Genomic DNA, 1,014,181 nt, shown 5'->3' with positions numbered 1-1,014,181 from the left:
TTCAAAATAGATACTGATGAGTGCAACACAACCACACCAACAGTATTCAGAAAGATTAGTGATTGCCCAATTTTAAAAATGTAACAACTATTTTTAATTGGCATACACAATATGAACCTATGATCACATACTGGCATGTTGGAATAAGGGCAGGCAAGTTTGAAATAGTAGAGCAAGAAATCCTATTCATGCTAAAATTTAAGTAGTCCTCAAAGACAGATAATCAAATGGGTATATACCTGGTATACTGAACAAAATATATTCTTAAATAATCTGAGCTGTTTCACACAATGGACTGCATTAAGAATATAATACATCACATTAATATAGCTCTACTGTGCCAGCAAAGTACATGCACCACATTAGCATTGAGTAATACATTAAAAGATGACTTAGACAGGATGGTAAAATTAGATGTTGTATGAATTCAGACATCAATGTACTGGGTTAACAGTATGGTCACAGTAAACCCCAAACTAGTTAAGAACTTGTATAGGTCCAAAAAATTTTGTTAAGGCCATCAAACAAAAGAGTGTCTCATGAGATCAGTTGAAGTAGTGCTGTCTGGATTTCAATAGGCAAGATTACTTTTAGTTTTGGATGTAAGTCAAGGTTTCTGACAGATCCAAGCTGATAGCGAAAGTGCAAAACTCAGCATATTGGTCTTCTCTTTTAGTAAACATATCTAAGTGACTTTCCTTTCAGAATGCCTTAAGGAACTGAGGTGTACCAAAGCATCATGTCACAGAACTATAAAGGGATGGTGTGGACGTAATTGTTGATCTGCTAGTGCAGGGTGAAAAATTATCAACAAGGCTCTGTTATGGGCCTATATCATGTCACTATGGATACTGATCCCTGCCCTGTAACAGGGCTATAACCGTTTATAACCCTGACCACAATTTATATTACAGAAGCACTCGGAGGCTCCAATTAAGATCCAGATCCTGTTGTATTAGGCCCTGTACAGACACATAGTAAGAGACAAACATTTTACAATATAAACAGAACTGCACAGAAAGGAAGCTATTATCCCCATTTTGGGGAATTGAGACACTGAGATTAGTTATTTGATGTGGCGATTATTTCTTAAAGTACATGAGTAGTCTCATTTGAATTCAGCGATTACTCAAATGCTAAAGTGCTTTCCTGAATTAAGTTTTGTGTGATCTGCCCAAGGTCACCCAGGCTGTGTCAGAACTAGGAATTGCACTCTGATCTCTTCTGTGCCAATTGAGTATATTAGCCACAAGATCATCCTTCTTTTCTGGGACCAGAAGTTTCTTAACAGTACCTCAATGCATAGAACCTAAAGGTCCTTCATTTTAGTTCAAAATTTACCTACATTCCACACAAACTTGATGTCTCTCCAGCTTTCATTGCTGAAAATTGTTTACATCAAAAATAAAAAATCATGAGGTCATAACAAGAGCTAGCTACACTAAAGAAAGGAATCCCACAGCATTTTAAGTTTCTTACATGTGTAATTTTTGTGTCCTTCCTTAGTCTTCACCCATTGTGCCCCACACTGAGGCCTTGGCAGATTGAGAGAGATGCTTCTGTCTTGCACATTTGTCTGCCCACCTTCTTTATCCCCTTTAACAGCATCTTTTTGTAATTCTCCCTTTCTCCTCTCTTCTGTCTCACCCATGGTCCCTCTTTCTGTTCCCATCCACTTGACACCATTTCTCTGACTCTCACTTTGTCTGTCTCTACTTTTGTTAGTCTCTGCTCCATTTCCTGTGATATATTAACCCCCCCCCCCCCCCCGGCCATGTTTCCTGCCCTCTTCTCTCTATTTGAAATATCAGGATGGTAAAGGAAGTGTCTGTGTGCTAACATTTGAAAGCAAACAAACAGCTAAGAGTTCTAGTGCTTATGACCAAAGTAATATACATTATTGAAAACTAGAAAGAAATGTCGCATATATATACATATACACACACTTATGTGATACCTTGCCCCTTTGACCATCTCATCCGTGGTCCGCCGTCTTATCCATCAATCCTGGAACTACTTCTACCTCTCAGCAGCTTTGGAATTGCTGTTTTTTAAAAAAATTTTAAAACTACCTGTCGTAAAAATATTTCTTTCCCCATCCCCAAATCGAAGCCCTCTCCAAATTTACTCTGGCCTAAGGCACAGGATGGGAAATATGGAGTCATGGTGCAATAATTTTAAGGTCTGATCACTCAAGCTGTCAGGGAAATGGCACTTATGCTGCTGGGAATCTGGGATCATCCTTTCCAGTAGAATACAGTTCCCTTTGTAGCCTGGGAGGCCATGAGAAATTGGACCTTATTATCATAACCTTCCGACTTACAGAAAAGCTAATTTAGAGCCTTTCCACATGTTCCTACTCTTAAATAACTCCCTTTTTCTTCTTCTTCCATCCATACAGTTGGACTCTTGGTACTTAGACCAACCTGATTTTTACCAAGAGAAGACTTAGAAATATTAGAATTTTTAAATGTGTTTTTAAAAGTTCTGTAAAGCCTGTGGCAAACACACAAGGAGTGGTATGACATGGAGGTGTTATTAGCACTTGTTTGGGATGAGTTGCATAACTCATTTGAGTCTTTGCCTCGCATGAGTAATGTAGTCATCTCAAATATATGCTAATGAAACCTTTATACTATTGTCTCAGTAAAAGAACACAGGGAGGATACATGACACCATGGTATGGTATGAAGGCTTTATTGACGTGAATTTGGGATGGCCATATTACTCATGCATAATGTGAGTAATCAGACAGAGAGAGAGAGAGAGAGAGACAATATATTGCCAGTCCTCTTGCTAACATATATCGATAGGTAACACTATATATGTGCCGATGACAATAGAAATCACTATGCTCCAAGTATTGTTTCTCTAGAAATACCTAAATTTGGTTACAGTTTTCTTTAAATATTAACACTTTACCTTAGAGTTTTAACAAACAGAAATGCTGTTTCTATGAAAAAGAAGTGTAGGCTAGTGGTTAGGGCATGGAATTGGAGGCAGACCCTCATGAGTAGGAAATATTCCAAGGAAAAATACGAGCTTTGTAAAATTGGAATTAAGGCCTTGATCTTACAAATACTTAAGCACATGTATAATTTTGCTCCTGAAAAATACCATGGACTAAATGCAGGATTGGGAACCTAAAATTAGAAATATGTATTGCAACAAGTCTGTCACCTGGAATATCATGGTTGTTGCTATGCTGACCATAGCCACTCAAAACTTTTCGGTAGTATCTGGAAGAAACGCAAATCTTTTCTAAAAGCACAGCCCCCTGTCACTTGAGCTAAGAGAATCTCCATTAGCTGTTAGAAGTATGGGGCCTATGACACAGTTGAACAGTTCTGATTCCATTTTGCAAGGGGTAATGGTACACATATATGCTAGGCAATTTGATACTGCTTGACTACAGTAGTGTCACAGTGGCATAAATCTGCTGTAATGGAGTGGAGGATCAGGCCCTATATCAACATTGTCAGATGAAAAATCCTTGTTCTAAAAACACAAGTGCCTGAAAAATAGGAAATCACTGTGAATCATTAAAACCAGACAAATATTGGAAATCGCCCATCATCACATTCTTTGTAAGGTGCCAATCACCCTCTGACTACTGAATCTGAATTTATGGGGTGCAGTTGCCATGAATGTAATACATTCAGGTGAGTCCTGATTCCCAGCAGAACTGCTCTCTTGCCCTAGTTTTGAAACAAGTTATCTCTAAACCTACAACCAGGCACTATCCCCACATTCCATAGATGGATATAGCTCTGTCTGTCAGCACAAAGGAAAGACTTAATCTGTTAATGGAACCTCCCATCTGCAATCAGACCTGCTGAATGGTAGTTTTAGGCCTCTGCAGTCCTTAAGCAACAGCACTACCCAGTGATCCAAAAAGGAGGATATCCAGGGTCCAGTCAGTACAAACATATTGAAGTCAGTGTAAGGCCCACAAACCATTAGTCAGTGGAATTCAGTTTTTATTGATCTTTGCTTTCTTGATCATTGAGTATAACAGATGGATCAAATCTTTCTTTCCATACTTGGCTCTGATCAGAGTTGGGATATTCAGTCCTTACTCTTATTGACCAGTGAGGTGGACTTTCACTTAGAAAGATCAGATTAGAAATATTTCACTGATTTTCTTAGATCTTTTCAGAGGCAGGAAAGAATGACTCATCATTTTGAGTGACACTTGCGTGCAGATAAATAGCGCTGAAACTTGTAGGAGTGTTAATTAGAGCCAAGTATAACCTGTCCTGAACTTGCTTTATTTTCATACTTGTGTCTGAGTTGGAAAGTCCATGGAATCATAGGGCCTAATCCTGAAATCTTTATGGGAATTTTGCCTGTGAAAAACTGAGTAAAAACAGAATAGGGTTCTCTGGATATGGGCCACAGTGATTGCCCAAAATGATCCTCTTTTTAGCGTTAGCCATTGTAGTAGCTTTAGGTATACCATATATTGGGCATGATTATCCTCTTACTTATACTGGCTTGACATTGGTTGAACTCCTGATTCTGATCTCACACTGATTTTATATCTGTGTAACTCCACTGAATTCAGTGTAGTTACTCCTGAATCCCACTGGTGTGAGATCAGAACCAGGTCCATTGAAACAACTGAACATCTACCTGAAGGCAGGAGTTAAGGGGCAATGTAGTAAAAAGACATATGGAAAAGTGTGCTTGCTACTAGAGAACTGTCACGGTATTGGGCTTGATTCTGTAACTCTACTGACAGTAAGGGATTTACACCAATGTAAATAAGAGGAGAATCTGGCCCACTGATCTAGCTTGATTGGGATCCTATGTTAGAGAAGCAGGTGTTTCACCACTTGCTTAAATTTTATAGATAGTATAAGGATCAAATTACTCCATGGATTTGAGAGAAGAAGAGATACCTTACACTTGGCATAGAGGCTTAAACATAATAGGTTTACAGGAGCAATAAATCAGCTTGATTAACCAAGTTGTATTCAAAGAGAATATGTTACACAAATGCTGCACATCAATATTGTCTGACATGTATGGATGTAGATAGCGCAGGCCATGTTTGGGGTCACATACACTATATTTTTGTTCATTTTTTAATTTCCCAGGGACACAATTTCTCATGAAGACTTGTGGGAGTTTGGTTCCTTCTTCATTCCCTCACTGACACACCATGGGGTGGCTTCTGATCTTATACTGGGTTAATACTGTTCTGTTATTTGTATTCCAATAGCACGTAAAGGCTCTTGCCCTGCCCCTGCCCCACCCCTTCTCTGAGGCCCTGCTCACTGCATCACCCTTCCCTCTGTTGCTCGCTCTCCCCGACCCTCACTCGCTTGCTCATTTTCACTGGGCTGGGGCAGGGGGTTGGGGTGCGGGCTCTGGCTGGGGTTGCAGGCTCTGGGGTGGGTCCAGGGATGAGGGGTTTGGGGTGCAGGAGAGGGTTGTGGTATGGGGACGGGAGTGAGGGCTCCAGCTGGGGATGTGGGTTCTGGACTGGGGCTGGCGATGAGGGGTTTGGGATACAGGAGGGGCTCTGGGCTGGGACCAAGGAGTTCAGAGTGTGGAAGGGAGGTCCGAGCTGGGGCAGGGGGTTGGGGTGTGGGAGGAAGTTTTGGGTGCGGGCTCCAGGAGAGAGTTTGGGTGCAGGAGGGGGGCTCAGGGCTGGGGCAAGGGTTTGGGGTGCAGGATCTGAGCTCCGAGAGGGAGTTCAGGGCTGAGGCAGGGGGTTGGGAGGCAGTGGGGGTGTGAGCTCCAGGCGGTGCTTACCTCAGGTGTCTCCCCGGAAGTGGCAACATGTCCCTTGGTTCCTGGAGGAGGGGAATCTCATTGTTCCCAAGGGCTGAATTCATTTGGAGTTTCACTCCCAGCTCATGTGGCTAGGCCTAGGAGGAGATTGCATGAGACCTAATGTCCTAGATAGGGAGTGTATGATGTGTGTACCCCCATACAGGCCCTGAAAAGGCTAATGTGAGCCTGAGAAGCAAGTTATGTTATCTGGCTGCACCTGGAGGGAGAGCCAGGCTTAACTGTTCATGAAACCCAGCTGGGCAGGAACAGGCTGCTTCGTATACACAGAGGATGTTTGTAGCAGAGGGGGGCTGCAAGCTCTGCTACTGGCATGTGGTGCAATGATAACACCAGTATGTGTGCTGCAAATAGCTGCTGCAGAAGCACCGATACATCTGAGGAAGAAACTATTGGAGCTAACCTTTCGGCCAAAGGTAAAAGGGAATAATGAAAATAGAAGTGCACAACAGATTTATGAGGACATGGGGAGCTTAGTAGACAAAATGATGTGGATTGCCACAGACTTCCTCATGCTATTGGGTCAAAATAGGTAAAGGGGATATGTAAAAAAGAAAAATTGGGAGAAATAAAAATGTTTAGTCATGGGAAGTCAAATTACAGCTGGACAGTTATTCCCCCATTTGTGGATTTGGAATTGTATGAAAAAATGAGAGAATATGACCAATGAAATTTCTGAATTTACTTATGGAAAATGGGGCCAGCTTTGCCAAATCTATACAGACGGATCAAGAGATGACAGCATGGATTGAGTGGGAACAGCCTTCTGTGTTCCTAGTCATGGAATCCAGAAATCTAAAAGGCTATAGAATTATGTAACCATTCTGACAGATGAACTAATAGGGATGATGTTGGCACTAGCCAAGTAAAAGATGGGCAACCAGCTGCAGCTGTAATTTTATCTTATTCCTTGTCAGGCATTATGACAATCAGAACAGGATTACAGAATGCAGGCATGACGTAATAAGTGAAATAATATTCCTAACTATGGAAATAATGCAAGCTGGTGCCTGTGTAACAATAGCATGGATTCTGGCACATATCGGAATACCTGGAAATGAGATGGTTGACAAAGCAGTAAAACAAGTTCTAAAAAATGAGGAGGCAGATATTAAGATACCCTTAAACAGACAAGAATTTAAAATTGTGGTCAAGAAGGAGCTTGTGAAGGAAGAACTACGGACTAATGAAACAAAAGGACAAAAGTTTCATGATGTATACTCAAAAATCAAAGATAATACTACACTCTACAGTTATGATAGAAAAAGCGTTGTAGTCATGCTATAAATAGGTTAAACTTATTAAAAAGAAATAAAGATGGACTGTGTAACGTGTGCAAAACCAAAGAAACTGTTGATCACATACTATGGCATTGTGGGCAAAATTCTATGGAAAGAAAGTTTCTTTATAAAAAAGTAAGTTTGCTTGGAATCAAAGGATTTCTCCCTAAAGGGACTTGTGAGAATGTCATGAAAATGCAACAGTGCAAAAGAAGCCTTGCTGTATTTCTTAAGGATACTAGCCTGAGTGAAAGGAGTTATAAAGTGGCTAAAAATGAATGAAGAAAGTGATGGTCACAGCTTTGTATGTTGAGGCTGCTGCACCAATCAACAAAGAGAGACTAAGACAAAGGGGGCGGCAGGAGAGAGTCTGCACTAGAATGTGGAGATACCTGGAAGACACAGGATTGGAGCCAGCTCCTATGACTGACTCAACCCAAAGGTAGGAACCTGTAGCCTCTAAGGCAGGGTTGGACAACCTGAGCCTGAGAAGGAGCCAGAAGTTACCAATGTACATTGCCAAAGAGCCACAGTAATGATTTTGTGTGTGTGTGTGTGTATTTGTGTGTGTATACACACACACATATTATATAAATTTGATAATATATATTTATTATGCATTTATAATGTATAGTTAATAGGGCTGTCGATTGATCACAGTTAACTCACGTGATTAACTCAAATTAATCGCTGGGATTAAAAAAATTGCAATTAATCGCACTGTTAAACAAGAGAATACTCATTGAAATTTGATAAATATTTGGATTTTTTTCTACATTTTCAAATACATTGATTTCTATTACAACACAGAATACAAAGTGTACAGTGCTCACTTTATATTTATTACAAATATTTGCACTGTAAAAAATGATAAAAGAAATAGTATTTTTCAATTCGCCTCATACAAATACTGTAGTACAATCTCTTTATTGTGAAAGTGCATCCGATGAAGTGAGCTGTAGCTCACGAAAGCTCATGCTCAAATTGGTTAGTCTCTAAGGTGCCACAAGTCCTCCTTTTCTTTTTGCGAATACAGACTAACACGGCTGTTACTCTGAAACCTTACAAATGTAGAGTTTTGTATGTAACTGCACTCAAAAACAAAACAATGGAAAACTTTAGAGACTACAAGTCCACTTGGTCCTACTTGTTCAGCCAATTGCTAAGACAAACAAGTTTGTTTACATTTACGGGAGATAATGCTGCCTGCTGCTTATTTATAATGTGAGAAAGTGAGAACAGGTGTTCGCATGGCACTTTTGTAGACAGCTTTGCAAGGTATTTACATGCCAGATATGTGAAACATTTGTATGCCCCTTCGGCCACCATTCCAGAGGACATGCAGTTAATGCTTGTTAAAAAAATAATTAATTAAATTTGTGACTGAACTCCTTGGGGGAGAATTGTATGTCCCCTGCTCTGTTTTACCCTCATTCTGCCATATATTTCATGTTATAGCAGTCTCGAATGATGACCCAGCACGTTTGTTTTAAGAACACTTTCACAGCAGATTTGACAAAACACAAAGAAGGTACCAATCTGAGATTTCTAAAAATAGATACAGTACTCAACCCAAGGTTTAAGAATCTGAAGTGTGGTCCAAAATCTGAGAGGGACGAGGTGTGGAGCATGCTTTCAGAAGTCTTAAAAGAGCAACATTCCAATGCCAAAACTACAGAACCCGAACCACCAAAAAAGGAAATCAACCTTCTGCTGGTGGCATCTGACTCAGACGATGAAAATGAACATGTCAGTCCGCTCTGCTTTGGATCATTATTGAGCAGAACCCATCATGAGCATGGACGTGTGTCCTCTGGAATGGTGATTGAAGCATGAAGGGACATATGAGCGCATCTGGCACACAAATATCTTGCGACGCCGGCTACAACAGTGCCATGCGAACGCCTGTTCTCCCTTTCAGGTGACATGGTAAACAAGAAGCAGGCAGCATTATCTCCTGCAAATTGTAACCAAACTTGTTTTGTCTGAGCGATTGGCTGAAGTAGGACTGACAGGACTTGTAGGTTCTAAAGTTTTACATTGTTTTATTTTTGAATGCAGTTATTTTTGGTACATAAACTTACAAATGTAGAATTAACTTTCATGATAAAGACATTGCACTACAGTACTTGTATTGGTGAATTGAAAAATACTATTTTTACAGTGCAAATATTTAAAATAAAAATAATAAGTGAACATCGTACACTTTTTTATTCTGTGTTGTAATTTAAGTCAATATATTTGAAAATGTAGAAAACATCCAAAATATTTAAATAAATGTATTCTGTTATTGTTTAACAGTGCGATTAATCACAATTAATTTTTTTAATTGCTTGACGGCTCTAATAGTTAATGACAATAATGACAACTTGTCTTAACTTTTTATTTAGTGGGACTTCTGGCAATCTTAGCTTTCAACAATTCCCATGAAGTTTGGTTTGTGTTCAGTTCTGCTCACACGCAGCAGTTCTCTTAAGTGGCTGTCTGTCAAAATCTATCACTGATTGGATTCCCCGTGTTTGAGTGTCAAGAGAACAGATTTACAAAGATAGGTTGAGGTAAACATCGAGATTTATTTTAGGGCTGCACCTCCGATGTTGGGGTATTTGGTCCAGTTTTCCGGAAAGTAAGGGTCCCTCTGTCTTCTGAACAGATTTCAATCTGTCATCTTCCAAAGGTTCTATTTCCACCTGGGATGTTGCTTCGTCAGTGACTAAAGGGGGCTTCAGGCAATTGGCTTTAGCACTAAAAGGATCAATTAGAAACAGCAGCAAGGAGTGGCACTGTGCAGACCCTAGAGGCTGGTTATACAGTCCCTGGGCTGGAACCCAGTGTACGGGGGGACCTGGGTTCCTGTATCCGCTCCTGGCAAGGTGGCATGAGTCTGGATAAAGGGACAAGGACATTGGAAAGCCCTGAGGCAAGGGTGTGAGGACCAGGGGTGCAGAGTTAGGCCCAAAGACAGTCTTGTGGGGACACTGGATTCTTTTATGTTGGACTTTTGGTTACTCTGGAAGGGGAGGGCTAAATCTGCCCAGAGGGCTGAATTATGGGAAGAGAGACCACTGTAGTGACAGAGCAGTCATAGTCAGAGGGTGCTATACAGGGAGAGAGACAGTATGCCATGCCTGGCCACAAGGAGGCGCTGTTGCAGTGAGTGAACCCCTTCACATGAGATCTCAGAGCGGTTGTTTCATACGCAAATCCTGTCGCACTGGCTGTTGATGTTCTACCTATTGATTTCAGAGGAATCACTCCTGATTCTCACTAGTGTAAGTGAGATCAGATTCAGACCCTTTCTTAACAACTGCACCTACTGTGTTAATGATCATAGTTTGTATTATAAGCGGTCTACTCTAGAAAATTATGGAGGCACTGTATAGAGGGGAGGGCAAGGGGGACCAGCAACATAGTGAATGAAAGTACAGCTTTCAAATTGCAAGCTACATTCTGGTAATCCCCGCTATTTTTGCTAATAGGATTTTGAGCATAGGAGACTTGGAAATTATAATGCCAGAAGAGATTGTTGTGATCATCTAGTCTGACCTCCTGTATAATACAGGCCACAGAACTTCCTTGAATTAATTCCTGTTTGAACAGGAGCATATTTTTTAGGAAAACATCCAATCTTGATTTAAAAATTGCCGGGGATGGAGAATCCACCATGACTCTTAGTACATTGTTCCCATGGTTGATTCCCCTCACTATTAAAATTTTCACTTTATTTCTAGCCTAAACCTGTCCAGTTTCAAATTACAGCCCCTGGATCTTGTTATACCTTTTGTCAGATAGATTGAAGAGCCCTCTTATCAAATTTCTTTCCAGATGTAGGCACTTACAGATTGTGATCAAGTCACCCCTTAACCTTGTCTTTGTTAAGCTAAATAGATTGAGCTCCTTCAGTCTCTCACTATAAGTCATGTCTTCCAATCCATTAATCATTCTCATGGCTTTTGTTTGAACCCTCTCCAATTTTTCAGCATCACTCTTGAATTGTGAACATGAAGTATTCCAGTTATATTTGCACCAGTGCTAAATACAGAAGTAATGTACCCTCTCTACTCCTACTCAATATGCCATGTTAATACATCCAAGAATTGCATTAGCCCTTTTGGCCACAGTGTCACATGGGGGGGCTCATGCTCTGCTGATTATCCACCAGGACCCCCGAATCTTTTTCAGAGTAATAGCTTCTCAGGATAGAGTCCTCCATCCTATAAGTGTGGCCTGTAATCTTTGTACTTATGACTTTACACTTGGCTATACTGAAATGCGTATTGTTTGCTTGTGCCCAGCTTACCAAGCAGTCCAGATCACTCTGTGTCAGTGATCTGTCCTCTTCATTATTCACCGCTCCCCCAGTCTGTTTCATCAGCAAACGTTTTTTCAGTGATGATTCTGTGTTCTCTTCCAGGTAATTGATAAAATGTTAAATAGCATAGGGCCAAGAATTGATCCCTGCTGGACTCCACTAGAAACACACACCCTCGATGATGATTCCCCGTTGGCAATTAAACATGGAAGAACAGCTGAATTATTCATTGTGAATAACTTTATCTGCAAAGTGAGTGGAGATCCATCAGTGATGGAACTGTCTTAATGTGTATAGAAAGAAATAAATATGTAAATACAGCAGACTAAACTTCATAGTACTTTCTCAAACAGAAGTTCTTATTTACTAGCACAAAGCCAAATTCTGCCCTCAGATAAATGTGCCTAACTCTCACTGATCTAAAAGGGAGCTGAGCACAAGCATCTGAAGGCAGAATTTAGCCAACACATTGTTTTGCATTGGCAGGTATTGGCCGTGTATGAGGCTAGTGTTCACGATTCTGTTCAGAGGCACCTTTCTAGTTGGGATAATTTCCTTCAGCACAATCACACAATGAACACCTGGGGTTTTGGGATGGAGAAGTAAGGAAATACATATTGGCAAACACCAGAGGGCCCCTAGGGCTGGAATAAGGCACTTTGGGTCCCTAAACATACTACTTGGGATGGAGAGTTTTTTGTTGCCAAGCATATGCATCTCTCATGATACTCAAGCATTTGGCAGCCCCATCACACCTGCCTGCAGGTTAGCCTGAATGTCCTGCATCTGGCTGAGCTGTAGTTGGGAGCTGTACTTCCCGTGCCAACCATTACATGCTTCTGTGGAGCCTGGCCTTAGGAAGCCCCAGTGTATGTCTGCCTCCCTTCTGGCTGCTCCATCTGCTGGATCAAGAGGTGGGGAGGAAGCGGTGGCAGGAGCAGAAGACCCAGCTGGTGGGGACAGTAGGTGAGGGGGCTCAGTACTAGATTCAGGCTCCTCTAGCCAGCCCTCAGATGCCTGCCTCCCAGCCAAACCCTTAGAACTCCCGCTACCCGTCAGAGACCCTAATCCAGATTCCCAACCCCTAGCGCCCATCCCCAAACTCACCAACAGCACCCCAACCCTAGGCAGCACCCAGCCACCTCACATACCCACCAGACCGACTCCACCTATCGTATCACAGCAGGATACCCACCCCCTACCTGCCTGAGCCTCAGCTGCCAGGTTTGTGCAGCTCTGTGTCCTATCCCCACAAGTACTTGTTGAAGGGTGTATAGATCCTAAGTTGCAGTCTGTGATTACTTGCATATGATTTAATAAGCTATTTTATATTGCTGCAAATAATTGGCATACATTGTCACACATGGATTTGCACACAACTTGGCAGCTAGTGGGTGTACAACAGCAAAGTGTTTACAGCGGCAGCTGGATTGCATATCCTTGTGTGGGTGGGCCAGGCCCACTGCATTCTCCTCCTGGTACAGAGTCCTCTGCTGGGATGATGATGGCAGCTTGCACCACAGCAGTAAGCCTGGGAGCTAATACCCCACTGTGATGCCTGGGGCAGTTCAGATCTCTTAGAGATACTGTTTCAGACTGTCTGCAGACTTGGGCAGCCATTGCTGCACTGGGAATGCTCGTCACATTTTCAATATTTTCTTTGCTACCACGTGGACTAGAAATTTACTTTTAAAGCAACAGTTTGAATGAAATCTCAGACTCTGACAATCACATGACTTCAGGAACAGGGGCTGTAGTCCTGGGTTTATAGTGCCTATGTCTTAATCTGGCCCATCTCCCCTTCCCCAAACTTTTAAATTCTCTTCTAATTAAACTGTTTTCTTCAAAAATTTAAATAAATTAAAGACCCTCCTTTCAAAGAATGCTTAAAAAAAGGAGGCCTGTGGGAATTAGTCTCTGAACCATGAAGCTTAGAATCACCTTATTCCATACCAGCAATGAAAATGGCTTTCCAAGACACAGTTTGAGAAACTCTTGCTTGTATGCAAAATTTTTAACACTTTTTCTGTTGAGCATTGGAGGACCACAGTCCGCATGCTACTTCAACGGTAACTGATATCTCCTTTACTAATCCTACCCTTGCAGAGTTAAGGAATTTATGATCTTATATGATTTTTTCCATCTCTAATGTTTATGTCTTGCTCTAAAATGAAATATAAACTGATGGGAGCTGGGAAAATCTTGCAAGTGCAGAGTATCCTGTTGATAACTCTGACACCTAGTGGTCATTTGCAGAACCATAAGGTAGTACAGCCTTAAAGAACGTTATTTAAAATACTGAGTTTTAATTATTTTAAATTATATTTTTAAGAGTAGGACTCCCTGTATGAGGAATGATTCTATTAAGTGTAAATAAACTTTGTTACTAGGAACGTTGTTAATATTTTACAGGGGTGAACTAAATTAACACTTAACAAATATTCAAAAAATCCTGCGTGTCTGCTTGTACTTACTTGTATGTCACAAGCCAACTCAAAGAAATAATTGGAAAAATACTGAAAATTACCTTGCCACTAAGACATGTGGCAGGTCCTTTCATTCCTAATGGTTAGAGATTAGCTCAGAAGCCTGTAAGACTAGGAGGCTTGGGTTCTGTTCCTGGCACTGCCACTCACTCTGTGACTTTGGGCAAGTCCCTTCACCATCTCCTGCCTCAATTTCTGTATGTTGGGGGGATGACAATTACCTCACAGGGATGTTGAGAATTAGTTAATGTTTGTCAAGTAACTCTGAGAAATTCAGATGGGATGTTCTACAAAAGTGCACAGTGTGATTATTAGTAGCCCAGGAAGCATTCACATCCAACCATGCAAACATCAAGAATGACTGCCTTATATACTGTGTTAATATATATCATACTTACTTTATAACTTATGATAGTATAAAGTATATACCGTGTCCGATTACTATGTGGCTTTAGAGCACTGGACAGAAGTTTGTCAGTAGCATCATATGCATGTTGGTAGTACCCAGTGAATACAGAAATCTAAGCTTATTATTCATATATAACCACATAGGTATGTGTACAATGCTTTACTATAGGTGAACTGTGTTAAACAAAGAGAAGAATCCTTGCCAGATATGCTTTAAATGTAATAGCAGAGAACCAAATGGCATATGGGTATTATAGCAGGAATCTTCATGACGGATGCTGGTTTTCTGGAGTTTCTTAAAAAGAGAAAGATAGGGAGGTGAACATTAATTGGAAGGCTGTGCTCAGTGTAAGGGGTTATTCAGAAAAAGCATGCAGATGGAAAACAGCAAATGAGATGAAGAAAGTAGTGGAGCATAGACACACACCGCAGACATGAGTCTGATGTCATTGAAGTCTATACTAAAAATCCCAGTGGTGCAGGATCAGCCCCAGGGAGAGGGAGTAGAAGGCAGCCCATGTCTTCTTTTGGACTAGTGAATTCAGTTTCATAAGAGCAACAAGGTATTCCCAACAGGACACTTTGAGGTTATATATTGAATTTCTCAGCAGAGTTAAACTCACTTGGGTTTTGAATTTCTGCCAATAACCAAGGAGCATAACAATCCTCAAGAAACACACTCCCTGGGTCTCGATGTTCAATGGGTGGGTTTTTTTTAAGAACATGTTACTAATGTTCAGGAGGAAGGTAAACTGTGCTAGTGAATGTGTGCATTTTGGCATGTGGGCATGGAGCAAGACAGGGCCGTGCAGGATCCATTATTCAGTTGACCACCACTGCTCACTCCTTTATATAATATGGTTGACCCATCCATCCCGTTTATTTAAAAACTAATGTTGAAATCCTGGTCCCATTGAAGTCCATGGCAAAAATCCCATTGGCTTTAATGGGGTTAGGATTTCACCCCAGTATCTTCTTTTACCTAAACAAATGGTGTGCGGGGAGGTCAGGAGAGGAAACATATTGAATAAAATAACCCCAGACAATTCCAAAAACAAACTTTGCTTAAAAAAGGGGCTGGGGGAGGTTGCTGAATGACAAGAGTAACATATTTAATCACTTACAAAATCCATTCCCTTATTAGCAAGGAAATTAATAGTTAAAGACATTATAACTCTTACACTGCCAACATAATAAATACATTACTGTATTCTCCTCAAATTCCTTAATGTAATGCCACAACCTTAACTGTGATCCAGAGTAAACTGTATTTCATGAGTAACTTCAAAATATAAACAATCCTTTTGAAACACACAATCCTTTTGAAAAGGTAACATGAACATTGCAAATTTAGACGTTAATGATCCATATTGATCAGCCTCAAATATACACTCACATATATGTATGTTACCATAAACTAATAATGTTTTGCATTTTTTTGGTTGAATCATATATACAGCATTATTCTCAATTTCAAGTATTTCCCCCCAAAGTTCTACTGTTAGTTGATAAATAACGGATGGTTTAACATTTTAACATCACTTAAAAAATTAGCTGCTACAATTAAGATATTTAGATATTAAAATCAAGGTAATAAAATAACTTCCCATGGGTTAGACTTAAAGCTGTGGTGGTGGAATATGCATTTCTTTACACTTGATAAGAATGCGTTTGCTTATTGTGTAGGCAGCATAGGGATTTTGCTGTTATTAACTGTTCATTTTGTTGCTTTTAAATGCTTGGATTTTGTAAATGTTGTAAGAAGGAAGTAGATTATCACTTAGCACACTTAACTCCTTTGTTAGACAGTTTTTGTTGTTGTTTTTTGAGGTGGGGTGTGTGTATTCTTATCTGTAGTCCAAAAAAAAAAAACAAAACACCAGACACTTTGGTACAACATTGTTGTACAAAGGTGTATATATAGTACATAGTACTGTATTGTTATTCATAGGTACATGGTACAATCTTATTCTATACTGATGGGCCCAGAATTATTTGGTGTAGAAATATTACTTTCTGCTTAGCAGTCCTGTGTTACCTATTTTGTATGTAAATGAAAGACTGAATGTTCTAGTACAATATAGTTCTGGCTTATGGTCATAATTGTTTCTCTTTTTTTTTTAATGTTTAAAATAGCTCTATTAAATCTAGACTCACACTTGTTTGTGGTGTGTGGTTTTTTTTTTTTTTTAAAAACATGAGTTTAACAAAGTTTCTTTGGTCCAACACAGGCTGGACAACTCATGTCAGAAACTGATTTGTCTGCCAATGTGTTTACAACTCATTCGTTAGCCAGCATGAAGAAGGCCTTAGGTGACAGGCAGATCCCAGTCCCAGCTTGGGAGGATTGCTACAATAAATTTCATGGTGTTTGTTTTACTTGTGCTGCTCCACTTCCTGCTCTCTATTCTAGGAGTGTGTTCCCAGCGCTCCAGTACAAAAGCTAAATTTTTGAAGAAAAGTTCTTTTAAAAGACTCTCAGAATGTGTGAACATTTGTATGAGTGTGTGTTTATTGCCTTTGTTGGTACATGTATACCGGTGAGGATAGGTGTATGTGTTCTAGAGGGAGTGTGTCTGACTGATTTAATATGGGTGAGAATGTGCTGGGGGAGGGGAAGGAGTGTGTGTGAGTTCAAGGGATGTGTGTGTCAATATCTACCTGGGGAAGAGTGCATAGGAGAGTGAAGGTTTTAGAGTAGCAGCCGTGTTACTCTGTATCCGCAAAAAGAAAAGGAGTACTTGTGGCACCTTAGAGACTAACCAATTTATTTGAGCATGAGCTTTCGTGAGCTACAGCTCAGATCAATTTGTTAGTCTCTAAGGTGCCACAAGTACTCCTTTTCTTCTTAGGAGAGTGAAGGAAATCTACATTTTGGAGGAAGATGAGTGTGAGGTGTGGGCACCTGTATGTATACTGTACTGTCTCCTGCAAAGTATCTTGGGCGGTAGTACCTGGTGTGCAATTACTGAAAATGAATCTGCTTGTCATACTTACTTAGTAATTGCCATACTGGAGAGACCAATGATCCGTGCAACCTTTCTGACAGCGGTCAATGCCAGATGCTTCAGATAAAGATCTCACATAGTGCATGTATTTCTGCGATACCGTATTACTGGTGATTAGCTTGTGCCCTAAGATCTGGTGATTACTAGTCCTTTTCATTTCCTCCTGGACCCCTCTCCCTTCAAAGACATAAACTGAGCCACCTGTGCTCATGTTAATTTCAATAGCGGATTAAAGAGTCTCTTCACTTCCAAAATTACTGTTATCCCACCCACTAGAACATCACCCTTCTGAGCGTCAGGGGCTGCTCCTGCAATTACTGGACACTCAAGGCACTCATTGGCTGTGAAGTCATTCAGGGGGAAAATAAAGGTGAAAAAGGGGAGCAAATACAAGAAGCAAGGAGAGACTGCCAGCAGCCGCCTCCAGAGCATAGCAACAGGGTGAGCTACATTCCCCTGCAGAGAGACCAGAACAAATGGCTCCACCCTTTTAATCTTCTTCTCACACAACCCTTGGCATGGCTGTATGTGAAACTGTTTAGAAAAGATCTTCCTACAAGAAGAGGCAACAGGAGGCAGACTGCTGATGCACACAACTGTTAGAGGAGATAGAAAGGAAAATCCAAACCAGCCTCCAGAGCCAAGGCTGCTGTTGCATCAAGTAAACTAACAAATATAACAGAAACAAAAACCAAGTTGATTTATTACCTATATGCAGCATTGGGAGAGAACAGGCCAGATTCTGCATGATATCTTGAGTGTTGAGGGATAAAACTATGCACCTGGAGATACAAAATACCTTTCCTGGAGAGGATGGGGGAGAACCGCTATTGTTGCTGTATCTTCTTTAATGCTGTGCCAGTAATTTAAATATAAATCATACCAACTCCATAGGACGCTGGGCTTCCAAGCCTGCACCTTGAAAATGGTTCTTGAAACCTTTAGTATTTAACAAGCACCAGAAACCATGGCCAGTCTAAAGCTGCCTGTAATAGAGACCACACTGTCCCTTTTGATCAGCCTGATAAGGTCATGGATCTGGCTCTTTTTTTTTGAATGTGGCAAAACCCCTCCCAGATCCCAGAAATAATGAACATTGAACTCCTCATGTTCATCAGTCAGGCACCATCAAACCACCCCAGAACAGCCAGTGATGTGTTGTGAAGTTGAGCCCTACCAGTCCTCTTTCAGACTTGAATTTGGATACTTGAAGGATTTTGCCCCAACAAAACCATCTATTGACAAGTTCACTACAATATTTTAATAGCACCAATATGACCATTTTCATTCTAGCTCCTTCTACAAGGAGATACAAACGTGTCCTGAAAGAGTCTTGCTCACTGGGATATGAATATCAGCACATGCAAAGCTGTAGCTGCTAACAAACCAGTTTGAATCAGAATTACACCCAGTGCAGGGATTTCTGAACTGAGGTATGTTAGTCAACAAGAAGAGTGGTTAATTTGCAATCGGAGAGCACAGGAGGTTACAGCTAGAAAACACGAGTACATTTCCTGGACTGACTTGTGGGAAAGCCTGTAAATCAAGAATTGGATTTTTTTAGCCATCTATGAGTCAAGAAAAGGTCTTGCTAAATTGATCTACATAGTTCCAGGATGCCAATCACCATGGCGTGTAGGCACCAGATACAAGATTTTAAATGCATCAGTGTCGTCTGTTCAATGGAGATTTTATTCTTTTGGTAATCTGTAGACAAAGATACCAAAGGGAGAAAGAAAACTAACTGATTAGTTTATTGCTTCTTGTTTTAAACAAAGGCCCATGCAAAGAAATGCCATGTCTTGCCTCTTTCAAAGAATAAAGACATGGAGTCATCCTGCTCTCTAGCAATAGGAAATTTTGTAGATGGATACCTTTCATCAAAAATACTTTGCTTGCAATCTCTTGGGGCCTTTAGGTTCTACCATCATACAAATAAGAAGGTATTTGGACCTTGCTTGGTTTTGAAGATGGGGGGGCCAGGACCTTAAGCTGGATCCAGTATTGAATGAAGAGCCAGTGTAGCATGCAGAGCTTGAGCGTTATGCTACCTCAGAAGAATGCAGGCCTGAGGTGATCCTGCTGAGATTTGAAACTGTAGTTCCAGAGAGATTTCTAGATTTTTGCAAACCAGAGGCTCAGGCCGCTATGCAGCGTCCCTTGGCAATGGACACTTACATTATTTTTCTTCGGTTCTTATTCTATCATGATACAGCTTTTTATATTTTTATCTGCCTCTCCAGGGCTCTGCCTCTTCCATAGACCTGCTGTGGAGTAAAATTCTGGTTTAAATGTGTCTTTTTGTATAGGCTGCCCAATCTGTCTTATTGAGGTGTTTTATACACTTTCACATCTGCAGTGCTTATACATGCTTTTAGTTGACAGCTCAGATGGCAAAAGAAGGGACAGCAGGGGGCACCAAATCTGCATAATTCTACTAAGATGAGATCTGAAAAGAATTTAGGGCCCCATTCATAAAATTACAGCTCTTGTGTACGTAGTATAAGTTTCCACATTCAGTTTGGCTCCTGGAATTTCTTCCAAAAGCTGCTTTTTCTATAAAAATAAACTTTATTTCCCAGCAGGTACCATGGCTGGAGTGAGTGGCTATTCTCCACAAAACTTCTTGCATTTCGGTCTTTCTCCTTCTTGTAGAGGAAGAGGTAGGTTCCAGAAACCAAACTGGGGAAGATGGTCTTTCCCAGATACAATCCAGCAGGCACTTGTGCAGGTGGTATTGGGTTAATTAATGGTCTGATCCTGCAGCCCTTAAGTGTGCAGATACCAGGGTGGCAAATGAGGAATAAGTAGATGCAGACTGAAAGATACAGGCAAGACTCTAATTAAATCAAACTCAGACTTCACTGAGCACTTTGCCATCATAAGGTATGTATGAACTGTCATGGGCTAGCATATTGTGACGCTTTTACTTAGGCTCTGTTCTTTTGTACAGACTGAAGATTGTGGGTGTTATCTATTTTTGAACAAAAATACCTGCAAAAAGCCCCCAAGTTTTTGTTTTGAATAGCTTCCCCTCCTGCCCCCCCTCAAAAAGTTTCACCTGCTTGTATCTGTGTGAGATTTAGAGACATAAATATGGGTCTTAATCTGGAACCCTTCTTCACATGAGTAGCCTGTACTCATATAACATCTCTGGGAACACTGGTGTGAAGAAGAGCTATTTGTGTAAGGAAGTGCTGCAGGACTGGGTCCTAACTTTGGTAGCGCATGAGCACAAATTAAGGGCTTGTCTACGTGGTGGGATAATGCGCATCATGGGGGCATGATTTCTAAAGTACACTATCGTGTTGAGCATTAATTGGCCCATGCAGACCCTGCTGGTGTATGCTAAAGTTTCCCTTGTGTACAATGCAGCCCTTTTAAATAGTTTGAAATGGTTATTTCCTTCCCACACCACCATTTCAGCTTGCCAGCTAGAGGTTCACTTAGTTGCCCTCCTTACAGCTGTTTAACACTTGAGTGCCTTAGGCCTTGTCTATTCTGGAGAGAGACAGAGTAGCCAAATGGCCTAAATTACAGCTATCAGTGGCCAGCCGCTGATGTAGCTGCACTGGTGCAATCCCCAAGCGTAGACAGGCAAAGCAGCAATTTGCTCTGGTGCAGCCACCCTTCTTTTATGCAGGGGTGAGCACCACTGATGCAAAATGCAGCTTATAAGCAATTTTGTCTGTTTATATGAGGGATATTGTAATACTCGCTTATAGGAACCAAAGGATTTATTATGACACTGCAAGTAACAACTCCAGCATACACAGGCTGGACTAAAGCTTCCTACAACCACCTCCCTCTGTCAAATACAACATAATATCAAAACAAGACAATAATTTAGCATTATGATAAAGATACAGCACCACCTTTGGCGGAGCTGCTGTTTACACTAATCATTACAACCCCTTCCACCCTCCCTGCACTTGAGTAAGAATTTAAAAGTAGTAACAAAAGTTCTGTTATTGTTGTGACTCCTAGGAATCCATGTAGACTAGCAATTCTCAGAGGTTTTGGTGTTAGTTTAACAGGGTGACTGCCATCTGAGTGCCCCCTTTTACCCAGAAGTCAATCTGCATTGCAGCACCCTGCCTCAATTTTCCTTCTTGGACTCCACATTGCAATCCAAAGGTAATTAAAATACTCCCCTTCTGGAGTCATGACACACATTGGTCCCAGTTCAATGTCTCTCTTTCCCCATGGGTAGGGCATCCCCACCCCTTCTTCCTGGACCTGGGTTGCACTTTCTTTACTCGCTGTAGACCCAAACTCCCCTGGTGGCAGGGTCTTCTCTGCATGAGCCTTTTTCATGCTGCAGTTTCCTGAGCTTCCCCATCCTGTTTCCTGCTCTCCTCTGGCTCCTGAGAGTATGTCTACACAGCAAAGAAAAACATGCAGCTGGCCCGTGCCAGCCAATTGGGTCTCGGGCTGTGGGGCTGTTTCATTGCTGTGTAGACTTCTGGGTTTGCGCTAGAGCCCAGGTTCTGGGACCCTGTGGGTTGTCCATAGAGCTAAAACTCTCATCCAGGCCCTCCTCATCTCCCATCCCGACCATCTTTCAATCTACTTTTCGGTGGTCTCCCTCTCAACTTCTTCAGCCATCCAAAACACTGCCTCATGCAATGGCATCTTCCCTGCCCGTTGTTCTTATGGTGAAACCCTCCACTAGCTTCTCCTTTTCCACATATTCAAGTTTTGTCCTTCACAGATCTTCCCTTCTCTATCAGTCTACTCTGTGTCTTATCAAGTCCTTTGGTTTTATGTCACATTACTTCATACCTTCCCATTTCCTCCTTCTCCCACTTCAAATAAAACAAAAATACAGAAACATATACTTAACCAACGATCAATTTGGTTAGAGTCGGAGTTTGAAGTAATATGCTTGGATTCTATCACTTTCCAACCTCTTCCTGCCTCCCCCCCACTTAGGGGGACAGGTCTGACTGTGTAACTGCTATAATATTTGTTTCACTACATATCTAGCTGTTAAATCATATGATACATTCCTACTTCTGAACAATTTCCTGGTAAATGCATTTAGATGTATTCTTGAATTAGATTCTCCAGCTAGTTAGTAAACCTCCTGGGGGCAAGAACTACATCTTCTTTAGTACTCTGAACAGAGCTAAGAACGCTGTAGGTGTTTCCATGCTATTATTATTTGTTAGAGTTAGGTGAATAGAAAGTAGTGGATCTTAAGTCTTTCAAGACACTGTATATACTCACCCCCACTACATCCTCCATTTCTGAGTCAGTTCAGTGCAGAGTGGTTGCTAAATTGCATTCTTAATTTGCAGTCTACTAAAGTACTGACACACACAACCTAGGTGACTGTCACTTTGATAACAAACTGGGAGTATTTGTAAATCAAGTATGCGTGACAGAAAAAAAAACCTTCAGAAATGAAACCCTGTGGCAGAGGCTGCTCCATGGTACCCCCTGTAGGGCAGAGTGTGGTACTGCAGGCCTCCCCTGCCTTAATCTAGACATTTGGCTGCTTGCTTGGCACAGGGTGGCCTGTGACCTAAATTCAGCAACATTTTCTAAACAGTTAAGTAACAAAATAACAAAACTCAGAATTTGGCTGTCTGCATCTTTAAATAAAGAAACAAAATTCAAGGCAAGCACTTAGTTGCGGTACTTGAAAGCCAGGCCCTAGGGTTTGGGCTGGCACAAGGACTTCCTCCTTAATCCCAGCCATAGGTAGGGTTGCCAACTTTCTACTCGCATAAAACCGAACCCCCTTGCCCCACCCCTTTTCCGAGGACCCACCCCCACTCACTCCATCCCCCCTCCCTCTGTCACTTGCTCTCCCATCACTCACTCACTCACTCTCTCATTTTCACCAGGCTGGCTCAGGGAACTGGGGTGCAGGAGCGGATGAGGGCTCTGGCTGAGAGTGCGGACTCTGGGGTGGGGCCAGGGATGAGGGGTTTGGAGTGTAGGAGGGTGCTCCAGACTGGGACTGAGGGGTTCGGAGAACAGGAGGGGGCTCCAGGCTGGGGCAGGGGGGTATAAAGGCTCTGGCTGGGGCTGCAGACTCTGTGGTGGGGCTGGGGATGAGGGGTTTGGGGTGTAGGAGGGTGCTTCGGGCTGGGCCTGCAGGGTTTGGAGGGTGAGAGGGAAATCAGGGCTGGGGCAGGCGGTTGGAGGGGGTGAGGGCTCCTGCTGGGGTGGGGCTGGGGATGGGTTTGGGGTGCAAGAGGGTGCTCTGGGCTGGGATCGAGGGGTTTAGAGGGTGGGAGAGGGATCAGGTCTGGGGTAGGGAGTTGGGGCCTGGGCGGGGGTCAAGGGTGCAGGCTCCAGGCAGCGCTTACCTCAAGCAGCTCCCAGAAGCCGTGGCATGTCTCCCTTCCGGCTCTTACTCAGAGGGGCGGCCAGGCGGTTCTGCGTGCTGCCCTGTCCACAGATACCGCCCCTGCAGATCCCATTGGCCATGGTTCCCAGCCAATAGGAGCTGCAGGGGTGGGGGCACTTGGGGCGGGGGCAGAATGCAGAGTGTCCTGGCTGCCCCTATGTGTAGGAGCTGGAGAGGGGACATGCCGGCTGCTTCCCGGGAGCTGCATGGCACAGAGGTTAGTAGGGAGCCTGCCAGCCCCACAGTGCAGTGCTGCCAACCGGACAGTCAACGGCCCGGTCAGTGGTGCTGACCGGAGCCTCCAGGATTCCTTTTTGACTGGGTATTCCGGACAAAAACCGGACACTTGGTCATGCTAGCCATAGGCGCTGGAACTAGGGGTGCTGAGGATGCTGCCTCACCCCCTGGCTTGAAGTGGTTTCCATCATATACAGGGTTTAAAGTTTGGTTCAATGGCTTTCAGTACCCCCACTACACAAATTGTTCCAGTGGCACTGATCCAGCTCTGCTACTGAGCAGTAGTAGGCAAGCCTTCTTAACTGGCTGGCTCTTGTTTGGGGCCACTTCTGTTTAATATTATGACTGTTTTAGTCCTAGTAGGATGTTACTCAGCCTTTTTAAATGGTAACTTAAAACTAGCAATACATAATTTTGCTTCATAACTGACCTATCTTTGTGTTTCAATTTGTCTTGTCTTTTTTTTTTTTTTAATGTCTTGCTGGCTCCTGATTGGTCAGTGTTTGCTCCTGGCCCTTCTAGGCATCTGGAGGACTGTCTTGAAGGTAGCCCAGTCTGACTGTGTTTTCCTTGAGAAGGGGATGTCAGGCTGCCCATACCTCCCAGGGCAGAGTATGCCTGATAAAAGCCCTCACCAGGGCCGGCTCCAGGCACCAGCGAAGGAAGCAGGTGCCTGGGGCAGCCAATAGAAAGGGGCGGCACTCTGTGAGTTATTGGGGCAGCACGTCTGGGTCTTTGGCAGCAATTCAGCTACGGGGCCTTCATTCCCTCTCTTCCTTGGCAATTTGGCGGCAGTTCAGTCAGGTTTTTCTTTTTCTTCTTCGCCACTTGGGGCGGCAAAAAAGCTGGAGCCGGCCCTGGCCCTCACAGATCCTTGTAGGCCATGCTTGAGAGGGAAACACATTTTCCTGTCATGTACATAACTAGTGATTGAGTGGTACCTTAACACAGAGGTGTGTGACCACAGAAATGCTGATTTAGTAAAACCTACTACAAAGCTGAACCAAAGATTTCATAGGAATGCTCAATAAAAAGGAGCAACAGTGGTGATTAGGTGTTTTTGCAAGGACGCTTTAGGTCCAGGCCCCATTTTATCTGATCTCCCAGAGTTCAGGGGAGAAGGTTGCTGAGAAATTGTTCTTGTTGGGGGCCACTTCTACTTAATATTATGCACAGAATTCTCATCTTCAGAATGATTTGTAAATTGCACTTGATTGTGCTGCATCTGAAGCAATTTTCATGAAGCTGTTCAGTCATTGACTAGATATGGAGTAAATTAGGGCCTTTTGTATTTGACTTTTTAATGAGATGATGATTAACAATAATGTAGTTTGAGTAATTCATAACCCCAAACAATCCCAAAAAGGGAAAAGTAGGGATGAGCCTGAACCATAGTGCAGAGCCGGATCCAAAGACCAGGGGTGTCTAGATGCAGGATTTTGGCTCAGACTCACTGCTAGAAAAGGTTTCTATTTAAAAGGCTTTCCCTCAAAATCCTGAAGGGTAGCAGCTTTATCCATTCACCACCCATTCCTTGTGCCGAAGGTTTCCCATACCTATAATTTAGCCTAAATGAGAGGAGTTAACCAACGGAGCTGCTATTCCCATTAGGTAAGGAACAAGCGCAGTGAATTTTGTAGGGCACACACCAGCAGAGCACAGCTTAATAGTCCCAAAACAGAAAAGCCTAGAGAGTCATAAACTCCAAGTTCTCATCTGCTCTCTCCCCACCTCCTACACATTTCTGGAATGGATGGGGTTATGGCTAGGAAAGGGGAGTTTAACCCTTTCCTTACGAAGTCTTGCGTGAGGTTCATCAACCCTACCACATGGATGTACTGTCAAAATTAGCAATCTGAGCAAGGTGGCTTAAACAATTTCCAAGTTTTCATCAGAGGACTCTTCATCTGAAACTGTTTCCCAGTAGGAGTTAGGGAGGCCAATAACCTACTTAGTGTTAAGGTAGAGCTTGAGAAATATGAATGGGATTGTTGGTTGGGGTTGCTTGTAGTAGTAGGGGGCAGGCAGCTCTGAGGGTCCCTTACAGGATAAAAGGTTTAGAAACCCTGACCTAAGAGGGAAGGTTAAAAAAAACTGGGCATGTTTAGTCTTGAGAAAAGAACACTGAGGGGGGACCCACCTGATAAGTCTTCAAATATGTTAGGGGCTGTTACAAAGAGGACAGTGATCAATTGTTCTCCATGGCCACTGAAGGGAGGACAAGAAGTGATGGGTTTAATGTGCAGCAAGGGAGATTTAGATTAGAGATTGGGAAAAACTTTTAACTATAAGGGTAGTTAAGCTCTGGAATAGGCTTCTAATGCAGGTTGTGGAATCCCCATCAAGCCACCTCTCAGGGATAGTCTAGGTATAATTGGTCCTGCCTTGCCATTGCACTAGATGGTCTCGGTGTCCCTTTCAGCCCTACATTTCTATAGTTTGTTATTCTATGATATAGTTCCACTGGAGCCAAGAGGACTATTCAAATGAGTAAATTCACATCTGAATGGACTGGGACCATATTTCTCAATCAGAGATATTTACATGGGTGGACAATGCAGACTTGTATAGAAGAGGAGACTCACCACAGGCAGATGGCTCATGGCTGGGTGTGGCATAGCAGGCTTTTCTCCTCTAGTGCCCCCTGGCAATGATTGCTTTTGTCCCTCAGTTGTCTACCTCTTTCCATGACTCAGTCCTCCAGCCAGGTCACATTTTGTTTTCACTCCTTCCTAGGTAATGGGATGGACTTTTGTTGTGTTGGATGATATGCTTACATCAGGTTTTCCACCCCGATCATGGGCCCCATATTCCTTACATCCTCTCATCCCAGGGCTTTCAGAAGTCCTTATCCCTCTTATCTCAGGGAGCAGGGTGAGGTTTTTCACACCACCATCCCCACTGGCAGTTAGGGGAAACCAGCCCCTTCCTTTCCTCTGGGTTTCAGGCCTAGGACACAGGCCCAGAATTTAAAAAGGTAGCGAGGTGTTGCTGCCCTCAGCATTTGTCAGTGGGATTTAGGTTCTCAAGTGCCTACATCCTGTTAGAAAATGAAGTAGGCTCTTAAATCAGTTAGGTGTTGCAAAACTCCAAGCAGCAATGCTTAAATACCTTTACAAATCTGGGCTCCCTGTAATGAGCAGACAAGGGGTGTCTATATTCAGATCTGCCTCCTGCTACCTCCATACACTTCTTCCCACCTCCGCCTGTCAGCAGGTCTTTCCCACAGCCTCTTTCTGGCCTCCCTATGTAGCCTTCACTCTTACTATCAGGGTTTTAGCCCACAAAAGCTTATGCCCAAATAAATTTTAGTTTCTAAGGTGCCACAAGGACTCCTTGTTGTTTTTACTATCAGGAGAATGAATGCAGAGTTTCTCATTACAGCCCCCACTTCTGCTCCAAACTTCTTCCGTTTATAACACCACCCAGCACTTCCCCATTTGGATTTCATCATTAATTAGGCCTGGTCTACCCTCCAGGGGCAAGCAGGTGGGCTCTGACTTTCTCTGACTGCCATTAATCTTCGGTCATCTGTCTGGGATAGACACCCTGTGCCAGGGCTTGTGATAATGAAGTTGAAATTTGCTTTCTTCAAATATCCTGAAATATTTGCTTGATATTTGCAGTATGCGTGAATGTTCCTGTCCGTAAACTGGTATGCTAGACTGTCAAGGTTCCTCCCCCACTCTGAACTCTAGAGTACAGATGTGGGGACCTGCATGAAAACCTCCTAAGCTTACTTTTACCAGCTTAGGTTAGAACTTCCCCAAGGTACAAATTAATTTTACCCTTTGCCCTTGGAATTTCCACTGCCACCACCAAACTTTAACTGGGTTTACTGGGAAATATAGTTTGGACACATTCTTTCCCCCCAAAATCCTCCCAAACCTTGCACCCCACTTCCTGGGGAAGGTTTGGTAAAAATCCTCACCAATTTGCATAGGTGACCACAGACCCAAACCCTTGGATCTTAGGGCAATGAAAAAGCATTCAGTTTTCTTACAAGAAGACTTTTAATAGAAGTAAAGGAATCACCTCTATAAAATCCAGATGGTAGATACCTTACATGGTAATTAGATTCAAAACATAGAGAATCCCTCTAGGCAAAACCTTAAGTTACAAAAAAGACACACAGACAGGGATAGTCATTCTATTCAGCACAGTTCTTTTCTCAGCCATTTAAAGAAATCATAATCTAACACATACCTAGCTAGATTACTTACTAAAAGTTCTAAGACTCCATTCCTGTTCTATCCCTGGCAAAAGCAGCATACAAACAGACACAGACCCTTTGTTTCTCTCCCTCCTCCCAGCTTTTGAAAGTGTCTTGTCTCCTCATTGGTCATTTTGGTCAGGTGCCAGCAAGGTTACCTTTAGCTTCTTAACCCTTTACAGGTGAGAGGATTTTTCCTCTGGGCAGGAGGGATTTTAAAGGGGTTTACCCTTCCCTTTATATTTATGACATAGACTATCTGCAGTAAATAGATAGGAAAAGGGAGCAAAGGTATGGTGTCTCACTCTGCTGGTGCCTGGGCCACAGCTAGAGGTTGATGAGCCCTGCTGCAGCCTTGGCTAGCACAGCTGAATCTTTTTGCTCAGACAGTAGAGGTTTGTGCATTTAAATTGAGAAGTCCAAGGTTCAACCCCCACACTGCCAATAACTCAAGAGCATGGCATTACAAGTTGCCACTGAAATTAACTCTGGGGAAAAAAAAATCTGGCTAGTCATTGAGATACTATTGCAGCACGTAAAGCTTACAAGGACAGAATCACCCTATGAAAGTATATGTAGCTCTGAGCTGATATTGTTTTGAGGATTGATTTAAAATGCAATTGAGAGCAGTCTCCTCTAATATATGGTATGGGAGATAAGTAAAAACCCACTCCAATCACATGCTCCTTCATACTATTTCATAGCTACTTTGTAACCCAATAATTCATAGGACCAGGCCCATAATATATATATATATAGGGATGGATTCTGATCTTACTCACACCTGTCTAAATCAAATAATTCCATTGATGTCATCAGCATTATATCAATGCAAAACTGGTATAAATTAGATAACAATCTGGCTCAATGTTTCCTTTTAAAAGAACTAAATAATATTGTATTGCAAAATAGTGTTTCTTTGTGCAGTTCTCAGTGGAAAAAATATATTTGACGTTCTTGTGAGTCATGGTATTTTGTTATTGACTGTTCAGCTATCTCAATTTGACACATGTCATTATTCTCATCCCATGATATGATTAGTTAAGATCACATTTAGCTCTTCCATTTCTCCAGTAATCTCTTCACATTATATTTCATTGATCTCCCAGTAAACAATTGCTTCAGAGATCTAAGTGACAAGTAGCATGTCTCCAGGAAACGAAGTAAGATGGGTACATTGGGAGAGAAGAGGATGAAACAGCGAGAACAGGGTGAAACAGCTGACACTTATTATTGCTGAGCTTCTTGTGTCTCACAAATGAAAGTGGGAACCAGTCTAAAAAAGCAGATAAATCTTGCCTTTGCCGTTACTGATGAATACCAGGGATAATAAGGATAAAATAGGAATGACAAAAGAATGAGAGATGAAAACAATACGGAACAAGGAAAGAAAGCAACAGAACATGTATGAAATACTTTGTATTTCCTTAATAAAAAGCATTACGAAGGGCACATTTTTTTGTTTTGATACATCACAGTCACTGTTTCTATTAGCCTTTCTTTGTGTTTGTGACAATTAGCATCCAGACTCCTGAGAGGGAGAACCAAGGGGCTGAACCCCAAAGAATAAGCAATTGAATCAACTGACTTTATACAATATTTTGTAGTATAAAAGTGTGTCAAGTAAGGTCTTTTATGAAACTAATGACACACTGGTGATTAATACCATTGTGCAATGTATGTATTAACACTATATAAGGAGTTATGGATACCTACTAATAGTATGCTTTAAAGTTTGTGATCAAACAAAGGGAGAAACAAGTTTTCTCCTTCTGAGCCTGACCGGGAGGGACCACTGCACTCCTTTTGGTGGTAGGAGCCATGCTGGCTTCGTCCCCTGTGCTGGAAGCAGAGGGGTGGGACAAGAAGTATAAGAGGCGGGCTCTTCAGCTCAGTGAAGTGGGAGCCAGATGTCTCTAGCCTGCTGCAGGATTCTGGGCTTGCTGCCAAGCAGTATAGTGCCCTGCCCATGGAGAAGACCGAGTGTGGAGAGAGCTGCTGGCACTGCTCTCTGACGTTTACCTGGAAGAGACTGAGGACTCGCAGACTATGAAGCCATGCCAATGGAGGATGGTAGGAGGTAGTCCAGAGGAACAAGACATTAGTCCGGTTGTGCTGCCGGGAAGTGAGTCAGGGTTTTTTGTGGGATTCTTGCTGAACTGGTGGTGAGACCACCCACCACTGTTAGGGCCCTGATCTAAAAGCTGGTGAAGTAGGGTGGGTCCAGGTCCCCCGCTGACAACCCCAACCTTGGGGTAGTGGCCAACTCACCCTAGGCTGGAAGAGCTGAGCCTTGTTTGTGGCTTGCCCCAGACACGAGGCAGTGGGCCTTGACTGTGTGTGTTGTCTGCCAGAGCCAGGAGACTAGGCTAAAGACTTCTAGTTACTCAGCCCCACACAGGGCCTATAGACTACTAATTAATGATCGTTTGGCTGCCTGACACAGAGAGGCAGAGTGGCCTCCCTCTGAGCCTGACCAGGAGGGACCACTACACTCCCAGTCAGGGAAGAGGGTTTTGACCTGCTGCCTACAGTTCAGCCAGTGGCTGAACCTCTTGCAGTATTGTAAGAGGGAGGTATGATCCCAGGTGCTCCTCAATGCCAGCTGGCAGAGGTCACCCAAAACTGTAACTCACACCCAGGCCTGACACACTCATTGCCCAACACGCTGTTGTCATACTATATGCCTCAAAGGTGTCATGTAATGTATCCAATGTAAACTGGTAGCACACTGGTCATGAATATTGTGACCAATATGGTGTATTTACAGATAGTATGTAAAGAGTTATGTATGTGTGTTGGAAATATGTTCATTTTGGGGGACTGATTTGATAAATGAGTTTGGCTTAGACAAAGGAATGGGGATTCGTCTGTCTGGGTCAAGCTTTGTAAGCCAGGGGACAATGAAAGTACTTTTACATATAAGCAAAAAGAAAAGGAGTACTTGTGGCACCTTAGAGACTAACAAATTTATCTGAGCATAAGCTTTCGTGAGCTACAGCTCACTTCATCTGATGCAGTGCGCTGTAGCTCATGAAAGCTTATGCTCAAATAAATTTGTTAGTCTCTAAGGTGCCACAAGTCCTCCTTTTCTTTTTGCAGATACAGACTAACACGGCTGCTACTCTGAAACCTTGACATATAAGGTAAACAAAGCCATCAAGTTAAACAAGCAGAGGAGAAGACCATTTAACAATCACTCCTGGGAACAGAATCTGCCTCCCAGAAAGCCTGCCTTCTCTTGCAACAGAGACAATGGACTCTGAGTAATATAAGGAGAGTAAAGAGACCCTTTATTGATCCACCACTTAGGGGATATAGGGAAAAGCATCCTGTGAGGCTGTGAAAGCTGAATCCCCTAATCCCGTGGTTCTCAACAAGGGGTACGTGTACCTCTGCGGGCATGCAGAGGTCTTCCAGGGGTACATCAACTCAGCTATATATTTGCCTAGTTTTACAGTAGGCTACATAAAAAGCACTAGCGAAGTCAGTGCAAACAAAAATTTCATACAGACAATAACTTATTTATATTGCTCTATATACTATACACTGAAATGTAAATACAATATTTATATTCCAACTGATTTATTTTATAATTTATAATTATAACGTCTGAGGAACAGTGGGGAGGGGGAATAGGTTACTACAAGGGGAAATAGGTTACTTTTTATAATGACTCAACCATTCCCAGTCTCTATTTAAGCCTATTTCCCCTTGTTTATTCCTCCCCCCTCCCGCCCCGCTGTTCCTCAGACCTTCTTGTTAAACCCTGGATTTGTGCTGGAAATGGCCCACCTTGATTATCATACACACTGTAAGGAGAGTGATCACTTTAGATAAGCTATTACCAGCAGGAGAGTAGGGTGGGGGGAGAGAGAACCTTTTGTAGTGATAAACACCCATTTTTTCATGGTTTGTATGTATAAAAACATCTTCTGTGTTTTCCACAGTATGCATCCGATGAAGTGAGCTGTAGCTCACGAAAGCTTATGCTCAAATAAATTGGTTAGTCTCTAAGGTGCCACAAGTACTCCTTTTCTTTTTTCTTAATTTCTGTGAGTGTCCAGTGAGAGAGACTGGACACTACAGAGAAATGTCTTTGGGAAATGGGGTTCACTGTTACCTGCAAAGCAAGGTTTAGACTGACAGTCTCGAAGAGTTTGCTGGCAAGGCAGACAGGCTGGAGTGTCAGGGAGCAGACACACAACTTAGCAGTAGCAAAGCTGCTTAGGCAGAGTGGTAATGCAGTGGCTCACAGTTCTGGGTGTCCTGAGCATGTCGTCACAGTGTTATATTTTGTTTTTTCTGAGTAGCTGAATATTTATAAAGATCCAGATCCAAACTTCTCCAATGTTTCCATGGTGATGGTTTAGATTTGGTATTGTGGTTCAGGCTCATATTTATCTTTTGTGGGGAGAGTCTTTTGAGGCAACAGACAGAAAAAGAAGAAGCACAAAGAAAGAAAAGAATTTCTTTATTTATATTACAGCAGTGCCTAGAAAATCCAGCAGGGAATGTGACCCCATTGTACTAGGTGCTGCATAAGTACAGAGTAAAATCACAGAAATCATTACAGACCCCAGGGCTGCACCCAGCTCAGAAATATTTTCTATAGTATTATAAAGAGAGTGGCTAGTGTGTCCAAGAACTACATTTAAAATATGAGTTATGTATGGGCATGGCCATTCTCATAAGACTGTATTTTTAAATAAGCAGTAATAGTCCAAAATGCTGCATCTTACATGATAACAATATTGCAGATATTGCCACTTCCTATTATGGTTTTTAAAAGGGATTTTGGCTGCATTGATTCAGGGCCAAAACTATAGGTGTGGGATTGATTTCTAATCTACAGAGCCAACACCCTAAAATTCAAAGGTGTTCCAATTTGAGATTTTGTCGCTTACTGGTACAAGGAGAATAGTCCATTTCATTAGTCTGTTTGTGTTAATTTGGACAATCTTGAATTAAATGCAGAGTCGCAAGCTTATACAGATCCTGTTTTTGGCAGATGACCATTCCATCTTAAAACAAAGCTTAGCAACACTGTGGGCATCAAACTGCAAAACACATTTTCTGAATAAACATTTTCATAATTTAAAATATTTATATATACATGTTAGTTTGCTCATTCATGCATGCTAAACACTTCTAACAAATCATTAATTCTTTTAGAATACCCAGGCCAGCCTGGTAGTCACTTCTATTGCTTTATACTATAGCACCAATGATCAGGTTTGATTTACTGCACCAATTTGCTGTTCGTTGGCCAGCCAGGAACTAGGAGTGCAGCTGTGATAACACTCTCCATCTAGCAAAAGAGAGGAAGTGCTATTCATTCAAATAGCCTCTTCTCCATCTGATTAGGAGAACTGCTGAAGGCCATCATAATCTGCTTTGTTCAGTCACCTGGCTGGAATGGTGGTGTCATGAGTCATGGTTTAGGACCCAGGCTTTCAAGGGGGAAGTGGTCCTCGGAGCTCTTAGAGTTGGAAGATAACTTAGAGGGGGAAAAAAAGACAACACAACACCATTAAAATCTGCTGAATTTCTTCTATGCTGAACTTGGCTCAGAGCCTTCATTTCAAAGCTTAGACAAATGAGTATCTTAAGCAAGTTACCTTCTTAGTGTGGCCGGCACAGCAGGATCTTTAATGACTGTCCGGGGAAAGATTTCTTTTGTGTTACTTATATAGACAGTCCCCACAGAAGGTTAATTGTTTTATTCTTAGCTTCTTTATGGAATTCAACCACTCATAAGATAAATGCTTATGTTGCTATGCAAAGATTTGCACTCAAAAATTCCATTTAATGTTAACAGGACTTAATAGAGATTAGTGAGAGTTATGTATGTAAAATTCCCATGCACTGATCATAGGCATAGATCTTAGTTCCAACTATAGTTAACAGTGCCCAACATTTCCCCTTATAAGACCCTGTTTTCAGTTCCTTATAATTTTGCCAAACTTTAACTGTTTGGACTGAAATTTTCCATGCTGAGTTTCTGCCTTTGGTTGAATGTTTTGGAAAGTTTCAGGAAAGGATCTTTCCACTATTTCCTAAAACAACATTAAGAAATATGTGGTGTTTTGCCCAAATAAAAAAAATTCCTGCAGCTGTTTTGTTGAGGTGCTCTAGTGCCTCCGAGCTTTGGAGCAGGTCTTTAAGGCAGAGGGGCTGCCTTGTGCCTTTGCTGTTCCCGTGAAAAACTACTCCAAATTGCCCAAGTTGTAAGTCTTTGGAAACTCTTAATTCACACATGCTCGACAGAGATTTGTTAGAGTTTGACATCTAAATTCTCTGAAGATTCCTGTATTGCTACATGGGCAGGCTGCTGCATTCTACAATATGTGGCTCTTTTCCCAAGATTAGAGTTCTTTTGCTCCAAAGTACAGTGCATTGCAGTAATCGAGCTTAGAGCTCATGAAATTGTAAATGGCTGTGGTTAGTCCAAATGACTGAGGATGGGCCGAGTATCCTTGCCAACAGTCAGTGGAATAGGGCATTTTTGCAGCTGGAAGCAGAGATCAAATTATATCATTGACATTGGCTTCGTGAACTGCCACTTTTTTCAGGGCTGGCCCCTTGTGCTTCAGAATCTAAGCTTTCATTTAAAATAAAAAGTCTCTCGGCTTTTTGGTTGCAAAGATAACCTTCCATAAGTAAATTGAACACAAACTGATGCAGAGATTTCTGCTTGAGTCCGCACACAGTCTAAAACAATAACTCTGAGGTATGAAATGCTTCCATTCGTTTGTATGAGTTTTAACACTAATGCCCAATGATGGTGGCAATTTAAATATCAACTGTAACTATTTCAGTGTTATCAATACTCATAAGAAAGAGGGGACAATCCTATTATGAAGATCTGCTCAATCTAATGTGTGTGGCATTTCACTTTGGAATCACGAGTGGTCTGAGTTTGGTTTGTGGACAGAATTTTGGAGTGTACCACCACTTACATTTTTCCAAACTGAATCCAGTAGCATTCTGCGCTTGTCTACACTTGAAACACTACAGCACTTCAGTGTAGACGCTACGTATGCTGACAGAAGAACCCATTCTCTCTTCGGCATAGGTAATCCACCTCCCCAAGAGCAGTAGCTTGACAGAATTCTTCCATCGACCTAGCACTGGGCATTAGGTTAGCTTCCGTATGTCTCTCAGGGGTGTGGATTTTTCACACCCCTGAGAGACATAGCTAAACTGCTATAACTTGTCAGCATATTAAAGCCAAGTATATATATTACTGGTCTGGACTTTATTCTGCTTACACTTGATAAATGTGATCAAGTCATGATCACTTGTACCTAAGCTACCATTTAATTTTTTTAGAACCACACTGGGAGCCATTGGAGGGACCAGAGTACAGGCTTGATGGGTTCACAGTGGCCTAAACCATGCAGGAGGTGGAAAGCCACATTTTGTACCATCTGAAGCCTTTACATTGTTTTCACATTCAACTTCAGATATAGTGAATTATAGCAGTGCAGTTTGGAGGTAACAAATGAATGGGACCTGGCAACAGGGAGCCAATCTGTGAGAAAGGTGTGGAGTGTCCTAGGGAGATGGCGCTAAGGAAGACATTTTTAATAATTGATTCTCCTGTTCGACTTATCGCTGAACTTGGATGAACTGGCCTCCAAATCTTAACACTTTGATGAATGGGGGCTGTATGCCTTCAGTGAAAGGTGGGAAACTGTGTTTGTTTTTCCCCTGGCTGACCAGAATAATTTTGGCCTGTCCTGTCAGAACCCCTTGTGGTTAGCCAATGACTCAGGGCTGGTTCTAGGGGCAGTTGAGCAGGGCAGTCACCCTGGCCACTGACTTCTAGCGGGGACCATACTGCTACACCATTCAGCCTCTCCTGCCCCTTTTTGCCACATGGCCAACTAATGTGCAATATATATTTGAGATGACTATCAGGAAAAATCATGTGCCAGCAATGCCCCTCTGCCATGTACGCCAAACCGGGCAGTCTCTGTGTAAAAGAATAAACGGACACAAATCAGACGTCAAGAATTATAACACTCAGAAACCAGTCGGAGAACACTTCAGTCTCTCTGGTCACTCGATTGCAGATCTAAAAGTGGCAATTCTTCAACAAAAAAACTTCAAAAACAGACTCCAACGAGAGACTGCTGAATTGGAATTAATTTGCAAACTGGACACCATTAACTTAGGCTTGAATAGAGACTGGGAGTGGATGGGTCATTACACAAAGTGAAATTATGCCCCCATGTTTATTTCCCCCACACTGTTCCTCACACGTTCTTGTCAACTGCTGGAAATGGCCCACCTTGATTATCACTACAAAAGGTTTTTTTTGTTTTTGTTTTTTTTCTTCTCTCCTGCTGGTAATAGCTCACCTTACCTGATCACTCTCATTACAGTGTGTATTGTAACACCCATTGTTTCATGTTCTCTGTGTATATAAAATCTCCCCACTATATTATCCACTACATGCATCCGATGAAGTGAGCTGTACCTCACAAAAGTTTATGCTCAAATAAATTTGTTAGTCTCTAAGGTGCCACAAGTACTCCTTTTCTTTTTGCGGATACAGACTAACACAGCTGCTACTCTGAAACCAGGAAAAACTTTGTTATCACAGGAGGTATTTGACTGTGGAGCAGCCTCCAAAGAGAAGTAGTGGAAACCCTATTTCTTTGGTCATGTGCCCTGAGTGCGTGGCTGGCACACAAATGATGATGGTGGCAATAATAATAAATTTGACAATATACTATACCATATACTGTGGGGAACAATCCTGCAGTAACAGGGAGAAAGCTTGAATGAGATCTAATGTCTTGTATGGTTCTTTATCACAGTAATGTATGTATTTGCAGAATTGCTTCAGAACAAAATGTTTTCCCTAGGCTTGCTATGAGGCATCAGCTGTTCTTTAATCAGTGCTAAAGTGGATGATAAATATTCAGGTGTTGGAGGAACCGTGACACAATACAAAGACCTATTGTTCTGCAATCTATTTACAGCCTCTTTTCAAAATGTGCTGTTATTAATAAACCCTTTAATTTCTAAAGACAGTGCTACATTTCAGGGGGAAATGGCCTTTAGATACAAAAGGATAAAAAGGTCAAAGGATTGCAATGTAAAATTTTACTGCAGCCCAGCATAACTGTAAAGCCCATTATCATTTGCAGCAACTTGCCCTACTTAATGAAATCATCAAATCACAAGTACTTTACTGAGACTCTATATTATAAAACATTGCTTCTAGCTAGCCATACTAGGCCTGTTTTTTAATTACTGGCGTTGGCACTGGATTCAAGTCAGTTCTGTTTCCATGAGTCAAAAGTGTACATTAGTTAAAAATAAAACCTCTTCATTTTGAAGAAGAAAGGAAATTATATATCTGTAAACACTTGATGAAGAAGAAGAGTCTATATTTGGCTTGGCTTTAATGTAGTTATGCCCTCTGTGCATCAGGGATGAATTTGGCTTCTGCTAAGTGACCCTGGGCAAATTTAGTAAACAGCTCTATCACTCAGTTTCCTTTTCTAGAAATGGATGGATGCAGTGTTAGGAGCAGTAGTTCTTTCATATCTTGTAAAGTGCTTTGGATTTATATAGCATCTTCCAGCCATGGATTTCAAAGTACTGTTAAAACAACCCCTTCTCAGAGGATCCAGAGGATCTTCTCCAGAAACGGTTTTGAAAATACCTGCCATTTTGTATAAATGGATGCATTCCAAAGTGGGGGGAAAAGGGAGAATGCTCTTGAAGCACCTTTGACAGATAAGAAATAACCATGGCAGGGATGGCTTAGTAGTACCCAAAGAGGGGATAAATGCCATCAAAGGCAAATACCTCTCCTTCTTCTTGAACATGGTCTTAAATTTACATAAGGTTCAGAGAAGCAAGGATTGGACCAGATGGATACATTAGAACCTCAGAGTTAGGAACACCAGAGTTACGAACCGACCAGTCAACCACACACCTCATTTGGAACCAGAAGTATGCAATCAGGTAGTGGGGGGGGGGGGAGTACAGTACTGTGTTAAAGGTAAAGTATTGAAAAAATAAAGGGAAAGAAGCATTTTTTTCTTTTACATAGTAAAGTTTCAAAGCTGTATTAAGTCACTGTTCAGTTCTAAACTTTTGAAAGAACAACCATAATGTTTTGTTCAGAGTTACGAACATTTTAGATTTACCAACAGCTCCAGTCCTGAGGTGTTCGTAACTGTGAGGTTCTCCTGTATTTCCCTGACCCCCAAAGTTGGCTAGGCAGTTAGTAGATAAGAAGTACCCAGCCAGATGGTGGCAATTACGAATTTTGCTTCTTACATTAATAATTTGTTAAATATCCTTTTCAGCTATAGAATGTAGCTAGAGATGGAACTCCTTCCCAATAGCTGTATGCCCAGCTACCACCCTCTCCACATTTATATAGCTCCCCAAAACAACTTCTGTTATCTTGCCTTCAAGAAGTATGTTATTTCTCTTCCCCTCTCTCTGTCAAAAACCTATTTTCCAAAAGTGAGTACTTCTGTGATCTCCTTAATGTCACCTCACTCCATCACCCTTCTCGTTTATTACCCTTACTCATTATATGGGGCTAGGTCCCAGACCCCTGCTTTGTTCCATCCCTATAAAGAAGCCCACTTTGAGTTAGCCTACTGGCTAATTCAGGCTCACATCCTGGTTCAGATTTTGAAACGCTGGAAAGTGTTTGAAGTGTAGCATTAATGGCATGGGGGAGAAGGGGAACCCATCTCCACAAGCGGTACACCTGAACAAAACTTAGACCCAGACCCTGCAAACACTTATGCAGGTGCTCATAAGCGTGTGCATTTATGCAGGATGGGGACCTTTACTGTGATCAACATAAGAACAGCCACACTGGGTCAGACCAAAGGTCCATCTAGCCTAGTATTCTGTCTTCCAACACTGGCCAATGCCAGGTGCCCCAGAGGGAATGAACAGAACCGGTAATCATCAAGTGATCCATCCCCTGTTGCCCATCCCCAGCTTCTGGCAAACAGAGGCTAAGGACACCATCCCTGCCCATCCTGGCTAGTAGCAATTGATGGACCTATCCTCCATGAACTTTTCTAGTTCTTTTTCGAATGCTGTTATAGTCTTGGCCTTCACAACATTCTCTGGCAAGGAGTTCTACAGGTTGACTGTGAATTGTGTGAAAAAAATACTTCCTTTTGTTTGTTTTAAACCTGCTGCCTATTAATAGGAATGTTCTTATTCTATTTGCATCATAAACTATTCACATCAGCCGTACAGGATGCAGCGGTGACAGAAAATATTGCTTTGTTAGGCAGATGAATCCCCAGCCTTCCATCATCTAAAATGCCCCATGCTCTAATTATCATCATTGGATTCCTTATTCTTCCTTATTTCAGGATCGTCTTTGCAAAGCTCCCTCTTATCCGGGAGGGAGGGGCCCTCAGGGGAATCATTTAAAAGCATTATTTAAAATACCTCCCGCTGAGGGTGGTGGATTTTGCTGTGTATGTTTTAGTGAGACATTTAAAACCTCACTTATGGTCTGGTTTTATTAACATTCCTCCTGCAGATCGCCACAGCCTGAGCTAGCCTGGAAGTGAAGAGACACACAGGGGTCGTGGAGAGAGAAGGGGGAGAGAAGGGGGAGAGAGGAGAAGCAACGAATCGTGGAAAAATCAGCAGCCTGCAGGACGCACGTGGTTTCCTGGGGATTTATGAAAACTCCAGAGATCTGCACGCGGTGGAGGGGGGGATGCTGGTGGCCGTGCTGAGGGCCCAGGTCCCCGCTGCTGTGGGGTGCGAGGAGCAGGGCTGCGGGGGCAAGGAGGAGAGAAGGGGAGGAGATCCTAGGACTCTCGCATCTCCTTCTCCTCACCCAGCAGCAGGTGGAGAATTTCCTTCAAAGCTGCTGCTGCGGACTGAGCGGGGGGACTCAGAGCGGGGGTCCCCCTGCGCCCCCAGTCTGGGATTGTAACAGGAGAGGCCAGTGGGGGCGCGATTGAGCGTCGGGGGAGCGGAGCCGGAGCGGGACCGAGGGGAACAGAGAAAAGCTGCGGAGCGGGAGGAGAGGGCAGCGGCGGGGGCACCGCTCGCAGTCCGGATCCGGGAGGAGCAGAGAGACCCACCCTAGAGCGCCCACCCGGATCGGCGGCTTCTTCTGTGCGCTGGGGCCCCCTCAGCTCCGGGTTCGCCCTCTGCCTTGGGCCCCCCCCCGGCTGCTTTGGGGGGTCCCGTCCCGTCCCCTTAGTTCCGTGGGGTCGCTGAGCGCCGCCTCGCGTTGGGAAGGCCCCGGGACATTGGAGGGGCGGGGAGGGGGAAATCTCCGCTCCCTGCCTGTCCTAGCTCCCCGTCTCCTTTCCCGAGGTCCGATCCCCGCTCTCCCAAGCCGGGCTCCGCCTGGGTGTAGCAGGGCGGAGAGTCTCCCCTCTCTGTTGTTTCCTTGCGGGGGTGAGAACCTTTCCCATCTCTGTTTTGGGGGTAGCGGGGTCTCCTGGACTTGGGGGCGCCCCGAGCGGGGGTCTCCCCCCGGAGGCAGGGAAGAGGCACCCCCTCCTTGAATTTCTGGGGTTGTCTCTCCTCTGCGGCGCCGGGGTCCTCTCTGCCTGATTGGGGGTGGCGGCGGGGGGTTCTCCCCTCACCATGGCCTTCACCTTCGCTGCCTTTTGCTACATGCTGTCCCTGGTGCTGTGCGCCGCCCTCATCTTCTTCGCCATCTGGCATGTGAGTATCCGACACGCCCTCCCCTCCCTCCAACAGCGCCCAGCCCCCCAAAGCCCGGGACAGGAGCAGCCCCCCCCCCGCCCCCCAGCGCCGCCATCTCCCCCTGGCTGCCGGGCAGGGAGGTCAGACGCCGCCAAGATCCCGGCCCGGCTCAGCTCTTGGGAGCGCAGGAGACAGCTCAGATCCCCAGCCCCGGTCGCCCCCCGGGGCTGCGACGGGTCAAGGAGCGATAAGTAGGAGACGCTGGAAATGCCAGCCTCGGTGGTGGGTGCGTTTAGAAACGATTCCCGACAAAGGGAAGGAAACAACCGATGAGCGCGGGGAGGGGGAGAGTGGAAGCGGGTGACCAAGGCAGAGGGATAAGTGGGACCCTTGGGCTGAAGAAAACGGGACTTTACAGCACCCCCCCCCCCCCCCAGTTTTCCTTCGTGCCTCCGGGACGTGGCTTTGTTGGCCTGGGCGCTGGGGGAGGTTCCGAGGCCCCGGGCTCAGCGCACGTGGCGTGACGGAGCCGTCAGAAGCGGTCGGAGTTAGGGAGGCAGGAGAGAAGGAGCAGGGTGGGGGAGAGCGGCGGGTACTTTGCAGAGTAGGAAAGTTAAATCGAGGGCTTGTCCGCGCTCACAGCGCTCCAGCCGCGGCAGTGCTGAGAGTGAAGGTCTGCCCAGTGTACAGGGAGAAGTGGGACCCTTTGGCTGAAGATAAGGGTAATTTACAGCGCGCTGTCCGGGATCCTATGCAGCCAGGAGATGAGCGGAGGCAGAGCCAGCCCTTTGTTGGCTGAGCAGTAAAGCCGAAGGACTGACCCCTTGTTAAAGACCCCCTGGGACTTTTTGCTGGAGGAGGTGTGTGAACCTTTGTTTCCTATCCAAATTCCAACTCGGCTGAAGAGGCAACCTCAGGGTAAAGGTGCCCCTAGAGTTGGGTTTGTATAAAACAAGCTTTTAGGAAGCCAAAGACCAGTGAAAAGAGCCTCAGGATTTTTTAAAAATGACAGTAGGAGATCTTTGAAAGGCATGTTCCCTGAATACTGGGCCTGATCCTGTAAAGTGCTGAGCACTCTCCAAGCCCATTGGCTTTTATGGAAATCAAGGGCGCTCAATGGCTCCGTGTCTGGCTTGGGCCCATTGATCATGCTAATCCATGAGAACTGGGAAGTAAAGTGCTAGTCATTTTCATTGTCCAGGAAAGGAGGAATGGGGGGAACATAAAGAAAAGTAAATTAGATTGTTTCCATTTTTTTCCATTTTAATAATCTGATGTGTCACTAGCTACATAGATGAGGAAATTTGTGTTAAAATGTGATTTTATTTAACATGAGATTGCCCCCTTTCTCCACCTTCTTTTAATTCTCCTGCAATTATGGATATGGGGTTCTTCATGTCCTGACCTAACTGTGGAGCTGTGTGGTGTTAAACAGGTAGGGGTGGAGGAGGGGGAGATGGAAGGGAGGGTGCGTTTCAGTAATGGGTTATAGTTAACCCTATATATAATTTGTCAATCAATTTAAAATTATTACATGTTTTGGAATCCTTTGGGATGAAGATGTGCTATATTAATAACAATTAATAATTTCCTTAATGGCATAAAAGAACTACACTGGGACCAGATAGGATAAAGCAAAATAACCTGGAAAAGGGAGAAAGCACCATACAGAGTTTATGGAACAGATGTCTGATGGAGCAGGATAGAGGGATTTAGGATTTATTATTAATGAAACATGGGAAGGATAGAGCTGCTAATTTAGGTCTGTTTAAGCATTTCAGGAATATTAAGTGAAAAGATAAACATGTCTATATAGTCCAAACAATTTTTGAAACCTAATCATTCTAACCTAATACAGGTGCAGTAACGAGGGGTCTATGTGTTAATGCAACTGTAAAAGTTTTGTGACAGGCACTACCTCTATAAAAACATAGAGCACCTGCAGCTACTGGGCCAAATTGTTCTGATGAACTGGTGTAAATCAGTAGAACTACTCAGTTTTCTCCAGTGTAATAGAACTGAAATTAGCCTAGTCTCTTCTTGTAGAATGATAACAAATAATATTACTTAAATAAGCGGTTTATGAAAGTAATAGAACAACAGAAGATTAAACCCCCACCAATTTTTAAATGTGCCTTCCGTATATATATAAAAAACCTGACAGAGCTTTAATTATTCCCATAATAAGAACAGTAATACTCCAATTTCTTATGAGATTTCACTGGAAGATAAGGGTATATGATGCAATATATTTAGTCTTTTATTCTAAATATGTCAGTGCAGAAACCTTCCCATCTTTTCCCCAGAATCTGACTTTGGTTCTTATATATTTATAATGGAGAGTTGATGTATTCCAAATGGATTCTCAAATTCACAACAAAGGATCTTTTTAACCATTAAGATGGCTTGATTGTAAGTCTCTTTAGGCAGTTTGGCTACTATGACTAAACTGAAGATTGACCCAACACCCAAATACTCACTGATGTTTAAAAGGGGTTGGGAGATTCAAAAACTGAACCTGAATCTTAATTTTGGAATTATTTTAAAGAACCAGAACAAAATCCCATATTCAGACTTTGTGGTGGCGTTCAGAGCCAGATCTAAAATTTGAGTCTTCGGGAAGTTTTTAGAATGAATCCATAGTGGTTCAGAATAAAATTAAAGTTCTCATTTTCATCCTGTACCTCATGCTAAACACGTCAAACTGTACTAATGGTTTGTATAATTATTATTAGTGTTACTGTAGTGCCTAGGAACTGTAAAATCAAAATAAAAGCAAAGACTAACAAAGGCTATTGTGTTTATTTTTTTTTTTTTTTTTACTTCCATAGTGCTTTTTATCTGAGATGCTAAAAGTTGTTTAGAAACATTGATACTTGCAGCATCCTAGTGAGGGAGAGCTAATAAAGGTATATAGTATTTAAAGTAAATTATTTGAAGTGTGTGTAAATAAAATCTAGATACAATGTAGACTTCAGAAACTCTGTTAATTATCTGAAGGGTCAATACTATCTTTCCTACCTAAGGGCTGAGTGCACTGTCCCTGCAATACTCCCAATGTCTGCTTGCATGGAAAGAACTCTCTAGTTAGATGACCCATTGATTCAAACAAATCCTGTGCATGGTTTACACTAGTGATACTGTTGTTATCACTATTGAAATTTCACAGATGCTAAATTAGTGATGAAAAAGTACTGAAAATTCACATTGTCGATGCACTTCATAATACTAAGACTTAAATCCAGGTCTCCATGGCATGGCAATCATCACACCTCTCAGATTATTTTTATTTGGAATAACATAGTACTAAAGTCATTCTGTATTATGGACACTCTGTCCTGCTCTTGTGTAAAAGTACTAGAGAAGGTGGAAGAGAAGATGACTTCTCTATAAGTTTCTTTTAATCATTTTATAGAATTTAATAGAAAATTATATTCCTGCTATATGATGATTAAAAATAGTCTATGGAAAGGTTAGCATTTTCTGTGAAATTCTGTTGATGTTTAAAGTAAGTTTTACAGACCCCTAGTGGCTTAGAGTCCTTTTCAAATTCTATATGTCTTTTTCATAAGGTTAACGTACCCAGGTCCTAAAGTATTTCCCAGCGCTTGTTCAAGATCTCTTATAGGGCCAGATTGTGAAACACTTGCTTATGTTTTGTTGTACCTTACTCCTTGAATAGTTACTTTGAATTCAGTGGGACTTCATGTGGAGTAAGTTACTACTCAGTGTAAGGAAGGGTAGGGCAATTTGGCCCATAGATAATAAATGTCCGATGTAACAAATATTACAAAAATAATTCTAAATGTTAAAATATGACAAGCTGGGATGTCTACATGGACTCTGTATGGGTATGTCCAGTTAGCTTAATTGTGTTAACATGATTGAAAAATCCTATTAAGATGCAGGCTATCATGTATGAAGCCTTGTTAGTTGGTTGTGTTGTTGTCTGGTGGGAGCGTGGCTTCAAATATGTTAGCCTGCATTTTAATGGGGCTTTTTAGTCATGTTAACCTAATTTGATTGAGATAACTCAACTGAAAAACTCACCTTTGCCCATCAAGATATACTCTATGTGATTGTAAAACATTGCAAAAATGTAACAAACTAGAATATATCCCTCTATTTTGAATTACTAGCTGAAATATCCTCCGTATGTATATATTTGGCCAAATTCTGCTCTCAGCTGCACTCTTGCAACTTAGCTGACTTCAGTAGAGTTGCATAGTGTAACTGATAGCTGAATTTGGTCCATTTGCTGTATAGTTCTGTAGATTTTTCTGATTTAGTTATTAACCCAGTAGAACAAGATCATCCTCTTCACTAAAGATCAAAGCTAACTCTATCTCCTCCTAAATCTCAGCTCTCATTGCTGCTCCTTTTAAGCAACTTTCCAACTATCCAAATCAGGATTACTCTTTGTCCTTACACTCCTACCCTCAGCTAGGATTCCGCTGGCAGGTTAACATTTATCTAAGCTATGTTAATTCTTTTTGAGTTCCCAACAGGACATAAGGTGCCACACTCATCCCTGGTATAACTCCATTGATTTCAGTGAAGTTACACTTGGATTGAATGTGACCCAAGATGTCTAAATTGATGTTTATTCCCAGCTACTTGAAATGCGACTCCCTCATACAAAGTCCTACAACTTTGACACTCACTTCAGATTACTGTATTTGAACATCCATAAGTGGGGCCATCCTCTTTCAAATGTTTTAAGATGAAAGATGCTTCTGCTTTCAGGTTTGTCACATTAAAGGCTATGTTATCAATGCAGAGCGTGGCTTTTTTCAAAATGTCTTTTTTTAATAGTACAACTTAGTAACAATTCGTAAATACAAAGTACTGTACTATTAACAGTAATTAATTGTATACAGTTTTGAGATCACACCACCATGTTTCTTTGGCATTAATGGAGTGTGTCCTGTGAATGCATAACAGTATTTAGCACTCAGTACTATGTAAGACTATATTAAGAATACAATTTTAATGGACAAAACTCATTTCACAATATGGAATATATATGTAGAGAGCTAGTAGGGTTATTCAATGCTTGCATAAAGAATAACATAACATCACCTAAGCATACGGGGTATTTTGCTACAATCTTAGGTCCAAACAACCTTAGGTCCAATCAGAGGACTCCATTGGCCTAGTTCTCTGGGATAGCAAAAGTAACAATCTTTCAAATCAATGGGAGTTACTTGTATCCTGGGGCAGGAGAATAAGACCCCCAAAGCATGACAATCCACATTCCTTTCCCTTATATTTAATGTCATATTTTTTTAAGAGAGAGGAGGGAGAGGGGAAAAACATTAATCCTTAAAAATTACATTCATATAGTTCTGAGCCTGACTTAAAACCACAAATATACATTTGCAGTTATATTTGTGACAGTGGTGCTGGAACAACTTTTATAGTGGGGGTGCTGAGAGCCAGTGAACCAAACTGTAAACCCTGTATATGATGGAACCCCCTTCAAGCCATTGGGTGTGGCAGCACCCCTAATTCTAGCACTGATTATTTATGATGCATTTCCCCCTCCCCATGTTGTGCCTAGACATTATGGGGGCAGTTATTAATCCTACGTACCTTTGCACAGTGATATGGATTAAAGCTGGCATTTCAGTTTTAATTGAAGATAAGGAGTGATAACAGCAAGGAGGTATGATTCAGGAATCCTCTGTTCTGTGCCTAGCTCTGCTGCTGACTCACTATGTGATTACTGGGCAAGCCATTTATATCTTTCTATGCCTCAGTTTCCTATCTGTTAAATGTGGATAATAGAACTAAATTCTCAGGGATGCTGCGTGTGGTCTTGGTCAATTTATATCTTCAAAATGCTTTGAGATCTTCTGGTGGAAGGTGCTGTGTGTATATATATATAATTTTGTTGTTAATCATTCTGTATTTTCTTGCTGGTATAGATTTAGTTTTATTGGAATTCAATTTTTAGTAGTTTATGCTTGGATTTTCAAAGGCATCTGAGAGAGTTAGGTACTCAACTCCTTGAATTCAATGGCTGTTAGACAGCTAACTCCCTTAAGCTCTGGCTTTCTTTAATTTTTGTCAACCTGCATAAGCTTAACTTTGGAGGTGGATGAAAAGAGCAGAAGGGGATGTCTTAAAGTTCTGTGCGATAGGGAAGTCAATAGTTCATTGCAGGTAATCAGTGTACTTTAGTAACCAGCCATATATGAGCAGGTCAGTATTTTTCACATATTATGCCTCACCTATTTCTTTAGCCATGGCATGGAGGGTAGATGTCTTACCTGGAAACTGTTACAGTGATCTGTGAACTAGCTTAACCCTGGGCCTCTCCTATGTAGAAGTTGCCAGTCATCTTCGTTCAAATTATTTGCAATGCATTAGAGTATGTGTTGGAATGAAAGTTATTTCCTTAAGGGCTTGAGGTTAGCCTGGAATTTGCCTCCAATTATATATGGTTAATACCATCCCTTAATGATTGATTAATTTATCTGAGTACACTTTACGATTCTTTGGAGTTAAGGCAAGGGTGGGGCAAGGTTGAGGCACATGGACAGAATAGTTACACTGCCACTGCCTGTTTTGTACCTGTTTGTTGAGGATTTTTCTTCCCTTCCCTTCCCTTTCAGTGGCTGAGCCCATTGATCCCTGAAGGTTTCCTAACCTCTCCCATTTAAGGAATGAGACAGATTGAAAACGGAATGCCACCTTCTCTCAAGGCTCTGAAGAAGCAGAGCACCTCCAGGCTGGGCTGACCATAATACATTTTAATAGTCAGCTAATAACCACGTTTGCAAAAGTTTGTCATATCAATGCTGACTTTAGCAGCCCTAACAGCATCAATATAATAGACAAATAAATTTTGTATCTTGAAAAAAGAAATAGATTTCAATTTGTTTACTTTGTCTCATTTAAATAAATAAATCAGCTAAAGGATTTATGATTTGTCGCAAAATTAAAAATAGTAAAATGATTTAATGGGGCCAGAAAAAAAAAGCCAGTGTGTATGTTTGAACTGTGCACATCGAGATTATTCTGGGGAGAGATTCTAAATTGTGAGTGGGTAACCATCTTGAGCTTACAAGTAGCTCCAGATGCTTCCCAAGTCACAGCCACTTCATCATCAATGAGCCATGAATTATTCTGTGGAGACTTATGTGCATTTTTATTGGAGTCACATAGAACTGTTATAATTTGAACACTGGCCAACACTGTATCTGAATTTATGTTGGATTTAGAAGGAAAATCTGCTTATTGCTGGGATTTTTCCTCTTAGTTGGTTTAATATTTTTTTTAAAAGCACAAGCAATATGCTTATTATTACAGTGTTTCCTAATAAGCAGGGCAACACCAGTGCCACGTTTTATTGGGCCATTAACACGCCTCTCAGATGGGTTGGGAGGAGTGAAGTTATAGGCACCTGTTGTACAGATTTGCATCTTCAACCACACAAGGTGTATGTTAATTCACCCCTAGAATGTCTTAATTTAATTATAAAATGGATCCCGTGTTTTACAGTTGATTTTTCTTCTAAATACAAAAGATCTTTTTATCAAATATCTTTCCAGGAAATGGGGACGTCTGCATTGCCATTGTTGTGCCTGTTCAATGGATAAAGAATACTTACCCCCGAAGGAGCGTGAGAGTCAGTGGAGAATCTTGATCCTAGCCCTCTAGATATTGGGGCATCCACAAGGATTGTCAACTCCTTGACCTCTCTTCCTTCCCCAGCTTCTTTGACAGCACAGCTCACTTATGAGCAATATTGCCACTGACAACCAGCAGGGTCACCATCTTTTCCAGACTGTCCTTCAGCCAGGTCATTCTCACTGAAGTCTCTATCTTGGCCAGTTTCTAGGAAAGCAAGGAAGCTGTGCTGTTCAGGTTTGCGGGAAAGGGGATATAAGTTGTACATCATCAGGGTTAGAGCTGGTCTGGAATTTTTTTTGACTAAAAGGTGAGAGGGAAAGAAAGGCAGCCACTCGTGATTCACCTGATTTGGAGCAGGGACCTGAAACTGAGTCTCTCACATCCCAGGTGATTTCCCTAACCACCAGCTTATTCTGGGTGGCTCTTTCTCAAGCTCTCTTGTAGGAGCTATTCTACTTTGTATTAATAATTAAATATTCAGTGGCCCAAAGAGATTGATTCTAGAGCCCGGTGGTTATCGCCTACACCTGGGGCGTGGGAGAGTCAGCTTCAAGTCCCTGTTTTGAATCAGGCAGGGCAAGGACTTGAGCTTGGGTCTGCCACATTCCAGAGGAATTCCACCAGGCTATAGAGTCTCTCTCTGTCTCGCTTCTTGAGAAAAATTTCATCCCAGTGAGGAATGGGCAAATGTTTGAAATCTTAAAAATTACTGACAACATGGTATTCCCAAATATCTTTCGGTCTTTTCTGGTGGCCTACATATTGCACAGGAAGGGTGACAGAATCCAACCTTAGGGACTTTTGTATGAGAAAATCTTTGGGGTGAATGAGGAGCTGTCAACACCAACCTTTGACACAACACAGGAAGGAATGGAGCCATCAGACAATAACCTCCTCCAGCCCTGCCAGGTGATACTTCAGCAATTACATGCCACACATAGTCACAGTGATACTAAAAATGTATGAGCTTTCTCTCTGGCTTCCTTGTGTCCTGTCTCATGTATTTATATTACCACAAAGGCAGTTCCTAATTCAGCACTTTTACAATATTGTTACCCAGACAGGCTAGTTCCATTCTAATATTGTATGATGTACAGTGCCCTTTAATAGAACCTTTATCAATTATATCCCTAAAGTAAAGTTCTGCTTCATATAGTGCAGTTAAAATGATTTTATACTATTAGAAGTGAAGAACATTATAAACTCTCCTCTGCATTATGCTTTGCTGTTTCACATTTGGATTTTCTATACTAGGGTGACCAGACAGCAAGGGTGAAAAATCGGGATGGGGGGTGGGGGGGTAACAGGCACCTATATAAGACAAAGCCAAATCGGGACATCTGGTCACCCTATTCTATACACATACTGAAACAATGGGCAACAAGGAGGCTCCTTTGTTCTGGTAGAGCAGCATACAGCCCAGGAGATCAGCATCTCCTTCTTTTGCTTTAATCCCTGGTAATTTTGTATTAACTTCTTTTGATGTGGCAATTGGGCATTCTTTAAGGGTTAATTACTTGAAGCAGCAAATACAGAATACAGTAATCATCCCACTGAAAAGAGTTGCGTGACACCCCTGCTAAAAACATAATTGTTGAGAATTTAATGATTTTTACTGAATAGGAAAATGGTGGACAGCTAGGAGGCAGTGTTATCTAGTGGTTAGACTGGGAGCCGGGATTCCTGGATTCTGTTCCAAAGTCCTCCACTGATTCTACTCTGTCACCTGGGTGAGTCACCTAATCTCTATGTGCCTCAATTTTCTCTTTTTGAATAATGAATATCATATTTACCTGCCTCACACAGGGATGTGATGCTTTCTGAATAATTTGCAGCATTGCCAATCCCAAGCATTCAAATATAATGACTCAGGCCACCAAAATCATAACTGGATTTTAAAAAAAAATGATTTAAAAAAAATAAAGTTAGAGTTATTTGCCTTCTGATTTTTGAGGTTTTAGATTGCTCTCTGGTCACATTTTCAAGTTTTATTATGCAACTAGAAGGGCTAGAAACTTACTTTATAAAAAGAAAAAAGAAAGCAAACTGAGACTCTCACCTAATCACTTGAATCCAGGAACTGGAGCTTTAAGAAAAAATACCAAATATTGCGACAACTCCGGAAGAAATGGAGACAATTGGCAACACTGTTTGTACAGTCCTTTATAATTCTTTGATGATAGATACTATGTAAATGTCAAGTGTTGTTATATGGGCCAACTGTTTAGATGCAGTAAAGTTCAATTTCCTAAAAATTTAAATGCCAACCATCTTCATGCTGTGAGTCACTCTTTAAGTGTTTGAACGTTTAAAGTCAATGTTCTGTCTTGTTATTATGTTTTCAAGTTAAGAGTGCTGGCTAAGTAGTGTAGGTTCATAGCTAACATCTCCATGCATGATTTTTTCCTCCCCTTAGTAAAATTTTAAAGAGAACTCGTTGCTCACATATTGACAGCCCAGAAGACTAAAGCTCTTTTATACATTCACAGGATGGGTAGAGATAGACAGAAATGGTGAAAATTCTACCAAGATCATTTGGCTACATGCGCTTCAACCGTCACCTACCATTACTATTACTAACTCAGCGATTACAACATATCCTCAGAGATGCCATTTCTGTTTGGATACAAGTTCAAGACTAACCTCATTCCTGAACTAGACCATATCCCTTTAATTACACGAATGTGTTTCATGAGAACATAAGCGACTGGAGGGATAGAACAGGAAGATGTTTTAAGACCAGCATACTTGCCACTTCTGTGGTTATCTTAACCTCACCTTCCTGCTTTACCACCTAATCTCTTTCTTCTTATTTATGTCTATGCTCATCTTTGACTGCCCTCCTCCCATAACCCAGGTGCAACCACTGCTCGAGCAAACATGTGTTTTCCTTCCCTTGGTGATGTCCACACCCAACTTTGCATGCCCTGTGGATGGAGAGGAAAAAATGGAAAGATCTTGAAACCTTTCCCTGAAAGGCCCCAGTCAAGGCTGAATCCCCACTCTGTCACGCCAAGAAAGAAAAGAAAAGAAAGAAAATACATCTGGAATTTAGGCATTTGCTAGATTTTAAAAGAGTAATTCCAAAAATTAAGCACCCAAACTAGCTTTCTTGGGGGTTCAGCTTAAAGGTTACAAGCAAACAAAAGCATCAGAGGTTAACACAGAAGAGATCCACAAGCCAAAATAAGAAATCAACCTGATAGTGTCTAACTAAACATTCCCTATTCAAATTATTTTAGGTATGGAAAATATTTTATCATACCTGGTTCAAACCTTAAACAGCATTTCTGTTTGCAGCATTGCTGCTCCATCTCTGCAGCCCAGAGAACAACAAACAAAGGGAAAGTTTCTTTTCCCATTTTAAAAAATTCTAGCCTTCCCATTGGCTCTTTTGGTCAGATGCCCACTTTTTTTCTTTACCTGGGGGACTTTTAATTCTTTTACAGGTAAAGCAAGTAAAGAACAGCTACCAAGAGGAATTTTATAGCTAACTGGCTGGCTGGGTATCCATCAAAGGGAGTTATCCCCCAGTTTATTGATCACCCTCCCCCCATCATAGACGGTGCTGGCCAGACTGGTTCAGGTCCGGTCCACACCGGCTGAGATTTCTTCCTGGAGCTTTAGGAAAACAGAGTTAATAAGATACATGCACCTCTAATTTTACTGATAATTACATGATGAACTAAACAGTTCTTTTTACATTTCAAGGACTACAATGACTTATGCATCCGATGAAGTGAGCTGTAGCTCACGAAAGCTTATGCTCAAATAAATTGGTTAGTCTCTAAGGTGCCACAAGTACTCCTTTTCTTTTTGCGAATACAGACTAACACTGCTGTTACTCTGAAAAATGACTTAGAATGCAGGGACATTTTTACTTGGCTGATTCTGGGAAACCTTCCCGGGAGAGTGCATCAGCCACTTTATTAGAGGCTCCTGAAATGTGTTGTATTTCAAAATCAAAGTCTTGAAGAGCTAAACTTCGCCGAAGAAGTTTTTTATTAGTCTCTTTTGTGAAGCCACTTCAGTGCAGCATGGTCAGCTTGTAGGTGGAACCACCATCCTCAGATGTATGGGCGTAGCTTCTCCAGCGCATACACAATGGCATAGCATTCTTTTTCTGAGACTGACCAGTGGCTTTCCCTCTCAGAAAGGTTTTTGCTGAGGAAAATGACAGGATAGAATTGTTGATCTGGTCCTTCCTGCATTAAAACTGGTCCTACACCACACTCGGACGCATCTGTGGTACAACGAATGGTTGGTTGAAGTCCGGATCCCTCAGTACAGGGTCGGACATAAGGGCCGCCTTAAGCTGGTTAAAGGCTTTCTGACACTTTTCAGTCCACTGAACTGCATTTGGCATTTTTTTCCTGGTCAGGTCTATCAGTGTGGTGGCAATTTGGCTGTAGTGTGGTACAAATCGTCAGTAATACCCAGCCAAGCCCAAGAAGGTTTGGACCTGCTTCTTTGACTTAGGGACAGGCCAATTTTGGATAGCATTTACCTTAGCCTGTAGGGGGTTGATAGTACCTTGACCCACCTGGTGTCCAAGGTAAGTTACCCTGTTTAGGCCTATTTGACACTTTTGGCCGTAACGGTTAACCCTGCCTCCCTTATGCGCTGGAAGACAGCTTGGAGGTGTTCCAGGTATTCTGCCCATGAATCTGAGAATATAGCCACATCGTTGAGGTAGGGACTGCAAATTCCCCAAATCCAGCCAGAAGGTTATCTACCAGTCTCTGGAAAGTGGCGGGTGCATTTCGCAGTCCGAAAGGGAGCACGTTAAATTCATACAGCCCTATGTGGGTGATGAAGGCTGACCTTTCCTTGATTGGGTCATCTAGCAGCACTTGCCAGTATCCATTAATTAAGTCTAAGGTGGAGATGAACTGGGCACGTCCCAGTTTCTCCAATAGCTCATCTGTGCATGGCATTGGATAGTTTTATGGGCGAGTTACAGCATTTAGCTTACAGTAGTCCACACAAAAGCAGATTTCCCCATCTGGTTTGGGAACCAGAACCACTAGAGAGGCCCATGCACTCTCAGAGGGGCGGATTACACCCATCTGTAACATGTCCTTGATCTCCCTTTCTATTGCAGTTTTGTCTTGAGGAGCCATCCAGTAGGGTTGGGCTCTAATTGGGCGAGCATCACCTGTGTCAATGGAGTGGTGCACCTGGTCTGTCTGTCCTGGGGTGGCTGAAAACATTGGCACAAAGCTGGTGCACAGCTCCTGGATTTGCTGTCGCTGCTTACGCCCAAGAGCCATAGAAAGGCTCGCTTCTTCCACGCCATCATTGCTTGTTCCTTCATAGTAGACTCCTTCAGGTCACTCAGCATTATCTCTCTCCTGGGCTGTAAACTGGAGAACCTTGATTTCTCAGGAATAAAAGAGCTTTAGAGAATTAACATGGTATACTTTAGGTTTTCGGGTAGGGTCTGGGAATGCTGTGAAATAATTAACAGCTCCCAGGCTCTCTTGGACCATAAATGACCCTTCCCACGAAGCTTCCATCTTATTGGCCTGGAGCACTTTCAGGACCATGACTTGGTCACCTACTTTGAAGGAACGCTCTCTGGCATGTTTATCATACGAGACCTTTTGCTCTTGCTGAGCATCCTGTAGGTTTTCTCAAGCAAGAGCTAGAGAGTCTTTGAGGGTGTTTTCCAGGTTGGTTACAAAGTCCAAAATGTTAGTTCCTGGAGAAGATGTAAACCCCCCCGCCCCATTGCTGTTTCACCCACTGTAATGGCCCCTTAACTTTGTGGCCATAAATGAGTTCAAAGGAGGAAAATCCCAAACTGGGATGTGGTACAGCCCTATAGGCAAAGAGCAACTGCTGCAACACTAGGTCCCAATTATTGGAGTGCTCATTCACAAATTTACGTATCATGGCCCCCAAAGTCTCATTAAACTTTTCCACTAGGCCATTTGTTTAATGGTGGTAAGGGGTGGCAACCAAGTGGTTTACCCCATGAGCTTCCCAAAGACTTTTCATGATCCCTGCCAGGAAGTTAGTTCCGGATCTGTAAGGATATCAGAGGGCCAACCTACCTTTGGCAAAAATGTCTGTCAATGCCTGGCTCATGGTTTTAGCCCTGGTGTTGCTTAGAGCTACTGCTTCTGGCCATCGGGTGGCAAAATCCATGAAAGTCAGTATGTACAGCTTTCCTCTGGGTGTCTTCTTAGGGAAAGGACCCAGAATATCCAATATCCATGCTGAAATGGAACCTCAATGATGGGGAGTGGCTGGAGAGGGACCACAACCTGATCTTGGGGCTTTCCCACTCTCTGGCATGCCACACAAGACTGGACATAGGTAGAAACATCCTTGCCCATACCCTCCCAGTGGAATGACTTGCCTAAACAGTCCTTGGTCCTGTTCACCCCAGCATGGCCACGAGGGTGATCATGGGCTAAGCTTAAGAGCTTTTCCCTATACTTAGTTGGAATTACCAACTGTCTCTGAGGGTGCCAGTCCTCCTTGTGCGCACCAGAAAGAATCTTCTTGACCTGTTAGAAGAGTTGAGAGGTGGTGGGTCGCTCCATGCTGCCGTCCAAGCTCCCTTGAGTCTCTCATCCACTTCCTGCTCTGCCTGGAACTGCTCCCTTGATGCTGGAGGAGGAAGAAGCACAGATGCTTCAGCACTTCTTTTTGGGGCCCCACAACAGGCTCCTTTCCTCCACCGTGGAAGGACTACAAAGCACCAGAAGGTTGAGTAGGGCGTGGGGAAGAGAGCACCTGGGCAGGAAGGAATCTGGGGATAGAGAGCACGTGGAGGGGAGAAGAAGGAGGTGAGGAGTGTGACAGGGTGACATCTTTCTTCTGCTCTGTCTATACAGACTTGGAGACCTTCATTTGTCAAGCACCCCAGTGCAGTTGTATTTTCATTTGCTCTTCCCACCACCTTACTGAGCCATACCCCATAATTATTTACAACTTTGAGTTTCTCCTCAGTTCTCTGCCAAGGAGAGGAAAGGGAAAAGATCTCTCTACTCAGCAATCCTTCTCAGTTCTGGCTCTGCTAGCCTGCCCCTCTCTCTCTGCCCTGCAGTTCCCTCCTGTGCTTCTTATGCTTACTATGTTAATGGACCAATTTGATTATTACTCCTCCCCCAGCCCATTCTAATCCACTTATTAGGCCCCATCATGTCCACCCTGCAGGGGAATTAATTGGTGTTTAAGTGACCAGGGTGTCAGTCCCAGCACTCAGTCACAAGGAGAAGAGAGAACATATATGGGCATGAGTGAGTGACAAGGAAAGAAGGAGGGGATAATAAGCATAAAAATTCTTGGTGCTGGGGTTAGGAATGGAAGAGGAAAAAGGTGGAGAAGAGGAGGCTGCATGAGTCTGTAAGGTGAAGCTGAATATATGTGTATGTGGACTTTCTTGGGGGAGCCTGTGTAATGAGTCCTGTGTGGTTAGGGTGCAGGAGCCTACATGTATGTGTGAATGGATGTGTGGGGGAGGCAGCCCCCAAAGGTGTGAGTGGAGTCTGGGGGACCTTCAGATGTTTGTGTATTTTGCTGGAATTTGGGGGAAGGTAGTAGTGCATATGTGAGAAAATGGGAATGGGAGCACAAGACAGAGAAAAAGAGTGGGGAAAGAGCAGGGCCAGCCTCAGGGAAAATGGTACCCTGGGTGAACTTGTATTTTCGTGCCACTGGCCTCCGTTGCCTTCCCATCCATCCCCCCATCAACCCTGGTTCCCCTGCCTCTCCCCCATTCCTCTCCCCCAATTGGCCTGAGCTCCCTTCCGCGGCGTCACACCGCAGGCCCACCCTGCTCCTTGCCTCTTGACCACAGCTCCCTCCGACCACAATGCCTTGGGTGGTTGCCCACATCGCCCACCTGAAAGGACAGCCCTGGGAGAGAGATGAAACCATTGGTGAATGGAGGAAGAGAACTCAGCACAAGAAAACAAGAGGGGAAGGGATGTGTGGGAGGAGAAGGAACAATGTTCACAGTATAGAAATAATATTGAAGAGATAATAGACTGGAAAGACAGAGAAGATAATAAGGGAACTAACAAAGTGAAGGAAGAGAAAAGATGAATGTAAGGGAGACAAAGTCACGTTTAAAGTGTTCACTTAATAGAAAATATAAATGCTAAGACAATATAATCAGTAACAAAACATTGGAAGTTTTAAAAAAAGAAAATGGATGGGATTAAATGGGCTGTGAGGGCGAGACTGGAAACTTGCTAAGGGTCAGCACTGACTAGCTGTCCTGCCTCTTTCCCATGATTTTTGTCTTTCTTACGCTGAACAAAATTCCTTCTCCTGGTCTCTCTTCTCCCTCCCGTCTTCACCTGCAAATATTTTCTCTGGTTGCACCTAGGCCAGTAACTTATTCCATCTGTTTATTACCCTTTGCTTGAAGTGATTCTGCAGAAGCTTCCCATTTACTCTTAGCTTTGGGTTATTATGTCCCTTAGCTTTTGAACCCTTATATAGAAAATACTCCATTTCCTTCTAAGAATGTCTACACTGTCTTTTCTTCAGGAAGAAAAGACAGTGTAGATTTTATGCATTTGTTTTCTCCCTTGATGTTCCATGGGGAATAATTGATATATACTCTGTGTGTGATTTAAAAAAAAAGAAACAAAGGAAAGTGGTGGTATTACATGGGAGTATATTGCACAAATAAGCTGCAAATGATCTTAATGGGGAGAGAAAACAAGGGCAGAAGAACATTTCCTTTTATGACTGTAGATGGGCCAGTTACATGGTCCCCAGTCTGGGAATCACGTGGCTGATGGTGTGAACTCTTGTAATACGCCCACTTTTTGGAAAATTTATTTCTTGTTAGAGATGGATCTTGTTGGCTGAGAAAACCAGAACACTGGCAAAGCCTGATCTCCACTGACATCAGGCCCACAGAGTGCCCATTTGGACTTTGCTGCAGGCAGAGAAAGCCCTTCACTGCTGCTTACACATATCACAGCCATCAGCTTGCGAGAGGATTGCACACCTCATTGCTTATGTAGGCTGAGCTGTTAGCCCAGCAGGGCCCTTGCCCCACTATGGCCAGCCTTCCTAGCGAGGCCCTTTGCCCCCAGCTCTGGTCAGCCCTGATAACACATAGCTCAGCCTATATAAGCAACACAGTATGCAGTCCTCTAGTAATAAACCTGTGATGCACAGATATGTAGGTAATACATTTCAGTTGTTTATTTCCTGGCTGCAGCTTCCTGATCTGGGCCTGGGGTATAAAACAAGGAGTAACAGGGGGATATGCAGCTCCCCTTTTTATACTAAAGCTAAGGGGAGCCCTCCCTTTTCTGCCTGTCTTGTTGTCTTGGATTAACAGCAGTTCCCTGCAGCTCCCTGTACTCCTTAGCTGGGGTGGGGACAGCTCCCCCTCCTGGCTCAAGCTAATGGACCCACTGTATGGATGACTGTCAGAATGGTTAATACTGCTGCCACATCACAGGGGTCAGTGTTCTTTGATGCCAGTGGCTTCTATTAGCTGCTTGTGCTGCAAAGTTAAAATCCAGATTTTCCCAGAATTTGGGGTTATTGGGATCTGCGTTTCTGGTATGGGCCATTATAGAAATTAGGGCCAGTTGCAAAGTTTGGATGTGGATTTGAACTTCCCATAATTCAAGTGTTTTTGGGTATGGGTATTTGGTTCAGACCCATCTTTATTATGGGCTTTCCAGGCAGGAGGAGAGAAGAGAAACTGGTTGGAGGACGCATTGTTGAATAACACAAGAATGAGTTCCCTGCTCACCTAGCATGAGACAGTCCCTGGGAATTCATCCCACGGTATTTTGTGGCATTCAAACATCAGAGTAAACTAGTTCATAAACAATAAGTCATGGCTTTCCTGATGTGTGATGTCAATGTGTTGTCACCTGCCCAGTCAATAAAGTATTGCCTTGGGTTTTCTGGGTGTAGTTAATAGCTGCCTGTGAACCCTTTAAAAAAAGTTAAGTTACACCAGGGAGGTGTTTCAACCATTGTGTAATGCGACTTTCTACAACAAACTGTTGGCTTCCCTGTACTGCATGTAGTAATAGAAGGCTTCTAAATAATAATAATTAATTAATAATAGAAGAACTGTGACAACAATATGATGAAGTCCCTCCAATAAAGAAAAACCTGACAGTCTGGGCTTCAGAAATTCCTCCTCAACCTGAAATTTGTTTGAAATGTATTCTGACTGCAGATATAGTAAGTAAAATCATCAGCCTGTTTAGGAACAGGCTCCGTACAACTATATTTGCAATGTCTCTTCCACATAGCTTGCTTGTTTTCATCTCCATAATGAACACCAGTTTATCAGTGCACAGCTGATTTCCCCAGCTGAATTCACTTGGTGTTGCGTGAAAGTCCATGAGTGAGTTTAAAACTAAGGTGGAGGTATAGAGAATTTCTGAATTTCTCTGGATGGATTTGGTAAATAGCTGGATCCTCTTTCTCCCACTCTCTCGAAGAGAAGGTTGAAATCCTTCAATTTTGACAGCCATCTGGGTAAACAAGGAACATATTTCAGTGGCTGGGGCCAAGGAGGTGAAATGTCAGTCCCATATCTGCCAGAGGAACCTCCTCTTTCAATTACCATTGGATAAGATAGTTTTTAAAAGGCCTTTTCACAGCAGTTGCAAAAATCTGTCAATTGTTGCTTGTCAAGTCAGCCATCTGGGAACATCATGTTCTCAACCATCTTATGATGCTGGAAAACTCCCAGTGGCTTGGACACAACCAATAACGACAAGTGAATATGGATTCCTTTCACTTCCAAATTTTTTTTTGCTTTTCCCAGGCATTGCCTGCAGTGTTACAATAATAATATTTAATAACTTACATGGAGACAGGGTCCTTCAAGATAAAAATTGCTATTTTGAAGGATACTATTGCATTCCTTAAAATAAACATCCTTATACACTTCCAAGACTTGGGTTTTCATGACAGAATTCTTCATTCTCAGAATAACAGATGGATTCTTTTAACTGACTGCCACATAATTATCCTTAGGAGTTTGCACTACACTTGTCCACTTGCTTGGAAATCTGACTTTGCGGTAGCTGAGGCTGCTTGCCATGCTTGTATGTCCATACAGTCATGTCTACATGGGAAAATTTTCCACCATACCAATACCACTGTAGTCATACCAGTATAACTTTCTGTGTAGACACTCTTATTCCAGAATACAGGAATGTGTATAATTATGCCATCAAATTTTCTTGAGTAGACAAGCTGTTAAAATCATATTTGCAGGGTCAAGACTGAGCCTGTATTGTGAGTATGTGTCTTTAATTTGACATACTGTAATGCCATGTAAAAGACATAGTAGGTTAGCTTAAATCACTGAGAAAGTAAAATGAGATTTGCATGCCTTTTGAGTTAGCTAAAATACTAGTTAGTGCCTAAGAGGCTAAAAATCATGTTTGGTAGTTGGACTAAACCTGATACTCTTCTTTCCTTAGCACAACCAAACAACAAACCTAGAATTTAATATCAAGGAAAAGATTAAGACCAAGTGGCTGGGTGTGAATTGGTGCAATTCAGATTGGAGCCAACAGAAATTGTGCCTGCTTACACCAGGGCTGAATTTGGCTTTCAGTTCAGAAATATGTTTTTTTAAGTCATGGCAGATGCATTAGGAAGTTCAAATCAGATGGAGCAAGAAAGTGCCGTACAGTTATTGATGTGAAATCTGACAAAAACAGTTTTAAACCACCCAAGGGTGAGAAATTGCTATTTTCAATCTTAGCCCCAAAGGCATTGCCTAAAGCAGACAACTAACAACATGTGTTAGCTACGGGGGTTGCATTTATTACATTTCACATTAGTCCATTACTATTAGCCTCTTCTGTAATGTAGTATTCTGCAGGCAGTAATCTGTTTAGGCATAGACATTCTTATTCTTCTAACATTCCTGATTTTCTATGTACTCCCAGGCTCATTCTCTTGTTCCCCCTACTCCCCACAGTAATCTATAGGTTACAGCTTTCTCTCCCCCTCCCATTATTATTCTATGGGTCACTTCTACTCAACACTGAATGCATTAACCAAGTTAGACGTGCACCCCACAAACACATAAAATGTACACAGCTTCAGCTTTTAAGTGGTCCAGTCTAGAGTTGGGCCAAAATTGGAACTGTCAATCTCTACTCCTTTGACTTTCTAGATGTGTAGGTTCAGATTCAAATCCCTGGATCTGAAGCTTCTGTAAAATATTGGCCTTTAGTCAAAGCTGGAAGGAAACCTCTGTTGTGTTTGGTTGGGACAAAGACAGAATCTCGAAGTGTTCTGACAAAACTTCAACTCAAGATCACAGAAATTCCACAGGATCAGTGGATCTTGTGAGAAAAGTTTGTGAGATTTCAGTGCCAGCACTACCCACATCTAACTCTTTGTGTATATCTACACTACGAAATTAGGTCGAATTTTTAGAAGTCGGTTTTGTAGAAAGCGGTTTTATACAGTTGATTGTGTGTGTCCCCACACAAGTGCTCTAAGTGCATGTAGTCAGCGGAGTGTGTCCACAGTACCGAGGCAACCGTCGACTTCCGGAGCGTTGCACTGTGGGTGGCTATCCCACAGTTCCCGCAGTCACCGCAGCCCATCTGAATTCTGGGTAGAAATCCCAGTGCCTGATGGGGCTAAAACATTGTCGCGGGTGGTTCTGGGTACATATCGTCAGGCCCGCGTTCCCTCCCTCCCTCCGTGAAAGCAAGGGCAGACAATCGTTTTGCGCCTTTTTTCTTGAGTTACCGGTGCAGATGCCATACCACGGCAAGCATGGAGCCCGCTCAGCAACCGTCACCGTATGTCTCCTGGGTGCTGGCAGACGTGGTACTGCATTGCTACACAGCAGCAGTTAATTGCCTTTTGGCAGCAGACAGTGCAGTATGACTGGTAACCGTCATCGACGTAGTCCTGGGTGCTCTTTAAATCGGGCACCTGGGCAAACATGGGAGTGACTCAGCCAGGTCATTTCCCTTTTAAGTTTTGTCTCGTGGCGATTCAGTCCTACTGGCAGTGCACTGTCTTTTAACCTCCAGCCAGCAGAAGATGATGGCTAGTCGTCATACTGCACCGTCTTCTGCCGAGCACCCAGGAGATGACGATGGCTAGCGGTCGTACTGCACAGTCTGCTGCCAGCAAGATGTATAAAGATAGATGAAGTGGCTCAAAACAAGAAATAGACCATATTTGTTTTGTATTCATTTTCTCCTCCCTCCCTCCTTCCCTCTGTGAAATCAACGGCCTGCCAAACCCAGTTTTGAGTTCTATCCTTGAGGTTTTGAGTTCTATCCTTGAAGGGGCCATTCAGTTTCTCGCAAAGCCACCCCCTTTGTTGATTTTAATTCCCTGTAAGCCAACCCTGTAAGCCATGTTGTCAGTCGCCCCTCCCTCCATCAGGGCAACAGCAGAAAATCGTTCCGCGCCTTTTTTCTGTGCAGACGCCATACCACAGCAAGCATGGAGCCTGCTCAGATCACTTTGGCAATTAGGAGCACATTAAACACCACGCGCATTATCCAGCAGTATATGCAGCACCGGAACCTGGCAAAGCAAAACCCAGGCGAGTAGGCGACGTCAGTGCGGTAACGTGAGTGATGAGGACATGGACACAGACTTCTCTCAAAGCAGGGGCCCTGGCAATGTGGGCATCATGGTGCTAATGGGCCAGGTTCATGCGGTGGAACGCCGATTCTGGGCTCGGGAAACAAGCACAGACTGGTGGGACCGCATAGTGTTGCAGGTCTGGGACGATTCCCAGTGGCTGCGAAACTTTCGCATGTGTAAGGGCACTTTCATGGAACTTTGTGACTTGCTTTCCCCTGCCCTGAGGCACAAGGATACCAAGATGAGAGCAGCCCTCACAGTTGAGAAGCGAGTGGCAATAGCCCTGTGGAAGCTTGCAACACCAGACAGCTACCGGTCAGTCAGGAATCAATTTGAAGTGGGCAAATCTACTGTGGGGGCTGCTGTGATGCAAGTAGCCAACGCAATCAAAGATCTGCTGACATCACGGGTAGTGACCCTGGGAAATGTGCAGGTCATAGTGGATGGCTTTGCTCTAATGGGATTCCCTAACTGTGGTGGGGCCATAGACGGAACCCATATCCCTATCTTGGCATCGGAGCACCAAGCCGGCGAGTACATAAACCGCAAGGGGTACTTTTCAGTAGTGCTGCAAGCACTGGTGGATCACAAGGGACGTTTCACCAACATCAACGTGGGATGGCCGGGAAAGGTTCATGACGTTCGCATCTTCAGGAACTCTGGTCTGTTTCAAAAGCTGCAAGAAGGAACTTTATTCCCAGACCAGAAAATAACCGTTGGGGATGTTGAAATGCCTATAGTTATCCTTGGGGACCCAGCCTACCCCTTAATGCCATGGCTCATGAAGCCATACACAGGCAGCCTGGACAGTAGTTAGGAGCTGTTCAACTACAGGCTGAGCAAGTGCAGAATGGTGGTAAAATGTGTATTTGGATGTTTAAAAGCGCGCTGGTGCAGTTTACTGACTCGGTTAGACCTCAGCGAAACCAATATTCCCACTGTTATTACTGCTTGCTGTGCGCTCCATAATATCTGTGAGAGTAAGGGGGAGACGTTTATGGCGGGGTGGGAGGTTGAGGCAAATCGCCTGGCTGCTGGTTTCGCACAGCCAGACACCAGCGTGGTTAGAAGAGGACAGGAGGGTGCGGTGCGCATCAGAGAAGCTTTGAAAACCAGTTTCATGACTGGACAGGCTACGGTGTGAAAGTTCTGTTTGTTTCTCCATGATGAAACCCACCGCCCCTTGGTTCACTCTACTTCCCTGTAAGCTAACGACCCTCCCCTCCTCCCTTCGATCACTGCTTGCAGAGGCAATAAAGTCATTGTTGCTTCACATTCATGCATTCTTTATTCATTCATCACACAAATAGGGGGATAACTACCAAGGTAGCCCAGGAGGGGTGGTGGAGGAGAGAAGCACCAGGAGGGGTGGTGGAGGAGGGAAGGACAAGGCCACACAGCACTTTAAAAGTTTAAAACTTTAAAACTTATTGAATGCCAGCCTTCTGTTGCTTGGGCAATCCTCTGGGGTGAAGTGGCCGGAGGCCCCCCACCGTGTTCTTGGGCATCTGGGTGAGGAGGCTATGGAACTTGGGGAGGAGGGCGGTTGGTTACACAGGGGCTGTAGCGGCGGTCTGTGCTCCTGCTGCCTTTTCTGCAGCTCAACCATACGCTGGAGCATATTGGTTTGATCCTCCAGCAGCCTCAGCATTGAATCCTGCCTCCTCTCATCATGCTGCCTCCACATTTGAGCTTCAGCCCTCTCTTCAGCCCACCACTTACTCTCTTCAGCCTGCCACTTACTCTCTTCAGCCTGCCACCTCTCCTCCCAGTCATATTGTGCTTTCCTCCACTCTGACATTGTCTGCCTCCACGCAGTCGTTTGTGCTCTGTCAGTGTGGGAGGACACCATGAGCTCAGAGAACATTTCATCACAAGTGCGTTTTTTTCGCCTTCTGATCTTCACTAGCCTCTGGTAAGGAGAAGATCCTGTGATCATTGAAACACGTGCAGCTGGTGGAGAAAAAAAAAAGAGGCAGTGGTATTTAAAAAGACACATTTTCTATAACAATGGCTACACTCTTTCACGGTAAACCTTGCTGTTAACATTACATACACAGCACATGTGCTTTTGTTCCAAGGTCGCATTTTGCCTCCCCCCCACCACGTGGCTAGCCCCTCCCCCCACCTCCCCCCCCCCCCCGGCTAACAGCGGGGAACATTTCTGTTCAGCCACAGGCAAACAGCCCAGCAGGAACGGGCACCTCTGCATGTCCCCTTAAGAAAAGCACCCTATTTCAACCAGGTGACCATGAATGATATCACTCTCCTGAGGATAACACAGAGAGATAAAGAACGGATGTTGTTTGAACGCCAGCAAACATACACTGCAATGCTTTGTTCTACAATGATTCCTGAGTACGTGCTACTGGCCTGGTGTGGTAAAGTGTCCTACCATGGTGGGTGGAATAAGGCTGCCCTCCCCAGAAACCTTTTGCAAAGGCTTTGGGAGTACATCCAGGAGAGCCGCAAATGCCAGGGCAAATTAATCATTAAACATGCTTGCTTTTAAACCATGTATAGTATTTTAAAAGGTACACTCACCAGAGGTCCCTTCTCCGCCTGGCGGGTCTGGGAGGCAGCCTTGGGTGGGTCCGGGGGGTACTGGCTCCAGGTCCAGGGTGAGAAACAGTTCCTGGCTGTCAGGAAAACCGGTTTCTCCACTTGCTTGCTGTGAGCTATCTACAACTTCATCATCATCATCTTCCTCGTCCCCAAAACCTGCCTCTGTGTTGCCTCCATCTCCATTGAAGGAGTCAAACAACATGGCTGGGGTAGTTGTGGGTGAACCCCCTAAAATGACATGCAGCTCATCATAGAATCGGCATGTTTGGGGCTCTGACCCGGAGCGGCCGTTTGCCTCTCTGGTTTTCTGGTAGGCTTGCCTCAGCTCTTTAAGTTTCACGCGGCATTGCTTCGGGTCCCTGTTATGGCCTCTGTCCTTCATGCCCTGGGAGATTTTGACAAATGTTTTGGCATTTCGAAAACTGGAACAGAGTTCTGATAGCACGGATTCCTCTCCCCATACAGCGATCAGATCCCGTACCTCCCGTTCGGTCCATGCTGGAGCTCTTCTGCAATTCTGGGACTCCATCATGGTCACCTCTGCTGATGACTTCTGCATGGTCACCTCTGCTGATGAGCTCTGGCCAGCGTGGCAAGCTGCAGGTGACCATGCAAACAGGAAATTGAAATTCAAAAGTTCGCTGGCCTTTTCCTGTCTATCTGGTCAGTGCGTCTGAGTTGAGAGTGCTGTCCAGAGCGGTCATAATAGAGCACTCTGGGATAGCTCCCGGAGGCCAATACCATCTAATTGCATCCACAGTACCCCAAATTCGACCCGGCAAGGCTGATTTAAGCGCTCATCCACTTGTCAGAGGTGGATTAAAGAAATCGATTTTAAGAGCCCTTTAAGTCGGAAAAAAGGGCTTCATCGTGTGGACGGGTGCAGGTTTACATCGATTTAACGCTGCTAAATTTGACCTAAACTCCTAGTGTAGACCAGGGCTTTGTTTTCACTGCCAAAAAAGGTGTGTTTTTACTGTGGGATAACTAACCCATGTTAGCTATCCCACTGTAAAATCCCAGTGAAAGCAGGCATTTGTAGTTTTTACTGGGAGGAAGGTAGGTGAGGTCAGCACTCCACTCCACCCTCCACCCATGCTTGACCTTACCTAGTTTACCTTGTGGTAAAACTATAGTGCCGTGTTTCCACTAGGATTTTAATGTGCATTAGCTATTCCACAGAAATGCAACTTTTTTGGCAGTGAAGATAAACCCTGAATCTGAACCCTGAACTACAGTTTATGCTTGATTCTGAGCTGGACCTGAACACCACCTCCTTGGCCCAAGTACAGTTCTGATTAGAGCTAGCTGGCTTTGTTTGAGTTTCAAAAACAAAGGCATTTTGAAATTTTAGTGATTTTTTTCCCCTCCAGCTTTTTGACAATCTCTAGAACTCACCATCAAACTTTATCAAATAAAAATGTTAAACTGAAATATTTGTATTGCTAATTATATTACATTAGTGCCTAGTTTTGAATCATGACCCCCTTGTGCTAGGCACTGTACAAAATGTAATAGAGAGGGCCCCTGCCCCAAACAACGTACAATCTTAAGTATAAGATGAGAGACAACAGGTGGATACAACAAACATAACTGGTCAACATGACAGGCAGCTGTCACTGCATACCTGCTGCCTAACTGGGAAATAAAAATGAAATCTGCTCTAGTTTCGATTAGCATCTTGAACTCTGTGCACACTGGCTTTTCCTTTTAACCCTCCCATGCCAAGAAAAATAAAAATCAGAGCCCCCTTCAATCATTTGCCAGTGGCATCTCAGCCTTACACCCAGTCACTTCCAAAGCTATTCAGTGACTCACTAATCTGGACTTGGTTATTTGAACGTCGTGGATCACCCCTCTTGCCATGCAAAAGAAGATTTATTATTACTATTATCATTAACCCAACCACGAATTAATTATTTAAAATATACTGCTCAGGAAAGTATTTAAGTAGCGGAGCAAAAGGAATGTCTTTGATCTCCTTTTGCCTTCCCACATTTCAGTTGGCTGTAGTGGGTTATTCATCAAAGCAAGCATTTCAGACTTGCTTGCTTGGGGACCCTAGGAGTTACACAAGAGGATATTGCTGAAATCCAAGATTTTTCTTGTTTTTCTTTTTTTAAAAACTTTAAATGTTTTACTAAAAGGATTTTGGAAAGGAATAAAGATAAAGAAATATTTAAGCATGAGGCTCTGTGGCATGTGAGGCAGGCTCCTGAAGATTTTGAATGATCACTCCAGGAAACAGCTGTCTGTCATTTCCTAATGGAGGAGAGAAAAGCTCTTCATAATAACAGGAAGTCAAGAGGGTTTATTTCCAGTGAAATTATACTTGACACTGCAAAGATTACCCCAAATTATTTTGCTTTATGTCCTGTACTTGCTTCAGTGATCATGCACGTCCAATTTCCAAAGAGGTCTAAGACTCACTTAAATATTATTGAGATGCAAATATGCCCTGCTACAGTAACTTCAAGCATTAGGCAAGTTGTAGCTGAGATAGTAAGGAGAAAAGAAAGGAACTAAACCACTTGAGATTATACTGAGAAATTGGTCAATATACCCATCTGGCAAAAGGGGAAATGCTGTTACAGAAATAAAGGTACCTTCTGGGTTTTAAAGATTAGCAGTTAAAAAGAACCAAAATAGGGAATATTGTCGAAGAAACCTGAAAGATAAAGAGTTGATTCTTTGATGGTCTGATAATATAATGCAACTGGAGTTGGATACTTATATCACCAGAACAAAATACACAGCAAAATCAAGTAATTTTTGGCAAGCTTTAAAGTGAATGGTCTAACTTTATCCCTGCAACTTCATCCAATAGAGTTACACTAGGCATGAATTTTGCCAGTCTTCATACATGTTTTGTAATGAATCCATGTGCTATAGAGAGACACAGTTAATACATGAATCACACACACCCCTGGGTTGCTGAGAGTAGAATGCTAGGTCTCTACTACTTTACCAAAGGAAGTGATAGCCTTGGGGTGCTAGTAATCAGCCCCCTATCTGACACACAAACAAATCCGATACATGATTATACCCATGCCTGCACAAATACCACATAGGGCCTGGATTTGGTCTCTTAGCTTTTGTACTACCATTCCTTTGAATCTGAACTTTGTTCTTAAAACTAGATTTCAGTTTTTGTTTAACTAGAGAAAATAAATTGTAGGAACCAAACCCCATGCAGTTGTTTCTGTATAATTTTCCATGAATGCAAAGCTTTATGCCATCTCTATATGGTAAATTGAATTTGGGAAGTGAATAGTCACTCCAAAAAATACTTATGACGACACAACAGCCATTCAGAAAATTAAGCCTCACACCTGCCATTTGTAAATTCCAGCAGCATGACTTTGATGTGAGAGAAGAGATTAAAGCTATGTCAAATCTCCCAGCTCAAACAGCCTCTAATCAAACTGGAGCCTTCGGGATTCAGGGAAGTTGGTATCTTACGAGCAGCTTTCTTTATCTCTCTGGCTCCAGCATGGTTCACGCAACTGATTTCCCTGCCTTCTGAAGAGTTTGAAGATGAAATTCCTGCTTTGTTTCCTTGCCAGGGACTCTTGTTATTTTTCAGGACTTAGCAGCAAATGTAGAATTAAGCAAACTCCTTTTGGAGCCAGTCACTGAGTAAGTCATCATCAGCACTATGTGTCCCTCCCACCCCCATATGAAGAGAGCCGAGTCTACTGGATTTCCAAGAGAATCCAAAGTATGTAGGCCGAACTTTTCTATCCTGGGAAGCAGTGACTCTGAGAGGCTTAGGGGTCATCCTGGATGATCTGCTGAACTTGAGCGACCAATGCAACTATGTGGTCAAAAGGACTAATGTGATCCTTGGATGCATTAACAGGGAAATCTTGAATAGGAGAAGGGAGGTTATATTATCTCTGTATTTGGCACAGCTGCGACCACTACTGGAATATCACATCCGGTTCTAGTGTCCACAACTCAAGAAGGATGTTAATAAATTGGAGAGGCTTCAGAGAAGAGCCACAAGAATGATTAGAGGATTAGAAAAGCTGACTTATTAGTGGGACACTCAAGGAGTTCATTCTATTTCATTTTAACAAAGAGAAGGGTAAGGGGTGATTTGATCACAGGCTATAATTACCTCCATGGGGAACAAATATTTGATAATGGCCTCTGCTATCTAGCAGACAAAGGTATGAGAAGATTCACTGGAAGTTGATGCTAGACATGTTAAGACTGGAAATAACGTGTAATTTTTTAACTATAAGAGTAATTAACCATTGGAATAATTTACCAAGGGTCATGGTGGATTCTCCGTCACTGACAATTTGTAAATCGAGTTTGGATGTTTTTCTAAAAGATATGCTCTAGTTTAAAAATCAATTATTTTGGGAAGTCCTATGGCCTGTGTTTTGCTGGAGATCAGATGAGATGATCACCGTGGTCCTTTCTGGTCTTAGAATCTATGAAATATTTATCTGATTTTCCCCTCTTTTTACTTAAGTAACATTGATTACCGTGGTACCACAGCAGTAGTATCCTTGGTCCTATCATGAGGGCCTTCTCCTCTGTCCCCAAATCCTGGCAGGGTAGGATTAATAATGCTGTGACAGTGTGTTGGATTAGTGCAGCAGAATTTGATAGGCAAGTGGGGGAGTTTAAGGTTTGGTTGGTTTTGGTTTTTTAAATGAGGCTGGTTGCTTTTGTTTTTTATTGGTAGGTGTGATGCTGGCAGACATGGTGCCATCTCACGCCCTGGCCCCAAGCCTCACTAACCACTGACAAATGCATATCTGGAAACCAGTCTGGTTCACCTGTGTGTTAGTATTGTTAAAATAGATATTAGAGTTATAAAAATGTGTATAATGTTTAGACATTTTGGAATGCTTGTAGGATACTGCATGTGTTAATCCTGCTGATAGTATCTGTATCCCATGTCATAAGATAATGTTTAAATGTTTGCTTTGTAACTATAAAAACGTTTTCTAAGACTGTAAATCACCCACAGTCAGGGGAGAAGCTTTATCAAGTGCGAAATGCTAATTTACCTCAAGGTGTTTTCTCCTCCCCAGCAAAAGGTCTACAGACATCAGACAAGCCACTATGGACAAAAGACTTTGTTGATTGCTTTCTGCACACTCCTGAAGAGGATATGTGCACATGCTCTTGTCCCATCACTAGGGCCCTACCAAATTCTTGGTCCATTTTGGTCAATTTCATGGTCATAGCATTTTAAAAATAGTAAATTTCATGATTTCAGCTATTTAAATCTGAAATTTCATGGTGTTATAACCAAAGCTCCAAAAAGGAGTTGTGAGGGGGTCACGAGGTTATTGTAGAGGGGCTTGCGGTACGGCTACCCTTACTTCTGCGCTGCTACTGGCAGAGTTGCTGCCTTCAGAGCTGGGCAGCTGGAGAGCGGCGGCTGCTGGCCAGGAGCCCAGCTCTGAAGGCAGAGCTGCCACCAGCAGCAGCACAGAAGTAAGGATGGCCTGGTATGGTATTACCACCCCTACTTCTGCACTGCTGCCTGCAGAGCTGAGCCCTCAGTCAGCAGCTGCCACTTTCTGGCCACCCAGCTCCAAAGGCAGCAATGCAGAAGTAAGGGTGGCATAGCATGGTTTTGCCACCCTTACTTCTACACTGCTGCTGGCAGGTCACTGCCTTCAGAGCTGAGCGCTCAGCCAACAGCCACCACTCTCTGACCACCCAGCTCTGAAGGTAGCGCAGGAGTAAGGGTGGCAATACTGTGACCCCCTGTAACTCCATTTTGGGTCAAGACCCACAATTTGAGAAACGCTGGTTTCCCCCTGTGAAATCTGTATAGTATAGGGTAAAAGCACGCAAAAGACCAGATTTCATTGGGGGAGACCAGATTTCACAGTCCTTGATACGTTTTTCATGGCTGTGAATTTCATAGGGCCCTACCCCTCACATCTTGAATGTTGGGGGAAGGGAATAAAAATTCCTGTTAAGGAGAAATTGTTATCCCTATGCTGCTTGAACTCTGAGGGGCAAAGATTTCTAAGCATGAGTGATGAGTCTCCAGCTGTTTAGCTTGGGTTAGCCCTGAAGGACATATAGAGCTTGCAACTATCATCTTTCAGAAATTAAGACTGTTTCTCATTTGGGTGTTTATGTTTACCTTCTCCAAACTTGTCAATAACTCTCATTTCTTTTTCCTGGTTAATAAATCTTTAGTTAGTTAGCTAGTTAGTTAGAGGATTGACTACAAGTTTTATCTTTAGAGCCCTGCGTGGATACAAAATTTGCACCCAACCACTTTGGGGTTCATGCTCTGTTTCTTGGCAGTCTGCCCTGAGGTTGGCACCCATGGTCATGAGTGCGGCTGACTCTAGGGCTGCCCGAGGAGCCGAGGGATGGGGGAAGAAAGAGGGAGGCAGCCTTGGGGACTACTGGAGTAGCAGCGGTCCTGGGGGCTGCCCCAGAGGCGGCCTGAGCAGTGGCTCTGGGGGCAGCCGGAGGTAGCCAGCCCCCACCGCCAGAGCAGGGGCCAGCTGTCGGCCCCCAGGACCTCCCAGAACAGCAGCGTCCCAGACTCCCCAGAGCAGCAGCACTCTAGGAGCAGCTAAGATTTAGTCAGGGGTATTTATAGTAAAAGTCATGGACAGGTCAGGGGCCATGAATTTCTGTTTATTGTCCATGACCTGTCTGTAACTTTTACTAAAAATACCTGTGACTAAGTCTTAGCCTTAGTCACAAGCCATTTCAGGCAGTGTGACAGTAGGTTTCAGAAGAGAAGTCCCATGGAACCTACCCAGAAACCCGAGAGTTAATTCATTTATAAAATAAAGTTTGAAGTGGAGATGTAGTGCAAGCACTGCGTGGGCCTATTATTAATCCTGACTCTTGTGCAGAGATTTTAATGCACTGGCTTGTGCGTGTCTGAATGTCGATGTCTTGTGCCTGGCTCACAGAGAGAATGAAGAACCTACTGCTAGTGCTAGCTAAGGGAGTGTTGCCAAAGGCGGCAACTTGGTGTTCGGGGGCACTGCTGTTGGATGCTGTTGTCATTTTGTATGAGTCATAAAACTAAAGGCCAGACCACTTGAGGTCATTAAAAAGTCTCTTGGGATGTATGGGTGTTGATCCTGTGTTTTGGTCAAATTGAAACTCTGGTAATTTTACATTCTGCCAACCTAAATCCTTCACTCCCTGCAGTTTTAATTGGATAGGCTATTCTTCACTTCCTGCTGTAAACTGTTTACACAGTGTTTCTATTTACTGCTAAACAGCTGCTGTGTTCTACCCCAAAGATTGTGACTATCACTGATCCATACTGTAAAGCACTTTGGGATCCCTACTGAGGTGCAACTGCATGCAGAATTTGGCACACATTGTGCAGATTTAAAACCATCAGTTTACTACAGTGTGTACTACTCTAATGCCCAGGAAGATAGAAAATCTGGGTAAAAATAGCCCCAAAATGTTGTTCTGTTATCCTGGAATGCACCATAACCCAGGGGCTTGAGCACCAGGCTAGAAGTCAGGTGCACCTGTGTTCTAATCCTGGCTCTGGCATAGATTTCTTGTGTACTGTGGGCAAGTCACTGAATTTCCCTGCCTCAGTCTCCCCACCTGTAAAGTGGTTATCTCACAGAGCTGCTGTGAGGATTAACTAATATCTGTAAAGCACTTTAATTTATAAAGTGCAGTAGCATAGGTAGGTAAAATCAACATCCTCTAATACCAGACTTCCAGTGCATTGGAAAGCTTGATTCTAAGTTTTTTGTACTTAGGATTGTAACCTTTGTAAATGGTTTTCTGCTATTCCAGTGGGTCACAGAATTAGATTTGTGAGGCTGAAAATGGAATTGCTCTGTAGCCTGTAACAAAACAATCCTTAAACCTTATCAGCTCCAGATCCAAAGCTAGATCCCAATAATAAGTGATAGGAATGGGAGTGACTACAACCATGAATGCCCACCTAGTGTACAGATAAGATAATGGAACAATTTCCTCTTTATGGAGTGACAACTGCCAAATTTAACTTGTCTGATGATTTTCAGAGATGGGCAAACGTTTAGATCTAGACTTAGAACGAAACTTTGTTGTTTGGGCCTCAGTCTGTATATTTTGTGACCCTCTCCAATATTACTCTTTGTTTTTAGGATATTGTTTTTCTTTCTTTTTTTTAAATGTCTCCTAAACAGCAGCAGCTGACTTTGGCCCATGCCCTGGAGAAACCTGATGATTTGAGAATTGATTCTGAGGAGATAGTCTCCTCTGCAGATCTGTCCAGCTCTGGGTATCTGGAGCAGAGAGTCAGCTGATACCCTCCCACCTTTCTTAGCTCATGTGGGCCTGGCTTCACTTCAGGAAATGAATTTTGTGGTTATGTAATTTTTATGATCTTGTTTTCTCTAAACTGCACTTTTAAATTTCTAAGGAATTTCTAAGCGGCTTGTGGGATAGCTGCTATTTTGTGAGGTGATGGGGAAGGGGAGGGGGGCTGTGTTTTGGGGTAGAAGGATCTGAGTTCTATCACCTAGAAGCTCTGAGTGGCTGCAGCGTGCAGCATAGTGACAACAATGATGTTCTAGAAGGCCACGGATTTGTTACAATGTAGTTAAGCCCCTTTGTTTTCAGTTTAAACCAATTTTTACAGAAAAAAATCCCAGGTTTTACAAAAAGTATTTGTTTTTTTATTTTCACCCTACTTTTGTATCATTCAAATATTTAAGGTTTCAGAGTAACAGCTGTGTTAGTCTGTATTTGCAAAAAGAAAAGGAGTACTTGTGGCACCTTAGAGACTAACCAATTTATTTGAGCATGAGCTTTCCGATGAAGTGAGCTGTAGCTCACGAAAGCTCATGCTCAAATAAATTGGTTAGTCTCTAAGGTGCCACAAGTACTCCTTTTCTTTTTTCAAATATTTAAAAATAACTTGTTTTATTAGGAAAATACAGTACATTGCAGGAGATATATGTATTACGAAAATACATTGGTCTGTGTGTATATGCAAAGCTGCCTGATGAAGTAAGGCTATGGAATAGTCTAGAAGATACACACAATAAACAAACAGGCATGCACACAAGCTCTGAAGTGCGTGTGCATCTGAATGTACAGGTGAATCTCATGCCCACTAAATACACATTTCAAGCTGTTAGCCGATAATGGTTGAAAGATCTGACACACTAAAATGGGAAGAAAACAAAAATCTGTATCAGAATACATTTCAGAACACAAGGAAATATTCAAAAGTTAAAAAAAAAAAAACCAAGAAACAGGAGAAAAGGATGCACTGCATATGGTGTGGCCCAATTATTAAATGTAAATATTTATAGGCTAATAGTTCTAAGTCCACAACAGTAAACTGTTTATTCAAATGAAAAGTTTTATTTGGGGACTATAGATACATTGTTTTCTTAAACTCAGAGGTGGCATTGTGTTTTGAGTTCTGTTTAGTTCTGCAGCAAACCACACTGAATTTCATTAATCAAAGTATTAGTCTACTGAATAGTTTCCCCCCGTCCTTCTGTCAACCAAAATAAACCCTGATATTTACCCAGAAAATTATTAATAGTTTTTCCCAACAATTTTCACCTGTTTTTGTTGTTGTAATAAACACGAATACATTTCCAGGAAAAATTAAATAAAATAAAAACCAAAAATGAAGGGCCCTAAATATAGTTTGAAACAAGAGCTGAAAACTAGTTCTTCCTATACTTATCAGCCATCCCCTGAATTCAGGGTCACTAGACACCAGACGTTTAGCAACATTGCTTAAGATATTAGCAATGTTATCAGGCAGTTGAAGAAGAAACAGTAAACCCTAAACTCAGGCACTGGCGGGCAAAACATTTTTTCAGTTTACATCTCAGCTACACTCCACCTCTTGCCTTCACCTGCAATTAGTTATCAAATGTCAATGGGCCAAACTATGCTCAGATGTACACATGAAGCTCTCATTAGAGATTTATCAGAAGTTGCTAGCATGCAGGGGAGGACAGAGTTTACCTCAAACTTTTTTGCTGTTCCCATTTCAGGCCAGTATCAATATTATGCCATTTTAAAGGATCAATAAATGGCCAAGGCCAGAGCAGAGGAAGCATTCCAAGGCATTAGTAGTTGGATGGGTGGAGAAAAAAAACAGGAGACTGTCCCTTTAAGGGCCTGTAATGTAGCTGGGTAGGGGAGGAGGGGAATGGGCTTCCTTATCTCTCAGCCAATTGGGAGGCGCTTTCTGAAGGAGGACAGTATATATGCTGTCTTCTCTTCTCAGCACAGGGAAGATGCTGACAGAAGGAAATCAGAGGTAGAAGGTAGAGCTCCTGCTAGGGAGGGCTAGGAGTGGGCAACTTTGTGAAGAGCTTATTGGGATAGAAGAAGATCTCCCTGTGTGGTAGAACTAAGAGCCAGAGCTGAGTATGAGCTTCTGGGGTGTGGTGATGGACTTTATTTTGAGGACCTTAAGGACTGTTCTATTATTTAACTAGCCCCAGATGGCAGGTGAGGTGTCGGGGTGGGAAGGGTGTTAGCCACGAGAAAGACTGTGGAGATCTTAAGGGCCCTAAAGATGGAAACAAGAGGCAGGCTGCTGCAGAGCCTCTGCTGGCCACGAGGCGGCAACCAGGAGACAACTGCCTTGGTACAAGGTCCCACAATGAAGTTTGACTGGAGCTGGGGTAAAGCCATACATGCAGCTAAAACTCTCATCCAGGCTCTCATCATCTCACATCTCAATTACTGCAACATCCTTTTCTCTGGCCTTGCCAAATGCAATCTTGTCCCACTCATACCCATGCACAGTGCTGCTGCAAATATTATTTTCCTAGCCCTTCACTTTGACACTTTCACTATTGAGATGTTGACTCCTGCCTCTGATTGGCCAATGATACCAGACTCCATCACCCACTTGCAAAGTTTTCAAATGAGTACCTTTATGTTTTCTCTCATCCTGCCCCTCACGCTTGGGAGAAACTCCCCATAAACATCCATGAAGTTATCTCATTGTCCTCCTTCAAATTGCTCCTTAAAACTCTTCTTTACAATGGTGCCTACAAAAAACTGGACATCAGTTAGCCTGCTGGTGTGCTGAGACCACTGCTGTTCTGTGTTTGTTGTTCTCAGACTAGTTCAGCATGGACAGATATTCACCACATTATTCAGCACTAATTTGGCACCTTTGCTGGCAGTCTGAGCAGGCAAGACACAGTGTGAATGGGCTATGAATGGACGATAAATGTAGTCCCTCCAGCTCAGGCCTGTAGTACGTTTTCATCTCAGTATTTTATTTTTAGATGTTTCTAAGATGTGTATAAATTATAATCTTCAAGCCCAAGAGTTATCAATGCAGCACCTTTTACCAGCAATGAATTCACTTTAAAGAATATTCTCAGCAGATTTCCTACCCAGAAATTACTCGTGGTCAGTTTAATAACAAAAAAACCAAACACCTGCGCTCAAGCCAAACACGCCCGTAAGGGCTCAGTGGTCAAAAATTAGAATGACCTCCCTAAAACACAGAGATCTGGATTCCTTCCTGCCACTGCCAGGTGAAATGTTCAGTTAGATCTCTGTGTAAAGAAATAAATGGAGAATGAAAATCAGCCTCAATCTCATGCAAATACTTCTGTATTCAAAGCTGTCATTGTCTGGAGAAACATGCATGTGGGTGGGGGGGAATTCAGGCACATCTATAAATACCTTCCTAATGGTTGCTGTTCTGAAACAGGTGATGCCAGCACAGAATCTGTAAACTATGCAGCATAAGAATGTCTAAATTGGGGCAAATTCTGTGCTCATTTACACTTGGAGTTAATGGCCTTGCATGGGGAGAAAGTCACCACAGAGTGTGGCCAGTATGTTTATAAATCAAGGGAACTTTTATTCTGTTGTTTTATTAGATGCATAGTGTAGTGTGAGGTCATAAACACAGAGACATGCTTTAAGCAGCAGCTAGAGAACCTCCTAACCAGGAAGTTCCTACCTTTATTAAGCTCCTTGCTACAACACATTCTGGTCCTCTCTAGTAACTGTGGAGGACCAGTAACTTTATAACCACTCCATAGGTAGCTCCAATACTTACCTTTTTCTTCCATCCACAGAACAAGTACAGCATAGGCAGTGGCAGGACAAGCTTCCTGCCATGCTGTGCCCAACAAATATTCCTCAACTCAGACCTCGAAGATCTCTTCTAGGAGTCAGAGGATAGTTCAGTCTCCATAGCCCATCCAATCTCATCTTAGTGCAAGGATATTAAATATTGCCAACTGTGATGGTGTTGGGGTTTCGGGTTTTTGTTGTTGTTTTTTTGTGTGATGTGGATACCAGTCCACCAGTAACTAGAACAATCGCTTATGACCTGAGATGAGGTGGGGGAGATAATTCTGTGGATATCACTGGCTCTGTGTATTATGCTTTTAGAGAGACAAGGTGGATGAGGTAATATCTTTTACTGGACCAAATTCTGTTGGTGAAAGAGACAAACTTTTGTGCTTACAAAGAGCTCTTCTTTAGGTCTGGGGAAGGTACTCAGTGTCACAGCTAAACACAAGGTGGAACAAATCGTTTAGCATAAGGAGTTAACATAATAAAAGACCATTTTAGGTGAAATGGGCAAGTAACACTTTTGCAGTCACAGGACAAAGGAGGCTTAATGGGTTATAGATTGTTGTAATGATCCATAAATCCAGTTTCTTTATTAAGTCCATGATTTTTAGTGTCTAATAAAGTTATGAGTTTAAATTCCCAGGCTTGTGTTTTGAAGGTGTTGTGCAGGTTTCCTTTGAGGACAAGGACTGAGGGTCAAATATGGAGTGATCATTTTGTGAAAAGGGTTTGCCCACGGCTGATATAGTGTTTTTGTCTTTTATCATTTTTCTGTGTGAGTTCATTTGAGAGCATAGTGATTGCCTCATTGTTGTTGTGATGCCACATAGTTGTTTATTGGGGCATTTGATGCATTGCATGAGGTGCATCATATGTTGTAATAGGTGTGTGTAGGACCCATGGATCTTGAAAGGTGTGTTGTGGGGGGTATTGATCATCATAGCAATGGAGATATGTCTGAGGTTTTGCCTCTATTATGGCAGGATCTGGTGCCACATGCCTGTCACAACAGGTAGTGTACCTCATTCAGTGCACTAAATGCCCCAATAACAACTACATGGGTGACATGAGAATCACTACAGTCTCGAATGAACTGACACAAAAAATGATGTAATCTACTCTGGCATCCTTACCTGTCATATGTAACTTAAACTGTATGCTCCTCTGGGCAAGGACTGTCCTTCATTTCTTTGTGCAGCACCTACACATCAGTAAGACTATAACAAACATTTAATAATAATGCTGTGATATGAAGAGTTATCAACTGAATACATTGCAACCTGTAGTTTGCTATTGAAAATGCCACAATTCTTTAATTTTAAATGCTCTATAACTTGGTAGAAACAGTGTTGTTAGAGCAGGGGACTTGGAGTCTTTGATTTTTATTCTCATTTCTGCCACTAGAGTGCTATATGGGCTCTGATCTGGCAAGTCTCAACCTTTCTGCACTTCTGTTTCCATATCTGCAAAATAGAGACAATCATAACTGCTTAACAGGATTGTTTTGAGGCTTACTTGTTCGTAAAGCTAGGCAGTTTACATGCTGTGACCACATGTTTATTTCAGTTGCAGAACAGCTGTCTCATTGGATACGTCTACCCTACAAAAAACTAACAGCAGTGAGTCTCAGAGCCTGGTCAACTAGCTCAGGCTTGTGGGAATCACACTACAGGCTAAGAATAGCAGTGTAGATGTTCCTCCTTGGACTGGAGCTTGGGCTCTGAGACCCTCTCCCCTCACTAGGTTGCAGAGCCCAGGCTTCAGTCCAAGCAGCCATGTCCACATTTCTGCTTTTAGCCCTGTACCGCAAGCCCCGGGTTCTGAAATTCACCTCCACAGGTTTGGGGTTTTATTCAGTGTAGACGTACCCACTACCTTTCTGCATTCACCATCTGTTGGTTGTGTCTACCTGTTGTCGACTCTGGGGAGACCACACTGGGAATTGTAGGCCCAATTTTTGCCTCATTTAAACCAATTTTACACCAATGTGTCTGTAGTCACTTAAATGGAGTTACTGGAGATTTCCACTACTGTAAGTAGAACAGACTCAGACCCGGTGTGTTCAGGGTACTTAAACACCAGAAAGATACAGACCAAGTAGGTGGAGTTCATAGGAGAACACCAAAAATAATGAAGGGACTTAGGTGACTGATTTATTAGGAAAGATTAAAAGAGCTAAATTGATCCAGATTGGCTAAGCAGTGACTAAGGATATGGTGGAGAGGGATGTCAGAATGACTGAAGAGTGTAAACAGCAAAAGCCAGATCACCCTCCCCAGAGGGAAAAACCTGAGGGGTTGTCATCAGCGAGGAGTTTTCCTTAGAAAGTTCTGTCAAAGGGACAGAATTTGTTCTCCACCTCCCCAGTCCTCTTGCAGAACAAGCAGGGAGTTCAGCCTACATAATCCTCGGACCACCTCTCAGATCGTCATTCGTCTTGGAAGAGCCACTACAGGCAACGGGCCATCCACACCAAGACGCTGCGCCTCCAGACTTTGAGGCTCTGTGGTGGTGGCGGGGAGACAATGCAAGTCCCTCGCTTGGTTCTGACCCTTTCTGACTGGGTGAGAAGTGAGCCAATCTCTCAGCAAAGTGTGGGCTACACTAGAACTAGGGGTTTTTTTTAGCATATTTTCCCTGAAAAAATTAGGAGACAAAAAGTATTTCTTTCTTTCAAAAATTTTCATGGAATTTTCTGATTTTTTTCAGTGAAGCAAAATGTTTTGTTTCAGTTTTCATCTCTCCCCCCCCCCCCATGACAGCTTTCAATTTTTGGCTTTCAGGGGGAATTTTTATATTTGGTTCCTGCCTTTCTCCTTCCAGTGGAAAAGAAAAGATAGGGGAGAGGAGAAAAAGGTGGGAGAGGAACAAAACTGTAAAATAAAAATAAAAAAAATCTATTTTTGAAAACTAAAACAGTTTTTTTTATTCAAAATGAAAAAAAGCTATATAAAAAACTGGAAAATTGTGAACAAAAACAAATTTTTCATTAAAATTTTCCTATTACTTGAAAATCTGTAAGGAAACAAAACAAAGAAAAAGGCTGAAAAAATGTTGACCTGGTCTCGTCTACACTGTATGAAAATTTGAGAATCCTTGCTCTATGGATCAAACTTTTTCTGGTTGGGGGTGAGATGTGGGGGTGTATGATCTAACTGGCACAAATCAGGTCTTTTTCATTTCTAACTTGTCTGATTTTGTGCTTAACCCCCTTAATGTTCAAATAGCGAAATAATCCTCCACTTCCAATTAAATCAAGTTGCCTTCTGACTTTTCCTTATTTTAACACAACACCCTTTTCCAAAACTCTCAATGTTAGGATTATGGTTTATTGCATTTATCTGTAGAGAAATGAATTCATTTTTAGAGTTTTGATCTCTGAAAAATACTATAGAAGCACATATTTATTGGAGGAGTGATTCAACCTGGCAGCGGGTCAATATGTATGTCCTGTTATAGCATGACCTATCAATATTACTTTGTACAGTGATCTTGTGGCTGAAGATAGCTTTGTGAAATGTATATATAGTTCTGTAAAATGATATAAAACATAATTAATTCGTTATATTTGGGATGAATTTCAACCCAAGTTAGTAAGAATAGATCTTAGTAACTACTATAAAGAAAAAGACCTGGATTCACTGAAATTACTGCTGTCATTACAATGTTTGAAAAAATTATTTTGCAGATAATCGCCTTTGATGAGCTAAGGACAGACTTCAAGAGCCCAATAGACCAGTGCAATCCAGTTCATGCAGTGAGTACAGCTTGAGATTTGCCAAACATTAGATATTGAATGGAAGAAGATGTGCTGAACTGTCAATGGAAAATATGCAAATAGATTTAGGAGTCCCTTATGAATGTAGTTGTAGTCTGTAAGAGCAGCTGCTATTTACTCTTGATTTAGCAACCCATCAATCTGATGGTCTCAGGGTGGATTTTTACTCAGGTAGTTCCCTTTCTTGCTGGAGATGGCTTGAGAGCACTTAGAGATTCAGAAAGAGGAGAAGTTGAAATGTGATTGTAGGGGTTTTGTGCATCTCTTAATTTTGAGGCACACTTTCCCCCTTTAAAATCCCTTTTCTCCTCTGCACCCAAGCAGTGGACTGACCGTTTTCTCCATGTTTGCAGTATGGTTGTAGCTGTATCGGTCCCAGGATATTAGTCAGATACTGTGGGTGAGGTAATATCTTTTATTGGACCAATTGCTGTTGGTGAGAGCTTGAAAGTTTGTTGACTCTCTCCGGAACACAAGTTGGTCCAATAAAAGATATTAACTCACTCACCTCATCTGCTTCAAGAGTGACCCATTGTCTGTACTGACTACTCAAGGGCTTTGATGAGGGACGCAATCATCACCTTTCTGCCTAGAGGCAGAGGTCAAAATTCTCCCCTACACTAAGGGGGGATAACCCACTCAAGAAAATTCCACCTGCTTACAGTAAAGGGTAATTTGACACAGAGGCTGTAAGCTCTGCTATACTCCAGCAATCTGTCAATTATGCAGGACTGTGGCAGATCGAGCCCTCGCTGCCACTGTGCCTCCTGCTGGTCAGTCTGGGAATTAGCTCTTTTCTAGCCCTGGAGCGCCTCCTGCTGGCTGATGTCTCTCCTGCCTCAGGTCCCTGTGTCCTTCCTGGACCCGGTGCCCTTTTCCCTTGGGGTTCTGCCCACCACAGTACCCCCATGCTCTGGGTCTCCCCTCCCAGGGGAGCCCCCAACCCTCTAAGCCCACCTTGCCTCAGTGGCTACTGCCAGTCATCATCTAGCCCTCTTTCTCTGGGGCAGACTACAGTCTGTAATGGCCACTCATCATTGGCAAGGGGGTTGGACCTGCTGCCTTTCCCTGCAGCCCCAGAACCTCCCTAGGCCTTCCTGTCAGGGCTCAGCCTGGGAGGTCGCCAGGCCTGAGCTCCCCAGCTCAGCCTGCCCCTTCCCCAGCACTGCTCTGTCCAAGGTACCCTTCACTCCTTCAGGCAGCTAGGTCCATCTCTCTCCAAAGCTAGAGAGAGACCACCTGCCTTCCGTCCCTGCAACCCTTTTATGGGGCCCAGCCTGGCCCTGATTGGCTGCCTCTCAGCCTTTTCTGATTGGCTCTCAACCCCAGCCCTCTCCAAGGGCTGGCTTTTAACACTTGCTGAGCCAGAGCGGGGTGACTACCCCACTTACAAGGAGCCTGGGCCAAATTTAACTAAATGTAGACTGGAAGAAAGGGGTGCATCTCCTTTGAAAGTCTGTGGGCCAAATTCTATGGGGACAGAAACCGTTGTATCGATTACATATTGGGTAAGTGGCAAAGATTTGGCATCCGCTGTGTGACTGCAAAACAAGTATAACTTAAAAAATAAGGGCATGTATCAGGAGGTCCAGTCAATGGGTAAGAGACAGCTTTCCCTCTTCCCTTATTTTAACATATTCTTGACCTATTCCCAACATTCCTGGTGTCAAATTCAGTCCTGGTTTAAGCAGGTGCAAATTCTGCTCTCAGGTGAGCCAGTGTTAATCAGAGTGATTCCATTGGCTTCAGTGAAGTTACCCCACATTAATATCAGCAGAACAGAAGGCAGAACTTGGCCCATTGACCTCATTAGGAGTTGCATTTGTTTCTACTATGGGCTGATTTTGGTTCCCACGTAATATCAGATTGGTGTGTTATATACATCTAGCACTGCCACCAAAGGCCAAACAGATTCAAATTACAATACTTGGCCACTTAAATCCGTTTCATGACTAGTTTATTCCCAAAACATAACTTATGCCATCTTTTATACCACCCTCGAATATGGCATTGTAAGGATAGTCTTGAACCTGAGTCTCCCAAGAAGCTTTGTACTACAGAATCATCGAGCCAGTCTAAAGTTAATATGTATGTTTATGTGATTAATTGTATCTGTTAATCTACTAAAATAAATCCACCCCTAAAATAGTAACTGAAAATGGAAACTGTAGAGAACAATCTCCACTGAAATATATTACAGCATTTTCTATGAAAGTAATATTTAGGCCTATTTATCAATGTTTCTTAATTCTCCTCATGCATTTTTGTCCTCATCTTGTTATACAGGCACACTTTCTGTGCCTATCTCTGCATCACGTCCCAGTAATTTGTTTTGTTCCTAAACTTGTATAGTGCCCTAGAGAGAGAAACTGCTTTTGTTTTAGAATGCTAATGTAATTGGTTTCCAGGATAAGCAAGTCAATGTCTGTGTGTCCCTGTTCAATTCACGTTAGTGATTTAATTAGTTAATTAATTCATTAATCCCAGAATGTTCAGTAGTTTTCATTTACTCTGAACAAACATTGCACAGAAAATGTCCAATAAAATCCTGCAAGTTATTCTGTATCAGTAGCACCATTTTGACTCTCACCTAGCAAACTTTCTGTAATAGCTCAAACTGTATTCTCATGATACTTTCTCCTGTTCAGTGTGGATGTTAATGGGTGTTATTCTAGCACACTAGGAGAGATTTTTATGAGAGGAGGCATTTGCTCTGGTGTCATTCACCAAATGTTTTTCCTTCTTCCCCTATTGTGTATCAGTTGGTGCCCACATTTCCATCTATTTAATTGTGTGGACTCCAGATCATACTATTTTAATGTCTTGTACTAATCAGTTTATTCTCACAGCACCCCTGCTAGGTAAGGGAGTATTATTATCCCCATTTTACAGAGAGGGAGCTGAGTCACAGAGATATCAGTCTGGAAGACTATGGCAGAGCTGAGGCTCAAACTCAGGTCACCTGATTCCCACTGTAGAGTCTAAAGAACTTCCTCTTCAGGAAGACCAGGCATGTTTATCCCCAGACCTGCAATGGGAGCTATGTTGGCAGAACCTTACATCCACATGGACCTCCCATTGAAGCCAGTGGTGTTTTGCACAACCTTACATCCCACGTGGACCCCATTGCAGGATAGCACCATGGTCTGAGGAGCTTCTTGACATAAAAGGTGCCATGCAAAGGCAAAATATTACTGTTGTACCTTCCACTGTCTCCCCAGACTGAAACCTTTTTTATAGGAGAAATATAATCCTCACAAAATGGAATCAGCTTAAAACAGTTTGAAAAACACAGACAGCTTAGAGAGAATTGGCTTTACACATTGGTTCATCTCATTATTTGTTTCAGAAAGGTGACTGTAAATAGTAGCTTTTGCAATGTCTAGAGACAAACCTAAACAACTCTCAGGAGAATGTACAGTACACGCCAAGCCACTTCTCTAATTTATTGTAAGAAGAGGTGTAAAACTTCACTTACTTTTGAATTGCTCACTCCTCTTGGGCACAGTGCAACAGAGTCAGTTCTGTGCTAACCGCAGTAAATGCAGAATAATTCCGTTGAGTGTCATGGCTTTACTCTGGATGTACCCTGATGTAAACAAGAGCAAAATCTTGCCTGGTGGCTCGAGTGATATGTGTAAGCAGAGCAGAACATTGTTTTACTAGTGAATTTCTCACCTATGATCCATTTAACAGAAAGCCTGTTAAAGTTTTTGTTTTGACTTTCCTTGCATCAGCTGAGCCTGCATTGTCCTTAACACTGGAATCCTCAAGTACAGTATCTTTCAGTTCATGTAAAAGTCTTCTATTTTAAAAGGCTATTTTTAGCATATTACAAATACACTGTAGTAGCCTGATCAACTATAAAAGTTGCACATTGATAGAGCCTCTTGGCAATTATAGAAGTACTTATATAAACAAATGTTCTTTGTGTGGAATCACTTCTGAAGTTAGTGGGAATCTGAAAGTTTGTGCCTCAGTCTCTCTGGACCAATTCAGCCTTAGTGTAAGAAGACACAAATACTGACTTCAAAGTTGTTGCCCTGCTAACTTGACGGCTCAGTTTTGTCTCTGGTTTGTTTTCTCACATGTTATGGGGAATAATAATTACCTTCCTCACAAGGGTGTTTAGACAACCGAGTGAATCTATTTTAAAGTTATATGTGAGAGATAAATATTACTAGGCCAAATTCATCCCTGGTGTAACTCCATTGATATCTGGATGTAAGCCATGGGTGATTTTGGCCCATTATGTTTGTGATATATTTTCTTCAATTAATTACACAATATAACCTCCCACCACTTTTTTTCCACCTTTCTTTGGCAGCGAGAGAGACTAAGAAACATTGAGCGCATCTGCTTTCTCCTGCGAAAGGTGAGCATAAACCAACACAAGATCTATGACATTGATGAGAATTGAGACCATCAGATGGCTGTTCTGGGTATGTCCATTTGCCCATCCACTGATCCTCCACCATCACTCATGAAATCTGAGATTCCAGTGCGGAAATTGGAATCAGTATTACCTTTGAAAAACAAAGTGGAGGTAATGAAAAGGGGCTGCCATAAGTTAGGATTTCCTGACAAGGACTGAACATTTCAGAACATTCTCAGGTTCAGATTTAATAACCTGCTTTTTGAAGGTGATGATTGGTTTCTGGAGGTGTAACTTGTGACAGTTATGGCCACATGCCCTGTGCTGCCATCAAGATCTGAGGTTTATAATTATTCTTTGCTGGACAGTCATTTACTAATTATTTGATAAATGGAGCATTTTATTTGCATAAGTTCAACCTTTTGAGTTTCTTACAGGCTGAATGAGAATGTTGAGATTATAGAGGCTGACCCTCTGATGGTGCTGAGTAACCTCAGTTTATTTGGGAGTAAAGGGTGCTCTGCTCTTTGCAGGACTCACCCAGTAACGGGTTACAAATTCTACTGTAATTTAAGAATGGAATTTTTAAAAACACTCAAGTGTTGGCCTGACTTTGCTTCCATTAAAATCCCATTGATTTCACTGGATGAAAAGTTAGACCAACACTGAACATGTCTGGTTTCCTTAGGGTGGGATTTTCAATGTAAGCTGTGCTCATCAATGGGAGAATAGCACCAGTGACCACCAGGACCAAAATCACAATGCCCCAGCACGTGCTAAAGAAGCAACACCATTAGCTGGGAGTAAGTACAAGGCTCTTAACCTTGAAGCAGGCCAAACACTAGCTGTAGACATGATCACATGCACTTAGCCAGTATATTATGCAAACTGCTTACATCAAGTCTTTTTAAGCCATTCTGTCTCTGAACAGACCAAGTAAAAAGATCTGACCTTGCAAAAAAGGTTTTAATAAGTGTACCTATGCACTGTATTATAGTATTTAATGCAACATCATGACAATTAGCAAAACATTCCAGCCCTTAGAAGATGTCATTAGAATGTCCAGACTGGAAAGTATTTGTTGCTGCATTGTATCCATCCTGGATGTTTCTGCTACTGTGATCAGCAATGAAATAGCTAACACTATTGACTGCCTGTGGCTATGTTCAGGACAGCTGGAAACTCAGTTTCAAAATGTTGTGATATTGGCAGTGCTAAGTACTGGCTCAGCCTGATCCCGGGGCCTGATTATGTTCTAAACAACTGTATTTGCACTAGGGAGGGACCCTACTTTATAAAACACTTCTGTTGAATAACTTGATTTATACCAGTTTAGACTGATCATGGGAACAATTGTGAGCACACTGCTATCAAGAATCATGTGTAATCACTTGCACTGGGCATCTGACAAGGAGAGAAAATATTAATCCATACTAGCTAAACAACATAAAAAAAAATCAGTACTTTCCCAGGAACTATTTTGCTGACTCAGCAGTCAGCTAGTTTCCAGCTGTGTCCCAGTTTCTCTGACAGAAAGCAACAGGTGGGTGTCAAATGTATTAATATATGTGAGTCCCCAGGGGAGTCCTTGCCCATAGGAAAGTTTAATTTTTATTGAGCCTGAGCCTCATTGCAAAGATGGTGCTTTCTGGCTAATTACTGATACTGCATTCACCAGGGATCAGACTTCTAACTCACTTAAATTGTTTGTTAATGAAGCTTCTCCTCCCAGGTTCTTTGGGGACACATTTTTTTTAATTGGGAGATGTGATACAGGAAGAGGAAGAAGGAATAATTACAGAGATGTGCAGTCTTCAAGTCCAATATTTACTAATAATCGCTTTTGTGTACATAGCAGTTCTGGAGCATTCATGGTTAGTGGCAGAGCTTTGGGGAAGCAATTAAAACACTGAGTGTTTTAAGGACATGGGAATATGTAGTTTGTAATGAACTCTAAAGACCTTCTGATTACTATAACATTGCTCTCTGTGTGCCCACAGCAACTAACCTCTGTGTGCCTGTTTCCCTTTCTATAAAATGGGGAAATAGTAACATACTTGTTTCCTAGGGTGTTGGGGTTGGCTAACATTTTCAAAGCACTTTACAAACATAAAGCCAACAGTCTTACTGTTAATGCCACTAGAACTGATTCTTGATTTTTGGCTATTAACCTCTATTTTAAAGGGATTTATGAGTGGTTTGTAAAAATGTGCCTCATTTCACTGTCCCAGGTTCTACAGGGGGGTCTCTCACAAGTGATCATGCACACAGCACCATACAAGTCACATATAGTGAGCCCCAATGGATGAAGAGACTGGATGGTTTGTCAGAATTATCTTGGAAATCCTTAGTTTTTTTTAATGTAGTGGAGCTCATTTGCAGAGTTTGACAATAGCTTGTGTGTATGTGTTTGATTATACTGGAAGATGTTACATAATTTGACTGAGTTTTCAAGCATGGTGGGGTTGACAAAGGAGGGATCCCACTACAGCACAACCAGAACATTCACAAACATCACTATCTGATGTGAATTAATTTTGGAAAATGTTTACACACCATGAAAACAATATCTCACTCAGGCAGTATGTAAAGCAGGTGGCATGTATGTAATGTTTTGGCTTTTATGTATGTGTATCGCTGCCCTCTGCTGGATAGACCTAGACCTGCTCAAATTTTCTGCGAGACAATAAAGCTTTGATGAAAAAGAGGCTATGAGCTTTGTTCAGACTTGACTGATCCCTTGGATTACAATGTAAATGCTTTAAAGATATTATTTCCTGAAGCCAGTTTTAAAACTGGGTTCCCAGTGGGATACTGAAATTCTCCTTTATCTCAGAGGCCTGTTTTTTGGAGCTCTGTAGTATGGTCTTCCAGTCACATGTGGTTTAGCTGGAAATCACACGTTTTTTGTGTATGTACATGCCCATAGATTTATTACATAAGCTGATTTACTTGAAGTATGTCCTAGTGATGCTGATAGCCGTGCAGGCTGGGTCTACACTAGCTTTTCCCCCTCCTAAAATTTGTTACCAATTTTGCAGCTTTGCTGGTGAGAGCTCTACTCTAGGCAATGTGCCAGTGGTGTTTTAACCATCATTGTTTGCAGTGTTGTTGTAGTCATTTTGGTCACAGGATATTAAAGAGAGTACCTTTCCCAACTCTGGAGAAGAGCTCTGTGTAGCTCAAAAGCTTGTCTCTCTCACCAACAGAAGTGGGTCCAATAAAAGATACTACCTTACATACCATGTCTCTCTTTCAACCATCATGTCATTTAGACCAGCTATGAGCAGAGAAAGGCCTGGTACTTAAAATACTAGTGGCCCACTTGCTGTTGGTACCATGGGTGGTGCTGAACTGGTGTTAGCAACACTGGGAAATTGTAGGGGAAAATGGCTAGTGTAGACACAGCCACAGTGCTAGCAAGAGGTAGAAGAGCTGGGTATTTCCCCTCAGCAATCTGGATGCAGAGCAGTGCTGTGAAGAATGTGTCGGACTTGGAGCAAGCTGTTCTTTTTCTATGTTACCAGGGCATGTCAAGAGCTTAATCCTGCATCATCCCTGGGAAGGTAGAGGAAGGATGAATTGAACTGGCAGGAGACACTGCAGCTTGCTATGCAAAGTAACTGCTGTGAGATTTTTAAAAAACAGTTTATAAAACTTAGCACATACCATCAGTAGTCACAAGACTTTTTCCATAGGTGAGTAGTACTAATGTTCCCATTTTACAGCTGGGGGAACAGAGGTACAGTGGGAAAATGAATTGCCCAAATTCACACATCAAATCTGTGGAACAGCTGGAAATATGGCTCAGTCCTTCTGATTCCCTTCTGGTACCTGGTCCACTGGACTCTCCTCATGCAGATCATCTAATAGGAATTTTTCTCTTATTTATATGGTTAAATACCATGATATTTTTTAATATTTTACTGTTCATTATGATGACTGTATTATTACATTATTGGTGCACTGCACAACATTCTCTAGAGAAACTTATTTAATTGACAGATGCCTGATGGAAACTTTTTTTTCTGGTTTTAAGGGCAGTTAGGATTTTCCTATCATTAACACAGTTGGCAACATGATGGAGCGTGAACATTGTAATACTACGACACTGCCCTAGAGGACAAATTTTAAAAATGGCAACTTAATAGCAGGTAGCAATTCAGATGTGACTATGGACTGCATGGGAACAATGACTGAGTTAACCTCTCATTCCCCAACAGGGAAGTCCTTCCAGGTTAAAGCAGAACATTGTCTGGAAGGGAAATCTCCCATAATATCCTCTCTCAGCAGATAAGTTCCAGACCCCAGTTTGTTCACACCCATCCTTTCATGAGCAATAAAAATGACTCTACTCGAAAAATGACTGCGGGTTTGTTTTTAAACCTAGTTAACTTCAAGCAAGATAGGGATATGAGAAGCAGAAGTGGAACTGGAGTCTGTGTGGAAGGGAACTAAGATTTATAAGGGACAGATCTTTCGCCTTTCCTGCAGCTGTAAAGAAAGCATTTGTGCTAAGTCAAACATAATATCTCTGGAGCTGCAGGATTAGAGACATGCAGAGTCAGATCTTTATCCTTTTATTTACTGTTTGTAAATTCAGAAAGAGCAACAGGGAACACTGCAAATTTCCAGGGTCAAAGCAACTGTAACCACAAAAAGAAAAGGAGGACTTGTGGCACCTTAGAGACTAACCAATTTATTTGAGCATAAGCTTTCGTGAGCTAAGCTTATGCTCAAATAAATTGGTTAGTCTCTAAGGTGCCACAAGTACTCCTTTTCTTTTTGCGAATACAGACTAACACGGCTGTTACTCTGAAACCTGTAACCACAAAGTGACTTTGAGAGGGACATTTGCCCTCAGAGATGTTCCAGATAATTGAAAAAAAAAAAAAAGAAAAATAGGGTTTTGGGGAGGGGATTTACAATTGAAAGATAAACATTGTATCTTTCTTTTTATTTTTGGTGTATTTGTATAAGACAATCCTGGAGACTAAAGTCCCCTTTTGTAATTTACTATCGCTTTTCCACAGAAAAGATAGAGCACGGAAAGCAGTAGTGCTAGGTTCACCACACTGCCCTACCAATGTCCCTGAGCCATAACCTGGATGGAACACTTCTAGGGGTGAGAGGCCCATAATGATAATACATTGCACTTCTTCCAGTGCACTCCATTGGAAGATCTCAAGACACTTTGCAAACATTCATTTCTCACAACAGCCTTGTGAGGTAGGTAATTATCATTAGCCCCATTTTACAGTTGGTAAAACTGAGGCACAGAAATGTTAAATAACTGGTACAAGGAGGTCACCTAGCAACTCACTGGCAGAGCAGAGATTAGAATCCAGAGGTCTTGACTCCCAGAGGTGAAATATTAGTGCACTAACTCTCTGCCTTGCCTTGTCTGAAGAATAGTTCATGGGGTTAAATGACAGCCAGAAGAGAAAGCTACACTAGCTTTTTTACTCCTAAAATTTCCCAAAATTGCTACCATAGTTCAGCTCCACCAATAGCAGATGTGGTGGCAATGCTAGTGTAAACAAGCTGCTGGTGTTTTAACCATCTTGTGAACTCATCCTGCTCAGTACCAGTCTAGGCAATATAATGATTAATATGCCAGTGCTTGCTGATGCTTTGTCTGTGATAGAGTTCCCACCATTGCTATCATCAATGTAGCTGCCTCAGTGGTGGAAGATGTACTGTAGGCAGGGCTTGGGTGGTCAGATATGATTTTACCACCCTATAGGGTTTCAACTCTGTCTATACTAAATCCACCAAAGTAGCTACAACTTGTGGAACTGCACCAATTGGGAATTATGGATCTGAAAAATCCCAGTGTAGACACAGCCTAAAATCTAGTGTAAACAAGCCCAACAAATCAGGCTGTGTGTATGGTACATTGGCACAGCTGCAGCTACATCACTATAGTGTAGATGCTTCCTACGTTGATGTTTTTTCCATTGATGTAGTTAATCCACCTCTCCAAGAGGCAGTATCTACCTCTACAGAAGAATTCTTCCATCAACCTAGGTGTGTCTCACCGTGGGTTTAGTCGACGTAACCACGGTACTCAGGGCATGAAATTTTTCACAACCCTGAGCAACATAGCTAGATAGACCTAATTTTTAAGTACAGAACAGGCCTCAGTTGCAAAGCTGGGAATAGAAACTATACCCCTACCTTTAGTAGCACTATAAATCATTTTCAGCACTGATTAAAAATGAACCAGTTCCTAATTTAGACAGGGATTAATAAGCATAGCCATACTGTAAAGATAGGTCTGCTTTAGAGAGAGAATCTTGCATCGTCTTCCCTGCCAGGTTTGTAACACAGCCGGTGCTGTCTCCTGCTCTAATGAATAGTAAAAATTTCCCTCTTGCAGCTTAGGTGCCTTTGTCATCAGAGAGGGAGACTGAATTGTTGGCCAGTGAAAATCAGGTAAATTAAGTCTGTGGCAGTAGCAGAACTTGCTGTGATATTTCATAGAACAATGTAGGATGCATTTTGAGTTTTGATAAATTGTTCCTAGGACAAAGACCATAATGAGAACAGAAAATGGCATTACATGAATCCCTTCCATTGACGGAGATTGTAACAAAGCTGGAGTATATGCACTTTGTCCACTCCTGTTAGAGTCCAAAGACTGCATCCTTGTTAGTGGCTTCTTGATGCCTTCTATATTTCCTGGCATACCTAATGCGTTTCTCTTTCATACCTCATGAATACCATGACACCGCTGAGTCTGACTCACCAGCTGGGCAGCAGGAAATCCTGCAGGAGGCTCCCCCTGCTGTGTGATTGGTAGCTAAAACTCACATCAAGGGGCAATGTAAATTAGTTATGAAGAATAACCTGTGCTAGTACAAACTGTGCTGGAGCTATCTGGGCAATCATTCAGTTCACATTTTAATAGCTTACGTGTCCTTATAAGACAATACAGATAGAAGCTTCCGCCCTAGCAGACACTGCTGCACATAAAGTGATTTGAATCAGTGTTATAATTTTAAAGTTTTTAAATATTTATCAAAAAGAAAAGGAGTACTTGTGGCACCTTAGAGACTAACCAATTTATTTGAGCATAAGCTTTCATGAGCTACAGCTCACTTCATCGGATGAGCTGTAGCTCACGAAAGCTTATGCTCAAATAAATTGGTTAGTCTCTAAGGTGCCACAAGTACTCCTTTTCTTTTTGCGAATACAGACTAACACGGCTGTTACTCTGAAACCTTAAATATTTATCATCTCATATATTATTTTCTTGGGTATTTAAACCATTTGCTTCTAACTTTGAAGCACAATTGTAAAATGGTTCTAGCTAGAGATGGCCTTGAATCACAAAACATGATCTGAATAGCTGCGGATGTAGGGAAATTTGAGTTCAGATCTAAAGTCCATGCCCAACCACTTTCTCTAATGATGGAGCATACTGACACTCCAGCTGTGAACACCCCAAAACTTCAGGGAAGTTTGAATCCCTCTCTGAACTTGACAGCCTGGACTCATCTGTATTTATTGTGCTGAGTTGAAATAAATGTTGACATTAAAACTCCAAACCACGATGAATGTGCCTGGTTTCAGTTTTTGTTACAAACTTGAAGCTCAGATCTGTTCAGGGATCTTTCCTTCTAGGGTTTTAGTTGAGGCCATAGTTTGAGGGAGGTGTCAGACATAAAATACAGCTGCAGACCCAAACTTTCCCAAAGTTCAGGTTGTGTTTGGATCTGATTTCAGGCTCATCTCTACTTTTAACAAGGGTCGGGCCCTAATAAGGACTGACCAGCTAAACCATTTTCCCTGAAGTGGGTTTATACTATTTTGAACCTTTTCAGGAATCCTGATTCCTTTACAGGTTTGGATTGGTCTTAAATATCTACTCTGTGACTGGGACCACAAAGACTTTCTTAAACTATTTGATTACCTGGAAAAATCTTAATGCAATTGATTAACAAGTGTTTTGTGTGTGTGGTCTTATTCACCGAGGTGCTCACTTGAGCACTTTGTTACTATCTCTTATTTGATTCAAGGAATAACCAGAAACTTTTACCTATCTAGCAGCCTACAAAAATGTTGGGTAAATATACTGTCGGGAACAATTCTGCTTTGGTCAGGGTGTGGATGAATAGCATATGTAAGAACGTTTTCTTTCTAACTTCTGTGTTGCCATTATTATTATTTACATTTCCCTTTCATTTTTGCTCCCATTATTTATGTAAGTATGGTAGTCCTTGGCAGGCTGAGATACTGAAATGGATCGTTGGCAGAAGTGTTTAACATGTTTAACATGAAAGCCTAATTCTTATTATTTGTATTACAGGAGTGCCTCAAGATCCTAACAAAGAACAAGGCCCCTTTGAGCTAGGTGCTATACAAACACATAGTAAGAAATTGTATGCTTTTCAGGGCAGGAACTACCTAAATAAACAAGACAGATAAAAGGTGGGAGACGAAACAGAGGTAGGAAGGCTGACAAAGGGACTTAGACACCTAGAAAATCACTGGAACAGCACTGTGACCCACAAAGCCCAAGTTAAGTGCTAGGCTCCCTATGCAATGCCTGGGGAGAGAGAGGCACTTTAGAATGCGATCCACAAAACCCAGCACACTAGGTAGGGAGCCACTTAAGCTAGCCAATGGGAGATGCTGAGGAGAGTGGTGTGTGCAAAGCCCTGCCTCTCTTATGGAGGTAGGCACCTAAGGCCAGCAACAGGGAGGTGCTGAGTTCTGCTAGTGATCAGTGAACAGGGAAAGATGTGTGTTTTTCTACCTAACGTGCATGCAGGCCCGATCTGGTAGGCTTGCTCAGAGGTTGCCTATCTCCAAACAAAACGAGCCAGGGAAGAGACGCTCCCTTTAGCTTAATAGTTAGGGTACTTGCCCAGGAAGTGGGAGACCTCCTGTTCAAGTCTCTTCTCTGCCCTGAGGGGCAGAAGGGATTTAAACAGGGCTCACCACCTGTCAGGTGAGTGCTCTAGCCACTGGACTATGGGATAATCTGATGTGGGGCCTCTCAGTCTCTCATATTGAAATTGTTCCATTTGAATTAAATAATTGAGCCAGAGAGAGAGAGAGAGAGAGAGAGAGAGAGACTGACACTATAGCCCAATGATTAGAGCACTCATCTGAGAGGTGGGAGATCCCTGTTGAAATTCCTTCTCACTGGGGTGAGGGGAGCTTGAATTGGGGTCTCCCACATCCTTAACCACTGGGCTAAGGGTTATAAGAGAGGGCTTCCTCCTTCCCACCCTGTCTTGTGTGGAGTTAAGCAGCCTCTGAGTACAACTACTGGATCAGGCCTCACACGTAAGTTAGTCAGAGGAACGTTTTGTGGATCGCTCTGCAGTTCAGGCAGGTGATACCCATCCAGACCCCTACGGTGAGGCAGCTGTGCACATGCTCAGAGGCAGAAACATAGGCACCTAGGGAACTTTTACTGCAAAAAATTAAGCACAAAGTGAGTTTAGGTGCCTATAGGGTTAGACGGCAGCTAAGCAGGAGTTTTGTGGATCACAGTGGTGCCTAAAACAGAACTTGGGCACCTAAGTAGAGCCAGGCCAAAGTGACTTGTCGAAGGTTACACAGCAAAGCCAGGAATAGCAATCAACATCTTCTGAGTGCTAGTTTACTCCACTACCCACTAAACTCCACTGCCTCGCCAAGCCAGCATGTGCCTGCAGTGTGTTGAGTGCCTCCCACAAGGATGCTTCAATAGATATTAAGCATTCAGTACCTTTCACAGGATTGGGTGCTGCCTGGTTTAGTCTCAGGTCTGTCTGCATATGTTGTAAAAATGCTGTCTCTGGAGAATGGTGCATCCTGAGCTGCTTGTAATACTAGCTAATTAGATCATGTTCTTCTGGTTCATTGATCACCAGTGTAATTCTATATTGATTTTTAATTGCTTACTTTTGTAAGTTTCTTAATGATAGCCTGGAATCTCTCTGATATGCTTTCTTTTAATTTTCTTAGCTGTTTTTTAAGCTCTCAGTTTAGTGATCTGTCCAAAATAGATCCTGGAAGAATTTGGGGCAAGAACTTTCAGTTTCTGTTCCCCCTGATTATGGTATCAACTTTCTGTTAGCAAGCAGAAAGCTGCATTCCTTTTAGTTTATAAATAATAACTGAAAATGTTTGCTGCTTTCTGGGGAGTTGATGTCTTAGGGATTTGATAATGGCGCATGGGATCTTTCATCTTTAGGACACCCATTCTAATCCAGCCCAGCTCTGTACTGACTTACAATTATTACAGTCTGATTGATGGCTCGTGGGTGTGAAATTACTTGGTGGTTTTCAGTGTTTAGATACTTTGGTGATGTGTGCTGTACAAAACCCCGAGACTATGTTGCTAGAATGGTCTCAGCCCAGGTTTTAGTGGGCAGGAGTCCACAAAACCGCCATCTCCACAATTAGTCCTTTTGCAGACTATCAGCAGAGACTCCAAGGACTGTATATAGGCATAGGGAGTGTAGTGTCCTCTTGCCCCTCATGGTGTTGGTCAGCTCTGCAGTAGATCAGCAGGGCCATGTGGAGAAGCTTGCAGTTCCACTATACTTGCTGTGCACGTTCTGTCAATATTGCACTTCTGTCTCCAGGGCTGACAATGCAGCCTCTTTTTCCTTACATTGTAAAACCAATGTTTCTCTTGGCCTTAAAGATAGTTCTAATGAGGGTGACCAGATGCCCCGATTTTATAGGGACAGTCCCGATATTTGGGGCTTTTTCTTATATAGGCACCTTTTACCCCCTACCCCCGTCCCGATTTTTCACACTTGCTATCTGGTCACCCTAGTTCTAATAACATGTTTAAAACACTTCTAATGGGGTGTAACTTTGTTAGTCTTATACCACTGAAAATAAGATTTCAAGTAGGTTAAAAATACATTAGTACAAAATTTTCAGCTAGCTCATGGAAATCATGCCTTATGCATAATTTATTTTTAGACTGTTTCTGTAGAGAGTCTCTTGTTAGTCAGAGAAGAAATGGAACAATTTACAGTTTATATAAACAGCAGGATTGTCACCAGTTTGCACAACTTGGGGAAAGGTGTTTCCAAGATCTGGAGGGAGCATTATCTCCCTGCAGGGGATGTGGGAGGGAATAGGAAAAGCAAATGAGATATTTTGAAAGTGGTTTGGACTGTGCAGGTTTATGCACCTACATGAACTTCATTTCCATTATCGTGCTCCCTCTGCAATCCACATAGCTGGCCAAGTCTTTCTGAGTGGAAGCAGCAATACTGGTTTACTCCACAGTGTAAAGTCAGGGTTGATGCAGGGTCTGATGGCCAGACCCAGATCCAAAGACAGTCAGAGGTTTTCAGATACAGGCTTTTGCTTTGGGCCAGTTGCAACACTTGGAATTAAGCTTCATCAAAATTCAGGAAGGGTGGGAGAACTTGCTCCAGAACCACTTCTCATACTAATGGGCCAAATCTAGAACTGATATAAGCTGTTGTAACTACATTGAAGTCAATGGAACTGAGCTTGCTTACACAAAGTCTGATTTTGACTCATAGTTATAGTTTGACACTGGCCTATTTATGTCCTCTTTATTCTATTTCAGATTGTAACTATGTCCTTCACTCGTCACAAGGCTTAGCTATATGGTGAGTTGCTGCGCAGCAAGTGAGGGTGTGAATCAGCACTGCACCAGCTTGCCCCACAGTTACGCACTGTGTGGACACAGCTACAGTACAGTGGAAGTCCCAGAATGCAGCTTAGTGTACTATGCTTTCAAGCACCAATACGCTAAGCCTGTACTCCGAGGCTTTACCGCGCTGTAGCAGTGTTCACACGGCGAGTTACTGCACAGCAAGCTAGAAGCCCTGTCAAATTAAAATGAGCTGAAATTTCAATCGCTCTTGTCAACTCTTTCTTGGACTGTGTGCTGCATTTGCTTTGTACTGAACAGGATTGGAATGGAAGAAGAGAAGTGAAAAAGACATAAGGATGAGTTGATAAAAAAAGAAAGGGATGAGTGTAAGGGGAGAGCTCTAAGTGATAAATCAGAGATGAGATGCATCCTCTCCAGCCTCCCATTGGATGTGGGAGGTACGTCTTTACTACCTATCCCCACTGCAGAAAGAAAAAGAGAAAAAAGGAGGCATAGGAGATGAGGAACAAGGAGAATCTTTCTATTTCTCTTAGGTATTTATACAGTCTCATTACCATAGTATCTTTGCAGTTCAGTCTTTAATGTATTTTCCCTCACAACATCCTTGTGAGGTAGGGAGGCACTATTTGTCCCCATTTTGCAGATTGGGACCTGAGGCAAAGATGAACAAAGGAATTGCCATACTGGATCAGTTCTCTGATGAATTTACTTCATATCTTGTCACCAACAGTGGCCAGCACCAGATGTTTTAGATGAGGGTGCTAGAAACACCACAGTCGACAGATGTGGGATAATTTGCCCTCCCTGAAGGTCTCATCCTATTCCCTAGTAAAGTGTTTCAGCTCTGGCTGAGCTCCTCCTTGTGGTCAGTCCCCAGGCTGCTGTATTGGTTACTATGTGCTTTTAAGCCTACTGAATAGCATCCAGACACTGTTTCTTAGTCTAGTGACTCCAGCAGGGAGTAGACCCCTGTCTAGTATCCCTTTTTTCTGGGGATATGGGACTCAATGTTGCAGCTGTCATTAGGGTGACCAGACAGCAAGTGTAAAAAATCAGGACAGGGGGTGGGGGGTAATAGGAGCCTATATAAGAAAAAGCCCCCAAAATCGGGACTGTCCCTATAAAATCGGAGCATCTGGTCACCCTAGCTGTCATAGGCCTCAACACTAGTTCTGAACCCTTCAATTCTCCCCAATAGCTTAAGCACACCCTCTCCAGAGCTCCACCCTTGTGGGTATTCTGGGTTACTGTTATCCATTTGTAACAATTAAAAAAAGGGAACACGCAGACTGTGGAAAGGAACTTCTAAACTTTGTCTACGAGTAAAGATACACTTTACTCATAGACAAAGCACAATAGTTGCAGATCTAGGCAAAAATAAAAAACACCTCCTTCCAGTGTTCTCACCACTCCAAGAGCCCTTTGGGTTTTGATTAATGTCCATTCAAAATTCCAGTACTCTTCTGTACCACACTCATCCTTGTCACTCTTCCTGTTGTCAGCCAGTGAGACTTGTCCAGCTTGAGAAGATCCAGCCCTTAAATGGAATTCTGGCCTCTACTGTCAGGTGACATCTTGAGCAGCTTCAAAACCCCCATCAGGTTTTATAAGTGTAAAACATTTCTATTTAAAATTAATTTTTCTTGAATAAAAACGAGGATACAATCAAATCTAGGGCACTCAAATGTCCCTGAAAACTAGAAATGTCCAAGGTTTCAGGACCTATCCTTGAGACAAATAATTTGAAATTCTGCTCCCCATTGACTTAAATGGGGACAGGATTTCACTCAGTGTGTTTGTCCACATTTTTTCAAACTCTTTGAAGACTCTTCCTTTTGAAGGAATCTCTGGCCAGCTGAGCTGGTCAAACTGACAGCAGGTTGAGTGAGTACATATGCAATCCAAGAGTGTCTCCATTCAAGTCTATCTCATGTTGATCCCTGGTTGTCCCTCCAAACCTTCCAAGGAGCTTTCTCCCTCCCCAGCAAATCCCAAAGGTGGCAGGGAAGGAGTGGGAAAGTGATGGGTGTAGAGAAGAAGTAGGAATCCTTTTCTCTCACTTGCTTGTGCACATCTCCTTGATGCCGAACATCACTGGAGGACCTCATGCCACTCCAGCAACATATGTCTTGACTTGGAAAATCTGGTCTCCCTAGTCCAAACTACCTTAGAGAGAATATTTATCATAGCACAGCTTTACTCTGATCATCAGTTCATGATGGAGGAAACCACACCCCCTCTATTGCAGGTTCACAAACACCAAGCCACAGTAAATATGCCATGGGTGACAATGTACAGAGAGGCCAGGTAGGGGGAATTCCAGAACCTTTGTGAACCAAACTCTAATGCTATTTAGCAGCTTCCTCTGGAGAACAATAGAATCAGGTGCTGTGGGGCTGTAAACTAGGTACATCCATTTCCCAGAAACACCATGTAACAGAAGCCTAGTGGTCCATAGCTGCTACTACAATCTGGAAGGGACCTGGAGGGGAAGCTGCATGGGAACTTCAGGGTCAGAGGAGGATTTCAGCTCTCCCACCCCTGTTCACACCCCCCCCCCCCATGTGAAGCCGATTTACTCAGGGTTGGCACAACATAAGAACATAAGAACAGCCATACTGGATCAGACCAAAGGTCCATCTAGCCCAGTATCCTGTCTTCCGACAGTGGCCAAGGTGCCCCAGAAGGAATGAACAGAACAGGTAATCATCAAGTGATCCATCCCCTGTCGCCCATTCCCAGCTTCTGGCAAACAGAGGCTAGGGACACCATCCCAGTCCATCCCTGGCTAATAGCCATTGATGGACCTAGCCTCCATGAACTTATCTAGTACTTTTTGAACCTGTTATGGTCTTGGCCTTCACAACATCCTCTGGCAAGGAGTTCCACAGGTTGACTGTGCATTGTGTGAAAAAATACTTCCTTTTGTTTGTTTTAAACCTGCTGCCTATTAAACAACTGATGAGGAAGCTCTTGCCCCATCAGAGGACTAGTAATTTACGTATTGCAGGGCATTGATACCATCCCAGAATTTCTTTGTAGGTTCCTGTAAATGGTATCCATGTGCCTGAGTTAACTGCAAGCAATTCATTTTTGTTTTGAAGCATGTTGAATCATGTTTCATAAAGAGAAAGGGAACAAAATATCTGCCTTATTGTAACATTTATTCCCGGTAAGACAGAAAGAAAGCTAAAGCTAAATGACAAGTCTGTTTAAAGCAGAAGTATCAGAGCTTTGAAGGAAGGTGCTTTTGAGCCTGAGTCTAAGGTTTTTAAATAATAGATAAGAAAACATTATCTTTCATGTTTGGGGTATTTTTCCTCCCCATTAGAAAGAAATCATTGACAGACTGATACCAATGAAGAAATAAATAGGCCAGTTTCATAGTTTTGTATTTTGTCATATAGTGTAGGTCAAATCATGTGGATAAGTGGTCTACTATCTGCTGTGAACTCAGGTTAAAATAGTCGAGTGATCACCTAAGCTTTAAATGAATGGATAGAATGTACCCCTACTTATCTGGAAAAGTGACCTACAAACAGGGTAGAGTTCAAAAGTGCAGAAAGAACATATCGCATCCAGAGAAAGTCCAGCCCTTGTTTGGAGGCAATTCATTCATCATTGAAATTGATTTATGTATGCACCTTGCCAGCACAAATCAAACTATTTTCAGTGAAATTTTGCAAGTTGCTGAGTTCTGCATTTTCCAAAGGTCTAGAAAATAATGGTTTTTATTTTTAGGCATTGTTACCTCAGGGTGTCTGAGTGCTTAACAAAATATAATGAAAAACTACATCCTGCTTGTGCCTGCGTAGGTGAATAAGGAAGGGATAGATCACAAAGGGCTAGGCTGTATGGTAATCACAAGCCTTAATAAGGAGCAGCCCATAGTTGACTCAGAGTCACAATTCTGCTTCTGCTTGCTCCAGGGACAGGGCTGGCCCACAACATTTTGGCACCTGAGGCAGGGAGCTCAAATGACGCCTCCATGCCCCCTTGCTTGGGCCAAAACTTTGAAAAGTCTCAATTCTGCCTGCTTCCTATTCTACTCCTCTCATGGTACTGCTCTGCTACCTACCCCAATAAAGGAGCCTTGTTCAAAAATTTTAAGTAACACTTTACTATGCAGACAAGAAAAGTTACATTTGCTGTTCAGGCGTCTGAAAGTTAACACTGGCATTTTTATCTGTTTGAATAATCAAAGTGGTGCTTTCTGTGCCTTCTTGGTTGCAAAGATTTGAACTGCTTCCTGAAGGTCCACAGTCTGGGCCAGCTCATGCTCTGTTGAGATGGTTGCAAGGCCGACCAGCCTCTCCTGTGTCATTGTGGAGCGTAGATGTGTTTTTATTAACTTCAGCTTGGAGAAGCTACATTCTCCACTGGCAACTGTTACAGGAAGTGTTAGAAGTATGCACAGAGCAACAAAAGCATTTGGAAAGAGGGTGGTCATCTTATTTGTGCACATATATTCCAGAACAGCCTTTGGAGTTGATCCTGCTGAAATGTATCTTGAAAGGGCTTTCAGTTCATCACCTAAATCACTCGCATCAATATCGCGCATGTCATCATGTGTCAACACTGTCTCTAGTGCCCTGCATTGCTGGTGTAGGTCTTCTTCAGGTTTGTGAGGAGTTTTGGAATATCATACAATATCCCAAATATACTGCTGTGTTCCTTGAGCTGCATGAAATGTTCTTCAACTGACTGTATTGCACAATCTAGCACCTGGTTAAAGAATTCAACTTCGAATTGTTGTTTGGGGTCTCTTATGGGATTATCCTGTGCCTCATAATCAAAATGTCTTCTTCTTCGGTGACTCCTGTATTCTTGAACTGGTGGAAAAATAGCTTCAGTATGAAGTTCCTCTGCCAACTTCTGTGCAGTCTTCAGAACGTTTTGAAATCCCTCATCTGACCGGTAAGACTGTAGGTATGACTTTGCTTTGGCCAGTTGTTCCATTGCTCCAGATATATCAAGGTCAACACCTTGGAGTCTCTTGCTTACAACATTTATTTCAAACAGTATGTCATGCCACAACACTAAGGGCTTGTCTAGACTTACATTTTATAGCGCTCTAACTTGCTGGCTCAGGGGTGTGAAAAATCACCCCCCTGAGCACAGCAAGTCTGAGCGCTTTAAAGCGCTAGTGTAGACAGGCTCCGAGTGCTGGGACCCCAGCGCTCGGCGCTAAACCCCTCGTCAAGATGGATTATCAGGAGCTCGCGCGCACCACACTCGCACTTCAAAGCGCTGCCGCGGGAGCGTTCCTGCAACAGCGCTTTGAAGTTTCCAGTGTAGCCATGCCCTAAGCCACACAGAAATTTGAAGTTATGTATGTTTCTGGTGATTCCATTTCCCTCTGCCACTGTTCTCCCACGAACAGTTCCTGTCATAGCATTATCTTTCATAATGGCAACTATGGCATCATCTGTCTTCCCAATTTGGTGTTTGATAGGCTTTATCGCCTCCACTCGACTTTCCCATCATGTGGCACTCAGTGGTTTGTGTCAGAGAGGATGTTCCCAGATGTTGCTTCAAAATTTGCCATCGATGAGTTGATGCAGAGAAAAATACATTGATGCTTTGAATTACATTAAAAAATTCAGCAGCCTCACTGGAAGCTGATGCTGCATCACTGACCACCAAGTTCAATGAATGAGAACTGCATGGGTCAAAAAAAGCTTGAGAGTTTATCTCTCGGATCCGTGTTTGCACTCCTCTGTTCTTTCCTCTCATGTTGGCACCATTATCATAGCCCTGACCTCTCATGTCAGCTATCACAATTCCCGTATCTTCCAGCTTTTTAAGAAGCACATTTGTCATACCAGCTCCTGTAGTATCATCAATGTCAATAAATTCTAGAAAATGCTCTCAGAGTCACCATTGCACGGACATTTTCACTAAGTTCTGTTGTTACAAAACGCACCATTAAAGTCATTTGTTCTGTATGGCTGATGTCAGGTGTGCAGTCCAGAATAACAGAGTAATATCTTGCTTACTTCAGATCTGCCACAATCTTCTCTTTGACTTTTGTTGCCAGTAACTGTATGATCACATTTTGAATTGTTTTTCCAAGGTAGTGATGTGTGTACATTTCTTGGGTGGTGACTCTTCTTAGATGTTCCTGGAGTACAGCATCACACTCAGCTATCAGCTCCACAATTTTAAGGAAGTTTCCATTGTTTGGCACATACAGCTGATTTGAAGTGCCACACAGTGCTAGGTTTTGGGTAGCAAGCATTCTCACAATGGCAATGAGCCTTTTCAGAACATTTTGCCAGTAAAGAGACTCTGATGCAATCTTCTCTTGATGCTGATCATCTATTGTGGCCTTTAATCTTAGTCTCATCTCAAGCTCTTTCCACCTATGGAATGCTCTCTGGTGATTTGCTGCCTTCTCAGGGCATGCCAGATTTTTCCAGTCCTTTGTTCCTGTAGAACCCAACGTGGCTGGAACATTCGACTGGAAGACTTTGCAACAAAAACAGTATGCAGCATTCTGGGTTTTTGAGTACATAAGCCGTGGCCTCTCCACTTTGTCACCATTGGGGATTTCATGCCAGTAATGTGTTGAATGGAAACTTCTATTTTCATTGTCTTTGGGGAACATGAAGTTTTTCACTTGCTGTGGCACATGCAGTACAAGGAAGTCCCTCAGGCTACTGCTCAAGTGGGTCCACAGTCCTGGATCATCTAGACTTAAGGAACTAAACTCAGCAGCAGCTGTTTCTTGCGCCTCCACCACACTCTTCTCTGATATACACTTTTCTTCAGGAATGTGCATGGTTCCATCCATTTGAGATGGAGATATGGATGCTGCAGTAGCTGCCAGGTCACCTGCACTCTGACTAACTGGAAGATCAGGCATCTCCTCACCACTCACATCCTCACCATGAACATTTGTGTCTTTGTATCTCAGGAGAGCTCCTTCCTGCTTGGATAGAAAAGCTTCCTTTGCTTTCTTTCTTTTTCAGAATGCTGTCCCAGAGGGATGTTTTCTTCTTTCACTCATGACTGCTGTTCTGTGCCAGCTATAGTGGCTCTCAACACTCAGTTGAAGGGGACAAATAAGCAGGCTTGTGGCAGGGCCTGAGTGAGGGAAGATATCAGCGTCTTAAGGGCCTAACTGGCTCCTCCTACTTCAGTTGATTGCCTGTTCTCCTCAAGTGGGTTCAGGGAAGCAGCAGGAAACAGGAAGCTCCCTGAGAAGCTGGTGTTAATCAGTCCAAGCTCCTGGGGGTGCCAGAGAGGTACATAAGAGGCTCATCCTCCTCTCTCTTCCTGCAGCTCCTGCTGCTTTCTGTTATTCCTTCTCACCTTTTCTCCTGCCTGCCTGTTATGTCTCTTGTGCCCTCCTTCCTCCAGCACAGCACTCCACGATTTCTGTGCATCTAGAGCAGAGAGAATACATATGCACCAGCAGCAAACACAATTTTCTACACTCTGGGTCCTAATGGCCCCCGCCCCCCCACCGCAGTCTCGCACCTGAGGCGGCCGCCTCAGTTCACCTCATGGTAAGGCCAGCCCTGTCCAGGGAGGAAGCTGTGCCAGCCATATACCTGGTCCTGCTTACTTCCCCCTTCACGCTGGCACAGCTGTGCTGGTGGGATGGAGATGAAGCCAAGGCTCTGCCCATTCTCTGCCCACTTGTGGAGGAGAGAGAGGGGCAATCCCACAGCTGATGCTCTCACCATGCACACAGATCAGTGCAGATTGAGGAGTCATGGGGAGGGGGACGACAACTTGTGTTTCTTCATTCCTCTTCACAGACACATCAGGCAGTTCACAGCTGAGCCTAAAATCACTGTGGAAACAGCAGTGTGCATGTTGCAGGTAATTAAAAAATGTGAGGTGCTTTGATAACACTTTCCATCTTAGACTCAAGATGCATTTTGTAGATACAAATGATTTCAGACTCGCAACAGATTTTGGGGTAGGAGAGAAGTAACTCCATTTTGCAGATGGGAAACTGAGACATAGAGAGGTTTAGTAGTTTGCTCATGATCACACAGGAAGCCAGTTGCTGACACAGGAATAGAATCCAAATCTCCTGGTCCTGGGTCTTAACCATAAGGCTATCCTTCCTGCCTGTGAGCTGTGAGAGATGAAATCCTTTCATGTCTTATATGGATCCAGTGGCCGGTATGTATTGCTAACATGACAATATGTCCACCATGGCAATGAGAATATCCTTTGGGGAAAGGGAACCTGCTTATTAATAATATTTATCACTTCTGTCAGTATTTAAACATTGTACTGTAAAGATCACTCTCTTAAATGACTCAATATTGCTTTTCTCCATCCTCCTTTTTTAAAATGTTTGTTGCAAGGATTAAGGTGCTAAACAAAATACAGTCCTTTAATAGAGAGTCTGAGACCGTTAATTCCACCCCCACCCAGGTCGGAGGCATCTCCAGGTAGAGGGGTGGGGAGGCAGATAACATTATGGAAAGATCACCAACTAAGATCATAGTGTTTGTCCCTCTTTCCTTATCAGAAGGATTGAGGTTAATGGTTATTTATTGACGTTAATAGTTATTTTATTAATAAACACCTATTTTATACCTATGCCTTATAGGTGTAGTAGAGTAAATGTTATACAATGCTAACAAAAACTCATATAGTTAAAGTTGGCAGTCTTTTTCAGTGGAGTCCGGATACCACCCCAGAATCAATGTTCTGATTTTTTTTACAAAACTTAGACACCATTAAAAAAATCTGGGAAGTCTGAAAATAAAGAGTTAAGGGATACAGCTATTTCCACACTGGCGTATAATCCTTCCTCATTTGCTGTCACTCCCATTTGTTTACACTGGGCAGTCCACCTTTGGTTTGGTCTCTTGTTAGCTTCTTTAATAGAAATGCAGTTTGGGACCCTACTTGTGATTTAATATGTTTTTTATCAAGAGCCAAATTCTTTCATCTTTACTCACTGACTAGCATTTTATTCCATGAGTAATCCCATTTTCTTCACTGGGACCACTCACAAGGAGTAGGGTCCTACTCAACTTGAGTTTTTGTCTACGTTGAAAATTGTAAGTGTTTTAAGTTTTACACACACAAAATTTGAAGTGTTTCAACATTTTAACATGGATAAATGACACTCCCTCTCCCTGTTCCTCTCCATACCACCCCCAGCCACCTGCACCCATGCACACCCTACCCCAATGCCCTGCACACTAGTACTTAATTTGTGATGAAACAGGTGCTGGGGCTCAAGCAATTATTTTACTTTCATAACTGACACAGCAAGCTTAGAGGTGTCATGGATCAGCCCTAGCACAAATTAAGCACTGCAATGCACCCATTCCATGTCCTCCATCTCCTGGCCTACCATGTCCCATCAGTGCCTCACCTTGTCATCTGCATCCTTACTCCATGCCTCTGCCATGACTAGAAGGGAGTCCTGGTTTCTGGCCCAAATGTGCAATTCATGTAATGAGCATCCAGACTTAGGGACACTTGCTATCTCTATTGTCATCTGGCACTGTAAAAAGCTTCACTTCTTGGTCCTCTCTTCATGTGTTCAGCGCATATTCTTCAGTTCTAACTCAAGACAATGTTAATCACCCCACTGCGAATGTCTGTAGGTCCTTTGAGCTATTGCTTGTCTGTAAGCGTGTCTGCTTTCTCCAATACTCATCACACAGCAAGCCAGAATGGATTCTTTTAAATATGTCTCCTTGCAGTGATAATAAAGCAACATAGGAACAAAGTTGTGACAAAAATAAGTGTTAGCAACCACGCTGCTTCTAATGGCCTCCTGAGAACAGACTCCTAAGCAGCTCTCAGGAACATAACTATACAGCTGATTCCCTGATGAGCTGTGTACAAGTTACTGACAAACTTTGAATCACTAACCTGGCAGATTTGTTTGATGTGAAGAAAATAAAAGTTTGCATATTATCCAAACAAAAGATTTAGGTTCTCTTCCCATTGAGTTCAATGGAAGTTTAAGTGGAGTCAGGATCAGACTCTTAATCCCTCAAAGTAGAGGCTCTATGCAAATAGGTACAATAAATACCATAGGTAAAGTGGACTGAGTTAACACCTCTTCCTGTTAAATAGGTTGGATAGTGTTACAGCTCCTGCTCACTTTCCCATTGGGCTTCTGCCTCCTCAGGTGGACATTGATTGTACTTGAGACCTGTCGGTGTCTTTCTTGTGAGCACGTTACTCGATGTTCATGAAACTGCCAACCTCAGGCAGACCCCAGGGATGTGGCCTGAGAGGCAGATGCCTGAACATCATTTTACTGATCCCTGAGGCCCTTTCATCAATATGAGCTTGTCTGTGAAATGAATGAGATGGTGGTTTCCAAGTTCCTAATGAATGGATGTGGTACTAATTGTCAGTCTTGCTGCCAATCTTGGAAATGGCCAAAGACTGAATCATCCTGTTGCCCCATAACCAGGTCCTGCCTGGTTATGACTGAGGCACCTTGGTGAGGCAGTACAAGGAAGCGTGCACCTCTGTTCCCGAGGCATGTACTTATACTGCAGATAATTAGAGGACTTCAGTCTCCAGGGCTGCCAGCCCAGCCTTTGTCACTATTGCCGAATTACTTGAAAACAAAGCTGGTGTTGATGTCACCTGCACTCTCTTGGGGATTCTGCTGGAGGAGGGAAGCTATAAATCTTGTCACGGACTCAGTATGGACTTTATAAGCATGCAACCCAGGGGCCTTGGTCAAACCTGTTCTTAGTGCCAACCACGTTTTGCAGCCTCCCAAAGAAAGTGGTGGAAGCTGTGTTGCTTGGGTAGGGTGACCATATTTTCCCAAAGGAAATTTTCCTACTTCACATGGCTGACCTGAGGCCCCCACCACCACCAGCACATGCAGGACCAGGCTGAGGGCTCCACCCGCACTGCCTGCTGGCACAGGGCTGGCCCAAGGCTGCCCTCTCAACCCTACACATGGGGCTGGCCCAAGACCCCCTGCTGCCTGCAGTGTCGGCCTGGCCCAAGCTGCTTACCTGAGCCCTTTCTCCTGCACGGGGCTGGCGTTGCCGCTTGCTCCCGTGAACATTCCTCCATGGCCCCGAGGGGTCGCATCCCACTTTTTTGGCAAAACTGTGCATTTGTCAGTTTGCTTTTGCCAACTGATGATCAGTCGACAAGAGCAAATGGGACAAACGCCCAGTTTTGCCAGAAATGTTGGGATGCCCGGGACAGGGCTTAAAAAAGGGACTGTCCTGGCCAAAACAGGACATATGGTCACCCTACACTTGCGTCATTTAAAGTGGGTTGGAGAGACACCCAGACAGGTGTGGGTGTGACAAGAGGGGAACTTGCACTTGAATAAAATATTTGAGACCGTTGAAAATGCTAAAACGTAATATGTGTATACAATGTGGTGTGTTTATACACAATTCACCAAGCATCTCGGTGCCTGTGACAAAGGGAGCAAACATTTACAGTGTATGCATTCCGGATGTGTGCCCATTCCAGAGCAACGCACGCACTTCCAAAGTGCCACTATTTTTCTGTATAATCCAGTTCATTTTCTTCCACTAGTTTGCACTGAATTCTTCCAGCCTGGTCTATAGCTTGCAATTAGCACAATTTAATAGCTGTCAAATAGGGTGATCACTTGTTATTATTCTCACAAAGGCTTTAATCTGGCAGCTGATATTTCTCAATAAACCCTGCTCGCACTGGGTGAGCTCTATTAAGATGGACTCTAAAGTGAAATTAAATTAACTCTCTGCTCTGAAAACCATGGATTCCGCTCCCCCTCCCTTCTTCCACTGGCATGAATGCAGACAAATTCCACCATTCAGCTTTAGTAAGTGATCATGTGGAAAAAATTGCAAACTTCTCAGCACAGACCTCATCAGGGAGGTGCTTCAGACATCTCCAGACTCCCAAAGGAGATGGATTCGGGGGACCTTTAGCACTGGAATGGGTTACCTAGGGAGGTAGTGGAATCTCCTTCCTTAGAGGTTTTTAAGGTCAGGCTTGACAAAGCCCTGGCTGGGATGATTTAGTTGGGGATTGGTCCTGCTTTGAGCAGGGGGTTGGACTAGATGACCCCCTGAGGTCCCTTCCATCCCTGACATTCTCTGATTCTATGACCTGGATGTTGTCCATCCACTGACTGTTCCTGCAGTGTGGAGGATAAAAAGAGTTGAAGTTACAGTGAGTGGAAGGAAAAAGAGTCTCTAGGCCAAACACAGACTTGGTATAAACTGATGCAGCATCACTGATGGAGTTGCACCCTATTACATCAGGCCCAGATTTGGGTCTTTGACAGATTTTATGCATATGCATCATTTGCAGTTGCTTGTTGCTGCTATGTGGATGGAAAGGGACTGATCTATTCTTAACGTAAACAGACTTGTTTCCACTTGGCTAGTGAACAGTTTTGTGTCACATGAAGGAGACCTAGCTTCCAGTTCAATGTCCTTTCCCCTTTTATTCCTCAGGATGCAGGCTCAGCCTCTAGAGGGAGCAGGAGAGTTTATGTCACTTAACAGCTGGATAAAGAATGGCGTGGATGGGCTTGGAAGGGAATCCCATCTGGCCATTCTCTGAAAGAAGGAATGGTGCCTGGTATGAAGGGCTTTTGAAATTGGAGCTGTAAGACAAGTAATAATGTGGAGAGGGGGAGACTTTCACAGGGATGGAGTGGGTCCTCCTCGAGAAGTGGAAAAATTGTGGGGTTTCCTGTTGCTCTGGGATATTCGGGGGCATTAGCTGTGAGCTAAGGGCTTCTAAGTAGTATCAGATTCTTAGCACTTAAGTGAGTGACTTAGCAATAACTGGTTGAACAGTCTGACTTGGCTGTGACAGGTGCTTTTCCAAATAGGTGCAGGATCCATTAGTAACAAGGAAGGTTTTGTAATATTTATTCCGCCACCACTACACTTTTCCAGTTGTAACTACTATAATCTGTCTTCTGTGTCTGTTCAAACATGGCATTATTCAACAGTGGACCAAGTTAGAATATTCATTTCCCATGAAAATGATGTAATGTGCTATAAGTGTGGTCACATACAAGAAAGATCAATTCCAATGCAATAGAATAATGACAAAAGGGCAAATAGCTATATAAAAAGACAGGGATGTTTTGTAAACAGAACAACAACAGCATATATACAGAAAACAAGAAGCCCAATGGTTTGGGATTGAACTACCTGAGAGACTGCCTCAGCTCTGAGGTAGCTCAACTGCCGCAATTTTGATCCGTGGGGGAGTTCAAGTTGCGAGGAAAATGAGGGTGTTGTCTGTAAGGGAGACTGACTCTGAAAGTCACCTTCCTGTGCCATAGTCCAGCAGAGCCCAGATCTGTAAACTCCTGGAGTTGCTACAAGGTTCTGTTTTCTCTTAGAATTCTGAGGAGGAGAGTACGTGTGTGTGTGTGTGTGTGTGTGTGTGTGTGTATTCATTGTCTGGTGCACTGGGAGATTAGGTATTTATGATGAGATGAGCGATTTTTTTTTCTGTCTATATTAAATTGTACGTTGTAATTGTTGTAAGGGCACCTGGTACAAATGATGGGTTTTGATTAAGGGATTAGCATCTTTTTCATAAAGTAAACAAATTATATTCAATAGACCAAAACACCAACTTACCCTAAACTACTTAAATAACAGTAGGATATAATGCATTTTCCTTACCTCTGCTTCCATGCATTGTACCAACCTGTGTTTCTGCTCATGAACTTTGGTCCTGCAAGCTGTTGATCTTCTTCTCAGATTTCCCTTCAAGGTCTTCCCTCTGGTGAATGTCAGCAGGCAGCATTCCTGGGCTACTACATCACCACTGCTGTTCATCAAGCAGCAGGGCCCAGAGCAGCCCAACAGCAGCAGTGTCTATTACCAGCAGGAGAGTGGGGTGGGAGGAGGTATTGTTTCATGGTCTCTGTGTATATAATGTCTTCTGCAATTTCCACAGTATGCATCCGATGAAGTGAGCTGTAGCTCACGAAAGCTTATGCTCAAATAAATTGGTTAGTCTCTAAGGTGCCACAAGTCCTCCTTTTCTTTTTGCGAATACAGACTAACACAGCTGTTACTCTGAAAAGTGTCTTACCAGTTGCTTTACTTTGACAGTTTTCTCCTCCAGTCCCATATCCTGGTACCTATCTCAAAAGATGCCAAAGCTGTGTCCAGCGGTCATCACTTGAGACTAAATTTTATCTGCAACCCTGTGGGGTTACATACATGTGACTGAGTGCAGAATTTGGCTGTTGGAATGTTCCAGGGCTACTGTCGCTAAATCTATCATCTTGGTACCTTGAATTTTCCTAGAATTGCATATTGTGGTGTCTGGTCTATATAACAGTCACCATGATTTGAGAAAGAAACACTGAAACACCATTCACTCAGGGACTACATTATTCAAGACCAATTAGTAATGGAATTTGGAGGCTTCCTTTCCTAGGTCACCGGTTCAAATTAAGAGCAGATCAGATGTATCCTAAAGTGGGTACCTTCTGACAGCTGCTGTGTGGTCTGTATGAAATGAGTTAGTGCTCTCAGCCTAATTCTTAATGAACAGGTCACCCACATCAGAAAAACTACCACCAGAATGGACTGTCTTGGCAGAGATGGCAAGGACTGAGTGGGCCTGGATTTTGAACCAACCTTTTCCTTTCTAGGAGCCCAATCCAGTGCCCACTGAAGTCAATTGAAAGTTTACATTAAATTCATTGGGCATTGGCTCAGGCCCTAGGATGATTCCTCCAGCTTAGAGCTAAGGCATAGTCATAGGTGCTGGAACTAGGGGTCTGGGAGTCCTGCCGCGCCCCCTTCCCCGCCCCCACCTTGAAGTGGTTTCCATTATATACAGGGTTTACAGTTTGGTTCAATGGCTCTCAGTACCACAAATTGTTCCAGCATCCCTGGGCACTGTTATGGTTCAGGACCAGCTGTACCTTTGACCTCTCTCTCCGTTTCTCTCTGGACACCCTGTGAAGTGACAGGTCCTGCACTTTCACTTCTCTCAGGGCGGAGTTCCCTGACTCGCCGTCTCCAGGCTATAGCATCCTGTGTACCAAAGATGATTAGTCTGCAGGCCTGACTATGTTTGGCTGCCTGCATGGATCCCCTTTGGGAGCTGTGACCAGTAGGGGACCCAGTGACTCAGATCAGCTTCTTCAAAACAAGTTTCAGAGTAACAGCCATGTTAGTCTGTATTCGCAAAAAGAAAAGGAGTACTTGTGGCACCTTAGAGACTAACCAATTTATTTGAGCATAAGCTTTCGTGAGCTACAGCTCACTTCATCGGATGCATACTATGGAAAGTGTAGAAGATCTTTTATACACACAAAGCATGAAAAAATACCTCGAGAAAACCTGGATTTGTGCGGGAAATGGCCCAACTTGATTATCATACACATTGTAAGGAGAGTGATCACTTTAGATAAGCTATTGCCAGCAGGAGAGTGGGGTGGGGGGAGGTATTTTTTCATGCTTTGTGTGTATAAAAGATCTTCTACACTTTCCACAGTATGCATCCGATGAAGTGAGCTGTAGCTCACGAAAGCTTATGCTCAAATAAATTGGTTAGTCTCTAAGGTGCCACAAGTGCTCCTTTTCTTTCTTCAAAACAAAATATTCTTGATATACATCTAAAGGAATGCAGCATTTGGAGAAAAGGGTTAAAACAACACGCAGCCTACATGCCTTTGTCTTACCTAAAGGTTACGTCTAACTTATCCAAGACTCCTCAGCCTCAGGGAATGAAGGTCAGTCTGCTCCCCAGCACTCACCGCCTCCTTCTGTGTCCCTCTCAACTTCAGGATTGAGGTTTTTAACCCCTCCACAATTCTTTGTTTCATTTCCCCCAGTTGGAGTTCCTTCCTCTTCCCTCCCCCACCCCAGAGTTACCAGCCAGCCTATTGACCAGAGCACTGTGGAGGTAAAACTTCAAAGGAATTGACCCCTGTATTTAAGTACTAGTCAGTGGGTTATCTTCAGCCATTGTCTGCCAGGCTGAGGGTGAGCTCCTTCAGTAGTTAACCTTTTGAAACTGGGTAGCAAACAGCATAACGACAATTAAATATGCAGAGGTACACATAATATTCATTGGTTTCAGAGTAGCAGCTGTGTTAGTCTGTATCTGCAAAAAGAACGAGAAGTACTTGTGGCACCTTAGAGACTAACAAATTTCGAAGATAGCTGGGAGTGCTGGTAGCGTAGGGCCTGAGGAGAGAGTCCACATAGCCAGACAATCCTACTGTTAGGGTGCCAATGCCTGAGATGATGGGGCATCCAGGATTTCCAGGTTTATGGATCTTGGGTAGCAAATAGAATACCCCTGGTCGGGGTTCTAGGCATGTGTCTGTACAGATCTGTTCCTGTGCTTTTTCAGGGAGTTTCTTGAGCAGATGGTGTAGTTTCTTTTGCTAACCCTCAGTGGGATCAGAGAGTAATGGCCTGTAGAATGTGGAGTTAGAGACCTGCCTAGCAGCCTCTTGTTCATATTCCAACTTATCCATGATGACGACAGCACCTCCTTTGTCAGCCTTTTTGATTATGATATCAGAGTTGTTCCTCAGGCTGTTGATGGCATTGTGTTCTGCACGGCTGAGGTTATGGGGCAAGTGATGCTGCTTTTCCACAATTTCAGCCCTTGCACGTCAATGGAAGCAATCTATGTAGAAGTCCAGTCTGTTTCGACCTTCAGGAGGAGTCCATGCAGAATCCTTCTTTTTGTAGTGCTGGTAGGAAGGATTCTGTGGGCTAGTAAGTTGTTCAGAGGTGTGTTGGAAATATTCCTTGAGTCGGAGATGTTGAAAGTAGGATTCTAGGTCACCACAGAACTGTATCATGTTCATGGGCCTGGAGGGACAAAAGGAGAGGCCCAAATAATACAGATGTCTCCCACATTCTTCACAGACATATTCTCCGAGAAGTGTTGGGGGGAGCTTGCCCCGCTACTGGCCCTGGCAATCCTGATCCCTGGATAAACAGAGGACTTTGGTCTCCAGTGGCCAAATCCTGCCCTGCCTTATGCCCATGTAGCCTCATAGAAGTCAGTGAGGTCAGTTTCCCTCCAGATTTACCAGTTTTGTACATTTTACTGATAATGGATCACTTAAAAGACTAAAACCCTAAAAAGGCTATTAAGAACAGGTATATGGGAATGGATTGCTAAGTAATCCACTTTCAGTGCTGGGGTGCTTAGCCAGATATATGTCCACGATTTAGCACTTTGTATCTACAATTTGTGACTGTGATGAATCTCCCTTGCTAGAAAGGTTAGTGTTATACTATAAATCAAATTCTGAAGAAGGGGAAAAAAGCAGCAGTGATAAATTACCTGAGTCTGGAATCAAACTGTATAGTTGGGCCATGATTTGTCATCTGCCTAGGACAGGGGTTCTCAGACTGGGGGTCGTGACCCCTCAGGGGGTCGCAAGGTTATTATATGGCGGGTCGCATGCTGTCAGCCTCCACCTCCAAACCCTGCGTTGCCTCCAGCATTTATAATAATGTTAAATATAAAAAAGTGTGTTTTTAATTTATAAGGGGGGGGTCGCACCCGTAGGTTTGCTGTGTGAAAGGGGTTGCCAATACTCAAGTTTAAGAATCACTGGCCGAGGAGATAGAGCTTTGAGGGTACTAGAACTGAAGCTACTGGCACAGGATAAGATGTCTCTAAATGTGTTAAAAGTTCCAAAGATAAATAAAAGTTCTGTGACTGCGAGATGAAAAGATTCCGAAAAAAGGGAAAGGTTGGGCTCCATTACAATACCATGATAGAGCTCCAAAGAGGGGTCACTGTGGCAGCTGAACTAGTACCAACCAAACTCCAGATGCCTTTTGTGGGGCAGCCTGACCTTAGCTGTGGGGGCTCCAAGACACTGCAAGAGATGAAGCCAAGATGCCTACAAAGGTTTCTGCCTGGTGAGAAATGATTGCTGTCGGCAAATGAATCTTTATGGTTGTAAAAAAGAGCACCTGAGAAAATGAGAGAAAAAGACCAACTAAGAAAGGGGAAAAGCAGTAGAGATAGTGACAGGGCTCTATGGTCTTGTCTACAGGAGCCTTTCTTCCTTAAAATTTTATTTCCCTGTTGCTACCTATTCAGTTCCACCAGCGTTGATGGTAGGAGCGTTTCTAATGTCCACCCAGTTTCTCTCTCTGAGAAATGACCCACTTCTTGGGTCCAAAGAGCCCTGACACTTGGAGCCATGTTGTTACTAGGGAGAGACTTTTCAAGGTTCCCTTCTCACAAGAGTTTGGCCTAAACTGCTCTCTAATATCTACATGAGTCTCCCAGTGATTTAATCCTGTTATAGAAAATCGAAATAGTTGAAAACAATCTTCTGGTTTTTTTTCAAGGGCACTTTAAATCCCAAACAAAAGTGAAAAGAAAAGGAGTACTTGTGGCACCTTATAGACTAACCAATTTATTTGAGCATGAGCTTTCGTGAGCTACAGCTCACTTCATCCGATGAAGTGAGCTGTAGCTCACGAAAGCTCATGCTCAAATAAATTGGTTAGTCTCTAAGGTGCCACAAGTACTCCTTTTCTTTTTGCGAATACAGACTAACACGGCTGTTACTCTGAAACCAAACAAAAGTGAAACTTCAGTACTAGATCTCCACTTTTCTTTTCAAATGGTTCAGTTATAATAGTTAGCCTTGGAATAGCTCTTTGTAACCATTCACTCATTTATTCTCAGAACACCCCAGTGAGATAGGCAAATATTATAATCCCCATTTGGCAGACAGGGGAAACTGAAGCAAGAAGAGGATAAGTGACTTATCCAGGGTCTCTCAATAAGTCATTGGAGTGGAGTCAAGATTAGAACTCAGCATTCAATCCTGTGCTCATTTCTTTAGACCATATTGCCTCTCAGTTAAGATGCACTTGGGGGCACATAGACCCATCAGACTTGCAGATATGCTTAGTCTACTGAAAAGCTGTTTTAAACTATACAAATCACAGAGATGCTTTTCTGACAGACCTGTTCTCTTCTGCCTTTTCTTTTCTTCAGCTCGTGCTGCCTGAGTATTCTATCCATAGCCTTTTCTGCATCATGTTCTTGTGTGCTCAGGAATGGCTAACCCTGGGGCTGAATGTTCCTCTGGTTTTTTATCATTTTTGGAGGTAAGGCTGTCTTCTGTGTACTGGACTATTGTCACCCTCATTTGCCCAATCAACATGCATGTATATGGCACCAGATAATGAAAACACGGCAGTAACACGAAGGATGGATTTCTTTCTCCAATCTCCCTTTCTGTACCATTAGTTGCACAGGTGGATGAAACTCAGTTCTGCTGTGGGTTCATACTTTTAAGATGAAAGGGCCTCAAACTTTAACAATCAGTCTGGAGAAAGAGGAAAACATGAGGCATTCAGGTTCCAGTGAAGAGGATGGCATGGATTTTAAAGTTTCTACAAACCTGAATATTAAAAGAAATATTTTAATGACATTTTTGGGGGGGGGGAAGGAAAATAAAATAAAAAAATAAAATCTTAGATTAAGTTAATTAACTATTCCTACACAGTGTTGGAACACAAATACTACAGCAGCCTAGTTGTGCATGAGAACCAGGAAATGACTAGAATATGAAAGTGGAACTAACCATTGCACTAGGCACTATACAGACACAGGGCTGTCCTGGCCCGAAAGAGCCTGCTATCTAGAGGGATTGATTTCGGGTGTGGAGATGAAACTACCCTCTCAACCCTTCCATCAGGGTTGTGGATCATTGATGGGGGGAGTCTGAGGGATGTTTCCACTTTCACTATCTGTACTTGTGGTTAGGGTTGCCAACTGTCTAATTGCACAAACCCAAACACCCTTTCCCCACCCCTTCCCCAAGGCCCCACCCCATGCTCTGCCCCTTCTCGGAGGCCACTTCCCCTGCTCACTCCAGCCCCCCTCTCTCCATCGCTCACTCTCCTCCACCCTCACTCACTTTCACCGGGCTGGGGCAGGGGGTTGGGGTGCAGGCTCTGGGAGGGAGTTTGGGTGTGGGAGGGAGCTCCAGGCTGATGCTGGGGCAGGGGGTTGGGGTGCAGGAGGGGGTGCCAGGTGGCTCTGCATGCTGCCCCTGCCTGTAGGCACCTCCCCTGCAGGTTCCTTTGGCCGCGATTCCCCATTCCTGGCCAATGGGAGCTGCAGAGTCAGTGCTCAGGGTGGGGGCAGCGCGCGGAGACACCCTGGCTGCACCTCCACCTAGGAGCCATGGGGACATGCTGGCCACTTCCGGGAGCAGCGCAGAGCCAGGGAGCCTGCCTTAGCCCTGCTGCACCACCAGACTTTTAGTGGACTAAAATCTCCTGGATTGGCTTCAGTAGCCTCCAGGAGATCAAGCCCGATTCCAGGAGACTCCCAGCCAAAATGGGGGAGTTGGCAACCCTACTTGTGGCCAGATTCTCTGATCTTCTCGAGCCACTTTGTGCTGCTCTGCAGAGTGGCTGGATTCTGGCTGTAGCTGTCTGCAGACAAGTTTTCCATTAGTGTAAAACTGGCAGAGGCAGTGGGAGGGAGGGGGCATTGCAGGAGTGGGACGTGGTGGCATGGAGCTGCTCTATGCCTGATCTTCCACTGGTTAAGGTCACTGAGGGACATTAAGAATTAGTTGCTTAAGGTAAAGCTTCTCTTCAGCAGCTCTAATTTATGCTAGAGCCAGACAATGTAGGATCAGGGAACTGCAGCCAGCACCCTGGTAGCCAAGCCCCCAGTTCACCCTAGCAAAGAATCAGCCCTCCATCTGTCCTTAGGATAACTAAGGGACTTTAATTCCCAGTGCTGTCAGTATAGCACCTTTCAGTAGCACTACATTCCCATAAAAATTTAAAAAGACATACATAATTTTTATCTTGTCAGGGTCTCTTTATATCAGGAGGGCTAAAGAATGTAGCAGAAATCCACTGCTGTGTAGCAGTGCAAAGAGCAGTGTTATAGTGAAGAAGATAATTAGGAGTATCTTGGTGTCAAACTAAAGAGTGGTAGCTCTCTCGTAGTATTTGCTACAAAAGCTCAGTACTAATTACAAGTGGAATGGCACAGTGTATTATTCTGAGTTTAGAGTGACAATCTAATTCTCAAAAAGCTTGATGGAGCTGTGAATGTGCTTTCTCTCTGGTGGGGCTGAACACATGAAAGCTAATAGTATTTCCAACACAATTTTCGCAGAGGGGAACACCTCAAGTGTCACAAGAACAGGTGTCTGGCAAGTGTGAAAATTATATTTAATGTGCAAGGCAAAAATGTTGTTTGTGGATGGCGAGTGTTTATAGTCATGCTTTGGGGGGGAATATAGTCGATCTTTATCTGCAGAGATGTCTGTGTATGTATGCTATTACTCTTATTATTATGCCTCTAGTAAGGATCAGGGTCCATTATGCCAAGTGCTGTACAAAGACACAGGAAGATGTGGGGTGAAATCATAGCCCCAATGAAGTCAATGGAGCCAGAATTTCACCTATGGCCCCTTTTAAAGAATCTGCAGTCTATATAAAGATGAGTGAGTGTGACAAATGCTAGAAGGGAAGGAGGGAGAGAGGACATGGTTATCATTAATGAGAAGTTAAACATCTGGTTCCACAGGTTGGCTATGTGCTGGCTCTGCATCCTTTAAAAGGATGGGTGGGTTTTTAAATAAACATGTAAATATAATCAGTTACTATCCTGTATTTTTAACAGTAATAATAATACTTCATCTAAGTATCTCAAAGCATTTAACTAGAATTGATCAGGAAATTATTTTTCCCCACAAAATAATTTAGACAAAATCAATGTATTTTCTTCAACATTTTTCTTCTTTTTTTTTTGAGCTTTCATTATAAACCCAAACATTTTCAACAAATATGGAAATTTCCCTTGTGCAGAAAAGTCATTTTCCATTCAAAAATTATGCTGGTGGCAAATTTTTCAGCCATATAACAATGCAACTAAGCCATATAATACAGCCCATATGAGTAGGGCCCTACCAAATTCAAGTTCCATGTTGGTCAATTTCACGGTCATAGGATTTTAAAAATAGTAAATTTCATTATATCAGCTATTTAAATCTGAAATTGCACGGTGCTGTAATTGAAGGGGTCCCGACCCAAAAAGGAGTTGTGAGGGGGTCACAAGGTTATTGTGGGGGAGGGGGGTGGGGTACTGCTACCCTTACTTCCGTGCTGTTGCTGGTGACGGTGCTGCCTTCAGAGCTGAGCAGCTGGAGAGCGGCCACTGCTGGCCGGGAGCCCAGCAATGAAGGCAGAGCAGCTGCCAGCAGCAGCAGCATAGAAGTAAGGATGGCCTGGTATGGTTTTGCCACCCTTACTTCTGCGCTGCTGCCTTCAGAGTTGGGCCCTCAATCGTCAGCTGCCACTTTCTGGCCACCCAGCTCTGCAGGCAGCAGTACAGAAGTAAGGGTGGCATAGCAAGGTATTGTCACCGTCACTTCTACACTGCTGCTGGCGGGGCGCTGCCTTCAGAGCGGGGTGCCCGGCTCACAGCTGCCACTTTCCGTCCACCCAGCTCTGAAGGCAGCGCAGGAGTAAGGGTGGCAATACTGCGACCCCCTGCAACTCCATTTTGGGTCAGGAACCCCAATTTGAGAAATGCTGGTTTCCCCTGTGAAAACTGTTTAGTAATTGGGTAAAAACAAGCAAAAGACCAGATTTCACGATCCATGACACATTTTTCATGGCTGTGAATTTGATAGGGTCCTATATATGAGGTATGCAAGTATTATTATATTCTTTTTACAGATGGATAAACTGAAGTGCTTATTGGTTCAGAGAGAATTACCTGTTGTCATGCAGTTAGTCAGTGACGTAGCTGCTATTAGCATTCAGGAATCTTGATTACCTGTTCTGACCACTAGACAACACTGCCACTCATAACATATTAGTATTAGAGAGTAAGTCACAGTCACATAAGGAGGATGGAATGTATTATTCTAAACAGTTAATCGAACATAGGAAGTCCACAAGAATTAATTGCTACAGGGATATATGAGTAATCTATTTAGATTAGTATCAGATTTCAACAATGGCCAATGCCATATGCTTCAGAGGAAGATCTAAAACCTCCACACTGAACCTTACTGTGGATTGCTATATCATGGGAGGAGATGGGATTTATTCCTGACTCTGGCTAGTGATCTGGGACATGAGGACCTGCAACCTGTAAAAATTTGATTGAGAATATTAGTGTCGCTCCAGATGTTTTCTCTTGCTCTTTCAGGTATTTCCATTGCCCAGCGGATAGTTCAGAGCTCGCATATGATCCACCTGCAGTCATGAATGCAGACACCTTGAGTTACTGTCAGAAAGAAGCATGGTGTAAACTAGCTTTCTATCTCCTTTCCTTCTTCTACTATCTTTACTGGTAAGCTTGATCATTCCCATGTGGAAGTGGTACAGAGCTGTTTTTTATGTAAAAATTAAGCTTCCGCTACAGACCAACAAGAACAGACAACCTCATTCCCTTTTTCTGGAGAACCATTTCAGTCCCTGATTCAGGACAAGATCCCTGTTCAGAACAGCACTTAAGCATGCGTTTAAGACCCATTGAGGTCATAGGACTTAAAGTGAAGCATGTACTTACGTGCTTTCCTGAATTGGGCCCCAATGCATCCTCAAGGTTTCCAATACAGTTTCATTCAACCTTCAGTCAAACAGCTATCTCTGCTAGGAAACTAATTTTTTTTTGGTCCTTTGGATAGTCTGTTTAGATGGATGTCACTCTATATTGATATCATAGCAAATAAGTTACATCAGCTGTTAATAAGATATAATATTAGGGTCAAATCCTGCCCTATGCTTTGCGAGTTGATTCTTACCTAACACTTAAAAGAGCACTAGAAAGGGCGCTCCATGGCTGCAGGTGCATGCTTTGGTCTGCAGCAGTAAGGTGCGCTTGGCAGTACCTCTCCTGTGGCCTATCCTGAGCCAGCCTACCTTGCATTATAAAGATAGATAAGGCCTCATCTGAATGTCACTGTAGGTCAAGGAAAGACTCCAGGTCCATGGACAGCTCCACCCCACTCCTCCCCCTTACACTGTCACATTTACTAAGGGCAGAAATGCAAATGGCTGATGCAAGGAATATGCAGGGATCATGTCTAGTTAAGGAGACACCTGCATGATCCTTGCACTTTTGCTGGTAGGAGCCATGTAATTACACTAAAGCAGCTTGACAACACAAATTCATGCTTTTAATTTTAAATGAAGTTATTTTATTTTAGTTTTCCCTCTACTCCTCTCATAGCTGGGATCACGTCCGGTACCCCATCTCCAAGCACCCTTATGTTGCATAATGCTTTGTAAAGTGGGGCTTGTTCAATCAATACACTGCTGTGGGAGGCTGAATGTCCCTTCCTGATTAGCAATAGTGATAATGTAATATCTGCTCACTTGTCAATTACAGCATTATCCTGAGGTCTAAATGCTGCAGGCTGCATGTTAAAATTTGTGGCAGTTAAATTAAAAAGTAATAACTAAGAGCAAAATTGTGTGTGAGAAGGCACAAGGGTCCTGCCCCCTCTTACCCGTCTGCTCCCCTTGGCATGAGTCAGATACTGTCTGAGTGGGAAGGACAGGGATTATGCTTTGTTAGCTCTCCTGGCAGTGCTAACTTCATCCATCCCTTCCTTGGTCTGTTTGGAGAAGGCAGAGCCATAGTACCTTTTCCTTCACCCTTTTGTACTGGCCAGCAGACTAGTATCAGCTAGTTACAGTGTTTTCAGAATTCCCTGCGGGGCTCAGCCCCTTCTGAAGCGCTCATTTCTGTCATCCTAAAACATGGCCAGAAACTTACCATTGCAATCTGGCCCTAAGCAATTTAGTGTAAATTACAGAATCACCTATGCCACCCCTCCCTATATTATCAGAGATGGAGATACAATGAAGCAGGTCTGTGGTAGTATAATATGATTTCATAGTTATACAGAGTTACACTTAAGATATATGTATCCTATCCAACTGATCTCTTTATTTTTGATGTTTCCTCCATTGCATGAAGATTTTTTCTCTTAAGAAATGAAACAATACAATTTCAGTGGAAACCCTGCTTTCCCTTCTGGGAATGGCTGGCAGAAATTTCAAAGATCAAACACAATAGTAGAGTGGTTTTATTTTCTTCACTTTTCAGGCTCAGACATTGTCCATTATTAAGCTCATACACAACTTGTATGGAAAATGGCTAATGAGTTCATAGCATCTTGAGTGATTTCTGATACTAATCTTGAATCCACCGTAATTCAGTTGCTATAGAGAGATGGAAGGAACGTGAGCCAGTATGGCAAAGGAAGGCATAGGCCGTTAGAGTCAAAAATTAGGAATGGAGGGTAAAGGTTATAAAAATCAAAGTGCTCTGCATACTTCAAAGGGACGCTTTCATATTGGCTCTTTCTCTTTTGCATTCAGCATGATCTACACTTTAGTGAGCTCTTAACTCAAAAATCATCATTAAAGACTGGGAACAACAAAGGATGGAGAGCAAGGACAAGTCAGCCTACAGTGATGCTTGGTAAAAAGAATAGCAAGGAGAGGAAAGCTTTGAACCTGAGCAGTAATACAGTATATGAAAGACATATACAGTAAGAATAATGGCCAACTGCGGCTCTGGAGTACCATGGAGACTAGGCTGAGTAAACTATGCTTATCTTCTGCTTCTCCGTGTATCCCAGTCTGTGGCTGTAAAAAAAACCAAGCAAAAAATTATTACATGTGGAGGCAAAGTCAAAGAACTATCGGTATCTGATGGGAGATGCTGCTTAGTGAAATTGGTTCATCACAAACTGCTATTTCACAAGGAGCAAAGCTTCTCAGTGACTATTTTGTACTGAAGAGTGAAGGGCGAGGATCACCATCCATGGGAGTGGTGGCTAAGGATGCTGCTAATACACACGTTAAATACACAGCATTCTGAGCATGAACACTCATTGGAATCAAGGTGGGATTCATGTCAGTTATCCAAGAATGTTCATCTGACTCCAAGGAAAAAGAGTTATTGTATCTGACAATTAAGTGATTTTAATGCTTTTTTCCCCATCCATGACAAAGAAATTAATAACTTGCACTGGTAGTGCAGTGATTTCCAAAAATATACTGTTCCTGTGATTGAATATCCAGTGGTATATATTTTTATATTCCATCTGTGATGCAACAGTTTATGTATGGTACAATTATGTCTAAAATGCATTCAGTTGTGACCTAATTCTGTCAACCATCCAGTAGCATAGTTTTCCTCTTATTGGGGAAAAAAATTGTTAAAAATCACAATATTATGGAATGGTGTAACATGAATATTCTACACACCAGAATGGTGTATACAAGATATTGTACCTGTAAAGGACCAGATTATTTTAGTCTGTAATTTTCTCATGCTGTTTCATGTGTGTTGTCCAGTTTAATCTGAAATTAATGGGCTGTTTAGTGCTTGTTTCCCCACATATTGGACAAGTATTGTGAAGGACGGTCAATCCTTTTTAAAATAATTGAATGCAAAGGTTTTTGATTTTATCTTAGAATACAGGTTGATATGATGGACTGTGTATGCTTATGAATGAATAAATATATATATACACACACACAATCCAGCTATAAATATATATTAAGGTAAAATGTTTGTTTGAAACCTCTGACTAGGGTGCTGGGCTTCTGGAAAGTGTTTTACACACTGGCTATTGTACTGAAAACAAAAGGTAATGTAAACAGTAATTTAACTTCTCATCTCATTGAGAAGTCCAGCCCTATACTTCTTAAATGAAAACTGCAATGTAATACAGAGATATTCAAACTACACAATTCCAAAGAAGAGTAGGTCACTATAAAGATAATTAGTTGCCATAAATATTATTTGGCCAGATCCCATTGGCTTTACTCACACGTAACCCTTATTCTCACAAGTAATCTCCTTGACCTCAGTAGGACTGCAGGATGGGCCATTTGTCTCTACTCAAGGCAAAACTTTCAATCAAGTCAAAGGGTGAATTGTTTGAATATGGGGCCAGATTCTGGCCTTCACTAAATTTGCTTTGAACTACGCCAGAAATGCAAAGCAGATTTAAAGCTGGCCTAAGTAGCTAGCTGAGGATTTCCTTAATGTAAGGGGAAGCCTTGAGTGGCATAGGGCTGGCTACATCAGCCCTACACCACCCTGCTTGTAGCCTTAAGCATAAGAGCTGTGTCTGGTGGAGGGTGTGAGGTCAAAGGGATTTGAGGAAAGATCCCTCACAGCATCGGGCAGGATCAGCCTCCAAAGAAGCAAGAACCACATAGTAGCAAACCAGCCCTGTTTACTAAATGGAGATGCTAAAATAGTGGCAGGCATATCTGAATGCTATATTCTCTTCAAACATATACCAGATCTTTGCAGTTTTCTTGTAAAGGCAAGTTTGATTCCATAGAGTTTATCAAATGGTACAATAAGTAGAACAGATTGTTTGTTTTGTTTTTAAAGTAAAATAGCTTTGTTTTATGATAAAATGTCTCGTTACTGTAAACAATCCAGAAACTTAATCTGAATTCCTTTGTATTGTGACTGAATGGCCTAGCATCGTAACCAGTATAAGGAGCTGAGGGATGTGTGTCACAAAGGGCAAAGAATAAAAACGTTTGCAAGACTGAAATTATCTTTTTCTATGTCTAGATTTGCCAGCCTTACTTTAAGCGGGGCATCATGAGCAGAGCAAGAGACAAGAGGTCTGGGTTCTGTCCCTAACTCTCCAGTTGACCTGCTGTGTGCCCTTGGTCAAGACACTAGCTAGAGTCAAACCTGAGTCAGGGGAGTGTGTGGCAGGGCTCCATTGTCCCAGAACCTGGGCAGAAACTGACTGTGATTCTGAGAGTCACAATCTGGTTCCTGCTTCTCCTTTGCTTCAAGAGGGAAGTACTCTGTGCCAGCCCTTTGCTGGTGCTGCTTATTTCTCTCTCTGTGCTGGCTCAGCTGTGCTGGTTGGTGCATCGTGGGGGGCAGGGCATAAACTCTGCCCACTCTCTGCCCACCTTTACCTCTATTCACCCTCAGTGGCAGCAGGTTTGTATAATTTTTGGTGGTGCCCAGAATGGGTCCAAGTCCTGCCCCCTGCCACACCTGCCTTGTAAGCTGATAAGTATTTTTTTAAATAATGTAAAAATGGACTGGAAACAGTAAGTGTTTAACAGTTTCCCTATATTGCACAATATCACTATCATAAGAAAAAATTATTTAACTAAGAATATCAGCTTTATTAATATTCTTTTGAATACGGAAACAGCCAAGCACTCTAGGATCAATAACCCTCAAAAGCAAATACTTTCTAAAATTAAAACAAAATGTAGCCCCTTCTTTTGCAATGTTCTTCAGGAGCCAGCAAACAGTGTTTTCAATAGAATTTAAAAAAATAACATGGGGAACATTTTTCTGTGGGTCTGAAGGGTTTGTTTTTATAAAGCTAATTTTTTAGATAAAGTAGAGTTGTCACCATACTAAGGGCTTGTCCACACTGGAGTTTCATACTGAGATAAACTGTGCCAGCACAAGTCAGGGTTAACTGGGCATGGATTGTCTACACTAGGGGCTTACACAAATGCAGCTATGCTGGTGTAAAATAACCCCAGTGCAGACAAGGCCTACAAGTCAGACAGTCTAGCACCCACAGCAACTCACACCTAAGAATCACTTATAAAGGACAAAGGAAAGAAATGCCAACTCCAAAGCAAAGAATGGGACCAGGGATGAGGGGTTCACAGTGCAGGAGGGGGCTTAGGGCTGGGGCAGAGGGTTGGCATGCGGGGGGGGGGGTGAGGGCGCTGGCTGGGGGTGCAGGCTCTGGGGTGGGGCTGGGGATGAGGGGTTTGGGGTATGGGAGGGGCTCAGGGCTAGGGCAGAGGGTTGGGTGCGGAGGGAGGTCTGCGTGGTGGGGAGGGGTTGAGGGGTACATGGTGCAGGAAGGGGCTCAGGGCTGGGGCAGAGGGTTGGGGTCAGGGGGTGAGGGCTCTGGCTGGGGGTGCGGGCTCTGGAGTGGGGCTGGGCCAGGGATGAGTTCAAACGTTGGGGTGCAGCAGGCAGGCTGCCTTGGGGCTGGGGCCAGAGAGGAGGACCCCCCCCCAGCCCTCTCCCCACCGGCAGCAGCAGAGCTCCGGCCGGAGCTCCGGCCGGGGAAGGCCCCCCCTCGGGCATGACACACCCCAACTCCAGGATGCTGCCAGGAGGTCTCGGAGTTGCCTGCAGGGGGCGGGGGAGGCTGCCATGCCGCTGCGCCTCCTCCCCTCCTCCCCTCTGCAGGCGCAGCAGTCAGCCTGCCGCCGCCGGCACCGCTCCCTTAGTCAGCAGCGGCCGGCGAGAGAGTGCAGTGCGGAGCCTCAGGGCGTGCAGCTCCCGCTGCCCAGGGCACAGGTGAGGCAGGGTCCAGGGATGCTCGGGAGTGGCACGCTGAGTCAGCAGGCGGAGCAGAAGGAGAGACCCGGCCCCGAACATTGGTGGAGCCGGGCCCCCAGGGCCCTGAATTTGCTGGAGCACGGGCCCATACAACTTGCTGCCCCTGCTCACCCTCTCTGCCCATCAGTGTGGGAAGGTAAATAACAGCTGGGCACCAGCTTCCCTCCCATTGCACAGACTCTGGTGATGCAAGTAGCCCAATCAGGGAAACAAAAAGGTTCCTTATGCCCCCTTATTCCTCTGAATGCGTGTATAGCCCAACACATGACTGAGCCATTAACCTTTCAGTGCCTCTGTGTCCTCACCCATAACATGGGGATAGTGGTACCTACCTTGTGACAGTGCTTAGAGCTCTGGATGAAAGATGCGTTAGAGGCTCAAGGTTTTCATATATAACATGTTCTTTGTTTATGGGAGATGAATATTTCTAAAGGAAGGAGGTAAGAGATGGAAATGAACCAAGTGTGGGGAAAACAAACCTGAAGGAGGTGCCGGTACATGGAATCTATCTAGATAGTTTGGGTTCGTTGAGATCCCCAAAGAGTGGGCTTACTGACATGGCCACACGGTACCCTGGCCTTGTAGCTGCCTTTTCATGCAGTTGTGCTTAGCTGAAAAGGCAGCCCTGGGAAGGAGCTTTCTATTCTCCAGCCTTACGCCATTCTATTTTTAGTCACAATCATTGCAATGACATTGAATAAACTTGTCACTGTTCTGACTGTTTTGGTCTCAAATACAACAAATTAATGTTGATAGCAAAGTGCTTTGACTACACATAATTAACTGCATTTAGGCTATCATTACTTATGTCTGTTTCATCTATTTCCTTGGGCCCCTAACCCCCTTGTACAAAGCCTACGTAGCTGGAGAAGGAATCCGCCAGGCCCCCAAAGTCACGTAGAAACTACACCAACCCCAAGGCTATTGTAAACCCCCACTGCTAATGGGGAGGGGGATGACTGCTAATGAATCAGCATAGTCGCTAACAAAGTCATTGCTCCTGCTCCCTTCTCCCTCCCCTACACCTTAATATGCAGGGATGCGAGTCTGGAATCCAGCATGCAGAGATGTGCATTTCCCTTGTGGAGTCCAGAAATCCTGCTTCCACTCTCCAGCAGCAGAACCACTCTGGTTTCTTCACTTCTAGCAACCCTTGACTTTTGCTCAGAAGGCCTAATCCAAAATCCATTGGAGTCAGCGGACGTTCTTCCATTGACTTCAGTGGACTTTGGAGCTGGACTATAGATTGCTATAGAAGTGTGGGAGTATTCCCACTGCAAAGCCGTTACTGTGTCCCATCTGTGCAGGACTGAACGTTGCATCAATGATCTGAGTCATATTACTGCTCTGGTGAGTTATTCAGTCACTCGTTACTTGTGAAAATGCTGCTATATATTGTAGTCTGTGTTTCACTGGGATTAACTAAGGCTAAACACCAGGAATATTTTACAACATACATGCAATGAAAGTAGTCGGTTTTTTTACAGTTAAACTGCAGGTGTGTGAGTAATTAACTTTTCTCCATCCAAATACTATACATATGTAGCCTGATCCTGTGAGCTGCTGAGCATCCTAAACTACCAATGAATTCTTTAGGCAGATGGGGTGCTCAGCATCTTTTAGTATCAGGCCCACCGTGTGTAGCTGCTTTAGGAAGGCAGAGGAAGAGACAGAGGGGTCACGGGGTACTGTAGCACTGGAGTGTATTTTCCTTTGCATGGAAATATGGTCAACTAGTAAGAGATAAAAACTAATCAACTGGTTTAAAAAAACCCAAATATTTAAAGGCATTTTATTTTTCTGCATTGACCCTAATATCAGCATTTATAGTAATACCGTATACATTCTTCAATCAGCTACTTAAACATAGTGGGGGAAAGATAGGGCCAAATTCTGTTATCCAGCACAAGGCCAGAGTTCATGGAGTTTTCTGCAGGAGAGGGGATACTGGCCCCATGGTAGGGGGAACAACAACCAACTGACTATCCATATGTAGAGTGGTAGCTTTAATCTGGTTAAGTATAAATTTACAAGCATTAATCCACTGATCCTTAAGAGTAACCTCATGACTTTAATACATGGCTCCAACAAAATCCATTATGGTTTCTGGGAACTCTGCTTGAAAAAATGTGTCCAGATTATACCATAGAGAGACAGTGGAGTAATTCATACACCAGTGCAAAATGAATGTAAAATGCTACCAAACTGACATTTTCCACTCCTACCTGAAATAAAGTTTTACCACCACTTTTCACAAGTGTAAAAAATCTACACAAAGTGAAAGGCAGAGGATAATCAGGCTGCCAGTGTTGGTTAAAAACTCTGCAGTGCGGATCAGAGAGGAGCATTTTGACCGTAGTTGTTTACTGTTGTACAATATCATTTCTGTTTCTCTTGCAGTGTTATTGACAACTCTGCAGGGGATGGGGTGGGGGGGAATATGGAGTTAAAAGTAAATATTCACTTAAAAAATGAAGTTCAAATTTATTGAAATGAGTATTTAAAATCCATTTAGTTACTTTAAAACACACGCTGGATATATTTTCACATAAACCTTAACGGATTCTTTGATTGTGAATTACACAATCCAGCAAATGGAAGAATGGATATTTTAACAAAGCTCCATGGAGTGTAGGATTCATAAAGGCTTATGCGCTTGGCAACATTCAGGGCACACCCGGAGTGTTGTGTAGGAGTAGTGCACACACTGCTCCATCCAAGGGCATCAACCTTGGAATCTCGCCAAGATGATATGAACCGTGGGAAGCCTCCCAGGACTGGGCTCAAGGCCCGAGAGCAAGGAATGCGGTAGATAGAAATTGGTAAATAAGAATGTTAAACAAAGCCAGTGTATTCCTTTTATCTGTTGGAGAATGTAATGCGCGGGGGGAGAGAGAGAATAAAGGGGAAGGTGGAAAGCTGACAGGGAGAAGCCCGTTAGCAGAGACCAGCCTGCTTGCTTGCTAAAAGCTGTGTTCTGTCTTGTCATTGAACCGCCACAACTGGCGCCCAAACGTGGGGCCCTCAGCACTCACCTCGCCCGGCAAGGGTTTCAGACGCGTCACTCATCCGCTTCGTGGATCCCGGTGAGTATTTTTCATTGTGGTAAGTATGGGAAGCTCCCTCTCTGCTTTGCAAGTGCAACACCGCAATGAGCTACAGTATTTGCTGCGTAAGGCTCAGCATGACTGCCCCACTCGAGAACTCACTCTCCTGCTACAGGAGGTGAGTGCCCAATGCCCGTGGTACCCTGAAGCCAGAATCCTTAAGCTAGCGGACTGGGAGCGGTTGGGCCAGACATTGCACAAAGAGCCTCGGGCACCCGTGCAGGCTTTACATGCCTGGCACCTCTGCCGCGACGCGATACAGCGTGTTGCCTCGGACAGGCCCTCCTTCGCGAGGCTGGTGATCTCGCCACACCCGTCCGCTCCTGCAGTCATCCCCCCTCCTGACGATGCGACACAGTGTGTCGCCTCAGAACGACCCTCTCCCGCGCCAACAGAGGGGCTGCCGATCCCGCCACCCCCGTCCGCTCCTGCAACCATCCCTCCCCCTGCTTCGCCCCCAGTGCCTCTATTACCACCGCCTCCCTGGCCTTCCCCACTGGAGCTGGTGTGTGATCGCCCTCCGCTCGTGGGGCCCCATGCTCCGGGGCCCCCCGGGGGGTCGTCTGCGTCTGCTCAGGGGCTTTCGCTGGTGCAACAAATGGTTCACGCAGCGAGGACTCGCTCAGATATTACAGTAGAGGAGCTGGCTGATCTGGTCTCAGTTTGTCCGGTGACCTGGCAGGATGATGGCCAGGGCAACCAGGTTGCAAACTGGGTCAGTTTGCCTTACTCGGTGATCAGAGAGGTAAAGAAAGCGATTCGCGAGTTCGGCCTGACTAGCACGTATGTGCGTGGTCTCATTGAAGGGCTAGGTACTGGGTACACCCTGATCCCTGAAGACTGGAAGGCGCTGTTGCGCATGATGCTGACACCTAGTCAGTATGTTATTTGGCTTAGTGAGTATCGGCAGATGACGGAACGCCAAGCCCAGGTATATAGAGAGCAAGGTATCATTTATGAGCACTTGGCAGGGGAGGGCCAGTTTGCTACTGTTCAGCTGCAGTCTCAACTCCCTCAGGCCGTCTTCCCCATTATTTCCACCTGCGCCCAGCATGCTTTCCGGAAGGTCCCAGATTCAGGCAAGCCTACCAAAAGCTTTGCCAGTATCCGTCAGGGTGCATCAGAGTCCTTTATGGATTTTACCAACAGATTGCAGGAGGCTATCCTCCGACAGGTGGATAGCCCTGCAGCGGCTCAGGAGATCCTGCTAAAAATGGCGGTTGAAAATGCAAACGAGGATTGCCGCCGTGCTCTCCAGGTGGCACAAGCCTCTGGAATTTTAGAGCTGTCGGACATGCTGCGGGCGTGCCAAAACATCGGAACCCAAGCACATAAAGCTGGAGTTCTGGCCGCCGCCCTGCGGAAAAGTGGGAAGGAGGGGAAGCGTTGTTACTGCTGTGGTAAGGAGGGTCACTTTCAGCGGGAGTGCCGCTCATCGACGGTGCCTGCCCGCCCCTCAAAGAAGTGCCCCAAGTGTCAGAAGGGCTATCACTGGGCTAATCAGTGTCGTAGCGGGTCGGGAAACCGCACGACGGGTCCCCCCCGAACCCAGGGCCAAACGGGGGTGTTTCCCACTCAGACAACTGTTCCTCTGCCTTACAATCCATAGATTCCATGAGGGCGGCGACTGCCAGAAGTGCAGGGCTTGATTTGATTATGCAGGAGGACGCTGATTTTCAGTTGCCGGGGGAGGTCTGCGCCATACCTACGCAGGTGACGGGACCTCTCCCTGCCGGATTTGTGGGTCTGGTTCTCCCTCGCTCACACGCTGGGAAACAGGGCTTTTTTTGTCATTCCCGGGGTCATTGACGCCGATTACACCGGCATTATTAAGGTTCAGGTATGGACCCATCTTCCGCAGTCGCTCCCGCGTGGACGGTCAATTGCACAATTGATTTTAGTCCCCTATCAGGTGCCAGCCGCAGAGGATCGAGCCCGGGGCGGAGGCGGCTTTGGATCGACACTGGCTCAGTCGCCGTCTCACAACATGTCCTCTCCACTTGTTGCTCTGACACTGTCGGTCCGCCCCTCAAAACCTCAGTTAACACTTCTTTTAAATAATGTTCCTTTTACAGGGTTGGTGGACACTGGAGCTGACGTTACGGTGATTCGTGATCCGGAGTGGCCAGTCGGTTGGCCAACAGTTCCTTCTAAAGAGTTGTGGGGGATCGGGGGTAGCAAACCCGGGCGCCAAAGTTTGTCTTGGGTCACGGTCTCTAAACCAGGAGGCCGTGCCCTTGCTACAATCCACCCTTTTGTACTCCCTTGTCCACCTCAATATTTGGGGCCGTGATTTACTTACAAAGCTGGACACCACCCTTGATATTAATATATAATGGCCCAAAATCCTCCCTCACCCACCTTGCCATCCGCATTACCATTGGTATGGCAATCCTTAGAGCCCGTATGGATTGACCAGTGGCCCCTCCCTCTAGAAAAGCTGAAAGCGCTTCATTCGCTTGTACAACAATATTTGCATGCCCAGCGCTTGGAGAGCTTTACTAGTCCTTGGAACTAGCTGCTGTTATTTTGGTCTTTCAACTTTTTGCTGATTGTCCCTTTAATTTGATCGTGGACACGCATTATGTTTATCAGGTAATTGATCAGTTACCCCTTGCCCTCATTACCCCTCTGGTCGATGCGGACCTCCTTCGCCTGTTTCTGTCCTTACAGTATCTCCTCACCACTCATAATTTCCCTTATTTTGTTGCTCATATTTGCAGTCATACCCCTCTGCCTGGGCTACTCATTGAAGGCAATGCGCGTGCTGATCACGCGTTACTTGGTCAGGTAAATTCCCTTTTTTCTGACCCCACTGAAAGCCATGCCTTTTTTCATCAGTCTGCCTCTGTTTTGGCCCGACAGTTTCATATTCCTGCTGATCATGCACGTTTTATTGTTCGTTCCTGCCCCCACTGTGCTGCTGCTGCCCCTACCTTTTCTTATGCCGTTAACCCTAGAGGTACTGCAGCGAATCAGCTGTGGCAAATGGATGTCACTCACGTGCCACAATTCTGCCCCTATTCGTTTTTACATGTTTTTATTGATACCTATTCGGGATTCCTTTGGGCGACCCCACAGCGTGGGGAAGCCACTCCCAAAGTTATTCACCATTTGCTAGCCTGTTTTGCTCTTATGGGTCACCCGAGCCAGATAAAAATGGATAATGCCCCAGCCTATTGCTCCACAGCACTTTTCACCTTTTGTGCCCAATGGGACGTCCGTCTCAAACACGGGATCCCTTATAATTCCACAGGCCAAGCTATTGTTGAACATGCAAATCGCACGCTAAAAACCTTGCTCGACAAACAATTAAAACAAGGGGAGCTGCGTCTCTGAACCTTAGGAGACATTCAGCAACAACTGCATATCCTTTTGTTTACTTTAAATAATTTAACGCTGAACACAGATCAGCAGACCTCCGCGGATCGGCATTTTCACAAATGGAAAGACCGCGTGTCTATTACCATCAGCTGCCCGATCCGCAATGGCTGGGCCCAGTGCCTTTAATCACTTGGGGTTGGGGATATGCTGCTGTGTTTCTCCCTGCAGGACCGTTGTGGGTTCCAGCCGGTGTGTGCGACCGGCACTGAAACAGCATGGCTGGGCACCAGGGGCTGTCGAACCCCATACCGTAGTTTCAGCTGACCTTGGAGGAGAACGCGGTGTCTCCCAGGTCGACAACGGCGGGACGGAAACAGAAGAGGCATAGCGTCCCAAGCCAGCCCGTGACATGGGGAGCAGTAAAAGCATTGGTCGCCGCAGCTCAACGAAGACTGGCAGCAAACCAACAGCCAGAGACTCCTGAGACTTTGTTTGTGGCAATTCTCACCCAAATTACTGCTAATTCTGTACTGATTGTGTGCCTTTTGTGCCTGCTATTTCCTGTAGGGGTTGATTCGGGAGCGCTTTCTCCGTTACGGGCCCGAATGACATATAACCTATGGGAAAGATTGGCTTCAATAGCAAATGTTACCCACTTTTGTTTATTTGATTTTGTAGCAGCTGAAGAATTGTTAGGTACGTGCCTTATTTCAGTATGTCATTACCCTGAGGAAATTGGGAATGAGATGATGCTCGCTGCTTACTCGAACCTCTCTTCCCAGTACTCTAGCATGGCTAATTGGGGCCTGGCCAATTACACTTTACCTTCTTAAGCTTATTTTTTGCTGCTGCTGTGTACAATGTATTCCCTCTTTGTTAAGGCTTTGTCGAGACCCGCCCTGGCAGGCTCCACGAGTTATGACCTTGTCTGTCCGGGAGTTAATTGGCTTGCAAATGCAAATTGATGGCTACCATGAGATGGCCGAGCACAAATAAACAAAAAAGGAGGGGATGTGGGATTCATAAAGGTTTATGCGCTTGGCAACATTCAGGGCACACCCGGAGTGTTGTGTAGGAGTAGTGCACACACTGCTCCATCCAAGGGCATCAACCTTGGAATCTCGCCAAGATGATATGAACCGTGGGAAGCCTCCCAGGACTGGGCTCAAGGCCCGAGAGCAAGGAATGCGGTAGATAGAAATTGGTAAATAAGAATGTCAAACAAAGCCAGTGTATTCCTTTTATCTGTTGGAGAATGTAATGCGCGGGGGGAGAGAGAGAATAAAGGAGAAGGTGGAAAGCTGACAGGAAGAAGCCCGTTAGCAGAGACCAGCCTGCTTGCTTGCTAAAAGCTGTGTTCTGTCTTGTCATTGAACCGCCACAACGGAGCATTATTATGTGAAGATGTTTTCTAACTGTGATTTTTCCATTTTCTGTTTCTGGTCTCCCAGCCTGCCAGAGCCCACTATAGTGATGCCCTTGCCCCGCATATCTATAACAACAGTGCCCCAGCGATATGAGAAAAGACAAGCATGGTTGTGCCTTCCAAGCTGCCAAGTAACATCTTGTCATGTAACCATATTTACTCCTGAACAAATTACATCCGCTTTGTCACTTTGAATCACTTGCCCTTTCAGAGGGTGGTGACTTCATATTCAAGAACTTGTACTAGCCACATGCAGCAGTGATGTTAAATTATCTTGACTTTATAGTCATCATGTTGAAAAGTACCTTAAGCCAAGGGCAATTTTCACTGACCTATTTGTCCTTGAGTTTCAGCTTTACTGTATTTCTTGGACTGGAAAGGAGATTTATCTCTTAAACTTTATTATCAACCTCAGTACCTTGTGTTTGGAAGTCTCCCTCCCCCTGCCTTTCATAGAGTGAATTTTAGTACACATTAAAGTGACTGATAGCACTAAACACACTTCTCTGAAAATGCTCCTCAATTCTGACCTTCAGCTTCCCTGCAATTTCAGTCCTGAACAGTCTTGGAGGCAGTTAGAGGGGTATAAATGAACGATGAAGTTACATAAAATAACCAATGGAAGAGAGAAGTTAAACTGGGGGCTCTTATTTACCCATTTTCATAATACAAGAACAAGGACCATTCCATGAAATTGAAAGACAACAACTATGAAACGGATAAGGAAATAGGCATATAATTAACCTGTGGAGCTCATTGCCACAAGAAATTGTTGAGGCCAAGAGTTCAGTATGAGTTCACAAAAGCCAATACCTTTATATAGATAATGAGATAATCTAGTTACATGTGAAGGAATAAAAATGAATGCAAGATATAAACCCTCATGTTGTACTGTAACTGATGGAGTTTAGCAGACAATTTACCCTATGAACAGGTTATTCCATTATGAAGTTTTATACACCTTTCTATGGTATCTAGAAACAGCCACAGTCAGAGACAGGCTAGTAAACTAGATGGGCCATCAGTCTGATCCAGTATGGCAGTGCCTATTGAGATGGGGCAAGGCCAGATGGCTATAGAAAAGTAGTGGGAGATAGATATATTTGCTCCAGGCTAAACAAATCCCAATAAGACCAGGTTAAGTGAAATGGAAGCTGCTCCAGGTCAATTAAGACACCTGGGACCAATTAAGAACTTTCCAGAAGGCAGGGAGAATGCTAGGTTGATTGGGACACCTGAAGCCAATCAGGGGCTGGCTGAAACTAGTTAAAAGCCTCCCAGCCAGTCAGGTGGGTGTGCATGTCAGGAGATGTGGAAGGAGGTTGTGCTGTTGGAGAGGCTGAGTAGTACACACCATATCAGGCACAGGGAAGGAGGCCCGGAGGTAAGGGTGAAGTGGAGCTTGAGGAAGTGAAGGCTGCTGTGGGGGAAGTAGCCCAGGGAATTGTACATGTCATGTCTCTAAAAGGTCAGCTACCATAGTTGATACTATTAGGGTCCCTGGGCTGGAGCCCGGAGTAGAGGGTGGGCCTGGGCTCCCCCCCCCTTTGCCCGCTGATTAATCACTGAGAGTGGGAGACAACAGAGACTGTGCAAGGAAGGATCACTTCTCCTCACCTCCCTTGCTGGCTTATGATGAAAATGGCTCAGTAGACTGTGACCCTTGTCCCTAGGAGAGAAGGGTTATGTGGAGGGTCACAGTGAGCCTCTGAGGCTAGCGAAATCCACCAGGAAAAGTGGGACCCATGGTGGCAAGGATAGAGCTTTGTCACGCTATATTCAGAGTCTGTTCTGACATGATTGCAAATCCAAAATAAGTCTGCTGAATGCAAAGTAGCTTTTAAAATTATTTCATTTTCTACACTGAGGGTGACATTTTTTACACTGAGGGTGCCTAAATCCCAATTTCAAGAGACTTGTGTGTTTAGTAGCCTAGGTCTCATGGAAAGTCACTTTTGAAATTTTACCCTGAAATTAGTGTACATATTTATTTAACACCATAAATGTACTTGAATCAACTACTTAAAAATGAAATAAAAATAAGGCAAAATCGTGTTTTCCTGTGCAAAGTTTCTGTAAAGCAAAGAAGCATGGTCATGTGCTTAAGGCAGCAGACTAGCCCTCACGAAATCTGAGTTCAGTTCCTGTCTGTGCACAAGCTTCCTGTCTGACCTTGGTCAAGTCACTTAATACCCCATTTCACAGATGGTGAACTGAGACATTAATACTTTTCTCCTACTTTTCTTTTCCTTGTCAATTTAGATTATAAAGTCTTCTGGGCTGAGATTTTCGCTTACTATGTGTTGGACAAGTGCTTAGCTCGATGGGGCCTAAACTGGGATTGAGTTAGCTGAATGCTATGCAATATTAATAATATTTTTTCCATAAGAGGGAGCAATCTGAATTCAGTGGAGTTAGTCAGGATTTATTCACACCAATGTGACTGAGATCAGACTTTGACCTTTTGGGTTGCTGCTAAATAGAGCCCTAGCAGCAAATTTAAAGGTGACAGAAATGGTGGTGTACTTTACCTATTGAGTGGAAGGAATGTGATGATCTACTGTAGCAGAAAATGCAATTAACACAAAGAATAAGTTAAAATAGAGAGGGGTTATGTTATCCTACATCTTTTTGCGCCCTTTTCTTGCCTCTTTTCTTAACCCTTTGTCCTCCTGGTCATATAACGTACACTTACTTACACAGACCTTCCAACATTAAATGTAGGGCTGGGCTACGCACCAACTTGCACTGAAATACCTGTTGTAGAGATATGTTTATGAAAGACTGTGATGTGGAGATGCTCCCTCAGAAGGGACAGCACTGTGAGTGTGGGAATTTGGAGATGTGCCCTTTGAGGTGTAGGTTGGGAACACAGCATGGCTGTGTGCAGCAGCTCTCTCTCCAGAAGTGCTCTGGTTTGTTTTATTCCTTTCTCATTCGCTGGTTTGTTATTTGATGAACCCAATGATCGTGACATGGTGTCAGAAGTGCTGAATGAGAAGTAAACTGCTGTCATTTTGAAGTTAACTCCTGTGTTTGCAGCTGAAAGCAGAGACAAAGGGAGGCACCAGAGAAGCGTGTGGAGTGGAGCACCAGGCACAGAGGTTTTTCTATGTATTTGGTGAGCAGAGTAGTAGCTTGACTTGCTTAAGGGCATGTGTGCGCCAAAAATGGATGTGTTACAACCTCCATCAGTCTGCCATTGTCAGGCAATGTTGCAGAGACCTGGAAAAAGTTCAGCCAGAGATTTGATTGTATTTAGCAGCCATAGGGGCAGAGGAGAAAAATAATAAAGTGACATCATCCTGGTTTTTTTTGCATGTTGTTGGGGAGGAAGCATCAGATATTTGTAACAAATTGTTTATGTTGAAGGTGTGGATCACAGCATGGCCCCAAACAATGTGTTGCCTTTGGGAAACTCCGTCATAGATGTGGGAAAAATAATCCCAAATGCAGAAAAGTCAAATGCATTTAGTTAAAGACAATCTGGTTGAGGAGTTTTTCATAGTTGTACTGGGATCTACCAAGCCTGAGGAGAGGGATTGTCTATGACAATGAACGGAACAATTATTCCTCTGAAACTGGGCATAGGAGCTCAGGTTAATATTCTGTCTGAAAAAGATTATGAGCGACTGAAAATAAGACCAAATATAAATGACAAAAATATAAGTACAAATATAAAAGACAAAATAAGTACAATATAAGACAAAAATAAAAGTAATTGGTTATTGTGGAACAAATATACCAGTGAGAGGGAGGTGTACTGCTAGCATCAACCATAAAAATGCCTTGTACGGGCTCACGTTCATTGTAGTGCCAAAGGAAATGACACCAATTTTAGGCCTTGCTGCATGTGAGAAACTCAATCTGGTAAAACAGGTACTCTCACTGTAAGGTCATACTAAACCTGGCTATGAGGCACTCTTTTGGGAATATAAAGACTTGTTTCAAGGGTTGGATTGTTTGCAGGGTGAACATACAATCTGAATAAACAAACAGGTCTCTCCAGTTATCCATCCATGTAGAAAGGTGTTATTTGTACTCCGTGATAAACTCAAGGCTGAGCTTGCAAGGATGGAAGCAATGCAAGTAATACAAAAAATTGAGGAGCCAACAGAATGGATGAGCTCCCTAATCATCGTGGAGAAAAGTAAAGGCCAGCTATGCATATGCTTAGGTTTCAGAGACCTCATCAAGGCTGTAAAAAGAGAACATTTCAAACTACCAACCAGAGAAGAGATTATGGCTCAATTTGCAAATGTTCAATATTTCAGTAAATTGGATGCATCCTCAGGATTTTGGCAGCTAAAATTAACTGAAGAAAGCTCAAAGCTATGCATATTTAATACCCCATTTGGAAGATACAGTTTTTTATGCTTACCCTTGGCATACCTTTAGCACCAGAAGTGTACCACAAAACCATACATGTGATCTATAAACATATTAATGGTGTTGACACCTCAATGGATGATATCATCATCTGGGACTCAACGAAAGAGGAGTATGATCATAGATTTCAGGAAGTCCTGAATGCAACTAGAGCTGCATACCTCAAACTAAATAGGGAGAAATGTGTTTTAGGGTTTACAGAACTGACTTTTTTGTTGGGGACATTATTTCCAATGAAGGTGTAAAAAGTGATAAGAGGAAGATTTGAGCCATTGAAATGCCACATCTCCAGTCAAAGAAAGATGTCCAACGGTTCCTGGGAATGATTAATTATCTTGGAAAATTCATATCTAATCTATCTACCAAAGCAGCAGCTTTGAGAAACTCCTAGAGTATAAAAATGAATGATATTGGGGTGCAGAACAGGAGGAATCATGGGAAGGTTTAAAACAGCAACTGATACAAGAGCCAGCGTTGAAGTTCTGGGCACCAGGAAGGCCTATTAAAATTTCAGCAGATGCTTCACAGTCTGGGTTAGGTGCAGTGATTTTACAGAAGCATGAGGATTGTCGGCAACCAGTGCCGTATGCATCCAAATCACTGACTGAGGCAGAAACCAGATACACACAGATCAAGAAGGAGTTTTTAAGAATATTGTTTGTCTGTGAGAGAGTCCATCAGTATATTTATGGACAGACAGTGGAAGTTGAAACGGACTACAAGCCCCTGATAGCATTATTTAGCAAACTACTAAAGCTTATGCCCAAATAAATCTGTTAGTCTTTAAGGTGCTACCGGACTCCTTGTTGTTTTTGTGGATACAGACTAACACAGCTACCCCCTGATACTGAATGACTGTACCTTAAGGATTCATATAATTATGATAAATATGCAAAAGTATGGTTTGGGTGTGACCTACATGATCACTGCAGATGCACTTTCCAGAGCAGTGACTCCTATGAAATCAGAGACAGAGATACAAGCCTATACAGATCTGATTGTAAAGTCAATTCGCATAGCTAACAGGAAACTGCAACAAATAAGAGGAAACAGAGAAGGAAGAATCATGGGACTCCTTAAAGAAGTGACAATTAAAGGGTGGCCTGAAGAAATAAGCAGTTGCTATCCAAGTATAAGAGACTATTGGAACTGCGGACATGAACTTACTGTGATAGGGTGATTTTCAAGGGCAGTAAGGTTGTAATCATGAGCGGCATGTGAACTGCCGGCTGGGGGAGGCTAGCCACCAGCCCTGCCCCTTCCAACTGAGACTCCCTTCTGTGCCCCTCCCCCCCAATGCAGCCACCAACCCCTGCCCCAGGCTAGTGCCCCCAGCCCTGGAGCGCCCCCAACCCCCCTCCCTGCCCCATCCCTGGAGCGATGGGAGGGCAGGTGGCACAGGCTGAGCTGGGGCTACCCCACGGAGATTGCAGCCATGCTGAGCAGGAATCAGGAAGGGGGAGTCTGGGGGCTGAGCATGGGCAGGGCCACGCCTGGCTGTTTGGGGAGGCACAGCCTCCCCAGCCTATGATGCCTATTACCCATGGTTGTAATTCCAATGAGCCTCTGAAAAGAAATGCTACAGAAGATTTCTGAGGGTCATTTAGCAATTGAGAAATGCAAACTGTCATAAATATAAAGGGAAGGGTAACCACCTTTCTATCCACAGTGCTATAAAATCCCTTGGCCAGAGGCAAAACCCTTTCACCTGTAAAGGGTTAACAAGCTAAGATAACTTTGCTGGCACCTGACCAAAATGACCAATGAGGAGACAAGATACTTTCAAAGATGGGGAGGGGGGGGACAAAGGGTCGGTCGGTCTGTCTGTCTGTGTGATGCTTTTGCCGGGAACAGATCAGGAATGCAGCTCAGAACTCCTGTAAAAAGTTAGTAAGTAATCTAGCTAGAAATGCGTTAGATTTCCTTTGTTTAATGGCTGGTAAAATAGCTGTGCTGAATGGAATGTATAATTCCTGTTTTTTTGTCTTTTTGTAACTTAAGGTTTTGCCGAGAGGGATTCTCTATGTTTTGAATCTGATTACCCTGTAAGGTATTTACCATCCTGATTTTACAGAGGTGATTCTTTTACCTTTTCTTTAATTAAAATTCTTCTTTTAAGAACCTGATTGTTTTTCATTGTTCTTAAGATCCAAGGGGTTGGGTCTGTGTTCACCTGTACAAGTTGGTGAGGATTTTTATCAAGCCTTCCCCAGGAAAGGTGGTGTAGGGATTGGGGGGATATTCTGGGGGGAAGATGTCTCCAAGTGGGCTCTTTCCCTGTTCTTTGTTTAACACGCTTGGTGGTGGCAGCATAGGGTTCAAGGACAAGGCAAAGTTTGTACCTTGAGAAAGTTCTTAACCTAAGTTGGTAAGAATAAGCTTAGGGGTCTTTCATGCAGGTCCCCACATCTGTACCCTAGAGTTCAGAGTGGGGAAGGAACCTTGACACAAACTATGAGCACGAGAGGTGCTGCATTGGCTGCAGATCAATCACAACATTGCTAATATGGTAGGAAACTGCTTTTCCTGCTTGAAATACAAACCATGCCAACAGGCAGAGCCACTGAGACCTCATCCAGTTCCACAAAGGCTTATGAGAAGGTCAGCATTGACTTATTTACATGGCAATCAAAGGATTATTTAATAGTCACAGATTATTATTCTCTACATCCAGCAATTTTCGCACTTCACAGTACTAATAAGTCAGTGACAGCCAGCATGAAGAGAATCTTCTCCAGACGTGGAATTCCACATAAAGTCTTTAGTGATAATGGGCACAATTTTCCAATGAGGATTTTAGGCAATTTGCCCTAGATTGGGATTTTCACCACAAAACATTAAATCTAAATTACCCCATGTCAAATGGATTTGTGGAAAGGTCGATACAGATGGTAAAGAACCCTGTGAAAAAGACGTTTGACAGTGGGAGTGATTTGTACAAAGCGTTACTGGTTTACCGAAGTGCACCCCTGGAGTATGACTTTTCTCCAGCTCAGTCCTTAATGGGAAGAAGGATCAGATCTAATTTATCAATTACTGGTAGCTTGCTGAAATCTCATAACCATGCAACCATACAGAAGATGAAAGAAAATCAGAAACGGAAGCAGAAATATTATTTTGACAAAAGGGCCCGTGATTTCCCATCTCTTCACCCAGTTGATAGAGCGTGCCTGAGGAATCACACCTCCAATACTTGGAGTCAAAGAAGTACCATTAAAGAACAGCTGCATCCAAGGTCTTGACGTAGTCCAGACAGACCAGGGGGACACATTTTGACATAGTCAAAGGGATCTACAAGTAATCCCAGAAAGTTTCAACACATTGACAGCTGAGGTGGACTCTGGCATTTCCCATCTGACTGATTCTTTATTGTGAACGCACAAAGGAGAAACTGTCAAGGAACAAGAGAATAACTCAGACTCTAATGAATGGCTGATACTGAGAAGATCCTCAAAGACTGATGGAGATTTGCTAACCTGCCTGGACAAGGGGTATTTGAGGAAAGTGAGTGGTAAAGACTCACTCGAGAGTGATGTGCTGGTAGTCTCTCCTCTCTAGGTACTTGACACAATGGGTTTATGGAAATGTACTACATGGATTGAGAATTTAGTATATGTGTTATTAGATACTTGTTAACTGTTGATAAGAGTTCATTTGTTTTTCTTTAAGAGGGAAGATGTAGAGCAGTGGTTCTCAAACTTGTTCCGCCGCTCCCATTGGCCTGGAGCAGTGAACCGTGGCCAGTGGGAGCCGCAATCGGATGAACCTGTGGACGCGGCAGGTAAACAAACCGGCCCGGCAGGGGCTTTCCCTGCACAAGTGGCGGAACAAGTTTGGGAACCACTGATGTAGAGATGTTTATGAAAGATTGTGATTTGGAGATGCTCCCTTATAAGGGACAGTGTTGTGAGTGTGGCAATTTGGAGATGTGCCCTGGAGGCAGGAGTTTGGAACACTGCATGGCTGTGTGCAGCAGCTCACTACAGAAGCTCTCCAGTTTGTTTTATTAAAGTTTTATTCCTTTCTCATTCACTGGTTGACCTCAAGATCATTACACCTGCTTCAATTTTAATTCACAGCTTTTGTTGTTTCAGTGCAAGTCTGTGTGTAGACACTCTTATTTTTGGAATAAAAGTGTTCTAGTCTGATTTTTTTTTTAATTGTTAAAAGCTAAAACAAAATAAGTCACTTTTACTCTGAAATAAATGTGACCAGATAGACATGCCATGATATAACAAAAGCTGTGACTTAAGATCTATTTAGTTATTTTAGAGCAAGCCTTCAGATAGCCCAGCTCTGAGGCCTTGTCTATGTATAGAAGTTGCACCAGTTTAACTAAAATTGAAATAAAAGCAGATATAAGCCAATGGTTAAGCAACAGAAGTGTGTCCACACAGGAATTTGCACCAGTTTAAGTAAATCATTTAAAAATCAATTTTTGTTAAAGCAGGTAGAATTTCTGTGTGTGGACTTTGCCTTATGCTACCACTTACATCAGCCTGGGTCCTGGACATTCTCTTCTATTATCTCTGGGTTCAGATTCCAAGGAGGCTGTTTTTGGTGGTGGTGGGTTTTTTCTTTTTGAAATATGCATATTTTCCTTTTCCTTAAGAGATTGTATGTTATGAACTGTGAATGGATTTGAATATATCTCTACCTTCTGTAGCCAACCTTATGTATAAAAGCCATATATAGGTAAGACATAGGTATTATAAGACTGTAATGCAAGGACTGTATAACAATTAGCATATTCAAGGCCTAGCTTGACATGAGCAGCTTGGGAATAAGGAACTAACTGTTAAAAAGACCCTAAGTCACAAAATAAGTATAATAGTAAACAATAGTGTTATGTGCTGGGAAAAGGTGAAGTATGGAACCTAGCCTCTTACAGTTGGTATGGGTACTTCCACTTTTTCATGTTCTCTGTATGTATAAATATCTTCTTACTATATGTTCCATTCTGTGCATCCGATGAAGTGTGCTGTAGCCCATGAAAGCTTATGCGCAAATAAATTTGTTAGTCTCTAAGGTGCCACAAGTACTCCTGTTCTTTTTAAATGACTAAGTGATCTGTCGAAGTTACGGACCCTGATATTATTGAGGTATGGAAGTACATATAATGAAAGGAGGTGGAGATCATCACTGGATATGTATAAGGTATGGAGGACATTAGTGTAACCCATTTATAAAAGGAGCTACCCAGCCTGTATGCCAGTGGTGCCCACATTTTTCTGTTCACACCCCCCCCTTTACCAGTAATGGAAACTGTCCGTGCCCCTCCTCCATCACTGCACAGTTGGCTCAGCAGAGGAGTGTGGGCAGAAGGTGGAGCTGCGGGCAGAACTGTGGATGGGGTTGGAGAGGGAATGCGGGGAATGTTGGCTGGTGTCATAGTAGGGGCCAGAGTGGAGCTGTGGCTGTGGCTGGAGCTGGGTTGGAGGCCAGGAGCGGAGCTGGGAGCCGGGAGCAGAGCCAGGACCAAGCCAGGAGCGGAGCCTCAGGCAAGGCCAGGAGCTGAGCCAGGGCTGGAGTGGGGCTGGGTGGCGCTCCCTTCTCACACCCTGTGGGGGCTGGCCCAAGCCCCATTGTGCCTCCCAGAATGTTCTTCCATGCCTCCCTAGCGGGGCATGCTCCAGTTTGGGGACCACCGCTGTAGGCAGTGGGATATGTTGGGACCTGTTGACCTGATGACCACCCACTAATTGCCGCACCTACTCCAGGTTTCTCTGAAAGGGATGATGTGAGTAATACAAGTACTGGACATTCTGTATGGGCTCTATCACCTTTGCTATATTACGTTTTGTTATTCTGTTTGTTTTGCTAATAAACTTTATAATGTAACTAGTCAGAGAACATGAAGTGGATTGTGTGTTGTGTGCTCCTCGAGGTCCTCATTCTAGTGGCAATGCCACCATTAGAATCAATGTAGCTGATTCAGAGGCAGAACCCTCTCAGACCACTGCCTGGTCGATAAAATTAAATATCCCCTGATTGATCAGGCTACACTTTACTGTTAATTTCTGTGCTTTTAAATACTTTGGGGGTTTTTTAAAGTGCAAAATTCCTTGGTATGAATATCTGTGTGCACATGCACGCACGCACACACACACATACCTAGTAGCCACCTTGAAGTTATAGAAATTTGTTGCCTGTTAATATAATGAATAGATGTCAATGATTCTTCTATCGTCTCTATGCAGCTGCCACTTAAACACAGCAAGCCCCAAGCCATAGAATTATGTATGAAATTACAGTCAGGGAGAAGAGAAACTGGTGGTCATGCACAGCAGTGGCTTTTCTAAGAGGTTCATTTGAAATCTGCTTTTGGGAAGCATCAGTGGAGGGTCGTTATAGAGCTGCTGCTCAGTTATTACCAGCTCCTACCACCTGCTGCTGTTTCAGAGTCTTTTTGCTGGGGAAGCTGAAGGGTCAGCTCTAAAAGGTGCTCATTTTCTGATTGCTTGGCCTTCAAGAGCTAAACCCAGGATAGTGAAATGAAACATTTCATCTGACTATGTTTGATCAATCAGATCTTGCATCCACTGTAATAACCTTAAATCATCCCTGAAAATGCACCCTGGGGGTTTGTGAGGGAGCTTCATGCTCCAGGGTACCTACTTTAATGTGTTTGCCTTACCAGGGAAGCTGAAAGCCCTTTACTGTGGACACTTCCCTTTAATGTAACCTTTTCATATGGTAATAAAGTGTTTCTGAAAATGCAAAATGATTTTTCCAACACCTACTGAGCTTAAACAGCAACAAAATCTCCACTTCAAGCATATTCTTAAGTGGTGCAGGATTTTAATGGGCCTTTTCTCAATCATGGTGGAAAGCCAGTAACAATGATTTTCTAATCTTCAAGGGATTTTTTTCCATTTCAAACTCCCTTTTGGTGCGCATTGACACTTAGCTCAGCCTCAAGAAAACTCAGAATGTCTCCTCAGGGGGTCCTTACTTTTCCTCCTTAGAAGTGAGCTACTCTTGTTATGCTTAGCACAGTGATCTGATGCATCACATAATTAGACTTCCCAATCTTTTAAGTGTAAATTGAACATTATATATATAAAATTTGAGCAGAATTTCCAAAGAAACCTCTTTGAATCCTGGGAAATGCAGCAAGGTATTATCAGACCATACAAGCCCCATTTTATTGTAGGTCCATGTCTCACAACCTAGTCAGGGGACTTCACTTTGTATCCCCTTTTCCTCTGTGGTGTGGGTAGCTATGAACCTTTGATTTCTTTACCATTAGCATAGCTTTCATAGTCAGATTTTATTGTCCATAAAATTATTTATCTCTTTTTAAACTTCAGCCTCAGTACTTGACTTTGATTTTTCTGCAACCATGGGCCCAGATCTTGGGCTATTTTAAGATAGCTGTGTACGACTCCCTTGATTCAAAGCTGCTCTCAACCCAGCATAACTGGCTCCTGGAATATTCCGACTGCATCAAGGAATCCTCAGGAGCGCAGAGCTCCTATGTTACCATACTGGCCAGAAATTCCTTCAACCCTTGTGATCCCCAGCTGGTGGAATAGCCCCTTGGGGCCACTAACAGCAGACACAATTAAGAGCAACTTTCTTGATACCCCAGGTGATGGGCTGCTCTGTCAGTCCTAGATGTATGGTCTGATGTTCTACCCATGAATCTAGTTCAGAAACATAATTGAACGATCTAGTAGCCTTGGAGATGTGCAAAAAAAATTAGTAGAAGATGTTTAATGGGCATCTGCCAACGTAATAGTAAGAAGAGCAAATGACTGTAGATGCTTTATATCCTGTTAAAGGACACTGAGCTTTTTGTCAAACCAGTCCAAACTATGAACAATTCCGTTAAATCTCAGTCAGTGAAGGCTTAACCTGCAGGCTGCATCTGCTAAAGCATATTTGTCTAGGAAGATGATAGCAACAAGGAAAATATGCTTCTGCAGCAATACCAGATGCAACCTGTTGATATGTAATGGTAGGATTAAAACCGTTTTTTCCTGCTTCAGCCTGACAAGTGACTATGGTATGGTTCAGATTCATTTGCTGCATTCAGCAAATTCTCATAATATGGGGCTATGTAATTCCCTTGATTATGATCAGTGGTCTTCCAGGTCCCTCTCCACGGAGTCACCTGACCCACTAGTTAGAGCCCTATTCCTGATTCCCTAGCTGACTGTGGAATTTCCACTTTTTAATTTAACTGAATAACCACCTGTTCTTGTATTATGAAACAGGCAGAACAGATGTTCCTGATTTTTTTGCTACACCATTCATTATTTTATATATTTTTTTCATGTCCTCTCTTATTTGTCTCCTTTCTTAGGTGAACAATCCCATTCTTTACAGTCTCTCTCTGAGTTTTTCATGCTCTGGATCAATCTCATCTTCCTTCTCTGAAGTCCTTATAGTTCTGCCAATCCTTTTTTGAGCTGGGTACTTCACACAACATAACAAATGAGGACACATAATTAATTTATGTAAAGGTGCTTTAATATTCTCCATATCATTCACTATCCTATCTCTTATTGCAACTTAACATCTTATTTTTGTTTTTGGATCACAGCTGCACATTGAGAAGAGATCTTCATTAGCTGTCTGCAATGACCCCCAGATCCCTCTCTGGAATGGAAATTGAAGTAAGCCACTCGTAAATTGAAATTAGAATCATATAAATGTAGGACTGGAAGGGACCTCAACAGGTCATCTAGTCTAGTTCCCCTATACTGAGGTAGGGCTAAGTATTAGACCATCCCTGACAGGTGTTGGTGTAACCTGTTCTTAAAAACCTCCAATGATGGAGATTCCACATTCTCTCTAGGTAATTTGTTCCCAGTGCTTAACTACCCTAATGTCTGTCCTAATTTTCCCTAATGTTTGACCTAAATTACCTGTGCTGCAATTTAAGCCCATTACTTCTTGCCCTGTCCTCAGTGGATAAGGAGAACAATTTATTACCCACCTCTTTATAATAATCTTTTATATATTTAAAGACTGTTATCATGTCTTCCTCCTCATTCTTCTCTTCTCCAGACTAAAAAAACCCAATTTGCTCAGTCTTTCCTTAGAGGTCATATTTTCTAGACCTTTAATCACTTTGGTTTCTCCTCTGGACTTTTTCAGTTTGTCCACATCTTTCCCGAAATGTGGTTCCCAGAACTGGACACAGTACTTCTGTTGATGCCTCCTCAGTGCTGGGTAGAGTGGAAGAATTACTTCTCATGTCTTACTTATAACACTCCTGCTAATGACAGGTTTCAGAATAGCAGCCGTGTTAGTCTGTATTCGCAAAAAGAAAAGGAGGACAAGTGGCACCTTAGAGACTAACCAATTTAGAGACTAACCAATTTATGCTCAAATAAATTGGTTAGTCTCTAAGGTGCCACTTGTCCTCCTTTTCTTTTTACTCCTGCTAATACATCCCACAATGATGTTTGCTTTTTTTGCATCTGTATTACATTGTTGATTCATATTTAATTTGTGAGCACCTATAGCCCCCCCCAGCTCCTTTTCTGCAGTACTCCTCCATAGGCAGTCATTTCCCATTTTGCATTTGTGCAATTGATTATTCCTGCCTAAGTGTAGCACTTTGCATTTGTCCTCATGGAATTTCATCCAATCTTTTTCAGACCTTTTCTCCAGTTTGTCAAGATCATTTTGAATTCTAATCCTGTCCTCCAAAGCACTTGCAACCACTCCTAGCTTGGTACCATCCACAAACTTTATAAGTGTCTCTTCTATAGGTAGGGCTCTACCAAATTTATGGTCCATTTTGGTCAATTTCATGGTCATAGGATTTAAAAAATAGTAAATTTCATGATTTCAACTATTTAAATCTGAAATTTCACGGTGTTGTAATTGTAGGGGTCCTGACCCAAAAAGGAGTTGTGAGGGGTCACAAGATTATTGTGGGGGAGGAGGGGTTGCGGTACTGCTACCCTTACTTCTGCACTGCTGCTGGCAGGGCATCACCTTGAGAGCTGGGCGCCTGGCCAACAACCTCCGCTTTCCAACAACCCAGCTTTGACGGCAGCACAGAAGTAAGGGTGGCAATACTGCAACCCCCTTGCAACTCCCTTTTAGGTCAGGAACCCCCAATTTGAGAAATGTTGGTTTCCCCTGTGTATAGTATAGGGTAAAAGCATACAAAAGGCCAGATTTCACGGTGGGAGACCAGATTTCACGGTCCATGACTCGTTTTTCATGGCCAGGAATTTGGTAGGGCCCTTTCTATAAGAGTGTCCACACGGGGGCTGCACTAGTTTAACTATGTCAATTTAGTAAAACTACTGGTGCAAGTTAGTATGTAGACCAAGCTCTAGGCCTGGTCTGCACACAAAGTTGCACCTGTTCAACTAAAGGAGTGCTTTTTAAACTGTGATAAGGGCTACTCTCCAGGTTTTGATGGCATCACTATGTTGGTCAGGGGTGTGATACGCTCGTAAAACTCTCGTGTAGATGCTTCCCTTCAGGAGTATAGTAGCCTTTGTTATAAATTAATCCAGCTCCAAGGAAGAGCACGACCACATGAGAGGTTAATGTTTAATTTATGCACATTGACTTCACACCTCTAATTGATTTGCCTTAAGTTTCTTGAGTGTCGCTGTGTAGACCTGCTCTTACTTTTGAATATGCTTCCAAGCCTAGGAGTCACTGCTATTCTCCATTGAAATGAGACTATATGGAGGTGTCAGTGACCTGGACTTGGGAAGTCATGCCTTGTGCCTGGAGCAGGAGTCACACCTAGTGGTTGGACCAGGTGTCAGGGGCCAGATGCCAGAGCCTAGGGTCAGAGCTGGAGTCAGAGGCCAGATGTTAGAGCCAGAGATCACAACTGGGTTACCTGGAGTGAGGCAGAGCTAGGGGTTGTGGGCGAATGCTTTGAGCACCCACTGAACTGCTGCTGCTGCTGGGCTTAAGAGTCAATGCACTAACTCTCCCAATGATCAGGCAGTGTAGCTTGGAAGTGAAAGAGTGAGAAAATTTGTTCTTGTGAGATGACAAATCCATTTCTTTAGATCCAGGAAATCTGAATCATTTGAATAAGAAACAGTGTTTAACTGCTTTTCTGAACTGACCCTACAAATCTTCTGAGATTTACCTTCAGTGTCATTACAATCACTTGAGAGATAAGAGTGCCCTAGCCCTGGTCTACACTAGGACTTTAGGTTGAATTTAGCAGCATTAAATCGATGTAAACCTGCACCCGTGCACACGATGAAGCCCTTTATTTCAACTTAAAGGGCTCTTAAAATCGATTTCCTTACTCCACCCCTGACAAGTGGATTAGCGCTTAAATCGGCCTTGCCGGGTCGAATTTGGGGTACTGTGGACACAATTCGACGGTATTGGCCTCCGGGAGCTATCCCAGAGTGCTCCATTTTGACCGCTCTGGACAGCACTCTCAACTCAGATGCACTGGCCAGGTAGACAGGAAAAGAACCACGAACTCTTGAATCTCATTTCCTGTTTGGCCAGCGTGGCAAGCTGCAGGTGACCATGCAGAGCTCATCAGCAGAGGTGACCATGATGGAGTCCCAGGATCGCAAAAGAGCTCCAGCATGGACTGAACGGGAGGTACGGGATCTGATCGCTGTGTGGGGAGAGGAATCCGTGCTATCAGAACTCTGTTCCAGTTTTCGAAATGCCAAAACCTTTGTCAAAATCTCCCAGGGCATGAAGGACAGAGGCCATAACAGGGACCCGAAGCAGTGCCGCGTGAAACTGAAGGAGCTGAGGCAAGCCTACCAGAGAGGCAAACGGCCACTCCGGGTCAGAGCCCCAAACATGCCACTTCTATGATGAGCTGCATGCCATTTTAGGGGGTTCAGCCACCACTACCCCAGCCGTGTTGACTCCTTCAATGGAGATGGAGGCAATACGGAAGCAGGTTTTGGGGACGAGAAAGATGATAGCTCACAGCAAGCAAGCGGAGAAACTGGTTTTCCTGACAGCCAGGAACTGTTTCTCACCCTGGACCTGGAGCCAGTACCCCCCAAACCCACCCAAGGCTGCCTCCTGAACCCAGCAGGCGGAGAAGGGACCTCCGGTGAGTGTACCTTTTAAAATACTATACATGGTTTAAAAGCAAGCATGTGAAAGGATTACTTTGTCCTGGCATTCGCGGCTTTCCTGGATATACTCCCAAAGCCTTTGCAAAAGGTTTCTGGGGAGGGCAGCCTTATTGCGTCCTTCATGGTAGGACACTTTACCACTCCAGGCCAGTAACACGTACTCGGGAATCATTGTACAACAAAGCATTGCAGTGTATGTTTGCTGGCGTTCAAACAACATCCGTTCTTTATCTCTCTGTGTTATCCTCAGGAGAGTGAGATATAATTCATGGTCACCTGGTTGAAATAGAGTGCTTTTCTTCAGGGGATACTCAGAGGAGCCCATTCCTGCTGGGCTGTTTGCCTGTGGCTGAACAGAAATGTTCCCCGCTGTTAGCCACAGGGAGGGGGGAGGGCTGAGGGGGTAGCCACGCGGTGGGGGGAGGCAAAATGCGACCTTGTAACGAAAGCACATGTGCTATGTATGTAATGTTAACAGCAAGGTTTACCCTGAAAGGGTGTAGCCACTGTTTTATAAAATGTGTCTTTTTAAATACCGCTGTCCCTTTTTTTTTCTCCACCAGCTGCATGTGTTTCAATGATCACAGGATCTTCTCCTTCCCAGAGGCTAGTGAAGATTAGAAAGAAAAAAAAAACGCACTCGAGATGAAATGTTCTCCGAGCTCATGCTGTCCTCCCACACTGACAGAGCACAGACGAATGCGTGGAGGCAAATAATGTCAGAGTGCAGGAAAGCACAAAATGACCGGGAGGAGAGGTGGCGGGCTGAAGAGAGTAAGTGGCGGGCTGAAGCTCAAATGTGGTGGCAGCGTGATGAGAGGAAGCAGGATTCAATGCTGAGGCTGCTGGAGGACCAAACCAGTATGCTCCAGTGTATGGTTGAGCTGCAGCAAAGGCAGCTGGAGCACAACTGCCACTACAGCCCCTGTGTAACCAACCGCCCTCCTCCCCAAGTTCCATAGCCTCCACACCCAGACGCCCAAGAACGCAGTGGGGGGGCCACCGGCCAACCAGCCACTCCGCCACAGAGGATTGCCCAAAAAAAAGAAGGCTGGCATTCAATAAATTTTAAAGTTGTCAACTTTTAAAGTGCTGTGTGGCATTTTCCTTCCCTCCTCCACCACCCCTCCTGGGCTACCTTGGTAGTTATCCCCCTATTTGTGTGATGAATGAATAAAGAATGCATGAATGTGAAGCAACAATGACTTTATTGCGTCTGCAAGCGGTGATCGAAGGGAGGAGGGGAGGGTCGTTAGCTTACAGGGAAGTAGAGTGAACCAAGGGGCGGGGGGTTTCATCAAGGAGAAACAAACAGAACTTTCACACCGTAGCCTGGCCAGTCATGAAACTGGTTTTCAAAGCTTCTCTGATGTGTACTGCGCCCTCTTGTGCTCTAACTGCCCTGGTGTCTGGCTGCGCATAACCAGCAGCCAGGCGATTTGCCTCAACCTCCCACCCCGCCATAAACGTCTCCCCCTTACTCTCACAGATATTGTGGAGCACACAGCAGGCAGTAATAACAGTGGGAATATTAGTTTCGCTGAGGTCTAAGCGAGTCAGTAAACTGCGCCAGCGCGCCTTTAAATGTCCAAATGCACATTCTACCACCATTCTGCACTTGCTCAGCCTGTAGTTGAACAGCTCCTGACTACTGTCCAGGCTGCCTGTGTACGGCTTCATGAGCCATGGCATTAAGGGGTAGGCTGGGTCCCCAAGGATAACTATAGGCATTTCAACATCCCCAACAGTTATTTTCTGGTCTGGGAATAAAGTCCCTTCCTGCAGCTTTTGAAACAGACCAGAGTTCCTGAAGATGCAAGTGTCATGTACCTTTCCCGGCCTCCCACGTTGATGTTGGTGAAACGTCCCTTGTGATCCACCAGAGCTTGCAGCACTATTGAAAAGTACCCCTTGCGGTTTATATACTCAGCGGCTTGGTGCTCCGATGCCAAGATAGGGATATGAGTTCCGTCTATGGCCCCACCACAGTTAGGGAATCCCATTGCAGCAAAGCCATCCACTATGACCTGCACATTTCCCAGGGTCACTACCCTTGATATCAGCAGATCTTTGATTGCGTGGGCTACTTGCATCACAGCAGCCCCCACAGTAGATTTGCCCACTCCAAATTGATTCCCAACTGACCGGTAGCTGTCTGGCGTTACAAGCTTCCACAGGGCTATCGCCACTCGCTTCTCAACTGTGAGGGCTGCTCTCATCTTGGTATTCATGTGCTTCAGGGCAGGGGAAAGCAAGTCACAAAGTTCCATGAAAGTGCCCTTACGCATGCGAAAGTTTCGCAGCCACTGGGAATCGTCCCAGACCTGCAACACTATGTGGTCCCGCCAGTCTGTGTTTGTTTCCCGAGCCCAGAATTGGTGTTCCACAGCATGAACCTGCCCCATTAGCACCATGATGCATGCATTGGCAGGGCCCATGCTTTCAGAGAAATCTGTGTCCATGTCCTGATCACTCACGTGACTGCACTGACGTCGCCTCCTCGCCCGGTATCGCTTTGCCAGGTTCTGGTGCTGCATATACTGCTGGATAATGCGTGTGGTGTTTAGTGTGCTCCTAATTGCCAAAGTGAGCTGAGTGGCCTCCATGCTTGCCTTGGTATGGCGTCCGCACAGAAAAAAGGTGCGGAACGATTGTCTGCCGTTGCTCTGATGGAGGGAGGGGCGACTGACGACACGGCTTACAGGGTTGGCTTCAGGGAGCTAAAATCAACAAAGGGGGTGGCTTTACATCAAGGAGTATTTCAGGCAGGACTTCAGGGAGGGTTCCAATAAGAAAGGGTGCACCTAAGTTATTTTTCTTTTGGAACAAGGAGGTTAGCCTGGCCTCTGATTGATGCATGGCTAGATTTACCTCGCTGCACCTTCTCTGTGAGTGACTGCAGTGTGACCTAGAGGAATGAGTCCCCTAGACGGTGGAGGAGGCAAATGAATACAAAACAAATCTGGTCTATTTCTTGTTTTGATCCACTCCATCTATCTTTTACATCTTTGGCTGGCAGCAGACGGTGCAGAAGGACTGCATGCCATCCACATCTCATGGCTGCTCAGCAGAAGATGGTGCAGTAGGACTGCTAGCCATCCTCATCTCTTGCCTGCCCGGCAGAAGATGATGTAATAGGACTGCTAGGAATCCGTATCGCCTGCCCGCTCACCATAAGACAGTTCAATAGGACTGACTGCAGGACTAAAGAGAATGACCTGGTCAAGTCACTCCAAATTTAGTCCCTGCGCCCATATCTGCCCAGGCGCTCCCGGCCGACATGGCCAGGAGCACCTCGGACAGGACGAGGACAGCTACCAGTCGTACTGTACCGTCTGCTGCCAGAAGGCAATGGGTTGCTGCTACTGTGTAGCAATGCCGTACCACGTCTGCCAGCACCCAGGAGACATACGGTGACGGTTACCTGAGCGGGCTCCATGCTTGCCGTGGTATGGTGTCTGCACAGGTAACTCAGGAAAAAAGGCATGAAACGATTGTCTGCCCTTGCTTTCATGGAGGGAGGCAGGGAACGGGGGCCTGACAATATGTACCCAGAACCACCCGCGACAATGTTTTAGCCCCATCAGAGTGCTCCATTGTGACTGCTCTGGACAGCACTCTCAACTCAGATGCACGATTGTTTGCCGTTGCTCTGATGGAGGGAGGGGCGACTGTGGACACGGCTTACAGGGTTGGCTTCAGGGAGCTAAAATCAACAAAGGGGGTGGCTTTACATCAAGGAGTATTTCAGGCAGGACTTCAGGGAGGGTTCCAATAAGAAATGGTGCACCTAAGTTATTGTTCTTATTGGAACAAGGAGGTTAGCCTGGCCTCTGATTGATACATGGCTAGATTTACCTCGCTGCACCTTCTCTGTGAGTGACTGCAGTGTGACCTAGAGGAATGAGTCCCCTAGACAGGGGAGGGGAGGAAGCAAATGAGTACAAAACAAATCTGGTCTATTTCTTGTTTTGATTCACTCCATCTATCTTTTACATCTTTGGCTGGCAGCAGACGGTGCAGAAGGACTGCATGCCATCCACATCTCATGGCTGCTCGGCAGAAGATGGTACAGTACGACTGCTAGCCATCCTCATCTCTTGCCTGCCCGGCAGAAGATGGTACAATACGATTGCTAGCCATCGTCATCTCTTGCCTGCCCGGTAGAAGATGGTACAGTATGACTGCTAGCAATCCGTATCGCCTGCCTGCTCACCATAAGATGGTTCAATAGGACTGACTGCAGGACTAAAGAGAATGACCTGGTCAAGTCACTCCAAATTTAGTCCCTGCGCTCATGTCTGCCCAGGCACTCCCAGCCGACGTGGCCAGGAGCACCTCGGACACGACGAGGACGGCTACCAGTCGTATTGTACCGTCTGCTGCCAGAAGGCAATGGGTTGCTGCTACTGTGTAGCAATGCTGTACCGCATCTGCCAGCACCCAGGAGACATACGGTGACGGTTACCTGTGCGGGCTCCATGCTTGCCGTGGTATGGCGTCTGCACAGGTGACTCAGGAAAAAAGGCGCGAAACGATTGTCTGCCCTTGCTTTCACAGAGGGAGGGAGGGAAGGGGGGCCTGACGATATGTACCCAGAACCACCCGCGACAATGTTTTAGCCCCATCAGGCATTGGGATCTCAACCCAGAATTCCAATGGGCAGCGGAGACTGCGGGAACTGTGGGATAGCTATCCACAGTGCAATGCTCCGGAAGTCGACTCTAGCCTCGGTACTGTGGAAGCACTCCGCCGAGTTAATGCACTTAATGCACTTAGAGCATTTTCTGTGGGGACACACACACTCGAATATATAAAACCGATTTCTAAAAAACCGACTTCTATAAATTCGACTTTATTCCGTAATGTAGACATACCCCTAGATGCACTCTTGTGTTTTAATCCCCCTTCTGACACTGACTCACTCTATGATCTTGGGCAAATCACCTAACTGCTCTTGCCTCAGTTTTCACATCAGTAAAATGGAGATAATGGTATTTAAATGACTCACAGGAGTGTTGTGCAAGGGGATTTGAAGATATCCAGTGCTACACATTATTACCTACTAAGTGAAACCCTTTTGTATTAAAGGGAGGCAGCATTGTCTAATAGTTAAAGCACATGAGATGTGGGTGTTATTTCTGACTCTCCCATTGACTCACTGTGTGACCTTGGACAAGTCACTTCACCTCTCTGAGTGTTTCAGTTTTCTCAGTTTGTAAAATTGGGATGACAATAACAAGATACCCATTTTTGTAAGGCACTATGAAATTGTCAGATGAAAATTATTATTACAACTCACAAATCCTGGATAGCTTAAAAATAAGGGTTTTTGAAGGGTTAATGTCATAGTATGAAAGTCCTCTTTGCAGCATAAGCCTCTAAAACAGTAGCATGTAATTACTTTGGTTTTAAGGAATTGTAAATTCTCATTTGCATAGAAGGACTCTCTACAAATTCATTTAAACTTATCTGCTGTTTGAAGGAAATCTAATGTGTTTTGTTAGCAATCAGAGCAGTTCATAGACCTAGAGGATCTCACGGACTGTGACATGCTGTGTAGGAGTATTTCAGGTCTGACTGGGTGATAATTATCAGGAATTAGCAGGAGTTGACAGGCAGCTATCGGAATTATTTAGTTTTTATTTAAATTCACAGTGTGAAGAGGAAAAAAAAGCTAAGTTGAGTTAGTCTATAGAATGACAGTGTACCTGTAATTCTCCGATTTAGGCCAACAAAGTTAATACTGTTGAGAATCTATTTGAAGATGAAACCTTGCATAACTAATTTAGTGTTTGACAAGCTATATCACATCTTAAGTACCATAGAGCAATTTGTGTAGGCAAAGTAACACAGTTCTGGCTTACAGGAACAATTTGTAACAGTGGATCAGCAATGTATTCATTTCCATTTGTGGATTCATTAGCAATATTTTATATTCCAGGCAAGTTGGTAACACAGTGATATATTAATTCTATTAAAGATATCCATCCCCAGAGGTAAGAGTAGAAAGCAAAAACACAAACAAGTTCAGATATTAAAAATTAGCATGAAACCACAGTGATAAAACATTTATTGAGAGTGTCACTTTTTTGGTTTTTAAATATGTTTTATTTAAACACTAAAATCTTGACGTACAGGACCTTGCAACGTGAAAAAGGTTATGCAATCCATTTGACTGACGGTGTTTCTGTTTAAACCATATGTTTTGTTTTTCTGCTTCTTCACAGACAAACAGCAAAGAGATACTTTCCATCTGAATTTTTTTTATAGATTAAGAGAACAAGACAAGAAAGAACAGAAGTAAAGTCTTTACAAAACAGTGTATAGTACATTCACTCTGACAGTCTGCTTTGCATGTGAATACAAAATGGCTACCTGTTTCTGTAGCCCATAGAATGCTTAGAGTTAAAAATGCGGTACATAGAAAATAAAGGAAAACCAGTTACATAACTAAGTATATCACACAGTGGTGGCTGGTCATTAGGGACTCGTGGGATAAGCCCCACAAATAGTGTTATAACTGTGTCATTCAACTGTTGTACTGGAAGCTGCAGTATCACATGCTATCAATAGGAAACTCCTTATGGGTTGAGCTGCTCTAGCCCATGGAGGCTACTGTACATCTAGCTGCTGCCAGGTGAAGGGAAAGAGGCTTCTGGCCTTGCATCACATAGATGACAGGCAGCCGATGGAGGAGAGGCAGAATAAGGAATACTGTCTTTGGTAGGGCTAGCCCCACAGGGGCAGAGTATAAGCCTGTCTGCAGCACAGGGAGGAGAAACAGACCAGGAAAGTCAGATGTCTGTAGGGCTGTTTCAGGTCTCATGCAAATACTTCATGCTGCCTCTGCTTTTCCAGAACCAACAACGGGTGGGGATATTTTATGAGAAGAGGGTACTGAGAGTGGTGGAGAGCTTTGGAGGTTGGGCTTGTGTTCTGAGGAGTGTGAGAGAGTTCAGAGCTGATGGGGGTGGTTCTGAGCTGTGGAGAGATGTAGGAAGGGAATGGGGGGAGTTCAGCCTGGGGAGGGGTTCTGAGCTAGTGGAGGGTGTGTTGAATTGAACAGAGGGGGTCTGGGAAGATTCTGAGCTTGGAGGTGAATGAGTAGTGGGGAATGTAGCCAACTGTGTGTGAGTATTTTTGAGGGGGGAGAAGAAGACAGTGTGGTGAGATGGTAGGGTAGATCAGGTGAGGAGACAGGCTGGATTAGGAGAGAACAGTGAAGGGTGACAGAGAAATATGGTTTTCACCTTCTTCACCATTCGTTGTAAGGTGTCATAAATATAAAGAGAAGGGTAAACCCCTTTAAAATCCCTCCTGGCCGGAGGAAAAATCCTCACCTGTAAAGGGTTAAGAAGCTAGGATAACCTCGCTGGCACCTGACCAAAATGACCAATGAGGAGACAAGATGCTTTCAAAAGCTGGGGGGAGGGAAAAACAAAGGGTCTGTCTGTGTGATGCTTTTGCCGGGGACAGAACAGGAATGGAGTCTTAGAATTTAGTAAGTAATCTAGCTAGATATGTGTTCGATTATGATTTCTTTAAATGGCTGAGAAATTAAGCTGTGCTGAATAGAATGGATACTCCTGTCTGTGTGTCTTTTTGTAACTTAAGGTTTTGCCTAGAGGGATTCTCTGTTTTGAATCTAATTACCCTGTAAGGTATTTACCATCCTGATTTTACAGAGGTGATTCTTTTTATTGTTACTACTTTTTTTACTGTTTCTTCTATTAAAATTCTTCTTGTAAGATCTGAATGCTTTTTAAATTGTTCTTAAGATCCAAGGGTTTGGGTCTGTGGTCACCTATGCAAATTGGTGAGGATTTTTATCAAACCTTCCCCAGGAAGTGGGGTGCAAGGGTTGGGAGGATTTGGGGGGGGAAAGACGTTTCCAAACAACGCTTTCCTAATAAAATAAACCCAGATAAATGTTTGGTGGTGGCAATGGAAGTCCAAGGGCAAAGGGTAAAATAGTTTGTACTTTGGGGAAGTTTTAACCTAAGCTGGTAAAAGTAAGCTTAGGAGGTTTTCATGAAGGTCCCCACATCTGTACCCTAGAATTCAGAATGGGGAAGGAACCTTGACATAAGGGCATTCTGGTTTTCCATTCTGAAAGGCAAGAGAGCTTGAACAGGGTAGAGGGCATCCCTTTTCTTCCTGCTTGGTCATTAAACTCCCTTATCCCCTAGCAAAACACTTCCTTGTGCCCTCCCACAACCACAATGTCCCAGTTTTTCATTTGAAAATATGATCAACATGTAGGGAGAAGACAGCTACTTAAAGTCCCAACTTTTATTTTAGGCACCAGTTGCCCTTGGCTTGCTCATGTGTGGCCAGATTGCAGGCTAAATGCAACCTATAGAATTCTATTGTGTGGCCAGGACTACCCTCATCCTTGATACAAAAGTCTAGTCCTCAGGCCTAGGTCTTCAAAATATTTAGACACCTAACTCCCATTGCTTGAGATTTGGGCCTTAGTGACAACAGGTCCCAGCATGCTATGCTCCAGTAGTGAACAAGAGATGATAGACACGGTGGGAATATACAGTAGATTCTGCTTAATAGCAATCCTGATATTAGCAAATTCTGGTTAATGGCAATGTTTCTGGGAACCAATCCCACCCCATTAACATCAGAGTTAATGGCATTCGGATATTGAAAATGGCATGTGGCTAATTAGCAGCTTTCTTTTTTTTTTTTAAGGAAGGCCTCACCTGCAGGCAAGTTTGTGAGGCTGCAGCCATGGAACGAAGTATTGTGGGCAGCGGTGTATTATCGCCTAGGCCGAGTAGGCCTAGGGTGGAAAATTTGCAGGGGTGGCAAATTTACAACAGCAGCCAGAGGCGCCAACTTCCCCCAGCGCCGGTGGGTGCTCATGCCCCCTGGCCCTGCCCCAACTCCACCCCTTCCCCGCCCCATTTCCTGCCCCCATTCCAACCCCTTCCCCAAAGTCCCTGCCCCAACTCCGCCCCCTCCCTGCCCCTATTGGTCCCCTTCCCCAAATCCCCGCCCCGGCCCTGCCTCCTCCCCCCAAGCACGCGGCATTCCCCTGGCAGGGAGCGGGGAGAAGCAGGACCCGGCGGTGCGCTCAGAGGAGGAGGCGAAGTTGGAGCGGAGGTGAGCTGGGGCAGGGAGCTGCCGGTGGGTGCTGTGCACCCACCAATTTTTCTTCGTGGGTGCTCCAGCATCCATGGATGCTGCAATTCTACCAATCATAGCGTGTATTGAAACCACCAATGGTGGCGTGAATTTGTAAAAAAACTAAACAAGTTCATATGGGGACGTAAATTATTTCAGGGCCTAAGGGCGGCAAAATCATTAATCCGCCACTGATTGTGGGACATGTGGGGCACCCCCTACAAGCAGGTTTAGAAGGCTGCAGCCAGGGAAAGGAAGTGCTGGGACGTGTCTTCGCTAGCTGCAGCCCAGCAAACCTACCTGCCTGCATGGACTGCATAGGAGGTAAGGGGCTGCAGGCGGGGCTGCGGGGAGCGGGCAGCACAGTAGCAGAAAGGAGTGGCTGCAGCCCGGATGTCAGAGCGGCACCACACATCTCCCTCCACTCTCCAGGCTGCACCATGCCAGGGGAGAGCACACAGGGAAGGAAGTGCTGGGATGTGCCTAGCCCTGACACCTGGAGAGTGCAGGGAGAGGTACGATGTAGCCTTACGGGGTCCCTAGCATCCCAGTTCCCTGAAGTAAGCCCTGGCATTCAGGCTACAGCCCCTTCTCCTCTGCTGCCCAGTCTGCAGGCAGGTTTGCAAGGCTGCAGCCAGGGAAGGGCATCCCAGCTCTTCCTTCCGTGGATTCTGCTTTGCAAACCTGCCTTCCGCTTATTAGTAAGTGACAGATAATAGCAACTCTTTGCTGGCAGCCAAGGGGTTGTGGAGAAGTGGAATCTATCAAGGGTGATGAAATTGGCAGTACTGGGGGTGTGGTAGCACCCCGTGACTTGAAGCAGTAATAACTAAATACATGGTTTCCGCTTTCAGCACCCCCACTACAAAAATTGTTCCAGCACCCCTGAAATCTTTTGTACTGTGAAGGGCCTTGAAGGAGAAGGCAAATAACTTATGTTTGATACTGTAGGGAAGGGGGAGCTATTGGAGAGATGAAAAGAGAAGGGTGACTTGGTAAAAGTAATGGACTAGGAAAACTATCTTTACAGCAACATTGTGAATAGATATGAGTGGCACAAGATTGCATTTGTGAAGGCCAGAGAGAAGGATGTTATGGTAATCAAGACATGAGATGATAAGAGTTTTAGCTGTGTGGATGGATAAGAAAGCATCTGTAAAATACAGCCTATGCGGAAGTAATTGCCAAGATTTAGACCTAGCCTAGATGTGAGGACTTAGAGGTCTAAGCTGAAGATGACAAACATGTTATGGACCTGAGTGACAAGCAGGATGGTGGTGTTGTCCATAGTGAAAGGAGGTAGTGGCGATGACTTGAGGGGTGTGGATATTGTTTTAGCTAAGTTGAGCTTGAGATGACAGATAGACATCCATGAGGAGATGTCAGAGAGAGAGGCTGAGATTTTAGTTTGGACAGAAGGAGCCAGGACTGGAGAAGAGAGATAGATTTGTGAGTTGTCAGTGTAGAGATGGTAGTTGAATTTGTGTTTGCAGATGACATTTCCCAGAGATATGGTGTAGATTGAGAAAAGAAGGGGACCAAGGATAGAGCCCTTGGGAATCCCCACAGAAAGTTGGAGGGGGGATAAGGAGGAGCCTTGAAGGGACACTCTGTGGAAAAAGTGATTATAGAGGTAGGAGAAGAACCAGGAGAGGGCAGAGTCACCAAAGTCAAGGGAGGACAAGATTTTAAGAGGAGGATGGTTGACAGTGTCAAAGTGGCTGACAAGTCAAGGAGGATGAGGATGGAGAACTGATTTTGAGACTTGGCTAGGAAAAGGTCGAGACTTTGGCAAGAGCAGTTTCAGTGGAGTGCCAGGGAGGGAAACCAGATTAAAGAGGGTTAAGGATGGAATTGGAAGAGAGGAACTTCAGACCGTGATTGTAGCCAAGGTGTTCAATGAGCTTAGAGATGAAAGGAGAGGGGAGATGGGGTAGTAGTTGGGAGAGGCATATGGAGTAAATTTTGGCGGGGGGTTAAAATGGGAAAGACGAAAGCATTCTTGAATTTTGAGGGGAAAGAGCCAGAGGAAAGTGAGTATCAGGGGGTAGTTGTGTTAGTTTGTATCCACAAAAACGAGGAGTCTGGTGGCACCTTAAAGACTAACAGATTTATTTGGGCATAAGTTTTCATGGGTAAAAAAAATGCGTCTGAAGAAGTGGGTTTTTTACTCATGAAAGCTTATGCCCAAATAAATCTGTCAGCCTTTAAGGTCCCACCGGACTCCTTGTTGTTTTAGAGGAGACTGAGAGGTTAAAGAGAAGAGTAAGGGAGGAGATAAGTGAGCATGAGGGACATCAGGAGATGGGATGGGATGGATCAAGTAGAGGTGTTAGAGGAGGAGCATTAATTGATGTATTGGAGGGGTGAAAGGCAGATTGCCCAGCCTTAATTTGTTGTGGGAGGATCTCAGTGTTAATGGATTTATTAGGGGAGGCTGCCCAGCACTCATTTGGTGAAGTGGGGATGATCCAGCTTTAATTTAATTTAACCTCCATCCTTAGAGGTTTTTAAGGCCCGGCTTGACAAAGCCTTGGCTGGGATGATTTAGTTGGTGTTGGCCCTGCTTTGAGCAGGGGATTGGAATAGATGACCTCCTGAGGTCTCTTCCAACCCTAATAGTCTATGATTCTATGATCCTAATTGATTTGGTGTTTGTGTTGTGTGGAGGGCAACATTAATTAGTAGCTCATCGTGGGAGGTCAGATTCTTTAGGTCCAAGCAGAGGGGGTTACCTGTCCCAACGAGAGACCAGGCAAGAGGGGGCATGTCTTGGATGGTGGCACCAGTGTAGTTTGGCCTGGTGAGTGGGCATAGTCACTGGGCTAGTAGGTGTGTGGTAAACTTTTTGGCTAGGTGTGTGTTGAGTTTTGTGATTACTGCTGTTGATTGACTAAAACTTGTGCACACAGCTAGTCAGTGCTAGAATGTTCTATTATTTTGGTTAGTGTGTTCTCCTTTCTCCATCTACTTGTTAGCTTTATCCAACTCTTATCTCTTGCCTCTTGGATGATAAGCCCTTTGGTCAGGGACTGCCATTTATTATATTTGTAAATCACGCTTGGCAACCGACAAACCCTCCATGTTAAGTTGTAACACACATAGAGCTGGACCAGCAACATAGAAGTCACCGGGCTGCACATTGGGGTTGTCGGCGATGACAGTGGCGGGATTCATTGAGCTGGTGCTCGTGGAATTCGGCTCTCTGGTTGGATCATTAGCTTCCCTGACTGCTGTCAGGTACTGGCAGGTGGCACAACGAGGATGCTGATCCATTGTCGATGAATGCTGGCTAGCTTCAGCGGTGGCCTAGAAGAACTGCATCACACCACTGAAGATGCCATTGCTTGGCTAGATAAATAATTATATTTGTATAAGGTTTTCATAATGGGACCCTACTGCAGTGTAAATGACAGGGTACAAGTCCTTGCCATTCATATTCAGGTGGGAGTGCAGTGGGAGTGTATCTCAGTTGCAACTGGAATAGAATTGCACTCTAGGATGAGGGAGGCTAACCATTTTGTCAACATCAACAGCATTACATTATAGAAATTGACTTGTGAAATGTTCATGGCTTGCACTCTGTTTATATAACCTTGAGATATGGAAATAATGATGCAACTCTCTCTTCACTGAAAAGCATTTGACTTTGAAGGAAATAGTGTTAGTGTTTTTCTTTAATTGTAACTGATTTTTTTTAATTAATTTTTTAATTCTCTAATTTCTATAAACCTTGGATCATTGTGGCACCAATGCTTCCATTCACCTTATATTCTTTTTGGCCAACTTGCCCATTATCTGCAATTGGAGGCAAATTCTGTTCAGTTGTCCTTTTTCTTTACTAGCACAATCAAAGAGGATCCTGTTTTTATGTAATTTTTTTCTCCCCGATGTCTCACAGAGAACCCTCTGGGAGTGTTCAAAATCCTTAGAAAAATTTATTAGGCAGAAAGTTAAGTTGTACTACACATTTCATACAGAGCTGAGTGTGATCTATGGTGATGGTAATAGTCATAGACTGCTGTAATGTGGATTAGTGCTTTCTCAGATGCTAATGGCAGATGTTTTGAGGAAAGGTTGTCGATGGTCACAGTTAAGTTCTTCTGACTACTGTAGTAGCTTCAGCTCCAGATTTAATACTGACAGTATGGCATTTCCTTTGATTTTACTCTAATACGATACAAAAATCCATTTTGAAGGCTTAGGAGAGATATAATAATGTTTTGGGAAAGCAATCATTTTAAAAAAATTCTTTCACAGTGAAGTTTGAGAAATGAACTGTCTAAGATGGCAATTTTTAGGAAGTGAAAATTATTTAGTATTGTCTCAGAAACTCAAAAAAATGGAAATGCTAGAAAAATTTGCTAATAACAAAAATGTTGATTTGTGTGTTTGCTAATATTTCCAAAGGAAGGCAAAGTTGTATTATACAGGACAGAAATAATCATGTATTAACTCTGTGATTATACCGTGAAAAATGACTATGCATTAATCCACAGGGTCATGCTGTTATTATTGTAAGCAAAGCTTTCTGTTGATTTCAGTGTGTTTTATTGATTTCAGTGGGGAGGTCTGCTTGAAATCTGATAGCACAGTACAGCCTAAACTCATGATCCCATCACATTTTTTTCTGTAGCTGCTGCAGTATTTGAGTATGGTGCATGGAAAAAGTAATGTGAGGCGAGTATTAAGGAGATATGAAGGTAAATTCACTTGAGTAGGATGGATATAGCAGCTTGGCTACATTCTCCTCACTCATTTTGAATGTACCTAACTAGTCTGAAGATCCCAATAAGCAACTATAAAATTAACATAGGCCAAGCAGATTTAACAAAGGGTCCACTAGGCCCTTAATATGTATTCAAAGCCACTGAAAGAGTGAAATGGCATGTGCCAGAATTGCACTGTGATGGTAAATAGGCCTGACCCTTGTGTTTCTCTTGATATTTGTTTACAGGAAGTTAGTAAAGAAAACTTGGGTGCAAAATGTTTAAGGAAATTTGAGTCAAATCTTTTATCTCAAATAATATATGCACATATGGACACATTGATACAAAAATTATCTCACAGGAAAGATCATGAAATGAGACAGTTCAAACTTCCAGGGAGATAATGGCCTGATAATGGTCCATAAATAACAGAGACAGAGAGAAAGACAGTATGTTACTGTGGATGACAGACTCCTTGCCTGCTTTCTTTTAGGCTTGGGAAATGAAAGAAACAATGAGCTTATAGTTTAATAAAAATTGTATGTAGGTGGATATCAAAATATTCCCCTTCTCACCAGAATTTGGTACGATCGTGCTCTTTGAAAGGAAGCCTCTCTAGCTGGAACGTGCAAGAAGTGGAAAGAGAAAGGTGACTGGTGACTCTTCCTTGGAACAACCAAGGAAGTTTCCAAAACCCAGATGGATGTCTCCTTTGGCGTTGGGAAGAAGCCTCATTCGTCAAAAGAGTGAAACAAGAAAAGGGTCTTTATGCACATTTCTTCGAAATGGGGTGTTTGATGGGACTGCAATGTGATAATTTGCAGCATTCAGCGCCTCTCAAATTCCTTTTGTCTTCTGTGGTGAGATGACCTTTTTCTAATATATTGTGCTTTAACTTAGAAATTAGGGTGGAGCAAAACTGCAGACCATTTTTTATAGATTTATAGATTAAATAGCTGAGAAAAATGTTCATCCCTGTTCACACCTCTTCCCCAATCTTGTTTTTCTGAAAAAGTGCCATTCAGAGTTATAATGCTGTAGGTTCTGTCAGCAAAAACAAACATACTTTGTTGAAAGTAAGCCCATTTTAGCTTGAAAGCATCATGAAAATGGGGCTGATTTTGAATTCCCAGAGTGTGGCGGAGAGAGGCATCATCTGAGCACAAGACTGGGAGCCAGAATATCCTGAACTGTAATCTCTTACACAGTCTTTTTGTGGCTCGAGTAGTCACGTGACGTCCTGGTCTCACTTCCCCTATCTCTGAATGAGTACTGTAGTTATTTGTATCTCAGTAATGCTTAGAGGTCTGAATCAGCCTCACCCCTAACCCCTTATGTTAGGTGCCTTACACCTATATAACAAAAAAGAAAGTCCACCCAAAAGAGCTTACAATCAAATTGTTTGACACTGGAACTCAAATCTGACCTCTGATGTTGGGGTCACTTTGGATCCTGTAGCAGCCATCTTAAAGACCACTCATTCTGAGACACTAGATGTGCAACCAGGTCATCCGAGACAAACTACAAACTGCAAGTATATTTATATAGGGCCAGATTGGCCTTGCACTTTGCATTAGTGGAGGTGGAAGGACACAAAGGGAAGGACACCCTGTGCAAGAGCTAAGGCTAATTGTAGTCCTACACCTGGTGAAGCAGAGGGGCTGCTGCCTCCATGCATGCTGGGTGCGCAAACTGTTTACAAAGTGGTGAGGAAAGAGACTGAGCCAATATTCCACCAGAGACCTGGCTGGGTGTGGAGAGGGGAGAAGACTGCATTGTCTTGAATGTTCCCCCTTGCCACTGAGGAGTGGGGTTGTATATATCTTTGTTTCACTAAAAGCATGCAATACTATATATTTCTTATTTTGTTGTGGATCAGACTGTGCAGTTAAAGTACAGGTACATATATATATGCATAGGCCTTCTTGACTTGAATATTCAACTGACAGATAAATAATGAAAGAGTGTTTGGAGCAAGGCACTGGACCTTGGGTCTCCCACTTGAGTGTTTAGGGCCAGAATCACCTCCAGTGTCTTTTTGGTGTAGAAGCCAGATTAAAGAGGTTGAGTTTCAATCAGTTTTTAACAGCAGTCACACAGTTAATCTCTTGACTCCTGCTTATGAGAATAGTCACAGGGCAGAACTGCAAACACCTTGGCTTCAAATGACAGCACTTAATTGATAACCCTCCCAGCCAAAGCAGATCAGAGAACTGGACCTGGACAGGGGGAATCCACAACTCTTACTCAGACAGAATGCATGTTGCTCTAAAACAAAGTGTATGATCATAAAATCAATGTGTTGTTCCACAGGCGTTGGGTGGTGCTTTTTAACATGTAATAATGAGGTGAACTTGGTGCCTACAAAAGTGAGAGAGCCTGATAGATGGTGGTGCTGTGTGGGGAAGCTTGCATAACAGCCTATACACGCACCATAATAGTCCAGTTCTGAGCCTTTTCTGAGGTGAGGCTGTCATTCATGTTAAATTATGTTTTTCATCTAGACAAGCAGCCATTGAAATGATCAAATTCACATTCACTTGTAACCTACTCTGAAGCCCAACTGAACATATCTTCAGAAATAAAAGGCTCGTGCCTTATTCCGCTGTGCTAAGAGCAATGGGTGTAAATTAAACCCGTAGGGATAAGTTACTGTTTCAGGTCAGTGATGTAATGGTTCTCAAAGTGTTGTTCATGGCCCAGTTAAAGGTGGACCATGGAGCTGCTTTTCTCACAATGATAAAGCCTCAGTAAGACTACAAGCGATAATTAGCTGCCAGCTCTACTCATTCTCACACTATTTAGTTTCCAGGTGCATTTTTTTATGATTAAAATAAATAATGCAGGCTCTCCTCAGCACTGTGTATAGCAGCTTTATGTCTTTCTTTGTCAAGAATTTCCTTAGTGTATATTCAACTGGAATCAAACTTGTGCACTCACACAAACTGGAGGGCTAGCAAATGTACAGGATGACAGAAACAAGCTGAAAAATGACCCAGAGAGATGGGAGGAGGGATTTACAAAGACATAAATATCAGTTAGACACCTAACTGCCATTTGTGCCTTCAGAAATCTCCCTGTAGTGCAGCAGGGGTTGAAAAGACAAAAAGGAAAGGTTTAGCATTAATAAAATATGAATTCTATACCCAAAGACAGTATAGCACAAATAAATAGCACAGATTGAAAATAGGAGGACATAACTAACCAGCCATATCCACCATATCAAGATTATTTTTATATTGTGTCCTCATTTAAATTATTGCTGTTTCACGTAACCAAGCATGATCATTACTGCCATGAAGTAGTGGGATTGGGAGGTTGGGGGGTGAGGAAAAAGTCTACCAAAGAATCTCTGCCTTAAGAAGTGAGTCTCAATATGAAAGTGTTTATTTGAGTGGCACTGATAAAAAAGCAAGCTGTATTCTATCCATGAACAAGGAATTTCAATAACCTGGTCAAACATCACAAAAATAAGAACCAGTCCTTTTTGATCTCTTGCATGACATAGGTTTTAGTTTTTCAAAATTGTACAAGTTATAGACTCAGGCAATCATTGTCATGAAGCAAACGCCAGGCTATCACGATAAATAAGAACCACAAATGCAGTTTTGATTTCACATTGTCATCTCTCCTGTGCTTGGCTGCTTCCAAGTAGCTGTCACTAACTTTTGGAGTTAGTGTCATATGCTGTAATTGCATGTTAGAGCAAAGGAGTGTGTCATATGCTGTAATTCTTTGTTGTTCTGTCAAAATCAAGTTTATAATCTGCTTTGGTGTCTTCAGCTACTGTCAGCTTGCAATGTAGAATTAAATAAATCTTGGTGGTGAAACAAATAACTGGCATATTGTTTCCCTTTTGTGAAATGTGGGACTATTTTTAAAACATATTTTATACTCCACTGCTGATTAAAGGTGGAGGATTGACAGCCCTGGACACTGAAATCTTCTATCTATCCACAGAAAAGATTGTGGCCTCTTAAGCATTCTTGTATGGGTCTTACCATCATACACCACCCCTGAGCTGGTGGTGTATGATGGTAAGACCCACTCCCATTCAGTCTCTGCTGAAACTGCCAATAAGATAACAGGTAGAGAAGAGAGAACAATTTGTAACCAATAATTTGTTCGTTTTTGCTCTCCCCCCAACTCTAGTTGCTAGTAAAATTTAATCACAGAATAAACTCAGCCAGTAGTTCTTGATTTGCAGATGATTCACAAGCAGTTCATTATATGTAAACAGTTTCTGTTTGGAATCTGAATGGCACTGCTTAGCTTTGCTTGTACGTAGAGGTCATGTAACATTCTGTTCTCTGATTGTATGACTGTTGTCATAAACAAGTGTTCAGTACAAATGCTACTATTTTGAACTGCATGTTCCAAACTTGCTTTACATGAATGTTCTCTCAGGGCTTGTCTACACTTGGAAATGTACTGAAATAGCTATTTTGGAATAATTATCTGGAATATCTCCTCATGTGGATGCTCTTATTTTGGAACAAGAGTTTCCATGTGGGGTTTTTACACCAAAATAACTATTCTGGTACAGCTATTATGGTAAATTTCTAAGTGTAGACAAGGCTTTAGAGAACATTCATGGAAGGGGTGAAGGTGTCACAGGAAGCAGATCCATTAGCAACAATTTCCCAGATGAAATGAAAAAGTAAAATTTAGCCAAAATTCTTCCATGTGTAGGGTTTTTTTGAAATCCTGGCTAGAAGGACCTTGTTTTAAGATGAGTGCCTTTTGAAAATAAACTTATCACAGGGCTCTGATGTTCACTGCTTCTTATGTATCTAAATAAATAGTACATGGAAACAACAGCTGCATGCTTTAACAAGTGTCAGCTCTGCATTACCACGTTATGATCGGGCACTATATATATATATTATAATCATCTTTAATTTAATATGTATTATTTATTACTGAGTCCAAGCTGTGATACAGATAAGACAGTTCAAGTTTATATTTATGTTCCTATCAAATTATGTTGGGTTTCCAATGATGATATAACTTGCTCTCTAGGCTATTATAATTTGACAAGTTTCTACCTAAATTCTTGTTTGGTATTATCATTTCCAAGTGCATTTTTAACCCTTTGAAAATATAAAGGTTTATAAATATTCTTCATAGGAAAATAAAAACATAAGAAGACAGTTTAATTACTACTATGAATGATTTTTGATAAAACGATATTTGAAAATACTTCACCACATCTATAACTCCTCAGTTTCCATTTTCTCTATGCAATATCTTGGGGGGGAAAGTGCTGGTTTGACTCCACTAATTTGTTAATTGATAACTAGGCTGATGTAGCAGAGGGACAGATTGGCTTCCCTGCTGCTTTTAGTGCTGCTCAGGAACACCCTGCAGTTTATTTCATGCTGAGTCTCCAGCACAGTGTTATTGTATCTGACCTAATTATTGAATTGGAGTGTCTAAATCTTTACACCCTCCCATTGTTCAAAAACAAAACTGTCTGAGGAAAGAGCCATTAAAATGCCATTAGAAGTATCAGGCAATAGGTGCTGAGATTTGTGAAACTGCTCTGAGACTGAGAGAGGAGGTGATATTATACATTATTTACTTGAGTTTTCTATTTGATTTTATTAAGAAACTTATGTGTCTACCAACCAAAGTAACAGTGATTCTATCTTGAAAAAATAACTTTTTAAGAGGAAAGGGGTTGAGTAAGGAAAAACTCTTCACTTACATACTCTAGAGATGGGTTCTCCGGTTCAAATGTCCTCAAACTTTGTGGTGGTTTTGAAATCTAGACATAAATTTGACAACTTGATCCTATTTTTTATTTATTTATTCTGATTGATATTATTGTGTGTCAGGTATACAAATCCACTCATTCATTTAATTATTTTTCTATATCAGACATGCTCAGTTCCCTGCAGAACAAAGACCATTTTGCAGGTGGGGTTGGGAGGAATCATGCCATGTTTGGCCAGTATGGCTTACTATAGTTTCAACATAATTGTCAAGATTTTCCTCCTTCCTAAATGTATCTTTATTTGTCTGTGGTCCCTCAATGGCATTGTTTGGAAGTTCTGTACATTTGCCACTTGTGGAATGTCTGATACTGATTAAAGGTTTAATGTATGTAAATATTTTGCAACCTCAAGCAGCTAGCAAGTGTCACACTCTGGGGGTATGATCTGCTAATTCTTCTTTGTATGGCAAAAGAGGTGACTAGCAAAGTTCAAATAACCAAGTCCAGATCAGTGAACCAGTGGGTAACATTGGGAGTAGCTTGATGTAAGTCTGAGATACCACTGGTAAACAATCGAAATAGGCACTGATTTACAATGTAGTCCATAGTTTGCAGCTGGTGTTCAGTCACGTTGTACATCTGCCATACAATGTTCTAAAGTGGTTTCATAGAACCATTGTTTCTGGAGTAGGTTGAAGCCTGGAAGTTTTTTTGTGGGGTCAGCAATCAGGTATTTGGGACGCTGGAAAGAATTTTGGAATACTGTTAATGTGCCTCAGAATTGAATAAGGGTGCTTTAAGGGAGTTTCCAGCACACCCTGGGACCTACAGTTTGTAAATCCAGGAAATTTCAATTGAATAAAATAATAAAGGTTCAAATTAAAAAAAACAGCATTTGCATAAGGTCAGAGTGGTGCCTCTGACTCTGTTTCTAAAGTATGCATCTCCTGAGTTGTAAATGAATCCCCAGTGCATCTCTCTCAAAGTGCAAGCCTGCAGATAATAAATTTGTCTTTTTTTTTTTTTTTCAAGTCAGTAGGTCTAGTGAATAAGGCAGGCAGTCAAGAGACCTGAGTTTTATTTAATCTGTACCATTGACCAGCTGTGTGATCTTCAGTGAGTCACTTCATATTTTCATGCCTCTGTTCTTCTCCCACCCCCGCATTCCATTGTTTATTTAGAATGTAAGCTCTTTGGGGAAGTGACTCTTTCTTGAGATATTTTTGTGCAGCGTCTAGCACAAGGGGGCCTATCATAGGCTGGTTGATCCTTTGGTTATGTCTACATTGCAATTAGACACTTAGTGCTAGCTGACTTGGGCTCCCAGGGCTCAGGGTTTGGGGCTGTTTAACTGTAGCATAGACTTCTCGGCTTGGGCTGGACCCTGGGCTCTAAGACCCTGTGAGGTGGGAGGGTCCCAGAGCTCAGGCTGCAGCCCAAGCCCAGAAGTCTACACTACAATTAAACAGCTCCATAGCCTGAGCCCTGAGAGCCAGAATGAGCTGACGTGTGTGGGCCACAGGGTTTTAATTGCAGCTAGACATACCCTTAGAGGCAAGCTGGGCTTAGCCTTACCTATGGCTTAGCAACTATCCCTCAGCCTCACTGATGAGCTGAGACAACATAAGGCTTAATTAGTGTCCCCAGCTGTGGGTAATGAGGCTTAATTAGACAGACTGACCACTAGCTGTGGTGGTGAAACAGGAAGGCTACTATTTAAGTTGGGATGCAAGTAGGTGCCTCTGAAGATAAGGGAATAAAAAAGAACAACAAGGTTAGTGGAGGCTGAGTGCTGCAGGAGTACTATCAGTATAGGACTATGAATTAGACTTTTAGCTACTCTGAAGGGTAGTAAATGGTTGTGTGACTTGGCTGGAGTGCTGAGTCAGAGGTCCTAGTGAGAGAGTCTGGAGAAGAAACTGATTGGGACTGCCTATTGCAGCTGAGAAAGTGGCCCCCTGGATGTGGTGTGAGGCAAAGTCCCTTACAAGGCTGTGTCTGGGCAGGTGGGGATGCCCTAGAGAGGTAAGGATGTGTGTTTACAGGGCTTCTAGATGCTACTATAATGCAAATAATAATAGTGTGCAATTTGTAGTATGTAATACTCAAACAGTCATAACTTTAAGGATTTTTTCCCCTAAACTTAGCAAAAGATGCTAGACCGCAATAAGGTCTGTGGACTATCCAGCCCATGTTTCAAACTTCAGTTCTATCAAAAAGCATGCTTTTAAATTTCATTTTGAAAATGTATGGGTTGGGTTGAGGAGAAATTTGGTTAAAGATTTACCTTGGGGTGGATACCAAGTATGGGAAGTTAGGAAAAGATCCAATTTTTGAAGTTAAGTATGTGAAAACAAGGTTATAATTGAAACACTTTTCAACTTAAAGATGTATCTGGCAACTGTTATAATTAAAAAATAAGTATCAGAAAATGCCCTGAAATGTTTCTACCTCCACCTTTATCATGCTTTGCCTAAGTCACTTCAGCCCACCCTTTATAGAGTTTAGGAAGGTACATGATGTGATTCCTTCCATGTAGTTATTGCCTGTGTGAACTGTACCTATAATTCATGGGCACTAGACTTGGCTTTGGTCTGTAATAGATCACTGAGTGGCTCTTAGACATCTGCAACTGGATATCTTGTGATTTATATGCAGCATTCTGCTCTTCCCCCCCCGGTCTCCCTTCTTAAAAAGAAAGCTGGTACTGTTAAAAGACACCAGATTGATTGGTAACTATGAAAATCACAATTTCAGATGTTTACCTGAACTGAACTAAGCTCCAAACCTTTTTCAAGGCTGATCCTTTGAGAATGGCTACTCCTCCACTAGGGGAGTGCTCTTCACCACTTTCGAAGTGGGGGCCACTTTGGCAAAAAGCCATCAATGTGAGAGCCCCATCAACCCAACACAGACGGTTGAACACGCCAAGTTCTTTGTCGGTGAATACGGTAATATTACCATTATTGGTAATATTGCTTTGGCTCCAGGAGGGGGCTCAGGGCAGGGGCGCAGGAGGGGGTGAGGGGTGCAAGCTCTGGGAGGGAGTTTAGGTGCAGGATGGGACTCCAGGCTGGGGCAGATATTTGAGTGCAGGAGGAGGTATGGGGTGCTAGCTCCAGGAGGAAATATGGGATCCAGGAGGGGGTTTGAGGTGGTGGGGCAGGAGCTTGGGGTGCAGTATGGGGAGGCTGCAGGTTGGGTGGTGGAAGAGCTATTCAGAACCTGCCCATTGAAAGGAACAGCACTTTCTTTGGGCAGCTCCGGCCCCACGCTGCTCCTGGAAGGGGCCAACGCACCCCTGGGGGCACAAGTGGCTCTGTGCACTGCCCCTCTATGCAGGCATCGCCCTCGCAACTCCCACTGGCCACAGTTCCCCATTCCCAGCCAGTGGGAGATGTGGGGGTGGTGCTTGCAGGCAGGAGCAGCGCATGGAGACCTCTGCTACCCCCTTGGCTTCCATGGGGGCATGCTGGCCACTTCTGGGAGTGGCATGGGGCCAGGGCAGGCAGGGAGCCTGCCTTAGCTGCAGCCCCACTGCCGCTGGAGAGTGCAATCAACAGGGAGCCGCATGTAGGGTCCATGGGAACCGCCACTGGCTTGCAGGCCTTGCAGTGAAGACTGCCTAGTGCAGTGTTTGTCAGACAAGGGCCTGGTGATCTCACAACTGTCATATGTGACCTTAGGATTTGAACAAAAGTCTGCAGCAATGACAAACTGGAAAATAATCTATTTCACATAGGCCCTGATTAACTTTTAAAAGCTTTAAATAAAGTATTCTCAGTTGAAATTATCCTGAGAGGTTACTGTGTTTGTGTGTGGGAGAAGTAGGGAATTTTTCCAGTGCCTCTAGGAAGGAACTGGAAATGGGCCTAGAAATTCTTATTTATTTATCAAAAGTAACCCTTTTGTGTTGATAAGATTTTTCAAAATTTACAAACAGTCTCACAATATTATTGTTCCAGATAATGCTCCATATATATTGTAGGTGAGGGATCCTCCATTTTTCTGCTTCTTTGCAAAAGTAATGGCTCAGCTGCTTCTGCAGCATTCCCTCTTCCTTCTCTGGATCCAGTGGAGGGATTTTAGGGAAGTTTTGTTACAGTTCTGGGTCAGATCTGATCTTTGTAAGTCAGACTCACCTCTTGGAGGCCTCTTCAGTATAGCCACTGCTGAATGCTCAAAAATCATAAGTCAGATCCCTGAAATTATGAATCTGACTTAAAAATCATAAAATAAAGAAAACTTAAGTTTTCGTTATCTGACTTGTGGTGTTTGAGCCTTCAGGGTGTGCTTGGATCACATTTTCAACAGTTTCTCTGCAACTAAGAGTTAAAGTTTTTTTTGTTTTTTGTTTTTAAATGAAAGCTGAGATTCTTACATATTAACTTTTTCTCTTGAAGCTGAGGCTCTAAATAATCCATCAGCTATGAAGGAGCTTCCCAGGCACAGTGAGGTCCAAATAACTGTTTATACTTACTATACATAACATGCAAGGCCTAGCTACATATACATACTACTACTCTGGCAGGATTTTGCTGGCTTCTGAAACATAGACAGTGAGGCTGCTAGAAGGCTCTCAAAATATTTAAGGAAACTACCCATTTCCTCAAGCTATAGTTACACTGCCTCTTCCATAATTTATATGATTTCTAATAATAATGTTTTGTGTTTATTTTGTATATTGTTGCAAAAAATCCAAAGCACTTTAAACTTGAATAATAGTAATAAATGTCAGGTTTCAGAGTAGCAGCCGAGTTAGTCTGTATTCGCGAAAAGAAAAGGATTACTTGAGGCACCTTAGAGACTAACAAATTTATTTGAGCATAAGCTTTCGTGAGCTACAGCTCGCTTCATCGGATGTGTCCAATGAAGCGAGCTGTAGCTCACGAAAGCTTATGCTTAAATAAATTTGTTAGTCTCTAAGGTGCCTCAAGTACTTCCATTGAGCACCTACAATCTGCAGTTGAAGTCAATCAGTGAGAATCTGGCCATTTATTTAGGTGGCTAAATGTGATATGTTCTGTGTCAAACACGCAGTTGGTGTCAGAATAAAGCAGAGTTCTCTTGATTCCCCAGTCCTCACTGGTCTAGCCATTAGACCTATCTCTGAAATGACTGATACCATTTGAGAGAGATTAAAAATCTGATGATATCCTTTTAAAAAAAAAATCTGATACTTTATAATGGCTTTCTTTTAACATTTTATCCTCTAGTAATCACTAAATTTTCTGCATAATAGTTGCTTATTATATGGTAAACTATTGATTATTACAGTGAGACTTCTTTTAATATGGGTCAGTGGTAAAATATGATGTGAACTTGTTTTTAATTATTTTTTAATCTGTGCTCTTCCTTCCATCATTTGTCACTCTATCAATTTAAACTCTGTTGCCATGAAGTTTAATCCCTATCTCCCTAGGATAGTAAAACCACTTGAAACAATAGTAAAGTGTGGCAAAGCACGTGGTGAATACTAATGCAGATACAGTACTTAATATTCCAGATTGAATGACTAAACTTCCAGCAGGAGGACTGGAAGAAAACATTTAAATATTGCATGAGCTTGACAGCTTTTATAAACTGCAAATCAAATGAAAGGAAATGTGAGGTTTTTTCTTCACAGAATGTGAGGGGTTGTTTTTTTGAGTAATTAGGAAATGCTCAACAGAAAAAGTTAATTTTAGTTTAGTCTGTTTCTGAGTGCAGCTGTGCATTTTTTCGCAATATGTATAGAAAAAGTGAGCTTCATTCACTTGACTAGAGGCTAGATAGAAACCACTGGAGTCAGCAGTGCCTAGGTACTTGTTGTAAAAAGGGTGTGACGCACAGGAATGCTGGTAAGAGACACATCTTTATTTCCTGGTCCATTGCATGACAGGTCAGTTACAAAAGGCTAGACTGCTGTCACATGGCAGAGGTCAATATCCATTGACTCCAGGGACTACTGTTATACTTCTATGGATCCTATTACTGCAGTATCTGGGCACTTCACAAAGGCTGAGTTTATATTCACAGTACCGCTTTGAGCTAGCTGGAGAACTGAGCTGCAGAGAGATAAGTGACTTCTTCAAGATCATACAAGAAGCTTGTGGCAGAGCTGGGAATTGGACCCAGTTTTCTTAGTCCTAGTCTATTGCCTTAAATACAAGGCTATGCTGCCCTGGAACAGGGCAAGGCTGTCTTACACTGCCTCACTAGGAAGCAGCATGAGAGGCTATTTTACATCTGGAGATGGGCTCAAGCTATGCATTTTGGATGCAGAATTAGAGATTAATTTTAACTTTTCCCAAAATACAGAGGGTTTCAGTTTGGGGCTTCAGAATCAGTATGGATTTAAATATAATTTTGCACTGTTTGCAGCTTAAACTTCTCTTGACTTACGTATGACAAGCAAGTATTAGACTAATACTTTTCTTTGAAAGTTTGTAAAACAATGTACCACATTACTGAAGTACTTTTCCCTCATTTCATTATGACAACTACATCCTAGATAAATGTATCACAGAAAAAGGGTTGTAGACAGTGCTGGTTAAGACAACTTACTAGTCTATTCTTGCTTGACATGTACAGGCACTACTCACTGTTGTCCTATAAGACGCTGGCTTTTGTTTTCAAGTGCAACACTATGCTCTACTTGAACATTGTGAAGCCTCGTGGTGGCACTTCTAGATTGTACATAGATCAAGGGGACAATTCCCAAAGATCTCAATGAGAATGCTGCTAGTAGAAAACATTACTGTATATAGCTGTCAGGCTTTTAAAAAAACAAAGCTCTTCTACTGAACTGAACCAATCTGTTGACTGACTTTCTGTGGGCTTCATGGTAGGAGAGGCTTGAAGGTGGTGGAATTAGGAATAAGTTCAGGGACTGTTTCCTGACTAGGAAGTGGCATGGAAGGAAAAGTGAAATCAGCAGTGGGAGAAGCAAACAGATCAGTGGTCAAGGTTGGTGTCATTGGTGGAGTGGATGAGGCAACAGTCATCTGTTCTTGTCTCAAATGAAGTAGGGAGTGGAATTTAAATGATAAATGGAATTTTTTATTTCTTAAGCTCTGTGTGTGTGTGTTGGTGGCTTGTGTTACCAGAAATACATTTCTAACTAAATATGCTAGGACATAACAAGAAATACAGCCTGCAGAGCATGCAATTATTCAGTGTATGGAAGTGAAATAATCATGTCAGGTACACTTCCGATTGCTGGGCCTGCTCGTGTCAACTTCTAATTAGACCTGTTCTGTGGCACAGAATAAATAATTACAAGCACTACAGTACTTTGTTGCTGTCATGACTGAAGTCAGATCATTATGCATCCACTATTCCATTAAACACGTATATACAACCCAGATTAAAATAACATTATGGCTGAGAAGCTAAACTACAAGAGTAAGGCTGTTTTCCAATTGGTTCTCCTGTACCTTTATCTCAATCCAGTTTTTATTAGGGCAGTGCAGCAGGGTTGGCCCTATCTCATCTGAGAAGTTGAGCAGTATTAGAGTATTTTTAGCTTATTGTCTTTAGAGACAGACTGTTACATTGTAGTAGAACAGGTAGCACTATCCACAAACTTGCCCTGGAAAAAGGGGTAAACCATGAGGTGGCAAAGTTTGCAAAGGATACAAAATTACTCCAATAAGTACAAAATAGACTGCAAGAGTTACAAAAGGATCTCACAAAACTAGGTGACTGGGTGACAAAATGGCAGATGAAATTCAGTGTTGATAAATGCAAAATAATGCATATTGGAAAACATCATCCCAACTATCCACACATAATGATGGGGTCTAAACTAGCTATTACCACTCAAAGATCTTGGAGTCATCATGGATAGTTCTCTGAAAACATCTGCTCAGTGTGCAGTAGCAGTCCAGACCACTTACAGAACGTTAGGTACCACTAGAAATGGGATATAGTGTCATATTTACTGTCTTATCTAAATCCATGGTACGGCCACACCTTGAATACTGCTAGGTTTGCCAGGTATCTGGCTTTCAACTAGAACACCTGGTTGAAAAGGGACCCTGGTGGCTCTGGTTAGCACAGCTGACCCAGCCATTAAAAGTCCAGCTGGCAGAGCAGCAGGGCTAAGGCAGGCTCCCTGCCTGCCCTGGCTTTGTGCAGCTCCCCAGAAGCAGCTGGCATATCTGGCCCCTAGGCGGAGGGGCGATCAGGGAAGCTCCACGTGCTGCTCCCATCGCCAGCTCTGCAGCTCCCAGTGGCATGGCGCAGAGCCACCTGGCCCCTCCGCCTAGGGGCCAGACATGCTGGCTGCTTCCAGGAGCAGTGCGGTGCTAGGGCAGGCAGGGAGCCTACCTTAGCCCTGCTACGCCACCGATCAGGAGCTGCCTGAGGTATGCACTGCCTGGCCAGAGCCCATACCCCTGATCTGAGACAGGGTGTTCCTCCTATACCCAAACCCCCTAACTCCCTCCCAGAGCCCCCTCCTGCACTCCAAACCCCTTGGCCCCAGCCCACGGCCCCAGCTAGAGCCAGCACCCCCTCCCTCACCTGCACCCCCCACTAGCCCTGAGCCCACTCCTGCACCCCAAAGCCTCATCCGCAGCCCCACCCTATAGCCTGCATCCCCCAGCTGGAGCCCACTCCTGCATTTGGAACCCCTCATTTCTGGCCCCACCATGGAGTCCACACCCCCAGCTGGAGCCCTCACCCTCTCCTGCGCTTCAACCCCCTGCTCTAGCCCAGTTAAAGTGAATGAGGGAGAGGGGCTGGAGTAAGTGGGATGAGGCCTCAGAAGGGGCTGGGGCAAGGGTGTTCAGTTTTGTGCAATTAGAAAGTTAACAACACTAAATACTGCATGCAGTTCTGGTTGGCCCCTCAATAAAGATATATTAGAAATGGAAAAGGTACAGAGAAGGGCAACAAAAATTATTATGGATTTGGGACAGCTTCCATCTGAGGAGATACTAAGACTGGAACTGTTCAGCTTGGAAAAGAGATGACGGGGGGGGGGGCGCTCGGGAGGTATGATAGAGATCTAAAAAATCATGAATGGTGTAGAGCAAATGAATGGGGAAGTTTACTTCTTCACATAACACAAGAACCAGGGGTCACCCAATGAAATTCTAGGCAGCAGGTTTAAAGCAAACATAAGGAAGTACTACTTCATGCAATACACAGTCAACCTGTGGTACTTGTTGCCAGGGGCTGTTGTGAAGGCCAAAAGTATAAATGGGTTTAAAAAAAAGAACTAGATAAGTTCATGGAGAAAAGGTCCATCAATGGCTATTAACCAAGTTAGGGATGCAACCCCATGCTCTGGGTGTTCCTAAGCTACTGGCTGCAAGATGCTGGGACTGGATGACAGGGAATGGCTTACCTGATAGTTGCCCTGTTCTGTTCATTTCCTTTGAAGCATCTGGCATTGATTGCTGTCAGAAGACAGGATGCTGGGCTAGATATACCATTGGTCTGACCCAGTATGGCCGTTCTTATCTATTGATGGCCATTGGTGTGTGGACTTTATTGTGTTATATAATGCCCCCCATTACCATAGCTTCCGAGTGCCTAAATGTGTTATGACAATCTTAACTCAGAATGTACTGCTTTTGTGGATCATGTTGCTTTGCTTTAATTTCAATTTTAAGGGCTCAGTGACTTCAATGGAAAACTTACATGTATGAGGATTTCAGAAATTGCCCTCGTTCCATGGAAATACCTACAGAGGGGGCTCTGAGGAAGGAGAGTGCTATGAGGAACCCCCTGTGATGTTACACCCCATAATGCTTTATGGAAATATGCTTATGAATGTACATACATTTGGCGGAGGGGGGGGGGCGGGGATAGCTCAATGGTTTGTGCATTGGCCTGCTAAACCCAGGGTTGTGAGTTCAACCCTTGAGGGGACAATTTAGGGATCTGGGGAAAAATTGGGGATTGGTCCTGCTTTGAGCAGGGGGTTGGACTAGATGACCTCCTGAGGTCCCTTCCAACCCTGATATTCTATGATTCTGTGGTAACTGGAATACGTTTTATGCTGCATATGCCATGTAACATCTCTACAAAGGTTATGATGTACTGAATACATTCATCCTATTTGTATACATGTATCACTTTTTGTATTCAAAGTTATGAATATTTGCTGTGTACTTATTTAATTAGCCTTAGTAAGGCATTTGGTCAGCTTCTTAAGAAAGGAATTTGGAAGTTAAGCGCCCAATCAAGAAACACTTAATGGACAATGGACCTTGGAGACTCCAATCCACATCAGAAGTCTACTTGGGGAGGTTCAAGGTAGCATGTGAACAATGGCTGCCGCCTGTAAAGTTCTGAGTCATGCATGGACATGTGACTTGCCCATGGGACTCCAAAACTCCATCTTGTAGCTGGGTTTCTAGACGGGGGGAGGGAAGGGTGTCCACCCACAAGAGAGGAATTATATAAAGTCCTGGGAGACCCCTCCATTTTGTCTTCAGTTGGCTCAAGAGATACCGGGGAAAAAAACTGGAACAAAGGACAGTAACCACAGGGGTGTGAGTGGTCTCTGGACCCAGACTAGGAGGAGACTAGTCTGTAAAAGAAACTTATTGGAACATCTCTGAGGGTGAGATTTCATCTGTAATCACTTTCTTACTGTATTAGGCTTAGACTTGCGTGTTTTTTATTTTATTTTGCTTGGTAATTCACTTTGTTCTGTCCATTATTACTTGGAACCACTTAAATCCTACTCTTTGTATTTAATAAAATCACTTTTTACTTATTAATTAACCCGGAGTATGTATTCATACCGGGGGGGGGGGAGCAAACAGCTGTGCATATCTCAGTGTTATAGAGGGTGAACAATTTTGAGTTTATCCTGTATAAGCTTTATACAGGGTAAAACGCATTTATTAGGGGTTTGGACCCCATTGGGAGCTGGGCATCTGAGTGTTGGAGAAAGGAACACTTCTTAAGCTGTTTTTCAGTTAAGCCTGGAGCTTTTGTGGGATGTTGTTCAGAGCTGGGTCTGTGTTTGTAGCAGGCTAGCATGCCTGTCTCAAACCAGGCAGGGCACTGAAGTCCCAAGCTGCCAGGGAAAACCAGCTCAGAGGTAGTCTTGGCACATCAGGTGGCAGTCCCAAAGGGTGTTCCTGTGATCACACCCCCAGTGGAATTTTCCCCCAAAATCACTTTGTTATGAGGGACAGTTTTCTCCCTGGGTTAGTTTTCACCACCAAGAAGTGGGTGAGCTTTGGCACTGTTCCAATAACTCATGGGATGAAATTTTGGCCCTAATGAAATCAATGGGAGTTTTGCTGTTGACTTCAATGGAGCTGGGATTTCATCCAAGGTTGCTAAGGGGTTCTTCAAAAGAAATAGACATCATAAATTGAGAATAATCAACTTGTGATCGCCATACAGCTGAACTGAATTTACCTTGCCCTTTTACCAGAAAAATAACTCTGTATCCATCAACATCAGAATTGGAATCTACCTCTAAATGTAGGTCAACCTTTGTAGATGGATTTTTACTAATGTTGGACCCAATCCTGCAGCCTCATACTCATGCAGCTGGCCCCCTTGCAGTCAATGGAAAACAGATCATGTGCCCACATTCCATTTATTTCAAAGAGACTTGCTCTGAGAACACAATAGTTTCCTCATACAAAAGTGGCCTTTAAGCTTGGCACTTGTTGGTGCAATACACAGTAATGGCTCTGAAGAATTGTACACTTGTGCTAGTGTTCATGTGTTGCTTGGCAGTGAGCTACAGTGAAGTGATTTCTGAGGCAAAGCCATTTTCTGGCTCTCAAACGCAATTTGTGCAGCAGAAATTTAAGAAGTGCACGAAATCCTCTAGTCAATGATTTTTTAAGAAAGGCATGGTATGCAGTGTGCTTGACTTTAGAAGTAGTGCTGCTGGTCCATCAGTTTTAACTTGTTTTGCAGTTGGTGGCTGAGATCATAGGGCATAGTAATATCAATTTACTATCTGTCTCCTGCATAAGGGTATATGTCCTCCTGGTAAAGATGATTTAGGCAACAATATAGCTGATCTTTATCATCTATAATTATTGTGCTCAAACAGGTTGTAATTCCAGGTGTCATTCTGCATCTTTCTAGCACCCTGTTTTGTCTCCCCAGAGTTCCTTTTAACAGAAGGTGCAATGGTGAGTGCACTAGCTTTTCATCCTGTAGAGCCAACTTCAAATTCTGGTCTAAGTCATAAGTGGAATTACAAGTCCTATTTTTTTTCTCTCCACATAATCAGGAGCTTTTGTTCAAGATAGTTCTAGCTATGAAATATTGGGAGTGTTTGTTGTGCATCAGGTCTGAAGTGGACATACAGAAGTGGGGATGGAAAGCTTGCAAGGTGCTTTCCTGCACTATGGCAGAAATGAGTTAGCACTCAAGAAGAACAATTAGCACTAAAAATCCCACGGTCCAATAGGAGTTGCTATAATACAATTGTGAGTTTCTTCTCCATACACACTGACATGCACATTCCCCTTCAGATTACTGTTAGCAGAGCTAAATGACACAAATGGGCAAAATGCTCTTTCTCATCTTAACTGAAACTCCCAGTTAACTGAAGTTTGGTTGTGGCTATACTGAGCTAGCAATCTCTTTCCATATAATCCAGTGCTCCTACATCCCCCAATCCCTGAAAGCAACCTCTTCAATCTCCAGTGTTAGAAAGCAAGTTGGCATTCTCTGTTCAGTTTAGCATGTAGCTAGTTCCACCAGACCTAGTCAGCCTGGGTCTGTGCCTAAACAGTCCAGGTAATGACAGATATGACAAATATTGTGATGCTGAGCCTTTCTGGCTTGTAGGGACAAAAGAGGTGTTTGGGGGGAAGGGGGATGGGAGCAAGGCTCTGATCAGAGTGTGAGATGGTGGTCCAGCAAGGGTCAGAATTAATTGCTGGGTAAGGGATGGATAGATGTGGAGGTGAGACTGGGGGGTCAAAATCACCTTTCCCAATAAATTTGGGAGAGTGGACAACTAATTGTCTTTTGAGCAAGGAGAGGTCAAAATAGTGTGGGTGGGTTTTTTTTTTTTTTTGGTTCATTTTGTTTTGTTTTTAAATGGGCTGACTCATGATTTTTGATCTCTTGAGGTTGGCAATACTGAGTCAGTAACCAAGGATTGTTACCATCATTAAATATTTGGTTGCCTCCATGAAATAAATTAGTAGCCTTAGTCCCTTTCTCAATGGATACTACTTAAAATACTCACCTCTTTATATAGAGCTTTTCATCAGTAGGTTTCAAAGTGCTGTAAAAGGAGTAGTTATCCCCATTTTACAGTTGGGGAAAGTGGCTTGCCAAAGGTCAAGCAGCAGGCCAGTAACACAGTCAGGAATAGAATCCAGGTCTCCTGAGTCCCAGTTCAGTGCTCTAGTCGGTAGGCAACACTGACTCATCACAAAAATAGCACCAAAACTGGCATCTGTTAGCTCTCTTATTAATATCCTCAGCAGAGACTAAGGATGGAATGACCAAGGAGATTGAACTTGCTTTAATCTTGATTCAGGGGATTCAGACTGGCAGGCAGTAGGTGGGTGATGGTGGTAGTAAGGTGTGGACATAGGCTCTATATCTGTTCTTTTCTGGGTAAAGTTGACTGATCCTGAAGATGACCAGGAACACCCAAGACTCCCCACCAGATTGGAACTTTGCCCAGGACTCCTGGACCCTGAATGCAGATGCATTGGTAGGTGTCTCCCCTTTCAGACTGTGATACCACTGGGACTGTGGGCCCTTGTGTTGAATGTAACCCTGTTTTACCACTCTCCTCATCTTTCCCCTGTTCTCCATTTATCCCTCTGAATAAATATTTCCATTTCCTATATTCATTGTACTATTCCAGTGTGTGTTCACTCTGGGGGGTATGGAACAAGGTACCCCTAGGATGGAAGAGACCTTCCCCGCTGCTTTCCTGTGCATACCTTTCCTCGGTTGGAGCTGCCTGCAGAGCAGACTCTATTTTGGCCACAAGGTTGCTAAAGTTATATCTGGATAAATGGAGGATTTTAGTCTCCAGTGATGATGATTCATGAGATCTGAATTCACATTAACAACTTTAAAACTAAAATATTACTATTCTTACAACTCATGGGATTAGATTACATGAGAGAGCGGACTGTTTCTATGCAATAAGAAGGATACAGTTCATATGAGCTTGAAGGGTTGATCAAGCACCACTTTCCTCATTGACAGATGGGACTAAAAGTGTCTGAGTGCAAGTGTGTGCATGAGAGAGAGAAAGAGGAAAAGGACTTATTTCAAAATCTTGTCAGAATGCACATTTATGCAAAAGACATCTATAGCATTTCTTTTAGTGGTAAGACCGCTCTCCGTCCAGCTGTTTAAGATGAATATTTTCACTGACAGAGTAAGTGCAGGATTCATACTGTGTCTTCTGTATTCAAAGCCTTACTGTGGGTTTACACTGGGAATGCCAGGTGTCCAGATACTAAGGTGATGGAATATGATAAGCTATGAACAGATTTTATTTATATATTTTTAAGGCAAGAAGGGACACTGATCATCTCAACTAAAATTTTCAAATAGCACTGAAGTCCCATTTTCAAGTCACCTGGTGCTGTATTAGTCAGGATATCAGACTGCTTCAAGCTATGACAGACATGCAGTGCATGTATAATTCAAATAGATTCCAAGGTAAAAAAGGACCATATTGATCATCTAATCTCTCCTCTTGTATAACATAGGCTATACAATTTCCCCGAAATAATTCTGAGAGCAGAGAAACATCAAACATGAGAAAAACATCCAATCTTGATTTAAAAATGGTTAGCGATGGAGAATCCACCAGAAGACTTGGTAAATTGTTCCAATGAGTAATTACTCACTGTTTAAAATATACACCTTATTTCCAGTCTGAATTTTCCAGCTTCGACTTCTTGTCACTGATGTTAGACCTTTCTCTGCTAGGTTGAACAGCCCATTATCAAATATTTGTACCTCAGGTAGGTGGTGGTGATTTTATGTTCTCTTCCAGGTCACTAATAAAAATTATTAAATAGCATCAGGCCAAGAACTGATCCCTGTAGGACCCCACTAGAAACACCTGCTCGATGATGATTCCTCATTTACAGTTACGTTTTTAGACCTGTCAGTCAGCCAGCTTTTAATCCCTTTAATGTCATGTTTTTTAATGAAAATGGTGTGCAGTACTAAGTCAAAAATGCTTTATAGAAGCCCATGTATGTTATATCATCACTATTGCCTTTATCAACCAAACTTGTCATTACGTCAAAAAAAATCAAGTTAAATGGGATTTATTTTCCATAAAACCATACTGATATAAATATTACCTTCCTTTAGTTCTTTTATTAATCAAGCACTGGATCAGCTTCTCCATTATCTTGCCTGGGATTGATGTCAGAATGACAGACCTATAATTATCCTGGTTATCCCCTTTTTAAAATATTGGCACAAGATTAGTTTTGTTCTGGAAGTTCCCCAATATTCCAGGACTTATTGACGATCAACATTAATGTTTCAGCAAGCTCCTCAGACAGCTCTTCTAAAACTCTTGGATGCAAGTTATCTGGACCTACTGTGCAGTGCTATGTAATAATTTTATGAACACTATGTGACTTGGCTAGCAAGGCAAAATAATTGTATATTGGGGTTATGAGACTTGCCTCTAGGAATGCACTGATCTAGCTTAATAGGAGGCTGTGGGACAAATAAACAGGAAGGCCACACTATGGTCCCAGATGGGCAATCTCCCAGTAAAGACAGTGGCATGCATCATGGCTCTAGGCTGAAGTGACACAGCTGTTTTGCCAGGCTAGGAGGATAGAGATCAGAAGCTCTATAAACAATTAAAAAGTGACTTAACTCCTGCAAAGTTGGGGTGAGTGCCCATGTAGATAGTCAGTTGTGTAGTATTCTTTTATTGGGTTTAAGATGGTTTTTCTTAAATGCTTTTTGTTCTAAATACTTTCCTTTAAAGAGGCTATTTGATTGCTGTATTAACCACTGACATTGTTCTTGGAGGAAACAGAATTGGAAGGTCTGGGCATAAATCCAACCTGCTGAGGTAAATCATGGTTAGTACTAGGAGACTGCAATCCAGGGCCCAGCCTGCAAGTGGGAGAATTGTGAGATTCTATACTAAGACATGTGACTGCTTGAGGCCTAAGACTTTAAGGGGTGTATGTTTGGAGACACCAAGCGGGATCAGAGGTACAGCTTACTTAGGAACTATGACACATGCAATAGAATATTACCAAGATATGAATCTGTCATACAGTACCTATTACTTTGTTTAGAAGTATCTTTGGGTTTTTATGCCTATTTCTGCCAGTTTTCTGTGAATGTTTTCATATATTCAACTATTTATTGATCTGTTAATCCTGATTAAGGATGAAATGTAATTTCATCATCGCCTGACTTCGTCCCACTTACTGGAACTGTGTGTTGAACATTCCAGCCTATCTACGTCTTAGAACACACAAAGAAACACCGCTCTTACTAGGGTAAGAGATGTAAAATGCAGAACCAAATGAGGTGGGTGGCTTTGCTGTAATGTACTGGCTGATAGTCTGACTCCATCCTGCTCAACAGTGCATGCGATCATACTGCCTTCTAGTTACTGCTGGTTGCAGAGGCTATTTAAGCCCCAATGTTATACAGCTAGTGGAGGTATTACTTAACCTCCAAGTGGCTGAAGCCTGTTTTTGGAGCAAAATGTTTTCAAAGTGAGTATATATGAAATGCAAAGGGGGCTTCATGACAGCTTATTCTTTAAGAACTGTTGATTTTAGGCAGAGGACTAAAGACTGGCTGAAAGGAGGTGATGTAATTAACCTGTTGCTAATCTCCGAGAAATCCTCAGTAATTAAGTAGTTTCTGATAATATAGAATTAAAATTACTTTATTGAAACTGCATGTTCATCTTCATCAGTTCTCTTTTTACTGGATGTATGTGTGATGGGTAGACACTGAGTTCACCACCTTGACCGTGAGTGTCTGGCCGTGGCAGACTTGTACTTGAGCCCTCTGGGTTTAACCCTGTTACATCATTACAAAAAACACATCAAGGAAAAATAAATTCCCAGAATTAGAATCCAAGAACAACCTTTAGTGTCTGTAATGACTCAGTCTGCTGGCAGAGTGATGGGGTCCATCATATCCCCCTCTGTTTGTCTGCTAGACCCCATCAGGCACACCTGTATATCCTTCTCCCTGGGTCCCATGGGTGTGACTTGACCCTTTTCTTCAATTCTTTCCCTTTTGTGCATGTATGGCATCTTCAGAGCAACATTTTGTAAATGCAGTTATGGGTCCATAGATCATTTCAAGGCCTCTTCTGTGACATTGTGCATATTATCCAATTCACCTGTGAATCCGTATTTGGGGCACTGTATTATGTGTTCAATGGTTTGGCTGTTCTCACCAGAGTCACACAAAGGGGAGTCTTTGGTTTTTCCACTTTGTGCATCAAGTAGCTGCATCTTCCATGGTTTGTTCAGTGTGATCCGAAGTCTGCTTGGCAGATCAAAACCAGGTGGGTGGCTTGTTGGGTTAGTAGTAGAGTGCTTTTTGGAACAGTAAATGAGGTCCAGACACTTTGCCATTTCCTGGCTGGATCCAGAGACATGCAGTCCATAGTGGTTTTCATGATTTCAGGTGGTGTTGGGTTATGTTATCCATAACCTGCTGGATGGGAATTTCTGTGTAGTCTTTGGCACATTTAAATTCTTGTGCTGTGGCTCTAGCTTGATGGATAGCTGGGTGTTTGATGTTTGGTAATACAGCAAGCCAATAGAGGTGTTGATTTGAAAGTTCCTGTGATGAATCTCATGGATTGATTCAGCTGCCTGACTACAAATTGGATACAGCTGCTAGTGCACAGTACTCTGAAACCGAGTACACTAGGGCCAAGGCCAATGCTCATAGCCCTAGGTCAGTTGATTTTTCTCTTCTCTCCTCACCACCCCCACCACCCCCGACAAGCTTGTTCTTACTAAACTTGACAGTTACTGTGTTTTGTGCATTTCTGTTGCCATGGTGGAAAGTAGAGACTACAGATTTTGCTCAGATTTGAGTTTGCTCTTCAGTTAGGGACCACATTTTGAAAGAAACCTTTCCCAAACTCCCTCTTCTAGCTTTGAGCTTGGGAAGGTTGGGAGTTTTTCATCATGAGAAGCAAGCTTCCCCAAAGATCAGGACCTACCAACGTAAAGTGCATGAGACCCTGCCATAACAGATGCAAAACATGCAGACATATTTCCATTGATACGGCAATTAATACCCTCCAAACACACCTTTTTGAAGATCCATGGGTCCTACACTTGCCTATCACAACATGTGGTGTAGCTCATCCAGGGCACTAAATGCCCTATCATAATACTCTTGAATGAACTAGCACAGAAAAATAAGACAAAAACACCATATCATCCATGGGTGAACACGTTTCACAGAACAATCGCTCCATATCTGACCTCTCATCCTCAAAGGAAACCTGGCTCATATTTTGAAAATATTGGACTAGGAGACTAAATTCATAACTTTGCTAGACACTAAAAATCATGGACTTAAACTCTAAATCCAGTATCTTTATTAAAATCTATAACGTGCTAACCCCCTCCCTTTTTTTTTTTTTTTTTTTTTTTTTTTTGGTCCTATGACTGCAGAGGTATTAACTGGCCACTTCACTTTGAGTGGTCCTTTGAAATGTGTTAACTGCTTATGCTAAACTATCTGTTCTACCCTTCTTATTTAGCTGTGACACAGCCTCTGAGTACATTTCCCAGACCTGAAGAAGAGCTCTGTGTAGCTTGAAAGTTTCTCTTTCACCAGCAGAAGTTGGTCCAATAAAAGAGATTACCTCACCTCTCTGGTCTCTCTACTACAAACACAAAGCATTCTTTTTTTAATATTCCTCATCATCCCCTTTAGGTATGAGTCTTCCAGCCCAAATAGATTCAACCACTGGTAGGCATAAATAATCAACACCACATGCCTTGTCAGCTCATCATTCTTATAATGAAAAAGGAAAACAACCGTCGGCATATAGGTTTGGTTTTTTTATGGGTGGTGTAGTTTTTAATTGGCATTTATAGGATGTTTCTAGAAAATGAAATGAATGTCTGTACAGTAGCTTGAATCCTTTCTCAGCATTACAAGTAATTTATAATTAAGTAATGATGACAGATGTGGAGGGCATTTCCTGGCAGATAATGACTAGAGGAGCCAAAGGCTATAGACAAAAACATATAGAATAACTAACAGGAAAGCAGCAATACTTCATTGTTACTAAAAGATTTTTTCTTTTAATTGTCAATCTCTGTATTGGGTCACGTTCCATTACAAGTTCCTTTTTACCAAACACATTCTTCTTTCACCAGTCACATTCCTCCAGCTTCTTTATGGGTTTGTTCTTTCCTGATGATCCAAACACCAACTCCTGCAGTATTCTGAAATGAAAGCTGTACACTTTATTCAGGTCTCTTAGACAAGTTTTCTATTTTACTATTAAATCAACAATGTGGGAAACAGAAGCCACCACTGATCCTGGAGTGTAGTCAAGCCATATTAGCAAAGTGGTTTGAGATCCTTAGATGAAACCTACTATATACGTACAACACATTTATCCTTGGTTGCTTTTGTACTCCAAAAAGATTACTGATTTCTTTCTCTCTTTATCAAATATATGAATTGTATAATACAGTTGTAGAGCTCTACCAAAAGCAACTTTAATGAAGTTAGTGGAATGCTGTGCAAGCTGCACTGGGGGTGGGGGGGAGACTTTCTTGATTGATTGACTGTCCGATGGGGCTGTCCTGAAGACAAAGGGTCTGGTCTGTGCTCACATTGTAACCAATTGGTTACATATATTCTCAAGCCTCCCCAGGAAAGGGGGTGAAGGGGCTTGGGGGGATATTTTGTGCAGATAGGGATTCCAAGTGACCATTCCCTGAATTTTTGTGTAAATCACTTGGTGCTGGCAGCTATACCGTCCAAGGAAAGGAATTTGTGCCTTGGGGAAGTTTTTTTTAACCTAAGCTAGTAGAATATAAGCTTGGGGGGGGATCTGCATGAAAGACCCCCCCCCCCATCTGTACCCCAGAGTTCAGAGGTGGGGGGGAACCCTGACAGCCTACTATAGCACATTCCCTTCCAGAGCCTGGAATGGAACCCAAGTTTTCTGAGTCTCCTCATTCCTGTGCTGTCAGCAAATATCTGTGAAACCCACTGGCAAAGTGTCCCATTCTCTTTTAGTGCTAGACCACATTCTGTAATCTTCTATATAGGTTTTTGTACCATGCTGTGATGTAGTGATGCCTAGCCAACAGCCCACCTCTAGTCACATGGTACGGCATGTCAATATTTAGCAGTTTTTTTTATTTGTTGTGAATACATAGACCTAGGGAGTAAGAGGAAGCAGTCCTGGAAACTTAGCCCTGGTCTACACTAGGACTTTAGGTCGAATTTAGCAGCATTAAATCGATGTAAACCTGCACCCGTCCACACGATGAAGCCCTTTATTTTGACTTAAAGGGCTCTTAAAATCGATTTCCTTACTCCACCCCTGACAAGTGGATTAGCGCTTAAATCGGCCTTGCCGGGTCGAATTTGGGGTACTGTGGACACAATTCGATGGTATTGGCCGCCGGGAGCTATCCCAGAGTGCTCCATTTTGACCGCTCTGGACAGCACTCTCAACTCAGATGCACTGGCCAGGTAGACAGGAAAAGAACCACGAACTTTTGAATCTCGTTTCCTGTTTGGCCAGCGTGGCAAGCTGCAGGTGACCATGCAGAGCTCATCAGCAGAGGTGACCATGATGGAGTCTCAGAATAGCAAAAGAGCTCCAGCATGGACCGAACAGGAGGTACGGGATCTGATCGCTGTATGGGGAGAGGAATCCGTGCTATCAGAACTCCGTTCCAGTTTTCGAAATGCCAAAACCTTTGTCAAAATCTCCCAGGGCATGAAGGACAGAGGCCATAACAGGGACCCGAAGCAGTGCCGCGTGAAACTGAAGGAGCTGAGGCAAGCCTACCAGAAAACCAGAGAGGCGAACGGCCGCTCCGGGTCAGAGCCCCAAACGTGCCGCTTCTATGATGAGCTGCATGCCATTTTAGGGGGTTCAGCCACCACTACCTCAGCCGTGTTGTTTGACTCCTTCAATGGAGATGGAGGCAATATGGAAGCAGGTTTTGGGGACGAAGAAGATAGCTCACAGCAAGCAAGCGGAGAAACCGGTTTTCCCGACAGCCAGGAACTGTTTCTCACCCTGGACCTGGAGCCAGTACCCCCTGAACCCACCCAAGGCTTCCTCCTGGACCCAGCAGGCGGAGAAGGGACCTCCGGTGAGTGTACCTTTTAAAATACTATACATGGTTTAAAAGCAAGCATGTGAAAGGATTACTTTGTCCTGGCATTCGTGGCTCTCCTGGATATACTCCCAAAGCCTTTGCAAAAGGTTTCTGGGGAGGGCAGCCTTATTCCACCCACCATGGTAGGACACTTTACCACTCCAGGCCAGTAACACGTACTCGGGAATCATTGTACAACAAAGCATTGCAGTGTATGTTTGCTGGCGTTCAAACAACATCCGTTCTTTATCTCTCTGTGTTATCCTCAGGAGAGTGAGATATAATTCATGGTCACCTGGTTGAAATAGGGTGCTTTTCTTCAGGGGACACTCAGAGGAGCCCATTCCTGCTGGGCTGTTTGCCTGCGGCTGAACAGAAATGTTCCCCGCTGTTAGCCACAGGGAGGGGGGAGGGTTGAGGGGGTAGCCACGCGGTGGGGGGAGGCAAAATGCGACCTTGTAACGAAAGCACATGTGCTATGTATGTAATGTTAACAGCAAGGTTTACCCTGAAAGGGTGTAGCCAGTGTTTTATAAAATGTGTCTCTCTTTAAATACCACTGTCCCTTTTTTTTTCTCCACCAGCTGCATGTGTTTCAATGATCACAGGATCTTCTCCTTCCCAGAGGCTAGTGAAGATTAGAAAGGAAAAAAAAAAAACGCACTCGAGATGAAATGTTCTCCGAGCTCATGCTGTCCTCCCACACTGACAGAGCACAGACGAATGCGTGGAGGCAAATAATGTCAGAATGCAGGAAAGCACAAAATGACCAGGAGAGTAGGTGGCGGGCTGAAGAGAGTAGGTGGCGGGCTGAAGACAGGGCTGAAGCTCGAATGTGGCGGCAGCGTGATGAGAGGAGGCAGGATTCAATGCTGAGGCTGCTGGAGGACCAAACCAGTATGCTCCAGTGTATGGTTGAGCTGCAGCAAAGGCAGCTGGAGCACAGACTGCCACTACAGCCCCTGTGTAACCAACCGCCCTCCTCCCCAAGTTCCATAGCCTCCACACCCAGATGCCCAAGAACGCGGTGGGGGGGCCTCCGGCCAACCAGCCACTCCACCACAGAGGATTGCCCAAAAAAAAGAAGGCTGTCATTCAATAAATTTTAAAGTTGTCAACTTTTAAAGTGCTGTGTGGCATTTTCCTTCCCTCCTCCACCACCCCTCCTGGGCTACCTTGGTAGTCATCCCCCTATTTGTGTGATGAATGAATAAAGAATGCATGAATGTGAAGCAACAATGACTTTATTGCCTCTGCAAGCGGTGATCAAAGGGAGGAGGGGAGGGTGGTTAGCTTACAGGGAAGTAGAGTGAACGAAGGGGCGGGGGGTTTCATCAAGGAGGAACAAACAGAACTTTCACACCGTAGCCTGGCCAGTCATGAAACTGGTTTTCAAAGCCTCTCTGATGCGTACTGCGCCCTCCTGTGCTCTTCTAACCGCCCTGGTGTCTGGCTGCACGTAACCAGCAGCCAGGCGATTTGCCTCAACCTCCCACCCCGCCATAAACGTCTCCCCTTACTCTCACAGATATTGTGGAGCACACAGCAAGCAGTAATAACAGTGGGAATATTGGTTTCGCTGAGGTCTAAGCGAGTCAGTAAACTGCGCCAGCGCGCCTTTAAACGTCCAAATGCACATTCTACCACCATTCTGCACTTGCTCAGCCTGTAGTTGAACAGCTCCTGACTACTGTCCAGGCTGCCTGTGTACGGCTTCATGAGCCATGGCATTAAGGGGTAGGCTGGGTCCCCAAGGATACATATAGGCATTTCAACATCCCCAACAGTTATTTTCTGGTCTGGGAATAAAGTCCCTTCTTGAAGCTTTTGAAACAGACCAGAGTTCCTGAAGATGCAAGCGTCATGTACCTTTCCCGGCCATCCCACGTTGATGTTGGTGAAATGTCCCTTGTGATCCACCAGAGCTTGCAGCACTATTGAAAAGTACCCCTTGCGGTTTATGTACTCACCGGCTTGGTGCTCTGGTGCCAAGATAGGGATATGGGTTCCGTCTATGGCCCCACCACAGTTAGGGAATCCCATTGCAGCAAAGCCATCCACTATGACCTGCACATTTCCCAGGGTCACTACCCTTGATATCAGCAGATCTTTGATTGCGTGGGCTACTTGCATCACAGCAGCCCCCACAGTAGATTTGCCCACTCCAAATTGATTCCCAACTGACCGGTAGCTGTCTGGCGTTGCAAGCTTCCACAGGGCTATCGCCACTCGCTTCTCAACTGTGAGGGCTGCTCTCATCTTGGTATTCATGCGCTTCAGGGCAGGGGAAAGCAAGTCACAAAGTTCCATGAAAGTGCCCTTACGCATGCGAAAGTTTCGCAGCCACTGGGAATCGTCCCAGACCTGCAACACTATGTGGTCCCGCCAGTCTGTGCTTGTTTCCCGAGCCCAGAATTGGCGTTCCACAGCATGAACCTGCCCCATTAGCACCATGATGCATGCATTGGCAGGGCCCATGCTTTCAGAGAAATCTGTGTCCATGTCCTGATCACTCACGTGACCGCGCTGATGTCGCCTCCTCGCCCGGTATCGCTTTGCCAGGTTCTGGTGCTGCATATACTGCTGGATAATGCGTGTGGTGTTTAGTGTGCTCCTAATTGCCAAAGTGAGCTGAGTGGCCTCCATGCTTGCCTTGGTATGGCGTCCGCACAGAAAAAAGGTGCGGAATGATTGTCTGCCGTTGCTCTGACGGAGGGAGAGGCGACTGACGACACGGCTTACAGGGTTGGCTTCAGGCGGCTAAAATCCACAAAGGGGGTGGCTTTACATCAAGGAGTAGTTCAGGCAGGACTTCAGGGAGGGTTCCAATAAGAAATGGTGCACCTAAGTTATTGTTCTTATTGGAACAAGGAGGTTAGCCTGGCCTCTGATTGATGCATGGCTAGATTTACCTCGCTGCACCTTCTCTGTGAGTGACTGCAGTGTGACCTAGAGGAATGAGTCCCCTAGACAGGGGAGAAGGCAAATGAGTACAAAACAAATCTGGTCTATTTCTTGTTTTGATCCACTCCATCTATCTTTTACATCTTTGGCTGGCAGCAGACGGTGCAGAAGGACTGCATGCCATCCACATCTCATGGCTGCTCGGCAGAAGACGGTGCAATAGGACTGCTAGCAATCCATATTGCCTGCCTGCTCACCATAGGACGGTTCAATAGGACTGACTGCCGGACTAAAGAGAATGACCTGGTCAAGTCACTAAAAATTTAGTCCCTGCGCCCATGTCTGCCCAGGCGCTCCTGATCGACCTCACACAGGCGACCAGGAGTACCTCGGACATGACGAGGACGGCTACCAGTCGTATTGTACCGTCTGCTGCCACAAGGCAATGGGTTGCTGCTACTGTGTAGCAATGCCGTACCGCGTCTGCCAGCACCCAGGAGACATACGGTGACGGTTACCTGAGCGGGCTCTATGCTTGCGGTGGTCTGGCGTCCGCACAGGTAACTTAGGAAAAAAGGCGCGAAATGATTGTCTGCCCTTGCTTTCACGGAGGGAGGGAGGGAGGGAAGGGGGGACTGACGATATGTACCCAGAACCACCCGCGACAATGTTTTAGCCCCATCAGGCATTGGGATCTCAACCCAGAATTCCAATGGGCAGCGGAGACTGCGGGAACTGTGGGATAGCTACCCACAGTGCAATGCTCCGGAAGTCGACTCTAGCCTCGGTACTGTGGAAGCACTCCGCCGAGTTAATGCACTTCTGTGGGGACACACTCACTCGAATATATAAAACCGATTTCTAAAAAACCGACTTCTATAAATTCGACCTTATTCCGTAGTGTAGACATACCCTTAGTGTTTGGGAGGAAGTCAGTCACTGTTTCTTTAAGGGCCTGGGACCAGGAGCCTTGCACAGCAGGCGAGTAAGAGCAGAGCCTTGCTCTAACCATTGGGAATGAGCTGGGAGAAGGGACTAGTATATATGCTGCCTCCTCCCTCATAGGAGGGCAGACATCAGCAGGAAAGCCTGCTGAACTCTTCAAGCTGGGACACTAGTTGGGAAAGGGTGCTCAGATGAAGGCAAAGCTGGCTAACATCTTTCAGCTGTTCTAAACCACTACCCCACTTCCACAGAGGAGGGCTGAGTGGGAACTCTTGTTTGAAGGAGGGAAATACTGATTTTCCCATAAGCAAGAGGCAGAGAGACAACCTTGGCCCCAGAAGGAGGGCTGAGGGTGAAACTCCCATCTGGACTAGGAAGATAGTATCTTAAGATGAGGGACTGCTTGCAATACTGTCCAGCTGCTGCAGAGAGTGGCTGGGAGTGGCTTTGAGGAAGCACTTCTGTAGCTGACTAAAACTGTGGGGAACCATAGATCCAAGGTGGGGATAGCAGTCTGTGCAGATCAAAACCTGCACGGCAAAAGTAGGAACAACTCAGGGAAGTTATTTAAGCTTAGTATCAATGTGGACACAAGAACAAATGGATATCAACTGGCCATCAGGAAGTTTAGACTTGAAATTAGATGAAGGTTTCTAACCAGCAGAGGAGTGAAGTTCTGGAACAGCCTTCCAAGGGAAGCAGTGGGGGCAAACTACATATCTGGCTTCAAGACAAAGCTTGATAAGTTTATGGAGGAGATGGTATGATGGGATAGCCTAATTTTGGCAATTAATTGATCTTCGACTACTAGCGGTAGATATGTCCAATGGCCTATGATGGGATGTTAGATGGGGTGGGATCTGAGTTACTACAGAGAATTCTTTCCTGGGTGTCTGGCTGGTGAGTTTTGCCCACACACTCAGGGTTTAGCTGATTGCCATATTTGGGTTTGGGAAGGAATTTTCCCCCAGGGCAGATTGGCAGAGGCCCTGGGGTTTTTCGCCTTCCTCTGCAGTGTGGGGCATGGGTCACTTGCTGGAGGATTCTCTGCACCTTGCAGTCTTTAAACCACGATTTGAGGACTTCAATAGCTCAGACATAAGTTAAGGGTTTGTTACAGGAGTTGGTGGGTGAGATTCCATGGCCTGCGTTGTGCAGGAGGTCAGACTAGATCATAATGGTGCCTTCTGACCTTGAAGTCTATGATTCTATGAAGTGGTAGAGGGATTGAAGGAACAGTCCTTAGTTGTCTAAAACAGCAGGGTGCTAGAGGAGAGGGTGGGTCTGGGTTCCCCTCCCCTCTCTGACAAAGAGGGGAAGTACAGGCATCAAGAGTAAAAGAGGCCAAGAACCACAATGTCCAGACAGATCAAGGGAGGTGTTAAGAGGCCATCAGACTTTTGGACTCTTCTGTTAGAGAATGGACTAAGAGGTGATGTGGTCAGAAGGCTAGGGCATGGAAACAGAGGACTGTTGTGGAACCAAGACAGATGAAGGGAGCACTAGAGTGAAAGAACCCCTCCAACACCACTTCCTGACATGAAGTCACTTTTGAGGTGAGACGCTCAACTACATATGCTGTATCTGACTGCCTTCCAGTAGTTCATTAAGCAACACGACTACACATGTGTTCTCTGGTTTGTTCTCTCATCCTCTCCCTACAAGGAGAAGTGTCTTGCAGTGGAGTATCTTGTTTTGGTAGGATTTTGTATTGTTTTAAATAAATACACCTGGTGCTGTGTGGGTGTGTGTTAGAAAAGGAAAGTTCAAAGAAATGCGTCTTGCACTTGGAGCAGAAAGTGGTGAGGTTTGTGATGGTTCTTAGCTTTTTGGGGGGGACTTCAGACTGCTCCATGAGCAAGTTCTGTCTCCTGCACAAACTATCTTTACTCTTATTGTTGAGAGTTCTGTTGACCTCAGTCTTTGTTCTGGAGCTTTAGATGGTCTTTTTAGATATCCTGGACCCAGGTCCATGGAGTGCTTTGAAGATAAGAGCCAAGGCCTTGAACTGTCCCTGAACTGTCCATAGAACTGAATTCTATGGGAAGCCAGTGCAGAGAGTGGATGTCAAATCTGATGTGCCCACTGCTATTGTTGCCAGTCACTTAATTAGCTCAAGTGGCAGAGGACTGTGCAGTGGATCTATACAGTTCTAACACTGTTGATCTGTGATGATGCAACATGCTGGAATTTTTTCTTTTCGGTTTGCTTTTATAAAACAAAGTAATGTTTGTAAGCCCTGTGATTAAAAGCTCCAGAGTAGGAAGAGCTTGCTACTTCATCTATTGATGAAAAGGGAAAAGTGTTGCCATAGAAGTCTTCATTACTATAGACTCCCTACCTACGATTCTTTTAGTGACACTTGAGGAATCACCATAACTATACATACAGTTGGATTTGGGGTTGTAGCTGGCTCCCTGAGAGGCTCAAAGAGGGAAAAGAGCTCTTACCTGGTGGCAAAGAGCATATTTCCAGCATTCAGGACTCTGCTTCAGGATCTTTGCGCTCTTGACTGCCTTCCCCTGGGAACTTTGCTTGAATGAGGGCACATGGGATTCCACAGTAAGTGAGGATACAGACTTAGGACTTTGCTGTGTGAATCATCATGGAAGACCTACTAGCAAGAGATGAGGCAAAGGATAGCAGCAGAGTTGAGTGGACTTTGGGGAGGCCCCACTGGCCAGCATTTTAATAAAGCTGAATCATTAAGGTAGGTTAAAATAACAAGGAGTCCTTGTGGCACCTTAAAGACTAACTAACAAATTTATTTGGTCATAAGCTTTCGTGGGTTAGAACCCACTTCATCAGATGAATGGAGTGAAAATACAGGAGCAGGTATAAATACATGAAAGGAGGGGGGTTGCTTTACCAAGTGTGAGGTCAGTCTAACAAGATAAATCAATTAACAGCAGGATACCAAGGGAGGAAAAATCTCTTTTTGAAGTGGTAAGAGTGGCCCATTACAGACAGTTGACAAGGTGTGAGCAACAGTAGAGAGAAATTAGTATTGGCGGGGGGGGGGGGGGAAATAAGTTTAGGTTTTGTAATGTCCCAACCACTCCCAGTCTCTATTCAAGCCTAATCTGATGGTATCCAGTTTGCAAATAATTCCAGTTCTGCAGCTTCATGTTGGAGTCTGAGTTTTTGTTGTTGTTGAATTGCCACTTTTAGGTCTGAGCAACCAGAGATTGAAGTGTTCTTCTACTAGTTTTTGAATGTTATGATTCTTGATGTCAGATCTGTGTCCATTTAGTCTTTTGTGTAGACTGTCCGGTTTGGCCAATGTACATGGCAGAGGGGCATTGATGGCACATATCACATTGGTAGATGTGCAGATGAACAAGCCCTTGATGGTGTGGCTGATGTGGGACTAGGCAAGCAGCTCCCTTGGAACTGGAGACAGACCTGCATAGAGACACTTAGATTATTGCCACTTGCTGATGCAAACCATGAGTGGGGATAGGTGGATAGGTGAGCAGATACGGTCAAGGGATTACTTGTGGGACATTCTCATTGGCAGGTACAAAGGGAGTTAAATGGACTATTGCCAAAGTTACTTGAAGGGGGTGACTTTTTACTCTTCATTTGCATATATTCTGTTGTGTTTTCCCAAATCTATGACCCTGTTTCCTTTCTCCTAATTTCTTTATTTTGTATAAATTCTGAGTGCTTGCAAGTAAGGAAGCTCAGCCTACTGAGGGCACCCATGGAGTACATTTAGTTTACCCAGGTTTCTGGGTGGGGGCTTGAGGCAGCTTAGTATTTATCAAGAGGACCCTAGATATATGGAACCCAGACCTTTTTGTTGGCATTAACCACCTGGCAGAAGGTGACGCATTAAAAGTGTGTTAGTAAGGTTGCAAAAGAAAGTACTCAGAAGATAGGAAATGGCAGAATTCAAGTTGCCTGTGCATCCTTCATTTATCCTCCTTGTGTGTATGCAGTATGATAGTCCTTAAAAACATGATATCCTCCTGCCTCATTCATTGCACTGGGTGAGCCTGCTGTGGGGATGAAGTGGGGTTATGTAGTGTTGTCTGTAGGACCCGTTTCTCGTGTTACATAAGTTGGAAGGTGTGTACTATTTGTAGTACTGGGGTAGGTGGGTCTAGGCCCACCCATAACTAAAGGCTTCATCCCTCAATTAAGGTGGAGGAACCGCTAAGCCCAGGCTACAAATGGGCGGGGGGGAGAGGGGGAGAATAGGAAGGGGAGTGAGGCCAAAGGTTGAAAATCATGGCTCTAGAGGGGGGCACTTAGCAGAGAACCCCTGATAGCATCCACTGCTCCTCAAAGGCATCTAGGGAGTCAGTGGACTCTGCCCAAAGGAGCTCTGCCTGGAGACCTGATTGGATAAGGGATCAGAAATAGGCCCCACTGTCACAGAGCACTCATTTCTCCCCCCTCCCCCAATCCAGCTTCCTCCTTCTGGTGTGATGGGTGGCTGTCTTGGCCAGCACCAGGAGGAGGTTGATGAGGAGGTCCTGTGACTTTGTGGGGCCATGGAAGGAGTGTGCATAGATCAGGAGGTGCAGAGAAAAGTGCAGCCTGAATCTCACTAAGAAGTTCTGGAGGAGTCAGAAGAGGGGCTGTAACCTGAGGCACAATACATAGATGTGTGCTGTGGTCTCTCTCTCACCACAAAAGGGACAGGTGACCGGGGGGGGGGGGGGGTTCATGAACTGCACCGGGTAAAATACCTGTGCTCACGGCCCGATGGAGGAGCCATCAACCAATATCCCTGGCAGGCAGTGGGGCCAGAGTGGAGTGCAGACTGGCCCACTGGGGTTCCTTGCCCTTGTTAGGTGTCAGATGGTCCTACCACTTGGTGCCCTCATGAGGGAATGGAAGTGGATGGTGTGAAGCATGAGTGCATACAGATGTTCTGTGGGTGAGATTCAGAGGTGAACTGGCTGGGTATTGTGCAACTAGCTCAGGTGGCATGTTGGGGATGGCTGGGGAGGCTTGTGGGGCAGAGGCCTGATGACAAGTTCCAGAGGGCCAGGGTGAGGGTTGGGGGGGGGGAGGGGGGAAGCACCCTCTGACAGGATCCGCTCAAAAAAAGCAGGAGGCCAGGCTGCCCTCACCTCCTAGAATTGGAAGGTGGGTATTGAATGAAGCAGGGGACTGCAGGAAGACCGAGGATGGTGAAGGCAGTTCAGTTCAGTACAATACTGCCCTGGAAAACTGGATTCTATCCCTGTCTCTGCCAGAGTTACTATCCAGTGGTCACTAATTGTGTATTCCTTAGTTTCTTGCTGCCCTTGAGACACTGGGGTCTGATTTGCAGTATTGCTGAATGCTCAGAGGCGCAACTGAAATCAATGGGAGCTGTTTTTTGAACATATGAAGTGTTTTATAATGCTAAGTACTCTGAAAAATCATGTCCTAGGTGTCTCAAAACTGGCACCCAAAATTAGTGGATACTTCTGACCTTAATTTCTCTGTGCCTCTCCATCTGTATAAAATGGTCAATACGACCACCTCATCTTAATTTGTGAGTGCTTGACTTTGCAACTTAATGTTCTTCAAACATAATTTCTTCTTTGTGTGTAATAGAGAAATAAATTATAGCAAGCTCAGCTTGGGATGGATATGGTTAGGGTAGATAAGCAGTTCTGAAGGGCCAAAAGACTTCCCAAACAAAAGATAAATTCAATATATTTGTATAAGTACAAAGAGACTAGTGAATTGAATAAGAGAAGGGAAGAGAGGAGAGCTAGTGGGAAGAGACAATGTGCATAAATAAGCTATGGCTGGATCCTACTTCCACCGAAACCAATGGGAGCTTTGCCAGTGACTTGAATGGGAACAGAATTGGGCCCATAAGGAGATGGAGTGTCAATTTTTCTTTTTCTTTGCAAAATAATTGTCTTTAATGATCTTGGAAAATAAATATATGAATGCACTTATTGTGGTAAATACTTTAAACAAAGCAAATATCTATTTCCCAGAAATACAATAACTATATTTTGATTTATTGCTGAATTCAGCAAACACCCACCAAAACTATGCTTTAAAGAAAAATTTCCTGTTACTGTCAATAGTGGAGGGAGGAGGAGGAGAAACCAAAAACATATCTAGTCTTCTCTCTCAAACACACACACTCGAACATTCATGCTGCCACTATCCCCATGTTCATATAGTGGCCAACTGTTGAAAATGTGGGTGTAACTAGGGCTAGTTCGAACAGATTTGGGCTTCTGCTAAACTTCTTAATTGGTACTGGGACTTATTCAATGAAGGAAGCCAGAAGATCAGTGCTACTTGGTTAGTGAGTGACTGGTCACTCTTCCTAGCTCTGTCTATCAGGCACACTCCCAGGTGCAGACCCCCTGTCTGACACCCTTGTTGGGCAGTAGGACTGTCAGTTTGCCTTCAAACCCTAAACCAGTGTCCCAGCTCTTCCAAACCTCCAGTTACTTAGAAATGCTCCCTCAGAGTCCATCTGGCTATGGGAGCTCTGATTTCTTAATTAGCCCCATTCAGGGACAACATGGCAGGAAACAAGCGACCCAGGCTTAGCAAAGGAATTTCTTAAACGTGTACAAAGCACACTGGAGAGGCAGATATTTGGAAAATAACACACAGTCCTGAAGACAGCCCAAGTCTGATCTCACTTCTCTTGTGAGTCCTGGGTTTGGTCAGTGTCCTTAGGCTAGGCAGCCCTTCCGGCTTTCATTTTCCTCAAGCCCTTCTGAAATGAGGTGGTGGACACCTCTCCACAGACAGTATTCCCACTTTAAATATAGTTCCTGACCCCTTTGGTCAGGTTGCCTAGCAATGTGCTTCCACTGGGGGACTCCCTGGCTCCAATTTCCCACCTCCTCATCCGTTTCTGTGTAGAGAGGTTCTTGTATAAGGGCTGGTAGTTGAGAGACCAGCAGAGTTGATGGCCCTAGGTCGGTCTGTGCCAGTTTCTCATACTTAGTTGTTCAATTAGGTGTCAGTCCCCCATTACAAAACATATTCTCGCAATGGAGGTTGCAATATGATATGAGGGTCGAGCCCCAACTTGAAGGGTACAATACAAAAGGGGAGGGGAAATAAAACAAAATGCAGTCCATAATATAACATAGACGTATCCTCAATCTGTCACAATACTGACCTCATAAATAATTCCCCCTGCCCCCCTTTCTTGGCATGATTTCTTTATTAGTGAAATGTTTGCAACCTTGAACAAAGTAAAGGCTGCTTCCTGTCTGCTGCATTGTGGGATGGTTTTAAAGACATTTTGATATCATTGATCTTGACAGGTAGGTATAAATGTATATTTAAGAAAGGATTGCTAGAGTTTAGAGTTCTATTTCTGAGACTGAAATTCAATAAAATAAAGTGGGTCTATAGTAATTCATGGTCCTTTCTATTAAATTTTGGTTAAGAAAAACACTGCACCAGATACTTGACTGATTCAGTATTTTCACTGTGGAAACAAGCCCCCTCACATGTGCTATAGGTAGGACAATAAAAATAGTTAGTTTCACCTTTATTTAATATAAAGGTATGTACTGATGAAACAGCAAACCACATTTTTTTTTAATGAAATCACTAGTGTGCATGTGTCCAGCTTTTCCTCTGTTGGACAGGATGAGAACTTCTGAATGTGTCGTAGGCCTTCTCTACATTGTGGGTTTATTGCATGCTTTGCTGAAGTACACTATCTGGTGCACAGTACATAACTCTCAATGATCGTATCTGCTGTACTGTTAGTGGGTAGTAGAGACTCTCTGTCAGTTCATTTGGTAGGTGCCTATGATTCTGAAACAGGAGGTCTGTTCCCAGTACCAACGTGAAGTTCCAAGACATGGTGATATGCTGCATAGTCCCAACCAATCTATGAAGCTTCTAGGTGGACACAAATTTGCCACAATAATTAGGGACAGGCTCAGACTGTGCCAGTATGGAGCAGCATGGCATACTGGTACCTCTCAAGTTGTCATGGTGTTCTCCAAAATATTACTTTCATTCAACAAAAAAGTAAATATCTAGCTGTTATGATTGGGAAGAAAATATCAGAATTGTGAACTGAATGTAACTGTTGCAGAGATGTCTGCAGAAAGCATGGAACAATGCTGAGTTGTGACCTACATTCATCTAGGTGAGGTGTTCAGTGAAGATAATGTAACTGTTAACATGAACTGCTTCATTTCTCATGTAGGGATGGAGAATCACAACTCTGCACAATTCACTGTAATCTGTGTCATTTTGGTGCCACCAGTGTGTGGCATTTGGGGGATACCACCACTTACTTTTTCCCCAGTTAAGGAGACAAACCCAAGTTGCCTAGCAGAGCCCATTGGCACCTTCAGGTCCTATTGAGAGTGAATCAAGTTCAAGGAACCTAGTGGAACTCGGAGAGAGACTCACATCTTGAACACTTGCACAATCTACTGTGAGCCACAGCTCCTTTTGCTGATTTATTGGGTGGAGTTTATTTTGGGGGGGGGGGGAGGAGCTGGGAAGACTCGCATCACCTTTTTTCTCCCCAAATTCAACCCACTGATTAGGGATAAATCCAAACCAAAATCCTGGATAGAAACACCACCAAATTATGCGGCAGTGTTTTATTTAATATAAGAAATAGAAAATTCAGTAAATGCTCATTCAGAATGTTTTATTTTGATATGTATTCTAGGGTTCCAGTGAAAGTGTAATACTTGGAGAGCTGTTTTTGTTAATCTTTTATCACACAAGTGTTTGAATTATAGATTTTTTTAAAATCCATAATCCCTAAAAATAAGGGAACGGGTGGGTTTTAAGGAGTTAGTGCTGTACAATAATTGTTCCTTCCTTTAAAGAATCAGATTTTAAATATGAACATCTTTATTACCATAACTTGTCTGATACATGGCACCTTTAAGGTTATGTTCTAATTTTTTTTTCTTTTGGCTATCAGACTCTGAGCTGTTTCTTATGTGGAGTATGTGCCATTATTCAGCACAAAACACATTCAAATAAAGTAATGATCAAGACTTATACCTAAGGGGCATAAAAGCTGATCACCATAGGAGTTGGATTTTTTTCCCTTCTATGTACAGCATTGCACAAATGTGTGGAAAATATTAGGATAGAAATGGTATAAAACACACAGGCTAATTATAATTAATCATCCCAGGTTTTTTCTCTCGTGTTGAATTCTGGGTTGTTTAATCTTTAGAAGAGACTTGAGGCTTCTTATAAATGTATGATTTATTAATTTTAATAGTCTACTCTGGGGTTTTTAGAATGCAGTATAGCAATCTGCTGCATCCTAGTAAACTGATTTAAACTAATTCAGTTTAAATCAATCCCATATGTCTTATTTTTTAAACTTATTAAATCACTTGAGACATCTGTTTATCACACTGAGTGGCTGTTCTTTCTCTATTCTGAGGTTGGATCATCTTGTCTGTGTATTTCTAATCAAGCTGTTAACTAGCTTTGTGGCTCTTCAGTTCTTTAATGATGTATTTGGGTTGGGTTTGCCTTGAAGATTTTTCGCATCACATTGGTGTTTTAACTTATAAATGTTTCACTGATCTTTGATATACCTTTGATACCTTTGTTCATTATCTTTTAAGTACATTATCTTTTCAGTTTTTTCAAGTTCTTTTTAAAATTCTACTTTCAAAAGTGGAAATGGACATTTTCTTGATGCTTTGTGATTATGGTGTCCTAGCAACATAAAGCTGACCTTGTCTTCCCCAGGAAGGGGGTCTGGTCTATTTTAAATCTTACCACCTTTCTATAGTGTATAAGGGCAGGTCTTCAGTTTTTTACCATTTTAGCTAAATCATTGTAAGGCCATGTCTACACTACAGAGTTAAGTTGACTTAAATTATGTCAACGATCATAAGCTGCTATAATTATATCACTTGTGCATATTCATGCACTACTTCTTGTCAGCCGCGCATATCCAAAGTTATTGCTATAGCACCAACAGAGAGCAGTGGACTATGGGTAGCTATCTCACACTGCAAATTGCCACCTTCTCCCACTAGGAGTTCTGGGAATGGATCACTGTGCATCATGGGGGTGGGATCACCACCCCATGATGCAATGCAGTTTTCTCCATCCCATAATTCTAAAGGTTTCCAAGTGCGTTTTTGTGCTGTTTTTTGACAGCCCCTATAAACTTTGTGCCTGCCATCTCTGCCTGAAAGCATAGCTCCTGCACCACTTGCTAGTCTTGTGATAAGCGTTATGAACACAACACAACTGAACCTGCAGTATTTCATGAGCTGCAAATCTGAACAGGAATCCATGGTGCTTGCCCTGCTGTGTGCCATGGAAAGAAACCATTCAAGTTTTGATATTGGCATTCATGGAGCAGCTGCACACGGTGGACCGTTGCTATTGGGCTTGGGAAACAAGCACTGAGTGGTGGGATCAGATTGTGATGCAGATATGAGGTGATGAACCATGGCTGCGGAACTTTTGTATGCACAAAGCCACCTTCCTTGAACTATGTGCAGAGTTCATCCCCGTCCTGCAGTGCAAGGACACCAAGATGAGAGCTGCCCTAATGGTGGAAAAGCAAGTGGCGATCGCTGTGTGAAAGGTGGCAACTCCTTCATGTCTGCTACCGGTCAGTCATGAATCAGTTTGGACTTGGGAAGTCCACTGTGGAGGTTGCAGTGATGTAAGTGTACAGGGCCATTAATCACCTCCTGCTATGAAGGACTGTGATTCTGGGCATTGTGCAGGAAATAGTGGATGGCTTTGCAGCAATGGGATTCCCTAACTGTGGTGGGGTGATAGATGGCATGCATATCCCAATTTTTGGCCCCAGGCCATCTTTCAATGGAGTATATCAATAGAAAGGGCTACTTCTCTATATGGTAGTACAGGCGCTGGTGGATCACCAGGGTCATTTCAATGACAATGTGGGGTGGTCAGGAAAGGGACATGACACACACATCTTCAGGAACACTGCCCTATATAGAAAGTTGCATGAAGGGACTTTCTTTCCAGACCAGAAGATTCCAGTGGGGGATGTTTAAATGCCCATAGTGATCCTGGGAGACAGTCTACCGCTTACTCCCGTGGCTCAGTCTGCATAAATTCTTCCATAAGAAATAGCAAGGTAATCCAGACCGTAGCTGGAGACCTCAGTCTTGCAACACAAAACCTCCCCTTGTACTGCTCAAGCAGACGTGAGATTAAAAAAGGATCAGGCCCAAAGCTTCCTTTATAGTTGAAGCTCATCTGATAAACCTCTTGACAGCAGCTAACAGAGCAGGTATTCCTTGGGTGAAGAATTGGCAATATACATTGTGGCTTTGAAGTAAATTCCTCTTTCCTGTGTATCCTCAGGTAATTAGTTGCATTCAGAGTGGTAGCTGTGTTAGTCTGTATAGGCAAAAAGAACTAGGAGTACTTGTGGCACCTTATGCTCAAATAAAATTGTTAGTCTAAGCTTTTGTGGGCTAAAGCCCACTTCATCAGATGCATGCAGTGGAAAATATAGTAGGAAGATATATACAGAGAACATGAATAAATGGGAGTTGCCATACCAACTCTAACAAGACTAATCAATTAAGGTGGGCTATTATCAGCAGGAGGGGAAAACTTTTGTATTGATAATCAGGATGGCCCATTTCAAACAGTTGACAAGAAGGTGTGAATAACAGTAGGGGGAAAACTAGCATGGGGAAATAGTTTAGTTTGTGTAATGACTCATCAACTCCCAGTCTTTTTCAAGCCTAATTTAATGGTGTCCAGTTTTCAAATTAATTCCAGTTCTGCAGTTTCTCATTGGAGTCCGAAGTTTTTTTTGTTGAATAATTGCAACTTTTAGGTCTGTAATTGAGTGTCCCTGGAGGCTGAAGTGTTCTGACTGGTTTTTGAATGTTATAATTCTTGACGTCTGATCTGTGTCCACTTATTCTTTTGCATAGAGACTGTCTGGTTTCGCCAATGTACATGGCAGAGGGGCATTTCTGGCACATGATGGCATATCACGTTGGCAGATGTACAGGTGAACAAGCCTCTGATAGTGTGGCTGATGTGATTAGGCCCTATGATGGTGTCCCCTGAATAGATACATAGACAGTTTGCAACGGGCTTTGTTGCAAGGATAGGTTCCTGGGTTAGTTTTTTTTGTTGTGTGGTTGCTGGTGAGTATTTGTTTCAGGTTTGGGGGGAGGAGGGGCTGTCTGTAAGCGAGGACTGGCCTGTCTCCCAGGATCCATGGGAGTGAGGGATCGTCCTTCAAGATAGGTTGTAGATCCTTGATGCGCTGGAGAGGTTTTAGTTGGGGGCTGAAGGTGACAGCTAGTGGAGTTCTGTTACTTTCTTTCTTGGGCCTGTCCTGTAGTAGGTGACTTCTGGGTACTCTTCCAGCTCTGTCCATCTGTTTCTTCATTTCAGCAGGTGGGTATTGTAAGAATGCTTGATAGAGATCTTGTAGGTGTTTGTCTCTGTCTGAGGGGTTGAAGCAAATGCGGTTGTATCGTAGAACTTGGCTGTAGACAATGGATTGTGTGATGTAGTCTGGATGAAAGCTGGAGGCAGCTAGGTAAGGATAGTGGTCAGTAGGTTTCCGGTATAGGGTGGTGTTTATGTGACCATCACTTATTAGCACTGTAGTGTCGAGGAAGTGGATCTCTTGTGTGGACTGGTCCAGGCTGAGGTTGATGATGGGATGGAAATTGTTGAAATCATGGTGGAATTCCTCAAGGATTATCCATTCATGCAGTTCATACAAAGTTTACTACAAATTTCAAAGAGAAAAAGACAATATTACAGCACATTTCATGTAATTGCTAATATTCCCTTTTGATCTCTGAATCAATAGAATTCAGGAAAAGTTTATCATCTACTAGTTATATCTTGTTAGATGTTAACAACGTAACCAGATTAGGTAAACTGTCAAATACAATCAGTATCTTATTCTCTAACAATATAAGTTTAGACTTTTAAAGCTCTAGTCTAGCTAACATGGCTTTGTTAGCTGTGTATAAGGAATGACCCTAATTACCATTTATATACTTTTTTTCTAAATATGTCTTTAAGGGTTGAATTTGGGTCATTTAGCCTGCTAGTTGCTTAACTCTGCCTAGCTCAGTGTCACACTCCATGTGACTGGTAGTGTCATCCTGCAGTGAGTAGAGCAGCCTCGTGGCCATTCTGAGGATTAACTTTGCCAGGCCAAAGCCTCTTCCAGCAGCTACACTCTACCACTCTCTCAGCCTGCAGCTCCTCTCTCACTTCAGTAAATGCAGCATCCTCTTCTGGACTCAGCCCTCTAGCTAGATCACTGTGTGGTTTTTCCCTTCCAGTGATGTGTATCAAAGTCCCTGCTCCCCAGCATTTTCAGGCAGTCCTCTAATTAACTGCCCCAGGTGTCGGGGAAACAAGGGCCCATCCTCTACTCCAGATTCTGGCTTAGGGATGCTTTAAACAGCATCTAAGGTGTGGTTCCCTCCTGTACCTTGCTGCCTTTCCATGAGCTTCTTCCTTACCTCCTGGCCCTCTCCACTTCCTTCTTGCAAGGCGTGAACATGGGCTAGTTATCCCTCTAGCACCCTCCTAAGGAGTAACTGCAGACTATTCCTACATCTTCCTCTGCTTTCAATTTCCTGTCTTCATATAAGCCCTGCCTGTACCCACACAGATGACTAGCTTCCCCTAATTCTCCCAGGCTGCAAACTAATTGGCTGATTGGGCCCACTTGCCCCAATTCAGTTCTTGCAAGGCCAGTGGGGGGGGAGTATATCCCATTACAGTCCCATTAAGCTGTTTGAGTTTGGCTTCCATGTAGGTTTTGGTAATTTCTACTTTCGTATTCTCGTTACTCACCCTGCCCCCAAACTCCTTATTACTCTTATTAAAAACTGAGGCAAAGTATTTGTTGAGCCATACCTAGATTATCTTTAATCTACACCCCATCCTCAGTGTTTAGCAATCCCACTTCTTTTTTTTATTTATATGGCTAAAGAACCTTTTTTACTACCCATTTTAATGTCCTCTGCTTGGCTTGTGGCAGTTCTCACTTTTCCCCTACCCTTTCTTACCTCCAGGATGACTTTCCTTGATGATCCATCCCTTCTGCCATTCTTTATAAGATTTCTCTTAATTTATTTGAAATGCTTGTTCATCCCGTTTGGTCTGCAACCCTTCTGTGATGAAGTGGGGATTTTTCCTTATGTTGTATGAGAGTCTTTACCGTTGAGCCTGAGTTTTACTGTTTTGCATGAATACTGTATGTGCCTCAGTTTTCCTGTGGTTTTCCCTCAGTGGTGGGAATAGGGGTGTGTGACCTTGGCTGGGACCCTCTGGGGCAGGTGAGGCTGCTCCAGCTGCCTGTACGTATGCTATGGCCGGTGCCCTTCGTAAGCTGAGACCCAGGAGGGGGATGCAACCAGGTGACTCTTTGCCCGGGAAGTGAGCCAAAGACAAGGAGGAGGAGCAACAGGGGCGTTTGAGATCGGGTCGCTGGAAGCTGGCAGTCTGCTTGAGTGGACTGGAAGAGGGGGAGTCTAGGCGTCTGGCCCAGGACTCCCCAAGATGGACTTAGCACAGAAAACAGTGACTTTCAGCCAGCAAGTTCTGTTCTACGCTGTGTTCCTGTCAACTAAGAAACCTTCTGTTTTACTAGCTGGCTCAGAGTCACTGACTGCAGAGTTGGGGTGCAGGGCCCTTTGGCTTCCCCAGGAGCCCCGTCCGGGCAGACTCGCTGTGGGAAGCGCACGGTGAAGAAGGGGATGCTGAATGCTCTGAGGTCAGACTCAGGAAGATTGAAGCTGTGTAAGCTTCTTGCCCGGGTGACAGTATGCTCCGAGAGAGGAGGTATGCTCCCCCAGCGTCCTGACTGGCTTCATATGGAGTAGTTCCAGAGCATTGCCCGGTGACTCTGTGACACCTTTGCTGCTATGATTGGGTTATTGCACGTATAAACTTTTATTCTTTAAGATGACTTTCAGAAACAAAGGGACTGTTACAATTTTTATTATGTTAATAAACATAATTGTCTGTTGGCAATAACCCCTTAAAGTCTCTATTCAGTTTAAGTGCTTTGCTGAGTTGGGATGGAATGGCACTTGTGCTAAAGTTAAGCATGTATTAAGCCCTTTGCTGAATCATGAATTAGATTACTAACTGAGTAGAGTCAACTTGAAAGTAGAGTCCATTTTAAAAGACACTGCAACTTCCCCTTTGTTCTCTTGCCAATTTCTGTTTTTACCATCACATTTTCCAATTAAATGTTTTTCCCCCTCTTGTTGCCATGGGAAGGAAACACATGAATAAGAGGGGAACTGTAGAAACAGTGAAATTGACTATCCACACTATATGTAAACCAAAAAATAGGAAAAACTTATTTACCTTCTTATCTCCTACAATTATAGTTAGAGCCCCATGAAATTCTCTGTATTTTGTAAAAAGAAAAGGAATACTAGTGGCACCTTAGAGACTAACGTGCCACAAGTACTCCTTTTCTTTTTGCAAATACAGACTAACATGGCTGCTACTCTGAAATCTGTATTTGGTATATTTTTTGTTGTTTTTTTGGGAAATTTTGTGGCTTTTTTTTTTTGTTCTGTCCTGGGAGGGGGCGGGGGGAATGGGTTTCGCAGAATGAGATCGCCTCATACTCCCCTCTCAACAGAGGCTCCTGTCCCACAGGGCTGAGCCTGGCTCCCCTCTCCAGGCATTGTGACCTGGTGCACACAGTTGCATTGTAGCTCAGGACTGACCCGCCATCCCTCTGTCGTGATGACAGAGCAGTGGGTGGACCAAATTTGAGTTAACTATGCTGCAACCCCATTCACCAGGTCGCAACACCACTCATTCAAATTTGACCTGGTCACCCCACAGTGTGACTTAAGTTTGGCCCAGCCACCACTAAGCCATGCTGCAACCCTGTGTACCAGGTTGCAAACCCTGGAGCAGGGAGCTAGGCCAAGCCCCATGGGATGGGAGCTACAGTAGTTACCCTACACCAAACTCAAGTAAAGATGGTATTTCAGCAGAGCTCTAAACAAGATGAGCCAACTATTTTCCTTAATAGCAAAGCAATAAGATTCCTTCATCAGAATAAGATACTTGACCTTTGGCCTCTTTATCCTTGGGAGGGCCTGAATTATTGCCTGGTAAATTAAGTGTCTGCCACTTAAATATGTCTATAACCCAAATTCTCCGACTCAACACTTTTTGCCTGTGTGAATGCAATTTCTAAGCGTGTGATTTGGTTATTCCAAGTCACTTTAATTTAAAATGGGACAATACCTCAGTTTTATTCTACTCAAGATTGTTAATATTCACGGAAAAGGACTGTGTGTGGGTGACTCTAAACATTTTCCTACTTCTGTTCCTGCAGTAGCTGAATCACAAAAGTTAAGAGGTTTCTTCTGAGTCCATATCTATTGATTTTATGTGATTCTTGACTTCCCCTTGGGATTTGCAGATTCTTGACTGTGGCAACATGTTTGTAAATCTCAGTTACTGTGTCTTCATACTGACTGCATTAGTAATCTTATTTGCTTAGGAAATATTGCTTCAGAAGGTTAATGGCTGTAATTTCACTCTGTCATTTGGAATCAGTTTCTTACTGATTATACTGTGTAATAAATCATTCTTCTGGTCTTGTTTATTACTGAATTACAGTCTAGTGAGCAAAACTACTTGCCATAACCCACCATGGGAAAATGATCAATATTTACAGAAATATCTTAATGTTTGCTCTCATGCACAATTTAACATCTGCAAAGCCACCTTTTTGTCCTCCTTCAAATCTCTTTGTAAAAGTCTCTCTGCAGTGACACTTACGACACACTAGATAATAGGCTACTTGTGTCCACTGGTTTTCATGCTGACCATTTTTATCTCCTTGTTACCTTGTGCTTTTGCCCCCATCTGTTTGCTTTACTCACCTGTTCTCTCTCATCTTACATTTAGATTTTAAGCTCTTTGGGGCAGGGAGCATCTCTGTGCTTATGCAGCATCATAGGGCCCTGATCCATGACTGGGGCCCCTAGACATTACTGTAAAACAAATAACAATTTAGTAAGAATTGGTAGTGGCCCAAGGTAGACTTAGTGGTTTTTTAATTAAATAGTTATTCCTATTCATTAATCCAGTACACTAGATAAATACAATTTTAAAAATAAAAATATAGTGCGCTGGTAGATAGGGAAAGACTGTTCCTGGATCAGTCCAAGTCTCCTCTGTGATTCATGTAGAAACCCTTTATAAGGCAAGTTTCTCATGTATTTTGATGCAAAATTTTGCACACATATTCATAACCCAAAATGGAATTTGATCAGGACTGTGGGAGTAATATGCCTGCTGATAAACTAGAGAACTGGGCTATAGAAAACAAAATGAAATTCAACAAAGACAAACGTAAGGTGTACACTTAAGGAAGAAAAACCATATGCACAAATACAGAACGGGGAAAACTGGCTTGGCAGCACCACTGCTGAGAAGGATCTGGGAGTTGTGGTGGATCAAAACCTCAACATGAGTCGTCAATGCAATGCTGTTGCAAAAAAAGCAAATGCAATTTTGGGTTGCATAAACAGAAGTTATATAATGCAAGTCATGGGAGGTGATAATTAGAGCCCTGCAAATCCATGGGTATCCACTTTATATCCATGGACCATTTCTGCAGATATGGTAAGAGCAGGCTGGCATCTGTGAGGAACCCCAGCACAGATTCTCCACCTGCCCTGGGCAGAGGGCCTGGGGGGCACAGCCAGGGGCTGTTAGGATATAGATACTCAGGCATGTCTGCAAAGGCCTATACTTTAAGAATTTAGGTATATGTTTATCATTTAGCTAGTTATAGAGGTATGAAAGAAAGAAATACAGTCAGTGATTTTGATTCTAAGGCTTTTTCTCACTGAGACACTCTGAGGCCCTGTTCTTAAGCTAAGGCCTCTGGCTAAGCAGCAGAGGCAGCCATAAGCAGGGAAGTGTATGGGCACATCCTTACATTCCAAACTAGTCACATTGAAATAAGGTGTATTGGGCTGTTAGGAATACAATCCTGTCCTGATAATGCCTATCACCTCCAGAGAAAGGGAAGAGCGTAGAAGATGTAAAAGGAAACTTAGTTTGATAAGTGAGTTCTTGCCAGACAGGATCCTATCTGTAGCTAGGATATGAAATCCTAATATCTTTGTTCTATCACTGTTGTCCCCATTTCCCTATTGTTTGTCTGTATAATCTCTGTCTGGTTCTGTGATTGTTTCTGTCTGCTGTATAATTAATTTTGTTGGGTGTAAACCAATTAAGGTGGTGGGATATAATTGGTTAGATAATCATGTTACACTGTTAGGATTGGTAGTTAAATTTCAGTAAAATGATTGGTTAAGGTATAGCTAAGCAGAACTCAAGTTTTACTATATAGTTTGCAGTCAATCAGGAAGTAGGGGGGGAATGGGGGTGGGGGATTGGGAACAGGGACACAGGCAAGGCTCTGCAGTGTCAGAGCGGGGAAGGGATAGCTCAGTGGTTTGAGCATTAGCCTGCTAAACCCAGGGTTGTGAGTTCAATCCTTCAGGGGGCCATTTGCGATCTGGGGCAAAAATTGGGGATTTGTCCTGCTTTGAGCAGGGGGTTGGACTAGATGACCTCCTGAGGTCCCTTCCAACCCTGATATTCTATGATTGATTCTATGAAGGGGGACACTGAGGAAGGAAACTGGAATCATGCTTGCTGGAAGTTCACCCCAATAAACATTGAATTGTTTGCACCTTCAGACTTTGGGTATTGTTGCTCTCTGTTTATGTGAGAAGGACCAGGCGAGTGAAGGAATAAGCCCATAACAGGGGCTGCTCAGGCCCCATGCCCAGGGCAGGTGGAGGGCCTACCTGGCTTTTATCAGGGCCGGGCTGGAGCTCCAAGCCACCACCCCTCCCCAGCTAGAGCTGGGGAGAGCCGTACTGGCAGCTGTGGGGAACCTGGGTCCCTCCACCTGCCCTGGGCGGGGGGCTGCTCAGGCCCCCCACCCAGGGCAGGTGGAGGGTCTGCCACGGCTCCCCAAAGCTGCCAGTGTGGCTCTCCCCGAGTGGGATTGGCTGGGGGGGAGGGGGCTTGGAGCCTCAATCCAACCCCCGGTGTAGGGCCCTGAAAATCTACGGATATCTGCACATAATTTTTGCAGATCGGATGCGGATACACATTTATGTATCCGTGCAGGGCTCTAGTGATAGTATTGCTCTACTCAGCATTGGTTAGGTCTCAGCTGGAGTACCATGCCCAGTTTTGGTCACTGCTATATAGAAAGGATGTAGAGAAACTGGAAAAAGATCCAAGGGTGAGCGACAACCATGATCAAAGGGGTGGAATGCAAGCCATATGAGGGAAAGGCTTAAGGAACTGGATATGTTTAGTTTGGAAAAGAGGAGATTAAGAGGGGCATGATAGCAGTCTTCAAATACTTGAAAGGCTGCCATAAAAAAGATGGAGAAAAATTTGAAAAACTTGCCAGAGGGCAAAGCAAGAGGCAATGGGTTCAAACTACAGCATAACCATTTTAGATTAAATCTTCGGAAAAACTTCCTACCTGTAAAAACAGAGGACAATGGAACAAACTGCCTAGGGAAGTCATGCAAGTTCTTTCACTTGAGGTTTTCAAAAAGAGGCTGGATCGCCATCAGTCTTGGATGATTTAGACACAACAAATCCTACATCTTGGCAGGGGGTTAGACTAGACGACCCTTGTGGTCCCTTCTACCCTATGGTTCTATGATCCTATGTTGCACAAATGCCATGGGATGCTGAACACCCTCAGTGTTCAGTGCTTCAGGTTTTTGTCTCATCAAAAAGACAGCAGTCCCAAAATCACAGGCCCATTGATACTATGCTGTGACACTTGTTCAGTACTAATTTGTAGGGCAGCAGTGAGTTACCAACCTCACTTCCTGCTCCAAGATGTTCTTGGTGGTACTGATCTGGCTATCTATCCTGTGTCACAGAAGAAGGTGCTATGGCATCAGTCAGAATGCTTTATTGCAATTGTATTGTTAGGACTTTTTGAGTATGTCTACGCTGTGTTTTAAAACCTGCAGCAGTAAGTCACAGAGCCCAGGTCTATGGATGTTGGACTCTGAAGCCCAGCCCTCTTCCCTGGGCTTCAGAGCCCGAGTTCCAGACTGAGGCGCAAAGTGAACACAGCTGTTTTTAGCACTGTAGTGGGAGTCCCACAAGCCTGAGTCTGACCCGGACTCTGAGATTTGTTGCTGCAGGTTTTAAAATGCAGTGTGGACGTAGGGACGTAGCTTCTCAGATTTTAGCCCTTTCAGACTGCACACCCAATATATACATGCACCTTTGTAAGCATTCATTGGCTGGGAACCTGGAAAATGGCAATGTCTAGAAGTTAATAAACAATGTTTTGGAGTTCATTTCTAGTAGATGAGCATGGATGTTGCTTGAAATATTCATGAATTAGGTGAAGCAGACATCAGACATCATGAGTGTTATGATTCCCCAGCCTTATTGAGTGCTTCCATGCTCACTTCAGCTTGTTTAAAGAGGACATATTTTAGAAATGTTCCCTCAGATACTTTTTTTACTTTGGTTGCCTTGTGTGACTTAGACCATGGCAGTTTCAAACTAGCTTTGCACTGTGTGTTGCATTTACCTTAGTATGAAAGCCACACCATTAACATTTCAATGGAAGAAAAACACATCCATAAATAATATATAACTGTAGTAATATTTAACTAGCAATATGTAAACTTATAATGAAATCCAAAACTACATTTAAATTAATTTAGTTTCAAATTCAAACACAAACAAAACCAAATTTTGCAAAATTTATTTTTGGGTCTTGCAAACCTTTACTTAAAACTGCATATTAAAAGTTTTTGTTGCATCCAGATAAGTAGGAATTTTTTAAACTGATTTTTATGTTGGGTTAAGTGTGTGTGTGTGTGTGTGTGTGTGTGTGTGTGTGTGTGTTGAATCCACACTGACTGTCATGTGGTGGATAATTTGTGTCACATACTAACTGACCCTATCTCAGCACAACCAGGAGGGTCTGCCATTACTCTCTGGGAGTATCATCACAAATCTTTCACATTAACTTTACTTAAACCAAATATTAAAACATCCCCAAATACAAATTTAAAGGCATGCAGTTTAGCAGTGGAAAAATAACTATTTCCATGCAATTTAAAAAAATTCTAATGGGGTTCTTCTCTTTCAACTGTTTGATGGTAACTCCCAGCAGCTTTAATTGTAGTCTTGTGCACCAATGGGAAAATAGATGTGTATAAAATGATGGGGTCTAAATTATCAGTGACCACTCAAGAAAGAGATCTTGGTGTCATTGTGGATAGTTCTCTGAAAACATTGACTCAATGTGCAGCGGCAGTCAAAAAAGCAAACAGAATATTGGGAATCATTAAGAAAGGGATAGATAATAAGACAGAAAATATAATATCTATGGTATGCCCACATCTTGAATACTGTGTGCAGACATGGTCGCCCCATCTCAAAAAAGAGATACTGGACTTGGAAAAGGTTTGGAAAAGGGCAACAGAAATGAATGGCTGCTGTCTGAAGAGATATTAATAAGACTGCAACTTTTCACCTTGGAAAAGAGATGACTAAGGGGGGAGATGATAGAGGTCTATAAAATCATGACTGGTATGCAGAAAGTAAACAAGGAAGTGTTATTTACTCCTACTAACTGAAATTAATAGGCAGCAGATTTAAAACAAACAAAGGAAGTATTTTTTTTCACACAACACAGTCAACCTGTGGAGCTCCTTGCCAGAGGATGTTGTGAGGGTCAAGATTATGACAGGGTTCAAAAAAGAACTAGAAATTCATGGAGAATAGATCTATCAATGGCTATTAGCCAGCATGGGCAGGGATGGTGTCCTTAGCCTCTGTTTGCCAGAAGCTGGGAATGGGCGACGGGATGGATCACTTGATGATCACCTGTTCTGTTTATTCCCTTTGGGGCACCTGGAATTGGCCACTGTCGGAAGACAGGATACTGGGCTAGATGGACCTTTGGTCTGACCCAGTATGGCCATTCTTATGCTCTAATTAACTGAGGTTTTGGGTGGCATATCAAGTGAGATCCCACTTCCTTAATGTGACATTTGTTCTCTATTTCATCCAGTCAGACCTGTTTTTAATATGAATGTCTCTGCAAACTTCATATTTTATTTGGATTTAAGCAGTTCAGATTAACAAATCAAAGATTAGTCACTATTTAAATCTTTGGGATACCCTCATGAGGATAAACCAAGTATGGATTAACCAGATCTGAGCAGACTTATTTTCTTTCAGGTTTTCAGCAGTCTGGAAGTTTAGATAAGATACTCTTAAAATATACAGTTTTAGTTCTTTTTCTAATAATGAAAAGTCTACAGTTGATGAGTAACTAGTCAGAGGACATAACTATATACCGAAGTGACCAAGATAACTTTTAAGCAGAGTCTGATTTGAACATATTGGTTAGGAAGTCAGTTTTTGAAATATTAAATAGTGTCTTACAATCTCTAAGTCTGACTCATTTTCTGAAACTGTGAAGAACTTTTAAAATGTCATCCTGTGGCAACTAGGTAGAAAGTAAAAACAAAAAGTTGGTTCAAGATGTAACTATAATTGATCCACTAAGTAAAAATGACTATTATAATTAAATTCAATATCATTGTGGGAGAGATTTTTACCAAAAGTGAGCACTGTCACTAACTTTTTTCTTCTTCTTCTTTTTTTTTTTTAAAAAGAAGAGGTAGTTAGTCAAAAAGCCCCTTGTATCTAAAGAGAGAACATCATGCTCTGTATACAGGCTACTTAAGGCACCAATATATACAGCAGGGTATAGGTGCCTGCAAAATACAATGTAAGCAGGAAGGCAAGAGAAAATAGTATAGTTAAATAGGAAGGTTCTAGAGATTATTTAAACTAAAAGATACCTGTGAAAAATGGGAAACTGTCCAATTTAATTAATTAGATAGGAACACACAAATAACTATAATAACCCTTTAATTTCCATTTCACATATTTCAGAGAACTTGAAGTGCAAAACGCCAAAGCTATATAAACAAATTATTTAAGAATATCAGAAGTAGAAAGTCTATAAGACTACCCTGTAGTTAAGAGTGCAATTAAGGATGGTAAGGACAATGCAAAAAAGCTACATGCTCTCCTTTACACCTCTCCAATACAGAGAGGATGCTGGGGTGGGGTGGGGGGGAAGACATACTTCAGAAGAGCTGATAGTGAAAATAAAGTGCTGTCAGAGCTTAAGATGTCAGAAGAATTGGTGCTGGAACAAACTGATAAATGAAATAACAATAAGGTAGCAGGATCACTAGTTTTCATTCAAGAGTTCCAGAGAAACTTAAGAACAAAGTGTTGAGCTGCTAACAAAAATAGGTGGCCTTTTAAAAGGCCACTATTAAACTAGAGGGTACCAAATGCACCTATCCTTTTCAAAAAGGTGCTAGAAGTGATTCGTGGAATTCTACACCAATGAGCCTCAGCGGAGGAAATTGGTAGAAATTATAATGAAAAAACACATATGTTAACATGATAGGGATGAACCAGCATAGCTTCTGTAAAGGAAAGTCACCTCTCTCTAGTCTAATGGAATATTTCCTTGTCAGTACAATAGTGGATAAAGGAATACAGATTTACATGATTTATTTTGACTTACAAAAATCCTTTCTCACTTCAGTTTTGTCCAAGATTTTCAAAAGTGATTATTGATTTTTCTGGTGCCCAATTTGAGGTGTCTTAAAGAGGTCTGATTTTTAATAAAATCCTGAGCGCTCATCTTAAAGTGCACCCTAAAAATCATGAGACTTTTGAAAATCTTAGTAATTATTTATTATTTGTATTTCGGATGTGCTAAAGTCCTCATTGAGGGGCCCCATAGTGCCAGGTGCTGTATACACTTAGGACAGGGGTGGGCAATCTATGGGCTGGATCCGGCCTGCAAGCTCCCACTGGGGAGAGCAGTCTGGGGCTTGCCCCGCTCCAGCACTCCAGCTAGGGCAGGGATGGGGGCTGCAGCATGGCCCTGTTCCAGCTAGGGAGCAGGGTCGAGGGCTGCTCCATGCAGCTCCCAGAAGCTGCGGCATGGCCCCACTGCAGCTCCTATGTGCTCCAAAGGCCCCTCCAGTGCTTTAGTCGGAGCTGCATGGACAGTGCCTGCACACGGGGCAGCCTAGAGCCCCCTCCTAAACCCCAAACTCCCCAGCACCACCCCAGTGTGTCCCCCTGCCCCCGGAGCCCCCTCCCCCTAACCAGAGGCCTCACCCCCTTCCTGCATCCTGAACTCCTCATTTCTGGATCCACTGTGGAGCCCTCACCCCTTCCTGCACCCCAGCGCAAATGGTGTGAGCATTCATAGCCTAACCTACAATTTCCATTCCCAGATGTGGCCCTCAGGCCAAAAAGTTTGCCCACCCCTGATTTAGGAGAAAACTGCCTGCTACAAGGAGTTTACCGTCTAATCTGGAGCTCTCCGGGAAGAGTGAGAGCTAAGCACTGTTCTGGATTGGAAACTGGTTTATAGACAGAAAACGTGGCACCAGGTCCCCTGCGTGGGGTGGGGCGATGGAAGGTTTAGGAGACCGTGCACCCAGAGCCCAAACGGCCAGGAGAGGGAGGAGGCCAATATGGGGGCCGCCGCGGAGGCCTCCGGCCCAGCGCCTTTTGGGGTTAGCCTAGGCGCAGCCACGCTGACCCCTGGCGGCCGGCGTGAGACTCGGCAGCGGGCATGCAGCGCACGCGCCTGACTGACGAGATCGCCGCGTGGGCCGGGCATTCGTTGGGATAACGGACCCACCTGCCGGCCCCGCAGGAGGGAGCCTGAGGGGAACATGGTGAGCCCGTCGGGCAGGGCAGGGAGGAGCCTCTCCAACTCGGGGGAAAAGATCCTCCCGTGGGGTGTGGTGCCTCCCTGAGGTGGGGAATATGCGGGAGGTAAAACCACCCCGCAGGCGAGTTGGGGAGCGGCCACACCCCTATCCCCGTCCGGCGCCGGGAACGGAGACCCTCTCCACTGGGGGTGGGGACTAAGGGGAGGTGTTTGTGGGAAGAAAGTTTTGAAGTCAGGGTTGGGGGAAGCTGGGCGAGCGCCTCTCTCTCTCTCTCTCTCGCGGCGTGGGGCGCAGCGGGAATAGCAGGCGGGCAGCAGGTCTCGGGACAGGAGAGAGCGGGGAGAGCCTCCGTGCGGGTCGCTGCGTGCGGCTAGGGCTCCCGAAGAGAGTCTGCGCTTCCTGTCCTGGCCGGGTCCCCCCGTCGCGGGGTCGTGGGAGCCCAGCAGGGCGGCCGTTGCAAAAGAGCGCGGGGACGCGGACTGTAGCCGCGCGTGTCGTGAACTTGGCGAGATCGCTGGCGTCAGGTGTCCGTGGCAGGGTAAACGTGGCGTCGCTCTGTGCGGTCCCAGAAACCCACCAGAAAAGCTGTGGAATTTTAGAGTTCTAATTTGTTAGTCTAGGGGAGACTTTCCTCTAGTACAATCAGTGAGTCAACTTGGGTCAACTCTTGACTTGTCCAGTTAACCTGGAAGTCTACAGTAGTGTACTTAGTGGTTGTAAAACGGGGGAGGGTGGGGGAGATGGAGAGTGGGCTCCTTCAAAACAGTGGTGGCCAAACCTTTTTCAAATTTGTGATTATTTATTGTGGCTATAAAGCACCTTTTACAAATTAATGGTCCTTTACAATTCCTCAAACACTGTAGATGCCTTTTTTTCAGAGTAGCAGCCCTGTTAGTCTGTATTCGCAAAAATAAAAGGAGTACTTGTGGCACCTTAGAGACTAACAAATCTATTTTACAAGATGTCTTGTAATTGCTCAAACAGAATTCTAGCCTCCAGTCATCGAGATTACCCTAGCCATTGGCCTGATCTTCATGCAGTTTTGCTCTGTTTTAATTAAAGGAATAATACTTAAAGGAACTTTGTGAAATTGTAAATTTGTGAACATGCCTATATCTATTTAAAGTTGGTTGAAGTTTGTTTAGCTTGCTTCTCTAACTAAATTGATATACGTCTGAGTTTGAAGGGTCAGGGCCTAAGAATGTCAACATAAAATTTACATTGATTTATCTAAAATGGTGCAAGTCCGTGTGTCGAACATGCATTCACAAATGTTTTCTTTCTTCTTTGAGTGGAAACAATTCACAGACTAACCCCTTCAGAATGTTAGGAGGTAGGCTGAGTTTTGCTTTCCTGGAGGAGCATTTTCTCCAGATGAGTACTTGACCCTCATCTGTTCACTTAGTATAGACCTGATGCTTACCTACTGGAACTCTGTCATGCTGCTAAGAAATAAGAATCTGTAGTTTATAATGTGCACCTGCAAGGGTGGATCAGAGCAAATTGAGAACCGCTCCCAACTGGTGAATGATTTTACTCTCATTTTAAGGAGATACTCACATTACCAAATGCTCAGAGGCGATGTGACTTTTTGAAAGAAAATATTTAGCAAAGCACTTCCATACATGCTTCTGAGACTTAAGTATGTTCTGAAGTGCTCTGCTAAATTGAGACCATATATTCTATCTTTATATTATTATAGGTGACTGGTGTTCTGTACATTCCCACAGAAAGAGTTGGAACTGGGAACTGTTTCTGAGATGGTTCTAAACTTAAAGGTTATGCCTAAAATGACCATGCTGTCTGTTTGTAGCTCACTCCTGTTGATTAGCCGGAGGATCCCTTGCACTTCTTATGTGCCTGCCTCCTAGCCTTTCCAATACAGAATGTGTAGAGGTAATTATTTTTTCATGCACAATATAGTTGTTTTGCTATGTTACAGAAAATGCAGTGTATAAAATCCCCAAATTAGGGAAATGCCTCTTATGTGTAAAAGGAAACAAGTGGGTCTGGACGGTTCATAGGACTGGTAATAGAGCCATCTATAAATAACTTAACAATAAATCACAGATTTATTGAAGCTGGAACCCCGGCGCTGCAGGGCTGAAGTTGTAGAAATCACATAAAATCACTGAATCCGTGACCGATTCATAGCCTTACCTATCACCAATGCATAGCATTTTAATCCTTTAAAGAGGCACTGTAAATCACTGACATCTGAGGACTTGCCTACACTTAAAAAGCTGCAGTGGCATAGTTGCGCTACTGTAGCGCTACCATAAAGACACTGCCTACCCTGAGAGGCAGTAGCTATGTCGGTGGGAGAAGCCCTTCCACTGACATAACGCTGTCTATGCCGGCTGTTAGGTCAGTATAAATGTCGCTTAGGGGAGTGGAAAATCCACACCTGAACGACGTAGTTATACTGACATAAGTTTGTAGTGTAGACCAATGCTGAAGATGAAGGAACTACACACAGTCTGAGACATTTTCCCTCTGATTATGTATCTTCCTCTGGTTTACAAAAATGCCGAATTGGCTGAGGGAGAAAAATATGCTTTTCACTGACCTTTTGGTATGTAGGTCTTGACACTGCATGGTGGATAGAATTTGCAACTTGAGGATCCATAAACTGACTGTTTATGCAGTGAGTTAGCCATATTGGGCCAAATTCTAATTTTAGTTTTCTAGGTGTTAATCCAGAGTAATTCTATGATGATTTAAACCTAGCCTGGTGTGAATTGTGTAGCCAGTACTGACTCCTATGCTGCAAAACACTGAGCAACTTATGAAGGTGGTGAATACCCACAACTCCCACTGAAATTAGTGGGAGTTGAGGACACTGGACAGCCTCTCCTTAATTAAATAAAAGAAAAAGGCAAGACTTTGTGATTGACTTCTAATTTTTAAGCCCTGGACTCGGATAATACATACTTTCCTTTTGTATGTAATAGGACAACTCATCATGAGACCACAATAGAGGCATAATCACAGTTTGGTGATTCATATCTGGTAACTGTTTTTCATCGTTAGGACCAAAGATACGTAACCCAGATGGATGAGCAGAGGACATTGCCAAAAACAAAACTGGTGTCTCGCCTCCAGTTGGGACCAGAGAATACAGAAATACCACATATGGTTGAAGGAAGGTATATTATGCGTGAACAAGCTGTCAACATTGAGGAAAACAGAAGTTCACTGGTGAGAAATCAGTGTTTTTCTTTTTAAAATGAGATAAATGCTTATGTTGTTAATATCTTATTAACTGTAATCACATTACATTAAAGGACTGACTTAAGGATATTTACCCTTAATTTTAAGGAGAATTTTAAGTAGAATTAGCTGTTAGCTAACAGCATATAAATCAGGGGTGGGCAAACCTTTTGGCCTGAGGGCTACATCAGGGTTCCGAAACTGTATGGAGGGCTGGGTAGGGAAGGCTGTGCCTCGCCAAACAGCCTGGCCCCAGCCCCCTATCCGCCCCCTCCCACTTCCTGCCCCATGACTGCCCCCCTCAGAACCCGCGACCCATCCAACCCCCCCCCCCGTTCCTTGTCCCCTGACCATCCGCTCTTGGGATCCCCTGCCCTAACCACTTCCCCCGGGACCCCATCCCCTATCCAACCCCCTGACTGCCCCGACCCCTATCCGCCCCCTGACAGGCCCCCTGGGACTCCTATCCACGCCTATCCAACCGCCCTCTGCCCCCTGACTGCCCCCCAGGACCTCTTGCCCCTTATCCGACCCCCCCTTACCGTGCTGCTCAGAGCACCAGGACTGGCAGCACAGTTTTGCACAATATTCTACAATACATTTTAATGCAGGAATCTGAAAAATGATGAGAAATAATGAAAATTCAACTGCATTTGTCAAACAAATTACATTCTATTTTGCATTATTCTGGCCTTCTTTGTTCACTTGCATAGTAATTCATAAATGCCACTCGTTCACAATGGATCACCCAGCCATTAGTGTGAGCCAGTGAGGTTCTACTGTATGATAATATTTGAATCATGGGGCCATATTTTGTCCTCACTTTACTCTCCGTATAACTCTTTGATTTTAATGACTTCACTGGGTTGCCTGTTAGCCAAATTTCTTTACAAAATATTTTGTTCTCAGTTCTAAGTTCAAAGACATTTATTCCTGTCTTTGGAGGATGGAAAAGAGGAGGGAGAGAGAACTTTATGTTCTGTATGAAAATAAGGGAACATAAGTGTTGTTAAAAGTATTTGAATGTTTTGTATAAATCTATTTGATTTAATTCAGTCATTCACTGGAATATTCTTTAAAAAAAGTTTTCATACACTAAAACATCTTTTAATCTTACTTCAGAAAAAGTTTTCAATGGAAGCAGAGTTAGGCCATCAATCAGTACTTTTGAAAATCAGCTCTTAAGTGGTTTCCTCGGTTGACTTCAGAAATATTACTTGACCATCAATTCAATATGTATTAAAATTAATGTATTTCTACTTTCTTTTCTTCCTCAGCCATCTTCAGTAGAGAAGTGTCCTACTGTACTCTGTACAGCAGTTTACAGAACAGGCACGGAAAGGAAACACAAAACAACAGTAAAGGAAGGAAAAATGGGCTTTGAATATGTGTATGTAAAACTTATATTTTTTTCATTCTGTACTTCCTGTTTTTTAATTTAAAATGGTGATGACCCCCAGTAGAACACCAAATCTAAAGCCTTTCTCTCAGATTCTGGAAAGTGTATACTTACTTCCAAATATAAGCTTTCACAGCACAGGCCCAACTCTACTATAAAGGGCCAATAATATGTAATTTACAGTGATGTAAATCGAGAGAAACTCCATTGAAGTCAGCAAAGTTATTCTGGATTTACAGTAGTGTAAAAGATCACAATCTGGCCCAAAGAATATCTGGGGAGGCAGAGAAAGAAGAATGCCTGTGGACATGTCTACGCTGCAAAAAAACCTGTGGCACAAGAATCTCAAATTAGCAGTATAGATGTTCAGGCTCTGGCTGGAGCCCAGGCTTCAAGACTCACCCCTCGTCCAAAAGCTAACACTGCAATTTCTTAGCTCCACGAGCCCAAGTCAGCTGACCCAGGCAAGCCACACCCATGCCGCAGGTCTCTTATTGCAGGTCTCTTAGGCATATCTTGGGAGAATCATAGAATATCAGGGTTGGAAGGGACCTCAGGAGGTCATCCAGTCCAACCCCCTGCTCAAAGCAGGACCGATCCCCAATTAAATCATCCCAGCCCGGGCTTTGTCAAGCCTGACCTTAAAAACCTCCAAGGAAGGAGATTCCACCACCTCCCTAGGTAACGCATTCCAGTGTTTCACCACCCTCCTAGTGAAAAAGTTTTTCCTAATATCCAACCTAAATCTCCCCCACTGCAACCTGAGACCATTACTCCATGTTCTGTTATCTGCTACCACTGAGAACAGTCTAGATCCATCCTCTTTGGAACCCCTTTCAGGTAGTTGAAAGCAGCTATCAAATCCCCCCTCATTCTTCTCTTCTGTAGACTAAACATCCCCAGTTCCCTCAGCCTCTCCTCATAAGTCATGTGTTCCAGTCCCCTAATCATTTTTGTTGCCCTCCGCTGGACTCTTTCCAATTTTTCCACATCCTTCTTGTAGTGTGGGACCCAAAACTGGACACAGTACTCCAGATGAGGCCTCACCAATGTCGAATAGAGGGGAATGATCACATCCCTCAATCTGCTGGCAATGCCCCTATTTATACATCCCAAAATGCCATTGGCCTTCTTGGCAACAAGGGCACACTGTTGACTCATATCCAGTTTCTCGTCCACTGTCACCCCTAGGTCCTTTTCTGCAGAACTGCTGCCGAGCCATTCGGTCCCTAGTCTGTAGCGGTGCATTGGATTCTTCCATCCTAAGTGCAGGACTCGTCCTTGTTGAACCTCATCAGGTTTCTTTTGGCCCAATCCTCCAATTTGTCTAGGTCCCTCTGTATCCTATCCCTACCCTCCAGCGTATCTACCTCTCCTCCCAGTTTAGTGTCATCTGCAAACTTGCTGAGGGTGCAATCCACACCATCCTCCAGATCATTTATGGAGATACTGAACAAAACTGGCCCGAGGACCGACCCTTGGGGTACTCCTCTTGATACCGGCTGCCAAGTAGACATGGAGCCATTGATCACTACCCGTTGAGCCCGACAATCTAGCCAGCTTTCTATCCACCTTATAGTCCGTTCATCCAGCCCATACTTCTTTAACTTGCTGGCAAGAATACTGTGGAGAGTGTCAAAAGCTTTGCTAAAGTCAAGGAACAACACGTCCACTGCTTTTCCTTCATCCACAGAACCAGTTATCTTGTCATAGAAGGCAATTAGATTAGTCAGGCATGACTTGCCCTTGGTGAATCCATGCTGACTGTTCCTGATCACTTTCCTCTCCTCTAAGTGCTTCAGAATTGATTCCTTGAGGACCTGCTCCATGATTTTTCCAGGGACTGTGGTGAGGCTGACTGGCCTATAGTTCCCAGGATCCTCCTTCTTCCCTTTCTTAAAGATGGGCACTACATTAGCCTTTTTCCAGTCGTCCAGGACTTCCCCCGATCGCCATGAGTTTTCAAAGAGAAGGCAGTCCTCCTCACCCAATTCTGAGGACTGTATTTAAAGCCTGGGCTGAGATTTATTTTTGTTACGTTTGTTTTTTGCATATGATGATTTGCTTAGATCTATGGTTAAAATGATTTGCTCCTGATACAAGGAGCTTGCTGTTTACTGCTGTGTCTTATTTCCAATTTCACAGAAAAGGGTAGGAAAACATTTTTCATACCGCTCTTAAAAACAGCTTTACATTTATGCTGGTGTGCAGAAGAATATTTATATCAGTAGTGACAGTTACTTAGTACTAATGTTTCTGGGGCGTTTGGGGATCTACATGTGTATATTTTGAAAACAGTTTCCCAGATTCTGCACTTCATTAGGGCAGGGTTTTTTGTTTTTTTTGCTGTATTGTTGGTGCGAATTGACATAGCCAGGCTTTGTCGGATCATCTGAAGTATAGGTCGATCTGATGACATAGAGTAGGTCCTACACCATCCCTTTTTGTGGGCCAGTGCAGGGGCCCTGGGTTGGGAAAAGGAGCTGTAGTCAGGGCTTCCATGAACCTTGGAAATCTTCAGGTGCTATAACAGGAACTTGAATTCGTTGGCAGCTAGTAATTTTAGAGTAGCTATCAGGATGTTGTGATTTATGCTGGGACACATGCCTATTGTTAGCTTTTGGCTGAAGTGGTTGGCCAGAGTGTGGGACTCTGCAGGTTGCTTCCACTAGGAGGAGAAACTGATGATCAGTTACATCTTTGATGCGACCTTTGTTTACAAAGACTATACCAAGTCGCGTTTCCCAGAACACAGGAAGAATCAAACAGCAGGCAGTTTTTTTGCTCACAGCTTTCAGTCAGACCTAGAGTACACAGAAGCACACTCTAGGCTTTTTCTCAGGGTCACAATCACAGTGCTTGTTCACACTGTGTCTGGAGCTTCCTTGTCTTCTCTGTTTCTCTGGTGTTTCTCCCCCCATCTCCACCAAACAATACCTAGCAAAAACCCTCTGACCACATAGTTCTAAATCCTGAGCCACTTCATGTGTGCCTTTGTTTTGGGTGATGAGGTCTGTTACATTAACTGAGATGCAATATATCGGATATGTTAGCATCTTTGGCCTAGTCACTCCAACATTAAACAGTTTTAAACAAGGTTTGAGGTTTAGTATACAAAGACCTCAGCCTACTTAGCACCATGGCAAACGTGCTGTTAAAAATCCTTTTAACCTTTTATTAAAGGTACAGAAAAGAAGAAAAAACAGTCAAAGCATTTGAAATGTAAAGTATTAAATAAGTCTTTCATTTTAACAACATCCTTTCTTCTCATTCCCTTTAGCAGGAGAGAGTCTTTAAAGGAAAAACCTCCTTGTTTGATAGTCTCTTAAATGGGATTAAAGATGGTAATAACTGTTCTTTTGGGGATAAGAGAAGAAGTTAGTTGAGATGGGCTGAAGGTGGGGTTGTTAAATTCAGTCTTAGAAGGAAAAGCCCTCTTGTTTGACAATCTATTAGATGGTATTAAACAGGTAGTAACTGTTTTCCCAAGTTACCGGGGATTCAGCTGGAGCTGGTATGGGTATCATTGTCCTCTAGCTTCCTCTCTCTGGCCCTGTCTTGTCAAGCATCTCTCAGGATCAGGATGATGAAGGTGACCCAGGTGACGGTGATACTGAAGCTCACTCCAGTAGTCTCCATCTGTTGTTTCTAGTGTTCTTCCTTATTTGCTCCCCAAAGTCTTTCTTTAAGGACCCAAAAAGGAAGTGATGAGGGGAGTAGCCCATTCCCTCATTATTTTGTCTACCACTTAGGTCTAACATCTGACAAACCAATTTTGGCTCATAAACTTCTGACTCCGCATCATCTATTTTTAACAAGTGTGATTTTTAACATAGTCCTTGAATTATATCAGCACGTCCTTTTTGTTTAGACTAATTCAATTTCATACCTCTTCTCATCAGCATTTTGTTGTTATAGGTTTGTGTGACATATTACAAACTTTCACTCAAGTCTTACAATTAAACTCATGATTAGGGTAAATTTGTAGGCCCTATTGTTTCTTACATTTATCCCAAATGAAGGGGTGCTGCTACACTCACCAGTTTGTGTTGTTTCACGTACCCCACAATATCATCTCCTGTTTTTTAACTCTGCCCATCATCCTAATGGGGCCCAAAAGGGTAATACCCTAGGCAACTTACCCCATACAGAAAGACAAGAAATAGTTTATCAAATTACAGTTGATACTGTCTTAGCTACTTACATATTTATATCGTCTTTCTGTCAGGAAGTTTTCATGTCACCAACCCAAAATGTTTTACTTCCATTGAAATCTATCTTTCTTTCTTTCTTTATTTAGTTAGCTTCCTTCAGGCAATTGGGAGAGGGCACATACAATGTGCTTTGAAGTATCTGTTGTTTCTGTGGAGTATGCTGGCTGACACAGACTCTGCCCATTTTGTTCCAATAGGAAATCATTACTGTCACAACTTTCCCAGCCTCAACATCCACAACTAAATTCTCAGTTTTGTGGCTACCACACTGAAATACTGTACTTCTGATACCTCCTTAAATGGTCTTTGTGGGTAACTTTGGGTATAGTCCTGGGAAACAACTGTATCCAATGCATCACTTCATTTATTTAGATGAGTTCTGTAGTTGATCCCTCTTAAGGTTTATTCAGCTTAGGGCTCCTACCCTTCTTTTTCCTTGGATTGTAAAAGTATACCAGATTCTCTTTTTAAAAATTCCTCATATGATCTTACATGTAAAACCTTTTCATCTTATCAGAGGCTATCCTCAAATTTTCTCTAGCAAAGGTGTGTGTTTTTTCAGTTTTGCATTGTGGGGTTTCTGTGTAGTCCAAAAAGTTCATGTTTCTTTGTTCCTCTTCAGGAATGCCATACATGAGATTTGCTCTGGTCCCTAGCTCATGCCCAAATACGAGGAATGCTAGGATAGATTTTGTACTCTCATTGACTATTCTATAAGCCATCAAATCATAGAATATCAGAGTTGGAAGGGACCTTAGGAGGTCATCTAGTCCAACCCCCTGCTTCAAAGCAGGACCAATCCCCAATTTTTGGCCCAGATCCCGAAATGGCCCCCTCAGGAATTGAACTCACAACCCTCGGTTTAGCAGACCAATGCTCAAACCACTGAGCTATCCCTCCCTCCAAACAGGGAAGGCCACAATTCATAGAATATCAGGATTTGAAGGGACCTCAGGAGGTCATCTAGTCTAAACCCTTGCTCAAAGCAGGACCAATCCCCAGTTTTGGCCCAGATCCCTAAATGGCCCCTCAAGGATTGAACTCACAACCCTGGGTTTAGCAGGCCAAATATGCTGGTTTCAGTCCCTTGGGTGCTGTTCTACAAAGGTAGCCAGCTGAACCACAAAAGTCCTATTGAACTGTTCTGTCATCCCATCAGATTGTGGGTGTGCCCCCCCCTCCGCCCAGAAGACTCTCAAGTTTTTTCATTTAAAAAAAGAGGAAAAGAAGAGGAGGAGGAGGAGGAGGAAAAAAGACATTTTTTTCTGCATTCCTCACTGCTAGAGGATTGTAGCCCCCTGCCCAGGGGCATTCCTGACTCCAAGAGGTGCCTCTCCTGCAAGGAGTCGATTCCTGTAATGGTGAGACACTCACTGTGTCTGGTGCCTGGGAGAGTCCCACAGAAGTGCTTCCCCTGCCACAGCTAAAACTGCAGTCTCGCAGGAAGTGGGAGCTGCAGTTAAAACTCCTTCTGGCGAAGGCACTTCAGTCTCCAGGGGACTCTGATGCTGACCCTGGATCGTCCCCTGAGCCTTTAACTTCAAAGGGGGTAGAGTTGTAGAAAAAAAGCTCAGCAGACTCCCCCTGTAAAGGCTTGTAAAAAGGGCTCCGAGTCATTGGCCAGCGAGAGGGGTTCCCCAGTGTGGTCACCTCAGTACTGACGGCACTGGAATAACATGGACTCCGAGTCGTTGGCCAGCCAGGAGAGTTCCCTGATGCAGCCACCTCGGTACTGATGGCACCAACAGCTCTGAAGCATGGTACTCAGAAGGGAGCCTCTGCTATGAGCTCTGCCATACCAGGGGCTCAGGCAGTCAGGCTCTGAGGCAAGGGTACTGCCCCCTAAGGAGAGAGACTGGTATTGTACCATCTATAAAAGAGCGGCACAGAGAAAACGTTTGACAAAACTCCCATCTAGGGATTGCTCTGCATCTTCTCAACCATTCATACTGACAAAGTACCAAGGACACTGCTCCGTGATACCGAGTGAGCGCAGAGTACCGCATGAGCTGTGGTACCCTGGAGACCTGATGGTTGGGGAAGAACCGCAATCCCCATCACTTGGTATTGGGGCCCTGGTAAACGCTCTTGGCACCGGGCTGTGTACCACCAATATCCCAGTCAGTGCCACCCTTACCCTCCCAATTAATGAGCAATTCTAGATCTTACCAAAGTCGTCTGGCAGACACCAGCCTCCATCGCGTCAACCAGCAAGAGAGTTAAAAAACCAACAACTTCATCCCTCCCAAAGAGGCAGACCTCCTGTTTCAACATCTGCAACCCAACTCCATCATAGTGGATGTGATTAATGCACAAAGTAAGCAACATCATGCCAAGGTGATCCCATACGATCAGGCTTGGCAGGACGGCATATTTGTCGGTGACATTACAGTTTAGAATCGTGAATTACCAAACTGTCATGGCCAAATATGATTTTATTAATTATGGGAAACTCAATGTGTTTATGGAATATTTACTGGAGACACAAAAGGAGCAGTTTCAGGCCATTCTTGGAGAGAGTCAGTTAATTGCCAGACTGATGCTAGAGACAGCACTAGATGTAGCCAATACAGTGGCCTGCCCACTCTCCATGACAGTGGTACCGAAGTGGGCTTCTTGGCTACACCTTTCTGGGTTTCCCAAAGAACTGCAGAAGACCTCCAATTTGAAGGGCCCAAACTCTTTGTGGAGAAGACAGATTCTTCTCTCTACATCCTGAAGGATTCCCGGGTCACATTACACTCCCTAGGAATCTGTACTGCGAGACAGAAGAGAAGATATACCTCTCAGCCACAGCACAGGTCACAACTTCCTTAATGCCCACCATCTCAGCGCTGTTAGGAGCTGCAGCGTAACGGGACCAGGGCTCAAAACCAGAAGCAGTTTGCACCCCAATCCATGACCTCTCAAACTGCCTCCTTAAGCACTTTTGACAGGCTGGTCAAGGGCCCGAACAATTATACCTTGCAACATCAGCTACCATCTACATCTGCCTGTCACACCCCTTCAGAAATTGCCTGGCCCTTTTTCACAGCCGTTGGGAGAATATCACCTTTGACAGATAGGTCATGGAGATTATTTCGAAGGGTTACACCATTCAATTCATGTCCCTCTCCCATTCCAACCCTCCTTCCCTGTCCCCCTTCAGGGACCCTTCTCACGAGAACCTACTTCATCAAGAAATACATAATTTGTTATGCCTAGGGGCCACAGAACCAGTCATAGAATCATAGAATATCAGGGTTGGAAGGGACCTCAGGAGGTCATCTAGTCCAACCCCCTGCTCAAAGCAGGACCAATCCCCAATCAAATCATCCCAGCCAAGGCCAAGCCCAGTCTCGATGCAACTCAGGAGCTAGGGGTTTTACTCCCATTATTTCCTGATCCGCAAGGCGAAGGGAGGTTGGAGGCCCATTCTAGTTCTAAGGGCATTAAAGAAATGCGGGAAGGCGCAGATGTTCAAGATGGTCATGCTAGCAGGCATTATTCCAGCTGTAGAGCAAGGAGATTGATTTCCAGCCCTCCACCTACAAGATGTCTACTTCCATATCTCAATACAGCCATCGTACAGGAGATTCTTATAGTACCGACTGCTCCACCTAGGGTATTCTCCAAGGTTCTCTCCATTGTAACAGTGCACTAGCCCCAGTACAGTTAATGGAATTTATCAGCACCAACCTCGATGCAGTACAAGCAAGAACATTCCTCCTGCTTACACAGACTCGCCATCCTGGAATGGATGCCTCACTAACAGGCTTGGGAGTTCACCTACACAACCACAAGGTTCAGGGCAAATGACCTTCTACAGAAGTGACCCTCCATATCACTCTTTTGGAACTAAGGGCTGTCAGGAATGCCTGTGCACACTTTCTGCCTTTCGTTGAGAAAACCCACACGAAGGTCATGATGGACTTAATATGACCTGTATGTTTTACATAAATTGCCAAGGTGGTGCCAGATTTCCCTCCCTCTGCACAGAAGCACTCAAACTTTGGAATTTGTGCATCCATCAAAATGTGCTCATCTCACAGTGTATTTACTAGAGATACAGAATGTGACAGCTGACAGTCTCAGTTGGAATTTTCTTCACGACCACAATTGGGAACTGAACTCAGAGATGCTTTGAGATATATTTGTCCTTTGGGGAACCCTGACCACAGATCTCTTCGCTGCTTACCGGAACAAGAAATGTCCTCATTACTGCCCCAGGGCTGGCCTAGGGAAAAATTCACTGGGAGACGCCCTCCTCCTCCCATGGGATGGGGACCTTTTTGTCTGCTTTTTCTGAGTTTCCTTTTCTATCCAAGGTCCTGTTGAAAATTCAATGAGACAAAGAGTTATGATTGCCCGTCCTGGCTAAGACATGTCTGGTTCCCTTACCTGACAGATGACAATAATCCCTCCGATTCATTTTTGGCCCATTTCTCACCTGCTCTCTCAAAACAATGGGTTCACCCCGACCTGCGGGTCCTCCGCCTCCAGGGTTGGCTCCTTCTTAGTTCCAAGGCTTAGAGGCAGAATGCTCTGACGAGCTGAAAGATGTGTTGCTACACAGCCAAAAGTTGACTACTCGACACACCTACAAAATGGAAACCATTCCAAGTTTGTTGTCATTCTAAACACACAGACCCAACCTCATCTTCCCTTCCTCTGATTTTACACTACATTTTAGACCTCAAGAGGTCAAAAATCTCTCAGCTCCCTTTAGGTACATCTCGTGGTGAAAACAGCTTTTCACCAACACGTAGACAGATACTCAATGTTTGCTCACCCACTGAAGCGTAGATTCCTTAAGGGCATTGGGAATCTCTACCTGCATGTGAGACCACCCACTCCAGCCTGGGATCTTAACCTAGTTCTCAGGACTTTGACTTGACCTCCCTTTTGAGTCCATGGCAACTTGCTCTCTCTTTCATCTATCCCCGAAGACAGCATGTCTAATTGCCATTACCTCAGGTAGACACATAGGAGAAATAGCGGCCCTGATGGCACGCTCACCATTTACAGTCTTTTTTTAAAGACCAAGTAACTCTAAGGCCATATCCTAAGTTTCTCCCTAATCAACAGATCCGTCTCCATGTTTTTTCCCCCCTAAAACCACATTGTGACAACAGGGAGATGATTCTCCATATGCTAGATGTTAGAAGAACACTAGCATTCTACTTGGACAGGAGTAAGGACTTCAGGAAATCCCTACGCTCTTCCAAAGGCTCTGTGATATTGGCTCAAAGACTACTCAAATGGGTCTCTGGTTGCATTAATCACTTTTATTAAGGGTGCAAGCTGCGGCCTCCATCCAGAGTCCATACGAACACCATAAGGTCAGTTTCTACCTCAGTCACATTCCTTAAAGATATTCCTATCTCAGTAATCTGTAGAGCAGTGATTTGAGCCTCTGCCCACACTTTCGCAGAACATTATGCTATCACTGGAGATTCGGCCTCCGATGCCACCTTCAACTCCACAGTACTCTCTGTAGTAACAGACTCCACTCCGAAGTCCCAGCCTCCAGTGGTGGATATTTCTTCGGAGTCACCTACAGCGAAGCACCCATAGGGACGCTACTCGAAGAAGAGGATCTTACTCATCTTGTGCAGTAACGATGGTTCTTTGAGATGTGTCTCCCTGTGGGTGCTCCACAACCCACCCTCCTCCCCTCTACTTTGGAGTTCTCCATAAGGCTCTGCAGTAGAGAAGGAGCTTGGGGAGGAGGGGGTTCTCCCACACAGTGCTAAATAGCCTCAAGGCAGACCACGAGGGCGGGGAGAGCACATGTGCGGGCTCAACAGACACTGCTACCAAAAATCTCTGATTAAAGGTGCAGGGGTGCACATACACTTATATTGGAGCACCTGTAGGGGGACACATCTCAAAGAACCATTTTTATTGTGCAAGGGGAGTAACTTCCTCTTTCTTGCCTTTGCCAGCATTTTATCCAATAAGAATTCTCACCTGGCTTGGCTAAGGTTTTTATATTCCTTACCGCTGGTTTTTCCCATCTCCGATACAATATTTATTCTTAAACTCCAAGCTTTCTCACTGTTACCAGAGCGCTTTTGTTGTGGGCTGGTGAGGGGATATTCTGTTCTGGGGTGGCTGCGTTTGTGTCACATTATTCTGATATCAGGGTCCCCTCTTTGGGCAGCTTTTCATTGCTGTAGAATCCGCTCTTGCAGCCCCACATTGACTGACTGACTGTCTGTCTCAGTGGATGAACCAGGAACATTTTCACTTCTGTGAATTATGGAATGAGAGGCGACTGCCATCTTTTCTTGAATGTACTCATTCCCTTGAGCAACTAATTCCTTGCCCTCCTGCTTAAGGGCAGTGTTTGCAATATGCCCTTCCAACAAGGTGGTTTGTTCAAGGCATCAGCATTACTATGCTTATTCCCAGGCCTGTATGTAACTGTGAAATCACAGCATTGCAGTTTTTCCAGCTACGTGGCAAGTTATCCCTCAAGATTGCTGAATCTAAAGAACCACTGCAGGGAAGTATGGTCTGTCCGGATCATAAACTTCCTCCCATACAAATAGTGATGAGAATGTTCTGTAGATGTAACCATGGCTAGAAGTTCCTTTCAGGAGGTGCAGTAATTTGTCAGGAGATCTAAGGGTATGTCTGTACTACAAATGCTATAGTGGCACAGATGTAGTGATGCTGTTGTAGTGTAGACACTACAGCAATGGAAGAAGAATTCTTTTGTCGACCTAGCAGTGTCTACGTTGGGGATTAGGTTGTCTTAAATGTGTGTCTTGGGAGTGAATTTTTCACACCCCTGAGTGATGCAGCTAGATTGACCTAAGTTATAGGTGTAGACCAGGCCTCATTGTTTTTTTCCAAATTGCATATTCCCTTCATAGAGAATTACCTTTTCCACCTCATGCTAGGAGGAGTTGTGCCTTAGCAGTGAACAATTGCATAAATGTTTTCTCCTAGTCAATTATTCTTTTCTCTTATTTGATTGGATGTTCAAATTATTCATACAGAATAATTTTCTTCTTCAATTCTAGACTCTCAAGAAAACAGAGAGAGAGTCCTGAAATGGCTCAGTGTGAGACGATGATATCCTTAGAGCTAAAGAGTGACACTGGAAAGAAACTTCCCATGATTCCTGTTCACGAAGAAGTCCACCATGTTATTGGCACATCAGCGTCTTCTACCATAGATAGTGAAGGAAAGTATAATAATCATAAACTTAAAATGGCAGAAAAAGAAAGCAAGAGAAAATCAAATCTGTTTTTTGTATTGGTATAGATGTACTTAGGATAATTCTTATGATGATAAGAAAAAATTGCCTTCTGTGCATTCGTGACAAGAAGGGCACAAATCATGAATACTCCTATTTCAATTACAATCTTATTTTAACTCACTGTGCTCTTAAATATAAACTATTTCTGACTGTGCTGTTATTGTTTGGCTAATACATTGATTATAAATCACTTGTTCTCTGTAAAAAATAGTGTAGTATTAATGTTTGTTCATTCTGCCTCTGCACAAGATTTTATAATGGAATTGGATTAAGTTTTGCTTGCTTACTAGGAGTGTGATACATCTTGGAATGATTAACAAATGGTGCTCTTTCTTTGAGTGCTTGTGCATGTGTATTCCACTGTAGGGGTGTGTGCACCCAGTGTACTCAAGCCAGAGAATTCTGTGGAGCATGTGTCCTGTACCTCCTGGCGAGTGTTTGAAGGTTGGAGCAGCTCCAGCCCCTCTTTGGTTCCTTCTCACTGTCTGAGACTATAAGCTAGAGCTCCCCTTGTTCTGTCTTGGTCTCTTTCCTTTGTCTCAAGTTTTTTTTCCTTTGTAAATAGGTAGTAGTATCATTTTTAGCATTTTGAGGAAGTAAATAATAGAGCAGGCAATGAGACCATCCTCTGATTCAGGACTGCCTGATATAGTAAGATCTCAAACTAATATTCCTAAAAGTGCCTTCTTCAAGTGCCTTCTTCATTCAGGCTCTCAAAAACATGAGAAAGTGGGATCTATCTGTCATGAGAAAATGGAAGCTCTCCCCTTCTCTGTGCTCTTCTCACAAAGAACCAACATCTGAAACTCACCCTAAACCAAAAAAAGAGCTCTTTGAGTCTTAAAAAGGATCTTGACCACAGACATTCCTCTAAAAACCTTCCACAGGCTCTAATCCATACCAAGGTTGGAGCGATGTCTTTGGCCTGACACTCCCCAGTACCATCTCAGCTCTGGCACTGGCCACCAGGCCTCAGTTGAGTCCGGCACTGTCTGGCCTCTCACAGACTTATGATCCAGCAACTCTGTGGCTCCTGGATTATTGGCACTGACTACACCTGAGGCTTATGCTGCAGCTGGAGACGTATGCCTATCAGTACCACAGACTGCTGTGATTCAACCACACTGAATATAATAGTGACATTATCTGTACTGAAGTCAGCACCAGCATCGGTACTGGTTTCACTCTCTGTATTGGCACTGACTCTACTCTCAGCACGACTGTTGACTCACTTAGTGACTGGCACCACTGCAGCTTTTGGACTTGGTACTGTTTCAAACACCTGATTGGTGCACCTCTAGTGGTTGATATTGAAGCAGATACAACCATCGGTACTGAAGTTGCACCAGGCACAGTTCTTGGTGCACAGCGCCATAGCATTGACATTTGGTTCTGTGCTGACTTTGAGGCAGCCCCCTATGCTGTTGTCAGCTAAGCCTCATTTGTTTAAGCTGCAAGCAGAGCAGCATGGTACATTATCTACCCATCGTGGCATGGCTCCTCCAGTGACATGGGACTATATTGTATGTCCTTCTCTGAATCAGATTACGGTAGAGTAGTGGTTCCCAAACGTCTTCATGCTGCAACTCCCTTTGGTGTCACCTCTGTTATGCAAAAAGAAAAGGAGTACTTGAGGCACCTTAGAGACTAACCAATTTATTTGAGCATAAGCTTTCGTGAGCTACAGCTGAAGGGATGAAGTGAGCTGTAGCTCACGAAAGCTTATGCTCAAATAAATTGGTTAGTCTCCAAGGTGCCACAAGTACTCCTTTTCTTTTTGCGAATACAGACTAACACGGCTGTTACTCTGAAACCTCTGTTATGGTGACCTCTAAGGGTCTGAGCTGAGGGGTGTCATGCTGGAAAACCAGGTGCTAGTTCTTGCCAAGGTTTTAGGCCTCAGACACTGACAAATTCATTGCTGGCAGCCAGTCTGTTTTATCTGTGTGTTAATGTTGTTAAGATAGGTATTGAACATAAAACAATGTGTTTAGTGTTTATGAAATGCATGTAAGTTGCTGCATACATTAATCTCACTTGTAATATCTTTATCACATGCTGTAAAGCAAAAACTTAAATATTACCTTATAAGTGTAAAAATGTTTGCCTTGAAACTGTCAACCTGTCAGAAGGGATTGTCTCTTGCCCATCAGGTAGGACTACCAAAACTCAATGGGCTATTGTGGGACATCATAATACAAACACTTTGCTAATTGCCCCTGCACAGGTTATGTGCAAAAGGGCTCATCCCATTAGCTTGTATTCTGGAAGAAGGAAATAAAGATAGTGAACAACATTTTTCATCTCTTTTGGTGTTTGGACTCTGACAGGGCTGGAGCTATGAATCAGAATCAGAGATTCCCCAGGGTCAAGCTGGGATAGCCCTAAAAGACATTAAGTGCTCACAGATTACTACAACCCTCACCTTTTGGACCCATAGTTTGTAACTCATTAGTGTATATATGTTTGCCTGCTTTAACCTGTAAATAACTTTTTCATTTCTTTTTCCTAGTTAATAAATCCTTAGCTTGGTATAGGATTGGAAACAAGCATTGTCTCTAGTGTGAGATCAAAGGTACCAATTGACCTGGGGTAGGTTACTGGTCTCTTGGGCCTGGAAGCAACCTGAATCTTTTATGATCTCTGGTATATAGCAATCAACTATCACTAAGACCAACTTGCCTGGGTAGCAAAACAGACTGGAATGCCCAAGAGAATGGTCTGTGACTTCATGGTAAAACTGTCAGTGCTTCAGGAGTTCACATTTGTTACTGTGTTGGTGAAATCTAATTATAGAACATACAACCAGTTTGAGATGTCTGCCCTGCTTTTTGACAGTCTGCCTTGAGATTGGAACTCATGGTCATGAACCACTGCGGACAGCATGGGGGAGGGGGGAGGTGCTTGAAAAATTAGAAGCACGAAAAACTGTTTTTGATCATTCTGCTACTCCAAACATGTCATTTTGATCCTAAATTTATATTAAAAGTTATAAAGACTCAGAATACAGCCAAGCAAGAGCCAACTGTGCATGTCCAGTATTGCAGTAATGTGGACAGGAGAAAGTGTTGCAATGGGGAGTGAAGGGAGCTACTGAGACTTGGGTGTGTGTGTGTGCCCTGTGCACCACTACCCTCTGCTCAGGGGTTCTGTCCCCCTGCCCCCAGCAGTTGGTACATGTGCTCTGAGTCCTGTCCTTCCCCTGCGCTCAGTGTCTTCCCCCAGGTGTTTTCTGCGTACTCCCCAGCAGCTGGCCTGATCTCATGCACCACAGCGGCTGCTTTATCTTCTCCTCTGGTCCTGTTCTTGCATACCAGTCTGTGAGATTGTGGGAGCGACAACATTGGGGCAGAGGGGTGGAAACATGTCTCGCAACCCACAATTTGGGAAATACTGCAATAGAGGACCATTACCTAGCAGATCGAGGCGATCTCAGCACTTGTCTTATTTCTCAGGTAAACACATGAGATCTTGTTCTAGTAGGGCTTATCAACATTGGCCTTGTGGGAGATCTCCTTGAGTTTCTTACTGGCCACCCATGCTATGCACACATTGGCCTTGTTGGGCTCCCTGGGGAAGCCCTTGGTCCTTGAGTACGGTTTTGCTTATCCATTCGAGACATGGATTTCCTTCACTTTGGCTGACTTTGCAGGCTTCTCAGCCATCTCAGATACTGTTCTTCTTCTGTACCTTGCCAGGGCCTATTGAGGAAAAAAGAGTAGGAGTTATAGGCACAGATGGACTCCTGATCCATCTAGGTGCCCTGTGGGTACTAAGCAACGGTTTTGATGGTTTGATTGAGGATGCCAGACCAGTTTTCATGATTCCAGTCTCTCTTCTTTCTTTGTTAATAAACAGTCTATCCCATTTCTTCAGTGCTTGGTCCCAAATTACTTTGGACCAATGGGTCTTATGCACAGTGGAAGTTGGATGCATTCTTTGGTTTGTATCTTCACCCTCCTTCCCATTCTCCTTCCCCATCCCTTTCAGGGACCATTCTCACAAGGAGCTTCTCCTACAGGAGGTTCAATTTCTCATCCAGGTGGGAGTCATAGACGAGATTCCTCAGTGTCAAAGAGGAACGGGATTCTATTTTTTTAATCCCAAAAGCACAAGGAGGTTTCAGGCCAATTTTAGATCTGCATCAACTCAACCAATATCTAAAAAAGAGAGTTTTTTGCAGGATCATGTTGGCTTTGATTATCCCCTCCCTGGAGACTGGTATGCCACCCTCAACTTAAAGGATACCTATTTCCATGTGGTGATTTATCAAGGCCACAGAAAATATTTCAGATTCCTGTCATCTCATTACCTGTTTGCGGTGCTGCCCTTCAACCAATCAATAGTGCTTTGGATTTTTATAGAATGTATGATGATGGTAGCTGCCTTCCTGAGAAGGTTAGGAATCCAAGTTTATCTCTGCCTGGATGACTGACTTGCGTGAAGCCATTCCAGGATTCAGTTATTGTCCAGTGTAACTCTCATCCAATCAACTTTCAACGTACTGGGTCTGTTGATCAATTCAGAAAACGTCTATCCTCTCTCCAGTTAAGAGGATAGAAGTTATAGGGGCAGTGTTGGACTCTACCCCAGCTAGAGCTTTCCTTCCAGAGTCAAGGTTTCAGACTATTCGATCCATTGTTTTAGATCTCAAGACTTACCCAATCACAGCTGCATGGAATTTAGAGGCTTCTGGGACACATGGCCTCTTGAACATATGCAGTCCAGTATGTCACATTGCATCTCAGGATTCTACAAGATTGACTGGCTTCAGTATTTTTTCTGAGCCATTCCCATTGGAAAACATGTATCTTTCACATTTTAGACACTTTAGGCTGGTAGACAAACCGTGTCAATACTTGTGTAGGAGTTCATTTAGTCCCTCCTCAATCATTGCGAATTATAGTAGAGGATGCATCTGCCCCGGTTTGGGGGGGGGTGCTCATCTGTGTTCTCTTCAGTCTCGGGTTATGGTATGCAAAGGTCCTAATTCTTTACATAAATGTCAGGGAGTTGATAGCTATCCAGCTGGAATGCCAGGTTTTCCTACCCCATGTCCAGAGAAAAAGTCTGCTCACTCTCACAGACAACATAGCAGCAGTGTTCTGTCTCGACAAGGAAGGGCACATTCATCCCTGCTCTGCCAAGTGGCAACTTATTTATGGGATTTTTGCATTGCCAAATTGGTCCGTATCAAAGCTGCTTACTTTGCAGGAGTGCAGAATGAACTGGAAGATCAAGTAGACAGGTCATTTGCGAGTCGCCATGAGTGGTCCTTTCATCCCGATGTAGCCAGATCCATTTTCCAGACCTGGGGAACTCCCCCGGTAGGTCTGTTTGTAATGAGATACAACAGGAATGCTAACAGTTTTATTTCTTACAGGGTCACAGTCTGGGTTCCCTAACGGATGCTTTCCTATTGCTCAGGATATGTACACTAGTACGTGTGCAATCACTCAAAGAAGAAAAAATGATTACTAACCATGTGTCCATTCCATGACTTGTCTTCCTAGCCTTCTGCATTGGAGGCTTTCTAGCAGGGAGGAACTGTGGGGGTTGGGAGGCCGCTCAGTGCTTCACACCTACATGCAGTGGTGTGCTGCAGCAGAGGATGCTTGAGCTGCCCCAGTGGATACCTCTGAGGGAAAATCTTCTGATTACTGTGCTTGGGGCATGCATGCACCAAGAATGAAATGGCCATGTGCAACACATCTCGAAGAAAGCAGATATGAAATAGGTTAATGACTGTTTTTTCTATTCCAAAGTAGGTAACAGCTCAGGTTCCTTCACAGATTCATTCCTCCTTCTCTAAGGTTCAAATCTGACCTATGCTTTTCCTCCCATAACACTCATTTCTAGGGTTATACTCCAGCTGAAGTAAGATGATTCTGCTAGCCTCAGCTTGGCTAAGTCAGCACTTGTTCTCAGACGTACACAGACTCTCAGTTCAGTCACCTCTAACGCTTCCTCCAGACAGGGACATATACTGCCTTTTCTCTCCTTTCCAAGTCCTAAAGCTTGACTGTTGAATGGCTGTACTGTACTGCAAAGGACTGGGGTGGTGTGTGGGTGTTTTTTAAAGCTGTCCAGAAGATTCTTTTGAACAGCAGGAAACTATTTAGGAATACTTACCTGTGTAAATGGAAACATTTCTTGTGTTGATCAGAGGTTCATAGCTTTCTCCCCTCATCAGAAAAGATATAGGATTTTTATCTGCTTTGTTGTAGGGAATTGGAACTGTCCATTAACTCTCTAAAAGTACATTTAGCTACTATCTCTGCTCTACATCCTCCTGTCCCATGATGACTAGTGTTCTCTAACCCTATAGTAGATTCTGCTATCCCTTTTGAAAACATAACCATCTCCTCATCAAACAGACAGTTCCTCCTTGGGACCTGAATCTGGTATTATTAGCTCTAATGGGACCTCCATTTGAGGCTCTTCGGCCCACCTTCAGCAAAAAGTTTCTTTCTTGATGGCTATTACTTCTGCAAGGAGAGTCAGTGAACTGCAGGCTCTGCTGGTGAGGCCCCTGTACACTATATATTTTTTAAAGACAAAGTGTTTGTGAGGTTCCATCCAAAATGTATTCCAAAGGTGGTGTCTAGTATCCACATTAACCAGACTGTCTGTTTATCCACCTTTTCCCCCTAAGCCGCATACATGTAAGGATAAGAAAAGGCTTCATACGCAGGATGTCTTTCATGCCCACTCCTTGTATATAGACAGAACAAAATCCTTTTAGATCATCTCCATGTCTATTTATATTCTGTGCAGACAGTATGAAAGGACAGGAGGCTTCAGCTCAAAGATGGTCTCATTGGATAACCTCATGTATAACCACAAATTATGAGATAGCAAACACACTACCTCCTTCAAAAGCGTCAGCTTATTCCACAAGGGTACCAGCAACTTTCCTTACCTTCTTGAGAGATTTGCCTGCAGAAGACATCCATAGAGCAGTGATCTGCTCATTGGTGCATACTTTCTCCAAGCACTGTGCTATTAGCATAGCCTCCAGAGCTGACTCAAACTTTGGGAAAGCAGTCCTATAGTCTTTCTTCAGATAGAATCCCAACCCCACCACCATTCCGTATTGCTTGGGAATCACTGAGGTGGCATAGACTTTTGCAGGCACTCAGAGTTTAAAAAAATGGTTACTTACCTATGTAGTAGCTGTTTTTTAAGATGCATGCACGTGTTTGTTTCACGATCCATTCTCCTTCTCCTCTGCTTCAGAGTCTATTCTATCATGATTCCATTGTGAAGGAGCTAAAGGAGGGTTGGGATGGCTCCACCCTTTATAGACTGGCCTGGGGCACTAAGACATGCAGGGTGCATGTTCCAACTGGACAGGTCTGGCTACACAGAACTCTCCGGGTCAAGGTGCACTAGGTATGCACACAGCTGAGTGGAATAGACATGTGCAACACAACTCAAAGAAAATTTTTTACAATACAGGTAACTTTCCCCCCCTTTATTTGATGAAAACACACCAAGAGAGATGCTTTGAACTGGAAAAAAAAAATAGGAATCATCAGCTACAAAATATATTTATCCAGGTGATAAATTTACCTCCACATATCAAAATTACATGCACATCTAATTCTAATCTATGTAAAATCTTCTCTAAGTCTGTGTATTCAAGTTGAGAAGATATTTTATGGTGATCTTGAATTTAGGTTTCTTCCTGAGAGGAGGAGGATGATAAAAATACAGTTTATAACAGTCTTCCCAAAGGCTGAAAAATACCACCTTCCTCCCTTCAAATATATTTTAAATAAATACAAAATAAAATCATCTCTGGAAAGAATAAAAGCTTCATTAAAATCTATGGAAGAGTTCTGAAAAGAAGTCAATGGCACCTCCTGGTCTTCATGGCTTTCGGTAACTTGTGGTGCTCCCAAGATGTTAAGGTTGATCCTGCATCATTAAAATCAGTGGAAGTTTTGCAGTTAACTTCGGTGGGTGAAAATCAGGCACTTAAGCCCTAAGCCAAAACTCATTTGGAGGCGCGGGGGAGGGGAAGAACATTCTCAGGGACTTCAATTAGCTTTGGACCAGTCCTTAAATGAGGCTGAAAGGAAGGGCTGATGAACCAAGGGACTATAGCAGATATTTTTTTAAGCGAAATTGAGGGTGCTAAGTGATTTGCAGAATTGGGCCCATGGTGATGGCATGCCATGATTCAATGATTGAACAAAGCACTGAAGCACGTGTTTTATTTTAAATGTGCTTAAGTCTGATTGATTAAACATGTTTAAGGTCTTTGCTTATTAGGGATACACTTAAGCATATGTTTAAGTGCTTTGCTGAATTGGGCCCCTAAAGAAGTAGGGACTGGGTTCTTTTTCTCTGTAAAAATGAAAAAGTTAATCTTTAATCTATTAAATTAATCCTTAACTTAATATATTAGTCACAGCTCTCATTGACTGCAAGTAGAATCAAACCCGAAGGAAGGTTAAATGCAAGAGCCAAATATAAAAAGACGAGTAACACTCTTATTTTTTTCAAAAATGTTGAAGGTAAAATACATGTTCAAACTGTACACTTTAATACTGATTGTTCCATTGTAACAGCAAAAGAAGTTTAATGTGGATTTCCAGTGCATTCATTGTGATGAAGAGGAGTACTTATAGTTTTTTAAAAAAACTTTTTTTTTTTACTGTGAATGTTAGATTTTACATATAGTGATATTTTAAAAATACATTTAAATTAGAATGTTATTTGAAAAAATATAAATTGCATAAATGTAAATGAGAATATATATTAACTGTACAATTGTAACTTTTATTCAGAAAACAAGTGAGGCCTCATGATCTACTGTCAGCAGCATAATACTTATATATTTAAACTGTTTGTTACAGACGATGATAAAGAAACTGAAATTCAAACAGTTGTTTCAGAACCAAGTTGCCACACGAAGATCTGTAAACAGAAAGCTGGAACATCACATAACAAACCTATTAGGGAAAAGGTTTACTCTTATGATAGAACAGGTATGTAAATCTTAGTATCGCAGACAAATTATTTTCTCAGTTATGCCATTGAAAAAAATGGAGTTACTCCAGATGCAAACTGACGTAACCCAGAAATATTTGTCGCAATGTCTTTTTGGGGACAGCTATCTACTTTTTGGTTAAAAATTCTGTGGGATAGTTCTAGTTAAGATGGCACTTTAATTCTGAAAGACGTGTCAGTGGTTTATAACTTTTTCTGCAAATTACCTTTAGGGTTGACATTTTTCACACTTTGTCTTAGACCAGAAGTGAATTTGCTTGTAGGGTTAAAAATATGTGATTATTTTTGAGTTCTCAGGTTAAAAATGACTGACTAGGTTCTTAGTTGACTTTTAACATTCTGACAATTCAGGTTTAAAACTTCAGTTATGGCATATACTGGAGTCTCCATTGCAGTGATCTACTCTGGTACCATCTAGATGGATTGAGACGGGATTGGACATCCAGTGTAGGGTACTTGCACCTTTGTCTGAGGTGCCACCATTCAGCCCAGGGGATGAGCCTTCTTCAGACTCTGAGGTCTCAGTTCAGGGCTCCTTTTCAACGCACCACTCACTGAGCCAGCATTTGGATGAAGCCTCTTGGGATGCTACCAGACATTCTAGGATCGGGGTTCTGATTATCCATGGGGAACCTATCCTTATCTGCCCATTTTTAGTGGGCCTTCTGGAATCCTTAAGGACGCTTCGGAGAGCAATTTTACAGGTCTCCAACAACCAAGAAAACCCAACACCCACTAGTACTGCACCATTCTCAGACACCATCTGACCAGCCCCGATACCGCAGAACTGCCATCTGGTAGTTCATGGTCTTCCTTTACTACCTTATACACCTTCAGCACAGGGAAACAGTCAAAATCGGCAGGATCCTTGCCCTATCAGCTAAGTTTTTTCATCTCCTGATGAAGCAGTGATGTCCCTCTTCCCTCCTCCCCTCCATACCGACAACTTTCGTGGCTTTCAAGACCACATGGAATGCCTGGCAGAATCCCTCCAGATTCCTTTAGCGGAAGCGTAGGAGACTTAACAGTCTTTGGGGGACATTTTGAATACTGCCCTCTCAATCAGTGAGGCCCTGGTATCAGCTGCTTGTAAAGTCTGCAAACACCTGGCACTATTCAACCCACCTGTAAGTGAGCAGATAAAGAAGTACTGTGTCCCCTCTAAGGATATCGGGAATTTTTTTCATTGCACCCCACTCCCAATTTTTTGGTTTTGGATGTGGCAAATGAAAGGAATAGACATTAGCATTTCATTCTTTCACCTTATGAGAAGGAGTCCAAATGGTTAGATCTCCTGGGAAGGAAAAGCTTGTTGTCCCTCCCATTCCTATTGGCAAAGTCTGACTACAACATGTACTCTAAGTTCACTTTCTTTATTTAACATCTGCTACTGGATCAGTGGGAACAATTTCAGGCTCTCATTTCAGAGGGTCAGCTGATAGCCAAGACCCTTCCTCCAAGTTGCCCTAGATACCATGGATACAGCTTCTAGATCCCTAGCCATGACTCTGGTCACACAGAGAGCTTCTGGTCTCCCACGACAGGTGCAGAATATGTTGAAGACCTTACCTTTGAAGGAACCCAGACTATTCAGTTCTGACACAGATTCCTCCTTCCACTCTCTATGGGACTTGACAGCTACCTAGCAGTCACTGGGAATTTACGTCCCTGAAACAAAGGTGATTTAGTGGGTCTCATACCTCATTGTAATCTAGGCTGTTCCAATACAATCTCCCACAGGCTTTTCCCAGACCCTCTGACTTTCAAAGAAGGAGATCTAGGCCTCAGTCTTCCACAGCAACATCATCTGCACCTCCCTCTAAGAAACAATGCCTCGGTTGAGCGCCTCAAGCTGCCTACCCTTCCAGAACCTGTACTGAGTGATTCCATACAACCCTCCTTTGGGGACTGACTGTCCAGCTTCCTTCCTGTCTGGGAACAGATTACTTCACAGATGGATTTCCGAGGTCATCAGTGTGGTAGTCCATACATTTTCACACTGTCCCTCTTCAGAGATTTCTCACAAAAGAACCTCTTCAAACAGGAGGTCCAGTCTATCCTACTTTTGAGGGGCGCTCAAGCAGGTTTCCCCTGAGTTTGTTGGAAGAGGCTTTTATTCCAGCTATTTCCTAGTTTCCAAGAGGCATAGATAATGGCAATCAAAGTTGAGCACCTGCATCCTTTCTCAGCATTTCAGGATGGTAATGTTAGCCACTATAATTCAATCCCTAGATCTGAGAGATTGGTTTGTCACCCCTGACCTCTAGGATACCTACTTTCATCTAGTCATCCATCCATCCTACAGATGTTTTCTATGATTCAAAATAGTTTCAGAACACTACTAGTACTGAGACCTTCCCTTTGAGCTCTCTTCGGAGCACAGGGTCTTTACAAAGTTTCTCTCAGCAGTGGTAGCTCATTTATGTTAATGGGGCATATCAGTATTCCCCAAATCAGATGATTGGCCCCTCAAGGGTCAATCAGCTATAGAGGTCTAGCTTGCAACATCCAAGGCTATAGTCTCTAGGCCTATTTCAGTCTCTGGGCCTTCACATCAGTCAAAAAAAGTCTTTATTGACGCCAATCCAGAGAATAGACTTAATTGAGCCTTTCTAGACTCACTAGCCACCAGAGCCTAACTCCCCAAATTGGATTCTCCACTGTTCAGTCTAATCTCAATGATACAGCACCACCCACAAACAACTGTAAGGTCCTGCCTACAACCCTTAGGGCACATGTTGGCCTCCATGTTTGCCATGACTTACATGAGACTGCATCTCAGGTGCCTTCAGACATGGCTAAGATCTATGTATACCTCAAACATACATGGTCTCTCCAAACGTATTACGGTACCTCAAAGTTCTGGACTCTCTGGTAGAAGAGAGGATGGTAGAAGCATCCATTGAAATCTTATGTGGGAACCCCATTCTCTGACCCCATCCTCCATCAAAGATTCTTCAATAGACGCTTCTCTTTTGGGATAGGGAGCCCTCCTCCAAGGGAACACAATCCAGGGCAGTAGTCCACACAAGAGGTTTTGCTCCATATAAACATTCTGGAGCTGAAAGCAGTGAGAGACACTTGCCAACACTTCCTTCACACCATACAGTGCCACTCCATCAGGGTAATGCTGTACAGCAGGCCAGCAATATGTTGTATCCACTGATTAGATGGAGCAAGATCCCAGTCCTTATACACAGAGTTGCTAAGGCTGTGGATCTGTGCATTTTCCATCAGATAGAAATGTCAGCAGTCTTCCAGGTCTCCAGAATACAGATGCAGGCTCTCTGAGCAGACACTTCCTCAGGATCACAGAGCTGCCAGACCTGGGGTTCCCCAGAAGCAGACCTCTTTGCCACCCTGAGGAATGTGAAATGCTGCTTTTTTTCTCCAAGAGAGAATAAGGACACAACTTGTTGGGAGGTGCCCTGATAATATACTGCCTCCCTGCCCTACTCTATGCTTACCTATCTCTACCTCTCATCCTTAACACCTTATTCCTACTATAAGAGGAAAGAGCACCATCATAGCCAAGACAAGTGTATTACTCAAACCTCCGTCACCTCTCTGGCAATGTCTCTCTGACTTCTCAGGAGGAATTTCCTGTCACAGAACTCAAGGACCCTGATCCATCCCACCCTCTCCTCCATGAACCTCACAGCATGGTTCCTAGATGGTTCTCGATCATGGAACTAACCTGTTGGGACAGAGTCTAGTCACTTCTCCTGTCTAATGGAAACTTAGTACCCACAAAACTTACCGTGAGAAGTGGAAATTCTTCCATTCCTGGTGCTCTTTTTCTTCTTGGGCCTTGGAGTTTCCACTTTCGAAGATCCTGGACTACCTGTTGGATTTAAAGAAACCTGATCTCTCAGTGAGCTAGATTAAAGAACCACCTAACCACTGTCACAGCCTTTCACTCACCTAAGGCTTCTCAGTCTTTCCTCACCCTGCTGCACCTAGATTCCTCCAGGGTTTAGCCAACTTTTTCCCCCCTGTAGAAAAGCTGATCCCCCAGTGGGACCTCAATTTGGTTCTTGATGCTTTAAGGAAAACTCCCTTTAAACCAATGGCTATCTGCTCACTCTTCCACCTCTCCCTCAAGATGACATTCCTCATAGCTGTCACCTCAGCGAGATGAATGGGAAAGCTCAGTCCCTTATGGCTGACCCACAATATACCACCTTTTATAAAGACAAAATTGAGACTGCCTCCTCCTCCTGAATTCCTCTCAAAGGTCTCTTTGGAATACACTAGAACCTCGGAGTTACGAACACCATGGGAATGGAGGTTGTTCATAACTCTGAAATGTTCGTAACTCTGAACAAAACGTTATTGTGGTGTGTGTGTGTGTGTGTGTGGTTCTTTCAAAAGTTTACTACTGAACATTGACTTAAACTTCACAGTAAAGTTTCAAAGCTGTATTAATTTAAATGAAACAAGCACAGAAACAATTTCCTTAGCTTGTCAAATCTTTTTTTTAAATTTTCCCTTTATTTTTTTTAGTAGTTTACATGTAACACAGTACTGTACTGTATTTGCCTTTTTTGGGGGGTCTCTACTGCTGCCTGATTGTGTACTTCCGGTTCCAAATGAGTTGTGTGGTTGATCGGTCAGTTAGTAACTCTGGTGTTCATAACTCCGAGGTTCTACTGTACCATATTTATCAGGAGATCATCTCCTGGTGTTCTACCCCAAACTTTATTCCTCTACAGAGGAGACCAGCCTGCATACACTGCATGTTAGAAGTGCCCTTGCTTTCTACCTTGACAGGACTAAAACCTCCGAGGCCTCTCCTAGGCTATTTGTATAATTTGGAGGAATTATGTAAGAGGAAGAAGCGTCAACCTGTTTCTACACAAAGACTTTATAACTGGATTTTGGGGTGCATCTTAAGCTGTTATGAATCTGCTGGGATGCAGCCCCTTCACAGAGTGACAGCACATTCCACTAGAGCTCAGCCTAGATCTGTAGCTCTATTGAGGAGGTTCCTATAACAGAAATTTGTAGGATTGCAACTTAGTCTTCTATGTGTACCTTGCCAAGCATTACACCACCTTACCTTCGTCCAGCGGTGATACTACCTTTAGAGGAAGCAATCCTCTGACCTGTCTTGGACTTTTCTCCCCAGCATCCACCTTCTCGTTGAGTTACTGTTTGGGAGTCTCCAACAGTAGAGTACCCACAGGGTCATGTACTTGGAGGAGGAGAGGTTACTTACCTCACAGTAACTTGAGATGTTTTATCCCTATGGGTGCTACACCTCCTGGACTCCTTCCCCTTGGTTATGGAGGCTCTGTTTTGGAGTCAAGAAAGAACTGAATGGCAGTGGGTCTGCGCCTCCTTATATGCCCTGGTTTGTGCTCTGCACAAGCCTGTGGAGCCTCTTTTCATTCTCTAGTCAAGAGCACATAGGTGTGCGCACAGCCTACGCTAGACCAGTAATGCATTGGACAATATCATAGTTGGGTGGCCCATGAAACCAGGCCTTAATGCTAGTTGGACAGGGTGAATATCTCAAAGAACTCAAGTTATTGTAATGTAAGTAACTTCTCCTTCCTAAGGGCTTTGTAATTAAGGGCAGGTCACTCAGAGGTAGTGTGCACTGAGACTGACATCTCCAGACAGGAGGTGGGAGACGCTTATCTCCCAGATTGATCATTGTGTATTCCTTATCTTACAAAATAAGTCTATTTGCATGTTGAGTCAAATGTTGATGACTAGATCGTGGATGCTGCAGGGGAAAAAATCCAGGGTTAACCTGTTTAAAGTGGGTCAACTTTTGGGGATATAACTGGGGGCATGGAGGTACACTAGGCATGTGTACCTAAATCTTTGAAGACAAGGTGCCAGCAGGCTTGATCTTCTAAAAGGAAAATCCTGGGAAAAGGAGTTGGGGTAAGCTATCCTGTAGGAGATGGGAATGTCTTGTGAGTTACGATTTTGTTTCATATGTAACCATTTGTTTCCAGTATTCTTTCTTACTGTCACTTGAATATCTGTTCTTTGATAAATTTATTCCTTTTTTCACTATAAATATATCTAAGTGTTGCGTGTTAAGCAGAGGGGTGATCCAGAGGTAGATCTCATAAGCTGGTGTGCTATTCCTTTGGGAGCAGAGAATCTGTGGGTTCTGTGAGTGTTCAATTGATCATGGGCTGGGTACTTAATAGGGACATCTGGAAGGCTTAAGGGTTGGTGTGTGCCTATCACCTGCCTGCTAAAGGACAGTGGAGTCCACACGGTCTGAGAGGGGAGTACTTTGGCTGCTTGTGGACAGTTTTGTCAGGGAGCAGACTCCTGGAAGGTTCAGAGAAGGCTGTGTCATGCTAAGTTCAGGTGGATAGCCCTGGGAAGCATCACTGTTGTTTTTTCACTTTATTTCCTTCTTAGAATTCTCTGCCCCTGAGGTCAGCGAAAGTAACAGTGATATTGCAGTTTGCCTCTAAGGTTCTTTCCTCTACCAGCTCCTTTTACATGTGTATTTTGTAGGCACTTTCAACATAAAGATCATTCTCTTTAATGTCAACATCTAGGAGCTCTGAATTAAGTTTTTTCATATTATTGAGAGCACATTTAAAGTTTTTTGTTATGCTACCATTTTTAGATTGTGAGTTTCCATATGAGCAATCCACCTTGAGAAAATAAGGCATTTCTATTAAATGTTTGTTGATATTACTTTGTTCTTCTGTATTTTGTTGAAGTTTTTTTTAGCTTAGTGGCGATTTCTTGCTGGCTTATGTTCAGAATGCTGTTTATCTCTCCAGTATCTTTAGTTTTTGAGGGATTGTGTGTCTTGTAGTTGGCTTTAAACCCCCTTTTCCATTCCCACTATCTTGATAATTGGAGCAGCCCTATATAGTGGTGGTTGTTTCAGGAAAGAGGAGTTTTTTTTATGTTCACCATATACACATTCAATCTGAAAATCAGATTTCAAAAATTCTGTGTGAAATTAAGGGTGAAAAATATGAAGAAGAGGTTTCTGGCCACTGTCTCAAGGACATTATTAACACGGATGTGAAGTAGCTAAGGTAAGTATTACCCTCTTTTTACAGATGCAGAAACCAAGGCACAGAGATCAGGTCACACATGAAAAGAACCTAGATTATCTGACGTCCAGTCCCTTACTTTAATCAGTGGTTTTACAACACTGGATGCAGGGAGGAGCTTTCTGACTATCTGTAACTATCCCATAACAGTGTTCATACACAAGCAGTTCACGTTTAGATGGATAGTACGCTTTTTGGGTGGCTAAAAGGATTTAGTCTTCCTGTGATGTATTTTTGGCCATTCAAAACATGATATAATTGCTCAGAAATACTTTTCCAGTCATGCTTCACTGCTTAGTTAACAGTACAGAACTATTCTTGCATACAAAAAACAAATAAATACAAATTAAAAATACAGGCATTTCATTCATGCCCATGAAATAAATAGGTAAATCTTCACATGATAAAATTAGCTGTCACAACTGCCTCTCCTTTTTTATGCTTAAAAGCATTAAGATGGTTAAAAGCAGCATTTTTCTTCTGCACAGTAAAGTTTACTTAGTTTAAATTTAAAGCATTGAGCTTTGACATCGTTTACAGATGATAAACCTCTGACCATAAACTTCTGACCGTAACTGTGTAATATGCTTATAGTTGTTAGTTTTGGTTGCTAATTTTTTGTGTTTTATCTGTTGATGAAATTTGTCTGTGATCTATCAAAAGAAAAATTAAAATGTTGTTGATATCCTGGCTAGAATAAAATATTTAAGGAAAATATTCCCTAGTCATAATTTATTTAACAAAGTATAGCTCAGTAGAATGGCTCTAGGAAATAGCTATATGCAGTATATCTATCTGCTCTCAGTAAACTGGTGTGAATCTGAAGTAACTATCTGCTTACATCGAGTTACAGGAACTCCTCACTTAACGTTGTAGTTAAAGTCGCATTTTTCAGGAACATAAGTGAAATGATAAGCTAATCCAATTTCCCCATAAGACTTAATGTAAATGAGGGGGTTAGGTTCCAGGGAAACTTTTTTCACCAGACAAAAGACTATATAGTTTTTTTTATATAAAACACACACACACACACACACACACTCTCTCTCTCTCTCTCTCTCTCTCTCTCTCTCTCTCTCTCTCGTTTTAAACAAACAATTTAATACTGGTACACACTGATGATTATGAAGCTCTGTTGAGGTGGAGGAATCAGAGGGTGGGATATTTCCCAGAGAATGCCTTACTGCTAAATGATGACCTAGCAATTGGCTGAGCCCTCAAGGGTTAACTCTCACACTCTACAAGGCAGCAGGAAAGGAGGGAGGGGAGACAGACACATACCCTGTGTGGTTTGAGAGATACAGATATGCATTTCCCCTTTAAGTATGAAGAGTGGGGTCAGAAGTACACTGCCTTGTTAATTAGAACAGCAAGCTGAGATTGGACTGCAGCTGCTGCCTAAGGGAGCAGCTCCCTCTGTCTGGGTGTCCCCCCTGCTCTATGGAAGATGGGATAAGCGGGGTGTAGGAGCACAGGGGAGGGGGACACCCTGACATTAGACCCCCTCCTCTTCCTCTTCCCCCCCCCCCCAGAAAGTAGGAGTCCTGGGGAGCAGCTCCAAGGCAGAGGGCAGGAGCAGCACATGGCAGTGGGGGGAGGGACAGCTGAACTGCTGGCAGTTGATAACCTGCTGAGCAGCTGCTGCACAGGGAACTTAGGGGAGCAGGGAGCTGATAGGGGGGCTGCCGGTCCACCCTGTTCCAACCACCCACCAGCTAGCTGCAACTGGCTGCTCTTCCTGCAAGCAGTGGACAAAGCAGGCGGCTGCCAAACGACCTTAGAAGGGAGCATTGCACAACTTTAAACGAGCATGTTCCCTAGTTGATCAGCAATGTAACAACAAAACACCGTTAACCAGGACGACTTTAAGTGAGGAGTTCCTGTACTTCAGATTCACACCAGTTTACTGAGGGCTGAAGTTAGTCGATTTAAGCAGATAGTTAGTTTGGATTGACACCAGTTTGCTGAAAGCAGATTTTGATGAAACGTCTATAAAGCCACATAGAGAACAAATCTAATTTTTCAAAGTCTAAAATTTATCACAAACCACTTTTTCTGCCCTTTTGCATGAAGACCAGGAGGAGCTTTAGAATTCTTGATGTATCAAAGGAAAAGGCTGAAGAAATAGCTTTTTTTTTTAAAATATAAAGATATACACACACACTGATTTTTTTTTAAAGAGGCAAGGATACATTATAATCTTGTCAGTTTTCATATCAATAACATGCATGCCTGCATTTCTAATGATAAGGAAACATATAGGGGTATGGTCTTTTGCTGCTTTGCCAAAGTTGGGCTGATGCAGATGACGTGATATTCACTCCTTTCTGAGCATTAGGGAAGTATATCTCTTGCTTAAACCGCCTACATGCGCTGAAGTCCTGAACAGGGGTCAGTTTAGAATAAAAATTAGTAATAGCACTCTTCAAAACTCTTCACTATCCAAACTCATCCTGGTTGTGATGCTGAAATGAGATGCTTCTAATAGCATACTATGCAGATTGTCATATTGTGAGCATCCCTCTATTTTCTTGCATGCTTTGCTCAACAGATCTTCAAAGTCAACATTTAAATTATCTGTAGGTGGAAAAAGTTAGCATCTATTGAGATAAAGGGGAGTTACTACAGAGAATTTTTTCCCAGGTATCTGCCTGGCGGGTCTTGCCCACGCTCAGAGTCTGATTGCCAAATTTGGGGTCAGGAAAATTTTTTCCCCCGGGTTAGATAAGCAGGGACCCTGGGATTTTTTTTTGCCTTCCTTTGCAGCATAGGGCATAGGTCACTTGCAGGTTTAAATTAGTGTAAATGGTGAATTCTCTATAACTTGAAATCTTTAAACCATGATTCAGTAACCCAGCCAGAGGTTAGGGGTCTATTTCAGGCATGGGTGAGGTTCTGAGGCCTGTAATGTGCAGAAGGTCAGACTAGATGATCATGATGGTCCCTTCTGACCTTAAAGTCTATGAGCTCATGCTTCTCATTCTTCTGGTGAAGCATTTAAGGGTATAGCTACCCTACAGTGTAAGCGCAGGCTGAGACTCAGGTTTGAGCCCAGCCCCCTCCCACCTATCATCTACACACACATCTGTCTGATTTGGTCCAGTAAGCCCTCAGGACGTGGATCTTAGAACCCAGCGGAGTGTGGGTCCAAGTCTTGTCCAAACTGCTTCATTTTGCTGTGTGGACGCACCATAGGCCTGAGTCCCCAGAAGTGTCATGAGTCTGCCAATGCTATCCCACTATTTCATGGGCCAGTGTTCCTTGGCCTTTCTATCCCAAGACTAGCCAATTGACTCCCAGGAAATGGAAATAGCCTTCCTGGTTCAAGTACCGCGGCTTGGTGTTTAAACCCTTCTATTTTATTCTGACCATTGAACTGCAATCTCTGGTTTGAGGCAAGCAAGACATTTGACTTTGGTAAGAGTACTAGAACTGACCACATGTACCAAGAAATAATGGACAAGCTGGCAGTGTTAGGGATTAAACAGACTGGTGACCAGCGAGGAGTTAAGTGGTGCAGGAACAGCTACCAGAAAGCCAGGGATGAGAATTGCATCTCTGGGAAGGCCCAGTCATCCTACCTCTTTTATGAGGACTTTCACCAGGTGCTGGGTACTGTGCTGAGTACTTAAACCCCAATGGTTCATGATAGCCTGATAAGCTGGGATGGTTCTGACCTCTGAAACTTAGCACTGGAGGGGAGCCAGCTGCCGCTGGATTGTGCTCATCAAGAAGTGATTCTTGTGCTCATGTCATTTCCCAAGGAAGCTTTGCCACAGGAGCAGGTGGAGCATGTCTTGGGTCTGTACTTGGAGGAGCTGTTAGACCCACCCCTGGAGGAATAGCCTGCCAAGGATCAGGCAACAGAAATAGTCCTGGAGCCTGGGAAGTGTTTGGTTCCATATCTGTTATTAATATTCGAATGGGAGGCATTTCTGGTTTATTTCTCAGTCATTTTTATCACAAGCCATGGGTAGCCGCGTGTGTCTGCTGATGGCACAATGAATGCCAGTGCCTTGACCTTATCCCCACTTCCACCCAGTTCAAAATGGAGATTGGGAAGTGCAAACAGTTAACAAGCATTTTACATTGTTTTTAATAGATATTTTCAAAGATATTTAATAGATACTCTTATAAAGATGTGCGGTGGTGTTAAAAGTAAAACTTATATTGCCTTTGCCTTTAGTACATCACACCATACAAATTGGCGACGCAATAGCATAATGAGCCACCTCTAAACAGTAAATTGTACAGAGGGGAGGAGAAAATGTAGTGCATGGGTTATGTATCACTTATTGAAATATGGTAGGGGGTTTGTATGCAGTCCAGAAATGGGTAGGGGGGGCTTGGCTGTGCAGTTGTTTGGAAGTCTGTATTGTCGTGTGTTTGCATATAGTCCATAAGTAGATGTAGTCAGAGCAAGCTGTATCATAAGCTGTAACTGCCCCCACGTAACTGCAGGAATGCAGTATTTTCAGCAGCTTACAGGGAAGCAGCAATCACGTGGACACTAGTGTAGCATCCTATTGATTCTCCCATTAATTTTGACCCAGTCACTGGTGCTGATAGCTGCCAACTTCTCTTGTAGTAAGAACTCCAGATAGGGAGTCATATTTCAGGGAAGGGTATATTTTTCCAGGCCCTCCTCAGTAGGACAGTCAACTTGTAGATGTGTTGCTCAGTTCCCGTAGGCTGGCTTACCACTGGTAGCTTGGAATAGAATACCCCTTTGCCGTTCATTACTTCCAGGATTGTTGTGTTCTCCAGAATGTGGAATACCCGAAAGGATTGACAAACCGTAGGTAGTAAATCGTGTCCCCTCCCATCCAAGGCTAAAATTGTCTGCAATTTTTAAACATATAGCATTTGTAAATTTTGCCTTACCATTCTGTGTGCAGGCTTTTCACTCTGCTTAACTATCAGTTGCTCTGAGAATATATTGGAGCTGAGTTTTACAAAGTATCATTTCTTGGCCTTGAGATTTCAAGGATTCTGATGATGTATTGTCTTGAAGTTTGAGACAGTAATGTACTGTTCAGTGTCTGTTTTCAGGCCCTACCATCTCTACAGCCCATCCTCTGTCAAGCAGGAGTTTGGGATTTGAACTGTCATGACAAGATCAAAGAGGGAAGCCTGTCTGTGATGAACTTATGGTGAACATCCTGGTCAGGACCAACATGCAGGTACAATACCAAAGAGAAGAGGATTCTTGGCAACTGGAAATGCACAGGTAGGCTGCAGAGTGCAAGGAGAGAATTGCAGCACAAGGAGAGATTTACAGCATAGTTTCTGGAGCAGGAATGTGACCACCTAAGGAGGAAGATGGAGCACAGTAGAAGGACCCATTTGAGAGGCTGCTTCCACTGATGGTCTTGAGACGTCCTGAGTGCTCTCCAAAGTGCCATGTCCTGCAGACCAGGAATTCATTGGACAATATAGTTGGGTGGCCCATGAAACCAGGCCTGAATGCTAGTTGGACAGGGCAAATGTACTTTCTGTGGTCCTGCACCCTCTGCAGTCCTCTATTCCCGCGTAACAGCTCCAAGTTGCATGGTAAATGTGGTAGAATGATGGGGAGGAGTAAGGGGACACACAGAAATAAGAGATTTAGTTGTTTGCATTGTTCGATGTTTGTTATGCATTATATTTTATTACTCGTTTGGGCGTTTTAATGGCAACTGGTCTGCCTGTTGGGTCTTTAATACTGTTTTTTTTGTAATACGGTGTGTTAAAAATAAAGGCTTTTATTTTATTAAGAAAGTTTATTACCATCACTGCATCACATCATATACAGTAATATATGTATTTCAAGGAATAAAGACATAAGGCACAACTGGGAAATTGTTTCCATGCTTAATTTCTCAATACATCTTTTCAGATCAGTCCATAATGAAAATCCACAGTTCGTGTCTCACAAACCAAAACACTGTTCCGCCCCACTGTATAAGTAGTCATTTCATCCATAATTAAAAAATTGACACTCACATCCAGCCCATTTGTAATGTACAGCAACTAGTTCATTTACTGTTAACTTTTCTGTACAAATACATTAATAAATGTACTAGTCTCCCTTTTCTGTTGATCCATGCAAATCCATAATGTGAGCGCACAAAGCATTGCTGATTTCTGTTGCATGTGAGCATCCTGCTCCAGCTGTGACAGGTGCAGTTTCTGGCTGAGTATACCGGTTCAGCAGTCCATTAGTATCAGAGGTCCACTCAGTGACAAATGGCTCACCTTTGGATTCACAAACTTTGTGAAGAGCACAGCAAGCCACAATAATGCGGACAGCATTGATGACATTGGAATCCAAATGGTTCTGTAAACCGCACCAGCAGGATTTCAGTCACAGAAACGTAGCGTGGAAGGGATCTCAAAAAGGCATCAAGTCAAGCCTTGTGCTTTGAGGCAGACCAAAGTAAACAGAGACCATCCCTGACAGATGTTAGTCCAACCTGTTCTTCAAAATCTCCAGTGATGGGGATTCTTAACCATATCCCCTGTTAGTCATCTCTTTTCCAAGCTGAAAAGTCCCAGTCTTACTAATCTCTCCTCATGTGGAAGCTGTTTCATACCTCTAATCATTTTTGTTGCCCTTTTCTGTACCTTTTCCAATTCCAATAAATCTTTTTTTGAGATGGGGTGACAGATCTGCATGCAGTATTCAAGATGTGGGCATACCATAGGTTTATATGAGGCAATATGATATTTTCTGTCTTATTAACTATCCCTTTCCTAATGATTCCCAACATTGTTAGCTTTTTTGACTGCTACTGTACATTGAGTGGATGTTTTCAGAGAACTATCCACAGTAACTCCAAGATCTTTCCTGAGTGGTAACAGCTAATTTAGAGCCCAGCATTTTGTATGTATAGTTGGGATTATGTTTTCCAATATGCATTAATTTGCATTTTTCAACATTGAATTTCATCTGCCATTTTGTTGCCCAGTCACTCAGTTTTGTGAGATCCCTTTGTAACTCTTCACAAACAATGTTTGTCCTTCAGTCCTCTGAACCCTCACCCATTCTCCATGAGTTCTCAAATATAATTGTTAATGGTTGCAAGATTTCTTTAGCTAGTTTCTTAAGTACCCTAGCATGAATTTCATCAGGCCCTGATAACCTAAATATACTTAACTTCTCTAAATAGTCTTTAACCAGCTCTTTCCTTATTGTGGCTTGTGTTTTTTTATGTTGTTGTTGTTGTTAATTGTGTTGAGTATCTGGCAACCATTAACCTTGTCAGTGAAAACTCAAGGAAAATAGACATTAAACACTTCAGCCTTCTTGAGATCATCAGTTATTAGCTCTCTTTCCCCATTAAGTAGAGGACCTGTGCTTTCTTGTCTTTTTATCCTAGTACGTTTAAAAAAACCTCTTTTTGTGTCCACTTGCTTATGCTGTTTTGTACTCCTCCTTAGCAATTTGTCGGTTTCCACTTTTTGTAAGATTCCTTTTTGATTTTCAGGTCAATTAAAGGGATCCTGATGGAGCCATACTGGCATCTTTCTATGTTTCCTTGGCATCGGGAGTTGTGCCTTTAATATTGACTCCTTGATAAATTGCCAGCTGTCCTGAATTCCCTTAGGTTTTCTTCTTATAGGACCTCACCTACCAGTTCTCCAAGTTTTTGTTAGTCTGTTTTGAAGTCTGTTATCCTTATTTTGTTTCTCTCCTTCCTTTCCCTAGAATCATGAAATCTATCACCCCATGATCATTTTCACCCAAAATTGTCTCCCACCTTAATATTCACTACCAATTCCTCCCTTTTGGTCAGAATCAAGTCTAAAATCGCTGTCTCCCAGTTCACTTCCTCCACCTTCTGAAACAAAAAGTTGTCCCCACTACATTCCAAATATTTAGTGGAAATGGTCTATTTTGTCATATTACTTGTTCAGCAGATATCTGGGTAAAGTCCCCCATTTCTATCAGGTTTTGGGTTTTGGATATTTATTTGTTCTAGAATGTCTCATCCAGTTCCTCTTTTCTGATTTATTGGTCTATAGTAGACCCTTACCATGAAGTCAGCTGTATTTTTTTTTACACCCCTTTTACTTCTGCCAAATACACATTCAACTACCATTCTACATCTGCTGAGAGTGTAACTAAATCTTCTTTTGTCAGGGCCTCCAAGATCAGGATATGGTTTCGTAAACCCAGGCAAAAGAGGTCTCTGGAGGTCCCTTAGAATAACAGTGGGGAAAGTTACTTCATTTATGATATCATTTGGTGGGAATAGTGTTCCCGCCTGTCCAGGAAAGTAGAATTTCAATCAGTGGAAAATCTTGGTATCATGAACTTTTCCAGTGCAGCCCATATTGGCATCCATAATTCGGCCTCAGTGGTTGACAAGAACCTGTATAACAATGGAGTAGTGCCTTTTGCGGTTTATGTATTCGTGTCCATAGTTTGCCCTCTTCAAGGAGCACAAGAGTCCCATCAATGTCCATGGTCCAATTAGGGAACCCCATTGTCTCAAAGTCAGCAACTACTTAGCGACATTGTTCATGCTCACCACCTTTGGGTAGATCACATACCTGATTGCTTCGGAAACCTCTGCACCACAGCCCCAGCAGTCGACTTGTCAACACCAAATTGGTAATCAAAGGCTATGTCAGGAGTTGCTGGCTTCCAGATAGCTATAGCAACCCACTTCTGGAGCAGCCTGGCTGCTCTTGTGTGTGTCGTGATGCTGGAGGACTGCTCCACAGAGCTCTAGAAATGTTGCTTTCTTCATGGGAAAGTTCTGGAGCTGTGGTCATCCCAGGTGTGCATGACAATGTGATCCTAACAGTCTGTGCTTGTGGCCCTGCTCCAGAAGCACCAGTTTACCTAGGGGGCATTAGCAGCTATACTGTGAGTTGTGAGCAGCCTCAGGCAGTTGGAGTCTGCTGCATCTGTATTGTCATTGTCCTCCTCTTCCTCCAACAGATGCCTTTGGTAGGTCAGAAAATGCTGCCAATATGTGCACCAGTATCTCTTGGATGCTCTGCCTGTTTCCTGACACAGGAGAGAAAATGCAAGTAGGACAAGTTCTTCAAATGGTGACTCCTCTATGTGGCTGGCATTGGTTGCTGGGAGAATGCAGACTCAAAAGTCATCTCAGCTGGATGTGTTTGTGGGCTGTGACAAATTCCTCACAAGTGCCATGGGATGGACAGTCAAGCTTTCTCATATTCCACCACGAACAACGGACTAGAGTGACTACAGCTGAGGTCACTTGGCAGCATAGTATAGGCTGGTTTGGCTCACGTCTGCGTAGTGCAGTGTGGACACGGAAGTGTGAGACCCATGTTCAGAAATTCTATCTTAGGGTCAGTATTCAGTGTGGATGCTCAAGCATGAGCTTACAAATACCAAGCCTGTGGCTAGAGTCCCACAGACCTGGCTTTATGTTACAGTGTGGACATACCCTAAGAAACCTCTTATCTGTTCCCATTCCTCTTCCCCACTATTGGATCCTCACCCTACAGCTGAAGCGTCTACTGCTGGGGGCCTGGCAGGGATAACCTTACTGATTTTGGGGCAGCTCCGGCATTTTCACTATGGGAATTAAGAAAACTTGGTGTAGTCTGAATAGGACAATGTGTACTTCAGCAATCCTCCTCTATGTTCCTACTTCTCTCTTCCCACCATTGTTTTGCTTGCATAGGCATTGAACTCTACCACATGGAGCTAAGAATGGCAACTGTTGTCTTGTAGATGGACATAAGCAAGCCTTAGCTCTGACCCATTTGCCCTCCTAATAATGCCGAGACTGGGGAGGAGCTGAGGCTGGCTTATCCCAGTGAACAGGAAGGCAGACTAGCTCCCCCCTGGGCTTATATCCATTGAGAAGAGAGGAATGAGGAGACAGGTTGGTCTTTCTGAAAGTCACCCTGCGCTGCTCAAGTCTCAACTGCCAATTTCCTTTCACTACTCCTGGTAATCTCAGTTGAGCACCATGGTGACAGTAAGCTTAGTGTTTCCCAACCCTCCCCTACAGCAATTGCCTCATCAGGAGAAGGAGCACAGAAATGCCTTATCCTGATTTCAGGACCTTATTCAGCTCTCATGAAGGAGTAAGAGAGAGACATGGTGATCCCCTGTTGGCCCCAGGGAGCATACTTACTTTTAATAGTCCTAGCACGCCATAAACCACAAAGCTCACTAACCTGCCCTGGTGAGTCTCACATTAATATGGAGTAGTGTGTATGGTATTATTAGGGGACTAACTGAGAGATATCCTTTAACTTTTGTTATATGTTATCCTTTTGTTAGATATTGCAAGATATTGTGAATTTGTGCTCTAATTAGTTCAGTGTTGTGTGTTTCTAATGATAGGTTTATTGTATATAACTAACAGTCCAGAAACGTAGTACATAGATGGATCTATAAGTATCTGTAAGGTGGGAATAACAGTACTTTAATCTGATATATGCTACCATCAGTTATTATTCTCATAATGCAAATTAATTTGTGGGTATTCATCCCCCTGGTGAATTTGTTCCTTGATTTTATTTTACTCAGCTATGTACCTTGTTTGGGTATGTCTTACAAATATAAAAAGATTCCTTTAAAAAAATTGATTTCCCCTTCCTCCCCCCCCACCAGAACCATTCGATGATGATGTCGTAAAGCATATTTTGAGGCTGAGAGGCAAACTTGGCTGGCAAACAGTATTACCACCACATGGATACAAAGCTGAAGAGACGAAGGTGACTAAAATTCAGAAGATTGCACTTAGGGTAATTTTCTTTATTTGTTGAATTTTGCCTTGTAAAAATGAGGATTGAATGTAAATTTAGTTAAAATAGTTCTCCCTTGCCTATTTTTTTCCCTCTGAACATAATTCTGTCCTTAAATCAGAAGAACAGAATGCTCAGCATGAGTAAAGCATTGGTAGGATTGGGGCCTAAACCTTTAAAATCACAAGTAATATAGCCTATGCCTTGTAAGAGGCAGAGTCCTTCTGGGGAGTGGAAGGAGAGAGACACCTTGAATAGTGATGCCTGGCAGTGCTATATTTGTCTCCAATGTCCTGGGAGGGCATAGTAAGAGATGGCCTTTAATAAAGCCAGTGTGGCTCCTGTACTGTGAGATATTTAGCCAGATATTTCTTCACACTCACTGGAGTGCTGACAGCCAAAATATGTCTGTCCCTTTGTAAGTGCAGTAGTGATGGTAAGAGGCCTCCCTGTGTTCTCTCTTCAATCAAGTGCACTCTTACAGAGCCGGACATAGTTTGGGCCTGTGTATGCAGAACAGCAAATTATGCAAGTCCTAATGGGGCAAGTATTCTTTGTTATCAACAACAAAACAAAACAGTCTCTTTTCATTAGACATTTTTCCCTATATAGAACGGTTACTGATGCCAGTGCAGCTGCATTGGTGGTAGTTCAGTGGTCAAAAATGGTTTAAAAAAAAAAAAAAAGTTCGGTGTAGACCAGGAATCTTATGTGCAGGAATAAGGGGCACCTCTTCATCTATCTGGATCTTTGAATGCTAACATTTATATAAGTGGGATCAGCTTCAAAAGGTCAACTACTGTTGCAGGAAGTCAGGAAAATCTGCTTCATAGTACTAGTTATTCACTGATTGATTCTTTCACATTTGTTACCATTGACCCTTAATTTGTTGGTATTTTGCATTTTTCTTTAAAGTTCTCGCCATTACATCTTCACCAGTAGAAGCTAGAATGGCAGTGCTAGTGTACACAGGCTGCTGGTGTCTGTTAGCATTATAACCACCAGCTGTAACGATGGTAGTAAAAAATAGGAATATTGAATAAAAGAAAAAAAAAGCCTTAGTTGCTAGGCTGAGTGGGTGCTCCTTATTCATAGACATATAGTAACAAAATGAAGGCCATTTGGTAAATGAAATTTTGATTTGGAATGTAGGAGGGGATACAGGAAACTTATTGTAGACCTCCTGTGTAAACCACAAGGCTTGACAGGATTTGATTTTAATCAGTAAAGGCTGGTGAACGTCGATTTCAGTGTGTCAGCTGAAATTATCATCCGTCAGTGTGATTGTAGCCTTTCCTCCTCTAGCACCTTATACCTGCATGGATCAGATGTCAGCAGCAACTCAGGAAGCCCTGCTGCCATGGACCTGCTCTCTCACTCGCCTGCCAGGACCCACCCACTCGCTCACTCCTGTGCCATCAAAACTGTAGAGGGTTCCCTCTAGGGCTGAGTGGCTGCTGACATGGGATCCCTGCAGGCACAAGGTTGGGGGTGGGAGGCTGCAGTCCTGGCGGAGCAGATCAGAGACTCCTGTCTAGGACAGCAAAGGGGAGGAGGAGAATGAGTCCCTGACAGGAGCTATTTAGCAGTGGGATGGCCTCCCCTGTACTGGGGGCTCATCCAGGCCACTGACTCCCTACTGAAACTTAAATTAGATTGAATTAAAATTGATAGAAATAGGAAAAAAAAGGTTAAAATAGATTTCCATCAAAATTTAAAAAAAAGATATAAAATTCTGCCAAAACTAATACCTTTGTGGTAGAAGAAGCCTTCCAAATGGTTTGATGATTATTTCTTCCTGTCATAAGTTGTCAGTGTCAATTATTATGTGGTTCAAGATATGAAAGACATTTTTATCTATCTATCTATTTATATTATAGAACACTGGTTTTCAACCTTTTTTCATTTGCAGACCCCTTAAAAAATTTCAAATGGAGATGCGGACCCCTTTGGAAATCTTGGACATAGTCTGCAGACCACAGGTTGAAAACCACTGTCATAGAACATCCCACTTGCAGGATATCTGTTAAATTGCCATGTGTGTATAGCTTTTCTAGAGTACCTGGCATTTGGGATGGCATAAGCTTTATACTTCTATTACCTGTTTCTCTGTAGGAGTGAAAGTAATTGCATTTCTCTTGTATGGCGCATTTGGTTTTTCAGCATTAATTCTTTCAAAAGTGGTGATTATGCATCTGTATTTTGATCAAAACTGATGAAGTGATATTGCCTTACAGCAAATTATTTAAGTACTGAACAACACAATACCTGGTTTCTAGAGGAAAGAAAATCATACGTAAATATTATGGTGTTAACAGCAATTCAAAATGTGTGGAAGGTGTTTTTAGAAATCTGGTTTCAAAGAATGTAGCACTTATAGCATTGGCAAAGTTTGTTGCATCATAGTAATTGGTTGAGAAGTATAAGGGCTTCCTCCAGTTTAACACACTCTGCGCATCTTGATACAGATAGTAGGGAGCCAGATTTTGAAACATTGACTCCAAAACTGCATACACATTAGGTAATTATAGCATGACTAGCTACCTGGTTTACTTGTGCAAATGAAAATTTTGCACAGGAACCTGCTTCTGCATGCAAATGTTCCTGCACATTGTTAGAGGCAGGATCAAAAATATAACGCGCAGTATATTATATGCCTTGAAACTTTTGATTCAAAAGCTTATTTCTTTATGTAATTGTAGTTTTTCTATGTCCCTACAAGAAGCATAATAATTTGATAAAAATGTAGTTCATTCAACTTGTATTTATGCTATATTTTCAAAACTACTAGATAGTAACAGTATTTAGAACTTTAAATAGCACCTTTTTTCTAACATTCACAAAGTGCTTCACAATATTAATTGATTAAACCTAACCGTGCTCGTATAAGGAAGGTATAGAATCATAGAAATGTAGGGCTGGAAGGGACCTCAAGGAGTCATCTAGCCCATTCTCCTGCACTGAAGCAGGAGCGAAGTATACCTAGACTATCCTGACAAGTTTCAGAGTAGCAGCCGTGTTAGTCTCGTATCCTTAAAAAGAAAAGGAGTACTTGTAGCACCTTAGTTAGTCTCTAAGGTGCCACAAGTTTCCTTTTTCTTTTTATCCTGACAAGTGTTTGTCTAATCTGTTCTTAAAACCCACCAACAATGGGGATTCCGCAACCTTCCTTGGTAACCTAATATTTAACATAAATCTGCCTTGCTGCAGATTAAGCTGATTACTTCTTGTCCTACCCTTGGTGGACTGGGGGAACAATTGTTTGCAGTGTTGTTGTAGTTGTTTTGCTCCCAGGATATCAGAGACACCAGGTGGATGAGGCAATTTCTTTGATTGGACCAACTTCTGTTGGTGGAAGGGACAAGCTTTTGACTTTCAGTGAGCTCTTCTTCAGGTCTGGGGAAGGTAACTAGGGGCAGGTCTATACTTAAAACGCTGCATCGGTGCACCACTGTAGCACTTTAATGAAGACACTCTATGCTAAGAGAAGAGAGCTCTCTCGTTGGCATAGTTAATCCACCTCCCTGAGAGGCAGTAGATATGTCTGCGGGAGAAGCTCTCTCCTGACATAGCACTGTCTATACAGTTAGGTCAGTATAACTACGTCGCTCAGAGGTGTAGATTTTTCATATATAGCGAGATAGGTCTGTGGTGTAGACCAGACCTAGAATGTCCAACCTGAGTAGAAGGTGGGATAGATTGTTAAGCATACGGGCTTCACAAACGTTCTGGGAGACACTTAAAATGAAGTGGGCAGTTAATACCTCTGCATTCTGAAGGCAAAGCAGAATAGTAGGCAGCATAGTGTATTGCAGATTGTTGTAATGAGCCATAAACTAGTATCTCTAAGGGCTTGTCTTCATGTAGTGCTTTAGTGAAGACATGTCTACGCCGTTGGGAGAGCCTCTCCCTTCCCCATAGTTAATCCCCACCCCCACCCCGAGAGACAATAGGTATGTCGACGGGAGAAGTTCTCCCATCCGCATAGTGTTGTCTATACAGGGGTTAGGTCAGTATAACTACGGCACACGGTGTGGATTTTTCACACCCCTGAGTGAAGTAGTTCTACTGATATAGGTCTGTAGTGTAGACTTGTCCTTAGTCTGTAGTTTTTTTTAGTGTCTAGCAGAGTTATGAATTTTAGTTCCTGGGCTCATCTTTTGAAGGTGTTGTGCAGGTTTCCTTTGAGGATGAGGACTGAGAGGTCAGATAGGGAGTGATCATTCTGTGAAAAGTGTTTGCCCATGTGTAATAGGGTGCATTTTGTCTTATCATTTTTCTGAGAGTGTTCATTTGAGATAGTGCTTGTCTGGTTTCACTGACATAGTAGTTGGGGCATTTGATGCACTGGATGAGGTACACTCCATGTTGAGATCGGTATGTGTAGGACCCATGGATTTTTGAAGTGTGTGTTGTATGAGGGATTGTGGCATTCTATGCCTGAAAGCAGCACCGTGGAATTCCCATATTCACCACTGTTGTAAAATAATATGTTTTGTACAAAGTATGCCTTATGAGGTATCACTGTAAAAGTCTTGATCTATTGAACATTAATATCCTGTGCTACTATTGTATGGGCAGTTATGAAATTTTGCTGTGTGTGTTACTGAAATATGTAAAGTTGGAAACACCCACAACAAACCTTTCAGGTACAACAGTGGAGAAGCCAGACAGCGTTGATGGACCGTTATGGGAAATCTACACTACCAAGGACTATCACAGGATCTGTGATACTATACAATGAAGACTTCTCAGAGGGAACAATGGGCACTGCTTGACTCCTATCAAAGGATCTTTGCAGCAAGTTGGAAGAAACTTTAAAAGACGGGAAGTGACATCATCAAATTGCCTCTCTCCCTCCACAACTCAACACCTGGAAACCTGTCTGGAGAACAAAGACTGAACTGCAGAGGTGGTCCCTGGCTGAAAAGAGGAAGCCCAGCTTGTGTATGAACGAACTTTGCCATCAGGGTGAGACGCTGCTTGATTCAAATCCTATCTAGTTTACAGAACACAGATTGTGATTTTACTTTTATTTCTGGGATCCTGATCTGGGGGAACTGGCTGGAGCTTCTATTGTTAGTTCATGAGTGGCTAGGAGAAGCATTCATGTAACTCAGCTGGGTGTGTCCCTGTCTGTGCATAGCTGTGTAGGTGCAGTACCTGGAATGGATTGTTTGTCACAGCATCACAATTTGAGAGGGGGCCAAGACAGGTATGCCAGGGGCTCAGTGGTACCCTGGTTCCAGGTTGCACCCCAGGGAACCGGTCACAGGGATATTGATAGTCATAGCTGTGGAGATAAGTCTGCAGGTTTTGCATCTGTTGTTCTGGCAGGGTCTGGTGCCACTTTGAGTTGGTGTATCCTGATCTATGGGGAGCTTGCTTCTGATGATGAGCTTGGTGAGGTTTGGGGAGCAAGGCGGTTCAGCAAAGAATTGTTTTAGAGCATAGTTTCCATCAAGTATGGGTTGTAATTGTTTGATACCCTGTATGGGTTCCAGTGTTTGGTGACAACCAGAGGTATGTGATAAACAGCAGTAGATATCTATAGCCAGGCACTCAGATACCACAAAATGTTTCTCGAGAAGATATTCCAGGATACACACCTTAACACATTTAAAACTGCCTTCGCAAAACAAGGACACTCCACAAGAGAAGGTGATTTTTGTGTCGTGGAACTGGCTATCCAGATATCCCAAGAGAACTTGCTTCAATACAGGGGTTGCAGGAAACCCACTAACCACACAACAGATTAATGTTGGGAATAGGGTTTGATTGCAGGTCTCCTGTGTCCTTAACCCCATATTCCAGCCATAAGACTCTTCACTCATTAAGGAAGAGAATTTTAACCATGAACACAATCAGCAAATGGGAGTTTTGGAGGGAGTTTGGAGAGGGAATGTGAGAGGCTTTCCTCTTTCCAGATTCAGCATTATGTGTGATAACAAGACCGCCAAAGATATATCAGTGGTTGTGACTTGACTTGCCATGTTCTTTCTAGCCTGAAGGCAGAAGAGATTTCACATGCATAGGTGCGAGTTGGTGGCTTTGTTATAGGAAAAGATTCCTGTATTGGAAGGGCAGGTTGAGACACTGCTGAGAGTCAGAGAAGCTGAGGAGTTCCTAAACATCCAGGTTTGGGAAACACTGGTGACCCAGCCACCCCAGGTTCAAGGAAGAATGGAGCTGGCCACCAAAGAATTGGAGAAACAGGAATTCAGAGAGGAGATCTGGTGTCTCATTACCATAAGAGGTTAAGTGGTCACAGCAGCATTCTACATGACTGGACACAGACGAGGATGGGCAGGCTGTGGCCACCATAGAAAAGACGTTTGAGAAGAATTCCATATAGCTGGAAGCTTCCAATAGATACCAAGTTCTCAGCATGAAAACTATGGAGGATACCAAGATCTCAAGGTCCAGCAGGTCCACACCTGTAGTTGGCACTGTGACCCAACCTGTAAGAAAATCAAACTTACCTACAAACTGTTCTCCTAGAGTCCAAGGAAGAAAGACCATCCTTGTTGGAGATTCATAACTCAGAAAAATCAGAAGAACACAATGCAATGGAGAGGCAGAAAACAGGACGGTATGCTGCCTTTCCGAAGCCAAGACTCAAGATATTACTCTAAGACTGAATATTATTTCTGAAGTCAAGAAGCAAGGATCCTTTGATATTGGTTCATCTTGACACTAATGACTCTGCATTGAGGTATATCTTGCAGATAGTAGATGACTTCAGGGAATTCAGAAACATGTTGAAGAATAAGAATGTCTAAGTGACCTTTTCTGAGTTCCTTCCTGTCCCATGAGCAAAGGCAGACAGGAGGAAGAAGATTCTGAAAGTGAATCACTGTCTAGATAAGTGATGTAGGGAGTAAGATTTTGATTTTGTGGAGTATTTGTTCACCTTCTAAGAGGAGAGGGGTCTGTATAGTTTGGATGGAAGGGGAACCAATCTCCTTGGGGACAGGCTGGCTAGAATAGTCAGGAGGGGTCTAAACTAATAGCAAAAGGGGAAGGTAAAAAGAGGGAAGATGTGAGCATTCGGCACAAAATAGAGAGGTTGAGAACAAAATTACTCAAGGAATCAAAAGACATGGAGAGGAAATGGTTTAATTGCCTATACACCAACGCTAACAGCCTGGAAAACAAGCGAGGAATTGGAATTGTTCATTTATGTGCACAAATTAGATCTAGTTGGTATTACTGAGACCTTGTGGAATGATTTGCATGATTAGAATGTTCAAATCAATTGCTACAACCTATTTAAGAAGGCTTGTATGGACAAAAGGGAAGGGGGAGTGACACTGTGAAAAATGAAATTACCTATTTCTTACTCACTGATAACTCAGAAGAAAATCTTGAATGGTTGTTGATCAATATCCTAACAGATAACCAGTATTCCATACTGTGATTTATCTGCTATACCACCAAATCACATTATCGAACAGGCTGATTGACTCCTTATGCATTGATCTACAATGTGTAGGGGGGAAAAAGCTACTTGATCATTGTGGACTTCAATTTCAGTGACATACGCTGGAAGTCTCATAATGCCTATACTAAAACATCCTTAGAATTTCTTCATATTCTAGATGATGATTTCCTAACACAGAAAGTGTTGCAGCCAACCTGGGGGAATTCTATATTAGACATGGCTTTAAGAAATAAAGAGGAACTCATCACAGAAATAAAAATTAATGATCGCTTAAGTATAAGTGATCATGACTTGATCACATTCATACTGTGCAAACAGAATAAAGTCCAGACGAGTAATATAGATACTAGGTGACTTAGCACGACATTTGGTTGACGATATTTGGCCATTCGCATTGACTGTCTACCTCCTGATTAAAAGAGAAAACAAAATAAGCCTAATTTTTCAGGGCCAGCATGCTAGGCAGATCAGACCTGGGGTAAAGATCTGCCAGTTGAATGTTGAAGGCCTCTCATGGTCCAAGTATGACTACCTGGAGAAAAGGTGAATATGACCAACATTGATGTCCTTGCCCTCCAGGAGACCCATCTTGCAAATGAAGAAAAACTGTGTTTCTACAAAATCAGTGGCTGTAAACTCATACTGAGCAATTACCACCCAAAATATGAGTTGGTAATTTACAAAAAGCAGGATATCAACAAATATGCGGTCCAACCTCCTACAGCTCACAAACAACTACAATTTCTTTGAGCATCGGCAAGCTCACTGTCATTATCATATGTAAACCAGCTGGTGTACCATGGCCTCAACCAGCTCTGCTGAATGTACAGGACCCTGCTGTATTTGTGAGTGACTTTAATAGTCACTGCATACAATGGGGCTATGTAGCAAACTACATTGCAGGCGAAGAACTGACATACTGGTTTCAGAAAAAGATATGCTTCTCCTTTTTTATGCGAAACAGCACATCACTTTCCACTGGGCAAGATGGGGCAGATGATACTGCCCTGCCATAATGTTCATTTCTAAAGAGGATCAAGACACTCTAGTACTCAAATCGTGGCTTGTCCTCGTTGGCTTCACAAGTCGCCATCGCAGGTAAGTACTGACCCATAGTGGCATTCAAATCCCAGTTCTCTACTCAAAACTGGCACTGTGCTGAAACTTCAAAAAAGCAGACTGGACCACTTTTACTATGACTTTGGAGAATACAGTTTCCTGCATTCCCCCAGTGCTGAAGACTTTTGTTGATTATTTTACTGCTCTCATAACTGCTGCCACAAAGAACAACATCCCTTGGGGACACAAGTCATTGTATACTCCTTTCTGGACTGCAGAGAGCTAAGAGCTCCTCCCTAAATATGATGAATGTAGAGACCCAGAAACTGGAATATCCCTCTTGGCATAACGCAGCAAGACAGAAATGGTGGCCTGGATGCATAGAAGGTCTAAACTTTGCACACTGAGCAGATGCACCTGGAACCTGCTAAGACACCCAGACATCACACCTGGGGGATGCAGATCCTACACATACCACTAGGCTGCAGGTGAACACCATCACTGCTAATATTTTGTGGACATCAAAACAGCCAGTGGACAAACAGTATGGCAGACAAGTCCAGCATCAGCTCCAGCAGGTGATGTCCACATGTGGTCCACCATCCCAATGGTCTGGACTGTTCACAAGTAAAGAGATTGATGCATTGAAATTTATTAGTCCTGCAGCCCAAGCCAGAGTCAGATGACCTGGACCAGTCATGGCCATGGTGCAGGTTGCAGTGTAGACATACCACAAGACTTATTGAAAATCAACATGAATGGTCCAACCAGCTCTGTTTTTTCCCCAAACAGAAATATTTATTCAACACTTCTGCCTTTTCTGCATTATTATTGATAATTCTATCCTTTCCATGTAGAAATAGATCTATAACATTATTAGTATTCATTTTGTTCCTAATATATTTTAAAAACACCTTCTTATTGTCCTTAGCTAACTATAGATTTTTCCTTGTATCCCTCCCCTTATCAGTTTTCTACAAAATCTAACTTCTGATTTATATCATTACTGTCAACTTCCCCTTTCTTACATTTGTAATATTTTTTATTTATTTTACACTTTTTTCCTCTAAACCAGGTTGGTTTTTAACCAATACAGCTTTCTTCCTTGATTGTGGTTTATGGGACATCTTGTAAGGTGTTCTTAAATGATTCTCACTGTAAGCAGGATCTGAATGATCTCTCCCCTGACATTTGGTGATGAGCTGAGGGAAAAGACTCCAGGAACCGACTTTGTTTGCATAGACACTGCTACTCTGCATAGGCATGCATGATTGAGCTGTTTTGCCTAAATGATCAATTTTGGCTGGTGTTGGATTGCAAGTCACTTTGCTGTTGGGTGCAGGGGTGAAAAAAGGTTGTTGTCATTGTGTGAGTGGGAGCAACAGAACTGTGCTTGGCATGCCCCAGTTGAGAGCAATCACCCTCAACTGAACTGCAGTCACTAAGCAGGGGGCAAGGGTGCCAAAGCCCAGTGGAGGGGAGAGTTGGTGGCGACAGGTACTTGTACCAGATGGTGTGGTATTTGTCTAAAGAATCCTGGACACCATTTTACCCTTCCTGTCTCCATTGTTTAATGACAGAGCTGGTTAGACTCAATTGGGAGTCTTTTGTTTTGATATGGATCACTAAAGCTGAAATCAGTGATAACCAAGTCTAAGTGTTAAGCCTTAGAATTTTCCATCTGGCAGGTTATGGATAACATACCGCAGCAACACCTGAAATCGCAAAAATCACCATGGACCACACGTTATCTCCTCCTGTCTCTGGATCTGGTCAAGGAATGGCAGAGAATCTGGATCTCATCTACCATAGGCGCCGATTCCATGGGTGCTCTGAAGCTGGAGCACCCGTGGAAAAAAATTAGTGGGTGCTCTGCACCCACTGGCATCCAAGCCCCCTGCCCTCCCCCTCGCCTCACCTCACCTCCCCTGAGCGTGCCGCGTTTCCACTCCTCCCTCCCTCTCAGGGCTTGCTGCCGCCAAACAGCTGTAGCAAGCTCTGGGAGGAAGGGGGTAGGAGCGGGAATGTGATGCGCTCAGGGGAGGAGGCGGGACCGGGCCGGGGATTGGGGGAGGAGGCGGAGTTGGGGCAGGAACTTTGGAGGAGGGAGTTTGAATGGGGGCGGGAGGGGGCAGGGCAGGGGTCGAACACCCACTGGCACCAGAAGAAGTTGGTGCCTATGTCATCTACCATTCTAAGCACAACATTATAGACCCAACAAGCCACTTTCCTGGTTTCAACCTATCATGCAAATTTTGAATGCCACTGAATCACACCTGAACAAACCATGGAAGATGTGTCCACTGATGCACAAATGGAAAATCAGACTCCCCTTTGTTCGACTGTGGTGACACCATCGAACACATCATAACTTGGTGCCCGAAATATAGGTTCAGAGGTGAAATGGATGATATCCACAGTGTTACAGAGGAGGCCTTGAAATGGCTTATGGACCTACAACTGAATTTATAGAATGTTGCTCTGCAGATGCCGTGTGTGTGTTGTGAGAGAAAGAGAGAGGTGACTTATAAAAGACTCAAAGCTGAAAACAATTGAGCCAAATCAGCTGGGAGGAAGAATTGAATGTGAATGATTATTGGTATAACCATTCTGCCAGATGGTGTCAGCAGTGACAAGGGCTGGGTTCAATATCTGGGGGTTCCTTTTAACAATAAAACACAGATTCAGCTTGAGTCCTCACCCCAGCAATGTGGGAAAATTACACACCAACCTTGGATGCCTCTAAGAGGCAATACTTCCCCTCTCACAAGCACAGAGTCTGAATACAGAAAAGAAAACTTAATAAAAAGGGGAAAAGAACCCAGCATTAATTGGGGAAATGCACAAGCATGATTTGCAAGCATATGACCAAACACCCACCCCAGAGTATGTTGGGCAGTGTCCTTTGCCTCACTTTGTGATGCAAAAGTCCAGCAAACACATGTTCCCTTAACATGCCACGCCCCTCTCCCTCCACTGCACCCCACTCAGTTGTTATCCTTGGTCAGCAAAGACCCAGAGTTCAAAAGTGCGTTTGTGTGAGTTCACGTCCCACACCGATGCTGATGGTTGGGAAAGAGGCATCAAGCAGTGCCTCAGCTCACTCTGCGTTGCTGCCTGCTGCTGCCATTTCTTTGTCATTCACTCTGCTGCTGGCTGCTGTGTCGTCTGTCTCTGCTGCTGCGCTGTTGGCCACTGCCTGCATCACTGTTGGCTGCACCTCTGGCTGTTGCATCATCAATCACTCCCCAGCTTTGCTGCTGGCTGCTGCATCATCATTCACTCCACCTGTACATCACTCTACTGCAACCTCTACTATGTCTTGAGGTCCCACCACCTAACACACCTCTCAGTGATTTCAGCAGTTAGTAGGGGAGCCTCACTAATTGGGCAGTGTCATGGGGTCTACTAAGCGCACGTGGCGTCTTCCTCCTGGCCATCCTGGGATTAGCTCTGCCAGGTGCTGTGCCCTCCTCAGTAGTCTCTCTATCCATCTTCTCTCGGTCTGCAGCTTCTCTCACTCTCTGGTCAAGTCACTAATTTCCTCCCATTCTGGGGAAATTGCAGTCCTTCCAGACCAGCTGTCCGGCTGACTTCTCGAACGCCCTGTGCTACTACCCAGTGACTGGTAGGGGAGCCCAGGACTTCCCTTCCTTCTACACTGGGTTCCAGCCCAGGGACACTATAATGTGAGGCCAAGGTCTCTGTTGTCCTAGCCTTTCCTGCTGTTTCCCTGGGCTCCTTCCTACATCACTGATTCCCCTCTCTCTTTGGGTTTGCCAGCCCACTTTGACTCCTCTAAGGGAGTGACTGCGGACTCCTTCCCTGCAGCCCCCATTTGCTACTTGCAGCTTGTGGGCTTTATACAGGCCCCGCCTATCCTTGCCCAGTTGAGCCTGCTACTAATTAGTGGCCTGCTTATAGCTTACATTTCTCCCCTGCTTGCTGCTTTATTGGTTTATTAGGCCTGCCTGGCCTAATATATCCTATCAGGGCCCGTGTGGGGAATAAACCCCATCACAGGCAGACTGGTCAGACTCTTTCATTGGAGACCCTGCCTCAGAGTGGAAAATTTCTGGGTGGTCTTTGATGAATTTAAGTTCTTGTGCTGTGGCTATATCTTGATGGATAGCTGGAGGTTTGGTGTTTGCTAATACAGAAAGCCATGGTAGCCATACTGATTTTAAAAGTTCCCATGAGGATTCACATAGTTTGATTTAGCTGCCTATCCACAGGTTGGGTATGGCAGCTTCTCGTTCACACAAGTGCACCGTACTCTGCAACAAGTATGCCAGGGTCAAGGCAAATGTTCGTAGCACTGGGGCAGTTGATCCCTAGCTTGTTCCTACTATGTTTTGAATAATGTTGATGCAAGTCTTCACTTTTAGAAGCTACTTTCTTGAGGTGGGCATGGAAGGTCAGTGTGTGGTCAAGAGTGACACTTGGCTTTGGGTCATAATGCACAGTTTCACCACAAAACTGACAGTCTTTTGTGCAATTCTTTTGTCAAGGTGGAAAGTAGGGACTACTGATTAGCTTGGATTTTGTCTCATCTGCCACTTTTGGAAGTAGTCTGCCATGATCTTAATTTCAGATGCAAGCGTCACTTCAGTTCTTTAGTTATGAGCATGAGTTGTGAGTGCCAGATCATCAGCATACACAATCATTTCAGGCATAGCACTTATATAGACATTGAAGAGTGTTGCAGTGAGTACAGAGCTTTGTGGTAGCCCATTATTCAAAGTGTGTGGCTTTCTGGTTTGACCTCTGAGGTACGGAGTAGGTGCAAGCAAACAATATGTCTTTTACATTTAGCTATATTAAATGTAAACATCTAGGTACAAACAGCGTAGGCCATATTTACAGTATAGGAGACTATCCTGGGAAGCAGTGACTCTGAAAAAGATTTGGGGGTCATGGTGGATAATCTTCTGAACATGAGCTACCATCTTGTGATGGTGTGACCAAAAGAGCTAATGCAAACCTGGGATACATAAACAGAGGAATCTCAAGTATGAGTAGAGAGGTTATTTTATCTTAGCACTGGTGCGACCACTACTAAAATACTGTGCCCAGTTATGGTTTCCACTATTCAAGAAGGATGTTATTAAATTGGAGAGCGTTCAGAGAAGAGAAACCAAAATGATTAAAGGATTAGAAAACATGTCTTATAGTGATAGACTCACGGAGCTCAATCTATTTAACTTAACAAAGTAAGAGGTGACTTGAGTACAATCTATAAGTATCTACAGTGTGAGTAATTACCTATTGGTACAGTGTGAGTAATTACCTATTGGTACAATTTACCAGGGGTTGTGGTGGATTCTTCATCACTGACCATTTTAAAATCAAGATTGGATGTTTTTCTAAAAGGTGTGCTCTAAGGATCATTTTGAGGAAGTTCTGTGGCTTGTGTTATAAAGGAGGTTAGGCTAGATGATCACAGTGGTCACTTCTGGCCTTGGAATCTGTGAACGTTTAAAAACTCTCCTGTCATGGAACAGAAGAATAATTGGATTGATGTTACTTGAAGAGCTGTATGATGTAATAATAGGTAATTTCCCAGCTAATTCTGATGACATTATTCACCATTCTGTTTTTAGTCAGTCTGTTTTAATTTATAATCCACTTATGGTAAAGTACATAATCAATTTGTAATTATGAAAAATAAGTTGTGCAGTAACTTAATGTATTTATTCTTTGCTAACAGAGACCTTTATTACTGAAAGATAGTGGAGAATATGTATATTGTCTCAGAAGAAGCAGGAACAACCCTAAGGTTCCCTATAATCCATATGATCTTCAAGTTGTCTCTGCAAATACAGCTAGACATAATAAAGAATATTGGACTGTTACTGCTTCGTTTGTGTCCAAGGTATCTATATAATAATTTCAGAATTTATATTCACAGTAGTAATTGTAACTCTGGAGTTATGAAACTTTTTTGTAGAATGTATGTACCCCGCCTCCGATTTATGATCTTACAACATCCCAGTGGAAATTACAGTACTTGCATATTTAAATCATACATTATGACACTTGAACTCCTCTTATACCTGGGCCACACATACAGATTGATGAGTTTGCTACTGGCTACAACTTAACAGAGCTGGGTCATTTTTCTCAGGCAAAAGAGGCTTCTGCTTTTAGACCCAGAGTTCTGGGTTTGATACCTGCTGTCAACAAGCCATTGAGAGGCATCGCATTACACTTATATGAAAAAGTAGTATTGGGAAAGTATTTAGGGTGGATTTTTCAAAATTGATCAGCATTGGCCAACATTTGCTCCCTTGAAGTCCATGGTAAAACTCCCATTGATTTCAGTGGAAGCAGAATTAAGCCAACAGTGAGCATTTTTGAAAATCTCACTCACTGTATTTTTATCTGCCTTTTAGTGATTTACAACTGGAAATAAAGAGGGAGAGCCATTGCCGTATGACTAGTCACCTATCCACGGACCACAATTTGGATAAGGCTGTCATAAATATAAAGGGAAGAGTAAGCCCCTTTAAAATCCCTCCTGGCCAGAGGAAAAATCCTCTCACCTGTAAAGGGTTAAGAAGCTAAAGGTAACCTCGCTGGCACCTGACCAAAATGACCAATGAGGAGACAAGATACTTTCAAAAGCTGGGAGGAGGGAGAAAACCCTTTGTTTTTCTCCCTCCTCTGTGTCTGTCTGTGTGATGCTTTTGCTAAGGACAGAACAGGAACGAAGTCTTAGAACTTAGTAAGTAATCTAGCTAGGTATGTGTTAGATTAGGATTTGTTTAAATGGCTGAGAAAATAGCTGTGCTGAATAGAATGACTATTCCTGTCTGTGTGTCTTTTTTGTAACTTAAGGTTTTGCCTAGAGGGATTCTCTATGTTTTGAATCTAATTACCCTGTAAGGTATTTACCATCCTGATTTTACAGAGATGATTCTTTTTTACTTCTATTAAGTCTTCTTGTAAGAAAACTGAATGCTTTTTCATTGTTCTAAGATCCAAGGGTTTGGGTCTGTGGTCACCTATGCAAATTGGTGAGGATTTTTACCAAACCTTCCCCAGGAAGTGGGGTGCAAGGGTTGGGAGGATTTTGGGGGGAAAGATGTGTCCAAACTATGTTTTCTCAGGAGCCTAGATAAAGTTTGGTGGTGGTAGTGGAAGTCCAAGGGTAAAATAGTTTGTACCTTGGGGAAGTTTTAACCTAAGCTGGTAAAAGTAAGCTTAGGAGGTTTTCATGCAGCTCCCCACATGTGTACCCTAGAGTTCAGAGTGGGGAAGGAACCTTGACAAAGGCCTATTAATAATGCCTTTGCAATAATGCAATAATCTGTACAGTCTATTTCTGTGGTACTGAACTTGATGGGAAACCTAAGTTATTTTCCAGTAGCTTGAAAGGTCTCCTTTAGCACAAGTACTAGAAACTTGTAGTTTGGAAAGATAGACTGAATGACCTAATAGGTTATGAGTCACTGTCCCTATGGGTGCTCCAGTTCAGATGTGCGCATGTCCATGCGCTTTCAATCAGAGATTCTTGTCAGCAATGCCTGTTGGTCTGTGCCTGTGCCCTACACATTCTCATACTCTGGTACAAGAATATACAGGGAGGGAAGGATCTGCCACCGCCTCCCTCCTGCCTCCACCCCTGGTACTGACACCTATAGCTCCTCTACTGGAGATAGGAGATGATATTGCCTCAGACATTTCCATCGAGGTTTCCACCACCTTCCCATTCAACCTTCCTCCTTTGAAGTATATCCCAAGAACGAGACCACAAAAACCAGTCGATGACTGACTTGTCAACCTTAGCAAGAACATTTTTGGGGACCCACTCCTTTTCCTTATGCCCCCACAGCATTTTTCTTTTTGGACCCCTTGTGCTCCTTATGGTGGCCAATTCTATAAGGTGCCCTCATGCAAGAAGACCTACCAAGATCAACAGCCACTGGCACCTCAGGATTCTCTTCCCAGGAAGAGACACCTTCATCTAACAAATCCTCTTCCTCACCAGATGAGACGGTTATGCCCCCACCCCCATTCTCCATGGGTAACTTCAAGGCCTTACAAAAGTTTAGGAAAAGAATCATAGAGGCCTTGTGGATCTGCTTGGAGAAAATAAAAGTACAGTGCTCCCTGGTGGATATTTTGCATATCTCCTCTCAAGAGCAAGATTGCCTTGCCTGTCAGTGATGCTTTACTTACTATCACAAGCCTGTATGATTTGGGAGAAACAAGCAACCATTCCGCCCATATGCTGACAAAAAGTACTATGTATTGGCCATGGATTCAGAGTATTTTTCTCCCATTCCACCCCTAACTCTTCGTAGTTGATGCTGTTAATGAAAGGAATAGGTGGTATTGGTCTAGATCAGCCCCCTCCAACAAAGAACTTAAGTGCCTGGACCGTCTCAGTTGCAAAAGCTATTCTTCAACTGCTCTATGATTTGCCTCAAGACCAAAAGGAATAGTTTCAAACTCTCATTACTGAAGGCCAGATGATTGCCAGATGTTCCCTGTAAACTTTTCTTGATGTGGCAGATGTAGCCTTGTGTTTTATGGGAACTCTGTGGCAGCTCTCCGATCTCTTGTCTCATACACTCCTACAACAAAGAGAAAATATGGAAAGCAGTAGACAGCATAATGGTCTTACCCAGTCTAGTGTCAAACCTCCCGAAGACCAGTGGAAATATCTAGAAAGAGGTCCAGACTCCACAAAAAGGGGCTGTCATTTTCGTGAGATCTCAGACACTATTTTGATTTGTTGGTTGAGGGTCATGAATCACCCCTTATACTGGATTTTGCGCTGCATGCACCAAACCACCCTCCATCCACCCTATGGAGTCTTCCTCTCCCATTTCCTACCTTCCTGGGAGCTAATCACTTCCAAGATCCATCAGTCTGAAGTGATTTCAGTGGGCTATTCATCTAATTCAGTCTTATCCCCCGTCTCCCTCCCTCCCCCCCACTTTCCCTATTCAGGGATCTTTCTCACAAGGGTCTCTTGTGACCCAGTCTCTCTAAGGCTGGAGGTATAATTTCTCCAATTTGGGGAGTGATTGAACCTGTTCCCCCTACTTCATTGGGAAAGTGTTTTACTCCAGATATTTCTGATCCCTAAGAAAAAAGGGGATGAAGACCAATCCTGGATCTCAGGACTCTGAACATTATCTGTGATTTATCTGTGATTCAGGATGGTAATCCTAGTAGTGATGATTCATCTGTAGAACCAGGGGACCAGTTCATCACCCTTGACCTCCAGGATGCATATTTTCATATAGCTTATGCACCAGTCTCACAGGTGCTTCCTATGGTTCATTGTTGACAAGGACCATTACCAATACTGTGTTTTCCCCTTTGGTTGTTTGACTGCCCTGAGAGTCTTCACAAATATCTTCTGTGTCATCATGGCCCATCTTCGTCAGATGGGAATAATTGCTTTTCCTTGTGTGGACAACTGGCTCTTCAGGTGTCATTATTTCCTCCAGGTATCATCAGCAACCAACAGGACCCTAATCCTCTTAGGTTTTGTGGACCCTTTCAATACAGAAAAGTCTGCTGTGACACCTGTACAATTCATAGACTTCATCTGAGCCACTCTAGACTGCAACTGCCAGATCATATGGGCCGCAGTTAAGTTTGCCACTATGTCCAGCCTCATTTTAACATTACACCGGAGCTCTCAAACCAGAGCAAGTTGTTTGCCTTCAACTTTTGGGTCACATGACAGCCTGTTTGTTTGTAACACACCATGGAAGACTGCAGTCTTGATTCAGGACTGTTTAACAAATCGACTGTCCAAATATGTAGCTATACATTACAGAGTCCTCTACATCTTCTTCTTCATCATCATCATCTGGTGAAAGGTTTATGTAGGAGTTCCATTTTTGTGTCTGCCCCCCACAAAGATCACCACCACGGTTGTCTCCCTAGTGGGTTGGGGTGCCTATCTCCAGGACTTTATAGTTCAAGGCAAACAGACTCCCCAGGAATTGTCACTCCACATCAACTTTCTTGAACTTAGAGCAGTTCAATATTCTTGTAGTCACTTCCTATCCATCAGGGTCATTTAGTCAGAGTAATGATGAACAGCAGAGAGCCCATGTATTATATAAATTGCCAAGGAGCAAGATCTCAGTCGTTATGTGCAGAGTCAATAAAGCTATGGAATTTGTGCATATCCAACCACATAGCCATCTCAATGGCATGTCTGCTGGGACTCCAAAACACCATAGACTCCCTGAGCAGGCATTTCTGTCAAGACCATGAGTGGGAGTTGACCATTTTGGTCTTTCAGGAGATTTGTCTCATCTGGGATTCCCTAGGGAGAGATCCCTTTATGACACCATCCAACATGGAGTGCTGGTGTTTCTGCTTGAGGGAAGGGCATGGTTGCAACTCATGGAGAGATGCCCTCCTTTCCTCTTTCTGATCCTACAGAGGTGTAGCTCAAGAGTTAACTGCATTTAAAGTTGTGGAGTTACAATGGTATAAAAGTGGTGTAAGTGACATCAGGCTCACTGTATGTAAGCTTTGAGTTGTGCACAATTTATTTCTTTATTAATTATTGGAACTGAATATTCTCAGTTGGGTACCTGAATGTAGCTCTACAAATTCCTACAAACTTTCAGTGTTTTCATTTGCATTTCTCCTAATCTTTTATCCCTCAAAGCAGTCTTAGATTTATTTTTCTTACCTTTTTCTAATGGGGGATGATGGGGAGAGCTAGATTTATTGTTCAAACTGTCAAGTAAAAAATACCAGTTGTCATAGGGTTAACGCAATGCCCTAATCTAATTCAGAGCTCTGTTTGGGCTTGTCTGATATAGCTGTTCAAGTATCACTTCCTTTCCATGATAGAACTGTATCTAATGTGATCCTTTTGTGCATTTTAGATCAAATTAAGATATATGTAGGAATGTTCTTGCAGTAGTGGCATTGATAATTGTCATGCTTTTATTTGATCTAACTGTCCTGTGTGACTAAATTATTTTCTACAAAATTATAGGAAAGCATCTTTGGGGAGATGCATTTTCACCTAAAATCTGCCTTTGATTCTTGCTGTTGTAACATTAATTTCATCTCTTCTCCAAAGGTAAACTTGGTGAAGTAAACCAATCATTCTTGGTCCATATTTCCAGTGTGGGAATGCTGATGAAAATCCCACAGCATACCTCAGTGTTATAGCTATGAAATTTGCAGCAGAAGGTAGCACATGTGGTTAGTTGACCTGGCAGACACTGTGGATCCTTTCAACTCTAACTATCCTATGGTTCCAAAGCTTTATTAGAATAAAAAAAGCAAGAACATTTACAGGTAAAAGAGCTAATAGTCATCAATTCCAAAGCCCAATTTGGTGCATTTTTAGAACACAATCTGCCTTCTGCTGAAGTTAATGGGGGCCAGTCTGATTGAGTAATTTGAGCCCTGTTGTCCCTGTGGGTTGTAAAACAATATATGCTTCAGTCTTAATTCTGAATTCCCTTGCTTTTTGTTGCTACAGCAAACTTTTCTTGATCTTTTTTGGTCAATTTATCAAATTTAGTATACACACAATGTTTTTAGTGTAACCTTGTCTGTACTGTGGAGTCCTCTGAGATATTGCCGTTTCTAAAATTTCTTAACTGGGTTTTTTTTTTAATATTGTAGAGACAAGATGGGTGGCTTAATATATTTTATTGGGCCTGCTTCTGTTGATGAGAGAGAGAAGCTTACACAGAGCTCTTGTTTTTTTATATTGTACACATTTAAATTACTTTAAATCAAAATTTTGTTCACTCTAGGCATAAAAGAGTAAAATCCTGATTCTTTTTTTTAAAAAGAAATAAGTACTAGATGACGATGAACTGGAAAATTATATTCTTAAAATGTTTGTCCATATATATTACACTGTTAGTTTGCATGTGCCCAGTGTACTTGAGTTCACATTCTTTTGACCAGTACTGTCCATTGGGAGCCATGCCCGTGCCCTGAGTATCCTCCTACTTCCACCTGAGGATATGGGTAGAGGAAGCAACCCCAACTGTCCCTCAGTTTCTTTTTGCCACTGGGGCAGTGTGATGGAACTTGCAGTATCCATGCCTTATTGCTCACTCTGAAATGTACCCATTGTTTTGTAAATAGGTACTAATAATTAACTAACCGCTGGTTTAGTCTTTTGCCTTCAAGAAGAAATTTGGTTTGTGTTTACCTGACTGTCTTCCCAATATCTGGATTAGTCTTAATTATTGAAGACAAATCCCTAGGCTTTAAAAATTGCCCTTCATGCGAGGTAGTAATACCTCTTTATGATGGACATACCAAATGATTACTGTATCTGGACAAGGGGCACATATTTGGCATCTGTCAGTCACTTCCTCAGAGAATCCAAAGAGCTAGGGAGTCTCCCCTGAAAATATTTCTGCTGGGGAGGTCAATGCATCCCTCCTCAGATCCCAGGATGCCTGGGGCAGAAACTCCTGAACACTCCTCATTCAAAAGTCTTTCTGCTAGCTCCTCTACTTGTGGAGTTGGTATGGCATCTCCTAAAGAGCCGTCCTCTTTGGTAAAATTTCAAGGGACAGGTGGAGGAAAGAGCACCAAGTCTGCAAAAGGACGAGAGCTAGGTCTCTGTCACCAGACCCTTCGTGGAAGAGCCACAAAGCCTCTTGAGCCTTAGTTGAAAAAGAAAGCACAAGGCCTCAAAAGGGTCCCTTTGGCACCCCTTCAGGCACCATCACTGTGCCCCTAGACAGGCTACCTTGGCACTACAAATATCTCTTGGTATCAGCCTATCGGCCAAGATTCTTGGAAGAGAGATCCTTAGTACCATTTACGCTGGTACCAATGCCACCCTCTTGTCTGTCTTCAGCACTGACGTATTTGGTACCAAAGTCCTATATTATATCAAAAGACCTACTGATCTCTTTGGTATCAGACTACATAGTATTGTCCTGTCATCATTAAATTGGTGGGAAGACCCTTTGAAAATCTGGAAGGGAGTATTCTTCTTTCCAACATTGCCGCCAATACACTGGCACACTAGGCTGGGGTACAGTGTAAATTAAACTAGGTAGGGACTGAAAGATTGAGTGCTTGTGAAACCAGATAACAGGGAAAATAAAGAATCTTGGGGGTTCTGGCTGGAAAAGAGAGTGACCTTATTCCGTTTGCTTTAAGATTGCTTCCAGACTTGCAATGCATAGACATTACGGATGGCCCTTCTTATACAGTATTGGTACAAGATGCCTATAATCAGGACTCACCACGAAGAATTCTGTTTTCCACCAAATCCTTAAGAGGCCATCGCTAGATGCAGTCGACCTTGCCACCTACTACATGTTGTAGTACTCCCTTTTTGAGGAAGCTAATATGAAAGATAGCGAATAGCTGTCCCAAAGGTGCACCTCTCCACTGGCCGTGACCTTAATCTTTCCTAATCAGATATCGGTCCAGGATATGGAACTGAAATGACGCTGATGGATGATCTTCACATTCTCACGGACAAGGAACGGTCATCTACTCTCTTAGGGTATGTCTACACTACAAAATTAGGTCAATATTATAGAAGCTGATTTTTAGAAGTCGTTTTTATACAGTCGATTGCGTATATAAACACTAAGTGCATTAAGTTGGCGGCGTGCATCCTCCCTACCATGGCTAGCATTGACTTATGGAGCTGTGCACTGTGGGTAGCTATCCCACAGTTCCCGAAGTCTCTGCTGCCCATTGGAATTCTGGGTTAAGCTTCCAGTGCCTGATGGGGCAAAAACATTGTCACAGGTGGTTTTGGGTACATGTCGACAGTCGCCCCTCCCTCCGTGAAAGCAGTGGCAGACAATCATTTTGCCCCTCTTTCCCGCGCAGACGCCATACCACGGCAAGCGTGCAGCCCCCTCAGCTCACCAGCATCACCGCTGTTGTGTCCTGGGTGCTAGGATGGCTAACCGTTGTCAAACACTGCTTCTGCTGCAACTCTGCTCTGCTGCTATTGTCTCAATAGCAAATTTCTCCATGTTGTTTGTCATGGGCTCCTGGGTACGTGTGTTCTTCCTCGGGAAATGTGCGCGGTGCTAACTGTCTTCCTCCACCGCTTCCACTGCAGCTCTGCTCTCCTGAATCCACCTCGCAGGTCCTCTCATCGTTCTCTAGAAATATCTATTCTCATGGCATCCGTCGTCAGCCACCGCTTCCGCTGCAACTCTGCTCTCCTTCAGATGCCATACCACGGCAAGCATGGAGCGCACTCAGATCATCATGGCAGTTATGAGCATTGTAAACACCTCGCGCATTACCCTCCAGTATTTGCAGGTTCTGGTTCTGCACAAGCAGGCAAGGAGGCGACGGCAGCACAGTGACGAGAGTGATGAAGACATGGACACAGACTTCTCTCAAAGCACGAGCCCCAGCAGTTTGGACATCCTGGTGGCAATGGGGCAGACTCATGCCGTGGAATGCCGAAACTGGGCCCGGGAAACAAGCATAGACTGGTGGGACCGCATAGTGTTGCAGGTCTGGGATGATTCCCAGTGGCTGTGAAACTTACGCATGCGTAAGGGCACTTTCATGGAACTTTGTGACTTGCTTTCCCCTGCCCTGAAGCGCAAGAATACCAAGATGAGAGCAGCCCTCACAGTTGAGATGTGAGTGGCAATAGCCCTGTGGAAGCTTGCAACGCCAGACAGCTACCAGTCAGTTGGGAATCAATTTGGAGTGGGCAAATCTACTGTGGGGGCTGCTGTGATCCAAGTAGCCAACACGATCACTGAGCTGCTGATATCAAGGGTAGTGACTCTTGGAAATGTGCAGGTCATAGTGGATGGCTTTTCTGCAATGGGATTCCCTAACTGTGGTGGGGCAGTATACGGAACCCATATCCCTATCTTGGGACTGGACCCCCTTGGCAGCCAGTACATAAACCGCAAGGGGTACTTTTCAATGGTGCTGCAAGCACTGGTGGATCACAAGGGACGTTTCACCGACATCAATGTGGGATGGCCGGAAAACGTACATGACGCTCACATCTTCAGGAACTCTGGTCTGTTTGAACAGCTGCAAGAAGGGGCTTACTTCCCAGACCAGAAAATAACTGTTGAGGATGTTGAAATGCCTATTGTTATCCTTGGGGACCCAGCCTACCCCTTAATGCCATGGCCCATGAAGCCATACACAGGCAGCCTGGACAACAGTAAGGAGCTTTCGGTACAAGGTCACATTTTGCCTCTTATATTGAGGGCCTGTCGGTTTCGTGTGAGAGATCACACACGCAGGGCTGGGCAACAGAATTCGGCTTGCAGGCAGCCATGGTAAGCCACAGTCTTTCGGCTTCTTCAACCTTCATACCATGTGGGAATGGTTTCAAACAGCAGCGCCCTCCTTTCCCATACCAAGAACCCATTGGGTTGGCCATTTAAAAGGAGGGGCTGCGGTTTTCAGGTTAACGTGCAACACAAACCCAACTAACCCTTCCCTCCCCACCGAATTCTCTGGGATGACACCAGGACCATACGCTGCCATGCTTTGTTATGCAAGGATTCCAGACTACATGCTCCTGGCCTGGTGTGGTAAAGTGTCCTACCATGGAGGACGGAATAAGGCTGCCCTCCCCAGAAACCTTTTGCAAAGGCTTTGGGAGTACCTCCAGGAGAGCTTCATGGAGATGTCCCTGGAGGATTTCCGCTCCATCCCCAGACACGTTAAGAGACTTTTCTAGAAGCTGTACTGGCCGCAAATGCATCCCAAATCTTCAGGGAAAATTAATCATTAAACACGCTTTTAAACCATGTATTATATTTACAAAGGTACATTCACCAGAGGTGCTTTCTGCAGCTTCGTGGTCCGGGAGCCCGCCTTGGGAGAGTTGGGAGGGTATTGGCTCTAGGGTGATAAACAGTTCCTGGCTGTCGGGGAGAACGGTTTCTTCGCTTGCCTGCTGTGTGCTATCCTCCTCCTCATCCCCCAAATCCTCATCACTGTTGCATGAGACTCCCCCCTTGCAGGTGTCCACGGACAGGTGTGGGGTAGTGGTAGGCCCTCCCCTCCCCCCCCGAATTGTATGCAGCTCATCATGGAAGCGACATGTCTGGGGCTCTGACCTGGAGCAGCCGTTTGCCTCTTTGGTTTTTCGGTAGGCTTGCCTGAGCTCCTTAATTTTCACGTGGCGCTGCTGCAGGTCCCTGTTGTAGCCTCTGTCCATCATGCCTTTGGAGATTTTTGCAAATATTTTGGCACTTAGTCTTTTGGAACGGAGTTCTGTTAGCACAGATTCATCTCCCTATACAGCGATCAGATCCAATACCTCCCATTCAGTCCATGCTGGAGCTCTTCTGCGATCCTGGGACTGCATGGTCAGCTGCGCTGATGAGCTCGCCACGCTGGCCAAACAGGAAATGAAATTCAAAAGTTCCCGGGGCTTTTCCTGTATACCTAGCTAGTGCATCTGAGTTGAAAGTGCTGTCCAGAGCGGTCACAATGGAGTACTCTGGGATAGCTCCCGGAGGCCAATACCGTCGAATTGCGTCCACAGTACTTCAGATTGCTCAGAGCTCAAATATGAAACTGCAGAAAAACCTGAGTGTCTCTGGAGTAAGTTTAGAAGTGTGAGCAACAAGGGTGATGTCGTGGTGCGAGTCTGCTATAGACCACCGGACCAGGGGGATGAAGTGGACGAGGCTTTCTTCCAGCAACTCATGGAAGTTACTAGATCGCAGGCCCTGGTTCTCATGGGAGACTTCAGTCACCCTGATATCTGCTGGGAGAGCAATACAGCGGTGCACAGACAATCCAAGAAGTTTTTGGAAAGGGTAGGGGACAATTTCCTGGTGCAAGTGCTGGAGGAACCAACTAGGGGCAGAGCTCTTCTTGACCTGCTGCTCACAAACCGGGAAGAATTAGTAGGGGAAGCTAAAGTGGATGGGAACCTGGGAGGCAGTGACCATGAGATGGTTGAGTTCAGGATCCTGACACAAGGAAGAAAGGAAAGCAGCAGAATACGGACCCTGGACTTCAGAAAAGCAGACTTTGACTCCCTCAGGGAACTGATGGGCAGGATCCCCTGGGAGAATAACATGAAGGGGAAAGGAGTCCAGGAGAGGTGGGTGTATTTTAAAGAATCTTTATTGAAGTTACAGGGACAAACCATCCCGATGTGTAGAAAGAATAGTAAATATGGCAGGCGACCAGCTTGGCTTAACAGTGAAATACTTGCTGATCTTGAACACAAAAAAGAAGCTTACAAGAAGTGGAAGATTGGACAAATGACCAGGGAAGAGTATAAAAATATTGCTCGAGGATGCAGGAGTGAAATCAGGAAGGCCAAATCACACCTGGAGTTGCAGCTAGCAAGAGATGTTAAGAGTAACAAGAAGGGTTTCTTCAGGTATGTTAGCAACAAGAAGAAAGTCAAGGAAAGTGTGGGCCCCTTACAGAATGAGGGAGGCAACCTAGTGACAGAGGATGTGGAAAAAGCTAATGTACTCAGTGCTTTTTTTGCCTCTGTCTTCACGAACAAGGTCAGCTCCCAGACTACTGCACTGGGCAGCACAGCATGGGGAGGAGGTGACCAGCCCTCTGTAAAGAAAAGTGGTTCGGGACTATTTAGAAAAGCTGGACGAGCACAAGTCCATGGGGCTTGTAGAGTCATTGGCCATTATCTTTGAAAACTCATGGCGATCGGGGGAAGTCCCGGACAACTGGAAAAAGGCTAATATAGTGCCCATCTTTTAAAAAGGGAAGAAGGAGGATCCTGGGAACTACAGGCCAGTCAGCCTCACCTCAGTCCCTGGAAAAGTCATGGAGCAGGTCCTCAAGGAATCAATTCTGAAGCACTTAGAGGAGAGGAAGATCAGGAACAGTCAGCATGGATTCACCAAGGGCAAGTCATGCCTGACTAATCTAATTGCCTTCTGTGACGAGATAACTGGCTATGTGGATGAGGGGAAAGCCGTGGACGTCTTGTTCCTTGACTTTAGCAAAGCTTTTGACACTGTCTCCCACAGTATTCTTGCCAGCAAGTTAAAGTAGTATGGGCTGGATGAATGGACTATAAGGTGGATAGAAAGCTGGCTAGATTGTCGGGCTCAACGGGTAGTGATCAATGGCTCCATGTCTACTTGGCAGCCGGTATCAAGTAGAGTGCCCCAGGGGTCGGTCCTGGGGCCGGTTTTGTTCAATATCTTCATAAATGATCTGGAGGATGGTGTGGATTGCACCCTCAGCAAGTTTGCAGATGACACTAAACTGGGAGGAGAGGTAGATACACTGGAGGGTAGGGATAGGATACAGAGGGCCCTAGACAAATTAGAGGATTGGGCCAAAAGAAATCTGATGAGGTTCAACAAGGACAAGTGCAGAGTCCTGCACTTAGGACGGAAGAATCCCATGCACTGTTACAGACTAGGGACGGAATGGGTCGGCAGCAGTTCTGCAGAAAAGGACCTAGGGGTTACAGTGGATGAGAAGCTAGATATGAGTCAACAGTGTGCCCTTGTTGCCAACAAGGCCAATGGCATTTAGGGATGTATAAGTAGGGGCATCGCCAGCAGATCGAGGGACGTGATCGTTCCCCTCTATTCGACATTGGTGAGGCCTCATCTGGAGTACTGTGTCCAGTTTTGGGCCCCACACTACAAGAAGGATGTGGAAAAATTGGAAAATGTCCAGCGGAGGGCAACAAAAATGATTAGGGGACTGGAACACATGACTTATGAGGAGAGGCTGAGGGAACTGGGATTGTTTAGTCTGCGGAAGAGAAGAATGAGGGGGGATTTGATAGCTGCTTTCAGCTACCTGAAAGGGGGTTCCAAAGAGGATGGATCTAGACTGTTCTCAGTGGTAGTAGATGACAGAACAAGGTGTAATGGTCTCAAGTTGCAGTGGGGGAGCTTTAGGTTGGATATTAGGAAAAACTTTTTCACTAGGAGGGTGGTGAAACACTGGAATGCGTTACCTAGGGAGGTGGTGTGTCAAGGTTCCTTCCCCACTCTGAACTCTAGGGTACAGATGTGGGGACCTGCATGAAAACCTCCTAAGCTTACTTTTACCAATTTAGGTTAAAACTTCCCCAAGGTACAAATTAATTTTACCCTTTGCCCTTGGATTTCCACTGCCACCACCAAACTTTATCTGGGTTTACTGGGAAACGTAGTTTGGATACGTCTTTCCCCCCCAAATCCTCCCAATCCTTGCACCCCACTTCCTGGGGAAGGTTTGGTAAAAATCCTCACCAATTTGCATAGGTGACCACAGATCCAAACCCTTGGATCTTAGAACAATGAAAAAGCATTCAGTTTTCTTACAAGAAGACTTTTAATAGAAGTAAAGGAATCACCTCTGTAAAATCAGGATGGTAGATACCTTACAGGGTAATTAAATTCAAAACATAGAGAATCCCTCTAGGCAAAACCTTAAGTTACAAAAAAGACACACAGACAGGAATAGTCATTCTATTCAGCACAGCTCTTTTCTCAGCCATTTAAAGAAATTATAATCTAACACATACCTAGCTAGATTACTTACTAAAAGTTCTAAGGCTCCATTCCTGGTCTATCCCCGGCAAAAGCAGCATACAGACAGACACAGACTCTTTGTTTTTCTCCCTCCTCCCAGCTTTTGAAAGTATCTTGTCTCCTCATTGGTCATTTTGGTCAGGTGCCAGCGAGGTTACCTTTAGCTTCTTAACCCTTTACAGGTGAGAGGATTTTTCCTCTGGCCAGGAGGGATTCTAAAGGGGTTTACCCTTCCCTTTATATTTATGACATGGTGGAATCTCCTTCCTTAGATATTGTTAAGGTCACGTTTGACAAAGTCCTGGCTGGGATGATTTAGTTGGGGATTGGTCCTGCTTTGAGCAGGGGGTTGGACTAGATGACCTCCTGAGGTCCCTTCCAACCCTGATATTCTATGATTCTATGAAATTCAACCTGGCAATGTCGATTTCAGAGCTAATCCCCTCATTGGGGAGGAGTACAGAAATTGATTTTAAGAGCCCTTTAAGTCGACAAAAATGGCTTCGTCGTGTGGATGGGTGCGGGTTAAATTGATCTAACGCTGCTAAATTCGACCTAAACTCGTAGTGTAGACCAGGGCTTCGATCTCTTGTGTTTGATTCAGTTGATCATAGCATGCTGCTATCTCATCTGAAAGATGGGGTAGAAGTCAAAGGAAACCGTCTTAGTAGTTTGAATCCTTCCTTTGGGGCTTCACTCAAAGGGTGGTGGTGAACAACTGTCGCTTTGCTTATCAGCATCCTTACGTGTGGAGCGTACTATAAGGCTCACTTCTCTCCCCTCTCCTAGTCAATATTTACATGCAGTCACTAAAATTGACACTCCACTTGCTTAGTTACCAACAAATGTGCAAATATCAGCTCTGTTTATCCTTCACCTAGGCCCTGATTTAGGTAACCATCCCTATAGGGGGAGGGTGTTTAAAACTCATTGAAGTAAATTGGGTTTAAGGATGAATTCTAGACTTATTTATGGATTCCCCACTGATGCTGAACTCATATAACACCAGCATTTCAAGACAGTTCTTCAACTCAGCACCTGATATCCAACAAGTGTAAGTGCACAGAGGTAACTCTCAAAGAGTAACTGTCATAAGCATAAAGCTAAGGGTAGCCTAGAATTCCTCTTTACCTGTAAGGGGTTAAGAAGCTCAAATAACCTGGTTGACACCTGACCAAAAGGACCAATGGGGAAAGAAGATACTTTCAAATCGGGGGTCGGGGAGGCTTTGTTTGGGCTCTATGTTGTGTGTTCTCTGGGGAAGCAGAGAAGCATCAGGTCAGAAAACTCCTTCTCCTAAAATCATCCTAAAATGAGTCTCAGTATTGCAAAAAGAGTAAGTAAATAAGGCAAGGCGCGTTAGATTATCTTTTGTTTTTAGGTTGTGAATTTTCCCTGTGCTTAGAGGGAGGTTTATCCCTGTTTTTTTGTAACTTTAAAGTTTTGCCTAGAGGGGAATCCTCTGTGTTTTGAATCTGATTACCCTGTAAAGTTACCTTCCATCCTGATTTTACAGAGATGCTTCTTTTACTTTTTCGCCCTGTTATAATAAAGTTCTATTTTTTAAGAATCTGGTTGACCTATTTGATTGGTAGATTATTCTCAAGCCTCCCCAGGAAAGGGGGTGAAGGGTCTTGGGGGGATATTTTAGGGAAACAGGAACTGCAAGTGGTCCTTTTCCTGAAACTTTGTCTAACTCACTTGGTGGTGGCAGCAGTACCCATCCAAGGACAAGGAAGGATTTGTGCCTTGGGGAAGTTTTTAACTTAAGCTGGTAGAAATAAGCTTCGGGGGTCTTTCATGCGGGTCCCCACATCTGTACCCTAGAGTTCAGAGTGGGGAGGGAACCCTGACAGCAACAATTATTGATATCACCTCTTTCTTAGCAGAGGTTCTCACTGAGATGGTGCTTAGGTCCCTCTTCTGAGTTGATACAGTTAATTTATAACCCTTTATGAGTAGCTGAAATTGTTCCTTTCACTGTTCATTACTTTGCATGTATCACTATTGAACTCGGTCTGCACTCATGTTGCCCTTTCATCTAATTTGGTTAAATCCTTTTGAAGTTCCTCACAGTCTTCTGTGGATTTGAGTAACCTACATAACTTTATCATCTGCAATTTTTGTTGTGCCACTGCTTGCCCCCCTTTTCCAGATCATTAGTAAACGTATTAAACAACACCAGACCTTGTACACAGCCTTTTGTTGAGGGACTTTGTCAAAGACTTTTTGAAGAGCTAAATAGAGTATGTCAATACAGTTCTACTCTGTTAAAAGAATTTTATAGATTAGTGGCACAATTTCCCTTTGCAGAAACTGTGCTGGTTAGACCTTATCGTATCAGGCTCTTCCAGGTGTTTTATTCTATTTTTTATTATTGAGAGTGCATGATTCCTCTAGTGGTATTACAACACTGCCTCCCCCCTCCCCACCCACTCCCCCCCCTCTTTAAACATTGAGTCAAACTTAAGCTGTTGGTCTTTCAGTATTCTGGGATAGAATACCTAAAAGGTGTCCTTCAAGGACTCGGAGCTTCAGGAAGCTCTACCCTTACATGAAACCTTCAAACTCTGTACTCTGTACTTTTACTGTTTGAATAAACTGTAATGCCCAATGTCCCTATAGTGTGACTGTCTAATCTAGTAACATTTCTAAAGGACCTATCACAGTAATGTCTAACTACTGTTTCCGGGGGCAGCTAGCAGAGATTGTTAATCATTATGAATTGTGTTGTGATGTTGGCTAGAAAGTGAAATGAGACCATCATACTCACTTTTAACTGTAATCTAATCAGGATTTTGACTGAAGATCTCATAATTAAAAAGTTTATTGTGCACTGATCCTCTGTGAAATGTTGCCTCACAATCACACAGGCACTGTGAAGCAGGATATTTGACATTACAGAAAAGATTGATTTTTCCGAAATCCTCTTCCAGTAAATATGATGATGTCAAGCCTTTAAAACCTTATCACCCCGTGGGTCATGAGGTATAAGATGGGTCAGACAGATCCTCTTTCAAGTGTTGAAGTATCAGTTCAGTAAAAGCTAATAGCATTTCACACACAGACAGATCCTTATTATAGGATGAAACTTGATTGTCTTATCACTTTTTTTTGTGTAGATAACATTTTGTCCTTGACTAAAGCCCTGTATCTGTGACTTGATTCAAATTGTAGATAAAGCTATTGCTATGTTTTAAAAAGAATATAAGGAAGCAATCCAGGAACAGTTAAGTTGCCTGATGTGCAAAACCTATTGGCTTTGTCTGACTTTGCATTAATCCTGCAACTGTTTCCTGTGCATGCAGAAGACAAACATAACAAAGCCAGGCTTGATTAGCCTTGGTTTTTATGATTGCTTTTTAATATTCATGAAAACAATTATGTCTTAGATTTATGTCTTATTTTGGACTGTAAAGAGGAACTTAAGAACCATTCAGATTGTTGTAATTTAAACAAAATGATAATTTTATGTGCTTGTCTGCCAAGAAGCATCTTTTGGATCAATTGTATACTGCGATGCTTGAAAAAAAATATTCTGCATTAAACAGTATGGACACTTTTTATAAAAAAGAGCTTGGTTCAAAAATTCTTGTTTGCTAACAACATCATAACTTAGCAGTAATAAATACTGATTCGTTGTATCCCTACATATAACTGATTGCAACAGAAAATATAATTTGATATAACTATACTTTATTTCAGAATTTTCTATTGCTAGCTGAAGCTGTTCGTTATCTGTTTTTTCATACCTACTTAAGTTTATACTGAGATTAAATATGAGGAAAGAAAAACGGAACAGTTAATTTGCTACCTCTAAACCTCCTGTACATTTTACTCTTTTTGAGTAGCATAGAAAGCATGTGAATGGAGAGTCACAGTGCTAGAAACAGATGGTTAAATATATATTCCAGTCAACAAACAATGAAACATGCTGTGTTCATTTGTATGGGAATGCAGAGAGAGGAGGGATATATGTGTGGAGTTGTAGAAAAAACAAAAACCTTTGAAATGCAAAATTTTGGCTATCTGCAGTCAGCTCTGCTGGTAACATAGTATGTTGTCATGTAGGACTCCTTGGTTAATATCCAGCCTAATTTATTCTCTCACCTCAAACATGCAGGGTCTCAAAACATTCAGAAGTAGTACTCTTAGACACTGAGAAGGGCACATACTACATAATTTGTGAGCATCCTCTAAGAGCCTGAAAGAAAGGAGCTTCGCAATCCTACACAAGCATAGCAGCTCTTTCAGCTGCTAATTTTCTGTTTGCCTACTATTGCCATGCAGCTGCTATTATTAACCAGATTTTGTTTATTAGAGCAGTTAATAAAATGTCAGATTTACTCTGTAGCTAATAAACTATGTATTGCAATAGTGGAAACTCCATAATGTCTCAAACATCTTGAAGTAATGACTATTTTTTATTTAATTTTTCTAGTTTTCTATAGTACACAAAGCAGAAGAAATGGAAATAGTTCCTGTAATAGAATGGCTGTGTGAAAGACAACTTTATTACATGATATGTAATTTTAATGTGTTTTCCAATGTCCGGTAAGAGAGAGAATTAATATATAAAAATAATATTAGAAAGTATTATAATCTGATAACTTGACAATGCCTTTCAAAACGCCCAGTAATACCATGCCTACAATAATTTGTCAGTTTCATAAATTGATATTCTTTTCATAGTTATGCTATCTAAGGATGACCAACAAAGAAAAAAATATTTGAGAGCGATTCCCTTTTCTTTTCTCCTTTATTTTTTTGTGGGGGGGGAGATTTTTGCCTCTTTATTTTAACCTTAGACTATCAGGTTTGCCAAGCCATATCTTTTTGGTTTTTGTCAGAAGACTTTGCATACTGTACACCTGATTTTGAGAAGTGGTTTTAATCCTTTTTTCATGGTAAAGAATGCATGAAATGACTACCAGTACTCAGTCCACATGTAGAATGCTGCTGAGCAGTCCTTTATGTATTAAAGATAAAGCAAAATCTTTGGTACTAAAATTGTCTGTTCTTCTGATTCGTTATTATGGATACATCCATAACAATGCCATAGTTAAAGGTTGAGTTGAACATTTCACTTAAAGCAAGATTTAAAATCCCTCTATTGCACATTTTGTTTATTTGGGCTTCCATTATCAATGTTGTTATCATTATCAGTTCCTAGCTTCTGATTTATATTCATTACTGTCAACTTCCTGTGTCTTCCGTTTGTTTATAACGATATAATTTTTATAGCTGTCTTTACTTCCTCTCTAAATCAGGTCAGTTTTTTAGCCAATACAACCTTCTTCCTTGGTTATAGCATTTAGGCTTCTAGTAAAGAATTCTTAAACAATTCCCAATAATCATTTGCATTTTTCTGGTTAAATTATTCTTCACAGTTGATTTGGCTCATAATTGTTTTCAGCTTTGTGAAATTGGCCCTTCTAAGTTATCAAATATATATATTACCGGTCTGGACTTTATTCTGTTTTCACATTATAAATGTGATCAAGTCATGATCACTTGAACCTTAAGCTATCATTAATTTTTAGTTGTGTGATGAATTCCTCTGTATCTCTCAAGGCCAAGTCTTATACAGAATCCCCCCATATTGGCTACAACACTTTTTGAGCTGGGAAATTATCTATAATATTAAGAAATTCCGTGGATGTTTTAGTACTGGCACCATGAAATCTCCAGCATATGTTGCTCAAATTGAAGTACACAAAGATTTAGCAGTTTTTCCCTCTACAAATTGTAGATAAGTGCACAAGGAATCAATCAGTGTGTTCCCAAATGTGATATGGTGGTCTGTAGCAGGCACCAACTAAAATGCCATCTTGTGCTTTATCTGTTAGGACATTGATCCATAAGCATTCAGGATCATTTTCTCTGTGCTATTGGTGATTCAAACAGGTAATGTCAGTTTTAACATGGGATGCCATTCTCCCTCCCCTTTCGCTTACTCAATCCTTCCTAAATAGGTAATAGTTGTTGATTTTAACATTCCAATCATATGATTTATTCCACCAGGTCTCAGTAATACCAACTATATCTAATTTATGCTTATAAATGAACAATTCCAATTCCTCTTGTTTGTTATCCAGCCTCCTAACACTGGTGTATAGTTAAACTATTTCTTCTCTTCATGTCCTTTGGTTCCTTGACTAATTTTGTTCTCGATATCTCTATTCTGTTCTGAGAGCTTATATCTCCCCTCTTTTTACCCTCATGTTTTATTAGTTTAACCCGTTCCTGACTACTCTGTCCAGCCTGTTCCTGAGGCAGTTGGTTCCCCTTCTTCTATGGTGGAGGCAATCCAGTATATACAGCCTTCTCTTCCCATAGAATGTGAACCAATGTTCTGTAGAACCAAAGTCCTCCACAATTTACTTATCCAGTGGTTCATTTCCAGAATCTTCTGCCTTCTTTCTTCCTTCACTTGCAGGACAAGCAGGATCTCAGAGAAAACCTTCTTCTTCAGCCCACTTCTGTGTTCTGTTATCTGTGAGACAGTCTATGACTCAGTGTTGTTAGTGCTGATATGTGCCATCACCAGTGGATGCTTGTCCAATGACTTCAGAAGCCTATCCAATCTTAGAGTTGTGTCTTGAGTCGGGAAGACAGCATGCCATCCTCTTGTCTGCTTTTCCCTTACAGAATGTTCTTTTGATTAGTTGAGTAATGAATCCCCAGCAAGGTTACTCTGTCTTCCTTGGATGGTTGGAGATTTCTTTGTGGGCAAGCTTGATTTTCTTACAGGGTGGGCCGAGGTGGCATCCACAGGAGTGTCTTGTACATCTCTCTGTTCCCTGGACCAGCTGAATCTTGAGAAGTATTGTCCGTACTTTCCACGCTGAGGATCTGGTGTTGATTGAAAAGTACCAGCTGTGTGGAATTTCTCCCGGTTGTCTTCTCCTTGGTGGCCACAGGCTGCCCATCCTCATCTGTGTCTAGCCATATGGAATGCCATTGTGACCTCTTGCCTCTGATGGCCACAAACTTCTAGGCCTCCTTTGACATCCTCTGTCTTCGACTCCTCAGTGGCCAGCTCCTTTCTTCGTTGAGCCTGGGGTATTGGTATTTTCTGAACCTGGCTGTCTAGGAACTCCTCAACTTCTCTGATTCTTAGTAATGTCTGTACTTACCCTTCCAGTCCAAGAATCTTTCACCAATTTGAAACTTCATTAACAGGAAGTCCCTTCTGGACGCAAGCAGGAAAGAAAATAAGGGCATTGCAGGTCATCAGCACTTTTTTTTTTTGGTAGCCTTCTTCAAATTGAACATTAATATAGCATTGACTTGGAAGGAAAGCCTCTGTCACTCTCTTTTTCTAAACTAACTCCAAAACTCTCTGGTTAGCTGCCTCTCTTTGTGTCTCTCAAGTTTGCCTAGTAAGTGAATTTGTATACCAAGTCTCCCTGCTTAGCTTAGCTTAGCTCTGTCCTTCACCACCAGAGACTTCAAACAGCGGGACTGATACAAAAGCTCCAAGGGTCAGAGCCTCCCAGCCCTTACCAAGGCACCAACAAACAGATCTGTCTCAGGTGTTTTATGCCGGGGGCCATGGACCACACTTGCAACCCTTACACAGAGAACAAACAAACAACCTACAGATAGACCAAATGCACTACTCACCAAGTCCTGCTACCTCCAAGCACAGAGTCTGGAGGGACACCATTCAAAAGTCTGTTAGCTGGCCTTGTTACAGCTAAATGTTAAACATCCAAAACATTTCAAAATGTAGCCCTCAGTGTCACATTTTTTTGCCTCACTGTAGCTATATAACATGTCACAAACTCCACACTTCTTTATTTTCTTCGCAAGGTGAAAGCCACTTTTTACATTTAAAACTCAACCAAAACAGAGTTATTCGCATTATTTCTTGGCTATGGTTGTCAGAGTTTCTGAAGGCAACTCATGACCCTTAGGAGGGTGGGCAGAAGAGCAAGGGAGTCAGTTTCATAGAATAGAATTATATGGCAGAGACCTGATTGTCAGAATTGTTTCCTATCCACCTACAGTGCCAATATAAGCATGATTAATGAGATTTCAGGAGTATAGCCTGATATAATAATAAGTGAGGGTTGTTCCAGTGTGTAACTCTGCCATGTACAAATAGTATTTTCTGCAGCTCAGTGTATTGCACAATTCTGATTTGTGTGGGGTATTCCCCTCTTGTTTGCAGTGTCTGGAGTACAGCATGATCTAGTCATGCCCCCTTCCATGGTCTGCTCCCAGATCTTCTGCCTCTGCAGCTGTAGTGAAATAGTTCATTTGCGCCCAACTTTTCTTAGCCAACTTATTAGTTTATCCATTTTTTTCAGGTAGTAGCACCATCCTTTTTTCACAAGTGATGGTTCCTATGTGTGTTCCATTTTGTGTATTCAGGTACTTCATGTGCCTCATACTGGCAATTTAAATAATGTCCATTGGTCCATGCATGCACCCCTGTTCTCCTCATGCTCCTTATGGAGCATATAAAGGGCGGAGTGGACTGACCGTCCTTCCAGTTCCTTCTTACAGCCACATGGCTTGAATCAGAACCTCCAGAGTTTCTCCTGTTTCTTCAGCCTTGTCTTCAACCTGTTTATCTTTAATATAGCTAGTGTAAATAGCTTCTAGTAATATAGTTAATATTTATTTAGATTCCCCACCAAGAGGAACTCTCCACCTCCTCCCCCATAACTCCTCAGCTCCCATACTGAGCTGAGCTCAGTATGGGAATTAGTCTACGTTCAGAAGACATGGGTGTAAAAACTCTCTCTCCAATCTGTGCTCCTTCTCAGTAAGCAACGTCCACCAACGCTGCTTTTATTGCTTTGGGGAAGCCCATATCTCTGCCAGGTGCAGTATTTGTTGCTCGTTCCCTAGCTGTACCTAGCTGGTGTGGAAATTTCCACTTAAAAAGCACGTCCCAGAAAAGGCTACTAGGCCCTGGTTTGACCCTCTCCGCATACATTGGCAAGAGTCAGCAAGATGTGCACCTCCTACCATGAGGCCTGACCTAGGAGCAAGGGGGATCACATTCTCATCAGGAGGGCAGGGAACACTTTCATAAATACAAGAGAAGATCCCCCTTTAAGTCTATTCCATAGAGGACTGATTCGATCCTGTCCAAGTTGGAGAAGTCTTCATGCCCAGCTCCTAAAGACTTAGACTGTCCGAAGTCCCAGGGCCATAATAAAAAGGCTCATAAGAACAGGGCTTCATTGGTACCAGATTGCACTGCCGGTAACCATACCAGTCATATTGCCCAGGTCAGAAGACCAAGGACTGCCAGTACTGATGTAAAGTATCTGTTGGGAACCTCCATCGTCAACAACATATAGACCTGCCAACCCAGAGCATCCCTACTTTGGCTCCATCAGTATGGGCAGAGAGAACTCCACACAATGCAGGGAGAGCAAAGAGACATACCATCCCAAAGGACATCTTTGTTCTTCCAGATCTGCAGTCTCCCCTGTTGTTAGGACCATCCCTCACCAGGGAGAGTTTGATACCACCAGGGGATATGGGCTATAGAATATATCTATCTCCCATCCCCTATACTAGCCACAGCTTTCTTCCATCGGAACTGTTGGCCCCTCATATTAAACCAGATCTGGCCTTTTTGTCATTAGGAGAATTAGAGCTACCAAAGGAACCATCATCACCACCTCCAAGGGAGATCAGTGCAGGCAGGAGATCAAGAGTCTCCTGGAACCAACCTCCACTCAAACACACCCCTCAAGATTAGTAGTACCCCATGAGGCCCTCCACAACCCACCTTCAGTCGCTCCTGTTGGGGCCCATGGAACCCATTTGCACAATACCCAGGGTCAGAAGAATCTCATAGGAAGTCATTCCACCCCCAGCCCTCCAAGAGAACAACCAAAGCTTTCTTGCGACCCCATAGAAGCTAACTATTAGTTGGATCTACCATTTCCACTGGTACCAGCACAACTATCTTCCCCATCTCCTATTGTCTCAGCTTCACCATCCTTTCTGGATGGCCCAAGCAGTTTTGAGAGCTGCTGTGCAGGATGGTGGAGGAAATTCAAATCTGCCTAGAGGAGGTCCAGGATACAAAACACAAGATCCAAGACATCCTACAACCCACAGGATCCAGCTGTTTATCACTAGCGAGTCTATGAACCGCCTTGTAAAAGACAGAGGGCAAAAGCCATGATACCCTGTATCTTCCAAGTCAACCACATCAACCCAACCTCACCTCCTGGCAAAAAAGATACTTTTGACCGGAAGCTCTGGAGTTGTGAACCACTGTTGTTGCTGTCTCCACAGAATCTTCCTGTCACTCTTTTCCCACAACTGGAGTGCAATAACAACGGACATGTGGGTGCTAGATATCACCCATTCCAGCTAGCTACATCATCCAGTTTCTCTCTGTATCCCCTCAGAAAACCCCTTCCCTCTCTCGTCGTCAGGGACCATTTTCATAAGGAGCTCCTCTGCCAAGAGGTAGAATCTCTCCCCTCCAATGGGGAGCGATAGAGGGGTACTTCTTCAACATCAAAGAGAAGGGTTCTATTTGAAATATTTCCTGGTTCCCAAAGAGAAGGGAGGGTGGAGGCCCATTCTTGATTTCCCCCACCCCCCAGTTATAATTCCGTTTGGTTACACTGGCATTGATAATACCTTTCCTGCAAAAGAATACATGGTTCACAGCTCTCAGTATGAAAGATGTGTACTTTCATGTGCATAATCACCCCTGCACAAAAGATTCCTTCGCTTTATGGTGGGTCCTGAGCGCTATCAATTCAAGGTGCTTCCATTCAGTATACCAACCACACCAAGCATCTTCACCAAAGAGTTTCTAGTAGTAAGACCATAGTTCAGATGAAGCAGCTTTACTGTCTTCCCGTACTTAGATGATTGGCTTCTCATTGGCAGGATATGTCTAGAAGTGCTTGCATCAACCTCATCCCTGCTTCAGCATCTTTCATCCCTAACAGTCTTTGAGAGTTTGGAAAAGTCTGTCCTGTTCCCGATGCAAACTGTAGATTTCATAGGAGCAACTTTAGACTCAGTCAGGGTTCAGGCTTATCTCCCGATGGAAAGATTTCACGTTACATGCAACCTGATAGGCCAGGTTACGTGCAACCCTCAAATGTCAATCTGGATTTGTCTTTCTCTTCTGGACCACTTGGCATCATGCACCTCTGTTGCACTGTTTGTCAGACTCCAGCTCTGTTTGTCAGACTCCAGCTCTGTTACCTGCAGATTTGGCCCTGAACAGTATCTGTACTAAGCAAATACAGCATGAATACCATAGTAACAACCTGTACCATGTTGAGGACCTCACTAACTTGATGGAAAGATCCTGAACAAGTTTGTGTGCATGTTCTTTTCCTATCACCTGTACCCAACAGGTAAATAATTGTAGATTCTTCCCTGACAGGCTGGTGAGTGCTCATGGACCGTCAGCTCAGGACATTTGGGTGTTCCAAGAGACCACAATGCACATGCGTCTTCTGGAACTCTGGGCAGTTTGAGAGACTTGCAAAACTTTTCTACCTTTCATTCAGGCCACCCACTCCCCCCCCGCCAAAGAAGCTGCAACTCCAACCCAGAAAAGCCTCATCTGGAGACCCAGAGCAGAGTGGGGAGAGATTCCAAGGAGGGAGACTCACAATCCAGGAGGGTATATCCTGGGACAGAATAGGACCGCAAATTAAAAATCCTGTCCTCGATCCCTAGCCCTAAAGTAGGTCTTAAATTCTCTGGGGAGAGAAGCAGCGTTCATACTCTACTTCCCTTCTCCCCAGCTTGAATCAGGGAAATTTCAGTGATAATAGCCCATGTTCCAGGCAGGCGTAGTGGGACTACAAAGGGGAGGACATTGAGGGAGACATACCCAGAGGGCTCAAGGTTCTGAATAAAGACCATGTCCTGGCTTTAGCCAGGCAGAAATACCTGGAAAGCCAACCTAAAGGGCAAAAAAATCCAAGAAGAGCAAGAAGGAAAATAACAAGGTAAAAAAAAACCCAAAGAGATATTTGTCTTACACAGACATCACCTCCTCGACTGAGGAAGGGGAGCTCTCAGATTCAGGCACTGAGCACACATGGAAAAAATGCAACAAACTCCCCCTCCCTACCCCCCAAAAGTTTAAACGTATGTACAAAAAGGTTGCATCCACAATCCAGATCCAGCCTGAATAGGCATTAGAGGATAAGCCTGAAAGCAAATACCTGCTTTCTAAATTCTCGCCTGAGACTGCAATCCTGCTGTAACCATCCTTCAAGGATGTATCAGAGAGAAGTGGGAAACTGCTAATAGGGGAAAAAGCATAAGCAAGAATTTACTTGGATATTACAAGTTGCAAGAGCCAAAAAAATGCCATTATGGATCTATCAAAGGTTGATGTTGAGGTGGCATCTCTAGCAAAAGACACAGTAATCTCATCTCAAGTGTATTTCTTTCCTAAAGATCCCACCTGATAGAAAGGTGGAAGCTACCTTTGAGGCTTTGTCAGACACCCTCAGATCATCCCTGATGGCTACATTCTTCACAAGAGTCTGTGTCCTGGCTGGATATCCTTAAGACTGGGAAGGATGGAGGCTTCCAGTCTACACTTCAGGACATTTTCCTGGCAACAGCCTTTATGGCAGATGCCTCAATGGATGCAATGAGATTTTCAGCTGAGTCCATGGCATCCAGGTCAGCAGACACCTCTAGCACACATCTCATTTAGCTTTGCCCCAGGAAATTGATGCTCACTGCACACACATTCTGTGATCCTCTAAATTCACAGGCTCGCTTCTCTTTTGGGGGAAAAACTAGATAAAATAATGACAGAAAGTGCTGCCAAACTGGAACAGACCCTCTCTGCCACACTCAGTACTCTAAGGAGGGACCACAAACCCAGCAACAGACAAAACCTTTCCTGTTGCCTATCCTCTTGGCAAAGGTACCAGAGGAAAGAAGACAGGTTTATCGGGGAAAACCCTGGAACTGGGAATCGGGTGGAAAATCTAGAGGTGGATCCATCACCTCTAAGAGCTCATTATGAAAACAAATGAATGTGCCTCCACCCAGATCTGAGTGTAGGAGGCAGAATTTCCCACTTATCAGGAGAAAGGTCTCTATCGACCAGAGACAAGTAGACAAGAAAGGTAGTGAGTTGTGGCTACTCTCTCAAATGGAGGGCCCCACCCATCTCTTCATCCAGTCCCCCTTCTTGAATGACCCCATCAAATGCAAACTGGTGTTAATGAATTCTCACATTTCCTGGACATAGGAGCAACAGAAAGGGTTCCCTCAGAAGAAAGATTCTTAGGTCTACACTCCATTTTTCTTAATTGTCCAGAAGCATGGGCTGGGGTGTGGGGCAGCAGGTCAGAGCCAACCTGGGTCTCAAATAGCTCAACAAGTAGATCTGTGGATCTTGCAGATGTATATATCCACATTCCCATTCAACCATGCTACTACAGATTGCTGAGATTTGCTTACATCACTGCCAACTGCCAGTACCAAATGCTTCCTTTTGACTTTTTTGTCAGCTCCCAGGGTCTTTAACAAGATGCTTGTGACAATAATAGCCAGACTGAGGTGCCAGGGCACTCACTTGTATCCCTTCCTAGATGACACCTTCATCAGAACTCCAACCCAAGCAACAGAACACAGTGCCATAGTCCAGTCTTTGGATTTGCTTCAAGCATATGGATTTGTGATAAACACCAAGAGTAGCTGGGAATATAAATAGACTTCTGTGGCAAAGGTCTATCCATTGCCAGACAGATTTCACAAGGTACAGAACGTGATTCCAGTTGGTAAAATGTTCAAGTCTGACCATAGCTCAATGTTTACGACTAATGGGCTGCCTGGTTTCATGTATAGGAGTTACTCCATGGACCATGTCAGGTGTCTCCAGGCCTTTCTTTTGAAAATATGGAACGTTTCAGCATAATGCATGCAAGGTTCTGAATCAGGTGCTAATTTCTCTAAAATGATGGGCAGTCTCACAGAACATTGCAAAGGTCTTCCCTATATCTTCCAGATGCACAGGTACTCACAAGCAATGCTATCCTGAAGGGATGGGGAATGAATCTGGGGCACAGAAAAATGCAAGGTACCTGGAACCCCAGGGGAAATTAATCAAATGGCAGACTGGCTCAGGAGATGCACAGTCAGCAACTCAAAATGGTGATTGAATTAGTAAGTCTGCAGTATGATTTTTCAAGAGCTCAGTCTTCTGGCAGTCAACCTGTTAGCCAATCATAAGAACACAAAGTGGCCAAAGTATCTCACAGGGATGCAGATGCCAAATCTCTGGTGATGGATGCTCTTTTGCACAGATGGCTACAAGGCCTGCCATATGCTTTCCCCTCTTTCCATTTCTAGGAAAGGTGATCCTGTAGATAAGTCGAGGCAAAGGCAATAGGGTGCTAACTCCTTGTTAGCTAAGGAGATTGTGGTTCTTCAACCTGTTTGAATTGAAATTGGAGCCACCAGTATAGCTACCAGTGAGTCTAAACGACATTGACCAGGCCCATTCTTCCATACAGACCCAGACAGGCGCCTGCTGTCATCCTGGCTGTTGAGAGGGAAGCTTAGCTATGCTAGGATTATCCTACAAAGTGATTGGAACGCTACTGTCTGGATGAGTCTCAACGCTAAAAGCCCCGTCTTCCATTTTATTAGGTTTAACTCATAGGGTCAACACAGCAAGAATCCCAGTGATCCTGGTATCCCAGGTATCCTGTGTTGATCGGTTCTTTTCTGCTACCCAGAATGCATGGGTTCACAGACAGACTCTTGAGCTGAAGAAGTATGTCATTTATTTGGTGCTTCAGTGTGTGATCAGTCCATTGAAACAGGGCACAGCATAGGTTTAAATGCAAGCATGCTCCCTCATTCATGAGCTCGCCTTAAATACATTGTTACAAAGTTATTCACTTATATATTTCATAAACACTTTTTCTGCCTTAGCACTAAGATTAGTTTGCTAACTCAGTTGTTTACCTGATCAGCTGACCCAGTTGTTTACATGATCAGATTGCTGGCTCAGCATTTTACCTGGCTGTTCTCTTTCCTTGCCAGACAAGCATCTTTCCACATGTCCACATCTAAAGTATACGTTCTACATATTACATCATTGACTTTCTTTAGGAAAGAATAAACCAGAAATTTCAGCCTAGGTCCATAGTCTGCCAGGTATCCGCTATAAATAATATTCTATTTGCAGGATTGCTTGGTTCCTTGACCGAGACCCCTTAGGTATTCATATTTCTCAGAGTAGTCAGATTGGCTAGAACTGCAGTTAGACCATTTTTTCCCAGTTGGGAGATACCAATCACACATCTTTTTAAGCCACTGATATCAATATCTCCATTTTACCTATTCATTATAACCTGTTTTCTGGTCGCCATCATGTCTGCTAGATGAGTTTTTGAACGGAAAGCTTTATCTGTGCAGGACCCCCAGTGTGTATCATGATCACAGATTGGTGTGAAGAATCCCAGAATCACTCTTGCCTAAGGTGAATTCATCTTTCCATGTTTCACAGAAGACTGTCATCCTTTCATTCTGTCCAAAGCCACAGCGCCCAATAGAAAAGCTGTTAGCACACTTTGGGTGTTGGAGCACTAAAGAGCTATATCAAGCCTACTGCATCAACAAGAAGATTGGGCTTCTTATTTGTATTTCACATGAAGTGCCAAGTATCCAAGCTATTGCTAGCTAGGTGGATCAAGCTATGCATCGTTCAGGTACGTAAGGCAACAGGTACTCTTTTTTTCCAGATGTCATCCAGGCATGCTCTAGTCTAAAGGACCTATGGCGACTTTGTGGGTGGAAAGAGCTTGTGTTTCCACTGCAGAGGTCTGCAGGGCAGCAACATGGTCCTATATTAACACCTTTATTAGAATACTAAAATCAACTTTCTGTCCCCTGCAGAGGCTTTGGCAGGAGGGCTGTGCAGGTGTGAGTCTAATAATAGCATTACTATTTTGAGTGAGTAAGTTGGAAAGGGGGGACTTCCTAACTCATTCTGTTCTGTGTTGTTTTTTATCCCTCCCTAGTTTGGTTCACTGCTTGCTACTTCCCATATATATCAGAATTGTGGGAAATGCTGAGATGAAGAATGGTAAATTTCTTACCTGATAATTTCCTTTCTGCTAGCAGCATTCTCCCACAATTTTTACCCTCCCTGGTTGGCATCCTAGCCAAGGGCCTGAATTTAATTTCAATATTCATGTTTGAAGGCCACAGCCTACTGTACATCGTTTATTAGCTGGTGTTTACTAACCTTATTCTACAAGTTTTTATACAGTTTTTGAGTTAATCATCTGGCAGCAGGCCAGAGATTAGGGGCCTGACTATCCCAGGCTGTGCTACAGCTTTGAACTGCTTCCAGAAACTGCACACAGGAGGGGGATACCCTACACATATCATAATTGTGGGAGATGCTGCTATCAGTAAGGAAATTATTAGGTAAGGAATTTACCATTTGTTTGTTTCTAGAATGAAGACATATTTTTCCACCTGGAAAATCAATGTTCGAAGAGCTAAGATAACCAAGAGCAAGTAAGTTGCCATATGATTTGAATCGGTGTCAGAAGAGGGAACAGAATTCAGGCCTCCTCACACATTGTCCCGTGTTCTAACAGCTAAATCACACTGCCTCTCTATGGCTCCATGCTTCACTATGTAAACTAGAGCTAGAGAAGTGCCCGAGGGGTCAGGACTCTCAGAATCATAGGACTGAAAGGACCTCAGGAGGACATCTAGTCTAGTTCCCTGCACTCATGGCAGGACTAAGTATTATCTAGACCATTCCTGACAGTTGTTTGTCTAACCTGCTCTTAAAAATCTCCAATGATGGAGATTCCACAATCTCCCTAAGCAATTTATTCCAGTGCTTAATCACTCTGACAATTAGGAAGTTTTTCCTAATGTCCAACCTAAACCGCCCTTGCTGCATTTTAAGTCCATTGCTTCTTGTCCTATTCTCAGAGGTTAAGAAGAACAATTTTTCTCCCTCCTCCTTGTAACAACCTTTTATGTACTTGAAAACTGTTATGTCCCCTCTCAGTCTCATTAAAATTATCATATCATAATAATATCACTGCAAAGAATATGGAGTGCAGTGTCAAAGGTATGTTTAAGCTAATGGGGTAGTCTGAGGAGTCAGCACTGGTTCCAGAGGCTAGGCAGTAGGTCATATGGTCAGAGCTCTGCACCATGAGCATGTGCTTAGAGCAGTGGTTCCCAAACTTGTTCCGCCGTTTGTGCAGGGAAAGCCCTGGCCGGGCCGGTTTGTTTACCTGCTGCATCCGCAGGTTCGGCCGATCGCGGCTCCCACTGGTGGCCAATATGTCCTTTGGCCTGTGCCGCTTCCCGCAGCTCCCATTGGCCTGGAGCAGCGAACTGTGGCCAGTGGGAGCTGCGATCGGCCGAACATTTGGACGCAGTAGGTAAACAAACTGGCCCGGCAGGGGCTTTCCCTGCACAAGCGGTGAAATAAGTTTGGGAACCACTGGCTTAGAGGACTGAAGATAGGGACAGTGCATGGGCTCTGTTCAGACTCTGGAGGCTTAAAACACCTGGGGATTCAGCAGTTGGATCCCTGCTCAGTAGTTTGGCGAGGGAGAGCCCTCTCTTTGCCACCTGTGTGTGTGTCAGGGTGGAAGTCGGAGAAGGCTACATGTGCTCTGTCCCTTCCTTTGCACATTCATGTGTGACTGAGCACAATCTAACCATAGTTAACATAGTCTGTCTTTACCTTATTTTCAGATACTTAAATGGGAAAGGCATTGGGAAGTCATTACTCAATTTTTAATCTGTATTTAAATTCAGGCATTTTCATTTATGTAAATAGGAGTTATGCATGATTAAAAACTGAATAAGAATTCCAAAATTTTGCTGATTGATTATGGAAGGAAGAACATAATGGTGTCATTTATAATCTGTTAACTTCTGTAAAAGAGAGATAGCGGTAACGTTTTTACAGTAATTATGCTAATTTAGGTACTGTGAAGAAGGCACTGTCATTATAAGGCCCTCTTTTCCAATGCTAATAGCTAGCTGAAAATTTTACCAGTTGTGATTTTCTATTTTACTGACAGCAGTTTGCCCAAATGCAGTTTTCTTTTGTGTGTGGAAAGTTTGTCATAATTATTTTGGGGCACTGTCAGACTATCCAACTATAGGAAAATTGTATCTTTATTTTAAAAAAATCAAATTTACTCTTGAATAACTGAAAAATGAAGTATTTTCAAAATGTATCCTGCAACCATAGTACCTTGTACTTATTATTTGTATTACCATGACATTTAGTACTGCAATCACCTCGCATCCCACAAGCTAACCCCTATTCCTCAACACACTTAGGCATCTGAGTAACTTTTTTTTGGTGATTAGTTCCACTAAACTCAACAGATGAAGGAAATGGAGGCCCCATTGAAGGCCGCATCGGCGCCAACTCTATGAAGGAAAAATTAGCTGGTGCTTAGCACCCGCTGCCAGCCAAGCTCCCACCTCTCCTGCCCGCCCCCCAGCGCCTCTCCCCCGCTGGCAGCCCTGCTGATCATTCCTCCCCCTCCATCCCAGCGTCTCCCACCTGCCACAAACAGGTGTTTCTTCAGGTGATCACATCCATTCCAATTAGGTGCGCGCGTGGCGCGTGCATGAACGTCGGAAACTTTTTCCCTTAGCAGGTCCCGTTGGGATGGCAGGGGAGCCCCCTAAAGTGGCGCCCTTATGGCGGTGTGTATGGTACCCTGCTGGCCCAACCCCCCTTCAGTTCCTTCTTACCGTCCGTGGCGGCGTTGGAATGTTCTCTCTCTCTCGCTTGCGAGTGATCCCTTAGCTTTCAGTCTTCTAGTTAGAGTTGTTCTTAGATAGTTATCAGTTAGTTAAATACCATTGTATTCAGGTGTCTGGAAGCTAGTTCCAGCACCAGCTTTGGGGCATGCCGAAAGCCCAGGGTTTCAAAACTTGTGCTACGTGCCGTAAGTCTATGCCTAACAGCAACCCCCTCGACTCCTATCTCCAGTGTCCAGGAGAGGCTCATCAGGCAGAGCGCTGCAAAATCTGCAAGGCCTTCAAGCTGTGCACTAAGAAAGAAAGAGACTTTCGCCTTAAGCAGTTGCTCATGAAGGCTGCGTTACAACCACCAGCCCCAGACCCACCGGCACCGGCTTCCTCGGTGTGAAGTGCCCCGGCATCCGTGTGCGATCCGGCACTGCCCAGGCACTGTAAATTGCCGGCACCGAGATGGGACAACCAACCTTGGCACCGGTCAACCTCTCCGGCACTGAATAAGCATCACAAGAAAGGGGAAAGAGGGCACTCTCCCCAAAGAGCCGCTAAGCCACCTAAAGAAGCTTCCGGCCCGCAAAGACAGATTGTGGGCCCGAGCCAAGAACTGGTACCCAGAGAATTTAGTGCCGATGAATGTCTGGAGGAGGTCCTGGAACACCTCTCCATGCTTGACACTTTCGAGGCAGCAAAAGACCTCATTGAGCTGTCAGCGCCAGATCCCATCCCATACAGGGAGAAGCCTCCGGCACCACCCAAGAAGGTGCCGTCTAGAGGGAAGCCGGCAGTGGTGCGCCTCTCAAGGTGACCGTATCGGCACTGCTCACAGCACTGTTCCAGTTCGAGCTTGGCGTCCCGCTACTCCCCGGCACTCGCGACCTAGCGCAAGGTTACAGCACCAGAGGTGAAACTACCAGCAGTACCTGCGGCTACACATGCTGGTCCATGACGCCGTCAGTCTCCCATCACTGGAGCTCAGCACCGACAACCTCATCGGCACCGAGTGAGAGGCACTGGTCCTGGTCCCAAGAATCCCGGTACTGTTCGATGTCCCGGTCAGCCAGGCACCACTCCCTGGCCCGCACCTCACAGCACCCTACGGCCGCTCATTGTTCAGCACCGCCCTGGTCTTCTCTGTTGGCATCCTCCGGCTCCAAGGCTGACTCCGGTTGCTCCAGCTATAGCAGACATCGGACCGTGGCCGGCAGAGAATCTCACTCAGCATGGCAGCCACAGTGGCCTCCTCCGGGTCAGTGGCCCTTCTGGACCACATGGGCCTACCATCAACAGCAGGACACCATCTCCAGAGCCTCCAGGTCTGGGCACTCCATGTGATGCCGTTCCAGGTCGCCACACAGACATGCATCAATGACAAGGGAGGCCACTCTCTCCAGGCCGTCCCCGGACCCCGAAGAGCAACCAGCTATGCCAGGCCCAGTGCCCGAGGTGGTGCCAAGCACTGTGACACCTTGAGAGATGTCAGCCCAGTCTGGCCCTGAAGTGTCCCAAGCCTATGGAGACACACAGAAGGGTCTAGATGAGGGAAACCAGCAGCAAGTCACTTCCTCCTCTTCCCCAGACAAGGTTGTGGTGGGTACATCAGTCTCAGGACCGCCACCAATCGACCACAGGGCTCGCCAGGAGCTGCTCCGCAGGATCACCCTCAATATGGGCCTCCAGGCGGAAGAAACGGTCGAGCAGGAGGATCCAATGGTGGACATCTTGGCTCCTGAGTGTCCCTCTAGAGTTGCGCTCCCTCTCATAAAGACTATACAGACAAATTACAATACTATATGGCAAACCCCGGCCTACATCACACCAACAGCCAGGGGGGTAGAAAGGAAACACTTCATCCCTTCAAAGGGCTATGAGTTCCTGTTCTGCCATCCAACTCCCTGTTCCCTAGTTGTTTCAGCAGTCAATGAGAAGGAACGACAGGGCCAACAAGCCTCAGCCCCAAAAGCCAAGGAGGTCAAACGTTTGGACCTTTTGGTAGGAAGGTCTACTCCGCTGGGGGCCTCCAGCTATGCATAGCCAACCAGCAGGCGATCCTTAATAGACAAAACTTCAACTCTTGGACAGCCATGTCCAAGTTGAAGGGTCGCCTGCCCCAGGACTCACACTCTGAGTTTGCTGCGTTAATCGAGGAAGGAAAGGCAGTGGCTAAGACTTTGCTACAAGCCTTCCTTGATCCAGCTGACTCTGTGGCCAGAACCATTGCCTTGGGAGTAGTCATGTGATGCTCAGCGTGGCTCCAGGCATCGGGCCTCCCTCCAGAGGTCCAGAACACCCTCCAAGACCTCCCCTTCGAGGGCTCGGGCCTTTTCTTGAGCTGCACGGCCTTAAGGATTCTAGGGCCACCCTGAAGTCGCTAGGGATGCATACGCCAGCAACCCAGAGAAAGCCCTTCAGGCCTTAGCCTCCACAGCAGAGGAAGTATCAACTGCACCCCAGACAGGAGCCATATCGCAGGCGGAGCAGAAATAACAGGCAGAGACAGCAGAATAACATGCCTAACCAAGGCCAGAATATACCCGAGCCCGGAAACAAGCAAGGGTTTTGAAGGTGCGCTCGAGGACAGTGTACCAACCCAGTACCCGGATCCATCCCCTTGGTTTTTAAACCGGCTATCCCACTTCTACCGTGCATGGTCCCGTACAACATTGGACCACTGGGTCCTAGTCACGGTACAAGTGGGATACTCCCTTCAGTTCTCCTCCTTCCCTCCCTCCCACCCATCTTCCCCATCCCTCTTTAGGGACCCCTCTCACGAGCAACTCCTTATGCAGGAGGTTCGTTTGCTCCTCGAGAAAGGGGCGGTGGAGGAGGTTCCACAGGAACTAACGGGAAAGGAGTTTTACTCCTGTTATTTCCTAATCCCCAAGGCAAAGGGGGATCTTCGACCCATTTTATACCTTTGCGGACTCAACAAATTTATGGTCAAACTCCAGTTCCATGTGGTCTCCCTAAGCACTATCATTCCATAGCTAGATCCAGGAGATTGGAACGCTGCCCTCGACATGAAAGACGCCTACTTCCATATTGCCATTCATCTAGTGCACCGACGCTTCCTCCGGTTTGTCATAAACGAACATCACTACCAGTTCACTGTTCTCCTGTTCGGCCTGTCCACAGCCCCCTGAGTGTTCATGAAATGCATGGCAGTGGTGGCAGCCTTCCTCCGGAAAAGGCAAGTTCGAGTGTACCCATACCTCGACAACTGGCTACTGACAGGTCGTTCCAAGGATGAAGTCCAGTCCCACGTGACAGTGGTCATGGACACGTTTCACAGACTGCGTACCCAAATCGTCACTCATACCTACCCAAAGAATAGAGTTTATAGGGGCAGTCTGAGACTCTGTACAGGCAAAAGTGAGCCTTCCAGAGCTCAGGTTCCAAGCCATAGAGCACATGGTTAAAACAATGCTTCAGTAGCCCATCACGACAGTCAGGTGTTGCCTGTAGCTAATAGGGCATATGGCAGCACGCACGTATGTGGTCAAGCATGCCCGACTGAGACTCAGGCCCATACGAGCATGACTCGCACTGTCTTACCGTCTGTATCGAGACCTCTTGGACCTTGTGGTGATGATCCTGGGACAGGTACTAGAATCCCTGCGTTGGTGGCTGGACCGACCAATGGTCTGTGCAGGGGTTCTCTCCGCCAAGCCCCAACACTAACATCAGAGAAGAACAGACACATCAGATCTGGGCTGGGGTGCACATGGAGGGGATCTGAGGACACAAGGTTTGTGGTTGAGGGACGAGATACCTCTCCAGATCAACCTGAAGGAGCTCAAGGCAGTTTGTCTGGCTTGCCAGACTTTTCATGCCAGTTTGCAAGGTTACAGCGTGACAGTCCTGACAGACAACACCACCGCCATGTTCTACATAAACAAACAAGGTGGAGCCCTCTCCTTACCTTTCTGCCGTGAGGCTCTTCTTTTCTGGGACTTCTGTATGGCTTGATCCATTCAGCTGGAAGCATCCTACCTTGCAGGGGTATGGAACGAGCTGGCAGATCACCTCAGCAGGTCATACCACAAGCACAAGTGGTCAATCAGATCGGACATCTTACAATCAGTCTTCCAAAAGTGGGGTTATACTCAAGTAGACCTCTTCGCCGACAAGAGCAACAGGCAGTGCCCTCAGTTCTGATCATTCCAAAACCACAGTCCGGGCTCGATTGCTGACACGTTCCTAATACCATGGGGCAAGGGGCTAAAGTACGTCTTCCCTCCTATCCCGTTCATCCACCGGGTCCTCCTCAAAATTCTCAGGGACAGGGCGATGGTAATAATGATTGCCCCATCTTGGCCGAGGCAGCATTGGTACACGACCCTCCTAGAGCTGTCTGTAGGCGCCCCGATAGCCCTGTCCCTCTACCTGGATCTGATCCCGCAGGACCATGGGTGCCTCCTCCACCCGAACCTGCAGTCTCTACATCTTATGGCTTGGAAACTCCATGGCTAAATCCCATAGAGAGCCAGCGCTCTCACTCAGTAGTAGGAAACCTTACACTCGGGCTACCTACCTGGCGAAGTGGAAAAGGTTTTCCTGCTGGTGTGAACCCAAGCTCCTTCAACCGCTCCAGGTTCCTATTCTGGTTATTTTAGACTACCTTCTACACCTTAAGCAACAGGGTCTGTCCCTTTCCTCTGTCAGAGTGCACCTGGTGGCCATTTCAGCTTTCCATCCAGGGGAGTCTGGGCGCTCGGTGTTTTCAAATTCCATCGTGGGGCAATTTCTCAAAGGGCTGGAGAGGGTGTTCCTGTACTCTCGCCTGCCAGTCCCAACCTGGAACCTGAATTTGGTGCTCTCCAAATTCATGAGCCCACCATTTGAGCCCCTGGCCACTTGTTCCCTCCTCTACCTTTCTTGGAAGGCAGCGTTCCTGGTGGCTGTTAAATCTGCAAGGAGGGTGTCCGAGCTGAAAGCTCTCACCTCCGAACCTCCTTACATGGTGTTTCATAATGACAAGGTGCAGCTTAGACCACACCCCAAATTTCTCCCCAAGATGGTCTCCCAATTCCACATGGGTCAGGACATTTGCTTGCTGGTGTTCTTTCCAAAACCCCACACGAGCCCGAGACACCGCAGCCTGCACACACTGGATGTCTGAAGAGCTTTGGCGTTCTACATAGAGCGCACTAAACCTTTCCGCAAATCAAACCAATTGTTCATCGCCAGAGCTGATAGAATGAAGGGCCTTCCTGTCTCTGCGCATCACGTATCGTCGTGGATCACAGACTGCATTCGCACGAGCTACGAGCTGGCCAAGGTCCCAGCCCTAGTGATTATGGCTCATTCAACTAGAGCGCAGGCAAGTTCGACTGCCTTTCTGGCTCAGGTCCCCATCCAGGAGATCTGCAAAGTGGCCACCTGGTCTTCAGTGCACAAGTTTACAGCCCCCTGTGCTGTTAAACAACAGGTCAGAGATGATGCGGCGGTCAGCAGAGCTGTTCTTCAATCAATCGTTCCATGACTCCTATCCTCCTCCAATGGTAAGCTTGGAAGTCACCTAATTGGAATGGATGTGATCAACCACTCGAAGAAGAAAAGATGGTTACTTACCTCTTGTAACTGTTCTTCGAGATGTGTTGTTCATGTCCATTACAATAACCACCCCCTTCCCCTCTGTCTCAGTTAACGGCAAGAAGGAACCGAAGGGGGGTTGGGCTGGCAGGGTACTATATACACTGCCATAAGGGTGCTACGCTAGGGGACTCCCCTGCCGTCCCGACGGAAGCTGCTAATGGAAAAAGTTTCCGACGTCCGTGCACGTGGCGCACGCACACCTAGTTGTAATGGACGGGAACAGCACATCTCGAAGAACAGTTACGAGAGGTAAGTAACCATCTTTTCGCATGGCAGGTTGGCTCCGGGAGGGAGGGGGAGGAGTGGGGATGGGGCATGCTCAGGGGTGGGGGCAGAAAGAGGTGAGGCGGAGCAGGGGCAGGAAGGGCCGGGGGCTTCGGGGATGGGGTGGAGAGGGGGCAGGGCCTGGGCGGGGGGCGGAGGGGATTTGCACACCCCGCGGGTAGAGGGGAAGTCTGCAACTATGATAGGAGCTTTGATTATTCATCAGCATAAAGTTACTTTTGGGTATAAGTATTTGCAGGCTCTTGGCCTCTGATGAATTAGACCATGTTAGTTCTTGGATAGGAAACCTCCAAAGAACATCAGGATGCTTCATTTGGTGGCATTCTTCCCTCATAGTTGGGGTTTGAGATCCTCATGTAATATGGAAGATATTGTAGAAGTTCAAATTGTTCCAGTCGTTATTGATTATAAAAATTGTTTCCTACAACTTTAGGGCCTGATCCAAAGCCCTTTGGAATCAATGGGAGTCTTGCCACTGAATTTTAAAGGGCTTTGCATCAGTCTTTTATGAGGATAACTGCCTTTAACATGTTAGGATATTATGTTCAGAAATAACAATGTTTAGTTTAATCAATAATAGGAAAAGAATTATATGTATCATAAAGAGAAATTACAACATTTTTGAGTGCAGTTAATGTCTCCAGGTTGAGAATATTAAAGAATTAATAGGGGGAAAACAGCATGGAGTTCCAGTTACAATATATTTCTGTAGTGTCTACTTAACTTTTAATGTTACAAAAAGAGAAGCACTTGCATACATTTTACACCCTGAGATGCTTTTCTTGTTTCCAGAACTATGATGTACAGCCAGCTTTTTTTGGCTGATGAATTATTTCTAAGCTGCTTGCTTTATATCCAAGGACTGTGTGAAGATGCATGTAACATTAATAGCTGCAAACGATCAGAAGATAATGCAATTTATTTGATAAAGGTGAGCAAAGCAACAATATTTTAAAGTGTAAATACACAAAAAATTAATGGCTCCATATATCACACTTCAGTAACTATTAGTGAAGAAGTTAAAAAGATACGTTAAGATATTCTTGCATAATTCTGAAAAAGGGCAACAAAGGCGTTTCAGGCATGGGGAATGTGAGCACATGACTGGTTATAGAGTTTTAATTTCCAACAAAACAAGTGAATGGGGAATTGGGTGTCAGCTTGCCAACTGATAATGGGACTGATTTGAAGTATCCGTTTTAAGAATTGATGTGCATCATTTAAAGTGTGTGAATTGTACAGTGTATCAACAATACAATGCAGTATGTTATTGTGACATGAAGTCATTTGTACTAAGTCCCAAAAAGCTTAAAATTTATCTCACTGGTGACGTTGGGTATGTCACTTCCCTTATCTGTACTTCAGTTATCTCATCTGTAAAATGGGGATAATGATACTAACCTCTTTTTTGTAAAGCACTTTGAGATTTATGGATGAAAAGTACAAAGTAAGAGGTAGGTTTTATCACTGTTGTTCTGATTATTTCATTACATGTGTATTGTGGGGCCCTGATTGGGGCCTCCAGGTGCCATCTACCACAATATAGAAAATAAACTGTGTGAATACTGATGGAATCTGCCATAAAGAAACACGGTGATCTGAAAAAAGATTAAGTATTCTTTTTCATTGCCATAGGAAACTAGTATTGTTTTAGACAGTTTTTTCTATATTTGACATTTGTAAACAGCTACATTTTATACATTGTAAATACAATTTTCACAATGATATTTTATTTGTTCACTGGAATCTTCTTAGCTTACTTTTCCTTTTGCCATGGACCCCTACATTCTATACAAAATATCCCTGTTAAACTAATAGTTCTTCACTGAGTGGTTTTCTAGATGTCTTCCGTTCGTAATATTGCACATCCCTTATCACCAGAGTTTGGAACTTTTTTCTTGCTAGCAGTCCCCCTGTTGGTCCGCGGATGGTCCTGGAATGCTCCCTCCTGTTCCACCTCCAAAGGCATAAAGAGACACGGTTGACCAACTGCCACTCAGTTCTTTCAACAATGGCCTTAGGCTAGAGGCAGAACGTTTTAGTAGTCCCGTATCTCTGTTTTAAACTTGGGCAGTTAGGTGTTGTAAATAGTTTTTGTTTTAGTCAGATAGCTTTAGATAAGTTCTTTGTTAGTATTTTAGTGTTAGCTAGTATTTTAAGATAGTTTTAACGTTTAGTTAGGTACTAGGTGATATGCAGCTATGTGGGCTCCTAAATCTCTTAGTTTTAAAACATGCCTCTCATGTAATGTTGCCTGGTCAGAGACACTGATAAGTGTTTTAGTATGTGAGAGTGACGGATTGTCCTTCAGGATAGGTTGTAGATCCTTAATGCGCTGGAGAGGTTTTAGTTGGGGGCTGTAGTTGACCTATCCTGAAGGATGATCCCTCAGTCTCACAGACCTCGGGGAACAGGCCAGTTCTCGCTTACAGACAGCCCCCCAACCTGAAGCAAATACTCACCAGCAATTACACACCACACAACAAAAACACCAACCCAGGAACGAAACCCTGCAACAAAGCCCTATGTCAACTCTGTCCACATATCTATTCAAGGAACACCATCAGAGGATCTAACCACATCAGCCACACCATCAGGGGCTTATTCACCTGCGCATCTGCCAATGTGATATATACCATCATGTGCCAGCAATGCCCTTCTGCCACGTACATTGGCCAAACTGGACAGTCTCTGCGCAAAAGAATAAATGGACACACATCTGACATCAGGAATCATAACATTCAAAAACTAGTAGGAGAACACTTCAATCTCTCTGGTCACTCAATAACAAACCTAAAAATGGCAATTCTTCAACAAAAAAACCTTCAAAAACAGATTCCAACGTGAAATTGCAGAACTGGAATTAATTTGCAAACTGGACACCATCAGATTAATCCTGAATAAAGGCTGGGAGTGGTTGGGTCATTACAAAACCTAAACCTAATTTCCCCTATACTAATTTCCCCCCTACTGTTACTCACACCTTCTTGTCAACTGTCTGAAATGGGCCACTCTCATTACCACTTCAAAAGTTATTTTTCCTCCCTTGGTATCCTGCTGTTAATTGAATTGTCTCATTAGACTAACCTCACACTTGGTAAGGCAATTCACATCTTTTCATGTATTTATACCTGCTCCTGTATCTTCCACTCCACTCCATGCATCTGATGAAGTGGGTTCTAGCCCATGAAAGCTTATGCCCAAATAAATTTGTTAGTCTCCAAAGTACCACAAGGACTCCTTGTTTTTGCTGATGCAGACTAACACGGCTACCACTCTGTAAACTGAGGATGTATCTCCTGGACAGATGTAAGACTGGACTCAGATCCTGGTGAGTCAGATCAGTTAGTCTCCAGTATCCCCTCTACAAGTAGTGTTTCTGTGGTCGTTAAAAATCTTTGGCTGAAAAGGGACACAGTTCTTTCTCCAGCTCCTTTGAAGAAAAAGAAGACAAGATTCAAGCTGCTGTTTTGGAAGGCATAGATAGGTGTTTTCTGAAGCCCTGAAGCATGCCTCTGAGAGATTGGTACTGTTAAAAAGAGTGGCTTCAGTGCCACCTCTGCAGGTAACAGTAGCATCTACTGTATGTACTTCATTGGTACTCAAGGATTTAATACCAGGTGCACAGATGCCATCTCAGGTCAAGGGTGCTGCTTCCCTGACTACTTTCTTGTTGGTATTGTATACAACTTTACCAATAGGTTATATAGCTCAAGCATTGGTACTGATTACTTCAGCTCCCACATTCGTGGTACCATTAGATTTAGTGGTATGTGACCATTCAGAATCACCAGTGGCTCATGCTTTTAATCAGTTATTGGTACCATATATGGGTGAATCATTGGTACTGGCTATTGAACATCTGCCTGCAGGATCTGGCACTCACTTAATGAAGACTCCTCCTTGAGCTAGTCATCTTTGTTTGAGAGAATGTTCAATGGCTTCTGAGGCAAGTTTGGAGGGATCTCTTTCTTGCCCGCCTGCCTATTGTTCCTGAGATTTGTCCTAAAATCAGACTTCAGAAGTCTTCCCGGAAGGATTATATATTAGATTCCAAGGCCAGAAGGGATCTCCTGTATAACGCAGGACATAGAACTGCCCCAAAATAATTTTGAGGCCATATTTTTTAGAAAAATACTCAATCCTGATTTTAAAATTGCTAGCTACATTTTTAACAGCAAGGATAAGTATGCCTTATTTCCAGTATGAAATAGTTTAGCTTCAAATTCCAGCCATTGGATCATGTTATACCTTTCTCTGCTAGATTGAAAAGACCTATTTTCAAATATTTATATACCCATATAGACTATACTCAAGTCACCCCTTAACCTTCTGTTTGTTAAGCTAGATAGAATGAGCTTCTTGAATCTGTCACTGTAAGGCATATTTTCTAATCCTTTGATCATTCTTTTGGCTCTTCTCTGAACCCTCTCCAATTTTTCAAAATCTTTCTTGAATTGTGGGAACCAGAACTGGATACAGTATTCCAGCAGCAGTCACATCAGTGTCAAATAGAAAGGCAAAATAAACTATTTACTCCTACTTGAGATTCCCCTCTTTATGCATCCAAAGACTGCATTAGCCCTTTTGACCACAGCATCGCATTGGGAGTTTATGTTCAGCTGATTATTCACCACGAGCTCTAAATGTTTATCAGAGTCACTGCTTACGAGGATAGTCTTTTGTCTTGTGTATATATGGCCTACATTCTGTGTTCCTAGACACATGCATTTACATTTAGCAATATTAAAACACATTGTTTGTGCCCAGCTTACCAAACGGATCAGATTGCTCTGTACCAGTGACCTGTCTTCATTACCACTCCCCCAATTTTTGTGTAATCTGCTAATGTTATCAGTAATTGTTTTATTTTTTTCCAGGTCATTGATAAAAATATAAAATATAGTTGGGTCAAGAACATTCCCCTGTGGGACCCCACTTTTATCTGGAAACAAAAGTTCAAAATGCTGACTCTTGCTGTTATATTCCTGTGAGTGAATCTGCTTGATTTGGTTTACAGACCCGGATATGTTGGATGGGTATATTCACATCTCCATCTATCCAGCTTGCAAACAATATTTAGGATTGTTTAAGATCCTCAGCCTGGCAGGATCCAAGTGTGGAGGGGCTTGGTGTGAGGGGGATCCAGTTGTAGGGTTAGAAGGTTCTGTGTGGGGCAGTCTGGGTGTGGGTGGCTCCGTGGGGGGTCCAGGGGTGGAGGGGGAAGTCTGAATGCATAGGAGCTCGGGACAGTCCGCGGAAGAGGGAATGGGACTCTGAAGGGGGTGGGGTGAAGGTGGTTGGGGCTCAGCAGGAGTGGTCTGGGTGCTGGGAGGGTGAAGATTGGTGTGGTCAAGGTCCAGGTGCAGCTTGTTGGGGCTCAGTGGGATGGGAGTCTGGGTGCAGGGGGCTGGGTGGGGTGGTCCAGGTGCAGGGAGGTGGGGTGGGACTCATCGGGGTGGGGGTTCAAATGCAGGGGAACTTAGCAGGGAGTGGTCTGGGTGCAGGCATAGGGGTCCAGATGCAGGGGGATGGAGCTCAGCAGGGGTCCGGGTGCAGGAGGGATGGAGCTCGGCGGAGGGGTATAAGCTCTTCCAGTCTCTCTCCTCCATAAAATAAGCCTTCCATTCCCCTGACCATCGTAGTAGTGCTTGTATGTGCCTCTTCCAATTTAAATTAATCATTCTTGAACATGGGTGATCAGAATTGAACAGAGTATTCAAATGAGGTCTTACCAGTGGCTTGTTAATGGGATTAATACTTCTCTTGTCTCTACTGGAAATGCCTCGCCAAGTACATCCTAGGATCACATTTGCCTTTTTCAGAGCTGCAACACATTGGTGCTCATAGTCATCCTGTGATTGACTCTCACAACCAGGTTTCTTTCCTCCTTTGTTGTTTCCAACTGATGAGCCTCAAGCTGGTAACAGAAATTCTGATTATTAGACTGGAAGTGTGTGACCTTGCACTTTGTACTGTTGAATTTCATCCCATTTCTGTCACTCCACTGTACTAGGCTATCCAGATAGAATCATAGAATATCAGGGTTGGAAGGGACCTCAGGAGATCATCTTGTCCAACCCCCTGCTCAAAGCAGGACCAATCCCCTATTTTTGCCCCAGATCCCTAAATGGCCCCCTCAAGGATTAAGCTCACAACCCTGGGTTTAGCAGGCCAATTCTCAAACCACTGAGCTATTCCTCCCTCCCCCCCGGGGACGTGTCAAGAGGAGAGGCAGCTGTTACTTATCTCTTTTCTCAATCCAAGGTGGGGAACGGAACCAGCATCTCCAGCACCCCAGGCTAGTACAGATCTTCATGCATAATATTCTGATTCTCCCCTAAATTGATGATGACTCCCAACTTAGTATCATCAGCATATTTCATTAGGACACTCCTACTTTTTGTGCAATGTCATTAATAAAAATATTGAATGATACTGGTCTCCAGGCTGATCTTGGGAAACTCCACTAGTAACGTCCCTTTAGTCCAGTAATTCACCTTTCAGTACAATTTGTTATCTTCTTCCTGTTAGCTGATTCCACATCCACCTTACAATGCTTGTACTGATCCCCACCTTCCCTAATTTAACTAATGATTTTCCATATGGTACCATGTCAAATGCTTTACTGAAGTCCAGTTCCCTTGTCTAAAAAATCAGTTATTTTAGCAAAGAAGGAAATCAGGTTAGTCTGGCATGATCTATCATTGGTAAACCCTTGTTGCATTACATCACCTTTACCATTAACTTCAGTGAATTTAATTATTATTTCCTTCATAGTTTATTCTAAAACCTTGCATACTACCTAGGTCAGATTAAAAGGACTACAATTGCCCAGATCACTTTCCCCCCTTTTTTAAATATTAGTATGATGTTACCTGTTCTCCAGTCATATGGTACTACCCCCACATAAATAGATTTATTAATACTCCTTGCTACTGGACTAGCAATCACATGTGCCATTTCTTTCAGTATTCTGTGATGTAATTTATTAGGTCCCTTTGATTTGAGTGCATTAAGCTCTTTAGATGTTTCTTCCACCTCAGAGGTGGTACTTTTCTAGACACTCATTTCCATCAGCAGTACTGCCTTCATGCATATGCTCCTTATTATCATCCTTATTGAAAACTGAGGCACAGTATTCATTTAGTTTTTGGCCATACCTACATTATCGTTAATCTTCCCCTCTACATTACATAGCGGTTCATCCTCATCCTTCCTTATTCTCATTTTATTTATGTAAACTAAAAATCCTTTTAGTATTTATTATAATTTCCCTGGTAAGAGCTAATTCAGCTTGACTTTTAGCAATTCTCACTTTATTTCTACATTTTTCTAACTTCCATGATGTAGTTTTCTTTGTTCATCAGCCCCTTTTTTCCATTCCTTCTGGCTCTCTGCTTACTCATAATAATAATTTTGAGATGGTTGTTGATCCAGCTGGATCCAGAGCCATTCCCTACAAGTTTTTTTCCCCCTAAGTTTGGGATGCAAATTTCAGATTGCTTTTTGTATAGCTGATTTGCAGAATTTCTAAGCCTCTGTATTTAATCCTTTAAGCTCTTCGGTCCAGTTGACCTCTTCAACCAACTCCCTTCATTTCTCAGAGTCTGCCCTTTTGAAATAAAAAATCGTAGTTGATGACTTGGTGTTGATTATCTTTCCATTTAATTTAAACTGAATCAGCTTTTGATCACTTGATCCAAGGTTATTTCCTTTAATCAGCTTGTTACAGTAACGATAGGATAAAGAAAGCAGACCTATCATATCCAGGAATAAGTTGTCCCTATCAATACTAATAGCATTTATTCTCCAATCTATATCCAGGAAGTTAGTCTTCCATTATGAAACAAATCCCAAAGTATTTTTCTCTAATAATATTAGAGATTATTATCCATATCTAAGATTGACCCAGAAGGTCTATAGCAGACCCCTAATATTATCCCCACAGACCTTCTTTTACAATTCTTTCCCAAGGCGATTTTGACCCAAACAGATGGATATTTTTTTTTAATACTGTCACTTCATATTTCATTACAGTTACAGTTTCATTGATGTACAGTGCTATTTCATCACCTTAGTCGTCTCTCTCCTAAACACACATTTCTTTCAAAACCTGTATGTCAGTCATGAACGCTCTTCCATCATGTTTCTGTAATCCCTAGAATATCTGGTTTGACCTTCTGCACAAATAGTTCCATTTCTTCCATTTTACTGCCCAGACTCTTTGCATTCATGTAGAAGCATTCCAGTTGTTTCCCTTGGACTTCACCCAGTTTTCTAGCTGGATTGGATATAGTCCTTTCACTAAGTGTAACACCTGCCTGAATACTACTCCAATCAACGTTTCCATTTTTTTCTCCTTCCTTTTCATACTCTTACCTTGTGGTGTTCCATTATCCCTTACTGCATCTTCATTTACTTGATTTTCTTCCTACTGTGGATTGAAGCAAGGCGTGTAGAGATTTCACAAGTTTCTCCCAACCTTCTCCCAGTATCTTCTAGCATAAAGCCCTTCTTATCAATCATTCTAGTCTTGATCCCAAAAGGTTAATACCCCAGGTACTCAAGTGGAGTTCATCAGTTAAAGAGTCTCTTTGTGAATTCTTGTCAATGGTCAGTCATCCCAAAACCTTCCTCATAGCACTAATCCTTGACACTGTACAGTCTCTACAGTTCCCCAGTGAGTTCTGATGTCCCTTCATTAATGGTTAGAGCCTTCTCAAGCTTGCAAAGGCCTTCCATTTGTGCTTCCTCAACCAACTCTAACAATGATAATGGATACCAGTTTGGAGGTTACATCCAAACATCATCAGACTCGAGCATTGTGGCCTCAGAAAGAGACTCTTCTACATACATATGGTGTTAGAACTTTGAACAATTCATCTGGTCTGTATAATCTTTCATCTGATTCTGGTGAAAAAGTTTTGGAGATGTTGCTTACCCTCCAATTCCACTAATTCTAAGACCTTTAGTGAAGCTCAAGCAAGCCTCAGCTTCCTTAAGTCTCATCGCACCAGTATGTCCCAGACAATACTGGCTTCTGGATGGTTGATACCATCACAGATCGCCCCTCTTCTGGTTCCCAACTTGATATCTGAGAACAATTGGACAGTTCTTTACCTGAAAGTGTCATCCCTACATCTGACAGCCTGGAAGCTAGCTTCTTGAGTGAGACTTAGAAATTCTCTTCTCAAGCAGTTCAGGACATTTTAATAAATAGCAGAAGCTTTCCACTTGAGCAGCTTGGAAAAGATTGGATGATTGGCCTCAGAGTCTTAATATTTCGCCTTTTCAGTTTGATATATCTTCCGTTTTAGATTACATTCTGTCCTTAAAATCTTCTGCATTGTTGATTAGTTCCATTAAAGTGCACCTAGCTTCAGTATGTGCCTATCATCCTAAGAATGATGGTTTTAATATATTTTCTTATCCTACTTCTCAAAGATTTCTTAAGTATTTCCAGCTATAAAGGATCCATATGCTCCATGAATTCTGAACGTTGTGTTGTCTAGTTTAATGAAAACCCTGTTTGAACCTTTAGCTACTTGTCCATTAAATGTTCTGTCCATAAAAACCATATTTTTAGTAGCTATTACTTCTGCATGAACAGTGGGTGAAAACGTAGAGTTCTGGTCCTGCCCATATGATTTTTCAGGGGGATAAGGTTTTATTAAGGACTTATCCGAGTTTCTTGCCTCAGACTGTGAATGAATTTCATGTTTAACCAGTCAATTAATGTACCAATATTTTGTCCAAAACCTCACACTAATAGAGTAGAAAGGACCTTAGTTAGAGTCCCAACTTTAGCCTTTTATCTGAACAGAACTAAATCTTTTAGGCTTTCTTTAATTATTTGTGGCATCAATAGAGTTAAAGATTGTTTTTTCTCAGATACTCTCAAATTGGACTTCAAGATGTATTAAATTGTGCTATCAGTTTGCAAGTTGGGATGCCCCGTTGACAGTTAGGGCACATTTTACAAGAGCCCAAGCTACTTCTGTAGCTTTTTAATATTGTCTCAGTTTTAGAAATTTGTAAGGCACGTGGGTATCTGTCCATACTTTTGTGAACATGCAGTTGAACAGGCAACTAGAGAAGATGCAGCCTTTGATAAAGTAGTGCTTAGATCTGTCTTTATGTAAAACTTTGATATGCACCTCCATTTGTGAACTGCTTTTCAGTCTCCACAAGTAGGAGACATATAGACAAATGAGGTTACTCACTTTACAGTAACTGATGAGTTTTTCTATATGTATCCATGACCTGCCCTCCTTCCCCACAATTCAAAGTCCTTACAAGATTTTGGCTGGTGAAGGATCTGAGTGGAAGTTGGTCTGCCCTGTCCCTTTATGCCCTCTGGAAAGGTGGAGGCAGGAGGGGTGCATTCTGTGAGCATGTGTGGAGCGCAGGAGACTGCTAGCAAGAAAAAAACTCTGACCTCTGGCACTAGCGGGTGTGCGATACTATGAGTGCAATATGTATAGACAGCACATCTTGAGCAACATCAAATTACTATAAGGTAAGTAACCTCTCTCTTTCTCTTCCACTGCTCTAACCACCGTATGTTTCTGTCTCACACACACATACTCCTTATTTAAGGGAGTGCACTGCACTGGTTCTGCATGACCTGCATTAATATTAAACTCATTTTTCCTCATCTTCCTGCACTGAATTTTAATTCATTGTTCTCACTTTCCAGGCTTTATGTAGCTCCTCCCCTGCCTATATTGCACTTTTCTGTCATCTCAAATTATTCTTCCACTTGGGGGCCTACACTCTGACAGTTGTCCTTCCTCTTGTGTTCACTTTGCATTTTGGGGCCTAGTGCCTGTATGCTGCTACTGTGCAGGAGGATGGGTTGGGATGACACATGAGCTGATGTCTAAATGCTAGGTTTTCTTTCACTACTCGTGGTATTTTTTCCATTTATTCATTTAGGTGGACAGGTCTCGCACATATTCTTTGGATGAGTTTTGTGAGGAGCAATATCAACAGAATAAAGAAGCACTTCATCAACTACAGGCTTTCAGGGAGAAAGTAATTCAAGCCATTCAAAGTACTTTTTTAAGGGTAATTATTTAAGATTCTTTGCTATTTTTATTTTTATGGTTTTATCCTGCATGTTTGTTCCTCTTCAAGTTCTATTAAAAAACTATTAGGCGTTTGCAATATGAGAAGAGAAGGTACCTGTACATGCAAACTACAAGAACATTTATTGTATTTTAGTTTTCCATATAATAAGATTTTCCTTTTTGTTCTTTACTCTACTTAATAGAAATACTATATCGTATATAATTTTCTTTTAAGAGCCATGTAGTTTCCGTGAGGTCTACAGTTTAATGATTTTGAAATTCAATCAGATATTTATTTAATATAATACCATGCTTTGAAGTCTACTTCAAGAAGTGGAAACTGACTGTACATGGTAAATAATTGTACCCTAGGTTCTGTCAAATGGATTAAATAAACTGAAAAAAGAGAGAGTTTCTTTTCTAATTTCTTTCAGTTATAATGCTCTTGGGTGTTACTTGTTACAATAGCACATTAAGAATTTTCAGACAGAAGTATGATTTTTTTTTAATTGAAGGTATCAGTATACATATTGTAAAATGGCATCTGGGTGATGCAATTTTTCTAAGACTACATACAGAGGTTTTAACTCCTGTGTATACAATCCTACTGAAGACTGCATAAGAGCCTTCTGCTCTGGGGCAAAATAAACTTGCCTATTAATGGTTCTGGTCCTGCAGCCCTTGCTCACATTAGTAGTCCTGTTCATTTGAATGAGACTATGTAGGAGGGTAAGGGTTGCATGACTGTGCTCTTTGTTAAGGCCATAGAAACCTTTCCACTCAAATGTATAGATCTTTAAATTGTGTGGTCTGTTTGAATGAGTCTCTTCAGCCCTGTGCACCTTTGCCTGATATGTATGTGTACAAATGGAGGATTTTCACTTAGATCATGGTTCTTGTGCACCTGAATGGTGGTATCATCTTGCTCATGCACTATTTTGGAGGCTTATGTGCAGTCTTTTTCCTGCCTGTAAGGTGTAAGGACATGAAAATATTTATTGAAAATATGTTAACAGTTATCGTTCTCACTGTGCACTTAACTGTGCCTGAAGCAACCGAGGGTATGCTTACATTACAAGAGCTGCAGCAGCACAGCTGTGGCACTGTAGTTATGCAGCTGTGGCACTGTAGTGTAGACATGTGCTATGGTTTGTCACAAACAGGACATGAGTGCTCTGGTCTTGTGGGTAGGACCAGGCATCGTGCCTAGTGGTCAGAGCAGGAGTAGAGCCTGGTGGTTGGAGCGGGGAGCCAAGCTAGGGGTCGGTGTCAGGGATCAGAGCTGTAGGCAGGAATCAAGAGTCAAGCCAAGGATCAGAGGCAGAGTAAAGTGTCAAGCCATGAATCAGAGCTGGAATCCAAAGCAGGGAATGAGATTAGGATAGCAATGGGCCAGGTACTGCTTGGTTGCACAGACAGCTTCCTGGAACTCCCTCCATGCTTAAATAGTGCACTTGGACCAATCTGGGGATGTGTGTGCTCTACTAACTGGGTCTTCAGTGGGTGGCACATCCTATGGCATTTAGTTCTGCCCACCCTGAGTTTATAGAGCATGTATTGTGGCTCTGCCGTGACTACAGAGTTGCGGCATGTAAGCATTGGTCACCTGGACCTCACTCCTCTAGTCCTCCAGATCCTTACACAGTGATAGGGGGTTTTTCCCATCATTATATTGAATCCCTCCCAACCCTAAAGAGGCAGTAGCTAAGAATTCTTCTGTCAACCTAGTGATGTCGACATCAGCACTTAGGCTGGCTTAACTGTCTCTCTCTGGGGTGTGAATTTTAGGTGTAATTCAGGCTTAAGAGTGCCATCAATCTTTGTCTTCCAAACCTTTGGCTTCCTCTCAGAACTAAAGACAGTGAGGCCAGGTCTATGCTAAAAAGTTTAGGTTGACCCAGCTACATTGTTCAGGGATATGAAAAATCCACTACCCCGCAGAAAGTAGTTAAGCCAACGTAATGCCCAGTGTAGACAATGTTAGGTTGCAGGGAGAATTCTTCTGTTGTTCTATCTGCTACCTCTTGGGGAGGTGGATTAACAGCAATGGGAGAACCCCTCCTGTTGCTATGATTTGTCTACACTGAAGTGCTACAGCAGCACAGCTACAGTGTTTCTAGTGAAGACATAGCCTGAGAGTCAGTAAGCCCATCACAACAGATCGGACATCTTCTCTGGGGAGGATTAACTAAGCGAAAGTTAAAACATACAATTCCTAGGAAAGGAGAGTGTGAGGATCCACAGGTTTTGAACTCGGATCCATAGAGTGTCAGGCATAAGAATGGCCACAATGGGTCAGACCCATGGTCCATCTAGCCCAGTAACCTGTCTTCTGACAATGACCAATGCCAGGTGCTTTAGAGTGAATGAAGAGAACAGGCAGTCATCAAGTGATCCATCCCCATCATCCACTCCAAGCTTCTGGTGAGGAGAGACTAGGGACACTCAGAGCACAGTGTTGCATCCCTGCCCATCCTGACTAATAGTCATTGATAGACCTATCCTCCATGAACTTATCTAGTTCTTTTTTGGAAACCTCTTATAGTTTTGGCCTTCACAACATCCTCTGGTAAAGAGTTCCACAGGTTGACTGTGCATTGTGTGAAGAAGTATTTCCTTTTGTTTGCTGCCTATTAATTTCATTGGGTGACCCCTAGTTCTTGTGTTACGCGAAGGAATAAATAACTTACCCTTATTCACTTTCTCCATACCAGTCAAGACCTTTATAGACCTCTATCATATCCCCCCTTAGTCGTCTCTTTTCCAAGATGAAAAGTCTGTCTTTTTAATCTCTCCTCGTATGGAAGCTGTTCTATACCACTAATAATGTTACTTGCCCTTCTCTATATCATTTCCAATTCCAGTATATCTTTTTTGAGATGGAGTGTCCAGATCTGCACACAGTATTGAAGATGTGGGCGTACCATGGGTTTATATAGAGGCATTATGATATTTTTCTGTCTTATCTATCCCTTTCCTAATGGTTCCTAACATTCTGTTAGCCTTGACTACTGCAGCACATTGAGCAGATGTTTTCAGAGAACTGTCCACAGTGACTCCAAGATCTCTTTCTTGAGTGGTAACAGCTAATTCAGAGCCCATCATTTTATATGTATAGTTGGGATTATGTTTTCCAGTGTGCATTACCTTGCATTTATCAAAATTGAATTTCATCTGCCATTTTATTGCCCAGTCACCTAGTTTTGAGAGATCCCTCTGTAAGTCTTTGCAATCTACTTTGGACTTAACTATCTTGAGTAGTTTTGTATCATCTACATATTTTGCCGGCTCACTGTTTACTCCTTTTTCCAGATCATTTTTGGACATGTTGAACTGTACTGGTCACGGTATGGACAGTTGGAGAACACCGCTATTTATGTCTGTCCATTCTGAAAACTTGCCATTTATTCCTGCCTTTTGTTTTCTATCTTTTAACCAGTTACTGATCCATGAGAGGACCTTCCCTCTTATCCCATGACTACATATTTTGCTTAAGAGCATTTGGTGAGGGACCTTGCCAAAGTGTTTCTGAAAGTCTAAGTACACTAAATCTACTGGATCATCCTTGTCCATGTATTTGTTGTCCCTCTCAAAGAATTCAAATAGATTGGTGAAGTGTGATTTTCCTTTACAAAAACCATGTTGACTCTTCCCTGTGTTCATCTATGTGTCTGATAATTCTGTTCTTTTCTGTAGTTTCAACCAATTTTCCTGGTACTGAAGTTAGGCTTACTGCTGTGTAATTGCCAGGATCGCCCCTAGAGCCTTTTTGAAAAATTGGTGTCACATTAGCTATCCTCCAGTCATCTGATAGAGAAGCTGATTTAAATGATAGGTTACAGACCACAGTTAGTATTTCTGCAATTTCCTATTGACATCCTTCAGAAGTCTTGGATGAATACCATCCTGGTCCTGGTGACTTACTACTGTTAATTTATCAATTTGTTCCAAAACTACTTCCACTGACGCCTCAGTGTGGGACAGTTTCTCAGATTTGTCACCTAAAAAGAATGGCTCAGGTGTGGGAAGCTTTGCTCTTTTTTTTCCTCTTCAGATTCTTTTTGGCCTGCTTAATTATACTTTTACACTTCACTTACCAGAGTTTATGCTCCTTTCTATTTTCCTCACTAGGATTTAACTTCCAATTTTTAAATGATGCCTTTTTGCCTCTGACTGCTTCTTTTTCTTTGTTGTTTAACCACAGTGGCACTTTTTTGGTCCTCTTACTATGTTTTTTAATTTGGGGTATACATTTAAATTGAGCCCCTATTGTGGTATCTGTATAAAGTTTCTGTGCAGCTTGCAGGGATTTCACTTTTGGGACTGTACCTTTTAATTTCTTTTTAACTAGCTTCCTCATTTTTGTGTAGTTTCCCTTTCTAAAATTAAATGCTGCTGTGGTGGGCTTCTTTGGTGTTAAATTTAATTATGGTCACTATTACCAAGTGGTTCCTCTATATTCACCTCTTGAACCAGATCCTGTGCTCCACTTAAGACTAAATCAAGAATTGCCTCTCTTTTGGGTTGCAGGACTAGGTGCTCCAAGAAACAGTCATTTATGGTATCAAGAAATTTTATCTCTGCATCCCATCCTGAGGTGACATGTACCCAGTCAATATGGGGATAATTGAAATCCCCCATTATTTTTGAGTTGGTGGCCTTTTCATGGCCGCCATCCAGTGGCTTGCTCGTAAGTAGTGGTATGAGTGGCTAATGGATTCCTGGCACCACCAGAGGCACTGTCAACGGTGTCCTGATTAGAGGAGTGCCCAGCCCCATCAGTTGGTCCAGCTGCTGTAGTTAAGCCATAAGGAGGTACAGGAAGTTGTCTGTGCAACTGGGTGAATTCCTGGTTGGTGGCTACATTGGCCCCGGCGTTCTCACCTGACTCTTTAGCCCTGCTTTCCTGACTTGTCCGTGGTTCTTGCCTTGTTCTTGATTCCCTGCCCCCTGTTTCTGACTCCAGCTCCATCCCTTGGGTTGACTGTCTGACTCTGACCCTTGGCTCAACTCCTCACTCTGACTCTGACCCAGCTCAATACTCTGACCTTTGGCTAGACGCTGATTCCTGCTTCAACCACTAGGGATGACTGCCCAAGTTCCGGTCATGACCGAAAGCTCCGATGCATATAACAAAATTTTCAAACTACAGTTAAGCACTTAGAAACCTTTAATGAGTTGCATGTGGATAGAATTCCCATCCCACTGTCTGGCTACAAGGAATTAAGAGGCAGAGATAAGTGTAGAAAATATAAACTTTAACTAGCTATAAATAACTTGCCATGAGACCCAGAAAACTGAAGGTCAAATGGAGCACACTGCCAGTGTTCTCAAGAAATGTACATGACTTAGACTTCACCCCAAACCATACATTTGTATGCATCGTGAATCAGAGATATATCATTCTATGTGAATAATTGGTCTTGTTCCTCCAATTTAATGTCTCATATCCCATGAAAAGTCTTGAAAAATGTGAAGTGAAAAGTTCTGTATATTATCAAAGAAGGTATGGACTATGTTCACTAGATTTAGAATTATAAGGGATTTTGTGTGCTTTCTCTGATAATCATAGTTTCATCAGAGAAGTGACAGGAATGGTATAACACAAGAAGGAAAAGGGAATGTTGAAATGTATAAGCATCTAACTAGGATATAACTTCTTGGAATATTAAAAGAAATCACTTGGAAGGGATACCAAAATTAACAGGGTAAATACTAAAATGCAATCCATGAAATTAATTAGACCCTCCAACTAAAAAAAGCATCAAAATTTTTTTTATACATTGGTGCCTTCACTGGATACTGATGGAAGCAGCAGAAAAACTAAGATCTGAAAGCTGAGAACCATTTGGAATCAGAAGGAATCAGAGGGGTCCCCTCCAACTAGTCCTTAAATCAGTGTATATAAAACTGAGGTCACTGTGCATGACACCCCATGGATGGCCTCTCCCATTGTCCAGGGTCACAGGACCCAGAAGAGATATTGAAGAGTTTTGCTGAAATCTTATGTGGGAAAGACTTACCCCCGTGTCCGGGGGCACAGGTCTAAGAAGAGTTGTTGAACTCCAGATAAGCTGCAGAATCCAGAAGCATCAGATGTATGGACCAGCCATGTGTAAAAGACTTTCTTATTTCCAGATTAGCAGGGCAGGAAGTGGTGAGATTTCATTTCAAAGATTGTATTTCTCCTGTTCTTTAATATAAATAACTGGAGGTTATTTTGAATTTTAACTACCTAATGTTATATGTGTGCCCTCCTTTATAAATCCAAGCAAATTAACCTAAGAGAAATTTAAAACAATAACTTTAAGCAATTGCTTTTGATATTGCAAACTTTCCCTTCCACACCAAACCATTCAAATAGCAGGAATCATATTCTTAAAAGTGCCTTTAGTAAAAGGGTATCCTTATTTCTTGGGGAAACACTAGAAGTGTGAAAAACGTTTTAGAAATGATGATTAATGATCATATATAAAAATAAGACATCTTAGTGATTTGTATTGTTCTTCTTTGAGTGTTGTCACTATGATTGTTTCACTCTAGGTGCACTTTGATCAGAGATTTCTCATAGCACAGTCTGCTTGGTCTACACATGTGTTACTCAGTCCTGTGCTCCGTGCTGTTGTTATGTAGCACTCTGTGGGCGGACTGCCTTCAGTTCCTTCTCTACCACCTCAGCCTGAGACGGAGTCTTTGCAGTTGTTTACGTTGAGTTTTATTTCAGATGTGTCCCCTTAACTCTTTTACTTGTTAGCTTATTATAGTTGTTCTTAGTAGTAGTTTTAGCTTGTAGTAGTTTAAAAAAAACTTTAAATTTTTTTAATATAGTTTTCTTCTAATACCTTTTATATAGTTTCTCTCCTCCCAGGAGTTTTACTTTACTGGGAGGGCATGCCCAGTTCTCTTGGTTTCAAGAACTGCCTGTCATGCCAGGAGGCAATCCTGGTGAGTGATGGACAATCCTCATGCAGCTGTTGCCTCAGGGAATCTCATATTTCCCAAAAGTGCAACTTCTGTCTGGCATTAAAATCTAGAGCCAGAAAAAACAGGGAGATAATGGAGAACTCAGTGCACTCAACCACTGACCCTGGCCAGGGGACCCCCCTCTCTGCCCCCTGTTTGCTGGTCTCCTAGTAAATCCACTGTCACTGTCTGTCTCTGAACTACACTCCATGAGGGCATCTAAGAGGAAGACCCAGGCTTCCTCCCAATGACCATCCCTTGAGTTCTCCAGGTAGGGGATCTGCCTCAAAGAAATACGGTCTCTAATGACTCCAGCTACTTCAGTATCCACTGCTCTCAGACCTGGTACCCATGAGGCTGCTGGTTCCTCAGGTACCAAGGGCACTGTCAAACCTAAAGACTATGAAGACCCAGGCTCCGAGAGGCCATCAACACCATCAATGGAGTGAGGTGACAAGAAGAGCGCTACCTCTTCTCATTTGGAACCGAAGAAGCCTTCTCAAGGTCTTTCTGTACTCCCCTTAGAGTGGTCAAGATTCACAATACCGGCAACTCCCTCAGCCACTGTCACTTCAGCGCAGGCCATGGACAAGGTACTGCAGGAGTTTTGTTTTCCCTGAGACCTTGCTGTGTTCGAGATGCCCAACTCTTCATTTCTAGGCTCTGATATACTCCCAGTACCGAGGACTTCCAGGTTGCTGGACGTTGTGCCCAGTTCTGACTGTTTCACCTCATGGTTTTGTCCGGTGATCCACTACTGTGGAATGATTTGGAAGAGAAGGATTCTGATGAAGATTTTTGCCTCAGTCTCCCAAATATATGTGCAAGGCTCTCCTCTGCATTTGTGTAGAGGCTCTTTTCCAAAGGTCTCTGAGGAGATTGGTATCACTTGTGAGAAACGGCCACAACCACCATCTAGCTGGTATGAACACCCAGGGATGCCCCCACCCATGCCATATGCACCACCTCCTTGGCCATACTGGAACCCTCGAGTGTCCGATCGCCAGCAGTTCGCTAGGGCTTTGAGCACCATCAGTTGGATAATAGCCTTCATCACCCTCCCTCTCTAGAAAACTGGAACCTCAGGAAGAAATCTTTGAGGAATGGGAAGCTAAGGCTGATGAAGACATCTCTCCACTGGCCAATATCTCTTCTTCATTCCTGGATGAGGCGGTTATGCCACCTCCTCCATCCCTGGTTGCAATTTCAAGCAGTTTCAAGACCTTGTCAAGAGAATTGTGGATTATTTGTAAATGCCTCATGAAGAGGTTAAAGAATCATATCATAAGCTGCTTGACATCCTTCATACAGCTTCATCTGCCCGCATTGCCTTGCCTGTTAACTTTTGCAGGGTCTAGAGGAGCCTCATTATCTGGCACATCCCAGTCACAATTCCACCTACATGCAAGAGAGTGGCTTAAAAATATTATCAGTCTGTCCTGTATAAGGAGAATTTTTATTTTCTCATCCCTCTCCTTACTCTTGGTGGTCGACATGGTTAATGGCTGTGGGAGGAAGCAACACGCTAAATCCAGGCCCTATCATAAGCACCTTTACTTGTTTGATAGAAACTCGTATTTGTCAGCTACTATACAGTTCAAATTTGCCTACTACCAGGCTTTAATGCCAAAGTATAATCATGCAAATTATACTAAGCTGAATTTGTTTACTGAGCATCTACTAGAAAAACAAAGAGAACAGTTCCAGGCAATTTATTGCAGAAGGCCAGCTGTGTGCCAAAATATCTCTGCAGACCTCCTATAATGCTGCTAATACTGCCACCCATTTGATTTCTACAGTGGTAGTTATGAGGAGGGCCTCTTGGCTCCAGCTCTCAGGATTTTCAAAGGAGATGCAAAATACAGTCAAAGACCTTCCTTTTGATGATATCAAACTGTTTGCTGACAACATGGATAAATCTCTGCATTAAAGGACTCGAGAGCTACTTAATATATTCTCTTGGGATCTATGTACCTGCCCTCAAGAGAAAGTTTAGTAAGCCCCAGATAGCACAGATGTCCTGTCCTGTCCTGCTCTCAAGCTTCCAGAGATCATACAAACCTCAACACAAGGGACAGAGGTACCATAGAAGAAAACCACTCACTTCTAAATCTTCAACCTCACAGTCTTCCACCTTCACTCACAAATTTTGATGGGGGTGGTCGAGGTTCTGAGTTACCATCCCCATTCTTGCTAACTGCATCTATTCACCTACCTTCCTTTCTTTGGCGACTGCCTTTACCACTCTGGTGGGCTTGGGAGTCAGTCACTATAGACAAGTGGGTTTTGAAGATTTCTGCACAGGGTACTCCATCCACATTATTTCTCTGCCACCTGCCAATCCCCCTTCCCCATCTTTCTATAGGGACCACTCTCATGAGAATCTGCTACAGCAGGAAATGGACTCTTTCCTATTCTTATAAGAACAACTATACTGAGTCAGACCAATGGTCCATCCAGCCCAGTATCCTGTCTTCCGATGGTGGCCAATGCCAGGTGCTGCAGAGAGAATGAATAGAACAGGTAATCATTGAGTGATCCATCCCCTGTTATCCACTCCCACCTTCTGCAAACAAAGGCTAGGGACATTTCAGAGCATGATTTTGTATCCCTGTCCATCCTGGCTAATAGCCATTGATGGATCTATCAGTGGTGGACTCTTGGGTGCTATAGAACTGGTTCTCATGCAGCACAGAGGAAAGGGATTTTATTCCTATTTCCTGGTTCCAATAAAGAACAATGGTTGGAGACCCATCCTAGATCTAAGGCAACTCAGCATCTTCGTGAAGGCACAAAAATTCAGTATGGTGACACTTGCAGCAATAATTTCATCACTGGACCAAGGGGACTGGTTCTCAGCCCTTGACCTTCAGGGTGCATATTTCAATATAGTGATCCACCCATCTCTCAAAAAGATTCCTACATTTTACTATTGGTCAGGACCATTTTCAGTACAGGGCGCTCCCTTTCAACCTACCATTTACCTCAAAGGTCTTTTCAAAAGTATTGTCAGTAATAGTGGCACACCTCTGCAGAAAAAGACATCTGGTGTTCCCTTACCTAGATGAGTGGCTTCTGAAAGGTTGTTCCGTAATTGTAACTTCACAGGCAACTTGTGAAGCAATAGACCTGCCCCTCAAATTGGACCTACAGTTGAACTTTCAAAAATTCCCCTTGACTTGTGTGTGAAAGTTAGATTCATTGTAGCTTATATCATTTCAATAGAGCCAAGAGCCTACTTCCTAGTGCACAGATTCGTGGCTGTATCCAACATAGTTAACACAATCCAGATCAGCCCTCAAACCCCGGTTAAAGACTGTCTTCAGCTGTTGGGGCATATGGCAGTTGGTAGTTTTATTATAGACCATATAAGACTGGGAATGTGTTGCCTTCAAGGGTGGCTCAGGACTGTTTTATTCACCAAACAGACACAGTCTAACTACACTACTTTCCATACCTATCTTGGTGGGTGGAAATATCTTCACAATGTTTGTGCAGGAGTCCCTTTCACCCACACTCCCCCAATGATTGTCATAATGATGGATGTGTCCCTACTGGGGTGGGGAGCTCATCTAAACACCCACATAGCTCAGGTCAGGTGGGTGCCTCAAGAAACCACTCTATGCATCAACCTCCTGTTACTTAAGGTGGTCAGATATGATTATCTCCAGTTTCTGCCACTAATCAGGGGCAAACACATAAAGGTCATGATGGATAACATGTCATGCATGTTCTATACCAGCCAGCAAGGAGGGGCAAGATCTCCCTACCTCTGCGCCAAGGCTGTCTAGCTTTGCAATTGGTGCATACATAATCAAATTGTCATCACAGCAGCTTACCTCCCAGGAGTTCAAAATGGGACCACAAACTAATTCAGTGTGCATGGTCTGTCTCGAGACCATGAGTAAGAGATGGATTCCATCATTCTTCACCACATATTCTGGCAATGAGGCACTCCTCAAATAGACCTGTTCACAATGATGATAAACAAGAAATGTGCCCAGTTCTGCTGCAGAGGCGGGCTGAGTCACCGATTCTTGGGGGATACCTTTCACTTTCAGTGGTTGTCAGGTCTACTGTACGTGTACTCCTGACTCCTCTAATATCCAAATTTCTACATGAAATAAAAATGACAAAGCCAGAGTTATTCTAATAGTTCGGACCTGGCCCAAACGAACATGGTTTCCTTACTTGATACAGCTGGCCATTTACTCACTGATCACTCTCCAGGCCTCTCCCAGGAATGAGGGAAGGTCCTTCACCCCAGTCTCAGAGTTCTTTGCCTCAAAGCATGGTTGGTCAATGGTTCAAAGGATTAGAAATGACTTATTCAGAGAGAGTAAATTTTCTGAACTTTCAGCTGTAGAAACGTCTATGCACTACACTTACTTACAAAAATGGGCAAGATTTGAGTGCAGGTGTGACCTCAAACACATTCTGTTAACAGCCTTATCTCTGTCAGATATATATTGGACTACATCCTAGAACTAAAAAACTTGGGGCTGTTGCTGATCTCTGTTAGAGTCCACCTGGTAACTATCATGGCATTCCATTCTCCAATAGAAGGTTATTCCGTATTCGCCCACCCAACGACAGAGAGGTTCCTGAAGGGTCTTGAAATCTGTTTCCACTGGTCAAACATCCTACTCTGGTTTGGGACCTCAGTCCGGTTCTTAAATGCCTTATGAGATCACCGTGTGAACTGATGGCTGCCTGCTCACCCCTCCATTTATCAATGAAAACAGTGTTTCTGGTAGCCATTACATCAGCTCGATGAGCTGGGGAAATAGGAGCCCTTATAGTATATCCCCCTTTCACAATATTTTTCAAAGAGAAGGTCACATTACGACCAGATGCCAAGTTTTTACCAGAAATATCTTCCGAGTTCCGCATTAACTAACCCATTCACCTCCTGATCTTCCATCCTACACCTCACCTAGGCAAAGAAGAGGCACTGTTACACACAGTTGATATCAGGAACCCTAGCCTTCTATCCTGACAGAACTAATCCTTTCAGAAAGGCTCCCAAATTATTTGTCTCGTTCACAGACGGCTCAAAAGGGTCTGCAATCTCTGAACGAAGACTTTCCAAGTGGGTATCCAACTGCATTAGATGTTGCTGCCAATCTTGAAGCACCCTTGGACATGCAAAACTCACTCTACAAGGTCCATTTCCACCTTTACAGCCATTCTCAAAAATGTTCTCATTAAAATATATAGGGCTTCGACTTTGACCTCTGCACATACGTTGCGGAGCACTATGCAATAAGTCATGACTCTGCTTTTGATGCAGCATTCAGCTTGGCTGTGCTTTTCTTGATCATAGAATATCAGGGTTGGAAGGGACCTCAGGAGGTCATCTAGTCCAATCCCCTGCTCAAAGCAGGACCAATCCCCAACTAAATCATCCCAGCCAGGGCTTTGTCAAGCCTGACCTTAAAAACCTCTAAGGAAGGAGATTCCACCATCTCCCTAGGTAACGCATTCCAGTGTTTCACCACCCTCCTAGTGAAAAAGCTTTTTCCTAATATCCAACCTAAACCTCCCCCACTGCAACTTGAGACCATTACTCCTTGTTCTGTCATCTGCTGCCACTGAGAACAGTCTAGATCCATTCTCTTTGGAACCCCCTTTCAGGTAGTTGAAAGCAGCTATCAAATCCCCCCTCATTCTTCTCTTCCGCAGACTAAACAATCCCAGTTCCCTCATAAGTCATGTGTTCCAGTCCCCTAATCATTTTTGTTGCCCTCCACTGGACTCTTTCCAATTTTTCCACATCCTTCTTGTAGTGTGGGGCCCAAAACTGGACACAGTACTCCAGATGAGGCCTCACCAATGTCGAATAGAGGGGAACGATCACGTCCCTCGATCTGCTGGCAGTGCCCCTACTTATACATCCCAAAATGCCATTGGCCTTCTTGGCAACAAGGGCACGCTGTTGACACGTATCCAGCTTCTCGTCCACTGTAACCCCTAGGTCCTTTTCTGCAGAACTGCTGCTGAGCCATTCGGTCCCTAGTCTGTAGCGGTACATGGGATTCTTCTGTCCTAAGTGCAGGACTCTGCACTTGTCCTTGTTGAACCTCATCAGATTTCTTTTGATATTGGACTCAACTCCGAAGCTCCCTCCTCCTTAAGGGGAACTGCTCAGTAACCACCTAGAGTGGCACATCCCTAGGGACGCTATTTGAAAAAGATGACGTGGTTACTCTCACTGTGCAGTAACTACGGTACAATCAAGATATGTATCCCTATGTGGTCCACTACCCTCTCTCCTTCCCATCTGCTTCAGAGTTCTTTGCTTCCTGATAGAGAGGAAACTGAAGGTGGTTTGCCCGCCAATACTATATAACAGCATGGAGCATGAGGCTGAGTAATGTGCATGCACGAGTCGAATGGACGCTACTATTATAAATCTCCGATCAAAGACGAAGGGGTGCAAGCATATCTAGAATGGAGCACCTGTACGGGCATACATCTTGAAGAACCACAGTTGCTGCACGGGTTGAGTGACCGTTTCTTCCTTGGTATAGCTGCTGATCCTCAACCCTCATCTACAATGTTTGCTTTCAAGACTGTATTTATACATTCAGTACATGCCTAGAATATTGGTTGTCTCTTCAATTGATTTGGGAAATGTTGATTTTATACTAATGTGTTTCTGCGTGAATTAATAAATTGTTGATTGGTTAAGAGTAATCAAGTGTCCTGATTAAAAAAAAAAAAAGGTTCAAGATGAAAATTGATTTGAAAAGAACCTAGCATTAAATTAATAAGCTAATGCTTCCTGGACTCAATAAAAAGGGGTTATCCTAATTAGATTCTGTTCTGATGATGGCTATAACACTTATCACATTGACAAATCTAGCTTGTTGGATACTAGCTATAAAACGTAGTTGGCACGATGGCAAATTCATAAAATTGACCCCCTTTCATGCCTGTATGCCCTCCTTAAAGAACCAGTGTTTAATTCAGCTAAACTGCTGGTAGATATGTCCATATATATATATATAATGAATGAATGTTCACACCACATGGAAGAATCCTGTATGAAAGCCTTATCTTGTCCAAACCGATGCCACTGGACTCTTTGAGCCAACCCAATGCAGCTTCAGTCCCCTAGAGGTATCATATGTGCTGTGTAGTAATATCTATATCTGTACTGAGACTACTGCCAACAGGACCCCCAGTCTCCTCTCCCATATATTGGCCAGTCATGGCCTGCCTCCCAGAATTATTTCACAGGCTGATTATGTCCCAACGGACACCAAAAATCACCTCTGCTCTTTCCTGAATTGCACTTCAGTTCTGTGATCCAACAAAATACTTCTGCCAAACCTTGTTTTGGTGACTGAGAACACCTTGGATTAGTGTGCATGCAGCATGTTTGTGCAAATGCATTGACATTGAGGAATTAATTTTAAAACTTAGTGATGTGTGTATAAACATATATTATAGTAAAAGCTTAAATAAAAGTATGGTAGGCATTAGGCTTTGAGGACGCTCTGGATAGATAGTTTATTTTAGTGTTTATTACTAATGTATATTTGTGGTTATTTTGTAATATTTATCTTTATTTATACTCTACTAACAACATATTAAAAAGATAAAAAATTATTTCTTTCAGAAGTATTGTCTTATTTAGCATAGAAAAATTGAATTTCCATGGTGTGTCTATCTCTATGGAACTTAAAAGCATTTCTGAACAATACAGAAAAGTCTGTAATAAAAAGTTGACTGTTACAAAATGTGCTGAATGTGATATATGAGGGATTTAAAGCATACCTGTCTAAATTTATTTTTACTAACACTGTAGGTGGCAGAAATGAAGGGAGCTCAAAAGCTTTTTCAGTCTGTGCCAACTGACAGCAAAGAAAATCCAAAATATGTTGAGATAAGTGAATGGCGTCAGATGATGAAACGCTTTTCAAGGTTTCTTCAGCTAGTTGACAAGATCTTCCAAGAACTGCTCCGTAAACTGGTGCACAATGCTGTCCAGCTGCTGTTGGAGTTATTTAAGGATTCCAGCAACGTGACCAATCCAGATGAAAAGAAGAATGAAAACCTTATAAGGTTATTTCTGGTGCTCTAGGTTGGGAGCACTGGTTTAAAACATTTTAATTTCATTATATTATTTTCTTAAAGTAATCTGATTCTTTTTTATTTTGCTCTGCTTTTATATTGTTTGTGGACCATCAGTTTCTTCTACATTGTTTTCAAGCCCTCTACACACATGATTTCCTTATTGTAAATACTTAGAGATGTGAGATTTGACTCTTAATATTAATGGAGACATCAGTACAGTAAGCGGCAGATCCATGGCTCTTAGACCCAGGGCTGGGGAGGGGCTCAAGGGCAACATTAATGTGCTTTCTTCACTGCTCCAGGTGAAAGGATTGTAGGCTGCCAGATTTTGGGTGTGGGCAGTGTGCCTCTCTTGGATCTAAAGCTCCGTACTTTACCGGTCCGTGGGTTCTTTCCACATTTAGGGCCCAGATCTATAGATCCATTCTTATGTCCTGATCCAAAGTCCACTGAAGTTAATAGAAGTCTTTCCATTGACTTCAGTGGGCTTTGGATTGTACCCTTAGTCTGCAATATAAAGTTGCATTTGTGTAACTTGGCTACAGTAGCATGCATTTGTGATGGAAATACATGACCTGTTGTTTTAGACTAATACTTCCTTATTTGGTCAGTGAACTTTCTTTAAGTGTAATTGAGGCTGGGGAAGTTACACATAATGAATGAGTAGATCCATGAGTAAGGAAACTATGGCATTTACTTGACATTAGTTCAAATGTAACCTACATTTGATGTGAGTATTCATAGTTTGTAGTTTTTCCTCATTGAAGTGCTCTCCTCATTGAAGTATTTCAAATGTTTCTTTTAAGTGAATTTTAGTGCCGTGAAAGAGTGCAGAATTAACGTTCTGGCATCTGAATTTTTTTCTTTATCCACAAAACAGATGTAACACAGCTAGCAACTATCCAGTTATCTCTACACCACCTAATCAATGTGTCCTCCTCCCAAAGTTCCAGAGATAACCCCTAGAGGTTTCAGAGTAATTTTAATTTCTGTTTCCATGTAGTTCTTCATATTTCTGCTGAGGTTAACAGGCTGCCACATGATATTGGTTTATATAATGTGTGGGATCTGGACTGGGATCACAACTCCTTTCACAGAGACAAATATATATAGTGTACGACAATATTCCATTACTACTTGTCTGAACCATATTTGAACGCATGGCCTAAAACTGAAGATCTTCATATTTCTTTACCAATTCCCTGAGTCATCCAGTTCCCCACACACTGTAAATTTTTATATTCCTTCTAAATTACATTACAAATACATGTTTGTGTTTTTATTTGGAAAAATGATAGTTCATGCCTGATATATAAAGCCATGATGTGAAATCGTGATGTAGTGAAGTGTATAGTCTGTCTGTCTGTCTGTCTGTCTATCTCAGTGATAACTCAGACAGGCTTGCAAGCTCTTTAAAGTGGTTGTTTAATGTGTCTCCTGCAGCTCCTTATAGCACATAATTAAATTACAGAATGTTTTAATATCAACCAATTAAGTTATTAAGTTATTTAATATCAACCAATTAAGTTATTATCCAATCAGGATATAGATTATAAAATCATAATACTTGGTCAGTCGTTTTGCTGTGAGAATATATATAAAAATAGTAAATGAAATAATGAATTCACACTACTGTGGCTCTTTTGGGTAATGTTGATTGCTAATTTGGCTCCTGAAATGCTGAGATCTGAGTATCACTGATCTTACTAATAAGTTTACCTGAAAAATAGAGAGATCTATTGAAAAAATGTTACAAACAGTTTTAACGAAGCTGCTTTAGTGTTGAAAGATAGAGGTAATTAGTAATTCTTTTCTATCTAATTAGTAAGAAACATATAATATCATTTTCTTTGGTTCATTTTGTTAATTCAGTATTTATAAGAACACTCTTGTGAGACAATCTGGCCTGTTGGATGCAGAATACAGTTCAGTAGGAGTATCTGAAGAATTCATTCAAGATTTTGAGAGAGCATCTCAAGAACCATCTTTCCATTCAAGGGAGGACAAAGTTTTAAAACCTGAAATAATTACTGTAGCTGATATTGACAAGGTAAAGCAGCTGCCAAAATATAGGATTTTTCTTTGAGTGCTTGACATATATATTCCACTGTAAGTGTGTGTGCTTCCCAGTGCACTGGAGCTGGAGGATTCTAGTGATCAATACCCATTGGGGTGGTGCACACCCCCTGAGTGTCCTCATTCCTCCAACTGAGGGCATAAAGGGCAGGATTACCCCGTCCACCTCTCAGTTCCTTCTGACCACCTGTTGCTAAAAGTTGGAGATCCCAGTGACACCTTGTGCTCACTGTTTTTCTGTGCTCGTCAATAACTTTTCTTGTGTAAATACTTAGTGTAGTCATTAGTGTATAGTATTTCCTTTGTTGTCTTCTAATAGAAGATTTGCTTTTATTTGTTTTGTTCATAAGGTGGTGCTCCAGTATTGACTTGAGTCATGCATAAGTCCCCAGGCTTTAAAAACTGCTTGTCTTGCAAGGTAGTTATGCATGTTAATGATAGCCATATTAGATGCCTCATCTGTTTAGGTGAAGATCATGTCAGGGACGTGTGCTATTTGCAAGTGCTTCTCTAGAGAATACAAAATCCAGAGAAGCCTGTCTGAGATAATAGCTTATGGAGAGTCGTATACTTCCAGTCTGTGATCCTGGCCAGCCTGAAACTGATCAAGTGAAGCACACCACCTCTAGAAGTGCTCCAGCAGCTACAACTTCATATGTTCCATCATTGAGGTCCTTGTCCTCTGATAGATGGAGAAAAATCCTTAAGATGACCAGAGAAAAGAGGCACTGTTCCCATCCCTGGGAACATCATCATCAAAAACTCCTAGGACTTCAAGCTCTGTATATATCAATGATAGCTCAGGACCCAAAAAGGGCTTCTGGAGCACCTGTGGAGACTGACCCATCATACTCTCAGTGAAAAGGTACCTTCTAAGTTGACTGGTACTGAACTGGTACTGTCTACATCAGGTTACTTGGCACTGGTACCAATGATACCAGTACTGACCACTTGGGTGCCAATGAAGCTGCTACACTCCACCGTTCTTTTGGTAGCAGTAACCCTGAGATCATTACCATTGATGTGTTCAGAGATGACACTAATGACTGCAGCACCAATACTCTCAGTACCATGAAATCCCCAAGTGTCTATGGCAGCCAGAGACTTGCTCCGCGTGTCAATTCCAGGTTCTCTCATATGTCAAATCAGGGTCTTGGGACTGGCTTCAGTACCATTAAAGCCAGTCTGAAGCCTTCAAATATAAGGGCTCCAGGTTACACCTACTGGCACTGCACTGTCCTTACCAAAGGAATATTCTTTTTCCCCATCAGATTTACAGAGCAGCAGAGAGGCTTCCCCTGCTAAATCCCATGCATCCAAATTTCCCCCACCATCCACATCCAGGCAGTATTCTATAAAGTGTTCTTACAAGCATACCTACAGGTCCGTGGCAAGAAGATAACTTCTTGATGTCCTCCTTCTTAGCCACCAGCTCCTTACACTTACTCCCTGTGATATTATTGAGTGCCGGGGAAATCCTGCAAGCAATGAGATCTGTCTCAGCTTCAATCCAGACCAACCTTCTAGAAAAGATATTGTGCTCCCTCAAATGGCTCATCCTGTTGCTAGCTTAGCTCCTTTGGATGAGGGCATGCAGGAAGAACAGCAGATTCCAGTGCATCTGTCTGTCTTCCTCACCAGAAGAGACCATTATACCTGAATCATCTTCATGGGTCCTGGATGACTACAGATCCTTCCAGGATCCCATGTAGAGGGTTGTCTTGTCTCGCGCTATCCCTGGGGTAGTGGTCCAAGAAAGCCTTCACAGACTGTTGAATATATTGTACTAAGCTGTACCCAGGCAGGTATCTTTACATATCAACACCATCAAATCTTTGGACCCTGCTAAATTCCTGTGGCAAACACCAGGTTCTCTGGTGTTGTGACAGTTAGGGTCCAGACACCCCAGGGAGAGAGCAAGGGGTCTGAACCCCAAAGAATAAGCAATTAACTCAACTTATTGTACTATAAACAGTGTCTTGGAAGGTATCATATGAAAAGTGGTGACACACTAGTCATGAATATCATTGCATGAAGTACATATGAATGATGTGTAATGGGTTATGTGTGTGTGCTGGAAATATATTCCTAAAATATTTTTTGAGGGTGGACTTGATGAACACATTCTTCCTGGGCAAAGGAATGTTGTTTAGCCCGTTTTCCTGTGCGTCCAGTGTAAATTGAGCAAGGTGATGCCAGATACAGTGGAAGTACATTTGAATTTAAGGTAAACAAAGTAATCAACAGAAAGAGCTAATTCCCAAGAGGATGAGGAAGACTGTGTCTGTTCATCGGCAGGGGAGAATAACTTTATCTGGGGATACACTTCAAAAGAATACATTTCAAAGGTTTACTGGACTATAAGAAGAAGGTGAGAGAGAAGTGCTTAGTATCCATCACTTTAAAGGACAGAAGAGGCCAGCACTCTTGACATCTGTGAAAAGTTGATCCTTCAACCATGGGGGATGAAGAGAATGAGAACTGACTGTAGATGAGAAATTGCCTGGGACCAGGATTGTGAACTTTCTTTAGACAAAAGAAAGTGTGTTACTTTTGTTTTATTTGTAACCATGCCATTCTCTTTTTCTCTTGCTTATTATCACTTAAATCTATGTTCTTTATTAATAAACTTTATGCTTATTTTTACTACAGACCCCATCTCAGTGCTGTGTATTAAGTTAGGATGTGTTCTCAGTGAGTCAGGAGGCTGGTGTTTGTTTATTGCCTCTTTGGAGACTTCAGACTTACTTTCTGTAAGTGTCCAATGAGAGGGGCTGGATACTGCAGAGAAACATCTCTGGGGAGGTTGGGATTTGGAGCGCACTGAATGTTACTTATGAGGCAAGGTCTAGACTGGCAGAATCTTGAATAGTTTTCTGGTAAGGCAGACAGACTGATGTGGCAGGGAGCTGTCACACAGTTTAAGCTCCAGCAAAGCTCTTTCTTGCTAAGGCAGAGAGGTAACACAGTGGCTTAAGATTCTAGGTTCCCTGAGGAGACCATCACTAATCTCAAAAAGAGCTGACTTCTACTGTTAGCTGCCATTGCAGGGGTTTGAGAAGCTCTTTATTGACCCTCTGCTGGGTTCTTTGGTCAGATGGGCATTTCAAATCTACTCCAAAGGACAAGGGGCCAGAGAGGCTTGATTTGCTTGGAAGGAAAGAAGGCTTATTTTAGTTGTAGCCTCCAAATAACAATTACAAACTACCAGGCACTATTATTGAAATATGATTTTAATAACTGAGTCACTGAACAGATTTACTGACAAATTGCCTCAAAAAGTGAAGGACCAGTTTAAATCTGTTGTGGCTGAGGACCAGCAAATAGCCATGACATTGTTGCAAATGACTCTGGACACAGCAGATACAGCCTTCAGTTTCATAGTGACTGCTGTCACCATTGGGAGATCTTCCTGGCTTCCCATGTCAGGCATATGTAGGGAAGTTCCAAACTTGACCTTTATGGTACAACCTCTTCAGTGGAAAGATTGACAAGGCTTTATACTCTCTTAAAGGCTCTAGAGTGACACTAATGTCTTTAGAAATGTATACCCCAGGCTCCAAGAAGAGGCAGTGTGGGCCTCAACAGTGCCACTGCCAGTGCTCCTTTCAACATTGGCAGGCTGATTTCTCCAGAGAGTGACATAAGTTTCTATGAAGAAAATAATGTACATCTGCATCAATGAACTCTACCCATCAACCTCCATCAGCCACAAGGAAGCCAATTTGACTACTTCACTGGGAGCAGAGACCAGTCATTTTGGATCTTCCCAACCAGTCCCCGTCCTCTGGGAACCAGTTGTACCATTTCTGCAGTATCTGCAACTTCATAAACACAAATCGTTCTAGGCTCTGTGGAATTGGGATACACCATCCAATTCCACGTTTTGCTGTACGCTGCCAACCTCTTTCCCCATCCCTATTCAGTGACTTATCACAAGATTGGACTGTTCAAGATGTACAGTCTTTTCTAGGTCTTGGAGCAATAGAGGGAGGTCCCTTTACAGCACAGGGGAAGAGTGTTTTGCCTCTGGTATTTTCTTGTACCCAAAATAAGAGGGCATTTTCGAGCCTGTCCTGGACCGAAGGAAATAGAACATCTGTTCAGAAAGCTAAAATTAAGTATGAGTGCCCCTTGCCTTCATTATCCTGTCCTTCGATTCAAACGATTGCTAAGCTGCTATCGACCTCAAGGTTGCCTATGTTCATGTGGTTATCTGCCCAAGGCACAGAAAATACATAAGGTTTTTAGTGGGGGTCGTCACTACCAATATACAGTGCTTCCATTTAGCTTCTCATTAGCTCATTTCAGACCACTTGGGATCCACTGATTCCCATAACTGGACAGTTTAAGTCATGGACAAGCCAGCCAACAAGTAACAGATAGCATCTGTCAAATCCACTTGCTGTTTGCAAAACTGGGTCTGAAATAAACAAGGAAAAGTTGATACTATCTTGTGTACAAAGAATTGAGTTTATTGGGGCCATTCTAAACTTTCCTGCAACCATCTACCTGCCTCAGGAAGGGTTTCAGTCCATCTAAACCTATGCACCAATCTGTAGGCTCACCCAAGTACAACAGTGAGGACTTGTCTGAAATTACTAGGATGCCTGAAATGAAATTAAATAAAATCTGCCTCAGATCATCTCATCTTCCCAGAGTGCAGAATGTTCTAGTGGATTGTCTAAGTAGGAAGTTATCAGCAACCATGTATGGACCCTGAAACACAAAATAGTTCAGATTATAGTTAACAAATGGGGTATCCGTGCTTTATACCTGTTCACTACCCACAGAAAACAAAATGTAACCGCTTCTGTTCCTGGCCATTCGTAGTCTAGGATCAATAAGACGCATTCTGGCTTCCTTGCATCTCAGAACTTCTATATGCGTATCCTTCAATTGCACTGAGTCCTAGATTTATCATAAAATTGAAATAAGATCAGACCAACATTATTTTAATAACTCTAACATGGCTGTTGCAATATTGGTTTTTGGATATTCAGACTCTGTCATGACAGCCTCCTATAACCATGCAATTGTTCCCAGATTTAATCTCTAAGAATCTGAAAAAGTTTCTGCACCAAGATCCTTACAGCCTCTCCCTCACTGCATGGTTGTTGACTGGCTACAGATGCTGGAGGGGATCTGCTCATATAATATACAGAACATCATATTAACAGCAGGAAAAGCTCACCAAGAGCAATTTGCCTAGATAAATTGGAAAGATTTTATTTGGGCCCACTGTCATCTGCTGTCACCATCCAAAGCGCAGATTCAAGGTATTTTGGAATATCTGTTGGACTTAAAAGAATAGGGTCTTTCTATGAGTACAGTAAAAGTTCACTTTGCGACCACATGTGCTAGTCACCCTTTGGTCCATGGAAATTCTATTTTCTCCCATCCCATGGAGGGAAGATTTCTGAAAGGTCTGACCTCACAGTAAGGTCCCTCCCTGGGACCTTAATTTAGTATTGGTAGCAGTTATGGATCTGCCACTTGAGTTTTTGGACTCATGCTCTCTTCCATTTATCCGTTAAGACAGCTTTTCTCATTTTAATAACGTTGGTAACAAGAATGGGAGTGCTATAAACTTTAATGGTAGGACCCCCATGTACAGTTTTCTACAAAGACAAGGTCTTATTAAGGCCTCCCTCAAAGTTCTTGTCAAAGGAGTTCCACCTAAACCAGGTCATACATCTACCAACATTCTTTCTGAAACTACATGCTCACTGGGATAAGGAGAGGTTGCGCTCACTGGATTCTTGTAGGGCACTTCCTGTTTAGACAGGACAAAACCATGTAGATTCTCACTGAGACTCTGGGTAGCTTACACAGAGAAAAGAAAAGGAGCACTTGTGGCACCTTAAAGACTGATGAAGTGAGCTGTAGCTCACGAAAGCTTATGCGCAAATAAATTTTGTTAGTCTCTAAGGTGCCACAAGTATTCCTTTTCTTTTTGTGGATACAGACTAATATGGCTGCTACTCTGAAACAGAGAAAAGAGATCATCTAATATCAGCATGAAGCATTTCCAATTGGACCTTTGCCTGCATCGGGTCCTATTATGACTTCGCAAAGCTTGTACCACCTGCAAAAAGTATTGCACAATGTTCCAATCATGGACCTTTATAAAGCAGCAACTTGGTCTTTGATACATAGGTTCACTCCACATTATGCCATTGTTGAAGCATTTATTGCCAGTGTACACTTTGGAAAGGCAGTTGTGCATTTGCTGTTTAAATAGACTCTGAGTTCCTTCCACAAAAGGAGTACTGCTTGGGCTCACCAACACTAGAATATATCTGTGTACAAGTACTTGAAGAAGAAGAAATAGTTACTTAACTGTACAATAACTGGTTCTTCAAGATGTGTTATACACATATATATTCCATGACCCAGGTTACATCACATTTACTAGAGTCTAATATCACCAAAATTTGTGTGGTGAAGGAACTGAGAGGGTTGGGGTGGCCCTGCCCTTTATGCCATCAGATAGAGGGCACATGCACAGGGGTGCACATGTGGGAGGAAGAGCCTAATGGTTTTCTTTTCCCATGTGAAAGCTAGTCTCTCCCCTGCCTTCCAGTGAATGGCCACAGTTAGTCTTTGTATTCCTCTTTCTGACTACAAGTACCACAGGGAGTTAGTGCTGCTAGTATGGTGTAGCAGCAGGTGTAGTGTCTCACTTTCCAGATCCTTTTGGTGCACTATTAGAGTTCCTGTTTGGAATGGTATGCATCTCTTCTGCACCAATGTAGAGTGATACTTTTAAAAACAAAAATGGTCCTTAAGTTTTTTACTAAATCTATTCATTTTAGTGGGAGTTTGCATGAGTTAACTGAGTGAGGATCTCATAATTTTGCTCAAGAAGATTAATGAAAATGATTGAGATTTTGAATCTGTTGTTACTATAGCATATCACACAACAAATGATTTTCAGCTAACACTTGTATACCAATAAATATTAATTGGTTTTATTTAAACCCACCCAAGTAGTAAAATTTGTAATATTATTTGACACTATTAAAGTAGACAAGATATAATAAAACTTAAGGAGGTGTGGAAATATGAAGTATTCTACAAGTTTACTATTAAATCTACTAAAAATAGGCAGCTGAAATGAAGAGGCTTGTAATTCATAAATGCATCTGCATCCATCTGAGATTCAAAAACAGACCCATAAAAGTGGATAAGTACAACTCCCATTTTAGAATTAGGGGAAAATGAAGCACAGAGAGTTTTGTAACTTGTTGAAACCAAGAACGGAATTGGTAATAAAATTCACATCTGACTAGTCCCTATCTGTAATGGTTTAATCATTTCATCCTGTCATCTCCAGATCAGAAGTGCTGGCTCTGTTTTGTATCTGGAATAATTACTTCTAACATTCATACAACTACTTTTTAGTGAACACTTTTACACTGATGATGATCAATAATCTCCCTCAGCTTTTGGTCTTAGGATCAGATGTTTTCATTTTTTTTCACTGTATAGTGTCTTTACACAATTGATACTTGTAATTTACGCTGTTGTATAGTGTGATCTGTACTTTTTATTTCTGTAAGAAAAATGCTATATTAAATATTTTAATGTATCCTTGCAATTTAATAATATCTGGATATCAATTTAGGTGCTAGAAGATGTAAAAAAGCAACTGGAAGGAGAGCAAGAATATGCACCAGTATTTGAAGTAAATATAGGTCTAAGAATTCCTTTTGAGAAGTTTAATGATAGGGGCAGCCATCAGGAGGATGAGCTGGAGTCCTGTGACATGCAAGATGATGATTATTTTTCACTGACCTCAGTAGAGTTTCTGAAGCAAAGGTTAAAAGATGATGAAAATTTGAAAAATTGTACCCAGAGTAACAGCAAAAGGGCATATGAGGAGCTGTTGGAAAATACAGAGAAACAAGAGAGATTTAAGGAAAGTCAAGGAAAAACTGACCTTTCTGGTAAGATAAACAGAGTCCTTTAGGAATAAAGAAAAGTATCATACATGAAACTGACATGTAAACTATTACCGAAATAGGATTTAGAGTATATCCAGTAGCACAGTAGAGATTGAATGATTATGCAAATGCTAGAATTTTTGCAAGTAACAATAACATCATTTAAAGATTACTGTATTTTCTGACCTTACTAGTGACTAATGAAGTACATTTAATTTCTAAGTATTTTGATATTGTAAAAAATCATTTCCATCGGTTAAGCTGTGTGTGTGTGTGTGTGTGTGTGAGTGTGTGAGAGAGAGAGAGATACTCTTATCATTTTTCAGTTTTTTTAGTTACTGCTGTAAGCTAGCCCAAATACTTGGTTGTGACTCCGCATACTAGTGATGGAAACATGGAGAATAATGTTTTTGAGACGGAGACCAGCAGTCCATTGATTAAGCTTAATCTTTATAGTGGCATAGCATCTTCTGGAGATGTTTGTTTCTCTCTGCAGGAAACTTTCCAGAAGCTAAAACTATGCCTTTTCACAAGCTTTCTACCACATTGCTTATGGAAAATATCTGTGGCCAGTCAATAAAATGTGCAGACTGCTTCCAGATATTCCTCATGTACATCTCTCCCTGGCAAGTATTTGCTGTTTTTTTCTGGGTGTCAGGTTTGGGAAGAATTAAATAATTAGATAATTTCACAAAAACAGGTACATGCTAATGGTTTTCAAGAGTTCCTCATATACTTCAACCAGCATCTGAAGATGTGGCATTGAGAATCTCTACAGACAGCTGGAACGGCCACTAGATGTTAGTCAGATTCATCTCAAAGTGCTTCATCAGTCAGCATTCATTTTGGTTTGATGCCGAGGGGGGACTCCTCAAGTAGGCCTAATGGCATCCAAACTTCCTGGACAGTGGCAGGAGTCCCTGTCCTGAACCAAGTCGTTGGGAGCTTTCTGCTCTGGAGCAGAACCACCTAGTACCAAGAAGGACTGGACTGAGATTTTGAAGGGCAAAATCATGGCACTTTCCAATACTGGGACTGCTTCTTTGGTACTAAAACCCTCATTGGTACCGGTGGATCCAACATCTTCTGCTTCAGTGATCTGAGTTATAGTAATGATTCTAGCTCTCTACTTGGCTCTAGAATACCTTCTACTGCTTCCAGAACCAGAGTTACCTCCCTCTCCAGACCTCAACGCCCGGCACCAGGACTTCAGCTGCTTCTGATATCACTTTGGTACCCATCTCTGTCCCTGTCCTCAAGTAAGGGGTGAGCCCGATTGGCTCTGGTACTGTCAGTGAATAGAGAGGCAGGTCACCCTACCTCCTCTGATACTAAGGGCTCCCCTTCTGGATCTGGGATAAGAATTCTCAGGGTTGGAACAGGACTATGAGAGGGACCCCTTCTGCCTGGGTAGAACATCGGAAGTCTCCAGGGCTTCTCGCCACTCCCATATGAGAGAATATCTCCTCCACCCCCCTCCCCTGCCACTCACTGGTGCTCTGCTCCCTGTGGACCAGTACAGAGGAATATGAGATCCCGCAGTGGCAATACTGGATCCCAGAAGATCTGTGGGATTACCACCTTTATACCCATTTCATGGCATAAGGACCCAAGGAGACGTAGGGTTCTCAGAGGGTGGAGGAGGAACTTCCTCAGCCTTCTCAAGAATCACAACTCCAGCAGTATGAGGAAGAATAGAAACAAGAACAGAAGTTGTCTATGCCTGTGACATTTTCTTCTTCCCTGGATGATGTGTCGTTCTAGTTTTGCCACCATGCCCTGATGACTAAGGCCCTCCAGGACTTACTGAAGAGAGTGCAGAATCACTTCATATTCCCCTGAAAGAGGTGTAGGAAGATCCACACAAAGTGCTGGTCATTTTGTATAGATCAGTCCCAAGCAGAGTGGTGCTTTCTATTAATGAGGCCATCCTCAAACCTTCCAGGCCTCTCTGGCAGACACATGTCATGATCCCACCGGTCTACAGTTGGGCTGAGAAGAGGTACTTCATGCCTGTGAAAGGGTCAGAGTACTTAATTTCTCACCCGCTTCCCAACTCATTGATGGTGTCTGTAGCCATCGAGCATAGCTGACAAAAACGACCGAGTTCTAGGCCGCATGAGAACAAAGTGAAGAGGGTTGACCTCTGTGGTAGGAAGGCATATTTCTCAGCCTCCTTTCAGTTCTGAGTTTCAGACTGTCAAGCTCTGTGACAAGCTGGGCGGCTTCACTGATAAGGTGCCTCTCAGGACTTTAGAGACCAGTTCTGGGCTCTGACTGATGAAAGAAACTGGAAACAAAGATTGGCACTTCAGACTGCCCTAGACATGGAGGGCCTGGTGGTGAAATCTCTACTCAGTGGTGCGGTAATCAGATGCTCATTGTGGCTCTCCTCTTTGGGAATCCCAAAGGAGGTACAAACAATGGTGGAGGACCTTCCATTTGAGTGCAATGATCTATTATGCAACGCAGTGTATTCCACAGTCCTGGATCTCTGGACTGCTCTCCTCTCTCCGCAGCTCACAGAGATGGATCAGTGTTTTGGTGCTGGATGGTTTCGCCATGCCCCCTCTGCTCCTGCTTGTTGCCAGATTTTCTGCCTCCACAGCAGCAAACAGCGGCAGTTTCTTTTGCTCTTGCCCTTACGCCTTCTATTTTAATTTTTCTGCCCAATTTTCTGGGCAGTGAGGAGCAGTGTTCTCCCTCCTTAGCATTCCTCCTCCTCCCTGAGTCTGTTAATTTCTCAAGAGTTTAACCTTCCCATAGCCTCTGATGTAGTATTTCCCTGCTGGCTCCTCTGCCCCTTACATGTATGGCAGAGCAGCCAAGAAAGCAACGGGTAAAATCCAAGTGGTGCTCTATATGTGAGACAGCATTCCCAGGCTTGGTTGACAGTGAGTTGTGTCTAGCCTGCACCTAGGTTTCCATCTCTAGCTCTGATAGGTCCTGGGGCTACTAGTCAGACAGGCCAGAGAGGTCCCCTGCCCACTGAGACAGCCACGACTCCAATGGGGAAAAAATAGACCAGGAACCCCACAGAGGGTTGTATCCCCCCCTTAATCAGCACAATCTGTTGCCTTCTCCCTGTTAGCCAATTTCTTATCCAGCTTACAATGCTTGTATTGATCCCTATCTTCCCTAATTTAAGTAATGATTTTCCATATGGCCATAGCTCCACTCCATGGCTGCGGCTCTGCGGCTGGGGCTGGGAGCGTAGTTACAGCCAGGCTGTGGTGGAGGCCAGCAGCCAGGCCTGCGGCCAGGTGCATCTCCACTCCCACTCCAGCATTGGTCCCTGGCCCCAGACCCACCCGCAGTTGCGACCCAAGCCTCAACCCCCTTACCCCTGTTCATGCCCCGCAGCCCCGCTCCCGACCCTGGCTGGGGTGTGCATGTGCAGGCAGGGGCAAAGAGGGTGCAACCCTGAAAACTTTGGGGACCACTGCCTTAGGGATATGTCTTAGCTCCCTCAGCTTACGCTTTATGGTATCTCATCCATCATTTGAGCCCCTGGCATCTTGCTGTCTTCTATATCTTTCTCAGAAGATAACATTTCTGGTCGCTATCAAGTCAGCCAAAAGACTTGGGGAACGAGGGGTGCTTATGGCTTATCCTCCCTGTACAATTTTTCAGAGGGACAAGGTATTCATAAGACTACATCTGTAGTTTATCTCTTAGGTGTTGCTGGAATTTCACATCAACCAGATTATGTACCTCTGTTTTACTGTAAGCCTTGTTCTGTCAGAGAGGAGGTTGCATGGCTTTCACTGGACATAATCAGGGCTCTTGCCTTTTACCTGCAAAGAATAAAATCGTTTTGAAAATCCCATAAACTCTTTGTCTCATTTGTGGAATTTATGAAAGGAGAGGCTCTTTCCTCCCAGACGCTGTTGAAATGGATCTCAGAGTGCATCTGACTGCTACAAGATAAATGATATTTCCTTTGAGGGCAGCATGAGAACTCACTTGACTAGAGCTCAGGCAGGATTGGTTGCTTCCCTTAGAGATGTTCCTATTACTGACTTCTGCAGAGCAGCATCTTGGAGTTCTGTACACACCTTCACTAGACAATATACACTGGTGCAAGGAGCTGCTTTTGATGCTTCCCTAGGCAGGGCAGTTCTGCAATTTACTGTGCCATAGGACTCAAGGAACCAGACTCAAGGAACCTTAAAGAGGCATTGCATGTGAATCACCTGAAGTTCACTATAGATAGGGACAATCAGTCAAAGAAGGATGAGTTACTCACCTTGTAGTAATTTGAGTTCTTCAAGATGTGTTGTCCCTGTGTGTAGTACACTACCTGCCTGCCTTCTGCACCAACTGGTTCCACTTACTGGGGACTAGCAGCAGAAAAGTAACTCAAATGGCAGTGGTCCAGCAGCCCCCTTTATTCCTTTAGGGTGGAGTATGAGGGATGGGTGGGGAGGTGCATGCTCAGACCCTCCTGACATTGCTAAAGACAAAGTCTCTGGTTTTGGGCACATGGAGCACATTCGGAATCTGAATGTTCACTACTCATAGGGTCAACACATCTCAAAGAACTCCAGTTACTACAGGGTGTGTAACCCATCTGTTCTCCTCGCGTCTTAATATGCCATTCCACTCAATTTGGGCAGCAATATTGTTGGACCAGGACACTCTTTTTCTCTGAATTCCTTGTCTTTTAGGAATTTTAATTGAATTTTTTCTTAGATTTTGTGTTTATTGCACAAGAAGCCTCAAACTGAGGGCATTCAGCCTGCCAGCACCCTTATCTCCTTAAAAAGAGAGTAATGTCACACACACTTGACTTTTTTCCTGTTTCCATCTGTTGGTAGAAGAAGTTACAACCACTGTTTGGACTGATTAACATATTAAGGGATATAAGACACCAAATTAGGAGGTAAGACATTAGAATTTTGTTCAATACTTGTGCTTTCTTTTCTGTAGCAGGCAAAGCAGAAGGCAACCCTGAATCAGATAATAAAGTGGAATTAAAACATGTATGGTAAGTGTAATCTTAGAAACATATTTAACAACACATTATTCAAAGTATAACAGCTGATAGTAATGGGGTAAAAGTGGGCGTTTTAGTTGAAACCTCTATAATAGTATACAAATACTTTTAAAATATTTTACCAATATTCAGAATGTTGATTATTTTCTTTCCTAGTTCTTCATCATTCTGTACAGATATCTTTTTAATTCCCAATAGAAGACAGTTTTCTAAAAAATTACAAGGAATTGTGGATGGTCTAGAAAATACTACTGGTATGTATGATTGTTGGTGTCACTTCATAAAGCAAATACTAGCGAATATGTAATAGAACAAAGCACTAAGCAAGAAAAGAGGAGAGGTTAGTAAATGCTATGGAGTGGGCGGAAGAGAGATTTAGGAAAATGAAGAAAGGATGACAGAAGAGAGGAAAAAATAGAAGACAAAAAAGAAAGGGAGACAAATACAACGAATAGAGGGAGAGAAAAGAGGTGTGGGGAGAATAACATTGGTGGTGGTGGTCCAACTCCTTTGTTGTTTTTTTGTTATTTTTTTTACAAATGTTGATCCACGCATAAATTTTGTATTGAGACTTGTATACACTACTGAAGTTTAGAGTAGGCTATCAAATGTGCACTTTGGCAGCCCATTGGCCTTCCATACCATAAATCAGCTTATTTCTCACACTGGGTAGTTTCAGGACATTGCTTATTTATAGTATGGTATATAGAACTGATCTGGATGACAGATCAAAAATAATACGAATTTTCTTCTTCTAGAGAGTTCCTATGGGTTGTCAATTCAGGTGCCTGTACACCCCATATACCTTTGATTATATTTCTTGCTAGCAATGTCTGGTTGATCCATAAGTACACCCTAGCTATCCTCATGCCCTGTACCTAGAAGAAAAATCTCTTTTTAAGGAGCCATTGATGAAGAAGATTTTTCCTGAGATTCTTACCAGTGTGTGCCCAGTTCACCCACTTATTCTTATAGGTTTCCTTCTACAGGGATTGTCTCTGAAAGGGTTTATTCAATACCTAATTGGGATGAAAATCCACATCATCACTCTCATATGCCCTGGTACCAATCTCCCTAGGCCCCTCCCTCTCTCGCATATGGGGCATCACAATGGCCTTTTTGGAATATGTGGGAATCTTTTTGGGGATAGATACGCGAAGATGCAAAAACATTCCAATGAGAAGATGCATGGAAGACAACCAGTGTTGTCACAGCCTCTTCCTATTCACTCTGTTCAGAATGAAGACATATGATGTCAGGAAGTGCAACAGCTAGGGGATGAATCACCTCTCTCTCAAAACATCACATCGACCTTGCATGATGAGGATGTTATGCCTTCATCTCCATTTTGTGTGGATGATTTTAAACTGTTTCAAGAACCGATGAGAAGAATTCTGATGCTTTACAGATTTCTTTAAAGGCAATTCAAGAATCTCAACTCAAATTATTGGGTATACTTCAGTCATCTTCCAATGGGTGGTGCTTCCAATCAACAAAGCTTTATTTGAGCCAGCAAAAACTGTTTGGATGAGTCAGCCACCATTCCAGCTACACGTAAGAGAGTTGATAAGAAATATTAATTATCTCCCAAGGACTCAGTTACTGTTTTCCCTTCCAGTTCAAAACTCTTTTAGTAGTAGATATTGCCAATGAAAGGTCAAAGCATGGTTGTAGGTCAACCCTTCCTGACAAGGACCAAAAATACTTGAATTTATTTGGAAGAAAAAATTATTAGTCTGCCACACTTCAGTTTAGAGTAATGAATTTCCAAGCACTGATGGCAAAGTACAATTATATTAACTATAACAACTTTCATCTTTTATTAAGTTTCTGCCACAAGATCAGAACATTCAGTTTCAGTCCTTGATAGCTGAAGGTCAGACAGTAGCCAGATATTCACTTCAGGCTGCTTTCATGTCGCTGGCAACACACACTGTGGCTGCAGCTATAGTAATACATAGAGCATCATGTCTGCAAGGGTCTGGAATTCCTAAAAAGGCCCAGAGCACAGTGGATGAGCTTTATTCAGTGATAAAACAGATGCTTCACTTCATTCAGTGAAGGATTCCAGGGCAACCTTACATTCCCTGGGAATTTACACACCTGTCAATAAGAGAAAATATAAGTGCAGTTTTCACAAAGTCAGTGTTCTGTGCAAATGTCTTACCAGTAAAGACTGTCTGAACCTCCCAAAAAGAAGGGAAAGTTTCAGAAGAGGCCTTCCTTTGCCAACAATAGAACTGTGCAACCATCCTCATCTGGGAAACAGCAATTTTGCTCAGAAGTTTGAGAGCTGCTAACCACTTGTCGCCTACCCTTCTATTCAGAGGTCACCTTTCTCTTTTCTGGAAAGCTTGGGACTGCATAACATCCAAAAAGCGGATTTTAGAAGTGGTAACCTCTGGATACACAATCCACTTGAAAGTTATCCCTGTCCCATCCCTTTTCAGTGAGTGTCTTTTGAGAAAAGATGTGGATTTTCATTGAAGCAAGACCTCTCAGTTACATTGGTAGAGAGGTCTACTCAAGGTACTTCCTAATCTCCCAGAAGAACGGGGGATAGAGACCCAATCTAGACCAAAGGAGATTAAACACCTTCATCCAGCATTCAAAGTTCAAGATGGTCATATGATCCAGGAGACTGGTTTGCACTTTGCAGCCCCTATTTTAATACAGCCATGAATATGGCTCTCACCCGTCTGCTATGATTCAGAATAGATTAAGATTATTACCAGTACAGAGTGTTCCCATTTGGACTTTTATCGGCACCCAGGCACTTCATCTTCGCTCTTGGTTTATTCCCATGGTGGTCACAAATGTGCATATTAATCAGGAAATTCATTTGCTGGAGTTCTGGGAATTCTGGGGAGGCCAGATTGAATGCATTATATGTGGACAGCTCTCACTTTTTGCCAACAAAGAACTAAACCTTTCTGAGCCTCTCTAAAACATTGTCTTGTTTGGAGAAAGACTGAAAGGCTGCCCAATTACATCTCAAAGTTTATCTTATCTGATTGATTGTGGCATGTATACAAAGCTGTTACGAAACCTTGAAAATAAAACCACCTACAAATATTAAAATTCCTTCTACAAGGGTGTAGTCTTCTTCTATGGCCTGGTTAGCGAATGTCCTTATACTTGATTTTTGTAAAACAGCTATGTGGGGCTCTATCCAGTGTTTACTAGACTGCCATTGTTTATTATGCCCTTGTTCAAACTTCTTGAGTTGATGCCTCTCTTGTTTTGGCTGTACTTCAATCTGCTGTAAATAAAAAAGACTCTGAAGCTCCCATCCTCATAAGAGGGTTACTGCTTGGGAGTCACCTGAAGTGGAACACCCATTCGGGACTGTCACTCAGCAAAGAAAGGAAGGTTACTTGCCATGTATGGTAATTGGAATTCTTCAAGATGTGGCCACTACCCACCATCTTTCCCCTCTGCTTCAGAGCCCTTAATATTTGAAGAATTCCACAGTAGCATATGAAGTGGAGTGGCAGTTGATCCCACACTGCCCTGTATACCCTTAGTAAAGGGCACAAGGACAGCTAGAGCACTTGTGTACCATGTCTATACTGCTAGCAAAAAATCTTCAATTAAAGGTGTCTGTGGACCTCTGAGGTGCATCACCCATAAGAACACACATCTCAAAGTACAGTTTCTTTTGAATACATTGGATCCAGCATCGCAATTTACCAAGAAGCCCATGGCAGTGAGGTCTTCCTATTGGTTTCATCCTTATGCTGTTGTTGTTTTTGTGTATTGGCTGGCTTATACCAGTAGCAGTTTTTGCTTGCCTGGTAGGCAGGGTTTGTTGTCGGTTTGACCCAATCACAGGTGAGGTCAAAATTGGATGCGTCCCATGCCTCCAAAATCTGGGGATAATCGTGGACTAGTTAATGTCAGTATTGTTCTTTAGGGAACTGAGATAGCATGTTGTAGTGAAAGCTATGAGCGCCTCAGTTCTAATCTTGTCTTTGCCACTAACCAGCTGTGTGGCTTTGGCTAATCACTTAACCTGTCTGTGTCTTAATTTCCCTTTATATAAAATAGCATATGAAATCTATATGCGAGACTTTACCCGTATTGGGCAGCTTCTTATCTTAACAGATGGCATCATGTTCCTAAACATATTAGGCTTGGTTCACCCTATAAATACAATGAGGTAGGGATGCAGTTTGCATCCATCTGCTCCTATAGGAGCAGTTGCATCAAGAGAGTGGTCCACGGGAACAGTGGCAATTTTTACACTATCTTCCCACAGTAGTTCCTCAAGGGGAGAGCAACTTTAATTTCTTACTAGGTTTGCCCTCTTTGGTCGTTCCTCCCCACTTTCTAGGCTCTACCAACTGGCTTCATCTGCTCCATTTGAGTGGGACTTCTGGGCAAATTACGTCTTTGTGATTTTTCCACTGGCCAGGCTTCCTGCTAATGAGGCCCAGCAGAATGGGTTATAGAATATCAGAGTTGGAAGGGCTCTCAGGAGGTCATCTAGTCCAACTGCCTGCTCAAAGCAGGACCAATCCCCAGTTTTTGCCCCAGATCCCTAAATGGCCCCCTCAAGGATTGAACTCACAGCCTTGGGTTTAGCAGGCCAATGCTCAAACCAATATCTTGAGTGTACAATTTTGTGAAATTCTTTTCCTCTTTCATTAGAAAACTATTTCTGTTAAACAACCGATTTTTGGTGGTCATCTGAGTGTTCACCTAAACCAAGTTTCACTATCTACCTGAAAGGGTGTTTTGAGGATTGGTTTGTATATGGTTGTACAGCACTATGAAGATGAAAAGTGCTGAATTTAGCTATAGCAGGTAGCGGCTGATTTGCATATTTAGTTACGTATATATTAACAATCTTGCATTCTTCATGCCAAACATAGATGGATGTATATGTTCCTGTATGCCTGTTGTTCAAAAAAGTGGGGGAACCCTTACCTCTATGTTTGTTGAAATAATAATTACATTTATACTTGCATATATTGAATATTTAGATACCAAAGGCCAAATTCATTCCTGGCATAGTGGGAGCACTTCTATTAACTTCACAAGAGTTGCCGCTACTTATACCAATGATGAATTTGGCCCCATTGTGTATCTTCTTTTTATTTATCATGACACCAAAAATTAGTAAATATATATGTGCAGTTATACTTGCCATGTTAATAGCACTTGTCCCTACCACTGGCACACACTAGCTTTTAGTGACAGTGTCACAGGAGGCACTTATGTGTATGCACATTAATCTTAACTCCAGGGGTTAAAACTGGGGTCATAGTAAATGTATCCTGGCCTCAGTTACACTGGAAAAACTGCAGTGGCCTCAGGATTTAACCCCTTGAATTTAGACAGAAATATTTTCCATCACTAGAATATCTTAATAGCTTTTAAAATACTTTACATCACTGTTGTGTGAAGATGAATAAATTCTGCAATATATTTTCCTTATGCTCTGTTATTTCACCTCCTGTGCATAATACGTGGTGCACCAAATCAATATTATTCTCATTTGTAAGTAACAAATTAATCTTTGGAGGCTTGGAATTATTCATACGTAAGTATAATTTGTTAATAGAAAAAAAAGGATTTTAGAGCTCCAAGATTTTGTATGTGAAATGAGACAAAGATTGCCATGAAATAATGATAAATTATAAAATATATAGAAAATAAGCAAGCTATAGAAATCTTAATTTTTAATTCAATATATTCAGTTCGGTGTGGTGATTTCTTCAATATGTATCATTGCTGTAGATTATATGGGGAAGTACAATATTAGTGTAATATTTGGAGAGTGAAGAATATGCATGCCATTTATGATCTTTGCTTATGTATTATTGTAAATTTGAGTTCTGAGATTAGTCTCAGAAAATTAATTTGTTTGAATTATCTCTCTTTAGCTCAGGTTATTCCATTTTGTCGTGATACTCGTCTGTCAGTCTTCATCACTCAATCTTTACATAAAATAATGCAGTCACCTGAAAATTGTACACAATTGTGGGGAAAAGAGTATCCACCACCATGGCCCAATTGGGAGCTACTTCTAGGAACAGATCCATGCTACCAAAACAAAGTGTGTGCTGCAAAGTTAAAAATATGTATATAAGTAACATAACATTTGATTGTAAAAGTATATTTTAAAATAATCTGTTATATGTTGAATGCTAACCCTGTGTTTGGCACTGTATACAACACAAAATAACACACTCCCTGCCCTGAAGAGTTAACATTCTAATAGACACACATAGGATGTGCTGGGAAACCCAACGCTGGCAATATTTGAAAAAATGTTATCAACTTACTTTCTGTGGGCATCATATTAGAAGTGAGTCTTTAGGAAGGACTCTTGGGAGGTAGTTGTAAACTAAATGTGAATATACCAGTCTGAATTGGTATAGGTCCTGTGTGTTTTAAAGAAGTTCAATTTATATATTTTGACCATTAGTGTTTTGAAAAATTGTTAATTTACAAAACGGGTCAATAGATATCTAAATTGCTGTTAACAGAGAAAATTTAATTAGACCAGCCTTTTGTCAAAATGAAATTTGTAACTATTTCTTACAATATTAAATCTACAGATTTTGACTCTACTGTCTATTCTTAGTAGTTCAATGGAACAAGTTGAATCTTATAGCAGAAACTTTATGCGATACTGTGCTATGGTGGATGAAGCTAAATCTATGAATATGGAAATCTTAACACTACAACGAGAATTATCATCACATGATTTCAGAGGCATCTTAAATAAGTATACAGATGATGTAAACAAGATTATATGTATGACTATTGAAAGACGCATTCATATGATTAAGGTCAGAAGTGTTAACTATCAAACAAACTGCCTGCCATATTTTGAAAGCCTGCTTAATATAATACGTTCATCATTGTATGCAATAGTTGAAACAAGGAACTCGCATCTCTTAGAAGTAAGTGACTTGATCATTTTTATTGCACACACATTTAGGGTTAATAAATTAAAATGGTATATAGCATATAGTATGTATGGTATTATTCCACACATATATTAATCAACAATATCATGAAATCAAATACTGCTTAGTTGCTATGATGTCATTAGAAGATTATGTAATTAAAATGATCATTTTTACGTTTGTGAAGGGAAACCTTAAACTATGGTTCTTTTTAAAAGTTACTCTAAAAAGTCATATAAGGTTCTACATTTTTTTATTTCTCTGTTTACCATAGCAAATTTCCTCAGTTTCCAAGAAGATTCTTTATTTTCTAGTTGTCAGATCCATCCATCCCTCTGATCAATCGCCTTTCATTAGTACCGTTCCACATAATCTAAGACATGCCCTGGAAAAGGAGTTTTGCATAGCAAGATCCATATTGGACTTCATAATGTATTGTGCTCTTTACACTTTGCAGACGCTAGGAAGCTATGCTTGGGGGATGTGTCATCTTCAAAATTATTTTTATAAAAAACAATTCCAGTTCTTCAAGTGGTTGTCCACATGTACTGCATTTATGGTGCACAGCATGAGGCCAATATCTTTGAAGATCGGTGCCCCATAGTTTAGGCATAAAGGATGGGGTGGGCAAAACTGCACTCCAGTTCCTTCTTTCCATTTGTGGCTGTGAGACCGAACATCTGCAGTGTCATGCCAATGTGCAACTTAATTCTCTTAGTTAGTTAGCTGTAGTTTATATAGTTAGTTTCATTCTTTGTAGCTCATTGGCTGTATATATAAACTGTAAAAACCCAAAAGCTTTTAGCTTTATTGTCAAGTCCATGTGCTCTTGGCACCAGACGCTTAGACACGGTGGAGTCCAAGACCTGTCCCTCTTGTGAGGAAGCCATTTCTATCAACAATAGACAGTGTAAGAGCCTTTTGCTTGGGGGATGTGCATATACCACACAAGTGCTCTATATGCTGTTCCTTTTCTAAAAAGGACCCAAAAATCCAGGGTCACCTGAAAACATTCCTCCTTAAGAGCTCCACAGTGGCTTTGTTGACTCCTGAGCATGAGAAATATATCTGATCAGACCGTACTGTCTCTGAAAGCACTCCAGTAAGTCAGCGGTTCACTTTGAGCTCCAGAACTCATTTTGTTTTGAGGAAGTCCCTCTCTTTTCCAGTGGGGTTGGCCAGTATCTCTTCAGTGTCCTCAGGTCAATTTTCTGAAGAGAGAGGTCTCAAAGAGTACCAATCCCATGGTCTCTGGAGACACAGATGTGCATCTCTGGCACTGAGCAAGTCCAATACAGCAGGCAGTTCAAAGCCTGTAACCGTTCCCATTGATGCCTTAACATCAAGCAGTCATCACAACATCTGTGCTCAGTCTCCAGATGCCACGGAGAAGTCTGGTATTAGCAATCGTGGACTGAAGTGCTTGGCACTGAAAGAGTCAGCTCCAAAGAGCTCAGCATGAGAGCTTTGTGCACACAAATGTACTGTTTCTGACTCTGAAAATCCCAGTAACAAAGGACCACACCCAGAAGAATCTACCTATGGCACTGGTGTAGGGTGTGAGCGGTTATTGCTCTCTGGTACTGACTGTACTTCCTCCTGAGACCTTGCTGCCTGAGCCTCTATTTGTGGTACCCACCCAGCTCGAGGTACTGAGACACCTAATGGTAACTGACCAAGCTGACATTCTGCTACTTTTTTCTGACAAGAAGTTACCTTCTCTGGCACAGACCTCAGCACCGTTACTGGTTCATGATCTCCCTCCCGGACACCTGAGAGATCTGCTTCATGGATGGAGGTAGCTTATTACTTCTTTGAGTGCTAGTCTCTATTTGCATTCCGTTTTAGGTTGTACATGTGCTCCATGTGCCTGTGAATGGAAGTTTTTGCTAGCAGTGTCCATTGGTCTGTGCATGTGTCCTACTTATCACCATACCAAGGCTAAAAAGGACTATGCAGGACCAACTGCCACTATAGTTCTTTCTCACCACCCTTGGTCTGAGACAGAGCACTAGTGTCCATAGCTAGTCTGAGCTTAGCTTCTCTTTGTGGTTAGTTATTCAACTAGTAGTGTATATATTGTTAGTTGATTAGATTAGTTGCCCCTCTGTGTGGGCAGGCAGCCTCAGCAAGGCAGGATCCAAGTGTGGAGGGGCTTAAGTAGGGGGAATCCAGGTGTGGTTTAAGAGGGTTCTGTGTGGGGCAATCTGGGTGCAGGTGAGTCAATTGGGGAGCCAGGTGAGGGGGCGGGGGATTTGGATGTACAGGGGCTTGTTGCAGGGGACCAGGTGAAGGTGATTGGGGCTCAGCAGTGTGGGGGCGGATAGAGCTTGGTGGGCGGGGTCTGGATGTGGGGGGCTCACTGAGTGTTCCAGATGCTCAGGGAGTGGGGCTTAGTGGGATGGGGATCCAGGTGTGGGGGGCTTGTCAGGCTGGTCTAGGTGCAGCGGGAGTGGGGTTCATCAGGGGGCTTCTGAGTGTGGGGAGGTGAGGCTCGTCTGGAGGGTCTGGATGCATGGGGGTTGGGCAGATGAGGGAGTGGCTCCCTGTAGAGGGATCCCTCCCCCTGCAGCTGAGGCGCAATGGGTGTGGGGAGGGGGATTTTGCAGAGCTTTCTGCAGCCAGGGGAGAAATCTGTGGGTGGGTCTGACCCAGCCCCAGATGCTGTGCAGGGGAAGAGGAAGTCCCATCCTCCCCAGCCCAGCCGGGACTAGCAGCTGAGCCCAGTGCAGGGTAGGAGACACCAGCCAGGTCTCTTCCCCAGTCCCACCTCCTGCCCCACAGTGATTTAGGGCACCCAAAACATACTGCTGGGGAGGGTCGCAGTACACAGTATAGACTTAATGGTCTATAAACAATTGTAATCCCTGTTTTTCTCAGGGAATTTACAGTAATATCAAGTAGCAAAATAGTTCCATTAGTGGTACAGTATTCCTTCCCAGTACCATCCACGAATCAAGGTAAGACCCATTCCTCTCTTTAACCAATGGCATCGCCATTGAGAGGTCTCCTGTTCCTTCTCTGAATTCATAGCCAGTGGAAATACATCACCCTCAGTTCAAAGGACATTAGTTCAGATGGGGTATCTAGGAATGTCTCAGTCTGTGTTCCCTCTAAACTGTGCACACTTGATTAGCAGAGCCATGTACATCTGGCAATGTGTGTTTAGGTCCCCTCTTCCCCTCACCCCCCGCTTCTTTGCAGCCATGTTGCTCCTGCAGCTACTCCCAGGACCATCCTGCTGGCTGTGCAGAGTGGGGAGGGGAGGGAGGGTGCTGATATCGGGGTGTCCTTCCCCCACCCCTGTACCCCATCTCCACAGAGTAGGGGAGAGGGGACAGGGCTCAGGACTTGGAGCAGGAGCGCTGCTGAGGTCTGAACAAGCTTTCCACGTTGTGAGTGAGTGCCTTAAAGAGAGCGCGCGCAATCTCTGAGACTTCCCTAGGCGTCAGCACACACAATCTCTCTCACTCACTCACTCTGTCTCTCCCCCTCCCCCCGCCCATGTACCCCATCTCTGCGGAGCAGGGGAAGGGGGGACAGGGCTCAGGAGCAGGAGAGCTTTCAATGAGTGCCTTAAAGATACAGCACATGGTGTCTCTCAGAAACTTCTCCAGCATCCAGTTCACACAGTCTCTGTGTGTCTCACACACACACCGTGTCTGTGTCTCTCTCACCTCCCAACACAGTTGGTTACTTCTTGGTAGTTCCTGCAATGCACATATATTATGTAATTTTATTCTTTCAAAGTGTTATTTTAGTTTTTTGACTGGTCTATGCATTTCATAATTTTTATTTCTCTCTTACACGTAAATTTAATTATTTGAGTAGTGAGTTCTAAAATGCCTAACCTGTCCCGGCTGGAGTAATTATTCCTATGGTAACTTTTCAAAATATGTATATTATATCTAGGTTTTTTATTTCTACTGGTGGTGCACATCCACACATTACCTCGGTGCATAAAACAAAATTTATTCCAACACATGGATGGAAAAAATTAGAGGGAACATTGGTCTCAGCACTCCCTTGTTAGTGACCATCAGTCTCATAGGATACGGTATGCTCCCTGCGGGGCTCCTGCTCCCTTCCCCTCTGAAACACCTCAGTGTGCCTATTGAATTTCCTGGGACCGGTATACAAGACATCCCTCTCTGGGACCACGTAGTGAGCATGACATAAGGCGACAGAAGGCCGTTTTAATCCAAGGAGGCTCCTTGTCCGCTTCCTAGACAGGAGAAACAGTCAGATGGAGTCAGTCAGCTGGAACAAGGGGACACCTCAGCTCCATTGGTCCTGTCATTTTCACCCAACGAGGCAATGGTATGAGCTTTGCTTTCAGTTCCTGAAAATTGTCAAAAAGGACTGCTGAAGCCCCTCGAGATACCACTAGAAGTGGAGGAGGCTCCTCAGAAATTATTGGTCATCCATCATAGCTTGATTCCGAATAAGGTTGCCCTCTTTATCAGTGAGGCAGTCTGAGAGCCAGCAAAGACTGTGTCACAGATTCTGGCCACCATTGCCCCTGCACCTGGAAGAGCAGAAAAAATATGTACCAGCTAAAGGGGCAGATTATCTCTTCTCAGAACCTGTCCCAAACTCTCTCAAGCAGCAAGTAAGAAGAGTAAGCAACAGAAAAGGTCCTCATCAGTTTACAAGGATGCTAAACATCTAGACCTCTTTGGGAGGAAAAAACTATTCATCACCGAGTTTTCAGTTTAGCTGTTGGGATAAAAAGAAAGAAAAGAACTTTAGTTTACATTTCCCACCCTGTCTAGGGGGATTCCCCACCTCCCTGCTAGGGGCATTTAGAAGATTCTCTAATTCTTTCAGTTAAAAAAAAGAGGAGGAGGAGGGAGAAATAACTCTCTTCTGCATTCCTCACTGCTAGAGGGTGATAGCCCTCCCTCCCAGAGGCTGGGCTTCAAGAGGTGCCTCTCCTTCAAGGAGTTAATTCCTGTAACGGAGAAAACACTGTCACTGTGTTCAGTGCAGAAGTGGTCCCTCTGCCACCAGCTAAAGCCAAGGTCTCACAAAAACCGGAGCTGAAGACACTTCTGCCTCCAGGGGACTCCCATGTAGACCCTGGATCATCCCCAAAGCCTTCAGTGACAAAGAAGTAGAGTCACAGAAAAGACCAGCAGATTCTCCCTATAAAGGCTTGAGAAAAAGGGCTCAAAGCCCCCAAACTGAGTTGTTGGCCAGCCAGAGGGGTTCGCCATTGCAGCCACATTGGTACTGGCGGTACCCAGAAGTATCAGGATGCTTCTGCTGTGAGCTCAGCTGCACTGCCTGGAGGCACCAGGAGTCAGGTTCTGAGGCAGCGGTAGCACCCCCTAAGGACAAAAACAGTTTCTGTACCATCTCTAAAAGAGCTGTACCTAGTAAACCTTTGGTACCGGATGTGACAAAGCTCCCATCTAGGGAATGCTCTGCACCTTCTCAGCCATCAGTACCAGTAATGTACCACAGACACTCAGATAACGAGCCCACGGTACCACAAGAGTTCTGGTACCCTAGAGACCTGATGGTTGGGAAATAACCACAATCCCCATTAGTCGGTACTGGGGCCCTGGTATCGAGCACATCCTGGCACCTGGAATCGCCCTCTACATCAGGCCATGTCACTAATAGCCTGGTCAGCGCCACTCTTACCCAGTGACAAAGAGGATGTCATTTTCCTGGTCTCTCATTGTGGCCTGCTGTCACAATATGAGGGCACTCCTCAATTCCATCGAGCCAACCCATGATCATGGTATGGGCCCACTGGGGCAACCCCACTACCTAATATCCTTCCCCCCAGTGGCGGTATTGGGATCCTTGGGTGACTTACATATCATGGCCATCCAGTATCTCTCAGAGAGAGTCCACCAGACAGTTTTCTACAGCCTCATTGTCCAGAGCCCCTGAGCCAGGGGAGGAAGAAGCTTTTGCACAAGAGGAAGAAGGGCTTGAAAGGGAAGTCTCCCTCAGCAAACTCCTCCCAGCAAACTTGTCCCCATTTCCACCAGATGAGGCTGTAAAACCTCCCCCCAATCAGGTGATGATTTTAAGAGAGCTGACCAAAAATACTACATCCCTCCCAAAGAGGTAGACTTCCTATTTCAACATCCGCAACCCAACTCCATCATAGTAGATGCGGTTAATGCACGAGGCAAGCAACATCATGGCAGGTTGACCTCATACAAACAGGATTGGAAAAGACTAGATCTCTTTGGAGGGTAGGCATATTGGTCTGCAACATTGTAATTTAGAGTTGTGAAATACCAAGCTGTGATGGCCAAATATGATTTTATTAATTATAGGAAACTCAGTACATTTCTGGAACATTTACCGGAGACACAAAAGGAGTTGTTTCAGGCCATTGTCAGACAGGGTCAGTTAGTAGCCAGAATGACGTTACCGACAGCACTGGACGCAGCTGATACAGCGGTGTGCTCAATCTCCACGGTAGTGGTAATGAGGCAGGCTTCTTGGCAGCGCCTTTCTGGGTTGCCCAAAGAGCTGCAGATGATGATGGAAGATCTCCTGTTTGAAGGGCTCGAGCTCTTCGCAGAGAAGGCAGACTCTTCTCTCCATACCTTGAAGGATTTCTAGGCCACATCACGCTCCCTAAGAATTTACTATGCGGGAGTGGAAGGTACAGAAGGGAAAATGTAGTGCTCAGCCACAGCACAGGTCATGACTTCCTCAATACCCACAGTCTCAGCACTATTATGAGCCACAATGTAAGAGGCCCAGGGTTCAGAAGCAGTCAATACCTCAACGAGTGACCTCTCAGACTGCCTCTTCTAAACACTTTTTTTTGATGGGTTGGTTGAGGGTCTGAACAACTATAACTTGCAACATGAGTTGCCATCTACTCTGTCATGCCCCTTCGGAAGTCGCCTTGCCCTCTTTTGCAGCAGTTGGGTGAAGATCACCTCTGATGGGTGGGTCTTGGAGATTATTTTGAAGGGTTACACCATTCAATTCACATCCCTCCCCCATCCCCCCCACTCCTTCCCTGCCCCTCTTCAGGGACGCTTCTGATGAGAACCTGCTTCACCAGGAAGCAGATCATCTCTTATGCCTAGGGGCCATAGAACCAGTCCCAGCGCAACTCCTAGGCAAGGGATTTTACTCACATTATTTCCTGATTCCCAAGGCAAAAGGAGGGTGGAAGCCCATTCTAGATCTAAGGGTATTAAACACACATGTGAAGGTGCAAAAGTTCTAGATGGTCATTCTAGCAGCCATTATTCCAGCTCTAGAGCAAGGAGATTAGTTTTTGGTCCACGACCTACAAGATGCCTATTTCCACATCCTGATACCACTGTCACACAGGAGATTCTTACGGTTTCTCTTCGGGCAGGACCATTATCAGTACAGCGTGCTCCCATTTGGCTTCTCATCTGCGCACAGGATATCCTGCAAGGTTCTCTCCATCGTAGCGGTGTGCCTGCGAACATTCGGCATTGTGATCTATCCATACCTAGGCAACTGCTTCCTCAGGGATCCCTCATTTCAGAATGCCGTACAAGCCACCCAGATGACCGTGCACACATTTGTGCAACTGGGTCTACACCTCAGCTCACAGAAATCAACACTGACCCTGGTACAGTGACTGGAGTTTGATGCCGGCCTCGAAGCAGTACAAACAAGAGCGTTCCTCCCACTACACAGACTCATCACCCTTATGAATCTCATAGAGATAGTTCAGTCCAGCCCTCAAACAATGACCAGGAACTGCCTGCAACTGCTAGGTCATATGGCAGCATGCACCTTCAACACCCCAAACACCCGGATGTTCATGAGGCATCTTCAGATGTGGATCACTTCTGTCTATTCCCCAAACAGGAACAGACTAAATAAACTGCTATCACTACCCTCCACAGTAAAGCACTCTTTGGACTGTTGGACAGACCCAGCCAATGTTCAAGCAAGTGTTCCTTTCGTGTAACTGACACTGACTCTAATAATAGATGCCTCCCTAATAGGCTAGGGAACTCACTAATAGGCTGGGGAACTCGCCTACATGACTGCGAAGTTCAAGGCAATTGGTCTTCCACAGAAGCAACCCTCCACAGCAATCTTTTGGAGCTAAGGGCCATCAGGAACCTATGTGCACACTTTCTGCCTTTCATCAAGAACACCCACACTAAGGTCATGATGGACAATATGACCTGTAGGTTTTACATAAATCACTAGTGAGCACCAGATCTCCCTCCGTCTGCATGGAAGCACTCAAACTTTGGAATTGGTGCATCTTTCACAATGTGCTCATGTCAGCTATCTGTCTGCTAAGGATACAGAACATGACAGCCAACAATCTTATTCGGAACTCTTATCATGACCATGAATGGGAACTGAACTCAGAGGTGCTTCAAGACATATTTGCCTTTGCGGAACCCCAACTACAGAGCTCTCCACTACTTACCAGAACAAGAAATGTGCTTGTTACTGCTCTAGTCCCGACGTGGGGAAACATTCACCTGGAGATGCCCGCATCCTTGCATGAGACAGGGACCTCTTGTATGCCTTTCTCCCATTTCCTCGTCTGTCGAAGGTTCTGTTGAAAATTGAGCGAGACAAAATGAGTTATTCTGATTGCCCCCTCCTGGCCAAGGCAAGTCTGGTTCCCTTACCTGACACAGATGGCAATATATCCTCAGGTTCCTCTTAGGCCCATTTCCCACCTGCTGTCTCAAAGTAAGAGGCTGATTCTTCATCCCAACCTGCAGGTCTTCCATGTACAGGCTTGGTTCCTTCTTGGTTCCAAGTTTTAGAGGTAGAATGCTCTGACGAGGTGAAAGATGTGTTGCTGCACAGCCAAAAGCCGACCACTTGATGGACTTACCTACAAAAATGGAAACTATTCCAAATTTGGTGTCATTCTAAGCACACAGACCCAACCTTGTTTTCTCTCTCTCTGATTTTAGACTACATTTTAGACCTCAAGAGGTAAAAACTCTCACTCAGCTCCATTAAGGTACATCTTGTAGTCATAACTGCTTTTCACCGTTAGATGGATAGTTGGTGTTCGCTCATCCACTGATATGTAGATTCCTTAAGGGAACTGGGAATCTCTCCCAAATGTGAGACCACCCACTCCAACCTGGGACCTTAACTTAGACTTCCCTTTGAACCCATGGAAACTTGCTCTCTCTTACATGTGTCCATGAAGATGCCATTTCTAATGGCCATCACCTCACCTCACTTCTTTCTTTCAGCTGGGTGCATAGGAGAAATAATGACCCTAATGGCATACCCACCATGCATGGTTTCTTTTAAAGACAAAGTAACTCTGAGGTTGCATCTGAAGTTTCTCCCTAAAGTTGCCTCCACTTTCCATATGAATCAACAGACCTAACTCCCTGTTTATCCCCAAAACCACATCATGACAACAGGGAGATGATTCTGCGTGTGCTAGATGTTAGAAGAGCACTAGCATTCTACTTGGACAGAATTAAGGACTTTAGGAAATCTGCTAAGCTCTTTCTTTGGTTCACAGACAGATCCAAGGACTCTGTGATATCGACTCAAAGACTATCCAAATGGGTCGTCCGTTGCCTTAATATTGGTTATGAAGGACCCAACCTACTGCCTCCATATGGAGTTCATACGCACTCCACAAGGTCAGTTTCTACCTCGGTTGCATTCCTTAAAGATGTCCCTATCTCAGCAATCTGCAGAGCAGTGACTTGGGCCTCTGCCCACACTTTCGCAGAACGTTATGCGATTACTGGAGATTCAGGTTCTGATGCCATCTTCAGCTCCTCAGCACTCTCTGTAGTAACAGACTCCACTTCAAAGTCCCAACCCTCCATGAGGGATACTGCTGTGAAGTCACCTACAGCGAAGAACCCATAGGGTTCTTAAAGAAGAAGTTACCTTGTGCAGTAATGATGGTACTTGGAGATGTGTGTCCCTATGGCTGCTCCACAACCCGCCCTCCTCCCCTCTACTTTGGAGTTCTCCCTAATGGGCTCTGCAGTAGAGAAGGAAGTGAGGGGGGTTCGCCCCCGTGCTGCTAGGTAACCTCGAGGCAGACCATGAGTGAGGGAGGGTGCATGTGCTGGCCTCATGGACACTGCTACCAAAGTTCTCCGATCAGAAGTGCAGCGATGCAAGCACACCTACAGTGGAGCACCCATAGGGACACACATCTCGAAGAACCATAGTTACTGCAGAAGGTGAGTTAACTTCCTTTTTGTACTACCTGTCTATGAAGACTGCCTTTTTAGTAGCATTACCTTGACCAGACGAATAGGGGATATTCAGACCCTTATGGTGGGACCTCCCTGCATAGTACTTCACAAAGACAAAGTGACTGAGACTTTACTCAAGCTTCTTACCTAATGTGGTTTCTGATTTGCATCTTAATCAGATGATTCACCTACCTATCTTCTTCCCCAAGCCTCACACTACTCAGTGGGATGCCAAACTTAATACCTTCGACATTTTCAAGTATCTCTCTATTTAGAGAGAGAATGTAGCTATTCAGGGAATCTTGACTGTCTCTAGCATTTGCTGATAGAATGAAGGGACGACCTATGTCCACTCAGAATGTCAAAATAGGTCTTGAACTATGTTAATGCTATGAGCTGGTCCGTTTAGAGCCACCTGAACAAGTTAGGGCTCATTCCATCAGAGCCCAGGCTGCCTCTGCTGCATCTCTTTGACATGTCGCAATTTCAGAGATTGCAAAGCTCATATCTGGAGTTCAGTTCACACCTCCACTCAGCATAGCTCCTTGGTAGAAGGTCCCAGACCTGATGCCCACTGTGACAGAGCTTTCCTGTAGTCGTCATCCCGGATTCTGAGCAACCACCTCAGGACACAAGTTATTATTGTGAGTCAATAGAAGTGGAATACTTGTGGACGTTCACTCGAAGAGGAAAGAACAGTTACTTAGCCTATAAGTAGTAGTAACCGGTTCTTTGATATGCTTTCTGTACATCTGTGCCACACCCAACCCTCTTTCCCCACTATTGTAGAGTTCTTGGTAATTGGGAGACTGTGTTAGTGATGGAACTGGGGAGTGGTTATGGATGCCCTGCACTTTAAGCCATTGGCTATGGCGCATTGGAGAATACATAGGGCATAAGCCACAGCCCCCAAAGGACACTACTGCTCAAAAAACTCTGGTCTTATGTACATGGGGCCTGTGCATACCACACGTGGAATACATGGGTACAACACATCTCAAATAACTAGTTACCTGTAGTGTAAGTAAATGTTCTTTTTAGTGGCAGCATTTTATAAAAAGAAGGGTCCAGCCTTAAAGTATGTCACTTTACACTGAAAAGGTGTGAAGGAGTCTTAGGCTACATCTGCAATATGAGCTAGGCCCAGGATTCCCAGCGTGTGTACACATGCTCATGTTAGCTCTCATTGGCACTAGCACACTCAAAATAGTGTATCTGCAGTAGTATGGGCTGTGGCAGCAGTGGCCCGGGTTTGCTGCCCCAAGTACATACCCACGGGGGTTCAGGCAGGTTTGTACTGAGGCAGCTAGCCCATGCTGCTGCTTTCTGTGCTACCATCTGTACGCCACCATTTTGAGTGTGCTAGCTCAGATGAGAGCTAATGGGAGTATGTTTACACAAGCTAGGCATCACACCCTTAGACATAGCCTTAGTGTAAATTAATATCCAGCCATTTATCTCCAGCTCTCTCTCACTTCATTTTGTTTTCTTAACTGCATTGTTCCAGACTCCTCTCCGATTATTTTGATGATAAAACAGAGAAAAATATAACCATATAAATAATTTGAAATGTGTGTGTGTGTGTGTGTGTGTGTGTGAACAATATAATGATTGATTTTTCATTTATTTTAGGTTATCCATTCAGCACTTAGAAAGCTGGACAAAGATCTCAGAACAGTGGAAGAATTTATTGAGCACTTGACTTTTCTGAGCCAGATTTCCTCAGAGTTGCCAATGCTAGAGACTCAGTATAACACACTTTCCCAATTGTATTCTATTGCAAGAGCCTATGACTTCTTTATTCCAGTTGAACAGTTTGCCTTATATCAGACCCTTACTCGCAGTCTGCATGATCTCAAATCAAGTATCCTTATTTGTGAAAAAGGAAAAAACGACAATATTATAAAATTCAGTGCAGATTTGGATGGCTATTTTGGCAACCTACAGTCTGAACTTAGGAACTTCAAGAACAAAGTAAGTTACTGGTCTGTTAAAACAGCATATTTTCATCTTTAGAGGCAGTCTGGTCTAATGGATTGAAAATGAGTTTAAGAACCAGGAACTCAAGCATTCTGATCCTAACTGTCACTCTGGCTCATATTGTGGCCTTGGGCAAATTGCTTAATGTTATATATCTCATTTTCCCCATGTGTAATGTGTGGGTAATTATACTTTTGTAGCAGACCGAGGTATTAGGATTAATTATGTAATATTCATAAATTCCCCAATTCAATAAAGCACTTATGCATATGCTTAAGTCCCATTTACTATGTTTGTATATTTATTTGTATTGCAGTACCACCCAGAGACCAGTCCCTGTTGTGTTAAGTGATGTACAAACAAAAAGACTGTTCTTGGCCAAAAGAATGTGTACAGTCTGTATTTAAGACAGACGAGATGGACAGTTAGTGGAAGTGCAAGGTGACAATGAGTTAGAATCATGGAACTGGAAGGGATCTCGAGAGGTCATCTAGTCCAGTTCCCTGCACTCAAGGCTGGACTAAGTATTATCTAGACCATCCCTGACAGGTGTTTGTCAAACCTACTCTTAAAAATCCCCAATGATGGAGATTCCACAACCTCCTTAGACAATTTATTCGAGTGCTTAACCACTCTGACAATTAGGAAGTTTTTCCTAATGTCCAACCTAAACCGCCCTTGCTGCAATTTAAGACCATTGCTTCTTGTCCTATTCTCAGCGGTTAAGAACAATAATTTTTCTCCCTCCTCTTTGTAACAACCTTTTATGTACTTTAAAATTGTTATCATGTCCCCTCTCAGTCTTCTCTTCTCTATACTAAACAAACCCAATTTTTCCAATCTTCCCTCATAGGTCATGTTTTCTAGACTTTTAATCATTTGTGTTGTTCTCTGGACTTTCTCCAGTTTGTCCACATCTTTCCTGAAATGTGATGCCCAGAACTGGACACAATGCTCCAGTAGAGGCCTAATCAGTATGGAGTAGAGTGGAAGAATTACTTCTCGTGTCTTGCTTACAATACTCCTGCTAATACATCCTAATATGATGTTTGCTTTTTTTGCAACAGTATTACAGTGTTGATTCATATTTAGCTGGTGATCCACTATGACCCCTAGATCCCTTTCTGCAGTACTACTGCCTAGGCAGTCATTTCCCATTTTGTATGTGTGCAACTGATTGTTCCTTCCTAAGTGGAGTACTTTGCATTTGTCCTTATTGAATTTCATCCTATTTACTGCAGACCGTTTCTCCAGTTTGTCCAAATCACTTTGAATTTTAATCCTATCCTTTATGAGCATGTTAAACAGTGGTCACAGCACACTAGCTGCCCAAGAATAGTCAAATGTTTTATAGGCATCAAGGCATAAGTGGATGTTAATGGGCCTTTAATGGAGCTTTAACACGTGCTTAAGTGCTTTGCTGAATCAGGTTGGACTTAAAACATGCTTAAAGTTAAGCACATACTTAAGTGCTTTACTGAATTGAGGTCAAAACATTCTGGAAATATAGAGATATAACTAATGTTTTCAATTATTGTCACCAACTCCATTTTTGGAAAATGGAAACATCTCCTGAAAAATAAACAAGTTAATAAATATTCAATATGTAGATGCACACCGTTCATGCACTTAAAGTGATATGGATGTGCACACAAGAAATGTTAATTCAAAATTTGAACCAAATTTATTCAAATGTTTACTGTCTGAACATAACATACTAATTGAGTTGCCCCTGGGCTAAACACAGCTAGTGCAATACTACTGTACAAAAAAGTCATTAATAGTGGTGCCTGGGGGGGGGGGCCACGCTGAGATTGCTCAATTAGGGCAAACTGCAAAAAATGGGGCATACAATCCCCAAAACTGGTGGGTATTCTAATACTTAAAATCACCAAGCCAGCAACGGAACCGCTTCTACAATACCTTACTGGTTACCCAGAAACCAAAACATAGTTCCCTTAAAGCAACACAGCTTTGGGCTCCCACCCAGACAGCGAAGTCAAATATGATGAGGATTCCTGAAAATCTTGATCATGTAAAAAGTTATACCAATCCCAAAGGATCGGACATACTACCCACCAGATTAATGAATATATTAGATCTTACCCAAATACACATTTACAGCTAATTCTTATTAACTAAACTAAAATATATTTGAAAAGTAGAGAGAGTATTGGTTAAAAGATCATTATGCATACAGATAGAGTAGAGTTCTTTGGCCAGTTTCATAGTAGGGATGGTGAGCTTTAGAGTTGCAAAGAGTTCTTTCAGAATTAGTCCATAGGTTACAGTCCAGTGTTCAATATCAGGGTGATCCAGAAGGGTCTGGAGACCTCAATCTTGTGATTCAAACTTCCCCTGATGAAGCTTATGCAGATCTGAGATGACAGGATCAGGGCTCTAGAGTTCTTTTTATAGTTGTCTAGCAGCCTCTTGACAGCATGCTGTCCTTGGGTGAACAATAGACAATTATCGTAACTTTGAAGTAGACCTTCTATTTCTTAAGCATCACCAGTAATTAACTATATGGATTAACAAAAACTGCCCATCTCCCCTCCCGCCATTTACAGATAGTTTACTACATAGTTCAAAGAGAAATTAAGACAGTGATATTACTACATTCACAGTTCATCTAAATGTTAACACGTCCTTTTGATCTTTGGATTAACAGAATACCGCCATAGACAGAAAATGTTTGCTTATATTGTCAGCCTCTAACAATATGTATGTAAATACACAAAACCACAATCATTTTCTACTTATGTCTCTAAATGTTGAATTTGGGTCAATTAACCTGCTAGTTGCTTAATCCTTTCTGGTTTAATGTCACAATAATAAAAATAAATTTAAGACTTACATATACCACTTTCTTCCTCTGGTAAGTGTAGATTTTTGATAGATTGCATGTGCATGCAGCAGAACAAACTAACAAAATGATGTGGTAAAAGGTAGAAATTCATAAAGAATTCAATGTTTTTTCAGGTATTTGACTTTGAACATATTTTAAAAGTTTTATATGAGTACTGTAATTAATTGGTTACTAATAGTAGGCTCTGTACTTTGTCATTCTTAGAACACATTTTAACACATTTTTATGTCACATAGGTGAGAAATCCAGTTCTCCTCCTTAGCAAAACATTGCCTAAGACAGCTAAAGAGATGATCAAAAGTCTTGTGGAAGAAGCTGCAGTTATTTGTAACAAATCCAGAAGTTATGCAAATTACCAGGATCTCTTTGACAGTTCCATTGCTGACATGAGATCAGTGTCATTGGAAAGGATGTCACAGAAGAGTCAAGTTGGAGATTCAAGTTCTCAGAGAGTGAATAAAGAGCTCTCTGAAGTTGAAAGTGAATTAGCTTTACGAAAACTCTTGTGGGACTCACTAGAGGAATGGGGAAAGCGTTCTTTTAGGTGGAAACATACGCTTTTTGAGAACCTTGATGTAGATTTAATACAAAAGGATGTTAACAGATTTATGCAGACAATACAGATTCTAGAAAAAGGTAAAAATACTAAAATCACTAGTTGAGGCTTGTAGCCATTCATCAATGTCTTGAGGGAAACAAAATATTTAGAAATTATGGGCTAGATCCTCAACTGGTGTAAATTAGAATAATTCCAGTTATTTTAATAGGTCTGCACTGATTTTCACCACTGTTTTCTTATTCTACAAAATCAAGTTATGAGATGCAAATACGTTGAATTTGTGGTGCATTCATAATAGCTTTTAAACTTAAAGAATATTCCTGGTTCTTCTCCTTTGTGGGGGATAAAGAGGGGTTTGGACTTCTTTAAATCATAGAACATGAGGATATTGATGTCCAAATTATTCAAAAAGCCATGACCATTTGAATAAAATTAAATCAAAAAACTATAGATATGTTTCATTATTGTATTTTTAGTATGTTCTTATAAATGATGCCAATGGAACAAATTAATATGATAATGGAGCACAGTTAGTAGGATGCTAAAGAAAAATAATTAGAAAAATATTTTGTGTTACAACATTACTATTAAGTATATATATCTGCTTACGCAAACTGAAATAAGTCTGATATATTGCAAACATTTTATATTTTCCAAGGTTTACCGGAAAATAATATTATAATAGGTGTGAAGCAGTCACTAATGGATTTTAAAGAAGGCCTATCTGTGATTGTGTTTTTAAGAAGTCCATGTCTTCAACCAAGGCATTGGGAAGCTATACAGTATATTATTGGGCAATCCATTTCTTGGGATAAAAAGTTTACCTTGGAGGATGTTCTGCAACTCAATGTAAATATATGTTGCATTATTTATACCTGACTCAGGAACTGATTTTAACATTTTTGTTGTAAAATGTGATTATAATTAGTTTATTACAGCTGTATTTAGGATTAAAGTTTTACAGTTAGCTTTTAAATATATAGTCCCGTCTACTACTACTACTGCTACTGCTACTGCCGCTCCACTTCTGCAACTTTAATAGGGATATTGTATATTTTGCAGGAATTTATACGCCAGTTATTTAGTAAAATATCTGTATTATCACTTGTTTATCTATTGTTCAACCCCGCGTAATACAGTTTTCCTCTTTAGTTGTTTCAGTACAAGAAAGAAATAATTGATGTATCAGTAACAGCAACCAATGAAGCTACCCTTGAAGTAATGCTGAATAAGATAATTAACCTTTGGAATAAAACTAATTTCCATTTATCTCCTCACCGCTCTGAAACTTCAACTGTCATGATTATTTCATCTGCTGAAGATATAATGGCTCAGTTAGAAGAATCTCAAGTAACAATTTCAACAATTAAGGGTTCTTGCTATGTTGGGCCAATTAAGGTAAAGATTACTTGTGACATTTGTGTATGTTTGGAGAATAAAGTCTGTGGAAAACCTGTGCAAGTGGTGTACAACTGAAATAAATAGTATCCTTGTTGTTTACTTTTTTTACTTTCAAAGCCTGGCAGCAAACCTTTACTAAAGGTGTGCATTCCTGTACGCATGTTGCTGTAAACAGTTGCAGAGCTGCTAGTCAGGAGGGTCTTCGTAGAACTCCTCAGAACTTCTGTCTCCACAAGACCATTAGCAGCATTTGCACTGCAGTTACTGTATACTATATGTGATTTATTTGATTAATTTTTGGCAGTTTTTCTATTCAGCAGCAATTAGTCCTGGTTAGATTTATTTTTGTTATTAAATAGCTGCTTTTTGGTAGCACTACTGAATATGTGGTCACTTTTCAACCCTGTCAAGGGTAGAAGAGAAGTTAGATCTTTCCACAGCATAGATCAGCAGGAGAAAGAGTGGGAGCAGAGCATTTAGCTTCTAAAGCATCCAATTCCTTCTTAGCTTTCTGTCCTGACTTCCATGCCTTATATGTGAATTTGTGTAATCACAATGATTTGAAAAGGAAGGCACTATATTTGGATGCATCTAACTTTGTGTGCAACTAGTTTGATGCTGGAGGAAGATTGCCACTAATATATGTTTTGGATGGACTGAAGGGAGTCAATGTGGATGTTGCAGAGGCTTAAGAAGGTGGTTATAATAATCGATACGCACAATGATGAGGACATGAATGAGTGTTGTAGGTGTCAGGCAGAGAGAAAGGGATTGATTTGTGTGCTGTGAAGAAAGAAACAAAAAGATTTAGACATGGCCTGAATGCATGGGGAGGAGAAAGGAGTTAAAATGACCTCAGGGTTTGAGCCTGGGTGATTGGGAGGATGGTGGTGTTGATTACACAACCAAATAAATGGATGGAGAAAAAATTATGACATAGGATAGATTTTAGCCTTGGTAACTTTATGTTGTTACCAAGATCTTCAGGAAGATATGGTGGAGAAATCAGTTGAGGTGTGGGACTAGAGAGAAAAGGGACATAGGTGTGGAAAAGGAGACTTGTTCATTAGGATAAAGACGCTGAAGCTGTAAGAGTGGATGAGGATGCCCAGGTATAGTGAAAGAAGGAAAAAGGACAAAGAAAAAGCCCCCTATGACTTCCATAAAGAGGGGAAGAAAGGAAAGAAGAGTAACTACCAAAGGAGTCTCAAATGCTAAAATAGTGCTGTATGGACACAGTATAGCAGACTACATAAGAATAGCATCCTGAAGTTTTTAACTCAGTCCTGTCTTCAAGTCCATGAGAGTTTGAGTAAGGATTTTGTCCCATAGTATTTTGCAGTGTGCATGAATTATAGAGCTAAAATCTGTATTGTGTGCAGAGTGCTTATCAAATCATGCCTTTACTTTGTAAAGTAATTAATCATGTGTATGAAACAAATTAAGATGAGTATATGCAAATTCAGTTGACATTATGATGTTTTGTAACCTGTATTTTCACTTTTTCTGCCTTCAAATAGGTCCTCAATAATACAGATTATTTTGGCTCCTTTTAATTATATGAATCTTGATCTTACATATCAAAAATCACAATTTCTAGTCATTTTTAAGGAGTCCAATTGTTTTATATAGCTGGGTATGATTTATAGTTTTGAGTCTCAGCCCAGATTGCAACTGTAAATGGCTTTAATTTATATCTCCTAGAACTGATTGATTATTATTAAAAAGATACGCAGCTGGGTATTGCAGCTGTATCAGTATCTTAAAAGGAAACCAGATATAGTAAGTAGTTCTTCTTAGTATCAACTTGCAAAATTTTACTTTCCCTTTGTTTAAAGCAAATATGAACGTGTATTTTTGTAAAAAAGTTTGAAGAAATAGGTTCACAGAAATTTTCTTACTGATCTATTGGCTTCAGTGAACAGTAACTAACAGTGAGGCTCATTTATGAGCAAGGAAAGCAGGATTCAGCTCCATAATTTATACCACAACAAGTAAAGTTAATTTTTAATTCATGCCAGTGCCCTGAAATGAAAAGATTTCCAGCTGAGTGATAGCTATTTTCTTCGTACTCTAATGTATTATTGAAACATAATATAAAACAAATTTATGGCATATCTTAGTATGTCTTTTTCATATACAAGTAATTAGCTCCTAATGAAGCAGGTTTTTTTTGTCACATTATATAAAAGTGTGGACATTTTGTATTTAGTACTATGCTATAGTTTGCTTAAAACTCTATCAAAATTTTGTTTGGGAGTCCTTAGGTAACATATATCTTGAAGAAGTAAGAATTTCCACCAAATTTAGTTTTTACTTTATATTCTATTTTATATGGTAGAACCTTGTAGATGCATGGGATCGTAAGTTAAATCTTTTCTATCGCACCCTGGAGGAATGGTTGATTTGCCAAAGGAATTTGATTTACCTGGAACCAATCTTTCATGCTCCAGAAATACAAAGGTATATATGAATGCGTATCACGTTGTCTCAGGGCAAAGTGATCTTAGCAGATCAGAGAATTGAACCTCAAGTATGTTCAAGCATTTAAGAAATAGTGACCAATTTTTAAGAGAGGATACCATGGTGATGCTTGAGACAAAAGACACAGATGAGTGGATAGCTAAACTGTAATATGATGAAGTTTGATGTCCTAGGATGGGGCACAATGCTAGAGAGGTACAATAGTACTGTGACACTGAATGTCAGGGAGCTCTATTTTATAAAATCAACCAAGGTATAAATAGCTTGAAAAGAAAAGTTAAAACATTTTGCCCTTTTCTGTATTCAGAATTGTATTTAAATTTTTTTTGATTTTTTGAACTGATTCAATTAAGCTAGTGCAAACCCTGTGTATTCGTTCTTTTAATTAGCTTAACTGGATATCAAGGTAAACTAAATTGACATAAACCAGGTTTAAATTGAAATAAGAGTGTTCACACATGGTTTTGCACCAGTTTAACTCAGATTTTAAAACTGCATTTTATAGACGAGGCTTAAGAGGCTAGATTACATGACCATTTCAGTAAAACAATACTGCAGTCTATTTTTAATTACAGTAGCCTTTATCTTGTTTTTGTATGATTTTTTTTAATTCTTCGCTTGCTTCCAAGTATGGGGATGAGTGAAGCAATCACATGAAGAGGAAAAACTAGGTTACTTCCTGTTTACTAGAGTTTTCTGAATATTTTTTTCGCCCCAGATCCACATTCATCCTTCTCTCCATAGTATCTTATCTTGGTCAGAAATTCAGGGGATATGTTTGATGTGTATCTTATTATAGAGGTTTTGGCAGTGATTAGTGCACATTGAGGCACTCAGATAAGTAACTCCTCACTTAACGTTGTAGTTATGTTCCTGAAAAATGCTACTTTAAATGAAACGATGTTAGGTGAATCCAATTTCCCCATAAGAATTAATGTAAATGGAGGGGTTAGGTTCCAGGGAAATTTTTTTGCCAGACAAGACTTTTATTTACATATATATATATATATATATATATAATACACACACACACATACATACACACACACATGCACACAGTATACATTTTAAACAAACAATTTAATACTATACGCAGTAATGATGATTGTGAAGCTTGGTTGAGGTGTAGGAGTCAGAGGGTGGAAGAGGGTGGGATATTTCCCTGGGAATGTCTTACTGCTAAATGTTGAACTAGCACTCTGCTGAGCCCTCAAGGGTTAACACGTTGTTAATGTAGCCTCACACTGTACAAGGCAGCACGAATGGAGGGAGGGGATGGCAGCATGTCAGAGAGAGACAGAGACATACACCCTGTGTGTGGGAGAGAGACGCACATTGCCCCTTTAAGTACGCTGACCCCACTTTGAGTACACTGCCCTTTTAAGTAGATCAGCAAGTTGAGACAGCAGCTGCTGCCAGCAAGCTCCCTCTGCCCTGAGCCCTGTAGTGTCCCCCCCTCGATGCAGATGAGGTAAATAAGTGGGGGGCAGGAGCAGGGGGAAGGGGGAAGGGGGACACCCTGACATTAGCACCCTTCTTCCCCCTTTTCCCCCCACACAACGAGCAGGGGGCTCCCTGGAGCAGCTTCAAGGCAGAGGGCAGGAGCAGCACATGGCAGGGGGGAGGGACAGCTGAACTGCCCAACAATTGATAGAGTGCTGGGTGGCTTCCCCACAGGGAACTTAGGGGAGTGGTGAAGTGATGGGGTGCTGCTGGTCCACCCTGGTTCAAAGCCCCCTCCCCTCCCCACAGCTAGCTCCAACGGGCTGCTCTTTCTGCAAGCAGTGGACAAAGCAGGTGGTTGCCAAACAACTTTAAACGAGCATTGCACAACTTTAAACGCGCATGTTCTCTAATTGATCATCAATGTAACAATGTTAACTGGGACGACTTTAAGTGAGGAGTTACTGTACTATGGTAAGAGAGACATAAGTGCCTAAATAGTTAGATTGACCGACTAACCTGTGATGAGGCATGCTAACCTGACTCTGTGTACCTCAACATGCGATTCCAAAATGTGGGTTTGTAGAAGCAGTATAAAGGATGTAGGGAAAATAAATGGACAACATTCAGAATTAGGTATATTTGAATGCTGCATTCTATAAATTGATCTCTAATACGATCTGTGATTTAAATAGGCAGCTTCCAGCAGAAGCAAGTATTTTCTCTCAGGTCAATAACAAATGGAAAGAGATAATGGAGCGTACAGACGATGACCCAAATGCTCTTAGGGCAACCACAACTGCAGGAGTCCTTGAGATGCTGCAGATAAGCAATGCACATCTTGAAAAAATACAGAAGTCTCTTGAGGTAAAACCACACCAAAATTCCCACTTTCAGCCATGTTCCCTATCCACTAAACCATGCTGTGAATTAGTGCTTTTTCGTTAGTAAAACTTTGTGATATACTAAACAAATAGTATAAGAATCTGTAATTAATTGTGGGTGTGAGTGAGATATTTGGAAATGACAACCTAAACATACCATGTTCAAAGAACAAACATTTTGAACATATCTTTGGACATGACTCTCTGCAGATACATTTTTAACCCTTCAAAATAAAAGTCTAATGAAGTCATAAATCACTTATGAGAGTTAACTAAGCTTCAGTTTATATCTATACAGTAGTAAAAGGCAAAATCCCTTTAAAAGACTCACTAATAAAGAAGTAAATCCAAATCTTACTGTACACTGAAGTGCTAGATAATGAGGTTCTTATGTTTCACAGATGAGTGGTGCCAACTTCATATGTAAGACTGGGCTGTATTTTACAATTACAGTAAGAGTTTAACCTCTGTTTTTTGTATGAAAAAGTTTATCTGCTTAAAATTTTTAGCACATAGTGTTTGAGTAAAGTCTGCATTTTCAGCGAATTTTCAAACAAATCTGTATATTTGTTTGAGTTCTAATCTCTTAAAATTGGCATTAAAAAGTGGACATTTTAAGTCTCATTTTCTGGGCTTCTGTAGCTTAAAAACTAAGTACAGTAGGAACTCAGAAACTGATACATAATTAGTGTTTGGGCAGTCTCTCTAGAGTTGCATAATTATTTTGTTGTTAAAGAAAAAAATTAGTGTTACTTGTCATAACTGAAACCTTTTGTGCAACTGTTAGCTGGCAGAGAAAATGTCCTATGTTGGCTTCTCCCACTGTCTGGTGTGTTATGCAGAAGCCCTTTTGAATGGCTCGGGAAAGGAATACAACACTGGCTCTTGTCCCCAGGTCTACTATCCCTACTGTGGCAGAACAGAAATTGTAGTTTATTGTTTATGTTGTATGATGGTTGTTCTAGTAGTGAGGTGTGTAACTCTTCTTGGAAGGGTGAGGGTGTGTAATTTTAGGTGCCCTAACTTTGCATTTCCTCACTTATGTGCTCTTGTGTTAAGGTTGGTGTGTACATAAAATTCCTAACTGTATTTGTGTATCAATGATGAGGCAAATCTGTGCCTTTGCAGTAAAACTTATACAGGTCTGCTTCTTGAGAAACGGTTGGGTTTGACTGTCTGCATGATGGGAAGGCTGGGAGAGGGCAAAGGACAGAGGATCCATCTCAGCACGGATCTCTAGCATGTTGCAGGGACAAATAAGGTAGTCTTCAGCCCAGCACTCAGCCAGGCTAGTTGGCTTGGGTGCTGGCATGAGGCTATGGCCTGATTTGCATGATAGCTACATGTTTTATGTTGGCTCTGTGAATAGGATGAATGATGTAAAGCCATGACATTTTGCCAAAAATGACAGCCATCAAGATTATATAACACCTGAAGGAGGTGGACTTGCAGTTTATAGGAAATAATTTGAATACAGTAGTAAGTTATGATCCAAGTGCATATGTTTTTTTATTTACATGCAGTTTTTTTTACTAAATGACTAATAATAGAATCATAGGGTTAGAAGGGACCACAAAGGTCATCTAGTCTAGCTCCCTGCCAAGATGCAGGATTTGTTGTGTCTAAACCATCCAAGACAGATGGTTATCCAGTCTCCTTTTAAAAACCTCCAGTGAAAAAGCTTCTACAACCTCCTGAGGCAGTCTGTTCCATTATCCTGCTGTGCTTACAGATAAGAAGTTTTTCCTGAGATTTAATCTAAATCTACTATGCTGTAGTTTGAACCCATTGCCTCTTGTTCTGCCTCTGTGGCAAGAGAACAACATTTCTTCATCTTTTTTATGGCAGCCTTTCAAGTATCTGAAGACAGCTATCATATCCCCCCTTAATCTCCTCTTTTCCAAACTAAGCATACCCAGTTCATTCAGCCTTTGCTCAAATGGCTTGCATTCCATTTCTTTAATCATCTTTGTCGCTTGCCTCTGAATCCTTTCCAGTTTCTCTACAGCCTTTCTATACATTTGTGACCAAAATTGGACACAGTGCACCAGCTGAGGCTGAACCAGCACCGAGTTAGAGCAGTACTATCACCTCCCTTGCTATGCCGCTGTCAAGATTCCTCCCCCACTCTGAACTCTAGGGTACAGATGTGGGGACCTGCACGAAAACCTCCTAAGCTTACTTTTACCAGCTTAGGTTAAAACTTCCCCAAGGTACAAATTAATTTTATCCTTTGTCCTTGGAATATCCACTGCCACCACCAAACTCTAACTGGGTTTACTGGGAAACGTAGCTTGGACATGTCTTTCCCCCCAAAATCCTCCCAACCCTTGCACCCCACTTCCTGGGAAAGGTTTGGTAAAAATCCTCACCAATTTGCATAGGTGACCACAGACCCAAACCCTTGGATCTGAGAACAATGAAAAAGCATTCAGTTTTCTTACAAGAAGACTTTTAATAGAAATAGAAGTAAATAGAAGTAAAGGTATCACCCCTGTAAAATCAGGATGGTAGATACCTTACAGGGTAATTAGATTCAAAACATAGAGAATCCCTCTAGGCAAAACCTTAAGTTACAAAAAAAGACACACAGACTGAAATAGTCATTCTATTCAGCACAGTTCTTTTCTCAGCCATTTAAAGAAATCATAATCTAACGCATACCTAGCTAGATTACTTACTAAAAGTTCTAAGACTCCATTCCTGTTCTATCCCCGGCAAAAGCAGCGTACCGACAGACACAGACCCTTTGTTTCTCTCCCTCCTCCCAGCTTTTGAAAGTATCTTGTCTCCTCATTGGTCATTTTGGTCAGGTGCCAGCGAGGTTACGTTTAGCTTCTTAACCCTTTACAGGTGAGAGGATTTTTCCTCTGGCCAGGAGGGATTTTAAAGGGGTTTACCCTTCCCTTTATATTTATGACAGCCGCTTTTAATGCAACTTAAAATTGTATTTGTTTTTTTTTTTGCAACAGCATCACATGGCTGACTTCTGTTGAGGTTGTGATCTACCTAGGGTGACCAGACAGCAAATGTGAAAAATTGGGACAAGGGGTGAGGGGTAATAGGAGTCTATCTAAGAAAAAGACCCAAAAATCGTGAAGGTCCCTATAAAATCGAGACATCTGGTCACCCTAGATCTACCACAACTCCTAGTTCTTCAAGTAGTTTCGCTGTGAGTGCTACACTTTAGGTGGCGGTGCATCCCAGTGCCGTCAATCGGAGATTTATGGTAGCTGTGTTTGCGCATGCAAAGTAGGTGGTGCTGTTGGTGCCGTGTGTAGCATGCGCACGACATGAGCCCTCCAGTTCCTTCTCAACTGTCCTTGGCTGAAGACAGAGTGAAGGGGCAGTGTTAGCGCTTTTCCCTAAAACAGTTAAGAAAGAGCTTTTAGATAAATATTTAGATAAGTTGTTATAGAGATAGTTAGAGTTAGTGTCAGTGTTCGAAAAAAAAATTTCTTGTTAGTTCGTTAGACAACCCCCCCTTAAGGGACGGTTACTAGTTAAAATGCTGGGGTCTCCAGGCTTCAAATGATGCAGCTCCTGCCACAAGGCCATGCCTGTTTTAGACAGACACTCTTTATGTGTACACTCCCTGGGTGAGGGGCATATTCCCCAGAAATGTCCCCACTGCTGCAACCTCAAAGCCAGAGCCCGACATGACAGGGATTTCCAGCTTAAAATGATCTTGATGGAGAAGTCCCTCCAGCCTGAGGTGGACAAGCAAACAGCCTCTCCGGGCACTCCTCAAGATGGAAAAGGAGACCTCCCCTCTGAAAAAACAAAAAAGAGGGCTCAAACGTCTCCACAGAGAGGTTCGTGAAAACAGTGGTATTCTCCTGCCATGTCTCTACCCGCAATGCCATCTTACTCTAGGGTGAGCACCTATGACATTCGAGGACCTCCAGCACTGCCGAGGTCAGAACAAAACAAACGGAGCCGAGGCACCAAGAAAAACATGCCTCCTCCATGGCACCGAGCTCACCAGTACAGGACTCGGCACTGAGTGTCTCAGCCACCATGCCTCCATCCCCAGCACCGACAACTCAGTCAGCACTGGTAGACACCACTAAATCGGCACCGGCCAAACAACACCACCAGTCGGCACTGATTCCATCAACGAAAGGGAAAGCACCCATGGCATCGACTACTCAGAAATCAGGACTGACACAGTCTCTGCTGCACCAGAGAGACTTAGAAATCTCATCGGCACCACATTCACCAATACTCAGTGCCAAGGGTTCCCCCACAGGCTCCAGAGGAGATCACAGCCCAGAAGACATGGCACAGTTCTCCAATGATGATGAGAAGGAGATGCAGGGACAATACCTCCTATCTCCATGTCACTCCTCACCTAAGGCCTACCAACCAGTGTGGAACCACATGGGTCCAAGACACCAGATGAACAGACCATGGTGTGGACCCCCATGGATGTACCCTCCTATGGCTTTCCCAATGCAATGAGAGCTCATATAGGGTTCAACATTCTAGATCATCTGTAGCGCATAGACGTAAGCTGCGCTCTAACCCAGCATCTCCCACAGCACAATCCCTGGAGACACAGGAAGGGGCGAAGAGGATTCAGAGATGGGCACAGACCATGACACATCTCCTGTACACAATTCATCTTCCTCTCCAGATGAGGTGATTATGCCCCCACCACCAACCTTGGCGGGTGACTTTAAACAGCTTCAAGAGCTGTTCAAGAGAGTCATGCAAAGCCAAGACATCCCGCTGGAGGAGGTAAAGACAAACCACCACAAGCTGGTACAAATACTGCAACCTGCATCTACCTCTAAGATTGCCTTTTCCATCAATGAGACCATCTTGGATCCTGCGGAGATAGTCTGGCAGACACCTGCTTCTATTCCACCCACCTGCAAAAGCACAGATAGAAAATATTACGATACCATCCACGGGGGAGACTTTCTATTTGTGCACCCACTTCCCAACTCCCAAGTTGTCGAGGCAGTAAATCACCCTAACATACAGCCACAATTCAAGGTTACACCCCATGACAAAAAACACAAAAGACTCGACTTGTTCGGATGCAAAGTATATTCTTCCAGCACCTTTCAGTTTTGAGTGCCCAATTATTAAGCACTACTGGCAAAATATGACTATGACAACTATGGGAAACTTGCCCAGTTCACATCTGAGCTCCCAGATAAAAAACAGACACAATTCTAGGCCATTGTCATCGAGGGCCATCTCATATCCACAACAGCCCATCAGGCAGCATTGTACAGAACAGACACTGCAGCCAGAATGATGGCCACTGCCGTAGCAATGTTTCAAGCTTTGTGGCTTCAGGTCTCGGGGATACCAAAAGAACTCCAGACAAAATTAGAGGACTTACCTTTCGACCGGGAACAACTCTTCTCTTAGAAGACCGATGAGGTGCTTCATTCAATGAAGGAGACACTGGCCACACTGCACACTTTGGGGATTTACACCCCCTCTGCAAAGAGAGGGAGATACCAACCATATCAGAGACCTAGAGAGTCCTCAAACAGGCAACAACAACAGCGACCATACGATAACCAATGCCAGCGTCAATTATCACAACACCGGCAAACACCTCAATCTCAGGTGCCAACTTCTCAGTCAGCACCTCCAAAACTGCAATTTTGAAAAGTTGGTCAAGGGTTTGAACGACCTCCCTCACGAAACAGCACTCACACCTGACCCATCCCCAATTTTGGCCATCGACTCTGGCCCTTTTACCACATCTGGGCCACCATAACATCATACCAATGGGTGTTAGAAGTTATCAAGTCGGGATACACTATCCCCTTAACCTCCTGCCCACCTACCCTACCCTCTTCCCTGTCCCTCTTCAGGAACACTTCTCACAAGTACTGACTAGAATAAGAAGTTGATCATCTTCTACAACTAGTTGCCATGGAACAAGCACCACTACAATTCAGAGGGAAGGGACTCCAATTACTCCCTGACCCAGAAGAAGAGCGGGGGATGGAGACCCATCACAGATCTCCAGAAGCTCAACAAGTTTGTCAGATCGCAAAAGTTCAAGATGGTCACACTGGGTATGATACTCCCAGTGCTGCAACAGGGTGACTGTTTTCAGCCCTCGACCTCCACGATGTTTGTTTCTATATCACCATTCATCCTGCTCACAGGAAATGTCTCCGATTCACGATAGGACGAGAACACTGCCAGTATAGAGTACTACCATTCGGACTATCCACAGCACCAAGAGTTTTCTCCAAAACTCTAGCGGTGGTAGCGACACAACTACAGAAACAGGGAATAATAATTTCCCCTGACCTGGGTGATTGCCTTACCAAAGGCCCAACTCTACAAGACACAATGGATGCAGTCCAGTCCACTATCACACTATTCTGGGAGCTACAAATAAACGGAAATCAACCATAGACCCAGTCCAACAACTAGACTTTATCGGGGCACACTTTGACGCCATAGGAGTCAAGGCATCATTCATTACCCCTTACCAGATTCACAGACCTCACAAACCTCATCTCAGAGGTACAAGTCAGTCCTCAAGTTCGGGCTCGCACTGTCCTACAATTACTAGGACACATGGTGGCCATGATGTTTGTGGTAAGACATGCAAGACTACATATGTGATGCCTACAAGATTGGCTAAGTATGGTATACATACGAAGCAAACACAGCCTACACAAACGGCTCACAGTTCCACCAAATGTCCTGAATTCATTACTATGGTGGACAAGACCACAAAATGTCTGTATGGGTATCCCTTTACAACAGGAACCCCTGACAACAGCGATCACCACAGATGCCTCACTGGTAGGCTAGAGTGCTCACATGTGTCAACACACGATACAGGGCAAATGGTCTCTGGGAAAAACTGAACTGCACATCAGTTTGCTAGAGTTACAAGCAGTCCACAGTGCCTGCAGACATTTCCTACCTCATCTACGGAACAAATCCATTCAAATTATGACCGACAGTATCGCCTGTATGTTCTACATCAACAGGCAAGGAGGAGCTCACTCACATTCTCTATGCACAGAAGCCATGAGACTTCCGAATTGATGCATACAACACAATGTAAACATCTCAGTGTCTCAGCATGTTACCTGCCAGGCTGTCAGAATGTGACAGCAGACATGCTCAGCAGGTACTTCTCTCAGGAGCATGAATGGGAGATGAATGGAGAGGTCCTGGGTTCAATCTTCAAACAGTGGGGCACTCCCACCATTGATCTGTTCACATCCCTAACGAATTGCAAATGCATGATGTTCTACTTGAGAGCGGGACTGGGACTACAGTCATTAGAGGGCGCCTTCCTCATCAAATGGGAGGCACAACTCACGTATGCATTTCCACCGATACCAATGATATCACGCGCAATACACAAGATACGAGTAGACAGGGCCAAAGTTATCCTTATAGTCCTGACATGGCCCAAACAGACATTTTTATCCTTACCTGTTACGCATGGTGATATGTGCCCGCGAGCGCTCCCTCGCCGGCCCGATCGGCTGTCTCAACACAACAGTTGTACTCTCCACCCGAACCTGGAGATACTCCACTTACAGGCATGGCTCCTGAATGGTTCCACCATGACAAAATAACCTGCTCGGAACAAGTTAAACAGTGTTATTAAATAGCAGGAAACAGACTACGAGAAATACTTACCTTCAAAAATGGGAGAGGTTCTCTGCCTGGTGTCAAGGAATACACTTGATGAGTGATTCAGCACCACTACCATTAATCTTAGAATACCTATTGGAGCTGAAAAGCACTGGCTTAACGATAAGCTCAATCAGAGTCCATCATGTAGCCATTTCAGCATTCCACCAAGAGATCAATGGAACTTTGACATTTTCACACCCAACTACAAAACGCTTCCTGAAGGGTCTCATAAACATTTACCCAGACATGTGACGACCTACACCAACATGGGACCTCAGCTTGGTACTGAAATGCCTCAATAGACCACCATTCGAACCATTAGCCACCTAGTCATTACTCCACTTATCAATGAAAGTAGCCGTCCTGGTCACCATTACCTCAGCAAGAAGGGTGAGCAAATAGGGTGCTCATGGCAGATCCTCCATACACAACATTCTTCAAGGACAAGGTCACGTTATGTCCACACCCTAAATTCTTACAGAAAGTAACCTCAGCATTTCACATGAACCAATCTATTCACCCACTGACATTCTACCCTAAGCCTCATGGTACTCCAACAGAAGCTGCCCTACACACTCTAGACATTAGAAGGGCACTAGTGTTCTACCTTGAAAGAACCAATCCTTTCAGGAAATCCCCTAGAATTTTCATCTCTACTACCAAGTGCTCAAATGGAGATGCTGTATCCACTCAGAGATTATCCAAATGGATTTCCACATGCATTCAAACGTGCTACCATATCCAGAATACAGAACCACTGGAGCACGTTAGAGTACATTCTACTAGGTCCATTCAACCTTAGTAGCATTCCCCAATAACGTTCCAATACTAGAGATCTGTAAGGCAGCCACTTGGGCCTCCATTCACACATTCGCAAAGCACTATGCAGTCACATAGGACTCCTGGGCTGATGTCATAGTGGGCCTCACAGTATTTACCTCAGTGACTCGAACGAACCCGAAGTCCCCCAGACCCTCAGGTGGCACTGCTCTATAGTCACATAAAGTGGAGCACCCACAGGGACACTACTTGAAGAAGAAGGAAATGTTACTCACCTTGTGCAGTAACTGGAATTCTTCGAGATGTGCGCCCCTGTGGGTGCTCCACTACCCGCCCTCTACTTCGGAGTTCACAGTGAGGACTCTGTGGTAGAGAAGGAATGCACTACACGTGGCACCAACGGTACCGTGAGATGTCTACTGCACACATGCACCCCGCGCGGACACTGCTACCATAAATCTCCGATGGATGGCATTGAATGCACCACCACCTAAAGTGGAGCACCCACGGGGACACACATTTTGAAGAACTCCAGTGACTGCACAAGGTGAGTAAGCTTTCCTTCCTTCTTAGCAGTTGCCTCCACCAAGCCAGTTTTCCCCCATTCTGTATCTGTGCATTTGGTTTTACTTCCATAAGTGTGGCACATTACATTTGTCTTTGTTGAATTTCATTTTGTTGTCTCTAGCCCAGTTCTCCCATTTATCTCTGAATTTTAGCTTTATCCTCCAAAGTATTGGCACCCTTCACTCTGCTTTGTGTCATCTGCAAACTTGATCAGTATGTTTTCTATAGCTACAGCCAAGTCATTAATAAAGATGTTAAACAACACCGGACCCAGAACAGATCCTTGTGGAACCCCACTTGAGACCTCCCTCCAATCTGACATTATTTCTTTAATACTTACTGTTTGCAGTAGTGTAACCAACTATGTATCCACTTAATGGTAGTTTTGCCAAGCCCGCATTTCTCCAGCTTACTTATCAGAATGTCATGTGGGATTGTGTCAAAAGCCTTGCTGAAGTCCAGGTATATTATGACCACCACATTCCCTCTATCCACCAAGTCAGTTACCTTGTCAAAGAAGGAAATCAAGCTGGTTTGACATGATTTGTTCTTGGTAAATCCACACTGGCTGCTAGTGATTACCCCATCATCCTCCAGGTATTCACAAATTGAATGTTTTATACATTGCTCTAGTAGCTTCTGAGGTAGCGAAGTCAGGCTGGCAGGTCTACAGTTTCCCGGTTCTTCCTTCTTCCCCTTTTTAAATATGGGCACTACATTAGCCCTTCTCCAGTCTTCCGGGACTTCTCCTGTCATTCATGACTTTGTAAATATGTTGCCAATGGCTCTGAGATTTCTTCAGCTAATTCCTTCAGTATCCTTGGGTGAATAATAACCGGCCCCACTGATTAGAATTCATTCAATTTGGTCAGAAGATCTCTGATGTGTTCTTTATTTATCCCATTCTGTATCCCTTCCCCTATACTGATTACAGTGACTTTGCTAGTCATCTGTTCACATGTTATTTTTGAGAGAAAACAAGCAAAGTAGGCACTGAGCTGCTTTGCCTTCCTATCATACTAGTCATCATTATATAAATCCTTGTCAAACAGTTAGTGTAATTTAACATTTGATTATTGATAGGATTTACCTACAGCAATTTGACTGCAGTAATTTCCTCTAAAAGAGGCTGCCAGCAAAGCAACTCTGTTGCATGCAACTAATATAGGATGTGGCAGTAAGTGGCTCATTGAGGTGATCAGTTAGGCATGTATTGCACTGACATTGCATTGTTTGCATCAGCTGCCTATTGAGCAGTCAGTAGGCTAGAATATATTTGTAGTGGTAGACTGAAGATGTGTTTTTATATATATGTGTGTTATACGTATATATTTAGAGAGAGAGGAATGTTATCCTGTGGAGTTTTAAAATTGTCTTTGTGCTCTGAGCGCTTCAACCAGAGTAAGCATGATAAAATTATTATTTTATAAATATGCATAGTGGACTACAAAATAAGTAAGATCACACATCACTGCCACAAAGAGTTTCTAGTTGAACACAGACAAAAGCAAACCACAGGACAAGAATTCAGTAACAGGAAGAAGCGGGGACAGTATTGGATTGATTATATTTATGCAAAAAGTGGATTTTCAGGAGAGGTTTGAAGGTGAGGGAAGTGAGGAAGGGTACTTAGCTGACTTGAAAGGAGGCTGGTCCAGCTATAGTGGATAGCATAAAAAAAGGCAGAAAACCAAACACGGGAAGGGAAAAGGTAATGAATAAAGAGAGAGGAGTAGGAGCAATGTAAGGTGTGGAGGAAAAGGATGAAGTTAAGAGGGGTGTACGTGGCTGGAATTCAGGGCCATGAAAGTGAGGATGAGGATTTGGGGATCGTATTTCTATATTATAATTTCAATGTATCTTTAAAATTATTTTCTTATTTTTTAATTTTTTTTTTGGAACAGGACTATCTTGAGATTAAACGAATGATTTTCCCAAGGTTTTACTTTCTCAGCAATGCTGAACTTCTTGACATTTTAGCTGAAAGCAAAAATCCTGAGGCTGTGCAGGTAACATTTCAGTACTGCATGCTAGGAATATTCTTCTTGTTACACATAATCTCAGACTGTTCATATTTTATTCTGTTATTTTCTTTTATGTCTGTACCATAGCCTTATCTTGTGAAATGTTTTGCGAATATCAGGAAGTTATATATACACGGACATGACCAGAACTCTCCAGTGGTAGTGATGATCAGTTCTGCTGAAGAAGAGACTCTCTTAGTGCCAAAGTATGGTATACGTATATTGCATGATAATTAACACAATGGAAATTTAAGAAATTTCTGCTGATTTTCCGACAGCTCTTTACGATAAAGTACTGTAACTTTGTATGGATTCCTTGGTATACAGATAGTGTTGGTGTGAGGTCTCTGAAACATGTGACAGGTTGCTTCAGCAGCTTCAAAGCTTCATTACGCCTCATCAGAAACATGCAGATACCATCTAATGATGGATCAGTTTTGAATATTTTGAACGGCTTCAAATATTGTGATGTGAAGCTCTTCTCGCACTAGACTGTAACACCTTAAGGACCCATTTCAGCCCTGGAGTCAGCACATACAATTTCCACTGATTACAGTGGGAACTTCACATACTCAGAGCTGAATTTGAGTGTGGAGACCACTATAAATACTAGTGGCACCTTAGAGACTAACAAATTTATTTGAGCATAAGCTTTCGTGAGCTACAGCTCACTTCATTGGATGCATTCAGTGGAAAATACAGTGGGGAGATTTATATACGTAGAGAACATGAAACTATGGGTGTTACCATACACACTGTAACGAGAGTGATCACTTAAGGTGAGCTATTACCAGCAGGAGAGCGGGGGGGAAAAACCTTTTATAGTGATAATCAAGGTGGGCCATTTCCAGCAGTTGACAAGAAAGTATGAGGAACAGTGGGGGGTAGGGGAGGAGGGGAATAAACATGGGGAAATAGTTTTACTTTGTGTAATGACCCATCCACTCCCAGTCTTTATTCAAGCCTAAGTTAATTGTATCCAGTTTGCAAATCAATTCCAATTCAGCAGTCTATCGTTGGAGTCTGTTTTTGAAGTTTTTTTGTTGAAGAATTGCCACTTTTAGGTCTGTAATCGAGTGATCAAAGAGATTGAAGTGTTCTCCAACTGGTTTTTGAATGTTATAATTCTTGACGTCTGATTTGTGTCCATTTATTCTTTTACGTAGAGACTGTCCAGTTTGGCCAATGTACATGGCAGAGGGGCATTGCTGGCACATGATGGCATATATCACATTGGTAGATGTGCAGGTGAACGAGCCTCTGATAGTGTGGCTGATGTGATTAGGCCCTATGATGGATACCCTCATGGCCCCACAGTATGCCAACATTTTTATGGCTGACTTAGAACAGCGCTTCCTCAGCTCTCGTCCCCTAATGCCCCTACTCTACTTGCGCTACACTGATGACATCTTCATCATCTGTACCCATGGAAAAGAAGCCCTAGAGGAATTCCACCATGATTTCAACAATTTTATCCCACCATCAACCTCAGCCTGGACCAGTCCACACAAGAGATCTACTTCCTGGACACTACAGTGCTAATAAGCAATGATCACATAAACACCACCCTATACCGAAACCTACTGACCGCTATTCCTACCTACATGCCTCCAGTTTTCATCCAGACCACACCACATGATCCATTGTCTACAGCCAAGCTCTACAATACAACTGCATTTGCTGCAACCCCTCAGACAGAGACAAACACCTACAAGATCTCTATCAAGTATTCTTACAACTACAATACCCACCTGCTGAAGTGAAGAAACAGATTGACAGAGCCAGAAGAATACCCAGAAGTTACCTGCTCCAGGACAGGCCCAACAAAGAAAAAAAACAGAACACCACTAGCCATCACCTTCAGCCCCCAACTAAAACCTCTCCAACGCATCATCAAGGATCTACAACCTATCCTGAAGGACGACCCATCACTCTCACAGATCTTGGGAGACAGGCCAGTCCTTGCTTACAGACAGCCCCCCAACCTGAAGCAAATACTCACTATCAACCACACACCACACAACAGAACCACTAACCCAGGAACCTATCCTTGCAACAAAGCCCGTTGCCAACTGTGTCCACATATCTATTCAGGGGACACCATCATAGGGCCTAATCCCATCAGCCATGCTATCAGAGGCTCATTCACCTGCACATCTACCAATGTGATATATGCCATCATGTGCCAGCAGTGCCCCTCTGCCATGTACACTGGCCAAACTGGACAGTCTCTACATAAAAGAATAAATGGACACAAATCAGACGTCAAGAATTATAACATTCATAAACCAGTCGGAGAACACTTCAATCTCTCTGGTTACTTGATTACAGACCTAAAAGTTGCAATTCTTCAACAAAAAAACTTCAAAAACAGACTCCAACGAGAGACTTTTGAATTGGAATTAATTTGCAAACTGGATACAATTAACTTAGGCTTGAATAAAGACTGGGAGTGGATGGTTCATTACACAAAGTAAAACTATTTCCCCACGTTTATTCCCCTCCTCCCCCACCCCCCACCGTTCCTCATACGTTCTTGTCAACTGCTGGAAATGGCCCACCTTGATTATCGCTACAAAAGGTTTTTTCCCCCCTGCTCTCCTGCTGGTAATAGCTCACCTTAAGTGATCACTCTCGTTACAGTGTGTATGGTAACACCCATTGTTTCATGTTCTCTATGTATATAAATCTCCCCACTGTATTTTCCATTGAATACATCCAATGAAGTGAGCTGTAGCTCACGAAAGCTTATGCTCAAATAAATTTGTTAGTCTCTAAGGTGCAACTAGTACTTCTTTTCTTTTTGCGAATACAGACTAACATGGCTGCCACTCTGAAACCTACTATAAATACTAACGCCAGAGAATACATTGTCTCAGCATTTCTGTTTGTAACATGCACAGTGCCTTATAAATCTAGAAACTGGTCAGATTTGTCGCATAACAACTGGTAAACATTTTGCATTAGAACAAATGCATTCTGCAGCCCAGTGTTTCTCACATTTCTAAGACATATGGGATGTTCTTCAAGTGATTGCACACATCCATTACACTGTAGGTATTTGTGAGCTCCAGTGCACAGTTGTCAAAGAGTTTTTCCCTTAGTGATATCCGTTGAGGCAGCATGCACACCAGCAAGCTCACAGGCATAAGAAAAAAGGCACCTGACCTCCCTCAGTTCCTTCTTACCGTTTGTAATGGTTTTTGGAGCTCCCTTTTCTTGCATCTGCAAGTCTTTAGTCAAATCATGTAAATAGTGCTCATTGTAGTTCTGTGTAGTTAGTGTATTTAATACAAATTATTGTTGTTTGTGTGGATCCAGCACCCAGTCTGGGTACTGGCTCTGGTACCGGAGATACGCCGTATTCCCTGGGTTTCAAGTGCTGCCGCCCTTGAGGTAAGGCAGTGCCTAACAGTGACCCTCACCCCAGCTGCCTTAAGTGCTTCGGGGAGGCTCACATGAATAACAAATGTAGTATTTGTAAGGGATTAAAGCCCACTCCAAAAAAGACAGGGCAGCCAGATTGAAAAATCTGCTGCTGAAATTGGTTTTATGTCCTCCATCTGAACTATCTACCTTGGTTTGGGTACCGAGCACCTCTGCTTTAGTCAGTAGTGCACATTCTGCATTACTGGTACCAACAGGCAGATTGTTGTTGCTAGTAACAAAGAGTCACTGTAAATTGTACTTGGTACAAGGATCATTGAAGGAAGTGAAGAGGTCTAAAGACTCAGGAGGGTGCTCAAAGAGGATACACTCCCCAGAGCACATCTCTAAGCAGGGGAGTTTGTTGACACCAGGGCCCAGTACAGGGCTGTTCTGACCAGCTCCTGAAGCACAATCATTGGGATCACCTCATGCCCCGGTATGTCTACTTCAGAGGCATTTGAGGCATTTAAATCTCTCAGTGCCACCATCACTGGCAGTTCAGGAATCTCACCTGGCACTGGTGCCCAAGCTACCAGTAAGTGGTTTCACCACCACACTGGGCAGGTCCAGCTGAATTAGCCATCAGGGTGCTGATTAAGACAATGCTTCCTAAGGGGAAGGCACAGATCTCCCTGACTCTCCTTTCTTCAGAGTCTGAATCTTCCTCACTAGTACTGTTCAGTACAGCCCCACCATGGTAGCAGCAAGAGGCGGCTTCTTCATCAGACTCTGAAGTGGAATCCTATCTGTTCCAGCATAGCTAATCCCACCATCAAGCATATACTACCTGCCCACCCTGGTTTCATCCTCAGTATCAACCCAAGGGGCTTACTGAAAGGACCCTGGGGCCTTACCAGTGGCCATTTTAGAACTTGTGGGGGTTTTCCCCCTAATCAAGAGCTTCCCCACATCTACCTCAGCCGGCTCCATCTCGTGGCTGTCAGGAGCACTGACACTGCAAACACCCTAGTGTTGGCACCGAGCCTGGCACCAAGTGGACACAGGACCCCTCTCATTAGCATCCGCAAGAGGAGTGGGAAGTGGACCAGCCTCCAAGACTGCTGGCATCTTCTTTTTCTGAGGAAATTGTGGCAGAACCTATTCCTCTGCCTCCTGATGATTTTAAGACACATCAAGAGTTGTTGAGGAGGATGACTGTGGTCATGGACATCTATCATCAAGGAATCCAGGAAAAATCCCACAAGTAGGTGGTACTTCTTGGTATCTCCAGCCCTAGCTAGAATAGCTCTTCCTATTAATGATGCTATTTTAGGGCCTACCAAGGTTCTTTGGCAGACCCCAGCTTCCCTGCCACTGATGGCAAAAAAAGACTGGAGATGAGGTAGTATGTCCCCTCTCAGGGGTTCAAGCACCTCTATAATCATGTCCCTCTGGTCTCACTCATAGTGTTAGCAGCCAATGAGAGATAGAGACAGGGTCACCGGACATCAACCTCCCAAAAATAAGAAGGCCAAAAAGCAGGACTTACTTGGGAGGAAGCTTTATTCCACATAAGGGTTACAGCTTCCTATTGCATACAAGCAAACTTTACTGGGGTGCTACGATTTCACGCTGTGGAATATAGATTCAAAGTTCAAAGACAAGCTCCGGATGTCAAGAAACAAGCTCAAGAATTCCAGATATTAATTGAGATGGGGAAGTTGGTTGCCAGAATGGCTCTGTAGGTGGGTCTAGGTGCAGCAAATTCTGCAGTTTGGGGCAGGGCCTCTGCCATCACAATGAAATGTTTGTCTTGGTTACAGTCTTCTGGCTGCCTTCCAGGGGTTCAACAAACAGTCTGGTTCATCAAGGCAGGCAGCATCCTCCACAAGCTAATTTTGATGGACGGGTTGAGAGCAGTGTACCAGTTCTAAGGGTGCCATCTTTTTCTTCCCAAGTTTTTGCAAACTGTTTTTTGCAAAAAGTTTTTCCACCTCCATTGTGATTGGGGCCACATCATAACAGGTATGTGGGTTCTAAGCATGGTGGAAGTGGGATATACACTCCAATTTATTTCTGTTCCCTCCCACCTACCCTTCCTGTCCTCCTTCAGGGATGTCTCTCACAAGGCAGTGGGCCACAGTCGAGGTTCATTAATGGATGCTTTTCTACTGCTGTGGTCAAAGGGTCTCCTGTATACTTTCCTCTATCCCTCTTCTGCCCATAGTTCTGTGAAAGGTCAAGCAGGATAAGGCCTCTCTTAAACTGATTGGTCCTGCATGGCTCCATCAGCACTGGTTTTCAAACCAGTTAGACCAGTGGTAGGCAATCTGTGGCCTGCAGGCCACATACGGCCCATCAGGGTAATCCTCTGGCGGACCGCCAAACAGTTTTACATTTGCATGGCCGCCTGCAGCTCCCAGTGGCCTCAGTTTGCCATTCCCGGCCAATGGGAGCTGCAGGAAGCAGTGGCCAGCATATCCCTATGGCCCGCACCGCTTCCTGCAGCTCCCATTGGCCGGGAACGGCGAACCGCAGCCACTGGGAGCTGTGGGCAGCCGTGAAAATGTAAGCAAACTGTCTGGTGGCCCGCCAGCAGATTACCCTGACAGGCTGCGTGCGGCCCACGGGCTGCAGGTTGCCCACCACTGAGTTAGACCTATCAATCAGTCCACCACTGTCAGTCTCACTACATACAGACTTGATTTTTCAGAGTCATGATTGCCTCCTCTACTCCAATCTACAGGCTCTTTGCCTGACAGCCTGGAAGCTTTGTGGTTAACATCAGCGGAGGAGTTCTGTTTTATAGAAGTTCAGGATGTGCTGCTAAATAGAAGAAAACCATCAACTAGAACTACTTACCTGGGTAACTGGAAGAGGATTTCCTTCTGGTCCAGACTGAAAGGGGTTTCCCCCTTTCTTGCTTCTATTCAGCACGTGCTGGCTATCTTCTGTCCCTGAAACATCAGAGATTGACGATTAGCTCGATCAGAGTACACTCAGCGGCTATATCAGCATTTTACCCAGCTGTGGATAACCACTCTTTCTTTTCCAACTCAATGACTGTAAGATTTTTAAAGGGTTTTGGACAGACTATTTCATCAGGTACAGAACTCTATTTCACCTGAGTCTAGTCTTAACAAAGCTGATGGGTCTCCTCTTTGAGCCTCTAGCAGCTTGCTTTCTGTTGTACCTTTTGATGAAGGTAGCGCTGTGCAGAGAGCGTGGGAGTTGAGGGCGCTAGTATCGGATCCTCCATATACGAGTTTCTGCATTGACAAAATCTATCTTCATCCTCACCCAAGTTTGCTTATAAAAGTGGCTTCCATTTTTCATATTAACCACGAAATTTTCTTACTGACCTTCTTCCCAAAGCCACAGAGTAATAAGGAGCTGGAGATGCTCAGGATGTTAGAAGAACTTTAGCATTTTATCTGAAAGGACTAAACCTCAGTTGTTCATTGCATTTGCGGACAGAATGAAGGGCAGTCCTATTTCCGCACACAGGATTTCATCATGGATATCCAATTGTATTTGCCTTTGTTACAAGTAGGCTAACATCAAGCCACCGCATAGAGCGTTGGGTCATATGACTAGGTCCCAAGTGACTTCTGTGGCTTTTCTGGCTAACATGCCCATATTGGACATTTACAAAGGGGCAACTTGGTGATTGTCACACATTTACCTCTCTTTACATTATCTCTCAGCTATGTAGACACTATGCTGAATTTGGATGAGTGGGCCTCCAATCCCTGTTCAAAGAGACTCTCAACCCACCTCCAGTTGGGACTGCTTGTGAGTCACCTACAATGGAATGGACATGTGCTATCACGTGTAGAAGAAGAAATGGTTACTAATCTTTCGGAACTGTTCTTATAGATGTCTTGCACATGTCCATTCCATAACCTGTCCTCCTTTCCTTTTCTATTGGAGTCTTTCCAGTAGAAAGGAACTGAGGAGGGTCAGAGGAGACTTGACCCTTTATGCCTGCGAGCAGCAGCAGAGGGCTCTCATGCCACCCTAATGGGTAGCACTAAGGGAAAAACTATCCTACAACTGTGCACTGGAACACAACACTTATAGTGGAATGGACATGTGCAACACATCTTTAACAACAATAATTAAGGTTAGAAACCGTTTTTCCACTCTTCTCTGTTTTCCAGAGGTGGTTCAGTGTCGTATCACAGAGTGTGCTGGCCATGCCCTCTTTTTTGGTTTGCTGCCAGAATTTCTGCATGTAGTGACAGTTTATAGTGCTCCCAAACATTTCCTTTGCCAGCTTTAGTTTAATATATATTTTTAGTCATTAGTGAGCAACCTTTACTTTTCTTCCTCCTTCCTCTTAGATTGGGTATTTAGCACCATGGTGGTTTATAGCCACCCAGATCTGCCCCTGCAGTGCCTCCCTTCTGGGACTACTCCACCATGGCTGAGTTTTCCTGAAAATACTGGACTAAATCAAAGCAGTGGTTCGTATATGAAGAAATGTTTACAGGCTCATCTCAAGGCAAATTATGCGCTGCCTGTTTACAACCACCTGATTCTCATGCTGCCAGGGTATGGAGCTCAGAGTTGGGTTGGCATGTTGGGGCACTCCTTCCCTAGAGGACTCATGACTCCAGTGCAGAAAAGCCCAATCAGGATCTCCTGAACTTCTTGGGTAGAGGGCCCAAGGATAAGGAGGAGACCATCTTACCAGCTCAGAGGGTAAGCACTGTGACTAACCTGAACCACACACCATTTCCCCCCCTAAATACCGAAGTGGGTTTCATCTCATTGGGGAAAGAAGGAAGGCTCCAACACAGCTCCCCTTCACAACAAAAATCAGGGATCCTATCATACAGGCAGAGGAACTATGACCCTAAGGGTGAGGACACAGAGAGAAACATACCTAGGGCGCTCAACATTTATGATGTAAAGAGCCACAAGAGACCCTGACCTGGCTACAGCTGGGCAGCAACTTCTGAAAAACAGGCAAAAAGAGCCAGAAAACAAAAAGACAAAGGGAAAGGAAAAAATATAAAAAATGTATATCTGATTCAGTGTCTCTTTTTTACTGAGGAAGGTGAGGTCTTCAGTTCAGATTTCTGAGCAGGACATTGGAAAATGCATCAAAGGATTTTCCGCCCTGACAGATTTAATACTAGTCACAGAAAGGTTGCATCTCCCACCTAGAGCAGATACCCAATAAGAAGGTCAAGGGCAAATGCCCATCAGCCAAATCAGTGACGAAGACCCCAGTCCTGCTGCACCCTTCCTATGAGGACATGATCTGGGATCAGTAGGAATACTCTTGTCAGGGTAAATGCATTAGCAGGTATGCACTTAGATTCCATAAGATGCAAGAGCCAAAAAATGCCAACACAGAAGTATCAAAAGTAGATCCTGTAGGTGGCATCTTTAGCTAAAGATCACATAATCCTATCAGAAAGGGATTTCTTGATAGCAAGATGGAAGTCAAAGAAGGTATTTTGAGGCTTTCTAGGCTGCCTTCAGAGTTCCCTGGCCACTACGTGTTTTGCAAGAACCACAGTATTCTTGCTGAATGACCAACCCTGGATGACAAGGACCAACCTGACTTCAGGTCTAACTTAAAGAAAGTATTCTAGCAACAGACTTCATGGCATATGTGTCTCATTGAATGCAATTTGATTCTCAGCCAGGGCCATGTTATCAGCTCAGCAGCGGGGCACCACATTTGACTATATCCTTGGGTGGCACAGGTGCACACCAAACAAGTGTTGTGCTCATCCAGATTCACAAGCTCTCCACTATTTGGAGATAAATTTAATAAGACAGTGGTATACAGTGCATGCAAACTGTAGCAATCCCTCCCTTTCCCATGTGGTGCCTCAAAAGGGACGACAAGTGCAGAAATGTTCCTTTCATCCATCCTTTTCATAAAAATACCAAAGGAAAGATAGCAGGTATGTGAAGGGAAAACCCTTTAGCCATGGATCAAGTGGCAAAACCAGAGGTGGTAGCAACACCTCTAAGGACTCACCTATGAGTCTGTGCCCCTAACCACATCTGAATCTAGGAGGCAGAGTGTCCCACTCTTCTAATGGATGGCATCTGTCCATCACTGACAAGTGGATGAAAGCGGTAGTAAGTTTTGGTTACTCCCTTGAACTAAGGGCCCCGCTGCACCACTCCTTCATCCAGTCACCCATCTCAAGCACTCTTATCAAATGCAAGCTAGTACTGAATGAAATCGGTCGCCTTCTGGACAGAAGAGCAATAGAATTGCTACCCTCAGAAGAAAGGTTCTTAGGGCTATATTCCATATTCTTTATTATCCAGAAATGTGTAGTATGAGTTAGTCGTCTTGGACCTAACACCACTCTACAAATGAAGAAAATGAAATGGTGGATGCAAACTTAGCCTCAATGGTAGAATCCCTGTCAAAAGGGGATTTCCTTGTCTCAATGGACCTAGGAGACGCATAAGCGCATTCTCGTATGTCCATGTCACTGCTGTTTACTGAAATTTGTGTATGGCACAGCTGACCACCAGTACAAAACACTGCCATCCTTTTTGTCAGCGCCCAAAGTTTCTATCAAGATGCTGGTGGAGGTCATAGCTCAACTTTGGTCCCAGGCTTTCATCTGTATCCTTTCCTGGAGGACATTTTGATCAGTGCTCCAACCAAAGAACCAGTACACAGCACCACAAGTTGGACACTTCAAGCATGCTGTTTTGTGATAAACATGAAAGGAAAGCTCCGATTCCTTTCACAAAGATAGCTCACCTAGAAGTGGATATAGACTCTTCTATGGCTGTAGTCTGTCCTTTACTGAACAGGTTTGAGAAAATCCAAAAGCTTAGATCTGTGTTTGTAAGGAACACAAGGCCGTCCATATCTCAGTGTCTCCAACTACTGGGCCTTCTGGTTTTGTGTATAGGAACCACCCCCTGGGGAAGATCCCATATCATTTTCTCTAGAAGTTCCTTCTCAAGGTTTGAAACCACTTACTGGAATGCATGCAGTATCAGGTGCTGGTCCCAAACCAGGTTCTGGACTCCCTCAGATGGTGGACAATCCTAGAAAATGTCTGTAAGGGTCTTTCCATATGCCGTACAGACCCACAGCTACTCACAACAGATACCAACCTAATGGGTGCAGTGCACATCACAGACACAGAATAATGCATGGCACATAGGACTCTAAAGAAAGGAGCCAGAGCAACAAGCTTGTGGAACTTAGAGTGGTTGAAGTTAACCCTAAGAAAGTTCTAGAGTCACCTCAAGGGCAACAACATTCTGGTCCTGTTCTACATCACTACCATAGTGGCATACTTCAACAACCAAAGGGGAATTTGGACCTCAGCTCTACATTCAGAAGTAATAGAAATAATGGAATGGATGGGGAAAAACCTCTCTTCCATGAGAGCAATACCCATAAACTGAAGCATAAGAAAGACTGGCTTGTTCAGCAGATGTGTAGTCAACACAGTGTAGTCAGTTTGAATCTGAAAGTCTTGAACTTGGTCTCTCAGTAATATGCCCTCTTAGCACTTGGTCTGTTTGCTAATTCCAATAACACAAAGCAGCCAGTGTACTTCACCAGGGGAGCATAGCCCATGTCTGTGGGGATGGATGCTCTCCCACACAGATGACCAAAAAGTCTGCTTTGTGCATTTCCACCTCCTCTACCTATGGGGAAATGGATCTAGAAGATAAGGAAAGAGGAAGCAAAAGTGGTCACAACAGTGGCTGAGGAGACTATGTTTTTCAGATCTGGTAGGCTTAGCGTTGGAACTCCTGCTGCATCTGCCAGTGAGACTGGACATCCTCTACTACGGTCCCATCCTCCATCCAGACCATTTCCAACTGACAACATAGCTTTTGAAAGTGAAGAATTGATTGCCCTTGGACTGTCCAACTAAGTGATTGGAACTCTACTGTCCTCCACACAGCCTTCAATACGAAAGGCCTACTCCTGCATCTGGTTTAGGTTTAGCTCATGATGTCACAAAAACAACAAAACCTCGCAGGTCTCTAGTATTCCAGTTATTCTGGTTTTTCTGCAGGACAGTGTGTACAGGGGGTCTTCAGTCCGACACCATAGCACACCAAGTAGCCATAAGTAGCATCTTACATGAATGGCCCTCATACTTTTTGGCAGAGAATCCTCAAATCTCAAGATTTTTCAGAGTAGTCAGACTGGCTAGACAGACTTATGATCATACCAGTCTTTCCTAAATGGGTTCTGTTGCTGGAGCTAAGAGACCAGACCATTCACCCTTTTGAACCCCCTGACATTGGTCACATGTTCTGTCTATTGATTAAATCCTATTTCCTGGTTGCTGTCACATATGGATGGCATATTTGCCAAGAGACAAATTTTAATTTTTATATATATGGAGGATGGGTCCATCAATTGTTGTTAGCCAAGATGGTCTGGATGACAGGGAATAGATCACCTGATAAATTGACCTATTCTGTTCGCTCTTTCTGAAGCATCTGGTACCAGCCACTGTTGGAAGACATGATTCTGGGCTAGATGGACCATTGGTCTGACCCAGTATGGCCATTCTTATGTTCTTATGTACTGTTTGCGGGCCAGTTAGTCTACCATACATAGTTTACTGGTTGATATTGAATTTTTTGTAAATAATCATATTCTGAGAGATTCTACACAGATTTAGAATGATCTTTAGGCTGAAAGCAAGAGAAGAGGGCTTGGCCAGTATGAGCTGTGCTGCAACACTGAACTGCAAACAGGAGGGGGAATAGCTCGTACACTCTCAGAATTGTGGGAGACATTGCTAGCGGAAAGGAAGTTATGTGGTAATAAATTTCCCATTCTTTGGTAAATGTGTAGTTAAGACACAACTACTATGAAAGGCATGATTGCTTATTCAAAATTTTAAAGCTAAATAATCTACAAACTAAGGCCCCAACTCTGCAAACATTCATGTGTGCGCTGAAATCAGTGGGTTAAAATATTTTTTTCCATAAATGTAAAGTATCTTTGACTGTGAGAAGTTTTTTAAAGAATCTAATTTATATTTTGTCTGAATCTCTCCAGCATTACTTACAACAGATCATTTTTTCTATTAGGTGTCTATAAAATAGGGATAATAATCCCACTTTTGTTAAGAATTTTGAAATCTATAGATGAAAAAAAAGCACTACATACTGTAAGTGCTAAATATTATATTTTAATTTTTGAAGGCTCTTAGTTATTTCTCTAATTGTACTTACCCAAAATAGAGATGCACACTAATTCTCTCTTCCACTTGTGTTATTCTCTAGAACAGTTTCGCTTATGTTTTACATGATTAGCATGCCATTTATGGAGCTATAAAGCATAAATATGGTATTAATCATTTATGAAATGCATACATTGCTACCTCAGTTTTTGAATCTTAAATAAAAAAGTGATAATGAAGCCAGATAACAAAATTGGACAAATTATTAAGAATGTTAATGTCAGAGCAGGGGCTTAAAAAAGAACAGTGTACTGATTAACAATATAAAAAGGTGCACAGTATGGAAGGGAGCAGCAAAATTGCATTACACAACCTGAAAATTGGAATATGGCTGTTAGGGATTTTCAAACAATATGTTAGAGCTATATTGGAACATTAAAAACAACAGATATTAAGCTTATTAAATCTACTGATTGGTCACAAAATAAATAAATTATAACTTAGATAGATACACATGTAACAAAGAGAGGTCAGATCCTTAGTGAAGATTTGGCCCAAGATGTTTAAGGAGTGACTACTGCTATGGGGAAATAGACTATGAATGAAGGAGAAGATCTGCCATATAAATGTCAATAATTGGTAACTTATCTTTTATTGGAAAAAGAATGTGTTTCATTGGATTCAGAAATGTACATAAAACCTAAAGGTTTTATTTCCCAAGTGATTGTTCACATGGATTGCACTCTTGGTGCACATATACCCCATGCATGCAAGATTGGATTGTTTTGGCCAGCAGTATCTGTTGGAGAGGGACATTTTTGAACAATGTACCATACATTGTTTCTTCTCTAAGTGGACTCAAAAAAGCTAGAGAAGCTCTCCTGAAATTGTTCCTCCTTGAGTGCGCTATGGAATCCTCTTCAGACACCAAAGGAAGGATGCAGCTAGACCTCAGTCCTACAATCAGTCTTGCTCCACAAGTGGCCTGTGAGCTGAGATTCTACCCTGTGTTCTCAGGATCCATTGACCAAGAGACCCCGTCCTCCTCCATTATGGCTTTGATGACCTCTTATGGGTGGGAAAGAGCACCAGTCCAGAACTGAGCTGAGACATAGATCATCCTCTCCAGTGTGTATTGAATCAAGGCACAAGACTTGTAGTTCACAGCTCCGTGGCGGAAGGGCATCTAATAGCCTGAGAAGAGTCCAAAGAGCACCAGAAGTAGCCGTTAAATCAGAGTACCATGTATCTTCCAGTACCGATCCTTCAGCACTTGACATCTCATTACCCAACGTTCAGTAGACTGTGCTTCTGTACAGGAGGAAGAAAGTGGTGAGTAATAAAATCTTCCAGGGGAAGAATCAACTTGTGTCTAGTGTCACGACTGCGAACTCATCCTCTACTGACAAGACAGTAAATCCCTGGATTTATTCATTCAACTTCATTCAGCAGTTTAAAGGTGTTCCACCAGAATTTGATCAAGCTCATGGCAGACACTCCGAATATATCTCTGTAAGTGGTTCAGGACAAACTTCACAAACTCCTGGACACTTTGCACCCTTCCATGCCTGGCAGGCTCAGGAGCTCCCTAAATGAGGAACTGTTGTAACGTGTGAAAGATCTGTGGCACACCCCAGAGTCCATTCTGATCACATCGAAGTGAGCTGACAAGAGGTACCAAGTGCCTGCCACAGGATGTGAGTACTTTTATTCCAACCCAGTACCACAGTTGCTTGTGGTAGCTGCTATCCAAGATAGGTTGAAGCAGTAGGGGCCTCCCAAATCTATACTGAGGGAGAGAGACCCAAAGATATTGGACCTATTCTCACACACAGTGTTTTCATCTGCCAGCCTCTAGATGTGTGGCTCAATGTCAAGTTCTTCTGTCCAAATAAAAATTATTTGAATTGGGACAAACTGCCACAAAAACACCAACAGGAACTAAAGACCCATCATGTCTGAAGAAGAGCTGATAACCTACACTTTCTTACAGGCTACACACACTGTGTCCGACCCAGTGATGCATGCTATGGCTACATCTGTGGCCATGATGGGAAGACCTTCCTGGCTCCAATCTTTAGGGATTCACAGGGAGGTCCAAACATCAAAGAAGGACCTTCTCTTTAACATTTTAATTAAAACAAGGGTGAGGATCTCCATTTCTTAAAGGACTGTAGCGCACCTCTGTGTTCTCATGGCTTCTATGTGTTCTCATGGCTTTCTCTTTCCCAAGGAGAAAACAAGACCACAGACTTCCTTCATGCAGTGTTCCTCCTCTTCTTCTTAGCCTCAAAGGACCTCGGAGCCATCAAGAAAGAAGAAGTTCCACTGACAATCCTCTGCCTCTTCCTCTACTGCTGCACATTCTGCGGTTTCCCCCAGCTAGCAGTTTTGATACCAGTATTGAGAGTCTGATGGATCCTCCAGAGGATCTTCTTCCTTTTACTCTGTTTTATCCATCACCAATTTCACAAAGCCTGAACTTGGATCATGTTATACCAGTGGACCCAGAAAAATTTAAATAAGGGGTATTCTATCCAATTCCACTTCCTTCCTCATGCTTCCCCCTACCCTCCCCATCTCAAGAAATAGACTCTTTCTACAAATGGGAGCTGTGGAAGAAGTGCCCTTACAGTTCAGAGGTATTGGGTTTTATTCCCATTATTTTCTTATCCAGGAGAAGAAAGGAGGGAGATTGGTGTTCCATTCAGGACTTTGAAGTTACAATAAATTAATCTGTTGTTTCAACTTCAGGATGATGATTCTGGCCTCCTTAATTTCCTCATTAGATCCTCAAGACTGGTTTGTGATGCTCAACCTGCAAGACTTCTACTTTCACATATCCATTCATCTGTCCCACAGGAAATACTTCAGATTCTTAGTAGGAATATCTCACTACAGTACAGGGTCCTGCCCTTTCATCTTTCCATGGCACAAGGGTGTTCACTAAGGGCTTGGCTCTCATGACAAGTTATCTAAGGAGACAAAGGATCCAGATCAGCCCATACCTCGCCTAACAGGCTGATCCAGATCCCAAATGGTGACCAACTCAGACTTTTGGGACATATATCCTCATGCCCTATGTGATGCAGTTAGCCAGACTTCACCTACACTGCATGCAAGAGTGTTTGAAATCAGTGTATATATGAGGAAGACATCCAATGGGCATAGAGGTCATGTCCCAGAAGTTCTCTCCTAGTTAAACTGGTGGGGAAAAGTATGCAGTGGGGTACCCTTCTCTGCACCTTTGCCTTTCAAGTCTCTGGTGCCAGACCCCTCCATTCAGCAATGGGGAGCTCAGCTAGATCACCTTTAAATCCAGGTCCTGTGTTCCCCTCTGGAAGCTTGTCTCCACATAATTATCCTACCTCTCAGAGCCATTCACTTGGCATGCCAGGCATTCCTGCTGCTACTTTACAAATGCTGACATATTATATCAGACAAGGGGAAGCAAGAGGCCATTCAGCAATGGAGCTGGCGCTTTCTGAGTCAAATCACACCAGCAGCTCTGCACCTTCCAGGCCTTCAGAACACTTTGACCAGGACAAGCTGGCTAATGATGGACAGACATGTGAGATGGGTTTAAAATTGTTTGCTGCAACATTATTAATTAAACGTTGGGGAGGGACACTATATTGCCCGCCCTAGCTCTCACATACCAAACATTTAATTGGTTCCAGTGCAGGTTACAAAGCTTCTAGCACAAGCCAAACAACAACTGTTTTGGAAGAAGTGTCAGAAAAGTCAAAACATACCGTAAATTCATGGTTTATAACACTTTGCCTTTCAATAAATGTTGCATTGACCAACTTATAGGGTGATGTGGTCCCACTGGATACCACCTGCCAAAATAATCCAATCTTGGGGCGGGGTGCATGCGCACCAAGAGTGGAATAGATATGAACAAGTCACAAAGAACTAGAGTTACTTTAAGGTAATTAACCATTCTTTTCTGGATGAGATCCTTCATGCATTATACAAGGGGTCTAAGCCCACAATCCCCATGGAGACTAAATTTCCATTGATTTCTTTGGGAGTTATGCACATGAACGAGCTGCAGAATCAGGGCCTGAGGAGTCTGTAACTCCTGGAGAAAGACAGTGATTCCAAGGAGAGGAAATGTTTTCTCACACACTGGATGACGCTCAAGTGTGTAGAATTGAGAAATAAGAGGTGCAGTAGAACTCCTTATCCCTACAATTGAAATAAAGTTCTAAGAATATGAAATTAAAATGTTCAGTTGTTTTCAGTAAGTACTGACATTTCAAATTCTACATTACAGGATTATTCGTGTTAGAGGCCCTGTTGAGCAGTGGCTAGGAAATGTAGAGAGCAGCATGTTTGATATGGTAAAAAAGTAAGTATATATTTCCCATTGAATAAAAAATTCTCTATTACAGTCATTTGTGTTATATATTTATTTGTATTTGTGGTAGCATCCAGAGGTTTCAATCATGATTGGGATTCCATTGACCTAGATGCTGTATAAACACACAGTAGGAGATAGATAGTCTCTGCCCCCAAAGAGCTTACTTGAACAAGAGACTTACAATTATATTTAAAAAAAACCAAGCAACTGCATACCATAAACACTCTTATCTAGAGCTAAATGAAAACTGACAATGTACAGAATTTCAGGCTTATGTTTGGTAGCATTGGCATGTATCATTTGAGATAACCAGACTAGTCTTTTCAAGACAGCAGAGCATGATTTCACTGCTCTTGGAGCATATTTTATGTGCAATTCCAGTTGAAGATGGGGGATGGTTCTCAATAGTCTAATCACATATTAAACAGCAAACAAAATTGTACTAACACTTCTGAAAAAAACAATTGTGCAGATGGTTTAGGTGTGTAATTTTCAGTCCCAACAAACCTCATTTCTTTCCACTTCATGTACACTTGAAGCATTATTCTGTCTTGTTTTGATTCTGAATTATCCTCTTCTCCTTATATAAGCTTTATTCTCAGGAGCAATCGGTAGCATGCCCCTCCCCAAACATCTGTCTCTGAACAGACGTCGCACCCCTTTGACCTCAGCTCAGGTCTCCCTTAAGAGGCGGAAGACTTTAGAGAATTCAGGGAAAGCTCCAAAGAAGAGGAACGTGGTCTCCCATCATAAGGAGACAGCTTCCAAAAGGCCCCGATCTTCCACTAAATTTCCAGCGTTGGAGGCCTCAACCTCTCAACTTGGTACCATGGAAGCAATGAACTCTTCCTCCAGTACCAGCAGAGCCAGAAGATCCGGGAGTGTTTCAGAGAATATGGCTCCAGCAGGCCCATGTACCATGAAAAACAGGATGCCCAGGACATACACTTCTGTAGAATGGCACAGTATACATCAGACTTACCATCGATGCCTTCTCCCTCTGACAAAATTGAAGCACCAGACACCTGAAGCCTCAGCACCTACCTGCTCCAGATCAACAGTACTATCCACCTCAACTGCTGCATTGGTACTGATCCACTCCATACCACAGGAATACCACTACTCCAGGGACTTATCAGATTTAGATGAGCTGGAGTCCCCACTGTTTATGGGTACCAAACAACTCTTGGTACCAAGATCCCAGTCTCTGGATTACCATTGCTTCCCAGTATTGCAAGATTCTCTGCCTTTTTTACTGGGGCCCCCGGCTTTGGAGGATATTGAGAAGGATGATGGATATAGTCAGTCTCCTATTATTGGTGCATAGTGGGACAGAACGCCATACTTTGACAGCCATACTTTGACAGGTCCACAACAGGAACAGTAGAATCACTTCTGGGTGCCCCCCTTTCTTCCGTATGGCCTCCCCCTCCCCCCAGGGGCCCATACAAGGTCCTTGGCAGCATATCGGCAGCAATTTGCCAAATTCCAGCTCCATTACACCAAAAGGCTAGGGTTATACAGTCTCCCCATCAAACCCCCTTCATGAGAAGATCTCTGAAGAACAGGAGAATACAGTGGATAAGGAGGCTGTGACGGGTTCCCCCTAGGTGCCACCCGGAACTGGGGTACCACTGAGCCCCCTGACCCACCAGCCTGGGCTCCCTCTCACACTGTACTGGTGTGACAAGTTACAAAACCCTCCAGCCTGCACTATCACCAGCATACATACAGGTAGGGACACACCCAGCTGCAGTTACAAGCAGCTCTCTGACCAGCCCCTGCATGGGAAAGCTACTCCCAGCTCCTCAGGCACGCACCCCCTCTGGAGTAAAACCCCAGAATTATACCGTCTTGTGCTGCACAGAGAACTGTACAGCATAAGCTCATAAAATTCACCCCCCCTTCAATCTGCCCCTGAGTTATGATTCCCCAGCTGTACAGATACATAATCAATATTCATAACTTCAGATACAAAAATACATTCATACAAATAGGATAACCATATTTGGCAAATCATAACTTTTTCAATGACCTCTTACATGATTTATCTTGCATGAAATACATCATAACTATGTCATAATCATATTATCATAATATCACTATGAAGAACATGGGGTGCAGTATCACAGAGGCTACCCCTCAAACTCCTATTTCATCCTCATTTCCAGACAAGGCAGTCATGCCTCCACCACCATTGATGACCAACAATTTTTGCCAGTTCCAGGATCTTGTGGAGAGGTTGGTTGACAGCCTTCAGATGTCTTTTGCAGAAGCTAAAGACTCACAACACAAGCCCCTGGACCTTCTGTCGTTGGCAACATCCACCTGGGTTGCACTACCCGGGAAGCATCCCTAAGTGCAGCAAAGACTGTGTGGCTAACTTCTGCCACCCCATCTCACCAACTTGCAAACCGGCAGATAAGAAATACCATGTTCCTCCCAGGGACTCAGAATTTTTGTTCTCCCCCAACCCCTACAGACTTAATTCTCTTGTAGTGGATACTGTAAGTGAGAGGGGTAAACAGCTACCAGGTCTGTCTCCTATGATAAGAACCAGAAGAAGTTAGACCTTTTTAGACAAAAGGATTACTCATTCATATTCGTCCCATTTTGGATCGTAAACTGTCAGGCGATCATGGGCAAGTATGACTTCATGAATTACAACACTTTCAGACCATCTTTGTGAAGGGTCAATTATTAGCCAGAACATCTCTCCAAGCCTCCTTAGATACTGAAGATGACCATGCCAAATCCCTCTCCACAGCGGTTGTTATGGATAGGGCGTCATATCTCTAGCGTTTGAGGTTCATGAGAGAGTTTCAGAATACTTTTGAGGATCTCCAGTTTGATGGTCAAAAGTTCTTATCTGGAACTACAGATGAGTCCCTAGATACACTGAAGAAATCCAGGGTCATGTTGAGATCTCTGTTATATACACCCCTATGAACAAAAGGAGATTTAGCAGGTCTCAAACTGCCCGCACCTTTCCCAGTTCTCTTGATTTTACAGAGCCACTGAACCCGCTAGAAAGAGACAAAGATTCCAGAGGAAGAGAGCTCATCACCCTCCTTCAGCAAGTACCCACTTGTCCCTGAAACAACCATTAGGATGAGTTGATCGAGGGTTCAATTCCTCCCTCACCTATAGCTTGCAAGCTACAAACTTTTGCCCATCTTCCCAATTTTGGTGACCACCTTTCCCATTTCCAACAGGCTTGGTGGCATATTGCAACAGACAAGTCGGTCATGGAGGTTATAACATTAGGCTACACTATCCCTTCCCTCCCTACCTCCTGCAGCCCTTCTCCATCCCTCTACAGGGACCCCTCTCATGAGACTATACTGGTTTGAGAAATGCATTCTCTCCTTCAGTTAGGAGCAATAGAAATGATCCCATTTTCTCACAAGGTGAAAGGGTTTAACTCAAAGTATTTTCTCATGCCAAAGGACAGAGGGTGGTGACTGAGCTTAGATCTGAGACGGCTGAACAAATTTGTAAAGTCACAGCAGTCAGGATGGTGATGCTGGGAGCTATAATTCCTTCCTCGATCTACAGGATGCCTATTTCTCTATATATTTCCATTTCCACACACTGGAAATACCTACATTTTACTATGGGCTGGGAGCCTTTTCAATATTGAATACTTCCCTTCGGTCTCTCTTCAGCTCCAAAGGAATTCTCAAAAGTTCTGGAGGTAGTAGCTGCTTACCTCTGCTGAGAGGCAATTTTAGTTTTCCTGTATCTTGACAACTGGCTGCTCAAGGGCCAATCTTGGAAAGCTGTACTGACTTCCATCCAGACAGCCCTTTCTCTCTTCCAGGAATTGGGTCTCCAGCGAAACAAAAAAAATCCATGTTAATCCCTGTATGGAGAATATAGTTAATGGGGCTGCACTTGAATTATTGTGCAGCCAGGGCCTCTCTTACCATAGACAGATTCATAACTTTGGCAAATTTGATCAGGATAATTCAATGCAGTTTCCAAACTACAATGAGGAGCTGTTTACAGCTTCTGGGTTGCGTGGCAGCTTGCGCCTTGACCAAGTATGCAAGACTATGCCTGTCATGCTGCAGATCCTTCAGAAGGATCAATTCCTTGATCAGAGACAACTTGGACAAACAGGTCATGGTTCCCTCCAGGTGAAGAACTCTTTAGACTGGTGGAAAAATCAACTCAGTGTCTGTGCAGGCATCCCTTTCATCCACCCAATTCCAACAGTAACTGTGACAATGGACACATCACTGTTAGGGTGAGAAGCACATTTCAGTACCCTCACAACTCAGGGCAGATGGTCACCTCAGGAAAACTGTCTCCATATCAATCTGTTGGAACTCAGGGCAACCTGAAATGACTGCCTTCAATTTTTACCCCTCATCAAGGGCAGATCAGTCAGGATCATGACAGACAATGTAGCTTGCATGTTCTATGTCATGTCAAGAAACAAGGAGGAGCAAGAGTCCCCTCCCTGTGTACCAAAGCTATAAAGCTATGGAACTGGTGTTATAGCTCATCAGATTCAGATCTCAGCCTTTTACCTTCCTGGAGTCCCTGTCACAGCCAATATGTTCAGCAGGCACTTCTCCTAAGACTACAAAATGTGAGTTGGACTCTCAAAGTCTTTATGGGCTAATTCCAAAGGTGGGGACTTCCACAAGTTGACCTATTCGCCACATTCAGCAACGAGAAGTGCCCTCAATCTGCTCAAGAGGAGCTCTAGGTTGCCAGTCTTTGGGGGATGCTTTTCTCTTTCCCTGGACCAAGGGACTTTTCTTTGCATACCCTCCAATGACACTAATACTAAGAGTGAGGAACAAGATCAGACAGGACACGGCAAGGATTATCCTTATAGTACTGAACTGGACAAAACAGGCTTGGTATCCTTATCTGCTTCATCTGCATGTCCAACCAATGTTCAAGCTTCTGATCATCTTTCATCTTCTCTCCCAGGATGCCACTTGTGTGCTTCACCCCAACCTCCATCTCCATGGCTGCTAGATGGCTCATTGGATTGGAATGCACCTGCTCGACAGGTATAACTGAACAGTAGAAGAGAGTCAACTCAGATTACTTAACTTCAGAAATGGAAAAGGTTCAATATCTGGTGTCACTGTCAGCATCTTGTGACTGAATCCGCTTCAGCCATCTTGGATTACCTTCTGGACTTAAAGAAGAGGAGGTTACTCACCCTGAGCAGTAACTCTGTTTTTTTGAGATGTATGTTCCTATGCATACTCCATTACCTGCCCTCCTTCCCCTTTGCTTCGGACTGTTCCTTTTTGGACATTCTGATAGAGAAGAAACTTGAGGGTGGTTCGCCCATGCAGCCCAGTGTGCAGCACAAAGTTGTACAGAGTACATATGCAGGCTGAACGGACACTGCTAATGTAAAATTTCTGATCAGGGGCTCAAGAGGCGCATGCGTAGCTGAAGACGAGCACCTTCGACACATCTCAGAGAACCACAGTTACTGCGCAAGGTGAGTAATCATAGAATCATAGGGCTAGAAGGCAGAACAAGGGTCATCTAATATTACTCCCTGCCAAGATGCAGGATTTGTTGTGTCTAAACCATCCAAGTCAGATAACTATCCAGCCTCCTTTTGAAAACCTCCAGTGAAGAAGCTTTCACAATGTCCCTAGGCAGTTTTTTCCACTGTCCTACTGTTCTTACAGTTAGGAAGTTTTTCGTCAAGTAATGACCCTATGAGTGCTCAACTGTAGGTGCACTTGTGTCCCTGCACTGCTGATCGGAGAACTTCGGTAACAGTGTCTGTTAGGCCTGCACATGCGCTGCCTCTGTTTGTGTTGCACCATGAGGCTAGTCAGAGCACGTGGGCTAACCTCCCTCAGATCCTTCTCAACCTTCTCAAGCCATTAGCAGTCCATTAAGACTCATGCTTTATTTTACATACCTATAGTTAGAAAATAACTACAACTGGAACTATAACTAGGAGACTCTTATTTTACGCTTAAAAATCCAAAAAAAAAAGACTTTAATTTCTTTCCTGGTCTTCTCTCTCTTTTCCCCCCAGCAGGGTATGCTCGGTGCATCGGTCTTCAAAAAACGCCTCACTTGTAAAGAGGCAATCCCAGTTGTGGATAAGCACTCTCAGTGCATTTTCTGCCTTGGAGAAGGCCAATCCAGTAGAAGTGTGGTCTTTGCCAACAACTCCAGCCAAGATCCCTTAAGGACAGAGATCTTCTGGAAGGTCATCTTCATGGAGGTTGCTCTCCAGCCCAAATCACCTGGCAGATGTGAATCTTCCCCAAGCCCTCTACATCTAAGGGCTGTGGGTTGAAGAAACAAGCTGCGGACCCCTTTCATAAATCATCTATGAAGAGAGCAGGACGTCCCCACAGTGAGCTCCGAGATAGCTGTAAGCGATCTCCATTGCACTTGGTATCTTTGGCACCATCAGCACCAAGACAATCTCAGTCTGGCACCCGTGGCTCATGGAGACTGACAGCAAATGGCATGGCTAGCAGGCCCACGGACCCGACAGGCAACAAGCACTGAGTCATCGGCACCAAAAGACAGGAGTAAGCACTCCTCTTAAAAGATACTCCCGGCATGTGAGTCCACATCAGTTCTGCCAGCTATGGCTGGCCCGGCACTGCCACTGACCCTGGGATGATTGGTACTAGCAGAATCCCACCATTCCAGGGACCTCTGCATGCTAGACGCATCTGGGTCCTCACCTCTTGGGAACTGCACCAAGCATTTACTAAGCACAGGAAGTATCCACACTGTCATGTCATGCCCCTCTCTAGTGAGGCTTCAGCCAGAGAGACAGAGGAGGTAGTGTTGCAGTACTTCTCCCAAGCCCTGTGTGGTACTCACTACCAACAGAGCCCTAGGATATACCCACAGATGGCTCCGCCATCTTCGTACGGCCACTCATGGGCTCCACCACTGGGCTGTATGCCCCCACCACCCAGTAGCCATAATGGGAACCTTGGGTGGCACATTGCCAGCATGCCTCTCGGGCTTCAAGCCTCACCCAAGAGCCATCAAGATACATCTCCTTGCCTGCAGCATCCAGTGCTTCAGAACCTCCACAAGACATAGGGGAACAGGAGGCCAGTACTGAGGAAGAAGTGACACCAAGGACCATGTCCTCCTCCTCTTCGGAAGAAGTCGTCATGGCTCCCCAATCATCTTTAGCAGATGAGTTTCACCTCTTCCAGGAGCTGGATAAGAGAGTGGCAGACACTGTCTGGATACCATTGGAGGAAGTCAAGGACACTCGCTATCAACTCTTTGACATTTTCCACTTTCCTCCTCCTCCAAGACCCAGCAAAAACTGTGTGGCAAACACCATCACCAGTGGCGCCGACCTGCAAGCGAGTGGACAAAAAGTACTATGTCCCTGCCAAGGAATCTGAGTTTCTGTTCTCCCACCCAACTCCATCATGGTGGATGCTGTTAACTCCCATGGCAGACAACACCAGTCAAGGGCTATTCCCTGTTATAGGAATTGGAAGCACCTAGATCTTTTCATTAGAAAAGCTTACGCTTTGGCCACTCTCCAATTCTGTATCGCCAACTAATAGGCCCTCATAGCGAATATGATTACATAAATTATTTAAAACTGAATGACTTTATTGAAAAGATGCCAGAATCACATTGTGACCAATTTAAGGCCATTATAAAGGAGGGCCAATTAGGGTAAAGACATCGCGGCAATCTGTCCTAGATATGGAGGACATAGTGGCTATGGTGACGCAACTTGTGCCATGGCTTCATCTGTTGAGCTTCCTGAAAGAGGGGCGGTCCACTGTTGAGGACCTTCCTTTTGATGGCACAAAGCTTTTTGCTGAAAAGACTGATGCCTCCTATCACATCCTGAAGGACTCCAGGGCACTCTCTGGTCACTGGGTATCTAACACCAGGACAAAAGAGACAATTGAGTCCACAATCCCAGCATCGACCACACATCTCAATCTCAATGCCACTATGAGGCACAAAGCAAGAAAGGGAAATTCCCTACATGCAAACCACCTGGCCCACCATCTTCTTCATCTCAGCCCTCTACATCAAAGCACCATTTTTGATGGGTAGATTGAAGTGCTGTTAAACCACTCCCCCTGAGTGACACAGCCGACCAGTGTTTCACACCCATTTGGCCACCGATTGGTAGCATTCCGCAGTGTCTGGGAATGCATAACGTCGGACCAATGGGTCCTAAAGATTGTTCAAACCAGGTATTTCATCCATTTTGCCTCCCTCCCTCTTCCACAACACCCTTCCCCATCTCTCTTCAGGGACCCTTCTCACGAGAGTTTACTATGACAAGACGTAGATTGTCTCCTCCAGTTAGGAGCCATAGAACCAGTACCTCAACTTCTATGAGGCAAAGAGTTCTACTCTCATTATTTCCTAATATCCAAAAGGAAGGAAGGTTGGAGACCCATACTAGACATCAGCTCTCAACAAGTTTGTCAAGGCTCAACAATTGAAGATAGTAAGTTTAGAAACTATCATTTCAGTGTTGGAACAGAGAGACTAGATTTTGGCCCTCAACCTTCAGGACGCTTATTTCTGTATCTCAGTCCTACTGATTCACAGATGATTTCTCAGATTCACTCTGGGACATGACCTCTACCAGGACAGAGTGCTACCCTTCAGGCTATCAATGGCCCCAAGAGTATTTTCCAAGGTTCTCTGAGTGGTGGCCACTCACTTAAGTTCCCAAGGGATAATGATCTACTTGTACCTGGATGATTGTCTCCAAGTCACCAAATCTATGATGCACTTGTTTACAGAACTGGGCCTACAGATCAACACCCAGAAGTCAACCCTCACTCCAGGGCAATGCCTGGAATTCATAGGGGCTGACCTTGACTTGTTACAGGCAAGAGGGCTCTTGCCTCAACACAGGTTTCTATGCTTAGTCATGCTCATGGAGACTATTCAGAACAGCCCATAAATATCAGCTAGACTCTGCCTCCACCTCTTGGGTCACAGAAAGAACGGTGGTGGGTCTTCACATGTGATGCCTCCAAATGTAATTTAGTTTGGTCTACAGACCAAACAGGGACAGACTGGACAAATCTCACCAAGATCAAAAACTCCTTAGACTTGTGGAAGGACCCAGCTGACATTTGCAAAGGGATCCTCTTCTTGCAAACCTCACCATCATTGTTCCTCACCGCCGATGTATCACTCATAGGGTGGGGTGTGCCTCTGAATGGCCTCATGGCACAAGGCAAGTGGTCATCAATGGTGATGTCCCTTCACATCCATCTCCTCAAGCTAAGAGCTGTCAGAAGTGCCTGTGCCCATTTCCTCCCACTGATCACAGGATCACACACAAAGATCCTAACAGACAGCATAGCCTGTATGTACTACATCAATTGACAAGCGGGAGCGAGATCGCCCTCCCAATGCGCAGAAGCAATGAGGCTATGGAATTGGTGCATCTCCCACAAAGTTACACTGTCTGCGGCTTACTTCCCGGGCACACAAAACTTGATAGCGGAAAGTCTGTCACAAATTTCCATACAACAGCAAGTGGGAGATACATTCAACAATACTTCACGATGGATTCAGATGATGGTGGACATTGTCCACAGACCTGTTGGCCATTCACATGAATAAGAAATATTCACGCTCCTGCTCCAGAGTGGGAATGAGTCAATATGCCCTGGGCAATGCTCTCCTCATCCCTCGAACAGGGACCTTCTCTACACCTTTTCACCATTACCTCTACTGTTTAAAGTCCTGCTGAAAATAGACAGAGCTCATGTCATCGTGATTGCTCCTACTTGCCCGAGACAGACCTGGTACCCTTACCTGGGACAGCTCAGCTGTGTCTTCACATGGTTTGGGCCTTTGCCCTCTGACTTCCTGAAACATGTAACACCAGTCAGCATTCCTCATGTCTGGGGCAAAGCTTCAAAGGCCAGATATTTTTGGCATAACCAATGTTGGGGAGCTTACATTAACTACAAGTAGAAATTACACAGGAAATTCCTTCAGTAAGCCAGGACCCTGAACACACATTTAACTCTTACTGTCACAAAAGCCCATCCCTCTCTGGTCCATTTCAATATAATAGTCTTTTGAAGTTTACATATCTCCTAAGTCTCACGTCTGTCACAGTCATTATAGGGAATAGTGATGGCAATTAAAATTTCTTGGAATCCCATTTATTTTATACATCTTTTACTATGGATGCCTTCACTCTCAGAGAAGTGGTTTTATTTGAAAGAGGAGTGGTTTTTCTTTTGTAAAATTAGGTAATGTATTGGTCTGATATGGCATCAGTAAGCAGACACTGAAGCAGCAGTGGGATTTGCTTCTGTAGTCTGAGCTGTCATCATCTGGAGGAGGAATTTTTGAAACTGATGTTAAGCACAGATATTGCAATTTGTTTTATGGACAAAATGCTTGCATATGGCATGGTAGTTCTTTTAGGGTCTGTTCTACAAGATGCAAAGCACTTAATGCAAGGTTCTGAGCACCTCATATGACACTGAAGGTGATGAGGACTTTGCATCATTGGGCCCTTGGTGATCTGCTGTAGCATCCAAAAAATATCCAGAATAGCAAAGCCTGGTTTGTCAAAATACTTGCTATATTAGCTAGTGATTATGAAGTCTGCTACAAAATCTTAGTATATGGCAGCATCAGAGGCGACCCATGCCTGTCAATGGGGGGGGGGCAGCAAGTGAGGGCAGCAGCTTCAGCAGTGTTACTGAGCATGCTCACTACAAACCAGCAAATCTGGGGAGGGGAGGCATGTGAGCATGCATGCCCCCCTCCACACATCGCATCTGGGCAGCATAATAATTAACTAATAGTATTTCTGTGATCACCTAATTTTATTTTAATGGTATGACATGTGTTGTAGATTTGTAAATATTGGAGTGGTAGAGTGGAATCAAATGGAATTTAAACAGTGGTTTCTGACTCATCCAGGACAGATTGTACTTCTTGTGGTAAGTATCATTGCCATGGCCACTTGTATTTTGGATTTCTGTTTTAGTGAGAAACTCTGCCTTTAAATATCTAAATCCTATGCTAATAATGCCATATGAATGCAGATTTCTAAATTTCAGTACAAAATGCTTGACTACTTGGTTGATAAGATGATTCTTTAACATAAACCTTTTCATTTCTGCAGGTTTAGTCCTGCTTCTGTACTCTGGTTCTCTGATTATCAGAGGTGGTTGGAGCAATTTAAAAGTTACTTGAGGGTGGGACCATTTTGTATTGCCCAGCAGTCAGGGAAAAAAGAGAAGGGATAGCAGTCTTGACATGAGGGCCTCAAACTTAATAGGGTAAAAATATAGGAATAGTGGGAGGAGGGTAATTTTAAGGGCTGTAACAGAAGCTTACAGAAAAAATAGTTATATGTGAATTACATTTAAATAACATTTATGAATGTGAAAAAATCATTAGTATTTCCAGAGTCAGTTACCTGAAATAAAATACAGAAGAATGTGATCATTTGAGAAGAAGGTTAAGATAAAAAAAATAATCTTTACAGTGTGAAAAGATTATATTTTTTCTCTGTGTTCAGAAGGGAAATATCAAATAAGCATGGGGTTCTGCTACCATTGTTCATCAAAAGCAGCACTTATCTTCATTACTCCATTATTTGTGGAGTAAAGTACTGGTCAATGTAAGGATGTCAGAATCTGGCCCCAAATTATTAAACCAATTTGTGTATTTATGCAACATGTACTTTTGAATTCAAAGAAATAGAAATTGTAGTTAATGCTGCTAGAATAATATTTGCCTTTTTTAGAGCCAAATTATGTTTAACAAGGATTGTACAAGAAGTTTCCAGAGTTCTGATCCAAAAATGGCACTGACAGAAATCCAAGATGAACTAGTCCAACATCTAGAGCAGCTTGCAGAGATGGCATCTGACATTCTTCAGTTTCACAAGCAAACCACACTAGAGGCATTGCTTACTCTGTACATCCATTGTAGGGACATACTTTCCAGTATGATAGATAAACAAATCTTCAAAAGGGAGGATTTTGAGTGGACAAGGTACAAAGTTTTAAAATTATTATAGGTGGGGATGATAGCAACACCTAATTACCTCCCATTATTGGACACTGTTTTCAGTTGTTTATAACTTTGCCAAACTTTAAGCATTAGGGCTGAAATTTTCTATGCTGGGCATTTACTTCAGGCTCGGGGGGGGGGGGGGGGGCTGTTTGTTTGTTTTGAAAATTTTGGCCAAAAAGACTGGCCGTTTCTGGGAATGGACCTGAGGGAAAATGCTTGTTTTCCTATGTTAAAAAATTCTGGTGACCTTTTCTTTGAGAAGCTGTGTCACTCCATACTTTGCAGCAGAGACTTGAAATTTGGCAGAGGAGTAGCCTTTGTGTCAGGGATGTTCCTTTTGCCCACCCAATCAAAAACTGCCTAAATTTGGCCAAATATATATAAAATATAAATTTGGCCTAAATATATGCATTTGAAAAATCACAATTTGCACATGCCCAATAGAGACTTGCTAGAGCCTTTCAACTAAATTCTCCAAATATTCTGTCCATATTGGGCATGTTCCAGTTTGGGGCTTAGCAGGACTTTCCTGACCGTTATAGCTCTGGGTTGCTGCTGGACAGGTTGGGGCCAGGCATCAGAACTGAGAGAGAGAAGCCAGTCACACTCCTGTGCTGTCAGTGCCCCCTCCCACCCTCTCTCTCCTTCCCCGCCCACTGGGCCCATGGAGCGTGAAGAAGGAAGCTGCCTAGTTCTAACGCAGAGGGGACAGGAGCTGGATAAGTAGGTGTTGGGGGAGTAGATTGGGACTGGAAGCCAGGGAGGGAAATGGGAAGGGACTGGCTAGAGAGCACATGAGGAGACTGGGCCTGGCTAAGCCAAGAGACTCAGGCAAGGAGCCAGGTGTGGGGACAACACTGAGATTGGATGAAGAGCCCAATGTTTCAAACATCAGTATGTCAAAGTGCACTACAAAACTTTTAGTATGTGATAGCAGGATCCACAAGACCCAATAGTGCCCGGCAAGCTAGTGTGCTGTACATTAAAACCCTGGTCTGCTGTGTATTAGCTGACCGTGTAAACAAGTCCTCAGAGTTTGTGGTATTTTTACTCATATAGTCAGTATTCCATGTCATTATGATAAAGTGATGCTTTATTTTCAGTACGTAAAATAATTAGCTTTGCTTTCTAAATTTTCTCCTATTTATGATTATTATTTTTTGTTTGACTCTTTCTGCACCTTCAACTCTGTCTAATTTATCCCTGCATTTAAAAAATCCATGTATTTTCCACACAGTGAATAGGTGTGTTGTTAATTCCTTTGTCATTCATTTTACAAGATTCTAATACACAAATATTATTTCAGGCAGTTGCGTTATGAATGGAATGAAATGAACACCACATGTAGGGTAGTTCAAGGTAATGCCTCCTTTATTTATGGCTATGAGTACTTGGGCTGTTCCTCTCGATTGGTTATTACACCGCTTACCGAGCGATGCTGGTTAACCCTTACTGGAGCACTACACTTGAATCTAGGAGGCTGTCCTGCTGGTCCAGCTGGTACAGGAAAAACTGAGACTGTCAAAGACCTGTCAAAAGTAAGTACCATATGCTGATAGGACAGAATAAATCCAGTGCATTTATGACATTTCCTTTTAGAGAAACTATAACCAGTAGTTTTTCTGCTACAAGGCTTCTGTCTGCATTCATCACTAATGGGTAACACATCTCACTTGTAGAATTTGAAGGCAATCTAGTGCTGTTTTTGGAGGTTCCAGGGCTCAGGTCAGACCACCATATCTTCTCCCTCCAACAATGTTGGCAGTTTTGTTTCTCCTTACCATTTTGTTGTATAATTTACATTTTTATTTGTTTTCTTGCAGTAGTCACTTGATTTCAGCTTTTAGCTCCTCTCTCACTTTCCTAAGGTGAAGAATTAATGGACTATTGAGACTCCCACTCTTTGCCTTCTCCAGTACAGTACTTCTTGAGTGTGATCCTACCACCCTCTACTGTGTCAGCAGAGAAACCCTGCAGGCATGAGTCAAGTCCAAGAAGTGTTATGGGCAGCCTTTCAGGAACTTTCAAGGACAAGCTATGCCTTACTCCCACAAATTGCCAATCCCTCGCTCTGCCAGGGAATGGGGCTTTGGGTTAGACAGGTGTGCTGGAGCCTCAGCCCCAGGCTCAGCTCCAAGCAATGAGCCATCATAGAAGGCTTGACCAAGAACAAGACCACAGAGATGAGAACCCCTCACAGCCTGCTAAGGGGTAAATATTGCAAACACTAGAGATTCTCGGTACCAAAAAGACAAAAGCAAATGTGCCCTTAATAAGGCAGCAATTTGTATAGTGAATGAACAAGCAATATAAAAATTGGGGTTTAAGCCCTTTTTCCTTTGCTTTCCCACCCTGAGGAAGAGTTTGCTGGAGCTTTTCTCCTCAAAGAGGCTCTCTTACAGTACTCTAACAAATCCATTGCTCCTCCTCCACTCTGCAGCATAGAATCATAGAAATATAGGACTCAATAGGGCATCTCATCCAGTCTCTGCATTGAGGCAGAACTAAGTATTACCTAGACCATTCCTGATGGTTGTCTAACCTGTTTTTAAAAACCTCCAATGACAGAGAGATTCCATAGCCTCTAGGTAATTTATTCCAATGCTTAAATAGCTTTACAGTTAGGAAATTTTTCCTAATGTCTAACCAAAATCTCTGTTGTTGCTATTTAAGCCCATTACTTCTTGTCCTGTCCTCAGACAATAAGGAGAATAATTTATCACCCTCCACTTTATAACAACCTTTTATGTACTTGAAGACTGTTAACATGTCCCCCTTCACTCATCTCTTCTTCAGACTGAACTCCAGTTTTTTCTATCATTCTTTGTTGGTCATGTTTTCTAAACCTTTAATCTTTTTTTCTCTCTCTCCTTTGGATTTTCTCCAGTTTGTCCACGCCTTTCTCGAAGTGTGGTGCCTAAAACTGGACACAATATTCCAGTTGAGGCCTTATCAATGCTGAGTAAAATGGAAGAATTACTTCTCATGTTTCACTTACAGCACTCCTGTGAATACATCTGTAAAGGGGGACAGACTCCAGTCTCTCCTTTGCAGGCTCTATCAGGTCTGTGTTGCTAGCCATCAGCCAATGAGAGCTCCTGGGCAGTACTTCTGCAGAACTGAGAGCAGAGGTCTGCCCTCTTACACTGCCTGTCCCCTTTTGAGCTGCTCTGTTTCCCTTTTGAATGTCTGTCTCCAGTTTGCACAAGCTTTGTAAGTGTGGAAGGGCAGGGCAGGTACCAAGGTTGCTCCTTAACCCCTTGTTCTCTAGTGTGGAGTTTGTATACCACATCCCATACCCTTCCCCTCAAAAAAGGACCTGGATTCATATCCTCCAGATCCAGGTCCCCACCCTCTCAGGGAAAAAATCAGCATTTTGGTGGGCCTTCCTAGCTCGGTGAAATACCTGAAAACTGTATGGCTTTAAGAAAAGGTACCACTATATAATTCTGGGGTTGGCATACTTTATGCAGTTTAACCAGTGAAGAGGGGCAATGGTCTGTTACTAGTGAGAATGGATTTCCCAACAAATACTGTCTTAGGGCCTAGTCTGCAGCCCATTTCACAGCTAAAGCTTCCTTTTCTATGACTGAACAGGTCACCTCCTGGGGGAAGTTTTCTGTATATATAGAGGACCAGGTGGTATTCTTTGTCAACTGCCTGGGAAAGGACTACACCCAGTCTTACATCAGAGGAGGTGTCTGTTTGTATTATGAACTTCTCAGTCGAGCTCAGCTTGCAATAAGCAGGCAGGCAAGCGACCATTTTGAGGCTACGCTCGAGGACTATTCCCAGGATCCTTCCTTCCCTATTTTTGCCAACTGCCTTTCTCCTTTCCTTCCTGCGTGGGCATCTATAATATTGGACTGATGGGTCCTCAGTACAGTGGTGTGGAGTTACACCTTTCAGTTGCTTTCTACCCCTCCTTCCCACCTCCTCGCCCCATCCTTCTCCAGGGACCCTTCTCACGAGAGTCTCCTCTCACAGGAGGAAGAGGGGTTGCTGCAGCTAGGTGCGATGGACGTCGTTTCTCCAGAGTACAGGAACAAGGGGTTCTATTCCCTTTACTTTTTAATCCCAAAGGCCAAGGGCGGTCTGTGACCTATCCTGGACCTGCGAGACTTGAACCGTTTCCTAGCGAAGCTGAAGTTCTGCATGGTCTCCCTGTCCTCCATCATACCCTCTCTGGATCTGGGACACTGGTACGCCGTCCTCGATCTGAAAGATGTGTACTTTCACATCACCATCTTTGAGGGACACAGACGCTTTCTCCAGTTTATGGTAGGTCCCAACCACTGTCAGTTTGCCATCCTCCCATTTGGCCTAGCATCCTCCTGTTTGGCCTAGCGACAGTTATTTCCCAAGTGCATGTCAGTGGTGGATGCTTACCACAGAAGTCGGGGTGTCCAGATCTACCTGTACCTTGACGACTGGCTAGTCAAAGGCAGCTCCAGGTCCAAAGAGATGTCACACTACTGTTAAGCCACTTGCTGTTGCCTCGGCCTGTTGATAAACAACAAAAAAATCCATGTTAGAGTTCATTGGAGCAATGCTCGACTCGACCTGTGCCAGGACGTTCCTGCTGCTGTGGAGATTCAGGGCACTGACGAACCTCATCGTGGAAGTCTCTGCATTTCCTCTGACCACAGCCAGGGTTTGCCTGCACCTCGTAGGTCTCATGCAAGCGTGCACATATGTGATGTGCCATGCCAGGCTCTGGATGTGACCCCTGCAGCAATGGCTGGCAACGGTCTACTCCCAATCCAAGGACCGCCTGGAAAAGGTTGTTGTTATCCCCACGGCGGTACTTACCTCACTGCGATGATGGACTGACCCCGGGACAGTCCTGGAAGGAGTTCCCTTCATCAGCACTCCTTACTCAGGTGAGTTGGTTTCGGATGCCTCGGACCTTGGCTGGGGGGTGCACCTCTCCAGACCCAAGGGTATGTGGTCCCCAGAGGAAATGATGCTACACATAAACGTCAAATTGCTCAGGGTGGTGCACAGAGTGTGCGTGATCTTCCTACCTCATCTGTCAGGCAGAATGGTCAGAGTCTTGATGGACAACACAGCCTCGATGTTCTACATCAACAGACAAGGGGGAGCGCAATCCTCAGCCCTCTGCCAAGAGGCACCCTGTCTCTGGGACTTCTGCATCAACCACGGAATCCACCTAGAAGTGTGTCACCTTCCGGATGCCAAGAACACGCTAGCAGATCACTTAAGCAGGGACTTCTCCTCTCACCATGAGTGGGTGCTCCTCCCCGAGGTAACCAGCACAATCTTCAAGAGGTGGGGAACTCCCTAAGTGGATTTGTTCACTACCAGGCAGAACAGGAGTTGGCACAGGTTTTGCTCCAGATGGGGTCTGGGCAAGGGCTCCCTCTCCGATGCCTTCCTCCTGCCGTGGGCAGGAAGCCTGATGTATATGTTCCCTTCGATTCCGCTCATCAGCAAGGTCCTAGTGAAAATCAAGCGAGACAAGGCTCAGGTTATCATGATCACCCTGGCGTGGCCTTGCCAGCACTGGTTCAGGATGCTATCGAGCCTGGCAGCAATCCCTCCATGGCCCCTGCTGAACCGACCAGACCTGTTGTCACAGGATCACAGTTGACTTTTGCACCCCAACATCGCGCCCCTCCACCTCACAGCATGGATGTTGCATGGTTGAACCCTGAGAAGCGGGTCTGTTCGGAAGGTGTCCAAAAGGTCCTCCTTGAGAGTAGGAAGCCCTCGACTAGACAGACATACCTGGCAAAATGGATGAGGTTCTCCAGCTGGTCGGCTGAATGGGGCATCTCCTCTTTGCATTCTTTGGTGCAGTCGATCTTAGACTACCTGCTACATTTGAGGAACCAGGGCCTGGCACACTCCTCGGTCAAGGTGCATCTGGCAGCCATTTCCGCCTTTCATCCATCAATCCAGGGTCAGGGTCAGACGGTATTCTCCCATGACATGATCAGGTTCCTCAGAGGGCTTGAGAGACTTTATCCACAAGTTCGGTTCCTGGTCCCTCAGTGGGATCTCAACTTGGTGTGGGATGGTTCCCAAATAAATCTTTAAATTACAAAGCTGTTGCCCTATAGAGAGGGAACTTCAATTAGTGACTATTCGTCTACTCTAAAAATAATTAAAACAGTGCTTAACCTTTGCCACCCTGCTTCTGTGATTCACTGCTCATTATTTCCCATTAGGGATGAATAAGCAGAGAAGGGGTGCAGCAGAATAAGAAATTTCTTACCTGTTGATAATTCAGCCATGCTGGTAGACTGACAAATGAACAGAATACTCGCTGTAACCATTTAAAGTTTTCTCTAAAGGTAAATGACTTTGACATTTAATCACAACATTTTTATATCAGTTTGGTGTCTTAATGCTAATAATTAGTTGCTGGAGTATTTCTACAGTTTTAAAAGAACTTTTCTGGTGGCCTATGCTGCAGGGTAGGCTGTAGTTCTGGAGCCTTCAGCAACGACATTGGACTATTTCCAAATTCTGTAGGTGGGATATTTTACCTATTAATGATGAATTAGTAGAGAAGCTTCTACAATAGAATCTCAGTTATGAATAACAGAGTTACGAACTGACCAGTCAACCAGACATCTCATTTGGAATTGGAAGTACACAATCTGGGAGCAGCAGAGACGAAAGAAAAAAAGGAAAGCATATACAGTACAGTACTGTCTTAAACATAAACTACTTAAAAAAGGGGGAAGCAACATTTTTCTTCTGCATAGTAACGTTTCAAAGCTGTATTAAGTCAATGTTCAGTTGTAAACTTTTGAAAGAACAACCATCATGTTTTGTTCAGAGTTATGAACATTTCAGAGTTACAAACAGCCTCCATTCCCTAAGTGTCCATAACTCTGAAGTTCTACTATCATAGAAAATTATCAGTTCAGAAATGTATTATTCCGTATGTGTGTGTGTGCTCGCACGCACGTATGCATAAGTACATATACAGTTATATATTATGGATACACATGCATACATTAACATTACTTGTGGTACAGACAAATAGAATTTGGGCTTGATGCATTGAGTTTGTTACAGTGTCTATTACTTTGTGCTATTATTTTAAAAGTGAACATCCTACCCTATATTAATTTCAAGATTGCCATCCTCTTCCCCTGAGCTCCACAATAATATTCTGTCTCCCCTAATTTCTTAATCAGATTGCCAGATTGAACAATTGAATAGAGAGCAAGTTGCATTTTTTCCTTATAGGGAAGGAAAGATTGGGGAGGGGGGAAGGTAAAGAACAAAATTGAGACTCAAAATCTACTAAAGATATAGAAAAGGAAAAAAACAAACAAAAAAAACAGAATAAGCAAAATATGAAAGATGCAGCAATGTTGCCATCCCGTGGCATGTTCGGATGTAGAGCATGGTTACCAGCAGATCCATCACAAATGAGAGTGGGATACCAACCCCAAAGGGCCACTGAGGTATAAATAGTTTGTGTAGCTTGACTCAACAATGACTGGGGAATGGGGTGTAACTGCGTGTCAGGATATATAATCCCACATTGGGATTGAAGGCTCTTCTGACGACTCACTGTCAACAGGTGTTAGAGCCCTGTATAAATCTGGTGAGAATATTATGTTGACTGATTGTGGCAGGTGGAGCTTTTTAATTGCCCAAGATAGTACAGGCTATTAACTACGAAGGCTTGACCCTTTGGTTTGAGAGGAGTAGGGATGAAGACAGAGATGAAACCCTTAAGTAAAGCAGGTTGGGGGAGAAATTTTAAGATGAGGTTTATGTTTTTTTATGTTAGAAAGGAAACATGGTCTAGTTGACTGGGTAGTAGAGTAGGAGTCAGAAGACCTGGATTCTATTTCTGGCTGTACGAACTGACTTGGCACGCAAGACTTCATCTTCCTGTGCCTCTGTATCCACTCCGACCTTCTGTTCTTTCTATTTATTTTAGACTATAAACTCTGAGACAGACGCTGTCTCTGAGTGTGTGTTTGTACCAGTTCCCTTGTACAATGGATTCCTGATCTTGCTTTGGACTCTAGGAGTTATGTAATAGAAATAAGTATTGTATTATATTTGATTTTCCATTAAAGCCAAACCCCAGGAAGGGGTTAAGTGTGCCATTATACAGCTTGTGTAGACATTATTTGTAGTTGGGGAGCAGGGGAAGGAGAGACATGACATAGAGAGGGAGAAGGATGGCCTTGTGATTAAATCACTGGCTTTGTATCACAGAATACCCACGACCAATTCCTGGCTCTGCTACAGATTTTCAGTATGATATTGGGCATAATTTTTCTGATTCAGTTCCTCATCTGTAAAATGGGGATACTTCGCTACCTCTCAGGGGTTTTGTGAGGATAAATTTATTAATATGTGTAAGGTGCTCTGATACTACAGGGCCATATAAGTATCCAGAGAGAGAGAGAGAAAATATTTGAAAGGTTTAAACACCAAAGAGAGAGAATTTGTTTAGTATAATTAAAGTTGGTACAAGTAGGGTAATGGCACATTTTAAATCTAGGTTGGAGAAGACACTGGTAAATGTACAATAAGAATCAGACCTGCACTGTCAGGGAGATGGACTAGATGACCTACAAGGTAGGTCTCTTCCATCTGTAGATTCTGGGTGTGATGGGTTGGGTCACAGAAGCCCCGTTGGGACTGCCACCTGATGTGCTAAGACTACCTCTAAGCCCATTTTCCCTTGCAGTTTGGGACTTCAGTACCTTGCCTGGTTGTGCCAGACACGCTAGCCTGCTACAAACACAGACCCAGGTCTGAACCACGTCCCCCAAAAGCTGCAGGCTTAATTGAAAACAACTTAAGAAGTGCTCCTGTCTCCAACACCCAGATACCCAGTTCCCAATGGGATCCAAACCCCAATAAATCCATTTTACTGTGTATAAAGCTTATACAGGGTAAACTCATAAATTGTTCGCCCTCTATAACACTGATAGAGAGATATGCACAGCTTTTTGCTCACCCAGGAATTAATTACTTGCTCTTGGTTAATTAATCAGTAAAAAGTGATTTTATTAAATATAAAAAGTAGGATTTAAGTGGTTCCAAGTAATAACAGACAGAACAAAGTAAATTACCAAGCAAAATAAAACAAAAACTGCAAGTCTAAGCCTAATACAGTAGGAAACTAAATGCAGGTAAATCTCACCCTCAGAGATGTTCCAATAAGCTTCTTTGACAGACTAGACTCCTGCCTAGTCTGGATCCAGCAATCACTCACACCCCAATAGTTACTGTCCTTTGTTCCAGTTTCTTTCAGGAATCCCTTTGGGGTGGAGAGGCTATCTTTTGAGCCAGCTGAAGACAAAATGGAGGGGTTTCCAGGGGCTTATATTGTCTTCCTCTTGTGGGTGGAAACCCCTCTCTTCTCCTGTGCAGAATCACAGCTACAAGAGGGAGTTTTGAAGTCACATGGGCAAGGCACATGTCCATGCATGACTAAGTTCTTTACAGGCCGATGCTGTTATTTACATGTTAGTTTGAACGTTCCCAGGAAAGTTCAGATGTGGATTGGCGTCTCTCAAGGTCCATTGTTAGCTAAGTACTCCCAATTACTTGAATAACCCCTTCACATTATGTTGAACAAATCTGCCTTATGTGCTTCCTTCAGCAAACACTTTAAATACAAGCATAGAGTCAATACTCATAACTTCAGATATAAAAATGATACATGCATATGAATAGGATGAATACATTCAGTAGAACATAACATTTGCAAAGATATTTTACATGGGATATCGAGCATAAAACATATTCTAGTTATGTTATATTTACACTCATAAGCATGTTTCTATAAAGCATTATGGGGTGCAACGTCACACTGGGCCATGACAGTTTGCCTTCCTTACATGAAGAGTTTTATGGAAATCAGTAAACTATTCATTGTGAGTAATTATCCTTATAAGAATTTTAATGAGTATTATATTTTTTGCAAACCTCAGTTGAATATAAAACAAATACTGTAGCTATGAAGAATGTAGTCACTCTTAAGGGTAATGGTTGTTCAGAATAAAACTTCAGCCTTGTTTAAAAGTTGAATCCTAAGAACACATATACATAATGATTTCTGAAAATAAATAAAAATATGGGAATAAGTAAATCCCTAATGCAAAACCATTATAGTTGATGGGGTTACAGTGGGGATGGAACTGGCCCATTGCCTTTTATTCTTCCCTGTGTAGCTCTAAAATGTTGCATTATACCTTTAATTTATCATTTCCAAAGTGATTTTAATTGGTACAGAAATGCATCATTAATTAAAGTTTACATCAGAGTAAGAAAGCCAGTGATACTTGGAAGAACTTATGTAATGGAGGTCGCTAACCATTTTTTTAATAATGAAGACCAAAAAGATAGTTAATTGTGTCCATTCATGATAAATGTTAAGGTTTTACTGACTGTCAAATTTATGAAACTCTAATTCAGGGCATATAATTCTATAGTTTGTTGCACTGATAAGATGATACAGTATCAGACTGCTATATTTTAAGATACATCTTATTGCTTTCAAATCAGCTTTGTGAATAAAATTGGGCCATCAAGTTCATGTCATTTTCTTACAGTTTAGATGTGTTTCCCTCAACTGCTGAAACAATTTTAGTTTTTTTAAATTGATCATATTATCATAAATATTTGGAAGTAAGTCAAAGATGCTGTATGGTACATATCTGGGTGTAAGGGATTCAACTATATACATCAGTTCTAGTTTCCTTAATAGCATGCTGGTGAGAATGTTGAGCTTTTTTACCATGAGACCATAGTTTGTCTGTTTTGGAAAGGATTAATTAAATATATTACATAGATGGTGCCAAAAATATTTGTGATGCTAATATTTTCTTTCTTTTAATCTATTTCATTAAATTTGCTGTATTTAATACATACATTTTATTTAGCAAAAACAAATCAGTTATTTTAGCCCTTTGTATAAATTTAATTTCTTGTCCTTTGGTTGAGCTCTGAATTGTTCAGTATTAAAATGCTTAGGAAACATATACTTGGTAGATATGTGTTAAAAACATTGATGTTTTCAGCTTCTTTTTGGCCCCTACTTTTTATTAAGAGACGAAACTTACTGCTACTTTTCTTCTTTTAAAACTGTATATTATTAGAGAATATTGGAAGCTTTGCTTCTATGATCTAAAAAGCCTCAGAAAATGTTTACAAACATCACTGGAAAACTGATACGTGAGATGTTGACCTTTATTCATAAAGCAGTAATACACCAAGGATGCAATGCTGCAAAGTGTTGAGCACCCTCAACTCCCTTTGAATCGGACTTCAGAATATAGTAGAACCTCTGAGTTACAAACACTTCGGGAATGGAGATTGTTCATAACTCTGAAATGTTCTGAACAAACTCCGAACAAAACATTATGGTTGTTCTTTTAAAAGTTTACAAGTGAACGCTGACTTAATACAACTTTGAAATTTTATTATGCAGAAGAAAAATGCTGCTTTTAACCATCTTAACTTAAATGACACAAGCACAGAAACAATTTCCTTGCTTTGTCAAATCTTTGTTTAAACTTTCCCTTTATTTTTTAGTAGTTTACATTTAACACTGTTCTGTATTTGCTTTTTATTTTATTTTATTTTATTGTCTCTGCTACTGCCTGATTGTGTACTTCCGGATACAAATGAGGTGTGTAGTTGACTGGTCAGTTCACAACTCTGGTGTTCATAACTTTGAGGTTCTACTGTACTTAATATCTTACCGGAGGTTTTCAGTATCTCACAGCATCAGGTCTTATTTTCTCATATCTATCTTTTTATTCTTCATGTGTATGGTCAACCATTACAGTAGCTGTCTACTGAAATGAAAAAGAAAGAAAGCCCTCTTTTACATGGCAAATTACATGTATACAAGTTATAAAAGAGAGTATATAAGGTAATCAGATGCATTAATTTAAAATAGCTGAATGAATTACATAACTATTTCAGAACAAGTAATTAGTATAGCAAATGGGAAATCTCACAATGCAGATTCTCACATCTGATTTAAAAAATATAGATGGGATTAGCACAGAAACATGTTGGGTGTGCATAGAGATGCCGTGCAGGCAACCCAGGATTAGAACCAAGTGGCCGTTCAGAGAAAGATTTTTTTTTTGGTTTCCAAAAGTAAGAATTCATGTCCCCCTGCTGTAAAGCTCTGGGTACCAGCTGAGCCATGTACGTAATTTTCTTTCTTTGGTAAAAGGAAAATGCTGTTGCAGCGTGGCTTTCTAACAATGGAAGTAGTGACTGAGATTATGGAAGATAGAGAATGGGAAAACTGCACTTAATGTGTTCAATTCTGATTTCAAATTGCCCTCCTAATTTTCAAAATGTAACAAGTGTGCTCCATCATTCTCCTTCCTACTAAGCACTTGTTTTGGATGCCACTCTTTTACTTCTGCTCCCTCTGTCTGGAACTCTTCCCTTCACCCGTACCAATTGCTTTGGCATTTTCAGTTTCACCTTAAACAAATAATTTTCTTGAGTTCATAATTGAGTCACTATAAAACACTTTGGGGTATTAGGCCACATTCAGCCCTTGAGTAATTTCATAGGCTTGTGGAGTTGGACCCATTTTTACATGCCGAGATGGGTGGTTTTTCTGAAAGTAGAAGAATTTGTATAGTTTTTCTATAGGTACATAGGCTGAATTTTCCACACTGCATGTAGAATAAAAAACAAACTATAGTGAATATATTGTAATAAATTATTATTCTACAAGGGCTTATATGTGACCATTTCACTTCAGGTGTGTGCATGCCAATGCATTGAAGCCAGAGATATTTTTCCCATAATTGTACCATTAGGGCAGCGCATGCGTCCTCAGCATTCTTTTACTTCCCGCTGAAGTTACAAAGAGGCACAAATACCCCTACCCTCCACGGTTTCTTCTTCCTGCTCGTGGTTCGTAATCAGAGCATAAGTCTTTGTCACACTCTTTTCCCTTTCTCTTATCGGAGAATTTTTTCTACAAATTATTCTCTGTCTTCCGGAATGGAAGCTGCTTTGCATGCCCCTTAAAATCCAGCTGCTCAGTACATGGCGGTTCAGACTCCACACTGTCCAGGAGCACACCATCAGACTTGACAGTATCCCCTTGCCAGAGGGAGTCAAAGATGCCATTTTCCTTCTCCGGTGTCAGATTTTACTTTTGGAATCAAAGTGTCAGGACATTCAGGCTATTTTTAAAAATTTCCTCATCTCCAGATTTTCTTATTAAATGTTTATCTTCCACATTTTATTCTGAGTCATTGTGGGGGTGCTTGGATATGTAAATTGGTATATAAGTCTTCAATTCCCAATGGCTCAGCTGATTATTTTAGGAGATTTTAATGCTCAAATAGGTCCCCCAACAAACACAGTATCAAGGGAAGAAAACACTGAAGAGACTTTAACTCCTGCCCTGTGCTAAGAATTTTCAGTGCTAAAATAATATTGCAGATGCTCTATGGGGCCAAAATTTGGTGTAGAGGCCAAATTTCAGCCTTAGTATTTTTGAGGAGATTTTTAATTCTCCCAGTTTCTACCCCTGCCTCATTTTTACATGCCGAGATGGGTGTTTTTTCTGAAAGTAGTAGAATTTGTATAGATTTTCTTAAATTTTGGTCTAAGAGCTGTACTCTTCCAAATTATAGATTGGTTTGTATTTGCCTTCAGGAGGTGGAGGAACAACCTGGGTACTCCTTATTTTCATGGTATAAGACCATCCATATTATTATAGTTAGGTTCGGTTTTTCTGTTACTCCTTTGCAATATGTTTTAACCAATGTAATCAACTCAGAATGACAGATATTACCCAAGAAGAAGATACGGCTATGATTCCTGATTTTAACTTTGCCTTTGGGTTTTCTACTTTGAAGATTGCCCATGTTTTTAACTATATTTGAATTATCAAATCCTCATTTATGTAAGATACATACTCTGTTAAGATTCCAGATCATGGAAACTGCTGTCCTTAAAGGCAGATATGAAAAAGTTCCTTCACATCTTCTTTTTTGCTCATCTGGAGCATTGGAAGATCTACCTCATTATAGAATGATTATAGAATTTTTGGATTGTAGAATTTTCCAGCTGCTGAAAGCAAGAATTTAACCTTTTTTGCTTAATAAAAAATAAAGAATTTTTATCGCCGTCTCTAACGATAATGATTTTAGTATTTTCACAGTCCACAGTAGTAATTAAATCACTGCGAATTTTTGCCCTATTAGCATTGTACCAAAGAAGAGAGTTTTTATTAAGTTCTGATTGGCATTTTAATATATTATACGGATATTGCTGCTGTTTTAGATTGTGTATATTTTTCTTTCTGTATTTGCAAAAGACGTATGTCATATGCAGTCTAGTAAAACTGAAGAGAATGCTGCCCTCAAAGGATGTGAAATTGACAAAAACTTTCCCCGAGGGCTGCCCAGGATGCACTGACTCTGTCTTAGCCTCCCTGCCAGCTCTAGGGCTGTAGAAGCAGAGAACAGGCACTCAGCCTCCCTGCCTCCCCCCAGATCTGGGACCAGAGAGACATCGAGTTGGGAGAGGTGGGGAGGCTGAACATCCCCTAGTTCTGCAGCTGGAGAAGCTGAGCACTCCAGCTCTCTGCCTCTCCAGCCTGGAACTGGTCTTGGGGGTGGAAGGGAGGCTAAGCACCCCAGTTCTTTGCTTCGGTTCTTTGAGTATTATCCTGATCTTGAATAAGTAATAAATAACGTACAATGTAGTATGTTAACATTTTATTGTAACTTTGCCCTAATAAAAAGTTTTTTTAGAAAGTCTTGTTATGAAATTTTGTCCTGATTCAGGATGAACGTATATACCCACTGCTGTCAAGCAGGTTTGTGCTTGGCACACCTGAACCATGCCACTGCTGCTGGTACCTGTGCTACCACAGCTACATTACTATTTATATTTGCATTAGCTCAATGAGAGCTAGCACAAGTATGTGTGTGCAAACTGGGTCTCACACCCCTAGCTCCTAGTACAGATGTAGCCTAAATGTCAACATTGTTCACTATTTCACTGTTCTTTGAAGCATGTATAAAAGGAGAGGAGGTATCGTACTGTTAAGATTTCCACAATTTATTCCAGTTTCTCAAAGTATAGATTGTACCTGTCCCCTCCCCCACAAGCTGCTGGGGAAGAAGAGGTATGGAAAATGTTTACATTAAAATTTTGTCTACGTTGCAAAAGAAAAGGTGTGCAAAGACACAGCAACTCTGCTTTTAGCTCAGTTTTAGCAACTTGAGTGAACGTTTGTAGGGCAGCCTTGGGTTGAACTTGAGCTGCTAAAAGTTGAGTTGCTGCGTCTTCACTGTTATTTTAAACCTGCGTTAGCTAACCTGAGTTAGGAACTCACTGGGTTTTTTTTGTTTGTTTGTTAGTTTTTGCTTTGCAGTGTAGGCATAATCTAAGCGAAGGAGGCCTTTAAAAAATGCGGACTGGTTTTAGGGGAATGCAGTTTGTTTAATTTTCCTGAAGGGGGGCTCAGCTTTCAAATGTTTGGGAATACTTCCCTAATTGTAAATGTGAAGAGTGATGATTTAGAAATGTAAAGGGTGAATCAGACTTAAGGTGAGGTTACTTCTCTCCTTTTAGAATCATTTATAAAAATTTGTCCATCAAAAACAATTTTTCAAAAATATGTTTTCAACAACTTTTATGTCTACGGGGATGACCTTATTCAAACACTATTATTTTAATGTTTCAAGAAATGTATCATATCTGCTCTAAAACAGTATTCTTTCCCTTAGGCCATGGGAAAACTCTGTGTGGTTTTTAATTGTTTTGAAGGTTTGGATTATCAGGTAAGGCATGTTATGTTCTTTATCTCAAATAACTTAGCAGGATAGTACTGCAAAACAGAATAAATGTAATTCCCCGTGAAATGACAGTACAATAACAAAGTTCATCCACTACTTACTGCAGGTATAAAGATAAGACTGCCAGTGCCATTTGCTCTTTTGGGTTTTTAATTCACCAACAGACTGGTGTTATAAATTGCTAAGGAATATATCTAAATAATAATTTAGAATGTCTCTGTCAATATCTGAGCTTTTTAAGACTGTGTCTCACCTATTATAATTTCGCTTTCAAAAGGAAAAATATTTCATGTTTTTCCTGTTAGTTCTATCCTACAACTATAGTACATTTCTGTTTTGAAAACTATGATTATGATAATAATACAAGGGTTTTTTTTTTAAAGAAAAGTGAATGCAATTAAATTTAGAGATGGGGTCAGGGAGCTGTGTGCAAATCTAGATCCAGAATATGTTTAGATTAGGGTCAGAGAATACGTTTAATCTACTTTTCTGCTCCCTTGAGTAAATAAGATGATTTCTTTCTCTTTTTTTCTCTCACTCTCTTGTGCTTAATGGACATTGCAGTTTTTCAAGAATCAGTATTACAAAAATCATCTAAAGCTTCAGCTATTAATACTAATTTCTGTTTGTTTTTTTTCCCTTAAGATGGTAGGAAAATTCTTCTGTGGACTAGTTCAGTCTGGAACATGGTGTTGTTTTGATGAGTTCAATCGCATAGATATAGAAGTTCTGTCTGTAATTGCTTCACAAATTCAGACAATCAAGGCAGCAAAAGATAGTCAAGTTATCAGGTATTTGTTTTCATTTCCTTGATTCTTTTGCAAGTAATAGTGCCTTATAGAACTGGCTATTTACTGCTTTAGCTCTAGAAAGGCACTTGAATTTCTTACACCTGTTCCACACTATGGTTGAACCTGTGCTGCTGATAACCAGATTTAAACATTCCTAGCAGGGTTAGGATGGTTTCTCTTAAGCAGTCTGGGCAAGGTTTGTTTTTTTGGTTTGCTAAGAAGAATGTTACGATTGTGCCTCAAACTATTGTATAGTTTACCTTGAAGGAGTTAGTTTATATTATGATTGAGTGAGCAGAGAATGGGGCAGAGGGAAATCCTTGTATGCCTTGTTCAGAGGACAAGTTCTGCTAGCAACAAACAGAAAACCTAAATATCTGTTTGGCTTCCCCACACTCCGAAAAAGGAAACAGAAAGCTAAATCATGCCCTCATCCCCTCCATAGGTACATAAAGGCCCTAAATGCACTCGAATCACTTAGGTTCTGCTACATGTGAGTGGGGAAGAGGAAACTGTGGAGGGGTTGCACAAGAGGAGGACGCTGTACCCTCATTATAGCAGTGCTTGGTAGCAGCTCTCTCTGGAGCAGTGTGGAGGGGGGGATGTTTGAGCCAGGTGGGTAATGGGAGAGTTGTGGTGTGACCAGGTCCTTGACTGTGTAAATCCACTGACCAAAACACTTATTGTATGTATGCATGAATGCAGAGGCTACAGCCATTACTATAGGTCATAGTCTTCAGTAATTGATGCACTGGCCTTTCCTTCCCTACAATGGAGGATTTTCACGCTCACAGAGATTCTCTGTGAAAGACCCATTTACTTGTGCTTTGCACTTTGTTCAAGATTTGTCCCAAAGTCATTCATCTTTGTCTTCCCTCTTTCCCTCACAATTTTGCTTTGTTTTTATGCATTTTAGGGCTTCTGTGTCTTTTTAATATTTGTATACACATTATACAGTAGTATTATCCAGTTAAAATTTGCAGAAAACATTTTTCTCCCCCCTCCCCCCCCCCTTTTTTTTTTTTTTGGTAAATGACTAATAATGTGCTTTATAACATAGATTTGTGCTGGAAGGAAAAGAAATCCGTATCAATACATCCTGTGGAATCTTTATTACCATGAATCCTGGGTAAGTGACAATAAAAGATAGACTTGTTTGAGAATGCCGAAGCATGAGCTTCAAAATTCCCCTTTGATGCCTCATACAGATTAAACTCTAGGCTGCTTTTTGACATTAGTTTATCTTCCAGATCAGTTAGAATATTTGGCTGTTTAGTAACTAAAGAGTTACTCTTTTTTTCTGTAACTTGTTCCAGGACCCAAAAGGAATGATGAGACTGTTTTTCCTAATTTATGGTCATCATCTGTCCCTTAAGGCTCGGCATGTTGCTTTCTAACATATTTGCTCAAAATGAAGAGACCAAATTATTTTTCCTCTTTTTTTCAATATATTTTTTGTACTTTCTATGTCATGAATTCATCATTTCTTTCCTCCCCATTTCCCTCTCCCTCTTTATAGTCATAACATTTGTAACTTTTCCCCTGTCAAATGGGTTTATAGCTATAGAGTAGTATTTGCCTCCTCTGCTCTTCCCCTCTTATCAGGCTGTTGGCAAGTCATGTGATCGTTCCTTTGTAAAATCTCTGAATATCTGTTTTTTCTTCATCATCCTTACACCCTAGTCTGTGCTTTGGTAACCCCTTGTCTCAGCTACCGAAACCCCAGGGATAGTCAGTATGGAGGCTGTGGGCCAAATCTGGACTGCCAGATGCTTTTGAACAGAACCAGAAATATTTTTATTTATTTATCATTATTGTTGTTATTTTTATTATTTTCTCTGGAGTCTGGACCTTGACTATACCTTGACCATAAAAATTGGACCTTGACAAAAACGTAATTGACTTACTCCTGTTTACTCCATGGCCTCCCTGGCTTGTCCCCTTGCATCCCTGCAATCTATTCAAGACACTGCTGCCATAATTATCTTCCTCTCTGGCCACTATTGTTGACACTCCCATGTTTAAATCCCTGCATATTGGGTTCCAGTCACTTATCACCTGAAATCTGAGCTGCTTGTCCTCCATTTCAGCCTTCTGTGTCTGTACTTCTCAGATCTTATTTCTGCTTACCTCTCCTCTTATTCATAGAATCATAGAATATCAGGGTTGGAAGGGACCTCAGGAGGTCATCTAGTCCAACCCCCTGCTCAAAGCAGGACCAATCCCCAATCAAATAATCCCAGCCAAGGCTTTGTCAAGCCTGACCTTAAAAACCTCCAAGGAAGGAGATTCCACCACCTCCCTAGGTAACGCATTCCAGTGTTTCACCACCCTCCTAGTGAAAAAGTTTTTCCTAATATCCAACCTAAACCTCCCCCACTGCAACTTGAGACCATTACTCCTTGTCCTGTCCTCTTCTACCACTGAGAATAGTCTAGAACCATCCTCTCTGGAACCACCTCTCAGGTAGTTGAAAGCAGCTATCAAATCCCCCCTCATTCTTCTCTTCCGCAGACTAAACATCCCCAGTTCCCTCAGCCTCTCCTCATAAGTCATGTGTTCCAGACCCCTAATCATTTTTGTTGCCCTTCGCTGGACTCTCTCCAATTTATCCACATCCTTCTTGTAGTGTGGGGCCCAAAACTGGACACAGTACTCCAGATGAGGCCTCACCAATGTCGAATAGAGGGGAACGATCACGTCCCTCGATCAGCTGGCTATGCCCCTACTTATACATCCCAAAATGCCATTGGCCTTCTTGGCAACAAGGGCATACTGCTGACTCATATCCAGCTTCTCGTCCACTGTAACCCCTAGGTCCTTATCCGCAGAACTGCTGCCTAGCCATTCGGTCCCTAGTCTGTAGCTGTGCATTGGGTTCTTCCGTCCTAAGTGCAGGACCCTGCACTTATCCTTATTGAACTTCATCAGGTTTCTTTTGGCCCAATCCTCCAATTTGTCTAGGTCCCTCTGTATCCTATCTCTGCCCTCCAACGTATCTACCACTCCTCCCAGTTTAGTATCATCCGCAAATTTGCTGAGAGTGCAATCCACACCATCCTCCAGATCATTTATGAGGATATTGAACAAAACCGACCCCTGGGGCACTCCACTTGACACCGGCTGCCAACTAGACATGGAGCCATTGATCACTTATTGTGTGCTTTTCTCTCAAGTCACCTGCCTAGCTGCTGGTTTGGTATTCTTCTCCAACTTCAATCCTCCTTCCTTATTGTCACAGATCTGGCTGAGTTCCCGCTGTTGGACACTCACTAGACTGCTGTGAGGAAACCTAAATGTTGAATCCAACTTGTCTTTAGCTTGCTGGGGCTGGACAGAGTTTAGTCCCTGTTGTGGCTTTGGGCACACACTCCCGGTGCAGACCTCAGGTCTGACTCACCTTTTGTCTATGGGGACCCTGATGTCCCAGTTCTGTAGGCCCTGAAAATTTAGTGTCCCATTTCCCCCATGCCTCTACAGCAGCTTTTGCAGATTCCCTAGAATGCCAGCAAAGGTGTGAGTCTTCTGGCTTAGTTTTCCTCTCAGGAGTACATGATAGTGAAAGCCAGCCAATAGATAGACTTTGCACAGGATTCTATTACATATTTTCTCTTTACTTAGTAACATGAGAAATACACAGATCTATATAAAATAATTAACACACCTGTACACATATCCGTGCCTCAGCATCCTTTTCCGCTGGAGAGTTCTTTGGGCTTGGTTAGAAACCTACTGTCAGTATTTGTGCCATAAGTGCCCCCTTCCCCCCAAAGCACAGCCACAGGTTATTGCCCAAAGGCTAATGCCCAGACACTTAATGGGTCGTTGGACGGGATAGATGACAGGTGCCCCTCACAGGGCCCAGTGGTGGTAAGTCCGTAATGTTAAATGCCCTGCTAAGCCCAAACCAGTGCAGGAACTTGGGCCCAGTGAAACTTGGAAAGAAGACACAAAGGCTGGTAAACGACAAGGATCAGATGCAATTGTCTGCTACTCCTGTGGACAACAGCGACATAGATTTTGTGACTGCCCATCCATAGAGTGTAACTTTATTCATATGTGGACAAGAGAAAATAGGGCATAGAGAAAAGCCTTGGGAAAACTCACAATTCCAGTAGAGGCAAATGGCCAAAAAACACTGGCTCCTAATACTTGGGGTGTGACCAGAAATTTTTTTGGGAGCGGATAGTGGGAACAGTAGGGAACTTAGTGGCAGGGGGTGGGAATCCCCATTATACATCCACGGAGAATTTTTACAGTAACTCAGCATGACAGTAAAATTGGCTGCTGTTGGGAACCAGGGAGAGATGAAGGTATACGTGACCCCATTAACTCAGTAATATACTGTCTTGCACTGTTCAAGACCCTTTTTTGAGCAATGCAAGTTTATTAATTCGTTCACCATTTCATCAACGGAAAGTGGATATACACTAGCCTTTGTACACCTGAGCAGATTTACCAAGCACTTCAGGCAAACTCACTGGTAAAAGATAAAGAGTCAAACAATTTATTGACTGCAAAAGAGAGATTTTAAATGATTATAAGTGATTATAAGTCAGAGTGGTTACCAAAAACAAAAGAAAATATAAGCATGCAGTCTAAACCTTAACCTTTATCACACTGGACAGTATTTAGATCAAGCAATGTTCTCACCTCACTGGATCTTACAGTCCTTAATACACAGGTTTGTCTCTTAAACCTGGGCCAGTCTCCTCCATTGAAATCTTCTTTCTTCTCAGTGTCCTTGTCGCTTGCAGCATAGGTGGGGGAAGGAGAAAAGGCAAAGCATCGGGCCACTGTGTTCTGTTTTATACCCTTAGTTCATGTGCTTGGAGTCCAGGTATGTCAGGTGGGCATTGTTAAGTCACCAGGCAAGATTGAGCAGTTCCCCGGGTGAGGCCTTGTGCAAGCGAGTCATTGCATTATAGCTCCCTTGCTGGACAATGACTGTTGATGGTTGTTTGACACCTGCCTGGGCATTGGTTATCCCCCTGGTTATTGTCGTTGGGGAGCTAGGTATCTGGGCACTTCCCAAACCTACAGCATATTTTAGTGACAATCATACAACACAATTCTCATAACTTCATATGCATTAATGATATATATATATATATGTTTAGATGGAACAGTGGGTTTCAGCAGATCATAACCTTTGCCATGATACCTTACATGCTTTGTATGCAATATCACAATTATATGCAAATGATGAATATGGGAATTACTGGGCGCTCCCCTGGGGTGTAGAGTGTCACATTCCCCTTAGCTCAGGACCTCTAGGGAGACACCCCAAAAGAAGTATTAAAGGCTTTTTCTCCTTTACGGGCCTCGCGCTACTCACCTCCCAGTTCACAAGGAAATAGACCTGGAAAGAGAAGTGACTAGAAAGGTGAGAGGTGAGTGACAATTCCATCTGGAGGCATAATGGAGACCACAGAGTCTGTAGTCAATCCAGGCAAGGCAGAAGATGCCAAGGAATGTTCTTCCATGAGTTCAGACGAGACACTCACCACTGCAACTGGACTCAGAGAGGCTCAGATTTCTGTGTGGAGCAAAGCAATGACATGAGACTTTGAGTCAGACCTTCGAACAAGTAGCAATGATCAATAAGGAGAGGATGTGGACCTCTTGAAGGCACAACAGTGCCCCCTCTTTTTCCTCAAGATGGACTGATTCTATCACATAGACCAAGACAAGCAGATGCAGGAGATCCATACACATTTACTAGTACCATGGTTATATCATTAGCTTCTTCATCTGCAATTCCTTGTGTGGGACACCTGGAGAAAGATAAGACTCAGTCTAGGTATCCTCAAAAAAGTTGGGAATTTTTGTACATCATGTCCCAACTGCCAGTTTGTGTCCACTGACGGAGTCCCATGGGATCCAGTAGTATCCCTTCCCTTGATGGAGGCCCCCTTTGAACAAATAGGAGTCAACCAGGTAAGCCCCCTAGAGAACAGTGCCTCTGTACAACAATTATATACTTATTATAGACTATGCCACCTGATACTTGGAAGCCATACCACTCTGATCCACAAACACCAAGACTATTGCTAACAAGCTGCAGAAGGTCTTCTCATGGGTAGGCATCCCCAAAGAGATCCCGATAGACCGGGAACTAATTTCATATTGTGGATGATGAGAGAAGTCTGCATTGATATATTGAAAGTCAAAGCGCTGTGCACATCTGTGTACTATCCGCAGACAGATGGCCTTTGTTAAAATATTTAAACAGACATTAGAGAATACTCAAGAAATTCATCATCCAGGACCTTTGACAATGGGACCAACTACTCCCAGTCCTGCTCTTTGTCATCAGGGAAGTACCACAAGCCTCAACAGGATTTTCTGCATTTGAACTGTTGTATGGACAAAAGCCAAGAGGCATACTAGACCTAGTGCAGGAGACATGGGAAAGCCAGGCTCCAAGAGCCAAAATCCTTGTACAATGTGTCTTAAAGTTATGTGAGAGACTGGGAACTGTGGGTCCCTACACTCAAAAAAAACCAAAACAAAAACAAAAAAACCCCAAACCTTTGAAGAAGTGCAGGAATGGCAATGACGGTATTATAATAAAGGGGCTCAACCACACACCCTCCAGCTAGGTGACCAAATTCTGGTGCTTCTTCCAAACTCAGAATCAAAGTGGATAGCCAAGTGACAAGGACCTCATTAGGTAATGAAGACGGTAGGAAGCATGGAGTATTTAACAACCGGGGGGGGGGCGGGGAAATGTCAGCAAATTTACCATATAAATGTGCAGAAGCCAGGGAAGGCCTCTTTGTCATGCTGTACCCTGAGGACCCAAAACTAGGACCCCAAATTAATTAGTACCTGAAACAAACTTAGTGCCTCTCAGAGAGAACCTAAACTAGGAGCAAAAGGAGCAGACATCTCAACTGGTGGCCACATTTACAAAGGTGTTTTTAGCCCACCCCAGGAATATGTCCATTGCATACTATCTTTATTAATACTGAGCCCAGTAAAGTAATACAGAAGGGGCTCTGACCAGTCCCCAACAAACTGAGAGGAGAAGTTGAGAAAGAGTTCAAGGCCATGTTAGAACTTGGGATAACAGAGGAATCCCAAAGTGACTGGAGGAGTCCAGTTATGCTGGTCCCAAAGCCAGATGGCACTGTGTTTTTGTACAGACCTCAGAAAAGTGAGTGCAATTTCAAAATTTGATGCCCAGTTTCATAACGTGATGCCTACCCTATGCTTTGGGTGGATGAACTCTTAGACTGGTTAGGACAAGCCCAATGCATCACAACTCTGGATTTGGCAAAGGGGTACTAGTAAATTCCCTTAACACCTGACTTTCAAGAGAAGATGGCTTTTTCCACGCTACTCAGCTGATTCCATTTTAAAATGATGTCCTTCAAGTTGCATAGAGCAGTGGCTACTTTTCAACGGTTGATGGAGCGACTACTCCAATCTCATAATCAATATGTGGTGGCATTCCTCAGAAATGTAGTCATTTATAGGAAAGATTGGAATTCCCATCTGGACAAAGTAGCCACTGTCCTTCAAGCACTGCGGGAAGCCAGGTTGATGGCCAACCTTGCCAAGTGCACAGAAAGTAAATGGGAAGTCCATTACTCGGGATACTTGGTCAGTGGCAGGTAAGACTGCCCCTTGTAGGATAAGGTCCATGTGTTACAGGTCTACAAAACTTCCACCATTAAAATGCAAATATGGGCCTTCCTAGAATTCCAATCTGTGAAAGATACTTTCAAGACCTGAAAGACATAGCCTGCAGACACCCAGTGTAGTATAGCCTGGACTTGAAGAAGTAATTTGTCTTGAAAATAATTGCCTCCAAAATAGGTCAAGGAGCGGTCTCCATTCCCAGGAGGTACAGGAGAAGAACACCTGGTAGTGTACCTCAGCCAGAAGCTCATTTTTTTGAGAGGTATATTCGGTGATAGAGAAGGAATGTTTGGCTACCAAGTGGTTGATAGAGAACCTATAGTACTACTTCCTGGGGAACGAACTCATGTTGGTTAGCAATCATTCCCTGTTGTGCTGGCTGAGTGTAATGAAATAGACCAGTGGTTCTCAAACTGTGGGTCGGGACCCCATTTTAATGGGGTCACCAGGGCTGACTTAGACTTGCTGTGCCCAGAACCAAAGCCCACGGGTTACAGGCCCCCTGCCCACACACACACACACACATACACACTGGGGGCTCGGGCTGGCTCAGGCTTCAACCTCCCTCTTGGGGTCGTGTAGTAATTTTTATTGTCTGAAGGAGTTCACAGTACAATGAAGTTTGAGAACCCCTGAAATAGACAAACCCTAGGATCATGCAATAGTATCTATCGTTGCAACCATATGCCTTTTGGATACCAGCACCAGACAGGAAAATTGCATCACAATACAGATTTTCTGTCAAGAGAAGTAGGCCTTGAGGACTCAGCCTTGAGAGGGAGGATTTGTGATGAGGTTTACAAATCCCATACAGAACATAGGCAGAAGAGAGAAGAAAGCCTTCCCTACTTACAAGCAACTATGCTGATCACACCATTTATGGAGACAAGCACAGCTTGAACCAGTAAAGAAAACAAGCCCAGCTATAAAAGAAGAACAGAGAATAAGGGAGGCAGAAGGGCTTGGATGAGACAGGGTAAACAATCTAACATCAGGCTGCCTCCAGGGAACACTTGAGAAGTAGAGGAAGACTGCAAGCCCTGGAACATAAGAGCTGCGTGATTCATTTTATGTTAAATTGGTGGACTGGACTAATTGGACTTGAATAGAGAAAAGCCAGTTTGGCAAGAGCTGGACCACAAAGGAAAGGAAACTGCACACACAGCAGTTGACGCTGCCCCATTATATGTTTTCATTATGTTCACCTTTAGTTGTATAATTACATACCTAATTTCCACATGATGCTTGCCTTATTTAGTGTACAAGATAGATGATATTCCAGGGATATTCAATATTTCTTTTTATCCTTATCCTTATCATTCAATGTGTGGTCCCATGCTATGGAAACCATTCAAATCCTGCAGTGAGTATAGAATTATTAATCACTGAGGTGTCCAAAATTAATGGAGATTTTAATGGTTTTTTGCCTTAATCTCATTTCATTATTTGTGAAAACCCTCCTAATCTCTCAGAGATGTTGTTGAAGATAAATTCATCAATGTTTATTAGTTCAGATAAGCAATGATGAGAATGATAGAAAAGCCCAAAAAAAGATTAATAATTCTTTATTCATTGCAGGGTTTGGGTGACTTACAGTAAATGAAGAATGGGCCCACCTGTTAAATAATGAGGATAAAAAGAAGTATTGAATATTTGCCTCATTTCCTGAACATTATTCATCTTATGCATTGAATGAAGCAGGGGTCCAGGGGAAAATACTATGTGATAATGTAATAAAAGACTATGTCATAATGTCGTCATTTCTTTTCAGAAGTCTGTTTTTCTTGCTCCATTACAAGCAGTCAGAAGAAATTATACATTTAAGAAGTACTGGTGATAAATGTTATATGTTCCTTGGGTGAAGGGAGAAGCATATGTCTGCGCCTTTGAAACCTGGCTGAGGGGACAGAAAAGGACTGGTAGTGAGAGACAAATGTACTTCTCTCTGCCTCCTATGCAACAGTATTCTTGTTTTAGCTGAGCCAAAAGGAACCTTTTTCAGTCTCTGAATCATTAATTTTTGTGTTACTGAAAGTTAGTCCAGAATTACAGTATGGATTGAGTGAAGGGTCATGAATTAAAGATGGACAGCCATTCTCATCTCAATGTTCTGTCTTCAGAAAACATTTGCTATTGATCCACATTTTGTTATGTGCATTCATCCCCACGTGTTTTGATAGCACGTGCTAACTCAGATTGGTCAGATTATTGTAGTAACAGCTGGAATGGGTGTTTTGTCCTGTATAGGTTTAATGGGTGGCCTGTTGTTATACTGCAAGTACCATTTCTCTTTACAGCAAGACTCCTTGGTTTTATTGTTAAAGTGTAGGCATAAGAAAAGAAAAAATGTAAATGTTTACCATCTTTTCATGTACAGTGATTATGCTGATCCATAGAATAAAAGTTTAGGGATGTGTCTGCATATGAGATTTATGAATATAGCTCCTATATGCATTAATAGGAATTTTATATCAAATCCTGAGAGGTACTGAATGCCAGCTGAACACACACAGATCCCAATGAAGGCAAGTGGAGTTGCAGGTGTCTGAATCTGCATAAGTCTTACACTCTTCTAAAAGAGAATGGAAGCATATCTGTAGATAATTAATTATCTCCTGCCTGTTTTTATACCAAAACTAATGATTGTGCATGCATGCATTTGTATTTATTCAAAACATCTAAACTTAAGGGAAATTGTTATAACCTGGCAATCCTAAAATAATTTATCTGCTGTGGACTAAATAAAATGTGTTGATGTAAGCAATAAAACTTCGCTGTTTAATTCCCTTAGGATAATACCAAAATATTATATGTAATTAAAATATCTAAGTACTGTACCTATACTATAACTTTTTTGTGTTTGAGAAATCATTCTTTAGTTTCTTACTATTCTAACTCCCAGATAATTAATACAGATGTAACTTTTGAAGTCTTGAGTCATTTTCTTCTTCTTCACCAGCTACAAAGGCCGTGTAGAACTCCCAGACAATTTAAAATCTCTATTTCGACCTGTCTCAATGATGGTACCAGATTATCAACTCATTGCTGAAGTAATGTTATTTTCAGAAGGTTTCAAATCAGCAAAGTTACTCTCTGGGAAATTGGTCAATCTTTACCACTTGGCTTGTAATCAGCTGTCACAACAGGTAAAACATAATTTTCAAAATTAGAGAGACAAGAGGTAATATCTTTTATTGGACCAGCTTCTGTTGGTTAGAGAGACAAGCTTTTGACTTACACAGAGCTCTTCTTCAGGTCTGGGAAACCTACTCAGAGTGACACAGTTAAATACAAGGTGGAACAGATTGTTTAGTATAAGTAGTCAACACATATTTCAAGGGATCATTTGATGTGAAGTGGCCTATTAACACCCCTTCAGTCACTGGAGGGGAGGGGGAACGGGAGGTGGAAAGGCAGCTGCGGGGCATTGTTAGTGGGTTATATAGTAAGTATATAGTTCCAGGGACAACTTTTGCCTTTGTCTGCATCCAAGCAATCCCACTGAGTTTCTTGTTCTCAAGCGCGTATGTCAATTTATGTCTGATATTGTTTAAGAAATTTTTATGTTCTTTTAGCCTTGTTAAGGAAATATATTTAATGTTTTCTAGGATCATTATGATTTTGGTATGAGAGCCATAAAGACAGTGTTATTGAGGGCTGGACAGAAGAAAAAAGAATTAAAAATACAGTGAGTAAGAGTCTAAATCTCTCCCACGCTATATTACTAAAATTTAGGTCTTTATTATGATGTCTTAACAAGCAAAATAACACACAATCTCACAACTAAAATGTTGTAAGCAGAGAATCTTTAACAAGAATATTGACTTACACACTGACATCACCAGCCCAGTGGATTTTGGGATGTCTCATCACAAGGTGGAAGTTGGAGGACTGAGGAGCTCTGTTATAATCATTACCCTAAACAAACAAAAATGTAAAATTGCTTTAAAAATGTGCAAAAGACTTAATCGATGATAGTTACATTGAAGACTCCAGCTTTAAAAACAAGCAAGATCAATATTAACTCCATTGGTAAAACCTTGATTTGGCATCACATACTGCTTATGAGCGAGCACAGAGGTGCAGTTAGAGGTTTTTATTTTGTATGTTGATACAAAGCCTTGGTAGTGGTGCATCCTACTTTCAAACAGCTAGATTTTAAGTATTAAACTTCCAGAACAGTGAATTGCTGAACACTCTCAACTCCTGTTAGCATCAGCATGTGCTTGGTAGCACCTAGGTGTCCACAATGTCTTGTAGTTTTGGGTTTGTAAAAAGAATGTGGTGCATTTCTGTCCAGGAAGAGATAGCAGAAAACCAGAAGCAGACATTATCTGTTGTACTTTACTTACATTCACATGTTCAGAGTTACATCAGGGAGATAAAGAGCCAAATTCTTTCGTGATATAACTTCACTGAAGATAATGAGGGTACACCATGGGTGAATCTGGTCCAAAGTGTTTAGTTGCTGTTGTTATGCACATGTGGGAATTTACATATGTGTATATATTGTGACAGGGTCGGGCCAGATGGCTACAGGAGAGTAATAGAAGGCAGATATATTAGTCCCAGGCTAAGTAGGTCCCTTTTCCCTGGGTAAGTTAACAGGGAAGGTTCCAGAACAATCAGGAACCTTCTGCAGACAATTAAGACAGGCTGATTAGAACACCTGCAGCCAGTCAAGAAGCTGCTAGAATCAATTAAGGCAGGCTAATCAGGGCACCTGGGTTTTAAAAAGGAGCTCACTTTAGTTTGTGGTGTGCGTGTGAGGAGCTGAGAGCAAGAGGCACTAGGAGCTGAGAGTGAGAACATGGACTGTTGGAGGACTGAGGTGTACAAGCATTATCAGACACCAGGAGAAAGGTCCTATGGTGGGGATAAAGAAGGTGTTGGGAGGAGGCCATGGGGAAATAGTCCAGGGAGTTGTAGCTATCACACAGCTGTTCCAGGAGGCACTCTAGACAGCTGCATTCCACAGGGCCCTGGGCTGGAATCCGGAGTAGAGGGCGAGCCCGGGTTCCCACCAAATCTTCCCAACTCCTGGTCAGACACAGAAGGAGTTGACCTGGACTGTGGGTTCAGAAAAACGGCCAAGCTGAGGGCTGCCGTGAAGCTCCAAGGCAAGCAAATCTGCCAATAAGCACAAGATCCACCAAGGTAGAGGAGGAACTTTGTCACAATATATAAATAGTATAGACAAACCCATTTCCTGTATGGCTTGTGTTATCACTTAATTTATATAGAAAGTATATTTCCAAACATTTTCTAGGCTTGACTCCCTCTGTTTGCACCTGCTGTTTTCATTCCCTTGTTCAAATAGGCCAATATTTTCCCACTCCCAACTGCTAACTTCTCATCTCCTCCAAAACCCTTGGCTATACCCACTCTTCCAACTGGTGACAGGTTTCAGAGTGGTAGCCATGTTAGTCTGTATCAGCAAAAACAATGAGGAGTCCTTGTGGCACCTTAGAGACCAACAAATTTATTGGGGCATAAGCTTTTGTGGGCTAAAACCCACTTCATCAGATGGATAGAGTGGAAAAGCCAGTAGCAGGTATATATACACAGTACATGAAAAGATGGGACTTGCCTTACCAAGTGGGGGGCAGTGCTAATGAGGCAATTCAATTAACAGTAGAATACCAAAGAAGGAAAAATCACTTTTGTAGTGGTAATGAGGGTGGCCCATTTCAAACAGTTGACAAGAAGGTGTGAGTAACAAGGGGAAATTAGTGTGGGGAAATCAGTTTTTGTAATGACCCATCCACTCCCAGTCTTTATTCAGGCCTAATTTGATGGTGTCCAGTTTGCAAATTAATTCCAGTTCTGCAGTTTCTCGTTGGAGTGTGTTTTAAAAGTTTTTTTGTTAAAGAGTTGCCACTTTTAAGTCTTTTATTGAGTGACTGGGGAGATTGAAGTGCTCTCCTACTGCTTTTTGAATGTTATAATTCCTGATGTCAGATTTGTGTCCATTTATTCTTTGTGTAGAGACTGTCCAGTTTGGCCAGTGTACATGGCAGAGGGACATTGCTGGCACATGATGGCATATATCACAGACTTAAAAGGTCCCAATCATTGGAGCACTCATTCACAAATTTGCATATCTTGACAGAGCCAATCCTCCCTTTTACCATGACCTATGTAAAGTAAATTGCTGAACACTGGGTTTCTTATTTCCCCAAATGAATTTATCCTGGATTACCATTTGATCTAAGAGATTTCCTGGGCCTGAAACTTGAACTGTTTGGAAAAAGAAGTGATTTTGGGGTAAGACATTCATTTTAACTACTGCAGTTTTGCCAAACCTGAAATTTCATGTTCTTCTTCAAGTGATGTCCCTATGACTGCTCCACTGTAAGTGCGGCAGTGCCCCTGGCACGTGGGATTGGAGATCTTCATCAGCAGTGCCTGTCGGACCATACATGCGCACCTCCTCCCTTTTGTGCAGTGAGTGGTACATATATATAGTGCTGTGCAGTCTGACTCCTCCCAGTTCCTTTTCTACCACTTTTAGTCTGAGATGGAATCCAGAGCAGAGCCCGCTTTTTCCTGTTCCCTCAGTAGCTAGTGCCCTACCTGTTAGTTGTAGTGTAGTTAGTATTTTTTTCTTCTCCTTTTCTTCTTAAAAAAATTTTTTGTTTACTTTATCTTTACAGTTATTTCATAGCTTAGGTTTCATTTTCCCCCTGCTTCCCGCCGATACCCATTGGGAAGCCTCCCCTCTTCCAGTCATTCCCACCATCTTTCAGAATGGTAGCCGAGGAGTCTGGTGGTACCTTAAAGAGCCACCGGACTCCCCACCATATTTGACATCCCACCAGTTTGGTGATCAACTAACTCCATTTCTTCCATCATGGAAACTCATCACCTTGGACAAGTGGGTTCTAGAGATAATCAAGGAAGGATACTCCATTCCTTTCCTATCTTGCCCCACCATCTCTCCTCCCTGTCCCTCTTCCGGGACCCCTCTCATGAACCCATTCTACAGAGAGAAATAAGTCATCTTCTGCAGCTGGGAGCCATAGAACTGGTTGCTTTCCAAAACAGGGGACAGGGTTTCTACTCCCATTATTTCCTCATCCATAAGAAATCCAGTGACGGGTGACCTATCCTGGAGCTTCGCAGTCTAAATAAGTTTGTCAAACTGCAACACTTCAAGATGGTTATCCTCTCCAGTGTTATCCCAGCAACTGAACAGGGGGCTGGGTTCTCAGCCCTCAACGTCCAAGACACACATTTCCATATCACAATACATCCTGCCCACAGATGATTTCTCTGATTCGTCATGGGTGACAATCACTGTCAGTACACGATACTGTGTTTTGGACTATTGACAGACCCTCAGGTGTTCTCCAAGGTCCTGGTGGTAGTTGATGCCTGTCTAAGGAAACAAGGCATTGTCATCTTTCCATACTTGGACAATTGTCTCCTCAAGGCCCGATCCGAGCAGTCCTGTAACGATGGACCTGTTTATGAAGCTAGGCCTTCTCATAAACCTAGAAAAGTCTACTCTAATTCCGGGTACAACACCTGGAATTCATCAGCGCACAATTAGATGCCATACAAGCCAGAGCCTTCCTACCACCTCACAGATTCTCCGCTATACTAGATCTGATATCCAATGTATAGGTCTGCCCCAGACATAGGCGTTGATTCCGTGGCTGCTGCCGGGCTGGAGCACCCATGGGGAAAAATTAGCAGATGCTCTGCCCTCACTGGCAGCCAAGCTCTCCCCGCCCCCACTTCTCCTCGCTGCCTCCTCCTTCACCAAGCATACCGCATCCCCACTCCTCCACCTCCCAGCGCTTCCCGCCCACTGCCTAACAGTTGTTTGGCGGTGCTTAGGACTTTCCGGGAGGGAGCGGGGGAGGAGCAGGGATGTGGCATGCTCAGGGAAGGAGGTGGAGAAGAGGCAGGGCAGGGGCGGGGACTTGGGGGAAGGGGGTGAAATGGGGGCAGGGCTGGGGTGGGAAAAGGCAGGGTGGGGCGGGGACTTTGGGGAAGGGGTGGAACGGGGGTGGGGCAAGGGCAGTGCAGGGGTGGGAAGAGGCAGGGCAGGGGTGGGACCAGGAGCTTGGGGTCGGGGGGTCAAGCACCCACCGGGCAGAGGGGAAGTCGGTGTCTATGGCTCCAGATCTCTGCCAGAATGTGCCTGCAACTTCTAGGCCACATGGCAGCTGCCACTTTCGTGATCAGACACAAAAGACTATACATGTGGTGTCTTCAGGCGTGGCTCCATACAGTATCTCTTCCCCACAAACACAGCTTCCACAAACTTTTATCCATGCCGATGAGAGTCAAGGACTCACTACTTTGGTGTACGCAGCCCAACAATGTCTGTGTCTGTGTCGGAGTTCCTTTCCTCTAACCACCACCGACCATGATTCTAACAACTGATGTCTCCCTAATCAGTTGGGGAGCACATCTCCACAATCACATAGTGAGGGCAGTTGGTCGTTAACTGAATCTACTCTACACATCAACCTCCTTGAACTACGAGCGGTGTGCAAAGCCTGCCACGTTTCCTCCCTCTCCTCAAACATCATACCATCAGAGTCATGATGGAGAATCTCGCCCGCAGAGCAAGATCCCATTCTTTATGTTCGGAGGCACTCAAAGTGTGGAACAGGTGTATCCAACATAACATCACCATTTCAGCAGTGTACCTCCCTGGACACCGTGAATGCATTGAGCAGGAGATTCTCCCATGATTACGAGTGGGAACTGGACATGCAAGCCTGTCAGCCCATCTTCAACCAATGGGGATGTCTTACATAGATCTGTTTGCTACTTTGCAAAACACTCATTGCCCTCAATTCTGTTCCAGAGCAGGACTGGAACACAGATTATTGGGAGACACATTCCTTATCACATGGTATGTATCACTCCTCTATGCCTTCCTTCCTTTGGCCCTCCTATTCTTTTTACTTTGCAAAATACAGGAGGACTGAGCTCCCATCATTCTTAGAGCTCCAACATGGCCATAACAGGTCTAGTATACTTACCTCCTTCACATATAGTATGTCAGCCGATCTCTCTCCGTCCAACACCACAGTCCTTCCACAAGACGCATCATCCGTCCCAATCCACAGATGCTCCACCTCAAGTCCTGGCTCCTACGTGGTTCTGGGATTCGGAAATAAGCTGTTTGTGTGCAGTCAAACAGATACTTTTTAATAGCAGGCATGATATAATTAGATGCATGTACATTTACAAATGGACTAGATTTCAGTGCTGGTGTGCCTCCCACCAAGTTGACGCAGCACGTGCTCAGCTACCACTTATCCTGGACTACATGTTATACCTTAAACAATCAGGATTATCTACCAGCTCTGTTCAGGTTAACATGGTGGCAATCACTACTTTTCACTGCCACATAGATGGCTATTCCATCTTCACAAACCCGCTCACAAAACGCTTTCTGGAGGGTCTCCAAAATCTTTATTCCCACATACGAGACCTGACCCCTGCCTGAGACCTCGTCCTCATGCTATGTTCTCTGACTAGACCCTCATTTGAACCAATGGCGACCTGTTCTTACCTGCATCTATCAATGAAAATGTCCTTTCTTGTCGCCATCATTGCTGCCCGATGAGTGGGCAAAATCACGGTCCTTATGGCATATCCACCATACACACTGTTGCACAAAGACAAAGTTACCCTATGCCCACACTCAAGATTACTACCTAAGGTTCTATCATCTTTCCACCTCAAACAACTAATACACCTTCCTTGCTTCTTCCCAAAGTGTCATCATAAGCAACAGAAGGCAGCTCTATGTACCCTAGACGTAAGACGAGCATTAGTGTTTTATTTGGACAGGACTAAACATTTCCAAAAATCACCATGATTATTCTTCTCAACCACCAAAAGATCCAAGACACAGCCATCTCTTAACAGTGCCTTTCCAAGTGGATCTCACAGTGTATACATTTATTTTACGAACTCCACCACAGACAACCTCCTACCACAATTACAACACGTTCCACAAGTTCATTTTCCACATTGATAGCTTTTCTGAATAATGTCCGCATTGGTGACATTTGTAAAGCTGCCACATGGGTATCAACAGACAGTTTCACCCAGCACTACTCTATTACGCACATTGCCGCAGCAGACACTCTCCTAGGACATGCTGTCCTATCATAGGCAATACATGTCACTCCGAAGCCTCAGCTGTCCATTTAGGGGCAGTGCTTTCTAGTCACCAACAGTGGAGCACCCATAGGGACATCACTCGAAGAAGAAGAGAAGGGTACTCACCCTGTGCAGTAACTGAGGTTTTTCAGGATGTGTCCTCCTACAGGTGCTCCACTACCCCCTCTTCCCCTCTGCTTCAGAGCCTAAAACATATGCTCTGTGGCTGAGAAGGAACTGGAGGTGGTCAGACTGCACAGCGCTGTATATAAGTCCCACTCACAGCATGAGAGTGGGGAGATGTGCGTATGTGGTCTAACGGACATGGCTGATGAAGATCTCTGATCCCAGGTGCAGGGGGTCCTGTCCCACCTACAGTGGAGCACCAAGAGTGGGAGTCATCTCGAAGAACTCAGTTACTGCACAAGGTGAGTTAACCTTCTCTTGACCAACTTTCCAGATCTGTTTTGATATTCTTAATCAAATTAGTATAATTAATATTATTTAAGGTGTGTCGTCTTTTCATAGAATCATAGAATATCAGGGTTGGAAGGGACCTCAGGAGGTCATCTAGTCCAACCCCCTGCTCGAAGCAGGACCAATTCCCAGTTAAATCATCCCAGCCAGGGCTTTGTCAAGCCTGACCTTAAAAACCTCTAAGGAAGGAGATTCTACCACCTCCCTAGGTAACGCATTCCAGTGTTTCACCACCCTCTTAGTGAAAAAGTTTTTCCTAATATCCAATCTAAACCTCCCCCATTGCAACTTGAGACCATTACTCCTCGTTCTGTCATCTGCTACCATTGAGAACAGTCTAGAGGCATCCTCTTTGGAACCCCCTTTCAGGTAGTTGAAAGCAGCTATCAAATCCCCCCTCATTCTTCTCTTCTGCAGACTAAACAATCCCAGCTCCCTCAGCCTCTCCTCATAAGTCATGTGCTCTAGACCCCTAATCATTTTTGTTGCCCTTCGCTGGACTCTCTCCAATTTATCCACATCCTTCTTGTAGTGTGGGGCCCAGAACTGGACACAGTACTCCAGATGAGGCCTCACCAGTGTCGAATAGAGGGGAACGATCACGTCCCTCGATCTGCTGGCAATGTCCCTACTTATACATCCCAAAATGCCATTGGCCTTCTTGGCAACAAGGGCACACTGCTGACTCATATCCAGCTTCTTGTCCACTGTCACCCCTAGGTCCTTTTCTGCAGAACTGCTCCCTAGCCATTCGGTCCCTAGTCTGTAGCGGTGCATTGGATTCTTCCATCCTAAGTGTAGGACCCTGCACTTATCCTTATTGAACCTCATCAGATTTCTTTTGGCCCAATCCTCCAATTTGTCTAGGTCCTTCTGTATCCTATCCCTCCCCTCCAGCGTATCTACCACTCCTCCCAGTTTAGTATCATCCGCAAATTTGCTGAGAGTGCAATCCACACCATCCTCCAGATCATTTATGAAGATATTGAACAAAACCGGCCCCAGGACTGACCCCTGGGGCACTCCACTTGACACCGGCTGCCAACTAGACATGGAGCCATTGATCACTACCCGTTGAGCCCGACAATCTAGCCAGCTTTCTACCCACCTTATAGTGCATTCATCCAGCCCATACTTCCTTAACTTGCTGACAAGAATACTGTGGGAGACCGTGTCAAAAGCTTTGCTAAAGTCAAGAAACAATACATCCACTGCTTTCCCTTCATCCACAGAACCAGTAATCTCATCATAAAAGGCGATTAGATTAGTCAGGCATGACCTTCCCTTGGTGAATCCATGCTGACTGTTCCTGATCACTTTCCTCTCCTCTAAGTGCTTCAGGATTGATTCTTTGAGGACCTGCTCCATGATTTTTCCAGGGACTGAGGTGAGGCTGACTGGCCTGTAGTTCCCAGGATCCTCCTTCTTCCCTTTTTTAAAGATTGGCACTACATTAGCCTTTTTCCAGTCATCCGGGACTTCCCCCGTTCGCCACGAGTTTTCAAAGATAATGGCCAAGGGCTCTGCAATCACAGCCGCCAATTCCTTCAGCACTCTCGGATGCAACTCGTCCGGCCCCATGGACTTGTGCACGTCCAGCTTTTCTAAATAGTCCCTAACCATCTCTTTCTCCACAGAGGGCTGGCCATCTCTTCCCCATTTTGTGATGCCCAGTGCAGCAGTCTGGGAGCTGACCTTGTTAGTGAAAACAGAGGCAAAAAAAGCATTGAGTACATTAGCTTTTTCCACATCCTCTGTCACTAGGTTGCCTCCCTCATTCAGTAAGGGGCCCACACTTTCCTTGGCTTTCTTCTTGTTGCCAACATACCTGAAGAAACCCTTCTTGTTACTCTTGACATCTCTTGCTAGCTGCAGCTCCAGGTGCGATTTGGCCCTCCTGATATCTTTCCTACATGCCCGAGCAATATTTTTATACTCTTCCCTGGTCATATGTCCAACCTTCCACTTCTTGTAAGCTTCTTTTTTATGTTTAAGATCCGCTAGGATTTCACCATTAAGCCAAGCTGGTCGCCTGCTTTAGAAATGTGTATTCCCAAGTATCTTATTGAAGTAGTTACCCATTTGTTTTTTATATTTATCTTTTCTATCTTTCTATAGATCAGAGCCCACACCTACATCCAGAACTTCTGACTTGTCACAGTTTATTTTAAATCCTGACACTGTCAAATTTTTAGATTTCCTCTTGCACTTCTTATAGTATGTGAACAGGATTCATAGCAAATACCATGACATTGTCTGCGTATAAGGTTGATTTGCATTCCCTGTTTCCTATTGTAATTCCATTTATATTAGGATTATTGGTGACTGAACAGGCCAATCATTTGCCCAATCAATCAGCAATGTTTGGTAGTCATTGCTAGCGATAGACTACCAATATTGTTGATTGACTGGGCAAATGACTCTGTAGCAGGGTGGTCACCCCGCTCCTGCCCTGAGGGGCTTCAAACAGCCCAGGAGAGGGCTGTGGCTAGGGGCAAGCAGCTCCCAGGCTGATTGGGGAAAGCAGGCTCAGCTGTGGCCACTCTCCAATCAGGGCTCAGCTGGCCCTTGTAAGAGGGCAGTGGGCCAGGAGCAGACAGAGTCTCCTCTAGCTGTGGAGTGAGATGGGCCTGGCTGCTGGGGAGCATGAGAAGGTACCTGGAGTGGAGCCAGAGCTGGGGGAAGGCCAGAGGAGCTGGGGAGCAGCTTGTCCGTCTCTACAAGTATCTGAGATTTTTTTTTTGTTAGCTCATTGAAGATACTGTTAATTGTTATATTAGTTGTGCCCTAAAAAAATTACAGAATTCTGGATGAAATCCACCAGGGCATGGGGATTTACCATTTTTAAGGGACTTAATAACCTCCAGATCTTCCTCTGATTTAATATCTTGCTCCAGGGCTTCTAGATAGATTTGGTATATCAGCTTTAGCTAAATATTCCTCTATTAGCGTATGGTCAACTGACTCCAAGGAGTAAAGTCTCCTATAGAAGTTTGCAAAAGTCTCACATATTCCTTTTGGGCCAGTTGCCAGTTTATATGGAGCTTTCCAGACTGGAGGTATAATTTTGCTTCCTTTTAAATTTTTAGTCTATTAGCTAGTAATTTATCAATTTTTGTTAATCTTTTTGTAATATAGGTGTTTTGTGTATCTAATTGCCAGTTCAGATTTTTCTGTTTGGAGCGAATGTAACTTGCTTCTGACCTCTTGTTTGTTTTCTGCGATTGAGTTTTCTGGTGTAACTTAAATTTTTCAGCCTTGTTGACCAATGTTTGCATTTCCTCTTTTCTAACATAGAATTTTTTGTTAATTACGATGCCCCAATAACTGCTTTCAAGATATCCTACAGAGTGCTTTTTTAAATCTAGTCAGCATTGTTTTCCTTAAAATATTGCTTATTTTCCTCTCTGTTAGCTTCAACTCTTTTCTTGTCATCCCATAGAAGTGAGATGTTTAATCTCCACTTTTTCATTTTAGTGTGTCTTTCCACTGTCATATAAGAAGCCAAACTAATGCATGATCTCATCGAGATGCCTCCTTGCAGTGCTGACATTGCTGTACTAAGCAAAGATCTAGAGATCATATATTTTCTATGAGATATTGAAAAGAAGGAGTAGTCTCTTTCCTTTGGGTTAATACACCTCTTGGAGTCACACAAATATGTTTATTCATTAGATAGAAAATCAGGAGCAGAATTAATCTGTCCTTTATTATACTACCTCTCTGATCTATCTAACCAGGGATCTGGATACAATTATAATCATATCCAATAATAATATCTCCTTCTCTAAAATCTTCTAGTGTCCGAGATAACTTTCTGAAAAAAGGCATTTGACCTTGATTAGGGGCATAAATACTTCCTAACATTAGTATTCTATCACCGATTGTACCTTTAACTAGACATTTGCCTTCATTATCTATATATTTATCATTTACTTCGTAAGGTATATGTTTGGCAATAATGATTTCTTCTCTTTTATTGATATTCCTGGAGAAATATAAGGAGTTTGGAACCAGTTACCTTTGATGTGTTTATTATGTTCCTCCGTAAGGTGCATTTCTTGTTTTGTTTTTTTGTTTTTTTTTTTTAAAAAGTCCCATGTATCTGGGGCCTCAGCTTTAATAGCTTGAAAAGCTTCTCTTTCTTTCTGTCTTTCTTTCTTTCTAACTGCTGTTAAGACCATGTTATAGAACTGGATTGTATTAGCCATGATAAGGCCCACATGACATTCTAATAAGCAAACTCGGGAAATGTGGTCTAGATGAAATTACCAAAACATGGTGCACAACTGGTTGAAAAACCGTTCTCAGAGTAATTATTAATGGTTTGCTGTCAAACCGGGACATCTAGTAGGGTCCTGCTCAGATCAGTCCTGGCTTGGGTACTATTCAGTATTTTCATTAATGACTTGACAATAGAGCAGAGAGTATGCTTATAAAGTTTACAGATGGCACCAAGCTAGAAGGCGTTGCAAGTCTTTTAGAGAATTAGAATTCAAACTGACCTTGATTAATTGGAGAACTGGTGTGAAATCAGCCAGATGAAATTCAATAAAAAAAAAGTGTAAAGTACTACATTTAGGAAGGAAAAATCAAATCCCCAAGTACAAAATGGGGAATAATAGGCTAGGCTGAAAAGAATCTGGGGGTATGGTGGGTCACAATTTGAATGAGACAATGTCTTGCAGTTGTAAAAAGGGCAGATATTCTGGGGTGGATTAACTGTAGTGTTATATGTTAGACATGAGAGGTAATTGTTCTGCTCTGCTTGGTACTGATGAGGCCTCATATGAAGTATTGTTTCCAGTTTTGGATGCCACACTTTCAAGTGTGGGCAAATTCAAGTGTGCCCAGAAGACAGCAACAAAAATGATAAAAGATTTAGAAAACATGACTGATAAGGAAAGGTTAAAAAAAACTAGGGATGTTTAGTTTTGAGAAAAGACTGAGGGGGAGACCTGATATGTGTACAAATATGTTATAACCAGGACGGTGATCAATTGTCCTACTGTCAATGGACACGGAGAAGAAATAATTAATTTAATTGTAGCAAAGGAGGGTGAGATTAGATATAAGGAAAATCTTTCTAACTGTAAAGGGTAGTTATATACTGGAATAGGCTTCCAAAGGAGGTTGTGCAATCCCCCTCATAGGAGGCTTTTACAAATAGGTTAGCCAAACACCTGTCAGGGATAGTCTAGGTATACTTGGTCCTACCTCAGCACAGGGAGATGGACTAGATGACCTCTTGAGATCCCGTCCAGCCCTACATTTCTATGATTGTTGTTTTAATATACTATGACTTGAATTCCTGTTTTACTGTATTCATTTGCCTTTTTTCCCTCCTGTTGAATAGATTTTGTATGAATTTACTACTCATGGGCCTGGATCCAACTTTTATTGAAGTCAGTGAGAATCTTTTATTTTATTTCAGAGTTGGATTGGGTCCCAAATGAGAAAAGTGAGCAAAATTGTGTTCCAAAGTGAAATTCAAATTAAATAAAGAAGTTTGATCTCCCCTTGTCCTTCCAAACTCTTTTCAGTACAAAAATGTGATTATTTCCAAAATATCTGCTAAAATATACAGTGTGATGCACAATTATAAATAAATTAGAAACTGAGAATGATATTCTCCCAAGGTGTAAGATAGGTAGAACCATATATTAAATATTACTGAGTTGACATTCTTTTTATAATTTTTCTAGAAATTATGATACTAGTGTTCCTGCAGAAGAAGAAGCTCTCATTATAATCAATTCAGTGAAAGAAGCTAATTTACCCAAGGTTCTGGCAGAAGATGTTCCTCTGTTTGAGAACATTATGGCAGATCTGTTCCCAGGAATTACAGTTCCAAGAATAAGCACTCTCAAACTAGAGGTAATAAAATGAATAGGGCTTTTCAGGGATAGTGATTGACAACTTAAATGTCACTGTTTTGTTTTAATAAAGAAAGGGATAAAAAATCTTTAATGGTTCAAGAGTTCTTAAATTTTTTATTAAGGGAGAAACCCTGATATGCAGCAAATCAAAGTGATGTGGCTTGATGGAGGAGAGTTCTCCAGTGGCCAGGGAAATAGCATCCTTCCCCTCTCTACCCTAGGCCATGGAGCCACTATGCAACTCCTGAAGACTCAGTCCTGACCCACTTCACTCAGATACATTTGAACCAGAGATCTCCAGTCCCAGATATGCTGATTTATCCTCCATCCTTCACAGCCCCATGGAGATCAGGGAGTGGAGACGACCTGTGCAAGTTCCCCTCATCTGTGTTCTGTGCAGTGGAACATGTTCCACTACCTATTGGGCCCTATGTGTCTGCAGATGAAAGGGGAAGCAGGGTTTTCCCTTAACATTTGTTGTCTGTAGTCCAGTTATTTCAGTTGTCTAAAGAAAAAAGTTTTAAAAGTAAGTCAGATTTACTTTTTCGTCTTTTGTGTTAATTTCACATGTTGATATAAAATAGCATGGGATTTCTGTTAAAGATGGAATTTCTAGTTTGTTTGAGAGAAACCTTTAGAGTTTTTTCCTCTTCATGTGTTGAAATTTGCCCAAAGATCTGAACACTATAGAGTCTTTTCGAGTCTTGGTGGTCATGTGTAGCTGGAATTTGTGTGTGTATTGAAGAGAAAATGGCTCTCTGTCCAGCCTTCATGAACGAATATCCCTTGATCATCTTGAGATCTCTTGTGAGACTATTGGGCCTGATTTTCCCACTACTTAAGCAATATGCAAGTCTTTGCAGTTTGAGGACCTAACTTTAAGCAGACAGTGTGTCCAACTGACTTCAGTTAAATTAAGCACTTGCATAAGTCTTTGCAGGATTGGGACCTTACACTGATATATACTGAGAATAATTCTGTTTATGTAAAATCAGTCTGAGATTCCTCAAGCCCATTATTTATAAGGCTTTTACAGAAAAGAGCAAGCCATAACAGTGTCATAAAGGATTTAAAAGTTCTTCAAGTTCCCTGTGGGTGCTCCACTTAAGGTGTTGGTGAGTCCCGGCACCGCAGTTCGGAGATTTTCGGTAACAGTACCTGGTGGGACGTGCGTGCACAGTAGCCGTCTCGCGGTGCTGTTGGCAATTCAACTAATGCTCATGAGTCCCAACCCCCTCAGATCCTTCTCAACCATCCTTGGCTGCAGACGGAGCGCCAACAGCAGTGTCACAGAACCATCTAGAAAAGTGTTAAAAATAGTTATTAGTTAAGTTAGTCCTCAGTAGTTACTCATTGTTGAACTGGGTTTCTCCTTCTTTTTCTAGCCAGTTAAACTTAAAACAAACAAACAAAAAAAACACCCCTCCCTAGGGGGTTTTTCCCTCTATTTCCTTCAGTTATCCCACGACCAAAATTGGACTCTGAAAATGCTAGCCTCTCTTGGGTTTAAAAGATGTACTTCTTGTAAGGACGCAATACCCACCTCCGACGGACACTCACAATGAATCTGCTGCTTAGGAAAGGAACACGTTCCTCAGAAATGCTCCCACTGCAGTAATCTTAAAGCCAGAGCAAGGAGAGACAGGGATCTCCAACTTAAAATGATCCTTACGGAGAAATCCCTAACACCACCGTCCGCTCCGGCAACAACCCTATTGGGGGATTCGCCAGGCACCTCCTCCCTGGACAGAGCAAGTACTCTCTCCTCCACAAGGCGAGGAAGACATCTCCTGCTGATGGAGAACTGTTGAAGAGAAAATGGTCTCTAGCAAGATTGCCACCCATGATGCCGACAGCTAGCAGGGTGAGCATGTTTGATGCACCGAGCACCTCCGGCACTGCCCGTACTGGGACCTCTGCTGGCAGAGATAAGGAGTCAAGTTGCAGGCATAAATCAACTTCCTCCACAGCACCAAGTACTCCAAGGAAGGACACGGTGCCGACAATGCCTCAGCTCGCTATGCCACTCCAATGGTGCTGCATACTCCTGAACCGATACCTGACTGTACTAAGTTGGCACCGGCAAAGGCCACACGCAGGCAGATGGGATCAGTCTCCCAGGCTTCTACACATAAGAACATGGCACTGCTGCCCTTGGCACTGTGCTCCCTCACTAAAGTGGCCGATATCAGAATCTCATCCACACTGGGATCACCGATACTCGGCACTGATGGTTCTCTGGTGCCAGTGGCACCGGTGCAACCAGAATCACTAAATGCCTCCAGATTCTCAAGTGATGAGGAAGCTGATATGTCTTCTACTCTGGAAATTCTTCCCCATCAGGCACAGAACCACCACCGTCGCACACAAGTGCCAGGGAACGCCTACACAGGGACATGCCTCCATGGCTGACTAACCCATGGATGTGCCCCCCATGCCATTCCCAATGCAATGGGCACAGTGGGACCCATGTGCGGTTTACCAAGCTCAGGCCCTGTACACCACAGAGGTGACAAATACGTCCTGCGACAGATACTGCAAATGAGCCCTTGGAGAGACAGGAGGATTCTGTAGAAGAATTGGATGATTCCAACAACCAAGAATAATCAGCAACTCACAACTCATCTTCATCTCCGGATGAAGTGGTCGTGCCATCCCAACCCACTATTGCAGATGACTCGAAACAATTTCAAGAGCTATTCAAATGGGTGGCACCCAGCCAGAATATCCAGCTGGAAGAGGTGACTGAAAACCAACGTCAGCTCAAGATACTACACTCAGCATCCTTGACTAAGGTTGCGCTACCGATTTAATAGTGCTCTAATGGAACCAGCAGAATTAGTATGGCAAACACCAGCAACCATACCTTCGACATGCAAAAGGGCGAACAGGAAGTATTAAGTGCCCAACAAGGGTATGGACTTCCTATTTTCACACTCTCAGCCATACTCGTTGGTTCTGGAGGCAGTGAACCAACGGGGGAAACAACCCCATTATAAATCCAGCCCACAGGACAAGGATCCAAAAAGATTGGATTTGTTTGGCTGAAAAGTCTACTCATCAGCAACCCTTCAATTTTGCATGGCCAGCTACACAGCAGTACTAGTGAAATACAACCATGATGATTACCAAAAACTCAGTGGATTCATAGCAGACATCCCAGAAGACCGAAGGGATCAATTCCAATCCACCATAACCGAAGGGTCAGTTCATGGCGAGGATTGCTTTACAAGCGTCCCTTGACATTGTGGTCACAGCTGTTTGCACAACAGCTACTGCAGTAGTCATGAGGAGGGCCTTCTGGCTACAATCCTCTAGAATAGCAAAGGACCTCCAGACTAAAGTTGAGGACCTCCCCTTTGACAGGGAAAAAACTATTCTTGGCAAAAACAGATGAAGTCCTACACTCAATGAAGGACTCTCGAACTACGCTCCAAACCCTGGGTATCTATATGCCCCTTAACAGATGAGGGAGATACCGACCTTACCAGTGCAATTGAGACACAACCGGACAGAGACAACAGAGGCATTTTGATAATCAAAGACAAAGGCACAAATCACAGAGACGTCGACCTACCCATTCTGCTACATCCCAAGCACCTTCAAACAAGATGCAGTTTTGAAGCATTGGTTGAGGGTCTGACCGACCTCCCCCGACCACCAGCGCCAATAGAACCAATGACCCAAGTTTTTGGTCATTGACTCTGACCATTCTACCATATGTGGGCCACCATCTCTATGAACCACTGGGTTTTGGAGATCATTCGAGTGGGTTATACCATCCCCTTTACCTTCATACCACCTACTTAGCCCCTTGCCCCTTCCCTCTTCAGGGACCCTTCTCATGAGCACTTATTGAGACAAGAAGTAGATCACAATTAGGGGCCATGGAACAAGTTCCAACACAACACAGAGAGAAAGGGTTTTACTCCCATTATTTCCTGACTCAAAAGGAAAATGGAGGTTGGAGACCTATACTAGTTCTGAGGAAACTCAACAAATTTGTCCACACCCACAGATTCAAAATGGTCAAACTGAACTCAATTATCCCAGCTCTGGAAGAGGGGGACTGATTCTCAGCCCTCAACATACAAGATGCTTACTTTCACATTACATCCATACTGCTCACAGAGAATTCCTATGATTCACAGTGGGACAAGATCACTTCCAATACAGAGTACTGCCATTCGGACTGTTGACAGCTCCATGGGTCTTTACCAAAACCTTAGCGGTGATAGCTGCTCATCTACGCAGACAGGGAATACTGATATTCCCATACTTAGATGATTGCCCACTAAAAGGTCCTACCAGGATGGAAACACTACACATCACTTGACAAACCATCTCTCTGTTTCACTCCCTAGGGCTACAAATCAATGAAAAGAAATCTACCCTAACTCCAGTACAACAACTGGACTTCATAGGCGTGCACCTGGACTCAGTAGAGACCAAAGCATTTGCTACCAATGCCCCGATTCACAGCGCTGACCTCCGTCATATCGGTGATCTCAGGGAGCCTGTGGGTGTCTGTATGCTCCTGCCAACAACTCCTGGGACATATGGTGGCCACCACTTTCATTGTAAAACATGCCAGACTACACCTGCGTTGCTTTCACAAAAGCACAACCTACACAAAAGACTCACACCAACCCCAAAGGGCCTACATTCACTACAGTGGTGGACAAACCCAATAAACAGGTTTCAGAGTAACAGCCGTGTTAGTCTGTATTCGCAAAAAGAAAAGGAGTACTTGTGGCACCTTAGAGACTAACCAATTTATTTGAGCATAAGCTTTCATGAACTACAGCTCACTTCATCGGATGCAATACTGTGGAAAGTTTAGAAGATCTTATTATATACACAAAAGCATGAAAAAAATACCTCCTCCCACCCCACTCTCCTGCTGGTAATAGCTTATCTAAAGTGATCACTCTCCTTACAATGTGTATGATAATCAAGTTGGGCCATTTCCAGCACAAAACCTGGTCCCCCACAGAAACACTCTTACACATCAACCTGCTTGAATTACGCGTGGTTTGCAATGCATGCCTACATTTCCTCCCCTTTATATGAGGTAAAACAATAAGGATCCTGACTGATAATGTTGCAGATATGTTCTATATAAACCGCCAGGGTGGGGCACATTCCCATTCCTTATATACAGAGGCCTTAAAACTATGGAACTGGTGCATAAAACACAACATCTCTGTTACAGCAGCATACCTCCCAGGCTGATGGAAGATGATGGCTGACATGTTAAGCAGACGGTTTTCCCAAGAGCATGAATGGGAACTGAACAACAAAATAATCCAACACATATTTCACATGTGGGGATCACCACACATAGATCTGTTCGCAACAAGTAAACAGGAAATGCCCAAAGTTTTGCTCACGAGCAGGACTCGGAGCATGATCCCTGGGGGACGCTTTCTCCATCAAATGGAGAGTTCCTCTCTTATCCACATTTCCATCGATACCTCTGATCTTCAGAGTGATGCACAAAATACAAACAGACAGAGCCAAAATAATACTCATAGTACCGACATGGCCCAGACAGACTTGGTTCCCTTACCTGTCATGCATGGTGATCTGCAAACTGTTCACTTTCCCTCGCCTACGGAATCTTCTCTCTCAGGACGATGGTCAAGTCCTCCATCCGGACCCGAAGAGACTTCACCCGAAGGCCTGGCTCCACCCCAATGAACTAACGTGCTCAGAACAGGTAAAACAAGTGTTGTTAAACAGCAGGAAACACAGCACACGCACTATCTACCTCCAAAAATGGAAAAGATTCTTCCTATGATGCCAAAACAAACAGCTGCAAGCCGAGCACCACTTCCACTAATCATGGATTATTTATTATCCCTAAAGAACTCAGGGCTTGCTACGAGCTTGCTTAGAGTTCACCTTGCGGCCATCATGGCCTTCCATCAACAAGTAGATGGGACATCAGTATTCACCCACCCGATTACTAAATGATTCCTAACAGGCATACAGAATGTGTGCCAAGCCAGCCGAGAACCCACACCAATGTGGGACTTAAATCTGGTTCTCAAAAGTCTAACCAGAGCCCCTTTCGAATCCTTAGCCACATGCTCATTACTTCACTTATCTGTGAAAGTGGCATTCCTGTTCGCGATTACATCAGCATGAAGAGTTAGTGAAATAGGGGTTCTCATGGCTCAACTCCCATACACAATATTCTTCAAGGATAAAGTCACACTTAGAATACATCCTAAGTTTATGCCCAAAATATCATCTTCAGTCTCAACCAACTGGCTCACTTACCTACATTCCACCTAGAACCACACACTAATGCTCAAGAGGCAATCCTGCACACACTGGAAGTGCGCCGGGCCTTAGCCTTTTACCTAGACAGAATGAAGCCATTCCGTAAATCTCTTAGACTCTGTATCAACAACAGAATGATCAAAAGATTCTGCCATATCAACTCAAAGATTATCCAAATGGATATCCAGCTGTAGCCATACATGCTATTCACTACATAACACTGAAGTCCCTCTGGGCATCAGAGCCCACTCGACAAGAGCTTTAGCTACCTCCACAGCATTTCTACACAATTTTCCTATTCTAGACATCTGCGGGGCAGCCAACTGGGTCTCTGAACACACATTCGTGAACCACTGTGCAATCACTCTTGGCTCCAGCTTGGATACATAACTAGGCGTCACTGTACTAGCCTCAGCAATTGACTCCACTCCCAAGTCCCTTCCATCCTCATGAGGGCACTGCTTTACATTCATGTGAAGTGGAGCACCCACAGGGACAACACTCGAAGAAGAAGAGAGGGTTACTCACCTTGTGCAGTAACTGAGGTTCTTCGAGATCTGTGTCCCTCTGGGTGCTCCACTACTCACCCTCCTTGCCTGTACTTCAGAGTTTGCAGTAAGGACTCTACAGTAGAGAAGGAACCGAGGAGTTAGGACACGCGAGTGCTAGTTGAATCGCCAATGGTACCATGAGATGGTTACTGCGCACGCACGTCCCAACCAGGCACTGGTATCGAAAATCTCTGATCAGCAGCGCCGGGATGCACGGACACCTGAAGTGGAGCACCCACAGGGACACACATCTGGAAGAACCTCAGTTACTGCACAAGATGAGTAACCCTCTCTTTTCATTTTCCATGATATTATAGTTAACATGTTTCATGTCTTAGGAGTTAAGATGTGTACAGTATTGTAATTCAAATAACTGGAAATTCTGAGCATGTGTCTTTGCCCATAGAAAATAAAGGAACTCTTTTATGAAGATCTGTGACAAGGTCATGACACTGAAGGACTAAGTAAAAGAAAGAAACTACTAGGTTAATAATTTAATCTGTTCCATTTTATCTGTCAATTTGAGCTGTGCTAAACCGGATACATGTGATATTTAAGCATTATAGTTGGAATTGCAATTCCAATCAGAGATTTCTTTATGATCTTGTTAATTGCATTCTAGCATGCATCAGAAACATTTGTATGTTCTTAGGGGATACAATAACCTATTTTATTTAAACTTTTTTTAGGAATATCAGCCCCTGGTATTGTGGAAATCACCTACTTTTCTAATTTCTTCAGCTGCTGATACTGCTGCCTTCCTAAAAATGTTTTCAGGAAAATGCATGTGCTGCCGAAGCAGTCACTTTACCTTTTAATTTCTTTTAAGTACTATTACTGTGCTAACTGTGTGATTTTTATTTTATTTTTTTTAAATCTTAGAAAGCAGTAGCTGTTGCAATGCAACAGTTATGTTTGCAGCCTTGGGAATCTCAGATAGAAAAAGTTTTACAGTTTCACAATCAAATTCTGGTAAGTACAGCAGAACATGTGTTAATATGACAAATGCCTTGAATTTGAGGTACAAGTCCAGAGATTCTTTGAAGATTTGTGACAGTATCCAAAAGATCCTAATATAATCACAAGCCTATTGAGAACTACAAAATTAATATTGTAGTAGAAAGAAAAATTATTTTTCAGAACAAAATCAAATTCATATCAGAATTCTAAAATTGCACACACGCTAAATCATTGAATTTTTTTTCTCATAGTCTATCATTTTAGGAATAAGCTCCAGTGCCACTTAGAAATGAGCTGATCTTTGCAAATGTGTTTTCAGGCTCGGGTTGGTGTGATGTTAGTAGGCCCTACAGGTGGAGGGAAGACAACTGTTAGAACAATTTTAGAAAAAGCCTTGGTAATTTTACCAACTTTACGTTTGGAAAAAATTTCAAAAAATGATGGTGTTTTGCAGGTAAGATATTTGAATATCTGCTCTTACATGTTAGTTTTAAGCTGCTGGGTTTAGTTTAATTTTTAATGTTGAAGGGCATTTATTTTAAAGCCTGGTTCATAATTCTGCATAGATCATAATTTTTCCAGCAAACTAATTTATCAGTAAAGATCCATATTTGTTTCTTTTTTTAAATTGAGTGCTTTGGGAAAGTAACACATTAATATCATTAATACCCTGGGGAGAGTATTTTGAAAAGTGCCCAAGAAAGTTTGATGCCTAACTTCAATTGTCAATAGGAGTTGGATGCCTAAGTCTCTTAGGCACTTTCGAAAATTGCACTCTGAAGTGTGGGGGTGAGAATAGCAAGTTTCAATGCAAGTTTCCTCACTACACTCAATCTTTGAGCCTCAATCCTTGACCTAGGTAGACCATCCCTGTGGCTGAGAGGTAATTTGTTCTTCATGCTTATTCATTCAGACCTTGGCCTGTCTATTGACTGCCACTAGTGCGCTCAAATATATCAGTGATATGGGTAGTTGTCTACTAGAAAACGGACTGAGACAACTTTTAGTAATTACAGACCTTTGCGAGATTTGAGCCAGTAATAACCTAGTAATGAAACACTTCATGTCTCATTACCAATTCCTTAAGTCATCTAGTCCCTTATTTATCGTTTAGAATTAATTAATCAGACATACACTTTTCAGCTAAGAAAACTGAAAGAGATCAATTTATATTTCAAAAAGAATACATACTTTATGCTCCCATTTTTATTAAAGAATGTCAATATCTTGCAGTAAAATTTAATTTTTTTAGTTAGCCTTTTAAATGTAAATTATTTTAGATAAGGGGTAACCCAGTAACAATATTGTAATTAAGAATTTATTGCATGATACTGAACCACAAAAAAAAAAGTCATGTATGGTGCAGCAGGACTTGGCAATGACAAATCTGGAAGTCAGTGCCACAAAAGATTTATGTAAAGAAGTCTGAAGCATAAATCACTCTTCTTTTTTTATACAGATATTTTACATTTAACTGCTAGTTCATTAAAATGATCTTATTCTAGTCTTTTGGGTAAGTATACATTTTTTAAATTGGCCAGAAATTTACTACTACTTTGAGTGATTGCTCATGTCCATTTCACTGTAGGTGTGTGCGCTTGCCACATGCACCGGTGCTGGAAGTTTTTCCGTCAGTGGTATCTAAAGCAGATGGGCTCTGGCGCCCTCTGAAGTGACGCACATATGTGCCGGTATAAGGACCGCTGCCGCCCCCCTCCTCTTCAGTTCCTTCTTACCGCCAGTGATGGTGCTGGAACATTCCCTTGCCTCGGCAAGTTTTTGACTCTTCCAGTGTTGTTTTTCGCTGTATATAATTGTTGAGAGTAGTTTCTAGTGTAGTTCTTATTAGTTCCCTTTGTGTAAGTATAGAATAAGTTAGTCTCCTATGAGATTTAGCCCAGGGACGATGCATGCCCCAGTCCCTGGGCTTCAAGCCTTGTGAGCGCTGTGAAAAACCTATGTCCATCAGCAGTCTCCACCAAAGCTGTCTGACGTGCTTGAGGGAAACCCACGTAAGCGACAAGTGTCCCATTTGCAGAAGTTAGCTGCGCACTAAAAAGGAGTGGGACATTCAACTTCGAGTGCTCCTTATGGAGCCAGCCAGATCAGATTCCACTCCAAGGACCTCCGCATCAGTGCGGAGTGTGGCACTGGCCCTGACATCCGAACGGCACCGATCCCCATCTCCAGTGCCTGCAAAGAAGCAGAAGAAACACACCTGGATCGGGCGGTCTCCCATGTCCCATAAAGGGAAGGAGAAAGCCAGAGGTGAGCAAAGACCCACGTGGTGCAGCTCATCCCCTCCAGAGTGCAGCCAGGCTGCAGTATCACCAGCTGATCTGTCGAGCCCCCTCCGGGACCTGCCCAACACCCTGGGAAGCAGCAGAGGCATCCAGCACCTGGTAGTGCTATCCATACCAGAGGACTTTCAGGCTGCTTAAGGACATATTGTCCCTCCCGGTGCTGCCAATGCCTGTGAGAAAAGTTGCCCGCTTGAGAGGCAATCCTGCCCTGGGGCCCTTAAAACGATCACCATCTGCATGGCACTGCTGCCTGGCACCACCACAGGTGGCATCCCGCCAGCAGTCTCCAGAGCTGTGCTGTCGGCCCTCCAACACAAGCCAGCTGGCCTGCCAGAGCTCCCAGCACCACTCCTTGGACTCTAGGCACCAGAGGTGGATTTACAGTAAAACACGGTGCCCTGGCACGGGGCACCCCAACAATAGGGGGCCCCGTGGCCAGGTAGCTGTGGGGGCAGAAGCTTGGTCCTGCAGGCTCCTGGAGTTCCTGCTGCAGGCTCCACACCCGCTGGCAGCCAGGCTCCCCGCTTCCCCGCCTCTTCCCTGAGCATGCTGTGTTTCCGACCCTCCCTCTCCCTCCCAGCACTGCCCCTGCTGCCGAACAGCTGTTTGCCGGTGCTCAGGTCGCTCTGGGAGGGAGGGGGGGTAGCGGGGCCTCAGTGCATTTGGGGGAGGAGGCAGGGAAGAGGCGGGGTGGAATTGGGGAAGGATGGAGCAAAGGCGAGGCCCCCGCAATCCCCCTACACATACCCCCCCGCCGTGAGCCGCTCAGGGCAGGGGACTGGGAGCACCCCCACGACCTCAGCCCACACCCCCACATGCCCACCCTGAGCTCCAAACGGGAGCTCCTGCACACACACCCCATTCCCACTTGCACCCCTTGCACCAAATGGAAGCTGTCCCAAGTAAGCGCTCCACACTCCAACCTTCCACCCCAACCCTGAGCCCCCTCCTGCATCCTAACTTCTGGCCAGACCCTGCACCCCCACCCCCAGCCCGCTGCTGCACCCTAACTCCCTCCCAGACCCTGCACCCCCAGCTGTGACTCCTGCACCCCCTTATACACCCTCAGCCCCCTGCCCTCCCTGACTCCTGCACCCTCCTCACACACACCCAGCCCTGACTCCTGCACCCCTCTCACACACCCACAGCCACCTGCACTCACTGACTCCTGCAACCCCTTCACACACTCCCAGCCCTGACTCCTGCACCCCTCTCACACACCCACAGCCACCTGCACTCCGACTCCTGCAACCCCTTCACACACTCCCAGCCATGACTCCTGCACCCCTCTCACACAGCCTCTTGCCCTCCCTGACTCCTGCAACCCCCTCACACACACCGTGCCCTCCCTGACTTGTGCACTCCCTCACACCTCCAGCCTCCTGCCAACCTGAGTCCTGAACGCCCCCACATCCCCACCTGCACTCCTTGCACCAAATAGGAGCTGCCCCAGGTAAGCGCTCCACACCCCAACCCCCTGCCCCAGCCCTGAGCCCCTTCCCGCACCCTAACACCTGGCTAGACCCTGCACCCGAACCCCCAGCCTGCTTCTGCACCCTAACTTCCTCCCAGACCCTACACCCCCAGCCCTGAGTGGGCCCCTCCCACACCCTAAGTCATGGCCTGACCCTACAACCCAATGTTTTTTTACATTTTTTATAAAGTGCTCTTATCCAAAGCGCTTTACAATAGTTAGCTAACGGTACAAACAATATTTGGAAAGATCATTAAGTGGTCTGCTGAGACCTTCAGCGATTTTCAAGTGGTCTCTGGAAAAATAAGTTAGACTACAAAAACAATCAAGGTACCTCACTTTATTTTCATTTACTTCCGATTACTTATAGGAGGAGGAGAAAGAAAAAAAGAATGTAAAATGGGGGTGGGGCGGGAGATAAGAGAGAGTGTTGTTTTTCTTGGCTGGGTCCCAATAAGGGGCGACAAAAATGAAGCTGCACACAGCGTCCCACTAACTCTAAATCCGCCACTGCCAGGCACCATTCTCCAGAATCCCAGCGTCGTTTGCTAGCTATCTGGCACAGACCTCCCAAGGCACGCCAGCAGTCCCCAGTGGCCCAGCACTGGTCTCCTGAGTGTCTGCATCACTCTCCAGCCTCATGGCACCAATTCCTTGAGTCTCAACGCCAGCCTCTAGATTGACAATACCGGTCTCCAGCAGCCCGACGCCAATCTCTGAAGTCATGATGGAGGTCTTCGGGCTCCCGGTCACTGGAGCCCTGGCACCGTTTCCAGAGTGTGAGTCATCTATCACTGGGCAACCATCACTGATCCACTGAGTGCTGTCACCAGAGGACCCAACAAGTTCTGACATGCCAGCACCAGTCCCCAGGGGATGAGCACAGGGACGGCCAGCATGGAAAGGGCAAAGAGGCGGTAGTGGTACCACCTTGGTCCCCAAGACAAGTCTCTTCCTCCTCAGACTTGGAAGGCGAGGAGCTCGTAGTGCCCGCGGGCCAAGGTCACCTGCCAGTTTCATCAGGATTTCCCCTGGGACTGCCAGCAAGCGCTTGGCCTCAGGGCCAGTGGACGGCTCCATGGCAGTTCTGGAACCCTTGGGGGTTCCCTCAGATATTGGAGCACGTGCAGTGATCAGTCTCAGGGACGTCTGAGAAGCGATCGGCGACAGTCTCCCGTCCACCCCAAGACTCAAAAGAGGAGTCAGAGCAGGGTGTCCAGGGGTAGTCAGCCTCAGCCAAGGATCCCCCGGCAGCGGATATGCAGTTGATCGACCCACCTGTGCCCACTTCCTCATCCTCTTCACTTGATAAGGCGTTGACGGGGCCCTCCTATATGATTCCCCAGGACAATGTCAAAGCTCAGCAGGAGCTACTTAAGAGTTGCAGCAAACCTGGGGCTGCGGGCCAAGGAGTTGTCCGAACCTTCGGACACCCTATTTGACATATTGAGTGCAGCAGCCCCTTCTATGGTGGTTCTGCCTGTCCACGAGGAGGTGGTAAAGTTAATCAAGGCCTTGTGGCAAATTCCCTCCTCCCTGTCTTCCCGCCCCCCCCCCATCTCCAAGTGGGCAGAGAGGAAATATTATGTCCCAGCTAAAGGCTTCAAATACCTTTACACCAACCCCTCCCTGAGCTCTTTGGTTGTATCCGCTGCCAGTGAGCGTGACAGGCAGGGGCAACCTGGTTTGACCCTTAAGAACAAAGATGCAAAGAGGCTCGATATGTTTGGCAGAAAGATTTATTCGACTGCCAGCTTCCAATTGTGGGTGGCCACCCACCAAGCCCTGCTTGGTGGATACGATTATAACACTTGGCAATCCATGGCCAAGTTTTTGGACTCTTTGCCAGAGGGCTCTAAGCAGGAGTTCCTGGCCATTCTCAAGGAGGGCAAGACACTGGCGAGGGCTGCTCTCCAAGCAGCCTCAGATGCAGCGGTCTCCGCAATCAGGACGATGGGTTTGGCCATGTCCATGAGAAGGGCGTCTTGGCAACAGGGATCCAGGCTCCCAGTGAGGGTTCAGCAATCAATCCAGGACCACCCCTTTGATGTCCTGGCGCTGTTCTCGGACCAAGCAGACAACAGATTGCATGGTCCAAAAGATTCCCCGGCTACATTGCGCTTCCTGGGTCTTCACATGCCTGTGCCTGCAAGAAAGCAGTTCAAACCGCAGCAGACCCAGAGTTTCGGGAGCCAGTCCAGGTTGGAGTGCTACCATAAGACGGGCCAGGGCTATAAGTGCCACGAGGGCCAACCGCTGACCTCCTCTGCTCAGTTGGGCTCCACTCACCACCAGCCGGGTAACAAGCAGGCATTTTGAGGGTGCACCCAACAGTAACCTCCCAGTCTGCAATCGGGATCCAATGCCGCTCCTGCGGGTGGGAGCCAAAGAGGATGTTCCCCAGCATCTGAGAAGGAAAGAATTTTACTCCTACTGTTTTTTGATTTCAAAGGCCAAAGGGGGGTGGGGGGGTCTATGTCCCATTCTCAATTTGTGAGACCTCATCAAATATCTCAAGAAGTTGAAGTTATGCATGGTCTCCCTAGCCTCCATCATCCCTTCCCTGGATCCTGGAGACTGGTATGCCGCCCTTGACCTGAAGGACACTTATTTTCATATTTCAATTTTTCATGGCCAAAGAAGGTTCCTATGGTTTGTAATTGGGCAGACTCATTACCAGTTCAGAGTGCTCCCATTTGGCCTAGCGACAGCACCAAAAGTGTTAACAAAGTGCATGGTAGAGGTCGCAGCCTACCCCAGACATAGGGGTATCCAGATCTACCCATATCTCGACAACTAGCTTATCAAGGGCCAGTTTAGGGAGTATGTCCAGTGCAGTGTTGCGGTGCTACAAGCCACCTGCCAAGCGCTGCACCTGTTGATAAATGAACAAAAATCAACATTGGTCCTGGTGCAGAAGACAGTTTATCAGACCAGTCTTCGACTCTTCCCAAGCCAGAGCATTCCTGCCAAAAGCCAGGTTTGGGGCAATATCAGATCTGATTGCCCAAGTCACCGCCCACCCGCTCACTACAGCCCAGCTCTGTCTCAGGCTGCTAGGATACATGGTGGCATGCACTTACGTTATCCAGCATGCAAGACTATGGCTCAGATCCCTCCAGATGTGGCTGGCATCACTTGGCAAGCTCCTCACTAGCCCGCCACGGTTACTTACTGCCCTGCAATGGTTGTCCAACCTGGATTTGGTGTTGGAAGGTGTTCCATTTGCAACTCCACAACCTACAGTGTCCCTGGTGTCGGATGCTTTCGACCTCAGTAGGGGAGCCTCAGTACACTCAGAACTCATGGTCTATGGTGTCAAGAGGCGTTGTCGTTGCACATAAACATCAGAGAGTTCAGGGCCATCCGCCTGGCTTGTGTAGTGTTCCTTCGCCATCTGTCTGGTTGTGTAGTGCAGGTATTGACAGACAACACAGCCTCCATGTTCTATGTCAACAGACGGGGGAGCTCGATCATCGGCCCTTTCTCAGGAAGGGACTTCTATATCCAACATGCTATCCACCTGGAAGCCTCCAACTTCCCTGGCGTCTGCGGGTCCTTTTTTTCTCTCACCACGCTTCGTCCCTCCACGTGGAGGTTGTCAAGATGCTCTTCCAGAAGTGGGGAGCTCCCCAAGTGGACCTATTCACCACCAGACAGAACAGAAAATGTCACCAGTTCTGCTCTCTGCAGGGTCTCAACAGTGGCTCGTTATTCAATGCCTTTCTCCTGTCATGGATGGGCGACCTGATGTATACCTTCTTGCCAATATCACTGATCAGCAAAGTCCTCTTGAAGGTCAAGACAAGACGGGAGTCATTATGATAGCCCCAGGTTGGCTTTGCCAGCATTGGTTCGGCACGCTCATGGACTTAGCGCTAGTAGCCCCGTGGACACTTTCCAACTGCTCGGACCTGCTCTCTCAGGATCATGGACAATTACTGCACCCGAACCTCGCCTCTCTGCACCTCACAGCGTGGATACTGTGTGGCTGAATCTTGAAGAACAAGCCTGCTCTAGTCAGGTCTGGCAGATTCTTTCAGAAAGCAGAAAGGCCTCCACCAGAGTGACTTACCTGGCAAAGTGGAAGCGCTTCTCCTGCAGGGTATCGGAGCAGAATATCTTTCTGGTCCAGTCGTCTCTACAATCCATCCTGGATTACCTCTTCACTTTAAAGCACCAGGGTCTTGTCTTTTCATCGATCAAGGTGCACTTGACGACCATATTGGCCTTCCGCCCTCGCATCCAGGGTCGATCAGTATTCTGACATGAGATGACAGTCAGGTTCCTGAGAGGCCTTAACACTTTTCACGCCGCTTTGGGATCTAGTTCCCCAATGGGATCTCAACCTGGTCCTCTCCAGGCTCATTGGCCTTCCCTTCGAGCCTCTGGCTTCGTGCTCTCTTTCACACTTATTGTGGAAGATCTCATTCCTTGTAGCTATTACATTGGTGAGGCAAGTCTCTGAGATTAAAGCTCTTAGAGCCCCCATACACGGTGTTCTACAAGGAGAAGGTAAAACTGCGTCCCCATTCAGCCTTCCTGCCAAAGGTGGTATCGCAGTTGAATGTCAACCAGGATATCTTCCTCCTGGTATTCTGTCCAAAGCCTCACACGTCCCATGAGGAGAGGCATCTGCACACCCTAGATATCAGGCATGCCCTGGCCTTCTACCTGGAGCTCACCGAGCCCTTCCGCTGATCTACTCAACTCTTCATTGCAGTGGCTGACAGATTGAAGGGCCTCCCAGTGTCTTTTCAGAGGATTTCATCCTGAATCACTACATGCATCCGAACTTGCTAATAGATGGAACAGGCTGTGCCCTCCCAATAATGACAGCTCATTCCACAAGAGCTAAGGCATCATCGGCTGCTTTCCTGTCGCATGTCCCCATCCAGGACATCTGCAGAGCCACGACATGGTCATCGGTATACACCTTCATGATGCACTATGCCATCACCCAGAAGGCCAGATATGATGCTGGCTTTGGCAGAGCTGTGTTGCCGTGGACACTCCATTAACTCTACCCGCCTCCGGAGGTACTACTTGGGAGCTCACCTACAATGGAATGGACATGAGCAAGCACTCAAAGAAGAAAAAACGATTACCTTTCATAACTGTTGTTCTTCAATATGTGTTGCTCATGTCCATTCCATGACCCACTCTCCTTCCCCTCTGTTGGAGTTCCAGCAAGAAGGAACTGAAGGGGAGGCCAGCTGTGCCCCTTATACCAGCACATGTGTGTGCCATTCCAGAAAGCACCAGAGCCAGTCCCCTATGGATGCCACTGAGGGAAAAACTTCCAGCACTGGTGGATGTGGTGAACACATACACCTACAATGGAATGGACATGAGCAACACATAGAATATCAGGGTTGGAAGGGACCTCAGGAGGTCATCTAGTCCAACCCCCTGCTCAAAGCAGGACCAATCCCCAACTAAATCATCCCAGCCAGGGCTTTGTCAAGCCGGGCCTTAAAAACCTCCAAGGAAGGAGATTCCACCACCTCCCTAGGTAATGCGTTCCAGTGCTTCACCACCCTCCTAGTGAAAGTTTTTCCTAATATCCAACCTAAACCTCCCCCACTGCAACTTGAGACCATTAGTCCTTTTTCTGTCATCTTGTACCAGTGAGAACAGTCTAGATCCATCCTCTTTGGAACCCCCTTTCAGGTAGTTGAAAGCAGCTATCAAATCCTCCCTCATCCTTCTCTTCTGCAGACTAAATAATCCCAGTTCCCTCAGCCTCTCCTCATAAATCATGTGCTCCAGCCCCCTAATCATTTTTGTTGCCCTCCGCTGGACTCTTTTCAATTTTTCCACATCCTTCTTGTAGTGTGGGGCCCAAAACTGGATACAGTACTCCAGATGAGTCCTCACCAATGCCTAATAGAGGGGAATGATCATGTCCCTCAATCTGATGGCAATGCTCCTACTTATACAGCCCAAAATGCCGTTAGCCTTCTTGGCAACAAGGGCACACTGTTGATTCATATCCAGCTTCTGTCCACTGTAACCCCTACATTCTTTTCTGCAGAACTGCTGCCTAGCCACTTGCTCCCTACTCTGTAGCAATGCATGGGATTCTTCTGTCCTAAGTGCAGGACTCTGCACCTGTCCTTGTTGAACCTCATCAGATTTCTTTTGGCCCAATCCTCTGATGTGTCTAGGTCCCTCTGTATCCTATCTCTATCCTCCAGCGTATTTACCACTCCTCCCAGTTTAGTGTCATCTGCAAACTTGCTGAGAGTGCAATCCACCCCATCCTTCAGATCATTAATGGAGATATTGAACAAAACCAGCCCCAGGACTGATCCTGGGGCACGCCGCTTAATACCGGCTTCCAACTAGACATGGAGCCATTGATCACTACCCGTTGAGCCTGATGATCTAGCCAGCTTTCTATCCACCTTATAGTCCATTCATCCAGCCCATACTACTTTAACTTGCTGGCAAAAATACTGTGGAAGACCATGTTAAAAGCTTTGCTAAAGTCCAGTAATAACATGTCCATTGCTTTCCCCTCATCCACAGAGCCAGTTATCTCATCATAGAAGGCAATTAGGTTAGTCAGGCATGACTTGCCCTTGGTTAATCCATGCTGACTGTTCCTGATCACTTTCCTCTCCTCTAAGTGCTTCAAAATCGATTCCTTGAGGACCTGCTCCACGATTTTTCCAGGGACTGAGGTGAGGCTGATTGGCCTGTAGTTCCCCAGATCATCCTCCTTCCCTTTTTTAAAGATGGGCACTACATTAGCCTTTTTCCAGTCATCCAGGACCTCCCCCGATCACCATGAGTTTTCAAATATAATGGCCAATGGCTCTGCAATCACATCCGCCAACTCCTTTAGCACCCTCGGATGCAGTGTATCCAGCCCCACGGACTTGTGCTCATCCAGATTTTCTAAATAGTCCTGAACCACTTCTTTCTCCACAGAGGGCTGGTCACCTCCTCCCCGTACTGTGCTGCCCAGTGCAGTAGTCTGGGAGCTGACCTTGTTCGTGAAGACGGAGGCAAAAAAAGCATTGAGTACATTAGCTTTTTCCACATCCTCTGTCACTAGGTTGCCTCCCCCATTCAGTAAGGGGCCCATACTTTCCTTGACCACCACCTTGTTGCTAACATACCTGTAGAAACCCTTCTTGTTACTCTTAACATCCCTTGCTAGCTGCAACTCCAGGTGTGATTTGGCCTTCCTGATTTCACTCCTGCATGCCTGAGCAATATTTTTATACTCCTCCCTGGTCATTTGTCCAAACTTCCACTTCTTGTGGAAGCTTCTTTTTTTGTGTTTAAGATCAGCAAGGATTTCACTGTTAAGCCAAGCTGGTCGCCTGCCATATTTACTATTCTTTCTACACATCGGGATGGTTTGTTCCTGGCAACCTCAGTAAGGATTCTTTAAAATACAGCCAGCTGTCCTGGACTCCTTTCCCCCTCATGTTGTTCTCCCAGGGGATCTTGCCCATCAGTTCCCTGAGGGAGTCAAAGTCTGCTTTTCTGAAGTCCAGGATCCATATTCTGCTGCTCTCCTTTCTTCCTTGTGTCAGGATCCTGAACTCGACTATCTCATGGTCACTGCCTCCCAGGTTCCCATCCACTTTTACTTCCCCTACTAATTCTTCCTGGTTTGTGAGCAGCAGGTCAAGAAGAGCTCTGCCCCTAGTTGGTTCCTCCAGTACTTGCACCAGGAAATTGTCCCCTACACTTTCCAAAAACTTCCTGGATTGTCTGTGCACTGCTGTATTGCCCTCCCAGCAGATATCGGGGTGATTGAAGTCCCCCATGAGAACCAGGGCCTGTGATCTAGTAACTTCTGTTAGTTGCCTGAAGAAAGCCTCGTCCACCTCATCCCCCTGGTCTGGTGGTCCATAGTAGACTCCCACCACAACATCACACTTGTTGCTCACACTTCTAAACTTAATCCAGAGACTCTCAGGTTTTTCTGCAGTTTCATACTGGAGCTCTGAGCAGTCATACTGCTCTCTTACATAGAATGCAACTCCCCCACCTTTTCTGCCCCGCCTGTCCTTCCTGTTTATATCCGTCTATCACAGTATTCCAGTCATGTGAGTTATCTCACCAAAACATCTCAAAGAACAACAGTTATGAAAGGTGAGTAAGCAAGGCTTTTCTTTATATTCTTCCATTAAAGAACAATTTTTTTCTTTTTAAAATTTCTATGGATGTTTGGTTCTCACAGACCTGACAGACTAATGTATCAGCATTGGTTGTGAAAGCTTTACCACATACTTTAATCTAAGTCTGCAACAAGTCTAGCTGTTTCAGTCCTAGACTACTAGAATTGTGTGTTGGTTTTGCAAAGGCAAATGTCAAGTAGGAACTAGGTATAGACCACATATTTATTTTTCACTTATTACATGTAACAAGTTATGAAACCAGGCCTCTAGAGTCTATGGCTAGTTCATTAACCCATTGCACTACCTAGCTCTACTTTTGAATAAGAAAACAAATATAAATTCTAATCAACATACTGAGTGTGAAAATAAATGTCATACTTTGTTGTTCAGTGTTGTGTTATTTTGAAGCTCTACTATCATGAAGGTAGAATATTTTATGCTCACATTTCCACCATATCAAAATTAAATTAATCCTAAATTAATCTTCAATAGAAAAACTCAGATTGATAATGTGGCTTTTCTAATATCAGACTTACTGTGTTTAGAAACTCAATAAAGCTTCTTTATGCTGTTTGAATGTAAATTAAACACACTTGTGGTGCATTTCAGACCTTGTTGCCGAGGTCCCTGAATCCCCTTATGAAGCTAATGGAAGATTTGACTGAGGCCTCGTCTCCACTGAAAAGTTAGGTCAACCCAGCTACATCGCTTAGGGATGTAAAAAAGAAAATCCACATTCCTGGGCAATGTAGTTAAGCCAACCTAACCCACAGTGTAAACGGCGCTAGGTCAAGAATTATTTTTTTGACCTAGCTACCGCTTCTCAGGAGGGTGGATTACCTACACCGACAGGAGAACCCCTATCATTGCTGTAGGGAATATCTACACTGAAGCACTGCAATGGTGCAGCTGCAGTTGTGCAGCTGTGCTGCTGTAGCATTTCAAGTATAGACAAGCCCTGAGTAAGAACTCAGGGTGAAAACAAGCTTTTTATGTGCGTGTTTGAGTTAGTCCATTTAAATCAGTGGGACTGCTCAGGTGCTTAAAGTTATACACATGCATAAGTACCTTGCTGAATCAGGGCTTCACTAAGAATTGTTAGATTTGACCCTTTGTGGTGTATAAATAGTGTTGCAATCTGTTAGTCATTAAGGTTAAAGGCCTTATAATTGAAGTAGAATTAAGCTAATAGTAGAATACAAATTCTGCAATTAAAAAAAAGTCTTTACCTCAGAATGCACCAAAGAAAGGAAAAGTGGATACTTTTGTAATAAACCCAAAGTGTGTCAGTGTTGGTGAGCTGTATGGACAGACTGATCCTAACACTATGGAGTGGTCTGATGGATTATTGGCATCAGCAGTTCGAACGTTTGCAAAATATTCAACAAAAAAATCTAAAAAAAAGGAGTCAAACACTGATGCAGCTACAAGAGTCCAGGACGCTTACACTGTGAGTTCAGTTGTTATTTTAATGATTATAAGGAATATGTTACAGTCTTGCATGACCTAATGTTGACTTCTAAAGTGGGCCAGCTGTAGGGTTTTGAGAGGCTGGCAAGCTATTATTTGGGCTCTCTTCCCCCAAAACCTCTCCTTTTACTGCAATAATCCTCTTCTTTCCCATCAAGGAGGATGCTCTTTTGGCCAAATTTTATTCTGACTGAACTCAGTAAAAGTTATGCCTTGACTATAATGGGATCAAGATTTGGCCATCAGAGAGCTGCAGATCCTAATCACACATAAAATTTGGGACTGTCCCACAAATTTGGAAGCTTCAAAAAAAAAAATCAATGACCCTGTTTTAGATGCAAATGTTGCTGGTTCCAAAAGTAGCTCTGCTTTTAAATCTTCAAGCTGCTGTGTTTAATTATATTTAATGAATGAAATTTGTGCTGCAGAACTCTCAGCCCAGGGGGAGTGGAGCTAAGGTGGCTTTGTGCTCTGGTGGTCCTGTGCCCCTCTGTTGGAGTGGCCATTGGCATAATTTAGGCAGCCCCGGGGGCCTGCCTAAATTATGGCAGCCTTCTGGGGCTTTCCTATGGGCTATTGCACTGCCCAGAATCTTGGCAGTACTCTGTGCTGTGGCCCTGCCCCTGACATGCTCCTACACCAAAGCTTGTTGAGGGGGGGTTTCGAAGGAAACCTTACAGCTTTGTTCCTTAATTCTTGTACTAAAGGAATCTTCTCACAGACTGAATGGGGACTTTTTAAGCCCCTTTAATCTTCTTTGGTCCTTTTACCTTGTGTAGAGAGGATGGGGTGGGGTTGAAGCTCCTACCAAATATACTTATGACCCAATCCTACAGGTAAAATACTTTGTGGCTTATTGCTGTGTTCAGAGAAGTTCCTCTGAAGGGTAGTAAGTCCTGAGCTCAAGCAGCAAATACAATGGAGAAGTCAGAAATGCGTTAATATATCTGGTCATATGTGATGTGCATGTTTTCTGCATGTGCTGTGTTTTGCACGAGGCAGTAACCTTTGATATGGAGCTAAACATATGCATAGTGGGCTTGCTTACAGTTAACATTTTTTGGCAGTTGTAATTTCTTGCATTTGGTAAATATTTTTGAAAACCAAACACAATAAATATAAATTAGTAAATCTAAAGGTAGAAATTAAAAAGCTCCCCACCTCACTCCAAAGTTAAAATTTGAAATAGACTACTGCTTCATCACTATTGAGATTGAAGCCACTAGTCCTTCAACTGCATATGACTCTAGTTTGCAGGATCTCCAGCTGCCACACATATAACAAGTTATCTCAGTTGGCACAAGAATCACAAATCTAAGAGAATAGCTGGACTCTCGGATTTGTGTATGTTACTTTCCTGAGCTGTGCGCTATTATATATTTGTATATAAATTTATACATGGTAGAAGTATATTTTATCTCCTATCACAAGTAACTGCATAAGGCCAATTCCTCCTGGTCTGAAGGTGAAGTAATTGGTAGGTTTGAGTGGCTGAATAACAGCAAGCCTGGAATCTAGCCCAAAGAGTATCTATTTATTTATTTATTTGTTTATTTTGCTTTAATCTTCCCACCTCCAATAGATCCCACAGTTCTTCAAGTAGTGTCCCTCTGGGCGCTCCACTTCAGTGGGTGCACTTGTGTCCTTAGCCTTTGATCAGAGATTTTTGGTAGCAGTGCCCATTCTGCACACGTTTGTGCCCACACAACCTCATGCTCTACACTGAAGTTATATGAGGTAAACCACCCTCAGTTCTTTCTCAACTGCCTTTGGCCCAAGACAGAATCAGCACTTCCTTCAAGGCTAGGTGTTCCCCCTCTTTCCCCCCAAAAAGAGAAATTAAGTTTAAACTACTAGAGATGGAGCAATCTTTACATCCAGCTTTGGATCCAGAAGCAGAGGACCTTCCTATACATAGACTTCCCAATACAACTAGTGCTCTGTCCACATCAACATCTCAGTCACTGGAGACCAGTGGAGAGATAGGCGGTACCGCAGCACCAAGTACATTTACAGTACTGAAGTCCTCATCTACATCTATTTCTAAGCAGAAGTAGGTAAGGAATAAATCTCAATAAAAATCTGGTCACCATCTTACGAGAAGGCTACAGAGATCTCAGGTCCCAAGGGGAGTTCAGTGCCTGCTCCAAGTGAGACTGGTACGGCAAAGAGTAGTCAGACATCTAAGATAGACTTGGCAATGGGTTTGGATACCTGTACCCAGAGCAACAGAGACAGGGTTGAAAAAACCAGGCCTATCCCTGAACAACACTTGGTACCTATAACAAGAAAATCAACAGTACCAAAGACTGCTCACCTACCTACAGTACTGAGGGCATCCCATTCCAAGCGCTTGGTACCAGCTGCATCAATACCAAAACTGTCCCACAGGTTCCCACTCGACTCAATCTTTGATACCATCAGAACTGCAAGAGTTATGGTACCCTATAGATCTGAAAATATCTTCTGAGCCAGAGTCTCCTCTCTTAACAAGTGAAGGTTTGTCAATGTCAAGACTCTCCCACTCACTGCTCTCTCTGTCACCCAGAGTATCACACTGGCCCTTATCTACTCTGGAAGCCAAACAGCTGTCTCCCCATTTAGAATATGTAGAAAAGGACTCATCAGACTCTCAAATTTTGGTGCAAATTTCTTCTCCTGATTCTAGGTCACATCGCCGTACCTCCTATACTGATATATTAAAGGAGGATAGACCTCAAGTGACACCCACATGGCAGGTACACAGATAGCTGCTTCCACCTATGACATTTGGGCCTTGCTGGCACCTGTGGGAATTCTACCACCAAAAGTGTATATCAAGGTCCTTGCAACTCCAGAGGGAGCAGAGAAGAGCCCATTCTCCTCAATCCCCTTTACTACCACCTATGCTAGAGGAAGAGATCTTGGAGGAGCAAGAGGTAAGGACTAATAAGGATAATATTTCCTCATCTCCTTCTGTAGCTCTCATGCCTCCACTACCTTCTGTGGTGGATGACTTAAGGCAGTTTCACGAACTGATGGAGCAGATTGCTGACACTACAGATTCCATTGGAGGAGGTTCAAGAGTCCCACCATAAACTCCTAGATATTTTACGCACTTCAACATCTATGAAGAGTTCTATTTCAATCACTGAAGCTCTTATGGAGTCTGTAAGACAGTTTGGCAAACCACTGCTGCCATAGTGCCTACCTGCAAGAGGGCAAATAAAACATATTACGTTCCAGGTATGGAATTGGAATTTCTATTTTCTCTGTACTCCTTCCACTTCACATGCTATTTCCCTGATGAAAATCAGTGGCTAGCATGCTTATGTTGTCTTAACTTTCAGGTATCTCTGGAACCTTAAGCTCCTACCAAGCTGATCATCTGTGGTGGTAGTGGAGGCAGACAATATAATTCAAAGTCCACCCCACTCAGGAAGGACCACAAGAGGCTCAGTCTTTTTGGTCATACTGGGGAACCTCAGAATTACAAACTGATCAGTTAACCACATACCTCATTTGGAACTGAAAGTACACAATTAGGCAGCGGCAGAGAGACACAAAAATACAGTACAGTACTGTGTTAAATGTAAACTACTTTTTAAAAAAAAAGGGAAAGCAACATTTTTCTTCTGCATAGTAAAGTTTCAAAGCTGTTGTGACAGACCCAGACCAGTGGGGTACAGGAGTCTGGTAGAAGACAAATATACTATCCACTGGATAAATAGTTTTCTGTTCCCTGAGTGACCAGAGCAGGGGCTGCCCTAGAGCAATCAGGAAGGTGCTAGAACCAATTAAGACAGGCAAGCTAATCAAGACACCTGGAGCCAATTAAGAACTTTCTAGAATCAATTGTGGCAGGCAGGCTAATTAGCACACCTGATTTAAAAAGGACCTCCCATCAGTTAGTAGGGGGGCATGTAAGGAGCTGGGAGTGAGAGACCACAGTCCCGAAAGGCAAAAGGAAGCATCACCTTTGCAAAACAGCAATGCGTATTGTTAATGAACAAATGCAATTAATAACCAGGGGTTAAGCCCCTTCTCCTTTGTGCCTCCCCCTTGAGGGATTGTTTGCTGGAGCTTTTTGCCTAGTGTGACAGGGTCAGGCCAGATGGTTACAGAAGAGTGATCCTATTGGGATCCAGGAAGTGGGCGGGCAAAGCTCGTCCACTGCTAAAGGATCCCCCCCCAGCCTAAGGGGGGGATCCACAGGACCTAGAAACCAAATGATTACGTGGGACAACTAATGAAGAACAGGAACGGGAGTGCGGTTAAAGGGTCAAAAAAAGGGAACCGGACGGGGACACCGAGCAGAGGACCCCGGACAGCGCCCACCGCTCCTCAAAGGCGTCAAGGGAGTCGGTGGACGCCGCCCAGAGGAACTCTGCCCGGAGGCGTGAACGGACTGAGGATCGGAAATAGGCCCCGCAGTCGCAGGAGTTACAGAAGAGTGATCCTATTGGGATCCAGGAAGTGGGCGGGCAAAGCTCGCCCACTGCTAAAGGATCCCCCCCCAGCCTAAGGGGGGGATCCACAGGACCTAGAAACCAAATGATTACGTGGGACAACTAATGAAGAACAGGAACGGGAGTGCGGTCAAAGGGTCAAAAAAAGGGAACCGGACGGGGACACCGAGCAGAGGACCCCGGACAGCGCCCACCGTTCCTCAAAGGCGTCAACGGAGTCGGTGGACGCCGCCCAGAGGAACTCTGCCCGGAGGCGTGAACGGACTGAGGATTGGAAATAGGCCCCGCAGTCGCAGGAGTTACAGAAGAGTGATAGGAGGCAGATATATTAGACCCAGATTAAGTAGATCCCTGTTCCCTGGGTATGGTAACAGAGGCAGTTCCAGAACAAGCAGGAACTTGCTGGAACCAGTTAAGGCAGGCTGGCTAATTAGGACACCTAGAGCCAATTAAGAAGAAGCTGCTAGAATCAATTAGGACAGGCTGGCTAATCAGGGCACCTGGGTTTAAAAAGGACCTCACTTCAGTTAGGGAGAGGCACGTAAGGAGCTGGGAGTGAGAGGATGTGCTGCTGGAGGACTGAGGAGTACAAGTGTTATCAGACACCAGGAGGAAGGTCCTGTGTTGAGGATAAATAAGGTGTTCTGAGGAGGCTATGGGGAAGTAGCCCAGGGAGTTGTAGCTGTCACGCAGCTATTACAGGAGGCACTCTAGACAGCTGCAATCCACAGGGCCCTGGGCTGAAACCTGGAGTAGAGGGCGGGCCCGTGTTCCCCCCAAACCTCCCAACTCCTGATCAGACACAGGAGGAGTTGACCTGGACTGTGGATTCCACCAGAGGGGAGGTCTCTGGGTTGTTCCCCGACCTACATGGTGGATCAGCAGAGATGGCGGTGGTTGTTCTTCTCTTTTTGCCCATGCTCTCCACACTTAAAAAGACTCAAGAGTCATGCTGCAATCCCTAGGGATTTACATTCCTGTAAATAAAAAGGAGATCTCAGATGGTGCAATGAGCATGTCCAGCTCCGTATTCAACATATCGTAGACCCGCTGAACCCCTGGCCAAGAGACCGAAAAAGAAACCTCCTTCAGCTACATATTCTCCTCCAAGTGACAGTTTTGATGGCTTGGTCAAGAGTCTCAACCGTCCAGCTGACAAGGTCTTACCCTCCTCCCTCCTTTTGGATGCCTCCTTTCCCTTTTTCAGGATGCATGGAAGCATATGTTAGCTGACTGAGATGAGGGTGATCTGGCCTAGTGGCCAGTGGCAGCAAGCCTAGTGCCTGGGGTCAGAGCCATAATCAGTCATTGGGAAGCAAAGCCAAGGGTCAAACCGGAAGGCAGGAACTGGGTACCAAAGCCAAGGGTTGAGCCAGAGTCCGTAGTCAGGAGCCAGAGTCAAGGGTCATAAACAGAGGTCAGGAACTGGAGCAAGCAAGGTATCAGACAAGGTGGGGTTCAAGGCAGGGGCAAGACAGAGTCAAGGCAGGAGGCAAAGCAGGAACAGAGTAACGCAAGAGCAAGCATAGTGTGCATTGAGAAGCCAGTGATCTGCTGCTAGCTTAAGAGCCAGACTGCTGGCCTTTGCAGCCAGTCAGGTTGCATGGCTAATCAGGCAGCCTCCTTCAGGCCAGTTGCACTGATGACACTGCCCGTAGACTACCTGTGTTGCAGGCTGTGAGTCCTGACAGCATATGGGTTTTGGAAGCCATAATTTCTGGTTACGCTATCCATTTCAAATCTATCTCTACTACTTTTCTCCCCTCCCCTTCCCTTTTCAGGGACCCCTTACCATCAATTGCTAGAGCAAGAGATGACCTCTCTTCTAAGTTTAGGAGTAATAGAACCAGTTCTTGTGGGAAGGAGATTCTATTCAAAGTATTTCCTGATCCCCAAAAGAATGGAGGATGGAGGCCAATTTTAGACCTCAGGTCTCTAAAGAAATATGTAAAGCAACAAAAAAATCAGAATAGTGACTCTTCCAGCAATAATTCCTTCATTAAAAATAGGAGATTTGTAGTCCAGGAGTCGCAAACCAGACATATTTTCATGTCACGATTTTACTTCACAAAAGAGGTTTTTTCGTTTTCTAGTAAACAAGGAACACTACCAATACAGGGTGCTCCCTTTCGGCCTATCTTCAGAGTCAATATTTTCAAAGATTCTGTCAATAGTTGCCGCTCACTCGTGTTGTCTGGGTATAATTGTTTTCCCATATCTAGATGATTGGTTGGCAGATTCTGTCAGGAATTAAAGATCACATGTTCCCTGTTTCACAATCTGGGCCTTCAAATGAACATTAAAAAGTCTGTTTGTACTTCACTCCAGCATCAGGATTTCATAGGCACTTCCCTCGATGCAGTGACAGACAGAGCTTACCTACTGTCCAGCAGATTTCTCATACGTGAATCTCGTATCAAAGACTTGTATCCCAAAGAGCAGTCCTCAAGTAACAATAAGAGATTTGTCTTCAACTGCTGGGACACATCATCTTGCATCTGTGTAGGGCAGCATGCCACATTACATCTCTGAGGTGTGCAGAGGTGGCTTCAAACTGTTTACAAGCCAAGCAAACACAGTCTAGGCAAGTTACTGGCTGTTCCCCAATGGGTACTATAATCACTCAACTGGTGAAAGGACCCAACCAAAACCTGTGCAGATGTTGTGTTCTTGCAGATTCCCCCTACCATGGTGATAACATCAGATGCTTCACTTTTGGGTTGGGAGGGTACATCTGGGACATCACAAGGTACAGGGAAAATGCAGCTTCTCCACATCAATCTTCTGCAATTGAGAGCTGTCAAAAATGCATGGCTATGCTTTTCTGTCTCTAATCAAGTCAAAGTCATTAAAGATAATGACAGATAATGTGGCTGTATTATATAAAATGTCAGGGAGGTGCACATTCCCCATCTCTCTGTGCTGAAGCGATAAAACTCAGAAATTGGTGCATAGCCAACCAAATAGTCATCTCAGATTTTTACCTTCACGCTATTCAGACTATTCATGGCAGATGACCTCAGCAGACATTTCTTTCTAAATTACAAATGGGAACTGAACTCCAGTGTCCTCTGAAAGATATTCTTAAGCCTGAGGGTTCCTGGAGGTTGATCTGTTTGCTGCGGTAGCCAACACAAAATGGATCAAGTATTGCTCCAGAGGGGGGCTCAATCCCCATTCATAGGAGTCATGTTCCTCATCTCATGGACTAAAGGACGACTTTATGCTTATCCACCAACATTGTTACTGTTAAAGGTTATCAATACGATTAAGCCACATTCTGTCTATATTGATTGGACCAATGTGGCCAAGACAAGTCTGGTATCCCTATTTGATCCTACTTGCCTCTTGCCCTTCATGGAGGTTTCAATCAGTTCTCACCTACTGACCCAGGATGATTGTTGAACACTTCACCCCAACCTGCAGATTCTCAGGCTCCAAAACATGATTAATTAGTTCTCGGGAATAGAGATATCCCATTTATCAGAGGTACAACATGTTTTATTAAATAGTAGAAAAGAGTCAACAATAAATGCTTAGCCTGAGAAATGGAAAGGATATTATCTTTGGTGTAATGGTCGTCAGATTTCGCCAACTCACTCTCCTCTTCCCAGGGTATTGGATTACCTATTGGAACTTAAAATACTGGGTCTTTCTATGAATTCCATTAGGGTTCCTTAAGCAATAGCAATAGCTTTTCACACACCTGTAGGGGGTTTTTCATTCTTTGCTTATCCAGCTTGAACAAGATTCCTAAGAGGTTTATTGAATATCTCCCCACAAATCAGAGATCTTACTCCAAGCTGGAACTTGAAGCTACTACTTAATTGCCTTATGAAACATCATTTTGAGCCACTAGCAATGTGTTCTTTATTAGATTTATCAATTTAGACAATCTTCATGGTAGCAATTACTTCTGCCCTAAGGGGGGAAGGATTGGGGGTCTTAATGGCAGACCCCTCATTTATGGTATTTACCAGAGAGAAAGTGTCACTACGGGCACAGCCAAGATTTTTACCCAAGGTGTCCTTAGAATTTCATATTAATCAAACTGTTCGACTGCCAGTTTTTTTCCCCCCAGAACCTCACTTGACTACTGAAGAACCCATATTCCATACCAGATCGGGGTAGTCAATTATTTTTTGTCAAGGTGCAAATTTCTTGGTCAAGATATAATCATGATCCAGACTCCAGAGAAAGTAATAAAATAATAATGATAATAAGTAAGGAAAAAGATTTCAGGGTCTGTTCAAAAGCATCTGGCGGTCTGCATTTGGCCTGCAGTCTACCTTCTGACTACCCCTGCCATAGATATCAGGAGAGCATTATCCTTCTACCTAGATAGGACCAAACCATTTAGAAGATCTCCTAGACTACATGTATCCATTGAGGACAGAAACAAGGTTCAGTCATTTTTAAACAGCAGTTATCCAAATGGATTTTTGGCTGTATTAAGATTGACAGAAGTCACATTCAGCCCTCTTTGAGAGTGATAACACGGTCCGCAAGAGCACTATCTATATCTATAGCCTTACTTAAGGATGTACCAATTGCAGGCATCTGTAGAGCGGCAACTTCGTCATCTTTTCATACTTTTTCTAATAATTATCCTTTGTTACCTTCAGCAAAAGCAGATGCTCTAGGCAATGCAGTTCTCTTCTGTATTGGACTCTGCTCTGAATCTTCCACCTACATAAAGGGGGTACTGTTCAGGAGTCACTTGAAGTGGAGCACCCACAAGAACACTGCTTGAAGAAGGAGAGTTTACTCACCTTGTGCAATAACTGGATTTCTTTGAGATGTGTGTCCCTGTGAGTGCTCCACTACCCACTCTCCTTCCCCTCTGCTTTGGAGTCTACCTAGTGGGTCTTTGTGGTGGAGAAGGAGCTGAGAACTGTTTGGCCATGCAGCCCAATATAGCTTCAGTGCAGAGCACAAGGATGTGTGGGGTGCAAGCGTGGGCCGATTGGGAATTGCTATAAAAAAATCTCTGATCAAAGGTGCACGGATGCAAGCACACCTGAAGTGGAGCACCCATAGCAATACACATCTCGCAGAACTCCAGTTACTGCACAAGGTGAGTAACCTCTCCTACTAGTTCACAGGCAGTATCAAGCAGGGAGTGACTTGTGCGATTATTTGTGTGACTGTTTAAAGAAAACAAAACATCCAGAATGTTTGACCTTAATCTTTGTTTTGTTAGTAATGTTTGGATACCCTGAATTTTACACACATTTGAGTCAGATAATCACCATAATTCAGTCAGACAAGCTTCTTAATAATAGAATGGAAGGGAAAGACTTGTATTTCTTTTAAATATCCCTCAGTTGTATAACTGGTATGAGTAAGGTTGCTGGTTTGTCGCAGTGGTAAAAACATCATGGATATATGATTTTTCTGTTTGTCCATGACTTTTCTTTGTGATTTTAATAAAGAAATGTTTTCCAAATAGTGGGTTGTGACCCACTAGTGGTTTGCGGGGTAAGGTTCTAGGTGGGTTGCCAGCCAGTGCAGAGGGGAGGCCCTGGAGAGAGAAACAGAGAGGTTGGAGAGCAAGCTCATCCTGCAGTGGTAGCTTTTGTCCCATAGAGCTGGGCCTGGCTCTGGGGTCGCAGCACCACTCACTAAAATTTGGCTCAGCCCTTTCTCCGTGATTATGGACGGTGATTAGGCCAAACTGGAGCAGGGCTGTGACTCCCAAAGAGGGGAACTTGGCATAGCCCTGCAGGACGGGAGGGCAGGGCAGACTCACTCTTCAGCAGCCTCCCGGAACCTCTCCTACTCACCAAGCCTGGATTAGTGTTACTGTGCTGGGGCAGAGGGTGCTGCTGCAGGTGGTTGGTGCCACTTCAGCGGGGCATACAGGAGGCAGAGGAGGGATTTCTGTATCTTATATTTAAAGAGGTACCATTGAATTTTCATACCATGACTTTATACACTATTTTTCCCCAATCCCATGACTTTTACTAAATTTATTGTGAATGCGCTGTGATTTTTTTATTTTTAAAAAGTCCATGACAAATCTTCACCGCTAGGCAAGAGAATCTAGCTTTTATATTACCCAGTAACTTACACTGTAAATATTGCCATTTGTTTTAGTTGAACGTAATGGATCTAATGGATGCTGCTGTGACTGCAAAAAACAAAGAAGTAACAGAATCTTCGTACTCTCACAGTAAGTGCTATGACTGTATAAATGTGGAACAAATGGCAAACATTTAACAAAGAAAACCCCTTTCTCTGAAGTCCATTGCTCTTTCTGCTGCCTCGTAAAGGCTAAAGGCCTTATAATTGAAGTAGAATTAAGCTTATAGTAGAATATAAATTCTGCAATTAAAAATTGTCTTTACTTCAGAATTCACCAAAGAAAGGAAAAATAGACATGCAACTCTTACTCACTTAAGCAGAATTTTCTTAAATATCCCCAGTTAAACAACTGGGACTACTTAGAAGCCAGACTGTGGTAGCCTTACAGTGAGTAGTATCTTGCTTTACAAATAGACCTCATTGACTTCAGTAGGATTATTCCTTCTTTAAGGTATTGTTATTCTGGGGGTTGGGTAAAACCTCAGTGGAGCTGATGAGCATAACAGCCACTTTCCACTGAGGATAAATGAAGGAACAATTAAATGTCCCTTTGTTTAGAGAGAGCTGAAATAATAGGAGCCACCACCTAAAACACAGATAAACCACATGTAAGGTCACTCAGGAATCTGAACTGTAGGTGGAGGGGTTTCATGATGGCCTAAACCTGAACACAAGGGTGGGGTTGGTTTGACTGCTGTTTTGTGCTGTATGTGTGAGATAAGGAACAGAAACACCACATAAGTAGAGAAGGAGCAGAGAAGCCCTGGTAGTGTGATCCTGAGAAAAAGTGGAGAGAGCGAGCTTTTGGGCTCAATACATATTGGCTGGAAAGGGGTTTGCAACTGTGAGCATAGAAACTGTCTCCTGTTTGAAACCTAAAGTGTTCAAGTAAACAGGACTTTGTGTACGTTCTTTGTAAATAAAACAGGATTCCATTAAAGAAATACCTGACTCCATCACCAATTTCTTCCTCTAATGCAAACAACCCATAAGAACGAATTTTGGCTAACCACGTGGTTCAAAAGGGGTAACGGTACTATTCAGCATGAGTAAGGATAGAAGAAACTCATCCACAGTGAATAAAGTTACAGGTATCATGTCAGTGGTTTGTCATTGCTTTTAATATAAACTTTCTCACTATGCCTCATGGCATTTATCTGTCAGTGCTATATTTTTGTATCAAATTCACACATTGTCTTAAAATTTATCCTTAGTTAACTAATGTCCAGGCTCCGTGTAATCTGCAGCCACAAAAGTTGCTACCCATCATTGATGAGTAGATTACCTTAAAATCTTGAGCTGAATTATAAACTAAAACAGTGATATCTGCCTGAATGCTTGTCTTCACTGTAACTGTTAGCTTGAGTTAGTACACTCAGATTACTCCACTGGAACCTTAATCAAGTGAGAGCGACCACATTTTGAAACAACAAAACTCTGTTACACAGAGTGATTTGATTAGTGGTACAGAGTGACTGGATGAACAGTTGATGAGTTCTTGTTACTCAAGTTGCTGCATCTCCACTTCATTACTAGTTTGAGCTTCAGCAGCACTTGAGTTTCAGCCTATAACCCCTGATGTTCCAGTTAGTTCAAGCTAAAAGAGACACCTAGCTGAAGCTAGAGATTTTTTGTGTGTGGACCAGAGGCAGGTTAGGAGTAAAACTCGAGTTACACCTTGAGCTAACAATACAGTGAAGACAAGTCTTGAGTGTGTATAGAGCCAGAAACAACAACCCTGAGAGGTATGAATTGCCCGCATTCATCTCAATGCACCATTGATGCTAAATGTAAATGTCCAAAATTAATTATTTCACAGCTAATCATTTGAGCAGAAACAGAATTTATGATGTAATTATGAATCATCAGTGCAAAAAAATCCATGGCATATCAAAAAGTGAAAGTATGGGGACAGTGTAAAATAGATGGAATTTAATGGCAAAATAAGTATTACATGGGTTATAGTACTGATTATATGATTGTTTCATATTTAATTCCATAAAAGCCTCTCTTTTCAATTCAAATGGAGCTGTGGAAGAATTTCCACTCTGCTGCACTGGAGTGCCAAATAACCAGGTGGTTTTAACATAGAATATACGTCAAGTTTGCTGAGAAATTCACAGAAGTCTTCACTAAGGTTTCTTTTTATTATCATCTTTATTCAGATAGCACTGAAGATATGCATGGTGCTGTACAATGAATAAAATGTGCCAAGCATCTCTTTCTGTTTCACAGCTTCTGCCCTCATTCATCACTAATGGGGTAATGCTCCTACCTCTGAAATTCAAAAGCAGTCCAGTTTTGTAGCTGGAGGTTCCAGGGCAAAGCCTCACACTTCAGCTAAGGAGACAAGATTCTTTTTCAAGTAGTGTCCCTGTGGGTGCTCCATTTCATGTTTGCCTGCACCTTTGATTGGAGATTTTTGATAGCAGTGTCTGTTCACCTCAGTCATACACACCACACATCCTTGTACCCTATATTGAGACTATATGGGGATGCGTGGGTGAACTGCCCATAGTTCTCTCAGCTGCCTTTTGCCCAAGATGGGGTATTCTGTGCATGTTCTTGTTAGTATTCAATTTAGCAGTTAGTTAGTATACAGTTAGTTATTTCATAGTGTTGTGGGAAAAGTTGTTTCCTCTTTTTTCTTTTCCTTTTTCCTTTAAAAAAACTAAAAAGCAATTTTTAGATAAATATAGATATAGATTTTAAAATCTTTTCCCCCTGAAAGGTCAGCTTTTGTTATTTTGCTCGGGAATGCCAGGGTCCCAGGGATTTAGAAGGTGCCTCTCATGCTGCAAGGCTATCCTGAGCAGTGACAGGCATTCTCAGTGCCTCTGCTGTTTGGGAGATGTGTACATTCCCAGTAAGTGCAAGATCTACACTTCCTTCATGAGTAGATCCCAATGGAGCAAGCCTTAACACTGGCTTTGAGTCCAGGGATGGAGGGCCCCACATAGATATCCTAGTACAGCTAGTGCCCTGTCCACCTCAAAATCTGTGCCACGGGAGGTTGCTAGAGACATAGGACATAGCAGTACTGTTTGTGTCTATGGGACTGAAATCCTCAAAAGATAGCTTTGATATCTGCCTCTAGGCAGAAAGAGGTAATGAGTAAATCTCCAAGGATGTTTCAGTCACCACTGCATAAAAGGGCTATGGAGACCGCAGGTCCCAAGGAGAATTCCATGCAGGCTGCAAGTGATTCTGGTATTGCAACGGCAGTGAAGACAGTTTCAAAGAGTCATTCATCAAAGACAGAATTGGTACCAAGCTGGAGTACCTGTACCCAGAGCTGCAGACACTCTTCTGAGAAGAATTCTAAACTCATTCCTGAACAACTGTTGGTATCGGCAACACAGAAGACTGGTCGATTACCTATGGTACCAATGGAATCAGAGTTGAGACTCTCTCATGCCAAGTGCTCAGTACCAGCTACGTTGGAACCAAAGCCATCCTCCACAGCTTCTCGCTCAGAACTGTCTTTGATGCCATCCGTACCACAAAGATTGAGATATTCTTAGGACCTTATAGTATCTTTGGCACTGTAGTCTCCCCTATTAATGGGTATTGAGGATTTATCCATGCAAAGACTTATTCAATCACTGACCTCTCTATCATCTAGTGTAACATACGCACCGTCATCTGCTTTACAAGCTGAACAGTTATCCTACTCCTTGGAGTATGTTGAAGAGGACTCCTCGACTCTCAGATATTGGAACAGAATTCCCCTATTTACTTTAGAACACACTGCTCCCCTTCCTACACTGACATATTGCAGGAAGGTAGACCTCAAACAACATTCTTGTGGCAAAAACACAGATCGATGCCTCTACGTATGCCATATGGGCCCCCTCAATGGCCTTTTTGGGACCCATGGACATTCTGTTGTCAAGAGTTTGCATCAAAGTCTTTGCACCACCAGAGAAAGCAGAGAAGGGCCTATTCCCCTCAACCATCTCTACCACCACCTGTGCCAGAGGAAGAGATCTTTGAAGAGCAAGAATCAAGGGCATACAAGGAGATGACATCCCTTTCTAATATTTCCTCATCATCACCCAATGAAGGTGTAATGCCTCTACCACCTCCTATGGTGGATGACTTCAGGCAGCGCCAGGATCTAGAATTGCTGACATGCTTCAGATTCCATTAGAGGAGTTTCAGGAATCCTACCATAAACTCCAAGATAATTTATATACTTCAGCATCCATGAGTATTGCCATTCTGGTCAGTGAAGCTCTCGAGTAAGCTATTAAAATTATCTGGCAAAACCCAGCTACCGCATAACTTAATATAAATCAATGTCCAGCCCACACAGTAAGGACCACAAGAAGCTACATCTTTTTGGTGGCAAATCTTACTCTTCAGTCGCTTGAGTTCAGAATAGCCAATCATCAGGCACTCATGACCAAATATGACTATCTGAATTACAACAAATTTAATTCCTCTACTGATAATCTGCCAAAGGAACATCATGATCAGTTTAAAGCCATTATACAAGAGGGTCAGCTCCTGGCAAAAGCCATTGCTCCAGGCCTCCTTGGATGCAGCAAATATTGCAGCATAATCTATCTCATGAGAACTGATCATGAGAAGAGCATCTTGTCTACAGTTGTCATGCTTCCCAAGACAAGCCAGGAAGAAGAGGTGAATGAGGCTTTTTTTAAACAACTAACAAAATCATTCAAAGCACAGGACTTGGTGGTGATGGACTTCAACTACTCAGATATCTGTTAGGAAAACAACACAGCAGGGCACAGATTATCCAACAAGTTCTTGGAATGTATTGGAGACAATTTTTTATTTCAGAAGGTGGAGAAAGCAATGAGGGGAGAGACTGTTCTAGATTTGATTTTGACAAACAGGGAAGAACTGGTTGAAAATTTGAAAGTGTAAGGTAGCATGGGTAAAAGCGATCATGAAATTATAGAGTTCATGATTCTAAGGACTGGTAGGAGGGAGAACAGCAAAATAAAGACAGTGGATTTCAAGAAGGCAGACTTTAGCAAACTTTTATGTTTAGGGACAATAAAACCAGTTCCTGTGCATCACAGGATTCTATTCAAAGTACTTCCTGATCCCCAAAAGGAATGAAGGGTGGAGCACAATTTTAAACCACAGATCTCTAAACAAATATGTGCAGAAATTCAGGGTGTTGACCCTTGCAACGATAATTCCCTCATTAGATTGGTTCATGACTCCCCACCTACAAGATACATATTTTCATGTCTCTATTTGCCTTTCATGCAAGGTGTTTCTTTGTTTTCTATACAACAAGCAACACTACCAATACCGGATGTTTGCTTTCAATCTATCTTCTGTCCTAAGGATATTCTAAGAGATTCCGTTGGTAGTTGCTGCCCACCAATGTCATCTGGGTACAGTCGTTTTTCTGTATCTGAACAATTGGTTGATTAGGGTAAATCTTATCAGGAAGTGTTGGTGGCTTAAAGGCAATGTGTTCTCTCTTCCACAGCCTGGACCTTCAACTCAACCTTGAGAAGTCTGTTTTGACCCCAGTACAGAGTATAGACTTCATAGGAGAGTCTGTGGATGCAATGACAGGCAGAGTGTACCTGCCTTCTAGAAGATATCTCTCCGTACCGAGTGTCATCTCAAGGATTCAGGACAGTCCTTAAGTCACAGTAATAGATTGCCTTCAACTGCTGCGTCACATGTTATCTTGCATCTTTGTAGTGGAACATGCCAGATTACATCTCCAGGGATGGCTTTGAACAGTTTACAAACCAAACAAGCACAGTCTAGGCAGGTTAATGTCTGTTCTCAGATGAGTTCTGCAGTCACTCAGCTGATGGAAGGAGCTGACCTAAACCTGCACAGGTGTTCCATTCTTTCAGAATCCCCCTACCATAGTGATAACATGAAATACTTCATTTTGGGTTGGGGGGCACATCTGGGACCTCACAAGGTGTATGGGAAATGGTCACTAAAAGAGCAGCTTCTCCACCTCAATCTCCTGGAATGGAGAGTGGTCAGAAATGCTTATGTACACTTTCTACCTCTAATCAGATACAAGTCAACACAAATAATGACAATGTGGCATGCATTTATTATATAATGCATCAGGGAGGAGCCTGTTCCCTATCACTCTGTGCCAAAGTGATAAAACTCTTGAATTAGTGCATAGCCAGTCACAGTGATCTCAGCTTCTTACCTCCCAGTGTTCAGAACAGCATGGCAGACTACCTCAGCAGACATTTCTTCCAAAATTACAAATGGAAACTAGACTCATGAGTCCTCAATACAGTATTCTTAGCTTAGGGATTCCCAGAGGTTGATCTGTTTGCCATAGCAGCCAAAACAAAGTGCCTCAAGTATTGTTCCAGAGGAGGTATCCATCCCCAATGCCTTGGAGATGCTTGTCTTTTATAAGAACACCAACACCATATCCACCAACACCATTGTTGTTGAAGGTTCTCAACAAGATCAAACAAGATCAAGCCAGGGTCATATTGATTGTATCAGTGTGACCAAGACAGGTCTAGTATCTCTATCTAATAAACCTCATGTCTCTCCCTCTATGATGGCTTCTGATCAGTGCTTGTCTGCTTACTCAGGATGCCAATCAAACACTTCATCCAACTTGCAGATTCTGAGGCTCATAAGAATGGCCATACTGGGTCAGACTGAAGGTTCATCTAGCCTAGTATCCTGTCTTCCGACAGTGGCCAATGGCAGGTGCTTCAGAAGAAATGAACAAAACAGATACTCATCAAGTGATCCATCCCCTGTCGCCCATTCCCAGCTTCTGGAAAACAGAGGCTAGGGACACCACCCCTTCCATCCTGCCTAATAGCCATGGATAGACCTATCTTCCATGAATTTTTCTAGTTCTTTTTTGAACCCTGTTATAGTCTTGGCCTTCTGGCAAAGAGTTCCACATGTTGACTGTACATTGTATGAAGAAATACTTGCTTTTGTTTGTTTTAAACTTGCTGCCTATAAATTTCATTTGGTGATCCCCTAGTTTTTGTGTTATGACAGAGTAAATAACACTTCCTTATTTACTTTCTCCACACCAGGCATGATTTTATAGACCTCTAGCATATCCCCCCCTTAGTAGTCTCTTTTCCAAGCTAAAAAGTTCCAGTCTTATTAATCTCTCCTCATATGGAAGCTGTTCTATATACCTAAATATTTTGTTGCCCTTTTCTGTACCTTTTCCAATTCCAGTATATTGTGACAAAGTTCCTCCTCTGCCTTGGTGGATCCTGTGCTTATTGGCAGATTTGCTCGCCTCAGAGATTCACGGCAGCCCTCAGTTTGGCCCCTTTTGCTGGTGGCTCAAACCTGCTGTTCACTCAGCTAACCCCATCACTGGCCAGCATGGGGAAAAGGAGGAGAACAATCCCCGCAGTCTCTGCTGGCCCATCTACTAGGTTGGGGGACAGGCCAGAGACCTTCCCCTCTGGTGGGACCCACAGTCCAGGTCAGCTCCTCTTATATCAAATAGGAAGTTGGGGAAGATGCGGGGAACCCAGACCCACCCTCTACTCCGGATTCCAGCTCAGGACCCTGTGGGTTGCAGCTGTCTACAGTGTCTCCTGTAACAGCTGCGTGACAGCTACAACTCCCTGGGCTACTTCCCCAAGGCCTCACAGCAGGATCTTCCTCCTGAATCTTCCTCCTGAAGCTTGATCACGCTTGTATTCCTCAGTTCTCCAGCAGCAAGCCTTCTCACTCCCTGCTCCTTGCATGCCTTTCACTAACTGATGGGAGGTCCTTTTTAAACCAGGTGTCCTGATTAGTCTGCCTGCCATAATTGATTCTAGTATGTTCTTAATTGGCTCCTGGTGTCTTAATTAGCATGCCTGTCTTAACTGGTTCTAGCAGGTTCCTGATTGCTCTAGTGCAGCCTCTGCTCTGGTCACTCAGGGAACAGAAAACTGTTTATCCAGTGGTCAGTATATCTGCCTTCTACTACTCTGCTGTACCCAACTGGCCTGGGTCTATCACAATATCTTTTTTGAGATGGGGCGACCATATCTGCATGCAGTATTCAAGATGTGGGCGTACCATGGATTTATATAGAGGCAATATGATATTTTCTTTCTTATCAATCCCTTTCTTAATGATTCCCAACGTTCTGTTCGCTTTTTTGATTGCCACTGCACATTGAGTGTATGTTTTCAGAGAGCTATCCACAATGACTCCAAGATATATTTCTTGAATGGTAACAGCTAATTTAGACCCCATCATTTTATATGTATAGTTGGGATTATGTTTTCAAGTGTGCACTACTTTGCATTATCAACACTGATAAATGCTCCAAGCATAGTTCCTCAATGATTCTCCAGACTTACAGACATCCTGCTCATCAGAAGTACAACACATTTTATTAAATAGTAGGAGAAAATCTACAAGAAATACTGACCTCCAGAAATTGAAAGAATATCATCTTTGGTGTAATAATAGTCAGATCTTCCTGACTTGCTCTTCTGTTCCTGTGGTATTGGATTATTTGTTGCAGCTGAAAACATTGTTATTTTCTGTTAATTCCATCAAGATCCACTTAGCTGCAATAACAGCTGTTGACTCAGCCATAGGGTTTTTTAAATCTTTGGTCACCCACCCACGGCAAGATTCCTGTGCAGTCTTTTGAATCTCTCTCCACAAATAAGAGACCCTACTCCAAGCTGGGACATCAACCTAGTTCTGAATTGCCTCATGAAACATCCTTTTGAGCTACTTGCTACATGTTCTTTATTAGATTTATCAATGAAGACCACCTTCCTGGTGGCCATCACTTCTGCCTGAAGGTTTAGAGAATAGGGGGCTTTAATGGTAGTCCTCCCATTTACTACAGAGAAAATATTGCTATGGCCCCATCTGAGGTTTTTACCTACTGTATGATCAGTATTTTGTATTCTTCTTCGAGTGCTTGCTCATGTCCATTCTGGCACCGGTGCATGTGGTGGGCACACACACCTAATATGGAATGGACGTGAGCAACACATGTCGAAGAACAGCAGTTATGGAAATCAAACTATTCACCGCCTAGGTTTTTTTCCCCCCAAAACCACATTAGACTAGTCAGGAAGCTATATTCCAGACCCTAGATGTCTGGAGAGCATTGGCCTTTTATCTAGAGAAGACCCGACCATGTAGAAGAGCTTCTAGACCATAGTTTCCCAGACTAGAGGTCACAACCACAAATGGGGGTCATCCATCAGCAGATTGGATTGTGGGCTTTTGTAAAGAAAGTTCCTCTGACTGTTGTGTGGACTTGCTGGGTGATTCACAGAGAACAACTGGCATCTAAAGCTCTGAGTCCAGAGCTATGTGGTGTTTTGCAGCAAGTCTTATCTATTGTGAACTAAATCAAGATTCAGCCTCTTCATGTGCATCTGTTTGCAAAACTGTGTGAAGAAATGGTGTCTGATCATGATGTGTTGTTTCACACTGAAGCTTGTTGGCTCTCAAGAGCAAAAGTACTGGGATAATTTTTTGAATTGATTGGTGAGCTGCGTGCCTATGCAATGAACTGCAAAAAGAGAGAATTTGTTGATTTTCTATGTGACCTAAGGAAGGCATGCCTTCTTGCCTATATTAGAGACATATTTGGGAAATTGAATGAATGAAATACAGGGCTGCAAGGAAGGAACACCCACATCTTTCAGCTGAGTGATTGAATCACAGGATTCACGAACAAAATTATTTTCTGGAAGAATAATCTATTGAAGAAGTCGATATAATATATTGTATCCTTCCCACAGCTTTTCAAGTTCCTGGCTGACAATGAAATTATTCAGCCTCCCACATGGATGATGGCTGAGCATCTCAGCTGGCTGGAAGAACCATTTGCATCCTTTATACCCAAATTGGACGTGACAAAGTATGATTGGGTGCAAACCCCTTTCAATGCAACCCTTATGCCATAGATTTGCCAGAAGCTCAAAAGGAACTGCTCATCAAAATTTACCGTGCTCCATTCTTGAAAGTTACATATACCCAATTTTCTCTCCCGAAGTTCTGGTTCACTGTTAAGAATGAATATCCTGCACTCTCAACACGTATTTTGTAACTGGTGTTGCCATTCATGAGCACATATTTGTGTGAAGCTTGATTCAGTGCACTTGTGTCCATCAAATCTGTGCGTTGATCTACCATTGATGTCACATCAGAGATTAGATGTGCAATTGCTACTACACTGCCGGACTTTGAGAAGCTGTTTTATAAGCCCGTGTTATATTAGAGACCATTAAATAACATCTTCATATGTAAATTTCTTGGATTCCTTGGTCGCTGTTGCTTTGTTGCTGTCTGAAGTCATAGGAAACAGCAAGTCTCAAAATGGGATCATGCAAGCAAAAAGTTGGGAGCCCCTGTTCTAGAACCTTTTTATCCAGTGCAGATAGAAACAGGGGATCGGTAATTTTGAAACAGACTATCCAAGTGGATCTCGAGATATATTAAGATCTGTTATGACTGGACTCATGTTCTACATCCTTCAAGAGTGATAGCACATTTTAGAGAAGTACAATCTACATCTTACTTAGAGCCTTACTTAAAGATGTTCCAATTGAAGAGATCTTCAGAGTGGCAACTTGGTCCTCTGTACAGACTTTTTCTAACCATAATGCCCTGGTTACTGCTGCAAGATCAGATGCTGCAGCAGGCAATGCAATTCTCTCCTCTATACTGGATTCTGCTCTGAACCTCCTGCCTCCTTAGAGGGGTATTGTTAGGGAGCCACCTGAAGCAGAGCACCCACAGGGACAGTACTCAAAGAAGAAGGAAAGATTACTCATCTTGTGCAGTAACTGGAGTTATTCAAGATGTGTGTCCCTGTGGTGCTCTAATTACTCATCCTCCTTCCGCTCTGCTTCGGAGTTTCCGTAGTGGGACTTTGTGGTGAAGTAGGAGCTGAGTGCAGTTCCTGCACAGCCCCATATAGCCTTGGTATATAGCTTTGTGGGGCGCATGCGTAGGCCAAATGGACACTGCTACCAAAAATTTCTGATCAAAGGCACAGGTTGCAGACGCAACTTAAGAGAAGCATCCATAGGCAGACACATCTCAAAGAACTCCAGTTACTGATTAGTAATTTCTTTTTCTGCCTCCGGCGGTGAAGCATGTTGGCAGTTCAGTTTCTGATCATTTTGTTTTATAACTTGAATTTTTTTTTTGCAGTAATGATTTATAATCTTTCTCCTGTTCCTGAATTAGCTATTTGACAGCATGATTTCAGCCATGTAGATCATCCGCTGCAGCCCTTCCTGTTTTGGACTCCTCTATCTCAATTCAGGCATGGCGGCATTGCCCCCCAAACACAGAGCTAAATTTAAGCGATGTTCCCTAAGTGAGGAGCATTTACACTCTCTACAGAGGGTAAATTATACCCTGACTGCTCACAGCCAGCTGACCCTCACTCTGGCAGAGCACAGGGCTCAGAGTCAGACCAGCATGTTGGGTTCCGCCCCTGTTCCAAAGAGCCAGGACTCGAAGGCAGAAAAGCCTGAGCTTTTGAGCAGCTTCTGAGTATTTTGGGAACAGTCTAAGGACAAGGAGGATGCTATCTGGCCAGCTCAGGGGATAAGTCTTGCAACAAACCTAGGCCAGGGAGGGGGAAAAAACAGTGAAAGAATACAGAATCCCCTTTTCCCCCAGATACTAAAGTGAGTCCTCAGCTCCCTGGGGAAAGAAACAACGTTTGTACAGAGCACCCCTTCCTCCAACTATGCATTGGGAGCTTCTTATGATGCTCAACGGTAAGTTCTGCAAACCCCAGAGACCACAGTCCCGAAAGGCAAAAGGAAGCATCACCTTTGCAAAACAGCAATGCATATTGTTAATGAACAAGTGCAATTAATAACCAGGGGTTAAGCCCCTTCTCCTTTGTGCCTCCCCCTCGAGGGATTGTTTGCTGGAGCTTTTTGCCTAGTGTGACAGGGTCAGGCCAGATGGTTACAGAAGAGTGATCCTATTGGGATCCAGGAAGTGGGCGGGCAAAGCTCGCCCACTGCTAAAGGTTCCCCCCCCAGCCTAAGGGGGGGATCCACAGGACCTGGAAGTCAAATGATTACGTGGGACAACTAATGAAGAACAGGAACGGGAGTGCGGTCAGAGGGTCAAAAAAAGGGAACCGGACGGGGACACCGAGCAGAGGACCCCGGACAGCGCCCACCGCTCCTCAAAGGCGTCAAGGGAGTCGGTGGACGCCGCCCAGAGGAACTCTGCCCGGAGGCGTGAACGGACTGAGGATCGGAAATAGGCCCCGCAGTCGCAGGAGTTACAGAAGAGTGATAGGAGGCAGATATATTAGACCCAGATTAAGTAGATCCCTGTTCCCTGGGTATGGTAACAGAGGCAGTTCCAGAACAAGCAGGAACTTGCTGGAACCAGTTAAGGCAGGCTGGCTAATTAGGACACCTAGAGCCAATTAAGAAGAAGCTGCTAGAATCAATTAGGACAGGCTGGCTAATCAGGGCACCTGGGTTTAAAAAGGACCTCACTTCAGTTAGGGAGAGGCATGTAAGGAGCTGGGAGTGTGAGGATGTGCTGCTGGAGGACTGAGGAGTACAAGCGTTATCATACACCAGGAGGAAGGTCCTGTGGTGAGGATAAAGAAGGTGTTGGGAGGAGGCTATGGGGAAGTAGCCCAGGGAGTTGTAGCTGTCGCACAGCTGTTACAGGAGGCACTCTAGACAGCTACAGTCCACAGGGCCCTGGGCTGGAACCCAGAGTAGAGGGCGGGCCCGGGTTCCCCCCAAACCTCCCAACTCCTGATCAGACACAGGAGGAATTGACCTGGACTGTGGGTTCCACCAGAGGGGAAGGTCTCTGGGCTGTTCCCTGACCCACATGGTGGATCAGCAGAGACAGTGGGGGTGGTTGTTCTCCTTTTCCCCATGCTGGCCAGTGATGAGGTTATCTGACTGAACGGCAGATTTGAGCCACGAAAGTGGCCAAACAGGGCTGCTGTGAATCTCTGAGGCGAGCAAATCCTCCAATAAGTTCAGGACCCACCAAGGTAGAGGAGGAACTTTGTCACACTACACAGCGCATCTTACAGTGTTCTCTATCAAGCTTGCTGTCCTTCCCCCACTCTGCAGCATGTCTGGGCATGCAGAGAAACCTGTCACTCTTGTGAAACCCTCCCTCAGGCTGCAGTGTAATGGGAATTGTGCCTGTCTGGCTTTCAGCCCATGGACTCTCACTTTGCCAGGAAAAGGGGCTCAGATTTCAGGCAGCAGCAGAATGGGAATTGTGCCTTATAGTCATCAGCCATAAGTGCTTGCATTGCCAAGGAAAGGTGCTCAGAATCTGAAAGGCAGGCAGGGGTCTCATCCCTCCTCCACTCCACAGGCTGGCTCCACATTTAACCATAAGAAGCACTTTCAGGCAGTCTGTGACCCAAACAGAGGCACATGAAGACTACTCCCCACAAAATTGCACCATTGTGGGATTACAGAGGAGGAAGTAAGAAATCTCTTCCCATGTTCAAAATTAGTCCTGATTTATTGAGTAAAGCCCCAAGTGATACTAGTGTGTTCCTGCAGTACTTATTTGGGTGCAAAACAGCCTGGGGGAGCAGGGAGACAGGCAACCTTTCAGACTCCTGTGGACATCTATGACAGGTTTCAGAGTAACAGCCGTGTTAGTCTGTATTCGCAAAAAGAAAAGGAGTACTTGTGGCACCTTAGAGACTAACCAATTTATGTGAGCATAAGCTTTCGTGAGCTACAGCTCACATCCGATGAAGTGAGCTGTACCTCACGAAAGCTTATGCTCAAATAAATTGGTTAGTCTCTAAGGTGCCACAAGTACTCCTTTTCTTTTTGTGGACATCTAGCCAGCCAATTCCATAATCAAAGTATTTGTACAAGTACCCCTCCTCTGTTATCCAGTCCCGAGGTCAGAGTGAATATCCTGTTATCCTCCCCCTCTAAACACTCTGTCAAAAACCACACACACACACACAAACTAACCAAAAAACCTGCAGGACTTTTCCAGGGTAGGAGGCCAGTGACTTGCTGGGGATTTATTTATGTAAATAAAATATCTTCTTTTTTTCAACCATTATTAGATATACAGTTTCCAGTAGATGCCTCCTTTGAGGACATCATAAGATGCAAATGAGGACTTCTAATTAAAACCAAACATTAAACCTAAATTATTATGTAACAAAAATTAATAAATTCTTTGTCAAGTGGTCTCGGCATATTCCTATTTATGGAATCTGCCAACTGGATGCAGCTCAGATTGTGGAACTTCGCTAGCAGTGCCTATTGCAGTGCTCACTCACCTCTCCCATCCAACCCATTCTCTCAGTCTTTGCAAACATTCTAGGACAAGGCTCTGAAAGGGATGTGGTGCTTTAACCGATGCACTCCTTTACAAAATGTTATTCTCTAGAATTGGTATAAAGGTCACATGCCACCTTTGGTCAAGCAGTACTTCATTTGTTATTGATTAGGATTCCAGATCCCACCATCTGGATTACAGGATTACATTTTGGATTACATTTTGCTTATAGGATTACATTTTGCTAAAATATCCTAAGAGTGGAATATGCAGAGGCCACTCGAAGAAATTAAGGTTACTTACCTGTAACCAGAGTTCTTTGAGATGGGTTCTGCATATTCATACTCCCCACCCACCTTCCCTTCTTCTCAGGAGTTCTAATGATTTGGGGATTTATGGGAAACAGTGGAAGGAATTGAGATGACCAGCGTGCCAAGCTCCTTTTGTAGCCTCGCCCTCAGAACATTCATGAACGCTGTAGGGAACATCAAGACTCCAAGGGGCACCGCTAGCAGATTTCCACTGTTTGAGCTGCACCAGGTCAGCACATCCCATGAGTATGAATGTGCAGAGGACATCTCAAAGAACTGTATTTACAGAGAGCTAACCTTCATTTTTGGGAGCTTAAGTTTGCTGTAACAGTAGCTCCACCGATGAAATGCAATAAGACCTACAGAAGGTAGCTTCCTTTCAAAAGACCCCACAGAACATAAGAGTGAGAACACACTGCACAGCAATTTCAGAGTGTCAGCATCTCCATTTAGACCAAAGGTTTTTCATACTTCGTAAGAAAAGCCACCTTGGTAGCAAGCGATTAATCATCTAGGGATATGATCCTTGCTTAGAGTGTGACATCTTGGATTCTGTTGTGGTCAAACCCTTGATGTAATTTGTGATAAGAGCAATTACTTCTAACTTGGGGCTATGAGGAAGCCATGTTATACCCAGGAATAATAATTGGTCATCCTAAACACATATCTAGTGCATCCAAACTTACAGATCAGGAGCTTTTTGAGTAAACATTAACAAATGACAGGTTTCAGAGTGGTAGCTGTGTTAACAAATGAGTAGCTGATATGCAGAGAGAGACCTGATTCCTCACTATCAAAGCCAGCATAATAATCCACTGGTCACTACAACACCATGTATCCAAGAAAGAACTGTTACCCCAGTAGAGGGAAAAATCTGGAGCAGAAGCTTCCAAGGTAACCCAAATAAATTTTCCTCCAAACCAACAAAATCCTAACATGACAAAGACAAAAAGAGAGTTTGTGTATGACAGCTCACAATTCCTGTACAAAACTCTTCTGAACAGTCCTCCACACTGTGTCTTAAGAAATGACTGGTAATAGTAACAGCAAAGCAGAAGTTGTGAGTTATGCAATTAGACAATATGCCAATCAGTGCTCTGTCCAGAGAAAAAGACTCATTCATGACTGGACAGTTGCTGGAAAGGATTCGTACCCATCAGTTGTTCAAAATCAAAAAGATCTTTTGAACTCAGCGCAGATAATTGCTCATCCAGGGGTCAAAACAGGGTCCTGGTCATAATTTTACCTACTTGGTAATGAATTGCAAAGGTCCAAAACTTTATTATATCTGTCTTTTCCTGGAGGTGATCATCTCTAGCCAGTTATCTCCAGTGGCTTGGATTGCCTGTGGAAATTCCTTCTGAAGACATGGAATCATGCACCCGATACAATGAAAAGTTAGGTATCATTCTCAGATCACATTGGAATGTTCCTTTGTGGGCAGATAAGTATGAACAACATGCTGAAAGCCAACCCACTTTTCACTCTAGACCCTTGAATACTCACTATGAATGCAAGCCTCATAGAAGCATACTTGGAAGACAAATTTCCAAAATCTCAAAGTGTATATCTGAGTTCACTTAGACAGCTGTTTAATGGTACATCAGAACAAGTAAATAAAATCTTCCATAAACAGGACCATGTGTGATTGGAGTGATGGTCTGTAGAGTCCAGTATCATGTCTTTGACCCTGGCTAGTTCCATGGTACCAGCAGCTTCAGAAGAAGATGTAATAAATCACATAGTGAGCAACTATGATGCTTACAGGGAAATCTTCTCTGACTTCCTATTAGAGGTTTTCTTTTGATTGAGGTGTAAGTGTTTTATATACCTTGTCAAACTAAGGGGAAACCAGAGACTGAAGCTTCTCTGGAGCAATGTAGTAATGTCCTGGGCAAAGAAGAATCTATTATCTTTCAAGACAGTTCACATAAAGGGTACTGAAAAGAGGAAAAGGGAGAGTTGAAGTATTTCACTGGCCCAGAAGGCACTTTGGACTTGCTAGATAGCCAGTGAACTCACTTTGCACATGCAAAAATGACCAGACCTCTTGAAGTAGAGATTTCTTCACCTGGACCAGGAACAATTACAGTAAACAACCCGGTCATCAGAATAGAAGGGTAGTTCAGCATGGATTCTCCATTAGCCTCTGATACATTTTGGTATCCAGACTGAAGTCAACCCGAAAATGTCATTCATTGCTCTATTAAAATTTACATTTTCTGATGAGAAAGGAAGCAGAAAGCTTTTTTGGGCAGGGATTGCCTCTGTCTTTGTACAGTTCCTCAGTCAGTGGGGACCTGACCTCTAAATGTTACTGTAATACAAATTTTGTAGTCACAAAATTCTGGAGATCTCAGCTACATTAGTGTTTCTCCAGAATGGTTGATTGGAGTTCTAAAAACAAACACCACAGAAACCTAGTGGTGCACAATAGGTTGGAACATCTAACTCCCCATTTGCAAAGCATCAGATGCCAAAATTGATCAGAAAGATAGATTATACAAGCCTGTGGCTGTCTTTTTAGTTGTCATTACTGCTGAAAATTAAAATTTAAAATTTGAAATTTAAAATTAGCTCCCTTATCAATACAAGTATTGCATTACTGTTTCCGTAAGAAAAGGGTTATTCAGATAGCTCCAGAAATCCTTTTGTTTAAAATAAGTTACCCTTTACACAATTCCTGAGAAATAGTTCTCCCATTAATTTGTTCTAACCCATAGCACTTCTTTAGAAGCTTATGACACATATGTGGATATTTCTAGCATTCTAAAGATATATCTCAAGCATATGGAGTACACATACCAGTTGTGATCAGTTCATCTCATTCTATCAAAAATGCCAAATCCTTAGAGCCACAAAGTTGCTGCAAACAAGATGTTAAAATCCTGTACCAGTTCTCTTGGTAGACATCTGGGAAGCTATTCACAGGCATCCAGGAGCATTGGGGAGAAACGTGTATGAGTCTCACCTGAGGAAGATTTGCAAAGTAAAGCCTTGTCTTCAGTGCTAAATAGGTGTATTTTTTACTTCAGGGTAACTTAACGTGCATGAGCTATCCCAAGGTAAAACACAATGAAGAGATATTAAGGTACCTTAATTTTACCACAACTAGCCAAGGTCAGCACTATTCCCCTTGAGTTAAATATAAAGTTGCCTTCACTGTGGTTTTTACTGTGGGATACCTCATGTGTGTTAGTTACCCGAAGGTAAAATATGTATCTTTTTAAGCAATGAAGATAAGGCTTAAGCTGTCATTCCTCTGCAAGAGGCATCCTAATAATTAAAACTCTGCCACTTCTGTGATTCGCTGTTTGCTATTTCCCATTAGTGATGAATGAGGAGAGGAGTGGTACAACAGAATGAGAAATTTCTAACTAGATAATTTTCTTTATATTAGCAACTTCTCTCCTCATTCAGCCCACGTTGGTAGTCTGGTAAATGAACAGAGTACAAATTGAAGTTTTTCTCCAAAGGGAGACTTAGACATATAATTGTCTTAAGGTTGGATAATACATTATACCAAGTTGTTATCTTACTGTTACTAATCAGTTGCTGGACTGATAGTACACAGCTGTGGAAGAACTCTTCTAGCATTCTGAACTGTAAGGTGGAGCTTAGTGCAGGAGCCTCCATTGGGCTGCCTCCAAATTCCATAGGTGGGAGGCATTAACCCATTAGCGATGAATGAGGAGAGACGCAGCTAACAGAAAGAAAATGATGAAGTAAGAAATTTCTCTTTTTCTCTCTCTCAGGAAAGAAAGAATAGAATGAGAGAGGAAGGAAAACAGAATCCTCAGGGCCCACAGGAGAGAATTATTAAGTACAAGTTATGCTTAAAAAGAAAACATGGTTTTCCCAATTCCTCCATAGTTAAAGCCCTGTATGTGTATAGCTTTTCTTTCACATAAATATTTAAATCTCCCATTCCATGAAAGTTCTTTCAAAGAGCCATATTAGTTCTTGAGTTTACTAGAGAGCTGACTGATAAACAGGAATGGTATACATATTTAATATATATCTCTGGAATAATCTAATAATAATAATCTAATATGGCATAAATACTCATGACAATTTTCAGAACTATGGATGCCGTTTGGGCATTTAGTATTTATGCCACTCCTTATGGCTGGATCAGTCTGCCATAGTTTGCTGAGCACTATTCCTCTACTTGTAAAACCTTCTAAAGACATGCCTATACAATTAAGCTTTCCAAAATTATTATTCTTCTCTCTTTGGGGAGGCTAGTGCTGCTCTAGGTCCTAGTCTCATGCTAACTGAATACAAGGAATTTGACTGTGTGCTGTCCCGATTAGTAGTTGTTACAATCTGTATCCCTATGTTCACCCTTTTAACAAAACTATTGTGGATTGTGTACAAAGTATGCCTTGTGGTGTTGTGTGAAAACTCATAATGTACTGATCATTATTGCCCTGGTAAAATATGTGTGACAACACTGTATGTAAAGTTATAAAATTCTATTGTATGACATAGCTGAGACATGTTCCAAGTTTAGAAAAGCGGGCACAAACCGGTTCCTCAGAGACAAAAAGCAAACTGACGCCTCAGCCAGGTGTCAACAAAATCAAATGGACTAGCACCTGGTTAAGTGGCAATTCTTTGGCAGAAAAAAGGGTCTGAGTGAGAAATTTACAGCTGGCAGTTCCCATCTCTCGAGACTTTCTGTCTCCTGATCTCCAGCCGGAGATGATTCTCAAAGAAGAGGAAAAGGATAAAAATGAGGAAAAGAGGCCTCAAATCACCTCTCCCCTCATCTCTACTCACAGCATCAACAATACCTTAAGGACATTGAACTGGGGGGAGGGGTCCTGGCTGAAAGGACTCCAGCCAGTAAGATTGCTAGAGCATATGGTGAGAGAAACTTTTGCTTTGAATTCACTTAGCTTGTTGAGTTAGGTGTTAGTTGTGTTATACCTTTAACCGATTCTGACTTTATGCCTCATTATTTGTAATCACTTAAAATCTATCTTTCTGTACTTAATCAACTTGTTTTATTGTTTTATCCAAACCACTGAGTGTTTGGATTGAAGTATTTGGGGAACTCCATTTGATATAACAGGATTTGTGCATATCATTTTCTGTTAATTAAATGATGGACTTTATATGAGCTTGTATTGTCCAGGAGTGTGCTGGCCAGTACAAGACACACATTTCTGGGGGAGAAATATGGGACTGGGATCTTGCTGGCGTTGCCATGCAGTGTAATTCATGGGTAGGTGGCTATAGCACTCAGTATAGCTGGGAGTGATATACATGCTGGAGGCAGTTTGTGGGCAGGCACCTCAGCTTGGAGAATTGAGGGGACACAGCTATCCATCAGTCCAGATTGAACCCTGGGGAATATCATAGTGGTGCAGTAGGGTCTTTGTGCCTTCTTCCTCAGCTTTGTTCATGTAAACAAGGTCAGACACAGTCTAGCATTCTGTGTTTGTTCTGTCTTGTCTTACACTATATTGAACCTGCTCCAATTTTAGACTGTAAGCTCTTTGGCTCAAGGACTCTGCTAAATCCATTATACAGCACTGTTTACTCTATAACTAACAAAAATAATACTAATATTAGAAAGAAACAATCATTAATTTAACATGTTAAATGTTTGCAAGTTTTGGATCCAGTAATCTTCTTTTACTGACGGACAGAGATGGTATGAGGCAAAGCTGAGTTCGTTTATCAGGCACACTCAGATAATTATTGGAGTGACACCTTCCATTCTATTTACTGTATTGCATTTCAACCACATGTAGTAAGACAAACTTTTATGACCTCTGAACACTCTCGTCAGGTAGAAAATGCAACAGAAGAGCTTCTTTTTATATGTGTAACAATGAGACTATAAAATGAATGCTTACTTGTAGGTAAAACTATTACTGATTGGCAGTGGATAATCTTGGATGGACCAGTAGACACAGTTTGGATAGAAAACTTAAATACTGTGCTAGATGATACCAGAACTCTGTGTCTTGCAAATAGTGAAAGAATCTACTTACCATCAGGAATCAGAATGATATTTGAAACGGACAGTCTCTCTCAGGCCAGTCCTGCTACTGTCAGTCGATGTGCAATGGTTTTTGTGGTAAGTCTGTAAGAAAAATTACAGATTATTTTCTGATAAGAATTTTTTTGCCTTATTGATTTATTTGACTTCATCTGCAAAAAATGCCAACATAACAAACTGAGCAAATTAATGTTTAGTACATTGTTAAACCACCAGATTTGTATTATCCTGTCAGTGATTTTAGAGGGAACAATACACATGTGCCAAAGGCTGTATATTTGTATCAGAGTAACAGCCGTGTTAGTCTGTATTTGCAAAAAGAAAGGTGCCACAAGTACTCCTTTTCTTTTTGTATATTTGTAGAGTATTATTTTAAGTAATAGCCTCAATTTTTGTGGTCACAATTTTAAGTACAAATTTTGCACTCACAGCTTATGCTCAGATAAATTTGTTAGTCTCTAAGGTGCCACAAGTACTCCTTTTTTTTTTGTGGATACAGACTAACATGGCTGCTACTCTGAAACAGAGCTAGATAGCGACTTTAGGCACAGCCATGAATAAAGGGCAGTGCATAAATTGCACTACCCCAGAAGTAGCACCAGGAGGCACTATGACTCAGGGATACAGCTGTGAATCACAAATTCTTCCCCTGCTTCCTTTTTGCTCTGTAGTGAGGAAGTAATTTTGCTGCTGCTGCTGTGTATGGGCAGCATGTGTTTGCACCCTCAGTGTCAGTCTAGCTACGGTTGCCAGTGAGTAATGTGGTTGGAGCCAAGTCTCTGCATGTTACCTGTCCTTTCTGTTTGCTCTGTGGTTGGGGGAGTAAGTGGGAAGGCAGTGCTTATTAGTAGTTAGGGGTCTGGTTCACTGTTTGTGTCCCATCTTGCTCATTTTGAAGCCAGTGCAAAAATAAGCCTCCAGCTTTATAGTCTATAGCGCAAACACATTTCTCAAGATCTATTGTAAAGACTATACAACTAATTTGGTTTAATTAACAGGACCCAACTAATCTGGGATGGGAACCTTATGTAAAGACATGGCTATTAAAAGTTTCCAGAATAATTACACGAAGTGGCTTGGAGTGTCTTGAAAGTTTATTTGAAAAAAGTGTAAAAAAAGGACTACATTTTTTAGAAAAACACAAGAAAATGCAGCCATTTCCCGTGCAGCAGATCGGAATTGTAATGAATCTCTGCAGAATTCTTGGTTCTTTTATTGATATAATGAGCAAAAATGGACTCTTCTTTCACAGTGAGTAAATACATTTTAAAATTAATTTAAAATATTTTTTCCTTTCATAGTAGTTTGATTCTTTGATGGTGAGCATATAATTACCCATCTAATTAGTTTGTATTCACACACTTGTTTCCTCAAGACCGGGCAAAACTAAAATGACTCAGCCACTTAGATGTATAGAGTTTAAAAAATACTTTCCACTGTTTGCATTACTCTCTTAAACTGCTTGAAAATAAGTTTTTCTCTAAAGATACTATTTATACCACTCTTGAGTCTTGTGCCTCCAGAATGAGTCATGCAGAAAAATCCCTTAGCTTTTAAGCTTTTTGGCCTTCTGACATGGATGGCTCTCCAGTGAGCCTATCTCCTCACCAAGACATTCTGTGCCATGGGTGATCTAATAAAAGAGGTCATCCTCAGACCTTGGACTACAGTCAAGACTTGCCTTTCCATGTTTGGCCACATGGCCTCATGCATCCACATTATACCATTTGCTAGGCTCCATCTCCATTGCCTACAAACCTGGCTTCAATCTATCTGCTTACCAGAAAAAAGACAAGATCGGTGCCAAAGTAGCAATTCTGACCAAGGTTCTGGCCTCTCTTACTCAAGGATAAAGCCAGAGAAAGTTTGGATGGGAATTCCTTTCCTCACAGCTACGTGCAAGGTGACTAGCTTCACAGATGACTCCATTTTAGGTTAGGGAGCTCATATGGGCAATCGTACTGCGAAAGATGCCTGGACCTTCAGGAGTCCAGGATGCATATTAATCTGCTGGAACTAAAAGAGGTCTGTTGGGCCTGCGATGCTTTCTTTCCATTCGTCCAATCCTGACATATCCAGATAATATTGGCAACATGATGACTGTCTTCTACGTAAACAAACAGGAGAACAAGATACCTTCCTCTGCATATAGAGACAGTCAACATGTGGAACTGGTGTATCTGAAATCATATAACTGTTTCAGCAGTATGCCTACCAAATATGCAAAGCTCCCTAGCAGACAGTCTCAGGAGACATTTTTCCTCAGACCATGAATGGGCGAGATTCACAATTCCATTCTCAATGGGAACTCCCTTCTGTTCCATGGACAGACCACCTTAGTGATGCCTGTCCTCCTAAGTCATTGATACCACAGTCCTTTGGAAAATCCATCGTGACAGGGCTTGGGTCATCCTCATCACACCCAGCTGGCTGAGGCAGTTCTGGTTCTCAGACCACCTGAGGATTTCAACCTGCCTGTCCATCAACATCCAACAATTTCCAGATCTGCTAATGCAATACAACGGCACCATCAGACACTCCAACCCAGGGCCACAACAACTCAAGGCCTGGCATTTGGACGGGCATCAGAGGTAGAGCACTCATGTTCCATGGTGGTTCAATCCATCCTCAACCAAAGCAGGAAGAATTCTATCAGGAGATGCTATTCAGCCAAGTGAAAGTGTTTCTCCTCTTGGTCACAACACCAATTATCTCTAGATTCCAGTGAGATCCCTGCTATTCTAGAACATCTATTCACCTTTAAGACATTGGGTGTCTCTGTCAGTTCCCTACAGGTTCACTTGTCAGCAATCAGCGCTTTTCATTCTCCTACCAAAGACCACACTATCTTCATTCATCCTGCGATGACTAGATTCTTGAAGGGACTTATTAGATCCTTTCCACCAGTGGTGAAGGAACTTCACCTCATTCTTTCGACTCTCACCAAACCTCCTTTCGAATCATTAGCCTCATGCTCTATGTCCCATTTCTCGATAAAAGGTGCCAGAAAGGTGATCAAGCTGGGAGCACTCATGGCAAATCCACCACAGATTGCCTTTCATAAAGAGAAGATCTCTCTTCAACTACACCCAAAATTCATCCCTAAAATAATTTCAGAGTTTCAAATCAGTCAAACCATCCACTTACCAACATTTTTTTTTCTAGAACCATGCGCCTCTGATGTGGCAAGGAGGCTTCACGCTCTAGACGTCTGATGAGCACTAGCCTTTTATCTACAGAGAACAAAAGCAACTAGAAAGACACCTAGCCTTTTTATTGCCATAGCAGAGAAGTCAAGAGGTCAGAGAGACTCTAAATGGATCTTGGGTTGCAACACTGTTTGTTTCCAATTAGGTCTTATTTCCTCCACAGAGGGTGAGGGGCCATTCCACCAGAATGCAAGTAATTTCTACAGCGTCTCTGCAAGACTTGCCTTTACTGGAAATATGTATTGCAGCTATCTGGAGCTCCTTACACACCTTTACAAGACATTACGCTTTGGTGCAGTCTTCTACTGCTGATATAAGTGTAGGGACAGCAATACTACAGACAGTCATTACATCTGCATCTTCTCATCCACCTCCTGTTTGACCACTGCCTACTAATTTCCCACATGTGGAATTCACATAGTGACCATCACTTGAAGAAGAAGTGGAGATTATTTACTTGTTACTACTGGAGGTTCTTCAAGATATGTGGTCCCTATCTGTATTCCACACCTTCCATCCCCCCCTGCTGCAGATGATAACTAGATTTTCAGTAGAAGGAATTGGAGAGGCGTTGGTCTGCGCTGCCCCTTGTACTCCTGGTTCAGAGCATTAGAAGATCAATTGACGCTGCTTACTAAAAATCTCTGGATTCAGGGGCATGGTGTGCATGAAAACCCATGTGTGGAATACAAATAAGGACCACACATCTCGAAGACCCTCCAGTAGTAACAGGTAAGTAAGCATCCTTAATTTTGTCACTTAAGGCCTGATTCGACCACCTTTGCTCATGTAGAAAAGTATATTATTCTTGAAATAATTACACAAAAATCATTGCAACTATTTATATAGTGAAGTATCACTCAGAATGAGTACAGGTGACAGAATTGGGACCCTATTTCCACTTTCCTCTGTTTTAAAGTATTTTCTTTCCATACTTATTTCTAATAAGCTGTAAATATTTCACATTGTTCCTTTTTAGTTTGGTTTGGGTGAAGAGTTAAAATATAAATACTTCTAAAATTCTGTTTAGATTAATATATATGAAAACATATGTTGTATTTGAAATGATGTAGACATTTTTTTTTGTTCTATTATCTTTTTGGAAACCAAAGATTAGGTTTTTATATTATTTCAATAATTTAATAAAATTCTAACAGATATGTAATTGGTAAATAATACAAGTTTGGTGCAACATACAATATGTTGGATGTTACAGTCCCTAGGAAATACAGAGAATAATATTAGTATATTTCATAGTTTTATAGAGTTTCAGGCCAGAAGGGACCATCAGATTATCTAGTCAGACCTTCTGTATGTCACAGGCCATCATATTTCACCGAGACACCCCTCTATTAAGACCAAAGACTTCAGTTTCCCTAGGACTGAAATGCTTTGGTCTAAATAAACTTTTGTGTGCCACCGTCAAAGAACAAGGTGCCACCAGTGCCCAAGGTGCCTGCAGTGGCAGGGAAATGATTAGGTGAGACATGCCAAGATAATCCCAGTAGGCAAACCATGCCATGTGCTACAGAGGAAGGTAGAAGAAACCCAAGGCCCTTGCCAATCTGACCTGGGAGAAAATTCCTTGCCAGTCCCATATCTGGTGATCAGTATGCTCATAAGCATTTGATGAAGACACACCAGTAAGGCATTTAGAAAGAGAATTAACTACCATTTCAGAACACTGCTCCACCTCATCCAGTACCCTGTCTTCTGCTGTGGCCAACCTCTGATGACTCAGAAGAAAGTGGGGACAGAATATATCAACTGTGCTTTGGGGGAGGGGGAAGCAGGATTTTCTGCAGATTATCTTAATCAGAACTGCAAGTATTATGAGCACGTTAAGGGTAGTGCAGGCAATCCCGTTCTCCCCATAACCCATGAAAGAACAGAATGAACAGGTTGAATTATAGCCTTACAGATTTCAAGGCCTCTGAGCCCCTGCACATACAGGTCATAGAATTTCTCGCACAAGTTGAAATAGAGCATATCTTTTAAAGCATATATTTAAAATATATCTTTTCTTATTTTAAATGCTCCAAGTGATAGTGAATTCACCATCTTGCCTCACATGGCAAGTCTGTATGTGGAACTGGCACCGAGCCCTGCTTTGGTGCATGCAGGGAGTGTGGAGTCCCCCAGTGTCCTCTCTGTAGTTCCGTTGCAATTCTGCTACACTGGGGGCAATTTTTGGCCCTTACTCTCCTAAGTGAATTTTACTCATAAAGAAACCTATGTATGCTGTGATTCAGCTTTTTGTCTTCAGTTCATGTTAATCCAAATGAACTCTTATCAGTCTGAGAAAAAGATAATTAAAATAATACAACCAATTGTATGGTAAAGAAAAATCTGATACTAGTTAATGCTATTCTAGTAACTAACACCGCTAAAATTAAAATGGGTAAAGTTCAGCTACCACCTCTGATTTCCTAATGGCCTGACTCTTCACAGTATATTGGCAATCTTCAGAATAACTCATGCCTGGCATTCTGGATTCTGATTTATGAGCTCAGTCATCCCCCTATATCTTAACCACCTGTTTTCCTACAGAGGAACAACCAGCTCCACAGTTACTACTTGTAATGCTTCCTAAAAGCAGAAGTAGTTAAGTAGATGAGCTTCTTGTCGCCCATGTTCCATGTCTTCTGATTCTCCATCTTATCTGCCCTTTCTACAAAGGGCAGCATATTCTGTGGGAGTTACTAGTAACCTAGCAGTGCATTCAGACTTATAGGTACAGAGGAAGAACAGAAAGCTGAAAGATTTCATGTGTGTAGAATGTTGTTTATGTTTTATGTGTACATCTGTTAGGTAGAACAATTCTTTTCTATTCCTGTGCTGGTAGAAGCAAAAAGGACTTTTCTCTACAGTCAGTCATTTGAATTATTTTCTAGAGTAAATTATGACGAAGTCATAAAAAATTCTTTGGTAAAACATAGTTCCAATGTTAATCTAACATTTTCAAAGTAGTTGCCTTTTGACATTCCATAAAATGTGTAATGCAAATGAGAAGTTTCAAAGTTGATTGCCTAGAAAACTAAAATTAGTACAACTGTAGTTTGTGTAATCTTATAAACTTATTTCATACATATGTCAAATGATGTCTTCTGACTTTTTTTTAGGTGTTGAACGTCAAAACTCTGTTGCAGGTACTTCAGAAGTGCCCCAGACCCAGCACCTCAGCTCTCAACTAACAGTTGAAGCCAAAGCGCTAATTGCAAAGGCCTCAGTAGAAAAGAAAAGGTCAGCCAACGGGTTTAGATTTGTTAACAATAAGCCATTATTCTTTCAAGAAAAGAGAAACCCCTTGATAAACAGTGTATTAATTCAAATTGGATAATTAGGAGTTGGCAAATAAAATTGGTCTTCCTTGCATCTTAAAGACCAGGCTACCACAAGGTTCTATGTTGGCCCTAACTTTGTTTAATGTCTGCATGTCAAATCTTTTCCAAACTACAACCTCAAAGTGTGTGTATGCTAGTGATATCTGCCTGACTGCACAAACTGAGATGTTGGATGAAACTAACTAGATGATTGTTTACAGTTTTCTTTAATTCAAGAATTTAGAGAGCGATCTGAATTTTGTACCTGAGTCCCAGTAAGGTTGGTCTCTGCATATATACTGCATTCCTCCAGTATAATTATTTAGTTCACAACTTGTGATCGTGTTCTACGTCCCTCAACTTATTCATGACCACCAGCCAAACTACCGTACTGTGATAGACCCAGGCCAGTTGGGTACAGCAGAGTAGTCCTATTGGGATCCAGGAAGTGGGCGGGCAAAGCTCGCCCACTGCTAAAGGATCCCCCCCCAGCCTAAGGGGGGGATCCACAGGACCTAGAAACCAAATGATTACGTGGGACAACTAATGAAGAACAGGAACGGGAGTGCGGTCAGAGGGTCAAAAAAAGGGAACCGGACGGGGACACTGAGCAGAGGACCCCGGTACAGCAGAGTAGTAGAAGGCAGATATACTGGCCACTGGATAAGCAGTTTTCTCTTCCCTGACTGACCAGAGCAGGGGCTGCTCCAGGCTAGGGTGGACACATGACTCCAGTTAGCCCGCAAAGAGTCAGTTGAAACCGTTAGGCTAATGAGAACACCTGACTCCAATTAACCTGCAAAGAGTCAGGTGAGACCATTAAGCTAATGTGAACACCTGACTCTAATTAAGGCCCCTCTGATACTATAAAAGGGCTCACTCCAGTCAGGCCAAGGAGAGCCAGGGAGTCAGAGGAGAGGAAGTGCAGCCAAAAGGCTGGGTAATGAAGACACCTTCAAGCCACAGGAAAGGGAGCCCTAAGGTAAGGGTGAAAAAGGCGTTGAGAGAGAAGCGGGAGAGTTGTGTGGAAGTGACCCAGGGAAATGTAGCAACTCTGGCGGTGAGAGGTCAGCTGCCAACAGCTGCTGCCATTAGGGTCCCTGGGCCGGAACCCAGAGTAGAGGGTGGGCTTGGGTTCCCCCCAACCTGCCACTACAGAAACACCTCCTGGGAGGGGAAGACATGCCCCTGTCAGGACAGGAAGTTAAACTGTTCTGGAATAAGCCTGTAGAGACAAAAGAGACTGAGGGAGTTCTCTCACCAACGTCCTTGCTGGCTTATGAGGAAAAGGGCTCAGTAGACTGTAACTCTGGCCCTAGAGAGAGAAGGGCTGTGTGGAGGGTTGCAGTGAGCCTCTGAGGCTAGCATAAACCGCCTGGATGGACCCACGGGGACGAGGTTGGCGCTCTGCCACAGTATCTTGGAATTGTGTTAGCCCACCCTCTACTCCAGGTTCCGGCCCAGGGACCACAGTCTCACACTGAAACAGCACCATTGTATTAGGAAAAGTGGAGTAATGCTCTTAATGTATCGTGCCTTATTGGGGCTTTTTGGGAACCCTTGGCAGCAGTACTACAGAATTATTTACCATCTGGTACACAACAACTGTGTAATATGTTGCACGCCACTTGGCTATTAGTAACCATGCATGTCTTTTGAAAATGTCACCCTACCAGTCCTTATGTTTATAAACCTACTTGTTGCATATTAACAATTTATAACATATAAGTTAATGACTTGCAATGAAGCAGTTGACTACAATAGTAATAGCCTGTTGTAATATTACTGAACCTACTTCTTTTTCATTGATTCCAGGGAAGATCAGAAATGGTTTTTGGAAAAGTATCCTGACAAACTGCCATCATTGTTAGGGAAACTGTATGTCTTTGCATTTACTTGGGTAGTTGGAGGAGTTTTAAGACGAGAGGCTGATTATGAGGAAGAGTCTCTGATTGGCATAGATACCCAAGATGAGTCTCTTGTAACTGTAACACGCAGTTTCAGTAACTTTGTTCGTGATATATTTGAAGGAGAATCACCTATTGGTAAGTTTTCTATATGTCGTATTCATTAATTTTATGGTGTTTCTATTATAATTAGCTTGAAGGTTTTCATCTTTTAGAACCAAATCTTATAAATAAAAAATGTTCATGTTTGGACTTAAAAGCCACATATTATATATATGGTTTTGTACACTTTTTACAATGTATAATACTTAAAAACTAAAAAAGATCAAATTAGCTGAATAATTATCTGTTTTCAAAGTCCCAGATTTTCTCCCAAAAATAATTTGTGTAATTATCATATTTAGACAAAGTCACAGTCATTAATAATACTGTGACTGGGAGAGGTGAAGTTGTCAGGGTAGGCCAGCCATGATTTCCACTTTGGCTGATTGCTGAAAAACTGTTCACAAAGCAGCAGAAAATACGTGTAGTTCCAGAGTTGCTAATCAGTTTAAATTTAAAAGGATCATTTATTTAGAGTGTGTCTACGCTGCAAAGAAACACTTGTGGCAGGGTACATCTCCACTGCAATTAAACCCACATGGCTGGTCTGTGCTAGCTGGCTTGGGCTCGGCATAAGGGGTTGTTTAATGGTGGTGTAGACATTTGGGCTCAGGCTGCAGCCCAAGCTCTGGGACCCTCCCACCTCACATGGTGCTAAAGCCTGGGCTCCAGCCCAAGCCCAAATGTCTATACCATCACTAGACCATCAGGCCCCTTGGCCTGAGCCCTGTGAGCATGAATCAGCTGGCATGGGCCAGCCACGGGTTTTTAATTACAGTATAAACATACCATTAGTGCCCCAGTCTGGTGACTTTGTTTTGCAGGACTTGCACTATGGGGCTAAAAATAGCAGTGTAGACATGCCCCCTTGGGGTGAAGCCCAGGCTCTGAGACCCACCTCTCTTGCCCGGTTTCAGAGTGCAGGCTGTAGCTTGAGCAAGCACGTCTACACTGGTATTTTAGTCCCATAGCATGAGCCCAAGGCAGTTGACAAGGCTCTGAGACTCAGTGCCATGGGTTTTTTTTCAGTGTGGCATACCCTTATTGATAATCAAAATGTATTTTTGACCTTGCAATGAGTGATAAGAAGGAGAGATGTTTAAAGTGTTTTTTAAAAATCTAGAAATATATGTACACATTTCATTTCTTTGAGAAATAAGCTATATTGACTACTGTTCAGTTGTTTAGCTTTACAGCACCACACTTAAAGAGGCAGTTGAACAATATGAAATCTCTAATTTCTCTGGGGAAGATCCTCAGCTGGTATAAATTGTCATAACTCTTTGACATCAAATTCTAATGTGCACCAGCTGAGGATTTGTCTATCTGCTTCAGTATCTGATTCCAACTTCACAGGCATTCAGTTCCCAGCTGGAGACAGGGTTATCTTTGAGTATTTTGTGGATTTACAAACTGGTGACTTTGCACCATGGACAGACTTAGTTCCTACCACTCAGTTTCTAATTCAGCAAGGTAAGATTCCTCAGCAAAAATCTTTAGTACTGTATTACCTACTTTATTATGGGAGGATCTTTTTTCCCTTTAAATATAGTGCTTACAAAAATGAAAGATTCACACCACTGTAGATTGGAGTCCTCTGTTTATCCTCAGAACAAGTACAGTATTGTGAGTGATGGGGTAAACTATCCTCTGGGTGTTCATTGACCATATCTCAAATTTGACTTGGAGATACCACCTGCATGGATGAGAGGATAGTTCAGTTTTTTGTAATCATCCATTTCTTAATGTCTGTGCTGAGATAGCCAACAGCATTCTCCTTCGAGTTATGGTCCCTATATGTATTCAGTCAAGGTGCACATGCACTTCATATGCCTGAGACCTGAAGATTGTTCACTAGCAGAGTCCTTTGGTCTGCACCTGTGCTCTTCTACTCCTCATGTTCCAAACCAAGGATATAAGGAGTGGTGCAGACCTATGACCTCTCTATTTCCTTTTTACCACCTGTGGCCTGAGACAGAACTTGTCTAGTATCCACAGCTTTAGCTAGCATTCTTTATCTTAGTGTAAGCAGTTGTAAATAATTTGGCCTGCTCTTTTATATAAGTTTATTCTAGGGTTAGAGATACGTTTAGGAGCCAGAGGTCTGGGATCCCTGCCCTCTCTCTCACTCCCCTGTACAGAGTACCTAGTATGCCTAAGACCCCAGGATTCAAGATCTGTGTAATCTGCCCCCAGACCTTCCTGGTCAGTGACAACCACTTGACTGTATTGCCTTGGGGAAGCTCACATCTCCTCTATGTATAATATCTGCTGCTCCTTCCTTCACTGAACCGATAAATCCCATAATTTCAGATTTAGAAGATTCCTGATGGGTTGCTCAATGAGGCCTTGATCCAACCCATCAGACCCCCTCATACATCAGGCAGAAGTGTCAAGAAGTGCCCCATTAGAGCACGGTTGTCTCCAGCTCCAGAACTGCTGAGAGCAAAGTTAAGGACACTAGCAAACAAAGCAAACATGACTAGGGTAAGGGTAAACTCTCTCACAAGAATAAATGTGAGAAATCCCTCTCTAAGTCCTCATTTAAGAAAAGGACTTCTTCCCAGACCCCTTCTGACTCAGGTGATACTCTATGCTCTGTTACATGTGTGTCAGGAGCTCACAAGGAGCCAGGGTACCAGTTTCTCAGCTCTGAGAACCAAAAATTCCCTGAGGAATTTCAACCGCTGAAGGAGTGAAACTATTCTCCATACCAGTAAGGGAAAGGAGCAAGTGGATGCCTCCTCCACCAATGGTACCAACTTGCATGGAGGAGAAGTTGTTGATACCAAGAACTGCCATTCACCCAAAACTGGCACCACCAGCACCGCCAAGGATTTGTCCTGTTTGTCCCCCAGCAATAAGGGTCAGATACACTATCCCAGAGGACCCTACAATCTGTGCAGACTCAGAGTTGCCAGTACTGTCAGATCTGGTCCTTGCCCACACCATTGGTTCGTCATTCACTAATGCCATCTACTAGCTGAGCCATAATAAGACCACCACCAGTACTGATGGTCCTGCCCATCCACACAGAGGATTTGTACTCCTCTAATGAATCTGGGGTCAGTGGGAGAGCTTCACGGGTTTTATCAAGATGGGAAGTCGGCCCCAACAGAGGCTCTAAGATTTAATGGGCACCTTCCCACTCCCACAGGAGAGGCTACCCAGTTCCTCGGAGGGACCGTTATCTCCTATCATTACCTCTGTGATCCCTCTCAGTAGATTTATTGGAGTTCCTGGGATCCTTATATGAGATATCCTGAATACAGAACAAGAGTCAAGGCATATATCCCCACCTGGGGAAGAACCCCAACCCACTCAGGAACACTCCAAGGAAGAGAGAGAATCTGACGGCAGAGTTATTATCAACCTCACCAAGTGAATAGGTCTCATCAGCCTCACTGTCACCAGCAGACAACTATAGACAACACCAAGATCATCTTAGAAAAATCACTCTAGATCCCCATGGAAGAAATACAGGATATCATAAATTACTGGATATTCTCCAGAGCTTAGATCGTAGTAAGGTGGCATTGCCAATCTATGAGGCTATCTTAGAACCAGCCAAAATGGTCTGGCATACTCCATCCACCCATGCTCCCACTCCAAAAGGAATGGAGAAGAAGTATTTTGTACTGTCTAAGGGCTTGGCTACACTTGTGAGTTAGAGCACATTAAAGCGCCCTAGCTCACTACCTGTCAACACTGGCAAGGCACGTAGAGCGCTCTGACTCCACGGCTAGAGCGCTTCTGGTACTCCACCTTGGCGAGAAGATTAACACTTGTTGAGCCTTGGCTGAAACACCTGGGCGTCAGTGTGAACGAGGTGTTGCATTACTGCACTCTGATCAGCCTCTGGAAACATCCCATAATCCCCTTAAGTCAAATGGCCACTCTTCTCATTGTTTTGAACTTGCTGTAGGAATGCAGATATGCCCTTTGAAAACTCCAAAGCTGGCATGCTTATCTGCTCCAAGACAAACTGGTGACCATTTACAAACTGGTGACTTTGCACCAAGGACAGTAAAGCAACCATTACTGTGGAATGCTGTGTGTGAGAGAGAGAGGCGGGAGGAGAAGGGGGCCTGCTGCTGTCTGAACTTACGAGACAGCATGCTGACATACTCTCAGCCCCACCAAAAACCCACTCTCTCTCCCCCCACATGCACACAACACACTCCCTGTCACACTCCACCCCACCCCCCATTTGAAAACCATGTTGCAGCCACTTGCATGCTGGGATAGCTACCACAATGCACTGCTCTCTGTGGCCATTGCAAGAGCTGCTAATGTGGCCACACCAGTGTGCTTGTAGCTGTCAGTGTGGACAGATTGCAGCGCTTTCCCTACTGCGCTCTATGAAGGCTGGTTTAACTCAAAGCGCTCTATATCCGCAAGTGTAGCCATGCCCTAAAAGGGCATAATACTGTTTCTCACACCCTGCTCCAGACTCTTTAGTGGTGTAGCCTGTCACCAAAACGAACAAGTAACACCAACACAGATCTGCACTCACAGATAGGGATACCAAACATCTAGGCCTCTTTAGGAAAAAGAACTTCATTTCTGACACTTTACAGTTCTGCACAGTAAATTACCAGGCTTTAATGGCAAAGTATGCTTTTATTAATTATAATAGGGTCTCTGAATTCATCAGCTAGCTGCCTCCAGAACATAAACTTCAGTGTCAAATAGTCATTGAAGAGGGTATATTGATAGCCAGGTCTGCCTTCCAGGCTTCAGTAGATGCAGCTGATACAGCCTCGTGCTTGGTGGCAACATCTGTAGTCATGAGACGGGCTTTGTGGCTCTGATCCTCTGGATTTCCCAAAACGTCCAGTTAACTGTGGAGGTCCTTCAAAGGAAATTCTCTGAGTACCTATCCTCCTGCACCACAGATGAAATGCCCTAAGCCTCAGTCTCACTGACAACAGCAGCTACTTAACCCTTTTACCAGCAGAAAGCTAATGAGCCTCCTAGAAAACACGAAAGAATACAGCACAGTAAACAGAACTTTTCCCCTTTTTTCTCCTTCTGGGCCCAGTCTCTCACTGAGTAAGCCTTTTGACAGCACTGTCAAGAGCTGTAAACCAGTCCGCCTGCCAAATCTACTTGTATCGGATTCCCATACCCCGGGTGAGAGCCACCTTATCCTCTGCATGGCACCATAAAGCATCAAACAAATGGGTTCTGGAAACAATCACCACTAGTTATACAATAAAGTTCCTGTCCATTCCCCCTTTAAAAACCTCTCCCCTATCCCACTCTAGGGACTCCTCTCACAAGAGATGCTAAGACAGACTCCCTGCTCCATCTGGGAGCCATAGAGCCAGTACTACCCCAACACCAGGGAAAAGAATCTTACTCAAGGTATTTCCGTATCCCCAAGAAGAAGGAGGCTGGAGGCCCATACTAGATTTCAAACAGTTTAATGTCTTCATCCTTCGCCTGAGATTCGGAATGATCACTCTGGCCTCTGTAATCCCCTCACTAAACTGGAGTAATTGGTTTACAGCTCTCAATTTAAAGGATATTTATTTTCACATAGATCTCCACCCTGCACACAGGAAATTCCTGTAGTTTATCATCATTACCAATACAGAGTGCTCCCCTTCCACCTCTTGACAGCTCAGCAAGTCTTCACAAAGGACTTGTCAGTAGTGGCAGCGTCATCAGGACACATCAACGTTCCTATACCTAGACGACTGACTGGTTGTGAGAAAGTCATGCCAGGAAGTACATGTGGCAACTGTGTCCCTAATCTGATCCCTACAATTGTAGGAGTGAAGGCAGAAAAATAAAAAGTAAAAGCAGAAAAGTCCACTTTAGCTCCCACACAGACTATAGACTTTATTGGAGTGACTTTGGATTCAAACATGGCCAAAGCATTCCTACCTCAGGTCCAGTTCCAAGCAATGAAGGATCTCATCTCTCAACTTGGATTGAGCCCTCAGATAACAGTACGATCCTGTCTTGTTGTCATAGGCCACATGGCTTCATTATATATGTGACTCCTTTTGCGAGATTTTGTCTGTGATGTCTACATACATGGTTGCAGACAATCTATTTGCCAAGCAAGCGCAATCTGGATAAGTTGTTCTTGCTTCTCCACAGGCTTTTGACAGCACTCACCTAGGCGGGAAAACATGAAGATAGTGTGTGTGTAGTGGTTCTCTTCATCATCCACCACCCACAAAAAGGTTAATTACAGACTCCTCCCTACTAGGTTGCACAAAGTGCCCAAAGCTTGCAATGGTTCTATCCATCCATCCCTGCATGTTTAGGTTATGTTGGACAATGTGGCAAACTGTTTATTATATCAACAAACAGGAAGGAGCAAGGTCCACCCTTCTTTACATAAAGGCTGTCAATCTATGGAATTGTTGTATCTCCCCCTAGGCGACCACCTTGGTAGTGCACCTTCTAGAGATGCAGAGCGCTCTGGCAGACAGCCTCAGCAGACATTTCTCCAAAGACAATGAGTGGGAAGTATGTGACTCAGCGGTTTGGAGCATTATTCAATGAGGACTCCTACCATGAGTTCTCTTTGCATCTCACAAGAGCAAGAAATGCCCAGCCTACTGCTCCTAAGCAGCCTGGGGCCAAAACTCCACTTTTGTGTACATTTCTAGTACAATGGTTGGAACCACTAAAGTACACATTCCTGCCTATACCTCTCTTACTAAGGAAGATCAAGCAAGACAAAGTGTCACTGGCTCCTGTGTGGCCGAGGCACTTCAGGTTCACCAGCATTCTCCAGAAGGCCTTGCATCTGTGCATCTTCATTCAGCTCTTACCAGACCTATTGACCCAGGCCAGAGGCAAGATCACCCCTCCCAATTCAGCATTTCTCCATATAGTGTCTTGGTATTTGGATGGATGACAAATTTAGAGAGGTCATACTCAGAGATTGTACAATCCATCCTTAAGAATAGTGGAAAAGACTCCATGAGAAAATGCTATAAAGGAAAATGGAAGAAATTCTCCACACGATTAGCATCATAGGCTATCCCCAGACAGTTCTAGATCCCTATTATTCTGGACTACCTCCTCTCCCTGGAAAACACTGGGGTTGTCTCTCAGCTCCTTGCAAGAGCATGTGGTGGCTATGAGTGTCTTTCATCTTCTGGAAAACAATGAGACTTTGCTCATCTAACTACAGGAAGGTTTCTGAAGGGACTTGTCCGAATCTTTCTTCTGATGCTGAAACCTACCCCAATATGTAACCTCAGTTCTCATCCTGTCAGCATTAATGAATTCCCCATTCAAACCTTTAGCCTCATGTTATTTCACTCATCTACCAATGAAAGTTGCTTTTCTGGTTGCAATCACCTCAGTCGAAGAGTAGGTAAGCAGAGCCCCTTATGGCGAACCCTCCCTGTGTGGTGTTTCATAAGGATACGGTTTCCTTCAGGTAACATCCTAAATTCATTCCAAAAGTAATCTTAGGATTCCATCTGAACCAGGTCATCCACTTATCTGTCTTCTGTCAGAAGCCCCATGTATCCAGAGAGAACAGGAAGCTCTACTTTCTGGATTATCTGTTGAGCCTTGGCCTTCTACCTACAGAAGTGCAGCAACGCTTAAATACCTTTAAAAATCTGGGCCCTACTGTTCAAATCAGATGCTCAGTTTGGTAGGGCAGTGCTTGAATCTATATTTAATTAGGACACCAAGTCCCACCACCCATTGATGGGGTACTACTTTCCAAACTAGCCAAAGAGAGGGAATATGCAGAGGACACTCAAAAAGAGGTGAAGACTTCTTACTTGTGATGAGTTTTTCAGGGTTGACTCTGCATATACGCACTCCCCACCCACCTTTCTCTCTTCCTCCGAGTCCTAATATAATCACTGCAGTGGCAGTGGAAGAAACTCAGGGAATAGCAGGTGCTATGCCCCTTTTTATAGCTTTATCCTCAGAACATTCAGGAACTCTAAGGGGAAGAGCAGGAGGGGGCACATGAGCACTCTAATGACATTGCTATGAGAAGTTTTAATCATCTAGGCCAGGGGTTGGCAATCTATGGCGCGCATGCCAAAGACGGCACGCCAGCCAATTTTTAATGGCACGTGGCTGCCTGCCGGGTCCCAGCCGCTGGCCCCACTCAGCACCCGCTGCCGAACCCAGGCCGGGACCCCGGCAGGCAGCAGCGTGCCATTAAAAATCCTGCCCGCCCTGGCCTGCTCTTCTTCCCCCGGCCCCTTGCGGGGGTAAGATGAAGAAGCTTGGTCCTGCCGGCTGCTGCTGCAGGACAGGCAAGCTCCCTGCTCCCCACACTGTGCTGGGTGCCTGCCCTTCCTCTCCCTCCCTGCTGCTGATCAGCTGATGGCCCTTGCTAGGGAGGGGCAGAAGCGGAGCCACAGCGCGCTTGCTGCTCCAGGGAGGAGGCGGAGAAGACGTGGGGACTGGGCCTTGGGGAAGGGGGGTGGAATCAGGGCATATCCCCTCCAGCCCCCTGCCGTGAGCCGCTCTGGGCAGGTGGCTGGGAGCACCCCCATGACCCCAGCCCATACCCCTAGCCCTCTGCCCTGATCCCTGCACCCCCTCACACACACCCAGCCCTCTGCCCTGATCTCTGCACCCCTCATACCCCCCAGCCTCCTTCCCTGACCCCTGCACCCCCTCACGACCCCAGCCCTGACTCCAGCACCCCCCACACATGCCCCCAGACCTCTGCCCTGACTCCAGCACCCCCCACACACCCAGCCCTGACTCCAGCACACCCCACATATACCCAGCCCCCCTGTGCCCTGACTCCTGCATGCTCCTCACACACTACCAGCCCTCTGCCCTGACCCCTGCATCCCTCCATGACCCCAGCCTTGACTCCAGCACCCCCCACACATACCCAGCCCCACACCCCATACCCCATGCCCTGACTCTTGCACCCCCCACATTCTCACCCCCACTGTGAGCGCCAAACGGGAGCTCCTATACCCCCCCCCCACATTCCTACCTGCATGTCTCGCACCAAATGGGAGCTGCCCAGCTAAGCACTCCACACCCAAACCTCCTGCCCCAACCCTGAGCCCCCTCCCTCATTCTAGCTCCTGGCCAGACCCTACACCCCAACCCCCAGCCTGCTCTTTCACCCCCAGGCCTGTGCTCAGTGCACTCCCACCCTCAGCTCAGTGCAGAGAGAGAGGAAGACAATGGGCTAGAACCAGGGAGAAGGTAGGTACCCGCTCTACATGGACAGGGCCGGGATCCCAGACTGGCAGCGGGCTGAGCGGGGCCGGCAGCCAGAACCCTGGCTGGCAGGAGCCGGAGGACAGAACCCCAGAGCGGCAGTGGGCTGAGTGGCAGTGGGCTGAGCTGCTCAGCCCACTGCTGGTCTGGGGTCCCAGCCATCAGCACCGCTCAGCCCGCTGCCGGTCTGGAGTTCTGGCTGCCAGCCCCTTGCCAGCCAGGGTCCCAGCCGTGGGCCCCGCTCAGCCTGCTGCCGGCCTAGGTGAACGGAACCCCAGGCTGGCAGCGGGCTGAGCGGGCCGGTGGTGTAAGATCAGCATTTTAATTTAATTTTAAATGAAGCTTCTTAAACATTTTGAAAACCTTGTTTACTTTACATACAACAATAGCTTAGTTATATAATATATAGACTTATAGAGAGAGACCTTCTAAAAAACGTTAAAATGTATTACTGGCACGTGAAACCTTAAATTAAAGTGAATAAATGAAGACTCGGCACACCACTTCTGAAAGGTTGCCAACCCCTGATCTAGGCTGTCCCCACAGAGTATGAATATGCAGTCTGTCTCAAAAAACTGGTTACAAGTAACTTCTGTTTCTCCATTCTTGACCCACTGAGGCAGCTGTTATCCTGTAGAACAACACAACTGACAAAATCCCAGGGACATTCTTGAGTTTTATAGATAAGGTGTTTTTTTATGTGAAAGTGCTTGAACTGTGGAATGACCCATCAAAGGAGATGAGACTGGTTCAAGCCAGACCATTTTCAGAGTGTGCTGCAAGACTTCCGACAATAACTCTGACAATGACAATGAATGACACTCACATGGAACCTATAGACCTGCTTCCCCAACATGGTGACATGATTGCCAGTATTTATATTGTTTAGGATCAGACACACTGACATCCATAGCAAGGGATTTCTTTCAAAGACTAATTCATAGCAAGACACCAACTGGCCAGTCAAGCAGAGCATTAAAAGAAAATGAGGCAAATTCTCTTGTCACTTACTTGACACATCCTTGAACAGCTGGGCCAACTACATTTCTCACAGGAAGAGCAGAAGGAAGCACAGCAGGCTTCAAGCTCAGCTGCTTCTCTTTCTCCCTCCCAGTTTGTGAAGAGCAGCCCCTCCTCCTCTCTCCTTCTCCTTCTTACCCCCAAAAGTAACCATCAGCTCTTGAGCAGTTCAGTTCCCTCCCTTAGAGGGGGCACAGCTGAGGACCTTTTGGGTGGCAGCAATAATGGACCCCTGCAGAGATGTAGAGCCCAGTGTATATTAATTCAGTAGCAGGAAGAAGGCAGCATTATCTGAATTGTATTGGGAAGGAGGAATGAAAAGAATGTGTTCAATATGGAGGCAGCATGGGCGGAAAACAACATAATTTTATGAGTTCCTTAATCAATACAATGATTAAAAAAACAGAAATTATAAGTAAACAATCTATTTTTTAATTCAGAGACTACATCATTTTCTGATTCCCTGGGATCTGGGAGTAATAAAGACGTGAACTCTGGAAGAGGAGATACTCTAAAGCTTATACCCAATATGGATACAATTTGCTATTCTTTTTTAACAAGCCTTCTTTTAATGAATAAACATCCAGTACTTATCACAGGTAATAGAAACTCTTAACTTCTAAAAACAAAGCAAATACTGTAGTTTGTTAAATAAATTATTCATGTCCAAATAGATTTTAAATAAAATACAGACATAGGAATTCCCTTGACTCCCTTTAGCCTAGTGTTCTTTGTTTGATAAGTTTTATTTAATACTTTATTAACCCCTTCTCCACATAGGAAAAGCCGAATATAGTATTAGTTAACATCTAATATATAGCATATGCATAACAAAGGACTGATGGTGCTGAATCTTGCAGTATCCAATTCTGTCGTTCTTATTCATGTCGAGTAGTAACTTACTCCAGAAAATACCTCGTTAGAATCAGTGGGAATACTCACAAAAGGTATTACTCAATGTCAGTGATGGTAACAGAATCTGTCCCACAGCAAGATGATGGGATTTAAACCGTTCTCAAAAAAAAAAAAAAGCGTTTAGCAAAATGGTGGATGAATAGCAATCTGAATTGAACGTTCAAACAGCTTTTGATAAATTGACTTCCAGAAAAACTGTGAGGATGAGCCCTAAACTGACTCCTGAATCTGCAGTATCTGCTGTTGCTTTCCCAGCTCCTTTTTCCTTATGTGTAAGGGACAGTATATAATCTAAATCTTCACTTTTATGTAATCTTCGACTTTCAGGTCTTAAATTGTCCATTAAGAGAGAGATGAAAACAGCTGTAGCTTGGGTAGGAGTACTCTCATGCACAGTATGAAAACTTTCCAGCTTGAACATCACAGCTCCCCTGTGGCAGCATTTTCCAAAACATAATATTCTTATCAATTTTTCTCCTTTGTACATTTAAGAAAATATTGAAAGGTATAAAATAAGCAAAGATTTAACATGTGCAATATCAGTAATAGTGTGCAGATTATGAATTCATGTTTTGGCACACAGTTTTGCCATGCATATTACTGAAAATTTGATCTTAAGTGTCTCAATTCTCTGTGTCTTTGGGGTTTTTTTAGGAGACTCTGGTATTGGGAAGACTGCCATGATTCAAAATATGCTTGAAAGACTTCAGAAACAAGGAGGATTATTTGTAAAATCAGGAACAATTTTAGGAGATGTCATCTTACATAATGAAGTTAAAAAAGCAAGGTTGTAGATGGCTGTCCAGTTTTACATTTTCCATCAGTATTTAATATCATAGGAAGTAATACAATCAAACTTTCCTTAGGATTGATAATGAATAAATAATAGGCATTAATAATAGCATTATACTATACTTATAGTGCGGTTGAGGCAGCAGTTTTATTTTAAACCCCCATTTTCAAGTGCTTTAACTTTCTGGAAAAAAGTAATATTTTAGCTAAAATAACTTATGCTTGTTCTTAGCTCAAAGATGAATTTGTTTGAGTTTTGTGAGATTCCATTAGTTTACATTTTAAAAAAAACCTGTTTTTCATGTAATGAGAAATTTTTCAGATTTTGTATGTGGCCATATTGGAAAATGTGTTAAAATTTAAATTAAACTTTTTTTAAAAAGTAATAATAGTCTTCACTGAGAGCAAACTATTTTCAATACCAAAGGAAGAAGTACCTGAAAAATGTTGACATAGTTCTAACAATGGCGCTGTGAATAACAATGTATAAATTCTCATCCCGTAGAAAAAAGATTTATTTCATTACTTTATTACTTTATTTCATGATTGTATTATTTCTTCTTGGCACTTAAGTTAGAAAAATCTTTGGTGTTTTTTCCTACTTGTGTCTTCCTGATCAGTATGTTAAAGATTTCCAGTTACCTAACGGTTGATACGCTCCGAGGTGCTCAGAAGAGAGTGTGGCCCTCAACTGGAGACTCAGGTATGAGATGGCATTCATTTCTAAAAGGTTTTAGGACCAGATTTTCAGTAAAGCTTTGATTTTATCAGAAAAATTTTGCATCTCTAATTAAACTTTGGAGCAAAATGTTGGGGGCAGTTAATTACACCAACATCTGATCCTGATTAGATGTCTAACCATTTGAACTGTAGGTACAAACTATACCTGCAGAAAAAGAGGCTGAGCTGAAGTCTGTCTGATAATCTGGACTTCACATCTAAAAATGACTGTAAAGTTGTATTAATTAGTAACAAGCATACAAGTATCCTAGTACTATACTTTTTTTTATAAACATTTGAATATTTATGTGACATTGGTAGGAGAACTGAGAATACAGGCATCAAAATTAGCTCAAGAACTCAAATCATGACAAGCTTCTATAAGAGTGACACCAAAATAAACCAAGCTTTTCATCATTATTGTATTTCAATTTGATTGGAAGGACAAAGCTTGTATGTGTGTGTGGTTGTTACATTTTATTGGTGTGAAACTGTGTTTGAAAAATGCAAGTGTACTTCAGCAAAGTCTTTTTGATTTTTCATCTAAGTGCATCTATAAAGAAATTTCCGGGCACTTATACAAAATTTCTAAGAAATATACAGCACAAAAATGTATTTATTTAAAAATTATTTAAGTATGCAGTAGTAGATTCACCCCCAGGGATAAAATAAAAACATCATTCGTTCAGACAAAAGCCAGGGTAAATAGATCAGCCATGCTCCATCTGAGCTGAAAGTCAACGAGCTTACTTTCTTTAGGACTAACAGAAGAAGTAAAATCTAGCATTGGAATTCTTGCCTCTAGTCCTGTGTTTCTCAAACTTTTGTATTGGCCCCTTTCACACAATGAACCTATGAGTGCGACACCCCTTATAAATTAAAAACACTTTTTTTGTATTTAACACTATTATAAATGCTGGAGGCAAAGCAGGGTTTGGGGATGGAGGCTGACAGCTCACAACCCCCCATATAATAACCTTGTGACTCCCTGAGGGGTCACGATCCCCAGTTTGAGAACCCCTGCTCAAGTCCCTTGGATATTCAAATATATATGGGGAATCACAGTGAGAGCATGCTGGTTGATGTCAGGTGTCATGACATAGCACAGGGAGATAGCTAAGAAATAAATCTTCTAGGGAATTATACACCTTAAATTACATCTACAAGTGAAGAAGAACTTAGTGCAGTGTTTGGACAGTTCATGCGGTATTTTTCTAGTGCCGCACATTGCTAAGCACTGCTGCACTAGCTGTAACTTCCAACTGGTCATCAAGCCCATGTAATGCACTGGTTGCTTCTTTTTTTGAGAGAGAGATGTCAAGCTGCATGTCATCTCCAGACTGAGTGCACTACAATGTAAACTGCTTCGCTGTCTCCCCTTATGACTTCACATAAATGTTGAACAGAAGGGATGACAGAAAATAATCCTGAGCAGCCATGCATTAGAAAGCCCTGCAGTTAACTGGGCAATTGCCCAACAACATGTTTTTGGACCACTGTGAAGGAACAAAAAAAGAATGGAACCACTTACGTGTAATTTCATCCATCCCAGCACAATTCACAGACAAGTCAATACAACCTTATGGCTAACAATGTCAAATGTTACTGAAAGATCTAAAAGAATCTCTATGACTGTTGTCCATTGCTAGAAGGAAATTATCAGCCAGTAAGATTGGTTCATTTTTCATACTGTTCTCTGGACTTAAGGATTATTATTACAGAACAAATAAATCTGAGAACTCCAGATGACACAGGAGGTGCTTCACTACAACTTTCCCAATAACCTTACCTGAAGTGGAAGGTTAGAGACAGTATGGTTATGGAGTTCTGAGGATGTAAAATGCCACCACCTTAAAAGTATGCACCACAAAATGCCGCATTTGGCAAAGTCACTCACGTCCCTCAGTTTTAAGTGATGTTGCAGCACATTTCCTGTAGGGTCCTGGAATGTCTCTTGTACTAAAACTGGTACCTCTTTTGCAATTTCTTTTTGGTCATCAAGTTCTAATTCCAGAAATTTGCATGGCTGCCATCTGAAGGTTGGTGCATACAGGCTAGAATGGACATCCAGTTTCAGTGTCCTCTGTCACAATTCAGTAGAGTTGCTATTCACAGCTTTTCATTCTTCATATACAACTGAGATTACAATGTCATCAGTTAGCGTTTCTCAAATTGGGGTCCACGGACGGCTGGGGGTCCCTGAGGATACTCCAGGTGGTCTGTGAGCCCCACTGATCAACTCCTCCCCCTCCCTCCCAGCACCTGCACACCGGGGAACAGCCCAGAGCCCACACCCTGAACCCAAACTTCCTCCCACACCCAACCCGCTGCCCCAGCCCAGAGCCTGCACCCCATACCCAAACTCCCTCCTGCATCCCAACCCCTGGCCTCAGCCCAAAGCCCACACCCAAACTCCCTCCCAGAGCCCGCACCCCCTCCTGCACCCCAACCCCCTACCCCAGTAGGGTTGCCAACTTTCTAATTGCACAAAACCAAACACCCTAGTGCCGCCCCTAGGCCCCGCCCCCACTCACTACATTCCCCCTCCCTCGGTGGCTCACTCTCCGCCACCCTCACTCATTTTCACTGGGCTGGGGCAGGGGCTTCAGGTGAGGGCTCTGGCTGTGGGGTCAGGCTCTGGGGTGAGGGGTTTAGGGTGCAGGAGGGGGCTCCAGGCTGGGGGATGGGGCCGAGGGATTCGGAATACGGGAGGGGGCTGGGGATTGAGTCAGCGGGTTGGGGTGAGGACAGGGTGAGAGCTCAGGGATGAGGGGTTCACGGTGTGGGAGGGGGATCTGGGCTGGGGGTCCAGGGGTTTGGGGTGCAGAGAGGGTGTGGATCTGGGCTGGGGGTCCAGGGGTTTGGGGTATAGGAGGGGGCTCCGGGTTTGCGGGGGCAGAGGGTTGGGGATTGGGGTTGAGGCGCAGGCTTACCTTGGATGGCTCCCGGTCAGTGGTGCAGCAGGGCTAAGGCAGGCTGCCTGCCTGGCCTTTCACCGCGTTGTACATGCCCTGGAAGCGGCCAGCAGCAGGTCTGGCTCTAGTAGGTTGGGCGGGCAGGAGGTTCCGTGCGCTGCTCTCGCCCGCAGGCACCGCCCCCCAGCTCCCATTGGCTGGTGCTCAGGGTGGGGGCAGAGCCAGACCTGCTGGCCACTTCTGGGGCACAGCGTGATGCCAGGACAGGTAAGGACTAGCCGCCTGCCTTAGCGCCACAGCTCCGCCAACTGAACCTTTAATGGCCCGGTCGGTGGTGCTGACCAGAGCCACCAGGGTCCCTTTTCAACCCGGTGTTCCAGTCGAAAACCGGACACCTGGTCACCCTATGCCCCAGCCTGGTGAAAGTGAGTGAGGGTGGGGGAGAGCGAGCGATGGAGGGAGGGGATGGAGTGAGTGGACTTCAGGAAAGCAGACTTTGACTCCCTCAGGGAGCACATGGGTAAGATCCCCTGGGGGACTAACATGAAGGGGAAAGGAGTCCAGGAGAGCTGGCTGTATTTCAAGGAATCCCTGTTGAGGTTACAGGGACAAACCATCCCGATGAGTCGAAAGAATAGTAAATATGGCAGGCGACCAGCTTGGCTTAATGGTGAAATCCTAGCAGATCTTAAACATAAAAAAGGAAGCTTACAAAAAGTGGAAGGTTGGACATATGACCAGGGAAGAGTATAAAAATATTGCTCGGGCATGTAGGAATGAAATCAGGAGGGCCAAATCGCACCTGGAGCTGCAGCTAGCAAGAGATGTCAAGAGTAACAAGAAAGATTTCTTCAGGTATGTTGGCAACAAGAAGAAAGCCAAGGAAAGTGTGGGCCCCTTACTGAATGAGGGAGGCAACCTAGTGACAGAGGATGTGGAAAAAGCTAATGTGCTCAATGCTTTTTTTGCCTCTGTCTTCACTAACAAGGACAGCTCCCAGACTGCTGCGCTGGGCATCGCAACATGGGGAGTAGATGGCCAGCCCTCTGTGGAGAAAGAGGTGGTTAGGGACTATTTAGAAAAGCTGGACGTGCACAAGTCCATGGGGCCGGACGAGTTGCATCCGAGAGTGCTAAAGGAATTGGCGGATGTGATTGCAGAGCCATTGGCCATTATCTTTGAAAACTCGTGGCGAACGGGTGAAGTCCCAGATGACTGGAAAAAGGCTAATGTAGTGCCAATCTTTAAAAAAGGGAAGAAGGAGGATCCTGGGAACTACAGGCCGGTCAGCCTCACCTCAGTCCCCGGAAAAATCATGGAGCAGGTCCTCAAGGAATCAATCCTGAAGCACTTAGACGAGAGTAAAGTAATCAGGAACAGTCAGCATGGATTCACCAAGGGAAGGTCATGCCTGACTAATCTAATCGCCTTCTATGATGAGATTACTGATTCTGTGGATGAAGGGAAAGCAGTGGATGTATTGTTTCTTGACTTTAGCAAAGCTTTTGACACGGTCTCCCACAGTATTCTTGTCAGCAAGTTAAAGAAGTATGGGCTGGATGAATGTACTATAAGGTGGGTAGAAAGTTGGCTAGATTGTCGGGCTCAACGGGTAGTGATCAATGGCTCCATGTCTAGTTGGCAGCCGGTGTCAAGTGGAGTGCCCCAGGGGTCGGTCCTGGGGCCGGTTTTGTTCAATATCTTCATAAATGATCTGGAGGATGGTGTGGATTGCACTCTTAGCAAATGTGCGGATGATACTAAACTGGGAGGAGTGGTAGATACATTGGAGGGCAGAGATAGGATACAGAGGGACCTGGACAAATTGGAGGATTGGGCCAAAAGAAACCTGAAGAGGTTCAATAAGGATAAATGCAGGGTCCTGCACTTAGGACGGAAGAACCCAATGCACCGCTACAGACTAGGGACCGAATGGCTAGGCAGCAGTTCTGCGGAAAAGGACCTAGGGGTTACAGTGGACGAGAAGCTGGATATGAGTCAGCAGTGTGCCCTTGTTGCCAAGAAGGCCAATGGCATTTTGGGATGTATAAGTAGGGGCATAGCGAGCAGATCGAGGGACGTGATCGTTCCCCTCTATTCGACATTGGTGAGGCCTCATCTGGAATACTGTGTCCAGTTTTGGGCCCCACACTACAAGAAGGATGTGGATAAATTGGAGAGAGTCCAGCAAAGGGCAACAAAAATGATTAGGGGTCTGGAACACATGACTTATGAGGAGAGGCTGAGGGAACTGGGATTGTTTAGTCTGCAGAAGAGAAGAATGAGGGGGGATTTGATAGCTGCTTTCAACTACCTGAGAGGTGGTTCCAAAGAGGATGGTTCTAGACTATTCTCAGTGGTAGAAGAGGACAGGACAAGGAGTAATGGTCTCAAGTTGCAGTGGGGGAGGTTTAGGTTGGATATTAGGAAAAACTTTTTCACTAGGAGGGTGGTGAAACACTGGAATGCGTTACCTAGGGAGGTGGTAGAATCTCCTTCCTTAGAAGTTTTTAAGGTCAGGCTTGACAAAGCCCTGGCTGGGATGATTTAATTGGGGATTGGTCCTGCTTTGAGCAGGGGGTTGGACTAGATGACCTCCTGAGGTCCCTTCCAACCCTGATATTCTATGATTCTATGAGTGGGAGGAGGAAGAGGTGGAGCAGGGGTGGGGCTTTGGTGGAGTGGGGGCGGAGCCTGGGGCTGAGTGGGAGGGCTTGGGAAGTCCCCAAAAAATTTTAAATCAAAATGAGGGTCCTTGGTTTGCTGAAGTTTGAGAACCACTGTCATAAGTAATTCTGGTGGAGAATTAGCTGGTTTTTTGGTCGTCTTCCACTGTTAAGAATTTTTTTAAACTTTTTAATGTAATCTCTATATTTGGAAAAACAATTTTTGAATGAATAATATATATATTTTACACAGTAGCTTAGTAGTAAACTTCGTTTATCTCTTTCAGGAGAAGAAAACATTTTTAACTTATGTTTTAAATATGCTTTTTTAAGATACACAGGCAATGAGATGCTTTGAATTCAAACTATAAAATTACGGTTAAATCATAGAAGTAAATTTGAATTGTACCAAAATCCAAACAAGTAAAACAGTGTTCTATTCTACCATGCTTAAAAACATTGGCAATGCTTAAAATACCACACTAATATGAAGACAGTACGCACTTTGACTTGAATTACATTTTTGGTAGTGATATTAAAAGAAAATATTAGCTGTAATAACAGTGTGCAATATTAATAGCATCTTAGGTCTGGTCTACACTATGAGGTTAGGTCTAATTTAGCCACGTTAGGTTGATTTTATAAGCAATGCAGCTGTACAACCAACCCCATTTCGCTGACCTAAAGGGCTCTTAAAATTGACTGCTGTACTCCTCCCCGACGAGGGGAGTAGTGCTAAAATCGACCTTCCTGGGTCGAATTTGGGGTAGTGCAGATGCAGCATTGTGCAATTTGATGTTATTGGTCTCCGGGAGCTATCCCAGAGTGCTCCAACGTGACCGCTCTGGACAGCACTTTCAACTCCAATGCCCTAGCCAGGTACACAGGAAAAGCCCTAGGAACTTTTGAATTTCATTTCCTGTTTGGTCAGCATGATGAGCTCAGCAGAACAGGTGACCATGCAGTCCCAGAATCACAAATGAGCTCCAGCATGGAGCGAGTGGGGGACACTGGATCTGATTGCTGAATGGGGAGAAGAATCTGTGCAGGCAGAACTCTGAACCAGCAGAAAACATGCTGATATATCTATACCAAAATCATACAGGGCATGGTGGACAGAGGCTTCACCAGGGGCACACAGCAGTGCCACGTGAAAGATAAGGAGCTCAGGCAAGCCTACCAAAAGACAAAGGAGGCAAACAGTCACTCTGGGTCAGAGCCCCATACATGCTGCTTCTATGATCAGCTTCATGCCATTCTAGGGGGGAGCCCTACCACTAGCCCACCACTGTCCGTGGACACCTACAAGGGTGGAGTCTCATGCAACACGGAGGAGGATTTTGTAGATGAGGAAGAGGAGGAGAATGCGCAGCAGGCAAGCAGAGAATCTGTTCTCTCCGGCAGCTAGGACCTTTTCCTCACCCTGGAGCCAATACCCTCCCAAGGCGTATTGTTCCCAGACCCTGAAGGCGGAGAAGGCACCTCTGGTGAGTGCACATTTGTAACTACACTACAGGGGTTAAAAGCAATTGTGTTTGATGTTTGATTTGCCCTGAAGAATTGGAATGCATTTACGGCCAGTACAGCTACTGGAAAAGTCTGTTAATGTGTCTGGTGATGGAGCGGGAATCCTCCAGGGACATCTCCATGAAGCTCTCCTGCAGGTATTCTGAAAGCCTTTGCAGAAGGTTTCTGGGGAGGGCTGCCTTATTTCATACTCCACGGTAGGACACTTTACCACACCAAGCCAGTAGTCTGGAATCATTGCAGCACAAAGCATGGCAGCAAATGGGTCCTGGGTTTTGGTCACATTCATGCAACATTCGGTCTTTATCTTTCTGTGTCAGCCTCAGGAGAGTGATATCATTCATGGTCATTCGTGGTTGAAATAGGGGAAGTTTTGTAAGGGAACAGTAAAAGGACCGAGTTCATGCTGAGCTGTTTGCACTTGGCTAAAAGGGATCATCCCAGAGAATAGCCACACGGGGGGGGGGGGTGGAAGGGTGTGCTGCACATCCACCCCAAAACCGCAGCCCCTCCTGTTAAATGGCAAACCCAACCAGCATTGCTTGCTATGGGAAAGGAGGATGCTGTAGTTTGAAACCATTCCCCCATGTTATGAACATGGAAGAAGCCAACCCCACGTACCCTTTGATTTACCACGGCTGCCTGGAAACTGAATTCTGTTGCCCAGCCATGTGTGATGTGTCACCATACCGGCAGGCGCTCAATATAAAATGCAAAATGAGACCTTGTACCTAAAACACATGTGCTGGCTGCTGTAAATTGCTTGATTCACTGTGAAAGAGTCTCCCTTTTGTTCTCAGAAATGTATTTTCTTAAATTGTACTCTCCCTTTTTATCCCCCTTGCAGGTGCAAATGTTTCTATGCTCCCCTTACCAACTCCGTCCCTGAGGTTATCGCAGATTAGAAGGTGAAAAAAACGCACTCGCGATGACATGTTTTCAGAGCTCATGCAATCCTCCTGCATTGATAGGGCACAGCTGAATGCATGGAGGCATTCGGTGGCAGAGGCCAGGAAAGCATACAGTGAGCGTGATCAGAACACGCAGGAGGAGATGCAGAGGCTAATGGAAGAGCAAACGGACATGATGAGGCATCTGGTGGAGCTGCAGGAAAGGCAGCTAGAGTACAGACCTCCACTGCATCCATTGTGTAACTGCCTGCCCTCCTTGCCAAGTTCCATATCCTCCTCACCCAGATGCCCAAGAACGCAGGCTCCAGGCACCCAGCCACTCAACTCCAGAGGATGGCCCAAGCAACAGAAGGCTGTCATTCAAACAGCTTTGATTTGTAATGTGGCTACAATAAGCAATGTGGCCTTGTCCTTCCCTCCTCCCTCACCCTACCCGGGCTACCTTTTACTAGTCAGCATTGTCAGTGATCTCAATTTTTTTTAATAAATAAAGAATGAATGGATTCAAAACAATAGGGACTTTATTTCCTTTGCCAGCTGTGGTCAAAGGTGGGAGGGGGATTGGCTTACAGGGAAGTACATTCAACAAAGGGGGTGGTTTTGCATCAAGGACAAACACACACAACTGTCACACCAGTTGGCCAGTCATGAAACTGTTTTTCAAAGCCTCTCTGATGTGCAGCGCGCCTAGCTGTGCTCTTCTAATTGCGCTGGTGTCTGGCTGTTCAAAATTGGCCGCCAGGCAATTTGCCTCAACCTCCCACCCTGCCATAAACGTCTCCCCCTTACTCTCACAGATATTATGGAGCACACAGCAAGCAGCTATAACAATGGAAATATTGGTTGCGCTGAGGTCTAACCTACTCAGCAAACAGCGCCAGCAGGCTTTTAAATGTCCAAAGGCACAGTCTACCACCATTCTGCACTTGCTCAGCCTATAGTTGAACTGCTCCTTACTACTGTCCAGGCTGCCTGTGTACGGCTTCATGAGCCATGGGAGCAAGGGGTAGGCTGGGTCCCCAAGGATAACTATGGGCATTTCAACATCCCCAACCGTAATTTTCTGGTCTGGAAAGAAAGTCCCTTCTTGCAGCTTTTCGAACAGCCCGAAGTTCCGAAAGATGCGAGCATCATGCACCTTTCCCGACCATCCCGCATTGATGTCGGTGAAACGGCCCTTGTGATCCACCAGTGCTTGCAACACCATTGAGAAGTACCCCCTGCAGTTTATGTACTGTTTGGCAAGGTGGCCCGGTGCCACGATAGGGATATGCATTCTGTCTGTGGCCCCACCACAGTTAGGGAACCCCATTGCAGCAAAGCCATCCACTATGACCTGCACATTTCCCAGAGTCACTACCCTTGTTAGCAGAAGGTTATTGATTGCCTTGGGTACTTGGATCACAGCAGCCCCCACAGTAGATTTGCCCACTCCAAATTGATTCCCGACTGACTGGTAGCAGTCAGGCCTTGCAAGCTTCCACAGGGCTCTCACCACTCGCTTCTCACCTGTCAGGACAGGTCTCATCTTGGTATTCCTGTGCTTCAGGGCGGGGGAAAGCAACTCACAAAGTTTCATGAAAGTGGCCTTACGCATGCGAAAGTTTCACCACTGGGAATCATCCCATACCTGCAATGCTATGGGGTCCCACCAGTCTGTGCTTGTTTGCCAGGCCCAGAATTGGCTTTCCACTGTATCTGCCTGCCCCAATGCCACCATGATGTCCCAATTGCCACATCCTGTGCTTTCAGGAACATCTGTGTCCATGTCCTCCTCACAATCGTCCTTGTTCTTGTGACTCCTAGCCAGGCTCTGCACATACTGGAGGTTAATGCACGAGGTGTTTAAAATGTTCACAAAAGCAGTGCACAGCTGAGCGGGCTCCATGCTTGCCGTGCTGTGGTCTGTGCGGATAACCCAGGAAAAAAGGTGCAAAATGATTGTTTGCTGTTGCTTTGAAGGCGGGAGGGAGGGGAGACTGACAACATGTACCCAAAACCACCCGCGAGAATGTTTTTGCCCCATCAGGCATTGGGAGCTTAACCCATAATTCCAGTGGGCAGCTGGGACTGTGGGATAGCTACCCACAGTGCACCACTCTGTGAGTCAATGCTCGCCACAGTATTGAAGGCACACTCCGCCGAACTACTGTGCTTAGTGGGGGCATACACGATCAACTATATAAAATTGTTTTCTAAAGATTGACTTCTATAAAATCCACCTAATTTCGTAGTGTAGACATGCCCTTAGAATGGTGAGGAGAGTAGATCCACTGTTGATCAGATATCATTCTGACCCTTAATTTTGTATATGACACAGATCTGAAGTCAACAAAGGGGTCGTATTCTGCAAGTGAAACTGATGACATTGCTCCATCATCTGAAAGAATCAAGGGTGTGATAGTTTCCAAAATACAGTGTGGTGCCCACACCAGTGCTGCCCAAATACAGGCATGGATTTGTCAGAAGTTAATACTAAAAAGTAAAGATGCTCTTGGTGCACCAAAATCCAAACAGGTAAAACCGTGCTGTACTCTACCAATGCTTAAAAATGCTGGCAATGCTTAAAAGAAACACTAAAAAGATTGACAGAACTATTTGACTTATTTCAAAAGTGTGTCTGTTTAACTACTGTTAAATACAGTGTTGTTGTAGCCTTGTTGGTCTCTCTCAACAACAGAAGTTGGCCCAATAAAAGATATTACCTCATCCCCCTTGTCTCTCTAACTACTGTTGTGTGTATTAGGCTGTTTGGATTATTGTTTGTATCTGTTACTGTTGTACTTCTTTTCAATTACTAATGTAATTTTTCATAAGTAATGGCAGGATTTCGGGGATAAGATGTTCTTAATAAGTAATGTATTGTTAACCTTATTTATTCAGTCCCATTCATTTATGAACCTTATAGTCACTACAAAAATAAATACAAAGCTTCCTAGATATTTCAGCCAGCTAGCCAGCCTACTAAATTAGCTGACTAAGTCAATGAATCTCTGACAATGAGCTGTTGCTGTTTCCATTGCTGGCTACCACCCTGGCCTCCACTCTGGACACCATTCACAAATCTAATACATTACAATAACTGTTTTAAAAATCCAAATAGGAACTAAGAAAATACATAGTATTAATCTCCTTGCATGTTCTTCCATAGCTGTGAAACCTCTCATTGTTTGTAAAGTCAAATGTAGTTTGCCTGGCCCTGTGCAGTTGTGCAAGGAAGAGTGACTTCCTTTCCCAAAACTGCTTCCTGCAGGTTTTATTGTGGGAGGGAATGATCTCACTCAGTAAGACTATTTATTGAAGCAGCTAGTCCTGGAACTCAAAAGGGAAAAGGCAGTTCTTGACTTAGTCCTAAGTGGAGCACAGGATTTGGTCCCAAAGGTGAATATAGCTAAACCACTAGGTAATAGCAACCATAATGTAATTAAATTTAACATCCTTGGGCGGGATATCAAAGAAACCAGCACAATAGCATTTAACTTTTAAAAAAAAAAAGAACTCCACAGGAGGCTAGTTAAATTGAAATTAAAAGGAAAGTTACAAGTGTGAAATGCCTGCAAGCTTCATGGAAATTTTAAAAAAACATAATAGAGGCTCAAACTATATGTATACCCCGGATTTAAAAAACAAAACAAAAAACAGAAGACCAAAAAATGCCACCAGGGCTAAACAGAGTAAAAGAGGCAGTTAGAGACAAAAAGATACCTTTTGAAAATTGGAAGCTAAATCTTACTGAGGAAAATAGAAAGGAGCAGAAACTCTGGGAAGTATAAAAGTATAGTTAGGCCAAAAAAGAATTTGAAGAACAACTAGCAAAAGACACAAAAAAACCAGCAATTTTATTTAAATGCGTCAGAAGCAGGAAGCCTGCCAAAGCCTGTCAGTGGGGCTACTGGACAACTGAGGGGCTAAAGGAGCACTCAAAGAAGACAAGGCTGTTGCAGGGAATCTAAATTAATTCTTTGCATTGGTTTTCACTGCAAAGGATATGAGGAGATTCCCATACCCAAGCCATTCTTTTTAGATGACAAATCTGAGGAACTGTCTCAGATTGAGGTGTCAGTAGAGGAAGTTTTGGAACAAATTAATAAATCAAACCGTAGTAAATCACCAAGACCACATGGTATTCACCCAAGAGTTCTGAAGGAACTCACTTATGAAATTGCAGAACAGCTAACTGTGGTATAAAGAAAAGGAGGACTTGTGGCACCTTAGAGACTAACAAATTTATTTGAGCATAAGCTTTCGTGAGCTACAGCTCACTTCATCGGATGCATTCAGTGGAAAATACAGTGGGGAGATTTATATACACAGAGAACATGAAACAATGGGTGTTACCATGCACACTGTAAGGAGAGTGATCAGGTAAGGTGAGCTATTACCAGCAGGAGAGCGGGAGGGGGGGGAACCTTTTGTAGTTATAATCAAGGTGGGCCACTTCCAGCAGTTGACAAGAACGTCTGAGGAACAGCAGGGAGGGGAGGGAATAAACATGGGGAAATAGTTTTACTTTGTGTAATGACCCATCCACTCCCAGTCTTTTTTCAAGCCTAAGTTAATTGTATCCAGTTTGCAAATTAATTCCAATTCAGCAGTCTCTCGTTGGAGTCTGTTTTTCCAGTTTTTTTGTTGAAGAATTGCAACTTTTAGGTCTGTAATCGAGTGACCAAAGAGATGAAGTGTTCTCTGAATGGTTTTTGAATGTTATAATTCTTGATGTCTGATTTGTGTCCATTTATTCTTTTACGTAGAGATTGTCCAGTTTGGCCCATGTACATGGCAAAGGGGCATTGCTGGCACATGATGGCATATATCACATTGGTAGATGTGCAGGTGAACGAGCCTCGGATAGTGTGGCTGATGTGATTACGTCCTGTGATGGTGTCCCCTGAATAGATCTGTGGACACAGTTGGCAATGGGCTTTGTTGCAAGGATAGGTTCCTGGGTTAGTGGTTCTGTTGTGTGGTTGCAGGTGAGTATTCGCTTCAGGTTCGGGGTCTGTCTGTAAACAAGGACTGGCCTGTCTCCCAAGATCTGTGAGAGTGATGGGTTGTCCTTCAGGATAGGTTGTAGATCCTTGATGATGCATTGGAGAGGTTTTAGTTGGGGGCTGAAGATGATGGCTAGTGGTGTTCTGTTGTTTTCTTTGTTGGGTCTGTCCTGTAGTCGGTAACTTCTGGGTACTCTTCTGGCTCTGTCAATCTGTTCCTTCACTTCAGCAGGTGGGTATTGTAGTTGTAAGAATGCTTGATAGAGATCTTGTAGGTGTTTGTGTCTGTCTGAGGGGAAATACTTCACACAATGCACAGTCAACCTGTGAAACTCGTTGCCAGGGGATGTTGTGAAGGTCAAAAGTATAACTGGGTTAAAAGAATGAGATAAATTCATGGGTGACAGGTCCATCGATGGCTATTAGGAAGATGATCTGGGATGAAATCCTGTCCTTTGGGTGGCCCTAAACCTCTGACAGTCAGAAGCTGGGTCTGGACAACAGGGGACAGATCACTTGATAAATTGCCCTTTTCTGTTCATTCCTTCTGAAACATCTGGCACTGTCCACTGTCAAAAGACAGGATACTGCGCTAGATGGACCACTGATCTGATGCAGTATGATCATTCTTATGTTTTTTATGTTTCTTAATATTAAAGCGTTGTCGTTGTTTCCATTTGGATGAGATATAACAGCTTCCTGTACCTTGCAGTTTACATCTGAGCTACTCATATAATGACATATACTAGGTCATTTGTGCAAGTACACTAATTAATGTGTGGTTTAGATAAAGAACAATATAGCTGGTTCATAATTATGTGTGCAAAATAGTCACTTCATGTTAATACTCTGTAATAATAAGTAAAGCTAAGCTTAACATAACTGATATGATTTCTAATGTGGTTATGTTTATTCACAGGTGATAGTGTTTATTGATGATCTGAATATGCCATTACCAGAGGAGTATGGTGCCCAGCCACCACTTGAATCAATCAGACAGTTTTTAGATTTAGGAGGTTTTTATGACACTAAGCAACTTGCATGGAAGGTACAGTATGGATTTCTGATTTTTTATCAGTTCTAATAACTTGCTCTTTGCAGAAGATTAAATCTAAGGGCTACTAACCATTTCATATTAATATTATGATCATATTTAATAAATTACTGATAACAATGGAGTATATTTTAAATGAATTTTCCAGGAGGGATGGGGAGAGCCTTAAATGTGTCTTACTGATCTAAAAGACTAGAATTTTTTTTAAATTCTGATTTGAGAAGCAAGAAAATTTTTAAAAGAAGAATATTTTAACTAGAATTTATTTAGAAAATACAGTTTTATTGTATTCTAGTTAAGTAGATCACATTACATTTTATGAAATTAAAAATACATATACAATTTTTAAAAATCTCATATTCATCTCATACCTTGCTTCAGCTGGATAGAACTCCTCTCCCAGTATCCTTACAGAATGCCTTTTGGCCTTGCCCTTGCTCCTGAGGATCTTTTTCTCTTTTCAGAACCTTGTTTCATTACCACTGCTTTCAGGTCTTATGGTCTCTTCTTTCTGTAGCGTCAGGACATACACTTAGGGTGCCATGCATTAAGCAATAACTAGAGAACTCCCTGACCCAAGAAGTCCTTCTCTTTATTAAGCTCCCGATGCAACTCATCATGGTCTACTCTGGAACTGTGGAGGACCAGGAACTCCATAACCACTCAACATTTTCCTTTCTTTATAATAAAAGATTGAAACTTAAATTATAAACCAACCTGTCTGTCTCTGTCTGTCTGTCTATCTAAGAATTCAAAATAAACATTGAATTCCTTAAAATTATTTGCACTAATATGTCCCTTATCAATTCAGTTTAAATAGTCCTGAGCAATATTCTAAAGGTCAAGTCTTCTAGGGGGCCTGATCAGTCTTCCAGCCCATGTGTATGAACTTCTCTGTGAAGGTGTGGGCTCAGGTCCCAGATTCCCTGTTGTTCTGGGAAGTATTGAAGATGAATTCAGGTCCCCCAGGTAAGCCCTTTTGGAGTCTCCACTAGTTAGGATCTGAGTGTTTCTGCTACAATTTGAACAGTTCCAAATGTCTGAGAGCTTTTGAGCCAAACTTTGTTCCCTGGCTTAGTTCAGGTAGTGCTTTTGTTCAGTGCTGAACCTTGAAGTTTTGTTACTGCCAGATTTTTATTTCATCATCCCATTTTCAAAATTCCTTCAAACAATCATAAAATGTAGGGCTGTAAAAGACCTCAAGAAATCATCGAGTCCAGCCCCCTCCACTAAGGCAGGACTAAGTAAACCAAAACTATCGCTGACAGGTGTTTGTCCAAGGTGTTCTTTAAAACCTCCAATGATACAGACTCCACAATTTCCCTAGGAAGGCTTTTCCAGTGCAAAACTACCACCTAGTCTGTTTTCTGCATTTTGTAGTTGTGCATTTGATTTTTCCTTCCGAAGTGAAGTACTTTGCACTTGTCTTTATTGAATTTCATCTTGTTGATTTCAGACCAATTTTCCAAATTGTCAAGGTCGTTTTGAATTCTAATCTAATCCAAAGCGCTCGCAACCTCGCCCAGTTTGGTGTTGTCTGCAAATTTTATAAGCATATTCTCCATAGTACCAGACCAAGGACTGACCTCTGTTGGACCCCACTAGAATTGCCCTCCCAGTTTGACAACTAACCATTAATAGCTATTCTTTGCGCTAAAGATTCATATGTCCCTTCATGCTTCAGCCACCATTCCAGAGGACATACGTCCATGCTGATGGCAGGTTCTGCTCGATAACAATCCAAAGCAGTGCAGACCAGTGCACGTTCATTTTCATCATCTGAGTCAGATGTCACCGGCAGAAGGTTCATTTTCTTTTTTGATTGTTCAGGTTCTGTAGCTTCCACATCCAAGTGTTGCTCTTTTAAGACTTCTGAAAGCATGCTCCACATCCCATCCCTCTCAGATTTTGGAAGGCACTTCAGATTCTTAAATCATGGGTCGAGTGCTGTAGCTATCTTTAGAAATCTCACATTGGTACCTTCTTTGCGTTTTGTCAAATCTGCAGTGAAAGTGTTCTTAAAATGAAGAACATGCTGGGTCATCATCTGAGACTGCTGTAACATGAAATATATGGAAGAATATGGGTAAAACCCAGAGCAGGAGACATACAATTCTCCCCCAAAGAGTTCAGTCACAAATTTAATTAACGCGTTATTTTTTAATGCACGTCATCAGTATGTAAGCATGTCCTCTGGAATGATGGCCAAAGCATGAAGGGACATACAAATGTTTAGCATATGCGGCATGAAAATACCTTGCAATGCCGGCTACAAAAGTGCCATGCGAACGACTGTTCTCTCTTTCAGGTGACATAAATAAGAAGCGGGCAGCATTATCGCCCGTAAATGTAAATGAACTTGTTTCTCTTCGTGATTGGCTGCACAAGAAGTAGAACTGAGTGGACTTGTAGACGCTAACGTTTTACATTGTTTTGTTTTTGAGTGCAGTTATGTAACAAAAAAATCTACATTTCTAAGTTGCACTTTCACGATAAAGAGATTGCATTAATCGACTTATGTGAGGTGAATTGAAAAATATTATTTCTTTTATCATTTTTACAGTGCAAACACTTGTAATAAAAATAAATATAAAGTGAGCACTGTACACTTTGTATTCTGTGTTGTAATTTAAATTAATATATTTGAAAATGTAGAAAACCATCCAAAATATTTAATACATTTCAATTGGTTTTCTATTACTTAACAGTGTGATTAATTTTTTTAATCACTATTAATTTTTTTTAGTTAATTGCGTGAGTTAACTGTGATTAATCAACAGCCCTAGTATATATAAATTGTAGCTCTGCCTGCTATCATTGTTCTAGTCACTGGATTTATATATTTATATTGGGGATTAATTTGGCCCATTTTCTAACTACATTTACATTTGGAGCAAGATGGAGACTTTGAAGTGGAAATCCTTGCAATAGCATTGGAGCTCTAAAATTGTATTTTGTTTTCAAATGCTGATTCAGTTCCTGCCTTTCAAGTTTCTCCCATTCTGTTTCTCACAGAATATCCAGGATGTCTCATTGGTTGCAGACTGTGCCCCTCCAAGTGGTGGAAGAAATGAGATTAGCCCACGTCTTCTCACACATTTTTGCCTGTTGGTTCTGCCTCAACCTTCCTTACAATCCTTACAACGTATTTTTCAGGTAATAGGTCAGATAGTTGGGGAAAATTATATCAGCAAATGGAAGTTCTTAAAATACCTCAAACAATTTTTTTCATATTAATCACAAAATTGTATGTAGTATTGTATAAGGAAAGAGGTGGCTTTAGGCATCTAAGAAACCCTCATTTGTGTGGGATTTCAAACCAGGTATGTCCTAAACATAGATTTTAGTTCTCTACTTCAGAAACACTTAAAGTTTTATGATCTTGAGTTCATTGAAACAATGTTTAATAAAGAATTCCTGGTTCTTATGAGAATTCACTGTTGTGAGATTTTTATTAAAATAACCCTTAAAGCACTGAGGAAGATTTTTAGTTTATATGAATAAATTGCATTGGAGGAACAATAAGAGATTGAGCTCATCTTCAGTTTTTCATTGTTCCTTCTCCCACTTCTCCTGCCAAACAGCTGCACCAAAGTCTCCCATCAACTGCTGTACCCTTCTTTCTCCTGATAAAAAAAGCATCTTGCTGCCAGCTGTTGTTGGGGCTGGGAAATTGAAGCAGTAAGGTGTGTGTCACTTGAAGAAAATAAACCAAGGATTGAGGAGGGTTTCCTATCATTCGAGCAGGAATCTTCATCCAACCTGTTCCATTTCTCAGCTGCTTGGATACCTTTTCTGATCCTTGGAATACAGGATTACCATTTCTGCCCACCTGCGAGCAACCCTCCTTCAAATAGTGCCCTTTGCCTACCAGTCCCCAGTAGTTGTCTAAGGATTAAGATGCACATACTGCATATTTCTGGATTGGAAACACCTGTGATAAGGTAGAAAGGCACTCTATAAGTCCCAGTGTATGAAGTGTTAATGCAGACTCCTCCCTGTAACATGGGTAATCAAAGGTGGGGTACATTAAGTTAACGAGGAAGTGACTGTGGTGGTGGCTACCTAAGAGAAGGGTGTGAAAGAAGCTGGAAACATCTCTGACAAGCACTGAGATTCGTTGTTCTGAATGGATTATTTTTATTTTATTTGGAATCCTTTGTTTATAAATCAACAAAAGAAAGCCTTGAGGAAGGGGATTGAAACTACTGCTCGTGAGTGTTATTCATCTTCCCTAATTGTTCCCACTGACTTACATGCCAGTGTGATCCTGCCAATGTCTCTGACAAAATACCCAATGATACATGTGTACCAGAAATGTTATCTATCGCTGTGCATAACAAATCCATTATGTAAATTCAATTGTATCCTAATCTAACTGTAGGAAACTTGGATTTGTTTTCTCTCATAGGGTTATACTATATTAGGATCTCATCCTGTTACTGCAAAAACAGATGGATGCACCCATTTGTAAACATTATGAAACCACTCTCTGTGTAACATGATTGGCATTCTCTGTTCAAGAGTGAAGTACAATGGAAGAGATGTGTTGGGAAGCTTGCATAGCATTTTACTTTCCTAGATTATGCCTGGCTCAAGATACTGTGCATTAATACCTACTTTTCAGGAACACTGAATTCACTCACAGATTACTAAGGGAAAAGTAAAAGAGACAAATCGAGATGCATTATCAAAAGACTCATTTGTGAGTCTGTTCTAACTACAAACAGTAGATATTGGTTATAATTCATCCTAGTGTTTTCAGGGATTGCCATTTACACATCTCTCCAGGGACAAAGGAAGCAGCTATGCCAGAAATGGGAATTTATCCCTGGGGAAAAAGTAGATACTTGGCACATTGCAGTGACTGATGTCCACGCTATCCTCCTTCTGTCAGTGGTGTGTGTCCTCACCAGGAGTGCTTCCACCAGCTGAAGAGGGGCAGTGTGGAGGGCTCAGAGCCAGAACTCTTAGCCCTGTGAAGCTCCTCACTGGGGGCCCAGCAGCCGCCCAAGTCTCTCGCCTCCCCATTTCCCGCAGGGAGCAGCTGCCTGGGCTTCTCGCCTCCCCACTGGGAGTGGGGGCAGCTACCTGGGCTGCTTGGCTCCCTGATCAGGGACTGGAGAGCTGGGTGGGTGCTGCCAGACTCTAGCTGCCTAGCTTTCTTGTCAATTTCAGGGCTCCAGCATGGACAAGACATAATTGACAAGAAATTGACAAGACAGCTAACAGTCAATGTAAGTAACTCAGTGTCTGTACAGATACTGTGTCTCCCTAGCTACATCAACATAAACCCTTTGCCTCTTGTGGGGTAGAGTTGTTATGCTGATCTAGTAGGGGACTTAGGGCATGTCTACACTTACCTCCAGAGCAATCAATCAAGCGCGGGTTGATTTATCGCATCTAGTGAAGATGCAATAAATCGACTGCCTAGTGAAGACGCAATAAATTGATCGCCAAGCACTCTCCCATTAACTCCAGTACTCCACCGGAGCGAGAAGCGTAGGTGGAGTTGAAGTGGGAGCAGCAGCAGTCGACCTACCACAGTGAAGACACCCGGTAAGTAGCTCTAAGTACGTTGACTTCAGCTATGCTATTTTCGTAGCTGAAGTTGCGTAACTTAGACCAACTTAGTACGCCCCCTCCCCCAGTGTAGACCAGGCCTTACATCAGTGGGACAAGGCTGTAGTGCGTACACTGACATAATTAGGTCACGTAAGGCACATTATGTCAACCTAACTGCGTGGTGTAGACCAGGCTTAAGAAGACAAAGCATTATCCTTTACCCTTACCTCAGTGGCTGGCTCATTTGAGGATCCTCTCACAAATTCACAGATAATATATAGTACATCCTTCAAATCTTTACTAAGTTGGGTCTCCAGGTAAACAAAGAGAATTCATCCTTAGTACCATCCCAGATAATAGAATTTATAGGAGCACTTCTGGACTCCACAACAGCTTAGGTAGTAGGTTCAAAGTCATGGAAGAGCTTATAAATAATTTACTAATAATTCTCAGACAACAGTAAGAATGTGTCTAAACATACTAGGTCACTTCATGCACATTCATCACTCCTCATGCTATACATCACATTTGTTTTGTGCAAGGCTGGTTGAAGTCATCTACCTACCAAGCAAACACTATATAGATATGGCAGTGCAGATTCCACAGCAGGTCCTATCATCATTAAACCACTGGAAGTAACCAGTCCAAGTATGCAGAGGTGTTCCATTTTCTCCCCCTCTGCCCACAGTGATGTTAGTAATGGATGCTTCCAACCTCTCATAGGGAGCATACTAGAATCACCCTTAGACCCAGGAACTATGGTCAAGAAACAGATCTCAGCTTCATAAATGCCTTAGAACTGAGAGCAATCTGTGTAGCATGTGTGATGTTCCCACCTTTAATTCGAGGCAAAACAATACAAGTGATGATAGATGACACTATAGTGATGTTCTATATTAACTCCTGAGGAGGAGCTAGATCTTCTCAACTGTACCAAGTCCAACCTACGGAGCTGGTGCATCAGGTTTCAGATTACCTTGACAGCCATTCATCTACCAGGATCAGTGAACATCTTAGAGGATCAGTTGAGCAGACACTTTTCTTTTGACCATAAATGGTCTATAAAGGACTCAATTATAGACTTGTTTGCCACAAAATCAAACAGAAAATGCTGCATCTTTTGCTTTAGAGGGAGTCTGAGCCCAGGATTCCTATCTGATGTTTTCCTTATCTCATATTCCCAGGTTCAGATGTATACCTATGACCAGTTCCTTTAATTCTGAGAACATTGAGAAAGTTCAGACAGGATGCAGCAAAGTTGCTATTGATAGCACAGTGAGTACCAGGCAGTTTTGATTCAAAGATCTGTTAAGACTCTTGGTACAGCCCCCAAAAACATGGCCTCTGGATCGGACATAATCTCCCTAAACAATGAGGAAGTCATCCAGTTCCAGAGTCTCTGTACCATACAGCCTGGATGCCAGCAGGCTAACTGATATTGAGAAGTCATGTTCCAAAGACGTCCAAAACATCCTGGTCCATAGCAGGAATGATTCCAGAAGACTCACTTGCAATTCTAAATGGAAGCATTTCACTGTTTAGGTGGAATAGCATTTCTCTCCATTTTAAGCTGACATTCCCTTTATTTTGGATTACTTTATCTCTTACAGTGCTTTGGACTTTCGGTTAGCTCTACAAGAGTACATGTAGTGGCTATATCAGCTTATCATCCTCCAATACATAACCACACTGTATTATTATACCCTACAGTGTCTAGATTCCTCAAAGTGTTGATATACATATGCCGTCCAGTCAGGGAGCCCCCTCCCTGATAGGATCTCAATGTAGTGTTGGCTGGGTTGATTGGACTCCCATTCAGATCAATAGCATCGTGTTCCTTACATCACCTTTTCATGAAAACAGCTTTCTTAGGGGCAATCACCTCTGCACTTAGGATAGGAGAATTGCAAGCTCTGATATCAGACCCATCTTACACTACTTTTTCAAAAGGATGGTGGTACAGCTTGTGGCTTGAATCCACCTGCAAATAGCAAAACTAGTTATGTGCTCTGGGCTTGATGGCCATTTACTTGCTCATAGAGGCATATCCAAGTGTTAAAAGGTATCAGATTTTTAACAGGACCACCATTTTCAATTCAAAGTGTTGTCTTTTGAGCTGACATAGGCGCACCATAAATTTGCCAAGAACTTAACAGTAATAAATGTCCATCTCCAGATTGGGAATACATAATGTTCCCTTTGTCTGGAATATTGATTTATCAAGGATAGCATCTTGGAAGGAGTCCAAGGATTTGTTCACATCCCCACTAAAGTGCTGAAGTCACTAAGTTTCTTCTTAAAATGATTGTCTACACAGATTCCGCTCTTGGAGCACATGGACCCTATGTATGCAAGATGGGATTCTTTTAGCCAGCTGCTCTTTGGAGCTCCTCCTCCAGCTTAGGTGCCATCACATCCCTTCCCTCCCACACCTGGGGAATAAAGGGCAAAGCTGGTCCTAATTTCTCTCAGTTCCTTCTTACCACTCATGGCAGTGACGTGGAAGCCCTGCAGTCTTCACATATTCTGCACACTGTGCAATTTACTTAGCCTTGTATGCAATAGTATAGTGTAATTTGTGTAGTTTCTCTTTTTCATGTTTCCGGGGGCGGGAAATTAGATACATTTGAATTAGCCTAGACATCTTTCTTCCTCCCCACCACCTCTACCACGCCCAGCCATACAGGGGTACTAACATTATGGCAGAAGGTAAGTGACCACGGTTTAATGTCACCCGTATGATGCTTGGATGCCCATTAAGTGTGGATCCTTCCAATACCTTCTTTTTCTTGAAGAAGTATACATCCACGAGAGGTGTTTTGTCTGTTGCTCTTTCACCAAGTATACTCAGAGAAAGATGGAGGCGCAAATGAAATTTTTCCTCCTAGAGAATTGATCCAAGCCTTCTCAGACTTTGAGAGAAGAGCTACAGCCAGGCTTCAGACAGTGGGGTGGTGAGCTGTGATTCCATTTTGAGCTCTTGAACTACATCCACTCACAACAACCATTCAGTCACACTTCACTGGCATCAGTGTCTGATGGGCAGAAAGAAGCACCAATCCAAAATGAACCTCAGGCACAGGTTGCCGTTCCCAATACCTGGCAAGAAACAGAAGAGTCATCAGCTGCATGACTTCTCTTGGGCTCATTTATCCAACAGCCATAAGCCTGACAAGACCCATGCCAGTGACCCAGTACCGACTTCCAAGACAGCACATGTGGTACTCTCTAAATCAGCAAACTGCTGCCCTCAGTACCAACCCTTTGGTACAGACCATGGTGCTAACTGCATTGGTACTCAGATTCTCATTACAAGTGCCTCTGTGATTGTAGCCCCAGTATCTTCCACCTCAGTACCAACTACATCCATGGTACCCCCTATTCCAGTGCTGAGTAACTTATTGGTGGGCTCTGTACTGGAGTCCTCTCTCTTCAAAAAAATAAAGAGGAGTGATAGCTAACCCACCAACTTTGTAGCCACTGGTACTGCAGGTTAGAGAGATATCCCTGGTACCAACCTTTCCTATACGGTACACATGAGAGACCTGTCCCTCTCTTAGAGGAGGTGGTGTAATAATTGGTTCCTAGCAGGCCTACTTTAATTGTTAGTCTAACTGATAAAAAGTGGGTTAAGAGTCAAAAATTGTTACAGTAATTTGTTATATAAAACTATTTTTAACAACCTTGTTAAAAAGAATACAAAAACCCTAAATTTAATTTAAACAAAAAGGGTTGACTGTTACCACTCAAGGATTGTGTTAAAATTATGACTGGTAAATAAGAGAAGTAAAAAATCAATAAGTCAATATTGGTGTATCAAAATTAGGCCTAAATGATGGACAAAATAATGAGAGGATAGATTATTCCACTCATCGCCTTTTTTGGGGCCCTTTAAAAGTGACTTTGGGGAAGAAGAGGGAGAACTTTTTACTATCACCACAGCTGCAGCAGAAAAATTGTTGCCTTAGCACCAGACCTTAATACTCCAGTGGGGACATTGGACTAGGTGTAGTAATAAGAGGTCTGGGCTTCATGGGGGTGTCACCCTATCTGGTACCTCCCAGGTGCCCTCCAACACAATACTTCTGCCCATTCCAGTCATGGCTTTATTTGGCATCTTCAGATGTACAGCCAGACTTCAAGAAGCCTGCTTCATCCACTCTCTCTATGGCTAAATCATCCTCCCCAAAGAGACAAATCAGGTAACTCATTACAGCCACAGATACTTGAAAGGCAGGAGAAGAGTGAAGAAGAACATCAGCTACCAGGGGAAAAGCATCCTATCTCTGCTATGATTTCCTCACTGTACCCTGACAAGGCAGTGAATCCACCTCCCTCAGCTGGTGAGTTTAAGGAATTCCAGGACCTAATGAAACACATGGTAGAAATCTTAGCCATACATCCCTGTCATGTCAAAAAGAGCTGACAGGAGGTACTGAGTCCCTACTAAATGATCTAAGTATTTCTAGACATTCAAGAGCAAGTTCTCTCATAGTGGTAGCAGTACGAGAGAGATCAAAACATTGGGCCCTCCTAAGTCCACACTGAGCAAAAAGGACCCAGAGAAATTGGAACTCTTTAGCCTTAAGCTTTATTCATCAACTGTGATCCAGAGGTATGGCTAACTGTTAGGCCCTCCTCTCAAAATAAGATTTTTTTTTAAATTGAGACAATGTCTCGATTTTTAGAAAACTATCCAAAGAGTAGCAAGCGGAGATGAAATATAGAATGGCAGAAGGACATCTGACTTTGTATACTTCTCTATTGTCATAGCTTCAGTCCTCAGGGATCCCCAGGCAACAATCAAGGTCCTCACATTTTAGAATAATGAACTTTTCAACAACAGGACAGAGGAAGCACCCTCTAAACTTTAGAGTCTAAAGGATTCAAGGGCAGCTCTGTATTCTTTGAGACTCTACATCCCAACTCTAAAGAGGAAGCAGCCATGCCAACATACTTTCGACAGCACTCCTCTGTCAAATATTACAATCAGCCACAGAGGACCTAAGAGCCACTGAGGAAGAGACAGAGATTCCAGTGTAAATGACCCTCTACCTCCTTTGCTGCCCCAGGGTTGACTCCAGCATTGAGATCCTGATAGAACCACTTGAGGATCTTTTCTTTTCTACCCTCACACCATCCCTTGGCAACAACCATTTTTGTTTTTGAGAAGTTTGGTCAAGCATTACCTTAGACTAGTGGGTCCTAGAGATCATAAGCAATGCCTTCCCTGTTCTTTTTCAGAGACCCTTCTCACAAGAGACTGTTAAAACAAGTAAACTCCTTTCTATAGCTGGGAACTGTGGAGGAGGAGGTGCCCTTACATTTCAGGGGAAGATGCTTTTATTCACATTATTTTCTGATCCCAAAGAAGAACAAGGGGTTGGTGGCTTATCCTGGACCTTCAGTGCCTCAAAATGTTCATCCATTGTTTCAAATTCAGGATGGTGACTCTAGCCTCCATAAATTCCTGCATTAGATCATCAGGACTGGTTTGGTGCTCTTCGCCTATAAAATGCCTGCTTCCATATATCTATCCACCCAACCCACAGAAATACCTCAATTTCCTTTAGGAACATTCCACTATCAGAATAGGGCTCTGTCCTTTGGTCTATGTACAGCACCAAGAGTTTTCACCAAGTGCCTTGAAGTACAGGCAACTCATCCAGATAAATAAGGAATCCAGACCTATCCTTACCTCGACAACTGACTGATTTGAGGAAGAGTTTCACAACAGGTGACTGACTCAGTTCAAATAACTCTAAAGTTCTTTGCCTTGTTACGTCTCAAAGTTAATAGACAAAAATCCACACGGACTGATGCGTAGCACAGAATTCGTAGGAATCCTATTAGACTCCAGATAGTGATAGCTTACATTCCACAAGAGAGAATCCAGACTATAGCAGGGCTTATCAGTCAACTTCAAGTTCACCCAAGAACATCAGTGAAAGCATGTCTCAGACTTCTAACACACTTGACCTCATATACTTACGTCACCTAGCATGGCAAATTTCACCTATACTCTCTGTAAGAATGGTTGAAATCACTATGTCTACCCAGCAGACACTTTATGGACTAGATGGTTATGATCCCACAAGAAGTCATCATTAAACTAGTGGAAAGACTCTCCTCAGGTGTGCAGTGCAGTACCCTTCTCTATACCTCTACATACTAAGACTCTAGTGACAGACAACTCCACTCAGGGATGGGGAGGGCTCATCTAGATCACCTTTAAATCAGTAATAGTTGCTGATCTAAGAAGGCTGTATATCCATGTGTTTCCATATCTGGATGACTGGTTAATCGAGGGTCAATCCAGTCAGCAAGTTTTGGACAATACCCTTCAAATTCAGTTTTTCTTTGCTCGATTTGACCTGAAAATAAACAATGACTAGTCAGTTCTGTGTCCTGTGTAAAGAATAGAGTGCATTGGGGCCATTCTGGACTTCACAATAGCAGATTGCCTATCGGCCTCCAGAAAAAAATGTCCAACTATGCTCAACCTATGCAATAATCTGCAGGTTTATCTAAGAACAATTGGAGGATCTTGCCTCAGTTTGCTCAACCACCTGGCCTCACTTACGTGACTCAGCATGCCAGACTTCACCTGTGTTGCATGCAAAGATGGTTGAAGTTTGTGTATCAGCCAAGAAAACATCACATGGACATGTTAGTTCACACTGCATCTTGAGTCCTGGCCTCATTAAGTTGATGGATGGATCCAGTAATGTATGCTGCAAGATGATCCCTTTCTCTCCTCCAGTTCCATTGAAGATGCTAGTAACAGATACATCCGCTCTGAGCTGGGGAGCACACCTGGATGATGTGCAAACACAAGGCTTGTGGACACCTCAGGAATCAGCTCTTCATTTACACATCCTAAAGCTGGGAGCCATTTAATGAGCTTGCAAAGTCTTCCTACCATTCATCAAGGGTCTCCATCAAGGGTACCATAAAGATTAGAACATACAGTACGGCTTCAATGTTTTACCTGAACTAACAAGGCAGGTCAGAATCCACTCAGTTGAGTCAGGAGGAGGTACGTCTGGAACTTCTGCATTCGTCATCGGGTCACTTTCAAGGCATCTGATCTCCCCAGAGTGCAGAATGTTCTGACAGATAACCTCAGCATAAAATTAATCAACAATCACAAATGGACTCTAAAAGATGAGGCGTTTCAAGCGATTTTCAGCAAATATGGTTTTCCCACCATAGATCGGTTTGTTATCAAAGAAAACAAGAAGTGTCATTGTTTCTGTTGCAAAAGAAGACAGAGTTCAGGGTCAATTTCCAACGCATTCCTGATTTCATGGTCTTTGGAACATCTGTAGGTATTTTCTCCGATCCTGCTGATTCTAGAACCATAAGAAAATTCAAACAGGAAGTAGCCAGTATCATATTAATAGCCCAGGTGTGGCCAACACAATTTTGGTACTTAGACCTTCAAACCTCATCCATTCAACCTTCCAACACCTTACTGTTACTCTGAGGCATAATCTCTGAGTCATGGTCAAGTTTCCTTGCACTCTGCACCTCACAGCATTGAATGGTTGAATGCTTAATTCATCAGAAAGTCTGTCCGGCTATGTACGGAACATTCTCAGTGAAAGTAGGAAAGACTCTACTAGGAATACTTACCTGGCTAAATGGAAGAGATGTTCGATATGGGTTCATCATCATCAATTATCTCCTTCCACAGCTCAGGTCCTAGACATATTAGAATAATTCCTGGAATTCAAAAAATTCAGTCCTGTAAATTAGTTTGATGAAGGTTCACTTAGCAGCCATCTTTGCTATTCACTCTCTCATTCATTAAACATTTGGTTTTTTTCCCACCCTATGGTAGCAAGATTTTTAAAAGGTCTGATAGGGGTTTATCCCCCAGTAGGAAAACCAGTCCCTTCCTGGGAGCTTAATTTAGTCCTGGCAGGTCTCATGATTCCACCTTGGTCTATTTCACTTACCAGCAAAGACAGCATTTTTGTTGGCAATAGCATTAGCAAGGAGATTAGAGGAGTTACTGTACCTGATGGCAGGACATCTGTATAGTGTCTTCCATAAAGATAATGTCTCATTAAAGGTCTGTTCCAAATTCTTACTGAAGGTGGTTTTTGATTTTCATTTGAAATCAGGTCATTCATCTGCTGATGTTTTTTCCCGAAATCCCAAACTCACAAGGGTGACAAGAAACGGCATTCTTTAGAGATCTATAGGGCACTTTCCTTTTACATAGATAGGATGAAACCGTTCAGAATGTCTCTCAGGCTCTTTGTTATATATGCAGAGACAATGAACGGTTAGACTGTTGTGGCTCACAGAATCTATAACTGGATCTCACTGTGCAACAAAATTTGTTACAAACTGGCTAATGCAAGTCCACTCCTTAGGATTACTGCCTGTTCTACTATAGCTCAAGCTGCTCACTCTCTCTAAGGAATGTTCCTACTGTGGACATTGCTTCCACAATGGTGTAATGCTGAGTGAATGTGGGGCTGTATCTAGAGGTGATGTGAACTTTGGGAAAGAAGTTCTATAGTCTTTGTTTTAAAAGACTCCTGGTTCCCACTTCCAACATGTCTACTGCTTGGGTGTCATCAACAGTGGAATATATATGTGGACATGCACTCAAAGAAGAAACAGTTACTTGCCTGTACACACACATTCCACAACATGCCCTACATCCCTGCTACTGTGGAGTCTATTTTCATAAGGATTTCAGTGATGAAGGAACTGGGGGGCACTTTGAGTGGCCCAGTGTTTTATGCCCTCAGTTGGAGGCATGAGGACCCCTAGGGCACATCTCTCACCCAAACAGGTACTGCTGACCAAAAGTCTCTTGCTCAAATGCACTGGACACATAGACCAGCAGTGGGCAACACATCTTGAAGAACCAAAGTTACTGTGGAGGTAAGTAAGGGTGTCTTTTCCTGTTAAAATAATAATGAAAATTGGTGCTTTTTGTCTTATAAATTTTGTTATATTTCAGCAGTTAGCAATATGCTTAAACTTTTCTTAGGAAGTGGTAACTAAATCATATACATTTTTCTTCTTTAGGTTCATCTGGGAACATACCTGTATAACAACAGATTCTTATCTGAGGTTCGGAAATGCAATGACTTTCTAACTTCCTCTTCCATAGCTGTATACCATAATATGTGCCGCAGCATGCTCCCAACGCCAGCTAAGTGCCACTATACATTTAATCTACGAGATCTCTTCAAGGTGTGTTATACTGCACTAGACATTTCAGATTTTCAGATTCAAAAGTATTCTCAATTTTTGTGCAGAGTGAACAAGCAAGAGCATATATAATTTTGTCTATTGAATTGAGCCTGGTTCTTGGAGTTAGATTTATTAAATTAGTCTTGCCATCTGGAGTCCTATGATAGTTTCAATTTGGTTTATGACAAACAAGGAAAATAAATTTGGAGATTTCCATATAATCCAGTCTTTGCTTTTAGAATTGCCAAGATCACTCAGAAATAATTATTAATAAAAAGAAGAAAACAGAGGGCGGAATGGGATGGGATTCAGACTACAAATTGTTCGTTTTAAAAGTATTTGTTGCTGCCTACCAGAGTGGCCATACCATGAGCACTATATACTAATCTATATCTCACTTACTTGTGCACTGGTATATTCTCTTGTATCTTATCTTTATTTCCTTCCATAAAAAGATGTGTTAACATTAGAAACAAATATCTAGTAACTAAATAATTTTGGCCATTTTCAGCCCTGCTACACGTCGGCACAACTCTGTTGACTTCAATTAAGTTGAGCTTCCACTTATACCAGGGCTCAATTAACCCTTTAAGTATATTCATTTACTGAAAAGATTAAAGTTTGAATCAAGGCTGAGCATATACATCAGTCCCTGTTGTGCATGATCTACAAATATAAAAACATTTTCGTGTACTATTAAAAATTTCAATAAATTGTGATTTCAGCAAGTGTGGTATTTCTTATAAAATAAAATACTACAGTATCCTACAGTAATGAAACTCAAACAAGAGATATTTAAGGTATTTTCAGGGCCTCATGCTTCCAGGGAAGCTGGGGAAGGGGAAATTATTAGGTCAGGAGTTGCTTCTATTCCTAGTATGTACGGAAAGTTGGATCATGTAAGCTCTGTGTGTCGCAAATTATTCAACATTGCAAAAGGTACCCCAGGCAGCCACTTGCATTGCTTATGCTTATGGCTGACCAAATATGGGCGGTCATCTGGCTTATACCAACAGCGCTGTGGTAGGTCTTGTGTTGAGCTTTGCCACCCCATTAAGACTCCTGGACCCACTGTGCCTCAAGAGGCACAATATTTTCTATAGTTCCTGATGCCTAGGGAAGATACACCTGCTGCTACATCTTATAGAGGATGCAATGTGCACTTTGTTTCATGTCCTCCCACCTTCCCCGGATAGCATGATGTTGTAAGCATGGTCATGGGCCAGGAACTGTCATGTTACCATCCTCTGTGTGGGAGGTACAAGGTAGGCTTCTTGTGCCTTCCTGCTCCCTTGAATGCATGTGCAGGGGAAGAAAATACATAGCTTAAGTAAGAGATATTTGAATGCTTTAGTTCTGATTAAAATGTATGATACTACTGTTGATAAAGCTTAATACAATATATGGTAGTTTCAAAATAAATATAACAGGATCTCTTTTAGTAATCCAATTAATTTAAAACTTCATATAAACGTTGTATACTAAAATTGCTAACAGGTGCTCCAGGGGTTGTTGCAAGCCCACAGGTCTGTTATTGTCTCAAAAGAAACTGCAGCTCTTCTCTTTGTGCATGAAACAACCCGAGTATTCCATGATCGCCTGATTGAATCTGCTGAAAGAGAGATTTTTTATCAGTTTCTCTCAAATGAACTCAATAACTATTTTAAGGTAAATATGTGTATTTTTCTTTAGACATTTTTAAGAAGAAGAATATTTTGTGCATTTGTTTTAGGCCCTTTTGGAAAACTTCCTTAGTTATAAAAAAGAATAGTTATCATAGATGTATAAATTAAGGGCCATGATCTGCTCTCATTCACACCAGTATAAATCCTGTGTGACTAAGAGCAGAATTTGGCGTGAAGTTAAAAAAGTTAGTCTGGTCCACAATCCCGCATATACAGAACTCCGGCTGATTTCAGAGGGAGTTCCATGTGAAGAGGCTTGCAGGATTGGGCACTTAATTATTAGATGACTGATTCTATCTGACCCTGTGTGGGTAAACAAAGGGAGGGGGGAGAGAGGGCTTTCTCCACCTTTTACCACAGTTGGAGATGAGCAGAAGCAAGCATACTGGAATTTGATAACATGTAAAGCTTTCTGTTGATAAAGAAGAAATATTTCTCTACATCCAGGTGAGAAGATAATTTTCCGCTGAAATTTATCTGGAAAAATAAGGAAATATCTCACCATACTTTGCTTTAGGTGCTAAAAATTAAAAAATGAAGCCAGGAATGACAATAATATACACTCTCCCATTTATGTACTGTATTGTAGTGTATTTATATCTGTTTAACTTGCTGTCAGGAAATATGAATTTGAAGCAAAGTATGAATGTTTTCAGTCTGTAGCAATTTAGGAATGTTTAAAATATTGTACAACGCATTTTTTGTTGTGAATTTAGTCAAAGAGGAATTATTTTATAAAAAACACCAACACTGCTTCCTATGTCACTCAGTTTTCCATGGTGTACTCTCTTAGGCCACGTCTACACTACCCGCTGGATCGGCGGGTAGTGATCGATCTATCGGGGATCGATTTATCGTGTCTAGTGTAGACACGATAAATCGATCCCCGATCGCCCTGCCGTCGACTCCGGAACTCCACCACGGCAAGAGGTGGAAGCGGAGTCGACGGGGAGCGGCAGCCATCGATCCCGCGCCACGAGGACGCAAAGTAAATAATTCTAAGTCCATCTAAGATACGTTGACTTCAGCTATGCTATTCTCGTAGCTGAAGTTGCGTAATTTAGATCGATCCACCACCCCCCAGTGTAGACCAGGCCTTACAGATATCAACTTGGCTTAACCTTGCTTAGTCTATGAGATTTGACAAGATCATAATCCAAGATGAAATGCTGTATTTTTCAAATAACTTCACAATTTGACCAATTATTAGCACAGTGCTAAATGTAGCCTTCAAAGGCATTAACATGCCTTTAGCATCTGGTGCCAGATTAACATTGGCTGCCTTAAATTGGCGCAGCCCCATTGACCTCGGTAGAGCTACATCAATTTACACCAGCTGAAGAACTGGCCATTGGAGTTTAACTAGCTATCCAATAACAGTTTGCAAGAACAAAAACAACTCCAGCTGCAAGACACATTTCACTGTTTTATATTTAACCATGTTCAACATTAGGCAGATTGTCAGCTTCTAAGGTTGTACCATGTTTTGAACGTGGCAAGTTGAAGAAAGCAGTTTTACAGGAAGAATCAAATGTAATTAGTAATATGTAAGTCACCAGGGAATTAATGATACACAACTAATCATTGAAATATTTCTCTTGTAGTTTTTCTCTAATAGACTGCTTGTTATGTTGTGTGTGTGTGTCTGAAAAGTTGCATGCTACGGTATTTTTAAATGTTTTCTTGCATTTGCAAAAGTTAATTGGAAATTGAAATGCACAGAAAACATCTGGAAGATCAGTCATTTTTGATAGGATTATTACCAAGGTAAATCAATTTCATGGCCTATCAGGCTTCACCATGTCCCTTCAAATAGGCTGTGATGGATTACAATATGTTTGTTTTTCCCTGGAAGGAGACCGATCTTATGTCTAGAACTTGTGTTAGCTGTACCAAGTAGGTGGGTTACACACAGAACAAAATATATGCCTACAATTGCATCAGGTTTTGTAAACCAAATACAGGAACGTTTTTATTTTAATATGTATGGTTTGGGAGTTACAAATCTCCTAAAATAGAATAGTGAACATTTTAATAAATACAGTGAACATTTAAAAAAAATACTGATCAATTGATAGAGATATAAATGCAAAATAGAGTAGTCATCTGTTTGCCATACATCTATAATAAATTGGTATTGATTATTGGTGAGAAGTGATTGTCATTTACAAAGTAAAGATTTCATTTTAAATGCTAGAGAACATACAATACATTGTTGATTTGTATACCCTTTACTTAAAATCCTTTTTTAAAGATGTTAGTGAAAAAAACCGTAATGCTCAAGAGAAAAACAGCATTACAAGTTACAGCCAGCCATGCTAAATTTCGGTATTTTGCTGCAAAATGATAAAGATGCTCTCCTTAGAATACACTATTTCTTGTCAAAGGCACTCTTGAATGACAAAAATACTTTCTTTATTTGAAATGGTCTTAATGGTTGAACACTTATTGAATCTAAACATGAGAGCTGAATGGATTAAACTAGTCCTGTAAGCAGCAAAGAGCAAGTTCTTCTTCAAGCAACTGTCTACACAGATCCCACTGAAGGTGTATGCATCTTGTGCATCTTTTAGTCCGCAGTGTCCATTAGGGGTGTCCATGCACCTTGTACACCCTCATGCCACCTACAGCGAGATTATAAAGAGTGGAGAAGCCCCAACCTGCCACTCAGTTCCTTCTGACCTCCCATGGCAGCAAGTCAGAACTACAGTGTCCTACTGCCGCCTTGCTTAGAATTAGGGTAATAGATAGAGTCACAGACTTTAAAGCCAAAAGGGACAATCGTGATCATCTAGTCTGATCTCCTGCACATCGTAGGTCACAGAACCTCACCCACCAGCTCCTGTAATAGACCCATAACCTCTGGCTGAGTTACTGAAGTCCTCAAATCATGATTAAGACTTCAAGTTACCATTTACTCTCATTTAAACCAACAAGTGACCCATGACCCATGCTTCAGAGGAAGGAAAACAACTCACCATCCCGGGTCTCTGCCAATCTGCACTGGGGTAAAATTCCCTTCCAATCCCAAATATGGCCATCAATTAGACCCTGAGCATATCGGCAAGACCCACCGGCCAGACACCTGGGAATGAATTCACTGTAATAACTTAGAGTCCTTCCCATCTAGTGTCCCATTTCCAGCCATTAGGAATATATGCTACTATCAGTCACAGGTGGGCCACATGCCATTGTAGGCAATCTCATCATACCATCCACTCCATAAACATGCCAAGCTCAGTCTTGAACCCATTTAGGTTTTTTGCCCCCACTGCTCCCCTTGGAAGACTGTTCCAAAACTTCACTTCTCTGGTGGTTGGAAACTTTTGTCTAATTTCAAGCCGAAACTTGTTGATGGCCAGTTTAGATCCATTTGTTCTTGTGCCAACATTGGCGCTTAACTTAAATAACTTCTCTCCTTGCCTTATCCCTCTGATGTATTTGTAGAGAGTAATCATATATCCCCTCGGCCTTCATTTTGTTAGGCTAAACAAAGCTCCTTAAGTCTCCTCTGATCATCCTAGTAGCACTTCTCTGCACCTTTTCCAGTTTGAAATCATCTTTTTCAAACACAGGAGACCAGAATTACACAGTATTCCAGATGAGGTCTCATCGCCAGGTCAGAATATTTCCTCCACAAATGGAAAATCAAAGAATCACCAAATTGGGACTCTGGTGAGGTACAAATCATGTGACATCACAAACAACTGTCCCATTTACGCTTACAGTGGTGGTAGTAGGAGGATCCACCTAGCTTATCCCAGAAACATTAGAATGGCTTTCAAATCTTAAAATTCAATTATAAGCCCAGCCTGTTGCTTTTCAAATGTCATACAAAAGAAGAACCAATGACTATATAATGGTAATAACACATCCCTATTGCTACTGGAAATACCTCATCTCATACATCGTAGAATTGCATTAACCTTTTTCACAGCCAAATCACATTGTGGCTCATAGTCATCCTGTGATCGACCAGTAGAACCAGGTCTTTCTCCTCCTCTGTTGCTTCCAATTGATATGTCCCCAGTTTATAGCAAAAATTCTTAGTCCCTTAGTGCATGACTTTGCACTATTAAATTTCATCCCGTTTCTATTACTCCAGTTTTCAAGGTCCTCCAGATCATCTTATATGATATTCCCATAACCCTATTCCCTGAAGAACTCCCTTAGTAACCTCCCTCAAGCCTAGCAGTTTACCTTTCAGTATGAACTGTTGTAGTCTTTAACCAGTTCCTTACTCACTTTTCAATTCTTGTATTAATCCCCATCTTTCAAGGTTCCTTCCCCACTCTGAACTCTAGGGTACAGATGTGGGGACCTGCATGAAAACCCCCTAAGCTTATTTTTACCAGCTTAGGTTAAAACTTCCCCAAGGTACAAACTATTTTCCTTTTTACCTTGGACTTTATTGCTGCCACCACCAAGCGTCTAACTGATATATAACCGGGAAAGAGCCCGCTTGGAAACGTCTTTCCCCCCAAAATCCTCCCCAAACCCTACACTCCCTTTCCTGGGGAAGGCTTGATAAAAATCCTCACCAATTTGCATAGGTGAACACAGACCCAAAGCCTTGGATCTTAAGAACAATGAAAAAGCAATCAGGTTCTTAAAAGAAGAATTTTAATAGAAGAAAAAGTAAAAGAATCACCTCTGTAAAATCAGGATGGTAAATACCTTACAGGGTAATCAGATTCAAAACACAGGGAATCCCTCTAGGCAAAACCGTAAGTTGCAAAAAGACACAAAAACAGGAATCTACATTCCATTCAGCACAGCTTATTTTCTCAGCCATTTAAACAAAACAGAATCTAATGTATATCTAGCTAGATTACTTACTAAGTTCTAATACTCCATTCCTGTTCTGTTCCGGCAAAAGCATCACACAGACAGAGAGAACCTTTGTTTCTCCTCCCCTCCAGCTTTGAAAGTATCTTGTCTCCTCATTGGTCATTTTGGTCAGGTGCCAGCGAGGTTATCCTAGCTTCTTAACCCTTTACAGGTGAAAGGGTTTTTCCTCTGGCCAGGAGGGATTTTAAAGGTGTTTACCCTTCCCTTTATATTTATGACACCGTCTTTTCAAATTAACTAATAATTTCCCATGTGGAACTGTATGAAATGCCTACTGAAATCCAGGTAGATTAGATCTACTGCATTTTCTTTGTCTAAAAAAAAGAGTTATCAGTTCATTAGTTTGTTGTTAAGTTTCATTTAAGCCCTTTGAGTTTTTAAAAAAAAGGGTGGGGTTGGGAGTCTCTTCTTCTTTGTCTTGCCTAAATAACAAGGGTAGGTCTGACGGCAGAATGCAAATCCCTAGGCTTAAAATATGCCCAGGATGCAAGACAGCTGTGCTTGCTAATGATGCACATTCGATATGCCTTCTTATTTCAGAGTAACCCATATACCTAGTAAGTGTACTATTTAAAACTGTCTTTCTAAGCATGTTGAAAAGATATGTGATGCCATTTTAAATTATTTTTCATGGAGAAGTCCATGTCTGTATCTTGGACTCTGAGCTCTCTCCTGATAAGCAGTCTTCTTGGTTTCAACTAGTGCTTTGATTATGAGAGACACTACTCCAGGAACTAAAAGGTCTTCTGGCTCTGAAAGACCTCAGGCTTCCCTGAAAAAATCTGAGCCTTCCCATCAATCCTGTTCAGATCAGTCACTGACGGCTGCTGCCTGAAGTAGGGGGGAGTAGAGATCTTCGGATGGGGCTCAGCACTTTTCACCATCTCCAGTACCAGCAAAATAGGCTAAAGGCTTCACAATTCTAACGTGCTGTGTCTGTTTCATTGGTATAGTCTCATTGGTATAGTGAGTTATAGAATCATAGAATATCAGGAATGAAAGGGACCTCAGGAGGTCATCAAGTCCAACCTCCTGCTCAAAGCAACTAAATCATCCCAGCCAGGGCTTTGTCAAGCCGGGCCTTAAAAACCTCTAAGGAAGGAGATTCCACCACCTCCCTAGGTAACGCATTCCAGTGCTTCACCACCTTCCTAGTGAAAAAGTTTTTCCTAATATCCAACCTAAACCTCCTTCACTGCAACTTGAGACCATTACTCTTTGTTCTGTCATCTGCTACCACTGAGAACAGTCTAGATCCATCCTCTTTGGAACCCCCTTTCAAGTAGTTGTAAGCAGCTATCAAATCCCCCCTCATTCTTCTCCTCTGCAGACTAAATAATCCCAGTTCCCTCAGCCTCTCCTTATAAATCATGTGCTCCAGCCCCCTAATCATTTTTGTTGCCCTCCGCTGGACTCTTTCCAATTTTTCCACATCCTTCTTGTAGTGTGGGGCCCAAAACTGGACACAGTACTCCAGATGAGTCCTCACCAATGCCTAATAGAGGGGAATGATTATGTCCCTCGATCTGATGGCAATGCTCCTACTTATACAGCCCAAAATGCCGTTAGCCTTCTTGGCAACAAGGGCACACTGCTGACTCATATCCAGCTTCTCATCCACTGTAACCCCTACGTTCTTTTCTGCAGAACTGCTGCCTAGCCGCTCGGTCCCTAGGCTGTAGCAGTGCATGGGATTCTTCCGTCCTAAGTGTAGGAGTCTGCACTTGTCCTTGTTGAACCTCATCAGATTTCTTTTGGCTCAATCCTCTAATTTGTCTAGGTCCCTCTGTATCCTATCCCTATCCTCCAGCGTATCTACCACTCCTCCCAATTTAGTGTCATCTGCAAACTTGCTGAGGGTGCAATCCACGCCATCCTCCAGATCATTAATGAAGATATTGAACAAAACCAGCCCCAGGACCGACCCATGGGGCACTCTGCTTGATACCAGCTGCTAACTAGACATGGAGCCATTGATCACTACTCATTGAACCTGCATTATGATGCAGTCAGCCTTATTTCTATCATTCCTAGCTCTTAGTGCTTAATTTTGCAACCTTAATAATGTTCTTTTAATGTAGTTTTTGTGTCATTTCCTTTGTTTAAAAAAACCTGAAAAAAACAGACGTTTCGTCATATAGCTTCATAGTGACACCCACATGCTGCATCATCAGGGTTGGAAGCTTCATATCCACTATACAGACCTCTGCCTCTTGAGCTAACTGAGTAACTAATAGCAATAGTATCTCATCATGCTATATATGGACTAGCTCTAGAAGGGAGTGAGATGCACTTCGTCAGTTGGTTTCACATATATTTGCTGACAGCAAAGGAATGGTGAGAGACTCCAGAATCTTGAGTTCTGTTCAGGGCTGTGGAGTGAAATGTGCTCTAATAGAGAAATTTTTGCCTGTTTCCCTCTTGCTTGACCCTTTCTGCCCCTCTCTTCCAAGCTGACCCTCTCACAATCCTATGACTTACCCACCCAAAGCTTTTTCTCCAAGTCCCATTCTCCTTGGCTGCCTGGTCCTACTGTCCACTCCTCAGTCATCTCATCCTAGTCCCAGTATCCTTGCCCAGTTCAGTCCTCTGGGGTCCTCATCTGATCTCTCCCCTCTCCTGAACCAGCCTCCAGTCTTTACTCTGTTCCTCCCCCCACTGGTTCCCAGTCTGCTTCCATGAGGTCCTCATCTAATCTCAGTCTCCCATCCCCCACAGCAACCTGTCCCAGGCCCTTTGCCCAGTCAGCCTCAGTTCTTCTCCCCATAACCTGGATTCTCATCTGTGTCCCGTCTTCCTACCACCCTTGTTTCACACACCCCCACACACAAACACATACAAAGGCTCCTGGTCTTATTGTCCAGCCAGCCCCCATCTCTCCTCCATTATCTTGTCTGATCCTAGTGCCCTCTTCCCACTGCCAACTGGTTCCCAGTCATCCACCCATATTTTCCTCACCAGCTTCCAATGTCAGTCTCCACCCCAGCTCCTAATCTGCTTGCACAGCCAGTCATAGTTTTCCCTCTCCCCACAAGCTCTTTGTCCCAGTCTTTGTCCAATCAGTTCCAGTCTCAAACTTCCTCACCTGGTTCCCCCAGGGAGTTACATTCCCTCCTCCCACACCCCCCGCCCAGTCCCAGTCTCACTAGGATCCTTGTCCTAACCTATTTCTTTCCATCTTCCCTGGTCTGACTTTAGTCTCTTCTACAGTCCAGTCAGGCCTCTTCTTTCTCAACACTGCGTGGCAGCCAGAAAGGGCCTCATTGAGAGCACACAAGAGACAGTCTTCATGCTCTCAGTTCTAGTGTCTCACCCTACTCTATCACAGAAAAGCTGAGAGCAGCATTTACAGGCATGCTCCTTCACTCTGTGAGGATATCATGTGCACACTCTTGTCAGTGCTAGGAGCTTTGAGGGGCTGGAGCATGTTCACTGAGGATGGAATCTTCAGAGATTTTATCTTCTAAATTCTACTGAGCAAGTGCAACCTGAGATTTTTCAGAGATTTATAACTCTGCCAAATTTGGATGGATTTTTAAAGTAACAGGAAAAGGTAAATCCTTGACACAAAACACCACCTGCAAAATTTAAAGTTCCTGCTCCAAAGCATGGAGGCGCTAGATCTTTGAGAAGAAAAGGTCACCAATTTAACATGACAAAAATAATGTACTTTCCCTAATTTCATTCACAGAAATGGCTGGACCCTTCTAGCTGAAAATTAAAAAAAAAAAATCATCATTAGACAGATATCCAGTATGGACAATTTCAATCCAAACAGTTAAATATGGCAAAGTTATGAGCAACTGAAATGCGGGTCTAATAATGAGAACTGTGGGGAAACAATAATAGGCAGAACTACCATTTGATTTATGAGCAGCAGGGAACATTGCTTTCTAACATATAAAATAGTGAGATTAATAGGTTGAACTGTATTTTTAATAGATCACATGGACCAAAGAAAAATTGATGGAGGAGTCTACCATATTTGTGGATTTTCTGGATATGAACATGTCTCTTGGAAGTGAAATCTATCAAAATATCACTAACTATAAAAAACTTGTTTCTGTCTTGGAAGAATTCCAAATGAAAATGAATTCAATGAATACTAAGGTATAGAAAACAGATGGCTTGTTATCTGTAGCTATTAAACTAAAATTCTGAAGAGAACATTTTAGAAATATTTTGAGCATGCCAAAATGCTGTTTTTTCAAGTATAGACATGTAAGTTGTGATAAAAAAATAATATACCTAGTTTACATTTGTACATGCATCTGGATAATGATTATAGTACCCAGTTACTTGATTTCTGCGAGCGGTGAGTATTTAAGTACACAAGTGTGAGTTTTGCAAGCATGGCGGGTGCACAGATGTGTTTTATTTGAAAATGTCGTCCAGGAGAGCTACTTATTGGTGTTTTATTATTTTCATTGGGATCATTGGTTTCAGTTGGTAAGAGTAGAAGGATGATCTTATGGTTAATGCACTGGACTGAGACTCAGGAGATCTGGGTTCTATTTCTAGCTCTGGTACAGACTTCCATGATGACTTTAGACAGATCACTTATTCTCTCTGGTCTCAGTTTCCCTTCTGGAACATGGCACAAGGATTCTGTGCAAATAAATTCATTAAAGTATGGGACACACACAGGTACTATATGATGAGCACCAATATAAGCCTATAAATAAATAGTCTCTCACCAACGAATCTGTTATAGTAACTGTGTTACTGACCCATCATCAAAGATTTACAACCTATCCTGAAAAATGATCCCTCACTCTCACAGATCTTGGGAGACAGACCAGTCCCCGCTTACAGACAGCCCCCCAACCTGAGGCAAATACTCACCAGCAACCACACAACAAAAACACTAACCCAGGAACCTATCCTTGCAACAAAGCCTGATTCAACTCTGTCCACATATTTATTCAAGTGACACCATCACTAATCACATTAGCCACGCCATCAGGGGCTCGTTCACTGCACATCTACCAATGTGATATGTGCCAGCAATGCCCCTCTGCCATGTACATTGGCCAGACCGAACAGTCTCTACACAAAAGAATAAATGGACACAAATCTGACATCAGGAATCATAACATTCAAAAACCGGTAGGAGAACACTTCAACCTCTCCGGCCACTCAGTAAAAGATTTAAGGGTGGCAATTTTGCAACAGAAAAGCTTCAGACTAACACAGCTGCTACTCTGAAATGTGTGTTACTGACCATCACTAGACAAAGTTAAACTCTCCCTACTCAAAAAGAATAATATGAAATCCACTAAATCATAGAAGCTATCATAAGAAAAAGTATTCCATTAGTTTAGTCTCCAATTTCAAAGACTACTTACCATATGGCATGTGGTCTTATCCTTCTTTCTACCAACCACTCGTTATGAATCAACTCAGTGAGACGAGAAATAATGTCAAAACTAGATTTTAAATTAAAACAGTATTTTTTAAAAAAAATCCCTCCTTTTCCCCAATTGAAAGTTAAACAATGCTAGCCTTTCTTAATTTAACATTTTTAATGTTAAATAAATGTTTAATGTTGCCAAAGGACAACATTATATGAAAAATGCATGACAACATTTCATTATTTTTGTCACCAGAATAGTTTTACAGTGTCGTAAAGGAGTTATCTTTACTTTCCTATTCTCACTATTAATGAAATGTCTCTTAAAGCCTTAAAATAGGACCTCTTTTCTTATTAATTTAATAAGTAATAATACACTTTAAAAGTGTTACCAGAGAATTTCACTGACTGAATTGTTGCCAATGATCCATAGCACAAAGTCTGCCTTCACATCTCTGTACATGTCAGTGCAGAGTTCCCCAAATTCAGAGATACACTGATATAGTTACACCATAGTTGGAGTTGATTTGTCAGACTTGTATATGGTGTTCGTGTCTCCTGTATGCTGTAGAGCACAGCTTCCCACAAGCTCCCAGCATGCTGTTAGGGGAGAAGCAGTGCTGAGGCCATTAAAGAGAGTGGGGTTGGCAGAGTGCCATATAAAAAGAGGAATAGGGAGAAATAAGTGCTGAGATGTAGGGTAGGATGGCAACATGTAGAGTCTTGAAAGTGAGGATAAGGAACTAGAATAAATTGAATGATAGAGACAATTGACATGGACAGCAAGGAAGAATAATTGAGCTGTAGCATATTGAATTTTGATTGGAGAAGGGAAAAGAGCAAGGCTTAGAGCTAGATAGGAGGAGGTTGCTATATTACTTGCAAGAGATAGCTGGGTGCAGACCAGAGTTTTTTAGTGAGAACAGGCAAAGGGGTAAACATCAACTTATTTGACATCAGCTTGCGTCATGGCTGTTATATGGTATACAGACCAAATTCTGCCTGCAGATATGCTCAAGTTGAAATTAATAGTTGCATACTATACTTGCATAAGTATATACAATATATATTGTATATACTTCTGTCCGTACGCATACTGGTACGGACAGAAGTATATACAATATATTGAAGTATATATTTTTTCAAAATAATAAACACTATATTAGCATCACATCTCAGCCACAGGCTTCTTTTTTAAATTTAAAAATTAATCAGAAGACAAGTTATTTGGCTAATCATCATCACAAGTTTTATTTCTGCCCAAAGAAGTCAGCAGATATGTCTAACTCTGCTATGTGCTCCTATTTTCAGATGTTGCCTCCCTGTTCCCCATAGACCATTGCTATCCCCACAATAGTTTCAACGCATTTTAAAAAAAAAAACAAAAACCAAGGAAATTTCCACACAAACATCTTCATTAACTAAAAGTTAAGCAAGTCTATTTTTTGCTTCTGATCAGGCTAGAATTACAGTCTTTCACAAAGTATTTCAGTTAATTTGCTTCCTGTCCGAAGCTCAGGGGTGACATCCTGGCCCCATTTCAGTTAATAGGAATTTTACCACTGACATCAGTGAGGTCAGGATTGTGCCCTGATGCTGCACAAAATTGAAAAATAATGAGGAGAAAAGCTTTACTAAATCATAAAAATTTGGGGCAAAGGTTTGGTGCCTTATATAAACTAGTTAACTATCTCTGCCTAAGATCTTCTGGAGTTCTAACAATTTGTTTTTAGTGACTACCTCACTGGTTCATATAGTGATACTTCCATAAACTTCCCTCCCCACCTCATCTCCCTCCATTTCCCAAAAAGTAATCCCCTCTGCTGACCACGAAGCTCACTGAGGAGAGTCAAGGAGCAAGAGATTTTTGGTCATTTTGGTTGTCCCCACTGCAGATAGTCCATCTTCTTCTGCACTACTGTAAATCCACTCTGTCCCACATGACACTAAATCCTGCTCTCACATACATGGTTATAATGCTAATTAACTTCATTGGGGCTGCACCACTGTAACAGAGAGCAGATTGTAATTTATAGCACTTGTTTTTGCAAACTGAGTAGGGTATTGTTGGGTAGAATGGACAGAGCGCATTAGTGGCAATATGGGTAGGAGCATGAGGATCTCTGTAAGTGATTTGGAGAGAGGCAGTCAAGAGGATAGGAAGGAAAAGAAATAAATATCTATTATAACTTTTCTAGTTATGGGAATTGAGCTCTCTCTCCCAGTTCTTGTTGGTATGTTTCCCAGGGATAGCCCCTTCCCCTTACTTACCTACTGTAAATATCACTTGCCACGTGCAGCTGCTTTCTTATTAAAGTGAGCTTGTCTTTTTTGCTTCCCCAGACTTCAATGGTGTTCTTTAAGGAAGCTGTAGAACACACTACAAGGGCTGCTAGAGTCTTTCGGCAACCAGGCGGCCACATGATGCTAGTAAGAAAATTCATTTTTTAACATTTACATAATTCTAAATTTAAAAAATGTAAGAATCCCAATGGAAGTGGATTTTTATGCAGAATGTCCATTTGCTGTACTTACTAAGAAGATTCACCTAAGCCAGGGATGGGCAAACTTTTTGACCCGAGGGCCACATCGGGGTTGCGAAACTGTATGGAGGGCTGAGTAGGGAAGGCTGTGTCTCCCCAAATGGCCTGGCCCCCACCCCCTCTCAACCCCCTCCCACTTCCTGCCCCCTGGCTGGCCCCCTCAGAACCCCTGACCCATCCAACCCCCCTGCTTCTTGTCCCCTGACTGCCTCCTCTTGGGACCCCCCACCCCAACCAGCCCCCAGAACTCCACCCCCTATTCAACCCCCCCTCCCTGTCCACTGACTGCCCCAACCCCTGTCCACACCCCCGCCCCCTGACAGCCCCCTGGGACTTCCACGCCTATCCAACCTCCGCCCCATCCAACCACTCCCTGTCCCCCGTCCCCCGGTACCCCTGCCCCTTATCCAACTCCCCCCCACTCCCCGCCTCCTTACCATGCTGCTCTGAGCAGCAGGAGCTCGCAGCCCCACTTGAGCCAGCCACGCCACCCGCGCTGCCCAGAAGGAGCAGCAGGCCAGAGCACTGGCGGCGCGGCAGCAGCGCTGCAGGGGAGGAGCCGGGGATTAGCTTCCCCGGCCGGGAGCTCAGGAGCTGAGCAGGACAGTCCCATGGGCCAGATGTGGCCCACGGGCTGTAGTTTGCCCACCTCTGACCTAAACCATATTACTTTCTAGCATCTTTCCATGTTCTGCCTGATATAATGTAAGATAAAATCAGAGCTAGCACTTGTATCTTTTGAGGTTACCATCTTTAGGATAATAAGATGATCTTTGTATTATATTTTAAAATAAATTATTCTGGCACCGAATATGTTATCCATCCATCCGTGTTCCCTGTATGCCCATATCACCCCAAAAGTCTCCAGGAATCCTTTACCTTGAGAAGTCTTTGCTGGAGGCAGTAGCCTCCTTCTCCTGTAAGCTTCTGGAAGAATCAAGTAGCCATTCCTCCAATCTTATATTATTTCCCCCCACATCTGTAAAGAACTTTGTGGAGGCAGCAGCTGGAAGCTACCAGTCCCCCTATTGGGCAATAGCAGGGCACAAAAGCCTCCCACTTCCTATACAGCACTTTGTACATATGTGGGGGTGTCTGCGGTGTCTTTTAGGCCCCTCTGATGCTTCAGTAAGGCCAGGAACTTTTCCTGCTCTGGTTCTCCCTAACAGGGGCTGGGCAGCCCCAGACCACACAGGCTTTTTCAGGCTTGTGGGACAGCTGATGAAAGATGTGGATATCAAATAAGTGTGAGATTAAGAAGTAAGTAGTTATCCAGCCTGAATTGTGAAAAACCTGAAGTTTATTGGGGTTTTTTTTTTCAGATTTTAGTTGAATTTCTGTGTCACTCTGAAATATTTACATTAATAAAACACATATTAGAATGTTTTTATATTAGAAACTTTACACTCTAATCCTGGTCTATGAATGCAAATTTCGAATAAAGTTAAAAGTTAAGTGATGTGAACATTAAAAGGTTCTTGTTACATCTATCCTCTTTACTGCTATTATTTACTGCTCCCCGGTTTTTGTGTCATCTGCAAACTTTATCAGTGATGATATATTTTCTTCCAGGTCATTGATAAAAATGTTGATGAGCATAGGTCAAAGAACCAGTTCCTGTGGGAACCCACTAGAAACACACCTGTTTGATGATGATTCCTTGTTTGCTGTTACATTTTGAGACCTATCAGTTACTCAGCTCTTAATCCATTTAATGTGTGCTATGTTAATTTTATATTCTAGTTTTTAAATAAATTGTCTAATGCCTTACAGAAGCCTAAGTATATTATATCAACACTATTACCTTTCTCAACCAAACTTGTAATCTCATCAAAAAAAGATATCAAGTTAGTGTCACAGAATCTATTTTCTGCGAACCCATTTTGATTGGCATTCATTGTATTAACCTCCCTTTAATTCTTTATTAATCTAGTCCCATGTCATCCACACCATTCTGTAGCCTGGGATTGATGTATTAATGGCAGGAGAGATATCACTTATGTTCTTATGTTATGTTCTTATGTAAAACTGACAGGCTTAAAATTACTCAGGTGATCCCATTTGCCTTTATTAAATATTGGCACATTAGCTTTATTCTCATCTTCTGGAACTTTCCCAGTATTCCAAGCCTTATTGGAAATCAACATTAACGGTCCAACAAGCTCCCCAACCAGCTCTTTTAAAACTCTTGGATGCAAGTTATCTGGACCTGCAGATTTAAAAAAAGTCTCTAGTACTTGCTATTAAACATCCTCCTGAGATACTAGTGGAATGGAAAGAGTGTTATCATCATCATATGTTATGACTACATCATCTGTTTTTTCACAAATACAAAACAAATATTTATTGAACACTTCTACCTTTTCTGCATTATTATTGATAATTCTACCCTTTCTATTTAGTAATGGACAAGTACCGCTACTAGGATTCTTTTTGTTTCTAGTATAGCTTAAAAACTCCTTGTTGCTGGCCATAGATTTCTCCTGGTGTCCCTCTGCTTCCCTTAGGAATTGTAGAAAATTGATATCTTCTGATTTATATTCATTACTATCAACTTCTCTTATGATGGTCCTTAACGTGAATATATGATGCACACAGGATCTCTTGGACCTGAATCCAGCTTGTCCTTTTCTAAGCTTTGGATCCACTGTCTCTTTCATCCTGTGTGGTATCACACCACAGAAGACTTACTCTACTACTCTTTGTTGTAGGGAAACTCCTCTCCAGATGTTACAGTCAGTGAGATCACCCTTTGGGGATATTCTGACAATGACTCCATGTTTCTACTGGTCAGAGTCGTCCCTTTTTTCTCAGAATTCATTAAACAGTTCTGTCAGTTTTGTTAGGTTGATGGTATCAAGTGCTTTTAGCATTTCTGCTGTAATTTGATTGTCTCCTGCCACTTTGTTCTTCAAGTGCTTGCTCATATCGATTCCAATTAGGTGTGCATGCACTGCGTGCATGGCCGTCAGAGAATTTTTACCCTAGCAACGCCCAGTGGGTCGGCTGTGGAGCCCCCTGGAGTGACGCCTTCATGGCTCTTGAAATGTACCTCAGCCAACCCAGCACCTCCTCAGTTCCTTCTTACTGCCCATGACGATCATTGGAACTGTGGAGTTCTGCTTCGCTGCTCTCCACTCTCCCTAGCATAGTTTATTGTTAATAGTTTTCAGTTAATAGTTATAGTTCTTGATAGTTATAGTTAGTATTAGTGAGGGTGTGGGGGGTTTCCCCTCCTGCCTGATTTTTCTCTTGGGCTCATGCCCAAGGCTCCAGGATTCAAGCCCTGCGGTTCCTGCTCTAAGCCTAAGCCAACAGGCAACCCCCATGACTCTTGCCTGAAGGGTCTGGTGGAGTCTCATCAAGCAGACAAGTGCAGGAACTGCAAAGGGTTTCATCCCCGGACTAAGAAGGAGTGGGACTTTCATTTAAAACAGCTCCTCATGGAGGCGGCTCTTAGTCCTCAGCCTCCTGTGGCATGCCAAGATCCAGCACCGAGTGCCTCGGTGCGCAGCACCCCAATGGCAGCAGTAGGAGCTGCACCGTGGTTCGACTCTGAACGAGAACCGCGGCACCGACGCTCCTCGGCACCACAACTGACTTCATCGGCCTGGCGCTGCTCCCATTCTCCTGGCCAGAAGCGGCACTGGAAGCCGTAAAAGGGTGGCCTGCCTCCTCAGAGACCAGCCTCCCTGGAACCACCCATGGAGACTCATCCCGCAGGGGAACATCTAGGGGCACAGCTTATGGCTTTGGCACTGTTGACACTGGCCCTGAGGGGAGAGCCATTGAGTCCGGTGCCTCTAGACTTCCCAACACGCAGCGTGGTTGAGGTCCAGTTGCCGTGCACCCCGGATACCTTTGTTGCTGCAAGGGATCTTATTGCCATGACAGCATCGGCATCCCCTCAGCCTCATGCCAAGGCACTGGTTCCTGTACGTGCAGCACCGTCCGAGGCAAGCCGCCCCTAATCCATCCGTCAGTTGAGCCATGGCACTGATCCCGTTCTTGGCACCATTCCCACTTCTGCTGCCGCTCGTAGTCCCACCACCGTTCTCATTCGTGGCGCCGGTCGTACTCGTGGCACCGCTCTGACTCCTAGCACCAGTCCCGGTCGTGGCGCCGATCTGCCTGCTGATCGCCATCGAGGAGCAGATCCCGGACCCGACACTGCTCTCGCCGCCGGTCGTCATCTCAACCCAGGTCCAGATCCAGGCGCCATTCCAGGTCCTAGTACCGGTCCAGGTCCCAGCACCACTCCCCAGCGTTGCAGCATCGTTCCCCTTCGCCTCACAGATGTGACCCGACGCAGATCCGCTCTGCACCACCGTGGCCCTCACGTTCCACTTCTCGTTCTTCGGGATCGGAAGCAGGGTTGCGTTTCTCCGAACGCTGTCATTTTGACCATAGCTGCCTGGACTCAGGGGCTGGGCATTGGCAAGCGCAGGAGCAGGGTCCCGTTCCAGGGCCCCCTCAGTGGCCGTTCTGGATGCCCTGGGTGTACCACCAGGCCCAGGGTGCTCCGTCTGGGGCTTCTCGATCAGCCCCATCCAAGCCACAAGTGCCAGAGGCTGCTGCCAGTCGGCCCGCCCTGGGAGGCATGGAGACGGTGGCGGCTTCCCTCCCCACTTCAGGACCTCCCCCAACGCCAGTTCCTGGTCCAGGCCCTGAGATAGCTGGCACAGGACAGCCGGGCCCAGTCCCGCAAGAGGCCCTGGATGACCCTCTTCCCCCTGCGGCCTCCTCCTCCTGCTCCCCTGACGAGGAGGTGGCAGGCACTGCAATCTCAGGTCCCCCTCCGATAGACCTCCATGCCCACCAGGACCTCCTGCACAGGGTGGCGTGGAACATGAACCTGCAGGCGGAGGAGGTGGTATAGGTGGAGGACCCAGTGGTGGATATTCTGTCCGCAGAAGTTCCATCAAGAGTCACTCTACCCCTTATTCAGACCATCCAAACCACCGCCAGAACAATCTGGCAGACACCTGCATCCATCCCCCTGACTGCTAAGGGAGTGGAGCGAAAATACTTTGTCCCCTACAGGGTTATAACTATGTGTTCACCCACCCACAGCCCTGTTCGCTTGTGGTGGCATGAGTGAATGAGAGAGAACCGGCATGGCCAGCAAGCCCCAACACCCAAATCGAAGGATGCCAAGCACCTTGATTTGTTTGGGCACAAAGTTTATTCCTTGGGGCGACTTGTGCTCAGGAACGCTTATCAGCAGGCGCTCCTGAGCCGTTACAATTTTAAATCTGGAACTCCATGCTGAAATGTAAGGAGTTAGTACCTCCTGAGTCCAGAGAGGAGTTTGGGGCTTTGGCGGAAGAGGGCAAAACAGTGGCACGGACCTCGCTGCAGGCCTCACTGGACGCTGCAGACTCTGCTGCACGTACTTTGTCCTCAGGAGGCGTATCTCCTGGCTGCAAGCATCTGGCCTACCACCAGAACTTCAGCAGACACTGCAGGAGCTCCCCTTTAATGGAGAGGGCTGTTTTCGGGAAAGACAGATTCAAGGCTACAAAGCCTTAGACTCAAGGGCAATAATGAAGTCCCTGGGCATGCACACACCGCCTGCCCAGCGGAAACCCTTCAAGCCTCAGCAGCCACAGCGCCTGTATCCTCCTCAGCCAAGGCAGGATTTCTATAGGCAGCGGGGACGTAATGGCAGAGGAAGTCCTCCAACCCCCCGTCAGGACAAGGCCAGGGCCCGACCAAGCCTTCATCTGGCTCAAAAGAGGCTTTTTGAAGGGACACCCGAGGATGGCATACCAGACCTCATTCAGAATCCTGCCTCCCTTTCTTGAATTGTTTATCCCATTTCCACCGTGCTTGGTCTTGGATGACCCCGGACCGCTGGGTCCTCCACAGGGTGGAAGTGGGATACTCTCTCCAATTCTCTTCCTCCCCGTCCTCCCACCCCTCCTTCCCCGTCCCTCTTCAGAAATCCATCTCACGAGCAACTCCTTATTCAGGAGGTTCAAACGCTCCTCGCCATGGGGTCGATCAAGGAGGTCCCAAGGGAGCTAAGGGGCAGGGGGTTTTACTCCCGATATTTCCTAATCCCCAAGGCAAAGGGCGAGCTTTGCCCCATTCTGGACCTGCGTGGACTCAAAAGTTCATGGTAAAGTTGAAGTTCTGCATGGTCTCCTTGGGCACCATTATACCTTCCCTGGAGACTGGTACACCGCCCTTGACATGAAGGACGCGTATTTCCACATAACGATTCATCCGGTGCACAGACACTTCCTCCACTTTGTGGTCAACTGCGAACACTATCAGTTCACGGCCCTGTCCTTCGGTCTAGCCACGGTCCCCCGAGTGTTCACCAAATGTATGGCGGTCGTGGCGGCCTTCCTTCGTCGAGGGCGTGTGCAGGTATACCCTTACCTTGACGACTGGCTTATCCATGGGCGCACCAGAGAACAGGTGCAGTCCCACTTCTGCTTGGTCACGGACACCTTTCGTTGGTTAGTCCTCCTTTTCAATGTGGGAAAATCGACCCAGAGAATAGAATTCATCGGGGTGGTTCTAGACTCCGTGCAGGCACGAGCCCACCTGCCGGACACTTGTTTCCAGTCTATTGTGGCCCTCATCCGGAGCCTTCAGAGCTTCCCAACCTCGTCATCAAGAAGCTGCTTGAGTCTTCTCGGCCACATGGCTTCCTGCACATAAGTGACCAGGTACGCCAGACTTCGACTCCACCCGTTACAAGCTTGGCTGGCATCAGTCTATCGCCCGGATCGGGACAGCCTGAACTTGGTGGTCACCATCCCGGAGCGGATCCTAGCCTCCCTCCACTGGTGGCTAGATCCCCGGGCTGTATGCATCTTCCAAAGGCGGCAGTTTCCCCAGGTCAACCTGTTTGCCTCCCGCAGCATCGGAAATACCCAGCTTTCTGCTCCCTCCAAGGCTGCTCTCCGGGCTCTCTCACAGACACCTTCCTACTCCCATGGACGAGTCAACTATTTTACACCTTTCCCCCTTGTGTACAGGGTCTTGTTCAAAGTGCGCAGGGTCAGGGTGCAAGTGATTCTGGTAGCTCCAGCGTGGCCCAGGCAGCACTGGTACACCATGCTGTTGGAGCTCTCTGTAGACGCCCCAGTCCCATTGCCTCCTCTTCCGGACCTGCTCACTCAGGATCACGGTCGCCTCTGCCATTCTGACCTACGATCTCTCCACCTCACGGCATGGATGCTGTGTGGCTAAACCCTTCAGAACTTCTCTGTTCAGAATCTGTGCAGCAAGTACTGATGGGCAGCAGGAAGCCCTCCACTCAGGCCACATATACGGCTAAGTGGAAGCGGTTTTCGTGCTGGTGCACTCAGCACAACACGCCCCTCTCCGGGCGTCCGTGCCTCTCATTTTGGAATATCTCCTGGACCTAAAACAGCAGGGTCTGGCGGCATCCTCCATCAGAGTTCACCTGGCTGCTATCTCGGCTTTTCATCCTGGTACAAATGGCCACTTTGTCTTCGCCAATCCCATGGTTGGCAGGTTCCTCAAGGGCCTGGACCGTCTCTACCCACAAATTCGACAGCCAGTCCCCACATGGGACCTTAACCTGGTCCGCTCCAGACTCATGGGGCCCCCATTCGAGCCGCTGGCCACCTGCTCCCTTCTCTACCTCTCCTGGAAAACAGCTTTCCTGTTCGCTATCACGTCAGCAGCGGGTCTCTGAACTGAGAGCCCTTACCTCGGAACCACTTTACATGATCTTCCATAAAGATAAGGTGCAGCTTCGGCCTCACCCGGCCTTTCTTCCCAAGGTTGTATCGGCCTTCCATATCAGCCAGGACCTTTTTCTTCCGATTCTTGTATCCAAAACCGCACCCCAGTCACCAGGAACAGTGGCTGCACTCCCTCGATGTCCTTAGGGCCCTTGCCTTCTACATTGAGCGTACTAAGCTGTTCAGGCTGACGCTCTGGCGGACCGGATGAAAGGCCTCCTGGTCCTCTCTCAATGGATCTCTTCATGGGTCATGTCCTGCATCCGCGCTTGCTATGATCTGGGTGGTGTACTGACCCCGCCCCTCACTGCTCACTCCACAAGGGCCCAGGCTTCGGCAGCGGCGTTCCTGACCCAGGTGCCAATCCATGAGATCTGCAGAGCTGCGACTTTGTCCTCAGTACATACTTTCACTTCGCATCAGAGATGACATGGCGTTTGGTAGAGCGGTCCTACAATCCACGTTGTTTCACTCCAACCCCACTGCCTAGGTAAGGCTTGGGAGTCACCTAATTGGAATCTATATGAGCAAGCACTCGAAGAAGAAAAAACGGTTACTCACCTTTGTAACTGTTGTTCTTCAAAATGTGTTGCTCATATCCATTCCAAACCCGCCCCCCTTCCCCTCTGTCAGAGTAGCCGGCAAGAAGGAACTGAGGAGGCGCTGGGTCAGCTGAGGTATATATCAAGCGCCATGGAGACGCCACTCCACGGGGCTCCACAGCTGACCCACCGGGTGTTGCTAGGGTAAAAATTATCCGACGGCCGTGCACGTAGCACACGCACACCTAATTGGAATGGATATGAGCAACACATCTCAAAGAACAACAGTTACAAAGGTGAGTAACCATTTTTTTTTCAGCTTCTTACTTACAGCCTGAACTTCTGAGAATTCTATTGGACCAGTGTTAATGTCAAGTTGATCAGATTTGCTGAAATGGGCACCATCAAATTAGGCCTGAATAAAGACTGGGAGTGGATGGGTCACTACAAAAACTAATTTTCCCCTGCTTATACTCCCACCTTCTTTTCAACTGTTTGAAATGGTCCACCTTGATTACATTGGCCTCATTAGCACTACAAAAGTGATTTTTCCCCTTCCTTGGTATTCACCCCTTCTTGTCAACTGAGAATAGCCCACTTCCACCTTAATTGAATTGGCTCGTTAGCACTGACCCTCCCCTCCCCACAACTTGGTAAGGCAACTCCCATCTTTTCATGTGCTGTGTATTTTCCACTCCATGCATCTGATGAAGTGGGTTTAAGCCCACAAAAGCTTATGCCCAAATAAATTTGTTAGTCTCTAAGGTGCCACAAGGACTCCTCATTGTGTTTTCTTACATTTTTATGTTCATTATTTATTTTTTATAGCTACCGTCACTTCCTCTCTAAACCACATTGGTTTATTAACCAATACACCATTCTACTTCAGTTGTGGGAGTGTGGCTTTTTGGTCATCTAGTAAAGTGTTCTTAAACCATTCCCAATTGTCAGTCACATTTTTCTAAATAAATTCATCCTCCCAGATGATTTCGCTCATAATTGTTTTCAGCTTTGTGAAAGTGGCTCTTTTAAGACACCAGGTATATCTATATTACTGGTTTTGACTTTATTCTGTTTGCATATTATAAATGTGATCAAGTTATAATCATTTGTACCTAAGCTACCAGGAATTTTTAGTTCTGTGATCAGTTCCTTGTTATCTGTGAAGCTGATGTCCAATATAGAATTTCCCTGTGTTGGATGCAATACTTTATGAGTTAGGAAATTGTCATCTATAATAAGAAATTCCAAGGATGTTTTAGTACTGGCAGCACAAGACATCCAGAAAATTGAAGTCCCCCATGATTACACAGCTAGTATTGCCCCACTAGCACTTTCAGCAATGTATGTGGAGGCCCCACAACTGTTTCCTTCTTCCCTAAAGCATAGGGAGAAGAGAAAATATTTGAAGGAGAGGAAAAAGAAAAATTACTCTTGAGACTGGAATTGAGACCCAGAGTCCTTGGCACCATAATTTACAGACCTGACTACTATTTCTGTGTCCCGGTGCAATTTCCAAAGAGACCTTCAAATTCCTATCTTAACGCCAACCTCAACTGACTGGTGCTGACGTCTCAGTACACTAGCTTTTGTTCGTACTGTAGGTGAGTCAGGCGAAGAACTCACAGTCGCTCCCCTACTTTGTGCTTTCAGTTCCAGGGATGGATCAAATAAACTTTGGTGACTTCAGGAATAGACACTGAGGCACTTGCAGATAGTTCTTGGATAATGGGGCTTTGGACTCTAGGGACTATTCATCCTCTGCTATTTCCAACATGTCATACACCTGCATAAGGATGTGGCCTTTTTCACGTGGTTTTTTGCTCCACTTGTGGAGAACTTTAGATGTCATAGAAAGAGATCTAGTTGTCCAGCCTCATCTCACTCCCACTGTCCTCTCAAGATGTCAAAGGCTCATTCGCTCTCTTTTGTTTGCTGTTCTGTGGATATCCCTATTGTTGAGGCAGCAGCACTAGTATCATCACTGATAGCTAAGATCACTAATAATCTGAGGCCCGTGATGATGATGTTAATATTCAGGATATCTGCTCTCCTCAAGAGAATTTTGTGAGACAGTGTGGACTGTTATTGAGTATCATCACCGAACAACCTAATACAATTCCAAAACATGGTGCACTGGACCGTAGATGCCCTGAACCTGGTATCAATGGCAAGTGAGAAAAAATGTGTTTTGGATGTTATAAAGGCTAAAGATAATGAAAGACCTATGCTGCTTACTATTGTGAGTCTGTAGAGCAGAGGTTTCCAAAGTGTGGGGGTGCCCCCTGCGGGGCATGGAGGAATGTTCTGAAGTGCAGGACCCCAGCTGCGAGCCGTCCTGGGGTCTAACAGCAGGAACCTCAGCTACCAGCTGCCCCAGGACTAACACCAAGAGCCCCAGGCACAAGCCACCCTGGGGTTCACAGCTATAGCCACCACTACCTTGGGGCTCTCAGGAGGAGCCACCGCTGCCCCAGGGCTCTCAGCAGGAGCCCCTGTGGCTAAGAGTGGAAGCCCCCGAGGCTGAGAGCTGGAGCCCCCCACCAGCCCAGGCAGGGCCGTTCTTAGGATTTATGGGACCCTATGCAGTATTATTAAACTGATGCCCCTATGCCCAATGGCAGCCCGGGCTAGCATGTGTATTTTAGATAAGGGTGATCTTTTGAAGGATTTATTTAAAAAACTGTATGTCTGAAGATCCAAGCATTTAAGGCTAAAGATGAATACTCAGATTGTGCATTTAAAAATCTATGCAAGGATTTTTTAGAGACACACTAATTAAATATTTTTAAAGCAAATTTTAAACTAAGGTCCTGTAGACTAACATGTTCTGAGTAAATATTACAGTAATACACAACTGTTTTTGTCAGTAAAATCAGAAACTGACAGTATATACCTGGGGGTTGGCAAATGCCTGTTAATGGCTTCATTACCACTTGAATGGCTCTTTAACAGTTTCAGTGTTGTGCTAATAGGTCTGGCAGGCTGGAAGGCTTTTTCACTTTTAAGGACTAGATCCCCTCTGGAGGAAGATTCTTGCTCCACTTGTGGAGGACTTTAGATGTCATAGAAAAAGATCTAGGCATCCAGCCTCATCTCATTCTTTTCACTAGGAGGGTGGTGAAGCACTGGAATGGGTTACCTAAGGAGGGGGTGGACTCTCCATCCTTAGCGGTTTTTAAGGCCCAGCTTGACAAAGCCCTGGCTGGGATGATTTAGTTGGGATTGAGCAGGGGGTTAGACTAGATGACCTCCTAAGATCTCTTCCAACCCTAATCTTCTATGATTCTATGACAACCTCAGAGTGTCGGTTTCAAAAAAATCTCACCACAAATTGATAAACTGTCTGCAAAGGAACAGGCATGCCCTTTACATTAAGTATCTGTGTATTTGAAATTTACAGGTGTAGGGAATTTAATTAAAGTTCTGTTAAGGTCCCTCTTAGGTTTATGAGTGGGCTATCAAGCATACTTTTGCATGTGTCTATTTTTGTCTGGATGGGGGGGGCCAAAAACTGTACCTCAAGGGCGTGGTACTAAACTCAGCTCTAAAAGTTTGAAAACTGCTGTAGAGGCAGCAAGAGACATCTGTCTATCACCTGCGTAAGTGTCTGCAATTTCCAAAAATGAGGACAATCTTTATCAGATTCTTCATGAAGAATTCTTTATGCATTCCCTTGCTAATTCTCTGGTGGTTTCTACTGCCTCAGAAAAATCTACGTCTTCTAGTGCTTCTCAGTCAGCTACATCAGATAAGAAACAAAGAAGATTTATTCCTCTGCTATGTTGGTCATCGGGGCAGTAAACTATGAAGTCAAAATGTCTAGGTATCAGTTCTGTTCATAAGAAAATTTTGGAAGTAAAATTATGGATGAGAGAACAGTGGATTTAGAATTTAGTCCATTTTTAAAAGACTTCTATGTAGGCATCTCAGCATCAGTAGAATATATTTTTAGCACAGTTGGATTGGTTTGGCCAAAACTTAGGCTATGTGTTTTATGAGCAGTTAAATTGGGAAAAGTGTATCAATATGGAAGGGAAGATATAAAAGACTGGTAAGCCTAAGAACTTAGTAGATTCCTTTTATTGTGTTCTTATGGTTTCCTTACATAATTCCAAGCTTTTGATTCTTCATCAAGTGGTTGTTTACATGTCTTCCGCTCTTGGTATTGTGTGCCTCCTAGTGCCAGATATCAGAACTTTTTCTTGGTTTGCAATCACCTGTTGGTCTGCATATGATCACTGAATGCCCTTGAATAATGACAGGTTTCAGAGTAACAGCTGTGTTAGTCTGTATTCGCAAAAAGAAAAGGAGTACTTGTGGCACCTTAGAGACTAACCAATTTATTTGAGCATAAGCTTTTGTGAGCTACAGCTCACTTCATTGGATGCATACTGTGGACACTGCAGAAGACGTTATATACACACACAGACCATGAAACAATACCTCCTCCCACCACACTCTCCTGCTGGTAATAGCTTATCTAAAGTGATCACTCTCCTTACAATGTGTATGATAATCAAGTTGGGCCATTTCCAGCACAAATCCAGGTTTTCTCACCCCCCCCAAAACACACACACACAAACTCACTCTCCTGCTGGTAATAGCTTATCCAAAGTGACCACTCTCCCTACAATGTGCATGATAATCAAGGTGGGCCATTTCCAGCACAAATCCAGGTTTTCTCACCCCCCCCCCATACACACACAAACTCACTCTCCTGCTGGTAATAGCTCATCCAAACTGACCACTCTCCTTACAATGTGTATGATAATCAAGGTGGGCCATTTCCAGCATAAATCCAAGTTTAACCAGAACGTCTGGGGGGGAGGGTAGGAAAAAACAAGGGGAAATAGGCTACCTTGCATAATGACTTAGCCACTCCCAGTCTCTATTTAAGCCTAAATTAATAGTATCCAATTTGCAAATGAATTCCAATTCAGCAGTTTCTCGCTGGAGTCCGGATTTGAAGTTTTTTTGTTGTAAGATAGCGACCTTCATGTCTGTAATTGCGTGACCAGAGAGGTTGAAGTGTTCTCCGACTGGTTTATGAATGTTATAATTCTTGACATCTGATTTGTGTCCATTTATTCTTTTACATAGAGACTGTCCAGTTTGACCAATGTACATGGCAGAGGGGCATTGCTGGCACATGATAGCATATATCACATTGGTGGATGTGCAGGTGAACGAGCCTCTGATAGTGTGGCTGATGTTATTAGGCCCTGTGATGGTGTCCCCTGAATAGATATGTGGGCACAGTTGGCAACGGGCTTTGTTGCAAGGATCGGTTCCTGGGTTAGTGGTTCTGTTGTGTGGTATGTGGTTGCTGGTGAGTATTTGCTTCAGGTTGGGGGGCTGTCTGTAGGCAAGGACTGGCCTGTCTCCCAAGATTTGTGAGGGTGTTGGGTCATCCTTCAGGATAGGTTGTAGATCCTTAATAATGCGTTGGAGGGGTTTTAGTTGGGGGCTGAAGGTGACGGCTAGTGGCGTTCTGTTATTTTCTTTGTTAGGCCTGTCCTGTAGTAGGTGACTTCTGGGAACTCTTCTGGCTCTATCAATCTGTTTCTTCACTTCCGCAGGTGGGTATTGTAGTTGTAAGAATGCTTGATAGAGATCTTGTAGGTGTTTGTCTCTGTCTGAGGGGTTGGAGCAAATGCGGTTGTATCGCAGAGCTTGGCTGTAGATGATGGATCGTGTGGTGTGGTCAGAGTGAAAGCTGGAGGCATGTAGGTAGGAATAGCGGTCAGTAGGTTTCCGGTATAGGGTGGTGTTTGTGACCATTGTTTATTAGCACTGTAGTGTCCAGGAAGTAGATCTCTTGTGTGGACTGGACCAGGCTGAGGTTGATGGTGGGATGGAAATTGTTGAAATCATGGTGGAATTCCTCAAGGGCTTCTTTTCCATGGGTCCAGATGATGAAGATGTCATCAATATAGCGCAAGTAGAGTAGGGGCGTTAGGGGACGAGAGCTGAGGAAGCGTTGTTCTAAATCAGCCATAAAAATGTTGGCATACTGTGGGGCCATGCGGGTACCCATAGCAGTGCCGCTGATCTGAAGGTATACATTGTCCCCAAATGTAAAATAGTTATGGGTAAGGACAAAGTCACAAAGTTCAGCCACCAGGTTAGCCGTGACATTATCGGGGATAGTGTTCTTGACGGCTTGTAGTCCATCTTTGTGTGGAATGTTGGTGTAGAGAGCTTCTACATCCATAGTGGCCAGGATGGTGTTATCAGGAAGATCACTGATGGATTGTAGTTTCCTCAGGAAGTCAGTGGTGTCTCGAAGGTAGCTGGGAGTGGTGGTAGCGTAGGGCCTGAGGAGGGAATCTACATAGCCAGACAATCCTGCTGTCAGGGTGCCAATGCCTGAGATGATGGGGCGCCCAGGATTTCCAGGTTTATGGATCTTGGGTAGTAGATAGAATATCCCAGGTCGGGGTTCCAGGGGTGTGTCTGTGCAGATTTGATCTTGTGCTTTTTCAGGAAGTTTCTTGAGCAAATGCTGTAGTTGCTTTTGGTAACTCTCAGTGGGAAGCCATTACCCTATGAGAAAACCTGGATTTGTGCTGGAAATGGCCCACCTTGATTATCATGCACATTGTAGGGAGAGTGGTCACTTTGGATGAGCTATTACCAGCAGGAGAGTGAGTTTGTGTGTGTGTGTTTTGGGGGTGAGAAAACCTGGATTTGTGCTGGAAATGGCCCACCTTGATTTTCATACACATTGTAAGGAGAGTGGTCACTTTGGATAAGCTATTACCAGCAGGAGAGTGAGTTTGTGTGTGTGGTTTTTGGAAAGGGTGGGGGGGGGGTGAGAAAACCTGGATTTGTGTGGAAATGGCCCAACTTGATTATCATACACATTGTAAAGAGAGTGGTCACTTACCAGCAGGAGAGTGAGTTTGTGTGTGGGGGGGTGGAGGGTGAGAAAACCTGGATTTGTGCTGGAAATGGCCCAACTTGATTATCATACACATTGTAAGGAGAGTGATCACTTTAGATAAGCTATTACCAGCAGGAGAGTGTGGTGGGAGGAGGTATTGTTTCATGGTCTCTGTGTGTATATAATGTCTTCTGCAGTGTCCACAGTATGCATCCAATGAAGTGAGCTGTAGCTCACAAAAGCTTATGCTCAAATAAATTGGTTAGTCTCTAAGGTGCCACAAGTACTCCTTTTCTTTTTGTGAATGCCCTTGTGTGCTCCCTCTGGAGGGCAAAAAAGAGTAGGGTGGACCAACTACCTCTTAGTTCCTTCAACCACAGGCTTAGGGTAGAGACTGAATACTTTAGCAGTCTCTTACCACCACTTTAAACTCAAGTAGTTTAGTTTGTTGTAAATGTTTTTAGTCAGCTTTAGATTAGTTTTTTATTAGTATTTTAGTGTTAGTATTTTAAGATATTTTTAACATTTAGTTGGGTTCCAGTACTGAGTGATAGGCAACTATGCCAGCTTCTAAATCTCCTGGTTTCAAAACATGCCCCTCAAGTAATGTTGCTACACTGCCCAGAAATACTTACAAAAAGTGTCATTACTGTCTAGGTGAAGGACATATTCCTAATGAATGTGCTAGCTGCAGTTCTTTCAGCAAACTGTCTCAGAACAAAGACATTAAATTCAGAATGTATTTCTAAATACATCCATGAGAACTGACTCAGATCCTGGTTACTCAAGTCAGTCTGTCTCCAATGTTCCCTCTACAAGTTGTGCTTTTTGAGAAAGAATTATCAGTACTTCGATAGATTTCAATACAGTATCCGTATATCTTCCTCATAACCAGATTTGACAACCTAGTGAATATCCTCCTGCATGTACAAAGACATTATGTAATGACGGTCAGAATGTGCCTGAGACTAGGAAGGCACATGGCATCATGTGTGTTTCTCACTACTCTTGCCAGGCTATGACTTCGTCCTCCATTTATGGTTGAAGACAACAGTTTATCTACATAAAGCATAAATATGATTGTCATTGTTCCTCAAGTTCTGATATCTCTTCACTAATGATTTAGACCCTTCTCAAGTTTGTGTGCGCTTTCCATTGTGCTTCTTCAGCCATCTCTAACAATGATAATAGATATTTCCAAACTAGGTTAGAGGGTGTCAAGATTCCTTCCCCACTCTGAACTCTAGGGTACAGATGTGGGGACCTGCATGAAAGACCCCCTAAGCTTATTCTTACCAGGTTAGGTTAAAAACTTCCTCAGGGTACAAGCTTTGCCTTGTCCTTGAACCCCATGCTGCCACCACCAAGCATGTTAAACAAAGAACAGAGAAAGAGCCCACTTGGAGACGTCTTCCCCCCAAAATATCCCCCCAAGTCAAACATCCCCTTTCCTGGGGAAGGTTGATAAAAATCCTCACCAATTTGCATAGGTGAACACAGACCCAAACCCTTGGATCTTAAGAACAATGAAAAAGCAATCAGGATCTTAAAAGAAGAATTTTAATTAAAGAAAAAGTAAAAGAATCACCTCTGTAAAATCAGGATGGTAAATACCTTAGAGGGTAATCAGATTCAAAACATAGAGAATCCCTCTAGGCAAAACCTTAAGTTACAAAAAGACACAAAAACAGGAATATACATTCCATTCAGCACAGCTTATTTACCAGCCATTTAAGCAAAAGGAAATGTAACACATTTCTAGCTAGATTACTTACTGACAAGTTCTAATACTCCATTCCTGTTCTGTTCCCGGCAAAAGCATCACACAGACAGTCAGACCCTTTGTTCCCCCCCCCCCCAGCTTTGAAAGCATCTTGTCTCCTCATTGGTCATTTTGTTCAGGTGCCAGTGAGGTTATCCTAGCTTGTTAACCCTTTACAGGTGAAAAGGTTTTGCCTCTGGCCAGGAAGGATTTTATAGTTTTGTATACAGAAAGATGGTTACCCTTCCCTTTATATTTATGACACGCCCCCCAAATCACAGATAGGGTGAAACACTGGCTGTGATTTCTTCCTGGAGCTCTAGGAGAAAACAGAGTTAATAAAACACATGCACCTCTAAATATACTACCAAGTGTATAAAGACTAACAATATTTTCCACATCTCAAAGATGATTTTAACCAGTTGATTCTGGGAAACTTTCACAGAAGAGTGCATCAGGCACTTTGTTAGAAGCTCCTGAGATGTGTTGGATGTCGAAATCAAAATCTTAGAGAGCTAACCTCCACCAAATAAGTTTTTTTTTTTGTTATTTCCCGTGGCGGTATGAAGCCACTGTAGCACAGCATGGTCAGTTTGTAGGTGGAAACGCCATCCCCAAACAAATGGGCGTAGCTTTTCCAGAGCTTAGACGGTGGCGTAACATTCTTTTTCACTGACTGACCGGTTGCTTTCTCTGTCAGACAGCTTCTTGCTGAGAAACACTACAGAATGTAATTCTTGATCCGGTCCTTCCTGCATTAAAACTGCTCCCACACCATGCTCGGATGCATCTGTGGTTACTAGGAACGGTTTGTCAAAGTCTGGAGCCCTTAGCACAGGGTCAGACATGAGTGTCACTTTAAGCTGGTTAAAGACCTTCTGACACTCTTTGGTCGACTGAACGGCATTTGGCTGTTTCCTTTTGGTTAGGTCTGTCAGTGGGGCGGCGATTTGGCTGTATTGCGATACAGATCGCCTGTAATATCCGGCCAAGCCTAAGAAGGATTGGACCTGTTTCTTTGACTTTGGGACAGGCCACTTTTGGATAGCATCCACTTTGGCCTGTAGGGGGTTGATATTTCCTTGACCCACCTGGTGTCCAAGGCAGGTCACTCTGTTTAGGCCTATTTGACACTTCTTAGCCTTAACAGTTAGTCCTGCCTCCCTTATGCGCTTGATGACTTTTTGTAGATGATCCAGGTATTCTGCCCAGGAATCTGAAAATATGGCCATATCGTCAAGGTAGGCGACTGTGTAGTCTCCCAATCCTGCTAGGAGACCATCTACAAGTCTTTGGAAGGAGGCGGGTGCATTCCGCAGCCCGAAAGGGAGTAAAGTAAATTCATACAGCTCGACGTGTGGTGAAGGCTGACCTTTCCTTTGCGGATTCATCTAGCGGTACTGCCAGTACCCCTTTGTTAAGTCCAAAGAGATGAACTGGGCCCATCCCAGTTTCTCCAATAGTTCATCCGTGCGTGGCATTGGATAGTTGTCTGGGCGAGTTACAGCATTTAGCTTATGGTAGTCCACGCAAAAACATATCTCCCCATCTGGTTTGGGAACTAGAACCACTAGAGATGCCCATGCACTGCCAGAGGGGCGGATTACACCCGTCTGTAACATATCCTGCATCTCCCGTTCTATAGCAGTTTTAGCTTGAGGAGACACCCGGTAAGGTTGGACTTTAATTGGGTGAGCATTACCTGTGTCAATGGAGTGGTATGCCCGTTCAGTCAGTCCTGGGGTGGCTGAGAAGATCGACATGTAGCTAGCGCACAGCTCCTGGATCTGCTGTCGCTGCATACGCCCAAGGGTCATGGAGAGGTTCACCTCTTCCACACCACCTGCACTTTTCCCTTCATAGTACACACCTTCAGGCCACTCAGTGTCATCTCCTCCCTGGGCTGTAAACTGACAAACCTTTAATTCTCTGGAATAAAAGGGCTTTAGAGAATTAATATGGTACACCTTAGGCTTTCGGTTGGAGGTGGGGAATGCTATGAGATAATTAACAGCTCCCAGGCGCTCCTGGACTGTGAAGGGCCCTTTCCACGATGCTTCCATTTTATGGGCCTGGAGTGCCTTTAAGACCATGACCTGGTCTCCTACTTTGAAGGAACACTCTCTGGCATGTTTATCATACCAGGCTTTTTGCTCTTTTTGAGCATCCTGTAGGTTTTCTTTAGCAAGGGCTAAAGAGGTTCGGAGGGTGTTTTGTAGGTTGGTTACAAAGTCCAGAATGTTAGTTCCTGGAGAAGGTGTAAATCCCTCCCATTGCTGCTTCACCAACTGTAACGGCCCCTTAACCTCTCAGCCATATACAGGTTCAAATGGTGAAAACCCTAAACTGGGATGTGGTACAGCTCTGTAGGCAAAGAGTAACTGCTGCAACACTAGGTCCCAATCATTGGACTGCTCATTTACGAATTTACATATCATGGCCCTCAAAGTTCCATTAAACTTCTCCACCATGCCATTTGTTTGATGGTGGTAAGGAGTAGCAACCAAGTGATTTACCCCATGAGCTTCCCAAAGGTTTTCCATAGTTCCTGCCAGGAAATTAGTTCCTGCATCTGTGAGGATGTCGGAGGGCCAGCCTACCCTGGCAAAAATGTCTGCTCGTGCCTGGCACATACTTTTAGCCCTGGTGTTTCTTAGAGCTACTGCTTCCGGCCATCGGGTGGCAAAATCCATGAAAGTCAGTATGTACTGCTTTCCTCTGGGTGTCTTTTTCGGAAAAGGACCCAGAATATCCACAGCTACTCACTGAAATGGAACCTCGATGATGGGGAGTGGCTGGAGAGGGGCTTTGACCTGGTCTTGGGGTTTTCCCATTCTTTGGCACACCTCACAGGACCGGACATAGGTAGAAACATCCTTGCCCATTCCCTCCCAGAGGAACGGCTTTCCCAAATGGTCTTTGGTTCTGTTCACCCCGGCATGGCCACTAGGATGATTGTGGGCTAAGCTTAATAGCTTTACCCGGTACTTAGTTGGAACTACCAACTGTCTCTGAGGATGCCAGTCTTCCTGGTGTCCACCAGAAAGAGTTTCCTTGTATAAAAGTCCTCTTTCTACAACAAACCTGGATCGATTAGAAGAGCTGAGAGGCGGTGGATTGCTCCGTGCCGCCGTCCAAGCTCTTTGGAGGCTTTCATGTGCTTCCTGTTCGGTCTAGAACTGTTCCCTTGATGCTGGAGACATCAGTTCCTCATTGGATTGTGGATCTGGGGTTGGTCCCTCTGGAAGCGATGTAGGGGATGGGGCTGTTTCCGTTGACTGTGACCCGCTCTCCGCTGGTGCACTATGTTGGGGTTCAGGCTCTGGCTGAGCCTCTTGTGTAGGGTTATCTGCTGCTGCCAGTGCAGGTTTGGTGGGACCCGCTGGTGTTGGGGTTGCAAGTACTGGATTCAGTGCTGGCAATGGTTCTGGTGCTGGTTGTTCCACCGGTTCTGGTTCTGAGACTGGCTCTGTCTGGGTCTCTGTGACGGGATCTACTACTGCTGTTGCAGACGTTGGCATGGGGTCCGGTTCCATTACCTCTGACCAGGTCCTGGTAGAAGTTTCCGGAACAGAGCTAGGCGTGACGGCATGCTTAGGCTGGCTGTGGATGACCATTCCCACCCTCTTGGCTAGGTTCACATGATTGGCCAAGTCTTCCCCAACAGCATGGGGATTTGATAATCATCATAGACTGTGAAAGTCCACGTTCCTGACCAGCCCTTGTACTGGACAGGCAACTAGGCTGTAAGCAAGTCAAAAGAGTTTGACTTGAAGGGTTGAATCGTCACTTGGGCCTCTGGGTTGCATGGAAGCATGGATAGCTGACACCTGTGCTCCGGTGTCCCTCCACGCGGTGACCTTCTTCCCACCCACACCCACAGTTTCCCTCTGCTCTGAGGGTATCTGGGAGGTATCTGGGCCTGAGGACCTCTGGGTGTGATTCCGGTGCAATGACTTGTAATCTGTTGGGGTTCTTGGGGCAGTTGGCCTTTACATGCCCCGGCTCGTTACATTTAAAACATCGTCCAGCTGACGGGTCACTGGAGCGAGGTGGGTTGCTGGAGAATGGTGTGGCGGGATGATAAGGTGTCTGGAGTGTTCCTTGGAGTGTAGTTGGGGCCTTGGGCTGCCCCTAGTAGCAGGGTGTGGTCTGAGGTTGTCCCTTCTGGTATCCGCTCCAACTGTGAGCAGGGTTGTTTCTCTCTCTTCCCTCCACCCATTTTGTTCCAGTTTGCCCCGCCTCTCTGGCGGTCTGGTACTGCTCATATTGATCAGCATAAGAAGCAAGACTTTCTGCTGAGTCCATTTCTTTTATCCCATAAACACTGTTTTATTTCCTCCTTGGACATATTCAGGAATTGCTCCTGAGCCATCAAATCACACATTCCTTCAAAGCTAGTTACACCCCTTCCGGTGATGCATTTATCGAACAGATCCTTTATCTAGTTTAGATAGCCACGTTACTTAGTCCAGGTCCTCTCTTAAGGGCTCTAAATTTTACTCTGTAAGTTTCAGGTGTAACTTGAAATTGCTTTAAAACCAAATTCTTGAATTTATTATAGTCAGAAGCCTCATCGATAGGCATCTTATTGAATATGTCCAGAGCTATTCCAGTCAATTTTGCGACCAATGTGGTCATCTTGTGAGCTTCAGGAATTTGATGGAGTGTGCACAATCTCTCAAAGGTGAGAAAATATTCAGCAATATCACTGGATTCATCATATTGTGGACATAGTCGCTCCCATTTGTGGATTGTTGGGTAAGGATTGTTAGGGTTATCCGGTATATTCTGCTGAGCCTTTGCTTTCTCCATCTCAGTGCATGCTTCCACTCTTTTTCCATTGCCTCCATTTCTCTCCTGTGGGCAGCCTCTTTTTCCTCCTCAGCATGCTTCCATTCTTTTTCCTTTACCTCCATTTCTCTCCTGTGGGAAGCCTCTATGGCTTTTTCTGCCTTGGGTTCTGTCATCTTAGCCTCTCTGTTTTTAACTAACTTTACACCCGAGAGTAAAAAAAAAACCCCAAAAACTGGCTTGTAAATTTTTGTTGTCGCTGTAACCTGATACCTATGTTCTGTGATAGCTATTCTCAGCCTACAGGGGGAAAAAATAGCTAACACCTCTGTCTCCAGGCAAAAAACAGAAAAACGCTCTAGATCTGTGAAAAACTTGTGAATTTCCCTGCAGGGAAAAACTACCCTGCCTTTAGGTAGAGAAAACTCCAGCTCACAAAAGGAAGATCCCTTTGTTATGCCTTCTGCTTTGGTCCCCAGGAAGAGACAGAAAAACTCTAACTGCTTTCAGCTTAAAACCTGCTTCCAAGCAGCCCAAACGGAAAAAAAATGTCCTTTTAAAATCCTACTGTGCTTCTGGTTCAAAATGATCCCCCCAAAAAATCTCAAAATGATCCCATCGCTCCCACCATGTCAAGGTTCCTTCCTCACTCTGAACTCTAGGGTAAAGATGTGGGGACCTGCATGAAAGACCCCTAAGTTTATTCTTACCAGCTTAGGTTAAAAACTTCCTCAAGGTACAGACTTTGCCTTGTCCTTGAACCCTATGTTGCCACCACCAAGCATGTTAAACAAAGAACAGGGAAAGAGCCCACTTGGAGACGTCTTCCCCCAAAATATCCCCCCAAGCCTTACAGCCCCTTTCCTGGGGAAGGCTTGATAAAAATCCTCACCAATTTGTACAGGTGAACACAGACCCAAACCCCTGGATCTTAAGAACAATGAAAAAGCAATCAGGATCTTAAAAGAAGAATTTTAATTAAAGAAAAAGTAAAAGAATCACCTCTGTAAAATCAGGATGGTAAATACCTTAGAGGGTAATCAGATTCAAAACATAGAGAATCCCTCTAGGCAAAACCTTAAGTTACAAAAAGACACAAAAACAGGAATATACATTCCTTTCAACACAGCTTATTTACCAGCCATTTAAACAAAAGGAAATGTAACACATTTCTAGCTAGATTACTTACTGACAAGTTCTAATACTCCATTCCTGTTCTGTTCCCAGCAAAAGCATCACACAGATAGTCAGACCCTTTGTCCGTCCCCCCCTCCAGCTTTGGAAGCATCTTGTCTCCTCATTGGTCATTTTGTTCAGGTGCCAGTGAGGTTATCCTAGCTTGTTAACCCTTTACAGGTGAAAGGGTTTTGCCTCTGTTCAGGAGAGATTTTATAGTTCTGTATACAGAAAGGTGGTTACTCTTCCCTTTATATTTATGACAGGGGGCTTACATTCTACATCAGACTCAAGCATTATGATCTCAGAAAGTGATCCTTTTACATATAAACATGTTGGCACTTCAAACAATTTATCTGGATTATATTCTTTCTTCATCTGATTCAGGGCAAGGTTGTTCAAATCAGGATGGACAATTCCTCTGCCATGTTTTATATAAACAGACAATTGGGGGGAGGAGGAGCCAAGAGCATCACCTTTATATCAAGAAATGCTACTTTGAGAATGGTATATACAACATCAGGTATCCCTGAAAGTAGTTCATCTGCCAGGTTTTTGGAACATTCATGCAAACAGTTTGCATGAGACTACAAATGATCTTTGAAGACATCTATTACTTGTTACGATTCTCTGCAAATGGGGTTATAATATGGCTTTGTTTGCCACAGACCTCAATAAAAAGTGTTGGAGATATTGCACAAAGGCAGGAATCAATGCAGGCTCTGTAGCTGACACATTCATGATCTCAGGGTCTATAGGTTTTCGTTGTGCTACCCTCCAGTTCCGCTGATTCCAAGCATTTTAATGAAGTTCAAACAAGACTCAGCTTCCATAATTCTCATCACACCAGCGTGGCCCAGACAATACTGTTTTCTGGAACAGGTCAGGATATCAGTGCCATCATCGATCACTGTTCTTCTTCATGTGTGCCCCAATGGGTGATCCACTGGATGTGTACCACCCTGCAATTCAGAATTGCTAATTGCCAGGTGATTCTTGCTAAATACAATACAATTACATTAGCTACACAAAATTCAAATTCTCTATTGAACATCTTCCACAAGAACACAAGGAACAGTTTCAGGCTACCCTTGCTGAGGGCCAACTCCTGAAAAGAATGACTTTACAAGCTTCTCTTACTGCAGCTGACACTGTAGCTTATTCCATCTTGACATTTGCTGTTATGGGCCAAGCTTCATGGCTACAGTCCTCAGTCCTCCCATGTGAGGTCCAAAATATTGTAGAAGACTTCCCTCTGGTGGGCTCAAGTTGTTTAGCGAGTCAAGTGGTGAGTCCCCACATTTCTCTTAAAAACTCCAGGGCAACCCTTTGCTCACTGGTGGTAAACATACCTGCAAACAAAGGGAGAATTAGTTGGTCTTAGACAGCCCAGAGATCCTATGCATCTCCATTCTCTGCCTATCACATATCACCAGAATTACCCAAAAAGAAACACAGAACGTAGAAGGGAAAATTCTGAACTGCTCCACCTATATCAGTGCAACAGCCATCATCAGCCAAGCCTTTGTTTTGATGCCTTGGTTGAGAGTCAAGAACATCCCCTCACCCTGGATCTGTTGCTGCATCATCCAACCCAATCTGTCTTCTGACCTTTTGGAAATCATCTCTCCCATTTCCACACCTCTTGGGAGCAGATTACTTCTAACAGATGGGTTTTGGAGGTTATAAAATTGGACTACTCCATCCATTTCCACTCCATAGTCTCCTTACCCATCCCTTTTCTGGGACATGTCTCCCAAACTTCTCCTGAGGCAAGAGGTTCTGTCCTTCCTCCACATTGCAGCTGTGGAACCAGTTCCCTCTCAGTACAGAGGAAGGGAATTCTATTACAAATACTGCCTGGCTTCCACAAAAGAAGGACAGATGGAGATTGATCCTAGATCTCAGGATGGGGAGTACCTTTGTCAAGGTACAGAAGTTCAAGGTGATGACACTTGCAGCTAACATACCATCCCTAGATTCAGAGGATTGATTCACAACCCTCAAATATATTCCTATCGCAATACACCTCTCTCATGAGGTTTCTACACTTGTTGGTCAGAACCACTATCAATATTGGATCCTGCCATTTGGACTCTGCCACTCCCTGCGTGTTCACTGAATTTATGGCAGTAATTGCCACACCGCTTCGTTGATGGGGAATGATTTTCCTCTATCTTGATGGTTGGCTTCTCAAGGGACATTCCTACATCAAAGTTTGAGCTGCTGTAGAGAAAGCTATAACTATTCAATATGCTTGGCCTTCAGCACAACACCAGAAAGTCCTGCCTCTTACCTGTGCAATGAAGAGAGTTCACAGGAACTATTTTTGATGCTACAACACCCAGAGCTTACATACCAGAGGATTCACATTTACTGCTGAGTTGAATTGAGCTCTCAGGTAGCTGCCAGGTCATGTCTACAATTCCTTAGTCACATGGCACATGCACCTTTGTCACGTACACACTCACCTAGAGTGACCAGATAGCAAGTGTGAAAAATTGGGAGGGGGGTAATAGGCACTGTGGCAAATTGCCAGCACTACTATGATGGGTCTCATGCTTTCTCTTCTTGGGTGGGTGTTCAGGGCACCGTTTCTTGCCCCTTAACTGGGGTATTAACTGCCCCACTAGTGTCCTAGAGGAGGGGAGTGGAGAGGGAGGGACCCAGGCCCACCCTCTACTCCGGGTCCCAGCCCAGGGGCCCTAGGAATAGCAGTAAACCACTAGAACTAGCGGTTCATTCCCCTGGGCTACTTCCCTCTCCTTCCCTTCAGCTTGTGGGGCTTCCTGCCCTCCCTCTGCACAAACCAGGTGTCCCTTTACCTAGGGTCTTGGTCTTCTTAGCCCACCGCAGCACTTCTCCAAACTCTCCTCTGCTTCCCTCCAAACTGCTCTCTGCTCCAACACCAATCCACTCTGCTTCAACTCCTCCAAACTGCTCTCTACTCCCACATCGATCCACTCTGCTTCAACTCCTCCAAACTGCTCTCTGCTCCAATACCAGTCCACTCTGCTTCAACTCCTCCTCTTGTCTGATTGAAGCAGGAGTTTTTTATCATGTGACTGGCTTCAGGTGCTCTAATTAATTTATAGCAAACTTTCTTCCCTCTACAGGGAATAAGGCTCCCTTCTAACACTTTTCTACTGCCCTCTGGCCATGCTGTATCACAGCACTCATATAAGAAAAAGCCCCGAATACTGGGACTTTCCCTATAAAATCAGGACATCTGGTCACCCTACGCTTGCTTACCTATATCTCTACTGCTTCCAGGCCTGACTCAGAGCAGTTTATATCCCCAGCAGACACAGTCTAAACAAACTTCTTTCCATTCCATGTCATATGCTACTTTCCCTCGATTGGTGGAAGAATCCAGACAAGATATGCTCAGAAATATCATCAACCATCTCTCTCTTCTTCCCTACTTCCCCCACTGTCACAGTAGTTTTGGACAAATACCTTCTAGAATGGGGAGCTCATCTGCAAGATAATACTATCCAGGGCAGCTGGGCTATTCAGAAGTCCATCCTTCCTGTTGACATTTTGGAGCTCAGGGCCATAACTCCACTTTCATGATGTAGTCAACCTCTCCAAATAATGACAGACATAAGGGCCAGTATGGACGATGTAAATTGTCATAGGCATACAGATACCTGGCATGAACCTTCAGTGCACATGTTCAGAAGCAGAGACATTGCTGATTAGGGAACTCTTACTGCAAAAAAATAGGCACAGAGTGATTTTTAGGTACCTACAGGGTTCAGGGGCAGGTAACCAGTGGTTTGATTCTGTGATTTAGGGACCTGAAGTGGCAGTTAGGCACCTAAGTCCTTTTGTGAATCTAGTTCTAAATACACTTGCCTACTCTGTACTACAATATCTGATGATAATTTAGAAGGCAAGATGGTTTACTATCAATGGCAAGAACCTGGAAGTTAAAAGATCTAGGTTCTATTTTTGGCTATACCAGTGACTCATTTTATGACCATGGACAGACAGCTTAACCTTTCTGTGCCTCAGTGTTTCTATCTGTAAAATGAAGTTAATAATATTTATCTACTGTTCTAAAGAGTGTTGAAATCCCTTTACAAGGGGTAAATGTTATTAATAATGAATAAAAATTGCCTCAAGTGAATGGAATCGTATAAAGATGTTTAAATATCTGTCAAGTCCTGCTGCATAGCATTTATGTCATCTCAGTACTCTAACTGAAGCAAGTAAACTGGTGCACAGAAAAAGTGGAAACGTCTGCATGCTACCTTCCAAAGCTACACACACAAGTGGCAGAACTGCTGCAGCAACTGTCCGCTGACTTGATAGTTATCTCTGTAGTTGTATGCAGTGTTGTTGTAGCCATATTGGTTCCAGGAGAGAGACCCGGCAGGTGCAGTAATATCTTTTATTGGACCAACTTTTCTCACCAATAAAAGATATTACCTCATCTTCCTTGTCTCTCTAATATCTGTAGTTGTACAGTTATTTCATTTTATATGTTTTCCTCTCAATCTATTGTATAGTGAAAGGATTCTCAAACCATCTGCATATGTGTGTGTGTTTGTGTGTATATATATATAAATAAATAAATAAATAAATGGTATCTTTCTGCAGGTTGGCCTGGATGGAAATGGGAAAATAACCTGTGCAACCCTAGCCTGTTACTTATCAAACTGTAGCCTCTTTAGATTGTCTGTTACCCACAATTACAACTACACAGATTTCAGAGAGGACCTGAAAAGAGTCTATAGACAAACAGGGCTGGAGGGCCAGAACACTGTTTTGCTCATCACTGATTCAGATATAGTTCAGGTAAATGCTTTCTTCCATGATGTTTTTGCTAAAGTTAGAGTACTTGCATGCATGTTTGTTTTAGAGTTGTACCATTGTGCGGGTACAAATACGTTTTGTACAAACAAATGGAGACCATGGGCTGAAAATTGGGCTCTTTAAAAGTTTGGTCCTGCTTTCTTTTAAAGTCAATAGCAAAACTCCCATTGACTTCAGTAGTGCAATATTGCTATATAGTGAGAAACGTCTTATTTCACACTGATGTGAAAAAATAGGCACCAATTTGAACAGAAAGAAGGAAATGAAACATTTAAAAGCGATCATACATTTCAATAAGTTGATTAGTTACCAAGATATATTCACAGTTCACCCATAGTTGAAAGAACGAGGTATTTGACTTTATGCTACAAAAGGCACTCGTGGCCATGTATTTCATGATGTACCTACATGCATCATTGTCTGTATTTTTTGTATTTGTGTATATTATATGTATGTGCCTAATGAAGACAAAAACCTAATATTTGGTGCTATCAGTGATTGGGAATTTTTCAATACTTTGTTCTGGTGCCTGTGCAGAGCAAATCTCTTTGCTCGGACAACTGGACTGGAAACCTGACAAGAGTAGATCTTCATATAAAATTTCAGCATTTTTGTTAATGGGATCAGAAACAATAAGAAAATGGCCTCTTTTGTGGGATTTGTTTTTCCAGTTTTAGCCAAAAAAGCAGGATGAGAACGCATATGAAAATTAATAGATAATGTAAAGTTAATCAGTTTTTTCACTTAGAGAAGTTTCAGGTTTCATTTGAGTTGCAGGGAAAGATTTGGGTTAATTCCTCTTTTTCTAAACTGGTCCATCCATCCTAATTGTAATCCAAATACAGTAATTCTTAGGGCTAGAAATTTGTCACTTCATTTTTTATCAAAAATCACAGAGCAGTCTTGGTAAATTTAGTAAAAGTCGTGTGTTTAGGGGGCAATGGTGTGTAAAGTCCCAGATATGAAAAGTTAGCTATACCTCTTTAAATATAGTTTACATAAATCCCTCCACTACTGCCCCCTCCTTCTTGCCCTGCAGAAGGGGCACCGACCACCCACTGCAGCTTCCTCTGCCCCAGCACTGCAAACTTAATCCCAGCCCACGGCAGAGGGGAGGCCCTAGGGTGGGTTTGGAAAAGCTGGAGGCTGTCCTATACACATCCCACTGTGTTGACTCCTGTCCCATAGGACTGGGCCTGGCTCCCCAGTCCAGGCATTGCAACCTGGCACACACAGTTCCAGCGCCAGTCAGGTTTGGCCTGGCCATCCCTCTGTCATGACAGAAATGCGGCTGAGCCAAATCTGAGTGAGTAGTCCTGTGACCCTGACAGGTTTTAATGCCACTCAAACAAATTTGGCCTGGCAGCGCTGCAACCCTTTATGCCAGGTCACATTACCTGGAGTGTGGAGCTGGGCCCAGCATATGGAATACTGGGGGTCATATTCACTCTCCAACTCCTCCCCCTCCCTGGCCTCTTCTGCACACCAAGCCAGTGACTCATTTAGAACCTCCCTGCAACGTACTGGTTTGCAATCCACTGTTTGGGAAACTCATCTTTATTAAAATCACAGACACAAAGAAAAGTGACAGATAAACAGAAAAATCACAGTATCTGTGATATTTTTAGGTTTCAGAGTAGCAGCCGTGTTAGTCTGTATCCGTAAAAAGAAAAGGAGTACTTGTGGCACCTTAGAGACTAACAAATTTATTTGAGCATAAGCTTTCGTGAGCTTCAGCTCACTTCATCGGATGAAATTTCCACTGAATGCATCCGATGAATTGAGCTGTATTTTTACCACTGTGATAAGCCTTCAGCCCTAAAAAATGCTTTATGTCATAATGTATTGGTTTTAAAAGAAAATAAGTAACAAGTTTTGCAGGGATTACTAATTGTTGTTCTTTACCCTAGGATTCTTTTTTAGAACATTTGAGCTGCATTCTGAATTCTGGAGAAGAGCTTGATTTATTTGATAAGGAAGAGTTGGAAGGTATTGTCGTGAAGCTTACAGCTGTTGCCGAAAAGGCTAACTACTCTAACAGCAGAGAAGCTATTCTTTCATTCTTCATGCAGGTACTATTTCAAATACATTAATTTTAGAGAATTTGAAACTTTTTTATCAAAATGTCCAAGGGCTAGACCCTGTTTTAGTTGAACAATAGTTTTGCCATTGTCATCAGTGTGAGCAGGAGTAGGTAGCTGTATCTAAGGCCATTTCAAAAATGCCTACCTAAGTCAAAAGTTACTGAGGCACTTAAATCACTTTTGAAAGTGCAACTTAGTCACGTCAAAGTTTTGAAAATTTTGCCACGTTTATATTATTACATATAATTTTTAGTAGTGGTAGTTTTGAATTTTAAAATTTATATTTTGCATCATATTTCACCCTTTGTTTTTACATTCAACCATCTAGGATGCTTACTTAAGTATTTGATTTGCTGAAATGTTTTTTCTTCTTCATAAAAAGAAGACTAAAAAGATGGTATGTGTGACATTCCACAGGGTACAGTCTGCACTGATCGACTGCTGTGTCCCCTTAGCTGTCCAACCTGAAATGCTTTTTACACTGCTTTGCTGGTGAACAACAACCCCTCCTGGCTCTGCTTACTCATAGCCACCAGCACGTAAAGTCACTCCCAGCTGAATACATGAATGCTATGCCCAGCCATTCATGAATTACATAAAGGGCGAAACCCACATATTCCCAGTCCCAGCCTTATGCACCAGAAATGTGTGTTTTATACTGTTCAATAGCCCTCTGGACAGTATAAGATCAAAGATAGTCCAACATTCCAATACTGGGGAATGTTTATGTACCAGGCTTGTTGACCTAAGTAGAGATTCTCAAGCACTTCAGCCAAAACAAGTTTATTAACTAGCGAAAGATGTTTTTTAAGTGATTACAAGTGATAAGGCTTAAAAATCAGAATTAGTTCAAAAGAAATAAAAAGATAAACACACAAGCTAATACCTAAACTTTATCAAGGGTAATAGGTTTAAAAGCAAAAAGAAGTTTTTGTCACCAAAAGCTTACAGCAGTCTGTGCTGGCTTGAAAACCTCCAGGCCAGGACCAGTCCCCCAGTTCAGTGATGCTTCTTTTGTCTTTCAAGCAATGTAGTTGCCGTCAGTAGAGATGGAGGGGAAGTGGTGAAGTGGAGGTCACTGTCTCCCATTCTTATATCCCACTCCCCTCTTTGAGGATTTGTACCACTGGAGTACAGACAAACAGTCTCCCATGTATGTGAGGTTTGAAAAGTTTCTGGGAGGAAATGTAAATTCTTTGTCTATACCCTCCCACCCTGCTGGTGAATAACCAATTAAGTAGGTAATGGTGCTTTAGCACTTTGCTGGCATGCCAATGTGTCTTTGTCTCTGAGAAATTGGTTTGTGGGTGTTACCTAGAATTACAACATATTCCAGTAATAATCATACATTAAAATCTCACAGCTTTACACAGTGTTGTTACACACATCTTAACAGGACAGTGATATTCAGCAGATTATGAGTTTTCAAATGATACATCACAAGGCACACTTCGTACAAAATATATCATAACCATATTAACATGGTGAAGATGGAATATTGGGTGTCACAGTATGTCAACAAATTTCCCTCACAACTGGGGTCTGATTCTAAAGTCCATATGAATATGTAACTCCCATTTACTCTAAGAGTTAAGGATGGGTAGGGATTGCAAGATCAAGGATATTATGAGATAGCAAATTCGCTAAGTATTTGAGCCGTCTGCCTTTTCTTTTAGGTATTTTAATATTTTGTACTGTGGTTTTTATAGTCTTAAATGCGTGACTTAAAAATGATTAGGTACATTTTTACATTGTTGATCATGTATTAGTACAGTATTGTTGTAACTTAAAAAACAAAGCATTACATTAGTAAAAAGTAGTAATCTTAACATAATTTTTTAAATTAAATAATTCCAGCCAGCAAACAGGTTTGGGAAAAGAGATATTTAACTGTAATTCCCCCTGCCAAAATTAAATCTTTATTTCAGAGAGTACGTAGCAAGCTTCATATTGTTTTGGCGACAAGTCCTGCAGGACTTAACTTCCGTCAACTTTGTCGGACATATCCTGCCATTGTTAATTGCTCTACCATTGACTGGTATGACAACTGGCCTGAAGAAGCTCTCCTGCATGTTGCAAAAAGCTACTTTAGCCATGAAGACATTTGTGATGACAATGAGGTAACGTAATAATAGAACTTACCTTTTTTTTAAACTGTAGTTAAACACTTTTTTATTTATTGTGCATTTGATACCAGATTCAGACAACATGGAAATTGCAGAGCCAAATTCAGCAGAGATTTAAATGGTAATGTAGGTCTGGACCTGATTTTTGCACTTGTTACATGAGTGCAAATCAGGAATAATTTCATTGAAGCCAATAGGGTTATACTGGTATAAAACTAGTATAACTGAGAAAAGAATCAGGCCCATAGAATGTATGTCAGAACATTGTTAAAACACCAATTTGATATAAAGTGAGACCTCCATGCTGAAGTGCAAGAGCAGGGAGCAGTAGAAAAACCAGTTGTCAGGATGGTATAAAATAAAATTATTTCTACATTGCAAAAATGAATACAGTTATTTTTCCCACTTCCATGGTGATATACCATTTTTGGCTTGGCTTATGGTGAATTTTACAAAAGCTGTTTTGCTATAGAAACCTGCTTTTCATTAAAGGAAAATTTAACCAAGCTACAATTGATGTGAAGTGAGTTTTCATTTTTTGCAAAAACAGTGACTAGGAAAATTTTGCCATTCTCAGTGCATACGTTTACATATTTTTCCAGGGCCTGATTGTCAGACACGAAGGGTCAGAGTCTTCCCTCATTTACATTGGTGCAAATCTATTGGCTTTGTTTTTACCATTATAACTAAGGCTAAGATTTTGTCACAGATATTTTTAGTAAAAGTCAGGGACAGGTCATAGACAGTAATAAAGAATTCATGGAAGCCCGTGACCTGTCCCTGACTTTTACTAAAAATATCCGTGACAAAATGGGGAGCCTGGGCAGCTGGGGGTGGGCTGGGAGCTCCAGGGGCCCCCACCGCCCGCAGGGGCTTGGAGCTCCTTATTCCCCCTCTGCTGGCAGCTCTGAGCTGCAGGGGTCCCCCACTGCATCCCACGGTGGTTGGGAGCTCTGGGGGTCCCTACTGATGCCCTTGGCCACCAGGAGCTCCGGGGGTCCCTCCTGCTGTCCGTGGCAGCTGGAAGCAGCGAGGGTCTCCCCTGCCACCTGGGACGGTAGGGAACAGTGGGGGTTCCCCCTGCCACCCAAGGCGGTAGAGAGCGGTGGGGGTTCCCCCTGCTGCCCGCAGCATCCGGGAGCAGCGGGGGCACCTCAAACCTCCCTGCCTCCACAGGCAGCAGGGGACCCTGCAGCTCTCATCCGGTGCTGGCTGAAGTCACAAAGGTCTTTGGAAGTCACAGATTCTGTGACTTTGTGACCTCTGTGTCTAAATTGCAGCCTTAATTATAACTTAAGACAGAATTTGACCCTTTGTATTGTCCAGTGTCCTCATCTGTAATAAAACTGTACAGGTTTTCACTTGGCAACAAGAGCTGAAATTCTTATTCAAGTATCCTTTGCATATTCCCACTCATGGGACATGCTAACTGGTGCAGTGTAAATGGTGGAACCTTCTTATAGCAGTGCCCCTGAGGGTAAGTCTGCACTGCAGTCCAAGGTGTGAGAGCAGCATGGATAAACGTACTCTGGCTTTGCCCACGCTACCATGACTAAAAGTATCAGTGTAGATGCAGTGGCACAGGCATCAGTGCAAGCTGTACAAGCACACTGGAGACCCTGGGTGTATATCATGTGGCTAGTCCACCTTGAAGCCCATGCTGCCCCATCTACACTATTATTTTTAGCTGTGATAGGTATCCATACTGCAGTCACACCTCAGATTGCAGTATACTTGTATCCTTAGACTGCTCAGGCTCTCCTCCAATCCTCTCTGTTCCACTTCCCCAAACATCCCCAAGCAAGCCTGTAAAAAGAGACGCAGTGGGACACAAGGAAAAATCTATGGCCAGTAGAGTTAAAAGACAGAGGAGGTTTTTTAATAATTAGGAACAAAAAGAATCCTGAGAATGGTATTGGTCCATTATTAGATGGAAATGGTAGAATTATCAATAATAATGCAAAAAGGTAAGAGTATTCAATAAATATTTCTGTTCTGTAGTTGGGGAAAAATTTTATTGTAAATGAGGAATCGTCTTTGAGTAGGTGGTGTAGTTCCAGGGGTCCTGAAAGAGTCTGTTCTTTGCCCTACACTGTTCAACACTTATATCGGTGACCTGGAAGAAATCATAAAAATATCTCTGATAGAGATCTCAGATGACAAGAATTGGGTTGGTGCAAAATAGACAATTGAGTAATATATTACCTAATCAGCTAGCCAAGGAGGGGTTACAGCTCCCTCCCACTTGAATGGGCCATCGCAGAGACATATTAGTGCTTGGTGACTCACTTTCACTCCAAGGCCATAGGAGCTTAATTTTCAATAAATAGATACATTATTCCTTAAATATTACCTGTATGCACATCTTACAATGATTAGGAGTATCAATAAGTTACAAGTATTTGGTAGAAACCTCACCTGTTGCCCTTATGGATAACTACCATGAAAGCAGTGTATTTGGTGTAGTGAGTTTGTCAGGTCTGAGGCAGGAGTTGCTCTTAAAGTATAGTGAACCCTTTGCCAGTTGGCACCAATGGGCATCTGTGTCACACTTCCCTAGACTTCATGCTTAAATAAGAGTCAAAGATGTATACTTTTAGACACGAAGAGTGCTTTAGCTCAGTGGGTTCTCAACCAGGAGTCCGGAGTCCCCTGGGGCCCATGAGCAGGTTTCAGGGGGTCTGCCAAGCAGGGCCAGCATTAGCCTTGCTGGGACCAAGGTCAGAAAACTGAAGCCCCACCGCATGGGGCTGAAGCCACAGCCTGAGCAGTTTAGCTTCACGGACGCCCATTTGGCGTGAGGCCCAGGCAGTTGCCCTGCTTGCTACCCCCTAATGCTGGCCCTGGCTTTTATATGCAGAAAACTAATTGTGCCACAGGTGGGCCGTGGAGTTTTTATAGCATGTTGAGGGGGCCTCAGAAAGAAAAAGGTTGAGAACCCCTGCTTTAGCTTACTATCTTAATAGGGCTAAGCAATTTTGTAAGTCTCCCAATCTCTTTATTTCATGTTCTGACAACCATAAAGGTCACATTACCTGTTCACAATCATTATCTAGATGGGTTAGACAGTGTATGGAAAAATGTTAAAGATAGCATCCATTCCTCCCCATGATGGGGTTAGGCTGTCGTCGGCTATCCCTTGATACGAGGATGATGTCTGCCAGGGGAAAAGTCATTGATGAGACTTAAGATGGCCAAGGAGTCCAATTTGTACTTTACATGTAACAGGTGGTTGCTCGGAAAGAGCACAATTTCTGGCCAGGATGCTGTACCTTTCCTTCCTCCTCTGCCGTTTCTCAGCCTCTTGAGGAAGGCGATTCTCTTCAGAATGGGCTGAGGCTGGATGTATGATGTGACAACATTGCAGTCTATTGCCAGCCAGCTCTTCCCAAGTCATGCAATGCCTCCCTTCTTAAAATATACTTTCAGGGTGTCCTTGTAGATTTTCCTCTGTCCTGCATGGATCCTCTTACCACCACTAAGTTGAGAAAAGAGGACTTACTTCAGAAGATGAGTTTCAGCCATCCACACACAATGACCAGCCCAGTTAAGTTGATGTTTCATAGTTAAGGGTTTGATTTAGTCATGGATATTTTTAGTAAACATCATGGACAAGTCATGGGCAATAAACAAAAATTCATGGCCTGTGACCTGTGTGTGACTTGTACTATAAATACCACTAACTAAATCTTAGCTGGGGGGGCTGCTGCTCGGGGAGGGAGGGAAGCGGCACCAGCTGCCAGGGGCCATCAAGTAGCACCTGCCCCCGGAGCCACTGACACACCCCTGCGACTACTGCCAGGGGTTGCTCACCTGCTGGTGCTTCTGGGCTGCCCCCAGGACCACCGCTCAGGCAGTCCCCAGGGCCAGCTGGGGGGCCCCGGGGACAGCCACACTGGCCACTGCTCAGGCGGTCCCTGGGGCCAACTGCCTGGGGCCACCTGAGCAGTGGCCAGTGTGGCTGTCCCCGGGGCCACCTGGCCAGTGTGGCTGTCCCCGGGGCCACCTGGCCACCTGGCCCTGGGCAGCCTTAGGGTCCGCCACACTGGCAGCTGCAGAAGTCACAGAGGTCGCAGAAAGTTACAGAATCCATGACTTCCATGACCTCCGTGACAGACGTGGAACCCTATTCATAATTTCACCTCAACATGGTGATGTTAGCTGCAGAGAGAATGCTGGCATTGATGCGATGGTCTTCCCATCTGATATGGAGAATCTTCCAAAGGCAGCTCTGTTGGTACCACTCCAGGTGCTTAAGAAGGCTTCAGTACGTCATTCATGTCTTGCACTGATAAAGAAGAGAAGGGATGACTACTGTATTGTAGACCAGGATCTTAGTTTCCATTTGCAGATCTCTGTCAGTAAAGACACAACGGAGCAACTTTCCAAAGGACACACTGGCACAATGGATGCTATGTTCAATCTCCACATTGAGATTGGCTGTCTGAGAAAGGTGGCTGCCAAGGTAAGGAAATGCTCAACTTTCCAGGGGTTCACCACCGGTGACAATTTGTGGGAGAAGGGGGGCAACTAATGCGGAGGCAGGCTGGTGAAGCACTTTAGTCTTCCCATTCTTGAGGGACAGTCCCAAACTATGATAGGCTCCTGAGAAGAGATCTAGGATGGATTGCAAGTCAACCTCAGTGTGTGCGTGATGGCTTGCCAGATTTCCTCAGAAGATGGGGCGTGGCAAGAGGTTCTGTTACTAGATGCTGAGGAATGCACTCAATGGTGGCACCTGAGACTTCAGATTCACAGTTCAGTAGAGTCTCAAAATGTTCCTTCCAACATTGCTTGAAGGCCATTGCCCGTAAGAAGGGTGGAGTTGTCCTGGGATCGCAGAGGGATTGTGCCATTTGAACGTAGATGGCTCTTGTTGCTTGAAAAAAGCTTCTCAGGTCATGTTGATCAGCGAAACTCTGGATCTCCATGGGCTTTGATTGTCACCACTGATTCTTGATGTCACACAGCTTCCTTTGAACTACAGCTTTAAGACAATGATAAATCTCTGGTATTTGCTGATTAGAGGGTTCATTTTGCCAAGTGCAAAATGCGCTTCTCTTCTAGCGAATAAGTGCTATGATTTCATAGAATCATAGAATATCAGGGTTGGAAGGGACCTCAGGAGGTCATCTAGTCCAACCCCCTGCTCAAAGCAGGACCAATCCCCAATCAAATCATCCCAGCCAGGGCTTTGTCAAGCCTGACCTTAAAAACTTCCAAGGAAGAAGGAGATTCTACCACCTCCCTGGGTAACGCATTCCAGTGTTTCACCACCCTCCTAGTGAAAAAGTTTTTCCTAATATCCAACCTAAACCTCCCCCACTGCAACTTGAGACCATTACTCCTTGTCCTGTCCTCTTCTACCACTGAGAATAGTCTAGAACCATCCTCTCTGGAACCACCTCTCAGGTAGTTGAAAGCAGCTATCAAATCCCCCCTCATTCTTCTCTTCCGCAGACTAAACATTCCCAGTTCCCTCAGCCTCTCCTCATAAGTCATGTGTTCCAGACCCCTAATCATTTTTGTTGCCCTTCGCTGGACTCTCTCCAATTTATCCACATCCTTCTTGTAGTGTGGGGCCCAAAACTGGACACCGTACTCCAGATGAGGCCTCACCAATGTCAAATAGAGGGGAACGATCACGTCCCTCGATCTGCTGGCAATGTCCCTACTTATACATCCCAAAATGCCATTGGCCTTCTTGGTAACAAGGGCACACTGCTGACTCATATCCAGCTTCTCGTCCACTGTAACCCTTAGGTCCTTTTCCGCAGAACTGCTGCCTAGCCATTCGGTCCCTAGTCTGTAGCGGTGCATTGGGTTCTTCCGTCCTAAGTGCAGGACCCTGCACTTATCCTTATTGAACCTCATCATGTTTCTTTTGGCCCAATCCTCCAATTTGTCTAGGTCCCTCTGTATCCTATCCCTGCCCTCCAGCATATCTACCACTCCTCCCAGTTTAGTATCATCCGCAAATTTGCTGAGAGAGTGCAATCCACACCATCCTCTAGATCATTTATGAAGATATTGAACAAAACCGGCCCCAGGACCGACCCCTGGGGCACTCCACTTGACACCGGCTGCCAACTAGACATGGAGCCATTGATCACTACCCGTTGAGCCCGACAATCTAGCCAACTTTCTACCCACCTTATAGTGCATTCATCCAGCCCATACTTCTTTAACTTGCTGACAAGAATACTGTGGGAGACCGTGTCAAAAGCTTTGCTAAAGTCAAGAAACAATACATCCACTGCTTTCCCTTCATCCACAGAATCAGTAATCTCATCATAGAAGGCGATTAGATTAGTCAGGCATGACCTACCCTTGGTGAGTCCATGCTGACTGTTCCTGATCACTTTCCTCTCGTGTAAGTGCTTCAGGATTGATTCCTTGAGGACCTGCTCCATGATTTTTCCGGGGACTGAGGTGAGGCTGACTGGCCTGTAGTTCCCAGGATCCTCCTTCTTCCCTTTTTTAAAGATTGGCACTACATTAGCCTTTTTCCAGTCATCCGGGACTTCCCCCGTTCGCCACGAGTTTTCAAAGATAATGGCCAATGGCTCTGCAATCACATCCGCCAATTCCTTTAGCACTCTCGGATGCAACTCGTCCGGCCCCATGGACTTTGCACGTCCAGCTTTTCTAAATAGTCCCTAACCACCTCTTTCTCCACTGAGGGCTGGCCATCTACTCCCCATGTTGTGATGCCCAGCGCAGCAGTCTGGGAGCTGACCTTGTTCGTGAAGACAGAGGCAAAAAAAGCATTGAGTACATTAGCTTTTTCCACATCCTCTGTCACTAGGTTGCCTCCCTCATTCAGTAAGGGGCCCACACTTTCCTTGGCTTTCTTCTTGTTGCCAACATACCTGAAGAAACCCTTATTTCCTTATTGTTCTCATCAAAACAATCCTTATGGCAGTGAGTGGACTATCCAATTGATTCAGCACGTGCCTTTGAATAATGGTCTTGAACTCCTCCCAGTGTGTTTAGATGTCATTGATGTTGTCAGGTAAGTCAGAGAGCCTCTCAATGAGGTGTTGCTGAAGAGTCTCACAACTAACTTATTTTTGAAGTGCCTGGTGTTAAATCTCTTTCACATTACTTTTGGTTGTTTATGGTGTTGTGGTGCAAGCTGTATGTTCATGATAGATGTGACTAAGTGATGAATGTAAGACCACTTGGAAACACCCACGTTCCGAACACTGGCATCTTTTTCACTGTCATCATCAGAGCCTGTGATCGTACCATTGTCCATTTTACATGAGCCATGAGAGGTACAGAAGAGTGCTGGACAGACCATCACTGGGGTTAGGACCAGAGCAATAGGTACTGCTATGGCATGTCTTAGACATGTTCCAGCTGCTGAGATCTGTAAGGCTGGTACAGGGAGCTCTATACATACATTTACAAAACACTGTTCCCTAGATCTACTATGTAGATCAGACACTCAGTTTGGTAGGGCACTACTTCATTCTCTATTCAGTTAGAACTCCAAGTCCCACCATCCATTCATGGGTACTGCTTGCCAAATTATCCTGTGAGTGGGAATATTCAGAGGACACTCCAAGAAGGAATGGAGTTTAGTAACCTGTAACTCGAGTTCTTTGAGATAGACTCTGCATAGTCACATTCCCTGCACAACTTCCTATCTTCCTTGGAGTCCTAATAAAAACTTGGCTCCGGGGAAGTGGTGGAAGGAGTTGAGGTGGCAGAGGGTGTCATGCTCCCTTTTATAGCTTCACCCTCAGAATATTCAGGAACAGAGGAGAGGGGTAGGAAGAACACAAGATTACTCTAAGAGTCACTGCTACAACAAGGTTTCATTGCCTAAGTTGCATCAGCTAGGACATCCCCTGAGTGGGGATATGCAACATCAATCTTGAAGAATTCTGGTTACAAGTACATAACTTTAATTTTCTATTAACTTTGCATGCCAGTATATGAATCATTGTATTAATTTATTTTATTATTACTAATAATATAATAAGCGTTAATTAATAAACATCTATTTATTTCCTGTGCATTTAACAATGTTATATGAACCAAAATCTAAACAAAAATGAATACTATATTTCAAAAATATGAAGATTTTACTTTTTCATACTTATTTAAAATCATGTTGTCTTCCAGAACTTAACAAACATGGTTGCCCAGGTATGTGTTGAAATCCACAAAAGTGCATCTAAAACAACTGAGAAATATTTGAAGGAAACTAAAAGGCACTACTACATCACTCCTAATAGTTATTTGCAATTCATAGACACCTTTTCAAGCATATTACAGAGCACAAAAAAGAAAAGTCTGTTTAACAGGTGAGAAATTAATAACATTTCCCATTGTGCTCTGCTACAATGTACAGCCACATAAAATATCCCCTTTCAAAGGAGCAAAATATCAAAACCAAACAAAGGGTCAAATTTTCAAAACTGGACTCCTAAAATATCCTTGTAAAATCTATGAGCATGTACGCACTAATATTGTGCAATAGAATACAGATGCATAAGAGAGATTGTGTGCACAATTACCCATTTAGCATGCATAATTTTATATGTGCAGTTACCTGATATTATTTCTAGGACTGTTGATTAATCGCAGTTAACTCATGCAATTAACTCAAAAAAATTAATCGCAATTAATTGCAGTTTAATCGCACTGTTAAACAATAAAATACCAATTGAAATTTATTAAATATTTTGGATGTTTTTCTACATTTTCATATATATTATATTCTGTGTTGTAATTGAAATCAAAGTGTATATTTTTATTACAAATATTTGCACTGTAAAATGATAAACAAAAGAAATAGTATTTTTCGATTCACCTCATACATGTACTTTAGTGCAATCTCTTAGTCATAAAAGTGCAACTTACAAAGGTAGATTTGTTTTTGTTACATAACTGCACTCAAAACAATGTAAAGCTTCAGTGTTCTTGTTCAGCCAAGCGCTCAGACAAACAAGTTTGTTTACATTTGCAGGAGATAATACTGCCCACTTCTTATTTACAATGTCACCAGAAAGCGAGAACAGGTATTTGCATGGCACTTTTGTAGTTGGCATTGCAAGGTATTTACGTGACATATGCTAAACATTTGTATTCCCCTTCATACTATGGCCACCATTCCAGAGGACATGCTTCCATGCTGATGATGCTCATTAAAAAAAAAATGCATTAATTACATTTTTGACTGAACTCCTTGGGGGAGAGTTGTATGTCCCCTGCTCTGTTTTACCCGCATTCTACCATATATTTCATGTTATAGCAGTCTTGGATGATGACCCAGCACATGTTGTACATTTTAAGAACACTTTCCACTGTAGATGTGACAAAACACAAAGAAGTACCAATGTGAGGTTTCTAAAGATAGTGTGACAGGGCAAGGCCAGATGGCTATAGTAAAGTAGTGGGAGACAGATATATTAGCCCCAGGCTAAACAAATCCCTGTTACCAGGATAAGCAAATGGCAGCAGCTGCAAGTCAATTAAGACACTTGGGGCGAATTAAGATCTTTCCAGAAGGCAGGGAAGACAGCTAGGTTGATTGGGACACCTGAAGCCAATCAGGGGCTGGCTGAAACTAGTTAAAAGCCTCCCAGTTAGTCAGGTGGGCACAAATCAGGAGCCGTAGGAGGAAGCCGTGCTGTTGGAGAAACTGAGCAGTACAAACCGTATCAGGCACAAGGAAAGAGGCCCTGAGGTAAGGGTGAAGTAGATATTGAGGAAGTAGGGGTTGCTGTGGGGAAGTGCCCCAGGGAATTGCACACGTCCTATTTCCAGAAAGTCAGCTACGATAGCTGCTACTATTAGGGTCCCTGGGCTGGAGCCTGGAGTAGAGGGCGGGCCTGGGCTTCCCCCTCCCCTCCCTGATTAATCACTGAGACTGGGAAACAAAAGAGACTGTGCGAGGGAGGGTAGCTTCTCCTCACCTCCCTTGCTGGCTTATGATGAAAATGGCTCAATAGACTGTGACCCTGGCCTCTAGAGAGAGAAGGGCTACGTGGAGGGTCACAGTGAGCCTCTGAGGCTAGTGAAATCCACCAGGAAGTGTGGGACCCACGGAGACAAGGACAGAGCTTTGTCACAATAGCTATAACACTCGACCCAAGGTTTAAGAATCTGAAGTGCCTTCCAGAATCTGAGAGGGTTGAGGAGTGGAGCATGCTTTCAGATGTCTTAATAGAGCAACACTGCAAAGCGGAAACTACAGAACCAGAACCACCAAAAAAGAAAGTCAGCCTTCTGCTGGTGACATGTTTCTCAGTCAATGAAATTGAACATGCATCAGTACACACTGCTTTGGATTGTTATCGATCAGAGCCCATCATCAGTATGGAGACATCCCCTGGAATGGTGGTTGAAGCATGAAGGGACATACGAATCTTTAGCACATCTAGCATGTAAATATCTTGTGACACCGGCTACAACAGTGCCATGAGAACGCCTGTTCTTGCTTTCAGGTGATATTGTAAACAAGACGCGGGCAACATTATCTCCTGCAAATGTAAACAAACTTGTTTGTCTGAGCAATTGGCTAAACAAGAAGTAGGACTGAGTGGACTTGCAGGCTCTAAAATTTTAGATTGTTTTTATTTTTGAATGCAGTTTTTTTGTACATAATTCTACATTTGTAAGTTCAACTTTCATGATAAAGAGATTACACCACAGTACTTGTATGAGGTGAACTGAAAAATGATTTCTTTTGTTTTTTACAGTGCAAATATTTGTAATCAAAAATAAATATGAAGTGAGCTCTGTACACTTTGTATTCTGTGTTGTAATTGAAATCAATATATTTGAAAATGTAGAAAACATCCAAAAATATTTAAATAAATGGTAATCTATTATTGTTTAATAGTGTGATTAATCGCAAGATTAATCGTGATTATTTTTAATCACTTGACAACCCTAATTATTTCTAAAGATCCCAAAGTCAATATATAATAACTTATATTTTACTTAATCTTCACACTGTCCGTATACTAGAGGCTGTTTCAAAATATTAAAAACCACCTAAAATGCATTTGTTAAACGAGAGGCACCCAAGCAGGTGGAAGTAGTTGAATTATAGTTCCCTGGACAAGCTAATCTCTCCCTGGGGCAACAAAATTACCCCCACAATCCTGTGTCTATCCTGCAACACCGTCTGTACAGTTGGGATTGCATAATAACCCTGCCAGGTATGATTCCTCAATGGATGTGGTAAATCAGCTCACCTCTGGATGCCCGTCCCTGACCATCTCTCCAGCTCATACTGCAAATATTTAGGCTGTGTCGGCCTTTTGTGGGCCTTCATTGGAGGGGAGGTTGTAGCAGATTTCCACTGTTACAGGCTATCCCTCCATCCCTGCAGTCAGATTTTCCCAGAGCAGAAGGTAGCAGAGACCATGGAATGAAACTGGACTGTTATCTTTAATGACAAATAAAATAAAAGAACACAACTTAATTTTTATTTTTAGGGCTTGTTTTTACAATGGTCTGACCAAGCTCCTGGAAGCAACATCACTGGTTACAGAAATGCAAGAAGAGTTGCTTGCCCTTGGCCCTCAAATAGAGCAAAAATCAAAGGTATTTACAAATTACTTTCTGCAGTAGGCTTTAAAAATCTTCTGTGACCTCCCATTCCACCTCCTCCTCTCCACAAAATTCAGGACCCAAAAAGCAACTTGTTATATCACTCTTAACAGTGAGTTATATTATGCCCTTTCTCCTTCAACACTTTCATGGCTGACAGGAGATTCAGACACAGTAAAGACAAGTCAGTTTCCTGATTGGCTCATGAGAAAAAGAAAAAACAATGCATTTCTGAAATGTTTCAGCCTTCTCACTATTCAGTCATCTCACCAAGTGTATTTGAAATTCTGCAGTCAAAATGTTTTGTAAAGGAAAAAAATTTTTTTCCTGTTAGGAGATAGAAGAACTCGTGGAAAAACTTCAGAGAGACTCACTAGTAGTGGAGCAGGTTCGAACTCTTGTTAAACAGGATGAAGAAATCATGGCTGAGGAAACAAAAGTTGTGGAAGAATATGCTCAGGTACCAAGTCTCTTGTGGTCTCTTACAGATTTTGGTTTCTGTGGGCCTAGTTTTTCAAAGCATTAAAAACACTCTGGGCATTAACAACCTTGAAAGATCCAGTTCTATTTATGGTAAAAATAAGTAGTTCCAAAAAGTGCAGAAATTTTCATATGCCTCCAGCATAGATATTGTTTTTTTAGGAATCTTCCCCATATTATAAAATTAGAAGTAGGAAAAACTGATAGATCTCTGTTCTAGTTCTTTCAAGCATGATTCTGCTTAGAAAAGTAACTGTGCATGAATAGCACCTTAGTACTTCACACCATCTTTATGTGTGTCTTACTCGCAAAACATACATTTTCCTACTGTTGGTTACAATATACAGAAAACTGTTTTTGTTCAAGTACATATTGCCAAAAGAAAATGCCAACTCTGACTTTTTTCTGGGGGTTGTGGGGGGTTTTGTTTGGTTGGCTTTTTTTTTTTTTTCTTTTTTTTTTTTTTAACAATGTAGCAAGCAACTGAAGAGCTAAATGCTGTATTGCCAGCTTTGGAAAAGGCCCTCACTGCCCTAGATGCATTGGACAAAGCTCACATTGCAGAACTCAGGTAGGTCTGTTTTGTTTTAAAACTTTGTCACTGTTCCAACTAATAGCAGTCTTCAGTTCTGCAATAATGATGCTGGCAAATTACACAACAGAGCAAAGGTTTCCACTGGCGTTCCTTCCATCCATAACTAAAGAAAATGATTCTGAAAGTGCAAACAGTGTAATCTTGCCTACATTTCAAGCTGACTCACTCTTTTACTCTTAATTCTTTATGCTTTCATGTGTCAAATTAGTTCCTATGGGTTAGTTTATTCTCTTTCTAAATAGAGACACAGACCCACCCACCACCCCTATATTGGGTCAAAAGGGACTTGTCAGAAATTTTCATTTTCTACACAGACCTTTCTCGGGAGAAAAGGGGTGAAGGATGGTGTCATCAGATCTCAGTAGTTTTCCTCTATTATTATAGGTTTGTTTTTATTTTCTTCTCCCTTCTATTCATATAACAATATAGTATTTTGTAGTATAGTTATATACTAATTAGTAAGAACACATAGAAATTAGTGTTAATTTAGAAATTAACATAATAGCTCAGACTATTGAACCATCTAATCCAGTAGCCTGTCTTTGAGGTGGGCCAATACTGGATGATTTAAATGAAAATATACAGCACCATACTTTCTTTGTAAAAATATTTTGTATGAAACTGTTTATTAATTTTCTCAAATATTTGGGTTTTTTGTTTTTTTTTGTTGTTGTTTTTTTACAGAGTATATACTCATCCTCCTCCTCTTGTACTAACTGTTATGAATGCAGTTTGTATTCTTCTGCAAAAGAAACCTAGTTGGGCAACAGCAAAGCTCCTCCTTGCAGATGCAGGATTCCTCAAGAAATTGGTTACCCTGGATAAAGATAATCTACCAGAAAAGGTAAAGTGATGGAATGGTGCCCAATAATTTATCTTCACTTCTTCTAGGATTCTTCAAAGGGTGTTGATTTTGTCTTAATAAAGACTGAATTTTGTATAACAACTCTGGGCCAGATTCAGTCCCGTGTTGCAGCCCCTTTATGCCATTGTGGCAGGATGAAGGGGCTACAAAGTGGGCAGAGGCAGAAACAACCGCTGCAGAATCCTACTGTCATGGGTAGGCTCTCTCTTCCCAGCATAGACCTGACATAATACCTATGCTGGACTCCCTGGCAGCTCCAGAAGTATGGGCCATGTCAGGGGCAGGATGGGAGGGTGAGGAAACAGGAAGTCATGAGCACACTGTGCTGCGTGCCAGTGTAATTGTCCATAGAGGGCTATTACAAACTGGCACAATTTAGATTAGCTCTTGGGCTGCTCTGAGTTGACATGAGGTCTGGGGACAGAACAGAGGAGGTGCAGAAGTGGTTTAAAGCTTCCTTTCCCCTCAACTCAACTGGTTTAGTGCTTAATGCAGAACTGGAGGAACACAGAATCTTCCCCTTTCTATCAATATGTAGAAAAGAATGGATGAGAGTAATGCTTTTAGAAAAAATTAAACCAGTAGTTTCTTCTTTGAGTAATTGTCGAGATATATATATATATATATATATATTTATTTCAGTTTTGGCGTGCATGCTCCCCATGTGTTTTTTTGGCCAGCAGCATCTGTTTGGGGCTGCACTACACCCTGAGCGTCCTTGTGGTCTCATATGGAGGGCATCAAAGGTGGAGGTGGTCCACCTGCAACTCATTTCCTTCTCACTGCCTGTGGCTGTAAGACAGAGCTTCCTAGTATCCATGACACATCTCTTTTTAGCTTATTATACTAGTTCTTTTGTACATATTAGTGTTAATTTAGGAAAAGATAGGATTAGTTGCCATTTGGCAAATTTTTTATAAGTTTTTAAATCTCACTTCCATCACCAGAATTTTCTTCTTAATATCAAGGTTTAGGGGTGTTGTAATGGTTTGGGGAACCTGTCTACATACAACTTCTGAATTCTGTTTGGTATTTTGAACTCAGTATACATCTGTATCAAATAATAACCCCCATTTTGTTTTCTAAGCACCATTGCATTTGTGAAAACTGTTCTGTGCCTTCACCTTGTGTGAGGCAAACCCACAACCAGACTACCACTGCTTACTCAGCTGCCGAGATTCAACCCTCCAACAGAGCCTGCAGTGCCTCAGCACTCAGGCATGCTTTAGCAGCCTATCCCTGAGCAGGGCCTCTGTCAAATAACCGCAAGGCAAAGGTATTTTACTGATGGCATCAGATGTCAGGTTAGTCTGTGCTACAGCACTGCTCAGCCAGGAACCCTCCCACTGTCTCACAAGTTACAGACTCCCTCTGCGTCCAGCCTGCCCTTGGTGCAGTTCCTGTCCCAGCCTTACCTGAGCCTTGTTCCAGCTTGCTTCAGCCTTGCCCGTGCCCTGTCCGATTGCGCTCAAGCCCTGTTACTGACCCATTCCAGCCTTGCATCCACCTCCTGATCCCCTAGACCCTCAGATTGACTCCCACCCAGCTTCAATCTTTGGCCTGAATCGGGACTCCAGCTATAATCCTGATTTGGTTTATCTATGGACTCTGATCTCAGTTCTGACCCACAGCCTCTCCCCAACTCAGCCCAGACCCAACTCTGTGGCGGTCTTCGATCCTTGTACCTGTTCTTGACCACCTCTCCAAACTACCAGGTCTGCCCGCCTCAAACCAGAGCCTGACAATTCACAGGCTCTGTACCAGGCACTGGTGAGGACTGAGCTAGAATATTGTGTCTGCACTTTCAGAAATATGTGGACAAATTGGAGAGGGTCCAGAAGAGAGCAACAAAAACAATAAGTTTTAGAAAACTTGAACTGAGAGGAAAAGTTAAAAAAACTGGGTATGTTTTGTCTTGAGAAAAGACTGAGGAAGGACCAGATAACTGTCTTCAAATATGCTAAGGGCTGTTATAAAGAGAATTGTGATGTTGTTCTCATGTTCACTGAAGATAGGATAAGAAGTAATCGACTTAATTTTCATCAAGGGAGATATAAGGAAAAACTTTTTAACTGTAAGGATAGTTAAGTAGTGGAATAGACTACCAAGGGAGGTTGTGGAATCCCTGTCACTGGATGTTTTTAAGAACTGGTTAGACAGATACCTGTCAGTGATGTCTAGGACTGCAGGGTCCTGCTTTGGCACAGTGGAATGGAGTAGATGACTTAAGGTCCCTTCGAGCTCTATATTTCTATGATACTATTCTATGATATAATTCTGTGTAAATCTAACTGAAGACAGTAAAATTACTATGGATTTACATCAATGAAAATGATCCTGCCCAAAGTATTTATAGTGGGTTTTTCTCCTCTTCACATAACTAAAAAATATTTTCCGTTGTCTTCTCCTTAAGCAACAAAGAACACTGTAATAACTCTTCAAATCATTGTTCTAATATTTAACCTGTTTGGGTTTTTAGGTGTTTCTGCAATTGAAAAGATACGTAAGTTCACCTGACTTTAGACCATCAAAAGTGGGACTAGTGTCTATTGCCTGTTGCTCCATGTGTCACTGGATTTTAGCTTTAGATCACTACCATGAAATACAAAAGGTATCTTATTTAATAAAATTATCATTATTTCCAAAAACTCTTAATACAAGTTCCTATAAGAATATATTTGGTAGATCTTTTGTTCTTAGAATATGACCTTTCATATACAAATGCATTCAACAATAACTAAAATTAGCTATTTAAATTAGTAGGAACCTTCATGCAAAACAGTTCTTCTACTGGAATATTGATTCAGCCTCTTAGGCAAATACTTACCCATAATAAAGCTCATGGGCCAAGTTCTGTTAGTAATATCTGTGCAATCCATCTAAAAGCAATAATCTCAAAATAGAAATGGTGAAAGTTAGTTTGCAAAACCCATGCTACTTATATTCCAAGAACTCAACTAGATGCCTTAGAGTACATGGAATAACAAACAGAAATATTAAAATCTGTGCTGACTCAATCTCATTTCCATGTTATGCAAGCTGATAGAAACTGGGCATGATTAAAAAGCCAAATAAATTTTGAGTACCAATTTGTTCTTTACTCTCTCTCATCATATATAAATCTTGCTACATCTATGATCATCCCTGGTGTCCTTCCCCGGATCTTTTCATTCTTGTCTTGTTGGGAGATCTAAGATTTAATAGCCCAGAAAACCAGTCTTCTGTCTTTTTGAGGTTCTCTCTCTGAATCAGGATTGAGACATATTTGGAGGCGCTCATATTGTTCCTGTGATGTGGATAAAGAGAGGTTTAGCCTTTCTTTCCTTCCCTAGGTCCTACCAGACACTTTTCACAACCAGTAAATTCACTTTTAAATACAAAAACATATTTTAAAAATATTTTATAGAAATTCAATTTTAAGCAAGTTCTAGGTAAAGTAGAAATAGGAATTTAACACTGGTTAAATAAGAGGGGCAAGATTCAGGTCCCAAGTACTTTTATATCAGACAATGGACTTGTTTTCAGACCAGCTATAGACCCATGCACTTCCCCATGCAGATTGCTCATACGCTGCTTCTGTAAAAAAAAAAGCAATCTACTAGCAATCTCAGACATACGTTGCAACTTCAGAGGTGATTTTTATTGTTACTTAAATCTAAATAAATAAGCCAAGTAAAAGAGTGCATCTTTCAAAATATAGGGTCCTGACTCCTGGTCCCACCCTAGAATATTGGTCTCCATAGCTCCAGCTGCAGAGGACCTGTGTGGTGTGAACTCTGCAAAATTTTGGGAGTGGGACACAAAAATTACACCTTATGATTCCCGTCAGGCCATTTTTGGGTGTGTGTTGTGTACAGTCTGAGCCTTGAATTTAGCTGTAAGAGTGTTTTGCCCAGTATAGTTATGTTCTTGAATAAAATTCACATGGTATAAACAGTAGACTAGGGTAGTTTAATTTGTTACAGCATATTTAGTTTGACTAAACTCAATATATATGATAACAATCGATAATATTTAGGTCTGTCAAGTGATTAAAAAATTAATTGCAATTAATCGTGCTGTTAAACAATAGAATACCATTTATATAAATATTTTGGATGTTTTCCACATTTTCAAGTATATTGATTTCAATTACAACACAGAATACAAAGTGTACAAAGTTCACTTTATATTTATTATAAATATTTGCACTGTAAATATAAAAGTAGTAGTTTTCAATTCACTTAACTCAAGTACTGTAGTGCAATCTCTTTGTCATGAAAAGAAAGCTCAAATAAATTTGTTAGTCTCTAAGGTGCCACAAGTACTCCTTTTCTTTTTGCGGATACAGATTAACACAGCTGCTACTCTGAAATTTGTCATGAAAGTTGAACTTATAAATGTAGAGTTATGTACAAAAATAATTGTATTAAAAATAAAACAATGTAAAACTTTAGAACCTACAAGTCCACTCAGTCCTACTTCTTGTTTAGCCACTTGCTCAAAACAAGTTTGTTTACATTTGCAGAAGATAATGCTGCCTGTTTCTTGTTTACAGTATCATCTGAAAGTGAGAACAGGCGTTAGCGTAGCACTGTTGTAGCCGGCGTCACAAGATATTTACGTGCCAGATGCGCTAAAGATTCATATGTCCCTTCATGCTTCAGCTACCATTCCAGAAGACATACGTCCATGCTAATGATGGGTTCTGCTCAATAATGATCCAAATGCATGTTCATTTTCATCATTTGAGTCAGATGTCACCAGCAGAAGGTTCATTTTCTTTTTTGGTTGTTTGGGTTCTGTAGTTTCCACATCAGAGAGTGTTGCTCTTTTAAGCCTTCTGAAAGTATGCTCCACACCCTGTCCTTCTCAGATTTTGGAAGGCACTTCAGATTCTTAAATCCTGGGTCGACTGCTGTAGCTATCTTTAGGAATCTCACATTGGTACCTTCTTTGCGTTTTGTCATATCTGCAGTGAAAGTGTTCTTAAAACGAACAACATACTGAGTCGTCATCCAAGACTGCTGTAACATGAAATATATGGAAGAATGCGGGTAAAGCAGAGAGCAAGAGACATACAATTCTCCCCCCAGAGAGTTCAGTTACAAATTTAATTAGCGCATTATTTTTTTAACAAGCATCATCAGCATGGAAGCATGTCCTCTGGAATGGTGGCCAAAGCATGAAGGGACATACGAATGTTTAGCATATCTGGCATGAAAATAATTTGCAATGCCGGCTACAAATCTGCCATGCAAATGTCTGTTCTCTATTTCAGGTGACATTGTAAATAAGACGTGGGAAGCATTATCTCCCATAAATATAAACAGATTTGTTTCTGTTAGCGATTGGCTGCACAAGAAGTACGACTGAGCGGACTTGTAGACTCTAACGTTTTATATTGTTTTGTTTTTGAGTGCAGTTATATCACAAAAAAAATCTACATTTCTAAGTTGCACTTTCATGATAAAGAGATTGCATTTTGGTACTTGTATGAGGTGAATTGAAAAATACTATTTCTTATCATTTTTAGAGTGCAAATATTTGTAATAATAATACAAAGTGAGCACTGTACACTTTGTATTCTGTGTTGTAATTTAAATCTATATATTTGAAAATGTAGAAAATCATCCAAAATATTTAATACATTTCAATCATTATTCTATTGTTTAACAGTGCAATTAATCGCGATTAATTTTTTTTAGTTAATCACGTGAGTTAACTGCGATTAAATCAACAGGCCTAACAATATTTCCATTATAGAAACAGATACATGGCGTGAAAAGAGTGTGTACAATATATTTATTGGGATTAAACATTTCAACAGTTATCACATAAGCACAGCACAATAATTCTGTGTGTATATTCAGTGTCTGTGTAATACATACATATTCAAATACATACACAGAAGATGTAATACAAGCAGTCGGGTCCTGTCTTATCCCTTGAACTGTGTGAGGATCCCCAACCCTATTCTGAAGGCAGTTCCATTTCCCATTTCCATTGCACTCCATGGAAGACTGTCCATCCAGAGATCTGCATGGGTGGAGGGGACAGGCAGTTGAGCAGGCCCAGCTCTAGGAAATGATGTGCATTGTCCATACACCAGGCCTCTGTTAATTTGACAGGAAAAGTAATATAGTCTCTAAATAGGGTCTCGGGGCATCTGCAACCAGGGAAATCCCTGACATTCCAGCTCCATTGGGTGCATGTTCTCAAGAAGCTGAGGTGAGGCACAAAGCCTGCCTACTGTCTAGTCCACGCCTGCAGTGAGTTTCAAACCCTGCCTCCCAATGAAACCATGTGAGAAGATCTTCATGAGGGAAAGTTTGTGGAATCTTCCTCTCAAGGCCCCTATTTGTGGAGATGTTAAGTATATGTACATGGAGAATGATAATTTTTTATTCCTTTTTCATTCTTTAATAATGTAATAAACCACCCTTTATTTAACAAATTGATGCTCAGAAGAGGGAATCTCACCACGTATTGGTATGTAGCTAGAGGCAGGGAAACAGATGGAGCAGGAGGTGAAGTGGAGCATCCGGACCCAAATGGAGATTTAAATAGAGTGAATAGGAATGAGGGAATAGAGCCAGGATATAGGGAGGTTTAGGTAGAATGGTCATGGAGAGTTAGATGGGAGGTGAGGCGATGGTGTGGGAAGGAAGTTATTTGATAGGTATATCCTGGGGGTCAGGAGAATGGTCAGATGGGGAAGTAAGAGAAGTGTATGGGCAGGTTAGATTAGGGTAATTGGAAGAAAAAGGAGTGGAGTGGGAGCAGCAGTTACCAGGAATGAAAGTTGGACAAGACTCTAGGATTCACATAAAATCAGGGAGCAAGGGTAGGAGCTAAGCAGAAGAGTTAGGAGTAGAACAGGACAGGTAGAAGTACCTGAGGAGACAGCCACTGACAGGAACACTTAGAGCTCTTTGCTTTCAGATCCTCACTGTGGCGAAGGGGATAACTGCATTGTCTTCTGACATTGCTCACAATTCAGAATTTGGCTTTTCATTTGAAATCCTCTTCTCTAAGTGTATGGAGTGCTTTGTCTTTATTTTCTGCCAGAGAATTACACCTTAGATCTTCAAAAGAAGATAAGTTAACTTTGGTCTGGGAGAACCAATGAATAAAATACTTCAAGTTACAGTCACATGACCATGGATTACTGTGCAAGACGACATCATTTGACGTTTCCTCACACACCAAAAAGGTCACTCAAGTTTGTCTTCACAAAAAACTGCTGTCTTTGATCTCTCCACCATTAAGTTCCCATTCTTTGACCTCATAATTTATCACTCAACCCCTTGCTCTCCAGTCTTGCCACGTAGACTTCTTCCAAACTTCAATCCATCAATATCGCTGATTTCTCATAAATGGTCAGCCGTCTCCTCCCTTTCCAATTTTCAACTCTTTTCAGCTGTAAACTCATCAAGCTCACAATACACAACTGCTGTTTTAAGTTACCTTTCTCCAGTTCCATCTTGGATCTCCTCTGTTGTAGCTTCTGACCTCTTCACGCTATTGAAACTACTACTCTTAAGGTTTCTAGTGACCTGTTCCTGCCCAAGTCTTGGAAACAATACTCCATCCTCCTAATCTTGGCACGATAATCACTCCCCTCCTGCTAGACATTCTTCCCTCCCTTGGTTTTTCTGATAGTCATCTCTCCATATGCCACTCATACTATTCCTTCAGCATCTCTTTCAATGGGCCAACCTCATCCCCTTTTACACTCCATATGCACATCCCACAGGGGTCTTTCCTCTGAATTCTCTCCTTGGCTGATCTCGTCCTCTTACATCTTAATCTACCATCTGTTTGCTGATGACTCTGAAATCTGCTTGTACATTCTTCGCAGCCTCCCTCCATCTAGACCCATGTCTCTGCAAGTCTGACATCTCCTCCTGGATCTCTTACCATTAGCTCAACCTTAACATGGCCAAAACTGAAATCCTTATTTTACTAAAAGGTCAGTTCCTCTTTCTGGCCTCTTGATATGTTACCCCCACATTTATTCATCCATCCATTGTACTCCCCCTTCTAATCCACATCAGGCTCAATTCTTGTCTTATCTTTAAGGCCCTATCCTAATTCTCTCTCCTATGACCCATTTCTACCATGATGACTTAGTTGCCAACTCTTATGATTTTATACTGAGTCCCCCAATATTTTGGAGTTTTTCCTTGAGGTGCCAATTCCAGGAGTCATTTAATTACCTGAGAATCTCAATTTTAATTTTTAAAGCATAAGACTCTAGCCCTCATGGTTGCAGAGAAAAGTTTGAAAATATAAACCCTAAAGACTCATAACAGAGAAAGCAAATAAAGAACTCCAAATCTATTTTAAAAATTTCAGAATTTTTAATACAATTGCCTGATTTTTGTTTTCCTGATGCATGTTTTGAGTATTTGGAGTTTGTATTCTATATATGTAAATATTTTCATTTATATTGAAAAAATAAGTATATCATAGAACTTAAATTTGTGTTTATGATTTTATTTTATACATGTCTTAAAATAGTAGGAGAAATATGTGAACATTTTAGAGAAACAGTTATGCTTACCTTGAACTATCTGAATTAGAAGCCAAACAGATACTTTGGTTGATCAATAACTTCTAATGTGTTTATTACAAACAATTGACATTTTACAGACTGAAAGAAAATATTAATCTATACAAGAGCTTTTCCTCAAATGTTCTGCATGTATGAAAACCCCAGAAAGGCAGACAAAACAATCAAATGCAGCCAGTAATAAAACAAATCAAAAGGAGGCATATAGCCATGAAAGAGCGTATGGAGGAATAGCACAGAGTTGCAATGAATATAATATAATTTATGCACAGAATGAAAGATTTGGGCAGTCACTTGTCTGATTTGGACATCCTTTTGATTCACTTTTAATATTGACTTTTCAGTCATGTTAGAAAGTACAGGTTGCCACATTTTCTATGACTTGAGCTAAATATGTCATTATATAACTATACTATAAGATCCGACGTTTATTTTTCTTGGAGACCTCTTCAGTAATATGCACCTAGGTTAATAAACATGGCCTTATGATGTCAAGGTAGGTATTTGCTTATGTCTACAAGCTAAACAAAGAGGGTACAGTGAAGAAATGGGAAAATGTAGTTTATATTTGTCTAAGTCTGCATTAGGAAATAAGATGACCAGCAGATAGTTCTTTCATATCAGTACAAACATTAGCAACCAATACCATTACCAACCAACTGATAACCATTAGTATTTCAGTTAGCCTAACTTTGCACGCCCAGTTTTGAAAATCTTTACCGGGGTGACTGCAGGAGAAAGGTGGGTGTTGGAAAAAGTCTTTTAGCTTTCTGAATAAATTCAAAAAAATGTAGGTGGTATTTAACACACTGTATACATTTTCTTCATTCAAAGTGAAGTGTAGCCTGTGATACATCTTTTTATCTAGTTGGTGAAGCCAAAACAAATCCGGGTTACTGAAGCTCAGGAAGTACTAAGACTTGCCCATCAAAAACTGGATGAAAAACAAAGAAGTTTGGCCTTGGTGAGACATTTCTCATTATTATATGTTATTGCTTAGTTATTGAAGCATGAAAATATTCATATTTTTCTTAGACCCTACTAAAACTTGTACCAGTTATTTTTATTTTAAAAGCTTCAGAAGGGAGACACACTTCTTTACTAGAGAGTTGGGGCCCAATCCTACAGTCCTAAGACTGTGGGACTCCTGTGTGATGTCTCATTTACTTCAATGTGAGCTTTACCTGCACTAGGACTGCAAGATCAGGCCTTTAATCAAACTTCAGCAAAGCCTAAAAAATAGTGATTTCTTCAGAGAAATAGCTTCCAGTGCCTCCTGGTTTGCTTCATTTCTCTCAACCAACTACAGTTCAAATTTGGGACACTGACCTTTACAGTGAGAGAAAGACTTACTAATGCAGGAAGTGTTAAACAAGAGAAAAGTAATCAATAGTAATAAATAACCTCAAAAGAACAATTTCAGTACCAAGGGAAAATGTTGCTCCAAAACGTAGGAAAGGCCCACTTGAAAATGAATAGAAATTTGTGTTGTGTCTATACTTCAGAGAGGGTAAAGACTAGAGGTGACTTAGCCTCAAAATTGCTGTGATCATTTGCCATTCGTGGATTGACATCATATTGTCAGACAGTGAATAATGAGAAGACTAAGTTTTAGAGCAATGCAATGTGAAACAACTGTCAGTCACTGCAATGTAAGCTCTTACTTTCTTAAATAAGCTCAAGCCTGTTACATCGGTAGCACATGTAGTAATAGAAGCAATGAAGTAGGTCTCTTAAGTCTGATAAACGGCAGGCAGGCAGGCAGGCGCCCCTCAGTCAAAATAAAAAATAAAAACCTTGATCTATTATCTGCCAATCGATTATTAGATTGAAGAACATGAACAGAATTTAGAGGCAAGCTATCAAGAGAGCATAGCCCAGAGAGAAATGCTAGCAACTCGAAAGGAACTGGCAACTCAGCGTCTACAGCGAGTATCGATATTAAGCACAGCTCTGGCGGATGAGATGGTATTGCCTTTCGTTTTTTGTATTGTCCACTTTTTGGCCTCAGAGCATTCAAGCATAAAAGCATCATTTTTACTTCATTTACATTTTTTAGGGGTGGGAAGCTGCCTCCTTTTTTCGCATAGTGCTTCCCCTCTCCCACATTACCGTATGGCTTACCATGCTGTTGTGGCCTTTTGTGCTGGCCTGTCAAGTTTAATAACTAGATCCCGGCCCTGGGCAGAAGAAGAGGAGAAGTGCTTTTCTGAGGATTATTCTTGCCCAATAAAAGACAACCTTCCCACTTTTCAACAGCTGCACCTTAGTTTCCTCCCTCTAGCAGGTACAACAGTATTTCCAATCCCTTGTACTGCAAGGCAGAAAGAGGCCTCCCCTATTTTGACTTGTTCTGCAGGGCAGGAGAAAGTCTTCCCTATCATGACTAGTTGGTATTGAGATGCTGCAGTAATGATTCTTTTCCTTGGTCCAGAGTTGCAACTGTCACTTCAATTACACTCCCAATTCCTATTCCACATAACAGTAAACTTTGATACATTTAAAAACAGTTACATTTTTATTGTAAATGATCTTTCATTTGGATATGTTAGGAGCGATGGAAAGAATCAGTTAATAACCTGGACGAAAGGCTGCAAGGTATTATGGGTGATGCCCTTGTTTCAGCAGCATGCATTATCTACAGCGGCGTGTTATCAGCAGGATATCGTCAGCAGCTAATAAACGAATGTCTGAGATTGTGTAATGAGAACATCATTCCTGTGTCTCCAAATTATTCCCTAATAACAGCTATGACAGAAAAATATGAGGTAATAACATGAGCAGATGGTGAGGGGCACAGCTGATTTTTTTTACATCAAAATCAGGACTTCCCCCTTTCAGAACACTTGATTCCAAACCTGATTTACTAAGAGTAAAATTCAGAGGTCCAAGTATTTTACTGAGATTATTTACAGTATAGATTGTTGTGTTTTGTTGCATCACATTGTTTGTCTTTATATATAGTTAATTGTAAGCTTTGTATCCATGCAATAACAAAGATTATCAAAAATGTAAAAATATTGAAAATTGAAACTTTTCTAGGTCAGTAAATGGCAAAATGAAGGTTTGCCTCTCGACCAGTACTCCATTGAGAATGCTATCCTTGTTAAGACTGGACAACGATGGCCTTTACTAATTGATCCACAGAAACAGGCTTACAAATGGATTTGTCAAATGGAAGGTGACAAGCTACGACAAATTCATGCTTCTGATTCCAATTACTTAAGAACTTTGGAAAATGCCATGCGAATTGGAGGCTCCATTCTGCTACAGGTAGTGTGGTTTAATTTTGGGGGGGTGTCGCGGGGCAATGACTCACCCACGCAGCACCTCCTGTTGGTTGTCCTGGGAATTAGCTCTTCCAGCCAGGAGCGCCCTCTGCGGGCTGGTGTCTTGCCTGCCGCTGGCCCCTGAGTCCCTCCCAGACCCCAGTGCCCTCCTCATCAGGGTTCCACCCCAGCAGTAACCCACAATCTGAGTCTCCCCACCCAGGGGAACCCCATCCCCCTCCTTGCCTCAGTGGCTACTGCCAGTCACCATCTAGCCCCCTCTCACTGGGGCAGACTGCAGTCTGTAAAAGCCACTCATCATTGGCAAGGGAGGTTTGAACCTGCTGCCTGTCTCTGGGCTGCCCCTCTGCAACCCCAGTACCCTTTTATAGGCCTTTCACTAGGCCTGCATCCTGGGGCTTTGCTAGGCTGGAGCTCCCCAGCTCCCTCTGTCCTTGCCCAGCACTGCTCCACTTCAGGTACCCTGCTAGTACTTTTTGTGTGTCCTTAACTAGGCCTGCAGCCTTGCTCAGCTGGAGCGCCCCAGCTCCCTCTGCCCTGCCCCAGCACTGCTCCACCCTAGGTACCCTTCTTAGCTTCCTAGGCAGCCAGCTCCTTCTCCCTTTAGGAAGCTAGAGAGAGTATCTATCCTCTTCTGGCCAACAGCCCTCTTATAAGGGCCAGCTGGGCCCTCATGGCACTGGCTACAGCTGTGGCTGCTTTCCCAATCAGCCCAGCTTTTCCCCTGGCACAGCCCTCTCCCAGGGCTATTTTAAGCCCATCAGGGCCGCAGCAGGGTAACCATCCCACCACAGGGGGGTTCTGAGTAAATAACAAGGAAAAAAATTCCCATCAGAAAACTATACATATAAGAAGAATAGAGTGCATTTGAATGTTAATTTCCCTTGTCAAAGGTGTAAGAGTAGGAGAGCAATGGAAGTGATGGAACTACTTTGTAGTTTTATTTATTTAAATTTAATAATAAACATCTGTCTAAAGCTCTAGGAACCTGATTCTCCTCACTGACACTGATGTAAATTAGTAGTAACTCCAGTGATGTCAATGGAGTTGCACTGTGTTAAAACTGGTGCGGAGAACAGGCCATAAGCACTGACAGTTTCTCCATAAAACCACATACATACAAGAAAATCTCAGTCAGCTACATGGACTGCTATGGGATCAGAATGCCAGAGCCATCTGCACTGAGGACTTATGCCTCTGCGTTAGCTCTGTGTCCTTGCCATCCCCACGTTTGCATTTCTAGACAGCATGATTCCAATGGAGTCTCACTGACAGGGCGTCTCTAGTACCCACAGTTCCTGGGTCCCTCTTTAAGGGGAGTTCCAGGCTGGGCACAGAGGATATGAATATCCTTCCAGAAATTAAATGTAATGATAAAACCCAAGGTGTATATCTGATTTTGAGCTCACAAAGCTAAATAATTATTTAAGCTTATTAATTAACCATAATGATTGCAATGTAGACAATATATTTATGGGTTTTAGGATCTTGCTGAAACTTTGGATTCAAATTTAAAGCCAATCTTAAGAAAGGAAGTCTACAGTAGAGGAGGTAAAGACTTCATCAGGATTGGAGATGCTGAAATTGAATACAACCACAACTTTAGGTAACTGTCCTCATCAGTGACAATTGTTCTAACTACTATTGTATTAGATTGTTCTATATATTAAATTACACTCTCAAAACGTATTTTAAGAACATTATTAAGGTAGAAAAGTAAAGTTAGAAAATGCAAGAATTAAGGTTGCCTGTGCAATCTTAATTCAACTCCCTTGTGCGTATCCATTATGATACTGTATTGATTTATATGATCACATATTATTTTTTCCTCAGGACCCCTGCTTCGTTCAGTAAGAGCATGGATAGTGCTCATTTAATGAGTAGCTATTCAATATTTTGTTTTCTCTTTGTTGTTGAATGTGTGCCACATGCCTTATTTACTGCACAGTATAAACTCCGCTCTGAAGACAAAATTATTAGTTTCTTCATGGTCTTTTCTGTGGTGCTTATCATTACGGTATGCGATGGCGTCACAAACATTAAATAATTCATTTTCACAACACCTCCATGAAAATGAATTGTACTGTCCCCATTTTACAGAAGGGGTATTGAGGCACAGAGACATTAAGGTCAAAAGTATCCACTAATTTTGGGTGCCTAATCTGAGACACCTAGGCCCTGATTTATCAGAGTGTTAAACTTAAGACCAGCTTTCTGTTGAAAGCTTGACTCTTAAGTCAGGGGTGGGCAAACTTTTTGGCCTGAGGGCCACATTGGGGTTGCAAAACTATATGGAGGGCCGGATAGGGAAGGCTGTGCCTCCCCAAACAGCCTGGCCCCCGCTCCCTATCCGCCCCCTCCCACTTCCCGACCCACATCTATCCAACCACCCCCTGCAGCATGTCTGAAGCCGCGCCACCTGGCCGGAGCCAGACACGCTGCCGCTCTGCCCTGCAGGAGCATGCAGCCCCGCTGCGCAGAGTGCTGCCTGCGCGGTGGCATAGCGCGGTGGCATAGGGGAGGGAGGACGGCGGGGGAGGGGTCAGGGGCTAGCCTCCCTGGCAGGGAGCTCAAGGGCCAGGCAGGATGGTCCCATGGGCCGGATGTGGCCCACGGGCTATAGTTTGCCCACCTCTGCTCTAAGAGTTCTAAAATCCACATGATTACTAGGATTGCCATGAAATTTTGTGTTCCTCATGGGGCACAGAGTTCTGTTAGTGATCCAAAATTGGGGCCATTTGACCAAGTTGTTCCCAAGATACAGCCCCCGAAAACACATTCTGACACTTTTTTCCACAGGTAGAGATCAAACCAGGGCTCAGATCATCATACTAGTGTTACGCTCAAGGATTATCTCAACAGAGTGCATGGCACCCACCAGCCTTTTGGGGAAAATATTATTTGAAATAGAGTTTGCTTCTCCAGTTAGGCACGTGCCAAGCAGTTCTAAGGCTCATGAACGTATTTACACTCCTAATGGCTCACACTGCACATGTGACGAGAGAGAGGCTAACTACAGTATCTGGAAAATTACTTCTGTGTCACAGGACCTGTGTGGCTCTGAGATATGTTACTGAATCTGAGCACTGCCCCAGGCACTGAGGGTATATCTTCACTGCAATTAAATACCTGTGGCTGGCCTGTTCCAGCTGACACAGGCACGTGGGTTGCAGAGCTCGGACTAAGGGGCTGTTTAATTGCACTGTAGATGGTTGGCCTTGGGCTGGAGCTCAGGCTTTGGGACCCTATGAGGTGTGGTCCACCTCTACACCACAGATAAACAGCCCCTTAGCCTGAGCTCTGCAAGTCCAAGTCAGCTGGCACGGTCCAGCCATAAGTTTTTAATTGCAGTATAGACATATCCTGAGAGTTTAAATCTGGCCCAGATTTGTAAAGTGAATACAGGAGAATATTCAGAGGTGATAAAACTGTTTTTGGAAAAGAAAATAAACTGCACAAGCAAATGCTTGTTGGGAGGGGAGGGTGATTAGAGGTGAAGGTGTAGGTAATAATGGGGGAGGGGAGGTTGGCGATCTGGTGATGAGGATTGGGCAAGGATGCCAATTAGGGGGGGCAGGGGAGGGCGGGAGCTCCCCCCCTCCAGTTTCATACAGGAGGTGTGCAAGCTCCCTGGTGGAGCTCTTAACTACAGAACAGCATTAGTGTGAAATGTAAGTTCTGAAAAGGAGAGGTGCCCCTGGGGCAGGGAGTCAGTATTTTGTTTACAGAGACAGGGTGATTAAGATAAGAAAGGGATGGTGATTTAGCCTTTAACTTAGTATCATGGTTAAAGTTGCTCCCTCCCCCCCTCCCACCACCAAAATCTGAAATGATGCCTGTCAAGGTTCTTTCCCCACTCTGAATTCTAGGGTACAGATGTGGGGACCTGCATGAAAGACCCCCTAAGCTTATTCTTACCAGGTTAGGTTAAAAACTTCCTCAGGGTACAAACTTTGCCTTGTCCTTGAACCCTATGCTGCCACCACCAAGCGTGTTAAACAAAGAACAGGGAAAGAGCCCACTTGAGACATCTTCCCCCCAAAATATCCCCCCAAGCCCTACACCCCCTTTCCTGGGGAAGGTTGATAAAAATCCTCCCCAATTTACATAGGTGAACACAGACCCAAACCCTTGGATCTTAAGAACAGTGAAAAAGCAATCAGGATCTTAAAAGAAGAATTTCAATTAAAGAAAAAGTAAAAGAATCACCTCTGTAAAATCGGGATGGTGAATACCTTACAGGGTAATCAGATTCAAAACACAGAGAATCCCTCTAGGCAAAACCTTAAGTTACAAAAAGACATAAAAACAGGAATATAAATTCCATTCAGCACAACCTATTTTACCAGCCATTTAACAAAAGGAAATCTAGCACATTTCTAGCTAGATTACTTACTCACTTAACAGATTTCAGAGTGGCAGCCGTGTTAGTCTGTATTCGCAAAAAGAAAAGGAGTACTTGTGGCACCACAAGTACTCCTTTTCTTTTCACTTAACAGAAGTTCTGAGGAGTTATGAAGAGCATTCCTGATCTGTTCCCGGCAAAAGCATCCCACAGACAGACAGACTGACCCTTTGTTCCCTCCGCCAGCTTTGAAAGTATCTTGTCTCCTCTTTGGTCATTCTGGTCAGGTGCCAGGGAGTTTATCCTAGCTTGTTAACCCTTTACAGGTGAAAGGGTTTTGCCTCTGGCCAGGAGGGATTTTACAGTTCTGTATACAGAAAGGTGGTTATCCTTCCCTTCATATTTATGACAGTGCCCCTGGGATTGGAGGAGGGGTGGGACACTGGGAAGGAGGATGGGGCAGGGGCACCTGTCAGCCCCAGATTCTCTCCCATATGTGTGCCACAATCTGAAACCCCCCCAATCCATCTACAGGGGTATGACCCTTTCTCTGCCCCTCCACGTGTGAGCCAGCTTCTGGAGGAGGCTTGCCTATTTGGAGAGTGAGATGTTCTGAGCTGCTTTCCCTACCCACCATGTGAGCTGGGATCTTGGGTTCCCTGCCCATGTGTGGGGTTTGACCTCCCTTCCATGTCCCCCTCATGAACCAGGTTCTGGAGGGGGCTAGTTGTTCTGGAGGTGCTTGAGCCCAATTTCCTATTCCCATCAGGTGATCTGGGATACCTTGTCCTTCTAAGGGGATCTGAGCCCCTCTCCCTAACCCCCACATATGAACCAGAACCTGAGAAAGCCTTGCCTCTGTGAATGGGGAGCTTAAAACAGACATGATGCTCAGAGCATGCCCCCCAAAATACAGTGCTGACACTGGGGTGAGGAACTGAGAACAGTTTGCTTGACACATATCAGAAACTCTCCAGCACTGGGGGGGCAGGAAGGGAACACACTCTGACATTGAGGGGGGGGTCATACTTCTCAGAGCTATTGTTTTAGGCTGTATTTATCTGCATTGGTAATTCTTTCAACTGAGAATCTCACTTAACATCCCTCTGAGCCTGCTGTAATGCTGATGGATGTGTAGAGCCCCTCTGTTCCATTCTCCCTGTAATTTCATACAATATTATAATGAAGTGCTAGCTCTTCTTCAGCTAAGGTTGGGAAGCCCTTCCTGTGTAAAGGACAACTCTTCTAAATGCTCTAAAACCGCATGTTTACACAGTTTTTCTTGAAATTTGCTACTCTTCATGTCAGTTTAGGGGGTAGGGTTAGCTATGCAAAAGTAGGTCATTTCAGCAAGATACAGCCCCCAGGGAAAAAATAGCATTTCACTAAGTTCACATTCTAGTAACTTTGAAGTTTGAAATCTACCATGAGTAGAAATCTGAGAATGAACAGTAAACATTTGAGAAAAATCTGCCTCAGTTAAAGTGTGTTTTTTATTTGTTTTTTGAGAAGTACAATCTGAATACAGAATATTCAGAAGGCACAGGAACTATTTTTGAAAAGAAAATAAATTACACGTATGAATGCGAACTGGGACTGTAGGTGTGGTTAAGGGGCAAGATAGGTGGTAATTGGGAGGGGCTGTTTGGTTGTGCCATGAAGGATGCAAGTATCCTGGAGAGGAGGATAAATAGGAATGGGTTGTAGGAGAGGGAAGAGAAGCTGGGGGGCTTAGGTAAGGGAGAGAGGGTAAGGATTAGAGGGAATGGGAGGGGAAAAAGAGAATTGGAGAATGAGGTTGGGGGAGACTTTCTGCCCTGAATTCTCTCCTTCCGTATGAGTGCTGGGATCTGGAGGAGCCCTGCCCCTGTGCAGGGGTCTGAGCCCCTCTTCCTACCTGCTGTGTGATCTGGGGAACACTGCTCCCCTTGGTCTGTTTGAGCTTCTTGACCTGCTCCTCCATGGGAGGTCGGGGGGGAGGAGGAACTGAAGGTAACAGATTTAAACATCTGAAATCCAGAAAATGAATAGTTAAGTTACACATCACTGATATGTGTGAGTGGAGCTGGTGAAAGTGTATGGGAGATGGGCTCAGTTTGGAGAAGGGGCAGACTGGGTGGACCTGAGGCATGGCTGGGGAAGCCTGACTGAAGTAGGTGCAGGAGTCCCATTTGCAGGTGGGCAATGGAAGTGAGGTGCTAGTTGAGTGTGCATCTGTGGCTACATAAGCAAGGTAGTGTGGGACCCTCCAGTAAAGTGCTGCCTGTGATATTTTTAGTCAGCAGCACAGGGCAGGAGTCAGCAAGGAGCAACTTCTTACATGTTAATGGCTTCTGCCGTGCTAATTAATGGCTTAATGGGAAGGGGAGGGGGAAATGGAAATGTTGGCAGAGGGCTATATGTTCCAGGGAATGGTGGGGGATCAAGAGATGGAGAAGGAGAGAGACATACCAGATTTCTCTCTCACGCTTGAAGCTACTGTAACAACCAAGTAATAAAACTATTGAGGGTTTAGCACATAGATATGGGTGAGATTTTTCTCATCAGCTCTGTTAGCAAATACACACTGGCAAAATTTCAAAACATGACCATTATCCCCATTCCTCTCTAACAAAATGTTAGGATGGGGGAGGAGCACTTAGGAATTATGTACCAATCATGTCGTCTAGTGGAAAAACCACTTGTCTAGGGGACTATTCCTGGCTCAGCCACTGGCCTGCTGGGTGACTTTGGGCAAGTCACTTCAACTTTCTGTGCCTCAGTTTCCCACCTGTAAAATGGGGTTAATGATGTAAAGTTCTACTGCTGAAAAGCACTGTATAGAAGCTGGGGATTGATCTGTACTTAAAAGTGAGGTTGACATAGCTACATTGATCAGCGGTGTGAAAAAACACACCCCAACATAGCTATGCTGGCCTAACACCCGGTGTAGATGCAGCTGTGTTGATGGAAGAATGCTTTTGTCAACATAGCTAACTTTGTTAGGGGAGGTGGTGTCCCTACACCAACAGAAAAATCCCTTCCATCAATGCAGGCTGCATCTACAATATGCAGTTATGCCAGCATAGCTACAATGATATAGTTATGCCGGTATTGTCTCCATATATCTATCCTATATCTTTTGTTTATTACCTAGCCACAGTAACATATCAACTGCAAACCTAGGTGAGAACTACAAATGCCTAAATGAGCACTAACTCAGGGGTTCTCAAACTTCATTGCACCATGACCCCCTTCTGACAACAAAAATTACTACACGATCCCAGAGGCGGGGATTGAAGCCTGAGCCCGCCACCCAGGGCTGAAGCCCTCAGGCTTCAGCTTCGACCCCAGGCAGTGGGGCTCAGGCTTCGGGCCCCAGCAAGTGTAAGCCTGGTGACCCCATTAAAACGGGGTTGAGACCCACTTTGTGGTCCCAGCCCACAGTTTGAGAACTGCTGCACTAACTCCTACAAACCAACATTTCTCTTTTTCTGTTTAAAAAAGAACTAGGAAGTTAAATGGCAAAAAACTCCAGTAAGGCAGAGTTAAGGTTGCCTGGTGATAGCTTGTGCCCTTCCATAACACTGAGTTCAGCAAAACTCAAACTTTTGAAAACCAGGAATACAGAATTAAGATAAACACCCACACAACCTTAACTCTGCCCTCTTTGAGTGAGACCCCCACAAGACCCATAACTCACATATTTGTACTCTGTCTTTGCATTGTAATGGACAGGAGCAAACTGCGCTTCCCTATGTTCAAACTATGAGCCTACTCCCCCAACAGAATACCATACTTGTAAAATTTAACAATCACTTTATACCCTTTTACAGCCCCTTCACACTTACACACAGGTCACTACCTAAACTTATACTTTCTCCTGCGCATCATGAAATCCAGACTTCTCTCATATCCCCCTCACTATGACAGTACCCATGGCAAGAAGACCCCAGTACTCTCAACTGAGACAGACTACACAATTCTGTACTGAAATGATGCAGACTGGACTATCAAGGTACACATGCATCTCTTTCCTTTGATAACACAAATGGAGGGGGACTCAGAACCAGATCTCCTCATATCACAATCACAGCTCTTTCAAGTTGCTCCAACTTATTCCTCCTCTATTCAGTACAGTTACACCTAACACAGAGAATGCAGCTGGAGTGCATTCGGATAACTGCCAGTAGCTATTGCTAGTTCCACTGAGGGCAGAGTTAAGGTTGCGAGGGCATTTACCATAATTTTATATTTCTGTGTTTTCAGAAGTTTTAGTTTTGCTGAACTCAATATTCTGGAAAGGGCACAAGCTATCAACAGGCGACCTTAATTTAATATAGCATTTTATATGTTCAAAGCACAGATTCCTTTGACTTCAGTGGCAGCTGTGAGTGCTCTGCACTTCTACAGATTTGACCATAAGCTCTCAGGTCAGGCACCCATAAAGTGAAGAACACCCAATTAGTGGTTACCTGTGAAAAGTTTCATTTAAGTGAAATGATTAGCATAATATAGGAATTCTGTAGCAGGAGGAGGGACAGCATTCAACTGCCTTAACCATAAGACCATCCTTTCTCTTCCTGAAATCCATAAGGTCATTCACCACGCAACTTCCTATTACTGCAGCAAATGGGGCAGAGGTCATACAGACAGCAGCATCCTTCACTACACAACCTGTATTCCATCCCTAGAGCAGGCCCACGTGAGTTATCAATGAGTTTTGACCCTTTAAATCCACTGCATAGACTTCTGCACCTTGAGCTAATGGAATAACTTACAGCAGTAGTAAGTTGTTCAGCCTTTATGTGGCCCAGAACAAGAAGAGGAAACTTTTCCAGTAGGATTCACAGATATTTGATGACATCAGAGGAATAGTGAGACTTGGTGTTGTGGGTGTGGGACCCCCTGCATCCTCACCAGTCCACAATTTGTACTGCTTACACAGTCCTTCCCCATTTGAGGCACACACGGGATTTCTACAAACAAAACAAACAAAAAGGTACTTTTTCATCTCCTTCCCCTGCAAGAGACAGAGTCAGAGTGAAAGAAAAAGACAAATGTGGTCAGTCTCTTAGGAGGTCTTTTGGTCACCCCTTTGGGATTCAGTTTATCTGCATGTGTAGTGTCCTTAATCAGGGGGTAGGGTCACACAGGGACAGGTTGCTCGTGTGGCATCTACAGTTCATGCCCCAGTCTGCCATGGGGTGGAGTAAAACAGCTTTATGGTGGCTGATTGCTCATTGGGGAGCACCTGACAATCTGGATACCTTTTCCATTTACCTCAGTCCTGGCTGTGGGACACCTCCCATTCCCACCCCTATTTAACAGGGATAAAGCTGGGGCTAGGGCGGGAGAAGAGAAATTGCTGATTTTCTGGAGAAAAAAAAATAGAGCAACCCTGAGGCCGTTCTGACTTATAGTGGGAGTCAAACCAACTCCCAGACAGGATCAAGAGGACATAAAAGTGGCGTGTAGCCATCTTTTCTGCCCACTCACCTCACCTCACTCCACCCCTTTTGGTTCTGCAAGGGTCTAACCCAATACCCAATTTATTTTTAAAGTGTTCTTAGTGTTGCTGAAAGATGCCAGATTGAAAGTGCTAGACAAGAAACATTTGATACTTAAATCCTGTTGTGATGGATGCCCTCATAATATATTTCTTTAGATAGATTTTCATTCACAGAACAGGTAAAGCGTGGTCAAAGAAAGCACTGCCTTCTCTCACCTCACCTTGCCAATGTGCTTCATGCCTAACCTGAAGTTCAAATTAAAGGAAAACGTATGAGTAAGATATGTTGATATATGCATTACTACTTATTCCCTTAACACTTAAAATGCTTTGTGGTTTCAGATTATACATAACGACGCAAAAAGCAAACCCCCATTTTCTCCCTGCAGTTTGTAATGTGGTCACAATGATCAACTTCACTGTAACATTCCAAGGTTTGCAGGACCAACTGTTGTCCACTGTAGTAATTCATGAAACACCCGAATTAGAGCAACAACGTTGTAAATTATTGGAGAGTATCTCTGCTGACCAAATCACACTCCGAGAACTGGAACAAAAGTCACTTAAACTGCTCCAGAAAACAGAAGGTAAGCAACAATGTTACAGAAATTGAGGACACACTGTGGATCTGTTTGAGGAAAGTATAGAACAAAATTGCTTAATATGCTATACAGTAATGTGACAGTGAACATGGATAATTTCTTAATGTGCCTTGCAAACAATAAACTTCTGCTTCAGTTTCTTCTATTAATTCTTGTGTGTGAAATTATCAGGTAACTTCATTACAATTTATGTAAAGTATGAAGATAAATATAAATTATACAGCAAGACAATAAATTCCATATAAAAGCAAATAATGTGAAGTACAATACTAACATCAGTTAGGTTTTGTGTGAAACTTTGTTTTTGTTTTTTTGGGTTTTTTTTAAACTAAATTTATTAATACAAATACACTTTATGAAGTAATCTCCATAAAATACAGCATGGCTTATTTTTTAAAAATGTGTTAATTTGTCTGCTGCATTCTAGCTCACAAATTTTCAATTTGAATAAAACCTTTTTTACATTTTAGGACACATATTAGATGACCAGGACCTCATTGACAACTTAAAAAGAACAAAAGTTACTTCAAAAGAGATTTTTGAGCGTGTTGAAGCATCAGCAAAAACAGAGGCCACAATTGAAAAAACACATAAAAACTATCTCCCTATTGCAACTCGAGGTGCTGTGCTCTACTTTGTAGTGGCAGATCTTATTAAGATAAACTATATGTACCAGTTTTCATTAGAGTGGTTCCATAAGATCTTTGTAGAATCTATGGATGCTGTGAATAAACTGCAAAGTCAAATTTCTCTGTCAGATTCAACTTCTTCTGTATGTGGAACAGTACGAGCCCTTAGCCGGCAGAGAAGAAAGCATTCCACCCAAGAGCACTGGGAAGAATGTGAGAATGAGACGGACAGCTTTAGTAGGCATCTTAAAGATATAATTGACATGTTGACGAATAATGTTTATAAGGTGAGGTGTCACCAAAATACAATACAGTTACTTACACATGAATCTTCTTAATTACTATAAGAAGCTTTGTGTCTGAAGTTATGTCTACACTATGAGCTATGGGTGTGATTCTCTTGCTTGTGGACGCATACTGCTAGCGTGAGTATAAACAGCAGTGTACCTGCAATAACTTGGGAAGCCACAGTGGAAGCACGGCTCAGTTGTGCTGAGTACGGCCTCCTCTGTATGTACCCATATGTACTGAGCATGGTTCAGCTGTGCCTCCATTGCCTCTACCAGTGCTACTGTGGCCACACTGCTATTTATATTTATGCTAGCAGTATTCAAGCAAGAGAATCACAGCCCTAGTTTGTAGAGTAGACGTTGCTTTAAATATCTCCTTTGTTTTCTAAGTATATTACACCATTAGTATTGACACACACCTTTCCCCCTCTACAGACAGTTTCTTCTGCCCTCTTCACTGAAAACCAACTCTGCTTCTCTTTCCTGCTCTGCACTAAGATCATGCAGAATAACTGTGGTGAAAATCAAGCCCAAGACGAACTTGGATTCCTACCTGAGAATGAGTGGAACTTCTTCCGCTACTCCAGCATGTTGGCAAATATTATGGCTACACAATCAGAGTTTGAAAATTATGGTAAATAAAGCTCCTATCCTTCAGTTATACTTATACAACCCCACTGAAATTAAAGGGGCCTCATGAGTGTAACTAAGAGCAGAATTAGATTCCTTTAAAGAAACACAGATGAGGTAATAAACATATATATTTAAATGTCTTTCTTGCCTCTGCTGTTAATAATACTTTCTACTCTGTTACAGTGAAGTCACTGGAGTTTCTCTGGTTTTACATCATATAACTGAGAATAGAATTTGACCCTTATAACAGTAGAGCTGAAAAGTTTGAAAAATCTCATCAAATGTTCAATAGAGAGCCTGTTATTGTTGTTGTTTGTTTTTCCTTCTTGAACTGGGTTTGACTGTAAATCTTGACTAATCTGCTTATATCCAATTTCACTTTCTGATTCTCATGCACTACGATAATTCTGTTGTGTGATAGATTGCAAATATTTCAGGAAAGTATTTAAATACAAAAAACATACTTGCATTTTTATAAACCATGAAAATATTTAATTAACAGGATTTTTGTAAAATACAAGCCTTTTATTGTTATGTTTAATATAAAACCTAAAATTTGGGCCTGAACTGCATGACACAGTGCCGTTGTAACAACATTTCTTCTTTGAGTAGTGTTCCTATGGGTTCTCCACTTCTGGTGCACATGTGCCCCATATGCCTTTGATCAGAGATCTTCAGTAGTAGTGCCCATTCGGCCTGAGCATGCGCTCCAGACATCCTCATACCAAGGTATGAAGATATCTGTAGAGCTGTGTGGACAAACTGTCTTCAGTTCCTTCTCAGTTGCCCTTCAGCCTGAGACAGAGCGTTGAGCATGCCCATTTCAATAGTTAAGTATAGTTATTCTTTTGTTTCTTTAGTTTCATCTAGTTCATAGTATTTAGTTTTTGTAGTTCTGTTGTTTGTTGTTTTCTCCTTTTATTTTTCCCCACTTCAAGGGTTCTTATATATATTGGCATTTTTTTTATATGCCAGGATCCTCAGGTTTTAAACGTTTTCCCTCATGCCGGGAAGCTCTCTTAGTCAGTGATGAGTCTCTTTCCACAGATTAAAGAACCCATCACAGTATGGGATTTGAACTTTTTCCTCAATTCCCTTATGAGATGTTTCTTTTGAGCCATTAGCTACATGCTCTTTATTTCACCTATGCATTGAAACAGCATTCTTGGTGGCTGACACTTGTGCCTCCAAGGAACAGAGAAATGAGGGCATTAATGGCAGAGTCTCCCTTTACAGAGTGTTTCAAGGGAAAAGTTTTGTTATGACTACATCCCAAATTTCCATCTCAAGTGTCTTCTGAATTTAATATTAATCATGTCATTCATCTCCCAGTTGTTCTCCAAAAGCCACATCAGACCAGGGAGGAAGCTACCTTCCATACCTTGGATATCAGAAGGGTATTACCTTTCTATCTAGACAGAACAAATCCATTTAGAGAGTCTCCAAGACTGTTTCTATCCAAGACTCTCAAAGTGGACCTCTCAATGATTTATTTCATGTTACAAATCTATCAACATCCAGTCTCCTTCTAGGATGCTAGCTCATTCTACAAAGTCTCAGTTTACCTCTGTGGCATTACTCAAAGATGTTCCAGTTGTTGAAATTTGAAAAGCTGCAACTTGGACTTCACTGCATATTTTTTCTAAACACTGTGCTTTGGTTCATGCCTCTAGCTCAGATGCTGCAGTTGGCTGTGCAGTTCTGTCCTTCAGTATTAGACTTAACTCTGAAGCTCCCTCCTCTTTCCAGGGATACTGCTCAGAAGTCACCTGAAGTGGAGTACCCATAGAGACACTACTCAGAGAAGAAGGAGAGGTTACTTTGTGCAGTAAAAGAAGTTCTTTGGGATGCGTCTTTCTATAGGTGCTCCACTCCCCAGCCTCCTTACCCTCTGCTCAGCATTTCCTTTTGCAGAACTTTGTGGCAGAGTAGGAACAGAGAGTAATTCACCTGCACAGCTCTATGTATCTTTAGTATTGGGCGCAGGGATATCTGGAACAGATCCATGGGCCGAATGGACACTGCTACCAAAAATCTCCAATCAAAGGCAAATGCGGTGCATCTGCACCTGAAATGGAGCACCCATAGGGGAACACATCTCAAAGAACTCCAGATACTGCACAGAGTAAATAACCTCTCATTCGAATTAAACAGCATTAACATTGGTAGAATAGTGTAATGGTAATGTAACAATGCTGTTTTAACATCCAAAAAGCATAAAGAGTGATCTTTCTACAGTCTCCTTTATATTATCAGTTTATGATCAAACTTAAGTGAACAGACCATAGTTACTTTTTTTGCATCAATTAATTTTACTTGTATGACATGTGGATGAAAATCTAAGAAGCAAAGGATGAATGTGTTCTAATCCTATAATTCTTGTTCCTTAGGTTCATATATGTTTAATAAAACTCCTCATCTCTGGATTTCTGAATCTATGTGGAAGGAATGTCAGTACATAAGCACTCACATGCAACCTTTCAATCTCTTGTGTGACTCCCTTGCATCAAATTCCCAACAGTGGAGTTCTTTCCTAAACAGTGATAACTTATATTATTTACTTAGCACACGTTACAAGCCAACATCATCACAACAAGGTACAAGCTCATAATTTTACTTTATTTTGTTTAAAACTTTAAATAATCTTGGGTAAGGAATCATGTATCCTCAACTGTGCCTAGTAAATCTATATACAGTGTTGTAGCTGTCAGTACCAGGGTATTAGAGGAACAAGGTGGGTGAGGTAATATCTTTTGTTGGACCAACTTCTGTTGATGAGAGAGAGAAGCTTTCAATCTTACAAAGAGCTCCCAGACCTGAAGAAAAGCTCTGTATAAGCTCAAAAGCTTGTCTCTTTCACCAACAGAAGTTGGTCTAATAAAAGATATTACCTCACTGAACTTGTCTGTCTCTCTAATATCCTAGTACTGACTTAGCTACAACAACACTGCATATAGATTTGTTAGTCACCTCTACCGCGTAGTAAAGCATGTATGTCAATCAAGAGGTTTATGATGACTTTATAAACCAGGAAAGTAACATTTATAAGGCTCTGATTCAGGAAGATACTTCAGGCTTGTTTACACACACAAATTGTACCACTTTGATTCTACCAATTTAGTTAGTGGTACAACCTTTGACAGGGTTATTGGCCTAGTACAGTGGTCCCCAAACTTTACACGGTCATGCCCCACCCTTACCCCTGTCTGCGTCCCTGCAAGCCGGGGCCAGGAGTGGGGCCACAGCTCCGCGGTGGGGGACAGACATTGACAGGAGTCAGGGGGCAAAGGCTAGGGCTTTAGCTGGGGGTGGGGCTGGGGCTGGGAACAAAGTCTCAGCCAGGAAAGGAGCTGCAGCCAGGGCCTGAGGCTGGGCACAGGACTAGGGCCGAGGCTGTGAGAAGCTGTGGCTGAAGGCCGAGGCTGGGGGTGGGTCTGAGGGCGGGAGCAGAAGCTGCAGCTGGGCCACTGTCAGGGGCTGGGGCTGGGAGCAGAGCCACAGCCAAGAGCCCGGAGCCAGGGCTGCGGCAGAGCTGGGGGCAGAGCAGGGCTGTGTGGCACTCCCTCCCCACTCCCTGTGGGAGCTGGCCTGGGCCCTGCCGCTTCCCCCCAAACATTCTAGTGGGCGTGTCCCACAGTTTGGGGACCACTGGCCTAGTGGATGGGAGGGAAGCTGTAGACATGATATATCTTTATTTTACTAAGGCTTTTGACACAGTTCCACATGACATTCTCATAAGCAAACTAAAGAAATGTTGTCTAGATGACATTACTTATAAGATGAGTCAAAACTGGTTGAAAGAATATTCTCAAAGAGTAGTTATCAATGGTTCATTGTCAAATTAGAAAGACGTATCTTGTGGGGCTCTGAAGGGGTCTATCCTGGGTCTGATACTATTCAATATTTTCATTAATGATTTGGTTAATCAAGTGGAGAGTATGCTTATAAAATATGCAGATGACACCAAGCGGGGGGAGTAGCAAACAGTTGGAGGGCAGGATTAGAATTCAAAATGACCTTGACAAATTGGAGAATTTGTCTGAACTCAACAAGATGACAGTCAAGAAAGACAGGTGCAAAGTATTACACTTAGGAAGAAAAAAAATCAAATGCACAACTACAAAATAGGGAATAACTGAAGAGGCAGTAGTACTGCTGAACAGGGTGTGGGGGTTATAGTGCATCACACATTGAATATAAGCCAACAATGTGATCCAGTTGCAAAAAAGGCTAATATCATTTTGGGATTTATTAATAGGAGTGTCCTATGTATGACATGGGAGGTAATTCTCCCACTCTTCTTAACACTGGTGAGGCCTCAATTGGAGCATTGTGTCCAGTTCTGGGCATCTAGGAAAGATGTGAATAAATTGGAGAGAGTTCAGAAGAAAGCAAAAAAACCTATAAAAGTTTAGAAATCCTGACCTATGAGGAAAGGTTTAAAAAAACTAGGCATGTGTAGTCTTGAGAAAGGATGACTGAGGAGGGCACCTGATAACAATTTGTAAATATGCTAAAGATTGTTATAGGAAGGACTGTGATCAATTGTCCCCCATGTCCACTGAAAGTAGGACAAGAAGTAGTTGGCTTAATCTGCAGCAAGGAACATTTAGGTTAGATATTAGAAAAATCTTCTTAGCTATCAGGATAGTTAAGCATAAAATAGGCTTCCAAGAGAGGCTGCAGAATTCCCATCATGGGAGGTTTTTAAGAACCGGTGAGACAAACACCTGGCAGGAATGATCCTGCCTCAGCACAGGGGCCTGGACTAGATAACCTCTCAAGGTCCATGATTCTGTGATAACCACCTCCCACCCCACATCAGAAGGGACACAATTATACCACTATAAAGGCACTCTATCCTGATAGAGCTATTCCTGTACGGGAAGAGGAATAAGCTATACTGATGTATGGCATCTTTATACCTGTATAATTGGGTCCACATGAGGGGCTATACCAGAATAACTATATTGGTAAAACTTTCACACAACTCTGTAAATCATCCCAGATACACTTTTGTGATTGTGTTCATATCAACAGACCTGAAGGCTTACTGTGTAAAGTTGGCTGCATATAATGCTATGTACTGTAATGAACTGGTTGCTGTGCATGTATACCACTGCCCTCCACTGGATAGAATCTGAACTGCTCTAGTGTCATAGGCCCTGTACTGCTAATAGCTATTGAGATTCTCCTTTAGCTGAAATGGTAGGGGTTTGTGCTTTTGGAGCAGGATGTCTACATTCTCTACAAAGGTAGAGTCCTAGAGGGCCAGGGATTTGTTACGGTATTATTCAGATGGTGCCATTCTTGAAACTGATTCAACTGACAAAAATCTTATGTTTAGCTTTTAAAAAGTAAACAAAAAGCCATCTAAAGTCTTTGATCAATGGCTACTTTTGGTGAGGTACTAACTGGAAAATATAGTTAGGCAGCTAAGTGCTAGTCTTTTTTATTTCTGTTGGATATTTGTAACTCTGGTTTTATGGTTCTATAACAGATACAGACCTGCAATCAGATGCACTGAAAGAAAGAATTGGGCTTGATAGTGCCGTGGTAGACTTTCATTGGGAGAATCTTTCTTCATTTCAAAGAATTATATTGGTAAGAAAAGAAAATGATGAAGGAATATTCTTTTACCAAAAATTTTAGACACTGTTGACCACTTAGTTAGATATAGATTTGAGAGGACTTTATAGCTCCTAAATTCGAAAATATTTGTCAATGATTGAAGACACATAAAATAAGTTCGGCAAAACTCCTATAAGAAAATAAAGGGGGCAGGATTCACAGAAAGCTATTTATAATGCAATTAAATCATGTTTTTTTCTGAATAAATACATTACTGTTCATTTTGTGAAATAAAAAGAATTATAAGGAGATCCAAATTCTCATCTACATTCAGGTTGCTTTGCACCATACCACAAGTACAAAGGTTTGGTTCAGCCACTTCTCCGTCATGACAGAGAGATAGCCACACCAAACTTGAGTGAGAGGTGTTGCAACCTGGTGCACAGGGTTGCAGTACTGCTCAGGTTTGGTGTGGCCATCCCTCCATCTGACAGGAAGGCAGCCAGACCAAATTTGAGTGAGCGGCATTGTGACCCAGCGCACAGGGTCACAGTGCTGCACAGTTTCTTTTGGTTTTTTGTTTTTCCCGGTTGTCAGCAGCCCCCTAAGATGACGGTCCTGTGCAAGTGAAATGAGTGTACATTGGTTAATCTGGCCCTCTCTCCAATTCCCAGTTTTATTAATTTTACGGATTTCATAGAATCGTAGGACTGGAAAGGACCTCAAGAGGTCATCTAGTCCAGTCCCCTGCACTCATGGCAGGACTAAGTATTATCTAGATCCTTCTGAAAGGTATTTTTTTTTAACCTCCTCTTAAAAATCTCCAATGATGGAGATTTCATAACCTCCAAGGCAATTTATTCCAGTGCTTAACCATCCTGACAGTTATGAAGTTTTTCCTAATGGTCAACCTAAATCTCCCTTGCTGCAATTTAAGCCCATTGCTTCTTGTCGTATTCTCACAGGTTAAGGAGAACAATTTTTCTCCCTCCTGCTTGTAACAACTTGTTATGTACTTGAAAACTCTTATCATGTCCCCTCTCAGTCTTCTCTTCTCCAGACTAAGCAAACCCAATTTTTTCAATCTTTCCTCATAGGTCATGTTTTCTACATCTTTAATAAATGTTGTTGCTCTTTTCTGGACTTTCTCCAGTTTGTCCACATCTTCCCTGAAATGTGGTCCTAATCAGCATGGAGTAGAGCAGAAGAATCACTTCTTGTGTCTTGCTTACAACACTCCTGCTAACATATCCCCTTTGCCTGATTTTAAATCCTGCAGCAATACTCCATTCTCTCACACACAAACACACTGCCTCCCTCTTATACCCATGTCAATATACACATACACACACACCCATGCACACAAGAACCAATCATCCAATCTGTTATTCACTTACTCTCTCCCAAACACACTTATTAAAGCTGTTATGCCCCTTTCCTTCAATAGTCAGTTATCTCTTTTTCCAAGGCTTAAGGTGCTTCCTTTTTTACCAAGACTTTCATAGAACTTTCTTTGTATTTAGGATTCTTCTGAGAGTGATTGTCCACACAGATTCCACTCTAGGTGCATATGTGCCCCATGCATGTGAGATCAGATTCTTTTAGAATAGCAGTGTCCATTGGGGCCGTGCCTGTACACTGGGAGCCCTCATGACTACCATAGCTCAGGGTGCTGTTTAGACTACCTATCCCAGACAGAACCTCTCCATTTATTGAGGAGGCCTATTCCTTCTCCAGAGCATAGATGGCCTCCTTCGAAGGATTGTGTACATATACATTCCACTGTAAGAAACAAGGTATCTCTGAAATCTGTTCACCTTCCAGGGGTAAGGAACACAATTGTGGATTTCCTTCAAAAGAATTTCATAGACCAGCATAAGTGGCCAATGAGGAAGGGTATTCTTCTCCAGGTCTTCTACTAGTGGAAGGAAGCATCTGATGATAAATTTATTTCTGGCTAATCTGAACAACAATTGCAAGAGAATTTGCTCCACGGTGAGCCATAGCCCCAGTTCCATTACAGATGCCTTCCTTCTCCTCTAGTCCACGCATCTCCTATTTGCATTCCCTCCAGTTCTTCTCATCCCAAAAGTACTCCAGAAACTGAAAAGGCACAAGGCAACATTAATCCTAGTGGCATTGGCTTGGCCAAGCAGTATTGGTTCACACACCTACATCAGCTCTCCATTAAGTCACTGATAACCTTGCCCCGAGTCAAGGATCTCCTCTCTCAGAACCAGGGCAAGTTTCGTCTTCCAGCCACCAATCTCTCCACCTCGTTGCATGGATGATCTCTGGTTGCATACTCACAAGAGAGTGTGCCCAAGACAGCTTGGTGAGCATCAGAAAAGAATCTACTAGAGCCACATACACAGAAAGTGGAAGAGGTTTTTGATCTGACCGCAATCTCAACAGTTACTGCTCCATCACACAGAGGTTAGACATATACTAGGCTGCCTACTGCATCTGAAATCATCTGGCCTTTCAAACAGTTCTGTTCACTTCGCCATATCTGCAGTACACCATGTTCTGTTCACCATATCTGCAGTATACCCACCAGTAAGTGGGTTTTCTATTTTCTCTTACTCTTTGGTTTCCAGATCTAGTCAATGTCTTCCTTCCCAGGTCTGATTCAATAACATGAAGGGATCTTAACCTAATCCTTTACAGGCTAATGGGTCCCCCCTTTGATCTTCTGGCAACAACTTCACTATCTCCGTTATCTATAAAGACTGTGTTTTTGTTGGCAATCACCTCAAGGAGAGTTTCAGAACTTCAAGCTCTCCTAGCTGACCCTCTTTTCAAGGTCTTCTATAAAGATGCAGTGAAAAGCAGGCTGTGTCCATACTGTGGAGTGTAGCTACATACAGCAAAAAAGGGTTCTGGCAGCAGGGAAAGACTGCAGTGGGGAAAACTTCCCCCTACCAGAGCCTTTCCCCGCTGCAGTAAAAGACTCCCCACTGCAGAGCCTTTCCCCACTGCCTCCCCCTACCCAGAGCCTTTCCCTGCTGCTGGAGCTGTAGCAGGACATAGACATGGGATGCACTTCTTGGGCATGTAGAAAGCCATGAGGTTCTCAGGTGGCTTTACTCACCTAAGCAGTGCCTCACCATTTACACTGCTATTTACACGTGTGCTAGGGAACCATGCAGTGTCTGTATTCTACACACTGCCATAAGTGTAGACATAGCCTTATCTACACCCAAAGTTTGCCAAAAATAGTGTCAACTTTCCACCTGAATCAAACTGTCCATCTTCCAGTGTTTTTCCCAAAACCCCACACTTTCAGAGTTGAAAGATTCCACACTGTAGATGTTCCAGTGTTCTGGCGTTCTATTTAGACCACACTAGGTCCTTCAGAGCTCTTTCAAGCTTTTTGTAGCCTATGCCAACAGAATCAAGGGCCAACCCATGTCAGATCAGAGAATTTCATGTTGGATTTCTGACTACATTAAACTCTACTATGATATTGCTCAGTTCTCTCCTCCACTGAGAATAACATCTCACACTACCAGAGCTTAGTCCATTTCATCAGCTTTTCTGAGTAACATCCCAATAACAGGTATCTGCAAAGCAGCAATGGGGTTGTCTCTGTATACCTTTTCCAGACATTATGCTATCATTCAAGCCTCTCATAACAATGCAAACTTAGGAAGTTGGTGTTACAGTATCTGTTCAGATGATCCTAAGTCCTAGCATCTGTAACGGAACTGATGATGAGTCATCTGCAGTGGAATGTATATGTACACAATCACTCGGAGAGAAAAAAGTTCCTACCGGTACAGTAACTGTTATTTTTCAAGATGTGTTGGGCACATATATATTCCACAATCTTCCCTCCTTCCCTGCTATTTCAGACACTAGATACACAGCAGTGCAAAGGACCAGAGAGGGAGGCAATAGATACACCCCTTTTATTCCCTTGGCTTGGCACAAGAGGAGAGCAGGGTTGCATGTGCTGCCGAGCGGTACTTCTGGCAAAAATCACAGACTCAAGTGTGTTGGGCACCCATATACCTGCAAAGGAATGTATATGTGCACAGCACATCTTGAAGAACACAGCTACTGTTCAGGTATGTAACTGTTTTTTTCTCACTGGTTCATCTTCACTCCCCACCACTTCCCAGACCACTGGCAATCAAGAAGGACAGAGGGCAGGGACCCACAAAGAATATCCATCTTTGTATCCCCCTGTGCCCTCCACCACAATATGCCTAACAACCTATCAGCCATGGCCTTACTGATCTCTGTGGGATATAAACCTTTATGCTACAAAGCCCAGTTTTACTGTGACTAGATTGAAGTCTCCCTCTCTGAAGAAGCAGATTCAACCTCCTCCAGTTCCTCATCTACTGCAACATCAGATTCTGGAAGATGAGGACATTGAGAACGTAGATGACAACTCCCCAGACCAATAACACCCTCTCCCTCAATGGTGTCTTGTTCATTGCTTGAGGAAGCAGTTAATCCACTTTTTTGTGATTAATTTTTCTATTTATTTTCATAAAGAAACAGACAATGAAATGTAAAAAAAGATAAATGACTTATAGCTTTTATATGTTTCTGAATACTGCATGCTTCACGGGATTTGCAACAGATTTATGGAATTACAACTTACTAAAGCTGCAAAACCAGACAATACAAAACCAAGCCATGCTACATAGACATTACATGTTAGGATAGGGGTAATTAATAAAATAGAAGTACATGAATAGGCAGAGGAGGGAAGGAGGGGACTGGAGTGAGAGGAAAAAAGAGGAGGAGTTAGGTGGAATTAGAGGTCTGGCATTCTTTGAGCTTTCTCAAATGTATTTAGAAATGGGGTCCAGATTTCTTTGAATTAATATCATTTCTGTCTACTGTGATAAGCTATTCTTTCTTTGGCTGCTAACTCAGACAGGTCCAAATACTGCCCAGTGCTGGAAATAAGCCTACTCTTCCATTTATGTAAAATCATGGGCTTGATGATAAGTGCAGCCCTCACAGACCAGTCTTTGTGTCAAATTTAAACCCAGTTTAGCAGGTAAATAACCTAAGATATAATTTTAGGATGAGGTTTGGCTGCTGAGGTCGAGCACTGTTTTAACTCTTGAGTTCACCTTTTTCCAGAGCTGCCTGACCTTTGGATAGTCCCATAGCACATATATCAGGGTTCCTTTTTCTTTGTTATAAAGCACACGCATCAGAAGTTAAGGCCTTTATCTTGTGCAACCTCTTTGGCATCCAGTATATTTTGAATATAGCCTTTTGTTGTATCAAACATAGCCTGAGATCGCCAGAGGCATTTTTAACGTTATGTAATATGCTCTGCCATTGAGATTCTTTTAAGGGCTCTGATAAATCCCCTTCCCTCACTTTCACAAAGAACTCCAGACTAGAACAAAAGAACAAACGAATGTCCATACTGGGTCAGACCAAAGGTCCATCTAGCTCAGTATCCTGTCTTCCGACAGTGGCCAATTCCAGGTGCCTCAGAGGGAATGAATGGAACGGGTAATCATCAAGTGATCCATTCCCTGTCGCCCATTCCCAGCTTCTGACAAACAGAGGCTAGGGACACCATCCCTGCCCATCCTGACTAGTAGCCATTGATGGACCTATCCTCTATGAATTTATCTAGTTCTTTTTTTAACCCTGTTATAGTCTTGGCCTTCAAAATGTCCTCTGGCAAAGAGTTCCACAGGTTGACTGTGCATTGTGTGAAGAAATACTTTCTTTTGTTTGTTTTAAACCTGCTGCCTATTAATTTCATTTGGTGACCCCAAGTTCTTGTGTTATGAGATGGAGTAAATAACACTTCCTTATTTACTTTCTCCACACCAGTCATGATTTTATAGACCTCAATCATATCCCCCCATAGTTGTCTCTTTTCCAAACTGAAAAGTCCCAGTCTTATTAATCTCTCTCCTCATACAGATGCCGGTCCAGACCCCTAATAGTTTTTGTTGCCCTTTTCTGAACCTTTTCCAGTTCCAATATATCTTTTTCGAGATGGGGGCGACCACATCTGCACGCAGTATTCAAGATGTGGGTGTACCGTGGATTTGTATAGTGGCAATATGATATTTTCTGTTTTATTATCCATCCCTTTCTTAATGATTCCCAACATTCTTCCCCCAGACCCTTTATGGCTTTCCCAGAAAAAGTTAGAAGGCAACCTATGTCCACAGAGAGGTTATCAAGTGTGTTTCTGTCTATATTTAGTGGCTCTCAGCAACCCCACTACACAAATTGTTCCAGCACTCTGCAAGCCACCCTCCATCCCAGATAATCAGAGTCCTGTTCTCTTGTGAATCTTGTTGGCAAAGGAACTGAGTGGCTGTTGAGGCTATGCTGTCCTTTATGCCCTCAGCTGTGGTGGTTGCAAGTTCTCAGGGTACAGGTACAACCCCAAGGGACACTGCTATCCAAAAGAATCCGATCTCACACATGGGACACATGCACAACTTGAATAGAATCCGTGTGGAAAACACATCTCAAAGAACCACAGTTACCATGGGATAAATAACATTTCTTTCGCCTTCTTATTAGCTTCTAGTCCTGATTTTATTGCACTTCTTCCCATATTACTTGATAAGTACTTTACTTTCCCATGTAGATATCTTTTGATTCATGTAAAGTGAGAGGTATACAATGACCTAGTGGTTTTAATATTGGTTAAGTAAAACACAAATGTTGAGATTTTGGAATCTTTTAGAACTGTATAGTACAAAACAACCTGACTTTATTTTTATCACAGGCATAATTATTATGCTCATATTAATTTAAATGACTTGATGAATTTGTTCTCTCATCTTTCATTGTTAGATTAAAATTCTCAGACCAGAAAGTTTAAATAGTGCAATACGAGAGTTTGTTATTGAGAAATTAGGAGTCAGATATCTTCAGACTGGAGGGATTAACTTGAAAGAAGTGTATGAAGACTCCAATGCCAGCACTCCATTAATATTTATTCATTCTCATGGTGAGATACTTATAAACTAAGAAGGGGCACATAAAACCTGGTTTATGAAGCATTACATTTCAGATTCTAGTTTAGCTTTTATGTTCAGTAGGTTTCTCCTGCTTCCTAGAGTGTTACCAACTTTTGCATTCATGTTATCCTTGTCTCCTGTTAAACTGAACAGCAAAGAGTGAAACTGGGAGTAGACAAAAATCACAGGAAAAAGGAGGGTTGTGAGGGATGCTCCACATCAATCCACCAGTACATCTGGCCTTGGAACTCTGCTCCAATCTTCAAATTCCCCTTTAAGACCCAGTTCCAAGGTAGCTGCTGGTAGGGGAAAGCCCTGCTCCTCGTCACCAGAGCTAAGGAGAGTGGTGAGGCAGCACAGAGTTACAAGGCCTGGCTTTAAATGGATTCCCCAAAAATCCATGGGCAGAGTTTTTCTCCTTCTAGACTGCCTCTCGTGGTTTTTCCATGGGAGTGAGTGCTCTGGCCCTATATTATCTGTGCAATATTTAAAATAACACTAAATAAATAACTTAACCAAAAACATTGGTTGAACCACTTTGATAAGCAGTACTTCTGCTGTTCAGTATCATTTGCTGTGATAGTTACCATTTTTAGAAATACTTGAACTAATACAATCAAACCATCATTCTTATTGATCAGTGTCTCAGTGCTTTCTTCTGATAATATAACATTACCCATTTTTCCTCACCCCATGATTCCCTTATAATGAAATGTATAATATTACAAAAATAATAACACAAGAGTACTATTCTTACAAGTGAGGTAATTCGAGATGACATATTTTTAAATATGTAACTCTAAAGATAATTTTCGGCTTTGGTAGCCTCATAAATAAATCAATTCCATGTTGTTACACAGGAATAGACCCAGCAGCTCACCTTCTGCGCCTTGCACAGGAAATAAAAGGAAGCACACAGCATGTGAAAATGGTTTCTTTGGGACGTGGTCAGGGAAGCAAAGCTGAAGATTTGATACATAAAGCACAGCTGTTGAGAGGACAATGGGTTTTCCTCCAAAACTGCCATCTTGCTGCATCATTTATGCCCAGGCTTTGTACTATTGTTGATTCGTAAGTGTTTTATTTATATTCAAAATATAAATTAAGTTATAAACTTAACCCAGCCAAATCTGAAGCAATCAATATAAATGCAAATATCAATCTTTTTAACACAAGAGGTATGAATGAAGTCTCAGAAGAGGAACTGGAAAAAGTTTTCTTCTTCTTCTTCTTCGAGTGTTTATATATTCTACTCTTGGCCAGTAATATCTGTTGGGCAGTTTCTACAACCTGAGTACCCTTATTCTCCTCTCCAGAGGGCGTAAAGAGGAGAGCCATGCCAACCTACTCTTGGTTCCTTCATACCACCCAGGACTGAGCGACATAACTGAGGACAGTATTTGTCTCTTGTCCACTTGTGACTGTTAATACAGTCATTTTGTATATAGTTGCTTTTAGTGTGGATATAGTAGTTTATGATAGGTTTCCATTCTGCATAGTTTTTTCTTTGTCTTTTAGTTACCCGGTACCAGGCTTCTGACCTTATGGCTAAGCAAAAATCACCAGGTTTCATGCCAGGTGGCTATACCCTTCAATGACAGGCATAATAGATGCCTATTTTGTCTGAGTGAGTGGTATATTACCAACAAATGCTCCATTTGTTGGTCTTTTTTCCCAAAGAGCTCAAAAGCAAGGGAGGCTTATTTAAAGCTGTACCTCCTCGGCAATCCTATACTTGGTCCTGGACAAAAAAGATCTGCCTGGATCCAAATATTTTTCTACTAGACATACACTGGTGAATGTGAGTGCCACAACTTCCTTCATGGTTCCAGCTCCCAAAAAGTACTTAGCTACTTCCATTTCTAAATCCTCTCTGTCAGAGAGATTCAGGCTGTTACTGAATGTAGCAGACTGCACCAACTTAGTTCTGTTCTTTCCAGCAAGAACACCAAAAGATTAGACCACTTCAATAGGAAGAGTTTTATCTCAGCTAATCTACAGTTCTGCAGTGTGAATTATCAGACCTCAATTCCAAATATGATTTTATTAATTATAGTAAGTTTTCTAAGTTCAGTTTCTAAACTGCTCCAGGAACCTAAAACACAATTGCAGACGATTGTCTGAGTGAGTGGACAAGCTGATAGCTTGATTGTCCCTCCAAGCTTCAGTAGATGCAGCTGACACAGCTTCCTGTTGCATGGTGACTTTGGTTGCAATGAGATAAGCTTCATGGCTTCAATTCTCTGGGTTCCCCAAGGAAATTCCTACTGTGGAGGATCTCCCTTTTGAGGTTAACAACATGTACAGTGACAAAATGGATGAGTTGCTACAGTCCTTCAGGACTCTCATGCAACCCTGCACTCCCTGAGTATATACACCTCAGCACCTTGGAGAAGGCATTGCAAACCACCTCCTTTTAAGCAAGAGCCTGCTTCTGAGCCCTTTTACTTCCAGAGAGCCTCACGAGCAGGAGCGCGCGAGAGGGCAGGGGGTCCTGCCTCATACTGAGAAAGAGGGACGATCAGCGAGTTATCTCAAGTGCCTATACACAAATGCAAGAAGCCTGTGAAACAAGCAGGGAAAACTGGAAGTCCTGGCACAGTCAAGGAATTATGATGTGATTGGAATAACAGAGACTTGGTGGGATAACTCACATGACTGGAGTACTGTCATGGATGGATATAAACTGTTCAGGAAGGACAGGCAGGGCAGAAAAGGTGGGGGAGTTGCACTGTATGTAAGGGAGCAGTATGACTGCTCAGAACTCGAGTATGAAACTGCAGAAAAACCTGAGTGTCTCTGGATTAAGTTTAGAAGTGTGAGCAACAAGGGTGATGTCGTGGTGGGAGTCTGCTATAGACCACCAGACCAGGGGGATGAGGTGGACAAGGCTTTCTTCCGGCAACTCACGGAAGTTACTAGATTGCAGGCGCTGGTTCTCATGGGAGACTTCAATCACCCTGATATCTGCTGGGAGAGCAATACAGCGGTGCACAGACAACCCAGGAAGTTTTTGGAAAGGGTAGGGGACAATTTCCTGGTGCAAGTGCTGGAGGAACCAACTAGGGGCAGAGCTCTTCTTGACCTGCTGCTCACAAACCGGGAAGAATTAGTAGGGGAAGCTAAAGTGGATGGGAACCTGGGAGGCAGTGACCATGAGATGGTTGAGTTCAGGATCCTGACACAGGGAAGAAAGGAGAGCAGCAGAATACGGACCCTGGACTTCAGAAAAGCAGACTTTGACTCCCTCAGGGAACTGATGGGCAGGATCCCCTGGGAGAATAACATGAAGGGGAAAGGAGTCCAGGAGAGGTGGGTGTATTTTAAAGAATCCTTATTGAGGTCACAGGGACAAACAATCCCAATGTGTAGAAAGAATAGTAAATATGGCAGGCGACCAGCTTGGCTTAACAGTGAAATCCTTGCTGATCTTGAACACAAAAAAGAAGCTTACAAGAAGTGGAAGATTGGACAAATGACCAGGGAAGAGTATAAAAATATTGCTCGGGGATGCAGGAGTGAAATCAGGAAGGCCAAATCACACCTGGAGTTGCAGCTAGCAAGAGATGTTAAGAGTAACAAGAAGGGTTTCTTCAGGTATGTTAGCAACAAGAAGAAAGTCAAGGAAAGTGTGGGCCCCTTACTGAATGAGGGAGGCAACCTAGCGACAGAGGATGTGGAAAAAGCTAATGTACTCAATGCTTTTTTTGCCTCTGTCTTCACAAACAAGGTCAGCTCCCAGACTACTGCACTGGGCAGCACAGCATGGGGAGGAGGTGACCAGCCCTTTGTGGAGAAAGAAGTGGTTCGGGACTATTTAGAAAAGCTGGACGAGCACAAGTCCATGGGGCCGGATGTGCTGCATCCGAGAGTGCTAAAGGAGTTGGCGGATGTGACTGCAGAGCCATTGGCCCATTATCTTTGAAAACTCATGGCGATCCGGGGAAGTCCCGGACGACTGGAAAAATGCTAATGTAGTGCCCATCTTTAAAAAAGACCAGTCAGCCTCACCTCAGTCCCTGGAAAAGTCATGGAGCAGGTCCTCAAGGAATCAATTCTGAAGCACTTAGAGGAGAGGAAAGTGATCAGGAACAGTCAGCATGGATTCACCAAGGGCAAGTCATGCCTGACTAATCTAATTGCCTTCTATGACGAGATAACTGGCTCTGTGGATGAGGGGAAAGTGGTGGACGTGTTGTTCCTTGACTTTAGCAAAGCTTTTGACATGGTCTCCCACAGTATTCTTGCCAGCAAGGTAAAGAAGTATGGGCTGGATGAATGGACTATAAGGTGGATAGAAAGCTGGCTAGATTGTCGGGCTCAACGGGTAGTGATCAATGGCTCCATGACTACTTGGCAGCCGGTATCAAGTGGAGTGCCCCAAGGGTTGGTCCTGGGGCCGGTTTTGTTCAATATCTTCATAAATGATCTGGAGAATGGTGTGGATTGCACCCTCAGCAAGTTTGCAGATGACACTAAACTGGGAGGAGAGGTGGAGGGTAGGGATAGGATACAGAGGGCCCTAGACAAATTAGAGGATTGGGCCAAAAGAAATCTGATGAGGTTCAACAAGGACAAGTGCAGAGTCCTGCACTTAGGACGGAAGAATCCCATGCGCCGCTACAGACTAGGGACCGAATGGCTCGGCAGCAGTTCTGCAGAAAAGGACCTAGGGGTTACAGTGGACGAGAAGCTGGATATGGAGTCAACAGTGTGCCCTTGTTGCCAAGAAGGCCAATGGCATTTTGGGATGTATAAGTAGGGGCATCGCCAGCAGATCAAGGGACGTGATCGTTCCCCTCTATTCGACATTGGTGAGGCCTCATCTGGAGTACTGTGTCCAGTTTTGGGCCCCACACTACAAGAAGGATGTGAAAAAATTGGAAAGAGTCCAGCGGAGGGCAACAACAATGATTAGGGGACTGGAACACATGACTTATGAGGAGAGGCTGAGAGAACTGGGATTGTTTAGTCTGCGGAAGAGAAGAATGAGGGGGGATTTGATAGTTGCTTTCAACTACCTGAAAGGGGGTTCCAAAGAGGATGGATCTAGACTGTTCTCAGTGGTAGCTGATGACAGAACATGGAGTAATGATCTCAAGTTGCAGTGGGGGAGCTTTAGGTTGGATATTAGGAAAAACTTTTTCACTAGGAGGGTGGTGAAACACTGGAATGCGTTACCTAGGGAGGTGGTGGAATCTCCTTCCTTAGATATTTTTAAGGTCAGGCTTGACAAAGCCCTGGCTGGGATGATTTAGTTGGGGATTGGTCCTGCTTTGAGCAGGGGGTTGGACTAGATGACCTCCTGAGGTCCCTTCCATCCCTGATATTCTATGATTCTATGAACCTCCCAGGAAGTATCAGAGAGCACAACATAGCAGACAGAATGTCCTTCAATCATTCTCACGCCAGTCTCCGGCCAAAATGTCATCCCCCTCAGACACAAACCAGTCCTCCCATTTACTTGGCATCCACATGCTGTTTGGTGGCCATCTAGGTAATTTCTTATCTCCATGGCACCTTATTACATTGGACTGATGGATTTATGACATCATCACCGCTGGCTATACAATAGAATTTCTGTCCATCCCTACTACAAAATCTGCATCTCCATCTCTCTTCAGGGACCCTTCTCACATGAGGATTCTTAGACAGGAGGTGTTCTCCCTACTTCAGCTGGGAGTTGTAGAGCCAATCCCTCCTCAGTACCAGGGGAAGGGCTTTTATTCAAGATACCCCCTCATCCACAAAAAGAGGGGAAGTTGGAGACCTATTCTAGACTTCAGACAACTCAATATCCTCATACATCATTCAAAATTCAGGATGATCACCCTTGCCTCCATAATCCTTTCTCTAAACAAGGGCAACACGGAGTGCAGCACTCAGTTTGAAGGATGGTTATTTCCACATAGACATTTATCTGCATACAGGAGGTCCTTGCACTTTCCAGTGGGCCTAGAACATTATCAGTACAAAGTGCTTCCCTTTGGTCTGTCAGTGGCCACAAGGGTTTTCACAAAGATTTTATCTGTGGTAGCGGCTTACTTGTGTTGCCAGGGCATCCCAGTATTGCCTTACCTCAATGACTGGCTGCTCACAGGTCGGTCATACCAGGTTTTTGAAAGGCCTTGTCAGAACCTTTCCTTCAGTACTGAAACCAACACCAACTTGGGACCTTAGTCTTGTTACTCCTGGGGGGATTCTGTGCCAAAAAATTAAAAATTCTGCAAATTTTATTTGTCAAAATAATACAATATAATCACACCAGTTTCAATTGTTTTGGTAAGTTATTTAAACTACAATACAGAAAAAAGTCACATTAACTATTCAGCATTTCCTGAACACTGAAGAATCTGAAGAAGTGAGGTTTTTACCCATGAAAGCTTATGCTCAAATAAATCTGTTAGTCTTTAAGGTGCCACCAGACTCCGTGTTGTTTTTGTGGATACAGACTAACACGGCTACCCCTGATACATGAAAGTTAAGTTCTTCTTCGAGTGTTTGTTCATCTCAGTTCCAATCAGGTGTGTGCACATGCACAGTAGCCAGAGAATTTTTCACTTAGCAGCATCTCTGGGTCGGCCTGGGTGCCCCCTGGATTCGCGCCTTCATGGAGCTCAATATAGAGCCCTGCCAACTCGCCACCCCCTCCGTTCCTTTTTACCTCCAGTGACAATAGCTGGAACTTCCCCTTGCTCTTGCTTCAGGGGATCCCGCTCCCAGCACGTCGTCTTTGGCGCGAAGTGCTCCGGCACCATCCTTGAAAGATCTGGCATCGAAGAAAGACATGGGCAAGGAAGTTCAGCACTGTTATGGAGCCCCTCGGGGGCACTCCAGCCTTCGGCACAGGTCCCAGTCACCGGCGCAGAAGAAAAAGAGGTCAGAGAGAGGCAGATCCCCCTCAGACAGACCCAGGGACCAGCCACCAGTGGCATCTCAGTTGGGCCATGGCTCAGAGGCTCAGAGTGGGGCCACGTTGACACCTGCTCAAGCAAGGCAGTTGAATCCGGGCCCATCTCGCTCACCGAACCCATTGGAGCACCTGCCTCTCCCATCCACCCCGGAGGCTTTTGTGGCAGTGCAGGTCCTGCTCAGACTCACAATACCATTCTCACCACCAAGACAGGAAGGTGTGCCGGCGCCGCAGGCTCCATCCTGGCACCCTGGACAGTCTAAAGGAAAACTGGCGATGATGGCACACCGATCCCCATCACCTCAGCACCCCTTCATGCCAGCACCTCCATCAAGGGAGCACAGTCAGTCCCCTGGTTCTCGATGCTTTATGTCGAGAGGAGCTGTGCCACCCTGGTCCTCCTTTTCCGAGTCGGAGTCAGACTCATATTGCTCTGAGTATAGTAGGAGCAGAAGATCCACCTCTTGGCAGCATAGGAGGTCCCGCCTGACTCAGTGACCCTTTTGATCTCAGTGGGCCTTTCATTAAGCCCAGGGTCGGAGCCGTGGGTCCCACTCAGGAACAGCAGCAGTGGCATCCGCGATGTTCATTCCACCATGATCAGTGACAGAGCCATTGCCTCAGTCATTAATGTCGACAGCTGTGATGCTACTCTGGGTATCGGCACCAGCCTCAACCACACCTTCGGCACCAGAGGCGTCAGTGACACAGATTGTGACTTAAGTGCACAATGTGCCTTTGGCACTGCCGACAGAACCGGTGCTGCCTCCATTATCAGCGCTGGCTGCGATGGCGCCTACAACAACCCCGGCGCACATGCTGCACCAGGCACCAGCGTGGGGCTCCGTGCCAGTACCAGCCCCCACACCTCTCACAGCACCGGGACCAGGCCAACCTATCGCAGTCCCCCCAGGTTCATGAGATCCCTTGGGTGGGGATGGTAGGGAGCAACCACCTCCCCTAGTGGCTGCCTCCTCCTCCTCACCAGATGAGGCCCTGGCGGGCACTTAAATTGCCCCAGCTCTGGAAGACTTCAGGGTGTTGCGGCAGCTGCTGCACCAGGTCACCCAGGGGTTGGGCATTAAGGTGGAGGAAGTTGTAGATGATGCAGACCCTATGTCAACATCCTGGCCCCTTCTGGCCCTTCCCGTATCGCCTTGCCATTAATCAAAACAATTAATGGACTTGAATAAGACCCTGTGGCAGAACCCAGCCTCACTGCCACCTACTGCAAAGCGTAATGAGTGCTGGTACTTTGTGCCCTCCAAGGGCTACGAACATCTCTATTCCCACCCCCAGCCTGACTCTGGTGGTGGATGCTGCTAATCAGCGGGAGAGGCAAGGCTTCCAAGGCCCTTCCCCCAAGAATAGGGATGCAAAAAAATTAGACTTTTTTGGACGAAAGGTTTACTCCATGGGGGGATTACAACTCTGAATATACAACCAGCAGGCCAGTGTCAGCAGGTACTCCTACAACACCTGTGATGGCTAAATTCACGGAGTTGCTCCCCTCGGACTCCCGTACCGAGTTTTCAGCGTTGGTTGAGGAAGGGAGACTGATCTCAAGGACAGGCAGCATTGACGGTGCAGATGCGGCCACCAGGGTTATGGCCACAGGAGTGGCTCTGAGAAGGGGCTCGTGGCTCCAGGCTTCTGGCCTCCCGTACGAGGTACAGCAAACCATTCAGGACCTGCCTTTTGAGGGTGAGACACTTCTTAGAGAAAACTGTCAAAAGACTAAACAGCCTTAAAAGACTCCAGAGCCATCCTCAGGTCACTGGGCCTCTATACACCTTCAACGCAGCAGAGACACTTCCATCCACAGCCTCCTCAGCAGTTCAGTCATCAGAACTGCCAAGATGGTTCCAGAAGGAGAAATCGGAGTGGCAGGAGAAGGCCATGTCAACTCTCTGGCCAGGGCTCGGAACAATCCAAGCCATCTTCAGGGGCCAAACCGGCTTTTGGAAGGTGCCGTCAAGGACGGCACACCGGAGCAAGATCTGGATCCACCCCGCCTTACCTTTTTGTCCCAACTATCCGCTGGGTGCTCCACACAGTAGAGAGGGGATTCTCCATCCAATTCTGTGCCCTCCCGTCCTTTCACCCGCCTTCCCCGTCCCTCTTTAGGGACCCCTCTCACGAGCAACTCCTTATACAGGAGGTGCACTCACTCCTATCGCTAGGAGCAGTGGAAGAGATTTCTCAGGAGCAGAAGGGCAAGGGCTTTTATTCCCAGTATTTCCTAATACCAAAAGCCCATCTTGGACCTGCAAGAACTCAGCAAGTTCATGAAGAAACTCAAGTTCCGAATGGGCTCTTTGGCCTCCATCATCCCCTCACTGGATCCAGTAGGCTGGTATGGTGTCCTTGACTTGAAGGACGTGTATTTTCATATTGCAATCACTCAGCCCCAAGAAAGGACCTCAGGTTTGTGGTGAACAATACCCACTACCAATTCACAGTCCTTCCTTCTCTCACTTTTCCCAGACACAGAGAATCCTCTAGTCTTCAATTATGATTGTTGGGCTTACCATGCTCAGAAAACCACATAGACTTCTGATTTGTCAAAGATATTGGTGTCTGCACTGTTTTACCATATGCTGAGCTCTGGGGAAAGGCTACAGCTCCTTGACTTTAGCTAGCAGCTCCTGACCTGGACCTCAGTGGAGGCTCAGTGGAATACAGCTGTTGCTACTATTGCTGCCCACCAGTACCCTTATCCCTGAAGGCAAGAGAACTGTCCCCCATTACCACCCTAGAGATTAGTCTGACCAGGGAGGGCCCCTCATGGCATGAGCAGGTAGGCTGAAGGTGCCTTTCATTATCAGAAGTGAGTGAGGAGTTCACCTACAATATCTGAAAAGGGAAGATCACCATCCAGTATATCCGTGAACAAAAGGTAGGGGCTGTGGGGTTTGCTGCCAGAGATCAGTGAAAGGGGATCCCCCTATGAACCTGTTGAATTCTCTCCTCTACCCCCTGCACCACTCACTTGGAATGCAGCTGAGTCTTTTCTGACCCTGGCAACCCCCAGTACTTATCAATTAGCTACCAGGTAGGAATGACAATTCCCAGTCTTATAGTACATCCTTTTTGGTTCTAATGTGAGTGGATAGCATCACATTAGAACTGGACCATGATGTCAAGGTTCAGATTCTCTTTTGCAAGACCCACTAGCTCTCTTTCAATGCTTAATACTTTGAAGAATAAGACAAAAGCTGGAGAAATCACATTATTTCTGTCCAGGTTGTTTCATTTAAATTACTTGAGCAAATGGTAATGAAATTTGATTGTTAAAAGTTTGCATCTTGTCTTATATATTTGGTAGAATAATAATTATGTTACCAAACTGCCTGTCTTTACAGATTTACCAAGCCAAACATAAACATGGATCCTCAGTTTAGACTATGGTTAAGTTCCACACCTGATCCTTCTTTCCCCCTACCTATCCTGCAGAAAGGTTTTAAGGTAAGGGTATAGGCGGCAAATAATATGGGTTCCACCAATGTTTGGGCTTATATTTTCAGAGACATTCCATCCATAGGACGGACTGGGGCAACTGGCAACTCTCCCCAAGCAACACCAGGAGCGGGCAAGGCGGAGCAGAGAGGGGTAGGCTGGGGCCAGGCCACTCGCTGCTGCCAGCACCAGGCCCCCCGCTAACCTCCCAGGCCACTCTGGACCCCGTGTCCCCCTGAAGTGTGTGGGCCCCCCCCAAAGCGCGGGACCTGGGGCAGTTGCCCTTGTCTGTCCTATGGATGAGACAGCTCTGCTTGGACCCATTCTGGGCACCACCAAAAATTATACTAACCTGGCGCCCCTGGGTAAGGGTTGATATAATTTGCTAAAACACCACAATCAGAAAGTTGCTGTGGTTTTGGCTGTGAATACTCAATTTGAATATTTCAAATTTCTCATTCTAATATTAATATTATCTTAACAAAAAAGAGAGCCAAACCAAAACTCTGCACTCCACCACCCAACCTTCATGAGGGAACTCAACTCCAGTTCCCCCAGTTTGTGCACCCAAAGCCAGTGGTGAGCTGGAGCTGGTTCCCACCGGTTCGCTAGAACCAGTTGTTAAATTTAGAAGCCCTTTTAGAACCGGTTGTTCCGCGAGGGACAACTGGTTCTAAAATGGCTTCTAAATTTAACCGGCCAAAAGTGGCGCCTTAGGCCACTGGGTGCTCCAGCCCTGGAGCACCCAAGGGGAAAATTTGGTGGGTGCAGAGCACCCACCGGCAGCTCCCCGCGCCTGGCCCCAGCTCACCTCTGCTCCGCCTCCTCCCCTGAATGCGCCACCCCGCTCTACTTCTCCACCCCCACAGGCTTCCTGCGAATCAGCTGTTCGCATGGGAAGCTGGGGCAGGCTGAGAAGCAGTCTGCGGCTTCTGGCTCAGGCCCAGGGAGGCGGAGGTGAGCTGGGGTGGGGGGGGCGTGAGGAGGGCCGCTCGCACTGCAGCAGGTAACCCGGGCGGGGGGGGCGCAGGGGAACCCCTCCCCGTCCCAGCTCACCTCCGCCACCCTCGGCCTGAGCAGGAAGCCGCCGCCTGCTTCTCAGCCCTCCCCAGCTTCCTGCTGAACAGCTGATTTGCAGGAAGCTGGGGGAGGGGCATTCAGGGGAGGAGGCGGAGCGGAGGTGAGGTGAGCTGGGGCCGGGCGCAGGGCGGGGACCTGGCGGTGAGTCTGCACCCACCAAATTCTCCCTGTGGGTGCTCCAGCCCCGGAGCACCCAGGGAGTCGGCGCCTAAGGTGCCACTTTTGATGTGATCAGTGGGGGAGCGGCCTCTCCCCCGGCTCCCGCCCTAGCTACGCTCCCCCACCCCTAGGAGCCAGAGGGACCTGTCCCAGGTAAGCATCTCCGGGACTCCCCACCTCGCCCCCCGGCAGGTGCCTCTGGCTCTTCGGGGTGGGGTGGGCACCCACTAGGGTGGCCCACGAGATCCTCCTGCCTGGTTCTGGGGGCAGTCAGGGGACAGGGGAGGAGGGTGGATAGGGCTGGGTGGGGCGTCAAGGAACGCGGGGGAGTTGGATGGGGCAGGAGTCCATGGGGGTGGGCAACGACCCCCTTGTGGGGTGAGGAGGGAACCCGTTGTTAAGATTTTGGCAGCTCATCACTGCCTAAAGCCCAATTCTACTCTGAACTAGATGGCCTTGTGTCAAGGTTCCTCCCCCACCCTGAACTCCAGGGTACAGATGTGGGGACCTGCACAAAAACCTCCTAAGCTTACTTTCACCAGCTTAGGTTAAAACTTCCCCAAGGTACAAATTAATTTTATCCTTTGTCCCTGGATCTCCACTGCCACCACCAAACTCTAACTGGGTTTACTGGGAAACGTAGTTTGGACACGTCTTTCCCCCCAAAATCCTCCCAACCCTTGCACCCCACTTCCTGGGAAAGGTTTGGTAAAAATCCTCACCAATTTGCATAGGTGATCACAGATCCAAACCCTTGGATCTGAGAACAATGAAAAAGCATTCAGTTTTCTTACAAGAAGACTTTTAATAGAAGTAAAGAAATCACCTCTGTAAAATCAGGATGGTAGATACCTTACAGGGAAATTAGATTCAAAACATAGAGAATCCCTCTAGGCAAACCTTAAGTTACAAAAAAGACACACAGACAGGAATAGTCATTCTATTCAGCACAGTTCTTTTCTCAGCCATTTAAAGAAATCATAATCTAACACATACCTAGCTAGATTACTTATAAAGTTCTAAGACTCCATTCCTAGTCTATCCCCAGCAAAAGCAGCATACAGACAGACACAGACCCTTTGTTTCTCTCCCTCCTCCCAGCTTTTGAAAGTATCTTGTCTCCTCATTGGTCATTTTGGTCAGGTGCCAGCGAGGTTACCTTTAGCTTCTTAACCCTCTACAGGTGAGAGGATTTTTCCTCTGGCCAGGAGGGATTTTAAAGGGGCTTACCCTTCCCTTTATATTTATGACACCTTGTTTCTCCATATAAAAAAGGAGACATTTATAAAGACCTGTCTGACTACTGAATATTTATTCCCTTCCCCTAAGTGAGCTGAATGTTATTCTTGCAGTAACAAGAAAAAGTCAGAATTCAAACATCCAGGATTTGTTTTTTAAATGTATTTTAAGTTCAAGAGTTTGATACAAGTATATGTTGTAGCAATGAAATAAAATGAATGTGCTCTAGGAGAAGATGGCGTCACGAATAAAACACTTTCATCTCTTGTTTTCCTTGAAGAAATAAACAGAATTTTTATGGTCACATCTTTTCTTGGTGGATGAGTGCTCCATTTTCCACTCTTTTAATTTGAGTGGTTTTCTGGGAATATGTCATTTTATATATACACATCCTTTAAGGTCATTAGGTTTACTCATTCTTGTGGCTAAGAAGAGCTGGATGGTGCTGTTGGGTCAGCTAGAAGAGGCTATTTGAGAAGAATGCAAGGTGGACCATCCCCCATAATGCCCTTAGCTCCTGCTCAAAGCAAGAGATTAAGCTTCACACTGCATTCACTTTTCAGAAGACTATCCGCTAAAAAAAATCAGGTCTCAGTACTGCAGATAAATTGATTTGAGTTTCCTGTTAGGGCAACATAACAGCTGTGCTCCTTCTCAAAAGCGGTGGTTGTTCAATGGCAGAGATCCCCCCGCAGAAATTTTTATAAAGTGCAGTAGTTCTTCATATATTACTCTGACTCTTTCGGCCCAAATTTAACACTTCCATGGTTTATTTCCACCTGCTCAATAGTTCCACTTTAATTCCTAAATTTATGACCACATGACCGCCATGATGGCAAAAACAAAATAATCTCTGCTGAATATTGATATTCAACTTTCAGAAAAAAAATTATATATTTATATTGTTTATATTAAAATATTTCTTCAGAAGCAGTGTAATTGAAAACTAATGAGTTGTTTATTTACATTATATCCTACAGAATATTGTGTAATGTTTTCAGGAAAAATGCCCCGCTTATGCAAAAATGGTGAAAATAGTAGTGTCTAACCCACTGGTTTTCAGAAAGATAGTTGTAATCAGCCATCACTGAAATCTAGATTTCTTCAAGTGGCCTCTCTAGTCCCACTTGTGGGATTCAGTGCCCCTGGCATCATGTTGCAGACTTTTTGTAGTGAATGGCATCCAGGAGAGGGGGAGTGGTCTCAGCTGCCCTTCAGTTCATTTTTAACTGCTGAAGGTGCAGTGACCCTGAATCACATAGTGTGTGTGATGCTTTCCTCATCTTTTTTTTTCTTTTGTTTCTGTCCTTTGTGACTATTTTCTTTTTAATCAGTTAGATTAACAGCACAGGTTTCTTCAGTTTGAAGAATAAAGAATAAATGGTACCCAAGGGGCACAGGTATCATCTGGATGACCCGCAGGAGTGGGAGGGCCACTCAAACTCTCCTACTGACAGGGGAGGCTCCTCAGGCCCAGTTCACTAAGTCTGGCAATGTGTAAATCCAGCATCAGTTTTGCCATCCATTAACTTAAAGTGGCTGTGTTCCTGTCTTAAGCCACGCCCATCTCCATGGTCTTATCTAGGTGAGCCCCATGCCAAGGTCCTGGTGCCAACCAGCACCAAGGTCCTTGGATCCCTCCTGGTCAATCTAATTCAGTACTGAGGTACCAACACAGCTGACATGCTGCCAAAGTCTCCTGATCCCTCCAGACTGACCTATTCATCACCAAAGTCAGCATCCTTGTCACGGTGTCAAAGTCCCTGTATTCCTCTGGGTCAGTCTAATTCCAGCATCCTTGATATGTGCTAAGGTCCCTTGGATTTCTCAGGGTCGACCTAATTTAATGCTGACATCCCAATACTGTTGATGTAGCATCAAAGCACCTGGATCCCTGTGGGTTGACCTATTAGCATTGAGGTTCTGGCACAGTTGATGAAGTGCCTAGGTCCCTGGATTCCCCCAAATCGACCTGAGGTCTCAGTACTGTTGATACATCCATTGCAGGCCTTCTATCTTTTTTGTAGAATTTGCACAGCTGTTGCGTGAAGCCCTGTATGTAAATATATTGAAATAGAAATGTCCTTTGCTGAGGTCTGATGTGGGAGAATGAAATTATGATCACTTCCAACATTCTCTTGTATTGCAATCTACAGCTGATACTCATGTTGGTAGTTTGCAGTCCTTGTTCATGTAGACTTCCTCAGGGGTTATACATCTTTCTCATCTCTCAAAAGTGGGAATATATGGAGGCCAGCTGAAGAGGAAAGAGAGGTTACTTACCAATAACTGTTGTTCTTTGAGAGTATTGCTGCTGTATATTCATACTCCCTACTCACCTTCCCCTCTTCTTTGAAGTCTCAGGTAAAGAATTCCAAAAGTAGCAAAGGAATTGAAGGGTGGTTGGGGCCGCACCCTCTTTTATACCCTTGGAATCCTCCACGGAGGGAGCAGGGGGTAAACGGGTAGTAAGACAGGTTTGGCCAGTCAGACCTACGAGTCAGAGTTAGGAGTCAGTAAACCAAGTCAAGGGTCAGAATCAGAGGTGGAAGTCAGAACCAAAGACTGGGGCATGGATCAGGAACAAGGCAGGAAAGCAAGTTCAGAAACACCAGAATCAGAAGCAGGCAGGGAAGCAGGAACCAGGGACAAGTCAGGAAAGCATGGCTCAGGAGTCAGGCAAAAAGGCAGGGTTCAATGTAGCAACTACCCAGTTGCACAGATAACTTTCTTGTCTCCTTCTGGTTTAAATAGCACAGCCAGACCGATAGGTGAGGCTGGGCACTCATCCAATCAGGACTTCGATTGCCAATGCCTTTGTTGGGGCTAGGGTTCCATTAGCCACTGAGCCCACCAGTTACTAGCAAGCCACCAAATGGTAGCCAAAATACAAAGGTTGCTCGGGGACCCGAGGAACGTGGTTCAAGACTCGTGGATCCTTATGGGGGTCAGGTGACTGGCACCAATGGATGTTGATCACTAGTAAAATTCCACAGCTCAACACAAGGAGTATTATATCTTACAAGTGTGAGGGACAACACTTTCCAAGAAAAAAAGTAATCTCTCTTTCTTTCCAATTGATCATATCCAATTCAATAACTAATCCACTAAAAAAGAGTAAAAGGGTTTTGTTAGATTTGTTTTGCTCTCATCAATCTGCCTGCAGCATATTAGTTAGAAAATATAATAATAGTAATACACTTGCCTTGTTTCCCTCTTTTCTTTTTTTAAAGATGGCAATAGAACCACCTCAGGGTCTGAAGGGAAAATTACTTCAGACATTTGGATACAGTGGCAGCGGAGAGGTAACGGAAATGATCTTCAACAAGCCTGAATGTGGCTTATCATGGAAGAAGCTGGTGTTCAGCTTGTGTTTCTTCAATGCTGTAGTCCATGAAAGAAAAAAATATGGAGCTTTGGGCTGGAATGTCCCATATGAATTTAACTCTTCTGATTTAGAAGTAAGTATTTTTCAAAAAAAAAAAAAACCTGAAAGAAACAAACAAAAAGTTATCTGGAACTCTAATTCCTAGGTTCATGAATGCTTATGCTAGAGATGGGTCTGAACTGGTTTCCCAAGTACACAAATTCAGTGTCTCAGGCCCATGATTAGCTTATGCTGTACTTTGATTCTAAGTTTGCCTCCCAGGAACTATTCAGTTTCTGGGAGACAAAATCCCAATAAGTTTAAAATAAAAAGTAAACATTCCAGGGTCAGACCTGGGAAGAACCCAGTGATCATTAAGTATTTATAGATGTATCTGAAAAAGAGAAGATTATGGAAGACCACCATGTATCATTTTTCCCTACAATACAGGAAGGGTACCCCATATTCCTTCCAATACCACTAGTGGTATGGATCATGAAAACTCTGTGGAGAAAAAAAGACTCCATAATTCCTGAAACCAACAGGTAATTGTTCTTCTTTGATCACTGCACATGTGGATCCCACTCATGGTGTGTTGGGCACCCCAGCGCAATAGTTTGCAATATTTTCACTAGCAGTGTGCAGTAGGGCTCGCATTCAGACTCCGCGTGCCCTCATGCTCCCCTTCCCAAGGGTATAAAGAGCCTGAGACCCTAACTTCCACTCAGTTCTTTGCAACCACCCTAGGCAGAGCAGATGGAACAACATTAATATCCATTTTATAGTTACTTTTACTTTTTAGTAATTGGAACTTAGTATTCACTAGTGTTACTGTTACTCTACTTTTTTAAAAGGTACATTTTAATTTTGTTTTTTATTCTCAGGCAGTAGGTTTTTAGTTTATAATTGGTGATAATTGAACCTACCAATTTACCCTAATTGTGGGCTCAACTGTAAAAAGTATGTGAAAGTTCAAAAGATGTCACAATAACAGATAATAACAAATGTTGATAGGAAACATTACAAAAGGGAGACTGAATTAGTCCAAACTAAATGGAAGTTATGGGGCCTCATCATAAGCAGCTTGATATCCTCCACCTTCAGAGGCCCTTATAGACTTACCTGTTAATGAGGCTCTTTTAGATCCAGCAAAGACTGTTTGGCAAACACTAGCTTCCATTCCCCCTACATGTAAAAGAGCAGACAGGAAGTATTACGTCTCAGCAAAGGACTCAGAGGTTTTATTTTCCCACCTCTCACTTAACTCCCTGATAGTAGATGTGGTGAAGGAATGTGGTGGGCAGCACCATGCTAAATCAGCACCACATGATAAAGATCACAAGTGCCTGGATCTATTAGGAAGAAAGTCTTACTCCTCAGCCTCTCTTCAGTTCAGAATTGCCAATTATCAGGCCTTGATGGCAAAATATTACCACATCTGCTTTACCAAACTCACCTCCTTTGTCAACCACCTATTAGCAGAACACAGGGAGCAGTTTTAAGTGATTGTGGCAGAGGCCTAACTATTGGCCAGAACAATGTTGCAAGCCTCCCTTGATGCTGCTGATGCCACCACTCTTTCAGTTGCCACAGCAGTGGTAATGAGAAGAGCCTCCTGGCTCCAGCTCTCTGGTTTCCCTAAGGAGGTTCAAACCATGGTCAAGAACCTTCCTTTCAATGGTTCTAAATGGTTCACAGATTTGATGGATGAGCCTCTGTGAATATTGAAGGATTCCAGAGTGACTTTGCATTCTCTTGGCATTTATACCCCTTCATACAAGAGAAAACTCGGCAAGTCTCAGACAGCACAAAGATCCCGCCCAATCCAATTCCTCCCCGCTCAGAGGGCAAATGAACCACAGGCGCCGAGTTTTCAAAATGTTGGGGGGTGCTCAACCCCAGGCCCTACCCCCACTCCACCCTTCCCCAAAGGCCCCACGCAAGTTCCTCCTCTTCCTGCTCCACCCCTGCCCTGCCTCTTCCCCCCACTCCACCCCTGTCCCGCCTCCTCCCTCTCCCTCCTAGCCTCCTGCTTGCACGTCGCAAAACAGCTGTTTGTGGTGGGCGGGAGGGGGAGGCGCTGATACGACCATGGGGCCCTTGGTGGGGGGGAGAGCTGATAGGGGAGCTGCCGGTGGATGCTCTGCACTCACCATTTTTTCCCTGTGGGTGCTCCTGCCCCAGAGCACCTACAGAGTCAGCGCCTATGATATGAACCACACCTAAGAAGGCAGAGGTTTCAGAGAAGGAAACTATCCACTTCTCAGCCTTCTTCCTCACACCCATCCACTTCCAAACAGCAATTTTGGCATGTCTGTTGAGAGTGTGAACTATCATCCTCATCCTCTCCTGCTGCACCAGTTCACGAGCCTTCCTTCCTTTGGCAAACACCTTCACGACTTTAAGCAAGCCTGGGAGTTAATCACTACAGACAAGTGGGTCTTGGAGATCTTTTCCACAGATTATTCAATATACTTAACTTCACTTCCCCCTTCTCCATCCCTCTTCAGGGACGTCTTTAATGAGAGCGTGCTTCACCAAGAAATAGACACTATCTTATGTTTGGGAGCTCTAGAATCAGTCCCCATGCAGCACAGAGGGAAGGGGGTTTATTCAAGGTACTTCCTGGTATCAAAAAAGAGTGGAGGTTGGATACTCATCCTAGATATTAGACTACTCAACACCTATGTGAAGGTGCGGAAATTCAAAATAGTGATGTTTGCAGTGATAATTCCTTCATTAGAGCAAGGGGATTGGTTTTCAGCCCTCAACCTTCAAGACACTGTTGGCTTAGTGTGATGGGGTGGACTAGGCTCTGAGGCCCCCTGCTGCAGGCCTTGTGACCCTGTCACACCCCACCCCAGAAAAGGGCAGTAGAGAGGTTCTCCAACCTGCCTAGAGCAGCTGTGTGGGAAGCAGCTAACGAGGGCCCAGCATGCTAGTATAAGAAGAGCTGCAGGGCCAGTACAAATTCAGTTCCTTGGTAGAGCTGGAGGGGCATGGATGGTGTGTGGCTGGCTGAGGGAGCTGCACACATGAGGTAGTTCTGCCAGAACCGGGGAGAGTGAGAAGGAGCCTTAAGCTGCTTGCAGGGATTCCATCAAGACAAGGCCCTGAAGTAAGGGTGAAGATGCCACAGGGAAGTGGCCCAGGGAATTAGAGCAGCAGTGCAACTTAGATAAAGGGACACAGCGACAGCTGCTATTTACAGGATCTCTGGGCTGGGACCCGGACTAGTGGGCGGGCACCTCGGTTCTCCCAACCCCCCATTAGTCACTGAGGGAAGTGGCCTGGACTTAGAGGCACCTCAGAGGGGAAACTGAACTGTAGTGGCCCAGCTGAAGAGCTGGGGCCAGAAAGGCCCTGAGAGGGCAAACACATTGCCTTCAGGGAAGGAGTCCTGAGGCACCTCTCTGTTCCAGAGCAGGGACAAACTGAGAGAGGCATTACAGAGGGCACTGAAAAGGCCCCTGTAGACAGACTGTGTATGATTTGGCCACAGGACTGAGTCACTGAAGACCCACCAAAGAGAGAAAGTGAGTGTGCACTTGGCCATGGGGTGCTCGTGAGACGTGAGTGTGCCCCTGTTAAACTTAGAAATTACAAATTGAAGGCACAAAGACTGCTAGCAACAGTGCATATTTCCACATCACTATGCATCTAGCCATCCATCCCACAAATGGTTCCTCCTCTTTGTTATTGGCCAGGATTACTTTAAAAAATGAGTGCTCCCCTTCAGCCTATTATCTGCCCCAATGGTCTTTTCAAAGATCATATCAGTGGTAGCAGCCCAACTCCACAAGAAAGGCCTCTTCCTCTAATTGGGTCTACAACTGAATATACAAAAATCAACACTGACCCTGGAACAGAACCCAAAATTCATAGAGGCACAATTCAGTGATGGCAAGAGCCTACCTTTCTCAACACAGGTTCGTAGCCCTCACCAACGTAGCAAACATGATTCAACTCAGTCCACAAACCATGGTCAGGAACTACATTCAATTACTGAATCACATGTCAGCCACCAACTTCAGTACACCAGACTTTGAATGCACTGCTTCCAAGGATGACTCAGAACCGTTTGCTTGCTCGCCAGACACAGTCTACATATGCTCCTTTCCATACCTGCCTTTGTGAAACAATCTCTCAATTGGTGGAAGAACCATCACAATGTGTGCACAGGAGTTCCATTCACAAATCCTTCCCCAATGGTCTTATAACGATGGATGCCTCTCTGTTAGGCTGGGGAGAACATCTAGAAGCTCACATGATCCAAAGCAAGGAGATGATGCTACATATCAATCTCCTGGAACTCAGGGCAGTCAGATGCACCGGTCTCTGATTCCTACTGCAAATCAAAGGCAAGCACATAAAAATCATGATGAAAATATATCATGCACATTTTACATTAACCTTCAGGGGGGAGCAAGTTCCCCATCCCTTTGCACCAAGGCAGTCAGAGTTTGGAATTTTTGGTGCATACAAAACCGTATTACTATCACAGCAGCCTGTCTAGCAGGAATCCAGAATATTACTGTGGATTCACTCAGCAGACACTTCTTCCAAGACCATGAATGGGAAATAAATCCCAACATATTACATCCCATATTCCACCAGTGGGGCACCCTCCAGATAGATCTGTTCACCACAGAAGCAAACAAGAAATGCACCCAGGTATGCTCGAGGAGCGGATTGGGTTCCAAGTCCTTAAGGGATGCTTTTCAGCTTCAGTGGTCATCAACCGTACTGTATATGTTCCCTCCAACTCCTCTAATAGGCAAGACATTGCTCAAAACAAAAAAAGAATAGGGCCAAGTCATCCTAATAACCCCCACCTAGCCCAGGCAAATGTGGTTTCCTTACTTCCTACAGCTGGATGTTTGCTGTCTGATCATTCTTCACAACACTCCCCACCTCCTCTCCTAAGACCGCGGGAGGATTCTTCACCCCAGTTTCAAGATGTTTCCTCTCAAACATGATTAAGCGAGGGCTCACTGGGGTAGAGATCACCTGTTCAACAAGTAAAAAGAGTGCTATTACACTCTAGGAAACAATCTACTTGCTACATGTATTGTCAGAAATGGACACATTTTGCCAGTTGGTGTGGCCATAGACAGCATTCACCAATGATTGCATCACTTCCAGATATACTAGATTATACCTTAGCCCTAAAAACTTCCGGTTTATTGATTAGTTCAATAAGAGTCCACCTGGTAGCCATCACGGCCTTTCACACACCCCCATTCAGGGCTGCTCTATCTTTAGCCTCCTAACCACAGGATGGTTCCTAAAAGGGTTTGGAAACCTCTACCCAGTGATCCAACATCCATCTCCAATATGGGACCTCAATCTGGTCCTTAAATGCCTCACAAGACTTCCCTTTGAACCTCTGGCTTCTTGTTCACTACTCCATCTGTTGACAAAGACACCATTCCTGATAGCCATCATGTTGGCATGATGGTTTGGTGAGCTAAAAGCCCTGATGGCATATCCCCTTTTCGCATTGTTTTTTAAGGACAAGGTCATGCTTCGACCTCACGCCAAATTCTTACCTAAGATCTCTTCTGCATTCCACCTCAGTCAGACAATTCACTTGCCTGTCTTCTACTCCATACTGCATCTGAACCCCCAGGATGCAGTACTGCATATCCTGGATGTCAGAAGAGCTCTGGCCTTCTGTCTAGACAGAACAAAACCCTTCAGAAAAACCGAAAAGTTATTCATCTTGATAGCAGACAGATCAAAGGGGTTGGCACTCTCTAGCCAAAGACTTTCCAAATGGATTTCACACTGCGTTAACTCCTGCTACCCATCTCATAACACTGAGCCACCCTCGCTCATATACACCTATTCAACAAGGTTCATCGCCTCCTCCACGGCCTTCCTTAATAACATACCAATCATCAAAATATGTAAAGCTGCCACTTGGGCTTCTGTGTGTACGTTCTCTGAACACTATGCAATCACCCATGACTCCACTCTGACACGATATTCAGCTCGATTGTACTCTCTGCTGTACTGGAGTCAACTCAGAAGCCCCCTCCACCTTAGAGGGTACTGCTCAGTAATCACCTAGAGTGGAGTACCCACAGGGACACACATCTCGAAGAACGACAGTTACTGCACAGGGTGAGTAACCATTTCTTATCCCATCAATAAAAGGATTGCCATCATCTGATTCCTCTTTAGACTTCAGCAGGAGGCCTTCACTGAAGAATAGAGCAAGTCAGCAACAAAAAAACAATAACAGTAAAGGCAATACAAACTAGCCTTATTATGAATATAAAGATTTAAATCCTAATTACTTTCCTTGGTATCCTCCAAGTTGGGTGAATGTGTGTCACCCATAAGATCCTCAACTGTGGCATATTGACCCCCATGATCACAGTATCTGCAACATTCAGGATGAGTTCCCCACAATACATGGAGCATACATGTAAGTCACTTAATTCAAGTTCTTGAGTGTCACATCATTCTCCTGCTTAGATTGTGGAATCAGAAAATCAACAGAATTATAGTGATAAAGATTTCCATACCTACTCAACTGGCGATGTGCCAGCCAATCACTCTCCAGCCTGTTCCTCATTTCCTCTCTCAGGACACTAGCTAGGTACACCATCCCAATCTCCAGCTCAAGGCATGGCCCTCTGATGGTTCCAAAGCTTGGAAATGATCTGTTCGGAGTATGTAAAGGTGATACTGTTACATCGCAGGAAGCAAACTACTTTCACATGTATGTTCAAAGGTGGAAGAGATTCTAACTGTGGTGACTTGAGACGCAGTACTTCTACATCATCTCCACTACCACTTGTGTGAGATTACATCCTAGAACTAAAGATGTCAGGATTATCTCCAAACTCCATAAAGGTGCATCTTGCAGCCATCACTGTCTTCCATCATAAGATAGAAGGTGGTTCTGGTTTTGCTGATCCTTTCACAAGAAGAATTCTCAAGGGAATGAGTAACCTCTTCCCACAAATCAAATGACCTACATCGGTATGGGATCTCAACCTTGTCCTCAGGTGCCTTACAAAGCCTCCCTTTGAACCCATGCCCATCAGCTCTCTTCATGAAAACCACATTCCTAGTATCCATTACTTCTGCTCAGAGAGTGGTAGAGATAGGGGCTCAAAAGGCGTAACCTCCCCTCCCCCCCATATATAAACTTTTTTCAGAGACAGGTTACACTATGACCGTACCCCAAGTTCCTACCAAAAATACCTTCAGACTTTCATATAAACCACACTGGGACAAAAGGGAGGCAACATTACACACATGATGTCAGGAGAGCACTAGCCTTCTATTTGGATAGGACTAAGTCCTTCAGGAAAGCTCCCAGACTATTTCTCTCCATTGCAGACAGAGCTAAGAGATCCTCAATCGGTAAACAAAGACTGTCTAGATGGATATCGGACTGCATTACCTATTGCTATCATTCTCACAACATTCAGCCTCCTCCTAGGGGATGAATGCACTCCATGAGATCTCTCTCCACTTCCACAGACTTCCTCAAAAACATTCTAGTCACAGAAATGTGCAGAGCAGTGACTTGGACATCTGCTCATACATTTGCTGAACATTATGCAGAATCAATGTCCAATGCCATATTTGGTCCACTGTCTTATCCTCAATTCTAGACTCAATTCCTAAGCCCCACCCCTCCATTGGGGCACTGCTGCGGAGTCATGTGCAGTGGAGCACCTGTAGGGACACTACTCGAAGAAGATAAGTTTACTCACCTTGTGCAGTAACTGTGGTTCTTCAAGATGTATGTCCCTGTGCGTGCTCCACTACCTGCCCTCCTCCTGCTTGCTTGGAGTTCTTACCAATAAGCTCTGTGATAGAGAAGGAACTGAGGATGCTTTGCCTGCAAAGCGCTATATAGCCCTGATGCAGGGCATAAGACGGGGAGAAAGCACAGTCAAATGGACACTGCTACCTAAAATCTCTGATCTGAGGCACAGAAAGTGCAAATACACCTACAGTGGCGCACCAATATTTTATTTTAATCTGTTTTTTTAGTTAGTATGCAGCTAGGAGGGTGTTCTTGAAGGATTCACCTATATCATGAGGTTCTGATGATGATAACATAACCACAAGAGTCAAGTTAAAGTAACAATACTAATGCTTAACTTCAATCTTTTCCTCCAAAGGTTTCCATACAGATCTTGGGGATGCTTCTGGCAAACAAAGAAGAGATTCCTTGGCAAGCAATGTGTTATCTGACTGGAGAGGTAGCCTATGGAGGTCGTGTGACTGACCACTGGGACCGTCGTTGCTTGCTCAGCATTCTGAACAATTTCTATAACCCTGTTGTATTGCAGGAGGGTTTCGCTTACTCTAGTGATGGGGTAGGAAAAATATTTTATCTCTCACTATTCTCAAGTGTTGTAATAAGTTCTAGCTTTATACTGCATCAAATATTTTCAGCCTTATAAATTACTGAACTTCAGAATATGGGCTTCCAAATCTAAATTTTGAATAGCAATTAATTGTTAAACTTTACTATGGCACAGAAGGCTCTCATCATTCAGATTAAAATTGTATACATGCACCTGTATGTGTTTTTTGGAAATGGTTGGTGAACTACAGTATACTTAGTTGCATTGATCTGAATTACAGTGGCACACTTTGATTACCATACTTGTATGAATTTTTGTAAATAAAGTAAGAGCTCAAGGTGCATCTGTATGGTCAAAATGCACCACTATCATTTTATGCGTTTGCATGTGACTGACTTAGTGGCAAACTTTTGGAAATGAGCAACAGAAGGGTTTATTTGCACACTGTTAGCTCCTGGGTCCTGCTTTGCTGTGGTACCAATAACAAAATGACCCCGCACATTTTTAAAAAAAATCATGTGATGTGATGTTTAACTACAAAGGGGTATTGAAAAATGGCACAGTGTGGTAGTGAGATTACAATCACACTTTAAAATACATTATAATGTCTCAATTTAGTAGTCAGATAGATGTACTGGGATATGAAATGGCATTTGATCCTTTTAAGACCCTCTAGCTAAGCAGGGATACAGGCATTTACTCGGAAACAGTTACCCCTGAGGAGCATGGGAATTTATTGTGAGTAGAAATTAAACTAAAGCCTGTTTATAGCAAAACCAATGTAGCATTTTTGAGAAAAAAATTGATTCTTCAAGGGCTTCTGTGAATTCCCATTTAGGAGATCTAGCACCTCTAGCATCGATCTGCAGAATGATAGAAAAGAGTTATGTCCATTATGGAATGCAGGAGCGCTTTTGTGCTAGGATATCATCGGCTCCATTGACATAAGGGAGTGCATCCCCCTGACCATCTCAGTTCCTTAGCTGCCAAGAGCTAAATGGAACTATCTGTTGTGTCATAGTCCTGGTCTACACTAGGAATTGAGGTCGAATTTAGCAGGGTTAAATCTATTTAACCCTGCACCCGTCCACACGACGAAGCCCTTTTTTTTTTTTTACTTAAAGGGCTCTTAAAATCGATTTCCTTACTCCACCCCTGACAAGGGGATTAGCGCTGAAATCGGCCTTGCCGGGTCGAATTTGGGGTACTGTGGATGCAATTAGATGGTATTGGCCTCCGGGAGCTATCCCAGAGTGCTCCATTGTGACCACTCTGGACAGCACTCTCAACTCAGATGCACTGGCCAGGTAGACAGGAAAAGGCCAGCGAACTTTTGAATTTCATTTCCTGTTTGGCCAACATGTCAAGCTGCAGGTGAGTGCAGAGCTCATCAGCAGAGGTGACCATGATGGAGTCCCAGAATCGCAAAAGAGCTCCAGCATGGACTGAATGGGAGGTACGGGATCTGATCGCTGTATGGGGAGAGGAATCTGTGCTATCAGAACTCCGTTCCAGTTTACGAAATGCCAAAACCTTTGTCAAAATCTCCCAGGGCATGAAGGACAGAGGCAATAACAGGGACCCGAAGCAGTGCTGCATGAAACTTAAGGAGCTGAGGCAAGCCTACCAGAAAACCAGAGAGGCAAACGGATGCTCTGGGTCAGAGCCCAAAACATGCCGCTTCTATGATGAGTTGCATGCCATTTTAGGGGGTTCAGCCACCACTACCCCAACCGTGTTGTTTAACTCCTTCAATGGAGATGGAGGCAACACGGAAGCAGGTTTTGGGGACGAGGAAGATGATGAGGAGGAGGTTGTAGATAGCTCACAGCAAGCAAGCGGAGAAACCAGTTTTCCCAACAGCCAGAAACTGTTTCTCACCCTGGACCTGGAGCCAGTACTCCCCGAACCCACCCAAGGCTGCCTCCCGGACCCGCCAGGTGGAGAAGGGACCTCTGGTGAGTGTACCTTTTAAAATAGTATTAATGGTTTAAAAGCAAGCATGTTTAATGATTAATTTGCATTGGCATTCACGGCCAGTACAGCAACTGGAAAAGTCTGTTAACGTGTCTGGGGATGGAGCGGAAATCCTCCAGGGACATCTCCATAAAGCTCTCCTGGATGTACTCCCAAAGCCTTTGCAAAAGGTTTCTGGGGAGGGCAGCCTTATTCCATCTGCCATGGTAGGACACTTCACCACTCCAGGCCAATAGCACGTAGTCGGAAATCATTGCAGAGCAAAGCATTGCAGTCTATGTTTGCTGGCGTTCAAACAACATCCGTTCTTTATCTCTCTGTGTTATCCTCAGGAGAGTGATATCATTCATGCTCACCTGGTTGAAATAGGGTGCTTTTCTTATGGGGACATCCAGAGGTGGCCGTTCCTGCTGGGCTGTTTGCCTGTGGCTGAACAGAAATGTTCACCGCTGTTAGCCACAGGGAGGAGGAAGGGGGGAAGGTTTAGCCACGTGGTTGGAGGAGGCAATATGCGACCTTGGAACGAAAGCACATGTGCTATATAGGTAATGTTAAGAGCAAGGTTTACCCTGAAAGAGTGTACCGATTGTTCTATAAAATGTGTCTTTTTAAATACCACTGTCCCTTTTTTTTCTCCAGCAGCTGCATGTGTTTCAAGGATTGCAGGATCTTCTCCTTCCCAGAGGCTAGCGAAGATTAGAAGGCGAAAAAAACACACTTGTGATGAAATGTTCTCTGAGCTCATGCTGTCCTCCCACACTGACAGAGCACAGACGAATGCGTGGAGGCAGACAATGTCAGCGTGCAGGAAAGCACAAAATGACCGGGAGGAGAGGTGGTGGGCTGAAGAGAGGGCTGAAGCTGAAAGATGGCGGCAGCATGATGAGAGGAGGCAGGATTCAATGTTGAGGCTGCTGGAGGATGAAACTGATATGCTCCAGCATATGGTTGAGCTGCAGGAAAGGCAGCAAGAGCACAGACCACCGCTACAGCCCCTGTGTAACCAACCGCCCTCCTCCCCAAGTTCCTCCTCACCCAGACGCCCAAGAACATGGTTGGGGGGCCTCCGGCCACCCAGCCACTCCACCCCAGAGGATTGCCCAAGCAACAGAAGGCTGGCATTCAATAAGTTTTAAAGTTTTAAACTTTTAAAGTGCTGTGTGGCCTTTTCCTTCCCTCCTCCACCACCCCTCCCAGTGCTTCCCTCCTCCACCAACCCTCCCGGGCTACCTTGGCAGTTATCCCCCTATTTGTGTGATGACTTAATAAAGAATGCATGAATGTGAAGCAACAATGACTTAATTGCCTCTGCAAGTGGTGATTGAAGGGAGGAGGGGAGGGTGGTTAACCTCCAGTGAAGTAGAGTGAACCAAGGAGGGGGAGGGGTTTCATCAAGGAGAAACAAACAGAACTTTCACACCATAGCCTGGCCAGTCATGAAACTGGTTTTCAAAGCTTCTCTGATGCGCACTGCTCCCTCCTGTGCTCTTCTAACCGCCCTGGTGTCTGGCTGCACGTAACCAGCAGCCAGGCGATTTGCCTCAACCTCCCACCCTGCCATAAACGTCTCCCCCTTACTCTCACAGATATTGTGGAGCGCACAGCAAGCAGTAACAACAGTGGGAATATTGGTTTTGCTGATGTCTAACCGAGTCAGTAAACTGCGCCAGCGCGCTTTTAAACATCTAAATGCACATTCTACCACCATTCTTCACTTGCTCCGCCTGTAGTTGAACAGCTCCTGACTACTGTCCAGGCTTCCTATGTATGGCTTCATGAGCCATGGCATTAAGGGGTAGGCTGGGTCCCCAAGGATAACTATAGGCACTTCAACATCCCCGACGGTTATTTTCTGGTCTGGGAATAAAGTCCCTTCTTGCAGCTTTTGAAACAGACCAGAGTTCCTGAAGATGCGAGCTGTACCTTTCCCAGCCATCCCATGTTGATGTTGGTGAAACGTCCCTTGTGATCCACCAGTGCTTGCAGCACTGTTGAAAAGTACCCCTTGCGGTTTATGTACTCGCCGGCTTGGTGCTCTGGTGGTAAGATAGGGATATGGGTTCCGTCTATGGCCCCACCACAGTTAGGGAATCCCATTGCAGCAAAGCCATCCACTATGACCTGCACATTTCCCAGGGTCACTACCCTTGATATCAGCAGATCTTTGATTGCATTGGCTACTTGCATCACAGCAGCCCCCACAGTAGATTTGCCCACTCCAAATTGATTCCCGACTGACTGGTAGCTGTCTGGTGTTGCAAGCTTCCACAGGGCTATTGCCACTCGCTTCTCAACTGTGAGGGCTGCTCGCATCTTGGTATTCTTGCGCCTCAGGGCAGGGGAAAGCAAGTCACAAAGTTCCATGGAAGTGCCCTTATGCATGCGAAAGTTTCGCAGCCACTGGGAATCGTCCCAGACCCACAACACAATGCGGTCCCACCAGTCTGTGCTTGTTTCCCGGGCCCAGAATCGGCGTTCCACCGCATGAACCTGCCCCATTAGCACCATGATGCCCACATTGCCAGGGCCCGTGCTTTGAGAGAAGTCTCTGTCCATGTCCTCATCACCGTGCTGATGTCGCCTACTCGCCCGGTTTTGCTTTGCCAGGTTCTGGTGCTGCATATACTGCTGGATAATGCGTGTGGTGTTTAATGTGCTCCTAATTGCCAAAGTGATCTGAGCAGGCTCCATGCTTGCCGTGAAAAAAGGCGCGGAACGATTGTCTGCCGTTGCTCTGACGGGGGGGGGGGGCGACTGACGACATGGCTTACAGGGTTGGCTTACAGGGAATTAAAATCAACAAAGGGGGTGGCTTTACATCAAGGAGAAACAAAAACAACTGTCACACAGAATGGCCCCCTCAAGGATTGAGCTCAAAACCCTGGGTTTAGCAGCTCAACCCACTGAGCTATCCCTGCCCCCTGGTATTTCAGGCAGGACTGAATCTCTATTAAACTTTTCAAGGTGCCCCTGACAGACCTCACCGAAACAATTGTTGGCCATTGATTTCATGGAGGGAGGGAGGGGGGGAGCAAATGAATACAAAACAAATCTGGTGTATTTCTTGTTTTGATCCACTCCATCTATCTTTTCATCTTTGGCTGGCAGCAGACAGTGCAGTAGGACTGCTAGCCATCCTCATCTCCTGCCTGCTCGGCAGAAGACGGTTTAATAGGACTACTAGCCATCCTCATCTCCTGCCTGCTTGCCATAAGACGGTACAATAGGACTGCCGGCAGGACTAAAGAGAATGACCTGGTCGAGTCACTCCTTATTTAGTCCCTGCGCCCATGTCTGCCCAGGCACTCCTGACCGACCTTACCAAGGTGGGCAGGAGCACCTCGGACATGACGACGATGGCTATCAGGCCTATTGCACCATCTGCTGCCACAAGGCAATGGGTTGCTGCTGTGTAGCAATGCAGTACCGCATCTGCCAGCACCCAGGAGACGTACAGTGACAGTGAGCTGAGCAGGCTCCATGCTTGCCATGGTATGGCGTCTGCACAGGTAACTCAGGAGAAAAAGGCGCAAAACAATTGTCTGCCGTTGCTTTCACAGAGTGAGAGAGGGAGGGAGGGCCTGACGACATGTACCAGAACCACCTGCGACAATGTTTTTGCCCCATTAGGCATTGGGATCTCAACCCAGAATTCCAGTGGGTGGCGGAGACTGCGGGAACTGTGGGATAGCTACCCACAGTGCAACACTCCAGAAGTCGATGCTAGCCTCGGTACTGTGGAAGCACTCCGCCGAGTTAATGCACTTAATGCACTTGGAGCATTTTTTGTGGGGACACACACAATTGACTATATAAAAACAATTTATAAAAAAACGACTTCTATAAATTTGATCTAATTTTGTAGTGTAGACATACCCATAGACTCATAGATTGATAGACTCATAGATATTAAGGTCAGAAGGGACCATTATGATCATCTAGTTTGACCTCCTGCACAATGCAGGCCACAGAATCTCACCCACCCACTTCTGCAATAAACCTCTCACCTATCTCTGAGCTATTGAAGTCCTCAAATCATGTTTTAAAGACTTCAGGGTGCAGAGAATCCTCCAGCAAGTGACCCGTGCTACAGAGGAAGGCGAAAAACCCCCAGGGCCTCTTCCAATCTGCCCTGGAGGAAAATTCCTTCCAGACCCCAGATATGTTGATCAGCTGATCCCTGAGCATGTGGGCAAGATTAACCAGCCAGATACCCAGGAAAGAATTCTCTGTAGTAACTCAGATCCCACCCCATCTAACATCCCATCACAGGCCATTGGGCCTATTTATCATGAATAGTTAAAGATCAGTTAATTGCCAAAATCATGTTATCCCATCATACCATCTCCTCCATAAACTTATCGAGTTTAATCTTGAAGCCAGATAGGTCTTTTGCCCCCACTGCTTCACTTGGAAGGCTGTTCCAGAACTTCACTCCTCTGATGGTTAGAAACCTTAGTCTAATTTCAAGTCTAAACTTCCTGATGGCCAGTTTATATCCATTTGTTCTTGTGTCCACATTGGTACTGAGCTTAAATAATTCCTCTCCCTCTCCGGTATTTATCCCTCTGATATATTTATAGAGAGCAATCATATCTCCCCTCAACCTTCTTTTGGTTAGGCTAAACAAGCCAAGCTCCTTGAGTCTCCTTTCATAAGGAGTTTTCCATTCCTCGGATCATCCTAGTAGCCCTTCTCTGTACCTGTTCCAGTTTGAATTCATCCTTCTTAAACATGGGAGACTAGAACTGCACACAGTATTCCAGATGAGGTCTCACCAGTGCCTTGCATAACTTGTATAACACCTCCTTATCTCTACTGGAAATACCTCGCCTGATGCATCCCAAAATCGCATTAGCTTTTTTCATGGTCATATCACATTGGCAGCTTATAGTCATCCTGTGGTCAGCCAATACTCCAAGGTCCTTCTCCTCCTCTGTTACTTCTAATTGATGCGTCCCCAGCTTATAACTAAAATTCTTGTTAGTAACCCAAAATGCATGACCTTACACTTCTCACTATTAAATATCATCCTATTACTATTACTCCAGTTTACATGGTCATCCAGATCCTCCTGTATGATATCCCAGTTCTTCTCTAAATTGGCAATACCTCCCAGCTTTGTATCGTCCGCAAACTTTATTAGCACACTCCCACTTTTTGTGCTGAGGTCAGTAATAAAAAGATTAAATAAGATTGGTCCCAAAACCGATCCCTGAGGAACTCCACTGGTAACCTCCCTCCAGCCTGACAGTTCACCTTTCAGTATGACCCATTGTAGTCTCCCTTTTAACCAATTCCTTATCCACCTTTCAATTTTCATATCCCCGTCTTTTCCAATTTAACTAATAATTCCCCATGTGGCACCGTATCAAATGCCTTACTGAAATCTAGGTAAATTAGATCCACTGCGTTTCCTTTGTCTAAAAAATCTGTTACTTTCTCAAAGAAGGGGATCAGGTTGGTTTGGCACAATCTACCTTTTGTAAAACCATGTTGTATTTTGTCCCATTTCCCATTGACCTCAATGTCCTTAACTACTTTCTCCTTCAAAATTTTTTCCAAGACCTTGCATACTGCAGATGTCAAACTAACAGGTCTGTAGTTACCAGGATGACTTTTTTTCCCTTTCTTAAAAATAGGAACTATGTGAGCAATTCTCCAGTCATACGGTACAACCCCTGAGTTTACAGATTAATTAAAAATTCTTGCCAATGGGCTTGCAATTTCATGTGCCAATTCCTTTAATATTCTTGGATGAAGATTATCTGGGCCCCCCAGTTTAATCCCATTAAGCTGTTCGAGTTTCGCTTTTACCTCAGATATGGTAATATCTACCTCCATATCCTCATTCCCATTTGTCATGCTACCATTATCCCTAAGATCCTCTTTAGCCTTATTAAAGACTGAGGCAAAGTATTTGTTTAGATATTGGGCCATGCCTAGTTTATCCTTAACCTCCACTCCATCCTCAGGGTTTAGCATTCTTCTTTCTTTGTTTTCTTCTTATTTATATGGCTATAGAACCTTTTACTATTGGTTTTAATTCCCTTTGCAAGGTCCAACTCTACTTGACTTTTAGCCTTTCTCACTTTATCCCTACATGTTCTAACCTCAATAAGGTAGCTTTCCGTGCTGATCCCTCCCATCTTCCACTACCTGTATGCTTTCTGCTTTTTTTTAATCACCTCTCTGAGATGCTTGCTCATCCAGCTTGGTCTACAACTCCTGCCTATGAATTTTTTCCCTTTCTTGGGATGCAGGCTTCCGATAGCTTCTGCAGCTTTGACTTGAAGTAATCCCAGGCCTCCTCTGCCTTTAGATCCATAAATTCTTCAGTCCAATCCACTTCCCTAACTAATTTCCTTAATTTTTGAAAGTCAGCCCTTTTGAAGTCAAAAATCCTAGTCGCAGATTTATTTTTGTTTATCCTTCCGTTCAATTTGAACTGAATTAGCTCATGATCACTTGAACCAAGGTTGTCCCCTACAACCATTTCTTCTATGAGGTCCTCACTACTCACCAAAACCAAATCTAAAATGGCATCCCCTCTAGTCGGTTCAGCAACTACTTGATGAAGGAATCCATCAGCTATCGCATCTAGGAAAATCTGAGCCCTATTATTATTACTAGCAGTAGTCCTCCAGTCTTTATCTGGAAAGTTAAAGTCTCCCATGATCACGCAGTTTCCATTAGTATTTACTTCATTAAAAACATTAAAGAGGGCTCTATCCATATCCAGATTAGATCCCAGCAGTCTATAGCACACCTTAAGCACTATCACAGGAGAGGCTCTAGTAGTTTTCTTCCCCAGTGTGATTTTTGCCCAGACGGACTCTGTCTTATCCATTCCATCGCTTCTTATTTCTTTACATTCTACCTCATCATTGATATACAATGCTATTCCACCACCTTTACCTTTATTTCCGTCTTTCCTAAACAACACATACCCTTCAATAGCTGTAGTCCAGTCATGACTACTATTCCACCATGTTTCTGTTGTCCCTATAATATCTGGTTTCACTTCCTGCACCAGTAGCTCTAGTTCCTCCACTTTGTTACCTAGGCTCCTCGCATTGGTGTACAAACATCTTAATTTTTGCTGTTTGGCCTCGCTCACATTCTTTACCCAATTAGGCACAGACATTCTACAGCCAGTATGACCTATTAGACTGGTATCCACACTGCCCTTCCTCCTTATGTCCATTCTCCTACCCACGGCTGTATCCTTTCTTACTTTGTTTTCTTCCCTCTCAATACTAAAATCCGGCATGGAGATTCCCTGGACATCTCCCAACCATCTCCCCCAAATTCCTAGTTTAAAGCTCTCTTAATCAGTTGTGCCAGCCTCCATCCTAGAAGTCTATTTCCTTCCCTACTCAGATGAAGTCCATCCCAAGAGAACTGTCCTCTGTCCATGAATGCCTCCCAGTGGCCATACATCCCAAAGCTCTCCTTATAGCACCACTGCCTGAGCCATCTGTTGATAGTCATAATCTTGTCACACCTTTGTTGCCCTTCTCCAGGAACAGGCAGAATCCCACTGAAGATCACCTGAGCCTTGATTTTCTTAAGTGTCTTCCCCAGCCTGGCATAGTGTCCCTTGATACGTTCCAGTGAGAATCTACCGGTATCATTTGTTCCCACATGAAAGACAATCAGTGGATTCTTTCCCGTTCCCTTTAAGATCCTTTTCAACTTCAGGTCCACATCCTGTATCTTAGCACCTGGAAGACAGCACACCCTTCTATTCTCTGGATCAGCTCTGGTTACAGGCCTGTCTATTCTTCTCAGTAAGGAGTCCCCGATCACGTAGACCTGCCTTTTCCTGGTGACGGTGCAATTCTCCAGTCTATCCCCTGTTCCCTCTGGCTGCAAGTTCTTTCCATTCCTGTTCTCCCTTGTAACCCTCTTTAACCCATCCTGTATCCTCCGGGGGCTCATATCTGGTGTAGTCTCCATTGACTCTTCCCCTTTTCCTATAGGACTAGCCGCTCTTCTCTTCTTCCTTGCCCTTCCACCTTCAGTGATCACTTGCTGAGCCCCTTCTTCATTTTCCAACTCTGCAAACCTGTTCTTGAGCTCTATTTCTCCTTCACTAGCCCATCTTTTCCTCTACCTGGTTCTCTTAGTCACATGCTTCCACTGTCCACTTTCCTCACCCAGCAGTCTCCCCTCAGAGTTCTTCGGTCCTGCTTCCATCTGCAAGTCTGAGCTTTTCCCTTCAGCTGCCTCATGTCTTTGCTCCATAATCCACTCGAACCCCCTTCTAAACTCAGCCAGACTTTCCACCTGCATCTCCAGTCCTCGGATCTTTTCTTCCATCAGCTCTATCAGACGACACTTCATGCAGACAAAACTCTTTCCAGGTACCCCCTCCAGGATCATGTACATACTGCAGCTTCCACATCCAGTCATCTTCATTGTGTCTTCCACTACATGGGTCACTCCCACTGCTGCTTCTGTCATGGCCTTCCCACCTAAATCCTGTTAATCTGGGAAACACAAACCGCACCAAAACACCACCACCCACAGCAAAAACAAAACACCACCCAAACAAGCACCACAAGACAAACTCCCACTCCAACTCCCCTGTTTACAGCTCTGTTTGCTGGCTCCTGTGCCACTGCAGCTCTCTGTGCTGCTGCCTGACTGGCTAGTTAGCCTGTTTTCTTCTCTTATTGGTTATTTAGAGGGTAATTGTTGGGATAATTTGCCTTGGATTGTTCCCAAGACAATGTCAGGTCCCAAACCTGGTAGGGGATTCAAAAGGTATGCAAACTGCTCAGCCCTCATTCCTGAGGCCTGGACTACACTGTGGAGGGATCGATCTAAGTTATGCAACTTCAGCTATGGGAATAATGTAGCTGAAGTCGACGTACTTAGATCTACTTACTGCGGTGCCTTCACTGCAGTAGGTTGATGGCTAACGCTCTCCTGTCGACCCTGCCTGCACCTCTCGCCCTGGTGGAGTACCGGAGTTGACGGGAGAGCACTCGGCGGTCGATTTATCGTGTCTAGACTAGATTTATCGCTGCCTGTCGATCCAGCAGGTAATGTAGACAAACCCTGAGACTGACACACATGTTCAGTGTCTAGTGTTCCAGGGAGAGGCTCATGTAGTGTCACAGTTCATAATTTGGCATGCCTTCACTAGTTGGACAAGGAATGACAGATGGTGCAGGTGCCCTTGGCTTCCTTAAGCTTTCAGCCAGACTGTCCTAGCAGTCCTTCAGGAATTTCAAAGTCTGCCTCTTCTGCCGAGGTCTTCCATTAAATATCCCATTGCCTCAGCCTTGGTGCTGCACACAATACTGGGCCTGACATCAATCTCCCCAAGTCATATATCTACTGGGGTTGAGCATCCTGCCCAGCATCTCAGCGCCACAGGCTCTATCAAAACAGACTGCTCCGGCACGGTAGTCTACACTAGTATCAGCATTGGCACCAAAAACTGCCTTGGTGTTCTTAGAATAGACACTGACACTACAAATAAAAGACAAGCTTCCAGATCTCCTCATTGCAGAGAGATGTTTGTTAAAATTTATAATTTAGAGAAGCTCCCTCATAAGTGACAGCATTATGAATATAGGAATTTTGAGAAATGCACTGGCAGAAGGAGTGGAGAACACAGGGTATGTGTGTACCATGGACACTTCCAAGTTTTCTACTAAACGTTTATACCTTTCTCATTCACTGGCTTGTTGTTTAATGACCTCCAAGATCATTATATCATGTCAGAAGTGCCAAATGAGAAAGAGACGGCAGTAATTTTTAGGTTAATTCTGTGTTTGAAACTGATAACAGGAAAGAGGAGCATGTGGAACAACAAACAAAGAACAACAAAGGCTTTTGTACATATTTTATGAGCACAATAGTAATTTGATACATTTAAGAAGGGAAGAAAACCAAAAATGGATATGTTGCAAACTCCATCCAGTCTGCAATTATCAGGCATGTTGCAGAGAACTGGAAAAAATTCTGAAAGAGATTTGAATTGTATAGGGGCAGAGGAGAAAAGTGATGAAGTGAAATCATCTGCCTTTCTGCATATTGTTGGGGAGGAAGGATTGGATATTTGTAACAACTTTAAGTTTGAAGAAGGTGAAAGCATGAACTTAAGTAAAATACTGACCAAATTTGAAGAATATTGCATGCCAAAAAGGAATTAAACCATAGGCGCCGACTCCATGGGTGCTCTGGGGTTGGAGCACCCATGGGGAAAAAATGGTGGGTGCTGAGCATCCACCAACAGCTCCCCTATCAGCTCCTCCCCACCTCCAGTAGCATCTCCTGCTTGCTGGACAGCCCCAAAGATCAGCGCCTCCCCCTCTCTCCCCACTCCTCCTTCCTGCCACAATTGGCATGCAGGAAGCAGGCAGTGGGGGAGGAGCAAGTATGTGTCACACTGGAGGGAGGGGATGCAACTGGGCGGGAAGAGGCGGGGCAGGGGTGGGGCCTTGGGAGAAGAGGTGGAGTGGGTCCTGGGGCAGAGCGGAGGGTCCAGCACCCACTGGCACTTTGGAAAGTTTGCGCCTGTGAATGAGACCTTTGAGAGAGACAATTTTTTTACATGCACACAAAAAAACTTAATGATAGTTTAGAGTAATGTGTCACAGAATTAAGGAAGCTCAGTGAGACCTGTGACTTTGATGAGCTGACAGAGATTCTGGTCAAAGATAGCAGTAAAGACAATGTTTTAAGAGAGAGACTGCTCCCTGAACGAGATTTAACTTGAGGAAAAATCTCTCTGTATATGCAAAGCAGCGGAAACTGTGAAAGCACACGCCAAAGAGTTGAATTCCCTAGAAGGGATTATTCACACACTAAATACAAAAGAATATAGCCAGAAAAGGTCAGCTCAAAAAGTGCAATCACCCACTATGAAAGCAACTGCTGAGGGGAGAGTAAATACAGATTATGTGGAAAGTGGATCACAGCATGGCCCTAAACAGTGTTTTGCCTTGGGAAGCTCTATCATAAATGCTGCAGATTCCAAATGCAGAAAAGTCAAGAGCATATAATTGAAGATAACCTGGTTGAGGAGTTTTACATAGGTGTGCTGGAATCAAGCAAAACTGATGAGAATGAATCCTCACAAAAGAATCCTACCACCACCAACCCATGTATAAATGCATGTGTTAATCAGGTAACTGGTCAAGCAGAAGGGTATTTGCAATATAATTCCATTCTTCTTCAAAGTGGCTTGTGTATATTCCCACCTGTAAGGAATATACATATAGAGAGAAAGATGGGGGAAGGGATATATACTATTTTAATATAAACAGTACAGAATGAATCCTCACAAAAGAATCCTACCACCACCAACCCATGTATAAATGCATGTGTTAATCAGGTAACTGGTCAAGCAGAAGGGTATTTGCAATATAATTCCATTCTTCTTCAAAGTGGCTTGTGTATATTCCCACCTGTAAGGAATATCAGGCACCACTGAGTTTCAGGAATCTTTTAGAAAAGCAGTCCCTGTTAGGACCATATAAGCAACCCTGAAAAAGAGTTACTTATGTGTAACCTTTTTTGCACTAACCAGCCTTTCATTAAGTAGGGAAATAAAATATTTGTCATTTATTTTGCAGGTATATCGACCCGTGTCTGCCACAGATAGCTTACAAGACTGTAGAGCCTATTTAGAGTCTCTGCCAGACACTGATTCACCAGAGCTATTTGGAATGCACGCCTGTGCTGGAAGAGCATTCCTGGAATCTCAGGCACAAACCTTTATTGATACCATTGTCAGTATGCAGCCAAGAATCAGCATGGACACCCTGGTCATCAGGTCAGTGTTTTAAAAAGAAACTGTTTTGGTGACAGAAAAAGCAGAATCTATTAGCTAAAAGAGTTAGGAAGTTATTTGTCATGCTTGCCCACAATTTTAAAGCTTATTTGTATATACTTAACTCTAATTTACTGAATGAGTAAAACAAGGGGATTGAGTTAATATTTTTTTATTGGACCGACTTCTGTTGGTAAGAAAGACAAGCTTTCGAGCTCCACAGAACTCTTCTTCAGGTCTGGGAGAGGTACTCAGGACTTGTCTACACTTAAAACATTGCACTGGCACAGCTATGTCGCCACTGTAGTGCTTCAGTGAAGACACTACCTATGTTGAAGGGAGGGCTTCTCCTCAGGGTATGTCTACACTATGAAATTAGGTCGAATTTATAGAAGTTGGTTTTGAGGAAAGCATTTTTATATAGTCAATTGTGTGTGTCCCCACACAAATGCTCTAAGTGCATGTAGTCGGCAGAGTGTGTCCACAGTACCGAGGCAACCGTCAACTTCCGGAGTGTTGCACTGTGGGTAGCTATCCCACAGTTCCCGCAGTCTCCACTGCCCATTGGAATTCTGGGTAGAAATCCCAGTGCCTGATGGGGCTAAAACATTGTCGCGGGTGGTTTTGGGTACATATCGTCAGGCCCCCCTTCCCTCCCTCCTTCCGTGAAAGAAAGGGCAGACAATCGTTTTGCACCTTTTTTCATGAGTTACCTGTGCAGACGCCATACCATGGTGTCAAGGTTCCTCCCCCACTCTGAACTCTAGGGTACAGATGTGGGGACCTGCATGAAAACCTCCTAAGCTTACTTTCACCAGCTTAGGTTAAAACTTCCCCAAGGTACAAATTAATTTTATCCTTTGTCCTTGGAATATCCACTGCCACCACCAAACTCTAACTGGGTTTACTGGGAAACGTAGTTTGGACACGTCTTTCCCCCCAAAATCCTCCCAACCCTTGCACCCCACTTCCTGGGAAAGGTTTGGTAAAAATCCTCACCAATTTGCATAGGTGACCACAGACCCAAACCCTTGGATCTGAGAACAATGAAAAAGCATTCAGTTTTCTTACAAGAAGACTTTTAGTAGAAATAGAAGTAAATAGAAGTAAAGGAATCACCCCTGTAAAATCAGGATGGTAGATACCTTACAGGGTAATTAGATTCAAAATATAGAGAATCCCTCTAGGCAAAACCTTAAGTTACAAAGACACACAGACAGAAATAGTCATTCTGTTCAGCACAGTTCTTTTCTCAGCCATTTAAAGAAATCATAATCTAACGCATACCTAGCTAGATTACTTACTAAAAGTTCTAAGACTCCATTCCTGTTCTATCCCCGGCAAAAGCAGCATACCGACAGACACTGACCCTTTGTTTCTCTCCCTCCTCCCAGCTTTTGAAAGTATCTTGTCTCCTCATTGGTCATTTTGGTCAGGTGCCAGCGAGGTTACCTTTAGCTTCTTAACCCTTTACAGGTGAGAGGATTTTTCCTCTGGCCAGGAGGGATTTTAAAGGGGTTTACCCTTCCGTTTATATTTATGACACACACCCCAAATCTCAGCTAGGGTGAAACACTGGCTGGGATTTCTTCCTGGAGCTCTAGGAAAAACAGAGTTAATAAGACACATGCATCTCTAAATATACTACCAAGTACATAAAGACTAACAATATTTTCCACATCTCAAGGACGATTTTAACCAGTTGATTCTGGGAAACTTTCACAGGAGAGTGCATCAGCCACTTTGTTAGAAGCTCCTGAGATGTGTTGGATGTCGAAATCAAAATCTTGGAGAGCTAAACTCCACCGAAGAAGTTTTTTGTTAGTTTCTTTGACGGTGTGAAGCCACTTCAGTGCAGCATGGTAGGTTTGCAGGTGGAAACGCCGTCCCCAAACATCTGGGCGTAGCTTTTCCAGAGCGTAGACAATGGCGTAACCTTCTTTTTCACTGACTGACCAGTTGCTTTCCCTCTCAGACAGTTTTTTGCTGAGAAACACTACAGGGTGGAATTCTTGATCAGGTCCTTTCTGCATTAAAACTGCTCCCACACCACGCTCGGACGCATCTGTGGTTACTAGGAACGGTTTGTCAAAGTCTGGGGCCCTTAGTACAGGGTCAGACATGAGTGTTGCTTTAAGCTTGTTAAAGGTCTTCTGACACTTTTCAGTCCACTGAACGGCATTTGGCTGTTTCTTTTTGGTTAGGTCTGTCAGTGGGGCAGCGATTTGGCTGTATTGCGGTACAAATCGTCTGTAATAACTGGCCAAGCCTAAGAAGGATTGAACCTGTTTCTTTGACTTTGGGACAGGCCACCTTTGGATAGCATCCACTTTGGCCTGTAGGGGGCTGATAGTTCCTTGACCCACCTGGTGTCCAAGGTAAGTCACTCCGTTTAGGCCTATTTGACACTTCTTAGCCTTAACAGTTAGTCCTGCCTCCCTTATGCGCTCAAGAACTTTTTGTAGATGTTCCAGGTGGTCTGCCCAGGAATCCAAAAATATGGCCACATCGTCAAGGTAGGCGACTGCGTATTCTCCTAATCCCGCTAGGAGACCATCTACAAGTCTTTGGAAGGTGGCGGGTGCATTTCGCAGCCCGAAAGGGAGTACATTAAATTCATACAGCCTGAGATGTGTGGTGAAGGCTGACCTTTCCTTGGCAGATTCATCTAGCGGTACCTGCCAGTACCCCTTGGTTAAGTCCAAGGTAGAGATGAACTGGGCCCGTCCCAGTTTCTCTAATAGTTCATCTGTGCGTGGCATTGGATAGTTGTCTGGGTGAGTTACAGCATTTAGCTTACGGTAGTCCACGCAAAAATGTATCTCCCCATCTGGTTTGGGAACTAGAACCACTGGAGATGCCCATGCACTGCCAGAGGGGTGGATTACACCCATCTGTAGCATGTCCTGGATCTCCCGTTCTATAGCAGGTTTAGCTTGAGGAGACACCCGGTAAGGTTGGACTTTAATTGGGTGAGCATTACCTGTGTCAATGGAGTGGTATGCCCGTTCAGTCAGTCCTGGGGTGGCTGAGAACGTTGGCACGTACCTAGTGCACGGCTCCTTGATCTGCTGTCGCTGCATACGCCCAAGGGTCATGGAGAGGTTCACCTCTTCCACACCACCTGCACTTTTCCCTTCGTAGTAGACACCTTTAGGCCACTCAGCGTCATCTCCTCCCTGGGCTGTAAACTGACAAACCTTTAATTCTCTGGAATAAAAGCGCTTTAGAGAATTAATATGGTACACCTTAGGCTTTCGGTTGGAGGTGGGGAATGCTATGAGATAATTAACAGCTCCCAGGCGCTCCTGGACCGTGAATGGCCCTTCCCACGATGCTTCCATTTTATGGGCCTGGAGCGCCTTTAAGACCATGACCTGGTCCCCTACTTTGAAGGAACGCTGTCTGGCATGTTTATCATACCAGGCTTTTTGCTCTATTTGAGCATCCTGTAAGTTTTCTCTAGCAAGGGCTAAAGAGGTTCGGAGGGTATTTTGTAGGTTGGTTACAAAGTCCAGAATGTTAGTTCCTGGAGAAGGTGTAAATCCCTCCCATTGCTGCTTCAGCAACTGTAATGTCCCCTTAACCTCACGGCCATATACAAGTTCAAATGGGGAAAACCCTAAACTGGGGTGTGGTACAGCTCTGTAGGCAAAGAGCAACTGCTGCAACACTAGGTCCCAATCATTGGAGTGCTCATTTACGAATTTACGTATCATGGCCCCCAAAGTTCCATTAAACTTCTCCACCATGCCATTTGTTTGATGGTGGTAAGGAGTGGCAACCAAGTGATTTACCCCATGAGCTTCCCAAAGGTTTTCCATAGTTCCTGCCAGGAAATTAGTCCCTGCATCTGTGAGGATGTCGGAGGGCCAGCCTACCGTGGAAAAAATGTCTGCTCGTGCCTGGCACACACTTTTAGCCCTGGTGTTGCTTAGAGCTACTGCTTCCGGCCATCGGGTGGCAAAATCCATGAAAGTCAGTATGTACTGCTTTCCTCTGGGTGTCTTTTTTGGAAAAGGACCCAGAATATCCACAGCTACTCACTGAAATGGAACCTCAATGATGGGGAGTGGCTGGAGACGGGCTTTGACCTGGTCTTGGGGTTTTCCCGCTCTTTGGCATACTTCACAAGACCGGACATAGGTAGAAACATCCTTGCCCATTCCCTCCCAGTGGAATGACCCCCCCAAACGGTCTTTGGTCCTGTTCATCCCAGCATGGCCACTAGGGTGATCATGGGCTAAGCTCAAGAGCTTGGCCCGGTATTTAGTTGGAACTACCAACTGTCTCTGAGGATGCCAGTCTTCCTGGTGTACACCAGAAAGAGTTTCCTTGTATAAAAGTCCTCTTTCTACAACAAACCTGGATCGATTAGAAGAGCTGAGAGGCGGGGGATTGCTCCGTGCTGCCGTCCAAGCTCTCTGGAGGCTTTCATCTGCTTCCTGTTCGGTCTGGAACTGTTCCCTTGATGCTGGAGACATCAGTTCCTCATTGGATTGTGGACCTATGCTTGGTCCCTCTGGAAGCGATGTAGGGGATGGGGCTGTTTCCGTTGACTGTGAACCGCTCTCCGCTGGTGCACTAGGTTGGGATTCAGGCTCCGGCTGAGCCTCTTGTGTAGGGTTATCGGCTGCTGCCAGTTCAGGTTCGGTGGGGCCCTCTGGTGTTGAGGTTGCAAGTACTGGATTCAGTGCTGGCAAATGGTCTGGTGCTGGTTGTTCGGCTGGTTCCGGTTCTGGGACTGGTTCCGTCTGGCATGGAGCATGCATGGAGCCCGCTCAGCTAACCGTCACCGTATGTCTCCTGGGTGCTGGCAGACACGGTACTGCATTGCTACACAGCAGCAGTTTATTGCCTTTTGGCAGCAGACAGTGCAGTATGACTGGTAGCCATCGTCGATGTAGTCCTGGGTCCTCTTTTAACCGACCTCGATGAGGTCAGGGGCACCTGGGCAAACATGGAAGTGACTCAGCCAGGTCATTTCCCTTTTAAGTTTTGTCTCATGGCGATTGAGTCCTACCGTCAGTGCACTGTCTTTTAATCAGCAGCCAGCAGAAGATGATGGCCAGCAGTCATACTGCACCGTCTTCTGCCGAGCACCAAGGAGATGACGATGGCTAGCGGTCGTACTGCACAGTCTGCTGCCAGCAAGATGTATAAAGATAGATGAAGTGGCTCAAAACAAGAAATAGACCAGATTTGTTTTGTATTCATTTTCTCCTCCCTCCATCCATGAAATCAACGGCCTGCTAAACCGAGTTTTGAGTTTTATCCTTGAGGTTTTGAGTTCTATACTTGAGGGGGCCATTCTGTTTCTCGCAAAGCCAACCCCTTTGTTGATTTTAATTCCCTGTAAGCCAACCCTGTAAGCCATGTTGTCAGTCGCCCCCCCTCCATCAGAGCAACGGCAGACAATCGTTCCGCACCTTTTTTCTGTGCAGATGCCATACCACGGCAAGCATGGAGCCTGCTCAGATCACTTTGGCAATTAGGAGCACATTAAACACCACACGCATTATCCAGCAGTATATGCAGCACCAGAACCTGGCAAAGCAAAACCAGGCGAGTAGGCGACATCAGTGCGGTGATGAGAACATGGACAGAGACTTCTCTCAAAGCACGGGCCCTGGCAATGTGGGCATCATGGTGCTAATGGGGCAGGTTCATGCGGTGGAACGCCGATTCTGGGCCCGGGAAACAAGCACAGACTGGTGGGACCGCATTGTGTTGTGGGTCTGGGACGATTCCCAGTGGCTGCGAAACTTTCGCATGCATAAGGGCACTTCCATGGAACTTTGTGACTTGCTTTCCCCTGCCTTGAGGCGCAAGAATACCAAGATGCGAGCAGCCCTCACAGTTGAGAAGCGAGTGGCAATAGCCCTGTGGAAGCTTGCAACACCAGACAGCTACCAGTCAGTCGGGAATCAATTTGGAGTGGGCAAATCTACTGTGGAGGCTGCTGTGATGCAAGTAGCCAATGCAATCAAAGATCTGCTGATATCAAGGGTAGTGACCCTGGGAAATGTGCAGGTCATAGTGGATGGCTTTGCTGCAATAGGATTCCCTAACTGTGGTGGGGCCATAGACGGAACCCATATCCCTATCTTACCACCAGAGCACCAAGCCGGCGAGTACATAAACCGCAAGGGGTACTTTTCAACAGTGCTGCAAGCACTGGTGGATCACAAGGGATGTTTCACCAACATCAACGTGGGATGGCTGGGAAAGATACAGCTCGCATCTTCAGGAACTCTGGTCTGTTTCAAAAGCTGCAGGAAAGGACTTTATTCCCAGACCAGAAAATAACCGTCGGGGATGTTGAAGTGCCTATAGTTATCCTTGGGGACCCAGCCTACCCCTTAATGCCATGGCTCATGAAGCCATACACAGGAAGCCTGGACAGTAATCAGGAACTGTTCAACTACAGGCGGAGCAAGTGAAGAATGGTGGTAGAATGTGCATTTGGACGTTTAAAAGCGCGCTGGCGCAGTTTACTGACTCGGTTAGACTTCAGCAAAACCAATATTCCCACTGTTGTTACTGCTTGCTGTGTGCTCCACAATATCTGTGAGAGTAAGGGGGAGACGTTTATGGCAGGGTGGGAGGTTGAGGCAAATCGCCTGGCTGCTGGTTACGCGTAGCCAGACACCAGGGCGGTTAGAAGAGCACAGGAGGGAGCGGTGCGCATCAGAGAAGCTTTGAAAACCAGTTTCATGACTGGCCAGGCTATGGTGTGAAAGTTCTGTTTGTTTCTCCTTGATGAAACCCCTCCCCCTCCTTGGTTCACTCTACTTCACTGCAAGCTAACCACCCTCCCCTCCTCCCTTCAATCACCACTTGCAGAGGCAATTAAGTCATTGTTGCTTCACATTCATGCATTCTTTATTAATTCATCACACAAATAGGGGGATAACTGCCAAGGTAGCCCGGGAGGGTTGATGGAGGAAGGAAGCACTGGAAGGGGTGGTGGAGGAGGGAAGGAAAAGGCCACACAGCACTTTAAAAGTTTAAAACTTTAAAACTTATTGAATGCCAGCCTTCTGTTTTTTGGGCAATCCTCTGTGGTGGAGTGGCTGGTTGGCCGGAGGCCCCCCCACCGCGTTCTTGGGCGTGTGGGTGAGGAGGCTATGGAACTTGGGGAGGAGGGCGGTTGGTTACACAGGGGCTGTAGCGGTGGTCTGTGCTCTTGCTGCCTTTCCTGCAGCTCAACCATATGCTGGAGCATATCAGTTTCATCCTCCAGCAGCCTCAACATTGAATCCTGCCTCCTCTCATCACGCTGCCGCCACCTTTCAGCTTCAGCCCTCTCTTCAGCCCACCACCTCTCCTCCCGGTCATTTTTTGCTTTCCTGCACGCTGACATTGTCTGCCTCCACGCATTCGTCTGTGCTCTGTCAGTGTGGGAGGACAGCATGAGCTCAGAGAACATTTCATCACAAGTGTGTTTTTTTCGCCTTCTAATCTTCGCTAGCCTCTGGGAAGGAGAAGATCCTGTGATCCTTGAAACACATGCAGCTGCTGGAGAAAAAAAAGGGACAGTGGTATTTAAAAAGACACATTTTATAGAACAATCGGTACACTCTTTCAGGGTAAACCTTGCTCTTAACATTACCTACATAGCACATGTGCTTTTGTTCCAAGGTCGCATTTTGCCTCCTCCAACCACGTGGCTAAACCTTCCCCTCGTCCTCCTCCCCGTGGCTAACAGCGGTGAACATTTCTGTTCAGCCACAGGCAAACAGCCCAGCAGGAACGGCCACCTCTGAATGTCCCCATAAGAAAAGCACCCTATTTCAACCAGGTGACCATGAATGATATCACTCTCCTGAGGATAACACAGAGAGATAAAGAACAGATGTTGTTTGAATGCCAGCAAACATAGACTGCAATGCTTTCCGACTACGTGCTATTAGCCTGGAGTGGTAAAGTGTCCTACCATGGCGGATGGAATAAGGCTGCCCTCCCCAGAAACCTTTTGCAAAGGCTTTGGGAGTACATCCAGGAGAGCTTTATGGAGATGTCCCTGGAGGATTTCCACTCCATCCCCAGACACGTTAACAGACTTTTCCAGTCGCTGTACTGGCCGTGAATGCCAACGCAAATTAATCATTAAACATGCTTGCTTTTAAACCATTAATACTATTTTAAAAGGTACACTCACCAGAGGTCCCTTCTCCACCTGGCGGGTCCGGGAGGCAGCCTTGGGTGGGTTCGGGGAGTACTGGCTCCAGGTCCAGGGTGAGAAACAGTTTCTGGCTGTTGGGAAAACTGGTTTCTCCGCTTGCTTGCTGTGAGCTATCTACAACCTCCTCCTCATCATCTTCCTCGTCCCCAAAACCTGCTTCCGTGTTGCCTCCATCTCCATTGAAGGAGTTAAACAACACGGTTGGGGTAGTGGTGGCTGAACCCCCTAAAATGGCATGCAACTCATCATAGAAGCGGCATGTTTTGGGCTCTGACCCAGAGCATCCGTTTGCCTCTCTGGTTTTCTGGTAGGCTTGCCTCAGCTCCTTAAGTTTCATGCAGCACTGCTTCGGGTCCCTGTTATTGCCTCTGTCCTTCATGCCCTGGGAGATTTTGACAAATGTTTTGGCATTTCGTAAACTGGAACGGAGTTCTGATAGCACAGATTCCTCTCCCCATACAGCGATCAGATCCCGTACCTCCCGTTCAGTCCATGCTGGAGCTCTTTTGCGATTCTGGGACTCCATCATGGTCACCTCTGCTGATGAGCTCTGCACTCACCTGCAGCTTGACATGTTGGCCAAACAGGAAATGAAATTCAAAAGTTCGCTGGCCTTTTCCTGTCTACCTGGCCAGTGCATCTGAGTTGAGAGTGCTGTCCAGAGTGGTCACAATGGAGCACTCTGGGATAGCTCCCGGAGGCCAATACCATCTAATTGCATCCACAGTACCCCAAATTCGACCCGGCAAGGCCGATTTCAGCGCTAATCCCCTTGTCAGGGGTGGAGTAAGGAAATCGATTTTAAGAGCCCTTTAAGTAAAAAAAAAAAAGGGCTTCGTCGTGTGGACGGGTGCAGGGTTAAATAGATTTAACGCTGCTAAATTCGACCTCAACTCCTAGTGTAGACCAGGGCTCAGTGTAGATAATCCAGCTCCCCAGGAGGCAGTTGCTAGGTCAATGGGAGAATTCTCTTGTCAACCTAGCACTGTCTAAACCGGGAGTTAAGTTGATTTAACTGCCTCGCTCAGGGGTGTGGATTTTTCACACCCCTAAGTGACATAGTTATGCCAACCTAATTTCCTAGTATAGACCAGGTCTTAGGGCATGTCTACACTACAATCTTAAGTCAACCTATGTTAGGTTGACTTACAGCCACCTCAGTAACTACTGCGGTAGCTGATGTCCACACTGCCCTCCTTTTGTCGGTGGTGCGCGTTCTCACCAGGAGCACTTCCACCAACTGAAAAGGGGCTATGTGGAAGACTGACAGCCAGGGCTCTCAGCTATACGTAGCTACCTGCCAGGAGCCCAGCTGCCCCCTGGGGCTTCTCACCTCTGGCAGGGAGATCTGCATCTGGAGTCTGGTCAGCTGCCATGCTTCCAGTGGGGAACTGAGAGCCTGGGGGGCAGCTGGACTCCTGGCAGGAAGATCCACGCCCAGAGTCCGGTTGGCTGCTATGTTCCCAGTGGGGAGCCAAGAACCCGGGGGGCAGCCAGGCTCCCTGCCAGGAGTCTTGGTGCAGCCGGGCTCCCAGTGGGGAGCAGGGGCAGCAGGGCTCCCAGCCGGGAGCTCGGGTGGCAGCCCAAGCCAGGAGCCTGGGTGGCAACCTGGCTTGAAGGGGAGACCTGCTAGCATCCCAGCTGGAGAGCTGGGCTTTCCTGTCAATTTCACAGCTCTAGTGGAGCCGTGAAATTGACAAGGTAGCCAACACCCGATGTAAGTAACGCAGTATCTACACAGACACTTCATTGCCCTAACTACGCCGACATAAGCCCCTCACAATATAAACAGACTTTAGTCTCCTCCATCTTAAAAACCCACCCTTGATCTCATGTTGCCTGTGCAGTCATTGATTATTCTTTCTTCTCTCCTTCATCTCAAAACTCATTGAATGCCTCATCTTCAACTGCTGTATGGATTTCATCTCCTCCAGTTCCATCCCTAGACCCTCTGCAGTCTGGATTCTGATCTGTACACTTCACTGAAACTGCTGTCACCAAACTCTCTAATGACCTATTCGTGGCCAAATCCCAGGGCCTATACGTTTAAACTATGCTATTCTTCCTCAAGTCTTTTCCTCCCTTGGCTGTCATGATTCTCTCCTTTCCTGGTTCTCTAATTCTTCCTTCAGTGTTTTATTTGGTGGAGTCTCCTCCCTTCCAACTGTTGTGTTCTCTGCAGGGTTAAGTATTACTGCGTAATTCCAGAGGCCTTGCCACATTAATTAAATCTAATCTGCTGCATAGTAAAAGAGACCTTGCCTAGAAAAGAAAATGAGTATCTTCCTGGCCGTATTTTAGATTTACAGGCATCATTGTAACCTAAATTCCAACCCTCAGCTGGTTTGTTTGTGTTATATGGGTACAGTATTCTGTTCTTTGTGTATTGTGCAAGTCAAATATATTCTAGCTCCCATAAAACAACCACAAGGAAAATGATCAAATGTCAATGTAACTAACTTGCTTAGTGAACTGGCTATTTATCTGTAATTCCTAGTTTAAAATACTTATACTGCTTTGTCAGGAATCTGCCTTACTGCATAGATCATTGACTCTTCCCCAATGTCATGCTGAAAGGACCATTCTTTTGGAATATCCCCCACAACCTAACTCTTCAAACATATCCACTCATCTAACAACAGAAACCTGCTAGAAATGGTCTAGAAATTTTAGAATTAGAAGTGGGGAGATTAGATCATCTCCTGTTGGACCCCTCCAGCTCTGACAATTCCAGAATTATAAATCTTACCTTTTTTTTTTTTTTTTTTGCCCCTTCCAGTGGTGGAAAGAGCCAAGATGAATTAGTAATGGAAATAGCTTCTGACATTCTAAGGCAGCTGCCACTCACTGTAGAGGAACAAGATACAGAACTGACGCCTGGAACTGAACATTCTTCCAAAATGAAAACCACAGTGGGAAGGTTACTGTCAGGCCCCATTTGGGCTGCTCTTGCAAAAGCTGCTAAAGGTCAGAACAACGGTTTACATAATGTTTAAGTAGAAAGAAACTTTTATTTTCTCAAATTAATCTTTTATTTTAATATTCCTTCTCTCTTTTAACATTCTACTGCACAGTTTCTCTCCTCATTCACAACATGCCCCCCACCTATGGAGCCCTCACCAACCCCAAGTAAGAAACTTAAAACTTCTCCTTGAATCTCATCTACCAAAAGTTGCAACTCAGAGTCCCATTCTGGTGCCCTGGCACAGAAGAGAAAAGTGACACCAAACACTCCTAAGAACAATGCTGCCTCTGGTACGGTGCAGGCACCATATGTTCTAACAGCATCTTCAGCACTGAAAGTTTGGCACCTCATCCCGGGTACCAATCACAACCTCCTCATTACCAACAGACATTTTCAGCACCAGATGTTTTGGTGCTGTAAATTCTGGCATTGAAGCTTTCATGGTACTGCCCAATCTACCTACAGGTTTGGTACCGGAGTCTCTTCCATTGGAGTACTTAAGAAATGTCATCTCCAAGCAGCCTGTTTCTCTGCCTCCATCTAACCTGGCACCTTTGTGTAGACCTGATACCCCAGAGAGGATTGTTCCACCCCTGGAGGAGGTTTGCTATTTTCATTGTCCTCTCCAGATCACAACAGAGACTTCTCTCCTTCCTTCCCCCACTCACCACCCTGGGTGGCACCAAGGAATCCAGCAGAGCCTCCAGAAATGACTCCATTAAAGGACATAGAAAGAGGGCAGGTATTCTCAAAGAACCTCCATTTTGTTATCCTCTCAGATATCCCCTTGTTCCCTGATGAAGCATTCAATCCATCTTTCATAGGTTCTCAGGACAAATTCTTTCCTGCTGAGAGGTGACCCGGCCTCAGACAGACACTCTCAGTGTGTCTGGTGCCTAGGGGGGAGACACATTCCTCAGAAGTGCTCTCACTGCATTAACCTGAAACCTCGCACCAGAAAAGATAGAGACCTATGTCTCAAACTTCTGTTAATGGAGAAGCCTCTGTGCCCAGCATCTGATCCAGGTCCACGCACTCCCCCTAACCCCCACCGCCCGGAGAGTGTTCCCCAGCAACTTCATCCAGTTCACAGTGGAAGGCTCACTCCTCCAAAAAGGCAGTGACGAAAAGGGCTTCAACTTCTCCTCTCAAGGCCAAAAAAGATGCAGTCCCCAGTCTGGCTGAGTACTTATGAGGCACTGGGATCATCCGGTGCCATGCGTACCGTGAAAGTCAGTGACGCTAAGGGGGCAGGCTCGGAGTCAGGGGGAAAACAGAAACCTACCTCCTCCTCTACGGCACCGACAGAGCTGCCTCAAGATGCCACACCAAGATGTTCTGCCCAAGTTATGGTGCCACCTCCTGTCCCGACAACATAGAGCACACAGAGGCCAGCACTGACAACCACGACTACAACAGCACTGTTGGCACTGACCACCTTGGTACAGAAACCATTGGCACCATACTTCTTACCTGCATGTCTCATCAACACCTGAATCATGTCTTTTCTGCACCAGTGTTTCCCTGGCACACGTGGCACTGTGTCAGCTCACTTCACCTCTGGCCCCTCCATTCTCCAGTGAGGAAGAAGATACTGAGGAGGAGGTTGTCTTCTCATCTCAGCACTCCTCTCCTATTCAATCTGTTAGGGGGCTTATTCCTTCACCCACTTACTTCCCTGGTCCTTCTCGCATGAACAGAGAGCAACAATACCCAACGTCCAAAGGGGCAAACAATTCGATGTTTATTGGGGTGAACTTCCAGCAAGCATGATTCCAGTTTCCTTCCTTAATGTCCCCCTTCCCAGCTCTGACACCACAGAGCCTTACACCTGTGTCCCTGTTCCCATTCCTGCCCTTAGCCAAACATGATTCCAATTTCCTTACCTCCATTCCCTGTTCTCATTTCCTCCTTTAGCCAAAGATGATTCCAATTTCCCCACCCCCATTCCCTGTTCCCATTCCCTCCCCCCACCCACCCACCGACTCACTTCCTGATTGACTGCAGACTATATAGTAGAACTTGAGTTCTGCTTTGCTATACCTTAACCTATCATTTTCCTGAAATTTAACTAACCAATCCTAACATATTGTAACATGATTATGTAACCAATTATATCCCACCACCTTAATTAGTTTACACCCAGCAACATTAATTATTCAGCAGACAGGAACAATCACAGAACCAGACAAACAATAGCAAAGTGGAAACTATAATGACAAAACAATACAGAAGTGAGGATTTCACATCCCAGCTATTGATAAGTGAGTTCTTGCCAGACAGGACGCTATCAAACTAAGTTTCCTTTTACATCTTCTAGGCACTTCCCTTTCTCTGGAGGTGATAGGCATTATCAGGACAGGATTGTATTCCTAACAGCCCAATAGCACCTTCTTTCAATGTGACTAGTTTGGAATATGAGGATGTGACCGGTCGCTTCCCAGCTTATGGCTGCCTCTGCTGCTTAGCCAAAGGCCTTAGCCTAAGAACAGGGCCTCAGACTGTCACAGTAAGAGAAGGCCCTTACACCGGCAGACAGTGATTTTGATTCTTTCTTTTATACCTCTATAACTAGCCAAGAGATAAGAATACACCTAAGTTCTTCGAGTACAGGCCTTTACCGACAGGCCTGAATATCTATATCCTAACACAATCTACTACAGTTCTGGGTCCACCTATACAGCCTAAAACCCATCACAGGGCTGACACCCAGGGTATGCCCCCCCCCAGGGATGTGACTGCTTATGCCATTCCCCATTCAGTGGCCCTACTGGGACCCATGGGGGGCATACAGCCCCTGAACCCATATAGGGAGAGGCTTAGATCTCCTACACCACCCTCAGTTTCTGCACATATTGGGCACGTGTGGACAGCACATCTTGCAAAACCACAGTTAGGGTAAGTAACCATTCTTTCCAAGCTTTGATGAAATGTTAAATCAACTTTCTTGTAACTAAAAAGTTCTACAGAGCCATTAGTTGAATAAGCCTAGGTTATGTGGATCAGCAACTCACTATCACCAGTTATGCTCCTGAACAAATTTTAGGATATTATCTTACTTTGTGCTAATATATAATATAAGGGAGACATCTACCTATGACTGTCAATTTTTTCTAGCTTTTGATGTGCAATAGGATGCCAAAAACACAGAGAATTCTTCCCTTTCTTTAATGTTAATCTGGGGAGGAATTTTCTAATCTGTTTTGCTCAAACATTTGGTCAGTGCTTTAACCAAAGGCTGACTCATATCTAGCTCTAGATTCATGTGTGCATGCATGTGAAATCCCAAAAGAAAATACAGATGTAGTGTAAAATACTTGTTGGCATATTTGAGAATCCTATGGGTCCACACTTATGTTTTAGTCCCAAAGTATTTCAAGGTTATTTGAGCTTCACCTCATTGATCTGCTGCAATGATTTGGCTGAAAGAGTCTAACAAAATAGAAAATGGAACAGTAAATAAATTCTAGATCTGTTGCTGTTGGACTATATTAATAATTTTATCTATATTTTTTCAACGAGAATAATAATTTTTTAAAAGGCCCAAAACTGAAGTCCATATTTACTCCTTAATCAGGCAAACTTCCCAGTAATTTCAGTTGTAGTATTGTCCAAGTAAAGATTAAGTATTGAGCAAAGATTACAGGATTTGCACTATTAATAGTTAAGAGAAATTCAAAATCTGAAAGAAAACCAAATTCCTATCTAGATTTGAGAACTTTGGTAAACTTGGAAATTGGCACATTTGACATTCACTTGTTGCTCTAATATGTTGAGCCTGCTGGTCTCAGAGAGTGTTGCAGATACTGTGTTCTGTGGAAGCCACATTCACAAAAGTGAATACACGAAGAAAGGAGGTTTTCCTTTTTTGCTGAAAAAGAGAAGTAAATTACCTTGAATTATAATAAAACTTGATCTTCCATTTCCCTGCCTCATTTAAGTGAGGAACACAAAGCATTGAGACAAAAAATGTTTCAGACATTCTGAATGTCATTTATGCATCTTACTTCAAACCTGCAGTTTGCTGATAGAAGACTTTTGATAAAGTTAATGCCCTAAATTCTCTCCCACTACTTCACATGGTGCAAAGTGGCTTGTCCCTAACTCAGCATAGGAGAGAAACTAAGGCAATATTTGCAAACTTGAATGTCATGATAATGAGCAGCTCCTCCTCACTTCTCTATGGGAGGAAAGCTCCATCTGATATTACTCTTTTTTCCTTTACCAGGACATGATCCTTTTATCAATTCAGCTTTGTTAAATGTTCTTCGCCAGGAGATTGACCGATTTAATCATTTATTGTCTGTAATAACCATATCATTGCATTCACTTCAACAAGTTATGAAAGGAGAGATTATCTTCACCACAGGGTTAGAAGAACTTTATAACTCAGTTTTGAAGTCCAAGGTGCCTGAGTTCTGGCAGGTAAGATTAAAGCCTCTTAGTTTACATGTGCAGGTATAGATAGATCAATAGATCAATTGATGGATCTTAAGCACTGAGGGACTCTTCCAAACAGGCTTTTAGTAGAGGATGATTCAATTCAGGAAGCTCCCTAGAATGAGGGAGGGAATTTTTAGTCTAAAATTGTGGCCCTTTTTTTAAACCAAAAAATTGTGTGAAATTTTTTCACTTTTTTTCTTTTTCCTTTCTACCACTGAATGCAATATAATGACTCATGGCTAAGAAGTCTTTTTATTTTGTTTTTGAGTGTTTGCTGTTTGTAAGCGGGGGGAATGTTGGTTTTGTTTTTGTTTTGTGGTTGGTTGGCTGTTTTTTGGAAAAGTCACAAAGTGACCAAAGAATGAACCTCTCTATCTCTGCCACTGTAACTTTGCAACAATTGGAGAAAGTTTAAAAAGTGACATTTACTAGAGTTACAGTTTCATTTTCCCTTTTGTCACTTCATAAGTTTTCCAAAGTTGAGGCAGCTTTGAAAAGGCAGAATGGAAAAAGGATATGGAAAAAGAAAAGTCCAATTAAAAATCTTGATGTCATTCATTTTATTGCACTGACTAGCATAAAGGAAAAAGGGAATGGGGAATTGAAATTTCAAAAATATTTTGCAAAAAAGTTTGAAAACAAATAAATTGTTCCACTTTTAAATCCTGGGAAATGAAAAAAATTCCAATTTTTTTGCAAAGTTGATCTGGTTTTTGAACCTTCAGTGACATAACTGATCTTTTCACATGTGTGTGTTGAGCACAAAGAAAGCATGGTGATATAATCACAGTACAAATGCTTAGACAGATTGATCTAATGTGACACTTTGGTTTTTGAGGAAACCCCTATTACAAGTGTGTTTTGGAAAAGCTATGCATTTCTGTTTTTGTTTTCTTTTTGAGCAAGTGTTTTCTGAATTTTAGTATTTTGTCAGATTTTGACTCTTATTTAATGTGACACTTTGGAAAGTCCATAGAGTGACATCCGTTACAGGAGATTAAAGGGCATTCCATAGTGAGCACTATCAAAAGTCTGAGAGTTGTTTCTGAGTGTTCTTTCAAAGGCTTTTAATCTACAATTTGTCCCTTTCTACCTCTCATGCGCTGATTCCCTTCTGCAGACTCACTGATAACAGTTCCAGTTTATAAACTGGCTGTATTTGATATTGTAGTGGTATATAATGAGATTCTGCTTTTCTGTCATTTGCAACAGCTACATTCCTATATGTCAAATAAGTCTTTGGGATCATGGATTGATGACCTTATTCTACGAGTGAATTTCTTTGCAACCTGGGCAAACCAGGTCATCACCTATATACAGTTAAGGTAAAGTGAAACATGAAAAAATAAATAGTAGAGGTAAAGGAGAAAACCGTAATCAAATTAAAATTCTAGCTGGAACTCTAAACCAAATACTTCGGGTGACATGGACCCCCCACCGGCTCTCCTCCTGAGTACCCCCTAAGATAGGAGGCATGACTGGGGTTATGAGGAGTGTGTTAGGGTTGGGCCACAGCATGTAGTGCTATGAAGATTCTGGGTAGTGCTGCTGCCATAGGGCAGCTCAGAGAGGCTAACATAATTTAGATAGGCCCCCCCACTCTCTAGAGCTGCCTTGATTCACAAAGGCACAAAAGGTGGTTATGCTGTATTATGAATTATTATTTGTGTTATCATAGTGCCTAGGAGCTAAAGTCATGGGCCAGGACCCCATTGTGATAGGTGCTGTACAAACACAACAAAAAGACAGTCCATACCCCAAAGAGCATACAGTCTAAGACAAGAGATAACAGATGGATACAGATAAACTGAAGGGAGGAGTACAAGGAAAATATGAGATAATATCGGTCAGCATGATAGGCTGTAGTCTCAGCACAGCTGTTGTCAATTTTTTTGTAGACCTCATGGCAAAGGAGAGTTTTAAGTAGGGTTTAGAAGGATAGAGAATTAGTTTTGCAAATGTTTATGGAAGCTTTTCCCAGGAGTGGGGGGCAGTATGAGAGAAAGCACAAAGGTGCTTGTTTGAAAATTTAACAAGTGGGCAATGGAGGTTGACATTATGGACCTATCACAGGCAGGAATTGACCTTTCAATACTGAATGAGATGATAGGGTGGGGATAGGTTGTGAAGGCCCTTGAAAGTGAAGACAAGTAGCTTATGTTTCATACAACAGAGACGAAGGAGCCAGTAGAGTAGTGGTGGGTAAACTGCAGCCCGTGGGCTGCATGCGGCCCATCAGGGTAATCCGCTGGCAGGCCGCAAGACAGTTTGTTTACATTGACTGTCTGCAGCTGCAAGTGGTCGCGGCTAGTGTTCCCAACCAATGGGAGCTGCAGGAAACGGCAGCCAGCATGTCCCTGCAGCCTGCACCACTTCCTGCAGCGCCCATTGGCCGGGAACGGCAAACCACAGCCACTGGGAGCTGCGGGCAGCCAGTCAATGTAAACAAACTGTCTCTCGGCCTGCCAGCAGATTACACTGACGGGCCGCGTGCGGGCCGCAGGTTGCCCACCACTGCTGTAGAGAGATACAAAGAAAGGGGTGACATGCTAAGTGATGGGCTAAGAAAACTATCTTTGCGGCAACATTCTGAATGGATATGAGCGGGACAAGTTTGTATTTGTCAAGGACAGAGAAAAGTATATTGCAGGTAATTGAGACATGAGATAATGAGAACCTTGATGAGAGTTTTATCTATGTGGATTGATAGAAAAGGCCATATCATAAAGAAGAGGACCAAGGACACACTCTGAGGAACCCCACCAGAAAGCTGATGGGGAGATGAGGAAGCTTGTCTGAAGAACATGCTGAAAGCATAATTAGAGAGGTAGGAGGAGAAGCAGAAGAGGACAGAGTCACAGAAGTACAAGATTTTAAGAAGAGCATGGTTGCTTGTGGCGAAGGTGGCTGACAGGCTAAGGAGGTTGAGATTAGAGTATTGGATCTGAGCTTTGCTGAGAAGAGGTCATTAGAAATTTTGGTGAGAGCAGTTTCAGTTGAGTAGAAAGGGGCAGAAACCAGACTGGAGTACTTCTAGAATGGATTGGAGAAGAGTAACTGCAGACAGCAATTGTAAGCATTGTGTTCAATGAATTTACAGATGAAAGAGAGAGAGGTTGGTAGTTGAAGAACCAAATGGGATTAAAGGTGAAGATTTTTTAAAGATGGGAGAGACGAAAGCATTTTGAGGGGAAAGACCTAGAGAAGACTGAAAAGTAAAGGAGAATAGGCACCACACACAATCTCATGCAACTTGAGGAAGTGTATTAAAACAAGGCGAGACTCAAATTGTCAAGATGAGTAAAATAGTCCCTATTCAAGCACAAATCAGACATCAGGAATGGTGACATGCAAAAGCCAGTAGGAGAATGCTTCAATCTTTCTGGACATTCTATAACAGATTTAAAAGTAGCTGTACTTGAACAAAAAAAACTTCAGAAACAGATTTCAAAGAGAAACAGCAGAACTAAAATTCATTTGCAAATTTAACACCATTAATTTGGGTTTGAATAGGGACTGGGAGTGGCTGGCTCATTACAAAAGCAGGTTTGCCTCTCCTGGAATTGACACCTCCTCATCTATTATTGGGAGTGGACTACACCCACCCTGATCAAATTGGCCCTGTCATCACTGGTTCTCCACTTGTGAAGTAACTCCCTTCTCTTCATGTGTCAGTATATAATGCCTGCATCTGTAATTTTCACTCCATGCATCTGAAGAAGTGGTTTTTTACCCACGAAAGCTTATGCCCAAATAAATCTGTTAGTCTTTAAGGTGCCACCGGACTCCTTGTTATTTTTATAGTGTGATTTATAATTAGGTTAAAAATCTAGGATAACATAGAAAATATCTAAACAGAATCTATGTGTGTGGAAGTTTAAAAGTCTTCATACTAAACAACACAGAATGTTTTGAGCATTGTTTACATGTAAAGGTTTTTAAACTTTAGATATATCTTATTCTTTTTAAAAAAAAATTCTTGTATGATCCATTTTGCTTGAAGACTGACCCTTACAGACAATTCTCTTTAACATCACAGCCAGTCAATACTTGGTTTGACCATGATTATTTTTTAATTTTATTGAATGTTCACTGATGTTGAAAGGTGCTGGATTGCCAGCTCCAGAGAGTGAAGTCCTCTGTTTAGCTAGAGAACAGGTTCAGTATAGGCAGCAAAAATGCAAGCTTCTGACCCCCAGCTTTGTCTGCAAAAGTTCAGTCTCCCTTTCTATGCAATACATTGTCCCCCTGCTCAGACAAGTAGCAAGTGGTGGTAAGGATTTTGTGCTCTCTAGACACTTGTCCAGTACTGGACTGAGAGCACCATCTCATTTCATGTAAATAATAAATAGCCATTGCATTGTCACTTTAGACATGGGTAGTTAAATCCTCCTTGACTTTGTCACACGAGCAGCTATTTACCAATGAAATTATTCACATAAATAAGGAGAGCAAATTTTGGCTCCTACCTTATATAATATTTAAGATGAAAGGCTCTGGCGTCACTTTGAGGTAAGTAGCTTTCTCACCCATATGTGAATTGAATAGTGTTGTTTGAATAAAATACATTGTATCAGTCACAAGAGCTCACCAAAGCGCCAAATTTAATTCACAGTTGTCTGCTCCTAAATAGCATTGATTTAATAATATGATTTGCTGTGATCTTACTAGTTGCATTCAGACATTAATTTGCTAATTTTTATGTGTTTTAGCTAAAGACATTTAGAAAATTTGCTAGGGAATTCAGATACCTTTAAGAATAATGATGAAGAAAGATTTTGTTTTCAAACAAGTGAGCTAGGGTTTGAGAGTTTTTTTGAGGGGGACTGAACATTAAAAAAACCTGCTTAAGCATTTATTACACTCTTTTAAAAAACAGGTATAACAGCTTAATGATGCTTCAGAAACAAGCCAAAACATCTGGGATCTCATTTTCATCACCGACTGGCGATAGGCCCAGCATATCCACCAACAGCATTCAGGGAAATCCCAGTCGCTTCTGGCTTTCAGGGTTTTTTTTCCCACAAGGTACACTAGTAAATAGGCAGTCATCAATAATGAATAGTGATTTGTAATTTTTTCTTCTCAAATCTTCTGCTCTCTCAGTCTTGGAACTGGGGGATGGGGGAGTTTCATGTCTTAGAGGCAGGCAACTGGTTCTTCCTTTTCAGGGCAATCTGTCTTCTGTTTTTGCAGAAAATCATACCAAAACTTGGGCTGTTTCCCAATCTATATTCAGTTAATACTTAGTTTTGATTTAATTTATATCTTCATTTTTGGCTGACCACCTAGTTTCAACGCTGCTCGCCTCATTAACGATTAAATCAGAAGACATTATTATTTTGGAAAAGATCGGCCAGTTGATGCTTCCTTAAATCTGCTTGGATTACACTGTTACTTTTCAGCAAAGATTATTTCAAAGGCAGTCCAAAGGCTGCATGCATAATATAGATCATAAAAATAAGGCTGCAGATTATATAGCAATATTGGCTATCCATGCGGATCCCCTTTCTGCATGTACTTTATATTTTTATGCTTCCAAAATGGTATTGCACAGCTTAGCCATATAACCTTTGTCATTTTTCATTTACTGATTAAATGATGACCGCTCATGGTGGCATCCAAAACTGAATTAACTGCCAACAAAAGTCAGGGCTATTTGGTTATTAAACTGTAGTATTATGGCACCAGCACTTTTTCTCACTGCATATTGCACCTGCGCCCCTCACACAAGTTGAAGTTTAAAATGACTGGAAAAAACATTGACTGTGGGAGGAAGGTTTAAGGGGTTGGAATAAATGCCCCTATTGGTTTTAAGAAATGGTTAATACGTTATTTCCAAAGGCCTCATTATAAAAATGAACTGAACTTGGAACGGCTCAGTGTTGAAACCTGCAATTTTTAGATGGAGTGTCTAGCATTATGTGATGTGTGTGTGTTGGGACTCTCGGGAAAAAAAATGCGGTGTGGGTCTTATGAGGATATCACAGTGAATAAACCTCTTAAGTTAAAACATCACGATTTAGTTCTACTCAGCAAATTCATTGTGTAAAAACTTAGGGCTAGATCCAAAAAGGGGGCCTTACATCAGCCTTACAATGCCTAATGTTTAGGTGTCCTCTGCCACCTAGTGGCAGCTGCATAAGGCAAACCAGTCATAAGACTATGAATCTGTCACGGAGCCTGTGACTTTATGAGAGCTCCACGACTTCAGTTCAGCCCTGGGCGATGGGGCTCCAGCTTCAGCACTGCATGAACAGGACTTAAACAGCTTTGTGTATGCCCACTGGCAGAAATTTAGATGCCAAGAGGACTTTACATGCCTATAGAGTTAGGCAGCAGGAGAACTGGGGTTTTGAGGCGCTAAATATTGATCTTAAAGTGGCAGTTAGGTGCATCTGGTGCATTGTGGCTGTGTCACTAAGTAAAAAGAGCTGATTCCAGATGTGTGCAGCTAAGCAGCTATGGGTTAGCTCCACAAAGGGGTTTAGGTGCCTAACTGCCACTTTAGGCCCCGACATTTAGGCACCACTGAGATGCTCAGAACCACCCCCTCGCCGCATCTGCACACACACACGCTCAAAGTTTCTGCCAGCAGAGTTCCCAAGGCACCTAAAATTTGTGCTGATGGGCACAATCTGCCAAGCTGTTCATGCCCAAGCCCTGGTGGGATTCTCAAACTAGGCATTCCCCAGGCCCCAACAAACAACAGCTAGGAACAAGAATTTTCCTGTCTGGATGGTTTGTGCATGTCTGTATCCAACTTACTAGAGCACTCACCCACAATGAAATCTCCAATCTGCCTGCACTGAGAAAGACACCTAAGCCAGGTCAGCCCTAAATCCAGGTATGGGTTCATGGCTGTGAAGCCCAAGCTTACACTAGGCCCTGCCTAAGTCCCAGTCCTCTCCTCAGTATTTCTTAGTGGTTAGCTTCCCTGTTTTGTATAGAGAGCCTGGGTGGCCACCTTGGAGATGAGTCAACACAGTGGCAGGGTCCTTAAAGATTAGGTATTGTGATGCCTCAAACCCTTTCTGCATTTAACCCAGATTACATTTTTGTTATTTTTTTACTCTTGCAGAGAGCACAGGTCTAGTACTGAGCTGGATTCTGTTCTGGATCATGTATTAATAACAAATTTTAATTGTTTAAAAAAAAAAAAACAACCCAAAAACCTTGACTTTCAAATTCAGGGCAGGGAGCGAAGGGAGTGAGACTCTACTTGTCACTACTGCATATTTACGTTACAGAGTAGCTTTAACTTGAAAGTCACTGAGAGATGGCACTCATGGAATGATATGCCAGTTTTCAGAGCATTTTGAGTTTGGGATGGCATAGCAAACGTGGGCCTCAGAGTAAACTCGGCTCTGGTCTTAACTACACTTACACTTTTGATACTAGGTTGGTTTGTATTTTATTCCTGCAGGGTTTCTTACTGCTGTGCTGCAGAACTATGCTCGTCAAAATGGAATCTCAGTGGATTCTCTAACTTTTGCCCATAGACTGCTTCCTACGATCCACGATGAAGACTGCAACCTCAGAGACGTCAAAAGAAAACAAAATATAATACAAACTGCTTTTAAGGTAAGGGCCGTAACGGCAGCTAGAAGCCAAACTAAATGCAGCAGGGACCAAGGTCAGTTCTAAAACAGGGGTTTTTTAGACATCCTTGCCTGCAGGCTATTGCTCATTCTCCGCCCCCTCCCCCCATATTTAAGTTGTCCTTGCTTTGTTTTAAGTTGTTCCTAAACCACTAACATTATACTCATATTCATAAAACTTGAGTCAAACACCATGATACTTTGAATATGTAGCGAACTAGAAAATACCACCCTGCCCTCTGTCCCATTTTGGTGGTTACAATTCATCAGCAGAAAATCAGAAGTAAAACTTTTTCATTTCTGTTTATTTCCAACTCATCCTTAGAAGACTGACTATTGCTAGTACCTATACAGAGAGGGCTTTCAGCAGGCAGAGTACGAGACTGAAAGGCTCTTAACCTCAGTACATACAGAACATGCCCACGGCTGCTCTGCTAGTAGCTCCCAGCTAGACCCTCACATTGAGGCCAGGCCAGCAATTAGGAGTGCATTTTTGACAGCAGACACCAACAAAATTTTGAGAATGGAAACGCAGCCATGAGAGACAGAAGTCAAGGACATTAAGGGATAGCACCTCTTTACTGTCTTGGATAGAGGGGGCATAGATATCAGTATTCGGGGTTGTAAGTGGGTAAGGAGCAGTGAGTACTAGAGCAGTCTACTTTGCAATTTATTGAGAACAAGTCCACTCAAAGGGTTATGGTCTTATTTACTAAACCCTAAATTGGCAGCTCTAACAAGGTATTACCTTGAGGTAGGTAATCGCAGTTAACAGAATTAATCACAATTAATCACAGTTTAAATTGCACTGTTAAATTTCAGTTGATATTCTATTGTTTATTAAATATTTTTGGATTTTTTCTACATTTTCAAATATTGATTTCAATTACAACACAGTATACAAAGTAGACAATGCTCACTTTATATTGTTATTTTTTATTACAAATATTTGCACTGTAAAAATGGCAAACAAAAGAAATGGTATTTTTCGATTCCCCTCTACAAGTATTGTAGTGCAATCTCTTTATCATGAAAGTGCAATTTACAAATGTAGATTTTTTTTTGTTACAGAAATGCACTCAGAAACAAAAGAATGTAGAGCCTCCTACAAGTCCACCAGTCCTACTTCTCATTCAGCAAATCGCTAAGGCAAACAAGTTTGTTTACATTTATGGGAGATAATGCTGCCCACTCTTAATTACGACACCTGAAAGTGAGAACAGGCGTTCGCATGGCACTTTTGTATCCGACATTGCAAGGTGTTTACATGCAAATGTGCTAAACATTCATATGCCCTTTCATGCTTCGGCCACCATTCCAGAGGACATATTTCCATGCTCGTTTAAAAAAAAAAAAATGGATTAATTAAATATGTAACTAATCTCCTGGGGGGAGAATTGTACGTCTCCTGCTCTGTTTTACTCGCATTCTGCCATATATTTCATGTTATAGCAGTCTCGGATGATGACCCAGCACATGTTCATTTAAGAACATTTTCATTGAAGATTTGACAAAACACAAAGAAGGTACCAATGTGAGATTTCTAAAGATAGCTACAGCACTCGACCCAAGGTGTAAGAATCTGAAGTGCCTTCAAAATATGAGCGGGACGAGGTGTGGAGCATGCTTTCAGAAGGCTTAAAAGAGCAACACTCTGATTCAGAAAACTACAGAACCCAAACCATCAAAAAAGAAAATCAACCTTCTGCTGGTGGCATCTGACTCAGATGAACATGAGTCGGTCTGCACCGCTTTGGATGGTTATCGAGCATAACCCATTATCAGCATGGACTCATGTCCTCTTGAATGGTGGTTGAAGCATGAAGGGACGTATGAATCTTTAGTGCATCTGGTACATAAATATCTTGTGACACCGGCTACAATGCCATGCGAAGGCCTGTTCTCACTTTCAGGTGATATTGTGAACGGGCAACATTATCTCATGCAAACTTGTTTGTCTGAGCAATTGGCACAACAAGTAGGACTCAGTGGACTTGTCGGCTCTAAAGTTTTACATTGTTTTATTTGTGAATGGAGGTTTTGTTTGTATATAGTTTAACTTTTATGATAAAGAGATTGACCTACTGTCCTTGTATTAGGTGAATTGAAAAATACTATTTTTTTTGTTTGTTTTTTACACTGCAAATATTTGTAATTAAAAATAAATACAAAGTGAGCACTGTACACTTTGCTACATTTTCAAATATATTGATTTCACTTACAACACAGAATACAAACATCCAAAACTATTTAAATAAATGATTTATTGTTTAACATTGCAATTAATTTTTTTAATCACTTGACAGCTCTACCTTGTAGTAATACCCTGAGGGCCCCCATTGTGATAGCACCGTGAAAACAAAGAGACAGTCCCTTCCCTGAAGACCTTACAGTCCCCATTAAAACAAGAATAAGCAGCTACCAAAACCACTAGTATGTTGTTACATAGAGTTGTTATGACTTGGAACTATCAAGCTGTGCACAAACACCCTGCTCCCCTCTGCTTTCACATAAATTAAAAAAATAACCATGGACTTCTTTCCTGCTTGAACTTGTTTTCCTTCTTCACGCTGGACTATACCCACCGTGCCTGGATTTGGCATTCCAACTTCCTTTAATGGTGGGTATATTTTATGTTTAGAGTATGCCATCTTCAGGCTGCCAGCCACCATGCAGCTGGAAAATTTTCACTCACTCTAGGTGTACAGGGGCCAGATGTACAAAAAGGGAGGTAAATTCCTTAGCAATAGTGTCTGTTACTTTATCCTTTACAAAAAGTTACTGTGATATGGAGTCTGACCTTTAAAATGAGAGTACTGAAGACTAATTTGTCCCTTTTAGCATGTGATGTCTCATTAAATGATAGGTGCCTGAACATTACCAATAAATGTAAAAACACTTCATGACTGATGTTCTTTAATAAGTCTTTACCAGCATCCTTAAGGATGCTGAAAAACAAAGTCTTGTTCTCTACCTCACGATATATAATCCAAGTATTTGTCTCTCTCTCTCTCTCTCTAATCATAGGGATCTTCCCCACCTGAAAATGGTGTTCTAGTTTTTGGTTTATATATAGATGGTGCACGATGGAGCCCTACAACACATGTGCTGGAAGAACCCTTTCTTCATGACAGATTTTATCCACTCCCTGAAATAGTGTTTTTACCACAGCAGGTGAGAGCTAACTTCAGATGTAGGTTTTGCCATCTGTTAGCATAAAAGTCATATTTGTTTGTAGATGGCATAGCCATCACTTTGGGCTGCCCATGGAAATACCAATGGCCTCTTCCTGTAGTTCTTACTTGGGCAAGATGCACTGTGCTGAGTGGAAATTTTGTATGAATAAGAATTGGAGCTGATCCCTGAGTCAGCTAAGGAAAAGGCAAGATTTAGTTTCTAATGTAGTGAAAATAGGACTAGATCCCCTAACCAAAAATTGTTGGGGTACATTTTCATTTGGTTTAACTATGTACCTGGTATTAAACAATCCTGTTGTGTCTGGATTATAATTTTTAGATTATCCAAGCAAGGCACACATGTCCAGATGAGGAACAAAGAGAACTAATGCATTATGAATGTCCACTTTATCGGACTCCTCAAAGAGCTGGAATATTGTTATCTACAGGTCTGTCCACTAACTTCATAACAACAGTCAGTCTACCAACCATGAGAACTTCCAGTCACTGGGTTACAAGAGGGGTTGCAATGCTGTGCCAACTGGATGACTGATAAATTGGAAGAAGAGAAAAAAAACCACCACCATTTATTGTTCATGAAACCACATCTTATCTGCTGTACAACTAAGACTGGGGAGTGTAGTGGTTTCAAAAGCATTAGGACTAATAGCAGTCAGACAGCTAGTTGCTGTACAAATACTATCAAGATAACGTAGTACCTTCCACGCTCCTTGGGTTAAATAAATCTTATTTAAAAATCTGTAGTTTGCTGTACAACATATACTTTCCTCCTGCTTTGGTTTTATCCATTCACTTACCTCCCTGGTATCTGATTATTCATCTGAAGTAGTGTGTTTAAATTCTGTAACTACGCACCATCTCTCTATAGGCTAGACAGAAAAGTAGAGCATTCTAAGTAGCACTGTGATTTAAGTTTAAAGAACACAGTTGTTAACTGCTCCAATGAGAAGACCTTTTAGATAGTATTAAAACTGTATTCCTCACTTCCATCCATGGTAATTTAAGTATTTTACCAAAGTGTGGCAGCTAGCGTGGAGTTATCAGAGCCCACTTCAAAATGACAGGGATAATCTTCGTGTTATAACTGATTAGAAACTACTACTTCAGTTGCTCTTGTGCATTCCAGTTTTGCCAGGTTTAAAAAGAGCAGCCAGATTATATTTACCACTGATCTGGTATGAAGATCTTTTTCACTTCAACAAAATGTATATGAATATTAACGTACATTTTAGCCTCTGCACCATCACGAGATAAAGACTGCAAATAGAATTTAGTTACTTATACTGATGATGCACAAAAATTAAAACTTTGTCCCAACATATATTAAGAGTACATGTAAACCTAACACTGCTCCCCACCCAAAGCACACAGGAGGAGACAGAACTAGGTACCAGATTCTTCTTACCCAACAGCAGGCTGACCAACATTCAAGGGCTGGGCCTCTTGTCTTCTCTTGCAAGGACATCTTACCATTGCAGAGAAAATTAAAGGCACTATTTCATGGACAACCTCCCCATTATGTTAGAAAAATCTCATTCCCACCCCTACATAAAACAGCACAGCATTAGCTGGGGCTGGGTGAGATTAACCAAGCAAACTAATGTGGTAGGTGCCTCTCACAGTGTGAGGATACATTTGTAACAAGTGTGGGTTACTCCTGATTAAACCAAAAATGTGAAGAGGATTGTTTAAATAACTTTGCTTAAAATGTCCAAAAACTTGCTGATAGAGGATAAGTGCTGCCATTAGTGAAGGCCAAGAAAATTTTTGCAAATAAAACATCTCATTTGAAATTTTGTTTCTCTTCAGGTATTATACAAATGAAGATTCAGCTGGCACGGTTTTCTTAAAAATGCAATTAAATAAGTGATCAAAATTTGCACTCTACCACTTTTAAAAACAATTTTATTTCAGTTTACAGGTTGGTTGTTTGTATAAAATTCTACTTAAGAATCAAATTTTACATCAAAAATATGAGCATACAGAACAAATTGCAGTTGATATATACCCATGTCTCTGAGGAACAGCATGCAGACTGTAGAAAGGTTGCTAGTTTATTTTCAGTAGCATAATTTAACCTCATTAAAAAGAGTGGTACTTGTAACCACATGTTTTTTCCAAGAATCAAAATATTTGGTGTTAAAATATTCTCCTTACAACAGCAACCACATGGACCTGCTGAAGCTGTCATGATCATATTGAACAAGTTATGCTATATTCACTAAAAGGACTCTCAGTGCATTTAAAAAAAAAAAAAACCCAGAACACTAGCTTTTCAATTATCACTATTTTTAAAACATCCAACTATTCAACATTTTTAAAATTTGTAGTTTGACAGAAACCCTGACTATGGAGTACCTAATTTCCCTCCACAGTGCAATTAAAATTCAAGACCAATGACTAACTAAATTTTAGTATCTGGAAAAAGCTACCAACTGAAAGACAAGCAGGATAAAACTAGTTCCCCAAGGTTCATTAATGCAAAATTACTTCAGCACTCTCTCAGCCTTATTAAAAATGACCCACTTAGTTAATCAAATAAAAATTAAACCTTTGCAGTGGGACAGAATTCCATTCTTGGGATATAAAGAACATAACTGACAGAAGCAGCTAAGAAATATACATGCTAGTTAAAAAAAGTCAAATATATACAAAAATATATTAGAATGTGACAAAGATTCACATAAAAATTGATTTAAATAGAAATATTGAAAAAACTTAGCTATTTGCAACAGTATAAAAGGCAAAACCTACATTTGAGGTAGTAGTAATGCCAGATTCACAAACTTTGGATTGAATATATTTTCTACATTTTCATAGCAAATTTGTCAACAATATTTAAATGAACACTTCAATTAATTTTTGAGACAATCAATACATTACTTTACAAAATTCTTAAGAACATTTTTTTAAAAAAAATACTGGAAATGGTTTTAGTTTCTCCCTATTCCTAAAAAAGCTATTGTATCTCACATTCTCAAACACTGTACAGCAAAAACGTGAAGGTTTTATAATACAGTCAATGGATCCTATGGTACATTAAGAGCTATTTTACAAAATTCAGGGCAAACACACTATAGCTATTTTACTTCAGAGTGTGTACTACACACCACACCTTATAATACCTTCCATTTATCACTGAATGCAGGACTATGGTTTTTAGCTCCTCACCGCTGGGAACCAGCAAGCGATCGAAGAAAAATGAGCTGGATGGAAATCTTATTCCCTTAATATAACAAAAACATACATCACATCACAGTGCTCAATTAAATGAACTTTTTCTAAAAAATATAAACTCAGTAGATTAAAGTTTAACTTGAAAAATTGGGTAATCATGAGTAAAAAGAAACTTACAAAACCTTACAATTTTGATTGGGTAGTAAACCCCAAAACCTTACACCCTACAGTTGTTGCTTTTTGTTTGGGGGGGGGGGGGGGGGAGTGGAGCACATTTTTTCAGAGGTAATACTGAAAGTCAGTTAAGTATGTGAGTTATATGAACTGTCTATTTGCTTATCTTTTACTTATTCATACATCACAAGGTAACTGGTTTATTCTAATTGAACACACTGTGTAGCTTAAAATGACTAGCTGGTAAATATTTGGAGAAATTATGTCTAATAATCATATTTGTTCACTACATCGTTTGATCACATCTTTAAGAAAAGCCTAAAAATTAAACAAAAAGACTAAGTGCAAAGGTATGGGGCACGTTTTTATTTGCAAAGAATCTAGAACTGCAGACTTAGTTTGCAACCCAAGTTCCTGGAGTACCTTAGTAGATGTAAGGAAATATACGGTATGGTACACGTTGACAGTATCTTTCCCATGCCAGGCCATATTTTTTCTTACACTGATGTTCATCACGAGCTTCTCGATGAATAAGCAAGCAGGTGGAATAAATCATGTAGAAATATGGCAAAATATGATTAAAACCTGTAGAACACAGTTGGAAAGTCATTGTACATATAGCAAAACTCAGAAAAATATGCTGGTATTCAGAGTTAGAGTAAAAACCTTGAAATACAAGTCATGATACAGGTATCTGGTTCCAACCATACGGTCAAACATTATACAAAACACAATATCTTATCTATACCGAACTGTATGGCATGTGCCTGCTCTGGCCTGTGAGCATCTTCAAAGAGATTGCATCTATTTGTACAGCGCTGAACACCTTGTTAGCTAGCGCTCAATAATAGGATATACCAAGACTGCTATGGCACATTTTGCAGGCAGTTTTGTCTATACTACAGACTAACAGTTTGCTTTTGGAGGACAGGTACAAGGAAGAAGGCATGTTTTAGTTTTGTAAACCTGCTCTCTCTGTTTTATGTACACGTGACAAATTTTACAATGCTTAAAGCGAGTAATTTTGCACTAAAGCTCACAAATGCACACTTCCTGTAGACTAAAGCAAAAGGGAGATTCAGGCAGAAAAATGCATTGAGAGAACATTATAGTATTGTGAGATGCATAAAAAAGCAAGGAAATGCAAAGGTGAAGTATCCTCCCTGCCTAGATCTCCAAATTTAAGATAAGAAAGACTGCTGACAGTGCTCTTTAGGTGAACTTCACTATAGTCAAAATATTTAAAAGCTGAAATAATTTATATTTGAAGCTAAATGTTGAATTTCCATACTTTCTGAAGTTTGGATTTTTTTTTTTTAACTGAAACATTTTTAATAGTGGAAGATTTGCTCAATTTTAGCTGCATCCTAATTCTAACACATAACCTTTGGAGTTTAAAAAAATAATGCTCAGCTACAGGAGTTCAACACACAGCCCCTTCATGTGTGTTTGCTCTCACATCAATTCATTTGGATGTACTCTGTTTTGAGACCCTGCCCATATCTGGTGATGCCTGTCCCTAAGCAGCGGGAAACCCTGCCTACTAAAGAAGTGCTTCCTCTAGCTCCATTTGTAAAAATCATAGCCCAGCTGGCAGCCCCAGGACAAACAAATGAAGAAGGGGCTCACCAGTCAGCCATCCCCAGAAGAGCATAGGGAGAGCAGGAGGAGTCAGAAGTTTATCCAAAAACTAAACTTGGTTCAAAGGGGTTATATAGTGGGACACCAGATGTCAAATCAGGCTTATGCCACTGAATTTAACTTTCTGTTAATTACAGGCAGTCTAGCGTCTTAAATAATCATTGGCAAATTAGAAAATGGAAGTCAGTTGCCAAAACACATGCACAAATTTTTAATAGCAAGCACTTTAGTTTCAGGATCTTACCACATGGTAGGGACCAAGCCAGAGCCATGATAATATCACCTAGATAGTTAGGATGACGAACCAAGCCCCACCAGCCTGTGACTAGAAGACTTTTTCCAGCTGCAGTGGGAATACATTTCAAGTCTGCGTACAGAAAGTAACATATAAAATAATGTTTAAAATGTGCATGTAAAGAGTACATAATTGAGAGATATTTGTATGGATAGTAGTAAAAAACTGAAAATTAAGTTAGCCAAAAGATACTTACGAGCCAATTTGGGATTGTTTGGATTCCTCCGAAATGCATTTTTCTGTGAGTTTGCACCACGGAAAATGTAATACCCAAAGACTAAAATAAAGAAAATAATTATTTTCATTTCATAATTACAATAGGTTTCAGTAAACTTTTCTATCATCAAAATATCCTCTTGTGCAATCAGAAGATTATTTCATTAGGCACGTAGTTATAATTACCCAGCTCTCAAGAATCACTCACTAATGGTACTGAAATATTATAAAGAAAACTTGGGTTTCAAATATTAATATATGTTTCATATTGTATCTGAAGACATATATATAAGTATAGGATTTTGGAGAATCTTTACCAAGAACTTTGCCTTTTTACAAGTTTTATTTTTAAACATGATGCTGGGTTTTACATTTCTATTAAATAACCCACAACAGCAACTGTGTATTCCTCAGCAATACACCTATTTTGGGAAAATACATGCCCAATATACCACTGCAAGTAGATGTACATCCAAAAGGCCACAACATTTCATGGTTGCCTCCTTTTTTATTACTCTCCTCATATATACTACTACTAGTCTTACCATGTTTAATTGCCCACTCTCCCCAGCATCTCCCACAATTCTGATATTTATGGACTATTCCCCTCTTGTCTGCAGTTCAAACTGTTGCCTAGATTATGCTAGCCACACCCCTTTTTCCAGCCTGCTGCCAGATCTTCTGCCTCCACAGAAGCAAAGTGACAGTTCAGTGTTATGAAGGTTGAAGAAGCCGAAAGACTGTGGCTTATCATGGCTGCCTGCAAGCCGAATGCTGTTGCCCAGCCCTGCGTGTGTGATCTCTCACACCAAACCGGCAGGCCCTCAATATAAGAGGCAAAATGCAACCTTGTAGCGAAAGCACACGTGCTAGGTAATAGTAACAGCTTGGTTCAACGTGAAAGAGCCTACCCATTGTTTTCTAAAATATGTCTTTTTAAATACTACTCTCCCTTTTTTCCTCCCGCAGCTGCAAATGTTTCAATGCTCCCCCATCATCTCCATCCCAGAGGCTAGCGCAGATAAGAAGGCGAAAAAAAACGCACTCGCGATGAAATGTTCTCTGAGCTCATGCAGTATTCCCGCACTGAAAGAGCTCAGCAGAATGCGTGGAGGCAAACAATATCAGAGTCCAGGAAAACAGAAAATGAACACGAGGACAGGAGGGACGAGCGAGATGAGAGGTGGCGGGAGCAAGATGAGAGGTGGCAGGATGCAATGCTGAGGCTACTAGAGGATCAAACCGATACGCTCCAGCATCTGGTGGAGCTGCAGGAAAGGCAGCAGCAGCACAGACTACCACTGCAGCCCCTGTGTAACCATCTGCCCTCCTCCCCAAGTTCCATAGCCTCCTCACCCAGATGCCCAAGAACGCGGGGAGGAGGCCCCCTCTGGGCACCCAACCACTCCACCCCAGAGGACTGCCCAAGCGACAGAAGGCTGGCATTCAATAAGTTTTGAAGTGCAGTGTGGCTTTGTCCTTCCCTCCTCCCCTCATCCACCACCCCACCTGGTGCTTCCCTCCTCCCCCAACCCTCCCGGGCTACCTTGGCAGTTATCCCCCTATTTGTGTGATGAATTAATAAAGAATGCATGACTTTGAAACAGTTACTTCATTGCCTCTGCAAGCAGTGATCGCTATCTTTGTCCATCCTCCTCACAAAGGTACCGGGGGAAAACCCTGGAACCAAAGATTGGGTGGAAAATCGAAAGGTGGGTCCACCACCTTTAAGAGCCCACTATGACAACAAACAAATATGCCTACATCCATTTCTGAATCTAGGAAGCAGAATTTCCCAGTTCTTAGAAGTATGATCTCTATCAACTACAGACAGCGGATAAGAGAGGCGGTTACTTCTTCAAACTAAAGGCTCCACCCCATCCCTCGTTCATCCAAACCCCCATCAAACACAAGTTGGTGTTAAAAAAAACTCACATTTTCTGGCCATAGAAGCAATAGAAAAAATTCCCTCAGAAGAAAGATTCTTAAAGACTATACTTCATTGTTCAGAAGCGCACCGGAGGGGACTGTAGGTGTCCCAGAGCTATCCTGGATCTCAAGCAGCTCAACCAAGTGGATGAAAAAGAGATTCTGGATTGAGATCCTAGCGTCAACAGTAGCATCCCTGTCTCAAGGGGACTTCCTTGTTTCTGTGGATCTAGCAGATGTGTATCTCCACATTCCCATATGACCATGCCACCACAGACTGCTGAGATTTGCATACCAGTTCCAAACGCTTCTAATTTTTTAGCCTTTCATCCACCCCCTGGGTCTTTACCAAGATGCTGGTGGTAGTAATAACCAGGCTCCAGTCTCAGGGCTCTCACATGTCCTTATCCCTTCCTAGATGACATCTTGATCAGAGCTCTGATCCAAGCAGCAGCACATAATCCAACAATCCAGACACTAGATCTGCTCGAACACCAAGAAGAGCTTCTTGATTCCCTCCCTTCACAAAGACAGTTTACCTGGGAGTGGAAAGATTTCTCTGGCAAAAGGTCTATCCATCACTAGACAGATTTGACTGGATCCAAAACTTGATATACCTTTTAGTAAAGTGTGCAGGCCAACCATAACTCAATGTCTATAGTTACTGGTCCACCTAGTTTTATGTATAGGAATCACCTAATGAAGAAGGTGCCTTATCAGGTGCCTCCAGGCCTCTGCCCTGAAAGTATGGACCCACTCACCACAATGCATGCAAAATCAGGCACTGGTTCTGAACCAGGTGCTGAACTCTCTAAGATGGTGGACTATCCCATTCAACAGTGGTTCCCAACCACAGGTATGCGTACTTCTGGGGGTATGCAAAGGTCTTCCAGGGGGTACATCAACTCATCTACCTATTTGCCTAATTTTACAACAGCCCACATTAGGTGTCTACGTCCCCCTTGTGAATCTAACACGAGTCTATTCTTTGCAGTAATTGCTAGCCAAAAAATATCCCCTCTTAAGCAACTCATTAGTTGCCCAGAATATGTTCAGGTTTTTTTAGTGTATGTAAACCTATAATACTTAATATGCCTGCTCAAGAACTATTGTAGTAATGGGGGCCTCACAATTTTTAACTTATGGTGCGGAACTGCTATTACTGTGGTGGGGAACTGAGACAGAGATTAAATGACTTGCCCAAGGCCACATAGGAAGTCTGTAGCAGAGAAGGGAAATGAACTCCGGCCCTCCTACGTGCCCTATCCACAGGACCATCCTTCCTCTCTCAGCTAAGGAAATAAAGCATATTTTTGTAACTGTAAAAAATTTTCATGACTTACTATTCAGAATAATAATTGCAGAAGCAATAGGCCAAGAAATTTCACTAGGATGATTGACTAAATAGAAGGCTTGTAAACTGTAGACGAATGGAATCCATACCAAATCTCCAAATGCTAGCATGAACCCAAACCCATCGTGGGTAATGTCCATTGTAGTCAAGATAGCTTCCTAGAGAAATTAGGAAGGAAATTTACAATACGTAAAAAAAAGCATGAGTACATTAGTGTGTCACAATTTAACTAGATATGTAAGCAAAAGTTTAATACAGACTGACGGGAATGTCAGTTACCTCATTCCAAAGAGCATCCACCACATAGAGAAGTTGGAAACTATTAACCAGGATCATTGACAAAGATGGCTCATTACGATCCTGTACCTTCATCTCAGCCAACAGCATTGCCAAGTTAATAACAACCTAAAAAGAGTCAGATCTCACTACAAATTTTGCACAAATTTAAAGGCACTTATTTCTACCATGTTATAGTTCATTTTTAAAAGCAGACTGTCTGGCAATTTAGACCCAAGATTTAGGTTACATTTATTTAAAAAAAACTACAAATTTTACAAAAAGTTAACTCATTAGTAGCCATTGTTCAACAATTATAGCCTCTGCACAGTCACACTTTTAGAATGCTTAATACAAGCAATAAGAACAGGAGGACTTGTGGCACCTTAGAGACTAACCAATTTATTTGAGCATGAGCTTTCGTGAGCTACAGCCAATGTGACAGAGCTGTAAAAACTGTTCTCATGAGATCTGTCACGACCGTTTTAATCATGTCTTCTAATACACAGCTGTTTTGCACATTTCCCCCTCTTTCAAACATATATTTCTTTACCACAATTAAAAGTTTTCATATTTAATAAGATCCAAGCAAGTGAAACAAAATGGTTAAAAGTACTCATACTCACCCAGCCAATTAAGCCTGGACGCAACTCACAGAAGTATTTGAGGTCAAAATTGCCAATGCGAGGGTTTAATTCACGTCCAATGAACAAGTCATAAACAAAGTTCCCTGCAAACAAAATGCACATGCTTCCAGTAATGGCTTTCTGTCTGTTCCCCATCACCTTCCTCTGACACTTATAAAACAGCTATTACTTTATCTGTGGTTAAAAGTCGTGCTGTAATCCTAAAATGTGAATTAAAAAAAAGCTATAATGGAATTTTCCCTGAGAGCCCTCATATGGTAAAAACATAAGCTAAGTCTGCCTAATAATTGCTTGAGGAAATTTTTCATCTTTTATTCCTCCTTGAAGTTTGCCTCTTTCATAAATTCTGCTGTCAGGAGCTTGTGAAACTTCATTTTCTGTGGTTTCAGAGTAGCAGCCGTGTTAGTCTGTATTCACAAAAAGAAAAGAAGGACTTGTGGCACCTTAGAGACTAACAAATTTATTTAAGCATAAGCTTTCGTGAGCTACAGCATCCGATGAACTGAGCTGTAGCTCACAAAAGCTTGTGCTCAAATAAATTTGTTAGTCTCTAAGGTGCCACAAGTCCTCCTTTTCTTGTTTCATTTTCTGTGACACAGTGACATCACAACCCCCATGCGCAAGTTACATACTAACTAATCTTAGCTGCTCCTACTCTTAAGTTCCCACCCCACCCCTCACTTTGTGCTGGACAGCAGCAATGTACCTTCAGCCAAGTACATGTAGCAGTTTTAATCAAGAAAATGAAACAATACATAAGTGAATAAAGTGTGACTAATTTTTTTTTGGTGTGTGTGTGGGGAGGGTGGAAGTGGGAGAAGAGATAATAGTATATGCATATGCTAGAAGGAAGAATTCTTGTTAACTTTTGAAGATGGACAAGAAGGACAGAAATGGCTCAGTTGGCAGGTAGAAAAAATCTTATATAGAAGAAACATAGAATACCATTTTTAAAAAGTCACCTTTTGAACATTAGAACTATACTTTTAGAAGCACAATTATCGAGACAATTTCTCATATTCCTTCTGTTCACTCCCAAGTACCAGCAAAAAGCCAGTAAGCTCAAGTTTTCAATAATTTTCTTGTTTCACTCATTCATTTTATCCGATAACTCCCCTTGTTAGTCATCATACTGCTATTCCATTAGAAGCAACACTGTCAGTTTAATGTTGTGGTATATACACACATTTCTGCAGTTAACCAGCAAGGTCTGAAGTCCTATCCCCCCCATCCTGTTACAAGTAAAAGACAAAATTACTACTATCATAACTGTATGTTTAGGAAAAAAATCTACTTTTATTTGTACATTTGGTAAATTTGTGCATAGTCAATCTTTTCCCCCCAATTTATCACTGATCCTACAAAAACCTGATGCATATGCTTAACTTTGCATAAATGAGTAGTACCATCACTGGAGCCAAACTATCCTTCCAAAAACTAAGTTAAACTACTAGATTTTAAAAAGGATACAGCCAAGTAAAAAAACAACAACAAAAAACAGAGTTAAAATAATATGTTGAAATTCTCCTCTACCCCTACTTCCCACTGCCAATGTTTCTAGTTTTTCAGTCAATCATTTTCTCCCTGCTCCTCCCCACAAGCTGTTGTTGGAAAGCTTTCAACAAACAGGGGAAAGTGTAAAAGTGACTATACAGAAGACTACCAAATGCTGAAAACCGAAAAAGAAAAATAATTTTCCTCTCATCTCTAAGGACAAGGCTACATAAAATACTTCAAATAATGCTTCTGAGTTCATTATGCAAAAAAAAGGCAACTAAATTTGAGGTGCTATGCAGCATCTGTATCTTTATTAAAAAACATTCAACTTGCAATATAAATATGAGAACAGTAAAACATCTAATAATTAGCCAGACCATTATGGCAATTATCCTAAAATGTACTTAAGATTTGACTTAGCAAAGACTTGTTCGTACAATGAAAGTGTAATAAAACAGAAGGGAGAAAAGGTTTGAAATATTCTCACACACTTACCAGAATTTCCACCAGGTGACAGTTCTTCCTTAGGTGCTTTCAAGGACCGGGCATAGAGATAAATGCTCAACAACACAGAAAAAATTGCAGCAGAGACTGCAAACTGCAGGAAATGGTCATATAAATAATGAAGCTCAATTTCAAAATATAAAGAATTTCCAACAGCGGCAGCAGTCAGGACAAAAGCATAAAATCCTTTAAAAAAGACAAACAAACAAACGTTAACAAATAAGCCAAGTCAAAAGACATAACTTTTAGTATAGCAGTCATTCATTAAATTTTTGCATGATTTTGTGAAGTTTTGAAAAATAAAATTTAAAGATACCTACAATGACATAATTATCTAATATTTTAATCATGTGTATAGATGTGCCCCAGTTCAGCTAAGCATTTAGCAGAATCAGGGCTTCCATGTACAGGAGGGGTGGCCAACCTGAGCCTGAGAAGGAGCCAGAATTTACCAATGTACATTGCCAAAGAGCCACAGTAATACGTCAGCAGCCCACGCATCAGCTCCTGCCCCAGCGCCTCCCGCACACCGGCAGCCCCGCCAATCAGTGCCTCGCTCTCCCTCCCCGCAACTCCCAATCAGCTGTTTTGTGGCATGCAGGAGGCTCGCGGGTGAGGAGAGAGCGCGAGGTCATAGCAGGCTCAGAGGAGGGGTGGAAGAGGTGGAGTGGGGACAGGGCCTGTGGCAGAGCCAGGGGTTGAGCAGTGAACACCCCCTGGCACACTGGAAAGTTGGCGCCTGTAGCTCCAGCCCCCAAGTCGGTGCCTTTACAAGGAGCCGCATATTAACTTCTGAAGAGCCGCATGTGGCTCCAGAGCCACAGGTTGACCACCCCTGATGTATAGGCATAGCAACATGCATGTAACAGGCCAAGCAGAGGTCATGCTGGCTGGAAGAAGAAAAGATTTTTTTAGGAGTTTTCAGCCACAGTCTCCTCTGGTTGAAGGTCCATACCCACAACTGATCAAGCCAGTGTGCAGTTTAGAACTGACCCTGGATTCCAGGTTTATGCTAAGCTCTCAACATAGCAATGTCTATGAGCAATGAATTCTACCACCTCCAGCTGGCTAGGATCGTATAATGACTTGGTTTTCAGCAACACACAACAGGACTACAGCAATACACTCTACCTGGCCTACAGTTAGTACAAAATGCAGCAGCCCCCCTCCTCAGCAGCATAGGTTTGATGTGCTTGAGGGTAACTTACCTATTCACTTCATTGGCTCACCATAGAATATTGCATCAAGTTCAAGACTTCAGTACTTTTCTTCAAGACAAGTAATAATCTGGGCCTGGATTATCAAACAGGTCACCTAAAGCTCCAGGACAAGGACCACCATCTACAGTTATGATCCTCTGGCAACATATCCACCACAGGGCTAAAAGCTCAGTTGTGTAGGAGATAAAAATCTTTTGGGAGATCCAGGAATGTGCTCTCCCACAGAAACTAAACCAAACTACAGGCTTTGCTGCGTTCCATCCCACATGCGCACACATACCTCTTCAATCTAAACTTCATAATAAAAAGAACACAGATCTCACACACACACACACACACACACACACACACACACACACGAATGTCTTTTTTTTTAAATTATTTTCCACTAAGGAAAAATAAAAACAAAAAGATAAGCACCACAGAACAGATGCTAGTTACATGCAGTGTTGTTGTAGCCATGTCAGTCCCAGCATATGTAGCCATGTCGATCCCAAGATATTTGATATTTTTTATATATATAAAAATAGCCTGGGATCGACATGGTTACAACACTAGTTGACATTTACTAGACCTGTCTCAACTTCTTAAAGCAGTACTGAAAGGTGCTCAATACATGATGATGGTGCAGTATAAGAACCTGAACAGAAAAGGTAGAGGTTTAGACATCAGTGTTGTTTTCTCAACAGTAAGAAAAACTTTCTTTCGTGAGCAACTGTCTTATTGCAGTGTGTTGTGTTGCTCAGCACAAGAGGATCTTCTGAACACTACTCTACGGTGTTAAGGGGACAGAGTGCTGAAGCACGCAGAGGTGCCCAGCAGAAACATGGGAGGGCCCTTTTGAAGCACTTCTTGTCCTTGGAGGGACAGGGGATGTGAAAGCATTGAGGAGAATGGGGCCAGAGTTGGGTTAAGAGATCCTATAGCATGAACTGCTTATTTGAAATGGAAAGGTGAGAGCAAGAACTTGAGCTCTAAACATTGCATGCCAGGTAAGAAAGCAGGCAGGAACAGACTTGTTACCTGAAGCCCAAGATAGAGGGGAGCCAGAGTCCCTTGTCTGCTGCAACTGCCACAGGCCTTGGTGTAAGAGTCATAGCTGGGCTTGGGGGTGGTAGGACCCTGTGATCATTCACTCTGCTGGATAAGTTTGAATAACGGAAGGGAAACCTTTGGTCCAGAAAGAGTAAATAGCGACAAAGGAGAGAGTGCACAGAATACCTACTCTCCATATGTATTTTTGTATGGCTATTCTATTTTCAAAGTTTTGCTCTATTATTGTCCGAGCTTGTGAGGGCATGCACTCAACTCAATAACATTCCTCTCTCTCTTTAAACACATTAACTTTTGAATGCCAAATTGAGTTAATTCTAAAATATCAGGGAATATTCTGGGCATCAGTAGCCAGAACCTTATTGATTTAGGGAAAATTGGAAAACCAAGAGAGGGGGAAAAGGGAGAACACACCTCTATCCTCTGTTTAGCAGACCAACTGCTTCAAGCACCTGTGCAATTATCTGTAGATCAAATAACTGGTTGATAGCACTCAATAATGCTTTCCAGTACAATACTGCTAATTCAGCTATGCCCATCTTCCCAACAGAGTTTAATGTATGACACGCTGAATAACTTCCCTCCAGACAGAAAAATTACAAATAATAATGATGGAAGGACAGAGGGCATGCATACAGCCCCAGCATGAGGGGAGATTAAGGGTCTCTGGTATGGGGGAGTAATGGAGCAAACAGAACCTCTGGGCCAGGAGACTTGCAGTCTCCCTGGCATATGGCAGAGTGGGGAATGGACAACACACAGCCCCCAGCATTAAGGAAGGGGTAAGGAAGGGCATTGTAGGGAGTTATAGGGAGCGCGTAAGGAGTGCCTGAAATGGAAGGGTATAGATGGGTGGCACACAGGGACCGTGTGGGGGGAATGGAGGGAAGCAATGAGCCCGACTGTGTAATGTGCACATCCTTCAAAAGTTGCAAACTGCACAACTCCATAGTATTTATGAAGGGATCACCATGAGAAGTTACTTGAACTACAAACTGCTCAATATACTGAGCATCTTGGAGTTATCGGAACAAAAAAAACAAACACACACACAAAATTTTGTTTCTATGGACAAGGACAGATGCACCAAAACAGTAGGTCTCCATAGCTATGCAATTACTTAGCAGCCTCCAAAGTATGCTAGGAAGTATAACAGACCAAGAAAGACAGGAGATAACATAACCTTTCCTGTTTTTAGTTACATTAGGAGTGATTTTAAGGAAAATGTGAGCATGGACATGGAATCACCAAATGTAATAATACAAACTGACTTGAGTTAGCCCAATGATCACTTTATTCATGTTGCACAGCTACAAAAGACATTGGAGAATGTGTGCCCCCAACAAGCCAACATACAAAAGCAACACCACAAAGCAAAAAACATTCACAAAACATCTAACTTTTCCCCACTATTACTACACAATGTGCATTTTAATTAACCTGTGGCACTGAGTTAATTAAAACTGAGTGTCACAGATTAGACAAATTTCAAAGGAGACTATTGAACACACTTACCATTTATTCTGTATTGTAGTCTTCTTCCATTCAAAAGTGGCATTCCTTCTACAACCTTAGAAGAGAAAGGATAAAAGACTAGTTGATTTTTTTAAAAAACTTGATTCAAATAATTTCATTTGCCAACATGACAGAAGTTCAGTCATGACAGTCAACTAGAGGCATGCCATCAACTTGAAAATCTTACTCCTTTCTAAAATTTTTGTACCTTCTGTAATAACTAGCAACAGCTGATATTAAAAAATGAAAGCTAGCAAGTCTATTCTCTCCATCACTTAATTAGTTTACAGAAAGTATTGTCAAATGCAAAGTATAATGTCAGCTTCCCTTCAGTTAGCTTCCCATTTATTTTGTATTTTCCCACACAGAGCAGGGAGGGTCATTTAAAAAAGGGAAAATAAAATAGGAAAATGTGGTTTACAAGGGGAGTCAGGAGCAGGTTCAATACCTGAAACTACTTTTCACTCTTTTTTTTTTTTTTTTTTTTTAAATAGAGACAAGGTAGGTGAGGTAATTATCTTTTACTGGACCAACTTCTGTTCATGGAGGAGACAAACTTTTGAGCTACACAGAACTCTTCTTCAGGTCTGGGGAAGGTAACCAGAGACAGATTAAAGCATACTTAAGGGTTCACACACACAACCACAGAAATGTTGGGTGGGAAGGGACTGCAAGAAGTCATCAAGTCCCACACACACCACTGAGGCAACACTAAAGACTAAGTAAACCTAAAACATCTTTGACAGGTGTTGGTCCAAACAGTTTTTAAAAGCCTCCAAATGATGGGGATTCCACAAGCTCCCTTGGAAGCCTATTCCAGCACTTAACTACCCTTATAGTTAGGAAGTTTTTCCTAATAGCTAACCTAAATCTTCCACTGCTGCAGATTAAGATGATTATTTCTTATCCTACCTTCAGTGGCCATGGAGAACAATTGATTACTGTCCTCTTTATAACAGCCCGTAATATATTTGAAGACTTACCAGGTCAACATCTCAGTCTTTTCTCAAGACTAAACATGCCCAGTTTTTTTTAACCTTTCCTTATAGGTCAGGTTTTCCAAACTTTTAATCATTTTTGTTGATCTCTTCTGGAGTCTCTCAAATTTGTCCACATTTTTCCTAAAGTGTGGCACCCAGAATTGGACACAGTGCTCCAGGTGAGGTCTCACCAGTGCTGAATAGAGTGGGATAATTACCTCCTATGGCTAATATATAACACTACTGTTAATCTACCCCAGAATATTTGCCTTTTTTTGCAACTGCATCACATATTCAATTTGTGATCCACTATATCCCCCAAATCCCTTTTCAGATGTACACCTCTACCCCTTTATAACGCGACTCAATATAACGCGGGTTCGCATACAAAGCGGTAACGCTCCGACACGCTGCTCTGAGCAGCGTGTTAAGGGGGCCGGAGGGGTTGGATAAGGGGCAGAGAGTCTCGGGGGTGGTCAGGGGCTCCCCCCCCCGCCACGGTCTGGGGGGCAGGAGCTGTGGGGTGGGGAGGGTCCACTTTTGGAGGCCCTGCAGTCCCAGAGTGGCCCAGGGGACTAGCGGGGGGCTGGGAGCAGACCGCTTCGCTTCCCTCACCCCAGCTGTGTTGCTCGGGGAAGGATCCCCCCCGCACTCACCAGCAGCAGGGGAAGTAGAGAAGCCCAGCCCCAGCCCGCTCTACTCTGCCAGCTCCCAGTTGTGGCACTCCTCTTCCCACCACAGGTGAGTGCGGGACCTTTCCCCAACCCCCACCCCAGCAACACGGCTGGGGCAAGGAAAGCGGAGTAGGCTGGGGCCGCATCGCTCCACTTCCCGCTGCCAGTGAGTGCAGAGGGTGTCCTTTCCCCAACCTCCCCGCATTCACCGGCGGCGGGAAGCGGTGGAGTGGAGCAGGCTGGGGCCACGTTACTCCGCTGCCTGTGAGCACCTGTCAGGGGGCGGGGGTCTCTGGAGGGGGCGGTCAGGGAACAAGAAATTGGGGGGGCCAAAGCAAGTTTGATATAACGCGGTCTCATCTATAACGCAGTGAGATTTTTTTTTTGTCTCCCGAGGACTGCATTATATCGGGGTAGAGGTGTACTACCACGTAACCAGTTATTCCCCATTTCGTAGTGATGCAATATTTTTCCTTCCGAAATGAAGTACTTTACATTTTTCTCTAGTGAATTTCATCTTGTTCATTTCAAACCAATTCTCCAATTTGTCGAGGTCCTTTTGAATTCTAAGCCTGTCCTCCCAAGTGCTGCAATCCTTCCTGGTGCGGTGTCATCTGAAGATTGTATAAGCATACTCTACACTCCATTATACATGTCATTAATGAAAATATCGACTAGAACTGGACCCAGGACTGACCCATGTGGAACCCCACTAGATATGCCCTTCCAGTTTGGCAGCGAATCATTGATAACTCCTTTTTGAGTATGGTCTTTCAACCACTTGTGCACCCAACCTTAGTGCAATTTTATCAAGACTCATTTCCCTAGTTTGAGTATGAGAATTACATGGGACTGTGTCAAAAGCCTTACTAAAAATCAAGATATATCATGTCTCTACTTCTCCCCTCAACCCTGCCATCCATTAGGCCACTAACCGTGTTAAAGAAGAAAATTAAGTTGGCTTGGCATGATTTGTTCTTGGCAAATTTATGTTGGCTATTCCTTATAACCATATTATACTCTAGGTACTTACAAAATTGATTTTTTGATAATTTGTTCCAGTATTTTTTCAGATATCAAACTTAGGCTGGCTGGTCTATAATTTCCTGGGTCCTCTTTGTTGCCCCTCTGCAGGCCTCTGGGACATCGTGTGATCCCAGGGAGTTCTCAAAGATGATGACTAATGGTTCCAAGATTGCTTCAGTTAGTTCCTCAAGTACTCTAAAATGAATTTCATCAGGCCCTCCTGACTTGAATACATCTAACTTCTCTAATTATTCTTTAACCTGTGCTTTCCCTTTTTTTGGCTTGTATTCCTTCCCTCTTGTTAATATTAATTCTGTTGAGTATCTGGTCACCATTAAAGTTTTTAGTGAGGACTGAAGCAAAATAGGCATTAAACACCTCCGCCATCTTGATATCAGTTATTAGCAATCCTTCCCCACTAAGTAATGGGCCTATACTTTCATTTGTTTTTCCCCCTTGCTCCTAATGTATTTAAAGAGCTTCTTACTGCCTTTTATGACCCTTGCTAGGTGTAATTCATTTTGTGCCTCAGTCCTTCTGACTTTGTTCCTATTGTTTATAATGCTTGTGCTATTCTTTGTACTCCTTAGCAATTTGTCCATGTTTCCACTTTTTGTAAGACTTTTTTGATTTTTAGGTAATTGAAGAGCTCCTGATGAAGCCATACTGGCCTCTTACTATTCTCCCTATCTTTCCTTCACATTGGGATAGTTTAGAGTTGTACCTTTAATATTGTCTTCTTGAGAAAGAGCCGACAATACTAAAATCCTATTTCCCTTAGTTTTTCTTCCCATGAAACCTTACCTACTAGTTCTCTAAGTTTGTTAAAGTCTGCTTTTTGAAGTCCATTGTTCCTCTCCTGCTCTCACACCTTCCTTTCTATAGAATCATGAAATTTATCATTTCATGATCACTTTTACCCAAAATGCCTTCCACCTTCAGATTTGCTACCAATTTCTCCCTGTTCTTCAGAATCAAGTCTAAAACTGTTGTCCCCCTAGTTATTTCCTACACTTTCTGAAACAAAAATTTATCCCCAACATATTCCAAATACTTATTAGAAATTATGTTTTGCCGTTTTACTTTTCAGACAAATTTCTGGGTAGTTAAAGTCTACAATTACTACCAGGTCTTGTTTTGCATATTTCTGTTGTTCAGGAAATGCGTCATCTCATCCACCTACTCATCCTGATTTGATGGTCTACGGTAGACCCCTGCCACGACATCACCCTACAGCACATGCTATAGGCCACTTAAAATGAAATGCACAATTAAAAGTTAGCAGGCAGTAAGGTGCATAACCAATTGTAATGAGCCATAAAAGCACTCTCTCTGTTTAGTCTACATTTTTAGTGTCTAGCAGAGTTATAAATTTAAGTTCCCATGCTCATCTTTTGAAGGTGTTATGCAAGTTTCCTTTGAGGATAAGGACTGAGAGGTCAGATATGGAATTAACGCTTTTTGAAGCGTCCACCCCAGGTAACATGATGTTTTTGTCTTTTATCATCTTTCTGTGTAAGCTCATTCGAGACTATAGTGATTGTCTGGTTTCACCCACATAGTTGTTTGGGGCATTTGATGAGCTGGATGTGACAGACATGTGTAGGACCCACAAATCTTGAAAGGTGTGTTGTGGTGGGTGTTGATCATTGTAGCAATGCAGACATGTCTGCAAGTTTTGCACCTGTTGTTCTGACAGGGTCTGGTGCTGTTTTGAGTTGGTGTGTCCTAGTCTGTGGGGAGCTTTCTTCTGATGATGAGCCTAGTGAGGATAGGGGATTGTTGGAAGGCCAGAAGAGGGGTTTTTAATTTTTTTAATTGACTAGACCTCAAGTAGACCAAGTCCCTAAAAAGCATTCTTTCAAATATTATTTAGAGGGCAAGGAAAATTAACGGGAAGAGAAAGACAGAAATACAAACATTAGCTATGTTTATAAAAACTTTCAAGGAACTTCTATAAGCATGGGTGTCTGAAATCTCAGTGAAATTTATGTCTGAAGAAAGCGGGAGGTGGCAATTTTAACACAAGTGTTACGAAGTCAGAAGCTTCTGTTTCCCAGAGTAGAATCAATGAAGAGTCCAATGACTGATCCTCTCCATTTTAAACAGTCAAACTAAAGGATTGCCGACTTATAGAAATTGCCATTCCAAACTAGGCCAACGGTTATCTACTTTTGTAGTCTTTCTTCCAGAAGTGGGCAATATCTGATTCTTCAGAGAAAGGGTAAAGAACAATATAATGTAGCTGTCCAATTGTGCGTACATGTGTAGGAGTGGGATGGTTAGGAATGACTTCCTGAGCTTGCAACTTCCCAACAATGAAGCTTATATCTTGAAGTAAATACTCTCTTCTATTTGACGTAGTGGTGGAACCAGATAGAAACTCAGTAACAGAAGCTGGTAAAAATGTATATGCTCAAAAGTTGCCATATGTCATTCTTCTATGATTCTATCAGTGCATCAAGTCCATTTTACTACATGATGCCTAAATGATAAATGGTTACTGTATAGTGTATTGAGGGACTGGGATATATGACCAGAAATCAGACTTTTGGCAGCAAGGGTTTTCAAGGTGGCAGTTGTGTAATTTAAACTTTCAACAAATCTGAAGTAGTTATATTCCAATATAGTATTGATAAACAGATAGTTATTGGTTAATTAACAGTATTTCAAACAATGGAATCAAACCTATCAACCCAGCCCACAAAACCCTCCAGAACACATTTACTACTAGAAGTTTACCTTTCCAACTGGCAGTAAGGAAAACAGAGCTTGAAGAAAGAACCACAGAAGAAAGACACCAAACACTCTGGTCTCCCATAAACTATCAAATGCTGGCAAAGGAGGGAAGTTCATAACACTGGGGTCTTCCTGTTTGCACTTCAACAGCAAATAAAATACAGTGGCAGGCAGGAAAAATATCATGCAAAAGGCCCCTGTAAATAAAAACCACACAATAGTAAAAGAAACTTGGAAAATAAAAACATCCCATTAGAACAACAATTCTCAATCTGTAGATTAATAAACCCATACATTATTTCATACCAGGATAAACACTTATTTGATAAAACAAACAATTGCATGTAATGCTATCAAAGATTACCACCATGTGTTTACAATGGCTGTGTTAGCCACAAGTGAAAAAGTCATCCTAAATAAGTGCCAATTAAAAAAAAATAATAATAAATACCATGCTACATAGTTTGTTTGTTTTTAAAAAAGAAGATTTCTATAAACAAACCACGCACTCTAGAGTTACCTTAATACCAGAGAGTGGTAAAAGAAATTTTATAATGTAAAACCATATATAAATTATCTAAACTGGCATTTCTATAAATTGGTGTTGCTGTTTTAGAGCAAAACTTCCTCTAGAAACAGACTATTATAAACAAAGAATTCCATAATCTTAGATAATATAAATAAATTGCTTTTAAGACAGGGAATCTTAAAACTGCCAACTCAACCAGTTGTGAAGTTGGACAGTGTAATTTTTTTTTTTTTAATTTAAACTAGGTTCAATGTAATTAGATCAGTGTGATTTTAAGATCACTGTTTTCATCTAGACTCTTTAAGGAGAGCAGCTGAAGGTGCTCTGAAATTTAGAATATTAGATCCAGTGCCAGTGGAGACAGATTATCTTGCTTGCCCTGTGTGACTAATCAAAAGACAAAAAATAAAATCATAGAAAGGTAGGATTGGAGAGGACCTCAATAGGGCATCTAGTCCAAAGATGAGGCAGGACTAAGTATTATCTATAATATCCCTGACAGGTGTTGGCCTTACCTGTTTATAAATACCTCCAATGACAGAGATTCCACAACTTCCCTTGGTAATTCATTCTAATCCTTAACTACCTTTACAATTAGGACATTTGCCTAATGTCTAACCTAAATCTCCTTGCTGCAGTTTATGCCCATTACTTCTTGTCCTGTCCTCAGTGGATAGGGAAAAAAACTTAATCACCCCTCTTTTTATAACAACCCTTTTATATACTTGAAGACAGTTATGTCCCCCCTCAACCTTCTTTTCTCCAGACTTAACTAACCCAATTTTTTGTGTCTTTCCTTGCAGGTCTTGTTCTCTAGACCTTTAAATATTTATGTTGCTCTCTTCTGGACTGTCTCTGAAGTGTGGTGCCCAGAACTGAACACAGTACTCCAGTGGAGGCCTTATCGCTGCTGAGTAGAATGGAAGAATTGCTGCTCATGTTTTAGCCACAAGGTGCCACAAGTACTCCTTTTCTTTTTGCTCATGTTTTGCTTACAACACTCCTGCTAGTACATCGCACAATGTTTGCCTTTTTTCCCCCCCCTCTCAACAGTATTACAGTGTTGACTCATATTAAGCTTGTGATCCACTATAACCCCCAGATTGTTTTCTACAGTACTCCTACCTACACAGTAATTTCCCATTTTGTATGTGCGAATGTGAGGGGGTGTGCCAACCCTGCACTAGCCCCGCAAGGGTTAACCACGCACTTTGGAGTCAGGAGCCCACGCCCCCACTGGGCATACTCCAGTTGGAAACAGTATATAAAAGGTGGCAGCTTAGCTCAATCAGGGCTGACTGAGGAGAGCAGATGCATGCTGCAGGCTCCTACCAGGGAGCTGCTAGAACTCCAGCCTGCAGAGCCTGAAGGCACTGAATCCACACCAAGACCCCAGTCAACCACAGAGAATGCAGAAGATGGAAGGCTGCTACCCCTGAAGGAACTACAGGATTCCGGACAAACGGTATGAAGTGGCCCAGGGAACATGTTTATTGAGCAAGGGACCTAAGCCTGAAGCCAGGACTACAGGTTCTGCAGGGCACTGAGTTGGGACCCTAGTAGAGTAGGGTGGGCCCAGGTCCCCCTAGCCTAACACTAGGCCCCACAGCCCTGAGGCCAAGGGCAGCCCCATAGACTCTAGCTTCTAGCCCCAACCAAGGGAAACTCACTAATCTCTGTCTGCTAGGCCTCGCCACTCTTACTATGAGAAGCCACATTCACCAAAAGGGGGCGTTCTCCCCCAACGGTCTGAAATCCTGCTACAGCGCAATAGATTATTCCTTCCTTAGTACTTTGCATTTGTCCTTCTTGAATTTCATCCTGTTTATTTTAGACCATTTCTCCAATTTGTCAAGATGATTTTTAATTCTAACCCTGACCTCCAAAGCACTTCCAACCCCTCCTAGCTTCCTATCGTCCATATATTCTATAAGCATTATTCTCTATGCTATTATCCAAATCATTTGAAGAGATATTGAATAGAACCAAACCCAGGACAGATTCCTGCAGGACCCCACTCTATATGCCCTTCCAGCTTGACTGTGAACCATTGATAACTACTCTGAGCCCTGGGCTACATTGCGAGTTTAGGTCGGATTTAGCAGTTTAGATCGGTTTAGCCCTGCACCCGTCCACACTACGAAGCCATTTTCCCCCCAACTTTAAGGGCTCTTAAAACCGGTTTCTGTACTCCTCCCCGATGAGTGGATTAGCGCTGAAATCGACCTTGCTGGGTCCAATTTGGGGTAGTGTGGATGCAATTCGACGGTATTGGCCTCCGGGAGCTATCCCAGGGTGCTCCATTGTGACTGCTCTGGACAGCACTCTCAACTCAGATGCACTGGCCAGGTAGACAGGAAAAGCCCTGCAAACTTTTGAATTTCATTTCCTGTTTGGCCAGCGTGGCGAGCTGATCAGCACAGGTGACCATGCAGTCCCAAAAATCGCAAAAGAGCTCCAGCATGGACCGAACAGGAGGTAGTGGATCTGATTGCTGTATGGGGAGACAAATCCGTGCTATCAGAACTCTGTTCGAAAAGACAAAATGCCAAAACATTTGAAAAAAAATCTCCAAGGGCATGAAGGACAGAGGCTATAACAGGGACCCGCAGCAGTGCCGCGTGAAACTTAAGGCACTCAGGCAAGCCTACCAAAGAACCAGAGAGGCAAACGGCTGCTCGGGGTCAGAGCCCCAGACATGCCAGTTCTATGATGAACTGCATGCAATTCTAGGGGGTGCCCCTACAACTACCCCAGCCCTGTGTGTGCACTCCGTCAATGGACTCTCACGCAACAGGGATGCGGATTTTGGGGGATGAGGAAGATGAGGAGGAGGAGGCTGAAGCACAGCAAGCAAGCGGAGAAACCATTTTCCCCGACAGCCAGGAACTGTTTCTCACCCTGGATCTAGTAACGTCCCAACCCACCGAAGGCGGGCTCCCGGACCTAGAAGGCAGAGAAGAGACCTCTGGTGAGTGTATCTTTGTAAATATAATACACGGTTTAAAAGCAAGCATGTTTAATGATTAATTTGCTCTGAAGACTTGGGATGCATTCGCGGCCAGTACAGCTACTGGAAAAGTCTGTTCACGGGTATGGGGATGGAGCGGAAATCCTCCAGGGACATCTCCACGAAGCTCTCCTGGATGTACTCCCAAAGCCTTTGCAAAAGTTTCTGGCGAGGGCAGCCTTATTCCATCCTCCATGGTAGGACACTTTACCACAGCAGGCCAGCAGCACGTAGTCTGGAATCATTGCATAACAAAGCATGGTACCGTATGGTCCCAGTGTTTGCTGGCATTCAAGCAACATCCGTTCTTTATCTCTCTGTGTTATCCTCAGGAGAGTGATATCATTCATGGTCACCTGGTTGAAATATGGGAATTTTATTAAGGGGACATTCAGAGGTGGCTGTTCCTGCTGGGCTGTTTGCCTGTGGCTGAAATCATCCCCGCTGTTAGCCACGCGGTGGGGAAAGGGGTGAAGCGATCAACCCAGAGAATTGGGGGTGTGTGTGGGGAGGGGTGTTAGTTGGGTTTGTGCTGCATGTTGTGAAAGTAGAATGAATTATATTGAAATTATAATTCATTAAAGAAATGCTATTTGAAGGGTTTGTTGAAATATAGTTGTCAGGAAGAGAAACATTAAGGAGTGTGAGACAATGGGTCCTCAAACTAATTAACTTAGAGCTCCTACTGAGCTAGGAGATTGGTAAATGTTAGTATGCAAATAAGATATGTATGTATATTTGTCAGTTTCTGCTTTCTTTTGTCTCATGTTAAATTGGCTTTGGCTTAGCTGTATAAATAAGTTATCTTGAGCCTCAGAGAGGGGCTCACATCTGGGTGCATTAGCAAAGCGCTTTGCTTATAAACAGAGTGGTCTGACAAATTATGTGAGTCCTGAATCTGACTTTGACAATTTGGAGGTTCCACCGAGACGGCAACCGTCTTCACTGGGGCCGTGTGACTCCTGACTGTTCTTAGGACGGCCGTGACAAGCCGGCACCTGGGCATTTGGCCTGAGCGGTCCTCCGCCAGAACAGAAGGGTGCATGACCACAGAGAAGTCTACGCCATCGAACCTGTTGGTTCCCACTCTGTTCTGGTAGGGATCCCGGGATCTGACATCAGGAATCTGGTCAGGTAATTATTTCTGTGTTTTGTCCGGACTGAGGACTGTCTTGTCTCTGTGTCTATCCGTCCTCCCTGTGGTGTGTTTGAGTCTGGGCGCCATCTCCGTCCGGGGATCAGCTGACCAAAGGGTTCCTGTCCCCACAGTCTGAGTGAGTGAAATCTGCACAATCGCAGCCGCACCGCGTCTTGGGTAAAATCCTTGGTGTGAAAGCAAGGGCGATTGAGGCAGTAGCCTGTGGGCTCCTTTTGTGTGTTGCACCAGGCATTGCTCTGACGAACCCGACTTTCCTTCTTGCGTGATTGGTGTGTAAAGTCCTCCTGTATGGGTAGCCAGACGTCTAAGTCGGGACAGTTCCCTAAAGGAACGCCGGCTCAGTTTATGTATTTTAGGAAGAGTCCGGACTCCTGTAAATTTCTGGAAAAATGGTCTAGGCTAAGGGGGTCAGGTCGAGTGACTACTACCACCACTACGCTTCTGTCCCCAGAAGCCTTTACAGCTATTCTGAGGGAAAATGGGCCCTTTTCCCACAGAAATGGTCTATAAGGGACTGCTGCAGGCAGCAGACAGAAAGAGAATCTGATCAAAATTGTTTGACTATTGGGTAATGTAATCAAAATCACTAAAGTATGTAAGGTGTTTCTATTGGAACTTAACTTGGCTGCTCCTGGTTGCGTCTAGTTGTACAAGATGGAAGTGTAATCGGGGTACAGTTGTGTAAAAGAGTAATCACAGTGCAAGGGATGTTAGGCAAAAGAGAATTGTGTGTGTGTGTGTATAGTGCTAAAATCTGAAGCTGTCTCTCAGCTATTACCTGAGAATAAACTTATTGCTTGGTACAGCAGAGAAACTATTGCAAACATGGTCTGTTGCACAAGAGGGGAAACTGAGGTACAGCACCTCATGAATTTCATAAATGACCAGTGAGTGGGGTAATTCACTAGCCTGACTATAGAACAGCCTGACTATAGAACAAAATAAGTACAGCCTGGAGGTAATTCTTCTGTTTTTCCTGCAATTAGCAAGGAAATTTGTAAAAGAAAGTGGTATTATTATTAAGCAATAATCTGTCCCCACCAGGGAGGTGGAAATTGTTTCTTTTGTTTTTAGACTCTACAAGCAAGCTGGCGCCAGCAGAAGAATAACTCAGAATACTATGGATCTGTGTTTTGTGGTGTTTGTCTGTGGTGTATGTCTTGTTGCTAGCATTGGTGTGTTTTAATGAACAGAAAACCTCATGACATGGGTGGGGGATGGCTTCAAAAGGCTGACCTGCGGGGGTGGGGAGACGTGTATGGGAATGCAAAAGGCTAACGCAGGAGAATCCCAAAATTCAGTGGCCACTGTTAGGATCTTGGGACAAAGAGTAGACGTCTTAAAAGACAAACTCAGCCAACCTAAAACTAAATTGGCAAAAGGAGAGGTTGATTGTTTCATGCAGTGGTGGGAAGAGGCAAATCATAGGTGGACAGAATCAAAACTTGCCTCTCAAAGATTCTGGCTTCTATCCCACCAGATGCAACTCATTTTACTGTTGTTGATTTGTGCTCTGCTTTCTTTTCTGTCCCGGTTCACCCTGACTCCCAGTTCCTGTTTGCCTTTTCTTACAAGGGGCAACAGTACACATGGACCACACTGCCCCAGGGGTATACTGAAAGCCTGTCATTTTCCCCCCAAGCATTAGCCCGAGACCTTGCTGACCTTGTTTTCCCATCCAGGTCCACACTAGTCCAATATGTAGATGATCTACTCCTCTGTTCCCCTTCATTGTCTGCCTCTGAAACTGACTCTTTAGTGCTCCTTACTGCCCTAGCAAATAAAGGTCACAAAGCTTCTCGCTCTAAACTACAACTCTGTCAAGCTTCTGTCACATACCTTGGCTTTCTCCTCTCCCAGGGTTCCCGTGCACTTTCTCCCACCCGCGTCCAAGCTATCCTTAGCTTTCCCCGACCCCATTCCCCACGCCAGGTCCAGAAGTTTTTAGGCATGGCTGGATTTTGCAGACATTGGATTCCCCAATATGCCTCCCTTGCAAAACCTCTCCAGGAACTCACTCGATTCTCTGTGCCTGACCCCATGCCGTGGCCCCCTGAGGCCAATTCTGCCTCTGTTTTCCCTCAAACAGGGTTTGGCTTCTGCCCTGCCTTAGGGCTGCCTGACTATTCTAAGCCTTTTACCCTTTTCTGCCACGAACAATCTGGGTGTGCACTTGGAGTTCTCACTCAGATGCACGGAGAAAAGAACCGCCCAGTGGCTTATTTCTCTGCCACTTTAGACCCTGTTGCCCAAGGCTTACCCCCCTGCCTGCGTGCTGTGGCTGCTGCAGCGCGCCTACTCGAAATGTCTGATTCCCTTGTTCTCCGCTCTCCTCTTACCCTCCTGGTCCCTCACTCACCTCACCTGCTCCAAGACTCTGCCCCAGAAACCGAGAAGCAACCTTGGGCAACCCAGGATTCTTCTCTACATCCCGATTCCTTTTGGCGCTCGCCTACTGGCGCCTTTGTAGCCCCCTTTTCACTCTACCCATCTCTGGCCACCCTGCTACACGGTGTTTCGCATGTCGTAAAGGAGGGGATGGTCTCTGCTGTAACAAAGACCTTTACCCCCATTTTAGCTCTTTTGCAGCCCGCCACTGTGCAGCCTGTACCATTTGCCAAAGCCATAATATTGGTAAACCTGTAAAAGTGGCCCAGGGGTTCCGGGGCCTGCCTCAAGCATCGTTCTTGCACAAATGCCTAAGTGTCAACTATATGAATTTATATTGGTTATGGTATGTTTATTCTCTGGTTGGATTGAAGCCTTTCCTTGTCGCAAGGCTGACTCACTGTCTGTTGCCAAATGTTTGTTAAATCATATTATGCCTGCCAAGGGAATTCCTGCTACTCTGTCCAGTGATCGGGGTACACATTTTACTGGACAACTTGTTCAACACCTGGACCATATATTGCATATCAAACACCTGTTGCACTGTCCCGACCACCCACAGAGTGCAGGTGCAGTTGAAAGACGAAATGGTGTACTTAAGAATAAGCTTGCTAAAATTTGTGACTCTACAGGATTAAGCTGGCCAGTAGCCTTACCATTAGCCCTTATGGACATGAGATCCACTCCATCCCAAAGGCATAAATTAAGTCCCTTTGAAATTGTTATGGGACGTCCTATGCAAGCTATGACTACCATTACTCCCTTTCCAGATTTGAACTTGAGTCACAGTGCGCTCCTTCAGTATTGCAAGGGACTAAAGCAAGCTGTAAGTCACTTCCATTCACAGGTTCAAGTCGCCTAGCCCACGGAACTCACCTCCGACGCTTGCCACAACCTCGAGCCAGGTGACTGGGTCTACGTACGGCACCATCATCGAAAGCACGCCTTGGAGCCCCGGTGGAAGGGTCCCTCATCAGGTACTGCTTACTACACAGATGGCTGTTAAACTATCTGGCATCGCAGCGTGGATACATGCTTCACAGTGTAAGAAGGCACTACCCCCAGAGAACCAATCACCACCTCAGGACAACGCAGGGTCAATTTTGAATCCAGAAGACGACGTAGAGGAACAGTCTGCAATACCTTACAATCTACGCTCTCGTAAGGGTTGCCAGAAGCAGACGAACCAAAAAAAAAAAAAAAAAAAAAAGCAGTAGTGAGCCTAGCGCCTACTGCCTGGTGGGCGTAAAACCGTGACTGCAGTTCCCTCAGTTGAGGTTGTCAGAACCAGAAGAGCCTTGCCTCCAACACGCGCCTCTGCCTGTTCTTGGCTGCTGGTATCTTACGGTCTGGGGAGACCATGACGACAATTCTTATATCCAGTAGCAGGTGTGGATAACTCAGACCCTTAATATTTCTAATTGCTGGGTCTGCAACCACATCCCAGCCCACTCTCAAACTGGTGTTCCTGTCCTCGCTATCCCACTCAAGTCCCCAGACCTCACTGGAGGGCCTTGTCCGTTTAACAAAATATGGAACAGCAATGACACTTGGGAAGCAGTGGGAATAAATGCATCTAAATGGATAAGTGTGGTGGGAGGGAAAGGGTCATTGGTGTTGGGTGTGTAATGAGACAGGGCTGGATCTGGGGAAAAGCCGTTGCCTTCAGCATATTGTGGCCAATAGTGTACGGGATTATTCAAACAAAACTAAAAAGTGGCGGGCCGGGTATGGAGATATGAATTTTTTCTCAACCTGGAATCAAACAGAGAAATCAATCTCATGTTCCCCCTACAGTAACCTTAGTGAAAACAATACAATCTTTCAATGTCATGCAAATAACACCACTCCTCGTAAGGAGAATTACCCTGTACCCTTTGGGGGATACTACTCCTCCTTTGCAAACACCTATATGACAAATGGGTGCAACCAACCCTTCCCGGCCTTAATAGACCATCACTGGGTGTGTGGGACCAGAGCTTATACCACACTAACAACTAATTGGTTAGGAATCTGTTATCCCGCCCGACTCTTCCCACAATTCTGAGTGCTCGGAACTGTCCCTCGAGAATGCCTCTGCAATTTCAGGCGAAAAAGAAGGGCCTTAACAGATGCCCAATGGTATGTAAATAACATAAGCCCCTTAACCTGGGAAGAGGCCATTGGCGGTTCCTTAATACCATTAGGGGGAGTAATACACCATGCAAAAAGGCTCCTAAGGTTACAAGCAGTAGTTGAAATAATGGCAAATGAAACCGGAGAAAGTTTAAGAGCCCTGGCCAAAGAAACGGGGGCAATCCAACAGATGGCCCTCCAAAACCGTCAGGCATTGGACATAGTCCTGGCAGCAAAAGGAGGGACTTGTGCTCTCATTGGAAAAGACTGCTGTGTGTATATACCAGACAACACCAGTGAGTTAATAGATAGTGCTAGCCACTTAGAACAAACCGCATATCTTCCCCACGAAGAGCCAAGTTCTTTATGGAAGTGGCTAAGTAAACTTTTCAATTTTTCTGGCATAGGAAACTGGTTGTTTCAGGGAGCCCTAACTCTCCTGTTTGGAATCCTAATAATTTTTGTATGTTTTCAGTTACTTTCCTGTTGTATCCAAAATTGTGTCAGGCATGCTACACAGATAACTGCCCCAAACCAGAGTGCTAATTTGATGATTTTAAATATCACTGATGAACAAAGAGATAAAGAACGATTGATATGTGGAACCCAGTCATTGTTGGTCATTGCGTAGCTTAACCAAAAGGAGGGATTGTGAAAGTAGAATGAATTATATTGAAATTATAATTCATTAAAGATATAGTTGTCAGGAAGAGAAACATTAAGGAGTGTGAGACAATGGATCCTCAAACTAATTAACTTAGAGCTCCTACTGAGCTAGGAGATTGGTAAACGTTAGTATGCAAATAAGATATGTATGTATATTTGTCAGTTTCTGCTTTCTTTTGTCTCTTATGTTAAATTGGCTTTGGCTTAGCTGTATAAATAAGTTATCTTGAGCCTCAGAGAGGGGCTCACATCTGGGTGCATTAGCAAACCGCTTTGCTAATAAACAGAGTGGACTGACAAATTATCTGAGTCCTGAATCTGACTTTGACAACGTTAACCTGAAAACTGCAGCCCCTCCTTTTAAATGGCCAACCCATTTTAAAGAGCCAACCCAACGGGTGCTTGGTATGTGAATTGAGAGTGCTCCTGTTTGAAACCATTCCCACGTGTTAGGAAGGTTAAAGAAGCCAAAAGACTGTGGCTTACCATGTCTGCCTGCAAGCCGAATTCTGCTGCCCGCCGGCCCTGCATGTGTGATCTCTCACACAATACCGGCAGGCCCTCAATATAAGAGGCAAAATGCAACCTTGTAAAGAAAGCACACGTTCTCTGTAATGTTAACAGCTTGCTCCACTGTGAAAGTCTACCCATTGTTCTCTAAAATGTCTCTTTTTAAAGACTAATCTTTTTTCCCCCTCCCACAGCTGCAAATGTTTCATCGCTCCACGTATCATCTCCGTCCCAGAGGCTATCAAACATTAGAAGCCGGAAAAAACCGCACTCGCAATGAAATGTTCTCTGAGCTCATGCAGGCCTCCCACACTGAAAGAGCCCAGCACAGGGAGACAATGTCAGAGTCCAGGAAAGCACAAAATGAACGCAAGGACAGGAGGGAGCGAGAGGAGAGGAGGGATGAGCAAGAGGACAGGAGGGACGAGCGAGAGGAGAGGTGACGTCAGCGTGATGAGAGGAGGCAGGATGCAATGCTGAGGCTACTGGAGGATCAAACTGATATGCTCTGGCATATGGTTGAGGTGCAGGAAAGGCAGCAGGAGCACAGACCACCGCTGCAGCCCCTGTGTAACCAACCGCCCTCCTCACCCAGATGCCCAAGAATGTGGTGGGGGGCCTCCGGCCACCCAGCCACTCCACCCCAGAGGACTGCCCAAGCAACTGAAAGCTGGCATTCAGTAAGTTTTGAAGTGCAGTGTGGCCTTGTCCTTCCATCCTCCCCTCCTCCCCCACCCCACCTGGTGCTTCCCTCCTCCCCCACCCCTCCCAGGTTACCTTGGCAGTTATCCCCCCATTTGTGTGACGAATTAATAAGGAATACATGAATTTAAAACAACAGTGACTTTATTGCCTCTGCAAGCGGTGATCAAAGCGGGGAGGGGAGGGCAGTTGGCTTACAGGGAAGTAAGAGTGAACCAAGGGGCGGGGGGTTTCATCTAGGAGAAACAAACAGAACTTTCACACCGTAGCCTGGCCAGTCATGAAACTGGTTTTCAAAGCTTCTCTGATGCTAGGCGTGCCCTGCTGTGCTCTTCTAACCGCCCTGGTGTCTGGCTGCACGTAATCAGTGGCCAGGCGATTTGCCTCAACCTCCCACCCTGCCATAAATGTCTCCCCCTTACTTTCACAGATGTTGTGGAGCACACTGCAAGCAGTAACAACAGTGGGAATATTGGTTTTGCTGAGGTCTAACCGAGTCAGTAAACTGCACCAGCGCGCTTTTAAACGTCCAAATGCACATTCTACCACCACTCTGCGCTTGAACAGCTCCTGACTACTGTCCAGGCTACCTGTGTATGGCTTCATGAGCCATGGCATTAAGGGGTAGGCTGGGTCCCCAAGGATAATTATAGGCATTTCAACATCCGCAACGGTTATTTTCTGGTCTGGTCCTGCAGCTTTTGAAACAGACCTGAATATGCGAGCGTCGTGTACCTTTCCCGGCCATCCCATGTTGATGTTGGTGAAACGTCCCTTGTGATCCACCAGTGCTTGCAGCACTGTTGAAAAGTACCTCTTGCGGTTTATGTACTCGCTGGCTTGGTGCTCCGGTGCCAAGATAGGGATATGGGCTCCGTCTATAGCCCCACCACAGTTAGGGAATCCCACTGCAGCAAAGCCATCTACTATGATCTGCACATTTCCCAGGGTCACTACCCTTGGTATCAGCAGATCTTTGATTGCGTTGGCTACTTGCATCACGGCAGCCCCTACAGATTTGCCCACTCTAAATTGATTCCCGACTGACCGGTAGCTGTCTGGCGTTGCAAGCTTCCACAGGGCTATTGCCACTCGCTTCTCAACTGTGAGGGCTGCTCTCATCTGGGTATTCTTGTGCCTCATGGCGGGGGAAAGCAAGTCAAAGTTCCATGAAAGTACCCTTATGCATACAAAAGTTTCGCAGCCATTGGGAATCATCCCAGACCTCCAACACTATGCGGTCCCACCAGTCTGTGCTTGTTTCCCATGCCCAGAATTGGCATTCCACAGCATGAGCTTGCCCCATTGCCACCAGGATGGCCAAATTGCCAGGACCCGTTCTTTGAGAGAAATCTGTGTCCATGTCCTCATCACTCTCCTCACAGCGCTGCAGTTGCCTACTCGCCAGCTTTTGCAGGTTCTGGTTCTGCATATACTGCATGATAATGCACGTGGCGTTTAGAGCGGTCACAACTGCCGCGGTGATCTGAGCGGGCTCCATGCTTGCCATGGTATGGCGTGAGCAGGAGAGCAGAGTGGAAGCGGAAGTGATGGGTGGATGACAATGCTGACAGCAATATGGCGCCCGCATGGAAAAAGGCGCGAAACAACTGTTGGCTGTTGCTTTCATGGAGGGAGAGAGGGGGGAGCAAGGGGTAGGCTGGCAGTAGATGGTGCTGCTGGCTGGGAGAGCAGCCTGAGGCAGAATGGCCCCCTCAAGGATTGAACTCACAACCCTGGGTTTAGCAGGCCAATGCTCAAACCACTGAGCTATCCCTCTGCCAATATTCCAGGCAAGACTGAATCTCCATTAGATAAAAAACTTAAAGAAGAGAATGACCTGCGTCACTCCCATTTATTTGCAGGCACCCCTGACAGACTTTACTGAGGTCTGCCAGGAGCACCCTTGTCTGCCCAGGCGCGCCAACCGACCTGACCGAGGCCAGCCAAGAGCACCCAGGAGACGACAAGGACGGCTACCAGTCATACTGCACTATTTGCTGCCACAAGGCAATGAGCTGCTGCTGTGTAGCAACGCAGTCCCACGTCTGCCAGCACCCAGGAGACGTACAGTGACGGTGAGCTGAGCAGGCTCCATGCTTGCCATGGTATGGCATCTGCACAAGTAACCCAAGAAAAAAGGCACAAAACAATTGTTTGCTGTTGCTTTCGGGGGGGGGGAGGGGGAGGGGGGCCTGAAGACATATACCCAGAACCACTCGCGACAATGTTTTTTGCCCCATCAGGCATTGGGATCTCAACCCAGAATTCCAATGGGCGGCAGAGACAGCGGGAACTGTGGGATAGCTACCCACAGTGCAACACTCCGGAAGTCCACACTAGCCTCGGTACTGTGAACGTACTCCGCCGACTTAATGGTCTTAAGTGGGGACACACACAATCGACTGAATAAAATCACTTTCAAAAAAATCCAACTTCTATAAATTCGACCTAATTTCGTAGTGTAGACATACCCTTAGTACGATTTTCCAACCAGTTGTGCACCCACCTCATAGTACGTTTGTCTAGGCTAGATTTCCCTAGTTTGCTTATGAGATGGGCACGTGAGACAGTATTAAAAGCCTTATTAAAGCTGAGATATCAAATCTACTTCTTCCTCCCATCCACAAGGCTCATTGCCATCAAAGGATATTAGGTTTGTTTGACATGATTTGTTCTTGACAAATCCAAGTTGGCTGTTATTTATTACCTTATCTTCTAGGTGCTCACAACTTGATTATTTGCTCCACTATCCTTCCAAGTACCAAAGTTAAGATGACTGGTTTATAATTCCCTGGGTTGTTCTTATTCCCCCTTTTATTCATAGGTATTATATTTTCCCTCTGATCTCTCCCATTCTCCACAGGTTCTCAATGATAACTGCTGATGGCTCAGAGATCTCTTCAGCCAGTTCCTTAAATATTCTAGGATGTATTTCATCAGTCCCTGCTGACTTAAGCCATCTCACATGTCTAAGTTAGGCCATGTCTACAGTAGCAAGCTTACAGCTGTACCGGTGCAGTTGCGCCACTGTAAAACTGCTTATGTAGCTGCTCTATGCCAACAGAAGAGAGCTTGCCCATCAACATAATAAAACCGCCTCTATAGCAGCTATGTCAACAGGAGATGCTCTCCTGCCAACACAGCACTGTCCACATTGGCACTTCTGTTGATGTAACTTATGTTGCACAGTGCTGTGTTTTTTTCACACCCCTGAGGGACATAGTTATACTGACAAAAGTGGAAGTGTAGACATGGCCTTAGATGTCTATTAGAGAGACAAGGTAGGTGAGGTAGTATCTTTTATTTGACCAACTTCTGTTCGTGAGAGAGACAAGCTTTTGAGCCACACAGAGCTCCTCTTCAGATCTGGGAAAGGCGCTCCCAGCATCACAACAAAGTGCAAGGTGGAACAGTTTGCTTGGCATAAGTAGCACATGCTGATAAAGGACCATTCAAGGCAGAGTGGCCTGTTAACATCTTTGCAGTCATAGGACAAAAAAGGGGGTTAGTGGATTACAGATAGATTTATGGCTTATTAAAACAATCTGTCAAGTCCATGTTTTTCCATGTCTAGCAGGGTAATAAATTTAAGCTCCCAGGCTCATCTTTTGAAAGTGTTGTATAGGTTTCCTTTAAGGATTAGGACTGATATAGAGTGATCGCTTTTTGAAAAGTGTTCACCCATAGATAGGTGTTTTTGTCTTATTTTCCTGTGAATGTTCATTCTTAACTTGTTTTTCCCTATTTTAGCCTCAGATCCTACCCAATTTACACTGATGTTCATTATGTTAGTTGTCAGATCACTGCTAACCTTTTTGGTGAAAACTGGAACAAAAAAGGTGTTTAACACTTTTGTCCATTGTTTTCTGTTATTGTCTTTCCCTCCTCATGGAGTAATGGGCTATCTTGTCCTTGGTCATCTTGCTTCTAATGTATTTGTAAAATGTTTTATTGTTACCCTTTATGTCCCTAGCTAGTTTAATCTTGTTTTGTGCCTTTGGCCTTTCTAATTTTGTCCCTAATGCTTGTGGTTTCCCCCCCACCCCCACCTTCCATGATTTGACTTTTTTCCCACTTTTTGGAGGAATCTGAGCTTCAGGTAATTGAAGACCCCCTGGTTAAGCCAGGGTTGTCTTTTACTGTACTTCCTATCTTTCCTATGCACTGGGATATATCTTTAAAAAGCTGCCAACTCTCCTGAACTCTTTTTTCCCCCCTTAGACTTGCTTACTTACCAATACCTGCTAATAAAAGCAGTTCACCATATAGCTATAGATATAAAGGGATTTATTCGAGGGTTGTGTCCAACTACAGTAGTATAAATTAATAAATAAGTCACCACATGCAACAGGCAGTGGTGGTTAGCACAGGCACTGTGTGAAAATGTGTGCGCCACATTCGAGGTGTCTGTATTCACAGAACTAAGTGCAAGAATGCTTCTCTCATGGATTTTTTTCTAGTTTTGTCCTCTCTAATTTTAACCCCAAAGGGCTACTTCTGTAATAACAAAGAATGTAAGATTGAAAACCCAGTGTCCCAAAGCAATGGTACTCCACTATTTCCCTTTGTAAACTATTCCAGATTTCAATCAACTAATGGTCAGAAATCTTTCGCCACCCCTTATTCAGCCAAAATTTTCCTTGTCTTATTTTTACAGCATTAAACCCAGTTATTTTCCAATTGTCTTTTAAAAAAAAATAAACTGATCATACTAATTCCATTGAAGTAAAGTACATTTGCCTTCAGTAGTTCTCCAAAAGGTAGAATATCTGAGTTTGAGACAACTGGCTTTTCAAATTATGAAATTTAAAGATGCTTACTCTAGTAACTTCAAGGAGTATCCCAACATGCAGTAGAAAGATCATGATAATCACTCATCTGCCTCACAGCAGGTCACAACAGAACCAAGTGTGAGGTATCAATGTCACCAAAGGCAAACAAGATACAGTAGCACCAAATGAATGACCACAATTGGGGGAGAAAGAAGGGAATCTTTGAGAATGGCAACGTGATATCAAGTAAAAATAAATCTGTGACTATCACTATTGTTAACATACATACCAATTCTTCCACCAAACTCGAGCTCCTTTGTTTGTGTTGATACTTTTTCAGTAGTTTTTGCTGTCTCAAAAACTCTCTGTTCCAAAAATATTTCTTCCTTTTTCTTCTGTCTTCTTGGATGTAAGGTATACTGGTCAAGCACATGCCCAATTTCTAGCTCTGATTCAACTTTCTGCTGATAAAGAACAAAAGGTTACAAAAACCAAACAATTACCATGTCTTATTCTACAGAGTGGTGTAATCAAGAGAACATTACTCAGATCTGAGCACTGAAGTACAATGCATTTTTCCCCAGTTAAAAGGTATTCAACTGTATTAGCAGTAGAAGAGAAGACAGCCAAAAGGCAAACATTCTGCTTAATAAGCACATCTGCTGTCTCCACCCTTTCCAGTTCTACAAGCCCTAGTCCTCCCTTCAGATGAGTGTTAACCTAAATGACCACCTTCCCCTGCTAGAAGAAATTATTTTAAAAAGCAGCCATGGAATTAGTGAAATGAGTGCTAAACTTCACTACTCAATCTCTTCTTGGCTGTGTGTTGCATTCCAAAGCCCTCCCCTTAATTTATATATTGTCCATTTAGATAGTAAATAATCTCATTAGGACAGAATCTCATCTTCATACCAATCTGTAAAATGCTTAGCACCATACTAATAACACACACTATTTTCTGGTAACGCTGCAGATTTACTGTGGTCATAAGACATACAGTTCTTAGCTCTCTCACCTGTAATATTTTGTAGGAAGTGTCATTCCTTTCTGTACTATCAGGTTCACCATTGTACCTGCTAGTGTTGTTCTCATTCAGTTTCTAGTTAGAAGAAGAAAGTGAATTTTTAAATGCGACCACTGAAGTACATAATGAACAATTAAAAAATATTTACCAACGGTAGTGTTTGTAACAACAGTAGACTACTATAATTAAAAAAAACAGAGAAGGTATTTTGTTATCCCTCCCCATTTGTTTACTTTGAGCACCTGGCAGCCTTTTTTTGAAAAACGAGTAGAGGCAATCTCCACTGTTTGGATGCGTCTTAAAGGAAATAGGGGAGAGAACTCCTTTAAAAGTAGGAAAATAGTAAATCAGGAAAATGAATTGGGGGAATTCAGGGGTAGGTGCAGTTCCCAAATCACTTTTAACTCAGTGAACTGAAATGTCAAGTACAAAAAGTGTGTCCATTTAACCATTTTGTTACACAAGCTAATTCACTCTCCCAAAATTGTTTGTTCTGCAGAGATATACAAAAAAGGAGCAGACCTGCCAAGTCAAAAAGATGCCATTTAACTTTATACCTTTCCACAGTAAAAATAGGAGCCAAATATGTCCTTCAGACAAACCTGAAGTCTGGCTACACAGCTTTTGAAAAATCTAACTGATCAAATAAAATTTTGGTTTTGGTTTCAGTTTCTGCTTCACAGCAGGGAGGCTCAGAAAAACCTGCCTGTAGCTAAGGAGACAGAACAAAATTATGAATTCTTCTGGAGCTAGTCACTCCTACCATGCCAGTGTTCAAAATGTCTGCTCCCTAAGCAAGTTGAAACTCCACTGTTCTGCATATGAGGACCCTCATGCACAGAAGGAGAATTGCAGGCCACAAGTCAGAAACACAGCATGTGGGCATGTTGTCAACAAGCTATGCCCTAGGCCTTTAAGTCATCTGAAAGCTAGAAAATTAGGTCATTATAAAACAAAATCCAGAGCACAAGCCACAGTATGTTTTTAAGGAGTTATAACTCAGCCAAATGAAAAATAAATTTTAATGGATTAGTGACAGGCACATTTTTAAACTAGAAACTATGTCCCACCCTTATTTCAAGTTCTCATCTCTTCTCACTGAAGCACTTCAAAACAAAGTTCTTATAAAAGCAGACATGTGTCACCCCTGCTAATCTTCATTCTCAAAAGCTGCTAGTCCATTTTTAATCAAAATTTTCAACACAAATTCACTTCCAAGTTAGAACAAATGTGCAAAATTTCAGCTTGAAAGCCAAAAGTTTGACAGCTAAGAGCTATCAGAAAATGATCCTTTATAATGAAAACATTTATGCATCCTCATGCATAGGCAAGGCCCCATATACTCCACAGCAAGTTAGTCCTAAATTCTGCACCAAAATCCCAACTTTCTGCAGCAGCGTCAGATAAATTTTTAATATACAGGTTTTTAATTAATTAAATGTGAAAATAAATATAATCAATTCTGCTGCACCTGCTCATTTTGATACTAAATTTGACTTTATGTTGTCTCCACATTTTCAGTGTGGCACAGATATTCATCTTTAGATTTCAATATTAGCAACAATTAAGATAAGTGGGACAGTTCAAACCTCTTAGAACTAGTGCTTCAAGTTCTGTGCAAACTCAAGGAGGTATTACTGCATCCTCTTTACACTTGGTTTACATTTTCAAGTTTCATAACCATGTAAGCTAGGAAACTTATTTTGTTAAAATGAAAGTGGAGCTTCCTGAGCATAATTCTACAGCCAAGCCCTGACCATAAGCAATACTACGCTTATAACAGCAACTGGGAAGGAAATTTGTTTCAACCTCTATTTACAGTGCTATTAATTTTTTTCTTTAAATCTAGACACATACCCACAGATCCAAATCTTCAAAGTTTTCACTCCTCTAAAAAAATGTCATTTTAGACTATACATGTTTATAGAACATAGTACATATCAGTGCAAGTGGACAGATCTCAATCAGAAATGAATCCAATACCAGAAGAGTTAAGTTAGTTTCCCGAACGGTTTTCTTTTTCTCATCTCTAGATTCTCTGCTTTGGGAGGAAGAACGACGTTTGCCTTTTGCTGATCGACCAGGAGAACGAGATCTGGATCTGCTACCACTGCGTCTGGAAGGAGAACTTGAGGAAGAATTGCTTTTTCGAGGTTTAAATGATGACACAGACTGAAAGAAATAGGAAACATTAAATGCGATTTGTAAAGTTTTTGCTAAATGAAAGAAAAAGTTGAGTTATAAAGATACAATTAGACATAGTAACTTTAGCTGTTATTTCTCAATATATATTTGTACCGCTGAAAACATCTAATACCTATAAAAATGTTTAAATATTTGTAGTAAATTTAGGACTCAAAGGGACTCAATTTTCAGCTCTAGTAATTGAACAGACACAGCGGTAATGCAAAGCTTCCCTACTCAGCTAACATTCCATAAGACCAAGATGGAGGGACAATCTCATTAGTATTTAGCCCCTATTCTTCCATTTCTGGTTAATATCAAAGCAACTGAGGCAAGACAGGCTTGAGTATATGGTTGCTTCAGGTCTCATTAACCCTTGCCAAATTTGGGTGCACACCTGGGTATAGCACAGAGATTTCACTAACAACATTGTAATACATTCTCCTTCTAGCAGCAGTAAAGATCAAGGTCTTCATGTCAGCTGCCTATGATACCACTGACTCTTCTAACAATCCCAGCAGGAATAAACAGGCTGCCTTCTGAGATCTTGTTCCAGATATCAGAAGGGGGGGGAGGGATAGCTCAGTGGTTTGAGCACTGGCCTGCTAAACCCAGGGTTGCGAGTTCAATCCTTGAGGGGGCCATTTAGGGATCGGGGGCAAAAATTGGGGATTGGTCCTGCTTTGAGCAGGGGGTTGGACTAGATGACCTCCTGAGGTCCCTTCCAACCCTGATATTCTATGATTCTATAATATTGCAGAGAATAGTTTTTGGAAATATTCTGCCATCTGTACTATCTCATGGAGTTCTGCAGAACTCTAACTTGTTTCCCCTGTTGTTCAGTGTGTACGCAGGTCCCTGAGGAAGACTGGAATACAGTATTTTCAGTACGCTAATACCACCCAGCTCTATTTCACGGTCATCGGTCCAACCAGTTCTGTTGAATGGCTTCTCCCTGAGATTGTAGAGATTAGGGGCAGGGATGAGACCTAGCTGTTGCACTTCTGCAAAGATGCTGCTACTACACTAACAGGAGGGCTTTTCCCTTCGACAGAAGTACCGCCTCTCATTGAGGTGGATTAACATATATTGATAGGAGAAGCCCTCCTCTCAACATAGTGCTGTCTACACCAGAAGTTTGCTTGATATAAATGCACTGCTCAGTGATGTGGATTTTTCACATTCCTCAGTGACGTAGTTATACCCATGTAAGTTTACAGTGTAGACTTGACCTCAGTCTAAAATAAAACTAACGTAATCTGAGAGAAGCAACTATAAAATGAGATATGACAACAATTATCTTCCCTTTAATGTAAGGTGTGTGCCTACTACTTGTTAAAGTTTGCATTATGACAGTATGGTTGAATTCCCAGCTGCTGCTCAATGATTTATTAGCAGCTGTGGTAAGGAAGACTCATCGATATCTGACCAGGAGACTGAAACCACTTCATTCAGATGTGAACTCTGTTACTTCTGCATTTATCACCCCAAGATTAGATTACTGCAGTGTGTTTTGCACAAGGCAACTCACTTTAAATCAACCTAGAAACAGAGTGCTGTAGAATGTGGCAGCCCATTTAAAAAGCAGTATTTCTCACTAAGAACACATAACACCAAAGTTTCAGGATCCACACTGGTTTCTGGATGGAGTTTAAGATATTGTTTTTCACATATAAAACTGTAAGGGTAAAGTTTTCAAAAGCACATAAGATTGTATCTTCACTAGGAAAAAAGTATGTCTAAGGCTAAGTCTATACTACACAGCTTTTAGCGCCATGGCCGTGCCACTACAGCCATGCCGCTAAAAGTCGCGCAGTGTAGCCGCTCTTTGTTGGCTCTCCTGCCAAAAAAAAAAACCTTCCACCCCCAGCGAGCTTACCGCCAGCAAAATGTTTGTCGAGGGGGGGGGGGGGAGAAGAGAGAGTTTTGTCGTGTAGACATTACCTCACTCAAGTAAGGCTATTAGAGGTCAAATCCTAGTGAAGACAAGGTAATCTGTAGCTTTTGCACAATTTAGCAGGTTAAGTTGGTGGCCAACGCTAACTCAATTTTCTAATTTGCATTAAGAAACGACCAGTCTTTGATAATGATGACAAGGCCACAGTGATTTAGAGGCCTACATCCTACTGACTTTCAGTAAAAATTTAAATGCCTAAGTCATTTGGGAACTATTTGGAAATTTTATCCTCAATGGCTTGGGGACCTGCCTACTTTGAAAGGCACAGCTATTCATTCCTGTGCTATGCTTCTGCAATTATAGTCAAATAGAGGTGTTCAAGCTGGAGGACAGTCAGTATAAAAGACTGCTGGTAGGACTTTTAGGGTGAGAGGACCTCACTTTTTAGATTTTTTTGATCAATCTACTTAATATTATTTTGCTTCAAATTTGTTAAATCAAAACCCCACCACTTTGGAGCAAACTCTATTCAGACGCATCCAAGGCCCTCTAACTGATGACTGAGAAAATTCTCACTCAGTTCTGTGGTCATACAAATCATCTATGTTTACACAAGGAAAGTAAGGACCTGTAAATCTCCAATGTGAAGCTCTGTTGTGAGAAACAGATTAAGATTTTAGGTTAACTTAAGCAGTATCCTGTTTGTTACATTTCTTATTCTTACACACAAGTTGTTTTCAGGGTTCTGTTGCCCGAGGCTCTAACATACAGCAAACAAATCCTTTTAACAAGTATTAAAATGCACACAAAGAGAGTTAACACATTTTAAAAATAAGTAAACTTTCATTCTAATAGCCTCCCTTTTTTCCCATTTAAATAGTCTTTTACAGGGGAAAAACCTTTGCTTGGCAGTGACTCAGATAGTATCAAATAGTCTTTTTATAGGAAAGCTAAAGCTTTCAGGTTTTGCTTCTCAAGTTCAATCCTGCTTCTTCATAAGAAAACAGAGGAGACAAAAAGATGAATAAAAGATTTTAAAAAATACAGCATTTAATATTTGTTCAATTTCTGGAAAAAATATTCACTTGTACAGTATTTAGCACAAAATTAAGATACCTAATCTGGGGGCAAGACAATTTGACCTATCGCTTTTACTTTGCCCCTGGCGTAGCAAAGTATTGCAAGGGTATATTTGTTGTACTTGGGTAAAACCAAACAAGACTGAAAAGTGATAAAGATTATGGAAAAAACTGACATTAGGAAGGGACCAGTAGTAGAAACCTTAGCTTTTCTTATCAGGACTTGTTCAGGACACAGCCAAGGAGATGTTAATATCTCTGGTCCCTTCTCCTCACCTGATCTGAACATATTTCAGGATCAGGAAAGAGAGGAGTTTTTTTGTCACAAGAGTGGTGGTGAAAGCCATGATGGTAATGCAGATTTTTATTCCCTTCATTATCAAAATTGCTAAATGTTGTTCAGAAAAGCAGTGTTTAGAATAGATAGCAACCCTGCCCCAAACTGAACGGAACCAGCTTTCATTAGTCCTCATTTGCATGCTTCCTATCATTTAAACATATTTTTCTTTCTAAAACAATTCTAACCTCATCAGTAACCATAAGAAACCCCTAACAAACAGATTCTCATTTGAGCAAAAAGAGTTCTCATAATTCCTTTGACTCTTTGGTGTTGAACAGCTATTTTAAATAACTTGCTTATAAATTAAAATGACCTTTCCTTCATCTTTCACCCACTTTAGACTATTTAAGACTTCAACAGAGAGTACAATTCAGCATAATTCCACGAGTTACCAATGGTGGAAACTGAAATGTTGAGAGGATTCAGGCATTTTTACCACCATGTCATCTAGATTATCTCTGGAGTAAGCACCTGATAACACACCGATGAAAATGCCTCATCCAAGTCTACAATACACAACCACAATTACCATCTCTAGTGGAGAATTCAGAGTCCCATTTTTTCTTGTGCAACACAGCCAACTACAGAAGACAAGATTGCCATCTAAAAATTAGACCTACTATCTGAAAGATCTTTTTAAAAAAAACACCTTTCAAGCCATTACACAAACACACACACAAAAAAGGAAGTATACTTCCTTCCATTCTTTTGCAGCTCGCATGTAAGGGTCAAGATTAAGCAGTATTTTAGAGTACCATCCGCTTAAAAACTATGTCTAAAAAGGTTGTACCTCCTATCTGTAATATTATAATGGAAATGTCTTCCTCCCTGTGTACTTTATGCATTTGACAGCATTTGGTGTCTATTCAGTTTTAGCATTCTGCTGCTGTCAGTTGACTTCCTGTCTCACGCATTAGCACATAGATATTACATTCAAGGGAAACTCATAGGCAGGTCCTACAGGAAGGCATTCACAAGTAAAAGCAACTGAACAAATTTAAGAGGTAAGAAGCGGGCACATGGCATAGAGTAAGGAGGAGAGGGATGGGCCTGAGCCCATTGCCAACTGTGTCCACATATCTATTCAGGGGACACCATCATAGGGCCTAATCACATCAGCCACACTATCAGAGGCTTGTTCACCTGCACATCTACCAATGTGATATATGCCATCATGTGCCAGCAATGCCCCTCTGCCATGTACATTGGTCAAACAGGACAATCTCTATGTAAAAGAATAAATGGACACAAATCAGACGTCAAGAATTATAATATTCAAAAACCAGTCAGAGAACACTTCAATCTCTTTGATCACTCGATTACAGACCTAAGAGTGGCAATTCTTCAACAAAAAAACTGCAAAAACAGACTCCAACGAGAGACTGCTGAATTGGAATTGATTTGCAACTGGATACAATTAACTTAGGCTTGAATAAAGACTGGGAGTGGATAGGTCATTACACAAAGTAAAACTATTTCCATGTTTATTTCCTCGCCTCCCCCACTGTTCCTCAGACGTGCTGGAAATGGCCCACCTTGATTATCACTACAAAAGGTTTTTTCCCCCCTCAAATAAATGTGTTAGTCTCTAAGGTGCCACAAGTACTCCTTTTCTTTTAGGATGTTTGGTGTTATTCTCCTCATCCCTAAGAGCTCTACTAGTCGTCATTGGAGCAGAATACCCTTATGAAAAGAGTATTTTTTTAATTGCTCTGTACATACTACTTTAAAAAGGGTATTTTAAAAGAAACTTAGATTTTGTTTTTTAAATTGGCTTACTTAACAAAAATCTAGTTAACATCTAGCTAACAGCTCTGTAGGCAATTCCACAATTGTGTGGTACAGTCCTGTAATGGGAGCTCTATTTGTGGAATACTTGCAGGCCTGGGCCTTCATTTTCAAAATATATCACCAAGTTTTCTAGATAGCAAATGGGATCAAAGTTCTTAAAACTTTTAATATAGTACACATTTTGAACTTAGTCAAGACTTCAGTATGGATTCTAAATATTATTATACAGATGAACACTTACCCTTATATCGCTTTCCCTCAACTCAAGCTCAGTTCCATCTTTGTACTGAACAGTGTAAAAGTGAGTGAGGTCATTATAGCTAGTTATTTGTACTTCATAATAGAGGACACTTCCTGGCCAACGACCCATCACCACCTCACCAGCCGCAAATCTTCTGTTTGGCATCTTCCAAAAGAATCCTTAAAAAAAAAAAAAAAAAAAGAAGTACATCAAATGACAAATTTAAGCCAGGCCTTCATTCCCACCTTTTTTCCCCTAATCTTTCTGTACAGAAGCACAATTGTGATGGTCTATTCCGGAATGCAAAAATAGAGCATTCCAAATCTGTTGAATCTACGTGTGTTATCCATATTATGCACCAAAACAAAAAACCTATTTTAAAAGAACATTATTAAGATTACCAAGTCAAGCACTCAGAATTTAGGAAATACCAGAATTAAAGTTGCTTGTGCAACTTTAATCCATGTGCCCCCAGAGAATATATTATGATACAGTCCTTAATGACATGATCACAAACTATTTTTTCCACAAGATCCCTACCTCATTCAGTGCACAGGATGGATGGTACTCACTGAAAGAGCAGCTGTATTATCCTTATTGAATGACATACTGCCTCATGTCTTATTTAATGCACATTATTGAAACTGCTCTGAAGAGAGAATTATTAAATTTCCTCATGGGTTTTTCTATGGTATACATCATGATAATATCTGAGTGCTTTGCAACCATTTATTTATGTATTTTCACAATACTTATGAGATATGGAGATATTATCCCCATTTCACAAATGGGGAGTTGAGAGAGAGATTAAGATCAAAAGTAGGGTGACCAGATGTCCTGTTTTTAAAGGGACACTCCCGTATTTAAACCCTCCTGCAGGTGTCCTGACCTTTTCTGCAAAATGGGCAAATTGTCCCGTATCTTCCGTCTCCCACTCCTCTCCCATCAGTATCAGCAGGTCCTGCTGTTGGCCGGATCCCTGCTTGCCAGCCTCCCACCCACCAGTGGTGAGTGGGAGGATCCACGAGTCTGGTAGCAGGATGAAGATGCAACGCGTGGGGCTGGCCACGCCTCCTGCTGGTCCATCAGCACAGCCCCTGCTGCGTGACGGCTCTTAGCCAGCAGGGCCCCGCCCATCCGTCCCATTTCTGACCAGCACTGACTGCAGTGGTGGTTGTGTGCGGGCAGATGCCAGGCAGCAGTTGGTTAGGTGTTGCCTCTGCTACCCACCCATCAGCTCCTCCCTGCTTTGCCCCTTCAGCTCCCCGAGCCCTACTGGTTCTCCATATCCCCCCAAGTGGAGCGCATCCCACTCCCGCGCTGCACAGAGAACCAGCCCCTGGTCGGAGCGCTGAGCTCACCAACAGACCGGCCAGCAGGCTCTTTCCTCCCCCCCCACCCCGCCTCTGGCTGGGCCAACGCCCTGGGAAAGCCCAAAACCCTCTGGCCTGGGGTGCTGGCCAAGCGGAGCCCAGTCCTGCCTGTGCCAAAGCCCCACACAGTGCTGGCACAAGGAAGGCTCTCTCTGCTAAGCTCTGGAATGGCGGGGGGGAAGGACGAGAAAGCGATTTCCAGCCTGCTCATGTCCTGAACCTGCAGGCTCCAAGCAGCCCACCGGGCAGGGGCTTAGCACCCTCTTCACCCACCCCCCTCACCAGAGCTGTCCCTCGGCATACGCAGCTGCGTAGGGCACCATGAAATTTGGGGCACCAAATTGTCCCAAATTTCATGGTGCCCTACACAGCTGCGTGCTGCATACGCGGCAGCACCAGCTCTGACAGCCAGCTCTATCCCCCAACCACTGCCCACCCCCCCCCCCAGGCCGTCTGCAGCCACTGCAAGGTGCAGGGCCATCCCTACAGGGGGTGTGGGGCCAGGGACAACTCCCTCCTCCCCGCCTCTTAGTCTTCCCCCCTGCTCCGCCCCTATTCCACCTCTTTCCCAGCAAGGGACGCTGCCTGGAGGATTAGCAGGGGGCCTGCGCCAGCAGCAGGGGTCAGGCCTGACCCTGCACTCACCAGCAGGAAGCGGAGCAACCCGGCCCCAGCCCGCTCCACTCTGCCAGCTCCCAGCCGAGTTGCTTCACTTCCCACCGATGAGTGCAGGGGTCAGTTCTCCCCCCCTCAAGCAACACACCTGGGGGCAGGGCGGGGGAAACCGAACCAGCTGTCAAGAAGTGGAGTGACCCCACATTACCTGTGAGTGCGGAGGGACAGTCCTTTCCCCAACCCCCCCTTGCACCCAAGAGACACACCTGGGGCGGGTGGAGAGGAGTGGGCTGGGTTGCTCCACTTCCTGCTGCTGGTGCCAGCCTCCCCATGTGAAGCCCCCCAAAGCAGCCTCCACAGCTCCTGTCTCCACGGTTCTGCAGCCCTTGAGCATGAACACACACCCCCACACACATACATAGGGCACCATAATTTATGGGGATGGGGCTGCCCCTCACCCTGGGTCCTGCCCCCAGGGAGCACAGGGCTGCTCTGTCCCCTAAGCACCTTCCCCTGCTGAGCCACCTCTCTGGCCAGTTCCTTGAAGCCCCTGCAATCAGGTTCCCTGGGCCCTGGTGCACAGTCGTTGGAACTTAACCCCTTTCTGCCCATGCTGTAGATGGAGGCTACTGGCTTATGTCAGCGGCCAGCAGCAGCCTGGAGGTGTTCGCTGCCTTTGAACACTGTGCCAGCAGGAAGGGACAAGCTCCTTCCAGCCACCGGGGGTGGGGGTAGAGGGAGTGGCCACAGGGAAGAGATGAGCCCTGAAAGACACAGGCCAGGTCATCCCTCCCCACCCACAGCTGGAAGCAGCTCCCATTCCTTCCCTCCTGCACAGTGCCAAAAAGCTTCTGCTGGCCACATTCTGTGTGTTGCCTCGGGAAGACCCGGTGCCAGGTACCAGGAGAGGCGGGTCCATCCCGGGGGCCCAGTCAGGCATGAGGGCACCGAGTGCTGGCAAGGTAGGGTTGGGTTGCTTGGTCAACACCCCTCCAGCGTGAGCAAGAGGTACCAGAGTGTGTGTGTGTCAACCCTCCCCCTATGAACCTGAAAGTCTTAAAAGATAAGAAGGTAAATAAAATAAATCCAACTAGGAAGTATTTCTTTTTAACAGGGGCTCAGTCAACTTGATGTTAATTTAAATGTTTGTACTGCATAGTTCTGATTTATTCAAGTGAGTTCAACGGCAATCAGAGTAATTTTACCAGGTGTCCCGTATTCAGCATAGGAAAATACGGTCACCCTAGTCAAAAGTATCCACTATTTTTGGGTACCCAATTTGAGACCCTCCCCCCGGGCCTGATTTCCCCCTCAAGTACTTCACATTATATAGCATAGGGGTGGCCAAACTGTGGCTCATGAGTTACACGCGTCTCTTTTACAGTTAAAGTATGGCTCATGGAGCCACCCCCCCCCCCGCCTACTTTCCCCCATTCTCCGACTACCAGACTGGGTAGAGGGAGGGGAGGTTCGGGGCTTCTGCCCTGCAGCAGGGCTAGGGGTTTCTGCCAGAGACCACTAGTGCCTACTGAGGGTGGAGGGCACAGTTTAAAGATTCGCCCCCATAACAGTTTGAGTCATGTCCCCCAACCACCAGCAAACCCCCCACTACCCTCAGGGACCAATCCCTGCAGCTCCCAGGAGTTAGCTCCACTGCAACAGCAAACAGCCGGGAGCTGCAGGGAGGGGCTTCTGCTTTAGCTCTGTGCAGAGAGGCAGCAGCAAAAGCAGCGGCTCTCCCTGCAGCTCTCAGTTCTTTGCCACTGCCTCTCCCTCTCCCCAGGTCTGCAGCTCCCTGCTGGCTGGCTCCAGCAGCTGCCATGCAGGGTGGGGGCCTGAAAGCACCATGGGAACAAGCAGGGCCAGAAATCCTGGCAAAAATTGGGGGGGCGCATGACCCCACAAGTCGCCTCTGGCTTCTGCCCAGCAGAGAGGGATTCTCGGGGCTTCAACCCCATGGAGCATGCTTGTCAGGGCTTTAGCAGAAGTGGAGCTGAAGCCCCAAGACAACATTCCCCCCAGGCTGAAGCCCCGAGTCACAGTAGGCACTTGTGCGGCTGAAGCCCTGAGCCCTAGCAAGTGCACCTTGGCTCTTGAACTTCTGAAGATTGTTGTATGTGGCACAGCGGGCCACCCTTGATATAGCACTTTATATGTTCAAAGGACAGTAATCACTGACTTAAGTTGCAGCTGCAAGTGATCAGCAGTTCTGCAAATCAGACCTCTCCCCCTTCCTCCCCCAAGTTGGGCACCCAGAAAATGAGGAACACATAATTAATTACAACCTCTGAAAGTCTGGTTTAAGTAACCTGAGTAGCATCACATACTCTATGGCAAAGGCAAGGATAGAGTCCTGTTCTCCAGGGTGATATTGAACTGTCTTAACCATGAGACTATCATTCTGCTCCTGCAATCCCTTGCTTCAATCACAACACACCTTCCAACTCTGTAACAAATGAAGCAGGGGCTTCTACAAGTCACAAATCTCCTTCACCACACAACCTCCAGAGCAGGTGTACCTTGTGCCCTAAATGAGGCAGGGCTTCTGTGGGAACATATAATATGTGAACATGTAATTAGAGACTGTATCATAATGCATATACTCCTCCCAAAGGGGCCAAATTAAGGTTGTGTGGGCCTTTCTTAATTATTATGTGATATAACCAGATGTTCATTTTGTTTTCTCTCCACTATTCCAACATAGGAGACCATCTGACTGAAGTCCTAGAATGAAAACATCAATTCCAGGACTTTCCTATTCCAGGTAATCTTCATTTTTGTTGAGTTCATGGATGCCACAATCAAAGCAGTTACAGACCTCTACCTTCAGATTCCAGTTATTTGAGTAATAAGTCACGCTAGAGGTATGGACAAGATCACTTCACCGCACTGCTGAGTAAAGCCAGTGGAAAGTGTGGTAAAGAGGTTTATAGGGTTAGGTCACACTGATCATATGCTTCAAGGGAGGTGGACAGAAAATATAAGTTCTACTGGCATCGGCAGAAGGCGCAAAACTACTCTGCTGCATCCCTGAGAAGGACCAATAAAGGTCTGGTAAAACAGCAGAATAAACAAGGCCACCCAAATACATACTGAGGGACCCAGAAGAACAAAATATTCAATACACTGGATCGCCAGGCTGCCCTAAAAGAATGGTTAAACTAATTCCGATCTGTAAATCCAATTTATTTGAAGGTATTGGATTTGTTTTCTGTCTTATCCCACTCCCAACCTCTTTCTGTGAGAGCTCAGGATCCAATGCTGATAGCCCAAAAGGGGTGAGGATCTTGAGGATGCTTTCAAATTAGAGAGCCATCAGAAGTTTTAGAGCTGGTTCGGAGGTACTGCTACCTCTGGTGCTGACTGACACATGCATAAAGTGAGCTAGAGAGACACATGCATATTCAGAGACAACACAACAGGGACACATACAGGAGGCCTCCTGCCCTTCTTACTGACCTGATCTTTGGACTAGCTATGGGTAGTCATACCTCATGTCAAGAGAGAAAGAGGCAGGAAAATGCTTTCCAAAAGACCAGGTCCTACCACCAAAATGTTACCCTTAAGCAACTTAAGGCCTCCTTGCACTCTTGCTGCTGTGGAGTGCAGAAAGAGCTATAGCCCCTTTGAACCACTGAATGGGCATCCAATAATACTGTCTTCCCTCAGAATCCTTTAGTAGCCCATCTCCCTACCAGGACTGAAGGGAGAAATAAAACTGAAAAACCTTTCCTGTTTGGAAATGTTGGGAGAATGCCAAAGGAACCCACAGCTTTGCCATATTGAGGAGAAACACTGAGGAGGAAATATTGAGGAGAGCTGAACATTTATGCATTATGCTGTGCATACTAGAAGAGAAAGCCAGTTTTTCAGAAGACAGAAGGTGAAGAGAGACTCTCCATACTTTGAAGATAAGGAAGAACATGCCAGTAGTCATGTCTAATGGAACAGCAGGTATTCACAAAGGAGAAGTTAGTTTATTCTTACAGAATGTTTGAACACAAAACTAAGACAGATAATTTTAAGACCACCATTTCCACTCTTTGTCTGGCTACTTGTCTTGCACACGTAAATGCTGGCATCTACCACCATTTTAACCATTGTGTAATCTGGACCGGATTAGGTAACATGATTAAGTTAAAAGGAGTACTTGTGGCACCTTAGAGACTAACAAATTTATTTGAGCATAAGCTTTCATGAGCTACAGCTCACTTCATCAGATGTAGCTCATGAAAGCTTATGCTCAAATAAATTTGTTAATCTCTAAGGTGCCACAAGTACTCCTTTTCTTTTTGCGAACACAGACTAACACGGCTGCTACTCTGAAACCTATGATTAAGTTAAAGCATCAGCGGTCAATGGGACCTTGTCCATACTACTGTTCCCACCACTAACAGCAGGGAACATTTTTAATGAAGAGTGGCTGTCTCTATGCTAGGTTATATCATCAGTCCTCCTATGGTCAACATGTTCTCTAGCTGCTCTTCAAATTGCCTTTTGTATTTTACAGTTTCACAGTGCAGTTTCCAGGCCATGGACTGCACAGTACTTAAATAATATTTGATCACCCTTTAGGAAAAGCTCTCCACAATACTCACGAAGGCACGGCCTTCAATGGAAGAAGTTCTCACAGTACATATGTACATTTTTGTACAATTGGGGCCTAGGAGATGATGTTTGCCCACACCATCACTCATGCCACTTTCACATTAAATCAACAAATCTGAACACAAAAACTTCAGGCCTAATCATAATTACATTTACAATCTTAATTATTTGTATAGTGCCAATTTAGAGATTTGATTAGAAAGAATGGAATCAGCAAGCTAACTTTTTAAGAACTAAGAGGACCAAAATACTATTTTTAAAAAGTCAGATTATACATTTTTACATGTAATTTAATGCATTTACAAAATCTGGAAAATAAAATGTGTTTGCAAGCAAACTTAAATAGGCTTAGAGCAAAAACAAAACAATACTTTGATCTGACTTTAACTATCCTTATATTACATATACCAAAACAGTACAGTAAAATAGATGGGTGTCAAGTCAAAACATCAGTTGGTGTATCTAACACAGAAGTATTTTGCATAATATCTTTCACACCAGCCTTACCAAAAAAATTATTACCTAGTTTTTTGTCAGTGTTAAGGGGCACAGACAAAGAAGAAAAGACAGCAACACCACTCCATCTCCCCATTTCTATACAGTATTTACATTTTAAATTTAAAAGCAACTGACAAAGACCATCACTGACAACTACCAAATACCCAACTGAAGAGAAAACCTGCCAGCCTTTGTAAGGCGAATCTTGAAGATAGTAGAGAAGGGTGCATTCGTTCCCTTTAAATATACTTTCAACCAGAAGCATTCAAAATGGAGGGAAAACGTCATTATTTAAACTTTTCCCATTTAACTTGACAGAAACGCTTCAATGATCAATGGGTAGAGCACGACATGGAAATAGAACAACCAGATCTCAGGTTTGCTTTGTGGATCGGGAATCCTCCCCCAACCGTGCGAGTAAAGAGAGTGGACGGGGACGAGGAAACGACCCGGGGCCATCACTTTCCTCTGCAGCCCCCCCCCCGAAGCCCCGCTTTTGCGCGCGATGTAAAGTCTCGCTCTTGTTTGTTTCGCAGCATCCCGCGCTCCCCCCGGCGCCAGCGTCTCAGCCCGCCTGCGCCTCGCTCGTCAGCTCGGACGAGGCGAGGCACCCAGTCGTCGTCCGGCTCTTTGGCAGGGTGTAAGCGGGGAGGACACAGCCCCGCCCCAGAGGGGAGCCGGCCAGTCTCGCTACACGCCTGTTTTCATGGACGCTTCAGCTCGCGGGGCTGCCCCGCCACGAGCCTCCCTGCGGTCACTGTCCGCCCCCAGCCGCGTACAAACGGGAGGGGAGGGCGGATAACGGAACCGGTCACCGCCCGCTCGGGGATGCGAACGCCACCAGCGGGTTTGCGAACGAGCGGAACAAACAGGAGCGAGAGAGGCTCGGGGGGGGGCGGGGCGGGACGGGAGCAGTTTAACGCCAGCGCCCAAAAGCACAGAGCGAAACGTCTCGGCACCGCGAGGCCCCGGAGCGTGGGGGAGGGGAAGAGAGGAAGCGACAGGACGGTGCCCTTCCTCCCGGGAAAGCCGCTACGGGGGCGTGTCCTGGTCCCCGCCTGCCCTCAGTCCCGGATCCTTACCTGGGCTGCCGCCCCCACCTGGCCTGGCAGGAATCGCCTCTGCGACACAGCCGGGCCGAGCGGACCGGACCGTCGACGAGCTACGGTAAACCACCACCCAGAGCGACGGTTACAGGGCCTCTGCCGCGCGCGAAGCTTCGGCCGCAGCCCCGCCCCTTCCTGCGAGCTGCTGGGCGCCAACAGTCCTCATTGGCCAGGTCGCCGGGTTTGAATCGCGACCGAGACACGGAATTGGCTACGAGTCGGTGGCGCGTTCCTCCCTTTTGTGCCCCGGTCGGGCCCTCCAAGTGACAGAGCTGCCGGTCCGAGTTCGTCCCCCCCGCCTCGGGGAAAGGAAACTTCAGACTCGCTCACTGGGACACTCAAGTCCGAGCCTCACCCTTGGGCTCTGCCTCATTGGGGGTGGAGGAGACAGATTCCCTCAAAGGGCACTAACGCCCCGAGAAAGGGACCCCTTCCTTCTGTCAGAGCTACCCACCTGCCACTAGGGTTGCCAGCCCTCCAAGATTGGCCTGGAGTCTCCAGCAATTAAATATTAATCTTTAATTAAAGATTATGTCATGTGATGAAATCTGGAGGAATACATCCAACCCCCCCAGTTGGCAACCCAGGAGGAAGGGAGACTGACTCAGGGAGGGGAGAGGGAACACCTGAACAGCTGAAAATGGTTTCACTGATTGAAAAGCGCTTATACAGAAGTGTTTTTTTAATATGTGGACTCTGGTCAGCAATAAAGCCTCTTCACCACACATGCTGCAGCGGCACACCTCTATGGATACAGCTGTGCCACTGCATCACTGTATGTATAGACATAAGACACAACTGTTCCTTTTTCCCGGAGACAAAGAGTAGATCAGGCCTTTTTCATGTAAAGAAAAAAACCCCACAAAGACAAATCTGAAATCTTCAGGAGAGAAAGATGGTTTGCTCATCTGCACTAGCATTATTCCAAGTACCGATTTAGGGGGATCAATTGCTGACAATCTTTGACAGCAACAGGTTCATTTCCACAGATAGACACAGCTTGGCCTATTCTCCACTAATGTTCCAAAACATAAGCTTAACAAGCATTTTACTAATAGGTTTTATCCACATCTGATGATGGACAAGGATGAGGGACAATCTCAGCACATGGGAAAAACTTCACAAACAAAGACATCATGCTAGTTTATGTCAAGTTAAAGCTTGTGGAAGGGTTCAGGGAAAGGAACACAAGGTTTGGGATGGAATATGGTTTTAAGGAAAACTCTGGAATAGTGCTGTGTATGACACTCATTTTAGCTCCATTCTGTACAGCCTTTGTATTAAACACTTTTCTAAACAGTTAGTACATCCCAGCAGCAGATGGAAGTACATCCAAAATTCTGACTCATAGAACCAAGTTTGAGGACTGTATAGAGGTTATAGGCATTAATTCATCTACGTTTTTATTTACCACTCAGTCATGTGGTAACTTCCTAGCCCTGGGAGCTCTACTTTTTGGAACCTAGTACCTCATAAAATTGTACACAAGAAGGTATACGCTTCAGGGCTGTATCTAACTCAAGGATGGGCAAACTACGGCCCGGGGGCCAGATCCTTGAGCTCCTACTGGGGAGCAGGGTCTGGGGCTTACCCCACTTCGGTGCTCTGGCACCCAGCCGGGAAGCAGGTTTGGAGGCCACTCCATGTATCTTCCGGAAGCAGTGGCATGTCCCCCCTCCAGCTCCTATGCATAGGCAGTTCCACTCTGCGTACTGCCCCCTCCACAGGCACCACCCCCACAGCTACTATTGCCCGGGAACCAAGGCCAATGGGAGCTGTGGGGGCAGTGCCTGCGGAGGGGGCAGTGCGCAGAGACACCTAGCTGCTCCTCCACATAGGAGCCAGAGGGGGGACATGCTGCTGCTTCCAGGAGCCGCTTGAGGTAAGCACCACCTGGAGCCTGCACTTCTCCCTGCACCAGCTCTGATCCCCCTCCTGCCCTCCAAACCCAGCCCAGAGCACCCTCCTGCACCCCAAATTCCTCAGCCCCACTCAAGAGCCTGCACCCCCAGCCCCTGCACCCCACCCCTGATCCCCCTCCTGCCCTCTGAACCCCTTAGTACCACCGTCCTACACCCCAAACTCCTCAGCCCCACCCCAGAGCTCATACCCCCAGTCAGAGCCCTCACCCTCCTCCCTGCACCCCAACCCCAATTTGAGCATTCATGGCCCGCCATACAATTTCTATTCCCAGATGTGGCCCTTGGGCCAAAAAGTTTGCCCACCCATGATCTGATTCTCATTTAATCACATTCATCTGTGGGCTGCAACCGTAATAAGTTCACCAAGTATCATGAGAATTGGCAATACTGTCTAAAGTTCAGGTGATACTAAAAGCTATATTGAGACAGTGATCAGACACATTACAATCTTGTCTAAAGATTGCAGTATTAGAAACACCTGAGTCTTATCTGCATCATCTGTAGGCAATCACTCCATATCTGACCTCTCAGTCCTCATCCTCAAAGGATACCTGCACAACACCTCTTAATTCCCAATCTCGTCTTTTGAACCCATAACTCTACTGGACCCTAAAAAACACAGACTTAACAAGTACAGGTTTTATGGCCCATTACAACAACTTGTAACACACCCTGCTAACTCCATTGTCCTATGACTGCACAGGTGTTCATTGCCCACTTCATTTGAAGTGATCCCCTACAGCATGTGTGAATCCCTTATGCTTAACAATCTGTCCCACATTGTATTTAGCTTGGACTCTCTAGTTTCCTTCTCCAGACCTGAAGAAGAGCTCTGTGAAGCTCAAAAGCCTGACCGTTCCACCAACAGAAGGTGGTCCAATAAAGATATTACCTTATCCTCCCCCTGTTGTCTAACTACACAGTTTGACAGCCTAAGGGCCAAAGATACAATTTTCTCTCCCTTCATTTCCATCTGCAGGAATTGGATAATTTTAAATTATTATTATTGTAGGTAGGCTAAGCCAAAGAATGTAAATTTTTCTCTAAAGAAGCTGAGGTTTTTAAGTCATGCTGCTTCTCTGCCAGGAGTTCCAGGTTCATGGGCATTTGGTGCAAAGACTGTGTCACCGATGCTCATAATACTCCTCAGGGCATTCTACGCCAAAAAATTAAAAATTTTGCACACATTATTTTAAAATTCTGCAAACTTTATTTGTCAAATGTGGAGGCTTCAGCGTGGCATTGGGGAGCACATGCCACTGGCTGCACAGAGGTGGGAGATAACTTTGCAGCTCCCCACTCCCGGGACATGGAGTCAGTGGTGAGGCTGCACCCAACCCTGACATAGCACAATGATCAGCCTTGCCCCAGAAACACCCCAAAGCCCTGCCCCTCTGTGCCAGGTGCACCTGGACAGGCAGGCTCAGCAAGGCAGGATCCAAGTGTGGAGGGGCTTAGTGTGGGGGGAATCCAGGTGTGGGTTGAGAGGATTCTGTGTGGGGCAATCTGGGTGTGGACAGTTGAGTGGGGGAGCAGGGTGCAGGGCGGATCAGGATGCACCGGGGCTTGTTGGGGGGTTCTGAGTGCAACGGTAATGAGACTCTGTAGGGGGGTCCAGGTGAAGGTGGTTGGGGCTCAGAAGGGGAAGTCTGAATGTGGGGGGAATAGAGCTCAGCAGGGGGGGCTAGGTATGGGGGGCTCAGTAGGTGGGTCTAGATGCTGAGCAAATGGGGCTTGATAAGGTGGGGATCCAGGTGCAGCTGGTTAGGGCTCGGTGGAGGGCGGAATCTGGGTGCAGGTGACTCATCGGGGTGGTCCAGGTGAAGGGAGAGTAGGGCTTATCATGGGGGTTCTGGGTGCGGGGAAGGGATGAGGCTCAGTGAGAGGGTGTGGATATGAAGGGGTCTGTATGCATGGGGGTTGGATGGATGGGGGAGCAGCTCCCTCTAAAGGGATCCCTCCCCTGGCAGCTGAGGAGTGATGGGTGCAGGAAGCACGGGGTGGAGGGGGGAGTTTGCAGAGCTTCCTACAGCCGGGGGAGAAATCTGCGGGTGGGTCTGAGGAAGGGCAGTGCAAGAGGAAGTTCCGTCCTCCCCACCCCAGCTGGGACTAGCAGCTGAGCCTGGCGCAGGGTAGGAGCTACCAGCTGTGTCTTCCCCAGTCTCACTCCTGCCCCACAGTGATTTACCTCTCTGCAGGCTGCCCTGGGCACCCAAAACATACTGCCGGGGAGGGTCACATGACTGCTTTCGTGGCTTCCTTTTGCTTCCCAGTAAAAAAGTCATTTTTCTGCGGGGAAACAAATCTGCGGTGAACATAAATTCTACGCATGCGCAGTGGCACACAATTCCCCCAGGAGTAACATAAGATTGCCTCTTGAGGTTGACAGCTCCATTGTTTCAGGGGAATGCAGCTGCCCTGGGAGATGATGATCTGTGTAAAGTGATAAATTTTGACTTATTTCATGAGTGGTTTTGAATGTCAAAGTCACAACCTTGATTTTGACCCACCATATGACAAGGAGCCAAAGAGGAAGTGTGAATCACACATTATTTCCTGCCTTTTTAAAATACTTCTATCTTTCTTGGGGGGAAGGGGATTGTGATATGTGGGTGTGACAAAGTAAGAATTATAATTATACTAGTTCATATTTTACTTTTTAAGACATCTATTGTTGGATTAGCACCTTTCACCAAGGATCCAGAAGCACTTTATATGATAAGATTTGCAACATGCCTGTGATGTTGAATGGAAATACAGGACCCGCTTCACTTAACCACCAGAAAGCAAACATCTCTTGGATTAAATGCAGTAGACCAGGGGTTCTCAAACTTGACCCCTCAGGGGTCGCGAGCTGTCAGCCTCCACCACAAACCCACTCTGCCTCCAGCACTTATAATGGTGTTAATATATTTAAAAGCATTTCTAACTGATGGGGGGTCACACTCTGAGGCTTGCTATGTGAAAGGGGTCACCAGTAAAAAGGTTTGAGAATCACTGCAGTAGATTATAATATTTTTGAATGTCACAAACAAGATATATATACAGATTATGTATTTAAAATTTATAATAATTGGTGGTATCCCTTTAAGCCAGCCTGACACAAGAAAGTATGTGAGAATGACTGGCATATTTTGAAATCAGGAAACCTATGCAATAATATTTCTTGTTATCTGCACAGAAATATATTGTGAAAAGGCAACATAAATGCACTATATTTATTTCTCAATAAAATTCAATTTAGTTTTTTATTTCCACCAGTAAGGCAAGTGATTTATCTATTTTACACGTGCTCATTTAAAATTAATTTAATACTGATGTATGTATTTGGATTAAAAACCTCAAAGTCTTCTCTTCATCCTTAATATACTGAATAGTCAATGGCAATGCAAGGTCCCCTTCACTGTCCTGCCAAAGTTCCTCAACTCTGTCATGGAGAATTGACATGACAGGGAGTTTATTTTGTAGCCCAATCAATACTTCACTTATCCATCAAGACCGCCAAAAAGGCTAAAAATAAACATGTTCGTTTGCTTTTGTGGTGTAAATAGTATCCATTAAAAGACTGACAACCCCATCCACGCAGAAACCATGAGTTAGGCCCCGAGAAATCATGTGACTATCTTAAAAATCCTGAGATTCTAAAAGTACTCCTTTTCTTTTTGCAAATACAGACTAACACGGCTGCTACTCTGAAACCTGAGATTCTAAAATTAATACATTGTGCGTTGTTTTTATTTGCTTTCTGATTTTTGATCCTTTGGAGTTTGTTTTCAAGATTTCCTCTGTAGTTCTGACAGCTAGAAACTTGCAGGTTTAAAAATAAATTAACACAGATTCTCACCTAATTAAATCAGTTGGAGCTTTAAGAATAACACTAAATATTGTTGGACTCTTAATACAATTGTGAGAGTTAGGAACACTTCACTATGAACTGAACTGAGACATCATTTGTAACAAACCAACAGTGTGAGTGTAATATCATGTATGTTGGAATATACAATTCAAAAATTTCACTGTGTTGGTAATAAACCATACATATGCCCATAAAGGATGACAAAATACAACATGACTTATGTAACTAATCAATAAAACACAATTTTCAAGTTGCCTATTTCATTGTAATACTCATTTTTTCACTGTCACCTATATATTTAATACCCAGTGTGAACTCTATTATACTTAGAAAACTTGAAATTCACTTTAAGCTCAAGTATTCATCTAAAGTTTGCTTTTCACAGATATTCACATTAGTATATCTCAAAAGCCTTAATATTCACAGAAACCAAATGTGAAAGTGAAATCCACTTTCATATTCAAATGAAGATTTGTAATAAATGTTTTCCACTATATGTTCAGCTCTGCCCTTAACTTTCCAGTTCTGCAAGGCAATGGAAATCTTGGTGCAAATACTAATACCAACCCAGAAAGTATATTTTTTATTCAGCTTTCTTACTAAGAAGAACAAACAACAATTTGTATTTTCTTTATCAAAATGCCCTTTGTATTCATTTTATGTTCCACTACATAGGCTATTAAGAGGCTTCTAAATTAAATCAGACACACCATTGAACTGGAATCAGTGTCACAAAATCATGTTAGAGTACAGATTTGAAACAATCCAGTTAGTACAAATTTGCTCTTTAATCCTATTAAGACATTTCTTTTTGACTGACTGACATTAGATAGATCTTAGTGCAAGGAGCAGAGCAACTGAAGCACGTTTCTGACCTCAAGTGGACAATTTGTTTGTTTCTGAACTGTAATCCAATATTGCACAGTTCACAGTGATAATCTATTAGGATTTGTTTTCAGGCAGACAGTTTGTATATTTAAACAAAGAAAGATCCAATTCATGCTTACAGTGAGCCAACTTTATTTTACTAGTGATAAAGGCATATAATTAATTGTCTAAATATGTAGGTTTTCAATTGTAATCTCATTTGGAGAATAATATGCTTTCACAGTGAAAGAGGGTCTTTTGGAGTTGTTTGTCAAACCTGGATTGGAGATCTTGTAATTTGAACAATTGAGGATTTATTTACAAAATTCAGCCAATGTACTTGCTGGTATGGATGTTAAATTAAGTGGTCATTTCAGATTAGTAATCTAAGATGATCCAATAACATTTTAATAATTAAAACATCACAAACTTGAAATTTAGTAAATTTAAAAAGGCTAAAATACTTCCCCTGAGCCCCTGCAAATATATATGGCTTTACAATCAATTTTTTCTATTTTCTTTTTATAAATGAAATCTCTCTTTTGTTGCCTAACTCACCCAAATAGGGAGAAGTGGCAGACTATATACAAAGTCACGAAAGCTTATGCTCAAATAAATTTGTTAGTCTCTAAGGTGCCACAAGTACTCCTTTTCTTTTTGCGAATACAGACTAACACGGCTGCTACTCTGAAACCAGAAAAAGTATTGTTTTTCCTCTAATCACTTTCATTTTAGTGACTGCAGGTATTGATTGTAACAATCGTAGGTAAATATTTTCAGACAGATAGGGGATATTTAAAAGGGCTGTGTCCCTTTAAGAATCTGAAACTACAAGGTAGGAATGTGCTTGAAGCTGCAAACCTGTAGATCTTGGGCAGGGGAATCTCAGCTCCTGCTTCCAAAGCAGTATGGCTCGGATGAAACTTTGCCCATGATTTTCTCCTCTAGCTGTTGCCCCTTAACTACTCCTCATCATTGGGGCAGAATATACTTCAGATAATGTTGAATAAGTGAGGATTAATTGAGACAGGGACTTCCCACAAAGTCAAGGGGATGGTGAGAAAACAATGCTGGTGAGCAGTAGTGTGACTGTCCCACTATCCTTGCCCCCATGGAGAAGAGTCTGCATATTCAAGGGAAGTGCCTCAGCAGAAGAATGCTTTAAAAGGAAATTGAACAATAGATCCCAAATCTCCCTAGCAGAGGCAGTTTGCAAAAGGCTATGTCTGAGGTTAAAAGGAAATATAAAAGTGATGGACTATAGTAGGAATTTCATGTGGGTAGTTACATCTGTGCTCCATATGTTACACTGTTTTCTTGTTCACTTCCGCGTGTAATTTAAGATGTGCGTTGAAATTTATAAAGCCCTACATCATGCCTGGAGACCTAACTATTTTAGGCCCTAATCCTGCAAACAACTTATTCCCATGCTTAAAATTACATGTGAGTAGTCCCATTGACTTCAATTATGCTGAATATGTGCACAAAATTAAGTATGTGCAGGTTTGAATTACCAGGGCCTTACAGACTGCTTTTCCCCACAGTACGCACCCACTCAAGAGCAGAGTTCAGCCCACTCATTCTCAGTTAACAGTCCCAAGATTTAAAACTCAGAGACTGGCGGCAATGTATTTTTGGTGAACGGTCCATAATTCTGGAACTAGCTTCCCTTCCTGCCAGAGCCTGAATTTGATGACCTTCAGGAGCCCCTAATTGTTTATCCATGCCCTTGACTGAGTAAGGATTTGAATGGGAGGCACTTTTTGTCTAACTGATTTGGCTAGAGACAAAAAGAAAAGAAATAAGAATGGTGGGGAGAAATAGGAGGGCATTGGGGAAGGGGGCACACACAGAGTCCCTGGCATGGGCTGCCCCGCCCACCTTTGCCACCCATACACACACAACTCCTGGCATGAGCTAGTTCATTTTTCTTGTTACTGGTTTACTTTTAGCATTTCACTTACTTTGAAAAATGAAACTATTCTAATTAGTTTATGGTAAATTTCTCATCTTGGTTCTTATGCCCTAACATTAATCAAAATGCTGTAGCATTTGATTTACAGTCCTGACAGAGGAAAGTTTAAATACTTCTTTAAAAAAAAATCCAAGGCTGGGGAACACAGGGGGGAAGGGCAAAAACTTACTGAACACTTCTGGAAAATTTTGTAATATTTTGCATCAAAACTACTTGGCATGTCAGTTTAAAGAGAAACTATTAACAGAGTAGAAAAAAAGATTTGTTAGTAAATAGTCTAAAGATTGATCTTTTTGAACTTTTAAAAAATTATTATTAATAGGAAAACTGCCAACAAATTAGAATATTCTTTTGGGAGAATCTTGTAGTTAGGATAGAACAAAAAGGCAGGACTCCTACTTCCTATTTCTATCTTTGCCACTAATTTATTTTGTGATGCTGGGCAAGTCATGGGGGTCACATGTTGAAGATACAAAGTAATAAATACATTTTACTTTTTACTCAGGCAAAGCTCCTATTCAGTCACATACCGCACATTGAGCTAACAAGAGCGAGCTACTCATAATTCTCCAAAATTTCCTTTGCTTGGGGCTGTTCCTACAATATTTATTACTCCTTTTTTCTTACAGCAGAACTCAGCTCTTCAATCCTCATTCAGACCTTTACAACTGAGACTAAATCTAGTTGCATGCACTCTAAGTATCCAATTAACTTTGATTTCCTCTTTTCCACACTCATGCAGTGACATACCTAGCAGCCAGCCTTTGTATCAGTGAACACAATAATACTTTTTGTAACGATATAGTGTAATTTTTCATCTTTTCTTTCAAAAAACAAATTTTCATGACAAGTTTTTACGTTCATCCTTTCTTGTACATTTTCCCATAGTCCTATCCTCTTTTTAAAGATTTCTGTATTAAGATTTTTTTTCTCTCACTTGAAAATGGTAAATAAATGTTATGGAACAGACAAATAGCTTTGCAAAGGTACTCATTAGTCCAGTCAGAGACAGGATGCTGGACTAGGTAGACTTCAAGTCTGATCTACTATGGCAATTCCTATGTTCCTATTATTTCTCCTTTTTAAAGATGGGGAAAGTGAGGCAAGAGAGGTTGAATTATTTACCCAAGATCACACAGAGAGCCAATGACAGAGCAAGGAATACAATCCACATATTATAATTCCCAGTCTCATGCCCTGTCCAATGGACTGTATTTCCCCCCACCTCACAATTGGAACTATGCAGGCTGGCCCCCCTGACCACACAGAGCCCCATGGATTTCAGTGGGGCTTCAGGCAGGCACAGGAATTCACCTGCACAAAGCTGACTGCAGGGTCAGCTTTGTGCATATGCCACCTCTATTAACAGCCTGTAGGAACTCCAAAAACAACATGTTCAGAGATGAAAACTAGTGAGATTTATTAGAAATTTTAAAATGCAGAGTACACAGAAAAACAAAGGTGTCTGCTTTATAGCTACACACACTAAAATGAATACACCTGAACTTCGGGGAAACGCAGATCCAGATGAGAGCTTTGCAATTCAGGTCTCATCTTTGATACACAGCTCAATGTTCAAAATTGTACATCTGATGAACTGAAAAACCATCACACTATGTAGCTTCTGTGGTGCAGATCACACAGCAAGGAGGCTTTCTGGGCAGCTTATCATTCATGATAATGGGATTTCTCATTTGCATCAGTGCTACTGATGTTTGTTCAGCAATATTTTTATCTAAAAATATCACCTTGAACGGGGAGAAAGGTTATGAATAAGAACAGAGGAAGGAAGAAACTATCATGAAAGGGCAATCTTTGGCTGCTAATAAGGGAACATGAAAGGTGGCCCACTCCATAAAACAATCTAGGTGAAATTCAGCTCCCCCACAAAACCTTGAGTGATTGAGCTTTATGTGGATGAAGTGCATGGAGGCTGTAAGCAAAATCCCTTAACAGCCACTCCTCCAGTCTATCTGTTGAAATAACACCTATAGCCCATCCGTGCCAATTGTGTGGGGCTCTGGGGACAATGGGGACTTGTCAGTATTTGGGATTTTACCCATTGGTGACCAGCCATTGATGCAGATTCACCTGTGCAAATCCCTGTTGTAGACAGGCTACTCTGCTATAAATCACGTTTCATACTGGTGCGGCTACAGCAATGGCTGGGCACAAATGGGTGGAATCCCCAGTGTATGCCGTGGCTTAGCCTGACTATACTGGATATTTGCACAAATGCAGTTGTACTAGTAGCTGGCCACCAATGGCTATAACCAGGGCAAATCCCAGTATCTGAATTATCACAGATTCTCTGACTTTTTCTCTTATCTGTTGCCATTGCTATACATGGGGTCAGCAGAGATCCTCTCTATGATGTACATGCATTATGGAACTCACCTATACAGCTAATTAATTGGTAGATGCTCCCATACTGCCCCATTATTATGCATAAGTAAGGTGGAAGCCTTCCAGGGCATATCCACATTAAGATGTATTTCACCTGTACACTAATCTACTGGTTAAAAAAAGACAGTTCTTTATGCCTTTATTTTATCATAGATATTTCCCAAAACTACTTTTTGTAGTTTTTTTAAAATACTTATTACTCACTCATTCATAATAGGTTTCACCTCAAGCAATTGAACCTACTTCTGGAGGTACTGAGCTCCTTGTGATAAATCAGGAATATATTTTAATGGTAGCAAGGTTTCAGTGAAATACCCATGACAGCTACCTATTGAAAAGCAGAAGTTAATACATGATTACACAGTGAATTCAACAGACATTAAAAAAATGCAGTGAAATACTTTTGTAAGCGTTGTTTTAAATCCGCATAGCACTGGACAAGGAAGGCAAGGGCCTCCAGGAAAGAAGAGGAGAAAAGAGGGGCCTAAAAGGGAACTGAACTGTATTAGCTCATGCTTTGTCTACTGATGGTTTCTGCAGAGTCCGAGGGCTGGTTTACACTAGAAAGTTAGGCTGACATAACTGTGTCACTCAGGGGTGTGAAAAACCCACAGAGACATAGTTAAGCCAAGTTAGGGCTTGTTTACACTGCGAAGTTGTTGACAAAACTTTTGTCTTTCATGGGTACTTAAAAAAGCCCCCCTGCGAAAGACAAAAGATTTGCCAACGCAAGTGGCAGTGTGAACGCGGCTTTGTTGGCAGGAGCACTCTCCTGCCAACAAAGCTAAGGCTGCTCACGGGGCTGGAAGTATTTTGTCGGCAAAAGTGCCGACAAAGTACCGAAAAAGAGCGTTTACACACGTTGACTTTTAGCGACAAAGCTGAGTCGACACAGCCTTGTCGCTAAAAGCTGCATGGTGTAGACAAGCCCTTAAGCACCAGTGTTGACAGTACTAGGTTGATAGAAAAATTCTTTCATTGACTTAGCTACTATATTTACTGTCTAAACTACAACAGCACATCTGCAGCTGTGCCACTATAGAGGGTGGGGGGAAATTGAGTACATCATTCCTCTCGCTGGAGACATAGGTTGGAAACACAGGCGCCAACTTTTTCTGTTGCCCAGGGGTGCTCAACCCCCGCTCCACCCTTTCCCTAACCCTAACCCTTGCCCCTTCCTGCCCAGTTCCACCCCCTCCCCCGAGCGCACCCTGTCCCTGCTCCTCCCCCTTCCTCTCAGTGTCTCCTGCATTCCGCGGAACAGCTGATCACAGTGGGCGGGAGGCGCTGGGATGGAGCGGGAGGAGTTGACTGGTGGGGCTGCTGGCGGGCAGGAGGTGCTGAGGGGATGGGGGGGAGCTGGCTGCCAAGGGTGCTAAGCACCTGCTAATTTTTTTTCTGCAGTTGCTCAAGCCCTGGAGCACCCATGGAGTTGGTGTCTATGGTTGGAAATACAACTGCAGCTGCTTCATTCTGAAATGCTTTGGCAGGCCTTGGGTCTTGCCTGCCACTTGCTCTCTCTTGTGTTTGAATTCAGTACATTAATATGTTATGCATTAAAAGGTTTCTTTGTTAAATTTGCTCTCTGCTTTTGTAGAAGAAAATTGAATCATGAGACTCTGATTTAACAAGAAAAACAATGTCAGGGAATCCAAACCTGTCTGGTCCAAAAGCTTAAGTCTATACCACTTGAGCTACCACTGTCAGCAGTACAAGGATGTATGACACACAGTTTAGCAGTTCCAGTTCCATCTACTAGGAGACTGATACACCCACACACATCTTTTGGTTAAGGCCATGATCCAGGGATCAGGAGAGAGGGTTCACTTCCCACCTGAATATTGGGCAAGCCATTTAGTCTCTGTGTCTCAGTTCTCCATCTATAAAATAGAAATATTTCCCTACCTCAGGAAGAAGTTGTGAGGATTAATTAATTAACGTGAAGTGCGCAGACACTATAGGAGTTGTACAGGTGGATATACTAATTTTATTTTTAATTTCTCAGTGATAAAGTGGTGGGGCGGGAGATTGGAAGTCAATGGAAGTTATGTCATTGACTTAATGGGGCCAGGATTTCACCTTTAGAATCTGGAAGATTCCTCATTAGATCTCAATTTAAAATAGGTCAGATTGGAGACCTACAATTCCATCTTTTTGGAGAGTATAAAATACTTTCAGACACTACCATTTACCAAGGGTTGTGGTGGATTCTCTATCACAGGCAATTTTAAAATCAAGACTGGATGTTTCTCTAGAAGCTCTGCTCTAGGGATTAGTTTGAGGAAGTTCTATGGCCCGTGCTATACAGGAGGTCAGACTAGATGATCACAACCGTCCCTTCTGGCCTTGGAATCTATGAATCTACAGCTCTCAACAAGTGTGTGTTGGGCACTTGCATTCTGGGAATTTTTCCAAAATGTTATCTTCACAAACAGCTTTAAAAAAAACTGGCCAGAGTTATAAATAGCTTTTACTTTGCTGCATGCTTTTTAGCTTTTGCCCAGGAATACACAGCAAGGAGAAGGGGTACGGTGTTTACAAAGTGTTTTCAAATTCTCTACGCAGGAGAAGTAGAAAAATTACATTCAAACTTTGATCTCTACATGAGTGTAACAAACTTCCTCTTTGTTCTGTAACTACATGAATTTATAAATAAGGCCCATTATTGGCTAAGGGAGGTTCATGCTATTCTCAGAGACCTTGTGATTACAATAAGCCTTCTTGCTGCAGTATCTTCTGGTGAAAAGTTGAACACTCATTGTTGACAATGCGACCCTTACATTGCTCCAATGACAGGTTCTTGGGAAAGGATCATCTCTTTCAGTATGAAGAGTATTAACAAAAGTGTGTATTGCAATAACTGCCCATGAAGTATTTTCCAAAGGTTCATAGATTTTGTGATATATGAGCCAACATTTTTCACCCATGTCAAAGGCAATTGTGCTAACAGAACAGAAGAGTTTGAAATGTTCAAACCAAAGCACTTTTGAATCCTAGGATGGAATACAATATTTAACAAATAAGGTGTAGGCTAAAGGAAAAGCTAGTTTCCTCCATACCAAGTGCCTGTAACTCACAACCAGCTTGATGGAGTTTTTAAATCAGTGACTTCTGGCCTGTTTGCATCAGTGTAGCCATCACAAAGGGGTTGTAAGGCATCCTGACATAGGGGCTTCTCTGCCAGGTGGTTGGCCACCTCTGTTAGCTGTGTACCCCACGACCTTGGTGCAAGAGACTCTTCTAGGAGCATGATAAGGATAGGAAGGAGCCTGGGCAGAGGGTACCTATGCTCCATCTATTCTGCTACAGTCAATAGGGGCCATTTCAGAAGGCGTGTAAGTTAGGGCAGTCCATGAGGGCTGAATTGATCCCCAGAATAGGGGAGGCATACTGAATGCTTTCTCAGTTCCCACATCAGGACCTGCACTGGATGAGGGGATGAATTTGGGCCTTTGTGCCTCAGTGTCACCGTTTGTAGCGTGTTAATGATGACATATCCCCTATTTCACCGGGGTGTTGTGAGGTTTAATTCATTAATATCTCTAAAGTGCTTTGAGACACTCTAATGGAAAGTCCTGTAACAGTGCAAAGCTGAGGTTCTTCATGCAATCTATTAATTGCAGCATCTGGGTCTTTAAGGGAAAGCACCAAATGCCACAAGACTTGTGATAAATTTGTGAGAGTTGGTAACTTATTCACTGAACAAACTAGAGCAGCTCAATTTCATCCTATCTGAATCATACCTATCCTCCTCCCTCAAATGGCATGAATAAGGATGCCCCTGAGGCACTCCAAACAGCATATGTGCTAGTTATGCTGCATTTTTTCTAACCTCATACAGAAGAAGATACCATGCAGACGGAGTACAGGATTATATTCAGCCTTCCCTACTTCCTGTTCTGAAGGCTAAAATACGTGGTGCTACATGCAAAAATAGCGGCATCCAGGATGGAAGACATATTGTGGTTGAAACACGTAACTGTAGCTGTGATGCCAAGTTGCATATTAGTATTTCATTTTTTTTTTTAAGGTAAGTTTCTGGCCCTCATAGCTGAAGAGAAATTTTGAAAAAATGAAGTGAATACAGACTGAAGAATCAGAAATCAGAACACAAATAAAAAGAACCCAAAAATTATTTTAAAGAAACAATGATTTCTATGCCATCATTAATATTCTTGTCTTACCCATGATTTCTTCAATACTTGAGGCTGGCAATACTGCACAATGCCTTGCGGTACCTGGGATGGTGAGCAGGGAAAGCAAGGGTTAAAGGAGGCTTTGTAGGGGAAGCTGAAGAAAAATGAAAAGGCAGAGAGAAAGCAGTACAAATTAATATACCTTGTAGCATCCCTGAACAACTAGTACTATACCACTAGAACAGATTCATCTACAAGGGATGTCAGCTTTGCCTTTTTGTCCCTCAGCTGAGCATTGACAGAAAGAGTCAGTGCTGAATCTAATTTGCATAAAATGAAGGCAATTGGATCCAGATGAAGCATTGCCCTGGGGACATTAGTCTGGGACCACTCCTCAATATTAAAATAAAAAGAGGAGGAAGGCCACACCTTGCAATTTGGCAACCCCATAAAAATGTGCTCACTTTGCAAGACCTGTTCTCTAACCACTTCAACAGTAGGACACTTTGAAATGCTGGTCTCTCTCCCTATCTCTCTCTGTTTTAAAGCAAAGGTGAAAGCATCAACTAGGGAATAATTCCAGTTTCTTTAATTCCCTGCCTCCTCTCACAACACTAGGAGGCTTCCACATTTAGCATACTTTGCTGAAGTGATGAGGCCAGAAGCAGAGGCAGTAGATCAAGTGGTCAGATTTGATATATCCCAAAAGACTAGCTCCTATCTAATGGCTTTAGAAATAGGGGTCTGTCTTCAGAGATAATACACTCAAGTTACATTTACTTCAGCTGAGTTATTTCCTACATACACCAGTGGAACAAATTCTGCTAAGGACATTCCCTGAATTAACTCCATGAACTTCAGTAGTGATTACAGATTTACACCAATGTAAACATAGGTGTTGGAACTAGAGGTGCTGCTGCATTGCCCTGGCTTGAAGTGGTTTCCATCCATGGATGGCAGGTGAAATCCCCCTTCAGGAAGGCTAGCCTCTGGGCCCTGTCCCTTCCATACCCACCCTCACCCACCAGAGCCCTGAGCCCCCTCCACCGTGGCCAGAGCCTCAACAGAACCGACCCAACCCTCGGGCCGCCAGCCAGGCAGAGCACCCACCTGACCCCCGGCCTTAGCACTGGTCTGAGCCATTGGCTCAAGCTGCCCCAGTCCAGGACAAGCTTCAAGCTCCAGGCCACTGGCTGGAGCTGAGCCCCCGCTGGCTTTTGGGGAGAGAGGGGTGAGGAGGACGTGGTGAGCAGCGGAGGGGGGAGGGGGTCTTGTATGGAAGGAGGGTGAGGAGAGATGCGGCAGGTGTGGGGGACCTTTGGAGAGGGGGGGATGGAGTGGACTTAGCAGGCAGCAGCTGTGGTGGATGGTGGGGGCCTCGGGGAAGGGGTGGAGCAGGGAGGGGAAGAGGCAGAAAGCAGGCGGGGCCACCACATCCCAGGCGGCAGGTCAGTGGCAGATGCACTGGGGGAGACTTAGCCTCCCCTTCCCTATTATACCTGTCACTTGTTTCCAGCATATACATGGTTTACAATTTGGTTCAACGGCTCTCAGTACCCCCCTATACAAATTGTTCCAGCACCCCTGAGTGTAAAGGAGAGCAGACTTTGGCCTCTCGGAGTTACATTGGCATAAAACCACAATGAGAGATCTGATTCAGGCCCAAGTATCATATACATGTACCTGTAGTCACTAATTTCTCCAAGGTATTTTTCATGCCTAGTTTTATTATTGCTTACTAAAGATTTTGTTTATTTAAAGGAGAATGGAAAAACGTATTGAAGAGATATGACTATCAAAATTGTAAATCACGTTGGTGGCATTTGGACTCAGTTCACTCAACAAAATATAGCCTTGTATTTCAACACCTGCTATCATAGCCTTTCTGTACCATTATACTAAATAAAATAATCATGAAGAAGAAGCCTCATTGATATGGCCCTACCAAATTCACAGTCCATTTTGGTCAATTTCATGGTCATAGGATTTTAAAAAATCATAAATTTCATTATTTCAGCTATTTAAATCTGAAATTCATGCTGTTGTAATTGTAAGAGTGCTGACCCGAAAAGGAGTTGTGTGTGTGTGTGGTGGTGGTGGGGGGGTCGCAAGTTTATAATGGTGGAGGGTTGTGGTACTGCTACCCTTATTTCTGCACTGGTGCTGGCAGTGGCACTGCCTTCAGAGCTGGGTGGCCGGAGAGCAGAGGCTGGTGGATGGGAGGTCACCCCTGAAGGCAGAGCCACCGCCAGCAGCAGCAAAGAAGTAAGGGTGGCATGTATGGTACTGCTACCCTTACTTCTGTGCTGCTGCTGGCAGGGCACTGCCTTAAGGGCTGGGTGCCTCGCCAACAGCTGCTGCTCTCCAGCCACCCAGCTCTGAAGGCAGCACAGAAGTAAGGGTGGTAATACTGTGACCCACCTAAAATAACCTTGCAACCCCCCTGCAACTCCCTTTTTGGTCAGGACCCCTAATTTGAGAAACGCTGGTCTCCCCTGTGAAATCTGTATAGTATAGGGTAAAAATGAAAGACCAGATTTCATGGGGGTAGACCAGTTTTCACGGTCCCTGATGCGTTTTTCATGGCCATCAGTGTGGTAGGGCCCTACTCGTTGATGTTCAGTTACCACAATAGCTGTCCAAGTGACTATTAGAATAGGGTTTTATTGTAATCTTGTGGTGGTCCTTCCTGGGCATGAAGCAGTTACAAAACAGTTTTGATGGCCTTACATTTTTCATTTTGTTACAAAAACAAACCAAAAATATCCACAAAAACTTACTAGGGAGTGCACTGGATGAACAAGATCAGAACAGGTTTCAGAGTAGCAGCCGTGTTAGTCTGTATTCGCAAAAAGAAAAGGAGTACTTGTGGCACCTTAGAGACTAACAAATTTATTTGAGCATAAGCTTTCGTGAGCTACAGCTCCAATGAAGTGAGCTGTAGCTCACAAAAGCTTATGCTCAAATAAATTTGTTAGTCTCTAAGGTGCCACACGTACTCCTTTTCTTTTTAAGATCAGAACAGTTATTCAGAGCAGAATTTTAGCTACATAGGGTTAGGCTCTCCTTCTCCCCCCTAACTTTCAAGGAAGATGAAAGCAACAGTTTTAGCAAATAATGTCATTTTACTCTAGGCCCACTTACAATACAATGGAACTGTCTCAAAGTCATAGCCCCCTCTGGATAATCATTCACACAATAGCTATACATGGCAAACGACTAAACGTCTATGGAAAAAATCCCAGTGAGACAACATCTGTGAAACACGATAAAAAGAAAGACACTGATGTACTATACTTCGGAGTCGTCTTCCTCCTCCCCCATTTACAAAGCAGGAAGACCTGGCTTGATTCTGGTTATCGATCTGTGGTTCTGCTCTCAAGTTTGTCTCCTGCTTCTGATCTCCTGGTAACCTGACCCTGCCTGCTTCCTGACTCTTGATTCTCAGTTTGCTCTCTGGCCTGGCTTGTACTCTGATCTCCTAGTATCTGACCTAGCCTGACTCCTGCTTTGACCACTAGGTCAGACTGCTGATGTCCCAGTTGCGACATATATACAAAGATGACTTTAGGTACATCCTTATATATGGGGCATACACTTCCAGGATCCCAAGGTTACACACACATGCCTCAGTTAGAACACCGTTTCCAGTTCTCCAGCTATAAGTACAACTGTAGACTCAGACTGGACTAGTATCACTGTGCTGTGGGAGAGACAAAATTATCTAATAGCTCCTTTCTCTCAGAAAGTTGTACTTTGGCTTTTGTAATCATCAGTTTCTTCCATGATGCCTGCAAAGTCTAGACCGGGATTTAGGGATACTGTGTGGTGACATTAGGTTTAGTTAGTCTGGGAGCTAGAAAGAAAGGCCCTGTGGGTGGGGGTGCTCTAAGATAGTACAGAGACTCAACCACATGGAGGAACAGTTGCTAAAGAACTAAGAGGCAGAAAGATTCATAGGCAATGGATGGCCACAGGATATTGTCTCTGGTATGCAGAAGTGAAGGGACATTTTTACAAGTATGGAGAAAAGCAGATGTGGCCTTGCATATAGTACATTATGCAGATCCACAGAAAACCTAGGGCTGGACCTGATTAGGGGTCTTTTTAGGTTCTATTGCGAATAATTTAAAAGAAACTACAATCTGGCTTCGTAACCCAGGGAAATGCCTATTTGCTTAAAGCTGTTTAAGCCTATGACACAAAGTGAAAGTGCCTCTTGTTTACAGACACAGCCCTGCATCTGGGACCAACTTATTGTTTCTGAGACTACAGAGCACAGTTCAATCAATTCATAGAATGTTCCATATTTTTAAGTAACTGGTCTTTAGCAGTTATGTAGAGTTCAGGCTGTCATGGCATGACTGTGTAGAGATTTATTCAGACTAGAATTAGACTGCTGTACACTTTGGACCTGGGATTTCCATGGCCTGTGGAGGGTAGGATCCTGCTTTAAGATGCAGCTTTATTTGGTTCTTTACCCAGATCGCTCTCACTGGCATTTGACAATCACTTCCCTGAACAGCATGAAGCAAGAATCCAGACCTGCGGTCTCCCCACATATCCGTATATGTCATACTTATGATGAAAGGCTGGCTGACCAAGCACACTTAGACATAATCATTATTTAAATCCCCATGGAAGGACGCTCTGAGGCAGCCTGACCTAAAAACACCCTCAGAGCCAAACACTCTTGCATGAAAACAAAGATGTTTCCGGCTTATGCTTAATGCCTACCCTCTTGTCAACAGGCATTCTGGCTCAGAGTCTATTTACCTTTATAGGTTGACTATGGCTTGGAGCCAAAGAATAGACCCTTAGTTGTTCATGTAGGCTAGAGGTTTCATAGCACCCTTCATACTCAAGGCATCTTCAAGTACTTTAAAAAGTCAGACAGACTGCTGCTGAATTCTAAGTAGCTGTTGTGGCCCCATCATAGGGTTAAGCAACATTACATTTTCCCTTTTGTATCTCTTCAATTTTGAGTGGCAGTTAGAACCAAGATACAAAAGTGATGAGCATCTTAGAAATACACAGAACAAACAAACAGTACATTTACATAAATAGCATTTCAGCAATGACACAGGGTATTTTCAAAAAGTATTCTTGTATAATGTTTAAACTTAAATAAAGACTCTTTATAGAGCACCAGGCTACACACAGAGCCAATCAAGCAGAAGACCCATGGTTTACATTTGAAAGTGAGTGTTGCTTTCACATTCAGAGCTAGTATTTCCTCTTCCTGTACACAGCTCCAGCAGGCTTTTGAAGTTTCTCAAGTTCTATAGATTTCCTTTGTCAGAAGAGCTGCATTTCTTTGTTTAAAAATATTTGTTTGCCTCTCACTGTTCCACTCCCACTCCTTAGCTGCTCTACCTAACTCAGGCTTTTTCAAAATTAAACAAAAACTTGATATTTCTGTTTGCCCACTTGCGTCTCTCCACTCCCATCAGCCTTTGTGCTTTTAGCCACCTTGTTGTTTTGTTTTTTCTTACTCTTGGGGCACAAGTGGGATTGAGCAAAGTTACTTTACTGTGAACATGTCAGCACCACCCCACACAATTTCCTTATTTATGACCAAAAATCCTGAAATTTACTGAGCACCAACAACTTGCACTGACTTTCTTTTGCAGGATGAGGGCCCCACCATTCTCCAAAGATTTCTTTGAGGGGTAGAATTGAGCTTTAAGGCACAATAAAGTTACTATGTGAGTCCTATAGCAGTTGATGCATCAGCCCCTCTTTTCAATTACAAAATGTACCACAAGTCAATATGATTGTTAGACTTTTTTGAGAAGTGCCGGAGTGGAAGGGCAGATGCTACATCAGGAATAATAATACACAGTGTTGGGCGGGAATGTGAGAGTGAAACACAAAGGCTATTGTCAGGACAGCAATGGTGTTTAGACCGAGCTGGATGTAAAGGAAATCATCAAGACAGCTTGTGGGGGATGGGGTGAGAAAAGGCTCATTAATGTAATGTTTGATCTTTGTCGCATATTTCTGTTCACAGGTATTCCTCTCACGTTCTGGAGTCAGGTAGCTTGTTACAGCTTGGGAAGAGTTCCTGGCAAACAAGATTTGCTGAGTAAAACACAATGACATAAATGTAACAGCATTTCCCCCACTTTATGTAGCAGGATAAAAAGATCAGTCTCGCTCCTTATGGGAATGCTTAAGTACACTGACAGGCAGAACCAAAAAATGTAACATACTGAAGCCAGAGACCAAACTCTAACTGCAGCATGTATACCCCAAGGCAGAACTCTTGCAGTCCAAAATTCTTAATAACCTGACTTATGGAGTTTTAGATTTCTGGGTCTTAGAGAGTGACTTTCTTACTATATTTAAAATCTTTTCCTTAATTCAGCCACTTTTCAGCTTTGCTTGTCCTTTTTGCTAATGATGCGAGACATAATTTTTTAAATAAAATTTTCAGCCCAGCTCCTCAGTCCTTCAGAAGCTGTGACATCTTTGCCATTTCTATGGGCACAAATTGTTGCAATTAACACAGGATTACAACTCCACTGCAGGATAGCCAAGTACGTTTGTTACCTATTGAACCAGAAGAGGAGCAGAGCAGGGCTTTGGATCCATGTTCCACTCCTGATAGATCCCACCTCTTGAAATATTGAGATTGAATACGCTTTACTAGTATATAATCAATGCTAAACCTGCATTGCAAAAATGATTGGCTGGCTTCTGAAAGTACAGCCAATCACAAGGAAGATGGAGCATTGCAGCATGGCATTGGGATCAGCACATTAAAATAGACAAACCTGCCTCTAATTTAAGATGTCTAGAGTGGTTGTGACTTGAAACCATTAGTCACTTTGGGCAGATGATATAGTATATTTGGGATCATAACTGTAAAAGTGGAAGGGATGGGAAATCTAAAATCATAAGAGCTGGAGACTGAAGATATGTATCTGGTAAGATTATCTCCCTGTCAATAAAAGGACAATTCTTTACTAGAGATGGGCCAAGGAAAAACCCTGGCTCCATTTTTATGCCTTGAGCCTACTTCTGTTTTTACACCATAGTCTCATGTGTTAACCTGCTACAAGAACAGGTAGAAAGGGGAATTGGAAGCATTATTCAACCATCTCCAGCAGCAACACAGAGAAAACAGAAAGCAACCAGTAAAATAAACAGCTTTGTGATTTTAATTTAAAAAAATATTTTTTGTTCCAGTTTGGCCTGGAGTAAAGTTTTTTCATGTAAAGGCCAATCTCATAACAATAGAACCATTTCAGCTTAATCTAATGGGAGAGTTTCTTTTGTGTGTGTGATACTAAATAATTTCAATTAAAAATATGGATGGAAAAATGAACAAAGACATGGCAAGTTAATGAAGACTCACTTTTATGGGACTGGGGCAAAAGCAATTAGACTTATGATAGGTCATTAAAACATCTGTATGGATCCACCTATTAGCTTTGTGACTTTAGACACAGGAATATTAATAGCGTAGGAGAAAAAGGCTTCAAGGCCTTGCCTGCACAAGGGATTTGCTCCAATTATATCCACCCATGTAGCTGCACTGGTATAATCCTAAAGCATACAGAGGCAAAGCCACTATTTACACTACTGAAATTTACTCCTGTTTAAAACCAGTTGAAGCTCCACTAGTGCAAATAGTGGCTCTGTCTGTCTACGCTTGACATTTACACAGATGCAGTTACGTTGGTGGCTGGCTACCAATGGATGTAACTGGGGCAAATCCTCATTATAGACAAGGCCTATGTTTTAGAAGCAAGAAAAATAGTGTCTTCTACAATGGATAGTTTTACAGTGATTCCCTTGCAATTTAAAAAAAAAAGGGAAAAGAAAGACAAACAAGTTATCATCATTTCTCCCCTTTCCTTCATTCTAACCCCTGCCAAACGATACTTTTCATTTATTCTTTTCCATCCTCCTCCCCTGAATCTCTCTGGAAGGTTGTGGTGAAGGGCACATGCACACATGGCTGACACATCCGCACAAGTGCATTTTGGTGCTCCACACAACTGGGCTAGTAGCTTGTAGTCTATAACAATTAAAATGCCTAGATGGTTTTCAGCTGCACGTGTTTACTCCCATTAGATTAGGAATGTCAGATGAGAAATCAGAACTGGCAACTGAATCCAAGACTTCGTGTTCCCTAGGATCAGATTGTCAAATTAATTTATTTCACTAGCTGAAGTGTTGTGTGCCCATCTTGCTTAGAAGACCTGAACTGATTTTTCATTAACTTGTTACTAATGTACCTGGGTGCTTTGGTGGGGCAGAAGGGAAGGCAGAATCTGGCTAGACACCTTTTTGCTGCCTTAGCCAACACTTTCTCCCTTATATTTCCAAGGTTCTTTGAAGCTGTAGGTTTAGATACACAAAACAGTGGTAATATTTTAAAATAGCAGCTGATTTGTCCAAATGTCTCTTTATATTCTAATAATTGTCCTCCTGGGTGCCTAGACAGAAAAAATGGGCTTTTGCCCACCCGGTTGAGGAATTCTTATCTGGTGTTCACATAGATAAATATAGATTTCCTGTAAGGTTAGTTCCCGAAATCCATTACAATTTAAACAGCAGCTTTGCTTAAACTCTGTCCCAGCTTTACTGGATATTACGTTCTTTTGTTTGAAAAGAGAGAGAGGGCTTTTCATTCCAGAATTTTCTGTGCCTCCCCATATGGGCTACCTGGAATACACAGCCCATTTCAGCAGACTGTGCCTTTCAATGACTAATGTATTACAAATTTTGCATTAGACATCAGCCTGAGCTGCAAAATGTGGATGTGTTCAGATTCTGAACTCCCTGTGTGCATGCATATGCACATACACTCCCTGCCCCCACCCCTCAAGCTTGCGAGATTGGATCCAGTGTTTCAGTTTAGGTAGAGAAACAGGCCAGCCTCGAAATTCCAATCTGGATTTTGATGCTTTCTGAAAGTTGAAGACTCTTCATATCAAGGATTTTGGCTCACCATTGTAAAAGGTCATTTTAGGACCATTCCTAGAACCCGGAACAGAGAAAAGAGACTATACTGATAATAGGTATCTGCTTAGTGTGTTGATGCTTCATACAGGAAGGTCCAGCCCCACAAAGGGATTTTGGTATTGCAACTCTCTGTGTTGCAATGCCTAACTTTTAGGTGACTAGAAAATCACTGGTTTCAGAGTAACAGCCATGTTAGTCTGTATTCGCAAAAAGAAAAGGAGTACTTGTGGCACCTTAGAGACTAACCAATTTATTTGAGCATAAGCTTTCGTGAGCTACCTCCGATGAAGTGAGCTGTAGCTCACGAAAGCTTATGCTCAAATAAATTGGTTAGTCTCTAAGGTGCCACAAGTACTCCTTTTCTTTTTAGAAAATCACTGGAACAACAAGAGGATTCACAAAGCCTGATTAGGCACATAGGCTCCCTATAAAAAGAATCAGATCCACAAAACCCAGCATGCTATGTGGGGAGCCATCCAAGCTAGCCAATGAAACATACCAAACAAGAGGGGTGTGTCCTAAGCCCCTCCTCTCCCACGGAATTAGGCATCTCCCTGCAGCCTAGACATAGCCAGGAACCTCTCCTGGAGGCAGGCAGCTTAGGTACCTAAGCCTTTTCTTGTGAGAATGAGTTAGGTGCCTACTGAACTCCATGCAAAATGGCCAGAGGGTTGGGGGGAACGAGGCCCTCCTTTATAACCTTTAGCCCAGTGGTTAGGGTATTCAGCCAGGCTGTGGGAAACCCTGTTTTGATTCTCTACTCTGACCAAGGAGGAGAAGGCATTTGAACAGGGCTTCCATGTGAGTGCCCTAACCACTGGACTCGAGTAATCCTCTTTCTGTCCCCAGACCAATTTAATTATTGTGAAATGGCTTCAACAAGAAAGAGAGTCCCACATCAGACTGTCCCATAGTCCAGTGGTTAGCCCACTCAGCTGAGAAATGGAAAGCCCCTCTTCAAAGCCCTTCTCCACAGACCAAGGGGGAACTGAACCAGGATCTCCCACATCCCCCTGAAGTACTCTAACCACTCGGCTAACAGACTTGCTTTCTTTCCTCCAGCCATTTTGTGTGGCATTAGGCATGCTCAGAGCATGGCTACCAGATCAGGCCCCACAGGGAAGATGGAGAAGTGGTTTCAGGTTTGCACTGGGGCTTAGGCATAGAGTTAAAGGCCAGGAGGGACAGCAGGTCATCTAGTCAGACCTCCTGTACACCACAAGACATCATCACCACCTGACAACTGAAATTAGACCAAAATATTACAGCCCTCAGGAGACTAGATAAGTGGTTCTCAAACTGTGGGTTGTGACCCCCTTTGAATGGGGTCGCCAGGGCTGACTTTGACTTGCTGGAGCCCAGGGTTGAAGCCCGAGCCTCACTGCCCAGGGCTGAAGCCAAAGCCCAAGGGCTTCAGCCATGGGAGGCAGGGCTCAGGTTGCAGGCCCCCTGCTTGGGGCTGAAGCCCTCAAGCTTCAGCTTTGGCCCCCCTGCCCAGAGTTAGGTGAGGCTCGGGCTTTGGTCCTTCCTCCTGGGGTTGTGAGGTAATTTTTGTTGTCAGAAGGGGATTGCGATGCAATGAAGTTTGAGAGCCCCTGAACTAGATAGATCCCACAAGCAGAGCATAGGAGGGACTGAGTTGCATCAGTGCCCGAGGACAGGAGTGATGGAAGGTCCCTAAAAGTGAGGGGGCCACCAGCACTCAAACCCTGTCCCCACCCCCTGCCCTGGCCCTTTCCTCGAGACCCTGCCCTCACACTGCCCCTTCTCCCCAAGCCCTCACACTTGTGCCACCCCGTCCCTCAAGATCCCACCCCACACTGCCTCTTCACCCCAAGACACCTCCCCCGCTCACTCTTTTCCGCCCCTCCCCCCCATCACTTGCCCTCACAGCCAGTAAAAAGTAGAGAGGCCATGACCCTCTGGCTTCCCCTGTTCCAGTGCCCCTGCCCGAGGACCCTGCAAGAGCAAAGATATGATTAAATGAGATATACCCAGATAATTTTGGCAAGTGACCTGCACCCACACGCTACAAAGGCAGGCAACCCCCCACCTAAGTTCCCTCTAAGCTGCCTGGCTGCGCAGCTGCCTATTAAGCCCCATGCAGGGACTCTGGGCTGCGGCAGGGATAGGTGTCCCTGCCCGTTGGCCCCAGTGCAGACCTGCCGCAGCCGGGAGAGAGGCGCCCCTCCCCGCCGGCCCCAGCGCAGACCTGCCACGGTCGGGGGGAGGAGCCCCTCTCTCAGACTGTCCCAGCCCAGCCCCGACGGAGCTGCCACAGCCGGGGAGAGGCGCCTCTCCTCAAGCCCTGAACTGCTGCAGCAAGAGAGGGCTGGGGGGAGTCATCTCGTCCCACCGCAGCCCCAGGGCAGCCTGCACCCCAAACCCCTCATCCCTGGCCCCACCCCAGAGCCCCCCACACCCCAACCCTCTGCCCCAGCCCTGAGCACCCTCCTGCACCCCAAACCCCTCATCCCCAGCCCCACCCCAAAGCCCACACCCCCAGCCAGAGCCCTCATCCCCCCACACCCCAACCCTCTGCCCCAGCCCTGAGCCCCCTCCCACTCTTCGAAACCCTCAGCCCCACCACATGAATTTTGTTATGTGCTCCACTATGGAGGTGTCACATATCCCCTCCATAGTGGTGCACATAACAAAATTAATTCCGCACACAGATGTAAAAAATTAGAGGGAACGCTGCCCCCCACCCCGTCAAGGGAGATAGGTGGCCAGATACATAGAGTGAGGTAGCATCTTAGGTGCCTAGGGAGCTTTTACAGTGGAAATTTAGGCTGAGTGAGTTTAGGCACCTATAGGGTTAGGTGGCAGCCAAGCAGGAGTTTTGTGGCGTGCAGTGGTGCCTAAAACTGGGATTTGGGAGACTTAAAATGGGGTTTAGGCATCCTAAGTCTCTCTGTGGATCTGGCCTGAAGTTCTTTTTTTTCTTCAGTCAAATGGATATGCTGGAGCTAATTCAGCATATCACTGTGCTTGCTTTCTTCATAACCAGCTCTTTCAATTACAACAGTCTTTCCTGTATTGATTACATCTATGTGCATCTACAAATGTTCAGTAATGGGTTCTTTAGTCTAACAGAGAAAACTAAGACATGATCCAAGTATAACACGGCTGGAAGTTGAAGCTAGACAATTCAGACTAGAAATAAGTTGTACATTTTTACCTGTCAGGGTAATTAACCAGAGTGGTCCCTTCTGGCCTTGTATACCGTGCCCCAAAGAAAACAGCTACTGCCATCAAGATTGTACATATACTTAAGTTGGGCTCTTTGCCTTCTATTCTTCTGAAGTAAACCACCACAAGTCAGAGTGAAAGGGATTATGATGAATTATGTTGCTGTCTCTGCAAAAATACAAAGTAATGATACACTCAAAACGTCACTCACATGATGCTGCTGGTGGTTTGAGGAGTCCGAGTTTGACTTAAGCAGAGAACAAATAAGTATTGTTATGGCTTTGGCATTTGCCTCCTGATTTACTGCATTACAAATGAAACACTTTTTGATTTAGGATTTATAATGCCTTGTATACAGAAACTGCTCTATAAACCCTCCAGCTCTATCTTCTAATGAAAAAAGACAAGAAGTTAAAAATAGAGAGTGCTATGTGGGCTAATCAATACACCTTTCCCCTACTCCACCACCCTTCAAGTTATTAAAAAAATTAGATAAATATGTGTGGGATTAGTGTTAATTTCATGAATATCAGAGATGGCAAATGACAAGTCACACATAGTCTACTCCCTTGCCAATGGGGAATTATTCCTGCCCACTATCCCAGGAGCACTTCGTCCAGTTTTAGATGACTGGACTTCTATCACATCCTATTGAGTTCACTCTTAAAGAACTAAGTCTCAGACTGTCCAGATCTCCCACACTAAAGCAGTGGGTATAGCCATTACACTTGTTAGGTTAAGGAGCAGACAATTGTGAAATTATTATCTGAAACAAGACAGGGATAAAACATCATTCATCCTTTGCTGCTATGGTGTATCCCTTTTCTCCATTAGTCCACTGTCTTGTATGTGTTGAGATTGCAAGTTATTGAAGGAAGGCTTGGACCTGTCTTCCCAATCATTTTTAAGGGCCTAGCCAACTTGGGTGCTGTATAAATACGTCTTGTACAGCTCTATATAGGGCCTAAAGTATAGCAGTTTCCACTACGCAAGTGAACACGGTTGACCTGAATTTATAGTGCTAATTTATTACGGCTCACCAATGATCTGACCAGAAAATACCTAGGTTCTTGTCCCAGATTCAGGCTATAGAATTAGAGAACATAGGGAGTACAATATCTTGTATGGACCCTCGGCATGTGTGGGGACAAAACCAAATTTTCAAGATCTTTATTAAAATCAACAAGAGAGTAATCAAAGTTACAAACCACAGAGCCACAAAAAAGTAATACAGCTCTATAGTCTCTGGTGGTAACATCCCTTTTATAAGAGGCTACTTAAACTAGCATGCTTGCGCCCTTCCTTGGAGACCTGGTAGTGGGAGACAGAGGACCAGCCTCGTCTCTGGCCGAATGAGTTTGATGCTCCAGGCTCTTCAATCCCAAACTGGTAGAGATCAGGTTCAAGTGTTGAGTAGCTAAGCTATAGAATCATAGAATATCAGGGTTGGAAGGAACCTCAGGAGGTCATCTATACTGCAGATGCTGAGCTGATAGCTTAACAGAAGATAACTATGAGAAGGAATGACCCCTCCTTATGGTGGTTTGCCCTCTTATAAGGTCCTGACACTGTCCTGACAATGCCCAACCTTCCACCCAGATAAATCTTTGGGTACACTTACTGTATAGGCTAGCATATTCATCTATATTAATATCAATTATCTCATCCTCAAAACCATTAGCTTTGGCCTATATCATTACTTCCATGTTCAGCGGTATACAGAACCTCGTGGTTACTGGTATTTTCCAGAATTTTGGTGAACACATTCAGTTTTCTGTTCAGTTCCCCAAAGTCAAAAGAGGTAACCACTAGGCCATTAGTCTATGCCAAAGGTTACAAACACTTATGCTAACTTTCTCTAGCTAATCATACAGGATACAGGCCTGTATGTTCCTTGAGTTACAGCCAAGGATAATGAAGAAATGTGTACTGGAATTATTCAGTACAAAACATAATCCAAGAGAATAATAATCAAACCAATAAAGAAAACAGATTATATAATATAGCAAGCTAGCAGGCTAGCCCCATGGGCTACAAAACCCTTTGCATCATGGAGCAGCACTGTGTAGCAGTTCTCCATACTGGATCATGGGTGTGTTTTGGGAGCAAGGAGGTGGGATCTCTACACACTTATGTTTGCTACCCCTCCTCATGTCCTGTAGTAATAGCTACAGCCATCCTCTGCCCTGGTTAGGATTCCATTTTTCAGCCCTTGCACAACCCATCCACTCCAACTGGGTGCAACTTGCTAGACGTTTGCTCAAACAGCATCAGTTACCTTAAAAAAAAAAAAGAAAAAAAGAAAAAAAAGATTTTGAGACTTCAATCACCTAGCCATCCTCATCCTGATCCCCCTTCCCAAATCTATTCAAAAATAAATAATTGAAGTCAACATTCTTGACTTACCACTTTGTCCATGCATTTGTTGCCCATTTTGAGGTCTGTGCCTGCTGCTAAAGATATTTTACAGCAAAAAAGTTAAGAGCATCCATGACAAGTACAGAATATTTACTGTAAAATAACATTTGTGCACAAGCAGGACTATGTTATTATTATAGCTCCACAAACTGAATTTCAGGAATGGAACCATGAGAAAAAGATTTGTTTCTCTCTCTAAAAGTATTTAATTTCAGAGTATGGTGCTAAAAGATTTTATTATTTTTCTCATGATAACTCCAGTCCCATTTTGTCTTTAATTTAGATTATCATAAGATTTATTGTTTATTGGTAGGCAGAGTTCGTAATTCACATGAAGACACTGAATAGCATAGAAAGGATTTATTTTGTGCTTGTGGGATTTGCTCTCAGTTTGGAGTATTGCACAAGACTGAATAGATTGTTTCCCCCTGCAAATCAGAGAAACTGTGCTAACAGGATCCATCCTTTCATCAGGAAGTGGCCTCTCATTATAGTTGCAACACTATATCCTGAGCAAGTGCAAAAGGAAATTCTTCAACTGGAGAGAGTTCACAGAAATAACAACTTCAAGGGCATTCAGGGAGCAGATTCTTTTGAGATTTGGGTGAAACACACAGTTTAGAAGTTATACAGTGTGAAAAACAAGGATGTGCTTTTGATGAAAGAACATTCAAGACTTTAAGGGTCTAATAGGGTTAGTTATTATGCAACTGACACTAAGAGAACAGCAGTGATTAGTGTTTCTAAGGAACAGCCCTAAGAATGCTCTGACCTACATTGCTCTTATTGTAGATATACTGTATAGAAGCTAACTGATGTAGTGATCGGCTTTTATAGGCTGACAAAATTAATGTGGCATCATTAGCAGTTATGGTTGCCTGTGGAGAAATAATTATGCAAGTTATGAAATGGCAATTATTGACCTGGCAGTGGCAAGACTGGGATATAGTCAGAGAAGAAAACAGACTACCACATTGATTCTGTCTCTCTCTATGGACAAGCATGTATGTATATTTTTTGGAAAAGGGCACTATCTTAATCCAGAGGGAAAAGAAACACATAATTGGACCACTGTTCTAGCATCAGAAGGCTGAAAGTATAAACAGGTAAACTGGACATTTATCAGGGCTTTCTGAAATTCTGCCATATGAAGAGACTTGCTGACCACACTGCATATGGATCTGCAGTTGTTTTCTTAACCTCTTTCTGTTCTTATTACCAATATACAACCTGACATGTCTGTGGCACACTCAGGGTTTTCTAGCTGTAGCGAATGAAAGCTTGATTGCCAGTGCACACTGATAACTGACTCAATGCTGTGGTTTTTGTACTTTAGATCATTCATTTCCTGTTACAAGCTGCAGCCTGTTGATTTCTCTGCATTATTGCTAACGTGCCAGCAGTGCAACAGACATTTTTGTCAAACATGCAAATTGTTTCAGTTCATCCAATTTCTGTAAATCCCCCGTTTGGCATAGAATAGCTGAAATAGCTACTAGAATAAGAGACTAAAAATAAAGTATCATCTAATTTAGATATAAATTAAGCTTCTCTAGATCTTTAGTGTTTTTTTTCCTGGCACCTATCACTGTATTACTGAACATCAACAGAGTAAATATACTAAATCAAGAGTACTGGTGCTGCTGAGTTTCATAACAAAGCCTCAAAAATGCTTACAACCAAATTATGCTCTCAATTAAATCACTGTCAGTGGAGTTAGTCTGGATTTACACTGGTATAACAGAGCAAAATTGGGCTCTTACAGTACAGTATCATGTACATAGTGCCAAGAGGTGCATAGTAATTTTCAGACAGCTTGATGAAAAGTTTTTTGACCTAAACAGTTTACAATCCAAGTAGCCGTATCTATTGCGTCCATTATATCAGAATCCAAGTTTCATGTTTGAATGGAAGTAACTTCAGAAGGAATGTGGGTATACGTAAAAAAACATTGCATTATACACTGGTAACAGTGCTTTTTTGCTTTACTTTTTTGTCATATTACAGCAAGGTCTATTCCAAGATGATCCTCTAACCACAGATCCTTACTCATTTATTACTGCTACAATTCAAATACAAAGATTTGCTGATAGTTATTTGAAAGACTCTGCTAGAAATGCAGTCAGGGCACAAAGATATTTCATAGTGGCATTAGGTTAAGAGTGATTGGAATACACTGCTTGTGTACTGCAACTTTTGCAACTAAAAAATAATACCAATATCTCCCAATTTTAAACCTTTATGCAATTTTTCAAGAATTTCTCAAAACATAATGCAGTACACACTAATGCATTTTTTCCTTGGAACAGATACACTTAGACAATAGTCCAAGAGACAATTTGGTTCTTGAAAAAAGTTTAATATCAGACAATGGATTATGCACAGCATAACAGCAGCAGCGTATAGGAACGGATGGAACACTTCAATAAGAAACACTGGGTTCAGGAGCTTATCACAGAAGTGAAATATGAGGAGACTTGTTGGATGAGCCTGTACATCTCTCTCCAGTACCTTTTGTAGAGTTTAGACACAGGATGTAAAAATTAATTTTAGACAGCTGAGTAGTGTCAAATAGGTGTATTTTACTTAAAAATGGCTGGGATCATCTAAAAACAGATTTTACAGGCACTTCCATAATCTATAATAATCTCTTCTTGTATTTAAAAGAAAAAGAGAAAAGAAACAAATTAGTATTTAAAGCTCCATGGGAAGCCCAGGATCAGCACAGCTGAAATGACAGCTCATTTTCATATGAAATAATAAATAAATATACACAATTCTTCCCGAAGTTTGGACTGTACTTGATTTTTCTAGTGACAATATAGGTATCATGATGCCTGACATAGGCCATATTTTCTGTCCTGCAGCTCTGCACCAATGTCCCTAAAAACAATGAAGTAAATTGCATTAAGGGAATAATATTGGGGAAATGCTTACAAATAAACTGTAAATCACAGAATCATAAAATTGTAGGACAGAAAGGGACCTCAAGACAGGGGTGAAAGTAAGTCAAGTGACTTACTGGTACTCTGGGGCCAGCTCTGGCCCCCGGAAGGGGCGGGGCCTATGGTGGAAGGGGCGGGGTTGAGGGAGTCAGAGCCAGCCCCAGCCCACCCTGTAAGGTAAGTGCCCCCCCCCACCAGGGTAGCAGTAGCAGCCTGCGGCTCCGGGGGCTATTTAAAGAGCCCGGGTCTCCCCTCTTCTACCGCCCTGGCCCTTTAAATAGCCACCGGAGCCCTGGGGAACCGGCGGGTCTCCAGCAGCTATTTAAAGGACCAGGGCGGCAGAGACAGCTGGAGCCCCGACCCTTTAAATAGCCCCTGGAGCCCCCGCTACCCCAGGGCTCCAGCAGCGGGGCTCTGAAGGCAATTTAAAGGGCCTGGGGCTCCAGCCACTGCTGGGAGCCCCAGGCCCTTTAAATTGCCCCCTGGGGAAGCCAGGCTGCCCCAGTACGGTGCACTGGCTCTTGCTGGTACGCTGTACCGGGGCATACTGGCTTACTTTCACCTCTGCCTCAAGAGGACATCTAGTCCAGTCCCCTGCACTCGTGGCAGGAGTAAGTATTATCTAGACCATCCCTGACAGGTATTTGTTTAACTTGCTCTTAAAAACCTCCAGTGATGCAGATTCCACAACCTCCTTATGCCATTTATTCCAGTGCTTAAACTCGCTGACAGTTAGGAAGTTTTCCCTAATGTCCAACCTAAACCACTTTGCTGCAATTTAAGCCCACTGCTTCTTGTCCTATCCTCAGAAATTAAGAACAATTCTTCTCCCTCCTCCTTGTAGCAACCTTTTATGTACTTGAAAACTGTTATGTCTCCCCTCAGTCTTCTCTTCTTCAGACTAAATAAACCCAATTTTTTCAATCTTCCCTCACAGGTCATGTTTTCTACACGTGTAATCATTTTTGCTGCTCTTTTCAGGTGCCTTTCATCCACACTGAACTTTCAAGAAAAGGAGTCTATATTATTAACCTCGCTACAACACTGAGAACAACATCTGCAGAGGAGGTATAAGAACCCCTTAACATTAATTTGGAGGAAGCAAATCCTAAAAAGAATGGATTTACTCTGCTGCATCATTACTTACAGCAAGGATGGGAAAAAATTATGATGTATTTCTGGTTCCTTGGTCTGACGTTCTGAATGGTTCAACAGAAAATTTCTTTAGCATTTGGGATTCTCAGGCCTTTTGACCTATAAATAAAAATTTAGCATAAATTCTGCAGTTGTAAACCTTGCCACCAGGGGCCACTAACAGTAAATGCAAAAAGAAAAGGAGTACTTGTGGCACCTTAGAGACTAACCAATTTATTTGAGCATGAGCTTTGGTGAGCTACAGCTCACTTCATCGGATGAATACCGTGGAAACTGCAGAAGACATTATATACACAGAGACTATGAAACAATACCTCCTCCCACCCCACTCTCCTGCTGGTAATAGCTTATCTAAAGTGATCATCAAGTTGGGCCATTTCCAGCACAAATCCAGAAATGGCCCACCTTGATTGACATGCATATTGTGGGGAGAGTGGTCAGTTTGGATGAGCTATTGCCAGCAGGAGGGTGAGTTTGTGTGTGTGGGGGGGGGGTGAGAAAACCTGGATTTGTGCTGGAAATGGCCCACCTTGATTATCATGCACATTGTAGGGAGAGTGGTCACTTTGGATAAGCTATTAACAGCAGGAGAGTGAGTTTGTGTATGTGTGCTTTTTTGGGGGAAAAGGGGTGTGTGTGAGAAAACCTGTATTTCTGCTGGAAATGGCCCACCTTGATTTTCATGCACGTTGTAAGGAGAGTGGTCACTTTGGATAGGCTATTACCAGCAGGAGAGTGAGTTTGTGTGTGTGGTTTTTGGAGGGGGGTGAGGGGGTGAGAGAACATGGATTTGTGCTGGAAATGGCCCACCTTGATTATCATACACATTGTGAAGAGAGTGGTCACTTTGGATGGGCTATTACCAGCAGGAGAGTGAGTTTGTGTGTGGGGGGGCGGAGGGTGAGAAAACCTGGATTTGTGCTGGAAATGGCCCAACTTGATGATCACTTTAGATAAGCTATTACCAGCAGGAGAGTGGGGTGGGAGGAGGTACTGTTTCATGGTCTCTGTGTATATAATGTCTTCTGCAGTTTCCACAGTATGCATCCGATGAAGTGAGCTGTAGCTCACGAAAGCTCATGCTCAAATAAATTGGTTAGTCTCTAAGGTGCCACAAGTACTCCTTTTCTTTTTGCGAATCCAGGTTTTCTCACCCTCCGCCCCCGCCCCCACAAACTCACTCTCCTGCTGGTAATAGCCCATCCAAAGTGACCACTCTCTTTACAATGTGTATGATAATCAAGGTGGGCCATTTCCAGCACAAATCCAGGTTTTCTTACCCCCCCACCCCCCTCTAAAAACCACACACACAAATTCACTCTCCTGCTGGTAATAGCCTATCCAAAGTGACCACCCTCCCTACAATGTGCATGATAATCAAGGTGGGCCATTTCCAGCACAAATCCACGTTTTCTCAGACACCCCCCCACACACACACAAACTCACTCTCCTGCTGGCAATAGCTCATCCAAACTGACCACTCTCCTTACAATGTGCATGATAATCAAGGTGGGCCATTTCCAGCATAAATCCAAGTTTAACCAGAACATCTGGGGGGGGGGGGTAGGAAAAAACAAGGGGAAATAGGCTACCTTGCATAATGACTTAGCCACTCCCAGTCTCTAAGCCTAAATTAATAGTATCCAATTTGCAAATGAATTCCAATTCAGCAGTTTCTCGCTGGAGTCTGGATTTGAAGTTTTTTTGCTGTAAGATAGCGACCTTCATGTCTGTGATTGCGTGACCAGAAAGACTGAAGTGTTCTCCGACTGGTTTATGAATGTTATAATTCTTGACATCTGATTTGTGTCCATTTATTCCTTTACGTAGAGACTGTCCAGTTTGACCAATGTAACAAAGCCCGTTGCCAACTGGCCCACATATCTATTCAGGGGACACCATCACAGGGCCTAACAACATCAGCCACACTATCACAGGCTCGTTCACCTGCACATCCACCAATGGGATATATGCCATCATGTGCCAGCAATGCCCCTCTGCCATGTACATTGATCAAACTGGACAGTCTCTACGTAAAAGAATAAATGGACACAAATCAGATGTCAAGAATTATAACATTCATAAACCAGTCGGAGAACACTTCAATCTCTCTGGTCACGCAATCACAGACATGAAGGTCGCTATCTTACAGCAAAAAAACTTCAAATCCAGACTCCAGCGAGAAACTGCTGAATTGGAATTCATTTGCAAATTGGATACTATTAATTTAGGCTTAGAGACTGGGAGTGGCTAAGTCATTATGCAAGGTAGCCTATTTCCCCTTGTTTTTTCCTACCCCCCCCCCCAGATGTTCTGGTTAAACTTGGATTTATGCTGGAAATGGCCCACCTTGATTATCATGCACATTGTAAGGAGAGTGGTCAGTTTGGATGAGCTATTGCCAGCAGGAGAGTGAGTTTGTGTGTGTGTGGGGGGGTGTCTGAGAAAACGTGGATTTGTGCTGGAAATGGCCCACCTTGATTATCATGCACATTGTAGGGAGGGTGGTCACTTTGGATAGGCTATTACCAGCAGGAGAGTGAATTTGTGTGTGTGGTTTTTAGAGGGGGGTGGGGGGGTAAGAAAACCTGGATTTGTGCTGGAAATGGCCCACCTTGATTATCATACACATTGTAAAGAGAGTGGTCACTTTGGATGGGCTATTACCAGCAGGAGAGTGAGTTTGTGTGGGGGGGGGCGGAGGGTGAGAAAACCTGGATTTGTGCTGGAAATGGCCCAACTTGATGATCACTTTAGATAAGCTATTACCAGCAGGAGAGTGGGGTGGGAGGAGGTATTGTTTCATGGTCTCTGTGTATATAATGTCTTCTGCAGTTTCCACAGTATGCATCCGATGAAGTGAGCTGTAGCTCACGAAAGCTCATGCTCAAATAAATTGGTTAGTCTCTAAGGTGCCACAAGTACTTCTTTTCTTTTTGCGAATACAGACTAACACGGCTGTTACCCTGAAACCTGTCATTACGTAACAGTAAATGTGCAGTAATGAAAATATTACAAACAAGAAAGAAGAGAGATAACAAAAAGCCATTTTGTGCATCAGGATAGTAGATTGATCTGCCTGGATTTTATTATTTGTTCTGTTATGGTAGCACCTAGAGGCCCTGATCAGAATCAGGGTCCTGCTGTGCTACATGCCACATAGAAGTAGACACGGTTCCTGCTCTGAAGTACTTATTACCTTTGGTTTTCAATCAAATCATTGATAATTGGAACTTAATCTGTATCTCTGACTTTAGTGTCTCATGCTGTCTTGTGTTAAGCACAGCAGTAGGCATAGAACATGACAAAGGGAGGCTTTCACTCATTCCAAGCATCAAAACCACATGTGACCAACGTTAGTCATGTCGGAAGGCACTAAGCTACTATGGTGATGGGGGAGGTATAAGAATCTGAATAGAATGGAGTATCAGATCTTCACATTCCAGTTTAAACTCCATGTATAGTTCAGAGATCTAATGGTTCTGTGGGTGGCTGGATGCACACCTGGATCTCTATTCTCTTCCTGCTGGAAGCCAATGGGATTAACTGAGGCCTCTGACATCTCTCTCTCATCTTTTAGCCTGCCTGTCACTAGAGAGTGCACATCAAAACTTGGTATCCTAGTCATATCATTTCCAAAGTAACAGGTTCCTACATTGGTATACAGCAGGAAGTCCCAAACGTTATTTAATCACAGGCTGCATTGTCAATTTGCCTGGATGTCAAGGGCCACAATTAATTTGCACACCAATTGAAGCAGTCTGTAGTCACCTTCCTCTTCCATACGGAAGTATGGCTCATGCCGGCTACAAGTCCCAGCAGACATTGATTCATTTTGATGTGAGCAGCCCACATAAGTGCTATATTCAGAAGCCACAGGTCTCAGCAATCACAAGGATGGCCACATGGTTGATTGTAGTATCTGTGGGATGCTCTTTGGCCATGTCCGATGTAGACACTTCTGCTTATTCTCTATAATCCAAAAGAGTCCCTAGGAGTTTCCTTCTACCTAAATAGTCCCTCCCCCCCACAAAAAAGAAAAAGAAAAGAAAAGATAGTGTTTCCAATAAACTAGCCAGACAATACTTTTTTTTCTTGGAGATGTTGGGAGGAAGGTAGAAGAGACCCAGCATTTCTTTTCCTACAGTGGCTAGAGAGACAGTGTAATCAAATAAAAGGACACACCCTGCTGCATAAGCACATCTAACGGTTGCCAATAACAGCTGCCTGAGGAGTCTGATAAGGCACCAGAAGCTTAACATCTGGGATCTACAACTTATCCAAGGAGTGGCTCACCATCCTGGCAAGAAATGTGACACAAAACTGGCCTGCTACAGCTGGCTGAGAATATTTTGTATTCAATTTTGTTGTTAAAAAGGACCCATAAACAGAGATGGAGGAAGGATAAACTCAAGGTAGCATAGTACAAAAAAAGCAAATGACATGGAGTGGGATATTTAAACCACAGAGCATTAGCTAATATAGCAGAACTTCTGAAGACAGTGGGTGAACACACAGAGAAACAAGAAAACACACATAATAGCGTAGTTTGGAATTACCTCCAGGAAACATGAGAACAAGAAAAAACTTAAATCTTAAATCCAGACAACTGCTCAGCACCATTTCAACTCAAGCCAGATAGGTCAGCTCTGTTCTAAAGGACTGGGAGGATACCAAGATGATGTAGGAAACAAGAAAACCACTCTCTCCTCAAGCACCTGGTACAGCAGAGTAGATGTGGAAAAATATCACCTAGGCTCTGGGGTTTCTAACAGCTGAGTCATTGTGCTCATGCTATTGATAGCGTGGGGGGTGTCATACCAACCCCTCTGCAAATTTGCAGACTAGACATGTGGGCTTTCTTCATGGCCACTGATGTCCCCATTTTCTTAAACCGTCCCAGAGATGTCTATAGAACTATCTGGAGGCTACTAGGGTAATTGCAACCAGTACTAGATAATTGCAGAGATGATCACAAAGCAATCTTTAAGCAAAAGGTGCAGAAACACCCCTCTCCCCGCCACAGATATGGTAATCTCCATGATAACTGCATCTTTGCCCAAAATGTCTGTATCTCAAGGCAACGCCACCAGATGAGAAGGCAAGAAAGTCATATTGTCTGCTTCCTTCTGGCATAGCAGTCCAATTGAAGTGTTAATGGTGCAAAGCTTAGGTATATGTTGAGTGAATCTTTATTTGTATTTCTCTTTTTATTTTCTTCCGCTTGCCCCACTTCCCCTGGATGAGAACCCAGCCCCCTAAGGTGTTAGGGGAGGACTGGCCAGCAGGGGCGAGGTCAGGACTAAGGGTGATGGTATTGAGGGTCGGGGATACAATGGGGGGGGCAGTAAGAGGGGGACAAGGGCAGGCACTAACTGGGCAGAAATGTGGTACTGTTAAGGCTAACCTGCCTGCTTCAGAGAACCAAGGCTCTACATTTTGCTCTCTTAGGGACTGACAAATAAAAGTTATTAAGAGTATAAATAAGCTCAGTGCACTATGGACCCACAATACAAGCTTAGAACACTCAGTTCAATGTCCATTCTTGCATCTCTGAATATTTGTACTTCCATGTGCCAGGTGTCTGTTCTGAAACTGATGGGACATGTTCATAGGATTATTTAACATTTATATTGTGGTAGCAACCTGAGACTGCAAACAAGTTGTGGTCTCATTGTGTTAGACATTGTGCACAAATATAGTAAATGACAAGAATGGCACAAGTCACAAAGTTTAGGAGGTATCCATGGTTTTGGTTTGTACTCATCTTTATGTATCATGTCACAGAACTGAGTCATGTGATTTCCTGAAGGCTAATACTGTGTTACTGAAACCCTGGGAAATTCATAGAATCAGAGGGTTAGAAGGAACCAGAAGGGTCATCTAGTCTAACCCCCTACGAGATGCAGGAATTGTTGTGTCTAAACCATTCAAGACAGATACAGTTCACCTGTATCTTCTCATCTTAGTAACTGGGCTTGAACTCAGCACTCAGAGCAGCCCTCAAGGCTGAAATAAGAAAATACATGCAAAGAGGAAGATTAATTTAAATTAGGGCTGTCGATTCCAAAAACTCCAAAAAATTAACTGTGATTAAAAAAATTAATCGCGATTAACTGCAGTTTTAATCGCACTGTTCAATAATAGAATACAATTGAAATTTATTAAATATTTTGGATATTTAAAAATTTTTTTTTTTACATTTTCAAACAAATTGATTTAAATTACAACATGTGATAAATGAAGGGGGGGAAGCTCCCTTATGTGGACACCCAGCTAGCCAGTTAGCTATAGAATCCCTCTTGGTAGTTGTTCTCTACTTGCTTAACCTGTACAGGGTTAACAAGTCCACAGGTAAAAGGAAAGAAGTGGGCACCTGACCAAAAGGAAGGCTAGAACTTTTTAAAATTGGGAAAAAAACTTTCCCTTTCTCTTATTGTTATTCTCCGGAGAGAGAGGAGAGAACAGAGACAGGGCTAAGACTATGCTGTAAAAGCTTTTTGTCAGGTATGAAAATCATCAGATCATACCTAAACCTTCTCATTTAAAACCCCAGATATGTAAGTATATCAGAAAATGTCTAGAAAGATGCGATTAGGTTTATCTCTGTTTATTTCTTATTGGCTTGTGGACTTCTCTGTGCTAATCCAAAATGCTTTTGTTTTGCTTGTAACCTTTAAGCTGGACCTCAAGAAGGTTATTCTTGATGTTTAATTTTTATAAGTGGGTTTTTTAAATCTAGCAAAAGCCTTAAGTTCCCGATGTATTTCTTTTTTTTTGTTTTTAATAAAATTTACCTTTTTTAAGAACAGGATTGGATTTTTGGTGTCCTAAGAGGTTTGTGCACATGTTGTTTAATTAGCTGGTGGCAACAGCTGATTTTGTTTTCATTATCAGCTCTTCCCTGGAAGGGAGGTGAAAGGGCTTGAGGGTACCCCACAGAGAGGAATTCCCAAGTGCGCCTTCCTGGGTTCAAAGGGGTTTTTTGCATTTGCGTGGTGGCAGCATCTACCCATCCAAGGTCAGAGAGAAGCTGTAACCTTGGGAGTTTAATACCAGCTTGGAGTAGCCAGTATTAATTTTTTAAAAAAAGGAGTACTTGTGGCACCTTAGAGACTAACAAATTTGTTAGTCTCTAAGGTGCCACAAGTACTCCTTTTCTTTTTGCAAACACACACTAACATGGCTGCTACTCTGAAACCTATTAATTTTTAGAATCCTTGCTGGCTCCCACTTCCTGCACTCAAAGTGCCAGATTGGGGAATCAGCCTTGACACAACACAATACAAAGTATACAGTGCTCACTTTATATTATTTTTATTACAAATATTTGAACTGTAAAAAATGATAAAAGAAATAGTATTTTTCAATTCACCTCATACAAGAACCATAGTGCAATCTCTTTATCGTGAAAGTGCAATTTACAAATGTAGATTTTTTTTTTGTTACATAACAGCGCTCAAAAACAAACCAATGTAAAACTTTAGAGTCTACAAGTCCACTCAGTCCTATTTCTTGTGCAGCCAATCACTAAGAGAAACAAGTCTGTTTACATTTACGGGAGATAATGCTGCCTGCTTCTCATTTACAGTGTCACCTGAAAGTGAGAACAGACATTCGCATGGCACTTTTGTAGCCAGCATTGCAAAATATTTATGTGCCAGATACGCTAAACATTCATATGCCCCTTCATGCTTTGGCCACCATTCCAAAGGACGTTTCCATGCTGATGATGCTCGTTAAAAAAACAATGCATTAATTAAATTTCTGACTGAACTCTTTGGGGGAGAATTGTATGTCTCCTGCTCTGTGTTTTACCCACATTCTGCCATATATTTCATGTTATAGCAGTCTTAGATGATGACCCAGAATGTTATTCATTTTAAGAACATTTTCACTGCAGATTTGACAAAACGCAAAGAAGGTACCAATGTGAGATTTCTAAAGATAGCTACAGCAGTCGACCCATGATTTAAGAATCTGAAGAGCCTTTCAAAATCTGAGAGGGACGGGGTGTGGAGCATGCTTTCAGAAGTCTTAAAAGAGCAACATTCTGATGCGGAAACTACAGAACCCGAACCACCAAAAAAGAAAATCAACCTTCTGCTGGTGACATCTGACTTAGATGATGAAAATGAACATGCATTGGTCTGCACTGCTTTGGATTGTAATCGAGCAGTGCCCATTATCAGCATGGATGCATGTCCCGTGGAATGGTGGTTGAAGCATGAAGGGACATATGAATCTTTAGCACATCTGGCACAAATATCTTGCAATGCCAGCTACAACGGTGCTAGGCAGTAGGCACAAACTTGTTTGAGTGATTGGCTGAACAAGAATTAGGACTGAGTGGACTTGTAAAGTTCTACATTGTTTTATTTTTGAATGCAGTTATTTTTTGTGCAAAGCTTTACATTTGTAAGTTCAACTTTCATGATAAAGAGATTGCACCACAGTACTTGTATTAGGTGAATTGAAAAATACTATTTCTTTTGTTTTTACAAAGTGCAAATATCTATAATAAAAAATAAATGTAAAGTGAGCACTATACACTTTGTATTCTGTATTGTAATTGAAATCAATATATTTGAAAATGTGGAAAACATCCACAAATATTTATATAAACAAACAGTGTTCTATAATTAACAATGCAATTATTCGTGATTAATTTTTTTAATCGCTTGACAGCCCTAATTTAAATCTCTGAAGTTTGTGCCAGTTTGGGCCCTTAATATTCCTCATGGTCTTGGAGGCAGCTGGATCCATAGATGTTCCCCCATTCAAGGAGAGATAGTTACCCTCTCCAATTGTACTCAGGAGATGATGAAACTAGCTCCTCTTCTTCTACTATAAACAGGAGACTGAGCAGGGGTGTGTTCATGTAGACGTGTGGAGAGCCCATCTGCACGGCCCCCAGGCATTGGTAATGGAAAGGCTCCCAACTATACAGGGCAGTTTTAAAAATGTCTTTATCAGCACTGCTAGTTATTCATGTGGTTTGTTGTCAGCATCAATGTGCATTGTTTTGCCTGCATCCCACACAGAACCCTTTTGGCCCCACTTCTGCTCACAGCCCTCCTGCCTCTGACTGTCATATTCTTGCATTAAAGGAATGCAAATGAAAGTTGCCTTTGCTGGGGATTTTCTTTATTTCTAGTGAGAAGTTGGTGAGATTTGCCCCCGAGCGACCTTAACTCTGAGCAAATGCAGTGTTGCATTCTGGCTATAAACTAGCTGTGTCTCTTTGTAGCACATCAGGAAAGAACATAATGCAAACTACAGTAACCAAGATTTCCCTTTTCTTTTCGTTTTCCAATTTTAGCAGGTTGCCTTGTCTCTCAGATCAGATAATTGAAATACAGTGGCCTCAGCATCTCACCAGGTTTTTCAGTAGCAAGTGGGATGCTTTTTCTGCCCTGGTTGCCCCACTCCCCCCATATTTTTCCAAGAGTTCTTTTTGTAAATTTTAATGAACAGGATTTATCTGCAAAGGGAGCAAAAGTCCCCCTCCCATATACTTTGCCTCTCTCCACCCAGGTGCTGTTTAGTGTGGCTGTATAGTAACTACCTCAGGTCTAGAGCATTGTCTATGGCCCGTAACCAAAGGCTCCTCACCTGTTTCTCTCTTATCCCTTCAATTTTTGCATTTGTGAAAATTTCACCTGAAGATAAGCAGGGTTGAGAGCAATGATCCCTCTAATTTTTAACAGGCCCTATGCGCAAAAAATTTCTTCTGTGCTGCCGCCGAAGCCAAAAAAAAAAAAAAAGCCTGAGTGCCACTGAAGCCAGAGTGCACGCGGTGTTTCGCCGTGTGCGCGGGGTTTAATATCTGTGTGCGCGCCCACATGCACAGCTTAGAGGGAACAGTGGTTGAGAGTATCATAGAAATATAGAGCAAATAAGTTCTCTGCAATGACTAAGATTTGCTCTATAAAGTCGCTTAAAAGAATGAATGTAATTAAGTAAAAATACCAGCGACTCTCATGAGCTGCACAGTTCATAAAAGAAAATGAAAGCAACAGATGCAGAGTCCTCCACATTCACGATTTGTAATTAGTGGGCCTTTCATGGTTAGCATTTGAAGTGTTCCTCCTGTGATAGAACCTAGTCTTCTGAGAACAGTGAACCTAGCTTTAAGGACCCATGCAGGATAACTTGATCCAGTAGACAGAGGGTAGACTGGCTTCTAGTCCCGGCTCCTACATAGTCTTGTGATTTCAGGTACCTCTCTTTAAAAATGGGGACTATAATTCACTTTTGGGAAGGTCTTGAGGTCTATAGATGAAAAGTACATTCAGTACAAAGTATTTTTATTATTAGTTTAAATAAAAAATGCAGATCGATTAGAGGACATCCAAACTTTTAGTTCTTGTGCTCTGACACATGCATTTTTTGACAGAAGCCACTAGGACTTACAAGTTTTGGGGCCCACCACACACTTGCTGTCCTCAGTCAAGCAGGAATTCCATTGACCTGAATGGGAGTTTTGGCTGAGTGAGAACTGAAAGATCACCTCCTGTGTAAGATAATCACTTTTGTGCTGTGTACAATAACCTGCATCCTATTATGTAGTCTAGTTTTTAACTTGTACAGAATTTAAGCTAAGAGCTGTGGACAAAAATTTCTTCAGGATGTTATTGAGTAATCAGTATTCAGTTTGGTAATGCAGACTATGTTACTGAATCCAGCTGGCGTAGTTCTAAATCATCAGCTATTAATGCACAATCAGACATACATCATAATGCAGTAGGTTGTGAACTATGACAAGTTTTGGGGGCCTTTCATTGTAAGAATAGTGGCATGCATTGGCAGATTAGCCACTGGGCCAATGGGGTCTATGCCCAAGGGCCCTGGCTAATTGGGGGGCCCTAGAACAAGGTTATTTAAAAGTTGCAGTACAACTGAAGATGCATTAAAAAATTTTTTAAAATGCAGTTTAACTTAATTTCAATAATTTGAGCTACATGTGATGAACTATGGCACTTCACAATGAACAACTGTAATAAAATATGAATTGACGACAAATGTGTAAAGGCTTTATTATTTAAATAGCATGTATATAAGATTTTATTTCTATTACAAATTAAGGAAATTCAAATAAACTTATTTAATTTTAGTTAAGGTAGCTTTCTCAATAAATTAACCATAAAAATAGAAAATACAAAATTAAGGATTAAAAAGTTGCAAAGCTAAAAGCACTCTTAAGTTAGAAAATACCAGGATTAACATTGCCTATGCAACCTTAATTGGCTCCTGTGAAGGGGTTGACTCACCACTAGCACCTTCTTGTGGCCAGACATGGTATAGCAGCACTCCCACCCAGATACCTCCTGCTAATGGTCACTCCATGCCTGCAGTGGTCTGCCTCTTCCTGTGACATGGCCCTCCAGTCAGGTCACTTTAAAGTCTCTCCCCTTTTGGGAAAGTCAACAAACAAAACCAGGGGGAATTAACACAAACAAACAGGTTCACAGATAATAGAGGGGATAGATGCCCTCTCTTTCCTCAGGGAGGGGCCTTCAGGAGGTGGGTGCTGAACATCTACCATCAACTGAGCTGGGGCTCTCCCTCTTAAGCTCTTTTCACCAATCCTGACACGTTGCATAGGTGTGACAGGGTGGAGCCAACTGAGCCCACATTGTTCAGTGTGTTGTACCCCACCACAGCCCCCCTTGTATGTATGCATTATGGGTATGAACCTGAGTCTTTAATTACATGATCATATATTATTATTATTATTATTTTTTACAGAGGATCCCTGGTTCTCTCTGTGTACAGGACAGATCTGCTCTAGGGATGAATTGGAGCTGTGTTGTCTGCAGGGCCCCTGCCACATTTGTTGCAGAACTTGGTAGGTGTCTAGTGAATGAAACAGAGGATTACAGCTAGAGAAAGGACGGTCTCAAGGTTAAGGCAGTTGAATGTTGCCCTGGAGACTTGGAGTCTATCCCTGCCTCTGCCACTGAGTTCCTAGGTGATGCTGGTCAAATCACGTACACCAGACTTTTTAACAGGTAGTTACTTCTGAATGTAAGTAAAGGCTGGATCATAATGCATATGCACAAGGGGGGCAAATTAAGGTTGCATGGGCAATGTTCATTCTGGCATTTCCTAACTTGAATAATGGATCTTTTAATTGTTAACTTTTTATTTCCTCATTTTTATGGTTTTGTTTATTGATGAAAGCTGTCTTAACTAACAAAAATTTGTGTGTGTGTGTGTTTTATATTATATGCAACATTCCCTACCACCTTACTTTAAAAGAATGTGGTTGGAAACTCAAGCACTCAGAAATTAGGAGCTGGTAATAAGAATTTAGAATCTTTAAATAAACAAGTTGTATTAAGAAAATATCCAAACTCTGTCACAATGGCTCAGCAGAAGCAGTTTTGCCTCTGCTCAGCAGAGGGTGATAATTCCATTCCACTAGTAATTATGTCTCTGAATGCAAACAGGTAGTAGATGTGTTGAATAAGATATTGCCATTTATTAAAAATATTCTCATCACAGGATTCCATGCTGACATCTCAAGCTTCTAGCATGAGCCAGATCAACAACTCCTCTAGCCTATCTGTGTGTACACATCTCCTTTGAGGGGAGGAAGGCAGGTGCCTGAAGGCGAATGTTGCTCTTGCTCCCTCCCACTGGTAACATATTGCCAGTGCCTCAGTCCCCATGAACCTTGCAGTCATTCTCTTTGATGTTCCATGCCTCCTTTTACCCTGTCCCCTCCCTCTAGCTCTGCTTTGCCAGTAATCCTTTATCTTTGTCTCTCTATTCTCCCCTCAGCCACTCATGACATAGAGCAGATTACGCTTCCTGGGATTTGCACTACTAATTGCTTTGTTCAGGTTTTATTCTGAGTGAAATTTTCTTGTTCTTCGATAAAATGGACAATGTTGCACTTATTTTGGAGCGATAAGGGATGATCTGGAACATCATCATCAGCCAGCGAGAAGCTATGGCTCAGAGGATTGATAATAGAATATGGACTCTTTCTTCTCTAGTCTGCTGGATCAAATCCGAGCAAGTCAAATGCTCATGCCTTTCACCCCTGAGCAGCAGCCTTTGTGAAATGAGGTGGTAATCTCAGTCCAGTTTCTAGTGGATAAACATCCACAATACAACAACATCACAAGGGGTACCATCATTGGCAGTCTTAGTAGAGAGCCTAAAGATTTAATGGGACTAGAAAGTAAACTATTATCTCATCATTACAGTTTCTGTTTAAGCACATTGAGAGAGACAGAGTAGAGGGGGGGAGAAGGGAACTCATACTACCTGGTCTGCTAAAGACTTCAGGAATGCAGGTGAGTACATGAAAACAGAAGAAAAGATTTAAGAGTTTAATACAAACTAGAACAATCTATCATAAGAAACTGATTGGGCTTCTCACATGGCTAACACCGATAACGACAAACGAACCATTAAACAACATGTCAACATGCTTTCTCTGTTAGACTCTAAACCCCAATCTTATTAGATTAACACCTGAATAAAGAAGATGCAAAATTTTTCCACCAGTGACTGAACTCATGTACTGAGTACAGTTTGGGTCTTCTATCACAGCTGGACAGCATGCCTTCAGAGCTGCCCATGCAGTAAACATTGTTCTGAAGCACTAGTGGAAACCGTCAGTTTGCGAACCTTCGCTCTTTATGGCATTATCTCTTCAGCACTCTTGTCTCTCTCCCACCTCACCTAAGTAATATTTTAAAGACCATCTGATGCCATATGAAAAAAATTCAATTTAGGGACTAGCCAATTTTGCCTGTGTATTACAGGTTTTGTATTTCCCTTTCCCCCTTTATTACTATAAATATTTGCATTAAAACAGCTTCTTTGTTGCTTATGAGTTCATCTGCTCTTGTCACTTCTCTCTCACCCAGTTATAATCCTTTGTCTCTGACCTCACAAACAGCAGGTGGTAAGGTCCTAAGGATCAACAATTCTATTTTCATGCAAATACCCTTAATATGGCAATAAATATGAAGAACACACATAAAATAAGTGTCAGATGGCAGCAAAATAGTCTCAATTAGAATGGATTTCAGGAGGTATGAGCAGTGCTGAGGAGTTGGGTCATTTTTATTTCAGTTGAATTTGGGGGTTTCAGAGTTTGAGGTTATGGGGCAAGGAGCACTCGCCTGAGTGAAAACTTTTGCCAGCTCATTATTTGCATCTTTTGGCCTTTATCCACCTAGCTTCAGTATTTTTTTAGAACAGTGGTTTTCAAGACTAGGTCTAAGATTTCTAAAGGGGTCTGTACCTTCATTTTAAAAATTTTAGGGGTCCGCAAATGAAGAGAGTTTGAAAATGACTGCTTTAGTAAACCTCATTAGCAGAAGAAGTTACATGTTGCAGAGGGCAGGGTGATGGGTTACAGTAAAATGTTACATTTATTTCTAGCACTACATCTGTCAGTCTCCTTAGGTGGTCTATTTCAATTAAGTTTAAATTCTTTGTCTAAATTTAATTTCTGAAGGTGATGTTTAGGGGAGTGAGATTTGATTAAACTGTCCAAACAATTTACTTTCATCAGAACAAACAGTATTGTCCAACATGAGGGGTCTTGTCATGACAACAACTGTGACACTGCTGTCAGTCACTGTAGTTTAGTGCAAAGAAGTTTAAATAACCTAATTAATGTTTAATCCATCTCTGACACACACAAATAACTCTCAAAGAAGAATGGAGGATATTTTTAATTTGTATTCTCTGGTGGGATTTATGTATTTTATATTAATGGGGAAGAAATATTAGAAAAATTCCTTTTTAAAAGTGTACAAGTGCTGTACTTTGGCAGTGGCATCTCTCTTCCTTTTTAGTTTTAATCACCTATTGTACTTTAGCTGAATGCAGTGGAATGGCAAAATTCACCCTATTAGAAATAAGAAAAGGAGTACTTGTGGCACCTTAGAGACTAACAAATTTATTTGAGCATAAGCTTTCGTGAGCTACAGCTCACTTCATCGGATGCATTCAAAAACCCTTCTGGAAAGTACAGCCAGTGGCGAAGGGCGCCAGATGTCACACAGCTTCCCAGCTGCGATGGGCTTTCCACGGGGCTGGGGGAGGGCATTTCCCAGCTCAGGCCCAGAACAGCGCAGGGGGAGGGGGTGGGGAGCTATATTTAAAGCCACCCAGTGTATTTATAAAAGCCCAGATAATTTGCACCCTGCAGGCCAGTTGTGTGTGTGTGACTATCTCAGGGGGGCTTTGTCTGCAGAAAGTGAGATAAGGTTCAGCAAGCCCTCTGGAAAACCTGAGTAACAGAGGTGACCTATAAGAATGTCAGTATCTATATTCTTAACTCTCCACCGCAGGCAAACAGGGTTATTTTCATGCCCTGGGCATGGCAGAATTTAGCAGTGATAGCTCCAGGCAGACATGGGTGATGCTGCCGGAGGGTTATTTCGGGATGTGTTTCTTTCCAGTCTTTTTTTTTCCTGTGCATTTCTTTATTTTACTGCACCAGGGAGTGTTTTTCACCTTAATGCATCCGATGAAGTGAGCTGTAGCTCACGAAAGCTTATGCTCAAATAAATTTGTTAGTCTCTAAGGTGCCACAAGAACTCCTTTTCTTTTTGCGAATACAGACTACCACGGCTGCTACTCTGAAACCTATTAGAAATGTGGTTTCAGTTCCCACAGACCCTATTTTTCTTCTTCATTGACCCCACTTATTTTAGATGCTTCATGATGTAACACAATATGATGCATTGTATTGGAGATGAGCCTTCACGCAAACCCACTGTAGCTGCTGTCTCTTACAGGTTACTTTTAAAATTGTGGTCTTGTTCTGGAGCAGATGCTGTACATTTGGGTGGTTATGTTCCATGGCTTGCTGTGTTTTTTCCTTGTTTAATAACTACAACCATGCTGCTTGAAATGATGCTTTGGGGTTTTCTCCCCTCACTGCCCTTTTATCTAATTATGGACGATCAGTTTTCCTTCCCCCTCACCTTTCTTTTTTTAACTAGAGCTTTCACATTCTTGTCATTTAGAAACCGATCTCACAAAATAACCTGAGGGAGAGTCTAGTACAGCAGAACTTTTGCTGTTGCTGTAGTGAGCCAAAATAGTAGTATTTCTCCTAGTTACTGATGAAATAATGAATTGTGTGATGTGTGGATCTCCTAGACCCGTTGCTTTTAATTTCTATAACCCAGGTCACTCTAGTGCAGGCTTGCAAAACAGACACACACACATACCAGCTCAGAAACACAATCTATTCATCCACCCTTTACTCACCTGGCAAAGAATCCCAATTTTACCTACTGCAGATAAGCAGAATGTCTCCAGGCTGCAGTACAGTGAGATTTTACTTCTCAGTGAGTTTCAATGGTCTAAAAACATTTTAAGTGGTGAATCTAAGTCTGACAGTATACCAGAAATGAGACTATTAAAAAAAACACTCGTGTTATAGTTGCATCTACAGCAGGGGTGGGCAAACTTTTTGGCCTGAAGGCCACATCTGGGTGGGGAAATTGCATGCAGGGCCATGAATGTAGGGCTGGGGCAGGGGGTTGTGGTGCAGTGTGCAGGAAGGGGCTCAGGGCAAGGGATTGGGGCTGAGGAGGGGTGCAGGGTGTACGTGGGGGCTCAGGGAAGGGGGTTGGGGTGCAGAAGGGGGTGCGGAGTGCGGGAGGGGGCTCAGGGAAGTGATGCAGGGAGGAGTGCGGAGTGCGGGAGGGGGCTCAGGGCAGGGGGTTGGGGTGCAGAAGGGGGTGCGGAGTGCGGGAGGGGGCTCAGGGAAGTGATGCAGGGAGGAGTGCGGAGTGCGGGAGGGGACTCAGGGCAGGGGGTTGGGGTGCAGGAGGAGTGCGGGGTGCGGCAGGGGGTTGGGGTGTAGGCAGGGGACTCAGGGCAGGGAGTTGGGCTCTGGCCCGGCGCCGCTTACCTCGAGCAGCTCCGGGGTGGCAGCAATGCACACCAGGGCTAGGGCAGGCTCCCTGCCTGCCCTGGCCCTGCGCAACTCCAGGAAGTGGCCAGTACCACATCCCTGCAGCCCTGGGGGGGGGGGGGGCACAGAGGGCTCCACACACTGCCCTTGCCTGTGGGTACCTCCCCTGATGCTCCCCTTGGCAGTGGTTCCCCGTTCCCAGCCAATGGGAACTTCAGGGGAGGTACCCACAGGTAAGGGAAGCACGCAGAGCCCTTTGCGCCCCTCCCCCAGGGGCCGCAGGGACGTGCTGCTGGCCGCTTCCAGGAGCGGCGCAGCGCCTGCGGGGATGGCTGTCCCGTGGGCCACATCCAAAGCCCTGAGGGACCAGATCCAGCCCACAGGCCGTAGTTTGCCCGCCCCTGATCTACCCCTGATCAGGGTATGACTGACCCCATTGTGTTAAGTGCTATATAAACATATAGTAACAGAGATTCCCTAACCCAAAGAGATGGCAATATAAATAGACAAGACAGATGAAAGGAGAGAAAAAGGAAATATCTCCGTTTTACAGATGGGGAACTGAGGTACCAACACACTAAGATCACATAGGAAGCTCTGTGACAGAGAAAGGAATTATACCCAGAGCTCCTGAGTCCCAGTCCGTGCCTTACCCAGAAGGCCGTCCTTTCTTTCTAATTCATAATATATTATGAATTTATAAATAATCAGGTAGAATGTTAATCAGTTGAATCATATGGATATCAAGACATTGGATACTTTGGTAAAATATAAGAGAAGAGGTACTGCAACCATCTATGGAAAAAAATAAACACGAACTTGAGTTGTTTAAAAAGTTTTCAGCTCAGTATTATTTTTAATTCACAAATGATTCCCTTAAATAAGCATCTCTTTCCTAAGACTCAAAGCAGCCACACTTACATTTACTACCTTAAAATTGATCCTCTTTGCTCATTCAAATTGCACTTACCTTTAGCTTCTGCTGTTTCCACTTTAGGACTGATTATAGTTGAACAGACATTGACATAATGTCCTTTGAAACCATAAAAGCCTTACTGACGTGACCAGATTTAAAACCAGATTTTTAAAATTATTTACTTATTTATTTTGCGTGGAGAGAGAAAAAAGTGTTCTGGTTATTCCTGTCTTCACTGAAAGAATCTTACATTCTTTAAGTGGTCAAGAATGTATCCAGTGACTTCTGAGTCCTGAAACTTAAAGGATTCTAATTATCTGTAGCTCCTTGTGTTTACTTTTCCTAATCTTTTCCTTAGGTTCTTATTAACAATTACTGCCTTTTGTTTATACAGTATACAGATATCCTACCCTCTTTCTTTCCCATCACTTCCCTTTTCTACCTCTCCTTGATAATGTTCTAATTTAGATTCACCTTCTATGTGGGTTAAATTCTTGACACTATTTTCTCTTTGGGACGTTACTAGGTCATAATGGGCACTGTAAATTAAACTTTTAAACCATAGATGTATCATACACATTCTCTCTTACATCCTTAAAATAGGTGGAGCACAAAATGAATATGCAGTACGTCCTGGGTTATCTATATTGAAATGATAGATGGGAATTGCTTAAAAAGACCACACGATGCCACTACTATGCCACAGAGACAGAGTTATAAGAGCAACTAAAATACCTGATAAGACAGATTTTAAAAGAGAAACTTAAGAATAAAAGACAGAAAAAACCTAGTATATATCCTTATGAAATTATCCCTCTAGCCTCAAAACCTTGTTTGCCTTTATTGCAATGTATTTAAAGCAGTACAGTATTTCCAGCTCCCATACAGAATTAAATAAAAGATTTGTTGACAAAAAGAGCCATACTGTAACATACTGCCATATGCCATACTGCGAAAATACATAGCTTCCCGTCCAGCAGAAATAATCCAATTCTTACCCCAAACCAAAATACTATTTTACAATGCAACATTTAACAGGAATAAGGATTCTGACATAAAACCCTCAGAAGTCCACATTCACTGATGACATATGCAGGTGCCAGTTCTGTGTGGGTGTAATTTGTCCAGAAAACAGGAAGTGGGAAAGTAGCTCAGATAACATGGTATAAACTGATAAGTACTGTAACTTGTACGGTTTGATATTTGGTAGACGTGTGCAGAACAAATGTCAGCTTTCATACTAAGGAAAGGCTGGTCTTGTAAAGGCATTGGACTGAGACATAGGAGATCTGGCATCAATTCTCTGCTCTGCTACAGCGTTCCTATGTGATATCTGACAACTCATTTAATCTCTCTGTGCCTTAGTTCCCCCATCTGTAAAATAGGGATAAGAATTCTCCCACCTTTTGTCTGCTTAGTCCATTGACATCTTTATGCGTTTGTACACTGCCTAAAACAATGGAATCCAAATCTCTCTCACTGCCTCTAAGTGCAACTGTAATACAAATAATCGGGGCCTGAAATGGGAAAAAGCAGTAGGGCGCAATATAAAATAAAATATTTAGTTATAATGGCTTTAAAACTGAAAACGTACTGATGCTCATTCCCCACTCCAGCTTCTTTATGCCAGGCGAAAGAGCCAGAGCAGGGGTAAAGGGGCCCTAAAGCCCAGATGGTGGGATTTTCAAAAGTGCCTAAGGGCTTGTCTACACTGGCACTTTACAGCACTGCAACTTGCTTGCTGAGGAGCGTGAAGACCCCCCTCCACCCCCGAGCACAGCAAGTTTCAGCACTGTAAAGCACCAGCATAGACAGTGCCCCAGCGCCAGGAGCCGCGCCCCTCGTGGAGGTGGTTTTATTAGAGCGCTGGGAGAGCTCTTTCCCAGCGCTCTGCCGCGACCACACAAGCCACGTTGAAGCACGGCTGCAGCAGTGCTTTCGCGTTGCCAGGTTAGACTAGCCCTAAGTGACTCAGGAGCACAAATCGCATAGAAGCATAAGTCCTAAAATCATTTAGTACTTTTGAAAATCTCACCCAAAGTCAGGGTGGATAAAAATCAAAGATTAAAAAAAAAATTGGATTTTTTTTGGTTTAAATCAGATTTTTTTTTATAAAATGCTTTTTGAGGAAAAAACCTATCTAAAGATAGTTTTAATTAAGATACGTTATAGCTCAAAGATATCTCATCATGAAATAGGGATTATAAATTCTAATTCTACAGTATGAGACAATATATTCATGTAATGTTTAAGAAAAGTTTTGTAAATGAGTTCCAATAGTTCATGGATTAGGGACCCAATCTTATGGGGTTCCAGGGGCTTCTGTACAGATTATTTAGGTTAATCTTTCTATCTACCCAATGGGACTCTGTGTTCAGTCTGGAACATGGGTTTTCAAACTTGGTTCGCGGCTTGTTCAGGGTAAGCCCCTGGCGGGCCGTGAGATGCTTTGTTTACCTGAGCATCCGCAGGTACAGCCATTTGCAGCTCCCAGTGGCTGTGGTTCACTGTTCCTGGCCAATGGGAGCTGCAGGAAGCTGTGGCCCAGCCCGTGGTGTTTCACACAGATCCCATTGGCTGGGAACGGCAAACCACAGCCACTGGGAGCTGCGAGCGGCCGTACCTGCGGACACTAAGGTAAACAAAGTGTCTTGCAGCCTGCCAGGGGCTTACCCTGAACAAGCTGTGAACCAAGTTTGGGAACCCCTGGTCTAGAAGATACCAGATATGCTTAATTTTACAGTTCTCAAACTGTGGATTTGTGTCTCCAGAGATAACATGCTTGTTAACAGCAAAAATGTTTTTAAATAAATAAATAAATTAAATAAAATATAGAGGTGAGAAATAACAGACCTCAACCCTATTGTCCCTCTGCAAATTTGTGTACACAGAGTCAATCCCTTACCTCTCTCTAAAAGTGCAAAGTTTCAAAAAGTTCAACAAATAGAAGATTGTTGGGGGCAGAATAGATCTGGACAAGGAGAACAACTCTGGAGATAAATGTGAGACGGGAGGGACAGGCAGTAGAAACAAAAGTGAAACTGTTTGAACAGCATATTCAAGAGGTCTTGACGTCTTTCTGAGTGTAGTCTTAATTGATTTGAGAGCTACCATACCATTCTCTCACTAGAAGGGAAAACCTATAATGGCAGCAGGCCGTAAAAGAGACCCAGTTTGGGAATATTCTAATGAAGTTCCTCTACCTGTGGGTAAGACAGGCATGCGTGCAAAATGCAAACAGTGCAACAAAGAAATGCAAGGCCTGGTTGCCCGAATGAAACAACAACAACATGAGAAGTGTTCCTTCTCAGGAGGAAGCGGAGTTGAAGATGATGAAAGGAACATGTCTGACCATGCAGGATCTTCAGATTGGTAAACTTTTTTATTTCATACTTCTTTCTTAAGGACTGCCTGTCTTCCTTCTGGACTATTCTTGAATTCTCATGTTTGAGCAAAAAATATATGGTACTATCATTTTAGATGCAGTTGTGATAAAAAAAATAAATAGCTGAAATAGGCAGATCTTCCTTTTACAATTTCACCTTTAAAGTAGTACTGAGTGTCAGTGAATGCAGTGAATAATACTAAATGAGCAGTATGGCAATAATAATTAAATAACTGCATTGACTTATTTTGTTTAGGAGAATCCATCCTCAATATATAGAATTCTGAAGATATCCACCTTCAAGATCACCATCATTTTCTATAGTTTCAGAGTTATCTGCCAATGATAGTGTTTCAGTCACATCATTTATGTCACATAGCCACAGTATATCCATAGATAAGTTTGTGATAAGAACCAGCAGATTACAAAAAGAGGTAATTGATGAAAACATTGCCCCGTTTGTTTATGCAACAAACTCTCCTTTCCGTATGATTGAGAAACCACGCTTCATTAACATGGTTCAGTCATTAAGACCAGGATACAGTCCACCCAACAGAGCAGATGTCGCAGGCAAATTGCTGGATAAAGTGTATGAAAGAGAAATTGAGCAGTATGCAAAAAGATCTAGAGGGCGAAATTGTTAACTTGAGTCTCGATGGGTGGAGCAATGTTCAACAACGATCCTGTTGTATGTGCTTGTGTGACAACAGAAGAAGGGAATGTCTTCCTTACAGAAACAATTGATACATCAGGAAATGCATACACAGCAGAATACTTACAAGTAGCAGCAGTAAAAGCTATAACAAACCGTGAAAAAAAATTCAAATGTCTAGTATGCAGCTTGGTCACAGAAAATGCTGCAAATGTATCCAAGATTAGAAGAAATTTAGAAGAGAGTCCCAAGCTAATAACATACGATTGCAGTGCTCATTTGATGCACCTTCTAGCCAAGACTTCAGTGTTCCAGAAATAAAGGCTAATGTTGTTGAAATTGCAAAATACTTCTGTAACAACCACTTTGTAGCAGCTGCTCTGAAAAAAGTGGGAGGAACCAAGCGAACTCTCCCACAAGACAGGCGATGGAACTCAGGAGTGGATGGTTTTGAGCGCTAGATCAAGAACTGGCCTAATCGGATGACAGTTTGTGAACAAAATCGTGAAAAATAGATGGCACCGTCACAGCCAAAGTTCTCAACATTGGGCTTAAGAGAAATGTTGAACACATGCTGAGTACCCTACAGGGAAACAGCTGTTTTATTGCTGACACTGTTGAAACTTGAAAGGAACTGAGTGAGATCTTAAAAAGAGAAATATGCAATGACAGAGAGTTAAATTACAAGCATTAAGAAAACGAATGGGACAAGCACTATTTCCAGCTCTTTTCTTGCAAATATTCTCAATGCTCGGTACCAGGTTGCCAACTGCTGAAGAAGAGGAGTTGGCTATGATACGGACGTCCAGCAATCATCCCTCCATAATGCCAACTATAACAAACCTCAGAGTGAATGGTGAACTATTCAAGAAATATGTTTGCTGATGATGTTTTAAAGAAAGTCACACAAGTGAACTGGTGGAGGTCACTTAAGCACTTGGATTCAGAGACTATTGAAGTGATAATCTCACTTTTAACAGCAGTAGCTTCTGCTGGTGTAGAAAGAATATTTTCTTCCTTTGGACTAATTCATTCCAAACTGAAAAATTGTTTGGGACCTGAAACAGCAGGAAAGCTTGTTTTTCTTTTCCAGATTATGAACAAACAGGAAAATGAAGGTGAAGACGACTGAGTTAGCTGCAGAAGCCAATATTTGAAGTTTCTCATGTTGACCTGCTGACATAGTTGATTTAATTTTTGTTTTTTTAATATTTCATTTAACTATTTTAGTTAAAAACAATTTTAACAAAAACAAACCTGATTTTAAAAAACTTGAATGTTGAACTAAATTCAAAAATTCATATACTTATTTTGTTAAAATATATGTTTGCTGTTGAAGAAAAAAAATTGAGAATACATAACATTGTTATTTTAGTTAAATAAAACAATTTCAATGTCTGTCTGGTGATGTTCTCCTCCTAATACAGCATAGCAAGAAAATCCTCCAAATATTAATGATTAATCTGTTGAATTAGAGATAGTTCACCTCCCAGTGACTTCATAAATATCTGCTTCAATTACTTTTGGTAAATGAAATAACCAATCATTCATTTTCTGATATAGCTGTAAAACTAATCTGAAAAGTTTTCAAAATAAATCACTTTAAAAATGTATAGTGTGTACCTTCTAAAAATGAAACCAACATACATCTCTGAGTTGTGAAGAATATGTACTAAGGTTAAACAACCAACAAGAATGCACTTTTATGTTGAAATCCATGATTAAATCGAGTCTTCCTGACTAGTGATTTAAATCAAATCCACCTTGCCCAAAGCAACTTGTAAAAAGCAAGGAAATAAAATACTAATTTTAAAGGCAAAGAATGCACTGTATTAAAGCTCATAAACAGTATGGAGAAAGGAATGGTGCCCCTCTAAAATATATAAACTCATCATAGCGCCATTATCATAGCAGCAGGAACTCTGGCTTGCCAGTGCCTTGCGCTTCACTAAGATTTCTGCGCACACAAGCAGAAAATTATTGTTTCAAAATTAAAATAAGCCCATTTAGAAAGATTGCTTAGATAGCAATTTTCAGAGCCTATTTTAATGCGTTGCAGAGTAATCTGACTTTGAAAATATGTAAATAATATTATCCTCCCAGACCCTAACAGTGCAGGGAGAAGACAGCAAGATTATTCAGAGCATTTAAAAACAAGAGCTAGTTTCTGCCAAGGAGCAGCTGTATTTGCTTTGAAAGGAACAGAAGAAAAGACTGAAAATTAACTTTTTAGTGCCATTGAGTATGACTACATAACAATGCTCTTTGCAACTGGGAGAAAGACACAGAACCTAGCTATTGTGAGCTGTGCTTTTGGACTGCTACCTCAGATGAACAGTGGTTTGTTTTTTGTTTTTTTTGGTATTTGAAGAATTTGTTTATCTTAAGGGTAATCTGCAAAGGGGGGGGAGAGGCGGACTGGGCTTGTGCTCTTTTCAGTTGAAAGGTTCCCCTCCAAAATAAAACCCTTCAAAATACTTTTAAAAAACATTTTCAATTTTGGTCCTATCTGATATGATTAGAGAACTAGTAAAATAGTGACATATCAAAGCCAAGAGAGTGAAAGTTGAGCTATTAAGAGGGGAAAGAATTTTTAGGTCTGTCTACACTCAAACTTACATTGGCGTGGCTAAACTGATGTAAACCCCTGTGGCCTTATCTAGACTGATATTTAGGGTATGATGTTGGCATGTGCTAACATGTCCATTAAAAAAAAAAAGTCTAGTGTAGGCAAGACATGCTGCCTTTAACACATACTAAGATGGTCAAATTAAAGCAGATTGTAAAAGAGGCTCTCTGAGCTCCACTTGGCTCCCTTGTGGTGGGGCTTGACTGGGGGGGGGGGGGAGAAGTAGGTGGTGGTTTCTCTCAAACACTGTCCCTTTGTGATGCCAGATGAGACACAAATCTCCAACCTTCTCTCTGACCTGAGAAATGAAAGAGCTTGCAAAGCTGATATTTAAATGATCACCACTGGGCATCTGAATTAAAACTTCATTCGGATGAATGGGGCAATTCACACTCAGAGCCATTGTTATAAGCTCTCTGCTACCTCAGCCATCTCTGCTTCAGTGACACACAGTTCACATATTTTAAGTTTTCTTTTCAACTATATCAACTGAAGGCTTTAAACAAAGCTGAGATTCTGGGGAACACAATAGTAGTTTGAGAGAGGAGCCAGTTCACCATGTACCAGCCCAATTAGATCCCTGTCTTCTAGCATCTCGATAAGGTTAGTGAACTGTATGTTGGAACCCCAGAACAGATGCAACTCTAAAATAGGTTTGCAGAGTTTGTTCATTCATAATTTTGAATGTGTTGGGGATATTTTTGTTGTAGTTTGTTTGTAATGGTTATTTTTGTCAATAGATGCATTAGTTATGTTAATCAGAGAAATGGAAGGTGCCTAAGGGCATGGCTACACTTGCAGATGTAGAGCTCTGTGAGTTCAACCCGCCTTCGGAGAGCGCAGTGGGGAAAGCGCTGCAGTCTGTTCACACTGACAGCTGCAAGCGCACGGGCGTGGTCACATTTGCGGCACTTGCAGCAGCATTGGGAGTGGTGCATTATGGGCAGCTATCCCACAGAGCACCTCTTCCCATTCTGGCGCTGTGGCTTGTGGGAAGGAGGTGTGGTGGGGTGCGGGGCATTCTGGGTCCTGTCCCAACACCCCATGATGCATCGGTTCGCATCCCAGCAATCCCTGTGCTTCCATCCACATTTGGCGCCATCTTTCAACGTTTTTTGTACTGCGCGCTCTGTCTTCCCTTTCGGTCAGCGGGAATGGAGACAGAACTGCTGAGGAGGATGCTGACGAGTCTCGCCAGCACATCACGTTTGGCAGTCGAGTTATTCCTTAGGATCCAAAGTGACAGTGAGGGCTCCAACAATATCGACTCGAGTAACGCATATGACACGAGTTTGCTTGTGGCATTCACAGACATGCTCAGCACCGTGGAACGCCGCTTTTGGGCTCGGGAAACAAGCACTGAGTGGTGGGATCACATCGTCATGCAAGTCTGGGAGGACGAGCAGCGGCTGCAGAACTTTCGGATGAGAAAAGCCACTGTCATGGGACTGTATAAGGAGCTCGCCCCACCCTGCGGTGCAAGGACACGAGATTGAGAGCTGCCCTGACAGTGGAAAGGCGGGTGGCTATTGCAATCTGGAAGCTGGCAACTCCAGACAGCTACCGATCGGTCGCTAACCAGTTTGGAGTGGGGAAGTCAACCATTGGAATCGTGTTGATGCAAGTTTGCAGGGCCATTAACCACATCCTGCTCAGAAGAACCGTGACTCTGGGTAACGTGCAGGACATTGTGGATGGGTTTGCACGAATGGGTTTCCCTAACTGCAGAGGGGCGATAGATGGCACACATTTCAAATCTGGCACCAGCCCACCTAGCCTCTGAGTATGTTAATCGGAACGGCTATTTCTCTACGGTTCTCCAGGCGCTTGTGGATCACCGTGGGCATTTCACGGACAACGCACGCTGGCCCAGAAAGGTGCATGATGCACGCATCTTTCGGAACACTGGCCCGTTCAGAAAGCTGCAAGCCGGGACTTTTTTTCCACAGACCAGATCACCGTAGAGGAAGTCGAAATGCCCATTGTGATCCTTGGAGACCCCGCTTACCCTTTAATGCCATGGCTCATGAAACCCTACACAGGGAGCCTTGACAGCAGCAAGGAGCGGTTCAACAACAGGCTGAGCTGGTGCAGAATGAGTGTGTGGAGAATGAGTGGAGTGGAGTGTGCTTTTGGCTGTTTAAAGGGCCGCTAACGCTCTCTGTATGGGAAGCTGGACCTGGCCGATGACAGCATCCCCACGGTTATATCCGCGTGCTGTACCCTCCATAACATTTGTGAAGGGAAGGGTGAACGATTCACTCAGGCATGGAACTTGGAGGTTCAACACCTGGAGGCTGAATCTGAACAGCCAGAGAGCAGGGCTATTAGAGGGGCCCAGCGTGGGACTGCAAGGATTAGGGATGTCTTGAGGGAGCAATTTGAGGCTGAAAGCCACCAGTAATGTCTGGTGCCTTGCAATGTTAGTAGGAATCTGTGTTTGCTACGCTGACTTGCAGTGCCTGTTTCTTTCCTGGGATAAGGTATCTTTTACTTTATGAAATAATAAAGAATGTTTTTAAAGCCAAAAAATCCCTTTATTGAAAAGAAAATTCAGTTATTGAAAAGAAACACAACTGCTTGGGAAAAAGAAAGGGCAAGGGGGTGGGGTGGGGAACTGTACAATCACAGATTTGCATATGTCCTGTTTGAAGTACTGTGCAATGAGTGCTGCACTTCAGGATGGCTATACTGCATGGAATGGGGGTTGAGTGCAGAGGGTAAGGGTTGTAGTTTTCAGGGCTGGATGGTGAAGCTACAGGTGTTGGAGGCAGCTGGGGTGGTAAGAACCCGGATGTTGGGGAAAGTGGGTTGGAGGTGACATGAGGGCACAAGGGAAAGAGTTTTGGGACAAGGGCTGCGGGGGGGGGGGGCGTAGTGCTCCCCCTGCATGGCTACGAGCGCCTAGATAGTGTCCACTTGGCGCTTCATTATGCTTACCAGCTGATCCATGCTTTGCTGCCGGAGCACCGCGCTTTTGGGTCGGCACCCCTCATTCTGCTGACGGATCCTCCTTTCACTCTCCCACCACTCCTGCACTTTTTGATTTTCATTACTTGAATGCTGCATTACTTCATGCAACATGTCTTCCTTGCATCTACGTGGCCTCTGATTCTTTGGAGTCTTTCGGCCGGTGATAACACGGACGGCTGAGATTTCAAGGATGCATCTGTAAAGGCAAAATGCAACACTTTACAGAGGCAGCATTGTTCACACCAGACAGAGCAATGATTCCCTCATACTTAAGGGCAAGCACAGTCTACACAATAGCATAATTTGCCCATTCCAAAGCAAGAGCACATAACCCACGGGAGCCCCAAAATGGTGAGTAAGCACAGGGTCAAGCGTGACTGATTGTTTCACGGCTGTACTGTCCTCTGGGTTTCTGTGCCTTGGGGAGAACCAACAGTAGCAGGGAGCCCCTACACTGAACTGGATGAGACCTTTGAAGAGATCAATGAGGCCTATTACCGCGATATGAGAGAGCACATCAACGCCCATTGCACATCTAGGCATACATGCAGCCCCAATCCTCCTCACCCCAAGAGCCCACACCGAATACCTTTCTTCCCAAAATAAAAGCTGCTTACTGGGATCCTCTTCTGCTGTTTGTCCTTTCCCAAGCACCGGCTGCTGCAACTGGCTACCTTCCTCCTGGCTTGAGAACAGCTCCCGGCTGCATGCATCTAGGGATTCCGGGGTGTCTTCCTGCACCTCAGCACCCTCGCTCCCGCTTTGCTCCTCCTGCCTTGTTGCATTGGGCTCTGAAGTGTCCATGGTGGTCCTCTAAGTCGAGGTGGGGCTGCCCCCAAGTATCGACTCCAACTCTTTGTAGAAACGGCAGGTCATGGGGGCAGCACCGGAGTGGTTGTTTGCCTCGCGGGCTTTGCGGTAGGCATTCCGCAGCTCCTTCACTGCACTGTGTCCCAGTCATGGCCCCTTTCCATCATGTCCCTTGATATCTGCCCAAAGGTATCATAATTTCTACGGCTGAAGCACTGCTGGGACTGGACAGCTTCCTCCCTGCAAACACTGATGAGGTCCAGCACCTCACCATTGCTCTATACTGGGGATCGCCTGGCGCGTGAAGGCATGGTCACCTGGAAAGATGCAGTGAGAGCACTCCACGCCTGGCTGAGCAAACAGGAAGGGGATTTTCAAAATTCCCAGAGAATTTAAAGGGCAGGTCTGACGGTTGGTCACCTGAGGGCAGGGCAGTAGAGTTCAAAGTGATGACCAGAGTGGCTAGAATGGGCATTGTGGAACACTTCTGGAGGCCAATCAGAGTGCATTAACAGGACAGGTCGTCCACACTGGTGCCACAGCGCTCCAGCGGGGACGCGGCAAACGTTATTCCACTTGCTGAGGTGGAGTACCAGGAGCGCTCTAGCCGCGGAGGCAGAGCACTCTATGTGCCTTGCCAGTGTGGATGGGGAGTGAGCTAGTGCGCACGGGGCTCCTTTATTGCGCACTAACTCGCAAGTGTAGCCAAGCCCTAAGAGAGAGACTCCCCTGTAGCCTCAGGGAAAGTGTGATGACCTGATAACAGAGGCTGGAAAGATCACTGCAGACAGAGCTGAAAATAGAACCCAGACAAACCCAAGTCTTATCTACTTTTCTACACTGCCTTTTAGAAGGAATCAATCAAGTATCTGCATGTGTAATTCTAACTAACTGTGGATCACTGTCCCTCTAGTGGCTAGATCATACAGAGTCAGAATTAAAGGCCAGAAGGGATCACTGGATTAGAATTCTTTTAAAATCTAAAAATGTAAATTTAGGTCAAATTCTGCCTTCAGATGTGTAAGTAGAGCAGAGCTCTCATTTAAGCAATGGAAGTTGCACATCTACACCTCAAGGCAGACTAGCTCCTAATAATTTTGTGCAAATAACACCTCAGATTGCACGTTTGACTTAATGTCATAACATTTTAAATGTTCATGGTACTTGACAGATTCCTAATAAAGCTTCTTAAGGGTATCTTTGGAGTAAAATTAGTGCTTATTTACTGATCTTTCATTAGTCTAAGAAATAAAGCACCAATATTAAAATGACTGTGAGAAAAATTAAATTCATCAGCTTCTGCCTTCACACTGTGTATTGTTCTTTAGCTCAAGTGGTAGAAACTCAAGCTTTTAGCTCTAGAGATCCCAGTTTAATCCCTGAAGATGATGCAACCGGGGGCATCATCATGCTTCCCTGTGCTGTCTCTAACTACTAGATCATAGCCCGCTCCCAGACCTAGGAACAGAACCCAGGAATCCCGATGCCCAGCATATTAATGCTAAAACACACACAGTTGTATAACTCAGCCTGCAATAAAGTATGTGTTTATCTCCCTCAATGGTCTGCTCCTTGTAGAGAATAACAGCACACTTTCACCCCTCCCTAATTCCTATAGGTGAAGTGGTAGAGGTCAGTTTATGAGGCCATAGAGGAAAAGTGCATGTAATTTAGCATGAGGACTCTTAATAGTTCATATTATTTTATATTGTAATACATATCTAGAAATTAGTTTGGCCATTGGGCTAATATTTGTTTTGTTTTATGCTTAGTGTTTGTAGTTTGGTTAAATTGGAGGTGTCCTTTTAGGAACAGAATAGGGCATATTGTATAGACTTTGTATGAAAAACAGGAGATGTCACTGGTATGCAGAGGTGCAGGGGCTGTGCCAGTGAGAATTCCAAAAAGGTCAGAATTTGATTTAATATACTTCTCTTTCAGACAAGTATCTTTCTTGCAGGGATAACATTATCTTTTATAAGGGGACTGGATGAGGTAGGGCTTTGCTAATGACCTTCAGATTCTTTTGCCTTGAGGTCACTCATATGAATCCAGACCAAATGAATAGGGATTAAAAGTTGTTCCCATCTAATGGATGTCTGAGGGCCTCCAGTTCCAGCTCCAAGTTCACAAAGTCCTTACCACACTTTGGACTACTTGGCAGACTCATCAGAGAGGCTACGAAATTTACTGGCCACAAAAACTGAACTACTTATGTTACTGCTAGTAGAAGCTGCCTCATCCCCTGCCACCCCAGATGAAAGCTGAAGCAGGCAAGGCATGTGGGAAATTTGGCCTGCTGTTGCTGTGCAGAAAAACTGAGGGCTCCACACCTGGAACTGCAGAAAACTTGGCAGGGAATAGGACAGGAAACTCTGAGGATTCAGAACATGGGGGCAGGAGGCAGACTAAGGGAGTGCAGGGGAATGTGGCATTGCAAAGAGGGAGAATGTAATGAGCTGGAGACTGACGGGAAAGGGAAGGAAATATAGATAGCAGGTGAATGCAGGAGGGCTGTTGGGGGACAGGAAATTCAGGGGAGCATGGAGACAAATTGTGAGTGGGGCGATTACCTATCCCCTATATAAGATACATCCTGTCTTATATACGGAGGGGAGTAAAGAGGCAGCTCTGACTCCTCAGAGGATAGAAGTGAATAAGCAGCCCCTTCTGAGTAGCAAACATGCAGGGGATGCTTTTTTGTGTCTGTATTTAAACTTGAATTTTGAACCTGAAATTATTACACAAAATGGGGATGGGCAGCTTCCCCCCAAAATGGTAAGAAAAAAATCAGAGAGCAGGTAAAAAAACACATTTGTTTAAAAAATCATGATTTTTAGACACCAGGGTTTGGCAATACTGCTGCACTTGAATGCTAGATATGGGATGGCAGGCAGGGCAGAGTTAAGGTTGGTGGTAGAACTGTAATTTCCTAATTGCTATTTAGCTTTTTTGAACTATGGGGTACAACAGTATTTTCTTCATTTGCAAATACTATTTTTTAAAAAGACAGGAAATTTGAAGTATCTATATACAGCATTAACTCTATTGAATTAGATTTTCAGATTCCTTCGTACAAAATTATACCACTTAGCAAAGAATAAATTACAGGCATTTTGGGGCTCAGACTCTGGAAGAAAAGCCAAAAGGGGAATAAGGCTTCCTGGGTTTTGTGAAAACAGAAAATATTTAGCTCAAGCTACAGCCTGAGAGGGCCAGCATTTCTCCTCAGGGCCTGTTAGGGAATAGGAGAAAAGGATGGGATAGCACATTGGAGGGAATATCCTGGTCCCCCCAAAAAAGAAAATCTGAATTCATCTTGGAAACAAAACTGGGAACTGTTTAAAGGTCTTATCCAAGTAAAAATAATAAAAGGACGTATAAAAGAAAGCGCAGTTCGTTCCCTTGTCCACTTGCTAGACAAGAGACTGCAATTAAGGACTATCCCAAAATAAAGAAAAATTAAGTCCATTGGCTTGGAAAAGGGTAGAAAAATGGGATGGCAAAATCTTCATAACACGAAATTGAGCTTTCCAAGTAGCAGCTATTTTGCTAGAGTGGGCAGCCACTTATTCCACTACTCTGAAAAATCGGTTAACAGAGGAAACTTATCCAAATGGACCCCCAGCCTCCCCAGACACACACTCCCTGAGGTAAAGCAGAACTCTTTAAGAGTACTTAACAATAGATTTATTGCTGCTGCTAGGTATAACAGTGCCCTAAGCATAGGACATCCTCATTTAAAAAGCCTATAATAAATCCTTGTGACACCTCCCCCCTCCAAAGCAGGCTGAAATGTAGGGGTCTGCATAAACAAAAACTAAAAACCAAGGTACTAAGCATAAGCCATGCTTTTCTTTTCCATTTCTAATGACAGGTTTCAGAGTAACAGCCGTGTTAGTCTGTATTCGCAAAAAGAAAAGGAGGACTTGTGGCACCTTAGAGACTAACCAATTTATTTGAGCATAAGCTTTCGTGAGCTACAGCTCACTTCATTGGATGCATACTGTGGAAACTGCAGAAGACATTATATACACAGAGACCATGAAATAATACCTCCTCCCACCCCACTCTCCTGCTGGTAATAGCCCATCCAAAGTGACCAATCTCTTTACAATGTGTATGATAATCAAGTTGGGCCATTTCTAGCACAAATCCAGGTTCTCTCACCCCGCCCCCCCCCCTTTTTTTTTTCCAAAAAACCACACACACAAACTCACTCTCCTGCTGGTAATAGCTTATCCAAAGTGACCACTCTCCTTACAATGTGTATGAAAATCAAGGTGGGCCATTTCCAGCACAAATCCAGGTTCTCTCACCCCCCCCAAAACATACACACACAAACTCACTCTCATAGCTCATCCAAAGTGACCACTCTCCTTACAATGTGCATGATAATCAAGGTGGGCCATTTCCAGCACAAATCCAGGTTTTCTCACCCCCCTCCCCCCCCCAAACTCACTCTCCTGCTGGTAATAGCTCATCCAAACTGACCACTCTCCTTACAATGCGTATGATAATTAAGGTGGGCCATTTCCAGCATAAATTACCAGCAGGAGAGTGAGTTTGTGTGTGGTTTTTTGAAAAAAAAAAAAAAAAAAAGGGGGGGGGGGAGGGGGTGAGAAAACCTGGATTTGTGCTGGAAATGGCCCAACTTGATTATCATACACATTGTAAAGAGAATGGTCACTTTGGATGGGCTATTACCAGCAGGAGAGTGGGGTGGGAGGAGGTATTGTTTCATGGTCTCTGTGTATATAATGTCTTCTGCAGTTTCCACAGTATGCATCCGATGAAGTGAGCTGTAGCTCACGAAAGCTTATGCTCAAATAAATTGGTTAGTCTCTAAGGTGCCACAAGTACTCCTTTTCTTTTTCCATTTCTGTAGAACCTACCATCGCCTGTCTTTTCTTTCATCTCTATTCTATTTTCTCACCCTTTTGTTTTCTTTTCTCTTTCTCCAATTCCTCCCTTCTCCCGGTCCCATCTTTATTTTTCCATCTTATCCAGATAACTGTAAAATCATCTACAGGCATGTCACTAAACTGATGAGGAGGAACGAAATACTGTAAAGATGGTGAATGTTTTAAAAATGTATTTCACAGAAATGGTAACTTTTAAAAACAATGCTCTTTGGCACTTCTAGGGTGCCTCTCTCCACACTGATTGGTTTAGAAATAATTCAAACTAATAATAAAAAATTTAACATTTCTGCCTGAGAAGGTATTTGAGTGTTTCAACTGCAGATAAAATAAGTGTAAGTTCATAGCTAAAGAGGAATATGAACATGAGCTTTTTGGAACCTGAAGGCTGAAAAACAGCTGGAAAATGCTGATGTACAGATTTTGGAGTGGACAGTCCAACCATCCCTTCTGATAGTCTTCAGTCTATACAAAAGCTCTTTGTACAAAAACTATGGTTCTTATCAAATAAAAACTACTTTGATTCTTCCACTGTTCTGCATCAACACATCTTGACATTCTAAATCCCCTTTATAGTGAAAAGCAAATAGTCAAAGGGCTTGACAAGAAAAAACAGGAACTTTAATCATCTTTCCATAACACAGAAAAAACACACAGTTCATTAAATGCTGGAAAATAATACACATTTTGCATCCATCTTAAATAGTTCAGCATTTATTTAGTAAGGAAAAGTGATAGCAAGAGGTATAGAAACGAAGCATCTAGAAACCAACAAAGCAGAAACGTGTGGGTGTAATGAGGGAAGTGGAAAATAAGAAAAGCAGAGTAGACCTCAGTGATAAAACTGATTAATGCAAACGTACTTTGTTGTATTCAAAATTTACATATCATTAATATCATGCGCACACAAATTAAAATTAGTGGTTACATGAAATCTGCATGCAGTTCATACAATGTCAGACCATTTGTAAGGCACTGTTTTTGTGTGCAGAAAAAAGTACTTATTTCTGGTAAGTCTCTTTGAAGCATTGCGCCTAGAAGCTTTTCTTTCTATTTTGTGAGCATTAGCCTTTGTATCATTGGCACAAGACTAAGAAGTCTCAGCTTACTCGTTCTGTTTTTTAAATGATTTTTTATTTTAAAGCAGCTATGAAGTCACTTATGGGTTATCTGACAGGGTTAATGAGAATTGTTATTTTAAATTGTTACTTCCTTTCCAAACTTAACTCTATCAGAATTCAGCAGCAGAAACTTTCAGCTTCTGTAAAACAACGTTAACATTGTATAATTCTTGCTCTAAATTTCATCATTATTGTAACACTATCAATTTCCTTATTAAAAAACAAGGGTCACCATGCTAATAATATTAAATCATTACTATTTACTTCACATTTAGAATCTATATTTGCATTGGATTACCAGATAACTTATTTTAAAAATGCTGCCATGAAAGAACCTTTAATGTTAATTCATAACATTTTTAGAAAAAAGAAAAGGATACAGATTAACACGGCTGCTACTGTGAAACCTAACATTTTTAGAGTTGCTATATTCAGTCATAAATATTAATATTTGAAATCAGTAACTAAGATTTAAAATACAGTGTAATGCTGTACAGAAGAAAACATGCAAGTGTAGAAGGTATACATGATAATCAATTAAAAAACTATTTTGAACCATTTTATCACACCTTGGAGGGTGTTACAAACACAAGGCCCAACAGCCAGTTTCCAAGTGCAATAACCATCCTGAAATTCCAGTTGGATTTATTGCTAATATGAAAAAGAATGTATACATAAAAATAAGAGAAACAGTGGTATTTACTGGATATTACAGACATGACATCACCATTAACAAAAGAGAGAACTGTGATGTCCTGAAACATCGCAAACCATACAAACAGCCTATGGATTTACTATTTGTACTTTTTTTCAGAGTAGTAGCTGTGTTAGTCTGTATTCCCAAATAGAAAAGGAGTACTTGTGGCACCCTAGAGGCTAACAAATGTATTTGAGCATAAGCTTTCGTGAGCTACAGCTCACTTCGTCGGATGCATTCAGTGGAAAATACAGTGGGGAGATTTATATACATAGAGAATATGAAACAATGGGTGTTACACACTGTAACCAGAGTGATTACCAATAGCTCACCTTAAGTGATCACTCTGGTTACAGTGTGTATGGTAACACCCATTGTTTCACATTCTCTATGTATATAAATCTCCCCACTGTATTTTCCACTGAATGCATCCGACGAAGTGAGCTGTAGCTCACGAAAGCTTATGCTCAAATACATTTGTTAGTCTCTAGGGTGCCACAAGTACTCCTTTTCTATTTGTACTTTGTTCATTCACCATACTACCCAGGTGGGTTGAATACGCAGAGAAGCTGCTAGTAGAAAGAAAATGATCAGGTAAGAAATTTCTCATCTGTTGCACAGCTTCTCTTTCCCATTCATCACGAATGAGAAGTATCAAGCAGTGAATCAGAGAATTGGGGAAGGATAAGCAGATTTTTAATTATTATAGTAGAATAATAGGCAGGAATGGAAGTTCCTCCCCATATAAAGCAAGAGCTTTGTAAACTAAGGAGTTATATGGGAATCAACTCTTCCTACCAAAGGATGTCTTTGTGGAGAAATGCAAGTCTTCCTCAGATAAAGTCTCATATACTTTTCCCACATCGCTTCCCAGATGCCTATCATGTGAACCAGTGCAGGGTTCTAACATCTTGTGGCATAAGACCCAGGCATTTTGGATGGCATGACAGGAACAGGGTAGAATTGGTATCTGTACTCTATATGCTCGAGATACTAGAGTGAATAACAACCTTTTCCTCACGACAATAGTAATGTCGTTCTTGTACTCTTAGAGGAAATAATTCCAAACGCTGTTTTTCTGAGGTAATGGCAACTAGAAAAGCCAGTCAGCCACAGGGTTGTCATTCTGATTAATCTTGACATCTGATGATTCTCGGATGTAGAGTCTGATGTGCCTTCCTATGGAATGCAAGTAAGGCTGGTACTTATGTTTTTGTGATGCTTTGTTGAAGGGCTCCAATTAACAATAATGGAGATACTCTAGTGTAGCTGAAATCACTAGAATCTTATTATATTTGTATTACACTAGCATCTAAAAGTCAGGGCCCTCTGGTGCTGGCACCATACAAAACAAACAGTCTTTGCTCCAAACAGTTTACTGTTTCCCTTTGCACCAGGAATATAATTTGAACAGATTATTTAATGAAATTTGCTGGTTAAAGTCTGTCGGGATACCCAACATAGGCTAATGGAGAATCCCTCCTGAATTGCACTTCACTTCTGATTCCTGGGTTATTACATAGGTCATCCAGATTTGTATGAAAAAGGAGTTCCTGTTTCATGAGTTATGGTGTTTTCTGCAGGCTAGACAGCTGACGGACCTCCACTGCACAATTCTCAAGTGCCTTCTGGGAGGACTAGGAGGATTTCAATTCTCCCTTTTCCTGTATTCTTTATCTGAACTTGCTTGAAAGGCTGCTGATTCTTTTCTGCTCAGGACTTTATTTTCATTGTTGCAGAGGAGATTTTCTCTCTGTTTACATCCTGGTTTTGGAAAGGATATAAACACTCATGCCTCAAACAAAAGACTACTGTAAACAGGAGGTATGAAAAAACTTCCCCCGCATGCACCATCGTTGCCTGGTATGTGGCTTCTTGCCTCATCTTCTGAACCAGCTGGTACTAAGCACTATCATAGATAGGAACTACACTCAATGAACCACTGGTCTGATCCCATATGGCCTGTTTATATTTTTATTCAGACATGCCACTGATAGAGTGGTTGAGGAGAAATAAAAGGATATATAGTTTGAGATTTTGGAAATTTGTCTTGCAAGTATGCTTCTGCAAGGCTTGCATCCATAAATGAGTACTGCAAGGGCCTAGACTGAAAACTGGGTTGGCTTTGTATTCGGTGCATGATTCCAAGCCCTGAGAAGAAATTTCTGCAAGTACATTTCAAGAAACCCACTCAGAGGATGAAGCTGATACATAGCATTAGCAATCCTAGTCACTGGAGATACTTGGCTAAAAGATGATCACTGCCAGGAAACAACTTATGCAATGGAGTATTGGATCTTTTCAAATGTTTACCATGATGGCACAATTATGGCCAGAGCCCTGTATTGACCCCTGGGTGAACAATACTGTGTACTGGGTTCAAAAGCTCTCAATTTTGGACAACTGGTGGGTATGAATCCTTTTTAGTAGCCATCCAGTTATAAACGGGTCTGTTTTTCTGGATAGTGCTATACATGGATATAGGTGTGAAACTTGTGGCCTGAGTCTTCATTCAACTAGTACCAGCTGTTAAAACTCCAGGTGCAGAGAAGCATCTGGCATTCCCTGTCTGGTCTCCCATCCAAGTACTAACCATACCCAGTTTAGCTTCAGAGATTAGACAAAATCTATGGTGTTCAAGGTGTTATGACTGTAGATATGGATCGGAAGTAAGAGTCTTATGTGGGAACTATGAGTTCTTATACACAAATGCTTGTTTGTTCTTTGTCATGCTGAGAATTTTGTTGCTATATGAAAAAAATGCATCTAGGTTTCCTTGGAGACTTCTGCTCCAGATTTTTCCCTCTGCCAGGGTAATAGTCCTTTCTTGGCTACCCTTGGTGTTGGTAATAACCCACCAACACATTGCTACAGTGGCTTTGATAGTGAGGATTGAGGTTTCTCTGCTAGTTCAGTTACTAATATATCTAGTGTTTCCCCAAACAGTAAGTTTCCTGTAAGTTTATGCACAAGATAACTGTTTAGAATGATTGACTGTGTACCGAAGTAACATGGCTTCCTTGTAACCAAGTTAGAAGACACTTCTTAACATCAAGGATTTGACAGAGCAGAATGCAAGACGTTTTACTTTAAGCAAGGATTATATCCCTAGACAATGAGCTACATCAGGGGTTCTCAAACTGGGGGGTTGGGACCCCTCAGGGGGTCGTGAGGTTATTATGTGGGGGCTCATGAGCTGTCAGTCTCCACCCAAACCGCACTTTGCCTCCAGCATTTATAATGGTGTTATAACCAGATAAAAAAAGTATTTATGGTGGGGGGCACACTTAGAGGCTTGCTATGTGAAATGGGTCACCAGTACAAACGTTTGAGAATCCCTGAGCTACATGCTTGCCACCAAGTAGGCTTTTCTTAATATATGAAAAATCTTTGGTCTGACTGGCAATAGCTCAGGTTTTGAAATTGCTGAGTAGCATGTCCTCGCTTTTATACTCTGTGGGGTATTTTAGAAGGAAGTCTACTTATGAAAGTGTGAATGTCTCACGGGTGGTGCTACTGTTACACCAAACTTTGGGTCCCATATCCTAGGAACTGTCTTTGTTTTTTATGTGAGAGACAAGATGGATGAGGTAACGTCTTCTAGTGGACCAACTTCTGTTGGTGAGAGAAACAAGCTGTTGAGCTTACATGGAACTCTTCTTTAGGTCTGGGTAGGGTGACCAGACAGCAAGTGTGAAAAATCAGGACGGGGGTAGGGGGTAATAAGCGACTATACAAGACAAAGCCCCAAATAGCGGGACTGGCCCTATAAAATCGGGACATCTGGTCACCCTAGGTCCGGGAAACGTACTCAGAACGTCAGAGGTAAATACAAGGTGGAACAGATTGTTCAGCATAAGTAGTTAACACCTATTTCAATGGACTATTCAAGATTAAATGATCCATTAAGACTCCTACAGTCATGGGGGGGCAAGGAAGGCAGCTGGGGGAGGGGGAGACTGTTAGTGGGATTGTGGTAATAAGCCATAAATCCAATGTTCAGTCCATGATTTTGTAACAATGTTATGAATCTAAGGTCCTAGGCTCATCTTTCGAAAGTGTTGTGCAGGTTTCCTTTGAGAATGAGGACTGACAGGCCTCATAGAGTGACTGCTTTGAGACTTTTTAACATTTTAGTTTAACATTTGGTTTTAACCAGTAGTCCTCATTTGGATCTTATGAGTTTGTCAGAGGAGGCAGTATATGGGAAACCACCTAATAAGAGCTGAAAGGAAAGGTTTTATTAATATTAATCAGGACATTGCAAGCCACCTGCCTCCTTTCCTGAAAAAGTTTAACAGTGGTGGTGGTTTGTTTTGTTTGGGGTAATTTTTCTCCTGGATGTTTACAGGGGGAGCGTAGCAGGCTGCTCATCCTGCCTTGGGGAATCTCATCATTGAGGAGGGGTACTGATACTAGTACCTAGACTGTGGAAGTAGCTGGCTAGATGGCCCCAGGAGATTAAAAGGTTTCCTGCCTGCTCCCTAGGCTGTTTAACACTCAAGTACTGCAAGAGGGGTAGAGTTACTCAGGGCTTTACTCAGTAAATAAGGAGTCATTTTGAACATCGGAAGAGATTTCTCACTTACCCTTCTGTAATCCCCACAACGGTGCAGCTTTGTGGGGAGTGGAGTCTTCATGTGCCTCTGCTCTGGTCACAGACTGGCTGAAGTATGGAGCCAGCTTGTGGAGCGGGGGGAGGGGTGAGACCCCTGCCCGCCGTTCAGACTCTGAGCACCTCTCCTTGGCTGTGCAAGCACTTACGGCTGATGATTAGCAGGCACAACTCCTCCCGTCCTGCTGCTACTGCCTGAAATCTGAGCCCCTTTCCCTGGCAAAGTGAAAGTCAGACAGGCACAATTCCCATTACACTGCAGCCTGAGGGAAGGGTCACAGAGGTGACTAGTTTCTCTGCATGTCCAGACATGCTACAGGGTGGGGGAGGGGCGGTGAGCTTGATCGAAAACACTGAGACACCCTCTGTGGAAGCAAAAAGCTCCCGCAAACAATCCCTCGACGGGGGAGGCGCAAGGAGAAGGGGTTTAACCCCTAGCTTGTTATCGCACTTGTTCATTAACAATACTCACTGCTGTCTTGCAAAGGTGACGCTTGCTTTTGCCATTTTGGGACTGGAGTTTACAAGGCTTACCCCTAAGCATCACAAGAAGCTCCCAGTTCATAGTGAGAAGAAAGGGAGCTCTGTAGCAACCCTGCTTCTTTCCTCAGGGAGCTGAGGACCCCCTCAGTACCTGGGGGAAAGGCTGACTTCAGATCCTTTGACAGGTACTTCCCCACTCCAGCCAGAGTCTGTTTCAAGAGTTATGCCCTGAATTGGCCAGATAGCATCCTCCTTGTCCTTAGACTCTCTTCTGGAAATGCTCAGAAGCTCCTGATGAGGTTTTTCTGCTTTGGAGTCATGGCTCTTCAGGATGGGGGAAACCCAACATGCCAGTCTGACTCTGAGCCCCTTGGCCTGGCAACATGAGGGTCAGCTAGCTGTGAACAGTAATCAGGCATAATTTATCCTCTCCAGAGACTTTAAATGTTGACTCACATAGGGAACATTGCTTAGATTTAGCCCAGTATTTGCAGTGCAACACTTCTCTGCCCACATACTGGCACGAAGTCCTGAAGAGGACTACTGCTAGTGGCAGATCCAGGTAGTTGAAACAACCATGCTGCCAAATTCCTGATCCAGGAGGAAGAGAAAGATTATATGTTGCTTTTGCACAAAAAATGAATGAAACTGAAGCTATATACCAAAACTGTCAGAAGAAATTTAACTGCCAACTTATACCACCGTTGGGGGGAGAAAATCTGGTGGCCTGAGCAGAAGGGCAGAGCTTAGTCCTGGAGCCTCCAAATTCCATGCGTGGGGGCATTAACCCATTAGCGATGAGTAAGTAGAGCAGCCGTGCAACAGAAATTGAGTGTGCTCCTACTAACTGCTCTGGATGTCTTCCATTTTAATGCTATGCAATGGCTCATAAAGGTGCGACAGTGGGTACAACAACATTAGATTAACAAAATGTAGGACACCAGGTTCTACAAGAAACTGTCTTAGGAAAAGCATTTGTTCACTATGGGGACATCTACACTCCATTTATAAACTCTGAGAGATTAGCTAAGCAGGACAGCTGCTTGACCTTCCGTACCATCATAATGGCTGGCAGCATGAAAAACTTAAATTTACCATTTTTCTTCCAGTGACAGGTGATGTTGGTTGCCAAGCTTAAGCCACGTTACCAAATGAGTTATAACTACACCTGACTAGTTTAAAAGTTTTGTTTAGTGGATCTATCCTGAATTGCAGTCCTTAAAACTTTCATTAGACTACACAATCCGCATTATCTCAAGCAATAACACTATACATTAGATATTACTGATTAGACAATCAAGCTAAATAATTCATTTCCTTTCTGACATTACAATTACATTTCAATAACTTATATTCTTCTCTTTGAGTTAACTCCTCCTTAAGAACTAAGGTGAGATACCAGATCAGGAACCCGAATCAGGGAAATGCCTTTTGATTATAAGCACAAATTAGTTGTCTGTAGAAATACAGGCTCATTTTTGTCTTAGATTTTCAAGCAATATATTAGCAATGTAGCACCTTCATCCAAAATCTTCCTTGATTTCCCATGGGATGCAAGTTCATTTAATTCTCAATGTTTCTGTATATAAAACTTTCCCCATTAAAAGAAATAGCTTGAGACAACTTTAAATTTCTTTTTCAACTGCATCACACTCTTAACTCTAACTGAAACCAGCTCTTTTCCACCTGCCTCCTGTCACAAGTAACAGGCTCAACCCCAACAGGATATGTTTAGGAAAGTTCCCAGTGCCTCAAAGGGAAAGATCATATCAGTCACAGCATGATACATAGATGATTCTGGAAAGCTTTTTTTTTTTTGTCCCCCCACCCAATCCTTCCTTCTTCTCCACTGGCCCATGGAAAATGATGAAGATCCTCCTATTTTGTGAGCTTCATATTTGGTTGATAAAATAATCGCGCTCAAAAGCAACAGCATTGCATTGCAATTAGCCTTGCATTTATAGTCATATTTCACGTGATTATGCCAAGAGAATGTTACCAATTTTGATAGGTTTCAGAGTAGCAGCCGTGTTAGTCTGTATTCGCGAAAAGAAAAAGGAGTACTTGTGGCACCTTAGAGAATAACAAATTTATTTGAGCATAAGCTTTCGTCAGCTACACAAGTACTCCTTTTCTTTTTACCAATTTTGATATAATTGATTAATTTATTCAGAATTAGACACCTCTGTCTTCCTGTCCCAGCTGTTGTTTATTGTATTTTAACAGCTCTTTGACAACAGTGGATATGATTTCTTGACATTGTTTCAGTACCTAATTGATAATCCTGACACTTGTTGCTAAAGGTTTAATGCGTATCTTTAAAAATTGCTTTTGGAGAGCTTCAGATAAAATTGTATAATACAGCCACCACATGCCTATTACATATATCCTGTGCCCTTGCACCTCCCATACCTTGCTGGGAATACTCAGCACCCTCTAAGTATATACACATGATTAAAACTTAAACTTCAGCAGTGCAGTCTTGAATTTGCATTTTGTGAGCAGGTGAGCATAGGTTTTTAAAGAAAGACAAGTTAAAGATTAAGTTATTGTGAAGTACTTTTCTACAATATGAGACTTCATGTACACAATTCTTTGTACTTAAAAGGGCCAAATGAAAGTTTTTCATTTAACTTTTTAAAAAATGATTGAGAACATGAGGGTCTTTTCAGTTTTTGCTCCCAAGAGCAAGGGGACATTTAAGTAACCTAGGCCTAGAGCTTGACCCACCTTGAAATTGCTATCTGATAGGAGAAATTTTTTAAACAATAGCATTAATGTACCAATAAAAATCTTAAATAGCCATTGCTAAAAAACTGTCACAGTTAATTCATATGACATTTGTAGCCTCGTGCTTGAGAGGCAGTCAGCAGAGGGAGCACAGATTCATTAAACCTTTGTTTTCAGGACTGTACAGATGGTATCAAGGCGGTTTATGAAAACAACAAGCAAGCAAGAAAGCCTGTATTGCTTTGTGCTCCCATAAGATACAAGAGGTAAGTGGAGGAAAGAAATCAATGTTTCCTAAATGGAATAAAATGGAGAGTAGAGAAATGTTAGTCTCAAGGCTCGAATCCAACAAGTAATATTTAAACAGTTACTTGGAGTACACGTTAAACTTGTCAGGCAAGATTTTTCCAGCCTTCTGCACAGCAATGTGAATCTTTAAGGGTGGGGTTTCTTTATTACTAGAGTTTAAATATTTTGTTACATGGGGAAACAGCAGAGAAAAGGTTGGGAAAGTTCAATCTAGATTTTTTTCTTGGACATAAGGGCAATAGCCTGTGCCGAGTCAGACCAATAAAGGGGATCAACAAAGCAAGACTGACAACAACCGTCTTGAATTTATGTACAATAGTTTTTCATTCATAATTTTCCAAACTCCCTTTGATAACGTTCTTTGTAGAGCAAGCATTTAAAAAAAAATCCCTTGAAATTTATAAACAGAACAGCAATATGTAAACTATCAAGTGGTAAAATCATAGACTAAAAAGGTATTTTTTGCATTTCAGTAAGACCCATTTGGGAATTACAACAGAATCTTCTAGATTTACCATTTATCAAGCTCCGCAAATGAATGGTGGCAACATATATATATTGCAATTTTATTTCATTCGCTCAAACAAAACAAAGTTAGCATGTAAGAAATTTAAAATGACACAAATATGGTAAAAATAGCAGAGAATGAACTGAAAAAAACTAAAAAGGAGATAAACCTAAATGCATGAAAATTCAACATTCATTAGTGTTTCATCTTCAGTTTTGATTGACACTTGATGCTTGAAAACTTTTTTAAACAATGAACTTGAAATCATGACAACTATCTGAAGAGATTTCAGCACCAGCACTAAGATTTATACATTCAGTTTGTTTGCAACTGACTTGTTAGCCACTTGTGTATAGCACAGATTTATCACAGATCAGATCACAGTGTTGAGGAAAGCAATACCTTCCTGGAATTAGAAAGGATCTCCTAAACTGTACTCAGTTTCAGACATCCACTGTACAAAAGCACAGAACCATCATAATATGGTTTTTAAAGAACTTAGTTCAACAGTGAGCAAAATAATCTTAGCTTCTGTAGTTCATTTTAGTTACGGAAATCTCTCGCAATGGCATAACTGTCAGTATGACAGCAAGTGGTTACAGTAAGCTTTAATTCAATCAAATTTTCCGGAAAGGACCAATTCAGCAACATGAGATTATGTAAAGTATGTATGTAGAAACAGCCAAAAAAAAGACATCTGCTCTTCTTTCTTTTAAACAGAAATCATGTTAATTTTAGACCAAGGCACAAATGTTTAGTGCATAAACCAGGTTTCTTCCTCTCCCCCCTCCCCCCATCTGACAGTTTAATTGTTTATTACTACTTTGGACCACTTATTCCCATTACATTTCTAGCAGGCTACTCTTGAACTTCCTTAACAAAATCAAACATGATTTCTGACAAGAATAAACTTCCTTAATGTTAAAATGTTTGCAAAAACAAAAGGTATCAAAGATGAAAATGCCTCCTTTTATTTTGAGCTTGCTGCAATTTGTTTAATGCCTTCACTAATGCATGAAGAAAGATGATCAGTTTTTGGAAAAATAATTATATACTGATTTAGGTAATATTTCCATTGTAGAACAATTTTACAATTCGAGTCTCTATAGAAACAGGAACATGTTTAAACTGGAGAAAAATTCCTTCATTCAAGCCTTTCAGAAGCAGAAAGTGCTGTTCAGAAGCTGATTTGCTTTGGTTTCCAGCACTTAGGAGCATATGCTATTTAAAACTTTTGTTCTATGAATGGAGCTAAGTAAGCTGTAACACGAACAATGCCTCCAAAATCACAGGTAATTTTTTTTCTAATCAGCAGTATAGAAAAGCAAATATGGCACTATTACAGCTCGGAAAAATTCAAGATGCAATGAAAAAGTGCAGATTTTGATCCACAATATTTTCAAAGCATTACGGATCTGGACTTGCAGGATTTTTATTCCACTGAATTTTATTAGTTTAAAATAGGATTTGCATATATTGTGTGCGTGTGTGTGTGTGTGTTTTAACACATTTTTAAACCATGGGAAAGGGGAAAGTGTCATCTCCCCTGAAAAGTTCTCACGTTGTTCACTAAAGCTAATGCTGCCCCATTACTGTTCTTTTGCTTCCCTTTTTCTTTTTCTGCTGTGACCTTGTGCTCTAATGCTCCATCATAGCCCTTGCCCTTGTTTCCTCAGAGAGTCAAAAAGCAGCCTCAGAGAATACAGGAGCAGGTAATTGTTGTGCATCCTGTACTACCACAGGTGCATCACTGGTAATCGCTGATAAATTTAAATCGACTTGGATTTTGACCAAGTTAAGAAATGAAACAAAAGTGAGATGGGGGTTTTAGAGCCATTATTGAATCGGAAATACAAATAACTCAAGAAATGATACCAAAAGGATTAAGTACCTGGTTCTGTTAACATGGTTACTGATAAAAGTCACAAAATTTTCCTCATTATTACACATGCATGTAATATGAGGAAAAAATAGTGCAGAAATTAATAAAAATAGTTTTAAACCAAAACTATCGCCTTCCCCTCCCTCCGCCCCAACTCTTTTCCTTGGCATTAATTAAGCCTTAAAAATGAAAAAGGCTACTTAATATTTATGACATGCAATGTTTTCTGTTTAATTAAAAAGCTGATTGTGTTGTGTTAACCTTAGAAAAATGTCCACATGCATAAATCTTTAAAAAAAAGCAGCCTGAAAATCTACTGTAAATCTACAACATACTAATGATTTACATTTGACCACTGGTTTGTATTATGTAGAAGTCTTAGATTTGGTAAAGCATTGTAACAATTTAGGAAGGCATCTACATCTCTGCTTGCTTTTTTTGTTTACAAAATTGCATGAAGGCTAACTAGAGAGGCTTCCTATCATAAAATTCCAAAAACTTGATATACCCTCACTTTCTAGGTGATATCGCCCTTTAAAGCATACATTTCTAATTATTTCATATTTTGTGATATGAACTTACATGTCTGCTCTTTGACGTTATTAATGGAAATATCAAATATGACAGGAAGACAAACCTGAGATACATTTGCAGTACAACAGGATAGCTTGCTAAATCCTTCATTAATAAAGAAAACCTCTCTGAAAAGCCTTCCCAAGCTTTTCTCCTTTTTTGTGTTAACAATGAATTCTGAAATATGTGCAATTTTATCTTGACATGAGAACATCTCAATGCACTGTGATCTTGTCTGACAAATGTGGGAATTTCTGCATAATCATTACAGTAACTTTTAAGACTCTTTTCCACCCTGCTGTAAAGGTCAGAAAAAAGCAGCAAACTAGGAAGGAAAAAGCATATCACCAGAGTGGTGTGTCTGAAAGTTTTCAGAATGTCGTTTTCCCCTCCTTCCAAGTGTCTGTCTCCATTTTCTTCTAACAGCTCACAAAATGTAGTTGACTTTATACCAAGTGAAAGAGTCACATTGGCTTAGTCCTAGTCTTTCTATGCAGTATTTGACTTGCTCAGTTCTTGCCTGATTGCTGATTAGGGAAGAAAAAAGCATAAATTAACATTATATATCTTTAAAAAAAAAATACACTTGCCTAGACTGACACGTCTGTCCTTTGAACAAAAAGTTCATCCTACCAGAAGCCACCTGTTAAAAATATAGTATACTGGACCTTAAGATTGTTTGACACCACGAAACAGAATTTAATTCTGACCCCAGATTACATCTTTTTTCTGGCATAAAATATTCTGATATTTGATACTTCAGTTTGTTTCTGTCTCCACCCACACTACTACCTTTTTAATGGAATGAACCACAACCAGTACACGTGTCAGGAGGAGGATTTGGGTTCTATACCGACTTCCGCCATATTGTTTAAGTGGTCGCAGTATGTAGCATAGGTGACAAAGCAAGCAAAAACGGGAAGAAAAAAGAGGAGAGGGAACTGCTACATTAATGCATACAATTATTCATCCCAGTATTGAAAAATTAGTGTGGACCATGAGTAATTTCAGGGGCAAGTTAATGATAGAAAGGGAAGAGAGATATCATTTGATTCATAAATATCTATAGAATCATTATTTCAATGGTGTCACCCGCTGCAGCATGAAGGGGGGGAGGGGGAGAAGGAGAAGGAGGAGATCGTGTCACTGGCCCTTCCCCCACTACTTCCAACCTCTAGTTCCTCTGTTTTTTGGAAATTTTGATAATACAGTGTCATAGGAAACGGATTGCATTGGGTAACATTTAAAAGCCCTTTTCTCCCACAAACACAGTGGTACCAAACATTACAAACTTAGAACAATGATGTAGATACATATTTGAGAAAATGTTTAAAAAAGTCAACTTTTTTTTAATACATGCATGTCAAACTTGCAGCCCTCACAAAGTTCAATTGTGGCCTTTGACTGACAGTACTGTGTTATCAGTTAATGCTCAGAACATGATACCTGATTAGTTTTTTTTAGTGTTACAGATTACTATAAATGGAAGGGGTGCTTCAAGTTGATTTGCCATCATCTACAAAAAAGAAATGGTTCAGAGGTATTGATAATCAGCTTTGTTTATTATGCCAAAGGAGTTGTAATGAGGCACTGATTGAACATCAGCATCCAGCCAGAAATTACTGGAATCCATCTGCAAATAGTATGTACACATTTGCATATCATACTTTACATCATATAATTAATTACAATCCTTAAGTAATTTATTACAAAATCCTCATTTTTACTTTGGTTTTGATCATTTTAGGCATCAACCAGTAGCTGAATTTGTGGAGAATAATATCACAGAAGACTGGTTAAACACACAATGCTTGGTGGCACTTTACATGCTATAAGAAGTGAACCAATATCATAGAAGATTAGGGTTGGAAAAGACCTCAGGAGATCATCCAGTCTAACTCCACATCTTTACAGTGATATGTGAAATTGGCTCCTTTGTTGATGGCACTGGCATTCCTGAGGCCCCAGGTATTTTGCATAGTGAATCAAATTCTTAAAGGGAAAAGTTGTGATATGCTATAAAAGAACACACCCAAGCACTTGTTGCCCTTAAAAAATGCTACCTAGATGTCTTCTTTGGAAAGCATAAAGATGTGTTTGAAGTCATTTCCCGAAGGGAACAGGACTTATGAGACCTGTTCCCTGCATCCAGTGTGCATTCCACTCTCAATGACCTATTGTGCACAAAGGAGAGCTTCAATATCACAGAATGGGTCAAGCAATTTGAAGAAGATGAGTCAGCAACAAAGCCAACTTTCGGGATGGTGCGGTGATACATTAAGATGGTTGAGTCTTTCCTGCTCTTTATTCCATCTGTCAGGACTGCTAATTGGAATTTGCACCTCACAGCACCAGAAGACTTAGTCAAATGCTTTTTTGCTTTAGATTTAGCCACCTATTCAGCGATGATTGCCTGATATCTCGCTGAAATAAAGGGGTAGAAAAGTCTGACCCTGATATACGAGATGAATTTCTAAAAGGAAATTGGGTTGTTTAAAGGTTGCCAGTTCCCTTCTGTTCAGTTGGTTCAGACAATGGCCCAGCACATGAAAAAGAACAATGAAAGTCATTGGGGGAGTTGGTGGGCATAACAGCACCCACATGATCTTGTTTTTCCTGACAGGCCCAGAACTCGTGTTCGACAGGTATGCAGAGGAATCATTAAAAATATTACCAGAGAGAAGAGACTCAGTAGTATTGTGCCTGTCCAAATCAAAATAATAGACTCCACGAACATCTTCAATGTCACAATGAAGCTACTGTCTCATACTCACACAAACTGCACACCCTGCAGGAAAAACACTCCAGCATGCAAAGAATTACTCAAAGAATTTTGTCATTGCATGGTGTAATGAAGCTGCTGCCTTGCATCGTTCTATGGAGTTTCTTCGTAGTTCCCATGAGGAGGCTGACGCTACCATTATTTTGCATGCTATCAGTGCCACAGAAACAGGTGCTCTGGAGCTCTGGATTTTTGCACAAGACATAGGTGTTGTAGTGCTCTCTGTTAGACCCTACCCAAGATTTCTGCAAGATTGTTTTAGTGCTTGCTGCTGGGGAACAGACTCAACATATATCCCCCAGCAATGTGTTCCTATCACTTGGACCACCAAAAGCCACCGCACTGCCAGGTTTCCATGCCCTTTCAGGATGTAACACTACTGCAAGGCCTTTGGCTGGAAAGACCAAATTATTTTATTGGAAGGCATTCGATTCAGCTAAGGCTCTCTCCCTCACTCTGAAGATGCTCAGCAGGGCTGACACAGTCACTGATGCGATCATAAATGCACTAGAGGAGTCCATATGCCAAATTCACCATTTGAAGACTAACATTGCAACACCTGCAGAGTTACAAAGGGTGGATGCTTTCCAAGAAGCAGACAAATGGAGAAAAACTGCCACTGACAAGAGGTGCATTTACACCTGCTCCTGAATCAATCCTTCAGCTAATCAAATGCTGGTATACAAAGGCCAGATGTTAACTGCCTTGTATAGAGATGTATGAGTGCGGCACAGACAAAGATCAGCCTGACAATGTGTGTAGCTGTTGTGCCCCCGATGGAGACAACACCAACAGTGACTTTGATGAATAAATGTTTTCAGTCCTACATGTCCAGGCTAACTTCCCTAGTATTAGCCAAGATCATTGTCATTTTTATGTAAGCAATGCAACCCTGTGTTAAACTATAATTAAAAAGGTGACTTTTAAACAGTTTCTTAAGCGTGTAGCTACATATTTATTCTAGATGTGTCATGTTTTGTATCATTGTGTTAGTGGAAAAAGGGCTCTTGAATGATACCTAACTCTGTCCATTCCCAATGACAACGTATTATCAAAATTTCCACCAATCAGAGGACCTGGACCTCGGAGCTGAGGGAAGGGAGTGAGTCTCCCCTGCTATGCTGCAGAGGGTGACACCACTGAAATTATGATGGCAGATTTTATGAATCAAATGATACCTCCTTTATCTTTCTATCACTAACTTGTCCACAGAATGAGGTTTTCCTAAATTATGCTCCCAGACTACATACTATTTTCTCTATAATGTGAAAGTAGGCAACAATCACTCTGCTCAGGGCTGATTAACTTATTACTGGACACTTGGCAAACATACACAGATGCTGCGTAGTTTAAATGAAGCAACATCTATGCACTAGGAGCCAGTCACTGACTGGCTTGGATAGAAAAGGGTTAATTTACACCTCTCCTGTCCAGGTCAGTCAGCTATTAGCACCTGCTGCATGGATACTGTTCCATTAACCTCCAGGTGCCTGCCTCCCAAGGACTCTGAGTGGCCCCTCTCCCAGCTGGCTTCCCTGTCCAGCACCTGGATAATGGCAGCAAAGCTCCATCTGGTTCAGGTACTGGCGCAACAGCTAGCCCCATGACAGCCAGGAGGAGGAGCAGTGCTAGCTACCCCATTGACCATTAAGGTTTGGCCTCACCACCTCTCCATCATGACAGGGGGGCTGTAGGACTAAATTTAAATAAGCAGCTTTGTGACCTGGTGAATGGGGTCACAGCACCACTCAGGTTGTCTCTCCGTTATAACCCCCTGAATTGGGTCCTAGGTACATGGCTAAATTGCCTATTTCTTAATCAGGTCTTGACTCTGCTACTCTGATAATATTTATCATTAATCATTATAAAATATAGTGTCATCAGTACTGCCAACCCCAAATTTAAAACAAAAACTACACCATCCTCCAAAAAAATTCTGAGCCTGGTTTTCAAATTATGAGATTAAAACAACAATTTTGGAGTTATCTGTCTTTTGTTTTTTTGAGCCTTTAGGGGTCATGTTTTCAAACTCTCCCAAAATGAAGAGGGTTAGAAATCTACTTATTTTAAAATGAAAGCCGTGATTAATGTAAAATCCCACTTTCTTGAATCACGTGATTAAGAAAAACACCAAATATCAAGAATTATGATAAAATGTTGAAAGCAGTCATTAGTATAAAATGTCACAGGATAAATACTGACTGTTTTGAAATATGTGCCTCAACTGCTCTGGCTTTTATTTTAAGTGGTACATTATTATATGACAATCTTGCCTTTCCTAAACTAAAGCAAAATCATGAGATGGAAAACATCTGCAAGAAGGATCTTGCTCAATTTCTGCACCATCCATCAATCCACTTATAAAGACAGACATTGCTCAGCATCATTGCTCTATCCAAAAACCCTGCAGATAAGGTATAAAGTACCTGATTGTGCAAGAATCATCAAAACAATTAGGATAAGTTAGTTTTTCTTTTACTATGTGGTAATGAGAAAAGGAGTGGACATTAGAAAGAGCAGTTCTATCAGGAACTTGGCATTCTACAATCCTCAGAATGTAGACAGAATCTTAAAAATAAGTTTCCATTTCTGCATCTTTTCAGCTTTAAGAAATGCTTATCCATTCCTTAAGACTTGGAAATCCAAAATATGTAGTGAATTAAGTTCATACTCACCATCAATGAGTTCTTCCTTTAATTTTGTTAATTCCTTTCTCATTTCATCTAAAATATCCTATGGTATCAGAATATAAGTAATAATAAATCAGTGGTTCAAACTTTCAGCTAAGAAAAAAATGAAAGTAATTCTAATTTTTGTTCATTTTGAAACATCTCAAACTTATATTCCAGTCTGTATTGGTATCTTCAGAATTCACCCTTAAACTCCCTTACTATAAGTAAGTAATAAATATCCTTTTTTAAAAATATGCTGCCAAAATCGTATAATTGATTTCTATGGTACTTATCCCACCTGAGGTGGGAGGTATGTGAGTTACAAAGATTTATCACACAAATTTCATGTTCTCTCACCACAAGTGGTGGCAATTTATGTAAAACTAGCAAGCATAACTAGAACTATAATTGCCCTGCAGATAACATGTGAAAATCCAAAAACAAACAAAAAGAGAACCTAGACCAACAAATTATTCTCAGTTACACAGATAAAAACTAGAATCTGACAGTAGTGCTATCATAATGCCCCCTCATCTCTCTGTCTTCTTTCCTATTGCTGATTTGATATTTTAGATGATTGCCTGAAAATGCATTTAAATCCAGAGTGTGAAGGAATACAATTCTTGTGAAAATGTACTTTTCAACTTGGCATCATCGATAATCATTGAGAACAACAAAGAACCATCCAAAGGACTGCTGTCTTGCTAAAACTTTACCATTCTCCTCAATTGTTATTAAGATGGTACACTTTTTTGTTATAGCTGAAAATATTAAATCAAACACAATAATCATTATCAGTTAAAACAATCTTGAGACTATATTCCTGACTTTGCTATATGTCATTGCAAAATTATAGCTAGTAGAAAGTATTTGACCAGATATAAAAAAACTATCCTGGACTTAGGTTTGAAACTAGGCAAAGGTTAAAGTTTGGTATTTAATCAAGAACTGCTGAAAGTCTTTAAAAGTTCTGCTATTACCTATTCTGAAAAGGTTTCTATTGAAGATACTATATACCTGCTTCAATCTGTCATAGTCTAGCCCTTCTGACTGTACTCCATTGGCACTGGTTTGCCCAGATGGTGTAGATTTTGGTCTGTAGAACATAAAAAAGAATCAATGTATTACAGGTCTCTAATTACTGTACTGTATGTAGGCTTATTACAAAGCAGACATCCCCCCCCCCAAAAAAATTAATATGTTTTGTTAATAGTTACTGTCTTCCAAGATTGTGATAAAAAATTAGAATGAAAAGAGGATTTATATAAAGATGTAGGCAGCCCCAGAGACACCAAAGCTGTACATACAGAATGGAAACCACCAGTAAAGGGCATTTTCCTGACATGGAAATATTAACTATTACATTAATATATAATGACAAGGTGGGTGAGGTAATATCTTTTATTGAACCAATTTCTGTTAGCAAAAGTAACAAGCTTTTGAGGTACGCAGAGCTGTTCTTCAGGTTAACAGGTACAACACTGCAAACAAATAATATATAATGAATTATTAGTTCAAAACAGGAACAATTGAAGAAGCAGAACTATTTTTGTCAGTGATATCTTATTTTCTCCTCCTAGAGCACCTGAGAAAGGAAGAGCATCTCCTCTGAATTTATCTTGTAAACCTTTATATATTTTTCTTTTTTAGTTTAACTTCTTACTCATTAAAAAGGGGCTTATGTCACAATGACCTTTCCCCTCTGATTAAAGAAGGCAGTATGCTGACCCTGCTACAATGTAATACATGGTGTGCCTCCAAAAAGAATGCTGGATTGATCTATTCAAAACATGCTTGCAAACTGTGTGAACCAGATGATTTGAACATTTACAGAAATTACTAGTTTGGAAGTTGTAACACATTTCTGATGCATGTAATCTTTTTCCTTTAAATCACCTACAAATTTGTTTGCAGAAGACTATGCCACATTTTAAAAATGTTCTGCATGCAGAGCTAACATTCTTAAGTAAACAAGCTACATAGGAGGTTTTCAATAAGATCTCCACATTTGTATTTTCTGCCCTCTTCCATCCATGTAGTGTACATCGCTCACACTTGGGAACATAGATACTTGCTGCAGATATCTCCATGTCTCAGGAAATGTTTGCCTGATGGGCTGGTGTGGTACATTCAAGGGATGAAAGTTTTGAAAATAAAATCCCACCACCTTCCTTGAAAATTATGCATTAACTTTCCCTGGATTCCTGGACACTTTTGAGACTTGATAGAAATTCCTGTGTAGTAGCATACCCAGGATCTCAGGCCTCGCAATAAATTGGCTCACATGCGCCTTGATTTAGGTAGGCTACACATGCCTTGGAGAGTTCAGTAGACTCTGTATACGACCCTCAGAGTGGCATGGGAGAGAGGGGTAGATGCCTGAAGCAGCCATCCCCTGCCCTCCTCTCTACCTGTGCTGCTACCCAGAATGGTCCGCTCCTCTTGTCTAGTTTACCTGTTGAGTATTTTAAATAAAATTGTGGCCACTCTGCCAAAGATTCCTGATGTTTGTCTCTCTCCACATTTACCCCACAACATTGAACAACTTAAGCATTCATGTTCAGTTTTGGTGTATTAATTACTTTTGAAATCCTTTTTTCTTCTAACACCTTGCCTCTGCATCATTCTGGGACCATTTTTTTAAACCACAGGCTTCTGTTTGCAGTGTGATTAAGTTTACAGTTGATTTCAAAATTTGTTTTCTTTATGTTAGAATTAACCTGGTATTATGGTAAAGAATCTCTCTAGTGGGGTAGGAGGAAGCAGGTTATCTTTCACTGTCTGTCTGAGTGCACTGCTCTGAATAGAAAGGTAGAGCGAGGCTGCAGTTTTTGGCTTTGGAACTTTTACATAAGAGAAACACTTAAAAAAAATTGTGTTTCTCCTAGCTTTTGTCATCCCAAGATGAAGCTTTATTTACTGAAACAAGGGACGGCTGTGACTGGGAGCAGAAGCCAGTGTGGGGACACAGCTCAGCAACGAATGTCCCCTCCCATGCAGTATATATAACATGGCCTCAGTTCTTCCCACAGCTCCATAAACACAAAGCAGAAAATTTAAGAGTCATTAAAAATAAATTGATAAAGAGAAGTGGGGGCTTGTCATATCTCCCTCCTTTTAATGTCTTCTCTTCCTTCCTTTGCCTTACCATCTAGCTAATCCCTTTACATTTAGCCAAACTCAGGAAAGCTGTATCCCTCCCCCCACGCCCGCAACCTCCACAGAAACGAACGGACAAATATCATGGAACTAATACAATGCTCGCACGCCATCATTATTTTCATGGTGTATCCTTTTTCCTTACAGCCTAAACAGAAAAGGCAGACAAAGGGTAAATTGTTTGGGACATGGACTGTCTATTACACTATGTTTTTACAATGCTTAGAACAGTGGGTCCCATTCCTGGTTAACCTCTAAGTGCTACCTAAGTTGATAGAAATCTCTCTGGAAAAATATTTCTAACAGCAGGAGAAAAACTTTGTCACATCCAACCCCAGATTTTCAGTTGGACTGGTACTGTACACTCAGCTACCAGATAAGCTTTTTCCGATATTACAGAAACTTTTCTAACTGGTGTGATTCCAGACAGAACATGGGCTTTCCCCTGCACTATATTCTAGGCTTGTGGTGTATGCAAAAGGATATTAATTGAAAAACAAATCTGAGATACAAGAGTTAAGATTTTTTTCCAACCAATTTATAAAAGCCTATCTGAAAAACTTGACACCCAAAATACACGTTTATGCCCATAGTGTAATCCTGGAGAGGAAACACTTGAAACTAATATGCCTGAGGGTTTGTCTACACTAGAAATGCTACAGCAGCACAACTGCAGCTGCACTGTTGTAGCATCATTACAGTTATGGAAGGGGTTCTTTGTCACTGTAGTAAATTCACCTCTGCAAGATGTGGTAGCTAGGTCGATGGAAGAATTCTTCCATCGACCTACAGGTGTCTGTACCAGAGCTTAGGTTGGTTTAACTACACTGCACAGGGTATGAAATTTTTCACAGCTCTAAGTGATGTAGTTAAGATGACCTAGCTGCAGTGTAGAATAACCCTGAGGCTGTTCACCTTTTCTAGAAAGCAAAATCCTCACTGCAGATTGAAGAATCCAGTATTTTATTTTAGTAGTTTCATGGGTTATATGAAGGAAAAATACCTTCTCAAATGATCTGAATCAGAGCAAATTGAAATAAAAGTTGATCCAAGGATTTTAAGCTAAACTGGGAGCCAATAAGAAGTTAGAATATGTGGAAAGTTAAATAATTGTACAGTGGAAGTAACTGAAAACTACAGTTCACCTTGCACCCCACAGAACTACTACACAGTTTGTGTTAATGCTATGAAGCCAAGTCACAGTTCGAAGTCTGTTGTATAATCTTTAGATACTGAACTCTACTATATTTCCAGATTAAAAAAACTCCTTGTTTGAAACTTACTGTTTCACCACAAATCTGCAAATATTGTTGAAAATGAACACAGAAGCTGGTAACTAAATGTCCGAGGGACACATTTTGCTAACAGAATGTAAGCATTATTTTTGTTTTCACACAGGTAGTTTTCCATATACCAAGAGTTCTTCTATACACGCCATTAATGTCCCGTCAGTCCCTGAGGATTTCCATCAAGTCTCATTTAACTGTTCCCACTCTCAGTGTCTTGATTTATGACTAAAAACCCTGAGTGGGAAAATGGGAGCTACTCTTCCAGAGACCAATAGTGTGGTTGCTGACTAATGACAATAGGAACAAAGTACATACAAACACAGACTGCTTATGGTTTAGAACTTTAAAAAAACATTGCCAGTGTTTGCACTCCTATTCACGTTTCCTGTCAATATTACAAACATAATTTGTCTGAGAATTGGATAGGAAAGGGTCTATAGACAAACCTAAATTCTGCTACTCAGGGTGAAGACATATTAAAGAAAGTATTAAAATTATATGCTTTTCCTTCATGGACGCCTTGGTCTCTTGCAATAAAGGAATTTTGTTCTATCAACCCCATCAACTCTAATTTCCTTCGGAATTTGATATTTTTAAAAATTTCAGTCAAATCTAAAGTTTCCGCTTACAGTATTTGGTACCCTTCATTTCTCACAGCTGCACTTGTAGGTGGCTACTGATACTGCCAAGAGAAACTACTATCTAATGAAAACACAGCCTCCAAAACATCTCAACCATGAAGTCCTGAGATTGCTACTGAGCTCTCCCATGTGGCGATTCATAGCATTACCAACCAAGACTGTGAGCCAATTATAATACGCAATAAGAGAACTTGATTTAAACATGCAAGATAAAGATTTGACTCATGCTAACATGCAAAATACCACCACCAAAGATAATTAGATAATGGGGGAACTTTTCATACAAAAGAATAGGTAGTCACCACAGTGTTTGCTTTCATGAAAAAGACATTAGCAAAAACAATTTTTAAAAAGTTGAGAAGTTTGTCAGTAATTTTCTAGATTGTATCACACTTTTTTTTTTTTTTTTTGAGTGCAAACTATTTAAATCCTGTACCATTTTGTCCAGAAATATATTTAGTCTTTTTTAAGTACTTTCTTAAGGCACTTTCTTTAAAAACAATTTAACCCTTTGAACACTGGCATTTTAAAAACTGCTAAATTAGTTGCTTTGGATGCCAGATGCATAGTTTCACCGCCCCCAAAGGTTTAAAATATGCTCAGAATTACACAATCACAATTCTGCAATTGTCTTTGCAACATAAACATGTTAATATGTTGAATGATCAGGGTATGCATTTAACATGTCCTTTCTTATAAAGAAGGATCTTTTAGACATTTATGTTAGACAAAACCTATTCAGTGAGCAGATCACTGTTACTGTATGATGAACAGCTACTATTCTTTTAGCTGGGGATACCAGTTGTGAAATACAGTCTGGGATGAAATACATTCTCGGGAAGTTAGTAGCTAGATGATTCTATGTGCCAATCTTACTACTTTGAAAAACCGTAGCTTCTCAGGCCTGGTCTACACTAGAGAGGGGGATCGATCTAAGTTACGCAACTTCAGTTACGTGAACAACATAGCTGAAGTCGACGTACTTAGACTTATTCACCGCGGTGTCTTCACTGCGGTGAGTCGACTGCTGCTGCTCCCCTGTTGACTCTGCCTGCGCCTCTCGTGGCAGTGGAGTACAGGAGTCGACGGGAGAGCGCTCGGAGGTCGATTTATCGCATCTAGATTAGATGCGATAAATCGACCCCTGCTGGATCGATCGCTGCCCGCTGTTCCAGCGGGTAGTATAGACATACCCTGGGGGTGGGGAGGGGGGCCTCAAAGAAAAAGGTTGAGAACCCCTGCTTTATATCATTTGTGTTTGTGGTGATTACCGATCCATGTAGAAAAAGCACAGCCCTGTTCTGTCAAGTTGATTAATTAAAAAAAATCTCAAATCCTAACAGGATGATACCTGTTTAATGAATCATAGGACCTGTTTTCAGAAACAATCAGATTTTTCCACGGAGACTCCCGTCTATGAAGGGGGAAAAACACTAACTTAGGCTATATTAGAGCTAGGTTATATGCAGTTTTAGAAAATGAGTTATATTATAGTTTAATTACTATACCAATTAAATCCTGAACACTAAAGGAAAGGATACTTAAGTCGTTTAGAAGCCTAATTTTAAATAGGATAAGTAGGTATTTTATTTATTTTGCACATTTACTATGAATACCAACCTCCCTGTTGAGTCTCCTTGCTTAGTTATTCTGAAAAGAAAAAATCCTGCTTTACTTGTCAATTTTTCAGACATGTCCAACAATCCTCATATGCAACTTGTGTCTTCTCTACATATATTAGAGGGAGATTTCAGCAGGGCTTAGCCGGAAGGAGACTCCTACTACCTGTAAATTGAGCTTTGGTGACAAAGCATTAAACAGTCTGGACCAATGTACTCTAAGCAGCTGTGCTCACTGACTAACTAGGGACAGAAAGGCCTTTACAAAGACAGTTCTCAGCATACGTCTTTGCTAAGGAACAGACATCAAGCTTTCAGTGGCTTGTAAGGTATGAAAGGACCTTCTTGTGGCAACCTTAACACATATTCTATCGAAGCTTTTCCCCCTCAACCCATGAAGCATCCACGGCCAATGTTGATGGGGGAAGAGGGTCTTGGCCATGGATGCTTCATGGGCTGAGGGGATAAAGTAAGACCTTTATCCGCTTGGATCTGCTGTTACTAGAAAAAATAACTTTTTTGGATACCTTTCCAGGTGACAAATATGGAGTCCTTGTTTGACTGGATGAGTTCTACATAAATACAACTAAAAGGCTCTGACTCATTCAAACTATGCCAAAATCTCTCCTTGGAGGATTTAGAAGATGGGCAAAATCTTGGTGGGACAGTTTCCTGCTATGAAAGAAGACTCAGACTTGTGAATAAATACTTGGAAACAGCTTTATTCTTACAGAAGGTCATAAAACATTCTTAACAGGAGATGGCAGCTCTCTGGCTCATCTGACTGAAGTAATCATGATGATAAAGGCTTTTTAAAAAGAAGATAGTGCAAAAGTTATGACTATAGGGGCAGGTGGAAGAGGAGGTTATTTAACTGGAGGTTCTTCTAGATGTGTGGTCCCTATCTGTATTCCACTGAGGGTTTACACATGTACACCATGAGCCTGGAGTCAGAGAATTTAAAAGTAGTAGTGTCTGTTGGTCTGTGCACATGCCCTGAACTTGCCTCACGGTTTCGTCCAAGGTTATAAAGGGAGGAGCGGACTGACTGTGTCTCCAATTCCTTCTCCACTGCAAATCAACAGAACTGCAACAGAGGAGAAGGAGGGAAGAAAGTAGACTACAGATAGGGACCACACACCTCAAAAAACCTCCAGTTACAGATAAGTAACCTCTTCCTCTTTGAGTGATAGTCCCTATTGTATTCCATTGAGGGCAACCAGCAAGCAGTACTTAAGTTGGAAGAGGGCGCAAGTATGTAGATGGGAGAGATGAGTGGAGGACAGCTGCACTGAAAGAGGCATCTGCCACTGAGTCTTGCACCAAGGCAGGGGTAGGCAAAATTTTTGGCCCTAGGGCCACACTGGGTACAGAAATTGTATGGAGGGCCGGGCAGGGAAGGCTGGGGGAGGCTATGCCTCCCCAAACAGCAAGGCATGGCCTGGCCCCTATCCAGCCTCCCAGAACCCCCACCCTCATCCAACCCCCCCTGCTCCCCACCCCTGACTGCCCACATCCTATCCAAACACCCCTGCTCTCTGCACCCTGACCATTCCCCTGGGATGCCCATCCCCTATCCAATCCCCCCTGCTCTCCACCCCCTGCCCTCCCCTTAGATCCCCCCGACCCCTATCCAACCCTCCCCCTGCTTTCCCCGCCCCACATTACCTGTGGGGTGGGGGAAAGCGGGGGCTCAGTCCTTTCGCTGTGCATTTCCCCTGCTCCTTTGGCTGCTCTCCCTGGCAGTCGGGCAGGGCTCGGTCCCTGTCTGGGCTTGGCTGCTGGGGACAGGGGCCAAGCAAACTTGGGGCTGAGGGGGCCCTGGCTTGCTCTGCCCCTGTTCCCGGCAGCAGGTCCCAGACCCCTTAACCTCCCCACTGCAACCTCCCCTGCTCAAATTTCCCCCGGTTCCACACCCCCTGACCGCGCCACCCTGGAGCACCAGGTCTGGTGGTGCTGTAGCCGTACCGCCTGGCCGGAGCTGCAGCCACGCTGCCCAGGCTCTGGGGGAACTGTGACTGCGAGGGTGGGAGGGAAGGGGCCAGAAGCTATCCTCCACCTCACTGCACTGCCGGGGAGTTGGGCTGGCACCTCCTCAAACCTGTCCTGACCCCGCTCCCTGGCAGGAGCTCGGGGGCCAGAGAATAGGGTCCTGCGAGCCGGATGTGGCCTGTGGGCTGTAGTTTGCCCCCCTCTGCACCAAGGCATAATGAGTTGCGAAGGTGTGAACCAAATTCCATGTGGCCACTCTACATATATCCTGAAGTGACATGTCATAGAGGGAGGCCATGGTTGCAGCATGGGCTCTTGCTGAGTGGGTCCACACATCGAGGGTGGCTGCTGTCCCTTATCTCTTTCAGTTATTGCAGTAAACAGAGCTCTCCTGATCGGTTTTGTCCTGTGTAAGTAGAAAGCTAAGGCCCTACAGACACCTAGGGAGTGGAGTCTGTTACTCTTCCAAAGCAAGCAGTTTCGGGAAGAAAACAGGTAAGTGGGTAGGTTGATTAATGTGAAATTGTGAGACTACCACCTTTGACAGAAGTTTGGAATGCAGAGGCGAGGATATTTTTATCAGTACAGAACGTCGTGAAAGGAGAGCCCGCCATCATGGCCCCAGGTTCGCCAACTCTTCCTGCTGACATGATAACCACCAAGAAGGCGACTTTCAGGGAAAGGAGAGACGGTGAACAATGCCAGCAGATCAAAGGGTGGTTTTATTAACATAGATAGGATCAAGTTGAGATCCCATTGGGGACCAATGGGTTGTACAGGTGAAAAGATTCTAATGAGGCCCTTCCAAAACAGGTGAGTAAAGATAGAATGCCTCTCCACCAGGGAACAAAAGGTACTAATTGCTGATAGGTGGACTTTGATACAACTAAGGGCAAGACCCCATGCCTTCAAGGACAAGAGGCAGTCTAGGAGGAGGGGAATCCCCACCATTTCTGGGGAAAGTCCTTTGTGTTCTGCCCAACAGGTGAAGTGTGTCCACTTGGCTTGGTCACCACGCCTAGTGGAGTCCTTCCTGCTGCTGCAAAGGATATTTTGTACTTGTGATGAACACGCCCATTCTAGATAAGATGCCCATCCAAATACCAAGCTCTGAGGTGAAGTGCTGTGGACTGAGATGGCTGATGCTGCCATTGTGTTGTGTCAGTAGATCAGGCAGGGGAATTGGGGGGCATGGATACACGTGAAGGAGGTTGGTAAAACAAAACTGTCTGGACCAGTTCAGGGCGATCAGGATGACTGTCTCTTTGTCCAGTTTTATTTTGGGCAGTACCCACAGTAGGAGCGGGAGAGGAGGGAAGGCGTAATTGAATTGATCAGACTGGGGAGGATGAGGGCATCGCTCTGAGAGTGCTGCCCCAGAACCCTCTTGAGCAATATACACTGCATTTTCTGTTCACTGAGAACACAAAGAGGTCTCTGATCGGAGTTCCCCACCAGTTGAAGATGGCCCATAGTACATCGTCATGGAGTTCACGCTGGTGATCAATCACGAACTGTCTGCTGAGTGAGTCCGCAATCACATTCAGTGTCCCTGGGAGACAGGCTGCAGACAAGATGATCTTGTTGATGCACCAGTTCCAAAAGGTGACTGCTTCTAAGAGCAGAGCCAGCAACTTCGCACCCCCTTGTTTGTTGATGTAGGAACACCATTGTGGTATTGTCCAGTATGAGGAGACTATGATAGGAATGAATGATGGGGAGAAAGGCCTGGAATGCCTTTCTTGCAGCTCAGAGATTCAGAATGTTGATGTACATTCTGGATTCCTGAGAGGTCCACATTCCCTGATCCATATGTGCTCCTCAGGCTAGAAGGGAGGAGTCTGTGATAGTCTTTTCCAGGAATGGGGGCAGAAAGGAAACTACTACACAGACCTGACAACGTTCCTTCCACCTCTGGAGGGATGAGAATACCTTGGGGGGAAATGTGAGCCTGAGGTCCATGGTGTGATGAATTGGCAAGCAAACTTTCTGGAGCCACATTTGGAGGCAACGAAGGTGAAGACGAGCAAAGGTGGTGACGTACATATACAAGGCCATGTGACCCAGCAGGGAGAGGCATGTCCTGGCTGTGACTGACAAATTGTCGGTTACACAAGTTATGAGTTCTTGCACAGTCTGGAATCTTGCCCCTGTGGTAGGTAGGCTCAAATCATGACTGAGTTGATGGTGGCCCTATGAAGTCTAGGCATTGTGCAGGTTTAAAGGTGTACTTTTCAGTATTGATACTGACCTCAAGAGAGGAAAGGAGGCCCAGCAACATAGAGGTTGAGGCCCAAGCTTCTTTTCTGGACTGTGCTGCCAGGAGCCAATTGTCGAGATACGGGAATACAAGGACCTCATGTCGTCTTATGTGGGCTGCCACCTTGGTGAACACACTGGGAGGCATGGTGAAAACTCTGTAATGGAAATGTTCTGCGTCAACTATAAACCTCAGGAACTGTCTGTGGTTTGGATGAACGTCTATGTGAAAGTAGGTGTCCCACATATTGAGAACCTTAAACCACATGCCTTTTTCTAATCAAGGGATGACTGCTGCTAATGTAACCATCCGAAACTTTGGTTTTCGAATGAACAGATTGAGAAGACGAAGGTCCAGGATAGGCCTCCATCAGCCCTTTTTCTTGGGTATGCAGAAGTAAGCTGAATATATGTTTCATGATATTCTGGAGGAATAAGCTCTGTTGCTCCACATTGTAGTAACGAGCATACCTCTTAGGTGATGATGCTGTTGTGAGAGTGGTCAATGAAAAGGGATTGGGATGGGGGCTGTGGATGATGTAGCATGCTGAACTTGATGGTATAGACATGATGGATGACATTTAGCACCAATTTGTCCATTGTTATTGCACTCCAAGCTGGAAAGAAGAGTGCTGGACAACCCCTGAAGGGGATGGAGTGCTCTTATGACAGTAAGCATTATAGTTGGAGTTCTTCTCTAGGAGTTCTTCAGAAATATCATTTCTGTGGTGGTTGTGTCTGGAAGGAGGAAGACTGCGAAGGTGGTCCCGGAGGGGGCAATCTGAGAGCTTTCTGACTCTTGCATGGTGGTTCATAGGGCCTCTGATGGAAGAACTGCATGGTCCTTAGTATTGTGGAGGTGGGCAATGGAACTGGCACTTTGGTGCAGGCATGGAAATGCCCAGGGAAGGCAGAGTAGCTCTAGAATCCTTGAGAGTGTGTAGGGAATCATCTGTTTTTTTGGTTAAAAAGATGGGATTCATCGAAAGGGAGGTCTTCAATGGTATTTTGTTCCTCCCTGGGGAAACCAAAGGTGTTGAGCCATGATGTCTGTCGCATGACTATACCCATGGCCATGGACCATGAAGAAGGATCCACTGCAACCATAGCGGATTGAAGCTAAGTCCTCACCACCAGTTTACCCTCGTCTATGATCGCTTGGAAATGGGCCCGATCTGGCTGTGGTAGTTTTTCAGCAAATTCATCCAGTTCACAGTAGTTTAGGAAATCACATTTGGTGAGCAATGCCTGGTAGTTTGAGATTCTGAACTGAAGACTTGCCGATAAGAATACCTTACAGTCCAATCTCTTTCCCTCCTTATCTGATGGAGTGGAGCGTGGATACTTCCTTGGAATACTCCATCACCACTTGGACAACAAGACAGGGAGAGAAGTATGAAAACGGAAACTCAGACCCCTTAGCAGGCACGTAATACCGCTTCTCAGCCCCTTTGTGAGTAGATCTACATGTGGCCTGTGTGCGCCAAATTGTCCTGGCAGGCTCAAGTATAGTCATTGATGGGTAGCACTACTCTACCCAGTGCTGATGAATGAAGGATATGCAGGAGCTGGTGTTGGTTATCCTGTACCTCCTCTGGTAGATTTGAAGCTCCCCTGCAACCCTCTTTAGGAGATCCTGAAACTGGAAGAAGTTATCGGGGGTGAAAGGGATGCCGAAGCAAGTGCTGCATTCGGAGAGGAAGACGGAAATCTGCTCTGTTGATACCATTGGAACTGGGCTAAGCGGTTCTTCCTCTCTCACCAGTTCTGAGCATCTGCTGGAAGGTGCATTGGACAGGAAAATTGGAGAGATCTCCCTTGCTGAACATGTGGGTCAGATGGCTGGTATTGTGGCTAAGATCCCCAATATGGCTAGTATGATGGCTCCTTAGGGTGTTTTGGAGGATGCCTTGGTGTGGGAAACCAATGGCTCCAAGGCAGCTGCAGCTGAGGATAGTGCCACAGTGCAGATGGCTTCCTGTAGTAGTCCTGGTGGCGGTATGTGATGGATGGACCCTGACCCTCATCTGACTCAACTGAAGATGAGAACTTGGAGACAGGTTCCATAGGCGGTACCGTCAGAACTGGCAGAAGTGTGTGTACAACTAGAGTGGGAGATGAATGATGACCAAGAAGGAAGGCGGGCAGGAGGCACGGATTTTAAAGCTGGGGATCTGTAGCATAGTCCAGTATCTGCACATGAATATGGTGAGGGGGAGTTGGAGACAAAAACAGGCCCCCAAACTAACTATTCTATTCAAATTACTAGAAACTACCTAAAGACAACAATAAAAATCTGTAAAAATTAACTATATAAAAGGTTGCTTGAGAAAGTGCATCACAAGCAAATGGACACTAATTGTTCCAACCTGGACCATGCGGCAGTGAGACAGAACTGGAGATGCAGTCGGTCTGCCCTGCCCTTTATCACTTTGGATAAAACCATGAGGCCAGTTCAGGGTGCATGTGCAGACCAATTGACACTTCTATTTTTAAATTCTCTAGCTCTGTATGCACGGTGCGCCAGATGCATGGTGCACATGTGTAAACCCTCAGCGTAATACAGTAGGTACCATCACTCAAAGAACACCAAAGATTTTAAAACCAAGTTTAGATTCTACAGCTGGACCACAAGGTTAAACTTGGTTTCAGGCAAGATACAGCACTAACAAAACATCTCATATAGAAATGAACTTGTGTTATGAACTTTTCCATTTTCCTTCTGATTGCTCCAAGAATGGAAATTTATCCTTGAAGGATGGTTGGTCATTGGTTATGAAAGCATGTGTCCCAGAGACCATTGTTTAAAATAGCAGTTCCCAAACTGTGGGTCAGGAACCCAAAGTGGGTCACAACCCCTTTGAATGTGGTCACCATGGCTGTCTTAGACTTGCTGAAGCGTGAGACCCACTGCCCAGGGCCAAAGCCAAAGCAGGACTTAGGTTGCAGGCCCCCTGCCTGCTGAAGCCCTTGATCTTCAGCTTTGTCCCCCCCACCCAGGGCAGTGGGGCTTGGGTGGGCTCAGGCTTTGGTTCCCCTGCTGAGGTTGTGAAGTCATTTTTGTTGTCAGAAGGGGGTCGCGGTGCAATGAAGTTTGAGAGCCCCTGGTTTAAAAGTTCAGACAACAAAATATGGTGGAATGCCTTCTGGATTCCAAAATAGAATCCCTCATACAAATAGCATTTTGTGACTAAAATCTCCCGCAACTGCCAGGCTGTCAGTTGTAAGCTGGACAGACCTGGTGAAAAAGAGGTCTCTGTTGCAGCACATACTGCCTGATGTGGAAAGACACAGGCAAATAAGGCAGCCATCTGACCAGGCTAGGTTAGTGTGGCATCATATGGCACAGCACTTAACTTCAGATATTATTTGCATTAGAAGTGACAGAAAACAAAGCACTTGTCCTGTAGCAGGAACAGAGAAGTCAACTGCTAGAGCCTGCCTAGTTCTTGGAAATTAGAAAAAAGATGCTAACAAGCTGATTGTGCTTGGTGCTGCTTTTATTTTCAAGCACAAGATCCATGGGGATGAGAATATTTTTCAGCTACAGCAGGGGTGGGCAAACTTTTTGGCCCAAGGGCCACATCTGGATGGAGAAATTGCTTGCAGGGACAGGGCAGGGGGTTGGAGTGCGGGGGCGGAGTGCGGGAGGGGGTGCAGTGTGCAGGAAGGGGCTCTGGGCAAGGGGTTAGGGCAGAGGAGGGGGCTCAGGGAAGGGGGTTAGGGTGCACGAGTGGTGTGGAGTGCAGGAGGGGGCTCAGATCAGGGGGTTGAGGTGCAGGAGGGGTGCAGGGTGCGGCAGGGGGCTCAGGGCAGGAGATTGGGGTGCAGGAGAGGTGTGGGGTGCGGCAGAGGGCTCAGGGCGGGGAGTTGGGGTGCAGGAGGGGTGAGCGGCGCAGGCAAGCGGCTTAGGGAAGGGAGCTGGGGGGCGGGATGCAGGAGGAGTTCAGGCTTGTGTTTCCCTCGTCTGTGGGTACCTCCCCCGAAGGTCCCATTGGCCGTGGTACCTCGTTCCTGGTCAATGGGAGCTTTGGGGGAGGGACCCACAGGCAAGAGCAGCGTGCGGAGCTCTCTGCCCTCCCCATCTCCACGGGCTGCAGGGACATGGTGTGGCCGCTTCCCGGAGCGGCACGGAGCCTGCGGTGGTGGCAATCCCACGGGCTGGATCCAAAGCCCCGAGGGGCCAGATCCGGCCCGCAGGCCGTAGTTTGCCCACCCCTGAACTAAGGGATGTATGTTTGATTATTTTTTCCCCCCTCTCTGTGTAGTTATCACCCTACTGTCCTTTCAAATTTTAACAACAAGAATCTCTCATTATATTTGAAAGAGAACATTTTCCTCAGGGTTAAATCGAGAATCTGGCTGTCTTTTTTTTAGATCCTCACAAGGTATTTCTCAAGGGAAAAAAAAATTATGTTAGATTAACTAAGAAATTTCTCAGAGTTCCTCAGCACACTTGTATGCAGGACATACAGGATCATATATTGAACAATTCCTTGTTTTTTACCTTATGGACAAATATATGCATTTTAGGATCTTTATGGGAGCATTAGTTAAGCAATTTATCCCAAAAGGTAGAATGGCTATCCTGGCCATTTCTCTGTCAGCTCTGTTATCTAACTAGGCACTGACGTTCTGTCTGAGGTATTAGCAAAGAACTGGGTAGTGTGCTGAAGGATCTTTCTTTGCTGTATCCCTCAGGATGGTGTTGGCCCAAACACATTGCTTAAGGTTGTCATGAGAATCAATTTGGGTGAGATCATCAGGCTTTTGCCTAAATACCTAGTTGGGCATGTATATTTCAAACCATCATAATACAGAGGGACTAGGCTGTTAGGCAGATTCATCTGCTGTTGAATGCATGAATGAAATCTCTTACCTGCCTTTACTGAGAGGACAACTCATGTTTAAGGTTATACCGCAATCAGCGAAGTTGTACTTTGGTATTTGTTAATAAGATTCTACTTTGTTTAGCATTTTGCATTCATTCATCAATCCTCCTCAAAACTCAATATGAATATTCCTATACCCATAAAAACATTAGAAATGAAATCTTTTCAGCTGCCTTATTTATGATCGTTAGATGGTATTTATTATTTTTATTCCAATAATTTTTATGCACAATGAGTAATGACAATGCTACACATCTGAAAAAGATAAGTACTGGTTTAAAAAGCAGTGTACCTGGAGATAACAGGAGACTTGCTTCCATTCACTGTATTTGTTCTTTCCCAAGGTTTCCTTGTTAGTTCTTTAGATATATAAATAAAATTGTTAGACACACCAGCTTTCATATTCATTCATCACTCTAACAATGCATATGAAGTAACTTCAGGTAGCTTTGACTTAAGATATTTAACTTTTACCATCTTGCATTCATTATTAAAATTAAACCACCACCTGGAAAACTATTATCTTTTTATTTTTTTTTTTTAAATCAGTTACACTACATGTAGTGCGGGTAGCACCTAACTGCCTGAATCACAGATAAGGGCCCTATTGCGGCTGGGGCCTCTAAGTGTTACTCTAACAATCACCTCTTTAGATTCATTGTACTCATATTAATGTTGAAAGCTAGCCCATATATATTCAAGTTCTGTGCTCCACCTAGTGGAGTGTGTTTTCAGTTCTATTAGAAATTCTCTAAGAAGTTTTGGCTCACTACCTTGAGTCACCTACAGCAATCTAGAGACAAATACGGGTACATGATCATGGGCAGCGAGATGCACTTCTGTCCAACAGTTCAGGATGACTGCGTAAGTCACTGGCAGGGTACAGCCAAGAATCAGCTATTAGTGATTAACTGCAACAAATAAAAGTCCATTTCTCTGTCTAGAGTCCCGTTGTAGTAGTTATATATCAGAGGAGGAGCCATGCTGCAGAGATATTAGAGGTATACACTTTATTAATATAAGTTTAGAGATATTAGTATACAAGTATACTTTGTCAAGGTACAACAACAACTGCTAATAGTCCAGGTCTGACCAAGGTAGTCTTTTTTTTTTCCCCATTTGAACTCCTATCCCTGCCAGTGTTCTGTGATTGTTGTCAAGCAATTTGCTTGATAGCCTTCTTCTCTGTTCCCTGCCAGTTGCCTCTTAACTCCCACACACACAACTCAGTGGGTCCCTGCACTAAGCCAGGAGTTCTGGGGCAAGTTCTTTTGGTGTATTTCACCTGCTCTTCCCAGGTGGTATGAGATGTTTGTACTACTGCTGGATAGCAACAGAGACTTAGCCATTCAATGGCAGCATACATGAGGTTTTGATTATGGGATAAAAACCATTTGATTATGGAATAAAAACCAGATGGCAAATTTAGTACAGTCTACATTTACAGCTTTCTCCCCACATATTACTATTATATCAACGACTGCCTATCCTGCAAACACATTGCCATTAGCCTTTGTTCATTTTTTAAAACTTTGAATCCAGTTCAAGAGTTTGCAGCTGTACATTTCATGTGAAGTTTTACATTTAGCTGTGTATGGTAAATGCCAGACAACAAACCCATTTAAAAATCGCATGACTTTGTTCACCTCAACTTTGTTCAAAGACTGTGTACTCTCTATATTAAGGCTATCAGTGGATTTGTGGACAGTAACATAAGAGAAAATAGTTAAGACTAACCATAAATGGGGATAATTTGAGCTTTAGACAAATTATTACCAAAGAATAAAAACAAGATTTATTTTTAACCAACAGGAGAGTGGGTTTGTGTGTGTGTGGGGGGGGGGGGGGGCGCGTGGGGAGAAAACCTGGATTTGTGCTGGAAATGGCCCAACTTGATTATCATACACATTGTAAGGAGAGTGATCACTTTAGATAAGCTATTACCAGCAGGAGAGTGGGGTGGGGGGGAGAGAAAACCTTTTGTAGTGGTAAACACCCATTTTTTCATGGTTTGTGTGTATAAAAAGATCTTCTGTACTTTCCACAGTATGCATCCGATGAAGTGAGCTGTAGCTCACGAAAGCTTATGCTCAAATAAATTGGTTAGTCTCTAAGGTGCCACAAGTACTCCTTTTCTTTTTGCGAATACAGACTAACATGGCTGTTACTCTGAAACCACCCATTTTTAACTACTGATCATACTAAGATACTTATGTTATTTCATTTTCATTATAAAACACTCAGGATTATGAATTCTGATACCATAACAAAACAGTTTTTAATAAAACTTCAGCACTAACACTTAAAGGGAATTTTGAAAAGTTAAAGTGCACTTCACAGATTTATACTACTTACCAGGTGTGCTTGTTGAAGAAGGCTTGGAAGTTGAAGGCTCTGATTCTTCCTGATTAAAATGAAGAGAAAAAGCTTTAGAATCCTGCAAATCTGGTCAGATTGATGTAAAGTTGTTTAATGGAATTGTTTAAATATTTATAGCTAAATCTTTTTCAGGCAGTTAATGAACTCTGTTCACATAAAATCTCACTAGAAAGTACAGAAGAAATTTGCAAGAACTAAACTGAACGTTTAAGACAACCCCATTGTACTTGTACCCTTTGAAAAAAATGGAGGTTATATTTTCCATTAAGGCAAGCTGTAAACGAGCTGTAATTTGAACCACTAGAATAGCTTTCTTATATGGCCTTATATTAAATAATTCAAAGCACACAAAATAATAATCAATTTACAGTTTTATCCTCTTTCTGCTCTGGTTCTGTTGATCCCTTTTCAGCAATTCTTCTCCTAAAAGACAGAAACGTAAGTTAAGAACGAAAGGTAGATGGCTAAAGTTATCGAAGTTATAGCTACAAAATGGAAAATATTTGTTTAGTATTGTTAAAGGCATACACAACTTGAAATCTAGATCAACTTAAAAACAGTAAAAAGCAGTTTCAAGTATACACTTTCCACTGAGTCTTCTAGCCAAACACTTGTGGTTTTGCAACCACATTTTCCTATTTAAAATGTTGGTTTTTGCTCCCACCCTGCTGAGCAAAAGACATACGCAGAGGAAAGTAGCTACTTGACTATTCACGAGTGAAAATAAAATTGACTATACACAAAGTACTATGAAACGCACAAAGGAAAAATATTTCTGTAATTTTTCAGTTGTAGTTTACAATAGTAGGTACATTCTATGACAGAGGTACGATTTTTAAGTTCGTAGTATCCCTTTAAGATTACTATGAAACCATCATACTATCTACAGCTCTATAAGAATAAAATTATCTGTTTACCTCCTGGCCAGCAGGGCACTCATTTCTTCCATTAATCCACTGCCTCCCAAGGGAAGTGGTCCATTTCCACGAACACTGTCTGTTTTAGATAAAGCTCCTCCACTTGAACTAGAGGACTCTTCACTCTTTATGACAGTACACAAAATAATAATATATTTGAGAACTATTTAATAACTTCATGATTTTATATTCATGCAGAAAAACACTAATGTAACATACTACAAAATCACCTGGGCATAAAATACAGCTTCAATGAATACATCTAACAACACTGCTTTAATTAGTCAAGTTGCTCTTTGGGTAGACCTATTCCTGCTATTCAAGTTATTAATATATGTTAGTAGAAATTATTCCAAAATTACCCTCATAGAATTTAGAAGTGTAAGTCACAGACAAATCCGGATTTACATTTACCCGTGACACTTTCCTAAGTTTGGCTCCAGCGAGTGCAGCTGCTAGTCCAGTTAAAGGGCGACTGTCTTCAGACATAGATCCCATAGAAAATCCAGAGGTAGGGAGAGGAGGGGCAGGAGGTGGAGGAGGAGCAGGAGGAGGAACTTGGCTAGGAAGAGGAGGCGGTGGCGGTGGCCCTGAGGGTGGAAGTGGAGGTGGTGGTGGTGGACCTGGGGGAGGTGGGATTGCTGCTGAAGACTGGGCTGGGCCAGGTGGTAGTGGAGGTGGGGGTGGAGGTGCAGGTGGTCCTTGGATGACACCTATTTGAAATGAAAAACAACATTAAGAATTAAGACTAGCTGGATTTCCATTGAAATAAGGGCTTTTCTTAATACATACTACGAAAAAAAAAAAGTCTTCCTAAATTAATTAGAAAAATATTTTGTCTTGTTTAAACACAGGAAAAATAATCCACCTTGGGGGAAAACAAGCTTTTAAAATACATTAATAGTCATTATACTGTACATAATACTGTGGAAGAGAAGAGGTAAGCTAACAGAATCCTTAGACATGCAACACAATGACACTAGTCAGTCTTTTCACTATAACAAAAAAACTGCTATATAAACAGAAAAGTGGGTAGAATTTTTAAAGAAAACCAATAAGGAACAACACAAGCACTACAAATTATAAGAGAAAAACGCTCCTTCACCTGATAACTCAGAATGGGTCTTGGCTCAAATGCAAACCTAAAATGGAATGTTACTTTACTAGCAGGCGCTCCCACTCCACCCAAACATTTAAAAAAAACCTTTTAAACGTTATTGTTCAACTGAAAGTTCTGAAACTTGACTTCTAGACTTACATAAATACATCTTATCTGTAAATACTGCAGAACTCAACTCTAATTATTAAATACAAAATACATTAGTGAGTTAGAGAATTGTTATTCTTGTAAGATAAAGTTTAGAGGGAGAGCAACTGTTTTTAATTTTGTGAAAAAATACATTTCATACGACTCCTTTAATTCTATAAATTCAGAATTATATACAGTATGTTCTGAAGAAGAGCATTGTTTAAGTGTTACTACAAATGCAAAAAGAGTTTATTCCATGAGCACAAACAAGCAACGATATATGAAACTAACTTTTTTTTTTTTCACTTTTTCTGATTATTATAAAACGGTCTTAATAAATTATTGGAGTGGAAGATCATCATCCAACTTAATAAATTTAAGAGCCTGACTTCACATAAAAGTTGCACCAGTTTAGCTAAAATTAGTATTTAGTTTAACTGGTGCAGACATATACATAGATACTCAAATCTTTTTAATCCTTGTTTATGTCAACTTAAAACCTGTTACTAGTTTACTTGAATTATTTTAAACTAGGTTTATATCAAATTAAGAGCATGCACAAGCTTTTGCATCACTGTAACTAGAATTTAGAACGAATTTTAGCTAAAGTGGTGTGACTATGTGTAGATCTGGTCTAGCACATGAGCGTGTGTATTCACAAATTCACACAGTCCAGATATATCTTGTAGTAATTACATACATATAGCTAAAACCTGAACTACCTCATAAGTATCAGTAAATGGTTCGGATTACTTTTCACTAAGACCAATTCACACATTCAAAGCTCCATCATATGCTCCTTGGTTCACATTGCAATTAGGAATTTACTACTACTACCTAGTTTTAGAGAATTCTAAATAAACTAATGATGCAGAATTCATCAAATAATCACGACTCAATTGATTCTTGAAAAATAAGACCCAACGATTCTAGATATGTATTTTATATCTTTCACAGAGCATATTATCCCAACTCTTCTTTTCAGAGCTTTATAATATCCCCTATCATCCCTTCAAAAACTGTATTTTGTTGCAGTATTAAGATCACTGCTATGTTCAAAAGTGTTTTATTAAGTCAAGACACTTAAAGGTTTTGATGCGAATTGGTTTTGGGTCCACTCCTGATTAGTTAATTAGTAGCAATAACAGAAAGCCTTACCCTGCTGGGTCGGAGGTTCAATCAGCTGAGAGGCTGCCTGCAAGACTGGCTCAGAAGCAGAGGAGTCTCCCAGCACAGAGTTTAGAGAGTTCTCAACAGAGGCAGGGGTAGCTGCAGAGGGAGAAGGGAGAACACTAGGCTTGGATGAGGGAGTTGAGGCATTAGGGGAGCTAGGAGAAGGCGAAGTTTGAGGTCCAGAGAGTGAGACAGGTGGAAAGGAAGGCAGTGGCGGTGGAGGTGGTGGTGGCGGCGGCGGCAGGGGCGTTGGACCTGAGGTAGAAGGTGAAGGAACTGAGTAAGTTACAGACTCAGGAAGCCCATTGGGAGGAGGAGGAGACTGGGGCATTTGGGACACAGAACTAGAAGCAGAAATTGGCAGGACAGGTCTTGGACCAGTAGCTTTGCCCGGTGGGCTGCTGATCATTACTGGAGGAGATGGGGGAAGTGGTGCAAAACTGGGAGCAGACCAGACAATGGACTTTGAATTTGGGGGCAAGGAAGTTGGGGCATTCACAGGAGAAGGTGGCCGAGAATTTTTGTTCAGAGGACGAGGAACTGTAGCATAATGGGGAAGAACAGGGTGGAAGGCTGAGCCTAAAGATGTAGCAAAACGTGATGCGGAATGCCTTAGTGGCGGTGTAGGGGGAGTGGAAGTCGGTGGTGCAGAGGTCACTACAGCGTAATCCGGAGTGGAATCTGACCCTGGTGTTGATATTGCTTTTGCATATGATGGAGGAGGTGCTGAAGGAGGCTGGCAACTGGAGTATTCAGGAAGTGGTGTGCTAAACAGGGAGTTGTCGAAAGATGAAGCTGGACAGAAGATGGAAAGCAGCAGCAAAGGCAGGATAAAAAAGGAGAGAGAGAAAAAGGGAGCTAATGAAGCAACAAAATCAGCATTCAAACAAAATGTATAAATGTAGACTATAGTTAGTACCAGAGGATTAGGCACAAGTGAAAATACTGTTAGGAAAGTTTTTACATACTATAAAAATCTACTTTTGATTTCATCAACTATTTTTGTGCCAACATTTGAATTTACAAGCACATTCTGGAAATCTAAAGAAATATGGCATAAGGTCTCAAATTCCATTAGTGAAATGGATCAGGCAACACGATTTATTAACTGGTCCTTCCATATCAGCTTTATCTTTGGTTGGTTGCAACTCAAGTGTAGTGATCTTAACATTCATTTAAATTTCACCAATAAAACTAACATATAGGCAGTAAGTAAACCTGATTCTTCCCCTCCCCAGAATAGGGAGATCACTCCACATGAGTAAAAATATTCAAAGCGTAACACAAAAAACCAATTCTTTCTTCTCAAGCAATTTGTTTTACATTAAATGGTTTAGTTTCAACAGCAGTTGATTTCTCACATGCACTAAGTAAAGTAATTAAGAAATGCTTAACTATATGTCTCATTACATCAGAAAACAAAGTTAGATCCTGGTTTATTTTTGGATCCTAGCTTGTTGCAGATCGTTTACTACAGGTTATATCTACTCATACATGAAAAACTGATATCTTAATACAAACCATATTAATTGATAAATAAGAAATAAGACTCTTGGTGAGATATCTGCCTTGCAATGTTACCAAGCTGGCTTATGCATGTGCACACTTACAGAGTGTACAGATTCTCTTAAGCCAATGGTGTCATTATCAGAATACATAAAAACGTATATGGTCTTGCTCAATTGATCAAAGTAGACTAGAAAGTACTTAGAAACTTTAATCTTCAAATGGTCATGTCTTCGGGTGCCAGCAAATTCAAAAGCCTTTTGTGCAATTAGAAAATACAGTGAACAATAAGCACCATTTACCCATTTTATTTCAGTTATTGGAAATTATGACAATTCTAGAGAAAAGGATGTTCTCCTGAGGTCAGGCATCCAGAATTATTATAGTTAAAAAAAAGAAGCTAATCCTAGAAAAATCAAGAAATATGCAATTGAGAAAGTTTTTTTTGTCTTCACATAAATACTTACTGTCAACTCTGCCCTGTCCCACTCCATTGACCAAACACAAACAATCAAGCCAGTACTTGAATACGTTCAGTTTTGAAATTCTTACCAGCATTTGAAATTCTTCTCTCTCTCTCCCACTCCAGTTGTTCCCTTTCTAATTGTTCCTGACGTTCTCTTTCTTGTCTTTCCCGTTCAAGTCGTTCAAGTCTCTCTCGATCTTGCCTCTCCCTTTCTTGTCTCTCCCTTTCTAGGCGTTCTTGCCGCTCCCTTTCTTGCCGCTCTCTCTCCAACTGCTCCTGTTCTAGTCGCTCTCTCTCAAGTCTTTCCCTTTCTAGTCTCTCTCTCTCCAGCCTCTCCCGTTCCATTCTCTCACGATCCAGCCTCTCCCGTTCAAGCTCCTTCTGCCGTTGTTGCTCTTGCAACTGTCTGCAATAGAGAAAACAAGGGAAAGGTTAAACTGGAGAAAAGATGCACGAGTACTATAAAGTAACAAAATATGTGCAAATCTGCTTTGTCATTGAAGTTTTTTGTGAGCTCATTTGCCTAAGGCTCCTGTTATAAAAGGTCTTGACTAAGATAAAAAGGTGGTTTTTAGAACATGTTGGCTAGCATGTGCTAAATCTATAGTAATAGCTGATGTTTTACATATGCTTATGTACAACTTGTCTTGTCCACATTAGTTTTAGAATGAGAATGAGTGGCAGCTAACACACCTTTTTCCTGGTTAAGACAAGGCAAGGCCTTAACGACTGCACTCTGTGTTCCATTTTACAATAATTAACTTTGTTTGCTGGCTAAATTTTTCCGAGCTCTTAGTTAAGTTATGTGTCCATATTTGTTCAGATCCTTTGAATGCTGGACCATGTTTTTATAGAACAAAAACAGATTAATGAAAATTTCCTATTAGAATCTAATAAGACAAAAAGCCTTGGATTTCAATCATATATTTAAGAAAGCATTACAATAGCACACTGAGACACACAAATAAGATGACTTATGATGGGACTAAAATTCCACACTATTAAGATTAGAAGGCAGGGATTGCTTAGAGGTGCTCCAGACTGAAATTTGATGAAGATGAATCAGCCATGGTGCGGTGATACATTAAGATGGTTGAGTCTTTGCTGTTCTTTATTTGATCAGTCAGGACTGCTAATTGGAATTTGCACCTCGCAGCACTAGAACACTTTCTGAAATACCTTTTTTGCTGTCAATTTAACCAACTATGCTGCAATGACAGCCTGGTACCTCATTGAAATAAGAGGTGTAGAAAAGTCTGACCCCGACATATGGGAGGAATTTCAAAAAGGAAACTAGATTGTTAAAAGCTCCTTTCTGTGCAGTTGGTGCAGATAAAGCCCTAGAACATGAAAACAGAGCAATGAAACTCGGGGAGGTGGGGGTGGGTGAGGGGAATGTTGGTGGGCATAACAGCACCTTACTGTTCTTTACAGATTTTTCCTGACAACCTCGGAACTCCATCGAATTTCGAATGAAACATTAAGCATGTCTAGGATGACTTCTCCAGAAGTAACCAAGCACCATCTAGGCTCATTAGGTGCTGTTAAATGTTAAGAAGGGGCTTACTCTAACTGGCAACCTATTCGCGTATGATGGACTGGAACTCATTAATATAAAGACAGAAGCAGTCTTCAGTGACGAGCTAGCTAAAGATGTCAGTCAATGGATACTCTGGGTTATGACTTATATGACGCCTTCGAACGCTACAGAATTATCCAAGGCTCTGTCAATCTATGGGCTCCAATCAAGAAGAACAGACTAAAACTGTACTTGAATGAAAACAAGTCAGAGTGAAAATGGCAGGAACTATTACAGAGCTAGTCTCAGACAGGTCATTTTTTGCTCATCTCCTCGTCACGTCCAGACCCCAGAGTGATGTTGAACTATGAGAGACTTTGGGAGAGTACAAGTGCTTTGTGGTACCACAATTGATGTTTGAATTCAATGGAACAGTTCAAATGTGCCAGGCAAAAAACAAACAAACAATCTAATGTACATCTCTTGACAAACCAGAAACTATTAACTCCTGCTGAGATATGGCTGAACACTTCATGATGAGGCTACAGAGAAAATACTGAATATATGACTAATTCCACCTTGTGTTTGACACACATGCAAAGGAATTGATTAAAAATATTGCCAGAGAGAAGAGACTCATGGTACAGTGGAGTTGCATCTTATGCGGGGGTTAGGTTCTAAAGTTAGCGCGTAAGGCAAAAATTGCATATAGTCAAATTACCCTTGAAAATCCCTTAAATAGCCCATAAAGTACAGTATACTGTACATGGTTTTATGTATACAACCCTGTACAGTAATATGTATAATGTATACAGTAATGTACAGTACATAATAAAGAGTACATATGCAAAATAGAATTTTACAGTACTGTATTTTTAATTACAGGGGGCAATTACAGGGGGTCATCAGGGCTTGATGTCGATCCAGGAAACGGAGGTGATGGAGAGCCTGGGTGACGGAGAGCGAGTCGTAGACAAAGTGGTTGGCTCTGGTTCAGCTCGAGAAATTGATTGCATAGGCTCATCTGCTGCTGGTTGTTTTTCCTTGAAAAACAGTGATCGGCAACTGTCGCTGTTGTCTCGAGCTGCTCAAACATTTCTTGATACGGTCTCAAATCATCCGTAATACTAGGTTTGATTTTGAGGCTTTGTTCCATAGAGGGATCGTATTCAGAAATTAAATCATTCAAGTGTTTCGCTGCTTGGAACAATTCAGCAAATTTATGAAGATTCCAACTTGCTGGCTCTTCCTGTTTGTTGTCGTCATCTTCGTCTTCTGTAGACGATTTTATCAGTTCCTCTAACTTTTTGTTAGTTAATGTTTCTCTATGGCTCTCAATTACTTCTTCAATTTCTTCCTCAAGGATGTCGACGAAGCCATCATCACCCACTTGCCTGGCCACCTGAACAATGCGTTTCACTTCTTTGTCAACAGTCAGGAAACCCTTAAAATCATTCACACATACTTTCCATAGGTTTCGCCAACATCCATTGACTCTTTCAGGCTTGACTGCATCCATTGCCTGTTTAATATACGTGATGCAATCAGCAATGTTGAAGGACTTCCAACACTCCATCACATTAAGGCCTGGTCTACACGGAGGTGGGGGGGGGTGGGGGTGGGGGATCAATCTAAGATATGGAACTTCAACTACGAGAATAGCATAGCTGAAGTCAATGTATCTTAGATCGACTTAGAATCACTTACTTTGCGTCCTCACGGCACGGGATCGACAGTGGCCGCTCCCCCGTTGACTCCGCTTCCGCCTCTCGCCATGGTGGAGTTCCGGAGTCGACGGCAGAGCGATCGGGGATCGATTTATCGTGTCTACACCAGGCGCGATAAATCGATCCCCAATAGATCGATCACTACCTGCCAATCCGGCGGGTAGTGTAGACATGGCCTACGATTGGGATCAGCATCCATAGCGCTATGTATCTGTGAGAATGTAAGCCTTGTATACGTGGCCTTGAAACAGCGAATCACACCTTGGTCGACAGGCTGGAGGTGGTATGGGGGGGGGTGGGGTGGGCGACTTCAACGTTATTATGCGCAAACTGCAGGGCGGCCAGGAGTATTGTCTATGATCAGCAACCCTTTAAAGTCAACTCCTTTCTCTTTGGGGTATTGCTTGACCTCCGGAATGAAAGACTTGTGGAACCAATCCAGAAATAATGCTGCCGTTACCAAAGCCTTTTTATTTGATTGCCAGAACACAGAAAGGAGATTTTTGTTCTTGCCTTTTAGGGCACGGGGATTTGCAGCCCTGTAGATCAAGCCCAGCTTTATTAAATGCCCAGCCGCATTGCCACAAAACAACACAGTCACATGGTCTTTAGCTGCTTTGAAGCCAGGGGCTTGTCTTTCTGATTTCGAAGTGTAAGTGCGGTTGGGCTTTTTTCCCCCCCCCCCACCCCAGAAGAGCCCAGTCTCGTCAGCATTAAAAACTTGTTCCAGAAGATATCCCTTTTCTTCTATGATTTTCTTTAATTGTTTGGGGTAGGCTTTTGCTGCCTCTTCATTGGCAGATGCAGCTTCACCAGTAATCTGCACGTTTTTGAGGTTGAAGCAGTTCCTAAAACCGTTAAGCCAACCTTGGCTGGCTTTGAATTCCTTCTCATCAGAAGGCTGTCCCTCTTCGGCAGGAGGTTTGAACAGCGCATAGAGGCTAAGAGCCTTTTCTTGCAATGTGTTGCCATCGATAGGCACATGTTTACGGTTCATGTCTTCCAGCCATAAGTTTAATGCCTTTTCAGTCTTCACTAAAGTCTTATCATGCACCTGGCTCGTCACCTTAGCAGTTATTGGAGCACCTGATGCCACGGCTTAATGAATTTCTCTCTCGAATCTTGATGGCAAGGATGCTAGATTCGTTGCGGCTATATTTACGTGCCATGCTAGAGACCAACATACCGTCTCTCAGTAAGTCCAACACAGCCAGTTTTTCCTCCAGCGTTCGAACAGATCGCTGTTTCTTTGGTTGAGCACCAGATGAAGTAGTTGGCTTGCGTTTAGGGGCCAAGTTACACGAAAAATATGTACAGTATTTTTAAACACTAGAATCACACTCAGCGTGGCGAGATGCTCACACTATGAGAGGCATGCGGGAACTGAGACCGACTGAGGGAACAGCAGATTCATGTCTCCCATCTCATGCTCACTCCGGGGCATACGTTCATTGAGTGGAATGGTGGGCGGAATCACTCACACTATTTCCAGTATCTTGTTATTTTTCTTTTCTTTTTTTTTTTTGCTGAGCACATATAGTTGAATTTGCGTAAATTAAATTCGCATATGATGCGGCTCACCTGTATTGTACTTGTCCAAACCAAAATAACTGACTCCACAAATATCTCCATACTTGTCTGATACTTGCACAAAGGACAAGTTAACCACATACTTTTCAGGAAAAATGCTTCAACATGCAAAGGGTTATCTGAAGAATTCTGTCATTGCATGGAGTAACGAAGCTGCTGCCTTGCACTGTTCAATGGAGTTTCTTCGTAGTACTCATGAGGAAGCGGACACTAAAATTATCTTGCATGCCAATGCCATCAGTGCTAGGGAGATGCTACTGAACTCTGGATTTATGCAGTGCTCTCCGAGAGACTCTACCCAAGATTTCCACAAGATTCTGTTTTTATGCCTGCAGCTGAGTAATAGACTCGCCATATCTCTCTGAGATGTGTTCCTATCACTCAGATCATCAAAAGCCACCGCACTGCCAGGTTTCCATACCTTTTCCAGATGTGATACTACTGGAAGATTGGATGGAAAGACCAAATGATCTTACTGGAAGCCATTTGATTCAGTCTTTGAAGACTGTGTCCCTCAATCTGAAGAGGCCCAGAATGGCTGAGACAGTCACTGATGAAGTCATAAATGCACTAGAGGAGTCCATATGCCAAGTTTACCATTTGAAGACCAACATTACAACACTTGCAGAGTTATACTGGAGGACATTTTCCAGGAAGCTGACAAATGGAAAAAAACTGCCATTGACAAAGAGTGCATTTATACCTGCTAGTGAGAGGGCAAATTATCAAGCAATGGAATGGGTCTGTGATGAGCAAGCACATCCAAAACTACTGTCCTCTATCAGTCTTGGAGGATGGACTGATCACACCAGTTGTGTGTGAAATATTACCTGCTCCAGAATCAATCCTTCAGCTAATCAAATGCTTGTGTGCAAAACCACCCTGCAAATGATTGGCCAGAAGCCTGCCTTGTATGGAGATATGTGAGTGCAGCATGGATGAAGATCAGTGTGACAACGTGTCTAGTGGTGGTTCCCTAGCAGAGATGACACTGATAATGACTTTGATGAATAAATGTTTTCAGCCCTACACATCAAGGCTAATTTCCCCATGATTATCCAAGGTGAGTTTCATTTTTATGTAAGCAATGCATCCTATGTTGAAGTATAATTTTTAAAAGTTGCGTTTTAAACATTTTCTCAAATATATATCTACACACTTGGTGTGTCATGTTTGGTATCACTGTTTGTGGGAGAAAGGGCTTTTGAATGATCCCTAGCTTAGCCTATTTCTAACAACACTATTATCAAAATTTCCACCAATCATAGGACCTGGAGCTGGGAGCCACGGGTGGAGGGGGGCAGTGAGTTCCCACCGCCACACTGCAGAGGGTGACACCGCTGAAATTATGATTCTGTTGATTTTTATTAATCAAATGATACCTTCCTTACTTTTCTCTTACTAACCTGCCCATGGAATGAGATTTTACTACATTATGCTCCCAGACTATTTCATCGTTTTCTTTTCTGTGTCTAAGGGACCAGGCCTCAAGTCATACTCTAAAACATATTAGTTTCCCAAGGCCACACAAACTACTGTAACAATTGCTGTTGTTCCTACCTAGTTTCTTTTGACTTGGGGGAAATTCTAATCTACATTTCCAGGGAAGACAGACATGTATTTTTCCCCCTCTGTAATAATTATTAAATCAGACCATTCATGTCACTATTAAATAACTACTTAATAATAATTTAGTTATTCTCTTAGGACATTCTATTCTAGTTGAAATATTACAGAAATGTTAAAACTGTGCCACAAATGCTATATTACAGCCAAAAGTTAATTACAGCATCACTAGGACACAATTATTCTAATTACATTTTAAAATGTGGGTTACTAGAAAACTAATATCTGATTAGCACTGAAAAGTCAAGATGGTGTACTGGTATCTTGGTGCATCACAAAAGAGATACAAGTTAAACATGTAGATATATTCTTAGAATCATAGAAGGTTAGGGTTGGAAGGGACCTCAGGAGGTCATTTAGTCCAACCCCCTGCTTGAAGCAAGACCAATCCCCAATTTTTGCCCCAGATCCCTAAATGGCCCCCTCAAGGATTGAACTCACAACCCTGGGTTTAGCAGGCCAATGCTCAAACCATTGAGCTATCCCTCCCCCCTAGATAGGACTCTTTCCTATCTGCTAGAATGTGTTTGAGGTTTTCAGTTTAGCTTTTTGTTCTGACTAAAATTCACTGGAGTAAACAATGCCTTCCAGGGGTGGAATGGACCAAATTACTGTCTACTATAGATAAATGACTGGATCTAGACCCTTATTCCCTTTCTATAGTAGCATACACTAAATATCTGGTATAGGTCACTTAGAGGAAGTAGTGGAAGGGGCAGTGGAGAGGCCGAAGGATAGAATGCAATACTGTTTGTGGTCCCTGAATACCACAATACACAGGAAATGTCTGTGCAAGGGGTGCATACATGATGATATAAAAATAAGGGTCCTGAAGGTCCAGGGAAACAAACCAATCTTCTGGATCCAGAGAGGGAATTATTTCTGCTAGAATTTTAGTATTCTGAACCCCTGAGAGTGGACAGAGGTGTTCACTGACATTAGGCCCAGAATGGGTCTCTACCACCCATTTTCCTTCAGGAACAGGAAGTACCAGGAACAGAACCATTTTCCAATGAAGTCTGGTGGGACAGGATTGATCTCCTCTAGTGTTAGGAGGGATTGCACCTCTTGCCTCAGAAGACCTTTGTGAGAAGTAGGGTGACCATATTTTCCTATGCCCAATACGGGACCCCAGGCAAAATTACTCTTATTCAAGCAAGTTCAACGGCAATCAATCAGAACTATGCAGTACAAACGTACAAATAAACTGACGGAGCCCATTCCAAAGAAATGCTGCCTAGTTAGATTCTTATCTATTTTCCTTCTTATCTTTAGGGTTCACATGGGGAGAGGTGACACGCACACTCCCATACAGCTCTCTCACACAGGGGGTGTGGTGGGGAGTGGTGGTGTTGACTGACCGACCCTCCCCACCCTCCATGCCTGGCTGGGCCTCTGGGACGGACCCACCTCTCCTGGTACCAGGCGTTGCATCTTCCCAAGGCAACTGCTGGTGGGCAAGCGGCTGGTGAGCAGGGATTTGGCCAGCAGCAGGACCTGACAGTACTGATTGTGGGGGAGACAGAAAATACAGGACAATTTGCCCTTTTTAAAGAAAAAGTAGGGACACCTGCAGGAGGGCTTAAACACGGGATTGTCCATTTAAAAACGGGATGTCTGGTCATCCTAGAAATATGGAAATGAGCATCCTGAAGATCCAGGACCAAGAACCAGTCTCCCTGTTCCAAAGTTGGACTAACTGCTGCTAGAGTGACCATCCTGCATTTTTTATAATTGACAAACTTGAGTGCTCCAAGGTCCAGTATGGGTCTCCAACCCCCCTTTTTCTTGGGTATTAGGAAGTAAGGAGAGTAAAAATCTTTGCCTCGTACTTGCTGAGGTACGGGTTCTATGAGTCCTACATGGAGGAAGTGATATATCTCTTGTTGCAATAAACTCTTGTGAAAAGAGTTCCTGAAGAGGGACGGGGAAGGGTGTTGTGGGGAGGAAGAGAGGTAAAATGAATGATACCCATTACGGATGATTTCTGTCACCCATTTCTTATTTTAAAACCTTCTGCAGATGACAAAACAGCTTCAAGCACTGCTCTCTAACACTTTGGACCCAAGAACTGAAGCTTGCACAGACAGAAAAATGCCTCAAGGAATGACCTCACTGAAGTAAATAAAGCATTTAGTGGGCAGGTCTACTGCAGACATTTGAATTAAACAATGCACAATGTTTGAAGCCTGACATCTGTCAGTCTTAACAATAGCTCACACAATACAGAGTCAGGTGTTCTGTCCTAGATCTCCATCATTGGGGATTTTTAAGACCAGGTTGGACAAACACCTGTCATGGATGGTCTAGATAATACTTAGTCCTGCCTTGAGTGCAAGGGACTGGACTAGATGACCTCTTGAGAGCCTTTCCAGTTCTATGATTCTGTGAACAAGGAGAAGTACCTGGGATAAACCAGTCAGGAAGTCGAAACAGTGCAAGGTCCCTTTTGGGAATAGACAAAGGTCTAACAGTAAAAAAAATAATAATAATAATCACAAACAAAACTATAATAGTATGAAGAGCATCAGGGACCCCAAGATGGCCCTAATGCCTATTGGCTTATATGGAAACGAAGGACATCCAAGACTCAGAGAAAAAATAAAGGGGGATTCTCAGATTTGTACTCCTCACACCACCCCAACGGTTATTGCTTTTCCAGATTATTCCTTGCATGCACCATTGCAGATCCCTAAAAAAATTATATTATATTCCCAGAGGAAAACATAAGTTAAGATGAAGGTTGAGTAACTTAAGGATGAAATGAATTGCCGGCTGTTGCAATAATTCCCCCGATCAAGCATTATAAACTCAGGAAATTCAGAGTTTAAGGTTACACTTAGAATAAATCCAAACATGTTAATAGAGGAAATGCTGTTAAGACACTCAACCTTAACTCCTCCTTAAGTTGTTTATCAGACAAATTTAAAAATGATTTAAAATTTCGTACAGCAACATCAGACAAGAATCCCAGAGAGAATGCTACCATGTCATATTTGAAGATATGTAGTATCAACCTTAAATTAAAAACACATCACACAGATTCTGCAATACACCAAAGCAGCAGAAATCAGCCAAAGAGTACTGATGAATCTGGTCCTTAATTTTTAATTGGTTTATCTATTTAAAGGACTATGTTGCACAGACAGGGAAGAGAGCGGAGTCCCAGAGTGTCTGTGCTTTAAGGGCTCCCCCTGCACTCTTGCCTCAATTCCGCAGGTAGTACTGCCTCAATGTGTAGTCTGTTATGACACTATTTCAACATAGGAGATTAAATATAAAAACCATGTTCAATAGCTGTGTAACAAATTTACTTTTCTAATACGTTAGCATTATATGTAACAATTCCATTGTCAATCTGACTGTATTAAACACATATTAAATCCTCAAATTGACGTATTTGTTCCATGATATTTCCTTAAAATGTCTTTTTTAAAAAAAATAGCAGCTCAACTGGGCAGCTTTCAATTTGGTGCCCATATACCATAGTGATGGGTGCACTAGAAATGTGCTTCTTCTGGGTTTCTTGGATTGTGATAACTTGATCACTCTCTTCAACTTAAGTGAACAGGACCAGGTTCTGTAGCATTCTGCCTTGCAGAAATCAAATTACAGAAAACCTCCACAAGTGAAATTTCAAATGATAAAGAACTGATCTAATTTAAAATAATCCAACATCATAACAATCCTATCCGGGACAAATCACTACCAGACGAGACTTCTATATAGGGTTGCCAACGCTCCTGGATTGGCTGGGAGTCTCATGGAATTGGCCTCAATCTCTCAGTAGGTGGTGAAGCGGAGCTAAGGCAGGCTCCCTACCCGTCCTGGCTCTGTGCGCCTCCTGGAAGTGGCCGGAATGTCTGGCTCCTAGGCACAGGGGGTCTCTGCGCGCTGCACCCACCCCAAGCGCTGACTCTGCAGCTCCCATTAGCCAGGAACCGCAGCCAGTGGGAGCTATGGGGGCAGTGCCTGCAAGCAAGGGAAGCGCGTGGAGCTGCCTGGCAGCCCCTGAACCTAGGAGCCACAGGGACATGCCACCGCTTCAGGGAGCTGCCCAAGGTAATCACTCCCCAGCCGGAGCCCGCACCTTCTCCTGCACCCCAAACCCCTGCCCTGAGCCCCCTCCCGCACCCAAACTACTCCCAGAGCCTGCACCTCGAACCTCCTCCCATAACCCAACACCCTGCCCCAGCTCAGAGCCCCCACCCCCCAGCCCAGAGGGTGCACCCCAACCTCTTGCCACAGCCTGGTGAAAGTGAGTGAGGGTGGGGGAAGAGTGAGTAACGGGGGGTGGGGGAGATGGAGTGGAGAAGGGGCAGGGCAGGGGCGTGGCCGCGAGAAGAGGTGGAGAAGGGGGTGGGTCAAGCGTGTTTGGATTTGTGCGATCAGACAGTTGGCAACCCTACTTCTATAGCACGTGTAGTGAGGAATGACAGAACCAGTTCCATAAAAGGGCCTAGGAAAATGTAAAGAGAAACAAAATAAAGATAACCATCATCAGATTACAAACTAGCTACTTTGTTTATTTAAAAATCATGAAACCCTATTTAAAGAGATTGCAGTAAGAATAAGATTGCAAACAAGAAACATTGAAAATAATGAAAGCTAAAATACATAAATTCTCAAATCTGCTCTTCAAATAGCAATGTACTTTTTGTTAACTGCAGCAACTGAAGCTACTATTATATAGTAAAACCATATAGTTACGAATACCAGAGTTATGAACTGACCAGTTAACTACACCTCATTTGGAACCGGAAGCATGCAATCAAGTAGCAGCAGAGGAGGGGAAAAAAAAAAAATACAGTACAGTACCGTGTTAATTGTAAACTACTAAAAGTTTAAAAAAGATTTGACAAGATAAAGAAATTGTTTTTGTGCTTGTTTTATTTAAATTAAGACAGTTAAAAGTAGCATTTTTCCTTTGCATAGTAAAGCTTCAAAGCTGTATTAAGTCAATGTTCAGTTGTAAATATTTGAAAGAACCATAACACTTTTGTTCACAGTTATGAACATTTCAGAGTTACAAACAACCTCAATTCCTGAGGTGTTCGTAACTGAGGGTCTACTATACATTAAAAAAGTTGCAAGTGTAGTCAAGACAAGACTGCCTAATCTTGAAGGGGTAATTCAGTTCTCTCCACCACCTTCTTTTTCCACTTCTAAAGAAAGGAAGACACTATTCAACTAAAATAATGTTTTCCAGTCTATTAAACACGCCCACATTACCTGACATCTCTATCACATATCATCTGATCAAACTGTGCTTACTAGACCTAAATGAAGACAGTTATTCCATTATATTTTAGGCTACTATTCATTATATTTTGTCTACACTTAAGACATTTTGCCAGCATAGCTATGTTGGTTAAGGGTGTGGAAAAAAAACACAGCCCTAACTGACACAGCTTTGCCAGCCAAAGCCCTAGTGTAGATGGAAGTTATACCAGCAAAAAAGTCCTTTTGCCAAAATAAACTGCATCTACACTAGGAGGGTTTGCCAGTATAACTTTCTAATGTAGACAAGGTCTTAGAAAGCCAGACATGATAGGAATAACCTCCTTGAAAAAAAGCTCTACTATGAAAGGAAAGACAGACCCTTTTCTATAAACAAATGGAAGGAGGAGTTCTTAAACTCATTATGGAGAAAATTTAGGTGTATCATCTCTTACCCATTTTCCTTTCCTACACTCTTCCCTCCTTTTTTTTTTGCCCTCTTATTACCCACATAAGTACTCCCCCTTCCACTATGCAGCACAGAGAATCAGGAAAAGCCACAGATGTAACTAGTAACAGGCTGTCTTACAAGGCCATCTCCACAAGCCTTGACATAAGGGGTGTGATGGGGCAGGGCCACTGCAGATGCCTCTGTAGTGGTTCTGGGTGATGCAGCTGACCATAAGCATCTCAATTTTGGCTGCCTAAGTTATGCAGTTTTGGCCCCACAGCAGCCCTGCATTATGAAGGTACAAATGTGGCTTTTAATATCTCCATACCCCCTACGGTTCCCGCAACCGGAGTGGGAGTTTTGTGCTATTTGAATAAGATACGCAGCACAGAAATCGCAATGTTTTATAGCATTCTACTGACCACGTCAAAATGTGAAAAACATGCTAAATAATTTATATAACATCTTAATGCCATTCAAATCTTTTCAGTTATAGAATGACGTTAGTTATAATTAGGGTTGAATTAAAGAGCTTTCAACAATACTGTTAAGCTTTAAGTTTAAAATAAACTATATCCCTTTCTAAATCTTCCAATCCACCTGAAATAAAAATTATCACCTTCTCATTACATGAGCCAATCTAGCACCATGAACTAAAAACTCCCAAAACATTAGCAGTGGCATAAATCAAAACCATTCTCTGTATACACACTACTCTGTACAGCAACGTAATTAGACTTCTGTGTTCTGCCTTTACTTCTGTCAGTAATTTAACCTCATGAAAGTAATAAACAAAAGCTATAACAGAACTTTAAGACATTTAACACTTAAGAAAACATCTAACATACATGCTGTTTCTTCTGAAAACTAATCAGACTCTTGAGTACTCACAACAGGAGCCGGTCAATCCGTGGTCCATTACTTCTTTGAAGGACAATGGGAGGCCTATACACTTTCATTGAACCTACAAGCTATACAATTATTCTCTTCTCATGTGGTTCTTGTCCTCTTTATAAATACTTGTATGCAGAGGTGATGATTTCCAAGCTATTTATAGACCTTAACTCAATGAGTTCTCCACTGACATGATAGAAGATATTACTCCCAGTGTCTGACTCAGAGGCCTCACAATATATTATTTATCACAGCTAGACTAGGAGGTACAATATTATAAACACAACATGACTAGCATGCAAAGGCATGATATGAACTAATGTTCTGTATTAAAACAGAAGTTATAATGCTTATTTGTTCTTAAGTCATTTAACAAATACAGACACCCATTTGAGAAAAATTCATTGAATAACCAAAACCAATCAAATTTACTCAAACGTTTACATTTCTTTCACACATCCTCTATTGTGTTAATCCCTCCTTATACCGACTACCATTCCCCCCATGACAAAATGGGGGTGGGGGGAGATTCATATTTGATAATCTAACTGTTTTTATCAAAAAATTTGGCTATAATATGTTGGAAAAACTGCAGCACTATATTTCCTTTATTATGCTTTGAGGCCTATCATTGATCCCATATAAAGGAACACTTAAGAATAATTGAACACTTTGCCTTCAGTTTTGCTTAGTCATTCTGCCTAATGCTAGGGGGCACATTCTAACTGTTATGTGCTAATGTTTTAGAAAAACTTCAATAAACAAAATGAAGATAGCACTAGCAAATTGGAAGAGTAAGATGTCAAATGGCCAGACAAAGTATTTAAATATTGATTTGACTGCATGATGTGTAACTATAGTCTTATAAAAATGACTCGTAAAATGTTTTGGAGTACATGTTTGGTGCTAGTGACTTACTTTATTGCACATTTAACGATGTAATAATCTATAATTTCGGTACAGATCCATTAGGTCAGCAGTATCAAGTACACAGTTTAAAGTAAAAGAATTTAAAAGCATTTGAGCCTTATTAAGAGGATGAGATTATAAATCTATTATACACCAAAGAGAAAACATTCAGTATACATATGTAATTAAAATTCTTTAATACTTTTTATTTTGTAGCTCATCCAAATGTTTCACATTACTAAAATATGTTCTTTCACCTTGAACAGTTTTAATCTCAGTCACTAATGGCCCAATCTTGCCAGGTGTTTAGCATCCTCAATTCTTGAGCACTAAAATGTATCTGCTAATTCTGTCCTTTCAAATCAATGCAAAGAAAGGCTGAACAGCTGCCTGACTAGAGATAACATCTTCACTAGTTCTGCTTTGGAATTCAATAGGTAAAATGTTGGTTGTTGTAGCCCAGTGTAGTATAAAAGCACAAAAAGGAATCTTAATACTCCTAACTGAAGTGAACAGCAGGTATTAAGAAGTACACCTATGATTAATAAATCTGGTTATATAATTTTTTGATTAAAGATTTGCGAGAGAAACCTTCTCTTGTTATTTGTAGACGGGAAGTCAATCTGAGACATTTATATAGCTCTTGGCTGAAAATTCTTAAATATGCCATTTTTCCTATCCATGGTTGAAAATAACTTAAAGGACTTACGTACGCAGGACGGCTGGGGTCCTGGGCAAGGGGTTGGGGGATAGGCGGCCTCAGGCAGAAGGGTCAGGGCTGGGGCCAGACTCCCCCAGCCAGCCCTTCAGCACTGCCCAGCCATGTGCCCCGGGCTCCAGCAGCGATTTAAAGGCATCCCTCTAACATCAACTGTGTACTGGCCTGTACCAGTGGCCACTTTCTTACCAGTATGCCGTAAAGGCTTACTTTCACCTCTGCCTCTATCTCAAATACATATAATTAACCCACAGTGGAATTCAACTATCTCTGGGGTAAGGAACAGCAATAGCTCATAGCAGCATTACACAGCAGTTGAAGACCATTTGAATTATACTATAGCAGATTAAAACACAAACTCTAGGGTGAATTTAGGTAGGCAAAGTTTCATTATCCAACTAGGACAGGCCTCTGGGACTAGCACCCTTATTCTTCTGCAAATTTACCATGTGCTCTTTAATGACCACCTTTGTCATAGAAAACCTTTGGTAAACTGTCCATCCAAATGGTGGACCTGCAGATTGGGAGGGAGGTTTTAGAGAGGCTGGAAGTGCTGGACATTTGTAAGTCTGGTCTATGCCTAAAAGTTTAGGTCAACCTAGCTATGTCACTCAGGGGTGTAAGAAGTCACACCCCTGAGAGATGTAGTTAAGCCAACCTAAGTCCTGGTAAAGAAACTGCTAAGTTCTCTTGAGGGGGTGGATTTACTACAGTGGCAGAAAAACCCCTTCTGTCAGTGTAGCAAGTGTCTACACTACAAGCACTGTAGTGTACATATCTTGATACATTCAAAATGCATGCAGAACAGGGGTTCTCAGACTGGGGGTCGGAACCCCTCAGGGAGTCATGAGGTTATTACATGGGGGGTCGTGAGCTGTCAGTCTCCACCCCAAACCCCGCTTTGCATCCAGTATTTATAATGGTGTTAAATATATTTTTAAAAAGTGTTTTTATCTTAATTTATATGGGGGGCTGCACACAGAGGCTTGCTATGTGAAGGGGATCACCAGTACAAAAGTTTGAGAACTACTGACGTAGAACACCTTTCTTAAATGTTCATTGTTCCCTCAATTATACAAAAGACTTTTCCTGAATATTTTGGTGGCTTTTTATTATGACAAGAAAGTCTGTGGGAATTTAAAAGATGTTAACACAAACAACTGTACACCTCAAGTTTAAAGTTAACAATTATATTCAGTTTAAATAATGTATTTACTAAAGAAAAACTGCAGAAGGATTTAGAATTACACATTCTAGTCAAATATTTCACAAAATTATGAGTTTTCAAAATTATCTTGAAATCATTGAAAAAAGCAAGGGTAGGTATAGTCTTCCGATTCAATAAGTGGACTCTTCTTGGACATAAGTTTTGAGTTGAGGGGGCACTGACCACCCACAGCAGCACCCTCATCTGAGCTCAGTGTGGAGGGAAAGGGCTGGAGAGTGAGCCTGCTGGCATTGCAACCTGGCACACGGGTACACAGCATTACTCGGGTTTGGCCCGGCTGCCCTCTATCATGATCGAGGGGCAGCTGGGCCAAATTTGAGTGAGTGGAATTGGAACCCAGCATAAATGATCGCAGTGCCACTCAGGTCTGGTACCTTTGGTTTCATGATTTCTTTGGATGCAGCTGAATCCCTGAACCCACACTAAAGCTGCCTCTGTGGAAAAGTGACCAAAATGCAATGCTTTTCCAGCCCTTTTTGCTGCAGATAGTAAAGCCATCAGCGTATAAGTAAACACACACTGAAAGTTCTTTAAAAAAAAAAAGTCCACAAGGCACCAAACTTGAAAATGGAAATAAGTTAGACACAAACAAGAAGAGTACAATAAATAGAATTGAACTCCTCTTCTAGTTTTTTAACTAGAACTATCTATCTGTTTCTGTTCACTACTTCATACATAAGATGCATGCAAAAAAACAAGACTAGAATTAAATCCGTAAGTGTTAAATTGGTATTTTATTAGTAATTACTTGATATTGAAGATTTAACATTTAACTTTTTTCCTAAATTCCACTGAAAAACACTATTTTGGTTTAAGAAAAAAGTTATACAAGGCATACCCCGAACTGGAAAGGTTAGGAAATATTGTACCCTGTTGTCAATATTTTCCCTGGGAGGGAAAGAGAACAAGTGAGCCCACATGCCTTGCCCACACATCTCCTCTGTCCTTGCAGTCCACTCAAAAGCATCTTTGCGGTCTGCCTATTGACTACCTCTGCCTGAGAGGGATCACAACCAGAAAGGGGGCTATTAACTCCCCATTGCATTTTAATCCTTTACTTCTTTCTATGGAGAAAGTGCCCTCCCTGTCACTCTTTACTGACTGACAGAGAATGTTAATAGGCAGAGATATCTAAAGTTCAAGAATGAAGGTACAGTATTTAAAAACAGAGACTTGGACTGGAGAATTAAATCAGTCTGGTTGAAAGTTGTGGTACTGAATTCTCCCAATATTCCTACTGGTAATCACTACCTTAGTGACTGGCCAATGCCAGGAAGGTCTATGTTGTCCAGACTGGTGGATCCCTGACCAAATATTTATCTGCACTAGGTTTTCACACTGGTATAGCTGCAACAGTGTAAGAAATGATTTGGAAAGGGTAAGCTGTACCACCACAAGTTGCTTGTTTTTCATACCAATGTAGTTGCACTGGTGGGGAAAATGAAATAAAAACACCATAATATAGATAAGCCCTTGAAGGTGGAATTTCCGACACAGCTAATATATTTCCCTTTGTCAACATTATTACATTTCTGTTCTATGCCTCCTTTAACAGATTGGCTCTTGATGACATCTTCAGCAAACGTGCCTGGAAGGTCTCTGATGCCATTTAAGCTGCTGGGTTATTGTGGTACTATTTTAAAAAGTGAATTTATCAAAATGTGAACTTCAATTAAAAAGTTTGTAAGACTAAAGTTACCAGCAGATTATACTAATTAGAAAATGATTTACTTTGTGTAAATAAAAAATTTAAATGGCTGTAAATACTAAAAAAGTTAGATTTAAGAATAGGCTCTTATTTTTATGAATGGTTGAAACTGTACTGCAACGTAAGTACTGGGTACATCAGTGAATTATAATGAACCAATTGAGCATTAGGAGACTTTGAGCATTCATTTTTCTAAAAAGTCTTCTAACTGATATTGGGAATATAGAGCCTTTAAAGAATGTAACTGTGTGTGAAGGAATAAGGGATAACAATCCTCTGGATCAGAATGCCTGGAGCTGGCATGGCTACCTAGTCAGACTACCACCTGCACCCGAGGAAAGAGGTGGAACTTAATTAGCTGACCCTGAGAGAAGAGGGCAGCAGGAATCCAGAAAGGGGACTGCAACGTACTCCACGAAGCTAAATGCCTGGGCTGGTGCTCCCAACGGACTGCCACGGGAGGTACTGGTGAAAGAAATTGTTCCGAAAACTAAATGGACAAGAGGACAGTCCTTGAGGGCTCAGGCTCTGAGGTAGGAGCCAGGAAATCTTGTTACAGTAATTACTGGTGCAAGAGACCAATTGGAGGGAAGGCATTGCTATGTTTGCACAGACTTAGAAGTAAGAGTCTGCAAGGGGTGGGACTGTGTTTATTAAGTAGGCTCAACGAAAGAAGCTACCCCAGCTGAAGACAGTTTCCCAGGACTACTTGAGAAGCACAGATGAGGGTTCTCCCACAGGACGAACTGACAGGAGAAAGGAACTACAAGATGGGCCCAGTCTTTTCCCTTATGAAAGAAGCTTCATGAGAAAGAAAGCAATGGGGCACCATTTGGGAGTTAAGACAAAAGAACCAAGTCAAATAACGAATAATATTATATTTCGAGTCAGAGGATTGTAAAGCTTGTTGAAAAATGTTCAGGTAAATTATTTCAAGGAACACACATTTTACTTTTCAATATTAAATCTACATGGTACAGTTAATGCACAATAAATCTAGGTCATTGCTATTACAATGTAAAATTAAGATCTATTGGTATCTCTCTCCATAGCTGAGTATCAAAACCAGGTAAATACGCCATTAATGTACCCTTGTTCGCTAAAAATCTTACCTTCTCTGGATTTCCAACTCTTCTTGTGATGGGCCATTTTGCACTTGTGGGGGGAGTTGTGAATTCTGTCGAGGCAATGTTGGACCTGTGAGTGAAGATTAGAAGTGAATGTAGTTCAACTTTCAAATTACAAAACGGCACAGGAAAGGAGGACAGAGAACACATGGAGTTACCTATTTTTTTTTTCTTCCTAGCAAAACAAAACAAGCTCCATAACACAATATAGCAAATGAAAACTGCAACAAATTATTTTATGTATTCCCAGAACAGATTTATTTGAAATGGATGAAAGTTCAACTGGAATGCAAAAATAAAGTTTTTACATATGATGAGACTTAACACTAAACACATGTATTCAGTAAGCTTTGAATAGGCTCACAAATTTGAGATTCTCTGAGACAATAAACAAACACTGTTGGGAAAAGGGGAAAAGACTCAAAGAATTCAAAAACTCACCTAAAAAGAACACTGGAAACGAAAAACAGGAGAGAAAAAACATCAGAAGCTTATCACCATACTGACAGTATGAAGACAAATATTTGTTCCTCAAGTTGCACTGAAATTTACTTTCCACATTTTAGCTTGTCATCTCAGATCAAATGTAAATTCCTTGGACCGAATGTAAATTTTTTTACTAATTATGTCTAACACATTTATCTTAAACTCTGAATTTGCAGCCGGAGCTCAGAATTGTCACTTTCAAGGGACACAGACAACTTTAAAAGTACATTACTTTTAACAGTAAGTTTTAAGAAAAATTAACACCTAAGATTACTGTATAAAGTGATTAGTGAAAAAAAGTCAGTTTGCTTTGTACATTTGGCAACACTTCATATCTAGTAATTTTCACTGACTGCTCTGTATAGTCAGTCCATTTCTTCTTTTGTATGTGTGGGTCTCACATAGCAATAGAAGTGATTAGAATTTTTAAAATAGGAAAGTGTCATTGTAAAACCACAAAATTTAGCAATAGGATTCAAAGTACTATCTTAAACCACTCATAACTTTTATTTTTAAAGCTAGATAGTCAGTGTGTCCACTTAAATATAGTGCACTAAATACCTAGTTTTACTCTGTGGTCTCAATTTTTCTAAGTTCTCTATCAGGGACAAAATCTATGTAGGAGTTGGTTTTCATTCACATCCTTCCTCAAACCAAGGGAATGTCCTGAAAGACCTGTCTCTCAGCTTTCACTGTTTACTCTGTACTTGTTCTTACATTAAATTGAGTTTATAAGAGATTAATAAATATTATATAATATGTGGATGTTCACTATAGCTCCCACTTAAGTAGAAATGTAAAATTATGTATTTAATATGTAATGATCTTAGGAATTGCTTGGTATACCTCAAATTGTGTTCCATTATAAATGAGATGACTGACCTATTTATAAAAAAAAGTGTTCCATGTTTTCCCAAATATCCTCAAATATTTCCTATTTTGAGCCAAATAAGGAATTGTTTTGATTTTGACTTTTGTATGGCAGTCATACCTAGTCACAGTGTGACTCCCAATTCCACCATTTAAAAAAAAAAAAAAAAAAAAAAACCACACACACCCAAAAAAGCCTTATTTGCATCATAAGCAGATACACTCTGTGGCTAAAAGTACAAAGAGTACAATATAATTCCTTAGACATGTCTCAAAGGATACAACGTATTGTTTACCAGTTGGATATCCAACTGAGTTTTTGAAATGTGACAGACTAGGTATCATCCAAGAGAAAAAACATTTGATATGAAATATAAAAATAGCAAAGGGATATTAGACTGTGTGGGTATGCTGTTCTCTAAACTATCAACTAAGCAAGGGAAAACAGATTGCCTAGGGCCCTGGGGAAAGAGGCTAACCAAGTCAGAGACAAGAAAAGCTATGTAAATGTTAACAGACCTTATTCAATAGGGAAGAAATACATGTGCATGTTATGGAAGGCAGTAGCAGACACTTAGATGCTGTATTATTGTATATTCACGCTTTAATGTGAGCAAACATCTTTTGATCTGGTCCATGTCAAAAACATACTGAGGGTCCAGAACTCAATTAAAATTATACATACATTAGTTTAAAAAAAATATTAAAAACATAAAAAGAATTCAGAGTAAAAGCTTACTCAATTGTGTTGTGATTGAGAAAATATGGTTGTCCATATACTGATAGGCGATGACTTCCGGTCTAAAGTGGTAATCAAGGATGTTCACACCTAAACAAAGGGACCTAAAAAGTATAAACAAGAAGGGTACAAGCCAAAGGGGGAGGGAGGGGGGAGGAGGAGACTTTCAGTGACTCAAAGTGTGTGACTGAGCAGGGTTAGTTGACTTGATGCAGTACATGCACCTGGCTCTACCACTGGGCTTACATCGCTGGTAGCACTGATGCAACTATGATTCTGCTGGAAAATGGGCATAACACTTTTTAGAATAAAGAAATATTAGCAGATTGAGGAAAGCTTTGGGTGACTATAGTGTAAGGAATTGTGACCAGGGGGGAAGCTCCAGTCAGAAGGCAATCATTGCATACATCAAGTATGCACTCTGGTGCATGCATAAAATGTATGGGGAAAATAGGGATGGGCTGGAATTAATTTTTTATTTAATTTTTTAAATTATTGATTAGGCATTTTTATGGATTTCAATTCTGCAAAATAACTGAACAAGCTAGATTTGCTTATTTCTCCTAAAAACTCAAAAGGCATTTCAAATGTTGAACATCTGTTTTACGTCCTGATCATTTTAAAGGACATAAAAAAAAGCAAAAAGCTTTAAGCACTTACAATCTCTATTTGAAAAATAACCAGTGAAGTGTATGTACAAATTTGGAGAACAATATCTTGTGATAAATATACTGTTTCTCTAAAAGAGGATTTTGTACAATGATATAGAAAAACGGATGCCTCTGAAGAGATTTACCACGACCTTAAAAGAACAGGGCAATTGTTTAGATAGTGTATCAGCACCTAAATAAAGAGGAATAAACACCTGGAATAAAGTGTGTAGGACAGGAGAAGATAGCACAGAAAGCCCACGTTGAAAACATACAGTGGACAAATGTTTTCATTCCTTACTCTTACTTTTTAAAAAGTGTAATTTCATATCTAGATTCTGCAAAAACAGTAAGAGAAGGAAAATTTCAATGAGATACATTCACTTTTATATTTTGATATTTAAAAAAAGTCACAAAATTAAACAAAAAAACCTAGCCAGAAATATTAAAAAACTGTCTGGTTATGTTGAGGCAGCACAACAGGATATTTGCTGAATATCTGGTGCAAACTGAACACTGTTTTGTTTAAAGAATGCATCTGACACCTAGAAGATGGAACGTTTACACAAGAAGGCAGCAGCATTGGTTCTATAAGAGTCAAATGTTTTTCTGGGGTCTGAAAATGTGTTTATTACTACAGTTTTTTAAAAAACATTTTGCTCTAGCCTGAGGTTTTTTAAAAAGTACCTGATGCCAGCTCTACTACTACAGCAGAAAACCCAGTATAGTATTTATAGAGGAGGGTATTCCTGTCCTTCCTTAGTGCCTTATGAATACCATAATAAAAAAAAAAAAAAAATCTAAGTAACAGCTCAGTACACGAACTAGTGCAACTTCTGAACTGCATCTACAGTTTTCCTGAGAAGATGTCTTTTTTCATTTAACTTTCACGTTTCAGGTTGCCCTCCAGGGCATCCTGATGTGAGTTTATTTCTGGTATGGGAAATTATTTCCACACAATAATTTAGAATTAATCCATTTGGATTACCTGTACTTGCAATATCTTCATCTCTCCACTCCTAACCTATTAAGACTTCACAATGTTAAAAGCACTTGTTTTTCTGAACAGGTAACAGTCAGCACTAAAGGGATTTGTTTACACTGATAGCAAATATTGGCATCAGGTGAAAATTAACTGGTTCAAGTACTTGAATTCTGTGTCATCTATAAGAAAATCATATCCAACTGTTGTCCAAAAACCCAGTCTCGTCCAAATATATGTTTTTTGTCTTGACATAAAAATATTGACAGTACATCTAAGGCTTTTTCTTCTCATGCAGCCCTATATTTCCTTCAAGAACTACTCCATGACAACCTTGACTGCATTACAATGCGAAAGACAGCTCATTTCCAAGAGCTAAATGACCTGAATCCAAAAGGTGACTGCCTGTCTGACAAAAGTTGCATGAAAACCACAATTCTAAGTGGAACTGTATGCTGTTTTTGCCAGTGTAAACTGGAAAAAATTGAGGGGAAAAAATACCATACATAAAACATAGGGACTACATAATGTCTTTCCATTTCTCTCCTTGTGATATACATAAATGGTTTCTTCATAGTCAACGTGGATTACATTTCCTGTACACAAACTTCTATCAAGAAAGAAGACCAACCATTTATTTATTAACAAAAAGCTATGTTTAATTACAGATAACGTTGCATCAGGATCCACTCCACCAACACAAAGCCTTAAAGGCATAGAAAAGAACAGTTACTTACCTTACAGTAACTGTGGTTCTTTGAGATATGGATCCTACTTTTGTAGGTAGACCCTCCCTCAAAATTCAAAGCCCATGTTAGCTGAGGACTCCAGAAGTGGGAATGGAGTGAGGGTCTTGGGATCCACACTGACTAAACATCTCTGACAATCACAGTTACTGTAGGATAAGTAACTGTCCTCTTTGAGTATGTGTCAGTGTGTATAGCAGTGGTTCCCAACTGTGAACCCCTGGGGGTTTGTGAAATATATCAGGGGGTTCTCAGAGAAAAAAAATTCTACAATGGCGGACAGAACTGTCCCTAGGGACCCCAGGCGCGGGGGTCGGCAGTCCGACCCCCGTGACCATGACTTCCTGTCAGAACACATTTAAGCTATGTTGTAGTCATGCGTTGTTTGCCTGGACTGCTCAAGACCCAAATGCTTGTGGGAGGAATTCTTTATTTATTTGAGTTGGCTTCTTAAATACCTTCATGCTGTTTCACGTCTGGTACTCCTTGATGAAACATATAGAAGGCTTAATCAAAGGGATATGAGCTACAACAGTGAAATCTTGGAAGAGTGTTGCCGTTTTCATAATGTAATAAAATAAATAATGTAATAAATAATAATGTAATAATAGTGTGTAATAAGCGTGTGTCAAAAAAATTAAATTATTTCCAAGATCACTGCTTCTATATTTTATGCTCAAGTAAGGGAGAAAATCCCTGGAAATATTCATTTTTAGGAGGGGGTTCGCAGACCGTTGAAGTTTGGGAACCACTGCTCTTGAGGATGCAGAGCATGAGGAGTATCAGCTGCATTAGTTGATGATAGAATGAAGGTCTCCCAAACCTGGCATCTGACCTTGCAGCCAGGTTCTGTGTATAATGCTTAACAAACATGACTGGACTGCTTCACATAGTAACTTTGCAGATTTCAGATACTGCACATTGCAGAAGCATTACTGGGATGCTGCTTGAGCTCTGGTGGAGTGAGCTTTAACAGTGGGAGACATACACCAGGTAGCTGGTAGCACAGAGATACAATGTATTATCCCATTTAGAAAGTCTTTGGGATTAAATTGCATGACCTTTAGACTGGCCAGCACATAAACAGACATGGGGACGGTCTGAAAGATTTGGTCCTGTCAGTACAGCACAGTATCGAAGAACCCTGAATATGGCCAAGGTGTGGAGTTTCTTCTCTGTCTGCATGGAATGTGGCCTTGAGAAGACACAAGGAAGTTGACTGATTCAAATGGAATTCCAAAGCCATGTGAGAAGGAATTTTGCATGAGGAAGGATGAAACTACTACTGCACAGTGATACTTTACGGGGGAGTAGATCAACCTGAGCCAGACCTCAGGTCTCAGGCAAAGTGTGGCAAGCAGCATCACATATGGCTTAACAACATAAGGCAGGTCCATACTGTCATCAGTGGGTGTGAAGTCACAGTATTTGGTAACAACCAGAGAGTAAGGAATCTTAAAGTAAAAGTATCCCCTTCCTATGGTGGAATTTTTCCTGGCGCCTATGAACTCTATTGTCTATGATGGTGAACTAAGAGAAACAGTCTCTCATCCCGGGAGTCCCAGCCAGGTGAACATTAGAAGGGCACAGCTGAAGCCTATCGAAGCTTCCTGATGTGATCTTCCTCCCATCAGCCAATCATTCAGATATGGGTATCAGTACACACCCTGGTTCCTTAGGTGGGCTGCCCCTATGGGTAGGCATTTTATAAAAACTTTCAGTACCATGGAGAGTCTGAAGGGTGGTATCTTGTACTGATAATGGTTTGGCCCCACTATGAATGTTGAGTATTTCCTGGGGGTTGGGTGGGTGGCGATGTGGAAGTATGTGTTCTATAAGTTGAGAGCCACAAACCAGTCCTGAGCTTGAAGGGACGGAATAATGGAGGAAAGTATTGCCATCCTGAATCTGAGGTGGCATATGTATTTGTTTAGCTTTCTTAGGTCAAGGAGAGGACAAAGAATCCTTTTCTTCTTCAGAATGACTAAGTATCAAGAGTGCAAACCTCTTCCTCTGTACACCTTGAAACCTGTTCTACAGCTCCTAATGAAGTAATGAGGCCACTTCCATTTGCAAAAGACTCATGAGGAGGGTCCCTGAATAGGGATGGGGAAAAAGGGTCAGTAGGAGGCAGGGAATCTAACAGAATGGCATAGCCACGGACAACAATGCTCAATACCCATTTGTCAGCTGCAGTGTGCATCCATGCCTGATGAAAAGGGGCAAGCTGGTTTCTGGAGGTCCGCTCCAAGGTGGTTTTGGTGTAGCTCCTGATTGTCTTGTCAAACCTGCTGCTCTTCATAGGGAGGTTAGTGCATGATGGAAGAGATGGTGGCAGGCTCCTATGTGAATAGCAGGGTCAATTTCTGCATGAATACTGAGGCTGCTGACGGAGAGAAAGATGGCATTCTCTGTCTCTGAGGTGGCACTGGAAAAGCTTATGGTATAGTGCTGGGATATACATGGCCAAGGATCTGACTGTCACTCTAGAATTTCTCAGAGAACGTAGTGCATCATCCATTAATGTGATATATAAGTCTACACCTTCAAAGGCCAAGTCCTCAACTGTGGATGTGTATAAAATGTGCTTGAAGGCCTTGGATGGGACCCGGTAGCACTCTTTCACATGCATTGAGGTCAAGGGGAGCAAAGCCAGGGTGTGCCATAAACTCTTTTTTGGGTATAAAATGAAATCACTGATTGGGAGAGCAATTCTTGTGGGTGCAGAGGAACTGACAATAGCCCCTGGAAAGTCCAGAAGTTATCAACAGCCAGGTGTCAGGCCACAGTGATTGCTTCATCTGAGGATGAACAGGATTCTTTAGGCAGGAAATGTTGCAATGTCTTCCTAACTACCTCTGCTGCATCTTCAGGAGGTTTCCTCCTGTTTCTGGTGAGGGTGCTCCAGCCAACACCACCATTGGTGACCATACTTTTCCTCCTTTTTGCCAAGATCTAGAAGGGAGCCCCAGTCCAAAATCTGTGGGATGGTGGGCCTCAAAGCCAGTATGGCCATAATGGTAGGTTGTACTGGTGCTGGCCAGACTGTGGGAGACCCATCTATTGCCAGTTCTGCACTGGGGCTCAGTACCAAGTCTTCAGAGTACCAATCTTATCTGTCAGATGATGGCTCCCCGGTCAAGGTGGGGGAGGAAGAGTGGCCCAGTAAGGAGCAGGAGAAAGCTCTCCACAAACTGCAGTTCCAGTGAGCATCGTTCCGGCACTGATGTTAGTGGAGCTGGTTTGGTCGTCAGCACTGTTGTCATTGTTAGGTCTAGTGCAGAGAGTAGCCGTGAGGAGCTCTCAAATAGTGTATCTTGTTCCAGGGCTGGAACTCTCATTACATCACATAAAGCCTGAGGCACTCATTACACTACATAATTTGAACATATATTACATCTCAACTGTACTCTCATTACATTGCATAAAGCTTAAGAAAGATCTGCTCCCCTTACTTCCTGCTATGTCTGCCCCTTCTTAAATGCCTCTGTAATCAGTATGGCCTTTCCTACGACAAAAGGGTTAAAACTTACCCTACCACCCCAGGATGAGGGTTGCACATCCTATCACACATCTTCCCCAGGAATGTAGATAGGAATACACATAGTAGAAGCCCTGCTCCTTACCAACCCAGGGATGGGGTCTACATACCCCATCACATCCTGTTTAAAAGTTACTGAACTACACATACCAAGAGCAACCTGCTGTATTTAAAAGTTTGCTCACTTCCTATAACATGCTGCAGCCTCTCATGGACTTAGAAATTGGATGAGGTCAGATATAGCTATGTCAGAAGGCTGTATGCCTGAACTCCAGCACCATATCTACCTATTCTGCTCCTTCCCCCTCTTGGTCTCCCATCCCTGCGTGAAGCATGCCTCAATATTCAACACCTGAAACCCAAATGTGATACAAATGACAAAAGGTGAAACTCCTGTATAACATAGTTTAGCCAAAATAATTTAGTGATTACCATAGTTTTTATATTAAAAATGTTTAAAAGATTCTTCTCACTGGTGTGAAACACATGCAGTTATAACATTCCGGAGAGATGAGCAACAGAATTTGAACCCTGAACCCTCAGATCTCCACTTCACATTTTTGTAGCAGAAGCGGGTAGAGGTAACTGATAGATATTTTTGGACCAGTCACTAGAGCAGGGGTGGGCACACTTTTTGGCCTGAGGGCCACATTGGGGAATAGAAATTGTATGGCGAGTCATAAATGCTCACAAAATTGGGGATGGGTGTTGGAGGGGTGAGAGCTCTGGTTGGGGGTGTGGGCTCTGGGGTGGGGCTGGGTATGAGGAGTTTGGGGTGTAGGAGGGTGCTCTGGGCTGGGATCAAGGGGTTTGGAGGGCGGGAGGGGGATCTGGGCTGGGGTAGGGGGGCGGGAAGGGATGCAGGTTCCGGCTGGGGGGTGTGGACTCTGGGGTGGGGCTGGGGATGAGAGGTTTGGGGTGCAAGAGGGTGCTCCGTGCTGGGATCGAGGGGCCGAGCCGCGTGGTGCAGCCCCCGACCCCACTCCCCAGCAGGATCTCGGGGGCCGGCTTGAAACTTGATCAGTATACTCTCTACCCCTACATCCAGGTCATTAATAAAGATGTTTAAACACCAGGCCCAGAACAGATCCCTGTGGAGCCCCACGTGAGACCTCTCTCCAATCCTACATCATTCCAATAATAGTTACTCTTTATTCACAGTTGTTTAATCAATTATGTATCCACTTAATGGTAGTTCTGCAAAGCCCACACTTCTCCAGCTTACTTATCAGAATGTCATGTGGGACTGTGTCAAAAGCCTTGTTGAAGTCCAGGTATATTATGCCCACCACATTACCCCATCCACCCAATCAATTACCTACCAAAGAAGGAAATCAAGCTGGTTTGGCATGACTTGTTCTTGGTAAATCCACAGTGGCTGCTAGTCATTACCCCTTAATGCTCTATAAACAAACATTACCTATGAGTAACTGATATTTTCTAAATAGGCACATGAAGAAGAAACATGTAAAGCAAAGTACAGACTGCAGAGTGTTTCAAATTTCTTGCAAATGGGGTCCATAAAAAGGTAAGACACTCCTGTGAGATGAAACCTGTAATATAACCTGAACTATGGTATAGCTATGGCTACACCATAATAGGCAAGGTTGGTAGCACTGTTATTAGAGTTGCTGAACATTTCCCATTTAAAACCCTGTTTTCAGTTATTCCTAACGTTGTCAAAAACTTTATGCATTTGGGCTGAAATTTTCCAGAAAGGGATTGTGTGGGAAAAAAATAGTTTGTGATCACATAGTTAAAGACAATATCATAATGCATATTAATCGGGGACCAAATTAAGGTTCCAGAGGCAACCTTGATAATGATATATCCTAACTTTTGAGTGTTTGACTTTGCATTAATATTCTTAACTTTTTTTAGTGTAGTCCAAACCAAACAAATCCTTACATCTGAAAAAGTTCTACACAAACTCCTGTTTCAAGAAGCTTTAAATGACCACCATACAAGATAATTCACAGGTTGAGGTTTTCAAAGCAATCTAGGGGATTTAGACATCTCTTCCATTAAAATTAATGGAAGAGATGGCTAAATCTCCTAGTCTACTTTGAAAATCTCCATCAAATTTAAAATTATTCTAAGATATCCTACCAAGATACCTACAAGAAATTAGCCAATTAATATCCAGACAAACAATAGATACTGATATTTATTTTAAAAGCTAATTTATGTTTTCTACCTCTATCCCATACTTTTTCATAATTGTGAACTCTTCGAGGCAAAGATAGTTTTTATTTAAATGTGTGTGTTTGGACGATACCTCACACAGAGGGCATTACTTTAACTATCAGCTTCTGTATTCTCATGAAAGAAAAGTCAAACATTTATATTTAACTTTGTTCTTTAAATGACTGAGCACAAAAAAACCCCCAAGTGTAGGCTTTTGGCTGTTTTAAACAGTTTTATTCTCAACTAAGGGAATCGAAGTACTACTGTACAGCTAGTGAATCTGTTTTTATTGATAAAAACCCTATAGGAAAATAAATTATTTTTAAAAAAAACAAGTATCTTTTAAAAATATTTAAAGTGATTGTAGTTTACTAGACTGTGTGATCACACATTCCAAACTCCTTTTTTAATACCTTCTTTTCATATCTGTAGTTGTACATACAAGACTCTAATGGGAAAAATATTCCATGACTTGCAGTGATTACAATGCAGACAACCAGCAGCACATCCAAGTACAGTTTTCTGCCAATTGTGGCATTTTTCCCCATATCTATACTTGGTCCATTGCACTGTCATATGCATACACGTCTCCTAAACTGCCAACAATTAACAGTGTTTTCACATTGCATTTGTTATTAAAAATATATCAGAAGTATTAGAGTGACAGAAAATTATAGAAACTTTCCATGAAAGGAGTGTTGACATCATAAATTATTGCACTTCTTCTCTGGACAACTCTCCAGGGCAAACGTGAGCTCTGAATGATCAGTATTTACAGGATGTCAAGTTAGAGGTACAGCATCAGCTATCCAGGACATTGGGCTATGGGTTGGTTCAGTAACACAGAAAGGAGAAATTGTGCACTATCTTAGCGATCTTTAAATCATAACTGTTGAGGGGAGCAGCATGGGTGCCTACTTCATAGCTAGAACACATGTAAAGTAGATGCACCAGAAAAGATACTACAGCAAATAAGGGATTAAATAAAAATTTAGAAAGCAAAGAGTGCTACATAATAAATACAAACTCTTGTAGCACCTTTCAGAGATCTCAAAATGCTGTGGAAACATTAAACTCCAAGCTCCTGTGAGACTGGTGTCAACTGGATAAACTGAAGGTTCAAAGATTAAATGAGTCACCCAAGACATCACATTATCTAACAATATGCATCAAAGTGAGAACTGGAATCCATGAGTCTCTCATCCTAGTCCCTGCACAATACTCCCTCCTCTTCTTAGCAAGAGACATTTGCCATAAGGAGGGCCCTACCAAATTCATGGCCATGAAAAACGCATAACGGACTATGAAATCTGGTCTCCCCCATGAAATCTGGCTAGTGCAGGTGAGGGGCAGGACTGCGGGCTCCTACCATGCACCGGGTTCCAGCTGCTAGTTCTGGCCGGGGAGCGATGGGACTTCCTCTCCCCCTGCAGGAGCTGCTCCCAGAACCAGGTCAGACGCACCTCTGCGAACCTCCCCCTTCTGGAGGAAGCTCCATGGCTGCTGGCTGGAAGCTCAGCTGTGAAAACAGCACCACTGGCAGAAGTGAGCGTGGAATGCTACGGTATTGTCACCCTTACTTCTGCGCTCCTGCCAGTAGCAATACCATACTATGCCACTCTTACTTCTGCACTGCTGCTGGTGGCAGCCCTGCCTTTAGAGCTGGGCACCTGGCCAGCAGCTGCTGCTCTCCAGCTGTCCAGTTTGGAAGCAGTGCCGCCACCAGCAGCAGCACAGAAGTAAGGGTGGCAATACCATGACCCCCCTACAACAGCCTTGCAGCCCCCGCCTCCACCACAACCACCTTTTGGGTTGGGACACCCACGGTTCCAACACCGTGAAATTTATTATTTAAAAAATCCTCTGGCCGTTAATTTGATCAAAATGGACCATGAATTTGGTAGAGTCCGAGCCATAAAGCTGGATGACCTATGGTACTCTTCAGTCAAATTTTGCTTTCATGTGGCAATTCAAGCATACACCATATGAGTTACAACCAACAAAAAACAGAAGCAGCACAGGAAGAGCTGACCTGGTAAAACAGACAAGCAACATTGCTATGTTATGTCTATGCAATATTATTTTGTAAATATTTAGTAAGCATTATTTGGCTGCACTACAAATTTCAAAGACAAAATTCACGAGGCTGGTATGTTTCCTATAGAATGCTATATTATGACCTTCAAACAATAATCTACCATCCAAAGAGCAAATGCAGTTAGCCATTTTGAAATGGGTTCTCTCTGCACGCTGTGCTATCATCGGGACAAAATGACTACTATTTTTTTTAAAAGATACATCTGTTCCCAGTAAATTAAGTTTGCTCAATCATTGTGTCACTATTTTGCTCAAACCAACTGAAGAAAGAGGGGCATAAGCAAAATAGTGCCAGGATGACTGATTGACCATAATCACTTGCAGAACACATTGTGGAGTCTGTTCACAAGACCATATTATCTTCACAAGTTTAGTGCAGGAATGATAAATCGCTAGATTTGGTAGTTCATTCATTCTGCGAACTCATGTTACTGAAACCAGAAGAAAAGCTAAAACGTTCATCCTTTATATTTTAGAATGATCTAAAATGCAAAAAATGTTCTTGTAATTACTATAATTTTCTCAGCAAATATGTATCATTAGAGACATTTTATAAGGCTCTCTTTTTCACCAAAAAAGAGTAAGAGTTATTAAAAAAAATTCACTGTTACTGGAAACAGTATAGCTGTAACTCAGTCAACTAGGCAAGATTTATACAGCAATACTTTGGTTCAGGAAAGTGAACTCTCTGGAAAAAGTGTTTTGAGATAGATGTATAAATATATATAATTCACAGTGCAATCGTTTAATAATTAAAAACTGCTAAGTAGTCACGAACTTAAGTAACACTAACATTAATTTAAACTATCCTCACCCACAGTAAAATAGGTTCTGAGGGGTCTGTTATTCAAATCAAAATCTGAAATATAGCTTTTCAAAGGAAGAATGGATTGAAGGTAAATAGCAAGTTGACTGATGGGAAAGTATGAGTTTTAGAATAGCAATAGTGAATTGTTTAGCTATTTCAAGGAAAGTTCACAATCACTTTTTATGAACTGAAAACCTCCCCTCTCTCACATTTTCCTCCACTAAAACAAAATTATTTTCAGGGACAGGAAGTTAGGATTTGCCAGTGAAATCAATTTGATTTTGAGCTAACAGAAGGATCTGAGGACCTGTTATTATAAGAACATCAATCTCATTTTCCCCAAACAAACGAGCTGTTCCAGCTATCTGATTTTATTTGCACAGAAGAGATTATTATATCACCAAGAGGTTTTAGTAAGTGTGACATACAAATAAAAACAAAGCATTATACTCAACACAACAAAATAACTTAATATTGATCATTAAAATTCCTCCTGAAGTAAATATTAGAGGGAGTAGCTCAAAAGCATTTATTAAACAAGGAGCATACGCAAGAGTTTCAAAACCACAGTAAACATATATGTTTCAGTTAAGAGCACATAGCTCCGTCCTAGAAACTAGTTATTCCTATTTTCATAAATTAACTGCTTAATATCCATCAAATAAGATACAAGCTACCTGGGGCACAGCCTATCTTTTTGTTCTGGATTTGTACAGCACCTTTCACAACAGGGTCCTACTCCATGATTAGGACTCCCAGGCACTACAGTAATACAAATAGATAACCTGGAGTGCTAGTAAGGATCCATTTCTGACTACGGACTCAAAGATAACAATATTTGCATTTACACAGAGCTGTGTGTTTTCAAAGGGCTACATAAACAAACATCAACATCTTGTGAAGTCATTAAATATATTACTTTTACACTAGGAAAAACATACAATAGTTAAGTGACTTGTCTCACCACCTAGCCAGAAAAAAAGAGGAAAATGATTGAAACAAACTCAGACCTGTTTGCAACTTTGGAGTTTATGAACCCATGCACAAAACTATTCTGCCTCAAAGATAAGGAAGGCATTAACAGGTGACAAAAACCACCCAATAATCCATTTATCAACCCTACTAGAACTACCAAATCTTCCCTTTATGGCTTCTTCCTGCCTTTAAAAATCCATTTCCTGCTAGTCATTCTCTAATGACTTGGATAATGGAGTGAAGAGTATGTTTATAAAATTTGCTGATGACACCAATTTTGGAGGGGTTGCAAGCACTGTGGAGGGCAGGATTAGAATCAAAGTGTCCTTGATAAACCGGAGAATTGGTCTGAACTTAAAGTGCAATTCAATCAAGTCAAGTGCAAAGTACTACACTTCAGAAGAGAAAAAAACTGCACTATTACAACATGGAAAATAACTGGGTAGGTGGTAGTACGGCTGAAAAGGATCTGGTGGTAATACTGGATCACACACTGCATAAGAATCAACAATGTGATGCAGTGACAGAAAAGGCAAATATCATACTGGGGTGGGTTAGGAGGAGTGTTGTGTATAAACCACAGGAGGTAATTTCCCCGCTCTACTTGGCACTGATAAGGTCTCAGCTAAACGACAGTGTCCAATTTTGGGCATCACACTTTAAGACAGATGTGGACAAACTGGAGAGGGTCCAGAGGGGAGACAGAGAGAAAAAAGGATGAAAGCTTTAGAACACCTGACCTATGAGGAAAAGTTAAAAAATGGGCATGTTTAGTCTTGAGAAAAGAAGACCAAGGGGGGGACCTAACAGTCTTCAATCATGTTAAAGGCTGTTACAAAGAGGACGGTGATCAATTGTTTTCCATGTCCACTGAAGATAGGACAGGTAGTAATTGGCTTAATTTGCATCAAGGGAGATTTAGGTTATGTGACAGGGTCGGGTCAGATGGCTATAGGAGAGTAATAGAAGACAGATATATTAGCCCCAGGCTTAAGTAGGTCCCTTTTCCCTGGGTAAGGTAACAGGGAAGGTTCCAGAACAATCAGGAACCTTCTGGAGACAATTAAGACAGACTGATTAGAACGCCTGCAGCCAATCAAGAAGCTGCTAGAATCAATTAAGGCAGGCTAATCAGGGCACCTGGGTTTTAAAAAAGGCGCTCACTTCAGTTTGTGGTGTGCATGTGGGGAGCTGGGAGCAAGAGGCACTAGGAGCTGACAGTGAGAATACGGACTGTTGGAGGACTGAGTTGTACAAGCATTATCAGACACCAGGAGGAAGGTCCTATGGTGAGAGTAAAGAAGGTGTTGGGAGGAGGCCATGGGGAAGTAGACCAGGGAGTTGTAGCTGTCGCACAGCTGTTCCAGGAGGCACTCTAGACAGCTGCATTCCACAGGGCCCTGGGCTGGAACCCGGAGTAGAGGGTGGGCCCTGGTTCCCCCTAAATCCTCCCAACTCCTGCTCAGACACAGGAGTCATCGAACTGGACTGTGAATTCAGAAACACGGCCAAGCTGAGGGCTGCTGTGAAGCTCCAAGGCAAGCAAATCCGCCAATAAGCGAAGACCCACCAAGGTAGAGCAGGAACTTTGTCACAGTTAGATATTACAAAAAACTTTTTAACTATAAGTATAGTTGAATATAGGAATAGCTTCCAAAGAAGGTTGTGGAATTCCTGTCACTAGAGGTTTTTAAGAACAGGTTAGACAAACACCTGTCAGGGATGGTCTACATAGATTTGGTCCTGTGTCAGTGAGGAGCTGGACTGATGACCTCTCGAGGTCCCTTTCAGCCATACACGTCTATGCTTTTATAATCATCCATTTTATCCATACCCTCCAAATCTCTAGTTTTATTTCAGCCATCACTTTGTTCTACCTCTCTTTAGAGACTGACATGGGTGTTCATCTTTTATACTCACAGAACACTTGCTCTACACCAGGGGTGCACAATATCTTATAGCAAATCAAACCTGGGTTTTCAGTTAAGAGTTTGGAAAGGTATAGTGCAACAAGAACCCAACAAACACAATTACTCAAAGAATAATTGGACCAAACACCCCTAAATTTGACTACAGATTGACCTATTATCTATACTAACATCCGAAACAAAAGCTATGCTGGGGTAGAGGAAAAATCTCTCTTCGTAAGTATCAAAGTTAATTGTATCAATACTATGATCAAATTATTGTATTTTACTTTAATTCTATCAGAGTTTTTAAATATGAATGCTATTATCTGCCTAAAAGACCACTGTCTATGTTTACCTACAGTACTAAGAAATGTGACAATGTGTTAAAAATAAAGTTGGCATAACGTCTCCAAGGTTGTGCACAAAATCGTAAATGCAGCACTCTGTTAAAAAAAATTGCTTTAAGACAGTTGCGACTTGTATTAGTTTTACTAAAGATCAATACCTAGCATCAACAGAATTAAAATTAAGCAGTTTAACAAAGTTTACATACATTAAACTCTCTTATCCTCAAAATGAAAGATACATCCGTGGTTTCTAAGTTAGGCCAATTGCAGAGTTTTAATTAAATTCTTTGACTCTTACTCCCAGACTTTCACTCAATGCTTTTCTGCAATACATTATTGAAATTTAGGATGCTATACAATCACTTAGTTAATAGTTAGAGGCAAACAGAACCCTGCTAAACACTTAATGATCCCCAAAACTGTAATACAAATAAAGTCAAAGGTAATACTTTCGATGTTATATACAATAGGATTATAAAGGAATAGCAATACACTGTCAGACAAAGACTAATTACAAAGTTCCTGTTATTAAAATACATATTTTAGTTCAATGTTTTGACACACTGAAAGGGTAATCTTTCCAACGAATCCAAGTTGTTTTGTATTTAAATTTGCTTGTGGAAACTCTGTTTCACTAAAAGATTAACAACAGCTATTACTATAGAATCTAACATTAAAAAATGAAGTCTAACAATCTTATACATTTATCCTCCTTTTTTCCTTTAATCAATTTTACATTTAAACAAGAGAAAAAAAACAACTTACAAGCAAAAATGGAGATATTATCCCATTTCTGACAACACAGATACTGCCACATCCCATTACTATTCTGGCAAGAAGAGAGGACAATGCCCTCCAGAGAACTGTCAGAATGCAAGTAAACCACCATTATTGCAACTCAGCAGGATCAGCTTCCACCACCCCCCCTTACACATTTTATAGATGCATAATGCAACCTGAAGTTTAGAATTCTTGAAGAGCACTTCTGAAGGTTTTCCCCTGTCTTTAGCAGGTTCTTAATTTCATTCTGGTAGCTTACTTGTCACATATTCTAATAAGGCTGTTTGAGTTCTTACTGCAATTTGCATTCCCGAAGACACTAAATTATTCATTCATGATATGCATAATGCTAACAGCACTCCCCCTACCAGCACTGATTCTGTTAACTATCTTTGCTGCTTAAAAACCAAAGAACTATAAATGAACATACATCCTCAGCTTTAAGAGTATTATGTATTTTGTAAGATTTGACTAATAAAAATGAACTATGACTAGTCTGACTTCAAGCCTTAGTTTAGTAATCAGTAGTAACAACAGGTTTCAGAGTAGCAGCTGTGTTAGTCTGTATTCGCAAAAAGAAAAGGAGTACTTGTGGCACCTTAGAGACTAACAAATTTATTTGAGCATAAGCTTTCGTGAGCTACAGCTCACTTCATCGGATGCATTCAGTGGAAAATACAGTGGGGAGATTTATATACACAGAGAACATGAAACAATGGGTGTTACCATACACACTGTAACGAGAGCGATCAGGTATGGTGAGCTATTACCAGCAGGAGAGCCGGAGGGGCAGGGGGGGATGGACACGGACCATTTGTAGTCATAATCAAAGTGGGCCATATCCAGCAGTTGACAAGAACGTCTGAGGAACGGGGTGGAGGGTGGGAAATAACGTCTGAGTGGGGGGTGGAGGGTGGGAAATAAACATGGGGAAATAGTTTTACTTTGTGTAATGACCCATCCACTCCCAGTCTCTATTCAAGCCTAAGTTAATTGTATCCAGTTTGCAAATTAATTCCAATTCAGCAGTCTCTCGTTGGAGTCTGTTTTTGAAGTTTTTTTTGTTGAAGAATTGCCACTTTTAGGTCTGTAATCGAGTGACCAAAGAGATTGAAGTGTTCTCCAACTGGTTTTTGAATGTTATAATTCTTGACGTCTGATATGTGTCCATTTATTCTTTTACGTAGAGACTGTCCAGTCTGGCCAATGTACATGGCAGAGGGGCATTGCTGGCACATGATGGCATATATCATATTGGTAGATGTGCAGGTGAACGAGCCTCTGATAGTGTGGCTGATGTGATTAGGCCCTATGATGGTGTCCCCTGAATAGATATGTGGACACAGTTGGCAACAGGCATCAGAATGCATCCGATGAAGTGAGCTGTGGCTCCCGAAAGCTTATGCTCAAATAAATGTGTTAGTCTCTAAGATGCCACAAGTACTCCTTTTCTTTTTGCAGTAGTAATAACGTAATTTCAGAGAAAGATTTAACTTTCAACCTGAAAATTATTTGTTAGTTTCCAGATGAAACTAGTATAGCTTTTCCTTTTTCTGATGTGTATTTGTTTTTTTTTTTTCTCTTTTGCAATTTAAGTAAGAGATGCCTAGGATTAACTAATATTGTTAGGGGAGTTTGGTTCTTTTAAATTGTCCTTATACCAACTTATATCCAGAAAACCATATACTCATTTAAAAAACACAAGAAACAAACTGATGGTTAGGAAAAAAATGATGCCAATCAAACCCAGAGGATTCCTACATAAATCACAATTATTTTGAGATAGAAGCAACTATATGGAACAACCTATGCAACTACTACAGACACCATCCTATAAGCATCTTCTCTCTCTGCCCTCATCTCCTTTCACTACTAACTCAAAGTCCCCTCTGGATGCAAGTCGCACATACAAATGTATTCTTCTCATACTCATTCTTAAACCACTCGCTTGGGCTAGCATTTCTTGAGACCCTAAAATAGATACTCCACAATAGCATTTGTTGTTTCTTCCCAGTTCAGATAATATATTTTCTGAGAGCTCTATCACAGGGGAATAGATTGTGGTCAATACTAGACACCTCATACTATGTTACTGTTTTTTTTTAAAACAGGAGTATTATATGGGCAACCCTGAAGAAGAAAAAATCAAAGACATGTATGCATATCATTAATTACCTGTGCCTTCCCCTATTTACAGCTATTCTCTTAAAAGACTGAATATTGTAAGTGAAGGCTCTCAAATGATTCTCCTCATAGCTTCGCTCCCTTAACATTTCCCCTGTCATTTCATTCACTTTTTGACTGCCAAATTGAACTTTTCAGGAAGCAGATATCAGGAACTTTCCTTCTGTTACTGTGTGAAACAATTTCCCTTCCTTACATTTACAGTATGCAAACCTTCACAAGAGGTACTATTGTCTTTGCTATAGGTGATTGTTCTTGTACTCACCAATACCAATTTAAAAATACACTCCTGGAAGATTATTAACTTAAAATCAGACATTCCTTTCAACTGAACTCTGGATAACAGTGCTAGATATCTTGTAGCTGTCAAGGTTCCTTCCCCACTCTGAGCTCTAGGGTACAGATGTGGGGACCTGCATGAAAACCTTCTAAGCTTACTTTTACCAGCTTAGGTTAAAACTTCCCCAAGGTACAAACTATTTTACCCTTTGCCCTTGGACTTCCACTGCCACCACCAAATGTTTATCTGGGTTTATTTTATTAGGAAAGCATTGTTTGGAAAAGTCTTTCCCCCCAAAATCCTCCCAACTCCTTGCACCCCACTTCCTGGGGAACATTTGCTAAAAATCCTCACCAATTTTTGACCACAGACCCAAACCCTTGGCTCTTAAGAACAATGAAAAAAAGCATTCAGTTCTTGGAAAGAAGAATTTTAATAGAAGTAACAGTAAAAAAGAAGAAACAATAAAAAGAATCACCTCTGTAAAGTCAGGAGGGTAAATACTTTACAGGCTAATTAGATTCAAAACATAGAGAATCCCTCTAGGCAAAACCTTAAGTTACAAAAAGAGACACAGACAGGAATATCCATTCTATTCAGCACAACTTAATTTCTCAGCCATTTAAAGAAATCATAATCTAACGCATATCTACCTAGATTACTTACTAAATTCTAAGACTCCATTCCTGTTCTGTCCCCGGCAAAAGCATCACAGAGACAGACCCTTTGTTTTTCCCTCCCCCCCAGCTTTTGAAACTATCTTGTCTCCTCATTGGTCATTTTCATCAGGTGCCAGTGAGGTTATCCTAGCTTCTTAACCCTTTACAGGTGAGAGGATTTTTCCTCTGGCCAGGAGGGATTTTAAAGGGGTTTACCTTTCCCTTTATATTTATGACAGTAGCTGATTAAGGATCCTGATGCCTTCTGACCCTCTTAGATGTATGATTACCCACTGTTTCATTCAATCTTTCAAAGCTTCCTAATATTAATAACATTAAATACTAAAATATTAAGTATAAAAGTAGTTAAACTTCAAATTGAAGATTTTTTGGGCAAAGTCACATTTTTAACATTTACAATGATCCAGATGACCTCTGAAAAATACCAACATGATTAAGTAATATCACTTCATCAAGTTATGAATAACTCTACAATTTGTCTGAAGAATATGCCAAGTATAACTGTCATGCCAAAAGAAAAAACATTTTAGTGTGTTTTCCACAACGCAAGAATAGGTTCACTAACATATGATCAAACCAATTGCAACTACACACTGGCAGTCAAATTTCATTATTTTTCTTCTATATTTTCTTAGTCTGCATAGTAAGCAATTCTTGCAGCAGAACTGGACAGGTATAAGTAGGATTCTCCTATTCAATTTGAAGAATCTGAAGAATTTTAATATTGTTACACATAGATCTAGGTAAAGAAACTTTAGAAAGATCATTGCAGGTAAAATATATCCTCTTGAAGATTAATATTTTTAAATATAGATTTCTCAAATTTGTTTCACCTTTCACTATTCCATCTTGGGTTAAATACATTTGTAACTATTTTAATATATAGTAGGCAACTCAAAAGGACCAAAAAATTAGATCAACCTACCCAATAAGGAAACTGCTCCTAAACACTAAAATTCCCAGTGTAACATTCTTAAAAATTTGTACATACTTTAAAAAAAGAAAAGTGATTGAGATTTGCTTTTATAAAAAGCTATTTAAGTTTGGGGCAGTTTCAGCACATTTCCTAGCAATAGAAGTGCTGATGACATTTGAGCTGCTGAGCCAGTGATTTGTCCAGGTGAAAAAACTTCCATGATGTAACGAGTAACAGAAAACGGGATAGAGAAAAGCCCTGCACTTTAAAGTTGTTGTTAACTAGTGCAGATAAATATCTTTCACATATGTACATCAAAAGAGGTTTTTGTTTTTTGGTATGGAGAAACAAGGGAAACTTAACTATGAGCTCCATAAAACAAGCTGGATGATGAGACATCCTGGTTTTCATATTAAATTAACAGGATGGTTAAACGTCCTTGCCTGATGATCAAACGTCCAGGGCCCTTTCCTTTGCCACAGCTAATTTAAAGTGTATCTTGGACCAAAACATATTCAGAGTTTGGGCACACTAAATAAAGATATTTATTTGGACGAGAGCTAGCTAGCCAAGGCTTAATCCTGACAAGACTGAAGTGATATTGATTAGCAGCTAGAGATGCCAAGAATAATATCTGCCCCTTTAATTGAGGTTGTCTACCTTTAGTTGGGTCAGGTTTATGATGTAAAAATATGGTTGGGCTCTCAGCTGCTACTAGGAAATCAGGCAGCAGCAACAGAAATGTCAGGTTTTTATCATTCACAGACAGCTACAGGGTTGCAACCATTCCTTTCAGATTAGGACCTTGCAACTATCATCCATGCCCTTGTCACTTCAAGATGAGATAAATATAATGACATTTACACAGAGCTGCACCTTAGAAAGCATTCAGAAACCGAAGCAGAGGAAGAATGCAACACTCTGCTTGGTAAGTAGAGTACCTGACCATGATTCTATTCAATCTATGTTGCATGTGCTGCACGGGCTACCTATAGGTTTGTGTGTGATTTTTAAGGTGGTTTTGACCTGTAGAGGTCAAAATGGTTGAGCATCTATGTACTGGAATGCCTTTACCCATGTCATGCCATCACAGCTGAAAGCAGCAGATACACTAGACGTGAAGCCCCACTAAAGGGACTGCTAGCAGGGCATTCTCTAGGAGAGCTCTATGGCTTTGGAATTTACTCACTTTGTCCAAAGTAGTCCAAATCCAATGACCTACAGGAACACCACAAAAGCTCATCTTTCCACCCTCTCTTTTCTCTCTCTTCCCCAAAAGCTGGGGGGGGGGGGGGGTGAGGCGGGGGGAAGTGGTTAGGGAGCAGCAGGAAGGGGAAGATTAATTGAGTTGTTTGGTTTGTTGATAGTGGGTTGCGTTGATTGTACGGCTGTGCTTTAGTTATATTTTGTTATTTTTTCTTGTTTCAACTTTTAAAGTTCTGCCAGGAGTCCCTCGAGAATACAGACAGGCGCTCTTTATTTAGACTGGTATGAACTAAAAAAAATCAATTGTTCAGAACAGACTAATTCAGGATGTATGTGTGCAGCAGACTGCTAGAGCTTCTGCTACTAAAAAAGTAGCAAGAGTACTTGTGTGTGACTGGATATCTATGTACTTGTGTGTGACTGGATATCTAATCGCCTTTTATGATGAGATTACTGGTTCTGTGGATGAAGGGAAAGCAGTGGATGTATTGTTTCTTGACTTTAGCAAAGCTTTTGACACGGTCTCCCACAGTATTCTTGTCAGCAAGTTAAGGAAGTATGGGCTAGATGAATGCACTATAAGGTGGGTAGAAAGCTGGCTAGATTGTCGGGCTCAACGGGTAGTGATCAATGGCTCCATGTCTAGTTGGCAGCCGGTGTCAAGTGGAGTGCCCCAGGGGTCGGTCCTGGGGCCGGTTTTGTTCAATATCTTCATAAATGATCTGGAGGATGGTGTGGATTGCACTCTCAGCAAATTTGCGGATGATACTAAACTGGGAGGAGTGGTAGATACGTTGGAGGGGAGGGATAGGATACAGAAGGACCTAGACAAATTGGAGGATTGGGCCAAAAGAAATCTGATGAGGTTCAATAAGGATAAGTGCAGGGTCCTGCACTTAGGATGGAAGAATCCAATGCACCGCTACAGACTAGGGACCGAATGGCTAGGCAGCAGTTCTGCGGAAAAGGACCTAGGGGTGACAGTGGACGAGAAGCTGGATATGAGTCAACAGTGTGCCCTTGTTGCCAAGAAGGCCAATGGCATTTTGGGATGTATAAGTAGGGGCATAGCGAGCAGATCGAGGGATGTGATCGTTCCCCTCTATTCGACACTGGTGAGGCCTCATCTGGAGTACTGTGTCCAGTTTTGGGCCCCACACTACAAGAAGGATGTGGATAAATTGGAGAGAGTCCAGCGAAGGGCAACAAAAATGATTAGGGGTCTAGAGCACATGACTTATGAAGAGAGGCTGAGGGAGCTGGGATTGTTTAGTCTGCAGAAGAGAAGAATGAGGGGGGGATTTGATAGCTGCTTTCAACTACCTGAAAGGGGGTTCCAAAGAGGATGGCTCTAGACTGTTCTCAATGGTAGCAGATGACAGAACGAGGAGTAATGGTCTCAAGTTGCAATGGGGGAGGTTTAGATTGGATATTAGGAAAAACTTTTTCACTAAGAGGGTGGTGAAACACTGGAATGCGTTACCTAGGGAGGTGGTAGAATCTCCTTCCTTAGAGGTTTTTAAGGTCAGGCTTGACAAAGCCCTGGCTGGGATGATTTAACTGGGAATTGGTCCTGCTTCGAGCAGGGGGTTGGACTAGATGACCTTCTGGGGTCCCTTCCAACCCTGATATTCTATGATTCTATGATATACTTTATACTAAATAGTACAAGACCCATCAAATTCAAGTAACCTGCACACATGGACCATTATAAATATTTCGGTTAAATGAAAAACTGGACATGTTGGCTGTAATTGTTAAGGCATGAGAGCACTGCTGAGTCTCATGCAACCTCATTGCATATGTCATTTCAGTCTTTACGGCAGCTCAATTCTGGTGAAGAGGCGATTATTAAAGTGGCATAATGTCATAATAAGGAAAATGACAAAGTGTTCAATGACAGCTAAGAAAGAAAAAAGTGCAAAACTATGACAAATGTGATTCCATTTTACTCTACGGTGGTTCTTATATTATGCCAGGCACTCATACTATGGTGATCAATGCCAGTACAAACCCGTAAGATAGAGGGGTCCAGAATAACACGGCTACCTGAAGCCTGAGCTTGGAGTGGGATACCAAATTCATCTGCTTCCATCAACCCTCAAAACTTATTAACCTCCCCAAAAAGCAGCACAGATTTGAAGAAGATGGATTCTACAAGAAATCCAAACATTTTAAAAAAAGATACCTCAACTAAGAAGAGTGTTACTGGCTCAGAGTGTGAAGAGACTTCTCAAACTCCAAGTGACAGTCAAATCAGGCAGAAATGCCAATGCTGAAGAAATCAAATGGTTATCAAAGCGGATATTTTGGAGTAGATCTCCGAGTTTAAGGCCATGAAAGGATCTGATGCCCAATCTTCTAGCAGTAATGAAGAAAGCTACTGACGTGAAAAGAGTATGTCACTGTGCCAGAAACTGGCCTAAGAGAAATAAGTGAGACATAGTCATATGGCACTGATGGAACAGAGAGAGAGAGGAGAGAGAGAGAGAGAGATGCAGCTTAAACTGTATGATATAGGAAACAGAATGAGAAGGATCATCATCAGAATTAAGGGAATAACTGAAAACACTGATGACTAAAATACAATCTGGTATATAAAAACTTTAATTGCAGAATTGTTACATCTGAGCTCTCTGGAACAGATGAAGTTCGAGAGAGCACACAGGGTACTGCTTCCCTGGCCTGGACCTCATAATAATGGACCCAGAAATCTAATTGTGAAATTTCACTATCTGAATATGAAAAAGGCCAGAGAGCATTCACTGCTCATACTCAGAGGCCACAAGCTACGATTTTTCCATGACCCCTCTGTCCTAACTTTAAAAAAGAGAAGGGAGCTGGGGGGAAATTACAGCAGCACTCAGGATCACAGATATCCACTACAGATGTAAATTCCTATTTAAACTCTCATTCAGCTTCCAAAATCAGTATTATACAGTAAGAAACTTTACACAAGAAAAAGGTCTCGCACATCCAGGATGGGGCACAGGCCCCCTTTGGCCTTCGGAATGAAAAAATACCAGGAGTAAAACCCTTTCCCTCTTTATTCCATGGGAACTTGCTCTATGGCCCCCAATAGTAGGAGGGCTTGCAGTTCCTGGGTGAGCAATGACGGGGAAAGGGGGTGGGAAGGAGGGACAGAAAGAAATTAGAGGTGTACCTTACTGCCACTGTACTGAGAACCCAGTGGTCCGTAGTTATAGCAGTCCAAGCAGGGAGGTAAGGCAACAAATGGTGGGAAAATAAAGGATGAGACAGATCCTGGTTGCAGGCTGGGAGGTCACTCTACCACTAAAGTATATGAAAATAGCAAGAACTGATAACTATCCACTAAGCGTAACTATTTACAAAGAAAAAAGTTCAAAAAACCACTGAATAGGAACCACTTGCTAGAGCAAGGGAAGCGTTCCAGCACCAACACTGGCGTAAGAAGGAACTGAGGGAGGAAGGGGGCCGGCGGCATCCTTATACTGCACATATGGGCGCCACTTCAGAGGGTGCCAGAGCCGGTTCCCTACAGATACCACTGAGGGTAAAAACTTCTGGCACCGGTGTATGTGGTGAGCACACACACCTACAATGGAATGGACATAAGCAAGCACTTGAAGAATATATGATCATTTGAAGGACTGCTGGAGCAAGTTAAGTTGATCACAAACTTATTCAACTTATTTCAACATCTGAAAAAAATATATTTTCAATGTAATATATAATATGATACTTGTCAAATCAGAATAATTATTTCATCTTCATTTTCTCTAAACAAGAAGTCTAGTTTTAGCTGTATTAGTCTTATAACCTGGAATCATATTTTATTTGCAGATCTTTGTTCAATAGCTATGTAACAGCAAGCAGTATTATGCTTAGACAAATAATTTTTGTTCATGATTTTCACTATACACCAATATTCTCTAGGTTATCCATTCCTAAAACAATTTTAAAATCAGTTATAGTTAAAGTAAAATAATATTAAATTCATAGTGATTCTCCCAGTGCCTGATCTGACGCCCGTTGATGTTAATGGGCTTTGGTTCAGGCCCACATGATTTCACATCAAGTATATTCAGTTTGTAAGTTAACTGCTGCCACTGAGAGCTGTGGGGGGCCATGCCTGCAGAGGTCAAAGTAAACAAAATGTCTCAAGGCCCACCTGATGGGCCACATGCCAAAGGTTGCCGACCCCTGTTCTAGCCTGACAAACTCCAAAGAATTAAGCTGTGTTTTTTTCCCACTTACATCACTAGTATCAACAACTTATCCTTGATAGCAAAACTATCTGTAGTTACAGCAGCATGTTCATAAGGCAGCTGTTTTAAGGGATTTTGCTGCTACCATTCACATTTTAGTAGCAGTATGTAAGTACGTTACCTGTATTCAGAGCTAAGTGCAAACTGACTATCTTTTTTTTAACAGTTAAAATGTAGTGAAATATTTAGGTCAGAATGAATTTAGACTACTTATTCCTGCTTTCTTATTTTCCTATATTTAAATAGGTCACAATCTGACTTTATATTCAACTAAGCTTAAGGAACAAAAGGTAGGAAGCTAAAGAATACTGTTTACAAAATAAGGAACATGTATACAGAGAAAGTGTAATAAAAGAAGCAATCTTCTCTTTAGCATTATATTTACTACTCAATTTTTTCATTTTTGTGCTCAAGGTAATCTGATTCTTTTCGGCCTTTCCCTTATATAGATCAAAAGTTCTGCATAACCAAAGTTTCTCTAACAATTTAGTTGATGTATGAAGCAGAACATAGACTTTGAAATGCTAGTAGTAGAAAGAAATTGTTTTGGTTGGCTAAATAAGTAAGTGGGTTTCACTTGAAGACACAGGTAATACTTGTTGACAAAAAAAAATCACTTTTCTGACTAGCGACATCTTACAAAGGGCAAGCATTCCAAAACTGTTCTATTTCAAACTGTTTGCACAGTTTACATGTTGTTGTAATTTCCTTGTCCTTTTCACAAACAAAATATTTGGATTGAAATAAGAGCTCTCTCCTTAATGGCACAAACAAATTCTGACTCACTACAGAATCAAGGGAAAGTTTGGTAGCGAGGAACAACAATTTTATACATGCATGAATATCTGGCAGGGAAAATATAAAAACCCTGGAAAAATAAATTATTACTTGCAGAATTATCATGACAATTTATCATCACATGCAAAACATCTACTTGCTGATTCTCATAATGATGAGGAAGCAATTTTACTTGCTTACCAAAAAAATTGCCCCAGGAAATTTTGCATACCAGCTATATTTCTTTCACTTTTCCCTCTTGCATTTAGAGCTTTTTCCATTCTCCCATCCTGCCAGCATGCTGCTAATTAAGGTCACATTGTAACTGAAGACATTAAATATCATCTTCACTCCTCATCCAAATTCCCCCCAATGAAGGTTTGGGCAAGAATTTTATCCTTTATTTTTATTAAGGATTCACACAAAAGAATTAGATCAACTATGAAATGTGTAAAGACTATACATTGAAGCAATGTAATTTTGATTCACTTAAGTGTCCTACAAACTTCCAGTATCTTTTACAAGTTTATAAACCTGGAATAAAATCCAGGATTTACATTTCACTAATTTGGAATTTACTACATAATTTATGTTTATTTGTGTTTATTACATACAATTGTTAATCTAACCAAATGAAATGAAGAATACCGATACTTTTCAATACTATTTCCAACTCTTCTAAATTTGAAATCATCCTTAAAAATTTTAACAATCTGGCAGGAACTGTTCTCTACACTAAGGTTTTAGACAGCAAATCTAGGTTAGGCTTAAATTCTAAAGATTCCTTCAGAAAACCTTGCAGATATAGCTCAAGAAGCCAGGATGTTGTCAATTCTCTGTTACTAGTGGCTTCTTTAAAAGTGAGACAAACTGGAATTAAGACAACAATATGCCTATTAAGCTTACCAACTAAAGCACTGAATCAATGGGGGCTAAACTCCCAGGATTGGGGAAGAGATGTTAGATCTTCTTCATTTGACTTCCCCTTGTAATAATAAATTAAGATATATAAACAAAACAAAAAAAGAAAAATCTGTATAAAATTCACAACATTTTCTCTAGAAAGGAAAATCCTCAAAAACATCTTGAAGAAAAATTAAGATTTAAAATTTAATTTATTTTCCACATTTCTACAAGTAGTAGATGAACTGCTCTCAAGGATGGTATTTGTGTGAATGATAATCAAAGCTGGTAGGAGAGTTTAGGCATATAAATACACAATCAACTGAGGTGTCTGGAGGCCCATCCGTACTAAAGAAATAGTATCTTCTCCACTAAAAAACCCAGTGTGCATTAAGAATCACAAAACTTGGCATTGAAAGGTCAAGAAATTCAGATTTCAGTTTAAATTTTTCATCTAATCTCTATATTCTGAATAATCTGCAGTCAAAGAAAAAGTTTAAAAGTCTTACCAGTTTCCTGTGAATTCAACACTTCTAAGGCATGCATCATGGCACTTGCGAAGACATTGGCATCTTCTTTACTGCCAAAGTTAAGACCATACACCTGTCTAGCATCACGCCACTGGTGGAAGGTCTGCGTAGCTTGATTGTACTTCAATCCTTTTGGAATGGCACAATTTATTACCACCTACAATGACAAAGTAAATACTTGTAAGTAAATTTTAAGTCTCAAATATTTACTGTAATTTTTCCCCCAATACATTTAAGCTTTATTTAATTTCTTTCCTGTAAACATTTTTGATTATTTAACTGTTTCATCCTGTTTTTAATAGATACAGCAACACTTAGCTACTCATCAGGAGACCAGGTAAACTTCTCCTTTTAAGCCAAGTCCCAACACTGCCCCAAATCTGGGGGAAAACCTGGGGGCCGTCAATTTCTGCATAATTTTAAGTTTTAATTTTGTACTTCTTTGAAATATATGAACTTTCTGATGTGAGCCAAGACAGCGTTTTCTTCTGGACTTTGAGAAGTATTTACTGTCCCCTTTTCTCTCAGTGGGGTGTTACTTTGCTATTATTAAGCTTCACAGTTCAGTGTCAACATTGACTGTTTTTTCTATGACCATTTCATCAGAAATAACCTTGTAAACTGTGAATGTGTGTGTGCTTGGATATCAGAAGTTGTTTACAACCCACAATCCCAAAGGCTGTCTCTGAGCTTTAACATGTCTGGTGGCTTTCTGTGCATAGCAGGCAGCAAGAAAATTAAAGAGATCTTGGGGGTGCTGAGTAGATAGATATAGGTAGTTCCAACAACAAGATAAGCTTACGGATACTATTTGGCAGGTAATTGCAAGGTTTAACATGGACTCCACTCTACACAGATAACCACTCTTCGCCTGCCAAGCAATGTTGACAGTTATGCAAGAGTGGTGCTATTTGTGAAAGTCTCTGGAAGTACTACTCAAGAGATTAAGAAAAATAATGGCTAAAGAAGTGGTCTTCTAATGGCCTTCTAATGAGCAGCACTGTACATGAAGTGATCTGTTTTAAGTGTTCCAAATATACTGAGATGGGGGTTGCCTTATATATGGTTCACTACAATGACAAAGAAGTCTGCATTAAAACACAGCAATTATTTACACTAGACAATATCAGTTGGCTTACAAATACAAGCAGTGACCGTTCTTATTGATCCTCATATCCCTCCCAGGCTCGGGCACTGCACAGAACCTCTCCAGCCACGGATCCAGAACACCCCTCTAGATCAGGACTTGCAAAGGAGTCCTTAGGCAGCAGTCTTATGGCTATCTTCTGTATGGCGGACAGCCAGATATGGGACTTTTAGGGCCCCTAAATTGCATAAAGTGGCCAAAGTGGGGATGAAGGTCTGTCTCACCTGAGTATATCAATAAATGTAGAAGTTGCCACAACTGTTAAATGTTTACAAATATAGTCAAAGTCCTTCCCATTTTGAGATATTTTTAAATTAAATGTAAGTATAGTTCAACACTGAAAATGTAAAAGTGGCACATTCTTACTCCACAGAACTGATTCCTGTGTGTATGTCCAGAGACATACTGTACTTAAACAAAATATAATATGTTGTACTCCTGTTGGACCTACAGAGCCAATACAGATGAAGAAACCAGAAAAGGATACTGGTGTGTTTGCTAGAACTCAATATTTGATGACAGAATCTTAATTGCTTGTGATGAGTGAGCCAGAAAGAACGAAGCTTAGACATGAACTGTAAATCTCCACAGGGATAAAAGACCTGTGGCACGGCTGCAGCTGGCCTGGGTCAGCTGCACTAGGGCTCGGGACGCTCAGGCTGTGTGGCTAAAGATCACTGTGTAGATGTTTGGGCTTAGGCTGGAGCCCGAGATCTGGGACCCTTCTGTGGCACTGCACCCCATATTCTTCACACTGATATTATTATGAGATATGATTATGACATAACTATATTTTATGCAAGATGGGTCATGTGAGATGTAACTGAAAAGGTTATGATTTACTGAATATGATTATCCTATTTGTATGCATGTATCATTTTTGTATCTGCAGTTATGAATATTGACTATTAATCTGTATTTCAAATGTAGTTACACCTGGGTAATGCCCACTACACAAGCTGTTCTCAGTCTAGATAGTGGGTGGGAAAGGGCCTATTCAGGGCAATGGGCCATTAGGCAAAAACAATAGGCCTTAGGAGATGCTTATCTCCCACCTGGTGAGCCATCCAGTGAATGCTCCAAACAGCCTGAGAGTCATGGCTACTATAACTCTACAAACATAGGTAGGCAAACTTTTTGGCCTGAGCGCCACATCTGGGAATAGAAATTGTATGGCGGGCATGAATGCTCACAAAATTGCGGTTGGGGGGCAGGAGGGAGAGTGAGGGCTCCGGCTGGGGGTGCAGGCTCTGGGGTGGGGCTGGGGATGAGGAGTTTGGGGTGTAGGAGGGCGCTCCAGGCTGGGACTGAGGGGTTCAGAGGGCAGGAGGGGGATCAGGCTGGGGCAGGGGCACATGGAGAGGCTCAGGAGTGCAGGCTCCAGGCGATGCTTACCGCAAGCGGCTCCCGGAAGCAGCAGCATGTCCCCCCTCCAGCTCCTACGTGGAGGCATGATGGCCAGGTGGCGCTGTGCACTGCCCCGTCCGCAGGCACCACTCCCACAGCTCCCATTGGCTGCAGTTCCTGGCTAATAGGCACTGCAGGGGTGGCGCTTTGGGCAGGGGCAACATGTAGAGCAGAGCCCCCTGGCTGCCCCTACGTGTAGGAGCTGGAAGGGGATATGCCACTGCTTCTGGGAGCCACATGGAGAGGCCCTTGACCCTGCTCCCTGGCTGGATCACTGAAGTGGGGCAAGCCCAAGACACTGCTCCCCAGCAGGAGCTCACGGGCTGGATTAAAACGGCTGGCAGGCCAGATCCAGGCCCTGTGCTGTAGTTTGCCCTCCCCTGCTCTACAAGGACGTGCGATGAGACCACATGTCTCTAGACTCCAACTTGGGAGGTCAGTAATTTTCCACTGACTGGTCTGGGAACCAAGCTTTGACGCAAAGGGTTCCTGCCATATACAAAAGCTATATAAGGCATCTAGTGACATCATTTGGGGATCTTTGCTCCCCACAAGACGACTCCTGGAAACACCTGAGGAAAAAAGACTGAACTGGGGGAAGTGCTGGACACAGGCTAAAGGGATTTTTAGCCTGAGAATGAAACACCTGGGGATTCCAAGCTGTAAAGCAAGTGCTAAGTGCAGCTCCCCCCTTAAAAATCTGCAGCCTGCTTATATCATCTCTTTGGATATGAACAGCGGATTCTCACCTGATCTATTTAGTATAGAGTAACTCCTCCCTTAAAGTCGTCCCAGTTAACACTGTCTCATTGTTACGTTGCTGATCAATTAGAGAACATGCTCGTTTGAAGTTGTGCAATGCTCCCTTATAATGTTGTTCAGCAGCCACCTGCTTTGTCCACTGCTTGCAGAAAGAACAGCCCGTTGGACCTAGCTGGCGGGGGCTTGGAACCAGGGTGGATCGGCAGCCCCCCATCAGCTCCCCTAAGTTCCCTGTGCAGCAGCTGCCCAGCAGGCTGTCAACTGCCAGGCAGTTCAGCTGTCCCTCCCCCTACTGCTGTGTGCTGCTCCTGCCCTCTGCCTTGGAGCTGCTCCTGGGAGCTTCCTGCTTGCTGTGTGGGGCTGGTCAGAGAGCCTGCTTGTAACTGCAGCTGGGTGTCCCCCTACCTGTACGTATGCTGGTGAAAGTGCAGGTTGGAGGGCTTTGTAGCTTGTCACAGCAGTACAGTGCGAGAGGGAGCCCAGGCTGGTGGGTCAGGGGGCTCAGTGGTACCCCAGTTCCAGGTGGCACCCAGGGGGAACCATCACACCTCCATCCTCACAGGGTCCAGGAGCGCAGGCTCCAGTCCAAGCGTGAACATCAACACAGCGATTTTTCAGCCCTGGAGCCTGAGCCCTGCGAGCCCAAGTCAGCTGACCCAAGACAGCCGACCCAAGACAGCCATGGGTTTTTTATCCCTGTGTAGATATATCCTTAGATTCCACAGTGAGTTTGTGGGGCTGGCAGTGTGAAACAAAATCTTTACATGTGAACTGACCGGAGTTGATCTGAAAGCCATTAACACCAAGAATATGTACCTGTGTGATACCAAAGTCATTTTACAGAGTAGAACTGCAATTATTAGATAATTTTATGGGCTCAGACCACAAAGTTTTGTATGCAAACATAGTAAGAGATTTCCAGAACAGAAGACTTTAAAAAAAAATTCTATCTATTCTACCTTTTTTATCTATTTGAGAAAACGTGGACCTTATTCTGCTTCTATTACATCAGCTTAACATCAGTAGTTATATCTATAGTCACACCAGTTTGAGTAAAACTGCATTTTGTCCATATTTCTTTAATTGAAATTCCACAGCATAAATCTGCATTAATTTACAGGTAAGGTAGTTTTACTCAAGTTCTTGCACTTACTTAGTAAGTTTACTGCTGTTAAAGCTAAACCTTGAGAAGTATGGAAGTGATCAGTTAAGGTAACATTTTATTATTGTTGTAGTTTATGCATTTGATTAATATGGATGTGAAAATTCACCAGAAACATTCCCATAACCACATTAGCTCTAATTCACAAATGTATAGTACCAGTGAATTTTCAATATACGCATCACTATACACTTTTCATGGGACATGATATCCACGGATTAGTAACAAGTATGTTAACAGTTTTCATACATACACCTCTACCTCGATATAACACGAATTTGGATATAACGCGGTACAGCAGCGCTCTGGGGGGTGGGGCTGCGTGCTCTAGCGGATCAGTGCGTCAGTGTGTCTGGCTCCGACATGCTGCTCTGAGTGGCGTGTTAAGAGTGCCAGGCCGGGGCCGAGGGGTTGGATATGGGGCAGAGGGTCTTGGGGGGCTGTCAGGGGACAGAAAGCAGGGGGGTAGGGTAGGGGGTGGGGTCCTGGGGGTGATTAGGGATGGGGGGGGTCTCTGGAGTTGGCAGTCAGGGGACAAGAAGCAGGGGGGCTTAGATAGGGAGTGGGGTCTCTGGAGGGGTGGTTGGGGCGGGGGGTCTCTGGGGGGTGGTCAGGAGACAAGGAGGGGGACAAGGAGCAGGGTGGGTAGTGCATACACCGTGTTAGTTCTAACAAAAATGATTTGCTGACTATTAAGAATGGAAATGCTCGAGGCCAAAGCAAGTTCGATATAACGTGGTTTCACCTATAACACGGTAAAAAATTTTGGCTCCCGAGGACCGCGTTATATTGGGGTAGAGGTGTACCTTGAGAATCAAACAACGTAATTGGAATGTACAATGTAAATGTTGATGTTAATACTAAGTAAATCATTAACTTTAAGAGCAACAGAATGTTGCCTTAGTTTATCATGTGCATACATTAAAATTCAGTATTTTTTTTTGTTTTTGAAATAGTTCCTAGGTATTTTCTATAAAGGTTATACTATTCACTCTAGCAACCTTAGCTAAGTTGACATTTCTATAAATGAAAATTTATAATAGCCAGCACTGCCAAACAAAGAATTTATAATCCAATAGCAGGATTTTTTTCAAGTTACAGGAGACTGAATAAAAGGCACCTGTCAAGATCAGAAACATGACTGACCATTATACCATCAGTAATTGTCACTTTATATTGGAAAGTGGGAATATTTTAAACTCAAAGTAAATTTGTGAAGTATGCCTTAAGATACATTATTTTATCATATATTAAAGTTTGCAGACATCCATTTATCATCCAGTTTTAGAATGCACACCAAAGACACTATCAATTTTTGCCATAGGTTTATGAGACAATTAATTTGCATGGTCAGTAGTGAAATATCTGAAAAAAGACCCATTCGTTATAAAAAATATTGATATAAAAAATTAGAGATGGAACATGAGAAAAATGACCTTCTTTCTAGTACTATTTTTAATATTTCAGTCAAATGTCTTTAGTCAGGACAAACCATTTTAAGTTACAGAGGTTCACAATTAAACCAGTATTGCCTCCACAATATACACATCCAGATAAGTAATCAGGTAATTATACAAAGATCTTTATAAAATATATCAAGATCAATCTAAAACTAAGTTTCAAAACAATACGCATAACAAAAACAGAACCCATCAAGCACTGAATTTCATTAGTGTTTTTTCCTAACAAGGCTCCATGGCTAATATATAGCAACATCTCAGATATTAACAAACACATTAGAAGCAAGAGGAAGACCAAGGACAGGGAAGGCCCGTTACTCAATGAGGTGGGAAAATAACAGAAAATGTGGAAATGGCAGAGATGCTTAATGACTTCTTTGTTTAGATTTTCACCAAGAAGGTTGGTGGTGTTTGGACATCTAACATAGTGAATGTCAGTGAAAATGCCCTTTTCCAGATGTCTGTGGCAAATACAGTGCCAATCTATAAAAAGAGAAATAAGAACAACCTGTGAAATTACAGACCCATCAGCTTAACTTCTATACCCGGAAAGATAATGGAGCAAATAATTAAGCAACCAATTTGCAAACATCTAAAAGATAAGGTGATAAGTGACAGTCAGCATGAACAAATAGTGTCAAACCAACCTGATATCTTTCTTTGACAGTGTAACAAGCCTTGTGGATATGGGGGAAGTGGTAGACATGGTATAGCTTGACTTTAGTAAAGCTTTCAATACTGTCTCGCATGACCTTCTCATAAACAAACTAGGGAAATGCAACGTAGATGGAGCTACTATAAGGTGGGTGCAAAACTGGTTGGAAAACCTTTCCCAGAGAGAAGTTATCAGTGGTTCACAGTCATGGTGGAAAGGCATAAGTGGGGTCCCGCAGGGATCAGTTCTAGGTTTGGTTCTGTTCAATACCTTCATCAATGATTTAGCTCAGCGATTCTCAAACTGTGGGTTGTGACCCCAAAATGGGTCACAACCCCATTTTAATGGGGTTGCTAGGACTGCTGTTAGACTTGCTGGTGTTCAGAGCTGAAGCCGAAGCCTGAGCCCCACCGCCTAGGACCAAAGTTGAAGCCCGAGGCGCTTCAGCCCTGGGTGGCAGGACTCAGGTTACAGGCCCCCTACCTGGGGCTGCAGCCCTTGAGCTTCAGCTTTGCCCCCACCCGGTCCAGGGTGATGTGGCCTTGGGTGAGCTCAGACTTCAGTCTCCCCTCCTTAGGTCGTGTAGTAATTTTTGTTGTCAGAAGGGCGTCGCGGTGCAATGAAGTTTGAGAACCCCTGATTTAGATAATGGCAAAGAGAGTACACAAAGTTTGCGGATGATACCAAGCTGGGAGGGGTTGCAAGTACTTCGGAGGATAGGATTAAAATTCAGAATGATCTGGACAAACTGGAGAAATGGTCTGAAGTAAATAGGATGAAATTCAGTAAGGACAAGTGTAAAGCACTCCATTTAGGAAGGAACAATCAATTGCACACATACAAAATGGGAAATGACTGCCTACGAAGGAGTACTGCGGAAAGGGATCTGCGGGTCATAGCGGATCACAAGGTAAATATAAGTCAACAGTGTAACTCTGTTGCAAAAAAAGCAAACATATTTCTGGGAAGTATTAGCAGGAGTGCTGTAAGCAAGACACGAGAAGTAATTCTTCTGCTCTACTCCGCGCTGATTAGGCCTCAACTGGAGTATTGTGTCCAGTTCTGGGCACCACATTTCTGGAAAGATGTGGACAAATTGGAGAAAGTCCAGAGAAGAGCAACAAAAATGATTAAAGGTCTAGAAAACCTGACCTATGAGGGAAGATTGAAAAAAAACTGGGTTTGTTTAGTCTGGAATAGAGAAGACTGAAAGGGGACATAACAGTTTTCAAGTACATAAAAGATTGTTACAAGAAGGAGGGAGAAAATTGTTAATTTCTGAGGATAGGAGCAATGAGCTTAAATAGCAGTAAGGGAGGTTTAGATTGGACATTAGGAAAAACTTCCTTTCAGGGTGGTTAAGTACTGGAATAAATTGCCTAGGGAGGTTGTGGAATCTCCATCGTTGCAGATTTTTAAGAGCAGATTAACAAATACCTGTCAGGAATGGTCTAGAGATAATACTTAGTCCTGCCATCAGTGCAGGGGACTGGGCTAGATGACCTCTAGAGGTCCCATCCAGTCCTATGATTCTATGATTTAAAAAAAGTTTAGACAGTTAACGGCAATCTCAGAGTCATCTGTAATTCTACCAGTTGAGTTAGATCTACACCAAAGTAATTTCACAAATCACAACATGACAGGAACTAGTGTATCAGCATGCACATTTTGCTTCAAGGACGACTGTCAACCCTAAATACCATATTATTTCACACCTTAAATTTAGTTCAGCTTCAGAGAAAGATAATCCAATTAATATTTCTGTATTTTTTTCTTTTAAATGAAGATTTGTCAAACTTTGACATCAGAAATAAAATGCCTTGCCCTTATAGTGGAATCATTTTAACACTAGAGAGATTAACATCTACTCATTCTTTGTAGAAAAAAAAACAAACAAACAAAAACAAATGAGTTGTGTCACTTTTGCTTCTCACTACATTCACTCTCATGGACAATTGGATGTTGATGAGATACCCAACACAAGAGTACTACTTTCACATCACCCTCCATAGCACTGGTGTCCAAACTTTTCCTCTCAGCCCCCCATCAGTAATGGAATGTGTCCGCAGCCCCCTGGGCCAAAAGCCGAGCTGCGGCCAGAGTTGGGAACAGAGCTGCAGCTGTGGCCAGGAGCAGCGCCGGAGTGGAGCAGAGAAGGGCTGGGTGGTGTGGGGATTGGCCTCGGCCCCGCAGTACCCCACCTCAATGTTCCTGCACACCCCCATTGGGGGCACGGCCCACAATTTTTGCAACCCAGCATCATTTTCAAAACCACTCATCACTTCTGCATGTCATGATCCTGACAGTTACTAATACACAGAGGCTGCTGCACATGTATTTGAGATCATGCACCCAAGTGATGGTTGCTTTGGAGGCTAGCTGTCACACTACCAAGCTGATCTGGCTAAAGGAGAAGGAAGATGTCAAGCTGCTACTTGTGGATGATCTTTTCCTGGGAGCTGCTTCACTTACTGCAGAGTAGTTTCTGGACTTGGGAAATGAGCAGTAACTGGTAGGAAAACAAAGTGATGGAATCCTGGGGATGACCAGCAGAATTTCAGATGACAAAGGCCACTTTCCTAGAGATCTGCAGGGAGCTCACCCCAAATCTACAGCAACAGAACACCAACATAAATGCTCTTCTAAACATGGAGAAATATTTGGGCATTCCCATCTGGAAGCTCAACACCCTGACTGCTTCCAGTCAGTGACTAATCAATTTGGTGTGTTAGGTTGACTGTTGGAGCTGTTGTCATATAGGTGTCATACCAAAAAGAAGGTGCTGATTGGTGGGCCAACAATGCTCAGAACCACTAACCACCACACAACAGGACCATCAGAGGCTTGTTCACCTGCACATCTACCAATGTGATATATGCCATTATGTGCCAGCAATGCCCCTCTGCCATGTACATTGGTCAAACTGGACAGTCTCTACATAAAAGAATAAATGGATGCAAATCAGACGTCAAGAATTATAACATTCAAAAACCAGTTGGAGAACTCTTCAATCTCTCTGGTCACTCGATTACAGACCGAAAAGTGGCAATACTTCAACAAAAAAACTTCAAAAACAGACTCCAACGAGAGACTAATGAATTGGAATTAATTTGCAAACAGGATACAATTAACTTAGGCTTGAATAGAGACTGGGAGTGGATGGGTCATTACACAAAGTAAAACTATTTCCCCATGTTTATTCCCCACCTCCCCCACTGTTCCTCAGACGTTCTTGTCAACTGCTGGAAATGGCCCACCTTGATTATTACTACAAAAGGTCCCCCCCCCCCGCTCTCCTGCTGGTAATAGCTCACCTTAAGTGATCACTCTGGTTACAGTGTGTATGGTAACACCCATTGTTTCATGTTCTCTATGTATATAAATCTCTCCACTGTATTTTCCACTGAATGCATCCGATGAAGTGAGCTCTAGCTCACGAAAGCTTATGCTCAAATAAAGTTGTTAGTCTCTAAGGTGCCACAAATACTCCTTTTCTTTTTGCGAATACAGACTAACACAGCTGCTACCCTGAAAAATGCTCAGGATGTTATTGATGGATTTGCACGCTTGGGATTCCCAAATTGTACCGAGGACATTGACAGAAACCATTTTTGCCCCCTGCATCAGGCCTCAAGATTTATAAACAAAAAGGGTTATTGCTCCAAGGGCTGTTTGATCATTGTGGCACATTCAACGATATTTATGGTGGGTACTCTGGAAAGGTCCATGATGGAAGGATCTTTTGAAACTCCCATCTATTTTCCCTAATGAAAAATTGAACTTCTGCTAACAAGATCACTATGGACATTAACGGTGTTGTGAATCCCTGTGTTATTCTGGGAGACCCAGCTTACTCTCTGCTTCCGTGGCTTACCAAGTCTTTTACTGAACTTGGATAGAAGAAAGGACCTATTCTTCTATACCTTGAGTAGCTTCAAGATGACAGCGGAACATACATTTGGAGGGCTGACAGGGAAATGGGGATGTCTAAGAAGACTCGAGGCTGCTGAGCAATATCTGCCCTGTGTTACAACTGCTTGCTGTATTTTGCACATCTGTGAGAACAAACAGAGCCCCACTGATATGTGGGAGGTAGAGGTGAAGAGACATTCAGAGTGCTATGAACAGTGAGACAGCCTTCCTCTGCAAACTGCAGCAAATCATCAACAGCCACATTGTCAGGTATGCCTTGTGCTCCCTACTAAGGGCTGAAAATGCTGAAATGATATTTCATTTTGCTTTCTTGCAGGGTTTCATTGCATTGTGTGTCAGCTGTAGTCTTTTGTGGCTCAACTGTTTTATAAAAGCTTTGGGCAACAGTCTATTGAAAGATCATTTGTTATATTTAAGGGATGTGTAATTATTTTTCAGAAAAGCTCAAAGTTTACATTAAAAACTTTAATAAATATCAGATAGTGCAAACAATAAAGCCATTAACTGAACAAGTCTGTGCAAACTTTAACCATAGTCACACAAACCACAAAAATTAAACAGTGTAAACTTTGGAATAATGAAAACATGTGAAACATCCTTAAAAGTACTGAGTGCACACATTTGTGTTGCACTTTTCACAAACATGATAAGGTGCAGGAATTCTGCCTGTTGTCTTTCCCCGAAGTGTAGAATGACAAGGGAAGATGTCATCACTTGTGGTTGTCCACATGAAGGTGGAGTCCCAGATTTAGCTGTTTTCTCTATCTGCGAGTGGGGAGGGAAGTGCCTCTGACTGGAATTTTGGGACGCATACTGCTGCTCCCAAATAAGCTCTGTTGCCAAGGACTGCGGAACACGGCTGAGATGTGATTATGGCTGTAGGAGGTAACATTGCATTAACATGTTCTCCAACAAAGCTGTGTGCTTCTGCATCAGTTCAGGGAGCTGTTTCTGCAGGTCTTTGTCTTTTTCTATGGCTTCCCCTTTCAGCTCTGTCTTTCTCCTTCTCCACAAGGAGAACTCCCCTCCAGTCCTATGTCTTCTTTCTCCTCTCATGTGTAGGAGACAAGGGGTCACACATTTCATCCTTGTCTTCCTTTTCTTGACAGAGATTTGCCAGGCTTTCGGTAGTAGACAACATTCCTGTCCTTGGGGGTTTTGGGGCTTCAGGTGCAGAAGCTGGGCAACTGAGAAATAGAACAAGTAGATACTGTACAAATTCCAGTTTCCATGCCAACAATGATAAAAAAATTCCCTCAGTTTTGGAAGGCCATTCCTATAGCCTCTTCCTAGACTGGGATGGGCTTGAAAATGGTAAGTACTTCCCCTTTGCATAGGGATCCTGTTCTTATTATGGGTTGCTGGTGTGGTGAGTGGCAGGGGTAAAGGGGTAAGTAGCAGGGGTAAAGAGCTTGTTCTTCGGGTGTCCGTGGGCGATGGGGTGCTTGCTTTGGAGGATATTAACCTGATACAAGTCACAGTGCAATGTTCGTGCCAGAACAGAATGGTTTCTTTGCCTTAAATTCTGTTTTTTCTCACCTACAGGCATCTACAAAGTGCATTAAAAAATAAACAGAGTTCAGCAGTAATTGTTGAGAATGGAAGGGATTAGCAATGCTGGCAGTCTGATTACAGCTAACCAAGTGCCTTATAATTTCTATGCCTTTTAGATGCCTCCTTTTGGGAAGTATACCGCACAAAATGCTATGTATAGCTGAAAGTTCAGGCCATTGTTCAAAGCAAAGTACTTTTTATATTACCTTATTTTTATTACATGTGGTTCTGTAATTTATGCCTCTTTATTTAAACCCATCACAGTGCCAATAGCTTGAATGGGATGGGAGTTGTAGGCCACAGCAGTCAACTGAGAGGATGTGGGAAAAGGGACGAGAAATAGGGGTAGGGAGTGGGTGCCAGCCCTGCTGGGGCTCATGGACTATTAAAATATAGGGGTCAACAATCAGCTATTGAGTCAGACTCCCCCCCCCCCCCCCAATTGTGAGGAAATATATGACCTCTTCATGACACCATCAGGATACATGAGGCAAGGCTGCTGTAGCAGTGCTAAAATAATGAGAAAGTTATGTGGCTCCAGGAGTGTGTAATCGCAAATGGGGTGATCCTGGTTGCAACATTTAAATGGGGATGTAACATTTGGTCTGTATGACTCCAGAGCATTACAGGGTATTCTTGCCAGCAAGTTAAAGAAGTATGGGCTGGATGAATGGACGAAAGGTGGATAGAAAGCTGGCTAGATTGTCGGGCTCAACGGGTAGTGATCAATGGCTCCATGTCTACTTGGCAGCCGGTATCAAGTGGAGTGCCCCAGGGGTCGGTCCTGGGGCCGGTTTTGTTCAATATCTTCACAAATGATCTGGAGGATGGTGTGGATTGCACCCTCAGCAAGTTTGCAGATGACACTAAACTGGAAGGAGTGGTAGATATGCTGGAGGGTAGGGATAGGATACAGAGGGACCTAGACAAATTAGAGGATTGGGCCAAAAGAAATCTGATGGAGGTTCAACAAGGACAAGTGCAGAGTCCTGCACTTAGGATGGAAGAATCCAATGCACCGCTACAGACTAGGGACCGAATGGCTCGGCAGCAGTTCTGCAGAAAAGGACCTAGGGGTGACAGTGGACGAGAAGCTGGATATGAGTCAACAGCGTGCCCTTGTTGCCAAGAAGGCCAATGGCATTTTGGGATGTATAAGTAGGGGTACTGCCAGCAGATCGAGGGACGTGATCGTTCCCCTCTATTCGACATTGGCGAGGCCTCATCTGGAGTACTGTGTCCAGTTTTGGGCCCCACACTACAAGAAGGATGTGGAAAAATTGGAAAGAGTCCAGCGGAGGGCAACAAAAATGATTAGGGGACTGGAACACATGACTTATGAGGAGAGGCTGAGGGACCTGGGATTGTTTAGTCTGCGGAAGAGAAGAATGAGGGGGGGATCTGATAGCTGCTTTCAACTACCTGAAAGGGGGTTCCAAAGAGGATGGATCTAGACTGTTCTCAGTGGTAGCAAATGACAGAACAAGGAGTAATGGTCTCAAGTTACAGTGGGGGAGATTTAGGTTGGATATTAGGAAAAAAACTTTTTCACTATAAGGGTGGTGAAACACTGGAATGTGTTACCTAGTGAGATGGTGGAATCTCCTTCCCTAGAAGTTTTTAAGGTCAGGCTTGACAAAGCCCTGGCTGGGATGATTTAGTCAGGGATCGGTCCTGCTTTGAGCAGGGGGTTGGACTAGATGACCTCCTGAGGTCCCTTCCAACCCTGATATTCTATGATTCTAGGGTACACAGGCAAACAGAAAGTAGATTCTGGTGTGATGCCTTGTAGTATGGGATAGCAGTCGTACTGTCAACTTAGTTCAAAATACAGATGCATTCACATGAACTTAACACACTAACTCATTCCAAAATTAACTAAATCCACTTTCAAAGTAGGTTATTCAATTTGCAGTTATTGGCTGGTTTATTTGAAAGAATTGCATCATGTGGACCATTTTAATTTGAAAAACAAAAGTTAGTGCAAAAAAGCTTCTTGGTGTAGACACGCCCTAAGCGTATGCATGCAAAAAAAAAAAAAAAAATCATAGAATATCAGGGTTGGAAGGGACCTCAGGAGGTCATCTACTCCAACCCCCTGCTCAAAGCAGGGCCATCCCCAATTTTTGCCCCAGATCCCTAAATGGCCCCCTCAAGGATTGAACTCACAACCCTGGGTTTAGCAGGCCAGTGCTCAAACCACTGAGCAAAGTAAGGCACCAAGGCTATTGTAATTAAGTTTTAGTTGTACTTAATACCTATTCTCCTCCAAACTTTTAAATCTTTCTTACTTGAATAACTGGACTGCTGTCTATATAAAAGTAAATTACATAAAAATCAAATTGAAATGAGGTTCACTTTTAAAGTGAAAGCATCTCTCCCCATTCCCCGACACACATGCCTGGCAATATTGGTATTTTAGATTGCTACACTATGCTAGCCACCTCTCGAACACCAATCAAAAGGATGGCAACCCCTCTCAAAGCCAGGCCCCTTTTTGCAATTGAAAAACAGTGTCTAGCAAAGATTGCCCTAGTACACATTCAGTGAGTAAGATATTCCCTTTTATTTTACTTCCACACCCAGATGAATAGCTTCTTTTAAAAACAAAAACAAAAAAACGTCAGAGCAGCAATTTCCAAACTTTATTAAAAAGAATGAGGAGTACTTGTGGCACCTTAGAGACTAACAAATTTACTTGGGCATAAGCTTTCGTGGGCTAAAGCCCACTGTCAGATGCATGCAGTGGAAAATACAGTAGGAAGATGTGTGAGTGTGTGTGTATACACACACACACCCCGAACATGAAAAAATGGGTCTTGCCATGCCAACTCTAACTAGATCAATCAATTAAGGTGGGCTATTATCAGCAGGAGAAAAAAAAAAAAAAAAAAAAAAAACTTGTAGTGATAATCAGGATGGCCCATTTCAAACAGTTGACAAGAAGGTGTGAGTAACAGTAGGGGAAAAATTAGCATGGGGAAATAGTTTTTACTTTGTGTAATGACTCATCCACTCCCAGTCTTTATTTAAGCCTAATTTAATGTCGTCCAGTTTGCAAATTAATTCCAGTTCTGCAGTTTCTCATTGGAGTCTGTTTCTGAAGGGTTTTTTTGGTGAAGAATTGTGACTTTTAGGTCTGTAATTGAGCGACCAGGGAGGTTGAAGTGTTCTGACCGATTTTTGAATGTTATAATTCTTAAAGTCTGATTTGTGTCCATTTATTCTTTTGCATAGAGATTGTCCGGTTTGGCCAATGTACATGGCAAAGGGGCATTGCTGGCACATGATGGTATATATCACATTGGTAGATGTACAAGAGATCGAGCTTCTGATGGTGTGGCTGATGTGATTCGGTCCTATGATGGTGTCCCTTGAATAGATATGTGGACAGAGTTGGCAATGGGCTTTGTTGCAAGGATAGGTTCCTGGGTTAGGTTTTTTGTTGCGTGGTGTGTGGTTGCTGGTGAGCATTTGCTTCAGGTTGAGGGGCTGTCTGTAAGCGAGGACTGGCCTGTCTCCCAAGATCTGAGAGACTGAGGGCTCGTCCTTCAGGATAGGTTGCAGATCCTTGATGATTCGCTGGAGAGGTTTTAGTTGGGGGCTGAAGGTGCCGGCTAGTGGCGTTCTGTTTCTTTCTTGGGCCTGTCCTGTAGTAGGTGACTTCTGGGTATTCTTCTGGCTCTGTCAATCTGTTTCTTCACTTCAGCAGGTGGGTATTGTAATTAAGAACGCTTAATAGAGATCTTTTGGTGTTTGTCTTTGTCTGAGGGATTGGAGCAAATGCGGTTGTATCGTAGAGCGTGGCTGTAGACGATGGTTCGTGTGGTGTGGTCTGGATGAAAGCTGGAGGCATGTAGGTAAGTATACTGGTCAGTAGGTTTCTGGTATATAGAGTTGTGTTTATGTAACCATTGCTTATTAGCACTGTAGTGTCCAGGAAGTGAATCTCTTGTGTGGACTGGTCCAGGCTGAGGTTGATGGTAGGATGAAAATGGTTGAAATCATGGTGGAATTCCTCAAGGGCTTCTTTTCCATGGGTCCAGATGATGAAGATGTCATCAATGTAGTGCAAGTAGAGTAGGGGCATTAGGGGACGAGAGCCGAGGAAGCGTTGTTCTAAGTCAGCCATAAAAATGTTGGCATACTGTGGGGCCATGAGGGTACCCATAGCAGTGCCGCTAACTTGAAGGTATACATTGTCCACAAATGTGAAATAGTTGTAGGTGAGGACAGTCACAAAAAGTTCAGCCACCAGGTTTGCCATGACATTATCGGGGATACTGTTCCTGACAGCTTGTAGTCCATCTTTGTGTGGAATGTTGGTGTAGAGAGCGTCTACATCCATAGCGGCCAGGATGGTGTTTTCTGGAAGATCACGGATGGATTGTAGTTTCCTCAGGAAGTCAGTGGTGTCTCGAAGATAGCTGGGAGTGCTGGTAGCGTAGGGCCTGAGGAGAGAGTCTACATAGCCAGACAATCCTGATGTCAGGGTACCAATGCCTGAGATGATGGGGCGTCCAGGATTTCCCAGTTTATGGATCTTGGGTAGCAGACAGAATACCCCTTGTCGGGGTTCTAGGGATGTGTCCGTGCAGATTTGTTCCTGTGCTTTTTCAGGGAGTTTCTTGAGCAAATGGTTTCTTTTATGATACAGTTCTGCGGTGACCTGGTATCCTACTTTTGACGTGTCTGGCTCAAGGAATATTTTCCACACACCTCTAAACAACACACTAACCCACAGAAACCTTCCTACCAACACTACAAAAAGAAGGATTCTGCGTGTACCCCTCCTGAAAGTTGAAACAACATACTGGACTTCTACATAGAGTGCTTCCGCCAACGTGCCCAGGCTGAAATTGTGAAAAAGCAGCATCACTTGCCCCATAACCTCAGCCGTGCAGAACACAATGCCATCCACAGCCTCAGGAACAACTCTGACATTATAATCAAAAAGGCTGACAAAGGAGGTGCTGTCGTCATCATGAATAGGTTGGAATATAAACAAGAGGCTGCTAGGCAGCTCTCTAACACCACGTTCTACATGCCATTACCTTCTGAGGGTTACCAAAAGAAACTACACCATTTGCTCAAGAAACTCCCTGCACTCTGAGCTGTTTTCAAACTTTTGAAGCTGAGCCCCCCACCTTTGAGTTATAATTTTTGGTTGTGCCTTCCTCCCCAACCCAGACAGGCTGGGTGACCTGCTGAAGTAAGTCAGGGGGTGGAGGTGGCACTCGCTCCCTGAGTACCGCTGGCCCCTGCCCACCCAAAATTGAAGTCAAACTACACCTATGCCTGAGCTTCTGGCACCCCAAGCCCACAACCCCAAGTTATGGGGGGGCTCAGAAAGAAAAAGGTTAAGAATCCCTGCTCTAAAGTCATCTGGAAGGGACAAGTGTGAGGGCCCCACTACTGCTCTTCTGGTGAGACGATGATGGCACCACTGGCGGAGGGGCTGGGGCACTCTCCTGCACTGGGGAAGATTCCATTGGTGTCAGCAACTGCTCCTCTGTCCCCATGTCAGAGCCCATGCCTTGTTCTGAACTCTGTGTCAGTGGTGCGGGGGGTAACTTCTCCAAGGCCAGAGAGGAGTGATGCAAATATGGCACTGGTATCATTGGAAGGTCCCATGGATTCCAAAAGGGCTACTGAGCTGGCCAGTGGCCCTGCTGCCATGCAGCCGCTGCCGGCGCAGTGTTGTCCTCCAGAACCCAAGGGGATTGCTGTTTATGTGGCGAAGGGCTGAACTCTTGATCCAACTCAGACAAGTCTCCCCTCAGTGACCACCTCACGTGTCTGCAGCTGACATCAGGGACGGAAGACCAGTGCCTAACAGGTAGTAACCAATGACTCTCCAGAGAGCGGTGCTGGGTTAATGGGGAACGGTGATGTGAAGGTTAAGAGTGGTCCCGTGCAGGTGGCAACTGGCATGCCAAAGGTCATTTGGGGGAAGGAGACTTGCACGCACCAAGGTGTTCGGGGAGGAGGAATGGTACTGGGAATGCGGAGTTCAGTGCCTTAAGGCTGGCAATCCGCGCTGCAATGGTGGGGACCGCAAACGTGGAGCCAGTGACCTGGGGTGTATGGCCATGGACCACAGTTGCAGAGCTGGGGATCAAGGTTGCGGAGTTGAGGAACAGTGCCTCTGCTCCGGAGACCAGCAATACGCCTCTGCCCTTTGAGGCGGGCCTATAGCTAGCTTGCCCTTGGATTGGGGATGCAGCATAGGCAGTGCCGGAAGGGCCAAAAGATCCCCAGGTGTCGAAGGCACTAACAAGTGCCGAGGTCCCCTGCTGCTCCCAGGAGTCAGAAGTGGATCCCTGGGTGGGCTTAATAGTTCAGTCAGAGAGGTACCCCCTTGCAGCTCTGGGGTGGGCGGACCTGATAACTTTCCCTTCTGTGCTCGGTGCCAGGGAGCAGCTGCGCTGTTTCTTCTGGCTCTTCCTCCTCGCCTCTTCCATTATCTGTGGAGGCATCCGAAGGCTCTGCCCATGGTCAATTGCTCTTCTGAATTTACAACTTGTCATCTGACAATGTTATCAGCTCACAAACTTCCTCTATCATCATTATGCTGAAGACTTTAATGCTCCATTTTTTATGGATAGAAAGAAAGACAGTAATACAAAAAAATGGGGGAGGGGGGAAGAGTTCAGAGAAGAGGGTACTGTTGTAGTTGAGTCTGGATAAAATGAGGTTCTGAATGACAGATCTGGCTTTTAGGCTGGCTATAAAAGGTTGGAGCTGCCAAGTGGGAAGAAGTGTAGCATTTGATTATGGCATTGATGTGTAGGGCAAAGGAAAGGGAGCGGCAGTCAAAAATAATCCCCCACGATTGCGGGCCTGTAACTGGAAGGATGATGGCGTTGACAGTGAGAGAAGAAGGGAAATCGAGCAGGTCTAGGAAGAAAAATTCTGTTTTAGCAATATTAGAGCTTAAACAGTTTACTGTGAATTAAGTTGGCTTGCACATAAATTGCTTCATGTTGTTCTCCTTCCCTGAACTTGTCCACTTGTTTGTCCTTACAGCAATGACCATACTTTCCTCAAATGTTTGGAAAATGCCCAATATGTCCTGGGCGATATCATAAGCTAAATTTGTATTTTTATTATTTTGGATAGTCCCATTACTTTACTGAACAGAGATTTCTTAAATGGAATAAGTATAATAGTTAAAACTAAGTTCCCATTGAAAATTATTAGAGGTTCACTTACCTGATGATCTTGAATTTTCCTGCCCACTACTCTAAAGGTATTGTTTCCTGTGTGATGATATATATGAACTCTACTGAATCCAGTTGACCCACCAGCTGGTACCCATTTCTTATTGGTATCATCATAGACCATAACTGCAGCTCGTGCTTGGCAGATACTCTGTTCACTATTAAGACAAGAAAACAGATATTTAAGGTTAAAAAGTAAAAACAGAGTTAAGGCAAATGAAAGCGCTACACGTAAACAAAACACACACAAAAATTACTGGGCAAATTAAAGTAACCTGACAGGAATTTTACCTTTCATCAATGTAGAATTGCTAGCACCATAGCACAGCAATTGTTTCACTTACAGTGTATCATTCTGAAGTAGAGTTCTGCTCACAAAAGGTATGAACAAAAAGAACCGTATTAATGGTAAAGATGGACCAATATAATTAGTAAAAAAATATAAAAAGTATAATTTAGTTTAAAAAAAAGGGAAGCATCAGAGAAGGGGGTCAGCTTATGAACAGCTATAGAGAGAGGGAGAGGTGGGACACAGCCTCTCCGCTTCTGGCCAGCCTCCTCTCCCTCCAGCCTCCGAAGCAGCTACAGCTCCGGGGCTGGCAGGCTGTGGCCACGCCACCCGGCCTGCCAGAGCCGTGCCACCCAACCTGCCAGAGCAGGCTGCGGCCAGGCCAGAGACATCCTCCCCTGGCCCTCCCCAGATAAGGTGGGAAGGGATGGGGAGAGTGTGGGGGTCCCAGGCTAGGGCTGGGGTCATGGGGGGGGGGGGGGTCACAGGGGTTACTCCCCTGACCTCCAGCTTCTCTCCCCCCCCCCCCCCAAATTTCCCCACCAGTTGCTGTCCTGGCCCCTCAGGGTAAGCAGCTGGCGCACCAGGACACTTTGTTTACTTAGGTTTACCTCCATGTCTGCGGACACTCAAGGTAAACAAACCATCTCGGCCCGCCAGCGGCTTATCCTGATGGCCTGGGAGCCAAAGTTTGCCAACCCCTGAATTATAGGGTCGGGTTATGAATGGGTCATAAACATTTTCCATTTTTACTTATCCATCGGGGGGGGGGGGGGGGTTGTCAGCTTATAAAGGAACCGGTTTATGATCGAGTATATACGGTACTTTCCATGCCTTTCTAGGTTGCCTCCACAGCACAATGCAGTGAGTTTTACATTACCAGCAAAGTACATACTGGACTGGCACTTACTCAGCCATTTTCCAACAGATGTGGAGTGAGGGGCTGCAAAGGGGCAAAAAAGCTTTAATTTGCTAAAGTGATGAATGCCACCATATTCTAGTAGTTAAAGCCACTGTTTTAATGTTAGGGATCTGCAGTGAAAATTAAACAAATCAGTTTCAGCAATTTGAGAAATGTAGGTGTAAGCATTTAAAAGTAAGTATGCATAATTTCTACTAAATACAACCATGTATTGACAGAAAGGTATAAAAATGAAAACCCAGTATTGGCATATCAAGTTATTTTGTTATCAAAAATGGCTGGCACTGGCAATCAACCTGAAAAAGAAATTATTATTCCTCCCACTTCCCAAAAGGTTGAAACTACTCTGTTATACATTCAACTGGAGAGTAGTTACTTATTTTGCTTCATAATTCTGGCTGACACATACAAGAGCAAGAAAAATATAAGCTCTGTCAGAATTGTTCTTTGATGGTCTTGGATTGTTAATGGATATGTTACTATCTACAAACATGAATGTGAAAGTAACATTAACTGGCCAACTATTTTTAACAAGTAAGCATGCATCAATTGCTATAGTTTGGCTACCCCTGCAGTTAATTAAGTTGCTATAAAATCACCCGAGTCACATCTAGGGCATCTGAATAGCACAGCATTTAGAACACTCATTTGTAGCCAACATTTACTACTTACATCGACCAGGTATCAATTACTTTTTTAAAACTTAAATTCTAAAGCCTAGTTGGAACTGGTCTCAATATATTAAGGTCTCCAACCAAAGTGAAATTAAAAAGGAGAGTGGGGTACATAGCAGATGAATGCTATTATCAGAGTCATTTCTGGTTTATATGCTTTAGTCTTCATTCTACTGTGGGATTCAATATAGTCACATCTCTCGGTTAAGCTCAGTTAGAGCTTCACTTCTATGAAGTACATCATACCCTTCCTTTAAAGAATCAGTAGTAAACCAATGCCACAGCATGATGGGAAGCACACTCCCGGGGGAATTCTGTGCCAAAAATTAAAAATTCTGCATGCAATATTTTAAAATTCTGCGTATGTTTCTTGCCAAAATAACACAACGTAACCCCACCAGTTTCAGGTTTCAGAGTAGCAACCGTGTTAGTCTGTATCCGCAAAAAGAGGAGTACTTGTGGCACCTTAGAGACTAACAAATGTACCTTAGCGTAAGCTTTCACGAGCTTTTTTTCCACGAAATCTTATGCTCAAATAAATGTGTTAATCTCTAAGGTGCCACAAGTACTCCTTTTCTTTCCACCAGTTTCAATTATTTTGGTAATTTATTTCAAAATGCCTGTCAACAAGTATGTCTGTAACAAACAAAAAAGATTCAGGAAATGTTTGACAAAGATTCCTTACTAGTTATATTAATAAAGAATTTTGAGTAATAAAATACAGAAACATATTTCCCTTCAGAAGCAGTACAAAGGCTTGGGGAAGTCAGGGGTAACGGAGGAGCTGAGGGAGAAGGAAGTAATTACTGGGAAGGAGGCTGGGAGCAAACCTGAAGTGTTGTTGGGTGTGGGGGATTGTTAGGGAGCCTCCCCCATGAAGGCCCTGGATGCCTTCTAGCCTCTCCCATTCAGTCAGGAACATCTCCCCCCATGTCCCTCCTCCCTTCATCCCCAAATGTCCCCACTCAGCCACCATTCCTCCCTCATTCCCATGTGTCCCTGAACCCCCACTCCCATTCAGACCCTGGCTTAAAGCTGTTACCCCACTAGCTCTTGTACCTCCCCCCGAGTCTGTTTCCCCACCTACTAGTGCTTCTGAACCACAGTCTATGTGACTCCCCATCAGCCCCGTATGCCGCACTCTGTCTCCCCACCCCATATCCCGGGCCTCCTCACCTGGCCCCATGGGCAGAGAACTGAGGAATGCAGCCATTGCCCCTTCCCTATCCACAGCTGACTGTTCCTCCAGTGAACAAAGCTGAAAAAGTTTAATCAAGGCTCTACCCTCCACTAGGGTTTGCTATGTGAAGTCAATTGTACTTGTTCTTTTATTTAGTTGATTTTGAAAATCCCATCTTTAGGTACCTAAACATGGGCTCAGGCACCAAACTTTAGGCTCCTATTTTGAAAGTTGTCTTGTATGTATGAAAAGAATGTTCATAAAATTGTTAAACTATTGAAACTAACTTTCTATTGTCAACACTGAAGAAATACAGTTTTAAAACGACAAATTTTACATCACTGAAAGAAAAGATTAAATACACAGTTTTAGCTCTTAGTGCTGGAGACACTTATGTACATGCTTGTTAAGCATGAGTAGTCTCACTGAAGTCAGTAAGTCATTAGGACTATTCATGTGAGTAACATACCTGTTGATGTGTTTACAGTATCAGGGCCTTAATTTCCATTTTTGTGGTTTTGCCTTTAACAATTGTTACAAAATTCAAATAAAGTACTCTTCCCAACAGTGGGATTTAAAGACAGCGTTTATAATTTAGTTCATTAGAAATTTTAATCTTAACCTGTAACAGCACAAATTTTCAAGTTTAAAACAATTGTTTAAATTGCTCCTGCTCTGGATCTGGTGTTGTGTGGTTGGGTAAGGGAAGCCCTTGAAGAAACAAAGGTGTAACTTATACCTTAAATTTTAATAAAAAAACAATTTCTGGATTCTCTCCCTTTTCCGAGAGCTTGGAAACCCAAATCTGCTCTAGAACCTGCTTAAATCTAAAGCTGCATCTCATCTACGGACCAGTTGTACTGTAAGACCTAAAGCTGAAAGCCTTAAGAGGGAGTTGCATGTCAAAGAAATCCATTCAGTTTTTTGTGTTTCATAATTCGTTCTTTTGTCTGTGGATTAAAAAACAAACCTGATGCAAATAAAATAAGAGCTTGTCCCACTGCAGCCCATCTGTTCTTCCTCTGATTTTCCAGTTTTAGTGGCAACCATTTCCACAGCAACAGGCAAATATCAAACAGGTGTGAGGTTTCATTGCAGGACAAGCAGAAAAAAGTTTTTACTCAAATACGCATCTTGCTGTCAGAGATAACTGACAATTCCATATAATAAAATATTAACCATCATCCTAAAACTGCAGGACTTGATGAAATTGAGCACAGCTGGTCAAAGTATATTTCATACTAAATAAACTCAAATCAAAATGGAATTGTTAATTCACATTTTAGTTTGTGTTCCATTCCCCTTGCTAATATTAACCTTGGTAAGGGTCTAGTCAGCATTGCTTTTTTTATTGAAGACTGAAGCAAAATAGGCATTAAACCACCTCAGCCTTCTTGGTGTCAGCCATTATTAGCTCTCCTTCCCCACTAAGTAAAGTGACTCCTCACTTAAATCGTCATGGTTAACGTTGTTTGGTTGCAGATCAATTAGAGAACATGCTCGTTTAAAGTTGCGCAATGCTCCCTTGTAACATCGTTTGGCAGCTGCCTGCTTTGTCCACTGCTTGCAGGAAGAGCAGCCTGTTGGAGCTAGCTGGTGGGGGCTTGGAACCAGGGTGCACTGGCAGTCCCCCATTCCCCTAAGTTGCCTGTGCGGCAGCCGCCCAACAGGCTATCAATTGCCAGCAGTTCAGCTGTCTGTCCCCCCACTGCCAAGTACTGTTCCTGCCCTCTGCCTTGGAGCTGCTCCCTGGAGCCTCCTGCTCGCTGTGCAGCAGGGGGAAAGACGGGGCTAATGTGAGAGTGTCCCCCTCCCCCCACTTACCCCATTTCCATGGGGGGAGAGGGGAACATGACAGGGCTCAGGACGGAGGGAACTTCCTGGCAGCAGCTTTTATCTCAACTTGCTGATCTACTTTAAAAGGCAGTGTACTTAGAGTGGGGTCAGCATACTTAAAGGGGCAATGCGCATCTCTCTCTCACACATGGTGTCTCTGTCTGCCATGCTGCCTCTCCTCCCTCCATTCGTGCTGCCTTATAGAGTGTGAGGCTACATTAACAACAAGGGGTTAACCCTTGAGGGCTCAAGCTGATTGCAAGTTCATCATTTAGCAGTAACAACAAGGAGTCCGGTGGCATCTTAAAGTCTAACAGATTTATTTAGGCATAAGCTTTCGGGGGTAAAAAACCACTTCAGATGCATTTAGCAGTAAGGCGTTCCCTGGGAAATATCCCATCCTCTGACTTCACCACCTCAATCAAGCTTCACAATCACCGCTGTGTACCAGCATTAAATTGTTTTTATATATAAAAGACACACCCACACACATCTTTTGTCTGGTGAAAAAAATTTCCCTGGAACCTAACCTTCCCATCCCCCATTTACATTAATCCTTATGGGGAAATTGGATTCGCTTAACTTTGTTTCACATAAAGTCGCATTTTTCAGAAACAGAACTACAACGTTAAGCGAGGAGTTACTGTAGTGGACCTACACTTTACTTACTTTCTCTTCTTCCTATTGTATTTATAAGACCTTTCTGATTTTATCCTCTACATGCCCAGGTTGTTCTTTTGTACTCATCCTTAAACTGTCCATGTTTCTGCTTTTTGTAGGATTCTTTTTTTGACTTTCAGGACACTGAGGAAATCCTGATGGATAGGGCCCTACCAAATGCAGGGTCCATTTTAATCAATTTAACAGCCAGAGGTCTTTTTAATTGGTCAATTTCACGTCTTCAGCTGTTTACATCCGAAATTTCACAGTGTTGTAACCATGGGGGTCCCGACCTAAAATGTACCCGGAAGTGGCTCTGATCGCCCCTTCTCCCCGAGCTGCCATGCAAGGGAAGGACAAGTCATGTCTCTCCCTCCAGCCCAGCAAGGACATTCAGCTAGGAGCCCCCTGACTGGGGCGCTTCCAGGAGCCAGGGGATATCAGACCCACCTCCACAAGTCTCCTCCAGCTGCAGGAACCTCCGGTGCTGGACAGGGAGCTTCCTGAAGGAGGGGCAGGCACTCTGAGGTGGGTCAGATCTCCCCGTGCGAGCAAGAGCAACCATGCAGGGGTAGGACAAATCCTTTCCCTCCCAAGCCCAGCTGGGACTTGCAGCAAGGAGACCCCTGACTGGGGCACTCCCAGCAGCAAGGGGGAGATCAGATTTCAGGGGGAAGGGCTTATTTCAAGGTCCAAGACACATTTTTCATGGCTGTTAAATTAGTAGGGCCCTCCTGATGGAGCCATAGTGACCCCTTAATAGTCTACCTTTCCTTCATATCAAGCTAAGTTGCTCTTATGCCTTTAATATTGCCCGTTTCAGAAACTGCTCTCCTGAATCCTCTTTTCCCTTAGATTTTCTTCCTATGGGACCTTACCCATGAGATTTCTGAGTTTGTTAAAGTCTGCTTTTTTGACGTTTATGGGTTTGGACTGGACCGAGAAAGTTGTAAGCACCCCTGTTGTTCACAATAATTCACTGTCATTATAAAAGCATCTTTCAGAGTAGCAGCTGTGTTAGTCTGTATCCTCAAAGAAAAGGAGTACTTGTGGCACTTTAGAGACTAACAAATTTATTTGAGCACAAGCTTTTGTGAGCTACAGCTCGCTTTATCGGATGCATTCAGTGGAAAATACAGTGGGGAGATTTTATATACACAGAGAACACGAAACAATGGGTGTTACCATACACACTGTAACCAGAGTGATCAGGTACGGTGAGCTATTACCAGCAGGAGAGAAAAAAACTTTTGTAGCGATAATCAAGGTGGGCCATTTCCAGCAGTTGACAAGAACGTGAGAGGAAGGGGGGGTATAAACATGGGGAAATACTTTGTGTAATGACACATCCACTCCCAGTCTTTATTCAAGCCTAATTTAACGGTGTCCAGTTTGCAAATTAATTCCAATTCAGCAGTCTCTCGTTGGAGTCTGTTTTTGAAGTTTTTTTTGTTGAAGAATTGCCACTTTTAGGTCTGTAATCGAGTGACCAGAGAGATTGAAGTGTTCTCCGACTGGTTTTTGAATGTTATAATTCTTGATGTCTGATTTGTGTCCATTTATTCTTTTACGTAGAGACTGTCCGGTTTGGCCAATGTACATGGCAGACAGGCACTGCTGGCACAAGGACTGGTCTGTCTCCTAAGATCTGAGAGAGTGATGGGTCGTCCTTCAGAATAGGTTGTAGATCCTTGATGATGTGTTGGAGACGTTTTAGTTGGGGGCTGAAGGTGATGGCTAGTGGCGTCACTCTCACAGATCTTGGGAGACAGGCCAGTCTTCACTTAAAGACAGCCCCCCAACCTGAAGCAAATACTCACCAGCAACCACACACCACACAACAGAACCACTAACCCAGGAACCTATCCTTGCAACAAAGCCTGTTGCCAACTGTGTCCACATATCTATTCAGGGGACACCATCATAGGGCCTAATCCCATCAGCCACACTATCAGAGGCTCGTTCACCTGCACATCTACCAATGTGATATACGCCATCATGTGCCAGCAATGCCCCTCTGCCATGTACACCGTTACACAAAGTAATGCCTTTTCTAAAAGCATCTTTCATTTCCTCCCCAGACGCTCCTACCATCTGTACCCACTTTCCTTTCTGCACAGAATCTCAGATTTTTTCAAAGAGAAAAATCAAGATCCAACACAACCTCCCCACCCTTTCCCATCAGCAACAGGAGTCGGAGTTTGTTTTGGGAAGTTTGTCTGCTCACCGTCTAATCTTCCACTTGCCCAAGTAACCCCATCCCTTCTTCTGATCTCCCTTGCCCCTTTCTCAACCTCTTACTCTCCTTCTCCGTCAAAATACAAGGGTGCATTAGTCTCTCCACCCTTGATCCTACTTGCCTCTGCAGCTAACCCTGCTCCTTCTACACACACCATCTCAATCATCCTTCTTCCATTCATCTCCCAAGTTCACTGATTGCACCATCTACAACTGCTATTTGGATTTCCACTACTCTTATTCTATTCTAGAAACTCTTCCAATCCTGCTTCTGACACTTAGCCTTCAGTGAGAGCAGTTTCAGTGATGTGCAACGCACAATTCCTAGCCAAATCCAAGCCAGTACTTCATTCTTATCAAGCTTACATGCTTTTCCATGCGACCCCTTGTGTCTCTGCAAAATCACCTCATTAGCTTCCTTCCAACCCCTCCTCTGCTGCCTACAAACAACTTGACAATGGTTAGATATCTGATGTGTGGTGATTGCTGCTTATCATACTGACAAGTGTTGTTTCATAGTTACCTTGTGCTCCCCCTGATTTTTATTCTCCAGTTGTCTGTTGTCTTATACTAAGATTGTGAACTCTTGAGGGTATATAGGTGGTTCTTCTCTTGTGTTTGTACAGCAACAAGCCAATGGAGCCTTGAGCTATGACTGAGGCCCCAACAAGCTATTGTGATACAAATAATAAATTTAGAAACCCCAGAGGTTTTTGAATGCTGAAATTCCTCTGGTAATCTACTACGAAGTACCAGTATTTGGCTTCCATCTTAAATTTAAATTCATGTGTGGAACTAATGCACTTCTGATCCAATACTGGTAATTTTTTTCTCTTGTTATTTAAAAGTAAGCAAATCGCCAGGGCTTGGCTTACATTACAGACTTATGTCAGTATAACTATGACACTCAGGGATGTGGATTTTCTACACCCCTGAGCAATGCAGTTATACCAACCTAACCCCCAGTGTAGACAGTGCTATACTGACCTCTCAGGGAGGTGAAGTACCTACACCGAAGGGAGAAGCTCTCCCATCAGTGTAGATAGCATCTTCACTAAGCACTACAGCTGCATCGGTGCAGCGGTAGTGCTGTTATGTGTAGACAAGCCCAAGAAGGCATAACACAGGGAATTTCTAACGGACAAGCAAGTGGATTGGATAACAAGTTTCTTCCCACCATAAACTTATGATTCTAGGTCTTAAGATAATACAACACCTGGATGCTTGTCCTGGCAAATGTATTACTCCCCAGCAGGTTACAAGATAGTTCAGAAAAAACCTACATAGAAAACAGAAATAGGTCAAGGTAACCGCTTTTCCTTGAACTTATTCGGACCTGAAATCACAATTTTGCACCATCGAAGCAAAAAGCACAACTACACAGGGAGCATAAATGGCAATACTGAGTTTCATAAGGCAAACTCATAAGACCATGTAAACAGAAGCACGTATTGACAGAGAAAGTGCTTCACAGATGTCAGGTAAGTGGCAAAGTTGTTGTTTTAAGGAACCTGAACCAAGACTTGACACATTCACCCCCACACAATGTGCTCTTCCTTGTTTTCAGAGCCACCGTTTAGGTTCATTCCCCAACCCTATGCCAGGAGACATAAGCCCACACTTCTCCAATCTATAGCACATAATTGGCAGAAGGACTCCACACTGGCAACATGCAAAGCTACAGTTAGTTTATATTTGCACTTCCTTCCTCCACTTTCTGCCATTTTTCTGAAAGGAATATAACACATTAAAGCCCTGTGCTCCAATTTTTTTTTGCAACAGGTTTGCTAAGACAACCCAACTGAAGCACTGTGATGACTAAAAAGGACTTAAGTGGAGAGTCAGCAAATAGACAATGCTAACACCAGAAAAACTGAGTCTGCCAGATTGACAGGAGACCCAGTATGCTCCCAGAAACAAGCCACAATTACAAATTCAATGGCTTATTTGCCATAAGACTAGCAACCATGAAAGTGAAGATTTAGATGGTTGCTACAGAGTTACTAAAAGCATGTTCTAAATGCTGGCACAGAGTACTAACAAAGAGATTCAGAGAACTATGAAAAATGCACAGAGCAGGTAAGCAAGAGATGAGATGCACCTGTCTTGTCAGTCAGTACAGCTGTGAGATAAGCCACAAGTACTGCTAATTATATCTCAATTAAATTAGTTATAATCCAAGTTATTACAAGACAAAGACTTCAATTCAAAAATTCCTCTCAGCGGAAATATTTTGCTCTAAAAAAACAATTACTCGTGTATACTATATTAGAAGAAACAGAATGATTAGGAATTACAAAATTTTGCTTAATGTATTAGACTCTCCATTAAAGTTTTAATTTTAATATGTAGATTATTGCTTCTTTAAAAATAGGGTCTACAATCTCATGGTATTTTGTATACCTAATTCTTGGGCGAAATTTCATGAATTTAAAGAACATGGAAGCAGCTCAAATATTTTAAGCTCAATATAAACACAACTATAATCCAGTGTAGTGTGTTCATTAAGGTGTTTTGTTTTTGTTTTTGTTTTTTTTTTTACAATCACATCACAATTTAGCAGATATAATTCCTTTAAGGGTACTGCCTCCCCACCCCCTCCTCCCCCCGCCACAATCCCAGATCTTGTGATGAAGTGTGAGCAGCTTCCAGCTCCCACAAATTCCATTGTGACTCCTGCCATTTACTCAACCTCCTCCAATAATCTCCAGCATTCCAACATCTTTCTAACAGCACTGTATTTAGACTTGCAGCCAGAAAAAACAGGGGAAAGGCCAGAGAATCACTCCATCATCAGGAAAAGGCTACTAAGAAGAACAGATAGGCCTGTCACCAGAGCTGATCCGGAAAACAGAAGGGTGTGCTGTCTGACAGGAGCTCAGATACTGGATGTGGACGTGAGGCTGAAGAGGATCCTAGTGGGAGCAGAAAAGAATCCACTAACTGTCCTTCATGTCGGAACAAATGATTCTTGCTGGAACTTATCAGACGAGACTATGGCATGCTGGGGAAGACGCCTAAGGAAATGGAGGCTCAAGTAATCTTGAGTAGGATTCTGCCTGTCCCTAGAGAAGGGGAAAAGGTGGTGACACAAGATGACTATCAACAGATGGCTCAGGCAGCAGTTGCTGTAAGAAGGGCTTTGAGATGTTTGACCACTGAGGCATTCATGAACAGAGGACTGTTCTCATGGCATGGACTCCACCTGATTAGGGAGAGAAATAGAATTCTGGGATGGAGGCTGGCACAACTGATTAAAAGAGCTTTAAACTCGGGGAGACAGTTGGAAGATGCTCATGTAATCTGCGTGCCTGATTTTAACATTGGGAGGGAGGAAAATCAAGAAATAAAGGATACAGCAATGGAAAGGAACAGAAGTGGGTAGAAAAATGGACATTAAGAGGAAGGACAGTGCAGATACCAGTCAGATAGGCGATACTGGAAGTAGAATGACTGTATCCAATCGGGCGAGAAATGTGGAGCGAAAACAAGCAGCAACAATTCAGGTGTTTGTACACCAACACAAGGAGCCTGGGTTACAAAATGGAGGAACTAAAACTACTGGTGCAGGACATGAAATCAGGTATTATAGGGATAATAGAAACATGACAGAATAGTAGTCATGACTAAGGCTACGTTTTAGTCACAAGTATTTTTAGTTAAAAAAAAGCGGCCATGACTTTTACTATATACCACTAACTAAAACTTGGGCTGGGGGACCACAGGTGCTCAGGGGGGCAGGCTGGGGGTGTCACAGGTGCTGGGGGGGTATAGCTGGCTTGGGACCCCTGCTGGTACTGCGGGGGGAGGGGAACGGTGCTTCCTAACTTCCCAAGTAGGCCCCACCTTGGGGTCTGTGGGGATGGATTCTCCAGCACCAGAGTCTGACTATACAGCAGGGGGGCACACTCCTTGCTGATTCAAGCGGATGTAAGGAAAGTTCCTTGGCCTGGGTCCAATTGGGGTCTCATGGCTTTCTCCATAAGGTATTTGCAGAGACAAAGTGCTCACGCTTCTTGGGTACAGCTGGAGAATGACCAGCAAATACTTCACCGAGCCAAGATGTGAGCTTACTCCAGGCAGCATTGATGGTCTTCGGTAACCAAGGAGGACAGCGGACAAGAGGCACAGAGTTTGAAGTCCGAAGTCCTGGGCATAGTTTGGTACCTGAACAGGCACAGAGGGGGTCCACCATATATAGAGCCCTACCAAATTCACAGCCATGAAAAATGCATCATGGACTGTGAAATCTAGCCTCCCCTGTGAAATCTGGTCTTGTGTGCGCTTTTACCCTATACTATACAGATTTCACAGGGGAGACCTGCACTTCTCAAATTGTGGGTCCTGACCCAAAGAGGATTGCAGAGGGGGCTGCTGGCGGGGAGCCCAACTCTGAAGGCAACTCCCCGCCAGCAGCAGTGCAGAAGTAAGGGGGCGTGGGGTGTACTACAAGAACCTTGCAAACCCCCTCCACATGCACACACCCTCCTTTTTGGGTCAAGACTCCTATAATTACAACATGAAATTTCAAATTTAAAATAGCTGAAATCATGAAATTTGCTATTTTTAAAATCCTATGGCCGTGAAATTGACCAAAATGGAGCATGAATTTGGTAAGGCCCTAACCATAGGCTAATCTAAATCTAAGTAGTATTCAAACTAAAAATCTATTGAAAGCTATTAAAAACTACTAAAACTATGAACCATTTACAACTCAAGTGATATTGCAGAACGACATCAAAACTGTGGACGCTAAGGGTTCCAACCCAGACCAAGTGGCAGTGAGACGGAACTGAAGAGCCCATCAGTCCACCCTGTGGGTCACGCATGGTGAGCATGCATGACCCACAGTGAAATAAAATAGGGACCATCACTCAAAGTAGTAGTTTTGGTTAACTCAGACAGTCCTGTGCTGAGAACCTGCTGAATTTCTGTAGCCTTCTGGTCCCAGCTCTAAATGCATACATAGTATTAATCAAAGCTTGCAAAGACTCATATTAGGCTTCAAAGACTCTTCAGCAATGCCTGAATCTGCCTAGTAGGTCTTTTAGGGATGCAGTCCCTTCTACCTCCAGGACACCTGTACCCATTCTCAGATCCTGTCAGCAGTTGTGTCTAATGGTGTCATAGGGTAATGTGATCATGCTCTTACAGGGAGACGTCGGTCATGGACCACTGCTTTCCACATCTTTGTGTACGTGGGTGGGTAACATCTAAGAAATCTTATAGAACAAGGATGTCTTGCTGCCCCCTACCACTTACCTTTCCCTGCTCTGGTATCTCTCCTTCCCAGCTCTCATCAGGCGAGGCATACCTTCCCCCAAATCAAGAATTTCCTTCCCTTTATGATATTTATAGCGTAAAGGGGAAAGATGCCCTTTTCTTGCTTTTGTTTTTCCTTCAAGAAGAATCTGAGGTTTGGAATCCACATGGTAGGAACTACTAGGTGTGAGCTGAAGTGTTCCTAGTTCCCAGCAGGATTTCTTTACCTGACTGTGCTACAGAACAAAAAGCGAGGCCGACCTTCTTCTGGGTATGTCTGTGATGGAAAAGGAGCCTCCAGAGGATGAGCTGTCTCCACCTGCCAGTGGGAGGAACTACAGTCTGGGCATCTGGACTGGTACAGAAGATCGCACTAATTAACCAAGTATGGTGTCTCACACTACTCTGGTATGATAGCCATTAATGTGGAATTTAATTAAAATGCTGCTGAGCTGCAGCCCTTCCATTCCCTTTTGTTCATTTTTAAGTTACCACTGTGTTTGTTACAGAGTATTAATGTGCGAGTCTTAAAAAAAATTAAGATAACACGAGGGACTCAAGAAGGTAAGGGGAGAGAGAATAAACAAGCCAGAAGACTGAGAAAGAAAGGTAAAGAGTTCACAGCTTTTTAAAATTATGTTTGCTGGCAGTTAACAGCTCTTGCTGTCTTGATTGGCCATTGTGTTGCCTAGTCACCCAGTTTTGAGAGCTCTTGTAACTCTGTTTTGGACTTACTATCTTGAATAGTTTCGTATCACCTGCAAATTTTGTCACCTCACTGTTTATCCCTTTTTCCAGATCATTTATGAATATGTTGGACAAAATTTCACACAAGACACATTGAGATTAATTGTGTCCACAATTTAAAAGTTGTACAAATTATACTAAACCTGTCATCCTCATGTTTAAATTATTTCTTCCTTCCCTTCATCTACTCTAATTCTCCAAAAAAGAACACAGACTATTTCAACTCAGTTTTTTGTGTAAGAAACTTACTGGAAATTCTTAAAGCTGTAAAGTTTAGCTTTAAACAAAGAAGAAAAGTTACATTGGTAAGCAATTATTAGAAGCATGGCCAGCCTCGATCTTTTTCCCCAAACAGCTCTGTAAAGCAGGGAGGCAGAGGGAAGAGAAGAGATGCATCTTGGAAGGGGAGAGGCTTTTCAAAGTAATTTCAGAGTTGATATTATAGCAGGGAAGAAGGGTTTTTTAAGCTATTTGGCTGTTGGGGACAGCTATGTTGCGACAGAAGAATGCTGCAGTTTCTTCCAATTCCCTCCCACAAGAAGTTATAGGACTTGTGTTGTGTGTATGTTGCAGAACAAAACAACCTAAGTGTCTCTGGAAGCACTCGATTATGAAGCATAAAACTGAACATACCACAATTAACAAATTGGTGTGGTTAGGGCTATGAAGTTAGCTACTCCTTTTTGCATATACTTTTCCAAATTTAAAAGGCATTTTAAGTGTAAAATGAGAGAAAAAGTGTAAGATTAAATAATTTTTAGTCTTGCATAGCTTCATATTGTACTTGTTGACTTGAATTAAAATGCAGCAGAAATTGAACAAGTACAGTACTCATATGAGATTGACGAAACAATTTATGAATGTCTGCTGCAGGTTTAAAACAAGTATGCTACAAATATATACCTTACACAAAGCAAAGCATCAAACCATAAGAGCCAGCAAAAGCAACAGTATTTCATATGCTAATGTCAATGTTTAAGTTACTTACAAAATCTAATCTAAAATTAAGTTGGTTTCAAAATCCAGAAGGCAAATTTTCAAGCGTTAACCAAAATTTAGTTCCACAACCCACTGAATTTTCATATACAATTAATAGTGATTAGTGTCTCACAAATAGTTACAAACCTTGGAATACAACTGCATATGCCAATGTGCAGAATCACTTAACATGCATTAACCACAATTTCTCTCTCACACACACATTCCATTCTGTACTTTTTTTTAAAAAACAGTAGTACAAATTAACAAATACATATGCGTAAGGGATAGATTTTTGCATGGTAACATATAAACCACTGAAATACACACACCTTGTTTCACATGCATGGCATTCTTCCCAGGCATTTTGAAATGAAGATCAAATCAACAGCCCACTAGTTCTTAAACCTAGACATTTCTTGGGTCTCATCAAGCAGTTTCATCAAGGTAGTAAAACATTCATTGAAATACAAACTTGCACATTAAAACATTGGCTGCAGCAAAGTGTAGTGAAACAGTTATCCTTCAGTGTCTCACTAGTGAATCTGATAATATCTTAAAGAGATGAGACTTATTTTGGAGAGTTTATATTATTTTCTACCACTCTTGTCCCCATACCATGTCCCCTATGGAAGTCAAACTAGGCTACTAAACATTACATTTTCAGTTATCTTTCTTGTCACTTGTCAATTACTTGTTTGTTTCACAGCCCACACAGGAAGAAAGTAATTTCCCAAACACCATACTACATTTATTCCAGAATCCATCTAGAGACAGACAGTCTAGTTTTTTTTTTTTTTGCTTTTTTTTAAGTTTCAAATTCAAATGGTAAGGTTAATTAAAGTCATTAAAAGCCAATGTAAGGTTTGGGCCCAGGATTTCATATGACACTGAAACGGAATTATTTTGGCTCATATTTATATTTAAATGTTTTCAGAATCCACAAACTACTACTAAACTTCTCCACACAAAAAAGTCTCTCCCTCTTTTGAAATCTTATGACGTTGCTTGGCAATATAACTCCACTGCCAGGAACACAACACCCACCCCTTTTTGTCTGGCTAGAAGTCTGATCATATTGCACAGGTGTCCTTTACATCTGAAAAATAAAAAATGGCTAGGCAAGTACTTACTTGTAACCAGAGTTACAGCAAGCGTCTGAAGAAAAATGTAAATGTATATATCACATTAAGTCTTCCGTAGAAAGCCTGAACTATAACCTCCCCTTGAAGTATGAACATGCAGAGATATGTGCAGAGAATACAAATTTAATATATCCTGTACTAAGTGACATTGCTTGTTGCATAGCAACAGGAATCTACTGCAGAAAAACAATATGGAACTTCCTTCTTGACCTGGAAAGCTACAATTAACCGTATCAGTCTTTCTGAAAAATATGAAGCCCCATAGTACATACCACTGCAAATATTACAAATGTAACAAACATGTAAAGTTGCTAGGCCCAATATTTAGCCTATTTTATGTTAGCAGAATCTTTCTACTTGAGAAGCTTTTTAGAAATCGGGTTTCTGTACTAATGAATTTCATTCTTAACATACCCCAGTTCTGGCTTGCAACCTGAAGCATGCTAATTCTACAGAATTTTGTCTTGGCCATTATGGTAATTTTAATAGCTCCTTTAAATATATATCTATATATATACACACACACACACACACACACACACACACACACACCTATTACATTTTTTATGCCAAATATTGATAATAGAATACCTCCCCCGTCCAAAAAAGAATTAAAATGCTCCAAGAATACTAGGAAAAACTCAAAATATACCTTAATATTTGTGAATGGTTGATTTTTTTTTTTTTAAAAAAAAAGCTTCATAACAAAATAGTGAAATTAAGCCCAAACTACCTTAAGGTTTTTTCCTTGCCAAGGTGATTTCAAAACTTTAGATGATGTTCAGAGTTTCACAGATGTCAAACTATTCCCATTCCCATACAGCAGAAAATTTCTGAGTACACCTTAATAGGGTTTTTTATATTTGACTGACAGTACCCTAATTCTTGGGGGGGGGGGGGGGGACAGGGACCACACGGACTGTACTCACATTACGTTGGATACATTTTCAACTCAGTTACAACGACCGAATACTACTATGAATAACTACTGCTGTTTTCTGCTTTATTCTTCCTTTTATATCCACTTACTGTATATTGTTGTGGCTATGCAAGCTATATTTTAGTTATATTTATACTCAAAAGTATTAAAAAGAAGAAAACCCCAAAGTGCTGGGAAATTGATGTTTTATATGGGACATGAAAAAGCTGAAAAACCAAATTAGACTGACACCAATAGCATCACTGGCCACTTCTCTTGACCATCTCAAAAAAGGCAAGGTTGAGTTCCTCAAGAGCCAGGATCAAAGTAGTCCAAAGATCAGTCAATAGCTAAAGTCCCCCACTACAGACATTTCTCCATGACAAGAAACTCAAAGTTATATTTCCTGCTTGGTAAGGAAATGATTTTTAAAGAGGTAGGCAGGGTATGGAATTTATGCAAGTGAAGACTGTGCTCAGTTTACTCCATCACTTAATAAATCAAGACTTGCAACAATAAGGGAAACCAGCTTTATAGCTCCTGTTAGACAAGGAAGTAGTCAGTGATTTGCAGTACTAAGTTTTGCAGGTGTTTAAAATGCTTTACAGTCACACAGGCCTGAAAAAGAAAGTCTGCTTCTCAGTGCAGAAACTGCAGAAAAAGCGACTTGTCAGATTTGTCATTAGTATTTTTAATCTTTTTGCCATTATGGGTGTTTTCCAGCTGCCAATAAAGAAAACGGCAGAACTTCCATCAACTTCACTGAGAGCATGATTTCACTCTGTGTGTCATGAAGAATCATCAACCAAAAAATTTTCTGCCTGAATAGTTTACTACAAGGTAAACCAGATAGCTACAAACCAGTCTTGATTCATTAATGAATCAGTTAATAGGCCACGAACAAGTTTCTTACTCTCTCCTTTTACGAAGGGAAAACCTCAAGAATTCAGACACATCAGACAGCAAGAACAGTTATTTCCTAATGTTTCACATGAAGCTAGCCAAACCACTTAATCATTAATCACTTTGCAGACAGTTGCCTTAACTCTGAATCTTCATTCTGGAAGTACTTATCAAGCCAGTCTCATTTATGGTGGTTTTCAGGATAAGTTAAAATTAAGTAAAGATAAAGACCTCAATAAACAAGGCAAGTTTTTTTTTTTTTTAAATAAGTGTATGCCAAAACTAGCTAAGTAATTCCTAATGCACCTATCACCTACACAGGCAGCACACAGAGGTTAGTATCAGTCTATAATAAAAATAGTGTTATTTCTTAACTTGCCCCAATGAATAGGTGTGTATGATTTTAAGGTTGGATTTTCGAAGTGCTAAACACTGGCCTAACACGGCTCCATTTGAAGTCAAGGGGATTACTACTATGGTCTTCAATGGAAGCAGAGTTAAATCCCTCCAGTAAGTGATGATTTTTTCCAGTCTTGTTTATAGGTACCATTTTTGTGGGAAGGATTGCTGAAAGTTACATCTTGTATCTGAACCTCTACACAGTCATGCTTAGACTCTGTTTGACCTGTGGAATGCATACGAAGAGTTGGGCTCCTTTAACTAAGGATACTCAAGAGCAGACTGATTTAAATCAAGGTGATTTGAAATGGATTTAAATTACCAGGTGGAAAGCCTCAATTTAAATAATCCATTTTAAATCAACTTTCCCATTTGTACTTCAGTTATTTTCTAAAGAAAGGTGCAATCTCACTGGCTGACATGCTGATTTACAACTAAAGAGAGCCCTTGGCACTACATTTGGTACATCTGTTTGCTAGCTAGGAGGGTACACTAACTTTTTACATTTATTTAAGCAGTTATACCGTTTAATATTTTCATATTAATTGTACATTTTCAGTACGTTAGAAAATGGTTATTGATATATTGCTTATTTACTAGTTAATTAACTTTTAGCTTATATTTGTGCTAAGCTACATTAGGATGGTAACTGTAATTTAAACAAACAAAAAAGCATATAAAAAATTTTTATTGAAACACCCTTAAATTTTTTGATACATGAACTTCTCATCAAAACATGTTTCACTTTTACAATTAAATGATTTATTAAAGGAACAGAAGGATTAACTGCAGTCAGTGAATTAAACATTGTTTCAGGCCAGCCTGTAAAATTTTTCAAATATGACAAAGTGAAAGTGACTAGAGCTTAAGTTGTTACTTGCTAATTCCCCTGAAAATGAGAGTCTCCTAAGCTGTTTAAACTGCTTTTCAGACTTATAAACCCAGTAGATCTCATACCCTCCTTTCTTGTTTTTATTCATAGACTGAAAGAGAAAAAGAATTTCCTAATTTTTCAGCTCCCAATCAATTTCTCAACTTTGAATGAATTAGTTCAAACAAAGAAAATATTCTTTATGCCCGCAAAAGAAGCTACTGCTCTGAAAAGCTGTTTTAGCACTTCAACAATCTCTAGGTCCAGCTGCTTAGCTAGTGACTTCCACAGTTTCAGTGTTCAGAATAGCAGCCGTATTAGTCTGTATTCGCAAAAAGAAACGGAGTACTTGTGGCACCTTAGAGACTAACCGATTTATTTGAGCATAAGCTTTCGTGAGCTACAGCTCACTTCATCGGATGCATACTGTGGAAAGTACAGAAGATCTTTTATACACACAAAGCATGAAAAAATACCTCCCCCCACCCCACTCTCCTGCTGGCAATAGCTTATCTAAAGTGACCGCTCTCCTTACAATGTGTATGATAATCAAGGTGGGCCATTTCCAGCACAAATCCAGGGTTTAACAAGAACGTCTTGGGGGGGGGGGGGGGTGTTTAGGAAAAAACAAGGGGAAATAGGCTACCTTGCATAATGACTTAACCACTCCCAGTCTCTATTCAAGCCTAAGTTAATTGTATCCAATTTGCAAATGAATTCCAATTCAACAGTTTCTCACTGGAGTCTGGATTTGAAGTTTTTTTTTTTTTTTTTTTTTTTGGAAGAATTGCAACTTTCATGTCTGTAATCGCGTGACCAGAGAGACTGACGTGTTCTCCGACTAGTTTATGAATGTTATAATTCTTGACATCTGATTTGTGTCCATTTATTCTTTTACGTAGAGACTGTCCAGTTTGACCAATGTACATGGCAGAGGGGCATTGCTGGCACATGATGGCATATATCACATTGGTGGATGTGCAGGTGAACGAGCCTCTGATAGTGTGGCCGATGTGATTAGGCCCTGTGATGGTGTCCCCTGAATAGATATGCGGGCAAAGTTGGCAACGGGCTTTGTTGCAAGGATAGGTTCCTGGGTTAGTGGTTCTGTTGTGTGGTTGCTGGTGAGTATTCGCTTCAGGTTGGTGGGCTGTCTGTAGGTAAGGACTGGCCTGTCTCCCAGGATTTGTGAGTGTGTTGGGTCATCCTTCAGGATAGGTTGTAGATCCTTAATAATGTGTTGGAGGGGTTTTAGTTGGGGGCTGAAGGTGACGGCTAGTGGCGTTCTGTTATTTGTTAGGCCTGTCCTGTAGTAGGTGACTTCTGGGAACTCCTCTGGCTCTATCAATCTGTTTCTTCACTTCCGCAGGTGGGTATTGTAGTTGTAAGAATGCTTGATAGAGATCTTGTAGGTGTTTGTCTCTGTCTGAGGGGTTGGAGCAAATGCGGTTGTATCGCAGAGCTTGGCTGTAGCCGATGGATCGTGTGGTGTGGTCAGGGTGAAAGCTGCAATATTGTTAACCTATCCAACTATACTCTCAGCCCAGCAGAAGCAGCTGTCCTATCTCGGGGCCTCTCCTTCTGCCCCTCCACCCCCACGAACATGATACAGTTCTGTGGTGACCTAGAATCCTATTTTCAACGTCTCCGACTCAAGGAATATTTCCAACATACCTCTGAACAACATACTAATCCAGAGACCTCCCTACCAACACTACAAAAAGAAGGATTCTAGGTGGACTCCTCCTGAAGGTCGAAACAGCAGACTTGACTTCTACATAGAGTGCTTCTGCCGACGTGCACGGGCAGAAATTGTGGAAAAGCAGGATCACTTGCCCCATAACCTCAGCTGTGCGGAACACAATGCCATCCACAGCCTCAGAAACAACTCTGACATCATAATCAAAAAGGCTGACAAAGGAGGTGCTGTTGTCATCATGAATAGGTCGGAATATGAACAAGAGGCTGCTCGGCAGCTCTCCAAACCGCTTTCTACAAGCCATTACCCTCTGATCCCACTGCGGGTTACCAAAAGAAACTACAGCATTTGCTCAAGAAACTCCCTGAAAAAGCACAAGATCAAATCCGCACAGACACACCCCTGGAACCCCGACCTGGGATATTCTATCTACTACCCAAGATCCATAAACCTGGAAATCCTGAGTATTTTTTCATGCTTTGTGTGTATAAAAGATCTTCTACACTTTCCACAGTATGCATCTGATGAAGTGAGCTGTAGCTCACGAAAGCTTATGCTCAAATAAATTGGTTAGTCTCTAAGGTGCCACAAGTACTCCTTTTCTTTTTCCTAAGTTAACTGTATCCAGTTTGCCAATTAATTCCAATTCAGCAGTCTCTCGCTGGAGTCTGTTTTTGAAGTTTTGTTGTTGAAGAATTGTCACTTTTACGTCTGTAATCGAGTGACCAGAGAGACTGAAGTGTTCTCCAACTGGTTTCAGTAATGTGACTTTCTTTAAAACCATCAAACACATACTGCTTGAATGGTTCACCTGCAGCACTGAAGTTCATTGTAATTGGCATGACTGATTGGATGATTATTAGATGCCCATGTCATAGCAGCAGTATCTTCTTCAGCAGTTAGGCATCTACCCTGATACTTTGTGTTGAGAATACTGGCAAGAAAATGAGTTGGAGTCAGTGCTTCATCGATTGCTTCTTTACTGCCTGCAATTTAATTTTGTTGTTGGTTATTTCTTTCTTCAACACCTCTTCGAAGTTCTTTCCAAGTTTCAGCAGCATGAGCAGTACAGCAGCCATCTTTCTGCAGTCTGTCCAAGGCCATGGAAATATGCTGAATATACTGAAACCTATCCTCTACATTTCATTTTAATCCGATGTTGACTATTTTCGCTATGATAGTGCCATCTATTTTGTCAAGATTTTCTTCACACATTGGCAACAAAATAGCCCAGCCCTTAATAAATAAAGATTTAGCTGCAGCACAGCTGGTGGTACCAGCAGAAACTCTGAAGTTGTAGACACTGTAGATGGATGTTCATAATTCCTTATGTGTAAGATAGACCCTAAAAACAAAAAACCAGGGGAAAAAGTCACTCACTATTACTCAGCACACTGCTTTAAAAAAAGTGAGACTGTAAATGAAAGATTAATAAATCATAAGGACTTAAATCTACTTAAATCCTTAAGCAACATACTGAACATCTTGAAAGACATGAAATGTTAAAATTCATAAATATCTAATAAAACTACTTTTAAACAGGAAACATCACCTACCATGTTTGACTATGCTCAGCAATTAAAAATAATTTCAGAAGTCCAGCATTAACAGTAAAAATTTAACTGATACTCACACAAGTAAAAATTCCAATTATATTTTGAACACAAACAGTTTAACATTCATAATTAATCCACACACAAACACAAACAAATTTATGACAATCTAAATTTATCATTTACCAGCATAGTAAGACATGGCAGGTAGGTCCATAAGAACGATGCAAAAATAAATTTACTAACCAGTTGATCCAGATTGTTCAGACATGTTCACATCATCTTCAGTCATTGCCTTCTGAGGTATATTTTTCATAGTGCCGTTTCATTCTCACAAACAGGCCTTGCATCTCTTTGTTGCACCGTTTACATTTGCGATGTGTTCCTTTTTTTTTTTTAACCCAGAGGTACAGGAATTTCTTGAAAATATTCCCAAATAGGGTCTTTTTTTCCAACCTGCAGCCATGGCAGGTTTTTTCCCCCTCACGTCTCCAGTGTTGAAATCAACACTTAGAGGCTGTATTCTGAAGAACGTTGTCCCTTCTTTCTATTGTGTCCCACTTTGACTAGTGTTGCTCCTTTCTGGCTGCAAACACTGCACTTCTCCCTTGTTACATAACTCCTCCACTCCATCCCCAGAAAAATAAAAACAAATCCAAGACTTCAGTTCATGTAACACACATGCCTTTTGCAGCTCAGTATTCCATTTGTTTAGAGACAGAAAGGGAGGCAATTGAGAAATTAATGGATTTCTCTTTCTTTCAGAGTAGCAGGTTTCAGAGTAGCAGCCGTATCTGTCTGCATACACAAGAGAGCAAGGCCATTTACCAGAAGTGCCAAGAACCATCCAGAATCAAGGGCAGGGGAGTATTTTTCCATGAGCTAGAGAGTAAATTTCCATGTTGTGTGGGGTAACAAATATTCATAATTCGAGAAGTATACCACTCAAAGCTCAGGTACAGAGAAACTATAAAACAGGAGTATGAGCCCACACAGGTGGGCTCAGTGCACATAGCAGCAGCCAGACTGTGTTAGACCAAAGGTCCATCTAGCCCAGTATTCTGTCTTCTGACAATGGCCAATGCCAGATGCTTCAGAGGGAACAAACAGAACAAGTAATCACCAAGTGATCCATCCCCTGTCACCCATTCCCAGCTTCTGGCAAACAAAGGCTAGGGCCACCATCCCTGCCCATCCTGGCTAATAGCCATCAATGGACCTATCCTCCATGAACTTATCCAGTTCTTTTTTGAACCCTGTTATAATCTTGGCCTTCATAACATCTTCTTGCAAAGAGTTCCACAGGCTGACTGTGCATTTTGTGAAGAAATACTTGCTTTTGTTTGTTTTAAACCTGCTGCCTATTAATTTAATTTGGTGACCCTTCGTTCTTGTGTTATGAGAAGGAGTAAACACTTCCTTATTTACTTTCTCCACACCAGTCATGATTTTATACACCTCTATCATATCCCCCCTTAGTCGTCGTCTATTTCAAGCTGAAAAGTCCCAGTTTTTTTTAACCTCTCCTCACACGGAAGCTGTTCCATACCCCTAATCATTTTTGTTGCCCTCTACTGTACCTTTTCCAATTCCAATATGTCTTTTTTGAGATGGGCCGACCAGATCTGCACCCAATATTCAAGATGTGGGCGCACCATGGATTTATAAAGAGTCAATATAACATTTTCTATCTATCCCTTTCCTAATGATTACCAATATTTTGTTTGCTTTTTTGACTGCCGCTGCACATTGAGCGGATGTTTTCAGAGAACTATCCACAATGACTCCAAGATCTCTTTCTTGAGTGGTAACAGCTAATTTAGACCCCACCATTATATATGTATAGTTGGGGTGATGTTTTCCAATGTGCTTTACTCTACATTTATCAACACTGAATTTCATCTGCCATTTTGTTGTCCAGTCACTCAATTTTGAGAGATCCCTTTGTAACTCTACACAGTCTGTTTTGGACTTAACTATCTTGAGTAGTTTTATATCATCTGCAAATTTTGCCACCTCACTGTTTACCCCTTTTTCCAGATCATTTATGAATATACTGCATAGTACTGGTCCCAGTACAGACCCCTCGGGACCTTTTACCTCTCACCATTCTGAAAACTCACCATTTATTCCTGATCATGACGGTGTCATATGAAACAGAAGCTGGGTTCCAACAGCTGTGATGACTTTGCCAGTCTCTCACACCCAGTAACACAGCCCATGGATCCCCCACAGGATCAAGCCCTTAATACAGTACATGACCTATTGTGCCATATTTTTAAAGCTTGATCTCAAAAGTTAGACGTTTTTCCTCTGATTCTTTCTTTGTACAGAAAAGCAGCATTTCTCTCAAAGGGGAAATTTTTTAGTTTTTTATTTTTTTTTAAACAGAGGCTCAGTCATGGATTCAGCATATTTATTTTTTATTTAGATGTTTTAAGAGATTATAATAATTTTAGGCCTTAACATTTTGTAGTATAAATTCAGATTTCACTTTAAACAAATTTCTTTTTAAAAGGAAAAATTTTACCCTAACACCCCCCCCCCCCACGCATTTCTCCAGTTTTGTTCCCCAGACTGTGCCATGTGGTAAAAGGAAACAGGTGCCTGTATTACTGTGATGAATGTACTTGATTACTGAAGTCTGATCTAAAAATAAATTATACTGACTGAGAACTATTTTCTTTAAATTCACTATTAACAGGTTCAAAAAATAAAGTTTTGTGATGCAGATTTTTTAATAGTTTTTTAAAAAAATAATTTAAATTTTTTTCAACAAAAAATCTATTTTTATCCACCCGGGACACATTCCTAATGCCCAATACTGTGGGAGAAACATTCAAATGTTTTTAAAGCTAAAACATAAGTAAAAATGTCTTACTCTTCCTCTGGAAAGTGTGAAAACTCAAAATAGGTAATTTACTTTAGGCGTTTCAATTCCCGATTTATTTTTCCTCACAATCTTCACTTACCTGGTAGACACTGTAATTTCCTAGCAACATAAATGGCTTAAAAAAATTCCCCCTTTTCTGTGCTCCAGAATCTAAGCTTTTATTTTGAATGAATTATGTCTTTCCCCATTATTGTTGCACAGGTGGCCTTCCAAAACGTGAACCAAAAACCAACTCAAGCAGTGATATCTATCTGCATCTGCAGATTGTCTGAAACATCTCTGAGAGAAGTGTGAATTCATCACAACATGGTGTCTCTGAAGCCTCAAGACAACAGTTAAATGTCAACATTGTTAGCTATTCAATTATGGCCCATTTCTGTGCTTATGTACAGTTGCTGGAGATAGTAATAAATATTAGAGCCACGGGTTGCTCAGGTGGGAATTTACACTATCGTCCACCAGATTTCAAGTTATTACTGTCCTTGTCCAAAACAGGAGAGGAAAGAGAAACATTTCCTCCTCCCAGTTCTAAATGTTGCCACTACCCCATGGATACCAAAACAAAAACTAAGCCCCACTACCCAGTTGCCAAAAACTCCAGCTTCCCCAATAACTAGAACCCTGCAAGTCTGCGGATACCCACAAAAATGGTCTGCAGATCAGATGCGAATACAAATTTTGTATCCACGCAGGGTTCTAGCAATCTCCACATAGCAATCTGAATGCTGTTGTAACGGATGGGATGGAGGCAAGGCAGATGCTCTGACCCCAAGAGCAGAAGGTATGAGGGGCCCTAGAGGTGGGCAGGTATGGGGTGGGGGGGGGAGGGGAGGAGCTCTGACTGCAGCACACATTCACCCAAAACGGAGCAGCTGTCATAGGGTTGCCAACTTTCCAATTTCTAGAAACTGAACATCTCTGCTCTGCCTCCTCCCCTTGTGGCCTCACTCTCCGCTCACTCCTCTATCTCCACCATACCCTGCACCCAGCCCAGGGACCGCCACACCCATGTCTTCACTAGATGCTCTACATCGGCGCAGCTGCATCCATGGGCAGTAGTGAAGACAAGTCCAGTCTTATCTCACTAGGGGCCCTTCTCCATGGCCATCTGTTGCTGATGTAATAGCTCCCACACTTCTGCTCACAGACCATTTTCCCTGGGCCAACAATTAGGCTACAAGCCAAACTTTTTATATATATCCTATATCTGCTCTAAGAAAAGAGCGGCCAAGCCTCCTTGGACCTACCACTCAGTCAGATCACACTGCCTTTCCCCTAATCTAATGTCTGCCTCTTAGACACCTTGACAGTAACCAATTACTGAATGTAGTTACTGTCCCTTTATGAACTTTGGAGGACTACTACGTCCAAACTCCCGAGAGCCCTGTTGCTCTTTAGCTTTCTGGCTCCAGATCTCCCAGCCTAGTCTCTCCTGGTTTACCACAGGATCTGTATAGATCTGTATCCAACTGCTGATTAAACTCATGTTAGGACCAGCCTGCTCCCCCGCTGGGCTCTGGGCATCTTCACCAGCCTCAGATTCCAAGCTGCTTCTTGCTCCTACTGCACTATAGCCAGCTACCTTTCTGAGACAATCTTTTGGCAATATGGTGAGACAATGGGTCTGTCCTACTACCAGTACCTCCATACACACTAGTAGTGAACCTGCTGCTCAGCAGATTCATATTACCTTTGCAAGCTTAACAGCTGTCTATTAATCCAGGAAGATCTCTCATCCTTTACAACCAAAATATGCTCCAATGTTCAGTTCATCCGAGCTGACCCAACGAAGACTGACTCCTGATATTTATAGTTTACCAGCAACGAGTGATTAATAATACTGCTTTTATGCTGGTTAACAGTTGAATTTCATATTAACAGCCACTGTTACTACTTTTTCATTAACATGGAATATCTGAATGAAAAATGACTACTAATAAAATTAACAAAAAACAGTTGTTTTGTTACTATTTGGCATCAGTTATGCTCAGGAAAGTGGGTTAGCATTCCATCTATGCTTCTTGGAGGATGATGCGCAGTAAGGCTAACCTCAAGTCTTGGAAACACCCAAGTTTAGAACTAAGAGTGACATGCCAGGAAAACAAATTTGGAAATAAACCTTTGGGTTCTTTAGGTCTTAGATTATCAGATGTGTATAGAAAGTTAGCAGCCCTCTTCAGCCATTTGCGTCTTGCAGCACAGATAAGATTAGGAGCTCACTAACATGCCTCATGTTCCTCCTTTGACTAGATGTTTTAATAGAGCATGGCACATCTGCAGCTAATATGTGGATATTCTATATACACGCTCCATACAGTATGCACAGCAAATAGATGTTGCCAATCAACCTGTCTCATTCAGACCAGAGTGACCAGATTTTGAGATTAGACTGAGTGATGCATTAATGTACACTGAGCGACTGAAATATATTTCTCTACGTTTACTACAAATTTATGAGCAGCACACTGGTCACACTGTCTATTTTTATGATAACTAATAAAAACAGAAGTTAAAATTGCCATAAGAAGTCAGACTAGAAGTGGTGTTATACTCTAGTTTTCTGAGCCAGTAGTTTATTGAATTGGAAATAGAAATTCAGAAGTATTTTTCAAACTTCTCCCTTTCTGAAAGAATGAATATTGAGCAGGGAACTAACAAAACAAATCTCCCTTGGTATTAGAAAAAGAAAATAAAAAATTAACTGAATCAATGTCTATACACATTATTTTAAAATCCATATTTTCTAGACAAGTCAACACGTTGATAATCAAAATATCTAGTTTACTAGTAATTAAAATGTTTCTATTAAATTCTAAATCTGATCAGCAACTAGAGCTACACATGCATTTTCAACCCCTGAAACAGAGCTGAGATTTAAGCATTGTCCAGCCCCTTTTGCAGTCATTCCACAATTCTGATTTATGACCTCTGCCATAATTAAGTTCATCAGGATTTGTTTGTTTGTTTAATTGTTTGGCCATCAAGCAACTCCACTGCATTTCAAACATTAGAATATGTTTGCTGTAACACAGCAAAATTAGTTAAGCTTATTTCATAGTAGTTTATTGAAACATTAACTAACTGCACATACCAAAATGTTAAAAGCATTGCACAATTAAGTTCTTCACTAGAATTCAGTCATTTCAATTTTTTAAAGTTTAAATTCTCAACTCTTGCTTATAAAAAATTTGCTATTTCATTAACTCATACAAAATAGTATGGACTCGTAAGAGATTTATCACTGGATGAAGGGCCAAATTCTGCTAAAAAGTACATACATTTACTTCCCACTGATTTCAATGACAATTTAACACACAGAGGGCAGACAATATGGTATTGTGCCCATCTAGGAGTGCATTACATTATGCTGTTTTATTAGCATATGGCTGCACCCATAAGAGGGAAAGAGATTGAAATGGCATATTCTAGAATACCCAGAGAAATGTAAAAAAAAAGGAATAGGTTCTTTTAAATGTTTTAAAATTTTACTTGTTTATGTAGTGAACTTACAAACAGACTGATACTGAGTAGTGAGCAGATAAAACACCAACATGAAGACTTCAAAGTAAGCTTTTTTTTTAGTTTACACAGACATTAAAAAATAAGCTACCTAGAGAAAATTATATTCTGTGTGTAATACATGAGAAGTTTAATGAAACATTTGCTATCTTATAGAGATTAAATTTAGCATTTGAGAAGTTTCATTTATTAGCTCTAAAAGTAGACAGCTCTCATGCATCTCTACTAAAAAACACTGAAAATTACATTGCAAGGTTCCAGGACAAGATTTTGCTCAGTTTGCAAACCGAAGTGATTTTTCTGTCAATACTTTAAAGTCAACCAATGATCGATCTCTCTCTCTCACTAAAAGCTGTTTGGGTGACTTTATAAAAAACCTAGATATTTGTCTACCTCTTCCAAATACAGAGAATAATAAAGATTCTGCAATCAGACTTCCACTGACAGTTTTGTTGAAAATGCACAAGACAGAACAGAAACCAGCTCACTCTTGCATTGGTGTATTGACTCTGTAAGGTTAACAATACTAAAAAATTGTTTGCCAAAGTAAACAAATATGACCCAGATAAAAAGTGAGCAGTTATGTTGAACAAGAGAGTCCCATTTCTGATAGTAACTTTTCGGACAAAACCTCTTAAAACGTCAGCATACTGAATATCTAGGATATCAGAAAGAAAAAAAGTGAACAATTTCAAGTATAAAATTCTGACCAGAGGTACAATCCACAGAATTAAAACAGCCTATCAATTTTCATTACTAATAAAAATGTCTCATCTCCACTCCAGCAGAGCAATAAAAAGTATAAGGAAGTTAAATGAAAGCCATCAAATGTACAAAGATTCTGGAAGAGAATTCAGATCTTAGCAGTAAGTACTAAATCCTAAAAGGGACATTTTGGGAAGTTATTCTATTTACTGTTTGAGCACCCAGGGTGCTCCGAACTGCACAAGGCAATGAAAACAGTCCCTACTTTGAGGAACTTACATTCTAAATTTAGTTTTCTGTGTATAGCCGCTTCTGTGATATGAGGTTAATGAGAGGAGTGAGGTTTCAAATTTCGGAAGAAAAGTAAAATACCAGAACCTCTGAACAAAAAACAACACACGCCACAAAAAAATACAGCCACTTAACACAGCGTAAAGTAGAATCCTCCCGAATCTGTTCGTGCTGCAAATCAGCTATAAACATAGCAAGTAAGCACTGTTAAAACAGATTTGATTTCTGACACCACTCAAGAGTGCTACTTTGCTGGACTTGTATCTCACTTCAGGGTGCAATCAATTTCTATTTTTCCTCCCACATGCTACAGTGGATGCAGGCAACTTTCTTGGCCACACTTTCTTAAAAGGAAACTGTGTGTCATTTTTGAAAGGATGTACTAATTTTAGACTAAATAGAAATGGCTCTTACTAATGTTTCCTTATGTGCTCCAGCTTGGTCTAGCCACTTTCTAACGTAAATAATTATGAAAGGTAGATTTATTTTCCTTGAGCATGGATCTTAGCTTACGCTTTATTGTCCCCACTTAAATAGAAAGGGAGCAAAAACACAGTAAGTCTCACTTAACTCCACAATTTAGCTCCTGTATTGACTTTAAAATGAATACTTATCAGTAACTGTCAAGATGCAAATCAAAGAAAGAAAATTAGGTGGAAAGATTAATCTGAGGAAACATAAGAAATGCACGGCACTGCATAAAAAGTGGAAGTAGGGCTTTTCACCCCTTTCTAGAGGCAACTTATTTGTAAATATTTGGTGGAAACCTAGCATGAAATATAAGTTACAAGAATGAACTAAAATGTCAGTTGTGCAGGGAAGCCAGTGCTAAAAGTCACTTATTTTCAAAAGCATTAAGGTTATAAAGAAGTAGTGTTTTTGTTTTTTAAGTTCTGTCTCTCTGCTATGGAAATAAGCAGGATCCTACAATTACAAACCTGACTCTAGCCAGGTGGTTTAGATACAATTGGCACATATACTTCTACACTATTGAATAAAGCAGACATGAAGTATCAGGAATGATTTTAGATGAAAGGTCAAAGTTGAGAAAAAACATAACCTGGGTTTAAAAATGGATTTCCCCAGTAGCAGAAGATGCATGCAACTCTGCTTAGTGCTCTGTTCCTACACTAGTTATGCATGAAATGCACAGGGTGCGCAGGGAGCCAAGTTCCATTATGAAGTACTCCCAGTCTGATGCACACATAAGTCTAAGGCAGGGTGGAGAACTCCTGTCACAGATGCTTGTCTACACTACAAATTTTGATCTACATAAGTAAGTAGCCACGTATGTACGTGGAATATACTTACGTCAGCACTTAGTATGCTTACTAACAGTGCTTGCGTCAATGCAAAGTGCAGTGCACCACGGGTAGGTATCCCAGTGTGCCACATTCCACCTACGCAGCACAATGTCTTTTGGGATATTTTCACAGCTTGTTGTGGGATAGAAATGAGTCATGCAGGGATCTCCAGGCACTAGGCTTCAAGTTTCCAGCATGCAACTTTCTCCATTCCATAATGTAATCCATATCCCATAATTTTCAGGCTTTTTTAAGAAAATGTCCCACAAACCCGCACGGCCCTTTTTGCCATCCACCATCTCTGACAAAAGCATGGAACTTGCACTGCTCCTTTCTCACGAATGTTGCAAGTACATGACGTATAGTCCTCCAGTATTTGCAAGGACATAGGACTAACCATAACAAAGGGGGACATGACAATTTCTTCAAGTATGAAGTATTGTTGTAGTCGTGTTGGTCTCACGTTATTTGACAGACAAGGTGGGTGAGGTAATATCTTTTATTGGACCCACTTCTATTGGCAAGGAGACAAGCTTTCGAGCCTACACAAAGCTCTTCAGAAGAGCCAATGTGAACATGTCTCTCTCTCACCAACAGAAGTGGGTCCAAAAAAAAAAAAAAAAAGACATTACCTTACCCACGTTGTCTCTCTGATTTCTTCAAGGTCAGACTGCTAAGGGACATAATGAAACAATTAAAGGATGTTGGTGGCATTTCAAAAGCAGCTGCAGATAGTGAAGCACTGGTTCTGGGCCCAAGAAACAAGCAGCAAATAGTGGGATCACAAAGGAATGCAGATTTGGGATGATGAGCAGTAGCTGTAGAACCTTCGGATGTGAAAGGACATGTAATAGGGTGCGGTGGTCTCGGCAGTCTAGTGGTTGGCACATCTGAATTCCAGCTCCTTGCTTCCCTGACAGAGGTGCCTCAGTTCTTAAGGAGATATGGAAGGGGGACCTGGGCTAGAGCCCTGTATGAAGCTACACCAGCAGGATCCTCCCAACAGAAAGTCTAAATCCACTGCCCTGAGCTACTTCCTACCTCTATCTCTTCAGTTTGGTGCATAGCCATTACAGTCCAATCTGTAGTGGCTTAACTCAAATAGCGCCCCCTTTGTGGGCCTTTTGTGGTATCCTGCAATGGCCTAAGGGACCTTTGGGCAGGGCAGATGCAAGATTGGAGGGGCCTAATCCCACAGTCTCTCTCTAGTTCATTAACAATTCACTCACTGCTGGTGCTCTTCCGTCTCCTCAGCCATCTCCCTCGCTCCCTGAAGCGGTTCTTCTTCCCCGGTGGCTGTCTTGGCTATCAGGCTTCTAGCAATGATTCCCTCATGTAAGGAGGCAGCAAGTGCCTGCCTCCTTGCCAGTCAGCTCTGAACTGAGCCAGGTTCTCTCCTTTTCTTCTCCCTCCAGGCCTGGCATTGGTTGCAGATATAGCAAGGCAAAGCTAGCTGGGTTCACAGTCTCTCTCTAACCCTTTTTGTGTTGGTTTGAGGCTTCTCAGCTTCACCACACGCCACATTCCTAGATCTGTGTGCCAAGCTTGCCCAGCCCTCCAGCACAAGGACACGAGAAAGAGATGCACTGACAGCTGAAAAGTGAGTGAGAATAGCACTCTGCAAGCTTGCAGGCACCAGTTGGTTTTGGTCAGTGGGAAATCATTTGGAGTTGGAAAATCCACTGTGGGGGCAGTTGTCATGCATGTGTGTAGATCCATTAATCATGTCTTGCTATACAGGACTGTAACTCCCGGGAACATGCAGGAAACAGTGGATGGATCTGCAGCAACGGGGTTCCCAAATTTCAGTGGGGGCGAAAGACAGCACACATATCCCTATTTTGGCACCAACCCACCTTGCCATAGAGCAGGGGTGGCCAAACTTACTGACCCGCCAAGCTGTATACGACAATCTTCAGAAATTCGAGAGCTGGGGTGCACCTGCCGGGGCTCGGGATTTAAGCCCCAAACCCTGGCAGGTGCACTCCACAGGGCTGAAGCCCCAAGAACCACATCCCTGCTAGACAGAAGCCCCTGCGCCACCATCCCACTGCAATGCCTCACAGATATTATGCAGCACACAACTGGTAGGGGGAAAATTGGGGGAGGGGGCTGTGAGGTGCTCCATGAGGCACATGTTAAATGTAAAAGAGCCACATGCAGCTCGTGAGCAACAGTTTGGCCACCCCTGCCATACAGGATATCAACAGAAAGAACTACCTTTACATGGTTATGCAAACATTGGTGGATCACTGGGAAAGCTTCACTGAGATCAGAGTGGGCTGGTCAGGCAACTTGCATGATGCTCACATCTTTAAGAACACAGAACTGTTCACAAAGCTGCAAGCAGTGACATTCTTTCCAGACTGGGGATTACCACTGGCGACACTGAAATGCCAGTAGTGATCCTGGGAGACAAAGCCTACTCCCTGCTTCCCTTGCTCATGAAGCCACAGACACCCTGACAGCAAAAAGGAAAGATTCAACTACCAGCTCAGCAGGTGCAGAATAACAGTTGCTAGATTGACAGGGATGCTGCTGGTGTTTACTCACAAGATTGGATCTTGGTAAGAAAGGTTATAGCTGCCTGTTGTGTGCTGCATAATATCTGTGAGGCAAAGGTGGGGGGGGAGAAGGGAGGTTGCTGTCTGCTAAGTCTGAACAGACAGACAAAAGGGCCATCATAAGAGCTCAAAGTGTACCTATGCAGCTGCAGGATGCTTTGAAAGAGCACTTTAACAGTCAGCCACATTAATGTACTGTGCTGGACTGTGCTCTGGCCCTGAAAGCTTGGGGGCTGTTAGAATTGATATAGATTTATAAATATTATACTGTGTCTTTTAGTGAATCTATGAATATGTGGTGCTTGCTGTCAATTTACCCATATGACTGGGTGTTTTGTTTAACCTATGAGTTCTGTGGTGCTGTACAATAACAAATAGTGGGTGCTTTGAGTACTGCTATGCATTTTGCAGTATGTGTGGTGAACTAATAAAGATGACTATTTCAAAAACAATTCTGAGTGACAAACACAATACAAACTTTTAACTTAAATTAATGGAACAACTTTAACATTAGAGAGGCAGCAAACATTTCTGTCCATTTCAGCACACAAATTAAGTCCATTCTGGCTTCACATAGACCAACTGTGCCTCTCTCAGATCAGTGTATATGAAGCTACAGAACTGTTTCTTCTCTGAAGTTAAGTGGTAGGAGTAGGGATGTGGCCCATGATGCCATGTGGAATGTTGAAGGTATGGAGAGCAGCCACCATAGAATTCTCCAGAGACTGCAAAAGATGGTAAGTCTGTGATTACTGAACCTGTAAGGTCACCTAGAGACAGCACTATTTGGGCTTGCTGCCTGAGAAGCTCTTTATGTCCCGGTGCATCTCCCTTTCCCTGCTGGGATTCCTGGATCTTTCTCCCTTTTCTCCTATCCTCTCTGTCCCTCTCCATGCCATCCGCCATGTTGGCGCTGAACATATCCTCCCTAGTCTTCTTTCTCCTCCTCATTCAGGTCAGCCATTTAACGGGTATGGAGGGGGCACCCCTCAAGGTCGCAACAGCTACAGATAAAACAGATGCATCACTGGTTTTACAGCCACAACGGAACGGGAAAGATAAGTTTCAAAACTCCCTTCTCTTATTCCCAATGGTGCCTGCTGAAGTCATCGCGGAGTGGCATGGGAAACTGTCCTACCACAGAGGAAGAAATAAGGCAGCCATCCCTGGAAACCTTGCAGAATATCTCCATGCAATTTCATCAATATCTCTGAGGAAGGTATAAGGGACATCCCTATATACATAAACAAACTGCTCCAGATACCCTTCCCCGCACCTAACCCTACAGGGAACGAAAAGCAGATAACTACCTTTGTTGTACTGCTATCTCTCCTTGTATGAAACAAACAATGAAAAGTCAATACCTGTGTCTTGGACACAAATCAGATATTAGGAATGGCAATATACAAAAACCTGTAGGAGAACACTTCAACCTCCCTGGACACACAATAGCAGATTTAAAGGTAGCCATCCTGCAGCAAAAAAAACTTCAGGACCAGACTTCAAAAGAGAAACTGCTGAGCTTCAGTTCATTTGCAAATTTGACACCATCAGCTCAGGATTAAACAAAGACTGTGAATGGCTAGCCAACTACAAAAGCAGTTTCTCCTCCCTTGGTGTTCACACCTCAACTGCTAGAAAAGGGCCTCATCCTCCGTGATTGAACTAATCTCGTTATCCCTAGCCTGATTCTTGCTTGCATATTTATACCTGCCTCTGGAAATTTCCACTACATGCATCTGACAAAGCGGGTATTCACCCACGAAAGCTTATGCTCCAATATGTCTGTTAGTCTACAAAGTGCCACAGGACTCTTTGCTGCTTTTACAGATCCAGACTAACACAGCGACCCCTCTGATACTTGACACCTTTGTCTTGCTAACTTGGGGATGGGCTAGGATCCATCTTTATATTTAAACACTAAGGGAAATTATATGCACATACTTACCTACAGTTCCTTCCCCTTCACTGGATTCATCTGTGCTCGGCTTGAGGGACTGGTTAGATTGTGGTAAAGTCACAAATGGACCCTCTCCACATCTCCCCCCACACCTTTCTCCTTACTATTCTTGACAGGAGTCTGGGTCTAAGGCTCCTCCAAGGTATCCACAGTAGTCTTCAGGGTGGTGGGGTCTCTCTCAAATATGGAAGGCAGCTCATGGTAAGAGTGGCAGGTCTGCAGCTCAGCACCATATCAATTGTTGGCCTCTCTGGCCTTGTGGTATGTCTGCCACAGTTTCTTCACTTTCACCTGGCACTGCTGTTGATCCCTGTTATATCTCTTCGCCTGCATCCCCCCATGCAATCTTTTTGTAGATGGCCACATTTCTACAGGTACTCCATAGCTGTGCTTGCATAGCCTCTTCTCCCCACAGGCCCAGATGATCCAATTCCTCCTGTCTACTCCAGGCAGGAGCATGTTCAGTGAGCCAAGCCAGCATGGCTGGCCAGGCAGTTGAACAGAACAAGGGAGAATTGCTAGGTGTGCTTGCCAAAGCGGGCAATCAGGAAAAGGCATTTCAAAAACACAGAGAGGGTGGATTCCAGTTTCTGAGACCCCTGGGCAGTGGAATTCATAACTGTGACCAGAGCAGTGACTGCTAGGCATTTTGGAACAGTTGGAGAACCGTTAGGGTTGAAAAAGGTCACACAGTATCTACACTTGCACTACATTGACCTCAGTAGGTTGATCATGGCTCAATGCTTTCAGGAAGATGGTTTTATTGCATGGCCTTAACAGGGTACTTACATCAGCTGAAGACAAATTTGACTATACACACATGCATAAATAGGTCAACACACGTCAACTTATGTCAACCTAACTTTGTAGGATAAACCAGACCCCAGTGTCAGGTAGGCGTTCAGTGAATAGGTGCTGAATGAACAACTTCTTCCCATTTTTTGGGGAAGTACAGAAAGGACTATCTGGCCCTTCATGCACTACAGTTCAAAGTGGGAAGAGAGAGAAGAGCAAGACAAATTTAACTGACTGCTTAAAAATACAGAGCCTGGCATTAGAATCAGGAGGAAGCAGCCTGCATGCATGCTTCCAGATTGATGTTGAATTTTAGAATGCCTTCCTGGACCCCCACCCCGATATATCATTTGTAATGTTTAGATCTCTGCAATATAAACTTGATAAGATGGCCATAAGTAGCCTTCTATGAAGAATATGCATTTTGGGTGATATACATTTCAATTACTTAAACTTGTGGAATAAAACCTTATAAATCTACTATCAAAATAATTCATTAAACTATCCAGAGACTTTGGTGAGAGCAGTTGTCAGATTCCATGTGCGATATTGGGGGGGGGGGGGGGAGGAAAGTGCAAGAATTACTTGCAACTGCCACAAATGAAGCACTAGCTAACAAAATCTGCAATAATATCAGACAGATGACTCAATGTGTCTGTTAGGCTACATCTATACTAGGAGCTAGAGAGGCAATTTCCAGCTCTCTCACACATACTTGTGCTAGCTTGATGAGAGCTAGCACAAGTATAAATAGTAGTGTAAGCCATGCCAAATATGTACCCACGGGGTTCAAGCAGGTTTGTATTCGGCATGCTGCCTCTGCTACTGCAGCTACATTCCTATTTACACTTGTGCTGGTTCTCACAGAGCTAACACAAGTATGTGTATGCGAGCTGGGAATCACACCCCAAGCTCATTGTGCAGACACAGCCTCAGTCCACTTAGAGCAAGGAAAGTAACCTGAACTGAATTCTTGTGCCCACCTGAAAAGTCTGCCTACACTTCCAATTTTACTCTAGAGAAATGAGCAATTTAGTGTTTGGGAACATGTACAGCAATACAGTTTGATTTAACTGACTGCTATGCACTTTCAATATTTTGTCAAATATTTCAAAGCTAGATTACATTTCCATTCCAAATATGTAATATGTCATGCAGGTAGTAAAAGCTACAACAAAAGTTCAATTATGAAATTTTACCCTATACAGCAAAACATGCTGCAATAAATACCCTTCTTATTCTCTCATTCCTCAGTTACTGGCTCTTTCTGCTTGACCACTATAACAAAATTAATTTAAATTACCATAAATTTATAATTGTCATGAGTAGTGTCACCTTTTGGCATAACTCTAGGACACACCTGAGACTCCTCAAGAATTCCAAATCCTAATGAAGTTAGCTTTGCTACTACTAGCTTGGAACTACTTTTTCTTCCCATTTCATTAATAGAGTAGTGAATGAAGTCATATCTTAATGCAGCCTTTAAAATGTCAAGAAAACGTACTTACACAGACCCAAAGTCTTGCTTGACTGATTTTTGATGATTGATATACATAAAAGTTTTACCCAGAAAGAAATTTACCCAAGGCAAGTAGAATTTTTGGAAGGTTGTTTTAAAGAAATCTAAAATCAAAATAAAAAAGGTTAAATAAATCATGAATGAGGAAACCATATAACTTGCTAAGAAATGGACTGCATTAGAAAGATCAGATCTGCTACTTCTCCTGTTTAGAAATTCAAATGCTATTAAAAATGTAGTATAACCTACAATAAAGGGGGACAGTCAGACCCAGACATTTGTAAACAAACACATTAGAATGAAATATTAAAAATGAAAATTTTGAACATTTCATTTACTGTTCTTTATGAATTGTAGAAAGATGTCAGTCATCAACCCCTAAGATACAGATATTCAGAGTATTGTTCAATAGAATTCTGTTTAAACAAATGCTGCTATTATATCACAGTAAGAAGTCACACCACCACCAAAACAGAAAAGTTATATCATGCGAGCAGCAAGATATACAATCACTGTAAATTATTGCATTCTTAAACTAAGATATTTTAACAGCCATTTTTTTCAGCATTCCAATTGGCTATGGAAATCCCTAGTCACGTATACCTATTTCTGGATACCTATTATTAGATTAGTCCATTCACATAACACACTATATTCAGACCAACAGCTAGTCTGTCAGTTACATGTCTGTTGCTCTTTTTGCATTGTAAGAATCAACTCTTTACCTTGGGGGGGGGGGGGGAGGAAGAAGAAAGCCTACTGCATAGTTTTGTTTCAGAAACAAAACTTGTTTTGTTACAGGCACTTGTATTTATTCCTGAGCAATTCAAGATTTAAAATTCACCTGAAGTCGGTGTTCAATACCAAAGATCTACATAGCTATTATATAACGTTCAGACAACTACAAACAAGCCACTACAAAATTTAATTGCCACGGTCTGGTATTTACTCTTGATGTTTACATATACAACCTATTGTGTTGTCTATTACATTGCATAGATTTCAGAATTTGGTTACAGTTACAGCAAGCTATATTTAATAAAGGAAAAATTGGTAAGCTACTGTATTTCTTAACTTCTGGCCACCTAGCTACCCCAAATATGGCAGCAGCCATTCATAAGTCAGACCAGCGTTACTTCAGAATTGGGATGACAGGAGAATAGTTTTCTGATCACTTTGCCGTATGTGCCTTATCGCATGCCTGAGTGCAGAAAAGTGTACACTGAAGTTATAGTTCAGAGCAATTTTCTCTACCAGTGTACACTGGAAAGATTATGCACATCTAGTCCTTTTATATTTGTCAGAGTGTCAATAGTATACATTCTGTCTGCTTATTATAAATCAAGCTATAAGCTTGTTTTCTATTGAAAAGTGGAAGAGCCTCCATCTCAGAACTACACCTTAGTTTATGATCATTCATATCTAAATGCTTGTCTAGACTATGATAAAATATTTTAAAAAGGTGTTAGCTACCAAGTTTTAATACTTGGCCTGTCTGTACTAAGTTGTGTTTGATGTTGAAGCATAGGCTCTTCCTGTTGTCATCGTGCCCCCCTCCAAAGGGTTTACCTTAACCAGAAAACATATTTTAAGATATAACCTACTTGTCTATAAGTCTGTGTAAATAAAAATTAACTAATGCCTTTAAACTAATATGTTTGAGAAATATACCTTTTAACCTAGTTTACACAAGCCCTAAGAGAACATGAAGTCTTGGCTACACATACATGTTGTACCCATTTAACTAAATGGATTGAGAAACTGATTCAATTTAACCCTGTCCAACACAAGGAGAATACACTGATTTAACTAGTTAATAAACCAATTTAGTTACAATCTGTATGCTTGGGCAAGACTTGGATTACGGAATTCCTGAAGAATTCTTGAGGTTCCTTTAAAATATCAGCAATCATTCACAATGAACATTTAATTTCAGACAATTTCCCGCTTTAAAAACAGTTGCCATTTAGTATTTAAAGATAGATGCACAGACTTTTACCATACTTATGTTTTGCTTATACATATACAGACAGTTTAAAGTTGATTATACAAACACCTATTTAGACAGCCTAAGGGGAGGTCTACATTAGAAACTTTTGCTGGTAATGTTGGTTGGGGCATGATTTTTTGCAACACTTCTAAACTAGCAAAAACTCTATTGTGCATACAATTATACCAGCATAAAAGTGTTTTTGCCAGTATAGCTTATTCCACTCACTGAACCAGTACAAGCTATAATGGCAAAAAGAGACCTGCATCTACAATAGGAGGGCTAGTTGGTATAACTATACCAACAAACCTTTTTTAGTGCAGACATGGCCTAAGTAAAATGATTGTCTCAAAACTGCCTAAACAAATTCACCTCTAAAATATGTAGCAAATTATATATAAAACTAAGCTTTTTAAATTATCAAAATATTAAAAACTACTATGCACAAAATATGCAGTTATGAATTAACTGAGTATTTTTCAAGTGTCGAGAAGCTAGCCACTTAGTGAAAAACAGCTGTACGAATAATAGAAAAAAGTTATGATTTAAGATTTAAATTACAAAACAGCTTTGAAAAACTCAATTTAAGGCATAAATAACTACAAACAAAATACAATAAAGCCATCCGAGGAACAGAATACAAGAAAAAGAAAAAAAGAACCAAGCTCTCCATATGCCAAGCCTGCATGCATATTTGCCCTTGGGAAAACAAAAAAACCACAAACCTTAAGAAAAAAAGTTTAAAATAGAAACTTCTTACATTTATGAAGAATTCCTATGACTTGACACTTTGTCACAGCAAAGGAATGTGCGGATTATATCACGTAAATCTTACTGTTGCGTTCTAAGGACTTGGCAACTGCTGATCATTAATCTTTAACACAAAGAAGATTCAAATCTAACTACAAGACAGACAATATCTTTTGAAGGGCAATTTACACACACACACACACACACACACACACACCCCCAACTGTTTAAGCTAATGGGTAGGCCTATACGGATCACAATAACGCATCCCCAAATATACCAGCATTCAGTCTACCAAGCCACATTTCTCACGAAGTCTTGCACCAATCCAAAAAGAGCTTATGGACACAGAACAGGCACGAAACGGCTGGAGGGGGTGGAAAATAATCTCCAAGCAAATACGACCACATAAAGGTTCAGTCTCTTAGACAAATGGACACAGACACACTCCAAAAAAAAAGCGAATTACTAATGTATGGCTCGATGTTTGCATCTGAATTAACAAATCCTACAAACAATATATTCACGACTGCTGGGGGAGAAGGGGGTGGGGGATTTTGCCTCTATTGATTACACAGGGAAAAACCCAGCTGCTGCTGCTGCAATGCAACACACACCGATAAAAGGACAGCGCTTCTCCCTCCCCGCCCTGGACACGGGATCGCGAGCAGCCTCTAGCCCCCCCAAAAAAGGACGCTTCAGGAGCTCACGAGCCGGCCCCTCGCGCCACACAAATCACGGGGACTCTCTCTCTATTGACGGACAGCCGCGCCCGGCCCGCTCGCTCGCTCCCCAAGGCGCCGGGCGGGTTGGCCATTATTATCCCTGCGGAGCCAGCCCTGCCTTCCCCGGCCGGGCCGGCGCCCGAACGCCCCTGCCGGGGAACACACACAACGGCTGAGACACAACGGCCCCCACGGTGTTTTCACAGAGCAACAAGCCAACGGCGCAAGAGAACCGCCCATGGAACAACGCCCCCCCCCCCGCCTTTCTCCTCAGACCCACAGAGCTGCCCCCCTTCTCTCGGCTGCCCCCCCCCCCGCCTAGGCCCTCCTCCCACCGGAGATCCCCACAGCGCACCCCCTGCAAACACCCCGGTGCGGGGGTGGGGCGATGAGCCCCGGGGCGGCCGCTCACCTCATGGCGCTGCCCGGGCCGGGGAGCCGCTCTCCCCCCGTCCTCTCGAGCTGGTGCTTCAATAGGCAGCGAGTCCCTGAGTACGAGCGAACCCTCCGTTCGGCCGCCGGGTCGGGCCAGACCCGACCACAGCGGGGAGCCGCGGGTGAGGGGAACGAGGAGGAACAAACCAACTCGCAGAGTAGGGGAAAGTGGAAGGGTCGGGAGCGCCTGCACCAACGCGCGGGCGTCTCGAGACACCGGCTTGCTTGAGGGAGTTGGAAGGGGGAGGCACGGCCGCACGCAGGGGACGCGGTGGGCGGAGCGGCGACGCCACGCCCACTACTGGTCTGCGTTCCGTGCGGATTCTAAAAGGAGAAAGAGAGGGGACGTGAAGCAATTGCGGGCAAAGCGGACAGGGGTTAATGTGCTTTGGCGACCCCCAGTGGGGAGTACTGGTCCCTCTGCACACTTGTATAGCGTTGGGGGTCTCTGTGCCCACAAGCACACCATGCAGTATTGCTGAATCCTTCAGTGGTCTCTCCGCAAAACAGAAGTTCATGTATATGACCACTCGGTGCTCTCCCTCTATAGTTGCATTGTATGCTTACTGTTCAAACCCCAGGTGATTTCTCTGCACTACTGCATTGCATATAGGGTTGAATCTTCTTACAGCTCTTTCTACACAGCACTGCATTCATTACTGGAGAATACTGTAGTGGTTTCTCTGCATGTGTGTAGTGCATTCATTGATTTCTCTGGTTGTTCCCCTACCCATCTGCCCTGCAATCCAATGATCAGTGCTCCACTTTTTCTCCTACACACATCACTCCTTCGGTCATTATGAATCTGCAGTGTGCATCCACATGATGTTCCCCTGAATACCGCTGAGGTTTTTGCTGGTTTTGGACACATTAGTCCCCCTTGGAGATTTTTCTGTGGCCTCTTTATGCTAGCTCTGCCAACGCAAAGCGCCATAAAGCCCAGTGAATTGGCAATATGGGAAGTTCCTGGATAATATACATCCCACCAGAGAGTTCTGTCTCCTTCTCTTGCACTCCCCCCAGGTAGAGGCATGGTAGGGTCAGAGGACCAACAGTACCCTCTTAAAAAGAAAAGGAGTACTTGTGGCACCTTAGAGACTAACAGATTTACAGCTGAATATAAATTAGAGCAGCCCTCAGGCAATGACTGGATCAGTCCACATGGTTGCTTCCACCTCTCCTGAGGTGCACTCAAGCTCAGCTTAGCCACAACTAAGAAAGGAAATCATTAATTTTAATTCCCTCCTCCCTGAAATCCATGGAATTGTTTCTTGCCTATTGCACTTGGCATAGCATAAGGGTTTAGGGAAAGGGGAGGGCAGTCAATTACATTTACAGAGTCTTCTTTACAGCTAAGGGGGAACAATCAAATGACTGTGCAAAGCCCCCGTAGACTTTGCAGATTTGATTGAACCAGACTTGCACGTGTCACTATTAGGGTTTCCATCCCTCCAGGATTGTCCTGGAGTCTCCAGGAATTAAAGATTATGTCATCCGATGAAATTTCCAGGAATATGTCCAACCAAAATCGGTAACCCTAGTCACTATACCCAATTCTTTCCCCAACACTTTCTCCACTTAAGACTTGATTCAGCCACCTTTTCTTATGCTGAGTAATCTCTTACTCCACAAGTTACATAGTCCCATACGCAATATAAGTAAAGTTGTAGAATTGGGCCCTTAATTTTTTAGGAACGTGTACAATCAGGGCAGCCTACTAAATTAACTCTACAGGTTAAATTATTCCATGCTTTTGTAATTCTTCTAATTACCTTTCTATGCTCCCATGAGCATAAGATGCAGGATGTGATTTTAGAAAGCTGGGAATATTATTTCAGCCTCCTGAACATTGGCGGTCACATCTTTTAGTAACCACATGTCTGTACTAAAAACAGATTTATATTTTGCTTTTAATTCTCCCACTGGATCAAACACATGGTATACAGAACTTCAGTCAATTCTTGTTCAGCCAATTTCTGTCAATCACTGAATACACATTCTCTCCCCTCTCAGGTAGCTGCAGGCATATTAATACCTTTACTGTTTCTAGCCATAGGGTGTGGGTGTGTGTTTTCTTCCCCTTCCAAAAAAAATCACACCGGTTTCTCTAATTTTTAGATTAGGAAAAATTTAGAGGAAACATTTCTTTAAAAATTACCATGGTCACTCTATACATTTCTGTTTTCATTTTCACATAATTGATATTTACTTTAACCCCCTTGAAAGCATTTAAGTCACATTTATTTCACATTACACAGCCACCTCTTCACTGGACAGCACCATTTCTTAAACAGATTTGTCCATAGTTAAGTAACTAGTCCAGAGGTAGAGTAAGGGAAGATAGTGAAGAAATATATTGAGCATCTGTTAGAAAACAGATTAAGAAAATGAAAGAAGATCTGAAACTGAAGCTTGTGACCATGTATATGGAAGGCAATTATACTTCTATTGGCACGAAGATTATGTAAATGAAAATATTACTGTAGAGGTGAATCACAAAATGCAGATGAGTAATCAGAAAACGAACAAGTATTAAATATCCTTCCCAACAGGTAGGTAACTTTGGCCAAAATATAAACACAGACTGAAAAAGGACTAAATTTGAATCTGACAAAGAACTCTGTTTACTGTTCTTGGATTACTGCTCTAAATAGCGTTCAAAACTGTAGCGTTCAAAACTAACAAACAAGCAGTAGAATGCAGATCCACCCATACTCAATATATCACAGTTTGCAAGGCATGAAATATTACAGGTTCTGATGGCGGATAATGGACCCCAATAGTTAAGTACATTATTTCAAGAATTCACTAAGATCTGAGATTATCACCAAAATGACAGACAGACAGTGAAAAGTCTCTTGCAGTCAGCCAACCATAACAATAAGGATCTGTATCTAGTTGCACTGGATTTAAGAATACACCAGGAGAAGGAATGGCATCACCTTCACAGATGGTAATGGGCAAATTAACAAGGATGTTGCTTTCATCCAGACCACACCACACGATCCATTGTCTACAGCCAAGATCTAAGATACAACCACATTTGCTCCAACCCCTCAGACAGAGACAAACACCTACAAGATCTCTATCAAGCATTCTTACAACTACAATATCCACCTGCTGAAGTGAAGAAACAGATTGACAGAGCCAGACGAGTACCCAGAAGTTACCTACTACAGGAAAGGCCCAACAAAGAAAATAACAGAATACCACTAGCCATCACCTTCAGCCCCCAACTAAAACCTCTCCAACGCATCATCAAGGATCTACAACCTATCCTGAAGGATGACCCATCTCTCTCTCAGATCTTGGGAGACAGGCCAGTCTTTGCTTACAGACAGCCACCCAACCTGAAGCAAATACTCACCAGCAACCACACACCACACAACAAAAACATTAACCCAGGAACCTATCCTTGCAACAAAGCCCGTTGCCCACTGTGTCCACATATCTATTCAGGGGACACCATCATAGGGCCTAATCACATCAGCCACACTATCAGAGGCTCGTTCACCTGCACATCTACCAATGTGATATATGCCATCATGTGCCAGCAATGCCCCTCTGCCATGTACATTGGCTAAACTGGACAGTCTCTACGTAAAAGAATAAATGGACACAAATCAGACGTCAAGGATTATAACATTCAAAAACCAGTCGGAGAACACTTCAATCTCTTTGGTCACTCGATTACAGACCTAAAAGTGGCAATTCTTCAACAAAAAAACTTCAAAAACAGACTCCAACGAGAGACTGCTGAATTAGAATTAATTTGCAAACTGGATATAATTAACTTAGACTTGAATAAAGACTGGGAGTGGATGTGTCATTACACAAAGTAAAAGTATTTCTCCATGTTTATTCCCCCCCCCCCCACACACACACACACACACTGTTCCTCACACGTTCTTGTCAACTGCTGGAAATGGCCCACCTTGATTATCACTACAAAAGTTTTTTTTTCTCTCCTGCTGGTAATAGCTCACCTTACCTGATCACTCTCGTTACAGTGTGTATGGTAACACCCATTGTTTCATGTTCTCTGTGTATATAAATCTCCCCACTGTATTTTCCACTGCATGATCCGGTGAAGTGAGCTGTAGCTCATGAAAGCTTATGCTCAAATAAATTTGTTAGTCTCTAAGGTGCCACAAGTATTCCTTTTCTTTTTGCTTTCTACAGGAGCTCAGTTATTCCAAACTGGAGGAAAAACAGGATTTGCTAATAAAACCAAATGAAAGGCAAATTAAACAAAAATTTTACTATGAGAGACCCCAGTTCGTTGAGAGTGTTTAATACCGAAGCCAACCACCTGCAACAATCTGGCCAATTGTCCTGAATCAGCCAAGAGTTTTCCTGCCATTGAGGCAAAAATGACCAAAGAAACCTTGCAAAAGGGCTATTCCAGTATTGTGCATGTTGGTGGTAAATGTAAAATTGATGCCTGAAACATCAAAACATGTTCTGAAACAGTTAAATCAAGCAATTGAGAAGTCTGAACATTGATATCTATATTTTATCTAAACTGGCCAGGAGAGGTGAAAAGCAAGTTAAGGACTATGTTTTTCTTCTCAGACCATCCCGACAGGTTTTCCAGCAGGGAATGGCCATTGTACTTTCACCCATTGCTCAATAGGCACTGCAGAGATGGCAAGTGATTAAGAAGTGACTTTTCAGCATCTGATTCCATAATAGCTGCAGATATCTTACCATCCTTGCCGTGTATGGTCCAACAAAGGCCTATAACGTAGCTGCAGATAATTTCTTCCAACAACTGCAATCAATTCGTAATGAAACTCTGAGAAGAGATGTCATCATGATCCTGGGCAACTTTAATGCACAGGTAGGAAAGGATAGTGACCTGCACAAGTACTCTCGGGAAGTTTGGTATCCAGCAGAAGAACAGAAATGGTAAACAACTGATAGAATTTGCAGCTGCCAATAACATTGGGATTGCTGATTCACTCTTCCATCACCCAAGATTCACAAACAGAGCAGGTACAGCCCAGATGGTTTCACTAGGACTGTTATTGATCATGTCCTCATTAACAATAATTCGTGATCAACAGTCACTGATGTATGGATTCGCAGAGACAAAAATGTGCCTCCTACTTTGAAAATAAGTTAGTGGGCTGAAATTAGTCTGATTCAGCCAAAAGCTCTTCTTACAACCAAGCTATCAGATGGCTTTCTGTTCTGAACTCCTTAGGGCCATCAAAGCATTAGAGACTAAAATCTCACTCCCTCGGTCATCTGATGAGGAATGGTGTTTCAAGTCATCAGGGCTGATTGCTGCCAGCTCAGCTCTGGGGCCTTTGCCCTTCCAATGTCACCCATGGATCAGTGAAGAGACAGATACAACGGTTAGAGATGAGAAAAAAGTGAGGGTACAGTTTGAGTCTTCAGAGACACTTATGTTGAGAGCAAAAGCAACAGCTAATTCAATTTCAGAACATCAAGTTTTGTGTTAAAAAAAAAGGAGAGAGAGAAGGAATCCTGGCACAATCATCACATCCTTTATTTAACTATGCAGTGTTTGTGAAGGAAAGTGCCACCAGCTTATTCAGCAAGGAACTGAGATGGCAACATCAGTCCGAACCTGAAGGATCAATTGCATCAGCAAGACGATCATTTCAAAATGCTCCTCAACAGATGCTCATTCCCTGCAGTCCCTCTTCCATTTCAGAGGGGCTGGAAGTTCCAGTACAGCCACCTTCCTTCAGCCAAGAAGAGATGTGCATAACAGTCCATAAGCTGAAGTCTGGGAAGGCAACAGGAGTTTGTAACATTACCCCTGTCGTGCTGAAAACAGGCGAGAGTATTTGTAGTGCCATGGCTATAGGGCTTCTAGACCATCTGCTGTACTAATACCATCCCCGATGACTGGAAGAAGGTTGTTATTCTGCCTCTGTTCAAAAAGGGCAATAAGTATTACACTGTTGTCAATCCCAGGGAAAGTCTTTGTTTCCATGTCAATGTCCTGAATAAACAATGCCCTTCATGGCAAAGGCCAGGATACTCAGAGCAACTTTAGACCTGGCCATTCCACTGTCAACCAGATCTTTACCTTAAGACAGCTTTTTGAGAAGAAGATGGCTGCATTTCATAAGCTATGAGCAGCACTTTTTATAGACTTCCATCAGCCTTTGATTCAGTGCATCAAGCAAGTTTGTCATTTCTGATGAAGTGACTTGGCATCCCTGGGAAGATTGTGTCAATGACAGAAGAGTTCTATAATGGAAAAACAAAACAAAAAAAAATGTGGTTCAGTCAATGGCAGATTCATAGTGGTTCCTTTTGGCCTTGGAATCTATGATCATCATCCAGATAATACTAAATTGCTGGCCATTATCATCAAACAGCCTCCAGCTCCAGCTCAGAACCTGCTCAGTATTAACCTGCCCAGACAGAATATTGAGCATGTGTCAACTGTCAGGTCAGCAGTGTCATAGACAGTGCTGGAAGATGCTTGGAAGATGTGTACACTGCTGCCATGTTTTGGGCCCTTCAGTTGCCTCTGTAGGGATGTTGTGACAATGTTTGCTATGAAGCTCTGGATCTATAGAACCAGTGTTACACTGACTCTGTTGTACAGCAGCGAAATGCTGGCACTGAGGAAAGCTGAAGAACACTGAATTAAGCTTTTAAATTCTCATTGTTGTTGTCAGTTGCTCCATATCAACTAGCAGGACAAGATCAGAAATGAGGATACTCAAAGCTGAACCCAGCAACTACCTCCATCAGTGGTGGCTTGGTTTCAGCAGCTTTATCAGTACAAACTCATTAGAATGGGAAGACCAACAATTTAAAAGAATGTGTACAAAAGAATGCCACTATAACGCTGGCGATAACGTGGGCATCAAAACTATTGGTGCTATGAAAGGATTACCAGAGATGGATGTAAACTAAATATCCAACCAGACCTCCTTGCCAGAGATCGATGTGGATGGTGCTCGATTTGTAAGAAAGCCACCTCCCTTTGGGATCTCCCATGATGATGATGATATATAAAACTACTCTCCCCCCCGGCCCCAGTGTAGACCAGGCCTTAGAAGGTGTTTACTGTACCTATTCTTAAACCTATTCTTAAACCTATTCTTAAACCTCCAATGACAAGGATTCCACAACCTCTCTTGGTAATCTGTTCCAGTGCTTAACCATCCTTAGGCCTGGTCTACACGAGCGGCGGGGGGGGGGAGCTAAGTCGGTCTAAGTTACGCAGCTTCAGCTACGAAAATAGAGTAGCTGAATTTGACATACTTAGAGCTACTTCCGTAGTAAGTTGACTGCTGACGCTCCCACTTTGACTCTGCCTGTTCCTCTCACTTCGGTGGAGTACCAGAGTCGACAGGAGAGTGGTCAGCAGTCGATTTATTGCATCTTCACTAGATGCGACAAATCAACCCCCGCTGGATCAATCGCTGCAGAGGTAAGTGTAGACATGCCCTTAGAGTTAGAAAGTTTTTCTCCTAATATCTAACCTTAATCTCCCTTGTTGCGAGTGTCCCCTCAGTCTTCTTTTCTCAAGACTAAAACATAACCAGGTTCTTTTACCTTTCTTCATAGGACAAGTTTTTTAAGTCTATCATCATTTTTATTACACTCCACTGGACTCTCTCCAATTTGTCCACATCATTCCAAAAATGTGGCACCCAAAATGACATAGTACTCCAGCTGAGGCCACAGTAGTGCCAAGCAGAGCAGGTCTTACATATAACACTCATACACCCCAGATTGATATTAGCCTTTTTTACAACTGCATCACAATATAGACTCATTCAATTTGTGATCCACTATAAACCCCAGATCCTTTTCTCCTGTACTACTGCCTAACCAGTTATTCCCCATTTTGTAGTTGTGTATTCGATTTTTCCTTCTTACATGTAGTACTTTGCATTTGTCTTAAGTGAATTTCATCTCGTTGATTTAAGACCAATTCTCTAATTTGTCAAGGTCATTTTGAATTCAAATCCTGTCCTCTAAAGCAATAGGAATCCCTCCCACCTTGGTGTCATCTGCAAATTTTATAAGCATACTCTCCAAGTAATTAATGAAGATATTGATTAATACCAAACCCATGACAAACCCCTGCAGGACCCCCCTAGATACGTTCTCCCAGTTTGACAGTGAATCATTGATAACTACTCTTTGATATGTTTCAGAGTAGCAGCCATGTTAGTCTGTATCCGCAAAAAGAAAAGGCGTACTTGTAGAACCTTAGACCTGGTCTACACTAGGACTTTAGGTCGAATTTAGCAGCGTTAAATCGATGTAAACCTGCACCCGTCCACACGATGAAGCCCTTTATTTCGACTTAAAGGGCTCTTAAAATCGATTTCCTTACTCCACCCCTGACAAGTGGATTAGCGCTTAAATCGGCCTTGCCGGGTGGAATTTGGGGTACTGTGGACACAATTCGACAGTACTGGCCTCTGGGAGCAATCCCAGAGTGCTCCATTGTGACCGCTCTGGACAGCACTCTCAACTCAGATGCACTGGCCGGGCAGATAGGAAAAGAACCGCGAACTCTTGAATCTTATTTCCTGTTTGTCCAGCGTGGCAAGCTGCAGGTGACCATGAAGAGCTCATCAGCAGAGGTGACCATGCAGAGCTCATCAGCAGAGGTGACCATGACGGAGTCCCAGAATCTCAAAAAAGCTCCAGCATGGACTGAACGGGAGGTACGGGATCTGATCGCTGTATGGGGAGAGGAATCCGTGCTATCAGAACTCCATTCCAGTTTTCGAAATGCCAAAACCTTTGTCAAAATCTCCCAGGGCATGAAGGACAGAGGCCATAACAGGGACCCGAAGCAGTGCCACGTGAAACTTAAGGAGCTGAGGCAAGCCTACCAGAAAACCAGAGAGGCGAACGGCCGCTCCGGGTCAGATCCCCAAACATGCCGCTTCTATGATGAGCTGCATGCCATTTTAGGGGGTTCAGCCACCACTACCCCAGCCGTGTTGTTTGACTCCTTCAATGGAGATGGAGGCAACAGGGAAGCAGGTTTTGGGGACGAAGAAGAAGAAGAAGATGATGATGATGAGGTTGTAGATAGCTCACAGCAAGCAAGCGGAGAAACCGATTTTCCTGACAGCCAGGAACTGTTTCTCAACCTGGAGCTGGAGCCAGTACCCCCCGAACCCACCCAAGGCTGTCTCCTGAACCCGGCAGCAGGAAAAGGGACCTCTGGTGAGTGTACCTTTTAAAATACTATACATGGTTTAAAAGCAAGCACGTAAAAGGATTAATTTGCCCTGGCATTCGCGGCTCTCCTGGATGTACTCCCAAAGCCTTTGCAAAAGGTTCCTGGGGAGGGCAGCCTTATTGCGTCCTCCATGGTAGGACACTTCACCACTCCAGGCCAGTAGCACGTACTCGGGAATCATTGTAGAACAAAGCATTGCAGTGTATGTTTGCTGGCGTTCAAACAACATCCGTTCTTTATCTCTCTGTGTTATCCTCAGGAGAGTGAGATATCATTCATGGTCACCTGGTTGAAATAGGGTGCTTTCCTTCAGGGGACACTCAGAGGTGCCCATTCCTGCTGGGCTGTTTGCCTGTGGCTGAACAGAAATGTTCCCCGCTGTTAGCCACTGGGAGCGGGGAGGGTTGAGGGGGTAGCCATGCGGTGGGGGGAGGCAAAATGCGACCTTGTAACGAAAGCACATGTGCTATGTATGTAATGTTAACAGCAAGGTTTACCCTGAAAGAGTGTAGCCACTGTTTTATAAAATGTGTCTTTTTAAAAATACCGCTGTCCCTTTTTATTTCTCCACCAGCTGCATGTGTTTCAATGATCACAGGACCTTCTCCTTCCCAGAGGCTAGTGAAGATTAGAAAGAAAAAAAAAACGCACTTGTGATGAAATGTTCTCTGAGCTCATGCTGTCCGCCCACACTGACAGAGCACAGACGAATGCGTGGAGGCAAATAATGTCAGAGTGCAGGAAAGCACAAAATGACCGGGAGGAGAGGTGGCGGGCTGAAGAGAGTAAGTGGCGGGCTGAAGACAAGGCTGAAGCTCAAGTGTGGCAGCAGCGTGATGAGAGGAGGCAGGATTCAATGCTGAGGCTGCTGGAGGATCAAACCAATATGCTCCAGTGTATGGCTGAGCTGCAGCAAAGGCAGCTGGAGCACAGACTGCCGCTACAGCCCCTGTGTAACCAACCACCCTCCTCCCCAAGTTCCATAGCCTCCTCACCCACACGCCCAAGAACGCGGTGGGGGGGCCTCCGGCCAACCAGCCACTCCACCACAGAGGATTGCCCAAAAAACAGAAGGCTGGCATTCAATAAATTTTAAAGTTGTCAACTTTTAAAGTGCTGTGTGGCATTTTCCATCCCTCCTCCACCACCCCTCCTGGGCTACCTTGGTAGTCATCCCCCTATTTGTGTGATGAATGAATAAAGAATGCATGAATGTGAAGCAACAATGACTTTATTGCCTCTGCAAGTGGTGATCGAAGGGAGGAGGGGAGGGTGGTTAGCTCACAGGGAAGTAGAGTGAACCAAGGGGCGGGGGGTTTCATCTAGGAGAAACAAACAGAACTTTCACACCGTAGCCTGGCCAGTCATGAAACTGGTTTTCAAAGCTTCTCTGATGCGTACCGTGCCTTCCTGTGCTCTTCTAACCGCCCTGGTGTATGGCTGCGCGTAACCAGCAGCCAGGCGATTTGCCTCAACCTCCCACCCCGCCATAAACGTCTCCCTCTTACTCTCACAGATATTGTGGAGCGCACAGCAAGCAGTAACAACAGTGGGAATATTGGTTTTGCTGAGGTCTAAGCGAGTCAGTAAACTGCACCAGCACGCCTTTAAACGTCCAAATGCACATTCTACCACCATTCTGCACTTGCTCAGCCTGTAGCTGAACAGCTCCTGACTACTGTCCAGGCTGCCTGTGTACGGCTTCATGAGCCGTGGCATTAAGGGGTAGGCTGGGTCCCCAAGGATACATATAGGCATTTCAACATCCCCAACAGTTATTTTCTGGTCTGGGAATAAAGTCCCTTCCTGCAGCTTTTGAAACAGACCAGAGTTCCTGAAGATGCGCGCGTCATGTACCTTTCCCGGCCATCCCACGTTGATGTTGGTGAAACGTCCCTTGTGATCCACCAGAGCTTGCAGCACTATTGAAAAGTAGCCCTTGCGGTTTATGTACTTGCCGGCTTGGTGCTCCGGTGCCAAGATAGGGATATGAGTTCCGTCTATGGCCCCACCACAGCTAGGGAATCCCATTGCAGCAAAGCCATCCACTATGACCTGCACATTTCCCAGGGTCACTACCCTTGATATCAGCAGATCTTTGATTGCGTGGGCTACTTGCATCACAGCAGCCCCCACAGTAGATTTGCCCACTCCAAATTGATTCCCAACTGACCGGTAGCTGTCTGGCGTTGCAAGCTTCCACAGGGCTATCGCCACTCGCTTCTCAACTGTGAGGGCTGCTCTCATCTTAGTATTCATGCGCTTCAGGGCAGGGGAAAACAAGTCACAAAGTTCCATGAAAGTGCCCTTACGCATGCAAAAGTTTCGCTGCCACTGGGAATCGTCCCAGACCTGCAACACTATGCGGTCCCACCAGTCTGTGCTTGTTTCCCGAGCCCAGAATCCGCGTTCCACAGCATAAACCTGCCCCATTAGCACCATGATGCACGCATTGGCAGGGCCCATGCTTTCAGAGAAATCTGTGTCCATGTCCTGATTACTCACGTGACTGCGCTGACGTCGCCTCCTCGCCCGGTATCGCTCTGCCAGGTTCTGGTGCTGCATATACTGCTGGATAATGCGTGTGGTGTTTAATGTGCTCCTAATTGCCAAAGTGAGCTGAGCGACCTCCATGCTTGCCTTGGTATGGCGTCCGCACAGAAAAAAGGCGCGGAATGATTGTCTGCCGTTGCTCTGACGGAGGGAGGGGCGACTGACGACATGGCTTACAGGGTTGGCTTACAGGGAATTAAAATCAACAAAGGGGGTGGCTTTACATCAATGAGTATTTCAGGCAGGACTTCATGGAGGGATCCAATAAGAAATGGTGCACCTAACTAATTGTTCTTATTGGAACAAGCAGGTTGGTCTGGCCTCTGATTGATACATGGCTAGATTTACCTCGCTGCACCTTCTCTGTGAGTGACTGCAGTGTGACCTAGAGGAATGAGTCCCCTAGACGGGGGAGGGGGGGAAGCAAATGAGTACAAAACAAATCTGGTCTATTTCTTGTTTTGATCCACTCCATCTATCTTTTACATCTTTGGCTGGCAGCAGACGGTGCAGAAGGACTGCAAGCCATCCACATCTCATGGCTGCTCGGCAGAAGATGGTGCAGTAGGACTGCTAGCCATCCTCATCTCTTGCCTGCCTGGCAGAAGATGGTACAGTAGGACTGCTAGCAATCCGTATCGCCTGCCTGCTCACCATAAGATGGTTCAATAGGACTGACTGCAGGACTAAAGAGAATGACCTAGTCAAGTCACTCCAAATTTAGTCCCTGCGCCCATGTCTGCCCAGGCGCTCCTGGCCAACATGGCCAGGAGCACCTCGGACAGGACGATGATGGCTACCAGTCCTACTGCACCGTCTGCTGCCACAAGGCAAGGGGTTGCTGCTGCTGTGTAGCAATGCAGTACCGTGTCTGCCAGCACCCAGGAGACATATGGTGACGGTTACCTGAGCGGGCTCCATGCATGCTGTGGTATGGCGTCTGCACAGGTAACTCAAGAAAAAAGGCGCGAAACGATTGTCTGCTGCTGCTTTCACGGAGGGAGGGAGGGAACGGGGGCCTGATGATATGTACCCAGAACCACCCGCGACAATGTTTTAGCCCCATCAGGCATTGGGATCTCAACCGAGAATTCCAATGGGCAGCGGAGACTGCGGGAACTGTGGGATAGCTACCCACAGTGCAACACTACGGAAGTCAACGCTTGCCTCGGTACTATGGAAGCACTCCGCCGAGTTAATGCACTTAATGCACTTAGAGCATTTTCTGTGGGGACACACACACTCGAATATATAAAACCTATTTCTAAAAAACCGACTTCTATAAATTCGACCTAATTTTGTAGTGTAGACATACCCTTAGAGACTAACAAATTTATTTGAGCATAAGCTGAACCTGAAGCAAATACTCACCAGAAACCACACACCACACAACAAAAACATTAACCCAGGAACCTATCCTTGCAACAAAGCCCGTTGCCCACTGTGTCCACATATCTATTCAGGGGACAGGGGACACCATCATAGGGCCTAATCACATCAGCCACACTATCAGAGGCTCGTTCACCTGCACATCTACCAATGTGATATGTGCCATCATGTGCCAGCAATGCCCCTCTGCCATGTACATTGGCTAAACTGGACAGTCTCTACGTAAAAGAATAAATGGACACAAATCAGACGTCAAGGATTATAACATTCAAAAACCAGTCGGAGAACACTTCAATCTCTTTGGTCACTCGATTACAGATCTAAAAGTGGCAATTCTTCAACAAAAAAAAACTTCAAAAACAGACTCCAACGAGAGACTGCTGAAATGGAATTAACTTGCAAACTGGAGACAATTAACTTAGACTTGAATAAAGACTGGGAGTGGATGTGTCATTACACAAAGTAAAAGTATTTCCCCATGTTTATTCCCCCTCCCCCCCCCCGACTACTGTTCCTCAGACGTTCTTGTCAACTGCTGGAAATGGCCCACCTTGATTATCACTACAAAAGGTTCCCCCACACACACACACACTCTCCTTACCTGATCACTCTGGTTACAGTGTGTATGGTAACACCCATTGTTTCATGCTCTCTGTGTACATAAATCTCCCCACTGAATTTTCCACTGAATGCATCCGATGAAGTGAGCTGTAGCTCACGAAAGCTTATGTTCAAATAAATTTGTTAGTCTCTAAGGTGCCACAAGTACTCCTTTTCTTTTTACTCTTTGATATGGTTTTTCAACTAATTTTGTACAACTAAATAGTAAATTTAATCTAGACCACTTTTCCCTTGTTCAGTTATAAGACCATGTGGGACTGTGGCAAAAGCTTTATTAAAATCAAGATGCATCACATCTACTACTTCCTCCCATCCATTAGGCCAGTAACCCTGTCAAAGAAGGAAATTATGCTGTTTTGGCACTGTTTGTTCTTGAAAAAGTCATGTTGGCTATTCCATGCAACTATTAT

The 1,014,181-nt window shown here is 43.0% G+C and overlaps 4 protein-coding genes and 1 long non-coding RNA gene across 16 annotated transcripts; 2 read left to right on the top strand and 3 right to left on the bottom strand.

The window, feature by feature from the left end:
• The first annotated feature begins 40,553 nt into the window (after positions 1 to 40,553).
• On the top strand, positions 40,554 to 123,919 carry CNIH3 (cornichon family AMPA receptor auxiliary protein 3). 2 transcript variants are annotated; one of them, XM_074947105.1, is made up of 6 exons: positions 40,554 to 40,812; positions 80,336 to 80,404; positions 84,753 to 84,800; positions 115,366 to 115,478; positions 119,563 to 119,706; positions 121,746 to 123,919. In XM_074947105.1, the coding sequence occupies exons 1-6, from the start codon at positions 40,732 to 40,734 to the stop codon at positions 121,771 to 121,773; spliced, it is 483 nt and encodes a 160-aa protein (XP_074803206.1). In that variant the 5' UTR covers positions 40,554 to 40,731; the 3' UTR covers positions 121,774 to 123,919. The 2 variants fall into 2 exon arrangements, with proteins under 2 accessions (XP_074803206.1, XP_074803207.1); XM_074947106.1 differs by lacking the exon at positions 40,554 to 40,812 and adding an exon at positions 41,047 to 41,076.
• Positions 123,920 to 261,766: 137,847 nt separating this feature from the next.
• On the top strand, positions 261,767 to 729,461 carry DNAH14 (dynein axonemal heavy chain 14). The gene is given in 89 exon segments (XM_074947623.1): positions 261,767 to 261,854; positions 262,286 to 262,419; positions 276,633 to 276,797; positions 278,446 to 278,552; positions 293,322 to 293,373; positions 294,827 to 294,939; positions 306,844 to 306,906; positions 315,817 to 315,955; positions 325,966 to 326,097; positions 340,879 to 341,135; positions 343,020 to 343,197; positions 350,854 to 351,175; positions 356,105 to 356,162; positions 356,328 to 356,425; positions 357,580 to 357,725; positions 362,741 to 363,088; positions 374,914 to 375,255; positions 378,367 to 378,542; positions 378,573 to 378,766; positions 379,348 to 379,538; positions 379,842 to 380,087; positions 382,432 to 382,553; positions 384,713 to 384,884; positions 395,800 to 395,904; positions 396,007 to 396,125; positions 412,729 to 412,803; positions 423,674 to 423,761; positions 424,574 to 424,824; positions 426,152 to 426,383; positions 440,589 to 440,642; positions 441,303 to 441,448; positions 442,509 to 442,577; positions 452,058 to 452,244; positions 452,707 to 452,786; positions 464,132 to 464,139; positions 465,444 to 465,589; positions 473,316 to 473,405; positions 473,713 to 473,847; positions 486,549 to 486,764; positions 493,561 to 493,681; positions 495,858 to 495,934; positions 497,332 to 497,407; positions 517,775 to 517,992; positions 518,913 to 519,165; positions 524,246 to 524,366; positions 526,262 to 526,491; positions 527,791 to 527,928; positions 537,108 to 537,266; positions 538,237 to 538,369; positions 538,995 to 539,077; positions 549,434 to 549,630; positions 553,024 to 553,152; positions 556,174 to 556,314; positions 567,778 to 567,945; positions 569,443 to 569,613; positions 578,424 to 578,618; positions 582,178 to 582,264; positions 609,879 to 610,076; positions 612,005 to 612,166; positions 614,107 to 614,298; positions 622,441 to 622,622; positions 625,767 to 625,875; positions 626,216 to 626,341; positions 626,838 to 626,932; positions 627,641 to 627,800; positions 630,301 to 630,432; positions 637,247 to 637,342; positions 638,206 to 638,346; positions 638,931 to 639,146; positions 639,421 to 639,651; positions 641,153 to 641,274; positions 649,847 to 650,091; positions 650,577 to 651,022; positions 651,461 to 651,659; positions 654,049 to 654,255; positions 657,159 to 657,262; positions 664,037 to 664,193; positions 665,064 to 665,274; positions 674,482 to 674,584; positions 680,287 to 680,514; positions 688,574 to 688,771; positions 702,337 to 702,536; positions 713,501 to 713,688; positions 717,915 to 718,111; positions 719,342 to 719,454; positions 723,009 to 723,157; positions 725,556 to 725,713; positions 728,758 to 728,904; positions 729,247 to 729,461. Coding segments are annotated over 89 exon segments (14,166 nt in total). The 3' UTR covers positions 729,460 to 729,461.
• Positions 729,462 to 730,817: 1,356 nt separating this feature from the next.
• LBR (lamin B receptor) lies at positions 730,818 to 782,587 on the bottom strand. Of its 2 annotated transcripts, XM_074949190.1 has the most exons (15): positions 782,431 to 782,587; positions 774,255 to 774,433; positions 768,706 to 768,894; positions 766,714 to 766,797; positions 765,988 to 766,162; positions 749,848 to 750,041; positions 744,426 to 744,480; positions 740,629 to 740,823; positions 738,616 to 738,719; positions 737,993 to 738,118; positions 737,703 to 737,871; positions 734,411 to 734,491; positions 734,164 to 734,286; positions 732,702 to 732,863; positions 730,818 to 732,153 (listed from the first exon to the last, which is right to left on the bottom strand). In XM_074949190.1, exons 2-14 carry the CDS (start codon positions 774,417 to 774,419, stop codon positions 732,703 to 732,705), a joined length of 1,821 nt encoding a protein of 606 aa, XP_074805291.1. In that variant the 5' UTR covers positions 774,420 to 774,433; positions 782,431 to 782,587; the 3' UTR covers positions 730,818 to 732,153; position 732,702. The 2 variants fall into 2 exon arrangements, with proteins under 2 accessions (XP_074805291.1, XP_074805292.1); XM_074949191.1 differs by lacking the exon at positions 730,818 to 732,153 and having other exon boundaries at positions 732,365 to 732,863; positions 765,988 to 766,159.
• A 29,328-nt stretch (positions 782,588 to 811,915) lies between these two features.
• Positions 811,916 to 859,034, bottom strand: LOC141985248 (uncharacterized). The gene is made up of 3 exons (XR_012638892.1): positions 855,906 to 859,034; positions 843,734 to 843,962; positions 811,916 to 812,065 (listed from the first exon to the last, which is right to left on the bottom strand). It is a non-coding gene; the product is annotated as an uncharacterized LOC141985248 (long non-coding RNA).
• A 574-nt stretch (positions 859,035 to 859,608) lies between these two features.
• ENAH (ENAH actin regulator) lies at positions 859,609 to 1,000,226 on the bottom strand. 10 transcript variants are annotated; one of them, XM_074949179.1, is made up of 16 exons: positions 999,978 to 1,000,226; positions 958,268 to 958,433; positions 938,952 to 939,129; positions 910,114 to 910,198; positions 891,498 to 891,817; positions 889,425 to 890,234; positions 887,432 to 887,730; positions 887,018 to 887,142; positions 886,469 to 886,523; positions 886,077 to 886,125; positions 884,014 to 884,080; positions 874,580 to 874,609; positions 874,311 to 874,373; positions 868,888 to 868,966; positions 867,874 to 867,931; positions 859,609 to 862,943 (listed from the first exon to the last, which is right to left on the bottom strand). In XM_074949179.1, exons 1-16 carry the CDS (start codon positions 999,980 to 999,982, stop codon positions 862,906 to 862,908), a joined length of 2,427 nt encoding a protein of 808 aa, XP_074805280.1. In that variant the 5' UTR covers positions 999,983 to 1,000,226; the 3' UTR covers positions 859,609 to 862,905. The 10 variants fall into 10 exon arrangements, with proteins under 10 accessions (XP_074805280.1, XP_074805285.1, XP_074805282.1 ...); XM_074949184.1 differs by having other exon boundaries at positions 859,610 to 862,943; positions 889,425 to 889,535; positions 999,978 to 1,000,222; XM_074949181.1 differs by lacking the exon at positions 874,311 to 874,373 and having other exon boundaries at positions 859,610 to 862,943.
• Positions 1,000,227 to 1,014,181: the final 13,955 nt, after the last annotated feature.

Source organism: Natator depressus, chromosome 3, assembly GCF_965152275.1.
Source record: "Natator depressus isolate rNatDep1 chromosome 3, rNatDep2.hap1, whole genome shotgun sequence".
NCBI classification, from domain to species: Eukaryota; Metazoa; Chordata; order Testudines; family Cheloniidae; genus Natator; species Natator depressus.
The sequence above is the reverse complement of the archived record's forward strand: the minus strand, read 5'-3'. Positions and strand labels throughout refer to the sequence as shown.

Coding starts and splice junctions, on each gene's coding strand:
- CNIH3 (XM_074947105.1), top strand. CDS start 40,732: ATGGCCTTCACCTTCGCTGCCTTTTGCTACATGCTGTCCCTGGTGCTG. Junction 115,479..119,562: donor GTTTTTTATCATTTTTGGAG/GTAAGGCTGTCT, acceptor TTGCTCTTTCAG/GTATTTCCATTGCCCAGCGG. Junction 119,707..121,745: donor TTCTTCTACTATCTTTACTG/GTAAGCTTGATC, acceptor TTTTGCATTCAG/CATGATCTACACTTTAGTGA.
- LBR (XM_074949190.1), bottom strand. CDS start 774,419: ATGCCAAACAGAAGATTTGCGGCTGGTGAGGTGGTGATGGGTCGTTGG. Junction 744,481..749,847: donor CCTTACTGCCAGTTGGAAAG/GTAAACTTCTAG, acceptor TTCTCTTCTAAG/GTTGTAGAAGGAATGCCACT. Junction 737,872..737,992: donor TGGATGCTCTTTGGAATGAG/GTAACTGACATT, acceptor TAATTTCTCTAG/GAAGCTATCTTGACTACAAT.
- ENAH (XM_074949179.1), bottom strand. Junction 887,731..889,424: donor TGAACCTCCGACCCAGCAGG/GTAAGGCTTTCT, acceptor CATTTCAAATAG/GTGTCATCCAAGGACCACCT. Junction 868,967..874,310: donor TCCTATGATTCATTAAACAG/GTATCATCCTGT, acceptor TATGTTCTACAG/ACCAAAATCTACACCATCTG.